The 1,153,433-nt window shown below is 42.0% G+C and overlaps 3 protein-coding genes across 6 annotated transcripts; 2 read left to right on the forward strand and 1 right to left on the reverse strand.

Moving 5' to 3' along the window:
- Positions 1 to 15,603: 15,603 nt before the first annotated feature.
- Positions 15,604 to 773,652, reverse strand: LOC141146828 (voltage-gated delayed rectifier potassium channel KCNH8-like). Its single transcript, XM_073633462.1, has 15 exons — positions 773,165 to 773,652; positions 504,247 to 504,480; positions 316,341 to 316,475; positions 231,997 to 232,133; positions 157,251 to 157,497; positions 147,853 to 148,010; positions 147,301 to 147,493; positions 127,366 to 127,635; positions 121,604 to 121,803; positions 117,122 to 117,371; positions 107,875 to 108,089; positions 86,490 to 86,827; positions 26,202 to 26,308; positions 25,280 to 25,323; positions 15,604 to 19,882 (listed from the first exon to the last, which is right to left on the reverse strand). Exons 1-15 carry the CDS (start codon positions 773,238 to 773,240, stop codon positions 19,133 to 19,135), a joined length of 3,354 nt encoding a protein of 1,117 aa, XP_073489563.1. The 5' UTR covers positions 773,241 to 773,652; the 3' UTR covers positions 15,604 to 19,132.
- A 171,852-nt stretch (positions 773,653 to 945,504) lies between these two features.
- On the forward strand, positions 945,505 to 1,000,384 carry ADPRH (ADP-ribosylarginine hydrolase). Of its 4 annotated transcripts, none has more exons than XM_073633465.1 (5): positions 945,534 to 945,662; positions 957,129 to 957,293; positions 979,054 to 979,411; positions 983,035 to 983,395; positions 997,129 to 1,000,384. In XM_073633465.1, exons 2-5 carry the CDS (start codon positions 957,273 to 957,275, stop codon positions 997,517 to 997,519), a joined length of 1,131 nt encoding a protein of 376 aa, XP_073489566.1. In that variant the 5' UTR covers positions 945,534 to 945,662; positions 957,129 to 957,272; the 3' UTR covers positions 997,520 to 1,000,384. The 4 variants fall into 4 exon arrangements, with proteins under 4 accessions (XP_073489564.1, XP_073489566.1, XP_073489565.1 ...); XM_073633464.1 differs by lacking the exon at positions 945,534 to 945,662 and adding an exon at positions 954,322 to 954,432; XM_073633463.1 differs by lacking the exon at positions 957,129 to 957,293 and having other exon boundaries at positions 945,505 to 945,662; positions 997,129 to 1,000,382.
- Positions 1,000,385 to 1,129,678: 129,294 nt separating this feature from the next.
- LOC141146830 (leucine-rich repeat-containing protein 3-like) lies at positions 1,129,679 to 1,148,987 on the forward strand. The gene is made up of 2 exons (XM_073633467.1): positions 1,129,679 to 1,130,261; positions 1,144,535 to 1,148,987. The coding sequence occupies exon 2, from the start codon at positions 1,144,690 to 1,144,692 to the stop codon at positions 1,145,464 to 1,145,466; it is 777 nt and encodes a 258-aa protein (XP_073489568.1). The 5' UTR covers positions 1,129,679 to 1,130,261; positions 1,144,535 to 1,144,689; the 3' UTR covers positions 1,145,467 to 1,148,987.
- The last annotated feature ends 4,446 nt before the right edge of the window (positions 1,148,988 to 1,153,433 follow it).

Below are 1,153,433 nucleotides of genomic sequence, written 5' to 3' on the forward strand. Positions count from 1 at the left end.
TAATAATTGAATAAAGAAGCTCTTATATCTGAAGGTATGTGTGCAGTGAAGATTCAAATTGTAGAATCTTGCACCAACTCCAGACTGGGGGTGAACTTGTCTCCCTAGCAGTAGCAGAATTTTTGTACTCTACACGAGTGCTTGGGCCCGGCAATTGGCCATTTTAGCAGTGAGTACAGAATTATTGAAGGCCAGGGGGAGCATCATGAGTTTCCCTCCACCTAGAGTACTGGGTATGTCTCAAGGCCCTGGCTGTAGATTGGGGGGGGGGTTGGAGCCCGAGGGGAGTGCAAGTACAGCCTTTTAATGGTGACTACTGTGCAGCAAACCTTATGCATCTAACCTTACATACTGCAGAAATTGGGATTCCATATGAGCTCAAGCAGTCAACCGAGCAGCATCTGTCAGACTTCAGGTGACCTCTCAGCCATTACTGTCAAGCTGAGCAAGCAGATACTGACTACGGAAAGACCTGTGTTGACAGGCTTTTGTTTGCATTAGAACTTCTTCTTTCCCATACAAATATATACAAATATGCAGATGCTGGGTGATGCAGCTTAGAAGGAAGTAAAATGCAGTGCAGAAGGGAGTCAACTGCAGGTCAAATGCACCTTTCAATGAAGTCGTAATTCTTTCAGGTGATTCTCAAATGTTATTAAATGCAGTCTGCCCTTCGATGCATTCAGCTTGTCAACACATGCCTAAAGCACATAGACAAGTCCTAAAGCTAAATAAATGGCAAAGGAAATCTTTCATAAGTCTGTGCATGTATAACCGTTTAAAAGAATGAATTTTTAGATGTTTGCATTGGTTCCAGACTGATTAGCTTAGTCAAAGTTCATGGAGGGCCATAAACAACCCAATATTGCACTCATTGCTTGTGATAATTGGACTAGTTCTGCTATCCTGCTGAAGGATAATGAATGTCTCCAGCAATGGTCTGGGGCATTGATTACTGAAATCCCTGCAAGTTGACCTGATCTGTCACTCTCTTGGCAAGTATTGTGGTGGGCAGGTATTGGGCAAGTATAGCCGCTGCTTCAATGATTCACATAAGGAGAGGTGGATATCATCTGACCCATATCCTGTTTGTTTATGGACACCTATAACAGATAAATGGAACAAACTGGAAAAAATCCCTTGAACGGTTTGCTGCTCTTTTTTTATCTGATAAACCTATTATCAGATGGGCAACGTATGCTCTTTGTCTTTTAATTATCACTGCAGTCTTTTCTCTCTCATTTCTAACACGCTGTCTCAGATATGTATGTTCGCTGCGTACGCAAAGAAAAGATGGAACTGTGCACTCTTGGAACGTCTTTGTCAACTGTGATAAACACGCTGTGATCCTGTCACATGGTACACCATAAGTGGTTACACTGTCTTGATAGGAGCACACAGCTGGTAAAACTTTATTTTATCTGACTTGAACAAATCAATTATCTTACAGCAGACTTAGTATCAAAGCATATGATTATACAGTAACTGAACTTGGTTCAACTATGGCTGTAAATCCAGCACCAAGCCACCCCTCCCACCAGAGTGGGTCTAATTTGCAAGGCACATCTAAATTTATACCCCTTTCTTAAACAGTTTTTATATATTCCCTAAGATGGTGGCATGCTGGCTTACTCTTTCAGAGAACAGAATGGAGTTTCATATAGTCCACTCAGCTCAGTCATTGAAAATCAGATATTCTGTTGCACATTTTAAACATGCTAATTTCAGTAGAGTGTCTGCAGGATTATATGATATCGGGGAGCAGCCAGCTGTAGAATCACAAGCTTTCTCCTCTTTTCATGGGGTGTATTACTGTATACTCCATTGAGGAGCGGGCGCATATACTACTCTAAATTGTGTTTCACTTGAAGCAGCATATTCAAGCAATATGACCAATGTAAAATGTGAGGCATGATGTTTTTATTCATTCGTTTATTTTACGTTAGAGCTTGATGTGCCTGGGCATTTTATGGGTTAAATTCAGCCTCTGACGTGATTTTTCTACCAATGCACTACTCGATTTCCCCTGCAGATGGCGTTCTAACATCACTACATACTCCATGACTGCTGTTTTTCAGGGGTTACAAGAGGAAAAACATTGATTTTATTAAAAAAAGAAATTGAAAGAAGCCTAGATTTACCATTGATCATCTGAAAAGCTGGATTGCAAAGTCCTGTGGAGTGTTCCCGGGGTAGAGGCAAGCTAAATATAAATTTGTATGGTTGACATATGCAACTCAGAGGCTAGTTTACAGAAATTACATGTATATACTATAGGTAAATCATTCTGTATAATGACAATGGCTGATATGGCAGTATTTTGTTGCTGTGACCAAGACATAAAGGTTACTGGTGTGCTGTGATGTAGGTTAATTCAATTGGTCTAGGTTCATACAGAGCTAACACAATGAGCCTTACTATCAAAAGCGTTCTTTCAGAAGCAGGACAGTCATAGAACATTTACTCCATGTGAACAAATTTTAAGCCACCCATAAATACAGATTTTATATAAACTGCTTTAGAAAACAATTTCCACTGTCCATATTTGGATACCCTTTCAGTCCATCACAAAAAAGTAAGGGGTGATGAACTCCCTAATCATGCCAGTGAATATATACAGTGCTTTATGTTTAATCATATTATGTGATTTCCTTTTATCAGTTTTTTTTTTATATAAATTTAGGCAGGCAATAGGTCCATATAGCTTACAGTTGCTGTAAAGACAGACCGACCATATACCTTAACCATACTTGTTAAATCCAATCTTGACATTTGCCAATAATTAGTTGTTGGTAGGTGCTATAAAAGAAATTGTAGAATCAGATTTTAACATGTATGATCAGCCTTACAATTCAACCAATCTGTATGCTCTGTTTTCTCATCCCATTTCTATTGCATTTAAAGACAGTTCTTACATAGCATCATTCTTGGCAGGAACTTTGGTATTCACAAGAAAAATCTGCCTCTGATGGGATGAAAAATATATTTCACATATGTTCCTTTCTAAAGTGTTCCAAAAACATTCTGTGTAGAAGGGACAAGTATTGTCTCTTAATATAAAGTGACTCTTATTTTACATTTTGCCATCTGCACATTTTAAATTTGTTTTTGACTGACACGGTGAGTTTACTCAATAGGTTTTAAAATGTAACAGCGGAAGATTCCTGGGGTTTCCTGAAATGCAGCATCACTAGTACTGTAGGAACTGTAATGTATGCTAAAATTGTATGTCTTTGCTTGCTCTACTGTCTGTGTTTCTACTTTTACAGATACTTCTACTTTTACAGATACCCTCTGATTTACTTATAGGTCAAATTGCATTAAATTCAGTCTTCCCTAGTTTCTTTTGTGCTTCACTGAGCTGTTGGCAGTCATTCTGACACAAGTACAGGGGGCCCAGACATTCAGTTTAAGGTCATAACAGCATCAGATGCAAAAAAGTTTGTACAGGCTTTGTTCTGCCCGTATGACCTCCAGGGTAATCACAGCGCTTTGTTTTAGCCATTGTTGCAAACTCCCCGTAGAGTAAGAGAAAATGTGGAAGCTTGTTTTCTATTTAATCTTTTATTCTGTTTTAATCCTATTTTATTTCATGCTGACTTGTTTGTGAAAGTGCAGCTCTGGAGCTGCTATCATTGTTCTTGCTTCTCTATTTATTAAGTCACTTACTGCACAAATTTGGAGAAAAAAAGGTCACCAATGGCAGCTTTCATTTTGTTCACATACTCAATAAAGGAGGAGTAAAATAAAAACACAATGAACTGGAAGTCTGAAGGAATTCTTTCATACTCTATTTCTGTTAAACCAATTGGATAGCAGAGCTTTATACACATTAAGGCAGTAATTTGTATAGCTAGAACCAAACTGGAAGGACACTTTACATATACAGAAAATGGGGAAAAATTATCCTTATTGGGAAATCCAATTGCATGTACAAAAAAAACCTACACTAGTATTTTGCATTGCACAACATTTACTGGGTTATATTATGTGATAAAGGAACAGTGATTTTGTTTGATAATTCAACTCACATAAAGAAACCTAGGCAGGTTGGACAAATCGTAAGAAAGCTAATTTAAATTAAGCTGAGGGAGGCAACTCAACAATATTTATACATCTCATGGAGGATTTCATATCATTCTGATGTCCCCATATGGTCCTTATCCAAAATCCTCCAATGTTAAATTTTATCCCACATAGAACATGATGGTTACAAAATGGAATACCAAAATCCTTGCAAGTTTGCATGCGTACTTTCTAGCAACTAAAATACTTCTCAGGGGGGGCGTGGCCGGCATGGCGGACTGAGTGGACGTGTTCCCTTAGAGCTCCTGGAGTATAGCTCTAACATTATCCGTAAACTGCAACAACCAACCTGAACTGTGACTCCCTTGGTAGCTGGATGCCTTCCAGAACTCCTGGCATACAAAAGCGGGGTAAGAAACTTAAATTCCCCCCGAATACCTCAAAAGAAAGTAGCCCGGTCTCCTGCTCTCCCGGCCCTCCTGCGCGCCATTCTAACATGGCGTCGCAGACAGACCATGAGGGGGATCTCCCTACTACTAACCCGGACATATCTGACATCATGGCGGCTATCACCTCATGCCAAGCGGCCGTTACCGCCTGTCAGTCGGCCCTGGCTTCCAAAATTGATGAGGTCCAGATGGATGTGGGCCTACTACGGCAAGATTTTGATAAAATTAGATCCAGAGTGTCGGAGGCTGAGGGACGAGTTGGGGCGGTAGAAGATACGGTCACAGAACATGCAGCCTCCATCCGCACCCTCCAGACGAGGGTTAAGGCACTTGAGTATAGAGCGGAGGACGCCGAGAACCGCAGCCGGCGGAACAACCTACGTATAGTGGGTCTACCAGAGGGATTGGAGGGGAGATCACCAGCCCTATTTGTGGAAGATTTGCTGCGCACTCTGCTTCCAGCTGCGCAGCTCTCCCCTTACTTCGCGGTTGAGAGGGCGCATCGCGTTCCGCCTAGACCCGGTCCTGAAGGAGCCCCCCCCCGCACTCTAATACTGAGGCTCTTAAACTTCCGCGACAGAGATGAGCTGCTGAGGGCCTCGCGGGCTGCGGGTGAGTTGCCGTACCGCAATGTTAAACTCCTTCTCTTCCCGGACTATACTATGGAAACCCAGCGGCAGCGACGGTCATTTGATGCGGTTAAGGCTGGCCTGAGAAGACGGGGAGTGAAGTACAGCATTCTATTTCCTGCAAAACTTCGGGTGGTGGATGGTGAGTCGATTCGTTTCTTCACTAATCCCAAAGATGCAGCTGCCTGGCTGGAAACCCTGCCGCCGTAGGGCGCGCAGAGGCCTTTCTGTCACCCTGTGGATATATGGCTCAGGCTGAATCGGCCGATACTCTTTTCCCCCCGTTTTGGATAAGTATTCAATTTCTTATTTCTGGATTTTATTTTTTTTTTTTTTTTTTTATTTATTATTTTTCTTACCTGCCAACTGTTGCCACATAAATGGTCCGAACACATTCGATCTGCACCCTTGACTATCACCTTGTCTAACACAGTAACTGAGGGAGACAGAGGAGAACTAGCTGTCTAAAGTCTCACCCACTCTGTTTGGAGACTGCCTTCCTCAAATATTTGCTGTAGGGTGCTGGAGACTTGCACTTGTCGGCACAGACCAGTTTTTTGCCTCTGCCTGGAGGCTCCTGTTTTCCTCTAATGGAAGGTTACACTCCTACAAGTATAGGAAGGAACTGTCTACTACAGCTACCTAAGTATGTGCCCCTGCTTCGGCAGGCGATTTTATGGTTTTTCCTTTTGGTTTTTGCTTAAAGGATTTCATAAATACTACTCCATGGCTCGGGGACGAATCCCCTTGTGGAACTTCACGTCCAGATTCCCCTACTGGTGGGAATGGAATAGTGACTACTCCGGTAGCACGACACCCCCCTTTTAGTTGTCCATAGTTTCCCTGGACTATGGGTGTTTTGGGATATAGGTGCGCCTCGCTGTTTCGAGGCGCACGGGGTGGGGGGTGGGGGAGGTTGGCATCTGTTTGCCCTTCGGGGATGTTATGGTTTTACTTTATGTATTTACTTTTTGTTGGTCTTTTGCTGCTAAAGAAGATGGTATGTGCAATGAGATGTTATGGCTGTGCTGTTCTGGGGGCTCTGCTGCGGGCCTGCGGGGGGGGCGCGGACCGGGGTGCCATTTTTTGGCTGCCCCGGCTGGTGCCTCCTCTGATCGCGGACACGGTGCGGACAATTATGTGCTCATACATATGGCTAAGTGTCTAGTGGTGGCATGGAACGTGAGGGGGCTTAATTCAGCTGTAAAGCGTTCGCTGGTACTGAATTATTTAAAGAAGCTCCGCCCACAGGTGTGTGTTCTTTTGGAGACACATCTGTTGGGCTCCCGTATCCTGAGCCTTAGGCGTGCTTGGGTGGGTGCTCACTATCACGCGCCCTACTCTAACTACGCTAGAGGGGTTACAGTGCTAGTAAATAGATCCCTGCCTTTTCAGCTCGTGGATGTCAAAATTGATCCCGGGGGTAGGTACGTGCTTCTACATGCCCTGCTTTCGGAGGTTCCGGTTGTGATTGTGGGTTTGTACCTACCTCCCCCCGCTGATATAGATATGCTCCACGTGCTGATGCAGCAGGTCACACTTTATAATGTTGAAAATGTACTTTTCCTAGGGGACTTTAATATGGCTCCCTCTCCAACTATGGACAGACTGCATGCTTCTGGCCCTCCGCAGCTGGGGCTCTCCTGTTGGGCTTCCACATTCCACTTGACAGACGTATGGCGTCATTTCCATCCTTCTGACAGGGAATATACATGCCTGTCTACCACATACCGGTCATTGTCTCGTATAGATCTGATTTTTGCCTCGGGGGCTTTGCTGCGGAGGGTGACCTCTGCGGAGATCCTCTCACGTGGTATTTCGGACCATGCTCCGGTATCTGTTACATTTAGGCTCTCTGAGGAGATAGGTGTCAGGGCTTGGAGGCTGTCCAAATTTTGGATTATGGACCCTGATATACAGGAGGAGATGTCGGAGGAACTTTGCAATTTTTGGACTGGGAATATAGGTTCGGCTGGACCTTTAGTGGTCTGGGACACCCTTAAGTCTTGGCTTAGGGGATCATATATGGCGCGTATTGCTGCCAAGAGGCGGCGGTCTGAGCAGTCTCTGAGGCACCTGGAGGAGCAGGCACGTTTGAGAGAGGCTGAGTATGTGCGGGCTCCCACTCAGGGAACCTATGTCCCCTGGCAGGATACCCTGAGGGACCTGTCCTTGCTCAGGGTTGATCTTACAAAGAAGGCTATGCTTGATAGTGCCCAGAGGGTGTTCGAGTTCGGAGATAAAAATGGGCGGCTATTGGCCTGGCTAGCTAAAGGGCAGCATCCTGTGACCCACATTGGCAGAGTGAGAGATATGGATGGTCGCATTCTGACCAACTCAGCAGATATAAGGGCGAGATTTTTGACATTCTACCAAACGCTATACTCTTCTAGGGCAACTTTCCTCACCACTGAACTTGTGGAATATCTTGACATGATCCCACTCCCTTCTCTAGAAACAGATAAAAGCGAGGAACTGGATAGGGACATTTCTCTTGAAGAAGTGCAGGAGGCATTAGGGTGTATGCAGGCAGGTAAATCACCAGGACCAGATGGCATCCCTATCGAATTTTATTCTACATACCAAGAATTTTTGGCCCCTAAGTTCACCTCATTGTTACAACAGTCCCTTGACCTGGACTCTCTTCCGGAGTCGTGGTCTGAGGCGATAGTGGTGTTGGTGCCCAAACCTGGTAAGGACCCGGAGGAATGTGGCTCTTACAGGCCTATCTCCCTGATAAACGCTGATGCCAAGTTATTGGCGAAAATTCTAGCACGCAGGCTCAGTGGGGTCATGGAGGATCTGGTCCATGCAGACCAAACCGGGTTCATGCCGGGCAAGGGCACGGATATCAATATCCGTCGGTTATTTCTCAATCTGGCCACTCATCATCAAAACACAGGTTCAAGAGTCATAGCCTCTCTGGATGCGGAGAAGGCTTTTGACTCCATAGAATGGGAGTATCTGTGGGAGGTGTTGCGGAGATATGGGGTTGGACCTAAGTTTTTGCATTGGCTAGAGCTTCTATACAGGGCCCCTAAGGCTAGGATTAGGGTCAACAATACCCTCTCAGATTTTTTTCTCCTCCAGAGGGGAACCCGACAGGGCTGCCCTCTGTCTCCAAGTCTTTTTGCTCTAGCCCTGGAACCCCTGGCGGTCTTGGTCAGGGAGGCTGATAATATTAAAGGATTCAGGGTGGGCCCTCTGGAGGAGAAAATATCGCTATATGCGGACGATACTTTGTTATACCTGCAAGACGCTGGCCCCTCCCTGCAGGCTGCGTTAGAGGCCTTTGACAAATTTGGGAGATTTTCTGGAGTCCGGATCAACTGGAGTAAATCAGTTTTGTTCCCGGTTGATGCGCAAGCCAGACAGTCCGCGGTGCAATCGTTGCTGAGATGGGTGGAAGAATTTATGTATTTGGGAATCAAGGTAGCGAGAGATCCCCAGTCCTTCCAGCGCCTTAATATTCAACCAGTGGTGTTGCGCCTCAAGGAACATTGCTCCAGGTGGGCCAACCTACCCCTTAATCTGCTGGGGCGTATCAATGTTCTCAAGATGATCTATCTCCCTAAGTTTATCTATTTATTTAGGAACTGCCCGGTCTTGCTGCCCCGTTCCCTCTTCCGGGAGCTGGACAGTTGTATCGGCTCCTTTTTGTGGAGGGGCTCCTCCCCTAGACTGGCTAGGTCGACTCTTCAGCTCCCGGTGGATTTTGGAGGATTGGCACTGCCCAGCCTGCTGATCTACTACTGGGCGGCAATCTTGGTAACGGTCAGATGGTGGTTGGAACAATCTAAAACCAATGCTGCGGTCTGCCTAGAGGCGACTGTAGTAGGGTCTCTCAAGGAATTAGGAAATTTGATATATCGGGGAGTCTCAGCTTACCCCTCCTTACCGGTATCTACCAAAACTACGTTAGCAGTATGGAGCCTGGCTAGAAAGAGATTTACCTCCCCAGGTAGATGGTCGCCCTTCTGCCCCTTGTGGGGGAATCCCTCCCTTCCACATTTCCGGACAATCCCGGACCCACAGGTCTGGGCCAGGTATAATGTTAAACTGCTAAAAGATATTGTGGTAGCCGGCTCTATCCGCCCCTTCTCAGAATTGAGTAAGACGTTTGGTCTTCCTCGGTGGATGTTGTTCCGATACCATCAGTTGAAGCACGCCTTCCGTGCGCAGTTCCCGACCCCGCCAGATCTCACATCTGATGCTGTTGAGGACTTGTTGGCCCAGGAGGATCTGTCCAAGCCCTTGTCAGCCCTATATTTTACACTTATTAAGAAGGACTCTCCCAAGATGGAGATGCTCTGGACTAGGTGGAGTGCGGATATCCCTACCTTGGATAGGGAATCCTACGAAGAAAGTTTTGAGGAAAGCCTTAAGCTTGTGATATCCTCTAGGGACAAATTGGTACAGGCCAAGTTTTTTCATAGGACATATCTTACGCCTCAGAGACTGCACAGAATATACCCCGATAGATCCCCAGAATGTCCCAGATGCCGATCACCGGATGGTTCATATATGCATATGTTTTGGTCCTGTCCTAGGATATTGATCTACTGGTCCGCAATAATGGAAAGTATTAATGCACGTCTTCAACTAGAACTCCCATTAACCCCCGAATTAGCGCTGTTAGGTATTCACGATGATGACCAGCGACCTAGATATACCAAGCTGTTGATATCCTTGCTGTTATTTTATGCCAAAAAAGGGATTGTATTGAAATGGAATTCTTGTAATGCTCCCACGGTAAAGGCATGGGAAAACTCAGTCAATGCCGTCCTACCTTTGTACAAACTGACCTATATAAGTAGAGGGTGCCCTAAGAAGTATATGAGAGTGTGGCGTCCCTGGACGGACCCAGGATGTTGAATATATAAATACTATGGTTCCAATGCTACATGGGGTGTTTTGGTATTGCTGTCTTCCTCCCCCCCCCCCCTCCCCCCCCCTTCCCCCCCCCTTCCCCCCCCCCCCTTCCCCTCTTCCCTTCCTCCAGCTCTCCCCTCCCACTCCCCCCCCTATTCTATCGATAAGATCAAGTCATTTACTTATGTTATACACTATGTAATTGTTTCTTCCTGTAAACCATGTCTGCATTATCTTGTGGCCACTTACTATTCTGTGTGATTCTACTGTATATGCCATTCTTCTTCAATAAAGACCAACCTTGTTGTTAAAAAAAAAAAAAAAATACTTCTCAACCAAGTGGTTGATTGTTGTATAAAAGGTGAATGCAGAGAAACATAAAGAATCCACTATGACAAAATGGTTCAATTTCCTTACATATATATAACAGAAATGCAAACCAGTACCCATCAAAAAAAAAAAAAAAATAGGTACTTTAGGGCATTTTGAGCTCTTCTCTATGGGGTGGATTTACTAAAATTGGAGAGTGCAAAATCTAGTGCAACTGCACATGGTAGCCAATCAGCTTCGAATTTCAGCTTGTTCAATTAAGCTTTGACAAAAAAAAAAAAAAACTGGACGCTGATTGGTTTCTATGCAGAGCTGCACCAGGTTTTGCATTCTCCAGTTTTAGTAAATCAACCTCTATGTTATAACCTTTCACACCCAGTTCTTCACCCTTCCCCTAAATTTGCTCTATCACACTGGTGTCATCTTTTCTTAGTAATTAGTGCAGCTAATACCATTTAAATTTCATTGTATTACTTGGTAATTCCAAGTACCCAATTTCATTCCATTTTTATAAAAGACCTATGTTTTAAAGTAAACAGGTGTCACTGAAATTATCTAATGTGGATTAATGTTGTTTACATCAAGTAACATTTCAGTTCACAAATAATTTATTCCCTTTTGTTGAAATTGCCAGTTATGCTTGCACATTTTCTTTGTATTGCCAATGAATAATGACTTGAAATTTGTTTTCTGAAATAAGAGATTTAAAATGAGAATCCACCTTCATTGAGGTGTCTCTTTTTTTTTTTTTTTTTTTTAGTGCTTTCACCCAAGATTCACTGAAATTTCATCCTTGATTCACATTTATTTAATTAAATACATTTGGGAAAATCTGAATCGTGTATAAAATGTGTGTCATCAAGTGTAAAAAAGCGGCTTCTGGTTTGTAAATGTTTCCAGGAGTTAAAGCTTTCGACCATTAAAGTTCAGTTGAGATTGAAGTGGGCTAATTACTAGACTGGGCATTCTGTGCTATTGGCATAAACTCTGTCCTTCTGTCCTGGCAACATGCAGTAAAGACTAAGAAGATTAACAGATTATGCTCTTGTTGGCAGAATTATTTGGGCAGAATTTAATGCATAAAACTAATACTATTCTATTTCTCCATACCATGACTATGGTTGATTGGGGGAGGGGAGTCTTCAGAGCCCTGGAGTTCAATTTTGAGGTAGACGTTTGCCTGCTGTAGTTAGTCAGTTTGGAGGAGTGGTGCAGCGCTAGAAAATAAGTCTAAATGTCCCCATAAAGGTAAAAATAACAATAGCTGAACAAAGTCCTCTTCATCAGAAGGAAGTGGTGAAACTCTGTTTAGCGGGATCCATAATGAAAGGACACTCAGAAAGGAGATGTAAACACCATCACCAACACCCAAACTGACCCTTACCATCAGTGTATGGGTTATACACATGTGTAGAAAACAGATAGCGAGAGGCAATCTTCCTGGGATAGACCAACGATCCTCCAGTGGAGTAGCATAAACATGTTCCTTTCCCTCTAAACTAAATGGAAGGCTTTAGATCTCCTCCTTGTGACAGGATTAAGAGCCAGGTATAGTCCAGTGGGTATATGTGCCTCGAATCGTGGTATATGGGGAGCAAAGAGAAAACGCTCATTGCGCAAATTCCATCAAAAAGGATAATTTATCTAGTCATTGGGCGACTAGAGGCTGGTGATGCAGGACGCGGTTAGATGGTGACACGGCGGCCATCTTTGTGGTTGGAAGCGCTGGATGCTTCATACTGCTCTGTAAATTCTTACGAAATGTGAGTGACTTTTACTTTTTATACAATAAATTATCCTTAATAAATTGACCTACCAAGGTCAATGCCATGACTGCCTTTAAGTAGTCGTCTATAAAGCTATATAGTGTCTGGTATTTCCGAGTACCAAATGGAGCTTTCCATTCCAACACTGCCCTCTTTGTTAGTCCACTAGGGCCTCACCCACATACAGAAACATGAGGGAATTGTACAGCACATAATTTTGTGACCGGTCATCTGTGAAGTCACAGCGAGAAGCTTCAGGAAAGGTGTGATTGATCTGGCAGTACCAGATTTTGTAAAACTTGCACTGAAGATAATTAGAGTGGACTTCCTTATGCTGTAGTAGTAGGGTCTCTGAAACGCTTTAGACTGGGTTCACACTAGAGATCACAGCAGGAGTCCGGTGCGTCTCTATTCACCATTTCAGGTCAGATTTCAGCCCCAATTTTGGGATGAAACGGACCAAAGGATGCACAGGGCTCCAGTGCAATTCGCATCGGAGCTGCTGCGGAGATGTGTGACCCGGCTCCATAGAGAGCCAGTCACAATCTCCTGCTATGAAATTTGGATGCAGGGAAACCCGCATCCAATTCGCAATAGTGTGAACCCAGCCTAAGTAAGAACTGAAGTAGCTCTTTAAAATTAACATCTTGATGAATTATCTAATATGTATATAATGTGTTTCCCAAACGTGTGCCTATTTGGGCAATTCTAATTTATAGAATGGATACTTTGGATTTTTTAAACCAACGCAGAATAATTCTTGGAATGAAAAAATATGCAAAATAAACTCCCAATTTATAGAGTTCAAGCATTTATAAAGACAGGAGGGGATTCTTAGAAATACATACATACATTAGGAGGCTACTGACAACAAATGTACAGACATTTTAGTGTCTTTTACATAAACTATTACATAAACGGGATACTTGGCAAACATCTGATGTTAAACTGTGTACATAAAATAATAGCAGAGAAACACTGCTAGAGGCAATTACAGCACTAATCATGCAACCTGCAACAAAGAGTATTGTAAAGGTGTTAAAAGGGTTATGTTGCTTTGACTCTATGCAAATATCCTTCATGGAATGGTGTAATTAAAATCTAAATGAGCTTGGCAGCTCTCCAGACCTTACACCTTCAAAGAGAATATTTGTTAAATAAGTCTGATTTCTTCACATTACTGTGTATCCTGTCAACCTTTCAGCTCTACAGGAGATGTGCATTAACGCAAATTGAGAAGGAAGCAGCAAAGCATTTGTACTTAGGGGGATTTTCTAAGTTTACTTTTAAACCTATTCTTTGTAAAGACAGCATTTAATCTGATGTCTATTGTGAGCCCAGTTTTAGCTAACTGATGCTCAACTACAACTATTTTCTTAAATGTGTGAAATTGTTTTTGAATTTAAAATTCAAGAATCTACTCAACTTTATGGCAGTGTAAGAAGGTCCTTGATAAGGATCCTTAACACTTACAATACATAATAGTATACATTTTCTATGTGAACCTGAATCTCTGGATCTAGAGAGAAAAAAAAACAAACAATGGGTAAAATTAATTACACTGTTGTGTTTTAAGGTCAGCAAACCCATAACTGATATTTCAGTGTAGATGGGTGCTGGTGAGAGGAATCATCATCCAGCTTCTTCAAGTTGAACTCCAGGCAAATATAAAACCACAAATTAATGTGTATCAATTTATATCTTAAAATGTTTTTAATGTGAGTAGTACCTGAATTAAGCTTGGTGCCAGCCTCTTGCAATTCCCTGTACAACAGTATGGATTATTATATAGTGCCATCACTTTTCAAAGGACTTTACAGTATTAAGGGAGACAGTACAGTACAATTCAAAACAAGGTGAGGAGGGACCTGATCCTAAAAACATACAATCTGAAAAAGAACAAGTGACACTAAAGGCAGTAACTGTGTGGGGAGGAGTTGATGGAAAAAGTACAATTTTAGTTGTTAGGCAGAGATGGGATAGGCTTTCCTGAAGAGATGAGTTTATAGAGATTGCCTAAAGGCTGACAGAGTATAAGATAACCAAACATATTGAGGTAGGAAGGTCCAGAAGATGGGAAAGACTCTGGAGAAGTCTTGGAGTCGAGTATGGGAGTAGGTGATGAGGGAGCTAGGGAGTAGCATTCCAGGCTTGTCCACTATCCATATATGGATAATTTGTAAATTGGAAAGTTTAATTTATTGAAAAATTGGAAGGTGGACTTTCGCAGTCATTAGCATCTGGATCCAGAGTAATGGGCTCTTCATCCAGAAGTGTTCCAAGCCCTTTGCACATGCCTAACATGGATCTTCTGGCAACTAGGATTCAGAAATAGGTCTAGGGTGCCTTGCACATTTGCATTGGAGGCTCTGGTGACTCTGGAATCAATTCTCCCTTGTCTGCTCTGCAAGAGATCCCTTTGTCTGACCTTACTCGCAAGGTTGCCTTCTCATTGCTATCATCTATGCGTGGAGTGTCTCTGAGTTAGCAACCTTAAGCTGGCCATAGTTGGATCAAAATTCAGCCTGTTCAGCAGGGACCAGATGAAGTTTGATCCAGGTGTGGTGATTTGTGTTTCTCAGAAGTTGATCAGAAATGTTGGAAAACTTTCATTATTCAGAGGCAGCAACCACTGATCACTGTGTTCCAACAGCCGATAGCAAAGTGCCGCTGTCAGAATACAATGTCCCCAGGAGGGGGTGGGAATTTGGGAGATTATGCTTTTGTGTGGATGGAGAAATCTGTTTGTGTTTTTTGTTTTTGTTCTTTGAACAAATAAAAAAAAAAATCACTGATGGCCAGCTTTATCCCATACAGAGTATTTTATGGTGTTACATAAAGACAAGGTTGTCCTGAGGCCTTAAAGCCTTTTTTCTCCCTAAAATTTCCTCTTTCCATCTCAACAAGAACATTGTCCTTCCCTCTTTATTTCCTGTTCAAAAACATTCCACAGAAACTTCTCCCCACTTTCTTGATGTGATGTATGCACTGTGAGAGTCTACCTCTCAGCTATTGCCTCTCTGTTGGCCTTTCTGCCTCCCGCTCCACTATTGCTAGGTGGATTAGACAAGACATCCTTTGTGTTTTATATTCAAAAATATAGGGTTGTTTGCTTCCCTGTTAAGGCACACTCCACCAGATCTATATGTGCTTCTGGGTTTTTCAGCATTAAATTTTTTTTTACCACATTCATTAAAGTAGAAGTTCTTCCTAAAACTAAAATCTGTAAATCTACTTGCATCCACAATCTAAAGGAAGAAATGGATGGTTGCACACCAATTCTGTAAAGTCCCTTTATTCTTCAATCATAAAAACATGAAAAAACTACAGGATGTGGGCAAAACAATAGTAGGTAGATGCGTTTCACACAGTAACCCTGCACTTACTCATTACCAATTACGAATGAGTAAGCACAGGGTTACTGTGTGAAACGCGTCTACCTGCTATTGTTCTGCTATCATCCTGTGGTGTTTTTTCATGTTTTTATGATTGAAGAATAAAGGGATTTTACGGTATTGGTGTGCAGCCATCCATTTCTTCCTTGCAATTGTGTACAGCTGGCGAGCACCCGTAGGACTCCTTTCCCCAGCTCACCTGTCCATTTGTCCTTCTTCACCCACCTGGAGCAGAGTTTTCTTTCCTCAACCTATCCACAATCTAATACTAACCTATCAAGCCCTGTAAAGAAGAAATCACTATACATACCTTTTCTGAAGTTGTTCCAGTCCGGTCTCATACTAAACTGTCAGCGGCGGATTTGCTGTGGAGGTCGGTGCAAAGGAGGCAGCCGGCAACAGAAGCCCCATAGTAACTCTATGCATGACATCACTTCCCATTAATTTCACAGCCTTTGTTGGCTGGCTCCTGCACAGAGCCTTCACCGCTGGAGACCGGGCCAGAGCGGCTTCAGAAAAGATATGTGTGAAAAAGTAGTTGCCCCTCCCATGCTGAATCATGAATGAACTGTGATTAACCACATTTTTTTGGAAAGCTAAGCTAAATTTCACTTGCCACACCCAGGCTTGTTTACTGCCAGACCTGTTGAATCTAGAAATCACATAAGTAGAAGCTGTCTGACAAAGTGAAGCACACTAACAGATCACAAAAAGCCACACATCATGCCACACATAAAAGGGTCAGAGGAGAATATCCATCCGTCACAAGCACCCGTAGATCAAACTGCCACACACCCAGAAAGGGGTGTTTGCCCTAAGGATATGCTGTAATGAGCAGGGAAGAATTTTTGGCTGCCGGGAGTGTGTAAAAATTAATTCAGAAGTTTTAACATTTGTGTGCCAAAACAGATCCGTGAAAAATCAGCCAGATTTAGGCATGATCTAACTGTCCATATCCTAATTTATCTGGTAGTTGGACGGGACACAGTGCAGGAAAAGGTATCACCTACACTGAAGAATTTGTAATGATCTTACTCCTGAGATTACTTGCCGTGGCTCATATTGTCAGTCAAACTACAGAGTTGAGTCGTTTGACAATATGAGCCACGCCAAGTATTGTGTTTTTCACCATGAGTTGTCTGTTCATGTAATAAAATCCAATTATTTTCTACAAATTTCCTGTCTGTGATCCATTCAAAGTCCCATTTCTCTGAGGAAATTGGTTTTACTATATGTATATGAGGATGGGATCAACAGACAGTTTTCCATCAGTTAACAAAGGCAAATCTTTTTCTTTTCATACCAACAGTGAGACATGGTGGTGGTAGCGTGATGGTCTGGGGCTGATTTGCAGCTTCAGGACCTGGACGACATACTATAATTGATGGAACCATGAATTCTGAGCTCTACCAGAAAATCCTAAAGGAGAATGTCCGGCCATCAGTTTGTGACCTCAAGCTCAAGTGCACTTGGGTTACGCAGCAGGACAATGATCTGAAACACAACAGCAAGTCCACCTCCAAATGGTTCAAACAAAGCAAAATTTAGGTTTTGGGTGGCCTAGTCAAAGCCCGGACTTAAATCCAGTTGAGATGCTGTATCATGACCTTACACAGGCCTTCAAGCTGGAAAACACTCCAATGTGGCTAAATTAAAACAATTCTGCAAAGAAGAGTGGGCCAAAATTGCTCCACAGCAATGTGAAAGACTCATTGCCAGTTATAGCAAACGCTTGATTGAAGTTGTTGCTACCAAGGGTGGCACAATTAGTTATTAGGTTTAGGGGGCAATTACCTTTTCACATAAAGCCAGGCAGGTTTGGACAGCTTTTTGCCTTAATAAATTAAACCATCATTTAAAAACTGCATTTTGTATGCACTCGGGTTATCTTTGTGTAATAATAAAATTTGTTTGATCGGAGTCATTTAAGTGTGACAAATATGCAAAAAAATAAAAAATCAGAAAGAGGGAAAATACTTTTTCACACAACTGTATAGCAATTTGTTCTTTACAGGGCTAGATAGGTTAGTCTTAGATTGCGGAAGCCAGTAGATTTACAGATTTTAGTTATAGGGTTTTTTTAAGCTAAAATAAATTTCCTTTACAAAGTGAACAGCATATTTGCCTTTAGTAAATCAACGCCTCAGGGAGCCAGTATCAGACACATCCACCAGCATATATCCAAAGACAAAATATCAGTTTGGCATGTGTCTACTTTTTTAATCTTATGTAAAATCCATTTTTTCAGATTTGTATAAAGCAAAAGTTAGAATTTGTCTCAATTTTATTGCTGTTTGTGTCCCCACTGGGGAAACACACCCACTATATTTGTCCTACTAGTCATAAATCATCCAATTTGCAAATTTATTCTGCTGACAATTAAGAGAAACATTTTCCTCGCTCTGGAGAGGTTTTGTTTTACTTCCTGCTGTGACTCTGGGACAGAAAGTGAAAGGAAATTTCCCTGATGGGACAGAGACAAAAAAAAAAACCAAAGCAACAGCAAAAAAAATAAAAGGAATTGGCACCAAATACATTGTAAAGTATGTAAAGGCAGACTGAACCAAATATTTTTCTTTTTAACAGCAACTTTGAGATTACTAGCATTACTTTGAGTAGTGCTTCAGAACTGTTGCATATGTTGATGCTATATAAACACGGTGCAAACTGCATCATAAAATAGCGGTGTAAATACTTCTGTATTTCACCCAAACATGAAAACACGACAATCCCTCTCTGTGTAAGACGTTACATATTTAATGGAAATAACTTTTTTATAATTGTCAAATATTAACAAGAACGTTTTTGTTTAATATATTATCTTTATTAAAGCAAAATAAATAGATTCTTCCAGTTGCTCAGATACATCTCCTCCCAGAAAATGCCCCATGCGTTGCACAGCATGCACTTTTAATTTGTTCCCTTTTTTGTACGCATTTCCCTGCCAGAGGGCCCAGCAACACAGCAGAAGAATGTGCTTATATGTCCCCTCTAGCAATGAAAGGGCTTAAATAAAATTCTCTGCTTTGGAATGACAAAGAAAACAAAAAAAGTTTAGTATAAACCTTCAAGTAGCAAATATAGAAAAATAAGGTCCTTTGTTTACTCAAAAAAGAAAGAAAAAAGTTTAAACCATCCAGAAATGTTCCCTTTTAAAATATTTGGCTCAAACTTGTATTCTGTGTCCTAACAGTTGTTTAAATTAATATCATGCTATAAGAAACAATTCATTCCATGCCATAAATCTTTTGAAAATCACACCTTTGTTCCCCTTAACTTTTGTGTACTTTGAGTCTTTAGCTAGAAAGCTCTATAAACTAATTTGTAACGCTTCTCAAATTTAGCAGTTCCGCTGTCTAAAGTTGAGAAATAATTTAGCTGTAATCCGTATCAGCCCAATTTACCCTCACTATAAATGGTTTATTTTTTTCTCGTATAAAGTATGATTTTTGCAAGAAAAAAAAATGATTTGGAAATTTATGATTGTGTCTCTCATTGCCTAATTAGCAGCATTGTGGCAATGAGAAAGAAAACTGGCAGTATTTAGACATTCTGTTGTCATCAAGATAATTTTCTCCTACAGTAGCTTGGTCAAGCCTTGGAGAGGTACACTTTGGTAAACATCTCCACGGTCAGTGCTTTGGCTTCGCCATGGCTTTTCCCGCCTACACATTGGTACCCTCATCATCTATAAACCTGATAATGTCTCCTTGGGAGTCTCCAGATGAACTACGGACCAGTTCCAAAGCAGCAGGAGATGTCTCTCTATAGTCTCTTGACATCAGTCCCAAAAGGTCAACCACTCGGTCCTTTACTGGGTCAGCATCTTGAGGGCTACACAATGATCTCCTGGATGTGAAGCTGGGGCTGGACTTCTGTACTTCATTCTGCTTGTTAGATTGTTGATGAGCAGCCATTACTGGGGATGAATTGCTATGGGATACCTGGCTCACGTGGTTCATTTGTGTTTGGGGGAAATGGCCATGACATGGGGACAGAGACTGATTCACAGTCAGAGGACCACAGCTTCTAAGCTGTCTGTGGTGAGGGCATGAATGTCTAAGGAATGAATCCAGAGAAAGTGCAGGATGAACGTTCTTTCTGCACAAGTTCTCTGGCTGGACTGCCTGAGGCGGCTGGGGTAAGGCCTCCATCCATGCTGTGTTAGATTGTGCTCCATCTACCCTTGGCTGACCAGGACAGGATGATCCAACAAGGCTTGGAATGGTAACTTGGGACTGCTGCCCACTACAGAAACCACTGCTGTTACTGTAGGTGTTGTTGAGGCTAGGGGTGAGAAGACCCACTGAGGGAGATGTTATAAAGTTCTGGTTGAGGAGCACAGGCCTCATAAGCTGTAGCATCTCATTCAGATCCTTACTCAGCTGGGTAACTTGTTGAGAAAGGGCAGTCATCTGAGGGTGAAAAAATAAAGTTAATTACATAAAGAGTCATTAAAAGACATGTTGCAACAGAGAACACCTACTATGTAATTATAAAAGTTGTGATCAACACCATAAAATCAACAACCTAGTATAGCATTGTATTCAGTGATCTTCACAGGGCATCCAGAGGGGGGTCAGTACCTAATGGGGCGCACACGGTCGGACTTTTCGACCGGACTGGTCTGACGGACGCCAACGGACCAAATCCGGTGGACAATCCGATCGTGTGTGGGCTTCACCGTACCTTCAGCAGACTTTTCGAGTTGCAAATCTGACGGACTTTAGATTTGGAACAGGCTTCAAATCTTTACGTCGTAACTCCACCGGACCCAGAAATCCGCTCGTCTGTATGCTAGTCCGACGGACAAAAACCGACGCTAGGTGTACGTCATCACGTACAAATCCGTCGGACTTTGGTGTGATCGTGTGTAGGCAAGTCCATTCGTTAGACGGTCCATCGGAAGTCCGTCGAAAGTCCGAAAATTTTGTCGGACCAGTCCGGTTCAAAAAGTCTGCCCGTGTGTACGCGGCATTAGAGTAACCTGTTTGTCAAACTTTTCTCTTGCCTGGAGTTCTCTTTTATCCCTGTTAGAAGGTGGGAGTGGGACACAATGATGCTGTGCTCTCTAATTACCTAGATCAATGATAGAGATTTCTTTTTGTAAAAGGGAAAACATAGAAAACATGTCAGTCCATTTCCAGAAGCATAACATACCAATTCTTTCTATTCGTTTTAAAGTGATTAATATACCCAAAAACATCAATTTATTGCAGCTTAACAATTTTTAGATGTGGTGGCTGCATTTGTTTCCCTTTTGTGGATTTTTTTCCCTTTATTTCCACCTGTTAACTATGCCAGTAAGTCTGTTAGTTTTCAACTTCCTGTAACAGTCTAACCTGTTCAGCAAAAGTGTCAGGGTGTTGCGGCATACTAACCCTGGGTGCTTACGATAGTCAGAGTATATTCATTCGCTCAAATCTTTACCCAAAAAGAAAAAAAAAAGGTTGCTGCAACTGTTTAACTGGAGTTCAGCTGTGAAACTGATTTCCATGTTTAATATCCCTTTCAATAGTTTGGCCCAAGCTGACCCAAACAAACTATTTACTGCACTAATGGGTGTGCTGTATTACCTGTATGTAGCCCCAGTTCAGGCAGTGGAATGGGGCTCAGCCATTCACTGGAAGATTGTATTCTCTGAATGAATTAGAAAGCTTCCTTTCAATGGCCGAGGCAGAGAGGCAGGCAAAAGACACTATGATCTCTGATTCAGCCAGAGAAAGCTTTGCGTTCATTCATAGAATACACAGCCTCCTGTAAATGGCTATAGCACCTGTCAGTGCAGTAAATAGTCCTAAAACCAATTCTAAAATTAGTTCTTAAACTATTTAAAGGGCCATTAACCACTTTAAGACCAGCGTCGTTTTGGATTTTAGGTGTTTACATGTTTAAAACAGGTTTTTCTGCTAGAAAATTACTTAGAACCCCCAAACATTATATATGGTTTTTCTTCTAACACCCTAGAAAATACAATGGCGGTCATTGCAATACTTTTTTTTGCACCGTATTTGCGCAGCGGTCTTATAAGCGCACTTTTTTTGGAAAAAATTCACTTTTTTGAATAAAAAAATAAAACAACAGTAAAGTTATCCCAATTTTTTTTTATATTGTGAAATATAATGTTACGCCAAGTAAATTGATACCCAACATGTCATGCTTGAAAATTGCGCCCGCTCGTGGAATAGCGTCAAACTTTTACCCTCAAAAATCTCCATAGGCGACGTTTAAAAAATTCTACAGGTTGCATATTTTGCGCTACAGAGGAGGTCTAGGGTTAGAATTATTGCTCTCGCTCTACCGGTCGCGGCGATACCTCACATGTGTGGTTTGACCACCGTTTTCATATGCGGGCGCTACTCGCGTATGCGTTCGCTTCTGCGCGCGAGCTCGTCGGGACAGGGGGGTTTTAAGAATTTTTTTTTTTATTTTTATTATTTATTTTACAATATTTTATTTATTTTTACACTGTTTAAAAAAAAAAAAATTGTGTCACTTTTATTTCTATTACAAGGAATTTAAACATCCCTTGTAATAGAAAAAAGCATGGCAGGACCTCTTAACCCCCCTGGCGGTATTCCCGAGTCTGGCTCGGGGTGGATTTTACATACCAAAAGCGGTATCCCCGAGCCAGACTCGGGCTTGCATCGCAGGATCCAGGAAGAGTTTACTTACCTTGTCCCCTGGTTCCTGCGATGTCTCCCCGCTGTGATCGGCGAGCCGCTGTGTCTCGCTCGATTCACAGTGCCGAGCTCCGTTCCCTGCGAGCGTTGCGACGCACGGGGACGGAGTTCGGCGGTAAATTCAAAAGTGAAACACACAGTATAGATACAGCATACTGTAATCTTACAGATTACAGTACTGTATCAAATAACTACACATCCCCTTTGTCCCTAGTGGTCTGCCCAGTGTCCTGCATGCAGTTTTATATATATAAAACTGTTCTTTCTGCCTGGAAACTGGAGATTGTCCATAGCAACCAAAACTGTCTCTTTACATCAAAAGTGGTTTTAGACCAGCTAGAAAAAAGCGATAATAAATTATAATCACTTGCAGAATTGAGCGATAGTGATTTGTGGGGAGATCCGTCATCAAACACTAAAAGTAATAAAAGCTACAATTCTGGAACTGAGCAAATTTCAGTGTTTTTGATTTGATTACATTATTATATAATTTTTATTATTATTATATTATTATGTGTTTTAATTATTTATAGTTATTTATTATATTATAATTTTTTATTTCGTTTTTCAAACTTTATCATACCCGGGATGTCTACTAGACTCTTGTTTGGACAGATTTAAGTGAACTATTCCTAAGAATTACAGGCCTACAATATAAAACGCCAAATTTCTGTGCAAAATAATGGTACCGCTTTCAGCACCTAAAATCTGAAATAATCATACCGCCAGGGAGGTTAAATATGAGATCTGGGGTCAAAAAGACCTCAGATCTCATATTTACACTAAAATGCAATAAAAAAAAAAAAAAAGTCATTTAGAAAAATGACATTTGAAAAAATATGCCTTTAAGAGGCGTGGACGGAAGTGACGTTTTGACGTCGCTTCCGCCCAGCAGTGTCATGGAGACGAGTGAGCGCCATCTTGGCCTCACTCGTCTCCAGACACACAATGGCACAGGACGCGATCGCCTCCGCCGCTACCGACGGCTCCGGTAAGCGGCGGAGGGCACCGGATCGCGGCGGGAGGGGGGGGGGCCCTCTCCCGCCACCGATAAAAGTGATCTCGCGGCGAATCCGCTGCAGGGACCACTTTTATCTAAAAGCCGGCCGCCGCACGAAAACGGGGATACCGGGTTTATGGCAGCTAGCTGCTGCCATAACAACGATATACCCCTTCAAACTTAGGACGTACATTGTCGTGCGGCGGTCGGGAAGTGGTTAAAGAGGTTGTAAAGGCACAGGGTGTTTTTCCTTCATGCATCCTATGCATGAAATTAAAAAATCTTCTGTGTGCAGCAGCCCCCCCCCCCAATACTTACCTGAGCCCCCTCTCGATCAAGCAATGTCCATAAGAGCCTTGCCTCTTCAGGGATTCACACTCCTGATTGGCTTTTGGCAGCAGCAGGAGCTACTGGCGGAGGGAACGGGGCCAAGCTGCGGCTCTGTGTATAAATGAGCACACAGACACGGCTCGGGAGTGCACCTGTTTGGGGCACCTAGCAGGAAAGGAAGGAGCCAGGAGTGCCTACGTGGGACTCAAGAAGAAGAGGATCCAGGCTGCAGGTAAGCATAACATGTTTGTATTTAAAACAAAACAAGGCTTTAATGTGGCTTTAAAGGTGGAGATCAGCTTTAATTTGTTAGTCAAGTCCATTTAAAGCATTTGTTAGCCCAGCACTTCATATTCCGAATATGTGCATGCTATACCATGTACTTGTATAAGAAAGAATCCTGTTCTCTTTGTATTGCTTCCTTTATGTGAAATCCCTGATGTTCCTGCTAGTCTCCTTTCTTTTCTATTAAAAACTGACCACACTAAGCAGGAGAGCACAGCGTGGCCAGTTCTCTGGCTATGTTGGGAACTTGGTGTACTCTCCTCCAATGAACAGACTTGTCCTGACACCCCCCCCCCCCATGCTGCACAGTCATTCACTAGGAAGCTCAGTGTGCTGCTGCTTCTCCTCTCCCAAACCCCCCCCCCCCAGCTCTTATGCAAACGAGAACGGAAATTGTGTGATCACTTATAAAAAAAGGGAAAAAAGTATTTACAATGTTTTTTTATATCTATGCAAAAATGTTTTGTCTTTCATTTCTATTTTAAACTGAATGGGTTGTTTTACAAGCTGATCGTTTACAATCACTTTAAATCTGTTAGTGCATCTAAAGCCTCATACACACGATTGGACTTTATACAAACTTTCCCGTGGATTTCTGTACAAAGGGTGTTGCCCATGAACTTGTTAAGCATACACACGGCAGGACTTTTTAGGCAACAAATACGAACGTAGTGACGTTTCAACATACTGACGACACTTCAAAAGAGGACGTTCTATTTTCCGGCGCCACCCTTTGGTCAACTTCTGTATTGTTGTCTGATCTTTTGCATTGGTTCTGAGCTTGCGTGTTTGTATTTGTATTAAAGTCCGATGGTTTTGTGTACACACGATCGGACTTGCCGATGTCGGACTTTTGTTGCCGCCAAGTTTGACTGTTCGCACAGCCAACATTTGTCCGATGAAAACCAAAAAAGTTTGTCCGATGGAGCGTACACACGGTCGGATGTTGCCTTAGAACAGCTAATTTGCATGTTTGTTGTTTAAAAATCCAATCATGTGTATGGGCCTTAACACTACCCTCTCCTGAGATTGACAATGCTAATGTCCAAAAGTGTCTCTGTTGCTCCTGCCTTAGAATGCAGATACCTTAAGACAGGAAATGCATTACTGGCTGAATCACCAGGTGAACAAAAAGGAAAAAAGCCTTAAAAAAAGAAAGCAAATTCAACTATCACATTTATGGATTGGTAAGCAGCAATATATACAATTTTTTTATTCTTTAAAACTGCTTTAAGTATTTAATTAAAAGGGAATAGAATTTTTACGTAACCTACAGTTGTATTACTTTTTTTGCATACACCGCATGTGAAAAAAAAAAACGCAAAACCCTCAAGTATGGTATAACTATGTACGTGATCCCACGCAAAAAGGGTTTAACACGGAACTGCTTCATATATGGTTTCAGAGTGGTGTGTAGACCAGGACCAAGTATTCCAGACTGCTAATACAATGCACTCTCCTCATTTAGCTATTACTATTTAGGTCTAAACAATTACTACAAAAATAGTCCTCACCTCCTGATTCAGTTTCACAATACTCTTCCGGGTTTCCACATTTTCTGTAAGAAAAATATAATGTGTGATAGTTTCCACCATACACATTGCACACCACATAAAATTACTGAAATTACTTTAGAGCCATGTGTGCCTAGGGATCCTGAATGTATTTGCTGTTATTTATTCTCTTCTTTTCACATTGCCTGTTTAAAAATTACAGCAAAACCATGCAGCAGCTGTAGCGATTTTATTTTCCCTCTAAAGGAGAGCACCTAGCCGAATACTTCTATTTGTAAATAAGCATCCGGGATGCCCTTTCATCTACACCGGACCCTTATCCTTCTTGATGTTCTGATAGAAATGTTAATGAGGACACCCACAAAAAAAAAGGATGCATGGAGTTCCCCTAAAGATACATACCAGACCTTTATCCATGATGAGGGTCTGGCATGCATGTCAGAAGGGAATCCCACACACACAAAAGAAGTGTGGACCCCCAAAAAATTCTATACCTGGTTTGGGATTTAAAGGGGAACCCTGTGCAAAAAAAAGAGAATAAAAGAGAGGGGTGTCCCCTCCCCCTACAAGAAAAAAATCCATACTAGACCCCCACTAGAGCACGCAGCTTGGTGTGTGCCCCGTTCTAAACCAAACCAGGCTCACCCCCCCCCCCCCCGTCACTTTGCTGGCCCGCCAGGCTGCATGCTCAAAAAAGGGTTTTGTATAGGTTTCTTGGGGGGACCTCACACTTTTTTTGTTTTAGGTTTCCCCCTTAAAATCCATACTAGACCGGAAAGTCTAGCATGGATATTTATTATACTGTCCGCAACTTGGTCTTTTTGTATTCTTATAATCTTTGTAAATACAGACTTTAAAACCAGATTTTAAAAAGACTTGAGTCTAAGCTGGACAGTACAGGCACATCAACTTAAATCCTTACCTGAGTTGGAACATCTGGGTGAGTTTTCTGAGCTGAGAGGTTTGGTATTAAAATCAAATGTCTGCGTAGTAGGTGAACTACACTCAGTCTCAATGCCATCTACAAATCTGCAGAAATAAAGCATCAATCAGTGATTGCACTCATATACTGTACAGCCTATATATTATAATATACTGTTTGAGCATTTGTCTTTTTAATGATATTGAAAGCAGCTGTAGACCCCTTGCACACTGGGGACGCGGCTGCGTTTGTGGTAAAGCGTTGCTCGTTACCTCTGTTTAAGCGCCACTTTTCCGCTTTTCACCCGCTAGCGGGACTCTTTTAACCCGAAATAAGGGGTTAAAAACTCCAGGGTTGAGGCGCTGCCCATTCATTGCCATTCATTCACCCGCCCCAAAGATGCTGCTTGCAGGACTTTTCCGAACATCCCACAAGCACACCGCCCGGGTGTGAAAGCACCCATTGCAGAGAATGGGAGGCAGTTTTCAGGCGCTTTACAGGTGCTATTTTAGAGCTATAGCTCTAAAAAGCCTGAAAACTGCCTCAGTGTGAAAGGGGTCTTAAGATCATAGGCAGGGGTGATGATTATTATTATTGCAGTGCTTTAAAGGAGACACTACAGTTACAATACAAATAAAGAGAAGAGGGTAAGGAGGCCCTTGCATGTGAGAGTTTATAACTTTATGCTTGTAGCTCCCATTAGCTCCCATTAGTCCTGGCCATTAACTCCTAACCAGGGGCCTATCGTGGAAATGCACGTGTAAGACGGTGACACTGAGCTGGATTTTTAAGCCAGTTGTTGGCCCAGCTGGATTAGGTTGTCAGGTAGGAAGCAGTAAAGTCCATCCCATTCTACCAGCTCTGTAGCTTCACAATTTCTGTAGCATGTCCTCTCGGGCATGGTTATGAGCCATGACATTGTAGTACACATGAGCAAGGCCTTGCATTTCCTGGTGGTCTCAGGCCTGTACCCTAGGCGAGTTCTGCACTACGAAAGGGAACCACATTGCAGTACCCCTAACGTCCAGGTGAATGCATCATGGAACCTAACTGATGCAAGAACCACCATCTCCACTATTTGCTCCTGGCCTGAGCCGGCTACCAGTTACCCCCCCCCCCCCAGGTAGCCCCAGCAGAACGGTGTTTCTTCAGTCCCATATATTGACTTTTGCTTCCCTATGACCCAGGCTGCCTAAGGCCATGTGTGTAACACCTTTATTCTACCTGTATGGGACTCACTCCATACTACACCAGAGTGGCATGACTTTTGTAACACCACTCATTATTAAAATAAAAGGTGAAAAGTCCATATAATTTATAATAATGTATTATTCCACATGTAGCGCTGGTAGATTTGCGATCTACCATATGTTAGGTAAATTTAGTAACTTGTTCGTTAAATAGATTAGGTTTGCCTCTGTTTCAGCTTGGCTAACATTGTGTGTGTTTCCATACTGACCGGTGGGTGTCTCTGTTATCACTGGCCAGTGTTGGAAAGGCAACGTGTCGAAGCGTATGGATGCTCTTCTGTCCCAGAGACAATTTGGTGGAGGTGATCCTCCGAGTTGCATTCTGGGCGAGGGTATTTATGGGACAGACGCCATATTGTGGGGTCGTTTTACAGCCACCTGCTGGCCATCCTGGCTGACAGGTATGCATTAGAGAGCAATCTCGTGGTCCTCCATTCCGGAGGCCCACACCGCTGCGGCGCGGGGGTGGGCCCAGAAGCTTGTCTGGGGCCTACCACAGCGGCCGAGGAATGGTCCTGAGCTGTCTATCCAGAAGGGAAGAAGCTGGACAACCGAGGAGATCCCAGGGGAGGACCCGTCATGGAAGGATCATGCAGCGTGCTGGTCTGGAGAGGGGCCTGGTGACTCAGTTGGAGGATGTATCCTAAAAAGTAACTCTACAGCATAGTGTTGCCGGGTTGGCTTAAAGGTTCAAGCACTGTGACTGACGTTCATTGCCAAAAACCGGTACATCCTGTGGCAGAGGATCGTACAGGTTTATCCCAAATAAGTCTGTGGCAGAGACTTTTGTTCGTGCTACGTACTGGCTGCTAGACAAGTGAGAGAGGTCTATCCAGGCGAGCAAAGAGTGTGTCCCACGAGGGGAGCGCATCCTATTGTAATATCCAAATTATACCAGGACATTTATCAACAATCTTATAAGAAGATATTTGAGTTTCTTCTGCGGTTTCCCTTCTGCCTCTTTCCTGCTACTTTCTTAGTAAATCGTTTAATAAAGCATTGAAAACGTATTCAAGTGTTGGTGCGTGTATCGTCCAGAGGTAAACTCAACGAAACCCTAGACCCGGTGCCGGTAAAACAGAGAGCAGGAGAGTGAAGGTAACAAGCCTGCTTAAACCAGCAGCTCCACTGAGAGTTAGTGCTACACACACAATTGGTACTTCAGCAGTAAATATGTAGTCCATAAATAGTCCTGTGGAGGGTTGCAGATAAAATAACAATCCCACTTTAGGATGAATTGGGAATGGGGGTACTCAATTGCAAACTTAGTTTTGTACATGAAGCTTTCTCTTACCATGGTTAGGGTTGAGATCCTTTGAACTAAACTGTGTTTCTCCCCCTGAAGTGAAGAAAACACTTAGAGCTGCTGACTACATTCTTCTTAGATATTCTCCAACAACTCCCCTAACTACATCCTTCCCATCTCTAAGTACTAAGGGGAAATCTCTCCATGTTTATAGGGTGGGCACAGGGATAAAGAGCACTTACCCCCCACCTCCCCCCACATACATTGTTTTGTGCAAAGCCTACAAATATAGGTATTTGGATATCTATTTAAGAAATAGAGCTATCACCTGCTTGACTGTACAGTGTTTTTAAAAGTTGCTTCCAATTTATCAGGATTGTATACTGTAAGGGAAATAGAAACGCTCCATTAAAGCAGACCAGCGTGTCCTGTCGGAAGATTTTTTTTCCTACCAATGCAGCATTGCTTCTACTAACAATTTAGTATATCAGACTCTGCAAACAATTACAATTCAACATATGGTTCTGATAAAAATATAGGTAATTATGTTGTCTTTCTGTTATATAAATAAAGTGACATGGACGTTTAAGGACATCTGACAATTTCACTTTGTGATCCTCTCAGAGTTTTGGAGCCACCTCTGAGGGGGTGAAGTGCCAGTGTCTTCAATTGTCCTTGAGTCTTTTAAAAAGACTATTTTGGGTCTTGCTGATTGAAGAAAGCATCTTTAAACAAAATCTCCAAGTACCCCATTGATTAACTAGAACTTGTGATGTCAAAAATAATTGTGTATCTCATTTGGGTAGAGTAAAACTAGCTATAACCATTCTGCAAACCAGAGCACTTTGGCTGTCACATAAGCGAGTTTGGGGTGGAGGAACTTGATTGGACTGCACCTCAACCTGATAGAACACCTTTGAATTAGAGAGGAGACTGCGAGCCAGGCCTTCACATCCAACATCAGTGCCTGACCTCACAAATGCACTTCTGGAAGAATGGTCAAACAGACACATTCCTAAACTTTGTGGACAGCCTTCCCAGAAGAGTTGAAACTGTTATAGCAGCAAAGGGTGGGCCACCTCAATATTGAACCCTACAGACTAAGATTGGGATGACATTAAAGTTCATGTGCGTGTAAAGGTATGTGTTCCAATACTTTTGACATTATAGTGTATACTACTATAGTCAAATATAAGTCTCTTCTTGACCCATCTCCTGATTGGGAGCCAAACTGGGTGTTCCAGTCTTATATTGTAAACATTATGTAAACATTGCTCTCATATTTAAGTTTCCCATAAGATTTTAAAGGTTGTGTTGGACCTGTATATCTAAAGACATTGCCATACCCATAATTAACATTATCAGAATTTACTTTGTGCATATCCTATACAATTTGGCTTTCCATGTGCTACTGTACTTTAAAGTATCTACAGAAATTGTTTTATCAAAAACATTTTATATAGTTTTTTTAAGTTCATCTGCATTGCATATATTTAAAGGATAAAAAAAGAAATATTAGGCTTAAGGTTACAGTAAAACTGTAAAATTACCCAAATGTAACACTTTTTCTTGAATTTTAAAGGTTAGAAACAAAACTTGGTGGATGAGGAATACTAGGAATAAAATAGGTTATTCTAGTTTTGGAACAGTTAACATGTGTTAACCATGTGATGAACATTTTTCTAGGTCTTAATCTATGTTTACATTGACGTCATATATTTTTATTTATGTATCTGCTGACCTAAATTCAGTGCCCATAATAGCAATATCAAAGGTAACCTAAATCACTAAGTGGGTTATTAAAACCTCTACATTCACACAGCTGTCAAGTGATGCTTAGTTTGAAGAATATCAGCTGCTTCTGACATACAAGCCAGTTGATCATATCAGTGTTCTCTCAATTTACTAAAAATGTAATAAATAGATTTTACTTCTGTTTCTAAAACATTATTGATGTATTACTAAAGCTGTAGTGCTGAAATTTCACAAGCAGCTGGGTAGAGCGGGGTCTGGAAACTCATACTGAGTACTTGGATGCATCAAAATTATGAAGAATGCCAGGAATCTCTATGGGGACTGCCACCAAGTTCCATGCAGCCTCCAAAGGCTTGATAAAGGGAGACTTTTTTCAACCTTGGAAACCCATTGGATGTAGTATTTTGCTTCACCTCATTTAAGGATTATGAAAGACCAAAATTTAAATGGGACCTTTGAGGTTCCCTCACATATATAGAAGAACAAATCAAAGGCGGAGGACATCTAAAAAATGAAATAAATGTAGGCAGCTCACCTTGGCTAGTGGCCGAGGAAGCACCAATATGTGTCCTGGCTGACAAGCTTACATAGCAAGAAGAGGTCTTCAGCAACACATCCCAAGATTGGGTGTACCACGATCAGCAGCAATGCAATGGATAATGAGAGTCCACATGGTGCAGAACAAGGAGGTGGATCGCAATACAGTCTTATATACACTATATTGTCAAAAGTATTGTGACACCCGCCTTTACACGCACATGATTTTTAATGGCATCCCAGTCTTAGTCTGTAGGGTTCAATATTGAGTTGGCCCACCCTTTGCAGCTATAACAGCTTCAACTCTTCTGGGAAGGCTGTCCACAAGGTTTAGGAGTGCATCTATGGGAATTAAATATTGTAATGTGTGAAATGCGGTGTGACAATTGGTGTGATGCTTTCTTTGTATTTTTATAATAGTTTGTTATTGCTGAATGTCAAATTGTGCTGCATCTACAGGAAACCTAATGGTTAGCATATGGAGTGAAGGCAGTCACAGTCTGGTATCAGAATAAAAGTGCATCTGCAGAAGTTCAGATTGTTCCAGGACATTATACTAACAGCACAGGATGTCACAGTAATATGAAAAAAGATAGGAAACTATTGTCTATTGCTTACAGTTTGAATTGTAGTTGTCCAGTGACTGAACAGCAATGGAACAATGGAAAATTAAGACATTGATATTAAAGCTTTCTTTTTGCAAATTATGATGCTAAAATATAGGCTCACAGTGGCTCTTTTGCCTTGCAGGGTCTTATGTAGGGCCCTATGGAGCTTTTCAGAGGGCAGTATAGTAGCGACTGGCAGGCATTCAATAGGCACTACTGCCACCTCCTGGTGCCTGTTTTTTACTTGCTGAATGGCAATTTTACATTGTGGCACAATTGATCTCAATGAGCAAGTTTGGCAGGCAGTGCCACCTGTCAGACGCTGAAGCCCAAGCTAAAATTACCATGGTCATGCAGCGAAACATCACTGTCATGGCATTTTTATTGCCCTGTCAGACTGTAATGTTAAAATTCCAGTGCGCAAATAGGGAGTAGAAAAACTGCGTCTCAGCAAATGGGATTGCTTTACTAAAGGCAAATAGGCTGTTCACATTGCAAGGGAATTTTCTTTGCAAAGAATACCCAATCATGTGTAAGAAAATAAACAAAACAGTATTTTTGCTTGCACATGATTGGATGATGGAAGTCAGCAGAGCTTCCCCTCATTCAATAAGCTCTGTGGAAAATTCCCTTAGAGGGTAAAGTTCATCTTTGTACACTTTTTTCTATGTACCAATATAGCATTCATGTACTTTTTTGTAAAAATATCAAATCTTTCCATTAAATCTACAGTCACTTACTTTTCTTGTCCTAATCCACGTTTCCATTAGTAATGTCTTCTTCCCTACAGACTTTAGGTCATGACACAGGAAGGGGTTGACCATCTGACCTCATTAGCACACACCCTGCATCATCCACCCTCCTATTCCCAGGTGCACGTTTTTTAAATGAAATGCAATCAATCAGTGATCACACTTCTCACTAAATATACAATCAGATTGCATAGTGTATGGCCATCTTTATACAAGTACATAGAAAGGAGTGTACAGAAACACTCAGCTGTCAAACCCCATTCACAACTCTGCGGTTTTTGTTTTTTTTTTTAGCTTGGTGGGGAGGAGGAGTTTTGGAGCATTTTCACTCATCACACATAGGGCAGCCCATCCATCTGAATGTGCTGCCCTACACGCAGCAATCGCCCCAAAGAAGCTTCAGAACTTTTTTTTTTAGAGTGGAGGTGAGGTTTTTACTGCCATATGGCCATACACTATGCAGTCTGTATTTAGTGAGAAGGGTGATCACTGATTGATTGCATTTCATTTAAAAAATGTCTACCTGGGAGTGGGAGGGTGGATGATGCAAGGTGTGTGCTAAAGTCTGACCTAAAGTCTGATCAGGAAGAAAGACATTACAAATGGAAACGTCTGGAAACACGGTTTAGGACAAGAAAAGTAAGTGACTGTAGATTTAATGGAAAGCTTTGATATTTTTTCAAAAAAAGTACATCGATGCTACATTGGTGCATAGGGGAGCTGGAATTTAGAAAAGAAAAAAAGTGTACAAAGGTGAACTTACCCTTTAAAAAGTACAACTTCCCTTGCAAAGAAAACCAACATGTCTTTAGCAAATCAACCCCAAAGCATACCGGTACAGTGTAGTAGTTTGACAACATACTGTGAAAGACATTAAAACACAATTCCTTACCAGAAATAAAAGTTTGTTGGATTTAAAAAAAAACACAATTTCTGAGTACTTTGTAAGAGCTGGTGAAGAGGGATTTGCCTTCAAATTCATAAGCTGAAGAGGGCATTATTGGGCTGCTTTCAAGGTCTTGGAGGAGAATTATTATGTTGATTTTAAAATCAGTAGTGTGCTCTCTGTTCATGAACAGCCTCACACCAGTGATCTGGATTAGGCGTTACATATTTCACATACATACATTAGGCTTTACAGCCATGATTTCAGCTGTGCCTTCAGTGTTTTCGGTACAATCATAACTGGAAATTAATCAGGGAGCAAACAATAATGCCCTGTACACATGATCGGTTTTCCCGTTGGAATAAACTCAGAAGGTTTTTCCGACAGAATTCCGCTCAAGCTGTCTTGCATACACACAGTCACACCAAATTCCGACCATCCAGAACGCGGTGACGTACAACACATACGACAGGACTAGAAAAGTTCAATAGCCAGTAGCCAATAGCTTCTGTCTCTTACTTGCTTCAGAGCATGCATCGTTTTTGGTACGTCGGAACAGCATATAGACGATTGGTTTTCCTGATAGGAATTGGTTCAGTCGGAAAAATTTAGAACATGTTCTCTTTCTAGGTCCGTCAGAATTTTCGATGTAAAAAGTCCGATGGGGCATACACACGATCGGAATATACGATGAAAAGCTCCTGTCGGACTTTTCCTGATGGACATTCCACTCGTGTGTACACGGCATAACATGCACCTGTTAGGAAAAATGTTGAGCTCAAGTTTAACCAGCACCTGCAATCACTTACACAGAGACCAGGTGGGGTTCATCCTGGGATGCCAGGCTGGAGATAATGTGATAAGGGTAGTTCTCCATATACAACTGGTAAAATCAATGTCTTGACTCTCTTTTCTTAAGACTACATTAAAATATATTCTTTGCAGATGGGGCTTTGGTGACTCTATCTTGGCCTGGGTCCCTAAATTATATTCTAGCCCCTTGGCAGTTGTAGACTAGGCAAGATATTATTTGCAATTAGGGCAATCCACCAAAACAGCCTCTAAAACCGCAGCAATCCTGCACAGTGTGTTTCCTTCACAGCTCCAAAAAGATCCTGCATGGATGGATGCTGTGAAGGAAACACACTGGAAGATTGCTGCGGTTTTAGAGGATGCTTTGGTGAATTGCCCTAATCAGAAGGAGATACAAGCCTTTCCAGCCTAATATTTAATAAGATCGGCATATATTTTTGGGGAGTAGGATTCCATATAATGGATGAAGGGAGTTAAAGCGGAGTTCCACACAAAAATGGAACTTCCGCTTTTCGGAACCCTCCCCCCCTCCGGTGTCACATTTAGCACCTTTCAGGGGGGAGGGGGGTGCAGATACCTGTCTAAGACAGGTATTTGCACCCACTTCCAGCATAGACTCCCATGGGAGGCTATGCCTCTTCCCGTCCCCACCGCGCTGTCTGCTGGGAACACACAGCTCCCAGGAGAGAGCGGGGACCATTTGGGACGCGCAGAGCGACTCGCGCATGCGCAGTAGGGAACCGGGAAGTGAAGCCGCAATGCTTCACTTCCTGATTCCCTCACCCAGGATGGCGGCGGCAGCTGCCGAGAACCGAGCAGGTTCTCGGCGTCCCCTGCCGACATCGCTGGACCCTGGGACAGGTAAGTGGCCATGTATTAAAAGTCAGCAGCTGCAGTATTTGTAGCTGCTGGCTTTTAATTTTTTTTTTTTTTGGCGGTGTGGGTGAACCCCCGCTTTAAGTCACCATTGTCTGAAGATTCCCTGGGTGTTTCTTGGAATTAGATTTAACTATACCTACACTCTATCAATTAATACGTGACAAGAAATACATGCTTAGTTCCTAATATCATCAGGATCTCATCCAAACAACACTAAAATTGTGTAAAACACTAAACATCAATCACATACTGTGACAAATGTTTAAAACAATCAATATTCATAGACTCCATACTGTGATAATATAAGTGCAAAAAAGTGATAATATACAAATGTGCAATATATGGAAAAACAATAGAAAATTCAATGAGAGTAATAAGATGAGAGTTCATATGGAGGCATATAACACCAGAACAGGGTAAAAAAGAGAAAAAAAAGTCTCACAGGCAGTGTTGAAAAAATAGAACGTACTTCTCAAGCCTTCGCCATCAGATGCTTAAAAGGTCTCCCAGGTGTCTATGGTTACACACGAGGCTTGCCAGATTTGTGACCCTCATAGGACTGGTCAAATGCACATAATGGGATTTCAAGCAAGGAAAAGGCACTGTTCCAACCTCCCCTCTTCCACAGGAAACTAGCCTCTTCTGGGAATTTAGCCTTTAACTATCAGCATATGCATCTACAGCCCACAGGGAAACCCCCCTCCGTTCGGTCAGTCAAAATCTCCCACCCCCCTGTCGCTCAGTCGATTGGTTGATCAGCAAACCACACACCACAACTTTCTGCCCCGTCACTAGCCAGTCTGCCCACAAGCCCCTCCTCGTGGCCAATATGGTCGCTTCTCACTCGGCCAATCGGTTAAGACCTTGCTTCCTGATTGGCCAGGAGAAGAAGCAGGAAGACAATAGCGAATATTAATTTGCTATTATCACATGACTGTGTGGACTCAGGGCGCAGTGCTCTGCATCCCGAGCCCACCCTTTTTTTAAGCCAATTAGAGCCTTGGGCTCTAATCATGTGCTTCAAAAACAAAACCCCCATTAAAATTCATGTGTCCAGCATATAGATTAGGAGCCAGGCACATGGATTAGGGGGGTGGCTCCCCTAATGGAGCAGTCGCCACTAATTCACTCCTTAACTTTTACATTTTTTTGTATTGAAATGAGTAATGTGGCTTTTCATCTCCCATTTCTCTCTTGTCCAGATGCCTCCTTGCTTAGCAATGTAAAAGTATTTTGTCTGTTCCCACATACATACTGCTCTTCATCAGGTTCCATTTTGACATTTTTATTAATACCTTTCATAAATGCATCAAATGCCTTTAGAGATTAACAAAGATTTTTCTAATTGTCTTTTATTACCACAACACCAGCCAAATATCTTATAGCATTTGAACCAGTTTGGTCCCTCAATCAGTTTTGTTTTATTACCGTCTGTTTTATTGATCTTCATTTATTTTCTCATATCGTTCCCTATTCTATTTTTTGATTTTCAATTAATATATATGTACGGTGACTGACATGCATCTATTCTGCCCCTACAAACTCATTGGTCTTTTCATACCTGTCAAAGTCACTCTCATTTCACACCTGCCATATTGGCTTGTAGTTGTCAGGATAAAAGAAAATCCTGCTTCACTATTAGGTATAGCTGCTAAAGGAGGTAGGGCCTCTGAAACGTGTTGTATATGCCCCTTTGCATCCCCATGCCTGCTGTCTTGGTTCTAGGAACACGTAGACGCCACTGCTTTCACATCCCTTTGATCCCTTTGGCATGTCTGAACTCTTTTGCATGACAGCCGCCTGCCAGTTTACTAGCTCTCCTCTGTTCCATGCTCAAGCAGAACTGCGGTTACTTGAATGTAATGCCCTGTACACATGATCGGACATTGATCGGACATTCCGACAACAAAATCCATGGATTTTTTCCAACGGATGTTGGCTCAAACTTGTCTTCCATACACATGGTCGCACAAAGTTGTCGGAAAATCCGATCGTTCTGAACGCGGTGACGTAAAACATGTACGTCGGGACTATAAACAGGGCAGTAGCCAATAGCTTTTGTCTCTTATTTCATTCTGAGCATGTGTGGCACTTTGTGCGTCGGATTTGTGTACACACGATCGGAATTTAACCGATCAGATTTTGTTGTCGGAAAATTTTATAGCCTGCTCTCAAACTTTGTGTGTCGGAAATTCTGACAGAAAAAGTCCAAAGGAGCCCACACACAATCGGAATTTCCGACAACACAACCCGATCGCACTTTTTCCGTCGGAAAATCTGACCGTATGTACAGGGCATAAGTGTTTACTTACAGTTGTGTTCATAAGTTTACATACCCTGACAGAATTTATGATTTCTTGGCCATTTTTCAGAGAATATGAATGATAACACAAAAACTTTTCTTTCACTCATGGTTAGTGTTTGGCTGAAGCCATTTATTATCAATCAACTGTGTTTCCTCTTTTTAAATCATAATGACAGCAGAAACTATCCAAATGACCCTGATCAAAAGATTACATACCCCTGTTCTTACTACCCTGTATTGCCCCCTTTAAAGTGGAGTTCCACCCACTTTTACAACTCTTCAGCATCCCTCACTAAACTGTGCACTGTAAAAGAATTGGACATTTTAAATTTTTTTTTCTCAGCACTTACTGCATATCTACTGTATTCATTTTTCACTTCCTCCTCCCTGGCCGCGGCCCATCGCATCATTTCCTGTTTGCAATGCCTTCTGGGAAGGGGCGGCAACTTCCTCTGACACTGCCGTTGCTATGGGAACCTGACCTGAAACCTATTACACCGCTTGTGCTGCACTGAGCATGTGCGAGATCTGCAAGGATGAGATCCAGGAAGAACTACAGTCTGGCTTCAGATGCCCACACTTAAGTTTATAAAATAACAAACTACAGCTATAAACTAACAAAACAGACCTTAGTTTACAGACTAACTTTACTAGAATACATTAAGCTTGTGTATTATAGGGGTATTTTTATCTAAAAAGTATAATTTCGTCCGGAACACCACTTTAACATCAATGACAGCTTGAAGTCTTTTGTGGTATTTGTGGATGAGGCTCTTTATCTTCTCAGATGGTAAAGCTGCCCATTCTGCTTGGAAAAAAGCCTCCAGTTCCTGTCAATTCTTGGGCTGTCTTGCATGAACTGCACGTTTGAGCTCTCCCCAGAGTGGCTCAATGATATTGAGGTCAGGAGACTGAGATGGCTACTCCAGAACCTTCACTTTATTCTGCTGTAGCCAATGACAGTTCGACTTGGCCTTGTGTTTTGGGTCATTGTCATGTTGGAATGTCCAAGTACATCCCATGCACAGCTTCCTGGCTGATGAATGCAAATGTTCCTCCAGTATTTTTTGGTAACATACTGCATTCATCTTGCCATCAATTTTGACCAAATTTCCTGTGCCTTTGTAGCTCACACATCCCCAAAACATCAGCAATCCACCTTCGTGCTTCACAGTAGGAATGGTGTACCTTTCATCATAGGAATTGTTGACTCCTCTCCAAATGAAGCATTTATGGTTGTGGCTACATTTTGGTCTCATCACTCAAAATGACTTTGTGCCAGAAGGTTTGGGGCTTATCTCTCTGCTGTTTGGTGTATTGTAAGCGGGATACTTTGTGGCATTTGCGTAGTAATGGCTTTCTTCTGGCGACTCGACCATGCAGCCCATCTTTCTTTAAGTGCATCCTTTTTGTGCATTTTGAAATAGCTACACCACATGTTTTCAGAGAGTCCTGTATTTCATCTGAAGTTATTTGTGGGTTTTCTTTGCATCCCGAACAATTTTCCTGTCAATTGTGGCTGACATTTTAGTTGGTCTACCTGACCGTGGTTTGGTTTCAACAGAACCCCCCATTTTCCACTTTCCTGTTTTATACAGTTCAACTACCTTTTCCCACAGATCCTTTGACAATTCTTTTGCTTTCCCCATGATTTAGAATTCAGAAACATCAGTGCAGCACTGGATGAAAGATACAAGGGTCTGTCAGGAGTCCAGAAACGCACTGACCTTTTATACACATACACTAATTACAAGCAAACAGATCACAGGTGAGGATGGTTACCTTTAATAGCCATTCAAACCCCTTTGTGTCAACTTGTGTGCATGTTATCAGGCCAAAATCACCAGAGTATGTAAACTTTTGATCAGGGTCATTTGGGTAGTTTCTGTTGTGACCATGAGTGAAAAATCTTTTTGTGTTATCATTCATATTGTCTGAAAAATGGCCAAGAAATCATAAATTCTGTAAAATGCTTTTATTAACATGTGCGCTGTGGCCACCTTCATGTTTTCTGCATAACCACGAGGATCTTCCCAGATCTGATTAACACTGGTGCACTACTGCTGCATTCAAGCTCTGACTCACCTTTCCACCCATCCCTCCACTCATCCATCCCTGTGGGGTATCCTGTTCTCCTGCCCTCCTGGTTGATAAGGCTGCTGGCTATTTCAACAAAGCTTGTTCCATCCAGCTGGATCCCCAACCTTTCAGCTGCACCTGACTTTTAGCTGCATCATTCCTGGAATCTCTTCCCCTCCCTTACCAAGCACTTTGTCAGATATCTTATCAATTTGCACAAGTACCACTATTCATTATCGTTATCTGTAAGTAATAATTTCGGATGTGTCTGATCTCATGAGAGCAAAGAGATTACTTTTTCTTTTTTGACCTCCTCTTTTTTTGTAGCTAAACAGTCTGTCACTAATGGAAGAAGTCTACAGTTCATTTAGCTGAGGTTAAAGGGCATATGAATACATTGCTTGTTAACAAAAAACTCTCTAGCATTCTTACTAATTCCCAACCAAAATTTTGGAAACCCTGGCTCCACTGGACCACCCTGGACCTGGGTACCCTTCGCTACCTGTAGACATTCGTGAGTTGCTTGGATCTGAGCCCCAGAGTGGAAACCCTATCCTCTTTGCCTGTCTTCCCCACACTTTTCTCCTGTGTCACCTCTCATCTCTGGTCCCAACCTTCTTCTGCTCCTTCTCTTCTTTTTTTTCTCCTTTCTTTTGCTCCTAGTTTACCTTTAGAACTTTGGAACAAGGCTAGCCTAGGTACAGGACACTCTAACTTGCCTACCTGGACATGTAATATGTCAAGGCCTGCCTTTCTGGTCTTGTTTCATGATCTCAATTTATGTATGCTCATGTTGCTGCTATTTAACTCCTGTGCTGGCAACATTCCTGTTCTTTCATTTTTCTTGAATAATAAAATAAAAGGATTGCAATAGAAAATGAATCAGGGAGCACAGCCTACCTGCTTAGTGCTTCCATTTTTTTAATCCTGTCATTCTGAAGTATACTTGTCTACCAAATCCAAAAAGGTAAAAAAAAAATTGAGTGAACTGTCTTTTCTAGCATAGCTGCTCTACTTCCAGGAAATAATTAATAGCTCTCCGATTAGTTTAATTTGTTGTTTGCAGATTTTAATTCCTTTTGATACAATAAATATTGCAGAGCTATTACACCATACCAGTGCGCTTTTGTCTGTTTAAGTTTATATAGTAATTATTTCACCTTTATTCATATGCAGGAAGCTGAAAAAGATGGCCATTGCTAATTACCAGATCTAAATTACAAAGCCAAGTTTCTATGGTAATTTCTAACCTCTGAATCTGCCTCTTTGCTCATCATTTCCCATATTTTTGTTTTCTTGTACAGCTAAACTAGTGTATGTTTTATTTTATTTTCAGAGTTGCTCATCATTCATTGTTGCATGGTGATGACCATCTTTTCTATGTTATGTCTGGCTCAGCAACAAACTGCAAAATAAAGCAATCACATACAGATTACTCTCATTTGGATAACGCAGCTTGAATTTTTCCTATACTGGAAATGCTCAGTCTGTGTTTACTTACAAAATGATTTGCTCTTTGGTAGTTATGGAAACCACCCACAATGAGTTCTGTCTTACTCTGCTGCTTGAGTAATTAGAGTTTATGGTTTTCTTTTTAGTAATTAGACAGCCATAAAATATTGTATATTCTGAAGTCAAGCTAAAAGTGTATGAATAGAACTGAAGGATCAGTTTGCAACTTCCTTCAGAAAATAATACTTTGCTGTTAAAGGTTTTTACAACATTTCATAAAAACATTGGAGTATAAAGCCTGCATGTGTATTTTCTGTTATTTTCTTATAACAAACCAAACCTACCCCTATACTATGCTAGATATATGACAATCTAAATATTATTTATACTCATGTATTATACTTATCTCTCCGATGTATGGTGACCCCTACCATCCCTTCGTTCCTTTGCATGCTTCATAAAAATATTTAGCCTTCAATACTTCTTGGGGTGTCAGGCTGTGTGTACCCTGCTGTGGTTACTTCCTCTGATCTCTATGTCTCTGCTGTGACCTGTATTGATCTAGAGGTCCAAGAAAGGAACCAGTGCATGGTGGGTGAATCCGGTAACCCCTGAATATCTAATGTTTGATGGAGACTGCAGCATTGGAAAAGCCCAAAAGGTAGAAAACACGGCACAAAGGAGGTGTAAGAGAGGAAGGGGGAGGAGGCAGGACTGCACAACATAACTTTTAGGGGGAAGGTTTACTTTAAGACTGAACTACAGGCAAACAGTTACATTTAATTTTAAATATGCAGTATCTCATAAAAGTGAGTATACTGCTCACATTTTTGTAAATATTTTATTATATCTTTTCATGTGACTACACTGAGGAATTGACACTTTGCTACAATGTAAAGTAATGAGTATACAGCTTGTATAACAGTGTACATTTGCTGTTCCCACAAAATAACTCAACGCGCAGCCATTAATGTCTAAACCGCTGGCAACAAAAGTGAGTACATCTCTAACTGAAAATGCCCAAATTGGTCCCAATTAGCTGATTTCCCTGATAAATGACTCGTCAGTGTTACAAGGTCTCAGGTGTGAATGGGGAGGAGGTGTGTTAAATTTGGTGTTATCACTCTCACATACTGGTCACTGGAAGTTCAACATGGCACCTCGTGGCAAAGAACTCTCTGAGAATCTAAAAAAAAGAATTGTTGCTCTACATAAAGATGGCGAACCTTGGCACCCCAGATGTTTTGGAACTACATTTCCCATGATGCTCCTGCACTTTGCAGTGTAGTGGAGCATCATGGGAAATGTAGTTCCAAAACATCTGGGGTGCCAAGGTTCACCATCACTGGCTTAGGCTATAAGAAGATTGCCAAGACCCTGAAACTGAGCTGCAGTACGGTTTCTAAGACCATACAGCGGTTTAACAGGACAGGTTCCACTCAAAACAGGCCTCACCATGGTTGACCAAAGAAGTTGCGTGCACGTCCTCAGCTTCATATCCAGAGGTTGTCTTTGAGAAATAGACACATTTGGTTCAGATAGTGTCAAGTGTGTGTGGCAGCAACCAGGTGAGGAGTACAAAGACAAGTGTGTCTTGCCTACAGTCAAGCATGGTGGTGGGAGTGTCATGGTCTGGGGCTGCATGAGTGCTGTCGGGACTGGGGAGCTACAGTTCATTGAGGGAATCATGAATGCCAGTATGTACTGTGACATATTAAAGCAGAGCATGATCCCCTCCCTTCAGAGACTGGGCGGCAGGGCAGTATGCCAAAATGATAATGACCCCAAACACACCTCCAAGACAGCCACTGCCCTGCTAAAGAAGCTAAGGGTAAAGGTGATGGACTGTCCAAGCATGTCTCCAGACCTAAACTATATTGAGCATCTGTGGGGCATCCTCCAATGTAAAGTGGAGGAGCGCAAGGTCTCTAACATCCACCAGCTCCGTGATGTCATCATGGAGGATTGAAAGTGGACTCCAGTGGCAACCTGTGAAGCTCTGGTGAACTCCATGTCCAAGAGGGTTAAGGCAGTGCTGGAAAATAATGGTAGCCACACAAAATATTGACACTTTGGGGCGAATTTGACATTTTCACTTAGGGGCGTACTCATTTTTGTTGCCAACGGTTTAGACATTAATGGCTTGCGTTATTTTGAGGGGACAGCAAATTTACATGGTTAGAGCCCATTCACACAGGGGCAACTTTGGATCCGACTTCAAGTCGCCCCAAGTCGCCCCAAGTCGCCCCTAGTCGCCTCAAGTCGCGCTACACGAAAAAATCAATGTAAGTGAATGGATCTGTCTTAATGCACACTACTGCAGTCGCTCCGACTTCAGAAAAGGTTCCTGTACTACTTCAATCCGACTTGAAGGCAACTTGTACCCATTGATTTCAATGAAAGTTGCCTCCAAGTCTGATCACTGTTCATACTGAGGCAACTTTACAGGAAGCAGAAAAGAAACAGAAAGTAATTTCCTCCACTAAACAGCCAGCCCCCTCCTTCTCACACACAGCTGATAAGCTCTGATTGGCCACTTGTAAAGTTCCCTGTCCTGGAGGCGACTTCAAGTTGTGTTGTAAGTTGCCCCAAGTCGTGCTGTGATTCATACTCAAGTCGTGTCCAAGTTGCCTACCAAAGTCGTGCTGGACAAGCTGTACACTTACTACTTTACATTGTAGCAAAGTGTCATTTCTTCAGTGTTGTCACATGAAAAGATATAGTAAAATATTTACAAAAATATAAGGGGTTTAGTCACTTTTGTGAGATACTGTATGGGAGCTGTTCTACCTGCCAAATTACTTTTAGTCCATCCAGTCCTTAGATTTGCACAAACTTGCCACAAGCACAGCCATGTTGCTAATCTGATTTTTTTTATTTCCATTAAACAGTATCCCAGATAACGAGCACTTGTGCTGCAAGTTTGAAAATGACTTGCTAAGCTATTGCTAGACTTGCCAGGCTTCACAAGTTTGTTGTACAATTGCAGCAAGTCCGCATTGCATGACTTCAGATCAACTTTCTTTGCAAACATTCTGCAAGTCGCTGCAAGTTCTGGTTCAGTTATGTTGTGCACTAGTCATCCCACCACAAGGGTCACTGTGGCTGAATTTTCATGCTATAGACTTGCGGAGCTCTTGCTGTAGACTCACCTATGCAACTTTGCTTTTGCTAGAGACTTGCCATGCAGATTTGCAACAAATTGGGAAAGTGTCAACCAGAACTTGTGCTTCACGTGCTCTGCAAGTGTACAACTTGCCAGGGAAAATGTGCAGCAAGTTAACAGACTTTCAGTTCAACACTGCCACAAATTTGTGGCAAGTTATTCTTGCTATCTGGGATAGAACTGATTCCCTGTCCCCTGCCTGTGATTGAACAATGAGGGAGAATTTAACATTGTTAAGGTATTCTCTTTACTGTCTCCTTCTCTCGGCATTATCATTTTCAGCACATTTAATGGTTTTCATTAATACAATATTGCATTCATTGGTGTTTCAATTAAGTTAGTGGAGTTCAGCTTTTGTATGGATCACCTGTTTAGGTGAATGTTCAATGCAGGAAGCAGCTCAAAGCAGCCTCTACTGAGGCAGTAGAGGAGAAATGGTTCACTAAGCACTCAATCCTAGGCCAAACCATAGGAATATGATCAATTTTTTTTTGAGCATAAATTGTGATTGTATTTTAATTATTGGGGCTTTACCTTCCATTTTACATATGCTTACAGTATATTGGTCACAGGTTCTTGCAATGGGGAATCATAAGAAAAAGTGAAAATCAATGCTTATCATACTTTGAGGCTATCAGGTACAGTTATATTTTATTCACGTACAGCAGATACTATTATGCAGAAGCGTAGACTCAGGATCTTAACTATACTGAAAGGTCAAGGTTGATATTTACACATATCTGAATGCTGATAGGTCTCAAGAGTTAAGTGTTGCAGTAAACCAAGTATAAATTAAACTCTGTATATACCACACAAATAACTTCATATTTAATTATAATTTGTACAGTTTGTATTTTTATTTTAGTATTTGGACACTTCTTACCTGTCCAGTGGGCTGCCAATAGTGTAAGTAAGGAGGGGCTGGCCAAAGTAATGCACATTGTTTATGCATTCAGTTCTCAATAAAGTGGAGAGGGTTACCTGTCCAAAACATCTCCCCCCCCTAAAATTTTTACAATGGGCCATCAGAGGGGGGGAAGAATCTGATAAGTGGACCTTATATTTTTGTCTTTAGATACTCCTTAAAATAAAAGTTATACAGATTTTGGCCAAGAATGTTTGTGTCTAATCTGCTTGCAATGTTATGTGCAAAATTACTAATTTTATTTTTTCTGTTTTGACTCCACAGTTTCCTTCAACGCCACAGGAATGGCAGACTGTGGCTTCCCACTTTGCCGACTGTTGGGACTTTCCCAACTGTGGAGGGGCAATTGATGGGAAACACGTCCACATCATCCCACCACCCCATTCGGGGTCATACTATTTTAACTATAAGGGGTTTCATAGTATCGTGTTGATGGCGGTGGTGTTGGCAACATATGAGTTCCTCTATGTGGACGTGGGGAAGAATGGCCGGATGTGGGATGGTGCAGTCTTTGCCCAGACGGAGATTTACGGACGTCTCCAGAGTGGTGGCTTGGGATTGCCACTTGCAGAAGAGAATGTCGAAGGCCTCCCATTTGTTTTTATTGCTGATGAAGCATTTGGTCTGGGCAATCACCTGATGAGGCCATTCCCCCAGAGGACCCTCACCCTGGAGAAGAGGGTTTTTAATTACTGGCTGGCCAGAGCCAGAAGAGTCGTGGAGAATACCTTTGGGATAATGGCCATCCAGTTCTGCCTATTTCTAACGGCTGTAAATATGTACAAACTGAACCACATTGTATTGTCCTGCTGCATACTGCACAACTTTTTTAAAAGAAATGCACTCATTTGGACCTGAGGCCGGACTTCAAGAAAATGCAATGACAGCCCTGGAAGCTGGCCATCCTGGCTTGCCCCCCCAAAGCGCCCGTGAAGTGCGGGAAAAATATGTTGACTATTTTACGGGTAGGGGGGCCATTGCTATGCCAGAAAATGTTTTAATATTTTCAAAATAAAAAAAATGATCTGATAAAATCTTGATTTTGATTTACTGCTTGTGTTTGTTTTAAGCTGTCTCCCAGGTTCTACTGGTGCACTTGTAGTGCCAAGTGGTTTTTCCATTATTAAATAACACCCATTGTCACTGTAAACAACAACTTAATACAAAAAGTGGTATTGAGCATTGAAAGAAGAAGCCACACACTGTTCAGTATAAAACCTTTTACTCCGTGCACATTCACATGTGCGTTATAAAACATTTTGTGTTAAAAAAAACACATTTTGTTTTTAAAAGTTTTACCTTGAAATAAAAGTACATAAACAGGCATGTTTGCAAACATAACATACACAACTCTGGAACTTACAAAGTTCAACATTGAAAAGCTGAAGACAATATCAGACATTACAGTGTCAAAAATGTGTTGATCTTGCCTTCATCAGATGGGGTGATGTCACCCCTGTAAAAGCCAAATTTAGAAGATGCACACAAATTGGGATTAAAACTGGGGGTTTCCTTTCTGATTCCATACAAAATGTCAACATGTGCTATCTCCCATCATGGGGGATCTATGGACGTGTTTTGGGGGTGCAACCCCTTCCTCTCACCTACTAGAGTTGTGAGGAAGGGGTTGCACCCACCCACAAAACGCATACATTGATATCCCCTGATGGCAGATAGCACATGTTGACACACTGGGGGTCATTTACTATAGCGCCATGGCGCTAATTTGCGCAAATTGCCGCAAATTAGCGCTAATTCAGGGCAATTTAGGGCTAATTCGCGCTAAAACGGTATTCACTATAGCGCTGGTGAGAAAATACTCCCAAAATCGAATTTACTATAGCTCCCTGAAACTAAATAGCGCCCAAACCCTTACTCTGCTAAAACCTAGAGAATTGCACATGGAAATAATGTTTAGAGCATGATATAATTGCCTAAATGGTACTGAAATATGCGGTATATTATTTAAAGATAATCTGCTTTTAAACTGCGTGAAAAAGTGATTTCTACGCTGAAATATCTTTAAAAGTCTGAAAAGTGAAAAATTCTCCGTTTTGGACAACTAGGTGCCAGCACAACTGAGCATGCTCAGTTCTGCAAATAGCTCTCATTTTAACTCAAGTGTCTTTTTTACCCGGCGCTATAGTAAATACCAAAATGAGAGCTAATTAGAGAGCATTTTTTGGAAGTTAAAATCTGCTCTATTTTAGTCAAGTTTAGTTTAGTTTAGTATTTTAGTTAAGTTTCAGTCATCGATTCTAATGGAACAATTCTAACTTTCACAAAAAAAAAACCTTTTAATGTTGAGATGAAATGTATCTTTCTGTGAAATAAATTTTCCTTTGCAACATTGTTGCTTCTACTTAAAATATTTTGATTTTAAGAATGCTAAAATGTGGAATGTTTTGATGTTTTGGTAAAATATATTTTTCTCTGTCACTTTTACTTGTTACTCTCCATCTCACTACAATCTTTACCCCAAACTCACACAGGTGTCCTTATAATCCACAAACAATACCATTGCTGATGCAAATTTAAAATGAATCACAATTTTTTGTGCTTTTTATTATTTCCAAATATTCATAATTTGAGCCCAAAAAATGTGATATGTGTACCAACATCAGAAATCAAAATGTAATTCCCAAAAAATTGAGGGTAATATTCTACTCTCACCCACAAAAAAACACCAAATATCACAGAATAAATCAAGAAGAATAACTCTTGAGTAATGTAATTAATGTAATGTAACAAGGTTTAGTGTGTCTATGGGAATGTTTGATCATTCTTCCAGAAGTGCATTTGTGCGGCCAGGCACTGATGTTGGATGAGAAGGCCTGGCTCGCAGTCTCTACTCTAATTCAGCCAAAGGGTGTTCTATCGGGTTGAGGCCAGGGTTCTGTGCAGGCCAGTCAAGTTTCTCCACCTCAAACTTGCTCATCCATGTCTTATGGACCTTGCTTTGTGCACTGGTGTGCAGTAATGTTGGAACAGGAAGGGGCTTTCCCCGAGCTGTATTCTCCCAGAGCCGTCTCTCCTGCCGCTGCCATCTTCTACATCTGCTGTGTTCTTCCGCACCGCTGGTTACCCGCTAATAAAAAAAAAGCTGCTCTTCTTCCATGGTGGTCTTCCTCTGCTGTGTTGTCACCCGCTGTGTGGGGTCTCTTACATAGCCATGGAGCGGACTCTCCGGGTGACATTATCGGATGGCCACAGAAGACCGCCACAAGAAGAGTGGCTTTTTTTTAATTAATGGGTAACCGGCTGCGCTGCAGAACACATCAGCAGGAGAAGATGGCGGCAGCAGGAGAGACAGCTCGGGGAGAAGAAACATCAAACACTAGTGAATGTATTTTCTATGTATTTTCTTTGTATGACTGTGCTACACCCAATAGGCTAGCGGTCAGCACTTCTACCTTGAAGAACTCATGGGTTCAAATCCCACAGAGAAATACTAAAAGATTGAATTGGTGAAAAAAAGGCAAATGACTATTAGCCAATTAGCCAAAGCAGCATATGCTGAAAATAGGTGAATGCCAATTAGCCATTGCACTTTAAATTTGGCTGATTCTATCATATTAACTCTACAAATGCATGCAATTATATGTAAATATTCAATACTATTATGGTGTGAAATTCCAAACACCACACACTAACTAATGGGCAGATTATATTTTTTTGTTTGTTTATTTTAATTTGCTTGTGCACTGAAAAAATAAACACAGCTGGGGGATGGTAGGTTGGCTGGTATTTAAACTTGTATCGTGAGTGCTGTTGAGACATCTGAGCAGACCACTAAGCCATTGTGCTAAGTATGAGACCTGCATAATAGTGTAGTATGATTAAAGAATGAATATAAATAATTACCGCTTTATAGTCACCTAAATTACAAAATAAAAAACAACATACAAAAAATAAGTAACCTAAATGTTTAATACATGTAACTTTACAGAATAGCAGACATTACTATGTAATAATCATTCATAACTGCATTAGTTAGCAAAAGTAGGAAAAAACTAGGAATACTAATTGCAACATACATCAATAGATGCACACGAGGTAGAGCACATCTCACATAAAAATGTTTCTTTCACATACATGGATCATGGTTACAGTGCAGTACTATATAACAAGTGAGTTAGGGACCTTAGATTGTAAGCTCCTTGAGGGTAGGGGCCCATGTGAGTGTATAATGTATATGTAAAGCACTGCGTAAATTGACGGCACTATAGAAGTACCTTAAATAAAAATAAATAAGTCTTCACTAATATTATGGTGTGAATCTCCAAAACACCACATGGGTTCAAATCCCACAGAAGAATCCCAAAAGATTACTATTGGTGGAGAAAAGGAGAATTACTGTTAGCCAAAGCAGCATACAGTGAATGCCAAGTAGCCAATACATTGTAATGTGGTTGGTTTTATTGTATTAACACTTCAAATGCTTGCAATGGTATGTAAGTATTCACTAATAAAAGGTTAATATGTGGGTGTGGCGCTGTCCTAGGTGTTGAGGCTAAAGAATACCATGTGAATCGTAGATAAACAAAAAGAAAGGGGAGGGGGGGGGGAAGGGATGGGGGTTCAAAAACGGTGGGGGTGTCTGGTTCCTAGCAACCAAAGTGACTGTGCTTTATAAAGATAATCCAACCACATGTGTTAATTATAAAAAGTCAAACACCAATAATATTATATAAATAAATAAATGAATAAATCCCGTAGACGTCCCTCTGATGAAACGCGTAGGGTGTGGCCTATCTGACACCTTTGCATCATCTCCCAGTGGATCACAGTTTTTAAACCTGATGCTCTGTTGTCTGATGACACTTGGTTGCCTAATTTAAACTGCTTAAATGTGAGTACCACTTTGTCATCTGCTTTTAATAAAGAGTGTTTTACGGTTTTACGCTATGGGAATCTCCTCTTTCTTCTTTTATGCCTAAAAACGTCATCTGTGACCTCGTGTTACCCCCGCAGGGGTTAAAGAAGCTGGTGAGTGTCTGCATGATCACAAGACACGAGCACTCGGTCACCAATATTAATATAGGCAGCGGATGCATGTATGGATACACCTGCCTAAGTCTACAGAAAAACCAGGATTTTCACTATGAACGTTTAATATCACCCATGCTGCACTGAGCACCAGTCACCATTCAATGTATTCAATTTATGTAATTTATTCATTTATTTATTTATATAATATTATTGGTGTTTGACTCTTTATAATTAACACATGTGGTTGGATTATCTTTATAAAGCACAGTCACTTTGGTTGCTAGGAACCAGACACCCCCACCGTTTTTGAACCCCCCCATCCCTCCCCCCCCCCTTTCTTTTTGTTTATCTACGATTCACATGGTATTCTTTAGCCTCAACACCTAGGACAGCACCACACCCACATATTAACCTTTAATTTACCTCTCGTTTTTCCACTTTGGTGGCAATTACGTCTGTGGAGGCAGCAGTCCAGTCTTTTATGCGATTTTTTGGTGTGATTTTATGCGATTTTTTTATTTTATTTCAATTTCTTGTTCCATTGCGCGGATACACCACACATATTCCGTTACCAAGTATTCACTAATATTATGGTGTGAATCTCCAAACACCACACACTAGCTAACAAGCAGTTTACATTTGATAAACTTTATTGTATAGTATATAACACATCAAACACTAGTAAAAGTATTTTGTATGTATAATTGTGCTCAGCCCAATAGGCTAGCAGTTAGCACCTCTACCTTCAAACATTCAGGTATATTGAAAGACTCATGGGTTCAAATCCCACAGAAAAATCCTAAAAGATTGCATTGGTGGGAAAAGGAGAATGCCAGTTAGCCAATTAGCCAAAGCAACACAAATATATATATATATATATATATATATATATATATATATATATATATATATATATATATATATATATATATATATATATATATATATACTGAAAATAGGTGATTGCCAAATAGCCAATGCACTTTAACATGAATGATTTTATTGTATTAACTCTTTAAATGCATGCAATGGTATGTAAGTATTCAATTATATTATGATGTGACATTCCAAACACCACACACTAGCTAAAGGGCAGTTTATATTTCTTTGTTTATTTTAATTCACTTGTGCACTGAAAAAATAAACACAGCTGGTGGATGGTAGGTTGGCTGTTGTTTGAACTCATACCATAAGTGGTGTGGAAATATCCAAGCAGACCACTAAGCCATTGTGCTAAGTACAAGACCTGCATAACAGTGTAGTATTATTAAAGAATGAACATAAATAATTACTGCTTTATAGTCAACTAAATTAATAAATAATAAATCAAAAACATGAAAAAAACAACATACAACAAATAGGTAACCTAAATGATTAATACATGTAACTTTACAGAATAGCAGACATTACTATATAATAATCATTCAGAACTGCATTTCTTAGCAAAAGAAGGAAAAAAACTAGGAATACTAATTGCAATATAAATCAATAGATGCACGGGAACTAGAGCACATCTCTGATAAAAATGTTTCTTTCACATACATGGATCATGGCTACAGTACAGTGCTATATAACAACTTGATAAGAATTGGCATTTGTATATACGCGGAAACGCTAATTAGTGGCAATTTAGAATTTACAAACGGTTGTTCCCTGCTTATATCGCTAATTTTCATGCGCAAATTCGCCGGTTTTGTTTCCATTTGGCTAGAATGGGTGCTATTATTTGCCATAGTGCCCAATATTTCCTGGCGTTATAGTAAATGACCCCCACTGTGTGCATCTTCCAAATTTAGCTTTTAAAATGCGTCAAAAAATTTCAAAACTTGGTCCCCAAAAATATAAACTGGTGTCATTTGGTAGCTATTTAGATTCTTCCTAGTACATCAATCATGTTCTTCAGTTTTTTGTTGTATGTTTTTTGCTTGATGTGGTCTAAATCCTGACTACAAAATGTTATGTCCTGGATTAGTCATTGTGCACTGTCAGTTGTGAAATGAGTAGATTTTTCTTTTTTCTTCTGCACATAAGCTAAAAGAAAAAATATACACCATGTATTATAAATATGCAGGCATACATCTATTACCTGAATCTGTGGTGTCAGACACTCACCTGTTGTGGTGACAATCTCAACCACCTCTCCTTCCTCCACATCCTCTGGCTGTGGTGTCCTCCGTTCCCCTTCTTCAGGAGGTGGGGGGTTCCTGGTGTCCTCAGACGCCCTGAATCTTTTCTCCCCTATGAGAATGAAACAAAAGGAATACTTAGCACACAGATATTTGTGGCCAGAAATATGAATGTGAAACATTGCTTGGAAGTGGGGTACAATTGTCTGTTTGGGCAGAGTTCCAAGTTGAAGACATTATTTATTCCCTTAACAAAGCTGCAATAGTTACCTTTTTTGGACAAGTTTCACACATGTAGACACCCCAAGTATTCACTGGAGCACCTGTGTGGGACACCCTAAAGTTTGTTCTTGTGTCCCACTCTAGTGCTCCTGAGTCCAGATGTGTAAACAGCTGCTGAGTGTCCTCTCCTTACATTACACTGAATCAAGTTTGCAATATATTCTAGTTACAAATACATCTAGAAAACTGTGCCCACGAGCCAGAAAGTCGCCATTTTAAATTGTACAACTGTAAAGAAAAGCACATGGAGCAGCATGCAAGTAATAATAATAAGAAGAACACACGACAACTACTTACTTTTTAGAAGCACTTTCTTGATCCTTCTGTACTGATCCTGCTCCCTCAATTTCAGGTCTGACCAGCGTTTACTCAATTGCTCCTTGGATCGTCGTACCCCAAATTTCCTGTGTAGACTCTTCACAACTTTAGTCATGATCTTGGCCTTTCTCACATTTGGGTTTAGGTACGGTCCATACTTCCCATCATAGTCGGCCCTCTTCAAGATATCCACCATCTCCACCATCTCTACAAAGGCCATATTTGAGGTCTTAAATCTTTTCCTCTGGGATCGGAACGTTTCGGGCTCCGGGCTTTCCTCCTCCACGTTACTGCTATTACGCACCTGCTGTGTCTCCGCCACGTTTATCTCCCACTGGGCCGAAAGAGAAGGGGCGGGGAATATTCTAGAAAGAACGTCAGGGGCGGGCGACACGGGCGGAGTTTCATGCATGCGCAGTGTATATGAAGTTAACATACGTGTGTCGTACCTATGTTCTGTGTGCGGAGGAAGGAGGACCTGAAGTGACAAACGTTATAATGAAAGTAACATTTTAACTTGGGACATCAGTGGCCTATACTGATTATAGATTGAGGCCTATATTGGGATAAGATTAGGAGAGTTTAGCCTGATATTTAGTGTTTTTGTCTTGTGTCTGGTCTTTCAGCAAAGATCAAACAATTCAAAGACCCGGATTTCATGGGCCAGTTCATTGACAAATACAGGGATATGCATAATTTATGGGAGGTTAAAAACCCCTTATATCGCAACAAACCAGCAAGGATGGCATCGCTGGAGAAACTGCTGAAATTTGTGAAGACGCAGGTCCCCGACGCAGACATCGAGTTTGTGGAGAGGAAAATTGGTAGCTTGAGAAGCACGTATAGGAAGGAGCTTAATAAGATCCATATCCAAGATTAATAAGGCTTCCATGAGATCAGGAGCAGCAGCAGAGGATGAGTATGTACCCAGTCTATGGTACTACAACAGGATGCGGTTTCTGGAAGACCAGATGGAAGCCAGGGAATCACTTTCCACACTTCCATCCAGCCTTCCCTCCATCCTTCCCTCAACCCCAGCTGAGGCTTCCGAGGACCAATCTGGGCCCTCCATCCTGGAAGAAGTGGAGGAGCCCAGCTGGAGCCAGGTATTGTATTTTTTATCATATTTTTTGTCTGAAAATTATTGTTGTTAACTAGATGTTATTATTGCTAACAAATGAATGATTGAACAAATTTTTTTTTTTCATGTCAATAGACAGTAGGGGCCAAAAATGATTGTGACAAGAATGAAAAATGCTGGGCTCAGAATGATAGTCTTTTCTATTTATTAACATTTAATTTGCAACAGCCATGAGCTGAAAATTGTGTGTGATTGATGAACCAAAAACGAAAACTATGTCCCTTTTTCATACACAGGAAGACCTCAGCCAGGACGAGCCTCTGGAATGTGGCACACAGGAGGAGGCGGGGGTAAGTGTCAGCCAGGAGGAGGCGGGGGTAAGTGTCAGCCAGGAGGAGGCGGGGTAAGTGCCAGCCAGGAGGTGGCCGGGCCCAGTAGCCTCACCCAATCCCATTTGCCTCCCCTCCGCCTTATAACAAAAAGGGCCAGGAAGGGGAGTAACGTGGAGGAGGCAGCACTGGGCCTCATTAAGGAGGCTAATGCGGCCCTGAAACCCCCCCACCGACGTTGAAGAGGCCTATGGCTACAATATAGCTTCAAAATTGCTGCAAATGGAGGAGGGCCAACGCCACAACTGTGAAAAACTTTTTGTTGAGGCCATTCACAAGGGGTTGAGGGGCCAAATGACCGATGATGTACACTTATGTGCACTCGCCCATCCTCCTCCTCCTCCTGCCACAAGTCCACCTCCAGAGCCACAGCCTGCAGGGAAGGCTGCAGGGAATCGTGGAGGGAAGGCTGCAAGGAAGACAAGAAAGTGATGGCCTGGGTTCAGTTTGGTCTGACAGAAGACGCAGCCTGTTGTAGTACCACAGCCTGGGGACATATAAGTCATCTGCTGCTGTTTGTGATCTCTGGGAGTCCTGGCACAGATTGTGCTCAGTATTATATGGACTTCTCAAGCTACCAATTTCAATTTACAAAGAGTTGATGTCTGCCCTGGGGTACAAAGGCTTCGCAAATTCAAGCAGTTTCTCCAGCATTGCCTTCCTCTTTATTTTGTTATTATGAGCCAGAATAAATGGAGATTTTTTTATTTGAAACTACTTGCTATATATATGATAAAAAGGAGAGAAATCAGCAGTATTGGGACTTTAAACGAGGATAGTGGGGCCATTCATACCCCTCCTCCATCCCGGTTCAATATTAAAAACTAAAGAAGAAAAAGGATGTGGGACTTTGAGTGAGGCACACGGGAGCAGAAGTCAAACTAGAATAAAGTTTCAATTTTTTAATATGAAGTAATACATAAATTCATAAGTTTACATTTGTAGGCACATAGCTCAATAAATATAATTTGTATTCAATCATAAAATACATTCCAACAAGGACTTCTATGTAAACATATGAGGATATGAATAAAATATGCATAACAGTAAATATGTGGCACGCAGTGTCACTAGAAAAAAGTGGCAAAGACAAAATGCAATAACAATGGAACGTCCATACATAGCTAATAATGGTGTATGAATAACGGTAGTTGTAAGCTCTACGCCATTTCGGGACCTTATAGCCACTCATCAGGAGCATAACCGTATTAATCACCTATAAATAGGGGAAATTAGCAATATTTAGAGTAGTTTAAAGGACGAGTGGGCAAATGTAAAACATAAAATTCCACATTCTTCCACAAAGACCATGAACTTACAAATGCATCCGTGCAAAGGCGGCGCAGCCCTGAATGCAGAGCCCACCCACAATGCCAGGGTCCGAAGCTGAGGGAGCGTGTCCAGGCAGCAGACCCGGCAACGAGAAACCCCCAGATTGGGTCAGAGTGTGACGGAGTGACCTCAGTGGAAGGGGGAAAGGTCCCTTTTTTTTCCCCCTGACGTTAGTGTTACAAGGTCTCAGGTGTGAGCAGGTGTGTTAAATTTGGTCACTCTTACTCTCTCATACTGGTCACTGGAAGTCCAACATGGCACCTCATGGCAAAGAACTCTGAGGATCTAAAAAACAGAATTGTTGCTCTACCTAAAGATGGCCTAGGCTATAAGCAGATTGCCAAGACCCTGAAACTGAGCTGCAGCACGGTGGACAAGACCATACAGTGGTTTAACAGGACAGACTTTGTCATGGTCGACTAAAGAAGTTGAGTGTACTTGCTCAGCGTCATATCCAGAGGTTTTCTTTGGGAAATAGATGTATGAGTGCTGCCAGCATTGCTGCAGAGGTTGAATGGGTGGGGGGTCAGCCTGTCAGTGCTCAGACCATATGCTACATACTGCATCAAATTGGGCTGCATGGCTGTCGTCCCAGAAGGAAGTCTCTTCTAAAGATGATGCCCAAGAAAGCCCGAAAATAGTTTGAAGACAAGCAGAATAAGGACATGGATTACTGGAACCATGTCCTGTGGTCTAAGATAAACCAAGATAAACTTATTTGGTTCAGATGGTGTCAAGCATTTTTAGGCGGCAACCAAGTGAGGAGTACAAAGACAAGTGTGTCTTGCCTACAGTCAAGCATGGTGGTGAGAGTGTCATGGTCTGGGGCTGCATGAGTGCTGCTGGGACTGGGGAGCTACAGTTCATTGAAGGAATCTTGAATGCCAACATGTACTGTGACATACTGAAGCAGAGCATGATCCCCTCCTTCGGAGACTGGGCAGCAGGGCAGTATTCCAACATGATAATTGACCCCAAACACACCTCCGAGACAACCACTGCTGTGCTAAAAGAGCTGAGGGTAAAGGTGAAGGACTGGCCAAGCATGTCTCCAGACCTAAACCCTATTGAGCATCTGTGGGGCATCCTCAAATGGAAGGTGGAGGAGCGCAAGGTCTCTAACATCCACCAGCTCTGTGATGTCGTTATGGAGGAGTGGAAGAGGACTCCAGTGGCAACCTGTGAAGCTCTGGTGAACTCCATGCCCAAGAGTGTTAAGTCAGTGCTGGAAAATAATGGTGGCCACGCAAAATATTGAAACTTTGGGCCCAATTTGGACATTTTCCCTTTGGTGTGTACTTACTTTTGTTGCCAGCGGTTTAGACATCAATAGTTATTTTGTTGAGTTATTTAGAGGGCACAGCAAATTTACACTGTTATACAAGCTGTACACTCACTACTTTACATTGCACCAAGTGTAATTTCTTCAGTGTTGTCACATGAAAAGATATAATAAAATATTTACAAAAATGTCAGGGGTGTACTCAATTTTGTGAGATATTCTATATATACATAATCAATTAAGCATGACGATAATGCTAAAATAAAAGCAATGTTCAATAGCTATACACTGTTTAGCACCACTGTGTTCCTTTGAAGGGCCCTACTGCCTCTTTTCATTTGAAGGATGCTACTGCCTCTTTTGATGCTAGACCTCTGAAGTTTGAGGGGTCATTGCATTGAGGGGCAACATCCTTTGCTTCACAGCATATGCTATGCAATTTTATAATGTGCATACAAAAATAATTAAATAAAAACATTCTGAGATTAAAAGTCTTGTCTTGAGCAGTAAAGACCATCATATTCTGGAGAGCACTCAAACAAATAAGTGTTTTTCTATTAATGAATCAGTGGCATAAGAATAGAAGTTATCCATCTTTTAAAGAATATCTTTGAGATGCATAACAAGTGGATTTTCAAGATCAGGGCTTTAATGTGATGAAAAGGACAAAGAGTTCTCATGATCTCTTCTTGAGCATCTCTAAAACACCTGATGGTGGCTGGGGTGTGAGGAAAACCATGCCCTTGCCACTTTAATGAAGTCTTATGTAAAGAAGTTACTTCTTTTCTTGATGAAACAGGAGACCCCCTTAAGGGCCCTTGTTCAGAGAAAGAGTTTTTGGTAAATGTAAATTATTTCAATATGCAGTAGTTGCTATATAGTGTGCATTTTGGAGATAAGCACAATCTTCTCTAACCTCAAGACACTAAAGCTAGGAAATTGCAAGTGAAAGATTTTCTCATTGATTCTTATTGTAGATGTTTTATAAACTGTGTACATTTTTCTGTGGAAGTACACAAGAAACCAGGCAACCTTTTACAAATTGTATAAAAATATAAGATTCACACAACTCTTAAGCATTGTCAGAAGCTTTCTAACAGAAGTTGGCTGGGGACCCATAGGCAAAAGTTATGTAATGGTGAGGAATCAGCCAAAAGATCAGACAAGGAGTGAACAGTAACTTGAAAATGACTAAATGCTGGGTAGGATTAACTTTGCACACAGGGTAAAAGAACAAAAATTTGTGGATACATAATGTAACAATGTACAGCAAATACAGAAGCTGTTACAAAACAGCAGACATTAGGAGCAATGCATAAATAGGACACTAGATGACAGCATGATACAGTATGGTCTCTTTAAAACTTAAAAGGTAATTTTTTTTCCTATAAAAATAACAAACATGTTATACTTACCTGCCCTGTTGCAGTGGATTTGCACAGGGCAGCCAGGATTCTCCTCTTCTTGGGTCCCTCTTCTGTGATCCTGGCCCCTCCCTCCTCTGCAGCTGCTTGCTATGGGGGCACCTGAGCTGAGCAACAGCTCCCTGTGTCCATTGAGACACGTAGCCCGACCTGGCCCGCCCCCTCTCTCCCCTGATTGGCTAGCTGACGTTGATTGACAGCACCAGGAGCCAATGGCACCACTGCTATGTCTCAGCCAATCAGGAAGGAGAATCTCGGATGGTTGAGACATTCATGGACATTGCTGGAACTAGCTGGACCTCAGGTAAGTGTGAGAGGGGCTGAGGGCGCTTGCTGCACACAGAGGGTTTTTTATCTTAATGCATAGAATGTAAGATAAAAAAAACCTATTGCCTTTACAACCCCTTTAATAGGGACAGATACAGAGCAAAATCACTAAGTCAAAAACCAAGCAGTAAGGTACAAATGGCTACTTGCGTTTCCCTTGGGACAGTGCTTTTCTCACAGAGAGGTTGGTTGTAGTCGGTAGTCCAGGTGGATGGCTGAATGGATCCCCAACCCGATCCACAGAAAAGTGGCAAGAAGAGTCTCTGGTCTGGATATGCAAGTGAATGGCTGTAGTAGCAGGACCACCCAACTTGAAGCTCAGCACTCCAAAGAAAGTTGGTGTGTTGCACTTTACAGTAACTGGGTCTTCTTTGGAAACTGCACACCATTGTGGTCCAACCTGACTTTCTGCACACCAAGAATACCAGTGGAGGACCCAACACCTGGTGACAGTTCAAATGCCCAGTGACTCCTGTCTCAGGTGCTGTCTTTCTGAGCCCTGGATGATTAGCACAAGCAAAACTTCATGGTTCAGGAGTACAGGAGATTAAGTTCTGAAGACTAAAGGAGACTGGTGGATTGTGGAGAGCCCACACATGCTTTTGCGCAAGGTGGGTACAGAGGCACCCGGCTACTGTTACATGATCTGTGCTTTGGTATTGGTCACATGAGAGGATGAATAGATTTTTTAAATAAAACAACTTGCAGGAAGAACAGCAAGTTGGTAAATTAGTGGCTAGCCTTAGTATCACTCATGATCCAATGTTACAGTTTTACAAGTAATGCCAAAGGCTGGAAGCAGAGTGTCTGAGTTTGCATATTCAATACATCTAGACCTGACCTCTAGAGAAGTAAGTAAATGGTCACTCTAGTTCAGTTCTAAGCAAACAAACCCAGAGTGGATAAACTGAAAATTCACAATCAATAATTACACCAATGCACAAACTGTTCAGGGCCAGCAGCCACGATTACCCAGTCAGAATACACTATCAGGCAGAAACCTTTTAATATACTGTATATGAGAGTGTATTACTAACAGTCAGTCAACTCCTGGCAGTTCTGTCACACCAGGCCACAGGCTAAGTGTCATGGGACCAAAGGTAGGGAGCTCACATGTGAGCATGTAGCGTGGGATCTACTGGGGTGTGAAATCTAAGGGCCAGCTGATGTTTTGCTAGGGATCCTGACAGATGTTTGAACTCAACTACATGCTGACCCCAGGTTGCAATCCCCATGTTCACCCTGCTCTAATTTGCGGAGACTTACCTCAGAAAATGGAGGTGAACAGCCTTGAGGTATACCCAGAGTACTAGCAAAGGCAGGAACTGTGCTGTGGGGATGAAGCAGATCTGGTAAACATTCTGGGGAAGGGGGGGGGGTGGCAGACAAGCAAAGCCAAGAAAAAGGGCTAAGGTCAGTACACGAGGCGTCAGTCAAATAGGCAGGAAACATAGCACTGGAAAGGAGCTTGGGGGCAAACAGTACCTTTGCTTGGGTTCCAGAAGCTGCAAGGAAGATTATTTAAGTGGCACAACCCCTTTATTGGACACACACCAATGATGTCTCAGCTCATCGCTGAGAATCCCAGGAGCACTGTTGGCCACGAGAGACAGAAAAGCCTGGCAGCATGGAAACAAGTTTAATGCAGGAATTTTCCACATTTTCCCCTTGCCCCAGACATGTGAGGTATTGCACTACACTGTTCAGTCTGTAGCTTTGGGTGTGATGCTGGTTTGTACTCAGTCCCCTTTAAGTAGTTTCTCAAATCCAGAAAGCTGCTGCTCTGGCCTTTCTGCTGGGCAGGCTGTTCCTAGCTTGGCTTGATGTCTGCAGCTAAGCCTAGCTGAGACTGGGCTGAGTGAAGCCTCCACCACAGGGGTCCCCTCTAGGCATCTTGACCCTGGACTCTGTCCCCAGACTGCCACGCTTATGAATATCTATTGGTTGTTTCCCCACCTTTTGGGCCCTGCCTCCCCAGGGATTGGTGAAAAATATTCAGCCTTTAGCCTCTGTACCTCCACCCACTAGATTCTGGAACTAGCCAGAGAGTTCCAGAAGACAGGGGGAGGTAATAGAGCCAGAGTCACTGCCCAGTCTCCTAAACAAATGAACACACTGTAGTCTGAATTGCCCCAATCCCTTATATAAAGCGGATGGATTATATATTGTAAACTGATTGTGGGCTCACATGAGTTAGGGATCTATCGCAGTTGACTCCACAGTTTGGATGAGGGTTTCCCTGTATGCTTTAGCGTCCTGCCCAGGAAGCCACTGTGCCGGTGCTATTCTGTGTTGAGATAAGTGCTGTATGGTTTTCATGAACCCTGATGAAGCAAACGTTGGCAAAACGTGTCGGTACATGAAGATCCATTGTAGTAGCATTCATGCCTGATGTATACCAAATACATAGTGAATCTTATCAGCACCATTATTGTTTTATTAATAATTGAGACATACATGTTTATATGAACTCTTTTTATCTTTGTTACCAAAAAATTTATTTATTGATGATGATTTTATAGTACGACATTTTTCTCCCTGTGTGGCCTGTACAGTCTGAAATCTTTTTGCTCATTTTCCACATCTATACAGCAAAAATTCCTGCACACAGCTCAAGTCAAAATAATTCATTAATGTTCTGATATACAGCTAAAATTCCAAGTTTGCTAGTGTGTTTCAGATGCTAAGGGCCTTAGCCATAGCTAACTATACTATGACTCTAAGTGGCTCATTTTAGCTGTATGCCGGAAGATTATTAATTTGTTGTGACTTAAGCTGTGTGCAGGATTTTTTTGCTGTACCACCACTAAAATAAACACAGAACAGTCATTATGAAAAGGCTTCAAAACAACAAGAAAACAGAGCACACAATTACCATTAATACCTTCCAGTTATTCAAGAAATCCTAACTCAATTTAATACTAATTAATAGATTCATGCAATTGAATGCAATCTTGTGTGCCTTCCTACCGCTTCTCTAATGTTATACATTAGTGCAGTATGTATACAGGGGCTATGGAAATTGGGAAAACAAACATCTATACATATTCATTTTCAATAAGAATTTCAGCTTCCTCCTGGCTTGTCATACTCTGCATGGCCTGCATACTGATCCTCACGATTGTTGTTAGGAACCAGTTCTCTTTTTGCTGCAAGCTTTTCTGTATTAATATTTTAATTATTCAGCAGATTCATGCTCTGCTAAGATGAACAAATGTTAGACCCACGGCCTATACCTCTTTTGGTTTTCTTGGCTGTTCTCAATACATAAATGATCTCTTGTCATAATTTATTTTTTTATCTTTCTGATTCCAAAGCACCATTTGCAATTTAAAACTCACAGTAATTAAATACATTGATAATGGAACTTTATTTGAGTTAAGCAGGCTCCATAAAATATTGTGTCTGCTGCTTTTTCTTGCATATCAGCGTATAGGGGATTTCAATATTCAGAATAGCTCCAAGGTATCAAGGGCATGAATACATACCAATCATTCACTTTTTCAGTTGATCCGTATGTGCTTATGTTCCTTTTCCTGAGAAACACCCGTGTTATCAATTAGCTAGTATAGGATACGTAATATAAGTGTCCAGATGGGACAACTAACTGATCAAAGCAAGGTCGGGCCAATAGAAAACAACTTCCCAGTGTGCAAAGAGTTTAATTATTATTCAGAAATTATGTGATGAAATTCCAAAATGTTTGATTGCAGCTATCCCTTTAAGCCAACAAAAGTCTATTGAAGTCATCACTGATGTGTTGAAAGTTGTTTGTGTCCTTCTCTCCATTAAGCCTCAACAAACATAGGGCTTAGGAACAAAAGTTCATATATATTTCTGCCCTAATATTCACTGGTGGGGTGCAGTCATTGGTTGTTCAAGGGTACATATAGTACCATTTTGCACAGTGAAAGGTAGCTGTTAATTAAATCCCTCGTCCATGATTAATTTTCCTCTCTTCAGTCACAGGCACGTTCGGCTTTGCCACTCTGGCCATGATTAGTTCCCTTTTCTACTTCCTCTCTCAGCACCCTCCTCACAGTTTATGACAATTTTATGCTCTATAATGGTTGTGATGGTAATGAATAAATGTATATCGTCTCACCAGAGGCGTAACCAGAACCTTCAGGGCCCCGGTGAGAGGGACAATGAAGGGCCGTCCAATAGAGAATATTCATTCGCTGTTGTAACACACCTGGGTGGGATCGGCGAGCACTCTCTGCAACCTGAGCCCACCCTATATTGAAGCCTATTGCTTCAAAAAAAGACCCCTCCACATTGGAATCTATGGTCCGGTGTCCTGAAAGTGGCTGGACGCATGGATAGGGGAGGCGGCGGATGACGGGGGGGGGGGGGCAGTGCCCATGCGCCCTTAATGGATGGGCCGCCCCTGATTCTAGCTATACATCTGCTTTAACTTGCTTCTTTGAGGTGTGTCCAGAAAGTAATGAGAATTATATTTTAAAAATTATTTTATTATTTTTTTTACAATTGAACACTGTCTCCTGCAAAGTACGTACCTTGTGAGTGTACACAACACCCCCAGCAGTTTTTCCATTCTTCATAGTATCCCTGGAAATCTTCAAGTGGGATGGCATTCCTTGGAGGTTCTCCACACTACCAAAATGGCGATCTTTCTGATGTTACGATGTCACGATCTCATGAACAATTGACTTGGTAATTGCCATTTCCTCGGAAATCATTCTGATAGTGAGCCATCGGAGAACAGACCTCACTGCATCCACATTCTGTTCCGTATTTGACTGATGGCTCACTATCAGAATGATTGCATGTGGAACCAGAACTAGTTATGGCCAGCTCAGTAGATTGTTTTAAAAAAGAGCTGGATGCATTCCTAAATGCACAGAATATAACTGGGTACCAGTTAGATTTTCTGTTAAAAAAAGAATGCTAGTTTTTAGAGGTAATAACGCCAGGGGTAGTTGATCCGGAGTATAAGCTATTTCTTTCCAAAGGATTAGGAAAGATTTTTTTCCCCCCTGGAGTGAATCAGGCCATGCTTTATTGGGGTTTTTTTGCCTTCCGCTGGTTCAACTGTGGGTATAGGATTGTGTATATGGAGCTTTTCTACTGTATGTGTTTTTTATTTTTTTTTTAATTGGTTAAACTAGACGTACTAGTGTTTTTTGCAATCTGATTAACTATGTAACTATGTATTGGTGAATTGGATAGGATGCACACAGAAAAAACACACGGCCCTCTTTGTGTCCATTGAGAGTACTTGTCTTTTATCTGTATTCCATTGACACCAGTCACAGTAAATTAAGGGAAGTTTTTCCAGTGGGGACATCTCTGAGAGATAAACATGACAGTCTCCCACTCTGCTGACTTTCCTAATGAAACATATCAGGAAGTGAGGGCAAAACAAACCACTCCAGTAACACAGCAATAAAAATGAAGGGTCAAAGCCTTACCTATGTTAGCCACAAGAAAGAGAGGTGTTTGCTTGGATTGTATTGAGTAGATAGGATGAAATCAATAAATAGTAGTATGGAAGAGAAATATCCCTCTAAGCAGTATACATGGCCATTAGCTAACTAGTTCTATTCCACATTTTCACAGGTCTTACAGTGAAGAAGCAGTTCTGAGTGCCCTCTTGTCCTCTGTAATGACCTGAAAGTGAATACCTCTACACCAAGTTCACTATACTGACCACTTTTGTATGTATTATGCCCTGTACACACGATCGGACATTGATCGGACATTTCGACAACAAAATCCATAGATTTTTTCCAACAGATGTTGGCCCAAACTTGTCTTGCATACACACGGTCGCACAAAGTTGTCGGAAAATCCGATTGTTCTGAACGCGGTGACGTAAAACACGTACGTCGGGACTATAAATGGGGCAGTAGCCAATAGCTTTCGTCTCTTAATTTATTCTGAGCATACGTGGCACTTTGTGCGTCGGAATTGTCCACACACGGTCGGAATTTACGCGAACGGATTTTGTTGGCGGAAAATTTTATAGCTTGCTCTCAAACTTTGTGTGTCGGAAATTCCAATGGGGAAAGTCCGATGGAGCCCACACATGGTCGGAATTTCCGACAAAAAGCTCCGATCGCACATATTCCGTCGGAAAGTCCGACCGTGTGTACAGGGCCTAAGTGTTGTCATATCCCCTCTTAATTGCCTTTACTCAAGAAAGAATACATTCAGCCTCCCTAATCTTTTCTCTAATGCTTAGCTTCTCCATGCCTCTGATCAGTTTGGTTGCCCTTCTCTGCACCTTCTTCAGTTCTCTGATACCTTTTTTGAGAACTGGTGCCCAAAATGGAACTGCAAATTCCAGAGGAGGTCTTACTAATGATTTGTACAGGGGGAAATGTATCTCTCTCTCTCTGGAGTCTATAACTCTTTTAAAACAAGAAAGCATTTTGATAGCTTTAGAAACTGCAGCTTGGCATCACATGCTATTATTAAGTTTTTGTTATTATTAATCACTTAAGGACTGAGCCTCTTTTTGACACTTGTTGTTTACAGGTTAAAATCAGTTTTTTTTTGCCAGAAAATTACATAGAACCCCCAAAAATTATATATATATATATATTCTTACAGACACCCTAGAGAATAAATTGGCGGTCGTTGCAATACTATATGTCACACCATATTTGCACAGCGGTCTTACAAGCGCAATTTTTTGGGAAAAAATATACTTTTTTGACTTAAAAAAATAAGAAAATAGTAAAATTAGCCCAATTTTCTTTTATATTGTGAAAGATAATGTTATGCCGAGTAAATTGATACCCAACATGTCATGCTTCAAATTTGCGCCCGCTCGTGGAATGGCGACAAACTTTGCGTTTAAAAATGTCTACAGGTTACCAGTTTCGAGTTACAGAGGATATCTAGAATGATTGCTCCCGCTCTAATGATCGCGGCGCTACCTCACATGCATGGTTTGAACACTGTTTTCATATGCGTTTGCTTCTGCGCGCAAACTCGGCGGGGCGGGGTGCGTTAAAGTTTTTTTTTCTTATTTATTTAACTTTTTATTTTATTTTTTTACACTGTCCTTTTAAAAGAAAAAAAATTGGGTCACTTTTATTCCTATTACAAGAAAAAAAAAGCATGACAGGACCTCAGATCTCACATTTATACTTAAATGCAATAAAAAAAAAAAATTAAATGTCTTTAAAAAAAAAAAAAAAAATCCCCTTTAAGACCATTGGGCGGAAGTGACGTTTGACGTTGCTTACCTCATTCAATGTTATGGAGCCGAGTGGGCGCCGTCTTTCCCTCAATCGGCTCCAGGCCTGTCAAGGGAGTCGATGCGATCGTCTCCACTGCTACCGACGGCTTCAGTAAGCGGCGGAGATGACCGGAGGGCGATGGGGGGAGGTGGCCCTCTCCCGCTCCTGCTAAAAATGATCTTGCGGCAATTCTGCCACAGAGACCACTTGTAATCCAAAAAAGGATCGCCGTTTCTGAAAATAACGAGGTTTTGGCAGCTAGCTGCTGCCATAACAACAGTATTTAGCATCAAAGTACCGACATACGGCTACGGCAATTTGCAGAAAGTGGTTACGTTTTACTACCAGAACATCCATTCTCCACCACTGACTTCCCTAGCTGTTCTCCTTCTAAAATGTATGATGCATGCATGTTTTTAGCCCCCAAGTGCATAATTTTTAATTTCTCAAAATGAAATCCCATTTGCCACATAGTTGCCCAATTAAATAGCAGTCAGCTTAGTAAGTTGGAGACATCCTCTAAGGACATAATTCCACTGCATAGCTTGGTGTCATCTGCAAACACTGAAATGGTACTTTTAATTTCCGACCCTATATCATTTATAAATGTGTTAAAAAGTAAGGGTCCCTATACTGAATCTTGGGGTACACCACTAATAACCTTAGACTATTCAGAGTATAAATTATTAATCACCACTATCTGAATACAGTCTTTTAGCCAGTTTTCTCTCCATTTACAGACTGAATTTTCCAAGTCTTTAGTTTACACATTAGCTGCATGTAGGGAACTGTGTTAAATGATTTGAATCCAAGTATACTATATCCACAGCCACTCCTTTGTCTAAAGTGTTGCTTACCTCCTCATATAAAGAAATCAGATTTGTTTGCCAACTTCTGTCTTTCATGAATCCATGCTAACTATTGCTTAAAATATTTCTTTCTAGCAAAAACTCTTCTGTGCTCCTTTTTAAACTGTACAGTATCTTCCCAACCATAGAAGTTAAACTAACAGGTATGTAGTTACTTGGTAAAGACTTTGACCCCTTTTTAAATATAGCTATTTAAGCTTTTTACAGTTTCGCCAATAAAATGATACTATGCCAGTCATTAAAAAGTCTCTAAAAATTAGAACAATGACTTAGATATAAAAGAGCTCAGCTCTTTGAGGGCCCTTGGATGTAAGCCATCTGGTCCAGGTGCTTTATTCACCTTTATTATATTTAAATATTTCTGGACCATATCACTTTTGAACCATTGTGGATCATTTGGGGTTTTGTCATTACTATCCTTATTAAGGGCTTGAGCTTCCCCATTTTCCTATTGTATACACAGAGCTGAAAAAGGAATTTAATATATTTGCCACCTCTATGTCCCCGGTAACCAACTCAAAATGATCTAGTAAAGTGCATACATGTCCAGGCCTGACCTTTTTACTGTTAATAAATTAGAAGAATTTGGGGCATTTTCAGCTTTTGCAGCTTTGATCACCTTTTCACTTAGTCTTTGTAACTCTTAAATGATGATAGAGTTGCTTTTTTTTTTTGTTCTTATTATGTATAGCTGTTTTAACCATGGAGCCACATAGGTTTTAATTTTAACCTTTTAAACTTTTTGCCCATTGGAATGTATTTTGCAGTGTGTGTGCATACAGTCGATTTGAAGCAGTCCCATTTCAGTTCTGTGTTCTTAAATGACAACCCCCCCAGTCTACATTTTGAAGAGCAGCCCACAGCTAAAATTTGCTCTCTTTTTCTTTTTTTAAAATATGTTTATTTATTTTATGAGAAAAGACAACAGTACAATGATTGAGTGAAGGTTTCGGAGTGAGGCATAACGCCTTCACCGTTCAAAATAAATAAAGGCAGAAGAAAACATTTTCATACCCTAGGCTGAAATATGTCACACAACAGAATAATTACTATCTTAGGATAAATACCAAGAAACAGGATCTACCAATAGGACCTGAGAAGTGGAAGCAGATAAGTTGGTAACCGGATAAATGAAACAAACAGTTAATAAACACAATACTAAGGTTTGGAATGTCTAAGGGGGGGGTAGAAGTGGGGGCCTGAGACTCAGGGGGGTTCTCGTATTTTAAGTTTGCCCAGTGAGTTGTTAGCCAGATCTGCTCTCAGATACCAGTCAGTGTAGCAGAAAGGCTTCATATGAGTGGAAATCTCCTCAATAGAAAAGCAACGTTCCATGTAGAGGCGCCACCTGGTGACGAAGCGACTCATAGGTTTGTAGTTTTGGGTGATAGTGTCCAGCTTCTCCATAAAAAACAAAGTGCTTGCTTTACTGCCAACAATTGTGGCGGGGAAGGGTTGAAAATTTGCTCTCTTAAAGTTAAATATTTTTATCTTTCCAGTATGCGTTTGTTGCTTACAGCTTACATTAAATTAAATCATGTTATGGTCACTGCTACCCAGATGTTCTTTTTATATGAATATTGGTAATAAGCTCTGCATGGTTTGAGATTACCAGATTATGACCATAAAATAGTTTTGTAATAGGTTTAGACATTTCCACTCTTTTACTGTTCCAGTAGTGCCATTACTCCAGTCAATTGCAGGGTAGTTAAAATTCCACAATATTATCCATGTCCCAACTCTTGCAGCCCTTTCTATCTGTGCAAGGAGCTGAGTCTCCACCTCCTCACTAACACTGGGAGGTCTATAACAAACTCCCCTGATAAACTTTGTAGTACGCGTACCCATGTACAGTTCCACCCATAATGCTTCAGACTCATAATTTCCATCCACAAGGTCCTCCTTTACACTTGCTTTGATATCACTTCTCACATAGAGACAAACACTGCCACCTTTTAGTTTTACTCTGTCTCTCTGAAAGACAGCATAGTCAGGAATATTAATAGCATATGAAGAATGAAGAATGAGATTTTTTGCAGCATATCACAATGCACACTATAGAAGTTAGAGTACATGAACCCCCAGCACTGGTGACAATGGAAGCAAAAATAACCCCCAGCATTGGTGTCAGTGAACGCAATAACAACTCCCAATATTGGTGTCAGTGGGTGCAATATTAACCCCAATATTGGTGTTAGTGAGTGCAATAATAAACTAAAACTTGGTGTCAGTGGACACAATAATACAGCCAAAATTGGTTTCAATGGGCATAATAATAGCCTCCCAACTAGGAGTAAGTGAATACAATAATAACCCCCAACATTGGTGTCACTAAATGCAATAATAACCACCAGCACTGCTGTCAGTACTATAACCCCCCCCACACACACACACACACACTGGTCAGTGACAGTGAAATGTAACCAACCTCTTCCTGCATTGGTGCTCAGTGGCAGAGAATTTTAACCTACCCCCCCTGCATTGGTGGTCAGTGAATGTTAACCTGCATCCCCCCATGCATTGGTGCTCATGGCAGAGAAAGTTAATCCCCCTGTCCCACATTGGTGGTCATGGCAGTAAAAGTGAACCCTCCCTATCCCCACCCCTTTCCATTCTCCACATTGGTGATTGAGACAGTGAGTATTGACCCCCCTCCTGTACTGGTGGTCATGGCAGTATAAGTTAACCCCCCCCGTATGGATGGTCATGACAGTAAAAGTATTAACTCCCTTCCCCCCATTGGTGGTCATAGCAGTGAAAGTGTTAACCCCCTTTCCCTCCGTTATGGGTGGTCATGGCAATTAATGTGTTAGCTCTTCCCATCTCCCCCCAATGGTGATGACTTACTCGTCACATGCCTTCGTACCACTCTATCCCTCTCCCTAGGCCTGGACTTTACTTGTACTATGGGCAGAGATAACTCCACCCACAGTACAGTCTCTTTCAGTGGCAGGAGCAGGAACACGTTCAAGTACCTGGCACCCACTACCCATATTGTGCCAAGTAGCCTGCAGACCACATGTAGAGACCCAGAAGATCACGTACTGGTCACCAGGGGCCTAGAAGGATTTGTGCTTTTGCTGCCCGCTAAAATTTTATTGGCAGCGAAGTTACATTTGTATTTATTTTCTGTGTATTATCATTAACCACTTGTTTATCAGAGCATTTTTTTCAATTTATGCACACATGTTACAATATGCATTTCTTGCTAGAAATTATGTAAACCTCCCAAAAACTGTATATTTTCTAAAAGCAAATACCTTGGGGGATAAAATGGAAGTAGTTGCAATATTTTATGTTGTACAATATTTTCACAGTTATATATCAAGCACAATATTTTCAGGTGAAAAAAAAAATCAACTAACATGAATTTTAGTACAAACAAACACAATATTATACAGAATTTTTAGTAAAATATAAAAGTTAGGGTTGCATTGAATAAGTAGATACCAAACATGTCAAGTCTTAAAATTGTGCACGCCTTTGAAATTGCAAATAACTATGATACCCAAACTTCTCCATAGACAACACTTTAAAGCCTTTACAGGTCATCAGTTTAGCGTTAACTACAAACTATGGCCCTCGAATTGTTACCCTCATGCCAGCAATCGTGATGATATGTCACATGTGTGGTGCAAATGATGTTTACATACACATGCTCACCCGCCACTGTGCTTTTTTATATGGGGCGTGCGTTAAAACTTTTTTTAACCTATTATTTACTTCATATAATTATTTTTTTAAGCGTCTTAATTTTTTTAACATTATTTCTATTGCAAATGGGCTAACAAGCCCCCTATGTGATAGCCTTAGCAGGTGACAGGTCTCTTTATAGAGACATGGAGGGTCTATTAGACCCCACGTCTCTCCTTCCCTCCAATGTAGCTATTCAAAAACACATATTGTGTTTGAATTACTGCATTCTTGGCTACACTAGCAGAGAAATTACAGCTGTGACCTTGTGAGATCACGTAATAGACATTTGTTTGGGGGTCAATAATCACTCCTCTTGCCTACTCTGGGGAAGCTGTTCCTCATGGTGATCAGATGGCTCTAGAGCACATGTGTCAAACACCAGGCCTGTAGGCCAAATCTGTTTTTTATGTGGCCCTTGCACCTCTCCTGCAACTGCGGCACTCCCTTTTTTCTGCCCCACCTTGTCTCAGCAGTTGGCAGCAGAGAGGAGGTTAGAAATCCTCCACCAGATCCTGTGCTTCTCCGTGCAGAGGCAGCACCCCCTCATCTTCATGTCCGCTGGTCTCAGCGTTCAGCAGGTTCTGGCAGCTGACTCCAGCCCTCCTCTGCTCCTCCTCCAGACCCTATACTTAATGCCTTCTGACCTGAGAGCTCTTGACACCTCATGTAAGGGGGAGTGGGGTGCTCTGAACATCTAGTCTTACAGATACAACTGGCCCTGTGAAGGCAACCAAAATGCTGATGTGGCCCATGATGAAATTGAGTTTGACACTCCTGCTCTAGTGCCACCCAATCAATGTTATCAGAAAGCCCTCTGCGGGGTCTTAAAGCCAGTATCAAGCTCACGGCTGCTGTTGCTTGATTTAACCACTTGTCTACCATGACATTGATAAACATACCTTGGTAGAAAAATGGTTAAGTTAATTTTTACTGTTATTATGCCACTCTGTGGTCACTGTTTTTATTGCACTCACTTTCTGTGTATCCTCCCCCTTGCATGATGTATTTTCCGATTTCCGCTTTGTAAGTTCCTGTTATCCTTACTTCAAGACAGACACTGAGGTGAGGAAAGATATAGTCTCTTTGAGCTTCATATACCAACATCTGCAGCATCATATTGTTTGCCTCTACCTTCTGCATGAAATAAAGGTGGGAAAATAGGACGACTCATGTGGCCAGGTGTGTAATTGCCATCATCCCTATGGTAACAGAAATAATTGAAAACCTCTAGTTTGGGATTTTTAAGACCATACAATAATGGATTAGAAAGAAATTCTATATATAAGAAAATTTATTTTGACATATTCAACATGTTGCATGATTGTACAAAAATTAAAAATATTGCATGATGTATTGAATTGAGTTGGACATGGTATTTCCCAACTACTTGCTGAACTACCACCAGTAGAAACCGGATGGTGATGAGTAGAGGGATATCCAACGCGTTTTGAATAATAGATGCAAAAGGAAAATCTTTATCAGGGATTTATACCACTTCTGAAAATACAAACTATTCTCATTTTAGAATTCATATAAGTACCACATATAGTACATATTTTCAAAAACTACAATTTTATTGCATTTACATTTTAGATACACCCACACTGAAGCTCCATCGCTTGGGATACAAACATCCCTCTAGAGAGCAAAGTTACAAACCCTCAACATAAAAGAGGGAGCTACTTACTATCAGGTGCAGTTTACTTATAAGATCCAGTTGTTCCAATTCAGCAGCCAAAAGGTAAAACTTCCGCCACCTATATTAGTATGGCTCCACTGAAAATAGCTCCTCCTGATATCATGTGGAGGAGAGGAATGGCGCCAGCTGCAGTCCCTGGCGTCTCCATATACTGCGCAGGCACATCGTGATGACGTCAGATGTATTGCCGGCGCATCCTGCATTGCGCATCATATCCGGTCCATCGGATGACAACATCCTAAAGGCCGGATTAGCGGCCATATTGGAGACAAACGCCGCAGACACAAAACATCCTCTAGTGATTGGATTACCAATGCAACCAGAGGAAAACAACCGGCCCAAATACAAAATATAAGGGCCTGTGTGTGCCGGGTACAGAAGTGAGAGCTTGCAAAAAGATGACATAATTCCCACCAAATAAGAGATGCTTTTGCCATTACAAACAAAAAGTCATTAATTATAGTATATACCATTCCCTCAATAAACTGTCGTATGTATTATAATCCCAATTGAGTGAAAAGGTGCAGACAGAAAATATGGGGCGTGGGGGATGACATAAATGTAAACAAGAAGAGGAAAAAGAAAAGAAACCCAAAAAGGTGTGGCATCAATATTTCAACTCCCAAAATATGAGGACGACGATCAATTTCTTTCCTATGTGTAGGATTTCTGGGGTTAATATTTGGAGGGGGTTCTTTCCTTTCCTAGTCCTTTAGTGGGTTTTCATCGTCCTCATATTTTGGGAGTTGAAATATTGATGCCACACCTTTTGGGTTTCTTTTCTTTTTCCTCTTCTTTTTTACATTAATGTAATTTTTTATCTTCTTCCCCCCTCTCTTTTCTGTCTGCATCTTTTCACTCCATTGGCATTGGAATACATACGACAGTCTATTGAGGGAATGGTATATACTCTAATTAATGATTTTTTGTTTGTAATGGCAAAAGCATCTCTTATTTGGTTGGAATTATGTCATTTTTTTGCAAGCTCTCACTCCTGTACCTGGCACACACAGGCCCTTATATTTTGTATTTGGGACGGTTGTTTTCCTCTGGTTGCATTGGTAATCCAATCATTAGAGGATGTTTTGTGCTGGCAGCGTTTGTCTCCAATATGGCCGCTAATCCAGTCTTTTGATGTTGTCATCTGATGGACCAGATATGATGCGGCAAAACAGGATTCGCCGGAAATACGCCTGACGTCATCACGGCGCGCCTGCGCAGTATATGGAAACGATGGGGACTGCAGCTGGCGCCATTCCTCTCCTCCACATGATATCAGGAGGAGCTATTTTCGGCAGAGCCATGCTAATATAGGCGGCGGAAGTTTCACCTCTTGGCTGCTGAATTGGAACAACTGGATCTTATAAGTAAACAGCCCCTGATAGTAAGCAGCTGAGGGTTTGCAACTTTACTCTCTAGAGGTATGTTTGTATCCCAAACTTCAGTAGCTTCAGTGTGGGTGATGCGTATGCATGTATATCGCCCACTGGATTCATTATTTATTCTTATTTTTATTTTCTCTAAATAGCCTCTGGTGTCCACCTCTACCTTGAGTGCCATATTTTTGGATTATATCCAGCAGTCCTGTACAGGGTGAAGGGCAATTAATGCAAGTCTTGGACTTTCCCCACCAGGATATAAGGAATGCTTTTGCTAAATGTTATTCAAACATGTATCTAAAATGTAAGTGGTTATGCAATAAAATTGTAGTTATTGAAAATATGTACTATATGTGGTACTTATATGAATTCTTAAATGAGAATAGTTTGTATTTTCAGAAGTGGTATAAATCCCTGATGAAGATTTTGCTTATGCATTTATTATTCGAACTGCGTTGGATATCTCTCTACTCATCACCATCCGGTTTCTACTTGTGGTAGTTCAGCAAGTAGTTCGGAAATACCACTTCCAACTCAATTTAATACATCATCAATGTTTTTAATTTTTGTACAATCATGCAACATGTTGAATTTTTCTACTTATTTCTTTATCTATTTATATGTCAAAATACATTTTCCTATATATAGAATTTCTTTCTAATCCATTATTTTATTGCCTTAAAAATCCCAAACTAGAGGTTTTCAATTATTTCCATGAAATAAAGGTGTGCTGGGATCCAAAGTATTTTGCGAGTTTAGCTATCTAAAGAAGATGGTCTGCAGTGATTGCCTCTGTTTCATTGAGGCCAGGCAAAGAGGATTTATCCACTTCCCACCCAGCCTATTGTCAAATGATGGCTGGGCGGGACAATATTTGATCCGGTTGGACATCATGTGATGTCATCCCGGAACGCTCCTTGCACGTGGCCCCACAGCCATGCTGTGGCACAATCTGTCATGTGATGCTTGATCAGTGTACCGGCCCGCTGCCGGTACCATGTGATCGCTGTGACCAATCACAGCAAATCACATGACAATTGTAAATAATGGATGGCTTCCTTTCATGCTATTCATTGTGTACAATTGTGTTACTAGCTGTGATTGGTTACAGTGATCACATGGTATAGACAGGGCCAATCGCAGCCATCTTTACCATGTGATTAGCTGTGGCCAACAAAAGTTGGGTAAATTTGGGTACATTGGGTATAGTGTTGCATGACTGCGCAAAAGCTGAAAATTGGCAGGAAGGGGGTGAAAGTGCCCGGTATTGTGGTTAAGGGACACTACTGTAGAGGACTCCTTAGCAGAATTAACTAAGACTAAAGTCCCAAACCAACAAAGAGATTTCTAGTGCAAGATGTTAAGGAAAAGGCAGAACTTCAAATTGCTAATCTACAGTACAGGACACCAGACCTCAAAGATTAGCATCAACTAGGCTCAAAGCATGATCTTCTAGATCCTCTCAATCCAGAAGATCAATGCTAAGTGAAAAGCTAATAGCATATCTATCAACTTTTGAAGTTGAGAATGAAGGACACTTCAGGGGGACAGTGACCTGCTGTGCGCCTAGCTAGCCGCAGAAAAAAAAAAAAACTTTTCAGAGACCAAAGCGAGCAAACCCTTAATTATTTTTTTTAATTAGTATTATTATTATTTTTTTTTTTTTTACAGTTTTTAGAATTTAATTTATTTTATTATTTTTTTTATCAGCCCTGTTGGCTTTGGTGAAATATCAGACCCCCTTATGACTCACTTTTGAGACAAAAAAAGGGATTGAGGACACAGGATCTCAGTTCCTTTCTCTGCAACCTCAGCAGCATTGGACAGTGAATAAATGGGAAGTGCTCTGTGCTGAGCAGGGAATTTATTCAGGCACTGGGCCCTAGGATTTAAGCTGGATCTGCAGGACACTGGGATGTCAATGAAATCCCAGGATGGTCTTGCCCATTCCAGGACAGTTAGAATGTATGTAAGTGAGGCCCACGCATATGTGGCAGGAACTAACATATAAAACTCTTTTGCTAGAAAAAAGGTACAAGGAGATACAAGGCAGAGATGGTAGAAGTAAAAAACCAAAAAGAATTCTCTAAAAAGGCAAAAGCAGCTGCCCTGGCAAAGTTGAAAGTCATTTAACAAGCAACATGAGAAAGTACTAATACAGACTAGTAACAATTATATGAAACCTTCTGTGCTAAAACACTTATTCCCACTGAAATAATAACGTCTAATTAACAAATCCCCAGCTGGTACATTGAATAATGCCAAACCTTCTTGATACAAATGAAAAATTTTAAATCATAAATGTAGTGTTTTGATGAAAATAAAAACTTTCAATCACCAAATAGCGACATCCAGTGAATATATCAAAATATTCTATACGGATATTAACATAACATTACTCTCATGTGTTAAATAAATAAAACAGAATTCTTATACAGGTATATACAGTAACAAGTCCAAATCTTAATTGTATCCAGTGTTAATTTTAACGTGGTTCTAAAGTCAAATAGTTTTTTACCCTAATGTATTCTTCATGCAGAGGAGGAGCCAAGAGTGCCAGTAGGGGACCCCAGAAGATAAGGTTAGGGTCCGCTCTGTGCAATACCCTTGCACAGAGCAGGTAAGTATAACATCTTTTTTATTTTAGTATAAAAAATTACCGTACAACCACTTTAATCACATATGCAAAATAAATTCATTAAATCCTTCTGTGTCACAATTCAAAAGTATTTTCCTATGTCCAGCGAGTCTTCAATTCTAGTGCCTCTTCCAAATATTGCATCTAGATAAGTCCCCATCAACATTGGGAACAAGGTGCTTTGCCAGGAAGGCATGTGGCATCAAGAATAAGGGACTAGTATGGATTTTTGGAGGGACCTCATGAGTTTCTCTTTATTTTTTAATCAATTTCTAAATGTCACTTCTTCTGTAGCACATCCAACAGGTGTACCATTTCACATGCAGGATTAAGGCATCCCAAGCATGTTATTTCGCAGAATTCTGTATTTTTAATGTTGGTTTTTAAGCCTTTTCAAAAATATGTTCTCTATATGGTCTCCATGGCAGTGCCCAGCTACCCATGCCTTTTTTTAACAAAAGCTTGCAAACAGTCCTTAAAAAAGGGCAGACGAAAATTACAGGATTCAGGTTCCATAGACTTCAATTGGGTTTAGGCTCTATGTTTTCTATGTAATCTTTGAGATCTTTGGCATAAAAGGACACACAACACCACATAATCTCAACACCTTCTCTGGGCATGTAGAAAGATTCATAAGAAAGGCTAATGGGTACATTATTATTATTATACAGGATTGATATACCGCCAACAGTTTGCGCAGCGCTTTACATGTTTATACATAATGCATAAACAGTCTCCAGGTCAACTCCAGGTATTAAGAAATGGATGTACAGCTTATTTCAGACCATGTCCTCATCATTATAAAGTGAAGAAGAAACCTATGGAAATATTGCTGGCACCCTTTGGCACCCCTGATCTTAGGAAAACTCGGGGAGCTCAGTGTTTTATATTACGTGTGATGATAATAATATAGCCCTGTTAGTTGAGGATAGTAAATTCATTTACATAATAGACTATTCATTTTTCAAGGATGAGCCTAAAGCCTGGTACACACTATTATTTTTTTTTCCATTCAACCCAGCAGGGCTGAACGAAAAAAAAACAACAGCTCAGAAGGAGCTGCTGTACTAACTATGCAATGTTATGCGATCTTCCGTGCTGCGCTATTGTGCTCTGACAGGGGTGAGAGCGCTGATCGGGAGACGATCGGCAGGCCCGATACAGCACACACGGGCCGAATGTCGGTCAGTTTCTATTGAACTGGCTGATGCCCCCCAACATTCGGCCCGTGTGTACTAGGCTTAACAGTTGAGTTGAGCCCTTACCCCTTCATGCTGCAAAGCAACCATGAGCAGGCTTCATCCTGATTTGTCTCACTACAGCAAACAAACCTGGAAACGAAAGATAGTTTTGTTTTCTATATGAAAAAGTTTTTTAACAATGATCATGCTGGGCCAACTTAACCTTTACAAATACATTTGAAGTCCTGGTATTTCCCTTTCTTTGAAGTATATCACTCATGTACATTGAAAACAATTTATGGTACTATTTGACTTCAGCTCCATGTATGAAGATGTATCCCTGAACAATGTTCTCCTCACTGGTCCAATGTAAAAACCTTGTAGGAGTACTCAGGAGGTTCAGAAGAGTGCCAGTAACCATTACAGCTGACATTGCACAGTTGTTTCTTTGCTTTGTTGTACTATCAGACCATAGTATCTTCCCTAGGTTGTTGTGGCACTATGACAATAACATAAACAATTAAGTAGTGAAATAACACATGAAAGTGCATGTCTTCATTAACAGTCCCTCACCTGCTGTTATAACATATGGCCCTTGAAGGAATGCAGATGCTCAACACTTCATTAAGAGAGATTTCTACATGGATGATGGACTCAAATCTTTACCACAGATGAGAAAAATATAACCTGCTCTAAAGGACGCAAGGCATGCTTTCTGAAGTCAACCTCAGGCGCTCTACAAGATATCCTTAAAGCAGTGCTGCTGTTATAAAGCCTTACAGCCTGGCAAACAGTAAATCGTAGAATGGATGAACCATCTGTACAATGAAGTCAGGGTTTACAGTGGAACTTATGAAAAGACTCACTTCGGTGACTTTTTGAGCCTGAGTGCCCAAACTGCAACACAAAACCAACCTATTTATTTCAAAGTGCCAACACTGGATAAAACCTGCCAGTGGTTCTGTAAAGAGGATGGGACTGATGACCCCTTTAAATGAACCCCAAGGGTTCAAAAACGTATGATTCTGCCCAAAAAAACCCTTTTGTGCTTTTTCAAACAACAGAACGCTCAGGTGTGGGAGGGGCAAGTATTAAGGTTATGTATCATGAGCCTTGGTGCGTTTCATGAATATATGGGGGGGGGGGGGATAATAAATGTCACTTAAGATCATTTCTACAATGGAAGAAAGCAACCTGATCTCCAGAAATCACTACAGCCAGACAACCCATAATATACACTGATTGGAAGTCAATGCAATCATTAGTAAAACTAACCATAAATCATTCTTTACTAATAAAACTATAATGAAGCCGGAGGACAGAACTCCGCTCACCCCATTATATGTCTGATCCCTGGGAGGAGATCACGCATGGTCCACTACATGGTCCTCTAGGAGTCCCCGCACTCCCTGGCAGGTGCAGCGCCCCCTCCCCTCTCACCTGTGCTCCCGTCCTCATCCTGCTCCCCACACACAAAGATTTGCCTTTTTTGACTTCTGGTAGAGTGGATTACATAGACTCTGGAACACTCTTTGAGTGTGGCATCAGGCTCGATGATGTCACTGGACGAGCCACGACTCGTTTCTGAGCATGCGCACCGGCAATGGCTGGTCAGTGTGTGCTCCTTTCTGAGGTTCGGCTGCCGTGGGGGTAGGGTTCCGACAAATTAGCTTGAGTGCCCACATAGGTTCGCCATCACTGGCCTTTTTGATCCACTGGGGTTTTTAGCTCCCATTACCATACAAGGCAAATCCTTACTGAGACTACAAAAGACTGTGACCCACCACTACCAAAGGACAAACAATTAAAATTGGAGTCCTGGAAACAGTCTCTACATGCCTTAGATTCGATACACATACTATGATGCTACAGTTCAGTCCCCCTTGCTCAAAGTCAAAGAAACAAGATTCATTTTTAGGCAAATGTATCCAGTGAGGCCAAAGCAGCTTTTGCTTGCCCCAAAGTAATAAACTCTTTCAATCCAGTTCATGTTGGGTTTTTACTTAACAAGGCAAAATCAGCAACCAAGCTTAAGCGTACAATTCCTAGGCTTTGTGGGACTGTGTTGGCTGTGAAAATTGCAGATTTATACTATGTGGTCTTGACATTAAGATAGATGATATCACATTTTAAGCTAGCCATAGATGGGTCAGTTTTTTTGTTTTTTTTTTATTCAACCTGCTGGTTGAGCCTAAGGTGGATGTGGGAATCCTCACGCTGTGTCATTGTATTTTCACAGTGGGGAGTCTTCCCTACTATCAGAATACACAGATCTATAGCCTGCAGATTTGATCAAGAGGACACTTTTCAGCAGGACGGTTGTACAAAAGTTAATTAGTAGATCAACCTCTGTACAACCACAATGCCCATCCATGGATCAAAATTCAGACAGTATCTGCTGAACCAGCTGAATTTTGATCCATCTATGGGCAGCTTTACACAGGTAGCAAGGCTGTTATGGGTTACACATGCAATCAGACATGCACTTGTACTACATCATGAATCAAGTACATAATGTAATTGATGTTCCTGCAGATCATGCCACCAGGCCAGTACCCACAAATGTTTCTGCAAATTATTCCTGGTTAACAGGTCCTGTATTTTTGCTGGGTTATATAGGAGAAACTACTGCTGACTTCTTCAGTCTCCTGACAATGACCCAGAGATTTGTTCATGGGTGGTTCATATGAAAGGATGATAGGATAGAATGTAGAAAACCAAAACTAGATGGACTTGAATTCTACAAAGCTTACTTATGAGACCTTCTTATGAGCTTTCCTTCCGTCAACAACTCTTCTTACTCATAAGATTGGGACTGTTCCACCTGGAGATATTACACCAGGACATTTATACCACAGTCAATGGAAGCAAGTACCACACCTAGCTAATTGTTTCTGGAATTGCTGGAAGACAAAATATTTAAGTCTTTTTCTGAGCTCAGAAAATGGCAACATCTCTACTTTGATGTACAGGTTGGAAACCTCTGTTTTGTACATTGACCCCTATTTGCTGCACCATTGCCTTAAAATACGTTGGCTTAAAGTTACTATTTGTAGCATTATATGAGTGTTTCTCTTTTTTTTCTGGATTTTGAAAACATATACAGAAAATCCCACTACTATTTACTTGCTTGCATGCAACTGTTAACATGTTGTTTTTATATAGTGGTATCTGATCATACCAGACAGGAAGTGTGCTGCCTCCAGAGGTTATATTGGCACCTATGCTGTCCAACCTGTGTACAAAAATGGATATACTGTACTTACCTATTCTCAGCTCGGTCTGGTCATGTGATCCCCTGTGTCAGCCAGAGGCTGCTGCAGGGGAGAAGGAGCTAACGTCATTGCTAGGCTCCCATGTTAACACTGCTGGCCAGGTTTTACCAAGCTTTTCAGGAAGTACCACCCTCTGCTGGGGAAAACACATAAAAAGGGAGGGAACCACCTCTGGGGCACCGCTGTTAGTAAGATGGCCGGAGGTTGTTTCCAGGTTCCCCTTACCAAGGACCCAACTATGCTGCTAAAGATGTGATGTGTTACTTGCCACTCAATTACCTCTTGTGGGAACCCAGTCAGGGTTTAAGGGATATAAACTTATGTCATTGATTAATGGACTAATGGACTTTAAAAGGGCCTTCTCACCTAATTAAGATATGACTTCCTCATGGGGCAAGGGGTTCATTTATATTTCTACTACTTCAGTAAAAACAAAACATATGAGTTCCTGGTCTGAGTTGTGTGCTTAGGCTCCTTCCCAAGGGATCAAAACCCCAATACTGGAGCCAACTAACGGCATGGGGTATACTAGGGACCCAGCCTGGAAGTCATGAAAGATGCCTCCTGAGTCAGGCCTCAGGAGAGAATAAGAACGGGCTACATACAAAGTTGAATTTCTTACTATTCAAGTGTAATATATACAGTATCTCACAAAAGTGAGTACACCCCTCACATTTTTGTAAATATTTTATTATATCTTTTCATGTAACAACACTGAAAATATAACACTTTGCTACAATGTAAAGTAGTGAGTGTACAGCTTGTATAACAGTGTAAATTTGTTGTCCCCTCAAAATAGCCATTAATGTTCAAACCACTGGCAACAAAAGTGAGTACACCCCTAAATGAAAATGTCCAAATTGGGCCCAATTAGCCATTTTCCCTCCCCGGTGTCATGTGATTTGTTAGTGTTACAAGGTCTCAGGTGTGAATGGGGAGCAGGTGTGTTAAATTTGGTGTTATCGCTCTCACGCTCTCATACTGGTCACTGGAAGTTCAACATGGCACCTCATGGCAAACAACTCTCTGAGGATCTGAAAAAAAATAGTTGCTCTACATAAAGATGCAGGTGTATATAGTGTAGCGCTGACTGGGATAAGGATTTTTCAAATTACAAAAAAATCAATATATCAAACCATTAATCCTAACACCATGTATTCCAAATAACATTGAAAAGGAATTCCAATAGGTATCTATTACAAATAAGATCTGAAGACAAATAAAAGTCCCACACAGATGGTGGTGTTCTACACCACGTGGATAGCAAACTGAAGAGAAATGGTATAAAATAAATGGGTCCTCCGTATGGAAGCAATGCAGGCTTACCGGAACCGTTGGACTCAGAGAGACGTATGTCACCTGAGTCTATAACGCTTGTATTGCCACCAGGCAATGAAGTGGGGTGTTGTTGTTCTAGGACTCTCGGCAAACCTCTTTCATATGTAACCCGATCAACTGCAATCAGCATGTGGTTTTTTGTTTTTTTTTTTGTTTATGCTCCAGACCACATGCTGATTGCAGTTGATCGGGTTACATATGAAAGAGGTTTGCCGAGAGTCCTAGAACAACATCTGGATTCCATAACGTTCCACTGTGAAACCCCACTTCATTGCCTGGTGGCAATACAAGCGTTATAGACTCAGGTGACATACGTCTCTCTGAGTCCAACGGTTTCGGTAAGCCTGCATTGCTTCCATACGGAGGACCCATTTATTTTATACCATTTCTCTTCAGTTTGCTATCCACGTGGTGTAGAACACCACCATCTGTGTGGGACTTTTATTTGTCTTCAGATCTTATTTGTAATAGATACCTATTGGAATTCCTTTTCAATGTTATTTGGAATACATGGTGTTAGGATTAATGGTTTGATATATTGATTTTTTTGTAATTTGAAAAATCCTTATCCCAATCAGCGCGACACTATATACACCTGCATTATTTACAAATTTCCTTGTTTGTTGTGTGAGCTGCTATTGTATTGAGTAAGCGCAGTGTTTTTGGAGATTTTTTACTCTACATAAAGATGGTCTAGGCTATAAGAAGATTGCCAAGACCCTGAAACTGAGCTGCAGCACGGTGGCCAAGACCATACAGCGGTTTAACAGGACAGGTTCCACGCAGAACAGGCCTCGCCATGGTCGTCCAAAGAAGTTTAGGGCACGTACTCAGTGCCATATCCAGAGGTTGTCTTTTGGAAATAGACGTATGAGTGTCAGCCTGTCAGTGCTCAGACCATATGCTGCACACTGCATCAAATTGGTTTGCATGGCTGTCGTCCCAGAAGGAAGCCTCTTTTAAAGATGATGCACAAGAAAGCCCGCCGTTTGCGGAAGACAAGCAGACTAAGGACATGGATCACTGGAACCATGTCCTGTGGTCTGATGAGACCAAGATAAACTTATTTGGTTCAGATGGTGTCAAGCGTGTGTAGTGGCAACCAGGTGAGGAGTAGAAAGACAAGTGTGTCTCGCAGTCAAGCATGGTGGTGGAAGTTTCATGGTCTGGGGCTGCATGAGTGCTGCCGGGACTGGGAAATTACAGTACATTAAGGGAACCATGAATGCCAACATGTACTGTGACATACTGAAGCAGAGCATGATCCCCTCCTTTTGGAGACTGGGTCGCAGGGCAATATTCCAACATGATAACGACTCCAAACACACCTCCAAGATGACCACTGCCTTGCTAAAGAAGCTGAGGATAAAGGTGATGGACTAGCCAAGCATGTTTCCAGACCTAAACCCTATTGAGCATCTGTGGGGCATCCTCAAACGGAAGGTGGAGGAGCGCAAGGACTCTAACATCCACCAGCTCCATGATGATGTCGTCATGGAGGAGTAGAAGAGGACTCCAGTGGCAACCTGTGAAGCTCTGGTGAACTCCATGCCCAAGAGGGTTAAGGCAATGCTGGAAAATAATGGTGGCCACACAAAATATTAAAACTTTGGGCCCAATTTGGACATTTTCACTTAGGGGTGTACTCACTTTTGTTGCCAGCGGTTTAGACATTAATGGCTGTGTGTTGAGTTATTTTGAGAGGACAGCAAATTGACACTGTTATTCAAGCTGTACACTCACTACGTTACATTGTAGCAAAGTGTAATTTCTTCAGTGTTGTCACATGAAAAGATATAATAATATATTTACAAAAATGTGAGGGGTGTACTCAATTTTGTGAGATACTGTATATCACTAGGGTGAGGTGGCTGATTACTGGGCTGGTGGAGTCCAATGCAAGCCCTGTGGCATCAGCTCAGAAATTCTGCAAAAACAAGAAAGAAGTGTTATGATGTGTAATGATGAACTCTCTCCCTGTCCCCATATGGGTACCACAAACATGTTTTTTAGTACAAACTAATACATCAATTTGGACTCTTATCTTTTGGTCTGGTGCTCCTTTCATATTTGCATGTTTTTTCTACTAGTTGCTTGACAAATGAAGCCTCCAAACTGTTCTCACCCTGTTCCAATAAGAACAATAAAAAACCTGGCAGATCTTTTTTACACCCTGCATGTACATTAACTGGACAGAGTAACTTTAAGTCTAGGTTCACACAACGTCTTAGGTACACTGCATTAAAGCACAAATAAATGGCCTGGCATGCACCTCAGCGGCCCAGAAAGGGGTCCTCCACCTTTTTAGACAGCACACCGCACTGCAATGCATGCCAGTGCATTGGTGCGAGCTGTGCAGTGCATCCTTTGTTGGCGAGATTTGTTGGGGTGCCAGTAAGAATGAATGGTACCGCATTGCAATGATTGTACCATGCCTCCCATTGCAGTTACATGAATGGGAATATGCATGTTCTCGCAACACAATAGTGTAAATAGGGCCAAGTGAGTTGTGTACATTAGCTGTTCCAAGTCATTGTTCCATTCCTTTCATGTACACTGTGTGCACAATTATTAGGCAAGTGAGTATCTTGACTAAATCATCATTTTTATGCATATTGTCCAACATCAAGCTATATAAACTTGAATGCTTATTGGATTTCAGCATATCAGGTGATATGTCTTTGTGCAATGAGGGAGGGGGTGGCCTAAGGAGATCAACACCCTATATCAAGGTGTGCATAATTATTAGGCAGCTTCTTTTCCTCAGGCAAAATGGGCCAAAAAAGATATCAAATTTACTCTAAAAAGTGAGAAATTGTAAAAAGTCTTTTAGGGATGCAACACTCTTGAAATTGCTAAGATATTGGGGTGTGATCACAGAACCATCAAACGCTTGGTTGCAAATAGTCAACAGGGTCACAAGAAACATGTTGAGGAAAAAAAGAAGCAAATTAACTGCCAAAGATTTTAGAAGAATCGAACGTGAAGCTACCAGGAACCCATTATCTTTACAGAGCTGTCATATTCCAAAACTGCAACCTACCTGGAGTGCCCAGAAGTACAAGGTGCTCACAGACATGGCCAAGGTAAGGAAAGCTGGATCCCGCCCACCACTGAACAACACACATAAGTTGAAACGTCAAGACTGGGCCAAGAAATCTGAAGACAGATTTTTCAAAGGTTTTATGGACTGATAAGATGAGAGCGACTCATGACGGACCATATGGATTGGCCTGTGGCTGGATCAGTAACGGGCACAGTGCTCCACATCGAATCAGATGCCAGCAAGGTTGAGTTGGGGTACTGGTATGGGCTGGTGTTATTAAAGATGAGCTAGTTGGACCTTTTCGGGTTGAAGATGGACTCAAAATCAACTCCCAAACGTACTGCCAGTTTTTTGAAGACACTTTCTTCAAGCATTGGTATAGGAAAAAGTCTGCATCTACGTATTCGTAAATAAATAACAATTTTATCATTTGATAGAATAATAAAATTGATAGCCATAAAAGGGATAAAATAAATGATTGTCTAAAGCATTTCGAGGGGTTTCCTCTTCATCAGAGCCTTGGAAAACCAAACTGGTCTGCGTGTTATAACATGTATATATAGAGAGAGACAACTGGATGGGTGGTATAGCACTCGATAGGTAGTATAATCTTACATGCAGGTTCTCCTTTACTGTAGTAGTATTGCCTTCCACGTCACAGCGCTCTCACACCATAGGGGGATATATATATGGTTGTAGTCATATATTAATAGTTATTGTTGGTCTTGAAGACCCAATGACTGATTCAGATGTTACAGCCTATGATCCGTGACTGGAGTCGTTACTGGGCTATCCCGGCAGTCCACCTGTCATGATGCTGTGTATTGTCCACTGCTAGGTGATGTGGAAGACAATACTACTACAGTAAAGGAGAACCTGCCTGTAAGATTATACTACCTATCAAGTGCTATACCACCCATCCAGTCGTCTCTCTCTATATATACATATAACACGCAGACCAGTTTTGCTTTCCAATGCTTTGATGAAAAGGAAACCCCTCAAAACGCGTTAGCCAATCATTCATTTTATCCCTTGTATGGGCATCATTTTTATTATTCTATCAAATGATAACATTGTTATCTATTTACGAATACATAGTATTTTTCTCGGTATATACCAATTTGTTTATAATAAAAAGGTTTTATAACATTTCATGCATCAGGCCACACGCCGTCCTTCTTCTTTCGTACATAGCATTTTGGACTTCCCCTATTCAGCTTAGGCAGCGGGGCATGCATGATCACTCTACATTTATATCACCAGGAAATACTACCACTAACAAGCCTCTGAGGGCTTCACAGAAAAGCTGTATTTATACTGAGAATAACACAGGTGGACTCTATTTACTAATTAGGTGACTTCTAAAGGCAATTGGTTTCACTAGATTTTAGTTAGGGGTATCAGAGTAAAGGGGGCTGATTACAAATGCACGTCACACTTTTCACATATTGTTTTGTAAAAAATCTTGAAAATAATTTATCATTTTCCTTCCACTTCACAATTATGTGACACTTTGTGTTGTTCTATCACATAAAATCCCAATAAAATACTTTTACGCTTTTGGTTGTAACATAACAAAATGTGGAAAATTTCAAGGGGTATGAATACTTTTTCAAGGCACTGTATGTCATTGTACTACTACCAAGCTACTTAGTGACCTGATTAATATAACAAATAACATGCATTTTGAGATTGACTAATTGCCTATCCCAGCTCTAATGGCCTGTCTCAGCTTGACTTCACTTACCTCGGGCTGAGCACTGGTGGAACATTGATACTGAATGCAGGAAGCTGGAGCTTACAAGGTCTTCCTCCATCACCTGCTGGGAATTTCCCTTTTTCCCCTGTAAGGAGAAGATCTCCAAAGCTCTTGTCTGCTCTCTTGGTGGGTGTTTTGAAAGACCGTGGTGTCAGTGGAGATAGCATTGGAGAACTGTAGGCTTTAGGCAGTTTTAAAGAGGAATCTACAGGACTGACACCCCTGGGACTCACTGGTAAGGGACATTTCTCATCATCTTCCAATTCGTCGTCTTCTAGGATGGATGGCAACTTCTGAATAAGACCTCCATTGCTCTCATGGTCAAACTTAAAAAAAACAAACAAAAGTGAATATTAGTGCATGTCAGTACCATGTCTATATATTATATTTTCTGTTTTCATAGAAGTCATCAAATATACATCTTAAAACATGATTCCAGCTCCGGCATCAAGTGTACTACACTGCTGAACTACTTGTTATGTTAAAAAGGGCCATGAACCACCTAGCAAAAGCAGAAAACATAAATTTGCACATTTAAATAGGTAATGTAAACCTGTACCTTGGCAATATATACAAAACATATCATGACAAAATGCACTTAGTGAAAAGTGAACATTCAACTGTTCACTAGATCTCAAGGGAGTTACACTATATTACCAAAAGTATTGGGATGCTGTGGATCTCTGTGCAGGCCAGCCTAGTTCCTCCACCCCAAACTCATCAATGTCTTTATGAACCTTGCTTTGTACACTAGTGCGCGGTCTAGTTGGAGCAGGAAAGGGCCATCCCAAAACTGTTCCCACAAAGTTAGGAGCATGAAATTGTCCGAAATGTCTTGGTATGCTGACCACTCACTGGAACTAAGGGGCCAAGCCCAAACCCTGAAAAATAACCCTACACCATAATCCTGCTCCACCAAATGATTTGGACCAATGCACAAAGCAAGGTTCATAAAGACATGGATGGGCAAGTTTGGGGTGGAGGAACTTGACTGGCCTGCACAGAGTCCTGACCTCAACCTGATAGAATACCTTTGGGATGAATTAGAGTGGAGACTGCAAGCCAGGCCTTCTCGTCCAACATCAGTTCCTGATCTCACAAATGCGCTTCTGGAAGAATGGTCAAACATTCCTATAGACACACTCCTAAACCTTGTGGACAGCCTTCTCAGAAGAGTAGAAGTTGTTATAGCTGCAAAGGGTGGACAAACTCAACATTGAACCCTACAGACTAGATGCCATTAAAGTTCATGTGCGTGTAAAAGCAGGCGTCACAATACTTTTGGTAATATAGTGTATGTGTACCGGAATTATATGCAGATCTTGACTTTCCTGTAGAAGATGGGCTTGACCTTGCCCCATTTAGCCTTTTAAATCTATCAAATGACCCTTTATTGTGATTAAAATGTTCACTGCAATACAAAGGCTCAGGGGGTAGGAGGGCAGGTGGGATTGAAATTGGTTGAAAAGTTATAAAGTTTAAACTGGCCAGTTTTTTTAAAGGTTTATGTTACGTAAAGAGCTTCTATCTTGTTTCTGCCCCATACATAGAAAAAGAGAATACTGTATTTACTGTATAACAAAGTCAAAACTTATAAATTGTAATTAGTAACAGCTTCAAAAGGACAACAAAACAAAGAGTACAGAAAGCACAAATACTCTAGATTATAATTCATTTTAATGGTGCAATATTCACCAGAAAGCACACAACCCAATGCTGAGTCTAGCCAAGCCACTTGTCAGTCAATGGTCATGGCAGAAAGTCCTGTAGTATTACTTTGTCTGCTACTCAGGGTGATGTAAGCATGCATCAAAAATCCCAAAAAAGCCCCAAAAGCTGAGCAGGAAGTTTAATGTTACCCTTTGTAAAGAATATGCAGCATAATCCTCTAACCACCACTTCAATTCAATTGAGCTGGTTTTCAACTATTCAGAATCCGTAATTACTGCAGTAGGGAAAAGAAGAAGAATCGGGTAGATGGTGGGCATCAGTGGACCACCAGTGAAAAAAACAGCTTCTCCTGAATGATAACCCATACATACAAGAAACAATAAGATACCTTATGTGTGAATGGTCATCACTAAGGCTCTCCTATAATATTCTGTATTGCTGCATACTGTATACACCAATATGTTCACTGGATTGATTCTTTTTTGGATCACCTCATCATGTTAATGGAGGTGGTTGGATTAGGAGTGGTTCTTTTTTTTCCTGATTGATTTGTTTTGTATTTTAATATCCCGATGATGATTGTTTTGTATTTTTACATCCTGATAACTCTTTGCAATACAGTCAAAACTCTAGAACATTCTATCAAGAAGGAATAACTTCTGTCTAATCTTTAAATATACCTTCAAGAATCAATGTAGCCAATCTATGCTTTAGATTCACAAAAATATGACATATCACATTCCTAACTGCTTTCTTGATTGTGTTTTTTTATTAAACTGGGTTGACTTATCACTAAATAATAGGGTCTAATCGTGTCTGTACAATTACCTTCCTAGCATAGCGCCCCGCTGGGTCTGCTCGAACCATTCTTTGAGCAGAGCCATTCTGTACCGAGCAATTACATCCCCACCAGCCTTTTGTGCTTTATTCTGGCAGTGGATCTGTATCTATGTGTAAGGATTCTACAAATGCAGCTGTTGCGAACAGGAAGAAGCTGATGGGACTATATTTGCTGATTGCGCTCTGCCAGCAGACTCGTGCTTAGGCCCAGCGGGGCATAAGGGAACTTGCTATGCCAAATAACCGCCTCATGATTACATTCTTGCAAGTCAATACATCACAAGCAGCTCATTCTCCAACTTTAAAATCAGTCAGTTTATTTTGAATACTCTTTTTAGTTAACTGGCAAGTTTTTTCTGACTTCTTTTTAAAATAAATGACCATGCACATCAAATACCATTACAGCTAGAGTTCAAAACATTTTTTTAAGAATGCTACTAATTTGAAATGTCATCTGTGACATTGCAGCAGAACCCTTATGCTGCGTACACACGATCGGGCTTTACGGCATACTTGGTCCAGCATACCGGATTTCGTCTGACAATTCGATCGTGTGTGGGCTCCAGCGGACTTTGTTTTCTCAAAAGTTTGACGGACTTAGATTTGAAACATGTTTCAAATCTTTCCGACGGACTCTGCTTTCTAGCGTACAAACCATTCGTCTGTGTGCTAGTCCGACGGACCAAAACTGACACATGCTCTGAAGCAAGTACAAGACGGAAGCGCTCGGTCTGGTAAAACTAGCCTTCGTATTGAAGCTAGCACATTCCTCTTCTGTGATCTTTTAATACAGGGCATTCTTTTTTTCTTTATAATGCGAGAAGAAGGAAGTTGTTTTGCTGCTTATATTCACACAGAGTTCTCACAAACTACTTTCTTCATGATTTATCCTCATGCCATGACTAATATGATATTTTTTAAAAGCCAGATCTCCAGAACTATAAAGTAGCACATTTTTTTTGGACTCATCTTTATTTTTTACAGATTTCAACAATATAGATTTTACAATGTGTGCTAAATTATACAAAATGTTTGTTTTTATTTTTTTTTTTGTTTTTGGATTTTGAGTTTCAAGTTACCACAATAACCTTAATATTTTTTATTGTTTTAATGAACCTTAATGAGGTTGGTGTCCCTTGTTAATTTGCCCTGAAAGAGCATTTGGAAGTGCATTCGCTGTGTATCCGAGGGGCACATGCAAGGAACCCCCCCCGAAAAAAAATTTCACTTGCACATGATTGTATGATAAATTCAGCAGAGCTTCCCCTCATTTCAGAGCACTTGCAGTGCAGTTTATCAAGTGCACTTTGCAATAGCACTTTGCACTGGAATTTGAAAAATTATTTAGCCTTTTGTAAATAACCCACATATAGTCTTTTTGACCTGTACCTGCCTACTCACAAACCAAATGTCCTTTTTGAATCAAAACACATAGTCAATAATGTAAGGTAACGAAAATATCCATTTATTTTGGTCAAAACAGAAATGAGGAAGGCAACACTGGAGACACTTTTGGAATGTGTGAAGCCTTTTGTCCCCCAGGACACACATCAAATTAGAGGACAATAACATTGGTATCTTGCAACTAGGGAGCACAGGGAGCACAGTCAGAAGTCAGACCAGACAGAAGCCAGACAATCACTTTCGACTCTTCCGTGGAGCCTTCCCCGCACGCTGCCCTGCAGCCTTCCCTCCACGCTTCGCTGCAGCCTTCCTTGGAGGCTGTGCCTCTGGTGGTGTACTTGGGGCAAGAGGAGGAGGAGTAGCAGGAGGAGTGGCTTCATCTGCTATATATGTTTTTGCAGTAAGCTCCCCTCTCAAGCCCTTCTGATACGCTTGAAAAATCAGACCTTCACAGAGGAGGTGTTGCCCCTTTTTTAGTTCCAGCAATCTGGTGGCCATATAGGTTCCATACGCCTCTTCCGCATTGGGTGGTGTGCTGAGGATTTGGCTGGCTTCGTGAATGAGGGCTAGTGATTCCTCCTCTGTTCGGGTTATCTTTCTGGGCTTTTGGTGGTAATGCGGAGGGGAGGCACCTGACACTCCGTGAGGCTTCTACTGGGCCCAGCCACGGCCTCCTCCTCTCTCCCACTGGGCAAGGCATCCTCCTCTATACCTCTGGGCATGGACTCCTCCTGGCTGAGCTCATCCTGGGTCAAAAAAAGGGACATACAGGTAGTTGTAATTTTTGCTTACGCAATCACACACAATTTTCAGCTCATGACTTGCAAATATAATTCTAAACCAATAGTAAAGGCTATCTTCTTGACCCCACCATTATTCTAGCTGCTCAACAATATTTGAAGTATATTTTTGGCCACTACTGTCTACTGATATGTCTACATATTCATAATTGTGATGAAGTCATTTTTGGTGAAGCACTTCAAAAATGTTTAGGTTTACATCATTAATATTTACACAATCCCAAATTCACCAAAAAAGTATACCTGGCTGAAGCTGGGCGCATCCTCTTCATCAAGGATGAAAGGGCCCAGTTCTACTTGGGACTCCTCAGCTGGGGTGGAGGGAAGGGTGGAGGTGGAGGGAAGGCTGGAGGGAAGGGTGGAGGGAAGGCTGGAGGGAAGGCATGAGGGAAGGCTCGAAAGTGATTGCCTTGCTTCTGTCTGGTCATCCAGAAATCATATTTTTTGGTAGTACCACAGCTTGGGGACATAAACCTGGTCTGCTGCTGCTCCGGATCTGCGCGACTCCTGGATCTTCTTGTGTTCCTGCCTGTACATGTTGCGCAAGATACCAATTTTATTGTCCACAAACTTAAGGTCAGCCTGGGGGACTCGAGTCTTCACAAATTCCAAAAGTGTGCCCAGTGTTGCTTTCCTTACATCTCTATTAAAATACAATGGGTGCTTGACCTCTCACAGGTTTCTGTTTTCTTGATACAAATCAAGAAAACGTGTCAAAAATTCTTCCTCCTTAAAAGGATTCATTTTTGCTGAAAGACAAGACACAAGATAAAAACTGTAATGTCAGTCCAAACTCCCAGTATTATATTTGGCTCAATCTAGGGTACACACACACACACACACACACACACCAAACACATTCACGTTTAATCTCACCTTCGTTTCTGACGCTCGCTACTTCCGCTCGGACATACGTAGGCCAGCGTAATAGCTTTATATACATTGCGCATGTGTCATGCTACGCCTGCGTCGCCCGCCCCTGACGTTCTTTAGTAGGATTTGTCCCCGCCCCTTCACTCTTCGTTGCGCAGTGGCAGGATATAGAGAAAGATGGCGGAGAGATTATCTGCAAGTAGCGCGGAGGAAAGCCCGGAGCCACAACCATCCAGATCCAAGAGGAGATATAAGGCCACCAACATGGCCTTTGAAGAGATGGTGGAGATGGTGTCCATATTGAGAAGGGAGGACTACGATGGCAAAAAAGGACCGTACACCCGACCCAATATGCGGAAGGACAAAATAATGTCCTCAGTTGTCACCGCTCTTGAGCAAAAATTTGCCACTAAACGGGCTAAAGAACAATTGAGGAAGTGGTGGTCTGACCTCAAAAGTAGGGAGCCTGAACAATATTGGCGAATAAAGAAGCTGCTTAAAATAAGTAAGTACTTGTTGTGTGTTCCAAATAAGATACTTAACTTGCATGCTGATCCATATGCTTTTCGTTTATACAGCATAGTTCGTAAAGACCATTCTTTTGAATAAACATATGATACTAAGAAAATGACGTGTTTTTTTCACCAAATACGATGGTACAGGGTTTGGACATACATTTAGGTCTTGATAATTTGTCGTATTCCAAAAATTTGGTGATGTTGTGTAGATGTGTTTGAAAATATAATTTCCACATCTGGACTCACGAGCACTACTGTACTATGTGACACCAGAGAAAATTTTGGGGGGGTAATACACATAGGGGCTCCAGGGGATACTTGAGGTCTTTGCATCTGTAAAACTTGCATGAAAATGTGTACTGTTTGGCATTTTTGGGCATAGTGAATTTTAATCCTGTCTTCAAAATTTTTGGTGCCAAAAAATGACAATTGTCCACAACTTCTAACGAACGTTTCATATTCCTTTTTCAAGACTGAAATAGTACTGTGTTTTAACTATACCTTTTGTTTAATTATCATAGGGGAGAAAAGACTCAGACAACAGTCCAAGGATCCCAGGACCCCCCCAAGTCACCAGCCTGAAGCTGACATTACCCCAAGCCCCAGCCCAAGACCACGCCCACCCGACGAGCTGGAGGAAGGAGAGGTGGAGGAAGTGTGCGATATTTCCACCCCACCAAGTGAGTGACTGACACCCCAGCTTAAGTTAATCTATTTAGGCGTGCATATTTTACAATAATTTTTTATCCACAAATTTTAGGTGATGTTCTGGTTGTGGAAGGCAAAGCGGCGGAGCCATTTAGCACAGACAGTGCACAAAGACTCATTGGCCAGATAATGGTGTGGAATGGCCAAATTGATAGAATGCGTGACCAAATTGACAGCATGAAAAATCGGCTGGACAGCATGCAACAGGAAATGAAGAACATGATTGATGTTTTGGGCAGAATCTAATAACTTTTTGCCTAAAAACATCAATCATGTTCTTTATTTCATTGTCAAGTTTTATTCTTCTAAAATGTTTTAGCTTGCTAAATACTATAATGTAAACATTTTGCAGATGCACACGGTGTGTCATCATGTGCTATCTTACATCAGGGGATATCAATGTACTTGTTTTGTGTTTGCAACCCCTTCATCAGAATAATGTTAGTTTGTGAGAGGAACAAAGGGATTGCACACACAAAACACGTCCATTGCTCCCCCATGATGGGAGATAGCACATGTTGACTTGAACCTTTTTTCATGAGAAATTGTGAGCATCTGCAATATTTTTATTTTACATGGGTGACATCACCAGCACCGCTATTAACATGTTGAACTTTGTAAGTTCCTGTTATTTTTTGTTCTTATGGTTTTTAAAACCCTGTTGTGAAGCCAAATTTCGTAAACAATGTATATTTTCTACAAATATGCATAAACTAAAAAAAGTTAAAAACAATTGTTAACAAAAAAAAAAAAAACACGTTCAAACAAAATGCACCTTTCAATGTGCACACAGTGAAATGTTTTTACTACTACAATGTGTATGGCTTATTATTTATGAAAAAGTTTGTTATTTTTTTGTGTGGTTACAGTGACAAAGGGTTTTATTAACTAAAGGGAAATGCACTTGCCACGACAAGTGCACTAGGAGACAGACAAAACAAAATGCAAACAAGAATCAAAACAAGAGATTGTTGCCAAATTTCTTTTATTTATTTTTTTTTTACATCTTTAAGATCTTGTCGCATTGCAATAGTTGACATATCTGTCACGCACTTCACGGGCGGTTTGGGGGGCCAAGCCAATACGGCCACTTTCCAGGCCTGTGAGTGGTTCATCAACACCAAGTCCGGCCTCAGGCCCAACAGAAGTTACATATGTCAAAGAATGACGTCTCAAGAAATTATGCAGAATGCAGCAAGCAAAGATCACATAATTGATTTTGTATTCTACTAGACTTATTGTGGAGAGGAACCAACGGAACCAGCTGGCCAGAATCCCAAAGGCATTCTCCACAACTCTTCTTGCTCTGGCCAGCTGGTAATTAAATACCCTCCTCTCAGGGGTGAGTATCCTTTGGGGGAACGGCCTCATCAAGTGCTCACCAAGAGCAAACGCTTCATCAGCGATGAAAACTGAGGGGAGTCCATCCACATTCTGGTTATCAGGTGGCAATCCCAGGCCACCAGTCTGCAGACGCTGGCACAGCTCGGTCTGTGCAAAGACTCCTCCGTCAGACATCCGGCCGTTCTTCCCCACGTCCACGAACATAAATTCCAATTGTGCCAAGACCACCGCCATCAAAACTACACTATGGAACCCCTTATAGTTGTAGAAATAAGACCCCGAATGGGGTGGTGGCACAATGCGGACATGCTTCCCATCGATCGCCCCGACACAGTTGGGAAAGTCCCAACGGTCAGCGAACTGGGAGGCCACAGTCTGCCATTCCTGTGTGTTTGAAGGAAACTGTGGAGTCAAACAAGAAAAAAAAAATATAAGTACTTTTAAACATAACTTGGATATCAGATTACACAAAAACATTCTTGAACAACAGCAGTTGAAGATTATTACTATGTGTTATTTTTTGAAAAAAATAAAAAAAAATAAGGCCCACTTATAAGATTACTCACCCCCTCTGATGGACCATTGATCAATTTGTATGTGGGGGAGGGGTACTAATTGGGTCCAAGAACACACCTGACAGTTGAGAACATTTGAGGGGGTGGGGGAGGGGTACTAATTGGGGCCAAGAACACACCTGACAGTTGCAAACATTTGAGGGGGTGGGGGAAGGGTACTAATTGGGGCCAAGAACACACCCGACAGTTGCAAACATTTGAGGAGGTGGGGGAGGGGTGCTAATTGGGGCCAAGAACACACCAGACAGTTGCAAACATTTGAGGGGGTGGGGGAGGGGTACTAATTGGGGCCAAGAACACGCCTGACAGATGCAAACATTTGAGGGGGTGGGGGAGGGTAAAACAGTACAATGTAGCTGACAATATACATTGTTCAAAGGACTATAGGCTAGAGGTATAAATGGACCCAGGATTGCATGGTGGGGAGGTTATTGAAGGGAAATATGCATGTAGGCCCAAAAATTATTAAGGTAAAAAAACAGGCATGCATGAAGATAAAGGGGACATTCCCAGCATATTCAAAGCATGGTAATTAGGTAACGAGGACATTTAGACAATACATTAGCAAACATTAAATACATATCATGTAATGTTAAAGGAAAAAACTTACCTTCATGTAGTCCTTCTGCAGGACCTGAATAATAGCAGAACAGGTCTCTGGGATTATGATCCCCAGAGCCTGGGGGGAGATGCCTGTCGAGAACTTCAAGTCCTGAAGACTTCTCCCAGTCGCCAAGTAACGTAAAGTGGCAACTAGCCTCTGCTCCGCAGTGATGGCTTGCCTCATGCAGGTATCCTGCCTGCTGATATAGGGGGTCAGCATAGCCAGCAGACGTTCAAAAACGGGGTCTGTCATCCTGAGAAAATTCCTGAAATCCTCAGTATTATTCTCACGGATCTCATGGAGCAAAGGCATGTGCGAGAATTAGTCACGCTGGCGCAACCAATTCTTCATCCATGAACTTCTCCACGCCCTGTTCATGGACTGGACTCGGGTCAAAGTATTAACCCCAACACCAAGTCCCCACGCAGCACAAACTCGAGAACGAGTACGTCCATGCAACATGGCTTCAAACCGGTAGGCTGGTCAAGCAAACAAACTTAGAACAAACGCACTGAAGAACAGCAAGGCCTATGAAGAGCGACCTGAAAATCAGGAATGAGTGGACCAGAACGGCCTGCTAGGCAGGTTACGAACTGACCAACACGCACTGAAAAGCAGATACAAACCTCACAAGCACAAACTGAACCGCAGAAAACGATCGAAATAAGCTGAAGTGTGAAAAGCGCGAATCGTCTCTAACCAAAGTTCTACTAACCCAAGATAAACACGAGATTAGCAGAAGGAGCCCAAAGGTTGGCGTAGTGGGGCTTGAACTTCCTTTTTCTAGTCCCGTCATACGTGCTGTACGTCACCGCGTGCAAAACCATCAGACTTTTGGAGTGATCATGTGTGTCCAAGTCCGTCCGTTTTTAAGTCCAGCGCACCTAGCGTACAAAGTCCGTCGAAAAGATCGCCGGACCAAGTATGCCGTAAAGTCCGATCGTGTGTACGCGGCATTAGTGACTGGGGAAAACTTAGTGACTGGGGGACAGGAGCTAAAAAAAACCTGTTGATGGTTTAACATACCAGCACATCAGACTGACCTTTATTTTTGGAGCATGCAAAGGCTGTTTAGGGATATGGTAAAAAGTGTTGCCTGAACCATGGTGTATACATTGGCAGAAGGCCACCTTAAAGCTGAACCTTAAAACAAATATTGTCTAAATCAGTGTTTCCCAACCTTTTTTCAGTCAAGGCACCCTTTAAAAATTATGGACAATCTCAAGGCACCCTTTAAAAATTATGGACAGTCTCAAGGCACCTGATTCGAAAATGTAAAAACTATTCTAAAGCCGCGTACGCAGGGGCAGAGTTTTTGACCGGACTGGTCCGACGGACTTTCGACGGACTTCCGACTGACTTTTTAACGAACGGACTTGCCTACACACGATCACACCAAAGTCCGACGGATTCGTACGAGATGACATACACCAGACTAAAATAAGGAAGGTGATAGCCAGTAGCCAATAGCTGCCCTAGCGTCGGTTTTTGTCTGTCGGACTAGCATACAGACGAGCGGATTTCTGGGTCCGGCGGAGTTACGATGTAAAGATTTGAAGCATGTTCCAAATCTAAAGTCCGGCAGATTTTCGACTGGAAAAGTCCGCTGAAGGTCCTATGAAGCCCACACACGATCGGATTGTCCGCCGGACTCGGTCCGTCGGACCAGTCCGGTCGAAAAGTCCGACCGAGTGTACGCTGCATAATAGTTTTACATGATGCAGCAGCATCTACAAGTCCAAGTAGGACACCCAATGTTAGGTGCTGTTAGGCAGCCTTCATCCACACGTCGGCTTGTATACAATTTTTGGGCAATTTCTAGGTATTTTGCCAAGGCACCCCTAAAGAAAGCTCAGGGAACCCCAGGGTGCCTGGGCACCCTGGCTGAAAAAGGCTGGTCTAAATTCAAGAGGCGTGTCTATTCTTATGTGGATCTCGGTGTGCTTTGTGTATTTCTTCCAGATCTGTGAAGGAATCCAGCATGAAACATGCCTTTGTGCCATTGCTTCCTGTAATAAAGAACAATCACAGTTGCTCTATTTCCTTGTTCAGGGCGCCCCATGGGTTTGCAAAGACATTTTGTGGATATTGAAGGACTTCAGTTTTAAAGAGTGGTTTGAAGACTTATTTTTCAAAGTGTCTCAAGAAAATACACTTATTAAACTCTAAGGAGCAGGGCCCTCTGATTCCTACTGTATTAATGTGTATTTGTACTGTCTACCCTCAAGTTTTAAAGTGCTACGTAAACTGTTGGCGCTATATAAATCCTGTATAATAATAATTAAACTACAAGCACAATCTCATTTTTATTCTCCTATATTGAAAAAAGACTTGTAATAGGATAAACCATCTCTTGCATTATCCCTTGACATGGCCAAACATCAAACCAAAAATAGCCTCTGCTGCTTTCTACTAATTATTGTAAGCCACCCTGTTAAACTGTATGCATTTCATAAAGAAATAACTGAAAGAATGCAAACATATTTTAATGATATCAGCAAACACCTATTAATTAACAAATTAAGGATGAATAGTTTCCCATTAGCTGGACTCAAGACACCTGCTAACTTTTACTTTTCCCTGTCAGCGCTGTGTGAAGAGCATATCGGAGTCTTAAATCAGTTAATTAGTCTAAGAGGAAATCCAGCACAGCAAGTTTTATTTATAGCTTTCTCTCCCAGTGGGCTTTTGCCAACAGCGGCTGCTGCTCCACACAGCTATAAATAGATGCGAGAGCTATTTTTAGGATCAGAACGACATCTCTGGGATACACTGACTTCCTCCATCCTCTGAGGGATTGTAAATTCAGGTTTATGCATCATTTTCTACTCTGCCATAATATTTATGCAGCACACAGTCATGACCAAAACAGAAGGCAGCCCGTTATGAATTAAGGCAAACGCATCACTGCATTCAAGCTCCCATTAGACTTTGGCCTGATATAGAATGTAAATGGATGCATAATTATTTCTCTGCTGTAGTTTTCTTGGTAAATATTATTTACTAAATTCTTCGCTCCATTTACAAATGGATCTATAATGATATGGTGCAGTTTTGCTGAGGGAAGGGATTATTCATTAAAAGTGGATTTTTGTGAGATCAGGAGCAGTGTAACTATATTTACATTTATTGTATAACTATCTTCCATGTCAGTAAAATCATAAATTTACTTCACTAAGGTTTTTGGTTATGCTTCTTTCTCAACACCTCAATTCACATCGCACCGTGCTCTCAGAATGCTCTCCCTCATCCACATTACAGTTTATACTTTAAATGTGGAGAAAAAGCTTAAGCAGTTTTACCACATATTAAACATATGTATATAATTTAGTTATGAACCAGACAACTGTAACATTTTAATAAAAGCTAGTTTTTATTAAGGGAGCAGCAAGCAGCATGCACATTACTAAACCTACAATGTAAACCTCCAAAGTTTTGGGCCTAAATCATCTGTTCTGATGGTACTACCTTACACTTTTTGGCACTGCAAGAAACTTTAAACCTTCTGGAATATCTTGAAAAATGTAATTCAAAAATGTAAAACTATTAACCTGGGTGAAGAACCAACCCCATGTCTCCTGCACCTAAATTACTTTTCCTTAGCTGGATACAAATTATACCTGACCATTCAACTCCTTAATGTAGCTAGGGCATGCATTCCCACACTCAGGTAAGACAACAATCCCCTTATCTTCAGAGAACTGGAAAACCTCACTGTGCCCCCCAAAAATGTTGAACAACAATACAGATTGACCTGGCTTGAATTAATACATTTCACAAACTTTACAAACTGCTCTATTACTCCAAATTCAAATGGGAACCTGCATTGCCCCGCTCGCCTGGTGCAGTGTTAGACCTCAGAAATCAACCACCCTTCCCACGGTCTTTACCTCACATACTGTATGTCACACTTCATTGTCAATGAATAGAGTGTGATGTCTATAACCCACCCCAGTGAAGAACCCCCCAAACAGCTTCTCTCCTTTCCACTCTTGTCTTTCCCCTTCGGCTTTTGGATGATCACTCCTGAATCAACACAGAAAGCTCTACCTTGGAAAAACTCAGATACAGTGGGGCAAAAAAGTATTTAGTCACCTACAAACAAGCAAGATTGCTGGCTCTTACAGACCTGTATCTTCTTCTTTAAGAGGCTCCTCTGTCCTTCACTCATTACCTGTATTAATGGCACCTGTTTGAACTTTTTATCAGTATAAAAGACACCTGTCCACAACCTCACACTGTCATACTCCAAACTCCACTATGGTGAAGACCAAAGAGTTGTCAAAGGACACCAGAAACAAAATTGTAAACCTGCACCAGGCTGGGAAGACTGAATCCGCAATAGGCAAGCAGCTTGGTGTGAAGAAATCAACTGTGGGAGCAATAATTAGAAAATGGAAGACATACAAGACCACTGATAATCTCCCTCGATCTGGGGCTCCACGCAAGATCTCACCCAGTGGGGTCAAAATGATCACAAGAACGGTGAGCAAAAATCCCAGAACCACACGGGGGGACCTAGTGAATGACCTGCAGACAGCTGGGACCAATGTAACAAAGGCTACCATCAGTAACACTCTACACCGCCAGGGACTCAGATCCTGCAGTGCCAGACGTGTCCCCCTGCTTAAGCCAGATTTTTGAAAGAATTTATTTGTACATTATGGTGGAAAATAAGTACCGTATTTATCGGCGTATAACACGCGCCGGCGTATAACACGCACCCCAAGTTTAGGAGAGAATTTTAAGGAAAAAAACTTTTAGGAGGGAAGTTTAAGGAAAAGAAACTTACATTAAAATGCCCATCAATGCAGCCTCATCAGTGTTCATCTGCAGCCTTGTTAGTGTCATTGCAGCCTTTTCAGTGTCAGTGCAGCCTTGTCAGTGCAGCTTTGCCCCAGTGCAGCCTTGTCAGTGCAGCTTTGCCCCAGTGCAGTCTTGTCAGTGCAGCCTTGTCCCCAGTGCAGCCTTGTCCCCAGTGCAGCCTTGTCAGTGCAGTCTTGTCCCCAGTGCAGCCTTGTCAGTGCAGTCTTGTCCCCAGTGCAGCCTTGTCCCCAGTGCAGCCTTGTCAGTGCAGTCTTGTCCCCAGTGCAGCCTTGTCCCCAGTGCAGCCTTGTCAGTGCAGTCTTGTCCCCAGTGCAGTCTTGTCCCCAGTGCAGCCTTGTCCCCAGTGCAGCCTTGTCAGTGCAGCCTTGTCCCCAGTGCAGTCTTGTCCCCAGTGCAGCCTTGTCCCCAGTGCAGCCTTGTCAGTGCAGCCTTGTCCCCAGTGCAGCCTTGTCAGTGCAGTCTTGTCACCAGTGCAGTCTTGTCCCCAGTGCAGCCTTGTCCCCAGTGCAGCCTTGTCCCCAGTGTCCATGCCTACCGCCTGCCGCCGCCATACACATGCTAGTAGTTCCCGCCGCGGAGTTCGGAGGGACTCGGTGCCGGCGGAACTGAACGAACGACGCCGAGATACACATAGTCGAGTGTATTCGGCTCTTTCCAGCGCCGCTCACAGTCCTGCCCAGTCCCGCCCTATGATGGACATAACACAGGTCCATTGGTGGGACTGGGCGTGACTGTGAGCGGCGCCGGAAAGAGCCGAATACACTCGACTATGTGTATCTCGGCTCTGTGATTTCGGCGGCGCTCGTTCAGCACCGGCGAGTTCCTCCGAACTCCGCGGCGCCATATTTAAAACTACTCGCTATGTGAATGTCGGCGGCGATCGCCGACATTCACATATCAATAGCGGGGATCGGCGTATAACACGCACCCACGACTTTCCCCTGATTTTAAGGGGAAAAAAGTGCGTGTTATACGCCGATAAATACGGTATTTGGTCAATATCAAAAGTTCATCTCGATACTTTGTTATATGTCCTTTGTTGGCAATGACAGAGGTCAAACGCTTTCTGTAAGTCTTCACAAGGTTGTCACACACTGTTGCTGGTATGTTGACCCATTCCTCCATGCAGATCTCCTCTAGAGCAGTGATGTTTTGGGGCTGTCGCTGGGCAATGTGGACTTTCAACTCCCTCCAAAGGTTTTCTATGGGGTTGATATCTGGAGACTGGCTAGGCCACTCCAGGACCTTGAAATGCTTCTTACAAAGCCACTCCTTCATTGCCTGGGCGGTGTGTTTGGGATCATTGTCATGCTGAAAGACCCAGCCACGTTTCATCTTCAATCCCCTTGCTGATGGGAGGAGGTTTGCACTCAAAATCTCACGATACATGACCCCATTCATTCTTTCATGTACACGGATCAGTCGTCCTGTTCCCTTTGCAGAGAAACAGCCCCAAAGCATGATGTTGCCACCCCAATGCTTCACAGTAGGTATGGTGTTCTTTGGTTGCAACTCAGCATTCTCTCTCCTCCAAATACGACGAGCTGTGTTTCCACCAAACAGTTCTACTTTGGTTTCATCTGACCATATACCATTCTCCCAATCCTCTTCTGGATCATCCAAATGCTCTCTAGAAAACCTCAGACGGGCTCGGACATGTACTGGCTTAAGCAGGGGGACACGTCTGGCACTGCAGGATCTGAGTCCCTGGCGGTGTAGTGTGTTACTGATGGTAGCCTTTGTTACATTGGTCCCAGCTCTCTGCAGGTCATTCACTAGGTCCCCCGTGTGGTTCTGGGATTTTTGCTCACCGTTATTGTGATCATTTTGACCCCACTGGGTGAGATCTTGCGTGGAGCCCCAGATCGAGGGAGATTATCAGTGGTCTTGTATGTCTTCCATTTTCTAATTATTGCTCCCACAGTTGATTTCTTCACACCAAGCTGCTTGCCTATTGCAGATTCAGTCTTCCCAGCCTGGTGCAGGTTTACAATTTTGTTTCTGGTGTCCTTCAACAACTCTTTGGTCTTCCCCATAGTGGAGTTTGGAGTATGACTGTTTGAGGTTGTGGACAGGTGTCTTTTATACTGATAAAAAGTTCAAACAGGTGCCATTAATACAGGTAATGAGTGGAGGACAGAGGAGCCTCTTAAAGAAGAAGATACAGGTCTGTGAGAGCCAGAAATCTTGCTTGTTTGTAGGTGACCAAATACTTATTTTCCATCATAATTTGCAAATAAAGTCTTTCAAAAATCAGACAATGTGATTGTCTGGATTTGTTTCCACATTTTGTCTCTCACAGATGAGGTATACCTATGATGACAATTACAGGCCTCTCTCATCTTTTTAAGTGGGAGAACTTGCACAATTGGTGGATGACTAAATATTTTTTTGCCCCACTGTATCAGAGTTAATCATTTGTTTCCTAATAACCAAATGCAACCACATGCAGTCCAAACTGGTTTATTTTCTCAACCAGTTGCAGACCAGCTGCCGCAGTTACACTGCGGCAAGTTGGCTCGGCTGCGTGAATCGCCATACCGGTACATTGGTCCCTGCACTGGCTTTTGTGGGCACGTGCCTGCTGCTCGTCATGGGAGCTCACCCGCGGGTCTGGCGGACTTGATGTCCACTGGCCACTCATGATCGCGGGAAAGAGAGGCAGAATGGGGATCTGCCTTTGTACACAAGGCGGATCCCCGTTCTGACAGGAGAGAGGAGAGAGAGTGCTCAGGAACAGCAATCTCTCTCTGCTTCCTGTGAGCCCATCCCCCTGACAGTTAGAAAGCACCTCCCTAGGGAACATTTAACACCTTGATCACCACTAATGTTAACCCCTTCCCTAACAGTGCCACTTATACAGTGATCAGTGCATTTTTATAGCACTGATCACTGTATTTGTGTCACTGATCACCAAAAAGTGTCACTTAGGGTCAGATTTGTCTGCCACAATGTCGCAGTCCCGCTAAAAATTGCAGATCACTGCCATTACTAGTAAAAACAATAAAAAGATAAAAAATCCCTAAATCTTTCCCCCATTTTGTAGACGTTATTACTTTTGCGCAAACCAATCAATAAACGCTTATTGCATTTTTTTTTACCAAGAATATGTAGCAGAATACATACTGAAAATGAAATGAAAAAAATAGGTTTTTGTATATATTTTTGGGGGGATATGTATTATAGCAGAAAGTAAAAAATATTGTGTTTTTTTCAAAATCGCAGAGGTGATCAAATTCCACCAGTTCCATTTGTGGGGAAGAAAAGGACATCAATTTTGTTTAGGTACATCGTCACACGACCACGCAATTGTCAGTTAAAGTAACACAGTGCCGTTGCGCAAAAATTGTCCTGGTCAAGAAGTGGGTAATTGACCAAACACACTTGCACACCCTGCTCTCTGTTTAAATGTGATCTCTGTATTGTACAGTTTATAGGATTGTACTTGATCAATGAGGCAGGGCCCTATATATATATATATATATATATATATATAGCTATACCAAATAAATAATGTGGATTCTCAACTCCAGGCAGCAGACGGGGATTTAGGCTCGTCTCCACATGTTTGCAGGGTATTCTTATGTGCTTTTTGAAAAATCCTGTTTACAGAACTTAATAGCTCAAACTGAATGATTCAGAGTGACTCATCCCTCATCTTGCCTGCCTGTTTAAGAAGGGACCTATGGTATAAACCCTTAAGGAACTGTGATTGCTTCTACAATTAATCACTTCTGGACCGCCGCACGCCAATATACGTCCTTAATTTGAGATGAAATATCATTGCTATGGCAGCAGTTAGCTGCCATAACCCCGGTATCTTCATGTTCGGCCAGCGGTCCGCTACAAGATAAAAGTGGTCTCTGCAGTGGATTCGCCGCAAGATCACTTTTATCGGCATCGGGAGACGACGCGCACCGTCCCGCCGAGCTTGCATGCAGAAGCAAATGCATGCGTGAGTAGTGCCTGCATATGAAAACGGTGTTCAAATCACACATGTGAGGTATTGCCTCGATTGGTAGAGTGACAGCAATAATTCTAGCCCTAGACCTCCTTTTTAACTCAAAACATGCAACCTGTAGAATGGTTGCATGTCGCAATCTCTATGGAGATTTTCAAGTTTGTAAAAGTTTGTCGCCATTACAAGAGTGGGCGCAATTTTGAAGCATGACATGTTGGGTATCAATTTACTCGGTGTAACATTATCTTTTACAATTTAAAAAAAAATGGGGCTAACTTTACGGATGTCTTTTTTTTTAATTCAAAAAAGTGTATTTTTTCCAAAAAAAGTGCGCTTGTAAGACGGCTAAGCAAATACGGTGTGACAGAAAGTATTTCAATGACCGCCATTTTATTCTCTAGGGTGTTAGAAAAAAAATGTATAATGTGTGGGGGTTCAAAGTAATTTTCTAGCAAAAAAACTGTTTTTAACTTGTAAACAACACATCTAAAAAAGAGGCTCGGTCCTTAAGTGGTTAATCATGAATTCTAATTGGTGGAGAAGATCTATAAATCTTGTTTTATAAAATCAAAGAAGAAGCCCCTGGTTCTCTTCCTCGTCTCGGGTGTGCCAGGTGCCATCCTAGGGAGCCCATCTCTGCTCCATGCATTGTCACCGAATGCCAGTGCACTCCTAGCACACTAACCGAGCTGTTACTGACAGCACTCAATCAAGGCTTCTGAGCAGGAGCCAGAAAAAGTTGTTGAGTACATGTGCGTGTATCTATAATTCAACATAGCTCTGCCATGAAAGAACTGTGTGTGGAATTGACAAACAGATATCTGGCTGCTGTAAGCCAACTGGAAGAGTGAGAGGTCTAGTTGTTTCTATCATATCACTTTTACAATACATATTGCATATCACTATTACCAGTTAGGTAATAATTGGTTCTTGGAGGACAAAGTTGAAGACAGACTGCAGCAGAGTTTTTTTCACTGATTACGCACTAGTGAGATGTTTATAATAAGAACAGTTCATGTAAGATGGAGGTTTCAGTAAAAATTGGTAAAGAAAAGTGTTCTTATACCTGAAAATTTCTAAACAGTTTGTATGAAATATTTAATGTGACCTAAAAAAGTAACAATACTGCTGAAATTAAGTACCTATGTAAAAGCTTGTACACACAAACAGAAAATCATACGAAGAATAGTGATTTCTAAGCGATCGTACAATAATCTAATTGTTAGTACACAGCTTTCGAGAGCCAATCACGACAGTTCATCCAAAATTTTCCGATCAGAGAAGCATGAAAATTTCATTTGTATGATACCAGATTTTGGCTTAATCAGTACAGTTGTCGTTCGAAAATACAATACAAATACACTACACATTACATCACTTCCGAAATGTTATTCTGTTGTACGACAATTTTTATAACTTTAGTAAACTCTTAATTTTCGATATGAGATTAGCATGAAAAAAAAATGGAAGATCATTTGTCCAATAATCTCATCGTGTGTACCAAGCATTAGTCTTAAAATCAATTCTTGTGTCCATGTAGGGCCCCCTGGAGGGCCACACCTGCACACAGAGCCTTAACTTCCTGCCAAGTTAAGATTAAGTCACACTCTCTCCTGAAACTAAGTCCTTTCCCCTGCCAATCAGTTGTAAAATTCCAAGGGTCCTACTGCCCACCGAGGTTTGCTAAGGCAGCTGAATGAATGACTACATTGGAGAGTTGTTGATGCTCTGTATACAGGCAAGGCCATGAACCTACGGGACTGGGACAGATTTGTTTAAATGTTGGTAGTTGATTGGAACCTTTCCTTTGCCCATGGAAAAAGTTGTCAGGACCCAGGTCTGAACTTGTGAGCTCTGCTGTGTCTGGCAATATCTCTTCTTGCTGAGCTCCCTGTGATGCTGGACAGTACCTTGTCTGATCTATTGGAAAATCTTGCCTTTTGCCTTGTTCCTGCTGAGCCTTGAACTCTTTGCTCCTCCCATGAACTTCCTGATTTAAGCCATGTAGCTGCACTTCCTATTTGTCAGATTATTGTGCTCTCTCCAGCCAATATTTCGCTCTTGTCACTCCTGCCGTTTTCCATATCTTTTTTACCACTTGTTACCAACCTTTGGCTTTTTACTGACTACGCTTCTGTTTATCCCTACCTGCTATATCTACTACTGGACCCTGGCTTGCTCACCTCCTTGTAAGGCAATCCTGAGGACCGCAATCTTGTACTAAAATGCAGAAAAAACCTCCACCATCAGGAGCTCTGGTAAACACCAGTAAGTACATAGACTCTGTACCTCGGGTTTGCCTATGTCATCCTCCAGAGTGACCTGCATTTGTACTTATCCAGATGGTCAGTGGATGTCTCTCTACTGCTATAGCTAATTGCCTCTGAGCCTGACTCCAAACCATCACAAAGGTTAACACAAGAGTGGGTGTTGAGGAGCACCCAGTGAAAAAGTAATGACATGTTTGTTCAAAATGTTTATTAAACAAAAACATCAGGTGAAGCCAACGTGTTTTGGGGGAAATGTCTCCCCCTTCCTCAGGGCTGGTAGTTACTGGTAGTTCCCAATGTGATCTGTCTTAACAGTCTTACTCAAGCCGCAATACAGTTGTTTCACCACAAGTTTGATCACACTCACTACTTCAGCCCTGGCAAGGGGGAGGCATTTCCTTCAAAACTGGTTGACTTCACCTGATGCTTTTGTTCAATAAACATTTCAAAAGGACACTTGAGTGTCATGATCTTCTTTAGCATTAGTTCCTCTGAAGTAAGAATTTTTTAAATTTACAAAGCTGTCAGTCCAGCCCTATTACAAACACATTTGCCCATGCAAGGCAAAGTAAAAGGTTCACTTAGCTACCCCCCCCCCCCCCCCCAGCAGCATATTCTTACTCTCTCACTCCCCCACCGTTCAAGTGGGAATGAGGTAAGAGAGTCCTGTGTAAGCATCAAATTTATTTTTTCCTTCCCTAGCGCCCTGTGACAGCACTGGGGCAATCACAGTGTCCCAGCTCACCTATCCTGACCAAAGGGCATGCTTCTGGGGAGGAGAAAAAGCCAATTCATTGTAAAGACTGACAAAAGTATTTTAGCACTGTAGCGTTGTGCTGGTATGAAAAGGAACTTCCAAGTGTTGTTGAATGTCCATAAATTTACAGGTCACATTCCTGAAAGTGATCAACTACAAGTGCAAGTATTAGTGCAACAACACTAACTAATAGAATGTTGATAAAGGCAGTTTGAACTCACGTCTGTCTCGCTGCCTTCTCTGAGGTTGTAGGTGAGGTCATGCTGGATCTCAGAGATAAATTTGTGGGAATATTCTGGGTAGAGTTCAAGAACTTCTCGCAGACCTTTCAGACTGATGTACTGCAGGTCACAGTACGTTAGTGATTTTACGTTGGCGTTGGTTTTAATTACCCGATTTTTATTGAGATTATCTGAGCCAATTAAATCTCCCTTCCCTGTAAAAGTCACAAAAAAATGTTAGGATTGGCAAATACTTGTTTGAAAGAAATATTATTCTGTGCACGTCCCCCAGATACAGTATACACAAATATGCTGGCTAAATTCATTAAAATATCCTACAACCAATTTCTGAGATGTACCTGTTAAGGCTTGCATGAGTTTCCCCAATCATGTAACTCCAATATATTATACATTTTGCCTTGTATGAGCTAATAGCACAGGTTGTGTGGCACTAAAAACTATCATGTCCCATATCTATTTTATAGTATCAAAATTGATTGAAAAAACTTCCTATTACACAAGACAAATAAACTCACTCTGTACTAGGAAAATGACTACATTAGTCACAGATACACATAATATTGAAGTTAACATGTAACCTGTCTCTGATTGACAGTAGGGATGGGTGAACTGTTCGGCCCGAGCATAAGTTTGGGCCGAACTTTCATTGTTCACCGAACATCCGAACAAACGGGTCATTCGATCATTTTTTCGCTCCCCAAACCGACCACAATGCATTGCGGCGCTGAACAGTGCATTGCAAGCCTTGATTGGCTGAAGCAGTGAAAGCTTCAGCCAATCAGGGCACAGAGCACTGTCAAAGTCACGATTGGACACTGTCATCATGACTTTATCCAATCATGGCTCATTCCCGCCCCACAGTATAAAAGTATTCTTTCAATGGCAGCCATTTTCAGTGCGATTTCGGGACAGAGAGAGATAGAACAGGGCTCTGTTCAGTGCTATTAGCTAGTGTGCTATACTGTGCTAATTTGCTTCAATTGTCAGTGTAGAATATTATTTTAGTGTAAGTCTAGGGATACTGTGAGTGTAGTGAGGAGGACCATCATTCAGCTTTGTATAGTGTGCAGCTAGAGTAGGGACAGCTCAGATAGTTTCACTGTAGTGTAGTGAGACCGTGTCATTCATACATACATTAGTGTAGAGTAGGGACAGCTCAGATAGTTTCAGTGTAGTGTGGTGAGACCGTGTCAGTAATCTTTACATTAGTGTATAGCTAGAGTAGGGACAGCTCAGATAGTGTCAGTGTAGTGAGGGTTAAACATCGTCTATTTGATTGCGTTACTGCCAGTTTAACGCCATTTACTTCTGTGTGCATTACTGCCAGCTTAACACCATTTACTTCTGTGTGCGTTACTGCCAGTTTAACGCCATATCATTTTTTGTGTGTTACTGCCATTTTAACGCCATATAGTTCTGTGTGCGTTACTGCCAGTTTAACGCCATATAGCTTTGTGTGCGTTACTGCCAGTTTAACGCCATATAGTTTTTTGTGTGTTACTGCCATTTTAACGCCATATAGTTCTGTGTGCATTATTGCCAGTTTAACGCCATTTACTTCTGTGCGCCTTACTGCCAGTTTAACGCCATTTACTTCTGTGTGCGTTACTGCTAGTTTAACGCCATACAGTTTTGTGTGCATTACTGCCAGTTTAATGCCATTTGCTTCTGTGTGCGTTACTGCCAGTGTAACGACATATAGTTTTGTGTGCGTTACTGACAGTTTAACTCCATTTACTTCTGTGCGCGTTACTCCCAGTTTAACGCCATATAGTTTTGTGTGCGTTACTGCCAGTTTAACGCCATATAGTTCTGTGTGCATTATAGCCAGTTTAACGTCATATTGCTTTTGTGCGTTACTGCCAGTTTAATGCCATTTACTCCTGTGTGCGTTACTGCCAGTTTAACGTCATTTACTTTTGTGTGCGTTACTGTCAGTTTAACGCCATATAGTTTTTTGTGCATTACTGCCAGTTTAACGCCATATAGTTCTGTGTGGGTTACTGCCAATTTAACGCCATATAGTTCTGTGTGCCTTATTGCCAGTTTAATGTCATATAGTTTTGTGTGCTTTACTGACAGTTTAATGCCATATCATATTTTGTACGTTACTGCCAGTTTAACACCATATAGTTCTGTGTGCGTTACTGCCAGTTTAATGCCATATAGTTTTGTGTTAGTTACTTCCATTTACTTCTGTGTGCGTTACTGCAAGTTTAATGCCATATAGTCCTGAGCTTCATTGTACGTTTGGCGCATTATATTGCAGTATATTATAGTGTATACGTGGAGTGTGTCTGTGTAGTGTGAGTACTCAAGTTAAAGTGCACCAAACACCACTTTACATTGATTAATTAAGTGCATTTACGTACATATTTCCACTTCTTCTTGACATTAGCTTATAAGCACCGCCCCCTCCTCCCAATAATGTCTGGGAGGACAACAAGGAGAGGCAGACGTTCCCTTGGCACTGTAGGGGGGGCCAGCAAAAAATGTGTCCACAGGCAAAAGTGGACGTGGTGGTCAGTCCTCAGGCAGGGCATAATTTCCTCTGTTTAGTGAGTCTGCCCATGCTATCCAGCCACAGCATGCAGAGGAGGTGATGGACCTTCCTCATCCTCCTCATCCTCTGTCATGCAGAGACAAGTGTGCAGTCCCCTGCAATTGCCAGAGTGGATAAACCTGCCTCCTTGTCCACATCTATTCCTGCCATAACCCCAATATCAGCTATAGATGAGCCAGTTATTTGACCACAGCGTCAGCCACTTGCTCCTTGATGATGCCCAGCCATTACTGGATTTAGATGTTGGTTCAGGATGACAGGAACATGAGCCTAGAGAGAGGGGAGAACACTGGTAGACAAATTGGCATTCAGGTTTCCCCAGCCGCAGCGTATTGCCAAGTTGTCTCCAATAGTAATGATGATGATGAAGATGGAGGAGATGGAGATGATGATGATGATGAGATCACTGATGCGACTTGGGTGCCAGATAGAGCAGAGGAGGAAACTAAAGGTGAGGCGGCACAACCCCAAGGAGGCCAACATCAAGAAAGAGTAGAGAGCAGCCACTCTATTCCATCACATTCTGCAGCGGTTATTTCCCGACCAACTCCCCAAAGCTCAGCTTTCTGGGCCTTTTTTACGCACATCTGCAGCAGATCACACTGTTGCTATCTGCAAACTGTATGTCAGGCACATCAAACGTGGCAAAAACACCAGCCATTTAGGTACCACATGCTTAGCAAGGCATTTAACGTCCAACCACTCAGCCCATTGGCAAGAGCACCTAAAAGCCACACAAAAGGGGCACAAATCTGTCCATCCTGCTCCTTCTCCTGACCCACTTCAGTCTGCCCCTGCTATACTGAGTGATTACCTCTCAGCAGCCTCCACTGACAGGGATGATGGTAAAGCACAGGGTGTCCCAGGTCCTAACAGCACATCTGCCAGCAGCACACCACCAGCTTTAGACTGTAGCCGACAAATTTCTCTGCCCCATCTGCCTTCAGCAGAAAAAAAAAAATACAGTCCCTGCCACCCACATGCCCAGCATCTAAATGCAGGCTTGTCCAAGCTGTTGGCTCTCCAACTTATGCCTTTCAGCCTGGTGGATTCTGCCCCCTTCCGTTAATTCGCACAGTGTGCTGTACCACAATGGCAGCTTCCAAATCGCTACTACTTTTCACGTAAGGCCGTTCCATCTCTCTACCATCACGTGGAAGGAAATGTTCTGGCATCCTTGGGCAAGGCAGTCAGCCATAAAATCCACCTTACTGCTGACATGTGGTCCAGCAAGCATGGGCAGGGACGATATATTTAGTTCACAGCACACTGGGTAACGCTGCTTGCAACTCAAAGGGATGCAGGACAGGGCTCGGTGCTGCAGCTTGTTGTGCCCCCACATCTCCATACAGCTGGTGGTGATGATGCCAGACCTGTGAGCTCTACCCCCTCCTCCTCCTCCGCCACCTCCATGCCCTCCTCTGCAGAATTGTCATATAAACATCAGGTACCCCGTAAGCGTACAAAGGGTTATTCCATGAGTCAGGCTAAAAGGTGCAGGTGCCATGTAGTGCTTCAGCTGGTGTGTTTATGGTACAGGAACCACACCAGAGCAGAGATTATTGCAGCTCTGCAGGGACAGGCCCAGAGGTGGTTCACACCACGCCAGCTGGAGCCAGGAATAATGGCTTAAACCTCCTGTCCTCCCTGCTATGCCTGGCACATATCCACAATTTGGTGGTGTAGCGTTTCCTAAATACGTACCCAGGGTGCTATAGCTGGCCAGAAGAGTCTGTAGCCATTTCAGGTGGTCATATACAGCCAGTGCTCAGTTGGCTGAAATTCAGCAGGAATTCCACCTGCCCGTAAACCGCCTGATTTGTGACATGCCCACCAGGTGGAACTCAACTTTGGCAATGCTGCAGCGGCTATACATGCAGCAGAGGGCCATCTACGAGCACCTGTGCAAGTACGGCACAACGACAGTCTCAGGTCGCCCCAGCTTTTTTTCCGCACACCAATGGCTGATCATTAAGGATGCATGCACTGTACTGTCACCATTTGAGGAGGCCACAAGGATGGTGAGCCGTGACAGTGCATGCATCAGTGACACAATCCCTGTTGTGTTCCTGCTGGAGTAGACTCTGCATGGCATTATGGACAGGGCACTGGAGGCAGAGCACCAGGAGGAAGAGGAGGACTTCCTTTCCTCTCAAGGCCCACTTTATCCAGACACCATCATTCCTATGTCACAGAACACACAGGAGAAGAGAGGGGAGGAGGATGAGGAGGAGGATTCTGGCACTTTCATAGGCTTCGAAGAAGAGGAAGACATGCATCACTCTGTAAGCGATGGCTTTCCAACCCCAGGACCCTTGGGAGTAGTACATGGCTGGGAGAAGAAAGTTCCAGATACTGTCATCCTGAGTGACTCCGAGGAGTCTGCTTCTCAAGTCTCAGCAAATTTGAGGCACATGGGCAACCTCATGCTTCAAAGCCTGCAAAAGGACCCAAGAATATGTGGCATAAAGGAGAAGGATGATTACTGGTTGGCAACCATCCTTGACCACCGTTATAAGGTGAAGGTCTCAGAACTCACCCCGTCCCCACAGAGAGTACAGACGATAAAATCTCTTGAGGACACGTTAAAGAGGATTTTATTGAATGTTTTTCCTGACTCCAGTAGGTTACAGTGTCATGGAAAACGTTGTTTTAAATCTTCTGTTGGTCAAGAGAAGAGCATTAAAGAAGGTGTCTGCCTAAATAAAGCATTTCAGAATTTTTTTAGTCCTTGCCGCCCAGGGCTGTCAGCTTCCTCATCCCATCAGCAGCGTCTGCATCACATGGTGGACGATTACCTCGGGGCCAAAACAAAGATAGAGAGCTTTCCAGCTGACGATCCACTGACTTACTGGGTCATGAGAATAGACCACTGGCCAGAACTTGCCCAGTATGCTATTGAGTTATGGGCTGCCCTGCATCCAGCGTGCTTTCAGAATGGGCATTCAGTGCTGCAGGAGGTTTAGTTAATTATCATAGAACGTGTCTGTCCACAGACTCCGTAGATCGTTTGACTTATAAAAATGAATCAGTCCTGGATTACCAACTATGAAGCCCCTGATGCCGATGTCACTGATTAAGTCTTTTTGGGATGTGGAATCTCTGCAGGACTTCAAGGCTGCCTAGCTTTGAGGGTGTTCAATCATTTCATCTGGAAGAATGTTTTTTGTATAGATTTCATGGGCACACTTAACACCCAAAGACCAATTTTTCTTCACCTGTTTGACAGATGCATATCATTGCAATTTTTTACAGCAATGCCAATTCTTCCTTTCATCAAGAGTACCTCTATAGGGTTACGGTGGGAAGGCGCCACCGACACCCAAAGACCAATTTTTACGCACATCCATTACTTCTATCCAAAGTCAAAGTGACATCAGAATGTATCCAAAAAATCTCTAATTTTGTTCCCAGTGCACTACATTGTGGCCTCATCATACACACTGGCTCCCCAGCTGTTGCTGAGCAAAATAAAGGCAGCTTGCAGGGAAAATGTAATGCCCTGTACACATGACCGGTTTTGCCATCAGAATAAACTCTGAAGGTTTTTACGACGGAGTTCCGACGGAATTACGCTCAAGCTGTCTTGCATACAAAGGGTCACACCAAATTTCCGACCGTCCAGAACGCGGTGGCATACAACACGTATGACGGGACTAGAAAACGGAAGTTCAATAGCCAGTAGCCAATAGCTTCCGTCTCGTACTTGCTTCAGAGCATGCATCATTTTTGGTGCGTCGGAACAGCATACAGACGAGCGGTTTTTCAGATAGTAATTTGTTCCGTTGGAAAAATATAGAACATGTTCTCTATCTAAGTCCATCTGAATTTTCGACAGAAAAAGTCAGATGAGGCATACACACGGTCAGAATATTCGATGAAGAGCTCCCATCGGACTCTTTCTGTCGGAAATTGCACTTGTGTGTATGTGGTTAGGCACACACAAGTAAATGGGCACTTTTGATTTTTGACATTCGGGTCCCATTGACTTTCATGGGGTTCGTTATTCGGATGCGAACTCTCTCGGTGTTCGAAAGTTCTGGTACGAACCGAACAGAGGTCCGGTTGGTCCATCCCTAGTTGACAGCCAGTATTTGGCCTGTACTAGAAGTAGAAGGCAAGCATAACAGTTATTATGCAATAAATAGGAGGTACTAAAGTTTTAAACATTTTAACTTTTTCTCAAAACAGTTGCATTCAAATCATGTTGTGAATGACAACTGTTACAGTTACTAGTTGTCAGAAACCATGAATCAGACTGAGACAGAAGTACAGTTAAATCTCACTTGTTTAATAATAATAAAAAAAAGGTAAACAGAGTAAACATAGTCAAAACATAGCCAAAGTTCAGGAACCAGAATGGATAGTCAGACAAGCCAAAATGTCAGGGAGCCAGAGATGAGTGTAGTAGAACAGCAAGCAGGATCTGGGGCCAGAAGGAATGTCAGCTAAGCAAGTCTTTAACAGGAACACAGGAGAGCGTCTCTAGAGATGTGACCAAGGTGAAGGCAGAGATCATCTGGGCTGGACGGCTTAAGTAGGCAGGACTGACGAGCAGGATATTATTAACAGGTGAGTCACTGTGGAGAGATAGGAGCTGGCAATTAGCCAACAGCTGAGTAGCCAGCTCAGAGAAGGAAGGGCTGAGCCCAGCCCTGACACTAGTGTGCTTATGTTACTTCTCAACCAAACTTTTAAGCCAACGAATTGCTGGTGCCATAGCTGATCACATGTGCAGTAAATACAGACCAAACAGAGGCTAAGATGGCAGCTTCTTCTGATGTATAGGATAGGAGGTTTTAGTTAAGGAAGACTTAAAGTGTTCTTGCAGCTATTTTCCCAACGTCACCCCCCTTCCCCCACCACACTCACACAAAGCCCCATCTTGCAGGCTTTTAATCTCCTATCTCTGTCCCCAATCAGAATTTTCTTTGTCAAGCTGGTACATGCATGCCACAATCTCTGCTGAATCCTGTAGAGGTTGAATGGAGGATTTGGTGTACTTGTGTGGATTCCAACAGAGAAGATTGAATGGAGACTGTGATGCCCAAAAGTGGGTCCAACAGGGATGAGTCTGATAGGAGGCTGTGTGGTGCTTAAAGGGCCATATATCTGAGATATCAGTGGGTCAAAGGCAGATTAGTGTAAGACTGCCAGGAAGTTACATTTATAAAGAAAAACATTACTGAGTTTTACACAAAGAAGAAAATTCTGGAATGTGCAGCACTTCTTTAATCCTTTATTAAATCTTCTTATAAAACCATCACAGACAGTGCAGGATACAGTGAAAGTTAACGCGTTTCGCTCTGACTTCAGACATGAATATCGCTCCAAATGTTGGTGTCTGGGTTGTACTGACATGTGGAGCGAGTGCCATGCTGTGTGTCTGTATTTTCCTTTTGGAACAATGATCCGGAGAGTCTCCTTGCATGGGTCCTTAATGTCCATAGGACTAAATTATCATCAGGAATGAATATCACTCCATGTGTTAGTACTCTTCTGCTATTACAGTACACACAGAGAGCTTTACTGAGGGTCTTTAGTTGTCCTGTTTTTTGACAAGTTTAAGTGAGGGTACATAAGAGTCTGATATAGAATCTGATGGTTTTACATACTGAGGTTTTTTTTGATAGATGTTTTTGTCTGATGCATATTAATGAACAAGTGGGGACCATGTGTGCTCCTGTAGCTGTTATGACAATGTTCTACTGAACTCTATTTTTCTTCTCCCTCTGCTTGTCCACCCTTTTGACAATTTTGCTTTTGGGCTATAGTACATATGGATATATTAGATTTTAGTTGTTGTGTGTACTGTGGGGGGTGGATCTATTGGACATACTAAACAGAATCAAGAATGTAGGATTGTATTGTGTATGGGGACTGAGGGCTGTGTTTTTATCTTTGGTTGGGTTACCATCCCACAATCCTCCATTGAGAGGGGTGAGCCCCCTAAATGAGCAATTAAGGCCATTGATATGAAGTCTATACATGGGTTGATGTATTTTTAGTATAGTAGGTTATGAGATAGCGCTAACTGCAGCGTGAAACGTGTTAACTTTCACTGCATTCCGTACTGTCTGTGATGGTTTTATAAGAAGATTTAATAAAGGATTAAAGAAGTGCAGCAAATTCTGGATGTTTCTTTTTTCTGTGGATCTGCAGATGATCTGTGCTAGCACCTTCATCACAGTCTGCAGTAGGTGTAACTCTGATTGCTCACCTGGAGCAGCTTTGCCTGTGTTTATTACTGTGCTTTAGTAGGCACAAGTTTTGAGATTTTTTTTTTTTGCCAGATTACTCTCTCACTCAAAATAACAAAATTATGAAAGTTCAAATACCAACAATGCCTAACTGTAGTAGAATTTAAAGAAAAGTTTCAAAGCACAAGATTCTGTCATCAAGCGTCCAGAAACCTTGCTATGGTTTCTACAACTGGTAAATGTATTACCCTCTATTTTTTTCTGACTAAAACCACAATTCCATTTTTAACATAGTGCAGTCAGCACAATTTCATATCTTACAGCAGTTGTAGTCACTAGTTGTTGTCTACCAATGGAACCTCAAAATAGTAATAGTTACATTTGTTCTTATTGGCACAAGCTAAATTGCAACACACATGTTTCTATCTGCTTGTTATACAAAAATTGAATAATAAATGCTCACCCAAAATGGCAAGAACAGTGTTGTCCTTCAGCACCTCCATGGATCCAGAGCAAACAAAATATATGGCTTGTAAAGCATCCCCTTGTCGGATCAGGTATTCTCCTGGTGCACAAAAGGAGGTTTTGATGCTGAGAGATAGAGAACGTAAGCAACCACGGCTGGCAGACTCAAAGATTGGCAGCTGGAGGATCTCCTTGTTAAGGTGCATGGCTATATCAGCTCTTAACTCATCAGGAAAATCTCTAAGAAGCTGCAGAAATAAAGAGACAAGGATGTTACACAACACAACAGTAGATTATTAATTTATTGGGCTTTGTGAAGGGGCTTAGTGGTAATGAGTGAGACACAAATGTTCCCTTCCCTAAAGATGATTGTGGCAGAGGGAAGACAAACTGTATTTTTGCTGACTGTGGACAGGGAAGAGATCAAGCAGAACAGGAGCATGCTGCTTAGGATTGGAGAAGAAAGTAACATAGAGGCTTAATAGGTTCCACTGGGAAATGATGCTTAATTTATCTGATTTGAGAGAAAAGAAGGCAGATTGACAGCTGATGGTGGACCAGGGAAGGCAAAGTGGGAACTGAATATGGTATGAAAGAGGGGAGAAGCAGCACCTGATTTGTAGAGTATGAGAAACTAATCATAGATTGGAAAAGGTGCCCTTCCTTGGAGAAAGGAGTGCATTGCCAAAGGGGGAGAAGGGCAGAAAGGAAGGTTATCGGGATCATGGTGGTCCTGGGGTGGGGGGTTGAGAATGGAAACCATCTGTATCGGTTTGTGTTTGAGGTTGCAGAGGGTGGCAGAGCAAAAATTGACTGTGATAGAATAAAAGCAGAAGAGCAGGTAATCATTGTTGGGGTAGGGGAAGAGGGAGGTGAATTGTGAATGGTGGCAGATGTAGGTGACAGAAATCATACAGACAGGTGCAGAGGCGTAACTAGAATCTTCAGGGCCCCGGTGCAAGAAACCTTGAAGGGCCCCCACCAGGTGCGTTGCTAGGTCTACAAAAGATCTTGGGCTAGAGCCCATAGCAGCGAAGTAAAGAAAGTCATACGCTTGGGTGGGCATACACATGTATATAATATACAAGTGTGTATATATATATATATATATATATATATATATATATAAAATATTTTTACATAGTGTGGATCCCCCCTTACATCAGGGTCCATAGAAAGCCTCCCCAACATCAGGATCCTCAGAGAGCCTCCCTACTTACATTAGGATCCCCAGAGAGTCCCACCCTTACATCAGGGTCCCCAGAGAGCCCCTCCATACACCAGGGTCCTCAGAGAGCCCCTCCTTACATCAGGGTCCCCAGAGAGCTACCCCTTACATCAGGGTCCCCAGAGAGCCTGCCTTTGCATCAGGGTCCCCAGGGAGCCCCCCTCTTACATCTGGGTAACCAGAGAGCCTGCCTTTGCATCAGGGTCCCCGGAGAGCCCCCCCTTACATCAGGGTCCCCAGACAGCCCCTTCCTTAATCAGGGTCCCCAGAGAGCCCCCCTTATATCGGGGTCCCCAGAGAGCCCCCCCTTACATCAAGGTCCCCAGAGAGCCCCTCCTTACATCAGGGTCCCCAGAGAGCCCCTTCCTTATTTAAGGGTCCCCAGAGAGCCCCCTTACTTCAGGGTCCCGAGAGGGCCCCCCTTACATCAGGCTCCCCAGAGGGCCCCTCTTACATCAGGGTCCCCAGAGAGCCCCCCCTTACATCAGGGTCCCCAGAGAGCTACCCCTTACATCAGGGTCCCCAGAGAGCCTGCCTTTGCATCAGGGTCCCCAGAGAGCCCCCCTCTAACATCACCAGGGAGATCCTGCGGCTCGCCTGCACCATAGAGCTGCCGATCGCCGCCTCCCACCCCCCCCTGCATGTTAAACGGACAGCCAGGGGTGCAGGGGGAGATGCCAGGTCTTGGGGCCCCCCCACAGTGGCAGAACGGCAGGGCCCAGTCGCAAGTGCGACTGCAGCAACCCCTATAGTTCCACCACTGGACAGGTGGGACGTAGCAGAGCAATGCTATGTTTTGGTTCATAGAATCACTGCTGTGAACTTAGTTAATATCTGGCCACTGTATGAAGCATTATTCCTTTTCCATGGCAGCCAGTTTTGCAGATAGTTTTGGTTGGGGAATTATGTGAAAAGATGCAGTTATAATCAAGCTGAAGTGTAGACATTGGGGAAAAAACTTCCAGAGGACATAACTGTGACAGAAGCTAGTACATACAGTATACAGCTGGGATAGCTGAAACATAGGGGCATGCAGGGAATGCAGTAATACATATCTCCCAACTGTCCCCGATTTTGAGGCACTGTCCCTGATTTGGAACAAAGACTCTCTGCCCCTCTTTTCTCCTTTGTCCCTCAATTTGGTCTGATCTATAAAAGTTGCATATGAAATGCACTTTTTATCTTTCAAAAAGTGTTTTCCAGTGGTAAACCTTTCATCCAATTTAGATGGGTGATTGCTAATAGTTGTCCTTCGTTCCCATCTCAAAAAGTTGGGAGTTATGGCAATATGAACACTTATGAGGGAACAAAATATGTTCAGGTGGAAGGGACGTTGGTGAGAGAAAAATGTCTATGCTGGGGGCAAAGACACTGTTGAATGAACAATGTGTATGCTAGGGACATATTACTTGCAGCACAAAATTCCAGAAGACATTAAGTCTGAGAGCTAAATGCAAAAATGTAAAGTCTCCCGCACTCCAAATAAATGTGCTTCATGTGTTTACTGTGAACACAGTCTCACATAAGGCATAGGAAACCAGTGTTTTAGGGGCCTAATAAGGTCTATAAAAAGTTCTATAGCTATGTTGCCTTGAGAAAGAAACCTTATTAGGCCCCTGAAACATTGGTTTCTTATGTCTTATGTGAGGCTGTCTTCACAATAAACGCATGAAACATGTCTATTTGGAGTGCTGGTGACTTTGTATATTTGCATTTGGTTTTGGCATGGTACCATCCGTGGCATTCACTTCGAGTACCCTTCATTACAAGGTTCAGTACCGTGGGGAGTGTATCTACTTTTTAGACTTTATAGATCTGAGAGCCAGCACATATACTTTGCTGACATATTCAGTCCCGGAGCCAAAATCATCCAGTATTAAAAGTGGAAGAACCACCTTTCTTCATACTACACAGAAGGGATTGAGCCTCAAAAGTGCTGTGAGATCAGGGCATGGACTTTGCTGCATGCACTGAGCACTTACAGCAACTCTATACAACCTCCTCCACTGCAAACAATATACAGTATATATATAGCTCTCTCTCTCTCTCTCTCTCTCTCTCTCTCTCTCTCTATCTCTCTCTCTATCTATATATATAGATAGATTGAGAGAGAGAGAGAGAGAGAGAGAGATCTCTGTATATTTATATTACAAACACATACTGCAGAAAAAAAAGGTTGTACTGTGTGTTTAAAAAAATCATAGAAGGGAGACTAAGCAAATATACTCTGATGCTATCTTCCAATGGGGATTCCACTGCATGTGTACTTACAGTATGTGCTAGCAAACCTGATTAAATGACCCTGTGAAAATAAGAGAATGTTTACTGGTCTACGTGTCTCTTTGGGGCTTTTATATCAAATGGAGGAGTTACTTTCAGTGTGTTTCTAGAGAAAGACAATAGGTGCTTCTATTGTACTGCGATATCCACAGATACATGCAGCCTCCGGCAATAGAAGAAGGTATTGTGTCATCTTCAATGTGAGCGGTGGAATTACATGGCCTCAGCGTGCCAAGCTTTTCTTTTTATTCGACAATAGGAGTTGTCAAACAAACATCAGATGATCTGATATAACCTCATGCAGTCCAAGAGACACCATAAATGACCTAGCTCATAGGACTGACTCCAAAAGGCAATCCTAACAGAACCTGGGCTGTGAAGCTTTATGAAAAATGTTTACTTTATGTACACACAGACACAAAAAATCCTTACACGTATACATCTTTATACTAAAAGAACATTATACTTACTATAATTTTTTTTTATTGACACTTACTTTTACTCTTATTGCTTGTTTTACTTTATTTGCTGTTTTATGGTGTATTATTTTGACATGGATAATGTTATGGTTTATATTTTTAGGTATTTTATTATGTTGTTTTTATGTTGTTTTTGCTCTGCAATAGCATCACTATAAGCTGTTTAGTTTTTATATCATTTTAGTTTTAGGGATCCCCAAGGTTACCATAATTGCCTTTACAGTTTTGTATTTTCTGTAGAATTGTTTGCTAAATATCTCCATAATATTCTAGCTCTGCTTACAAGTATTCTACAGTGGTACATAACACACTTGATATCACAAAAAAATTAAATATATCTGTGCTTTCACATTCAGTGAAAAGGATAAAACAGTAAGATCAATACAAATTGTCAAATTAACTGCTAGATCCTACAGTACTGTAGCATCCTCCAGCTTTTCGCTTTTTTATTTTGAAGAGGAACCACCCAAAAAAAAAAATTGCTCCAGTTTACCTCATTAGCATCAATGCCATTATTGACAGACCAAGTTGTCTGGAAACACTCCAGCATTCTTTGTTTGAGCTGGATAGGCATGCGATGTACTCGTATGAAGTCCTTCAGGTCTTTTGTACGTGTGTGGTATAGAGATCTACGTGAATACATCCTCTGAATGATGGCTGTGACATTTCCAAATACGACAGCATGCATGAGCGCTAAACACAAAGGAATGGAAGATTAATAGCCGATTAAAGATTATGCATTACAGCCTAGATAGCAAGGATAACTTGCCACAAATTTGTGGCAGTGTTGATTTGTAAGTCTATTAACTTGCTGCACATTTTCACTGGCAAGTTGTACACTTACAGAGCACTTGAGGCACAAGTTCTAGTTGACACTTTTGCAATTTGTAGCACATTTGCGTGTCAAGTCTCTTGCAAGAGCAAAGAGCAAGAGCTCTGCAAGTCTACAGCATGAAAACTTAACCACAGTGATCCCTGTGGTGGAATGACTACAGTACAACATACTTGCAGAATGTTTGCAAAGAAAGTTGATCTGGAGTCATACAATGCGGACTTGCTGCAATTGAGCATCAAATTTGTGAAGCCTGGCAAACCTAGCAATAGCGTAGCAAGTCATTTTCAAACTTGCAGCACACTTGCTTCCTATCTGGGAGAGCAGCACTCTCCCAGCAATCTAACAACATGAAAAATGTAAGTGATTTCATTTTCGGAAAATCAAACTTGTTTCTTTCATGTTCTGATAACTTTACTTGTGCCACCATCTCACAAGGATATCTATGTGTTAGTCATGTGGAATGGGCCAGTCTAGGGCTTCATTTAAAGTAAGTTCTACATGGCATGTAGAAGGATGAATACTTTACAATGCATTTTATTTCTCTGCAGGACATCTGTAGGAGATATATTGGAGTGAGCTCCCCCACATGCATAAATATGGATCACGCTTGGCTTTAGGCTTAGCAACATCCTCAATTTCCATCTAAATAATTCTATAGTTATTCTTTTGCCAAATTTGGCAGGACAATGGTAACACGATTACCATCAAATCTGTGGTTTATTCCCAGAGGTGTGTTATAGTATGATTAGCATACCTCACCTTGGATACTCCTTTGTGTATTTTAGGTACATATGTACATACATGCTGTAATAACAGTGTTGCTAAACTCTGATTGATACATTACATGCTATCCAGCAGTCCTTGATATGAGTCTTTTCAGGGATTCAAAGTCACTGAGATTAAGGGTTGCCAACCTTTCGTAAATTTACAGACAGTCTGTAAATGTTAACCCATTTACGCAAATGTCCGTTGCGGACAGTGGGGGTCTGTAAAAAAATAGCCTTCGGCAGACAGAGAATCCTTAAGGGACACAAGCCAAAGGTTCTCCAAGGACTGTGAACTCTATAAAGTATTAAATGGCACAGCTAGTTGTCTCACACCACACAGATAATGTGGTACATATGTCTGTCTCCTAAAAATTACTTTTTCTGCCTGACAACTGGCAGCCTTTTTTTCCAGAAGAAAAAAGCTGTAGAACAAACTCTGTTTCTATATTAATGAGGAATGGGAGCCAGACAAAGTAAACACTTAGGCCCCATACACACTATTAGATTTTCTGCAGATTTTTTTCTTCAGATTTACCAAAACCATGAATCAAACACTCTTTTTCAACAAATTTCATTAATAGATACATTTTTTGCTCATAAACTAGTATGGATAAAGCATGCTATGTAATTGTGTTGCGTTTGTTTTAATTAGGCATTTTGGCTCAGAAGATGTAATTCTTAATTTCTTAATTCTTAAGGCCTTTCAAAGAATGGAAAAATCATCAAAATACCTTCCTCAAAAATCTTGAAAACTGAGTAGTATAAAAAAAAAAAAATCTCAGTTGATGCCAACTTTCTCTTTCACAGAACAGTATCCGTTTTCAGTGTTTTGAAACATTTATAATGTCTGACTTTGAAAAAGTGGGAGCTCAAATTGCTTCAAACTCCATAGGAACAATTTCTACATTTACTTTTTCTACAATAGAGCTTAAATCTGTCTAAATTGCAGATTGGAATTCATAGTCAGGTTCTAGGACTCTTATCTACTTTCAATGTTACAGCATACAGTGTTTTTTGAATTGGATGCCTGCATCTTTTCAAGTGGAGAGACACGAATGTTTACGTAAATTGTTCTTAAATGTGAATGACAAACGTGAGATAATTATATATTTATTCTGTGTTCATAAGTACGTGAAATGGGATATTGGCAACACTGAATTTCAATGCTGCATTAAGCATGATCCAAGTCTGAAAGTACATTTTTAAAGAACTTTTAACCTGAAGTTTTTTTTTAACCCTTCAGGCCCGTGGTCCTCAAACTATGGCTTGTGGGCTGGTTATAGACAGACACTTGCTGTAAACCAGCCCCTGCAAAGCCCCACATGCAGAACATTCCTTTATTATGTCAGAGGAAGCCACTGAATACAAAGTCAGTCTCCAATTATCTATCTTAGGCACTATATGGCAGAATGATATCCTGCCAAACACTGTTCGTATAGTTCCGGCTTTGATGTCATCCAACTAGTAGAGGGGCAGCATAGGGCTAGCAGCATATTAAAATAAGTGCCTCTGAACATGAATGCTGAGGGGGCTTTCCAAATACTACTGACACCAGTGATAGGGCGCAATTCTTCCAAATTACACCAACAATGGGACACTATTACTCCCTCTGACACCAGCGATAAGGCAAAAGGCAATATACACTATATTACCAAAAGTATTGGGACACCTGCCTTTACACACATGTGACATTTAATGGCATCCTATTCTTGGTCCATAGGGTTCAATAATGAGTTGGCCCACCCTTTCCAGCTATAACAGCTTCAACTCTTCTGGGAAGGCTGTCCACAAGGTTTAGGAGTGTGTCTATGGGAATGTTTGACCATTCTTCCAGAAGCACATTTGTGAGGTCAAGCACTGATGTTGGAGAGAAGGCCTGGCTCATAGGCAGGTGTCCCAATACTTTTGGTAACATAGTGTATCTCCAACTGACAGAGAGGATATTTATTACTCCCATTAACAACTTATGTAGGGGCAAATTATTTCCCATGTTAATAACTAACGCCAGGGCATTTTTTTACACCAACTGATGTGGGGCATTTTTTTTTTTTTAAGCCAATGACCACAATCACAGGGTCATTTTTTACTCCCACTGATGCTGATTTATCACTCCCATTTGACCTCTAAAACAGGGACATTTTTTACTCCTACTGAACACAGTAGCAGCCATGCATTTTGTCCAAATCCCTGAATTTCAGTGAAACTTTAGAGAAACTAAATATTTCGCTCATCCCTAATGCAAAGGCTGATACTTTTTTATTACCAGTGTCAGTGATTAACAGCAATTTGCAGCTAGCAATGTAATCACTAGAGCCCGCTGATGATCTCTCTTTTTTTTTTTGTTGTTCAGGTCAAGTTGTACTCCATCATTACGTTAGTATTTGCTGTTACCAACTGCTTCCTAGTGATCTGTAGCTAAGCCACAGAGGTCAATACAGAACGATTATCGCTGGAGAGCATGTAAAGGAGATAAAACATTGCACATACTTAAACGCTGAGGGTAACAAATCACCATAAAATAAATAAACTTGTGATTCTATAGAAAATTATTATTATTTTCTTAAAAATGCTTTAAAAAAAAATATTGCTGCTACAAAACTATCATTGTAACACATGCTTACATTTTGATAACGATTGCAGATCATACTAACAGTCATTTTGAGAAAGCACGTGCCTAGGGTTATATCTTTTCAGTACAGAGAAAGGTAAGAATCTGCAGTAAACTGTGCTTCCAAAAAACCTACAATGTACACAGTTTACCTGGAAGGAATAATTTTTTTCGTAACAGACTGAAGTTTCATTAAGTAAATCATACTCAAAATTACAAAATCAATGAATCACCAACAGCACATATAATTTTACCCTGACACAATCCTACGTCTGTTTTTTGTGTGCTGTGCATATTATTCCTAACAACCAGACTGGCAATACAGGATTAAAATTTTTTTTTTTAAAGGAAACCGTAAACCTCTTGAACTGAGAAAGATTATTCTGTTTGACAACTAATGAGACAGCGCAGATGGACTCTGTGCTAATTCTGTTTTCCTACATGACTATTCAAGGTTTTTACGAGTATTCTTCCTCCAGTGATACCGCGCTTCTTGTCACATTGCTTTGCCTTGATTGCTTTGCCCTTCTTGCTGTCTTGTACATTTTCATGACTTGTATGTCTCCACACTTTATTTTTTGTGATTATTTTTGTGATCTGCAAAACATTTATTTCCTATGCAAACCAGCCTTGCTTGACTTGTAGAGGACAAAAGCAGTAAAGCAGACTTCCAGGCAGATAAAAAAGACACACATTAATAGAGCTCTGAAAAACGAATAAATTGATTATATGTATTTATTTTTTCAATTAGCGTAAATAGTTGAATTTAACTTGACTCCGCCTCTTGCAATCTTCTGAATCAGACAGGGAGGTGGTGGGCCACAAAGGGAGCAAATCAGGTATGCTACATATTGTTCACATGTGTGGTCAAGGATCATGCTGATAGGAGTCTCTCTTTCCACAGAGAGCAGCAAAAAGACCTTATCAGTCTGCTGCTTTTCTCTCCCTGCTCAGTTACCGACTGGAGAGGGTGAACAACATTACTCGATCCCTTAAAGTGGTATTAAACCCAAAACCAAAAATATAATATTGTGCAGCTATGACCCACTGAGGGTCAATATGTGTGAGCAAGAGCTACAGTGGGTCCTGCTATATGCATTTAATATTGTGCAGCTTACAATCATTAGATGTGGTGGTTGCATTAGTTTTAGTGTATAGGCTTTAATCTCCTCTGTTTCCACCTGTCATCTGGACAGTAACATACCTCCTATATTAGGGTGCCTACAATCTGGATAAAGGAGTAACAGCGACACCTTTGCGGCAGCTGCATTGTTAGTCTGAGGGGAGGTTAGTGTAAAATGTATTAGCAAATGGAGATACAATAATAAAATTGAAGTCAAACTCCAGCTAACACTTTAAAAGCAGTTGCAACAACATTTTTATTCCTTTTGGGATAAAGATTTTACATAAATAAATAAAAGCTGATCACTATGAGCACCCCTGTCAGTGTTAAATGGCACGTCTCAATCCTCTTACTTATATATCTGCAGGACAGCTTGTTCTGTTTAAAAACAGCAGACTTACTGGCAAGATCACCAGGTTGAAATAAAAGAAAGAAAGCCTAAAAAAGAAAACAAATGCAGACATCACATCTAAAAATTGGTAAGCTGCAATATATTAAATGTTTGTTTTGGGGTTTAATACTGCTTTATATGTAACAGAGAAAATGGTGTCATCCACCTGCCTGTACAGTCTAGCAGGACAGAGTAAGGCATGATTCCCACCTATGCATTATTTAGTGCATTTTCAGATTTGCAGTAATACTCTACAGTCCATTTAACATGGTTTCCTATGAGTCACATTCACATCTGTGCATTTTATGGCAAGGGAAAGGGACTTTCTTCTGGTTTTAATTCCATAGACTTCATGGGATCAAAAATGCGTATTGAAAAACGCAAAATGGTGTTAACCAGGCCTTAATCCTAGGACTAGACAGACAGAGATACAAATCCTTTGGAGCATACAACTTCTTTTTAGTCATTTCCCTGGATGTTAAACTCGTGAACTTAAACATTGATAGAGGAAGACATTTTCTTGGAACTTACCTCCAATTAGCATGGTGCAAATGGAGAAAATCTTTTCTGCATCGGTGTTGGCAGATACATTTCCAAAGCCTACGCTAGTAAGGCTGCTGAGGGCAAAGTACAAAGAGGTGATGTAGGAACTCCGGAGGGAAGGTCCACCCACTAGCTCCACAGTTGTTTGGTTGATTAAATCGCTACTATTGGGGTGACTGCTGGTATTTACTGACAAAACATATCGTTGCACTAGAGTGTATGGCATTCCCAGACGTTTAGAAAACTCATGTAACCATCCTTAAAAAATCAAAAGAAAAATTATTCCATCAGTCACAGAGAAACGTGCAGATTCTGCTGACTAAAAAAACCTTGCTATAGGAACAATTCATTAAGGAATTACACATGCTATATTTTCGCTAGAGGCTTACACCATGAATTGTATAAATATTCACTTTAATTAATCAATCATGTGCAGGTGAAATATGTAAAATTTGTTTTGCACGATTGATTTGAATATTTAGACAATTTATCACATGAAGAGTCTCAAATTTTTTAATAAATAAGTCTTTTATTAATCAACTGATTTTACCAACAAAACATTAAATTGTTGAGTTTTGCAATACTTTGTACCGTACGAACCATCACACAAAAATTTAGGGAACATAAGTTTCCTGATTATCCGGCCTTCTTTTTACTCCTTGTTACCACGAGCCCAGTGAAACAATATCAAAAATCTATAATGCAACATCTACTAAATGCAGCCAAATCCTGTATCCCCCTATTCTGGAAGACATGTACACCTCCCTCTATTGGGACTTGGTTACGCAAAGTAGAAGATATTAATAAACTGGAGGACTTAGTTCTTACACCACAAAATAAACAGGAGAAGCATTCAAAGGCATGGAGGCTGTCAGATGAAGAAATAGGTCTCCTCGGATCTTAGAGGGAAAGTTAACACGAGACCTGCTTCAATACACAGCAGGTACCAGTTCACTGCCATCGAGTCCACCCCCCTTCTTCCCCCCCTCCTCTTCTTTTCTTCGCCCCCCCCTATTTTCTGCTCTTCTCATTTTTTGGTCTTTCATTTCTTACTCTCTTTTCTGAGAGCTTCTTGTTTTCCTGTTTACTTGTTCTTAGGAATACTTAAAAAATACAGGGACCGAACGGTTCAGACATGGCCTTCTGGAATTTACATATAGCTTATTACCCAACAAAATGAGACACTGACATTATCTGGTAGATATGCCTCTCATTTCACCGTTGTTTAGTATTATTGCTATTTCATTCACTGGAGCCAATTGTTGGAAACACTCCACATTACTGTATGTGAAATGGACCATGACCCTTTTTCTTTTTCTATTTATGTCATTGATGTACCTGAACTGTTCTTTCCCTGAGTTCTAAAATAATAATAAAATATTTTATATTTGAAAAAAAAAAAAAAAACACAGTTTAAAAATTAAAATGGGAATTAATGGCAAAATACTTTAGATTTTTTGAAAATACAATCATTTGCAATTAAGTAAGGATATCAGCATTAAATCACTGCACATGCAGTAAGGATATCAGCTGACTTTGGACTGCTCTGATCATCTTAAAAGAGCAAGGATAATACCAAATGACAGAATGATACTTTCTTAACGTATTCTAAAATATACAAGTGGCCTAATATGTGAATGAATTTTTGATATATAGATTTTTGTAATTCTTTTAAAGATCTAGAAGAAAAAGTAAATCAATGGTGGTTTAATTGACAAGTCTAAAAAAAGATTCCTTAATACTGTGCTGAATGTCATTTCTTATCCATCACAATTAAAGGTCAGTATGAACATTTTCTGCACTTCTTATGAATACTACCCTTTTAGACCAATTAGTATAAACCTCAAAATAGCACCTACTGTGAATTGGAAGTATCAATAATCACAGTTGCATTAGTTTTTGTGTCATTATAAGTTAATCATTCTATTTCTTTTCTAAAATAGATAGTGTATAAAAATAATTCTGTACAAAATGTGTGTAGAAAAAATGCCAGTGCTATCACAAAACTGAAATAAATAGCAGCATCAAATTAAAGTGGATTTCCAGGGAACACATAGTTGCTACATGAAATTACACTGATATTTTTTAAGTGTGCACTATATTACCAAAAGTATTGGGACACCTGCTTTATACGCACATGAAATTTAATGGTATCCCAGTCTTATGCCCTGTACGCACAGTCGGACATTGATCGGACATTCCGACAACAAAATCCATGGATTTTTTCCGACGGATGTTGGCTCAAACCTTTCTTGCATACACACAGTCACAAAAAGTTGTCGGAAAATCCGATTGTTCTAAACGCAGTGACGTAAAACACGTACGTCGGGACTATAAACGGGGCAGTAGCCAATAGCTTTCGTCTCTTAATTTATTCTGAGCATGCGTGGCACTTTGTGCGTCAGATTTGTGTACACACAATCGGAATTTCCGACAATGGATTTTGTTGTCGTAAAATTTTATAGCAAGCTCTCAAACTTTGTGTGTCGGAAATTCCAATGGAAAATGTGTGATGGAGCCCACACACGGTCGGAATTTCCGACAACAAGGTCCTATCACACATTTTCTGTTGGAAAATCCGACCGTGTGTACGGGGCATAAGTCTGTAGGGTTCACTATTGAGTTGCCCCAGCCTTTGCAGCTATTACAGCTTCATCTCTTCTGGGAAGGCTATCTACAAGGTTTAGGAGCGTGTCTATGGGAAAGTTTGACCATTCTTTCAGAAGCGCATTTGTGAGGTCAGGCACTGATGTTGGACAAGAAGGCCTGTCTCGCAGTCTGCGCTCTAATTCATTCCAAAGGTGTTCTATTGGGTTGAGGTCAGGACTCTGTGCAGGCCTGTTAAGTTCTTCCACCCCAAGCTCGCTCATTCGTGTCTTTATGGTCTCTGCTTTGTGCACTGGTCTAAGTCATTTGTGGAGGGCGATTATGGTGTGGGGGTTGTTTTTCAGGGATTGGGCTTGGCCTCTTAGTTCCAGTAAAGGGAACTCTTAAGACGTCAGCATATCAAGACATTTTGGACAATTTCATGCTCCCAACTTTGTGGGAACAGTTTGGGGATGGCCCCTTCCTATTCCAACATGACTGCACACCAGCACGCAAAGCAAGGTCCATAAAGACATGGATGAGTGAGTTTTGAGTGGAGGAACTTGACTGGTCTGCACAGTCAAGTCCTGACCTTAACCCGATAGAACACCTTTGGGATGAATTAGAGCAGAGACTGTGAGCCAGGCCTTCTCATCCACATCAAGTACAGTGCCTGACCTTACAAATGCGCTTCTGGAAGAATGGTCCAAAATTCCTATAGACACACTCCTTAACATTGTGGACACTCTTCTCACAAGAGTCGAAGCTGTTATAGCTGCAAAGGGTGGGCCAACTCAATATTGAACCCTACGGACTAAGACTGGGATGCCATTAAAGTTCATGTGCGTGTAAAGGCAGGCATCCCAATACTTTTGGTGATATAGTGTATATAAAAGACTAGTACCCCGTCAAGCTTTTATTACTGTCCGTGCCTCCACTAGGGAGATGCACCCATCTATTTGTCTTGGTAACCATTGTCACTGAGACAAAAAGTGTGGAGCAATGCAAAGTTTTAAAGTTGCCATCAGTGCAAGAAATAAGGACAAAACATTTAACTCCTTCAGATCCGCGCTATAGACGAATGACGGCTACAGCGTGGATCTGCTTTGCCGGGGGGGGCGTCAATAGACGTCCTCCCCTTTGAAAGCTGGCCGCACCCCCCTGCAGGGCACGCGTGGTGCGCGCTGTGATCATCCGAGTCAATGAAACTCGGGTGATCATAGATCAGAGTAAGGGGTCGATCCCAACCCCTTACCACGTGATCAGCTGTCAGCCAATAACAGCTGATCACGTGATGTAAACAGAGGATCGGTAATGTTTTTTTTTTTCTTCTCACGCTGACAGCTGATGGGTGCCGATCACTGAAACCCATCAGTGCCCATCACTGCCACCCATCAGTGCCACCTATTAGTGCCCATCAGTGCCAACTATCAACGGCCATCAGTGCCGCCCATCAGTGCCACCCATCAGTGCCCACCAGTGCCACCTCATCACTGCCCACAAGTGCCTCCTATTAGTGCCCACCTATGCCGCCTATTAGTGCCCAACAGTGCCGCCTTATCAGTGCCTATCAGTGCAGACTATCAATGCCCATCAGTGTAGCCTATCATTGCAGAATATCAATGCCCATCAGTGTATCCTCATCAGCGTACATCAATGAAAGAGGCAAATTACCTGTTTGCAAAATTTATTAACAAAATATAAAATGGTTTTGTATTTTTTGTTTTTTAATCCGGTCTTTTTTGATCAAATACCACCAAAAGGAAGCTCTATTTGTGGGAAAAAAATTATAAAAATTTCATTTGGGTACAGTGTTGTATGACCGTGCAATTGGCATTCAAAGAGTAACAGCGCTAAAAGATGAAAATTGGTCTGGGCAGGAGGGGGGTTTTGGTGCCCAGTAAGCAAGTGGTTAATGGAGACCAAGGTTTTTCTGATAACTTTCTAAGATTGGAGTTCCCCTCCTTTTTTATCATTCCCTGTAAAGTTTCCAAGACAGGAAGTGATGGGAAAATCTACCCAGTGGAAGACCTAAAATGAATACTGCCAAAGCATATGTTGTGCTAATGATGCTGACTTTTTGTCAAACTATAAGCTCATACTTGCTGAAACAACTTTGAGCTGGTATGGTATTTAAACTAGCCCTCAAAGACAAACTTACGCTGATTTTCATGTACAACTGCCCTACCTCTGTACCCCCTGCCTAACCTCTGTATCCCCCTGCTCATCTGTCCCACCAATGCAGCTCCTTTCACATCTGCCCCACCGCTGTACCCCCCTGCTCTTCTGTCCCACCACTGTAACGCCCTTCTTATCTGGCCTAACACCTAACCCATCTGCTCATCTGTCCCCCCACTGTTACCCGCTTTATCATTTGCAGAACCAATGTACATCCTGCACATCTGTCTCATCTCTGTAACCCCTTGCTCTCCTGCCCCACCACTGTAACCCCCTGCTCATCTGTCCCATCAATACACCTCCTTTCACATCTTGCCCACTGCTCTACCCCCCTGCTTTTCTGTCCCACCACTGAACCCCCTTCTCATCTGGCCCAACACTGTACACCTCTGCTCATCTGTCCCACCACTGTTACCCCTCTGCTCTTCTGTCCCACTGCTGAACCCCCTTCTCATCTCTTCCACCACTGTACCTCCCTGCACATGTGCCCCACCGCTGTACCCTCCTGCTCTTCTGTCCCACCTCTGAACCCCCCTGCTCATTTTCCCCACATGTGCTCCACCGCTGTACCCTCTTCTCATCTATGATATGCGTGATATGCAGAGTGGTGAAAGGAAGCAGAGATGAGACACATCTACCTGTCCTGGCATAATCAAGCTGCTGATCCACCTCTCGCATCCAGCCAACGTGCTTGTATGTGATGTCACATACAAGCATCTGAAATGAATGCGCAACAATGAGCTCAGGTCAGGGGCATTTTCTGAAAGTGGGTCTGTGTGCAGGATCATAAGTTGGGCCCCCGCAGCTTAGAAAAAGTGTGGCGCTCTGTGCCGCAGCAAAAGTTGAGTGTGATTTTCATTGTGGTGAATACTGGCTGTGGCTTAAAGGGACACAGAGTGCAGGGGTTCAGTAGTAAGTGATGCAAAGGTTCAGGAATAATTTCAACAAAGTTCCCAGCAGCTCAACAGTAATTCCACAAACTGTCACCTGATTGTGGTTTTCTCAATCACAGTGAAAGCCCCTCTTTCTGAGATTGGTAGTGGCAACCAAGCGAGTCATCTTTCTCCAGATGGCAGACGGGGCTAGCAGGGCTGTGATTGGCTTTAGCAGTGGCCATCACAAAAGCTGACAATCACAGCTACAGCAAAGCTTCCTATCTTTTACACTGTGTGGGGGCACAGTGCCTCCCCCTCAGTATAGGTGCTGCGTGTGGAATTCTGAAATTGGAATGCATTTGTGTCTCACTAACACTTCCCTGCGCTGCTCTGCTGATGGGGAGGGAGTCGAGTGCCGGCAAAAGGGGCTTTGCATGCCACTTGCAGCGCCTGTACCGGGGGTTGCCTACCCCTGGTATATAACAAAGAAGGAATATTCTTCAAATAAATATAGTGATTTCTCATATTACAATTCAAAAAAAGTCCCCAAAGTGTACCTTTTGCCTCTAACAGTAAAGGTGAAGCTATCCCCTCTAAGGATAGAAGGACAACACAAGCAGTCACTCTCTCCACACCTCAAGTTGCCTTTGATCTGCAATCAATATCCTCTGTCTTCCCTAGAGAAGAAAAAATTTGGGAAGAGTTGATTTGCCAGGGTTGGTGCACATTGCGTGACTGTCTTGATGCCCTCCGATAGTATGCGGGCATAAACCACTGCGTCATTATACTAAACAGGCGTCCATAGAAAACACAGGAGTGAAGTTTGTCATGCTGGGTGGTGCCAATAGGACTACCAACACATCGCAATTTGAGCCATGTAGAGCAGGTTTAAAGCTAACCAATTAAATGAATAATAGGGAAGTAGGACAAGACAGTTGGCCTGTTGGAGAAGTACAAATCTGTAGAAACTCAGTCAAAGAGACAACAGGTAAAGTTTGTACACAACGTTTTAGTCCAGAGACCCAGCTCAGCACATGCAGCAGAATAAAACTGGCAACACTAAGGTATTTCATATGAATGAAACATGACCACATAAAAAAAAAACTTATTCTTTCAAAAATAAATGAACAAAAGTTTTACTAAACAAACAACAATAGCAGCAAGACCAATCTGTATTACTCTTAAAATCTTTGTCCATTCTAATAATTAACCCTCATGTAATGTTCTTCTCAAAATAATATAAAGAGAATTTCCAAAAAATAAGGGAGGTATGAGGATCAGCTAACAATTAGAAAGCTAAACAAAACTAAAACTGAAAAGTAAAAAATCTCAGCATCTGAAACTTCAGAAGTGTTGGAATTCTGGTTCCATCCACCAACCCCACGTCTCTACAAAACATAGTAGTGATGTAGGGTCAGTGGAAGGAACCACAGCATGCAATGGGTGACCAAGCATCTGACACACCCAAAAGTGTGTCTGAAGCTGAATATTTCTTAGCAGCAGTACAGATCAAAGATGTGTGTATTGTTCCGAGCTGCATCTCAGTGTTGTGCCTTGTTGGGCACATTTCTATTTGTTGTTGTTTTGTCTTTGTTTGTTGTTAACATGAGAAAAAAAATAAAAGTTTAATAAAATTACCCTTTAAAATAAAAAGACATGGGGTGCAGGCAGCAGGATATTGCCTAGAATACTTTTTTGTTTCCAAATATAGCAACAAAGTTGCTTTAATAACATTTTTAACTTTATATGACTGGCTCTCTCCAATAAATTTTAGTATTTTCTATAATTTGCAAAGCAGAAAATAACAGATACAGCGGGGACAGAAAGTTTTCAGACCCCCTTAAATTTTTCACTTTGTTATATTGTAGCCATTTGCTAAAATCATTTAAGTTCGTTTTTTTCCTCATTAATGTACACACAGCACCCCCTATAGACAGAAAAACACAGAATTGTTGAAATTTTTGCAGATTTATTTAAAAAGAAAAACTGAAATATCACATGGTCCTAAGTATTCATACCCTTTGCTGTGACACTCATATATTTAACTCAGGTGCTGTCCATTTCTTCTGATCATCCTTGAGATGGTTCTACGCCTTCATTTGAGTCCAGCTGTGTTTGATTATACTGATTGGACTTGATTAGGAAAGCCACACACCTGTCTATATAAGACCTTACAGCTCACAGTGCATGTCAGAGCAAATGAGAAACATGAGGTCAAAAGAACTACCTAAAGAGCTCAGAGACAGAATTGTAGCAAGGCACAGATCTGTCCAAGGTTACAAAAAAATTTCTGCTGCACTTAAGGTTCCTAAGAGCACAGTGGCCTCCATAATCCTTAAATGGAAGACGTTTGGTTCGACCAGAACCCTTCCTAGAGCTGGCCGTCCGGCCAAACTGAGCTATCGGGGGAGAAGAGCCTTGGTGAGAGAGGTAAAGAAGAACCCAAAGATCACTGTGGCTGAGCTCCAGAGATGCAGTCGGGAGATGGGAGAAAGTTGTAGAAAGTCAACCATCACTGCAGCCCTCCACCAGTCGGGGCTTTATGGCAGAGTGGCCCGACGGAAGCCTCTCCTCAGTGCAAGACACATGAAAGCCCGCATGGAGTTTGCTAAAAAAAACACCTGCAGGACACCAAGATGGTGAGAAATAAGATTCTCTGGTCTGATGAGACCAAGATAGAACTTTTTGGTCTTAATTCTAAGCGGTATGTGTGGAGAAAACCAGGCACTGCTCATCACCTGTCCAATACAGTCCCAACAGTGAAGCATGGTGGTGGCAGCATCATGCTGTGGGGGTGTTTTTCAGCTGCAGGGACAAGACGACTTGTTGCACTCGAGGGAAAGATGAATGCGGCCAAGTACAGGGAAATCCTGGACGAAAACTTTCTCCAGAGTGCTCAGGACCTCAGACTGGGCCAAAGGTTTACCCTCCAACAAGACAATGACCCTAAGCACACAGCTAAAATAATGAAGGAGTGGCTTCACAACAACTCCATGACTGTTCTTGAATGGCCCAGCCAGAGCCCTGACTTAAATCCAATTGATCATCTCTGGAGAGACCTAAAAATGGCTGTCCACCAACGTTTACCATCCAACCTGACAGAACTGGAGAGGATCTGCAAGGAGGAATGGCAGAGGATCCCCAAATCCAGGTGTGAAAAACTTGTTGCATCTTTCCCAAAAAGACTTATGGCTGTATTAGATCAAAAGGGAACTTCTACTAAATGCTGAGCAAAGGGTCTGAATACTTAGGACCATGTGATATTTCAGTTTTTCTTTTTTTTAAATCTGCAAAATGTCAACAATTCTGTGTTTTTCTGTCAATATGGGGTGCTGTGTGTACATTAATGAGGAAAAAAATGAACTTAAAAGATTTTAGCAAATGGCTGCAATATAACAAGAATTAAATAAATTGTAGCGCTAAAAAACACATATGCAAATTATCTCTGTGCACATAAACATAGTGTCCCAATAATGACGTGTTGTCAAAGTAAAAAACAGTCCACAGTGAATATATGTGATCCGTGTGGCAGTTCTTTCAGCTTCTCAACGGTCAGCTCAGGTGTCATCAAGATAAACGGATAGATGGAATACGCTTACCGGACAAGTTGGATTCTACTGCCGTGAGCATAGAATCGGTAAGGCTTTGTGCCACTGAGGGCAAAAGTGTGGAATGATGGAGGCAAGGGCAGAGCTTCTGCCAGGCCTGGATGTCCCTCTCGGTCCACTGGAACAGGATCGGAGTGGTTCCCAAAAACAGGTAGTTTCTCAATTCACCAGAACATGTGGAAAAAAGAGGGATGCTTCCACACAGTGTAACTCAGGGTGTTTTATTACTAAAAAACCACAATACATGAAACATAAAACATAAAACGTGATCACGGGTAAAAAAAGCAGTGTATGGGGTATGTAAAAAAGCCTTACCGATTCTATGCTCACGGCAGTAGAATCCAACTTGTCCGGTAAGCGTATTCCATCTATCCGTTTATCTTGATGACACCTGAGCTGACCGTTGAGAAGCTGAAAGAACTGCCACACGGATCACATATATTCACTGTGGACTGTTTTTTGCTTTGACAACACGTCATTATTGGGACACTACGTTTATGTGCACAGAGATAATTTGCATATGTGTTTTTTAGCGCTACAATTTATTTAATTCTGGTTCACATTTTTGTCACATGGTTTGTAGCAGCTTGTTTATTACTGCCCTTTTGGGTAGCGCATTAATCACCCCCCCCCCTTTTCTGCAATATAACAAAGAGTGAAAAATTTAAGGGGGTCTGAATACTTTCCGTCCCCACTGTATATCTGAATTGCTAAAATACACTTCTACCACATCAATTATTGTCATGTAATATCTAAATATCAGGATTGTAATCTAGCCATTAATTCTTGAAAGTGGAGAGAGAAATGGAAAATCTTTCCCTGCATTAAATAGTAAAAAAATAATTATTAGTACACAACTTTTACAATCTTTCTGGGCTTTCTTCCAACAACATGCTGTGAATCGCTGCACTTAATTAGCTACTTATAACCTGTTCATAGGGTCCCAAGAGCTGCACGTTTGTGAAGAGATGTCGATCTTGCTTCATTTCTTTCCTAGCAATGGGTTCTGGGCCAGAATATAACCTCCGAGCTAAAGAACTGTAAATTCTTAATAGGAGATGAATTATTTACTTGTTATATCAGGTGTTTTATGCTATGGGTAGCTTGTTTTCCACGGAGGAATGTTTTGTTATTTGGAATGTGCTGTAGGATGAAAGCAGCACGTATTTAAAATATACTTTTTTTTACCATTTTACTGTTCAGCCATTGATCCATTTCTATTTAACGACACAGAACTCAGAAAAAGAGTCAACGAATGCTTATTCTTAATGGAATATTCCTCTTTAATCCGAATGTAACCATAGATTTGAGCAGACTGTCAATTGATCCTGCAGATTTTGCCCAGATTAGGCAATGTTTTTCTTGCATATGGGTATCAACAGGCAGTGACAGACATTCTTTTTTGCCTGTTTTGATTTGACTGTGTAGGAATTAGTGACTGGAATAGTGGGATCTTTTATTGTTAATGTTCCAAGCTTTATAGCCGCCACCCCCCCCCTTCCTGCTTCCTGCGCCATTGGCTCCCACTGTTGTCAATCACAGCCAGTGAGCCAATTTAGGAGATGGAGGGATGGGGCCAAACCATGGCACCGTGTCAAAATGGACACACGGAGCCGAAGCCCGGGGACGCAAGCCTACTCCGCTGCACCCAGAAGGGAGGAGCCAGGAGTGCCTGCATGGGACCCGAGAAGAGGAGGATCTGGGCTGCTCTGGGCAAAACCACTGCACAGAGGAGGTAAGTATAACATGTTTGTTTTTTATTTATTTATTTTTTTTAAACCAAGGCTTTAATATCACTTTAAGAGTTGCAATGATTGGCAATGGGATCATGATCGCTAATTCGATTGCTATTTAATATATTTGACCTCCTACAATTCACCAAGGTCAGGGCCTACAATCTCAGACATCTGCACTTCCATCTCCATTAGTGCAGCCTTACCTTACTTTACTTTTACTTATGTTTTACCATTTACTTTACGTTTCCCCCGTCAGCTTAAAGTGCCAGGATAATTATCATACTATAGAGCAACCCTGTGTCCTAAATAAGCTCAGCAGTACGATTAATAGACATTCAAAAACTTTCACAGAACAAAGGTGTTGTCTTTGTTACATGAAAGAAACATAAAATTGGTAATTGACAGTTGATAGACAAAAGCTGTCAACTTTCATAGGGGTCTTACTGCAGACCGTGCTTTGAAATTTCTGCTCCAACAAAAAAGAAAAACAAAAAACAGTACAAAGTGAATAAAAAAATAATCGAAGACTTGAGCTTCAGGCTCCCAAATGATCAAGCCTATTTTGTTTGGATATAATAGAAACCCTACACATTACAATAATTTCCTTGTATAAGCATACAATAATTTACTTATACTTACACAATATTGAAACATTTTCGACAATAATGATTATTTTGGTTTTATAGCAATAGTGATCTTCTTATTCACTTTTCAATCATGCCCAATTTATTAATATTGGTTTTACTCATGTCCCAGGCTTCCCCTTCTGTGTATACAGTATATGTATGTATATCTATCAGATATTTTATTAATGTTGAAAAATTAAAAGTAGCTTCTAAAATTGTAAGGACCATTATATCAAAATCTAAAATGTTCAATTTAATGCATTGTGATCTAAATAAATATTACCTCTGCTTTCCTCTTCGCATTTTGGCTACACAGCCTACGAATTAGGACTGTCCATGACACCTGTAGCCCTGTAAAATGCCTACATCCCTGGAGGCATATAGACTTGACAAAGCAGAGGCACCCTCCTCCCTCTCCCCGAAATGCATTGCCTAGCAACCCCAGAAACCTAAACGCAGACACCAACATTGGAAATGTGCTAGCATGCTGCTGAATCTCATCTCCTGGCGAGCCCTTTCCTTCTTTTGTTCAGAATATTCTTGGAATCCTGCCACTGACCACAGAGGTCTCTTCTCCCTGGTTTTCTATATGTACTACTTCTTACAAATTAATGTTAGTACAATATTTTTTTCTTTCTTATTAAAATAGACTTGTTTTAATACACGTGGGCTGTCTTCTTTTTTCATCTTTTAAAATAACAGCACACACTGCTATCCTTGAGAGGTAAAGCTGCACTAAACTTAAATATGATCTGTAACTGTTTTTTTTATTCTCTGATACATAGTTATGTTGTGGATGCATTAATTACCTGGAATTTCCAAAGCTTTGTATCTGAAATATTTGATTGGTGTGCATTATGTGTAGGTACACCTGTGAGTTAGGCCACTGTAGCTACCGACACTGCAACATTACATTCAAAGGCCATGTAGTGGATGCTATGCAAGTGGGCAGAGCATGTTTTCCTAAACCCCTTTCTCAGAACAATGCCTGTATTTCCATTCCACAGCCAGACAGGTTTAATAGAAATAAAAACCAAAAACTCAAACATTTCCAAAAAATACCAGCTTAGCTCCTATACATTGCATTTTCTAGATGAGATTCTTACAAATGCCCATTGCTGACTGATTCTCTTTAAGTGTGACCCTACTAGAGTACACAAAGCTAAAGAGTTCAGATCAAAAGGCTTACTAAGTAGCCCTGGTATGTTTAATTAGAGCTGTTGATCTGATTTATTTGCATTAACAGACTAAATTCATTTAAGTAATTCAATTTGCTTTCCTACATTTTGATTACTGTCTTTGTATCCCTTTAATATTCTTCACCCATGCCTACTGAATCATCAGTCTCATCTGCCTTACAATACTGTTTCTTTTTTTTTTTTAATTAACTAAAATGTTTATTTTTATTCTAATAGCAATAAAATAGTTGTTACATGGTATATATTGACATCTCACTAGTTTGAAACTCATTAAAATAATATTTAAAAAAGACCTATTCAAGCTTAAATTCTAATGCTTATCAAATGTCCATTATTAAAAGGGATGTCCTTTATTTTTATCTGCTAAATAAATTCAGGAAAGTAATATATGAAAGAATATTATGCAGTTCTGACCATAATAATTAGGAAAATATGTTAAAAACACATATTCTCCTTAAAGCGAAATTAGTCCTGTTTTAATTTTTTCTTTTGAGATGTAGGCTTTTTTTATGATAGAAGGTCTCTTCTGACATAAATGATTCTCCCTGTTTGTTATGCCCCATACACACGGTCGGACTTTGTTCGGACATTCCGACAACAAAATCCTAGGATTTTTTCCGACGGATGTTGGCTCAAACTTGTCTTGCATACACACGGTCACACAAAGTTGTCGGAAAATCCGATCGTTCTAAACGCGGTGACGTAAAACAAGTACGTCAGGATTATAAACGGGGCAGTGGCCAATAGCTTTCATCTCTTTATTTATTCTGAGCATGCGTGGCACTTTGTCCGTCGGATTTGTGTACACGCGATCGGAATTTCCGACAACGGATTTTGTTGTCGGAAAATTTTATATCCTGCTCTCAAACTTTGTGTGTCGGAAAATCCGATGGAAAATGTGTGATGGAGCCTACACACGGTCGGAATTTCCGACAACAAGGTCCTATCACACATTTTCCGTCGGAAAATCCGACCGTGTGTGCGGGGCATTAGTGTTTATATGTGTGCATATGCAGGAGTTACATCATCAAAATGGTCGAAGATTCCAAACTCAGAGGAAGACTGGGTAAAGATGAAAGTGCCAGTGGTGGAGGGCAGTGCACACATCACACTGCTGGAGGGGATCACTAGATTAGTGTGCCATAATACTGTGTCAAAAAGCTCCTGGAGCCCACCTTTTTTTTTTTTTTTACTGTCAGTTAATTTCTGCTTTAAGGAATAAAGACAATCATTCTATGACATAGAACAAATTTTCAGGCAAAGCAACGTATTAGTTTACAAAATGCGTACATCACCAGGGTGTTGACTGGTGAAATAACACTTACCTATGCAATACCACCTAGCCAATAATTTATCAGGGATTCACAGGCTATAGTATATAGCAAGTTGTTCTTGAAACATGTTAACTGATTTGATTGTGTTCTGGTATATTTATTAAACTATTGATCCTTCTGAGTCTTCACTGACAGCAGCTCTAATATTGCTTTCTACATCAGTAGGCTCAAACCCATTCCATAGCTCTTAAACAATAAAACATCCTTATTGGATACTGATCCCTTCACCAACCATAGTGGAAAAAAGTGACATCCCGCATTCCATCCTCTGCTGGTGTCATCCTCATTGCCCAATCCTGATGGTTCTTTTATGGAGAGCTATACCCAGGAAGTTTTTAAAATTGTAACTAGGGATGAGCCGAACACCCCCCCCCCCCGAACATGTGAACAGTCAAAAAGTTTGAGTGAACATGCAAACTCTATCAAAGTCATTGGGACACGAACATGAAAAATCAAAGTGCTCATTTTAAAGGCTTATATGCAAGTTATTGCCATAAAAAGTATATGGGGACCTGGGTACTGCCCTAGGGAACATGTATCAATGCAAAAAAACGTTTTTAAAACAACCGTTTTTCCAAGAGCAGTGATTTTAATAATGCTTAAAGTGAAACAATAAAAATGAAATATTCCTGTAAATATTGTGCCTGGGGGTCCCCTTTGTCTGCCTGTAAACTGGCAAATCTGTGTGATGTGTAGAACAGTGCCGCACCAAAATGTGATTTCTAAAGGAAAAAATGTAATCTAAACTTGCTCGCGGCTGTAATGTATTGATGGCTACAGGCAATATAGATGAAAAATCAAGGAAAAAAATGGCGTGGGGTCCCCCCACAGTCCATACCAGGCCCTTTGGGTCTGGTATGGATTTTAAGGGGAATTCTTTTTTTAATAAAAAATTGATGTGGGTTCCCCCCCAAAATTCATACCAGACCCTTATCCGAACATGCAGCCTGGAGGACAGGATAGGGGGGAGTGAGCGAGCTCCCCCTCTGAACCATATCAGGCCATATACCCTCAACATGGGAAGGGTGCTTTGGGGTCCCCCTAAAGCACCTTGTTGATGGGGACAAGGACCTCTTCCTGACAACCCTGGCCATTGGTTGTCTGGGTCTGCGGGTGGGGGGCTTATTGGAATCTGGAAGCCCCCTTTAACAAGGGGACCCCCTGATCATTGTACCCCTACCCATTCACCAAAAAAAAGTGTCAGAAAGTAAAAACCACAACAGACAGTTTTTGACAATTCCTTTATTAAAAAAGATAAAAAAAGAAAATTGTCCAGCGATGTACATCCATCTTCAATCTCATAGCCCGATGGACCCGAAAAATAGAAAAAAACCCCCAAAAAACTCCACCTCAATGGGAGGCCTCCCGGCGACTGTTGTCTTTTTGATTTGACAGCTGTTATATAGGCAAGGGCGGAGCCACCCTCTGATGTAACCAAGTGACCCCACTCCCTCTGACATCACATGATGTCAGAAGGGGGCAGGGTCACTCAGTTACATCACCGGGTGGCCCCACACTTGCCTATAAAATAGCTGTCACAGCCAAGAGACAGCAGTCACCGGGAGGCCTCCCATCAAGATGGAGCAGGGCAAGCAGCCTGGTGTGGTTCAGGAGGGGGCAGGGCGCTCGTCCCCACCCCCTTTCCTGGCCTGTCAGGCTGCTCTCTCGGATAAGGGTCTGGTGTGGATTTTGGGAGTTCCCCTTAAAATCAATGCCAGACCCAAAGGGCCTGGTATGGCTTTTGGGGGGGACCCATGCCATTTTTTTCTTAATACTGTCACAGGGTTCCCCTTAACCACTTCAGTGCACTGTATTATATACTCTGCACTGACTGCACTGTGTATAAATATATATATACAAGACTGAATGCACTGTATATATAGTCTACACGGAATGCACTGTATAAATATATATAGATATATATATATCTCTATATATATATATACACATTACACAGTATATATATATATATATATATTACTCCATTGCCTGCACTGTATATATAGTCTACACTATATATCGATCATCTCCTACTCTATCAGCTTTTAGACAATCCCTGAAAACCCTTCTCTTCAGAGAAGCCTATCCTACCCACATCTAACAACTGCATTTTCATTTTCTCCATCAGCTCACCCCCCACAGTTATTAACTTTTGTTCCACTTGACCCTCACTTCTAGATTGTAAGCTCTAACGAGCAGGGCCCTCTGATCTAGCTCAAGTTCTCTCAATCTCTCCACGTTATGACACTACATACTAAATACTACATACGGCCACCGTTGTAAGCAGCCTTATATAGTGTGGGGCGTGGACTTAGGCCCCTGAGCCATGACTGGCCAAAAGCACCCAGCAGATTGCGCTGTGATTGGCCAAAGCATGCAGGTCAGGTGCATTCTTTGACCAATTAGCAGCTGTCAATGCACTGCGATCTCGCAGTGCATTATGGGGCGCTCCACGGTGTTCGAATTTGCCGTGGATGAACCATGTGTTCGGTTCATTTGTGGACAAATGAACACCCGATGTTCGAGTCTAACTTACGTTTGATTCGAACATCGGAACCATCCCTAATAGTAACCAGCAGCTAACACTACTGCCAGCCAGAATTGATTAGCTCCATCTTCAGTAAACATATGGGAATTCAGATGTTTGTATTCTGCAGGCCTCCGATGTGTTCTCCTAGCAAACCTTCAAACATAACAGGCTTTGCTTTTTTCTGCTGCTTGAAGATAATTTTGGCATAATTGCAAGCACAGTGCAGCTGTGTGAGCAACACTGATAGCTGTTTTGCTATTAGGAAGCAGGATTATCACAGCCATTAAAATATATCTCGGGCCTTTTTTTTCTAGACCTTTACAATTTGTGACTTTGTTCTACTTTCAAGTTAATGTAGAGCTGGTCCATAAAACTCAAATAGTTATTGACTTCACACTGGGCAGCAGGGATCTCTGAGGAAATTTTGTTCAGAAGTAATGGATCAGTGCTACAGACGGGCTGAGCACATTTTCAATAAATAATGCATAGATATATAATCACAGTGCTGCAAAATGTGTTTTCAACTGAACATTAAAATGTATTAATTGGGTGCCCCGTGAACAATATGATTGATTCAAAGAACTAGATTTATTCTATCTGTGTTGGTGTGGCTAAACAATATGATTAATTGTTCCATGTATCTTCTCCTTTTATGTAATTATTTCTCCTTTGACAGATTTCATATGCCCCAGTGCAAGCACATAAAGTAGTGAGTTAACCTTTCAAGGTCTGTAAATTACAGGGAATGCTGTTATAACCAATGATGTCTAAAAGAGAATCAGACTGTCTATTGTGATTCACCTACTTGATATCAACCAAATTATAGGCATTATAAAATAACTTGACACGTGACTAATAAGTTATGCCAACTGTTCTAGTAGCATGGGTGGGCTGTGTTTAGAGAAGCATACAGTATATGGTCTATATATGTGAGCTGCTGTTATATTACATAAATGTGAAAGAAGAATGCAACAATTAACTATGATCATCATATGTTTATGATAATAATGGTATGTTTGTTTTTGTTACCAAGAACACAACCTAGCTCCCCAAAACTTGGCTGTACAACAAATATCTACAAAATTGGGTCTTACACAAAGGCATTGACTTTAGAGATATGGCCTAACCTATTGCATACTACTGTTCTATGGTGAACATCCCAATTAGCTGCATAGGTTCAGTTTCCAAACAGTTTGGCAAATCTTGCTTTAGTTTTGAAGTTTACGAACTTTGCAGCAAACACTATTGAAATCTACGGAGAACAAATCTTGTTATTCAATTCTGCCCATTTGTAGGGCTATTAAGCCTGCTATTGCCAAACAAACAGTATAGGAAGCCATAGGGGCATGCATCAATGCCAATATCTGTCAATCTCTTGATCTATAGATATAGATAGTTAGGGAGAGGGAGCAACAAAGATAGATAGATAGATAGATAGATAGATAGATAGATAGATAGATAGATAGATAGATAGATAGATAGATAGATAGATAGATAGATATAGATAGATAGATAGATAGATAAAAAAGACAGTATCTCTCCCTACAACAGAATTGTCAGCTCTTCCTAACAGTTCCAATACACACTGACAATATGGCTAATGCAAGGCCATTCTTTTATTGAAAGGAGGCCTCGTTATCCTTAAAATGTTTCGCTTATGACCTGAAAAAAGGCTATGCATTGCATTATAGGTTGCTCTTCATTTCTGGCAGCAAACTTGCAAAATTTTCAGCCAACCATTTGTCATTCACAAACTTGCAGATTTCAGAGATTCAGGGACACATGGTATCAGTGAACCCGAACCCCATACCTAAATAATACTACATACATTTGGACCTTGGTTTTAAGTGTAAGTATCAGATTTCACTTTTTAATTTTCTTTGGCATTGGGCAGAGGAATATGACATGACACCATATCAAATATTATTATGCTTAGAATTTGTTTTCTGTGCCCCAAAATAGTAAGATACAGGACAACTGGTCTACACTCACTTGGGCATGGGCAGCCCTGAAAATCCTAAAGTGGCCTTACTGAACTTAAAACCTACACAATGCTGGAATCTACTTTACCTTCACCTATTTCACCTTCTAACATTTCTTTTCACTGCAGCCAAACAGGTCCTAGCCAAAGTGTGGTGGACTCCTACTTCCATGATTACCTGGGTGAAATACAACATAACATGGTTCCTACTAAATGAAAAATGTCCACAATTCTAATGACTCATTGCACAAATTCAAGCACCTTTGGACCACCTGGATTGAACACTATCTCCCCAATTACTTTGACCATACATTGCTGAACCTTTGATATATCTGGTCGGACACTCCATACCAATTGGGCCCTAAGCAACCAGGACCCACCCCCAGTTGCCCCCCCTCCTCTTTTATCCAGACTTCCTATTATTCCTTACCCCTCTTGTTGTTCTTCTTTTTGCTTCTTCTACTTTCACTTGATTTACTCCTTCTCTCTCTGCACAACCTTATTAATAGTGATGGGCTTGGGCGTGGTCAGACAAAACCTGCCAGGAAGCCGTCACTGCACACCGTCAATCATAGGCAGTGAGGCATTTCCTGACTGGCAGCTACACATACACATACTGCCTATGATTTGCGGTCTGCAGTTCTGGCTTCCTGGCGGGTTCGATCCGAACACACCCAAGCACATCTCTACTAACTATAGAGTCTACAACTCCACTCTAAATGAGCAATCAAAATTCTGGGATATATGAAGGTGTTTGTGTTACAGGTTAATTGATATCATTGTTACTCTTCGAGGGTGTATATCTTGAAGCTGAGGCTTTGCATTTTTTGCCTCTAACCTGTTTCTAGTGAACTGTCATCCATACTACAAATCGCAGCAGCTTCAATAGAGAAGCTGTGCACATAGAGACAGTTAAACATTCTGATTTAGCAAGCCTTCCCAACATCACACCAACTTTAAACCAAATTGCCCAAACTGAATAATGTGAGCACATTGCATGGTAAGAGCAGGAAATTAAATTGAATATATACAACACAAATAAGATTTTTTTAAATCTTCTTAGAGTTTAGAGTAATCCATTCCAGCAGGGCATAATGGGAGCAAATAAAAATAAAGGTAATTGTAAGGCCAAAAATCCCATAGGTTTCTGGGGCAGAGAGCAAATGGAAAAGAGGAAAAGAGCAGGTAACTGGTCTCATGCCTTTAATCTAATAGTTTTTGATAGAAAAGTATTAATTCTTTTGTGTTTGGAATGTTATATTCCACTCACCAATCTCATTGACATCAATCTCTTTCTGCCCAATGAAGTACCAAACACATGCCATCCAATGGGCAAGTAAAGCAAACATGGACATGAGAAGAGTGAGCACCACTGCACTGTACTGAGAGTACCGATCCAGTTTCTGGAGCAAGCGAAGGAGTCTTAATAGACGAACTGTCTTCAGCAGATGAACACCAAAATACTAAAAGAAAAAAAATAATATGATCTAAGTACTAGTGAATTTACAGATGCAAATAAAAATGTTAGAAGAACAGGCAGAAGAACTGGTAAACTACATCTATGATCAGTAAAATAATTTGTGCCAACTTTGATTGTTGTTTTGTTTTCCAAATTGGATGTGACAATTACAACTTTTTAAATTTGTTCCTTGAACTGTGTTTTTATTGTAAGTAGTTCAGTGCAAACTTTACTGCTTACTAAGCTCACTCGATTAAAGCTAATGCCCTTTGACATTTCATGGTAGTCATGCATAAAATATGTCTTTCTACTAAAGAAAATGACCACATAAATGTTCTCACTTAGGATAATGAAGCTACTTACCACATTGACACTAAATGCATAGAGCAGGTCAAAAGGTAGGGCAGCAATGAGGTCCACAAAAAACCATGTGGTTGCATAGTGCACACAAATAGAGCGAGGGTCATATACCACTTGACCAGATTTGCTGACATATGTTGTACGGAAATTCAACAAAATATCTAGGGAACAAAAGAAATAAGAAGAATTAAGAGAGATGATAGCAAACCCAAATTCCACAGTAGGGTTTATCAAGGGTTTTTATCTTCAGGAAATAACAATTGTGATATTTTTACCAACAGTTTTGTACTCTTAGTACTGTTTTGTGATCTGATTGTAAACAGTAAGTCCCCTTAAAATTAATTCTTCCAAGTTGATTAGAGACAGGTTTTATTGATTGCTGGGCATTTTTTAGTGCTAAATAGAGTGGTGAGGTATCAGTACTCCCGCCAGGTTATTAGTGCTTGTAACAAAAATGGACATTACCTTAACTCTTTACTGATGTAATTAATTGAAAAGTAAAAAAAACACAGACATGACAAAATCATTCCAAAGGTGTTTACATGACACCTCTTTTTCATGGTGGCTTACTGCATGTGTCCCCAAAATGTCAGTGAAATGATGAATGTTTTGTACTTTTGATCCAAGTAAAGCCCTGGCTATTTTCTCACATGGAGATCATAGCCTCACTATTTGCCATGCGTCCTCCAGTCTGAGGCATTAAAGGTATTAATGCAGTATGGATTGTTTATGGGTTAGGTATTTTGGTGCCTGTGTCCCTGTTGTGGAGATTCGCTTTTTATTTGTCCTTGTGACCATTAATTTTGTATATACAAATTTAAGTTGTCGCCAGAAAAGGAATATTTTCCAGTGGGACACTTGTTCAGATGATAACTGTCTAAGAGGTTATATCTGCAACTTTGGTTGATACTGACTTTAGCCATTTCCTACTCTATCCAAAAAGAAAATGCTTTACATGTACTTTATTCTTTCAGAAAACTTAACACAATATTTTTGCACTTGTGATAAATATACTACTGTACAATTAGTTCTAATGCAAAAGTCTGTCCAAGAGACCAGAACATGAAGGGTGATTGTGAAAGGTCTCATTCTCTTGATTTCCTTCTGTACAAATGTTTGCACTTACAGGCAGTTACAAACAAATTCTGTAGGATTGTTCTTAAAGGCTAAGTTCACCTTTGTTCACTTTTTTTTCTAAATACCAGCTCCCCTATGTACCAATATAGAAATAATGTACTTCTTTTGCAGAAATAAAACAGCATTCCATTTATTCTACACATGCTTACCTCGCTGTCTTCATGGCTGTTTAAAAACACTGCTCCATTACTTTTGCCTTACTTCCTGGACAGACAGACTATAAGTCATGACACAGGAAGGAGTTGACCAGCTGATCTCATTAGCACACACCCTGCATCATCTAGCTTCAGCTGGTCAACTACTTCCTGTCTCATGACCTAAAGTCTGTCCAAGAAGGCAGAAGTAATGGAGCAGTGTTTTTAAGCAGCCATGACAGTAAAGTAAGTTTGTGTAGAATAAATGGAAAGCTGTGCAAACAAAATATTATGGTATATTTGTAAATAGGGTGGATTAAATTTATATTAAAAAAAAAATAATAAAAAATTTGAACAAAGGTGAACTTAGCCTTTAAGTTCCCAATTTGTTCCCACCTACCTGATGGGTTATATACTTTTTTAAATGTTATTCTAAGGTAACCACATACAACAATTTCAATTCTTGACTTGTTGTTAGTGTATTTTATGTCTATTCTCTCAATAAATGTCATATTTTTCATCCTAACTTGCTTCAATTACTGGGTACCGAGATAGTCCTCCCATCACCACAGGCGTTATAGGGCATTCTGTTTTTTGGAGTAGTCCCTGTTAACCCGTTTTCTTTTTCCATTGACTAAATTTAGGATGATGGTACCTACCCCTACCCCTTATAAAATATCAAGTGAGGCAATACATACTTAGCCTTTAAGTTGAATTTGTATGCAAGTTGGAACAGGTACATTTTTTTTTTTTTTGGTGTAACTCCAGCTAAAAAAATATTTTTAAACGTTTTTTGGATAGCATAGGGAAGGGTTAACATCCCTGTAATGTTTGTTTTGCTGCCTGTGCCCCTGTTCAGAAGATTTCACCTCAGTTTCTGTCCCTGTGACAATAGAATTTTAAAATTTTGGGTTTGTCGTGGAAGCAAGGATTTGTGATAAAACTTCAATGGAGACATCTTTTTCTCATGATAACTCTTACAGGAATGAATTTCCCTTCCTAAGGGTAGATTTCCTCTCACCTTCTGTTGTCGCCCTCTGTTTGTAAGTATAAGTCGTATGTAAGTCGGATGTACAGTAACCTAAATCTTTTCATATGCAGCTCCCCTATCATTCAATGTTCCACAATAGCCTTGCAAAGGTAATGCTTTAAGACCTTTTTTTTCTGACAGCTGTTTTCTAATAACTCATTCCTGCTGTTATTAAATAGCTGCCAATTTTTCTAATTCTAAATTCAGTTTTCCCTCTTACTGACTTCTAAAAATATAGCATTCCCAAGTAAATAATTAACAAGATGTCAGCAAATGAAACATGGACCATGGTATTAGGCCGACTGTGAATAATAACGGGAACATCTTAAATACATTTTCCTCCCTGGGACATTGGTTCCAGAGCTTACTTAAATATTTAGATATAGCTTCTTTTGTGAATGAACGTCGACATGAGAATCACTTAGCTCTTAAACTGACATGCTAAAAGGACAACGCTACAGGGTTCCAGCTTGCCTGCAGAACAGATATTTAATAAATGATAATGTTGTCTGTTTTTACAAAATAAACAGATGATCTGGCCAGCAATTCTAGCTTTCATTAGGAGAAATGCCCAGGACTGGATACACATCCAAACAAGCCTTTAGATGTGATATATTAAGGCAGTTGTTGGAAGAATATGCAAAACATGTCCATGTATTGTCAAGCACTGCCAGCAACTGATTTCCCATGTCAATGTGATGATAAATTTAATTTTGCAAAAATCAATGTTTTTAAAAAGCAAAGTGTATGCACTCTGGCAGCAAAATGAATATGTATACATGCTATCAAGAAACAGCCCAATCCCTATACAGTATCTCACAAAAGTAAGTACAACCTCAGATTTTTGTAAATATTTTATTATATTTTATTATATTTTTTAATGTCACAACACTGAAGAAATGACACTCTGCTACAATGTAAAGTAGTGAGTGTACATCTTGTATAACAGTGTAAATGTGCTGTCCCCTCAAAATAATTCAACACACAGCCATTAATGTCTAAACCGCTGGCAGCAAAAGTGAGTACACCCCTAAGTGAAAATGTCCAAATTGGGCCCAAAGTGTCAATGTTGTGTGCTAATAATAACAACTTAAGAAGTTGTCCCCAAATCCAATTATGTCAATATAACATTAATCAAACAGCTTTAATAAATAAATAAATAGGTGCTAGGTGTCCTAGGAATACTAACATCCACAAAAATTAGCAAACAAACCATCTCAAAATTAAATTAACGTGACTGCACTAAAAATCCAAAAAAATCCAAAAAGCGTCTCCTTTTCCTCCAACACAACATCAAATGATTCCTTCACCAACACCCGTGCAGTTTGCTTACCCTCCTGGTTCTCTGAAGCTATTTGAGGTCAATCACAGTTTTTTTTAGGGTAGCCTGGATTCCCAGCTTGAGCGTCACTTTAAAGATCCTTCAAATAATCACACCAACTCCACTCAACGTTCTGCTTCCAATAGAGGGTAATGGTCCTCATAAAATAATACAAAGGTATATCTAGTGCTCTCCATATGGAATCGCCATTTATTGTTTAAACAAATTATTGCACTCATAAAATATTGGTAGTAAGCAGACACATCTCTTATTATCACAGTGGTATTCACAGCAATACAAGCAACTCACTCCTCCCACTGACTGACAATATGGCTCTGCCCCCTTGCGTGATGACGTCACCATAGCTGTTCTGCTTTATGCGTTGTGTCCTCAAGAAGAACTTCTTCAGAAGCTGGCAGTGGCAGCCAATCAGAGTGCACCACCATTTATATAACCCCCCCCCCCGGTCAGTAAGCAACCACTTGTAAACAACTCAGTCAGCACGATTTTCCTGAAGTTTACCTCCCAGACAAATGACCAGAAACATGGAGCTCAGATCTCAAAAAATATCAAAACCAATCCACAAAAAAAAAAAATATATATATATATATATATATATATATACACATACACATACACATACACACATAGTATATATAGTATATGCATATTATATATATATATATATATATATATATATATATATATACCAAATCTTATAAAATTCTTAAAAACACCCTAATACTATATATTATAAAATACTGACAAAATGATGAAAAAAATATATATACATACATATATAATTTCTTTCACGAAAGTTAGAAAACTCACAATACCCAACTGTTCCCCACCAACCACCTCTACACAGGGGGATAATCTAAACACATCCAACAAACATTGTTGGCTACTTAGTGTGTATATCAATACTGAACCTAATCTACTCTAACCAAAAATGATCAAATCCTCACCGAATCACAATAGTGGTGGGACCCCCAACCCAAAAAAGGGGGGGGGCTACCAATTCCACTCACCTAGCAAGGATAGCATAGCTAACACAGAATTTAATAATCTCTCTGACTCATTAGAACAGTGATTGTGGATCCCTTCTTATGAATAAATAAAAACTAACCTAATTGTCCCATCATTATTTATAAAAACCTTAAAAAAGAAACTTTAAACATTACTGAAAAAACAATTTAACTCAAAGTCCACATTCAGATCTCTAGGAACTAAAATTATTAAATACGTTATGCTTTCTGCAGCCCTTTTTAATGTTAAATACATGCTCTCTCATTCTGACCCCTAGAGCCCTAGAGGCCCTTCTAATTAATATATTGAAGCCCACATTGTCACTCAAATATATACAGTATACCACTCTTTCTGTCCCACAAGAAACAGTCTCTTATTTTTATTTTCTCTTTTGTGGTGGTTATTTGAAAACAGTATCTTCTTCTTATATTCTGTATTTCTGCTGGGGCATGATACAGTGAGTTGTTAGGGAAACAAAATGTGTCCTGCTTCTAATGGAAAGTGTAAATTATGAACTCAAGCAATGAGGTATGATAAAACTCTAGTCTCTGGTGGTAAACTTGCAGGTTCATCTCTCACTTTGCCTTCTGCCCCTACATAAAACTACTATACTTCTTTGGATTTTTTTTTTATTTCTCAGGACATGGTCTCTTTTTGTATGTCCCACTCCCAGTGACAACAGAAAATGAATGGAAATCAAAAATTTTACAGCTATCACCAAAAATAGGATTAAAAGGAAAATTTTCCGGTGGAGACACCTACGACAACTGTTTAGCAATGAATTTGCCTCATTTCTTGTTGTCTCCAGGATAGGAAGTCAATGTTAAACTCCTCTACAGAATGCAATTAAAATTAAAAAAACTGACAAGGGTTTTAGCATTTCATGCTTTAGGGCTTTAGATTTAATTTATTAAACGTGATCTGTGCTGTTATGGTACTGGGTTTCATTTTTGATTTGTTGGTCCACTATCCACAACTGGCTTGAATATTGGGAAATGCCAGAATACTCTCAAAAATGTGTTAGCTATTGACATTTTGCAGATTTATATTAAATTCTAGGGATTATTGCAATAACTCTAAAACTCAAGATGTAGCGTGATGATTTTTGTCACTGCAAGACTTTAGCTTTAACTAAGCAACTTTCACACTTCTTTTAAATATCAACTACACTTATATTGTTACTGTATTTATTTTCTCTTCGATAACCTCCTGTCATCGTCTTAGTATTAACTGTGCTAGTGATTTGCTTCTGGCAACATTCAGCTACTTTGCAATTAATTTATCAAAAACAGTTTTAGTTTTGTTTGACAGCCTTGTATAATGTTAATGGCAGCCAGGGTTACTGCTCAAAGGGCTTGGGCCATTTATTATTAGCTGCACTAAGCTTCCAAGCAGGTTCATGATAAAAAAAATGTCTTTACAGAAATGTATGCTGTTTTGGGTGTCAAATAGTGATGAGCCAAACTTCCCTGGGTTCGGTTTGAGCAGGATTTGGTGAACTATAAAGAAGATCAGATGCTGATACATCCTATGCATTAAGGTGAAAAAACACCTGGCAGTCACCGGCCCCCCAGCCCACCCATTTTACTTACCTGAGCCCCTTCATCTCTTCAAGGAGAATGCACTTTCCCTCTCTCCATGGGGTCCCGGCTCTTGATTGGATAGATTGATAGCAGCGCAGCCATTGGCTCCCAGTGCTGTCAATCAAATCCAATGACGCGGACGCCGGGGGGCGAGGCTGAGTCTGGCATTCATGTCTGTGGACGCAAATGATGGACTCGGGAGCGTGCCTGCAAGGTAACCCCCCTTGGGAGAGCGCTTCTCCTAGGGGGTTATCTGATGAGAGGGAGGAGCCGCGAGAGCTGCCGGGGGACCCCAGAAGAGGATGTTCGGGGCCACTCTGTGCAAAATGAGCTGCACAGTGGAGGTAAGTGTGAAATGTTTGTTATTTTAAAAAAATAAAAATTGATCCTTTACAATCACTTCAGGCAAAACTAAGGTGGTTGATGGTGTGACTGCTGGTAGATGCAAAAGAGGGATGCTGATAAAAGGATTCATCCTTGTAAGAGTTTGAAAATGTAAAATTAGGTGAGAATGTTTCTCCAGCCCACTTAGCATTAGTAATATATCACCATATGAACTTAGGGCTTGTTAGGGCTTGTTGAAAAAAGCATAGCCAAATGAAGATGCATGAATGCTATATATTTTGTGTATTGTGTGTTCCCATTCATATCTACTGTATGGGTCTTGCAAAATGTCAAAATGTCAAATGGTAATCCCATATTACATGACAAAATGTGTTAAGCCAACGACTAATTCTAAATTGTATTATTTACACAGAAAGAAGAGGCGTTATTTGATTAAAAGCTGTTTGTTATTTATTGAGCTGACTATTTGAGGTGAAATTACAGGTGAAATGAAACGAATCAGAAGTTTGAGTTTAGTAGGATAACACCATACATAGCTAAAGGAGATCCATCAATGACTGAACCTAATTAATTTCAGAAAAAGACACCACTTTAGGGACTGACAAAGCAATTACTAAATCTACCAAATATAACAAAATAAAAGCGGGTCTGTCTAGATGCATTTCTAACCCTAGGTCTCAATAAAAGAGTTCTTATATTCATTTGATCCAGCTGTAATGCCGACTCTTCTGGACATTATTATGATACAACTCACAGGAGTTGAAGTCTGACCACCGGCATCTCTCATTTATCCAGATTGGGTTTAGGATTTTGAGCGCAGTGAGCTTTTTTTACTTTGGTGGGGAAAAAAAGGAATAACCTGCAAATATAAAGTAATCATTCTCTGTGTTAAATTGTTACATCTTGTCAAAATGTAACTAAAGATACAAGATTTTTTAAGAAATTGCTCAGCTGCAAAAATATGTAACACGATAAAGCTTAAACAACTTTGGATCTCATTAAATTTCAGTTTTTGGCTGAGGGCCACAAGGAATAAATTTGAGGGTCACACATAGCCTAAAAATTACAAGTTAGATATGTCTGATTTACTAGTGGGAAACAACACTGAATGTCAATGAAATGTCAGCCATTTTAACAGCCCATAAATGTCTGTGGGCCAGTTGCTGGGCTGAAACGATCACTGAGCATGAGTGAATGGAGTGTGTAGTAACAAGTTTCTGTTATATACTTGCAAACATAGTATAAAAGAAAGAGTTAAAGTGTTTGTTAACCCCCCCAAAAAAATCCTGTTCCTTTAAAGCATGTTATGCAACAGTGCTTGTGCTGTGTCATTTGGCCCCCTGTAACACCTGTAATACCTGGCTGATCCTGTCTGGCTATACCCTCCCCCCTGCGCACTGACTCCGATATATCAGAGCTACTGAGCCCTGAGGCCAGAATCATCTGTACGTGCCTTCGTCATCCGCAGCCTGCTATCTGTCTCCTCTGTGCTCTCTCCCCCTCCCCTCTCTGCCTGTCAGCTTGTGACAGTGCCTGCCCCCTCAACTCCTGCTGTTCAAATAATTTTCACATCTTCATACCATCCCCCCTGTGTGACTCTGTGTGAGTGATTTATAAAAAGAAAGTCTGCTATACCTCATTTCACATCTCTTCTCAGCGATCATATGATCGGCTGTCTCTCGCTCTCTCTCCTCTCTCTCCTAGTGATGTCAGTGGGGGAATCTCAGCCCCGACCGCTGCATCTATCAGATGGGGAGAGAAGAAAGCCAGCCGATCATGTGATCGCTGAGAAGAGCTGTGAAATGAGGTTTAGCAGGCTTTTTTTTTTAATATAAATCACTCACACTCTATATATCAACTGGATCCAGGAGATGATTTTGGGGCCGAACCCAAATCTAGCCAGTACCTGCCAAAGGAAGGCCCATTCCACAGAATCAAGGGCCTTCTGTGCGTCAAGAGAGGCAACCGCTCCCCCATTATTTTTGTCTCTAGATAATGCTATATTGGTGTGGAGCCAATGGATGTTGATGTCTGTACCCTTGCCCAGCATGAATCCTGGTTGGTCTCCATGTATTAAGGAGAGTATGACCTTGTTCAATCCATTGGCCAAGATCTTGGTTAGGATTTTAGCATCTACATTAAGTAGAGAAATGGGCCGATAGGACAAGCATAGCTCTGGATCTTTTCCAGGCTTAGGTATGACAACTACAGCTTACGACATAGAAGATGGGAGGGACTGCAGCTCTAATGCCTTAGTAATCATCGCGAAATAGTGTGGGCCAACAACATCCAGATTAGTTTTGTAGAATTCTGAAGGAAGTCCATCAGGACCTGGGGTTTTACCCGCCTGTAAAGATTTTATAGCCCCTTGGACCTCCTTCAGGGTGATAGGAGTCTCGAGGGGTACCTCTCATTTACTCAGTGGCAGGGCCTGGCAAGCTGAATAAATATCTACAGTGTCCAGGTTTGTTCATATCTCCTGATAGTCAGCACTATGATAAAGTCAATTATCTAAAAATAGAACACAGAGGTGCTAATATAAATGAGGGGGTCTTGTAGCAAATTGTGGGCTTTCCTGATTTCCATCCTTCAACCTGTGGAATAGTTAAAGGCCCAGGAGAGTTAATAATATACTGTGCACATCATAGATAATGAGAAAATGACTAGATACTACTAATATCACTAGTACTAGCATAACAATATTTGTACAATATCAGAGATGTACTTTCGCAATCCATGTAACACTCACTTGTACTATTTAGTGCTAGCCTACAGCAACAAGCATCAATTCTCTTAACCCTCATACCCAAGATTTGTCATACCAAGCATGAAAAGGATTTCAACAAAGATGTCGCTGACGCTGGGTGGGCTACGCGAAGAAGAGTGTTCATCCCAAGCAGCAGCAAAGCAGACATTGTAGGGGACCGTCACAGCAACATAGAAAGTGGCCAAGAGAATCAGCCAGTCCCAGCCAGCCTTAAAAGTGCCATAGTGCAGGAGAACGAAGCGTGACTTCTGGATTGCAGCAACTTTGTATTCTGGGATTGTGGGCTTGTCACCAAACACATTCTGCAAAATAATAAAGAAAAAAAGAGAATAAATGTGACAGGAAATCATATTCTTGTAACTAGGGCATTAACAAGAAAAAACGGGTTAAAGCTGAACTGTAGACAAACGGCTACATACACAGGTGAACACATATTGTCACACAAAGTGTGAATACACAAAGTCATTGTTTTACTTGCCAAATTATTTTTATTTCTCTCCATCTGGATTTACATAGACCTACCATGCAGTACAGTCAGGCAGATGACAGCCCTTTCTCTGTTACAGTTCTAGACTGCAGAAGGAAAACAGTGGTGTTTTTTTTCCACCCCCAGGCTGTTGTCTGGGCAGTCAAAAGCAGCAACAGACTAATCTTTGCTTAGGCCTGTGTTAATGATCTTTTGTTTTCTCCAAACACATTTTGAATTCTCATACAAGTTTATAGGAATGAAAACACCACTTGAAGCATTTCAAATGCAATTCAGAAGGAAGTCAACTGCAGGTGAATGATCCCAGAAGCGTATTAAACTGATGTCATACGGATACCATTGAGACAAGCCTGAAGCATATGGACACAGGCCCTTATTCTGCTCTCTTCCTATCAGCAGGTGCCTTGTCAGCACATTTGCATGCATGACACCTGAATTGATCCCAGTCCTGCCCCTCCCTCTCCCCATCAAAGTGCTGTTGTATAGGGGATTGCAAAAGGCTGATATCAAGTCAAATTTAGATGTATTAATGAAAACAGGGTTGCAATCATTTGTTCCTTTATGAACTCTCCAGCGTTCAGCTGTTTTCCAAAAAATGAATGTTCATAGATCTTAAAACCCATTTTTTCAATTGCAACATAGTCAATATAATACATAAAAGATGGGAAATAGGTTGAAATAAACGTATTCTTGTCAACCCCAACCTTGAACAAAAGATTCTTGATCTATGACTAGCCACCTAGTAAATTAAACCACTCTTTTTCTAGGATTTAGGTAGGGTTCTTTTGACAGAGGTTTTGGCATGATGCTCACAATTCAGTCACATTAGACAAATATTTTTATCTTACTGCTGGAAGATCATCATTTATATTCCAACACTATCATCCCCATGCTCTAACAGTCTCATTACCTCTTTCAGGGGTCTGCCCAGAGCTTGAGACCAAATTACAAGCAATCTGAAATATAGCTTCCTCTGGCAATGTGTCCGTAAAGAGGAACTAAAGTCTAAAATGCATGTGTGTATATAATTTTTTTATTTATTTATTCTACATACAGAGAAAAACCTTCCTTTCTGTTTAAAAGAAAAGCATGTCAATTGAAGTCTCTTATGGCTGTAGCAGCTTTAAATTGCACATGCCCCTGCGTATCAACTTCTCTGCACCAAATTACTCTGAGATGGGCATGTTTATATGTATGTATGTATGTATGTTTTATAGCAGAAAGTAAAAAACATTATTTTTTTCTTCAAAATTCAGTCTTTTTTTGTTTATAGCGCAAAAAATACAAAATGCAGAGGTGATCAAATACCACCAAAATAAAGCTCTATTTGTGGGGGAAAGGGGCATAATTTTTTTGTGGGTACATCGTCGCACACCCGAGCAATTGTCAGTTAAAATAACACAGTGCCATATCACAAAAAATGGCCTGGTCAGGAGGGGAGGTAAATCTTCTGGAGGTCAAGTGGTCAATGAATAATCTTGTTATAAAGCAGACATGCAAATTCTCAATTGAGGCAAGTTATGTATTATCCACAGTACTGAAACATACAGTATATGTTAAACACAACATTAATATTTTTTATAGCAGCTGTTTAGAGATTTACTTCCCTCTCCCTTTCTTCTCTTTTTCTAAACTTTTTTTTGCTTTCATAATAATTCAGAGAAAACATGGTACAGTTGTCTAAGGAAGAACACAAATGACACGCCGTGGTCACAATGTGAAAGGTAAAAGCATAGTTTAGAAGTAGCTGTATTTAACAAAGTAACCTTGAAAATGTGCTGGATAAAAAACACAACTGCTTATGTGACCTAGAAAAAAATACTCCATATTGTCTGGAGTAATGTAACAAATATTATAACTCAGACACATGCTAAAAAACCTTCAGTTTCCTTTGGCTTAAAAGTTCTAAATATATGCTAAGTGGCAGTGAATGTGACTACTACCAAACATTTACTAGTGGCAGGGAATCAATCACTGTAATTTAAAACTGTTGCAGTGAAAGTTTGTTCAGTGCAAGGCAGTGTTAATTTTGACATCAAATTTCCATTTAGTTTTAGTCATAGTCTTTTGACTAAAATGCCATTTTAGTTTTAGTTGCATTTTAGTCATCTGAATTGTTTTAGTTTTAGTTGTATTTTAGTCGACTAAAATCGAATGGGTTTAGTAAATTGTAATGTATTAAGCATTTCTCTAGAATTGTCAAACTCATTATATACTCCTGGAGTAAAAATCCAATAACGTGTTATTATTTATGGTATAAGGGTTTGAACATGCATTACAGACACAGATTTAGGTGCTGTGATATATAAAGTCTTTATTAAAAAGAAAATCAATTTTCATAAACAAACAAAAGTGTAACTTTAAAATAAAAAAAATAACCCAAAAAGCTGTAAACTATATTGGCTGTAATGCCATTGCACATATTACCCAAATATATTCAGGTAATATAGATAGCTCAAGGCAGGTGGGGCTGTCACTTTCACAAGTAGGGATGGGCTGAACACCCCCTGGTTCAGTTCGCACCAGAACACCTTGAACAGGAAAAAAGTTCTAGCGAACATGCCAACCATTTTAAAGTCTATGGGACACGAACATGAAAAATCAAAAGTCCTCATTTTAAAAGCTTATATGCAAGTTATTGCCATAAATAGTGTACAGGGGCCAAAAAAAGGTTTTTAAAAGAATATTTATTTCAGGGGCAGTGATTTTAACGATGCTTAACGTGAAACAATAAAAATGAAATATTCCTTTAAATATCATGCCTGGGGGTCCCCTTACTCTGCCTGTAAAGTGGCGCATATGTGCGATTTGTAGAACATGCCACAGCAATAATGACATTTCTAAAGGAAAAAAATGTAATCTAAGCGTGCACGTGACTGTAATGTATTGCCTGCTCCCTGCAATATAGACAAAAAATCTATGAAAAAAGGGCGTGGAATCCCCCCCAAAATCCACACCAGACCCTTATTCGAGCATGCAGCTAGACAGGTCAGGATTGAGGGGACAAGAGAGCGCCCCCCCTCCTGAACCATACCAGGCCGCTTGCACTCAACATGGGGGGTTGTCCCCATGTTTGTTCAAAGCACCTTGTCCCTATGTTGATGGGGACAAGAGCCTCTTCCTGATAACCCTGGCCGGTGGTTGTCGGGGTCTGTGGACGGGGGGGCTTATCCAAATCTTGAAGCTTCCCTATGTGAATGAGTATCAGGTACATTGTACCCCTACCTATTCACAAAAAAGTATCAAAAAGTAAAAACCACAAGACACAGTTTATGACAATTCCTTTATTAACCACTTCAGCCCCAGGATTAGCCCCCTTAGTGACCAGGCCATTTTTTGCGATACGGAGCTTTAACTGACAAGTGCTCGGTCGTGCGACGCTGTACCCAAACAAAATTGATGTCCTTTTTTTCCCCCCAGATAGAGCTTTCTTTTGGTGGTATTTGATCACCTCTGAGTTTTTTATTTTTTGCGTTATAGACAAAGAGCGACAATTTCTTTTACTTTTTGCTATAATACATATCCAAAAAAAGAATATATAAAAAAAAAATTTATTTTGCACAGAGCAGCCCCATTCCTACTTTTCTTAGGTCCCTCGCTGGTGCTCCTGGCCCTTCCCTCCTGCCAAATACCCTCAGAGCAAGCAGCTTGCAATAGGGGCACCCAAGCAGACTCGCTCCCAAGCTGCTGCTGTACATGGCAATTCACACACAGAGCAGTGGCTTGGCCCTGCCCCCTCTCCTCATTGGCTTTCTGCTGTCTCAGCCAATGAGGACTGAGAGTTCCCAGAGAGCTGAGGCTGGATTGCTATTGCTTGATTATGATGGGGCTCAGGTAAGTATTGGGGGGGGGCTGGTCCTATGACCACGCCCCCTTATGACCTCACAGTCCCAGCATGCCCTGGGACTGTGATGTCATAGGGGGGTGGGATCACCGCCTATATAAGTCATAGCAGAGCTCACAGACAGCATTACAGCCCGAGAGAGCGTTGTGCCAACATCTCTGGAAGAGAAGAGGGAAGAAGACGAGCCAGATGGCCGGGCTCCTCTGCTAGCAAAAGAGCGGCAAATGAGCAGAAGATAGCGGAGGAGCCCAGCAGAAGGAACAAGGCACCGGAGAAGAACCAGAGAGTGCGGAGACGACACCGGAGAGAGGGAGAAGACGCCAGAGAGACCCCCCAAGTCGGAAGAAGACCTCCGAAGTTGGAAGAAGACCCCCAAAGTCAGAAGAAGACCCCGGAGCTGCCTAATAAATTAATTTTAAAACCTGTGTAGTGTGTTTTATTTATTGACACTTTTTTCCCTAGGTGAATGGGTAGGGGTACGCTGTACCCCATACTCATTCACATAGGGTGGGGGCCGGGATCTGGGGGCCCCCTTTTTAAGGGGGGCTCCCGGATTTCGATAAGCCCCCCGCCCGCAGACCCCGACAACCAACGGCCAGGGTTGTTGGGAAGAGGCCCTTGTCCTCATCAAAATGGGGACAAGGTGCTTTGGGGTGGTGGGGGGCCGCAGGGCGCCCCCCTCCCCCAAAGCACCCACCCCCATGTTAAGGGCATGCGGCCTGGTACGGCTCAGGAGGGGGGCGCTCGCTCGTCCCCACCCCCTTTCCTGACCAGCCGGGCTGCGTGCTCGGATAAGGGTCTGGTATGGATTTGGGGGGGACCCCCACGCTGTTTTTTTGGCATAGGGGGTTTCCCTTAAAATCCATACCAGACCTAAGGGCCCGGTATGCCCCTGGAGGGGAACCCATTCCGTTTTTTTATTTAAAATATGGCGTGGAGTTCCCCCTCAAGAGTCATACCAAACACAGTGCCTGGCATTGGTTGGGATCCAACTTGGATGCCCGCACCAGTGTGAACCCGACTCACAAGGTGTCAATCTCGCCAATAAAAGTGTCGAGATTGACACAATATCAGACAACAATACAGAAGTTGACCAAAGGGTGGTGGTAAAGAGTTGAAAAACCACGTGATTTGGTGAAAGTTGGCTGGAAAAGTGCTGTCGTCTGTATGCAAGACAAACTTCTAGCCAACGCCCTTTGTACAAAAATCCAAGGGAAAGTTTGTACAAAGTCCTATCGTGTGTATGGGGCTTAAGACAGGAAGTGTTTTACTGGCCAGATCACCAGGTAAAAAAAGAGAAAAAAGCTAAAAAAAAATTTAAAAAAACATAATGCAGCCATCACATCTAAGTATTGGTAAGCTGCAACATATACAGTATATACACACACATACACACACATACACACATCAAACCAACCAACTTCTTTGGAATTTTGGTGCTCACTTGAACCATCAAAAGTGTCCATTAGTAAAAATTATTTCATATTTACTATAGCTGTTCCTCTATACCAGTGTTTCCTAAACTATGGATGAGGACCCAAATGGGACAATGGACTTACTTGTGATGGGTCACCAAATTTTTGTGTACTAAACAAAGCCTGGTACTAATTTGATCTTATATGTAGCCTATAAACAATGTGGTTAACATATGAAGGAAAGTTTTCTAGGAAACGTAATAAATTCCACCCACAACACCATCAACCGTGAAACAATTAACTTACATGAATTAGAAATGGTGAAGAATTCTTGCAATGTGCTATAGGCCATTCGTTCCATGTTTGGCTTGATGTTGATAACAATTTTCTTCTTGAGTGTCAGTATAGTAACAATTTTCATTTTTGGGTTAAAAAGTTTAGAAAGCAATACTATATACAGACTCCAAAGCGAGATTGATGTTTCTATGGGTCAAGTGGGCAATGCTTGTGGGCACCAAATACCAACTAAGGAAAAAGAAATTTTCATCTGTGCTGGACCAAAGTTAATGTATGCAGGACAGAGTCAGTAGCAGAACTATTCAGTTTGTTTTTTAGTAGAACTATAATGTATGTTGATTTATTCTTAATCCTGAAATTTTAATCAAGTTCAGCATCTTGCATTGAAATTTATGTAAAAGGATTTCAACTTTTATTGAAAAATTCCGAAATCATGTTCAGCAGGGAACCATCTCTATGCCCATGGCTTAAGCCTGGGGTTTGGAACCATAAGCTCTTGTTGGTTGACTTTAGGGTAGATTGCAGCACAGAAGTCTCAATATCTAGTGTCATTTTTTTAAGAAAGCCAAAAGTTATTAAGTGCTTTAGGCTGCTGGAACAATGAAAACTCTGAGCTGGTCTTTTACCAGTGTGTGACTACAAGACTAAGGTGGTTTTCCATGTTCTATTCAGTGATAGCTGAACCACTTTAAGGTAAAAATCTATAGTGGTTCTTCAGGTATTTTATTTAATACATCTATTCCTATTTGCAAGCTATTAGAGAGTGAAGCTGTGTAATACATAGCATAAAATAATTAGCCATAATTTCAACACGCTATATATTTTAGGGGAAACAAACTCAATTAGTGGCAGTGGTAAACCATACTTGAGACATGAACACCCAGGAACAGTCCAAGCAGGTTTGCTCAGCATGTTTATTCAGCAAGGCAGTGAATTCAATTTGTTATGGAAGGGCTTTTGTACAACAATCCATCGCATAAAACAAACAAAACATCTGTTTGCCTGAGCCACTAACCAAACTTATGTCAGTTCCTGACTACCAAGTGTCCCCTAATGGGTTTCCTAAAACAAACAGGAAGCAAATGTAAGTTTTTAGCGTTCCGTCAGCAGACAGAGTGAGAGAAAGAAAGAATATAAGCCTCAGTCAGCTCACATATAAAAAGGCTTGTGCACATATAAGACTAATTAATTAGGTCTAGCTAACAGGTGAGCTGTGGGCTGTGTGATAATTCAATAAAGTTTGTTTAAAAAAAAAAGAAGTGAACAGTGTGATGCACGGCAATTGGCATATCAGCACTGCCTGCAAAGCAATGCACACCAGCCACTGCATTGTAATTGGACCTTAAACGAGGCCTAAAATGAATCATCTCACTCAGCACCTGTGATTATCAATTATCATAATAATGATCACAGGCGCTGAGTGAACTGTTTATGCAGACAGTGTTTGCACTGTAACTATTGCTACCTCTGTCAGGAGTAGTGATGGTAACCGGCACAAGCGGCGCACATATACACTGCCCATTACCCTGCCAGCCAGTACCTCACAATATATACTAATCTAATAATATATATACACCATTTATTTGCATTGTAAAGATCACAGAAACGTAAATTATAAAAATATGCATTAAGAAGTGTAACGGATATGATGTGAATATACTAAATATAATATTTCACATTTGGCACATGATAATATAATGTTTCATTCAATGTAATATTCAGACCCACATACATCATCACACTCTGTAATGTTAAAATGGATTTATGTTAGAGTAAAAGAGCATTACAGTTGGCAGAGACCATTAGTACCTATAATTATAACTGTCCTAGAAATGTCTCTTGGGTTGTATCCCTACTGAGGAAGAACTGAACTTTATATTACTTTAATTCCTAAGTACCTCAACAAGTTCATATCATTTTAACTATTTTAGCATCAGAAAACGGCAGCAGCGATTCTGCCTCTTGAGGTTTTCAACCAAGGGTGGTAAGCAACCGTTGAAAGGAATAGGGTTAAATTGAGTTACACCATTTGATAATTAAGCCCAGCATGCTGCATGCTTCTTATCAGCATGAGATGATTCTATTTGGAAGAACAATTTGCACAGTCTGATAAGTGTTCCTGTCTTTGTCTCCTTAGGTTATCCTGTGACACTATTACACTTACCTTTGAGCAGTGCCCATGCTAAATCCATTATTGGTTAATAGCAGACTCATGACAATAAATTTCCTTTACTAACTAATTTATGACTGTGTTAGTGATTTTAAAAATAGCTTGTAGACTCAGAATAGCAGTTGGGTCATGCATGTACAATTTGACTGGTCTTTCCACCCCCTATCCCCCTACCCTGCTGAGAGGGACTGGCATGGAGTGTTTATACTGAAGTATACATAAACTCAAAAATAACAAACAAAATCTATAAAGAAGCTGACCAGTCATTAGATGTGGTGGCTGCAATAGTTTCCTTTTTTCAGGCTTTTCTTTAATCACCTGATGTTTCTGCTAGTTACACACTTCCTGTCTTAAGGTGACAACACTCACTCACTGCACTGTATCTATAGGAGAGCAGCATTGTCACAGCCATTGTCACAGTCCGGCCAGTAGCTATAGGAACTGAAAGGTTCACACAGAAAAGCAGGTCTGGTCCCCCTGGCAGGTGACAGGGCTCACCTGAGGCGCAGGACGAAAATACTAACCGGTGTTTACCAGCAGAGCTGCTGATGGTTGAAATGGGTTTTCCTATGTGCTAGTGCCAGGTCACTGTCCTCAGGATCACCCTACCAGGAGGTGAGCAAGACAGAGTTTGGTAACAGATGTAGCAGAGTGGTGTATCATCCATGGGTGCAATGTGTGCTGTGGGGGGGGGGCACTGTGCTCTAACCCTTCGTACAGACACCACTGCCCTCTGGGAGGTCAGGCAGGGAGCTCTCCTGCATCTTAGAACTACTTCCAGATGTATCAGAATTCCTGAGTTTGGATCTGGATCCTGACAAGCATTGTCATTGTAGGATGCTCTCCTGCTTCGGACCACTACTCCTATCCTCATCTCCTTTACATATGTTTTGTAGTTTAGGGAGGATAGCTGTGAAAGCTGATAACATGGAGACTGAAGATTTGTTTGCATGGGCACTTTAAAGCAGGTCAGCAAAAACGTTTTTTTAGTGTTGGTTTAAATGTAAAAGATGTAAGGTATTTTTTTTAACATTATTTTAATTATTGTGAAAGATTCACCAAAATAGCAGTAGGCAGTCATAGAAGATAAGCCAATCATTTGATTTCCAACCAAATGTACAATGGTATACAGTGTGTAAGTAGTAGATACAGTCCAAGTAAACACAATGCCTACACAGTTTAAACATACACAGCTGGCTGGTAGAGAGCACAGTCAGTGAAACCCATCATTTTTTGTAGTTTAGATAAGGATGTCCCCTACATACAGTGTAAACATTATGCTTTAAAAAGCCTTTACAGGTTACCACTTTAGATTTACAGAGGAAGTCTGGTGCTAGAATTGCTGCCCATGATCTGATGTTCGTGGTGATACCTCACATGTGTGGGATGATTGCTGTTTGTGCGCATGTACTTAAAAGCATTCAAAACACCAAGGTCTGTGTTTTTGAATGCTTTTGAGTTTTTAAAAATGGTGCTGTTGACATCCGGGTAAATAGGATGTATTTTCTGGTCATCGCTTCTGGGTTATCATAGCAGGGAGCCGATAAAAGCCTTTGTTTGGCTCTCTGACCATCCTGTGGGATGGGAGAGCCTGAACAGGCTGTGGAAGGCAGCAATCAAACAGCTAGTTAGCCACTCCAATTGCTATTATAAGTGAGCTGACTGCCCTCTCTAAAAAACAGTACCTGGGTGATGCCTGCAGCTGGTACAACCACTGAAAGTCCAGTGGTGCACGGGAACGTTGATAGTCTGGAAGTGGTTAAGCAGCCCAAAAATTAGGCAATTTTCTTTCTTTAAATCTTGAGTGGAAGGAAATAAAATTTGTCCATCCGCACATTCATGTTGATGGGAAAATCCCTCCCACAGCACTATTGTATTCTTCCGGCAGTGAAATCAGGGGGTCTTCCCTGCTGGCAGAACACAATGGCAGTCATGTAATTGCTTTAGCTGCTGGCAGTCATTACATGAAAAAAAAAAAATCAGACAGGCTACTTGCACTGAAGTCAATCGATAGATCGGCTTCAGTACAATCAGCGTGCCCATAGATGGATTGAATCTCAGCCAGTCCCTGCTGAACTGTCCGAGATTCAATCCATCTATGGTATACTTTAATCCAAAAATCCAAGTCTTTCCATAGGAAGTTTTAAAGGGGAAGATAATTCAGCTTGAATATCAGGGAAGGATCAACAGGTATATGTGTAACCAGCTATTTGATGGACTGTGGTACCCAACAGAATGGAAAAGTAAGCCAAAGTGATTGCACAGTATGATCCTCTAGAGCAGGGTTCTCCAAACTGTTCAAGTGAAGAACCAGTTTACTTCAGACATTAGGGGAGCCGGATTGTGGCCAGTGAGAGTAGAAGATGTCCCAGGCCCAGCATCAGTGAGAATAAACATTGCCTCAGGCTTTGTGGGTAGGTAGGAGGAGGAGAAGTGCCCCATCACTGGTATTAATGGGAGTAATAGTACCCCATTATCAGTATCAGTGGAAGAAATAATGGTGTCGGTGGGAGGAAAATTGCCTCATATGATTGCCAGGAATAGTGCCCCAATGGCTAGATCAAGGCAAGGAAAGGGCCGCATTTTGGAGAATTCTGCACTGGAGACACGTTTAAGGCCTCGGATTTTTGTATTTTCACCTTAAAGTTTGATGAGGCACCATATGTACAGCGTTCCTGTAAAAGGGATGAAAGTGAAATTATGGGGTTAGTGGCGTAGAAGAGAAGGTCGTCAGTGTAAGCTGAAACATTGTGTGGTGTCCTCGGGCTGAATGTGGGGTAAAAAAGGTTCCAGGGTTAGGACGAACATTAAAGGTGAAAGAGTCACATTACAAATGTCAAATGTGTGGATTTGCTACTATTGATTTGGGCATTCGTTGAGGGAGTGAAGTATAAAGCTTTAATCATGGGATCTGGCATTCCAATATGGGCCAATGTGCAAAGCTCTATTAAAGGCTTTTTCTGTGACTGTGGACAGCAGAGGCATAGGGGTGGATGAGTTTCTAGCCTGAGAAAGGATGTTAATTGTATGGATAGTGTTATCTAGCGCTTCCCTTGTGGGGACAATGCCCTGGAGGATAGGATTAAATCTATTTACAAATATTTTAGAAAATAGCTTTAGATCACAACAGACAGGGACAGAGATTGTTATACTTTGGGGTAACTCAATAGGCCAAAGTATAGTGGCATAGGAAAATATACCTGGGTCCCCAACCTGACAATTCATTAAGGTTCTGTAATAGCTTTAGATAAATCAATGAGATATCAAAATCAGTGCCTATCCTAAGGGTTGATGAACTCATTGAGAGGTTGGGTCTGGTCAGATTCATAACCATCCTTAGCCTTAGTAAGGGATGTTCCAGTAACCCAGTAACGGAGGAGGATAGAGAAAACAGCTTTTAACCCTCCACCCTCGCTTACTCTCTCCAGAGATGACCTATGAACTATGAGATATGTAGTATGCATTGAGCAGTGCATATTCTTGCAACTAATGTGCACTGCTAATTCCAAACAAACGGAAGTGAGAAGGAAAAAAAGTATACGCTTGGGAGGTCACAGAGGACAATGAATGAGGCAGAAAAACACAGTGAGGCCTCTTGCACACTGCAGGTTGAAAAAGCTCAGTACAGCCGTTTTTTTTAATGAGCTAAAATACAGCCCATTAATTGTAATGTGCTTATGCATGAACAAGCGCTATGCATTCTTCAGTAAAACAAAAATTGAAAAATCTGCATTTTTGGTCAGTAATTTACGCCTCATGCGCGCAAATGCATGCAAATACATGCGATTGTACACAAATGTGTGCAAATTCCCATTTACATATTGTGCAGAACAAAAGCGCAAGAACAAGTTTTCGAAATTTGGCCAAACGCATATGCGCGAAAAAAAACTTCGGAAAAAATAGATGGTCAAACAGGAGTATCATGTGCAAGAGGCCTAAAAAACTATTTTTTGAAAAATAGATTACAGGGCCAGTGGATGTGTATAAATTATTTTAGAGAAGGAAACTGTTTAGTGTCACTTTAGGAGTGGTAAAGCAATAAAAGAGCATTCTCTCCAGGTAGAGAGCTGGGCCCCAGATCAATCATGTTAGAATCCATTGTCTAGAACTGTCTATTGTACAAAACATGTTAACACACCTGACAAACGCTTCACTCAGGACATAACTAGAAATCACCGGGCCACATCACAACGCTCTGATGGGGCCTCCATCAAGGTCAGGTGGAATGCAGCACTATTTGCACATCTGCTTGCTTTTCACAGTGGTTGTTAAAAGTAGCCACATTTAATGTACTTTTTTAATGACAGTAAGTGGTGGGAGGCCTACAATGCCCTGGTATAGGGTTCCTATTTTTATCTCTGGTAGCCACTATAATGGAACAATTATATGTTGTAGCCAGGCATCCCAAAGGGTCACTTTGCAGTCTCCAGGTAAAGCCAAAGCTACTTAGACATTCAGCTCATGCGTAACTGCCAAGCTGAGTCGGTGCTGTTTACTAGAACAAAGACGCATCTCCTTTGTGGAGAAGCTAAGTTGGCTCAGCTGGTTGGATCAATGTGTGGAAATGTAATGCTTTCCTACCCAGAACCAGCAACTGGAGCCATCTTTAAAGTGGATGTAAACCCGATTTTTTTTTTATGCCATAATGTAGAGTATAATATTTCCTATCATTTGAGCCCAGTCTTGCCGCAAAGAGTTAATCCAGCTCTGAGCAATCCGCTTTTATTGTTCTGTTCGATAAAACTTGACAAACAGGGAAAACCTTTGTCAAATCCTCCCCCTTGTTGTGAGTGACAGGTGATTTACATATCTTGTGCACTAGCCTAAGACATGCATTATTTTTTAATTTCCACCCCCACTCCTTTCTTCAGCAGCTCTGCAAGGATTGGCTGTTCCACACCTCAGCATGATTTGGCATGCTGAAGTCATGTGGTTACTTTCTTATCTTTTCACTGGATGTTAGAGGTCATAGCAGAAGTTCAGTGTTAGAAATACACAGAGAAAATGCATATTGACAAGGGGAGTGTAGAGGTGGGCGGGGAGTCTACTGACATCATGACTCCACCCACCGAGCTCCAGACAACAGACCCACCCACAGAAACTGCAGTTTTTTGGGTCTCATAACAGACAGAGGGGAGACATTTGACAGGTAAAGATACATGCAGGAGGAATGTATATCCTTATAGGCGGCACAGTGGTGTAGTGGTAGCACTCTCACCTAGCAGTAAGAAGGGTCACTGGTTCGAATCCCAACCATGACACTACCTGCTTGGAGTTTGCATGTTCTCCCTGTGCCTGCGTGGGTTTCCTCCAGGTACTGCGGTTTCCTCCCACACTCCAAAGACATGCTGGTAGGTTAATTGGATCCTGTCTAAATTGTCCCTAGTATGTATGAATGTGAGTTAGGGACCTTAGATTGTAAGCTCCTTGAGGGTAGGGACTGATGTGAATGTACAATGTATATGTAATGCGCTGCATAAATTGACGGCGCTATATAAGTACCTGAAATAAATAAATAAAATAAATAACCCCTATGGCAGTAGTTTAGAAAGGATGACATTGGGTTTACATCCACTTTAACTGGGAGAAGAAACTAATTGATATAGTAAACAAGCACATTTTCCTTTACAATACCCTTTCAGGCACTGACGATTCCAGGTCCCTCCTCTGCCAGGCTTCGCTGGATGCTTGCTTGTTCCAGGTTCTTGGTTCACTCGCTAATTAGTAAAACCAGGATTAGGATCACAACCCTGGAGTCTGCACTTTTAAAAACTCAGCAGATCTCACATTTCTATAACCAGGGACCAGACTTTTTCTGGTACTTTTTGTTTACATGTAAAAATCTGTATTTTCTTCTAGAAACTTACTTACAACCCCCAAACATTATATATTTTTTTAACAACTTGCCGACCGCTGCACAATGATATACGTCGGTACAATGGCAGCGGTGGGCAAATGGGCATACCTGTACGTCCCCTTTAATTGGCGGGGTTAGCGGGCGCGTTCGCCGTGTACAGTGTGACTCGATTTCCGCCGGTCTCATGGCGATTGTGTCACGGAGCCGCAGAACGGGGAAGTGTAAACAAGGCATTTCCCCGTTCTGCCTTGTGACATGACAGAGATCACTGCTCCTTGTCCTCGGGAGCAGTGATCGCTGTCATGTGAGCTGTAACCCCCCCCACAGTTAGAATCACTCCCTAGGACACACTTAACCCCTTCATTGGCCCCTAGTGGTTAACCCCTTCCCTGCCAGTGTCATTTACACAGTAATCAGTGCATTTTTATAGCACTGATCGCTGTATAAATGACAGTGGTCCCAAAAATGTGTCAAAAGTGTCCGACATAATGTCGCAGTCATGATAAAAATCACAGATCGCCGCCATTACTAATTAAAAACAATAATAATAAAAATGCCATAAAACTATCCCCTATTTTGTAGACACTATAAAACTTTTGCGCAAACCAATCAATATATACGCTTATTGCAATTTTTTTACCAAAAATATGTAGAAGAATACATATATGGGCCTAAACTGAGGAAAAAAAATGTTTTTTTATATATTTTTGGGGGATATTTATTATAGTAAAAAGTAAAAAATATTGCGTTTTTTTCAAAATTGACGCTATTTTTTTGTTTATAGCGCAAAAAATTAAAATCAGAGGTGATCAAATGCCACCAAAAGAAAGCTCTATTTGTGGGAAAAAAAGGACGTCAATTTTGTTTGGGTACAACATCGCATGACCGCGCAATTGTCAGTTAAAGCGACGCAGTGCCGAATCACAAAAAGTGCTCTGGTCAGGAAGGGGGTAAAATCTTCCAGGGCTGAAGCGGTTAAAGCAGAGGCCCTAGAGAATAAAATGGTGCGTGTTCCAATTTTTTATGTCCAACCTTATTCGCTCAGTGGTTTTTCAAATGCAGTTTTTCTGAGAAAAAATCTTTTTTTAATTTCTAATACACAAAAACACATATAATGCCCAATTATTTGGTAAAATATAAAAAATGATGTTATGCCCAGTAAATACCAAACATGTCACACTTTAAAATTGCGAACGCCTGTGCAATGGCAGCAAGTGGCGTAAAGCGTACTATCCATAGGCGACTCATTAAAAGCCTTTACAGGTTATCACTTTAGATTTGATGTTAGCTGTGATATTATATTTGTGTGGGACGATTGCGTGTGTGTAGGACTAATGCATGCATTCACCTTTGCACACAAGCATAGAGGGATGGGATTGCTTTAAAATATTTTTTTTAAATAATTTATTTAATTTTGTTATCATATTTACTCGGTCATTTACATTTTTTTTTAATCCCTTTTATTGTTATCACAAGGAATCTAAATATCCCCTGTGACAGCAATAGGCAGCGACAGGTACTCTTTATTAGACCCCAGATGTCTCCTCTACCCTTAAAAGCATTTGATTACACTAAGATCAAATGCTCTCCCTTTAGAAATGGCGCTGTTTACATCCGGGGACAGTGATGTATGCTCATCGCTTCCGGTTTCCTATATCATAGAGGCGATCAGAGCCATTCCAGTCTCAGATTAACTCTATGATCAGCCGGTGGAAGCGCTAGCTGGTTGCTCGGGTCTCCCTCTGGGACGAGAAAGGGGGGAAGGGGGGTAGAAGGGGGGAAGGCCCTTCTAGCTGCTTGTAAAAGCAATCCAGCAGCTAATTAGCTGCTAGGATTGCTTTTACAAGAAAGAAAACTGTCATCTCTAGAAAACAATACCAAGATGAAGCCTGCAGCTGCAGGCATTATCCCAGTATAACCACTCAAACTCCAGCGACGTACCTGTATGCCGCTGGAGCTGAAGTATAATCACAAGTCCACTTTAGGAAATTGATTAATTTAGCAGTTCAAGTAAGAACTGCTAAATTAATCAATTTCAATCAATAAATATAAGTATATATTTTTTATAGTTGTAATTCAGAATAGAATTGTAGTCTAGTGGCTTTTTGTAGACAACACAAGTGCAATCGGTACCTTTTTTGAACAAATGTTGAAAAAAGGCACTTGCAGTACATATACAGTTTCAACTGCTCTGAGCAGACTGAAAGAATTTTAATTAGATACAAATAAAGTCTTATAGTGAATTACTAAGCAGGAGAAACGGATTCTAGGATTGTATTTGTATGTATTTGTCAAGGCCCTTTCAACTTGATCACATTTATAATGAAGACCAGTGAATATTTTGGTAGACATGCTTCTTGTCTATTTCTATTTTGGATAAATCAATGGACAGAGCCTGACCTTTGCATTTGGTCTAGAAAAATATATGCTATCATTACGTCCCTGTTGGTTATGGGTAGACATATTACTAACTAAAATCAAATTAGACTGTCTGTAAAGCTAACAATCTAATACTTCTACTGCAGACAGAGATGTGAAAGGAACAGTTTAATTGAAATACTGTACAATAAAAGAAAACCTGCGTTGAAAGAGATATGGAAACTGCTATTGATGATCTGTCCTATAAAATCTAGTTACCTGATTGATGGCTGATCCTGCAGTTTTTATACCCACTGAGACAGTGATTTTGAGCATGTATTCAGATCCAGAGTTCTGACATCACTTGCTTCAAGGTCCAGGTCAGGGATTCAGAAAGCATTAAAACCAAGGATAGCCTTACAAGCAGCATTTTCAGAATGAAGTCAACAATGGCTGGCTTCAGGTTTATATTAATAGAGTTTTTTCTTTAAACATGTGTTTCTTAACAAAATTTAGTAAGGGTTTCTTTTAAAAATACAAGCAGTTCTCAACAAGACAATATCTGTTAGGAATACTGGAGAAGCCTAGGTGACCTAAAAGAAGAAGACTAGAGCAACTTCATATGAACAGATGAAAAGTACTTGGAGGCCTGGAGTAGAGAGGCTAAAAGAAAATTTACCCTTCTGAGTCATAATATCTAGACCTACAGTAAAGACTAGAAGGGTATGACATATAGTCACCATATTCTGCTAGCAGTTATGTCCAAGTGTATGTACACAAAGTAGACAAACCGTAAGTACACAATATGATATATCACCAAGAAAAATACATTGCACTGGCAGGCAGGGAGGCAGTCTATGATCTTTTATTATACAGGAAAAAATGTTCAAGTATAACTAAAGGCAATTTCTTTTTTAGTTTTGTATAGAGTGGAAGAGGGATTAGAACGCCCATCAGGTTCTTTTTTGTTGTCTGCGTCCCAATTAGGGAGATTCATCTTCTCTATTAGTCCTCTTTATCATTATCTCCAAAAGTAAAAGTAAATCCCACATTTTGGGTTATCAGTTGAACAGGAAAAGAGGTGAAATCATCAAATGGTGACACAAATTTTGTTGACCCTAGTGGCAACCAGGGATTCCTTCACTTTGGAGGATTTCCTCTAACTACAGTATCTATTTTGGCTATGGGACAGGAGGTTAACAGATGTCTCTCCAATGGGACATAAGGCAAAAAAAAACCTGACAGGTTTCCCTTTCCCTTACTTTATCCGTTGCTGGCAGTCAGCAATATAATCTGTTGGTGGTGGCCTGAAACCTCCTGGCAACCCTGTCAGTCCAGATCATCACTACTATATATTACTTTTGGCTTCCATCAAACAGGCAAAAAGTCTGGTTTTCAGATGAACTCATTCCTACCTTGAGCTCATGCGTACTACTAACTCATTTTAGCCACAGATGGCCCTTAACTATACCTCATGATTGAGGCCATCCACTTCCTATATACATTAGAAGACAGTGGGTTTGTTTTACTAAAACTGTAGAGTGCAAAATCTGGTGTAACTACGCACAGAAACCAACCAGCTTCCATTTATTCCTATGTAGAACTGTACTCATGGCAGTCTCCTTCGGTCCTTCAGAATAAGGTTCTACCCACAGGAATAAGGTTCTACCCATGGCACTCATGCTTAGGCTGCAGAGAAGCTGGCAAATAATTTGAAGCAAAGCTGTGCAGTGCCCTGAGGGGCTGCACAGTGAATATAACTAGATTGAGGGCAAAGGTTAGTGTCAGGAACACGGAGCCAGCCATCAGGCTAAGAGATGCTGCCTGGCTAATGCACCTGTGCATAGGCATAGATGTGAACATTTCTATGAGCATAGAAGACAGACTGCAAGTACATAATTACCAGTGCATGCATGTCCACTGCTGCCAAGTGGCCTATTTAAACCTAAACTCTGCACTGGTTCTTTGCTGTATGGTCTTTAGTTTTGTTCATATGATCCAGTTCCTGATACGCATCGTTGATCCTGTTACTGACCCGACTTCCTCTCTGACCTTTCTTTTGGATTACCCTTGACTGCTCATGTTTGCTGTCTGCCTCCACTACCATTCCTTGCCTGCACTACTGCCCATGCTTTTGCCTAGTGAATCTATACTTTCCTGTCCAAGTTTTGCTGAATTCTGCCTCTGATTCTGCTAATGTCCTGGTGTCCTTCCATCCGGCTGTCACTTGACCAGGTGTGGGACCTGGCTGGCATCTTCATAGTGCATCACCAGCTGTACCTCTGCTCGTCAGATACCGGTCTTCCCCAGTTCCTGCACTACACCATGGCACTTGTGCCTTTCCTTTGTCCTTGCAGACCCTGTCTCAACAGCCAGGAGTGCATGGATGGGAATGGGACAAGAGGCCACCCTTGTCACTTGGGTTCTGCATATAGGTATATGACAGTTAGTATATGACTAGGATGGCTGCACTCAGTGAGAGGGCTGCATTCATCAAATTACAACTTGCACCAAAGGCACATGCATTCAATAAAGTAGAAGTCTAGGCACTACAACTCAGACCTTTTAAATCCTGCCACCCCCTACCCCCATCACGTTACATCCAGAGAAGCACAAATTGCAATGTAAATACCTTTTTTTATTATATTATATGAGGTCACATGGCCGTAAAGCCTTGGCTCCTGTGTAATGTGCAAGGCTGACAATTGGGTGGAATTTTCAAAGGCAGTGACATCACTCATTTGAATCCACTATTCTAGACCTCATTGGAGGAGGAGATAGTCTCCTCTCACCAGCTGCACATCACACTGAGGGACTGGGGCTTTTCTTGTCTTGTAACCAAATTAGGGGAAAAATGTGCTTATAATGCAATTTGTGCTTCATTGTATGCAGTGTAATGGGAGGCAGTGGGGTGGTAGCATTTTAAAGGTAGGAGTTTAGTGCCTAAACATCTACTTTAAGGTAAATGCCTTCATTAAAGGTTAACTTTTACTAATGGTACAGTTGTCCTTTAATGCTGAAGTTAGGGTACAGCATTTTTTAAAAATGTATTAAAATAAGTTAGTTAATACATAGGGAAAAAAATATTTTTTTTTGCATTTTTCAGCTTGTACTAAAAGAGGTATTTTTTAATAAATTAAAACAGTGTATCAAATAACAGCCTTATATCAAAAAATAAAACAAAAAAAAATAAAATCACTCCTGTACCCCTGGATGATGTCCTATCAGATGAAACACGTCAGTTGGAGCTACAGCTGTGACATAATGATGCCCACCAGGGTGCTGACTGTGCTTATCTGGTTTACATGCTGTTTTTGACATGCCTTTGTGATTCATTTTTTATCTTAATAAATGCTGGTAATTTATATTGCTACACTTCTTTGCATTCATCCCTTCCTGAGCTTCATTTGTGGGCTGCCTTGATTATTTTGGAACCCACCGCTCCTGAGCCCTGGATTGTGCCATCCATCCCAGTGAGATTTCTCCTGAAAGGTGCAGCCAGAACTCCATCTTTGGGGTCTTACCTGTCAGTATGCGGGTAGTGAGTGGGGTGCGCACCCGGGTGTGAAGTGATGTATTCACACACAGTATCATTTGATTTGGGTGTCACGCAAATGGACTGTTTTGTACTGAGCATATATTGATGGATTGTTTCCCTGTGCATTTTTTCTGTATACATTTTCTTTGGATAGCTAAGAATTAATTTTGCATGAATTTTTGCCTGTTTAAAGAAGAACTGCAGTCTGCTTACATAGTTTGTAATAAAAACATCTTTGCCATTCTGAAGCTTCCCTTCAACCACTTTGCCTAATATTTTATGAATACTGTGATTCTGTACTTGTGAAATATATTGCAAAAATCTCCCTCCACTGTGTCTGGCTGCAATCATTTTAACTGTGGGCGGCTGAAGCTGTTGCCTGTTCACTTCCTGGATGTACACAAACAAACAGAGCCAGACCTCCAGCTCTGCAGCTCTCATTGGTCCTCTTATGACTTATCCCCCCTCCCTTCCTGGCAAACTCTCACAAGAGTGAGAGAGCTGTGCATGATGTCATAAGCCTAGGCTTTTTTCTAGACAAGAAACAGGAAGTAGACAGTATAAGGTATTTACTGGCAGAAAAAAATTTTTTACTATCCAAAGTTAAAACAACAAGGGCAGAAGATTTAATAGATGGAAAGATGAAAAAAATGACTGAAGTTCCTCTTTAAACACTTTGTGTTTTCATTTGATTGTAGTAGTGATGCACTAGTACTTTACCTGGATAGCGCAACACTTTATGTTTAAAAGCCTTACAGTGTCTTGCAAAAGTATTCATCCCCCTTGGCTTTTTACCTATTTTGTTACATTACAACCTTTAGTTCAATGTTTTTTTAATCTGAATTATATGTGATGGATCAGAACATAATAGTCTAAGTTGGTGAAGTAAAATTCGAAAAATATATACATAACACTATTTTTCAGAAATATAAAACAGATAATTGGCATGTGCATATGTAATCACCCCCTTTGTTATGAAGCACATAAAAAGCTCTGGTGCAACCAATTACCTTCAGAAGTCACATAAATAGTGAAATGATGTCCACCTGTGTGCAATCTAAGTGTCACATGATCTGTCATTACATATACTCACATTTTTGAAAGGCCCCAGAGGCTGCAACACCTAAGCAAGAGACACCACTAACCAAACACTGCCATGAAGACCAAGGAACTCTCCAAACAAGTAAGGGACAATGTTGTTAAGAAGCACAAGTCAGGGTTAGGTTATAAAAAAACTATCCAAATCTTTGATGATCCCTAGGAGTACCATCAAATCTATCATAACCAAATGGAAAGAACATGGCACAACAGCAAACCTGCCAAGAGACGGCCGCACACCAAAACTCACAGACTGGGCAAGGAGGGCATTAATCAGAGAGGAGCACAGAGACCTAAAGTAACACTGGAGGAGCTGCAGAGTTCCACAGCAGAGACTGGAGTATCTGTACATAGGATGTCAATAAGCCATACGCTCCATAGAGTTGGGCTTTATGGCAGAGTGGACAGAATAAAGCCATTACTTTCAGCAAAAACCAAAATGGCACGTTTTGAGTTTGCGAAAAGGCATGTGGGAGACTCCCAAAATGTATGGAGGAAGGTGCTCTGGTCTGATGAGACTTAAATTTAACTTTTTGGCCATCACATCACCCAAAGAACACCATTCCCACAGTGAAACATGGTGGTGGCAGCATCATGCTGTGGGGATGTTTTTCAGCAGTCGAGACTTGGAAACTGGTCAGAATTGAGGGAAAGATGGATGGTGTTAAACACAGCGATATTCTGGAGCAAAACCTGTACCACTCTGTGTGTGATTTGAGGCTAGGCCGGAGGTTCACCTTCCAGCAGGACAATGACCCCAAACATACTGCTAAAGCAACACTTGAGTGGTTTAAGTGGAAACATGTAAATGTGTTGGAATGGCCTAGTCAAAGCCCAGACCTCAATCCAATAGAAAATCTGTAGTCAGACTTAAAGATTGCTGTTCACAAGCGCAAACCATCCAACTTGAAGGAGCTGGAGCAGTTTTGCAAGGAGGAATGGGCAAAAATCCCAGTGGTAAGATGTGGCAAGCTCATAGAGACTTATCCAAAGCAACTTGGAGCTGTGATAGCCACAAAAGCTGGCTCTACATGTATTGACTTTAGGGGGGTGAATAGTTATGCACATTGACATTTCCTGTTATTTTGTCCTACTTGTTGTTTGCTTCACAATAATAAAAAAAAATCTTCAAAGTTGTGGGCATGTTCTGTAAATGAAATGATGCAAATCCTCAAACAATTCATGTTAATTCCATGTTGTGAGACAACAAAACATGTAAAATGCCAAAGGGGGGGGGGGGGTGAATACTTTTGCAAGGCACTGTATATGTCCTTAAAAAAATATAAAATGATGTATGCATATTAGTTATAGAACTATTGTCAAGTTAGCATCCTGATGCTGCTAAATATGAACTGGGTACCAATAACCTCTGGGCAAATGAATCTAAAAAAAAAAAAAAAGTTGTATGACCTTTTTAGAGCAGAATTGTTGTTTTTCTTGCAATCACCTCATCACATCCAATTCTGAAAAGTCTGTGATTATCATTCTGGCTTCAACTGAACATCAATTTCAGTACTTTTTTTTCCTCTCAATACAACCAGGAATTTTCATTTAAAAGGAAATGAGAAAAAGACAAGGACTCTACCTCAAAATGTGCTAACACTGCAGATGTATGAATAGTTATTTCAGGTAGGTACATTTTTACATTGCATTAGTAAACCTAGAAGTGATGAGTCAGGTGGTACATACAAAAGAAAACACATATTTCTGTCTAAATTTCAAAGTAATCAGCACACTTGTCAGGATGTTTCAGAATTAACAAAGAGGAGACGCATTCAGATGAAAAAGGAAGGCTCCCTTGGTGCTAATGAGATCCTCAGAATAGCCCAGCTCACATACAGAATAAACATCCAAGCTTCCATTTACTACAGTTCAGGAGAATCCCTGTCATAGCAACATTAATTGCATGATCTAAAAAGATAGAAATAAATAAAATTCAAAAGATATGTTAAATATGAAAGTAGGAAATTTCCACCATACACTGATTACTTTATCAGGAGCTGGGAAGATATGTTTATCTTCGCACCCCAAGGTAATACAAAACCAGATAAAATCACACTTCACTTGAATCAGTAAAGCATGTCGGCTTTATCTAAACGCATTATGCTTAGGAGTAAAAAAAAGTATCTTCTTCTTGCCACAAATAAATGCATCTGCTCTAAGCTGCAATATGTAATTTACTATCTGGTCTCTGGCAACTGGGTGCATTATGTGTTTTTGACATCATTAGAGAATGCATAGCATTGTTTTCAATTAGACATATCTTATCAGTGAGATTAGAGGATCGGTAGAAAACAATATCTGTGTGTGTGATGTGCATAATGGTAGGGTACATTACATTTAGCTTATCTTTTTTTCATGTGCAGTATATATAAAACACCTAAAAGTTTTTCTTAGAGTGCAGTTAATAGTCACAGGTAAAAATGTTAATAAGGGGCCCTGTCTTAGCTTGTATTTTAATTCACCTCTGTGTTTATAAAAGAAGGTGTTTTCACTTTATCACCTTAGTTTATTCTGCTCTGGCTTCCCCACCCCAGTAGTGAGTTGGTAGACTGCCTGCTTTTTGATCTCTACTGTAAACACAGAGTAGGCACTCAGGATAAGGACAGAGCAGAGTGCGGAGACCCAACCATACCTTTTCATTGTTTCTCTTGTGAAATTTGAGAAGAAACAGCTCCACATTGCCTGCAGCTACAGAGGTAAGTGATGGCTTATTTTAAAGTGTTCACAATATACAAATATTTAAATATCCATAGTAAAGTTCACAGAATGAATAAACAATATGCAAAGAGTTACACAGAGGAGTATCAACAGATAGAGCCTCCTTGCATCAGTGTCTTTAGCTTCTTTAAAATGAGTTTTCTACTTTGTAATTAGTACAGCAGTGGCTGGATGGCAGAAGACAGGAAGTGGAGCAGGTCTGAATAAAGGCAGACTTCCGTCCTCTACTGAACGCTGGTGGAGGCTCCGGGTGCCATTCACCCTGGATCGCCATCTAGTGTTTCTTATTGGCGCTATTAAATAGAGGACTCTGGAAATGCAGGATTTCACAATAAAATAGGGGTGTCTTGATCTACTAATCTGATAAGGGTGTTATCAAAAATTTTGGAAGTGCTATAACACACCCAAGCTCACCTCTGGTGCCACCCCTGCACAGCACCCCTCTTCAGGTGGTGCCCACAGCATATGACAGACATACCTTACCCTGGATACTCCACTGCAGCTTCAGAAAATGACATCATGTCATTGACAAGTATACATAATTATGCATCTGAAGCTTCAGAAAGAGAGAGACAATGTACTATGGTGGTTGCCAAACTCATCCAGCAATGTTTGATGAGCTGTGTGGTACCATCCGTCCAGATGGCCATGCTAAATGATTTGTGGATGAGCAAACATTATTTATGTTTGTGAAATCCATTTGGCACCATAGCACACAGTTGTGTGACTTTGGCGCACCTAAGATGTTATAACACCCCCATGTTTATAAAACTCACTGAAAACATTGATTAAAACACTCCCTAAGCCATAAGCCATATAATAACACACCTAATTAAAACACATGATTCCCAAATCGCCATTCCAGAAACAGGGCGATTTTCTTAAAAAATTATGTGCATAAACAAGCCATTCTGTTTTTTACTGGCACTGCATGGAAACACAATTGGGGGATTTTCTTAATAGTGTTTGTGCAGAATGCTCTTTGAAATCTAATTTCCTTTTTGTTTAATTTCCTCAACATTTTACCCAGAGGTTTCAATAGTGTTTGATGTCATAGGCATCCAACAGTATTTTCCTTTGTTTCATTGCAATGAGTCTTAATTCGTTGGTGATAATGGGGCCATACAGCTAAAGCCTTGCTCCCACACAGCAAGGCCTCCCTCGATGGGGACCCCACAGTAGTCCAACCAATAGAAGTACAGAAAGGAGCACCAGACCAAAAATGGATAAAGGAGTCCAAGCTAATTTTAATTGTCGATAAATGAGTCATACAAAACCAGCCAATGTGTTTATAGGCAACACCACTCCCCCTTTATCCAGGCTCAACACAGGATAAAACCTGCATGAGGCTGTCAGTAAAGCCCCGTACACACGATCGGACTTTCCGATGGGAATTGTTGGATGTCAGACTGTTGGCGGACAATCCAACTGTGTGTATGGTCCATCGGACAATTGTTGTCTGACTTTCCGCCAACGAATGTTGGCTAGCAGGTTTTCAAATTTTCCGCCAACAAATGCGTGTTGTCGGATTTTCCGATCGTGTGTACACAAGTCCATCGGACAAAAGTCCAAAGTACAAACACGCATGCTCTGAAGCAGAAGCGGTCGGTCTTGTAAACCAGCATTTGTAATGGAGAATTAACATTCGTGACGCGGCAAATTATGAAATCTCCAAATGCAGCGCACAATTCTCTTCTTCTTTAATGGGATAATAATAAAGCTGCTTTGCTGGTGATATTGTTGGAGTTATTGCAAACACATTTTCAAAGGCTTTTTTTTTTTTCTAGCGATATCAAGAATAATATTATTATGTTTTTTTTTTAATTTGTGCAAGTTACCACAACACCATTATCCCCGTAACTCCCTACTCCCAAACTGTCATTTGAAGTAAAACACATAGCCAAGTATTATTCTACACAATGTTTTTATTGTGCATTAAAAAAAGAAAACATATAACATTAGACATGCTATCTGCCAATAGAACTTAACCAAAAAGTGCATTCTATGCATCCAAAAATATAGAAAATATACCAAATGAAATTATTATTCAACCAAAAAAATAATGTCAAAGCAATAACTCCAAGGCCAATAATAAATAACACGTTATCTCCTCCGATTCAGCAACATGTCTGGTTGACGAACAGCCGTTCAGAAACGAACTGAAAAGCACCAAATGAAAAGCGCTAAATGAAAAACGTGAAAAGAAAAGCGCGAATCAACACTCACCAAACTTCTACTAACACGAAATTAGCAGAAGGAGCCCAAAGGGTGGCGGTAAAGAGCTGAAAAATCACGTAGTACGTCTAGTACGTCACCACATTCATAATTGTTGGCCAACATTTGAGTGACCGTGTGTATGCAAGACAAGTTTGAGCCAACACCCTTCGGACAAAATTGCACGGTTTTGTTAGCCAACAATCCGATCGTGTGTACGAGGCATAAGAGCTGAAAGGTGCAAAACACCTTCAGGTTTCCATCTGTTTGCTGTACCTTAATTGTTTGACATAAAACATTTTGTATCAAGAACCTGGAGTGCTCTGAACATGATGTTCTGACAGAATAAAACTTGGATAGACTCAGAAAAAATAGTGACCCTACATATCTATATTAGAATCAGTATTAAATGCTTCTCGCAAAGTGACAATGTAACTGTTGCTGTTACACTATCACACTACCCTGGAGTTAGGCTCAGTTCACATATTTGTGAATTGGATGCATTTTGAACCACATCTAATTTTTATAACATGTAAACCAGACCGGCTTTCAATGGAGACGGTTCACATATATATGGGCATGTTGTGGTGCGAATTAAAAAAGGGTCCCGTGCATTTTTCCGTTCTGCTTCAGGGGCAACTTAAGTGTCAAATTTACACCTAAATCGCACCTGAACCACTGTATAGAAACCGCACTGAACTCTGCAGAGAAATCAGCCTCTTATACTGTATATATGAACCGACCCTATATACTTTAGCATCCTAGGAAAGGAACTTATATATTGTAGATTATTAAAATATGTTGCCACTCACTCAATTTTTTTTTAAATGGCACCTTTTAACTTTTGGGGTTCAAAATAAGGTAACATTTACTTTAATCCATTCACTGGTTATTTTTTAATTTAAAAAATGCTTGAAAATAGTTGGAATTAGCTGGTAATTGCATAATGTGTGACCAGCATTACAGACAAAATCTGCTAAAACACTAAAGTAGTATTAAACCCTCTGTGTTATTTTAGCATAACACATTTAGCGCAATAAAATGAACATTCCCAAGGAAACAATATGTTAAATATTGTACACCAGCACTTATAGTTTACAACTTTCAATGCTGCTACTTCCTGCTTTCTCAGCACTGCTTTCCTGAACTTCCTGTCTTTTTAGCACAGTGTTAACAGTGGATAGTGCAACCTGGAATCTGTCTGTTAGCTCGGAGAAAGAAGGGGGGGGGTTGAAGAGCTGGGGAGTGCTTTGACATACTAGGCCCATGATGGCAAACCTTGGCACCCCAGATGTTTTGGAACTACATTTCCCATGATGCTCATGCACTCTGCAGAGCAGTTGAGCTTCATGGGAAATGTAGTTCCAAAACATCTGGGGTGCCAAGGTTCGCCATCACTGTACTAGGCTATGGGGCTGTGTGTTTCTATTGCTGCACACAGTGGAGAGAGACACAATACACTGCATGCAAAGGTAATTCCAAAGGACATTGCAAGAGAAAGGAGCCTCCCTGAAACAGTAAAGCTGGGGCAGCGGTCATGGCAGTAGATTAAACTGGAACATAGGCAAGGATTAAAAGATAAAGAAGCTGCATACTCAGTAAGTGATTAAATCAGCTGCTCCGAGTGCTTAACAAATCTGAGGGTTTAATATCACTTTAAGGAGGCACTTATTGATTTGTTAGCCACAACTGCAAGTTTTGATATTGGATTAAAAATGTTAAATCAAAGCTTAAAACCATAGGAAAAGTCTCAAAAGCCAAGAAACTGCCTTGACTTAGCATGTGTAACTTAATATTGTGTGTTAAGCCTCATGTAATTAGCAGATGCTTACTGTGTCAAACACTTTCAGTGCAGAGGTCTATGTTAATGCTTTATAATGGAAGCTAATGTAAGACTGTGTTCATTAAACTTCTCCTAAGCCCCGGTGATAAAATCTTGTGTCAGGGAAATGGTAAAATGCGTGAGCGGATGAATTTTTTCTGCAGGAAATCTAAAGAGGGGGAATATTTCATGTCAAGAACAGAGAGGAGAGATTAAAGGATACATTTTGTAGGCTACAAGTAATTGTAATTGTGTAAGAGACTTTTAAGATAACAATTTAATGATCATTATCACAACATAACAAGCATTATGTGTGCCATGGTCAGACTTGGTATGAGGACACCGCTACTTTATGCTAAGTAACAGATTTTCTCTGAGAGCGACTTCATTATTTTTGGAAATAAATACTGATCCCAATTGGAAATGTTCTACTTTTAGTTGTGAAGAAGGGTTGCTTAAAGTCAGATGTGTAATTGTAGTTCACAACCTTTGTTTTTCCCTGATGTACATCGATGTCCTAATTAAGTGGAAGATTCATCTGAGTTAAATGAGCATGTTGGTGATCTTTATCTCTACATCCTGAAATTAACTTGTGGAATGGTTAGCACTGATAACTGAATCTGTGCTTAATTTGGGTTGGCAGTTCTTGATTAAAGGTTTGAGCAGTCTGTCTTTGTTTTAGTAAAATGTTAAATTGGTAGTAAACTCTGTACTGCCACTTGTACCTACAGACAAGCCTATAATAAGGCTTACCTGTAGGTACTGTGAATATCTCCTGAAGGGTCGGTTCACACTAGGACGACTTGTCAGGCGACTTAGCCGCCTGACAAGTAGCGTCCCGTTCTGTACAATGGAACCGTTCTAATCAGAGCGACATAAGTCACTCCAACTTAGAAAAAGGTTCGTGTACTACTTTGGGGGCGACTTGAGGCGACTTGCATAGACTTCTATATAAAAGTCGTTTTGCAAGTCGCCGCCCCTGTCGTGTCCAGGTCGCCTGAGGCAGTCGCGCTGCAAGTCGCGCTGCCTCAGTGTAAACCAGGGCTAACTTGCACAGTTTAGGAAATATTCAGAGTGCATACATCCAATGACATTACCAGCCCATACGCTCTGAAGATCCAGCTTACACCACCGGACCTTCAGAGGACATGCAGAAAATGGCGGCTCTCGCGCACATGCGCAGGAGTGACTTCATTGCGCCTCGGCCACTCATGTAGCTGGAGGCTGCGAACCCTGAAGGAAAATGTGGGGGGAAGATGTCAGCCGTCTCAGCTTCATTCTATGGTAAGTCTATCATAATTTGCTAGTATGTGATGCATACTAGCACATTATGACATTGCCTTGCAGGGATTTTTTTGTAATCACCTGCAGTTTACTATCACTTTAAATAACTGCAGAGGGCCAAAGCACTCCACCGGACGACAATACATAACAGGGAGTACCCAATTTATGTATATTACTAACAAGCTTGCACTGAGAAAAATACATTGTCTGCCAATCCCCACCTCCTTCTATATATACAGTACACTAGTCCTTTGGCTTTGTGTAAATTCAATATCTTGTGAGTAATTGACCTGGAACAAGCATGGAGGAAATTGGGTGGATGTGAAGTCAGCACTTTTGATCTGCATATTTGTTCTGGGGTGGTAACTCCTAAAGCCTATGGATCAGTATGATAACCAATGTAGCCAGGGTCGGCTATTATGCTTATAATTTAGAGACATTTTCTGTGTTGTTAATGTGGGGTTGGCTCCCTCTAGTGTTTGCTGGACTCTATGTGTTCATTTCCTTTTTCCTGTGTAAGGATGTAGAGCAAAGCATCATGGGACGTGTAGTTCCGAATGCCGAAGTGACTGTGCCAGCAGGACTGATTTGAACTACAAGGAACAGAATGCTGAGTGAACAGAACAGACTGCTCAAAGAGGTTATAAAAGGGGCTGGCACGGCCTAGATCAGTCTCTCTGGACGCCGCTTTGACTCTGCCAGCAGCAGGTCTGTGTGACAGGGAGTTTGCTGATGATTCGTGGCCTACACAGCGGGGAGCCAGGCATTGCTTCTTCAGTGCAGTAGACCGGAGGGTGTTCCAGGTCATCCAGAGGCGCCTGTGAATCAGATTTCAGTGGGGCGCGGCTGACGCCATTATCCAGAGCCAAGATACAGAGAGAGAGTTCCGGCTGGAGTCTTCTCATCATCTGCACTGTTATCTAATCCATCTGAGTTCTAGACTGGTGAGTGGGCATAGCCCATGTTATAGTTAAGGACATTGCTGTTAAACATCACCCACACAGTTTACCTGGTGGTACTTGTAGTCCCACAGAAGTTAAATCCTATTCTATAACGGACACAGCAAGCAAATGCCTATGCTCAGTACACATTACTGATTTCAGTAGCCACATCAGATGACATCTTTAGGATCATAAAAGATGGAAGTTATAATACTACCAGGATAAATTTACAGCTTTGCTAACTTTGCTACACCTTTCCATTTTGGATTACTTTATTTACAACATAAAGAGGCTAGCTGAAGATATCTGGTTTCAAGGAATACCCTTTTTCACCTTTTTATCATCTTCTCCCCTCAGCTGCTCTGATTGCATTGAACTGCTAAAAGGAAGCCATCCTATCGAATATAATGTTGTTTATACTGTTTTTCCACGTTGTGCAGGATTTGCTGGCCTGTGAGTTGGAGGCAAAAGGGAGAGATCTGACACATAAGATATAATGTCAGGGGCTATTCTCCTGTTAACCTGTTCACATAGGTTTCCGTGATTAATGTCAGGGGCCTATTCTCCTGTTAACCTGTTCACGTAGGTTTCCGTGATTGAGTTAATATTTGTGTTCATTCACAACTAAGAGGACTTTACACCCAGGACCGGACTGGCCATAAGGCAGACCAGGCATTTGCCCGGTGGGCCGGGGCTGTCCGTTCCCTGGCCTGTTGATGATCAGGCCGCACAGCGGGAGGTAAGCGGCGAGCGCGGCCTGGACAGGGTTAACACAGGCCACAGCCGCAGCTCGCCTACCACTATGCGGCTGTGCCTGTGTCTTTGGTGGAACTAGCGGCTGCATGGGCTGAGCTGTGTGTCTCTCACACACAGCTCAGCCTCAGAGCCGCGCTGACAGTTCCGCTCTAGGCCCCTACAGACCGCTCCTCCAGCCATAGGTGTTCGCACAGTGGGGTAAGGGGGGGAGCTGCCGGCCACTGTCAGGATGCCCCCCCCCTTATGTTGGCAGCACAGGAAAGAAGAAAGCTTCCTGCTTGTTCTTCTTCCCTCCCAATTGGCCACAGCGGAGGGCCAATCAGAAAAAAATAGTGGGGCATCATGGGAAATGTAGTCCCAGAGATAGGAGGCCCAATTGATATCAGCAGGGAGACGGCTACAGCCTAGAGTCCTCAGCATGCACTGTGCTAGGGAAAAGAGAAAACCCGGAAACAAGCCGAGTAATGCTACACTGTAGCAGGTACTACAGGAGACATGGAAAACGAAAGAGGACTGTGCTGGGGGAACTAACAGCCCCAGCACCACCAGAGCCACACTGTACCCACACTACCAGAGAGAGAAAGCCACGCTGTACCCAGACCACCAGAGTTCCACGCTGTACCTGCACCACCAGAGAGAGCCACGCTGTACCCGCACAACCAGATCGCCACGCTGTACCCGTACCACCAAAGAGAGCCACAAGAGCCATGCTGTACCTGCACCATCGGAGCGCCACGCTGTACCAGCGCCACCAGAGAGAGCCATGAGAGCCACGTTGTACCCGCACCACCAGAGCGCCACGCTGTACCCGCACCACCAGAGAGAGCCACGCTGTACCCGCATCATCAGAGAGCCACGCTGTACTTGCACCACCAGAGAGCCATGATAGCCACGCTGTACCCACACCAGAAAGCCATGCTGTACCCGCACCACCAGAGAGAGCCATGCTGTACCCACACCACCAGAGAGAACCACGCTGTACTCTCACCACCAGAGAGAGCCACGCTGTACCGCACCTCCAGAGAGAGCCACGCTGTACCGCACCACCAGAGAGAGAGAGCCATGATAGCCACGCTGTACCCACACCAGAAAGCCATGCTGTACCCGCACCACCAGAGAGAGCCATGCTGTACCCACACCACCAGAGAGAACCACGCTGTACTCTCACCACCAGAGAGCACCACGCTGTACCCGCACCACCAGAGAGAACCACTCTGTACTCTCACCACCAGAGAGAGTCACGCTGTACCGCACCACCAGAGAGAGAGAGCCATGATGTACCCGCACCACCAGTGAGAGAGAGCCACACTGTACCGCACCACCAGGGAGAGAGAGCCACACTGTACCTGCACCACCAGAGAGCCACGCTGTACCCGCACCACCAGAGAGCCATGCTGTACCCGCACCACCAGAGAGCCACGCTGTACCCGCACCACCAGAGAGCCACGCTGTACCCACACAACTAGAGAGAGCCACGCTGTACCCACACCACCAGAGAGAGCCACGCTGTACCCGCACCACCAGAGAGAGCCACGCTGTACCCGCACCACCAGAGAGAGCCACGCTGTACTCTCACCACAAGAGAGCCACGCTGTACCGCACCACCAGAGAGAGAGAGCCACACTGTACCCACACCACCAGAGAGAGAGCCATGCTGTACCGCACCACCAGAGAGAGAGAGACATGCTTACCGCACCACCAGGGAAAGAGAGCCACGCTGTACCCGCACCACCAGAGAGCCACGCTGTACCTGCACCACCAGAGAGAGCCACGCTGTACCCACACCACCAGAGATCCACGCTGTACCCGCACCACCAGAGAGAGCCATGCTGTACTGCACCACCTGAAAGAGGGCGCCATGCTGTCCAGGACCACCAGAGAGAGCAGGTCAGTGTCACTGGGCAGTGTGGGCACAATAGGACACAGACAGTACTAGTATTGTATGGCCAAAACAGGACCGGGACACTGTAATATAAAGGGAACTACAATTACAGTGCCCCTTTACAGTGCAGTTCCCTTTATATCACAGTGTCCCTGCACATTACAGTTTCGAGGACCGACACCAACCACCCCCGCAAATGTCTACCAACAACCCCCCGGTCCCTGGAAAATTTGGCTGCTCAGTCTAAAATGCTCGGGCCTATTTTTTGTCCCAGTCCGGGCCTGTTTACACCAATATATATTGTGTTTATTTGAGTTTGAACTAAAGGGCAGTGTATACAAGAGTGTTTCCATTACTGACAAAGTTGATAAATATATGTATCTTGTGTTTTGATAATACAGTAAATATATTTGAACTGTTTCCTTAATACTGTGTGAGTCTCCATTTAGTACCACAGCTGGTGACATGACAAAATCCAGGGTGTCAGAGGTAAGGGAGAATTTGCAGAGTCGAGGTAATCAGTGGGGTACAGAGTCTATTAGCAGCCTCTAAGGGGGTACGGCTACACCAGGTAACTAGTTTTAGGTGGAGGAGTCAGCAATGACAGCCTACATGTTCCTATCAGTTCGAGGTTCCTTTATCTGTTATTGTGTTTGGCTTCAGAAAAAGATAATTTGCAGCAGGAGTCTGGATTCCTGTAGTTCATTTAGTAAGTTCCCTGGCCATCACACTGCATTGGATTGCTCCAGATTTTGCATCCTGAAGGCAGCCACAGTTGTTACTTAAAATTTAATTATTAAAAAGAGCATGCTTCTGTCTTAAAGAAAAGGTATAGCCAAAGCTTTTTTGGCTATACTTCCCCTATGGATCACAGGAGTGCAGTTAGTTCTGCTTTAGCTGACATCACAGACCTGGTCCAGGCTCTGAAAAGATCCTGACCATATGGTCGGGATCTGCCCAGAAGCCTGGACCAGCAGCTGGCTCAGCCTCTCAGTGAGCCACTATTTTAGATTTATCACAGATGGGAGGGAAACATCACAAAGAAGCTTCATCAGAGGAACCATCACTGGAGTTGCTTGATCCATTTTGGACTTGGGAATGTTATAAATCCTTTGGAAGGACACTTTTTGGACTGGAACGTTAAGAGTACATTTTGTTTATTTCTAGTGAGCGCTGTTTTTACTTATATGTTGTTTCCCCATTGGGATTGTGGGTTTTCTCACCTGCTTCTATAACCTTGAGGTAGTAAATACAAAACCCTTGGTGCACTGCATTTTTTAACCTATAAGTGCCCTTACTACAAGCCTGCAAACCAGTACATACAAAACATGGTACTATACAATACACAGCTGAAAAAAAATATAATGATACACCCTATGCTAAAATTTTGGAACAGAGAACTGGACAGAAAATCCAACATAGCTACCATATTCTAACTCTCTAGTTACGGCAACATAACTTTTTATTGTCTGTACTCTATAAATTACTTGATAACCATCTAAACAATATCAGGAATTTTAATACCGATACCTATGGATACCCATGAAAGAAACAAAGAAAGACAATTGCATCCACAGTGATAACAATATTTCCTCATGTGCATGGAAATATAAAGGGAGCTAAAAAAAAAACACAATATATTCCCTGAATATTAACTAATCTCCCCTTAATCATATACAACGACAACATTTAGTGTACGTAGATGCAATGAATTGATAATTAGGATTTAATAACTTACAACCCTCATAGCATATTAACTGAATAACAATCACAGAAGATGAAGCTGCAACCATACTAATTTGTCTATGTAATACATTTTTATGCATAGATTAAATGTCTACTTAATCCATACTATACAATAGAATTACAATTTTCCACCCAAAATATTTTTTTAACAGATATTACTAAATTTAGCCAACCTTTGCAACCTGCAATCACACTGATATACACTGATTTTCGCCTCATTCCCAAGAGATGTACATAACCGTACGCCTGTGCAGGGCTGTGTTTACTGGCATGCAGGATGCAATCAGGGTTGTACACCTGCACCCGCACAAATGTCACATTGGGAGCAGTGGCTGTGACCAAGCAGCCGCTGCACCCCAGTTCAGGAGCCATGGACGATGTTACAAGGAGGCAGAAAAACAATAAGAAAAGATTTCATGAAAAATAGATTACAGAGCCATTAGTGGATTTGAATGGATTTTGTTTTGGAGAATAAGGATATCTTTAGTGTCACCTTAACGTATACTGTACATTAGCAATGCACCGATACCAGTTTTTAAGGCCAAGCATGAGTACCGATACTTTTTTTTTTTTTACAATTGACAATTTTTATTAAGTTTTGATCATTTCAATACAAAAATATAAGACACAAATACAGAGAAAAAAAAAAAAAAAGAGAGAAAAAAACAAAAGGGAAAATGGAAAATAATTAAAAAAAAATTAAAAATCAACAAACTTCTGTGGGTAGCACAGATGCATCCAGCAAATATCAAAGATGAAGCATAACCGGTTAACAAAAGAGGCTGAGATACGGCTCTGCAAAGGTGAGAATATAATACAGAAGTAATAACTATAAGCGGACCTCAGTCATCAGTCAAACGTACTATCATGATAGTAATTATCCTATAATTGTGTGGCTTGCATATCCAGGGATAGAAGAGAAAAAAAAGGGTGGGGGGAAAGAAAAAGGAGAAAAAGTGTTTAATAAAATAAATCCAACCACCTAGATTTGTCACTCCTGGGCTCTGTACAAATTAGCTGCATAAGGCAGGGGGAAGCTCAAGCAATCAAGAGGGATCTACACAGCGATACCAGCTCTCGCATATCGCTGTATGTTGAGCCACCCAATCATCCAGGTAGGCCAACACAGTTTTCATAAGCTCCACATCTTTAATTCTGGCATGGAGATCTAAAAGTGTTGGGGGATGTCGCTTTTTCCAGTGAAGGGCCACTAAACACATAGCCGCTGTGAGTATATGTGTGGCCAATTTTTTGCTAGCCCGGGGAGTTTAGGAGGAAGAAGGCCCAGTAGAAACAGCCTAGGGGAGAAGGGAATATCTACTTTAAACAGCCGATGGAGAAGCCCCTGTACCGAGCGTCAATAGGGCTGAAGAGACGGGCAGTTCCAATAAATATGGAGTAGCATGCCCCAGTCTTGAAGACATCTCCAGCAGCGGTCCGAAGTTGATGGGTATAAGGCGTGTAGGTGAGATGGTGTCATGTACCAACAAAAAAGCACCTTATAAGTGTTCTCTTTATAAAGTGTACATATAGAGCTCTTAGCCGCGCAAGACCATATAGTTCTCCATTGTTAAGGAGACAGTTCCTTCCCAAGATGTTCCTCCAATTTACACATATAACTGTTTCCCTAATGAAACTCTGTCAGAAGAATTTAGAATTTTATATATGTCCGAGGTCAATCCTTTTCTTGAGGGACCAGGTAAGACTAATCGTTCAAATGGGGAGGGTATGGAGAACTGAAGACTCGGGGTAAAAGTAAGAGCATAATGCAGTAGTTGAAGGTACCCAAAGAAAGCAGTACGGGGGAGGTCGTGCTTAGTTCTAAGTTCGCCAAAGGATAGTAGAACACTAGTCACCGGATTTACTAGGTGTCCATAGTGGAAAAGATTCTTCTGCAACCAAGGTGAGATCATCTGGTAGGTTAAACCAGTGTTTCTCAACTCCAGTCCTCAAGGCGCACCAACAGGTCATGTTTTCAGGATTTCCCTCAGATGAAACGGCTGTGGTAATTACTAAGGCAGTGAAACTGATCAAATCACCTGTGCAAAATAATGGAAATCCTGAAAACATGACCTGTTGGTGCGCCTTGAGGACTGGAGTTGAAAAACAATGGGTTAAACTATCAGGTAGCTTAGGGTTGTAGAGAAAGGCTGTGACCAAGGAGGCCTCAGATTGAAGTGAGGTGCTACAATTCAATTGTTTCCATATAGTATGCAGCAAGTTCATAGTATGTAATAGAGAAGTGGAAGGGACATCAGCATTAGTGTTCCACAATAAATTGTTCGGGTGGATGGGGGCTAGCCACAGTTTGTCTATTTGGGTCCAGCGGTTATAGGCCATAAGAGTAACACAGGATGCAATAGCTCTCAATTGGGCAGCGTAATAGTAACGGAGGAGGTTTGGGAAAGCAAAACCCCCCTCGTTCTGAGAGGCATAAAATATTGATTGGGCTATGCGGTGTTGTTTATAGTTCCACGTGAAATTTAAAAGATCTGTCTGGAGTTATCTAAGCTGTACTGATGGGATGGGCACTGGGAGGGTCATAAAGCAATACAGTAATTTAGGTAGTATGGTCATTTTGACCAGGGCAATGCATCCAAACCAAGATATTGGATAGTGTCTCCATTTAGACAAGAGAGACCGAATTTTCGCAAATAGGGGTCTAAAGTTTGCGTCATATAAAGATTTGTATCGGGGAGTAAGGTGTACTCCCAAATACTTAATGGAATGGCGTCCCTGCTCAAAAATCCATTACACAAGTGAGTCATATGTGGAAGGAAGGTCTTGTAATATTCGTAAGGAAGACCTTCAGGGCTGGGGCCTTGCTGTTTGACAGGAGTTTCAGAGTCTCAGAAATTTCCTCTTCAGTTATTGGAGAGTTCAGAGACTGCAAAGCCTCTGCTGGCATGGTGGTCACCTTCCTTTTCGTCAGGTAAACTCGAACATGGTCTGTGAAATTTTCTTGGGTTGGCATGTGCAGTGTAGAGGGGTTATTGTAAAGATCCGAGAAATAGTCAAGGAGTAATTGGGCCATAAGATCAGGTTGGTAATGAAGGGTCCCAGTAGGATCCCGCAGGGCCTGAGGGGCCAACCCATGAGTTTGCTCTCTGAGTTTGCAGACCAGGAGGGGATGGGCTTTGTTGCCCTTATCATAATAAAGCTGGCGCAATTTTTGAAGGGCTTTTTCAACCCTACCTATGTCTGTGCTCTTAAGGACCGCCCATAGGCGTATAATTTCTCTTAGGAGACAAATGGAGGATGAAGATGCAAGTCTATATTCTAAGTCCCAAAGTCTCTGTACTGTTTGCTGTCTCACTTGCTTTGTATTCTTTTTCCAGGCAGTTGAGATAACAATACATTGCCCACGTATTACTGTCTTGTGTGCCTCCCAGAGAATTCCTGTAGAAATCTCTGGGGCACTATTCTCGACAAAGTACCATTTCAGAGCAGTGTCTAGCTTTGTCCTAGTTGCATCGTCTTTCAGAAGAAAATCATTGAGCCGCCAGTGGCATCATTTACCTTAGAGGTGTCCAGTTTAAACTTTAGAAACATCGGGGCATGATCCGACCAAGACATAGGTAAGATGTCTACTTTAGATACTTTTTTCAAGTACTCGCCGATATCAATTAGCGCCACCTATATTTTGGTGTCCGGTCTGGATATCCATTGGTTTTAGTATCGGACCATTTGCACAAAGACAAGTACTTGTGCAAATGCATAATATCGGCACCGCTACCAATAACGGTATCAGTGTCATTGCAACACTACTGTATATACAAGCAAAAAATTTACGGAAGGGTAAAGAGCACAGAATATACAAAGCATAGTAAGCTGTAATAGCTAAGCAGTAACCACCTTTCGACTATCTACTGTAGCTCCTGAAAACTGACTGGCTTCTGTGTGATGCTTCTCTTTACACAAGTTAACTACTTCTTAAATTTATATTACTGAACAATTCTGAAACTTAACAAGTGAGCAAATATTTTCCTAGTACATTCTTGCAGCTAATTTATTGTTTGAACAACAGTGTATGTCATCTATAGACTTAGACAGAACATTTTACTGTATGTACAGTTACAGCATATGTTACTGTAACGCCAAATCTAGTTTAAACTTGTATTAAGTAACATAAAATTGTGGTTATTTTTCACTTCTAAAAAAAATGGAAAATCATTCCTAAGCAGCAGCCAGTGGCACCATCACTACAAACTGAACTCTGCATGTGGCCAGCAACATTTGTCTGTCAGCTGTGGTTGGCTGTGCATAAAACTAACACTATGCATGTATCACAAATAACATTATTCAATAGATCTCACTATGTTCCTGAATACAAAACATGACCAAGAGGGCATGGGTGCTTTCAAACATTAGTCGTGTTAATTGGAGCATGGGAGACCAAAGCTATGAGGAAAGATTAACTGAACCAAATGTATTCGTCTTTGAGAAAAGGCATTTCATGGGGAATATGATCATCTTGTTTAAATACTGCACATAAATGGTCCATATGGTAAACTTGGTTCAATGTTCATCGAAAATGCCAAGGGGACACTCTTTGCTCCTAGATAAGAGATTTACCTTCCACATATGGAAAGGCCTTTTTACAATAAGTACTATAAAAAAATGTAGAATGTACATCCCCAAGAGCTGGTTCTAGACATTTTTTTATATTATTGATCCAATTGCCTTAGGGGATGAGAAAAGAAGCATTATAAGGATCTTTTTCCTTCCTCTGGATCAAATACAGGTTTTAGGGTCCTGAGGATGCAGGTTTGTATTCATAATTTTTTATCTTTTGGTTGAATTTGATAGATGTGTCATTTTCAATGTAACTATGACTATGACTATGATTTTCTCATGAACTTCTGGTATTTCTTTGGAACTACTGCCATAAGATACCCTTCATTAGTGTTCCCAGCTAGACCTCATCTGCTGTAACGTTTTGTAGTGTGAAAAAAAATGGGAGATCCAAAAGAGAAAGCCCAGAAACACTGCTAATAGCTAATGCAAGTGGGCAGAACCAGGAGCAGAAATGCAGAGATCTTGCATCCCCAACCTCTAAAAAAATAAAGGGGTGATTCAGCCTGTTGGCATCTGTAGTCTGCACTCAGACTACTTAAAGGCTCCTCTTCTGCCTTTTCAAGGAGACTTGGAACAAAAAACACCAATGTGTCCTTAAACCCAGAACCTGCATTCACTATATCTGATCACCCACAGTGCACAAAAACTGGAAATGCAATTATTTTAGTAAAAATAAACTGCTAAATACCTTTTCTCATCAACAGTATATAGCAGTCTTGTGATTTCCATCACTTTCTGGCAAAGCTTGTAGGAAGAGTTTTCATACTGCACTGTGCTGTCCAGTAAGGCTGCAGGTCTCCTGACCCTCTGTCTAGACATGTCTGAACAGTGCTGATTGGCCATGTGCTGATCACATGCACTCAAAAAAAAAAAAAACTCTATAGCAATACACACCTAACTGAGCATGTGCAGTCAGATTCCAAAGGCTTTGTCTTATCCGAAGTTGTCCAGGGGGGCAGGGCAGGGAGGGGAGGATCTGTGCATACAAGATCAAGCAGACTTTTTACACAATGCAAGGAATTAACCCCTTAGGTTCCAATGTGAGTATAACAAGCATGCTTTACTGTATATACACACACTGATTTTACTGGAGTGGGTTTAGTAACACTATTTTACAAATACAACAATTGCCACCAACAAAACCTAATGAAAGAGAGACTACCATTCTTAACATGTATCTTATAAAGAATAATCCCTGTATTCTGTGCACCACTCAATAACCAGGTGTGACATGGGCTAAAGCAAAAAAAAGGTACAATATTAATGCCTAAGTGTCCTCAAATATATTATACAACTGGAAGCCAAAATTACATTAAAACATTTATTTCCACCACTACTCAGATTCCTATTTGCTAATTGGATGGGTTGACTAGATGCTGCAAATGCAAATTGTAAATGTGGCATATACAGATAAAGACACAGGAAATAAATTGCATGTTGAAAGTAATAATTATTGCTCAACCAGTTAATTTTGGGATTTATTTTCATCAATGGCAATGGCTGAATGGAAGTCAAGCAGGGACAGGTGACATTGAAAGAAGAAAGGCATAATAAACATATTTTTCTCTTTTATTGTTCCGAACATGTTTCACAGAAACATAAGCTCTTCTAATTTACACATGCATGTGAAATGTCATGGCAAAAGCTGTTATATAAAATTACATAGTAATTCAGAGCCAGAGTGTTATACCTTGAGTCATTCAGAGGGCTAACACAATTCTGCAGTACTAAAAAAAATGTTCCATAAAACTTTTTAACCATGGTGTGTCAGCACATAGGCTGTTCACATTTACATGAATATTCATTAATATGTTTTTTTTTTTTTTATGGCTTCTCAAGTTTTGCAACATTTAAAAGGTTGATACTAAAAAGTGAAAAAGCACTTGTGCCAAAGATTTTAAGCACAATACAGCAGCTACCTTAAATTGTGTGAAACACAATATAAAATGGTAATGAACATAGGCAGCAATTGTAAAATGATCATAACATCTTATTCCCTTGTAGTGCTTATGTACAAACTGTAAACTACAGTGCAAAATTAGTGAATAATCCATACCCCCAGAGAAGTTTCCGGTGTGCCCCACTTTTTTTTTTTTTTCTTTTGCATTTATGGTTTTAAAGAACACTTATAATATAATTTATGTTAAAATTATATTATAAGTGTTCTTTAAAACCATAAATGCAAAAGAAAAAAAAAAAAAGTACAAAATACTGTATGTGCTCCACCCAAAACTGAAATTTTAAACAATTGATTATGCTCCATCCACAAATCACACAAATGCAGCAAAACATATAAGTATCCTTATTAACCACTTGAGCCCCGGACCATTATGCTGCCTAAGGACCAGAGGTCTTTTTCCAATTTGGCACTGCGTCGCTTTAACTGCTAATTGCGCGGTCATGCAATGCTGTACCCAAACGAAATTTGCGTCCTTTTCTTCCCACAAATAGAGCTTTCTTTTGATGGTATTTGATCACCTCTGCAGTTTTTATTTTTTGCGCTATAAACGGAAAAAGACCGAAAATTTTGAAAAAAATGATATTTTCTACTTTTTGTTATAAAAAAAATCCAATAAACTAAATTTTAGTCATACATTTAGGCCAAAATGTATTCGGCCACATGTCTTTGGTAAAAAAAATGTCAATAAGCATATATTTATTGGTTTGCGCAAAAGTTATAGCGTCTACAAACTAGGGTATATTTTCTGTAATTTACACAGCTTTTAGTTTATGACTGCCTATGTCATTTCTTGAGGTGCTAAAATGGCAGGGCAGTACAAAACCCCCCCAAATGACCCCATTTTGGAAAGTAGACACCCCAAGGAAATTGCTGAGAGGCATGTTGAACCCATTGAATATTTATTTTTTTGTCCCAAGTGATTGAATAATGACAAAAAAAAAAAAAAATATTTACAAAAAGTTGTCACTAAATGATATATTGCTCACACAGGCCATGGGCCTATGTGGAATTGCACCACAAAATACATTCAGCTGCTTCTCCTGAGTATGGGGATACCACATGTGTGGGACTTTTTGGGAGCTTAGCCGCGTACGGGGCCCCGAAAACCAAGCACCGCCTTCAGGATTTCTAAGGGTGTAAATTTTTGATTTCACTCTTCACTGCCTATCACAGTTTCGGAGGCCATGGAATGCCCAGGTGGCACAAAACCCCCCCAAATGACCCCATTTTGGAAAGTAGACACCCCAAGCTATTTGCTGAGAGGCATATTGAGTCCATGGAATATTTTATATTTTGACACAAGTTGCGGGAAAGTGACACTTTTTTTTTTTTTTGTTTTGCACAAAGTTGTCACTAAATGATATATTGCTCACACAGGCCATGGGCATATGTGGAATTGCACCCCAAAATACATTTAGCTGCTTCTCCTGAGTAGGGGGATACCACATGTGTGGGACTTTTTGGTAGCCTAGCCGCGTACGGGGCCCCGAAAACCAAGCACCGCCTTCAGGATTTCTAAGGGTGAAAATTTTTGATTTCACTCCTCACTACCTATCACAGTTTCGGAGGCCATGGAATGCCCAGGTGGCACAAAACCCCCCCAAATGACCCCATTTTGGAAAGTAGACACTCCAAGCTATTTGCTGAGAGGCATGGTGAGTATTTTGCAGCTCTCATTTGTTTTTGAAAATGAAGAAAGGCAAGAAAAAACTTTTTTTTTTTTCTTTTTTCAATTTTCAAAACTTTGTGACAAAAAGTGAGGTCTGCAAAATACTCACTATACCTCTCAGCAAATAGCTTTGGGTGTCTACTTTCCAAAATGGGGTCATTTGGGGGGGTTTTGTGCCACCTGGGCTTTCCATGGCCTCCGAAACTGTGATAGGCAGTGAAGAGTGAAATCAAAAATTCACGCCCTTAGAAAGCCTGAAGGCAGTGCTTGGTTTTCGGGGTCCCGTACGCGGCTAGGCTCCCAAAAAGTCTCACACATGTGGTATCCCCGTACTCAGGAGAAGCAGCAGAATGTATTTTGGGGTGTAATTTCACATATTCCCATGGCATGTTTGAGCAATATATCATTTAGTGACAACTTTGTGCAAAAAAAAAAAAAAATTTGTCTCTTTCCCGCAACTTGTGTCGCAATATAAAATATTCCATGGACTCGACATGCCTCTCAGCAAATAGCTTGGGGTGTCTACTTTCCAAAATGGGGTCATTTGGGGGGGTTTTGAACTGTCCTGGCATTTTATGCACAACATTAAGAAGCTTATGTCACACATCACCAACTCTTCTAACCACTTGAAGACAAAGCCCTTTCTGACACTCATTGTTTACATGAAAAAGTTATTTTTTTTTTGCAAAAAAATTACTTTGAACTCCCAAACATTATATATTTTTTTTAAAGCAAATGCCCTACAGATTAAAATAGTGGGTGTTTCATTTTTTTTTTCACACAGTATTTGCGCAGCGATTTTTCAAACGCATTTTTTGGGGAAAAAACACACTTTTTAAAATTTTAATGCACTAAAACACACTATATTGCCCAAATGTTTGATGAAATAAAAAAGATGATCTTAGGCCGAGTACATGGATACCAAACATGACATGCTTTAAAATTGCGCACAAACGTGCAGTGGCAACAAAATAAATACATTTTTAAAAGCCTTTAAAAGCCTTTACAGGTTACCACTTTAGATTTACAGAGGAGGTCTACTGCAAAAATTACTGCCCTCGATCTGACCTTCGTGGCGATACCTCACATGCATGGTGCAATTGCTGTTTACGTTTGACGACAGACCGCCGCTTGCGTTCGCCTTAGCGCGAGAGCAGGGGGCGACAGGGGTGCTTTTTTTTTTTTTTTTTTTTTTTTTTCTTTATTATTTTTTTTGCTTTTTTATCTTATTTTTAAACTGTTCCTTTCATTTTTTTTTTTTTTTTTTAATCATTTTTATTGTTATCTCGGGGAATGTAAATATCCCCTATGATAGCAATAGGTAGTGACAGGTACTCTTTTTTGAAAAAATTGGGGTCTATTAGCCCCTAGATCTCTCCTCTGCCCTCAAAGCATCTGATGACACCAAGATCGGTGTGATAAAATGCTTCCCCAATTTCCCAATGGCGCTATTTACATCCGGCGAAATCTAAGTCATAAAATGCTCGTAGCTTCCGGTTTCTTAGGCCATAGAGATGTTTGGAGCCACTCTGGTCTCTGATCAGCTCTATGGTCAGCTGGCTGAATCACCGGCTGCATTCTCAGGTTCCCTGTTGAGACAGGAGAGCCAGAGAAAAACACGGAAGACGGTGGGGGGGGCTTTCCCTCCCACGGCTTGTAAAAGCAGTCTAGAGGCTAATTAGCCACTAGGATTGCTTTTACATGAAAGCCGACCGCTGGCTGAAAAGAATGATACCAAGATGATACCTAAACCTGCAGGCATCATTCTGGTATAACCATTCAAAGTCGTGAATGGCGTACCTGAAGACAAAAAAATGGTTAACAATAAAGCACAGTAAACGGTAAAGTATAAAAAATTGCATACCTGAAAAGCAAACATGATAAAACATAATAACAATAAAACATTGCAGAATAGAATACAGTAAAAAAGAGCAGAATGAGAGAGAATAGAGAGAGAGAGAACAATAAAACGACAACTATTTTTTTTTATTTTATATAATTTTTTTTTTTTTTACACTTTTTTTGTAACTAACTTTTATAACTGTAACCGGTTCCAGGTTCGGGTCTCTCAAAATGCGATGGCATCTTGGGAGACCCTGTGAAAGTGTGCCTAGTCTGTGCAATGCTGTACCCTACGCTAATACTCAACTAGTGTATGGTAGCGTTCAAAACATTCACCAATGCAAAGACCAGGATTGTCAGGACAGGAGGGACAATAATAGAGGGTGTCACGCCTATATTCGCGCTTGCTGCAGACACGACATCTTTTTTGTGGGTTCGTTGGGTAGGGGTACTCGGGAGGACATAAAGAAAATGCCTCTCATGCAGCCGACTGCATTTGGTTGGGGATGTGAATGGGGGGAAGTACGGGCGCTGCAGAAGCGGTGGGTTCCCAATTAGGATTGGCGAATGCAGCAGGAAGGGCACTATGGGCACGACGGGCCTGTGTTTGTCTTCTTGGTGGCAGCGGGACACTACTTGTGCTTGCCACCTCACCAGCTTGAACTGCACTTATGGGACTCGCCACGTCACCAAGTGTTACTGCAGTGCTGGTTTGACTACGACCGGGGTGTACTAGGCCGCTGGCGCTTGCCAGTTCAATAAAAAGCTACCAAAAAAACTGTTAGCGATCGCAGGGATCAGGCCTGACTCTGCGAACGCTGCAGTTATGCGTTAAGTGTTTTGTAAGTGACAGTGATCGATCGATACTGCACTTGGTTGGGCTGGGCTGGGCTGGGCCGGGCGGAGGGGCAAAATGCAGGTGCTAGCAGGTATCCCGCTAACACTGCTTTTTTGGGAACCCTAAACTGCTGGGGACGCCAGTATAGATCTGATCGGATCAGATATTGATCCGTTCAGATACTATACCACTAAGGGAGGTGTACGGTGCGTGCGTGGGTGTTGGCGGTACTGGCGCTAATCTGACGCTGCTTGGGGCTGGTGCTTGCCAGTTCACCAAAATACTACCAAAAAAACTGTTAGCGATCGCAGGGATCAGGCCTGACTCTGCGAACGCTGCAGTTATGCATTTAGTGTTTTGTAAGTGTCAGTGATCGATCGATACTGCACTTGGGTGGGCTGGGCTGTGCCGGGCGGAGGGGCAAAACGCAGGTGCTAGCAGATATCTGGGCTGATCCCGCTAACACTGCGTTTTTGGGAACCCTAAACTGCTGGGGACGCCAGTATAGATCTGATCGGATCAGATATTGATCCGATCAGATACTATACCACTAAGGGAGCTGTACGGTGCGTGCGTGGGTGTTAGCGCTACTGGCGCTAACCTGACGCTGCCTGGGGCTGGTGCTTGCCAGTTCACCAAAATGCTACCAAAAAAACTGTTAGTGATCGCAGGGATCAGGCCTGACTCTGCGAACGCTGCAGTTATGCGTTTAGTGTTTTGTAAGTGACAGTGATCGATCGATACTGCACTTGGGTGGGCTGGGCGGAGGGGCAAAACGCAGGTGCTAGCAGGTATCTGGGCTGATCCCGCTAACACTGCGTTTTTGGGAACCCTAAACTGCTGGGGACGCTAGTATAGATCTGATCGGATCAGATATTGATCCGTACAGATACTATACCACTTAGGGAGGTGTATGCTGCGTGCGTGGGTGTTAGCGGTACTAGCGCTAATCTGACGCTGCCTGGGGCGACGCATATCACCGCCGGGCGATCAGGGGGCTAAACCTTTATTCGGTAATAAACGGCGGGTGCCCTGACACTATAAAAAATAAACAAACTAACCAGCGTCACCCGTAACAGTTATACGGTGATCAGTGGTGAAAGGGTTAACTAGGGGGCAATCAAGGGGTTAAAACATTTATTCGGTAGTATATGGGGGTCCCTGTCGCTATAAAACGCTGACGGCGAACCTAAATATTTAGGTCCCTAACTAGCGTCACCAGCGACACTAATACAGCGATCAGAAAAATGATCGCTTAGCGACACTGGTGACAGGGGGTGATCAAGGGGTTAAAACTTTATTAGGGGGGGTTAGGGGGGTATCCTAGACCTAAAGGGGGATAATACTAACTGTCCCAACACTGTAACTGTCACAAACTGACACCAATGCAGTAATCAGAAAAAAAAAAAAAAAAACTGCTGGTGTCAGTTTGTGACAGGGGGGGGGGGGTGATTGGGGGGGATCGGGGGGCGATTGGGGGGGGGATCGGGGTGTTTAGTGTGCCTGGCATGTTCTACTGTATGTGTGTGTGTTTGTGCACTCACATACCCGTCTTCTCTCCTCGGGTCGGAACGGAAATTACCGAGCCGAGGAGAGATGACATCATTTCCTTTGCTGCTGTTTAGCATACAGCAGCAAAGGAATGATGTGATTGGCCGGCGGTGATCGCGAGGGGGGGGCCACGAACGCATGGCCTCCCCCTCACCTCTGATCGCCGCTGGACAAAAGACGACCGCCTTGGGCACCGGGGGGGGTCCGATCGGACCCCCCACCCGCGGAAGGCAAATCACGTATATGTACGTGATTTTGCCTGTCCGTGCCACCTTGCCGACGTAAATCGGCGTGAGGCGGTCGTCAAGTGGTTAAAAGTGTCCATAGAATGATTACACAGTGCTCCACTACAAAATGAAAATCTTCAGTGATTCTTATTTCACACACAAATCTTGTGTTGTTATGTGCAAAACCCAATGGCGGCTGTTGCTTAATCTTTTTGGTGGGGGGGCGGCAAACAAACCTCCCAGCTGCCCCCCCAAATGGCTGATCGGTCGATCGTCCCGCACTACTTACCCCATCTAGGTCACGGGTGGCTTCCCAACTACTTCTCCTCGGCGGCTTCCCAGCTGCTTCTCCTCCTTGGCGGCTTCAGCAGCTTCCCCACTGCTTCTCCTACCGGCCAACATGGTGGCTTTTCCTCCCGGCCAATCAGGTCCTAAGATTCGCTTTCTGATTGGCCGGGAGGAGAAGCAGGAAGACAATAGCGAATATTAGTTTGCTATTGTACCACCCATTTTGCTATTGGCCCACCCATTTTGAAGCCAATTAAAGCCTCAGGCTCTAATCATGTAACTTGCCACCACCTTCATTTATAGCTGGCTATCGCAGTAAGCGGCTTTGGAGGGCTACAAACAGATGCAAACAAAGCCTGGGGAATGCCCAGGAAAAAACCAAAGCCTACTTACCACCAACTCGCAGACAACCAAATTGACCTGTCTAACATTACGCGTTAAAAACAGGGGTTTAGTCCGCACGCATTTGCAAATGCATGCGTAAGCCACAGAGCCTTGTCACGGCACCCTGATATCTGTGGTCCTAACACTAAAATATGTGTGTCCCCACAGTGGAGGCACATGCATTCTGATGGATAAATGCTGGCAGGTGGACTGAAGGGCAGCCCATCCCTTCTTAAAGGTACAGAAGCACACCAGACACCCAGCAAATAGCACCATGGCTGCAAAGGTGCTGGTGCGTTTCTGGACCAATAAACACACCAAGGTGATCTCAAAAAACTTGCCGTGTTTATTGGTCCAGAAACGCACCAGCACCTTTGCAGCCATGGTGCTATTTGCTGGGTGTCTGGTGTGCTGTACCTTGCGGACTAAACCCCTGTTTTTAACGCGTAATGTTAGACAGGTCAATTTGGTTGTCTGCGAGTTGGTGGTAAGTAGGCTTTGGTTTTTTCCTGGGCATTCCCCAGGCTTTGTTTGCATCTGTTTGTAGCCCTCCAAAGCCGCTTACTGCGATAGCCAGCTATAAATGAAGGCGGTGGCAAGTTTTTTGAGATCACCTTGGTGTGTTTATTGGTCCAGAAACGCACCAGCACCTTTGCAGTCATGGTGCTATTTGCTGGGTGTCTGGTGTGCTGTACCTTTAAGAAGGGATGGGCTGCCCTTCAGTCCACCTGCCAGCATTTATCCATCAGAATGCATGTGCCTCCACTGTGGGGACACTCATATTTTAGTGTTAGGACCACAGATATCAGGGTGCCGTGACGAGGCTCTGTGGCTTACGCATGCATTTGCAAATGCGTGTGGACTAAACCCCTGTTTTTAACGCGTACTGTTAGACAGGTCAATTTGGTTGTCTTCGAGTTGGTGGTAAGTAGGCTTTGGTTTTTTCCTGGGCATTCCCCAGGCTTTGTTTGCATCTAATCACGTAACCCTATAGAAATCCATGCGTCTTTGTTCTGCATGGAGCTTAGGGGCCAGGCACCTGGAGATTAGGGGGGCGGCCACCAGTGACAAAATCCCTTGAGTTGAGTTGCATCTTGATATAGCGCCGTCATTTACCCCACATGGTCCCAACGCGCTTACAAACACATACACATACTAGGGCCAATTTATAGACAGCATGTCTTTGGAGTGTGGGAGGAAACCGGAGGAAACCCATGCAGGCACAGAGAGAACATGCAAACTCCAGGCAGATGGTGTCGTGGTCAGGATTTGAACCAGCGACCATATTGCTGCTAGGTGAAAGTGCTAACCACTACACCACTGTGCTGTCCTTAGGACAGTCTAAACCCGCCATAATTTTAAGATAGAATACGCTCAATATCAAAAAGTTCAGATTATTTGCTAATCTTGCCCATATTGCTGCTAGGTGAAAGTGCTAACCACTACACCACTGTGCTGTCCTTAGGACAGTCTAAACCCGCCATAATTTTAAGATAGAATACGCTCAATATCAAAAAGTTCAGATTATTTGCTAATCTTGCTCTTCAGCCCAGGTTACCAGAACACCAGGTCAATGGTTTCTACAAATAATTGCCCCAAATGCTCTCTCCAGACCAGGTCATCATGTATCCATAAAAAATAAAGGAGGGAACTCATCACATAAAAACCATTATACATTTATTTGTTGAATACAAGAAAAGTATAAAATTCACATTTGTTGATGCCGTACAATCCGGTGAAACACGTTGGAGCGTGTCTACCAGTGGTGCCGTCAGATCCGGTTTATCTGCTTCCTGGTTCTAACCACACTGGCACTCTCTGGAGAAGTATATTCTGTGTCTTTTGTTCCAGATTGTAAGCTAATGGAGGGTCACACAGCCATTTAAAACCTATTGCAGCCTACGAAACTATCTTAATTTTGGCTTCACTATTTACTTCAAAGCATCTACCCAAAATGACAAAATTCGATAAAAATCTACGGGTTTTTTTTACTAAAGAGTAGAGAATTGAAAAACCTTAGCTTTGTTCATCCCAATTTTACCATAAACCTGTGGTCATACTTAAAGTGGAACTAAAACTTCCTATCCTTTCCAGCAAATTAAGCTGCCATCTTAGTCTCTGTTTTGTTTGTAGTTGTTATGGTGCTGCACATGTGATTAGTTAGTTATGGTACCAGTCATTTGATGGCTTGACAGTTCGGTTGAGAGCACAAGCAACTGTGGGGGAGATTTAGTAAAACTGGAGAGTGCAAAATCTGGTGCAGCTGTGCAAGGTAGCAAATCAGCTTCTAACTTCAGCTTGTTCAATTAAGCTTTGACAAAAAAAAAAACTGGAAGCTGTTTGGTTTCTATGCAGAACTGCACCAGATTTTGCAATCTCCAGTTTTAGAAAATCAACCCCTGTGACAGTTGTTATTCATGACATGAAATTAATGTAACCATTTTGGGAAAGAGTTAAGTCACATTAAAGCATATCTAAGCCCAAAAGAAAAAAATGTAAAGGCATTATAAACTTTCCTACCTGCTTGGGTGTTTTTCACCTGCATAAGATATGCATTTATCATGTAGTTTCATTATATGATTTGTTGGCCTGTAGTAAATCTTCACATTCTGATGTGAAGTTTGTTTATGTTCAAACATGTTGTTTTATGGCACTGCACAGGTTAATGCATGTTCTCCGTCTGTAGTCTAAGAACTGACATGTCCTGTTTTGAAACTATATATCCCACAATCCCTGGTTTCCCAGGCTAGCACTCGTGCAATAATTAGATCTGACAGACACAGACAGGGAGAGCAATGAAGGGAAGAGATGTTTTTTCATCACATTAACACTCCTGCATTTCTGATGCAACAGAGAAAATGGTGAGTCATGGAATGGACGCAGCATGACCTAGTTAAACAAGAAGTTGTCTGTCACTTTAGTGAATCGGGACAAACTAGGTGAATGAATTCATGGACATCAGTCATAACACTACAAACTGCAGCCACAACATGTGATCAAGCCATTACAAGGTAAGGCAAACAAGCAACACAGCGACTATAACAATTCTAATACCTAGTAAAAAAACAAAAACCTATGAAAGTGTATAATACCATCAATATAATACAGCTTACCAATCCAAGTATGGTGGCTGCATTACATTTTTCTTTTTCTTTTTCACCTGGTGTTCAAGCCAGTTACACAGTTCCTGTTCTAGGAAGGTTCCACTCTTTCGAAGAGCAATGGAGAAATCTTTGGATAGTTTTTATAATTTTTTTTTCGCTCTTCAGCAAAGCACAGAAAGTAGTTTGCCAAACATGGCCGATCAATAACAGTCATAAGGTACATAACAGTGAGAGCTATGAAAAACATCAATACAGATTTGGAACCGTGTCATCTTGTACGTCTCTGAAACCATTAGAAATCCGATTACATGGAAAACAAAGCCCCTAGAACATATAATTCAAGACCACACAATACAAGTGCATAAGCGGCGGTCTGACCCTTGCAGGCTTAAACCTAAACTTATACCATAGATGGTGATCAGGAAAAATGGGTAAGAAAAAAGGAAAGGGAGGGGAGAAAAAAGGGGGAAGGGGTGGGGGATAAAAGGTGCAGTGACTGGTGCTCAGGTAGTTGATCATTACTGGGCCGGAGCCTGTACAACCTAAGAGAACAGGTACAAAGCATAGTCTCCTGAACACTGAAAGTTGTGCCAATAATACCATGTTTTATGGAATTGTTCCTCCATATGTTTCATAGCTGCTGTTAGACGTTCCATAGCTATCCATTGACCAACCGACGGAGGGTCAGCGTGTTTTCATTTTTGTGGGATGCACACCTTGGCCGCATTAGGTAGGTGGATCAGGAGGGATCTCTTGTACCTATGTCTCAAGAGTGGGGTGATGTTTAGCAGGAATATCTCTGGGCACATCTCCAGAGATAGATCAGTAAGCTTATGAATCAACCGTCTGATATCTTCCCAAAAGGCTTGTACACTAGAGCACAGCCAAAAAGTATGTAACAATGTGCCAGGTTCTTTTTGGCATCACCAACATAATGGAGATACAGTGGGATAGAACCTTTGGAGAAGTGCAGGGGTCCTTTACCAGTGGGTCAGAAGTTTATATCCTGCCTCCTGGTATCTGCTGGACAGGGAGGACCGATGAGCAAACAGCCCAATCCCTCTGAGCAGGATCAAGGCCATGTCTAAATCCCGCTCCCATTTCTGGAGGAAAACAGTCCTGGTGGTTTGGAAATAAGAGAATAAGACTAAAGTTGAACTTTAAGCAGTTACAGCAACAGGTTTTTTTCTTTTGGCATAAAGGTTATACATAAATACTGAAAAGAAAAAGCTGACCATTGTAAGCATCTCTGCCAGTGTCATAATTTGCCTCCTGTAACTCTCTAACTGCCATTTTGTCTGGACAGCTTGGTCTGTTAAAAAAAGATGAAAAAATACATGGACTGAAATGTTGAGTAGACGAGAAGGGGACGGCGCCAACTTATTTCTGATTAAATCATTATGTATCAGTGCTGCTCCTAAAGTTAGTGAAACATTAAGAAAGATTCAATATTAACAAAAGGACGCTAACTGATCAATCAAGTGAAAAAACATAAGAAAAATCCCATGCGTAGCAGTGTCAATCAAAATAGAATTAGAAAGTCCATAGATATAAAATCCCAGAAAAATTATATATATATCTATATCTATCTATCTATCTATCTATCTATCTATCTATCTATCTATCTATCTATCTATCTATCTATCTATCTATCTATCTATCGTGCACAATAAAATATAGAAGTCAATAAAAATAATTAATAAAAATTATAATATCTTATATAAGTTCAATATTCCAAAAAAGTGGTGTTCCACCCAAAGTGGGATATAGCATGCGCTCACCAGATAAATTCGGCCAGCAAGTGACCATCAAGCATGGATAATATAGATGGAATTTCCTTCAATTGGTGGGTACAATCAGCACAATACTCATCTTCTGTCTCCTATCCACATTAGAAGCTCAGATGGATGTGACCAGCCAATGACCATCAAACAAGAGTGAATAAATATAAAAACTCTTCAATCAATAGATATGACCTCTACAATAGTCAGCTCCTGTCTCCTTTCCCCATCAAAAGCTCTGAAGAATTGGCTCCACCAAATGGCACGTGATAGTGTAATACTGCTTTTATGTAAACAAAAAATTGTGCTGCGCTTACATGTAAACAGTCCTGGTAAGCCATCAGCACATTAGCAGCTCTGGGGTCTGTGAAATCGAATCCGTCTGCTATCTAACAAGCGGCGTGCGTTTCAAATGCCCAGCAGGAGTAAGGAGTTCCTATGTGTGTGCGTCTCAAGTCTCTCTTCTATGCATTTCACGCATGCGCGTGTCATCAGGAAATGTGGCTGGTTCAGCAGGGATCGGATGAACATCTATCCATGTATGGGCAAGCTGTTTGTACACAAGTTGGTCCACTGGTTGATTTGTGTACAACCAGCCTGTCTTTTTTTTCCTGATCGATCAGTATTGGCGGTATAGCCAGCAACACTGATCACTGTATTCTGACACCGGGTAAGGCTTCCCACTGCCAGAAGGGCTCAGTGGGAAGGATTCCCCCATCCGCATCTATTATGTATGGTCAGCCTAATATACAGTAACCTAATATACAGTAACCACCACATGTAATTACTGGTAAGCTGCAATGTAATACGTTTGCTTTTGGCTTTACATATGCTTTAAGGCGCTTTTTGTGATAAATAGAACACATCCACAGTTACTTGCATGCTCATTTCCTACTAGAGTACCCTGATATCCCTGAATATTAGGGCAGCTCTGATTATCATCTTAATAAATCAGACCTGCCCCCTACTGGTAGTGAAGCCTCCAATCTCAATGATGATGCCACTGAAGGTAAGGGAGGGGGCAGGTTTGAGATGACAACTACATTGTCGAAGTATTTAGGGCTTTACATGCTGTACTAGTAAAGGAATCTGATATGTAGGAACATGGAGGTATCAGAAACTCAATGAGAGTAGGGGTTTCACAGCTTAAAGAGAATCTAAAGTATATGTGATGTTTATTTATTTTATTATGGTCAGAAAGGCAAATATAAAATATTGCCTGTAAATATTTTTTATTATTCCCATCAAGGATATGGAGCCTTAAGCTCCCTTTCTTGTGCTTTTCAAGCTATCTTTTTTTTTTTTTGTTTTGTTTTGCTGCAAAAAAAAAAATTAATAGCTCAAGCTGAAATTTACATGAACAACAACAGTCACAGCAGTGAACCTCTGAGGGATTCTGGAAGAAAACATGTTTTTTTTATGAAGACCCATCATGCTCTGTGTGTTTAATCTCATTTATATAAAGTAAAAAAGACATAAAACACTGGTTTAAAAATGCATAAAAGTATAGAGTACAAAAGTATTAAATAAAAAAAAAAAAAGATTATAATGATGCGATCGGTCACTGTATCATAAGAAGAAACATTACATCATCAGCATCCCTTTAGATATTGATCATCTAAGTACATTCTTAAAGCTATGAAAGCTTTTTTATGTTTAAACTGTACAGTTTCTTAGAAAACTATAGTTTAAAACTCTGTGAAGTCCAAGCTTTCTTTAAGAAATCGTAGGTATGGCCAGGCAACTGGAAAGGGTATCAAGCAAAAAGAATAGATCACATACCCTCACTGAGTGGTGCCACTTGAGAAAGTACAGTTACCATTACCAACCGGACATGTACTGGTCTTTGGGCATTAATGTGGGTTGGATTGGGGGGGCATTTGGCCAATGTAAACAGGCATGGCTGGAAGATTTCCAGGGTTGCCAAGCTTTTTACAGATTCTGAGGCCATTCAATTAAAGTAAATTAAATGTGCAGGAGGATTCTGGGAAATTCTGCCGTGGCTACAAAAAATAGTCACTCTTCTGGCTCATTAAACAATCTAGGGGGTTACCTATTTAAGATTTATTGCTAAATAACTTGTATAGGGTGTAGGGAGCTGTGGGATACTCTGTGAATGCTGAGTGATAAATTGAGGACAATCTTCACTATAATACTACTTCATAGGACAGTTCCTTTAACAAAGCTCCAACAAATGGACAGCACCACAGCACCTTTAGAAATGTCCCAGCCCGGGCATGCACTAGTATTGAGATGCCAGGAAAAACAGTAGCAACAGTCACTAGGAATCCCTCACTCAGGTCTGCACTCACAATGTCCCTGGGTACTTGGCTGCATTCCTCTAATACCAGGCAGATAATTCCTCTGTGAAATCCCTCATTTAGCTCCAGAGATTTTTAGCAGACACAAGCCTCCCAGCTCTGTCACAGCTAGGACCTCGGTAAGCACAGGTAGAATTTTCACCAGGGCTGGGAACTTATCTTCCTGAACACAGACCAAGCTGCCTCAAGCCCCAGACTATTTATGCACTCTGTAGCCAGGGATTGGCTGAGACCACATATAAATAAAATATTCAGACTGCTGATTTGCATCCTCCCAACCCACTACATTCTGGAATTCTCCAGAAAACAGGGGAGAGAAATCCTGCCTGCAGCCTTCAGAGCCCAGAACAGCCCAAAGCAATCACACACTGCTCCACTAGTTACAGTTTAGCCAAAAAAGCAACCTATCTAAGAGGGTGCTACATCAGCTTTTTTTTTAATATAACAAAATGCTTTCCACGGTATATTAACAGACCAAACGGTAGCAAATAGGAGAAGTTAATTGTTTAGGTTTACATACGCTTGAAAGGTGTGCAATAGAATCAGAAATTATTACCTACAATGCTGTAGACTCAATAAAGCCACATACTGTGGAAAGTAATCCATTTATAGTTTTTCCCATAAGTGTAAATGCATAAAAACTGTCACCACAGGGTGGCACTGTGAACAGTGCAATGGAGTATACTATGCCAGGTCCTGTTTAGAACCATGGAAGAATTGAAAGGAATGTACTTTATGGGCATACTTTAGACTATCTAGCTCCAGAAGAAACGCTTTTCAAGCACAAAACTAGTCGAGCAAGCCTCTTGAATCTCTGAAAAGTAGAATCTGCATTTTCTGAACTGGCCTTATTATCCCCTGATCTACTATTGTAGGGTTGTACCCTTTCAGGTCATTGTATGTGTTATCTCATTGGGGTAATTGTCATATTTAGGTTTCTCTCTGGCCTACCAGCGTCAGCCTATCAAGTCCAGTTGGACTCTGGGCTGCTGTTCGGTCGCTGAGACACGGACAAAGTGCCACGCAAGCTCAGAATAAATAAAGAGATGAAAGCTATTGGCCACTGCCCCGTTTATAGTCCCGACGTACGTGTTTTACGTCACCACGTTCAGAATGATCAGATTTTCCGACAACTTTGTGTGACCGTGTGTATGCAAGACAAGTTTGAGCCAACATCCGTCGGAAAAAATCCTAGGATTTTGTTGTCGGAATGTCCAAACAAAGTCCGACCGTGTGTACGGGGCATTACATGTCTTACAAGTTTTTTAATTTGTCTATATCTCCAAAATTTTTCAATAATAAAAATTGTTAACTAAAATAAAAAAAATTAAAGTATGCCTATGAGGTCAATTCTTTTCAATTCTTCAATGGTTCCGGGATTGGTAAGAAGCTTAAAGCGGTTGTAAACCCCACTTGGTCATTTTTACCTACAGGTAAGCCTATAATATGGCTTACCTGACGGTAAAGTGAATATCTCTTAAACGTGCACTGTTTAGGAGATATTTACCCTGCATGCAGCCATTGGCTCCGGACAATCACATAGCCGGAATATGCAAATCGGAAGAAAGAAGGGGGGGGACATGTCAGCCCTCTCAGCAGTGACATTACAGCTCTGGAGGGCTTCTTTGCAAGGTGAGTATTTCATAATGTGAGTTTGCGATGCATACCAGCACATTATGCCCTTGCCTTGCAGGTTTTTTTTTTTGCATCATCTGTGGTTTACAGCCGCTTTAAGAAGAAAGTACAGTAGAAAAAACATTAAACTGGATCTCTGCTTCCAAAGTCAAGGTACCTAAATATGATTTCCGATTGGGTACAGCTAATTTTTGTGCTTTGCTGCTTGCCTGTATAGTATAGTATAATATAATATATACTATAGTATACTATATTATATACTGTAATATAATATTTGCCCGTTTTTATAGTAAATTCTCTTGATGACAAGATATTGTCTGAATACCAGTTCAAAATTGTTGGCTAATATCAGCTTTGATACCCAAGTCAGGGCCTTAGCTGTCAAAGTGACAGCAGGCTCTGGCAACTACTGTAAATGCATGGGCAAATGTTCAGCAGGAAGGTACTCTTGGATGTGCCAGGGACATTTTTAACATTCATATTTTTAGCCACCTGTATGTCCAAACTTTGTTTTGGAACAAATTACAGAGATCTGTTGATGATGAAGAATATTTATAGCATCTACAAAATAGAGGATAGATTTATGGCATTTTTATTATTTTTTTTTTTTACTAGTAATGGCGGTGAGCTGTGATTTTTATTGAGACTGCGACATTGTGGTGGACAGATCGAGTACTTTTGACACTTTTTTGGGACCACTAACATTTATACCTCGATCAAAGCTAAAAATAGCCACTGATTACTGTATAAATGTCATTGGCAGGGAAGGAGTTAACACTAGGGAGCGATCAAGGGGTTAAATGCATGCCCTAGGGAGTGTTTCTAACAGTGGGGGGATGGGACTGCCTGGGGGAGGAGACCGATTGTTGTTCCTAGGCATTAGGAACAACTGATCAGTCTCCTCACCCCTGACATAACGGAGATCTGTCTATTTACATTGACAGACCTCCGTTCTGTCTCTGTGTGGAGTGATCGCGGGTGCCCGGGCAGACATCGCGGGCACGCATATCAGCTCAGTCGTCGCACCCCCTAGTGATCTTAAAGCGGCCGACGTACAGCTACGACAGGTCGTACAGGGGAGCCAACCTGCCGCAGTGTAACTGCGGCAGCTGGTCGGGAAGCAGTTAACAACCCAGCTGTGAATCAATAATTTTCAGAAAATATTTTTCCCTAAAAGAAGAGACTGATGGGTTTTATTAATACATAAATCAACATTCTACATTAATGCACTGAGCTTGCCTGTAGTTTCCGCTGCCTAAGACATGTCAGAAATTTTCCTTCATGTAAAATTCAAAGGAGGAAAGAGGGCAGCTTACATTTTAATTTCTAGAACACGACTCTGGCCTTTTAGCAATTTTTTAAGTGGTGCTACAAATTGTGTAGCGCTTACAGGGGACTGCCTGTTATGTCTGTTTCATTGTACTAAATAAAAAGTTTAAGCTTTTAGTAAACTTATGAGCTATACACCATGATAGGATGGGCAAATGATCAGGCCTAAACCATGATGAGTATTCAATTTCTTATCCTTCTGTTATTTCCTATCCTTCTGTAACTTTTCTTCATCAGAATAAGGGACATGAATTAGATGAATTAGGAGATTTCTGTGATTTGATCAGTAACTTGGTATGTCACAGGCTCATTTTGGCCCATTCCCATTTTGGATCTAATCCTGTGGTCAGGCTATGTACTGTACATTGAAATATTTGCATATTTAAAAAAAAAAGCAATAAATAAGCGTTAAAAAACCCTCAGTGACCTTTTGCTTTACAGCCCCTGTCAAGCAGCTCACCCTCAAACTTCCAAAATTCCATAAATACCTGTTGAGATTGAAAGTAAGGTCCACCCAATACAGCTTCCTGTAATGATGTAACTATGCTACTTGGCTCCTGAATTCAGAGCGTAGTTGTCTCTCTCATGTAGGCTCTGCCTGCTTGCACTACAGTGGGATGAGAAGATGCTGCAGGGAGTGTGACTATCATTATTTTCATTGCTGACTCATAAGCCTGCAGCTTATCAATTAGCCCATAGCCACACCTAGTTCTGTCCACTGATTTAAGGATTGGCAGCATAGGACGTACCTCCCAAACTTTTTGAGATAGGACACCTATTTGCAAAAGTATGTAGGATACGACACACCCCTGCCACTCCCCTTAAAGAAGAATTATACAAAAAAAGATTAGTTAAACTCACAAGTGCTTTTTTTTTTACCACTTCTATTCCTTTATATTGGCTTTTGAATTGTACAAATGCAACAATTTAGAAACAGGATGAAATGTTTAGCATTGTAATACACTTTTTGATAGATAAATAGTGCATTTTATATACAGGTATATGCATCAGACCAAAATGAGGGACAAATGAGGAGGAATGAGGGACAGATGGACATTGTTCCAAATCAGGGACAGTCCCTCAAAATCAGGGACAGTTGGGAGCTATGGCATTTGCCCTGTTGCTGAAACCTTCCCACTGTGAGCTTCAGTGTTCAGGGAGCATGTGAGACACAAATTAAGGAGGATTTGGTTCAGTCAGGAAAGGTAAAGAAGGTGTTTTGTTTACTTTATAAAGCTTGTGCATTACTTAGTAACTGGATTTGGTACTTGTTTAGACCAGCCCTTTTCAACCTTGAGGTGCCTTGAGGTTTCTTCAGGGGTGCCTCAGCAAAATGCCTAAAAATTGCCCAACAACTGTATACAAGACAGCGGGTGGATGAAGCCTGCCCTTCAGTTACACAAAGCTATAGGTTTTCATTGTGCACTATTACGACCTTCTAGCTGCTGACCTGCTAAGGACCAATGACATCATCCGGTAATATGGAGCATGTCAGTCGCTTGCATAGCATGCTTGTTTGACCTTCCTCTGCCTCTCTCCATCAAAATGCATTCCACACTTTTTAGATATTTATTTGTAAAAAATGTTGAAAACCATTTATCATTTTCCTTCCACTTCACAATTATGTGCCACTTTGTGTTGGTCTATCACATAAAATCCCAATTAAAAAAACATGTAAGTTTTTGGTTTTAAAGGCAGCCTTTAGCATATTAGACATTCCTGGCAAGAAGATTTCCAAAAGCTGCAAACAGTTTCCCACTAATATCTCCCTTTTTGCTAAAAGTACAGTCTTATATTTAGATTTATCCCTCCAATGATTTCAATGTTTATAGAAAAGGTAACCTTTGTGTTCTATATGGAGTAGGTAGAGGCCTCACTACACAAAGAAATCCACTTTCGGAAATTCATTGGAAATTGGTAATCATTTATTTAATCCCTTACCCCTGAAACAAAACAATCGATAGCACAATGCTTTAGATCAGGGATCCTCAAACTACGGCCCTCCAGCTGTTGCAGAACTACACGTCCCATGAGGCATTGTAAAACTCTGACATTCACAGACATGACTAGGCATGATGGGAATTGTAGTTTCTGAACAACTGGAGGGTCGTAGTTTGAAGACCCCTGCTTTAGATAGACTCAAGGGTATTGAAATAGACTAATTGCAAACATATCTCCCATATGTAACGCTACACCCAGAGGGGACCATTGGATTTTTGGGTCCTCCCTTACACACACAACCAGGCAACAGGAATTTTGCCGCTTCCATACAGACTCATGAATCAGTCCAGGAAATGTTTGTTTTGTTTTTGTTTATTGAGGGGTTAAACGTGGATGAGAAAGCATGGGATTCCCAGAACTGTACAACCTCAATCAAACCTTCAGGATTTACTAATCTCTCTCTGGCTGCTAGCAAAAATGCTGTCCTCCCCTAGGATTGATGGCACAGCTAAGCTGATTGCAGAAAAGAGTTCCAATTAATGAATGCAGGTGCTACTCTGTAGAGAACTGCACCTGTCTTGAACCCAAGCTAGGAGGTGTGGAATGGCTCTAAAGGCTATGAACTAGCAGTCCCTTGGATATGGGCATGCAAAATATTGCACCTTGCTGCCCCCCTCTATCCAGGCTTGGGGTGGGATGAAAAGAAGTTACTCACTGAGTCCCTCTTTGGTGAATCCTAAGGTCCAAGAAGCTGCTGTACAGGCTTCCTGGTATACAGGCTCATATCTTGACTGTGAGGGTGACTTCAGCTAAGACTAGCTGAGCCTGGAAAGGGTGTGAGACTTCAGCTGCTCCTTTTCTCTTCCACTGGCTCTCTCCTGTCCTTTCTTCTGCCCAGGGGCAGAGCCCCCCAGCACAGGAGTGCCCTCCAAGCAACAGGACCCCGGACTCTGCGCCCTGACTGCCAGGCTCCCAACTATTGTATGGGACTATCCACAGAGCTTTAGAAAACATGGGGAGGCAACAGAATCACTGCCCTTGGAGCACTGCACAGTCAAACACATATTTTATTTTAGATTATTCTTCAATAACCTAAAATAAAATATAGAAAAAAAAGTTACAGAGCTAAATGGTTTCATGCTAATGTGAAATTCTGAAGCTGCTTTTGTACCTGTTTAATTAAACACATAAACACTGAATTAAGTTAAGGTGACTCAAATGCAGACCCATCACTTTCTCAGTCTTTTTCCTAAAATATCTCTTGCAAAAATGTGTTCCTCCATTATTCAAGACAGCTGAATTGGATAATTTATTGGTGAATTATTCAAATGCCAGTAGGCATGGGCAACTTTTAACCCATTTATTAGCAAAGTCGAAAATTCAAATGCCATCTGCTTAGACTAAATTAATACTCTCTTCAGATCTGTGGAGTGTCGATATAGAATGAAAATGTAAAACTGAAAATTAAAAATGTTATCTTTCTTTAGCCTGGATAAACCATATCCAACCTCCTCCTTTAGGTCTGATTAAGGGCTGGCTCATACCTGCGGCAGCACTTGCCATTCCTCTGAAAAGCAATCACTTTTCAGAGGGCTGTAAAGCAATGGTTGCCAGGCAATCAGGAGGTGATACTGCCCATTTCTAAATGTTTTCTTCTTTGACTACCAAATGTTTTTTTTATATGTAAATATCGTGCTCCAACCATGAGCCAAATATTTGGCCTCTTTTATTGAAAAAAAAAAAGTTCTTACATCAGGTTGTCTGTGCAGGTAATTTTCATCAACACAACAGATAACAAAAATGCTAAGACACCTGGCTCACTCTTCAGCAGCTTGGCTGCTTTGCTCACTGGTCCCTCAGACCGTATCCCCAGCTCTCCTGGTTCTCTGGGTCTTCCTGGCTCACTCAGCCCACAGTTACAAAATCCAGCTGCATGAGCAGCAGTATCTTTTGGCACCCTGGAATCTCTTACTCCACTGAGACTCACAGACTCCCTCAGTCCCCTGGACTTGCCTAGTTGCCTCAGCTTTCTCAGTCTCTCAGACTCGCTCAGCTGTCCCAACTTCCCAGTCCTGTGGGCAAGGAATTTCTCCAACATGAAATACTGTCTCCTGAGTAGATCACCTCTTCTCTCTCCAACTTGGAGCACACAACTGTCTCCTGATGGGGACAAACCTCCCTCCCGGCTGGAGCCCTGAGCTATGGCCAAGCCTCATTTATAACGAGTGTGCACACCTGCACACTCACACAGTCTCTGGGTCTCTAATAGGACCTGGGCACAGGATTGAAGGCTTCGTCCCACCAAAGACACTTTGAAGCCTTCAAGCTCCATAATGCATTATGATAGGGTTAATTAACACTGTCACCAACCACCAATGGGAAGGGATGTTTAAAACAGCACTGCCACTAACTATCAATATAAAAAACACAATTTTGTTGCGCTAGAATCATATAAGATTAAATCAAGAAAAAAAATATATAAAAGCAGCTGTCACAATATGCAAGGATAGCACAATAGATAATATTAAATGGTGTAGCGCTAATAGGAACTGTATGATAGTCCAATATGAGCTTTCAGTGCATAGTCCATAGTAACAGTAGTAAATCTTGTAAAATCCACTTGTGAGGACACCGCACTTGTAAATAACCCCCTCTGTCTCTTACCCTTAGGTAGATTAAACAAGCCTAGGTATTTTTCAATAACTGCTCCTCAGAAGCATGGGGGATAAAATCTGCAGCTCCTTCAGATAGATAACAGGAAGCCTAGATGCCTCTCAATGTCAGCGCCACAGCCGTATAGGAATTAATAAAACAGCTCCTCCGCCACATGTAGTACCCAATAGAGAGAGAAAACACTTCATAGTGCAGACATCCTGATCATCTTTTCATTGAAAAGTTTTAAAAACGGTTGCACTCACATTTCAGGAGTTAATATCAAGCAAACAGAGGAAACGTCCAGCGTTTTCAACCAGCAAAATGGCCGCTGTGTACGTAAGTCGCGTCATACGTCACCGGCTCCTCCCACTAACCATCAATACATCCTTGAGCACACTAATGTTCTGTTAGTTGCAGATCTAAAAATGATTTCAAGGTTCCCCAAGATCTCCAACTTTTTGCCAAAGGTTCCTCCAAGGTAAAAAGCTTGAGAATGTCTGTTATAGTGTTCAGGCCTCCATAAAACAGGAAAAGAAACTGAAATTAATTCGTAGAACTTATCAAAAATATAAAACACGTAATGACTGTACATTGTGATGCCTGCAAGCCAGAGGTATGAGCATCACATATTACACTTAGGGCTTGTTTACACTAGTGGCAAGGGCTGCATCACCTCTGAAAAGCAATCCATGTTTGGACCACTTTTCAGAGGCGTTTCACAGGCAGTTAGGAGGTGATATGTTGCCTCCTTACCACCAGTTTTACTTCCTTAAATGCCACACTACTCACTTGAATGGATTGCATTTAGGGGGTAGTAATGACCGCCAAACTGGAGAGGGGGTATAATTCCTGCCACGGCACGTTTAAACCCAGGGCTGCTGCCTTTGCAGCTTAAAGGGGAGCTGTTGGAGGTTGGTAAAAGTATGACTCAGCGGTATGAGCTGTATGTTTTTACTGCCCCAACCATAAGTGTAAATGAGCCGTTATAGTACAAAAAAGCCTTTGCATCACAAAACAGTACTACCCTGTTTCCCCGAAAATAAGACCTAGCGTGATTGTCGGTGATGGCTGCAATATAAGCCCTACCCCCCAAATAAGCCCTAGTTGTAGGTCTTATTTTCAGGGTAGGGCTTATTTTCAGGGAAACAGGGTAAGGCTTTTTTGGGGGTTAGGGCTTATATTGCAGCCATCACTGACAATCGCGCTAGGTCTTATTTTCGGGGAAACAGGGTATGAATTTTACTTACATTCTTCGGGGTGTGTCTTCCTTATAAGTCCCCAATGTGTGCTGGAGATCTGCCCAGCACTGCCCAAGGTTGTCCATCTGCTGCATCATTGCTCACAACATACAACGTAGGTGTGTATGTGATGTCAGCCATTAATCGCTGTATATGTCACACAGAGGCCTGCTGCTCCATCCCCCAACTGCAAACAGACACAACCAGCCCCAGGGATACAGGGTGTAGCAAGATGAATACTCAGGAAGGGCATGGCAGCTTAGTTGTTAGTTACTCAATTAGTGATTTTGAAATCTTTCTGGATCTTTTAGGTAGTGTCCTTCTGTGGTCCCTGGTATTACCTCCTCTTATTTATGCCATGTCAATAATGATCATCAGGGATAAGCTGACCGGTTCGGTTAGCACCAAAACATACCGAACAGGCAAAAAATTCGGCAGAACACACAAACACCGTTAAAGTCTATGGGACACAAACATGAATAATCAAAAGTGCTCATTTTAAAGGCTTATATAAAAAAAAAGAAAAAATAATAAGTGCTACGGCATTAACTTAATAATATATACATTAATCAATAATATCATCCATGAGACATATGCATGTATCATGTACCATGAACAAGTTGGCAAGAAATGATATAATGCCAACATTTAGAAACGAAAAGTGAAATAAATAAATATTAATGAAATAAATGTATATGGCATATAGTGTAATGTACAAACACTAACACTACAAACACTCCTTTAAAGGCTTATATGCAAGTTATTGTCATAAAATGTGTTTGGGGACCTGGGTCCTGCCCCAGGGGACATGTATCAATGCAATTTAAAAAAAAAAAATGTAACCGGGTGGCCCTGCCCCCCTCTGACGCCACGGGGAAGCCATGGAAAAGTCCCCGTGGCGTCAGAGGGGGCAGGGTCACCCGGGTACGTCACTGGGTGGCCCCACCCTCAGTTATATAAGAACTGTCATCAGCGAAGAAGTGTCACATGGTGGGAGCCTCCCATAGAGGAGGATCGGTGGCGGATTTTTTTTTCTTTTTCGGTCCTTCGGCAGAGCGATATAAGAAGATGAATGGACATTGTGGGACATTTTTTTTTTTTTAATAAAGGACTTGTCCCCAAGCTGTGTCTTGTCGTTTTTAACATTTTGACAATCTTTTTGTGAAATGGTAGGGGTACATTTTTACCCCATTACCATTTCCCACGGGGGGGGGTTGGGATCTGGGGGTCCCCTTGTTAAAGGGGGCTTCCAGATTTCGATAAACCCCATGCCCACAGACCCCCCACAACCACTGGCCAAAGGTTGTGAGGATGAGGCCCTTGTCCCCATCAACACCCCAAAGCACCCCAAAGCACCCTCCTCATGTTGAGGGCATGTGGCCTGGTATGGTTCAGGAGGGGGGCCCTCTCTCATCCCTCCCTCTTTTCCTGCGGCCTGCATTGATACATGTCCCCTGGGGCAGGACCCAGGTCCCCAAACACTTTTTATGACAATAACTTGCATATAATCCTTTAAAATGAGCACTTTTGATTTTTCCTGTCAGTGTCCCATAGACTTTAACGGGGTTCCGGCGGCTTTCGAATTTGCCCCGAACACCGCTTATTGTGCGGTGTTCGCAGAACATCCGAACAACCAAAGTTCAGCCCGAACTTATGCTTGGGCCGAACCGTTCGCCCATCCCTACTGATCATCACATGATGGCCCATGGATGATTTTTGTCATGTTTGTATTTGCACATGATGAAACAAGACATTTGTGCTTAGTCTGTATTTATGTAGATATTATTGTCAATAATTATTTATAATTTCTTTTTGTATTGTATACTTAGATTGTTTACCCACTATCAACCTCTGAAAAGTTAGAAATCAGTTGCTCATCTCTTTCCAATAATGTGGTGATTATGCTATAAATGGATCTTTAGAAGACAATGATCTCATTATTTAGAATAATAGACAGGCAACATGAGGACTATGAGTATGGTGATGTAGTATTTTTAATTATGTGTCAGTCTTGCTATATCAGGCTTCAGTATTACTATTTTATGATTGCCTAAATAAATTATACTGTATGCTCTTTATAACTCTTTCTGGTACCTTAAAAGCCCCTTATTTTTCCCCCTATATATTGTCTATACTTGGAATGCTGGTACCATTATACACATTTAATAATCTCAAGTCCATATGCAGGCAGATGAAGTCTGTACTCCCCCCCTACAAGTGACGCTCAATCAAAGCGGCAGTGCAAAAGGGGAAGGAAGTTGTAAGGAACTTGGTTCCTCTATGACAGGGGGACTGCTGTACGATTAGTCAGAGCAGCCATCTTGAGTCATTTTAAGTTTGGTTTGCATGCTTTATCTTGGTGGCTAGCATAGGGTCAGGAACCCCATCTGACAGGGGCAGTGCATAGAGTCAGGGAAAGGTTCCAGAGGAGTAGGGCCAGTTCAGGGACTATGTCTACCTCTCTCTTTTAAGGAAGCCTCGCTTTTGGGTGTGGACTGGCCAGGCCGAATTCCACCCCTCATTGCAGATTCTGTCGGCATCTTCAAGTCCTCAGACTGCTGTCACTGTTTGTAAGTGGCTCCAGACAAATGTGTAGGCAGATGCTGTCTACTTACCCCCACTGCAGGTGGAGCTCTTTTGCAGCCGCACTGCAGTTGAAGAGAAAGTAAAGAGGAATATAGTTCCTCTATGGTTTCCTGGGTCACTGGGGAAGCATCCAATTGGATGCTGTCACCTCATGTGACTCATGCAGCCAACTTGAGTCAGGCAGAGCCTAGTTAAAGACCTTGGTCCAAGGTTTGGCACACATTTGCAGATTCGTAGAGTTGGGACTGGTACCCCACCTGGTAGGGACAGCACTAGCAACAGGGAAATATTCCTGATGAGGTGGGAAGGCTTAGGGCTCACAACTTCCCTGGTTACCTGCCTGTTTGGGCATAAGAGGGCCAGGCTGAATTCTTCAGGGGACATTTATTTTTTGGATATTTTTTGTTTTTTTTTTAATAAAGGACTTGTCAAAAACTGGTGTTGTGTTTTTATTAACTTTGACCTTTTTTTTTGATTCACATAGGGGGCCAGTATCTGGGGGGTCCCCTTGTTAAAGGGGGCTTTCAGATTCTGATAAGTCCCCCCCCCGCACCCCCACATCCACCGGGCCAGGGTTGTGGGGAAGAGCCCCTTGTCCCCATCAACATGAGGACAAGGTGCTTTGGGAGGGCGGAGCCCCCCTGCCCCAAAGCACCTCACCATGTTGAAGGCATGTGTCCTGGTATGGTTTAGGAGGGGGTGGCCTCGCTTGTCCCCAACCTTTCCTGGCCTGCTTGAATAAGGGTCTGGTACGGATTTTGGGGGGATCCCAAGCCGTTTTTTAAAAACAATTTGGCGTGGGGTTCCCCTTAAAATCCATACCAGACCTGAAGGGCCTGGTATGGATTAGGGGGGGGAGCCCACACTATTTTTTATTCTAAATTTGTATTTTCCAGCAATCGTGTTTACATTCTGATGAGTCATCAGTTGTTAAGGACGTGGTAGCTGGCTTCCCGGCCCACTCCTTAACCATCAGCTATTCTTCACACAGCATAACATAAAAATAAAAATCAAAGTGTTGCGCTGTTACTCCATAATCAATACATATAGTGCGCACAAAAGTTCATCTATTAAAATATAGTAAAAAAAAGGGCAAAATTCCAACTAAGAGTTCATAAAGTGAACTCAAAAGGAGTGTCAATCCAATTTCAATCGGTACAGACAACCAGTGCTCCCCACAGGATAAGTATGGTAAATATATCTGCTGACCAGATATTAAGACTTCCCAAGGTCTATAAGCACTTCGGGAAGAATTCACCCCTCACTACAGGTATAACCACTTTAGCTGTCCAGCCAAATTGATTGGATTCCAGAGAGATATCCCTCACAGTGATTACCCTTCAAAGGAACTCCAGAGTCTGACCATTCAGCAAAGCACATGGAAGAGGAAGATAGACTCATTGCGCAACACTCGTTTAAAAGGCACACACGAATTTAATAAAAGTTCTACTTACACCAGATCGAATAAAATAGGCTTATATGGAAACATTTGTTCGTCCGGCACCCTCCACGGGTGTACCGACGTCCCTGCTGCTCTGTGCCTAGCTTCCAACCCACTCCTTAACCTCCAGCTATTCTTCACACAGAAATCGAATCGGTGGATCATTTCTTGACCGATCCAAATTCGAATCCTTCCGAAAATTTGGAATTTGTTAGAAAACAAATATGCAAAATTAAAGTAAACGAATTTCAACTAAATTTGTTACAACTTTATTTGGAGATTGGATACATCCGAATCTCTGAATGACCAAAAATTAGTCCAAATTTATATTTGGACCAAATGATTGCACATGTCCACTAGGTGATCTCCGACTTGAACATGCTTGCGTTTCCACATTGTAATGCTCCCAATGGCTTGACTATTGAACCATACTTGGGAATACATTTGGAATACCATAAAGTAGGACCTAAGAAGGCATGTAGTCTGAAAGTCACATGCTCGCGATCAGGCATTAGTCACTCTTGTGATAAAATGTGACCCAGAAATGACAGTTGAGTTTGCTCCAAGCAGCATTAGAAAGATCATGTTTCATTCGTGCAGATTCAATGTGATTTACAGAAATTTTAAGGTAATTGTCAGAAAGATACAGAGTTGGACAAAATACAATTATGTCATCCAGACGTTACTGAGGACTGAAAACTTCTGTCTTTGAAAACAACTGGGCACTGAAGGTAATCCATAAGGTTTACACTTGAAACAGAGGAGGCTCTCATGGGTAATAAATTCAGTGAGGCCTATACTTTTCTTATTTCTGCAAAACTTGATGATATGCACTTATGGAAAAAATATAGCTCCTTTGAATTTTGAAGATATTTCTTCAATATGTGGAAAGGGGTGACTATAAATAACAACAGCTTTATTTGGTTCACAAAGGTCAAAACAGAATCTAATACCTCCTGTTTTCTTTATTGTCACCACAATAGGAGATAGCTGTTCTGATTCATTACTTTTTCAATCACATCTTGTTCTAGTAATTTCTTTATTTCGTGGAAAACAGCTTTTCTTACAGAGAAGGTTAGATGTCACAATTTTGGATACACTGGTTTCACATTTAATTGCACATTCATTTTTGTACAAAGTTCTCCGCAAAGCCCACTGAGGTGTCGCTGGGTGGTTTAACTTAGGAAACGTGTAGCATAGGAGCAACTGGAGCTGTTGTTATAAGAACACACAGGGTACACAATGTTCCAAGGCTGACCCGCATGAGATCTACAATCACTGAATATACCTGGGTACCAGCTCGGTCCACAACTGCAGTGAATGAAAATGAAAGACAGAAGTAGCGGCACTCCAATGTACAAAAGCAGGCTTCTTCATTGATTACATTTGTGCAAATAAAAGGACAAAAACACACAGCTTCAGGACAGCCAGTAAATGCGTTTCACACGTCAGTGCTTATTCATTACTGAGTACTCCATGGACACTCACATACTCAAAACAGAAAGCTGTCAGGTGAAGCCAGTTGAGGATAAAAACCCAAATATATTTGAAAAAGGAAGCAAAATATCCAACAGTGAAAGAAATGACACACAAAAAATACAAATACACAAATTACAAGTATGTGTAACTATAAAGAATATAGCAAAAAAAAAAGAATCAAAAAAATGGAGCTACAAAACAGCCACCAATAGACTGGGTGACAAATATTTAAAAAAACAACCGTACAAAAAAATTATTAAATATATGAGGTTGAAAAAAATATATAAACATATATGTACACATATGCAAAAATATATCAAAAACAAAATTATTCAGTAATAATCCCAAAGCAAACTCTCATGCCGCGTACACACGATCGGACATTCCAACAACGAAATCCTGGATTTATTTCCGACGGATGTTGCCTGAAACTTGTCTTGCATACATTCGGTCGCACAAATGTTGTTGGAAATTCCGAACGTCAAGAACACGGTGACGTACAACACGTACGAAGTGACTAGAAAAAGGAAGTTCAATAGCCAGTGCGGCTCTTCTGCTTGAGTCCGAGCATGCGTGGAATTTTGTACGTCGGAATTGAGTACACACGATCGGAATTTACAACAACGGATTTTGTTGTTGGAAAATTTGAGAACCAGCTGTCAAATTTTTTTGGTCAGAAATTCTGACAAAAAATGTCTGATGGAGCCTACACATGGTCGGAATTTCCGTCAACAAGCTCACATCGAACATTTGTTGTTGGAAATTCCAATCGTCTGTACGCGGCATTATTATTTCCATATCCATACCGTGCTTACGTAATAAAAAAACCACTAGGTCAAATGAAAGTATATTAACATATTATATTATATACACATATGTAAATGACATTTTATAATAGTCCACAACACTGCTAGATGACCCCACCAAAGGATTACACTGGTTACAGGGACAAACCCCCTAAGTGCAATCTAAAGGTAAAGCCAGTACTTAAAAACAAGAATTCCTAAAGGTATGACAAAGGCAGAAGATATAATATACACTATATTGTCAAAAGTATTGGGAGGCCTGTCTTTACACGCACATGAATCTTAATGGCATCCCAGTCTTAGTCCACAGGGTTCAATATTGAGCTGGACCACCCTTTGCAGCTATAAGGCTGCTTCCACAGAGAGGCGCTTTACAGGCGGTATAGTACTAAAAATAGAACCCGCATAGCACTTGTAAAAAGCCTCTCCTCTCACTCCAGTGTGAAAGCCCGAGTGCTTTCACATTGGAGCGGTGTGCCGGCAGGACGCCAAAATAACCCCTGCAAGCCGCATCTTTGCAGTGCTGTAGGAGCGGTGTATACACTGCTCCTAAAGCGCCCCTGCCCATTGAAATCAATGGGCAGCAACGCCGAACCACCAGCATATTGCAGCTGCAGTGGTGCTTTGCAGGCGGTTTAACCCTTTTTCCGCTAGCGGACGAAAACCTCCGCAAAAACTATGGTAAAGCGCTGCTAAAAATAGCAGCGCTTTACCCCCAACACCCCAGTGTGAAAGTAGCCTTACCGCTTCAACTCTTCTGGGAAGGCTGTCAACAAGGTTTAGGAGTGTGTCTTTGGGTATGTTTGACCAATCTTCCAGAAGTGCATTTGTGAGGTCAGGCACTGATGTGGACAAGAAGGCCTGGCTCTCAGTCTCCGCTCTAATTCATCCCAAAGGTGTTCTATTGGGTTAAGGTCAGAACAGGCCAGTCAAGTTCCTCCACCCCAAACTCGCTCATCCATGTCTTTATGGACCTTGCCAATGCCTGACCTCACAAATGCACTGGAAGAATGGTCAAACAGTTCCATAGACACACTCTTAAACCTTGTGGACAGCCTTCCCAGAAGAAATGAAGCTGTTATAGCTGCAAAGGGTGGGCCAACTCAATATTAAACCCTACGGACTAAGACTGGGGTGCCACTGAAGTTCATATTCGTGTAAAGGCAGGTGTCCCAATACTTTTTACAATACAGTGTATGTATAATGCTGAGTAGAATTCTAAGTAACACACTAAAACAAAATAAACATAAAAGAATAACATAACAATCTAGATCATCCTAAAAGCCCATTGAGGTGTCGCTGGGTGGTTTAATTTTGGAGACTTGTAGCATAGGGACAACTGGAGCTGTTTTGAGAAGACCATCAATTGTAGATATAGTGCAGCAAAAAGATCCCAGCCCAGAAAAGCGGTGGCTTTCTTTATGAAACAGAAATTCAGCTTTCACACTTGTGACTTTTACAGTCACTGGCAAGCAAAAAGCACAGGCAAAAGGTCAAAATATCCAGCCAGTTTCAGAGTAAATGGAGTAAGTGGTTCATTTGGAAAGTACTTCTGGTAGTTTTCCTCAGGCAGTATAGAGACAGCAGATCCTGCATCAAGTATCAGGATAATGGAGTAGCCCTTGTTAGCAGACACAGTAAGTAATAGTTGGAGTGCACAAACGTTTATCTAGAATGGAAGCATCACATTTACACTAAGTGGAATTCCAGGATCAATATAACTAACCTTAAACCTACTCCCACCTCCCTCTTAACTCCTATACTAACTACCCTGTAGAAAGAAGATGCACATACTTACTTATTCTCCGGCTGCTCTAGTCCAGTCACATGATCTCCCCATTGGTCAGCTTCAGGGGAGAGGAAAGTGAGCCAGCAACTGCTGGAATGCCTTGGTGGTGACGTCAACATGAGTCTTACAATGGGGCATCCATTGTCACCTGTCCCTCCTCTCCCCTGAAGCTGCCGCTGGGAGCTGATCACATGACCAGACCGGAGCACCCTCACAATAGGTAAATATAAGCATCTTCTACAGGGTAGTTAGTATAGGATTTAGAAGGGGAGAAGCAGCAGTTTTTAGTTTAGTTAGATCAATCCTGGAATGCCACTTTAAGTAACATCTGTGGAAGCAACTTCATGAACCTAGTCTAGCAGCAGAAGTGCAGCAGATTTTTTTAGTGTCCCATTTTCTTGCATTTATGGCACTGTATATCCTTTGCAGGACATGCAGCATCGTTTGCAATGTGCTGTTGTGAATCACTCATGAAGCAGTACCTGTTCTGTGTATGTTCAGCTCTTATTGTACATTTGTATTAGTCCTGAATATGTGCCATTTAGGAGGCAGATGTTGATTTTACAAACTGTACCAGTACTGTGCTAGTAATCCCTTAACTGATGGATTTTGCCTTAGCCATAACAGTTTCACTTCAACTTGAAGAGTAACAGCCTTTGCTAGAGTTAAATAATGTTTCAGGAGCAATCTTTCTCTAATGTCGGAAAATATCTAAAGCTCAAATAACACTCACAGCTGAATGGACCAGTAAAGTGACCCATCAGCTCCATCTTTTTCACAGTTCTGTATAGCTATAGTTAGGGTTGGTCACACTGTTGGAGGCAGAACAGCATCCAAAGCAGCATACAGTGCCTTGAAAAAGTATTCATACCCCTTGACATTTTTCACATTTTGTCATGTTACAACCAAAAACTTAAATGTATTTTATTGGGATTTTATGTGATAGACCAACACAAAGTGGCACATAATTGTGAAGTGTAAGGAAAATGATAAATGGTTTTCAAAATGTTTTACAAATAAATATGTGAAAAGTGTGGCATTCATTTGTATTCAGCCCACTTAAGTCAATACTTTGTTGAACCACCTTCTGCTGCAATTACAGCTGCAAGTCTTTTTGGGTATGTCTCTACCAGCTTTACACATGTAGAGAGTGAAATTTTTGCCCATTCTTCTTTGCAACATAGCTCAAGCTCTGTCAGATTGAATGGAGTGCATATGTGAACAGCAATTTTTAAGTCTTGCCACAGACTCTCAATTGGATTTAGGTCTGGACTTTGACTGGGCCATTCTAACACATGAATATGCTTTGATCTAAACCATTCCATTGTAGTTCTGGCTGTATGCTTAGAGTTGTTGTCTTGCTGGAAGGTGAACTTCCTCCCCAGTCTCAGGTCTTTTGCAGACTCTAACAGGTATTCATCCATCTTCCCATGAACTCTGACCAGCTTCCCTGTCTCTGCTGAAGAAAAGCATCCCCACAACATGATGTTGCCACCACCATGTTTCACGGTGCAGATGGTGTGTTCAGGGTGATGTGCAGTGTTAGTTTTCCGCCACACATTTCTACATGTATGCTGTGTCCCCCACATGGCTTCTCACAAACTGCAAACAGGACTTCTTATGGCTTTCTTTCAACAATGGCTTTCTTCTTGCCAATATTTCATAAAGGCCAGATTTGTGGAGTGCACGACTAATAGTTGTCCTGTGGACAGATTCTCCCACCTGAGCTGTGGATCTCTGCAGCTCCTCCAGAGTTACAATGGACCTCTTGGCTGTTTCTCTGATTAATGCTCTACTTGCCCAGTCTGTCAGTTTAGGTGGACGACCATGTCTTGGTAGGTTTGCAGTTGTGCCACATTCTGTCCATTTTCAGATGGATGGATGGATGGATGGATTGAACAGTGCTCTGTGAGCTGTTCAAAGCTTGGGATATTTTTTATAACCTAACCCTGCTTTAAACTTCTCCACAACTTTATCCCTGACCTGTCTGGTATATTCCCTGGCCTTCATGCTGTTGCTGATGCTGTTTGTTCAGAACAGCTGTATTTATACTGAGATTAAATGACACACAGGTGGACTCTATTTACTAATTAGGTGACTTCTGAAGGCAATTGGTTCCACTAGATTTTAGTTAGGGGTATCAGAGTACAGAGAGCTGAATACAAATGCACGCCACACTTGTCAGATATTTATTCGTAAAAAATGTTGAAAACCATTTATCATTTTCATTCCACCTCACAATTATGTGCCACTTTGAGTTGGTCTATCACATAAGATCCCAATAAAATACATTTACGTTTTTGGCTGTAACATGAGAAAGTGTGGAAAATTTCAAGGGGTATGAATACTTTTTCAAGGCACTGTATGTTTGGGGCAATGCTTTAGGAACAGTGGATAAAGTTAAGGCATGTATATGCAAGTCATGCTATTCAGACAATGTGACTTTTACTAGCAGATAGCTGGACAAAAGTATTTCCAGTGATGAGGAGGAGGCAATGATTTACATCCAGTATGCTGGTGCTGAATCTGGCTGATCTACCACAGTTCACTAACGCAGATGTTTGGTTTGCTTATCTTTGATATTAACATTAAACTCATATAGAACTGTTTTACTATTGAGAATAACAATGTTATTTCATTTTCTGTCCCTCTAAACCCTAAAGTAAAGGTGTAATATTTAGTTCCAGTTTGCTCTTGCTTTGATTGACCAGAATCCAACATTCCACAGATACAGCAAAGCCTGCATTGAGGTGCTCCTGCTGGAGACCATGCTTCAAACTAAGAACCTTATTCCATGTTGTCTTAATTGGTGTTAACAAAGAAACTGCCTGACATAAAATTATAAGTTTGCCCCGCAGGAATGGGCTCCACGATTTAAAGCTTTAAATATATGTCAAAGTGTACATTTATTACAACCAACTTAGCTTACATTATTTAGCTTGAGTTTGCTCTTGTCCTGCTTTTGCAAATGCCCAGAGAGGTGATACAGCACGGCTCTGCTCCGTCTGCGGTTGGCATTGAACCCTGGTGGTCTGGTATCAGTGAAGATTTCCAAATCGTCATCCTCTGTGACATGAGATAAAAAAGAATGTGTGATATTATTATCATTTTTATTATTAGAGGTGAGAAAACTTAAACACTGCTCCGCAAAGATTACCCAAATCCATTCCTTTAATTCAATCTACCAAGTTCACTTTTTTTTTTTTTTTTTATATGAAACCAAACTGGGCTCCCCAAATAATACTGCAGACATACACTCACTGGCCAATTCATTAGGTACACCTGTTCAATTGCTTTGGAACACAAATTGCTAATCAGCCAATCACATGGCAGCAACTCAATGCATGTAGGCATCCAGACGCGGTGGAGACAACTTGCTGAAGTTCAAACCGAGCATTAGAATGGGGAAGAAAGGGAATTTAAGTGACTTTGAACATGGCATGGTTGTTGGTGCCAGATGGGCTGGCCTTAGTATTCCAAAAACTGCTGATCTACTGGGACTTTCACACACAACCACCTCTAAGGTTTACAGAGTATTGTCCAAAAAAGACAAAATATCCAGTGAGTGGCAGCTGTGTGGATGGAACTGCCTTGTTGATGTCAGAGGAGAATGGGCAGACTGGTTTGAGATGATAGTAAGGCAACAGTAACTCAAATACGATTTACAACCAAGGTATGCTGAATACCATCTCTGAACGCACAACACATCGAGCCTTGAAGAAGATGGGCTACAGCAGCAGAAGACCACACTGGGTGCCACTCATGTCAGCTAAGAACAGAAAACTGAGGCTACAATTCACACAGGCTCACCAAAATTAGACAATAGAAGATTGGAAAAACGTTGCCTGATCTGATGAGTCTCAATTTCAGCTGCAACATTCAGATGGTAGGGTCAGAATTTGGCCTAAACAACATGAAAGCATGGATCCATCCTGCCTTGTGTCAACGTTTCAGGCTGGTGGTGTAATGGTGTGGGGGATATATTATTGGCACACTTTGGGCCCCTTGGTACTAATTGAGCATTGTTTAAACACCACGGTCTACCTGAGTATTGTTGCTGACCATGTCCATTTCTTTATGACTACAGTGCACCCATCTTCTGATGACTACTTCCAGCAGGATAATGCACCATGTCACAAAGCTCAAATCATTTCACCACTGGTTTCTTGACAATGAGTTCACTGTACTCCAATGGCCTCCACAGATCTCAATCCAATAGAGCACCTTTGGGATGTGGTGGAATGGGAGAGTCGCATCATGGATGTGCAGGCAACAAATCTGCAGCAACTGAGTGATGTTATAATGTCAATATGGACCAAAACCTCTGAGAAATGGTTCCAACACCTTGTTTAATCTATGCCATGAAGAATCAAGGCAGTTCTGAAGGCAAAAGGGGGTCTAACCCGGTACTAGCAAGGTGTACCTAATAAAGTGGCCGGTGAGTGTATGGGCTAATACTTACATGGCTGGAGGACTATAAGCATGTATCTCCCTGATATGCTTCAGCATCTTTTAAAAACAGTAAGTCCGATGTTTTTCTGAAAGTACCAGCACAGTGCTGATGCCCAGATAGCAAGGATAACTTGCCACAAATTTGTGGCAGTGTTGAATTGTAAGTCTGTTTAACTTACTGCACATTTTCACTGGCAAGTTGTACACTTGCAGAGCACTTGAAGCACAAGTTCTAGTTGACACTTTTCCAATTTGGAGCAAATTTGCATGGCAAGTCTCTAGAAAGAGCAAAGTTGGTGAGTCTACAGCAAGAACTCCGCAAGTCTACAGCATGAAAATTCAGCCACAGTGACCCCTGTGGTGGGATGACTATTGCACAACATAACTGAACCAGAACTTGCAGCAGACTTGCAGAATGTTTGCAAAGAAAGTTGATCTGGAGTCATGCAATGCGGACTTGCTGCAGGTGTGCAACAAACATGTGAAGTTCAGGTAACAGGAACCAGAGCTTACAAAGGGCTGAGAATTCTCCTTATCCCAAAAAGACAGCTAGGGGAAGAGAAACAGCACTGATCTTCCCAGTGTATAGCTGTGCAGAGGGGGCATGTCAGAACACGTCTGATCAATGGAGGAGAGAAGGCTGAATTCTCAGCACATCACAGCTGTGCTCTTATGCCCAGGGAGGTCAGTTTTCAATAGGAAAGCAGGGAGACTGGCAGAATGACCAGGTATTTCTCACAAAGGAAGCAGTACAAAGAGAAGAGGATATTTTTTCATACAAGTACATGGTACAGCAGGCACATATCAGGACTATGAAATGTTTTGTTTACATATTCTTTAACCACTTCCCAACCGGCGCACGCCGATGTACGTCGGCAGAATGGCACAGCTGGGCAAATGGGCGTACCTGTAAGTCCCATTTGAATTCCCCGCCGTGCCATTGCGTGCGCACTGGGTGGGAGCTCCGTGAGTCGGGTCGTGGGTCCCGTGAACTCTATCGCTGCGGGGATACCCGCGATCGCCTCACAGAGAGGACGACGGGGAGATGCTGATGTAAACAAGCATCTCCCCGTTCTGCCTAGTGACAGTGTCACTGATCTCTGCTCCCTGTCATCGGAGCAGAGATCAGTGACGTGTCACAGCTAACCCATCCCCCCACAGTTAGAAAACGTGCTCTGGTCAGGAAGGGGGTAAATTCTTCCGGGGCTGAAGTGGTTACCCATTGCAGCCCCAGATGTTTAGAGACAGGAAGAGGACAGGCACCCCTGAAGTGAAGATTTGTACAGGATCCAGCTGCCTGCACACTGTAGAACATCTTTCATTACAGGAAGTGATGTAACTAAAGCTGTAGGGATTTTTTTATTAGCTAAACTTTAGCTTTAAAAAAAAAGCACACAAAGTAAAAATAAACTATTTATGAAAAATAAGACAAAACAGCACCCCAGTCACTCTTTTATTAAACATGTATAAAATATATCACGAAAGTCTCCTGATTTAATTTGTCCTTTTTGTTTTATCTGTTTTTTTTTTTTTTTTAATTCCTTTTATTGAATGAGTAATTTAATCAGGTACGTTGTACACACTTATCCCACATTCTTATACCACCCCTGAAGAAAACAGAAAGTGGGGAACCTTGTGCTGTCAGGACTGGGCTTTTGTTTAGAACTGGACTCCAGGTTTGGGGTGCTTAATGACATATGGAGTACCAATGTGGTGAGGAAAACCAACAAACATGGGTTCTCATGCTATGGGTATACCATCCTACTGGTAAACAGTAACTGTTAGAACAATGACGTGAACATGCTTTGTGCCAAACAAGGAATTTTCAAACTTTGAGCCTCCATGTCTATTTTCAGACAGTGGCTACTCAACAAAACACTGAGATACAGTATCTCACAAAAGTAAGTACACCCCTCACATTTTGGCAAATATTTTATTATATCTTTTCATGTGACAACACTGAAGAAATGACACTTTGCTACGATGTAAAGTAGTGGGTGTACAGCTTGTATAACAGTGTAAATTTGCTATCCTCTCAAAATAACTCAACACACAGCCATTAATGTCTAAACGGCTGGCAACAAAAGTGAGTACACCCCTAAGTGAAAATTTCCAAATTGGGCCCAATTAGCCATTTTCTCTCCCCGGTGTCATGTGACACATTAGTGTTACATGGTCCCAGGTGTGAATGGGGAGCAGGAGTGTTAAATTTGGTGTTATCGCTCTCACTCTCTCTTACTGGTTATTGAGAGGTAAACGAAAAATCCTGGACAGCCGCACTCAAAAGTAATCTACGATCTTTATTTAAGTATAATCATAAAAATACATGCCACAGCATCACAAAGCAGGAAAGCTGACGCGTTTCACTCTGTAGTCAGTGCTTAATCATAGCTCATAGCTTAATCATAAGCTATGATTAAGCACTGACTACAGTGTGAAACGCGTCAACTTTCCTGCTTTGTGATGCTGTGGCATGTATTTTTATGATTATACTTAAATAAAGGTCGAAGATTACTTTTGAGTGCGGCTGTCCATAGTTACATAGTTACATAGTTAGTCAGGTTGAAAAAAGACACAAGTCCATCCAGTCCAACCACAAAAAAAAAAAAAAAAAACGTACAATCCAATATACCCAATACTATACCCACAGTTGATCCAGAGGAAGGCAAAAAACCCCAGCAGAGCATGCTCCAATTTGCTACAGCAGGGGAAAAAATTCCTTCCTGATCCCAGAGAGGCAATCGGATTTTCCCTGGATCAACTTTACCTATAAATGTCAGTACCCAGTTATATTATGTACATTTAGGAAAGTATCCAGGCCTTTCTTAAAGCAATCTACTGAGCTGGCCAGAACCACCTCTGGAGGGAGTCTATTCCACATTTTCACAGCTCTTACTGTGAAGAAACCTTTCCGTATTTGGAGATGAAATCTCTTTTCCTCCAGTCGTAAAGAGTGCCCCCTTGTCCTCTGTGTTGACCGTAAAGTGAATAACTCAACACCAAGTTCACTATATGGACCCCTTATATATTTAAACATGTTGATCATATCCCCCCTTATTCTCCTCTTCTCAAGAGTGAACAAATTCAGTTCCTCTAATCTTTCCTCATAGCTGAGCTCCCCCATGCCTCTTATCAGTTTGGTTGCCCTTCTCTGCACTTTCTCCAGTTCCACGATATCCTTTTTGAGAACTGGTGTCCAAAACTGAACTGCATATTCCAGATGAGGTCTTACTAATGATTTGAACAGGGGCAAAATGATATCTCTCTCTCTGGAGTCCATACCTCTCTTAATACAAGAAAGAACTTTGCTCGCTTTGGAAACCGCAGCTTGGCATTGCATGCTATTATTGAGCTTATGATCTACCAAAACCCCCAGATCCTTCTCCACTACAGATTCCCCCAGTTGTACTCCCCCTAGCATGTATGATGCATGCATATTCTTAGCCCCCAAGTGCATAACTTTACATTTCTCAACATTAAACCTCATCTGCCACATAGTCGCCCAATTAGACAGTGCATTGAGGTCGGCTTGTAAATTGGAGACATCCTGTAAGGACGTTATTCCACTGCATAGCTTGGTGTCATCTGCAAAGACAGAAATGTTACTTTTGATCCCAGACCCAATATCATTTATAAAGATATTAAAGAGTAAGGGTCCCAGCACTGAACCTTGGGGTACACCACTGATAACCTTAGACCATTCAGAGTAAGAATCATTAACCACTACTCTCTGAATTCTGTCTTTTAGCCAGTTTTCTATCCATTTACAAACTGATATTTCCAAGCCTGTAGACTTTAACTTACACATGAGCCGTGTGTGCGGAACTGTATCAAACGCTTTTGCAAAATCCAAATAAACCACGTCCACAGCCACCCCTCTGTCCAAGGTTTTACTTACCTCTTCATAAAAAGAAATCAGGTTTGTCTGACAACTTCTGTCTTTCATGAACCCATGCTGTCTGTTGCTTAAAATGTTTTTTTCCAGCAAGAACTCGTCTATGTGGTCTTTTATTAAACGCTCCAGTATCTTCCCGACTATAGAAGTTAAACTAACAGGTCTATAGTTACTTGGTAAAGACTTTGATCCCTTTTTAAATATAGGCACCACGTTCGCCCTGCGCCAATCCAGCGGTACTATTCCCGTCATTAATGAGTCCCTAAAAATTAGATACAATGGCTTTGAAATTACAGAGCTCAATTCTTTTAGGATCCGTGTGTGGATGCCATCAGGTCCAGGTGCTTTATCCACCTTTATTCTGTCTAAATATTTCTGGACCATATCCCTTTTGAGCCATTGTGGATCATTGGGGGCTGTGTCAATACCACCCCCATTATGGACATGAACTTCCCCATGCTCTTTTGTATACACAGAGCTGAAGAAAGTATTTAATAAATTAGCCTTCTCCTTGTCCCCAGTCACCCACTCTAGATTATTTTGTAAAGGGCCTACATGCTCAGATCTGACCTTTTTACTATTAATATATTTGAAGAATTTTTTGGGGTTTGTCCTACTATTTTTTGCGATCTGTCGTTCATTTTGAATTTTTGCACCCTTGATTTCCTTTTTACATATTCTGTTAAATTCTTTGTAGCATTTAAATGACACTAGTGTTCCTTCATTTTTATATTTTTTAAAAGCTCTTTTCTTATTGTTTATAGCTTTTCTAACTTTGACCGTGAGCCACATAGGTTTTCTTTTTAGCCTTTTAAACTTATTGCCCATGGGAATATACTTTGCAGTGAGGTCCCAAACAGTCTTTTTGAAGAATTCCCATTTCTGTTCTGTGTTTATCGCTGCCAATATTCCCTCCCAGTCTAAGTCCTCGAGAGCAGCCCTCATCCTTGGAAAATTTGCTCTCTTGAAGTTAAGTGTTTTTATCTTTCCCTTATGTATTTCTTGTTTACAGCTAACATCAAATGAAATCATGTTATGGTCACTGCTACCCAGGTGTTCCTTTATCTGCACATTAGTAATAAGCTCTGCATGGTTTGAGATTACCAGGTCCAACAGAGCTTTTAGGATCCGTGGGTGGATGCCATCAGGTCCAGGTGCTTTATCCACCTTTATTCTGTCTAAATATTTCTGGACCATATCCCTTTTGAGCCATTGTGGATCATTGGGGGCTGTGTCAATACCACCCCCATTATGGACATGAACTTCCCCATGCTCTTTTGTATACACAGAGCTGAAGAAAGTATTTAATAAATTAGCCTTCTCCTTGTCCCCAGTCACCCACTCTAGATTATTTTGTAAAGGGCCTACATGCTCAGATCTGACCTTTTTACACCCCCATTATGGTCCAGGATTTTTCGTTTACCTCTCAATTACCAGCATTGCCTGCACCTGTTACTTCCAGCATGGAGAAAATGTTTGTTCCTCACAGACCTCTTTCAGAGCGGTGATATTTTTCTCTCTCTCTCTTAATGGTTACTGGAAGTTCAACATGGCACCTCCTGGCAAAGAACTCTCTGAGGATCTGAAAAAAAGAATTTTTGCCTTACATAAAGATGGCCTAGGCTATAAGAAGATTGCCAAGACCCTGAAACTGAGCTGCAGCATGGTGACCAAGGCCATACAGTGGTTTAACAGGACAGGTTCCACTCAGAACAGGCCTCTCCATGGTCGACCAAAGAAGTTGAGTGCACGTGCTCAGCGTCATATCCAGAGGTTGTCTTTGGGAACTAAACATATGAGTGCTGCCAGCATTGCTGCAGAGGTTGAAGGGGTGGGGGGTCAGCCTGTCAGTGTTCAGACCATACGCTGTACACTCCATCAAATTGGTCTGCATGGCTATCGTCCTAGAAAGAAGCCTCTTCTAAAGATGATGCAAAAGAAAGCCTGCAAACAGTTTGCTGAAGACAAGCAGACTAAGGACATGAATTACTGGAACCATGTCCTGTGGTCTGATGACACAAAGATAAACTTATTTGGTTCAGATGGTGTCAAGCGTATGTGGCAGCAACCAGGTAAGGAGTACAAAGACAAGTGTGTCTTGCCTACTGTCAAGCATGGTGGTGGGAGTGTCATGGTCTGGGGCTGCATGACTGCTGCCGGCACTGGGGAGCTACAGTTCATTAAGGGGACCATGAATGCCAACGTGTACTGTGACATACTGAAGCAGAACATAATCCCCTCCCTTTGGAGACTGGGCCGCAAGGCAGTATTTCAAAATGTTAATGACCCCAAACATACCTCCAAGGCGACCACTGCCTTGCTAAAGAAGCAGAGGGTAAAGGTGGTTGGACTGGCCAAGCATGTCTCCAGACCTAAACCCTATTGAGCATCTGTGGGGCATCCTCAAATGGAAGGTGGAGGAGCGCAAGGTCTCTAACATCCACCAGCTCCGTGATGTCGTCATGGAGGAGTGGAAGAGGACTCCAGTGGCAACGTGTGAAGCTCTGGTGAACTCCATGCCCAAGAGGGTCAGGGTAGTGCTGGAAAATAATGGTGGCCACACAAAATATTGACACTTTGGGCCCAATCTGGACATTTTCACTTAGGGGTGTACTCACTTTTGTTGTAAGCGGTTTAGACATCACTGGCTGTGTGTTGAGTTATTTGAGGGGACAGCAAATTTACACTGTTATACAAGCTGTACACACACTACTTTACATTGTAGCAAAGTGTCATTTCTTCAGCGTTGTCACATGAAAAGATATAATAAAATATTTACAAAAATGTGAGGGGGTCTACTCACTTTTGTGAGATACTGTATGTATATGTTCTTAGTCCAGTTGATTTTTTTAGTAAAGCTTGCCATTCAGGACAAGATACAGTGGGACAAAAAAGTATTTAGTCAGCCACCAATTGTGCAAGTTCTCCCACTTAAAAAGATGAGCGAGGCCTGTAATTGTCATCATAGGTATACCTCAACTATGAGAGACAAAATGTGGAAACACATCCAGACAATCACATTGTCTGATTTTTGAAAGAATTTATTTGCAAATTATGGTGGAAAATAAGTATTTGGTCAATATCAAAAGTTCATCTCAATACTTTGTTATGCTGTATATCCTTTGTTGGCGATGACAGAGGTCAAACGTTTTCTGTAAATCTTCACAAGGTTGTCACACACTGTTGCTGGTATGTTGGCCCATTCCTCCATGCAGATCTCCTCTAGAGCAGTGATGTTTTGGGGCTGTCGCTGGGCAACACGGACTTTCAACTCCCTCCAAAGGCTTTCTATGGGGTTGAGATCTGGAGACTGGCTAGGCCACTCCAGGACCTTGAAATGCTTCTTACGAAGCCACTCCTTCGTTGCCCGGGCGGTGTGTTTGGGATCATTGTCATGCTGAAAGACCCAGCCACGTTTCATCTTCAATGCCCTTGCTGATTGGAGGAGGTTTGCACTCAAAATCTCACGATACATGGCCCCATTCATTTTTTCATCAGTCATCCTGTTCCCTTTGCAGAGAAGCAGCCCCAAAGCATGATGTTGCCATCCCCATGCTTCACAGTAGGTATGGTGTTCTTTGGTTGCAACTCAGCATTCTCTCTCCTCCAAACACGACGGGTTGTGTTTCTACCAAACAGTTCTACTTTGGTTTCATCTGACCATATGACATTCTCCCAATCCTCTTCTGGATCATCCAAATGCTCTCTAGCAAACCTCAGACGGGCCCGGACATGTACTGGCTTAAGCAGGGGGACACGTCTGGCACTGCATGATCTGTGTCCCTGGTGGCGTAGTGTGTTATTGATGGTAGCCTTTGTTACGTTGGTCCCAGCTCTCTGCAGGTCATTCACTAGGTCCCCCCATGTGGTTCTGGGATTTTTGCTCACTGTTCTTGTGATCATATTGACCCCACGGGGTGAGATCTTGCGTGGAGCCCCAGATCGAGGGAGATTATCAGTGGTCTTGTATGTCTTCCATTTTCTAATTATTGCTCCCACAGTTGATTTCTTCACACCAAGCTGCTTGCCTATTGCAGATTCAGTCTTCCCAGCCTGGTGCAGGTCTACAATTTTTTCGACAGCTCTTTGGTCTTCATCATAATGGAGTTTGGAGTGTGAATGTTTGAGGTTGTGGACAGGTGTCTTTTATACTGATAACAAGTTCAAACAGGTGCCATTAATACAGGTAATGAGTGGAGGACAGAGGAGCCTCTTAAAGAAGAAAATACAGGTCTGTGAGAGACAGAAATCTTGCTTGTTTGTAGGTGACCAAATACTTTTTTTCCACCATAATTTGCAAATAAATTCTTTCAAAAATCAGACAATGTGATTGTCTGGATTTGTTTCCACATTTTGTCTCTCATAGTTGAGGTATACCTATGATGACAATTACAGGCCTCTCTCATCTTTTTAAGTGGGAGAACTTGCACAATTGGTGGATGACTAAATACTTTTTTGCCCCACTGTACAAAAGCTTTGCAGCCACAATAAAATGCAGTTGTTGGTACAAAATTTTCAGAATAAAGGAAAAACACAGAAAGCTCTTGAAACTGATTGGTACAGCACACCAAATACTCATTACAATAGCGATACATAGGTTTGATCCGCCATTCATCTTAGGCCTGCCAGAAGTTCACCTGGTGTTCTTGTGTCTGGATTGTGTCTGAATGCCTCCGCCACTCTTCAACTACTTAATATTCTATAAGTCCTCCTACTCTCTTTTCAGCCACCAGAAGCCAGAACTTACAAAGGGCTGAGGATTCTCCTTATTCCAATGTGACAGCACTGGGCAAATCTTCAAGCACTAGAGCTGTCATATGGAGTGAGTCACATGATCTTCCATATACAGAAGTAACAAGTATTTTATTGGCTCCCAGCAGCTGAAAGGAGCAGTGGGCAACAAAGGAAAGGTAAGTATATGCTGTTAGGTATTTAAAAATTCTGATACTTACTACTGCATGGGCAAAGCAAATATTTTGCTTTATAGTACAGCTACAACCTGAGCACTTCAACTCCCACCTGCTACATGTTTAACCACTTGACCTCTGGAAGATTTATCCCCCTTTATGACCAGGCCATTTTTTGCGATACGGCACTACGTTACTTTAACTGACAATTGCACAGTCATGCGACACTGTACAAAATAAAATTTATGTCCTTTTTTCCCACAAATAGAGCTTTCTTTTTGTGGTATTTGTGCTATAAACAGAAAAAGGCCGACAATTTAAAAAAATATTTTTTACTTTCTGCTATAAAACATATCCAATAAAATAATTTAAAAAAATCAAATTTCCTTATAAATTTAGGCCAATATGTATTCTGCTACATATTTTTGTTAAAAAAATCCCAATAAGCGTATATTGATTGGTTTGCACAAAAGTTATAGCGTCTATAAACTATGGGATATTTTTATTTATTTTTATTTCTTTATTTTTACTAGTAATGGCGACGATCTGTTATCAGTGCTAAAAAATATACACTGTCACTGTACTAATGACACTGGGTGGGAAGGGGTTAACATCAGGGGTGATCAAAGGGTTAACTGTGTGCCTAGCCTGTGTTTTTCTAAACTGTGGGAGGTGCTTTTACTGGGGGAAGACATGGATCCATGTCCCTGCTTTGCAGAGACACGGGATCCATGCCTTCCCTCCTGTCAGAACGGTGATCTGCTTTGTTTATACAGGTAGACAGCCATTCTGCCTCTCTGCTCGATCATCAGCAGGTGCCGGTACCTGCTGCTGGGCTTCCGCTGTGTGTAGTCACAGTGGGAACGAACCGCCAGTGGCATGCATGTGCGCCCCCTACCCAGAAGAGCCAGATCACGTATATTTACCTGCTCTGGCGCACAGGCGCAACCCTGTTGCAGTAAAACTGCTATAGGAGAGACCTGAAGAGGTTAATGTAGCAAAATTGCCCAGAGTGCTGAGGCTGTGCCTTTAAAGACTGAGCAGGTCTTTCATCCATTACAGCAAGGTTACTGTCTTTCAGCTGAGCACTCTAGTAAGGACAATTAAGGCCTCATACACAGAGGACGTTTTGCCAACCCCCCTAGAAGCCTTTCCTCCTGGCTGCAGCGTTTTGGAAGAAAATACGTTTGATACTTGTAAAAGTGTGTAACGCATTTCGGAGCGTCAGTCGCTTGGGCGTTAATTCATTTAACGTTCAAGTGCTAAATGTACCTAGCTTTAAGGTGCGTTTAGATGCATTTACAGGCATCAAGCATTTTTCTGCCAAAACGCTGCTGCTCCTGGACGCACTGACAGTTGTTAATTTTTACCTCTAAACCCCCCCCCCCGCCTCTAAACTCTTCTAAATGCCTATATGTGTATGGACACATAGGCTAACATAAAGGAACGTTTAGAGACAGGACAAAAAAACGCCAGATGCCCCTAGAAACAGCTCAAAAAACATCCAGTGCATATGTGGCCTAAGGAGAGAGGATACTGTGGTGTCTAGTATACTGTGAAGGAATGGCATGTACACTACACATTACAGGAGTACAAGGCAGAAAAAAGGCTTTCCTGGCTGGTATGTTCTCTTATCTTAAGATCAGACAATCCCTCGTGTAATTAATCTCTAGTACTTTTTCTGTCCTAGTGTGACATTGTTCTTAATAGGATACACGCCCTTATTCTATTTCTTAGATAGCTTAGATAGCATTTATATACAACCACTCTGTGAAGGTATGTCCCTTGGGATCGATCTCTCCTCATTCTGCCACTGGGACACATGAGCTTTTGAGGGTTAATATAACAGATATGCAGGGTCACTTCATTGCTGTTTAAAGTGTGGACTGTGCACACTGTGCCCAACCATGAAAAAAAAAAATCACTGTATTAGTGCCCCTGATGCTTCAGAGTCATTACTTAAAGCCACATATCCAGAGGTCAATGATCCATACAAGCGTGACAAAAAAATCTCGCTGTTTCAGGACAATCAGTTACTTTAGAATGAGTTACACAGAAAATATCAAAGGTTATATCTTAGCTAATAATCAGAAGAAACTATGATTAATACATTAGCATTAACATCAAAATATAACTAAAGGTTCCTGTGTGACAGTCTAAACAAGTGCCAAATCCAGGTAGTATATGATGCAGAAGCATCAAAACGTAAACTAAAAACATCCTTTAGCTGTCTGACTGAGCTAAATCTTCCTTCATATGTTTCCCACTCGCTCCCCCTTCCAAACACTGCAGCTCCCAATGGGGGGATTTAAGCAACAGAGGTAGCGCTGTCATTCCAGAAAGCAGTGGGCAGCATGAGGTGTGGTCAGGTGCTGATTGACAAGCTAAGGGTTTTGTGAATCGGCAGTAAAATACTAATAACCACACCCCATGCAACATTTTTTTATCCCCCTGTAATCAGGGCTGAACTGGCCTACTGGGATAGCGGGAAATTTCCCGCCTGCCCTGGGGGCTGCTTTGAGGACAGTGACGCCTGTAAAAAAAATGGCTGCGTGCCAGGGCCGACATATCAACTTTTCAAGCACCGCCACCACTCGGGAAATCCCGTACATGCCATTTTCGGGCAGGCGGGTGCATGCGCAGTGACGTAGTTGCGCCGGTCAGCTCCATTTTTGAATGTAAGTCAGCAGTGGCACTTGTCTCTGTGAGGTCTCGGCGGTGGTGCGTGCCTCTCATCATGGCAGGATAAGACCGGACCCCTCCACAGCCCCTGACCACCTCCTGTTATTGCTCTGCAGCCTCTGACATTTCCTCCTGTACCATGTCCGCAGCCTCTGAAACTCCTCCTGTACCATGTCCGCACAGTCTATGACATCTCCTGTACCATGCCCGCACAGCCTATGACATCTTCTGCACCATGTCCGTACAGCCTATGACATCTCCTGTACCATGTCCGCAACCTCTGACATCTTCTCTTGTACCATGTCTGCAGCCTCTGACATCTCCTCCTGTACCTTGTCTGCGGCCTCTGACATCTCCTCCTGTACCATGTCCGCAGCCTCTGACATCTCCTCCTGTAGCTTGTCCACAGCCTCTGACATCTCCTCCTGTACCATGTCTGCAGCCTCTGACATCTTCTCTTGTACCATGTCTGCAGCCTCTGACATCTTCTCCTGTACCATGTCTGCAGCCTCTGACATCTTCTCTTGTACCATGTCTGCAGCCTCTGACATCTTCTCCTGTACCATGTCTGCAGCCTCTGACATCTCCTCCTGTACCATGTCCGCAGCCTCTGCCATCTCCTCCTGTACCTTGTCCACAGCCTCTGACATCTCCTCCTGTACCATGTCTGCACAGCCTATGACATCTCCTGTACCATGTCTACACAGCCTATAACATCTCCTGTACCTTGTTCGCACAGCCTATGAGATCTCCTATACCATTTCTGCACAGCCCATGACATCTCCTGTACCATGTCCACACAGTCTATGACATCCCCTATACCATATCCGCAGCCTCTAAAATCTCCTCCTGTACCATGTCCACAGCCTCTGACATCTCCTCCTGTATCATGTCCGCACAGCCTATGACCACTTCCTGTACCATGTCCACAACCCCTGACATCTCCTGTATCATGTCCACAACTCCTGACATCTCCTCCTGTACCATGTCCGAATCCTCTGACATCTCCTCCTGCACCATGTCTGCAGCCTCTGACATGTCCTCCTGTACCTTGTCCACAGCCTCTGACATCTCCTCCTGTACCATGTCTGCACAGCCTATGACATCTCCTGTACCATGCCCGCACAGCCTATGACATCTCCTGTACCATGTCCGCACAGCCTATGACATCTCCTGTACCATGCCCGCACAGCCTATGACATCTCCTGTACCATGTCCGCACAGCCTATGACATCTCCTGTACCATGTCCGCACAGCCTCTGACACCTCCTGTACCATTTCTGCACATTCTATGATATCTCCTGTACCATGTCCGCACAGCCTATGACATCTTCTGTACCATGTCCACACAACCTATGAAAACTCCTGTACAATGTCCACACAGCCTATGACATCTCCTGTACTATATCCGCAAAGCCTCTGACATCTCCTGTACCATTTCTGCACATTCTATGACATCTCCTGTACCATGTCTGCACAGCCTATGACATCTCCTGTACCATGTCTGCACATTCTATGACATCTCCTGTACCATGTCCGCACAGCCTATGACATCTCCTGTCCAATGTCTGCACAGCCTATGACATCTCCTGTACCATGTCTGCACAGCCTATGACATCTCCTCCTGTACCATGCCCACAGCCTCTGACATCTTCTCCTGTACCATGTCCACAGCCTCTGACATCTTCTCCTGTACCATGTCCGCAGCCTCTGACATGTCCCCCTGTACCATGTCCGCAGCCTCTGACATCTCCTCCTGTACCATGTTCACAGCCTCTGACATTTCCTCCTCCGCACAGCCTATGACATCTCCTGTACCACGTCTGCACAGCCTATGACCACCTCCTGTACCATGTCCGCACAGCCTGTGACCACCTCCATACTTGTCAATAGTCCCGAATTTCCCGGGACATTCACGAATTCTGGAGCCTCGTCCCGATTTTATTATTTCCCGCGATTTGTCCCGAACTTCGGCGCTTGTCCCGGAGGATCGTAAATATTTTTGGGCAATAAAGTATTAATTAGCATCGCCGTGGCCTCGGTATCCTCCCCCCTTGCCTCATTTTGTCCTCCTTGTCCTCTATTGGACAAGGAGGACACCTGCTTCTTCTGCCTGCCTTGATTTGGCAAGTATGGCAAGCAGGGGCGTGGCTACTTCGCAGTCGGAGCACATGGATGGATGGGGGAGGAGGTGCGCACCGCTGTGTCACGCTGACTGCTGCTGTGTCAGTGCCAGGACTTCACTCGGAGGAGGAAGTTTGCCTCCTCCTGTTTACACAGCACCAAGGAGGAGAACGTGAAAGGTCCGGGGGAGCCCGAGGCCGGGACCACCAGGGAACAGTCGGCGCCACGTGGGGGGAGCTAGTGTGTCACTCGGTAAGTCAAAGTGCTCCCAGCTTCTGTTTGAGGGGGAAAAAAAAATTCTCCCTCCCCTCCGCTGCAATGTCTGATGTAAGGGGGGCTTTGCTGGCAATGTCTGATGTAAGGGGGGCTTTGCTGGCAATGTCTGATGTAAGGGGGGCTTTGCTGGCAATGTCTGATGTAAGAGGGGACTCAACTGCAATGTCTGATGTAAGGGGGGACTCCCCTGCAATGTCTGATGTAAGGGGGGACTCCGCTGCAATGTCTGATGTAAGGGGGGCTTTGCTGGCAATGTCTGATGTAAGGGGGGCTTTGCTGGCAATGTCTGATGTAAGGGGGGACTCCGCTGCAATGTCTGATGTAAGGGAGGACTCCGCTGCAATGTCTGATGTAAGGGGGGCTTTGCTGGCAATGTCTGATGTAAGGGGGGACTCCGCTGCAATGTCTGATGTAAGGGGGGACTCCGCTGCAATGTCTGATGTAAGGGGGGCTTTGCTGGCAATGTCTGATATAAAGGGGGCTTTGTTGGCAATGTCTGATGTAAGGGGGGCTTTGCTGGCAATGTCTGATGTAAGGGGGGCTTTGCTGGCAATGTCTGATGTAAGGGGGGACTTCGCTGCAATGTTTGATGTAAGGGGGGACTCCCCTGCAATGCCTGATGTAAGGGGGACTCTGCTACAATGTCTGATGTAAGGGGGGCTTTGCTGGCAATGTCTGATGTAAGGGGGGACTCCGCTGCAATGTCTGATGTAAGGGGGGCTTTGCTGGCAATGTCTGACGTAAGGGGGGACTCCGCTGCAATGTCTGATGTAAGGGGGGCTTTGCTGGCAATGTCTGATGTAAGGGGGGCTTTGCTGGCAATGTCTGATGTAAGGGGGGCTTTGCTGGCAATGTCTGATGTAAGGGGGGACTTTGCTGGCAATGTCTGATGTAAGGGGGGCTTTGCTGGCAATGTCTGATGTAAGGGGGGCTTTGCTGGCAATGTCTGATGTAAGGGGGGCTTTGCTGGCAATGTCTGATGTAAGGGGGGCTTTGCTGGCAATGTCTGATGTAAGGGGGGCTTTGCTGGCAATGTCTGATGTAAGGGGGGCTTTGCTGGCAATGTCTGATGTAAGGGGGGCTTTGCTGGCAATGTCTGATGTAAGGGGGGACTTTGCTGGCAATGTCTGATGTAAGGGGGGCTTTGCTGGCAATGTCTGATGTAAGGGGGGCTTTGCTGGCAATGTCTGATGTAAGGGGGGCTTTGCTGGCAATGTCTGATGTAAGGGGGACTTTGCTGGCAATGTCTGATGTAAGGGGGGCTTTGCTGGCAATGTCTGATGTAAGGGGGGACTCCGCTGGCAATGTCTGATGTAAGGGGGGACTCCGCTGGCAATGTCTGATGTAAGGGGGGACTCCGCTGGCAATGCCTGATGTAAGGGAGGACTCCGCTGGGGACACCTGATGGCATCTGGTGGCAGGCGACGTGGCAGGTGACACGCTCAGGGTTCCCACTGATTCTGCATTATGGTGAGTTAAATAATTTCATTTTATATTACAATGTAATAATAGAAATAATGCGCTTCAATCATCCTGACACCATAACAACCATGGTGCTGGGATGATTGAAGTGCTAACACCAGGTGTTTAGAGTATCTTTATCTGCTGCTTGTTAAACTTTCTAGAATACACATATTTTTATTGTGTAGGATCTGGGGCTGCTGTCCCGTCATTCCCCTCTCCCCCTTTCCCCCTCTCCCCTTCTCCCCCTTTCCCCCTCTCCCCCTTTCCCTCTCCATCCCTCATTTATCTCAGACTCTAACCACACCCTCTTGAGCCACGCCCATTTAAGCCACGTCCACTATTTCAAGTAAACCACGACCACGCTTCGCGCGTCGCACTTGTATTTTTTGCTAAACCACACCTACAAATGAATGCCCCGCCCCCTAATTATTGTACGGCTCCTCCTACAGCCAAAAAAGTGTCCCACATTTTTTTTTTGCAATGTTGGCAACTATGCACCTCCTGTACCATGTCTGCACTTTTAATACTTTTAACTGGAATTTGCTCTTTATATATAAAGCCCTATGTGCTTTCATATCTGTTTTATATATATATATTACACTCTTCAAATGTACTTATTATTTTCAGGGGTGGTTTTTATTGCCGGTCCGGCCCTGCCTTTAATGCAAGCAGGGACAGCATACATGACAGAGACAACTCGGCTTTGAATTCAGAAGCAGTGCAGCATCTGTGCCACACCATTACAGAATCTTGCACTAGACTTCCTTTTTCCCTTAGTACTCTCTGCAAAGTCCAAAGCCTAACAGCTTTGGACTTTGCAGGGAAAACTGCAAGTGCAGATGCAGCGCACACAGCACATTTTTTTAATGGGAGGCCATATTCTAATTTAGGTAAAAGGCAGCCTAAACCAGTTACAAGAACATAGGGACAAATTATTATTTTGACAGCATTTTGAAAAATGTTTGTTATAATTGGACAGTTTAGGGGTTCATTTATGAATAATAAAACATGTTGAACATTCTCTAGTTGTAAATGGATTATTTTTTTCTCCATAATAAAGTTAACAATCTGTACCTGTGTCAGAACTCAGCACCCAAATAGGGGGGATATACAGTATTGGTATAGGATTATAGATATACTGTATATAGTGTGTTAACATGGATGAAACAAACATATGTCCACAAGTAAAACATTTTTGTGTGCTATATTAGACATATGCAGAACAGAAAAATTTGTTTAGTTTCAGATTTAGTTTAGTTTAGTTTCTTTTCATTTAATTTTGTTTTGTTTATTCATTTTCTAAAGAATTCAAAATTTTTGGAATGAATTTGAATCGGTCAAAAAATGATCAACGGATTTGAATTCCGTGTGAAGAATAGCTGGTTGCTAAGGAGCGGGCCGGGAAGGCAGCCACTACATCCTTAACAAACGATGTCTCTGACAGTTGATATGTAAACAAAAGAATGCCGCTAATGAAAAATTCTGAAAAAAAAACAGTGTGCCCCCCCTTCGGGTCTGGTATGGATTTTAAGGGAAACCCCATGCCAAAATGTAAAAAAAAAAAAAAAAGTATGTGGTTTCCCCCCCCCCAAATCTATACCAGACCCTTATCTGAGCATGCAGCCCAGCAGGCCAGGATGGGGGGGGGGGGGGGGTTGCTCGCTAGCTCCTAAACCATAGCAGGCCACATGCCCTCAACATCAGCTATGGGTATAGAATTGTATGGATTTTTTTTGTTTTTATTTATAGGTTGAACTAGATGGACTTTTTTTCAACCTAACTATGTAACTATGAGGGAGTGCTTTGCCCCCCCCCCCTTCCTGGCCTGCCAGGTTGCATGCTCAGATAAGGGCCTGGTATGGATTTTTGGGGGGACCCTACGCCGTTTTTTTTTTTTATTTTGATGTGGGCCTGGTTTGGATTGGGGGGGACCACACGCTGTTTTTTTTTTCAGAATTTTTCATTGCCTGTATTCTTTTGTTTACATTTCAGCTGTAAGTGGGGAAGCCTGCTGACAGCTGATGAGTCATCAGTTGTTAAGGATGCAGCGGACAGCATCCTGACCTGCTCCTTAACAACCAGCTATTCTTCATACACAATTTGAATTGGTCCGAAAATTTGGAATTCGTTAGAAAATGAATATACAAAATTAAATAAAATGTATTTCAACTAAATTCGTTACTATTTCATTCGGCGATTTGGATACATCGTTGAATAACCAAACAATTTCCATTCAGACAGTAACGAATTGCATATGTCTATGCTATATTATAAGGAACATCTAGAAATATTAACTATGCCTAAGCTGTAAAATTTTCCTCCAGAAAAAAATCAGTGCAGTGCTTGTATTCTAGGCACTCCTGAGCCCATGGACTCAAAAGTGTATATTCGCTGAGTGAGGTTCAAGGCTCTATTGCCTCTGACTGCAAATTTCAGAAAATATGGAGTCAGATTTGCTGATGTCACTACTGTGCTGCTTATTTTTTTCCTTGCTGGAGGAATTATCAGCTGCACGGAGACCACGGGCCACTGATAACTAGTTATTTTACCTCCGCTTGCCTTTTGTAGGCACAGCTTCCAGAACTCAGTTCCTCTTTAAGATATGTGTGCAACACAATTCTTTATGTCTGATTTAAAATAATCAGGAAAAATCCTGCAAAACAACTGGAATTTGTCAGTCACTGACAACAATAAACTAAAAGAATGTTATATTTTTGTTTTATACTTGGTAGCCTACATAAGAGTAACCGCTGGAGACACTAAAACTTGTTTTCTAACTAAAAGTGCCAGGTATATATTTTAGGTCACTGCTACCTGGAAAAAGTAAAACTATATGTGTAAAAGAATATTTTTCTTTTTGAGTTAGAATTTCAGGGGAAAAAAGAGACACTGCACTGTATTTGACAGTCAGAAATAACGATAAAATAATTGTACACAGATATTTTTAATTTTACTTGACCAAGAGTGCGTGGAAGATTGAGTGTCTTAATAAGTCACTGAAGCTTGGTGCACAATCATTACTGGAAAAATGAAATGATCTGTTAGGATGAAACAACCTGAAAGTCACAATATTTTTTCCATCAAATTGAGTCCTTTTCTGTAGTTTTAGAACTTTTACAAGATATGGGAGACAGTACAGCTACAATACAATTCAATACAGGAGGGCCTTTCTCATTAGAGTTTACAATCTAAAGGAAGGTGCAGGTAATACAAAAGGCATTAACTGTGAGAAATGAACTTGTGTAGAAACTAAAAGTACAGTTTTTAGGCAGCGACGGCATGAATTTGTTGGTGAAGTTATGGAGGCCAATACATTTTTTAGATGTTTCTATGAGCAGACTAACTCTGTGTTTTTACAAGGACTGAGAGGAAGTATGTATCAATTAATGCACTCATGCTAAACAACATTGAGAAATGTCAAACATACTCCGAAACAAAAAAATGATACATTTGTCTGTGAACTGCCAAAAACTTGCTGATGTCTTCATCAAACAAATAGTAGTGAACAGGGCCAAATCCTGGTGGACACAAAACATGTACACTATTGTTAAATAAACTGATTGTAAAGGCAGAAGATTTTTTATCTTATGGCATTCCATGCATTAAGATAAAAAACCTTCTGTGTGCAGCGGCCCCCCTCAGCCCCCCTAACACTTACCTGAGCCTCATCTTGGTCTAGCGATGTTGCACAAGAGTCTTGGCTGTCCAGGACTCTCCCTCCTGATTGGCTGAGACACAGCAGTGAAAGCCATTGGCTCCCACTGCTGTCAATCAAAGTTAGTGAGCCAATGAGGAGAGAAAGGGGCGGGCTGAACCACGGCTCCGTGTCTGAATAGATGCACAGAGCAATGGCTCGGCTAGGGTGCCCCCATAGCAAGCTGCTTGCTGTGGTGGCATTTGGCAGGAGGGAGGTGCCAGGAACGCCGGCAAGGGACGCGAGAAGTGGAGGATCGGGGCTGCTTTGTGCAAAACCATTACACAGAGCAAGTAAGTATAACATGTTTGTTATTTTAAAAAGAAACAAACTGAGACTTTAATATTACTTTAACCACTTCAGCCCCGGAGGATTTGGACTGCTCAATGACGGGAGCACTTTTTACAATTTGGCACTTCGCTGCTTTAACTGGTAATTGCGCAGTCATGCAATGCTCTACCGGAACAAAATTTGCGTACTTTTTTCCCACAAATAGAGCTTTCTTTTGATGGTATTTGATTGCATCTGTGATTTTTATTTTTTGCGATATAAACGGAAAAAGACTGAAAATTTTGAAAAAAAATGATATTTTCTACTTTTTGTTATAAAAAAATTTAATAAACTCAATTTTAGTCATACATTTAGGCCAAAATGTATTCAGCCACATGTCTTTGGTAAAAAAAATGTCAATAAGCGTATATTTATTGGTTTGCGCAAAAGTTATAGTGTCTACAAACTAGGGTACATTTTCTGGAATTTACGCAGCTTTTAGTTTTTAGTACAGGACCCTGAAAACCAAGCACTGCCTTCAGGATTTCTAAGGTTGTAAATTTTTTATTTCACCCCTCACTTCCTATCACAGTTATGAAGGTCGTAAAATGCCAAAATATCACAAAACCCCCCCAAATGACCCCATTTTGGAAAGTAGACACCCCAAGCTATTTGCCAATTGAAATTAGTGTACAAACACTTTTCTTTGTACCAGCGTCTGGCCTTACGGCAATTAGGTACGGCGCCAACAACGGGTCTTTGAGGTCCACCCCTCCCATATTAAGGTTATATTAGTGGACATAGAGGGGTTTCTCCACAACACCAGTTGCCGTAGGAATTTGGACTGTCGTGTCTGCATGAAGGGAGGACAGAACGAAAACATTCTTATTATCCCTCCACTTCACTTTGAGCAAATTATTATATCTTAAGCAGGCTCTCTCCCCCAGCCTAATACGGGAATCTACAAGCCGCTGGGGAAAGCCCCAGCGATTAGATCGCGCGGTACCACATGCGCCAATTTGGTGATCAAACAAGTGACTAAAAAGTGGCACACTTGTGTAATAATTGTCCACATACAAGTGGTACCCCTTTCCGAATAAGGGTGACACCAAGTCCCACACAATCAACCAGCGCTCCCTATGTAGTCTGGGCAGTTCTCGAGCTCTACATAACTATCTCTTCCCTCGTAAACCCTAAAACTACATGTATAGCCTGTGGCCCTGTCACAGAGCTTATAAATCTTGACCCCATATCTGGCACACTTTCTGGGAAGATACTTTTTGAATGACAAGCAGCCAGAAAACTTAATCAGGGACTCATAAACGCAGACAACTTGATGGGGAGTAAACAAGGCTGCAAAGCATTGGTTGAAGTGGTTTATGAGGGGCCAAATTTTGTAGAGCCGATCAAATTCAGGGTCACCCTGAGGACAACAGAGTTCATTATCGTTGAAGTGCATGAACTGCAAGATCTCCTTGTATTGTGTCCTGGTCATGGAGGCAGAGAACACGGGCATATAGTGAATTGGGTCAGTGGACCAATATGACCGCAACTCACTCTTTTTATTTATGCCCATGAGGAGGGATAGGCCCAGGAAGGTCTTAAATTCGGAAACCGTAACTGGTTTCCGATCTCTGGCAAGGGTCAGCTGGGGATTAGCGTCGATGAATTGACCTGCATATAAATTGCTTTGGTCCACAATAAATCTAGAGAGATCTTCCGTGAAAACAAGCGAATAAAAATCAAGTGACGTAAAATCAACTGTTTCCACCTGAATTCCGGGTTGGCCAGTGAATGGGGGAAGTACAGGTGCTGCAGAAGTGGTGGGCTCCCACTTAGGATTGGCGAATGCAGCAAGAAGGGCACTATGGGCTCGATGGGCCTGTCTTTGTCTTCTTCTTGGTGGCAGCGGGGACACTACTTGTGCTTGCCACCTCGCCAGCTTGAACTGCACTTATGGGACTCGCCACGTCACCACGTGATACTGCAGTGCTGGATGTACGACCAGGATGTACTAGGTCGCTGGTGCTTGCCAGTTCACCAGAAGGATGAGCTGCGCTAGTACTGGCTTTCTGCTCCATACGAGGGACCTGCGGTTCTTGCACCTCAAGAACAGCAGAAGAACGGGGTCTGGTATGCCTGACCTTGGCAGGGACCACAACTCCGTCGTCAGAGCTTTCTGTCAGGGTGCCGCTGCTGTCTTCAGGTTCGTATTCTGAGCCTGAATCTGACTGATGAGTGACTTCCTCTTCACCATCTGTCATGCTCAGAAACGTGTAGGCCTCTTCACTAGTGTACCTTCGATTTGACATTTTGGTCTCTAAATTTACTGGTACACTAGTTACACTAGTGAGACTCACAAGAAAAAAAGCACCTGACTGTCAGCGACTGATTCAAACGCTACCAAAAAAAACTGTTAGTGTTCGCAGGGATCATGCCTGACTCTGCGAACACTGCAGTTATGTGTGTTGTGTTTTTGTAAGTGACAGTGATCGATTGATACTGCACTTGGGTGGGCTGGGCTGGGCGGAGGGGCTAAACGCAGGTACTAGCAGGTATCTGGGCTGATCCAACTAACACTGCGTTTTTGGGAACCCTAAACTGCTGGGTACGCTAATATAGTTCTGATCAGCTCAGATATTTATCTGTTCAGACACTATACTACTAAGGGAGGGGTATGGTGCGTGCATTGGTGTTAGTGCTACTGGCACTAATCTGACACTGCCTGGGGCGACACAGGCCCTAACTGACTTTAAAACCACCGGGTGATCCGGGGGTTAAACGTTTATTGTGTAATATACGGCGGGTGCCCTGACGCTATTAAAAAAATCTAGCTAACCTGCATCACCCGTGACACTTATACAGTGATCACTGGTGACAAGGGGTGATCAAGGGGTTAAACCTTTATTAGGGGGGGTTAGGGGGGTCCCTAGACCTATCTGGGCCTAATACTAATTACCCTAATATTGATTTTTGTCACTAATGACACCAGTACAGCGATAAAAAAAATCTGAATGCTGTACTGGGTGACACAGTGACAGGGGGTGAAGGGGTTAACTGGGGGTGATCGGGGGGGGGGGTGACAAGTGTACCTATGTGGACTGGTGTCAGTGTAGTGTTGGTGCACTTACTCTGGGATGTCTTCTCTCCTCGGTCTGGAACGGAAAAGACTGACACAAGGAGATATGACATCACTTCCCCTGTCAGTGTTTACAGTTACACAGACAGGGGAAGGATCTCATTCGCCAGGACCAATCACCAGGTCCAGGCCTGATTTCATTGACCTGGGGATTGATCGGTTCTGGATTGAATCTGAACGTTGCGGCCGCGTGCCAGACGTAACATGACGGCATTTTTCACCTGCCCGTGCCATTTTGCCACAGTACAACTTCGGCGGCTGGTCGGGAACAGGTTAAATTGTTACTAAACCCAGGACCCTGCATTCACTATATTTGGTCTCCCACAGTACACAGAACATGGAATCACAATTATTTTAGTAAATAAAAATTGCTAAATACCTTTTCTCTTCAGCAGTATATACAGTAGCAATCTTGTGACTTCTATCAGTGTCCGGCCGAGCACTGGTTAAACCTTGTAGGAGGAGTTTTCTTTCTGCTCTGACTGTCCTTTAAGACTGCATGACCCCTGACTTTCTCTCTGGACAGTGCAGATTGGCCCTGTGCTGATCACATGCACCCTCCCAAATAAAAACTCAAAAACTCAAAAAAGCAATATACATCAAACTGAGCATATGCAGAGCGCCTCCAAAGCTCTGTTCTATCAGCAGATGGATTGGGGACAGTAAAAAAGGGGAGGATTAGAGAAGACAGGATCAAATAGCCTTTTTACACAATACAGAGGATTAACCCCTTATGTTCCACAGTGAGTATAGCAAGCATGCTTTATATATACAGACTAATTTTACTGTTGTGGGTTTTGTAACACTTTACATTTTTGATAATACTAATAATTTTGCAACAAGTTGCTAACTTCCTATCGTTAGTTATCTACTTTTCAGACTAATTTGAGTTTACTGTATATAATTACCTGAATTTTGTTCAGAAGGCCAGAAGACCTTCTGTGCTCTCCATCACAGGCAGTGACTGGCAATGCCAAAACAAGGTTTGAACTTGTTAATGAAGCACACAATGGGTGAGCAAGATAGTGTATTTTGAGGAGAATCAATAGCTGTAACATTGCATTAGCATCAGGCAGCCAGCTGAGGTCTCCGCAGTTTGAATAGGGGAGCGGAGGCTAGGGCCCAGTGGGAGGATTTTGCTGGAGAAACAAGACACACAGTGTGCTAAATAAGGAGGACGTGTCTTCAGTCATGTCTTAGATGTGATTTAGAAAAGTTTATGAAAGAGCTGAGAGAAAGTGTGACTCTATAAGAAGTTGGTATATTTAATTTCATATTCCTACTTAGCAACATGATTTTAAAAAAATCTGCAGAAGTAGACAATCTTTGGCTCATCAGCAATTTTGAACCAAGTGTCCCCTATAGAAGCTACAGGAAAGCCACAAGTTGGTTGAGTGGTACTGTAATGACCATGCTGAAGTGAACAACCTGAAAAAGATATATAAACAGTAGTTTTTGTCTTCTTCTCCTGTAACCGATATATGAGGACACCAATCTGTCTTCCATATCTGTGCGCCTGTTCATCCTTCCTCCTGGATGACCCAGTCATTTAGCGAGAATGAACTGGCAGGTTATTGCTCACTGTGGCTATAATAATTTAACTGCCAGAAACTATAATGATAGTGTGCATACTGTAGCTCTGTTTCAGATTGGATTTTGTTCAGTACAGAGGAAAACAAGGCATTGGTTACCAGAATCAGGGAACAGGACAGTGTGCATGGCAGCCATGGTACTGTCTACGACAAGAGTTTTATATTATCTCATAGTAAGACGGTGATGGTTATTGGAAACCATAGTGAAATACTAAATTGGGACTTACTTAAAAGTGCATCTAAAAATCTAAAACGCTTTTTTTTTGTTGTTTTAGATAAGATAAAGAAGGGTTAGTAACCCTGTTAGGTTTTTATTGCCTTTTATGTCCCTGCTGGGGTGATTTACCCTCTCTGTTCTAAAGACCATTGTCCAAGGGCCAGAAAGTAAGGAAAAATAAAAAAATGTAAGTTACACAAGAATAATTATAGGCATCACTATATCCCAAAATCTAGGGAAAACATATCAAACAATATTAAATGTTGTGATAATTTCTAATCCAAAGCATAAAACATGTATAATCACATAATAAGCAAACAAGGATATTAGAAAATGAAAAATGAAAATGATCGCAAGGCTCCTTTAGGCAGCTGTCAGATTCCCAGTATCATGTGCTTCAAGGTACCTCACCAGATATCTCCCTCATATAGATGGTATTATATACAGGAGAAAGAAGACCCGCACGTAGTGAAAAATCTTCAATACAGGTTTAATATGAACAAAGTATTGCACTTACATAAGTCTGTAAGTTAAAAGCATTTGAACAACAAACATCGGCCAACATTGAAACAGGAAAACAGTGCGTGCTGACGTCACCACATAGGCAATGCTCTTACACGTTTCGTCATAAGCCGACAAAGCTTAATTTGGTGACTTATGTAAGTCTTATAGTAACTTATGTAACTTGGCGACTTAATCTAACAGCTGCCTAAAAGAACCTTATGATAATTTTCATGCTCACTATGACCGCTCCTAATCAGGTAAGCCGCTCTGGAGCTTGTTTCACACACGTGGTGGATGTTTACAGTGGTCTTTTTTTTTCTGGGAGACCCTTTGTTTCAACTTTGCTTGGACATTTTCTTTCTGGTTTATTGGCACCACACTTACATATTTGACGAACTGCAAGCACTTTTTCACACAGACTAATATCCTTGTTTGCTTATTATGTAATTATACATTTTATGCTTTGGATTAGAGATTATCACAAAGTTTAGTATTGGTTGATATGTTTTCACCAGATTTTGGGATATAGCGCTGTCTATATTTATTCTTGTGTTACTATTGATGCCTGTTATACAGAAACATTAGGATAGCTGCTTGTCCCCCCCCCCCTTTTTTTTCTTCATTTTTTTTGTGGTAAGAGCGGTTTATCTTTCTTTTTTTCCAATAAAACATTTAAGCTGTCATAAGAATAGTGGGAAAGTCTTCCAATGATGACAACTGTCTAAGAGAGAATTTCCCTAACTTTGGAGATATTTTCTCCAGTCCCTGCTGTGTCTGAAACACAGTCTGAAAAAAAAAAAAAAAAATGACAAGTGTTTAAACCTTTTCCTACTCTATATAAAACTTATAAAAAAAGTTTTGGCTTTAGAAGTATTCAGCATTCACCAACCTAAAAATTACTATATAAGATATTATTATATAACTATTTATACATTCTGTATTGTACATTCGCCATCCTAGAGGCAAATGATATGCATAGAGCATTTTATTTCCAAATCAATTTTCTCATTGGGTTATATAATGTAAAGTGTTAACACGCTGTAGGATAGTTAGAACCAGAATACATGAAATAAAATGAAAGACTTTAATAAGAAACATGCACACATGTTCCATATGTAAGCACAATGAATATTTAAGGGTCGTGATAGCTTAAAAGCAGAACACCAGCAAGCTGAAGCAGAACAGCAGACAGAGAGAAACAGCTGATGCTTCATTCGTGGTTAAACAGAATAGTACATGTTAAAAACCCAGCGGAATAAATGCTCTGCACTACTGCATTAGACATCCACGCACACCATTAAATATACACACAAATACTTCATTATTGTAATGTTTAAAAGAAACAGTGAAATATTCAATGGATTATAAAACACTGCATGGCACCCTGTGTCTAGATGAGCAGGGTAAGGAGAAAAGCAGCATTAATTTGCTTTTATCCACTTTTTTTTCTATCCAGATCAACCTTTGGACATTTATAGATAAATCCAGCACTATCGTAGAAAAGGATATGGTGGCTGTTTAGAGGTGGTATACACTACTGTGGGATAGAATTTTATAGCACCAGTGAAATGTACAAATGAAAAACAAATGAAAAATAATTTATCAATTCTATAAGTTGGTACAATAGGTGCAGTACAAGGGAAGAAGGGCAGTGAAATATTAGATTAGTATGAATGAGTCAGACAAGAGGTCAAGTAAAGGGGTGTGCTGGAGGTGGGCAAGAGTGGGACCGCTGAAGAAGAACAAGAGATGCTGTACTGGGGGGGGGGGGGGGGGGGGGTTATCGCCGGAGGTGGATGAACGTAGCAGTACAGAGTAGAAGGCCATGGAGGTGAGTGAAAGGTGCAACAAGGAACTTGGGTGGTTGAGAGAAGAAGTAGATGCGAGTAGCAATACTGGAGAAAGTATAGGGGCACAGGAGGGCACATACCTCTATTGATGCTATGCTGCACCATTCTTCTCAGCAGCCAGCAGGGGGAGAGCTAAAGCCAAGCAAGCCCATAGACTTTTATGCAGAGTGCTGAGAATTCAGGGAGTGGTAGTTTGAGATGGCAGCTATATAATGGGATGAATAGACTCCTTACAATACAAATCCCAATATGCACTGTGCAGTAGGAGGAGATTTTTTTATTAAAGTGGTTGTAAAGGTTGTAAAGGCATTTTTTGCATTCAGGTAAAAAACCTTTTAATAGTAGCTCCCTCGCAGCTTCCCCTAAATTCCTACCTGAGCACAATCTTGATTCAGCGCTGTGCATGTCTGCAGCAGCTCATTTTCCCTCTCTATGCTCTCACAGGCTTGGCTGGGAGCAGCTGGAGCTATTGGCTCCTTTTGCTGTCAGTCAAAACCTGTGAGCAGAGAGCAGGGGGCCTGAGAAAAGGATGATCGGGGCTGGCCTTTTATTTATTTAATTAAAAAAAAACACTTTACAATCACTTTAACCACTTCATTACCGGGCCATAGTCAAATGACGGCCACAGATGGGATCTCCCATCCTGGGTGGCCGTCATATGACGTCCTGGGATTCCCAGCCGTCTAGGGGGCGCGTGCGGCATTGCTTGGGACCCGGTGCGTTTTTCCGGCGGCCGCGAATGCCGCCGGGCACCCGCGATTGCCCATTAACTGAGCAGGACCGTGGATCTGTGTGTGTAAACACACAGATCCACGTCCTGTCAGTTGAGAGGAGACCGATCTGTGTTCCCAGTACAGAGGAACACTGATCGGTCTCCTAACCTTGTGCGTCCCCTCCCCCCTACAGTTAGAATCACTCCCTTAGCAAACATAATTAACCCCTTGTGTCCCCCTAGTGGTTAACCCCTTCCCTGCCTGTCACATTTATACAGTGATCAATGCAATTTTATAGCATTGATCGCTGTATAAATGTGAATGGTCCCAAAAATGTGTCAAAAGTGTCCGATGTGTCTGCCATAATGTCGCAGTCACAAAAAAAAAATCGCAGATCGCCGCTATTACTAGTAAAAAAAATAAATAAATACATTTTTTTTTAAAATGCCATAAATCTATCCCGTATGTTGTAGACGCTATAACTTTTGCGCAAACCAATCAATATACGCTTATTGCGATTTTTTTTACCAAAAATATGTAGAAGAATATGTATCGGCCGAAACTGAGGAAAAAATTTGTTTAAAAAAAAAAAATTGGGATATTTATTATAGCAAAAAGTAAAAAATATTGTGTTTTTTTCAAAATTGTCGCTCTTCTTTTGTTTATAGCGCACAAAATAAAAACCGCAGAGGTGATCAAATACCACCAAAAGAAAGCTCTATTTGTGGGGAAAAAAGGACAATTTTGTTTGGGTAGAACATCGCACGACCGTGCAATTGTCGTTTAAATTGCGACAGCGCTGAAAACTAAAAATTGGTCTGGGAAGGAGGGGGGTGAAAATGCCCTGTATTGAAGCGGTTAAACTGCCCGGGAAAGCTTTTCCTCTTGGCATCAAGGGAGTTAGAGGGAGAGAACCTCTGCCTGGATGTTTGCCTGCCAGCAGGAGACTATACCAGCAGAGATCCGAGCCTAAAACTGGAAGACACTCTGGGACAGAGCAGCATTGCCCACATCACAGCACCTTCACTGCTGCAGCAGGGAGACAGAAACATCCACTTAGCCCCTGTTTCCCATCGCTGATCATTAGAGGGTTTTAGGTAGAGACAGAGGCCCCCCCCCCCCTTCTACAGCGAGAGGTCACAGCAGCACCCCGAGGACAGCTGACAGGCCAAGTCACCCATTGCTGATACTGTTAGCAGGGACTGAGAGAGTGGGTTGCATATATCACACAAATACGCCACTTCACAGACAGAGTCAGGACTTCCTCCAAAATTATTTAACCACTTGCCTACAGGGCCCTCTTCCTGCCAGGCCAATTTTAAGCTTTTAGTGCTGTCACATCTTGAATGACAATTGTGTGGCCATACAACACTGTACCAAAATGAATTATTATATTTTTTTCCCCACAAACAGAGCTTTCTTTTGGTGGTATTTAATCACCACTTTGTTTTTATTTTTTGCTAAAAAAATGAAAAAAGACAGAACATTTTGAAAGAAAAAAAGTTTCTTTTCTGTCAGAAAATTTTGTAAATAAGTAATTTTTCTCCTTCACTGATGTGCACTGATGAGGCTGCACTGATGGACACTGATAAAGCAGCACTTAAGGGCACTGATGAGGTGGCACTGATGAGAAGGCACTAATATGCAGCACTGATGAGCACTGATAGGCACTGATAGGCACTGATGAGCACTGATAGGCACTGATTGGCACTGATGGGCGACACTGATGGGCACTGATAGGCAGCACCGATAAGCAGGGACTTATGGGCACTGAAAAGCAGCACTGACATGCATCACTAATGGGCACAGATTGACATTACTGATGGGCACAAATTGGAATCACTGATAGGCACAGATTGCCATCCTTGATGGGCACAGATCGGCATCCCTGATGGACACTGACTGGCATAACTGTTGGGCACTGTTGGGCCTGCACTGATAATTAGGGCACTGATTATCGCTACAGGTTTCCCCTGTGTGGAGATGCCGCTGATCGGCTCTCTTCGCCTCAGTGTGAGGAGAGGAGAGCTGATAAACAGCACTTCCTTGTTAACATGTGATCAGCTGTGATTGGAACAAGAGACCATCCCACCCTCCGTCATTTACCTGTATAGTGTTTAACTTTAAGCATTGTTAAAATAACAGCTCCGATTTTCGACCGAAAAAGTCAGCTGCAGGTCCGATGAAGCCTACACACGGTCGGATTGTCCGACGGATTGGTCCCATTGGACCAGTCCGGTCGAAAAGTCTGCCCATGTGTACATGGCATTACACTGGTGATCACTGTAGACGTAAATCCATAGTTCCCTTTCACACTGGGATGGGGGCGTTGTCGGCGGTAAAGTGCCGCTATTGTAAGCAGCGCTTTACCGTTGGTATTCGGCCGCTAGCGGGGCGGTTTTACCCCTGCTGGCGGCCGAGAAAGGGTTAAAACCACCGCAAAGCGCCTCTGCAGAGGCGCTTTGCCGGCGGTATAGCCGCGCCGTCCCATTGATTTCAATGGGCAGGAACGTGAAAGAGCGGTATACACTCCGCTCCTTCACCGCTCCGAAGATGCTGCTAGCAGGACTTTTTTTCCTGTCCTGCTAGCGCACCGCTCCAGTGTGAAAGCCCTCGGGGCTTTCACACTGGAATTAAAGCAGCGGCACTTTCGGGTCGGTTTGCAGGCGCTATTATTAGCGCAATAGCGCCTGCAAACCGCCCCAGTGTGAAAGGACCCTTACATTGGATTCCTCCTGTATTGAATTGTATTGTATTGTAACAGTACTGTCTGCCCTCATGTTGTAAAGCACTGCGTAAACTGTTGGTACTATATAAATCCTATATAAATCCTGTATTATAATAATAATAATAATAATTGGATGTCAGTGGGGAATTTCCCCCTTACATTTGTGGTCATTGTTGGTTGGAGATCAATCTGTCATTGCTCAAGCAACCCCTAGCAACTTCTGGAGGAACCCTAGGATTCCATGGAACCTGGTTGAGAAAGCCCGCTGTACACACTTCTTTTTTTTACAGGCTGAAGCCCATGTGAACAAGGAAAATAAAACTCCTAATATATTTTGTGCAGAGATAACCTTAGATGAACGTATTAGCTATACATCATCACCCTACAGTCTATTCTGCATTTGTTCTTAGGTAATTGAAGTAGAGAAAAACAGTCACAAAGAATAACTTCATTCAAGTGTCTTTGTTTAGTGAGTAAATCCCAGAATCCTGTGCACCTGCGTTACTCTTGACTTGTTTCATGCTGTTCCGTGTGCATGCATGATTTGTCCTGCTATGTGAAACATTGTGTTTGCATTCTCTCCAACCTCCTCCGCTGTCTGGATCATTTCCAGGGAACAGGTTGAATTCTGTAAAAGAATTCATCTAACATTCACTTGTCATTAAACAGCAGAGACAAAAACACAGCATATTGTCTTTTCAGGAAAACGTCAATCCCGGCTAACAAGGGGAATTTAAATATGACTCACTTGCCAGTAGTAGACTTGTACATAATATCCCTGGCAAGGCTCTGACCTTCATTCTCTTGCTGACTGCTGTCTCTCAAGGCAGATACTCCCTAAGGAGAATTTCTTGTCATGACAGTATTTCCATCATTGGAGTCACTTACACTTTTATTAACGCTATCACTGTTTTTTCTATTCAGTAGGTTTTTATTGGGTTTTTAAAGGTAGACATAATAGGCAGTAGATTATTATAACAAATACAAAGTATTCAAACAGTTTGAGAACGTTGCAAACAGCAGATAACATAGGAATAATATAGCAGGCATATGAAATAAGCTTTATATAGATCATACTTTAAAGTTGCCTCTTATTTGCCATAAAGGATAAAAAGATCAACAAAAAAAGGTAGAAATTTCACTGGTGTCATACATTTCTCTTTTTAACTGCTTGCCGACTGTATAACCTAGATATATGGCGGCAAGGTGGCTCAGCTGCACCAGATCACGAATCTAGTACCTGATCTGACACTTTCGGGTAGGGGGTGAGCGTCTGCCGCTGATGACCCGGTCGTGCTGTGGTTAAACACAGCACATGCCGATCACCGGGTCAATGGATTTCCTGCCAGCACCCAGTGATCGTCATGAATTTACACAGGACAGGGCTCTGGCTATGTAAACAAGGAAAAGCCCTGTCCTGTCAGCAAGAAAGTAATAGATTTTCTTTCCCCGCAAAGCAGGGAATAAAATATATTACTTCCCCTACTGAAAGCACCACACAAAGTTCACATAAACACTGGCTAGGCACACATTTAAAAGAGAAGTATGTTTTTTTTGTTTTTGTTTACAAAATCATACTTACTTAGGTGGATGCAGCATCGGTCCCCCCCACCTCTGCACTGAGATCCGAGCGATCAAACACCGCCGATGGCTCAGTTCTCACAGCTCTCCAGGCAGAGAACTGCTGACTGTCAATCAGCATCTCCCCGCTCTGCTCCGCCATGCTCACTGGAGCGCTGAGCTGTGGAGGGGCGGGGAGCGGCCATCTCAGGCTCTCAGTGGCTCGCTGAGAGGCTGAGACGAGTGTCAGTCCAGGCATGCAGACTGTCGGGATGACACAGTGCCTGGACTGATTCCTGTGACATCAGCAGAGGGCGGGCTGAAGTCCGATCTCTGCTGTGGGTCCCGGGAGTGCAAAACGAATTGTCATTAGTACTGTGACAGTGCATATTTTAGCACTGATAACTGTATTAGTGTCACCGGTTCCCAAAAAGTGTCAGTGTCCTAAAGTCACTGATCGCCGCCATTACTAGTAAAAAAATAAATACCGTATTTATCGGCGTATAACACGCACTTTTCCCCCCTGAAAACAGAGGGTAAATCGTGCCTGCGTGTTATATGCCAATATTTTTTTTTTTACCAATGGGGGGTCGGGGATTGGGCGGTCCGCCTCATTGGGAGGGTGTCGGGCCGGCCATCCCGCCCTTCCTGGCCCTGGGACAGTGCTGCCATATTTCAAACAGTTCAGAAACAACCCCCTCCCACACACAACCCCCCCGCATCACCCCCAATGCAAATTGGAGCCTGTACCTTAATGCCGCTCGCTGCTTGTTCTGGCCGCTCTCCTCCCGCTCCGCCTCCTCCTTGATTGTAGCTTTTGATTGGAGGAGGCGGCTTCTGTGTGCCTCAATTGAGCTCTCTCGTTGACCCGGTCATGTGACTCTCCTCTACTCATTGATGGTCACATGACCGCTCTCCTCCCACTCCGCCTCCTCCTCAATTGTAGCTTTTGATTGGAGGAGGAGAGAGGTCATGTGACCATCAATGAAACAGCAGAGGAGAGTCACATGACCGGGTCCACGATAGAGTGGCAACAATTGAGGCACACAGAAGCCCCCATCCACAATCAGCGTGACACAGAAGGAGCGGCATATGAGAAAGGGCTGTCAGCAACACCTTCTCAACCCCTAAAGGTATGCTGGCAGCGCTGTTCCAGGAGGCTTTGCAATGAAAGGAGTCCTTGTACTGTGCAGGGATGCTGTGCAGGGGGTCTGTGTTCTGTGCAGGGGGACTGTGTTCTGTGCAGGGGGACTGTGTTCTGTGCAGAGGGTCTGTGTTCTGTGCAGGGGGGTCTGTGTTCTGTGCAGGGGGTCTGTGTTCTGTGCAGAGGGTCTGTGTTCTGTGCAGAGGGTCTGTGTTCTGTGCAGGGGGTCTGTGTTCTGTGCAGGGGGTCTGTGTTCTGTGCAGAGGGTCTGTGTTCTGTGCAGAGGGTCTGTGTTCTGTGCAGGGGTCTGTGTTCTGTGCAGGGGGACTGTGTTCTGTGCAGGGGGACTGTGTTCTGTGCAGGGGGTCTGTGTTCTGTGCAGGGGGTCTGTGTTCTGTGCAGAGGGTCTGTGTTCTGTGCAGGGGGTCTGTGTTCTGTGCAGAGGGTCTGTGTTCTGTGCAGAGGGTCTGTGTTCTGTGCAGGGGGTCTGTGTTCTGTGCAGGGGGACTGTGTTCTGTGCAGGGGGACTGTGTTCTGTGCAGGGGGGCTGTGGAAAGTGTTTCTCCTGAATCTTCCCTCTTAAAATCAGGGTGCGTGTTATACGCCGATAAATACGGTAAATAAAAAATTCAAGTATACTGTATATCCCATAGTTTGTAGATGCTATAACTTTTGCACAAGCCAATCAATATACGCTTATTTGGATTTTTTTCTACCAAAAATATGTAGCAGAATACAATTTGGCCTAAATGTATCAAGAAATTTGATTTTTTAAATTTGTTTTTGGATATGTTTTATAGCAGAAAGTAAAAAATATTGTTTTTTTTTATTTTTTTTAATTGTTGGTCTTTTTTTGAAAAACATAAAAAACGCAGTGGTGATTAAATATCACCAAAAGAAAGCTCTATTTGTAGGGAAAAAAAGGACATCAATTTTATTTGGGCACAGCGTTGCATGGCCGCGCAGTTGTCAGTTAAACTAATGCAGTGGCCTTTAGCAAAAAATGGCCTGGTCATGAAGGGGGGGTAAATCTCCCAGAGGTCAAGTGGTTAATCTATTTCTTTTCATATAGGTAAGTATGCAGGCTAACTTTACTGGAAACTGGGAGAGTGACATTATTGTGTTTGTTGATCTAATCATTATAATTACATAATCTCATTTAAAATGAATGAATGGATGTTTTTTTCGGTGCAACAACATACTATGGGGCTGATTTACGAAAGCCGTGTGCCATCAGTAGAGGCGCACGGCGAGGCGCAATGCACATTTTCAAATTTACGAAACGGTGTGCCGGGAACAGAGCACGAATCCCCCATTTACTATATCGATCTCGGCGCACGGGAGAATGCAATGTGTGTGCCACTATGGATATGGCGCACGGCATCTTCAATTCAATATCGACAGAAGATGGAGGTGCCAATATTATGGGGTGATGTGAGGAAGTTTAGTAACAACTGCCCAAGTAACAAATATGCCCAAAATAGAATGAGAAAGTCACTTTTTCAGAGAAAGCCTGCTGTGCCTGCAAGTACGTTTAGAACTGCGTGAGATCAGTGTAAGCAGTGCGCATCCGCAAGCGGCTCTTGCGCTCGTTCAAATGCATTTGTTCACTGCGTGGCCAAAATCATAGTAAATGTCAAGCAACGTAAATGCAATTGCGTGGGTTGAACGGGCGCATCTCTTGACGCATCTCTTGAACTTGACGTTCACCTTTATGTATTTTTTTAAGGAGATTTGCACACAGGTCATGTTAGCACGTTACATTGCCAACAGGTGACATGCACCTTGTTAAAATTATGTAAAGTCTCTCGCTCCTCTAGCTCCTCCTAAAAGGGCATTTAACTTTCCCCCTCTAATATAATCATTTCATTGGGCTTGCTTTTGCTTTTAAAGGGGAACTCCACACTCCATCCTCCAATGCTCCTGTCTCCCCCCTCTAACCCTTTGGATTTCTGTTGGCTAACTTTTACTTCTAAAAGGGAACTCCACCCTCCATTCTAATCTCCAAAGGCTGTGAGCTGCCTTCACCAATCCAAACCACATCCTTTTTCAGAGCATACAACAGGGCCAGCTAGGAAAGGGGCGAGAAGAGCCATCGGCCAACCCCCTCCTGAACCATACAAGGCCACATGCACTCAACATAGCTGGCTGCCTTTGGGGCATGTTGGGCTCAGCCCAATACCAACCACAAACCACCTTATACCCACTAGTTTAAAGGGGCTTTCCACATTCCGTAAAGCCCCCTGTCTGCAGCCCCCCACATCCCCAGCCTAGGGTTGTGTGGAAGAGGCCCTTGTCCCCCTGAATAGGGGAACAAGGTGGTTGACTTTTGGGGTGCCCAAGCCCCTCCTGCCCCCAAGCATCCACCCCCCTTTTAATGGGCTGGCTTGCTGTGTGTTTGGCTAGGGGTTTGTTAGTGTGTGGGAGGGGCACAATATTTTTTGAGTTTGGGGTGGTGATTTTCACGTGGGGGTTCTCATTTTAAGCCTTAACAGACCCAAATGGCCTTGTGTGTATTGGGGGGGGCAGGATTTTTTTGTTTTGGGTTAAAATCTTGCAGCTGCAATGTAGATTTGTAAGTTTTCTCTAAAGCTGTACATCTTTGAAGCAGCATTTTGGATACATGCTACAGATGCACCACTTTACAGGCAGAGTAAGCCCCCCCAAGTTACAAGCTTTTAAGCAATTTTGCATTTTTAAAGGTACTTCTCCTTGTTTTGTTTTCGGGATTCTCCAAATTGGTGACATTGATATATGTCCCTTAGGGTGGGCCCTGGGCCCCCATACCCATTTTAAGGCTAATAACTAGAATATAAGCCAGCCAAGTGGGGACTCGCAAAATTAACAAGTCAGTTCCCATAGACTGCAATGGTATTTGTTGTATAACTTTTGCCCATGTTAGACTCTTTGTTTGCCCCCCTGAACCGGGGGGTGTTTGTCCCATCTGTAATTTTGTAGCATGCTGGATGATGTGCTTAATTTTGGACAGGGGGTGGCTTATTTTTCACTGCAATATTTTTGATGTTGTCAATGTGTGTTGTTTGTAGGTTGTTAGTTTCACTTTGATTTAATTGTCTGTGCTGCATTATTTTGCAAAATCTTCCTCAAGCTGTTGTGACTACTAAATGTTTAAATCCTTAAGAGACTGTCCGTTTGTGGGCGCAGTCCTTTTAAATCTTGTTAATCTCCTCTGCAAAATGGTCAGCCCTCAAAACCATATTCTGTTAGTGTCTCAAATTAACATACTGTACAAGTGTTTTTTGCTTTCCTTGCTCTTTTCCAAGTCCTGTCTTGTTGACCAATAAAATTTGTAGCAAATGTTTATGTTTTAAGTGTTTTGTTAATAATTTGTTTTGCAGATGCATGTTCAATCCAAGTAATACATTTTACCCCCCCCCCCAAATAATTTTCATGCAGCAGATTTCCCAGCTGCAGCTTAACTAGGCTGATTTGCATAGCAAAACAAAATGTGATTTGTCTAAAAGCTACTTTCCTGGTGCATTCTTGGTAGCATATGCATGGATTGTGTGTATGCTGCCATGGATAGGCACCAGGAAAGGAAAATTACAGAGAGAGAGAGGTAAGTATTCAATTTTCCATTTTAGCGCAGTGGCTCTCAGCCTCAGTCCTCAAGTACCCCCGACAGGACATGTTTTGGGAATTTATCTTAGCTAAAATAGCTGTCCAAAATACCCAGCCATTGACTCTGATTTAAAGCACCTGTGCAAGATGAAGGTAAACCTGCAAACATGACCTGTTGGGGGTACTTGAGGACAGGGTTGAGAACCACTGATTTGAGCTAAAATCTAGCTCCTACTGTGGGCATTTGAGGGAAACCAAGTGACCCCTGCTTGTCTTTTTTAGGTTGATCTTTGTGTCCCTTTTCAGAAAATTGGCTTCACTTCCTGTCACATAGCCAAACAGGAAGTGAGGGTAAAGCCCTACCAATGTCTTTCCTTGGGGACACACAGGTCAATCTAAAATAGTGTCCCCATTTGGCAAATTGCACTCTAGCACTTTGTTGTGTACACCCAAAATTATTAGATATTTTGTGGTTTATTAAAGGCAAATCCACTCTGCAATATAAGTGTACTGGCTGTAAATCTGAGGGGAAGCACTGGTGATTTTATCATCCAATCATGTAGAAGCAAAGATGCTGTTTTTTTATTTTCCTTGCATGTCCCTCTTGGATCTCCAGCAACTGCACTTCCAAGTGCACTTGTAGTGCAAAGTGGATTTGCCTTTAGTAAATAAACCCCAAAGTCCAAGATACCTAATAATTTGGGGTGTACAGAGCAAAATGCCAGAGTGCAATTTCCCTAATGGGGAAACTATTTAGATTGACCTGTGTGTCCCCAAGGAAAGACATTGGTAGGGTTTTATCCTCACATGCTGTTTGGAGGAGATAAAAAATAAATAAATAAAAGGAGAAACTGGCAAAATTTATGAGGTGTCTTCACCCTATCAGGGGTGCAGACATCCCCAAAAACTGACAAGACTTCTAATCCCTCTACACTCTATCCCCAAGCAAAAATAAGAAAGGATTTCATTAAGTTAAACTTAGCAAAGACACATTCCTAAGTTCAACTGTGATGCATGTCAATGGCCCATTTAGACCTTGTTTGATAGAAAACACCAGTTGCCTTTCACTAGAAACATTTGTTAGTCCAGTCCTGGAAATCTGCATCTGCTTTACTATTAATTTCATTCAAAATTGGGTTCCTGCAGCTAGATGCACCAAATGCATCTAGATGCGCAACCGCTGTGTATGTGAGATGCGCAACTGCTGTGTGCATGGAGGTGTGTACCCGTGGCGCATATCTGGTTCCCGGAAGCTGTGGCCAGCACACAGGAATGACATCACGCTCCTACAGGAAGTTGCTTGTACTGCTGCTAATTTCTTCCCACCCACCATGAGGAAGAGATGATCCATATTGGCAAATTAAGATAATTTTTTACTTATTTTTACATGGGGTGGTGTTTGTATGGGTCATGTGTGTATGTCTAAATGATTTGACCTCAAAACACACCTACTTCCTGTGTACAGATTCACTTCCAGGCCAATGTATATTGCTTCCTGCTTTGTGTGTGTGTATATATAGATATATCTATATATCTATACGTACAGTATATATATATATATATATATATATATATATATATATATATATAGGTTCTTGTGTCCACCAGCAGAGAGAAGTCAGGTAGATGCCACACTCCCAATTCTGGAAGCATAATAATGGTCTAGCACAGGGTTCTTCAAACTACGGCCCTCCAGTTGTTCAGGAACTACAATTCCCATCATGCCTAGTCATGTCTGTGAATGTCAGAGTTTTACAATGCCTCATGGGCTGGAGAGCCGTAGTTTGAAGATTCCTGATCACTCTAGCATGTCTTGAAAAAAGGTGGTTTTTCATGTACCTTGTATAATGCCCTAGAAATCTCGTCCGGAAAATACAAGTGGGTCATGACACATCTACATTCCAAATTTGGCACTTAAGATGGTCATGCACTATGCAATCTAATTGGCCAATCTCTGTACAACTCGATATTTAGGCAAAATAGGTAATAGGAAGACGACAATTAATTCAAAATAAAGAGAGTAAAACAGGCTCTTGCACTAAATCTAATTTATTTAAGATCTAACTGATTGCAGTGTATGGTCACCTTTAAAGATCAAGATCTGAAAATATGAATCTATTGTGTTTAGAAACAAGTCTCTGTTCTTTGTAATGTATTGAAAGATTTGGGTAAAAAAAAGAAAAAAAAACACATTTTAGCATTAAAAGGATTAATTAACTGAGTACTACCTACTAATTGCCTAACAAGACACATCCAATGAGATGAAATCAACCAATTGTATTGGGCGTGCGCTATTATCAATGAGAAAACCGCAGTTACCCTAGTGACAGTTGCAGTTTACATATGCGGGTATTTATTATCGTTATTTGCGCATCAATGTGCGCCGGTTCGCACGTTCAATTAATGACTTTTCCGGCGCACCAATTCATGTATGAACTGGTGCAGTGCCTTCTTCTTAGTAAATCACCCCCTATGTCTCTCCAGCATTAAAGTTCCATTGCCTGCCTGTATGCCCTGTATGTACAGCTCAGTGTACAAATTTTGGCATTAACGAGATAAATGAACTCCCAAAAATGTACACACTCAATACAACAAGCATACCAATACCAATGAACTTCCAGGTTTTATTACCAAAACTTAATTGAACAAGCTGAGGTAAGAAGCTGATTAGTTTCTATGCAGAAGTGAGCTTGATTTTGCACTTTCCAGCTTTAGTAAATAAACTCCATTGTGTACTTAAATGTGGGGCATGCTTGTAGAGTCTACAATCTATGGTATATATATTTGAAAATCAATTAGTCCTGATGTACTGACTGCCTATCTCATTTCTTGAGGCCCTAAAATGTCAGGACAGTAAAAATACCCCCCAAAAAGTAAAAGTAAAATTGGAAATCCAATGTATTTAGTAAGAGGTAAGTTTTTTGAAGATGTAATTTTTAAAAAATTTTTTTAGGAAAATTAAAAATTATAATTTTCATAGCCTAGCAGTATAGAAGGGCTCCAAATCCAAGGAATAACAGACCACCTATCACATTTTAGAGGCCCTGAAGCACCAGGACAGTAGCAACATCCACAAAATGACACCATTTTATAAAGCAAACACTTAAGGGTATTTTCTAAAAGGCATAGTGAGTCTTTTGAAAACGTCATTTTTTTCCACAAGTTTTTGGAAAATGCAGGAAAGAAAATGAAAATGTATTTTTTTTTTTTTTACACAAAATTGTCAATCAATAGGATATTTCTAACACACTTCATAGGCATACTTATGCCCCGTACACACGGTCGGACATTGATCGGACATTCCGACAACAAAATCCTAGGATTTTTTTCCCACGGATGTTGGCTCCAACTTGTCTTGCATACACACAGTCACACAAAGTTGTCGGAAAATCTGATCGTTCTGAACGCGGTGACGTAAAACAAGTACGTCGGGACTATAAACGGGGCAGTAGCCAATAGTTTTCATCTCTTTATTTATTCTGAGCATGCGTGGCACTTTGTGCGTCGGATTTGTGTACACACGATCGGAAATTCCGACAACGGATTTTGTTGACGGAAAATTTTATAGCCTGCTCTCAAAGTATAGCAGTGCAGCGCTCAATACAGGTCAGATGTATACAAATAAAATGTACATATTAAACGTACATAAATAAAACGCATGAGGCAAAGTCCCAAAAAGTATATCTTAGTCCGAGGAGATCAAAAGCTGCCCACGTGCAGAAGGGGGATCCCTCAGTTGGCAAGGAAAGGGTGCAGTGATAGGATAAGATTGTATTCGTTGTATCACCTCCAATGTGAACCTCCACCAAGTGTCTAGGCTGCTTACCTTATTGAGTGGACCTTCTGCGTTAACAGCAAGGTCACTCATGCATTCCCTTCCACAGGGTAGATTATGGAGATAGGGGTCCACAGGCAGTATCCCAAATTCAGTCTCATACTGTACTCTGTGATGTCAGTACAGCCACCCATCTGGTTCATTTTATGCTGTATACTCCTGCACTGGGAAACAGTGCTTGCTTTGTGAGTAATATTTTTCTTATTTAATAATTTTTATACCTTTTCGTAAGGAGAGCACTATGTCCTGTTATTTTTGTTTTTAACATGATATATATATATACCGATGAGACTGAATTTGGGATACTGCCTGTGGACCCCTATCTCCATAATCTACCCTGTGGAAGGGAATGCATGAGGACATATGGGTATGTCTACCTGCATTGGCACTGCTCCTGCATGCCCATTTATGTATCATGGCCAGACGGGAAGCGGTTAAGGTGTTGGTCATTGAAAGGTGGAAGTCAGCAAAGCTATATCTCATTCACTAGGTTCTGCGGTAAATTACCTTGCAAAGTGTAACTTCCCTTGCAAACTGAACAGCCTAATTGTCTTCAGTAAATAAACCCAATGCTGGTCTTTTTGACATAACATTTCCACTTAAGACATGCATTTTGCTTATTATATGTTCAGTATGAATTGTTTTAGCTTTACTTCAAGTAATATATAGAAGAGTTTTTTCATAAAGCAGGCTAAAAACATTGCAAGTGATGCAGACTGGGGGTAGCAGCCCATTTGAAGGACATCCCACAGTATCTTCGAGGTCCATCATTAGCCCATACTCTATATGTTGTAATCACTGCCCTATGAGATAACTGGACAGGAAATCAGATGAATGTAGGAATATGGGAGCGACACTATTGGTGACCTGTGTATGATAGTGCAAGCTAGGTTACGCAAGGTGTTAGTTGACTTCATACTGGTTTCACTGGTTAAAGCTGACCTGAATTCAAGAAAAGTGAAGACTTGCTATACTAAAGCAAGCTAAAAAAATGGTAATTATGCCTAAGCAGTACCCTTAAAAAACTCTGGAGGCCCTTATGTAAGTGGAGGGACAAACTCTGGGTACCTTGGTTTAAGGGGTGACACTGGGACTCTGATGTCTGGTGGGTGACACTGGGGACCCTTATGTAAGGAGGGGGACTCTAGGGATCCTAATTTATGGGGGGTGGACTCTGGGAACCCTAGTGAAAGGGGGGCTCTGATGTAAGGGGAACTCTGGTGACCCTGATGTCATAGGAGGACTCTGAAGACCTTAATGAATGGGGGACTCTGATGCAAGGGGGAGGGACCCTTAGAATTCTGATGTAAGGGAGGGATGCTTGGGACCTTTATGTAAGACAGAAGGGGGAATCTGGGGACCCTGATGTAAAAAAGTAACACATGTAAATATCAGCGCTCAGGGCTAATGGTTAGTCCTTATGACAATCAATAATAGTTACTGCAATTAGTATCAGAACAGTCTCTAAAAAGTCCGTAATAGTAGATGGATGTGCTGACAGGCAAATTCTTTATCTTTAGTGATCGCAAGCGCCGAGGGCAGCTTTCATGGAGAGCGAAGCCGGCTCTTTAGACACCCATTTTCGATCAGAGTCCCCAGAGCCCTCCCCTATACTTTACAATTCCCCTCCTTAAATCAGGGTTCCCAAAGTCCCTCTACCTTACATCAGAGTCACTTTTTTACATCAGTATAAAACAAGAAAGAGAAAGCGCCTCTGAGTGCAAGCATTTAATTTAAGATATTAAGCGCATAAATACACTTACAGTAGATTAGATAAAATAGAGTTCCAATGGAAGGGTCATCACGGATCAGTCAAGCGTCCATATGCCGAGATTCTGTGAGGTGGCTCCGCAGCCATCCCTCTGGAGCCACCTCGCAGAATCTCGGCATATGGACGCTTGACTGATCCGTGATGACCCTTCCATTGGAACTCTATTTTATCTAATCTATTGTAAGTGTATTTATGCACTTAATATCTTAGATTAAATGCATGCACTCAGAGGCGCTTTCTCTTTCTTGTTTTATACTGATGTAAAAAAGTGACTCTGATGTAAGGTAGAGGGACTTTGGGAACCCTGATTTAAGGAGGGGAACTGTAAAGTATAGGGGAGGGCTCTGGGGACTCTGATCGAAAAGGGTACCCTGATGTAAGAATCATGATGCTAGGGGGAATTCTGATGTGAATGGGGGGGTCATCCTAACTGCTACACTCTGATCTGTCAGCCAGCCTGGCAGTGTGCCTTTGCTATTAACCCCACCTGGGGGGATGCCATTTGGCATTATCTTCCTGGGCACCAGGTGACCTTATCCTGGCACTGACTGCACCTCTTATGATGCTTCTTTATTCCCTCAGCCAGTCAATGTGTCAGGTCTTGGACTTGAACGTGGGCCTTTGCTGTGTCTAGCAATGATTCTGCTAGCTGAGCTATCTGAGATGCTGGACAGCACCCTGTCTGATCCATTGGACAACCCTGCCTTGTGCCTTGACTTCTTCTGAACCTTGAACTCTTTGCTTCTCCTATGAACTTCCTGATTTAAGCCATGTCTCTGCACTTCCTGTTTGTTATATTATTCTGCTCTCTCCAGCCAGTATCTCGCTCTTGTTTTCCCTGCTGCCGTCTATATTTTTGCTACCACTCTTTATCGACCTTTGGCTTGTTCCTCGATTACGCTTCTGCCTGATCTCAACTAGACATGTGCATTCGTTTTCGTCCGAATGCATTTTCGTACGAATTTCAGGTATTTTCGTTATCGTTTTAACAAATAATAATGAGAGTGCAGAATACGAAAACCGAAAGATCCGACATAAACAAATGCTTTATTTTTATATAGATAGGAGATTTGACATGACGCTGACAATAACAATCTGTGTCTATCAAACCTGTGGTCGAATGTGCCTAACCTTAACTCTATTAGTCCAAGATTATTCTACATAGAGAGAAAAGATTCGACATAGAGAGAAAAGATTCGACATAGAGAGAAAAGATCGCTGCTGGAATTGGATGGGGGAAGTAAAATAATAATAATGATGATGAATGTTATTGGCTGATTGTAACCAAAGAGGAGGGGCAGTAAAATAGCTAGAACTAAGTACACAGGTACAGCCAACTTACTTTCACTTACGATTTGCTAGCAGAGAGAGAAACACACACTGAATCATTTCAGAAGACGGTCAATCTTAGCTGGTCCGTTTGTCAGAGAACCTGAATTATTTAGCAATTAAGCATAAGCACAGCAGCAGAACAATAGTGAAGCAATCTACAGTTCAACTTAACTTTTTCATAATAATTTGCTGCTATTGTGTAATGCCCCGTACACACGGCCGGATTTTCCGACGGAAAATGTGTGATAGGACCTTGTTGTCAGAAATTCCGACCGTGTGTAGGCTCCATCACACATTTTCCATCGGATTTTCCGACACACAAAGTTTGAGAGCAGGCTATAAAATTTTCCGACAACAAAATCCTTTGTCGGAGTTTCCGATCGTGTGTACACAAATCCGACGCACAAAGTGCCACGCATGCTCAGAATAAATATAGAGATGAAAGCTATTGGCTACTGCCCCATTTATAGTCCCGACGTACGTGTTTTACGTCACCACGTTCAGAATGATCGGATTTTCCAACAACTTTGTTTGACCCTGTGTATGCAAGACAAGTTTGAGCCAACATCCGTTGGAAAAATTCCATGGATTTTGTTGTCGGAATGTCCGATCAAAGTCCGACCGTGTGTACGGGGCATTAGTGTTGTGAACTTGATAGTGATACTAGTGTTGCTAGTGTTGTGATAGCCTTAGAGGCTGCCCGTGTTGTGGGGGGGATTTATTATTATAGATTCTATATTATACTGCCATATCAATATCTGACACAACGTCGGATGCCGCGCTCGCCATTGCATTTGGAGATTGAGAAACGAATGTGAAAGTTGGCTGACTGTTGGGGTAGAGTAGACCATTCAACATGAACGACGAATATTCGTCAAAGCAACGAAAAACATACAAACGTCGAATCTTTGGCTTATGGTGTCTGTCGAAAGTTCTAAGATTTGACAGAGCAGCTAAACTGTACGACGCTGCAATCGTACATTTCAGGTTAATTGCATCCGCCCATAGGCTATAGAAAAATTCTAATGTTGGTTGACTAGTAAAATAATTAATAAATATAATTATTACTAGTCATACAACATTAGAATTCTACTACAGCTAGCTTGTAGGCGGAAAATTCGACCGGAAATGTACACGTACAGTTTAGCTGCTCCGTGGAATCTGAACATTCGACAGACACCATAAGCCTTCAATGACAGATTCAGCCTTAATTAATTCAAACGAATGCAATTTTTAACGAAAAAACGAAATAAATAAAAACAAATTTCAGGAGTAACTAAATAAATTTATTTTTCGGACGAAAATGAAATTCTGAAATGATCAAGTATGCAGTATTACAACTTTGCTGGCTACATATTTGTTCCAGAATGCCAGGCCTAGAGCTTGTACCTTCAAAGGTCAAACATGATAACGTCTAGATTTTCTTTTTTAACCTACTGTTGCCTGCTAACAGCTTAAAATACTAACAGCATTTTAAAAAGTACAAAAACTGGAGATACAAGCTGGGCTAAAGGCGGTACAAAGTTTAACAGCTATTTAAATGTCAACAGACAACTTCATATTCTAAGCAATAAGATTTTGTGCAGTTATTATGATTGTTTTTCCTTCTAGCTGCTGTTCAGCAAAACTCCAGCTGTTGACTTCTCTTGCCTAGCATCTAAAAACTGAACTAGCATTCTGCTCACATTTTCTTACCTTGAACAATAGCATATAAAGATTGTCAGCCAGTAAACATGATACATTAGCTGAGAAAGATAAAGTTTGTTTTGAGCAAGTAAAATTGAAGGACCGCTGTAGAATTATCTTTAACTTGAGATGGAAGTCTGAACCCCTGTGTGGCTGCTTCAGATCCAAATGTACCTACAATCAATTAGCAAGATAAGCAGATATTCAGGAACTTGAAAAATACCGGTGAGCTATATGGATTGGAATGAGAACCATTCTGTAAAAGACACGCATAAAAAAACATCCAAACGCCAACATGATATGAACGTAATGTCATGCTGATTCAGAAAAAAATGTTGCTTGGAATAATACTGTTTTATTCCTCAAAACATTTTACACAGAGCCTATTGGGATTTGTACCAGCACAGCTGATAGACTCTTAGACTCTTTTGAAAATGTATGTTTTGAGAATGTGGTGCAAGGCAAAAGTTTATTACTGACAAAGTTATTACATTTATGGGTGATATTGCAAAAGTCAACATAAGAAGCAGATGGTTGCCTTGGGCAAAACCCTGGCTTCTACTGGCTAAATGACAGCTCTAATATTCACATATGGTGCTAGTGAATCAAAGTATTTATGGTCTGGTGAATGCTGCTTAATTTCATTCAGCCCTGCCAAAGGTAATGTACTGTGGTTTTGTTCATGTTTTCTTTTAATTATTATTCATAACTAAAATATCCTAATTAAAACGTTTTTGCTGGGTAAATTTAAAATACTGAAATACTGCACTGCTCTGCAAATATGAATGTAAACCACCTTCAAAGCCAAAATTTGAACAACTCCAAAAAAATGGGACTAATATGAGAAGTAGTTGCTGAATGCTGTTCTTAGCATGGAATTATGCTATGTACAGTATGTAACGTATTGTATGCATATACCATACAGCCCAGTGCACAGAGTAGAGAGCTCAAAAGAATGTAACCTACAGTCCAGGAGCCATAAAGTATATAACAACAACAATATGTATCACATAGCACAGCATACAGAGTACAATGAGCAGGACTATATAATAGACATGGTACATTACATATTCCTTACAACTGCACCCCGTATGCTGTTCTCCATATTGCACATTCAAGATTGCTGCACTTGTAGCATACAGAGCACAGACATCAGGGTGCGTTCATGAATAGCTCTCATGAATACTTAGTAAAACCAGCCCCTCAGAAAAGCAATCTTGCTCCTTCTCCAAACCAAAATCTCTTGAAGCCATCATCCACTTCTTACTCCTGTACCTCTCTTTCACTGTTTACCTCTGCACCGTTCTTTCACTGTTTACCTTTAGGGCTTCTGCAGTCCTCTTCCATCATTCATCTGTGCAACCCTACTCCACCACTCACCTTTGCACCCATCTTTCACAGCTCACCTCTGCCCCCCACATGCAGAATTCATCTCTATTTCAATAGTTTTTTTATTGTTTTTCAGAAAGAGGAAAATCTAACAATGCGTTCTGATAGCAAAGTGTACAGGTGTACAATAGAACGATAACAAGTTTGTATAAAACAATCAAAGAAGTGCTAAAGAACAAAATATGCTTCAATACAGTCAAGCATAATGCTCTTAAAGAGGAAGTAAACTCTCCCACTCTGATGCTTCTTTTCATTTAGTCCATTATATTAAAGTAGAGTTCCACCCAAAAATGGAACTTCCGCTTTAAGGGAGGTGACCCCCTGACATGCCACATTTGGCATGTAAATTTTTTTGGGGGGAGGGTCCCAGCTCCCACTTCTTCACGGCGCACCGCAGCACCGGAAGGGAGATCACCTCTCCCCCCTCCCTCTTGGCAATCATCTGGGACACATGACAGGTAAGTGTCCGATTATTAAAAGTCAGCAGCTGCAGTATATGATATTGATATTTTAAGTAATTGTCAAACTATAGCCACTGCAATACAGCCCAAATCACATATTACTTACTTTTTAACGAAACTTTAAATAATCTTGTTTCCAGGGGTAAGGCAGCGCCATCTTTGGTATTGTTTTCTGAGTCCACAGTAGAGTGTATCTCCGCCCTTACATGGAGCACTTCTCGATCCAATGTTTCTATGGCAACCCTGCTTCCCAGCTCATAGCCGACTTGTTTTATTTCACAGTATTTACTTGTGCCGTTTTTATCTAGGGTTTGCCTGTGTCAGTCTTATCAGCTTCAGCTGATAAGACTGCAGTTTACAGTTCAATGCCCAGGTTTACACTCCATGTGATGTCACACGGTCACATGTGGTATAGGAGGAAGCTCTGAATGATTCTGCAGTCTCCTGGGATTTGAGTGTTGTGCTGCAGGGAGTCCTGATAATAGACAGACAAGCACACAGAGTGTGCTATAAATCAGGGGAGATATGAGCATGCTCCAGTGACATCATTCTAAAGAACAAAATGGATTACCACAATACTAAGCAAGTAAGGAGATATCTACAAGCAGTGTTCATTAGAGTCTTTTATGCTGAGTTACATGGGATAAAGTTGTGGGAGAGAGTTTACAACCACTTTAAGAATAGGATGTAATGGTAGTTGTCATTCATGGTTGTAACCCTGTCTGTGGTCAAGGAAGTAAGGGAGGGCTTATATCAAAATCTATATATTTATATCATAAATATATAACTATGTAACGAAATTCAAATACAGCACCCAATCACCCCTCCGTTAGGGAAGGAGGAGAGGATGCCATAGAGAGATAAGTCTGAGTACAAAGAATACAAAGAAAGGGGTAAGAAAAACAATACAGCAAGAAAAGGGGGAAGAGGAAAAAGGGAGGTAGGAGAAAGATACCTGCCCTGGAGCCTGTCCCCACCCAACCGCCATTCCACCATTATTCAGATGGTAGCTATAGATAAGACAGTTAAGGGTTCCAAATGTTGTCAAACAGCGATTACTTATCTTGAAGCGCACTAACAATTTTTTCATTAGGCATAATTAAAGTAAGTTTGCACTTCAACAAGGAAAAGTCAACCACAGGGCTTTTCCAAACCATGGCAATCACTATCTTACCTGCCAGGAATATAAACCAAATTAACGTTTGAGCGTGTTTTGGAATGTTTTCAATTATTTCATCAAGAAGAGCGAGTAGATCCGGGATTGAACTGGTAGTCAGAAACTTCTAACTTTGGAGCATGTCCACCACACGTGTAGGACTGTTCCCACCCAACCACACTTCAAGGAGCATAGGGGGAGGTATCAGGATACATAAGACTCCTCATCTATTTCCTTACCCAAATCCCTTTCCCATGCCAATTAGTGGGACACTTTGGTTGGTGTGCCAAGAAGTACCCTATACAACCCTTGCTGAACCATATCTTGGAAACATACAGTATCTCACAAAAGGCTTTGGCATCACAGAGGCTGAGACAAAGGGTAATGCTCCAGTGTTTTGACTTCCCCTTCCACACTCCGCCCAGGGCGGTGGCCCCTCCCGCCCCCTTGTACTGACCCTGCGCACAGCCATTAATGTCTAAACCACTGGCAAAAAAAGTGAGTGCACCCCTAAGTGAAAATGTCCAAATTGGGCCCAATTAGCCATTTTCCCTCCTCAATGTCATGTGACTCGTTAGTGTTACAAGTGGGGAGCAGGTGTGTTAAATTTGGTGTTATCACTCTCACTCTCTCATAGTGGTCACTGGAAGTTCAACATGGCACCTCATGGCAATAAACTCTCTGAGGATCTGAAAAAAAGAATTGTTGCTCTACATAAAGATGGCCTAGGCTATAACACAGATAGCAAATACTTAGTTTGAACAACAGATCGCTCTCCTCACCCCTGACAGCATGGAGATCTGTCTGTTTACATTGACAGATCTCCGTTCTGTCTCTGTGTGGAGCGATTTTTTTATGAAAAATAAAACATTCCAAATTGTGCTCCACCAATGGGATATTAGGGTTAGTCACTCCTTGATTTCTACCTCTCTGAACTCCATATCAGATCTCATGGATACCACTCACCTCTTTGCACATCACGCCCCAGCACCAATTAAAGAAAAACCTTACACACAGCAGGGAGCAATGATGAAAATTCAGCCATAGTGGCCCCTGTGGTGGGATGACTATTACACAACATAACTGAACCAGAACTTGCAGCAGACTTGAAAATGTTTGCAAAGAAAGTTGATCTGGAGCCATGAAATGCAGACTTGCTGCAATTGTTCAAGAAACTTGTGAAGCTTGGCAAGTCTAGCAAGAGCTTAGGAAGTAATTTTCAAACTTGCAGCCCAATTACTTGCTATCTGGGAAGAAGATTGCCAAGACCCTGAAACTGAGATGCAGCACGGTGGTCAAGACCATACAGCGATTTAACAGGACAGGTTCCACTCAGAACAGGCCTCGCCATAGTCGACCAAAGAAGTTTAGTGCACGTGCTCAGCATCATATCCAGAGGTTGTCTTTGGGAAATAGTCGTATGAGTGCTGCCAGCATTGCTGCAGAGGTTGAAGGGGTAGGGGATCAGCCTGTCAGTGCTCAGACCATACGCTGCACACTGCATTAAAATGGTCTGTATTGCTGTCGTCCCAGAAGGAAGCCTCTTCTAAAGATGATGCACAAGAAAGCCTGCAAACAGTTTGCTGAAGACAAGCAGACTAAAGACATGGATTACTGGAACCATGTCCTGTGGTCTGATGAGACCAAGATAAACTTATTTGGTTCATATGGGGTCAAGCGTGTGTGGCGGCAACCAGGTGAGGAGTACAAATACAAGTGTGACTTGCCTACAGTCTAGCATTGTGGTGGGAGTGTCATGGTCTGGGGCTGCATGAGTGCTGCCGGCACTGGGAAGCTACAGTTCATTGAAGGAACCATGAATGCCAACATGTACTGTGACATACTGAAGCAAAGCATGATCCCCTCCCTTCAGAGACTGGGCCGCAGGGCAGTATTCCAACATGATAACGACCCCAAACACACCTCCAAAATGACCACTGCCTTGCTAAAGAAGCTGAAGGTAAAGGTGATGGACTGGCCAAGCATGTCTCCAGACCTAAACCCTATTGAGCATCTGTGGGGCATCCTCAGCGCAAGGTCTCTAACATCCACCAGCTCTGTGATGTCATCATGGAGGAGTGGAAGAGGACTCCAGTGGCAACCTGTGAAGCTCTGGTGAACGCCATGCCCAAGAGGGTTAAGGCAGTGCTGGAAAATAATGGTGGCCACACAAAATATTGACACTTTGGGTTCAATTTGGACATTTTCACTTAGGGGTGTACTCACTTTTGTTGCCAGCAGTTTAGACATTAATGGCTGTGTATTGAGTTATTTTGAGGGGACAGCAAATTTACACTCAGTTGGGTGAGGGGTACAAGCTTGAGCCTCCAAGGAGACCCAGTCTGGAATATAGTGAGCTGAATGAAGCTGGGACAATTGGGATACTTGGGGTTCTACGTAGTACTTCCTAAAGTCAGGGATACCCAGACCACCTGATTCTTTAGTTGCATATAGCTTGTGTCGGGCCAGTCTGCAACCCTTGGGACCTCAGATAGAATCAATTATCTTACCTTGAAATTTACCAAGTGCATTCACCGGTACAGGGACAGGTAGTGTCTGAAAGTCATAAAAGTTTTGGTAAAACCATAATTTTGACAGACACTATTCTGCCCATCCAGGATAGTAATGTAGTAGACCACACCTTCACCTCCTACAGAAGTTCGTCAAACAACCTTGGATAATTCGCCATATAGATTGATGATATGTGAGATGTCAATTGAATTTCTAGGTAGGGCAACAATGTGGTCTACCATGAATATGGTGAATGAATGTGTATCGAGCTTTAAGGCTCCACAGAATGGAGTCTTCCAAATTTACATTTATTGCCTCAGACTTGTCCCAGTTGACTAACAGTCCCGAGATCTGACCTAAGTGATTCAAAAGGAAAAGTATATTAGGAAGGGTGGTGTGAGGAGAAAAGATAAAAAACAGGAAATCGTTGGCGAACAAAGCGTACTTATGAATTTTAGATCCACTTTCTATCCCTAAAATATTAGGGTCGGCTCATTTCACTATTGCCAAGGTCACTATCCCTATTAGAAATAAAAGGGGCATTAAAGAACATCCCTGCCTGGTGCCTGAGGCGATGGGGTCAGATTTATAACCTCTCAAAGAGATTTGGGCCATAGGAACACTATATAAGGAGTGTAAAGAGGCCAGGAATTTAGGTCCAAAGTAGCATCTAGCCAACATTCTAAAAAGGTAAGACCATGAAAGTGTATCAAAAGCCTTGTGTATGTCCAGGGACAATAGCATTCCCTTCCTTGAGATCAGGTTTAACTTTCGACTCACTTGGTCTGCTGATTGCCTATGTGGTAGAAAACCAACTTGGTCTACATGGATACATTGGACTATGAAGTCGTTCAGTCTGGTGGCATAGATTGTTTTTAGCAACTTCAGGTCACTATTGATTAAATGAGCGTATAGTTAGCAACGTCAGTACGTTCCTTCTGGGGTTTCATAATAAGGCTAATGTAGGCTCTATTAGAGTCCATGTCTATCTGATCCCTTTTGTGTATAGCATTAAAGTAAGAGATCAAATGGGGTGCTAGCAGTGAGTTTATTTTTTTTAGCCTGCAGAGCCTGCTTGATAGCCAGAAGAACTTCTTCTATAGTGATATCCCTCTCCATTAAAGCTCAATGATTGCCTGATAGGGAAGGGAGGGGTAGTTGGGAGGTGAAGTTGTCAAAGGCCTGTTGGGTTGAGGTGTGAATATCTTTTTACAGAGATTTGTAAAAGGAGTAAAACTCCTTCAAAACTGTATAAAAGAGCCATCTGAATTCCTAATTTTAGGAATGGGGAAAGTGGGCTGTCTGGGGGTCAGTTTCCTACCCAGCAATCTACCCGGGTTTGCCTGTTTGAGAGTAATGCAGAACTCATCTCTCCACTCCTAGTCCACTGGACCCCTCACTCACAGCTCACCTCTCCACCCTTCATCCACAGCTCACCTTTGCATCCTTCATCAGCTGCTCACCTCTCTGCACTCTTCATTCACAGCTCACTTCTGCACCCTTCTTTCACAGCTAACCTCTGCATTACTTACCCACAGCTTACCTCTGTCTCCACTTAACAGCTCACCTCTGCACCCCATGTTCACTTATCTTACTTATCTTATATACTTATATACGTAACTTATCTCTGCACCTGTCCTCCATAACTCACACTTCATCCCTTGTCCACTTCATATTTCTAAACCCCCATCCACAGCTTACTTCTGTAATCTTGCCAACAACTTCCCTTTGAACCCCTACTCTACAGCTCACCCTTACACCCCTGCACACTTGCACACCTCTTAAGTCACTCACTTCAGCTTTCTCCTATTTTACACCAACCAGCCTGTTCTATTACCACCTGTGGTCGACATGGTCTTCTCCTTTTGTTGTGTTCATGCCATTTGCTGTACACACTTCTCCTTCATCACTTCTCCTGTGCTCCTTAACTGGTTCTTGAACAAGAGCCTGACCAGCAGTGGTGTGGAAAATATGCAGAGAGGGCAGCAGCGGCATCAGCACCCAAGGCACCAGGTAAGAAATGTGAGGAATGTGCTTAATGTGCTAACGTTGACATTGATCTCACAATAATTCCTGTGACAATGGTTGCTGTTACATAAGAATCCAATTGTGAAATAATAAAAGTGATTGTGATACCACCCTGTTTGGCAAACACCCGATTTAGCGAGATGTTCGCCCGTCAAGTGTCCTACAATGTACTGTGCATTCTAAGCCCTGACCGCTGGTCAGGTGCAAGGCTTTGCCCAATCAGGGCACAGTGAATAGCTGGTTGTTAAGGAGTGGGCCAGGAAGCTGGATGAGTTTAACAATGGATGAGTCATCCGCTGTCAACACCAGTCCTCAGGAAGGATGAACTGGAAATGGAGCGAGTACAGAGAAGGGCAACAAAGCTAATAAAGGGTCTGGAGGACATTAGTTATGAAGAAAGGTTGCGAGCACTGAACTTATTCCCTATGGAGAAGAGACGCTTGAGAGAGGATATGATTTCAATTTACAAATACCATACTGGGGACCCCACAATAGGGATAAAACTTTTTCGCGGAAGGACGTTTAACAAGACATGTGGCCACTCATTAAAATTAGAAGAAAAGAGGTTTAACCTTAAACTACATAGATGGTTCTTTACTGTAATGCCGCGTACACACGGTCGGACTTTTCGTCTACAAAAGTCCAACGGACGCTGACGGACTAAAGCTGGCTGGTAATCCGATCGTGTGTGGGCTTCTCCGGACTTTCAACGGACTTTTTTAGCCTCAAATCCGACGGACTTTAGATTTGAAGCATGCTTCAAATCTTTACGTCGTAAGTACGACGGACCCCGAAGTCCGCTCGTCTGTATGCTAGTCCGACGGACAAAAAAACGACGCATGCTCATAAGCAAAAACTAAACGGAAGCACTCGGTCTAGTAAAACTAGTGTTCGTATTGTAGGTAGCACATTCATCACGCTGCAAAATCTGTGATCGTTGAATGCAGCGCATTTTATTTCTTCTTTACGAAGGCTCTATAAAGAACGAAGGTGTTTTGCTGTTCATAATCAGAGTTCTCCCAAACTGATTTCTGGATTCTTTTTCTCTTTGATCTCATGAATGATATAGTATGCATTTTAAAAACAATGTTTCCATACTAATAATACTTTTTCCCCTTTTTTTTTTTTAGGTTTGTAAAGTTACCACAAAGAACCCATTATTCTGTGTTTTTTTTTTTATAGTGATTATTTTTTAGTTTTTAGATAAAGTTAACCCAAAGCACCGTTTTTGGTTACGTAAATTTTTGGATTTTCAAGACTTACCACTTGAACATTATTAACATTAGTAATGTATTTTTGGTGTGTTTTTTTTCTAACTCAATGAGATTGTTGTCCCTTGTTAATTTAACATTGTGTGTAAAATCAATGATTTCAAAGAAAAAACATAAAAAGTCTTTTGCTAAACTCAAAAAATGATCCATTTATTCATGGTCAAAATAAAATAAAGAGGAAGTCAACGCTGGAAAAAGTCGGTGTACCAGAAAATTGGGATCTTGCGGAGTCCATATAAGAGGGAGCACAATCTGGTCCAAGAATCCCAGAGATCAACAGCACCAGCAGATGATCTAGATGTCCCCAGACTGTGGTCCTACAACAGCCTGCGTCTTCTGTCAGACCAGACTGAACCCAGGTCATCATTTTCTTCTCTTCCCTGCAGCCTTTCCTCCACGCTGCCCTGCAGCCTTCCCTGTAGCCTTCTTTTGAGGCTGTGGCTCTGGTGTTTCAGTTGTGGCAGGAGGAGGAGGAGGAGGAGGAGGAGGAGGAGGAGGAGGAGGGGGGGCTGCCTCATGCAGGTATCCTGCCTGCTGATATAGGGGGTCAGCAAAGCCAACAAACGGTCAAAAACGGGGTCCGTCATCCGGAGAAAGTTCCTGAAATCCTCAGGATTATTCTCACGGATCTCACGGAGCAAAGGCATGTGACAGAACTGGTCACGCTGAAGCAACCAATTCTTGGTCCATGAACTCCTCCTCGCCCTGTTCATGGACTGGTCTTGGGCTGAAGAATAAACTACAGCACCAAGCACATACAATGCACGAGCTCTACGACGAGTACGTACAGGTAACATGGCTTCAAAACGGTCGGCTGGTCAGAACGCACTAAACAGAACGCACTGAAGAACAGCAAGGCCTGTGAAGAACGACCTGAAAATCAGGAACGAGCGGCCAATAAAACAAAGATTTCTCAATGCCAACTGACCAAACGCACTGAAAAGCAGATACAAACCTCACAAGCACAGACTGAACAACAGTTAAAACGAACTGAAAAATACGAGTCTCACAAGCGCGAATCGTCTCTCACCAAACTTCTACTAACACGAGATAAACACGAGATTAGCAGAAGGAGCCCAAAGGGTGTCGTACGGGCTATTGAACTTCCGTTTTATAGTCTCGTCGGACTTGGTGTACGTCACCGCGTACTAGGCTGTCGTACTTTTGTGTGGTCGTGTGTGCGCAAGTCCGTTCGTAAGAAAGTCTGCCGCAAGTCCGCCGAAGGTACGTCGGAAGTCTGTCGGACAGGCTGTCGGACTTTTGTAGACGAAAAGTCCGACCGTGTGTACGCGGCATTAGAGCCGCAATGATGTGGAATGCCCTTCCACAGGCGGCCTTAGCATTGATAGTGTAATGGAAATTTGTAAGTTCTGTATATAATTGTATTCTATTTTGTATGTATTGTACACTGCCCTCATTGTGCACACGGCACTAATAATGTTTTCAGTACATGTTTACATTCTTTCGCGTTCTGATTAGAATTAGCCTGCCTATGTAACTCCCCTTGTTACCATAAACGTACAATTGTAATTTTAATGTAATACCTACGTAATCATGTGTATAAAAACCTATTAAAAAACTATTAGATAAGCACCTGAACGACAGCAACATACAGGGATATACAATGTAATACTGACATATAATCATATAAGTTGGACTTGATGGATGTGTGTCTTCTTTCAACCTCACCTACTATGTAACTATGTAACTATGTAATAGGCTTCCCCACTGCCAGCTGAATGAAAAACAAAACATTGCTGGCAATAGGAAAATGTGAAAAAAACGGCGTGGGGTCCCCCCCATTCCATACCAGGCCCTTTGGGTCTGGTATGGATTTTAATAGGAACTCCTTGCCAAAATTAAAAAAAAAACAGAGTGGAGTCCCCCCAAAATCCATACCAGACCCTTATGTGAGCATGCAGCCTGGCAGATCAGGAAAGGTGGGGGGGGGACGAGCAAGCGCCCTCCCCTCCTGAACCATACCAAGCCACATGCCCTTAAGATGCGGGGGTGCTTTGGGTACATTGTACCCTACTCATTCACATAAAAAGTGTTAAAGAGAAAAAAAAAACACACACAGACAGTTTTTGACAATTCCATTATGAAAATGTAAATCCCGATGTAAATCCATTGTCAATCACGACGCCCGCTGCACCCAAAAAAAAGTAGGGAAAAAAAAGCTCCGCCTGCTCCATCATTTGGCAGTTCTAAAGTAGGTAAGGGGTGGGGCACCCAGCATGCACCGATTGGTGATGTCACATGGTGGCGATGCCACCAGGTGATGTCACCAGGTGGCTCGCCCCTTACCTATTTAAGAACTGTCAGATAGCGGAGCAGGCAGACGGCGGTTAGCCTTTGTCGTGGGTGAAGCTTTTATTTTTTCCATTTTTTCGGGTTCGGTGCTGCGGTGGGAGTTGTGATTGGCAATGGGTCTACATGGGGGGCATTGTTTTTTAATTTTTAATAACGGAATTGTCAAAAGCTGGGTATGTGTTTTTTATTTCTTTTTGACACTTTTTTGGTGATTGAGTGGGGGGGGCAGGATCTGGGGCCCCTTTGTGAAAGGGACTTCCAGATTATGATAAGCCCCCTGCCCGCAGAGGCCCACAACCGCAGCCCAGGGTTGTTGGGAAGAGTCCCTTGTCCCCATGGGGACAAGGTACTTTAGGGTGGGAGGGCAGAGCTCCCCTGCCCTAAAGCACCCCCCCTTTTCCTGGTCTGCCAGGCTGCATGCTTGGATAAGGGTCTGGTATGGATTTTTGGGGGGACCACATGCCGCTTTTTTAACATTTAACATTTATGTAACATTTTTGTATTGCCGGCAATGGCTTGCAGCCAGGAAAATCAATTTAAATGTCTTTTTTATTTTGTTTATACTGTATATGTCAGTTATGCTGCAGCAGGTTCTATACATGGTACAGATGTGCCACTTTACAGGCAAATTAAGGTAAACCCCCCCCCCCCCGGCAATATATTTGAAGGAATTTTTCATTTTTATTGTTTCACTTTAAGCATCATTAAAATCACTGCTACTGTAAAAACAATCTTTTTAAAAAAAAATGTTTTGCATTAATACATGTCCCCCAGGGCAGTACCCAGGCTCCCATACCCTTTTAATGGGCAATAATTTGCATATAAGCCTTCAAAATGGGGACTTTTGATTTTTCAAGTTCTGGTCCCATAGACTTTAATAGAGCTCATGGCTAGGATCCAAACTTTTTCCATGTTTGAGAGTTCTGGTGTGAAGCGAACTGGGGGAGTGTTGGGACCATCACTAAATGGTCAGTTCACTAGCATCTATGAGTTTTTATTACAGTTTTCTCTATATTTCTTGTTTAGTATTTTATTATTAAAATATTCAGTTCAGAAGCTTTAGTATTGCATAGTTGTGATATCCAGTGTTCATTTTGGCTTAGTCTTTTGACTAAAATGCCATTTTAGTTTTAGTCCCATTTTACTCATCTGCAATTAGTCAACAAAAATGCCCTACATTTTAGTTGACTAAAATCTAATGGGTATAGTTAAATTGTAATGCATTATTTAAGCATTTCTCTAGAATTTCCAAACTTATTATATACTCCTGGAGTAAAAAATGCTAATGTTATTATTTATGGTATTAGGGTTTGAACAAATTGACAGATACAGTATTAGCTGCTCTGGATGGTCTGAGGAGGCCTGTAATGCTCCACAGTGCTCTGGATGGTGGTCTCAGGAGGCCTGTAATGCACACATTGCTCTGGACGGTGCTATGAGAGGCCTGTACAGTGCTCTGGATGGTGGTCTGAGGGGAGGCCTGTAATGCACAGTGCTCTGGGATGGTGGTCTGAGAAGCCTGTAATGCTGCACAGTGCTGGATGGTGGTCTGAGAGGAAGCCTGTAATGCACACACTTACAGTGCTCTGCTCTGGATGGTTGTGAGTCAGAACTCTCATTGGGAGGACTGTAATCAGGTTTGGTGTCACCTGTTGTGGTAAAACATGGTGTCACCCCCCCCCCCAACCCATTGGGCTCTCTCCTGTCTAGCGTGCCACAGTGCAGTGCAGTGAAGTATAGATGGGTAGTAGGGTAGATGTTCTGTAAAGCGCTCCGTGTAGATGTGGAAATTCACTTTAAACTCCACCTTATTTTAGTTGCTCTCTTTACGTGTCTTCTTTGACCCCCCATAATTTTGGTCAATGCCCTCTGGTATGAGTACATCCTTTATTGGTAGTGGTTTATCACATGGTGGAAGATTTCAGTTGGTGTATCAACATCCAAGACACTCATACATATTTGTGTTACCTGTGTGACTCATAAACTCACTTTCTTGCTTTTTTTGTTACACCTGGCGCAACACTCTTTAGGTATTAGATGTGCAAAAAATAAGGTGAGAGCACATCTAATACCGAAGGATAGTTATGGAAATTAGGTGGAGTTGGAAGTGAACCATGCCCTTACCTTGAGGGATTGGCATTTAGGAGGTTAAAACAGGCAGTGAGGAAATGCGATGTCACCTCCTCACTGCCTATCAAATGCCTCTGAAATTGTGCCACATTTTCTAAAAGTGCACCAAAAGGTCCTGCATGCTGCATCTTTGGTGCTCTTTCTTTCAGAAAACCCTACAAAAATGTGCAACCTAATAGTAGTCTATGGGACTGCGGCTATAACCAGGAGTAACATGCAGGAAAACCGCGAGTACACCACCACTGCGGCCAAACCACAGCATACCAGTGTCAACCCAAAGGGTTGTTCACACTTGCAGCAGGCACTGTCACACCACTGAAAAGTGATCCATTCTCAGGTCACTTTTCAGAGGCATTTGACAGGCAGTGAAGAGGTGATATCACATTTCCTCACTGCCTGTTATAACCTCCTAAATGCCAATCCGTCAAGGTAATGGCATTGTGACCCCACTTAAATGCACATAGAAGTACAAGTACAATTATAGCCTGAAGAAAGAAAGCTCTACGCTTGCAAGGAAAGGTTCTGCCTGGGGACGATATAAGAAAGAGGAGGAGGAGGAGAGATGGCAGGAAGAGATTGAAGGAGAAGTTGGAGAGTATGGTCACAGTGCTGAACTGCTCACTAATTCAGTCCCCGGAGATTCATATTTTGGCTGCTTGACTGAAACTTTCCCATCCACACATCCTTTTCACATATACAGCATACGGACGGGCTGCACAGGAGGGAGAGCAGATCCAGCCTCTCCCATTCATATTGCGGGAATGTGCTTTTTGAAATAGAAGTAAAGAATTAAAGTGAATCTGGCATCAGATATATTTTTAAATTGCATGTGCCTTAGGGCACTGCTGGAACCTAGAAGTTAAAGATTCATAAAATTAAAACTAATAAAGCATGTTTAAAGCTGTGGTGGTGCGGGTTTGAAGACTGGCTCACACACAGAAGCTGACAGGCAGGGAGGGAGGGTGGTGGTGTTTTTAGTTATTAACATGTCTTACCCACATGTACTGGTGAAATAAGGGCTCCAATGAACCCCTAAACTGGTTCACTGGGGAGGCGGGTGACATCCTTCAGGCCCCACATGAGGGAAAGGTAGGTACTGCAACAGATAAACTACAACATAAAAAGTTCCCAGCTCAACTTACCAGCCAGTCTGCAACAATAGGAATTGTACAACAGTTCATGTTAAAAACAGGGGATTAGTTTGCACACATTTGGAAATACATGTGTAAGCTGCAGAGGCCATGACTAGGCCCCCTATTATTATCTGCAGTCCTAACTCATACATTTTGAGAGTCTCCATAATAGGTACACATATATAATAATGGATAGATTGAGGGCAGGTATGCCTGGAGGGAGCCCTGTTGTTTGACATGGATCTCCCTTCCATGTGCTCCTTGATGTTAAGGCCAGTTGTAAGTTGGGACAGTTGCTTTTTGTTTGTACAGCACATAAACTACAACTTGCTGGCATTCACTCCTTGGCATCGGTAGTGCTGAAGAGCCCATTGATCAACAGCATTGGACACTGGTGTGTTTGGAGGGGAACTCCTGTGTTTTTAAGACTCACTTTCAAAGCACCCCCAATTCTAAAGGAATGTGGGCTGGTATTAACATGCTGTCCCCCATACTAGGAAGATACAATCCTGCAAGCCTGGTGTGCCAAGATGATTAGCTCTAGGTGTGGTGGGCCACGCAGCTTTTATTTTTTTTATTTTTAAACCATTAAAAAATATATAAATAAAAAAGTTAATCCAAGAAATGTTGAAAATGCAACAATTTGACAGTTCAACCAGGCAAATTTTATTTTCTAACTGGTTGAGAGAATGTAGGGAAGGTAGCATTTACACTTTTTTGTGGATACTACATTAATGACCTACTTCATTGATAAACAGATGTTGCAAGTGTTGCAGAATGTAATTTTTCCTGGGCAAATGTCGGGCTTTATATATAGGGTGAATGTTGCGTAAAAGATTTCGGGTGAATTTTGGGTGAATGTCAGACATTTTACTCAATCTTTGGTAAACATATTCCTTAGTGAACTGACATTTACATTCAAAATACGTCAAACATCAATAATATAACACATGTTAAATTCAGCTGTTTCCTGCAATAAAGCCTTTAGTGAATTCACCCTATAATTTGCTCTATCTATGTATCTTTCCATTCTCAAGATATCTATTTCTAAACAACAATCTGGACAGTGTAGTGTATAGAAAAATGATGCTAACATCTTAAGAGTTCAGCCCTTATATAATTTTGCATTTATTAGTCAAATTACAGGGTAAGCATTTCCAGAAATAATGAATGTGCCATGTGCGTAAGAAATAATAACTGCTGTTATGCATTGAAAGAGATGAAGCTATGGTATATCATGAGCCCTGTATGGTTTTTAAGTGTGACAAATTCACCACTGTAACAGCGTATTGTTTAAATGAGCTAAGTGGTATGAATGCTTTGCTGTGCTTGCTATTTTGGACAGTATCTTTTATAATGTGAAGAGGAGGTTTCCAATTGTTTTTATTTTCTGACACACACATAGCAAAAGCCAAGAAAAATCAACTTATAAGTCAGAAAAAAAGACTAAAGAGCATGTATAATGTTATGTGCATATGTTGTCTTCATATTATAGGCAGGGCTAAAAAGTAAACATATTCTATAGTGTTAGACGAGTAAATTTAAAATTTATCAATTTCATATTTTAGTCGGCAGGTAAAGCTGTAAGCTCCTTTTTACCTGTTTTCCACTTTCTTACTTTCTGCCAACAAAGCCCCGTTTACAGAGATCTGTAGTTCAATCTAAAGTTACATGAACAAATGAGTCAGAACAGTGACTTAAAGGGGATCTTCAGTCACTTAAAAAAATGAAAATTCAGCAGCTACAAATACTGTAGCTGCTGACGTTTAATAAAAGGACACTTACCTGTCCAGGGATCTAGGGATGTTCTCACCTGGGCCAGTTCTTCGCTGGTCTTTGGGTCTGCAGCACCACCCTGTTTACTGTGGGAAGCCAGCTGTGACTCCTTACGGCTTCACAGCTGGCTTCCCACCGCACTTGCATGAGTTGGTGCGCTTTGTGAATGAACCTGCAGCCTCCTGGGACCTGTGACCCAGGAAGTTGCAGTTGGAGGAGGGAAGAACTTGCAGTGGAATCTCCTAGGTGTTTTGGAGTAAAGACTTCTGCTTTAAGCTGGTCATACACTAGTAGATTTTCTAACAAACGTTTGTACGCCTATTCATGCAGCAACGCTTTGTACATTTAATGACTGAACAAATGTCATTCATTAGAGCTTCAAAATTTTGTTTGCTTTTAACATTCAATTTTGGGTTAAATGTAATTTTCTGAACAAAAACTGCATACACTTGTTTGTTAGAGAAAAAAAAGTCCATCCTGCTCCTTTGAATTTTCTTGTCACTGTTGTTGGAAATGAATACTTATTGGATCCCACTAACAGTTAGAAAACTGAACAAATGCTCCTAAACCAAAAAAATTCAAACGAAAATTCTACTTATGTATGTCCGGCTTTATTTCAGTAACTTGTCCTTTGCAGATGACTTTGTCTAAGGTTTTAAAGGAGTAGGGCCTAAGCTCTTTTGGTCCTACTTCTCCTATGGATCACAGTAACTTGTCCTTTGTGGATTACTTTGTCCAAGGTTTTAAAGGAGAAGTAGGGCCAAAACTCTTTGGATCACAGTTGCACACTTTGCTCTGCACACCTGTGATCCATTTTCAACCAACATTAGGCCAAAGTTCACTGTCCAGGCTCTACATAGACCCTGCCTTTACAGTAGGGATCTTCCTAGATGAGGAACCAGCATCTGGCTCAGTGCACCGCTGGGAGACTGAGCCAGTTGTTCCCAACCCCTCCACAGCCCAGTGCTCCAGTTTTAAACTAGGCGATGGGGGGGAGGGTCCAGAGGCAGAGATAGCCAGCGCGGAAGATATTCCAGAGGGTAGTATTGGGGGCATTAGTGGTAGGTTAACCAAAGCACAAAAACACAAGGTGAGTATAGTAGCAAGTCCTAGTTGCAATCTCGAAACACCCAATACGAAGACAATGTGCGACCGGTCTAAACTATGTGGCATGTTCACCAATGCCAGGAGCACGGCGGACAAGATGGGTGAACTAGAGATACTGTTGTACAAGGAGGATTTGGATTTTGTGGGAATTTCAGAGACCTGGTTCAACAGCTCTCATGATTGGCTGGCAAACATTCAAGGGTATACCCTATACCGCAAGGATAGAGAGGGTAAAAAAGGGGGAGAGGTATGCCTATATATCAAGAATAATGTACAAGTGAATGTGAGAGATGACATCACGGAGGGAGCTAGAGAGGAGGTGGAATCCTTATGGGTAGAGCTCCAAAGGGATAAAGCTAAGGGGAAAATAATACTGGGAGTATGCTATAGGCCCCCTAACCTGAGGGAGGAAGTGGAGACGGATCTCCTATCACAAATTGGAGTAGCAGCAAGGATGGGAAGTGTTATCATAATGGGGGATTTTAATTATCCAGACATAGACTGGGCGGCGGGAACCGCGCATTCATTTAAGGCTCGCCAGTTCCTTAATGTCTTGCAGGATAATTTTATGGGTCAGATGGTAGACGCACCAACTAGAAATAAAACATTACTGGATCTACTGATTACCAACAATACAGACCTGATCACGGATGTGGAAATATGGGGCAATTTAGGTAACAGCGATCACAGGTCAATTAGTTTCAGTATAAATCACACAAATAAGAAACATAAAGGGAATACAAAGACACTGAATTTCAAAAGAGCCAACTTCCCTAAACTACAAACCTTGCTAAAAGGCATAAACTGGGATAAAATATTAGGAACAAAGAATACGGAGGAGAGATGGGGTTGCTTTAAGAGCATATTAAATAAGGGCATTAGCCAATGCATCCCATTGGGTAATAAATTTAAAAGAGCGAACAAAAGTCCTGGATGGCTTAACTCCAATGTAAAAATGCATATAAAAGCAAAGGAGAAGGCCTTCAAAAAATACAAGGTTGAGGGATCATCCTCAGCATTCAGACTTTATAAAGAATGCAACAGGAAATGTAAGGGTGCAATTAGGACAGCTAAGATAGAACATGAAAGACACATAGCGGAGGAGAGCAAAAAAAATCCCAAGAAATTCTTTAAGTATGTAAACAGTAAAAAAGGGAGGACAGACCATATTGGCCCCATAAAGAATGAGGAAGGACATCTAGTTACAAAGGATGGGGAGATGGCGAAGGTATTGAATTTATTCTTCTCCTCAGTCTTCACGAGTGAATCGGGGGGCTTCAGTAACCAAAACTGCAGTGTTTATCCTCATGACACAACACAGGAAGCACCTCCATGGTTAACAGAGGACGGAATTAAAATTAGACTTGAGAAACTTAACATTAATAAATCACCGGGACCAGATGGCTTGCATCCGAGGGTACTTAGGGAACTCAGTCAAGTGATTGCCAGACTGTTGTTCCTTATTTTTACAGATAGTCTACTGACTGGAATGGTACCAGCTGATTGGAGAAAAGCCAATGTAGCACCTATATTTAAAAAGGGCCCAAAATACATCCCTGGGAATTACAGACCAGTTAGCCTAACATCGATAGTATGTAAACTCTTGGAGGGGATGATAAGGGACTATATACAGGATTTTAGTAATAGGAACTATATCATTAGCAGTAATCAGCATGGATTCATGAAGAATCGTTCTTGCCAAACCAATCTATTAACCTTCTATGAGGAGGTGAGTTGCCATCTAGATAAAGGAAGGCCTGTAGACGTGGTGTATCTGGATTTTGCAAAAGCATTTGACACAGTTCCCCATAAACGTTTACTGTACAAAATAAGGTCCGTTGGCATGGACCATAGGGTGAGTACATGGATTGAAAACTGGCTATAAGGGCGAGTTCAGAGGGTGGTGATAAATGGGGAGTACTCAGAATGGTCAGGGGTGGGTAGTGGGGTTCCCCAGGGTTCTGTGCTGGGACCAATCCTATTTAATTTGTTCATAAACGATCTGGAGGATGGGATAAACAGTTCAATCTCTGTATTTGCAGACGATACTAAGCTAAGCAGGGCAATAACTTCTCCGCAGGATGTGGAAACCTTGCAAAAAGACCTGAACAAATTAATGGGGTGGGCGACTACATGGCAAATGAGGTTCAATGTAGAAAAATGTAAAATAATGCATTTGGGTGGCAAAAATATGAATGCAATCTATACACTGGGGGGAGAACCTCTGGGGGAATCTAGGATGGAAAAGGACCCGGGGGTCCTAGTAGATGATAGGCTCAGCAATGGCAGGCAATGCCAAGCTGCTGCTAACAAAGCAAACAGAATATTGGCATGCATTAAAAGGGGGATCAACTCCAGAGATAAAACGATAATTCTCCCGCTCTACAAGACTCTGGTCTGGCCGCACCTAGAGTATGCGGTCCAGTTCTGGGCACCAGTAATCAGGAAGGATGTACTGGAAATGGAGCGAGTACAAAGAAGGGCAACAAAGCTAATAAAGGGTCTGGAGGATCTTAGTTATGAGGAAAGGTTGCGAGCACTGAACTTATTCTCTCTGGAGAAGAGACGCTTGAGAGGGGATATGATTTCAATTTACAAATACCGGACTGGTGACCCCACAATAGGGATAAAACTTTTTCGCAGAAGAGAGTTTACCAAGACTCGTGGCCACTCATTAAAATTAGAAGAAAAGAGGTTTAACCTTAAACTACGTAGAGGGTTCTTTACTGTAAGAGCGGCAAGGATGTGGAATTCCCCTCCACAGGCGGTGGTCTCAGCGGGGAGCATTGATAGCTTCAAGAAACTATTAGATAAGCACCTGAATGACCACAACATACAGGGATATACAATGCAATACTGACACATAATCACACACATAGGTTGGACTTGATGGACTTGTGTCTTTTTTCAACCTCACCTACTATGTATCTATGTAACACTGGAGGGGCAGTCACCATCCCTCTGCTCACTGAAGACCGGGAAATGAGCTATCAGTTATCTTTTATCACTCAGTTCTTGGTCTTTGAGGCAGTGCATCCCAAACTTCTCTTTTAATAATGGGCAGGCTTGTCTGAAAGGAGCTGATTACTAAGGAGCTATCCCATAGTGCTACGGGAATCAATGTTTTAAATATTTATTTATTGTAAAATAAATGAAAACTGACCCAAAACGGATGTAATATTTCTTATTTCGCATGGGCTTCAGCTTGTATAAGAGGAGTGTGATCAGCAAGTTTTTACAGAGCATTTCCAGAGCCTTCAGCATGCATTTTTGAAGGTTTTAAAGTACCATTCAGCTCCAGTTTGTAAATGTTGAACACTTCAAAGCTTGTTGAAAGTCTTGCTGAAAGCACGGCAAATGCTTTGTAAAAGCTTGCTGTTCACACTATTATACAAGCTGAAACCTGTGTGAAACAAGCCTAAATGTAATTTTTCTCTTCAAGTACAACAGTAAGATAAGCAAATTTAAATACTGTAGTTAAATATTAAAGCCTGTGGTCTGTTCAATCGCTTGCAGTGCATGCTGTTTTCTTAAGGAGAGATGGGGATCCTAATCTGGACAGCACAAACTACCTTAATTTACTCTCACCAGAACTTCTCTATGATACAGGAGGCAATCAGTTACAGTAAAACCTTGGATTGCGAGCATAATTTGTTCCGGAAATATGCTTGTAATCCAAAGCACTCTTATATCAAAGCAAATTTTCCCATAAGAGATAATGGAAACGCAAATGATTCATTCCACAACCATTTATTCATAAGTCCTTCAGTTAATAGTCCATATAAAAAAGATTATAGCAATGTGACCAGGTTGTGTAACCATAAAATGTCCATCCACAAATGGAAGCCTCCACAAGGGGATTAGAAGCAATATCCAGCAGGAGCTACAGAGTATGAAAGAGAAGAGTGTAGTAAAATGGTTACATTTAATGAAGGTACAAAATTTAGCAACTCACATGGTTGATGATTAAAAGAGGCACATCTAAGTATGCAGGCATCCAGGGTAAAGCTGTCCGTCCTCCGCACCGCCGTCTCTCACCGCTGTTAGTCTGCAATCATGACCAGGAAGACTACCCTGCAGTCGAGCGATCTGAAAGCGAAGCTTGAACCACTCATGGAGCGCAGAGTGGAAGGGATGACGCAGATGGCGGTGTGGAGGACGGTCTATGTGGACAGCTTTACCACGGATGCCTATGTAGCGCTGGTTGATTTGCAATCTACCGCATGTTAGGTAAATTTAGTAAATTGTGCGTTAGGAAGGTAAAGTTTGCCTCTGTTCCAGCTTGGCTGACGTTGTGTGTGTTTCCGTGCTGACCGGTGGGTGTCACTATTGCCACTGGTCAGGGTTGGAAAGGAAACGTGTTGAAGCGTATGGTTTATTAGGGGATGAACTTGAATAGGGATGTAAAGTTGTGGGATGCCCAGAAACTTGAGGACTTGGTACTATCTCTGACTGCTAGGAAATAATGTCACAATGTTGTCCTCCCATAGGATTGATGGATCAGCTGACTCAATAACAAAAAGTCTCAACTGTTGATTGCAGGTGCTGCTCTGTAAGGAAATGCTAATGCATCCGGCTTATTTTGGACCCATGCTAGAGGTGTAGGATGGCTTTAACAACTGTGAACTGTCTCTAAGCTGTCTCCAAGTTATGGGCTAATAGAGTATTGCAGCTTGGGGTGTGCAGAATGAAAGTTACTCATTCAGTCCCTCTTTGGTTAACCCTGAAGTGCAGATGGCTGCTGCACTGGCTTCCTGCAAAACAGGCCCAGCTCCTGCTCAACCTAGCTGAAGCTGGATAGGGGTGTGAGTTTTCTGCTCTCTCTCTTCCACTAGCTTTTTCCTTCTGAGCCCAGGGTTACCCTCCAGGCAACTGGACCCTTGATTCTGCTCTCTCACTGACAGGCTCCAGAATATTTATGGCCTATGGCCTAGCCTATGTGGGCCTCACCTACCGAGGAATTGGAGGACACTCCATAAATATTCAGGCTTAGTCTTTGTTCCTTGACCCTCTAAGTTCTAAAACCACCTAGCCAGTTCCAGAAGCGGGGGGGGGGGCTAACTCCAGCTCCTCTGATTTTAGAGGAGTTAAAACTAAATTTGCCTTCTCTGTACAATCAGTGTAGCTCATACTGAAGGGAAATGAGAAACTATTTGCCTGCCTTCAGATGTAACAACTTTTGACAGCCAGCATTACAGGTATTAATCAACGTGCCTCCTGTTGCTGGAAAAGCAGTGGTCATTTGAATGCTTTTGCTTGGAAAAGTTTTTATTGCTCTAGGACAATTGCAACCAACAGATCTCCACTGGATGAGGAACTAAAAGTCCCAGTGTGCCTTGCCAGGATTCTAATGCCCTGTTCACACGGTCGGACTTTGTTTTGATTTGCTTTGATTTTTTCCGACGGATGTTGGCTCAAACTTGTCTTGCATACACACGGTCACACAAAGTTGTCGAAAATCCGATCGTTCTGAACGTGGTGACGTAAAACACGTACGTCGGGACTATAAACGGGGCAGTGGCCAATAGCTTTCATCTCTTTATCTATTCTGAGCATGCATGGCACTTTGTCCGTCGCACACTATCGGAATTTCCGACAACAGATTTTGTTGTCGGAAAATTTTATATCCTGCTCTCAAACTTTGTGTGTCGGAAAATCCGATGGAAAATGTGTGATGGAGCCTACACACGGTTGGAATTTCTGACAACAAGGTCCTATCACACATTTTCCGTCGGAAAATCCGACCGTGTGTACGGGGCATAACTCCCGCTATCCATTCTTTGCTGACAGAATATTACAAAACGTTTAGTATCACAATAGATGGTTGTCTATTATCAGTCTAGGCATAGCCAAACATTAAGCTGCAATTTTAGATATGACAAATACAAGCTAAATAACAGCACCCACAGCCATCCCTGAGAGTTAGGCTCGGTTCACACATGGGCGGCACGACTTGCAGGTCGCCTCAGCGAGGCGACCTGCAAACGACTGCCGGGGCGACTTGCGAGACGACTTCTGCATAGAAGTCTATGCAAGTCGCCCCAAGTCGCCCCCAAAGTAATACAGGAACCTTTTTCTAAGTCGGAGCGACTTGCGTCGCTCCGATTAGAACGGTTCCATAGCACAGAACGGGAGGCGACTTGTCAGGCGACTAGGTCGCCTGACAAGTCGCCCCAGTGTGAACCGAGCCTTAGCTACATTCACACCTGAGCAGAGTGTATTTCTGGTATTTTTTTAAGGTTTTTTTTTTTTTTTTTCTTCAGGCAATTTGCAAGCGTTTTTGTACGTGTATAAAGTTTCAGGAGTTTGTTTCCTGGGCTGGGCAAGGGGAGGAGTGCGGTTCTATAGGGGGAAAGGTTTAAAAATGTGTGTACAAATGTGCACAAATGCACATATTGCTTTTTATTTATAAGCATTTTTAATTGAAGTCCATGACAGGAAAATCGCAGAATAAGCTCATGTACTTTTTCAAGCATAGGGCATGGAGCATAAGATGACTGAGAGTACAAATGTGAACAGGAACAAGTAGAAAGAATAGGGTTCTGCACATTAAGCATAGTTAGGCATAGTCAAGTGTAGGGAAACAAGCATAAAAACACTTAAGTGTGAATAGGGTCTTAAAGGTACACTATTATACCAATTAAAGAATTATAGTATTATATTATATATTCTTACAAATAGCCACTCTTAAATAGTTCTCTTAAAACTGTAACACGCCTGTTCACATTTATGCATCAATTGTCAGCATACATTTTGTTCTGTCTATGCTATTATTGTGTAGGTTGAATAGCAATTTACTGTGCCTCACTTTGTGAATAAATCTCATTACTCCTTAAAGTTCTATTTCTTTGCTAATAACAAGGCAATCAGTTTCATCCAGAATGCAAAATCTATAGTAATTTATTTTCAGTTCCAGACTATTATCTTATAACCAAAAGTTTCTACCATCTAAATTTAGACTGTTGGATGCTATGAAATATTTATCTGTCTCATACATCTGTTGCCAGTAATGAGAAACACATAGGGACCCATTTACTAAAAATGGTACATGCAGAATCTGGTGCAGCTGTGCATAGTAACCAATTAGCTTCTAACTTCAGCTCGTTCCATTAAGCTTTGACAATAAAACCTATAAGCTGAGTGGTCACTGTGCACAGCTGCACTTGTGTGTGCACCAATTTTAGTAAATTTCTACCATAGGTGCTGATTTACTGAAGATAGATTTTTGCTGCCAGTGAGCTTAAGAAGTGGTGCCATTCCCTCAATGGCAATGCCAAGCTTGCCCACTTTTATAGTTAGTCTGGCTTGAAAAAAGATACAAGTCTATCTAGTTCAACCAATAAAAGGGGGGAGAAAAATCATACAATCCTATATATACAATCCTATACCGACAGTTGATTCACAGGAAGGCAGAAAACCCCAGCAAAGCATGGTACAATTTGCTCCAGAGGGGGAAAAAAATCCTTCCTGATTCCCCTAGAGGCAATTGGATATTCCCTGGATCAAATTTACGTATAGATGTTAATACCCAGTAATATTTTGTACATTTAGGAAAGAATCCAGGCCTTTTTCTAAAGGTATTTATATTGTTTTTTTTTTAATCTATACTCAAGTGTTTTGCCTTTCATTTCTATTTTAAACTGAATGGGTTATCAACAGAGAATAAATTCAGTTTCTCTAATCTTGCCTTATAGCTGAGCTCCTCCATGCCTCTTATAATTTTGGTTGGCCTTCTCTGCACTTTCTCCAGTTCCCTGATATCCTTTTTGTGAACTGGTGCCCAAAACTGAAATGCATATTCCACGAGGTCTTACTAATGATTTGTACAGGGGCAAATTGATATCTCTCTCTGGAGTCCATACCTCTCTTAATACAAGAAAGGACTTTGCTTGCTTTGGAAACCGCAGCTTGGCATTGCATGCCATTATAAAGCTGATGATGTACCAGAACACTCAGATCCTTCTCCACCACTGATTCCCCCAGTTGTACTCCCCCTAGTATGTATGATGCATGCATATTCTTAGCCCCCCCATGTGCATAACTTTACATTTATCAACATTAAACTCATTTGTCCAATTAAGCAGTGCATTGAGGTCAGCTTGTAAACTGGAGACATCCTGTAAGGACGTTATTCCACTTCATATCTTGATCTCATCTGCAAAGACTGAAATTGTACTTTTATTCCCAGATTCTATATAATTTATAAATATAATAAAAAGTAAAGGCCCCAGCACTGGACCTTGGGGTACACCACTCATAACCTTAGACCATTCAGAGTAAGAATCATTAACCAATACTCTCTGAATTTGTTTTTTTAGTCAGTTTTCTATCCATTCACAAACTGATCTTTCGAAGCCTGTAGACTTTACCGTACACATTATCAGTGTGTGGGGAACTGTGTCAAATGCTTTTGCAAAATCCAAGTATGCTATGTCCACAGCCACCCCTCTGTCCAAGGTTTTACTTACCTCCTCATAAAAAGTCAGATTTGTCTGACAACTCCTGTCTTTCATGAATCCATGATGTCTGCAAGAACTCATCTATGTGGCCTTTTATTAAACTCTCCAGTATCTTCCCAACTATAGAAGTTAAACTAACAGGTCTATAGTTACTTGGTAAAGACATTGATCCCTTTTTAAATATAGGCACCACGGCATGCCTTACGCCAAACCAGTAGTACCATTCCAGTCATTAAAGAGTCCCTAAAAATTAGAAACAATGTCTTTGAAATGACAGAGCTCAATTCTTTTTAGTATCTGTTGGTGCATGCCATCTGTTCCAGGTGCTTTATTTTTCAGTGTTCTGTCTAAATATTTCTGGACCATATCAATTTTGAGCCATTGTGGATCATTTGGGGCCGTGTCAATACCATCCTCATTATGGACATCAGCTCTCCCATGCTCCTTTGTATACACAGATTTATACATCCCCACATGCCCTTGTTCTCCATGCTTGGTGGACACCTTCTGATATGTGGCTTAAAGTGTATCTATGGGTAAAATCATATGTTAATTTCCACATATTGTACTTCATGTATTTCTAGACTGCTCCAACAAATGCGTTGTCAGCTCACAGTAGCTGTGTTTGTCACATTAAGAGGTATTTTTCTGTAGTTGCAGGGTCTTTAAAAGGAAACCATACAGGAAAATGATCATATATTGCAGTGATGTATTGCATATGTTGTTTTCTTCTTAATTTTGCCTTGATATACAGCCTGGTCTTAAAGGATATCAAAACTTAAGGAAAGAAATGCAATATATTATAACTTACCAGACCTTAGATGTGGTGGCTATATTTGTCCTCTTTTTTTAGGTTGAGTGCATTTTCATCAAGTTTAAAAAATACATGTTCATTTCGCTACAAATGCAGTACCCTTGTCACTGAGCCTGCATTCAGTGATTTGTGTAGAGCAAAAAACATGTGACGTGCTTGTAGTGCCATTCACTGTTATCGGCACCACAGATGTGGCAAGCAATTTGCATAGACTTGCACGTGAAAGAAAGTACATCAAAATAAAAAACAGCACAAAGCTCAAAAATATACTTGGTCCTCTTTGTCACATTTGTAGCATGTTGGGCAGCCCCTTAAAATGAATGGGCTGCCCTACACGCAAAATGTGACAATGGACAAAACGCATATATGCGTGATGCCTGCCCCTTTGCTATAGTATTGTGAATGGAGCCTTACTGTGAGCTGAGCTGAAATCATTATCATCCTGCTGTAAACTACTAATCTCCCCACTGCCAATGTAATGGAGATGAACAAATGCAGGCATGTTTGAAGTCCTGGTGTAGCCATCCAGAGAGAACTGGAAATACAAGAACTGTGTTCTTGTATTTCCAGGATTAGTAGATTAAAATGAAGACAAAAATTAGAAAATAATAATAATGCCACTGCATTAAAAAACTAGTAAGGTGCATCATATTACAATTTGTTTTGGGGTTTAGATATGCATTAGGATCCTGGTGACCAAAAGTCATTTTGGGAATAACCTATCTGCATTGCATGTAGTAGACCTGTATTTTCAAGTTTCCCTATCATAAAACTTTCATACGTATACTATATCAAAACTATAATATGATAATATCTATTGATTATTTCATTTTGTAAATTTGTTGTGTTCCATACCTATATAGATGGTTGAGTAATTGTGTTATGTCATGTTGATGTAATGTGGGCTGTCTCAATGGAGTATGGCAGAACTGTCCAATAACTATTGCCAGTCTACTGTCAAGGTCAAGTTTCTGCTTGATCTTTGGACAGCATAGATAGTTTTGTCTGGCCTACAAATTAAATCTGAAATTCAGACTGATAAAAAAAAAACTCAGTAAATGTGTTCATCAAAAAAAATCATTAAATATATTTTTATCATACAACTAGTGTATGTATCTGCATTTGCCATTACACAAATATTCCTTAGTTTCCTGTACTGCAGATCTCGCACCAGGATTGAGTGAGCAAACTCATTGGTGTACTTTGACTTATCTACTGTCCAATCAGTAGGTTGGGGGGTTCTGTTCTGGACCAAGCATTGATGCCACTGTAGTGTAAGTCCACAAAATTGCTGCCAAGCAAGTGTGCCTAGATCACAAGGTAATTTCAAAGTCATTTTTTCTAATTTTTGGCCAATGTGGTACCTACAGTGCCTTGAAAAAGTATTTATACCCCTTGAAATTTTCCAAATTTTGTCTTGTTGCAACCAAAATTGTAAATGTATTCTGTTGGGATTTTATGTGATAGACCAACACAATGTGTCATATAATTGTGAAGTGGAAGAAAAATGATAAATGGTTTTCAAAATTTCTTACAGATAAATATCTGAAAAGTGTGGCGAGCATTTGTATTCAGCCCCCCGAGTCAATACTTTGTAGAACCACCTTTCGCTGCAATTACAGCTGCAAGTCTTTTTGGGGATGTCTCTACCAGCTTTGCACATCTAGAGAGTTACATTTCTGCCCATTCTTCTTTGTAAAATAGCTCAAGCTCTGTCAGATTGGATGGAGAGCGTCTGTGAACTGCAATTTTCAAGTCTTGCCAATTATTCTCAATTGGGTTTAGGTCTGGACTTTGGCTGGGCCATTCTAACACATGAATATGCTGTGATCTAAACCATTCCATTGTAGCTCTGGCTGTACGTTTAGGGTCATTGTTTTGCTGAAAGGTGAACCTCCACCCCAGTCTTAAGTCTTTTGCTGACTTTAGCAGGTTTTCTTCTAAGATTGCCCTGTATCCGTACTCTGACCAGCTTCCCCGTCCATGCTGAAGAAAAGCATCCCCACAACATGATGCTGACACTACCATGTTTCACAGTGGGGATGGTGGGTTCAGGGCAATGTTAGTTTTCTGCCACACATAATGTTTTGCTTTTAGGCCAAAAAGTTCCATTTTGGTTTCATCTAACCAGAGCACCTTCTTCCACATGTTTGCTGTGTCCCCCACATGGCTTCTCGCAAACTGCAAATGCAACTTCTTATGGCTTTTTCTCAACAATGGTTTTCTTCTTGCCACACTTCCATAAAGGCCAGATTTGTGGAGTGTACGACTAATAGTTGTCCTGTGGACAGATTCTCCCACCTGAGCTGTGAATCTCTGCAGCTCCTCCAGAGATACCATGGGCCTCTTGGCTACTTCTCTGATTAATGCTCTCCTTGCCTAGCCTGTCAGTTTAGGTGGACGGCCATGTCTTGGTAGGTTTGAAGTTTTGCCATACTCTTTCCATTTTTGGATGATGGATTGAACAGTGCTCTGTGAGATGTTCAAAGCTGGGGATATATTTTTTATAACCTAACCCTGCTTTAAACTTCTCCAAAACGTTATCCCTGACCTGTCTGGTGTGTTCCTTGGCCTGCTTGATGCTATTTGTTCACTAAGGTTCTCTAACAAACCTCTGAGGGCTTCACAGAACAGCTGTATTTATACTGAGATTAAATCACACAGAGGTGGGTTCAATTTACTAATTAGGTGACTTCTGAATGCAATTGGTTCCACTAGATTTTAGTTAGGGGTATCAGAGTAAAGGGGGCTGAATACAAATGCACGCCACACTTTTCACATATTTATTGTAAAAAATTGCCTTGAAAAATTATTCATACCCCTTGAATTTTCCACATTTTGTCATCTGTCAAAATGTAGTGAAGCCAATTGCCTTCAAAAGTCACCAAATTAGTAAACAGAGTCCACCTGTGTGTAATTTAATCTCAGTAAAAATACAGCTGTTCTGTGAAAACCACAGAGGTTTGTTAGAGAACCTTAGTGAACAAACAGCATCATGAAGGCTAAGGAACACACCAGACAGGTCAGGGATAAAGTTGTGGAGTAGTTTAAAACAGGGTTAGGTTATAAAAAAATATGCCAAGCTTTGGACATCTCACTGTTCAATCCACCATCCGAAAATGGAAAGAGTATGGCACAACTGCAAACCTACCAAGACATGGCCATCCACCTAAACTGACAGGCTGGGCAAAAAGTGCATTAATCAGAGAAGCAACCAAGAGGCCCATGGTAACTCTGGAGGAGCTGCAGAGATCCACAGCTCAGGTGGGAGAATCTGTCCACAGGACAAGTATCAGTCATGCACTCCACAAATCTGGCCTTTATGGAAGAGTGGCAAGAAAAAGCAATTGTTGAAAGCAAGCCATAAGAAGTCCCATTTGCAGTTTGCGAGATGTCATTTGGGGGACATAGCAAACACGTGGAAGAAGGTGCTCTGATCAGATGAAACCAAAATTTAACTTTTTGGCCTAAAAGCAAAACGCTATGTGTGGCAGAAAACTAGCGCTGCACATCACCCTGAACATACCATCCCCACCGTGAAACATGGTGGTGGCAGCATCATGTTATGGGGATGCTTTTCTTCAGCAGGGACAGGGAAGCTGGTCAGAGTTGATGGGAAGATGGATGAAGCCAAATACAGGGTAAACTTAGAAGAAAACCTGCTAGAGTATGCAAGAGACTGGGATGGAGGTTCACCTTCCAGCAGGACAACAACCCTAAACATACAGCCAGAGCTACAATGGAATGGTTTAGATCAAAGCATATTCATGTGTTAGAATGGCCCAATCAAAGTCCAGACCTAAATCCAATTGAGAATCAGTGGCAAAACTTGAAAATTGCTGTTCATAGACACTCTCCATTTAATCTGACAGAGCTTGAGTTATTTTACAAAGAAGAGTGGGAAAAATCTTCGCTCTCTAGATGTGCAAAGCTAGAGACAGAGACATAGAGGTAGAGACATATCCAAAAAGACTTGCAGCTGTAATTGCAGCGAAAGGTGATTCTACAAAGTATTGACTCGGGGGGCCTGAATACAAATGCATACCACACTTTTCACATATTTATTTGTAAACCATTTGAGAACCATTTATCATTTTCCTTCCACTTCACAATTATGTGCCACTTTGTGTTGGTCTATCACATAAAATCCCAATAAAATACATTTACGTTTTTGGTTGTAACATGACAAAATTTAGAACATTTCAAGGGGTATGATTACCTTTTCAAGCCACTGTAACTGGATACTAACATTTATAAAGGCCTAAAGGTACAAAATATAACAGGGTACTAACATTTATAGGTAAAGTTGATCCAGGAAATATCTGAATGCCTCTTGGGGGATCAGAAAGGGTTTTTTCCCCTGCTGGAGCGAATTGGATCATGCTTTGCTAGCGTTTTTTGCCTTCCTCTGGATCAACTGTGGGTATAGGATTGTGCATATAGGCTTGTATCATTTTTTTTTCCCTTTTATTGGATGATCTATATGGACTTGTGTCTTATTTAAACCAGGCTAACTATGTAAGTTTGGCTGAACAGAATTACAAAAATGGTTCAAAATACTGTTTGGTATTTCAACTGTGTATTTAGCTGCTTGGCTGGAGTTCAGCTTTAATTTTATACTCTGGCAAGTATGCCCTGGACAAAGTGCAGTCCCACTGTGAGCAGGCACTTAAGAGATGATGATTGAAAATGATTGTCCTGCCATGACAGATGAACTAACCAGGGAACTAGACCGTACAGTGACAGGAACAGGCTCAGACATTTACAAGTGTGCTCTATGAAGGAAAGAGATAAGTGCCAAGAGGATTTGATGCAGTCATATCTATGTGCCTTGTCAGCGTAAAAATTGTGTGATTGTCTTCTGTGTATTTTTCATGAAAGCAATAGATCTTCAGCTACAATAAGAAATAGAATTCTTCAGCTGAACCGCTGATCCTTGCACCATCTTAAACATTCAGGAATGGTACACTAGGGAGTCAAGAGCTGCTAATCAGATTACAGATCATACTTGCCAAAGCAACACTGTCCCTTGCAAGTCTATTTTTAATGATACCATTGTATTGATCCCATGGCTGTAGCTGAGCCATGCTATTCACTGCCGCTTTACTGTATTATTAGTACAATCATAACTTCATGATGACAACTTCAGTCCTGTCTTTTCTTTCTTTTAAAACACAGAATTAAGAAGTCCCTTTTTTGTGTGAAAGGTAAGCTAAAGTAAACATAGAATTAACATAATTGCTTTCTATTCAGCTTTTAATCATTAAAGAATGCTAAACTTCTAAATGCATAGAAATAATGTATAATACTGTGTAAATCACAGTAATAATGCATAATGGCTAAGAAGAAAATTGTTTTCTAAATTCTAATTAATATTACTTAACAATAAGACATAGTGGAGGAAGAACGGGGCATTAGGAGAATTACCTGAATGCCTTTTCAAAGAAGTACATGGTGAAAATAAAGACATCCGTTCTTAAAATAGGATTCAGGATAGATAAGCAGTTTATATGTAGGATGATCTGTCTGACCTTTGTATTTTCAACACATACATCATTTTTTTATCTATCATATGAGCAAAAGCTAGCATCTTTGGAGAACTAAAGGTAAAACTGTCTTGTCCTCTATCTTAACAACATTCATCTGAACTTTACATTTTCAAGGTTTGAAGGGTGTCGCCTTTGTAAAGATAAGCTTAAAGTTCTAAACCCAGGGCTGCTATTAGAAATCATGGGGCTCTGTACAGCCTACTTGATAGGGCACCCCCCTCCAAAAATATCAATTGATATTTTCATTAAAATGCTACAGCCGCAATGCTATGCTTCACAGCCATGGCAGAAAGTATACCCCCATCAAACAAGACCAATATAAGTGAATAGCACTGCTCGGCAAGCACCCCGCAACCGTGGTCGCGGTGCACTTGTGCGGGGTTAAAGCAGGCGGTAATATGCCTCCTCACTGGCTGTTAAATGCTCTCTGAAGAGCGATTCAAATGCTGACTGCTCTTCAGAAAGGAAATCACGTTTGAACAGGTTCTAATTTTTTTTAAATTATTTTTTAGAATTTTATATTTTTTGTTTTTGAATTTTTATTAGAAACTTTTTATTTCTTTTTACATTTCTCAACTGCCCTGTTGGGGGGGGGGGGGGGATATTTGGTGAAATACCTGAAAGTCTAGGACCCCTGATGTCATTTTGAGGCAGAAAAAGGAAATGAGGATATAAATTCCCCAATCCCTTTCTCTGCAGCCTCAGCTGCACTGGACAGTGAATGTATGCTTCAGTGGTGAATGGACCAATACCGATCAACTGTGTCCATCTGCAGCAATGTCATTTCGGGACCCTTTGGGTCCAGGGATGCCAAATTTTGGCTGCAGCTAGGGGGCATCTGGGAACCCTTAACTACTGAGTTTGAAGGTCAGGGGACCTATGGTTGCAAATGGGCACAGTGAGGCATGCAAATGGGCACAGTGAGGCTGCAAATGGGCATTGTCGACCCTCTTTTCCACTTACAGTAGCTGCCCATTTCTCACCCTAGGTTTATACTCGAGTCAATACGTTTTCCCAGTTTTTTGTGGTAAAATTAGGTGCCTCGGCTTATATTCAGGTCGGCTTATACTCGAGTATATATGGTAAAAGAGAAAACAAATTCAGCCACCACATCTAATTATAGGTAAACTGTAATATATCAAATTTTTGTTTTGTGTTTAATACCGCTTTAAAGATTACGTTTAGTGAAATACAACACTGTACAAAAGTTTTAGGCAGGCGTGAAAACATTCTGTAAGTTAAAAATGCTTACAGAAATAGAAGTGTTAATGGTTTCTTTTTATCAATTAACAAAATGAAACGTAAATGAACAGAAGAGAAATCCAAATCAAATCAGTATTTGGTGTGACCATCCTTTGCCTTTAAAACAGCATCAATTCTTCAATTCTTTTAGATACACTTGCACACAGTTTTTGAAGGCACTGGGCAGGTAGATTGTTCCACACATTCTGGAGAACTAACCACAGATCTTTTGTGGATGTATGCTGCCTTTTGTGGATGTATGCTGCCTAAAAACCACAGACAATCTGTGGTTAGTTCTCCAAGATGTTTGGAACAACCTACCTACCGAGTTCCAGAAAAGGCAAAGGGTGGTCGCACCAAATATTGATTTGATTTGGATTTCTCTTCTGTTCATTTACTATTTTGTTAATTGATAAAAATAAACTTCAACACGTCTATTTCTGAAAGCATTCTTAATTTACAGCATTTTTTCACACCTGTGTCATGTTCATTGAAATTGTCAGTCCTGCCCCCCTGGATACCCCCACAGTGGAAATCTGTACTTACCGCAATGAAAACTGCTCTATGAATGGAGGAGGTGGACCTTTCATTCATCCACTCGTCATCCATTTATACAGCGCTATTAATTGCAGACCGCAATAGTAAGGCTTTTATGAATGGAGCAGGAAGGATATTCAGCACTTCTGATTAGTGCCTGTGATGGGTCCAGAGGGTATCCGGGGAAGTAGAGGACCGAAGATTTCAACTAACATGGCAGCCACCAGCACAAGGGACAATTTTCATTCAATGTAAGCAACCAGTGTCCGCTCCTCCAACGGCTTCCACCGTGCATCTCCACTCTCTTCCTCCTAAGCGCTAGGCATCCGAAAAGGATCACCTGACATTTTGGTCAACCCAGGAAACAGGTCTCACGACCCACTTCCTGATTGGTGGGGAGGAGATTTAGTGTGAAAATAGCAAATATTCATTCCTTATTGTCACACAACTGGGTGGGCTTCTGTGCCCGGAGCTCAACCTTTTCTGAAGCCTATTAGAGGCTCTGGTTCTAATCACGTGCTTAAAAAAAATACTCCCCCCCACTGGAATCCATGGTCTGGCGCCCTGTAAGTAGACCAGGGGTCCAGACGCATGGATGGAGTGCCACTGACAGTGACAGAGCATATTATTTTAGCACTGATTACTGTACAAATGTCACTGGTCCCCAAAAAATATCAAAAGTGTCAGTTATTTGTCTGATTTGTCCGCCGCAATATCGCAGTCCCACTATAAGTCGCTGATCGCCGCCAATAGTAAAAAAAATAAAATGGAATTACAAACAGAATTTGAAATACCACTTACTAACTTCTACAAGTATTTACAACTGCCACACGCACTGCAAACACAATGGAATTGCAAACAGAATTTGACATACCACGTACTAACTTCTACAATTATTTACAACTGCGACACGCACTGCAAACACAATCAAGGCAAACAATGTTTCGTTTGACAGACCACTCACTGAAACAGGGGATCTTAATGGAAGGCGAAAATAAAGGTATGATCTCTAGATATTATAACATGATTCTTAATGCAATTCAAGATCCCGCCAGCCTACCTTGCAGGAGTAAATGGAAGGAGGATGTGGGGACCATGAATGGGGAGATGTGGAATCTTTGCCTCGCCTCTGCCCCCCCTGGTCTCAGTATCAGCCTCTCAAAAACTATCTCATCTCTATCCTCTCAAAAACTATCTCATCTCTATCTGCTGCATCGTGCATACAGGACTCCGGCACGACTCCACAAATGGGGAATACGTGACACATCCCTCTGCCCAAAATGTCTGAGGGACAATGGCGACCTCATACACATGCTCTGGAAGTGCCCCAAACTCTTCCGCTATTGGAAGGAAGTCCTAGACACAATTTCTCAGGTTTATACTATCACCATACCATGAATCCCTACAGTATGCCTACTGGGTGCCCTGGATGAGGAGATACTATCCCCATCAATGAACACGGCGATCCTTCGTCTGCTATATGTTGCCCATAAATTAATCGCACAACTTTGGATAACACCCAGGGTTCCCACTAGGCGATAATGGGTTGAACAGGTTAATAGACTGTTGATAAGAGAAAAATTAACATATCAGCACAGAAATCCACTGCGCAAATTCTATGCAGTGTGGCAGGCTTGATTGGAGGTCCCGGGGTTGGCACCGCATCAATTAGTTAAAGATAGACTTTTACAGGGATAAAAAACTAAAAGATGACACTTTAACTACTTCAGCCCCAGACCATTTGGCTGGCAAAAGACCAGAGCACTTTTTGCAATCCGGCGCTGCGTCGCTTTAACTGACAATTGCGCGGTCGTGCGAAGTGGCTCCCAAACAAAATTGACGTCCTTTTTTTCTCAGAAATAGAGCTTTCTTTTGGTGGTATTTGGTACCTCTGCGGTTTTTATTTTTTGCACTATAAACAAAAAAATAGCGACAATTTTGCTATAATAAATATCCCCAAAAAATCCCCCAAAAATATATAAAAAAAACTTTTTTTTCCCTCAGTTCAAGCCGATACGTATTCTTCTACATATTTTTGGTAAAAAAAAATCACAATAAGCGTTTATTGATTGGATTGCGCAAAAGTTATAGCGTCTACAAAATAGGGGATAGTTTTATGGCATTTTTTTAAATAATTTTTTTACTAGTAATGGCAGCAATCAGCGATTTTTATCATGACTGCGACATTATGGCAGACAGATAGAACACTTTTGACGCTATTTTGGGACTGTTCACATTTATACAGCGATCAGCATGATTAAAAATGCATTGATTACTGTGTAAATGTGACTGGCAGTGAAGGGGTTAACCACTAGGGGGCGCTGTAGGGGTTAAGTGTGTACTAGGGAGTGATTCTAACTGTGGGGGGGCATGGCTATGTGTGACATGACACTGATCACCGCTCCCGATTACAGGGAGCTGTGATCAGTGTCCTGTCACTAGGCATAATGGGGAAATGCTTGGGTATCCCCGCGGACATTGAGTCCGCGGGACCTGTGATCACACTCACAGGGCTTGCGGTGCTGTGCGCGCCCGCAAGCCGCTTCTTAAAGGGCAACGTACAGGTACGTTAATATGCCTGTACGTGCCCTTCTGCCGACTTATTTCGGCGTGAGCCAGTTGGCAAGAGGTTAAATAGCTGAAAGGAGCATTGATTCCAGTAGTACTGATGACATTGATGGGTCAAGTAAAATGTTTGGAAGTGGCGTGTCTCCAGGGCCCTGGGGACATGCAGAATCCGTTAAGAATATTTAACTGTTCTATTTAGTTTTTATTATGTTGGGTTTTTTTGTTATTTTGAATTGGCTTTTTTCTTTAATTAGCTCTACCTATGATGCTTTTCTCATGTATCATTTATATCATTTCAGTTATCTGAAACACATTCAATGTAGAATTCAATGTTTAACAGAGCAAAGTGCGATAACAACTGTTTTATATTGTATTCTGTAATATCCTGTATGATATGTATATGGCACATTGAACAACAAAATAAAAACTTTTTTTTCTGAAAAAAAGAAAAAAAAAAAAAAAAAAAAAGAAAAAATAAATAAATAAAAATACCCCATAGTTTGTAGAAGCTATAACTTTTGTGCAAACCAATCAATATATGCACATTGGGATTTTTTTTTACCAATAACATGTAGCAGAATACATACTGGCCTAAATTGATGAAGTCATTTGATTTTTTACATTTTTTTATTGGGTATGTTTTATAGCAGAAAGTAAAAAATATTGTTTTTTTTTTTTTTCAAAATTGTCGGTCTTCTTTTGTTTATAGTGCAAAAAATAAAAAACGCAGAGGTGATCAAATCAATACCACCAAAAGAAATCTTTATTTGTGGGGGAAACAGGACAAAAATGTTATTTGGGTACAGCAAGGCATGACCGTGCAATTGTCAGTTAAAACAACGCAGTGCCATATCGCAAAAAACGGCCTGGTCAGGAAAGGGGTAAAACCTTCCAGAGCTCAACTGGTTAATGAAAGGAATGCATTAAGGTAAAAAACTTTTTAATCTTTAGTTTCACTTTAAGTCTTGCCCCATGGCAGAGCTTGCATATAAACTTGTTAGGCGTTATTTCCATTAATGTTACAAGGAGCAGAAAAGTATGGAGTACAAATTAGGAAGAGTAAAAAGTTGAGGAATAAACCTGCACAAAAACAAGGTAACAAGATTCGAATGGGTTTTCTCTGCGTTTCCACTGCATCTTAATCTTTCTTCACTAGGTTTAAAACTGAACCTGCCACTCTCCTTCAACTTGCCCTCCTAATAAATCCATAGCAAACAGGATAGGCAAAGCAGCTCAAGATGGCGTAACATGCTTGAAAAAATACACCCGCAAGTCTGAAAGAGTCAAATACAGAGACATTCTTACTTACTATCCTTTTGCAACATTCTAGTTGATAATACATAACAAGTATTTAATGAATAATAAGTAAATACATATAACATTTGTATCTGCAGTATGTTTCTGTCTCTCACCTGTGGGTTTGAAGTTGTCTGATGACAGATTACTTTTGGTGTTTGAGATGTCTTTGTGGGAAGCCAAAAAAAGGACCACTTCACCCTTCTCATTTTTTATCGGAACTATATCAAGGAGGCACCAGAATGAACCACCTGCAAAAAAAGTATTATAGAACAGTTACTCCTTAAAGTGTCATTAAACCCACGTCATTAAAACTTTCAAAAAATGTTGCATTCATGCTGTTCATACTCACACAGTCACTATGGGATTCATTTTTTCTATTCTGCAAAAAACCTGGTTGATCCTGCTGGTCTCTGTCTCCCCTTTCTGTCTATTTCCCCACTGCAGTTGGGGATTTTGCAGAGCAGTGTTGGCAGCTAGTGCACATGCTTAGTTTTCAGTGTATTTCTACCCCGAGTATTTCCTCTCTATCACTTCTGAGTGTATACACAGTGGTAAATGACAGCCCACTTTCTGTCCACTAACCAGTTAAACACAATAGGGGTGGGATATTACATGTAGATTGATGGAGGCTTTACCTTACTGTTATTCTAATGCTGGCCATACACTATATGAAAAATCGTCCAAAATTCGGTCATTTAGACAGTTTGTTCGTTTTTCGGCCAGTTAATGGGCACAAAATCGATAATCGTTGTGACGTTTTTGAGCCGAAAAGACGAAGGACAAGTTTGGAAATTTTCTGCCGAACGAACGATAAATTGAAAGGTTAATGTGTTTCCCGTCTGAACTGTCTGCACTAGGTATATAAAAAGAACAAACAAAAAATGCATTCATTTATGTCCACTTAAAGATTTATCGGTCATTACATGATGGCACTATTGTTTGCGCTCACGGTCGAATGTTTGTTTTTCAAAAATGGGTTTGGTCGATTTTTCGTAAAGTGTATGGCCAGCATAAGACACAGGCTGGATGGGCGTGGCACAGCCTGGGACTGGCAGAAATCCTCCATGCCATGTTATTGCCAAAGAATAATAAAGATTTAATTTCAAAAATATATTTGTATGACAATTTAAAACAGTTTATTGAATTAATCATTTATTTTTACTCTGCATTCCAAAGGCTGTTTTTTTATGTTATTTATTTTGAACATGTGACCAGTAGCAGAGAATTAGAAGCTCCTAATGCTACTGTTTCCCTGGGAAAGACAGACTGGGAAAGATCTGGGCCATGTGACAACTGGATATCGATTGGGAAAAAAGTCATCTCAATTTTTTAAATTTTTTTATTAAAGTTATTACAGTGCCATCATACACATACCAAAATAGAAGGGATAATGTAAATTAAATAGTGTATCACTTTAAGTACAAAACTGTAAACCTATATGTGAACGTCATATAGGACCTTAGAGCTCAAATAAATACTTAAACTAAAAATACATACAACAAAGATATTGTTGCAAATAAGAAAGCCAAGGGCTACATTGTGACAGACAGTATATCTGTATACAACATCTATCTTTTTATTTATCGAGATTAAAATATATATATATATATATATATATATATATATATACATATATATTTGTATACATTTCTATAGTGGTGTCAATGGAAACTTGTGGGTTTTCTACAGGGGTAAATAAAATACATCTGGAAGCTCACAGCCAAATCTCTGATGTAACCAGTAGTGTGCTGGAATCTCCCTGTTTGGATCACAAGCAGAAAAAAAGATTTGAAAGAGGGTCCACTTTAAGCTAGCCATACAGTACATAGACAGAAAATACTGCACATTCAATACAAACATTTCCAGAGTAATCAAGAAGTATTGTCTTTGTGTATTGAGTGTGAATGATGATATCACCATGGCAATCAGCCTCAGACGTGTTCCCCGTCAGAAGGGTTAGATTTTTTCGTCTAGATTTATATACACCTTTTCTGATTCAGAAGAAAAAAATATGTACGGTATAACCTTATGCTATCAGTGTCTTGAAAGTGATCATACACCCTTGTAGAAGCCTACTGCAATGACTGAGCTCAGGTGATACACACATTTACCTGTTTATCTGTAACCCACAGATCAAAGGGTATTTCTGACTTTCCAGAAGGCAGGGAGCAAGGATCTGGGGTCACACACTGCACAGCACAGAGCAGACAGCTGAGTGTAATCTGACACCTGAGTGGAGGGAATGGACAAACACAGGGGTAGATTTACTAAAACTGGTGCACTCACAATCTTGGCGCAACTGTGCATGGTAACAGCTTCTAACTTCAGCTTGTTCAAGTAAGCTTTGGCAATAAAACCTGAAAGCTGATTGGTGTCTATGCAGAGTTGCATCAGATTTTGCATTCTCCAGTTTTAGTAAATAAAAGTTCAAATCTCTTCATGTATAATCCAACCTAATGGCAGAATACTGTTATTTCTGTATATGGCATGGCTTGCTAAATCTTGAGCTGAATTTGCCTTAGTAACCCATAGCAGATATCAGAAATCTTGTGCTAAATCAGTAATTCCAAAAAAAGTTAGTTGATGCCTAATCTGTTGCAGAAAAGCTACTGTATGTATAATGTATAGTAGTAGTGTGGGAGCACAGATTTGAATGCTGATGGGATATATTTACACATTGTTCTACATTTAATAAGCAGTGTATGTGTTTTTCTACCTATGTTATTTACTGAGTCAGTTTCACTATAACTGAACTGTTTGTTTTTTACAAAAATATAATTTTCCATCTATGTCTACCGTTGCTCGCTGTCTTTCAGAGATCCATTAAAAATGTGATTTCTGTTTTGCCTAATAGATAGTTATAAGTACATTTTAAAGTAAAAAAAAAAAAAAAATGTTCACATATTTTTAATTGTCAACTGTCTGCTTGTGAAGCCTTTTCCTTTTCTGTGCAACTGGTCATTGGTCATATCAGTGTCCTCAACATTATGCGGTTGATTCGCACAATGCCACACATCTCATAATTAATTATTTTTCCAAATATTCACTGTACCACCTCCTGACACATTCCTGAACTCTGATAGTACCACATCATATTTTCCAGTGTCTACAACTGCAACATCATACTGTTATTGAGATATTCAGGGAGACAGCAGATTTGATTTTTTTGTCCATGCAATCCCACTATCAACCTTGTTGGAAATTTCCACTGGTGTGCAGGGGATAATGGCAATTTAATATACAAAAGGATAAGGGGTATTAAAGCACAATATGTGTTCTGCTTCTCATAAAAGACATTTATCCTGTCTTGTCAAGAGCGTGTCCCAAATAGACATTACTCACTGTGTCTAAGGTAATAAATCATAAACAGACAATTATTCAGAACATTCTCTACACTAGGTTCCTGTAAAACATTACTGTTTAGAACCTGAAATCTGTGACTGAGAACAAAGTAGGTACAAATATGGTCATTAGTCATGACTGCTTCTATTTAATCAAACTTCAATAACTCTAGGTACTTCATACCATTTCATCTAACTTACTAATGCATTTCATTCACAGCAGAACCTATTTCTAAAATTCAGCTCCCTCCTAGGTATGAAATTTGGAAAGTTGCAGGAAATCAATAAATTTCATGTTCTCCCTAGAATAATATATATGTAACAACAGCATTCCATTATTTCAGTTTGCCTGTGTATAAAAATACTGAACGGTATTATGTGCTACTTTCTATTATTCTGCTGGTCACGTAAACAAAGGATTGACATTGGGACACTGTGTTTTGCATTACTGAAGCCCTTCTATGGTACAGATATGCATAGAACTTCTTCTGGGCTCACTGGCAATGTAACATGCCAATGGATTTGGTATGTAGGATATTAGGTATCGATACTGAGCACCCCAGCATGTTACAGTAGAGTGCACGGTAAGGTGGAGCCTATGGCTGTACTCAAAGTGACACCTACAAGTAAAAAAAAATTGTTGGGCTGTTGTTATGCAGACCTTCTGGAATGAATATTTCTCAGTCCTTAACCTGGAACAGTTATGAAGATCAGGAATATCAGAGAAAGGTAAACATTACTATCTGCATGCTTGTGGGCGGAGTTTACTGTGGAGACCTGAAGAGGCGAAGTACTCATGTTCTTGTAGGCTGCCAGAGATATATGCCTAAACAGGGTATGGCGTTAAGGCAGCACTCTTCGGTATGAGCAACACTTCTCCTGAGTGACGGGTGAAAGACAGACAAGATTGACTTGTCAGGCTCTAGTAGACTTCAATAAAATTGTGGCTGTCTGCACACAGACACTGACTCTCTTTTGCATGAATGTGAATATGTTGAGTAAAAGATGGCTTCAGTTCCTACTCTCCACCTGTAGAGAACTCCTCGCTCTTCTTGGGGCTTAATCATTGAGGTCTCTGCGATTCAGCTCAGAAAAGGATGAAACGCGTCTGAGGAGTTCTCCACAGGTGGAGAACAGGAGCTGAAGCCATCTTTTACTAAGATTATTCATATTCATGCAACAGGGAGTCAGTGTCTGTGCGCAGATGGCCATCATTTTGTTGATAATTTCCTCTCTGGTTTATATACAAGGAGCAACCGACTTCTCTTCTGTTGTATTTAAAGGCCACCAGTAGGGGGTGGCACCATGAAAACCCAGGAAACTGGGCAGCAAAGTTAACTCTTTTCTATCCTGGAGGCACCACCAGATACACTTAATTGTATAACGTAACGGTGCAATAATTGTAGCACATTGCAGTACAACACAGACAAAAACAATATAAGGCACCTGCCTACATACTTTTTCCAGATCAGTGACTTAACGTACTCAAGAGGGCCATTGTGGCAGCTAGGTAATTAGCGTTTTCAAGAGAGCAGCAATTGCAGCTTTCATGCTTCACTCATAATAAGCATAGAAATAAATGAAAATATGAAATAGAGTGGATAATTAGGAACCATTACTATTATATGGTTGCAGAAGATGCTCAGTTTAGAGTATATGCTATACATGTATAAACAGAGATAAGACCTGCCATGTCTTTTTGCCACCTTTCCACTTCATGTTTTATATTTAGATTATTGTTTGCCATAGAAGAAATATTACACATCTATTCAATCACTATCCACAATCTACTTCAGCCTCTCTCAGCCAGAGGTTGCTAGGGGTTCCTTAGGCAATTAGCAATTTCTGCCTCTCCGATAAGATACTAGTGATAGCAATGATCTTTTTGGATATCTGTAAAGGGGGATTCTTCCCAATAATCACAATTGTAAGGAACATTTGTCCCACTGACCATCATGCTAATATACCATTAATTGTATGTAGCACCTTCCTAGATAGGTGCTAGGATTAGATAGATTTAGTGCTGGCTCACTGTGTTCAGTGGAGCTGTGTGTGTCTTTGTTAGGTAAATTTAGCTTGTCTCACTGTAGCCAGTGTGGCTGCATTTGTTGTTGTCAGGCAAATCTAGCCGTGCTCACTGTATCCAGTGCAGCTGATTAATTAGGTCAGTTCAGTGTTCTCAGCTGCTGCTAGTCTGATAGCTCTGAATTCTCTGGATGGCAGTAGGAATATTTATGAAGCCCTGGCCAATCCCAGGGGTCAGGGCCCTGAAGACTGCTGGGTAACTGCATAAATATTCTGAGAGACTGAGCTTCTGGTCTTCTGCAGAGGATCAGTCCAGCCTGGAGGGCTACTGCCCTCCAGGGCAACACTGCCATGTGTTTGCTTGGATGCTGAAGCTATCAAGAGCTGACCGAAGTGCTGTTTGATGAAGATCTAGTATGGTATCACTGAAGTTGGATGGAGGCAACCAATTATCCCCAGACATTCTGTGAGTACAGACTGCTGTGAGAGATCTTATTTTTGTTGCTGCCACCCCTCTTGTGCTAGAGAGTCAGCTGCGTGTTTGTCCAAAGAGGACATCAGCTGGAGTCCTGAATGGCTTAGTCTATCTAGTTCTCTGTGAAGGGATTCTGCTCTGTGGGTCTAAAGAAAGAAGTCTGCTGGTAAAGCAGTAGTAATCTTATGGAAAAAAATAATAATCACATAGGGGAGTCTACCACCACTTTAAATGCTTCTATTACAAGCCAAGTCCACAGTTTGCTTTATGTGTAGCGGTATGTTCACCACTTGGTTACTAGCAATCCACCAATCACCCTGCTGCCAGACCCCCATCTATCAGTTAAGACAATGAACAGTCTTTTGCACACTTTTGTTACGTTTATTGCAGGATACAACTTGGGTGGGATAAAGGAAGATATGAGATGCTCATAGCATTTAGTACATTGTAACACATTATTCAGTGTCCTTGGCCTTGCAAATTGATGCACACCTTGCACCCCCAGTATCCTTCCTCTGGATAACTTCTCTGCAGACTGTTGCTCCTTCTCTTCTTGTACAAATCCTTCACTGCAAAACTACTGAAATACTATTTCTTCACTTCCATTGGGACAAAAAAGAATCACTCTAAATAATTACACCTTACAGACCATAATGGTATTGCCTCAGCGAATCAAGGAGCCAGAGGCCTACACAACCTCTCCCCGATGGCTCAATGAATCAGACAGCCACACAGTCTTTTGGAAAGTATTACCAATGCGCTTAACCAGACCAGAGATACAGGGTACCTCCCCCCGACGGCCAGCCTTCTGTCATCCTTTGCATAGAAACACTCAGACTGGAAGAGGACCAGGCAGCTTTAAGAGCCAGTCAAGTTTTGCTGCATGCATGTGTAATAACAAGGAACATGCTAATTGGAAGAAAGAGCAAAGTGAACAGACCTGATGATGTAGTAGTGTGTTTTTTCTCTTTCAATGTCAAATCAGGATACAAGGGAAATTTTACATCAATGTATTCTATAATTCTAACAGAGAAAGTGGTGTCAGTCTGATTGCTACGCGCTCTAGCAGAGGTGTATGGCTCACCAATATTTAAAATCCATAACACAGGTTACATATTTGTATTTCAAATGTGTAACTGTTTGCCTGGAATTCAGCTTGAGGTTTACAATTTAAGGCCACATAACTGGTGGTATAGGCCAGGGGTAGGCAACCTGGGGCCCTCCAGCTGTTGTGGAACTACATTCCCCATGAGGCATTGCAAGGCTGGCAGTTACAATTGCGCCCAGAGGCATGATGGGACTTGTAGTTCTGCAACAGCTGGAGGGCCCCAGGTTGCCTACCCCTGGTATAAGCTTTGATAAAACAAGGTAATACACACAGAGTGTTAAATAAATATTTAGCATCATAAATGATGGCTCAACAGCAAAGTGATTGAGTGAGCATGTAAGCGGGTGTAGGGTGTAGCGGCTTCACAGAGGGAATCACACGTACTGACTTTATAAACCAGCCAACGTTTATTACCAGAGAGACGGCAGTAGAGTATTTACAGCAGTAATGCAAGTAGTTTCACTCCAAGCATGGAGGCATAGATACACAGCACAGTCACTTCTGATGTAAGCGGTAGTTGTATTCGTCAGCACTATCGTCACTTTCCACTGACTGACACAGTATAAACCCAAGCACACAACGCGTATCTGTAGAGGCTGATATTCACACACATTACCCGGTAACAGCGGTATTCCTTCAGCAGATGGATATAGGCATCTGATACACTTGTCCCTCCCTCACAGCGAGGACACCGGATTTATTATCCTCAATGGGGAGTCGTCTTTCATCCAACCAGGATTGCTGATACAGGACTCCGTAAGAACCCTGAGCTATACCTCACAGGCTGGAACACTCTCCCTATCTTCTCCTATCTTCTTCCTGACAAGCATGTTCTCTCCCCCGTCTATGTACACACGTGAACTAAACTAAACGTGGCTGGGCTTTCTTGTATCAAGTATCCACCCAAAAATGGCCGACCAAATCTCTCGAGATTTGCTTGTCCTATCAGGAAACCAGGCTTCTCCAAAATGGTGCTGGAGACAATATAGAGTCCAAACAGCTCTGAACATATGTGCACATAAACATATCAAATAGGCATTGAAAATGAGAATATACACTTTCTAACCCACTATCTCTAGCTGCCAACTAGGCTGCCCTGCACCACAGCTGCCTACAAGCAGCTAGAACTTCTCCAAGGTTCCATCGATCTTTTATCAGGGCTTGAAATAGCTGTCTTTTTTAAAAAGAATTGTATTTTTTAGACTGCAGGTCATAAATTGGATACTTTTTTTACTGTTGTATTATGAACAAAAACTAAAGATAAAGTATAATGCATTTCTAGTGAGCAAAAATATACTCGGTTTTACAGTGTTCACCCTAAAGTAATTTTTTAAATGACTTGTTCTTCCATATTTTTGCTTTTATGTTAAATACAGAGTTTTGTATATTAACTACTAGTAGATCAAACTCTGTATTTGACTTAGCCTCCTTTAATCTCCCTGCTTACTGGAAACATGTAGGATGCCACTGCTGAGAATTTGTTTTGAAAATGCAATGTGCTTGAATGGCATACCAAGCCTCCGTATACCCGCAGTCTGTGTTCTGGGCATTCATCCTTGGGTGCAGACAGCCCTAAAAGTTAGTACCACTCGGTGCACTGTCTGGCCCCTTCCAGCCACAGACACTGTCAGGTTCTCTTAGAGTTTAAAGGCTGTTGGTAGAGAGGTTAGACAGTGCACTTGTGCCTCCTGCTTGCACCAAGACCCCGGGACCTCATACAACAGGGCTAAATGCCCAGCATGAATGAGGCATAAGAAGTTCTGACTTCTCCCTAACTTTGCACACTTATTCTGAGTCAGTAATTTGGAAACCAACGAAGACAAGCGAGTTGATTTACTAAAGGCATACAGGGGTTGATTTATGAAAGGCAAATAGGCTGCGCGCTTTGCAAAGTGCAGTTGCAGTGCAGTTGCTCCAGAGCTTAGTAAATGAGGTAAGGCTTTACTTTGTATCCATGTTTGCACATGATTGGATGATTGAAGTCAGCAAAGCTTCTGCTTATTTACTAAGCTCTGAAGCAACTGCACTTTGCAAAGTGCACAGTCTTTAGTAAATCAACCCCATAGCCTGTGCACTTTGCAAGTGCAATAGCACTCATTTTCTGCAGAGCTTTGTGAATGTGGTGAAGCTTCACTTTGTAAAAATTATCCAATCAGGTGCAAAGAAAATAGGAAAAACTGCATTTTTCCTTGCATGTGATTGAATGATGGAAATCACCAGAGATTCACCACATTCACTAAGCTCTGGGGAAAACTGGTGCAGTCTATTTGCCTTTAGTAAATCATCCCCAAAGGATCAGCATAATAGCCAGGGAGTTAGCATTTTCATAAGGAGGACAACAATGACAACCGCCATGTTTCTTTCAGGAAAGCACACATAAGGTTTTCAGTGAGTTGACCAACTCAAATACTTGCATTGTGAGAGAGGAAGCAACAAAGCATAGCCAATGTATAACACTGCAAAGAAAGAAGAAAGAACTGTAAACTATATACAGAAACGTGTATGTCCAACTCAAGAATATTTTTTGATTTGGATAGGAGAAGTATTAGAACCCATGTCAGCATGTTACTGCTAACTGGGGCATCGTTGGATAAACAGCTTACAGAATTTCCAAGGCTACTGTGAAAAAATAAACATTTTTTTTCTAAAGGGCAACTGGCCCTCTGCTCCGGCTGCAGATCCTCCGTTTCCTGTCTGGTAAAACTGGGATCAGGGTATAATACATACAGTATGTGAAGGGAAATCTATCTATCATACTCATAGAGAGCAGGAAAAAACCCAACGACCCTTCTTTACTTCAACCAAAACACACAAAAACGTTTTGGCTGGACATATGCCTTAAAGTGAACCTGTGATTTGTCCATGCAAGGCAAAGCAACGGGCTCTTTTAAATGCCATCTTCCCAAGCCACAAATCAAGGAAGCCTTGTGTTACTAGCCATGAGTTGGAGCTTACATGGGGCTGAGGAAATTCTCTGCTCCACCATATGACAACACTTGGTGCCTATAACCAACCAGCCAACCAGCAAACACCATTTATGTAATTTGGGAGGAAGGGGAGTAACACAAATTCTGAGAAGCCACGGTTAGCTTTAATGCAATCAGATCTTATTTACATGTATATATGAAACATAACTTGATGACTATATATTCCCTTACAGTATATGTGAACCCTTACCTTGGATAACAACCTATTCAGTTTAACCACTTGCCATCCGGTCACAGTAAATTTACTGTGGCAGGGCAGCAGGGGCCGGCTGAATCATTAACATGCATGTCACCAGCTGAGGGGCCCCTGGCGTGCTGCTTTCATGACCGCTGTGTCTGCTCCCGGTACCCAGCTGCTTTGAGTGGCCAGGGTATCACTGATCACTATGCGATCACATGATCAAAATGTAATCACAACTGTTATGAATGGGTTTCCTTCCTAACAGCTGTGCTTGGTATTGTGATGCTGTGATTGGTCCTAACTAAGATAACTAATCTATATAATAATATCATAATTTACCTTGGGATTAATAAAGTATTGTGAATATGAATTGAGTGAAAAAGAAACTAATTAGATAAAACTGCAGTGTTCCTTGAAGATTTACCAAAAGCCTACATCTATAGGGAATGTGTATCTTAAACTAGGGGTATTCTATGCATATTGACAAATTAAGAGAAAGGATTACACAGAGTAAAAAGGTTTTGCCTGGAGTTATTCTTAAATTTAGTTAAATAGGACAGCCCCAGCTCAGACACTGCACTATAAGTAATAGTACCACACATAAAAACATGATTTTTTGCAAGTACTGTATATAGTTTTAGTCATTGTCTTAAAAAGAATAATTGGTTTTAATATTATTTCTTAAAATCAACAAAAATTCATTCTTTCCATCTTTAATTAAAAAAATGGTCCCACTTCAATCAGCACCAGGGGATGGATTATCGCTAGAAATTTTGCATGTTATTACAAATGTTAGGCAAATGGAATGCTAATTTAGTCAGATGGAGAATCAGCCTCATGTAAATGTGGATTCTAGATCTCATGGGTGAAAAAAATTACATATTTAACAGACTCTTTATATTTTCCCCTGTCATTTTTATTAAATATATGCAGATATGGGCTTAAGTTTAATGCCAGTGTATTCAACTGAGTTGAAAGCATAAAACCGAGTGAAAATGACATTGCAATGTTGAAATGTTAGATTGTGCAGCTATCATCCGAGGGCTTAGCAGTTAATCTGTGTTAACTGTACCAAGTATTTTAAAGAAATGTGGCTTTTTTTTACCCTTAATTAGTCATTAAATTGATCAGAAATTACAAACAGAGTAGCTGGGAATTATTGAACACTGAGCTAGCATTTACATTTTCATTTGAGCTAGCACCCACCAAATGTACCAACTCAAACCTGCCCCATTTGCTAATTTTATAGTACAGCAGAGCTTCCTTTTAGGTTAGGTTCACACTTCTGCGTGTGGCTATGGGTGCGGGAATTGCAGCTATAGTTGCACTCGCAACCACCTGCAGTTAAAATGCTCTGTGAAAACGTGCAGGGCTGCCAATCATTCTGAATGGTATCCCTAGGCATGTAAAACCACAGTGCATGTGCGGGAACCACAGGGAAAGTGCATTTGAATGGGCTACCGTGCCTGCGCCAAATGTGGCCCGCAAAAATGCATAGGTGTGAACCAAGCATAAAGGAAAAGGTTTTCTACGTGTCCTACTTCCAAAAAGTTTGTCAAAAAGGTTTATACCTAATTTTAATGAGTGAAGAGACACAAATAATGCCTTTGGGTGTTGGTGGTGCCTTTACCCCATAAACTTCTAGAGGTACTCTTGATGAAAGCAAGAATTGGTCTTGCTGTAAAAAATTTTAAATTGGTCTTTTTGTATCGGTGGTGCCTTCACCCCATAACCTTCTAAAGGTATTCTTGATGAAAGCAAGAATTGGCCTTGCTGTAAAAAATTGCCGATGGGATCTTAAAGCTGACAGCCCTGGGCACTGAAGACAAACATTTTTTAGAAATGAATCACTGAGGCGGCCTCCTTTTCCACTACTTTTCCTTTGACCAATAGAAGCCTCAAACCTACTGTAACCTACCAGAGTCTGGAAAGGCGTTACATAAACTCTTTAAGGTATCCTCAAGATATTTCATCCTATGCTTCCTCTGCGAGGGCAGGATGAGTTCCGAGACTTTCCTCTTGTAACGTTGGCCATGGAGGGTTGCCAACCAATAATGATCCTTCTCCTTGATGCCACAAATTTTTGTGACTTTCACAGTCTTTGAAGAACAAGGGAGGCCATGCACTGCAAGTTTGAAAAACAACCCTACACCATAATCTCCCCTCCAACAAATGATTTTGACCACTGCACAAAGCAAGGTTCATAAGGACATGGATGAGCAAGTTTGGGGTGGAGGAACTTGACTTGACTGGATGAATTAGAATGGAGACTGCAAGCCAGGCCTTCTCGTCCACATCAGTACCTGACTGCACTTATACGCTTCTGGAAGAATGGTCAAACATTTCCATAGACACACTCCTAAACCTTGTGGACAGCCTTCCCAGAAGAGCTGAAGTTGTTATAGCTGCAAAGGGTGGGCCAACTCAATATTGAACCCTACGGACTAAAACTGGCATGCCATTAAAGTTCATATGCATGTAAAGGCAGGTGTCCCGATACTTTTGGTAATATAGTGTATATATATATATATATATATATATATATATATTTTTTTTTTTTTTTATTTGGTCCTTGGATACAACGCAGGAAAGAAAGTGGATTTGGAGAAAAAAAAAATGTACAACACATATGGATGATGGTTCACAGCAGACTTTATTTGACCCATATGTAACATTAAGGGGTTCTTTTTCTGGTGAGAGTATAAAATATCTTTATGGACTGCATTGGACATTGGGATCTTTAAGAAAAGTGCTGTTCCTGTTCTATATACTGTATAAGCTGATAAAGGTCTATGGTCTCTAATAAAAACAGAGATATCTACAAAAATTTGATAAATAAACTAGTGTTTTTGATATATTAAACAAAAACCATTATTAGCATGGATGGCATGTTATAGATGCATACTGGCACATACATTAATCAAGGGTATCCCTATAATTAAATGATCAATAACTTATATAGTTACATGTACAATAGCCTTTTCCAACCAAGTTATGTAATGGAAGACTGTATATCCAAAAACATGTATTTGATTCTTTCAGAACAGACATTATTTCAGACAATAAATAGAAGAGAAAACTCAGTTACTGTATAATGCAGCACCCAAACTCATTGAGAGAAGACAAAACAAAAAAACACAAAAGAAGCCAGCTGGTATATGTGCATAGTGTGACTAATAGGTTTACTGAGCTACTGACAGTTTTCCTACTCTTCATTAACAAGCCTCTGTCTGCTCTGCTGTAAAAATATCTTTCTTATGGAAACTGTGTTTCCGCATTCTTTCATCCAGTCTTGTGATATCACATTTAAGGTTCTTTACTCCTTTTGATCTTTGACAAGTCTCTATAATCTTTAGTGCAAAGTTCCTTGTTCCTAATCTTTACACGTAGCAAACATATGGGAGATGGAATCTATTCAATGGATTGCATTCGTAATTGTGTATTTCAAGGATATACCGTGCTCAGCATAAATGAGTATACCCCTTTTAAAAAGTAAGATTGTAATCAATATCTCAATGAACACAATAACAATTTTCAAAATTTTGACAAAGTAAGGTTAATAATATAACTTAGATTACAAAATCTTCAGTTTTATTCAAATTAGTTGATGCAAAAATGAATACAATCCACAACAAAAACTAGTACACCTAGTATTTTGTATGACCTCCATGATTTGTAAGGACAGCACCAAGTCTGGTGGTATTTGATCATCTCTGTGGTTTTTATTTTTTGCGCTTTAAACAAAAACACCGACAATTTTGAAAAAAAAAATATATATTTTTTACTTCTCGCTATAATAAATATCCAAAAAAAAAAAAAAATTCTTCATAAGTTTAGGCCAATATGTATTCTTCTACATATTTTTGGGAAAAAAAATCGCAATAAGCGTATATTGATTGTTTTGCTCAAAAGTTATGTCTACAAAACAGAGGAAAGATTTATAGCATTTTTATTATTATTTTTTTACTATTAATGGCAGTGATCAGCAATTTTTAGCGGGACTGCGACATTGCGGCGGACAGATCGGACACTTTTGACACTTTGGGACCAGTGACATTTATACTGCAATCAGTGCTATAAAAATGCACTAATTACTGTATAAATGACACTGGCAGGGAAGGGGTTAACACTAAGGGGCGATCAAGTTATTAAAGTGGTTGTTAAGCCACTCTAACCTGTATACACTATCAGCACTGCCTCCTATTGTAGTGTCCCCCTCTGTGTGTGATTTAAAAAGAAAAAAAAAGTGTAATTACCTCATTTCACAGCTGAGATTGCGATCACATGACTGGCCAACTTTCTCCTTTCCTCCTCTGAGATGCAGCAGGCTGGGCAGAGAGCTCTCTGCTGATGTCAGTCTGGAGGAGAGGAGGAGGGGAAGGAAGGAGGAGAGGAGGAGAGAGCTGGCTGGTCATGCTATCGCAATCTCGGCTCTTAAATTAGGTATTTACAGCATTTAAATGTATAAATCAATCACAGAGGGGGACACTGCAATAGGAGGCAGTGCTGATGGTGTATGCAATGTTATAAGAGCAGCGGTGGGGCGCGACTCACACACAGAGAGGGGTGGGGGGAAGAGGACACAGGAGCAGAGAGGAGAGCAGATAGCAGGCTGCTGATGACAGAGGCACGTAAACTGACCACGGTGTCTGGTCTCAGCAGCCATGATACACCGTGGTCAGTTTACAGAGGGGTGGGGAGAAACTGGCAGGATCAGCCAGGTTTTGTAGGGGTTACAGGGGGCCAAATGACACAGGACAAGCACTGTGTCATATAACATGCTTTAAAGGAGCAGGATCCATTTTTTGGGGGGTTAACAAACGCTTTAAGTGTTTCCTATGGAGTTGTTTCTGGGGGAAGTGGACTGACCGGGAGTAGAGAGAGATCACTGTTCCTGATCACTAGGAACAGACTATCTCTCTCTACTACCCTGTCACAACAGGGATCTGCTTTGTTTAAGAACAAAGGAAGGGGGGGACCACCTTTAAAGGTATATGCCTTATCGTCAATAAAGGTCTTTTACCCAATGCCACTCCTCTGGTTTAGAGGCCATATCCGTAACTAAGGCAAGCATACTCAGAAAGAAGGGGATCAAAAAGAGGCACAAGGAAGTGACTCTCCTGGGCCCAAAGACAGTTACTCTGGATACAGTGGACAATGATGGGAAAATAATTTTTAAAAAATTAGATAAAGTTTATTAAAGTAACATGTATTAAAATTGGCAATAATTAAACCAGCGATTGTATAAGTAGATATGATCCACCATGCACTGATATAAGTGCCTATCGGGTGCTGATTGCACACAACATGCTCGTTGGCAAGATTCACAAAAACATCAGACAATAACATACATATACACATGACAAACATGGTGCAGGTGCCTAGACTCCCACAGATGCACAAGGTCCCTATGGCAAACCGCCAAATCAAAATGCAAGAAACCAATATCTAATAGCAAATTGTCATACTGTATGTGTATATGCGTGTTGTCGGAAATTCCGACCGTGTGTGGGCTCCATCGGACATTTTCCATCGGATTTTCCGACACACAAAGTTGGAGAGCAGGAGATAAAATTTTCCGACAACAAAATCCGTTGTCGGAAATTCCGATCGTGTGTACACAAATCCGACGGACAAAGTGCCACGCATGCTCAGAATAAATAAAGAGATGGAAGCTATTGGCCACTGCCCCGTTTATAGTCCCGACGTACGTGTTTTACGTCACCGCGTTCAGAACGATCGGATTTTCCGACAACTTTGTGTGACCATGCGTATGCAAGACAAGTTTGAGCCAACATCCGTCGGAAAAAATCCTAGGATTTTGTTGTCGGAATGTCCGAACAAAGTCCGACCGTGTGTACGGGGCATAAGACTTTCATTGGAGTGTATTCAATTTTGCAACCTGGTCTTGAATAAATTTGTTAGGAAAAATATTTTTTTGTGTGTGCAAATTAAAAAATCTTGGTTGCAATCAATGGCCCGCATTTGTGGGAGTATTTTGTAGCACAGTGTCCCATAGAAAATATTGATTCTGAAAGGAAAGTAAAGGTTTTCTGACAAATCTGTTGGGGTGTACTCATTTATGCTGAGCACTGTATATCAAGGATAGGCACAGGCAAGTGTAAAAATAAGTAGAAATGGAGGATTCAAAATCCTGTTATACAGAATATGGGACCTGTAGAGTTACACCCTAGGCAACAAACTAATTCCACATGTGCAAAACATTTGTGGACTGTCTTATCTGTCAAAAGAGTAGTTTTTCTTCTCATCCAGCCTTGATAAGTACAGTATATGTCTCTTCCAAATAGCATAGTCAGGTGGATGACTTCACTTTTTTCCAGTTCAGTAATGCAATACAGCTTGGTCACAGACTAAAGCCTGGTACACACGGGCCGAATATGGACTGGTATTGGGCCAATTCAATAGAAACTGGCTGATATTCGGCCCGTGTGTACATCAGCCTGTCTGACAGAAGCCAGCCGAACAGGCATGTGGAAAAACCAGCATCCGATCTGCATCCAATCAGCACTGGCAGCCAATGGTTGGTAGCACTCACCAACGTGTTCTGGTGGGGGGCAGTCCCCCTGTCAGAACACAATAGCTCAGCGGGGAGATTGCTGAACTAGTGTTGCATAGTTATTACAGTGATCTCCTCCTGTGCTCCCCAGTTGTTGTTTTTTGTGCAGCCAGCTGGCTTTATCTACCGCCTAGTGCATGGGCACTGAAGAAACATCACAATACTGATAACATCATCGCTGTGTTCACACCTGACTCCTGTTAGCAAGGGTCCTGTGCTGACTCAATGGAATACTCATAATGCTGCCTAAGCCTCTTTTAGTTAACACCCTGTTGTACTGTTGAGAACAGAAATCTAATATAAAGCCATATTTGAGCACTTATATGATCTAAAGCCAAAAACACATGAAGCCACATTTCAGTGAATATTCAGCTTTAACTTGGTTAAAAAACACTGACCAGAAGGTATTCGTTAAGAGGCCGGAAAAACAATATCGCCTAAGCAACTATTTCTAATTTTGACACACAGTGGTTGCTGGAAAGAAATTTGCTCTGTGTATGGCTGGCCTTTGTCGCCACACGCACCACAGCACAATGCACAGGGGTTGAGGCTGGGTTCACACTGGTACGACATTACTCTTGTACGACTGTTATCCTACTTTGCCCTACTACATCTGTCCTACGTTGGTCCTACTTCCATCCGATTGGAATGAACAAGATAAGATTTTGCTCCGACTTTGAGCTAGTACGACTTGTCCTTTGACCAATCAAAACAATCCCAGAGTGACATAAATTCCTTTTACTGCTCCTGTAATCACCATGTCAGATGTCTCAAGTTGGATGGTTAGGACAAGGATCCTACTTTGATCCAACTTCAATGATATTCAATGGGTTGAAGTAGGACCAAAGTCAGACCAAAGTAGTGTAGGGAGCATTTTCAAAGTCGGACCGACTTGTGTCGGACCAGTTAAGACGGCTCTCATAGGGAAACATTGATTTTGACTCGTCATGCGACAGGAGCTCACAATGTCAGAGTGTTTGTTGTACAAGTGTGAACCCAGGCTGAGTTCAAAAAAATGAAGGGTGCAAAATCTGGTGCAGCTGTGCATGGTAGCCAATCAGCTTCCAACTTCAGTTTGTTCAAATAAGCTTTGACTAAAAAAAACCTGGAAGTGGATTGGTTTCTATGCAGAACTGCACCTGCTTTTGGACTCTCCAGTTTTAGTAAATAAACCCCACAGTGCCTTGTGCTAGTTGTGCAGCCTGACCCATTTTGCATACCTTTAGCCCAATTGTTTTGAGTGGGATATTGCAGCGCACAGCACTGTGGTGTGAATTGGCCCTGACAGTACTGTGCCAAGCACAAGGGCTGTCAGATGGAGAGAATAAAGTAACAGTATATATGAAGAGGGCTCCTTGATGCTCAATAAGAACATTACCATTGGTTTGTGACATAACAGATAAGGGGAACTTTGACAATGCTCTGAGATTCTGTTGAAGTTCACACTGCCGTGAACTAGACAAAAAGTGAAGGAAGGTGTCTGTGGTTACCTCAAAATGCAACGTTCAATTTCTAATATTTGTTATCAACCAAAAGCAACGCAATAGGTTTGCTTTAAAGAGGAACTTTACTCTCTCAATCAACATTGACTATTTTTAATCCTTATGTTGCTAGCATTAGTAAATAGATAGGAAAGCATATCAAGTATCAAGTATATTTACTTGTATTACAAACTTTTTTTATACATTTCCTCAGTTACTTCCTGATGTCCAGACCTAGGCAAATGATGTCATACATCCCAGGAGTGTTCAGAAGGGAGGAGAGGAGGAGGGTTTTTCTCAGCTAAGTATACCCTCCTACATGTATGCCTGAGCTAAGGGCAGGTGGACTGCAGGAAGTAAAGGCTACATGAATCATCTGCCCTTACTCAAGATGGCTGTGGCTAAAAATGCAAGGGGGGGGGTTTAATGTGATTTCTCAGCAAAATAAAGCATGGAGACATGGATGGATGGGGGAGTTTGCTTTGAATATTAAAAATTAATTAAAAAAGTATTTTTGGTTTGTGGTGCCCAGATGCAGTGTACTTGCGCTTTTGAGTGTCCGTACATTAATAAAGTGTCCACGCAAAGACAAAAAAAAAAATAAAAGTGCTCTGTGCTGTGCAAATTTCCTCCAAAAATATCATTCGTATTCTTTGCCTCCTGTGCTTATCATTCATGATCCTCTACACCAGATAACTCACTGAATCACCATAATCACCGATTGGTAGAGCCTGAGCTTTTTAGGCTGGGCTTCTCCTCTGGGTCACAGGAGTTCAATTCGTTTTGCACACCTGTGACCTGTTTTCAGATAGCGGTCTGAAGTCTGCTCTCCGCTGACATCGCTGCCATCAGTCAAGGCAGCGCGTCATCCCGACTTCCCAAGTCTGGATCCACCAGCTGCCTTTATTGATGGCAGTCTCGGCATCTCAGCGAGCCACTGAGATGCTGAGACGGCCTCTCCCCGTCCCTCCACAGCTCATCGCTCCAATGAGCATGGAGAAGCAGAGAGGAGAGACGCTGACTGACAGTCAGCAGCTCTCCTCTCGGGGATCTGTGAAAACTGAGCCATCGGCGATGTTCGGTGGCTCGGTTCTCAATGCAGAGTTGGCGGGGGACAGATGCAGCATCGGTCTGATGCTGCATCCACCTAGGTAAGTATGAATCAAAAAAAAAAAAAAACATACTTCTCTTTAAACACTTATGTCTCCCCAAGGGATGGAACCTTCCAGGGCCACTTCCACTCTTAAGCCAGGCCCGCCTCCACTCCTTCACTAGTATATCTCAGTTCATATAGAAAGTTCCATGAAAAAAACAATAAACGCCTCTATAGTGTAAAACCCCTTTATCTTTTTATTAAAACTGGACCATTAAAAACATATAAGCAATGCCCACTTACATTGTAAAATGCATATTCCTGCACTTAGGTATATAAAGCATTATCTCCTATGGGACACCAGCTCCACAATCAGCCTGTGCGTGTGGCACCCTATTCAGACCTTACTTCTGGGTGTACTAATGTCCCATTTGGGAGTACCGTGCGGGATGATGTCACTTCCTGCTCTGCCCCAATGCGCTTCATCGTCCTGATGTTCTCTTTATAATGCAATTTTATGTATAAAGTGACCCAGGAGGAAGAAGAGAGCATTCACTAGCATAAATTCAGAAAGCTGCCATTTACATTCTAGAGCTTCATGAGCTTTCAGACTCCCAGGGATCTCTACAAGGTATGTGACCATATGTATAGTTTGAAATGTAACCTGAACATAGATCAATTTTATGCTACAATATGACATGTTCACTTTAACCACCCATTCATTTCTATACAATGCTATCCCTGCATCCCATAGTGTGCAATGTAGCTATTTTCTTGCCTGCCCTATTTCCTTTGCTCACCTACCTCCTGCTTCATTGTAGAAGAAAATATGTCATCCTATCTCCCATTACTTGCTCAGTTTAGAGCAATAAATAGTGCATTCCTTTTTTTGTATACCATTTGAAGAGAAGTAATTTAGAGCTTTAATCCATGGTTCCCCGATGTTAATCCCTAGAGTGGTGTATGTTAGTAAACCTCTATCACATCATATGGCACTGACAAGGAAAGTTGTCTTTACTCCATTGAGATCCCTCACATTTATGTCTTTGAGCAAAACTTTTTACCCCTCTCAAGGTTTGTTTTACAAGCTGTTACATGGGCCATTACACTTGGGGAAGTTCAACGAATGCAACACTTGATATACTTTTGTATTCTTTCAGTTTTTGTTCTTCTAGCTCTGGACTTCCCTTTTTACTGTCTGACACTGCAACTAAGAGATCGCCATCCCATATGATATTCCCATAAGTTTCCCTTGTACAGAGTAGCATTATTTATTCATTTTCTTGTCAGTTAGCCAGAAGGAAGCAAAGTTTTGCCATCTCTGTGAGAATGCCTTTATTTCATTGTTCATTTGTATTCTGTCTCTGTCACAGCTTGAAATATGATGGACAGAAGAAAAAGTAATGAAGGATATTCGGTAAAGCAACTGAGCTTCCATATGTCTATGAAGATTTTCAGGTATTTGGATAACTAGTCCTAGTAATTTAAGACCTTCTGTTTTACCCTATGGTCTTTTTGTCTATTATCCATCAGTTGACTGGGCAATATTCCAGTTGCTTTAGATTTACTAACACTAGAGCACTGATCTAAAAGTGTTACAGAGATACTTTCGCCAAAATAGTGATATATATATTAATTTCATATGCGGATAAGATATTGGGAGTTATTTACTAAAACTGGAGAGTGCAAAATCTGGTGCAACTCTGCATAGAAACCAATCAGCTTCCTGAAGAAGCCGATGTTAGAAGCTGATTGGCTACCATGCACAGCTGCACCAGATTATGAGTGCACCAGTTTTAGTAAATCAACCCCGATATCTGTCATATGTCATATGTAATAAAAAAAATGTGCACCTAGTGAAAGTGTTTCCTTCATAATTATAAAAATACAATTGTGCACAATACATTGTGTCCATATACAGCTTGATAAAAAGAAAAAAGTAATTCTACTAAAGAAATATAATTCTCTATGGCATAAAACAATGCTCAATAGCTTTACTTGTCCTCATCCATGTTTCCAGACGTATTCCATAAGTAATGTCTTACTTCCTGGTCAGACCACAGGTTATGACACAGGAAGGAGTTGACTAGCTGACCTCATTAGCACACCCCTTGCATCATCCACCCTCCCACTCCCAGGTGCACATTTCTTAAATGAAATGCAATCAATCAGTGATCACCCTTCTCACTAAATACACAATATACAATCAGATTGCATAGTGTATGGTCATCTTTATACAAGCACATATGAGGGAGTAGACAGAGGCACTCAGCTGTCAAGCCCCATTCACATCTCTGCATAGCGGGAACTCGCATTCCCACATGCTTCTTTTTTTTTTTTTTTTTTTTTTTAGTGAGGTGGGGAGGTGTTTTGGAGCAATTTCACCACACATAGGGCAGCCTATCCACCTGAATGTACTGCCCATCACGCAGCAATCATCCCAAAGAAGCTTAAGAAATTTTTAGAGTGGCGCTTGGCGTGTTTTTTTTACTGTGATTTTTGGTGCCGTGTATTTCTGAAATGCAAGGAAACGCACAGATGTGAATGGAGCCTCGTTGTTCTTGTGTTATCGCACCAATTTCACTTGAGGGCCCCATTAATGTCTAGCGTAGTGGGAGCGCACATTTTGTGGCTCGTTTTTCCTGTGACACGCATAGGGAAGCCTGTTGATTTCAATTTGCTAAACTACATGTGGTTAATGGGACATTTTAGCGTTTTGTGGGTTGTGTGTTTTTTACTATGTGTTTTGCAGCATTTGCACCTCATTATTTTTAAATGGCAAAATGTGTGTTTGCTTCTGTGTTTGGTGTGCTGTTAAAAATGAATGGCACTGAAAGCGCAACTAGTAATTTTAGGCGTATACAAATGGCCATACACTATGCAATCTGATTGTACAAACATCCATGAAGTTTGCCAACATTGCAATGCATAACAGTTTGAATCTGCTTTCCTTGAAAACATCAAAATTGCTGCAGCTTGCAATTACAGATGAAAAGTATTGTACTCAGTTTAGCTTGTTTTCAATTTTCCATGTGGTTCACATAGGACATGACTTTGTACAATTGTTTTGAATCCAGCTGATGGAGTAAATGCTAATATATTCAGATACAATGTTCTTTGTATACAAATGAGTTGTTTTTGATTGCAGACAGTATTTAACATTTGAAGGAACTTGTATCATATACTGTATAACATATTACAATTGAAGATGGTAACATTGTCCAGTAGAGCTACTATTTAAAACTCTGTGAGCAGAGAGCTGTAGACTGTCAGTCACAGCTCTCTGCTCATCTCCCTCCATGCTCATTGGAGCGCTGAGCAGTGGAGGGGGCAGAGCGGCTGTCTCAGGCTCTCAGCAGCTCGCTGAGAGCCTGAGACGGGTGTCAGTCCAGGCACCTGGCAGATCCAGACTTCCATTGTCAGGATGACGCGGTGCCTGGACTGATATCTGTGATGTCAGCAGAGAGCGGGCTTCAGTCTGCTCTCTGCTGAAAACGGGTCACAGGAGTGCATAACGGATTGCACTCCTGTGATCCATAGGAGAAGCCCAGCCAAACAAGCTTTGGACTTCTCCTTTAATTCTACAGGGGGGGGGGGGGGGGGGGGGGTGTAGAGGGTCAAGATATTTGAATTCAAACAAATTTGCAAGAAGAACACCAGGGTTCAGTTTTATAGGCAGAACCTGTATATACAAAAGTCTATAGGCACAACATTTTTGGATCACACAAAAAACACATCTGCTAACTTCACCGCTTTTACAAAGAGCATTTTTTTTATTGTTCTTAACCTAACTTACAATATTGTGGCAATTGTAACAATTTTCAAAGGGTTTAGCATTGCATTTAGCTTGCGGTTGCAGTGCAGTAAGCTTGATAGGCGGTGTCCCTGTCAACTCCATATCCTATGACTCAATAAATTTGTTCACGACAAGCATATACAAATACTGTATTTATTGGCGTATAACATGCACTTTTTCACCCTGAAAATTGGGTGCAAATAGCGTGTGTGTGTTATATGCAGATATTTAAATTTTAGCTGCCTCAGAGGGGACAGGGAGGGGGGCAGGACAAGTGCCATCAGATTACTTACAGTAAGAATCTCCTGTTTACTTTACGGCCTCTGTAATAGGAAGTCCCGTCTCCTGGGCTGCCATTGGACCACTGTCTATCATAGGAGATTCTCACTTTATGTAATCTGTCGGCGCTCAACCCGCCCCCCTCCTTGTCCCCTCTAGACTGCAGATGGGCATCGATCAGGCTGCGCTGATGGCAATGTTGAGGCTGCTGCATTGAAGGCAATGGTGAGGCTGCTGCATTGATGGCACTTGTGAGGCTGCAGATGGGCATTGATCAGGCTGCATCGATGGCAATGGTGAGGCTGCAGATGGGCATTGATCAGGCTGCATTGATGGCACTTGTGAGGCTGCAGATGGGCATTGATCAGGCTGCATTGATGGCAATGGTGAGGCTGCAGATGGGCACTAACCCTTTTGCTTCAAAGTTCCTTATTTAAAATTTACGTTTTTTTCCAGAAACTTCCCTCTTAAAATGAATGTGCGTGTTATACGCCTGTGCGTGTTATACGCCGATAAATACGGTACACACAAATGGGAAACAAACAAAAAGATCACTACATGAAATAAACTAAACTACCTTAAATACATCCCCACCCCCAAAAAAAGCCCCATAAATAAATAAAACAGGGGGGTTTTTTCGAGCTACTTCACATTTTTAGCACAATAAGGAAAATTCAGAGTCCCTGCTTCTGTGAAATGTCACCATGTCACCTATTACAAATAAGCCATCTATAATTTTGCATCAAAACCTTATGTGGATATCACTCTTCATCCCTAGTTACTGACAGAATCATTTTTCTACCTGGTGCTAATCCACCTGTCTTTTAAGTTGAACTTTACTCAGAAAATTAAAAATTGCAAACAACCAGAGGGGTCTATTCGTAAAAAAAATTCTGTGCAAACGCTTCAAGCAATCAGCCAGTCGTCATGAATAATTGGCATATTGTGTGTAATATATTTATTTTCTATGATGGTCAGCTCCATCTAGTTGCCATAAAGTGGTATTTTCCTTAAATAACTCAATCAGGAAAATATCACATTATGACCACTAGATGACGCTGGCAATCATAATAAATAAACATATTGGACACATTATGGTAATTATTCATGACAGCTGTGCAAATACTACAGGACATTTCTTTTATAAACAGACACCTATGTCTTCTCCTCAATAAAGGATGCTTACTTGCCTTCTTGCAATTTTTTCCTTGAGGATGTATACTAAGCTGTGCATGAACTTCAGAAGAAGACCAGGGGGCAAAGTTATCAAAGGGAAAGGAACAGGGGGAGGCGTGTATAGTTCTTTGATGAATTCTTATAAGTTACATTGTTCCCAAATACTGCTAAGGGCTACAAAAACCCTCCCTTCTATTTCCCTTCTATAGAGAAGAGGTAAGAGGGAGGTTATTATAGTCCTCTCTTAGGACGACAGTACTGCATCTCCATAGATACAGTGCAGTGAGTAGCATTGTAACTATAGGAATGTGTTATTAGCAGAATAAAAAGGTGAAAATAAATGAAAATGAGCCAGAAAAAAGGAAACAAGTACAGCCACCACATTTTAGGACTGTGCAATATATTATTATTATTATACAGGATTTATATAGCACCAACAGTTTGCGCAGCGCTTTACAACATGAGGGCAGACAGTACAGTTACAATACAATATAGAGGGCCCTGCTCATTAGTGCTTACATTCTAGAAGTTAAAAAAATTGTACTTGTGTTTAACATTAAAGTTCATAAATCTGTTTCTAACTTGTGCTTAGGATATTACTTCAATTAGTAATCCCTCATGCCATTGTGTTTTGGATTTATTTTAAATTAGACAATTATTTCAGCCACAAAACACAACATGGAAGCAACAACATGTCCATAAGTAATGGAGTTTTTAAAGTCGTATCTGAAATGCCCATGTGACAAAAGACCATTACAATTTTGGAAACACTAAAAGTCTTTTATAAAATCTGCTGCCTTAGACTCTGAAAAACATTTTAAAAGTGTTTGCCTTGGATTCACTATTAACTTGTTTGGAGAAATACATTAAAATCACATCATGTATTGCAGCATTCCAGTAATCATCTTCAAACTCCCACCACAGTCCTTGAAAAGCTCCCCACATCGGGTTTATGGAAAGCATAGTCACCCACTCAAATCAGAGGTCTTAGTTTCTAAACAACCAATTGCTCCCCAGGCACTGAGGGATGGGGCAAGGCATACGCTTAAGCCTATGCAAACATACTTTCAGGAAGTCAATATTTCTAGAAAATTGTCTAAAGGCTGTGGGCAAGCTTTAAAGTGGATTACCAAAACCCTGCCAGAATTTTCTAGCTCTGCTTTTAGTATGAGGATTTTTTTTTTAGACATGCTATTGTAATACTCAAATATCATTGGCCTCTGCTGAAAAGGACCCACTTTTTTAAAATCAAGGATCCTTACCTGGTGCTTTAGCTCTGTGAAATAAGCCTTATGTAAAATAAATTCAGGTGTTTCTAAATCTTTCAGCCTCACCTTCACAATACACACTGGGGTAGATTTACCGAAGCTGGAGAGTGCAAAATCAGCTTCCATGTTTTATTGCCAAAGCCTAATTGAACAAGCTGAGGTTAGAAGCTGATTGGTTTAAATGCAGAAGTGAGCCTGTTTTTGCACTCTCCAGGTTTAGTAAATAAACCTCACTGTACATACTCTCCATATATAGATTATGGATGACAAAAGTTCATGAAAAGCTTACTTAGAGACACATGTCAAATGTCAGATAACCTTTGACAAGGTAAAAATGTCTAAAATTGAAGTACACAATATGGAACAGCTCAAGAGTCTCAGCTGTTCTTTATCATAGGATGGAAAAACCTCCTCAGTTCTAACACATTTGCATTTCTTTTAACCAAAATTGCCTATATATATTTTTTTTTCTCTTTAAATGTCAATGGATCATCTTATCCAAAGATTACTAGCAAAGTTACCATTGCAGAGCTGATACAGCGAAGGATTTTAATATTATTCTAAATAGCTTTCCCAATTGTCATGGGGACATTCAATTACTCTTATTACTGTTATTTCTGATTCCTGTCCTGATCTCTTCACAGAAAAGAATATCTGAGAGGTGCAAAAAGCTTCACAAAATGGTGCATTAAATGAATGTTGTAATGTTGCTTGATCAAAGTCATTTGTGGATAATATTTTTTTTTACTTTGTAGTTTTGGTACATCTTTGTGCAGTGGCTTAAACCTGTGAAGTCTTGTTTTGGGTAATTATAGCCCAGATTTCAGCCTATTAGTGGGATTGAAATAGAAATTATATTTTAAAGAAATAATTATCACCAATGCTCAAATTTTGTTCTCACTAAAAGTCAAAATGTCTTCCCTTTCCCCTTTGAATTTTGTAAGAGCTTTTAGTAAAATCTGAAGAATCCCATAGACTCTGAAGAGCACAAAAACGTGGCAAAGCAAAATAAAGGGTTTCTTAACAAACTAATAATTTACCAGAGCTACGCAAGGAGATAAACATATAATAATGTTCTAAACTAAGATTGCATTCCATTAAATTTCCTTTTAACATATGCTTCATATTTTTTTCTTAAAAACCATCAATTATGTATTAATTAAATTACTTGAGGAGAATAAGAAAAACATGTCTACCAACAATTACATTCAGCCTTAGTAGGAAAAAAAGGGTCTACTACATAATTCATAGTGCGAGGATTTTTGGAACATGTATTTCAAATTCCTACCTATATCTACTCTGTAGATGTTGCAAGCACCATTTTTTTATGTACTGAAGATTTTTTTTTTATTTAATAAAAGGCTCTACATTGTTCAGTGCAGTGCTTGTCAGTTATTGTAGTGAATCAGCATGTATGCAAGAAACAGTTTATAAAGCTGCTATTCATATGGTAGAACATTTGAGTTAGAAAAGCATAATAACACTTCATAAAACATAAATATTTGTTGATTTAATAATATGTCTACATTGTGGCAAATTATTTTTGCCCAGAAGGGATATTAAGGAAGAAACCCTCTTGTTTGGGGACTAGTATTTAACACCAAGGCACAACATTCTAGGAGTCTATCGATCATGTTGAGGTTATAATGAGAAGGGGGTGGTGGCGCTCCCTAGTTTGCGAAAAAGTGCCAGTTAATGGTGTATACTTAACACAAATGTAGTGTAATACAAACTATTATTAAATATAGTGGTCAGTATACTCCAAATCCGTGAACAATACTTGTTACTATTAATCACTTAAACAAGGTGATCCGCTATACAGATTGTGAACATTTAACTTTCAATATGTTTTTATTGTCAATTACGTCATACATTTTAAGCATTGACATATTAGAATGCACAGGAGGGAACGCCTCCTCGAACATGAGACAGAAAGGTTACAATTCGAGAAAGAAAATAACATAAAACATACGGTTTCTCATCTTTAAAGGCTATTGGTGGGGTAAACCTGATATATATCCGTATCTATGTTTTAAATATGCAGTCTACATGTATTGTCTCTAAATCCTCACGGGAACTTTCCCCTACCCCGGCACCCCTGACGGGATCTAGCTGTGCCAGGTGGGGAAAAACCCCGTACTTCTCCTTTGCCCATTAGGTTGGAGCCCTCAGGAGTGTTAAGGGACTATGAATCCCCGTGGGCTAGGTAGTTTACCGTATGGTAGCTGCATATTGAATTGCCACCAGTTAGTTAACTGATGTGAGGTAGAAGACAGGAAAAAGAGTTGAAAGAGAGAGAAGAGTGAGGAGGGAGGGGGGGTGGAGGGGTCCTTCCAGATGGGTGAGGGGGGAGCAGGAGTACATCTGTGTGTCTCTCAGATTAATGAAGGATGAATTCGTATGTGTGTGGGTTAGGGGTTGTTGCGTGCCTGAACCCCTGGTATGAGGGAGGTTCCCATGTATTGGGCCCAGGGTTGCCATATTGCTTGGAATTTCGTAGAGGTGTTTGTCAGGATGCTAGAAAGTTTTTCTTGAGCCATAATTCATGATACCTTCTTTTTTACTGCGTTGAACGAGGGCCTTGGCTGTTTCCATGCTTTGGCAATTGAGATTTTGGTGCCCAATAATATAAAGTTGATCAGTGTTTGATTAGCCTTAGAAATTCCAGATAGGTTAGCGTTGAGAATAGCCACCTCTGGGGACCTAGGGATCTGGCAAGTCGTCACCTTGTAAATCATAGAGAATACTTTTCTCCAAAAAGTGCGTATTTTGGGGCATTCCCACCAAATGTGGGCCATAGTGCCCAGGTGTTGACATCCCCTTAAACATAATGGGTTCGCTGAGGGATAGATTGCTGCCAACCTGGAAGGGGTTAGGTACCATCTGGTAATCAATTTGATGCTTGCCTCCCTCAAGGAGATGTTCTGGATCCCCTTAAAGGATTTAGTAAGAGCTGCTTGCCAAATCTCTATGTCCCTGCAGCATTGGAAGTCAGACTCCCAAGCCTTCATATATGTGGTTTTGTGTGTAGGGCAAGTGAGGGCCGAATATATCACTGATATGCCTCCCCTCTGCTCCATGGCTTGTCCGCACCATTGTTCGTATACTGTGAATTTAGGGGGGAGCGGTTTCTCCTTCCAAATAGAGTGGAGAAAGTGGGTGATTTGGTAAAAGCGGAATCGTTCCGATTCCGGAAGGTCCAGGTGTTTGATACAGAATTTGAGGGTGATTGGTCCATTGGGAGTGAAGAAGTGCCCTATCCGGTATAGCCCTTTGTCCAACCACCATTTGAATGCTGAGATGTCAAGTCCAGGTGGAAAGTCAGGGTTGTGGAATAGGTGAGCTAAGGGTCGACCCGTGGAGACCAGAGCTGTGGAGTGCCGGAGGGAGTCCCAAAGGGCGCAGGAGTGGGATAAAGTGGGTGATAGGATGGGCGGTCTAGATTTAGGTGGGCACCAAAGAATGTAGTCTAGCGTATGTTTGGGGATGGCTTGTCTTTCAATATTCACCCAGTCTGGTTTTTCGTAGCGAGAGTAAATTGAGGACAATTGGGCTAATCTGGCAGCCAAGTAGTATTTACGTAGGTTTGGAAGACCCAGCCCTCCCTTGCGTCCGTGAAGGAAGAGGGTGCTCTGAGGGATACGATATCCTTTCTTACCCCAAATATATTGGAGAATTTTACTCTGCAAAGCTCTCAGGTGATCTTTCCTGATTGGGATAGGGAGGGAGCGAAAGAAGTAGAGGAGCCTGGGGAGTAGGGTCATCTTAACGGAGTTGATCCGACCCAGCCAGGATAGCTCGTGTTTTGACCATGTAATAAGGTCTGCCTCTAATTTCTTGAAGAGTGAAGGATAATTTTGTGCATAAAGAGTTTCCGTCTTGGCCGTCAGTGTGATTCCCAGGTAGCTAATGGACGTGTCGCCCCATTTGAAGTGAAAGGATTGTTTTAGAGAGTCAACTGTTTGTGGCGGTAAGGAGACATTAAGAGCTTGAGATTTGGTGAAATTGACTTTGAGTCCAGAGATTTTAGAAAAGTTCTTTAAAACTAGGCAGAGATTAGGTAGTGTAGTGAGGGGGGATGTCAGGAAAAGGAGGATGTCATCGGCGAAGAGCCCACATTTGTGCATCTGGTCTCCACAGGTCACCCCTTTTATGTCCGGGTTTTGTCGAATTGCGATTGCTAAGGTTTCTATGGCTATTGCGAAGATTAGGGGGGATAGAGGGCACCCTTGTCTAGTGCCCCGTAAAATGTCTATTGGTTTGGAGTAATGACCTTGGATGCGTATATGGGCCTTTGGTTGTGAGTAGAGAGCGTGCAGAAGACCCAGAAAACGGCTACCGAATCCCCATCTCTCCAGTATATTGAAGATGTAGTGCCAGGAGACCGTGTCAAAGGCCTTCTGCAGGTCTAAGGATAGAAGGAATCCCGATTGGTTAGGCCCCACTGTCCAGTTAGTTTGAAGAATCGAGGTGATATCTATGGCCCTCCTTATTTGGTCAGGACCCTGTCTCCCGGGTATGAATCCTACCTGGTTCTTATGGATATATTGTGTAATAAAAGATGACAACCTGTTAGCCATTATTTTGGTGAGTATTTTTAGGTCATTGTTTATGAGTGAGATTGGTCTGTAGTTGCTAACGTCTTCGTGGTTTTTGCCAGGTTTGGGTATGACCGTGATTAAAGCGGTGTTGAGGTGGATGTCTAGGGGGTTTCCATTGGTTTTGGAGTTGAAGAAGGAGGTCAGGTGAGGTGCCAGAATGGCTGCAAAAGACTTGTAGTATGCTACAGAAAGGCCATCCGGACCCGGAGCTGATCCCCCTCTAAGGTCTATTATGACCCCCAAAACCTCCTCCTCAGAGATGGGTATTTCCATCTTTTGTTTGTGGACCTCTTTTAGGGAGGGTAGGGGGATACCTTCCAGAAACTGAGGGATTAAGTTCGCGTTTGGTGTAGTTGTTTGGCTATATAATTTAGAGTGAAAACCCCGAAAGGCTTCTAGAATCTTTGAAGGATTGGTCGTGGGGGGTTGGCCATTTAATCTGAGTTTGGGGAAGGCGTGGGTTCTGATGGGGGGAGACAGTTTTTTAGCCAGGAGGGGACCTATTTTGTCTGCCTGAGTGTAAAATTTTTGTCCATTCCAGCGAATGGCCTTTTCGGCCTTGGATGTGAGTGCTAGATTGAGATCAATTCTCGCTTTATCGAGAAGGGAAACAGGGGTCTTGGAGGGGTCCATTTTGTGGGCAGCTTTCAGAGTGGTGTATTCCTTTTCCAAGTTAATTAGATCTGCTTTTTGTGCTCGTTTGGTTTGAGTGGCAATCTGGATGAGTGTACCTCTTATAAACGCTTTATGTGCAGCCCATAACATTTCTGGAGAAATGTCCTCTGATTTATTGAGTTTAAAGTATTCTTGTAGGGCTTTTTCAAGTTCAATGACCCTGATGGGGTCAGATAATAGTGACTCATTCAGTCTCCAGTGTCCCCTGGATCCGCCCAGGGGGCCCGTTTTGAGTGAAATGGTTACTATGGAGTGGTCCGAGAGGGCCGACTCCCTGATTTGTGCTTTGTGGATCAAAGGGAGTAGGGAGGATGGGGTTAAAATGTGGTCAATCCTCGCATAGGTGTTATGAGGGGGAGAGTAATGGGTATAGTCCCTTTTGTTGGGGTTAAGTTCCCTCCAAGTGTCTGTTAAGCCGTGGGCATGGATTGTCTTTGCAATCCTGAGGCTCTCTTTGGTGGGTCGTGTTAGTTGAGTCGGTAGGGGTTTAGACTTGTCCAATCCCTGGTCGAATGCTGCGTTCGAGTCTCCGCCAAAGATGACCGTTCCCTCCAATTTCTGAGCGAGGCTGCGCAGTAGGGAATCAAAAAATTTTGCTTGTCCTCTGTTTGGGGCATAGTAGGAGACCAGGGAATACAGGTGGTCCCCCACTGTGCCCTTGACCAGGAGGAACCTGCTCTCCGGATCAGCGAATTCAGAGATCTTTACAAATTTAAGGTGTTTGGAAATGATGATTGCAACTCCCTTAGTTTTGTTGTCTGCGCTCGCTAAGAAAAACTGTGTGAAATGAGGGTGGAGATACTTAGGGCTATACCGGGAGGGGAAGTGCGTTTCTTGCAGCATAATAATGTCTAGCTTGAGATGCTTGTAATAATCGAGGACCTTTCTCCTCTTAATCTGGGAATTGATTCCCTGGACATTGTGAGAGGCTATGTGGAGTTCAGCTGTAGGGTCGTTAGCCATGGAGCAGTTGGAGTGAAGTGCAATGGCCCTCACTTACCCTTTGGTGCGTGGGAACCTGGACTTTAGGATGATGATCGTTCATTCTTCTTGGTGGGAAGATATCAGGAACTCCCGTGGGTGTGTGTGTGGTATCTGAAACACAAGATGTGGTTAGGCACAATGTATTGATTGGGGATGAGGGTTGGGGGTGCAGGATAGAAAATAGAAGGTCTCCTATAGAAGAAAGAAAAGACGTAAGGAAGGAGAAACCCCTTATGTCTTCTAGAAAAAAAATTTGAGTATGTCTGGCCCATCTGGGCTCAAACAGCCTAGCCCCCAAAGACCTTCGGGTGTCTAGGGGTTAGGTGGGTGCACAAGTGTTTCCTCACGAAACCGAACGCCCAACATGAAACTTGTTCCCTTACGGGAAAAAAGACTGGAAGAAAAAACAGAGAAAATTTTGAAACCATTACCGTGGTATACCCGGTTGTCATAACAGAGTGACTAGTTAGTGGCCCTTAAACCGCCGCCCAATTTAGTATCCTCCTAGGTTGCTATACATTTGCTGTCTTAGCAGAGCGTCTATAAACTAGACCTGAATAAAATCCTTAATCATGGGGGATAAGATCCCTCCCCCCCCCTCATAGATAGGCGTGAGGAAGCAGCCCCTCTCAATCTAGAGAGGCACGGCTTCCTTGAGCATAGTAGATATGTGGATGGGCTAGTTAAAAATATCAAAAAATAAAGAGGGAAAATTTGGATAAAAACCCAAACCCCCCCCCCCCCTCCCGAACCAGAAAAACAAAAAACAATTAGCAAAAAGTTCTGGAAAGTCAGAAAACTTTGCCCGGTTGCTTAGCCTGTCTAGTGACTAGGCCCAAGGGATCCCCCCTGCTCCAGGGGATGGTCAAAACGATCCCTACTTCACAATCGGGATAGAAGAGATGCAGTTCACATCATCATTGGCTTCAGGTTTGGTTGTTGTCTTTGGCCTTCTTTGCTTTTCCTGTTGACCACAGTGGAGATTGAGGGCTCGTGGGGGTCTGTCGTTTGTTGGAGTTGGTCCCGGCATTGGTCGTGTCCATCTTGGCTTCCTGGGAGATGATTTTCAGGTGCAGGAGCAATTTTTCTCCTTCTGGGAGGGAGGAGAAGGCGTATTGTTTCCCCTGGACGGAGAATTTAACTGCGAACGGGAAGGCCCACTTGTATTTTACATCTCTTTGGGTGAGAGCGAGCAGGAGAGGCTTCAATGATCTCCTCCTTTGGATCGTAGAGGGTGACAGGTCTGCGAAGATCTGTACTGGGTGTCCCATGCATTGCACTGAGTGAGAGGACCTGGCCTGTCTCATCACTTCCTCTTTAACTGTGTAGTGGTGGGGCTTAGCGATAATATCTCTTGGGGTGCCGTCTTTTCTGGGGGGCCCTAAGGCTCTGTGTGCCCTGTCCAATTCAAGGTGTTGAGAGGAGATATTAGGGATTAGCTGTTTAATCAGGTCCTGGACTGCTTCTGGAACATTGTGAATCGTTTCCGGTAGGCCGCGGATTCTGATGTTATATCTTCTGGACCTATTCTCAAGTTCGTCAATACGAGCCATTGCTAGGTCTAATTGATCTTGCACCGTGCTTATGTGCTGCGAGTGTTGATTAGTGACAGCTATAGTGTCCTCCATTTTGTGTTCGATCGCGTCGATACGGGCCCCTAAATTAATAAAGTCTGCCTTCAGGTCCCCCGTAATTTTGGCTGCCGTTTGAGCCAGGCCTCTGTCCAAAAGTTCAGAGAATCTGTGGAAGAGGGAGTCCATGTGAGAAGCAGAGTCACTGGCAGGGAAGGCATATGGTGTAAGGCCTGTGTGATCTGAGGTAGATCCCTGGGGGGACAGAGGGCCTTCACAGAGGGGGCGATCCTGCAGGGATCCTGTAGAGGCTGGAGAGGGGGTCAGCAGAGGTGGGTATCCCGGTTGTCTCCCTGGGGTGAAGTGAGGGGGAGTGAGGGGTTGCTCTGACCTGTAGTCCGCCGGTCCTGTGGAGCAGAGAATCTGAGGCAGAGGCTGTGTCTGTGTAGCGGCGGCCATCTTGGGCGTCTCAGCCGTTCTTGTTCGCTCCTGTTGTGGCCACAGGTTCCGTTTCACTGGGGCCCCGGGCATATGGGGGTGTAGCCGGGACCTTGGGGAGTATCACCAGGTGCTTTATTCGTGCGGTGGTGCGCTGTGGTCCGTGCTGTGAGCGCCGGTCGATCGTGAGGGAGCGGAGCTCTAGGCTTTAGCGGCCATCTTGCGAGCTCTGCGCATGCGCACCCCTGATTGTGAACATTTAAATGATCCCCACTCAGATAGCATGATTCCACTAGTGAGGTTAATACAATGTGTATATCTATAAAAGTGAATAATGGGTTAATAGAGCTCCATATATATAACAACGTGATTAACAGTCATAAAGTGGTTATGTGTTTGCAACAACCTTAGTGAGTACATAAAAAATATAATAAAAACATTTTTTTATTATATTTTTTATGTACTCACTAAGGTTGTTGCAAACACATAACCACTTTATGACTGTTAATCACGTTGTTATATATATGGAGCTCTATTAACCCAATATTCATTTTTATAGATATACACATTGTATTAACCTCACTAGTTGAATCACGCTATCTGAGTGGGGATCGATTAAATGTTCACAAGATGAACAGCGGATCACCTTGTTTAAGTGATTAATAGTAACAAGTATTGTTCACGGATTTGGAGTATACTGACCACTATATTTAATAATAGTTTGTATTACACTACATTTGTGTTACGTATACACCATTAACTGGCACTTTTTCGCAAACTAGGGAGCGCCACCACCCCCTTCTCATTATAACCTTGTACCTATAGACCCCTTAGGGGAGCTATATCAAGGGAGGCAGCATACCTAGGTAGGATCCTAAGAGCAGTCACCCACCCTTCAATTTAGATTATGTTGAGGTGTTTCCATCATAGTACATTTCTTAACTTGCAAAATTGAAAAGGTTTAGCCAGAGCTGCAGTGACACGTTCAAAGTTGTTGTAAAGGAGATGATCGGGTTTGAGGTGGTGGCTCCTATTATTTGGCATTAGTGCATCAAAAATGATAATGTATGTTCAGTGTTGTGGGCAGCTGTCTACAGCAGATCATATACCATGGACACAAATTTTAAATTGAAAGCTCCGTGAACACATAGCATTAGCAGAACATGAGAAAGGTGACAAATGTTGCATAAAAATATGAATTAATCAGGCATAGGTTGATGCAGGTGATAGCGTGAATTTTTCCAGAAAACATTGAATAACGCTGATATTCAGCTTTTCTCCTTGTGTACTTTTACTGAAAGCCACCAATCTTGATAACAGTTTTTTTTTATTCTTCCTCTGTCATGTTGGAAAAATATCCAAATTCAGATATCTACATGGAACTATAAAGTACACAATCAAAGAATACCATTCTAGAGCAACATATTCCAGAACAACATATTCCAGAGCAACATTCCAGAGCAAAGGATCTAAGAAGAGCTGCCTTGTTTGGTGACTGTATATACAGTATCTCACAGAAGTGAGTACACCCCTTACATTTTTGTAAATATTTTATTATATCTTTTCATGACAACACTGAAAAAATCACACTTTGCTACAATGTAAAGTAGTGAGTGTACAGCTTGTATAACAGTGTAAATTTGCTGTCCCCTCAAAATAACTCAACACACAGCCATTAACGTCTGAACCGCTGGCAACAAAAGTGAGTACACCCCTACGTGAAAACGTCCAAAATGGGCCCAATTAGCCATTTTCCCGCTCCGGTGTCATGTGACAAGGTCTCAGGTGTGAATGGGGAGCAGGTGTGTTAAATTTGGTGTTATCACTCTCACTCTCTCATACTGGTCACTGGAAGTTCCAGTATGGCACCTCATGGCAAAGAACTCTCTGAGGATCTGAAAAAACAAATTGTTGCTCTACATAAAGATGGCCTAGGCTATAAGAAGATTGTCAAGACCCTGAAACTGAGCTGCAGCACAGTGGCCAAGACCTACAGCGGTTTAACAGGACAGGTTCCACTCAGAAAAGGCCCCGCTATGGTCGACCAAAGAAGTTGAGTGCACATGCTCAGCGTCATATCCAGAGGTTGGTTTTGAGAAATAGACGTAGGAGTGCTGCCAGCATTGCTGCAGAGGTTGAAGGGGTAGGGGGCAGCCTGTCAGTGCTCAGACCATGCGCCGCATACTGCATCAAATTGGTCTGCATAGCTGTCATACCAGAAGGAAGTCTCTTCTAAAGATGATGCACAAGAAGACCGCAAACAGTTTGCTGAAGACAAGCAGACTAAGGACATGGATTACTGGAACCATGTCCTGTGGTCTGATGAGACCAAGATAAATATTATTTGGTTCAGAAGGTGTCGAGCGTGTGTGGCGGCAACCAGGTAAGGAGTACAAAGACAAGTCTGTCTTGCCTACAGTTAAGCATGGTGGTGGGGGTGTCATGGTCTGGGGCTGCATGAGTGCTGCTGGCACTGGGGAGCTACAGTTCATTGAAGGAACCATGAATGCCAACATGTACTGTGACATACTGAAGCAGAGCATGCTCCCCTCCCTTAGGAGACTGGGCCGCAGGGCAGTATCCCAACATGATAACACACCTCCAAGACGACCGCTACCTTGCTAAAGAACCTGAGAGTAAAGGTGATGGACTGGTGAAGAATGTCTCCAGACCTAAACCCTATTGAGCATCTGTGGGGCATCCTCAGACGGAAGGTGGAGGAGCGCAAGTTCTCTAACATCCACCAGCTCCATGATGTCGTCATTAAGGAGCGAAAGAGGACTCCAGTGGCAACCTGTGAAGCTCTGGTGAACGCCATGCCCAAGGGGGTTAAGGCAGTGCTGGAAAATAATGGTGGCCACACAAAATATTGACACTTTGGGCCCAATTTGGAAATTTTCACTCCTTAGGGGTGTACTCACTTTTGTTGCCAGCGGTTTAGACATTAATGGTTGTGTGTTGAGTTATTTTGAGGAGACAGCAAATTTACTCTGTTATACAAGCTGTGCACTTACTACTTTACATTGTAGCAAAGTGTAATTTCTTCAATGTTGCCACATGAAAAGATATAATCAAATATTTACAAAAATGTGAGGGGTGTACTCACTTTTGTGTGATACTGTATATGTATATATATTGTGGCAGTTCTGTGCCCTGCCTTTGAGTGAAAAGAGTTAATGACCCAGGATTTTCATCCAGGCAGGTTGAGGGTCTCCAAGAAATTTGTATCATTCAGAGGAAACTGACTTTTTAGTTTCCTCATCAGTTGGTAAAAGCTTGTTTGGGACCTGGAGCCCGGAGATTTCTTAGAGATCTGGGTGTGATGAAATCTCACATCCTGGGTCTGTGTTTTGGAAACCACCAGCACACTAATTGTGTAGGTGTGTACTCGATGTTTAGGAGAGACCTGACTAGGGTGCTGGGCTCCACCCTGGCAGACAGAGGAGGTCTTTGCTAGAGAGTCAGGAGGGGTCAACCTAGGACAGACAGGCGGGAGCCAGAGCAGCACGGACCTGCTAAGTTTATGGACCCAAACTTCTGTAAGAGACTGACAAGGGCCTAAAGAGTAAGGCCAGAGGAACAGTGGTGAATGTGTAAGCCAAGTGTCATTTGTTTTTGTTTTTTGATGGAAGAGCATGTAAGAAATGTTTAAAGCTGCTGTTCAGCCTGTAGAACATCTACAGCTTAGAAAAGCATAATAACACTTCATAAATGGTAAATAATTTATTAATGTGATATTATTTCCACATTTTTGGCTAATCAGGAGGGAAATTAAGGAATACACCCTCTTGTTTTTGGAATAAAACTCAATGCCAAGGCAAAAACATTCTGGGAGTCCACCAAACATGCTGGGTTATTTCCATTAGAATGCGCATCTAGTCTTGCAAGCCTACAAAAATTAAAAAGGTTTCAAAGCCAGAGTTGTAGTGAAGAAAATCAATCAAATCTCAGTACAGGTTCTGACTTGTTGCAAAGCAGCTGATTGGGTTGGAGGTATTATTTGGCAATAGTGCATCAAAATTGATAACGTATACTCAGAGTTGTGGGCAGCTGTTTACAGCAGACAAAATACTATCAGCAATTACGACACATTTTAAAAAGACTTTAGGGTTAATGCACTAAAGTATAATGCTCTGCTGTTTTCATTACAGCCTGCTATTTTCTCATTTTTACCACTGAAATATTTTTTTATTAACGCTTTTATGTCTTAGATTAGTTTACTGCATGTTCAATATATTATTGATTTTTGCAGTATTTTATATTCAAAAGTTCATTCAAAAATATTATCTTTTGGAAGTTGTTAATTGTGAGGACAGTAGCAAATGAAGCCATTTTTCAGGAGATAAAAATGTTTTTTTTATTTTATAAATAGGTATAAACATGACATTTTCTCTTTTACATCTGTACACTATGCATATGGGTGTACACAACTACTGACATATAATTGCGTACAGCCACACACAGAAATCCATGTCTATGGATAACTATATGCAGCACTTGGCCTTCCAAGGTTCCAAAACAAGCTAAAATTTTATACTGTATGCCCATAATGTGCCTGTGTGCATGAAGTCTTGAAATGACTCCTGCATCTTAGTGAATTTACCCTTTAAAGTGTTGATCCAGCTAAAACTTTTTTTTAAGTTTTGAATAGAGTTTGATGGATTTAGAAATTTAGAAGATGGGTTTAGTATCCTAGTGGGATGACACCAGTTTTTCCACACAAAACATGGAGAAAATCTGCACTAGGGATACAGACAGCAATCAAAATCTGCAAAAAACAATTTGCTGGTGAGGCCTGTGCTTGTAATTCACACTGGAAAAACCCAGATGAAGGGGGTGCTTGGACCCCTGAAACACGTTAAATACTTTTTTTAAATGTACTCTTGACGGTTATTGGAACAAACTTGTATCTGGACCTCTTAGTAGTGGTATGGCGCTTAAATTTCAATTCTCATAGCAAAAAAAAAACTGACATGGGTTCTTTACTTCCCTTACTCTATGGAAAATAAGCATTATTATTGCTGTCTGTGTTGCTGTTGGAAATTTCCCCCCACTCCCTGTCTGTTGAAACCATTCCCCACTCAATCCGGAAGTCAAAAACAAACGTTTTGACTGGACATACACTTTAAAGATGAAATCCAGGTATGGTGTATGTTTACATAGTTACCTTGGCCTAGCTTGCACCAATGTACAAACAACAAATCTCTAAATTGGGACTTTCTTAAGGGCAACCAACATAACAACCATATATATATATATATATATATATATAAATTATGATACATTGAATATTCATAAAACTCCCACGTGGGACAATTTAAAAACAATGTTGTACATACAGAATTGTTGCATAGAAAACATATGGAAACTGGTGATACCCAAACTAATAAGGCTGATTGATCATACTACAGCAATGACATGGAATGGGTACTGTATCCAACGACGTTTCGATTATCTTCAGGGATGTAAATCACCAATCAGAAAATTCTACCTTAATATGATATTCTTTTTGTACATTGACATACGTTACATTGCATCAATATATATACATATACTCACAAACATTGGAAAATTTGTCAGATTTCCTGCAGAGCTCCACAGTTTCCCACTCAAGGAGGAGCATGGGAGGATTTTCGACAAGACCAAACAAACCAATATGTACAGGGATTTATATGGTTTCTCCCATATATGTAAGGTTGTGTATTAGAACAAGCAAAAAACAATTGTTCCAAAAAGACACTTTGAACTGAGGGCATGAAAAAGAAACAAAGAAATAAAAATTCATGAAGGAAAACCAATGAGAGTTGCAAAAAAAATTAAAAAATAAAATAAAGATGAAAATAAAATAGAATAAATCCAAACTGCACAACTTCAAACTCTTTGCTTTTACCAGTGAAAATGAAAACATGCCACCAGACCAGCGTCTATCATTCAATGATGCTCCCTGAAGGGAGAGCTCTTCAATATGTTCCCATATGTTTTCTATGCAACAATTCTGTATGTACAACATTGTTTTTTAAATTGTCCCATGTGGGAGTTTTTATGAATACTTCAATAAATCATCATTTTTATATAGATATATATATATATATATATATATATATATATATATTTTTTTTTTTTTTTTTTTTTTGCAACTCTCATTGGTTTTCCTTCATGAATTTTTATTTCTTTGTTTGGAACAATTGTTTTTTGCTTGTTCTAATACACAACCTTACATATATGGGAGAAACCATATAAATCCCTGTACATATTGGTTTGTTTGGTCTTGTCGAAAATCCTCCCATGCTCCTCCTTGAGTGGGAAACTGTGGAGCTCTGCAGGAAATCTGACAAATTTTCCAATGTTTGTGAGTATATGTATATATATTGATGCAATGTAATGTATGTCAATGTACAAAAAGAATATCATATTAAGGTAGAATTTTCTGATGATTTACATCCCTGAAGATAATCGAAACGTCGTTGGATACAGTACCCATTCCATGTCATTGCTGTAGTATGATCAATCAGCCTTATTAGTTTGGGTATCACCAGTTTACATATGTTTTCTATGCAACAATTCTGTATGTACAACATTGTTTTTAAATTGTCCCACATGGGAGTTTTATGCATATTCAATGTATCATAATTTATATATATATATATACGGTTGTTATGTTGGTTGCCCTTAGGAAAGTCCCAATTTAGAGATTTGTCATTTGGAGATTAAATAAAAGTGATGATTCAGCACTAGATGAAATTAATATTGTATAAGCTTGCAACAATGTAACAATGTATATGACGTACCTGGATGATGCCCCTGGATGCTGGAAATCAATGAAGTAGACACCGGCACTACTCCAGTGATCTCCACTTGCTTCAGGGTCGTGCTGAGGGGCTGGCCTGATTCACATTCTGAACACAAGAAGACATCTGCTTTGCACTGGCACTATTCAGAAAGTGCTTTGAATGTTCTGAATGCATGAAGAACATCTCTGATTGGCTGAGGTGGAGAAGCAGGGCAGTGACACCCAAGCTGGACCAATGTCCAGATATACCATACCTGGAATTCATCTTTAATATGCAATGCAGATTCCATGCCTGTCGGATAGCTGTCCAGCAAGTTGCAATACCTCTTGTAAAACCACAATCTAGGTCAGCCCACAGCCATGCCTTTAGACTGCAGCTCAGTGTGTGGTCAAACACCAGAGTGCTACTACATTGTAGGTAATAGAACTACTGTGACGGTGGCACTTTTACAAACGTATGATCTACTAAGCTAAGCAGAGCTAGATTTCAGCATGGTCAACAATGGTATGTTGCCTAGACCTGTAAGTAGTTTCTGACTGTCAGTAGCGAATTCTTATGTAAAAGAAAGGGTTCCACACTGCTGCACTGCCTGCCATTGGGTTCTCGTTGTTGCTGTGCCATCACAATTGGTATACTTCTTTCTTGCGAGCCAGTCACGTAGCTAGTTTACTGAGCAAAAATACAATTCAGTCATATCAGAGTTTAACACGTTTGCTATGGTATTTTCAATTATCCCCAAGGTACAACAGAAGTCACAGTGCTAAAATAGATAAATGTAATGTGTAGGAGGAGAAAGGGCTGTGTTGAAAGATAGGTGTGCTGAATGATACTAGGGGGCAAGGCTTGCTTTAGGACTAATGGGCAGCTTTTTTGTCCATGTCCATTTGTTCACCTTGGAGTTTACATTCCGTAATCTGCATGCTGCACTTTGTCTTAATATAGATGCCCGGGATTACTCAGTGTGGTTGTACAGAGCACGATGCCAGCTATAAATCCTCTGTAAATTAGATCACACAATCTGAGATCATAGAGGAAGTACCAGCTTTGAAAGCTCAGTGAACACATGGCATGAACAGAACATGAGGACGGGTCAGAGGGACAGCTGCTGCATAAAAATATGAATGAAGCCAGGTGTAGAATAATAGAGGTAATAAAGTAAATTAATATTCAATAACACTGAATAACATTGAAATCCAACCTTTCCCCTTATGCTCTTTTGCAGAAAGTCACTAATGAAAATAACATTTTGTTTTGATATTTATTTTTATTTTGTAATATGTTGGGAAAATATCAAAATGCAGATATCTACATGCAACTGTAAAATACATAATCAAAGAGAACCATTCCACAGGATAATATAAACACTAAGGATCTAAGAAGAAATGCCCTCTTTGATAACTACATGTCATAAAAATAGAATATCTTCAAAAAGTTAATTGATTTCAGTAATTCAATTCAAAAAGTGAAATTCATATATTTTATATAGATGCATTACACACACAGAGTGTTATATTTCAACCATTTCTTTCGTTTAATTTTGATGATTATGGCTTACAGTGAATGAAAACCCAAAATTCAGTATCTCAGAAAATGTGAATATTACATGAGACCAATAAAAAAGAAAAAAAAAGGATTTTAATACAGAAATGTTGGCTTACTGAAAAGCATGTCAATGTACAGTATAGTATGCACTCAATACTTGGTCGGGGCTCCTTTTGCATGAATTACTGCATCAATGTGGTGTGGCATGGAGGCTATCAGCCTGTGACACTGCGCTGACTTTGGACTTAATAAAACACAGTGGACCAACACCAGCAGATGACATGGCTCCCCAAAGCATCATAGACTGTGGAAAGTTTTGCATTTCATGTGGAAATCAAGGTTCCAGAGTTGGGAGGAAGAGTTGAGTGGCACAGAATCCAAGTTGCATGAGGTCCAGTGTGAAGTTTCCACAGTGCGTGATGATTTGGGGAGTCATGACATCTGTTGGTGTTGGTCCACTGTGTTTTATCAAGTCCAAAGTCAGTGCAGCCCTCAACCAGGAAATTCTAAAGCACTTCATGCTTCCCTCTGCTGACCAGCTTTATGGAGATGCTGATTTCATTTTCCAGCAGCACTTGGTACCTGCCCACACTGCTAAAAGTTTAATAACCATGATATCACTGTGCTTGATTGGCAAGCAAACTCGCCTGACCTAAACCCCTTAGAGAATCTGTGGGGTATCGTCAAGAGGAAGATGAGAGACACCAGACCAAACAATGCAGATGAGTTGAAAGCCACTATCAAAGAAACCTGGGCTTCCATGACACCTCAGCACTGCCACAGGCTGATCGCCTACATGCAACACCCTATTGATCCTATACTGTAATTCATGCAAAAGGAGCCCTGACTAAGTATTGAGTGCATACTATACTGTACATGGACATACTTTTCAGTAAACCAACATTTTTGTATTAAAAATCCTTTCTTTATTGGTCTTATGTAATATTTTGATTATCTGAGATACTGAATTTTGGGGTTTCACTAGCTGTAAGCCATAATCATTAAATTTAAAAAAAAAATAAATACTTGAAATATATCACTCTGTGTGTAACACATCTATATAAAATATATGAGTTTCACTTTTTGAATTGAATTACTGAAATAAATTAACTTTTTGATGATATTCTAATTTTATGAGATGCACCTGTATATCATTTAAAAGCCAAAATTGGAGAAATGGAGGTCGGAACAAAACAGAAGGTGTTGCCCATAGTGGCCATTTACATTTCACCTGTACTTCTCTGCAGAAATAAAACAAAAAGCTGATTGTTGATAAGACTTTACACCCTATACACCTATGGGGAGGAGTCACTAAAAATGGTGCACGCAGAATCTGGTGCAGCTGTGCATAGTGACAGATCAGCTTCTAACTTCTGCTTGTTCAATTAAAGGGATTGTAAAGTTAGAAGGTTTTTTATCTTATTGCATTCTATGCATTAGACATGTGAAATTCGTTTATTTTCGAAATTTTGGAAATTCGGAATTTCTGAATTTTGGAAATACGGAATTCGGAATTTCCAAATTTCGGAAATTGGAAAATTCGAATTTGGAAATTGGAAATTTTGGAAATTCGGAAGGTCGGAAATTCGAAACCTCAGACATTCTGAAATTCAAAATTTCAAATTCGAAAATACAGAATTAGGAAATTCAAAAATTCGAAATTAGGAAACTCGAAATTTTGGAAATTTGAAAATCCGAAAATAAGAATGAAAATCTGAAAATTTGAAAGAATGAAAATCCGAGAATTCAAAAACCCGAAAATCTGAAATATTAACTAAATTCTGAATTTCTGAATTTTCGAATTTCCAAATTTTTGAATTTCCAAATTTTAGAATTTCCTAATATTCAAATTTCCGAAAAAAGAAAAAAAATGAATGAAACAAAAACAGTGCACATGTCTACTATGCGTTAAGATAAAAATTCTTCTGTGTGTAGCAGCCCCCCTTAGCACCCCCAACTAATACTTACCTGAGACCCATTTCTATCCAACAATGTCCACAAGTGTCTCAGCTGTCCGGGACTCTGCCTCCTGATTGGCTGAGACACTGCAGCAGCGCCATTGGCTCCCGCTGCTGTCAATCAAAGTTAGTTAGCCAATCAGGAGAGAGAGGGGCGGGGTCAAACCACAGCTCCGTGTCTGAATGGACACACAAAGCTGCAGCTCAGCTTGGGTGCCCCCATAGCAAGTTGCTTGCTGTAGGGGTACTCAACGGGAGGGAGAGGCCAAAGGCACAGAAGAGGCATCTGAGAAGAGGAGGATCTGGGCTAGTCTGTGCAAATCCACTGCAACAGAGCAGGTAAGTATAACATGTTTGTTATTTTTATAAAAAAAAAAAACTAAAGCTGATTTCTGCACAGTTGTACTAGATTATGTGTGCACCAGTTTTAGTAAATTCCCCCCCTGTGCTTCTTAACTGAAGAATTATTCTGCATGGCAAAAGTAATTTGATCAGTGTGATCTAAGATATTTGCATATAAAGGGTCCAACTTGTACGAGGCTCAGTCTTGCTTTCTGACGTTTATCAGAATACTTGCCTCTCAAAAGAAATAAAGACTGCTGAAGACACCTTTTCTCATTTGAATATTTCTTTGACAGATACAATTCACAGGTTATGCACCCTTCCTCAAGCAGTGGTTCTTAGAGAGTACCCTGTCTGTCTTTTCATAATGAACATACAGTACTTATGTGTAAGGAATAAGAATGAAGCTATAGCATCACTTAGCATTCCTACTCCAGCTTTACTGTTTTTCCTTTTCATTCACATGGGGGGGAGCAGCTAAAAAAAAAAGCCTAGAAGAATGCAGTCTTGTCTCTAATGAAGGGGATGAATTGCCTTTGTTGTCACTCAGTGAAGGTGAGGAGCTAAGGTCAGCTGGTAGTGATGAAGAAAAAGATATGCTGTCGGTGTGAATGGGGCTTTGACTGACTTAAGCGGTCAACACATTATGTAGAATTTAGTAGACTACTGGGTAAAGTGCATGCAAACCCAAACAATGAACTTCTCTTTTTTGTTTGTTAAGCATGCTATTGAAAGCAGTTTGTTATATCTGTTCGAAATTTGCAAAAAGTATCTGGTAATCAAGTAAAAAATGTAGACACCATGTGACAACACACTGTGTTATATCAAAGAGCCTTCTTCGCTCTTATCTTGGACTACAGAATAATTAGTATCCATGCTGTAGAGATGAAGAAAGTGGGAAGGATTGATTAGTTTAGCTGGGCAGGGTTAACAACACTCGGTCCACAAAAATGCGGTGTGTTGCTTGCCAACAATAAGGCTTGGAATATTAGCAGGTCCATAGGGTCTTCAAGAATGTTAAACATGGGCACAGGCATGTACTGGCATGTGACTAAGGATCTTTTTTGTACAATGGGTGGTGTAGGGTATACTCTTCTGTCAACTTGCAATGTATTTTTAATTTTCATAGACTTACTTTTTCTTCCCTTGGTGTGCCGTGTTGTTCTCCCCAGTTTTCTTTCATCTTTGTGTGCCACTTGCTGCCTATCCATGGTGAACCACAGTATATAGTGGACTTATGTGCATTGGGTGAGTCTTTGGATACTGTCTTTTGGTTGCCTCTGACCTTGCCCCAATATTTTGTCTGCCCCCCACCCCCATGGATTGCTCCCCTTTTGATGTCCTGCTGTCTATTTACCCCATTTTTTCTCTCTATTTCTCTTCTCCACACCAGGTTGTTCTACTAGTCCTCAATTACTTTTTATGTGTATATTTGTTTTTTGTTTCTGTATATTATTTTGTATATCTTGTTGTTTCAGCCTTCCTTCTTCAAGCGTGGATCCTGAGGAAGCAAATTCTGTGAAACACGTTGACTTTACAAGTTTGTTACATGTCACTATTATTCGTAACCTTTGGAATGATGCAATCGGATATTGTTGTATAATGTTTTTATTAGAAGATGGCTCTCTCCTTTTTTAATTGGATAAAACAATAAATTCATTGATTTTTTATGAGATTTGTTTGTTTCTATGGTTCCTATTGTTAGGCACGTAGTATATGTAACTTTTTGGGATGGTGCCACAATGTGGATATAATTATTGTAAGCTCTGTTCACACATCATTTAGATGTTAAATGTTTTTTTTCCCTGACATACAGTACATTTTGGAAGCAAAAGAATATAGAAATCTATCAGGGGCAGGTTTACAGTTTTATGTTTTATGGAAATTTTGTTTAGGGTTTCAAAAACCGGGGTAAGTAGTGATGACATTTAGTATGCCTACTTGAAAGCTAGGATCAGCCAAATTGTGCATGATCTTATCATTTTTTTAATCAACCTTTTACAGCTTTATTAATCCCTTTGTGCCCAGAGGGCATTAACGTAGTAGCAGTATCAGTATCAGTATGTGTCAGTTAACTTGACCATTATGCTATGACTAATTTGCCAGCCTAAATACTTTTTTACTTTTACATATTTTTATTTTATGGGCAATTAAGGCTTTTGTTTGTTACAATTTGTTTTGTAGCAGAGTGCCCATTTATTCACCATGCTCAGGTGCAGGTGCAGGCCCTTTAAACTCCATTTTCCCCAACTCCATTTTTCCCAAACCCTGGGTTTCTGGACATGCCCAAGGAAGATAAGTTCCTCTGCGTCCCTCTTTCAGCAGTTCAGAGAGGCCACACCTGATGAGGCAGAGGTAGCTGGTCACATGACCTGCAGTCGTTTGAGAGGCCCTCCACCATCAGAACTGGTGTTTGGGCAACCAGGCAGGAGCCTACTGGAAGTCAGCTTCTCTGGATAGCCCAGCTACTGTGGAGAGCACCTCCCTGATTACTACCAGAGGACTGCAGTTACCCTGATTAAAAAACAGAGACACTGCTATGAGTAGTCAGTGTTCATCTTCATAATATATTTTGTAATATTCTGCAGTGTATGCAAACCCTTTGCCATCCTAAACCTGTTTTGTATTATTAATTATTAATTAGTATTATTCATTTTAGCACACCTGTTTAGTAAACTGCAACTCACAATTACCTGTTTGATCATGGGGCTGATTACTTATACTGTTAAAGGTTTCATTTAACAGTATAAGACTGATTTTAATATAAATAATAGAATAAATTAAATATAAATAAATATTTACGAGGTGTGACAATTTAATTCCCGGAATGCCCACAGCATAGCACTATGGTAGTGAGTCACACAGTCATTTTCACTTAAGCGTATTCTGACATGTTCTATCTTGCCCTAGCCTGGGTCGTTGACCAGTGGACTCAGTCTTTATGGAGAAGTAGTAGTTAAATTACACAACACACACCATACATTGTAATCTTATTGGATTACATTACTGTATCAAATAAATTGACCTCAGTTTGCCCCCAGTGCTTTGTCCAGTGCCCTTGCCTGCAGTTTTACTGTACTTTCTGCTGGGAAACTGGAGAATGACCATGGCATCAAAAAAGCACGTCTCTACCTCAAAAGTGGTTTATGACGTGATGGAAAACAGTGATAGCAATACAGAATCACTTGCAGAATTGAGTGATATCGATTCGTTGGGAAGTTCATCATCAGACACAAAGTGATTTCTGCGACGATCCTACAACTGACCTCAGTGATGTGTCGACTTGGTGCTCTATTGACTGTGGTATGGATCACGCAGCGCCCCCATGATTCCCATTTACTGGGGCACCTGGTATCAAAGTGGATGTTGAAGATGACAACCCCTTGGCATACCTCCAACTATTTTTGACCGATGAGGTTATTTAAAAAATAGTTACGGAGACAAACCGGTACCAGGAGCAACAAGCTGCTACGCATTGGAGGTTTTCAAGGAGCAGAAAGTGGGAACCAGTGACCAAAGAGGACATTTGGAAATTTCTGGGCCTAATAATTCTTCAGAGAGTGGTGGGGAAACCCCTGCAGCAGTGGTATTGGACAACCAATAAATTACTAGCCACTCCATTCTTTGGCACCATCATGTCGGAGTACAAATTTTCCCTGATAATGAAGTATTTGCACTTTGAAAATAATGAAGAATTTGACGAAACTAGTCATCCAGCACCCAAACTCAAGAAGATTTGGGAGGTATATCAAATGCTCATGAAGAATTTCCAACAGAGCTATGTGCCAGATAGAGACATCAGCATAGACGAATGTCTAATGGCCTACAAGGGAAGGCTCAGCTGGATACAATATATAGCGTCAAAAAGAGCACGATTTGGCGTAAATCCTTCATGCTATGTGAATCAAGCACTGGTTACATTTGGAATTCTGTTCTATACACCAGGAAAGGAACCAAATTCTACCAAAAATACAGTAATTATGGAATGGCAACATCTTCAGTTCTTTCATTGATTGAGCCATTGCCAAATCAGGGCTATTGTGTAACTACAGACAATTTTTACACATCTTCTGAACTCCTTCCTTCTACAGAACAAAACGGATGCCTAGGGAACTGTTAGGGCTAACCAGCGTGACATGCTGCCAACCTTTGGCAATAAGAAGCTACAGACGGGAGAAATGGTTGCCTGGCAGAAAGGCAAAATGATGGCACTGTGATGACATGACAAAAAAGATGTGTGCCTAATGAGTACAATTCATAACACCTCCACTGTCATGGTACACACAAAAGGTGGGAAAGACATCATGAAGCCACAAGTGGTGATAGACTACAACACCATGGGAGGTATTGACAGAGCCGACCAGGCAATGACATTTTATCTAGCAATGAGAAAACAACAAAAAAGTATTACAAGAAGATCTTCAGGCATCTTCTTGAGCAATGCTTATGGAATGCCTTCATTCTACTAAAAAAAAAGAGAAACAAGCCTGTGGTTCATGCTGACTTTGTTTGGAAAGTTGCTGAACTGATCTTTCTGACCACCAAACACCAATGGCTGTAAATAGAGCTGGACGTCATGCTGCTGGTGTTGTCAACCCGGAATGCCTGACTGGTCTTCACTTCATGGACCACATCCCACCAACTGAAAAAAAGTCAGCACCCACAAGGATGTGCGTGGTTTGTTGCTCAAAGCGTGATGACACTGGAAGGAAAATCCAAAAGGAAACCAGGTTCTAATGTCCTGATTGTGACGTCGGACTTTGTGCAGTCCCATGTTTCAAAATTTACCATACCCGGGATGTTTACTGAAGCAGTATGACTAGTAATATTGCACCCTTGTTTGGCCCAAAAAAATTTCAGTGTTTTTGATTTGATTATATTATTGACTAAAATGTATTGAATAAAATGTATTATTATTATATTGTTATTAGTTATTATTATTTATAGTTATATATTATATTATAATTTATGATTTTGTGTTTCAAATTTTATAATACCCGGGATGTCTACTAGACTCTGGTTTGGACAGATTTAAGTGAGTTATTCCTAAGAATTACAGACCTACAATATAAAACGCCAAATTTGCATGCAAAATAATAAAAGGTTAAAGGAAACCTTTCATTAAAGATGTGAAGTTTACCATTACTAACGTCAATCTAAAAAATTATAGTTGTATAGTTGTATAGCTCGCTGCTAGAAGTTTTTAAGAAAAGAACAGTGTAGATATATTGTTAGAAGAAGACAGTATTACTGTGTAATCAATACATATAAAATGTGCTCTCAATTTTCCCTGGCAGCTGTAACATCCATCTGAACAAAGTGATCTTCATCTCTGTGACAGTCTAGGACTTAGGGATAACCAGTGGTCTTTAAATTATATTTAAAGTCCACCTTGTACCAAGTAAGCAAACTGTTTTCATTTTAGTTTAGAACTCATACCTTCAGAACAAACAATTTATCAATAATGTAGTCTGCAAAGTATAAGATGCATTTGCAAAGAAAAAAATAAATAGGTGGCTATATTCTCTAGCAATTAAAGTGATCTAAGCATCACTAATGATAATGAGGTAGTTTAGGACTTAAGGCAAAGTATATTTTATATATTTTCTTTTCTATGTATCATGGTTACACTATAATAAAAAATGAAAAAAAAAATACATATTTGTCTTTTTTTCAAGTTTGAAATAGCATATGTTTTTCAGCTAGCAGCTAAAGCTCCAGTTTTACATGCTAAACAGGATATGCTTGTCTGCTTTACCTAAAAACAAAAAAAGTGTTTTTTTTTTTTTTTTACAGAGTTCAGTAGTTCAAGCTTAGATATACACACACAACTAAAACAAGTCAGTGGAGTGGCCAATCTCTTTCCCTCTCTCTCCTTGGCTGCCTGTTCAGACAAAACTTATTCATTTTAATTTAGAGAAAGATGCGCTAAATGCAAGCAGTTGCATTTCAACTAAAAACCCCTGCTTCACATTTGCATAGTTTGCTGGAAAGGGTGTATAGCAGTGTGCAGAAGGTCCATCCACAATTTATAGTGTTAATATGTGGTCACACCCCTTTAGCACCTGATAGTTTAAATACATGTACAAGCTATTGGGATTTGAGCACAGATATATATTCTCTCTGTTGCAACGCAGGACGGTGACCAGACCTGAACCTAGTAGCTCTCACCCACCTTATGCCTCTATGCCCCAGGTTGGCATGGTGTCCACTGTAGCGTTTGCAGTGACAAAGCAGAGTAGGACTGGCCATAAGAGGGATTACTTTGGCACAGTTGGTCAGCTTAAACATGTATCGCAATATGTGTACTGAAAATCCCTGTTTTACATTTATATTGTTTGCTGGAAAGGGTGCATAGCAGTGTGCAGAGGGTCCATCCAGAATTTGCAAGCTTGGATATACACACACAACTAAACAAGTCAGTGGAGTGGCCAATCTCTTTCCCTCTCTCTCCATGGCTGCCTATTCATACAAAACTTATACACTTTCATTTAAAGAAAGATGCTCTAAATGCAAGCAGTTGCAACTGTGTTTTCTCTTCATTAAACCTATTATGCTCTGGTAATCTCATGGGTTCTTGTGGGTGTCTTGGGTTTACTCTGTATTAACCCTTTCACTGCTGCTGCCATAAGGCTTGCAGTGGACTGCACACTGGGGGATATTCAATAAAGGTGGTGCTCACAGTATCTGGTGCAGCTCTGCATAGTGACCAATCAGCTTCTAGGTTTTATTGTCCAAGCTTAATTGAACAACCTGAAGTTAGAAGCTGATTGGTTAACATGCACAGTGGCACCAGTTTCTGTGTGCACCAGTTTTAATAAATCTTCCCCACTGTGTCAGTACTCATTAGGGTGGCTGTGTTCCCTTAGTCTATAAGCTCATGATTGCTTCAGCAATCATGAACTTATAGTACATTACTCCTTGACACTCAAGAAGGTAACATGGAAGTCTGTTTGACCCCTAATATTTTTCCAAAGAGGGCTTGTCAAAACTATTATATACATCATGCCTTGGCAACCGTACTTAAAGAATCGATAAATAAGAGTAAAAAAAAATAATTCAAAAACACAAACACCCCCCCCCCCCTACACACATACACCCATACAGACTATTTGGATATGCATGTGTACATTAGACAACTAGTGCATGACACACTTTAAAGGCGGTTGTATACCCAGAGTGAGCATTTTCCTTTAAGCTACTTATTGCAGGCTATAGCGTTGTTTTAAAAAATGTTATCTCTTCTTACCTGCTTGCTTTCGACGTAATCTTTAATTCTCTTTTACATGATGTCATCGGCGCATGCGCCATTAGCCCTAATTTTCCGGCAAGCTTAAGCTGCTGGAAAAATGCTGGGTCTATGCTGGGGCTGCGTCATGTGCTACTGTTGGCGTCAGCCCTGCAATCCTGCGATACTCCTTACTACTCCTGTAGTGAGGCAGCAACAGGGTTGTCTCCGATTCGCTCCACAAGGTTTTCGTAGTAACCAGAAACTAAAATGAGACTTGTATACCGCGAGTAATGTGCATGCGCGGCATTATGGCCAGGGGAAACATACTGAGGGCAGAAATAAACCACTGGACAGACGTGGAAGACCAGAGTTGAAATGGCGGCGGCTAAGAACGAGCGGGGATCGTTCACAAACTCCTTATTTATGACAGTAAGAAATATTTTGGAGCATACTACTTGTGGCTTTTTGATTGAAAATAACTGATTTGATTTATATATTGCTTAAATGGCAGATCATTATCAGAGTTTACTACCGCTTTAATTACCTCCAAGGATTTACATTTTTGTGGTGCAATGACACGTATTACCACAAAAAAAACAGTTTGTTTTTTTTACAAACAATAAAAACAGATTTTTAGGTTGAAAATGTTAATGTAAAAAAAAAAATTACCCCAAACCATTAAGGATTCCGATCAGGGGGGTTTCAGGGGCAGAGAGTTGCAATACCATAAATACATCTACTGGGTACAGCACCACTTGCTTGTGAGATCTGGTACTGCAATATAACTGTCCAATACTCCAGTTCTCTTCCAAATTAAATGTGATTCCCTGGCCAGACTCCAGTGACTTCCAAGTATTGTAAGCACACATGGGAATGGGATTGTACTTCAACTGTCATGATCTCATGAGCTGAACTGTAAATGTTTTGTAAAATGACAGTTTAAATTTTCTGAACTCATTTGTGAAAAGGATATTTAAACAATGGTTTGTTCAGTATAGACACTGTAGTAGCCTGTTTACAATGAATATCGTTTTAAGTAATCATTTTTAACAAATGACAAGTGCTAATTTAGCTGAATGAGCTCTGCAAGTAAACATTGTGGTAACTGTGTTTGTAATTAGTTATTTTGCATTCAATGAAAATGTTATCAGATATTACAGTTAAGCAGACAAAGAAAACTGTTATGTTATAAAATAGTTCAACCTATTCCTTATCCCTATCATTTGACACCATGTATGAAATCAGGGCCTCATTTATCAAATGGTCTGAAATAAGAATTGTCGGTGTTGTCCAACAGCGATCAGTCACATGATCACCAATATGCTGGCATGCCCATACAGTGGCCTGACTGTTGCAAGCAATGCAGACCCTCCAATCAGCAAAAAAAAAAAAAAAAAACAGCAACAGGCGCCTCTTTGTAAGATTGTAACATTTAATGGCAAGTTAGCATGAAAAACACTGACATGTAACAACATGTTTGTCCAGCGCAGGGGATTCCAGTAAGAGCCATGGATGATCTCTGCAGTCTTAGATGAAAGAAAGCCTTGTCCTCTATACTGTCGGCTAGTTTGTCTGCTAGTCTGTCCGGGATTTGATCACGAACTAGAACGAGGCTTGCAACGCAGCCCGGCAGTCACATGGAGGGCTGGAGTGCAGAGTCAAAGTATGGGCTGTACTGCCGTCAAGCAACACGTTTCAGAGCATGCACTGTAGGGCGCGCTCCTTTCTCAAGCTAAAGTGAATGGGTCATGTGCAGCCTATTTAAGTGCTTACTCAGCACTGCCACCTAATGGTTAGAGTCAATATTGCAGACCATATAGATACAACAGAAATGTGTCTATGGCATCTAAAACAAGGGGAAAAAAAGGGATTATAGTGCGCATGTATATTATGCTTCACTTTAGCTTATCCTGTATTATGGTCACTTTTCTCAGATACTGGAATATAGGTTTATAATGGAATTTTTTTGTAATCTACATATATATTACAAAAAATACATACATATATATATATATGAAATAAAATAAGATAAAAAATATAATATAAAAAGTATAAAAAATATATACATATATGTACACAGTATAATCCCTAATCAGATATTGTTAGGGAAATTCATAAAAACTACATTAAGTAAATATGATTAAAATTAATATATCGAAATCAGGGAGAGGAATTATTAAACTATTTATATGAACGTGGTTTATATGTGAAATGTGTATGTGATATTATATATTTCTGATATAGGGACATGATGGACTATGAAACTTCTGGTAACGGTAAATAACTAGAATTATATTCATCAATAAAATGATTGCTATATTAAATCATAAATAATATTTTTGAAAATAGATATGTTTTAATATAGCAATTATTTTAATGATGAATATAATTCTAGTTATTTACTGTTACCAGTGGTTTCATAGTCCATCAGTCCCTGAAACATCAGTCCCTGAAACATAGAAGAAACATATAAACCATGTTCATATAAATAGTTTAATAATTCCTCTCCCTGCTTATGATATATTCATTTTAATCATATTTACCTAATGTATTTTTTAATGAATTTCCCTAATAATATCTGATTAGGGATTATACTGTGTGTACATATATGTATATATTTTTTAATATTTTTTATATTATATTTTTTATCTTATTTTATTTCATATATATATATGTATGTATTTTTTTGTAATATATATATATGTATACATGTCCACTATAAACCTATCTTCCAGTATCTGAGAAAAGTGACCATAATACAGGATAAGCTATAGTGAAGCATAATATACATGCGCACTATGATCCCTTTTTTTCCCCTTTAGATGCCATAGACACATTTCTGTTGTATCTAGATGGTCTTCAATATTGACTCTAACCATTAGGTGACATGACCCATTCACTTTAGCTTGAGAAAGGAACGCGCCCTAGGAGCGCATGCTCTGAAACGCGTTGTTTGACGGCAGTACATACTTGACTCTGCACCCCAGCCCTCCATGTGACTGCCGGGCTGCGTTGCAAGCCTCGTTCTGGATTGTGATCTAATCCCGGAAGTCCGCTGCAGACAGACTAGCCGAAAGCATAGAGGAACAAGGCTTTCTTTCATCTAATGCCCCGTACACACGGTCGGATTTTCCGACGGAAAATATGTGATAGGACCTTGTTGTCGGAAATTCCGACCGTGTGTAGGCTCCATCACACATTTTCCATCGGATTTTCCGACACAAAGTTTGAGAGAAGGCTATAAAATTTTCCGACAACAAAATCCGTTGTCAGAAATTCAGATCGTGTGTACACAAATCCGACGGACAAAGTGCCACACATGCTCAGAATAAATAAAGAGATGAAAGCTATTGGCCACTGCCCCGTTTATAGTCCCGACGTACGTGTTTTACGTCACCGCGTTTAGAACGATCGGATTTTCCAACAACTTTGTGTGACCGTTTGTATGCAAGACAAGTTTGAGCCAACATCCGTCGGAAAAAATCCTAGGATTTTGTTGTCGGAATGTCCAAACAAAGTCCGACCGTGTGTACGGGGCATAAGACTGCAGACATCATCCATGGCTCTTACTGGAATCCCCTGCGCTGGACAAACATGTTGTTATATGTCAGTGTTTTTAATGCTAACTTGCCATTAAATGTTACAATCTTACTAAGAGGCGCCTGTTGCTGTTTTTTTTTTTTTTTTTTTACATATTGGAGTGGCTTCACCTCCCCCTACTAGGCTGCCCTACAAATAGACTGTACATTCTCACAATTAGCTGTAATTTGCTCAAAAGGACAATTTTGACGATTTGCATTGTGTTTTACATTTTTCATATTGTGACCTGCGCTGCTATTTGTTGTTGTGTTTTTTATCCTCCAATCAGTGCATGCAAAAATAGGCATGCACAATGCTCATAGAAGATTACTAGGCTGTAATAATGAGCTATACTAATTATTAAGGACACTCTTTATTACACACATCGTTTTTTTAGTTTGAGTAGGTGCGGATTGTTCTTCAAAAAACTCAATTTGCTTGGTATCCATGGCTGTGCTCTCCATTGGTTCAAATCTTATCTATCTCACCACACCTTCAGTGTCACTTACAACTCCACTTCCTCCTCTCCAACACCTCTTACCATTAGGGTCCCCCAAGGTTCTGTCCTTTACTATTCTCGATCTACACATCCTCCCTGGGTCAGCTGATAGCCTCCCATGGCTTCCACTACCATTTATATGCCGATGACACCCAAATCTATCTCACTACCCCTCAGCTCACCCCATCAGTTTCCTCACACATCACTGATTTACTAACAGACATATCAGCCTGGATGTCACATCTAAAATCAAGCTCATAATATTTCCTCCCCTGTTTGCCCCTTCCCCTGACTTCTCTGTCGAAATCAATGGCACAATTATCAGTCCGTCCCCACATGCCAGGGTACTAAGGGTAACCCTAGACTCTGAACTGTTCTTTCAGGCCCACATCCAGTCCCTGTTCAAATTATGCTGCCTCAGCCTCCACAATATCTCTAGAATATGCCCCTTTTTAACCAATGACACCACCAAGCTTCTATTTCACTCCCTGGTTATCTCTCGCCTCGTCTACTGCAACTCACTCCTCATTGGATTACCTTTAGATACACTATCCCCCCTTCAGTCCATAATTAATGCTGCTGCAGGACTCATCCACCTTACCAACCGTTCAGTGTCCTCCACCCCTCTCTGCCAATCCCTGCACTGGCTTCCACTCACCCAACGAATAAAATTCTAAGTACTAACAATAATTTACAAAGCCGTCCACAACTCTGCCCCCAGCTACATCTAGATATGTATGTTCGCACACACTGTGATACGCGTATAAAATACTTCTAGATACAATGTAACAAGTGATAGTATTTTACATGTTTAAATTGGATCTATGTGTAATATTATGTGTATTTTTGAATTTGTAAATAGCACCCACCCAATCCGTCCTGAAGAAGCAAGCATACATTGCAAAACGCATTGACATTTGAGTATGGAGCAACACACCAGCAGTACACTTGTGTAATCCATTGAATGCTGACCTCACTGGTGGAGTTCTATGTAATCTGCAATATATCATGATTTTCTGTATCCATGCCATAGGATTGGGTATCTGTTGACTCTTTGTAGATGGAGGGTGCTTTTTTAATTCCCCCCTTTTTTATGATTGTTGTATTTTAATGTATATCCAAAAAAATGTGTTATTTTTTTATACTTACTGTCTCATGCTGTGCCAATAAAATCCATGTTTTGAGAAGCTGAGTCAAGCTTCTCTCCCTTTTTGTACCTATTTGAATGTTGGCAAGGTGAGGGTTCTCCTTCCTATATTGTCTAGATGTCATATCAATGCATTGTACGACATCATTGACATAATGCCATTAAAATGGCAATTAGCATTGCCAGGATGGGTGGTGCCCAGCGTTTAGCTCCAAAGCTGACCTATCCTTTGCCATTGACCTGTCCTTTGCTGTGCAGGGCCCAGCCGTACCATAGAGGAGACAATCAGTCCTGGCATAACTCTGACTTGAATGGAAAAAGTATAGTATCACTTTAAAATGTCAGAGTCTATAAGCACCCCAGCCATTAAACAATGCTAATTGACAGTCCTTTACACAAAGCAAAGCACTGAAATCTTGCATATTAGCTGATCAGTGAAATGCTGAGGTCAATGGGCTCATACAAGAAGAGAGCTTTATGTCTCTATACAATATTTTTCACTTAGGTTTGAGAGCATCATAAATGTAAGTTTAAAGAGATGTCTTTCTACAACTAAAATGTGGTTGATTGGTTTAGATTAAATAATGCCTAGATCAAGGGTTCTTAACCTGGGGTCCATGGTCCCCTAAGTGGTCCATGGATGTATTTTAGTGGGCCCATGAGGGTCAGTGAAAATATAACATTAACATTTATGATACAGCCCTCTCGCATGTTTTGTTTCCTGTTAAAAGATGTTAAAGAAAATGCACCTTGCCACTTTTGGTGTCAACCGCTAAGCGTCTCTTGACTCATTGGCCCATGTTTACCATTTCAATTTTCATCATTGTTCACTGCACATATGCCATTTTGTGCCACACTTTATAATAGCACGTACTAATTCTAATTTTCTAGTAGTAGTAGTATTGCAGTAGTAGCAGAATTAAAATTGTTCTGTTTAATTTGCACAAGATGACTGTGTTTAATTTTTGTAGTGAGTGGCCATTATTTCTTGGATGAAAATCAAGTGAGATTTTGTTGATTGTTTACTTTATTTAAACTGTGTGTATGTCATATACTGTATGTATGTATGAGGCAATCACATTTCAGTATAATAAAGTACATATATTAATTGCAGGCAAAGTTGTGTTTATTTTAATATTTCTGGGAAGGGGGTCATCAGATTTTTAAAGGAGTCCTTTTTTCAAAAAAAGGTTAAAAAAAACACTGGCCTAGATGAATAGCAGCCACTACATACTTTGTATTTCCTTTCTACTGTATCCACTGGCAGTCCACCAGAGAAACACCCAGTACTGTCAGATATGAAGGAACACGGGACCCTAACCCTGCCATGCCATACCACACTATAGCTCCTGGTGCCAGAGCATGAAATTGGCTAGATGAGCACTATCACATGGAAATAGGGGGAAAGTGCATAGTCATCTGGCACAGGAAGCTGAGACTATCTGAGGCAACCTGGTAGCAGATCAGGCAGATGAAGTAGTGCATGGGCAGCAAGTAAAGTTCCTTTTGTTAATGAACCAGTTTTTTTGCCTTGTATAGGGAAAAGATAAGCTCACACTAAAGGCAAGATCACACAGAAGAGGCTGTTCGGTTCTGGATTGCTTACCACTTGATCTGCGATGCTAGTTGCAGGCCAAGAATTTTACTATGCATGATACTTCAGAGTTATTCCCTACCCTGGAACTAGAATACTGTCAGTAGTAGCACAATTGATGATTCCAGCACTGGATGGATGCCTCAGCTAAGAGTAAAAAAATACTAAATTGACATATTCACTTTAAAGGGGTTGTAAACCCTCAAGATTGTTTCACCTTAATGCACTCTATGCATTAAGGTGACAAACCTCCTGTGATGCAACAGCCCCCCAGAGCCCCCCCTTTACTTACCTGAACCCGGTCTTTCCAGCGACGGGGACAAGCACACCAGCTCCAGCCACTGTCTCGGGTCCTGATTGGATAGATTGATAGCAGCCATGACGTGGGATCTGGGGGCAGGGCCGAGTCCTGCTGTCTGTGTCAATAGACGCAGCAGCAGGACACGGGAGCGTGGCCGCATGAGTGCCCTGAGGGACAGCGGCTCTCCAATGGGGCTCTACAGAAGAGGAGGAGACAGGAGAGCCCCTGAGGGACCCCAGAAGAGGAGGATTGGGGCCACTCTATGTAAAACCAACTGCACAGAGGAGGTAAGTATGACATGTTTGTTAAAAAAAAAAAAACACAAAAAAAAAAACGATCCTTTAGATCTCTTTTAAAGAAACTTTGTTGCACACCTAGAGGTGCCTCCAGAGACGTACAGCAGCCAGGAGAAGCCTCCTGTGATGGTGCAACATTGGGGCTGTAAAGGCAGGCAAAGCTCTGGCAGTTATGGGTTTTGTTGAAGCTTGCTGCTATCTACCACTACCCCTTCACATTCCTCTAGGCCTATTATAATAATGGGCTACCTAACTGGCCATATATAGGTAAGTCTAGGGTTAAACCTGCAGTAGGTTTTTAACTCCTTTTTTCTGTAAATATCTGCTTAAAGTGTGTACAAAGCACATCCTAATTTAGAACAAGCAAGTTACTCTTTCTGCTCTGCAAGGCCCAGGAGGTCATTGCGTTGGACTAGAAAGATCTTTAAAAAGATTTTATCATAGTAAGAATCAGCACTTCAAACATAAAACATTAGAAGACATCCCCACAAAAATTGGCAAGAACATTCTTAAAAATTCTCTTTATAAATACACGACAGCTGCAAACAGGATTTACATAGTACAAAGAACAGTTGGTGCTTGATATCAACATGTAGACAGCTTAAATAGGTACTAGCCCCATAGTGCCCTCTTGAAAATCCTCACTACTTGTCAGTTCTTTGTAAATATGACAGTGATAGAGGCAAGAAGAAAGCAATGCAGAGCTAGGAAACACAAAAAACACCAGTAGAAACCAGTAGAAATGTCAATCGAAAAAAAGAGACCAAGGAGGAAACAGATGAGTGATGATATGTTTGTTCTTTGTATCACTACAACGTATAAAAGCTGGCAGAGCTTTGAAGCAGACAAGTGGCGAGTTTCAAACAGTTCTCTGGTGGGAGGTTGTTTTGTTTCGCTTCTTTTGGAGCGCAGAACCCAGGCCGTGAATAGAACACGATTTCTTCAAACAGACTCCCTGCAGACATAAGCTACAAGGAAACCTGAAATGCGGTATAAAAAATCTCTGTTGTTGTAATTACCAAAACAAGCAGAAGCTGACAGGGATCGGTCACGAGCTGTACTGAAATGAATGGTCTAAAGATTATGGGTTTTTTCAGTAAGACAGTGCAAATAGCAATGACAAAGGTTAGTAACCCATAGTAGCCTGTCATCTTACGCCAACCTGCCTACAGTGATCCTAAATTTAGCTGATTGGTTTGGTTTACTACACTTTGCATACTATTTTTGATATTTATTTGCAATGTCTTACAGTGAGTCTGCAGTAAGAAATATTTTGCAAAGTATAGGTGAGGCTGCCTAGCAGGGCACTTTGCAGCAGTTACTTCAGTAAGCACTCTGGCATGGCTAGTTGTAGTAACTACACAAGTTAAGCTGGCTACTGGCTAGTAGTGGCAACAAAGTTTTCTAAAATGGCTGTATTGTACAGTGCATCCAGAAAGTATTCACAGCGCTTCACTTTTTCTACAATTTGTTATGTTACAGCCCTATTCCAAAATGGATTGAATTCATTATTTTCCTCAAAATTCTACAAACAATACCCCATAATCACAACGTGAAAGAAATTTTTGCAAATTTATTAAAAATAAATTTAAAAAAAATCACATGTACATAAGTATTCAGTTAGACATGTGCAGAACAGAAAAAAATTGTTTAGTTTAGTTTCAGCTAGATTTGTTATGTTACTAATTTCGTTACGTTATGGAATTCTTTTAGTTTTCGTCAAATTTCATTTATTTTTAACAATTAGGAGTGCTTTATTGAAGGAGAATTTACAGTACAATAAAATATGCAGTCATCTTATGGAACAGACATGGTATATTACAGTGAAATGGACAGATCATATGATGTATATTCGGTGTCCACTCAACAGTAGGAATAGTGAATCAGTACAAAGAGATTGGTGCAATGAGAAAATACTATGTTTAGGAGTTAGGCCCAGGTAAGGGGGAGGGGAGAGGTGAAAAGGGGAGGGAGGAGGGGGGGAGAAGGAGGGGGGAGAGGTATCATGTGCAACTACATCCAGTCAATTTCTTTCTGTCAGGCAGGAGGGGTGAGTATACAAAGTGGCCGTGACAGCCCTAAAAGACTGTCCAGGGCAGCCACACCTTATCAAACTTCCAGGGGCAGCCATGGCTAATGTACTTTAGCTTATAGAGAGGCAGAGCAGCATTGACTCTACTTTCCCAGGAGGACAAAGCAGGGGGAGCAGGAGAAGTCAATTTACAGAGGATTTCTTTTTTGGCATAGAAAAGAAGATATGAAATCAGCAGCTTGCTATGTTGAGATCTTTGTTCGTCTTCATGAATACCCAGCAGAGCTAATTCAGGTGTCATGGGAACAGAGAGTTCAAGGCAGACATTTAATTGTTCAAATATCCCCAACCAGAAGGCCAATAGAGCGGGACAGTCCCAAAACATGTGCAGATAGGTACACAATTGTGTCCGACACCAGGGACAGTGTGGGTTCCTATCAGGATATATTCTGGACATTCGCACCTGGGTAAAATATACCCTGTGGAGAAACTTAATTTGTATTAGCTTGTCCCCTGCAGAGATTACCAATTTTGGACATTGTTCTAAACAGTCCACCCAATCCTCCTTATCCAGAGCAAGGAGATCTGCTTTCCACAAGTCCTACAACTTATCCATTTTTGGAGAGTCTGTAAAAAGTAAGGTACCATACAGAGCAGAGAGAGGCTTCACCACTACAGGACAGGAGGGTCTCCACCAGATCCAATTGAAGAAGTGGAGGTGCAGGAAACTGAGCCCTGGCCACATGTCAGTGTTGGGCATACCGGAAATACAGCCAGGTAGGTTGTGAGTCCTAGAGAGTTGGGAGAATGTCAGTAATGTGACTGCAGGTTATGATATCTCTCAATGTCTTGATACCAAATCTCGCCCATATCTAGGGACCTGGAATCGACCTAAAGCAAGGCAGCTTAGGGTTCCCCCAGAGAGGCTGGGCTGGGGACCAGCACTCTGTCTGGAAGAACCAGCGTCAAGCCGGACTCCACATATGTATCGCCGCCCTGGTCGGTGCTGGTAGATCCACATATGCTCTAACTCCCCTGTATAATAAGGTTTTGTAGTGCCTGCAAGGAACCTAGCTGAGCCGTTTCCACACAGACCACAGCGTTGGAGCGTTTCGCCTTGAACCACCAGTACGCCGTAACCAGCATCGCTGACCAATAGTAAACCCATAGGTTTGGAAGGGCCAGACCCCCTGGTGTGTCAGTAGGTAAAGTGTGGATTTCGCAAGTCGTGGAATGGACCCATTCCATATGAAGGAAATGATACATCTGGCCACATCCCAAAAGAAAGATGCCGGTATCCAAACCGGGCTGTTCCGGAAAAGATCATTGAATTTAGGTAGAATCACCATCTTTAGGATGTTAATGTGACCCAGTAGATTTAGCGGGAGTCTGGACAAGGATTGGCACCTTTCCCTGAGGAGACGGAGTAAGGGAAGTATGTTGAGAACATAGTACTGGGCAGTAACCCTAGCCACCCTTACTCCAAGGTATTTCAACTCTGCGACCCATTTCAATGGCGTGGAGTTGGCTGTAGCAGGGTCCTGGTTGTCTAGAGGAAAAAGGACTGATTTTGACCAATTTATGCGGATACCCGATAGGGTTCCAAATTTATCAAAAAGTTCTAGGCCAGCAGCTAGTGACGGGCCGGCATCGTTCAGGTAAAGTAGGGCGTCATCCGCATAGAGGGATATTTTCTCTTCCAGACTACCAATCTGCATCCCCCGAACTTCCAGGGACTCCCCGACCAATATCGCCAGGGGCTGCAGTGCCAGGGCAAACAGACTGGGAGATAAAGGACACCCTTGTCGAGTACCTCTGTGTAGCAGGAAGGAGTTAGAGATCAAATCATTGGTGTGCACCCTAGCCTTCGGCGCCCGGTAAAGCAATTGTATCCAGCACAGAAAGTTAGGACCGAAGCCAACCGAAGCCGAAGCCACCCCCAAAAGATACTCCCACTCCACCGAATCAAATGCCTTCTCAGCGTCCAGGGAGGCAATCACCTGGGGTCCAGCACTGTCATGAGTTAGGGACAGGTTGAGGAGGAGGCACCTGATATTTATATCTGTGCCCTTGCCCGGCATAAACCCGGTCTGGTCAACATGGATCACTGTGGCGATAACCGAAGATAGACGGGAAGACAAGATGAGGGGCTTCCGTCATGGCAACTGTCGAGTATGGTGGTCTCATCCCTATTAGAATAAACCTTAAGTAAAGAAAACCCCCTAAGTTTGGGATTTTTTACAGGCCACCAACTCGTAAGGTAAAAAAAAATATTTTATTGGTATATTTTATAAAAAGACGTGCAAGCGTCCATAACAAACAGGGTAAAAGATCATTCCAATATAGATACAACAATCAGAACAGATGAAGTATGTAAAATGACAAAAGATGGATGTACTCTCACAGGGGTGGCGTGCCCTGATACCCGACGCGGTTCTGGTATTCCAGTACCTTCATCAGGGTTTTGAGAGTTATGGATATTTTGAACATATGTGGATTCAAAAGGAATGACTCTGTGCTCAACTAGCGCCCATGGCCGCTATGGTTAAATAATGTGTATTTGTAGATGCCAGACCAAGGCTATGTGACCTAATGCGTATATAGAGTTGCTGATATCAACAAGTAAAAATAGGTGAGCCGACTAAGGGATAGAGCGTTCAAACGAACCATTTGCATACTGGCTGTGTGCCGGACGGATCAATGTCCAGCGGCAAACCCATAGTAGTGGGCTCCTATTAGGGACCCTTCAAGTGTACAGGTCCGATGAAGGGTGCCTTTCCTTGTCAGCGCTGGCGCCAGCGTAAAGCACCAGAGGAGGCATAAGCCAGATCTATACGGGACAGGGCTCGATATGAGGTAGAGTGACAGGAGAGGTGTGTATTCCCTGTCCTATGGGTGAAAGTGTTGCCATACGTCCATCAGAGCAAGCGTATTTGCCCAAAGTTGTAGGTCTGGGGAAGGGCGGGCCACTGTGTGTAGTCTGTCCAGGTCCTGTGAAGACACCAGTGAAATTTCTTTTAGTTTTCGTTAAAATTAGTTTCATCAACCACGGCACCCACAATCACTCGTAACAGAGCAGGAACGTGGATCTGTGTTAGTAAACACACAGATCCACGTCCTGTCAGGGGAAAGAAGACAGATCATGTGTTCCTAGTATATAGGAACACCGATCGGTCTCCTCCCCTAGTCAGTCCCATCCCCCCACAGTTAGAACACACCTAGGGAACACCCCTTGATCGCCCCTTGTGTTAACGCCTTCCCTGCCAGTGACATTTATACAGTACTCAGTGGCTATTTATAGCACTGATCGCTGTATAAATGTCAATGGTTTCAAAAAGGTGTCAAAAGTGTCCTAACTGTCCGCTGCAATGTCGCAGTCACAATAAAAATCTCACCGCCATTACTAGTAAAAAAAAAAAAAACAATAATAAAAATACCATAAATCAATAACCTATTTTGTAGGCGCTATAACTTTAGTGCAAACCAATCAATATTCGCTTATTGCGATTTTTTTTTACCAAAAATATGTAGAAGAATACATATCGGCCTAAACTAAGGAAAAAAATTTTTTTTTTTAGAAATAAATTTGAAAAATTTATTATAGCAAAAAGTAAAAAATGTGTTTTTTTCAAAATTGTCACTTTTTTGTTTATAGCGCAAAAAATAAAAAACGCAGAGGTGATCAAATACCACCAAAAGAAAGCTCTATTTGTGTGGAAAAAAAATATCAAAATGTCATTTGGGTACAGTGTTGCATGACCATGCAATTGTCATTCAAATTGCGAGAGCACTGAAAGCTGAACATTGGCCTGGGCAGGAAGGGGGTAAAAGTGCCCTGAGGTTAATACATTTTCTAACAAATTCCAACTATTCAGAACGATTAGAATTCAGATCGGTCAAAAAAAACGATCCACCAATAAGAATTCTGTGTGAAGAAATTGCTGGTTGTTAAGCAGCGGGCTGGGAAGCCATGATTCATCATCTGTCAGTGGCTTCCCCACTGACAGATGAATCTAAAGATAAAGAATGCCAGCAAATGTACGGCAATAGGAAAATGTTTAAAAAAATAGCATAGGGTCCCCCCTTTGGGTCTGGTGTCTGGTATGGATTAAAAAAAAAACGGTGTGCCTCTCCCAAAATCCATACTAAACCCTTAACCGAGCATGCAGCCTGGCAGGCCAGAAAAGGGGTGGGGGGGTGAGTGAGCGTCCCCCCCCCCCGAACCATACCAGGCCACATGCCCTCAACATCGGAATGAGGATGCTTTGTGGCAGGGCGGCTCTGCGCCCCCTCACCCCAGAGCATCTTGTCCCCATGTTGATGGAGACAAGGGCCTTTTCCGACAACCCTGGGCTATGGTTGTCGGGGGGGCTTATCGGAATCTGGAAGCCCCCTTTAACAAAGGTGCCCCCAGATCCCTCATGTGAATGGGTATCACCAAAAAAAGTAAGAAACACAGGAAACCGTTTTTGACAAATCCTTTATTAAAAAAGAAAAAAAAATAATGTCCCTCGATGTCCATCATGACGCCCGCCGACCCGAAAAATAGAAAAATGTCAAAAAGCGCTTCGCCTCCTAAGAGGCTACCCACCGTATGCCCTCACTTCAGCTTTGACAGCTCTTATATAGGCAGGGGGCAGGGCCACTCGGTTACATCACCTGGTGGCACCGCCCCCTTCTGACTTCTGGTGACATCATGTGGCATCAGAAGGGGCAGTGCCACCAGGTGATGTAACCGGGTGGCCCTGTCCCTTGCTTATATAAGAGCTGTCAAAGCCAAAGAGAGGGCAGACGGCGGGTAGCCTCTTAGGACAGCGCTTTTTGACAATTTTCTATTTTTCGGGTCGGCAGGCGTTGTGATGGACATCGAGGGATACTATTTTTTTTTCTTTTAATAAAGGACTTAAAAACTGTTTCCTGTGTTTCTTACTTTTTGACACTTTTTTTGGTGAATGGGTACAGGTACGATGTACCCGATACTAATTCACATGGGGGTCGAGATCTGGGGGCCCCCTTGTCAAAGGGGGCTTCCAGATTCTGATAAGCCCCCCACCTGCAGACTCCAACAACCACAGCCCAGGGTAGTCGGGAAGAGGCCCATGTCCCCATCAACATGGGGACAAGGTGCTTTGGGGTGAGGGGGTGCAGAACCAGGGCATGTGGCCTGGCATGGTCCTTTCTTGACCTGCCAAGCTGCATGCTCGGATAAGCATCTGGTATGGACTTTGGGGGGGACCCCACGCCGCTTTTTTTAAAAAAATTTGCCGGGCAATTGCTGGCATTCTTTATCTTTATATTCATCTGTCAGTGGGGAAGCCCTCTGACAGATGATGACTTATGGTTGTTAAGGACGCGGGTGGCTGACTTCCCGGCCCGCTGCTTAACAACCAGATGTTTCTTCACACAGAATTTGAAACGCTTTTCGACCGATCCGAATTTTAGTTTTTCTGAGAAGTTGGAATTTGTTAGAAAATGAATAAACAAAACTAATTTTAAAGGATTTCAACTAAAATTGTTACTATTTGTTACTATTTCATTTGGAGATTCGGATACATTTGAATCTATGAATAACCAAAAATTTGTCCAAATTTGTATTCGGACTGAAACGAATTGCACATGTCTAATATTCACAGCCTTTGACATGACACTCAAAATTGAGCTCAGGTGCATTGTGTTTCCACCGACCTTGGGATGTTTCTATAACTTGATTAGAGCCCACCTGTGGTAAATTCAGTTGATTGGACATGATTTGGAAAGGCACACACCTGTCTATATAAGGTCCCACAGTTAACAGTGTATGTCAGAGCACAAACTAAGCCCTGAAGTTCTAGGAATTGTCTGTAGACCTCTGAGACAGGATTATATTGAGGAACAGATCTGGGGAAGGGTACAGAAAAATTTCGGCAGCATTGAAGGTCCCAACGAGCACAGTGGCCTCCATCATCTGTAAATGGAAGACGTTTGGAACCACCAGGACTCTTCCTAGAGAGGGCCACCCAGCCAAACTGAGCTATTGGGGAGAAGGGCCTTAATCAAGGAGATGACCAAGAACTCAATAGTCAATCTGACAGAGCTACAGTGTTTCTCTGTGGAGAGAGAACCTTCTAGAAGAACAACCATTTCTGCAGCACTCCATCAATCAGGCCTGTATGGTAGAGTGGCCAGAGGGAAGCCACTCCTCAGTAAAAGGCACATGACAACCCATCTGGAGTTTGCCAAAAGGCACCTGAAGGACTCTCAGACCATGAAAAAAAAATTCTCTGGTCTGATGAAACAAAGATTGAACTCTTTGGCCTAAATGGCAAGTGTCATGTCTGGAGTAAACCAGGCACCGCTCATCACCTGGCCAATATCATCCCTACAGTGAAGCATGGTGGTGGCAGCATCATGCTGTGGGGATGTTTTTCAACAGCAAGAACTGGGAGACTACTCAGGATTGAAGGAAAGATGAATGCAGCAATGTACAGAGACATCCTTGATGAAAACCTGCTCCAGAGTGCTCTGGACCTTAGACTGGGCAAAAGTTCATGTTCCAACAGGACAATGACCCTAAGCACACAGCCAAGATAACAAAGGAGTGGCTATGGGACACTGTGAATGTTCTTGAGTAGCCCAGCCAGTGCCCAGACTTGAACCTGACTGAACATCTCTGGAGAGATTTGAAAATGGCTGTGCACCAACGTTCCTCATCCAAACTGATGGAGCTTGAGAGGTCCTGCGAAGAAGAATGGGAGAAACTGCTGAAAAATAGGTGTGCCAACCTTGTAGCATCATACTCAAAAAGACTTGAGCTTGTAATTGGTGCCAAAGGTGCTTCAACAAAGTATTGAGCAAAGGCTTTGAATACTTATGTACAGTACATGTGATTTTTTTGTTTTTTATTTTTAATAAATTTGCAAAGATTTCAAACAAACTTGTTTTCACGTTGTCATTGTGAGGTATTGTTTGTAGAATTTTGAGGAAAATAATGGATTGAATCCATTTTGGAATAAGGCTGTAACATACCAAATGTGGAAAAAGTGAAGCGTTGTGAAATCTTTACAGATGCACTGTATACATGAACTAAAAAGGATTGTAGAGTTTGAAATGTTTAAATAAAATACATTTATGAAAGTTGCATTAAGAAAGAAAGTATATTTACTTTGTGAAAAGCTGTTGCATACCCATAATTCCATTCACTCATCTAGGCACCACTTAGCCCTCGTTTTACCGTTTAAATGTTAGCAGTGCCTCTAGACAGTCTGCCCTCAGCACCTTGCACCTACCCTGAACATAACACCTGCGGCCCATTTTATCCATCTTACGTCTCATTTTATCCAAATCACTTTCTGCTAAAATAATATTTATCCTCTCTATCCATACCACCTTCTAACCACTTTTCCTTCTGTGTTTATATGCCATAACTGGTTAGATTTTTGTTTAAGTGCTTGTAGAAAAATTATTTGTCATAACATTCTTTTTTGCCATCACTGAGTCAACTAATTTCGTTAAAACTCCCATTTCATTCAGACCTGCTATTTGAATGGAATCCTAGACTTATCAACCCCTTGGAGCCAGTGCCTCCCAGCCCTTTAAGGGGTTTAGGATGTTGGGAGGCGGGGTGGGGTTTATGATCATGTGACCACTGTGATTGGCTGTCATGGCGGTCACATCAGAAAGCTCCTGATCACAAGTAACGATCAGGAGATTTCAGTTAGGCACCAGTAACTGGGCTCTTGGTACAGCTGTTTTTGCACTATTGCACGCAAATATGCGGCTGCTCTGTACCAAGCTCCACCCGCCGAGAGGGCACATATTCGCGTGAGGCTGGTGCAAAGAGGTTAAACCATGTTTCATTACAATATGTAAGATTTTTGCCAAACAAAAAACACATTTACCGTTAAAATTTAATTCATTTAATAAACATTTTCCATCCTGCTCCTTCAAATTTTCTTGTCAGTATGGTCGGAAACAAATGTTCATTTGACCCCACTATCCATTAGAAAATTGAAGGAATGTTCTGAAAACAAAACTTTTCAAACTAAATTCTACTGGTGTATGGCCAGCATAGGACCCAAATCTAGCCACTCCTATCCACATTTTTCATAGCAACTTCTGCCCTTGTGTGCCATTCATCCCTGCCCTAAAAGTGGATGCACACACAGCGGCTGCATGGACACAATTGCATATCGAAATCCAACATGCGGGCAGGAGCATGGATCTGAACACACAGTGTTTGCATTCGGATTAATGCATCCGCTCCTGCCCGTATGTCAATCTTTGAAATGTGGTTGTGTCTGTGCAGCTGCTCTGTGTGTGGATCAACTTCTATAGGCTACCTGCATGCAACTCCGAGGTGGATGCACACACATCTGCCAGCATGGAGGATGGGGTTCATCACCCATCTGAATGAGCCCTAACTCTTAAAGCCCAACTGCAGGAACATTTTAAACAATCTACCCTTGCAGCAGGATAGTACCTAGAGCATTTGGCACCTGGGGAGGATCCTATATCTGGCACCCCCCCAGGCGGGCAGGTGGCACACTGCACGTCAACCTGCTGATGTCAACGTCAAGTGAAGTCACATGTAGTGCCTCTGCGCACTGCAGGCCGGAACCCGGAAGAATCCTCCCTCTGCTCCCCTGAGCAGGCCAGGCTCCTCCTCTTCCTCTGCAAAAATGGCACGACCAACCCTAGGATTGTCATCGGGCAGCCGGTGCCAGACAGAAATACATGTAACTGGCAGTGGCACACTTACTAGGTGCTACTGCCAGTGGCATCACTATGGTTGGTGTCACCTGATGCAGAAAAACATGGTGGTTTTTTTTCCTCTTTTACGAAGATGCAGCATGCAGAAATTTTGGTGCGCTTTCAGAAAATGCTGAAAAAAAGGTGCAACTTAATAGGAACCTACAGGACTGCAGCTATAACTGTGGGTAAAATGTAGGAAGACCCCAGCCCCCCACACCTCTGGACCCCTTTACATTACACAGCCCCCTCACACCTTTGGACCCCTTTGCTTTACCCTTCCCCCCACTTGTAAGAGACTTTTAACTTGGGGTTCACCCTGAAGACACCAGCACTGACGTATGCCTCCGAAGGACTTACACTTGTGTGAGAGAGCCTATAAAGGACTATGGTTACTGAAATGCACTTTTGAAGGTATGCTGGCCCAGCACTCAGTCTGCAGTTATAGTTAGGGAAGTAAGAATAATAATGCCTTTATCTGTTGGACTGTGAAATGTATATTTTCAAACTTTTCAAGTAAAGAATTGAAATGTTGTCCCTGCCTGGTCTAAAGTTACAAAAGAGGTGTATCGTAAGTGACTGGCACACACACAATAACCAGTGAGTCTTAACACATTGGGGTATGAAGACATCACCATAGAAAGGAGTAATGTGAAGACATTAGTAGTTGTCAAGAGTAACAGAAGTGTAACAAGCAGCCTGTCAATAGCGTGTACCTGTTATAGGTGGCATGGCATCTAGCAGCAAGGGGGAAGGGGGATGTTGTCAGCGTGTCTTCTGCTAGCAGTCTGTCTACCATAGCAACGGAAGCAGATTGCACTGCAGAGGTTCCAATCCTGTACAGCTGTACGAAGGTTCAAGAGTCAACTTAAGTACATGTGTGGAGCCCACGCAGAGTGCATGGCGGTGTCCACTTTGCTACTGGGGAGTGCAGTGAAAAACGCTGGACAGGTTTGATGTAGATATTGGCTCAGCGTGTCCCTCCCAAATGCAAGTTACTGTGAAGGTGCACATTGTTATGGGGAACCGAGAGTTAACTGGAAAGTAGTTGCAGTGCAATGTACATTGTGTATGTTCATTTCTAAGCGTGGAGGCCAGCCTTGAGGTTGAGTATTTCCCACAGCAGCCTGAGTCTTGTCCTAATGCATTGGTGAGCAAAGGTACCCCATGTGTGTGTGTGTAAGGTGACCCTGTACCCAAGTGCCTAATGTAGCCCAGAAGAACCCACGTGGAGTAAGCCTCACATGTAACACAGTGCTTGCCACCCAACAAGTTATTGAGAGAACACGGAGGATGTGATTATCAACCATATAGCAGCTACCCCTGCAGGCACAACAACCCCATCAGTCTGCCGACAAGCTGCAATAGGATAAATGTTTGCTTTTGGGTTAAATACTGCTTTAAAGTGGCTGTAAAGCCTTTACATTTTTCTCCTTAATGCATTCTATGCATTAAGGTAAAAAACCTTCTGTGTCGAAGCTCCCCCCAGACCCCCTCTTTTTCTTACCTGAGTCCAATCTGATCCAGCGATGTGCACAAGCGCAGTGGCTCCAGGCACTGTCGCTGTCCTCATTGGACAGATTGATAGCAGTGGGAGCCATTGGCTCCCGCTGCTGTCAATTAAAAGCTGTGTCATGGAATGGAAGTGGGGGCGGGGCTGAGTCCCCCTGTCTGTGTCAATGGACTAAGGAGCGAGCTCACAGGGGTGCCCCCATGGAAAGTGGCTTTCCGTGGGGGCACCCGATGAAGAGGAGGGGCCTGGAGTGCTGTCAGAGGACCCCAGAAGAAGAGTATCGGGGCTGCTCAATGCAAAACCATTGCACAGAGCAAGTAAGTATAGGCATGTTTGTTATTTTTTTTAAAGAACAAACATTTACAACTCCTTTAAGTACAAAGACTGACTGAGCTGCCATTTAACACTATAATCAAGTATTTTAAATCAATGTATACCTAGCTTACATCTGGTTGCTGGTTCATTTTTCTAGTTTATTCCTTCAACCAATCTTTGACTAAACAGTTAAAGACAAATTGGAGACTAATGACCCTATCTTCCTATCACTTTGCTCTTTCATTCTGTTAGCATATTCATTGTTAGCACATGAGCAAAGAATCACAACTGATTAGCTTCCTGTACTGCTTCTCCCTCAGCCAATCTAAGCTCTGCTGTACCTTGGATTGCAAAACACTGATGCCAAGACAAATTCAGATACTTACACTGCTTTCATTTAGAAACAAATGCATTATTGTGTTATTGATTACAGAACAGTATCATGTTTTGTCTTTTATATCTGTCTAGCATTCAGCGTTAATGTCTGTAGAATATGGATAGATATAGACATATGGAGGGCTATCACACACTAGAAAATATTGCATGCTTTGTTAATGTCCAATAAATAAGCTTGATTATGCACTTAGTATACCTTGCAAAATGTATAAGGGAAATAATTGCTCTTATTATTTGCCTAATGTTGAAAACTGTTTTTGTTGCTGCATACCTTCCTTATGGCGCAGATCTGCCATACCCAACCTAAGGCTTGTCTGCTGTCTCGCTATATTTCTTAGTGGGATCTGCCATGCAATAACTTTTTAAAGTATAAGCTTAAAGAGCTCACTGGGCTGTTGTGCTACAGGAATTGTAAGCCTAAGAAGATTGAAAAGAAAAAATGATATTTGATGGGGAACAACAAGATATGTTTTATTGTTACAACAATGACAATCTATCTTACTTCACAGCAGAATGAAGCTCACATTAGGTCTCTGAAAACATCCAACCATTTTTCACCTACGCCTGTATGCTATTACTGTTGCCTGTGTCCCTGTTGGGGAGATTTCCCCTTCACTTCTTGTGTGGTCACTGCCATAGGAAATGGGGGATATCTCAGCAACAGAGGCATATACAGCAACAAAAGCACTTTTTTGGGGGGACAGAATTACAGAATAGCTGAAATCTATCTTGAGTTGTTATCTGCTGTGTGCGTTCCATTTGAAGAAAATCCACCCACTTGCTGTTTGGTCTTAGATACAGCAATAATGAAAAATTCCCCTGTGGGACACACAACCTGTCAGAGGTTCTAACCCTCCCCCGTTCTACCAAAAAGGGTGCTATTGCTCTGTGTGCATTTGTTGAGGGGAGATCACCCCTCATTTCCTGTGCTATTCAATACTTAAAGTTTCAGGTTAATATTAAGTATTTTAAAACTGCTCCCACCCACCTTCTAAGCCCTATATTAACTACCCTGTAAAATTATGTATATACTTACCTATTTTTCTGGTCTGGTCACGTGATTTCCAGGGGTTTCAGGGGAGAGGCGAGATCGCCAAAACCTCTGGAATGCCTGGGTGGTATCATAACCCATAGCCTTGCTATGGCGCATTCGTTGTCAGCCGTCCCTCCTCTCCCCTGAAGCCACCTCTAATGCCGCGTACACACGGTCGGACTTTTCGTCTACAAAAGTCCGACAGCCTGTCCGACAGACTTCCGACGTACCTTCGGCGGACTTGCGGCAGACTTTCTTACGAACGGACTTGCCTACACACGACCACACAAAAGTCCGACGGATTCGTACGTGATGACGTACACCGGACTAAAATAAGGAAGTTCATAGCCAGTAGCCAATAGCTGCCCTAGCATGGGTTTTTGTCCGTCGGACTAGCACACAGACGAGCGGATTTCGGGGTCCGTCGTACTTACGACGTAAAGATTTGAAGCATGTTTCAAATCTAAAGTCCGTCGGATTTGAGGCTAAAAAAGTCCGTTGAAAGTCCGGAGAAGCCCACACACGATCGGATTACCAGCCAGCTTTAGTCCGTCAGCGTCCGTTGGACTTTTGTAGACGAAAAGTCCGACCGTGTGTACGCGGCATAAGAGTTGATCATGTGGCCGGACCGAGGAGCCCTGAGAATAGGTAAGTATAAGTATCCTCCTTCTACAGGGCAGTTAGTATAGTTGTTAGCAGGTAGGTGGGAGCAGTTTTAAGCTTAGTTAGTACTAGCCTGGATTTCCACTTTAAGAAAAAAATTTTATGGCTTTAAATAAGGAGTTCTGCTCTGTAACTGCCTTGGCTGTTTAGGCCTAGTTTTTGAATCACCAATGCGAAAAGAACACAGGGGTTGTTTTACTAAAGATGCCACCTCATCCCTTTAAAGCCGAACACATATTAATTACACAAGTTCTGTGGCTAATTAAGGTGGTAATTAAAGTCACTTGGTGCCTTATCCACATTAGATTGGCCTCAACCTTTGTAATTCATACGTTTTCGGGTTTAAAGGGATGAGGTAGCAACCCTATGTGTAGCTCTTCATAGAAACCAATCAGCTTCCATTTTTTTTTGTCTAAGCTTAATTGAATAACCTGAAATTAGAAGCTGATTGGTAACCATGCACAGCTGCACCAGATATTGCACTCTCCAATATTAGTAAATCAACCCCACAGAATACTGTGGGATTACTGGAAATGCTAAGAAGCTTGCATAAGAAAGTTAAGTGGAGAGGGAAAAAAATTTGAGTTTGTTAAAGCTAGGGCTTATGCAACACCGATAGTGTCTGTACAAACTGCTGGGTGTGGATAATGGCTCAGACTCTGTCTGACAGCATTACATTTATCTTCCCAGTGTTAAAGTCACAGAATGTGAATGCCATTTTCCTAGGCAATAATCCAAATGTTCTTTCCATAATGAAGGATTCAACTGAAATAACAAAGAGGGTAAGTCAATAGGCCGGCCTTGGTTCACTACTGCACTGTATACCTTCCACATGTCATTACATGAGTGCCATTCAGTGGTGTAAGGACCACCCTCTGGTGCACAGAAAAGGAAGGACTACATATGTCACCAGACTGGACAGAAGGCCTTGGAAAAAAAAGGTATGTACACTTTTGCGGGGGAGGCCACAAGGAGAGTGATGGTGTGAGTGGGTAATCCACTAAAAGCTGGAGTTCTGTTTTAGGTGCTGCTAAATGTTATATTTTCCTGGTTACCTTTTCTGCATACAATATCTACATACAAGAGTCTTTTAGGCCTCATGCACACTGCTGCTGTCAAACTCACATTTTGTGAGTTCAGGCGTTTTTTTTTTTTTTTTCTGCCTTTGAACTCCCCTAATGTTATCCTATGTGTCTATGCACACATGGATGTTTTTAGCAGTTCATTAGTGGGAGAGTTTAGAGGATGTTTTCTGAATGCCCTAAAATCACATTCAGAAGAGGGAATTTTGACCACAAAAAATGCTGAACGCTGTGTAATCACTGTTAAATGAGTCTAAACACTAGGTGCGTTTAGCACTTCAGCGTTTATTTATTTCAATGTCCAGAATAACTTAAAAATAAAACTCCCAACACCGCTAAACTCTGCTAAACTCTCCTAAACTGGTTTGAAAAAATGCAGCTTAGGTGAGTTTATAACACTGATTTTCTCCTGGCGTGATAAACAGTGTTTATAAGAACCCAGTGTGGATGAGGCCTTAATGCAGGGGTCTCAAAGTACCGGCCCGCGGGCCATTTGCGACCCGCGGACCGGTTAAAAATGGCCCGCAGGCAGGGCCGATCCAGGACTAGAGGTCGACCGATATTTGGCCATTAGGCCGATATATAGCACTGGCCGCCGTTCCTCCTCCCTTCTCCACACTCAGCGCTTGATGCTTGTGTGAAACTGACACGTAACAGGAGGAGAGAGACAGAGGGATCTGTCAGATTTGAGGGTGATGTCGGAGGTGGGCAGGACCCGGCCGGGGTGGGCGGGACCCAGCCAATATCAAACACCAGCCATGGGATCTGGGCGGGCCGCTACGTGTATGTGGCCCGCCCCTTTTCTTAAGCAGCCCAATCATTGGATGGTGTTTGATAGCTGCTGGGTCCCGCCCACCCTGGCCAGGTCCCGCCCACCCCGACATCAACCTCAATTCTGACAGATCCCTCTGTCTCTCTCCTCTGTGCTACGTGTCAGCTTCACACAAGCATCAAGCGCTGAGTGTGGACAGCTCCTTGTCAGTTTCACACACGGTTACACTCCTCTCAGTGTGAAAGCTGCCAGTGCCACCTGCCAGTGCCAATCAGTGCCATCTGTCAGTGCCATCGGTCAGTGCCAGCTGCCAGTGCCACCGCCAATCAGTGCGACCTGCCAGTGCCAACCAGTCTGCCAGTGCCACCTGCCACCTCCAACCAGTACCACCTGCCAGTGCCACCTGCCACCGCCAATTAGTGCCACCACCAACCAGTGCCTGCCAGTGCCACCGCCAACCAGTGCCCCTGCCAATCAATGCCACCTGCCAGTGCCAACCAGTGCCATCTTCCACCACCTGCCAGTGCCACGCCAATCAGTGCCGCCTGCCAGTGCCACCTGCCAGTGCACACCAATCAGTGCCACCTGCCAGTGCCAATAGTGCCACCTGCCAGTTCCAAACCAGTGCCACCTGCCAGTTCCAAACCAGTACCACTTGCCAATGCCTGCCAGTGCCACCTTCCAGTGCCAACCAGTGCCACTGCCAATAAGTGCCACCTGCCAGTGCCATTGCCAATCAGTGCCACCTGCCAGTGCCATCTGTCAGTGCCAATCAGTGCCACCTGCCAATCAGTGCCACCTGCCAGTGCCACCTGCCTAAGTCAACCAGTGCCACCTGCCACAGCCAACCAGTGCCATCTGTACTGAGGACATCAAGTGTGTGGTAGAGTGACAGGAGCAAGCAGGGAGGAGTGGAGTGGGTGAGGTTTTTTTTTTTTTAAATCTAAAATATCGGCCACAAAAATCGGCATCATATATCGGCCATCGGCCGCCCCGAAAAACCCATATCGGTCGACCTCTATCCAGGATGTCTTTTTGAACTGTACCCAGGCACCGCAGAGGGGGAGGTGCCAAAGAGCTTTACCTCTTCATCTCTTCTGTCCTCTCCGCTGCACGCTGCTGCAGCCCAGAGAGAGAACAGAGCAGAGGAAGGAGCGGAGGAAGGATTCACTCATCGATCCGCCCACCTAAGCATTGACGATCGACCAGAGCCCCAAACCAGGGTCCTGCTGCCACCTCAGGGCGGAAGATTGTGTTCTCTGGGTCCCTGGTCACTAGGCCTGTGTGGAAGCCAGGAGCAGAGGACTCGGGAGGCAGATGATCCTGACTGCCAGGAGAGGTGAGTGAGCCATCAGAAAGTCCTTAGTGGGGTGACTGGCGTAGAAATTTGTGCAGTGTGTGGCTATTTGTGCAGTGTGGGAGGGGTCATGCTGGGGGTTAATAATGCGTTTACTGACACCAGTGCTGGGTATAATGCGTTTGCTGACACCAGTGCTGGGTATAGTATAGTATATTATTGCTGGTATAGTTTATTGCTTTTGAAGTTTTAAAAGTCTGCATGCGGCCCCCATGGGATATGAAAACTTGTCATGTGGCCCTCAGGCAATTTGAGTTTGAGACCCCTGCCTTAATGTAATAACAAAAAGTAATTATATACAGTGGCCTATTTGAATTAGAAATATAGAAATGCTATACATTTTCAGTAGTTTTTAGTGTATTCAGACATGAGAAAGATGGTTACTGAATAATTGCTACACATTTCCCTTTGTTTTTGAGTTAGCCAAGACCAGTGTCCTGTCTTTTCATTTTACACAAAAAGTATGCAAATACCAAATATTGGGGCATCTGCATCAAACACTAATGTAAGTGAGTGCAATGTCATTTGGAATTTTAATGAATACAGACCTGTGAAAATGTCACCGCTGTGCTCATTTCTATCCATTGAAATCTACCCTTATCTTTTCCTAGTATTACACTAACAATTTATACAGATTATTTTTTATGGGTATGTCAAGATGTAATACTGAAAATTGAAACTTCTACTTTAAAATGTGTTAATTAACAGATATTGTAGAGCCAAATATAATCACCTCTAATCCAAAGACCAATAATTACATAAGTAAAACAATATATATAGATAAGTGTAGCTGCCCCTTTAGGTGGGAGTTACCCCTGAACAAATAAATCAAAAAACTGTAGAAAGGTATGTCGCTTACACATACATTACCACATTTCTCAGTGATAAAAAGTAAAATACATTGTGTACTAAGTGATAATAAACAGACAAATATGAAAATAGAAGGATAAGAAAATGTAAAAGTGTAAAAAGTTCATCAATGTGCGAAACCTAGCACCAATCTGTTATTAGACATAAAGCCAATTCTTCACTGCTAGCGTTCTAATTTTCACCACTTGTGCCCAAGATATGCCTGCAATGTACACTCACCAAAGCTCCATGACCCCCCCCTCAGAGGCGTACCTAGGGTCCCCAGTGCCCTTGGTGAGAATCTGTATCGGCACCCCCCCGGCACCCCCCTCATTCAGTACAGACCCTCCTCCAGTGCAGACCCCCCTACAGTACAGACCCCCCCTACAATACAGACCCTCCTACAGTTCAGACCCCCCCTGCAATACAGACTCCCCTACAGTTCAGACCCCCCCCCTACAGTTCAGACCCCCCTACAGTACAGACCCCCTGTTCAGACCCCCCTACAGTGCAGACCCCCCCTACAGTGCAGCCCCCCCCTACAATACAGACCCCCCTACAATACAGACCCCCCTACAGTGCAGACCCCCCTACAGTGCAGACCCCCCCTACAATACAGACCCCCCTACAGTTCAAGCCGCCCTACAATACAGACCCCCCTACAGCGCAGACCCCCCTCCTACAGTACAGACCCCCCTACAGTGCAGACCCCCCTTCAGACCCATAATGTACCTCGGCTCAGATGATCAGCGCGGGACATGCACGGACAGCACGTGTAGACATAATGGAGGAGGGGGAGGTGGCTTCACTCTGCTCGGCTGTGTGAGACAGCCGAGACTTATCAGAGCCGCTTAGCGGCCACGAGAGAAGAGGATCATTGCGGCAGGGTCCCAGGTGTGCCGATGGGTGTCACTCGGGTGCGGCTTGGAACCCCCCCTGCAAAGCCAGGCTCTCCGTGTGTGTGTTAGTTACCGCTGCCTGTCACCGCGCCCACACTGCTCAAACCCGCCCTCTGTCTCCGCTTCGGTCACAGAGAGGGGGAGCCATCCCGACACCCCCCTAGTGTGTGGCACCCAGGCTGGCCTGCCCCCCACCCCCAACTTAGTACGCCACTGGGCCAGCCCACTAGCCCAGCAGCAAGCAGCAGTGGGAGAGACATGCAGCAGCTAGATGGCCCCATGGGTACTAGGGGTCCAAAAGTGTACCAGTTTCTCCAAATGAAAGTTGAACACTATTACGTTGTATTTTAATAACTACTTAATAGCATCCTTATAACTAACAAAAGGAAATAAAACAAAAAACAAAAAAACAAAGCCATTGTGCAGCCCTGGAAACATATCAAGGGCCACACTTGAGGCCCCTTATATGTACCAAGTTGACCACCACTGCACTATGGCATGCCTGTATCCCAGTTTAGCATCATAGATATAGCTATATCAAAATCGTTATTGTTTATAACTTCTGCGCTCCTATATAAACTAATTACCCAGATTTCTATAAGCACAAATCTAGCAGTACTACCAAAATACAATATACCTTACCATACAAAAAAAGCAACACTCTATCCCAAATTCTAAATAACAAGCGCCCAATTTGACATGAAGTGTTAAGTGCATTCTATAATAACAAATATATTTGTAACTCAAATACAATATACAGTACATTGTTAATAATACAAAAATGTAGATCCCTAGAAAACACTTATATTCTAAATATATATATAATACAAAATATGCTTATGTCTATAAACCTTTACAGCTAAAGGCACATACATTTGGGAGCCCTTTGGAAAGTGAAGAAACATCCTTCCCTCTTCCCTTGTGTCACAGTCATGCGACATATAATATGATCACGTGACATGCCAAACATGAGGTAAGGTCTTCCAGACTGCAGTGTTTAGATAGCAGAGGACCTACTTGTTGATCTTTCAAACTTCTGGTGGTCCCATTAGACTGGTGGGGCCAGTAGAGCTATTGCTTTTGTCCTTATTGTTATTGCAGTGCTGACATTAATTAATAAATAATATTTTGCAGTAACATCCTTTACTGAATGGCAGATTAATTAGATATGCAGTGGATTTTCAAGGTCTAAAAATCAAAGGCACTGACATATTTAGCAAAGCTTAGCTAAAGGAGCAAGATGGTATGGCCGAAATCTATGCTTTTCTAAGAACAGTAATGAGCCGTGCTCAGCTCTATACCTCTCCTGAGACTACAAATCTGATTTTGCAATGACAGGTAACTACACAGAGGTTGCTGGAATTAATCTCCTGTTTTGTTTAACAACGGCAAACAGACGAATGACCTTAAGCCTTACTGTCAGTTAAAAAGTTAAAATATAGATTTACTAAGTCTAATGCTTAGTTTTCACTAGGTAGAATGTGTCCACAGATTATGGAATTAGCAGAGTCATTCCAAAGAAACTGTGCTAGTAAGGCAGTAACTGCAAGGCGCAGCCTATCCAGATCAATCTTTGCACAGCGGGGAACAAGACTACTTTGAACTGAAAACTTGGAAGAACAGATCTGCCATTTGCTGGTTAGATCAATGGCTTTTTGAAGAGCACACTCTCCAGGATTATATAATTAACCCTTTAGAAAACAGGTATTGCATATGAAGGTTTATAAACATGCAACTGCTGGTTTTAGGAGGCATAATCCCCTGATCTCCCACCATTAATTCCGAAATGATGTTCTCTCAGCAGGATCTCTGATAAGTAAAATCAGTAACCTTACAAAAAAAAAATTTGTCAACAGGGCCAGAACTATGTGTGCTAGGGCCCCATAGCAAAAACCATTAAGGGCCCCTTTTGTCTCTCTAATCTTCATCTGCTTAATTCCTCTTGATATACAGAATACTTATTGCTTTTGGGTAAATATTTAGCAGCTCCCAGACTGTCCAGACATTAATTTTTTGCTACTAATGTCTGCATAAGTAACAATATAGCTGAACAGTTCTGGGCCCCCTGTGCTTCTGGGCACTGCAGCTATTGCCTAATCTGCTATAAAAAAGAGAGGGTCTTTTGAAGCAGCTTCAAGGGTGACTTTGAAGATACACGAATCCTTTACATAACATGCTTGGGGATGCCTAAAGCTGTATGTGGTATGATTTTCAAAAGCAGGTTCAGCAACAGCATTCATTGGCAGCACATATTTTGGCTGTGGGATTTTTTTCACATTTTTTCATTAGCTTGACTTACATTCAGCAGTAGCACCCCAATCATATTAATTTTAGTTTGAAAAAAGTATTTTTTCAGTTTTACCAACACAAGATTGCAGAAGAGAAAGCAGCCCGTTCCCACCATTTTATAGTGCTGGGATTGGCTTATCTAAAAGCCCTCTTATTGGCTCTTCTAAGCCTGATGGTTATAGTTCAAAGGTCAAGAAAGTGCATTAGGGTTAAAAAAAAGCTACCTGGCAAATATGCACACGAATTCGATAGGACCACACATTTCAAAACTGCAGGATTCCCCTCAAACCCATGGAAGCAATGAATCCAAACGTCACATCTAAATCAGATATGAAATTGTCATTGCTTGTGCTGAAAACTATATGGACACACCAACTCTACCTAATAAGCATATTGTTCAATTTAGAGATTTCATTATGTCATTGTCAATAATCCTGTCCATCTGTCAGGGCCTGGATCTGAACTTGGGACCTTTGATGTGTCTAGCAGCAATTCTTCTTGCTGAGCCACCTAACATGCTGGACAGACCTCTGCCTGATTGCTTAGAAAACGTAGCTTTAGGTCTCGTTTCTCTTGAACCTTGAGCTCTCTGCTCCTCTCATGAACTTCCTATTTAAACCTCTACCTTTGCACTTCCATTTTGCCAGATTATTGTGCTCTCTCCAGTAAATATCTCCCTATTGTCATTCCTGCTGCCATCTGTATCTTCGCTACCGATCTTTGGCTTGTTATTCGACTATGCTTTTGCTTAATCCATGTTCAAACACTTGTTACAAACCTTTGGCTTGTTTACTGACTACACTCCTGCTTGATCCTTACCTGCTATATCTGCTATTAGAACCCGGCTGGTTCACTTCATGGTGGGGTGATTTTGAGGACCGTGTCCAGATACTAACATGCATCAAAACCTATTCACACTATTAGAAGCTCTGGTGAATTCTGGTCAGTTGGGTGAGGCTGCGTCATTCGCCATGGTTGTATACCTATACTGCTATTCAGTGGGATTCTCTCTACTGCTATAGCTACTGGTCTCTGAGCCTGACCCCTGACCATGGTCCCACCTCTAAATTATATGTTTTTATTACAGTTACTATGTACCTAGTCATAGAAATAAACACAGCTATGCTTTTTAATCTTCTAAAATTGTAGTGTAAGGCAAACTGCTTGATAGCAAAATACAAGCTGCTTAATCAAGTATGTTAGGTACAGTAATATACAGTTATCCTGTCAAATTTGCAAACATTAGCTATATGATTCAGGTTTTTATTAAAATGCAAAATGGGCTCTTAATTAAGTAATAAATGAAGTCCCCGAGTATATCCAACAGATTTGTCCTAGTGCTGACATGTTTTGTTTTAAAAACAAGTATTTCTCTGTCTGGCATTTGTTCTCACCAAAACTAATTTAGAAAACAGCAGGTGTGTATAACACAAATAACACAAGCATTCTGAAAGCCAAAGTGTTCTACACTGCAAATCTTAACCTTGGCTTGCCCCCATAACCCCTTCAACTTTGGTCAGTGTTTACACCTATTACTATAGGGAACCAGTAATACCTACGGGAGGTAGGAAAAATAAGTCAAACTCAATTCTCTATACCTAAGCTGAATTTTGCCTAAGGCTGGTTTTACATGGGCATTCCGTTTTTTTAGTTCCGTTCAGTCACTTTTTTTTGTAAAAAAAATGGATCAAAAACAGATATGGATGTCAATTTTTACATCCGTTTTCATGTCCGCTGACATCCATTTTTTACAAAAAAAAAACATGACTAAACTGAACTTCAAACACTGTATATAGCTGGTTGCTAAAAAGGGGGCCGGGATTCCCAGCTGACAGCTGAATGTAAAAAAAAAAGTCCATACCAGGCCCTTATCCGAGCATGCAGCCTGGCAGGTCAGGAAAGGGAGGGGACGAGCGAACCCCCTCTGAACCATACTAGTCTGCATGCCCTCAACATGGGGGGGTGGGTGCTGTTTGTCACGGGACCCCGTTGCACTCCATTTAAGTGCTTCCGTCAGTATACAGCCTCCTCCAGTCTGAACATCAGATATCAGATATTATAGCCATCCGTACAACACTAGCCGACACTAGCTTGCAGGAACATGGAATGTTTATTTGAACAAACTCACCAAATATATACCACAGGAGGACATTCCCCCCTCCTGATCATATTACCCTAACAATACAAACTGTAACCTAGAACATAATTAACAAAAGCGAATTAACTTGTCACTTAACCCAGCCTAGCTGACTCAAATCCTGGCCAGACAATATTGCGATTAATCAGATATCCCCATTTCAGGTCAGACTTGCTGGCATCAAACTCCTAAATTGCAATACACAAAGTGTAAACACATCCCACAAGGGTTTGCCAGGAGAGACAAAAGTTGTTCCAATTAGCATAATTAACAATACAGACAGTGATCTCCCCCCTCCTCAGCCTAGTAGGTAACAGATTATAGTAGGAGGCCTTAGTAGCAGACTGTTCGGCTCCTACATTGAAGAAAATGAAACAGAGGCCAATGTACCCAGCTATTTCAATTAACATGTATAGTTCAGAATCAAACAAACCAGAAATAGTATTTATATATTTCCTGGGTGATATTGTGGATGAATATTACTGTCCCATCTGAAGTAATCCCAACCACATTCTCAGCGTCCATTAAGTGGTGGTCCATCATTAGAGAATGATCTGCTTTCTTCCTGGGCCATAGTCAGTGGGTAAGAGGCTTCCTCCTAGTTCTCTCCAGAAGCCCCTATCTTAGTTAGGTCTGTCACATTTCTCCCCCATCAGACATCGACTAACAAGGTCCCAGAGCTCCACCTAGTCTGGACATGCATTAGTCAGGCAGAGTGAACTCACATAGTCAGCCCGCATGATTTCCATTCTTGGCTGCAAGGAATAGTTGTCATTAGTAGGTGTTGGCAGAGGTCATTGACTCTCCGCCTGGCTGCCAGCGCTTCAGCTGGGTGGTTTCTAACATTCCGGGAGCTCTGTCTGGTGCTGGGGAGAGGGGCTATTTGCCCCAGCTCCCTGAAGCTGTGGAGGTACTGTAGGTGCTGGGCAGAGGCCAGCGGCGCTCTGTCCTGTTGCCAGCGGTTCAGCTGGGAGTAGAAACTTCACTACATCAGCTTGTTGCTGGGGAGGGAGGCCGCCTGCCACGGCTCCCTGGAACTCCGCAGTTGTTGCCGGTGCTGGGCAGAGGTTGGTAGCACTCTGCCCTGTTGCCAGCACTTCTGCTGGGTTTCTGTTAGTGGAGACCGCAGGCCTATCCACCGGGACCAGATCAAGCTGCAGTTGTGAGGTGCCGATTGCATTCTCCCCCTGGAGCTCCTGCGGAGTGGATAGCTTTATGCAGAGGCCAGTAGTGTTCTGCCCTGTTAGCGCTTCAGCACTCACATCATCTGCTCCGGCTAACTATCAGGGAGGGAAGACAGTTCCTCCACTCTGGCTGACTGTTGGGGAGGGAAGACGACAACCTCCTCTCTCTTCTCCCCCTGTATCCTGATCTGCTGCTTGGGAAGGACCGCCACCCTGGGTCTCCAGAACTGCCGCAGGTGTGGGGCAGAAGTCTTGGACCCTCTGTCCGGTTGCCAGTGATTCAGCTGGGTTGGTGTCATCTTTCTGGGGTGCCATCTGCTGCTGGGACACCCTTTCACTGGTACTGTCTCCCAGGTGCACAAATCCTTGTTGGGGGAGTAATTTGATGACGAAAAAACAAGAGAGGAAGACAGCAACAGAACAAAAGCGAATTTTTTGTTTTTTAGCGGGTAACCGGCATTGAGGAAGAAGACAGCAGCAGGAAAAGATGGCGGCAGGAGAGACAGCACCGGGAGAGACGGCAGCAGAAGAAGATGGAACCAGGAGAGAAAGTGGTGGGAGAAGACGGTACCGGGAGAGACAGTGGCAGGAGGAGACAGTGGCGGCGGGAGAGATGGTGGCGGAAGAAATGGCTCCAGTAGAGAAGGCAGTGGGAGAGATAGCACCAAGAGAGACGGCGGCGGGAGAAAATGGCACCGGGAGAGACGGTGGCGGGAGAAGACAGCTCAGAGCTATTAAAGCGGGGTTCCACCCAAATTTTGAACAATATCTGTATGTATTCTCTTCCTTGCCTAGATGCTGACATGCCGTTTAAAAAAATTTAAATCGCCGTAATTACCTTTTATTTTTCTATTCTTCTTTGCACTTCCTGGTTCTCCTCCAGTGGGAGTAGGCGTGTTTCTAGCCTCTCCCAGACTCCTGGGAGCTAGTCTCAGGCTTCCCAGGATGCCACTGAGCATGTGCGGGAACGAGCGGTGAATGCTGGGAGCACAGCATTCACCACATCCCGGAAATAAATGCTTGTGGACTTCAAATGCCCACAATGATGGAAACCGCCTGCAGTGAATAATATAAGTTATTCTTTCCGACGAAATCTGACACAGGCGGACATATTACACACAATATGTGAGTATGTAATGCTGAGAAGAAAAGTTTGTGAATTAACTCAAAAAAAAAAAAAAACGATAGATAGGTGGACCCCCGCTTTAATAAAGGACTTGTCAAAAACCGGCTCTTGTTTTCTTTATACTTTTCACTACTTTTTTGGTGAATGGGTAGGGGTACAATGTACCCGATACCCATTCACATGGGGGGATTTGGGGGGCCCCAGGGTTGTCAGGAAGAGGCCCTGGTCCCCATCATCATGGGGGCAAGGAGCTTTGGGATGCAGGGCCCCCCTGCCCCAAAGCACCCACCCCCCCATGTTGAGCGCATTCAGACTGGTATGGTTCAGGAAGGGGGGGCGCTCCCTCGTCCCCTAAGTTTCCTGGACCTGGGGGGGACCCCACACCTTCTTTTTTCGCAGGAGAACCCCGCTGGTAGCTGATGACTCATCAGTTGTTAAGGACGCAGCGGTCGGCTTCCCAACCCCTCTTTAGCAACCAGCTATATACAGTGTGTTTAATGAGGGAAAAAAGGGTTTAAAAACAAATGTCAGTGGACCGGATGTAAGAAAAAAAGGGTATACCCTTCATATAAAGAGCCCCCCAATGGTGACTTGCTGGCCTGTGGGGTTCTCGGGAGACCCTGATAGGCACCGTTGGGGGTGTTTTCTATATGAGGGGTATACCCTTTTTTTCTTCATCCTTGAACAAGAGATGTGTGGCACCCCCCTGTTTGGGTTAAACACCTTATAAGTGGGAAATCTTGGTTGCTGATTCATGGGATGTTAGCCATTTGGCAAAGGATTTGTGCAGCCATTGTCTAGTTGCCTACCTATTCATTATACTTAGATGAGAGTGTTTACAGTGTTGTTACAGTTGTAGTTCTTTCCTGACTCCATTTGGTTTTTCTTGACATGTAGTTGCTACCCACAAGATGGTTTATCATTGCTCTCCCCTTAGTCCAAACATGCTAGACAATTTAAAGGTGTGGAGTCAGATTTTATAAAATAAAGCCTTGAAGAAGCAGCCATCAGGCCGTGAAACATGTTGACAATCTCCATGCAAACACCCTTTTGAAGTTATATTATGTATATGTAATTTTTATATCTCTGGGCTCTTTTGGTAGCCCCCGTTTTTTGATATATGTATGTATATATGTCTTTTTTTATATTAAAATAATTGCACATTTTTTAACTAATGTATGTGTACGTAATATTATCAGGGAACCACCAATTAATGCCTAATTCCTCAACATTTCTCCTTCCATACATTTTACTATATAGGGCTGGTACACCCTGATAATCTGTTTATCCATTTTAGCTAAGGGCCTTGACTATATATCTACTATGTTCTATTTTCAGGTATTTATATTGGCTTTTTTTTTTTAAAGTTTTTGCCTATTGCATGGTGAAAAGGTGTATTAAATGGGCAGCAGGGGGTGGCTTTAAAGTGTATCTCTAGGCAAAAGTTTTTTTCTTTCGTTTTGGATAGAGTGGGGAAGGGTTAAACCCTCTCTTGAGTTTTTATTTCTGTCTCTGTCAACATTATGGAGATTTACCCCTCTCTTTGTCCTGGGGACCACTGTCACCAAGGAAGAAAGTGAAGAATATCCAACATTTTGTTGTCCCCAGAACAAGAGATAGGAGAAAATACTCTAATGAGGACGGTTCCAGGGGAAATTTTATGAGTAGAAATGCCCTCACTATTTACTCTAACTTCCTGCTGCATCTCTGAAACAGGAAGTGAAGAGAAATTTCTTCAATAGTACACAAACAGCAAAAATATATACTAGGAGGAGTTTTAACCATTCCCTAGTCTTTTTGAAAGAAAAGAAAAAAACAACGGTTGGGTTATACATACACTTTAACATCACCAGGGTTTTCCTCCAGGGCCTGGAACATATACATCACTCCCTATACTGTTTTATTTGCTTGCCAGTCATGTAAGTGCTGGATTGTATATAAGGTTGCCCCCTCATCCCTTTAAGACCAAACACAAATAAATTACACAGGTTCTGTGGCTGATTAACCACTTCAATACTGGGCACTTATACACCTTATACAATTGCGCGGTCAAGCTACACTGTACCCAAACTAAATTTTTATCATTTTGTTCCCACAAATAGAGCTTTCTTTTGGTGGTATTTGATCACCTCTGGGATTTTTATTTTCTGCTAAACAAATAAAAAAAGACAGAAAATTTTGAAAAAAAAAATGTTTTTTTTTCTGTTACAAAACTTTGTAAATAAGTACATTTTCTCCGTCACTGATGGGCACTGGTGGGGCTGCACTGATGGGCACTGATGAGGTGGCACTGATGGGCACTGATGATGGGCACTAATATGTGGCACTGATGAGGCACTGCTAGGTGACACTGATATGCAGCACTGATGGGTACACATAGGTGGCACTGATGTGCACTGAAAGGTGGCACGGATGGACACTGAAAGGCGGCACGCATGGGCACTGATAGGCAGCATGGATGGGCACTGATAGGTGGCACAGATGGGCACTGATAGGTGGCACGGATGGGCATGGATGGGAACTGATAGGTGGCACTGTTGTACAGATGGTGTGGATGGATGCCAATCAGTGCCAAACAATAATGCCTGCCAATCAGTGATGCCCATTGTGGGCACTGATTGGCATCCATTGTGGGTACTGATTGGCATCCCTGGTGGTCTAGGGTGGCATACCTGGTGGTGACATCCCTGGTGGTCCTAATGGCGTCCCTGGTTGTCCAGTGTGGGCATACTCCGGGGGGGGGGGGGTGGCTGCGCTGATAATCAATCAGCACAGACCCTCCTGTGAGAGGAGCAGCTGTTCAATGGCTCTTCCTGTTTACATTGTGATCAGCCGTGATTGGACATGGCTGATCACGTGGTAAAGAGTCTACGTCAGAGACTCTTTACTTGGATCGGTGTTGCGGAGTTTCAGACTGACACACCACACCACCGATCGCCGCGATGCGCGCCCCCACGGGCGCACGGCGGCTGTTATCCTGCTGGACGTCATCCGAGGTCTGGTCAGGATATTGAAACCACTTTGCCGCCATCATTTTGCAATATGTTAAGTGGTTAAGGTGGTAATTAAACTCACTTAGTGCCGTATTTGCATTAAATTAGCCTCAGAACCTGTGTAATTAATATATGTTCGGTTTTAAAGGTATGAGTTGCAACTCTAATGCCGTGTACACATAGGCGGACTTTTCGACCGGACTGGTCCGACGGACCGAATCCGGCAGACAATCCGACCGTGTGTGGGCTCCATCGGACCTGCAGCGGACTTTTTTGGTCAAAAATCTGACGGACTTTAGATTTGGAACATGTTTCAAATTTGTCCGACGGACTCGAATCCGGTCGAAAAATCCGATCGTCTGTATGCTAGTCCGACGGACGAAAGCCCACGCTAGGGCAGCTATTGGCTACCGGCTATCAAGTCCCTTAATTTAGTCCGGTCGTACGTCATCACGTACAAATCCGTCGGACTTTGGTGTGATCGTGTGTAGGCAAGTCTGTTCGTTCAAAAGTCTGTCGAAAGTCCGTCAGAAAGTCCGTCGGACCAGACTGGTCGAAAAGTCCGCCCGTGTGTAGGCGGCATAAATATACATTCTGTCACTAGAAGAAGGCAAGCCATTCTTTGCCCTTGTGATGTTTCCTGTCTCACCCCGATAAGGTTATTTTCTCATGCTTTGTGACAGGAGTGAATTTTACACGCAGCTGCAGCGGGCAGAAGGGGGAGAGGCAGTGGCACCAGGCTTAGATTTATGAGCAGTTCCAAAGTAGCAGAGATGCCATTGGGGGACTACCCATCCACCACCTCACATTACAAGGTACACTGTATTACCTTATATTTCTGAAACAACACCGTGCAAGGAAAACTCATATTTGCTGACTGATGGGCAGCAAATTATTCCTGGAAATTATTCTCACTTAAAAAAATATATATACAATATATATATTAAAAAAATGGTTGCCTTAACACGCACATGAAATTTAATGGCATCCCAGTCTTAGTCCATAGGGTTTAATATTGAGTTGGCCCACCCTTTGCATCTATAACAGCTTCAACTCTTTTGGGAAGGCTGTCCACAAGATTTAGGAGTGTGTCTTTGGGAATGTTTGACTATTCTTCCAGAAGTGCATTTGTGAGGTCAGGCCTGGCTTGCAGTCTCTGCTCTAATTAACCCCAAAGGTGTTCTATCAGGTTGGGGTCAAGACTCTGTGCAAGCCAGTCAAGTTCCTCCCCCCCAGACTCGCTCATCCTTGTCTTTATGGACCTTGCTTTGTGCACTGGTCCAAATGATTTGGTGGAGTGTTGCTGCCAGCACATGATTTTATTTTTCAATATAGACTTCTCCTATAGTAAATATATTCTGCTTCATGTGTCATTCAAGCAGTTAGCAAAAAAAATAATAAAAAATTGCGTACAGCTTCTAAAAACAGCCAGCCAAAAAAGACTGCAGCACTTTTATCATGGACAGAGAGTATATAATAGACATGGCGGGACATGGGTCATGGTCTGTGGCAGTTTCTTCTGAACAGCATGGTACACAGAGCACAGAAAGGGATTGCTGTGGGGGAAGCAGGGGCTGTGACAAATAGATATGTGTAACTGTTCGGTATATAGACAAAGCCATTAATCATCACCTTAGGATGCCTCTACAAAGATTGTCTATTCTACAAACTTGTATGTTTACATTTAATAGGATTTTTTTCCACATGTAGGTATAAGTGATAACAAATGGAGCGTGATATTGAAAAATTGTTTCTTAAAGTGGATTTTCACCTTTGTAGTCAAACTTAAGAGAACCCATTATATGTCTGTTATGTGTTCCTATTCACACAGCTTACCTAAAAATGTAGAAAAAAAATATTTCTTACTTTTTAGATTTTTCTGAGGAGAAGGTGTCATGTCTGGCTGCGAGTATTTTCTTGTTAGCTCAGCATGATTTATCCCACTAGCTGGGCTTGGGACTGGTCAAGTCCAGTTCTCATTAACATAGAATGGAGCAGCCCGACTCCTAAACCTTTTACCTTTTGTTCAGAGAGACATGGGTTGATTTACAAAAACTGGAGAGTGCAAAATCTGGTGCATCTCTGCATAGCCGCTTGCCGACCGCCTCACGCAGATATACTGTGGCAGAAGGGCTCGTACAGGCAAACTAACATACCTGTACGTTGCCCTTTAAGAGGCGGCCTGCTCCGTGAGGTGGGTCCCAAGGGTTCGATGTCCGCGGGGATACCCGCGATCGTCTCACGGAGAGGAAGAATGGGGAGATGCTAATGTAAACAAGCATCTGCCCGTTCTGCCTAGTGACAGTGTCACTGATCTCTGCTCCCTGTGAACGGGAGCAGAGATCAGTGACATGCCACACATAGCCACGCCCCCCCACAGTTAGAATCACTTCCCAGGACATACTTAACCCCTACACTGCCCCCTAGTGGTTAACCCCTTCACTGCCAGTGTCATTTACACAGGAATCAGTGCATTTGTATAGCACTGATTGCTGTATAAATGACAATGGTCCCAAAAATGTGTCAAAAATGTCCGATCTGTCCGCCATAATGTCGCAGTCACGATAAAAATCGCCGCCATTACTAGTAAAAAAAAATTATTAATAAAAATGGCATAAAAATATCCCTTATTTTGTAAACGCTATAACTTTTGCGCAAACCAATCAATAAATGCTTATTGCAATTTTTTTACCAAAAATATGTAGAAGAATACGTATCGGTCTAAACTGAGGAAAAAAAAAATGTCTATATATTTTTTGGGGATATTTATTATAGCAAAAAGTAAAAAATATTCCTTTTTTTTCAAAACGGTCGCATTTTTTTGTTAATAGCGCAAAAAATAAAAACCGCAGAGGTGATCAAATACCACCAAAAGAAAGCTCTATTTGTGGGGAAAAAAGGACATCAGTTTTGTTTGGGAGCTACGTCGCACGACCGCGTGATTGTCACTTAAAGCAACGCAGTGCCAAATCGCAAAAAGTGCTCTGGTCTTTGGCCAGCCAAATGGTCCGGGGCTTAAGTGGTTAAACCAGTTGAAGTCAGAAGCTGATTGGCTACCAGGCACAGCTGCACCAGATTTCACACTCTCCAGTTTTAGTAAATCAACCCCAATGTGTTCAAGTCTATTACAACTGATGATATATCTGTTTCCAGGCAGGGTTAATTATGGTAAACAAAGCTTCCCAGCTCCCCTCATAACAAAGTGAACTAAGTAGAATGTTTCCTTGCTAGAAGTTCCAGGAAAAAAAAAAACATCTTAAAGGTGAGCTGCATTTTTTTAAAATGTTTTTCAATGTGAATGAAGACATGTAACAAACATAAAGTAATTATTATCCCAAGTTGCCAGCACATACCATGTAAAGCATACATATACTGTGGGCAGTTAGGGCTTTCAATGAGTGCATAGTAAAGTAGATCTGTAACCTAAATGCACTATTGTTAGCTTGTTAGCAAATAACTCATTTTGTGTTCATAAAATTCTGTTTTATGCATCTCAGTGCTTTCCAGCTCCTTTCAGCCCTTCTCTGTCTACATGAAACGCTAAAGTACAATTTTGGCCGCACATCATTTTTCACAACTTGATAGTGAACCGTTGATCCCCCTCTATGCCCTTCCTTCCCCTTACCCCCTTGGTTGCTGTTTTACCATAGTGGTTCTCATAGGTGTGTGCAGCCTATTTCATTAGGGTGTGCACCCTAAAGCTACATATATATGGCCCCGGGACATTGATCTCTCTGCCGGCACAGTGAAAGTTATGGCAGAGCAAGTAAGAGGGAGATCTTGTCTTCCTGCTGGCACACAGAGCGATAATGTTAATGCGCTTGTGGTGATTAGGGGGTGCCCAGACACATCCGGAATACCCTGTGTGCTCACATATGGTGGTTCTCAATCAATCCCAAGTAGAATTTATCCTAGTTTACTGTTTGACATGACGGGAATCTGTCCTTTTATGTGTGAAATGAATTATTATGCTGCACTATTCTTAACAAACAGACCATTTTGTTATTTGCTCGATGTATGACTTATACCCTTAACATTTTTAATAAACATAAAAAGTATATGAGAGAAGCCATCTGAATGCAGTGTTGGGTCAAGTAGCAGTGAATCAATTCTAAGTGAGGTCAACATTGTCCAGTAAGGTACTTGTTTACCTTGGAGTGTGGTATATATGTTTGGTAAAGAAATATGCTTCTTGCTCATATTGAAGTAAAAATGAAGCACTGCAAGCTTAATGATTAGCTACAAACAGAGGTGATGGGTACAGCCTATACCAGTGATGGCGAACCTATGGCACGCGTGCCACAGCCAGCACGCCGAGCTCTCTCTGTGGGCACGTGAGAAAATCCTGTATCTCTGAGAAAATCCTGTATCTCGTGCACAGCTCCTCTCCCCATAGAACTACATCTCCCACAAGTCTCTGTGGCCAGGGGTGATGTGTCTAGGATGGGCGTGGACGAGATGAAGGGTTGCTCCAGGTTGGATGGCAGGCGGAACATGTGGTGGGGATTGAGCCAATGGGGGGCCGTGTCTAGGATGGGCGTGGACGAGAAGAAGAGTTGCTCCGGGTTGGATGGCAGGTGGAACATGTGGTGGGGAGATGCCCAATCACAGGCCGTTCTCGTGCCCGGGAACAGAGTCGGCTGATGGGTGTATTATTGGAGTGCTGTGGCAAGTGTTGTTAAAGTAAGTGTACATGCTGTGTGGGAAATAAATGTGTTTAGCTGTGTACACTGTTTCTGTGCCTCTTCAAATAGAATCTATTCCTTGGGGATCTTTTTTTTTCTTCTTGTTCCCAACATTGCCACAAAATATGGAAGGGTATGGTCAGAATAATGTTGTGTATATGGTGTCTGTGTTACTCTCTATCAAAGCTGTCAGAGAAGCATTTTCTGTAGGATATGAGCTTTGATGCCATGTTGCTTTGTGTTGGCTATTCAGGTTTATCTGGCTGGGAATGCCTGCTAGATTTAGCAGAGACCACTGCAGTACAGTGAGATGTAAATACATATAGTTTTTGTCCCTGCCTCCTGTATTTCATGACACCAGAGTCACATGACAGACAGTCCAGAATCACTGGCATTATACAGGGAGTAGGTGTAAAGTTGCTGAGACATGCAATGAACTGCACAGGCATTGTGAGTGAACCGCATTGGTAAAGCATTGCTACAGTTGTCCTTGAGTGTTCACGTTCAGAAGGATGTTTCCTGGACATATAGGACTGTGAACATAGTCAGGAATGAGAGATTTTTCAAGTAGTCTTCTGCTACAGCAATGCAGGCAACCAGTAAGTCTTCAGCTGGAGTATATCTACAGATCTCAACATACCTTGTCAAACAAAGAGTGCATAATGTGTCCCAGCAGGGCATGGGGCGACTGGAAGTTCTCCTGCAGCTGGAGAGTTGCTGGTTGCATGTCACCCCCTGTAACAGGATTTCTTTATCATCCAGCCAGAGCTTCTACTGAACAACTAGTAATTTAAAGTGCACCTGTCATGCAACTTGAGTGTATTGAATATTAATGTATAGTTAGTAGAATAGTGATACTGGAATTTGATTGCATAATGCTAGTACAGCTTCCAAAAAATGTAACTTTTGTCAAAATGTGTTCTAGTTTTAGATCTTACAAAACACTATGACTACATAGTGAATACACAATGCTTTCTGATGTGTCCCATGTTCACCCCCAGACATCACAGCACACGCTCATCAAGTTCTGTATGTGTTGGCACTTTGAAATGAATATGTTGGTTTTGTGTTGCGGTTTGGGCACTCGGGCTCAAAAAGGTTAGCCATCACTGGTCTATACAATGGGTTCTAACCTTTGAAACTAAATTGTGGGATAGTTAAAGTATACCTAAAACTTTTTTCATTTTGGATAGAGCATGGAAGTGTTAAAACTGCTGTCAGGCTTTTATTACTGTGTGTGTTCCCACTGGGGAGATAGTTACATAGATAGTGAGGTTGAAAAAGTCCATCTAGTTCAAGCAAAAAAAATATACAATCCCATATACACAATCCTTCACTCACAGTTGATCCAGAGGAAGGCGAAAAACCCCAGCAAAGCATGCTCCAAATTGCTACAGCAGGGGAAAACATTCCTTCCTGATCCCCTGAGAGGCAATTTTCCCTGGATCAACTTTACCTATAAATGTTAGTACCCAGTTATATACATTTGGGAAGGAACACAGGCCGTTTTTTAAAGCAATCTACTGTGCTGGCCAGAACCACCTCTGGAGGGAGTCTGTCCCTACTGTGAAGAAACCTTTCCGTATTTGGAGATTAAATCTTTTTTCCTCTAGACGTAAAGAGTGCTCCCTTGTCCTCCGCGATGACCTTAAAGTGAATATCGCAATACCAAGTTCACTATATGGACCACTTATGTATTTGTACATGTTGATCATATCCCCCTTAATCTCCTCTTCTCAAGAGGGAATAGATTCAGTTCCTAATCTTTCCTATTAGCTGAGCTCCTCCATGCCTCTTATCAGTTTGGTTGCTCTCTCTGCAGTTCCCAGATATCCTTTTTGAGAACTGGTACCCAAAACTGAACTGCATGTTCCAGATAATGTCTTTCTAATGATTTGTACAGGGGCAAAATTATATCTCTCTCTCTGGAGTCCATACCTCTCCTAATACAAGAAAGGACTTTGCTCGCTTTGGAAACCGTAGCTTGGCATTGCATGCTTTGAGCTTATGATCCACCAAAACCCCCAGATCCTTCTCCACCATTGATTTCCCCCAGTTATACTCCCTCTAGTATGTATGTAGTGTGACGGGAATCACTTTGGGCGGGGGACCCATGGAACCCATAATCCCTTGGGGAGGTTGGGAAACCCTTGTTTCAGCTCCCCATGCACCTCCTATGTCTAAGTCACCCTGTGTCTCTAATAGGGGCACAGGATGACAGAGAAATCCAGTCTGATCTGTACTAATCGTACTCACTGTACAACCACACTGGAATGTTGTATATATACAGTATATATATATATTGTTTCATTTTGTTGTGTACTCTTTGCTAGGTCGTTTGGGGTGTGGTTGTATTCCATTGTTTTATTGTGTCTGTCTGCATTGGGAGAAAAGTATATTATGTCTATGTGGAGGGGAATTCCTCCAGCAGCCCCTCCCTGCTGATAAGACTGTTTACTGATGAGAAGTTTGAATACACCTGACCTGTGTGTCTATTGTTATTGGACAGTTTACCCCGTCCTAAATGCAAAGGGGGGGGGGGGGATTGTCCCTGAGTGTTACCTCTGTGTTTCAATAAACGGTTCATTTTGAGCAACCAAACGAGTCCTGCCTTGTTATTGGTTGTCAGCGGTTTGTAATATCTGATATTTACATTCAGACTAGGAGGAAGAGATACATGACGAAAGCACTCAAGAGGAGTGTGGGACCTTTCGTTATATGATGCATGCATATTCTTAGCCCCCAAGTGCATAACTTTACATTTATCAACATTAAATCTCATTTGCCACTTAGTTGCCCAATTAGACAGTGCATTGAGGTTGGCTTGTAAATTGGAGATATCCTGTAAGGACATTATTCCACTGCATAGCTTGGTGTCATCTGCAAAGACAGAAATTGTACTTTTAATCCCAGACCCTGTATCATTTATAAAGATATTAAAATGTAAGGGTCCCAGCACTGAACCTTGGGGTACACCACTGATAACCCTATACTATTTAGAGTAAGAATCATTAACCATTACTCTCTGAATTCTGCCTTTTAGACAGTTTTCTATCCATTTACAAATTGTTCTTTCCAAGCCTGTAGACTTTACCTTACACATGAGCCGTGTGTGGGTAACTGTGTCAAACGCTTTTGCAGAATCCAGGTATACCACATCCACAGCCACGCCTCTGTGCAAGGTTAATACTTACCTCCTCATAAAAAGAAATCAGGTTTGTTTGACAACTTCTGTCTTTCATGAATCCATGCTGTCTGTTGCTTAAAATATTTTTTCCAGCAAGAACTCATCTATGTCTATGTCTTTTATTAAACTCTAAAGTATCTTCCCGACTATAGAAGTTAAACTAACAGGTCTATAGTTACTTGGTAAAGACTTTGATCCCTATTTAAATATAGACACCACATTGGCCCTGCACCAATTCCAGTCATTAACGAGTCCCTAAATATTAGAAACAATGGCCTTGAAATGACAGAGCTCAATTCTTTCAGGATCTGTGGGTGGATGCCATCTGGTCCAGGTGCTTTATCCACCTTTATTCTGTCTAAATATTTCTGGACCGTATCACTTTTGAGCCATTGTGGAACATTTGGGGCTGTGTCACTACCACCCCCCTAATGGACACGAGCTCCCCCATGCTCCTTTGTATACACAGAGCTGAAGAAAGTATTTAATAAATGTGCCTTCTCTTTGTCCCCAGTCACCCACTCAAGATTATTTTGTAAAGGGCCTATATGCTCAGACCTGACCTTTTTACTATTAATATATTTGAAGAATTTTTGGGGGTTTGTCCTACTATCTTTTTGCAATCTGTCTTTCGATTTTGAATTTTTGCATCTTTGATTTTTTAAAAACTCTTTTTTTATTCTTTATAGCCATTTTAACTTTGGCCGTGAGCCAAATAGGTTTTATTTTTAGCCTTTGAAAATTATTGCCCATGGGAATATACTCTGCAGTGAGTTTACATACAGTTACTTTGAAGAATTCCCATTTCTGTTCCGTGTCCATTGATGCCAATCTTCCCTCCTAGTCTAAGTCCTGGAGAGCAGCCCTCACCCTTGGAAAATTTGCTCTCTTCAAGTTGTGTTTTTATCTTACCTATATGTGTTTGTTGCTTTCAGCTAACATTAAATGAAATTATGTTATGGTCATTGGTACCCAGATGTTCTTTTGTATGAATATTGGTAATAAACTCTGCATGGTTTGAGATTACCAGGTCCAGCAGAGTGTCATTCCTTGTCGGGGCCTCAATAAACTGGACCATAAAATTGTCTATACTTTTATAAATTTTTTGCCCTTTAACTGTCCCAGCAGTGCCATTACTCAGTCAATTTTCCGGGTAGTTAAAATCCCCCATTATTATCACTGTCCCAGCCCCTGCAGCGTTTTCCATCTGTGCAAGGAGCTGAGTCTCCACCTCCTCACTAACACTAGGAGGTCTATAACAAACTCCAATGACAACCTTTGTAGTACGCACACCCATGTACAGTTCCACCCATAATGCTTCAGACTCATCACACTCTCCATCAACTAGGTCCTCTTTCACACTCGCTTTGAGATCACGTCTCACATAGAGACAGACACCCCCCCCCCCCTCGTTTTACCCTGTCTCTCTGTTAGAGAGCATAGCCAGGAATATTAATAGCCCAGTCATGAGAAGAATGAAACCAAGATTTAGCAATACCAATTAGATCATAGTTCTTCTCATGCACCAGAGCTTCCAACTCACCTATTTTGCTTGGCAGACTTCTGCCAATGGTGAACACACCTTTAATTCATTGTCACATTTTGCAAACATATGTTGCATATTTTTTATTTTAATACAAATAGTACAATTTCCAATGGTTGATTGTAACATAGGAACCTTCATATCATCTGCCATAGCCCTCCCCTCATTCCACCCCCCGATAGGGGCTGACCCCTGTCTGACCTATTATAATCTTATTCACCCTCCCCCCACAATTCTAGTTTAAACACTCCTCCAGCCTTCCCCTAAACCTCCCCCCCAGCACAATAGACCCCCTTCCATTTAGGTGCAAACCATCTTTAGCATATAGGTTGCACCCTAATGAAAAGCCCAGTGCTGGAAAAACCCAAATCCCTCCTCCTTACACCAGGTCCTTAGCCATGCATTCAGCTCTCTAATCACCCCCTGCATTTCCTGTGCTGAGCATGGCACAGGCAATATTTCAGAGAATAACACCTTGGTGGTCCTTCCCTTCAACTTGCAACCTAGTTCTTTAAATTGGTTCTTAAGGAGCCTCCACCTTCCATATATTCTATCATTGGTTCCAATGTGGACCAAGACAGCTGGGTCATGCTCAGCCCCTCCCAGTAATTTATCAACCTGGTCGACCACATGCCGAACCCTGGCACCAGGGAGACCGCAAACCATTCGGTTGAGACAATCCTGGCGACAAGTTATTCTAGCAGTCCTTCTGATTATAGAATCCATTATTACCACCAACTGTCTAGGCCTACCTGCCCTCCCCTCACCACCCCTACTTGATGGGCTGCTCTCCTGGCTGTTAGGGGGACATCTAGGGCTGCCACCTCTGAGCTTGATGCCCCATCTTCACCCAGCTTGGTGAATCTGTTAGGGTGCTCAAACCCAGTGCTGGCCTTCCTTTTCTGTGAGCCCCTACCACTCCCTTTAACTGTATTAAGCATTCTTCCTACCTGACAATCCTAACTTACCCCTCCACCCTCCCCATTAACCCCACTAGCCACCTGCTCAGTGAGCAAAGGGCCCCTTTCAAGGTTGTCAGTTCTGGCCAGTTTTGCAATTTGCTCCTCCAGATCTCTAATGCGAGCTTCCAGAAGGGCAACCGGCTCACATCTGTTGCAGCGGTATCCATCCTGGAGCTGTTTCTCCAATGTTGAATTCATGTGGCACACTGTGCACTGCACAAAACCTTCAATTTTGCTAACCCCCATTTTCCCATTTACAATAATAACTTTACTAACAGGAAATTTTAAATGTTACTTTGTTACCATGCTCATGCCATGTGCATGCTCCTTTTATGTATATCAACTGATAGTCTTTATTGTCTGTATATCTTTGTTGACAATTAAATATTCCATGGTCAAATTTAAACATGGTGTAATTTACCTCCACTATCCAATCGCTTCATCTAAAGTCCCAATTTCCCTCTATGTCTACCTGTTATAACCTCCTGTTTTCAACTCTTAGTCCAGTTCCACTTAGTCAGAGTTCCAGCAAGCAAAAAGATGGCAAGCTCAAGGATGAGCAGGCTCAGAAATGAGTTCTACAGAAAGTTATATAGGACCTCAAGCACCTGTGACCAATTAACTACTCCCCTTTATTAGTAGTCTGATGGAAGGAAAGAAAAAAAAAAGAATGAAAAGTGACAGAAAAGGTGTTAAAAGCTGCAATGAAAGATCCCAAAAAGAACCTAAAAATGCAAACACAGCAATCACCAGCAGTCAAAAGCAAAACTGATTTTCAAAAAATAAAAGGAGAAAAAACTGCGCTAATCCAATAAAACAATAGGGTGGACAAATCCCCAAGCTGCAATAAATGTGGGATAAACACAAACCAAACAGACAAGAAAAAATCGCGCTTATTAAAGTCCAAATTGGTAAAGACATATATGGAAAGTTCCAGATGCTTTAGCAGTCGAGATGAACTAGATATTCCTCACAGAAAAATCATAAGAAAAGCATGCTTACCAGAATGTAAGCCAAAATAGACGAGTGGCTAATACCCCAGCCTGGGTTGGTGGTTATACAGCATGAAGCGTAGACCTTGCGAATTCCTCAGCATGGGTTAGCATCAACTCCAAAGGTATTTAGTATGTGCAAAACAAAAAAATGTGTACATAGCATGATACCGTCAAGGTTTAAAATTAAGTGTGTAAAAGGAACTAGTGACACTCACATTATGAGCAACCAAATGTGAGCAGAAAAAATTGAATTAAAAATCACCCAGTGAATAAAATGACAATAGATGTACCATCACCAAACAGAGGGCCTCCTTACCAGATTTAAATGGCAAAAGAGCATGGAAAATATAGCCAATAGAAAAACAAACATCCACTCAGTGGATAAATCGAATGAAATGGTACCGTCACCACATAGAGAGCCTCCTTACCAGACGTCTGATCAGACTGAGCAAATAAACTGAACCACCAGGAAGCAGAACCACGGCTTAATCCAGGGAACAACTTGTGTGATAGATGGGTCAATCGCTCAGCAGATAAGGGAAATGGTCTCACGAAGCCATAGTTGACAGTAGATGATAACCCAAAAAATATATATAATAGACCAATGGCGTGATATCATCAACACTAATTTATTAAAAATAAAGAAAATGCACTTACAAACAGACGATAAAAAACTCGCATGGAAATATGAAGCCGGCCGGCATAAGCAAACAAATCCCGTCCTCCTCGACGAGACAGCATGGTGACTTCAGCACGTACCTCCTCAGAAAACTGATTTTCACTCTCCACTCTTCAACTTCCAACCAGCAAATCTGGCAAATGCAGATGTGCTCTACAGAAAGTTATATAAGACCTCAAGTACCTGTGACCAATTAACCACTCCCCTTAATTAGTAGTCTGAGCCTAGGTTCACACTTGTGCGGGAACCAGCACGATTACAGCGCGGGTTCCCACATTGCATCTCTCCCACAGGCACACTGCCCTCTGCGAACCGCTGTGGGTGTGAACACATTGTTAATGACACCCCAAGATGGGTTCACAGATCACAGTGCGAACCGTGAACTTGCACAGAAATCAGATCGCATAGGTGAGACTACCCATGCGATCCGATTTCAGTGCGGGGGAAAAAAAGTCCCTGCACTTTTTTTTTCTGCAAATCTAATGCGAGTTCAGCCATACAACTGTATTGCCCCGTACACACGGTCGGATTTTCCGATGGAAAATGTCCGATCGGAGCGTGTTGTCGGAAATTCCGACCGTGTGTGGACTCCATCGGACATTTTCCATCGGATTTTCCGACACACAAAGTTGGAGAGCAGGAGATAAAATTTTCCGACAACAAAATCCGTTGTCGGAAATTCCGATCGTGTGTACACAAATCCGACGGACAAAGTGCCATGCATGCTCAGAATAAATAAAGAGATGAAAGCTATTGGCCACTGCCCCGTTTATAGTCCCGACGTACATGTTTTACGTCACCGCGTTTAAAACGATTGGATTTTCCGACAACTTTGTGTGACCGTGTGTATGCAAGACAAGTTTGAGCCAACATCCGTCGGAAAAAATCCTAGAATTTTGTTGTCGGAATGTCCGAACAAAGTCCGACCGTGTGTAAGGGGCATTTGGCTGAACTCGTATCGCACAGACATTGCATGTGGTCGGCACCTAAAGTGCGGGTGCAAATCACATGCAATGTCTGAGATCGCATATGTGTGAACTTAGGCTGAAGGAAGGAAAGAAGAAAAAGGCTGTTTAAAAAGTGACAGAAAAAGTGTTAAAAACCTGCAAGGAAAGACCATAAAGAACCTAAAAATGCAAACACAGTAATCGCCAGCAGTAAAAAGCAAAACTGTTTTTCACTCTCCAATCAAAGTTCCCACTCTTCAGCTTCCAACCAGCAGATGAACGCTCTCTGCTTGTCTTAGTGACCCCATGGTTCCAGTTTAGAAAGTGGCAGAAAATTTTTATTTTTAGGGCTGTCACCACAATACAAGGTAAGGGGAAAATCTTTCAATTGGGACATCTGATCCCATAACAGTTAAAGAGGAGTTCCACCCAGGGCGTCCAGTAAAAAAAAAAAAAATTAAAAGTCAGCAGCTACAAATACTGCAGCTGCTGACTTTTAATTGGACACTTATCTCCCCCTCCGTTCAGCGGCGCCGGCATTGCAACTGTGGGCGCCGGGCTGTGGCTTCACAGCCTGGCACACACTGCGCATGCGCGAGCGGCGCCGAGCGCCGTGATTGGCCGCTCAGTCACCTGGGACCTGTAATTGGTCCCAGATGATTGACAGGAGGGAGGGAGCAGAGCTGAGCCCTTCCTGTGCCGAGGGGGAAGTGATGTCACCAACCCAGGCACTGGAAGAGGCAGACTACGAGGGACCACCTAGCAACAAGCATTTAGAGGTAAGTAAAAAAAAAAAAAATATCCAAATTTTTTTGTATTTTTTTTTTTTTAATTTTTCACGTAGTTTTTTTTTTTGGGGTGGAACCCCACTTTAAGTGAGGATCTTTCTTCACTTTGGAAATATTTTCTCTCACTTAAAGTAGAACTAAAACCACAAGGGAAGTTTAAAACCCCTAGTGTCCTCACTGGAAGCTTTCCCCTCTTTTACTGGTGACAACCCAAAATTTTAGTATATTCTTTCACTTTCATACTTGGTGATAATGGTAAACTGGACAAACAGATGGCAAAAAAACATGACTGGTGGTCTAATACCTCTTCATACAATTTATTACCATATTATGTAAAATTTTTGAATGGCTGCACAAATTAAGTTCTGAACATAATGTACAAAAAGTGGATAACCCCGGGCAAAGAATGTTAACATTATTATGTACTTAGAACATGCTTCTTCTTTGTTTCTTGAAGTCATTTTGAAGAAGCTCAACAGAACAAAACGCTGTCCTGATAATACCATAATACAAAGCTTGTATTAGCTAAAAACAGGTCTCTTCATTTATTGCAGGAAATTCAGACAGTTTGAAGGATTAGCATTCAATCTATCTTCATATGGCTATCATCCAACACAGTAAGATTGCTTTTGTTAGGACTTTTTTTATTATATGTATTATCAGTGTTTCCATGAAGTACAGCATTTCAATCATAAGAGATTTTTTAGAACTCAAATAACATCTTAAGGACAGAATTCATTTTTTACTGAATCTGTGCTGGTACAAAATCTGCCTCTTGTTAGGCTGTACCAACACATTTGCTCCTGTTATATATAATAATGCAGTTCAATAGTCTACATAGATTTTCAGAAGAGCTCAAAAAAGTAAAAGATCTGATTGATGATTATAATTTTATCAGAAACTTTCCAGATAAAAAATTATAATAGGGTTTTCGTCTATTCATACTATACAAGTGCTACATTTAAATTGCTTATGGTTAATGCTATTGTAATTTGAAAAGTTATTTGTAATATTTTTAACCGCTCGACATCCGGAGGACGTCATATGACGTCCTCGACTTTCAGGGCTTATATCTGAATGATGTCTGAGGCTACAGACATCATTCAGATACCGGCATTTTCAGCCGGCGATTCCGTACACCATAAGAACAATCATAGCGGCTGTTCCGCCGCTTGATCGTTCTTACGGGCGGCGGGAGGGGACGTCCCCCCCTCCCGCCGCCCTCCGGTGCTACTACCGACTCACCTCAGCGATCGGTGAGTCGGATAGCGGATCCGCCGGCGCCGGATGTTCACCATAGAGATTTCCGGCGGACCAGATGGTCGCCGGAGTCTCTATGATCGTTCGGAGGCCGGGCGCGATGTTATGACGTCACGCCCGGCCTCTGCATTAAAAAAAACGGCGCCGCTTCGGCTGTGAAGCGGCGATCGTTTTATTTTTTTTTTTGATTTTAGGCTTCCCAGCCTAGAGGTGAGATGTGGGGTCTTATTGACCCCATATCTCACTGTAAAGAGGACTGATCGTGTCATATTCCTATTACAAGGGAAGTTTACATTCCTTGTAATAGGAATAAAAGTGATCAAAAAAAAAAAATTTTTTTAAAGTGTAAAAATAAAAATTTTAAAGTAAAATTAACAATAAAAAAAAAAAACATTTTTAAAGCGCCCCTGTCCCCGTGAGCTCGCACGCAGAAGCGAACGCATACGTAAGTCCCGCCCACATATGAAAACGGTATTCAAACCACACATGTGAGGTATCGCCGCGAACGTTAGAGCGAGAGCAATAATTTTGGCCCTAGACCTCCTCTGTAACTCAAAACATGTAACCAGTAAAAAATGTTAAAGCGTCGCCTATGGGGATTTTTAAGTACCAAAGTTTGGCGCCATTCCACGAGCGTGTGCAATTTTGAAGCGTGACATGTTAGATATCTATTTACTCGGCGTAACTTCATCTTTCACACAATGCAAAAAAATTTGGCTAACTTTGCTGTTTTGTTTTTTTTTAAAGCATGAAACTGTTTTTTTTTTAAAAAAAACGCGTTTGAAAAATTGCTGCGCAAATACCCTGCAAGATAAAAAGTTGCAATGACTGCCATTGTATTCTCTAGGGTCTCTGCTAAAAAAACATATATAATGTTTGGGGGTTCTATCTAATTTTATAGCAAAGAAATGATGATTTTTGACATGTAGGAGCGAAGTGTCAGAAATGGCCTGGATGCGAATTAAATCTTCAGCTCATGAAAATACCCCATGGTAATCTACGCATGAAAGTCCTTATTCAAGGAGTTCCTGTTATCAAGTGACAATGCCCTGCCCTTGTCTCCTAGTTGTGCTTCTGCGATCTTTATCTTGCCACGTGGACTTATTTACAGTATATATTTACTATAGGTATTTTTAAAGAGCTGACAATTTAGGCAGCACTCTACATACTGCAGGGGTCCCGCTGCTGGTCTGTGGCCTGCTGGATGTGTGGCAGGGTTTGGTAGCAGGCAGAGCGAGCCAGCACAACCTACACTGCCACCCTCTGACCACCAGAGGGTGCCCACTCCTCTTCTCCTAGTACCACTATTCCCTTCCCTCTCTGTGGTCACAAAGAAGAAGAGCTGGGCCATGGACAGGATCTCATAGAGCACTGGTGATACCAAGGCTGCACCCCTCCTCCCCCCTGAGGTGACAAACTGCACCCCCAACATTCCCTCCCCCAGTCTGTGGAGTGGTTGACTTCCGCACGGGGGGGTTGGGTACTGCTGACATACTGTATATTCACATTGGTCCCTGGCCTCATGGAGCTTACTGTCTAAGATCTGTATCACACATGCACATACACATATACTAAAGCTTAGGGACGAGCCATATATACCTGGGTTCGGTTTGCGGGACATTCATTGAACAGCGCACAAGTTCTGAATATTAATTTGAATCCCATTAAAGTCAGCGGTAGATGAATATTTCAATTCTGACTATTTTCAAGGCTAATAGATAAGGGATGGTCAAACAAATAGTATGGTGGGTTGGGCACTTCTGGGGGAAAGCATTTGTCAATGCAAACATTTTTTTTTTTAATACCGTTTTTCAGAAAGCAGTAATTAAAATAATATTTAAATTGAAACATTGAAAATTGGCTAACTCCTTTAAAAACATGCTTGGAGAGTGCCTTAAACCTGCCAGCGAAGTGGCTGTACGATATATACAATGTACTACCCACTTAGTTTTCTTTGTAAAAAATGGCATGATGACCACTACAACAATAATGACAAGAAAAAGACAGGACAAAAAAAAAATCGTGGAGTCTCCAAAATTAATAACATAATCCTTATCCTTGATGGGAATCTTGCATGGATTTTAACTCTCAGCTGATGCTCTCATGCAGTCTGGCTGGCTTTTAAGCTAAGGCTTTCCAGCCTAGAGGTGAGATCTGGGGACTTATAGACCCCAGATCTCGCTGTAAAGAGAACATGTCATTCCCTAGTCCTATTACAAGGGATGTTTACATTCCTTGTAATAGGAATAAAATTAATAAAACAAACAAAAAAAAAATGTAAAGGGAAAGTGTCAAAATATAAACATAAAAGTAAAATAAACAATATAAAACACTTTTTTTAACAGCGCCCCTGTCCCCGGGTGTTTGCACACAGAAGCGAACGCATACGTACGCATATGTAAACAGTGTTCAAACCACACATGTGAGGTTTCACTGCGAACCTTAGAGCAAGAGCAATAGTTCTAGCCCAAGACCTCCTCTGTAACTCTAAGCAGGTTATCTGTAAACATTTTTAAAGCATTGTCTTATGGACATTTTTAAGTACCCAAGTTTGGCGCCATTCCACGAGTGTGTGCAATTTTTAAGCGTGACATGTTAGGTATCTATTTCCTCTGCTTAATATCATCTTTCACATTATGCAAAAAAATTTACTTTGTTTTTTATTTATAACAGTTTTCTTCCAAAAAATACCATGCAGCATAAAATGTTGCAACGACCACCATTTTATGCCCTAGGGTCTCTGCTAAATAAACACATATAATGTTTAGGGATTCTGAGTAATTTTCTAGCAAAAAAAATTATGATTTTTACATGTAACCAGAGGGAGGAGGTGGAGGCGGACCTACTATCACAATTTGGATTAGTGGCAAGAATAGGAAGTGTCATTATAATGAGGGATTTTAATTATCCAGACATAGACTGGGTGGAAGGAACCACACATTCATCTAAGGCTTGCCAGTTCCTTAATGTCTTGCAGGACAATTTCATGGGTCAGATGGTAAATGCACCAACTAGAAACAAAGCATGACTAGACCTACTGATTACTAACAATACAGACCTGACCACGGATGTGGAAATACGGGGCAATTTAGGAAACAGCGATCACAGGTCAATTAGTTTTAGTATAAATCACACAAATGGGAAACATCAGGGGAATACAAAGACACTGAATTTCAAAAGAGCCAACTTGTCCAAACTACGATCCTTGCTAGAAGTTAATAATTGGGATAAAATCTTAGGAACAAAGAACACGGAGGAAAAATGGGTATGCTTTAGGAGCATATTAATGGGAAATAAATTTAAAAGAGCTAATAAAAGTCCTGGGTGGATTAACTCCCACATAAAAATGCATATAAAAACAAAGGAGATGGCCTTAAAAAAACACAAGGCTGAGGGATCATCATCAGCATTCCAACTTTATAAAGAATGCAACAAGAAATGTAAGGGTGTAATCAGGGCGGCTAAGATAGAACACAAAAGGCACATAGCGGAGGAGAGTAAAAAAAAATCCCAAGAAATTCTTTAAGTATATAAATAGTAGAAAAGGGAGGACAGACTATGCTGGCCCCATAAAGGATGAGGAAGGATATCTGGTTACAAAAGATGGGGAGATGGCGAAGGTATTGAATTTATTCTTCTCCTCAGTCTTCACGAGGGAATTGGGGGGGGCTTCAGTAACCAAAACTGCAATGTTTATCCTCATGACATGTCACATGAAGCACCCTCATGGCTAACAGAGGACAGAATTAGAATTAGACTTGAAAAACTTAGCATTAATAAGTCACCGGGACCAGATGGCTTGCACCCGAGGGTCTTTAAGGAACTTGGTCAAGTGATTTCCAGACCATTGTTCCTATTTTTTACGAACAGTCTACTGACTGGAATGGTACCAGCTGATTGGAGAAAAGTCAACGTAGCACCAATATTTTAAAAAGGGCACGTTACATCCCTGGGAATTAGAGACCAGTTAGCCTAACATCAATTGTATGCAAGCTCTTGGAGGGGATGATAAAGGACTAGTTACAAGATTACAGGAGCAGTAATCAGCATGGATTCATGAAGAATCGTTCTTGTCAAACCAATCTATTAACCTTCTATGAGGAGGTGAACTGCCATCTAGATAAATGAATTTATCTAGAAAAAAGAATTTGTGTATCTGGATATTGCAAAAGCATTTGATACAGTTCCCCATAAACGTTTACTGTACAAAGTAAGGTTCGTTGGCATGGATGAGTGCAGTACATGGATTGAAACCTGGCTACAGGGGCAAGTTCAGAGGGTAGTGATAAATGGGGAGTACTCGGAATTGTCCAGGGTGGAAAGTGGGTGCCCCAGGGTTCTGTCCTGGGACCAATCCTATTTAATTTATTCATAAACGACCTGAAGGATGGGATAAACAGCTCTATCTCTGTATTTGCGGACGATACTAAGCTAAGCAGGGCGATAACTTCTGCGCAGGATGTGGAAACCTTGCAAGAAGATCTGAACAAATTAATGGGGTGGGCAATTATATGGCAAATGAGGTTTAATGTAGAAAAATGTCAAATAATGCATTTGGGTGGCAAAAATATGAATGAAATCTACTCACTAGGGGGAGAACGTCTGGGGGAATCTAGGATGGAAAAGGACCTGGGGGTCCTAGTAGATGACAGGCTCAGCAATGGCATGCAATGCCAAGCTGCTGCAAGCAAAGCAAACAGAATATTGGCATGCATTAAAAAGGGGATTAATTCCAGAGATAAAACAATAATTCTCCCACTCTATAGGACTCTGGTCCGGCCACACCTGGAGTATGGTGTCCAGTTCTGGGCACCAGTCCTCAGGAAGGATGTGCTAAAACTGGAGAGAGTCCAGAGAAGGGCAACAAAACTAATAAAGGGACTGGAGGATATTAGTTATGAAGAATGGTTACAAACACTGAACTTGTTCTCTCTGAAAAGGAGACGCTTGAGAGGGGATATGATTTCAATGTACAAATACCGTACTGGTGACCCCACAATAGGGATAAAACTTTTCCCCGAAAGGGAATTTAATAAGACACGTGGCCATTCACTAAAACTAGAAGAAATACATTTTAACTTTAAACTGCGTAGAGGGTTCTTTACTGTAAGAGCGGTTGGGATCTGAAATTCTCTTCCACAGGCGGTGGTTTCAGTGGGGAGCATCGATAGATTTAAAAAACAATTAGATATGCACCTGAACGACCACAACATACAGGGATATACAATGTAATACTGACATAAAATCACACACATAGGTTGGACTTGATGGACTTGTGTCTTTTTTCAACCTTGCCTACTATGTAACTTTGTAACTATGTAGGAAAGAAGTGTCAGAATTGGCTTGGGAGGCAAGTGGTTAAGTAATAATGAGTACATTATCATTTACAAATGAAAACTTTGAACTTAAATCTTATTGATCTAATTCAGCTAAACACATTTACAAATGTGTACTAAACAAAAAAAGTTCCTGCTGCCAATAGCAAACAACCAACTAAAGAATTAGAATCTCTGTCAGGATTTTACTGCTATCTGGTGCTCTATTAGAGAGATTTCCCATTACTTGTTGTCCCAGAGACAATGGTTTCAGCAGACAGAAAGTGAAGGAAAATCTTTGTCACTTCCTTCATTAGGGCTAGGCACTTGAGAGGAGTACTGGAGCCGGGTGCTGTATTGCTTTCAGGAAGCTATGTATAGCACCCGCTGGTACCACCCACCAGCCATGATGTGCCTGCTCTACCTACAGGAACACAGAGACCAAAAGATAATGTCACCGGGTCTGAAATACTGTAAGGTATTTAAAAAAAAAAAGGCCAATTTAAAAATGTAATTAGCATGTTGATGAGGAGGTAAGAAGGCACCAGGGAAAGCAAAATATAAGCATATTAAACTTCAGCTTTAAAAGATCATGGAAAGAGTCAAGAGAGGTCATCCTAATTCTCAAGAGGTCAAAATGTTTTGGAATAAATTGCCTTGAACTGTACACTAATTGATCCTCCTCACAGATGGAGGATAAGATGTATAACATTTCAAGACAGATGTTTTGGGTTCACCTGTTTTCTCTGCCCTGGCTTGCTGGGCTAGCAAAGAGGTGAAGTTACCAGATGGTAGCACTTTTGAAGGCTCCCTGTTCTTCATCTCTTTCACATGCATAATACATTTGCGGGCACTGAAGAGCAAGGCAGCATCCCTGCTGCCACCAGAGATTTGAGAACATATATCTTGTTATAGAAGAACCAGCACACAAGGAGAGCATTGCAGGAAAGTAAGAGAAGCAGCATCTGGGAAGCACAAGAGGTGTTGTTCCGAAAAGATGCCTGTCATCACCTGCCACCTGATCAGACCTTCTGAAACTCTGATACAATGAATCATCCAATTAGAAATGCATGAAATGTTTTTGCCTTTAATAAATGAGGCATAGTCACTTACCCAGCTACAACATAACCATTGTGTCTTTGACTGCTTTGCTATTAGAGTTTGAGTACTGTGAGCTTCACTATGTGAGTCACAAAATAACTACTGAGCACGAGGTCATATCTTAAAGTGTTACTAAACCCAGGACCCAGCATTCATTATATCTGGTCTCCCACAGTACACAGAACATGGAAATACAATTGTTTTAGTAAATATAAACTGCTAAATACCTTTTCTCATCAGCTGTATATAGCGGTCTTGTGACTTCTATCAGTGTCTTGTTAAAGCTTGTATAAGGAGTTTTCATTCTTCTTGGACTGTTCTGTGAGGCTGCAGGACCCTTGACCCTCTGTCTAGACAGTGCTGACTGGCCCTGCCCTCTAGCAATACACACCAAATTGAGCATGTGCAGAGGGACTCCAAAGGCTCTGTACTATCAGGAAAGGGATTGGGGACAGTAAAGTAAGTTGAGAATCAGAGAAGATGGGATCAAATAGCCTTTTTACACAATGCAGAGGATTAACAGCTTAGGTTCCACAGTGAATATGACAAGCGTGCTTTACTGCATATACAGACTGATTTTACTGTTGTGGGTTTAGTAGCACTTTAACCGCTAGTGGACTAGTCGCCGCAGTTATACTGCGGCAGGTTGGCATGGTTCTCTCAGGAGAGAGGAGACCAGTCGTGTGTTCATACTAAGTATGAACACAGATCGGTCTCCTCCCCTAGTCAGTCCCATCCCCCTACAGTTAGAACACACCTAGGGAACACAGTTAACCCCTTGATCGCCCCCTAGTGTTAACCCCTTCCCTGCCAGTGACATTTATACAGTAATCAGTAGCTATTTTTAGCTTGGATCACTGTATAAATGTCAATGGTCCCAAAATAGTGTCAAAAGTGTCCAATCTGTCCGCTGCAATGTCGCAGTCCTGATAAAAATCGCAGATTGTCGCCGTTACTAGTAAAAAAAAAAAATAATAATAAAATTAACATAAATCTATCCCCTATTTGGTAGACGTTATAACTTTTGCGCAAACCAATCAATATACGCTTATTGCGATTTTTTTTTTACCAAAAATATGTGGAAGAATATATATTGGCCTAAACTGATGAAGAAATTTTGTTTTTTTGGGGATATTTATTATAGCAAAAAGTACAAAATATTGTGTTTTTTTCTAAATTGTCAGTCTTTTTTTGTTTATAGTGCAAAAAATAAAAACAAAGGTGATCAAATACCACCAAAAGAAAGCTCTATTTGTGGGGGGAAAAAAGAACATAAATTTTGTTTGGGTATAACATCGGACGATTGCCCAATTGTCAGTTAAAGCGACGCAGTACGGTATCTTAAAAAATGGCCTGGTCAGGAAGGGGACAAATCCTTCCGGGGCTGAAGTGGTTAAATGGCCACTCAAAATACAAAGTCATGAGATATAGTCAATAACAAACAGAACTGACTGGTACACCTTGCTGATGTCTTCTGCTGGTGCCACATTTCCAGACTTAAAGTGGTTGTAAAGGCAAAGGGTTTTTTATCTTAATGCATTCTATGCATTAAAATAAAAAGCCTTCTGTGTGCAGCAGCCCCCCTCAGACTCCCAATACTTACCTAAGCACCATCTTGATCCAGCGATGTTGCACAAGATTCTGGGACTCTGCTCCTCATTGGCTGAGGCAGCAGCGAAGTGCCATTGGCTCACGCTGCTGTCAATCAAAGTCAGTGAGCCAATTAAGAGAATGAGGGGCGGGGGCGGGCCACAGCTCTGTGTCTGAATGGACACATGGCGCTGCGGCTCAGATCAGGTGCTCCCATAGCAAACTGCATGCTGTGGGGGCACTCAACAGGAGGGAGGGGCCAGGAGCACGGAAGAGGGACCCGAGAAGAGGAGAATCCTTGCTGCTCTTTGCAAAACCAATTCACGGAGCAGGTAAGTATAACATGTTTGTTATTTTAAAAAAACACAAAACAAGACTTTAGTTTCATTTTAAAGAGTAATTCCATTTTTGTTGAGAAAAACCATTATCCTCCTAGGTAATCGATGTACATTGCAGGCATTTGAATAAATGTTGCAGCAGATTTCTACCCTTTGTTGCTCTGAAGAAATAGCTGTTTATTTCACTGTTGTGTCCTTTGCCGACCAATTCTGAATGGGAGGGTCTGGCTCATTATACTCACAAAGTAATTCTCCTGCACTTGAGTAGTGGGCCGGGGGATGCATAGTACAGATAACTTCTTTCTATGCCAATGGCCTTAGGACAATGGGTATCCTTTAAAACTATAGAACAGTCTCCCTCGGGTCAGATGTGAAGAACAGGTACTGCCGGAAGACCAAGTGGTATTAGGAATAGCTGACGCATTTCAAGGGAAAACCCTCTTCCTCAGAGCCGAAGTGATAAATGACCAACCTCTCCTCACAACCTGTATATATAGAGAAAGCTAGGGGGCAAGCCACACTTTGTGTGTTTATGGATACAGGCAGTGCAGCTCAGGATCTAGTCGGCTTCCTATGGCTTCCTATTGTAGCACACAGACAAACCAGGAGCGCAAGCAGGGGACCCAAGAAGAGGAGGCTCAAGGCCACTCTGTGCAATTCCATTGCACAGAGCAGGCAAGTATAAACTTATTACTTCAGCAAATTTATGAATCATTCTGTGGAAATAAAAAAATATTGTTAAGGTAGTCCCTATGCCTGTAACTGCTCAGTGGTTTCAGACCAACAAACATAAACACGTTTTCCTGGTTCTGGGCATAAAACTTTAGTGTTGTAAATACTAACTCTCTACTAAATAAAGAAGACTTCCAGAAAAACTCTCTGTCAACTAGTTTTACATACACCCCCAGCACTAATGCTGACCTTCATAGGTGAGGCATAGCTACAGTAAAAAAGTCCCTTTAATGTGGCTGTCAGTTATTATTTGTACAGGTATTATTTGAGCAGCTGGTGTCAATGCAGCTAATTTTCTGTGTCAGCCCTGGGCCTGTTGTCTGCATACACTTTATCAGCTATTGGAGTTATATATGGGATTTTCAGTGCCATAATAAATACAACTAGAGCTGGCTATACACTACCTGATTTTATTTCTAAATATTAAATTTAATTAACCAGACAGTCAATTAATTGCCTTTGGGTTATGAACAGGAAAGCCAACAACTGTAGATCCGTACTCTGCAGCCAAAGGCTATAAATTAACAGTGGTGATTCTAACAAACTACTAGCATGCTGTAAATATTGGAGGGTGGCAGATCATTCAATCATAAACCGTTCCTTTGTAAACTGGGAATGAACCTATTAGCATGCATGCATGACACAAACATGGCTTGCTTCAAAAGCATCTTCTGAACAGTTTGGTTATGGCAGCATAAAACAGTTTATTTAACCTTGAATTTGCCTTTCTCATTAACTTTAAATCAGCCTTTGTCATTATATGGTAAAAGTAAAAACTTTATTTTTTAGAGATGTGCAAAGCATTCTCTGATTGGATGAGGTTTAGATTGTGATGCCACCACTGTACTTCTCTTACTCATCCAATCAGATTATGCTGTGCATTGATTGAGAAAATACAAAGTATTCTCTGAGTAGTACCCATGCTGAGCAAGCAATCTTCTGTGTTCACTATGTGGCCCTGGCAGGGCAGCTGCTAGGTACAGAAGCTGGAAGCTAGTAGTGCCCAGTACACTGATTTCCATTTTTTATGTGGATCAGCCAAGTATGGCATATGCAAAAATATCCATACCTAAACTTCAGCTTTAAGTACCTGAATTTTACTTGGAAACAATGTCTTGCAATTCATTGTACAGCAAAGCTTAGATTGGGAAAGGTAACACTATTATCTTAAAAAATGGACAAGAGTAGAGACAGCAGAGAGAGTCATGAATTAATGTGCTTTGTGTTGAGGCAGCCTGTACATCTTAAATAGGTTGCCAAAACAAAAAAATTACTTATGTGTAAAGGACTCTGGTGCTAAGATCCCTGAATTTGAGTGCCCAGAACAGGCATCACTGAAAGGCAGACCGCTGTCTGGATCCGGTCCCACCATTTAGGAGCCACTTTTTCCCCCCAGCCTCTGCTGCTGTCCTTCTCACAGCAGAGCAGAGAGTGGGAGGCAGGACAGTTCTGGATGGGGGGCAGGAGCTGCCAGATTTAACTTTTCAGGTTAACCAGCAGGTGATTGGTTGCAGGGCAGTCCTATCAACCAATCATCAGCGTGTTAATTTGTGAAGGAGGGAAGGAAATAGTGCTGTCTGGGGTGATGTGAAGGGGCAGAGGACATTGCTGTGGAGGGGTAATGTGAAGGGGGGCAGAGGACACCGCTGTGGGGGGATGATGTGAAAGGGGGCCAGGGGACATCACTGTGGGGGAGGGTGATGTGAAAGGGAGTCAGAGGACACCACTGTGGAGAGGATGTGAAGGGGCAGAGGACACCACTGCAAAGGGGAAACTCTGATGTAAAATGGGGGACTGTGGGGGGATTGTGACATGCAGGGGGGACTGAGGACACTGATGTAACAATGAAATTGTGATAGTACAGGAGGGGGGCTGTGATGTGAAGGGTCACACAAATATGTGATTCGGACCTTGACTGGAAGAAAATTTTACTGATTGGACCTTCATGAATTTTAACAAAGTACCCCTGGCCAAGAACATTATTACCAGGAAGTCTAGATTTTTTGTTTGATTTTCTATTTCAAAGAATCTAGAAGAAGGAGCAAAAACACAAGATAGTAACAATCAAAACTCCATCTGGGCTTGTTCTGGGCAGGGAAATCTTGGTTAATTGTATGGCAGGCAAACCTTATCTTTGAAGCTCCAACAGTTATAACATGCGGTGTATGCTATCAGTATTTATTTGTATTTGTATTTCAGAATATACTATTTACGTCCTGATGAAACACGTTGAGGTATTTTACAGACCCATACTGAAGACATTTTCATTAATGGAACATATACATGACATATACAACCCTTGATGTATTTGATTGCAATCTTTAATGTGTATGTTAGAATTGTTTTTTTTTTTATAATTAACAATTTCATTACAATTTTTTACATAACAGAAAAAAAGAATAGACTCTGGACATCACACAAGACCAAAACAGCATACAAATTAAACACATAGCTGCAGGAGGTCTAAAGCAGGTCCAAAAAAGCTACAGTAATCAATATCTATATTGACCTATATAGATTAAACAGTAGAACAGTCATATAAAGTAATCCTCATTATGCCGATCCGTTACAGCAAAAAGAGTGCTCAGAAATAATTCTGGACCCTAAATAAGAGACCTATATCCAGTTTAATAATCTCACAGAATATCCAGAAAACAATAAACAAAGTTGAAGAAAAAGAAAAAAGTTCCTCACACCTGGGTACAGAGAGCACCAAAATCCAGGTCAATAGGGCTGTGGGGCCTCAGGGGGCTCTCAGCACCAGGGCTCCCACACCGCATTGTGTTGTTCCACCATATGCCATAAGTGACTAGGTGATCTCCACATCTTTTACCCTAGTGTATAGCTCAATGGGGGTTTATGGCGAGTGTCTTTTCCAGTGAAGAGCTACTAAGCACCTTGTGGCTGTCAGGATGTGGGATACTAATTTTTTAACCCCAATAGAAAAGTTTTTGGAGTGAAGGGGATGTCCAGATCAAGCAATCGCTGGATAAGGTTCTGAACCAAACTCCAATATGGTTGCAAGGGGGGACATTGCCAATAAATACGAAACAGATTACCTTGGCATCTGGGACAGCGCCAACAACAGTCCGAATTTGAGGGATGTATGGCCTATAAACGATCAGGGGTCATATATCAAAAGTAAAGTACCTTTATATGCATTCTCTTTATAGAGGGTGCAAAGTGAACTTTTGGCTGCCCAGGATCATATAATCCCCCACTGTTCTACAGACAATTCCTCCTCAAGAACCCATTCCCTCTGAGCATGTAACCGTGCTTCCCCTATATCCATATTATACTTGTTCAATATCCTATAGATATCAGAAACCAAACCTTTCTGAGATGGGCCCGCAAGAACTATACGTTCAAATGGAGTCAGTTTAGAGATTCTGGGTAAAAGATAGGGCATAGTGGCGTATTTGGAAAAAAACAAAGAAGGCTCTACGAGGTAAGTTATGTTAGAATTTTAAAGCGTAGTGAATAATGGAAATTCGTTTTTAGAATTTCTAATTGTTTGGTACCCATAAAAAAAAAACAATACATGTCCTTTAAACCCAAGTCAATGGGTGAAATGGTCCAGTATACATTACCTATAAACCAAATCTTACTTTTGCGTAGCCTGTGTCCTTAACATTTTTTTCTAAACATAAAAAAGGAATCTAATTATAATAAAGTAACACTCAAGGCAATTACAGACGTCCGGGCTATGTTTCTGCTGGGAAAATGTAGAAAATATAATTATTTACAGGTAAGAATTTACCCCGAAGGGCATAACTTTATATTTCATAGAGAATAATCTTTTTCCGCTATTTACTCAAGTACATACAGAGTTCTGCTTCCGGAAAGTCTGCAGGTTTTTGGATTTCTGTAGCCATGACTCTGTTGGGAGCTTTCGTTCTACACTAAAAACAAGTTGTGTGATTCATTTTTAATAACTTTCATGAAGCAAACCTCTTTTGCTGGATTGTGTTATGGAGCTGGCCCTGCTTCAAACAGAATCAGCAATGGTACCAGCAATGTTACCTATGTTTTCTTTAAGGAAATAATATAGTAGGATACAGAACGTAAAGTTTACATACTACACAGCTTTCTTTCTTAAATCAATTTATAGCAAAGTATACATTTTAAACACTATTTTGTCTGCTTAGGTCCCAGGATCATCTTCATCTCTTTGTTTCTATGGCTTATAGCCTAAAGCTGCTCGTGGCTATGAAATGACCATCAGCCAAATTTTAATTGGAGAACATCAATCAGCAAGATTCTAAAACACGTCCCAAACACTGCTGTGCTTGGGGCGTTTTAATGTTATCCCTGAGATGTGGCCCCCGACTGCTTGCACTTTACCCACCTCCTTAACCCAATGTGTGCATATACAAAACGAAAAAAGTTATGCTGTCAATGGCCACTTATTGGATGCCTTCTCCATTCATAATGAAACCAGACAGGGATGCCCTCTTTCTCCCTCTTTCTAGGTACTTACTTTGGAACCTCTTTTGCGCTACATCTGGGCAAATCCGAACATAAAAGGTATTGAGGTCCACTAACGGAAATACAAGATTGCCGCCTCCCCATTGACGTCCTTACCCAATCTAATGCAGGTCCTAGAACAGTTCCAACTTATTTCAAACTTAAAAATGAATTACTCAAAATCATTTGCACTGAACATCTCTCTACCCCCTAAGCTTGTACACCTATGTCAGACAAACTTCCCTTTCCGCTGGAAGGCAGATGCCATCACCTATTTGGGTATCCAACTCCCTGGTAAACTAACGGACCTCTACGAAAAGAACTTTCTGTCAGAACTGAAAAATATACAGCAGGACCTACAAAGGTGGGATGTGCCAACCATCTCCTGGTTTGGACAGGCTTCAATTTTAACAATGATGGTGCTCCCCCGCCTACTGTATAAACTGCAGACTATCCCGATCCGCTTGCCGCCTTACTTCTTTGCGGAATAAAAGAGGATGTGTAGGGTCTTTTTACAGGGGAACCAAGGTGGCACAAATTGAATGGGCAAAGCTGGTGTTACCAAAATCTGGGGGTGGCATTGGCCTCCCTGAGCTGCAGCGTTATTATTGGGCTTATTATTGGATTGGAGGATACATACCAGATGCAAGGGCTGGGTACTGCTTGAGCAATTGATCGCTGGAGCTGAGCTCTGCTCAATTCCCTGGTTCTCTAAAAAGCATATAACACCCAGCATTCAGTCACACCCTCTTATTGGGGTGACTCTTCATGCCTTTGAAAGGGCCTATAAAGTTCACGCTCTCAGCCAAAGACTGCGCCATCACTCCTATCAAAGTTAACCCAGACTTTCTTCCAGGTATGGATAAGGCCTACTTATCAGCTGAGTGGCCTTAAGCAGAGATGCAAGCAAAACATTTTTTTTCCAGAGGCAGGGAGAGCTCGCAGCATTATCTATTACCAAGTCGTTCCCTTTTTGGGCCTAAAGGCTTTCGGCTAGACTGTTTACCAGTCCATTGGCGTTCCAAATCAACCCCTTCAATGAAAGAATGGGCGTCATGTATCAATCATATAGCAGCGATAGAGGAGTTGATATATACCACCTAGGATAGGATCTCCAGCTTCTCAAATACGTACATGGGAAGCCTGGATGAAATATCAAAACTTTCAAAGGTATCAAGAACTGATACAAGACAATGCTTAACTTTTGTTCTACGGTTCCTTATTCTTTTTGAAGATATAATCTGAAGGCACTGTGGTCTTTATATAACATATATCGCTACCAGAAGTGGATGGAAAGGGTAGCTGGTGGTCATCCCACCCCCTCTCCTCGCATTAGCCTCTCAGTACACCACCCCCTCTTCACTACTCTTTTTCTTTTCTTTCCTTATCCTCCTAGCATACGGAGATTATGGGGTAAGGGGCTGCCTTGGTAGTTGGCTCCTTTTCCCATCTCTCTCAGGTCTTGCAGAACAAACAGAAATCGGATTAGGAGTATTTATATAGGCCCTGAATTTTAGTGGCCCTGACATGTCTATAGACACCTGAAATTTCACACACAAAACTGACAATGCATTGATATCTCGAGGAGCACTTTAGGTCTTTTCATGTCAGGAATGTTATTTGCAATTTATACAGGGAGACCCTTGTTGGCTCCGTCACTTGTATGTAACGATGGTCTGTACTGTAATTGAAGCCATGTCCTTTTTGTGTACACACGATCGGAATTTATGACAACAGATTTTGTTGTCGAAAAATTTTATAGCAAGCTCTCAAACTTTGTGTGTTGGAAATTCCTATGGAAAATGTGTGATGGAGCCTACACACGGTCGGAATTTCCGACAACGAGGTCTTATCACACATTTTCCATCGGAAAATCCTATCGTGTGTACAGGGCATAAGTCTCCTCAAAATCTCCAATTTTTTTTTTTTTGCTGCTGTGACCTGTGACCTGTTAGAGGATGGCCACGTTGGCTCTCCATGGTCCTACTGTATGTAGGAACGCAGCCACCAACTCTTGCTCGCGCCTCAGATGGACTAGGAGCTATGGACTGTAGAATTTGTAATGTGTATAGAGAATGGCAGGTGACCGGTACTAACGTGCACTGCTCATTTCAAAGAAACAGAAGGGAGGAGAGAAAGGAGAGGCTCTGGAACTTAAAACAATGTTACAAGAAGGCAGAAAAGCATGCTGACACCCAGGTAGCAAGGATAACTTGCCACACATTTATGGAAGTATTGAATTGTAAGTCTTGTGAACTTGCTGCAAACCTTCCCTGGCAAGTTGTACACTTGCAGAGCACTTGAAGCAAGTTCTAGTTGACACTTTTCCAATTTGTAGCAAATTTGCGTGGCAAGTCTCTAGCAAGAGCAAAGTTGCAGTGGTAAGTCTACAGCAAGAGCCCTGCAAATCTCAGCAAAATCCCTGCAAGTCTCAGCAAGAGCCCTGCAAGTCTCAGCAAGAGCCCTGCAAGTCTATAGCAAGAGCCCCGTAAGTCTATAGCAAGAGCCCCGCAAGTCTATAGCAAGAGCCCCGCAAGTCTACAGCACGAGCCCCGCAAGTTTACAGTACGAGCCCTGCAAGTCTCCACTTTTGGCAAGAAAAAAGGAGCAAGCAGCGCAAATCTATAATCCCACAATCTGGTGACAGTGAACCCACTGCTATTAACCTAATCTCTTACTGTACACATGTGAAATGCATTCAATCCAACAATCATATAATGATAAACCCTGTGTCATTGCATAAAATAATTAATCTATCATATGAAAATTATTTGTTTCTATGAAACAAACAATTAAAGTGCAAATGCTGTTAAAAAAAAGTGCAAAAGAAAAAATGGTGTGAACAAAAAGTGCTTAGTGCAAGAAAATATTATTCATTAGTAAAGTGCCTGCATCAAAAATTCATATGTATGGATTTTCATCACTTTCTTGTATTTTTCCTGGGATTGCAAAATGGACTTCAAATATTTTGAACACATATGAATTTTTGATGCATGCACTTTACTAATGAATAATATTTTCTTACACTTAGCACTTTTTGTTCACCGAGTTCGCACACGGGTTTTTCTCTTGCACTTTTTTTTCAACAGCATTTGCACTTAGTTTGTTTCATAGAAACAAATAATTTTGTATGATAGATGAATTACCCGTATTTATCGGAGTATAACACGCGCCGGCGTATAACACGCACCCCAAGTTTAGGAGGGAATTTTAAGGAAAAAAACTTTTAGGAGGGAAGTTTAAGGGAAAAAAACTTACATTTAAATGCCCATCAATACAGCCTTGTCAGTGTCATTGAAGCCTTCTCAGTGCAGCCTTGTCAGTGCAGACTTGCCCCAGTGCAGCCTTGCAGCCATGTTAGTGCAGCCTTGTTAGTGCAGCCTTCCCCAGTGTCCATTGCAGCCTTGCCCCGGTGCAGCCTTGCAGCCATGTCAGTGCAGCCTTGTTAGTGCAGCCTTCCCCAGTGTCCATTGCAGCCTTGCCCCAGTGCAGCCTTGCGACCCCGCCGATCTCTGCTGATTGTTTGCGATCGCGCCGACATACACATCCGAGTGTACAGATTTAAATATGGCGCCACGGAGGGACTCGGCGGAGCAGAGATACACATAGCCGAATGCACTCGTCTCTTTTCGGCTCCGCTCACAGTCACGCCCAGTGGCGGGACTGGGCGGGATGGTGAGCAGAGCCGAAAAGAGCCAAGTACATTCAGCTTTGCGTATATCGGCTCCGCCCTTCACCGAGTCCGCCGGCGCCATATTTAAATCTGTACACTCGGATGTGTATGTCGGCGCGATCGCAAAAAATCAGCGGGGATCGGCGTATAACACGCACCCACGATTTTCCCCTGATTTTAAGGGGAAAAAAGTGGGTGTTATACGCCGATAAATTCGGTATTTTATGCAATGACACAGAGTTTATCATTATACATGATTGTTGGATTGAATGTATTTCACATGTGTATAGTAAAGGAAAGGGTTTATAGCAGTGGGTTCACTATCACCAGATTGTGGGATTATAGATTTGCGCTGCTTGCTTATTTTTTCTTGCCAATTAACTGGTGATCATAGGCATGTGCAGGGAGTGTGCCAGGTGTGCCAGGTGTGCCTGGGCACACCCTAATCACCCCAAGTGCATTAGCATTACCGCTCTGTGTGCAGGCAGGGAGATTGGAAATATCTCCCCCTGACCATTTCTGCCATTCATGAAGTGCTACCTCTTTCACTGTACCAGCTCTACCATAAGAGTGTGTGTGTCTGTGTGTGTATATATATATATATAAAATCTCACAAAAACACATGCATGTGTGTTTGATCTTTGGGGTGCGCACCCTAATGCAATAGGCTACACACACCTATGCTGGTGATTCACCGGTATTTAGATGGCAGCAATCTTATTTAATCCCTCAATCTTTCATTAATATCTTTGGCACTAGTTTTTCTTGTTGTTTGTCCAAGTGTCCATTTTTATCCGGTCTACACTTGCAGAGCACTTGAAGCACAAGTTTTAGTTGACACTTTTCCAGTTTGTAGGAAATTTGCATGGCAAGTCTCTAGTAAGAGAAAAGTTGCAGTGGTGATTCTATAGCAAGAGCTCTGCAAGTCACAGTGAGCCCGGTGGTTGGCTGAGAGCGCTGATCAGGAGCCAGTCAGCAGATCTTTTTCACTCATTTCCCTTCGTCAGAAGATGGTCGAAGAGGTTTATCGGGGCTGCTCTGTGCAAAACCACGTTTGTTATTATTTTTTATTTTTTTTTAATATGGACCTTTTAATATCACTTTAAGTTTTCAATGCAAGATTTTTTTTTTTAACACACTGCACCTAAAACAAAGCCCAAAGTAAAACGAGTAAAAGTACCTGATAGTCCCTAAAGTCTAGTACACATGGGCCGAATGTTGGCCGGTTTCTATTGAACCAGCCGATGTTCGGCCTGTGTGAACTGCAGCCTAACTATTTTACTGTGTGTAAGCTTACTACCATAGTTTTCAACTTGGATTAACTTCAGCAACTGCTTACAGCTAAGCAACACCTGAAATATATGGTATGCATTAAAAATAAACCAGGACAAAAACTCAATGTCAAAAAAACAGAGTCAGAATTAGGTCAGATCAAGTATATGAAGAGATATTTGAGGGTTTCAATGTTTTAATGCCAATCAATCCAACATTTAAGGCTTTTAAGATACTGTACACAATGGACACAATATTGATGACTCTAGACTAGTATACAAGAACCAAGACATCATGACTGAAATATAAAAACAAACCAGAGCTAAAAAATCTGAGCAAAAACAAAGCTAACCTAAATTTAGGAAAATTTAGCAAAACATAGAGGTCTGACGCTATATCTAAAGAATATGTTCATCCTGGGCCACTTCCAGACAGGCAGGAGGGCCCACACTGACTTTCTTACCAGAGGTCTAGATTAATTCTCTCAGATATTTCCACGATAATTCTTGGGAATTTTTTGTCTACTCTGGTGTGATTTCTGGGTTCCAGCTATGACTCTCCTTATAGGGCGATGTTTGTCCGTCTATCCCGTAGCGCTATGATGGACGCTACTTTTTGTTTTTAACCATGCGGCTGCTGTACATGTGTCATTCATCAATCAGGCATATTAGTGAGGTTGTTCTGAACATTCTACACCCCTGAAGAAAGAAATCTATTTCTGAAACGTGTCGGTTGATCTCTGCTTGACTGTTTCATATGCAACCACTATCTTGTCAACAGATACTGTGGAACACTCTTCTATGTTCTATGTTTTGATTTACTTTGATGCTGTACTATCATACCAGCCGCTAATTGCTTTTAAGATCATGTACATTGTTTCAATTAAGCTTGCATAAATGTTTTATTCTATATTATGAAAATTTCTATTTTTGACCTTAACCACATGGGCCTAAAGTATCCCTAGGGGGTTTCTCTTTACCTTACAAATTTACGGTTAATTTTGGGATGATGGCCTAACCATTTCCTGATTATACCTCGGGTTGTGTCAACAACTTGCATATCACTGCATAGCATTACCTTTCTTTTCCTTTTCCTGTTGATCAGTGTGTATTATTTTAGGGGGCACCTAACGATGGGCACAGTTGAACTAAACCATGCTCGAGTTTTGATTGTCGCCCCCCTCCTCTGCTGGTCTGCACTCACACAGGGCTATAAGCAAGTGTTCCCTGGCACACTTACATCATCACCTTTTCTAACCAGACTATGGTGATCCCTGCATCTATTCTCAGTGATCTATGCTGATCTGGGCTCAGGGCCGGATTGTGCTGACACTGAGGCAAACCATACCAGACCACATGTGAACTATGCCCATAAAGACCTCTTCCAAATGGTTCCTGGGCACAGTACACTTAACCCTTCTTGGGCATGGTTCAGAGCACTCACACTACACAAACAAACTGGACCAAGGATGTGAATCTCGCTTTTTTATAACACCCTCCAAGACAAATGAAGCTTTTCCAAATCCAGCCCTATACTAAAGTGGGAATCCAACCCCCATACCTCATTTTCCTCTGCACAATGGTCCACTCAACCACTAAAGCATCTCACTGCACCAGCTGCTCTGATATGATTATGATTGTCAATAGACGGTATTACACTCCATTTAAATTAGCCAAAATATTTTCAACTGCATCCCCCATGTGCTTGTGTGAGTGTGGACAAATAGGGAATCTTTTGCACTGTCTTTGGAACTGCCCCTGCCTCACTAGCTTTTGGTCCAATTTCTTCCTGTACTGGCATAATAGCCAGCCCCCAACCTGCCATGACCCTGTTAAACCTCTATCTTGTATACCAGCGGCCGGCGGTTATCTACACTTTGTTGGCGGCACGCACACTTATCCTTAAAAATTGGAAATCAAATGTCTCTCCTAACCTGTCAGAGGTAGTGAATATGGTTAATTCTAACTATACTTTCGAATGCCTCATTGCAATTAATGCCTTCAAACATGCTGACTTTTCTCGCTCGTGGAGTATATGGGTAAATAAGTACTCATCTTCCTGATGGGTTCTCACTGGCATTTAATGTGTTTAAATAGGGGTCATTTTCCCCTTATCTTGTTCACTCAACACTCCTGATGTGTTAACATTGCTGATTATGAGCTGTGTATTTTGCTTTGTACTGCATATTATGTTCAAAGTATCTGTTCTGTTTGCTTTTCAAATTTCAATAGAAAGTCAATAAAAAGTTATTGCACAAAAAAAAAAAAAAGAAAAAAGAATTCCGTATGCACCTTCATCTAATACATCCATTGGTTTACAATATACTTGATTATCTTACAAGCTGTTTTGTGTGAAATTGCCATCCTCGTAAAAGAAGAACTTTACAGCACCCAAATTGTGATACATTTACATGGGTAGAATTTCAGTAGTAAAATGCATTATATAGATTTTAGGAATTGTTTGTGGCTACTGAGATATATTATATTAAATAATAAATATTCAATGGTAATGCAGCTTCTAATACTGCGAGAAATCACATGATTGCCCCAGCATCATTTCCAGGCAGGTAGAACAGCTGGTCTTGTACCACGTAAAGTGATCCTGGTGACTCTACGCTCATTAATGACAAGCAGTGAATTATTAACAGACGTGGCCTTTTGTTGAAAATTTCACAAATTAGATTACACTTCTGAATATTTCAGATTTAGGATGAGGTATACAAGGCTAAGCACAATCAAAGCAATAAAAAAAAAAATCAATGGTTTCTCAAAGGTAGATTTTAAGGAACGACTGTATTATGTCTGTAGTTGTCTTTGCTTAATCTGGACTTAATCTAATCAGTAGTTTTCAGGGAGAGTACTTAGTAGTGCTGGTAGCTTTTATTGACAATGGTTAAGTAAGGTAATTATCCTTCTGCAAGGGATAGTTCAGTGCAGGGATTAAATAAACAGTTGGGTATACAAAGCATAAAGGTTAAATCGTAGTGTTAAGTTTAGTTTATAGATGTGATAAGCTATGTGTAAGGGCGATATTTCATTGTTAAAGGTTGCGTTCAAGTGTTATGATATATGTTAGGGTTAGGTTAAAGGCAAGCTAAAATTTAAAACCAGAAGTGGATGATTTATCAGCAATGACTCATCCCAGAGACTTGCCTCTTACTGCATGGCTCAGTCTAGCATTTCAGTGAGACAAAGGAAGCTTTAAGGCAGGTAAGCTTTGTAATATATGCTTATTCGTAATGTGAGAACAACAATTTAAAATGCATAAAATTAAACAAAATTATAAACAACCAAACCCACAGTCCCCTTAATTGTTAAAAGAAGGGTGGCGTTTAAGGATGTGCTAAACAATTAAGAATGATCAGAGTTTAGAAACATTTGAGGGAATTGTTTTATTTTAAATGTTAAAAGAAAAAAGTAGGTGTCCTCCTCAGGTATGGTAGGGTGGTTCTTCATGAAGTTAAATGATGGGACCATCTATGTCTGGGCCAAAAAAAAAAGCATGGTCAGTACTTACCTGAAATTCATACACATATCCCAGTGTGTTTCTCTTTAAAACCACCTCCCACCCGGTCACTGCACATATACGGCCGGGTGGGAGCTTCCTCCTTGTGAGTGGACATTCAAGACATTCAGAAAACTGTTGCGGCAACCACATCTACAGCACCCTTGAAAAAGTATTCATACCCCTTAAAATGTTCCACATTTTGTCACAACCAAAAACGTAAATGTATTTTATTGCGATTTTATGTGATAGACCAACACAAAGTGGCACATAATTGTGAAGTGGAAGGAAAATGATAAATGGTTTTCATTTTTTTTATACAAATAAATATCTGAAAAGCGTGGCATGTATTTGTATTCAGCCCCCTTTACTCTGATACCCCTAACTAAAATCTAGTGGAACCAATTGCCTTCAGAAGTCACCTAATTAGTAAATAGCGTCCACCTGTATGCAATTTAATCTCCGTATAAATACAGCTGTTCTGTGAAGCCCTCAGAGGTTTGTTAGAGAACCTTAGTGAACAAACAGGATCATGAAGGCCAAGGAACACACCAGACAGGTCAGGGATAAAGTTGTAGAGAAGTTTAAAGCAGGGTTAGGTTATAAAAAAATAACCCAAGCTTTGAACATCTCATGGAGCACTGTTCAATTCATCCATCCATCCATCCATCCATCTGAAAATGGACAGAATGTGGCACAACTGCAAACCTACCAAGACATGGTCGTCCACCTAAACTGACAGGCTGGGCAAAGAGAGCATTAATCAGAGAAGCAGCCAAGAGGCCCGTGGTAACTCTGGAGGAGCTGCAGAGATCCATAGCTCAGGTGGGAGAATCTGTCCACAGGACAGCTATTAGTCGTACACTCCACAAATCTGGCCTTTATGGAAGAGTGGCAAGAAGAAATCCATTGTTGGAAGAAAGCCATAAGAAGTCCTGTTTGCAGTTCGCGAAAAGCCATGTGGGGGACACAGCAAACATGTTGAAGAAGGTGCTCTGGTCACATGAGACCAAAATTGAACTTTTTGGCCTAAAAGTAAAACGCTATGTGTGGCGGAAAACTAACACTGCACATCACCCTGAACACACCATCCCCACCGTGAAACATGGTGGTGGCAGAATCATGTTGTTTTTCTTCAGTAGGGACAGGGAAACTAGTCAGAGTTGATGGGAAGATGGATGGAGCCAAATACAGGGCAATTTTAGAAGAAAACCTGTTAGAGTCTGCAAAAGATATGTGACTGGGGCCGAGGTTCAGAGCTACAGTAGAATGGTTTAGGTCAAAGCATATTCATGTGTTAGAATTGCCCAGTCAAAGTCCAGATCTGAATCCAATTGAGAATCTGTGGCAAGACTTGAAACTTGCTGTTCACAGACACTCTCCATTCAATCTCACAGAGCTTGAGCTATTTTGCAAATAAGAATGGGCAAAAATGTCACCCTCTAGATGTGCAAAGCTGGTAGAGACATACCCAAAAAGACTTGCACCTGTAATTGCAGTGAAAGATGGTTGTGACTCAGGGGAGCTGAATACAAATGCACGTCACACTTTTCAGATATTTATCTGTAAAAGAAAATTGAAATCCATTTATGATTTTCCTTCCACTTCACAATTGTGTGCCCACTTTGTGTTGGTCTCTCACATAAAATCCCAATAAAATACATTTACATTTTTGGTTGTAACATGACAAAATGTGGAATATTTCAATGGGTGTGACTACTTTTTCAAGGCACTGTAATGCCCCGTACACACGGTCGGATTTTCCGATGGACAATGTCCGATCGGAGCGTGTTGTCGGAAATTCCGACCGTGTGTGGGCGCCATCGGACATTTTCCATCGGATTTTCCAACACACAAAGTTGGACAGCAGGGGATAAAATTTTCCGACAACAAAATCCGATTGCGTCAATTCCGACCGTGTGTGGCCTGTTCCGACGCACAAAGTGCCACACATGCTCAGAAGAAATTCCAACACGGGACAGCTCGTTCTGGTAAACTTAGCGTTCGCAATGGATACAGCACTTTCGTCACGCTGCAATGTTAAAAATGGTTTAATACAGCGCACTCTGTTCTTCTTTATAATGTGACAAGAATTAAGTCATTTTGCTGCTCGTATTCACACACACTTCTCACAAACTTTTATTTGTGTTTTTTTAGTGGGATTCCCTGAATATATTGTTATTAGTTGTCACATCTGACAGTTTGATATTTTTTAATTTTTTTATATTTTGGATTTTAAGCCTTTTTTTTTATTTAATGTTTGTATTTTTTCCAAGGCTGATCTTTGTTCAATGTTATTTTTATTTTTACTCCAGAATATTTTTGGGTGTGTTTTGTGTGTCAAGTTACCCCAACACCATTGATATCTTTTATTATTTAATCTCAAGGAGATTGTTTGTTGTTGGTGTCCCTTGTTCATTTCACATTGTATATTTGAAATGTACCTGAATCCTCACAAACAAACTGTCCTTTTTGAAGTAAAACACATAGGAGAGTATAATTCAAAACAAAAATCCTTTATTAAGGGATCAGAACCAAACAAGAGGAAGGCAACACTGGATCAACAAGAGAAATTAGCGAAGCCTGGGACCCCCACGGCAGACATCAATTCTTCAACATCAAAATTGGTGGCCTGAGGAGTCCATATGTAAGGGAGGGCAGTCTGGTCCGGGATTCACAGAGACTTGGATAGCAGCAGATGACATCTGTGTCCCCAGGCTGTGGTACCACAAGAGGCTGCATTTTTTGGCCCAACAGACTGGATCCAGGGTCCTCACTGTCTGGTCTTCCTTTCACGCTTCATTCCCGGCTGTGGCTGTGCAGTTGGAGATGTGGCAGGAGGAGGAGTAGGACCTGGAGGAGGACCATCCCAAAGCTGTGTGTGAGGTGTAATTTGGCCCCTCATACCTTTCGCCAGAGCCTCCGATATGAGGGCCTCACACATGGCTTTTTGGCCCTCCTCCATCCTCTGCATTTTATAGGCTATGAATGCAGCAATGTTCTCCTGCCTGGTGTGTGGTGCTCCCAGGACCTCTGTAGCCCTCCAAAAGAATCTGATAGCCGCCTCCTCTAGGCCACTCGTCCTACTGCCACTTTCTGTTTTCAGGTGTAGGGGAGGGACCTTGATATCAGCCAGCCGGCTCGGCCCGGCCACCTCCTGGCTGAGACTTCCCTGTGTATGAAAAAGGGACATAGTTGTAATGTTTTGCATCATCAATCACAATCCTTAATTAGTACTCCCAACTAACATATAGTTCACATCATTGATTGGACAAGCAGAAATATTTAGAGGAATGCTATACCTGGCTCAATCTGGGCTCCTCCACATGCGGCCTGGAAGGCCCAGGTTGGGCGTCCGAAGCCTCAGCCGGGGGGGAAGGAAGCGTGGAAGGAAGACTGGAGAGGGATGGCCTGGGTTCAGTCTGGCCTGCCAGAAAGTGCAGCCTGTCGTAGTACAACATCCTGGGGACATAGATGTCACCTGCTGCTCCGGATCTCTGTGAATCCAGGACTTTATTGCGCTCCCTCAGATATGTGCTCCTCAGGCCACCAATGAAAATCTTTAAATAAGTGATGTCTGCCGTGGGGATCACCTGCTTCACAATTTCACACAATTGCTCCAGTGCTGCCTTCCTCTTTGCTTGGTTCTTGTAATGGGGGTGTTTAATCTCCCACAGACAGGGCAGCTCCCTTAGCATCTCTATGAATACTGAAATGAAGTCCTTATCTTTGAGTACCATATCCATGTTCACTGCAAGAAACAACACAAGACAAAGCCTAATGTCACACTAAATCTTGTTACAATATAGGCCTCAATCTAGAAGCAGTATAGGCACAAGTTTGTCTCTTACCTTCGTTCTTACGATCGGCGCGTCCAATGCTCCTTCCTCCGCTCACAGATCAAACGTAATACGCACGCGTGTTACGCTTTATATACACTGCGCATGCGTGTAACTCCGCCCGCCCCTGACGTTCTTTCTAGTGTATTCCCCGCCCCTTTTTGTTCGGCGCAGTGGGGGAAGAGCATGATGGCGGACATACAGCAGGTGCGGGCTAATTGTAGCAACGAGGAGGAGGAGGAGGAAAGGGCGGATCCAGGCACGTCCCGATCCAGAAGGAGACGTTTTAAGGCCACAAATATGTCGTTTGGGGAGATGTTGGAGATGGTCGACATCATGAGGAAGTCCGACTATGACGGAAAATATGGGCCTTACCCCAACCCGAACATCCGAAAGGCCAAGATCATGGCGAAAGTGGTCAGGAGTCTAGAGCGGAATTTCGGGATACGAAGGTCTAAAGATCAGCTCAGGAAGCGGTGGTCAGACCTGAAGTTGAGAGAGCCAGAGCAGTACCGAAAGATCCGGAGAGTGCTGCAAAAAAGTAAGTAGTTGTGCTGTGTTCCTATTCTTTCTGTCTTTATTACGTTCGTTCTGCTCCATATGCTTTTATTAGTTGTAACGTTTCAAAAGGTCAACTTTAATGTTCATGGGCACATTATTCGTTCGTATCAAACATTTTACTTTCGGCCTACACCATTGTTTAGGCCATATGCATTTTCACACATTTTTGGGGGCCTACTTGGATGCCAAATATTTGTTTGTGTAGATGGGTTTGTTACTAGAATGAAATGCAAACTAGATTGTGTGTAAGGAGAGGACACTGAGCAGTTGTTTTCACATCTGGACACTGGAGCACTAGTGTGGGACCCCAGAACACCATTTTTATTAGGGGGCCACACAGGTGCTCCAGTGTATACTATAGGGGGGGCTACATCTGTGAAGCTTGTACCAAACAGGTAAAGTATTGCAGCTTGACAAAGGGCAATAAAAAATATACATCTTGGAACTCTGCTAAAATAGACAATTGTACCCCACTTCCGAGCAATGTTTCCTATTTCTAGTTCTGCCATCAAATATCTGTGTGCTAAGTATACCATTTTTGTTTTACATAGGGGAGAAAAGACTCAGACACCCCTCATCCCAGGAGACCAGAGACCCCCCCCCTCTGGAAGAAGGGGAAATACCAACACAAGAAGAAGAGCAGGAGGAAGAAGAAGACATGGTGGAGATTGGCACCACAACAGGTGAGTGTCTGCGACCACAGGCTCAGGTAAAAGAGATGGATGGTGGCAGATTTTTGAGACCTTTTTTTTTGTTCTTTATCTCTTTTTAGGTGATCGTGATCCAGAACGCTTTACATCTGAAAGTGCCCAGATACTGATCGGGGAGATCATGGGGTGTAATCTCCAATTGCAAAACATCCAGCAACAAATCAGTGATGTTATTAAAAAAAATAATAACATCATTGATGTTTTGGGGCGAATTTAAACCCCACAAAATCACCTGTTTTATCGTACCAAAATTTTTTCAATGTTTAGAAAAGCCAAATTTGGAGGATGCACACAGTGTGCCAACATGTGCTATCTGCCATCACGGGAGATCAATGGACGCGTTTTGGGGGTGCAACCCCTTCCTCAATTATAAAGTAGCGTTGAGGAAGGGCTTGCTCCCCCAAAACACGTCCCTTAATCCCCCCTGATGGCAGATAGCACATGTTGACATTCGTAAATTGGTGTGCATCTTCCAAATTTGCTTTTCCAGGGGTGATTTCCCCCCATCTGAACGCTATATCAAACACAGTTCCTAAATACTCATGTCTGATATAGCCTTCAGGTTTTACCATATGTGAACTTTGTAAGTTCAAGTTTTTTGGCTTTCTTGTTGGTTTTACACAGGCCTGTTTTATCTGAAATGGATATTTCGATTTTTGATAATGCTACTGCAAACATTGTTATACAACAAACATGTTGGTTTGTTTTAAAAACCTTTGGGAAATGCACATGTGATTGTGCAGGTATAAAAAAGTGCCTTATTCAAGAATGTGTGGATTATTGTCTCAACACTACAACACTTTTGGGGTGATGTAATTGCTGTTTTATGCAAAAATGGGGGTTATTTCCTAAGGGCAAATCCTCTTTGCACTACAAGTGCAGGTTCAGTGCAGTTGCAAGTGCACTTGTAGTGAAATGTGTTTTTGCATTTAGGAAGTACCAGCCAACACTGTTTTTTATAAGGTTACCCAATCACGACATTTTCTGCACTCAACACATTTCTGTCAGGGTCAGCTAAAACAAACACAAGCAGTAAATGTCCACAAAGAATTTCTTTTGGTTGTTTTTTATTTGAAAAAGGTGTCACAGATTGTCTGGCATATTGATAGCCCCCCTACCCACAAAGAACTCCAGGTAGCGTAACCGGACATCACGGGCATTCAGGGAGGGCAAGCCAGGACGGCCACTTTCAAGCGCCGTCAGTGTTGATGGATTAGGGATTCCGGCCTCAGGCCCAACTGAGCCAGCATAGTTGGCTGAATGTTTTCTTAAAAAATTATGGAGAACACAGCAGGCAAGTATTATATGGTTCAGTTTAAACTCCGCCATATGGATGGGTGTCAGAAATAATCGGAACCGGCTGGCCAGGAATCCAAATGTGTTCTCCACCACTCTTCGGGCTCTGGCCAGCCGGTAATTAAAAACCCTCTGTCCTGGGGTGAGGGTCCTCATCGGGAATGGCCGCATCAGGTGGTCCCCCAGCGCAAATGCTTCATCAGCAACAAACACAAATGGGAGACCTTCAACATTGTCCTCTGGAGGTGGCAAGTCCAAGCTGCCATTCTGGAGACGCCTGTAGAACTCCGTCTGGGCGATCACTCCACCATCAGACATCCGGCCATTCTTCCCCACGTCCACATACAAGAACTCGTAATTAGCCGACACCACCGCCAACATCACTATACTATTAAACCCCTTGTAATTATAATAGTACGACCCCGAGTTGGGTGGTGGGACGATGTGGACGTGTTTCCCATCAATTGCCCCTCCGCAGTTAGGAAAGTCCCACCGCTGGGCAAAGTGGGAGGCCACAGTCTGCCATTCCTGTGGCGTTGAAGGAAACTGTTGAGGAAAAAAAAATAAACATTACTATTTTTTCACAGAAACATGGCAAGCAGATTATACACAAACATTATGGGGCAACCTCCAGATAGCATTTACTAAGGGGAATTTAACAACAACAAAGTATAAGGTACACCTATCATATTCCCCCTCCCCCCCTCTCATGGGCCATTTCTAACATTATAGGGGGGGGGGAACTCTTGGACAGGTAACCCTCTTCACTTCATTGAGAGATGAATGCCTAAATACAGGGTATTACTTGGACCAGCCCCTCCTTAGTTACACTATTGGCAGACCACTGGACAGGTAAGAAGTGTCATAATACAAAGATATAAATACACACTGTACACATTTGAGGACATTTGAACATTCTGCTATTACCTATCAAGATAATAATAGGATACAAAAACTTTAAACAGTACCATTGGAAAGTATACAGGCAGGCCCTTGCACTACATGCTTTGGGGAATTCATCCATAAATCTGACCAGTAAAGAGATGGGTATAGTGTGTATGGGTTTGGCAAAGTCAGCAGATAGATGAATGAGGATAGAGAATTGGGATCAGCTGACTTAGCAGTTTGGGGGGGAGGGTTAAAAAAAATTGTGGGACACCGCAAAAAAAAGCCTCTGGCACTCTGCCTGAATTTAAATAAAAAATAACATTTCCAAACATTTTAGGGGGTGTTTGGGGTAAAGCACTACTATGGAGCTGATAAAATACATTGTTAAGTGACTACATGAGGTGAATATAGGGCAGGAGACACCATGCTGGGGAGGTTATTGAAGGGCAAATATGTATGAAGGACATAAAATAATAATTACCTAAAAATCCAGCATGCATGAGAACAAAGGGGACATTCACAGCATATTACAATCATGGTAATTAGGGAATGAGGGAAGAAATACAATATATTATCAAACATTCAATACAATAAAATGTGAAATAAAAGGATAAAAATCTTACCTTCATATACTCCTTCTGCAGGACCTGGATGATGGCAGAACAGGTCTCTGGGATAATGATCCCCAGAGCCTGGGGGGAGATGCCAGTCGAGAACTTCAAGTCCTGCAGACTTCTCCCTGTGGCCAAATACCGGAAGGTAGCGACCAACCTCTGCTCCGGAGTGATGGCTTGCCTCATGCAGGTATCCTGCCTGCTAATATAGGGGGTCAGCGAAGCCAACAAACGGTGAAACACGGGGTCCGTCATCCTGAGAAAGTTCCTGAAATCATCAGGATTATTCTCACGGATCTCACGGAGCAAAGGCATATGACAGAACTGGTCACGCTGAAGCAACCAATTCTTGGTCCATGAACTCCTCCCCACCCTGTTCATGGACTGGACTTGTGTCAAGGTCAGGACCCCAACACCAAGCCCCCGCACAGCACGAACTCTACGAGGAGTACGCATACGAAACATGGGTAGAAAACGGTCGGCTGCTCAGAACGAAGTAACAGAACGCACTGAAGAACAGCAAGGCCTGTGAAGAGCGACCTGAAAAACAGCAACGAGCGGGCAAGATCGCACAGAAAACTCCGATACGAACTGACTGCACGCACTGAAGAGCAGATACAAACCCACAAGCACAAACTGAACGTCAGAAAACGATCTGAAAGCCACAAGTCTGAAAAAGCGCGAATCGTCTCTCACCAAACTTTTACTAACACGAGATTAGCAAAAGGAGCCCAAAGGGTGCCGCGCTTGGTTCTGAACCGGCCTTTTCTAGTCTTGTCGTACGTGGTGTACGTCATCGCGTTCTTGGCGATCGGAAATTCCGACAACTTTGTGCGACCGTGTGTACGCAAAACAAGTTTGAGCCAACATCCGTCGGAAAAAATCCTAGGATTTTGTTGTCGGAATGTCCGAACAAAGTCCGACCGTGTGTACGGGGCATAATTGTTCTTAAACTGCAATATAATACATTTTTTGGTTTTTGGGTTTAATACCTTTTTAAAAATTCGAATCTTTTGGAAAATCAAGTCCGTATTTCTCTAGGCATGTTTAATTCAGATCTGTAACTAGTATTAAAAGAGCATATCCAGTCTCCAACCTTTACACTACAGCTAGGATATAAATATGTGAGCTTCTATTTTAGAAACTGGAGCAAGCAGGATATATATGCTTTTTACTTAATTTTTTTTATTAATCTGGCCGTTCAGCACATAAACAGCTATAAAATATGGCATATGTATTGATGCCACACAATTTTTGTCTGCAGACTTAGAGCTTTATCATTTAATAGTATAAAGCTCCCTAATGAAAACACTAAATAAAGTTTACTTAATCACAACAAATGCAATAATTGAGTTTTACACATCAATACTTTTCAGGAGAGTGATAACAATATGAATTAACAAAGCGAGCATTGTACAAAAATTGAGCAATAGAAAATCTAAAGTACATCAGAACACAATTCGTAAAATCTCGTTCATACATTTTAAAATGTCAATTTTTGGGGTTTTTATTTTTTAATCAGCTGTTTTTATTAAAACAATACCTGGTGATCCTATATGAAGGTCCCTGTTCAGATTCTTCAGACAAATGTCTGTCCCTGTCTCCCGGTTTTGCTCCTGCACTATCTTCCTTTAACAAGGATTTGATGATGGAGATCACTAGTGACTGTTTCAACACACATAATGTAGATATTATATTTTATTTTTAAACATATGTATTCAGTAGTTTGTTTGGGTTGATATCAAAAGGAATGTAATATATATACAGAGGGGATGGAAAGTATTCAGACCCCCTTAAATGTTTCACTCTTTGTTATATTGCAGCCATTTGCTAAAATCATTTTTTTCCTCATTATTGTACACACAGCACCCCATATAGACATAAAAACACAGAATTGTTGACATTTTTGCAGATTTATTTAAAATGAAAAACTGAAATATCACATGGCCTAAGTATTCAGACCATTTGCTCAGTATTTAGTAGAAGCACCCTTTTGATCTAATACAGCCATGAGTCTTTTTGGGAAAGATGCAACAAGTTTTTTTACACCTGGATTTGGGGATCCTCTGCCATTCCTTCTTGCAGATCCTCTCCAGTTCTGTCAGGTTGGATGGTAAACGTTGGTGGACAGCCATTTTTAGGTCTCTCCAGAGATGCTCAATTGGGTTAAGTCAGGGCTCTGGCTGGGTCATTCAAGAACAGGCACGGAGTTGTTGTGAAGCCACTCCTTTGTTATTTTAGCTGTGTGCTTAGGGTCATTGTCTTGTTGGAAGGTAAACCTTTGGCCCAGTCTGAGGTCCTGAGTACTCTGGAGAAGGCTTTCATCCAGGATATCCTTGTACTTGGCCACATTCATCTTTCCCTCGATTGCAACCAGTTGTCCTGTCCCTGCAGCTGAAAAACACCCCCACAGCATGATGCTGCAACCACCATGCTTCACGGTTGGGACTGTATTGGACAGGTGAAGAGCAGTGCCTGGTTTTCTCCACACATACCGCTTAGAATTAAGGCCAAAAAGTTCTATCTTGGTCTCATCAGACCAGAGAATCTTATTTTTCACCATCTTGGAGTCCTTCAGGTGTTTTTTAGCAAACTCCATGTGGGCTTTCATGTGTCTTGCACTGAGGAGAGGCTTCCATCGGGCCACTCTGTCATAAAGCCCCGACTGGTGGAGGGCTGCAGTGATGGTTGTCTTTCTACAACTTTCTCCCATCTCCTGACTGCATCTCTGGAGCTCAAACACAGTGATCTTTGGGTTCTTCTTTACCTCTCTCACCAAGGCTCTGTTTTGGGGCTGTCACTGGGCAACACAGACTTTCAACTCCCTCCAAGGTTTTTGTATGGGGTTGAGATCTGGAGACTGGCTAGGCCACTCCAGGACCTTGAAATGCTTCTTACGAAGCCACTCCTTCGTTGGGATCAGTGTGTTTGGGATCATTGTCATGCTGAAAGACCCAGCCACGTTTCATCTTCAATGCCCTTGCTGATGGGAGGAGGTTTGCACTCAAAATCTCATGATACATGCCCCCATTCATTCTTTCATGTACATGGATTAGTCGTCCTGTTCCCTTTGCAGAGAAACAGCCCCAAAGCATGATGCTGTCACCCCCATGCTTCACAGTAGGTATGGTGTTCTTTGGTTGCAACTCAGCATTCTCTCTCCTCCAAACACGACGAGTTGCGTTTCTACCAAACAGTTTTACTTTGGTTTCATCTGACCATATGACATTCTCCCAGTCCTCTTCTGGATCATCCAAATGCTCTCTAGCAAACCTCAGATGGGCCCGGACATGTACTGGCTTAAGCAGGGGGACACGTCTGGCACTGCAGGATCTGAGTCCCTGGCGGCGTAGAGTGTTACTAATGGTAGCCTTTGTAACGTTGGTCCCAGCTCTCTGCAGGTCATTCACTAGGTCCCCCTGTGTGGTTCTGGGATTTTTGCTCACCGTTCTTGTGATCATTTTGACCCCACAGAGTGAGATCTTGCGTGGAGCCCCAGATCGAGGGAGATTATCAGTGGTCTTGTATGTCTCCCATTTTCTAATTATTGCTCCCACAGTTGATTTCTTCACACCAAGCTGCTTGCCTATTGGAGATTCAGTCTTCTCAGCTTGGTGCAGGTCTACAATTTTGTTTCTGGTGTCCTTGGACAGCTTTTTGGTCTTCACCATAGTGGAGTTTGGAGTGTGACTGTTTGAGGTTGTGGACAGGTGTCTTTTATACTGATAACATGTTCAAACAGGTGCCATTAATACAGGTAATGAGTGGAGGACAGAGGAGCCTCTTAAAGAAGAAGATACAGGTCTGTGAGAGCCAGAAATCTTGCTTGTTTGTAGGTGACCAAATACTTATTTTCCACCATAATTTGCAAATAAATTCTTTCAAAAATCAGACAATGTGATTGTCTGGATTTGTTTCCACATTTTGTCTCTCATAGTTGAGGTATACCTATGATGACAATTACAGGCCTCTCTCATCTTTTTAAGTGGGAGAACTTGCACAATTGGTGGCTGACTAAATACTTTTTTTGCCCCACTGTATATATATCTATATATATCTATATATAGATATATATATCTATATATAGATATACACATATCTCTCTCTCTCTCTCTCTATCTATAGATATAGATATATCTATAGATATATGTATATATATCTATATCTATATCTATATAGATATAGATATAGATATAGATATAGATATAGATATAGATATAGATATAGATATAGATATAGATATAGATATAGATATAGATATAGATATAGATATAGATATAGATATAGATATAGATATCTATATCTATATCTATATCTATATATCTATATCTATATAGATAGATATATATATATAATATTTTTTTTGAAACGTGGCTGGGTCTTTCAGCATGACAATGATCCCAAACACACCGCCTGGGCAACGAAGGAGTGGCTTCGTAAGAAGCATTTCAAGGTCCTGGAGTGGCCTAGCCAGTCTCCAGATCTCAACCCCATACAAAAACCTTGGAGGGAGTTGAAAGTCTGTGTTGCCCAGTGACAGCCCCAAAACATCACTGCTCTAGAGGAGATCTGCATGGAGGAATGGGCCAACATACCAGCAACAGTGTGTGACAACCTTGTGAAGACTTACAGAAAACGTTTGACCTCTGTCATTGCCAGCAAAGGATATATAACAAAGTATTGAGATGAACTTTTGATATTGATCAAATACTTATTTTCCACCATAATTTGCAAATAATTTATTTAAAAAATCAGACAATGTGATTGTCTGGATTTGTTTCCACATTTTGTCTCTCATAGTTGAGGTATACCTATGATGACAATTACAGGCCTCTCTCATTTTTTTAAGTGGGAGAACTTGCACAATTGGTGGCTGACTAAATACTTTTTTTGCCCCACTGTATATATATATATATATATATATATATATATATATATATATATATAGATAGATAGATATAGATATATCTATCTATCTATATATATATATATATATATATATATATATATATATAATATTTTTTTTAAATTAGTCTCGAGTTCCAATTTGTTAAAAACTATCCACTTTTCTAACAAGTCTGTTAAATAATAAAATAAGCTACGTAGAGACACCAAAATTAGTAATATATTAACTTTCATGTTTTCTAAAGTAATTACTTTTTTGGCTTTGGATTTTTAAACACAGTGAACATTATTTCTGCCTTGAAATTAACTTACAATATTGCCGTACACTGCAGGACTAGGGCTGGGAGTAGCAAGGGCAGCACTGATGACCTAACTGGCTCTACTGCCTTATACAATGGCTGACATGATGAGAGAGTAGAGTGAGCAGTGCTGACCTTATCAGTATGGTTCCTCCATGACCAAACCATACTGCTTAACTGCAGGGGACATCAAGGTCCATGACCTGACTATGCTGTTTGGCATAGAACCTGGAACATAAGACTGCCTTCTTTTTCCTTTATTTATTTTTTCTTTATACTTTGTTAATCTTTTTTGTTTGTTTTATTTTTTGTCTTTTTTTTACCACCAACAATTACAATTACAGTTTTGATTGTCTCCAGCTATCATACTAATTATTATACATCCTGAGACCCAAGACCTGCTTTGTCTGCCACTAAGGATCTATTTGAGGGGGTGCAAGTCTTATGACATCCACCGCTAAGAGTGCTGGTTTGAGAGGGATCTTGTCCCGGCTCCTGCAATGGCTCAGGGTGAAGAGAAAGTCTCCCTATGGCCACACATCCATGATATCCTTGAGGTGTGTGTGGCAACCCCAGCCTGGACTCCGACCAGGCCACACCCCCAATGTGTTTAAGTCCACCCCCAGAGCTTAGTCATGGGGATCCTCATGACTAAGCTCAGAGGGGCAGAGCAAAACACATTGGGGCGTGGCCTGGTCTGAGTCCAGGCTGAGGTTGCCACTTACACACCTCAAGGATATCATGGATGTGCAGCCATAAGGAGACTTTCTCTTCTCTCTGAATTATCATACATCCCTTGTGCATTATAAACTAAACATATATGTTCTTAAAACAAAATACTATATAATAACTCACTATATATAAACATTTCCTCAATCTTCTAATTTTACTATTGATCTCTCTATATGACCCATACTATTATCCTTATGACCCTATTAACACTTTTGACCGAAATTAAATGTTGCACTTCATTCAAAAATTACTAATATACCGTGTTTAATTATCCCACACCTAGTAACCTCTCTCTAACTAATTGTAGAGGAACCACCTCACTAGTATTTAACCATTTGTCCCATATTTTTATAAATTTACCTGGGCTACCTCTATGTAGATATACCATACGTTCTTTTTGTATGACTTTGTTTACTGCATTACCCACAAGGAGTGAGTTGGGGGGATCTTGGATATCCATCTCTACGCAATATTGTGTTGTGCTATAAACAACAGGCGGATAATTGCTGTGCAAATCTGCGATGTAAAAAGACTCTCTATCCATCCACCCCAAAACTTAGACATTGGGATCCCTCTGCTTAATTGCAAATCTTTTGGAAAGTAAGACATATGTGTGTTTCATCTATGAATTTAGCTGTTTACCTGGAGTAAAGTTTTAAGAATGTTACCCTTAGTTACTTTTGTTATTCTAACCCACAAGTTCTCTTGATGCATCTATTCCATAGTTGCAGTATAAAAGTAAAATCTTGCCATTTTATATTATGGTAGCTGATTTTATGTCCTTGATATAAAGAATCCTGAAATTATATTTCTAATCACTTAATACTACGTGAAAACAATTAGCATATGCTAACGGCTGACAAGTGATTCACGCAGAAACAGTGCACTGATCTCCTAATGAGCACTTTTACAATTTGTTAACAAGCTTCAGAACAGGAGCAAAAGGGGAAACTCTCAATATGCAGATTTCAATAATGACAACCTGCTTTACAATCAAAGGCTTAAATCACTGTAATCTTCAGCAATGTTTAACATTTATACAGTTTCCACTGTACTGAAAATTGTACATAGATAAACCATATTCTGCACTCACTAAGCTCTAGAGCTTAATCATAGACAATGCTTTGAATTCAGCAAAGAATACTAGGTAATATAATAGCATGCAAATTAATATGCAGAACTTACCTAACAGTCTCCCAGCAGAGGTGGCAAACAATATAATACGATAAGCTTCTCACACTTAAAAAGTCCCACAGAGACATTGCGAGGGGTAATTATGGAAATAAATAGACTGCATATATATGTCGAAACGGATGCCTAAATAAATGGTAGTGTGAATTCTAGTGGGTGCTTTGCAAGATGTGCTTTAAGCTGTTATTGTGTACTTTCTTTCTTTCCTATTGGACTGGCCTTAATTGGTGCAAGTCACTTTTAAATGCTAATGAATTAAAGTGTTTGTTACCCAAACATTTAATATTCCTGATATGTGCCTGCTATACCATGTCTGTGTATGAAAACGTATCCTATTCTATTTGTTTTATTTCCTATGTGTGAAATCCCTGGTGTTCCTGCCAGTCCCTCTGCTTTCCTATTAAACTCTGACCACACTAAGCAGGAAAGCACACTGTGGTCAGTTCTCTATGCTGGGAAATCACCCTGCTCTCCTTCAATGATCAGACTTGTCCTGACATGCCCCCGCAGCACAGCCATTCACTGGGAAGCTCAGTGTGCTCCTGCTTCTCCTCCCCACAGCTTTTATGCAGCTGAGAACAGAGGGAATGTGATCACTTATAAAAAAAGGGGGGAAAATAAGGTATTTACATTTTTTTATGTGCTGGCTGTTTGTTTTTTTTCTTTCTATTTAATTCCTCTATTTTCCGAAATTTGCAACTAACAGTTGAACAGAAACATGAAAGGACGAAGCATGGTCAGAATGTAGCGTAGACATTAAAAACCTCTCAGTAAAGTACATAGGTCAGTAGACCTATTAAAACACAATCTGAATAATCAAATAAACAGTCAAACATGATGTTTTTTCTTTTTTCATTTATTTTCACCTAGTGACCTGGCTAGCAACACACTTCCAGTATTAGCTTGGCTATATCTATGGAGGAACAACAAAGATGCCCTTGCACAACAGCATTTTTGGAGAAGGTAATGTTATATGGACTAATAGATTTTGATAGACTTTACATAAATAACTAACAAATTAAAGCCTAACTCACACTAACACTTTTAAAACTATTACAACAACAGTTTTCTTTTCCTTTTGGAATAAAAATTTTAACTAAATGAAAAAAAGGTTAGCATTGCAAGCACCCCTGTCAGTGTTTAAATGTTTTTTTTTCTCAACCCTTTAATTGCCACTAATTCTAGACAGCTTGGTCTGTTAAAATAAGTTGTTTATTTTCTTGGTAACTAGCTTTCTACTGACCAAAAAAATAAAAGAAATGATCAAGAAAATGCATGTACAAATGCTAAAATAAGAGCCTGTAAAAAATAGCAAAGATGCTCAACTCCAGTATGAATGCATCCTTTGTAAGCTGCAATATAATAAATGTTTGGCTTTGGGTTTAGATACACCTTAACCACATATAACTATCTACAGTATATGGCCAAGAATTAGTGGACACCTGACCTCACACTCAGGTGCATGAAATCAAGCACATAGACTTGCAATCTCAACTGGCAAACAATAGCACACAAAGGTATTTAGACAACTGTGTGCTTTCAATTTCATTGTAATAGTTTTAGAAAGATCCGTGTATATAGAGCCAGGTGTTTAAAGACCTGAATTCATGAGTTTGGTGTGGAGAAACTTGAGTGGCATGCACAGAGTCCTGATCTTAAACCTATTGGACACCATCAAGATGAATTGGGAAGCCAGCTGTGAGCCAGGTCTTCTCTTTCAACATCAATATTTGATTTCCTAAATGCTTTTTTGACCAAATGGGCACAAATCCCCACAGACTTACTCCAAAATATTGGAGCTGGCTTTTCCAAACAGCATATTACCTATCCTAATGATGTAATTACTTGACAAGCATAGCACACAGCTAAGACAATGGACTGATCAACTGGGTCACTTGATTAGTATCTAACATCGTCCAACTTGTCTAACATGTTCTGCTTATGATTGACCATATCTCAATTAACAATCAGGTTGAAATATTGAGGAATTGACTGCCCAAGTGATACAAAACTGCAATAACTTTTTTCAAGAAGACATCAAAGATTTTCAAATCAATGACTAACACAAGAATTAATGTATTTCTGAAAACAGAAGCATTACATCTCATTGATTTTTACTAAATAGACTGAATACAATTGTTTCAAACCAATCTTTTTATGCTAAGTATTACATCAGAGATATTTTATAAAATGTAAACCTTTTTTGCCAGGGCAATTTTTAATGCACCTGATAAAACGTTTAAACCTGAAAACACATCCTGTCTTTTGGTCCTGTATATTCGAGTGTAGTTATGTAAGACTGGTGCTTTCAAGGTTAACCAATTTGTATAAAAAGTTAAATATTTCTATTTCAGGACCACAATGTCTGACTTTTTCACAAATGCAAAGCCAGAAGGTGTTCTCAAAGCTTCTTCTTTTAAGCACTACTTGAAGCATATACACATTTGTTTAAGTGATTGATGCATTTCAGCTATACTTATTATTAGCTAAATTCCCCACTGGAAAAAAGAGAACAATCAAGCATAAAACATGACTGTGAGTGTATTGACAGAGGAAATATATAATATGTGAAGAAAAAAAAAAACTTACAGTGCCTCTAGATGGCATGTGCAGGTGGCTGCTGAAGACTTCTCACATGCACTTAAGCCTAATACACACCATTGTATTTTTTTTGCTCAACCCAGTGGGTTGAACGAAAAAAAAAATGACAGCTCAAGTCGGAGTCGCTGTACTAACAACCCAACGTTAGTACAGCGATCTCCCCCCATTGAGCTGTTGTGTTTTGACAAGGGGATGCGCCCCCCCGCCACTGGCTGAGAGTGCTGATTGGGAGCAGATTGGCCACTGGTTATCCAGCATGCACATCCAACAGAAGCCAGCCAAACGGTTGGCTTCTGCTGGACCAGCTGCTATACACAAAAGCCGAATGTTTCCCATTTTTTATTGAACCGGCCAAAGTTGCCCGACGTTGGACCCTTGTGTACTAGGCTTTATGCTTTTTGACTTGCTAGACACAGTACAGATATGGCACTGAAGCTCAGGAGCCCCGGTTGACATCTAATAAAAGGGCCCAGATGTCAAAGACTATTGTTCTGCCTTCAAATAAACCTGTTGTCAATTTGTTTAATCTATAATATATGCCCCACTGTTAGTACTCACAGAAGTTAGTTAGTGTAGAAGTTAGTGTAGAACTACAAGATAAACAACAGTTTAAGTACAGTTTCCAGAAATACTGTATGTGCACATCTATGAAAGTTAGACCTCTGTTTTATAATTAGGACAAATAAGATATATCCTCTTTATTGCCTACTAGAGCTAAGTGTTAGAAAATCTTAAACTGAGTTGTAAAAAGTTTTACATTAGGAATACCTGAAACCATGACGTGGGTATTAGAGAAGCAGAACATTCAAGCATTACCATCTTGATACAATAAACCTAAATAATATCTACTGGGGATTTTTTTTAAGATTTTACCATTAATTATATATATCAGAATTTTTGTTAGTATTTGCTACATATTGTATTGAAAATGTTATATATCGTTACGTTACTGAACCAGTTGATGCTTCAAAGCTCTATTTGCTAGTCTTATACTAAAGTAGCCAAACAGCCACATCATATGATGATCTGACAAACATTTCCTCTTCTGTCCTAATGATGTCAAAGGTTGCTAAATGTAAATTTTGTCATTTTGATCTTTTCCACCATTTACTTATAGACTTAGTGCCAGCTCTCTTCCTATCCATATTACTACATTATATATCAAAGGTATTAAAACACATGAGCCCCACACCACTAAGCGCTCACGGATGTAAGTGAAAACAAATGAAATAAATCCACATACATGGATTCAGAACCAATCTTTAAGCTGCTGCTAAGAAATCCTTATCAAATCAGATAAGAAAAAAATATTAAATGTCACAATAAGCAGCGCTCGTGTATCAACATGCTGATACAATGCAATGGGGTTGATTTACTAAAGGCAAATCCACTTTGCACTACTTGAAAGTGCAGTGTCTTTAGATCTGAGGGGAAGATCTGAAATGAGGGGAAGCTCTGTGGATTTTATGATCCAATCATGTACAAGCAAATATGCTGTTTTTTATAGTCCTTGCGTGTCCCCCTCAGATCTACAGCGACTGCACTTCCAAGTGCACTTGCAGTGCACTTGTAGTGCAAAGTGGATTTGCCTTTAGTAAATAAACCCCAATGTATGTATGCTTGGATCAAACGCCGGCAAATAACTCTTGACGATCATAAGCTGACAGTCCACCAGATAAAGAGTTAATGATATGGAGGCTTCAGTGAAGAAGTGATCCACTGTGATAGGTATTGTCAGAGAGGATCCCTCTGCGCGTGGGTGCACGGTGTTTGGCGCCAATCGCCCTATTTAGTCTGCCGTTGCATTGTGCTCGGTGCTGTCCGATCTTCAGCTTCCTGTTCCTGTACTTCCTGTTTAGCTGCCTGAACGTTTGATCTCCCTGTGACCTGGCTTGTCTATTGGATTCTCCCCTGCTATCTGCCTGCATCTGACCCCGGCTTGCCTTTGACTTTGAACCTGCCTGATCCCTTGTACCGTGCAGACCACCTGCTGCCAACCCTGCCTGTGACCCGGACTTTGAATCGGCCTGCTCCTCTGTACTGTGCTGACCGCCTGCTGCCAACTCTGCTTGTGACGGATCTGCCTGCCCTGCTCCTGCTCTGCACCAGTTAAACTGTGCTTCAGCCTGCCAAGTACCCCCCATCTGCTTGCACCAGGAGCTTGGGCCTTAGCCTCACAAGTCACCCACCAGGCTCTCATACCACTCTGCGCTCCCGTGCCTTCTTTTTCCCCTACAAGGGCCAGGAACCAGATACGTATGGGAGGCCTCCCCCTGCTATATCGGGTTTGTCAGTCAGGTATGTGAAAGTCTGACAGGTATCCTCAATCACCAGTTGTTCACCTAAAAGTGAATACCGCTACTTACAAATCCAACACTTACCAGACATAGGCAAGTGTATGGCTCGTAGCACAAATCTCTCTCGATTTCCCTCTGTGTCAGATCATCATCGCTGCAGGCTCATCATCGCTGCAGGTTAGGTTGTGGTCAATCATTGGCAAATGTGTGGCTCATATCACAGATTCCTCACTATGCTCTCCCCTCCATTAGACCATCTTTGCTGCAAACTCATGTGGGTTAAGCTGTGGTCTCATAAAACAAATTGCAGCACCATAGCATAACTCTGCGGCTGACATAGACCTAGACATAGAAGGAGGTCTATACCAGCCTCGGATTTGAACAAGAAACCGGATGCATTGTACCCCATCATCAAGTGGTTGATCTGACGGGATTGTATTACCAGTGCTTGAACTTACCTGGAAAGTGTGAGTGCAATTTTAAGGGGGGCTTTCTTTGTTGATAAAAGATTTTATGGAGTTATGCACTTATGGGACTGCAATTTGTTTTATGAGACCACAGCTTACACCGCATGAGTTTGCAGCAAAGAAGATCTAATGGTGGGGAAAGCGTAGTGAGGAATCCGCGGTATGAGCCACATACTTGCCGATGATTGACCATGGCCTGACCCGCATGAGTCTGCAGCGATGATGATCTGACAGAGAGGCAAGTGGAGAGAGATTTGTGCTACGAGCCATACACTTGCCTATGTCTGGTAAGTAAAAGGACAAGAGGGTGGGACTTTGTATGACGCATACATCCCTGGAGATATCACGATGCAAATGAAAGTGGACAATGCTAAGTATAATAGACCTATAACCATCAACAACATTGTAAGACAAGCATTTGGCAATCACTGATTTATTAAGAAATAAAATATAGCAATAGTAATATTCACATAGCAAAACAAATGACATATTAAGTTCATAATATAAACCATAATAGAGAACCAGATACATTGGGATCAGTAAAATATAACAGTGACATTTATAACATAATATACTAATAATATAATAAGTTCATATTGTACACATGGTAGAAAAAACACTTTCATTGAAACGTAACTCCCTGGTAAAAAGTATAACTCTGATTGTTGGTACAATCCAATTAGTAAATGTGGCAATTGATAATGTTATAAAATATGAACGAGAGGGCATCTATTGGCTCGACGCATTTCGTGGCGACTGCCACTCTTCAGGAGCAAGTATGGGGTAGATGTCTAAGTATTGAAACACACAGTTAGTTTGTAAGGAATGTACAAAATAATAAATAGGTTGTATAGGGAGAGAAGAGGGGAAATACTCCCATTTACCACGACCACTTACGGGAATGCCAATGAGATTGGATGCAGGCATGAGGGTCCAGAGGCCGACCAGAAACAACATCTTATAGATGCCTATAACTTTGTGGATCACTATCTTCTTTACCCTTGGAGGCCTATCCCTGGGGAATATTGTCTCCCCCCGGTCTTCCATTTATGGTCAGGTTTACCCCCCTCAGCTCCCAGGACTGTCGTTGTTTCTGGTCGGCCTCCAGACCCTCATGCCTGCGCCTAGTTTCATTGGCATTCCCGTATATATATATATATATATATATATATATATATATATATATATACACACAGGTATATGAATAGATATTGAAAGCAGTGGTAGGTTATCAAGTGACCAAGGGAGGAGGTGTAGATAGATAAGAGAAGGGGTCCAAGAACAGAGCCTTGGGGACCCTCACATAAAGAGGCAATGGAGAAGAGGAGACAGAGTTGTAGGTAACACTGAAGGAGCGCTGTGATAGGTAGGAGGAGAACCAGGATAGAACAGAATCTTGGGGACCAAGGGAACAGAGTTTTTAGAGAAGGAGGGGGTGGTCAACAGTATCAAAGACTGCAGAGAGGTCAAGAAGTAGGAGTACGGAGTAGTGGCTCTTGGTTTTAGCAGTTAGTAAATCGTTAGTGACTTTTAATAAGGCAGTTTCTGTGGAGTGCTGCGAGCGAAAGCTACGGTTGTAGACTAAGCCTTCTAGAAGCTTAGAGGTGAATGGGAGCAATGAGATGGGTCTTAAGTTGTTCAGGTTGGTGGGGTCCAGTGAGGGTTTTTTTAAGTATGGGAGTGATCTGTGATGTTTTAGAGGGGAAGGGAAGATGCCACTAGAGAGGTAGACATTAAAGATGTGAGTGAGAAAGCATAGGATAGAATAGGAAGGTGCCTGTAGTAGTTGCGAGGGAACAGGATCCAAGGGACAACTGGTTAGGTAGGTATTTGAGAAAAGTTTTGTAACCTCTTCAGTAGTAGCCAGTTCAAAAGAGGAGAGTGTTCACTGTACTTTTTGCTTCTTCCATGCTCCTTTAAAAGCATACTAGAATCCAAACTTTGTTTGTTAATTATAGTATTTATTTAGATTGTGGGTGTGTTACACTTTCTCTGTGATGTCCAATTTTGATTCTTTTGTTTATAACTTTTTTAACTTTGTTGTATTGGTTCTGGATCCTTGGCAAGGACCCCTGCCACACCTCTGATTAGTCCAGTTATGTATAATCCTTTGTTGCCATCCACACTCTCCTTAAAACGGAACTAAACTGTATCTGAGCACCAAGCACCAAGGGTTAGTTTTTTTTTTTTTTTAAATAACAAACATGTCATACTTACCTCCACTGTGCAGCTCGTTTTGCACAGAGTGGCCCGAACCTGCTCTGCTTGGGTCCCCCCGGCGGCTCTGGCGGCTCTCGCGGCTCCTCCCCGCAGCAGATAACCCCCTAGGAGAAGCGCTCTCCCGGGGAGTTACCTTGCGGACACGCTCCCGAGTCCAGCATTTGCGTCCATAGCCGCCGAATGCTGGACCCGGCCCCGCCCCCCGCATCATTGGATTTGATTGACAGTGGCGGGAGCCAATGGCTGCGCTGCTATCAATCTATCCAATCAAGAGCCGGGACCTCGTGGAGAGAGGGAGAGCCTGCCACTGCCAACAGAATTATGGGGCCCAGGTGAGTAAAAATAATCAATTCTGATTGAGAGTATTATATAGCTACATATTTAATCTAATTGAAAAAAGACACTGGTCCATCCAGTTCAACCAACAAAGAAAAAAACACACACACACAGACACACACAAATAGAAATCCTCCATATACACTATCCTATACCCACAATTTGTCCAGAGGAAGGCAAAAAAAAAAAAACAATAAAGCATGATTCAATTTGCTCCAGAGGGGGAAAAAATTCTTCCTGATTCCCCTAGAGGCAATATTCCTTGGATCAACTTTAATTATAAATATTAGTATCCAGTTATATAATGTGCATTTAGGAAAGAATTCAGGCTTTTTTAAAACAATCTACTGAGCTGGCCAGAACCAGCTCTTGAAGACTTATTCCAAATTTTCACAGCTGTTACTGTGAAGAAGCCTTTCCCTATTTGGAGATTAAATTAAATCTTTTTTCCTCCAAATGTAAATAGTGCCCCCTTGTTCTGTGATGACCTTAAAGTGAATAATTCTACACCAAGTTCACTATATGGACCACTTACTGTATGTATTTATGCATGTTGATCATATCCCCCCTTAATCTCCTCTTCTCAAGAGGGAATACATTTAGATTCAGTTAATCAAAGTGAAGTTCAACTTTAAGCCTTGACTGCCCTCTGTGTTATTTTCTTTAGAACTGTACTGCAGTAACTGATGCGACCTTGCCCTAGTTCTGACAACCTTATATAATTTTACCTGACCTCTGTGGTGCTCAGACACTCTGACAAAACACAGTTCACTTTAAAAGGCCAGAGCACAGTACTGGACCACACACACAGGATGCCACAAAAATGTGGTTTGCTATAGGTAAGTATGCTGAAGCAGTGGCCAAAATACTCAAACTAGTAAATGACTTAAATTATAACAACTTCCTTTTCAACTAATCCCCAATGTATTGTGTCACATATGTCAAGTATAATAAAAGTTTTATTTTGAAAGACTTTTTTTTTTTTTTTTTTGCAGCTTAGCATGTAGTGAAAACCCAGCTGGTTACATACTGCAGACTATACACAGTTAACCTTTAAAAAGACTGTGTTGGAAGATATTAACTTCTTTTATAAAGACATCACAAGCTGCTTTGATGGGCTTTGCCAAATATCCTCCAGAGGCTTCAAAGACTGTGAGGAGGTGTCTCCTCAGTAGCTGCCATCGATGACAGATGAATCCTCAGGAGAAAGCCAGGAATGCTGAGTCAGAAGTGACAGTTTCATCTGTACGTGTCAATAATCTATTGTCCATTACTGAGACCACCAATGTCGCAAATTATCTCTTTAATTTAGGGAGGGCAAGCAACCAACACCATTTCACACATGAAAATGTTGGGGGAACATCAGGATAGTGACACCTGTCCTTACATGACTTTAGACAGAAAGAAACACCTGCATTTGCTCCTGGTAATGACTGCAGACGATTTCATGCTCATATTAAAGAATTGTGAAATGCCTTTGCTTTCCTAGGACTGCACCAGCATTAAATGTAGTTGAACACCTAATAGCAGCCTAATTAAAATATGATTAGGGTAAATATTGTTTTCTATAACTATAATGTGTGTTACTGATTTAATAACCAGGCCCCAACAGAGACTAAGGAACAGTCACTGCCCCTTGACAATTCACTGGACCCACCTTTTCCTGTAAACAAGCAGTAAACACAAAACACATTTCTGAAATTTCCACCAAGCTCCCTTAACAAGCTATAAATATTTTTTACAGACTTAGGATCCACCCACATCTTTGCGACACAATGCATCAAGTTTTTCCCCCGCTTTGTTTGTCACCCAACAGCATAGGCTAGCCCACTCACTTGAATGGGATGCCATACATGTGACAAATGTGCCCAATTAGCCCCTGCACCTTTTTTGGCAGTGAGCTATGTGCATTTTTGCAAAGTGCATTTGCCATGCATTTCGTCACATGAAAAACATGCAACTGCTACCTGCATTTGGGCTGCCATTAAGAAATAATGGCACTGCAAGCACGATGCACGTTTTGGTGCATTTTTCAAGTGTTTCTGAGACCTTACTGCAGGTCCCCTCCCACAAGATATGCTTCTATAAAAGATACAAAGTCTTGGCTCTCTGGCACTGCTCTTACACTTATTTCATGGCAGGTCCACTACTCAAGTGTGGAGCAAGAATATCTGGCAAACATGATAAGAATCTCATTGTCTGAAGCTTGAAAGGTCTGCTGTACTACATCTTGTGTACTGGTGCACTATCAGCGGTGTTTTTCTGTGCACAAATCTTTAAGCCCTGTACACATGGGCCAAATGCCCGGAGAAAGCAAGGGTACTAACAGGATCACCAGGGATTTCACATGAAGGAAGCAATACAAAGCGAACAGGATACTTTCTCATACAAGTACATGGTACAGCAGGCACATATCAGGAATATGAAGTGTTGGAGTAACAAACACTTTAACACTGAATACAGAGAATCAACCTTTTGTAAACAGCACAGCCTAGGTACTGAATAGTTGTGACTATTTTTTTGGTAAGGCTACTTTCACACTGAGGCACTTTACAGGCACCATAGCGCTAAAAAAAATCCTGTCACTCCAGTGTGAAAGCCGGAGGGCTTTCACAATGGAGTGGTGGGCTGGCAGGACGCTGAAAAAAGTCCTGAAAGCAGCATCTTTTAGTGTATACACCTCTCCTAAAGCGCCCCTGCCCATTGAAATGAATGGGCAGCGCCGCCGAAGCAACAGCAAATCACCACTTGCGGGCACTTTTAGCCCTTTTTCGGCCACTAGCGGGGGTTAAAAGCTCCTCGCTAACGGCCCAAAAGTGCAGCTAAAACAACGAAAAGCACCGCTAAAAATAAGCGCTAAAGCACGCTTTACCGCCAGCGCCCCAGCACCTCAGTGTGAAAGTACCCTAAGAGCTGAATGGCCAGCTTCCATGGAGCTGTCTGTTTGATTGCAGGCGAGTATACAGATTTCCCACTTACAACGGCCATAGGGGCATCCAAGCCTGTACATTTCTGCTCCTGACACACTATGGCCACTTCTAATAGTTAGCTGAACTTAAAATTGGGGTTGCTTCTTTTTTTCTCTTGCAAAGATTCTTCTGGACAACAGTCCATCTACAAATTGTTCCTTTATTCTCTTCATCCTACTAGGTCTATTTTCCCTGTGGCACTTCTCTGCTGCCATATGTTGCAGTTCCAGTGCATATTGCAGAATGAATTTTCCTACTCTATATCAGGCCATGTCAATATTTGATCACTCTGAATACCCAGCTACTTTGTTTACACTCATCTGTCAGCTAAGGAAATGTCATTCTTGGCAAGTCAAAGTCAGACATGTTTACAGGTGTCAAAAGGTCAACGGGCGTTGTTCATCTTGATACAATGTACCCCTTACACATTTATGTGGAAGGGCAAGTATTGGGGGGCATTATTTTTAAAGAGGGCTTCCACATTCTGACAGGTCTCACACCCACAAATACCCTTAACCACCAGGACAGGGTTTTGGTGAAGTAGCTCTCGTTCTCATCAACATGGGGACAATGTGCTTTTCTAGGGGTTCCCCCTGGCATGTTAACCTCCCCATGAGGAGTAGTAAATGTCATTCATCTGCAATTTAAATTGTATCTTTTTCTTTGTAAATGTCAGTTTTGCTGTGGTACATGGAACATATCACAGGTTTAAAGCAGTTCCCCTGCGTGTTTTTTATCCATCTAACTTCCACCGTTATGGTGGTGGTGGGGTTAGGGAGAGGCTATTACATAAACGCTTGGTGGCTGCAGCCACTAAATCACTTTCTGTGAACCCCAGAGTATACCATCAGACATCTAAAAGACCCCTGACTTTCTATCAGTCTTAAAAATAGTACACATACAGGACTTTTTGTCCCTTTTGTTATATAAATAAAAGTTCAGTGAAAAAAGAAAGTTTTAATAAAAACAAACTATCAAATAATAAAGTGACACCAAAGCACTCAACCCCCCCCCCCCCCAAAAAAAAACCTCAGGCCACCCCGTCCCAGCTGTAATAAACCCTGAACACTTTCTGTGACCCCCAGAGTGTGCCCTCTTCCCCCCAGTGCAACCCCTCTGCCTTACTTCCCGAGCTCCATGTCCCATATGTGGGACCATGACCACATGGCCGGTGTCATTGGGAGGAGGGGAGGGAGACATCTGTTTACTGATCTCCGCTAGCTAGATTGAACCCAGACGTGGCTTCTAAAAGGTCACTTCTGCTTTCTGCTGTCATTTTTCATTGCCTTTGTGGGTTGGGATATGTGCTTCAATTGGAAGCTGGTGAGACATCAGAGGTCTAAAAGACCCCTGCTTTTTCATTAAAGAGAACCTAATTTAAAAATATTATTATTACCTTTTGCCCCCTATGTGATATAAATAAAGTTTTAGTGAAAGTAAAAAAATAAAGTTGCACCTAGGCACCTATACCCTCCCCCCCAAAAAAAGATTTAGCCCACGCCACCTCCGTGTACAAGCACACACGCAGGTAAAACACATGTTAAAAATTAAATGTTACATATTGCTGCACACACCAGACAGCAATAATTCTAGACCCATTAACCAAAGGTCAAAGGTAACTCTAAACTGATGGCCTGTAGAGGCTTTTAAAGTATTGCCTGTCGTTTCGCGGTTGTATGAAAATGTAAAGCTTGACATGTTGGGTATCTAATTGCTCGACACAGCCTCATCTTTTATTTCTTATATCTTATTGTTTTTAGAAATTGCTTTTAGGAAATATATAATGTTTTGGGGTTTTAACTAATCTTCAGACCTAAAATGATTTTTTAACCACTTGCTTACTGGGCACCTAAACCCCCCTCCTGCCCAGACCAATTTTCAGCTTTTGGCGCTGTCACTCTTTGAACGACAATTGCGCGATCATACAACACTGTACCCAAATGAATTTTTTTCTTGTTAAAAAAATTTTAAAAGACCGAAATTTTGAAAAAAAATACAATACCGTTTTATATTTTGTTAATACATTTTGCAAACAGGTAATTTTTCTCCTTCATTGATGTACGCTGATGAGGCTGCACTGATGGGCACTGATAGGCTGCACTGATGGGCACCGATAGGCTGCATGGGTGGAACTGATGGGCGGCACTGAAGGGCATTGATAGGTGGCACTGAAGGGCACTAATAGGTGGCACTGATAGGTAGCACAGATAGCTGGCACTGATGGGCACTGATAGGTGGCAGTGATGGGCACTGATAGGTGGCAGTGATGGGTGGCAGTGATGGGCACTGATCGGCACTGGTAGGTGACACTGATAGGCAGCACTGCTAGGTGGCACTGATGAGGCACTGATTGGTACCACTGGTGGGTATTGATAGGTGGCACTCATAGGCATTGATAGGTGGCACTGATTGCTGGTACTTATGCAGATTCATGGCACTGTGTGGGCACTGGCAGATTGCACTGGAAGGTGGTATTGGTGGGCACAGATGAGGCGGCTTCACCACTTCCCCCAATGTCCCTTGCACTGAAGCCGATGATTGGCTTTTTTTTCTCCTCACGCTGTCAGCGTGAGGAGAAAAAAAATGATTACCGATCTTCTGTTTACATCATGTGATCAGCTGTCATTGGCTGACAGCTGATCATGTGGTAAGGGGCCGGGATCGGCCCCTTACTCTGACCTGTGATCACCCGAGTCTCATTGACTTGGTGATCACAGCGTTCAAAGGGCAAAGTAGATCGGCGCTGTAGCCATCATTCGGCTATAGCGCGTATCTGAAGGAGTGCAAAACATATGTGCAAAAACACAAGAATGGCTCTGGCATGGAAAGAGTTAAATAAATTGGCCATTTTTTACATTTTTTCGCAGTATTCCCTAGTACAGTGCCCAGTTACCCGTACCCTTTTTATGACAATTCCTTGGCTATTATCTTTGAAAGTGGCCAGAATTGATTTTTAAGAATCAACCCCATTGACGTAAATAGTGTTTGTATTTACATTCAGAATTATTCCACAATCTGAAAAACCTCCTGAATCCAGGTAAATTCTGCTCATCCCTACTCTTGACCCAATCACCCAAATTCACATTGCGGTCGATTTACCAAAACTAGAGAGTGTAAAAACAGGTGCAACTCTGCATAGAAATCAGCTTCCGGGTTTTAGCCTAGGTTCACACTGAATGCAGGTTTGAAATCGTGCTCTTTCAGCTGAGCTCGTACGATTTCAAACCGGCATTTCAGTGCGAGTTCGGGGGTGATTTGGGTTCAGATGTCGATTGAAATCGCCCCTGAAGTTGCCAAAAGTAGTGCAGAAATTACTTTTGGGAAATTCGAATGGTGCCGTTGCCGGTAATAGGCTCCGATTCGGCATGCAATTTGACATGTCAAATTGCATGTCAAGTCGGCCCGATGTGAACGGGGTCATATTGTCAAAGCATAATTGAACAAGCTGAAGTTAGAAGCTTATGGGTTACCATGCACAATTGCACCAGATTTTGCATTCTCCAGTTATAGTAAATCAACCCCATTGTGTACTTGGGCAAGTGTTGTGGCAGAAGTCCTGCCAAGAATAGGTTGTTCATTTTCAAAGGGGAAGTGGTCGTCTGCTTCTCTTTGGGCTAGTGTTATTGTGTACTTCTATTGTGCCTTTCTCATTACCATTGTCTAACATGGCCGAATTCTATTCGTAGATACCAAATTTAACAGAATGGCCAATCGGCTGAATGATCAGGCAGAGAATACCTGTCCTTGCAGTTTATTAAACAGGTGTAAAGTTAGAAACATTAATGTAAAAGAGGTTCAGGATGGCACACACATACATACACTGAAGAATAATGAAAGCTTCACAAACATGAACTCTGCACAGCAATATCTCTGGCTCAGTCAGGGTTACATGTAGTTGCATAGCATAATCTCTGTTAAACTCTATAACAACAAAGTCAAGATGAGAATCATTTCTTCAGTAAAAAGAGTTCAGAACACAGCTACTTGTGATTATCTTCTCAAACAGCATCCCTCACAGTAAAGTCCTTAGTAGCTTTGGTAACATGGATGAACATCCAGAGAGATCCAACACCCAAGGACAACAAGCACCCCCACTGGAACTGAAGTACTCTGTTAGCAATCAGGGAGGGGCTCTTCACAGTGGCTGGGCCTTCTGGAGATGCTGTGTGTTGTTAGACTCTAGCCCGACTGCCTGCATGCCAGTTCTGACAGTGGAGGGCCTCTCATCTGACTGCGGATCACTTGCCCAGCTACCTTTTGCCTCAACCAGGTTTGTCTTCTCTGGGTTGCAGGGGAAGGGAAGCTGAGGAATTTATACTCCTAGATAGTGACAGTGTCTAAAAACCCTTGGAGTTAAGGGAAAGTGAGTTAACGGGATTTGCACCTGCATCTGAGCATGATGAGTAGATAGACACTCTGCTACACTCATACTGTACAGATGGCTGAGCACTATGCAAGGTTCTCTAACCTGTAAAATCATTTTGTTTTCTCATTAGGGGGTGTCATGTACCAACCCATAGACATTGAATCTTTACTGGATCCATCCATAAAAAGAACAACATATGAGACTGCGATCCATTGTTTATGAGCAGTCTGATATTATTCTGTTATTTTTAGCTTAACATAGATTATTATTGGTGAAAAAGTAGGTGGGAACTATTATACGAAAAAACATCTCAGTATTATTTTACAGAGGTGACCCTTATAATTGCAAGTATGCACACAAACAGCCTTGCTACAGAAACACAAACAACTGCATTATTAGAAATGTTCCAGTTCTGCCTACTTATCAATTAAATGTGCAGCTTTCGTATTTAAACCAGAAAACTTGAGGCCTCAGGGCAGACACAGATCCAGTTTAGCCTTCTTTTAAAATTAAGTAGTTTCTCTTCTTACAACTATTTGCTGCGTTCTCCAACATTCAGGCTTATATGTTCAGTTTTTGCTTGCTACCTTAGGCCATATATTAATTATAACGTGTGTTGCATTATCAAATGGTATTCAACAACCACAGCTCAATGAGTTTTACTGTGCCCATGAAGGAGTATGTATACAATATTTCTATAGATATCTATATCTATAGATATAGATATCTATAGATATAGATATATATATATATATATATATATATATATATATATATATATATATATATATATATATATATATATATATATATTTTTTTTTATTATAATTTTTTATACACATTTTTTTTTAAGTGAAAATTATTTCCAGAGATGATTTGCTGCCCATCGGTTAGCAAATATGAGTTTTCCTTGCACGGTGTTGTTCCAGAAACCAGTTTATCCATCTTTACAGGTGTGTCAAATAGGAAAGGAGAATCGGTTGGCATCACTAATTAACAAATAAGAATTTTCACATCCTTCCTATCCCTGCAATTGAAAAGATAGTATTTTGCATTCCAAGATGTGACAGCATGCAAATTGTGTCTCTGCCACACCACCATTACTTATGGCTGGCAGGTGGAACCACAGACCAAAGTGAGGGATGCAGGCATTTGACACACCTAGAAGTGTTGGTTGCTGTAGATTCTACTAGATCTTGTAGTACTGAAAAAAAGTGGAGATATAATTCACCAGCAGTAAACTGGTACATTTTTATTGAAGTTTTACAATGTATAAAACAATAGCTGAACACAATGTCAACAAAAGACCTGTCATTAGCCAAGAGTGTTACAGATCAAGAGTTTTCTTATCCAAAATCACAATATGGCCACATCAATTGGCTTGCCAATATATATGGTACAATAAGGTTTTATTGGGATGACCCAACTTCCAACATATTGTCCTCTTGATAAGTACCAAAATCTACATAAGAAAATAAATCTTAAAACAAGACATGAGGTAAGAATAAAGAAGGCGTTAAGAAAAGAACATAAAAGGGGTAAAAGTGGGTGCAGGAAGGGGGGTGGGGTGGTTAAAGGACCTTGGGGGCTGGGAAACTCTCCTCCTGATTCCCTGGGGTATCCAGAAATTTTTCAGAGAGTGAGTGTTAATCCATTAGAGGTGGATTTACTTTGCAAGTGCAGTTGCACTCATCTTCCCCAAGGCTTAGTAAATGTGGTAAAGCTCTGCTGATTTGCATCATGCAAGGAAAAATGCAGTTTTTTAAAAATTTTCCTTGCACCTGATTGGGTATTGTTTACAAAGTGAAGCTTCAGCACATTTACATTTACTAAGGAAAATGAGTGCAGCTGCACTTGCAAAGGGCACAGTCTATTTCCCTTTAGTAAATCTACCACAGTGAGTTATCCACAAGTCACAAACATTTCAGAAAGTTTTTATAGAGTCCCCCAGTGCGGCCATTATTTTTTTATGTGCCAAGTCACTTTGTTCTCGACTTCGGCTATGCTCATTTGTGCACACCACCAACCTTTATCCAGTGTCTGCCTAGCTGCTATAAACTACTTTTCTTTTAAAGTGTGTGATCTTTTTATGAAAGAGTTGCGTTAAACAGCTGAGGAACAGCGACATTAGACTGAAACAAAGAGATAGCTATATAGAACTTTGTCATCAGTTCTGCAGTTGTTTAGGTGATAGGCATTGATGAATTAAACTGAAACTCCAAACAAAAGTCATTTTTATTTCTGGCACAGTGAGCAGGGTTCTTATTGGGGCTTATTTCTGATCTGAAAGTGCAGAAATTGGGTTGATCTGATGTATGAAGGTGCAGGAACTGGGGCTGATCTAAGGAGTAATGGTGCAGGAATCAGGGTGATCTGAGGTGTGAAGTACAGGAATTGTGGTGAACTGAGGTGTAACGGTGCAGGAGCAGAGGTGTGTAGATGCAGGATTTGGGATGATCTGATGTGAGAAGAGGCAGTAATTGGATGGATCAGAGGTCTGATGGTGCAGGAATTAGGGGGTCTGAGGTGTGAAGGTGCAGGAATTGGGGTGATCTGAGGTATGAAGGTGCAGAAATTGGGATAAAGATGCGGGAATTGGACTGAACAGAGGTATGATGGTGCAGGAAGTGGGATAATCTGAGGTGTGAAGATGCAGGAATTGGGGTGATCTGAGATGTGAAGATGCAGGAATTTGGGTGATCTGAGGTCTGATGGTGCAGGAATTGGGGTGATCTGAGGTGAAGATGAAGGAACTTGGGTGATCTGAGGTGTGAAGATGTAGGAACTGGGGCGATCTGAGGTATGAAGGTGCAGACATTGGGGCTGATCTTAGGTGTGAAAGTGTATGAACTGGGGGAGATCTGAGGTGTGAAGGTGCAGAATTTGGGATTATCTGAGGTGTGAAGGTGTAGGATCTGGGGTGACCTAAGGTGTAAAGCTGCAGGAGTTGAGGTGATAAGTGTGAAAGTGCAGTGATTGGGCTGATCAGAAGTCTCATGGTGCAGGAACTGAGCTGATCAGAGGTCTGATGGTGCAGGAATTGGGCTGATCTAAGATTTGATAGTGCAGGAATTGGGTGATCTAAGGTTTGATGGTGCAGGAATTGGGGTGATCTGAGGTTTGATGGTGCAGGAATTGGGTTTATCTGAGGTTTTATGGTGCAGGAATTTGGCTGATCTGAGGTGTGACGGTGCAGAAACTGGGGCTGATCTGAGGTGTGAAGGGGCAGGAATTGGGGAGATCAAATGTGTAAAGGTGCAGGACTTGGGGTGATCTGAGGTTACCATTTGATTTACCACTTTCCATTGATCCTTTAAAGCTCAATATTCATTTCTTCTTATTAATCAAGTCTTTAATAGCATTTACTTTAATGTTGCTAGTACTCTCACTTTCTTTGAAAACCTTTTTCGGCACAATATGCTTGAAAAGATGTAAATATGTAAAATACTGCGCCAACCTATGGTACAAAAGCAGCCAACACAACAATAAGACTAATTGTGATAAAAATGAAAAATAAAGTGTGGCGCTAAAAAATATAAGTGAAGGAAGAAAAGAAATGGGGGGAGGCTACCTGAAACAAATAGTCTCTCTCTAGTACAAACATATGCAACTATTGTGTAATCACAGCGAGAAAAAGTGAAAATAATAGTGTCATGCGACTGTAAGTCGCTCACAGCAAACTGCCATGAGGTGTCACATATATTGCAAATAAGTGCAAAAAAAAAATTATATTAATAAGTGCAATGAACTGCAAAACAATGAATAAGTGACTGATAAAAGCAAACAATAAAACATAAGCGTACAAAATGTGAGGGTGAGTGATGAACAACAATGTACAAGTCCCAGGAGTGGTGATATTAAGAGGAATGAAATGAAGAAACAACTTCAACTAAGATCAAACAGTCTCTGGGGTGGATGAATTCGGTGGTAGATGTACACCCGGGAGTGCTGACACCATCGAAGGGACAGGGGGAGAAAAAGGTACCCTTACAGGGAGTGGTGGACCCAGCTCACCATACGGTGGTGGGTCAGTAAGGCGTAGAATAGGAGACCTGAAGCGGAACTCTCGAGCTGGGCTGCACGATGACCCCTCCTCGGCTGATAGCGGTGTGGCGGGCGTTGCCATCTTCAATCCATCTCCCCCGTTTGGCGCCTTTGAAATCCATCTACCTATAGAAGGGGTCATCGTGCAGCCCAGCTCGAGAGTTCCACGTCAGGTCTTCTATTCTACACCTTACTGACCCACCACCGTACGGTGAGCTGGGTCCACCTCTCCCGGTAAGGGTACCCTTTTCTCCCCCTGTCCCTTCGATGGTGTCAGCACTCCCGGGTGTACATCTACCACCGAATTCATCCACCCCAGAGCCTGTTAGATCTTAGTTGAAGTTGTTTCTTCATTTCATTCCTCTTAATATCACCACTCCTGGGACTTGCACATTGTTATTCATCACTCAACCTCACATTTTGTACGCTTATGTTTTATTGTTTGCTTTTATCAGTCACTTATTCATTGTTTTGCAGTTCATTGCACTTATTTATATATATATATATTTTTTTGCACTTATTTGCAATATATGTGACACCTCATGGCAGTTTGCTGTGAGCGACTTACAGTCGCATGACACTATTATTTTCACTTTTTCTCACTGTGATTACACAATATTTGCATATGTTTGTACTAGAGAGAGACTATTTGTTTCAGGTAGCCTCCCCCCATTTCTTTTCTTCCTTCACTTATATTTTTTACTGCCACACTTTATTTTTCATGCTCGAAAGGATGCCTATCCCTGCTCTAGAGTGAAAAAAATAAAACACCTACAAGGCAATGGCATAATGTGGGAGTATGCATGGCATACTAGCACAATATGAAATACTCATCTTGGAATGAAGCCTCCAGCGCTGTACGGTCACAGCTGAGAGGGCTGACATGTTCCCCCGGTCTGTCTTCCAGGTTCGCACGCTATGTGATTGGCCGGAGCTGCGATGACGTCAGTCCTCTATTCAGGCACGAAGCTCTGAAGATCCGGCAAGGTATGCCGGACCTTCAGAGCGCATGCACCGGTGACATAACTGGCTGCATGCAGGGCGAATATATCCTAAACGGTGCACGTTTAGGAGATAATTATTTTACTTACAGGTAAGCCTTATTTATAGTAAGTAATTTTTAAGTATAGTAAGTAAGTATTTATAGTAAGTAACTTTAAGTAATCCCACCAACCAGAAATGATACAATTTTCAAATCCATGTTATAATAACTCTGTAGATACTATACAACAGCATAAACACGAAAACAAACAAATTATAATGACAAGGAATGTAGAAGAATTTTATCCCATGCACGGATAAAGAATAACCGCCTACTGAAAAATAATAACAATAATAATAATAAAAAACATTATAACAAAGTATATACTGTAATTACAAAAAATAAAAAAAAACAACAATGAAATGATTAAAATAAAATAAATAATCAAAACAATAAAAATATTGATACACCAACTAAATGATATGAAATAATATAAATTAAAATAAAACATAAAATAAAACTGAGAAAACTATAACTGTAAAAAATTGAAATAAAACATGTTTTTGTAATTACAACTAATAAATCTCACAAAAACAAATATAAATCAAAATCACCATTCAGTCTTTTTGGATGCAAGATATCAAGTCATAAATCTACTTAATGTCCTCACATTTCAGCTGAAGCTCACAATCACACCCCTGTCTCAAAGGTAGGACAGAGTCAATGGCCATGAACCTCAGCTGAGACACAAAATGTACCACCGTAAGAAAATGGCAAGTGAGTGGTAACGCCACTTATTTGTCCCTAATAGAATTTGCGTTGAGCAATTCTATCCTTGAGCCTCTGAGTGGTTTCACTGACATAATAAAGTCCGCAAGGACATATAATTAAATTTAGCACATAGGAGCTCTGACATGTCAGATGTTGTTTGATATCAATAGAGTAACCTTGCTGTGGATGACTGAAACGTGAACCCTTAATCATGCTAGTGTAGTGTGTACAAGATAAGACAAGCCTGTTTTTTTTAGGACCCAAAAAAGGTAACATGGGTGTCCTCCACTTGCATTTGATAATTGTATCTGATCAAATGATTGTAAAATGTATGGCCCCAGCGAAAAGACTGTATATGAGACTCAATAAATTCCAGGATCATATAGTTCTCCCTAAAATTATGCCAGTTCTTCTTAATACAAGCAAAGAACTTATTATATTGTATTACATCGATAGACAAAAGGAATACATGAATATCCACTTCTAACACCAGAGGGGATATAACCATGAGAACTTTCAGACTGAGTAAGTTGAATCTCTATAGCCATAGAGGATATGTTGGAAAAAACCCTTTTCCGTTAATTTACAGTTCATCTCTAAATAGTGATATGGATTTATTTTGTAAGGTTTGTCTTTCATTTTGAATTTTTTTTTTTCTTTTTTTTTTCTGTCAATACTTTTGACAATATAATGTATATACAATATATATATATACCGGTATATCTATCTATCTATCTATCTATCTATCTATATACACACACATACATACACATACATACACATACATACATACATACATATATATATATATATATATATATATATATTTATTTATATATATATATTTATTTATGGTTGTGGCCCTCTGATAAACACACAACAAGACTTACAACATAAACAGACCTGGAGTGTGCCTTGATGGTCTGGTTAGTATGCCAAGAAAAGGAAGCATACCTAAGGTAAGTAATGGGTCGTTTATGAAGAAGGATTTGCTGAGAAGTACACTGAAAAAGGGAAGGGCGGGAGGGTATTGAGCACTGAACCGACAAAGAGCATGGGCGAGTTGGCTTCTTAAATACCCTACGGGCTATTCCCATAAATTCAGGCCACCATATTGGCCTTCTTATTTATAGTCATGGCCCTCAGACCGAGAGAGATATGGATCACATAAACATGCGACAAGACTTACAACATAAATAGACCTAAAGTGTGCCTTAGTGGTCTGGTCGGTATGCCAAGAAAGGGGGGCAAAAGACTCAGATAGGTGAATAACTCCTAATTGATTCAGGTTAGTGCTTCTGTATGCCCTGTATGAGAGACTTGACTGCATGGGCTGAGAATATAGATGGTTTACTGGGGTCCTGTAAGGACAGGAAATGCTGGACGCCAGCTAGGTTTAGCGTGATAGTATTGTGAGAAAGGGCCAGCTGTGTGTGGCAATCCGATATGAAGGCTAGGATGTGTCTACGTTGTCTATTGCTGCTCCAGGGCATGAGGCCAAAAACTTGTGGTAAGTGTTCCAAGCAGTGCGATAGGCCTTCAGTGTGTTGCGTGCCAAGGAGTGGTTAATGAGCTGGGTTGCATTGGCGAGATGTGACTTCAGTCCATCGTCAGCAACGACCAGGGTGGGACAGGAGTAGTTGTTGTGTCGGCTCCAGGCTCCTGCTGGAAAAACAAAGTAAGGTTGAAATGGGACAGCACGTCAGCTGCAATTTTGTATTTGCCTGGAATATGTCTACAGAAGATATTAAACTGGTGATGGAGTGACAGCTGCACGAGCCTGCGAGGAAGAACATGATGGGGAGTTACTTAGATCTACCTTTATTGATGATGTCGGCTGTGGCATGATTGTCCGTGGTGAGAGCACCATCTGTCCTGTTCAAGTGTGGCCCCTGACCTGGGCAGCTGCCATGATGGGATACAGCTCGAAAAGTGATGAAGACTGGGCGAAAGCAGAAACCTAAGAGAATTTCTGGGGGCCAAGATTTGGAGAAACCAGTGGCAGCCGAAAAAAGGCCGCCAAGCCTGTGGAGGCTGCAGCATCGGTGACCACGCATGGTGGCTCGGCTGGCACTGCCGGGGTGAACATTTAAATGCCGTTCCAGCTGGTGAGGAACTTGTCCCACAAAGCTAAGTCTGCTACTGCTGCTTGGTCTAGTTTAAGAACTTGGTCTGGATTTTACACTGGACCGTCCTTGAGAAAAAATCCTCATCGCGAAGTTCAGCATCCCTAGTAAGGATTTCGACTGCCTCATGGGGCACCCTTGTGACCGGGTGAAGTTGTGGATAACTATCCTGGTACAGGCTAGTTGGTCAGGTGGCAGGCAATGGCACGCGTGTCCAGAGTGACACCTAGGAAGGTGATAGGGTGTGTCGGGCCTTCCACTTTATGCTCAGCTATGGGCACGTTGAGATTGCTGAACACTATCCTCAACCTGTCTAGATCTGCCGGTGGTGTGCCTGGTTGTTCGGTGAGCAGGTAATCATTGAGGTGGTGGATAACTGTCTGACGGTGGGCCTGGTGTGACTTTACCTGAAATGAACTGTCTCACCCATGTCATGCGGCTGACCCTGGTGAAGATGCGAACTGTACATTCTTCCCGTCCTATTTATTTAATTATTTTTTCATTTTTTTTATCTGGGTAGATAAAGTCCAATCTGGTGCCGGATGGAAACCTGAACTAACCTCAGGGAGAAAGACAGGGAAAAGATGAGTGGCCCGCATGGCACTGGAGACGAATGGCCAACTGGGTGCCGCTGCATGTTTGTGTGGCTGATTGTTTGTCACTAAGGTGTGTTTGCAAGTTAGTTTGTACGCGTGTTTGCATGTAGGTGCGTGCCACAAAATGTTTTATACTACTGGAGACAATATTGCGTGGTTGCAAGTGTGTCAGTGAGTGTCAGGTTGCTGGGAGGATATTGCGTGGTTGCAGGGGCCTCGATGAGTATGAAGGTTTGTTTTATGAGACGACATTGCATGGTTCCAAGGGTCTTAGTCTGGTTTGCTGAGACGATATTGCGTGGTCGCAAGGGTCTCAGTCTGGTTTTGCTGAGACGATATTGCGTGGTTGCAAGGGTCTCAATGAGTATGAAGTTGTTTTGAGACGACACTGCGTGATTGCAAGGGTCTCAGTGAATGTCAGGCTGCCGAGACGATATTGCGTGATCGCGAGGGTCTTGATGAGTATGGGGTTTCTTTTTTTTTTTTTTTGATGAAATTGTGGGTTGCAAGGGTCTCGACGAGTGAGAGGTTGCTGAGACGATATTGCGTTTTGCAAGGGTCTCAAATGAGTGTCAGGCTGCAGAGACGATTTTGTATGGCTGCAAGGTTCTGAACGGGTGTCAAACTGCTGAGACAATATTGCCTGACTTTTTTTTTTTTTTTGTTAAAATGAAAATAACTGTAAACGAAACACTGCTAAACATCCGTCTGAACCCATTTTTATTTTTTTTGTGTTCCAAAAAGCTTCTAGACTCAACTGCCTAGAAACGACTAGAAACGACCCATGGTACATGTACTGATAGGATAACATAGAGGAGAGTTCAGGGGCAGCTGAAAAAAAAAAAATGACCAACTGCTCCTAAATGCCTGTTTACCAGCAGCAGTGTACATTAGGCCTAAGATGATTTGTCTGGCTGCAAGGGTCTTAATGAATGTCAGGTTGCTGAGGTGAGACTGCGTGGTCACAAAGGTCTTGATGACTGGGAGGTTGCTCAAGATGGTATTGAGTGGTTGCAAGGGTCTTAATGAGTGTGGGGCTGCTGAGACGGTATTGCATTTGTAAGGGTCTCAACAAGGGTGTCAGGCTGCTGGGACAATTTTGCGTGGTTGCATAGGTCTCAACAGGTGTCAGGTTGCTGGGCCGAGATTGAGTGGTGACAAAGGGGGTATTTATTTATTTTATTTATTTATATTTTATTTATTTTTTTATAAATGTTGACAAGTGAGAGGTTTCTGAGACAATGTTGCGTTTTTCAAGGGTCTTAACAAGGGTGTCAGGCTGCTGAGACGATTTACATGGTTGCAAGGGCCTCAACAGGTGTCCGGATGCTAGGCCGAGATTGCGTGGTGGCAAAGGTTTTTTTTTTCTGATGAGTGAGAGGTTTGCTGAGACGATGTTGTGTTTTGCAAGGGTCTCAACAAGGGTGTCAGGCTGCTGAGACGATTTGCATGGTTGCAAAGGTCTCAACAGGTATCAGGTTGCTGGGCCAAAATTGCACGGTGGCAAAGGTTTATTATATATTATTATTTTTATTTATTTTTATTTATTTATTGATTTTATTTTTTTAATGAGTGAGGGATAGCTGAGACGATATTACGTTTTGCAAGGGTCTCAACAAGAGTGACAGGCTGCTGAGATAGTTTTGCATGAGAATTGGGTTACTGAGAAATGGATAGAAACACCTGGTTTGTTTGGCGGCTTACTGTACCCTTAAGTCAGCAGGTATAAGGGATAAGGACAATGTCTGTTTGATTTGTATGTTCCGTAGGGGCAACTAACGAATGATATGGGAGAGAACATATGGTAACGAATTAATAGGACATAAAGAATGTGGTAATAAATCTTACTTGCGACAGTGGGCCATGCGAGTGAGTTCGAGGCGGACTGTGGCTGGAGTGCAACATATCGGGAAGGTGTGGCGTGATGCCGTGCATGAGGCAAAACAACAAGGTTTGGTGTAGAAAATAGAACGCAAGAAGTGCGTACGAAGGATTCGTAAGTTCCATTGCGGGAACCGAACACATGGTACGTGCGACAGCACAAATTTTGACAAGACAAACACAGTAACTGATCTTACCTGTGACAGTGACCGTGTGATTGGGTTCGAATTGAACTGGAGTGGGTGTGCAATACATCCGGAGAGTGTGGTGTGGCACCATGCATGACGCACAGAAAATAACTTTGCTTTGATAAATAAATGAGAGAAGAACCGTGTACAAACAATTCGTAAGTTCCACCGTGGGAACTAAAACACACGGCATGGGGGGAAACAATGAATGGCAATGGTAGAAAGTATGCAATGTATCTGATAAGAATCGATTGTAAAGAGAAATTACTCTGATACGAATCAGTTGTAAAATGTATGAAATGAATCTGATACGAATTGGTAGTAAGGAGTAAGGATGAGCTCGGGCGTGTTCGCAAACAGCACGTGCAGAGACCACCAGCAAGTCGGCACTGCAGAACGCTAATCACAAGCAGTGAGACATTGTCCCGATGCACGGCTGCAGAGATCGGGAAATGTTTCACTGCCTATGATTAGCGCTGGCGGGCTCTGCACGTGCTGTTTGTGAACATGTCTGAGCTCATCCTTAGTAAGGGTATTAAATGAATCAGATATGAATTGGTTGAAGAGTGTATGCCACCCCCCCAGGCTAATCAAGTGCAGACAAGGCACCAGGTGGGTCTAATTACCAACCTTAATCAGACACAGAACCCTTACAAGCAATCTCATCTAACAAGCTCATCTACAAATGGATGAGACGGCAACCCCATGGACAATGAATCTTATAACCAGTGAAGCCTATGTAGAGGGATATTGGACAACGACCGATAGCGTCTCGGAGGCTTGGATTTACAAATGAATTGTATGTTTGGCAGAAGGAACTTATGAATGTACTACACCTGTGCCGAATGATGTCGGGACATGAGCAACAACAACTAGGAGGCAGGTTTTTTACGAAAGGGATGCAGGATAGGAAGCATAACGAATTGCAAGATTGCACATGATACAAAAAGGTTTGAATACTAACTGCGACAGTGAGCAGGAACTGGCAACGAAGACCACGAATGGAGAAACCGTAATGCACTTGTGATCAAATGCACAGACTCACGAACATGAGGTGAGCTGGGAAGAGTTGGTCCAGTGACGTGTAGTATAGCGCACTGAACCGACAAAGATCATGGGCAAGTGGGCTGCTTAAATACCCTCCGGGCTCCTCCCATAAATTCAGGCCACCATATTGGCCTTCAACCAGTGGCGGCACGTCCATAAGGGCGCACAGGCACCGCTCCCTCTAGCACCAATAGATAGATTCATGCATTGCTGTCAAAAAAGGTAATAATAATAGCTGTCAAAAAAGGTGACATGCGAGCGCTATGCTGGGCGCTCGCAGGTCACTCAGCTGTGTTAGAAAAGCGATTGAATATTCACTTTCTTAACACTAAACCGCCTCTCTGCCAATCAGATGCTCGGATCTGTTGCCTGTCACCTGATTGGCTAAAACGACAAGCACTGTGACTGGATGCCTATCAGGCGTCCAATCATAGCAGAGGACGAGAAGAGAGGACAGGAGAAGACATCGAGGAGCTGTCCCACCGAGACAGGGTAAGTACAGACGGCGGGCAGGGGGCACACTGGCAGCATTTGATATGGCACAGTGGCTGCGTTTGATGGGGCACAATGGGATCATTTGATGGGGCACAGTGAGGCTGCATTTGATGGGGCACAATGAGGCTGCATTTGATGGGCACAGTGAGGCTGCATTTGATGGGCACAGTGGCTGCATTTGATGGGCACAGTGGCTCCATATGATGTCACAGTGGCTGCATATGATGGGCACAGTGGCTGCATTTGATGGGGCACAGTGGCTGCATAAGATGGGTACGGTAGCTGTATTTGATGGGGCACAGTGGCAGAATTTGATGGCACAGTGGGAGCATTTGATATGGCACAGTGGCTGCATTTGATATGGCACAGTGGCTGCATTTGATGGGCACAGTGGCTGAATTTGATGGGCACAGTGGTTGTGTTTGATGGTACAGTGGCGGCAATTGATGGGCACAGTGGCTACATTTGATGACAGAGTAGCTGCATTTGATTTTACAGTGAGGCTGCAATTGATGGTGTTTTTTTTTCAGTTTGTTTGCACCCCCCCAAAAATTTTGAGCACCAGCCGCCACTGATATCAACTGTATATATTTATGCAATGTCCACTTTTAAAAGTGTTTTTTTTAGACATAATAACCTCTAAATTGAAAGCTTCTTTAACAAAGGAAATGGGACACAGCAAAGCTAGGGAGACTGCATAAGAACATAATCCCTGAAGATATTCCATCTGTGTATAATGACTAATATGAACAAACATCCAAATCTGAAACCACTATGGGGAGGATCCACTGAACTGCAGTGATTGAAAGAGGATTTGGAAGAGATGCAAATGCAGACAGCCAGTTAGTGTGATGTGGAGCATTACAGCACAGCAGGGAATCCAGTTATAAACAGTGTGGACAGAATCTAGCACATGCCGCCTGTATACTACATCTTTTATTTATATGGCAACTTCCTCTAAATTTATGTCATTTTATACATACTTCAGCCCAGTCTCTTTTCTTCATGATCTGGTCGATTTTCATTTTTTCAGCACAATCCTATAAATATTCCAATTCTCAGAGAAAAAAGCACACGAGAGCCCCATATATCTGAAGTTTGATGGGAACTGCTCTGGCTGACTGGTTAATACTCTTCCAAACTAAGGCTTGATTCAAATCACCACATTATCATGCCTTATTTTAAAAGGCAAAGGAAATTGACCAAGAACATAAATCATGGGAGTCTATCAGAAACTATATTTTACTTATTACTAAAGAAAACTGGCATTTAATTGGTTGCTATGCACTATTTTACTGTCTCTTGAGCCGACCTTATAAATACTGTATGCAAGTAAAATCTGTCTTCCTCCCAGAGTAAAAAAATTAGGGTTGTCCCGATACCGATACTAGTATCGGTATCGGCACCGATACCGAGCATTTGCTCAAGTACTTGTACTTGGGCAAATGCTCCCGATGCTTCCGCCGATACCTTGACATTCAGCAGTGATCGGCGCGGGTGGAGTTACAAGCTTCTCCCCCCGCGGCTTTCAGCTGCTTAGTGACATACAGCGGTGATCGTTGCTTGTAACTCACCCACACGCAATCACTACTGACTGTCACCACATCCTCCATGCCCCCTCCGTTCCGCTGTCCCCCCTACATTCCACTGTCCCTCTCCGTTCTGCTGTCCCCCTCCGTTCCGCTGTCCCCCTCCGCTGTCCCTCTTTGTTCCGCTGTCCCCCTCCGCTGTCCCTCTCCATTCTGCTGTCCCCCTCCGTTCCGCCGTTCCGCTGTCCCCCTCCATTCTGCTGGCCCCCTCTCTTCCTCTGTCCCTCTCCATTCTGCTGTCCCCCTCCGTTCTGCTGTCCCCCTCCATGTCCTCCTCCTTCCTTTGTGAATGGACAGAGTCAGCTGACTCTGTCCATTCACATAACTGAAACATTGTAATCTCCTGTGATTACGATGTCTCAGTTTATGAATGGAGAGGAGCCGCTGTCTTCTCCCAATTCATTCTCAGTGCAACTGAGGCTGCAGAGAAAGGGACTGGGGAATCTCTATCCTCGGTCGCTTTCTCTGTCACAAGGGGGAGATATCAGGGGTCTGTTAAGACCTCTGATATCTCACCAAGGCCCCCCAACAGGGCTGATTAAAAAAAAACAAAAAAAACAAAACATATTGCAATAAATAATAAAAAAATATTATTGTAAAAAATAATAAAAATGTAAATAAAAAAAACACACAGACACCGGTCACACCCCCCCCCCCCCCCCCACTAAAAAAAAAGCATTGTTAAAAAAAAAAACACTGTCACGTGACAGTAAAAAAAAAGTATCTGTAATCGGTATCGGCGAGTACTTGAAAAAAAGTATACTTGTACTAGTGTACTTATACTCGGTCCTAAAAAAGTGGTATCAGGACAACCGTAAAAAAAATATTTTTAATGTTATGTTTCAACAATTTGTTTGAATAAGACCCCATTCACACCTGTGCAACTCATTGTGGCATAGGGCAGTGTTCCCCAACCCCCAGGCCGTGGCTTGTTTGCAGCCGGGCCGCGAAGGCTGCACTGTCTGACGACAGTGTCAATTTTCATTTTTTCAGCACAATCCTATAAATATTCCAATTCTCAGAGAAAAAAGCACACGAGAGCCCCATATATCTGAAGTTTGATGGGAACTGCTCTGGCTGACTGGTTAATACTCTTCCAAACTAAGGCCATTGGCTTGATTCAAATCACCACATTATCATGCCTTATTTTAAAAGGCAAAGGAAATTGACCAAGAACATAAATCATGGGAGTCTATCAGAAACTATATTTTACTTACTACTAAAGAAAACTGGCATTTAATTGGTTGCTATGCACTATTTTACTGTCTCTTGAGCCGACCTTATAAATACTGTATGCAAGTAAAATCTGTCTTCCTCCCAGAGTAAAAAAATTAGGGTTGTCCCGATACCGATACTAGTATCGGTATCGGCACCGATACCAAGCATTTGCCCAAGTACTTGTACTTGGGCAAATGCTCCCGATGCTTCCGCCGATACCTTGACATTCAGCAGTGATCAGCGCGTGGTGGAGTTACAAGCTTCTCCCCCCGCGACTTTCAGCTGCTTAGTGTCATACAGCGGTGATCGTTGCTTGTAACTCACCCACACGCAATCACTGCTGACTGTCACCGCATCCTCCATGCCCCCTCCGTTCCGCTGTCCCCCCTACGTTCCACTGTCCCTCTCCGTTCTGCTGTCCCCCTCCGTTCCGCTGTCCCCTTCCGCTGTCCCTCTTCGTTCCGCTGTCCCCCTCCGCTGTCCCTCTCCATTCTGCTGTCCCCCTCCGTTCCGCTGTCCCCCTCCGTTCTGCTGTCTCCCTCCATGTCCTCCTCCTTCCTTTGTGAATGGACAGAGTCAGCTGACTCTGTCCATTCACATAACTGAAACATTGTAATCTCCTGTGATTACGATGTCTCAGTTTATGAATGGAGAGGAGCCGCTGTCTTCTCTCCATTCATTCTCAGTGCAACTGAGGCTGCAGAGAAAGGGACTGGGGAATCTCTATCCTCGGTCTCTTTCTCTGTCACAAGGGGGAGATATCAGGGGTCTGTTAAGACCTATGATATCTCACCAAGGCCCCCCAACAGGGCTGATTAAAAAAAACAAAAAAAACAAAACATATTGCAATAAATAATAAAAAAATATTATTGTAAAAAATAATAAAAATGTAAATAAAAAAAACACACAGACACCGGTCACCCCCCCCCCCCCCGCCCCCACTAAAAAAAAAGAAAAAAAAAAAAGCATTGTTAAAAAAAAAAAACACCGGATCACCGCTCTTCCGCCCACACAGCGGAGCCACTAGACTGCTGGAGGAGAGGTAGGACAGCAGACAGATGAGCTCATCTCTCACCACCGGCCCTGCATCACCGCTGTTCTCTCTCACTGGCATGTGCTGCCACCACGGCAGGTGACAAACCTAATTTGGTTGCAGGTTTGACAAACCACATCCGGTGGCAGGTGGCAAACCACATTTGGTGGCAGGTGGAAAACCAAATCTGGTGCCAGGTGGCAAACCAAATCTGGGGGCAAGAGGCAAACCAAATCTGGTGGCAGGCGACGTGGCAAGCAACAATCCACATCTGGTGGAAGGTGACATGGCAAGTGACAAACGACATCTGATGGCAGGTGGCAAATCACATCTGGTGGCAGGTGGCAATCCACATCTGATGGCAGGCGACGTGGAAAGCGTCAATCCACATCTGGTGGCAGGTGATGTGGCAAGTGACAAACCACATCTGGTGGCAGGTGGCAATCCACATCTGGTGGCAGGCGACGTGGCAAGTGACAAACAGCATTTGGAGGCAGGCAACGTGGAAAGTGTAAAACCAAATCTGGTGGTAGGCAAGGGGGCAAGTAAGAATCTGCATCTGATGGCAGATTCTGGATTATGGTGAGTTGAAGTATTTCGATTTATATTACAATGTAATGACAGAAATAATGCGCTTCAATCATCCTGGCACCATATCAGCCATGGTGCTGTGATGATTGAAGCGCTAACACCAGCCATTTCCCTGACAAATTGGAACCATCTACTCCTCTCCCCCGGCTTGGATAATGCCTGCAGTGGCTGAGTAGCTCCCCCGGCTCCCCGATCTCCTCTGCAGGGTGGACGATCTGAAATGGAGGAGGACCCGTCAGAGCTGACGCCCGGCGATCATCCAGGAGCCAGTCTGCAACTAACAATCTCAAAGGTACAGTCCTGGCCGTGCCCGACACTAACACATCCCGACCCGTGACGTCACATCCTGACTGAGGGCGCCCCGAAAATGTGATGATGATGCATGCAATCCGGCATATGATGCCACCTACTGACCCCATGCTATGATCATTGTCCTCCTCATCCCCCTGTTCTTGGCATCCTACCTCTTGTAATACTTCTCACTGTCAGCTTCCTACCAGCTTACCCCTGTCATCATCTCCATCCTCATCCTAATCCCCCTGTTCCTGGCATCCCACCACCCTACCATCATCTCTGCTTTACCCCACTTCCAGCTGACTACCACCTCACCCCCTGTCATCATCATCCCCTGTCATTATCATCGCCATGTACCCCACCTCTAGCATCCACCACCCTACCCCTGTTGTACCCCACTGTCAGCTGCCTACCACCCCACGTCATCATCATCCCCCCTGTACCCCACTGTCAGCTGCCTACCACCTCACATCATCATCATCCCTCCTGTACCCCACTGTCAGCTGCCTACCACCCCACGTCATCATCATCCCCCCCATACCCCACTGTCAGCTGCCTACCACCCCACGTCATCATCATCCCCCCCGTACCCCACTGTCAGCTGCCTACCACCCCACATCATCATCATCCCCCCTGTACCCCACTGTCAGCTGCCTACCACCCCACGTCATCATCATCCCCCCCGTACCCCACTGTCAGCTGCCTACCACCCCACGTCATCATCATCCCCCCTGTACCCCACTGTCAGCTGCCTACCACCCCATGTCATCATCATCCCCCCCTACCCCGCTGTCAGCTGCCTACCACCTCACGTTATCATCCCCCCGTATCCCACTGTCAGCTGCCTACCACCTCACATCATCATCCCCCCTGTACCCCACTGTCAGCTGCCTACCACCCCACGTCATCATCACCCCCCCTGTACCCCACTGTCAGCTGCCTACCACCCCACGTCATCATCATCCCCCTGTACCTCACTGTCAGCTGCCTACCACCCCACGTCATCATCATCACCCCCATTCCCCTGTACCCCACTGCTGACATCCCACTCGTCAACATCCCCATCACTCCTCTGTATCCCACCTCTGGCATCCTACCACCCCACCCGTCATCATTCTCATCTTAATCCTTCCTGGTACTCCACTGCCAGCTTCCTACCACCCCACCCCCTGCCATCATTATCCCCCCGTACCCCAACCCTGACATCCTCCCACCCTGCCTCCTGTTATCATCATCCCCATGTAACCCACCTCTAGCATCCACCACCCTACCCCTGTTATCATCCTTATCTTTATCCCCACGTACCCCACCTCTAGCATCTACCACCCTACCCCCGTTATCATCGTCATTCTCTTCATCCCCTGTACCCCACTGTCAGCTGCCTACCACCCCACCTCATCATCATCCCCCCTGTACCCCACTGCTGACATCCTACCACCGCGCCTATTGTCATCAACATCCCCATCATCCCTGTACCCCACCTCTGGCATACTACCACCCTACCTCCTGTCATTATCATCCTCATCCCTCCTGTACCCCACCTCTGACATCCTATCACCCTACCCCCTATCATTATAGGGGAGATATGATCTGAGCCTCTCCCCAATACTGCCACCATTACCCCAAACTGCATCCTGTCATCCAACCAACTGTACCCCAACAGTTGCATCACACACCATAATACTGCCCTGCCACCCAGTGAGCAAACAGTGAGTGATAATGATAACCAGTAACCCATAGCAACCAATCAGTGAGCAGTAATAATGTGCAGTAACCTCTGGCAACCCACCAGTGAGTGGTAATGATGTGCAGTAACCTCTAGCAACCAATGAGTAAGCAGTAATGACTTGCAGTAACCTCTAACAACCAATGAGTAAGCTGCAATGATGTGCAGTAACCTCTAGCAACCCATCAGTGAGCGGTAGTAAAGGTGCAGTAACCTCTAGCAATCCATCAGTGAGCTGTAATAATGTGCAGTAGCTTCTAGCAACCAATCAGTAAGCAGTAATGATATGCAGTGACCTCTAGAAACCAATCAGTGAGCCTGGAGCAATCAGTGAGTGTGAACTAGATCTTTATGTTTACATTATTAAAGTTTTTTTTAGATAAGTCTGTGTGCATTTGTTTTTTGGGATGTTGGGATGGGAAGCGAAATTGCTAGGGGTGGGGGCAGAAAAATGTTTGAATTATTCTTCCCATTATGGGCGTGAGTGGGACCTCATGTCTAAGATTTGCATAAGGCCTCACAAAGCCTAGAGCCGCCTCTGCTCTGGAACAACTGCACTTGCAGAGTACAACTGCCATTTGCAAACTGCACAGTCATTTTGCCTTTAGTAAATCAACCCCAAAAGCAATCCAGGACAGTCAGCATACAGCAGGTCAAGACTACTTTCTAATTCAGCTCTAAGTGGGCCCAGAATGCATTATATAGGAACCACATTGCTATGCCTTTATAGAAATGCATGTTATTACTGTACTGCGCATAGAATGTGTGCTGTACCTGCCTTGTATCTCACTTATGTGTATCTTATTGTAGGATATATTTTTTCTAATGCCTGGTGCTAATTTTACACAAAAAGAACTGGGGAAGGGTATGTTACCCATTAAAAAATGCCCATACATTAAAAATGAGCTCTAAATCCTGCATTAACTTTATAGTATCTAGCTAATATTTACTTTTTTTACTGCTGGCACTTATTTTATATGTTTTATTTTTTGTTTTATAATACAAAAAAAATATATGCAGTATTTTGCACAGAGTTCAGGAACTCCAGTTGTATAAGCGTGTAAACGCACTGGAAAGAAACCGGGAGTATTGGAAAAAAAGTCTAATTTGCCACCAAGCGCCAATTAGTTGCTATTTGCAACTTATTTAAATTATTTTTTATATTCCTATTTACTTTCATTTGTATTCACCAAAGTTGTTTTCACAGCTTTCCAAATTGAGGCAAAAAAAGGCCAGCAAATTAACTTGTGAAAATGGAAATCATGGATTCAGATGCATTTACTCTGCCATCATTTTATAAATAGTCCTCATAGAGTTGCCAGGATATTATCTTCGTATACATTCCCTTTGGCTGCAGGAAATAATTTGAGCAATACATGGCTCTCTGTGAAGAACCTACCAGGATCATGTCACATTGCAATGTTAAAAATACATGTGTTATGTACATTAACGATAGTTATTTTCATCCATGTATCTATTATTTGCAGTTCCCTTTGGCTGCATATAACAGTCATTATGAAAAATAACACATGCTTTTTAGCTCAGTGAATTGAGCCTATTTATTGTTGATCATGACAAGAGACAACCATTGTGTGGAGATGACAAATGGTATCCCATTCCTGTATTTTGGAAGCTGATGAAGGGTCTATCTCAAACTACTGTCAGTCATTGAAATACACTGTCTGTGCTGTCAACAGTTCTTTCCCTGTATATTGGAACAGAGACAAACTGTGCTGTACGAGCCAGTAAAATGACAAGCAGGCAGGTAGGTTCAGGACTATAATTATTCCCTAGTCGCCAGCATCCGTAAAAGCAAAAATTCTGTGCTCTTCACCTAAACTCTGATTCTTTATTGTATACATCAGCATGGACACATGGCAGAAGAACAGAGCTGACACGTTTTGCACTACAAGCAGTAAGTCATACACAATTAAATAGCCCTGAACACCAGAAAATAAATCCCTACAAGCCAATCAAAATGAAAGGTGTACATGTAATTTATTAAAGTGGTATTAAACCCCCCAGTGTTTTTTAGCTTAACACATTGAGCTCAATAAAATAAACATTCCCCAGTGAACTATTGGTTGTGATTCTTACACCAGCACTCGCAGTTTACAATTTGCTCCTGCTGTCTCAATGCTGCTTCCACTAACCTCCAGTCCTCACAGGACTCAACAGTGGACAGTGCAGTCTCCGGTCAGTTTGTAAGCTTGGAAAAGGAAGGGGAGAAGGAAGAAGAAGGAACAGGGGTGTGCCTTGCCATCCTAGGCTACAGAGCTGTGTGTTTCTATTAATGTACACAAAGTAGCGGGACATAACTCTAGTCCATATATGCAAAGGGTGGATCCATAGGATGCAGCAAGAGAAAAGAGCCATCCTAAAACAGGAAACCTGGGGCAGCGTTCATGGCAGCAACCTAAACCAGAACAAACATAGGCAAGGATGGGTGAATAAATCAGCTGCAGAAATTGCTTACTAAAACTGAGGGTTCAATATCACTCAGTGGCGGTGCGTCCATAAGGGCGCACAGGCGCTGCCCCCTCTCTCCTGCCACCCCCTCTAGCACCAATAGATAGATTCATGCATAGCATGAATCTATCTATGGCTGCCACTGCCACCCCCTATTCAGGCGCCTGGCCCCTTTTCGGGCACAGGGCTCCTGAATTACAGTGGCTGTTTTTTTTTTTTAAGCACTTGATTAGAGCCATAGGCTCTAATAGGTGTCAAAAAAGCCATGCTGGGCACTCGCAGGTCACTCAGCTGTGCTAGTAAAGCGAATGAATATTCGTTTTCCTAACACTAAACCGCCTCTCCGCCAATCAGGTGCTTGGATATGTTACCCGTCACCTGCTTGGCTGAAACGACAGGCGCTGTGATTGGATGGCAGACATCGAGGAGTTGTCCCACCGAGACAGGTCAGTGCAGACGGTGGGCCGGCAGGGGGCACACTGGCAGCATTTGATATGGCACAGTGGCTACTTTTGATGGAGCACAGTGGGAGCAATTGATGGTCACAGTGGCAGCAATTGATGGGCACAGTGGTTGCGTTTGATGGCACAGTAGCAGCAATTGATGGGCACAGTGGCTGCATTTTATGGGGCACAGTGGCTGCATTTGATGGCACAGTGGCTGCAACTGATGGGCATAGTGGCTGCATTTGATGGCACAGTGGCTGCGTTTCATGGGCATAGTAGCAGCAAATGATGGGCACAGTAGCTGCATTTTATGGGGCACAATGGCTGCGTTTTAAGGGGCACAGTGGCGGCAATTGATGGGCACAGTGGCTGTGCTTGATGGCACAGTGGTCACGTTTGATGGGCACAGTGGCGGCAATTGATGGGTACAGTGGCTATGTTTGGCACAGTGGCTGCATTTGATGGGGCACAGTGGGAGCAATTGATGGGCACAGTGGCGGAAATTGATGGGCACAGTGGGAGCAATTGATGAGCACAGTGGCGGCAATTGATGGGCACAGTGGCGGCAATTGATGGGCACAGTGGCTGTGTTTGATGGCACAGTGGCTGCGTTTGATGGCACAGTGGCGGCAATTGATGGGCACAGTGGCTGCGATTGATGGTACAGTGAGGCTGCAATTGATGGGTTTTTTCAGAATTTTTAGTTTGTTTTTAGTTTGTTTGTGCCCCCCCCAAAAATTTTGAGCACCAGCCGCCACTGATATCACTTTAACCATTATAAGTGGCTGTCATAATAAATAAAATAAATAATAAATGAAAGGATTCTATGGAATTGACAATGACATGTAAAAATATATCATTATGCACATTATAGTAAGTCAGTAACATATAAAGACATAAGAGGAAAGTGGGTGCCTACAAAAAGTTGTCACACTTTCCTTGCAAGTTTTCATGTTTATTGTCATAGAATATTGAATCACTATAGATTTTTTTTCTAAGCAGATCAACAAATATATAATGCGAAAGTGAAAAAAAAAAACATTTCAAAGTGGTTTAAATTATTAACAATGAAAAAACACAAAATGACTGCATGCTTAGCAGAAATTGCAGACTTGAGTCTATGTGGACTTTGCCCATCTTTGGATGTATTTCAGACCTGGACTCTTGTCCATTCTTGGGCATTAAAATTGTTGTTTTTAAATTAGAACTGTGGTGAGGCAATGGACTTTCAACTATTTCAATATTTTTAATAAGCAGCAAATTTAAATAAAGTTTAAAAAAAAATCCTCACTCACCTCTATATTTGCAGCCATTTTGGGGATGTATCCTCAAATTGACAATAGAAGCAGTAAATATGTTCAAGTAGGGTCTAAGCCTGGCCATACATGGTTCCTGATGAAATGGCCGAGATTAGAACCGTTAATGGGCAGGCTGAATATACCAAGTCGATCAATTTGGGTACAACCAGCCTGCCAGATTCTATTGCTTCTATAGCTGCTAGCGATAATCGCTTTCTTCTCCCGGCAGGGATGGCTTCTCCTGCCCCCCGCCAGGAGCAGACAATGTCTCGGCAGGAGGGATTCCACTGTCAGCACGATCTGTGTTGATGGGGGAATCGTGCAATATTCTTTCCTGCAACCCGTAGTTGCAGGAAATAAATCTGCACCGTGTATGGCCGGCCTAAGCCTCCACTACTTGCTCTGTGTTTACATTAGTGATTAGAAGGCTGGAATGCCGTTAACTGATTACTGGCAGTAGCACTAAGTTACAGAGGTCAGTGAAGAATTGTTAGAAAGTGTATTTACCCCAGTAGTTGTATCTCAACCACCCCCCCCCCCTCCACACCTCTCCAAACATTTACCTGAGTCCTTTCTCGATCCAGCGCTGTGCCTGTCTGCAACAGCGCTCTTCCCTCTTCCTCTTCTCACAGAAGCAGCAGCTGGAGCCATTGGCTGGCAATCAAATCCTGTGAGGAGGGAGTGGGGGCCAGGGCCAGGTCACGCTGTGCCCGCATGAGTTTCCTTTAGTGTCGGGCTTGCTGAGCGGGCACTCTCAGGAAGAAGGAATAGACAGCTTTGGTGGGGAATTGCCAAAGAAAGGGGCAAGAGACCGCTCTGTGCAATATCATTGCACTGAGCAGGTTAGTATAACTTCTTTTTTTATTTTAGAAAAAAAACCCCTTTATAACCACTTTTGAGCATTATTATTGAGGGCTGCACACTGCTGAGAGAGGACCAAAGAAGAAGAGGATCCTGTGGCATAAACAGTATAACATACTGCTGGGAGGACTTTCAAAGGGAAGAGGGGAGTACTTGGAGATCAAACAGGTGAGCCCGGAATTTTTAAAAAGAAAAAGTTTTGGATTTAGTTATGTTATAAGTTAGCGCCTGGCATAAAGCATTGCCTGCCACCAGTTATGTTAACGGCTTATATAGTCACTGGGGAATCTGACACCACCACATTTTTTTTCTCATTTGTTCACGGCAAACAGCATGACCTCATGCATCTTCTGGGACACTAATGGTCAACTTTCCTCATATAGGGGAAGTCAAGTGTGGCCCCTGACATCACCAAAGTATCACATAGTATACAGTGAATGTAACACTACAGCTTTCTATATAGACTTCAGACATGCAACAGGAGATGGTAAAGACTACAGGACATGCCACAAGAGATGATCACAGACTACAGATATGCTCCAGAAGATGGTCTGAGGCAGTAGAATATGCTATAGGGTTTTCTGGTGCCTGGGGACATGCTTCAGGAGGCAGTCATAGTCTGGAGACAAATCGCATGAGACTACTAAATATTACAGTAATTACAGCCTCTTTACAAATCAATTCTTCTACATGTTTGTTCCCTAGGACCTGCTTTAAAATAGCTTGTGCTACATTTGATATTTCTCCCACCAAAAACCATCATAAAAATCAGAGGGAAAAAGCACAAAAAGAGAAAACGGAATGACAGCACTGCAAAAGCAGGATAGTGTGAAAGAAATAAATCAAGTCATTAATTACTTGATCCATTCGAAACAATATTTTTCCTTCATTGGCCTGAGTAAATACCTAGGTAAGGAAAACACAGGCTACTGTTTGCATGGGGCCCTAACGGCCACACAGTAAATAGCAATGGGATACAGGTTGGCACCAGGGTTCTAGAGGTCATAATCTGAGGCAAGATTCTCACCATTCCTGAAGATAGGAACTGTCCTTTATGGACAATTGTGCATACAATCATATATTCAGACATATCAGGGAGAAATGTTTCCTGTGTACTGTATTTTGCTTAGCATTTTTATTAGTTATTTCAAAGTTCCTATACCAAAGCCAAGGAAAATAATTAGTCACAGATCACTTCAGCAACAACTTTTAAATTATTTTTTCACAATGAATTAATACTCTTTAGACTTTAGACTGTGGAGCATGTCAGTTATAATAAAAAAATACAAAAATACAAAAATAATATTCACTCTGTCATGGTATTAAGAGCATGGCTTACCTAGAGAGATTGTGGATTATGCTTTATAATTTCCATATGTACTTAAACTACTTAAAACAACCAAAATGTTTTTTTTCTCATCTTTTTAGAGATATTTAAAAAAGATCAGCTTGATGTAAAGTACAGACCCCCCCCCCCCAATAAAGATATTTCCCTTCCCTCCCTAAAGTCCACTTACCAAACCTCAAATACAGTGAAAGTGAAGAGTGAGGGGAAGTCCTCCCCCTGACTCTGTTATGTGACAATGGACCTGAGAGCAAAGGAGGGGCTTAGGGGTGGCTTCCTTAGCTTTGTACTGCAGCAGTATCTGTGGTCTGAACAAGCTGGTGGCTACAGTGCTTGTTGCACTGCAGCACCGAAACAATATTAAAAGTTGGACAGTCACAGCGTCAGAACCTAGGGCTCCCTGCAAGAGATGCATGGCATGTGCTCTGGATGCCTGGTGCTGGTGACACCATTGACAGAAAGAAAGGGGTGAGGGAAATAGGAACATTTGGGGAGGGGTCAATAAAATGGGGTGATGTATACCCTAGGGAGCAGGTCACCCAACCATCCCCAAGTCATTAATTTTTAGATCTATTCTAAACAATATGTTTCCTTCATAGGCCTGAGTAATTACCTAGGTAAGGAGCACACAGACTACTGTTTGCAGGGTCCCAAGAGCCACATTGCAAATGCCAATTTGCGTACAGGTTGGGCACCAGGGTTCTAGAGGTCATATTCTGAGGTAAGATTCTCACCATTTCTAAGGGTAGGAACTGTCTTGTGTAGACAATTTTGCAAACAATCATATATTCAGACATATCAGGGAGAAATGTTTTGTGTTCGCTGTATTTTGCTTAGCATTTTTATTTGTTATTTGCAAAGCCAAGGAAAGTAATTAGTCACAGATCACTCCAGCAACAACTTTTAAATGATTTTTTCACAAATAAATAATAGTCTTTAGATTTTAGACTGTAGGGCCTATCAGTTATAAAAATTATCTTTACAAAAATACAAAAAATATATTTAGACTCCCATTGCAATAAGCGGATGGCTTACCTAAAGGGATTGTGGATTGTGCTTTATAATATACACATGTACATGAAACAACTACAACTTCTTCTCATCTTTTTAAAGATATTTAAAAGATATCATCTTGATGTAAAATCCAGAACCCCCCAAACAAAGATCTTTCCCTTCCCTCCCTAAAGTCCACTTATTAGACCTCAGATACAGTGACAGTGCACAGTGAGGGAGAGTCCTCCCCCCGGCTGTGTTATGTGACAATGCAGCTCAGAGCCAATGAGGGGCTTTGGGGTGGCTTCCTTGGCTCTGTACTGCTGCAGTATCTATGGTAAGCTGATGGCTACAGTGCTTGTTGCACTGCAGCACCAAAACTTAGGAAAAAAAAATTAAAAGTCAGACAGTCGCAGCATCAGGACCTAGGGTACCCTGACAAGGATGCATGGCACATGCTGTGGATGCTTGGTGCTTGTGACGCCCCTAACAGACAGAAAGGAGTGAGGGAAATAGGGAAGAGGTAAGGCAAGGGTTATAGGTTGAGGTGGTGGCCACTTTTTTGTACAGTTGGTTGAATTGTGTGCGGGGACAAACTGGATGCCTTTGCTGCCATTGTGCTCTTGCTGGGCGTCCTGTGCATCCCTGTGCCTTTAAGGAGGGGTGGGCTTCCTCCAGGCACACCTGTCCTTAATCTTTCCATTGTTGTATGAGTTAGGACTACAGTAAACAGAAGAGCCTTGATGTGGGCACTGCAGCTTGCGCATATACTTGCAAATGGGTTGCAAACAAACCTTTCTGTTTTTAATGAAAATTGTTAGACAGGGTCAGCTTGGTTGTTTTGCAGGCTGGCTGGTAAGTGTGCTGGGAAATCTTTTGCTTGTTTGTGATGTATGTTGCCCTTCCGTGTGTACCCTTCTGCAAAGGCTAGTTATAGGTTGGAGTGGTTGCCACTTTTCTGTACATCCTAGGAACCAGGTTACCCAACCATCCTAATGCAAACGTACCTAGTCAGGGGATCGAATGATGCAAAAGTCAGTAGAATCCATGAAGAAAACCCAGGTGCTCCATAAAGGCATTAAATTGATCCTGTTTATCATTTAATTTATCTAGAAGTCGCTTCGTCTGCATAAGATAGCAAAGCTCCTGATACCATTCTTTTATAGAGAGGGCCATGGATTTTTTCCAGTGTCTAGATATACCTGCTCTTGCTGAAGGAACAAAGTAATGGACCACATCATTACTTACTTTAGTTGAAGATAGAGCCTGGGATTCTAGATAGTAGAGCAACCTTAGGTGTATTTGTAGTTCAGCTACCTGTGACTCAGTGGTGTACTCAAAACTACTTTCATGTATTTTTAAATGAAAGCAGTGTATGAACCTCAATTTGACCTGGTGTCAGCTTCTTGCAGTCCCTGTACATGGACTAAAAGGAAGGAGCAGCACAGGGAGCCTTTCAGTCCATGTGCTGACAAGAAGCACCCCCGACAGGAAGAAAAAGCAAAGTGACAGAAACATGAGATCATCACTGTGCTGGTTCACCTTTCACTGTTTAGTCACAGAAGGGGCAGGTTAACTAGGATGACCTGGGCTCAAAGTAAATGGATTGAATGATACTCACTTTCAGACTGGAGGCAACTACTGGCTGAAAAAATGTACTGCTGGGGAAATTGCTAGACTGAACACGAATATTGCAGCAAAAGCTGATATTATTACTTTATTTTTTAATGTTCAGCTCTGCTTTAAAGCGGTGTTAAACTTCAAAATTGTAGCTTACCAACTTGGATGTGGTGGCTGCATTTTTTTCTATCTTTATTTTTTTTTCCCTTATTTCCACTATCCATCCAGTAAGTGTGTTATTTTTCAACTTTCTTTAACAGACCAAGCTGTCTAGCAAAAGTGGTAGTTAGAGGGTTGAGACAAACCATTTACCACTGATGGGGACACTTACAATGATCAACTTTTCTTTATATAAAAACCTTATCCCAAAAGAAAAAAACTGTTGCTGCAACTGTAAAAAAGTGTTAGCAGGGGTTTAGCTTTAATTTGTTAGTCAAGTCCATCTAAATCTGCTAATGCATCTAATACTACCCTCTCCCCAGATTGACAATGTTGCTCCTTTATCCTGAGTGCAGCCATCCTAAGACAGGGAGTGTGTTACCAGGTGAAAATTTAAAAAGCCTAAAAAAATATCCAAGAGATGGTAAGCTACAATATATACATTTTTTTTTTGCCACCACATTTCAGGGTTATGCAATATAAAACATTTTTGCTTTGGTTTTTTTTTTTCAGTTTTAAGGACTAGTACATTGCGATATATTAAATGTACGCTCTTGGGTTTAAACACATTTTAATGTGAAAAGAAACAAAGGAATCACGCTCTTATATCATAAATACATATCATAAATGGCAATAGTGAATAAACAAATAAATCTTCATTTGAATTATAAAAAATACATAAAAATTGTGAAGTCCATGTATAGATCCCCACATGTGAATAACATCCTCAGTGAGTATAGGAAAGGGTCCTCTCCACCTGCATGCAGACACACAATGCACCCACAATGCACTCACCAGACTAATAACAAAGAGTGGGTGGTTATGGAAATGATAAAATTATGGCTTACATTGGTAAGATCCTGACTTTAGGTTCAGTTTATAAGCACATATATTTATAGACTAGAAATCATTGTAGCAGTAGTATCCTTGATAGATGATAATTAGCAGAGATACTTAATTCAGTTTTGAAACAAATCAATATTACTAAGTCTTAGATGTAAACACTACATGCAAAAAATCTTTATTTCTATATTTATTTAAGACTTCCAGGGTTTTTTTCCACAATGCAGCAATGTTCAAGGCAGCTTTGTAACTGTACATCATTTTGAAACTTTAAGATCCTTTATAGAATACAACAATGATTCCCTACCTCTAGCCCTGGTATACACTCTATTTAGGCCTCATGCACACAGGATGTTAAAATAACGTTATGAAATCGCCAGTATCTTTGCAGTGATTTTTTTAAACTTTTTTCAGCTTTTTTTAACGTTTTTGCAGTAGCGTTTTTTTTAGTGTTTTTCCGCATTAGCGTTTTTTAGCATTTTTTTTTTTCAAAATGTATTTATTTATTTTTTTTCAATGGATCAAAAACATTAAAAAACTTTGGTGAATGACGTTTTTGAGCGTTTTTGAGCGTTTATCAGTGTTAGAGCGTTTTTACAGCTAAAAAACATCTCTCAGAACCCACTGGTCCTGGGTTTTTTTTACAGCTTAAAAACGCCTATGCCATTTGCAGCTCAAAAACGCCTAGGTGGGCATGAAGCCATAGACTAACATAGACAGGCCTTTTTAAGCTGCAAAAAACGCTCAAAAAAGCGGCTGTAAAAACGTCCGTGTGCATGAGGCCTTAAACTCACATTTGTTTACAAAACTGAAGTCTATTAGACCCAGTGAAGCAGTATCTCTATACTATGACCACAATGCAGCAATGGGTACAAACCACAGGAAGCTTGTAGAGCAAACAAATGGAGCAGATTGATTTTGTTATGTTTCAACATGGCTATATGAACCCACAACAGAATATTTTAGTAGCCCATAAATACTGTCCGACAGACCAACCCTTCTGTGCAATTCAGTGATTGCCAAATTACCTGTCTGGGCTTGTTTTCAAATCTATCAAGTCCTGCCACTGGTACAGCTTCAGGTTAGTCATTTCACAAGGGATGATTTTTTTGGTACAATAAACAATTTTATGATCCTATCTGAAGGTGTAGAAAACATTATTTGTTACTTAAGACAGAGAGTTGGTCTGGTTAATGGTGAAACGCCCAATCATATGGCACCTCATCCCAAATATTGGTAAATCAAGATAGAGGAGTTGCGGGGATTTTTGCGGTGCCAAGAAAATACAGGAAAGGTAATTGTTTAAAAAGGTATATAGCTAATATTTATTTTAACAAATTCAAGGTTAAAAAATACAGGAAAAATATTCACAACAACAATAATAATGTGGTGGTCACAGAAAGCAGGTTCATGTAGAATAAATACATTGCACATTAGCCCGACATGTTTCGCTGATTGCTTCTTCAGGGGATGTGCGAATGAAGACACAGATAACGTGAAAAACCCGCAACAGCTTCCAACCAGAAATAACCAGCACCTGAGTCCCCACTCCCATAGGCCCCCCACGGGAGGTCATCAAAAGTGCAGTCACAAAGGACAGAAAGGTGAGATAAAAGCAGTATATTTAACAACGCATGAGATAAAAGGCGACTTTGGACAGCCTGCTGGATATTAGATGCAGGGAGTCTTACGGTAACATGAACACCACTCGATGGAGTTTGACCTTCCGGCTCTGAAAGGCGACTTCTTGTCCAAAGTCACCTTTTATCTCATGCGTTGTTAAATATACTGCTTTATCTCACCTTTCTGTCCTCTGTGACTGCACTTTTGACGACTTCCCGTGGGGGGCCTATGGGAGTGGGGACTCAGGTGCTGGTTATTTCTAGTTGGAAGCTGTTGCAGGTTTTTCACGTTATCTGTGTCTTTATTCGCACATCCCCTGAAGAAGCAATCAGCGAAAAATGTTGGGCTAATGTGCAATGTATTTATTCTACATAACCCTGCTTTCTGTGACTACCACATTATCATTGTTATTGTGAATATTTTTCCTGTATTTTTTAACCTTGCCTTTGTTAAAATAAATATTAGCTATATACCTTTTTAAACAATTACCTTTTCTGTATTTTCTTGGCACCGCAAAAATCCCCGCAACTCCTCTATCTTGATTTACCATCATTTGTTACTTGCACATGGTTTTGCAATACTGAACTATTTTATGACCACAATTCACAGAAAACAATAGAAATACTCTTGCTGGATGGAAAGAGTAACAGCTTCAGATCTACAGGAATCTGATCAATACATTAGCAGTGAAGGCCTGTGCACACTTGAAGTCTTCATGGAAGAATCCCTATTGTAAGGTAGGTTAATTGCACAGAGGATTGTTGAATGTTTTGTGTGTATTCAATCCACTATGCCAGCCTCTATCATAGACCTTCTGTTTGGGACATTATACTGGCGTTATGTAGGACTGGACAAATGATTTACAGCTTCATTTCTACAGGAATCTGATCAATACATAAGCTGTGAAGGCCCATGCACAGTTGAAGCCTTCATATAACAATCCCTATTCTAGGGTTTGGGAAATGCACAGAGGTTGCTGAACCTTTGATCTGCCTGTGTATATCCAATCCACCATGACAGCCCCTATAGGTCAATGGTAATATTAAACATAAACCATGATCATCGATCTTCTGGTGGCACTATAATGAGTTTATGGGGATTGGACACATGGTTTATACAGCTCTAACAGGCATGGTGGTTCAAATACCTGGATGTTATTTGTAAGTGGATATCATATGTTCCACACAATTTGCTAACCTCTACCACTTCCCTGACTGTCCTTTTAGAAATGATGGCTGTGAAAAACCAATAAATGTACTGTACATAGATTAAATAAAGATTACTTTGATCCTAAGTGCAAGTCATAAGGTCTTCAGCTCAGATTCCTTGAGCTCAACTTTGTCCTCACAAAAAGATCTTTCACAAACTTGGGTAAACCCAGTTCACTAGTTCTGGATTGATAGAAAATTATGTAATTCAAAACAGACTTTGCCTTGTGCAGATAGCAGTAGCCTATAACATATTTAAATATATACAATGTTGGCTCATTTAAAATATTCTGCTGTTTTACAGAATTCTACAGTTGTAGGCAACATTATATACTAATAATGCAAAAATAATTGTGTTGTCTTTTCTGCGCATAATCACAGATATTGTTTGATGTCCAAATAATGAGAGGATTTGTTTAGAGATATTAACGGACCCAGGCAGAAAGCAATGCATCTCAGTGGAAGGTCTACAGGCACAGCAATTTATGTATTTTTTATCCTGGAGGAAGAAAGCAATTGAGACCATGCCGTTATTACTCACCGCTCTTTCTGTAGAGAAGAATTTCTGTCTTAAATTCTCTTTTCTCATCCAGGGCTTTTTGAATCTGGACTTTAAGCTGCTCACTGGTCTCCTGGCCATAGAGAAACTTACAGGCACAGCTCTTTTGCATCACCTCAGCCCGGGCGAAGCCAGTTAAGTCACAGAACCCATCCGAGCAATAGACTATGGGGAACAAGTTCAGCACCTGTGCGTTACCCAACACAAAGTTGCTGTCTGAAATGAGAGGATAGCTCAGTCAGTAAAGTACTTAGACAAACATTTATTTAGTACAGAGAGATGTTTAAAAAAATATTTTTTATTGCAGAAAATAGATACATTTGAACCAAGGGCCCCCAGCAACCACAACTGCCACTGGGTAAGCAACTGGTCTGAGCAATCTCACTCCCTTCTACTAACCCTTTTGCAAGAATCTGATTGTCTTTGATAAGAATACTCCTTCTCTTTGTCACAAGAGGTATGAGGAATAACAATTTAAATACTGTAACTCCTAAATGTTTCTATTGCATTTATTTATTAACATTGGGGATCAAATGGGAATAACAATTTTCACACTGACTAAGGAAGCAAAATCGAGAGTATGGTATTAAAATACTAAACTAGAAGCAACTCTTTGTTTCTTTGTTTATTTTTCTAACCAAAGGTTCATTTTCACTGCAGATATATATATATATATATATATATATATATATATATATATATATATATATATATATATATATATATATATATACACATACATACATACACACACACACACACACACACACACACACACACATATATATATATATATATATATATATATATATATATATATATATATATATATATATATATATATATATATATATATATATATATATATATATATATATATACACATATTCACAGTGGGGGCGGAAAGTATTTAGACCCCCATTTTACACTCTTTGTTATATTGCAGCCATTTTCTAAAATCATTTATTCATTTAAGTTCTTTTTTTTTCCTCATTAATGCACACACAGCACTCCATATTGGCAGAAAAACACAGAATTGTTGACCTTTTTGCAGATTTATTAAAAAAGGAAAATTGTGGCAAGGCACAGATCTGGCCAAGGTTACAAAAAAATGAAAAATTTAAGGGGGTCTGAATACTTTCCGTCCCCCAATGTATATGTCAAAGAAAATGGTAAATATACCAAAGTCATTTTTTATCAATGCTGTATTAACTGTGGAATTTGGTCAGAGACGCCACATGGTCTAATGTGCTCCATGATAAGCAACAATTCTGACATAAATCCCAATTGAACTTAACACCTTAAATCAGCTAAATCACTGGGTAGCAAAACAAAAGTTGCAGAACGTCTGACAATTCAATTTTGTAGGAAATCAGTTAAAGCCAATGTAAAATATTCTGTCTTCCTTCCCAGCATGCTGCAGAGAAAGACTGTGTCAGAGCAGAGGATTCTGTGCAGAAGTTCGACTAGTCAGAACTAGAGAAATGTTTATGCTCCCTGCTAATTAGAATGAGTTACCTCTGACTCAGCAAGGTGAAAAGAAAGGGTCCTTCTCTACAGCATGCTGGTGGGGCACAGGATGTTTTACACTAGCGGTATGCTAAGCGCTCTGTTTCAATGTGCGGCTGGGTCTGTTTTGCCAAACACATCACACTGTTCTTTTTTTTTAATTTTGTTTTTTTTTACTTTATTGAGAATGTACAAAGTTACACTCTATTTAAGTTTCCACACTGCAAGCACATTGTTCTGTGCTGCAATGTTGTGACATGTGCTGTGTTCTGATGCGCTGCACTTCCAGACCAGGCCTTTTCTTGCACTCTTTGTTTACATGTAACAATCAATATTTTTTGCTAGAAAATTACTTAGAACCCCCAAACATTATATATTTTTTTAAAAGTGAAGACCCTAGAGAATCAATTGGTGGGTTTTGCAATTTTTTATGTCACATGGTATTTGCACAGCGGTTTTTGCAAACGCTATTTGGGATTTGGGATAAATGCACTTTTTTTTTTATTTGAATTAAAAGAAACACAATACATAACATTATTTTTTTGTAAAATATAAAAAATTATGTTACGCCGAGTAAATAGATACCAAACAAACAAGGTAAATTTTACTATCCATAGGCAACACTTTAAAACTTTAGATTTACAGAAGAGGTCTTGTGCTAGAATTACTGCCCATGATATAATGTTCATGGTGATACCTCACATGTGTGGGACATCCGCTGCTTGTGTGTCCAATCTTCACGCTAGCCTTAGCACACGAGCACTGAGGGACGGGGACACTTTACTTTTTTTTTTTTAATTACTACATTTTTTATTTTATTTTAACACTGTTACTTTAAACTTTTCTTTTATGACTTTTATTGCTGTCACAAGGAATGTAAACATCCTTGTGACAGCAATAGGCATGTGATAGGTACTCTTTATGGAGAGATCAGGGGTCTGTAAGACCCTAAATCCCTTCTCTGCCCTTAAAAATATTGATGTTTTCAAATGCTTTTGAATTTTTTTAAATGGCCCAGTTGACATCCAGGTAAACAAGAAGTGATTTCATGTCATCGCTTCAGGGTTACCATAGCCAAGAGCAGATCAAAGCTGGTTCAGGCTTTGTTCGGCTCTCTGATCATCCGGCTGAAGCGCTGAGACGGGAGAAAGCCGCAGAAAAAAAGAAAACTTTAAAAATTCAGTTCAACTTTAAAATCCCCATTCAATTTACATTTAGGCCTGACAAATCACACTAGAAGAAACTAAGTTATGCAAGTGATTTGCAATGCTTTTGAGAGAGAGAGAGAGAGAGAGAGAGAGAGAGAGAGAGAGAGAGAGAGAGCTCACATTTTTGTAAATATTATATTCTATCTTTTCATGTGACAACATTGAAGAACTGACACTTTGCTACAATGTAAAGTAGTGAGTGTACAGCTTGTATAACAGTGTAAATTTGCTGTCCCCTCAAAATAACTCAACCCACAGCCATTAAAGTCTAAACCGCTGGCAACAAAAGTGAGTACACTCCTAAGTGAAAATGTCCAAATTGGGCCCAAAGTGTCTATATTTTGTGTGGCCAACATTATTTTCCAGCACTGCCTTAACCCTCTTGGGCATGGAGTTCACCAGAGCTTCACAGGTTGCCACTGGAGTCCTCTTCCACTCCTCCATGACGACATCAAGGAGCTGGTGGATGTTAGATGCCTTGCGCTCCTCCACCTTCCTTTGAGGATGCCCCACAAGGTGCTCAATAGGGTTTAGGTCTGGAGACATGCTTGGCCAGTCCATCGCCTTTACCCTCGGCTTCTTTAGCAAGGCAGTGGTCGTCTTGGAGGTGTGTTTGGGGTTGTTATCATGTTGGAATACTGCCCTGTGGCTCAGTCTCTGAAGAGAGGGGGATCATGCTCTGCTTCAGTATGTCACAGTGCATGTTGGCATTCATGGTTCCCTCAATGAACTGTAGCCCCCCCCAGTGTCTGCAGCACTCATTCAGCCCCAGACCATGATACTCCCACCACCATGCTTGACTGTAGGCAAGACACACTTGTCTTTGTACTCCTCACCTGGTTGCCGCCACACACGCTTGACACCATCTGAACCAAATAAGTTTATCTTGGTCTCATCAGACCACAGGACATGGTTCCAGTAATCCATGCCCTTAGTCTGCTTGTCTTCAGCAAACTGTTTTCAGGCTTTTTTGTGAATCATCTTTAGAAGAGGCTTCCTTCTGGGACAACAGCCATGCAGACCAATTTGATGCAGTGTGTGGAGTATGATCTGAGCACTGACAGGCTGACCCCCCACCCCTTCAACCTCCGCAGCAATGCTGGCAGCACTCATACTTCTATTTCCCAAAGACAACCTCTGGATATGACGCTGAGAATGTGCACTCAACTTCTTTGGTGGACCATGGGGAGATCTGTTCTGAGTGGAACCTGTCCTGTTAAACCTCTGTATGGTCCTGGCCACCTTGCTGCAGCTCAGTTTCAGGGTCTTGGCAATCTTCTTATAGCCTAGGCCATCTTTATGTAGAGCAACAATTTTTTTTTTCAGATCCTTTATAGAGTTCTTTACCATGAGGTGCCATGTTGAACCTACAGTGACCAGTATGAGAGAGTGAGAGCGATAACACCAAATTTAACACACCCGCTCCCCATTCAAACCTGAGACCTTGTAACACTAATGAGTCATATGACACCGGGGAGGGAAAATGGCTAATTGGGCCCAATTTGGACATTTTCACTTAGGGGTATACTCACTGTTGTTGCCAGCGGTTTAGACATTAATGGCTGTGTGTTGAGTTATTAAGGGGGCAGCAAATTTACACTGTTATACAAGCTGTACACTCACTACTTTACATTGTAGCAAAGTGTAATTTCTTCAGTGTTGTCACATGAAAAGATATAAAAAAATATTTACACAAATGTGAGAGGTGTACTCACTTTTGTGAGATACTGTATATATATATATATATATATATATATATATATATATATATATATATATATATATATATATATATATATATATATATATATATATATTCACACAGTATCTCAAAAGTGAGTACACCCCTAAGTGAAAATGTCCAAATTGGGCCCAAAGTATCATGTTTAGAAGAGGCTTCCTTCTATGATGACAGCTATGCAGACCAATTTGATGCAGTGTGCGGCGTATGGTATAAGCACTGACAGGCTGACCCCCCACCCCTTCAACCTCTGCAGCAATGCTGGCAGCACTCATACATCTATTTCCCAAAGACAACCTCTGGATATGACATTGAGCATGTGCACTCAACTTCTTTGGTTGACCATGGCGAGGCCTGTTCTGAGTGGAACCTGTCCTGTTAGACCGCTGTATGGTTTTGGCCACCATGTTGCAGCTCAGTTTTAGGATCCTATAGCCTAGGTAATCTTTGTGTAGAGCAACAATTCTTTTTTTCAGATCCTCAGAAAGTTCTTTGCCATGAGGTGCCATGTTGAACTTCCAGTGACCAGTATGAGAGAGTGAGAGCGATAACACCAAATTTACCACACCTGCTCCCCATTCACACCTGAGACCTTGTAACACTAATGAGTCACATGACACCGGGAAGGGAAAATGGCTAATTGGGCCCAATTTGGATATTTTCACTTAGGGGTGTACTCACTTCTGTTGCCAGCGGTTTAGATATTAATGGCTGTGTGTTGAGTTATTTTGAGGGGTCAGCAAATTTACACTGTTATACAAGCTGTATACTCACTACTTTACATTGTAGCAAAGTGTAATTTCTTCAGTGTTGTCACATGAAAAGATCTAATTAAATATTTACACAAATGGGAGGGGTGTACTCACTTCTGTGAGATACTGTATATACACACAGTATCTCAAAAGTGAGTACACCCCTAATTGGGCCCAAAGTGTCAATATTTTGTGTGGCCACCATTATTTTCCAGCACTGCCTTAACCCTCTTGGGCATGGAGTTCACCAGAGCTTCACAGGTTGCCACTGGAGTCCTCTTACACTTCTCCATGACAACATCACGGAGCTGGCGGATGTTAGAGACCTTGCGATCCTCCACCTTCCATTTGAGGATGCCCCACAGATGCTCAATAATTTTATATATATATATATATATATATAAATATACAGTATCTCACAAAAGTGAGTACACCCCTCACATTTTTGTAAATAATTTATTATATCTTTTCATGTGACAACACTGAAGAAATTACACTTTGCTACAATGTAAAGTAGTGAGTATACAGCTTGTACAACAGTGTAAATTTGCTGACCCCTCAAAATAACTCAACACACAGCCATTAATATCTAAACCGCTGGCAACAGAAATGAGTACACCCCTAAGTGAAAATGTCCAAATTGGGCCCAATTAGCCATTTTCCCTCCCCGGTGTCATGTGACACATTTGTGTTACAAGGTCTCAGGTGTGAATGGGGAGCAGGTGTGGTAAATTAGGTGTTATCACTCTCACTCTCTCATACTGGTCACTGGAAGTTCAACATGGCACCTCATGGCAAAGAACTCTCTGAGGATCTGAAAAAAAGAATTGTTTCTCTACACAAAGATGACCTAGGCTATAGGATCCTAAAACTGAGCTGCAACACGGTGGCTAAAACCATACAGCGGTTTAACAGGACAGGTTCCACTCAGAACAGGCCTCGCCATGGTCAACCAAAGAAGTTGAGTGCACATGCTCAACGTCATATCCAGAGGTTGTCTTTGGGAAATAGATGTACGAGTGCTGCCAGCATTGCTGCAGAGGTTGAAGGGGTGGGGGGTCAGCCTGTCAGTGCTCAGACCATACGCCGCACACTGCATCAAATTGGTCTGCATGGCTGTCATCATAGAAGGAAGCCTCTTCTAAACATGATGCACAAGAAAGCCCGCAAACACTTTGCTGAAGACAAGCAGATTAAGGGCATGGGTTACTGGAACCATGTCCTGTGGTCTGATCAAACCAAGATAAACTTATTTGGTTCTGATGTGTCAAGCATGTGTGGCTGCAACCAGGTGAGGAGTACAAAGACAAGTGTGTCTTGCCTACAGTCAAGCATGGTGGTGGGAGTGTCATGGTCTGGGGCTGCATGAGTGCTGCCGGCACTGGGGAGCTATAGTTCATTGAGGGAACCATGAATGCCAACATGCACTGTGACATACTGAAGCAGAGCATGATCCCCTCCCTTCGGAGACTGGGCCGTAGGGCAGTATTCCAACATGATAACGACCCCAAACACATCTTCAAGACAACCACTGCCTTGCTAAAGAAGCTGGGGGTAAAGGTGATGGACTGGCCAAGCATGTCTCCAGACCCAAACCCATTGAGCATCTGCGGGGCATCCTCAAACAGAAGGTGGAAGAGCGCAAGGTCTCTAACATCCACTAGATCCGTGATGTCATCATGGTGCAGTGGAAGAGGACTCCAGTGGCAACCTGTGAAGATCTGGTGAACTCAATGCCTAAGAGGGTTAAGGCAGTGCAGGAGAATAATGGTGGCCACACAAAATATTGACACTTTGGGCCCAATTTGGACATTTTCACTTAGGGGTGTACCCACTTTTGTTGCCAGCAGTTTAGACATTAATGGCTGTGTGTTGCGTTATTTTGAAGGAACAGCAAATTTACACTGTTATACAAGATATAATAAAATATTTAGAAAAATGTGAGGGGTGTACTCACTTTTGTGAGCTACTGTATATAAAGCCACAATTAAGGAATGTAGCAACTAAACCTTTTTAAAGTGGATGAAAAACGTACTGTAACTAACTTTTCTTAAAAATGTTCCTTCCCCCTCCTCTTACCTGTTCTTTCTACCCTGTATAAAAAAGATCTGTATACTTACCTATTTTGAATCTGCTCCAGTCTGGTCACCTGATCCTGCAGCTCTGGCTTTCCTGTGTAAGTGAATGGCTGCTGCAGGAGACAGGAGAGAGCCCATGGGTGATGTAATGGTTCCTGGAATTTACAGCTGTTACAGGGGGCACACAGCAGACCCACAGCTGCAGGATCACATGACTGGACTGAAGCTAATTAAAAATACGTAATAATAGGTAAGTACACAAATCTTTTTTTTACAGGGTAAGCATCACGAGCAGGGCTGTCTTTAATATTGATTGGACCTGGGAAAAACTTTTCTTGCCCCCCCCCATGCAGTTTCACTCTCCACCTGCTCTGAGACATACAATAAATAGCAGCTAGACTCAAAATCAGTTTACTATATCAGATCAGGCAGCTATTGCGATTGGTTGCCAGAGGTTACAGTGTATCATTACAGCTCACTGACTGGTTGCTAGAGGTTACAGCACACATTACGGCTCACTGATTAGTCGCTAGAGGTTACAGCACATGATTTCTGCTTGTTGATTGGTTGTTAGAGATTACTGTGGATATATCCTCAGGGGGGCATGATATACGTATCAATGCCGCCGGCCGCCGCTATTTAATTATTAATGCCCCCGCTATTTACTTATTAATGTTGGTAATTTACATGTAAACACAGGGTCTGCAGGTGAGTCATCTGTACACAACAATGGGGCAGAGATGGGCAGCACTTCTCACTGAGATATTGGGACACAGCACAGAACTAAATCCTCAAGGGACAAGGGAATTTAAACCAGGATAGTTGGCAAGTATGAGGCAGCTGCTTTGGGCCCCACAACAATGACAGGGCCCAGGGCAGCTGCCCCTTTTGCCCTGCCTTAAAAACCGCCCTGATCATGAGTAGGAGGAGGATGGAGGGAACATTTTTAGAAAGAATAGTTAGGCTTTTGTTCAACTAATCATGGCTTTCTGCTGTCATGTAGCTTAATTGGTAAGGTTTAATTATTTAGTATTTAGCAATCATAGATATTCCCGATGGAAGGTGATTTTCAGTGCTGTAGCTTAAGCTGGCTAGTAAATATCCATATGAAGGTTTGTACAAAAATTTTCATCAGTACATTCGATGACATGATGACTTTGGAGTGAATAGACTTTCTTGAACAAAAACCATGTTCACTTTTAGAAATCTGTTAGAAAAAAACTTCCATCCTACTTTGAATTATATTAGAGGTGCGGCGAGCAAGCAGAGAGATTACATCATCCCTCACCGTCCGCCCTGCATCGCTGCTGTTCCACCCTCACTCTGGGATAGGACCCAACAACTGTGCATGTGCTGGTTTACCCGATCAGCCAATGTAGTGCCAGGGAGAGGCAGAGAGAAGAGTAGTCTTTCCCTGCTGAAAAAAACCCATTACAAATTGCTTTTACATTGAAATAATTAAAGTGACAAGCTGCATGTGATATTTTTTTTGGTGGCCGGCTATAGTGGAGAGCTTCATCTGGAGGTAGGATAGTGGGAAGCTGCATCTGGTGGAAGGTGACTGTTGCAAGTGACAAGCTGCATCTGGTGGCAGGGGATGATGTCAGGTGACAAGCTGCATCTGGTGGCAGGCGACGGTGGCAAGGGACAAGCTGCATCTGGTGGCAGGCGACAGTGGCAAGTGACAAACTGCATCTAGTGGCAGGCAACTGTGGCAAGTAACAAGCTGCATCTGGTGGCAGATGATGGTGGCAAGTGACAAGCTGCATCTGGTGGTAGGCAACAGTGGCAAGTGACAAGCTGCATCTGGTGGGAGGTGATGGTAGCAAGTGACAAGCTGCATCTTATTTTTTGGTGGCCGGCTATAGTGGAGAGCTTCATCTGGAGGCAGGATAGTGGGAAGCTGCATCTGGTGGAAGGTGCCTGTGGCAAGCGACAAGCTGCATCTGGTGGCAGGGGATGGTGGCAAGTGACAAGCTGCATCTGGTGGCAGGTGATGGTGGCAAGTGACAAGCTGCATCTGGTGGTAGGCAACGGTGGCAAGTGAGAAGCTGCATCTGGTGGCAGGCAACAGTCGCAAGTGACAAGCTGCATCTGGTGGCAGGCAATGGTGACAAGCTGCATTTGGTGACAGGCGACAGTGGCAAGTGACAAGCTGCATCTGGTGGCAGGTGACAGTGGCAAGTAACAAGCTTCATCTGGTTGCAGACGAAGGTGGCAAGTGACAAGATGCATCTGGTGGCTGGCGACAGTTACATAGTTACATAGTTAGTTAGGTTGAAAAAAAGACACATATCCATCTAGTTCAACCAAAAAAAAAAACTGTGGCAAATGACAAGCTGCATCTGGTGGCAGGCGACAGTGGCACGTGACAACCTGCATCCGGTGGCAGGTGACAGTGGAAAGTGACAAGCTGCATCCGGTGGCAGGCGACAGTGGAAAGTGACAAGCTGCATCTGGTGGCAGGCAACGGTGGCAAGTGACAAGCTGCATTTGGTGGCAGCAATGGTGGCAAGTGACAAGCTGCATCTGGTGGCAGGCGAAGGTGGCAAGTGACAAGCTGCATCTGGTGGCAGGCAACAGTTGCAAGTGACAAGCTGCATCTGGTGGGAGGTGATGGTAGCAAGGGACAAGCTGCATTTTAGGGCAGGCAATGTGGCAAGTGACAAGTTGCATCTGGTGGCAAGCAACAGTGGCAAATGATAAGCTGCATCTGGTTGCAGGTGACGGTGGTAAGTGACATGCTGCATCTGGTGGCAGGCGACAGTGGCAAGTGACAAGCTGCATCTGGTGGCATGCAACAGTGGCAAGTAACAAGCTGAATCTGTTGCCAGGCGACGGTGGCAAGTGACATGCTGCATCTGAAGCAGGCGACGTGGCAAGTGACAAGCTGCAACTGGTGGCAGGTGACAGTGGCAAGTGACACACACTTAGGGCTCCCACTGATTCTGATTCTGCATTATAGTAAGTTGAACTATTTCATTTTATATTACAATGTAATAGTACAAATAATGTGCTGCAATAATCCTGACACCATATCAGCCATAGTATCGTGATGATTGAAGCGCTAACACCAGCCACTGCCCCAACAAAATAGTTGCAGGACACGCATCTCAAACACCCCCGCCCCCCTTCAACTACCCCCCGTTCCTTGGCAATTTTTTCTTCTACGAAACCGGTCGCCAATGCCAAAAAAGTTGGGGGCCGCTGCTATAAAGTATATTTTTTAGGAGATTGCAAAAATTTATATTTCAGTGGGGATATGTCTTTGATGCATAAGTGGTCATGTATCAAAGTTGACAAATGTCATTCACTGGACTCAAAACCACACAAGAGACAGGAGGGAAACTGCAGGAATACATTGCAGACTTTTGAAGAGCAGTAACCAAAAAGGGAGCAATACATCGCCCAAGAATCGCATAACATACAGCTATTTCATTTTAAGTTTACCACCAAATGCAATAGTACAGACAGTAAGGACGTAAGGACAGTAAAATTATTATATTCCCTTTTACCTATTGACACAATACTGAGAGTCACTGTTAGATAACAACACAGCTTTAATCAACTTTGTGCATTCTACCTGTCAGCCTTTTTAAGGTGTTATCTCATAAGCACTGAGCTGTATATCTTTCCATTTGTGGAGATAAACTATAGCAATGGCAATATATCTAAATAAAATATTTAAGACGAACACGATAATACAAAGCTTTATGACCTATTTGAACTGCCAGCTACCTCTTGGAATAGTAATAGACGCCGGTATAATATACAGATGCAGATGAAAAGATCAAACATTGGAATGCACAGAGGATCTTAGTCAAAGAAAAAGGAAAAATCCAACATACTTTGGGGATTTTATACTAGTGATCATGCTATGAAACACGAGGAAGTCTGGATGAAAGTTTTACAAACCGCATAAACTCCATGTACATTTGTATTCATGATGGAACTAAATATTGAGACATTTCAGAGATCAGAGGAGGCTACAGTACACTGAACAAAATTAAAAGCTTTTTCTTGTTTCAGAAGTGGTAGAAAGTCTCAACCATTAATGGTAATGAAATCTGAAGTGCCACATATTTTAAACTGGCGCAGTATGACAATGAAGCCCTTTGCATGAAGTGCATTCACAAATTGCTTTGGTACATAATCCTTTTGTTCATGGATAAAAGTGGCTGAGTGTATCAATCTGTTTATTATTTGGGATCCATTGACCAATAGTATGCATAAAAAATCTCAATGTAAATGCGCATAATGCCATTTAGTAAGAGCTGAGAGCTCTGCTTGAAAAATACTAAAACTAATTTTGTCCATACTAACAATAGCTACAGGGTTATATTTTGCTTTCCAACTAAATTAATTAAAAAATGTAACTTTGAGAGCAGAAAAAATTATTCCGTACACCTAAGCAATGCACATTTCAACATATTTTACTTCATTAAAAATGCTACAAGTACAACATTACCAGAAAGTCAGTGTGCTCATAACTTCCTGTTTTGGCTGGCAGCACAGTGAGGTTGATTTACTAAAACTGGAGAGTGCAAAATCTGGAGCAGCTCTGCATAGAAGCCAATTCGCTTCCAGGTTTTTTTTTCTCAAAATTTTATTGAACAAGCTGAAGTTAGAAGCCAATTGGCTACCATGCAGAACTGCACCAGATTTTTCACTTTCCCTTTTTTTGGTAAATCAACCCCAGTGCCTCTGCTTTGCTGAAATCATGGTGCGCATTGTCACTCCCTGCCTAGTGAACTACAGAGCTCTACTTATGTCAACACTCTCTGTCCCTCTCTTAATATGCATACGTTCACTGATTTCTTTCTCAGCAAAACAATGCTGCTGCCTTTGCTACTAAGAGCCTGATCACACATGTGTAAGAAATTATTTTGGGAGATGTAGTTTTGGAACTTAGTTCCCAGCAGTTACCCCTATAAGAATTGTCAAGCCTGGTGATGATGTCACAGGGAGTAATAAAAGCTGTTTCTTACTTAGGTTTGTCACCTATCCAAGATTTACCAAGGCAGTCCGGGTTTTGAATCATGTGTCCGGGTTTTAGGCCGCCTGAAACCCGGACACATTATTCAGACTGTACTGTGGCTCCCATGCTCCATGGGGCACGTGCGGCCTCCCTGGTCACACCTGGACAGGAGAGGCAGCTGAGGTGGCATTTACTAGAACCGACTGGCTGTATTTTCTTCCTGCAGCAGATGAAAGCCAGATTCTCCTCCTCGCCCCTCATGCCACCGGTGGCGGCAGAAGGAAAATAAAGCTGATCGGTTCTAGTAAATGCCGCCCACTGGCCCTCCTGTCCAGGTTCCACCACTTTTTTCTGCTGCCTGGGCTCCTCCTGCAACACTGTCTGGATACCTTCCCCTCTCTTGTTGGCTCCTGCAGGGGATGGTTTCATTATGGAGAGTGGGGGAAGGGACCGATAGATATGTCATTTACTGGCCCCTTCCTTTTCTGAATGAACACAATGAGTGACAGGTACCGATCGCTCCTGTAACAAGGAAAGAAAGAAAACGGTGGCCTGGTGCATTATCCTTGGTAAAAAGTTTTATTACAAAGCAGAAGTGGAGTACTCACATTTGGTATCTTGAATAATATCACATTATTCCTCTAAGAGGTCATAAAACAAAACCCATGTGTCATGGGATGGTGAGATGGAGTAATCTTCTGATGCATATCGAGGATTTTTCCTCTTCCTCAGAGCATTATGGAACCAAGTCTAGTCTGTATGTTTATGTGTAGTGGACTGGGTAGATGGTATAGCTTCCTTCTTCGCTGTTGCAATAGTCTTTACTCATCACAGCACACCAATAGGTGATGATGGTATGACCCGGGAGGGGCATTGCAAGAAAATATATTTTTTTGGGGTACATCTATCGGGGAAATGGCTGGTGTTGGTGCTTCAATCATCACGGCACCATGGTTGTTATGGTGTCAGGATGATTGAAGCGCATTATTACTATTATTACATTGTTATAAAAAATTAAATAGTTTAACTCACCATAATGCAGAATCAGTGGGAGCCCCGAGTGTGTCACTTGCCACGTCACCTGTCACCAGATGCATATTGTCACTTGCCATGTCGCCTGCCACATGTTGCGGATTGTCACTTGCCATGTCACTTGCCACGTCGCCTGCCACATGTTGCGGATTGTCACTTGCCACGTCACCTGTCACCAGATGCAGATTGTCACTTGCCACGTCGCATGCCACATGTTGCGGATTGTCACTTGCCACGTCACCTGTCACCAGATGCAGATTGTCACTTGCCACGTCACCTGCCACATGTTGCGGATTGTCACTTGCCACGTCGCCTGTCACCAGATGCAGATTGTCTCTTGCCACGTCGCCTGCCACATGTTGCGGATTGTCACTTGCCACGTCGCCTGTCACCAGATGCAGATTTTCACTTGCCACGTCGCCTGACACATGTTGCGGATTGTCACTTGCCACGTCGCCTGTCACCAGATGCAGATTGTCACTTGCCACGTCGCCTGTCACCAGATGCAGATTGTCACTTGCCATGTCGCCTGCCACGTTGCGGATTGTCACTTGCATGTCACTTGCCACGTTGCCTGCCACATGTTGCAGATTGTCACTTGCCATGTCGCCTGTCACCAGATGCAGATTGTCACTTGCCACCTGCTAAGGTGGTCTCTTGTGTCCCAGAGACAGGCAGCAGAGAGATGATGTAATCTCTCTGCTGCCGCAGCTGCCTGCATGGTGGGGGGGAACTGCAGGGATGCAGGGCGGGCGGTGAGAGTGAGAGATGATGTCATCTCTCTGCTCCCCCGCCCGCCTGCTCCCTAAATGGCCAGCAGCCGCTCACAAACACATGTCAGCGGTGGCTCTGTCACCTATGGAGCCGCCCGGCGGCTCTTTTACTCACAGAGCCGCCCAGCGGCTCTTTTACTCACAGAGCCGCCCAGCGGCTCCCTCTCTCACGGAGCCGCCCGGCGGCTCTTTTACTCACGGAGCCGCCCAGCGGCTCTTTTACTCACGGAGCCGCCCAACGGCTCTTTTACTCACGGAGCCGCCCAGCAGCTCTCTCTCTCACGGAGCCGCCCGGCGGCTCTTTTACTCACAGAGCCGCCCAGCGGCTCTCTCTCTCACGGAGCCGCCCGGCGGCTCTTTTACCCACAGAGCCGCCCGGCGGCTCTCTCACAGTGACAGTGACACTCACCTGCATTTCTCGGAGGGGGCAATTGCCCCGTTGCCCCCCCCCCCTGGATCCGTCCCTGCCTTCAACCTGATCCTGACCCATTGATAGGCATCCAGATGTGGGCTGCACTGGACATGCAGTGCCTCGGGGTTACCTGGACAGGTGTTGCACGATATGGACAGAGATGTTAAAGTGGTGAGCTTCCCCGAGGTCCAAATCCCGTAGACAGTGTGCATACAGACTGCTCACAGTGCCAGAGCGCCGTGTGTGTCAGTCTGGTGGTGTGTGCTCGCTCCTGTGTCCATTCATAACTGAAGCATAGTAAACTGTAAACTGCCACTCAGCAGAACACTTTCCATCTATTCAGTATCCAGTGCAGCTGAGGCTGCAGAGAAGGGGCCTGGTGAATCTATGTCATAAGACCCTTTCTCTATTTCAAAAGTGAGACATCAGGGATCTGCTTAGAACTCACCAAAGCCCCCCAACAGGGCTGTTAAAAAAAAATTACGAAATAAAATTTAAAAAAAAAGGTAAAAAACAATTAAAATAATTTAAATAAATAAATAAAAAAACTACTGACACTGTCCACTGCCCTACTGACACCAACATCTGCTCTACTGACACCTACCTCTGTCCTACTGACAAACTCCACTGCTTTACAGACACTGTCCACTGCTCTAGTGACTGATACCATCCACTGCCCTACTGACACTCTCACTGCCCTGCTGACACTGTCCACTCACTGCCCTACTGACACCATCCACTGCTGTACTGAACCATCCACTGCTCTACTGATGCCGTCCTCTGCCTTGCTGACACTAACCTCTGCCCTACTGACACCGTCTGCTGACCTAATGAGACTGTCCACACACCGTCCACTACCCTACTGACACTGTTCATGCACTGTCCACTGCCCTACTGATACTGTCCACACACTGACACCATCCACTGCCCTACTGACACCAACCTCTGCCCTATTGACACACCCACTGCCCTACTGACACCATCCACTGCCCTACTGACACTGCCCACACACCATCCACTGCCCTACTGACACTAGCCACTGCTGTACTGACACTGTCCACACACCATCCACTGCCCTACTGACACCATCCACTGCCCTACTGACACTGTCCACACACTGACACCATCCACTGCCCTACTGACACTAACCTCTGCCTTACTGACACCGTCCACTGCCCTACTGACACTGTCCACACACCATCCACTGCCCTACTGACACTAGCCACTGCTGTACTGACACTGTCCACTTAGAAGGCTAAACTCATATTGTTACAGTGACATGTGTTATATTATTCTAAGCATATATTATGGGAACCAGACTGCTCTTGTTTTATTTAACCATGCCCCTTTAAGCCCTTCCCATTGTTCACACAATTCGGCCACACCCACTGTTCACAACTACGCAAGCTGGATTACGACTTTGCTTGGGGAACTCCCAGGTCTTTAAAATCCTATAGTGTATACTACAAAAACAAAATTGCCATGCGCCACTAAAACAACAAAACTAAGCTCCTACCTCCACATACAGGCACATACAAACATAAACAGGTTTGCTGGGTGCAGCTACATATGAAAACAAGGATTATGCAGCACACAGGTATCACCACACCGGAGTGAGACCAATAATTATGGGGCCATCTAATTTAATACCACTATATCAAAGCTCTGAAATAATACTTTAGAGTCCTTATTTTTAAATATGGCCTTTTCCATAGTATTTCCTTCCATAAATTCTTATAGTAGTTGGTAAGTTGAACTCATGTTAAAAAATAATCAATATGCCATTACTCATTTTGTATCACAACACGTGTATATACATTTCTTTAATGGCCATGTATTGTTCCTAGAAGCCTTGCTATTGTCCCAAGCCGTACTGCTTCTATTCCATATTTTTCAAATATAGTAATACATTGTTGATGTTCACAGCAGGTTGTATAGCTGGAAAATTGGAGGACATCATCCCTACTACTGATGTTTATATCAAAGGTAAAACATGCAGCTCAGGCAAAGGTGACTACATGTGTACAATCCATTCACAGTTCTTATATAGAAGGATAAGGTTCACAATGATCTGTGCCACTATATGAACCTATAAAAGAAAGATTAAGATTTGAAACAGCAGGTGGAAAGGTAATAAACAAGAACATGACACAACAGTGATCACTCCGAAGATGGTTCTTATGCAATTCTGCTACTTTGGATAGAACAGCTGCCATTCCAGAAACAATTTCCTGAACTGATAATTAAAAGGACTTCTTTATTACTTACTCCTTTAGCTGCCTCACTTACACAGCAATCTGCGTAGATTTAAAGTGGAGCTATGGTGTATTTCCTGTAGTAGAGATCTTGAATTAGTATTGTACAGTTTAGTTATTTTTTGTGTATTAAAATGTGTGTATTATGTTTACCGGTATCACCAGTACATCACATTTTCACTCTCCTGCAGAGCTAGAAGTGGCGTTTAGTGCTACAAGTAGAAATCCCATTGAAAGGTGTAATCTAACTTCTCGTACCAGAGCTAACTGTAACATTTGGGATTATCCATTATGTTCTGGGGTTGGGGTTTTAACTATTTCCTACTCTATCCCAGAGAAACAAAAATACCTTTAGATATACAGTAAAACCTTGGTTTAAGAGTAACTTGGTTTGAGAGCATTTTGCAAGACAAGCAAAATGTTGAAATAAATTTTGACTTGATATTATTTTTATACATTATTATATTTATATTTATATACCATCCTCCGCACCACCATTGACGTCATCCCTTCCATGCTGCGCTCCATGAGCGGTTCAAGTCTCGCTTTCAGATCGCTCTACTGCAGGGTAGTCTTCCCGGTCATGATTGCAGACTGACATCCGTGAGAGCCAGTGGTGCGGAGGACGGTCCATGTGGACAGCTTTACCCCGGATGCCTGCATACTTTGATGTGCCTCTTTTAATAATCAACCATGTGAGTTGCTAAATGTTGTACCTTCATTAAATGTAACCATATTGCTACACTTAGAGGCTCCTCTCTTCTCTTTTATACACTGTAGCTCCTGATGGATTTTGCTTCTAATCCCCTTGTGGAGGCTTCCATTTGTGGATGGACATTTTATGGTTACACAACCTGGTCACATTGCTACAATCTTTTTATATGGACTATAAACTGAAGGACTTATGAATAAATGGTTGTGAAACAAATCATTTGAGTTTCCATTATTTCTTATGGGGAAATTTGCATTGATATACAAGTGCTTTGGATTACAAGCATGTTTTTGGAATGAATTATGCTCGCAATCCAAGGTTTTACTGTACTTTAATATGTTTCATACACCATCATACATAATAGTATTTCACATTTAGATTTCAAGGTTGTCCCTTGTAGCATGCATTGTAGTCAGCATCCCCACTGAACAAACACATGCAATAAAAAAGCCATTATAGAGAATTTTGGCTTTCATCTGGACTGGCCCATATACTGCAATAACATTCATAGTAGGGGAGCAGTAACACAAAATACTTGTTTTCACCTTTTTATCATCCTTTGTCACAATTCTGTAGCTGTTGCACTGTGTTTTGTGACAACAGTGGACAAAACACAGGAAAGCAAATGGGAGACAGGAACAACGTGTTGTCAATTTATAACAGGAAGTGCATGAGCAAAGACCTTTATGGCAGGATCACCAGATGTTATGTTAACCTCTTCAGGTCCGCCCCACCTGTGTGACGGATCACGTGCATATATATACCTGATTCGGCTCTTCCAGGTAGTGCGCACGCATATGCGCCGCCAGGGGCTCGCTCCTGCTGTGATCACACACAGCGAGAGCCCAGCGTCGGGTACTATGGACCCGCCGATTGCTCAGTACATGGGCAGAACAGTGATCTGCCAGTAGGGAAGGCATGGATCCTGTGTTCCTGCAAAGGGATGCCATGCCTTCCCCTAGTAAAAGCACCTCCTACAGTTTAGAGAAACACAGGCTAGGCGCACATTTAACCCTTTGATCGCCCCTAATGTTAACCCCTTCCCAGCCAGTGTCATTAGTACAGTGACAGTGCATATTTGTTAGCACTGATCACTGTAATAATGTCACTGGTCCCCAAAAAGTGTCAAAAGTTAGTGTCCAAACTGACCCCTGAAATATCGCAGCCACGCTATAATTTGCTGTTCGCCGCCAATACTAGTAAAAATAAATGAATAAATAAAAATATCCCATAGTTTGTAGACACTTTAACTTTGCGCAAAGCAACCAATATAAGCTTATTGTTTTTTTTTTTTTTACCAAAAATATGTAGCAGAATTCATATTGGCCTAAATTGATGAAGAAATTCGATTTTTTTATTTTTTTTTATTGGATATGTTTTATAGAAGAAAGTAAAAAAAATATATTTTTTTTTTCAAAATTGTCTGCCTTTTTTTTTGTTTATAGCGCAAAAAATCCAAAACACTGAGGTGATCAAATACCACCAAAAGAAAGCTCTATTTGTGGGGGAAAAGGAGCAAAAATTGTATTTGGGTACGCATCACATGACCCCACAATTGTCAGTTAAAGTAACGCAGTGCCATATCGCAAAAAAATTCCTGATTGGGGGGGGGGTAAATCTTCTGGAGGTCAAGTGGTTAATGAAAGTTGCAGATTCAAAAATATTAAAAAATTACTTTTAAAAATGACATTGAAGTAGAACTAAACTCTATATTTAAACAAAGGATTTGTAATCCTATCCAGCCTCTTTTGTGATTCATACACCCCTAACAAACATTACTGTGAGGAAGGGGATGACAGCTTCTCCTGTTACAGGTAATTAATACTGTGATGTCACAGCTCTGCCCCCAGCCTCCTAATTGGATAATGGAGGAGAAGATAAACGCTAATACGTCATCAACTCTGTTCTCTGTCTGCACATGTGCATGAAGCAAGACCTGATTGGCTCGTAGTACTGCCCACCACCCAGTTCAAGTGCTGCTGTGCAAGAGATGACAGTAGCCTGAAATCAGGGCAGATCCAGGTACAAATATTAGGAATATGAAATAGTACAAATAATTATTTTTGAACAGAATTGAACAGACCTGCAATAAACAGTCTTTTCTATCTGCCTGAAGTTCACCTTTAAAGGCTAGGTTCACCTTTATAAAAATAATAAATGCACACAATTTTGCAGTCATTTTTTTTTCCACAGAAGCCTGCAAAGCATTGCACCCATGAGGAGGGTGCAATATCAGTCTCCTGCAAACTCTTCCTCCACCTCCATGCCTATAATTCTGTACAGGCAGTCAGCTGGAGAGCCAGTGGACTACAAGTCCACTCCTAGTCCATTGTGAACTACAAAACCATCTGCCATGGTGGAAGATGGGACTTGTAGTACATTCATTCATAGGTTCCTGTAAATGAATGGCGCAGTGGTGTGGGTGCAGCCAATTTAAAATGTGACAGCAGCTGAGAGAGAGAGAACTCCTGCCTGTTGTCACAGGAAGGTGGGGGGTTTGAGGGTGGAGGGAGATTTGCACCTTGTTACATGTTGTAGCCTAAATACGGGTGTAACATGTAACATGGTGAAAAAGGTGAACTTAGCCTTTAAACTACACTCATGTTTATAAAACATTGCTAGTGAGCAGTTTTTGATTGCAGAAGAGATGCGTGTTTTTTTTCCAAAAAAATCGTTCTTCCTGGTAGCAATGTGTTTTTTTAATGTACACTACACCTAATGCCAGCCAATCAAGATGGCTAAAGATGCCCTACCCGGATGAAGACATCAGCTGCTGTGCTGAGGTGGGGCACTTTGGCAGGTTAGTCTGTTATAATGTACAAATAAGGTCTGCATGCTTGCACATTATGGCAAAAACCCTGGGTGCAGGGTTGAATACCGCTTTAGAGTTTCCTAAAAAAAAAAAAGTTATGTGCACAACTTGTCCTACACAGTATGTATGTTGGCTTCAATATTCTATATTTTCTGTTTCTTTGAAGATACTGGATATGTTCACTATAACTCATCAGTGGAGATGGTTTTGTGGATGCACAGCCATAACCTTGCAGGCTTATTGGACATATTTTATGGTAGATAAAAAAAGATACAAAAAAAAAAAATGTAACTAAATTAAACATTCCCTGAGTATTCTTAGGCATATTGATGTCCCTGCTCGGACAGAACACAGTGACTTGCTGTAAAGCAGATATTTAAGTCTAGTACACAATGCTACTTTTTTTTTTCATTTAACCCAGCGGGCTGAACAAAAAAAAGATGACAGCTCAGGTCGGAGCTGCTGTACTAACAATCTGAAGTTAGTACAGCTATCTCCCCTGCTGTTCTATTGTGTTCTGACAAGGAGACAGCCCCGCCACTAGAACACTTCAGTCAGTGCTCTCAGCCAATGGCTGGGTCGGAAGACCTTTTTCGGTCATGACCCTGCGACAGGAGCTGGCTGAGAAAGCAGAGCAAATAAAAAAATGTCAGAACAGTAGAAAGGGCCCCAAAACTACAACTTTTTGGAAAGTAGACACCCCAAGGTGATCATTTTTGATGAAACATGTTGATATCGGAAGGGTTAAAATATAGATACATTAAATGTATAGGTTATATACAGAGGGAGGAGGAGGTGAAGGGGTTATTGTACATGTCACATACAATGGAAGGATGGAGAAAAAGGGGTTAATGTGCAGATGTGCATGATAAGGGAGGTGAGGGATTAATATACAGGTCAGATCAGAGACAGGATGGAGTTGGCATATACTTTAGAAGGGTGCGGTGGATGACAGTGTTTTGTTGCTGGATGACACCAGTACTACACTGGGTACTGACTACAATCAGGAAGCTTTTGTATCAAGTGAAGCCCATCTGCTAACTACAGCCATTGTTTACATTGTTTGATGCTTTGATTGGTCACAGCAATCACATGGTACAGAAACAATTTCATTGGCTTCATACCTTCTGTTTGTGAAGTGGACTTTCCAATGAACAGTGTGCTCACAGGACAGTACTTGCATGCTCCTTAAGGGGCAAGAGAAAATTATGTGTTAAAATGCTGTCCCTTCCTCAGGAGTGCACTGTCCATCAGTTTATGCATAACAAGCTGATGGAGAGTGTTACGTAAAGGTTTGCTATAGGGACCATCTAGAAATGTTAATAGTGCCTAAGCAGTACCTTGAAAAAATAAATTTTGTCTTAATTTCCCACTGCAAATTGGCAGTACAGTTCCTGTGCATAAACACTTCTATTGCTATATTCTCTGTATACCTACTGTATGAAATTTTCTACGTCTGAGTCTGTGTCGGCCACAGGCTGATTTAATGTGAGATTTGGTCATTTCACTACTGTTCTGCTCACTCTTCTTGTTGGAAAGGAAGCTAAACCTAAGGACCTGCAGAGAGAGGACTTCCCTTTTTCTGCTTCATTTGATCAGTGCTCTCTTGCTGCTTCTTGAATATTACCCCACTAGTCATCAGACCACCAGTCATCAGAGGGGCAGCTCTGATCTGAGAAAGCAAAGCTCCATACTTCCACCAAAACTGACGCCTCTATACATAAACACATTGCAAAATACAGCTTGAAAAGTCAGTAATGGGTAACAATCAGCTGCTGGGAGTCTACATGCAATACTGGTGACTAGAGATGAGCCAAACACCCCCCTGTTTAGATTGCAGCAGAACTCCTGAATAGGGGAAAAGTCCTTACCCGAACGGTGAACCCCATTAAAGTCTATGCGAGCTGAAAAGAAAAAATCAAAAGTGCCTGTTTTGAAGGCTTGTATGCAAGTAATTTGCCATAAAAGGGGTATGGGGATCCAGGTACTGCCCTGGGGGACATGTATTATTGCAATTTTTTTTTAAACTATCATTTTTAACCACTTCAATACAGGGCACTTATACACCTTCCTACCCAGACCAATTTTCAGCTTTCAGCGCTGTCGCAGTTTGAATGACAATTGCACGGTCATGCTACACTGTACCCAAACTAAATTTTTATCATTTTGTTCCCACAAATAGAGCTTTCTTTTGGTGGTATTTGATCACCTCTGGGGTTTTTATTTTTTGCGAAACAAATAAAAAAAGACCGAAAATTTAGAAAAAAATAAAAGTTTTGCTTTTGTTTCTGTTTAAAAAATTTTGTAAATAAGTAAGTTTTCTCTTTCACTGATGGGCTCTGATAAGGCGGCACTGACAGGCACTGATAAGGCGGCAGCGATGAGATGGCACCAATGAGCGGGCACTGACGGGCACTGACGATGGGCACTGATATGAGGCACTGATGGGCACTGGTAGGCGGCACTGATGGGTGGCACTGATATGCAGCACTGATGGGCATTGATAGGCGGCACTGATGGGCACTCATGGGTGGCACTGGTGGGCACTGATGGGCACTGATAGGCGACACTGATGGGCACTGAAAGGCTGCAAAGATGGGTTCTTATGGGTGGCACTGCTGGGCACTGACAGGCGGCACTGCTGGGCACTGATAGGTGGCACTGATGGGCACTGATAGGCGGCACTGATGGGCACTGATACGTGGCACTGATGGGCACTGATAGGCATCCCTGGTGGCACTGGCAGTGGTAGGCATTGGAGTGGGCACTGATTGGCAGCTGCCTGGGCATTGATTGGCAGCTGCCTTTGCACTGATTAGTATGTCCCTGGGGGTCTAGGGGGCATACCTGGTGGTCCAGTGTGACTGGTTTCCCTGGTGGTCCTGGGCGGCTTCCCTGGTGGTCCTGGGCGGCTTCCCTGGTGGTCCTGGGTAGGATCCGAGGGGGGGGCTGTGCTGATAAACAATCAGCGCAGACCCCCCCCTGTCAGGAGAGCAGCCGATCGGCTCTCCTCTACTCGCGTCTGTCAGACACGAGTGAGGAAAAGCCGATCACCGGCTCTTCCTATTTACATCGTGATCAGCCGTGATTGGACACGGCTGATCACGTGGTAAAGAGTCTCCGTCAGAGACTCTTTACCTAGATTGGTGCTGCGGGGTGTCAGACTGACACCCCACAACAACGATCGCCGCAATGCGTGCCCCCGGGGGCGCGCAGCGGCTCAATATCCTGCGGACGTCATATGACGTCCAGTCAGGGTTTTGAAACCACTTTGCCGCCGTCATTCTGCTATATGGCGGGCGGCAAGTGGTTAAAAGAGCAGTGATTATAATGATGTTTAAAGTGCAACAACAAAAATGAAAAATTCCTTTAAATATAGCGGCTGGGGTCCCCTTAGTCTGTCTGTGCATCTGTAGCATGTATAGAACAGTTACAATGCTGCAGTAAAAATTACATTTCTAAAGAAAATAAATCGAGTCAAATCACATTTAAATTGACTCACAGTTGCAATTTCCAGCACCCAACTACTTAAAAAAAAAAAGAAAAAAGCGGCCAAAATATATAGTACCCCTACCCATTCAACAAAAAAAGTAATAAAAACACAGAGACAGTTTTGACAATTCCTTTATTAAAAAATTTCAAAAATGTCCTCCGATGTAAATCCATGGTCAATCACAACGCCCGCTGCACTGCCGGAACCCGAAAAAATAAAAAAATAAAAAACGCCCCACACTCATTAACAGCTGATCGTCGAATCCCTCCTCTGCCATTGGACAGTTCTTATATCGGTAAGGGTGGGGCCACCTGGCGACGTCACCTGGTGGCACTGCCCCCTTGTGATGTCACCGACCCAGCAAGCACGGTCCGTGACGTCACAAGGTGGGCTGTTACCTATATAAGAACTGTCAAACACCAAGCCAGCCTTTCGGCGGTTTGCCTTCACAGCGGGCAGATCAATTTTTTTTTGTTCTTTTTTGGGCCCGGCGGTGTGGCCACATTGTGATTGACTATGGATTTACATTGGGGGACATTGTTTTTTTATTTTTACATTTTTTTTAAAAGGAATTGTCAAAAACTGTCTTTGTGTTTTTATCATTTTTAACACTAATTTGGTGAATGGGTAGGGGTATGTACCCCATACTTGTTCACATAGGGGGGGCAGGATCTGGGGTCCCCCTTGTTAAAGAGGTCTTCCAAATTACTTTAAGCCCCTGCCTGCAGAGCCCCACAACCACAGCTCAGTGTTGTGGGGAAGAGACCCATGTCCCCATCAACATGGGGACAAGGTGCTTTGGGGCGGGGGGTTATGTTGAGGGCATGTGGCCTGGTATGGTTTGGGGGGGGCACTCACTCGTCCTCATGCTCGGGCCGAACTGTTCTCCCAAAATTATGGGTGACTAGTCTTTTGCTCTCTGCTTGCCATTCCAGAGTTCAGGTCCCCTTTGATGGCCCATACACACGATCCGAATATCGTACGAAAACAGTCGTCCGAGGAAGGATCGTACGATATTCGGATCGTGTGTACACTACTTTCGACAGCCGATCACGACCGTTCATCCGATATTATTCGATCGGACATACACGAGAATTTTCCTCGTACGATTCCAGATCGTACTATTTTCGTTTAGTAAGTATAGTTGTCGTCCGAAAATACAATTCAAATACATTACAACACATGACATCACTTCCGATTTTTTTGTCTCTCGTACGAGAATTTTCGTGACTTTATTAGCTATTCAATTTCTACTTGCGACTATTTAAGCGAGAACGGTCGTACGATCGGTCGTACGATATTCGGAACGTGTGTACGAGGCATTAGGCTGTTTGGTGTGAGACTGCGATACAGTGTTTGCATCTATGCAACATAATTACTTAGAACTTATTATGCAGAATGAGAGTCAGCACAAGCAGTTTAGTACTTTGTGTCCTGACTATGCTGCCTACCCATTTCCAATAGGAAGCAATGTGTGACTGGATCAGCACAGTTGTCTCTCTGGACCTAAATCATAGTGGAAACAACTGTCAGGAGCTGGTGGGTGGGGGACCTGCACAGCATGAAGCCTATTTGATAGGTGCTTTGAACCCTTGGGATTGAGCACATCAAGCAAGATATGACAAATGTCACATTTTGTCACTTGTGGGTGAACCCATTTGCAGAATAACACATTTAAATTTAATTTTAATGGTTTCTAATGTAAATTAAGATAGATGAGATAGTTGCTTCAAGTAATTTAACCTACTGTCTTACTTCTCTTATTTCAGAAAGATTGTAACTGAATCCATGGAAAATAATGTCAGGAGATACAAAGGATTATGGAAATACATCAAAGACAAGCAGCTTTTTTTTTAATTATTATGAAAAGGAGGTTTGCGGCTGAACAATATCTTAAGATTGTTTGATCATAATTATGCATGTTATAATTTATGTTTTACATTTACTATAATAAATAGCATTGTTTTTTGAAAGGGTAATCTGGAACTTTGTACAGTAATAAAAATCCTTCCTAGATTTTTAATGCAATGCAGTAACACGGAACAAGCAAAATGCAGTAACCAATTGGAATTAAAAATCATTTAGGGCCTTTTCATGCAACAGTCTGAAATCCAACTGTCGGTTTTTTAGAGGGATCCAGGCTGGGCCACAATGTATGTCTCTGGGCTGGCGTCTTATGTCAGCAGGAAAAAAATTTAAAAAGTTTGCATTCCTTTTCCATTTTTGTGGACATAACCAGATGTAACTGGATGTCATCTGTTTCCATCCATTTGGTTTATGTCCATTTTTATGCATGACATATACCTTTGTTTTATACTTTTGTCCCAGACATGTTAAAAAGAAAAAGCTGTAAACTAAACTGAACCTAAGACAGATGTGAAAACTGATATAAACTGATGCAACCTTAATATGTCTTCATCAGTTTTTCTTAGCAAAAAACATCACTGAACTGATGCTGGCCATGTGAAAGGAAAGTTCAAATCTGATCAGTTGCTATGAATTACCACTCCATTTACACTCGATATGCTGCCATGTGTGTTGTTTCTAAAATAAAAGCATGAAAATGCTTGAAACCAAATTTTATATGCAGATGTACTAGAGCATAAGCTGACCAGTCTGTTGGTTGCCATGGTTATGTTGCTCCAGAAAAGAAAAGGCGCAGACCACAGAACACTACCAAATCCTGCGAGGAACTCTAATTTTTGACAATTAAAATGAAAAAGGGACTAGATAATGGTTATAATCTGCACGATTACCAGCATTTAATGCATAATAGGTCTGGGTAACAATCGATCTTCAGGAGATAGCACACAATTTACAATTAAGCTTCAATAGAATTGTACACAATTACTACATTTGTGTAGGCTCATATGGGATCCAATGTACTAGTATAAACTGGATAAGATATTAAAAAGTGGTTGCATACATTAGAATGTTCTAATTTTAAAGAGACTACATAGCTGGCCACACATAACAATCTTTTCCAAATCACATTTTCATACTGTTTAGCTGCTAAGAGATCTTTCTTTGGGCAGTTCCACTTGCTAAACATTTGTCCAACACTCCTTGTATCTATGCCCTTTTATAAATTGCACTTTCATTTGCATTCTTGATGTTATGAGCAGGTTTAGGGGAAAAAAATCATTCATACATTTTCATTCAGGAATTCTGATACTTTGTAAAAACTGAATTAATACCATGAGTTAGGTCTAACGAGGTGTCTGCTACCTCGTAGACATATCACTATTATTCAAATCTACACAGGTTTATTATGCTCCTGGAAGATAACTTCCAGAGCTCTGACACTGTTCACTGTGGGCTCAGTTCCTTCAAGAGTGGAGTTGATGGAACTGCTATGCTCGCCTCTCTTCTCCTTCTGCCCATTCACAGAAGCCTATGTATTATGTGAACTCATTCACAAAATACAAAGGCTTCTGTAAATGGGCAGCAGAGGGAGGGGGGGGGCATTTATAGCTGCTGTGTGTACTTTTCTCCTCTCACAGCTGGAGTGTGTCCTCCAGGAGTGCAAGGAACCTGCCACATCTAAGTAATAGAGAAAAGTTTCTGAGGTGACATGCACCTTATTGGACTTAACCCATAGTGTACCTGCACTTTTATGGAGTCCTGAAGACTCCAGTAGCGGTGATGTCATGAAAAAGGCTGAGTACAGCACTGGATCACTGGTCTCCACCCTGGAAGAGGTGCCACAGAGAGTCACATGGTTGCAGATTCAGGTAAGGTTGCAAGGATTTTTTTTTTTTAATTGTGAATACGCAAAGCAAGACAACATGTTCACTGTAACTTAGTGCACCCCCGTTAGCATATACTCAACTTGCTTTTGCTCACCCACTACTCTGTTTAGGTGGGAGTGAAGGAAAGTTCTGTGTAAAATACAAGTTGCTAGAGTTGTAGCTTACACAGGACTTTGCACTTATTGCTGATTGGCCCAGAGTTGTCACATGGAGGGAGTCACCTGCCCCTCCATATAAGTATTTCTTTCGGCTCCCAGTGTGGCAGTGGAGCAGGGAAAAGGTAAGTATATACTGATAGGACGTAAAGTCCAATTGTACTTTCTATTTAACAGAGTGTTTGTGAATGTTGCTAAAAAAAGAGGCACAAAAGGCTTGTCAGACCACCATTAGAGATTGGTCACTGCGCTCACATAGACCGGGACAGTCTTTATATTCAGCCTGCTGTTAGGAAGTTTAGAATGGCACTACAGCACTATTACATGAAAAATATAGTAGGACCTTCAAAACGTTTGGATTAATACACCCGTCATGAAAGAGCCCTGAAAAGTTGCCCTGAAAGAGCTAAGCAAAGATTTGCTTTAACATTAATCTCCAGGAAGATATAAAAAAACACTTATGCATTAATAAAAAAAATGTATTAAAAAAAATTATATACATACACACACACACACACACACATCATATTGTTAAAAATATTGGGACACCTGCCTTTACACTCACATGAATTTTAAGGGCATCCCAGTCTTAGTCCATAGGGTTCAATATTGTGTTGGCCCACCCTTTGCAGCTATAACAGCTTCAACTCCTCTGGGACGGCTGTACACAAAATTTAGGAGTGTGTCTATGGGAATGTTTGACCATTCTTCCAAAAGCGCATATTGGAGGTCAGGCACTGATGTTGGCCAAGAAGGCCTGGATCACAGTCTCTGCTTCAATTCATCCCAAAGGTGTTCTAACGGGTTGGGGTCAGGACTCTGTGCAGGCCAGTCATGTTCCTCCACCCCAAACTTGCTCATCAATGTCTTTATGGACCTTGCTTTGTGCACTGGTCCAAATTGTTTGGTGGAGGGGGGATTATGGTGTGGGGTTGTTTTTCAGAGGTTGGGCTTGGCCCCTTAGTTCCAGTGAAGGCAACTCTTAAGACGCCAAAACATTTTGAACAATTCCATGCTCCCAACTTTGTGGGAACAGTTTGGTGATGGCCCCTTCCTGTTCCATCATGACTGCACCCCAGTGCACAAACCAAGGTCCATAATGACATGGATGAGCGAGTTTGGGGTGGAGGAACTTGAAGGGCCTGTACAGAGTCCTGACCTCAACCCAATAGAACTCCTTTGGGATGAATTAGAGCAAAGACTGCAAGCCAGGCTTTCTCAGCCAACATCAGTGCCTGACCTCACACATGCACTTCTGGAAGAATGGTCAAACATTCCCATAGACACACACATACAACTCAAGAGTTGAGGCTGTTATGTGGGCCAACTCAATATTGAACTCTACAGACTAAGACGGGGATGCCATTAAAGTTCATGAGCGTGTAAAGGCAGGCAACCCAATACTTTTGATAATACAGTGTAATATATATATATATATATATATATATATATATATATATATATATATATATATATATATATATATATATATATATATATATATATATATATATATATATATATATATATATATATATATATATATATATTTTTTTTTTTTTTTTTTTTTTTTTTTTTACTTCGAGCTATCATAGGTACCAGAATCTGTTTTGATATCATTCTCCTGTAATCTTCCATCTAACAGCACTCAGACTGGTAGAGTGAATATCAGCAATCAGCCAGCCAGGGCCATTTTGCCTTGCATAGTGAATACGCTTGCACAAGGAGAGTACACAGGGTGACCTCACCAGTGGACTGCTTCTCGTTCACTGTCCAATTACAGAGTCAGGACAAGCTGCTAATTAAACTGCATTATTTAATTGCAGTACATTGAGGTCATAAATCTGGCTATGAGTCCTCTCAGGGGTGCCTGGATTACAGGATTTGCTGAACAAATTACAAATCCTTTAGCAGGTATAACATGCACTTTCATTTTGTCTACTTTGCACGGAATTCATACTAAGCCATACAAATGCACGCCTCTTTGAGCTCAGGAAGTGATTTTTAAATGAACAGTGCTTTAACTGGATGCTGGTTATGTTTATGAAAAAAAGGAGGCCCGAACCAGAGACAGTGAAAAAGGAAGAAGGGACAGCAAATACTTCTAGTGAAGTGCTAGTGTAAACTTTATGTATTTTAAAACTATTGTCATTGATGAAGCCTTATATCAGAGTATATATCAGAGTAGCTACAGCTTATTTGACTGATGTAAAGATTATTATGCCCATAGCAACAATTCTAATATCCCATTGCAAAACTTCAGGCAAACAATTTTTCACAGGCTTGTTGCCAGTCCACGGTAAATGTTTGTCCCTAGAAAACCAGGACAGATGGGAGCTATATTTTATAGGACACATATGGTGCTGAATTTCATCTAAAATAAATCCCCTGCGTGGTGAAATGTTTGTAGATCAGTTATTACTAGTGAAATTTCAACAGTTAAGCTTACATTTACAAAGAGATAAAGAGATATACATTGCAAATAAATGTACAGAAAACATTTGATCCACTGTATTATGTAATGCCTCTCATTAGTCATATATGTTGACATGTTATAAGCCCCTTAATTAATAAAGTAGTTGTCTTTGTTGATTATTAATGTTCATACTAATTTGAGAACATGAAGCTAACGTCAACCTGACACACTGCTGTGTAATTCTTGCGATTTTTTGCTGCAGTATCTGCAGGGGAGGACTGGAAACTTTTGGCCTGGAGGCCCAGTAAAACCAACTAGCATTTTTACAGTAGGGACAGATTTCTGTGGGCTAAAAAAGTGTAACAAGCAAAATGTTATGTCAGGACTATTGAGGGTAAAATAATCCATTTAGAAGGCCAAAATCATATTATATGTTTTTGTGGTTTCATAAACAGCTTAGGAACCATTTTGTTCCTATATTTTTTTTTAAGAGGTTAAACTAAGTTCATTGTCTTTAGAGAAGAAATCCTCACAAGAAGATTTTAAGAACTTCACCATATATTTTCCCCCGATCGTAAGTTAAGAGTCTCAGACTCTTAAGATAAGGTGTGAAAAACCAAAGTGTAGCGCTAAAGATAATATGACAGCAATAAACTGAAATAATAAATGTGTAAAAACATATAAACATGTGTTATTAACATGCAAGGTGAAAGTCCGATGTTCACATGTGTGAACAAGATGTACCAGTGATATAAGAATTCAAATAACCATAAAAGGTACTATTGAGAAGCGTGTCCATCTAATAAATGACTTTTGAGTCCTCAATGGAATTGGATGGTGATGCAAGCAGTGTATAAATAGCTGTGAAGCTGTTAAAACAAGGGAATCCTCTGTCACAAGAGTAAAGATGGGTACTCTTACCGAATAAGGTGGACCCACTTACCAGCGGTAGTGGGTCAATCAGGCTTGTATAGGCCGAACGCCTCAGGATTAAGAGTTGACAGGAAGGAGGTCACTCCAAACGGGGTTGTTTTGCTCCTCGACAGTAGTGATCCGGCCAGGGTTCCTGGATTCAAATGGCTCTCAAAAAGCATGGAACCTCCAGCCAAAAAGAGAGCCATCTGGAGGCCGATGATGTGTGCAAGGTAGGCTCAATCAAACCGGGGTAGAGATAAGAAAAAATGGAGAAGCTCCATATGGTGCAGATCAAAAACGGAGAGGTTTTATTTTAAAAGTACAATACATCACAGTTGATGGGTACAAGAATACTGGTGATTATGAGTTAAAAGATTATAAAAAGCAATGTGGGGAGCAAGTGAAGCAAGCCTAACGTGTTTCGTCCTAACAGACTTCAACTGGGGCATGCTTTTTATAATCTTTTAACTCGTGATCACCAGTATTCTTGTACCCATCTTTACTCTTGTGACAGAGGATTCCCTTGTTTTAACAGCTTCACAGCTATTTATACACTGCTTGCATCACCATCCAATTCCATTGAGGACTCAAAAGTAATTTATTAGATGGACATGCTTCTCAAAAGTTCCTTTTATTGCTATTTGAATTCTTATATCACTGGTTCATCTTGTTCACACTTGTGAACATCGGACTTTCACCCTGCATGTTTATAACAAATGTTTATATGTTTTTACACATTTATCTGGTTTGGACTTTTTTTCTACTTAAGATAAGGCACTAGCCAGAAGAATGTGATTCCAAGGTTTCATATAACACTGGACAGAAACACGTACATTTTTTTCCTCTCTTTTCATGATTGAGAATAGAAAAAGCGATGTGTTTTGTGCAATGCTCTATATAAATGAGTGTAAATAATAATAATAATAATTCCCATTATATTCTTACATTATAGTCTTACATTATATTGAAGATATTATATGCTATTGCATGAATAATTTTACATATATCTTTGGTTTATATATTTTTATATATTTTTTTATATATTGATAATATATTGTTTGGATATTTTGGATATATTCATAAAAATGTATTGGTATATCTATATTAACATAAGGATCGCAGGATTGTAACATTATGAATATTTTTAAATGGATGGGAATTCTAGGTGTAAAACTGTGTGTATAATGGTTATTGTAGGTCCAGCCACAAACATCTCATTCTCTACAGATGTGAGGGGGGAAGTTAAATATGTGCATTGGACATTTTAAAAACCATATATCTGAGTTCCAGACGGGAATCACACATGTTGAATCAACACCTAGTTTTTTTTCATAAGTCTGTAAAGCCACCGAAAGCTAGTTACTAAGCCATCAGAAAGTGTTAAGACATGATATTTTTTGTAACAAGAGCTTGTGGTAAAATTCCTCATCATCTGTATAACCCATATATTTGATATTTAAGATTTATATTCTTTGTATCATCACAAATCACCAATTATATTTGATATTATTTTGCACTGAATTTTTAGTTAATATATATATATATATATATATATATATATATATATATATATATATATATATATATATATATATATATATATATATATATATATATATATATATATATATATATATATATGCAGGGCTTTTTTTCTACAAAACCCCTTCCCCCTACACACCCTCCAAACCACATCAAATAGTGGGTGTGTTCAGTCAAATTTCACGAAAACAGTAGGAGGGTTTTAAAGGGGCATTAAATACCAGGATTGCATTACATACAGAGTGCAGATCTGTCACTTACAGTAACCAGACTTCTGTGTTTACAAGTGATTGTGGTGAGCAGGCACCAAAGGGTCAGAGCCAGAGGTGGTGTAACTGAGTTCCACCAAGTTCCCCCTGAAAAAAAGCCATATATATATATATATATATATATATATATATATATATATATATATATGTATGTATATAGCACACCACTGTATTCCCTTTTTGTCTTCAAACTAGCATGGATAAACAAATTTGAATTATTTGGTTGATTTGTGGAAAGACGTGAAAATCTCCTAAACCATAGATTTTTGCATATTTCCATTAATATAATTTTGTTAATATTTCAGTATAAACATCTGACAGTTACATGATATCTCACAGCAACAAGGTAAGTTTGCGCTGGAAGATTGCTCTTTGTTAAACACCGATGGCAGGTCTCAACAAGGAGAAGGTAATGCCAAGGATGTGTAATTGACTATGAGTACTGCTCTGTTTGATGTCTGAAGAGCGAAGGGCCAGCAGTCAAACATACAGTATGTCACTGTCCTAGAAGTAGGCCCTAGCTCAGTTTTCCCTGAGTGTCTGGCAGTGGGCTAGCTGGTGGTAGAGCAAAGGAAGGTCTTAGCTCTGTCTATACATGGAAGAGTCTGGTGTTTCAGGATGCATGATCAATCCCTCACCTTTTGGCTAAGATCAAGTGTAGTACCTGTTCTTATCGGTTGCCAGGAGGTGGCGCTTGCTTCTGTCCCTGATCTACAGCGAGGTGGATTAGAGGTGGCGGTGGCTATGCAAAACCTGCTGGTGTAAAGGCAACCTGGAGCGGTTAGAGATAGCCAAAAGGGAAGCCTTCTGATGGGGATGGAGAACCACTGGGTCTGGCTGAAGGGCTGGGTCCCTGGCCTTCTGGCCTAGATTTATGTGGTTTCCGCCCCTTTCAGTCTTTCGGTTAGGAAAGCCTGCCCCTTTTCGGTGTTATTGAGGGGAATTAGCCGGTACTACCGAATATAAATAGGTGGGAGCAATGGGAGCGATGGTGGAGACTTTGCCAATTTGGTCTCTCCATAGGCTCTCAGTGTTCTGATACCTTCCTGGCTGGGGTGGGGCTGCATCGGTCTGGGCTGTTGGTCAGGGTTGAGAGAAAAGCCTGTGGTGAATGTGCCCCTGAAGTGGAAGTGCAGGGGTGTCATAATCTCACAAGTGTTAAGGAGCACTTTGAGTTTGGCACCATGGTCACTTCACTACACACACTTTTTCACACCTGTCTCTAGGGCCGAGCCTTTTGGCTAGGACCAGGGGAAATTTTTATTCCTGGCCGAAGGGCCGGCCATTGTATTGCACAATGGCCACTTTCACTTCTCCCACTTTCTCCCCCACTTTCTTTTTATTTATTGCTTTGTTTGTCACTTTTTTGTACTCTTTTTGTTTGGTGTATACACGTTTGTCACTGTGTGATGAGTAGGGTGTGGGTCCTCTGGCCTACCTTGAAAGTCTTGGGATGGGAGTGGACATGGCCTTCTGGCTTAGTTCACCCTCTCTCATGGGGTCTCCCTTCGGGGGAGCCCCACAGAGTACTTGGGTGGGTCTATTTCGACAGACCCCAGTGAAAGGGGACCATCTGGTTTCGGCCAGATGGACCTAGTGAAGTACCTCAGTCCCTATCAGGAGCCTAATGCCCGGGGGATCAGGGTAAGGTCCTTCATAGTGGAGGACAGTGTAACACCCGTTGCATTTTTTTAGCACCGGGTGGAGTTTTTGGGTGTGTTTCACATGCCAGTGGCTTTTCAAAAAAAAAAAAAATCAATCCCTCATGCACAGCCAATCTCCCTATTACTGGCTATGGGGCAGCTTTAAAGAGTAAAATGTTTCAGAGCTCCAACAAGTGAGCACATTTAGTGGGGTGAATCAGTTTAGGATTAGCTTCTCTGACATTTTGTTCGCAATCCTTTCTCCTAATTATCTCTAATCCAGTTACCTACTTTTCCCTGGATCTTGGACTTGCCCATCTCTACCCATCAGCAAACCACAGTTTCTTTTGTTTTCTGTGCCCTTGTTTTTACTATCAGTCCAAGATCAGTTTATTTACAGTTAAATTGGTTGTAAACCCTTACATACAGTATAACTAGTGAAGTGACTGGCCTCTTTTTTTTTTTTTTTTTTTTGCTCCAGGCCGCCCTGACTAAATGAGTTTAGAATAATTTAGGATTCACCTTATTTTAATTTTTATGCTCTATTATATTTTTATGCTCTATTTCTTTTTTCACTATGTGTATAAAATCTTTAATCATTTAGTACAGGGTGCACCCATAACACTGGATTTACAAAAGGTTAACTGTTTCATAAAAGCAGAAGCTGGTTGCTATCTCTGTCTGATTGAAACCAAAGCAGATAATAAAGCTGGTAAGTTCCTTTTAGGTAAACGATCAGGAGAAGATTGATTTTTTTTTTTTTTTTGTCACTGAAAAAGTAGAGATTGTTATAAATATTTTGCTGCATGTATATAAATACAGCAATTAAATATTAAATCCATAGCATTTATACTTTTTTCTTTACCAACATTCCTACAATTAATCTCATACTTCTTGAATAAATTGGGCTAAAACACTTTTTGCAGTAGTTGATTTTATTTTATTATTTACTATCTCGCACTACACTGCATGTTTATTTTTTTCATGTTTATTTTGCCTGATGAAGCCTAAATCATACCTGGACATCCATAGCACATACTGTCCCCATATAGGTAAAAACCTGCATTGTTAGTCTAACTTTAAAACTGCAGAGTACAGAGTACTGGTTGCCTGTCTATCTTCAATAATTTCTCAGTCACTGAGCCGCGAACACATGTACAAGTGAAGCCAAAACCTCTAATCTATATGTTTGTTCTTGGTAAATTACCCATTGTATTAAAGCCGTTGGATCAACATAACATAGTTTTTCAAAAGGAGAAGTGCGCACTGATGTTCATCTCAAAGTTGTAAATAAAAATGCCATCAGCAAATCACAGTTTCCTTTGTTTTATATGCCCTTGTTTTTACTATCAGTTCAAGAGCAGTTTCTTTACAGGTAAAGTGGTTGTAAACCCTTACATATACCTAGTGAAGTGACTGGCCTCAGGTGATACACAGAGATGAAACAAACCCTCCTACAGAAATTGTACCTGTTTATCTGCAGTCTTCTCTTCTTTACAACCGTTCAAAGTGCTAAATTTCTAAAGCTTATCTGAGAGCTCAGAAAAAAGGGGGTGGAGAGTTGAAATTACACTCTGCAGAGTTCAGTGAGGAGAGCACAGAGAGCTGATTGGAGAGAAGGGTCACACGTCCCTCCACACAGCACACAGGAACAGAGCTGAGGCTGTCAATCTGCTGGAGGTCCCTCCCCTGTCATAATTTTTCTCTTGGTGTGTGGGAAACTGATGTGACTCATGCTGATAGCAGAGGAAGAAGGCAGCAGATAGAAGTGACACTTAGTGCTCTTAATTGAGACAAGTACACACTATATAATGATATGCTTTGTTCATATTTTATTTTTGATATTTGCAACCACTTTAAACTGTCTATACATCTATAGATTTCTAGAATTCAGCCTGCAGTGCAGATCGAAGAATCTATCATTGTGGCTATTGTATTTATACAGTCAGCGCTTCTTTCAGAGCACTTAAACAGTGCTTTCCAAAAGCTTAACAAAAGCTTTCCACCTGGACATACCCATGAAACATGTAGAAGATTTGATTACTCCGGAGGTGTTGTTTCTCTACAAGCCCAAGCATTGGTATTTGAGACTTGAGATTTTGGCTACAACTTACGAGTGCATATGTCTGTTTGTAAGCCTTTGTAATAAAAGTTTTTTAAATTTTATAATGTTGTATTGTGTGAGTGGGGTATCGATAAAGTCCAATTTTTTGCTGTTGATAGGATGTGTTAACCGCCTTTTTCTTTTCTTATATTGTCACTGTCCCCATATGTGATAGTTTAGTCTGAATATTTATCGGGTTCCAGACAATCCCTGGAGGGGAAGTGTGCAGAAGAGAACCAGAGTGTAATTATAAGTCTGAGACATTGGAGAGCAGGGTTCCCTCCCCCCAGGAGGGTTCCGGAGGTGCAGGGGCTGCTGCCCTTAGGCAGACAATGGACTCTACTACTGCTCCAGAGGCTGCAAAGATGCCAGGATGGAGGACTTGAATGAACTTTGCTCAGAGTTGATTGCAGAACCACACCACACCACAAGGGATCTGGTCCAGAGAGGCACCATCTCACTCACTGGGTAGTGTCCGGAGGAAGATGGAAGGAGCCAGCTATCTTGGTGACTTGTGAGTAGTGACCTTAAGCTTATCCCTGAGACTGTGTGCTGGAAACTGCACTGGGTGCTGACAGTTGCGTATTGACATAAGGTAACCAGATACCCAAAATGTTGCTCTATGGTCTTCAGACTGTTTACTATTAGCTACTACTGCTATTAGAAGAGACTGTCCTTTAGCTACTGCTAAATGTTTTGACGTATCCCATGCCCTAACACCTCCTTTTCCTTCAATCAATAAACTGTAAAAAGATTGTTTATTGGAGCCAGTATGGATGGACTGTTGCTTGTGTGGAAGGACAACTTCTATACTTATTGGGGAAGCACCGGTTAAAATCGGAAGTGCTTGTGGGAGTAACACTACAGTAAGCACCCTAATCACATCCTGTAGTCATTGTGAAGATTTGATTTTATCATATGGTTAAGAAGGGTAAGAACTTGTGGCGGAACTCAGATTTTGAGAAACCAGCGCATATAATTTTCCATCATTACCAGGTACAAGAAAAGACGTCATCATAACTCCAAATATGTAGCGGTACATGAGCTATGGAAATACACTCAGACAAAAGTAATGATTTGGCAAAATCACAGAGCCAAACTATAGAGAGACCATAGTGAGTCGAAACTGAAGTAGGGCCTTCAGGAAAAGAAGCAGTGGCTATGGGGGCATTCAAAAATGAGCCAAAGATAAAACAAGAACAAAAGCCAATTGTGTTAATGTTAGACCTTATAACAGATGGTATAGTTTGAGTATCTCTAATTCTGGTGAAATTAAATATACCTCAAAAGAAAAAATATATACAAATGGGGAGATGGGAAACCCTTTATGACTTTTCTGTGCTGCAAACTGACAAGGACTGCAATGTAGAAATCTAACATGACTGATAATAAATTAGCGGGGCTGTTACCAGGAAATGGAAATGGGTGAATTTAAGTAACAAATAAGGGTGATTTTACATAACTAATTCTGGCTATACATGGAGTGAATTTTAGTTATTCCTGATGAACTGTCTGCAATTCTAGCATTAGGTGGCCCTATGGCACCCTCAAGCTCGACACCCTTTAATCTGCAAATCGAAGAAACCAGGTGGAAAATTGTCTGCTGAACAGCTGCCGCACCTAGGCGCAGCAACTTTTCTGATATTCTGACAGTCATGGGTGCAGGCTGTCAGAATATAATAGCCAGCAGTGGAGATTCATCCATTCTAGTTGTGTTTGGCCGTCTTGAGGGGTGGGCTCTCTTTAGTCCATCTGCCCTCTATCCATCAGAATGCATGTGCTTCCACTGTGGAGTCACTTATAAGTCAGTGATAGGATTACAGATACCAGGCTGCCTTGGCAGGGCCTGTAGCTTACGCATGTATTTGCAAATGTGTGCAGACTAAACCCCTGTTTTTAACACATACTGTTAGACAGGTTAATTTGGTTGTCCGCAAGCTGGTCGGTAAGGGAGCTTGGAATTTTCCTTGGATTTTTCCTTGGCTTTTTTCTAACATATGTGGCCCTCCATTGCTCCTTGCTGCAAGGGCCAGTTTTAGGTGGGGGCAGTGGCTTACATTTTTGTGCCATCTTGAGACTTATTTGTCACCCGTGTATCTAAATTTCATATGAGATAAACACTAAGTTCTGAGTCCTGTGGCATACACTGATAATGTCCCAATCTACTTGGAGCTGACTAGCTTTAATTTACTGTGCGTGCCAAAGTGGATTATCAATAAGAAGTTCATCTATTTTATTGGCACAAGGGAATAGCTTGTGATTTTGCTCTAAGGAAAAAACATAGGCATGTGCAGTACTTCATAGCCACTCTCTATTTCTGGAAAGTGCAGTGCTTCACAGCCTGATGTTAGTTGCTGCACACAGAAGACAGTATGAGTTCTATCCACTGATGTATACTTTGATGCACAGGGCATGGGGGACACCAAAGAAGGACATGAATGGGGGCTTCCATGGCAGAATTATTGTAAAGAAAATCACTAAAGTTATATATGCAACAATTAAGATAATAATAATGTTGAGGAAATTGAGATCCCCTACTATTAGCCCTTAAATAGGGGCTATAAAAAATAAAGGAAAATAATTTTTTTAAAGTGTTACTAAACCCACAACAGTAAAATTAAGTCTGTATATGCAGTAAAGCATGCTTGTTATACTCACTGTGGAACCTAAGGGGTTAATCCTCTGCATTGTGTAAAAAAGCTGTTTAATCCTGTATGCACAGATCCTCCCTTCCTTGCATTGCCCCTAAAACATGTCTGGATAAGACATATTTAGCGGAGTCAGTCTGCACATGCTTAGTTGGTGTATATTACTAGAGAGTATTTTTTTTCTTGGAAGAATGAATGTGATCAGCACATGGCCAATCAGCACTGTCCAGACGGAGGGTCAGGGATCCTGCATCTTGATAGGACAGCCAGTTCAGTATGAAAACTGCTCCTACAAGCTTTAACCAGGCACTGATAGAAATCACAAGACTGCTATATACTGCCTATAAGAACAGGGATTTAGACATTTATATTTGCTAAAATGATTGCATTTCCATGTTTTGTGTACTGTGGGAGACCAGATATCGGGAATGCAGGGTTCTGGGCTTAGTAACACTTTAATAAAGCATAGACAGCCGAGTTAATGCAAAGGAGAGCACAATAACATTGGGTATCTTTGTCTCAAGGAAGGATCATCCCTTCATTTCTTATCCTAGCTTCAAAAGAGTAGGAAGTGAAGAGTAATCTCTCCCCAGTACTACTCACTGATAGCAATAAAACTTGACTGAGGTTCTAACCTTGCTCTACTCTTTCCAAAACTGAAAAATAACGTTTTGGCAGGATTTTGACTTTCCCCAGATCAAAATATTAAAATAACGTATACCATTCTATTTTCATTTTGATGAAATTATTAAAAATTGACATTTCTCTTAGAGGAAAACAAAAACAGTGCTATAATTTGTCTAAATCCTATGAGTCAGACATGACTGGTAGATCAGTTGGTACAGATAGGAAAGCAGCCACAAAAGTGAGCATTTTTATTTTCTGTCTTTTTTTACAGTAGCACACATATACCCAGAAAAAGCTAAGAAATGGATAGATTCACTCATAAATTGGATGTCAGATAAACTTATTGACAGATGAAAGCCTAGATAAAAGTACTGTGACTAAGTATATTAGATGCCAACAACTTATAACCCTTACCTGCAAGACAATCCCAAACCCAACCTCCTCAACGATCCCACCAATAACAGGCCACACCAAAACTTGGAGTCAAAATAGCCCCTGCAGCCTTTTAGTAACGTATAACTAAAGGTTTTTCATTCGTTTTGCACATAGTATAGAGGGATTAGAACAACCATTAGTTTTGTATTGCTGTCTGTGCCCCCTTTAGGAAAATTCACCCTCTCTATTTGTCCTGTTTACCATTATAATTAAAAGTGAAAGAAGAAAATCCCACATTTTCTGTTGTCCCCAGAAATGCAATAGAAGGGAAATCTTCCAATGGGGGCACTAGTTCTGGTGACCTGGGGAGGGGGACAAAGGAAAATCAACAGGGGTTATAACCATTCTTTATTCTTTTCAAAATTAAAAAAGTTTTTCCTTTAGTTCTAATTTAAATATGTAGCAAAAAAATTATCAAAAAATTCCTTTAAAACAGAAACAGGCACTGAACACATTTCCAAATATTTTATCTAAAGAACTATTAATTTGTACATAGGTCCCCAGCTGCACGCAACACACCCACTTGGTGACAAATATCCCAACTATCCACAAACCTCTCCATGTCTCAAATTCCCAGTTACCTAACAGTTAACCAGAATGGGTACAGTTTACCATGGATGGGTCCCCTACCATTAGACTAACCCTGAGCTTTTAGGCCACCAAAGATCCAACATCAAAGACACTTTAAAAATCCACCACCTTCTGAACACAACAAAACCTTCTGTTGGACCACCGTTGACCACCAACACATTCGGCCCAAACATTAGCCCTTTCTACTTATATCCACTAGTAAGCTAGTCATGTATGCCCTCTACTTATTACACTTTATTTTACTTTTATGCTAATGTCAATTTTTTTTTCATTATGTGTATACCATTTTTATTAACTTAGTACAGGGTGCACCCATAACAAAAAGCAGAAACTGTTTGTGATCAAGATTTTTGGATAAACGATCGGGGTGAAATTGATTTTCTTATATAAATGTTTAACTTTGCTGTATGTATGTCATACCAGGAACTCAGGAAATGCTGAAAATACATTACCAAGGCATACCGTACATTTTTTCATGGTCAAGTCATGGTCAAGTCAGACATGCTAAGACAGAATCCTAACAATGGATGGATTATCTGATCTAATTGCATTGTGATGTCCGACAATGTGTTAATTAAACATATATTTCATCCATAATTTATAAGTAAACCAACATGTTCAGCCCACACTGAATTCTACTTAACTACAGGCAAGCAAAATTCATTAATAGTTGAAAACTTGCACTTGCACGTAATCTGTCATCACCCATCTCCTTCGGAAAATGCTTGTTGCTTGGATGTCATGGCAATTTAGTTTCTTCAATACGTTAAAGAGGAACTTCAATGCAAACTTAAAAATGAAAAAAAAAATGACATTTAAGGACTTGCTAAAGATGGAAGGTTTTTTATCTTAATACATTCTGTGCTTTAAGATAAAAACCTTCTGTGTGCAGCAGCCACCGCAAGCCCCCCTATTACTTACCTGAGCCCCATATCGAGCCAGCCGATGAGGGATCCAAGATCGGGCTGCTCTGTGCAAAACCACTGCACAGAGTAGGCAAGTATAATTTGTTTGTTATTTTTAAAGAAAAAAAACTAGACTTTAGTACTTTGGTTACTTTAATTTTGCTCGTTAGGCTGTATTTACCAGTGAATCAGTTATTTTCACAGCACTCACCTATGTTCTGTTGTGTGGACATTTAGCCAGCGCCTGTTCTCTTCCTGGTTCTCCAGCAGAATTAATCAGAACTCATCATGCCCTGCAAACTCACACATCTGCGCACAAAGCACACAGTGTGGCAAATAATTGTTTACACAATGCTGTAGTTCACTCCCGCAGCTATAGCAGCCAGGGCATGCATGCGTAGAGCAAAGGAGTGGTGTAGGAGGAGCTGTCTGTTATTCAAGTGACAGGAAAAGGTTGTCGTGGGAATGCATGATTCAAAAGGGGGCAGGACAAGTAGGGCACCTCTTCTTCTGATGCTTTGCTTTCTCTCCCAAGGACAGTAATCTCCCGCTATAAAAAAAGGTGCCCAGAGGCTCTTGGTATTTGTGATGATGCTATCCCAGGAGGCAACAGGACTAAAGACTATGTCATTTGCCTAAGCACAAAAAGAAGGAAGTAGAGGGGTACAATCAAGAATTAAGGTCTTTAGAGTTAAAAAAAAGTATTTTTTCCAATTATGTTATAGGAGGGGATGATAATTACAATTAGAGGAACTTTAAAAACAGGGTGAAGGCCCACTTATAGGTATTGTCCCGAACAAGCATACAGGTCAGGAAAGTCAAAGTGAATTCAAAATCTCTGATGTACATACTCGTTCAAGGTTACCGAATCAGAAAGAACTGAAACCACTGATTAAGCATAATGACCTGGCAACTAGCATTTTCAACAGGAGAAGTTAGCCAAAAGGACTTAGTACCTTGAGCAGTTTTAATCTTCTGCTACTGACAGATTTTATCCCTTCCTGACAGTCGCCTCTTTGGGTGTTACACAAGAGATTTGTACCAGCTTAGTTGTGCTACTGAAGCCACTAGCAACTAACTGATAAACAGATAGAACAAATGGCTATGAAATAAGCTACACAAGTATCATGCAGTAGCATTTTGTAGCACTCAATTGCAGATTGTGATTGGAGCATTGAAAACTCACGCAAAATGATTTCTACTACAAGCTTCTGCATGCTACCTGTGTAGCTTATTCCATAGGGGGTCATTTTCACTTTCAGTTTGGCAGTCAATTGCTACAGTTAGGCGCCTTTCACATGGGCTGTGGTCGCGTTTGGCTGTGGCTTGCCATTTCCATGGCAACCCGACAGGGTGCCGCCTCGCACTGTTTGGTATGACTCTTGAGGGGGAACTCCACGCCAAATTTTAAATAAAAAAAATGACGTGGGTTCCCCCCCAGGGGCATACCAGGCCCTTCGGTCTGGTATGTATTTTAAGAGGAACCCCTGCGCCGAAAAAACGGCGTGGGGTCCCCCCCAAAATCCATACCAGACCCTTATCCGAGCACGCAGCCCGGTCGGTCAGGAAACGGGGTGGGGACGGACGAGCGCCCCCCCTCCTGAGCCGTACCAGACCGCATGCCCTCAACATGGGGGGTGGGTGCTTTGGGGGAGGGGACACCCTGCGGCCCCCCCGCCCCAAAGCACCTTGTCCCCATGTTGATGAGGACAAGGGCCTCTTCCCGACAACCCTGGCCGTTGGTTGTCGGGGTCTGCGGGCAGGGGGCTTATCGGAATCCGGAAGCCCCCTTTAATAAGGGGGCCCCAGATCCTGGCCCCCCACCCTATGTGAATGAGTATGGGGTACATGGTACCCCTACCCATTCACCTAGGGAAAAAGTGTCAATAAAAAAAACACTACACAGATTTTTATAGTAATTTATTAGACAGCTCCGGGGTACTCTTCCGACTTCGGAGGTCTCTCCGGTTCTTCTCCGCGCTCTCCGGATCTTCTGCCAGGCTCCTCCGCTATCTTCTGCTCTTTTGCCGCTCTTTTGCTATAGCGGAGGAGCCCGGTCTTCTGCCTTCTGCCTTCTTCCCTCTTCTCTTCTTCTGATGTTGACACGACGCTCTCTCCGGCCTGAATGCACTCTGGGCGCTCCACTCTGACTTATATAGGTGGTGACCCCGCCCCCTTATGCTGTCACAGTCCCTGGGCATGCTGGGACTGTGACGGCATAAGGGGCGTGGTCATTGGGTGGATCTTGGGGGGGACCCCACACCGTTTTTTCGGCGTAGGGGTTCCTCTTAAAATCCATACCAGACCGAAGGGCCTGGTATGCCCCTGGGGGGAACCCACACCCTTTTTTTATTTAAAATTTGGCGTGGAGTTTCCCCTCAAGAGTCATACCAAACAGTGCCTGTCGCTCATTGGGAAAGGAAAAATCATTTTTCCTTTCCCGATGAGCAGCTCGGCGCTGTTATCCGCAGCTGACACAGTGCACTGCTGTTATGTGCGGATAGCTGCGCTAAATCGCTCCTGGACGCAGTCAATTCTATTTTTTCTATCCACACAGAACCGCATGTATCTAATTCGCAGCTAAACACAGTGTGTGAATGGGGCCATAGGAAAGCATTGTGTGCTTTTAGCTGCGGTAGAAAATGAGAAAATCCACAGCTAAAAGCACCATTCTATCCGTCCGTGTGAAAGGGGCCTTAGAGATTAATTACCTTCAATTTTAGTAGCACGACTTAGCTACTAAAAAAAACCTCCCATGTAGATTCAGCTTAATGAGATGACTGCCAACAAGTGTATAAATCTCTATGTAGCAGGAGATTAAAATCACCCATGTAGCTCTAGCCTAAATAGTTTCTCAGTACAGGTTTCTTTTATTTATACTAACATGTAAAATACCCAATGTTCAGTTATCATATGGAAAACTATACATGACCCATGATGTGATCATTTAAAAGAACTAAGACCCATGCTCTCTGAAGTGGCCGGTCCTTAAGCGGGGATGCATGCGGGGCGCTGGACTCATAGGTTTCTATGATTTTTTTTCTTTCTTATCAAGCCACATGATTTGAGCCGGAGGCTCTAATTGGCTTGAAAAAGGTTGGGCTCGGGGAGAAGTGCTCTGTGCATCGAACCCACCCATTTGTGACACTAGCGAATCAATATTCGCTATTGTCTTCAGGCTTCTCCTCCCAGCTAATCATGACAGGAGGCGGATAGGGTTGGCCGGGAGGAGAAGCAGAGGAAGCCGCGGAGGGGCTAAGTGTGGGGACTGTGAAGGGGTGAGTGCGGGGGGACTGAGTGTGGGGGGGGGGGGGCGTGGAGGGCTGAGTGAGGACCTAGGGGGGTTGTTTGCTGCCACCTTCCCCCAAAAAAGTTTAACACCAGCCACCACTGCCTCCTCTAGTTCATGAGAGACTCATAGTGATTCAATGATATAGCTGTGACATTTCAAGAAGCCTTGGAATGATGTATGGCGCCCTGGATGATAGAGCAGGTGGTTGCAGCCTTGGATCAAAAAGCCTTGAGGTTCAGGAAAAGTTGTGCCAGTTGCAGTTTCACCTATTCAAATATGTTCCTACTCTACAGTTTGTAAAGGTAAACCACTGATGCCAGCGAATTCAGTGATGACTTTACCTTACTGCCCATTCCCCACCTATCCATTTCTATTGCTGCTTATTCCTAGCAAAACAGCTCACAAAAATATCAAGAAATAGTAATTGGTTTCCTGATGACAGAAAGGAAAGCAGAGAAGTGGAGCTGAAGAATCTTGCCAAATCCCATTATTTTCATATGATTTACTGATCTGTTTAAGCTTTTATTAACTATCACAATGCTCAGTTCATGTGTTTTGAAGAACTTCCTGCACAAAGTCTGTATTGCTGTGTACTGTAATATTGTGAAAACTGAATGAGCAATTCAATTCCTAATATAAAATTAAACTCCATCACTCATATCTTACAGGCACAATGTACGTTCTCTTTCCGGTTGGGGACACGGATGAAGCTCTTGTATTTTGCATGTGTGTTTATCAAATTGCTATGTTAGAGAACATATAATCTAAGACTGGGAGAAACATGGCTCCCAGACCCAGCATGTAGGCAAGTAGAGTAATGTAATAATGGCATTGTGGAAATGAAAAGTAATTAAATTTAGACTGCAGCCCAGCCACTCCTGTCTCCTCATACTATATGTTTTAACCTCTGCACTGCTGCAGTGAAGTACGATGTACAGTTTAAGGGCTTACACTGTAATTCTCAAGATGATCTGTTTTTAATAATACAATACAATGATCCCCAATCCACACTAGCAAAGGTAATGTAATATTGCCATACTCTGATGGATTTTGACACAAATGGGTCCTTTTTATACAACAATGAATGTGGATTTCATTGAACAAGTAGTGAATCAATCATGGCTATTTAAAACACATACATCTGGAAGATTCACCTGCAGTAAAGGTTAGTGAATGTCAGATTCTGTTTTATAAATATGCCCCTAGATTAGAATTAAAAATAGATCTGTGCTGTACAGTATCACTCAAACCACTGTGCAATATGTGCTTCAAACCATGCATTAAATAAACTTCCAAAAACATTTTTTATAATGTCCATTTTCCATATGTGTGAATAAAAATAAAAAGCATAATTGGTACAAAAATCACTTGTCAATATGAAAATCCCAGTTCTGTCCCTACTTATATAGAAAGTGCAATTCATATACTGTACAAACAATCCTTAAAAAATAAACATATGCAAACTGTGCCGTATTCTGCACGGTGCAAGTGATAAAGTGCCAAGCTATTGACTGTGAGTGGAAACTTTTTACACTTTTTTTACCTTAAATAAAAATGGTTTTACACTATGGAGATTTTCTTGTGCTGAACGAGAGAAAACTACCAAACCCCGGCATCTATCGAGTGGAGCAGAGGAAACAGAGGATCAGCAGCATTAGACGGAAAGATCTAATAGACTCTAATAGAATAGACTCTAGATATAAAATCATTAAATGCTGGTGAGTGAGGGCACATAGAAGGGGACCACGGCACTTTATCACCTGCACAGTGAAAAATACAGCACTATTTGCATTTTGCACTTTGAAGAAAAGCATGTTTGCTCTTTATTTCAAGGACTTAAGTTTTTTTCATGTTTGGAATGGACCTTATAAATAGCACTACTGCATATGTTCATTATTTAAGGAATGTTTGTATATGAATTGCACTTTCTATATATGTAGGAACAGTGCTGGGATTTTCAGATTGACCATTTAGAAAGGATATTTATGCCTTCATTTAATCAGCAGTCCTCATACTAGATATTGATATACAGTATCTCACAAAAGTGAATACACCCCTCACATTTGTGTAAATATTTTATTATATCTTTTCATGTGGCAACACTGAAGAAATTACACTTTTCTACAATGTAAAGTACAGCTTGTATAACAATGTAAGTTTGCTGTCCCCTCAAAATAACTCAACACACAGCCATTAATGTCTAAACCGCTGGCAACAAAAGTGAGTACACCCCTAAGTGAAAATGTCCAAATTGGGCCCAAAGTGTCAATATTTTGTGTGGCCACCATTATTTTCCAGCACTTCCTTAACCCTCTTCGGCATGGAGTTCACCAGAGCTTCACAGGTTGCCACTGGAGTCCTCTTCCACTCCTCCATGACGACATCACAGAGCTGGTGGATGTTAGAGACCTTGTGCTCTCCCACCTTCTATTTGAGGATGCCCCACAGATGCTCAATTGGTTTTAGGTCTGGAGACATGCTTGGCCAGTCCATCACTTTTACCCTTAGCTTTTTTAGCAAGGCAGTGGTCATCTTGGAGGTGTGTTTGGGGTCATTATCATTTTGGAATACTGCCCTAGGGCCCAGTCTCCCAAAGGAAGGGATCATGCTCTGCTTCAGTATGTCACAGTACATGTTGACATTCATGGTTCCTCAATGAACTGTAGCTCCCCAGTGCCGGCAGGACTCATGCAGCCCCAGACAATGACACTCCAACCACCATGCTTGACTGTAGGCAAGACACACTTGTCTTTGTACGCCTCACCTTGTTGCCGCCTAAAAACGCTTGACACCATCTGAACCAAATACGTTTATCTTAGTCTCATCAGACCACAGGATATGGTTCCAGAAATCCATGCCCTTAGTCTGCTTGTCTTCAGCAAACTGTTTGTAGGCTTTCTTGTGCATTATCTTTAGAAGAGGCTTCCTTCTGGGATGACAGCCATGCACACCAATTTGATGCAGTGTGCGGCATATGGTCTGGGCACTGACCGGCTGACACGGCCCCTTCAACCTCTGCAGCAATGCTGGACGTCTATTTCCCAAAGACAACCTCTGGATAGGATGCTGAGCACGTGCAATCAACTTTGGTCGACCATGGCGAGGCCTGTTCTGAGTGGAACTTGTCCTGTTACACCGCTGTATGGTCTTGGCCACTGTGCTGCAGCTCAGTTTCAGGGTCTTGGCAATCTTCCTATAGCCTAGGCCACCTTTATGTAGAGCAACAATTCTTTTTTTTTCAGATCCTCAGAGAGTTCTTTGCCATGGGATGCCATATTGAACTTCCAGTGACCAGTATGAGAGAGCAATAACACCAAACTGCTCCCTATTCACACCTGAGACCTTGTAACACTAACGAGACACCGGGGTGGGGATGGCTAATTGGGCCCAATTTGGACATTTTCACAGTATACTCACTTTTGTTGGCAGCAGTTTAGACATTAATGGCTGTGTGTTGAGTTATTTTGAGGGGACAACAAATTTACACTGTTATATAAGCTGTACACTCACTACTTTACATTGTAGCGAAGTGTCATTTCTTCAGTGTTGTCACATGAAAGATATAATAAAATATTTACAAAAATGTGAGGAGTGTACTCACTTTTGTGAGATACTGTATATACAGTGGGGACGGAAAGTATTCAGACCCCCTTAAATTTTTCACTCTTTGTTCTATTGCAGCCATTTGCTAAAATCATTTAAGTTCATTTTTTTTACTCATTAATGTACACACAGCACCCCGTATTGACAGAAAAACACAGAATTGTTGACATTTATTAAAAAAGAAAAACTGAAATATCACATGGTCCTAAGTATTCAGACCCTTTGCTGTGACACTCATATAGGTGCTGTCCATTTCTTCTGATCATCCTTGAGATGGTTCTACACCTTCATTTGAGTCCAGCTGTGTTTGATTATACTAATTGGACTTGCTTAGGAAAGCCACACACCTGTCTATATAAGACCTCACAGCTCACAGTGCATGTAAGACCCGGTTCACACTGAGGCAGCACAACTTGCAGCGCAACTGCCTCAGGCGACCTGCACACGACAGCAGCGGCGACTTGCAAAACGACTTCTATATAGAAGTCAAAGCAAGTCGCCTCAATTCGACCCCAAATTAGTACAGGAACCTTTTTCTAAGTCAGAGCGACTATTAGAACGGTTCCATTGTACAGAACGGAACGCGACTTGTCAGACGGCTAATTCACCTGACAAGTCGCCCCAGTGTGAACCGGCTCTCAGAGCAAATGAGAATCATGAGGTCAAAGGAACTGCTTGAAGAGTTTAGAGACAGAATTGTGGCAAGGCACAGATCTGGCCAAGGTTACAAAAAAATGTATGCTGCACTTAAGGTTCCTAAGAGCACAGTGGCAGCCATAATCCTTAAATGGAAGACGTTTGGGATGACCAGAACCCTTCCTAGAGCTGGCCGTCTGGCCAAACTAAGCTATCGGGGGAGAAGAGCCTTGGTCAGAGAGTTACAGAAGAACTCAAAGATCACTGTGGCTGAGCTCCAGAGATGCAGTCGGGAGATGGTTGAAAGTTGTAGAAAGTCAACCATCACTGCAGCCCTCCACCAGTCGGGGCTTTATGGCAGAGTGGCCAGACGGAAGCCTCTCCTCAGTGAAGACACATGAAAGCCCACATGGAGTTTACTAAAAAACGCCGAAGGACTCCAAGATGGTGAGAAATAAGATTCTCTGGTCTGATGAGACCAAGATAGAACTTTTTGGCCTTAATTCTAAGTGGTATGCGTGGAGAAAACCAGGCACTGCTCAACACCTGTCCAATACAGTCCCAACAGTGAAGCATGGTGGTGGCAGCATCATGCTGTGGGGGTGTTTTTCAGCTGCAGGGATAGGACGACTGGTTGCAATCGCGGGAAAGATGAATGCGGCCAAGTACAGGGATATCCTGGATGAAAACCTTCTCCAGAGTGTTTAGGACCTCAGACTGGGTCAAAGGTTTACCTTTCAACAAGACAATGACCCTAAGCACACAGCTAAAATAACGAAGGAGTGGCTTCACAACAACTCCACAACTATTCTTGAATGGCCCAGCCAGAGCCCTGACTTAAGCCCTGACTTAAACCCCTTGTCCACCAACGTTTACCATTCAACCTGACAGAACTGGAGAGGATCTGCAAGGAGGAATGGCAGAGGATCCCCAAATCCAGGTGTGAAAAACTTGTTGCATCTTTCCCAAAAGGACTCATGGCTGTATTAGATCAAAAGGGTGCTTCTACTAAATACTGAGCAAAGTGTCTGAATACTTAGGACCATGTAATATTTCAGTTTTTCTTTTTTAATAAATCTGCAAAAATGTCAACAATGATGTGTTTTTCTGTCAATATGGGGTGCTGTGTGTACATTAATGAGGAAAAAATGAACTTAAATGATTTTAGCAAATGGCTGCAATATAACAAAGAGTGAAATATTTAAGGGGGTCTGAATACTTTCTGTCCCCACTGTATATATATATATATATATATATATATATGTATATACATTATACAACACATTACTATAGTGTGGGTACACACCTATTAAGAAAAATCACATCTCAATATGTGTCAGTGTTCAATAATTCTATTATTTTCTGCCCATATATTAATAATATACACAGTGTCTAGCAGTTTCCAATATCCTTGTCAGTCCACCGGAATTTCCACCATGCACTTTATATATAGTTACATAGTTACATAGTTAGTCAGGTTGAAAAAAGACACAAGTCCATCTAGTTCAACCGTGAATAAAAAAAAAATAAAATAAAAAAACATACAATCCCATATACCCAATCCTATACCCACAGTTGATCCAGAGGAACGCGAACCCTACAGCAGGGGAAAAGATTCCTTCCTGATCCCAGAGATTTTCCTAGATCAACTTTACCTATAAATGTTAGTACCCAGTTATATTATGTACATTTAGGAAAGAATCCAGGCCTTTCTTAAAGCAATGTACTGAGCTGACCAGAACCACCTCTGGAGGGAGTCTATTCCACATTTTCACAGCTCTTACTGTGAAGAAACGTTTCTGTATTTGGAGATGAAATCTCTTTTCCTCTAGACGTAAAGAGTACCCACTTGTCCTCAGTGTTGACCGTAAAGTGAATAACGCAACACCAAGTTCACTATATGGACCCCTTATATATTTATACATGGTGATCATATCCTCCCTTAATCTCCTCTTCTCAAGAGTGAATACATTCAGTTCCTCTAATCTTTCATCATAGCTGAGCTCCTCTATGCCTCTTTTCAATTTGGTTGCCCTTCTCTCCACTTTCTCCATTTCCCAATATCCTTTTTGAGAACTGGTGCCCAAAAGTGAACTGCATATTCCAGATGAGGTTTTACTAATGATTTGTACATTGGCAAAATTATATCTCTCTCTGGAGTCCATACCTCTCTTAATACAACTTTGCTCGCTTTGGAAACCGCAGCTTGGCATTGCATGCTATTATTGAGCTTATGATTCACCAAAACCCCCAGATCCTTGTCCACCATTGACTCCCCCAGTTGTACTCCCCCTAGTATGTATGATGCATGCATATTCTTAGCCCCCAAGTACATAACTTTACCAACATTTATCAACATTAAACCTCATCTGCCACATTGTCGCCCAATTAGACAGTGCATTGAGGTTGGCTTGTAAATTGGAGACATCCTGGAGGGACGTTATTCCACTGCATTACTTAGTGTCATCTGCAAAGACAGAAATGTTACTTTTTAAGACCAAATATCATTTATAAAGGTATTAAAAAGTAAGGGTCCCAGAGCTGAAACTTTTATTATAACACTGATAACCTTAGACCATTCAGAGTAACCACTCTAATGCTCTCACCTTACTTTTTGACCTAAAAAACCTTTCAGGTCAAATTAGTTTTTCCCTTTAAGGGGGTCTATCTCCTCACGACTGGACTCCCTTCACAGAATCATACTGAACTCTCCATACATGTCTATGACAGGTACATGAATTGGTCGCAAGCGCTAACATTTCCTTGATGAATTCAAAAGGGTGTCTAGGTATCTAACATTATACAACCATCACTAACTGACAGAAGCCCGATTCACATGAATTATGCTATTGATTTGCTTGATAACCTGCTTGCTATGTTTTTAGAAATGTGATGACATTGATCCAAAAATAAAAGCAAAACCAGTCATAAATTAATTTCTGCTCAGAAAAATTAGCCTACAAAAAAAAAAAATCAGACTTTATATAAAATCTGGACCTGACAAGAAAATATGATTGAAAGCTTTACACATACATATTGAACTATATCACTGAACATACTGTATACTGTTGAATAAAACTGGTAGCCTCTGCTTTTTCAGTACAGTTAGATCATATCTGCATATCCCCACCATAAGAACAAATCTAGGAATAATTCTGATTTATCTTGCAGCAGTAAAGTAAGAGAAAAGTGAAGCTTTTTGTGGTACTTACAGCATGAGGGTCAGCTTGATCTTAGATATCATGCCTTGCCACGTTTCTTTCTGAATGACTTACTCAATGCAATACCCATGAGTCTTAGCTACAGCTCTTCAGATTAATGAAAGCAAATGTTATATACCCTCAGGTGTGTGAAATGAAAAGTTAACACAGCCAGCTGTTAAATATGCCCATTTAGCACAAAAGTCACTGTGTTACAATGCTTTAGTGAATGTAAAACTACACATCAGTCAAGTAGGGGAAGGCACGGTATATATTTTAACAGTATGCTAGAAAATGATAACTGTTGTTTTTTGCAGGCATAGGAAAGCCTCCCACCTGCCAGATACTTTCAAACTTTACATGTTCCACAGAGTCTAACATATATTAAATGCCCTTTCTAGAAAAATAATTGACCTTCTGGCACCGTTCGTAATCTGAAAGTAGTTAGTTAATATGCAATATATCTATCTATCTATCTATCTATCTATCTATCTATCTATCTATCTATCTATCTATCTATCTATCTATATATATATATATATATATATATATAGATAGATATATATCTATCTATATATATATATATATATATACACTATATACAGTATATATAGATATATATATATATATATCTATATATCTATATAGATATATAGATATATAGATATATATATACATACACACACACACACACACACACATACTATAATAATTTTTGGTATATTAAGTCGGTTTGAATATTTATGGTTTTTCTGAGTTTTGTCTGAATCTGTGGAGAAACTCAAAGCTCTCTTTCTTTATAGTGTTTTTAAACTTCCTATGTATAACGTAGTGCTGGAATTTGTGCTGAAAAAAACTCATCCTCTGCAATATAGCTATTATGGAAGTGTCTTTTATTAAATGTTTTATAATAACATGAAGATTTATTATAAGTAATTAAAACACTAAAAAGTGTATATATACTGGACACAGGCACAATTGTCATACTTTCGGCTCTGTATGCCACCAGAATAAACTTAAAAGGAAACAATCCAAATGAAAAGTGCAGACTTTCAGCTTTAATTCAAGGGGTTGAACATAAATATCAAGTACAAATTTTAGGAACTGCAGCTATTTTATACATTCAACAAATGAATATAATCATGTTTGTTTTTAATATTTTGTTGAGGATCCTCTACTGGCAATGACTGCCTGAAGTCTGGAACCCATGGGCATTACCAAAGACTGGGTTTTCTCCTTTCCGATGCTTTGCCAGGCTCTAACTGCAGCTGACTTCAGTTGTTCTTTGTTTATGGGTCTTTCTGCATTTAGTTTTGCCATCAGAAAATGAAATGCATGCTCAATTGGGTTGAGATCAGGTGATTGACTTTGCCATTGCAGAATATTCCATTTCTTTGCCTTCAAAAACTCCTGGGTTGCTTTAGCAGTGTGTTTTGGATCATTGTCCATCTGTACTGTGAACACTATCCAATCAACTTTGCTGCATTTGGCTGAATCTGGGCTGATAGTATACCTCTAAACACTGCAGAATTTATCCGGCTGCTTCTGTCTTCTGTCACATCATCAATAAACACCAATGACCCAGTGCCACTGGAAGCCATGCATGCCCATGCCATCACACTGCCTCCATGATGTTTTACAGATGACCTTGTGTGCTATGGATCATGATCTGTTCCAAGCCCTCTTCACTCTTTTTTCTTCCTGTCATTCTGGTACAGATTAATCTTTCATCCGTCCAAAGAATGCTTTTCCAGAACTGGTCTGGCCTTTTTAGATGTTTTTTGTGAAGTCTTCTCTTGATTGTAGACTTTGACAATGATACGCCCACCTCCTGGAAAGTGTCCTTCACTTGTCTGGATGTTGTGAATGGGTTTTTCTTTACCATAGAGAAGATCCTGCGATTATCTACCACTGTTATCTTCCATGGATGTCCAGGCCTTTTTATGTTGCTGAGCTCACCAGTGTGTTCTTCTTTCCTCAGAATGTACCAAACTGTTGATTTAGCCACTCCTAATGTTGCTGCTATCTCTCTGATGGATTTGTTTAGTTTTTGTTTTGTTTTTGAAGCCTTATGCCACGTACACACGAGCGGACTTTTTCGACCGGACTGGTCCGGCGGACAATTCGACCATGTGTGGGCTTCATCAGACCTGCAGCTGACTTTTTCGGTCGAAAATCTGACGGACTTTAGATTTGGAACACGTTTCAAGTCATTACGTCGGAACTCTGCCGGACCCAGTCCCTATCGAAAAGTCCACTTGTCTGTATGCTAGTCCGATGGACGAAAACTGACGTCAGGGCAGCTATTAGCTACTGGCTATCAACTTCCTTATTTTAGTCATCACGTACAAATCCGTCGGACTTTGGTGTGATTGTGTGTAGGCAAGTCTGTTTGTTCGGAAAGTCCGTCGTAAGTCCGTCGGATAGACCGCTCGTGTGTACGTGGCATTACAATGACCTGTTTCACTTGCATGGACAGCTCCTTTGAACGCATGATGTTGGTTCACAGCAATAGATTCCAAATGCAAATACCACACTAATGCCGCGTACACACGGTCGGACTTTTCGTCTACAAAAGTCCGACAGCCTGTCCGACATACTTCCGACGTACCTTCGGCGGACTTGCGGCAGACTTTCTTACGAACGGACTTGCCTACACACGACCACACAAAAGTCCGACGGATTCGTACGTGATGACGTACACCGGACTAAAATAAGGAAGTTCATAGCCAGTAGCCAATAGCTGCCCTAGCATGGGTTTTTGTCCGTCGGACTAGCACACAGACGAGCGGATTTCGGGGTCCGTCGTACTTACGACGTAAAGATTTGAAGCATGTTTCAAATCTAAAGTCCGTCGGATTTGAGGCTAAAAAAGTCAGTTGAAAGTCCGGAGAAGCCCACACACGATCGGATTACCAGCCAGCTTTAGTCCGTCAGCGTCCGTTGGACTTTTGTAGACGAAAAGTCCGACCGTGTGTACGCGGCATTAGAATCAACTCCATAGCTTTTACCTGCTTAATTGATGAATAAATAACGAAGGAGTAGCCCACGCCTGGCCATGAAACAGCTTTTGATTCCATTGTCCAATTACTTTTGGTCCCTTGAAAAAAGGGGGGTGGCTAATCTTAAGAGCTGTAATTCCTAAAACCTTCCTCCAATTTGGATGTACATACCCTCAAATTAAACCTGAGAGTGTGCACTTTCAGCCCATATCCATTATATAACTATAGCTTGAATATGTTTTGGTAAACACCTGAAAAAAAAAATATATATATATATATATATATATATATATTTTTTTTTTTTTCTGAGTTTTGATTGAATCAGTGGAAAAGCACCCAAAGCTCTTTTGCTTTATAATATTTTCCATTTTTGGTTTTGGATTCAGTTTTTATTCCCAACCCATTTAGGTAATACATTTTTTATGTTAATATTTTTATTAGTAGTTTGCAGAATTACATACAAAAAGCCATAATCTGGAACATTGAAATCCCATATATCAAAACAATATTAAAGCTTAAAAAAAAGACTATTCTTTCCAACGTTTTAAAAGTCAATATCAATATCTTACCACCCATTTATAAGAGGCATCTATACTTAAATTACCATTGCTTCATTTAGGTAAGAATCTGTTCAAATGTTTATGACAAAAGAAAGACAAACACACATAAAAAAGAGAGGAAAAGGACAAGAAAAAAAAAAGACAGTCCGTCCAGGGAGCCGCCACAATAGACCACAGCCGCATCACAAAGTAAAGACTGTTTATAAGAAAGTTCCCAACGTGCCAGAGCCCAAGAAGTCCATCCAGGGAGACCATACAGTCATATGCTTAGAATGGCATTCATGTATGCTTGCCATTAATTCCTCCATTCTCTTTAAATGGTTAAGCTCAACTACTCATTCTTTAATTGTAGGAGTAGCATCAGTATTCCAGGATCTAGGTATAAGTATTTGTGTTGCAGGCAGGAGAAAGCGTGTCAACCCCTTTTTAGTCTCTCCCTTAGAGTCAGGGTATATAGACAATAAAGCCATCTCAGGAGATTTCTGATTTGGCATGCCAGTAACTAAAAAGCAAATTTTGAAGACATTCTCCTAAAATGTATAATCCCGGGGCAGGTCCACCATATGTGGATTATTGTGCTTTCCTCCCCGCAGCACCAACACTTTTCAGGATAGTTTGAGGATATTCTGTGGGGCCACGTAGGGCATCTATACCACCTGGTTAATTGTTTGTAATTCTTTTCTTGTATATATGTTGGGAGACTAGATTTAAAAGTTAAAAATAATGACTTTTTCCAATCTTCTGTGGTGATACTATGGCTCAATTCCCTCTCCCACTCTCTGGTATAATAGGGCTGGTTAGGGAATGCATGTGGCTCAATTCCCTCTCCCACTCTCTGGTATAATATGGCTGATTGGGGAATGCATGGGACAACAATATATCATATATTTTTGAACTAGTGTAAGAACACTCTGGAAGTCCATTGCATAGCGATTCAAATGGAGTTAAATCCCTATGGGGTGAGCCCTTTTCCAGCCATTTTATATAAAAGTGGTGAAGTTGGAAATAGTGTAACCAGCGACCTGGATAGTTACACTCTGTAGTTGCTATTATATTAAACGACTGGAGTCCCTTAGTTGTAAGAGCTTGTTTACTTGGTAAGGGGGCCAAAGTTGTCCATTGTAAAAACCTAGTCGAGGATAAACCCGGCAGAAATTCTGGGTTGCCCATGATTGAAGTAAATGGGCCAGAGGTTGAAAAGCTACAGAATTTTCGAATGGTGGAATCCCAAACTTTTAATAAAGATAATGTCAGAGGTGAAAATGTTTGTCTAGAGGGGCGAAATTCAGGCTTAATCCATGAAAGAGAGATCAAGGGAACGGATGTTATATCCTGCTCTATAGTTACCCACTGTTTTAATTTACCGTGATAAATCTAATCCACTATTCTAGTCAATATGGATGATATATAGTATAATTCCATATGCAGTAAACACGCTACCCCCTCTGTTTTCCGCTTTACTAAAATGTCATAGCGGAGTCTAGCTGTGGAGTTTGGCCAGACATATCTTAATAAGCTTGATCGTAATGAACGGAAGAACACCCTTGGAAGTGGTATAGGTAGCGTTTGATATAAATATAAAAAACGAGGTAAAAGAATATATAAAACACAAAGCGCTGTGATGCTAAATAGCTGATAATTACACATAAAACCAAGTGAGGCTGCTATCAAAAGAGAGTGTTTTCAGAGTCACTTAAAAAGAATAAATAATGATATTTGAAGCGCTTCACAATGTGCATAAAAATGAATATATATGGATAAATATAAATAAATAAATACTCAAATAAATCCAGCGGTGAATAAAAATTCCTAAAAAATACAGCAATCAAAATAGTGTAAAATTAAAAAATTAGTGCCACCAAATGTGTAAAAAAATCCACATAAAAATCAACATAAAAATAAATATATAGGGATGTATTCAGAAGGTTCAATTATACAAGTGTAGAATCCGAAAGCTTTGATCCAGTCCCACTAGCAAAGCTGTTTAAAAACACCTGCTTAATTAAGGTGCTCATTGACATTTATAGTAACAATGTTTCTTTTGCTTCTGTTCACAACCAATGTGAGAATCATAGACAGATCTCATTTGACAAACAGATAAGAGAAAAAAACAATCATTGTGCAATAGTTAGGATACCAAGGTACACAGGCAAACTTCAATCCACTCACGTGTGCCTTAGGATGCCTGGCGCTTAGGAAGAGGTGGCACAGAGGAGACCAGAGGACGGACATCCCCGCCGCCACAGCTGCTTTGGTGGACTAAGGACTGATGGTAAGTGCTGGACCACCTGCGGGGGGGTGCTGTCAGAGAGCCGGGAGCAGGTTGAGGCCATCATGAGGCCATCAGAGCGGCGAGCAGGGGGCCATCAGAGCGGCGATCAGGGGGCAGGGGGGCCGTCAGAGCCGCAAGCGGGGGGGAGCCATCAGGGTCGCAAGCGGGGGGAGCCATCAGAGCCGCGAGGGGGGTCAGTGGGCACAGTGGCTGCATATGATGGGCACAAGTAGCTGCATATACTCGGCACAAGTGGCTGCATTTGATGGGCACAAGTGGCTGCATTTGACTGGCACAAGTGGCTGTATTGATGGGCACAAGTGGCTGCTTATGAAGGGCATAAGTGGCTGCATTTGACAGGCACAAGTGGCTGCATTTGATGGGCACAAGTGGCTGTATTTGATGGGCACAAGTTGCTGCATATACTGGGTACAAGTGGCTGCATTTGATAGGCACAAGTGGCTGCATTTGATGGGCACACGTGGCTGCATATGATGGTTACAAGTGGCTGCATATGATGGACACAGTGGCTGTGTTTGATGGCCACAATGGCTGCATATGATGGGCACAAGAGGCTACATATGATGGGCACAGGTGGCTGCATTTGATGGGCACAAGTGGCTGCATTTGATGGGCACAAGTGGCTGCATATGATGGGCACAGTGGCTGCATATGATGGGCGCAGTGGCTGCATATGATGGGCACAGTGGCTGCATGTGATGGGCACAAGTGGCTGCATATGATGGGCACAAGTGGCTGCATATGATGGGCACAGTGGCTGCATTTGATGGGCACAGTGAGGCTGCAATTGATGGGGAGTTTCAGTATTTTTCAGTTTGCGCCCCCAAAAAAATTTCAGCACCAGCCGCCACCTGTGCCATGTGAGATCAAACCTCCCCTCCATACACACTTCAATGCTTCCCACTTTATAGTGGATGTAGTTTCATCCCTGTTATCTATCAGAAAAGATTAAACTGTCTCCGCTATTGCTTGCTTTGTCATTGAGTGCTTCAGTAAATTCCCGTTTAATCTCCAAGTTGATTTCGTTAAACATGTATTTGGAAGTTTCACTGAGAAGTATAGTGGGGAGTGATCCGACCACACCTGTACACCTATAGCAGACCATGGCTCCCAGTCTAGCATATGATGAGTAATTAAAAAATAATCTGTCCTGCTATATGTATTATAAGAAGCTGAATAGTATGTGTGATCTTTATCGTGGGGGTGCAAAATGCGCCAAACGTCCACTAATTGAAGCGACTGAAACAAGCGCTTCAATCTTTTCAGACATAAGTAAGAGATTTGTGATTTACCTGTCGAATTATCTATTAAGGGATCCAGAGTTGTATTCAGGTCGCCACCTAAAATCAGTGATCCCTCCTGAAATTCTCTGAGCTTGTTTAATATAGAAGCATAGTTGTTTGTTCTTGATTTGGCGCTTAGATATTTATCAACGTGAATAGCTGGTGAAATAAGGGTTTCCTGTAGGAAAATAATATCTATCTTTTGCTTCTGCATCTCATATATTATCTGCGATCTCTTTTGTGACGTATTTAGACCTCTGACATTCAAAGATCCAAATTTAAGGGACTTCATGGCGACTGAAACACAAACCCTAAAGGGTAATCTCTGGTCAGCGGGATGGCTCCCCATGCAGACTCACACGGAGAGGCCAGAAAAAATACATAAACACAAAAAAATAAAGAGAAAAAAGAGAAAACAACAAAAAAAGAACAAGAAAAACATTTCCCTCCCATAAAAAGCTGAGACACAGTGGATAGCACTGACAGCTATTACGCCGGGGCTCACCCAGGAAGGCCTGTGTCTCTGCAATAAACAAATCTATTGGGGTTATTCCTCTCCCACCCCTCCTAAACAATGGGATGCACCCCAGCCCCTGACCCCACCCCGCTCCACACACAGTAAATCATTCCAATATGTATCCAGCAGTGACCAGACCATTTAGGTAATAAATAGTAGTAAATCACTGCTGCTTCTAGTTCCCCACTTGCTGGCTGACTACAAATTAGGGTAAGCATTATATATACAGTGGGGACGGAAAGTATGCAGACCCCCTTAAATTTTTCACTCTTTGTTATATTGCAGCCATTGGCTAAAATCATTTAAGTTAATTTTTTTCCTCATTAATGTACACACAGCACCCCATATTGACAGAAAAACACAGAATTGTTGACATTTTTGCAGATTTATTAAAAAAGAAAAACTGAAATATCACATGGTCCTAAGTATTCAGACCCTTTGCTGTGACACTCATATATTTAACTCAAGTGCTGTCCATTTCTTCTGATCATCTTTGAGATGGTTCTACACCTTCATTTGAGTCCAGCTGTATTTGATTATACTGATTGGACTTGCTTAGGAAAGACACACACCTATCTATATAAGACCCTATAGCTCACAGTGCATGTCAGAGCAAATGAGAATGAGGTCAAAGGAACTGCTTGAAGAGCTCAGAGACAGAATTGTGGCAAGGCACAGATCTGGCCAAGGTTACACAAAAATTTCTGCTGCACTTAAGGTTCCTAAGAGCACGATGGCCTCCATAATCCTTAAATGGAAGACGTTTGGGATGACCAGAACCCTTCCTAGAGCTGGCCGTCTGGCCAAACTGAGCTATCGGGGGAGAAGAGCCTTGGTGAGAGAGGTAAAGAAGAACCCAAAGATCACTGTGGCTGAGCTCCAGAGATGCAGTCGGGAGATGGGAGAAAGTTGTAGAAAGTCATCCATCACTGCAGCCCTCCACTAGTCGGGGCTTTATGGCAGAGTGGCCCGACGGAAGCCTCTCCTCAGTGCAAAACACATGAAAGCCTGCATGGAGTTTGCTAAAAAACACCTGAAGGACTCCAAAATAGTGAGAAATAAGATTATTTGGTCTGATGAGACCAAGATAGAACTTTTTGGCCTTAATTCTAAGGGGTATGTGTGGATAAAACCAGGCACTGCTCATCACCTGTCCAATACAGTCCCAACAGTGAAGCATGGTGGTGGCAGCATCATGCTGTGGGGGTGTTTTTCAGCTGCAGGGACAGGACGACTGGTTGCAATCGCGGGAAAGATGAATGCGGCCAAGTACAGGGATATCCTGGATGAAAGCCTTCTCCAGAGTGCTTAGGACCTCAGACTGGGCCGAAGGTTTACCTTCCAACAAGACAATGACCCTAAGCACACAGCTAAAATAATGAAGGAGTGGCTTCACAACAACTCCATGACTGTTCTTGAATGACCCAGCCAGAGCCCTGACTTAAACCCAATTGAGCATCTGTGCCTTGCCACAATTCTGTCTCTGAGCTCTTCAGGCAGTTCCTTTGACCTCATGAGTATCATTTGCTCTGACATGCACTGTGAGCTGTAAAGTCTTATATAGACAGGTGTGTGGCTTTCCTAATCAAGTCCAATCAGTATAATCAAACACAGCTGGACTCAAATGAAGGTGGAGAACCATCTCGAGGATGATCAGAAGAAATGGACAGCACCTGAGTTAAATTTATGAGTGTCACAACAAAGGATCTGAATACTTAGGACCATGTGATATTTCAGTTTTTCTTTTTTATTAAATCTGCAAAAATGTCAACAATTCTGTGTTTTTCTTTCAATATGGGGTGCTGTGTGTACATTAATGAGGAAAAAAATTAACTTAAATGATTTTAGCCAATGGCTGCAATATAACAAAGAGTGAAAAATTTAAGGGGGTCTGCATACTTTCCGTCCCCACTGTATATATAATGCTTACCCTAATTTGTAGTCAGCCAGCAAGTGGGGAACTAGAAGCAGCAGTGATTTACTACTATTTATTACCTAAATGGTCTGGTCACTGCTGGATACATATTGGAATGATTTACTGTGTGTGGAGCGGGGTGGGGTCAGGGGCTGGGGTGCATCCCATTGTTTAGGAGGGGTGGCAGAGCAATAACCCCAATAGATGATTTTAGCAAATAGCTGCAATATAACAAAGAGTGAAAAATTTAAGAGGGTCTGAATACTTTCCGTCCCCACTGTGTATATATATATATATATATATATTTACCCACAATGTCACGTTAATAGAATTAGGCACCGGACGCTTTTATTGTCTGGGCCGATATGGCATTGCCAAATTTCTACAGTGAGCTTCGCATGCGCAGCTCACTCTGGAGGGAACAGGCAGGTGGGTAATTTTAATGCAGAATAGACAAAGCGCTTGTCAGAAATTCTAGACAAATATAAAAAAGACTAGATCCTTATATTAAAGAAAAATGCTACATGTATGCTTAAACTGTAATTTGCCTATTTTGCAGCATGTGTTAGGTAGGGTCAGTTTACTGGTCTGTTAACTCCTACAGAGTAGGAAATGATGTTAAAGAGGAATTAAACCCATCAATTAAACAGTTTAAAAAAACAGTTACATTCCAGCCATGCCGGGAATGCTAACTGTCACATTTGTTTATACTCTTAACCAACCTGTCAAACCATCGAATGACTGGTGTGATAAATAATAACATGTGCAGCACCATGGCTGTTACAGATCAAACATAAGGATAAGATGGCAGATTCCTTAGCTGAAAATGACATGAGGGTTTAGTTCCACTTTTCATTTTTAAGACAAGGATTGCTTTCAGTATTCTTCAAAAGGTGAAAGTATATATATATATATATATATATATATATATATATATATATTACCTAATTATTATGTGTTACAGTAGCAATGTTCAGGCAATTTGGCAGTCACACTGTAGAGAGCTGAACAACATACAGTGAGATATCCAGTGTGTGGGAGGCAACTAAAATTTAATAGCCAAGAATTAATCAGATTAACATTAGACTAGAACCAGGGCAGTCTTTAATATTGATTGGACCCTGGGCAAACATTTTATTGCCCCCCCCCCACCCCAGCTTGACTCAAAATGATTTTACTGCAGCAGATCAGGCAGCGACTGTGATTGGCTGCCAGAGATTACAACACATCATTACAGCATACATCATAACCTCTCAGTGCAAATTGCGGGTGTGGCCAAACTGCACTAGCATTGAGAGGTGTGCTATGTACAGAGTGCAGGGTTGGGGGGTGCTACGTGCAGAGTGCAGGATTTAGGTGGGTGCAGAGTGCAGGGATGAGGTGGGTGCAGAGAGCAGAGGTGAGGTGGGTGCAGAGTGCAGGGGTGAGGTGGGTGCAGAGAGCAGGGGTGAGGTGGGTGCAGAGTGCAGGGGTGAGGTGGGTGCAGAGTGCAGGGGTGGGTGCAGAGTGCAGAAGTGAGGTGGGTGCAGAGTGCAGGGATGAGGTGGGTGCAGAGAGCAGGGGTGGGGTGGGTGCAGAGTGCAGGGGTGGGTGCAGAGTGCAGGAGTGAGGTGGGTGCAGAGTGCAGGGGTGAGGTGGGTGCAGAGTGCAGGGGTGAGGTGGGTGCAGAGTGCAGGGGTGAGGTGGGTGTAGAGTGTAGGGGTGAGGTTGGTGCAGAGTGCAGGCGTGAGGTGGGTGCAGAGTGCAGGGGTGGGTGCAAAGTGCAGAAATGAGGTGGGTGAAGAGTGCAGGGGTGAGGTTGGTGCGGAGTGCAGGCGTGAGGTGGGTGCAGGGGTGAGGTGGGTGCAGAGTGCATTATTTAAACAAAAATAAATAGCATTTAGAATGACTTTATTCCTGATTCTTCCCTCTTCTTCTGTGCACAAGAGGCGAGTTCCTTCTTTGGGTGTTCATGTCACTGCCTGTATTACTTGGATACTTCCTACTGGCTTTCCAACAATGGGGCTCTTTTAGGATACAGAAGAGGAGTCTTATAGGTGACATTGGAATAAGGGCACCATTGGGCATCCGCCTGCACAGGCACATCTAAATTACTGGATTGTCAGTCCCATGCACCTTGAAACAGTGATTTCAAGAACCTGGACAGTGGACTAAGTTTAGTAAATATTGCTTTAGAAGGTTAAAAGATGGGCTTTAATATATTTTTCTTTCTTTTACAGACTGTAAATTTCTTGGTGGTTGCCAACCCTATCACAGTGTTGAGGCACAGACTAAAATGTATCAGAAGGTAGAGACTTAACAATTTCACACTGCAGGATACAGCCACATTATGGGGTCATACGGATAGGCCAGGCCAGCTAAACAAGCAAGAAAATATTTTATTTAGTTAGATAGTGACCATATAAATGCCTGTAGAGAGATTGTATTATTTTCCATTAGTACCTAACACAATTTGTTGGGTAATTTAAACTACATCTTGTATAGGCTACCTCCTTTATTATATTCATGTCGGAACAACCGTGCATAGTATTATTCCACTATAGTTTCCTTTCTGATTCTTAAAAACATACATAAATTTGTTACATGAACCATATTAGGATGCTCAGGGGACTTCAAGCAGATGGAGGCTCAAGCTGTAGATCATAACACTCTGTAATGAAAACGGCAACATTACCCACCAGTTCTTGTTGGAAACTGAACATATACTGAACGTTCTTGACTATTAGAAGCATGTGTGATTCGGAAAGGTCTCAACAGAGTAGAGCCATTGATTAGAGCTATTTGTTTCAATTTGTCTAGGATCAGGCTGCATATTGTGAGGAAGAAAAATTCATAACAGATTGTTTCAACATGCAAGACCACAGTACTGCTATTTTCAATGTTCTACCGGAAATAGTTATATGTTTACAGACATTATTTTGAAATTGGAATGTACATGGGATATGTTTTTGCTTGCCATTACCATCATGCTCTTTAGCAGCACTGCTGACATGTTGGCTGCCACACATTTTAGCCACATGACATCAACTTGCTGGGCTGGATATTGCCACATATATGAATAATGGAAGTACAGAAAGGAGAGCCAAACCATAAGCGGATAGATGAGTGTAAGATAATTGTAGTTGTTGGTAAAAAATAATATAAAACCAGCCAATGTGTTTCAGGTACAACACTACTCCCTCTTCATCAGGGTTACAAGAAAATGAAAAAAATATAGTCATGATGGGCTACAAGAGTACCCACCCCCCTCAAAATGCTATGGCTGGTTTTATATAAGTTTTTTTTTTACCAACAATTCAAATTATCTTTGATTACTTTATTTATCTTTAGTCTCATGCACTTTTCTGTATTTTAAGCTACTGTTCCATAGCGGTGATGAGCGGTGCCCATCATGAAAAACCTTGCTATGTGGGAGCTTCCTCACCAGACCATTGGCGCAGTATTGGTGCAGTAAAAGCTTCCTTCTGGCAGCTCAACCATGCAGCTCTTTTTTGTTCAAGGATCGTTGAATTGTGTTCCTTAAAAACAACTACACCATCTTTTTGGAGAGCAGCCTGTATTTCTCCTGAGGTTACCAGTGGGTTTTTATTTGTATCCTGATCAATTCTTCCGGCAGTTGTGCCTGCACTCTTTCTTGGTCTACCTGACCTTGGCTTGGTATCAAAAGAGCCCCTCATTTTCCACTTCTTGCAAAAGTGATTAAACAGTACTGTCTGGCAAATTCAAGCCTTTGGATATCTTTGTATATCCTTTTCCATCTTTGTAAAGTTTAATTACCTTGTTACGCAGGTCTTTTGACTGTTCTTTTCTACCTCCTCATGACCCAGTGTCTAGCCCGCTTAGTGCATCCATGTGAGAGCTAACAAACTCACTGACTATTTATACACACACACATTAATTGTGATTTAAAAAGCCACAAATGTGGGAAATTAACCTTTAATTGCCATTCCAGGGTATGTAAACTTTTTATGAGGGCCATTTGGGTTTATTCTGTTATCATTATGATTTAAAAAGAATCCAAAAACTATGTGATAATAAATGGCTTTTTGTGCTTGCTAACCTTAAAAAAAATACAGCTTTTTGGCATGATTAGTCATATTTTCAATATTAATACCATATATTAATTTCACAATTTCTGCCAGGGTATGCAAACTTTTGAGCAGAACTGTAGGTGCCCTCTGTGCCTGCTGGGACCTATGGAGTCCTGCTGGAGTCTCCATTACATGCGTGCTCCCTTTAAGACCTACAATCTTATATGTAGCTGTTCCCAGCAAGGCACAGACAGGCAGAGCAAGAGGAACACTTTTCCTTCAAAGCCACGCCTTTCCTCCTCTTCCATAGCAGTGATTGACAGCCGCTCCCATGTCTGTGTGGCTTTGGCTCTGTGTTTCTCTTGGGAATGGGCGCATGTAAGGTTGCAGTCCTAAATGGGAACAAGCCGATTGTGTAGACTCCGGCAGGACTCCATAGGTCTCAGCAGGCACAGCTTAACTGTATTAAAAACCATGTTTCAATATATAATTTGTATATATCCATGTAAATAGGGCTGGACTTTTATCTTCTTATTTTACTAACGATTGGAAACAATGTACTTTCTACAGCACTGAATGGTCAGAGACCACAGTAGCTCTAAAGTGATATAGTCCAAAAATATTTAGACATAATAAAGGCGGATAAAGCACGTGGACCAGATGGCATCCACCCTCGGATCCTAAAAGAATTGAGCTCTGTCATTTCAAAGCCATTGTTTCTATTTTTTTAGGGACTATTTAATTACCGGAATGGTATCATTGGATTGAGGTAGGGACAATGCGGTGCCCATATTTAAAAAGGGATCAAAGTCTTTACCAAGTAACTATAGACCTGTTAGTTTAACTTCAATAGTCGTGAAGATACTGGAGAGTTTAACAAAAGACCACATAGATGAGTTCTTGCTGGAAAAAAATATTTTAAGCAACAGACAGCATCGATTCATGAAAGACAGAAGTTGCCAAACAAAACTGATTTCTTTTTCTGAGGAAGTAAGTATAACCTTGGACAGATGGGTGGCTGTAGACGTAGTATACACTGTTCCCCACACACAGCTAATGTGTAAGGTAAAGTCTACAGGCTTGGAAAGATCAGTTTGTTAATGGATAGAAAACTGGCTAAAAGACAGAATTCAGAGAGTAAAGGTTAATGATTCTTACTCTGAATGGTCTAAGGTTATTAGTGGTGTACCCCAAGGTTCAGTGTTGGGACCCTAACTTTTTAATATATTTAAAAATGATATAGGGTCCGGGATTAAAAGTACCATTTCAGTCTTTGCAGATGACTCCAAGCTATGCAGTGGAATGATGTCCTTACTTACAAGCCAAACTCAATGGGCAACTTAATTGGGCAACTGTGTGGCAAATGAAGTTTAATGTTGATAAATGTAAAGTTATGTACTTGGGAGCTAAGAATATGCATGCATCTTACATACTGGGGGGGGGGAACAACTGGGAGAATCTATAGTGGAGAGGATCTGGGGGTCCTAGTAGATCATAAGCTTAATAATAGCATGCAATGCCAAGCTGCGGTTTCCAAAGCGAGCAAAGTCCTTTCCTGTTACGAGCTCCAGAGACAGAGATCATTTGGCTCCTATACAAATCATAAGCAAGGCCTCAACTGGAATATGCAGTTCAGTTTTGGGCACCAGTTCTCAAAAAAGATATTGGGGAACTGGGGATAGTGCAGAGAAGGGCAACCAAACTGATAAGAGGCATGGAGGAGCCCAGCTATGAGGAAAGATTAGAGGAACTGAATTTATTATCTCTTGAGAAGAGGAGATTCAGGGGGCATATGATCAACATGTACAAATACATAAAGGGTCCATATAGTGAACTTGGTGTTGAGTTATTCACTTTAACGTCATCACAGAGGGCAAGGTGATTTCATCTCCAAATACGGAATGGTTTCTTCACAGTAAGAGCGAAGTGAGTGAGAATGTGGAATAGACTCCCCCAGAGGTGGTTCTGGCCAGCTCAGTAGATTGCTTTAAAAAAAAGGCCTGGATTCTTTTCTAAATGTACATAATATAACTGGGTACTATCATTTATAGGTACAGTCGATCCAGGCAATATCGCCTCTCCAGGGATCAGGAATTTTTTATTGTCCCCTGCTGTAGCAAATTGGATCATGCTTTGCTGGGGTTTCTCACCTTCCTCTGGATCAACTGCAGATATAGGATTGTGTATATAGGATTGTATGATTTTTTTTTTTTTTTTTTATTGGTTGAACTAGATGTGTCTTTTTTTCAACCTGACTAACTATGTAACCAAGTGATTTGGGATGCTTACAATCAGAGCTGGGTAACAGCAGTTTTTTTTAAATAAAGAGGTACTTTTTCTCTTAAAATTATTACTTGACTTGATAAAGCCAATATGTTCCTAAATAAAGAGCAGTGTGAATTTTAATAAGTTCATTTTAACTAGTGAGCTAATTATTACGTTAATACATAATGGTATTTATTAATCACAAAAAATATGTACAAGTAATGAGATGATGAAAATGAAATTAGCCCATCTTGCATCTTAACGGCTTCTTCAAAATGCTAAAAGTAAAAAAAAAAACACAAGTGAGACAACATATCAAAGAATTCTGTGCAATTAGGGCTATTCTAGGCAGTCTCAGTTCCGTGAAGTACAGAACTATAAGAGGACTGTAAAACTGGCAGAACACCAACTGGATAGAACTGTTCAAACAACAGAAAAAATCATAATATACTGCAGTAGCAAAGCAGTTAATGATATTACTGTACACTGACAATGCTTGGATGACAGAGTGCTCTGAACAGCTTGTACCTAGTACATAATTCCCATTAGAATGGAGGAAACATAAGGCCATTTTGTATTATGATACAATAGTGTATCAGTTGTAACTGCATATATCACTACCACAAAGCAATTAATTTCTTCTTCCTAGTTAGCGTTGTGACATCTCTCTGAAAATGTCCATTAGAGCCCTCCAAAAATTGTTTGTAATGTTATTGTAATGTTTCCCTCGGGCTGCATTTACTATATTTATACAAGATGTTCATTTTGCAATTTCTATTTTTATCATGGAGGACAACAATACAACTGGGCTTACTTAGTATGCATTACAGTGTGCAAATGCACTAACCCCTTTCAGCCAATCAGGTTAAGGTTATTTCTGTTTGCATATCATTATTTATACCTTCAATGAGTCCAAATATATGCATTTTGATTCATAAGGTTATAAATAGGTTAGAAGTTTATACAGTGAGCACCATGCAAAAAAAACAATGTATGAAGAAATTGGCATTCTCATGTGGTTTCTGAGGTATTGGTTGGATACCACTGTGTTCCAGATTTCTGAAAAGGGCAACATATGTCTTTCTGCACGTATCATATTTTAAGTTACATTTTTCCAGTCTGATAAATTCTGCTTATAAATAGTAATTGTGCATTTATTTTCTAAAAATGATTTGTGTTTAACCACCTCAATACCAGGCACTTACACCTCCTCCCTGCCCAAGCCAATTTTCAGCTTTCAGCGCTGTCGCTGTTTAAATGACAATTGTGCGGTCATGCTACACTGTACCCAAATTAAATGTTATCATTTTGTTCCCACAAATAGAGCTTTCTTTTGATGGTATTTGATCACCTCTGTGGTTTTTATTTTTTTGCTAAACATTTTCTCCTTCACTGATGGGCACTGATGGGCACTGATAAGGCAGCACCGATAAGGTGGCACTCAAGAGCACTGACAATGGGCACTGATAGGCGGCACTGATGGGCACTGGTAGGCGGCACTGATGGGTGGCACTGATATGCAGCACTGATGTGCATTGATAGGTGGTACTGATGGGCACTGATAGGCGACACTGACGGGCACTGATAGGCGACACTGATGGGCACTGAAAGGCTGCACTGATGGGAACTTATGGGTGGCACTGATAGGCTGCACTGTTGGGCACTGATAGGCGGCACTGCTAGGCACTGCTGGGTACTGATATGTGGCACTGATGGGCACTGATATGCAGCACTGATAGATGGCATTGATAGGCATCACTGATGTCACTAACAGGCATTGGGGATGGGCACTGATTGGAAGCTGCCTGGCCACTGATTGGCAGCCGCCTGGGCACTGATTGGCATTTGCTTGGTGGTCTAGGGTGACATACCTGGTGGTCCAGGTTGGTGCCAATCCCTGGTGGTCCTGAAAGCCTCCTGATGGTCCTGGGTGGGCATCCGAGGGGGGGCTGCGCTGATAAACAATCAGCACAGACCCCCCCTGTCTGGAGAGAAGCCGATCAGTTTTCTTCTACTCGCGTCTGTCAGACTCGAGTGAGGAAAAGACGATCAACGGCTGTTCCTGTTTACATCGTGATTGGACACAGCTGATCACGTGGTAAAGAACCACCGTCAGAGGCTCTTTACCGAGATCGGTGTAACGGTGTGTCTGACACACACACACCGCACCACTGATCGCCGCAATGCGTGCCCCCACAGGCGCACGAGAGCGGTCGTTCTGGGAGGCCGTTATATGATGTCCACCCAGAACAAGACCCGCTCCGCCCAGCCGTCATTTGAAGGCCTGCCGGGTGGCAAGCGGTTAAGGCTGATCTCCAGGCACACTAAATTAATGGTTGAAATACATATATGTTAGCTAGTTTGCCTGCCAAAAAGATGTGTATAACTGTCCCCTACACACCCGTACTGTGCAATTCAACAGTAAAAACAGCAGAAAACCGATGGGATCATCTCTCTGTCATTCTGCTATCTCCTTCTATCAGGATGCCTTTTGCCCTATGACACACCTGATTGGCTATTTGTGCTGCTTTTTCATCCCCCTCTGTGAGATCTGCTGTGCAAGGACTGCAAGAGGCTGATACCAAGTCAAAAAAAAGGTACTTACTCTATGTAGATTTAAAGAATACATGTAATGATGTAATAAAGATTACAGAGTAGCATTCATTTGTATCTTTTATGTCCACTTACAGTAGAGTTCATCTTTAAAGTAGCAATAAAGGTTCTTTTTATTTCCTTTAACATAGCAAACATGTTATATTTACCTGCTCTGTGCAATGGTTTTGCACAGAGCCACCCCAATCCTCGTCTTCTAGGGTCCCCTGCTGGCACTCCTGGCACCTCCTCTTCAGTGAGTGCCCCCATAGACAGCCGCTTCCTATGGGGGCACTTGTGCTGGCTTGCTCCTGAGCCGTGTTGTCTGTGTCCATTGACCCCGCTCCTGAACTCCTAGAGAGTTTATTAAATTGGATTCTTAGCTTTGAAGACTGGTAACAATTTATTTATGTAAAGGGAAGACCAAAGTCAATTGGAAATGTATTTTTAGTACACAAAGTAAAAGATCTTTAGCAAAGATGAGGGTACCCTGCTTTTAGTCAGAAAATCTTTACATCTTCAATCTCCCAGGTCTGTGTGTTTTAAATGACAGTTGATTGATTCCCCACCAGAAAAAGTTTGGTGAAGATCTCATTCACTGCAGGAGTGTGATTTTTTTTTTTTTTAACTCTTGGACCAAAGACACTGCTCTCTACAAAGAGTGGATCATTTGCTTCCTCTACTTATGTTAATTGTAATTTATGGAAGACTGGTTTGGTCTTATTGTTTCAAGCTTGCAATCTATACCACAATCATTTGAAAAGATAAGTTCACCTTTTTAAAAAAAAAAAAAATAAATAATAAATGCATATCTTTTTGCAGGAAAAAATGCGTATTTAATTTTTTATTTTTTTATTGGGAGCCTGGAAAGCATTGCACCTACAATCAGCAGATCATGGGTGTAATGAAGGGCTTTTGCAGACTCTGGGTGTAAGCTGTCCAGCTGTATATCACACAGCCAAGTAGTTACGCACTAACAGGAAGCATCAATGATTTCCCACAGTGCTCAACAGCACCGTGCTAGTTCATTAGGAGCTACAAGCGAGCAGGGCTGCTTGGCCTTGTAGTTCTCCATTCATAGAACTCCGTGAATGAATGGCGTGGTTGGGCGGGTGGAGCTCCGCGCAGCCACATTCTTTGCAGATTGTTTCAGAGAGTGTGAGGGAGGGGTCTCTGTCACACCCCGGGGGGAGGGCAGTGGATTTGTAACAAGTCACATGTTACACCCACATTCCGGGTGTAACATGTTACAAAAAATGAACTTATCTTTTAGTGGCCAAAAAAGGGTTAAAAAGTGGTTAAAACCACTTTAGGAGCGGTGTAAACACCACTCCTACAGCGCTGCAAAGATGCGGCTGGCAGGACCTTTTTTTAGCGTCCTGCCAGCACACCGCTCCAGTGTGAAGGCACTCTGGCTTTCACACTGGAGTGAGAGGAGAGGCGCTTTACAGGCACTATGCAGGCACATTTTTTAGCGCTATAGCACCTGTAAAGCGACTCAGTGTGAAAGCAGTCTTAGAATCTGTTCAACTTCCCTGATCATTTGGCTACACAAGCAGATTTCATTTAATTAATATATAGTCTATAACGTAAAAGAAGTTGTTCTTTAAATCTTTATGTAATATGTTGAAAATAACATCGTTTTTCATGGTAATTTCCATATTAAATAACGTAAATTTGCTCTGTAAAGGCTCATGCACAGGGGCATAGCAAAATACTGACATCTATGGGGTCTTGCTGCCAGAAAGATGCTGCGTAAAAAGAACGCATGTAATAGTCGGTTATTGTTTCTGCTTAAACATACTGCACAAGAAAACACCTAGTGCCAGAGGCAAAGTGAACCACTCAGGGTTAAATAGACAGACCAGGTGAGTAAAAAAGTACAAATTTTATTGAGACATCATAAAATAAATGACAAACAGTGCCAAAAAAGACATATATAGTATAATATCAGATAACATCAAATGTAATTGCGATACAAAGTACCCCAAAAAAAACACGTCATGTACTGTATATCAGACAGTGGCTGCCCTCATAGAGCTAACAGGCTAGCCTAAGCACACACAGACGTGGACACCTTACATGTTTCAGACCATTGTAGGTCCTTCTTCAGAGGTTTTTAAGTAGTATGGGTAATAGATTCTACAATGTAAATATATAATATTAGTATCATAGTAACATAAAAAACAAAAAAAACTTTTTTTTTTCATCTATTTTTTATTCACACTCTTTTTTTATTTTCATTTTTATTTTCATTATTTCTTCTCTCCCCCCCCCCCCCTTTTTTTTCTTCTTCCCTCTCTTTTTTCTTATTCTTATATTTGTCTCCTGTTATCATATATCTCTTTATAGGATATAATTTCCGGTGGATTATGTTGTATGATTTTTTAAATACTATATTTGTGATCATATTGTTACATCACTGGTTGGGTATAATTCCCAATATTTTCACTAGAAGTCATTCCCTACATGTATACACCCACAAGTGGCTTGGTACTGGTTGGTCTGATGTCCCCTGAGCTTGCATAGTTGCCCTATGAGAGCCTTTCTCTGGCGATCTGGTGACTGATCATCGTATCTGTGTATTTATACCCCACCGGGTGCAGCCAAATGGTAAGCACCAAGCTGGGAAGAGGAGCTCTGTGTTACACGCAAGCACTTGAGGCACAGGAACAACAGGTAGATTCCTGTACTCTGTTACTATGTCTTAATGGTTACATGTCCTTTGGAGGCATGCAGCCATTTCTTTATATCTAACATGATGTGTTGATATAATGCTTTGAACTACATGATATAGTAGCCTTATACTGTAATAGCTATAATCTTACTATCCGTTTATATATACAGATCAACATGTACCATCACCCTCCTATCTGAACACATGTAAACCCTTGAGAGCTGCCAGACATTTATCAGCAGGAGTTCACACTCCATAGCTGTAGGGTCCTTGTCTGTGAAGTTTGGAGTGCTTGATCTCCCTCACTGTGTTTGGCTCACCCTCCTGGGGAGTTTTCTCTGTACATTTTCCCAGCTGCCAGCCTTGTGATACACCAGTGGGAGCTTTCACTTATCAGCCACGTGCAATAACCATCTGCGCAATTTTGTAAGTAAAGACCCTGCAATACTTACTAACTACATGTGAAGTAACACATATATACAGTATCTCACAAAAGTGAGTACACCCGTCACATTTTTGTAAATATTTTATTATATCTTTTCATGTGACAACACTAAAGAAATTACACTTTGCTACAATGTAAAGTAGTGAGCAGTCATTAATGTCTAAACCGCTGGCAACAAAAGTGAGTACACCCCTAAGTGAAAATGTCCAAATTGGACCCAAATTGTCAATATTTTGTGTGGCCATCATAATTTTCCACCACTGCCTTAACCCTCTTGGGCATGGAGTTCACCAGAGCTTCACAGGTTGCCACTGGAGTCCTCTTCCACTCCTCCATGATGACATCACAGACCTGGTGGATGTTAGAGACCTTGTGCTCCTCCACCTTCCATTTAAGGATGCAGCACAGATGTTCAATAGGGTTTAGGTCTAGAGACATGCTTGGCCAGTCCATCACCTTAACCCTCAGCTTCTTTAGCAAGGCAGTGGTCATCTTGGAGATGTGTTTGTGGTCATTATGTTGGAATACTGCCCTGCGGCCCAGTCTCCCAAGGGAGGGGATCATGCTCTGCTTCAGTATGTCACAGTAAATGTTGGAATTCATGGTTCCCTCAATGAACTGTAGCTCCCCAGTGTCGGCAGCACTCATGCAGCCCCAGACCATGACACTCCCACCACCATGCTTGACTGTAGACAAGACACACTTGTCTTTGCACTCCTCACCTGGTTGCCGCCACCTACGCTTGACACCATCTGAATCAAATAAGTTTATTTTGGTCTCATCAGACCACAGGACATGGTTCCAGTAATCCATTTCCTTAGTCTGCTTATCTTCAGCAAACTGTTTGTGAGCTTTCTTGTGCATCATCTTTAGAAGAGGCTTCCTTCTGGGACGACAGCCATGAAGACCAATTTAATGCGGCATTTAGTCCGGCATATGGTCTGAGCACTGACAGGCTGACCCTCCACCCCTTCAACCTCTGCAGCAATGCTGGCAGCACTTATACATCTATTTCCCAAAGACAACCTCTGGATATGACACTGAGCACGTGCACTCAACTTCTTTGGTCTACCATGGTGAGGCCTGTTCTGAGTGGAAAAGAAAATAGTAAAAACCTTCGCGCCAGTGGTGTCGATAGCAGATAATATATATGAATTACATATACTGGTGATACATCTAGTAAGAAAACATTCCCAACAATAAAGAAAATTTGTGGAAATATATAAACAATCAGTGTAAGCTGCTCCCCAATTTTTGAATAATCAAAAAAATAGATAATCAAAAAAAGGAATGTAAGGAAGATAGGGGGCGCTAGATACCATACTAATCAAGTGCTCTAAATAAATAAATCTCCTGCATTACCAAAAAAATGGAAATGTAAGAAAGCTAGGGGGCGCTAGATACCATACTATTCAAGTGCTTTAAATAAATAAATATCCTGCATTACCAAAAAAAATGAAAAACATAATAATGACAAATCATAATTAGATTACACATTGGAGTGCCCACAATAGTGAAAAAAATATATAGTGATTGATTGTCCACATAAAAAAGTGTTTTGAAGTGGTTGAAATGATATCTTTCAATAATATCCCAATCTTGTTGCTGTAAACGAAAGGTTTTCCATCACCAAAGGAAAATAAGAAAAAGGAAAACACCTCGAAGTAGTAGATATCTGCTTACCAGATACCAATGACTCCTTTAGTTAAAAAGAGAGTCACTAGCGCTTGTGCAGGGTTGTGCCTGCTCACATGGATGGCCGGACTGTGGTTGGTATTATAGGCATGGATCGTTCCCGTCAAGCTCATTCAAGATAGGATAAGGATACATAGGAAACAAAAACAGTCTCCATAGCGTAAAACCATTTATTAAAAAAGTAAACAAATTAAAAAGCCAAATGGCCGCTTACATTGGTGGGTGCCTACCCGGCACTGGGGCTGCTTGCATGTCAGGGTGACTTCACAGTCAGAAAAAGCCTTTCATGTCTCCTCCACGCTGGCGTGCGTTCCAGCTTACACAGGGGGGCAGCCAAAGGATCCGGATGTTGTTGGGTGATAGGACATGTGACCACGTACCGCTCCATATATATATATTTTTTTCACTATTGTGGGCACTCCAATGTGTAATCTAATTATGATTTGTCATTATTATGTTTTTCATTTTTTTTGGTAATGCAGGATATTTATTTATTTAAAGCACTTGAATAGTATGGTATCTAGCGCCCCCTAGCTTTCTTACATTTCCATTTTTTTGGTAATGCAGGAGATTTATTTATTTAGAGCACTTGATTAGTATGGTATCTAGCGCCCCCTATCTTCCTTACTGTTCTGAGTGGAACCTGTCCTGTTAAACCGCTGTATGGTCTTGGCCACCGTGCCACAGCTCAGTTTCAGGGTCTTGGCAATCTTCTTATAGCCTAGGCCATCTTTATGTAGAGCAACAATTCTTTTTTTCAGATCCTCAGAGAGTTCTTTGCCATGAGGTGCCATGTTGAACTTCCAGTGACCAATATGAGAGAGTGAGAGCGATAACACCAAATTTAACACACCTACTCCCCATTCACACCTGAGACCTTGTAACACTAATGAGTCGCATGACACCGGGGAGAGAAAATGGCTACTTGGGCCCAATTTGGACATTTTCACTTAGGGGTGTACTCACTTTTGTTGCCAGCGGTTTAGACATTAATGGCTGTGTGCTGAGTTATTTTGAGGGGACAGCAAATTTACACTGTTATACAAGCTGTACATTCACTACTTTACATTGTAGCAAAGTGTCATTTCTTCAGTGCTGTCACTTCAAAAAATATACAATAAAATATTTACAAAAGTGTGAGGGGTGTACTCACTTTTGTGAAATACTGTGTATATATATATATATATATATATATATATATATATATATATATATATATATATATATATATATATATATATATATTGGTGTTTTTTATGTTACTATGATACTAATATTATATATTTACATGGTAGAATCTATTACCCATACGACTTAAAAACCTCTGAAGAAGGACCTACAATGGTCTGAAACATGTAAGGTATCCACACCTGTGTGTGCTTAGGCTAGCCCGTTAGCTCTATGGGGGCAGCCACTGTCTGAAATACATGATGGCTTTTTTTTCTTTTTTTGGGGGGGTACTTTGTATCGCAATTACATTTGATCTTATCTGATATTACACTATATATGTCTTTTTTGGCACTGTTTGTCATTTATCTTTATGATGTCTCAATACAATTTGTACTTTTTTACTCACCTGGTCTGTCCATTTAACAATCCCTGAGGGGTTCACTGTGCCTCTGGCACTAGGTGTTTTCTTGTGCAATTTGAATAGTGGATTGGACAGATCCAGGTTTTCTTTATACACACACCAATTCCTGTAGATTTTATCTGTTTAAACATATAAATGTCCAAAAAACTCTCATATTTGTAAAATTCTACTTCCCATTACTCTAGCTCAGTGTTCAGCCCTATTACTTACACACATGCATCCGTTTACATGCGTACACACATAAATTACACAGAAATACTGACCATTTTCTAAGCACAATGCAGCTGTGTGCATGGACCAATAATATATTGCACAATGTTACTTAGATACATAGTTGGTGAGGTTGAAAAAAAAGACACAGGTCCATCAAGTCCAACCTATGTGTGTGATTATATGTCAGTATTACATTGTATATCCCTGTATGTTGTGGTCATTCAGGTGCTTATCTAATAGTTTTTTGAAACTATCGATGCTCCCTGCTGAATTCCACATCCGTGCCGCTCTTATTACACGTTATTAAACTCCCTTCGCGAAAAAGTATTATCCTTATTGTGGGGTCACCAGTATAGTATTTGTAAATTGAAATCATATTCTGTCTCAAACATCTCTTCTCCAGCAAGAATAAGTTCAGTCCTCGCAACCTTTCTTCATAACTAATATCCTCCAGACCCTTTATTAGCTTTGTTGCCCTTCTTTGTACTTGCTCCATTTCCAGTACATCCTTCCTGAGGACTGGTGCCCGGAACTGGACAGCATACTCCAGGTGAGGTCGGACCAAAGTGTTGTAGAGTGGGAGAATTATCGTTTATCTCTGGAGTTAATCCCCTTTTTAATGCATGCCGATATTCTGTTTGCTTTGTTAGCAGCAGCTTGGCATTGCATGCCATTGCTGAGTCTCATCTACTGGGACCCCCAGGTCCTTTTCCATCCTACATTACCACAGAGGTTCACCCCCTAGTAAGTAGATTGCATTCATATTTTTGCCACCAAAATGTACTATTTTACATTTTTCTACATTAAACCTCATTTGCCATGTAGTTGCCCACCCCATTCATTTGCTCAGATCTTCTTGCAAGGTTTCCCATCCTGCGGAGAAGTTATTGCCCTGCTTAGCCTAGTGTCGTCCGCAAATACAGAGATTGAACTGTTTACCCCATCCTCCAGGTTATTTATGAACAAATTAAACATGATTGGTCCAAGCACAGAACCATGGGGGACCCCACTACCCACCCCTGACCATTCTGAGTACTCCCCATTTATTACCACCCTCTGAACTCGCCCTTGTAGCCAGTTTTCAATCCATGTACTCACCCTATGGTCCATGCCAACGGACCTTACTTTGTACAGTAAACATTTATTGGGGAACTGTGTGAAATGCTTTTGCAAAATCCAGATACACCACATCTACGGCCTTCCTTTATCTAGATGGCAGCTCACCTCTTCATAGAAGGTTAATAGCGACGCAGTGCCGTATCGCAAAAAATGGCCTGGTCATTAAGCAGGCAAATCTTCCAGGGCTGAAGTGTTTAATGTTAATGTTTCCCAAGTCTATTTATAATTCTGTCCTCCGTTAGCCATGAGGGTGCTTCCTGAGATGTGTCATGAGGATAAACACTGCAGTTTTGGTTACTGAAGCCCCCCGATTCCCTCGTGAAGACTGAGAAGAAGAATAACTTCAATACATTCGCCATCTCCCCATCCTTTGTAACCAGATGTCTTTCCTCATTCTTTATGGGGCCAATATGGTCTGTCCTCCCTTTTTTATATACTTGAAGAATTTTGGGGGATTTTTTTTGCTCTCCTCCACTATGTGTCTTTCGTGTTCTTAGCCGCACTAATTGCACCCTTACATATCTTGTTGCATTCTTTGTAATGTCTGAATGTTGATCCCTCAGCCTTGTATATTTTGAAGGCCTTCTCCTTTGCTTTTATATGCGTTTTTACATTGGAGTTAAGCCATCCAGGACTTTTGTTCGCTCTTTTAAATTTATTTAAGAATTATGTTCAGATCCATAAAAAAATGATACATTGTACAAATTTAAACAGCGTTTTTAAGCCTGTGTTTCAAGAGCCTTTAGGAGGTAATTAAAGTGTGGAAGTCTAAAGGATTATAAATATTTATGGTCTTCTGTAATAACCTTTCGTTAATATAATTTGTAAAATCAAATCAGAGCCTACAGCAATTAATGAAGTACAGCTGTACTTAATGGCAGTACAGCTTATTTATAGGGAGCATCCAAATCAAGAAATGCACCTACGCACTTCTGTATTGTATTCAACATGTCACCATACATTACAATACTATACAATCCTGACTCAATAAACACTGTATTATTTTCAGAGAAGTAATATTTAGAGTAATTATTGCTTTTTACCTTAAAGTGGACCTAAACTCAAAAAAATAAAGATTTGCTATCATATAGGGCAGTAAAGGTGAACCTTGGCACCCCAGATGTTTTGGAACTACATTTTCGATTATGCTCAACTACACTGCAGAGTGCATGAGCATTATGGGAAATGTAGTTATAAAACATCTGGGGTGCCAAGGTTTGCTATACATTCATTTTACATAACACAGCAACTATCTACAGACGTAGGACACCCAATGATAGAAATGATTTATTTTTCCCAAAGAAAAACACCTTCGCACACAGGTACTGCCTAGTATTCCAATGTTTCTCTTCTCTCTCAGTTTCTCTCCCTAACTCAGCTAATGTGACCCTAGTGCATATGGAGGGGGATAGGGGAGGGGCAAATAAGACAGGCACCCAACATTCTCCTCAAACTGATGATGTCATTGGTTGTAAGGATGCTAGAGGATGAAAGGTTGTAATAGTGCACAATGAAACCTGTGGCTTTGTGTAACTAAAAGGCACGCTTCATCCACCCGCTGGCTTGTATACAATCTTTGGGCAATTTTTAGGCATTTTGCAAAGGCACCCCTGCAGAAATCTGAGGGCACCCCAGTTAAAAAAGGCTGCTATACAAATAGGTTAATTGTGCCTAAGCAGTACCCTGAAAAATGTACATATTGTCTTGACTTCCTCTTAACCACTTCAGCCCCGGAAGAATTTACCCCCTTCCTGACCAGAGCACTTTTTGCGATTCGGCACTGCGTTGCTTTAACTGACAATTGCGTGGTTGTGCGACGTTGTACCCAAACAAAATTGGCGTCCTTTTTTTCCCACAAATAGAGCTTTCTTTTGGTGGTATTTGATCGCCTCTGCGGTTTTTATTTTTTGCGCTATAAACAAAAAAACAGCGACAATTTTGAAAAAAAAAGCAATATTTTTTACTTTTTGCTATAATAAATATCCCCCAAAAATATATAAAAAAACAATTTGTTTCCTCGGTTTAGGCTAATATGTATTCTTCTACATATTTTTGGTAAAAAAAAAAAAAAAAAAAATCGCAATAAGCGTATATTGATTGGTTTGCGCAAAAGTTATAGCGTCTACAAAACGGGATAGTTTTATGGCATTTTTATTATTTTTTTTTTTATTATTAGTAATGGCAGCGATCTGCAATATTTATCGGGACTGCGACATTATGGCGGACACATTGGACATTTTGACACTATTTTGGGACCATTATCATTTATACAGCAATCAGTGCTATAAAAATGCATTGATTACTGTGTAAATGACACTGGCAGTGAAGGGGTTAACCACTAGGGGGCAGTGAAGGGGTTAAGTGTGTTCTAGGGAGTGATTCCAACTGTGAGGGGGTTGGACTTCAACACACAGAACAGTGATCACTGCTTTTAATGAGAGAGAGCTGTGTTCTCTGTCCTGTTACTAGGCAGAACGGGGAAATGCTTTGTTTACAAAAGCATCTCCCCTTTCTTCCTCTCCGTGACACGATCGCGGGCACCCGGAGACATCGAGTCTGCGGGACCTAGAGTCACGGAGACCGCAGCACGCACACACTCGCGACACCGCTTCTTAAAGGGGACGTACCTGTATGCCCTTTTTCTTGCCAGTACCATTCTGCCAACGTACATCGGCGTGCTGGTCAGCAAGTGGTTAAAAAATATCAGTGGATTTCCTGTGCCTAAGCATGCCTTATAGCTATATATCTGTAGTGCGGGATTTCAAACACTATTGCTTCTGACTTCTATTCCTTCAGAGTAAGATTTGGTGATGTCCCTACTGTGCTGTTCACTGTTCTCCTTGCTGGAGAGAAAGCTACAGTATAAGGATTTAATTGCTTCTGTTTCATTCATTCCAGGGATCTGTGCTTTCTGTACCTCTCCTACTACTTTTTGAATATTTTTCCACCAATCATGAGACTAGCAGTCAAAATTAGGACAGCTCAGACACAAGGGAGCAAAGTCCTGTCTCAATTAAGATAACCACCTCCACACATAAACAGGAATTAATAAAAAAATGTCTGAGACAAACTTTGTCTCAACATTATCTCAAAATAAGCACAGCCAATCATCTTTTACATTTTTATGTACTAAGCTGTGTAGAAAAAAATGAAGGATAAAAGCTTTTTGTTGTGGGCAATGGCACCTGTTGAGATAGAACTTGTCTCAGACACCTCTTATTAATCCCCCACACAATATGGGACAAGGAATGGTACATCAGTAATAAGCAAGGATCCGCTGAAGGGAGCCTACAGTGACTATTCCTTTTGCTCTATGCTTTCATTTTTTGATTACAGCTTTCAAAGTTCAGGTCCTTTTAGAAGTAATTTTATGTTTATTTGACATTTTTACTTGCTTGCTCTTCCATATGTTTGCTATTCTATTATGTATGGTGATTTTTAGATTAGCAGTAGAGGGTGCTCTCAGTGATCATGGAGATGAGCTATAAAGGGAGTCTATTGCTTGCAAGGAGTCAGCTTACTGTCATGCCAGGTGCACACGGGCCGAATATTGGCAGAAATCAGCCAGTACAGTCAAAACCGGCCAACATTCAGTCAGTGTACAGCCGCCTGTTTAACGGAAGCTGGTCTTACAACCATCTTTTGTTGAATGAGCATGCTGGAAAACCAGCATCCAACCAGCATCAGATCAGCACTTACCAGCGCGTTCTGGCGGGGGAGTCCCCCTGTCAGAACACAATAGCACAACAGGGGAGATCGATGTACTAACACCGATTGTGTTAGTACAGCGATCTTTCAGTTATTTTTTCATTCAGCCGCTGGGTTAAATGAAAAAAAAAAACATTTGTATTGTGACAAGAAGCAGTAAAGAAGAACCAATGTGTTTCTCTGCAAAGCAGAAAGAAGACCCTATATATGTAATGAGCTGTTCAATGTACATACTGTATATAATTACAAAATATACCTTTACTTAAAGCGGATCTTCAGTCATTTGTTCAACTTTCCATCTATTAAATCTTCTGCCCTTGTTGTTTTAACTTTGGGAAGTAAAATGTTTTTTGTTTTTTTTTGCCAGTAAATACATTATACAGCCCACTTCCTGTTTCTTGTCTGGTAAAAAGCCTAGGCTTATGACATCTTGCACAGCTCTCTCTCACTCTCTCATGAGAGATTGACAGAAAGGGAGGGGGGATGAGTCATAAGAGGGCCAATGAGAGCTGCAGGGCTGCAAGTGTGCCTCTGTGTGTCTGTGTAAATCCAGCAAGTGAACAGGCAGCAGCTTCAGCTGCCCACAGCTAAAATGGTTGCAGCCAGACTCAGTGGAGGGAGATTTCTGCAGCATATTTGGTAAGTACAGAATCACAGTATATATAAAATAATTTGCAAAATGGTTGGAGGGAAGCTTCAGAATGGCAAAGACGTTTTTATTAAAAATTATGTGAGCAGACTGCAGTTCCTCTTTAAAGTAATACTAAAGGCTACATTGATATAAAGATTATAGGTTATACTTACCTGCTCAATGCAATGATATTGCACAGAAAAGATGCTTTCCGTCTCTTCTGTTGGCCCCTCCCTCCTTTGATTACCTACTGTAGCCACACCCCCACTCCCTCCTCACAGGAGTTTGACTGACAGCAGCAGGAGCCTATGGAGGTGCTGGAGCTGTAGACAGTGCTGGAGTGGTGACATGGAGCCAGGTAAGTGTTTATGGATCGAGAGTGGGACAGATAGAGGTATTTTTTTACCCTAATGCAGGGAATGCATTAAGGTAAAAAAAAAAAAAAAAAAAAGATTAGGCTTTAATACCACTTTAGGGTTGAAACCATCAACGCAGATTCATAGGTTGTTTAAATCAACCTGAATGATTCCAGGCTGGCAACAAGGGAACAAAACTTGTGTTGGAAAATGATTAAACAGATCCAGAAAGGAACTATTGCAGTCTTAAGGATTTTAAAAATGAGCCAAGTAACATTAACTTTGTTCTGTAAAGGGCGAGAGACAGAGAACGCGTTTACAGATGGTTGCAGCATCTTTTATCACACTTCAATTCATTACAGGAACTATGGTATGCCCCTGCCATAGATGTGCTCAGAGACAATAGGCTGAGTCCTGAGAGACAACCTGAGTCCCCTGTCCTTCTTATACAGACTGTCTGATCTGTAGAAGAAAAGCAACAAATATCTGACCTGATCGTCCTTGAACTGAAATTGTCCATGTATTTATCAGCTGGCACAGTCTAACCTTGCACCAAGCAGTCAATAAGGCTTTAATATTAGTTATATTTTATGTAACTGCAAATGAACTTCACTTATTCAATGGCTTTATGAAAGCCTCAGATTTAACAGAAAGAATACCGTTGTATAATGGCATGTCTGCTATTCAAAAACGGATCATGCAGAGCTGGATGAATTTTAAAGAACAAAAAAATAATACATTCTGATGCTTAGTGGTGCAGTTTAAAAGACCAGTCAGCCATAAAGGAAAACAAAAATGAGATATTTGGCATTTTATGAAAATATAATGCGTGGTCTCATGTAACGTGTTTACAGCCAATTCAAGGTAAAAGTGGTTCAAGTGTGGCAGTTATAATTAGTGTTACTAAACAAGGAGTCTGGATCTCCTTATCAGCAGGGCTTAATTGCTGAGTGCACTTCTTGCAGATAAACAGGTATTTTTCTGTACTTGCAGGATCTTTAATGGCTCAGGCAGGGTGTAAAAGCAGGCCGGTGAATCAGAATTTTGAGGGTTAATCCACCTCTCCAATGCCCTCTATGGATCGCTTTTCAGAAGGGCAGCAGTATAGATGCAACTATGAACAAACCTTAAAGGGATATGTGCATGCAAAGCAGAAATGTACTGCATGTTTTTCTATGCCTTACCATATGCTTTAGCAGTGGTTGTAGATATTAGCCACACTTGCAGTACAAATATTGGTGCTCAATATTTTGAGGGGGGGGGGGGGTGCAGGAGATCAGTGACCCCCCCCCCCCCCCCCGCGTGTGCGGGAGACGGACGACAGTGATCAGTGGCCTTACCTTAGGAGGCCAATGCTACTCCTCGCTCCAGCTTGTGAGGGAAGAGCCAGGGGCAGTTGCTTCTCCTCCCAGCCGAACAGTCTCCCAAGCCATTTGGGTCTCAGGACCCGCTCCCTGATTGGCGGGGAGGAGAAGCAGGAAGACAATAGTAAATTTTAATTTGCTATTGTCACACAACTGGGTGGGCTCAGGGAGCAGTGCTCTGTGCTCCGAGCCCACCCTTTTTTGAAGCCAATTATAGCCTCAGGCTCTAATCATGTGCTTCAAAAGAAAAAAAAGCCATTGGAATCCATGTGTCCAGCGTCATGCATGTAGGGCCGGGCGCATAGATTAGAGGGGCGGCGCCCCTGCGCCATTAATGGACAGGCCGCCACTAAGTACATTATTAATATTATAATACAGGATTTATACAGTGCCAACAGTTTATACAGTGCTTTACAATATAAAGGGGGACAATACAATTACAATACAGTTTAATACAGAAGGAGAATGAGGGCCTTGCCCATGGAGTTTACAATCTAAAGATTGTCTCCAGTGAGTCAGCTGACTCATAGACTTGCATTGTGAGAGACAGCAGTAGTAAAACACAATTAATGTGTAGCACAGCAAAACAAGAAGCACAGTCTGCATTTTTAGAAAGGAAATATCACTGTCTCCATGTACATATATGTTCTGTATATAAAAAAACTATATACAGTTAAAATGATATACAGTTATATAGGTATTCTGCATAAAAAAACTATAGGAATAAACAAGGAATTTAAAGTAACACACATACGTTGATAAGTCTATTTACACCAAGCTTGTCACTACATATATATGAACAATAAAATATTATTAATTTCCTTTAAAAGTATTCGCTTGAAATATGTTAATTGCCTGGGTTGACCTTTTGAAAATGCTAGCCATTTGTCTTCAATACTTTGAGACACTGACCTGCAACAAGCACGTAGCAGAAGTCGCAGCAATGTCAAACACCTGATGTGCGTACTCTTGTTCCCTGACGCAAAAAGAGGTGAAGCAATTGGATCAGCTATTTAAGAAGAAGTGGTCAGTCATGGCAGCTTACATGTTTTTTCAGTACAGGTTTTTTTTATCAGTAAAAAATATTCATAACTCCTCTGTTGTCTGCTGCCTCCCTCCCCCCATACCAGTGTCCTATGCCCCCCTTCCCCCCATACCAATATCTTCTACCCCCATTCCTCCCATACCAATATCCTCTACCCCCTTCCCCCCGTCTGCTGCCTCCCTTCCCCCATACCAGTGTCCTATGCCCCCCTTCCCCCCATACCAATATCCTCTACCACCATTCCACCCATACCAATATCCTCTACCCCCTTCCCCCATACCAATGTTCTCTACCCCCCATTCCCCCTCATAACAGTGTCCTCTGCTCCAACTTTCACCCCATATCAGTGTCCTCTACTCCCCCTTCCCCCATAGCAGTGTCCTCTGCTCCCTCTTTCCCCCCATAGTAGTGTCCCCTGCTCACCCTTTTCCCCCATAGCAGTAACCTCTGCCTCCCTTCCCTTCATACCAGTGTCCTCTAGCAACCTCCCTTCCCCCTCATAGCAGTATCCTCAGCTCCCCCCTCCCTCCCATAGCTCTGCCCCTTTCACAACACCTCCCACACAAGCATAAGCATTCTTCTACCTATTTGTGTAGACAGAGGAGAGAGTGGAAGGCAGCACAGCTCAGGACAGAGAGCGGGAGCTGCTGGAACTAACTTTCATATTAAGAAGAAGATGATTGGTTGCTAGGACCAACCTGTGTCCTAGTAACCAATCACCTGCTAGTTAACAAAATAAGTTAACTTGGCCAGCTCTCGCTCCCACTCTTGCCATCCATCCTGAGCCATGCTGCCTCCCGCTCTGCACAATGCCATGAGGATAAGAGCTGCAGGGGCAGTGGTGGAGAAGGAAGACGAGGGGAGGGGAGGACCGGTATCTATGTGGCGGGGGAGACAAAGCAGGGACCTGTTCATTATCTACCTGTCGCCTGCCGGCGGTCGACAAGTACATTGCCATTAACAGGTTGCAGGTCCCCAAGAATGCCTGAGCAACAACTTTCAAAGTGTCTTTTGTCAATAAATATATGAAACACCACGCTAATTCATACACGTGTCGTAAAAAAAAAAATAACTCTTTTTCATGGAAAATCATCTTGTCCATTAAAAATGAAAGCCGGACTCCAACTTGTGCACTTACTATACCCCCCCCCCCCCACACACACACAACTCTTTTGAAGCACCCTGTACCTTTTATTTATTTTCAACAAAATCAGTATACTTTTCTTTAATCCTATGGTCTTCTTTCTTCTCAAATGAAGTTGCAGGTCCTATTACCTGAATGATGCAGGAAACAACACCACATAATGGTAAGGCACTGTTCCCTTCAGCATTCCCCTGTGAGTGCAGGATGGGTTGAATGATGTTGATCGTCATTCAACCTGGAAGAGGATCAGCACTGAATGACTGGAGCCATTAGTCTAGAGGTAGGGTAAGAATCTCAGGCCAGAGATGCCTTTTATTTATTTTTTCAGATGTTGGTCTACTATTTTTTTTTTTTTTACAAACAGGTAAAGCTGCAGTTGGGCTTTAACATTATCCAAGCAGTTATTGTCCATAGTACACTTGATAGCGTGACTGCAACAGTTCTTTAATGTAATGGTTTTCTAGCAACATACATGTACACTAGCCTATTGGTTACCATTATTATTTATGAAGTTCTTTATCACACAAAGATTCTTTTACATGAACAAGACTACTAAGAATTTTGACAACATGGCATATGAAACATTAGGCCCCTTATCATATCACTGGCTGATCAAACGGTGTATGCCTCCACAGAGAGCATTTTTCGTTACAAAACTGATAGCTCTACTTTGCTCCTGAAAATATTTTGCTTCACTACCTGTCAGTAATGGCTTTTTCTTTGGAACCTCAGAGAATACACACTGTGGATACAAAAAAGAAATGTACAGAGTTTGATTAGCAGTCAAATGAAAAGGGTTAAGATGCTTTGTGAATCTCTGAAAAAATGCAATAATCCCATGGTGACTTTTAATACCGATAGTTTTCATGTTTTTAAAATGTGTGCTGTGAAAGTAAAGTTAAAGGGGAAATGTAAAGGTTTTAGACACTTCAGAGCATGCTGTTTATCAAGTAGATCATGACCAACCTTTATTTTTATGAGGAGCCAAATCTTCTATTCCATACATCGTGGACAAAGGCATATAATATAGGGAAGGGTTCAGATGATGGATTTATACATTACACATGATGAAACATGGGAGATTATGAAGCAATTATTTCGTTTTCTGCACTCCTTTAAAGTAAACAGGTTCCAAACCTGGGAAACTGAACTGAGCAAAAGATTTTTTTTTTTTTAATTACATAAGCAGAGGTCATCCTCATTGAGAGCCAAATGTCAATCTGATCAAAAATTTAAAAAATATCAGCTAGTTGGACACAAATGCAGTGTTAAATTATTGGGGTTCCAGTTGGATGATGATCGCATTACATCTATAATTGTTATATATTGAGATCGGACTCCTCTGCACAGTGTATATAAACCCAGATAGGTTTCCCACATCTAAAGGATAAGACACACCACCAGAAATTCATTTATAGAGAAAATGCTTTAAAAATAAAGTATTAAATATCTTTTACTTGTTTTCATTTCAATGCCACGTGACTTTTGTTCTTCTTTTCACCTCAGCAATGCCGCATTGAGGGCTGGGCTAAGCATCAGGTAGCAATCCCTATGGTGTAGATCTTATGCTTGACTGCCAGCTCCACTCAACTTTGCGTGGCCTATCTGAAAAGACTGAAGTGACGTCACCAGGACCTGTGACCTGACTTATCCTAGACCAGGGCCATGCTGACATGCCAGTTAGGATTACACTCCACAGCAAGCTGTAAGTAGACATGGCTTACTACGTAAAAGGGAGACATGGGAACTGTGGTGACAACACTGCAGGGGTTCCAGGTTCACAGAGTGTTGACACCATGAACAAGGAAGTAAGAGTGACTGCCCAGATGAACAGGTAATTTATTTGTAAGAATAAAAAAGGGCAACAGAGAAAATCTAAAAACTATTAGGAAGGTTTTACCCTTTTTTTTTGGGGGGGGGGGGTTTGAAACTTTGAGTAAGCCACTCTGCACTGCAAACATCTAACCTTGTGTAGTAGCATTTAAAAAATAATAAAATGAAGCTTCTTTACAAGATTGCATGAACAGTTTTACTCCATCCTACTTAAAAGGGTTGTACTGTAAATTGGGCCCTATAGAGCCAATTAGTTAAAATGGGAATGGGTTCCCTGCCTGTAGAAAAACTCCAGACACCCTGCAGGATCCAATGAAGAGCATACAACTTCTTAATCAGGCACATGGGGGGGGGGGGGGGGGGGGGGATTTACTAAGGCTGGTGCACACAGAAGCTGGTGCAGCTGTACATGTCAGAGGGGGTGAGGGGGTTCTAACCACACAACTTCCATTGGCATTAAAAGTAGAATGCCTATTTTTGCCAAGAGTAAACTGTTGTGTGCCCTTTTGGGGCCACCACAAGATCTGGCTTGCATATGCCTGTTCCCTGATTGCTACATAAAATCACTTCTAATGACTTGAGTTTTCTGCCTCATTATTTAATTAAATAAAGTAGTCCTTTATCAGATTGTATTTTATATGTCATGGTCAATGCACAGCTCATTTTTGTTATAGACTTTAGTGTAAATTGGGTTTTAATATGTACACTGAATGAGCAGAACAACAACAATACAGCCAAAATGTCTACCAAATGCTTGGGCCAATAAAGGTGTGAATGTTGGTGTTTAAACTGCAAGATCTGATGTCATCACATGGTTGGAAGACCAAGATTGAAGTCTTTTTTTAAATGGGACAGGTGTTTCATTTTCATACTAGTATGGTAGAAATGACAGTTGGAGGTTGATTTCTTGCTACATTAGCCATTTTAATGTGTTCACAGCCATTGTGGTATGCAGCATCCACGTCAGTCAGAGAGAAACAATAACATGCTATTACTGAAATGTTTTATAGCTGCTGAAAATGGAACATAATGCTGTTTAGATACTTCCAGCTAAAATCAATTTGATGTTGGTGATTTTGTTAATTATGAGCTATTTTCATTAAGTATTAATGAAAACTGACTTCATTTCGACTCCACATTTGGGAGATATTTATATGTAATGATATAGGGTAGTGTAAATTGGATGTAGCAATTTGGCTTACAAGAAGGAACAACACAGCAGTTAATTAAACGCTGATAAGTTGCACTAGAAGACAAAATATCCTATCTGGTGAGGCCATAATGTTTGCTATGCTTAAAAATGTGAGGGGCCTATTGGTCTAGTATAGAGAATGTGTTTTAATCCCTATAGATTACAGACATAAAAATGTATCTGTGCTTTGCCCATGCAGGGCAACATATACTCTCTCCAAAAGCATATACTCACCTTTCCTTTGCCCCCCTCCCCCCCCTTATTCTATTCAATTGCTGGGAAGAGGAACCGAGGATCTGTGTAAACCTTGAGTTACCCCAGAGCCTACACAAGGCCCATGACTGTTTCCCTCTTCCATGTAACAGTGTTGGGCTAATAACCAATGCTGTCGCATGGGAAGAAGGGAATGAGCCGCATGCATTTTCATATCCAAAAGTAACTGTTTTTTTTTTTGTTCCCAGCAGATAAATGGAGAAGCAGGGGAATAAAGGAAAAATAAGTACTAAAATTATCTTGTTGCTGTGAAACACATCTTAGCTTTCTATCATTGCTGATTTGTTTTGAAGGTGCAACTTTCAGGCTTATCATCAAGATAATTTCTTCACTACTGTGAGTCACTGGCTAGGTAAAAATCCGGATGCTATGGTACATCACCAGGTATGTGGAAAGCACATGCTTGATCTACCTTAAAAAGTTACTGGAAATGGGCAATAGAGATACGGGAGAGCACAAAATTAGGAGAAAAGTGCTTCATGAATTTAAAGCAGATCAACAAATCTAGCTTGACAGACAAATTGCAATACATTAGCCCTAATTTATGCAATTCATGAATCCTGACTAGGGATGAGCTTGATGTTCGAGTCGAATGTAAGTTTGACATGGCCATCGGGTATTCGCCCTTTTGCCGAACAGCGAACAATATGGGGCGTTTGGCGGAATGCCCCATAATGCACTGTGAGATTGCAGTGCATTAGTGTCTGATGATTGGCCAAAGCATGCACCTGACCTGCATGATTTGGCCAATCACAGTGCACTCTGCAGAGAGAGCCATAGTTAGCCAAAGGCAGGGTGCCTTAAGCCAATCATGGCTCAGTGGGACTAAGTCCATGCCCCACACTATATAAGGCTGCTTACATAGTAGCCGTGTATAGTGTGTGACTATGGATGGAGAAAGATTGAGCTAGGTTAGGCAGGCAGGTTAGTTAGTTAGTCGCGGTGTATTTGATTATATATATATATATATATATATATATATATATATATATATATATATATATATATATATATATATATATATATATACACACACACACACACACACACTGCATTCAGTGTAGCATATATATATATATATATATACACACATATACATACATATACACACACACAGTCCATTCACATTCAGTGGTGTACATTATATAATAAACTTCAGGTGGTGTATTTATATATGTATATACACTCAAGTATATTTAATATATAATACAGTGTATACAGTTTCTAATACACTTCAGGTGTACACAGTATATAATACAGTGTAGTGTGCTGTGAAAAGAAAAAATCCCCATCATGTCCAGAAGGCCACAAAGGAGAGGCAGACACTCACAGGCCACTAAAAGAGGGCAAGCAGCCTCTGTGTCTACAGTCAACAGTGGTGGTTGTGGACATGGTGCATCCTCTGCAGATGGCCGTGGGGCATGCTTGTCCTTTTTTTCTGCTGCTGGCTCTGTTATTGAGCCACAACATGCAGAAGAGTTGATGTAGTGGATAACAAAGCCGTCCTCATCCTCCTCATCATCTGTCACCCAGGCTCAGAGTAGTTTGCCTTCCAAAGCAGCTGCCAAAGCGGCCTATTCTATCGACTCCTTGTCCACAGTTACTCCTTCCGTAGCCCCACCATCATGCACGGAGGAGTCCCCAGAATTATTCGACCACAGTATCGGGTTACATGCTGCTGGAGGACGCGCAGCAAATTGAAGGCTCCGATGTTGGTTCCCAGGTGGAGGAAGGGAGTAATGTGAGCCTAGAGAGAGGGGGTGCCACAGAAGGACATGAAACTGGCAGTCGTGTTCCCCAAGCTGCAGCATACTGCCAAGTTTGCTTCAGTGACGAGCAGGGAGGGGATGATGAGGTCCCTGACCGTACTTGGGTGCCTGAGAGAAGAGAGAAGGAAAGTGAGGAGGAGGAGGCACAACCTCAACGAGGCAGGATGGCCTCCAGGGGTCAGCTTAAGGGCAGCCACCCTATTGCATTAAACCACAGAGCTCCGCAGGTGCAGGGCACTGCTGACTCCCCGCTACTTTTAAAAGTTCCTTGGTGTGGGCCTTTTTCGACACATGTGCAGTAGATAGCACTGTTGCTGTTTGCAACCTATGTCTGAAGCGGATCAAGCGTGGCCAGAAGAGCAGCCGCTTGGGCACCGCATGCTTGACCAGACATAGGAGGACCTGCCATGCAGTCCATTGGCAGCAGCACCTGAAAGAACCACATCATAGAAAAAGGCAGACTTCTCCTTTCTCCTCATCTGGGATTTCAAACCCTACTATACCTCCAGTCCTCTCAAAAGAGGAATGAAGGTATAGCAATAGGTGTCACAAGTACTTGCAGCCAATCTGCTAGCAGTACACCACCAGTTGATTTCAGCAGGCAAATTTCCCTACCCCAGATGCTCAACCGTAAAAAGAAATTTGGTCACAGCCATCCACATGCTCGGCGTCTAAATGCTAGCTTGGCCAAATTGATAGCACTGCAACTGCTGCCTTTTCAGTGGTAGACTCAGCCCCCTTTCATGGAATGTGCTGTACCACAGTGGCAGGTTCCAAAATGCCTTTTCTTTTCATGTAAGGCTATTCCGGCTCTCTACTTGCATGTGGAAGGCAATGTTTTGTCCTCGTTGGACAGGGCGGTCAGCAGTAAGGTTCATATTACCGCTGACTCATGGTCCAGCAGGCATGGGCATGGGCAGGGACATTACCTTTCCTTCACTTGGTTACTTGTTAACCCTTCTGGCAGCTGGGAAGGATGCAGGACAGGGTTCAGTGTTGGAGCTTGTTCCACCACCATGCCTCCAATAAGCTAGTGGTGATTCTTCACAACATCTGTATGCTCCCCTCCCTCCTCTTCTTCTTTCTCTATGGCCTCTTCTGCAGAATTATCCTCTGAACCAGCAGTGCTCCCTAAACGCTCAAGGGGCTACGCAAGCAGTCAGGCAAAAAGATGTCTTGCGGTGCTTGAGTTGGTCTGCCTAGGGGACAGGAGCCACACTGGGGCAGAGATTCTGTCAGCTCTGCAGGGGCAGGCAAAGAGGTGATTGACGCCACGCCAGCTTCAGCCAGGAATGGTTGTATGCGACAATGGCACCAACCTTCTCTCTGCCCTCCAACAGGGACACTTGACTCATGTTCCATGTTTGCCACATGTCTTGAATTTGGTGGTGCAGCGGTTCTTGACCAGGTATACAAGCTTACAAGATCTCCTGAGGCAGGCCAGAAAAGTCTATGGTCATTTCTGCCGGTCATATAATGACATTCTAAGGGAATGCAACCTGCCCATCAACTGCCTCATTTGTGACATGCCCACTTCACACTGGCTTCACACACAACAGAGGGCCATCAATGAGTACCTGTGGGAGTATGGCACCAGGACAGGGTCAGGGGAGCATGGCTTATTTTCGCCACACTAGTGGCTACTGATTAAGGATGCATGCACTGTCCTGTCACCATTTGAGGAGGCCACAAGGATGGTAAGCAGTGACAATGCATGCATCAGTGACACTGTCCCTCTAGTCTTCCTGCTGGAGCACATGCTTCGTGGAATCATGGACAGGCCACTTGAGGCAGAACAGCTGGAGGAAGAGGACTTCCTTTCCTCTCAAGGCCCCCTTTATCCAGATAGCATTCCTGTGGGTCCTCCAAACACACAAGAAGAAGTGGAGGAGGATTGTGTCAATGTGAATGTCGAGGATAACACACAGCAGTCTTCAATGGATGGTTTTCAGTCCCCAGAAAACCAAGGAGTTGTACGTGGCTGGAAGGAGGTATGCCCCGTACACACGGTCGGCTATTCCGACGGAAAATGTGTGATAGGACCTTGTTGTCGGAAATTCCGACCGTGTGTAGGCTCCATCACACATTTTCCATCGGATTTTCCGACACACAAAGTTTGAGAGCAGGATATAAAATTTTCCGACAACAAAATCCGTTGTTGGAAATTCCGATCGTGTGTACACAAATCCGACGGACAAAGTGCCATGCATGCTCAGAATAAATAAAGAGATGAAAGCTATTGGCCACTGCCCCGTTTATAGTCCCGACGTACGTGTTTTACGTCACCGCGTTTAGAACGATCGGATTTTCCGACAACTTTGTGTGACCGTGTGTATGCAAGACAAGTTTGAGCCAACAACCGTCTGAAAAAATCCTAGGATTTTGTTGTCGGAATGTCCGAACAAAGTCCAACCGTGTGTACAGGGCAGTAGTTACGGATAATGTGATCCTTAGTGACCCAGAGGACTCAGAATCGAATGCCTCTGCAAACATACGCTGCATGGCATCCCCGATTCTGCAAAGCCTGTGAAAGGACCCTAGGATTCATGGTATCAAGGAGAGGGATCATTACTGGCTGGCAATCCTTTTTGATCCATGTTACAAGGGTAAGGTTACAGAACTCATGCAGAGGGAGCAGAGGATACATCTTCATCCTTGTTTTAACGCATTTCCAGACCCTGGGAGGTTACCATTTGCTGAACAACGTGTTTCTGAGGCTTTGTTTGGAAGAGCGATGGAGAAGGTGGCTGGCTGATTGATGTCTTTAAACTGTTTTTCAGTCCTCAGCGCCAAGGTCTGATAGGTTCCAGCAACCATGGCCAGTGTCTGCATTATATGGTGCAGGAATATCTAGGGGCAAGAGCAGACTTGGTGACCTTTCCAACAGAGCATCCACTGGGTTACTGGGTCTTGAGGTTGGACCACTGGCTAGAACTTGCTCAATATGTAATTGAGCTACTGGCCTGTCCTGCATCCAGCGCGCTTTCTGAACGCATATTCAGTGCTGCTGGAGGGTTTGTAATGGATCAAAGAGTGTGCCTGTCCACAGACTCAGTTGATCACATTTATAAATATGAATCAGTCCTGGATCAGCAGCTATCAAGCACTTGATGCTAATGTAACTGATTGAATTTGCTATGGATCTGGGATCCCTTGAAGACTGCCTATGCTGCCTATCCTATTCCTGCTTAATTGTGATGCTAGCTTTCAACAATATTTTTGGTTTAGGGCACCACCACCCAAGCCCAATTTTGTATCCTCTGTTTAACAGGGACATGTAATTACAATTTTTGAAATTATATTTATCAGCAGGGCCCCTTCCTGCGCCCAACAACTGTGAGGGGTTACAGTGTTGTGGCACCACCACCACCCAAGGCCCAATTTTTCTGCCCCTGTTCTAAACATTCTAAACATGGGAAAATGCGCTACTTTACAAGCAGACCCCCCAGCACAATATTTAAAGGAATATTTCATTTTTATTGTTTCACTTTAAGCATTCTTAAAATCACTATTCCTGAAAAAACTTCCATTTTAAAAACTTTTTTTGCATTGATACATATCCCCTGGGGCAGGACCAGGGTCCCCAAACACTTATGGCAATAACTTGCATATGAGCCTTTAAAATTAGCACTTTTGATTTTTCACGTTTGTGTCCCATAGACTTTAACGGTGTTCGCATGTTCGCGAACCGAACCTGGGGGTGTTCAGCTCATCCCTAATCCTGACACTTGTGTATTCAGTCTTTTCTACCAATTGTATTATATGATTTTAATATTTCTTTATGTATTTATTTATTAGTAGTGCATATTTTGAAGATGCATTTTTGAATGCTCTTCTTACATTCATTTCAAAGACCAGTGGGGATCTGTAATATTTTGAATTTCAATTACTGAATGCTATTATTAGTAGATTTTTTACCTCTCAATACTTACATGATTTCTTTAATTACTATATACTTGAATTCTGTCCTTGTCGGAGCATAGCTGTCACTTTGCTAACTGACAGTTCTACCACCCAACAGCAGCCTGGTTTGATTGGCAGTTTTTAGCCCTGGCCTAAGGGGAAAGACACTTCAGCTTCCATGAGGGCCTAATGCCGCGTCGACACGACCGGAATTTCCGGCAGAAAAGGTCCGACGGAATCATTCTGTTGGACATTCCGATCGATCGTGTGTAGGCTTCATCAGACTTTTTCTTTTGAAAATTCTGACAGACCTAGAAATAGAACATGTTTCAAATCTTTCCAATGGACTCAATTCCTATTGGGAAAACCGTTTGTCTGTATGCTATTCCGACGCACCAAAAACGACGCAAGGGCAGCTATTGGCTACTGGCTATTGAACTTCCCTTTTCTAGTCCCGTCATACGTCATCGCGTTCTAAACGAACGGACTTTGGTGTGATTGTGTGTAGGCAAGTCTGTTTCAGCGGAACTCCGTTGGAACTCCATCAGAAAGACCGTCAGAGTCTACTCTGACGGAAAGTCCAGTCGCGTGTACGCGGCATAAGAGTTTGACACTGGGCTGAAAGTTCTATCCCAAAGGGAAGAGACTACAAGAAAATAATAGCACACACAGCTTTCCAATAAGGCTATACTATGATAACAGTTTAAAGTGGAGCTCCACCCAAAAGGGGAAGTTCTGCTTTAAGCACTCCTCCCCCCTCCCCTGCCACATTTGGCATGTCATTTTCTTGTGGGGGGGGAGTGGGCACCTAGTTTTGACAGATACCCACTTCTACTTCTGCTGGGATTGCCTAGGCGATCCGAGCGGAAGTTCTCCTCTCCCCCTCCCTCCCTGCAGTCTTCTGGGACACGTCACAGGACCCAAAAGACTGTCAGGCAATTCAGCAGGCACAGCATGGCATGCCCATGCACAGTGAGCATCCGGCTGTGAGGCTGCAAGCTGTCACTACCGGGTGCCCACATTTGAAATGTCGGCCTGGGGAGAGGAGAGGGAGAGAAGCAACTGTTCGGGTGACCACATTGCTGGATCCTGGGACAGGTGAGTGTGTGTGTGTTTATTAAAAATCAGCAGTTACACTTTCTGTAGCTGCTGACTTTTAATAAACACAAAAATGACTGGAGCTCCACTTTAAGAATTGATATACAGATTCTTAGAAATGCCCTTTCCGGACTGGTTCCTTAAAAGGTATTTGTGATTGTCAGAACGACATATTGACACTTTACTCGCTACCTGAATTTTAGATTTTCAGTACAGAAGCTAGAGAATCAGATGTAAAAAGTTATCTTTAGGTGATAGGCAATACATTTTAAGTGAAGTAGCCCATATAGTAGTAAACTTGAATCTTTCTTTCAATGTTCTTACTTCGGCAGTTTCAATTCAAATTGGTTATTATAGAATAGCAAGCCTAAGAATTACATTCAAGAATAAAGAAATATTTACTGAGTAAGAGAGACAAAGCAAAGCAGATGAACTAAGCTAATTAAAAGTTAATTAGCCAAGTTCAAACCTATGTCTCTTCAGACCTTTAAGAAGTGTGATAGGGATAAAGTAATAAAATGATCTTAGTATGTATTATGATAGTTCATAGTTCTTCTGCTTGAGGGATGTAAGAAAGAATATTTGCCCTTGTAGTATGAAAAGTCCCTGTCAAGACATAATCATAATAACTTCATCAGACAACTGGAGGTCAGTGCGGGGCTGTGGTAAACATACCAAACCAATAGCCATTTTTCAGATCCAGCCCTATTAGTGGGCATCCAGTATTTTTCAGCAGTGCTAAGAGTCAACGTGGACCTGGAGTTGGGAATTTTTCTACACCCCTCACTATACCAAATCCCCTCCCCTCACACTAGATGCTTATGTATAATGCTTTTTAGACTGTACTAAATGTTGTATTTAACCATTCCCTAATATATTTTTAATATAGCCGGTTCTGTGAGTAAAGCACACCAATGAGCCCAGCAGCCAAACCAGAGCTAGATAAATAGTTTGGCATGGTGTATTCTAATGCTTTCGCTAAACCAGGCATGTCAAACTGGTGTTATTAGGGTGAAATGTGTCCCTCCTAATATTCCAGAGTGGCCCTCAGTCAATTTAACCACTTGAGTCCCTAGGCCTTTTTTCTTCTGAAATCCCCTCGAATTTCAGAGCATTTTGTTTTTCATTTCAGGAATGTTTTGATTGATTGAAGTTTCATTTTGTCTACCATAATGCATTACAAATAGTTTTTTTCTTCAGAAAAATAGGGCTTTATTGTGGTAACAACTTTAGATACAGATATGTTTCAAAACCGATTTCCTTGTTTTTTATTGGGAGAAAATAGTATAATACTGGAAAAAATGCATGTTTCGGATGGACGTTTGTAAGACGCCCAAGGGAGGAGGCATGACGTAACGTGCTGAGGTCTGGGGGCGGGGCTCGGTGATGGGGCAGTGAGAGCTGCACGCTGCAAGATGTCAGCGTCCTAAAAGCCCGGGGTGAGAGACGCCCGGGGTGAGAGACCGTGGCCGACGAACGATTGTCCCCTTCCTCTGAAGCTACAGGTGGGCTCACTGGTCAGCTGGATCCAGTGAGCAGGAGAGGCCGCATCACGAGCGCTGCGGACTGGCGCTTTATCCGGAGCGGTTAGGAGAGCAGACGGAGCGGAGGCTCACTATAGCAGCATACAATATCCCCCGGCCTCCCCCCCCCCTGTGTGGCTGTCGCTCCGGGACTCCTCGGCACTGCTCCCCCCCACCCTAACACTCGCGCTGAGACAGCCTTAAGGAGAACGGCGGAATCGGGTCCTACTAAAACTGGACATTCTGGCAGATAGATAACGCAGTGAACTGTGTGGGGTGGGGACCCCACCCCGTTCTCCCCCCTCGCTCCTTTTCTAAGCGCAGCACAGGCGCTGGCAGAGATACCTTCTTCGAACGTGGAAGACTCCCCCACAAGAGGTCCCTTGGATCCAGGTAGGTTCAGCCTGGCTGATACCAATATCATAAGAACTGTTCCAAATGCTAATTAAAGCTACCTGTGGAAGAAAATCCAATTAAAGATATGTGAAAGTTGCAAGTGGATGTTAAAACAATATATCGTTGCTGCGGATAGAGTGGACAATACTTAACTAAAAGTGGTGATATGTCTAACACTTGATATTTCTTACAAGGTGCGTTGTCAGCTTAATCGATCTGTGACAACTCAACTCCTCAGGTACTGCCTTAGGCCACAATATTCTATCATTTTGCTTAAGGCTGGGCTCAAGTTGGGATTAAGGCAGGACCGCCTCCTGGGGTGTGTGGGCTTTTTTCCCATAAAAGAGCAACGCAAAGAGCCGGGTCAGATCAGCTAGCTTAAACTGAACATCTGCGCAACCCGCGCGTGACAGGGGAACACGACAAAAAAAACAAGATCTACCTGACCAACAACCCTGAAGGTTTTAGAGGGGCCTTCCCGTTCTCTTTGCATTCCTAGCGGTTAGACAGGGTGAGTGTCTTTGGGACGGTCTTTCAACTACTAAGCGCGAGCTGTGACCGGGCCGTAGCTACTTAACAGTCGAGGTTACCTACTCCGCTGCAAGCTTGCTTGGTGTGTTGTCGAGTCCTCCCCAAAGTGAAGGACACCGGGACTAGTACCTATCCCTGTGAAAAAGTTTCTTTACTGGTAAAAGCCGGGACTAGAACCAGATTGCAATAATAGGAGCTGGTATTAACCAGGTCAAATAAGGCTCAGGTGGTCTAGGGGAGTGGGGATGAACATGAGAGGGCGTCCCCAAAAATCTGCAGACCCCAACAAAACCAGAGACAGTTTGAACTCCAGTACTATCCAAAAGTTCCTGAAGAGCCCAGGTACGGACAATAAACAACAAGAGTCAAAAGAATCAAAGGATTAAAAAAAAGGCCGCAACTAAAAATAAAGAGGCCCAGGGGGGAGCAGCTGTCACAGGGGCACTTTCTGAAGGCGATCCAGTTCTAAATATGGAGGCAGATCTGGCAAGAGAAGCTCTCCCCACAAAAATGGAGATTCAAGACATGTTTGAAAAGCTGGAAAAGGTAATTAAGGCAGAAATCCTCAACGTAAGGACTGACATGGGACACCTCCTAACAAGAGTAGAAGATGTGGAGAAGGGGGTGGAACAGCAAGGTGGAGAAATCGCCAGGTTAAAAAAACAAGTAAAAACACTACAGAGGGGACACAGAGAGCTGCTATACAAGATGGAACAACAAGAAAACCAAAACAGACAAAATTTAAGAATAAGATCTCTACCAGAGCAGAGAGATGAAGACCTGTTCATAGTTAGCAAAAAGATTTTCAACCCCCTCTTGGGAAGAAACCCGGATAGCGAATTGAAAATCGATCGAGTACACAGGATCAGGAAACCTCAAAATCTAAGAGAAGATGCACCTAGAGACGTCATTGTGAAATTTCATCAATTTGAGGACAAAGCCAAAATCTGGAGCAAACTAAGAGGGGCTCTACCGGTAAAATTCAACAATCAAGAGATACAGATATTCTCGGACCTATCCGCTGGTACATTAGCAAGGAGAAGACAGCTGAAGCCCTTGCTGAGGGAAGGGGAGATGATAGTAGCAGGGGACTTCAACTTCTGTATTGATCCACCGCTTGATAGCTCATCAAATGCACGGGGGATGAGTAAAGACACCCTGCGAAGAGTGGGGAAAAAGCTACACGAATGTCAGTTATTAGACATGTGGAGGATCCAACATGCTGGGGTCAGAGACTATACCTTCTTCTCCCCCGTGCATGGCACATATTCCAGATTGGATTATCTCTTGGTGGATCATCGACTGGTGGATTCAGTAGTAGAAACTAAGATTGGGATTAGATCATTGTCAGACCATGCCCCTGCCACGATGAAAATAAAACTAAAAGAAGTGCAAAAACCCCCGTTTACATGGCGCCTAAATAAAAACCTAATTAAAGACCCCAAAAGCACAGAAAGAATCCAACAGGAAATAGATTATTTCTTCCTAACTAACGACACGGGCGAAACGCAGGGGGCGATGGTATGGGAAGCCTTTAAGGCGTATATTAGAGGGATCCTGATCTCGGTGGGAGCAGGGCAGAAAAAAGAAAGAATAAAAAGAAAGGAAGCTCTTATTGCAGAAATTTTTAGATTAGAGCAGATACACAAAGCCTATAGAGGACCAGATAAGACACTACTGAAACAGCTAACCATCAAGAGAGATGAACTAAAAGACTTAATGGAAGAGGAGACACAACATATAATGAATAGACATATAAGAGAAAAATTCAAGTGGGGTAATAAAGTAGGTAAACACCTGGCAAAAACTTTAAGGAAAAAACGGGACACAAATTTTATTGACAGGATCCAAAATAAAAATGGGGTATTGAAGCATTCGTCGGGAGAAATCGGAGAAGAATTTAGACAATATTTCACATCCCTATACTCAGTTAGTAAGAACGGTTGTAGCAGAGGGAATAAAGAAAGGGCTGAGGCTTTCCTAACAGAGGCAGGGCTCAATAAATTATCCGAAAAGGACACAAAAGATCTCGACAATCCCATAAAAGAGGAAGAAATCCGTCTTGCTTTGAGATCCTCTCCCTCTGGGAGAAGCCCAGGCCCGGATGGCTTTACAGCTGTTTTTTTTTTTAAATATTCGGAGAAACGCTAGTCCCGAAGATGTGTAGGCTTTGGAACGAGCTCAGGTCGCAGGGTGAGCTGAGCGAAGGTGCTCTGCTAGCGGCTGTGACCTTAATCCCCAAGGAGGGCAACGACCGCACCCTCTGCTCAAGTTATAGACCTATAGCGCTTATTAACGCAGACATTAAATTGTACGCGAAGGTGCTTGCATCTAGACTTAAGGAGAGAATGGCGCATCTGGTCCACCCGGACTAGGTGGGCTTCATCCCTGGGAGAGAGAGCAGAGATAATGGGGTGCGGTCCTTGCTCATAGCAGAGGCCTTTAAGAGCAACGGAACCCCAGGTCTATTTCTGTCAATTGATGCCGAAAAGGCCTTTGACAGAGTAGACTGGGGTTTCATGATCAAAACGTTGGAAGCTATGGGGGTGGGAAAAAAAATGATAAAGTGGATTCAAATTTTATATGACCATCCCTCTGCCTTTGTCAAAGTTAACAACATCCCCTCAGCTCAGTTTGAAATGAAAAACGGGACTAGACAGGGCTGTCCGCTATCCCCTCTCCTGTTTGTGTTAACATTAGAGCCGTTGCTTGCCACCATACGAAAGAATCCGGATATAGGCGGGTGTACAGTGGGGAAGGAGGAACATAAATTGGCCGCATACGCCGACGATGTCCTCCTGTATATCACAAACCCGAGGATCTCGATCCCTAACTTACTATCGGATATTAAGAAATATAGTGAGCTATCAAATTATAAGATCAATTTGGGAAAATCCGAAGCCTTAAAATACCAACATGGAAAAGAAGGAAGAGGCGTGGATTAAGGAAACTTTCCACTTTCCAGTGAGAGACAATATTCAATACTTGGGGGTTAAGCTCTCGAACTCCGTGCAGAGGATATATGCCTTAAACTTTGTATCTCTTCTGGACGAAGTCCGAGCAGAAGCTAAAAGGATGAGTCATTGCCCGACCTCATGGATAGGGCGAATCAATTCAGTCAAGATGGTGCTGGCCCCAAAAATATTCTATAAGATGCAAATGCTGCCTATCCCATTGCCACAAATTTACTTTAAAAAGTTGACACAAATATTAAAGGGGTTTGTTTGGAATAATAAGAAACCCAGAGTTGCACATAAAGAATTATGTAGAGGGAAAGCACAAGGGGGGTTGGCTCTCCCCGACTTCAAAAATTATAACGCAATAGTAATTGCACGGGCTGTAGATTGGGTTAAGGGAGGGACTGACAAAAGATGGGTCAGTCTGGAAATAGGCTTAAGTAGCGCACGTTTGAATTGTTTGTTATGGAATCCCCCACGTTGTAGAAAGCTAGGACCAAACACACATATTACACAACATACATTTAAAATTTGGGATTGGTTGCACATACTAAACAGGTGGGAGTATAATTCACCACTGATTTACTTAAAAAACAATGAGCTGTTTCCCCCGGGGTTGGAGGAAGTTGGGGGTAACTGGATCTTAAGCAACGAAACTATAGGGAAGAAACGCCTAGGTTTAAGGAGCTTATTTCAAGAGGTAGAAGTACCATCATCCCAGATATTAAGTTCAAAGAAAAGAAGGGGGAGGGGGACGGCCGCAGTTCGCTGCTCCTGTCAGCCGATGTCTCCACCCCCCAACAGGGAAGAAAAAAAGGGGGGACTATTACGGTACTCAATGTAAATATGTAATAGACATCAGAGGTAAAAAAGGGGAATAACAGATTTTCTAAAACTTCAATTTTTAATAGAAACAGTATTTAAAAAAAGTTGCAATATCGCATACAATTGCGATTTGGAGCAATAACAGTACATACAGCCATAGCAATAGTAGATATAAATATAGCTTAAATTCTCGACCGGTTTCGCGGTTCTCACCGCTTCTTCAGGAGAGCCAAATCTATGGTGAATATAAAATAGTTGTAACAAATACAGACATTATAACAAGTACAAAAAAAGTAAATATCGCAGCAAAAATTATTCATAATACATAAAACTATTGCATACAAAATGATAAACAATAAGGACAAGCTCACCCATTAGTGTGTGTAAGACCTTTTATGTGGGCAAAACAATCCGGGAATTGAGACAGAGAATTGGTGACCATCTCTATGATTCCGAAAATGGAAGATTGACTACCATTGGCCGACACATTGGTTTACACCACAGATTTGACAATTCCGTTGTCAAGTTCCTGGTGTTGGAGGTAGTTCAACCCAACCCCAGGGGTGGGGATTGGGATCGCTCGATACTTCAAAGGGAATCCCTTTGGATCGAGCGACTTAATGCTACCATCCCTCCCGGCCTTAACGAGTCAGTGTCATACAAGGCTTTTCTTTGAGGTCTTGGGTCTTTCTTTTCCCTGGCCTCTCCCCCTCTTTCCTCCCCCCCCCCCCCCCTTTTCTCCCCCCCTTCCCTATCCCCCTTCCCCTTATCCCTCCTCCACCATCTTCCGTTCCCCCTCCCCCCTGTTCCCGCCCATCCCTTCCCCCTTCCCCTCCTTTCTCCCCCCCCCCCCCCCCCTTTCCCGTCCCCCTTTCCCCCCTCTTCTTCTACTTTTTTTTTTTTTTTTCTTCTCTCCTTTGTCCCCCTTCCCTTCTCCCCTTCCCCCCCCCTCCCCTTCTCATGTATTGGGTTGTACGTAATTATATATGATGCCTTTCTCGCCTAGGATTTACCCTTGTTGTTGTTACCATTTGACACATCTTTATGTTTACACTGTTAATCAATATATTCTCTGTTTTTCTTTATACATCGTTTCTTTATCATGATTTTTTACATCTTGCTGTTCAAAGGACAACCTCCCCCTTGTTTATCAGGTTCTGCTGGCTACTGCTGTGCCTCTGTATCTCTGTCTGCGGCGGACACACGTTTGCCCTGGCAGCCTCTGGGCTGCTTGTGTCTCCGTGTCTGGGAACTTGTTTCCCTTTGACAGGAGCGCGCACTTGCGCAGTAGCACAGGGCTGTGCACCTGCGCAGTGCGGGCGAACAGACCCGGCTACGTCAGGGACCGCCCTCTCCCTGCTGTCCCTGACTTCCGGGTTGGGGTGCTCTTATAGCGGCCAGTGATGGCCGCTATGTGAGCTTACAGCCTCCTGACGCTGCGCTGGATGAGGATCGCTTTCCATGGGTGAGTGTTTTCCCTCCCTCCCCACTCCATGTTCAGGCCCCCCCTTCCTTTTCATCCTTGGTTCCACACACATTACTCAGTGCGGCGCTTCCGTGTAGCCTTGCACTGTAGTGATAGTGTAATTCCTGCTTACTGTTATACCTTCATTTGCTCCTACTTGCCTGGCCATGACTGTCCCTCAGTTTGACACAGACTGTCTTTTACTTACTGTCAGTCTGTGCTACCTTACTTACTCCTAATTTCTGTTTTATTTATTCCCAGCACTCATGTGCATATCTCTATACTACCTGCATTTTTATATGCATGTTTATACGTATGGTAACCTTGACATATTAACTTTGATTTCAGTGGCTGCTGTGACCTTCCCTCCTCCCACTTTGTACGTATTAATGGTTTCAGCTCTAGGGGGCCCCTACTGCTAACAGTTTCATGGTCTCTCCTGACCTCCTTATTCTATGATCCTTCTTATGGGAAGCTCCCATCCATCCCAGCCCATGCGTCATATAGTCAATTAATCCTCAGGTGGTGAGTGTCAGTTTTAAATATCACCAGTGTGCAGTCCTTTTAATTGTTCACCCTTACCTGGCATGGACGGGATTATCGGGTTCTCCTTCCATTTTCTATCTCTTTTTCTCATCCCCCCTCCCCTCCCTTCCTGTCCCCCTCCTTCCTCCCTGTTTCCTCCCCCCCCCTGCCTTTGTTCCCCCTCCCTCTTTTTCCTCCCCCCCTTTCCCTTTTTTTTTTTTTTTTTTTCTTTCCCTCCTCTTGTCTCCTTTGTCCCCTCTTTTCCCCTCCCCTCCCCTTTCCTTCCCCTCCCTTCTCCCCCCTTTTCTTCTCCAGCACCCTAAGCCTTCATCAATATCACATTATCCTTTTTGCTCCTTACTGCACCTTGGTTTGGATTTTCTGTTTGATACTCAACTGGCACTCCTATACCCCACCTTTCTTCTGGATATCATAGTTTGGTGACTTATACATTTCAATTATTTAAATTTATCCATCTAGAGGCTGTTTTTCATCCCCTGTGTCCGCCGCAGGGGGAATCACACGGGGCCTTGCATACCCGCAGAGAATGCCTGAATGGGTGAGCTTGTCCTTATTGTTTATCATTTGTATGCAATAGTTTTATGTATTATGAATCATTTTTGCTGCGATATTTACTTTTTTTGTACTTGTTATAATGTCTGTATTTGTTACAACTATTTTATATTCACCATAGATTTGGCTCTCCTGAAGAAGCGGTGAGAACCGCGAAACCGGTCGAGAATTTAAGCTATATTTATATCTACTATTGCTATGGCTGTATGTACTGTTATTGCTCCAAATCGCAATTGTATGCGATATTGCAACTTTTTTTAAATACTGTTTCTATTAAAAATTGAAGTTTTAGAAAATCTGTTATTCCCCTTTTTTACCTCTGATGTCTATTACATATTTACATTGAGTACCGTAATAGTCCCCCCTTTTTTTTCTTCCCTGTTGGGGGGTGGAGACATCGGCTGACAGGAGCAGCGAACTGCGGCCGTCCCCCTCCCCCTTCTTTTCTTTGAACTTAAGCAACGAAACACAATTAAAAGATATAGTGAAGAAAGGGAAAATAGGCACTTATGAGCACTTAGATACACGTAGAGACTTAATGAGACTAAATGGATGGCGATATGCCCAACTCTCGCACTTTGTCAAAAGTCTTCCTGCGCCTATAAGAGAGGAAAATAGCCTCTTACCAATAGAGAAAATATTTAGCAGCAAAAAGACCAAAGGGTATATGTCCGCCATATACAAAATGCTGTTAAACAGTGGAGAGATGGAAATGCCGCCATTCATTAAGAAATGGGAGAAGGATTTGGGGGTACCACTAGAAGAAAATGCAATGGGTAACATAATAAAGGCAACACACAGCACGGCAACTGACACAAAAATGATAGAGTCAAACTATAAGTGCCTATCCAGATGGTATGTAACGCCCGTAAAAATCAATAAATACCAACCAGACAGGTCGCCAAACTGTTGGAGGGGGTGCAGGATGCCCGGGTCTATGGCTCACATATGGTGGAGCTGTCCGGTGGCTAAAAAGTTCTGGGAGGAGGTAATTCAAATAATTGAGATGATAACGGGCAAATCAATACCATATGACCCCTGGATATGTTTGTTTCATAGCTCGGAGGGAGGTAATCGGGAGTACAACACGTCCATAATTCCAGTATTATTAAATACAGCAAAAAGTGAAATTCCCAAGAATTGGCAGAATGCTGAAGGCCCTAAGATTAGGGATTGGTTTCTAAAAATACAGGAAACATATATTTTAGAGAAAAGGGAGAAAGACTTGTTATCTAAAGAGAAAGCTATGGTGGGAGGAAGATGGGCAGTGTGGGCGGCCTTCAGGAAATCTCCCTTATACGCTGAATTGATGCTGAGTTAATTTGACCCCCAAGGGGGAAATAGGTGTCCTACACTAGTGGAAAAACAGTATTGGGGTCTGCGGGGAAGAGGGGGGGGGGGGAATGGTTAGGGGTGGGCAGGAAGAGGGGAGGTTTTAGAGATAGGATGTGTGGGTTATTGTTTGTTTTTCTTTTCTTTCCCTTTTGTATGGATATTTAAAACTTAAATAAAGGAGTAAAAAAAAAAAAAAAAAAACAAAAAAAAAAAAAAAACAAAAAAAAAAAAAAAACAGCATGTTCCTGTAATTTTTCCCAAAGCAATGTTTACGTAATTTGTACATCCCAATATATTTACCACAAAATATAATGAATAAAGTTGGCTGATTATTTTTAGTTTTTATATTATTTTTATCTACTATACAAAAATATCTTACAGAAATAAAATTGTTGATTAAATTGGAATCACATTAGTGCATATTTTATGTAACATAGCAGAATGGTAAAGCTCAAAGCACAGGAATGTATTTCACTTTAGGAGGAGCTTTATTCTCCTTTTGGAACTACGTTGAGATGCATGCAGGGGGAAAAAAAAAAACAGTTTGCGTAAATGGTTAGTGCAAAAATGAAATATTATTAAGTTGGATTGAGGTGGCCACAAATTAGTAGAATGGCAACTTTTTCACAGTTTTGAGATTGCTAAAAACTCATTGAGTTTATGTATACAGTGCCTTATAAAAGTATTCACGCCCCTTGAAATTTTCCACATTTTGTCATGTTACAACCCAAAAATGTATTTTATTGGCATTTTATGTGATAGACCCACACAAAGTGGCACATAATTATGAAGTGAAAGGAAAATGATAAATGGTTTTCAATTTTTTTTTTACAAATAAATATTGTGGCATGAATTTGTATTTAGCCCCCTTCACTCCTACTGCCTTCAGAATTCCCCTAATTAGTAAATAGAGTCCACCTGTGTGTAATGTAATCTCAGTATAAATACAGCTATTCTGTGAAGCCCTCAGAGGTTTGTTAGAGAACCTTAGTAAACAAACAGCCTCATGATGGCCAAGGAACACACCAGACAGGTCAGGTCAGAAAATGGAAAAAGTATGGCACAACTGCAAACCTACTAAGAAGTGGCATCGTTTTTGGTTGTAACATGACAAAATGTGGAAAATTTCAAGGGGTATGAATACTTTTTCAAGGCACTGCAGGTGAGATACATTACAGTGCAATATATATATATATATATATATATATATATATACACACACACATACACACTTTTATGCTTTAGCAGATCACTTCTAATAGTGATCTATTGCTGACTGCACTCAGCCAGCAATAGCCCACTACAGCAGTAATCTACTGTAGGGAGAGAATGGATGGGCTCCGAACAGGATAGGAAGAGCGATGATGTCACTTTTGACATTACTACACTCCCAATGTAAACGTTATGTGAAAGCTTTCACATTCAGTGATTGCTGGCAGTTCCAGCATAAACCCCTACTGGAACTCATAGGAGCTGTTGATTCTCAGTGACATTTTAAAATGGCAATGGGATGAGTAAAGTATTTGAATTGAATGAGGCTCCAGATATTCTTTGGTTGATAAAAGTTAATTTTTTTTTAAACTTTTTTTTTTTCTTTGCAACTAAATACTTGAAAAATTATTTATGGTTAAGATTGTGTAAGTTTTAATTGTTACAATAATCTGTTTTGAAAATATGTACATGCAGCCCTTAGCTGACATAACGTGGCACCTTAAAGAATTAATTCCACTTAATTCTCCCGACTGTTTTATTTGACTTTGACATGCCTTCTGTATACACTGCTTCACTCCATCACACTGAATCTAATAAAATTGCCTGGACCCTACTTTGACAAAGCCTCACACACAGAGTCTGACTCTAAGCTTGATGGTCAGATTTAAATTGCATGTTTGTGCTAGGCACATTACATTTTAGCTTCAGACACACTGACATAAAGCAGATCAGCTAGAAAGGAATACAGAATCATCAAACCCTACTTAATTTAGGAGCTGTAAAAGACTTTTTAATGACTCGGTTATAAATGTTGTAAACCGATTGTTCCTAGACCGACAGTCTAGAAGCAAATACATATCTGTGAGTTGAGTTTTGACCTGAGATAGAACTATCAGAGCCAAACTCTATTCATAATCCATAATTCCTGGTGTGATGACTTACATTCACAAAATGTGTTTACATCCATGTATAATAAAGCACCAATCAGTTAGACACCAAGCATGCCTCTATTACAAGGTGCAGAAGGGTGATGCGATGTATCACACCTCCTAAGAAAAACACACATAGGATTCATATCCTATTTAGTGTCTGTCAAACTGCAATTTCCTTCTTTTTATTCATTCTTATAATGTTTTGGCTGTCAGACTGTGAAACTGTGTCATCTGAAAAAACAGATAAGTTAAAAGTAACTAGCATTGAGGGAGTCTATGCTGAGCATCATAAAATATTATCCAGTCCCTTCAGCACACCCCTCAGACCCTTTGATTGGTTGTGTAAATTTTGTAAATGTCCATCTACATAGATCTAAAAAGTTGGCTGCACTGGAAAGCTTGGTTCTCTTGCTTACTATGCTTACCATCAGAACTATGAAGAATGCTAAGAGTCATTTATAAAAGACGGTAACTCTGATATATTAACCAGGTAATGCATAATATGGGGGAAGAAGTCACGTGATCGGTGACGTCACGCGTAGGGACAGAAAAGGCTGTTTCACATTGCTAGACACAGAACGAGTTCGCTGCTCGTAGGAGAGAGGCTTGCTCTGCATTGTTTTTTATGTGAGTACATCTACTTAACCACCTCAATACAGGGCACTTTCACCCCCTTCCTGCCCAAGCCATTTTTCAGTTTTCAGCGCTGTCGCACTTTGAATGACAATTGCGCGGTCATGTTACACTGTACCCTAATGAAATTTTTATCATTTTTTCCCCACAAATAGAGCTTTCTTTTGGTGGTATTTGATCACCTCTGCGGTTTTTATTTATTGCGCTATAAACAAAAGAAGAGGGACAATTTTGAAAAAAAACACAATATTTTTTACTTTTTGCTATAATAAATATCCAATTTTTTTTTTTTTTTAACAAATTTTTTCCTCAGTTTAGGCCGATACGTATTCTTCTACATATTTTTGGTAAAAAAAAAATTGCGCTAAGCGTATATTGATTGGTTTGCGCAAAAGTTATAGCGTCTACAAAATAGGGGATAGATTTATATCATTTTTATTATTTATTTATTTTTTACTAGTAATGGCGGCGATCTGCAATTTTTATTGTGACTGCGATATTGCGGCGGACATATCGGACACTTTTGACACATTTTTGGGACCATTCACATTTATACAGCGATCAATGCTATAAAATTGCATTGATTACTGTGTAAATGTGACTGGCAGGGAAGGGGTTAACACTAGGGGGCGCTCGAGGGGTTAATGTATTACCTAAGGAGGTGATTCTAACTGTGGGGGGAGGGGACTGACTGGGGGAGGTGACCGATCGCTGTCCCTATGTACAAGGGACACGCCATCGGTCTCCTCTCTGACAGGACGTGGATCTGTGTTTACATGCACAGATCCACGCTCCTGCTCTGTTACCCGGCAATCGCGGGTGCCCGGCGGACATCGCGGCCGCCGGGCACGCGCACCGGGTCCCGAGCGACGCAGCGGGCACGCGCGCGCGCGCGCCGCCGGCGGCGCGCGCGCGCCCCCTAGTGGCTCGGAAGGCGAGGACGTCATATGACGTCCTCCCAGAACAATAGAAGCCTCGTCCAGCCGTCATATGACGGTGGGCGGTGGCTTAGCGGTTAAAGATTTGAATAAAGCATTACCTGGTTAATACATACTTCACTATCAAGTACCTTTGTCCTGCATATTCCTGTACACACACACCTGAGATGTGGAGGCTGAGCTAGGAGTCGCGCCGGTCCAGGACCCCTGATAGGACCATAGCCACTGGTAATCAACTGCCATTAGGATAATCCAACACTGGCAAGCGTGGATATAGGGACGCGATTAAGGCTCAGGACCTGGCGTTTTTAGCTACAATTCATGCGGTTGACCTAGCACCGCTAGGTAAGGGGCCACTGCTTACAGTAGTGTTTTATGCACGAAGAGGACACTGAGTGAATTGCATCCCAGACACCCCACTGTTGTTTTATTGAATACACCTGAACCTGTTTTTGCACCTTCAATGACTGTTACACTGGCACTTTAAGTTTGCTGCACTTACTGGCATGTCATTGGTCATCTGATTTGCAGGCCAGCACAATATATTTTGTATCACTATATTGGGACATTTATTTAGATTATTTATTATCCATATCATATTGGATTGATGTGTTTTATTTGCGATATCTAGATCACCTTCAAGCACTGGCACTTTGTACGTTTTGCACCATTTATAAGGATATGTTTTTGATGGTTATTTTTTATTTATTTTATGCATTTTTATTGGGAATTATTTACATGAAGTAGTGTTTATGTCCTTTGTGCACCAACACATGATTAATTAAGATTTATATGTTTTTTGTGTTAACACATATTTATGCGATTTGATATGCGATTTTTTGCCATTTAGTATATACCAATCGAGTAAGATTCTTTATGCACTTTTTTTCACATACACATGATGCTGATTATTAAGACTTGAATGTTCTTTAGTGCCAACACTTATTTATGCGATTTATTATGCGATTTTATGTTATTTCATTTATTGACCACAGATAGAGATTTACAGCTTTCTTCTGGTTAGCGCAGCACCTTCCCCTCTATAAACCCAGATCATGTTTTCCAAATTTGTTGAATTTGGCACAGGTAATGTTGTCATTTTCACTGTTAGTAATTCGCATAGTCGTTTTTACACTCAGGAAAATTCAGAAAACAGGACCTGGTGGTGCACCTAGAGGAGTGGAGTGGAGAAACACTGAGTTATGTCCCTAAACGAGCGGGGGTAGTCTCCCTTCGTCCCTTGTGATGGCTTGGCTGTAGCCTCCTTTTCGAGAAACCGCTCGAGTTGGTGAAGCCTTTGTACCCCAGGGCAGACATCAACTATGTCAAGAACAACATTTCCAACCTGAGGAGTACTTTTAAAAGGGAGCTTAACAAGGTCCTTGACTCAGAGAGATCTGGAGCAGCAGCAGATGACCTATATGTCCCCAGGCTGTGGTATTACCACAGGCTGCGGTTTGTGTAAAAGATTTTTGGAGTCCCGCATTTGTGCTAATGAAAGATGAGGAAGATCTGCTGCCTCTGTCAATATATCCAACTGAGCGGAAATATGTAAGATAAGTGAAGATTGGAGGTTAGAAGTGGTGCTGTTCTGGGGTGGAATGTTTTACACCCTGTAACATCGGGGGTTCATTTAGCTTAAAAGGTAGAGCTTACCAGTGAGCTGAGTCCACGCCAGATATGCAGTTTTAAGGGCTTGTAGGCCCACTTTTATTAAAGAAAGAAAATGTCCGATAACAGAAGAGTTGCCCACGCAGGGGTTTCAGCTTTCCACAGCAACAATGTAAGTGCAATCAAAAATACCAAGCCACCTGGCTCTCTTTAGCAGCACTGCTGCTCAGACTTTTGCTTCAGCCCTCTCGGCTCTATAACAGAGTTCCTGTACACCCAGTACCTCAGCACTCTTTTCCAGCTTCCTTTTCCAGCCCACAGGCTTGGGCCCTCTGTCTACTCTGACAGACCTGTGCAGACATGCACACTTCTCCCTTGCTTGCCTGGACTCCTCGGGAGGGTGGAGCCCAGAACTATGGTCAGGTGTCTACAAATAGCCCAACACACACCTGACCAGTCAATCTGCTGGTGGATCTCAAAACCTGGAGAAAGCTGCAAAAGCAGTTTTCTCCAGTCCACATTTATGCGCTGAAGCCTTGCCTCAAGCAAATGTGCATACCCTATGTCCACTTTAACCCCATTTTTATAGCGACAGGGACTCTCACTATTACATATCCCCCCCCTTTGTTTCGATCCGGAGGGAGGAACACCAGCACCCGTCATGGTTGGGACACCTCTGTGCTGGCTGTCAGCCACGTAGGCCCAACCTTTTTTTCGGGTGCGCTTCCAGGTACGTCCCACCCTGGATCTTAACAGGGTCCTACATTTCCCTATACTCAGCCTTCTCCCTCTTCTTTTTGGGTGCCTGGGCTTATTCATCTTTCTAGGGGAAACTCTGCTTTCCCTGATCCTTTCTTTCAACTCACTGACATCAGCTTTAACCTTCACTATAGGTTCTAATATCTTTCTCTGGTTGTCTACAGCAACCACGTCATTATTAACAGCAACAATCATCAGATCACCAATTTTGAGATTCCAACTTCCGATACCACCAGTGCTTTTTTCAGAGTTTGTTAGGACCTGTCCTGAGGAGGGACCACACACAGGCGAGTGACTATGCTCCATGGAACTATCACCAAGCTCCACCTCCCCTGCTGTCCAACGCTCCATGGGCGGCTGTCCTAACAAACACAGACCCAAGCACAAATCATTCCTTACTGCGATAATGCCAACTGGTGTACACATTACATTGCTACAGCAACCTTCAGCACTTTCTCCTACAGTGTCTCCGGGTACCTTAACCTGTACCTCTTGGCCAGTGACAGAAAGCATCTCGACTACTGCCGTGTCCATTCTGGGCCCTTCCTTTTCATGAGGTCTAGCAGGTGAGACAGTGTCTGCGCCCTCTACTGACCACTGCTCAGCCGCACCTCGGACTGCACCAGCAAAGATGTTCTCAGTCACTGCACCAGGTGGAGAGACCTCTGATATCTCCAACAGTTCCCCTGAGCGACCTCCATACCAATCAACAACTGGAAGTACTCTCACCGGGAATCGAGAGATCCTGTGCCAAATGGTTAATAAACATTGGTTCCACCAATTCCACTCTTGGGCAAGGTTTTCCAGCACCGCCTGTATCACCTGGCTCCACCCATTGGTACTACGCAGCACCACCTGGTCCGACCACGATGGAGACACCCAAGTGTACAGTGAGCGTGTTTTTGCCAACTCCAGCATTTCAAGTAAAGTTTCTGTCATTTCAATACATTCCAAGTCTAAATTTGTGACCTCTTTAGGGACCTTTCCCTCCTCCGAGACATGGAGGGGCTCATCCACTGTAGTCTGAGAGGTTGAGACCTTGGAAGAGACCTCCACCTCTTTGGAGGTACTCACCATCACTGCCTGTTGCTCCCCTGGAGCACTGTCAGCCACATGTCTCCTCTTCCCCTCCAACTCAACAATGAGCCTCTGCAGGTCAACAATAGTCCCATTGTCACCTTGACACTTGCTATTACTTAGTTGCTGGGTTGTGGACAACCCATCTGCCATGCCTGCGCCCAGAACCGTTCCTTCAGACTGGAGGGCCTCAGTCTTTACAGGGGCTAGTGTACCCATGAGCATCGGCCATTCTGTGACCCCTCCAATGGGCATAGCAGGTGTTCTGTCCACACCGTTGTTACACATCATTGTTTCATAATTCTTTGTCACTTGGCCTAGCGCCGCAAGTGTTTCCTTGCACCAATCATCCCAGTCCCTTGTGGTTCCATCACCAGTGCTCCACAGCGCTGCATCAACTGCTCTAGAAGGCCCCACAGGAACCTGGGATTCACTAGCCAAAACAGCACACTTGTCACTTCTATCTACCTCACATTGTGACAATATTTTTTTACTCATATCAACTTGAGAAATTGCATCCTCAACCAAGGCAATGTGCAATGCCTTATTTTGACCACCTTGCTCTGGTGGCGCTACAAACACATCTAGCTTTGAACTCTCAGCTTTTACAGGCTGAATTAACCCCTTGCCAACTGGGCTACACTTAGGGTTGTCAGGTTGTGCCCACACACACTCACTGTGTGACTCAGTCCAACCTTGTTCCACCAGAGTAGGACCAGAACCATCCTGGACAGACTCTGGCTTCATCACATGGAGACCCCCTGAGACCTCCATGGACAATCCTATGCCTCCGCCTGTCAAGTGAGATCTACTCTCATCATTGGTAGTGAACACATTACCAACCTCACTCTCAGATATGACATTACAAGAAATACATGTTTCAATGTCATTACAATCCACATCACTTTTACCCATAGTAACACTTTTGTCAAAACAATCATTAGCCTTTTCATTGCATGTAGACACAACTGCCGTTTTTATGGGTTGTCTATGAGCCACCATAACCTCTGAGTGACTCTTCACAGCGCCTGCTCTCTGTAAAGGGGCACTCTTACCTATTTGGGCAGCTCCATAGCTGACCTGGGAAACTCTCTGCTCCGTCACTGCGAGCTCCTTGGAAGTTTCCCTGGGCAACCCTGCAGCACCTGTAACTAGGGAACATGGCACCAACACTGTTTTGGTCACCCCTAGCTCAATTTTTCCAGCCATCTGCTGGATTATAGCAGGCATTTGCAGAGTCCCCATGTCCTTTCCAGTCTTTAGCCCTGCAGCTACTTGGGCTTTACGCTGTGCCTCCCCACTGGACATACTCCCACTTCACCGGGTTCAGCATCATAAACTGAAACAGTCTTACCAGTTCCTGCAGCTGGTGTCATAGCCTTCACTTGAGTGCGATGTCTTTCATCTGTGGTGTCTCCACAGGCTGACACCCCCATGTGGTCACAGAGCAACACTGCAGCCTTTCTAGACCCACTGATGCCCCCTGTAGGCAACACAAGATTCCTGTTGCTAGGGGTAACAGCAGACTTGCACTCCAAAACTGGTTGGCTATACCTCATGCAGGATGTAGACTGTTGCACCCTCCTTTCTGGGCTGACCACTTTCCCTAAGCGGCCATGACACGAAACTTTGCGTTTCTCTGCATTTCCAAAACCTTGGTCTTCCGGTGACACCTCTCCCATCCTGGAGCATTGCTGGTGGCCCATGATACGCTGGAACACTCCTCTAAGAAGAATTTCCTCTTTAAACTTGCAGTAGTCATCCTGTTCCCAATCCATCAAATGGTAAACCGACCGGAACTCTATCCGTAACAAGGGTTGCAGCAATTTTGGCCACCGATCCCTAGGCCATTTTCTCCTTACAGCAACTTTTTCAAATTTTTTCAGGAATTCCCCAACCTCCTCTGTAGGTAGCATGGGTTGCACATAGTCAGAGGCCACAATCTCAGCCCCTTGCACTGCGCCCCACTCTTTGCGATTCCGCTTGAACCATTCATTTACTGCATCGCACATCACTAGGCCTTCTGGACTGGCCCTCCTAGGTGGCGACATCTTCTCAGGCCACGCTGAGCTCACTTCCACCACACTTTTGCGCTTTCCAGCAAAAAAAAAATGAAGCACTGTTACTTTAAAGCAAGTTGCTTTTCACTTCATGCAAGATTTCCTCACCTGCACAGTGCACACACAGATTGTGCTGTCTCATGCACACAAACACAGTTCATAGCAGAAAAAAATAAGTTTGACTTTTCATTCACAGGTACACCACCTGCAACACGCAATGCCTTTTGCCTGGCTGCACTTCCAAACACAGCCAATAGTTCCTGACTTGAACTCACTGTGGAGCAAGGACCCGGATTCCACCGTCTTCTGCCCGCATCCAACAACCACTTGTAACATCGGGGGTTCATTTAGCTTAAAGGTAGAGCTTACCAGTGAGCTGAGTCCACGCCAGATATGCAGTTTTAAGGGCTTGTAGGCCCACTTTTATTAAAGAAAGAAAATGTCCGATAACAGAAGAGTTGCCCACGCAGGGGTTTCAGCTTTCCACAGCAACAATGTAAGTTCAATCAAAAATACCAAGCCACCTGGCTCTCTTTAGCAGCACTGCTGCTCAGACTTTTGCTTCAGCCCTCTCGGCTCTATAACAGAGTTCCTGTACACCCAGTACCTCAGCACTCTTTTCCAGCTTCCTTTTCCAGCCCACAGGCTTGGGCCCTCTGTCTACTCTGACAGACCTGTGCAGACATGCACACTTCTCCCTTGCTTGCCTGGACTCCTCGGGAGGGTGGAGCCCAGAACTATGGTCAGGTGTCTACAAATAGCCCAACACACACCTGACCAGTCAATCTGCTGGTGGATCTCAAAACCTGGAGAAAGCTGCAAAAGCAGTTTTCTCCAGTCCACATTTATGCTCTGAAGCCTTGCCTCAAGCAAATGTGCATACCCTATGTCCACTTTAACCCCATTTTTATAGCGACAGGGACTCTCACTATTACAACCCCTAAAATGAGAAATATCCCTTATGGGACCAAACGTGAAAAATAATAAAGTGTAAACCCAATACATATATAACCTGTGTCCTAGTACAACAATCTGATTTGCCACTTATTCAAATGGCTTCAGAACGATTCAAATAAAAGACAACACCAAAAACCAAAACAATATGTGGTGCGAGTCCCAATATGCAAATGACCTGGGTTCTAATTCAACAATCTGGTGTAACATTATTTAAAATCTCTGTGTGACTCATGAGACATACAAAAAAATGCAGACAGTACCCAGAATGTGTGAACAACAATGACTGTGTTTAAAACATTTATAAAAACATAAAAAAACGATATTGTCTAGTGATACCCTCTAATGACGATTAATAGGCTAAAGAAAGTGCTAAGTGCACACATAGTTCATATGCCATAATAATGAAAAATAACAGAAAAATAATAAAAAAAAAAATAATAAAAAGTGACAAGTGCATAAGCTGTATTCTGTGCTTCTTATAGGTGCCCTATAGGTAATGCACTCACCCAAACCATTCACCCCAACCGGGGGTATTGCGCTTTCACAGTATCTGCCACTGTGTAGCAAACAAAGGACCCTTTTCTGTTTCAGCTGGGTGTTTCCATGTTTGCGGTGTAAGACATAAGGGTCTCCTTCAACTTTCCCTTTTTAGCTCCCATATGCAGAAAAGAGACATCTCCATAGTGTATTACCATTTAAAATTTAAAATGTATTTCTAAAAGTGGAAACATACTCGCATTTAGCATAGTAATACAGAGCTTTGAAAAAAACAGGAATCCGGGGCGGTTTGCGTTCCACGGCTCGAAACCAGAAGTGATGCAAAGACGCTGGTAACTCCGCCCTTAGGGGTTCTGAGGCCATTTGAATAAGTGGCAGATCAGATTGTTGTACTAGGACATAGGTTATATTTGTATTGGGTTTACACTTTATTATTTTTCACATTTGGTCCCATTAGGGATATCTCTCATTTTAGGGGTGTCAGACATTCCACCCTAGAACAGCGCCACTTCTACCCTCCCATCTTCACTAGCCTGCGGTTTTTGACCGACCAGACAGACCCCAGGCAATCACTGTCTACGCTCCCTTCGACATCTGCTGAGGCCACAGCTCCTGAGGTCCACACAGGTCCTGCTGCACAGGATGAAGATGTGGAGGAGCCTAGCTTGATCCAGATATAGCATTGTTGAACATATTTGTATCCAAAAATACAATGATGATAACTAGACAGAATTGTTCAAATATTTCTACCTTAAAAAAGTAGTTTCCATATAAATAGAGAGTAGTGACCAAAAATGATTTGAACAAGAATGAAAAATGATGGGGTCAGAATGATAGTCTTTTCTATTTCTCCACATTCAATTTGCAACAGTGAGGAGATCAAAATTGTGTATGATTGATGACCAAACCCTAAAAAAGATTCTAATTATGTCCCATTTTTTATACACAGGAAAGTGTCAGTCTGGAGGAGCCAGCAGTCAGCAGCCAGACGGAGTCACATATCCCTCCCCTACGCCCTCCTGCTAAAAGGGCCAGGAAGAGCAGGAATCTGAAGGAGACCACAGCTGCCTTCCTCATCCAGGCCCCTAATTCCATCCGGACAGACCCAGATGAGGCTGAGGTATTTGCCATTCTGCCAATAAATTAAGGCAGATGGACACTGAGCAAAGGAGCAGGTGTGAGGAAATCATCCTGCAGCTCCTCAACAAGGGGGTGAGGGGCCAAATTGCCGAAAACACACACCTGTGTGATTTTGTGGCCCCACATCCACCACCTCCACAGCCACCCCACCCACCACAGCAGCATGGCAGTCAGTGGCAATACCAGCCACAAGACCCCCAACAAGGCCGCTGGTCTGGGGATTTGCACCCCTACCCCCTTTACTATTTTTTTTTTGTTTTGTTTTGTTGAATAATGATTTTATTTGTTATGTTTTCTATATTTTTGTATGCATAGAATGCACTTTTTGGTTACGTTCTTTATATTTGGATGGTAGATAGCATCTCTAATTTAATTTGTTTTCTTTTTTTAATGCACAATAAAAAAATTGTGTAGAATAATACTTGTCTATGTGTTTTACTTCAAATGACAGTTTGGGAGTAGGCAATTACATTTTCAAAAATACAATGTAAAATTAACAAGGGACACCAACATAGTATCTTTGATCTTAAAAACTACGGCATAATGGTGTTGTGGTAACTTGCCCAAAAAAAAAAACAAGCATAATAATATTATTCTTGATATCACTAGAAAAAAAAAAGCCTTTTCAAATACGTTTGCCATAACTCCATCAGTATCACCAGCAAAGCAGCTTCATTATTATCCCATTAAAGAAGAAGAGAATGTGCGCTGCATTTCGAGATTTCATAATTTGCCGCGTCACAAATGTTATTTCTCCATTACAAATGCTAGTTTACAAGACCGACTGCTTCCGGCTCGTCCTTGCTTCTGAGCATGCGTGTTTGTACTTTGGACTTTTGTGTGACGGACTTGTGTACTGACGATATGAAAATCTGACAAAGACCTTTGTCCGCCGAAAATTTATTAGCCTGCCATCCAACATTTGTTGGCCGAAAGCTAGACAACAATTGTCTGATGGAGCGTACTAACGGTCGGATTTTAGGCAAACAGCCTGTCATCACACAATTCCCTGCCAACAATCAGATCGTGTATACGAGGCTTTAGGCTCCATGCACACTGAAGCTGGTTTTGGGAGTTTGGGCATTTTTTAATACCCCATAAACTCCCCTCTATGTTATCCTATGTGTCCATACACACATGGATGTTTTTGGACATGTATCAGCAGTGGAGTTTATGGGCTGTTGTTTGAACGCCCTAAAATCGCGTTCAGGAGCTGTGTTTCCAACCACAAAAAAAGTTTAAAAACGTTAAACACGCATAAACGCTGATAAACATTTATAAATGCTCAAAAACGTGGCTCACCAGCGTTTTTTAACGTTTTTGATTCATTGAAAAAAAAACGCAAAAAAAACACTAATGAGGAAAAACGCCAAAAACCGCTAATAGATGCTTTTGCAAAAACATTAAAAAACTTTGAAACACTCACTGCAAAGCTACTGGCGTTTTTGTAATGTGATTTTAACGTCCAGTGTACATGGAGCCTTAATTGCCTCCATCATTGTTCCTGTTTCTTCTTGGTAGAGGCTGTTTTTTTGCTGAACCCCAAATGTATGTAAATCATAAAGTGGAACTAAACCCACTGATTTACTAGTTTCAAAAAACAGCTTGATTTGATTGTGTCCTCAACCAAACTGTCAAACCATCAAATGGCTGTTGTCATAACTGATCACACGAGCAGCACCATGGCAGTTGCAGTTCAAACAGAAGCAGCTTCCTTGGCTGTATAGAAGGGTTTAATTCTGCTTTAAGGCTGTCAGCAGATCGGCCTCTACAAACTCAGCAGTGACTAAAAATGTCTAAAAATAGAGAGCAACCGAGCAAGTGCAGAACAGGGTGAGCCAGTGTAGATTTTAACTACTTCCATACCAGGCACTTTCCCCCCATCCTGCCCAGGACAAGTTTTAGCTTTCAGTGCTGTCGTAATTTGAAAGACAATTGCGCGGTCATGCAACACTGTACTCAAACTAAATTTTTTAACATTTTCTTCCCACAAATAGAGCTTTCTTTTGTTGGTATTTGATCACTTCTGTGGTTTTACATTTTTGTGCTATAAAAGAAAAAAGACCGACAATTTGAAAAAAAAAAGATGGGCACTGATATGCAGCACTGATAAGCAGCACTGACGCCACTGATAGGCAGCACTGACGGCACTGATAGACGGCACTGATGGCACTGATAAGCGGTACTGATGGGCACTGATAGGCGGCACTTATAGGTGGCACTGGATAGGCAGCACTGATGAGGAGCGGCATTACTGAGTGGCACTTTGATGGGGCACTGAATGGCACTTTTTTGGGCACTGATTGGCACTGTTGTGGGCACTGATTGGCACTGTTTTGGGCACTGACAGGCGTTTATTATGGGGACAGGCTGGCAGGTGTTGGGCACCAATTGGCAGCCGATGGACACCTTTTGATTGGGGCTGTGCTGATAATCAATGTGCTGATCATCAGCACAGACCCCCCCCCCCCGACAGGGAGAGCCTCCGATCAGCTCTCCCTGCCAGCACGAACCGAGGAAAGCTGTTTACTGGCACTTCCTGGTTCATAGGATGATCAACCGTGATTGGTCACAGCTAATCACGTGGCAAGAAGCCTCTTCATACCACAATCTGAGTTGCGGTGTGTCACACTGAAAGCTGCTTTCTATTGAGGCACATGTATGGACTTGCGTCTGAGACTCCCTGTCGGATTCTATTGACAAAGACGGGGAGGCCCCCCCACTTTATCTTCACTGGCTTTGACTGACAACAGTGGAAGCCGATGGCTCCCCCTGCCCCCGCATAGCTGGTGAGACCAGGAAGTGTGGGAGAGAAGAGCTGCAGATGAGCAGAGTGCTGGATCGAATGAAGAATGAAGTGTAAGTGGGGATACTGATGCCTAAACATTTTTTATCTTAACGCAAGGAATGCATTAAGGTAAAAAAATATTTAGGCTTTAGAACCACTTTAAATTGGTCCTAAAGACGGAACAATGTTTTCCTTAATGCATTCTCTGCCTCCTCGTAATGTCCATCATAAGCTCCTTGTCACACTCACTTCTGTTTGGAATGAGCAGTGCATGCTAGTGGTAGTCATGTGCACTTCTCTATGCACACTACACATCCTCAGTCCATAGTCCACCATCTATCTCTAGCAAGAGAGGGTAGCTATGTTCCTACATTCAGATGGGACCATGGAGAGCAAACATAGACCCCCTCTAATAGGATGTCAGATCACAGCAGAACATTAAATAAGAGTTGAGTTATAAATGAATACTTTTTTTTTAACCAGAGTTTAATGTTATTTTAACTTTCCTACATTATTCTGCCACCAGACCGCTCAAGATTCTTGTGTAAGTTTTCACTCGCTCATAATTTTTCAGTGGGCTGGTGGTAGAATAGGCTGTTAGGGAAGTGCAAAAGACGGTACTGATGCCTTAGGGGTTTTTCCTGTAACACAGACTTGTTAAATTGGCTGGTAATGGCAAATTACTGGTTCATTTAATGCATATTGAAGACGTAATTATTCAATATAAGCTGTATGTAATTTTTAGAAAAAAAAAATAAAATAAAAGGTTTGCTCTGTAACTAGCTAAATGTTTGGTCTGTTTAATACAGTTCTGTGCGAAGACTATGTGCTCAAAGGATTTGTGGAAATCAATAAGAACAGCAGTCTGAACTGATAATATTTATGGTGATTTTGTATTCATTTTAGCCAGAATGCTACAAAACTTCAACTGTGCTAGGGAGTAAGGACCTCAGAATGATTATTCCTATTATTCTATTATACAGTATATCTATTTGTTTTTTTACTGGTTGAACAAGATGGACTTGTGTCTTTTTTCAACCTTGTAAATTTTCAGAGACTGACAGAGACTGACCAGTGAGTCAAAGTACACCTGTTATGGAGGAAATAAGGAGGCACCTATCCTTCTTCTAAAAATGCTAGTTGACTGGCTATTTATGTCTTCTGTATTTCTAAGCCACTGACCCCAAATAAGCATGCAGCAACTAAAAGTTGGAGAAAGGTCAGAATTCCACAGCTCTTTATTTGTTCTGGGTTAGTGACTCAGCATCAGTCTAACAACGAAGCAATTAGCACTTTCAGAAAATTAGGTCAGCAATGGCTGCCCACATTTCTTGCATGACAGATTTACTTTAAAGTGGTAGTAAACCGCCGTTTTTTTTTTTTTTAAACGTGCAAGGCAAAGTTATAATGTGCTAGTATGTGTTGCATACTAGCACATTATAACGTTGCCTACTAGCACATGTGAAACTTAAAATTAAGCCCTCCAGCAGCGCACTGTCACCGCTGTCAGGGCCTTCATCTTCACCCAGTCTTCCTTATAGGTTGGCAGGCTCCGGTCCTTTGACTGGACGAGCCACGATGACGTCACTCCCGCGCATGCATTCGGGAGCTGCTGCTCACGGCACAGGGCTCTGAAGGAACAGCACGGTATGCCATTTCTTCAGAGTGCATGCGCCATCGATGTCACTGGCAGCTTCACAAGTAGATGTCTCCTAAATGATGCACATTTAGGAGATATTTACTGTACCTATTGATAAAACTCATCCATGGGAGTTTACTCCCACTTTAAAGTGGCTGTAAACCTCAGACATGAAATATGAACAAAGCACAGTCTTCTAAACTGTGTACTTGCCTCTATCCACAGCACCAAGTGTGATTTCTCTCTGCTTCCTCATTCCTGTGTTATCTGGAGGAGAGCTCCAGGACACAGCCTATGATTCATATCCTTAGCTCTGCATGTTTACTGTGTACAGAAGTGAGCCTGATTTTGCACTTTCCAGCTTTAGTAAATAAACCCCATTGTGTACTTAAAAGTGGAGTATGCCTGTACTGTGTGAAGGGGGGGGGGTGTCCCTTCTCTCCAATCATGGCTCAGAGTTTCTCTCACTGAGCTCTGCTCTATGAGACTTCAGATCCAAGCCCCCTGCTGCTAGAGCTGAGGAAAAAATCCTTTGATCTGTGTGTTTTTAGAACTAGCTACAGAAGAGATGGCAGCAGATAAATAGGTGCAACTTGTGTAGGAGGATTTATTTAATCTCTGTGTATCACCTGAGGCTAGTCATGTCACTAGGTATATGTGAGAGTTCTCAACCACTTTAAACATATCATGCAAGTGATAAAGCAACAACTAAAATTTCAGGACATAAATAACATGTTGGATTATATAAAACACATTTTGTGTTTATCTACAATAAATATGTAGACAAATTAGCTGAAAGCATCAGCTCACATAAAACTACAGGCTGCACATTAAAGATCTAAAAGATTTTTGTCCAATTCGGTTGTGGTGGTGTAGGAACACTTCAGTATGTGTTTGCGGAGGTCATTAGCAGCCCAACGTAATTTTGGGATGTTGGTGTAAAATTGTGGTGTAATATGAAGTATCTGATTATGTAAAATGTCAAATATACCATTCAGCAGGAATATGTACACACTGTGGCCCTTTATAATAATAGATTTAATTAGAAGCAGTCTGGCTTTCCAACCATCTGCCCTCACACTGTGACCAGACTCACCTTGTCTCCAGGAAACATCACAAGAGGAAAAATCAATTCTCATATCAACTATGACTCAAACTAGCCACAATGGGATTTGTTAATTCTATAGAAATCCCCTAGGATCACCCTAATTATAGAAAAAAAAGAGTCTAATCAATCTGTGATCTCCTCCACAACTTTAGACTGGAGTCATCCGACAACCATTTAACCTTATTGTCAAAATCAGGAAACTGGAGAAGAATTAGAAGTATATTAAAGCCAACAAATGATCTTAGGCTACCCTAACGTTACTTATACTGTTTCTTGTTATAATAGCAAACTGTTTCTTAGTATCATAGAAAATAAACATGAACCTATTTACACAGCTGACATTAAAACGAAACTTCACATGTAAAGGGAAGTTCTGCTGATCCTCCTCCTCCCCCCTCCTCTGACTGCATTGATTTTTTTTTTTTTTTTGTTTGTTTGAGGGAGAGGGTACCTATTTCTGAAAGAAAACCTCACATGTCTCAGGAGACTGCGGGACCACTTCCGCATTCCCTTGAGGATGCTATTGGATGAAACGCGTCAGTGTGGAGCTTGGGTTGTGACGTCATTGCAAACTGCCATGGTCTGGAGTGGCATGCGATCTGTGCAACACTTGTGATATGCGTGATGTTAAAAGCCAATTGTAATTGGCCATAATATTTGTGAATAAAATGTCTATGGGATTATGCACTATGGGAGTTTCTGTCTTTGCATGAGAGCGGCTTATGTTGGAGGAACATCAAGTAGTAAGAGGTGCTAGAGGCATTTATTCTGCATTTTGTGACGCATCTCTGATGATCCTGGAGCCAGACTGAGTGGGGTGGCAGCATGTATGGCTCTATAATTGTGGCTGCAACCTCTGTTAAGCAACTTGTGTGCTCACTGGTCTGGTGGAGGTGCACTGAAGTAGCTGGAAATAGGCAGCTGGAGATCCGCATTAATGCAGATGTCGAGAGGAACTGTTTTTGGACTTTTTATTTTTATTTATGTTTATTTTTGGCACTGATCACTTTACTTTGGTGATGGTTTCTGAAGTGGTGTCAAAAGTCAGGAGTAGATTCGCTTACACAATGGGTTGGCTTATGAATTTTTGTTAAATGTATGTTTTTCATTAATTCACTTCTTTTGTATATGGATGAATTTAATTATGCACATAAGCACTTTTATATGTTTTTTTTTGCACAATTTTAAGTTGTATTTGATCATGCACTTCATAAGAGTTAGCTCATCTGTTTGAATTTCTGTGGATATTTAGTGTTTGTGTATTCATACACATAACATTTTGCAGCTTTCTACACCAAGGAGATTACAAAAATTGATTTTGTTTTAAACTATTTTTTAATTACACTAAGGCTACTTTCACACTGAGGCACTTTATAGGTGCTATAGCGCTAAAAATAGCAAAGCGCCTCTCCTGTCACTCCAGTGTGAAAGCCCGAGAGCTTTCACACTGGAGCAGTGCGCTTGCAGTGGACGTTGAAAAAAGTCCTGCAAGCAGCATCTTTGGGGCTCTTTAGGAGTGGTGTATACACCGCTCCTATAGTGCCACTGCCCATGTGCAAAGCGCTGCGGCAGCAGCCCTTTGCAGGCGCTATTAACCCTTTATTTAGCCACTAGCAGGGGTTAAAAGCGCCCCGCTAGCGGCCGAAAAGCCCCTCTAAAACGGCGGTAATGCACTTTATCACCGACGCCCCCCACGCCTCAGTGTGAAAGTGCCGACAGCAAAGAGATTTTATAATAGGTTTTATGCAGCACATCTTAGCAGTGGGAAGCTGGCTGTGAAACACCAGGAAGTTACAGCCGGCTTCCCACAACCAAGATGAAGACCTGGCCCAGGTGATGACAGCTTTGGATCCATGGACTGGTAACTGTCTATGTATTAAAAGTCAGCATCTTCTCTTTAAAGGAGAAGTACAAAGCTTGTTTGGCTGTACTTCTCCTGTGGATCACAGGAGTGCAGTATGTTCTGCACTCCTGTGACGGTTTGCAGCAGACAGCGGGCTCCCTCTGCTTAGGGAGCTCTGAGAACTAAGCGTTCAGCGGTGTGTGATCACTCAGGTTCTCAGTGTTAGAGCCGGCGGGGGGACAGATGCGGCATTGCGCCGATGCTGCATCCACCTATGTAAGTATAATTCTTCAAAAAAAATGATTCTTATACTTCTCTTTTATTAGACACTCTGGCCACACTATAGACACTATGACCAAATGTATGTGGCCCAAACACCCCTTAAAAACATTGAGTTCAAATGCCAAAAAAAAAGTACAGTCAGTCCTACAACGTACAAAGACATCTTAGAAAGCTGAGTTCTTCAAAAGTTGTGGCAACAGTTTGGGGAAGGTCCTTTGATTTTCAAGCATGACTGTGCCCTTGTGCAAAAAAAAAAAGGCAAGTCAACGTCAGGCTAGAGGGCTTTGGAGGGACCTCTATTTTTTAGGGAACTCCATTGAAAGCACCCCCACTTTGCTGAGGGGCATGAGGGCTGGTATCAGTATAGGAGGTGAGCTGTATGCTTGCTGCTCCTTATAGTATATACTTATATATACAGTATGTATATATATATATATATATATATATATATATATATATATATATATATATTCATTAGTGCACCTCCTGGTAACTTTCACAGTAAAGTACATCCAAACAACTGCTGAGAAAAACAATAACTAGATTCGCTGCCTAGAGATTGTATTGTATTCCAGATTATAGCGTTTCTTTCTTCAAGAAAAAGCAAGGCTTTTGCTAATGCATGCACACATATTCTCAGTAAATCACTATGGATCTGAAGTGCCAATATACTTTCACCTAAAATAGATAGTTGGGCTCAATGCACAGCCCTGTCTTCTCCAATACAATTTGGTGAAAACTGAAGGAGAACTAACAGACAAAAACACAGCAAAGAAAAAGAGAAGACAGCATACGGAACTTGTTCTGTACAAAAACATATTCTCTATCCTTAGTGAAGCAGAAACAAAGCAAGCTCCTCTGAGAGTTTTTGATGCCCGTTCTCTACTTTCCTATGTTCATCTTACATTTTTCTCTTGGGTGTTTTTACAAAAAGTAATAAAAAGGAGATGATGCTACAGACAAGTTCTTAGACCAGATTATACACAGGCATTAAAAAGACACTGAGACCAAAATTATATTTTTATCACAGGGATTCAATATACACCAGCGTTTAGTGAATGACTCTCTTCACCTTGCATTATGGCAACATGTAAGTTTACCTGCAGTATTTAATAGATATGATGCCATTTTGCTTGCTTCCCATGGCACAAGAGTTTATGTCAATCAACCTTATTATGGCACATGCAATGGACTTGTTTTTGCATCCTGCGCAGTGGCAGCTTGTATGCCATTTTTTTGGGGAAACTCCCCCCCGCCAGGTCTGCACTTACCCCATCCAGGTGACGGCAGCTTACCCGGCTTCTCCCCCCAGTCAATCCAGTCTTAAGACCCGCTTCCTATCCTGATTGGCCAGGAAGAGAAGCAGAAAGACAATAGCAACTGTTGATTCGCTAATGTCACAAGTGGGTGGGCTCGGGGTGCAGTGCTCTGTGCCACGAGGCAAACCTTTTTGAAGCCAATTAGAGCCTCAGGCTCTAAGCATGTGCTTAAAAAAAAAAATCTATGCATCCAGCACCCAGCATTGAAATTAGGGGCCAGCGCATGTAGATTAGGGGGGGCAGCGCCCCTGTGCCCCTTATGGACTGACCGCCGCTGATCCTGTGTGTACAAGAGCACTTTCACACAAGTGTTGAAATTAGGCAGTTGGGTTGTATTTTTTCCATTTCCCAACCTTTCATCGACTCCACTCAAAAATTGTTAAAATAGGGAGCAGATGGAGGTGTACACACTGTAGCATTAGCATTGCCTTGTGTTGCAGCAAGGCAAAAATAAAGATGCTGGCATGTGTTGTTTATCTATCTATCCATACACAGTAGAGTAGACATTACACACAGCCGTATTCTGTAATTGTATGTAATAAACTATATAAACTACTATATATATAAACTACTATAACTTGTGTAACCAAGATCTGTGGTCTTCCTATGATAGAAAATTAATTTGAAAATTGCTACACTGTGATATATTATAGGAAGCACAGAAATGTGTATTAAGTCACTGTTTGTAAAAGATGTCGCCTAAATCTAGACAGCTCACATACTAGAATTTTACTGTAGTAAAAAAAACTGCCCAGCTTAGCTAAGCAGTGAAACCCTGAAAGTGGTTGTAAACTCTCCCTGACAACTTTGTCCCATGTAAATCAGTATAAAAAACCCTAATGAACACTGCTTGTAGATATCTCCTTACTTGCTTAGTATTGTTGTAATCCTTTTTGTTCTTTAGATTGACTTCACTGAGCATGCCCAGATCTCCCCTGATTTACGGCACACTCTGTGTACTTGTCTGTCTATTATCAGATCTTCCTACCGCACAACTCTGAAATCCCACTAGACTGCATAATCACTCAGAGCTTCCTACTACATCCCATGTGACCATGTGACATCACATTCAGTGTAAAGCTGGCCATCGGACAGCATTACTGCAGCCTTGTCAGCTGAAGCTGATAAGACTGACAAAGGCAAACACTAGATAATCGGCACAAGTAAATACTATGAAATCAAACAAGTCAGCTATGAGCAGTAAAGCAGGGTTGCCATAGAAACGTTGGATTGATAAGGAGGCTTGGTTAACAGTACAGGAAGTGCTCAATGTAAGGGCGGAAATACACTCTACTGTGGACTCAGAAAACAATACTTAAGATGGCGCTGCCTAACCCCTGGAAACAAGTTTTTTAAAGTTTCTTTAAACAGTAAGTAATATGCGATTTGGGCTGGATTACAGTGGCTATAGTTTGATAATTACTTATTATAATGGACTAAATGAAAAGCAGCATCAGAGTGGGAGAGTTTACTTCCTCTTGAAGTTTATTATTATTTATTAACCCTGACTTGCTTGTCTCGATTCACACGTGGTATAGAGATACAGTTTATATATATGTATATATATATATAAATATATATATATATAGATATATATATATATATATATATATATATATCTATATATATATAGATATATATCTAGATATATCTAGATATATATCTATATATATATATATATATTTTTTTTTTTTTCTCCTTTTATTGTGAGCAGTCACATTCCTTCAGTTGCCTCTGCATAAGAGCTAAGGGGAGGAGAAACAACAGCACACTGGTCTTTCCAGTGCAAGGCTGTGCGGAGGGATGTCAGGACAAGCCTGATTATTGGAGGAGAGCAGGCTAGGAAACTAACCACTGTGCTCTCCTGCTTAGTGTGGTCAGTTGTTAACAGGAGAGTAGTGGTACTGGCAAGAACACTAGGCATTTCACACAAAGGAAGCAATACAAAGAGGACAGGATACTTTTTCATACAAGTACATGTTACAGCAGGCACATATCAGGAATATAAAATGCTGGGGCAACAAACACTTTAATTATGACAAGCAATCATCACAGCTATTGAAGGTACCATAAAGCTAGTATTCAAAAATAGCAAGTAACTATTTAGTAGACTCCTTTTTATAAAATATTTTGTTTTCTCTTGTGCAATTGAATGTAATACTACAGCACTAAACCAACTAAAGCTAGGTATATACACTGGGATTTTACTTATGAATGTCCAGTCATTAAGGGAACCCTGTGACTAAGGAACTCAAAGGCAAACAGCAACAACCTGTGGTTCATGGCCCCACAAATGCCAGCCAAATTCAAATATGGGGTGTCCACCTCTTTTTAGGGGCTATAATGCCGTAGGATCTTTTGTGTACATTGGTGGGACTGCCCTGAGATAAAGAGGTGTCTTCTAATTAATCTCCTGTTGTTCCCAGCTGCAGATCATGACATTTTGCTTGTGTCATCGTGTAGGGACTGTGAGAGGCATGGACCATTTTCCCTATTTTTTTCTATTTTAAACTTTATAACTGTATACAGTCCATCAGGGTAAAGGGCTAGAGGTATTACTAAGGATAATATATACTTCAAGAATCTAAAATCTTTTTAGTAGTAAAAAAGGTATGTAATAAACCCTATAAAGTTGTGTTGTCCTGCCATACATAGTCAGATTTAAAGCAACTCTGTCACTAAAAAGAAATAAAACAAGACCCTGCAAAAGAAGACCATAATACTTATCTAAAAGACAACTGAAAAAAATAGTGTTGTGCTGTCAGGAAAACCTCTATTTCAATATATAGTATATAACAATCAAAATAATAATAAAGCCCTAATGACGAAATATCAAAGTCCACCAAAAGTGTGCAAAATCTTCATGCAGCTGCTGTGTACCAACCACCAAGTGATTATAATGCCGCTTACCAAATCCTTGGACCCCACAATCTCAAGAGGTCTAAATCAGATCTCCATGGATTACTCCAGCTCTCTTCCTCTCACATTTCAGCAAGCCTCAAGTCTCGCTCTCTCATGAATGGTATGCCCAAAAAGTGATCACTGGATCGATTCTCATATACCGGTCTCAGCAGCAAAAACATACCAAGGAAAGACCAAGGAATTCCCATAGTGAAGTACCATTTAAAAAAACATTTATTAATAAACCAAGTGGGTACTCAAAAAACAGATATTATGACAAGCATACCACACAGCACTGCTGACTCTCTGGGCAGGCGTTATAATATCCCCGCTAAATTCTGTCCTACGCACGTTTCATCCAACAGGACATCATCCAAGGGGCAACAGAGTATAATACTTATTTGTTCCATTGCCCATAGTTTGAATATTAGCTTTTTCAGCATCCAACATTTTACCATATGCTGCATTTCCATCAGCCAATTAATAAATCACTACTCTGTTGCTTTAGCGGGAGATACACTTGTAAGTGTGGGATGCTGAAGATACTATCAGCATACGTTGCTTAACAAGATAGTAAGATCATAGGCATAGGTAGTGGGACAGATAAATAATAATACTCTTGGTTTGCTGAGTCTTTTTTTTAAACATTTTTTTGACTTAGTCACTTTAAATTCTAAGCACATACATATATTTATTTTTTTAATTATAAAAAGTAAGTATCCAACAAACTGCTTCAAGACATCAATAGCAGTAATGTTTCATAAAAAAAAAAGTATGAGAAAATATCATAAAGAACATGTGCAAATAAAACAACATTCAAGACTACAAAATATAAGACATATGCAAAATACCTGTGAAATAATACTATTTGAAAGCGCCCAGCTATTCCAAGTGGGAAACACAGGGGTGTACAGAGTACCCCTAATACTAGCTGGTAGCAACATGAGTCATTGGAATGAAAGCACAGTGTGGTTCATTAGAAGGAATAAGAAACTTCTCTATACTACAATACTGCTCAAAATAAAGCCCTGATCCAGGCACGGACCGGATACCTGTTTTTTATGTAAAATTAAGAGAGGACGAGAATAATAAGGAGGATGCAGAGAAGGGAAAGAGGAGAGAAAAGGAGAAAGAGAAAAAAAGGGGAGGGGGGAATTGTAAAGTTGCCATTTGCGGGACAATGGAAAGGTCAGGAAGAAGTCAATCCCAAAAACAGGTTTCCAGTTGGGCCTTGCGTCATCAGAATAAATGAACATGTTCCAGTAAAGCCAAGTTTTTTAGTATCGCACCCATCTACCCTGAGCAGTAAGCTCTAAGTCTTCCAGCTTGTTGATGTCCTCTACCTTGTTGAGCCACAACAAGATAAAAGGGGGGTTAGGGTCCATCCATCACAAAGCAATGCAGGCTTTGGCGGTGTTAAGCAAATGGCGGAGGACCGATTTAATATATATTATGATTATTATAATACACTACCACTATTAATTGGCTTGGCAGTTCCTGTAAATTATATATGTCTAAGCATCCCATTCTCATGTAAGAACACGCTGTTAATACAATCCGAGTGCATTGTTACATCTGTCAGACTGTAAATTTAGACCACACCTAAATTTAGTAGGTTTTGTCTACCTGTCAAAACCTCACTCATTTTCTGATCATCTTTTTTATCTGAAAGTGTACATAGTTTACTGAGGTGTAAAAAGTTATTCATAGACAGATATACAGTATCTATTCATGCTTAGCAAGTCTAGGTTTTTAATTCACAATCTGTGTCAGCATCTCTTATGTATATAGTTGTACATTTGGTGTGTTATAAAGTTATTAACATTCATTGATAAAAAATAAAAAAAATACATGATTTTCTATGACAGCAACGTGTGTCGACATGCCCTGCCACAAAAATTTAAAAAAGGTGATAGTCTGAGGAACATGACATCATAGAAAACAGCGCTGATTGAGGCAAAGTCTATGGAATATTAAACACCCTCTTATTTTTCCTGCAAGTGCTGGCCATTGGGATGCAGACTCAGGCATACATCAAAAGGCACATTCTCTATGTCCTTGGCACAGCAAAGGGCAGATTGCTTCAGGTTCTTTTTTCCTGTATGCAAGGCCCATCCCCAGAAAGATCACTGCACACAGTCTACAGTATGAAAGCTAGAGGATTTCTGCTTAATTACCATACTGCCAGCACATATATTGCAATATTCAACAGAACGCTCTTCTTTGTTGTCTGCTGTAGGGAACATAAATAAGCAGATTTTTTCCCTTGCTGTGCATTGTGGATGTCTTCCGAGTAAAAAAAAAGGTGCAAAGGAAATTACATGGGACATAACAGCTAAATGCATAGAGTACCAGTTGGAAACCATTGGTGAATGCTTGGATAGGCTCGCCACTTAGGAGGTCAGCAAACATAACCAGATGACAGCTGTATACACACCAAAATAGCATTGTTATGCACTGTTGTGTTTACAAAGGTTTCTTTTGCCCTTTAATCATTCAAATATTGCATTTATCGTGGAAGTAAGCCCTCCTATTATTTTCAGCCAAGGAAGCTGCCATCTTGGCCTCTGTTTAATCTTCAACAGACTTGGATGGTTGGACAATTTGATTGACAGCACAAGAAAATGTGTCAGCCAGCAATCTCAGCATGCGGGCAATAGAATTGTTTCCTGAAACCATTAAGTCAATGGGTTCAGTTCCACTTTATTTCTTACATGGTGATTAGAATGGATGGTCATCATGTATATGCGGCTACACTGGCCAAAAATCATTCTTGCGTCCATTGAGCTGCAGCCCTGGCCTGAGTTGCATAATATACAAGGGGTCTTCAAATATTTTCCACATTTTTTACATGTAAGGGCTTTTTTGATACTTAATTTAATAAAATATTTAAATACAAAAAGTTTCCACACTTTTATATACTGTATATAATAAAGTTTTAAAAAAAGTGCAGAAACTTTTTGAAGAACTCTCATATTATTACAACAACCTTTTTTTCTCTATCAACCAGTTAGGTGTGGACAGAGGCTTACCTGCATATGGGGCTTGCAGGAAGCAGCTTGATGCTAGCTAATCAGGAGGAACAATATTAATCTGGAGAAGTTTTCTTACCTGCCTGATTGCCAATATCCCCTGAGAGAGTGGAAACCTACAAGATTAAGGCTGATTTAGCCAAATATGGCCATATAATGTGATTGTCAACTCATGTCTATATGAAAGATTATATGGCACATCAAAAAGATTTTACCACAATATAAAAGTGCCAATGCCAATATGTTTTGAAGTCTCAAAGTCTTCTTTCTTCAGGGTTTATGGGAAGGATTGTGCAGAAAATGGACTGCTGGTTGCAGGAGAGTAACTGCCTGTGGTGATGTATTTTGCAGGCATACTCCAATGATTAGCAAAAAACAGGGATACACACCAACAATGTAGAAACCTCCAGTGAGTTTACTGAGCAAGCAGTACTTACAGCACACACAAAGGCAACCTCCCATTTAAGGCCATGTCTCTAACACATTTCACCACCTACAGGGCTGAATCATAAAGAGAGACCTTCAATGTGCAGTATAAGAGCAGAGGTGGGATCCTGAGATTTGGCACAAGCTACAATGCAGACCAGAGGAGTGCAGAGGGATACTTTTGAGCAGTGGTGCAGCTCACCTGCTCTAGGTGTAACCAAATGTCACAGTTTGTAGCTGGTTTACGTGACAGTCTGGATGCTGGACCTTGGGCTTAGCATGTGCCATTAATGGGACTATCACCCTTACCTGCTGCAGACTGTGTCCTGGGACCATATAAACGCATAACTACATAAATCACTGCAGGCAACGTATGCCCTGTAATGTAAGCCTGGTACACATGGGCCAAATATCGGCAGGTATTGGCCGGTTCAACAGAAACCAGCTGACATTTGTCCCGTGTGCAGCAGCTGTCTGGCTTTTGTTGAACAGGTATGCTGGAAAAACAGCAGCCAATTGGCAGCCAACAGCTGTGAGCACTGACTGGTGTGATCTGGCAGGGGGGCAGTCACCCTGTTAGAACACAATAGCTCAGCAGGGAGATCGCTGTACTACAATTGCATAGTTAGTACAGTGAGCTCCTCAGTTTTTTTTCGTTAGCCCCCTGGGTTGAACGAAAAAACTGTCAATGTGTACCAGGCTTAACAGTTTGTTTGCTACACAGTCCTTCCCATGTGCCCCGAAGAAGAACGTTTTTAAGACCGCTGAAACGTGTTGGCACCAGTCGTGGCCCATGCATTAAGGGCGCATGGGCGCCACCCCCTCTCTTCAGCCACCCCTCTAGCACCAATAGATAGATTCATGCATTGCATGAATCTATCTATGGCCGCTGCTGCCCCCTGTTCAGGTGCCCGGCCCCTTTTCGGGCATTGGGCGCCTGAATTAAAGCGGCGGGGGGGTGTTTTTGAAGCACTTGATTAGAGCCATAGGCTATAGTAGGTGTCAAAAAAGGTGACATGCGAGCGCCATGCTGGGCGCTCGCAGGTCACTCAGTTGTGTTAGAAAAGCGAGTGAATATTCGCTTTCCTAGCACTAAACCGCCTCTCCGCCAATCAGGTGCTCGGGTCTGTTACCTGTCACCTGATTGGCTGAAACGACAGGCGCCGCTATTGGACGCCTATCAGGAGGAGAGGACGGGAGATGAGGACAGCAGGAGACACACGAAGGACCCCGCTCGTCGCCATCACCCGCTGACCCACCAAGACAAGATAAGTGCCAGGTAGACGGCCAGCGGGCGGGGGTCACACTGGTAGCATTCAAGGGCACATTGGCAGCATTTAATGGGCACACTGGCAGCATATGATGGGCACACAGGCAGAATTTGATGGGCACACTGGCATCATATGATGGGCACACTGGCAGCATTTGATGGGCACACTGGCAGAATTTGATGGGCACACTGGCAGAATTTGATTGCACAGTGGCAGCATTTGATTTGCACAGTGGCTGCGTTTGATGGGCACTGTGGCAGCGTTTGATAGGCACAGTGGTTGCATTTGAGGGCACAGTGGCAGGATTTGATGATTTTTTTTCAAAATGTTTTTGCTCCCCCCAAAAATTTTGAGCACCAGCCGCCACTGGTTGGCACACTTATATCCAATTAAAATAGATTTCTCCTATGCATACCTGTTTGACACAGCAAAGTCTATAGTTTTGAGATCAACCTTATCAAAAGTTTACTACTGTGTTACACAAATATTTTAATTGAATCCACCCCAAGTTTGTTTCTTACTGTGCCATCTATTGAGAATATTGTTGACAGATATTAAGTAACAATCATCTTTTTTATTTTTTCCATTACTAACACAGAGAATTGTGACCTATGGACATCTCTGCTACTATCTTTGTATTCCAAATTGAAAAGTAGCTTCATATTCCTGAGTCTCCTGGAACTGTACTTAAGTGGAGGATCAGAAGATTGAGGACACAAAGATAAATGGAACTGATACAACACACTCGCTTCTCTCTGTTCCTCCTGTGCCCACTTCATGGGTTTACATGTTTGCCTTTAATAATTCTGTTGACAAAATCGCTCTTTTTCCAAGAAAATATCAGGCATTGTGCAGATATAATAGCCTCTTTAAAGTTTCTTCTGTCCTTTTCTATTATCTTTCAGGGTGTCTTGTGTAACAACACCATAGATTTGAGCATGGAGAGAAAAATTGCTCACCACACATAGTTTTACTGATATTGATTCACCTTTAAACTAGACAATAAAGAATGTGGCTGTTTAAACAGGAATCATCATTTGCATGGGCTTGACTTCATATGTACTGAAGATTTAGTTATTCGCTTTGCATATATTTGTTACATGTACTTTTTCATTTCCTGTCTAACAAGTAGATTTCGGATTAGTACATACTGAGTGTAAGAAGCTGATTTTTTTTTTTTTTTTTTTTGGGGGGGGTACCTGTATTGGCTTTCTTAATATAAAAAAGTACTAACTGGACTAGTACTGTATGTATGGATAGGTGCCTAACCATCCCACAAGCCTACAGTGCCTGCACTGAAGATGTGTGCTCAATTACCTTATTACCATGAAGCTACTCCAGGTTTGCTTTAATATAATCAATATGTTCTGCTGGTTACATTATTTCTATAATCAGCATTAATGAATACAGTGGGGAAAATAATTGTTTGATCCTCTGCAGATTTTGTAAGTTTGCCCACTTACAAAGAAATGAAGGGTCTATAATTTTTTTTATAGGTGTGTTTAAAATGATAGAGACAGAATATCAACCAAAAATCCAGAAAAAAACACATGATACAAAGGTTATAAATTGAGTTGCAGTTCAGTGAGTAAAATTAATATTTGATCCCCTACCAACAATAATTCTGGCTCCCACGGACCGACTACAGTATGTGCTCATGTAGTACACAGATTAGTCCTGTGAATTGAACCACTTCAATACCAGGCACTTTCCCCCCTTCCTGCCCAGGACAATTTTCAGCTTTCAGTGCTGTTGCACTTTGAATGACAATTGCGCGGTCATGCAACACTGTACCCAAACTAAATTCTTCATCATTTTGTTTCCACAAATAGAACTTTCTTTTTGGGGTATTTGCTAAACAAATAAAAAAAGACCAAAAATTTTGAAAAAAATATATGTTTTTCTTTGTTTCTGTTATAAAAATTTGTAAAGTAAGTTTTCTCCTTCACTGATGGGCACTGCTGAGGCTGCACTGATGGGCACTGATGATGGGCACTAATATGCAGCCCTGATGGGCATTGATAGGTGACACTGATGGGCACTGATAGGTGACACTGATGGGCACTGAAAGGCTGCACTGATGGGTACTTATGGGTGGCAATGTTGGGTACTGATAGGTGGCACGGATGGGCACTGATAGGTGGCACTGATGGACACTGATGGGTGGCACCAATGGGCATCCCTGTAAAGGAGGCACTGGCAGGCATTACTGATGGGCACCGGCATCATTTTTGGGCACAGATTGGCATCATTTTTGGGCACAGATTGGGTGGCATACCTGATGGTCATCAGTGGTGGTCATTCCTGGTGGTCCTGGTGGCATCCATGGTGGTCTTGGGTGGGCATCCTCAGGGGGGCTGCGCTGATAATAAATCAGCGCACACCCCCCTGTTCCTCTAGTGAGGAAAAACCGATACACGTCTCTTGTTGCGGTATGTCAGACTGACACGCCGCACTACCGATCGCCGTGCTACGTGCTCCAGCTGTTGCCCTGATAGATGTCATGTGATAACGGAACCACCACCCAGCTGTCATTTTGCTATAGGCTGGGCAGGAAGTGGTTAAAAAGGTGCTCCTAACAACAACTCGTTATGTGTATGAAGGACATTCTTTCTTCCATTCAAACCTCACCATCATGGGCAAGACCAAAGAGCTGTCAAGGACAAGATTGTAGACCTGCACCAGGCTGCAATGGGCTACAAGACCATCAGCAAGAAGCTTGGTGAGAAGAAGACAACTGCTATTATTCGCAAATGGAAGAAATACAAAATAACCATCAATCGCCCTCGGTCTGGAGCTCCATGGAGGATTTCACCTCATGGGTTAAGGATGGTCATGAGGGGAAATGGGGGGGGTGAGGGGGTGATGCTGGTACCTAAACACTTTTTACCTCAATGCAGGGGATGCATTAAAGTAGAATTATGGCAAAACTTTTTTTCATTTTGGATAGAGTAAAGAAGGGTTGTAACTACAATCAGATTTTTTTTTCCACCATCTGTGTCCCATTACAGAGATTTCCCTTCACTTCCTGTCCCATAGACAAACAGGAAGTGAGAGTAAATCCCTAAAAATTAAGGGAATTCATTGGGGACTACCAGGTCACCATAACTAGTGTGCCCACTGGAAAATTTCCCCTCTATTACTTTTTTGGGTTAGAAAGAGGGAAAGAACTCCACCAACCCGCGCAGATGGAAAATAAAACTAAAAACTAAGATAATTACCATAAGTGTTATATGAGAGCTGCAGGTTGTATAAAAATGAAATAGAGAATAATGAATTGATAAATTAATTGGAACCGCGCTCTCTAATAAAGTGCAAAATATTAATTAATTGTGCAAACTTAAATAAGTGCAAAAAATATGTACAAAAAAATAGCTATGTCAAAAAAATATCAAATGACAAATACTAAATGCAAATAATAAAATCATCCAAACAAAAAATATATATATAAAAAGTCCAAATATCTTCAAACCAAGCAAAACTGTGGTGTTGCAATTAATAAAAATTCTAAAAGTTTATAAAAATTTTCCAAATAAACAATCTAAAGTGAGTGTTCATACAAATCTAAAGAACTTCTGGACAAAATCTTCCTAGATTCGGCGATCAACAAGAGGTTTACCTTCCACCACCATCACCGGCCACACAGTCTACTCACCAGATGTTGGTGACCCCCCATTACAGGAGTCAGTAACGCTTCAATGGAAAATGCCAAATGGATTCCCATGGCTGCGGCTTGATCCAAAACGCTGTGTGGTCAGGAACAACTATGATGGACTGGTTAGTAAACCTCGATGCGTGATTGGTCATGCCAGACCATTAGTGCCATAGATTAGAAAAGGTAAAAAGGCTCCCATGGTGAAGTATATCAAATTTATTGAATGAAGTAAAAAAACAGATAAAAAGCTTTCATAGCAGCTGGGCAAGCAGATCCATGTGCAAAGAGGGAATGCCGCTAGCGCTCCAGCTGCGTGCCAAACGGCGGAAATGATGTGTCACGTTCAAAACACCCCACCGGTTTCGTCAGTGCATTCTGATGTCATCATGGTCAAATACTCACTTTAGATTGTTTATTTGGACAATTTTTATAAACTTTTTGAATTTTTATTAATTGCAACACCACAATTTTGCTTGGTTTGAAGATATTTGGACTTTTTATATATATATTTTGGTTTGGGTGATTTTATTATTTGCATTTAATATTTGTCATTTGATATTTTTTTGACATAGCTATTTTTTGCACATATTTTTTGCACTTATTTAAGTTTGCACAATTAAATATTTTGCACTTGCACTTTATTAGAGAGCGCGGTTCCAATTAATTTATCAATTAATTATTCTCTATTACTTTTTTGGGGACAACCCAAAACTTGGGATTTTCATTTATATTCACTTTCAATGATAATAGTAAACAGGACAAATAGGGTGAATCTCCTTAACGGGGGCACAGACTACAATAAAAACTAAAAAGAATTCTAATCCCTCTAATCCAAAAACTAAAATAAGTTTTGCCTTTAGCTATGCTTTAAGTTAAAAAAAAGTTTAGGCTTTAGAACAACTCTGCAACTTTTCTACTTAAAAAGCTAATGATCCTGCCATGAAGATCCATGTTCAAGCACTTTCTTTTATATTGGGTGGCAACGCTATTTCCCTGTCTCCCAATTGTGCCCTAGTGCTGTCACACAGTCTCCTAAAATGTTTACAAGTGGCCATTTTAACATACCTTAACACCAACTTGATCCACTGTTGTTACCGCCAGGAAGCATGCCGTAAAAAATGTCATGCAGCCATTGCTGGCGCATGTACACATGAACAAAAAATTAAAACATGTATTCTATATTTTATTTTTTATTTTTTAAGCATGTGTTAATAATGCACAGTGCTTTATCAAATTACATGCTGTTCAGTTTCAATCCTTGATCTCTTTTAACCTCCCTGGCGGTATGATTATTTCAGATTTTAGGTGCTGAAAGCGGTACAATTATTTTGCACAGAAATAAAGTTTGAAAAATGAAATAAAAAATTATAATATAATAAATAACTATAAATAATTATACCAAATAATATTATAATAATAATAAAAATTATTCAATAATGTAATCAAATCAAAAACAGTGAAATTTGCTCAGTTGCAGAATTGTCGCTTTCGTTACTTTTAGTGTTTGGTGACGGATTTCCCCGCAAATCACTCAATTCTGCAAGTGATTCTAATTTATTATCGCTGTTTTCTAGCTGGTCTAAAGCCACTTTTGATGTAAAGGGACAGTTTTGGTTGCTATGGACAATCTCCAGTTTCCAGGCAGAAAAAACAGTTTTTATAATATAAAACAGCATGCAGGACACTGGGCAGACCACTAGGGACAAAAGGGATGTGTAATTATTTGATACGGTACTGTAATCTTACAGATTACAGTATACTGTATCTGTACTGTGTGTTTCACTTTTTGAATTTGCCGCCGAACTCCGTCCCCGTGCGTCGCAACACTCGCAGGGAACGGAGCTCGGCACTGTGAATCGAGCGAGACACGGTGGCTCGCCGATCACAGCGGGGAGACATCGCAGGATCCAGGGGACAAGGTAAGTAACCTCTACATGGATCCCGCGATGCGATCCCGAGTCTGGCTCGGGGATACCGCTTTGGGTATTGAAAATCCACCCCGAGCCAGACTCGGGAATACCGCCAGGGGGGTTAAGGATGGGTTCAGGCGTGTTCACAACTCCACGTGCCCACGCCCACCAGGAAGCTGACACTGTGCAGCGCTAATCACAGGCAGTGAGACAATTCCTGATCCGCACCTGCACAGATCGGGAGATGTCTCAATACCTGTGATTAGCGCTGCGCAGTGCCAGCTTCCTGGTGGGCGTGGGCACGTGGAGTTGTGAACACGCCTGAACCCATTCTTAATCTCTTTCATTCCAAAATGTAGAAATAGTACAAACGTATATACTATGTCCACATGACCCCCTGGAAGATTCTAGAACTTTTGGGGAGCCCTATAAAATGGGGTTCCGGACACAGGCTATTGCCAGTCACCAGAGGGGATTAACAGGACAGCTCCCCTCCCCCCCATCCCCTTGTCGCAGCTTATTATGAGGTGGGACCCCTTACTCTTTTATAGTAGAAAGAGAAAGGGAGGGAAGTCATTAATTATTAGGCCTGAGCCGTGGTGGCTGGGTCGTATTGAAATATTCGGTACTTTGATAGGAGATTAGTAAAAGTATTTATTGCTTATGTTTTATTTGTAAATTGCAAAAAAACAAAAAAAACGTTATTCATTCATTTCAGTGGTGTGGTTTCAAATTAATTTAAATTTATATATGGTAATTAAGGTTTTAATAATAGATTTATTGTTGCCTACCGCTTACTATTCCATAATCAAATTGTATACTTTATCTTGTACTCCAAAATCCAATCATAGCATGTGACAAGCCCTTACTTCATTTGTCAGCACCCTTGAGTAAACATGAGCTAAATTAGTAATCTGTCACACCTAAACACACTCCCACACTTGTCAACATAGGAAATCAAAGAGCTGATCTAATGTAAGAATTCCGCAGGGCTTTAAAAACCTAGGGACATTAGTCAATCTTATACTGACCAGCCTAGGAAAAAAGGAACACCAGATTAATTTTCAGCTTTAGGTTTCCAACCACATTTTTAGAGTGCACACACAGCAGATATCTCACTGAGAACATCAGGGAGTGTCTATGTGCCTTTAAAGTGTAACTCCACTTTCGTAGGAAAAAAAAACTAAAAAAAAAAAAATAATATAGCGTATACAATTGCGACCCAAGTCATTTCCTTTTCAATCTGCAGCGCTGTAATTTTCTGTAAAGTGCAATGCAATATGGCTACTTGGAGGTGTTCTGTAAACAGATGGTGTACAGAACGCCCCCAAGTATGTCATTTCCTGCTTGTTTGATTGGCTCACTGATTTTCCCAGAAGTCTGCACTAAGATACAAAATTGAATTTGAGCATCCCCTGCAATAAATAATTGCATTTTTGGTGAGATATTCCCAAAGGGAGATCATGTCTAAAGGGATGTAGCCCCTATAAGTTTCCTTATTAGAGCCCTGCATGTGCAGCAGCTCATTGATAATTATAAAACCACTTCTATACAGATTAATTTCGCACATGGACACAGACAAACAAACAGCTCTTTCTCCAGGATAACAAAAGGTAAGAATTTGCAACAAATGTTGTTAAAACCCTTGCAAAGTACATAAATCACCCAGAGGGAAATATTTTTTTCTCAACAAAAGTGGAGTTACCTTTTAAACTACCAGGAACAATTGCACGCTTTCTTCCTAACACAGCCAATGAATAGATATAGTGCAATTATGGGGAACATTTTCTTCCTTTTTTATAAAGCAACTATTGATTATGAGTCTCAAAGGCTCATAATCAAGGTATAAGTAATTTCAGACAATCTCTGTAGGCAAGAACAGGCGCTTTATATGTTTAAAGGCACAGACTATGCATTTTTTGGCTTTAACAAAGTGTAACAGAGGTGATAATCAACCGAATGTTTTTATTCATAGCATTATTGGGCCATACACTGTTCCAGAATAAACTCTGTGGAGGCCCCTAGGCAGTCGAAACCTTGGGGCCCTCCTTTCAGGTTTTTGGAGGTTTCTCATGCACCCCCTAGTGGGATAAAATTGAGCTAAGTCGGCCGCTAGATGGAAATGACCAACATTACTGTACATTACACATACATAGGATGCACCAAGATTTTTTACAAACTGACAGCTGAAAAAAGCCGAGCTTTTAAGAGACAAAGTGTAATGTGAACCTGATGTCTGTGGTTTATTTATTGGGTACATTACATTAATACAGTATTTTCTCTATAGAGTCTTTAATGTAACATTTTTGTTTCTCTGAATTGATTTATTTTTTTCTATCTACATTTTAACAAAGCTTCATTGTAATTTTCTTCTTAGATCAATATTATTTTGAACTGTTGTTGTGGGGCCCTAAATGGTGTGGGACCCATAGGCCAGTGACTACTATGCATATTTGGTAATCTGTCACTGGCCATACGCAGCTACTACACCTATGGACGGCTCTAAATGTCTGTTAAATCAACAGTTGTCAAAGAATAAATTAAATACAATAATAAGTCACAAAGGTTAAACTCCACACCCTTTGAGGATGACCATGGGGTGAACAACGCCAGGGCAGGCATGAAAAAGTTTGATTGTGAGCCTCCTCTCGTTGCATTGTTTGTTCACTACCACCTGCTTGAACTATATCACCAATATGGCTTGTATGTTGTCTTATGCATACAATAGACCCAACAACTAACCCTATCATCTATTGTTCTGGAGATACGGGGCTACTTGCACAGCCTGTCAGAATCTACATACAGAGTGGCTACATACAAGCTGGCATATTGTTTGCAGCAGACTGAGAGGATGAGCTCACATTGCCTCTCTTCACTTCTGGTCAGAGGCACTGAGCTCAATGGACAGCTTGGAGCATGTAGAGTTTGACAGGCAGCACCGTCTGCCAAACTCGCTTATTGAATTCAATGGGGCCACTCTGCAACTGCAAGCCAAATTCGCTTGCAGTAGCAGCATAGTCCAACAATGTAAAAATACCATTCAGCAATGTAAAAAAAAAAAACAAGGAGGCGGCAGTAGCACCTCATGAACACCTGTGAGCTGCTGCTATACCACTCGTTGAAAAGCAATCCACCACAGATCACTTTTTAGAGGGCACTTCACTTCAACTTATATAACAGGTGACCATTTGCCAACCTGCAGATGATAGGCCCTACTCCAAAAGATATCACTCTCAGTTATTCCCCTCCCACTGATTGATATCCCTCCATGATCACCCCCCTGCTGACAGACCTCTCCCCCCATGCTGTCCCCACACACCCTCTCCCCTACTGGCCTATGGATGGGGGAATCACTCGCGCAGTGTTACTGTGTTCTGCCAGTGGGGAGCCTTCCCTTCCCACAGAATACTATGATCAGTGTTGCTAACTATAGCTGGCAGCACTAATTGTTTTGGGAAAAACCTGACAGGCTAGTTGTACTCAAGTCGATTAATAGATTGGCTTGTGTACAACCAGCTAGCCCATACATAGATCAACTATGGCTGGTCTCTGCTTAATTGGCTTAATTTCAATCCATGTATGGCCCGTTTAACCACTATGCAGTCCCTAAACATCCTTCCACAAACCTTTACATTTTTCCTTCCCAGATTCCTTCATCCTCCTCTCCTGTACATAGTGCCCACTGTCATACCCTCCACACTTCTCTCCTGTACATACTGCTCACTGTCATACCCTCCACACTTCTCTCCTCTACATACTGCTCACTGTCATACCCTCCACACTCCTCTCCTGTACATACTGCCCACTGTCATACCCTCCACACTTCTCTCCTATACATAGTGCCCACTGTCAAACCCTCCACATTTTTCTCCTATACATAGTGCCCCCTATCATACCCTCCACACTCCTCTCCTGTACATACTGCTCACTGTCATACCCTCCACACTCCTCTCCTGTACGTACTGCCCCCATCATACCCTCCACACTCCTCTCCTGTACATAGTGCCCACTGTTATACCCTCCACATTCCTCTCCCTCACCTGCACATAATTCCCACTTTTATACCATTCATACTCCTCCCTTATGCCTCTTACCCACAAAAACAGTTCTTTAAAATTATATTGAATATCTTCAATGTTACCAGCCCTAGAATGGGCACACTTTTGTTAGTTCAACTAAAGGAAATCTTTCCAGTCCTCATATTTGTTCTGCCCATTAGCTGCCCCAAAGTACATGATTGATTTCTGGTGGAGTACCACAGGAGGCTGTTATTACAATGAGAGCCACAATGAATTCTTGCACATGTGTTAATTTGAGGCATGGATTTAAGAGCTATATTTTCGTATGCTATGTGATTGGAAAACTTTTATCAGAATCTGTACAGGCACAACTGGACAGCCTTTCAAGTTACAGGAGACTGCTGGATGTTTGTTTCAGTGATCTGCGCATAGTGTGGAGTAGAGAGATCACTTTGCATTCTCTCAATGAATGCAAAGCATTCCCTGATTAGACATGATGGAGACCGTGATGTTACCATCTTGCCTCTCCACCTCATCCAATCAGAGAACACTTGCCATTCATTGAGTAAATGCAAAACGATCTCTGAATGGCGCCTGTGCTGGTCAAGTGACCTGGCACCTGGCACGGGACCTGAACGCTAGTGGAGATCACTGGAGTAGCAGCAATTTCCAGCTTCTAGAGCACATGTGTCAAACACAAGGCCCGCGGGCGGAATCCGGCCCGCCAGGCCATTTCATGAGCATGGGTGAGTTCCTGCACCCTGGATACATCTATATAGTTTTACAGATGCAACTGGTCTTTTGAGGGCAGCCATCTTGCTTAGGCGGCCCACAATGAGATTGAGTTTGACACCCCTGTTCTAGAGGGATCCCACAGGTATGGTATATGCTGGACTAATGTAACTATGTAAAAATGCAATACCTGGAATTCCTTTTTAAAAATGTCTTTTGAACCAAGAGATCACTTAAACTAATGAGTGTGAAACTACTGGAGTGTTTACATGCATGTTTGATGACAATACAAAATAATTATAATGGATCTCCTATTTGCTTGAAGTTGATTTTAATGATTTTTCTGAACAATTTTTGTTGGTCAAATGTTGCTCTACATAGTAACAAAAGATTGGATTGTTTATAGCAGTGTGCAATGCATTACACAGATTGAGGTTATATATATACAATTTATAATGAGTATTTTTGTAGCAAGGTGATGGAATTCATTTAACCGCATTTGATGTATATTTTCTAAATATTCTAATAAAATAAAAAAATGGTGTGGCCCACCTGCGCTCCTGGCTCCTCCTCTCTTCCAAGTGCACCCATAGCAAGCGGCTTGTGCACTTGGGGCACTTGTACGGCTCAATCACGAGCTGGGATGTGTGCATCTATTGGCCCTGCCCCCCCCACTCCCGCCTTACTGGATTCCTTCGGCAGCAGCAGCGGCCAATGGTTCCTGTTACTGCTTCCGTGTCCAGTGTGGAGAGAGCTCTTAGGCACAGTGCTGGATCGAGATTGGGCTCAAGTAAGTATTTGGGGGAATCACAGAAGGTTTTTTAGGTTAATGCAGAGAATGCATTACTTTCAGCCTTTACGATCACTTTAAGGTTTTCTGTATTTATGTAAAGCAGAATAAAACGTAAATCAAGATATTTGTAAGAAATACGGCTAATTATTGTCGTTTCAACAAAAAAAACAATATCCAATGAACTTGTATAAAGCATTGTTCCCTTGTCTCTACTCACTGAACTCTCTAGACACTGAAACCAAGAATAGTATTAATAAAAAAAATATGTCTTCATAAGTATGCCACTTCTGTTTTTTTTTTGTTATGACCTGTACAGACATCAGCCTTTTCCAGTATTATTTAGTTTCCCAAGGGGTATGTTCCATAGTGACATCAATTATCTCTTAAGCACAGAAGCAAATTGCATTTCCCTAAAGGGTGAGGAGACAAGGCCATAGACTGGGACAGCAAGTAAATGTCTTTGAGGAATATTTTTTAAGAACGTAATACTGTCCCTCAGATAAAACATATTATAATCATTCCAACAACAAGCAACAAAGCCTGTTCTACCCATCAGTCCTGGACAGACATCCAACTAACCAGAGGCTATAGAGAGAAGGCAACAGTTACCTTAAAACCATCAAACAAAGCTGTGACAATAAAGAAGGCCCCTGAACCTCCTTTAGGGAAAGGGAGCCTTGACTGCTGGAAGCATGGCATCACTGTGGGATGAACCTAAAAGGGATGTTAAGTAGCTCCCTTAGGATTGGCTACAAAGACCTGAGATGACTGGGCAGAGCCTGAACTCTACGAAAAGGCTACACTGGGCCACATCCAACTGCTCTGAGGAGATTTAGCTGTCACAAGAGTTGACCACCCTCCGGCTCGTTGTGATGTTTTGTCACAGCTTTATTGTTATATAGTTTTAACCTTGCCAGCAATTGATGTTGCTTTATGGGCTATGTCCTCAAGTTAAATTCTGGGGTCAGTCTAATGCCTGTCTGTTACTGATGTTAAGGACAGGCCTCTTAGGCTATGGGATCAATTCACTAATGTTTACCGCATGCGATAACACAGTCACGTGATTCATTTTCATAAATTATCGTATGCGGTAAATAAAGTCAATCTCACAAAAAAGAAAAAAAAACAATTATGAGACATTTACCGCAAAATAAAAAATAATTCACAGTAAATATCGTTTAAAAAGCTCCTAAGTCCAATTCACAAACGGAGCAAAGAATAAAAAAAACATGTAATATGTACCACCAGAATTTTGCTGGTGGTATCACATGCAGTACTTGTCAAAAAACAGCCTGGGGTCGGGCAGACTCCCACGCTGTTTTTTCACAAATAGCTGGTTCCTAAGAAGCGGGCCGGGAAGCCGGCTGCCGTGTCCTTAACAATGGATGACTCATCAGCTGTCAGTGGAATACCTAAAAAAACATGCCGACAATTAAAAAATTTTGAAAAAAAACGGCGTGGGATCCCCCCAAAATCCATACCAGACCCTTATCTGAGCATGCAGTTCGGCAGGTCAGGAAAGGGGGGGGCAAGCGAGCCCCCCCCAAACCATACCAGGCCACATGCCCTCAACATGGGGGGGTGGGTGCTTTTGGGAAGGGGGGCCTCATCCCCACAACCCCAGCAGCAGGTGGTCCCCCAGATTCCGCCCCCATGTGAATGAGTATGGCCTACCCATTCACCAAAAAAGTGTCAAAAAGGGATAAAAACACAGAGACATAGTTATGTAGTTAGTAAGGTTGAATAAAGACACCAGTCCATCCAGTTCAACCTGAGTGAGTGTGGGTGCGTGTCTACAATTGTCCCTATTTATTTAAGGTACCCATATAGCGCCGTCAATTTACGCAGCACTCCACACATACATCACACACTCACATTTGTCCCTACCCTCAAGGAGCCCACAATCCAAGTTCCCCAACTCACATTCATATACTTGGGCCAATTTTGGACAGACGCCAATTAACCTACCAGCATGTCTTTGGAGTGTGGGAGGAAAGCGGTGTACATGGAGGAAACCCACGCAGGCACAGGGAGAACATGCAAACTCCAGGCAGGTAGTGTCGTGGTTGGGATTCAAATTCCTTTGCCCTATGCCTGACTTTTATTTTGCACAGCTTCCATAGTTCTGTTCCTCCTTAAAGGATGGGAAAAAAAAATATATAAAAAAATTAAAATATAGCATATATATATATATATATATATATATATATATATATATATATATATATATATTTATATTTATTAACAATTACCTTTCCTTTTCACATTGCAGCTCTGTAATTGTCTGTGAAATGCAGTGCAATGTGGCTACCTGGAGGTGTTCTGTAGCCAGAATGTGTACAGAACACCCCCCAGATATGTCAATTCCTGCTTGTGTGATTGGCTCGCTTATTTTCCCAGAAGTCTGCACTAAGATACAAGTCAAATATCAGGCATCCCCCTGCAACAAAAATGTAATTTTTGGTGAGATACTTCCAATAGGAAATACCATCTAATAGAAACTTCCAATAGGAAGTTTCAATAGGAAATACCATCTAAAGGGATTCAGACCCTGCAGTTTTCCTCATTAGAGCTTTGCAGGTGCAGCAGCTGGTTGATAATTAAGAACCCACTCCCATTAGACTCACTTCTGCACTCACTTTAGGGATTTCTTCAGAATAACAAAAGATAGGAATCTGCAACAAAGTTTGTCAAAATCCTTCTAAGGTACATAGATCAACCAGAGGGGAATGTTTTTTTCTCAAAAAAAGTGGAGTTACACTTTAAGGCTAATGGGTCACTCGCTATATCGCTATGCTATAGTTCCATCAGCCAAGATTCCTTTCACTATAGCTCAAACCTACATTGGCACCCCTTGAAATTTTCAACATTTTGTCATGTTACACCCAAAAACGTAAATGTATTCTATTGGGATTTTACGTGATAGACCAACACAAAGTGGCACATAATTGTGAAGTGGAAGGAAAATGATAAATGGTTTTCAAAATGTGTTACAAATAAATATCTGAAAAGTGTGGCATGCATTTGTATTCAGCCTCCTTTAGGCTGGCCATACACTATACAATTTTCTTGTTCAACTTTCCTTTAGATTTACCAAAACCATATAATATGAGGTCAAACCTAAACCCTTTCAATCTGTATCTCATCAGGCAGACACTTGCACTACATAGTTGAAGGTAAATCTAGAGGAAATTGAATAAGAAAATTGTATGGTCTATGGCCAGCCTTACTCTGATACCCCAAACTAAAATCTAGTGGAACCAATTGCCTTCAGAAGTCACCTAATTAGTAAATAGAGTCCGCCTGTGTGTAATTTAATCTCAGTATAAATACAGTTGTTCTATGAAGCCCTCAGAGGTTTGTTAGAGAACCTTAGTGAACAAAGAGCATCAAGAAGGCCAAGGAACACACCAGACAGGTCAGGGATAAAGTTGTGGAGAAGTTTAAAGCAGGGTTAGGTTATAAAAAATATCTCAAGCTTTAAACTTCTCATGGAGCACTGTTCAATCCATCATTTGAAAATGGAAAGAGTATGGCACAACCGCAAACCTACCAAGACATGGCCATCCACCTAAACTGACAGGCTGGGCAAGAAGAGCATTAATCAGAGCCAAGAGGCCCATGGTAACTCTGGAGGAGCTGCAGAACTCAGATGGGAGAATCTGTCCACAAGACAACTATTATGCCCTGTACACACGATAGGATTTTCCGACAACAAAACCGTGGATTTTTTCCTGACGGATGTTGGCTCAAACTTGTCTTGCATACACACGGTCACACAAATGTTGTCGGAAATTCCAAACGTCAAGAATGCGGTGACGTACAACATGCACGACGAGCCAAGAAAAATGAAGTTCAATAGCCAGTGCGGCTCTTCTGCTTGATTTCGAGCATGCGTGGAATTTTGTGCGTCGGAATTGTGTACACACGATCAGAATTTCCGACAACGGATTTTGTTGTGGGAAAATTTGAGATCCAGATCTCAAATTTTGTTTGTTGGAAATTCCGACAGAAAATGTCCGATTTAGCCTACACATGGTCTGAATTTCCGACAACAAGCTCCCATCGAAAATCCTATCGTGTGTACATTGCATTAGTCGTGCACTCCACAAATCTGGCTTTTATGGAAGAGTGGCAAGAAAAAAGCCATTGTTGAAAGAAAGCCATTAGAAGTCTCAGTGCAGTTTGCAAGAAGCCATGTGGGGGACACAACAAACATGTGGAAGAAGGTGTTCTGGTCAGATGAGACCAAAATTTAACTTTTTGGCCTAAAAAGTAAAATACAACCATGTCTGGTGGAAAACGAACAGTGCACATCACCCTGAACACACGATCCCCACTGAAAAACATTGTGGTGACAGCATCATGTTGTGGGGATGCTTTTCTTCAGCAGGGACAGGGAAGCTGGTCAGAACTGATGGGAAAACGGATGGAACCATATACAGAACAATCACAAGGCTGCCGTGTGTGTGCTTAATTAGTTTATAACTGACGCCCTTTCTTTGTACAAAAATCCACAGGAAAGTTTGTACAAAGTCCTATCGTGTGTATGGGCCTTTAGGAGAAAACCTGTAAAGGCCCGTACACACGATCGGACTTTTTGACAACAAACATGCAAATTAGCTGTTTTGGAGCAACATCCGACCGTGTGTACGCTCCATCGGACAAACTTTTTCGGTTACCATCGGACTTTTGTTGGCTGTGCGAACGCACAAACTTTCCGGCAACAAAAGTCCGATGGAGCAAAGTCCGATCGTGTGTACACAAAACCATCGGACTTTTGTACAAACTACAGTACGCAGCCACGAGAATGTTTCCAGCGTGATCCCATCGCGCTGGTTCTCGGCGACAGGGTACTTACATCTCGCACTGGCTACAATAGGAAAAACACATTTTCCTAGAGCGGCGGGCGCGAGAGGGAATTCACTCTGGGGGAATACCAGGCCCTTCGGTATGGATTTTAAGGGGAACCCCCTACGCCGAAAAAACGGCGTGGGCCCCCCCAAATCCATACCAGACCCTTATCCGAGCATGCAGCCCGGCCTGTCAGGAAAGGGGGTGGGGACGAGCGAGCGCCCCCCCCCTCCTGAACCGTACCAGGCCGCATGCCCTCATCATGGGGGGTAGGTGCTTTGGGGGAGGGGGGCCCTGTGGCCCCCCCCACCCCAAAGCACCTTGTCCCCATATTGATGAGGACAAGGGCCTCTTCCCGACAACCCCCCTATGTGAATGAGTATGGGTTACATCGTACCCCTACCCATACCCTAGGGAAAAAAGTGTCAATAAAAAAACACACTACACAGGTTTTTAAAGTAATTTATTAGGCAGCTCCGGGGTCTTCTTCCAACTTCGGGGGTCTTCACAGTCCGGGGGCATGCTGGGACTGTGACATCATAAGGGGGCGTGGTCATCAGCTGGCATCACCCGGTGACCACGCCCCATGCCTATATAAGTCATCCGATGACATCCATGTCATCCGATGACCACGCCCCCTTATGACATCACAGTCCCAGCATGCCCCGGGACTGTGACGTCATAAGGGGATGGGTCACCGCCTATATAAGTCATCGCGAGGCGCTCACACAGCATTACAGCGGGAGAGAGTGTCGTGCCAACATCGGAAGAAGAGAAGAGGGAAGAAGACGACGAAGAAGACCGGGCCACCGCTAGCAAGAGAGCGGCAAAAGAGCAGGGGATTGCAGAGGAGCCCGGCAGAAGAACCGGACACCGGGAGAAGAAGTGGACACCGGGAAAAGAGGCTGGAGGGAGCGGAGAAGAACCGGACATCTGGAGAAGAGGCCAGAGAGACCCCTGAAGTCAGAAGAAGACCCCCGAAGTTGGAAGAAGACCCCCGGAGCCGCCTAATAAATTACTTTAAAAACCAGTGTGTTTTTTTGTTGACACTTTTTTCCCTAGGTGAATGGGTAGGGGTACGATGTACCCCATACTCATTCACATAGGGTGGAGGCCGGGATCTGGGGGCCCCCTTATTAAAGGGGGCTCCCGGATTCCGATAAGCCCCCCGCCCACAGACCCTGACAACCAACGGCCAGGGTTGTCGGGAAGAGGCCCTTGTCCTCATCAACATGGGGACAAGGTGCTTTGAGGTGGGGGGGCCGCAGGGCGCCCCCCTCCCCCAAAGCACCCACCTCCCCATGTTGAGGGTATGCGGCCTGGTACGGTTCAGGAGGTGGGGCCGCTCGTTGTCCCCACCCCCTTTCCTGACCGGCCGGGCTGCATGCTCGGATAAGGGTCTGGCATGGATTTTGGGGGGACCCCCATGCCGTTTTTTCGGCATAGGGGGTTCCCCTTAAAATCCATACCAGACCTAAGGGCCTGGTATGCCCCTGGAGGGGAACACATGCCGTTTTTTTATTTAAAATTTGGCGTAGAGTTCCCCCTCATGATTCATAACAAACACAGTGCCTGGCATTGGCGGGGATCCAAGGCGGATCCCTGCACCAGTGTCAAAAAAAAAAGGTGTCAATCTCACCGATAAAAGCGGTGAGATTAACACAATATCAGACAATACAGAAGTTGACCAAAGGGTGGTGGTAAAGAGCTGAAAAACCACGTGATTTGATGAAAGTTGGCTGAAAAAGTTCTGCCGTGTGTGTGCAATACAAAAGTTTGTACAAAGTCCTATCGTGTGTATGAGGCTTTAGAATGGCCCAGTCAAAGTCCAGACCTAAATTTAATTGAGAATTTCTGGCAAGACTTGAAAATTGCTGTTCATAGACAATCCAATCTGACAGAGCTTAAGCTATTTTGCAAAGAAGAATGGGCAAAAATGTCACTCTCTAGATGTACAAAGCTGGTAGCGACATCCCCCAAAAAACTTTTGCAGTGAAAGGTGGTTCTACAAAGTATTGACTCGGGGGGGCGGAATACAAATGCACGCTAAACTTTTCAGATATTTATTTGTAAAAAAAAATTGAAAACCATTTATCAATTATATGGCACTTTGTGTTGGTCTATCGCATAAAATCCCAATAAAATAAATTCACGTTTTTGGTTGTAACATGACAAACAATGGAAAATGTCAAGGGGTGTGAATACTTTTTCAAGGCACTGTATTTCTATATAATGTTGAACTTTACATAGTTGGATAAAACATGGCTTATGCCTTTCTTGGTCTGCAGCTTCACCACTTTTCCAAAACTCCAGATCTAAGGCCTCATGCACACAGGGTGTGTTTACTGTCGCTTTTAGCAGCGTCAGACATTTTTTTTTTTTACATTTCCAAAACGCCTCTCCATGTTGTTCTATGTGTCCATGCACACATAGGGTTTTAGGAGCTGTAAGTGGCATAGGCGTTTTCAAACTGTGAAAAAACCCAGGGCATTCTGGAGCAGCAGTGTTAAGCTGTAAAAACGCCTGACGTGGCTAAACGTGTGTTAACGCTGTATACAGCGTTAAGCAGCGTCAAACGTTTTTAAGCTGTAGTAATTGGATTTGGGAGTGGAAAATAGAACAGGGTAGAGAAAAGCCGCTAAATGATAATGCAGCTAAACGCGCATTAATGCCAATGCAAAACGCTTCTAAAAGCGAGTTCTTACAGCCACTTTTTTCCTGGCGTCAGTACTGGCTTTGCAGTTTGTGCAGTTTGTGTGCACGAGGCCTAAATGGTACCATTAAATCAAGTCTATATAGGGCTTAGGCATTCAAAAATGGATAAACCATTGGATTCACCTTGCGTTTTATGCCATCAGAAATGTCATTTCCCAATAATCCAGATGTATGTATTATATTTAAACTTTTATTGAGTGCATCATCATACATATACATAACCCATAAAAAGAAATAAAATACACTGTAAGTATGCCACAGCTACTTTCTCTTCTACTATAAACAGGACAAACTGTATGCCCAGAATCTCAGTGTATTCATTTTCCTGCTCTGAAGTAACACCAGTCGGAATAACATGACACTCTCATTAAAAAGCTGCCAGCATGTGCAAAAATGAATACCCGACTCTGACTTCTCTCTATTCTTCTATTAACCCTTTACTTTTTCAATCTGTTTTCTCAGCAAGAAATCTCCATTCGTATGACCCCCCCTCAGCAGACATACCCCATTAATTCTCTAATAATTGCTTTATATTTGGTATCAAACAAAGTGCTATGATAAAAAAAAAGAAATGGTGACTGTATTACTTGACTTTTGCTGCTGCAATTACATTTAATTTGCTGTTTAATTGAAGGTGTTGGAAAGTAAAGGAAATTTTGTTTGTCATGAAAGGGCTAATGAAAGGGCTAAGAAGGGCTAAGAAGCTTTTCTGAATTACACAAGTACAAAGGTGCCTAAATGCCACAATATACAGCATGCTACCTTTATACTGTGCATTTATAATAGAGTATAAGAGACAGTTAGATGCGCTGCAACTCCAATACAACGAGAAAATGCATAACCCCTTGTAGAACTAAAAGGCTTCACGAGGGTTGATTTTTATTATTTTACGGAGTAGAGAATTTTAATTTCAGGAAGCTCAGTTTTTGAACAAGGTGAAACTGAGTTCACTCACTTTTCAATAATTTGCACGCAAAAACCCTGTTTTTTTTAAATTTTCCCTTGCACATGATTGGGTATTTAAATTGTGCATAGGTTCACCATATTCACAAGAGTAAAGGAACATTCACTTTGCAAAGTGAACAGGCTCAACTTATTTAGCAAACCAGCTCTGTTGTGTAATTTATATACAGGCATACCCCACTTTTAAGTACGCAATGGGGTTTATTTACTAAAGCTGGAAAGTGCTAAATCAGGCTCTCTTCTGTATAGAAACCAATGAGCTTCCAGGTTTTATTACCAAAGCTTAATTGAACAAGCTGGGGTTAGAAGCTCATTGGTTTCTATGCAGAAGTGAGCCTGATTTTGCACTTTCCAGCTTTAGTAAATAAACCCCATTGTGTACTTAAAAGTGGGGTATGCCTGTACAGTGCTGTGAAAAAGTATTTGCCACCTTACTGTTTTTTTTATTTTATGAATTACACTTAAATGATTCAGATCATCAAACAAATTTTAATATTATACAAAGATAACCCGAGTAAATCCAAGATGCAGTTTTTAAATTATTATTTCATTTGTTAGGGGAAAAAGCTGTTCAAATCTGCCTGACCCTATGTGAAACATTAATTGCCCCCTCCCACGCTGAATCATGAATGAATTGTGATTAACCACAATTTTTTTGAAAGCTGAGTTAAATTTCACTTGCCACACCCAGGCCTGATTACTGCCAGACCTGTTGAATCAAGAAATCACATAAATAGAAGCTGTCTGACAAAGTGAAGAATGCTAACAGATCACAAAAAGCCACACATCATGCCACAATCTAAAAAACTTCAAGAACAGATTAGAAACAAAGTAATGTACGTGTATCGGTCTAGGAAGCGTTTCAAAGTCATTTCTAAGACTTTGGAACTCTGGCTCAACGATGGAGAGAGCCATTATCCACAAATGGAGATAACTTGGAACAGTGGTGAACCTTCCCAGGAGGAGTGGCCGGCCTACAAAAATTACTCCAAGAGCATGACGACGACTTATCCAGGAGGTCATAAAAGAACCCAGAACAACATCTAAAGAACTGCAGACTTCACTTTCCTCAGGTAAGGTCGGTGTTCTAGATTCAACAATAAGAAAGAGACTGGGCAAAAATGGCATCCATGGGAGAGTTCCAAGGCCAAAGCCACTGCTGATCAAAAAGAACACAAAGGCTCATCTCACATTTACCAAAAAACATCTTGATTACCCCCAAGACTTTTAAGCAAATATTCTATGGAATGATGAGAAAAAAATTGTACTTTTTGGATGGTGTGCGTCCCGTTACATCTGGCATAAAATTAATAAAACATAAAACTAGTCCCGTTACATCTGGCATAAAACTGGCATAAAAGATAATGTTCTATTTCTAGGTCCGTCAGAATTTTTGAAAAAAAAAGTCAGATGAGGCATACACACGATCGGAATATACGGTGAAAAGCTTCCGTCTGACTTTTTCTGTCGGACATTCTGCTCATGTGTACGTGGCATTATACAGCATTTCATACCAAGAACATCATACCAACAGTCAGACATGTTGGTAGTAGCGTGATGGTCTGGGGCTGCTTTGCAGCTTCAGGATCTGGAGGACTTACCATAATTAATGGAACCATGAATTCTGATCTCTACCAGAAAATCCTAAAGGAGAATGTCCGGCCATCAGTTTGTGACCTTAAGCTAAAGTGTACTTGGGTTATGCAGCAGGACAATGATCCAAAACACAACAGCAAGTCCACCTCCAAATGGTTCAAACAAAGCAAAATTTAGGTTTTACAGTGGCCTAGTCAAAGCCCAGACTTAAATCCAATTGAGCTGCTGTAGCATGCCTTACACTGGCCATTCATGCTGGAAAACCCTCCAATTTGGCTGAATTAAAACACTTCTGCAAAGAAGAGTGGGCCAAAATTGATCCACAGCAATGTGAAAGACTCATTGCCAGTTATTACAAACGCTTGATTGTGGTTGTTGCCGCCAAGGGTGGCACAGCCAGTTATTAGGTTTAGGGCGCAATTACTTTTTCACATAAAGCCAGACAGGTTTGGACAGCTTTTTTGCCTTAATAAATGAAACCATCATTTAAAAACTGCATTTTGTATTTACTCGGGTTATCTTTGTGTAATAATACAATTTGTTTGATGATCTGAATGTGACAAATATGCAAAAAAATAAAAAATCAGAAAGGGGGCAAATACTTTTTCACAGCGTTGTAACTGAATAACCTTTTTCAAGAAAGCACTAGGTGCATTCGACCATTGCCTTCTTTGCCAGTGCCATCAAGTGTGCTGCAATGGTAATAAATCCACTATAAATACTGTATATTAATACAATAAACACAGCAATTAATATTGGAATAGCAATACAAAGTAATGAGGAAGTTCACCGCTCACAGGTAATTACCTCTCCTAGAATCAGCTGTCTCCACAATCAAGCAGGGTGCAGGCTCTGTTTGCAACAGGAGTGATAGGAAAAATGAATAGCTGGATAGATGCACTCCAAAAAATTCACCTTTATTGTATAAAAAAGCTATGACTAAGCACCGTGCTTGGTGTGAAACACGTCAACGGCTGTACAGTTACTCTGTACCCATCTGTGATGCTTTGATATCCATTTTTATACAATAAAGGTGAATTTTTTGGAGTGCGGCTATCCAGCTATTCATTTTTTCTAGCAATACAAAGTAATGATAATAATAATAAGACCTGTGGCCTGTGAAATTTTAAATCTTGACATGTTTGGTCTCTATTTACTGATCATCAACAACATCATCTTCTATATTTTACCGAAAAATTAGGTATTATATTGTGCTTTTACCGTATTTTTCGCTTCATAAGACGCACCTGACCATAAGACGCACCCAGGTTTTAAAGGTGGAAAACAATAAAAAAATATTCTGAACCAAATGGTGTACTAAAATATTTACCAGTGCCCATGAAATGCAGCCTGACCTGTGCCAATGAAATGTAGCCTTACCAGTCCCATAAAATGCAGCCTGACCTGTGCCAATGAAATGCAGCCTTACCAGTCCCATACAGTGCAGCCTGACCTGTGTCAAAGAAATTCAGCCTTACCAGTCCCATAAATGCAGCCTTACCTGTGCCAAAGAAATGCAGCCTTACCAGTCCCATAAATACAGCCTTACCAGTCCCATAAATGCATCCTTACCAGTGCCAAAGAAATGCAGCCTTACCAGTAACAAAGAAATGCAGCCTGACCTGAACATCATCACATCCGCCTGACAGAAGACAGAGCAGCCCGAGCAGCCACCGCGGCCGTATTCCATTCGGTTGTTCGGGCTGCTATCTTCTGTCTGAGTGACAAGCCCAGCCGGGAGATCACCCAGCGCTCGCGGGGGCTTGGGATGTCTGTCCTCTGCTCTCCTGCAAAAAAGGGGGGAATGTATATCTCCATATATTGGGACTTTAAATGAAGCGCACAAGGAAAAGGGGTAGTGCGCCTCCATCCCTAATCTAAATTCAAAAAATAATAAAAGAGTATGGGACTTTAAATGAGGTAGGCTCAAGCATAACGTGAGAGTAAGTGTAGCGCTATAGATTTTTACAAGCTTATGATATAACTTGTATAAAAATATGAAAAAGAAAAGTCTATGTCAATCCACAATATACAAAAAATTAAAAAATTAAGTCTCTGGTACTCTTCAGGTGTCTCTTCAAATACAAAGGACTGTTGTTAGTCCAAAGGGTATATAATTCCTTAATCACTACATGGATAACACATGCAAAGAATTAGGTGTGATGGACCCTCCACATAGAAAAAGTGAAGGCTTACCAGAGGGATTGAACTCATAGGAACATACGTTCAATGAGTCAATATAGCTTGTATCACCAGCAGGCAATTAAAAGGTAGAACCTCCCAACTGGATGGCGACAAAACTCCAAATGTATCCAGAATCGTAAAGGAACTTTCTTTGAAATGGATGGCAAACCTTCCCATGGATCATCTCAGAGGAATAGCCAGCTACTCCAGTGGTTCTCAACTCCTGTCCTCAGGACCCACCAACAGGCCAGGTTTGCAAGATAACTGAAATACATCACAGGTGATATCATTAATGTATTTTAATGTATTTGTTGTGTGAGCTGCTGTTTTGTTGGGTAAGCGCAGGGTTAAACTTTTTTCTCCTTTGACAACGTGAGAGTAAGAATTTATTATACATGAATGTCAAATTGCGTAACGTTGTATATGACAAATAATTGCTCAATGCATATGCAGAAATCTTGGAAATACACGGCATACATATAAACAGAATGTAAAACATGATTACCATAACAGGGGAACAAATTGTTCATATTTCATAGGTATGATGAAATAGAACTAGTAATATACAGTAAATTCATAAAAATATTGTTGTAAAAATATTGATGGAAGTGTGAGGGGTTACATCCTCAAAAGCTTAACGCGTTTCGTTGGCAAACCGACTCATCAAGAGCGGATGCTGAATGTCTGTATGTAATAAAAGGTGTTCTAAATCAAAAGCCCATGATATGGAAAATATTATATGTAAAGAGGTTTGTATCGAAAAAAGAGTTGGTCAAATCCACAAACTTACATCCCATTGGAATGCTGAACTCGAATAATCCTGGTATGCAGGAGTCACCACATCAAGAGGTGCAAAGGTCCGCCCGGAACAACAGGCCCACACTGAAAGGCCCCCAGCCAGTGAACAAATATAGTATATTGAGTATTGTGCCAATAATGGCAAGTAAAATCTGTAAGATGAATGAAAAGTATTGTATACGATAAACCGGCAGCACTGTCAGGCGCAGAGGAGATTAGAATACATGGAGAAGAGAAAGTGAAAAAGTGACGTTGAAGTGCAAAATATGGCATAGGTAAAAATACACCTACTAGATAATGTGCAAAAAAAATGTCGGTAATATAACATGATGGCGGTGGGGGGGAGGGGGGGGCGTCACCTCGTCAATATTTGCTCCATAAGACGCCGCAGAGACATTTCCCCCCCACATTTTTGGGGGAAAAAGTGCATCTTATGGAGCGAAAAATACACTAATTGTTTATCAAAAATTGCTGATTTTATCACGTATGTGAAAAATGGTCCAGGCGTCAAGTTGTTGAATATTGTTATAGGACTATGCATGTGTCTATCATGTTGCCTTACCATGTAATCATTTCTTGTTGCTTCACATTTGCCATTGACATAAGAGTTAAACTGCCCAGACAAAGAAATGCAGATATACCATAAGCTCTGCAAATGCACTTTGCAATGCAAACGGTATATTTAGATACGAGATAAGTATACAACATGAAAATAGCCCATACAATGGCAACTTGCAGGTGCACTAAAACTGTTTGCTAGTCAGACAACAAGGTTTGAATCTCGTATATCATAGCTCTTATGCAAATGTTTGTTTTAAACAGAATAAAGGAAGGAGTCACAGAGGTTTCAGATTTAGTCTTTTGCAAAGATTTCCATTTGTTTATCCATTTCTGTTATTAGTCGATTAGTCTTCACCTGAAAACTCTTGTAAACTGAAACCAGAAAAAATAAAAGTAAAACAAATTTGCGTCCTATATGTCTGTTTAAACAAATTGTTTACTTTAAAGTGACCTAAATTTTTTATAATTTAAACATTTTATAACCCTGTTACATAGAAACTTCAGCCAGCCCCACATGGATCAAAATATGGCCAGGTCAACACTGACCATCCGAATTTCAATCCATGAATGGGCAGGCTGGTTGTACACAAGTGTACAACCAGCCTTTCAATTTTTTCATGAACGAATGATCAATGCTGTCGGCTATAACCAGCAACATTATTCATTGTATTCTGAGGGCAGGGAAGTCTCCCCACTGTCAGAATGCAATACTACAGTAGGAGATATTTCCCCATCCACACTTTCCTTCAACCTTTGGTTACACAAAACAATGCGTAATGTATGGGCTACCATAGAAGAGTGAAAGTGGAAAAAAGACCAAATGGTCAACTGTTTGTTCTAAGCATGTTTGAATCCACATACTGTTGACCAGGGCTTTTTTTCAGCATGAACCCAGGGGAATGCAGTTCTGGCACCTCCAGGAATGAATGTATGAAATGGCAAAGGGTCCTGGGGTATGCTGGAGGATCTTTTAAAGCTGGCTGCTGGGGATCTAGTTCACTGAGGGGAGGGTTCTATTGTTCTGAGGGGTCTATTGTTGCTGATAGGGGAAACATTGTTGCTGATGGTTAATCTATTGTTGCTGGGGGGTCAGTTGCTGCTGGGAGAGATCTACTGTGGAGGGAGGGGTCTACTGATGCTGGCTTCTGGGGGATCTATTGTTGCTCCCGGGAGCTAATTGCTTCTGGGGGGGATCTGTTGTTGCTGTGGGGTGTATTGTTGCTAAGGGGATCTACTGTTGCTGCAGTGAGTCTATTTTTGCTGGGGTGGATCTGTTGTTGCTGTGGGGTATATTGTTGCTGGTGGATCTATTGTTGCTGGCTTAAGGGGATCTATTTTACTACTTTCCTTATTAACTTTAACACATTCCATGCAAATTACTTATTAGCACCACAAAATGATACTCGGTTCTCTAAAAGAGGCAGTATGGGGTCAAGGAACCAGAGGATAGTGCTCGGAGATGGGTAGGGGGAGAGACAAGGGTTGACTTGGAAAGGGGGAGTACCTGCACCTATTCTCTCCAAAAAAAGCCTTGCTGTTGACTGACTCACTACCTCTGCTGGAAGTCTGTAACAAGCATCAATTACTCTTTCAGTAAAATAATCCTTTCAACTTTTCAACTTTCCTTCTGCTAGTCTGAGGTCCCCATGCTTTCCTGATCTTAGCCCTTTCATTTCATACGTTACATAGTTGTTGGTAGATCTAACAATTGTACAATCAAATTGTAATGTGTGGTGACCTTTAGAGTCATCATGAGAAGTTAGCAACAGCGTCATTATAAGTGGGGGAGTATTTTGTCCTATTCAAAATGCTCTTCTTGCATTGTCATCATCACTAAGGCTTGGTTTACAGTAGACCCTGCAGTATCACCATGCAGTTTGGTGTGGCTCAATTTTACCATGGACGAGTACTTCCTTCCCCACATTTCTCATGGGAAGGGCAGCCCATTGAATGAATGAATCATTGGCGCAAGAAAAAAATGCCCCTGGGTCATTGGTTTCAATGAAATTAAAAAATGTGTCCTTGCCAATGGTGTCACTGAAATGAAGAAAAAAAATGTCCCCGAGTCTGTGGTGTCTCTGGAAGGAAAACATGTTCTTTCTTTGGAGGTGTCCAAACACAACTGACCTCATCACTACTCATCACCCATCCCCTAAATACAGAGCTCTTTTACCGAACCCCTTTCCCTACTACAAATCTCTCCGCCAATCACAGTACAGAGCTCTTTAACCCACCCCCAGCTACTTACCCAGCACCATCACTAGAGGCACATTGTCCCCCCTAAACACAGAAGCCAATTTCTGCCTTTAGAACAAATGACAGCGGTGAGTGCAGGGCTAGTGCTGGAGGTGGCGGTACAGAGTACCTTCCCGCTCCAGTAAAAAAAAAAAGCTCTGTTGATAGGAGTGACATTGCAGTAACTCTTGTCAGTTAGGGAGCTCCCAGTGTGCCTCCCTTGCAAAAAGAGCCGTGATGCCCTTGGGGCACATGCCCTTTCTGGCTTAGTACATAGTAAGTGACACAGAGCGATGTTACTAAGTTATGCAGAGTTCAAGGGTCTGTAAGTGACTCAGAGATTAGTACGTGAGTGATGCAGTGCCAGTATGTGATGCAAAGGTCAAGGGTCAGAAAGTGACGCAGAGATCGGTATGTGATGTCTCTACTACTGGTCTCTACTACGTTCAGGTCTCCACTACACATTCGTTTTTTTTATGACAGCTCTCTTATCAGCTCCTAATTCCACACCTCCATACACAAGCCGATCACTGCCCACTCAATGCAGAGAAGTACAAAGACATAGCGGTACAACACAGAGGTGCATCTACATCAGGGGTCTCAAACTGGCGGCCCTCCAGCTATTGCGAAACTACAAGTACATATTCAGACTTAAAGTGATTGTAAAGGATCGTTTTTTATTTTTTTTAAATAACAAACATGTCATACTTACCTCCACTGTGCAGCTCGTTTTGCACAGTGCGGCCCCAAACATCCTCTTCTGGGGTCCCCCGGCGGCTCCTCCCCGCATGAGATAACCCCCTAGGAGAAAAGCTCTCCCGAGGGGGTTACCTTGCGGGCACGCTCCCGAGTCCAGCATTTGCGTCCACAGACACGAATGCCGGACTCGGCCCCGCTGCCCGTGTCATTGTATTTAATTGACAGCAGCGGAAGCCAATGACTGCGCTGCTATCAATCTATCCAACCCCGTAGAGAGGGGGACAGTGCGTCCCCACCGAAGAGATGAAGGGGCTCAGGTAAGTAAAAAGAGGGTGCTGGGGGGGCTGGTGACTGCCAGGTGTTTTTTCACCTTAATGAATAAGATGCATTAAGGTGAAAAAACACAAGGGTTTACAACCCCTTTAATAAAGGTGTACTTTATAAAAAAAAAAAAAAAAAGGTGAACTTAGCCTGTACTTTAAAGGTTCAAATCATGTCACCCCTTTTCCTTCTTCCACAAAACTGTACATACAATGTGTATTAAGTTTCTGAAGTCTCTCCTGAGATGTTTTCCCCCACACCGTTCACCATTTTTTGCATGTCTATGGAGTTGTTCTATTTTAACATTATCTTTTTGTAAAAGGGGTCTCTAGAACTGGATGCAGTATTCTAAATGAGGTCTAACTAAAGATCTATATAGGCCAATCAGTACCTCCTTTCTTCTGCTGGTGATCTCTCTGGTGATACAGCTTAGAATTCTATTTGCATTTCCCACTGCCTGGTTAAACTGTTTTGTAATCATCTGAAATAAGTTTCCCCAAAACATTTTCCTGTGTAGTTCTGGTCTATACTGCACCCCCAAACTTCTACTCTGTCAAGAGATTCTTTTTCCCTAGGTGCATTATGCATAATGCTAAATCATGTTCCATGTTTTTTTTATGAGATCATTATGTAGAGCTGTATCAAATGTGCTAAAAATCAAGATCGGCTACAGCATCACCCAGGTCCAAAACAATTATGGTAAAGTAAAAAAAAATGAATCAGATTAGTCTGACATGATCGGAACTCAGTGAAGCTATACTATTTTGAGTCCAACAAGTTGTGTGTTTTTAGGTGATCAACAATCCTTTTTCTTGGGGGTGAATCCATTAAAGCATTTGTTAACCCCCAAAAAATATATACAGATCCTGGACCTTAAAGCAGATTACACACACATTTTAAAACACATTTCTTCATCAGTTTAGGCCAATATATATTCTTCTACATATCTTTGGTAAAAAAATCGCAATAAGCATATATTGATTGGTTTTTGATTGGTTGGTTTTGCGCAAAAGTTATAGCATCTACAAACTATGGGAAAGATTTATGGCATTTATTATTATTTTTTTTTTTTTTTTTACTAGTAATGGCAGTGATCTACGATTTTTAGCGGTACTGCGACATTGCGACGGACAGATCGGACACTTTTGACACTTTTTGGGGGCCATTGACAATTATACAGTGATCAGTGCTATAAAAATGCACTGATTACTGTGTAAAGGTCACTGGCAGGGAAGGGGTTAACACTAGGGGGCGATCAAGGGGTTAACTGTGTGTTCCCTCAGTGTGTTCTAATTGTGTGGGGATGGGAGTGACTAGGAAAAGGAGGCATATCGTTTTCCCTACTTAGTAGGAACAAACGATATGGCTCCTCTCCTCTGTCAGCACAGGGATTTGTGTGTTTACACACACAAATTCCGTGCTGGCGCTCATGCACGCAATTGGTTCCGGTGGCGCACGCATGCCCTCTGGTGGCCAAAAAAGGGTAGGACGTTCCCATACGGGGTTTCGCCCAGGAGAGCCATTCTGCTGCAGTATATCTGCGTGAGCAGGTCGGGAACCGGTTAACAAACACTTTAATTTCCCTACAACCGATGTTAAACTCACTAGCCTGTAGTTGCCAGCTTCTACCTCGCTACCCTTCTTGTGGATAGGTACAATATTAGCTGTCTGTCAGTCATGGAGAACTTCTCCTGTTAGCAGAGATTGATTAAAATGATCAGTTATTGGTCCCACAACTATACCTCAGAGTTCTCTTTAAACAGTGGGATGAATACCATCAAGACCCATTGCTTTACTGAGCTTTAACAGAACCAGTTTCTCTGCCACCTCTTTCTCCATAAATCCTGAAAATGAATTATCATTACTAGAACCAATATTATTTCCCACCTTGTTTTTAGTGCCATTTGTTTCTGAGAAGACTGAACAGAAGTAATTGTTTAAATTGTTTGCTGCATTTAGATCTCCATCAACATAAGTGTTGTAACCAGTTTTAATTGTTGTGATCCAATGGTATTTTATACTTTCATCACTGATGTTGCTAGGACACGGCGCAACCCCGATCTCTGTAAAGAGCCGTGGCCACAGCTCTTTAACCATGTGATCGGCTGTGTCCAATCACAGCTGGTCACATGTAAACACAGAGATGCTGGTAATGGGCGCTCCTAGCCTCACACTGACAGATTGTGAGGAGAGGAGAGCTGATCATTGGCATCTCCTCGCAGAGGACATCTAGGTATGTAATCAAGGCACTGATCATCAGTGCCCTGATTACAATAAAGCCCCCACAGTGCCAGCAATAAGTGCCCACAAGTGCCAGCAATGAGTGCCCACCAGTGTCAGCAATCAGTGTCCACAAGTGCCAGCAATCAGTGGCCACTAGTGATGCCAGTCAGTGCTGGCTATCAGTGCTGCCCATCATTGCCCATCACTGTTGGCCATCAATGCCACCGATCACTGCCCCCCATCAGTGCCGCCTATTCGTGCACCTATCTGTGCCCACCAGTACCGCGTATCAGTGTCCTCCAGTGCCACCTATCAGTGCCACCAGTGCCACCCATCAGTGCCCACCAGTGCCTCCCATCAGTGCCACATATCAGTGCCACCTATCAGTGCCCGTAAGTGCCTCCTCATCAGTGCCACCTAATCAGTGTCCATAAGTACCGCCTTATCAGTGCCCATAAGTGTCACTTCATTAGTGCCCATCAGTGCAGCCTATCAGTGCCCATCAAGACCACCTCATCAGCACCCATCAGTGAAGGAGAAAAATTAAAATTTACTGACAAAAACTAGAAAAACTTTCTCCCATTTCAGCAAAATTTGTCCTGTAAACTCCATTTATCAGTTTACATGAAAATACTTTCTTCATACTTGCATGTATGTTCTGTTCTTCTCCTAAAACCCAAATTGTATTAAGAAAAACAAAAAAAACAATGAATCTCAGCTGCCTGGAATTAATAAGTATTAAATATCTAACGATGTACATCGTGATTATGCAATCAACGCTCGCACTCCCTGCTGATTATACCACTATAGTGATGCCAAGGCAGGGGGGTGTCAGAACGCTGTACAGGGATTTAAACAGAGCACAGACATCTTTAACTGTAGCCTCTGGACAGGCATCAAAGGTTTAATCTAGGGCTGGGTGAATTTCGTAAAGAAAACCAATAGCAAGATATCCAACAATATTGTAGTCATGCAGCCTTTATTACTCTCATTTTTTTTAAAGTACATGTAGCTGTGTGCAGATCCCATACTCAACTACTAACAGTGGTAGTGAGCTGAATGGCAATGCAGAGAGAGAGGAATGCAGCCGGATTCTCTCCCCTTTCTCGCTGCAGCTGAAAGGAGCAGCTCTGTGTAAAATCCCCTGACTCGCTCCGCCCCCCCTCCTTCCTGGTTGCCAAGGACCTGAACAAATCAGAGGTGGGGAGAGGACTTGTTATGCAGACACTGAGGATTCTGGGAAATGCTGTCTTAAAGGGGCGCTGAACAATACAACTGGATGGCTGCAGAACTACAGCAACCACAATTCCCTGCACTCAGAGGAGGAGAGACAGAACTTTTCCCAGGCAAATTAGCATAGATCTGAGTAGTGCCACGTGGGGAGAGAAAAGGTGCAGACCTGTGTCCCACTAAAAGAGAGAGAGAGAACTGGTGAGAGCTGAATCAGAACCACTGAGGACCATATGAGGACCAGGTTCCTCAGTGCTGTGCTGGAACCCTGTAGATTTTGGAGCTGTGTATGTTTACATCAGGGCTGAGGGACTGAGCCATAATAGGTCCCTGTGTCCTGAGACCAGAGCTGGGAGACCTTCTGCCATGTGTGTCTACAGCTAGTGAGAACCTGAGCCTTCTGGGATAATCAATTGCCAAGAATATGGTATTGGGTCAGTTGCATACTGTGAGTGGTGAGGTTGACAATCTAGCCTATTTATTTACTGCCTACAGTTAATGCCAATAGAGACTGACCTCACTTACCTAACAAGCCATCAGTCACCCCTTGTGTACAGTCTTAAAGGGACAGCTATAAGTGCTCCAACTAGAGAAGTGCCTCTACGGAAGTCAGCCAACACTGACAATTAGGCACCAGGTATATTGCTGTCACCTCCAAGGATATCCCTTTGTTAGGAAAGCATACACCCACTCACTAAAGGGCTATATGTGTAGTGTGCACTCAGGTACACTTTTTGAAAAGTCATTGCCAAGGGTTACAGTGTGACTTTTTCTTTGTGTCTTTAATGCTTCCACGGTTGATGCTGTTCTTACTAATACTGTGCATAGTAGTATAATGGGGTTTAGCCTTATTGCGTTGCAAATCAATGATCATCGATGAGGCTAATATTCCCTTAAGTTAACCTAACATATTTGTTGACCTGTTCATTGGTATGTGTATGGTGTTTATTCTACTTTGATATAAAATATTTACTTTACCTATCATTGATTGCCTGTGGCCTGTTTTCTGTGTAGTGTTGTAAAAGTGGTTACACAGGTATGAGTGGCCCTCCATCTATAATCAGGTGTGTCAGTGGGGACCGAGCAGTTTAAGAAGTTGTGGTAGGACCCATCAAACCAAGTAGTTCCTGCTGGGGTAAGGATATTTGGACTGTAATGCCCCGTACACACGGTCGGACATTGATCGGACATTCCGACAACAAAATCCTAGGATTTTTTCCGACAGATGTTGGCTTAAACTTGTCTTGCATACACACGGTCACACAAAGTTGTCGGAAAATCCGATCATTCTGAACGCGGTGACGTAAAACACGTACGTCAGGACTATAAACGGGGCAGTAGCCAATAGCTTTCATCTATTTATTTATTCTGAGCATGCGTGGCACTTTGTGCGTCGGATTTGTGTACACACGATCGGAAATTCCGACAACGGATTTTGTTGTCGGAAAATTTTATATCCTGCTCTGAAACTTTGTGTGTCGGAAATTCCTATGGAAAATGTGTGATGGAGCCCCCACACGGTCGGAATTTCCGACAAGAAGGTCCTATCGCACATTTTCCATCGGAAAATCCGACCGTGTGTACAGGGCATTAGACTTCTGTGTCCTACACTGGATCAGACCCTCCAACTGGACCCACTCCTCTGGGTACAAACTCCTCTCCTGATCCTCACTCTGCTCCCCTGATTGCAATCTCAAAAGTGGAACTAAACTCCCTCCATCAACATTAACTTTTTTAATCTCTATTCTGATAACATTAGTACTGTAAATAGATAGGAAGGTATATTATATTTACTTGTTTTAAACTTGTTTTTTACATTTCTCCAGATGTTCTCAGGTTTCTGGCTTTGGCCAAAATTATGTTAAACATCCCTGTAGTGTTCATGGGCATTTTTCTCAGCTAAGCACACTCTCCTGTCTGCATACCTGAGCTAAGGGGAGATGGATTCCATGAAGTAAATGTTACATGAATCATCTGCCCTTATTCAAGAGCTAGGAAAGCTAGGGTAGTGTTTTTCCCAAAATAAAGCATGGATACATAGATGAACGGGAGAGATTGCTTTGAATATTAAAAATTAATTATATTGAGTTTTCAGTTTGTGATGTTTAGATTCGGTTAAGTTCTGCTTAAGCTAAGGCAGCCCATACATTTTTTTTTTTTTCGTTCATCGGTAGATCATCTTCTGTACAACCAGCCTGCCCATACATGAACCAACCAAATTTTGATCTGTGTATGGCTGAATTTAGTCAATGAAAGCGTATGAAGGTTTTGGTAAAATATTAAGTGTAGAAGTAGAATGTTCTTCAAACACTAGCCAGCATGCAAATTGTGACAAGACATGTGTGTAGACAATTTTACACACATACTAGGGTCAGCTGAGACAGGAGCCAATTAGCCTACCAGCAGGAGCGGACTGACCATTCGGGCACTCAGGCACTGCCAGAGGGCCCCATGCCACTAAGGGGCCCCATCAGGGTTGTCAGCCTCAATAAAACCAGGGACAGTATGTAAAAATCTGTGTTTTTATAAAAATCCCAAGATTATAGCTGCCCCGCCTCTCCAGTACCTTTTCAGTGTGTGTATTCTGTGTGTGTATACCGTGTGTGTATATTGTGTGTCTGTGTGTGTATACTGTGTGGCTACATAATCTATTGCCTGGGGGCCCCATGAGTTATCAGTCCGCCCCTGCCTACCAGCATGTCTTTGGAGTGTGGGAGGAAACCAGGGTACCTGGAGGAAAAACATGTGATAACAGGGAAACATGCAAACTCCTTGTGGATAGTGTCCTGGCCAGGATTCAAACCAAGGACCTCAGTGTTTCAATAGGGAAACCAAAAATACTGTCTGGGGAACAGTTCTAAATATATAAAGTGCCTCAAAAATGTTTTAAGAACTGGAATACAATACAATACAAATGTCAAACAAAATGAAGAAAATACATACAAACACCATTTAAACAACCATACTTCTATCAACTTCCCATGAGTCATTAACCATTAAATAGTACTTTGCATAAACGATGAATTACTACAATAGGGCATGACATTACACATCTGTAATAGATGAAGGGCTAGCCAAGGTTGTCAAATATTATACATTTTTTATGGGGAAGCCTCTACTGGCATAAACAATTTTATATTTTTTTAAATCATTATTCTGCTGTGTATAGTGGGTGTGGCTGAACCAGTCAATTCCAGAAAGTAGACAATGGTTGAAATTTGTTAAAACTGGTGCACACAAAATCTGGTACAGCTGTGCATAGTAACCAATCAGCTTCTAACTTCAGCTTGTTCAATTAAATATTGCCAATAAAACCTGGAAGCTGATTGGTTACTATGCACAGCAGCAGCAAATTCTGTGTGCACCAGTTTTAGTAAATCTATCCCAATGGGTTTTATTTACAGTGCCTTGCAAAAATATTCACCCCCCTGGCTTTTTACCTATTCTGTTACATTAAAGCCTTTAGTTCAATGTTCATTATATGCAGGAAAAATCATTTGTATTTCAGAGGGGTTCCATCCACAATCTACAGCAATTAAACTATGAAAAATGATTCATATGTTAAAGTGATAACTAGAATTGCTAGGATGATGATTAAGCCATTGTTCACAATTGGTTACACCTGCCCTAAAGAAGCTTTAGTCTTAACAATAAATCCAAACAGAATTTCTTTACATTATTACACTATATACTATTTGATATCATGTTTCTACCATGTTACTTTCCAAATTCATTTATAAATGGAAAATAAAGATCATCAACAGTAATCTTTATTTGTGATATAAAATGTATTACTCTGCATCAAGAACATTCACATGTAAATATACCAGGTGGTATACTGCTGTCACTATATCCGTATGGCAGGAAGCCATGTCATCTGACCTAGGTGTGCACCCTGCAGGAATAAACATATGTCCCGAGAAATCCGGTGCCGCCGCCGCTAGAGGTCTGCAGCCGGCGGAGACAATGTCTCCGCCGGATGCCATTTTGATGAAGTTCAAGAAGACGGCTGGGGGGAGCTAGACGGAGCTCCTGCATCGCCGCCCGGCTCCGCCTCACCCCGCCTACCCCCCCGCCCCTTTCCATATCAGACTGGCAGCGGGGCGGGGGGGTAGGCGGGGTGAGGCGGAGGGTGGGCGGCGACACAGGAGCTCCGTCTTGCCCCCCCCCCAGCCGTCTTCCTGTCTGATACTAGCCATGCTGCGGACACGTGACTACCAGGACACCTCTGAGGTAGGGGGGGCGCACCGCTGTGGGACTCCTGATGTGAGGGGGGGCTCCTTTGGGGACACACACCTGATGAAAGGGGGGCTCCACTGGGGACACCTGATGTGAGGGGGGGGCTCCACTGGGGACACCTAATGTGAGGGGGGGGCTCCACTGGGGACACCTAATGTGAGGGGGGGCTCTGCCGGGGACACCTGATGTGAGGGGGGCTCTACCGGGGACACCTGATGTGAGGGGGGCTCTACCGGGGACACCTGATGTGAGGGGGGGCTCTACCAGGGACACCTGATGTGAGGGGGAGCTCCGCCGGGGACACCTGATGTGAGGGGGAGCTCCTCCGGGGACACCTGATGTGAGGGGGAGCTCCGCCGGGGACACCTGATGTGAGGGGGGGCTCCGCCGGGGACACCTGATGTGAGGGGGGCTCTACCGGGGACACCTGATGTGAGGGGGGGCTCCACCGGGGACACCTGATGTGAGGGGGGCTCCGCCGGAGACACCTGATGTGAGGGGGAGCTCCGCCGGGGACACCTGATGTGAGGGGGAGCTCCGCCGGGGACACCTGATGTGAGGGGGAGCTCCGCCGGGGACACCTGATGTGAGGGGGAGCTCCGCCGGGAACACCTGATGTGAGGGGGAGCTCCGCCGGGGACACCTGATGTGAGGGGGAGCACCGCTGGGGACATCTGATGTGAGGGGGGCTCCGCTGGGGACTCCTGGTGTGAGGGGGGGCTCCGCTGGGGACTCCTGGTGTGAGGGGGGGCTCCGCTGGGAACATCTGATGTAAGGGGGGCTCTGCTGGGGGCACCTGATGCAAGGACGGACTCTGCTGGGACACCTGATGCAAGGACGGACTCTGCTGGGACATCTGACGCAAGGACGGACGGCTGGTGGCAGGCGAAGTGGCTAGTGACACGCTCAGGGATCCCACTGATTCTGCATTATGGTGAGTTGAATGATTTCATTTTATATTACAATGTAATAATAGCAATAATGCACTTCAATCATCCTGACACCATACCAACCATGGTGCCGGGATGATTGAAGTGCTAACACCAGGTGTTTGGAGTATCTTTATCTGCTGATTGTTAAACTTTCTAGAATACACATATTTTTATTGTATAGGATCTGGGGCTGCTGTCCCGTCATTTTCCTCTCCCCCTCTCCCCCTCTAATCCCTCTAATCCCTCTCCCCCTCTAATTCCTCTCCCCCTCTAATCCCTCCCCCCCTCCCTCTCCATCCCTCATTCATCTCAGACTCTAACCACACCCCCTTGAGCCACGCCCATTTAAGCCACGTCCACTATGTCGCGTAAACCACGCCCATTTTCCCGCACTTGTATTTTGCCCTAAGCCACGCCTACAAACGAATGCCACACCCCCTAATTATTGTACAGCTCCGCCTACAGCCACAAAAGTGTCCCACATTTTTTTTTACAATGTTGGCAACTATGCCTTTGTCTCCAGAGAGCCTGAGAAGCTTCTGGGTCATAGGTGTGGAGTTATGCAGAGGGCAGCATGAATATTTATACAGCCCCCAGGGAGGCAGGCCCTGTTGGCATGCTGGGAGATTGTATATATTCTTTGAGCACTGTGAGCTCTGGGTCTTTTCCTGGAGAGGATCAGTCCAGCCTGTGGGGTACACTGCCCTTCCAGGCAATGCTGCTATATGTCTACTGTTGTGAGGCCTCAGGTAGGCTATTTGAGGGTCTGGGATGTTGAGACAATGGGAGAGCTGACTGGAGGTGGGGCTATCCGCTGAAGATCTGGTCTGGTACCACTGGAGGGTGTTGCGTGGAAGTTGGAAGGAGGCAACCAGCTATCCTTGGGCCTTTGTGAGTACAGACAGTTCTGAGAGATCTTAGAGACATTTGGGCTGCTGCCATCCCAACCCCTGGTATAGAGAGAATCAGCTGTGGGTCTAGTTAGCTCTAAGGAAGGAGTATACAGTTAAAGTGTTACTAAACCCAGGGCCCTGCATTCACTATATTTGGTCTCCCACAGTACACAGAACATGGAAATGCAATCATGTTAGTAAATATAAACTGCTAAATACCTTTTCTCATTAGCAGTTAGAGCAGTCTTGTGACTATCACCGTCTAGTTAAAGCTTGTAGGAGGAGTTTTCATTGTCCCATGATTGTCCTATAAGGATGTAGGACCCCTGACCCTCTGTCTGGACAGTGCTGATTGGCCCTGTGCTGATCACATGCACTCTCCCAAGAAAAAAAAACCTCTCTAGCAATACACACCAAACTGAGCACATGCATACTAGGGCTGGGAGATTTTCTTAAAAAAAAAAAATCTTCGATTCTCTTAAAGAAAACTCGATTCAGGATTTGAATCGAGTTTTTTTTTTCTTTGGAAACCGCGCCAGTCCTGAGGCGCTGCGGGCATGAGCTTTAAAGCGAGGCCGCGGCTTCGGCCTAGTCCGCAGCTTCGGCCGGACGCCGCGGACTAGGCTGAAGCTGCGGCCTCACCTAAAAACTCCTTGCCCGCAGCTCCTCAGGACCGGCGCAGTGTCATCGCCGGTCCTGAGACGCTGCGGGCATGAGTTTTTAGGCGAGGCCGCGGCTTCAGCCTAGTCCGCGGCGTCCGGCCGAAGCCGCGGCCTCACCTAAAAACTCATGCCCGCAGCGCTTCAGGACCAGCGCAGTGAAAAAAATATAATCTGAGAAAATCGATATGCTTAAATTTTTAATCGATTTGACCTCTCAACTCGATTCAAGATTTAAATTGATTTTTTCCCCAGCCCTAGTGCATACTGACTCCACTAACTCTGTCTTATCCAGAGATTTTTGGAAACAAAAGGGGAGTATCAGTGAAGACAGGATGAAACTGTATTTTTACACAATGCAGAGGATTAATCCCTTAGGTTCCCTAGTGAGTATAACAAGCATGCTTTACTGCATATACAGACTGGTTTTACTGTTGTGGGTTTAGTAATATTTTAACTACCGATGTTCCGAAGCTTAAGTCTACTGTTTGTTGCAAGCACAGACTTTACTACAGCTTGTCCAGAAAGAGATTACTTAGTCCTTAAATTGTACATAGTTTTTTTCTTGGAGCATCCCACTCAATTCCCTCAACCCTATCCAAGTTCTCCAAAAAAACACATCACTAGACTGGGCATTGAAGAAACGTGTGAAAGAGCCTGTGTGCCTGGCTGCGGGGCAAAGTTTTTGGGGAGGACCTGGGCAATATTCCTGTGGCTCCTACGGGAGTAGCACTACACACAAAACACATAAGGTATACCCAATGCACACACAGTGCACTTTGCATACACAGCACAAAGCACATACAGCATACACAGCACATAATGCACACAGCACACAGAGGACACAACATAATCAGCGCAGAGCACACATCACATTGCATAAAGCAAATACAGAACAGAGTACACACAGCCTACACAGCTCTGAATGGACACTGTATATATAGAACGGAATATACACAGCACATGTTATACAGGGCATATACAGAACACATGTACACTGCAGAACATGTATTTCATACATGGCACACATAGCATGCAAAGCACAAAGCATACACAGGGCAAAGAGCATATGGAGGATATACAGAACATACACAACATACACAACATACACAGCACTTACAGAATACACAGCAAAGAACACACACAGCATTCACAGGCTACAATGTGCAAAGCATACAAAACACAGAGGACAAAGTGTTTAGAAAACTACAGAGAATGCCAGTTTGGCAGGCACACAAAAGAATGCAGTTTCAATGGTGACATGATCAATCCATGCATGCTATTATGAGACATTTGCAACTCTGTATCTGGCAGTAAAATATTTCAAAATGAGTAAGTGTCCATTAATGGATCACTATAGCTAAAACATATTGTATTCTGGTAATTGTATGTTGGGTAATACCTGTAATGATAGTATATATTCAGTATACAAATTTGTTATTTCACATGAATTAATTTATATTTTTTTCACATTAACATGCAAACCAAGCTGTCTAGGAAAACTGACAGTTACAAGGGATGGGACAAACCATATAACACTGCCAGGGGTGCTTAAAATGGTCAACTTTTCTTCCAATGGTTAAACCTTTTTCTTCCACAAGAACATAAACCTGCTGCAATAAATACTTATGTTGTAAAAGGTGTTAGCAGGAGTTGGGCTTTCATTGTTTGTTACTTATCTACAGCAGTGTTTCTCAACTCCAGTCCTCAAGGCGCCCCAGCAGGTCATGTTTTCAGGGTTTCCATTATTTTGCAGAGGTGATTTGATCAGTTTTACTGCCTTAGTAATTACCATAGCTGTTTCATCTGAGGGAAATCCTGAAAACATGACCTGTTGGGCGCCTTGAGGACTGGAGTTGAGAAACACTGATCTACAGCATAGTTACCCAGTCTAAAAAATTCAGCCCTGTAAAAGAAGAAGCTAAACACTTACCTCTCTTGTGCACAGTGGGGTGAAATTATCTCTATTGCTAGGCAAGGAGCACTGCTGCTATCTATATCTTATGGGTGTGTTGGATACTGTGTCCCCAACTTCGTGCCATGATTCCTCCCCTGGCTACATAACTACTGTGTCCTGTAGTACCATAGTGGCTGGCGGATAGAATCAAATCACCCAGTGGGGGACATGCATTCTGAGATACCCAGAATTATTGATCTAATGCTGGCCATAGATAGATTTTTTTTTATTAATCAAAATTTGGCCTGTCCTTGCTGAACTACCCGATTTTCGATCCATCTATGGCCAACTTAAGACTACTCTGCCCACAGGATGACAACGCTACTGTATGGTTTCGCTGCAAAATAAACAGCATTGTCACCCTCCTAAACCCTTTTCTTCTTGAAGCAAGTAGAAAAATATTAGATCCACAGGTAATAAACCTATTTTATGGGGGGGACTCAAAAAAACAAAAACAAACACTGCTGTAGTAATGCTCTTAACAGACCTCGTCATATTTACTTTGCCCAAAGTTCTTCTTTGGGGGTACACTCTGACACAATTCAGAAGGCAGAGTCTGTAGTAGAGGGCTACAGAAAATTGGTGGTGTGTCATACATAGGAGTATAGTATTATGCCTCGGGAGCTCTGGGAATATGTAGTGCATAAGAGTAAGGCTGCGCTATACTTATGCAGTAATTTATAATGAGCCATATGCTAACATGCCCATGTCACCACAACCTAAGTATATGTTGCTGTCTAGATGGCCAAGTTAAACCGTTATTAAAAATTTAATAATTTGGGTAAGTGCAAAAATCAACTATATTTTTCTTGTTCTAATGTTTTATTGGTACATGTAGATTACAGTACAACACAGAGAATGAGTTGTATAATTATAAAATGAAAATTACCTGACCTTCAGTTAAGGAGAACGGTAGGGCTTATAGGGCCTATAGCATGAAAAGGCAGGCCTCTGGTACAGAAGGTCAATGAAGAATAACAGAAAGGATTAACATTTAAGGTAGCAATAAGTAAACCTTTCCGGAAAGACTTTCTCAAGAAATTGTTCAGAGAAGCATCTCAGTATGGAGTAGCAGAGGTGTAGTGCAGCCTTTTCCCTAATGTGGTATTCAAATTATACATCGTGGAGAAGGTTGGTGGGTGAATATGGTACTCCCTTCTATCCCACTAACCTCAAAAAGGAAATAAAAATAAGGAGAAAGAGGGAGGTCCGTGACCTGTGCATGCGTAGGTCAAAAACAGGGAGGCTATATAGACCTCGAGGTGGAGATCGAGGTGCAGAGTAGGGATTATCAAAGAAGTCCAGAAAAGAGAAGAATGAGAGTAAACATGAAGGGTAGAGGAATATCAGAGGGGAAGGGATGGGGGGGGCGGGGGGCCCTAGAGAGGACCTCAATCAGTGTGGCCAGGTTTTTACATTAATCTTGGATGGGGGGGTATAGTTTCACTACTAAGTATAAGGGTGTCATCTAGGTCTGGGAGTATAAAGTGGATGATCCAAGGCCTAAAGAGTCTTTCATAGGAGGACACTTTGTCTAGTATAATTGCTTCCAGTTTTGGGGTGGATCATGGCTTGGGTGATTCTTTGTTTCATAGCTAGTATACATAAATAGGATTTTGCTATGGTTTGTTTAGCTGCTGTGATGACAAAGTTTAAACTGACGATATGTTAAAGCCTGTGGTTTGATGTTCAGTAGCACAACTGCTGGGTCAGGTGTCAAGGGCGTATCAAAAAGAGTTGATAGGATCCCAAATACATCCACCCAAAAGGTATAAACTATGGGGCACTCCCACCAAAAGTGAACATGAGTGCCTGGTGTGTTACAGCCGTGGAAGCAGTTCAGGGAATATTGGGGAAGAAATTTAGATATCCTGGTGGGGACCAGGTACCACCTAGTGAGCACCTTATAATTGGTTTTGAGTGCCACGATGTTGGGTGAGGCTGAATTAGTTGCCTACCAGATTTGTGACTAGTCCGCTGGATCAAGAGTGAGGTTAAGGTCTCTCTCCCATTTATTAACATATGTTGGTGGGGCCGTTGTTACGTATGATAGTAGTTGAGCGTACGGGTCCGAGATGAGCCCACATCTATGGGGGCTGGATATGCAAGCTCTTTCAAAGGTTGTAAAACTTGGTGTAGTTGAGTCAGGGGGTACACTTTGGGTAAAGAAGTGCTTGATTGGAGGTACCTAAAGAGTTCCGATAGCGATAGGTTATGCAATTCACAAAGTGTTGGGAAGGGTGTGATAATTCTTGAAGTAAAGAAATGGTGGGCTCTGATCAACCCTGTACCAAGCAGGATAGTCCAGTCCAGGATGGATAGAAGGAGGGGTTATGGAGGAAGGAAAGGAGGGGATTGTGAGGGGATTGGAGGCCAAAACGAAATGTAAGTCTGTCCCAAATAGTTAGGTTGTGTTTTGTGATAGGGTTGGTGATGGTTAGATGTTGCGAGGGCATTAACCACAGAAGGTTCTCTATGGAGATAGGGTGACTGTTGACTGATTCTAGTGCTACCTATAACAAGATCTGGGGAGCTGGGGAGGTATTTGGGGAGCTGTGCTAGCTGTGAAGTTGGATACGCTAAGCCCACCCCTGATATGGGGAGTATAGAGAGTGGGTTTAGGCAGACGGGGTTTGAGTTTGCCCCAGATGTATTTTGAGGTTCTGCATTAGAGAATGTGCAAGTAAAAGGATGGGACTTGTATGGGGAGCACCCTGGAGAGGTAGAGAATTTTAGGAAGGATAGACATCTTAACTACTGTGATTCTGCCCATCCATGCTAGGGGTAAAGTGGACCACTTATACATAAGATCAGTAACATAAGAAAGCATGGGAGGGTAGTTGGTAGCATAGAGGTCTTCAGGGTTGGCAGTAAATTTGATACCTAAGTATGCGATGTGGGAGGTAGCCCAGGGAAATGGAAGAATTTTGCTCAGCTGAGCCTGTAGACTGGATGGTAAGTAAACATTTAGGGCTGTTGACTTTTGAGGATTGATGATAAGGCCAGACACATGTCACAAAGCAGGTTAGGGTATCCATCAGGTTAGGGGAGGAAATTAAGGGTGAAGTTAAGAATACTAGGACGTTGTCCACAAATAAGCATAGTTGTGCTGTTGTCCACCTAATTCTAGGCCTTGGATGTTTGGGTTGGAGCGAATCAGGAGTGCCAGTGGCTCAATCGCCATGGCAAAAATCAACTATATTTTTCAGAGCCACAGAACAAGTCATCAAAGATGTTGGTGTAACTGTAGTGCAGCCCAGTGTTATATTGTCACATTCTGTGTTTCCAAAGTGTTTCTAAAAACAGTTTACACTGAAGAATAATAAAACACTACATATGCCATATAACTAACAACCATGCACCTAAATAAAAAACAATGTTTGGAATTAGCCATTAAAGTAACAAACACAGGCTAATGACAATAAAAACTAACAGTCGGGTTCAATAGTTTTTACTTGGTGCATCATACATCTACATTATCATACAGTGACATTTAAGGCACCGCTTTGCCTTTTCTTTCTCAGTACTCTGGAGAAAAGGCAACATTTTGCTAAAGAATGCTGATATATTTATGAGTTCCACACACATGAAAACGTTAATGTTGGAGCTAAAGATGCATTTCCCCCATCTCTCTGACCTGATTTCACTCAGTACACCTTAGAAGCTACAGGGAACTTCAGCTATGTCTTCTGACGGTAAAGCAGTTTACTACTAATCTCAATGTTCCGTGACTATAATAGTCTCTACCTTGCCTTGAGAATAGTTTTGCCCCTTTCCAAAAGGCAGATGCAGCACATTGCTCACACCAGGAGTACAAAATTTGTAAGTGAGTGTTCCTAACACATATGTAATTAAAGTGGAAGTGCACCAAGGGCATGCTAGACCCTAGCACCCAAGACATATGCCCCAAATCGTCTACTGACTGCTCCTGAGTCTCCTTTGAGATATGGAGATGATATATTCTATGCGTTTTACAGTTTGGCAATGTTGTATAATTTATCTACGTTTCAATCCACCTATTTATTTTGTAGTCATAATGTCAAATTTACAGTTTAGACCAATTCATTTTTATTCAATCATAAAGTTTACATCAGTCTTAGATTTGATGCAAAGTGGTCATCATAATACCCTACCAGCCCCTCATCATTCTGACCTATATACCCAAAAGTGTCCCTAGTCTATTAGGAACCTAGAAATGCCCCTGAACTGAACTCAAGAAGTGAAGATTTCCTATGTTTTAGGGTAAATTTAGAAATGTTAAGTGTGCTTCAAATCTCCAGTCCCCCCTCCCCAAAAAAAAAAAAATAAATAAAAGTCAGCAGCTACAAATACTGTAGCTGCTGATTTTTAATATGAGGATATTTACCTGTCCAGGGGTCCAGCATCACCCTCACCTGAGCCAAATTTTCACTCGGCTTCAAGTCCTGACACCGGCATCCTAACTAAGGGAAACTGGCAGTGAAGCCTTGCGGCTTCCCACTGCGCATGCACAAGCCGCACTTCACTTTGTGAATGGTCCCGCGGTCTTCTGGGGCTTGTGATGTGTCCCAGTAGGCTGTGGGGGAATGAGGGGGCTGAACTTCTACTTGGATCACAGCTGCAATCCGACCTGAAGTGGGAGCGGGTACCTGTCAAAACCAAGTACCCACTTGACCCCTCCCCAAAAAATGACAATTATTAAAGGGGGGGATGAAAACAAGCAGAACTTTTGGATGAACTCTGAAAATTTTTGTTTTTCTGCAAATCTTCCTGAGAAATAGCAGTGCAATCCTTGGTAAGTAAGTATGCTTAGTCACTCATCTGTCTAAGGCCTCTATATCTGCAGTGTGAGATCTAAGGCACTGCTGCCTCTAATTGCTAGCCATGTCGTTCTTGCTGAAGGCTCTGACATCAGGAGCAAATACTCTGCCTCTACAAAGAACCTTCACAGTGCACAGTGCATCACAAATTTGTTCCTTTTTAAAAAATAAGTTTGAAAATGCACTGGCCCAAGCTGGACCTTGCCTGGGATTGTTAGACTATGTAGGACTTCTCCAGCAGGAGATAATAAATGATTCCACCATTCCAGTATTAGTTAGAAAAGCTCTTTATTGGGTGTTAAGATTGCTTTTGCTAAAAGCTTATTGTTGCATTGCCTGACAGTGCACTGGTTATATTGTTAAAAAAAAATTAAAAATGCTTTAAACAAGTAATTTAATAAAAATGATATCCCATTTGGACTCTGGGTCCCCAACTGGATCATATCCATAACTACTGCAGTTTTCCCTAAACTCATTGCCTTCCTGACCCATCATCACACCTCCTGGCCCAGGTAAAAGAAAACCAGCAAAATCCTCCTCATGCTATATTTTTGTTTTCAAACTGGATAATGGTTTTTATCAGTTAGGTTAGCAGTTAGCGGAGTTCCACTCCTTTGTAAGTTTATTAAAAGTCAGCAGCTACAAAAAGTTTTTATAAACAGACACTCACCTGTCCCACGGTCCAGCGATGCGGCTGTCCGAAGCCTCGCTCCTCTCCCCCGCCTCTCCATGGTGCCAGCATTGCAAGTGTGGGCACCCGGCTGTGACAGCTTTCGGCTTCACAGCCCTGCGCATGCGCAAGTCTCGCTGCACTCTCTTAGTGGCCAGGCAATCTTCTGGGACCTGTGACGTGTCACAGAAGATTGCAGACAAGGAAGGGGAGTGAAGGAGTTGCCTAGTCGGCGAGGCGACGAGAGCAGGAAGTGGGAGCTGGGTACCTGTCAAAACTAGGTACCTGCCCCCCCCCCCCCCCCCGAAGTTCCACTTTTGGGTAGAACTGCGCTTTAAACCTTACTCACCAAAAATCACTTGTGGACTTAGCCCAGTGTTTGGACAGATGGTTATTCTATTAGTAAATACTAATCATTGAAGAGCATATACAAGGCCAATAAACTCACATGTAATAAAAGTTAAAATGGAACGAAAAAAAAGAGCATATAATTATAATTAACAAATATGTTTTAGAGATGGAAGAAATGAAATTTTTTTTTATGAAGTTTGTTCAGTTATATGAAGTGCATGTTATGATAAGAATACATGAAAAAACATGTTATCTTCTATACCTTGCATTGTTGTTTTTATAATCTTAGTGGATGAAGAGATGTGGTCAGAGGAGTTCTACATTAACAAAAGTGATAAATTCGTAATCAGGTCTTCTTTAACACTACTCTGTATTCTGAGAACATGAGTACATTTTACTTTGATAATGTTTCTATAAAATGCTACGATACTTCAAAAAAATGTCAGATCTTTCTTACTTGGGTTCATAATCAATCATAAAAATATGAGTAAACTTTGATGCAGCATAAATGTTTACTGAGAAAAATCTGCAAGCTGCCCTTTCAGACCTCTCCTTCTTAAAATGTTAGTTCCTGGCTGTCAATGACCATGGTATAAGTATGTAAATATAATGTCTATTTATAAAAAAAAATGCTGCTCAAATTCGCACAGCCACCACAAATAATTACCATATTGTGTCTAATTTGTTATGCCGCGTACACACGAGCGGACTTTCCGGCAGACTTGGAGACTTGGTCCAGCAGACCGGACTCCGTCGGACAATTCGATCGTGTGTGGGCTCCAGCAGACTTTTTTTTTCCCAAAAGTCAGACGGACCTAAAAATAAAACATGTTTCAAATCTTTCCGACGGACTGGAGTCCGGTCGAAAAATACGCTCGTCTGTATGCTAGTCCGACGGACTAAAACCGATGCTAGGGCAGCTATTGGGTGCTGGCTATCAACTTCCTTATTTTAGTCCGGTCGTACGTCATCACGTACGAATCCTTCTGACTTTGGTGTGATTGTGTGTGTCCAAGTTCGTTCGTTTGAAAGTCCGGCGGACCTACGTTGCAAAGTCCGGCGGAAAGACTGTCGGACCTAGTCCATCGAAAAGTCTGCTCGTGTGCACGCGGCATTAATCTTCTGTGATTGTCAGCTCCCTCTAGTGGCTGTAATGCCGTATTTTCCTGATCAAGTTATTTCAGGAAAATACAGCATTACGTCTACAAAATGGAGCTGACCATAATAGGAAACAAACATATTAGACACATTACGGTGATTATTTGTGTAGGCTGTACAAATGCTTGATGCTTGAGGCATTCATAAAGCAACTTTAATATAAATATATTGCCAAGTATTTTGACTTTCTGAATGTTTGTTGCAGGTCAGTGATTCTTCTATTGAAACCAAGGACAGCAGGGCAATTAGCATTTGATTCTTTCATTTGTATGCATTTGTAAGGGGGCTTAGGTATATACATACATATTTGTACTTTTTTTAACCTGTCTGTGTGACCAGGTGTTTGTATGTGTTTAGCCACCACTAGACATTTCAAGTAGATCCAGCAGAAGTACTGTAGTTTGTAAGTAGGTGGTAGTGGTTAAGGTATACAGAAACAAAATCAGAAGACTCCTGGAGCTCAGATAACACAGCCTCATCTTTTTCCTTCCAGGCGATTTATTAATTGGCTGCGCAATCCAGTAGGAGCTCTAATTCCTTCAATAAAAGAGAATGGCATAGATATTCACTCTAATGCCTCGTACACACGGTCGGATTTTCCGATGGAAAATGTGTGATAGGACTTTGTTGTCGGAAATTCTGAACGTGTGTAGGCTCCATCACACATTTTCCATCGGATTTTCGGACACACAAAGTTTGAGAGCAGGATATAAAATTTTCCGACAACAAAATCCGTTGTCGGAAATTCCGATCCGACGGACAAAGTGCCACGCATGCTCAGAATAAATAAAGAGATTAAAACTATTGGCCACTGCCCCGTTTATAGTCCCGACGTACGTGTTTTACGTCACCGCGTTTAGAACGATCGGATTTTCCAACAACTTTGTGTGACCGTGTGTATGCAAGACAAGTTTGTGCCAACATCCATCGGAAAAAATCCTAGGATTTTGTTGTCGGAATGTCCGAACAAAGTCCGACCGTGTGTACAGGGCATTACAGTCACACCGCATGAGGCACTCACATGTACCTAACATATCTTAAACTTTAAAAAAAAAGTTGTTAGGATAAAAATATGGTAGGCACTATGGATCAACGGTCATATAACATCTGATGGCTGTTGGACTATCAGCTGTTGCTGCATAAAAGGAAAATATATGCATTTCAAGTCCAAGCTTGTTTAATTCAAATAATTAAATACTGAATATTCACATCCTGGCATAAGCCCCAGTTGTGACTGGTTCTCCTAAAATATGGCTGTCTATAATTCTAGCTTGTAATAATATCAGGATTATGAATTGGACAAAATTGTAGGACTTAAAGAGCATGTTTCCCTGGCATTTCATATTCCTGATATGTGCCTGTTGTATCATGTACTTGTGTTAAAAAGTATCCTGTTCCCTTTGCATTGCTTCCTTTATTTGAAATACTTGTTGATCATGCCAGTCCCCCTGCTTTCCTATTTCAAACTGATCATGCCAGGGCATGAATGCACATCCATCCCAGTGTGGTAAGTTTTTTTGTTTGCATTCTACTTCAGAAGCACAACCTGCCAGTACTTCAGTGGTCAGACTGGTGCTGACTTGCCCCCATGCACAGTTCTTCACTGGGAAGATTAGTGGACTACTGTTTCTCTGCTTGATACCCCCACCTTACAGCCATTCACTGGGAAGAACTGTGTATTTCACACTGACCACGCTAGGCATGGAGGCACATCCTTCCCAGTGTGGTCAGTTTATTGGTGGTAATGAGAGTACAGCCTGCCTGTCCTCCAGTCGCCAAGACTTGCACTTACACGGCTCTCCCTACACAGCTCTTCACTGGGAAGATCAGTGTATTGTTCTGTCTCTGCCTCCTGCTTACACATCCCCCTGCAGACTCCACCCCCACCTCTTATGAAGCTTAGGACAAAGGTGTGATCACTTACAAATGAAGAAAAAAAGATATTCATAATATATTGTTGCCTTGCATTTTTATTTTAAACTGAATGGGTTGTTTTACAAGGCAAGGCTTGCAATACACAGATTTTTAGCAGTAACTGGCCAGAATTCATTCAATGTGTGGCCCTGTTGGCACCACCTGGCCAACAAAAGTCAGCTCTAATGGAGCCAGGCAGAAAATTCCTGGCTGCACAGTGCCTGCATCCAGTCAGATGTAGGCACTGTTGGCACCTGTGACAAAAAAACATGCACTGCAGATTTCGTCTATCCATGATTCTTAACATGTATGGCCAGCTTAAAGTGATACTACACATACCTATTAGGTGTAGTCCACTTCTTCTAAAACATCCATTTCCTCTTGTCCTTTGGGGGCCCAAGGCTGTCCCCGCCTGGGTGTCTCCTAAGAAGACACCAGCGCATACACTCAGCCAAGCTGTGTGCTTTCATAGACACAGTAGCAGAAGCTTATCACTTGCTCTCTTTAGGGTCAGCTATGGATCTAGGAAGTTCAGGGAACGGCACTGAGTGATCCTGCATCCGGGGGTGGTGACAGGACATTAGAAAAGTGTTTGGGGACATCTACTGGGGCATTTATTTTTATCTTAATGCCCTGAATGCATTAAGGTAAAAAATATATAGCCTTTAGGACTCTGTCACGTGTATGCATGCCCCCATGTGAGGGCTGTGGGATGCATGGGTGTTCTGTGCATCCACAGGCAGACAGTCTCATTCATGCCAATTGGGAAGCAGCAGCTGCGCAGACAAAGCCGCTTCTCCCATTTTGACATTCATGTGGGTGCAGGTGTGTGTCCCCCCAACCCACACTGTCTGCATTCAGGGACTTGCACCAGCACCCACATGGATGTCAAATTGGGAGCAGCGTCTGTGTCTGTGCAGTTGCTGCACCCCAATTGGCATAAATGGGACTGATTGCATAGGGATGCAGGAACAACTGTGTACCCCATGTATTCCATGCAGGCAAAACATGACCCTCACACAGGCTTTGTTAGGAAGGCACCAACCATGGTACAGATGAAGTCTCAAGACATACACAGGTGCGCAGGTGCAGATGTGCGGTTGCCTGTTTTTCTGTGCGCGCATGCGCGAATGCATTCGCAGCACCCGTTCGTAATTTTGAAGCCGATTGGATTATTTAAATTGCAGAAGTTCTATTACCCAGTGCTGTCTGATCTGCAGTTCATGCATCCCTTTCTGTATTGACTCCTATTATTGACCTGTCTTACCGTGACCTTGCTTGAACGCTACCTGCCCTGACCTTGGCCTGTCCCTGGATTTGCTCTGTCTCCTGTTTATCTGCCTGATTCTACGTTGCTGACCCCTGCTTGTATCCTGACCATTTTGATGTTTATGCCTGTATCTGACCTTCTGTTGCTGACCTGGCTTGTCTGACCTTGCATCCAGTTATTCTCCAGTTCTACTCTGCATGCTACCTGGACCCTGCTGGTTCTCCGCCTGCTGAGTGTTACCAATCCTGCCGCACCAGCCACCTGTCAGCTGCCTGTCAAGTATTTGCCGCCTGCTGTCTGCCCAGTACTGGGTCTGCTGTCTCTGCTGCCATCCCCTGTTCCAGTGATCAGACCCATCTCTGGTGACACACCCGTTAACTGCTGCCGTGGCTGATGGTACATCTTACAGGCACTCCTACCTTGCCGCACTCTCGTGGCCACTGTTGCAACATCAGTGGTTTTAGAACCGGGGCTGTACGAGAGGCCTCCCTCTACACATCAGGCTCTGCCCCCATATAAAAATACTGTAGCTGCTGACTTTTAATATAAGAACACTTACCTGCTCCTGGATCCAGCAATGTAATCACCTGATTTTTCGCGCCCTCATCTTCACTAAGGGAAATTTGCCTTGCTTCACAAACAGCTTCCAACAACACATGCGCAAGCCACGCTGCATTTGTGATTGGTCTCACAGTCTTCTGAGACCTGTGATCTGTCCCAGAAGGCTGAACTTCCGCTCAGATCACCGCAGCGATCTGACCGGAAGTGGGGGAGCAAGTACCTGTCAAAATCAGGTACCCGCTTTTCCTCCAAAAGAATAATGTGCCAAATGTAAAGGGAGGAGGAGTGGAGGAGAGGAGGAGGAAGAGCAGAGGTCTACCTTTTGGGTGAAGTTCCACTTTAAGCCTTGGTACTACTTTATGTCAAATCTAAAATATTTCAGGCTCCTTATAAGTGATGCACATTTATATTGCTTGCTGCTCTTATCAAAAATAATACAGGAGAAATGTAAAAACATCTACATTTGATTAAGGATACTATTACATAAGAGGCTATATTAATCAAAGGCTGTATTATTACAGGCAGGATTGTCTCGTGCTGTGATATTTTATAGAGCTGATTAATCTTGCTGTCTACAACGCTCGCTATTTGATGGATTACTCACACTGATATTCAGGCTGCATATTATCACCTGTTTTATGAATGTACCTGGAGTTTTTCTGGAGTGGCTTTTAAACTCTTTGATGATTTCAATTCTAAAACTGCCAGTCATTTTAGGAACTAATATCCTAAGGCATGACATCATCCTGTGTCACCTAAGTTAAGCGGCCAGATTTGTATTCGCAATCTTTTAAATGCTTTTGAAACAACCCTTCTTCTAAGAGCCAGAGACTGGCTGGTTGAAAGAAACTCATTCACTGCAAGGTTGACTGGGTGGGTCCAACAAGCAGCTCTTCACAAAGACAAGAAAGCTTGACAGGCATGGAAAGAATGCGATCAAAGGAAAGCAGAACAAAACCCAATGAATGAGTCTTTCCAACCTGTAAATGAATGTATTATTCTACCTCTATAGCATCCTAGTTTTATAGCTGAACTCTGGAAAAAATCAGTTTTGGACTATTTGCTAAGAAAAATGAATTACCTCTATTGATGCCTATCTTATGCTTGTCTGTTTCTCTGTTTGGTAAAACAGCTACTTTCATTCACCCCCCACAGTACTGTAGGCTCGATTCACACAGGGGCAACACGACTTTAACGCGACTTTGCACGGCGACTTCAACGCGGCTTCAACGCGACTTTGGCGTGACTTCAGCGCGACTTTAGCAAATTACAACGTGACTTCAAGTCGCCTCCAGGACAGGCGACTTCGGCTGTGGCCAATCACAGGACAATCAGCTCTCTGGGAGGGAGGGGTTTTCCCTGCAAAGTCGCTTGACTTTGAGAGAGAGATCTGACTTGGAGGCGACTTCCATTGATTTCTATGGTACAGGTCGCCTACCAAGTCGGATCCAAGTAGTACAGGGAGTACGCTCTGAAGTCGGAGCGACTTCAGTAGTGTCTATTAAGACGCTCCCATTCACTTAAATGTGAATCTCTTTCTGGGGCGACTTGAGGGCGTACAAGTCGGATCCCAAGTCGTCCCAGTGTGAACCGACCCTAAGCACTGAATTTTGAGCACTGAGGCTCATAGTTGTACACCTCTACATTAAAAAAAAAAGCCCTGTATCCTTTTTTACTGAATGCAAGGCTTTCTGTACAGGTGTACAATGTGCAACCTGCTATAATCAGGAGAGATTTAGTCACTCCTATTACCCTGGGACAAAAAGTTATGAGAAATCCAATTTTTTAGAGTTGTCTCCAGAAGAAGAGCAGGCTTGAATGGAGGAGAAGATTTGGATGCCGCACACTGGATGTAGTCAAAAAACTTCACTTTATTGAAAAAATGGGATCATCAAAACAACAAGACTGTCATGCAGAAAGTACAGGTAAGCTGACGCGTTTCGCACTCAGGACTGAGTGCTTACTCATAGCTATGAGTAAGCACTCAGTCCTGAGTGCGAAACGCGTCAGCTTACCTGTACTTTCTGCATGACAGTCTTGTTGTTTTGATGATCCCATTTTTTCAATAAAGTGAAGTTTTTTGACTACATCCAGTGTGCGGCATCCAAATCTTCTCCTCCATTCAAGCCTGCTTTGCCTAGCATTCAGCCAGCACCTGGAGCTCTTCTGCTCTGAAACTTCTACTTACACCTGGGTCAGTGTCAGCCTGAGCGGTGGAAACACTTTCTTTGCTTGTCTGCATCCAGAAGAAGAGGTGACAACTAGAGGAGGTGGTAAGTCTTCCAAATGGATTATTTGTTCTGGCGAGAACTATCAATGAGGGGAATTGCATCCCCCAGACAGGAAGTGTAGGAACATTTCTCCAACAGAACATAGGCAGCAAAAAAATAAACTGACAGAGGCGTGAACTCTTTCCTACCCAGTCCAAAATTAAAAAGAATGTTTTTCCATCAGATAAAGGAATTGGGGAATTGAGGCACGCGCTCAATGGCTCTTTCATATGTCACATCATGGATTCGGTAAATGATGGAAGGACTGGATAAAGCATTCCAAATCTGTATGCAAGGGATAATTGGAACTGAAAAGGAATTTAGAGATGTGTCTAAATACGTAATACTCGTCTGCTTGATGTGGGCTTGCACCCCGTTACACCAATGCAGTTCATTACTAAGTGTCTCTAATAATTGCTTGCAATGCTGATTATGATACATTACTGTAAATAGGATGCTATTATTTCAATTGGGTTATAAATAATTTTATCAATCAGTTCCACTTAGCAAAGTGTTTCAGGCATGGGAGGAAAAAGAGACTTTGATCTCCATAATAGCTTCATCATCCCGAACACTCATCTCATGATTAAAGTTTAATTATTTGTCTTATTGAATCATTCTGAGTGACAGAACATTATAGGAAGAATCAAATTTCATGATGTGGTTGTATTTCTATGAAGAATGTTGGGTACTCTAAAGTCAGGTAGGCTGAGACTTATGGGAAAAGTGCAAAATGTGTAAAGAAAAGGGACATGAAGATACCTCCTGTTTTAAGAAAGCTCTATTGTGCTTCTCATTGGTTCAGTGGAGGGCTTTTTGGTCCCTTATGTCCCAAACATCCATATACCATTTCATTGTTCCCCATGCCCTATTCTGTAGATGCAATTGTTCTATACACTGCACTGATAATGACTAACAAGCCTGAAATATATATATCCAGTTTGGAATAAATGGATCTGTAATATTAGGCTATATCAGCTGTAAATATAAATGACTGGTATTTGCATGTGGCTTGAATTATATAATGGTGGGTTTGGCACATACAGTTTTGAGACATTTGAAAAATACTCTGATACTTTACGGTGGATTATCCATCATTTGGTGTGATAAAAAATGTGACATTCGGTATTTGGGGCTTTACAGTTGGCTGGTTAGAATGTTACTTGCTATAAACATCAGTGCTCAATGTATATAGTATGCACAGGATACAAATTTGGAGGGCAAATAAAAGAACAAGTTAAATATTTTAATAAAAGCTAACAAAAAAAATCTGGTTGTCAATAACTAGGGATAAGGCTTGGGTTCACCATTACCATGAATTCAGGGTGAATCCCTGGGAACTTTACGAATTACAAACTCCTACTTTTTTAAAACTTTGTAGGTTCAAACCCCATAATGGCATGCATAGCCTTTGCCCCTGGCCAGATGAGGCCGCTGCTCTCATGCACATCACTGGATCGAGATGGGGCTCAGGTAAGTATAAGAGAGGGCTGATGGGACAGCTGCACATAGAAGATTTTTTACCTTAATGCACAGAATGTATTAACCACCGAAGCCTCTTTTTGAGATTTGTTGTTTAAAAGTTAAAAATAGGTTTTTTTGCTAGAAAATTACTTAGAACCCCCAAACATTATACATTTTTCTAACACCCTAGAGAATAAAATGGCAGTTGTTGCAATACTTTCTGTCACACCGTATTTGCGCAGTGGTCTTACAAGCTCACTTTTTTGGAAAAAATACACTTTTTGAATTAAAAAATAAGACAATAGTAAAGGCAGCCCAATTTTCTTTTTATACTGTGAAAGATAATGTTACGCAGAGTAAATTGATACCCAATATGTCACGCTTCAAAATTGCACCGCTCGTGGAATGGCGACAAACTTTTACCCTTAAAAATCTCCATAGGCGATGTTTAAAAAAATTCTACAGATTGAATGTTTTGAGTTAGAGAGGAGGTCGACAGCTAGGATTATTGCTCTCACTCTACTGATCGCAGCAATACCTCACAGGTGTGGTTTGAACACCGTTTTCATAGGCAGGCGCTACTCACGTATGCCTTCACTTCTGCAATTTTTTTTCTTATTTATTTTACCTTTAATTTTTTTTTTTTTACACTGTTCTTTTTTTTTTTTTTTAAATATGTCACTTTTATTCCTATTACAAGGAATGTAAACATCCCTTGTAATAAAAAAAAGCATGACAGGATCTCTTAAATATGAGATCTGGGGTCAAACACTAAAATGCAATAACATTTTTTTTTTTTTTTTTAAATAATAAAAAAAAAATGGCTCTTTAAGAGCTATGGGTGGAAGTGACGTTTTGACGTCGCTTCCGCCCTGCAATGTTATAGAGATGGGTGGGGGCCATATTCCCCTCACCCTTCTCCATACCAAGCAAGGAGCAGCATCCGATCGCGATGGTCCGCTTTCCAAAAAGAGTGGTCTCTGCGGCGGATTCGCCGCAAGATCACTTTTATCGACGGTGGTGGGAGAGGGCCCCCCTCCCGCTGCGCTCTGGTGCCCTCCACTTACCGGAGCCGTCGGCAGCGGCAGAGGGCACCGGAGTGTGGCGGGAGGGGGGGGGCCCTTTCCCACTGCTGATAAAAGTGATCTTGCAGCGAATCCACTGCAGAGACCACTCTTTTTGGAAAGCGGACCACCGGCCGAAGAAGAGGATACCAGGGTTATGGCAGCTAACTGCTGCCATAACAACAATATTCCTCTTCAAACTTAGGACGTATATCGGTGTGTGGCAGTCTATAAGTGGTTAAGGTAAAAAACCTTCTGCCTTTAGAACCACTTTCATTTTGGCATTGGTACATTCAACAATACCTATTCAACAATAGCTTTTCTATTAACCGTACAAATTACCAGGACTCAATAACAAGATTTGCTCTCTACCCTACAGACTTTGATGAGATTTATTGCACAATTTGCAAACCTTGAACAAGATTTGCAAAACAGTTTGCAAACCGAACCGAGGCAGATTTGCTCGTACCTACCCATAGCAACCAATCAGGTGTCCAACTGCAGGATAGAGTTAAATCTGCTGGGCTGTGTTCAATTTGGGTGAAATGAGTCACATCAAAATATATTTGAGCATGAATGCTAAATATTCTGCTGGTATTAAACTAAGTCATTTTAACTTTCTAAAAATGTAACAAAGGTTCATGATTTGATGTAGTCACATTGACAAGATGTAATGATTAATTGCAATCCAAATGCAATCACACATACTAAGAAACAAATACAGATAACATCTGCAAGACAGGAACTGATTATAGCAACTAATAGAAGATTCTACTCATTTGTTGCTGTTGAACCGTCAGGTTGTATTGATTTTACATTGAGTGCAAATTTACATTAAAGCTGGCCATAGAAATCTGTGAGCAGTTGAGTTTAGGAAATAATCCTTAAAAAGCATGCTCTAGTCACCCAAAGGTCTTTTTTAAAAGATCTCTCCTGCATGCTTAGAACTCTAAAAAAATAAGAGTTTCATTAAAGGTAAGGTGATTGAGACTCGAAAAAACCTCTGGGGCATGCTAGGGCACCCCCAAGTGTTAAAATGGTGGCACAATTTGGTGTCAAAAAGTGGACATCCATGTAATATAGTTTTGAAGTGTGTAAAGCCATATTATTGTCTCCATTATAGTTTTCCCAATTGGTCTAATTATTTCCACCAACTGTAGCATAATAAAAACAGCTATTAGAATTATACTTTACTTAAATACCCTCATCATTAAAAGTTCATAAAACATGTACAATAGAACTATATTAAAAGTCAGCAAGCAACAAAAACCTACATAGGAACACTGGCGACTGAATTGAGTGGACAGCGTGTAATGTCAGTATGTGTAGCTGAACAGTGTCATCAGGAGCTGGCACTGCACTGACAATTTCAACATTACAAAGATGAGAAGAATTCCTCGGTCCACCCAGTGACCCAGCACTTTGCTTGTCAGCCTTTAATATAATTTGTGTAAGCTTTTTTAATAAAAAAGGTATCACACTATTGGAGTTATTTCTTTTCTATACACCACCAGAAGGTATTTGTTGTTGCAGATGTGAACACTTTGTGATCTGTGGCTGAATTTCCCTAAATTACATACATTGACTTCTATATACACAGTATAGTGAGGTCTGGATGTCTGGTGAGCCTGCATCTTTATCAACTGGTGGTGGTCCTATGATGATTTGGATTGGTATTAATGTCATTTGCATGCTAATTTGACCTTTTTAAATATGTGAGGTCTTCTGATCTGGCGAGTGGTGATGTTGAACAAGAGAAAAAGGACTGATTATATTTCAGCATTCTTGAAGAGTCTAGGAAGTCTTACTTTATATCTGCAACCTTATTTATACTGAGAAAAATAAACCTTTGGTGGTTCCTGAGAGAAAAAGATGTTCCTGCATCAGAGGTGAGTGTCAGCAATGACTTCCCCAGTGTTGGTAGTCACTGAGATGATTCCCAAATATTGCTGTCTGTGTGAGAAATACTGCTAGCATTGGGGTCCTGGGAATGAAGCCCCACTAAACATGCAAGGGGTGTCAGTAGTTACTTGGTCAGCTATTGGTGTTCATTGCCATTTCCCTTACCAATGGTTTCCAGCATAAAGCTGCTTCCAGGTGTTGTACCAAGTGTTCTTGCAACTGGCAGAGAAATGGACACCAGAATTTTGGTTTCACAGGTTTCAAGACCATTGGAAGGTATACACACACAATTACAGCCTAACTCCTATTCAATAGATGTACACATAAAAACACAAAGAAAACCTACCTATTACTCAGCACATACATTTTGACAGCCTATGTCCTGCCCATATCTGTACCCCCAATTTATGCACAAACACTAAAAAAAAGTTTCACAGAGATGAGAGTAAAAGAAGGGCAAAAGCTTGAATTTCTATTTTTGAAAATCCTGTTATACAGTTACATAAGAAGGAGGTCCCAGAGGTTGGGCACCTGGTAAGAGAAATGGAGAATGCCACAGGTTTGAGTAGCACTGTTGCTGATTTAGTCCGTTGTTTCATGATCACTCTTGTAGACAGATCTCTGACAATTTGCCATAGGACTGATCCAATCTTCAAATCATTGGTTTCTCCATGACTAAAAGTTATCCACTGGGGTAGCTTAGCAACTCTACACCAATCTATTTTACACACAATACTTAGTTAAATGAGGTTTTGGGGTTGATATGCAGTTTTTCATTTTTTTTTCCATATTTACCAAAACATTAAACTACTACTTTTCCTTCCCACTGAACATTCTTCTGCTATTTCTGTGGTGTATATTATGAGTAAATATAGCTACTCTTATATATAAATGCAAACGATACATAAAAACAGGAATTTGTTTAAAACATTGATGCATGTATATAGCCCAAACCCGTTTGTTAGTTTTGGATAGCGTGGAGAAGGATTAGAACTCCTAACAGGTTATATTGTAGTCTCCACTGGGGAGATTCCTTCACTTCCTGTCTAGTAAAAAGACTGACACCAGGACAGGAAGTGAGGGGAAATCTCTTGAACAGCAATACAGGCAGATGGAAAAATGGGCAGGCCACCGAGAGCGGAGAATCTGAGCATGGATCCTTCTAATTGAATCTCTGACCTTCTACTAATGGTAAGCGAGATGCCTGACCAATCTTGACAGTTATATTTAAAGACTCTCTGCTCTCTACCATAGCACTGCTTTATTTTAAAATACAAGTAGGTAATGCTAGAATCCCTGTTATAAACAAATGGGACACTGGATTCAGATTCTTTGAAATTGCTATTTACTGGAATCAAATACAGTAATATATGCAAGTTGGTATATACTGTTTGACGTCATAATTCTTTACCTGCATATTTGTTTTTATATTCATGAGCCTTTACTTTTCAATTTATGACCTTTGTATTTTGTACATATTTTGTAGCCCTGAAATGGGGAGTGTGTTTGGCCCCCAATATACATTGGCTTTATTCTGCTATGAATCAATTTTATCATTAAATTACCCTGGCCTCTTGGAAGTTTCTTTAGCGCTCTCATTGGATTGTATGTATGTAGCTTTTTATTGTTATTTGTTTCCCTGGTGCAGATTTTCCCTCACTTTTTGCCTGGTAAAAGATTGTCCCCAGAACAGAAAGTGAAGGGAAATCTGTTGAATGGATAGCAGATAGCAGTAAAAACTGTCAGAAGTTCAACCTATTTCCCCATTTCATCTAAAACTTAAAAAAAAAACTGTCCAAATAAATAAATTGTGGGTATAGATACACTTTAATATTTTGATTATATAAATCATGCTGTCTTTTACATATATATCTAAAACAAAAAAGGAAAAGACTATACAATTCCTTTAATGTACATATACTGTAGATTCAGTATTCATGCAATACAAGATTGCTACACATAATAAATAAATATAAGTACCTGTCATTTGATAAGGAACGGTGGTCATGTAACATGAACATGCCTCAGTGTGAAAATGAGGCTACATAAATGACAGAATTTGAGGAATTTCATTTCTACTCCTGATTTTTCACTTGCACTTGTCAGGGCATTTGTCTTCCTTCTCTGTGATAAATTGCCTCTGATTAAAACAAATAGAGCACAATTTTCAAGCCCATATTGACTTGTAGCTCAATCTCCTGGTAATGACATCATTTAGAATGTTTATTGAGTATGTGAGTTAGAGACAGGTTACATTCTGCCCAGAATATATTGATTGTGTTATTAGGTAAAATTAAAGGGTCAGTCCACCCAAAGCTGATATTTCAGTTTTTAGTAGATACCGAGAAACAAGCCACCTGATGGTCTCTTGGATTTCTTAGGGACTGTAGTGGTATGATATCCGTACTTGAAATCCTGGGTCCGCACACTTACTGTGGTCATTCCCTTCTTCCTCTTTCTGTCAATCACCAGGCACCAGAAATGTCACATGGGGGTGGGGATTGGGTCTTTGGCCCTGTGTAAGCTTGCACTAGACCAGGGCTTTTTCACTTTCTTCCCTTTAAAGAATGGAGCAGTACAGAAGCAAAGGTAAGGTGAGCATAAACAGATGGAAAGGCAAGCAGTCAAAGAAACCTGTTAATTTACCTCACTTACCCAGCACACAGGTTCACTTTAAAAGTTATTTAACTTTTAAATTAGCTTTGTAATAAAATCAAGACCAACTTGGGTAAACCCTTCTTTTCACTGCAGTGATGTCTATGAAAATTGCTGGATTTTGCAAAACAGGGTATCACATGGATTTCACATGAACTTAAGTGAACTGTGGGAATAGTTGTTATCTATCACTGATGTCTCTCATAAGCAAGGATGCCACTGCCCCACCTTTACATAATATGGGGCAAAGTATGAAGTGCTGTCCATATTGCCAGAACTGATAAACCTCCTGACAAACATGCTCTCCTTTCTTTCTGAAGATGCTAGCTGCCTTGCTATCATATTGATGCTCTTGTTGCAAAACTTTCACTGATCCAGAACAAGTTTAAAGATAAGGAATTCTTACTTTATTCTGAGTTTTATTTGCAGGTTTGTCACAGAACCCGAAGCCAGATGCAGCTAAACATCTAGCATCTTTAGAAGGAGCTCAGGAGAGGAAAATTCTTTTTTTCTTTTTAGGCCAAGAAAGCCTATAGAAAGGACGAAAAGAGTTGCATGGTGGGAAATCATTTATAGCATATATACAAACCAGCTACTCCAGTCACACACTTTATAAATTATTTTTTCATGTTTCTTCCAGTATACTGGGCTTAACGGAAGACTGATTGGCTGAGATCACACCTATGCAGTGGATACAGTGACCTACTGGCCACAGAACCAGTAATGGGAGTTGTGAGTCAGGTAAAAGTTAACCCTTGCACTCAAATGACGTTTGTCATGGTTATGCAGTAATGTTTATCTGTCAGCTTACCTCTCCATGTGTTCAGATTAAGAGGCCAGCCACTCTCACCTGGCTGCTTAAGTAATCTATCCTCAAAGCATGGCTCCACCCCAGCCCCTATCAGGGAACTCTATATTAACCTGTGCACTGCAAGCCAGCTCTGCTGATCAATATTGTGTGATTTGGCTTCCGTGTGCTCATTGCTCTGTGTCCATCTGATCCTGTTTACCGATCTTGGCTTGTTCTTGACGATCCCTGCTTGTGACCCTGACCTTTTGGCGTGTTCTCTGTCTATCCTTGTCTGCTAGTCGCCCTGACCTTTGGCTTATCTCCTTACTATCCCTTGTTGTCCTAGGCTGCCGCTTCCTCTCTGTCCTCCTGTAGCCTACCATAAGCGTGAGCTGGGAGACCCTGGGGGCAACCTGGAATCAGTTGCAGCGCAGTCTATCCTCACCCCTAGAGGCTCTGGTGAACACCTGCTGGCTCTTAGACTCTGCGCCCTGGGGAATCTTATGCTCTAGCTCCCAGTGGGATGCGTGTTGGTGCTCCAGTGGACCTGCCTTCCTGAACCACCCAGAGTTCCATCTGCAGCAGTCAGCCGTAGGGTCCACTACCTTAGCGGTGCACTCCAGACCCCAACGGGGTGCATCTGTCACCTGGACTCAGGTGACCTGACAACGTTTCAGCTATGCCTGATAACTCCCGGAGGAGGCCTGTACAAAAAAGATGGTGGACTTGCAAGAGGGGACCCCATACTTCCTTTATAAAAAAAAATAATGATTATAAAATTTGTTTTATTATTAAAAAAAATTAACAAAGTGTCCCGGGTGAGAGTCAGGATACAGAACGGTTAAGCTTGACTTCAAAGGCTAAGAAAGGGATGAGGGCTTCTGGGAGATGTTTTACTTTTCAATTTCTGATATTATTTTATTATTTAAGATGTTTGTATTAACATGAATGTGTCACAGAATTTATTGCCTTGTTTATAAGAGACAAGTGGGGGGGAAAGAGAAAAGTTAAAATTGTTGGAAAGTGCCAGGCAATAGCCCTGACCCCATTGTGTGTTTTCGCAGAGATAAATATGAGAGAGACGCTCACTCTCCTTCTTGACCTGGATTGGGTCAAGGGGCGAATCTAACATTCCACGATCTCTAATAGGGTAAAACTTTGTTAGCAAATTTTACTTAAGATTACGAGATCGACCAAATTCAGTATAAAGATGTAATAGTAGCACGCTAAACCTCTATAACCTGCGTAAAGTATGTACCCAAATAAATGCAGCCAAACCCTAAAAATTATTATTACTAAATATCAGCAAAAAATAATAATAATTAATCACAAAAAATAATTAAAAATAATTATTAAAAGTTGATCAAACATTAATTTCTATCTCTAGTGTCACTGTGCCCATCTCTAGTGCCACTGTGCCCATCTCTAGTGTCACTGTGCCCATCTCTAGTGTCACTGTGCCCATCTGTAGTGTCACTGTGCCAATCTGCAGCCGTACCTTCCATTAGTAAAACAACGTGTGTAACAGCGTGTGTCTCCCGCTGTGTATGCAGTCTTTTCCGCTGTCCATTGTAAGAAAGCCCCGCCTCCTCCTCGTCCGTGCTAGAGGAACACTGATACAATGCTGGGAAACTGTATCAGCGTTCCGTCTATCAGAGACGAGGAGGAGGCGGGGCTTTCTTACAATGGACAGCGGAACAGACTATATACACAGCGGGAGACACACGCTGTTACACATGCTGTTTTACTAATGGAAGGTACGGCTCACTCGAGTATAAGCCGAGGTGGGGTTTTTCAGCCAAAAAAATGGGCTGAAAAACTCGGCTTATACTCGAGTATATATGATATATATATATATATAAGTGCCAGTGCTCAGAATAAAGGTGAATCCATAAGATCCATAAGAATCCATAAGATAAAATCTCATAACAGGAGTCCATGCTCATACAAAAAAGTTCATAATAATGTGCAAACAATACAATAAGATTCCAAAAGGATTTTAAAAAAGTGCTCAAAACATTAGAAATCTTCTGTAACAAAAATTGCCAGTGCCAGTGCTCAAAGTGCTTGTCCTGCTACAATGCCAATCCACACCATTGCACTTTGTGTGAGTTTGTGCCACTCTCCCAATGGGTGCAAACTCACCATATGTAATTGATCTATTTTAGCTTATGCCAAAAAAAGATCAAAGCAGGCTTTCCACAGCTCCCCTGTGCATTGCTCAGTGTCCTTCACTATATTCTCTATATCCTGTTCCCTTTCACACAAACCAGATGCAGGCTCACATACATAAAGGGGCCAAAGCAAAGAGGAAATTAATTGTGCAACGTTTTTATTCAGAACTTTTTAAAATACTGTTTAAAACACTCACTTTTTCCAGTGCCTGCCCAGCATCCAGGAGTCATCTGCCAGTAATCAAACAAATGCTGTCTGCCACTCCATTTCGGGAGCCGATGGTATAATGTATGCAGACTCTGAGACCAGAGAGGACCTAATGGCCTCTGATCAAATTCAGGACATGCATGGCCCTGGTTCAGAATTCAGCCAGAATAACATATCAGAGTGCTGGTAGAGAGTAGAGGACCTACTTTCCTTATGTGTCTTATGTGTAGTAGTGAAGCTGACTCCTAACCAGTGGGTTTTCTTTTCTGTGTCTTCTTCAGAACCTAACTTTCTGTATGTTTTTTAGAACAAATGCAGTTTATCATTTCAGTTCAGTTTTATATTTGTCACATAATTTAATTTCTATTTTGAGGGTCCCCCAAACTTAAAGGTCTAAATTTGGTACTGGGTGGCCCTGAGGAGAAATAACTCCCCATTCAGACCGCATGCAGAGCATAAATCCCCTTGGTTAAAACACTGTAAATAAAAATCCCCTTATCGTACTTAATACTGATTTGAGATTTTGTAATATATATTGACAATAGTCATCAGAGCAAATAGTAAGGGCGAATTTCCCCAAAGAGGACGCAAGCAGCAAAAAACACCCAACAGAGGTTCTAACTCTTCCTTATTCTCTCTAAAACAGAACATATTGTATCTGGCAATCAACTTTAAGATAATACTTCTCCTAATTTAGAATGTTCTTATTATAACCCCTTTTAACAAACCTAATTACTAACTGATTGTGTGAGATTTCCTTGAATGACCTTCATCAAACAACGAAAAGCGAAATCAGTGCTTTCAATATAATGCTGCATAGTACAATTAGTAAAAGTGCCCTTTAAATATTTACGGAGCAAGACTCAAGTACCCAATTGCATGAAATTGTCAGTTAAGTGGCATTTTAAACAGCTGCAAAAACTTCGGTTGGTCACAAAGGTCTGCAAAATATCCGGCCACTGTAATTATAACGAAGAAAGAACAGCTGATACCTGTTGTATCAAAGCCACCCTACCGCATAAAACCTGGAAGGTATTTTGGCTTTCAAATCTCTGAAGGCAAATTTCTAGGAAGGAATTTAACAAAAATCCATCAAAAAGAAAGCAAAAACAGTTACCTAAAAGTTAATATGCCTCTACCAATTAATTTTATCCTTTGGTAACAGGACACGCTGCTGATACATACTGTATATCTATTATATACTTGGATTCAAATTTACATAACATGAAGAAAACCCACTTTGAAACCCATCATTCTAGTAGATTCACTTTGAGAAAATGGTTCACATTGTTTGCTTCACTGTTTTAATTCAGCAAAAAACAAACAGGCCTGATGCCGAGGTCTCTGCTGTAATATGTCCTATGCAAACTTTTTACTTCACTTATTTTTAGATGAGATCACTAAATAAACAAATACACCAGGTTACAAGTTTACAGCCCAGAAGGGAAATCTTGTCATGCTTTTGTAGGATAACAGAGCAAACATCACTATTGTCCCAAGTAAAGGCAAAATGGAAGAGAGAACAATTAGAAAAATGAGAGACATATCATGTTACTGCCCTGTTAGATGAGCTACTGAATTTGTTAACTGACATCTGGAAGCAAGCTTAGTTGACTGTTAATGCTCCATGTCCCCTTCTAAATGTATTTTAATGCACATAGACTGGTTTCCAGTGCTCAGGAGAACATCTGAGATGGGATATTTACATGGATCTTCTTTTGTTGTTCAAATCATTGGCTATGGGCTAACAACAAGGCACAAAGCATTCATTTCCAGACTGTAGAGTATATTTCATATTTGTACAATTTTGGATTTTTCTTTACATGACTATGGAGCATACATATCAACAGGTGAAATCATAAAATGTACCCCTGATTTGCAAAAACTGTTATTTTGACCACTTCATGCAATAATGAAAAATTGCTAGTTTCAAGATGCTCAATAGAAATTCAGCTGCACTCACTTTAAATGGATTCTCAATTTTCTTTCAATTTGCTAGCCTATGAAAAATACACTTTGCAGTATTAGTCAACAAAATATTTGTTTTCACCCCTAGAAAGTTTCATTTCTGTCACTATAGAGAGGTGAAGGATGGCCTTTCATATGTCTAGCTTTTTTAAATTGCTGTTTATTGATGGTAAAATATATTTTTATTGATTTTTTTGAAGAAAAGAAAACAAAGAACAAGAAGTACATAGTATATGTAATGTCAATTAAATCATTATGTACAAAAAGGTTGAAATGTCAAAACATTTAAAATAACAATAATAAAGTACCGAATAATATTAATTATGGTGTACTGTAGACATATATATATATATATATATATATATATATATATATATATATATATATATATACACACACACACACAGTTGCAAAAAAAAGTATGTGAACCCTTTTGGAATGATATGGATTTCTGAACAAATTAGTCAAAAAATGTGATCTAAAATGTGATCTGATCTTCATCTAAGTCACAACAATAGACAATCACAGTCTGCTTAAACTAATAACACACAAAGAATTAAATGTTACCATGTTTTTATTGAACACACCATGTAAACATTCACAGTGCAGGTGGAAAAAGTATGTGAACCCTTGGATTTAATAACTGGTTGAACCTCCTATAGCAGCAATAACTTCAACCAAACGTTTCCTGTAGTTGCAGATCAGACGTGCACAACGGTCAGGAGTAATTCTTGACCATTCTTCTTTACAGCACTGTTTCAGTTCAGCAATATTCTTGGGATGTCTGATGTGAATCGCTTTCTTGAGGTCATGCCACAGCATCTCAATCGGGTTGAGGTCAGGACTCTTACTGGGCCACTCCAGAAGGCGTATTTTCTTCTGTTTAAGCCATTCTGTTATTGATTTACTTCTATGCTTTGGGTCGTTGTCCTGTTGCAACACCCAACTTCTGTTGAACTGCAGCTGGTGGACAGATGGCCTTAAGTTCTCCTGAAAAATGTCTTGATAAACTTGGAAATTAATTTTTCCTTTGATGATAGCAATCCGTCCAGGCCCTGACGCAGCAAAGCAGCCCCAAACCATGACCACCATACTTCACAGTTGGGATGAGGTTTTGATGTTGGTGTGCTGTGCCTCTTTTTCTCCACACAAAGTATTGTGTGTTTCTTCCAAACAACTCAACTTTGGTTTCATCTGTCCACAGAATATTTTGCCAGTACTGCTGTGGAACATCCAGGTGCTCTTGTGCAAACTGTAAACATGCAGCAATGTTTTTTTTGGACAGCAGTGGCTTTCTCTGTGTTATCCTCCCATGAAATCCATTCTTGTTTAGTGTTTTACATATTGTAGATTTGCTAACAGGGATGTTAGCATATGCTAGTCTTTAGCTGACACTCTAGGATTCTTCTTCACCTCATTGGAGATGGAGAGTAGCAGCAGTGCTGAACTTTCTCCATTTACAGACAATTTGTCTTACCGTGGACTGATGAACAGCATGGCTTTTGGAGATACTTTTATAACCCTTTCCAGCTTTATGCAAGTCAACAATTCTTAATTGTAGGTCTTCTGAGAGCTCTTTTGTGCGAGGCATCATTCACATCAGGCAATACTTCTTGTGAAAAGCAAACCCAGAACTGGTGTGTGTTTTTTATAGGGCAGGGCAGCTGTAACCAACACCTCCAATCTCATTGATTGGACTCCATTTGGCTGACATCTCACTCCAATTAGCTCTTGGAGATTTCATTAGTCTAGGGGTTCACATACTTTTTCAACCTGCACTGTGAATATTTACATGGTGTGTTCTATAAAAACATGGTAACATTTAATTCTTTGTGTGTTATTAGTTTAAGCAGACTGTGATTGTCTATTGTTGTGACTTAGAGTTTAAAAGGAGTATTTTTTTCTCTTTTCAATATAAAGTACTGTATTTATTGGCGTATAACACACACTTTTTCACCCTGAAAATTGGGTGCAAATAGTGTGTGTGTTATCTGCCGATACTGCAATTTGGGTTGCCTAGGAGGGAACAGGGAGGGGGGCGGGACGAGCGCCGTCAGATTACATACAGCGAGATTCTCCTTTTTAGTCAACGGCCTCTGTAATAGGAAGTCCTGTCTCCTGGGCCGGCATTGGACCAGTCTATAGCAGCTGGTCCAGGAGGCGGGACTTTGTATTAAAGAGGCCCGCTGAGTAAACATGAGATTCTCGCTGTATGTAATCTGACGGCATTCGTCCCATCCCCCTCCCTGTCCCCTCCGATGTAGCAGTAATCTGAGGTGAGGCTGCAGATGGGCATTGATCAGGCTGCATTCATGGCAGAGGTGAGGCTGCATATGGGCATTGATCAGGCTGCAGATGGGCATTGATCAGGCTGCATTGATGGGAAATTGTGAGGCTGAAGAGGGGCATTGACAAGCTGCATTGATGAGCAATTGTGAGGCTGCAGATGGCATTGATCAGGCTGCAGATGGGCAATGGTGAGGCTGCAGATGGGCAATGGTGAGGCTGCATTGATGGGCACTGACCCTTATTTTGCTTCAAAGTTCTTTATTTAAAATTTAAGTTTTTTTCCTGAAACTTCCCTCCTAAAATGAAGGGGCATGTTATACACCTGTGCGTGTTATATGCCAATAAATACGGTACTTAATTTGGGTAAAGTGAAAGTGAGAAAAAAAATAGGGGAGGGGGAGGGAAGATATGGGAAAGGATAAAACCAATTGCTATTTATTTAAAGAAAGTCATAATACTTACCGCCTCATTAATGATCTGAAGTCCATAAGAGGTCATTCGCCAGTGCCCGCATCTCCTTCTCCCTAGCTCCTTCTGAGTTTTGGCCCTTGGACATCTTCATTGGCCAGCTCAGAATGACATAATTCCTGTGTATGCACCAGAGTCTGTTATCCCAGCACACAGGGACATGTCAGCAATGTAAATTGCATGCCACAGAAAACTGTGAGTAGGCAGGTAGATGTATTTTATTGCAGAAGAGACATTAGTGGTTATAAACCCGTTTTAGACTATCCAAAAAAAAAAAACCCTGCAAGATAAAGGCATAAGTAAGCATGCTGTCAGCACAAAACTTCAGGCATATTGGAGGGTTGGGAATTGAAGCCTACCTTTCTTGGCACTGCAAAACCACATATATGCATTATTCAGTCAGCAAGAGTTTCAAGCAGTTTTGGCTGGTGGTATATTTTTTGGGGGGGTGCGGCAAACAGTGCTCACCCAGAGATGAGTTAGAGATGCTCACCCAGTGATGAGTTAGAATGGGTTGTAATGGGTTTCAGGAGAAGGTAATTTACGAAAATCACACTTGTCTGTCTGTGATGCAGCTTGCTTTCTTTCATTTTTTGCAGGCAGAGAGTACATTTTGCATATTTTTTCACTAAATGAAAACATTTTTGCAGGATATTGTCGCTTAAAAATATGGTAATATGTAATCAATAATAAAAAAAAAAAAAATAGAAGTGATCTCATTGCAAACATTTTCCCCACATACAGTGTCCATTTAAAGCCATTCCAATTCACAGAGCAATGCGCTACACTTTAGCAGACACACCTGGGTGCCATTAATTCTTAGGAGCACCCCCACACATTGGAAAAAGTGGCACGTTTTCACGTATGCCAAACCGCATGGTGCTGCTCGGGGCTGCACGATTTGAAAAAAGGCCTGAAGATTTCATTCTCCGTGTTTATGCGGGTACAGCAGCCCACTGAAATGAAATTTCTGGCAGGTAAAGCCTACTAAAAAGCATGTATACAAGTGAGTTTCTGAAAATTTAATTTAGAACAAAGAAGCCATCACATAACTGCTTTTAATCCAACAAACACCTGCACTGGCTATTACACATCAGAAAAATTATTCATAGAAGTGAGATGGTGCAAAAATGATCCTTGCAATTCAATAGATGTGTGCAAATCAAAAATGGGAAACTAATTGCTTGAGAAATTTGGTTCAGTAAACATGGTTGATTTTTGAAAAAAGTTTATAAAGTCTACACTCAAAAGGAGCATTTTGTATAGGAATTAGAGCAATTCATCCATTTGTTTGGATGCAGTGAGATACAAGCATAATATAAAATGTAAAACTTTGTAAATTGAAATCAGTTTTAGCTTTTTTTTATTTTAGCTTTCTTTTATCCCCCGTCTGTCATACCTGAGAACTTTGTTACTTGATTCCTGAAGGGACCTGTGCACACCTGAATGTTTTGCCACTGCCTGTCGTGTGAAGCTTGAAAAAATACATGATTTTTTTGGGGGGACAAACTGTGCTTCGTATTTTTTACTGTATAGAGAGTGCCTGAAAAATGTTTGAAAAGTATATGTTTACACAAGTTTTTCAGGCGTTTCCATTCAGAAGTCAATGGGGCCAAAAATCGCCTTGTATGCTCACGCTACGTATGAATGGGTGCTGAGTCATAACACTTATGCCCCGTACACACGGTCGGATTTTCCAACGGAAAATGTGTGATAGGACCTTGTTGTCGGAAATTCCGACCGTGTGTGGGCTCCATCACACATTTTCCATTGGAATTTCTGACACACAAAGTTTGAGAGCTTGCTATAAAATTTTCCGATAACAAAATCCGTTGTCGGAAATTCCCATCGTGTGTACACAAATCCGACGCACAAAGTGCCACGCCTGCTCAGAATAAATTAAGAGACGAAAGCTATTGGCTACTTCCCCGTTTATAGTCCCGACGTACGTGTTTTACGTCACCGCGTTTAAAACGATCGGATTTTCCGACAACTTTGTGTGACCGTGTGTATGCAAGACGAGTTTGAGCCAACATCCGTCGGAAAAAATACATGAATTTTGTTGTCGGAATGTCCGATCAATGTCTGACCGTGTGTACAGGGCATAAAAGATAATTGTGGATAGGTTATCATACTTTTCCTAGGTGCTCATAAATAGCCAAGGGCGACCCTAAACTCAATGAGGCTATCTGCCAGAACACATGAATGAGTCCCCATTCACACCTGTGCAATTTGTACGTGCTTTCGCAAATGCCCGGAAGTGCACAGCAACTACTGTTATTTTCTATCGGGTCTGGTCATACCTGTGCATTTGTCTTCCCTGTAACATTAAGAAGAGTACAGGTAATTTTTTTGGGTGCGACAAAGCACAATTTTGATTGCATAAACTTTAAAAGGAATGTACTGAAAGTGCATAAAAAATGCATAGAAAACACATGAAAATTGCATGAAGATGCAGACGCACAAGTGTGAACCTGCCTGACTTGTTACAATTGATTTAGAGGGTATTTAAACCCATAGACAAGAATGTATTTATATTTTGCAGCTTACCAGTCCTTAAAAGGCTTGTTACCTCAACATTATATATTTCTGATATGTGTTTGTTGTACCATGTACTTGTATTAAAAAGTATCCTTTTCCCTTCGCATTTCTTCCTTTGTGTGCAATACTTGGCAATCCTCCCAGTCCCCCAGCTTTTCTATTTTAAAATAATCATGCTGGGGCATGGAAACGCATTGATCCCAGTGTGGTCAGTTCTCTCCTTTGCATTCTACTTGGAAGCACAACCTGCCTGTACCTCAGTGGTCAGACTGGTGCTAACATGCTCCCATGCACAGCTCTTCACTAGGAAGATTAGTGGACTACTGTTTCTCTGTCTACTGCTGGATACCCCCTCTCTGCGCAGTCATTCCCTGGGAAGATTAGTGTATTGCTCTTTCTCTACCTCCTGACTACCCCTACCTCTTATGCAGCTGGAGGACAGAGGTCAAGTGATCACTGATCAAAAAAAAAGGTATATGTAATGCTACTCCCGTAGGAATTACCGTACTTGTCCAGGTCTTCCCAACTTCAGCCCACAGCCAGACACACAACAGGCTCGTTCACTCTTTCTCCAAAAAAAACAGTCTAGAGGATGTTGTTTTTATTTTTGGAGAACTTGGATAGGGAGGAGGTTAATGGTGGGATACGTCAAGAATGAAAACCATGTACAACGAGGACTTGATATTTCCTTATGCTTAGGTGTGTAGTAGAACCAGTAGAACAAAGTCCTTTCACTTTAGGGGACAGTGTCTGGACAGAGCTCTTTAAGACAACAGCTGGTGTCCCCTTTAATAGATCCACAACTGACTATACTAAGCACCTCAGGGGTAACTAGAGCACATAGTCCCCAAGATCCAGTAATGTCTGTACTCACAAGGCCCAAGGAAAGATGAATGCCGCATTCCAATCTTCCAAGCGATGACCTCCAGTGATACCAGACAAATCTGTGGTAGACAGTTCCCCTCAGTCAGCTTCTTCTAAGCACCTGGGCCTTTGTTTTCCTCCCTCAGGTCACCCCCACGAGGCCTCCACTTGGCAGCCTGTGCTTGAGAGGACAGCGTGCCTGCCTCAGGCTGGACTCCACTCTGGGCCAAGGCCCAGAACACTGTGTGCTCTAAGAACAAGTACAGTCTCCCAGCCCACCTCAGAGCCTGCCTCTTTGGGATAGGCTGGGGCTGTATCAATATTTATACTGCTATGTGCATACACCAAACCTATCATACAGAAACTCCTCAAGTTACCTGGATACAGAGGGAGCTATCCAGCAGACTAGAAGCAGCATAGCACACAGATCAGGCCTAACCAATCAATTGCTGCTCATTGAATACAGTGCGCTAAACAATGCTTTTGCCTCAACCAAATCACAGCCACACTGACTACAGTGTGGCAACTAAATTTATCTATCAAAAACAAACACTTATCTAACTATCCTAGCACCTACCTAAGAGGGTGCTACATCTGTATAATGATATATACAGTTTATATAGATATTTTATAAGATAAAGGTTCACATATCCTTTAAATTTGGCAGATGCATTAGTTTTCTTTTTTTTGTCTTTTTTCCCTTATTTGTACTTGGTAATGCTGCAAGCAACACACTTCCTGTCTCTTCATGCCTACATTCTCTTTTGCATGGTATCTATTGGTGATTGGACTGGGGCGACCTGAAAATAGATAAGTATATATCTTTTTTTACACAGGTTAGTTAGCATAGGTGATAGGCGGGGCAGTTTTTAAGCATCATTAGTAAAAGCCCAGAATTCACTTTGTCGATGGAAGTTAAATATTAAAACAAAAACAGTTTTGGCCATATGCCATTTTCTATGCTAATAGGCAAGAGACTGCCAAACAAATGGGAACATGTACCAAAGCAAGCATAAATAAATACAATTTTCATTTGGCAGGGAGCAGTGATTTTAGTAATTAAAAAAAACATTAAAAATGCAAAATTACATTAAATAACATGTCTGCGTGCCCTGACCTTGCCATGAAGTGACACATCTGTAAAATGCTTACAACCTACCACAGCAAAACTGACATTTACAAAGAAAAAAGTATGTTTAATTGCTGGTAAAATGACAGTTCTGTTTGTAAAAAAAACCTGCAAAAGCAGCCCCAAATAAAAAAAAAGTCCTGTGTCATTCCCTCAAATTTTAAAATTTAGGCTTTTAGGTAGAACCCCACGCAAAAATCAAGGAAAAAAAGATGGGGTCACCCCAAAAATCCATACCTGATCTATATCGGAGCGTGCAGCCTGGCAAGCTAAGAAAGATAGGGATGAGCATGCAGGAATCCCGGCCATGTAAGTGAACGGGGCTGAGTAATGTCACTGAATGTTAAGGACTCAGGAGTACCAGCACCTACCAAGGTCCTTGGCAACTACTGTCAGCAGGAAGCTGTCATGTATAATAGCAGAATTATTACAGCTACTATACATGATGTTCAGCTTCTGCCGAATGGGTAAATGTTGAGGCTTTTGTCCCAATGCCCAAACAGCCAAGGTTCAGTTTGAACCTGTGTTCAGACCAAATCTTAAGCTCATCCCCACGAAGGACTTATACGCTTTCAGAAGCCCATGATATGAGATCAGATATACAGTATATGGACCCTAATGTACTTGGCCAGCATGTACGTTTGCAATGTACAAAGTCAATTTTAGATGATTTTGGTGACCTGCAGATACTGTAAATCTAGCAGTAGGAGATATGGAGAATATATATTCTTATGTGAGAACAGTCTAAATAGATCCATTCTTTGTTTACGTGGATAAAAACGTTAGATATCTTGGATAAAACTTCTCAATTAACACAAACCAAAAGGTAGAGGCATCTAAACGTGCAATTTTTTTATCTTTGCAAATTAAGTTTTACATACAAAATACCTCAAAACCGATAACACAATGAATGTGTGGTAAATATGGCTAACCCCTGCAATAAAACCTTTGTAAAACTGAAAGAAAAAAAAACACAATTTTAACAGTGAAAAAGATCAAATAGTGCACCATAATAAAATGACCAAACACGTTATGCTCTTTTGTAGCCTATATAACATTCTGCTGTCTCTTTATTCCCCTCAGGCTCTTACTCGGTAGACTGTACATTTAACTGGCACAGTTGAACATAAAGCAGATAGGATGCTGCTCTCAGGGAAGCGTGAACTCTAAACATGGTTCTGTACAAGTAACTGTAGTCTAGTGATTCTCAATCAGAGTTTAATGAGACCTTAGGGTCCCTCCAGATGTAGCTAGAGATTCCATGAACAGTGGCAGAAAGATCTTCCTACTGAGGGTACCTGCATAGTACTGGCAACAATGTCAGTGATCATGTATGTAAGTAGCAGAATTACGCTGACCACCAGTGTAAGAAGCATTCTTTCCAGCGACCATCATTGCAGGTAGCATGTCTTCCACTTACCAGCAAATTAAGGGGGGCTTTCTCCACTGACCACCAATGTAAGGGGAAACATCTCCACCAGTGTTGCTGGTATTCTTCTTAACCACTTAAGGACTGAGCCTCTTTTTTACACTTGTTGCCCACAAGTTAAAATCATTCACCCTAGAGAATAAAATGGAGGCCGTTGCAATAATTTCTGTCCCACTGTATTTGCGCAGCGGTCTTACAAGCTCCGTTTTTTTGGGAAAAAATACACTTTTTTTGAATTAAAAAATAAGACAACAGTAAAGTTAGCCCAATTTTTTTAGACGATGTTTAGAAATTTCTACAGGTTACCAGTTTTGAGTTGCAGAGGAGGTCTAGGGTTAGAATTATTGCTCTCGCTCTAACGATTGCAGCGATACCTCGCATGTGTGGTTTGAACAACGTTTTCAGATGTGGGCACTACTCACGTATGCGTTCACTTCTGCTCGTGAGCTCCTCGGGACGGGGCGCTTTAAAAACATTTTTTTTTCTTATTTATTTTACTTTTAGTTTTTTAATTTTAACAGTTTTTAAAAACAACATTTTTGGGTCACTTTTATTCATATTACAAGGAATGTAAACACTTGTAATAGAAAAAAAAAAAAAAAGCATGACAGGACCTCTTAAATGTGAGATCTAGGGTCAAAAAGACCTCAGATCTCATATTTACACTAAATGCAATTAAAAAAATAAGTAATAAAAAAAAAGTTTAACGTTTGACTTCGCTTCGACCCTCCCATGCCATGAAGCCGAGCAGGGACCATCTTCCCCTCAGTCGGCAGCCAGGCATTCACGGGAGAGGATGGGTCTGGTAAGCGGCGGAGAATAACGTAGCGTAGCGGGGGGGGTCCATCTCTCCTGACGCTGATAAAAGTGATCTTGTGGTGAATCCGCCATGGAGACCACATTTACCCTAAAGAGAAACGCACGCCGTTCCCAAAAATACTGGGTTTATGGCAGCTAGCTGTTGCCATAACCCCGGTATTTAGTGTCAAAATACAGACGTAGGGGTATGGTGATTTGCGTGAAGTGGTTAATCAAACCACCAATATAAGAGCATTCATCCACACAAAATCAGCTCCTTTTCCCATTTACCACCAATATACTGTAAGTGGCACATCTTTCACTAATCGCCAAAGTAAGGGGACCCTTCTCCACTGGCCACCAATAAAATTGGGCCTTTTTTCCAATGACTGCCATTGAAAGGGGACACTTTTCCATTAACCACCAATCTAAAGGGACACTTTTAAGTTAGGTATTTCACATTCTTTTATTATTCGAATAACTTACAACTTACCAACAAAGCTAATTACTGCGAAGTGTAGATATAATCCTTTTTAGCAAGTGTTTGCTGAGGACCGAAAATCATTTCAAGAGTTCCTCTGGGGTAAGAAGGTTGAGAAAGGCTGCCATATTGGGAAATGATAATACAAATGGTAAAATGAAAAGAAAACTTCCATAGGTCTAAAATATCTAAAGGCATATTGTAATTGTTTTTAGTTAATTTATTTGCCTATTCTCCTATTTTACATGTTTGTAAACTGATGTTTCATATAATTTTATATTTTTAAATTGTGTGTGAAACAACCCTTGAGACTCTATTGGCTGATAATAGGCTTTTATTAACAACACACAGCATCACCTGCTTGTTGGTGGCCCTGGTAGACTGATTAATTCTTTATATAATTTCTGCTATAAGAGAGGGAGGTTTTATTTTTCTAAATACTGGTAGTTCGGGTTTATTTTTTGAACAATAGCTGTTAGCCTGAGCTTTCTTAGGGAAGAGAGGCTGCCACCTGCTGGCTACAAGTGATTAATATGAAATATTTATATGTAATGTGTAATTTTTACCTGCTTAAAAAAATATAAAATTATATTTTTTATTACTAAACAATAAATAAATAAATAAATAAACAATATTATATAGAAAAAAAACAAAACTACACATTACCTTTAATTTATATCCACAAGTGGAATATTTAAGGACCCATAATGATAGTATGCACTGATCCTTTATACATATAATGTCAATGCCAGTCGCACCATGAAACAAATGCGCTATGTCAGCTCCCTAGGGGTTAAATGTTTAACCTTTTCCTGGGACATGTCATTTTCTGAGTGATTGGCTGCCTTTGTCAGAGAAATCGTTCTCTTCTATACCCTTCACTTGATCTCCCAGCAGACAGCCACAGAGGTATAATCAGAAATGACAAGCAAAGTCCTAGATCTGAACCTCACTGTTATAATTAAGGAGAATGAGGTGTAAATATCTCCTCCCTTCCATCAAAAGCGAATTGGCCTCTCACAAGCCAGCAAGCTGCTTGGAAAACACAGGTTACCCAAACAGTGACGACTGTGATTCCCTTACATCTGCAGGACTTTGCAATTCACACTGTAACCATTAGTTATAAAAAAAAAGACACGTGGTGCGTGACCTAAATCCCAGAACATGTTATGGAAGCAAAGGAACTGGAAGACACAGTCAAGCTTCGATAGAAGAACTCAGAAGTAAAGGCTCAGCAAAAGGAATGACAGGTAATAAGTTACAGAAGAATTAATGCACGAAAAAAGCAGAGCAAGAAGCATAGAGCATTGAGAGTTCTAAGCTCTACAAAATGTGCCACCCACAAACAAATAACGCTTTCCCATACTGCACCCCACTAATTAGATAAAGTAACATTTTCCCCAAGTCTGACAGTAACCAGATTAATGTTACAATAAATGTTTTCTAGGCAATGCCATGAATTATCTGAAACATTCAGACAGAGCAGTGTGGAGAGGTCTGACTCCATGCAGCTGGCTACATTCTAAAAAATGTTAAAGATTTGCATAAACTGCAGATTATTCAGAAGAGCAGAAATTCCATATCCAAAACTACCAACTTGGATCCCCAAAGCGAACTGAGCAAATGCTAAGTAGACCATATTTAGTGCCCAGATAATTATAACAATTTAAAGCATATCTATACCCAGGAACAAAATTGATAGTATTGCAGTCTTTACAGGAGGTGGTTACATTAGTATTATTTTTCACTTTGTTTTTCCTTTAATTTAACTTGGTAATCCTGTCATTAACTCAGTTCCTGTCCTTGGACGGCAACCAAAGCATTGTCACCCTAGGACAGGGAATGTGTTAGGACTACATACCATTTCCCTCTATTCTCTATAACAGGAGCCAGATTTTTTTAGTTCACGGAGATAGTACAGGACATTATCAGTCTATAAGAGGACATAGGAAACAGGGCTAAGCGACTCAACTATGCACGAAAACATAGGAACTGGAGTGTAGAAAAATGGCAGCAGGTGCTCTGGACTGATGAGTCAAAATTTGAATTATTTGGCTGTAGCAGGAGGTAGTTTGTTTGCAAAGGGCTAGAGATCAGTACAATAATGTCTGCAGGCAACAGTAAAGCATGGTGCAGCCAACATCCACAGAACCACATCCACAACATTTGATGCAGCCAACATCCACAGAAGATCTGTAGTTAGGTTGTTCCAAATATCTTGGAGAACTATCTGCCGAGTTCCTTCAAAAACTGTGTACAACTGTAGAAAAAATTAAGAATTGACACTGATTTGAATGTAAAGGGTAGTCACACCACATATTGATTTGATTTGGATCTCTCTTCTGCTTATTTACATTCCATTTTTTTTTCTTATTGATAAAAATTATTTCTATTTCTGAAAGCATTCTTAATTTACAGCATTTTTTCACACCTGTCTAAGACTTTTGCACAGTGCTGTATATTAGGGATGAGCCCGATGTTCGAGTCGAACGTAAGTTCGACTCGAACATCGGGTGTTCGCCTGTTCCCCCGAATAGCAATCAATTTGGGGTGTTCGCGGCAAATTCGAAAGCCGCGGAACACCCTTTAAAAGTCTATGGGAGAAATCAAAAGTGCTAATTTTAAAGGCTTATATGCATGGTATTGTCATAAAAAGTGTTTGGGGACCCGGTTCCTGCCCCAGGGGACATGTATCAATGCAAAAAAAGTTTTAAAAATGGCAGTTTTTCGGGAGCAGTGATTTTAATAATGCTTAAAGTGAAACAATAAAAGTTAAATATTCCTTTAAATTTTGTACCTGGGGGGTGTCTATAGTATGCCTGTAAAGTGGCGCATGTTTCCCGTGTTTACAACAGTCCCTGCACAAAATGACATTTCTAAAGGAAAAAAAGTCATTTAAAAGTACTCGCGGCTATAATGAATTGTCGGTCCCGGCAATACACATAAAAGTCATTGAAAAAAATGGCATGGGATTCCCCCACAGTCCATTACCAGGCCCTTTGGGTCTGGTATGAATATTAAGGGGAACCCCGAACCAAAATAAAAAAAAACATTGCGTGGGGGTCCCCCCAAATTCCATACCAGGCACTTCAAGTCTGGTATGGATTTTAAGGGGAACAACGTGCCAAATTTTTTTTTAAAATGGCGTGGGGGTCCCCCCAAAAATCCATACCAGACCCTTATCCGAGCACGCAAACTGGCAGGCCGCAGAAAAAGAGAGGGGGACGAGAGAGCGCCCACCCCCTCCTGAACCGTACCAGGCCACATGCCCTCAACATGGGGAGGGTGCTTTGGGGTAGCCCCCCAAAGCACCGTGTCCCCATGTTGATGGGGACAAGGGCCTCATCCCCACAACCCTTGCCTGGTGGTTGTGGGGGTCTGCGGGCAGGGGGCTTATCAGAATCTGGAAGCCCCCTTTAACAAGGGGACCCCCAGATCACGGCCTCCCCCACTGTGTGAAATGGTAACGGGGTACAAATGTACCCCTACCATTTCACAAAAAAAGTGTGAAAATGTTAAAAATGACATGACACAGCTTGGGGACAAGTCCTTTATTAAAAATAAAAATGTCCCATGAAGTCCATTCATCTTCTTCTCTCGCTCCAACGGACCAAAAAAGAAAAAAAAAAGCCGCACTCGGGGCTGAGTGATGGGGTCACTAAGTTACGTCACCGGGGGGCCCTGCCCCCCTCTGATGCTACGGGGAAGCCATAGGGATGTCCCTGTACGTCAAAGCGGGTGGTGTCTCCCAGCGATGTCACCGTGTGGCCCCGCCCTCAGTTATAAATGAACTTTTACAGAGCTGGGGGGGCCTGTTCTGCTAAGACTTCCTAAAGCTGAGAAGGGGATTTCGCTGAGAGTCTGGACAGGAGAGTTTACTGCAGAGGTGCCTGGCTGATAATAGAAGGAGGCATTCAGAAATCAAGGGAACTTGTGAGCACAGGCCTACTGGTAGATACTGGTGATTGTGGCACCTGCTACCTCTTTTTTGCATCTAAACTAGTGCCCTGGGACATTGCCGATGGTATCCCAATGCTGTCCATTATTTCTGGGCTATTACTAGAAGCATTATTCTAAGCAGTAGTGATAAAGTAACGGTTTTATCTGAGGTTGCAAACCAGGCAAGTTTTGTGGATAAGGCTCCTAAAAGAAGAAGTCATCTTCTTGTTGGTGATTCAATTGTAAGAGGTGTTTACTTAGGAAATCATGTTGAAGTATCAAAGGAAGTTAGGTGTTTGCCTAGTGCTACTGTTAGGCGAGATAAAAGGTGCGCATTTTAAAAATTGTCAAAAAAGCTAGTGAAGAGTACAATGTTGATGTTGTTGTGCACAATGGCACAAATGGTTTGTCCCAAAATGATGTGCGTTCTGTACAGAAATATTTTCAGAATTTGGGCCGGTCTTTAACAGTTAGGGCGTACTGTTACATTTTCAGAAGTCTTACCTGTGCATAATGGACAACAAGCAGAGTTCAATGTTTGGTTAAAGGATCGGTGCATAGCTGAAGGTTTTGGTTATGTTAGTCATGATGCTATCAGGTGGTTTGACATTGAGCTATACAAAACAGATGGTTTGCACCCCTCACACAAGGGCACTGAGCTTCTTAGTATGGAATTTAGAAGTTTTTTGGACATGCATTTAAACTAAGAAATGGGGGCAAAGATGTAATTGAGGAGCATTTCTGTCCTCAACAAGTTGAAAAAAATGTGAGGGTTTGTGTTGCTAAGGAATGGGCTGATGGGATGGTCACTTCAGTTGAAGTTTCTGGTGGTAAAAATAAAGCAGTAGATAACAGTGTTTGTCATTTCATGTGCATGAATGCTCCTAGTTTAGGCAACAAGCTTTGTGAGCTGACAGATCTTATGTCTAGAGACAACTTGGACCTTGTTGAAATTACAGAGACATAGTTCAAGAATTCAAATGACTTGGAAATAACTATATCAGGGTATACACTATACAGGAATGACAGGGTATGGAAGAGGGGAGGTGGAGTTGCCATATGTGTCAAAAATAGCATAATGCTGACATTAATTTAAAAAACTAATTAAATACTCAAAACCCTCTGGGTATGCCTTTCAACCAGAGAGGATTCTTTCCTTAGAATTGGTGTAGTATACAGAGCCCCAGGACAGACTGAAGATTATGATAACTTGTTGATTGATGAGATAACACAAATGGCAATGAAGGGAGAGGCTTTGATTATTGGTGACTTCAACATGCCTGACGATAACCGGAATTCTCAACTGCTATTACAAGAAGGAGCAGGTATATAATGGAAGCAATGAATGGGATTTCTCTAAAACTGTTAGTAAAAAGCGCAACCCGAGGTGATCATATTCTAGACCTAGTACTGACAAATGGGGTTCGACTGACTGACTGACTGACTGTACAAAATAAGGTCCGTTGGCATGGACCATAGGGTGAGTACATGGATTGAAAATTGGCTACAAGGGCGAGTTCAGAGGGTGGTGATAAATGGGGAGTACTCAGAATGGTCAGGGGTGGGTATTGGGGTTCCCCAGGGTTCTGTGCTGGGACCAATCCTATTTAATTTGTTTATAAATGACCTGGAGGATGGGATAAACAGTTCAATCTCTGTATTTGCAGACGATACTAAGCTAAGCAGGGCAATTACTTCTCCGCAGGATGTGGAAACCTTGCAAAAAGACCTGAACAAATTAATGGGGTGGGCGACTACATGGCAAATGAGGTTCAATGTAGAAAAATGTAAAATAATGCATTTGGGTGGCAAAAATATGAATGCAATCTATACACTGGGGAGAGAACCTCTGGGGGAATCTAGGATGGAAAAGGACCTGAGGGTCCTAGTAGATGATAGGCTCAGCAATGGCATGCAATGCCAAGCTGCTGCTAATAAAGCAAACAGAATATTGGCATGCATTAAAAGGGGGATCAATGCAAGAGATAAAACGATAATTCTCCCACTCTACAAGGCTCTGGTCCGGCCGCACCTGGAGTATGCTGTCAAGTTCTGGGCACCAGTCCTCAGGAAGGACGTACTGGAAATGGAGCGAGTACAAAGAAGGGCAACAAAGCTAATAAAGGGTCTGGAGGATCTTAGTTATGAGGAAAGGTTGCAAGCACTGAACTTATTCTCTCTGGAGAAGAGACGCTTGAGAGGGGATATGATTTCAATTTACAAATACTGTACTGGTGACCCCACAATAGGGATAAAACTTTTTCGCAGAAGGGAGTTTAAAAAGACTCGTGGCCACTCATTACAATTAGAAGAAAAGAGGTTTAACCTTAAACTACGTAGAGGGTTCTTTACTGTAAGAGCGGCAAGGATGTGGAATTCCCTTCCACAGGCGGTGGTCTCAGTGGGGAGCATTGATAGCTTCAAGAAACTATTAGATAATCACCTAAATGACCGCAACATACAGGGATATACAATGTAATACTGACACATAATCACACACATAGGTTGGACTTGATGGACTTGTGTCTTTTTTCAACCTCACCTACTATGTAACTATGTAACTATGATCTTGAGGTGGTAGAAAATTTGGGTTCTAGTGATCACCAATGTCTTTGGTTTGATATTAAAAACAAGAACTGAAAAACCATATACAAAAACAGAAGTTTTAGATTTCAAAAGGACAAATTTTACTGAAATGGGCAAATTTCTTAAAAAATTATTGAAAGTTTGGAGTAAAACAACACGAGTAAGTATACTAGGGGGGTGGTAGTTGCGCTGTGATAGGGAAGGGGATAGGGAAGGGGAGAAACTACACTAAAGTGCAAATGGCAAACATGCCAGGTGACCTAAAAAAATATATATAAAAAAAAGCGACAGAAAGATATAAATAAACAGCACACAGGTGGGTGTATGTAGTGAATGACTGGAAAAAACACACTAACCAGTACATATAATAGATAAATGAATGAAAACCACTAAATAGTGTAAACTTGGAGACAAAGTGGTATTAAATCACATGGAGATGAACAGTGCACATGATGAAAGGGGCAGTTAAGCTGATAACATATAAAGAATAGATAAATGCATATAGCACTAAGTGCACAAAAAACCGGTAGATGAGGGATAACAAATGGTCCTAATATGAATCAAAAACACTTGACCAATAAAATCGAAAAACCAAAATGCAACATAAAGGTGTATCAAAATGGATACAATAATAATGGCAGAAGGAAATATATTCCCAAAAATCTGAAAAAACATATAAATATATAAAAGTGGTGTTGAATATAAACGACAGTCCCACCACCAAGTGTAATGATGCTGGATCACAGTCCAAGGAAACAGCCAACAAACGACAGGTGAAAAAAGGGGGGGGGGTTGTCTTCGATGGGGGCACCTCAGTGAACACAGGCCCCTTACCTTACGGCTGTAAGTTATACAGCATATATATTGAACGCCCAGTAAGATATGGAATCCAGAAACATTGCAGCAGATGATATAGCTCGTAAATGCAGTGGTATCACATGCGAAAAAAACATAGACAGCATATAGTGTGATACCGTATGGGAATGAGGGGATAAGCGAGCTATAGGAGAAAGGGGGGAGGGGTTGCACTCACTTGTGACAGATGAGCGCAAGCCTCAATCCACGAGTGCCGAACTCGTAAAGTCCACACCGCTGGCCGTAGGACCTTCTACCATCTCACATCTCCTGTAGCTCACGTGACTTCTTCAGAGGATCCTCTGAAGAAGTCACGTGACGTGACGACACGCGTTAGGAGCACGGGACGTTACCACACACACAGCTGATGTTACGAGCACGGCGCTCGCGGAGTTTTACCCCCCAGCTGTCTACTTTTGTAAGTTTATAAGTGTTTTTATACAATAAAGTGTTTTTTGTACGGGATTACGCTATATGCGGTTCTTGTCTTGTTACCACATCACATATACTACGTATGACGGGTGGTGAGCTACAGGAGATGTGAGATGGTAGAAGGTCCTACGGCCAGCGGTGTGGACTTTACGAGTTCGGCACTCGTGGATTGAGGCTTGCGCTCATCTGTCACAAGTGAGTGCAACCCCTCCCCCCTTTCTCCTATAGCTCGCTTATCCCCTCATTCCCATACGGTATCACACTATATGCTGTCTATGTTTTTTTCGCATGTGATACCACTGCATTTACGAGCTATATCATCTGCTGCAACGTTTCTGGATTCCATATCTTACTGGGCGTTCAATATATATGCTGTATACCTTACAGCCGTAAGGTAAGGGGCCTGTGTTCACTGAGGTGCCCCCATCGAAGACAACCCCCCCCCCTTTTTTCACCTGTCGTTTGTTGGCTGTTTCCTTGGACTGTGATCCAGCATCATTACACTTGGTGGTGGGACTGTCGTTTATATTCAACACCACTTTTATATATTTATATGTTTTTTCAGATTTTTGGGAATATATTTCCTTCTGCCATTATTATTGTATCCATTTTGATACACCTTTATGTTGCATTTTGGTTTTTCGATTTTATTGGTCAAGTGTTTTTGATTCATATTAGGACCATTTGTTATCCCTCATCTACCGGTTTTTTGTGCACTTAGTGCTATATGCATTTATCTATTCTTTATATGTTATCAGCTTAACTGCCCCTTTCATCATGTGCACTGTTCATCTCCATGTGATTTAATACCACTTTGTCTCCAAGTTTACACTATTTAGTGGTTTTCATTCATTTATCTATTATATGTACTGGTTAGTGTGTTTTTTCCAGTCATTCACTACATACACCCACCTGTGTGCTGTTTATTTATATCTTTCTGTCGCTTTTTTTTATATATATTTTTTTAGGTCACCTGGCATGTTTGCCATTTGCACTTTAGTGTAGTTTCTCCCCTTCCCTATCCCCTTCCCTATCACAGCGCAACTACCACCCCCCTAGTATATATGCGTTTTTTTGTCTGTTCGGAGCAGTCTTATAGGAGTTGCAGCAGTGTCCCCCTCTCAGTTTAGGAGTCCGCAAGCAGCGCGGGAGTTCCTTGCTTAGTCCTTTATACTAACACGAGTAAATAATCAGTGGGCACTGTTAAAGTCTACCATCCTGGTGGCAACTAGTTATACAGTATATCAGGCAAGTTAGTAAGAATAAATGGATGAAAAAAATATAGTTCACTAAAGAGGTACGTAGGATAGTAAAGGAAGAAAAAAAATAAGCATATAGAATATTTCAAGAAAACAGGAGGTTTAGCTGACAGAGAAGAAGAGAAAAATAGACAAAAGGAGGCCAAACACATTATCAGTGCTGCCAAAGCATAGAAAAATGAGGAAATTGCTAAATATATTAAGAAAGGAGATTCTTTTAGGTTCATTAGTGATGGAAGGAAAAAATACAATGGGGTGACTAAAATGAAAACTGGGCACAACACTCATGTTGAGAGAGACCTGAATGTAGCAAAGCATTTAAACAATTACTTATGTTCAGTCTTCTCAAGAATAAATTGTACTAACAATACAAAGTTTTGGAATTATATTGGTTCTAGTAATGATGGTTCATCTTTAGGATTTCTGGAGATGACAAAGGTAGCAGAGGAATAAACTTGGTTAAAGCCTAATAAAGCAATGGGCCCTGATGATATTCATCCCAGAGTTCTAAGAGAACTTTGAGGTATAGTTGTTGGACCATTAACAGGTCTTTTTAATCAAGCTCTTCTAACGGGAGAAGTTCTCCATGACTGGCAGACAGCTAATATTGTACCTATCCACAAGAAGGGCAGCAAGGTAAAAGCTGGCAATTACAGGCCAGTGAGTTTAATATAGGTTGTAGTCAAGTTCATTGAATCACTCCTGAAAAGAAGGACCAATGATCACTTAAAAATATACAACTTGTTGGACCCAAAGCAGCATGGCTTTACTGAGGGTAGATCATGTCAGACTAATCTGATTGGATTTTTTGACTATAGTACCAATGTTTTGGACCAGAGTGGTGCTGTGGACATAGCATATCTTCAGCAAGGCATTTGATACAGTTCCACATAATGATCTAATTCAAAAGTTGTACAAACTAGTACTTAACTTGGGTAGTTCGGTGGATATGCAGTTGGTTAAAGGATAGATACAAGAGTGTGCTTGTAAATGGGGTTCACTCAGAACAGAATCACTAGTGGTGTACCACAAGGCTCTGTACTTGGTCCTGTTTGATTTAATCAAATGTAAGTAATATACAGTAACTAAAGGTTTGTTGGGCAAGGTATCTTTTTGCTGATGACACAAAGGTGTGTAATAGGGTTGATATCCCTGGAGGTGTCTGTAACATGGAACATGATTTGGCATTGCTGGAAGATTGGTCAAAGCAGTGAAGACTGCAGTTCAATGTTTCTAAATGTAAAATATTGTACCTAGGACAAAATAATCCCCTGAAAGAGTGCAACATTAGGGGTACAGTGTTAGCCAGCACTACACAGGGAAAAATATTTGGAGGTACTTATTTCAGATGATTGCAAAATGAGCAAATAGTGTCACCAGGTAAAGGGAAGAGCGAATAGTATTCTAGGTTGCATCACTAGAGGGATTATCAGCAGGAGGAATGAGGTCTTGATTCTCATATATAGATCTTTAGTGAGACCTCATTTAGAATACTGTGTCCAGTTCTGGAGACCTCACTTACAGAAAGATATTGATAAAATAGAACGAGTCCAGAGACGGGTAACAAAAATGGTGAAAGGTTTGGGGAATAAACATATCGAGAGTGACTTCAGGAACTTAATATGTACAGTCCGGAGGAAAGAGGGGAAAGGGGAGACATCATTGAAACCTTTTTAATACATCAAGGGGGTGAATAAGGTTCAGGAGGGCAGTTTTTTTTAATATGAAACCAAAATCAAGAACACGGGGACATGACCTCAATCTAACTGGAGGAAAGTTCAAAGAAAGTATTCGTTTAATAAAAGGGTAGTTGAAGCTTGGCATAAACTTCCAGCAGAGGTAGTGAGCCAGTCAACAGTAAATGGCTTCAAAATAATAAAAACAATATTGTTAAAATATATTTGGCATAATAAAAAAACGAGAATTAAATTTGCACAAATCACAAGAAAAAGGGAGCACGGAGGATTAGCAACTCCAGACATAAGTAGATATTATAAAGCAATAGTTTTGTCACGAATGATTGAGTGGACAAATGGAAATAGTGAAAAAAAGTAGGTGGAGATGGAAAACACAATAAGTAAGACCACATTGCACAAAAACATATGGATACCACGAAAGTTTAGATTAATGGATCCGGAAACTCACGAAATAACTAAAAATGTTTTTAAAATCTGGGACACAGTACATGTGAAGAATGATTGGACATACAATTCTCCGTTACTAGCACTCACGGGAACAAACTTCTTTACACCAGGGAAGGAAATATTTGCCGGACAAGAAATAAGAAATCCACAGCTGAAAGATATCACCACAAAAGGTAGGATTAAAACACGATTAGAATTAGAAGAAATTAACGTGTGCAAGATAAGCGAATGGAATTTTTGTCAATTAAGACATTTGGTAAATACATTACCACACCCACTTAGAGAAGAAGAGAAATTAAGCCCCCTGGAAAAACTTTGTTTTACCCAAACGCCACTGAAAAATGGAATATCAAGAATCTACGGAATATTGGATGACTTAGATGGACAAAAAAGACCCGATTACATAGAACAATGGGAAAGAGAAATGAATTTAAAATTTGAAGATCAGAAAGTGGAAAAGATGATAGAAATGGGATATAATAATGCCTGGGATATGAAGTGTAAATTCCTAGCAAGGTGGTACCTGACACCAGTGAGAACCCACAGATATCAACAAGAGAAAACATCTTCGTGTTGGAGAAACTGCAATCAAAGAGCAACGATGACACATATATGGTGGGAGTGCCCAATAATAAAGGACTACTGGCAAGAAATAGTAAAAAATATAGGGGAGATAACTGGTGAGAGAATGGAACAAAATATATGGACCTGTTTGTTCCATGACCATAAAATACCAAAGAAACAATACATGAGATCAATGGTCCCAAAACTCCTGAATGCCGCAAAGGGTCTGATCACAAAAAAATGGTTAAAAAGTGGAAAACAAGATATAAGAGAGTGGTGCGAAAAAATAGATTATTATTATAAAATGGATTTGTTGAGAAGTAGGAAGAGAAGACATTATAATAAGTGTACCAGCCTCTGGGAGGGTTGGAAAAGATTTAAAACCTTGGATACATATCTAGACAAGATGAAGGAAGGAGTAGATACGATTTAGAATAAGGGACTTGGGGGGAAGCAAACCAGATAGAAGTGGGGGGGAGGGTGAGAAGACGGGGATGACAGATAGAGAGACAAGGAAGGGATAGAGTAATAGGAGTAGTTTATATATTTTAAGCCTTTTTTGAAGAATTAATAAACATAATTTTGAATAAAACCACGATGATGTGAAAAATGAGAGGGGACAAAGTTGACCTCCGAAGTTGAAATAACGTCTGTCAGAAAATTTTCGCTTAAGTGGAACAGAAAAAAAATTTAAATTAAAAAAAAAAAAAATGGCTTCAAACATGTTTGGGACAAACATAGATCTAAACTCAGACAAAAAAGTTAATGAAAAAAAAAAAAACAAAACAAAAAAAAAAAAATACAAAACATGTATTAAAAAAATATATGGACAGAATCGATGGATTACTTGTTTTTTTCCTGCTGTCACATTTCTATGTTCTGCATTCCTAGAGCATCCCACAGCTCCCTACTCCCTACCAAAGTTATTCAGCAATAAATTTGAAAAAGGCAACTCCTAGATTATTCATTGTTGCTGTGTGCTTGGCTGCCAATGCACATATTTGGAAAAAGAACCTGAGGCAAACCAGCAGCCCCTGTATGGGTTAAGCCCTATACAGATACAACAAAACACATTCAATTATATATTTAACAGACCAAAAGGTAGCAAATACAAGAAGTTTATTGTTAGAGTTTATACTCTTTATATTTAATATTACAAATTTACAAAACTAATTAGTCCTGTCCATAAAAAAGGAAAATATCTCAAACCACTATACATTCTTTGAATTTATCATATGCTGCACCACCTAGAACTATTTCAACTTAAATTACTAAAAAAACACATAGTATAGAAGTACTGTATGCTGTTTGATTTACATAAGTTACCTGCTTAGCAATGTGCCACACATCCACACACATTTTCTGATTCATTTACAGAGGTAGGCTTTTGTATCAACAACTAGACAAGCCATACACAATATCTGAATAGAATGGACCATTTCTATGTATTATTTTATTATTTATTTTTAAGCATCAATGAAATTCCACAGTACTTTAACCCCTTCCCACTCACAGCCTGTATACTGTATATAAATGTGAGTCAGCATGGTTCCCTCTGTTGAGGGTATGTTTACAAATGTCATCCATTTGACAGCTGCCAGGTAACAGTTTGTATGGTTGCCAACTTTCAAATCCAGCTGTCACTAATACCTTCAGTCCCGCTACCAAACCAAATCAGCCAGAGTGGTCAGCTATGGCATACAGAGGGATTTACTAAAACTGGTGCACACGGAATCTGGTGCAGCTGTGCATGGTAGCCAATCAGCTTCAAACTTCAGGTTGTTCAATTATGTTTTGACAATAAAACCTGGAAGATGATTGGCTACCATGCACAGCTCCACCAGATTATGCATGTACCAGCTTTAGTAAATCTCCCCCATAGTGATCACATGCAAGATGAAGACCCGTTTTAGCTAGCAGAGGCTACTGCAGCCTGTAAATGGCAGTGTGCCTCTGTTTAATACTGTAATTATTAAATACAATTATAACTAAAATAATACAATAATTAACAATGGTAAAAAAATACTATATAGCATTTTTTTATTATAAAACAATGTACCAAATGTAATCCTTATGTGTACTTAAAGCATCAAGACCAAATATATATGCATTACATCAATTCAATACATAACATGTATCATGTTGTATCCCTTTAAATACTCTGCAAGTAAAGAAACATACCGGTTAATGTGCCAGAAATGTACTCAGCTCTTAAGCACTGCTATGGACACAGAACAACTGAATTTGTGAAGACTAAGATGTTTTGTTTTTTTATCAAACAGATATAACAAAATGCTGCCAATAGTTTATGAAACAGACCAAAAGGAAGCAAAGAAAAGAAGTTCATTGTTAGGGCCTATATACATTTCTTTTTTTTAATTAAATATAAGTTTATTGAACAATAAAAAAAAAGTTTAGTGTACATAGTAGACACCAAAAATAACAATACAATTCTCGAGATGTACAAATAAATTTGTGTACAGTATTATAACCCATGTCTTGTCTCATTTTTCCCATGGTATAAGTACAAAAGCTAATTATTCGTATCTTACTGAATTGGCCGGTCCTCACTACAGTGATTCTGCACGTGTGGTGTGGGGGAGCGCTAGTCTCCGAGGCACCCCATTGTCTTATTTATTCTCATGTGCAAGTGTCAGGTGACTGAGCCCATTTGTCCCATATTTGGTCGTATTTGAGAGGGCAACCTCTATGTAGGTAAACCAGTTTTTTATAGGGTAATGTGTTGTTGACTTCCGCCATCCAGTGTGCGAACTCTGGAGGATTAGGCCTCATCCAAACTCTAGCAATTACTTTTCGTGCAGAAAAAAGTGTTTCATGTACAAATACCTTTTTGAATTTATTTATCTCCGGGTCTAGTAGGATTCCTAGAAGGCAGAGCTTAGGCTGCAGTGTTACAGGAGAGCCCATAGTGTCATGGAGGAAGCACACCACTTGTGTCCAGAACGCCTGAATCTGGGGGCACTGCCATAGTAGATGGAAAAAGGTGCCGGTAGCTTGATTGCACATTGGGCACATTGTTGATTGATTGCTCTTATATTTTGATAACCTGAGTGGCGTGAGATATGCTCTATGAATCAGAAATATTTGAGTCAATCGGTCGGACAGTTTTGGGGACACTAATTTACATGCATCTAGAGCGTCGCTCCATTCGTCATCTGCCAGTGTGCCTACTTCTCCCTCCCACCTTGATTTCAGGGCGTAAGCCGATGTAGTTGCCTGCGGCAGCGTCAGCATTAGATAAAATTGGGAGATTAGTTTTTTCGGGTCAGGGCATTTCAGTGCCTCCATTAGTGGGTTATTTACAAGATTAAGTTCACCCGGCGGGAACTGTGAGTGGAAGGCGTGACGCAGTTGCAGGTACCTGAAAAACATTTGATTTGGTAGTGTATATTCCGTTTTCAATCTATCAAAGGTTTTTAACCTGCCATTATGGGTGATGTGTAGCATGATCCCTCTAGAACTCCACACCTCGCTGTCAGGTATTAAATTAAATTCTGGGAGATTTATGTTGCGCCACAGGGGAGTGAATTCATTTATTACTGGCAGTTGGAGTCTATCCATGGCTAGGTTCCAGATCTTAGCGTAATGGTACAGCAGTGATTTACAATTAGCGTTTCCGTCTTCCCCAGTGGTTCGCCCCGTTATCACCAGCGGGTCTTGTGACGACTGAGACCACTTAGGGCACAGAAAGTGTAGAAATCTTTCTCTATCTATCTTATCAACATGAAAGATTTAGGATAACTGCGCTGCAATGTAGTAAGCATTAAAGTCAGGTAAAGCCATACCCGCTAAGTCTGTGGGATTTTTAAGTTTTTGCCAGGCGATTTTTTGTCTGTTATTACCCCATATGAATGGCTTCATAATGACTTCCATTAATTTGAAATGCCTAAGCACCAAGTATATTGGCGAGTGCCAAACCATGTATAATATTTTAGGTAGGAGGACCATTTTGACCAGATTTATTCGTCCCATTACTCCCAGTGGGAGGCGAGCCCACACCTGTGTTTTGTGTTTAAGCATTGCAAACAACGGAGCTATGTTGAGTGTCTCATAGTCAGCTGGGTCCCTTGTAGTCCTTACACCTAAGTATTTGATGGTATCCACTCTCTGTAGGGGCAGCATTGCTCTGTCTTTAGGCTGCGGGAAGCTATCAAGGGGTAGTATCTGAGACTTGTCCCAGTTTATCCTGAGGCCAGAGAATGTGCCGAACCGTTCTATTAGGTCTAGTGTGAGAGGTAGGGAATTTTCTGAGTCATCAAGGTATAATAGGGTATCGTCTGCGTATGTACTGATCTTTTCTGTCACATCCCCCCTGCGAAGTCCCTTTATCTCCGGGTGTGCCCAGATGGCTATGGCTAGGGGTTCTGCCGCCAAGGCATATAGCAAAGGCGACAGAGGGCACCCCTGCCTCGTACCTCTGGACAACGAGAATTGCTCGGATGGCCATCCGTTCGCCAGTACCCTCGCCGATGGGGATTGGTATAAAAGTTGCACCCATTTTATAAAGCCGAACCTGCCCAGACAACTCCATAAATATCCCCACTCCACCGAGTCGAACGCTTTGGCTGTGTCCAAAGCTATGATTACTCTTGACCCTACGTTGTCGTGGGTGGCCTGTAGGTTTATGAATAGTCTCCTGAGGTTGAAGGACGTATTTCTACCTGGCATAAATCCTGCCTGGTCGCAGTGTATTAGGGCCTATATACATTTCAAATGGAAACATGTGTAGCACCCTTGTTCTAAACAGGGTTGCTAATAAATTTAGGTGTGCTAGGTGGTAGCTAGCCTGGCTAATTTGTAGTCTTTATTGATCAAATGGGTTTCCTCCTAAGCCTGTTTCAGCTGTGGTTTCTCCCTTTTGTCAATAGGTGGCACTGTTACCTTTGGCATTAGTGTGCTGAATTACAGTGAGTCTAGGTTAAGGTTAAGGTCAGATGATCTGGGGCTTTCCACCCAGACTGCGGTCTGGGTGGATGTGTGAGGAGCAGCTGCTGTGGTGTAGGCCTGAAGCCTGAGGCCTAGCCATGTGTTCAGGGGCTTTGCCGGAGGGAGCCTGGTCGATGCCTAGGGGCATGGGAGAGGAAATTGCCAGAGAGCAGGGCCATCTTAATGAGAGGGCACACCTGGGCACCACCCAGGGGCCCCAGCTGCATGGAGGGCCCCTGCACCTTCCCAAAAGAAGCTGCTCCTTGAGCCCATGCTGCCTGGAAATTGGGGGCCCCATGATGGCACTGAGATGGATACACAGGGGAGTCAGGCTGGCAGCGGTGTGCCGTGCTGTGTAGAACGATACCTATTTCACAGCCAGCAGGGCAGGGAGGGGCCGGAGCACCAGTGATGCTGTGACCCCACCCCATGCAGCTTGAATGCTCGGGACTCGAGAGCCCGCCTGCGGAAGTGGCATTGTGGATGGTGTCATGGTGAGCCCAGCTGTCCAGCACTGTTTTCACCGAAGGGCTTGGAATGCCCGGAGGGATGCTCCCTCCTCCACCCCTCCTTCTGCATGACTTGATTGGTATAGATGAGTCCTTGTCACAGTGCTGGAGGTGGGCACGTAGCCAAAAGTTCACATGCACTGTATCTCCACTGGAAAATGGTACTACATGGATGGAATAATGGTGCTGGGGGATATCAAGGGTGTATGAGGGAAAACAATGCTGAGGGTGGATCTGGGGTGTATAGGGGGTAGCAATGCTTAGGGTATCTTGTGTGGCTATAGTGCTAGAGATATCAGGGATGTAGAGCGGCCACAGTGTAGGGGTATGAGGAATGTAGTGGGGTCACAATACAAAGGGTATCTTATGGTATATGATAACAGTGCTGGGGGAATATCTAGGGTGCAGAGAGGGATCGGAGTGCTGGGGGGATATCTGGGGTGTAGAGGGGTCAGAGTGCTGGGGGGGATATGTAGGATGCAGAGAGGGATCAGAGTGATGGGGAATATCTGGGGTGCAGAGAGGGATCAGAGTACTGGGGGAATATCTGGGGTGTAGAGGGGTCAAAGTGCTGCGTGGATATGTGGGGTGCAGAGAGAGATCAGAGTGCGGGGGGGATAGCTGAGGTGTAGAGGGGTCAGAGTGCTGGGGGGATATCTAGGGTATAGAGAGGTCAGAGTGCTGGGGAGTTATTTATTTGGGGTTGAGAATCCAGGGATGTAGAGGTGGTAAAAGAATAACAAGGGGGAAACCTGGTGTGTGTGTGTGGGTGGGGGGGTGATTGGGTGATTGGGTGGAGTTAGGAGTGCTGGATGTGTATAAGATGTAGAGGGGTTATAATGTTGGGGGTATCTGAGGCTCTGTCAGGCTGGATGGAGCCTCATGATTTTTATTGGCGCCCCTGTCTGTACTTGTTACAACTGTCCTGAGCATCATTTCAGCAGATATATTATATGCACAGGACAGCTTTGTTACTTTATGTATGTAGTATTTTGCCACTGTTTCTTTGCTGTACAGAATGATTGTTCATGTAATTAAAGCAGAGCTCCACTCAAAAGGGGAAGCTCCACTTGTCTGCCTCCTACCTACTTGATGTCTGTTTATCTGAGCTGTCTCCATTGTAGGGGCCTCAGAGCATTACTTTGCCCAGGGGCCCATGATGCTATTAAGACGGCCCTGCCAGAGAGTCAACAACTCTTGTTGCCTGTGGCATGCTGGGAGGAATGAAGTTCTGAGGAAGTACCAGTGGAGACTCGTCATAAGCCAGGGACTGTGAAGTGGCTGGGAAAGCTTCAGCAGAGAACTCATCCGAGGAAATTCAGTGAGATGCTGTGAGTTGAGTTTGTTGCTATAGGAGACAGCTGTTGCTACAAGATACAGATTGCTGGATTCAGCTTAAAGGCACTTTTTTTGTACTGCTGCCTTTTTCTACATTTTTTCTGAGGAGTCTGCTGGTCTACTAGTCCACTATTGTATTTGGCTAAGGGTGTCCTGTGCCCTACCTCTCTCTCCCACATTTTCCTGTTAAGAGAAATAAACCTCTCTTTGTTCCAGCCTAAAAGTGACTGGCGCCCATTTTTCTACCTTGCACACCACCCACCATGCCTGGTAACCTGCACTCTGAAAAGGAATGTTGGCCCTCCCTGTCTCTGGGGGTCACCTCCAGGCCTCTGGAGGTCGGGGAGGGAGCTACACATGATTGAGGTATGCAAAATTAGTAATAGATTTAAAACTCTGGCCACTAAAGAGTTGAGAAATGAGCCTTTTGCAACAATCCCTATCCTCAAATAACTTTAAAGGGTAAGCGCACCTTTCCAGAAAAAATGCTAAATGCACATTTTTTTTGCAGGTAAAAAAATGTACATGTATTATTTTTTGTTGCAGGAGTCTGTAAAGCATTGCACCAGTGATCAGCAGATCGTTGATGCCATGCAGGTCCCCTGCAGACTTGTCAGTGTATCTGCTTCCTCATACCTCGTACGAGGAAGCCGATACATGCTGTCAGAAAAACTGAATGTTAATAAAACTTTTGACTCGCGCTAATGACAAACAAAATAAATATATGGATGGTGAGACATCACCTTAAAACAAAATTCAAATACATATGTGACCATATAACATATGGAAAAAGCATGTGCAATGAAGTGATGGAACTAGCATCAAAGGCTACGATATATTGTGCAACAAAAGATAATAAAAAAAATAATTAAAAAATGTAATGGTTTGTGTTAGTCCATATGTGAACACCCGAGTATGATGTTAAATCAAGTGAGGGTCCAGTTGTATGAAAATAGAAGTGCTTGGGTCCACCACCATAAGTAGAGAGCCTGGCTGCTTACAGGAAACCCATGACTCCCCGTTACAGAGGGTCTGAGTGAGCTGTTGAATCTTACTACTCCGGACCACCATAAAACCAAGATGGATAGCTGGAATGGGAAATCAGGGACCTTAGTATAGATGGATAAATCCATGGGAAACCTGGCCCTCAGCGGAGTGATGTAACCATAAAAAGAGAAGGGGAGGGCTCCGATAGTGTAAAATCATAAAGCTTTATTAAAACAAATAAAGAATACACTCACATGTAAACTCAGGAATAAACGTTCTTGGAGAAACAGTCTGTGGCACCGGCCGGATGCTCACAAACGGCCCGTCCTGCTGGTATTCGCAACAACAGTGGGAGGTGACGAGATGACGCCGCTCAGCCCTACGCTGCGTTTCGTAAGCAAATTACGTCTTCCAGGGGCACCTTGTTCTATAAATCTAACTGTTACTGGCTACCACAATTATTTTTCTTGATTTCTTTTAGTGTTTCTTAAAGCCAGAAAGTTGCCATTTGAAATGCCTTTAGTTTTTGGCCATGTCTGTGATCTGCTTTTTTTCTACAACAATAAACAACTGAAGGAACATTCTCAGGGACTGGTGATTCCATAATTTTTGCCAGGGGTTGTACTAGGGCTTATTTAGGTAGAGAGAAAGGAACCTAATGCTAGGTACACACAGGCTGAACCAACCAACATTCGCTCAGTGTTTACAGCTGTCTGTCCGACAAGGGACATGCTGGGAAACCAGCACTCCATGATCAGTGTGTCCTGGTGGTGGTGAGGGTCTCCTCGAGTCCCACTATCAGAATACAAATGCACAGGCACAGCGGGAGAGATCGCTGCACATCGCTTGTGTTGTACGACGATCTGTCCATTTTTTTCTTTCGTTCAGCCCGCTGGGTTGAACGAAAAAACAAAACAACCTAGCAGTGTGTACCAGGCTTAACAGTATATTTTAAATTTATAGCAATAAAAACCTTGTTAATCAAATCCACCCCAGGGCACCAATATTTCAAAGAGAATGGCCATTAAAATAATTTTATTTCTCAAATCTATTTAAATGGTAGACTTTCCCTTCTAGTACTTTAAACAGCAGCTGAAAATAAATGAGCTAATAAACTGATACAAAAGATTACTGTGCAGAGTGTTGAGATGACTGAACCGTGACCGAGATCTGAGGATTTTTTTAAATGGTGCTTTTCTACTTTCTTACCTCTAGATTGTTGCTAGGAATTATTTACTGCTCCGCGGCAGATAAACAAGAAACCTTGTTTAGGAAGAGGTCATCAGAATATGACAAAGAAGCCATCATGACCATCTATATGCTCCTTTCCATCTCAGTGACAGCTGCAGGGTAACCCAGTACAAAGCATAAGGCTCTAGCCCAGTGATGCAGAACAGTTCATTGAATACCATCATCAACACCTGACTGGTTTCTCACGCAAACTTTAACACCTTATACATATGTAAAGCAACGGTGTCCTGACAGACTGCAAGGTCTTAGCAACAGGTCTGATGTATTTTAAAGGAGAACTCAACTTTGAACCCTAATTATCATCTTCGTCTGACATATTCCAAAATCGATCCAAGATTAGATCATTAGTAAAGATTATCTTATATTTTTTTTAGTTCAATATTTTTTATTCATTTTGTAAGTAAACATGAACATTCATTAAATTTGCTGACATAGCCGCTAATTGCAGTATAAACATTCAGGGTAACATTACGTTCAACAGGTAGAACAGAATAATGAGTCAAATGTATTTAGGCAAATCTTGTCTTTAAAGTGGACCTTCAGTCATTTTTTTCAACTTTCCATCTATTAAATCTTCTGCCCTTGTTGTTTTAACATTGGATAGTAAAACATTTTTTTTCTGCCAGTATATACCTTATACAGCCCACTTCCTGTTTCTTGTCCAGTAAAAAGTCTAGGCTTATGACATCATTCACAGCTCTCTCTCTCACTCTCGTTAGAGATTGCCAAGCAGGGAGGAGGGATGAGTCATAAGCGGGCCAATGAGAGCTGCAGGCTGCTGCAGAGCTAGAGGTGTGCCTCTGTGTGTCTGTGTAAATCCAGGAAGTGAACAGGCAGCAGCTTCGGCTGCCCACAGTTAAAATGGCTGCAGCCAAACTCAGTGGAGGGAGATTTCTGCAGCATATTTGGCAAGTACAGAATCACAGTATATATAAAATAATATGCAAAGTGGTTGGAGGGAAGCTTCAGAATGGCAAAGATGTTTTTATTACAAATTATGTGAGCAGACTGCAGTTCTTTTTTAACCACTTCCGGACCGCCGCACGCCGATGTACGTCCAAACTTTGCCGGTGGATAGCGTCCTACTCCGTGCTGTGCCTGGAGACGAGTGAGGCTAAGATGGCGCCCACTCATCTCCATGAAACTGCTGGGTGGAAGCAACGTCAAAACGTCACTTCCGCCCACGCCTCTTAAAGGCATATTTTTTTCAATGTCATTTTTTTAAATGACTTTTTTTCTTTTATTGCATTTTAGTGTAAATATGAGATCTGAGGTCTTTTTGAGAGGTCCTGTCATGCTTTTTTCTATTACAAGGGATGTTTACATTCCTTGTAATAGGAATAAAAGTGACACATTTTTTTTTTTTTAAACAGTGTAAAAATAAATAAAATAAAGTAAAATAAATAATAAAAATAAAAAAAAAATTTCTAAAACCCCCCCCGTCCCGACGAGCTCGCGCGCAGAAGTGAACGCATACGCGAGTAGCGCCCGCATATGAAAATAGTGGTCAAACCACACATGTGAGGTATTGCCACGACCGGTAGAGTGAGAGCAATAATTCTAGCTCTAGACCTCCTCTGTAACACAAAACATGCAACCTGTAGAATTTTTTAAACCTCGCCTATGGAGATTTTTGAGGGTAAAACGGACGCCATTCCACAAGCGGGCGCAATTTTGAAGCGTGACATGTTGGGTATCAATTTACTTGGCGTAACATTATATTTCACAATATAAAAAAAAATTGGGCTAACTTTACTGTTGTCTTATTTTTTTATTCAAAAAAGTGAATTTTTTTCCCAAAAAAGTGCGCTTATAAGACCGCTGCGCAAATACGGTGCAAAAAAAAGTATTGCAACGACCGCCATTTTATTCTCTAGGGTGTTAGAAAAAAAACATATATAATGTTTGGGGGTTCTAAGTAATTTTCTAGCAAAAAAACCTGTTTTAAACATGTAAACACCTAAAATCCAAAACGAGGCTGGTCCTTAAGTGGTTAAGTTCCAATGCATTCGTTAGAGTACAACCACATCAGCAGTATAATGGCTACATAAACAAGAGGTAAGAGGGCGGTAGATACCATGAGGCCCACGGTCCCCAAATGTATTCAAAGGCATGGAAGGACTAAGGTGTGGTATCAAAGATTTTTCATACAGATTGTATGTATGTATATGGGTAACATTTGCAACCTCTTACGGGTTAGGAGCCAGGTCTTGCTTCCAATGTTTGGCTTGGCTGAAAGTAAAATATTGGCAATACCACAAAGTTGAATTGAAAATTCGCTATGCCAATGTTAAGTAGGGCTTGGGCAGAGTTTGTGGGGGTAATAATGGCAGTAACATCCAAGATCAGTTAAAAAAACTTCCGCAAGAAACTGCGAATGTTATTACATGTCCAAAGAATATGTACAAGGGTATCCGGGGTATGGCAACCACCCCAGTATAGCAGGGAGCTTGTTTTGTATATGGACGCTAGCATGTGGGGGGTAAGATACCAACGATGTGAGATCTTAAGTGCTAGCTCCCAGTGGTTCACACAGTGTGTGGTATAGTATATGTATCTAATAGCTCTCGTCCACTGAGTATTAGAAAAGGAAGATTTTAGATCAATTTCCCATTTTGTTTTTGAATTTGTCTCATGAAAGGTCAATTTGTCCTGCAGTAAACTGTAAATGAGGGATGTGCCTCTTACAGACTTAAGCGTACTCCCATAATATTGCCAGATTTTAACATGTACTGTAATGCCCCGTACACACGATAGGATTTTCCAACGGAAAATGTTCGATGGGAGCTTGTTGTCGGAAATTCCGACTGTGTGTAGGCTCCATCGGACATTTTCCACCAGAATTTCCGACACACAAAATTTGAGATCTGGATCTCAAATTTTCCGACAACAAAATCCGTTGCGTAAATTTCGATCGTGTGTACAAAATTCCAATGCACAAAGTTCCACGCATGCTCGGAATCAAGCAGAAGAGCCGCACTGGCTATCGAACTTCATTTTTCTTGGCTCGTCGTACGTGTTGTACGTCACCGCGTTCTTGATGGTAGGAATTTCCGACAAGATTTGTGTGACCGTGTGTATGCAAGACAAGTTTGAGCCAACATCCGTCGGAAAAAAAAACATGGATTTTGCTGTCGGAAAATCCTATCGTGTGTACAGGGCATAAGTGGTGGAGGAAGGGATGATGATAAGAAGCTGTATATGCGGCATTGTGTGAAATATGATGAGCTGGGTAGTTTGAATTTTGAAATGATGTTACTTGGTGTAGTGGGAGCTTCATTCGATTAGAGGTCATCTATCTGGTGTTGTCGCCATTTTTCCCATCCCTTTGTAGACAGGTCTGGGATAAGGTGCGTCAGGGTATTAAGCAGTATATCTATTTTATGGTGTTGAGAGGAATGTGGAGTAAGCTGTGTGACTAATCTTCAAGCCAGTAGGGATGCCTTGGTGGTGGGCAGGAGAAGGTTTAAGTTTAGTGGTTTCCACATGTCCGCATAGAGTATAGAGCAAAGATTATAGATGTTGGTAAAGCCCTGTTTAATGTCCAACCAAAGGAGTTCAGCTGCTGGGTTGAACCAGTGTTTTAGAGTGTCAGCATGAAGTATGATAGTCCTGTAGGTCTACCATGCCAATGCCACCAACTGACCTATGTTTACTGAAAGATGTATGGGAGCAACAGGCTCTCTTCCCCTGCCAGATAAAGATTTTCATTAGTGAAGTTAAAGATTTCAAGTTTGCTGGCTTCAAGGGGATATGGAGAGTTCTAATCTAGTAAGTAAAATAATTGAGGGAGTATAAGCATCTTGTATACTGCCAATCTGCCCACCCAGGACAGCTCAACTTTGGCTAAATTCTTAATTTTTTAATCAATTTTGGCTAGTGTTGGCTTATAATTAGCATCTGTCAAGATTATCTTATCTTTTTCATATGGTGTTCTGCAAGCTTTATACCTTGCTCTTATTATTAATCCTCAAAGCTAAAATTACATTTTTGGCTAGTATTGGCTTATAATTAGCATCTGTCAAGATTATCTTATCTTTTTCATATGGTGTTCTGCAAGCTTTATACATTGCTCTTATTATTAATCCTCAAAGCTAATATTAAAGCGGTACTGAACCCAAAACCAGAAATGTTATATATTGCAGCTCACAATCATTAGATGTGGTGGCTGCATTTCTTGTATTGTTTATATTTTTGCCCCTTTGTTTTCACCTAATGTTCTGGTCAGTAACATACCTCCTGTATTAGAGTGCCCCCACTCTGGATGAAGGAGAACAGGGACATCTTTGGACAGCAGCATTATCAGTCTGGGGTAGGGGAGTGTTAGGTGTACCAGCAGTTTTGGATACACTAAAAAATTGAAGCCAAACTCCAACTAACACTTTTAAGCAGTTACAGCAACAGTTTTGTTCCTTTTGGGTTTTACATAAATAAATTAAAGCTGATCATTGTATAAATCCCATTCAGTGTTAAATGTTTTTTTTCTCAACCTTCTAACTGCTACATTTTCTGGACAGCGTGTTCTGCTGAAACAATAGACTTACTGGCCAGATCACCAGACAAAAATAAAAGAAGGAAAGCCTAAAAAAGAAAACTAATGCAGCCATTAAATCTACATGATGAATTGTTAAACTGCAATATAATCAATGTTTTCTTTTGGGTTTAATACCACTTTAAAGCTGAACTTCAAGCAGATATACAAAACACAATTAATGCAGCTCTTTATTCATTATTAAACTATATTTAGGCACCCTTCCCAACTACTGCCTCAGGAAAGAAGTGTTAGTTCACTTTTTCAGAAAAAAATAAAAAGTAAACTAACACCATTGTGACGGACCCCTGACACCCTGCCTGGGTGCCTTTGCCAAGATACAGCTTCCTCTACTCTGGAACCAGAATATAGCTGAGCATTGCACCCAAGAACTAGACACTAGCTTAGTTGCAAATTGGAACTGACTTTTTTGTAAATTCACACAGAATATCTACCACACAAAATCAGATAAAAGCCTGATCACACTATCCTAAACAAGGCAAACTGTAAATGGTAATATCATTAGTTCATCTAAGGAACAGCCAACATAAACATAGACAGTAATTTAATTAAACAGTAAGCTAATCAACAAGTAGTCACCTGGACAAGCCTAGGTGACTCAGGTCAGTGGCCACCCAGATAGTTCAGCACCAGTATTCAAGAAGACCCAGGACTGTCCAAATCTCATTAACCAGCTTTCTTTTCACTTACATCTTCTCACAGAGTTTCAAGTTGGCAGAGATCATCATGCTTCCTTGACTGTTAAAAGTGGTAATAATCTGTCATCTTGCATTATATAACAGGACATTTACCTGAATGCTTGTAGCTCCCTCAAATGCCAGGGCCCATAGTCAGTAGGCAAGCGGCTACCCTGCAGTCCCCTCCAAAAGCCCCTGTCCTGGTTGGGTCTGTCAAAACCATACAGTCCCTGATGTACAGTACTTACCTCCAAGAATGCTGAGCTGTCAGTGCCCATGCAGCTGGTCCAGGAGTCTGGGGATTTAAAATCCTCACTCTTCTCCCTCATGTGCAGGAGAATCAATAGGAATGGTGCAGCGCTAAAAAATATTAATGTAAAAATGTCCCAATAAGAACCAAAATAAATATGATCAAACAAAAGTCCTCTCCGTCAGGAAGAAATAATACTCTAATCAGTGAGATCCATATTGAAAGGAGACACAGAAGAGAGATGAAAACACCGTCACCAACACCCAAACAAACTGACCCTTATCATCAGTGTCTCCTTTCAATATGGATCTCGCTGATTAGAGTATTATTTCTTCCTGACGTAGAGGACTATTGTTTGACCATATTTATTTTGGTTCTTATTGGGACATTTTTATATTAATATTTTTTAGCGCTGCACCATTCCTATTGATATCTCTTCAATTGCATCCAGCAATTTTTGTGTCAGCAGCTTCTACTATATATTTTATTAAGCGCAACAGATTCTGTTTTTATTATGTGCAGGGGAATGACCAATCAAAATCTCTCTGGTTCTTCCCAGAAACTGCATTTTTTAATTTATTTTTTGCACTGCACATGTCTGATTTGCTACAGTCGGTTGTATACATCATATAGCTCCACTTCAAAATGTAAAACATTTTCTTCCTTTAGTACATGTACAATCCCTTGCCTATTAGTCTAGAAATTGGCCATTATGGATTTCTGTGATTTCCGAGATGTGTCTCCCATTGACTTCAATGGAGTTCAGATTCGGCACCCAAACGTCAGTAGAGTTCAGCGAACCTGGCCCAAAATCTACCCAGGTATTGATGCTTGGCTAATCCCTAGCAGCAACATTTAAAATGTACAATGCTGATGATTGTTTTTTTTTTTTTTTTATTCTATTTCCTGTGTCTCACTTCCTCTGGACACCTCTGGGTAAATTAAAATAGTAATAAACCTCAAACCAAAAATGTATTATATTGCAAATTACCAATCATTAGATGTGGTGGCTATATTAGTATTGTTTTTTAGGCTTTTTCTCTCTGTTTTCATCTGGTGATCTGGCCAGTAACACACCTCCTGTATTAGTGAGACACAACTCTGGAGGAATGAGAACAGGAGGCACAGCGGGCAGCACCATTGTCAGTCTGATGGGGAGTGTAGTGTTTAATGTAATAGCAGATCTAGAACCACTAACAAATTGTGGTAAGTGTTTGTCTCATCCATGTAAACTGATACATTCTGCTAGAGAGTATGCTATGAAAAAAGCAGACTTGCTGGCTGGATTACCAGATGAAAATAGAAAAAAGAAATATTAAAAAGGAAAACGAATGCAGCCACCACATCTGAGAATTGGTAAGCTGTAATTAAATAAATGTTTGCTTTTGGGTTTATTAACGCTATGAGCAGAACCAGCAGGTGTAGGTGTTCGAGGATATACAAAATATATCTGTAATAAAATATATGAAGCACCCTGCTTCAAACAGTCCAGTCTGGTTGTAATTTTCAAGGCAAACCATGAAGATGTGAGGACTTGAAGAAATGGAAACATCCTCTGTGTGTATCTATGGCAGCACAAATGCCAAGCAGATCCTGTACATTTCAATATTTGTGAATTTTTCTATTATGCAGTAAAAAAAATGCTCCAATCTGTGTCATTTTATGCTGTTTTTCTTTCAAAAAGATATTTATCACAGTTATTTAAAACTTGTCCTTTCTTCAAAATATTTGATTTGGAGCTGAAGGAAGCTGAACAAAATTCACAGTTTGCAGTTGTTGTCGCAAGCAAGTAGTCTATTTAGATAACTAATTAGTGTGTGCGCTATTCATTAGGCTTTCATTGCCGCACCAGGAAATTCCTAGGAAAAATATGACACATCTCACGGAGCCTGCATTAATTCTCAATTCAACCTTTCAGTGTCAAACACAGAGCATGTCTGCAAGGGTACAGAACATCCTTTATCAACCTTTTCAACATGCAGAAACCCTTAAAGGCATAGTTCATCGTTACCCAAAAAAAAAGCTACCTGTAGATAAAAACAAACTGTGAATCTTTGACCAAAGTTGAATAATGTTCTTGCTATACGTGTAGGACATTTATGTACCTCATGAAGTCTGACTGCAAAAAAACTCCAAGAGATTGCATCATTCTATCTTGCCTGGTTGCTAGGGCATTGCTAGGACACTCCCAGCTGTTACTGTTCATATCCACCATCAGAAGAGTGAGCTCTCAAATTCTGGGCTCAGAGCTACTGCTTTAGTTATCCTACTGTATGAGAAAGCGCATTAGAGAAAGAGCTTGCTCCTGTGATGGTAGGGGTGACTGTCCCTCTTTTTGAAACAAATCCATTTGTGTCTCTTTCTTCCTAAAAACTTGCTTTAGTGTATCAATAAATACACCATTTACTTGTTAATAAATCACTAAATTTTTCATCTATTGCTTAGATCTAAACAAAGGGCCAGTTTTCTGTCCTTCAAACTTTAGGGGGGTCCAGACTGTGGCCAGTGAGAGTAGAAAATGTCCCAGCATCAGATGGAGTATAAAACACCCCATCATTGGTTTTAGTGGGAGTAGAACTTGTCTCAGGCTTGGTGGTCAGTGGGAATAAAAATATTATATAGCGCCTGTGTTCATTAGATGGAGGAAAAGTGCCCTATCATTGGTATTAGTGGAAAAAGATATTTCCCCATTGGTATTAGCGGGAGAATTAGTACCCTATTGTTGGTGTCAGTGGAAGGAAACAAGCCCAATCACTGGTGACAGTGGGAAGACTAGTACCCTCTTGTTGGTGATATTGGAAGGAATAGTACCCCATCATTGGAGTCAGTGGGAGGATTAGTACTCTTAGTTGGTGTCAGTGGTAGAAATGATGCCCAACTGTTGGTGTTGTTGGGAAAAATAGTGCCCCATCATTGCTGTCAATGGGATGAATAAGTGACACATCACTGGTGTCAGTGGGAGGAATAATGCCCCATTATTGTCAATGGGAGGAAAAGTGACCCATCACTGTTGTCAGTGGGAGCAATAGTGCCCCATTATTGGTGTCAGATGGAGGAATAAGTTCCCCAACATTGGTATCAATGGGAGGCATAGTGACCCATCACTGGTGTCAATGGGAGGAATAGTGGCCCATCACTGGTGTCAATGGGAGGAATAGTGACTCATCAGTGGTGTCAGTGAATGGATTAGTAACCAATCACTGGTGTTAGTGGGAGGAATAGTGCCCCATCATTGGTGTCAATGAGAGGCATAATGACCCATCACTGGTCACTATGCCTGGACACATCATTTATAGCAGTGGGGGAAATTATGTCACTTTGTTGATGTCAGTGGAAGGAATAGTGCCCCAATGGCACCATATCCGGGCCACAGTTTGGAGACCACTGCTTTAGATTGTTGTACTGATTATTTTCTTTTACACTAATATAAGGAAAACAACACGGCGGGGGGGGGGGGGGTGTAGTCTCTGTGCCACATAGAACTGTATGACAAATTTACATAAGTCAGTAAAAAAAAACCTAGCTTATCCTATTACAGCCATGTGACTGGTGGGGGCAGATCTGATGCGCCAAATAATAGTTTAATCTGATGGGGTTGAAACGAATGTTCATGTGACAATTGTAAAAAAGTCCCAAGTGCAACTTTCCACACGAAAGGCCTCCCATTCTGCACATAAAGTGGTACAGAAAATATGTTTGTTAATATTGAGCACAATCGAGGTATGCAGTAGTGCGCCAAGAGGGTGACAGTGCAAGTCAAATTCTAATAAGCATCAAATAAACTGTATGCGCTGGAACATAATCGTTTATTTGACATGCAATGCGTCAAAATAAGATATCACACACAGTAATTCTCATTACTAAGCAACTGCCTATCTTAGTTTATCTTATATGTGATCCTGATATCACATAGCGACCAATTTATATACAGAGACTGTCTAAGATACTTGACATATCCTTTGTGAGGGGGTGATTCAAGGGATTATTGTAATGTATTGTATTTGTGAATAATCACTCAGGGATTTCTTTATCATTTATTGTATTTATATATAGAATTCTGAGAGTTATTTGAGCACTCATTTGTTGTAACACATATTACTTGTCATTATAATCACAGTGACACTGCAATTTTCTAGTGGCAAATGCATTTTTAATAGCAAGCTTACATACAATATCACTGTTACAATATTTAAAAAGTAAATAAATATAAAATAACTCAAGAAACATCAAGTGCTTATAAACTTACAGATAAGATACAGCACTGGGCTGGTCTTTGAATGCAAAACCTTAAAGCGACACACAAAAAAAAAAGAACTAAAAAAAATACCTTCTATTGCTCTAAGGCTGGGTTGACATATGTGCGGTGCAACCTGAAGCTCAGTTTTCACATTTAATTGACAAAGTGGATGTTCAGAGTTTCAGGTCAATTTTTGCTCAGGATCGGGTCAGGTTTACATCAGTATCAGGCAGGGGCGGACTGACCATTCGGGCACTTGGGCACTGCCCGAGGGCCCCATGCCACTAAAGGGCCCCTTCAGGGTTGCCAGCCTCAATTAAACCAGGGACAGTATGTAAAAATCTGTTTTTTTTAAAATCCCAAGATGATAGCTGCCCCGCCTCTCCAGTACCTTTTCAGTGTGTGTGTGTGTATTCTGTGTGTGTACACTGTGTGTGTATATTGTGTGTCTGTGTGTGTATACTGTATGTGTGTGTGTGTGTATACTGTGTGGCCCCATAATCTATTGCCTTGGGGCCCCATAATCTCCTATTGCCCGGGGGCCCCATAATCTTCTCCTATTGCCCAGGGGCCCAATAATCTCCTATTGCCCAGGGGCCCCATGAGTTCTCAGTCCGCCCCTGGTATCAGGTCAGGATTTTATCCTGTTCACAACTGAATGACATGTGCGATTCAGAAGCCTTCCCATAGAAGTCAATAGGCCTGAATTTGCACCTGAGCCAGACTGCGCTGTTCATTAAACTAACAGGACTCTTTTTCAATTTGCAATGAATCAACACTCCAGCTGCACAATAGACACATGTGAACAGGCACAAAAGAAAGCAATGTTCTTTCACATGGTAGTCAATAGATACTTATGTAGGGCTATGTTAGGCTGCTGCCGCCCCTAGGTGCTCCACTAATGCAGCCCCAAAAGAATGGATATGTGTATATATAGGGAAAGGTGGCGCTGCCTTTCCACCTAGAGAGTGACCCCCGGTGGTGACTAGCAGTGATAGATGTAAGTCCTAGTTGGACTTCTGGGTGGTGTGGGCTAGGATAATAAACACCATTAAATGCAAATTGGATGCGGTTCAAAACGCATTAAATTCGGATATGTGTGAACCTAGCCTCAGCCTCCTCCAAACCACCGCCAAAGCCTTTTTTTTTGTTTTGCTGCTGTGTGTATAAAGCAGTACACATGACTGCAACTAAGGTGCACTGCTCCTTCCAAACGAGAAGTAGGAGAAAAAAGGAAACATTTCGGGAGTCCATAGAGGATGTTACATGGAGGCAGAAAAACACAGTAAAAAAAATAGATTACAGGGCCATTAGGTAGTGGATGTGTATGAATTATTTTTGAAAATTAAGGAAATGTTTAGTGTCAATTTAACCGCTTGCAAACTGTATACTGTAGATATACGGCAGCAAGGCGGCTCTCCTGCGCAGGATCACGTACCTAGTACACGATCCTGCACTTCTGGGTTTGGGGCACCCCGGCACCTGCCGGTGCTTCAGTACACAGGCAGAACAACGTTTCTAAAAAAATATGCAATATTTGCAATTGCTCAAAGTTCGAAAGAAAGAAAAGAAAGAAAGAAAGAAAGAAAGAAAGAAAGAAAGAAAGAAAGAAAGAAAGAAAGAAAGAAAGAAAGAAAGAGAAAGAAAGAGAGAAAGAGAATGCAGTACTGGCAATTTCTCAAAGTTCTTTTGCAAAATATTAAATCAGACAGCAAACCATTCCTCAGTGAACTGAACATTGCTGAATTTATTACCGGGCACTGAAAAGTTGGATTTTCTTTCCAGCATAGTTAAGTACGTTTTTCCCATTGTCAATGGAAAACAAAATAAAATTAATTTATATCAGCATATCAAGAAAGCATAACAATCTTCTATGTGTCAAGCAAGAATTAATATTTAAAGGGAGTTGTGCTAGGTAGAAGCGGTAAGCCCTCAGGCGCCAATGGTTTTTCAAGCGCAGGTCCAAGTGTGGATTTTGAGTAGAACTATTAGTCTAGTTTTCGCTCTCCTAATCAATTAATTTAGCACAGAACTGAAGGGGAAACAAAGTGAGGAGTATTTAGAAAACAGAAGGGGAGCCAGAATGAGGAGTACACAAAGAACCAAGGTGGGAACAGAGCGATGAGAACAGAGAATTGTCAAAAGGCACTTTATGTTACATTTAGCCATCTTCTTCTGTAGACTCTTAATTGATGAACCATACACCTTATGACAGGGGGAGGCAACCTCGACCCTCCAGCTGTTTTGAAACTACAAGTCCCATGAAACATTGCAAGATCCTGACAATCACAGGTATGACTCCTAGAGGCAAAGGCATGATGGGATTTGTAGTTTCACCACAGCTGGAGTGCTGAGGTTGCCTACCCCTGCCTTATGATGTGCTCTGGACATTATTTAAAACAGGTAGACACTGCAGCTGACTGTTCTAAGAAATAGTTCACTTTATAGGTGGTAATCTACTATCATTTGTGGCATACAGGAATGTCAACAAAACAATAGTTTGTCTTAAGAATATAATTGTTCTCACAAGTGGATAGCAACAGATGACAGGAATTCACCTCACAGCCACAGAATGGCAGAGCCAGACTGAACTACCCCTAGAGGAGTCCTAGAGGGAATAGGAAATTGCATATTATGTGTTTCAGTAGATTTTATATAGGAATTCCTAGAAGTCTCACTTTTTTTTTTTTTTTTAAGCAGCACCAAGGATAGTGCAAAGAATGAAAAGTGTCCCTTGAGCTGTTGGCTGTTATTTTAATGGTATCTTTTGTCCTTTGCCCCTGGATACCCCCACCACTGTGATCGTCTGGTGATGTGCGAGTAATACAAGCTGCTTGACCTGTCACAAGAAATAGTCACCATACTATCGCTTCCCACAGAGGCAGACCTTTTATTCATCCGCCCAGCCTCCATTCATAGAGCTCTTTTCCTTGTGAGAAGAGTAGGTACACCTTTGATGCATGAAGCAGGGGGCGAAAAAGGTGGGCATAGTTGGCACTTTTGACAAGTGCCAGTGACAGCAGCATCATCATCAATATAAATTTGATCATTAAAAAGCAGTCCTTGAGCTCCAGTCATGTGGCTGTGTCACTGTGGCTAAGATGATGTAAACAGTCTGCTAAAGTCAGGGAGAAGCATTTTCTTAGACTCCTCCTCCCAGTGTTTAGCCTGCAACATTGTAACTTTGTAATAAGGTTGAAGGCTGCTGTAGGGGACTGATATATATATATATATATATATATATATATATATATATATATATATATATATGCAGAGACACCAGGACAAGGGATGAGCTGAAAGTGGAACTTCAGTCATTTTTTCATCTCTCTATCTAATAAATTCTCTGCTCTTGTTGTTTTAACTTTCAATAGTAAAACATTTTTTTTTCTGTCAGTAAATACCTTTTACAGCCCACTTCCTGTTTCTAGCTGGTAAAAAGCCTAGGCTTATGACATCAAGCACAGCTCTCTCTCACTCTCCTGAGAGTTTGCCAGGAAGGGGGGGGGGGGTCATAAGAGGGCCAATGAGAGCTGCAGAGCTGGAGGTGTGCCTCTGTGTGTCTGTATAAATCCAGGAAGTGAACAGGCAGCAGCTTCAGCTGCCCACGGTTAAAATGGCTGCAGCCAAACTCAGTGAAGGGAGATTTATGCAGCATATTTGGCAAGTACAGAATCACAGTATATATAAAATAATATGCAAAGTGGTTGGAGGGAAACTTCAGAAGGGCAAAGATGTTTTTATTACAAATTATGTGAGCAGACTGCAGTTCCTACTTCAGTAACACAAGTTCAAACGTTAGGTATAATTGTGTTATTACTACAGCTATTGTACATAACAGCTTCCTGCTGTTGTTAGGGACGAGGGTGGGTGCAGGCACCGCCAACTGGATGTTTCTTTTTTCAACAAGACTAACTATGTAACTATGTAACCAGTGATGTCACCGGCTCCATTCACTTACATGGTCATTTCCATACATGCTTAATGATGTTTATATCAGCTGTCATCCGCCTGAGTTGTCATTCAGCGGGAGTGAGGCAATAGGTCCAGATGTGTGTCAGTAGTTCTTTTTTGCTTTTGGTGGGTTGCCAAGCATCGGGGATTGTGATTGACATGGATTTGCATTGCTGGATGACATGGTTGAAGATGGATGTATATTGTGGGAAATATTTTTTGTTTTGTTTTAAAAGACTTTGTGTGTTTATTTACACATTACATTCATTTTTTTGAATGAGCAGAGATACTTTGTACCCCATACTCATTCACACGGGGGGGGGGGGGGGGGGGGGGGACTGGCATCTAGGTATTGTCAAAGGGGGCTTCCAGATTCCATCTCAAGAACCCACAATCAGCTACTTAGGCATGCACATCATGGCACTATGATGTGCCCTCCTAAATGAATGAATGAATGATTTGTAAAGCACTGCAAATGCGAACTGAATCGCCTCAAGGCGCTAGATGCATTCTGTGTTGTCAGCTTCTTAGAAGAGGTAGGTCTTGAGTTTTTTCCTGAAGACCTGATGGTTTCCTTCCATGCAGATGTAAGTCGGAAGAGCGTTCCATAGCCGTGGTCCTTGGACTGCGAATCTTCTTTCTCCTTTTGATTTGTAGAGATATTTGGGAATGAGGAGGAGGTTTTTGTTGATGGTCGAAGACTGTGATTGGGTGTGTAGTGTTTTATTTTCTCTCGAAGGTATTGAGGAGCATTTCCTTGTATGCATTGGTGGGTGAGGCAGAGGGTCTTGAATGTGATCCGTTTCTTTAAATTTAAATTGTTCCAGCCCAGCAACAATTAGAAAGGCACATGGTGGCAGAAGAGCCAGCACTTGGGATGCTGATAGCGATGACATGTGGGGAAAAGCTCCCACACTCAAACTCGATTCCCTAGGGTCTCCTTTGATAATTCACCCCCCCCAAATCTGACATTACAGCTGCACAGTCAGCCCTGTGTCTGGCCTTGAGTTTAACAACATTCCCCTGTACAGAGGAAGGGCTTATTCAAAGGGATCATTTTGGGGGTTAGGACTATCAGCACCCACTGCAACCAGCACCCAGGCTGACCATGGCAATTCCAATGAGTACTGACCTGTTGAGTACACTGTTCAACTCACCTACCGCATGAATATGTTACCAGTTAACTGTGTACCCACCTGATGATTACTATGTACCTATGTACTTACCTACCTTCTGTATATATATATTTGCTACCTAATGTGTTCCTACTATATACCATATCATGTGCACCTACCTCCTACTAACTGTGTACCTACTATTTGTCATTACCTAATGTATACCAACCTGCTAAATACCCAGCCATCAAACCACACTTCTATCCTGCACATTCTGGATATCGTTATACACTACACGCATCCCATTATCTCATTCATACTGCCTCCGTCATACCCTCCACTGTCCTCTCCTGAACAAACTGCCCCCTATTATACCCTCTGCAATCTCTTCCTGCACATACTGCTGGCCATCGTATTCTCTGCCATATTCTCCTGCTTTTTTACATATTATTACAATATTCTAAGCCAGGTAGGAAAACAAAAAATACCCTGTGCAAAAGAGGTTATGCTAGCAGAGAGGTGTTACTTAAGGTTTCAAAAATGGTGTGCATTTAGGCTCTGTGAGTCTAATATGAGTAAGTACCTGGTTACTGCCATGCAGACCATGTTCTAATCCAAGTAGACATTGTGGGACACAATACTATTCCTTGAGTTCCCCATTCGTTTGAAGAATTCATCGGCCAGGGTCACCATTTCCAATTTCCCATTAAAATGGAATATGGTGTGCATGGCAGTAGTTGAAAGGACTGTGTGGGACCTCCAGTGTAATAACTATGGCATGGCATTTCATGCACTGAAAATGAATGAATAGGTTTTTTGGCTTATATTTCCTGTGAAAGTTGTTCCTATGTATATATTGGATTTTTTGCTTCTGTTCAGGCTGTCATTTTAAAGAAGTTTTCAGTTTTACTTGATAAATCTGTTCTAGCTTCCACTGTGGCATGAATATTAATCTGGGATTCAAAATGCCTTTATTTGTACAGCCTGAGGGATATCCTTTGTCAGATTTTTCTTTTTTGCTGATCATAGATTTGCCATTAAGTCAGCTTTAGATAAACTAAAAAAAAAAACTGTTGTGACTGACACTAACAATATTAATGCAGTACTGTTTCTCAAGGATCATTTCAAGATGAGCTATAAGCAAACAAATATATAAATAAAATATTTATATGAAAACTGCCAAAGAATTTGTATTTTTGTTCATCCAGTCCGGACATTTTAACAGTCCTGTCAGACAGCACAACCTGCTTGGTTGCCTGAGCTTTTTTCTACTGGACTAAAGAAATACACATAGGATTTGATTATTTCTATGACTGAACCTGTGATTGGACAACATAGGAGCAGCAGCACTCTAGTGAGGTTATCCATCTGCCCTTTCTGATCTCTGCTATAGTTTCACTTTCACTTACAGGTTCTCTCTCCATCCCCACCTTTTGACTGGACAGTGAAAGGAGAAGCAGCATCAGAGCTCATTTTTCTGTCATTCTGCTCAATCAGCTTGCTGCTTGCAGGGCAGCACAACTGTCTGGCTCCTTGTGCTGCTTCTTCCTACCCCCTTAAAGTTCTGCTGTACAGTAGACTTCAATAGGCTGATACCTAGTCCAATTCAGGTACCTACACTGCATGTATTAGAAAAAATAAATATAATGATATATGAATGATTACATTACACATTACAAACATACATTAATTTTCGTATTTTAAATCTGCTTAGAGTTCAGCTTTAAGAGAAAGTCCCTTTTACAGTTACATACTTGGTAAGGTTGAATAAAGACACCAGTCCATCCAGTTCAACCTGAGTGAGCGTGGGTATGTGTCTACAATTGTCCCTATCCCTGTACATTGTGTCTCATTAAGATGCTCATCTAAAAGTTTTTTTGCATTTATCTACATTCCCTGCTAACACCACCAACTGTGGAAGGGAGTTCCACATCCTGCTCTAACAGTAAAGAAACCCTTACACAGTTAAAGACTGAACCATTCTTCAACCAAATTCATTGTTTGTCTGCATGTCTTCTTTAGGGACCTTAGGCTTAATAGTTTCTCCCCATTCAAAGATTTATATATTGAGATCCCATCTCCTCTTAAGTGTCTCTTCTACAGGGACAATATGTTTAGTGTTTTTAGTTGTTCATCATAACTGAGGTCCTCCAGCGCCTTATTTTTGCATTTTGGTAGTTTGTTTTTCTGTTATTTTTTTAATCTGTGTTATTTAGTCTGTTTCTATGTTTTTTCTTATGTATTTTTTTTATTGTATTCTATGTATTCCTACATTTTTTTATGTATTTCTATGCTTTAATAAGATGGTATGTATTTATACAGTATAGTGTTAATTTAGTTTTAATTTGTTTTATTAATTAATATTAACTTGCTGTTAATGGTAAAGTTATTGTTTGGTATTGTGGCTTGTTTTAGTTTGCTATTGTGATTTTGCATCCTTGTTGAATGTACTGTAACTGTATTATAGTAATCTCCCTTGGGACTATTAAAGTATTCTGAATTAGCTTTGTTGCACTTCTCTGAACTCGGCTTCACGCTCGTCCTTCCTGAGGATCGGTGATCAGAAATGGACAGCATACTCAAGATGTGGCCAAACCAGAGTTTTGTAAAGTGGTATAATTACAGTTTTGTCTCTTGAGTAAATGCCATTTTAAATGCATCTTAATAATCTGCTGGCCTTGCTTGCTACCCACCACTATTATATAAAGGTCCTCTTGTAAAGTTGCTATCATGTTAATTTAGTGCCCTGTTTAGCTCTGTATCATCAGCAAAAACCGACATTGAGCTATTTATTCCAATCTCTAACACATTTATGAACAAGTTAAACAGAATTGTTTAAGTGGAACTAAACTGTATCTGGGCACCACAAACTGAAAACACCATATAATTAATTTTATTATATATAAAGCAATCTCTCCCATCTGTCCATGTCTCCATGCTTTATTTTGCAGAAAAATCACTTTGAAAAAGACTACCCTAGCATTTCTATCTGTGGCCATCTTGAGTAAGGGCAGATGATTCATGTGGCATTTACTTCCTGAAATCCATCTGCCCTTAGCTCAAGCATGCAAGCAGGAGGGTGTGCTTAGCTGCGAAAGTCCCTCTCCCCCTTCTAAAGATTCATGGGATGTATGACATCATTTTGGCCTAGGCCAGAAAGTAGGAAGTAACTGAAGAAATGTAAAAAAAAATGAACACAAGTAAATATATTATACCCTCCTATCTATTTACTAATGCTAGCAGCATAAGGATTTACTAGTTCAGCGGAACCATTAAGCATAATCTGATGGCAGTAGCAGCCATCAGCCTGTGTCGGTTTTAGTCAGCTGGCTGCCGACTAGGCAGAGCAGTGTCCTAACCCCCCCCCCCCCATAGCTCCCAGGCACTCCTACTCTTGCCGAGAGCCTGGGACAACATCCACAGGCTGCAAATTTTAGAGTGGGAGGACACTGAAGCACATCCATGCCTTGATCTGCTCTATACTGATTAAAACCTGAAGCAAAATCATTTTGTCACTTCCAGTTTCAGGTCTTCCTTTCTCAGGCTGGCACAGCCAAGGGAAAATCTAACTGTGCAGATGTGTGCTCAGTTAGATGATGTGAAGGGCAGTGGAAACCCTTAGGCCCCTTTCACAGTGGGGCGGTAGGGGGTGTCGGCGGTAAAACAGCGCTATTTTTAGCGCTGTTTTACCGTGGTATTCGGCCGCTAGCAGTGCGGTTTTAACCCCCCGCTGGCGGCCGAAAAAGGGTTAAAACCCCTCGTATAGCACGGCTATAGCAGCGGTATTACCGCGGTATAGCCGAGCTGTCCCATTGATTTCAATGGGCAGGAGCGGTTTAGGAGCGGTGAATACACCGCTCCATCACCGCTCCAAAGATGCGGCTTGCAGGAGATTTTTTCTTCTCCTGCCAGCGCACCGCTTCAGTGTGAAAGCCCTCAGGCTTTCACACTGAACAAACAGCGGAGGCTGTTTAGGGGCGGTTTGCAGGCGCTATTTTTAGCGCAATAACGCCTGCAAACCGCCCCAGTGTGAAAGGGGCCTAAATGTGAGAAGTTTCCTTTGCGCAGCGCTCTGGAAAGTATTGGACACAGTTGGGTGGTGTAAACTTCGTACACCAGATGAGACACCCATGCAGGGTAAAGGGACATCTGCAATGGGACAGGGTAAAGGGACATCTCCAAATTCTATATAATTACCTTACCTGCGCTTTGTTTAACCTTCTTGCTGCTTCGCAGCCAAGAACACTTGACACTTCTGGGTATGGGGAAACATGTGATCTGCTTCCCTGTGACCATGCTCAGAACTACCACTTAAACACCAAGCACTGTCACATGACTGCAGGAGGAACGTCCAAAATCCCTCCTTGATGCCGACCCAGCCAAGGCGCTGTGAGACAACATAGTTGCAGGTGAGTTATAGTTATCACCTATAGTTATAGGTGAGTATATGGGGTTCGGCAGTTGCCATTTGAGAGAATACTGTCACTTTGCTCTGCATGGGCAAAGTGACGGTGTCTTTTTAACAGTATCTGAGATCCAGTGCTTCACACACTTAGCATCTTAACTAGAAATATGAACACTATGAACCTGCAAGGGATTGTGTCTCTTCCTTACTCTAAAACAAAAAATAATCTGGCTATAGATACATTAGATCAGCACTATCACCCAAGCTATACCTCTGTGAACCCAGCAATTTGCCATTGTGTATTATCCCTTAGTATTTGGTCCCATGAATAGTATGTCTTGTGTTGGATTCTCAAGATGAAAGATTTAGTTCATACACACTTATTAGTCTGCAGTTCGGCATCCCACATCAAAAGACCAGTGTCTCATCTCCATTTAGATTAGAAAGAATAAAATCTAAACAGCTTCATGACTCCTTGAATAAAAGCTGAAATCTTATCAAGCTTTACAACGAAACTTAAGTTTAATCAGCATCAGGATCTTCCTTCCTAGCGTCTTCTACAAGACAAATTTTGTCCAGACACACAACATAACTACTGAATCCAGCAGGAAATGTGATTGTTATTTTTTACTTCATTGCTATTTTGACGTTTTATCTTCAGCTACTGTGCAAATGATGTGCTAATGATTGACTTGGAAATTAATTCCAAAGTGCAAGACATGCTGAGCACATGTGTAACATAATGTTGAACTGCCAGAGACCAGGAGATATTTTGCTGTATAGTAATGCATACCATGGGTTTAAGGTGAACCCTGCTGGTTTGCAATTTGCATGCAGATTCACCTTAGAGAATTTTTTAAAAACCATAATGCACTACATGGCCTCTAAACTTTGACCAGCAGGCTTAGAATCGCCAATAAGAGGGGTTTTAGAGGTGGAGATGTGTTTTGGAAGTGGATATTGCGTTGACTACTAGAGTGATTCTCAGCTTCCATAGGGATCAACCAAGTAAGGAATATGTATACTTACATTGATTAAGCTTGACCGATGTAACTAGGCAAAAATAAAAAATTAAAAAACCATACCTGGATATCAGCTTTTTAAAAAAACGTGGTCTTGTGTTTCAGGGTGTGGTATTTTTTATGGTTTTCTTTTAATTGAAGGATATACTATTTATTTTATGATGACAGAGCCTTTATTTTTGGTTACACTGCGTTTTTTTTTCTGCTTGCTGCAAAGCACCCCTCAATGTTATAATTTGTATTGTGTTTTTTTAGGGGGTGTTGAAAGCTCAGCATTTGCTTGTTCACCTTTACACTGCCATATCCTCTACAGTACCTTTATACTTGGAGTAAAACCCCAGTCTGTGGTCTTTGTCGTTGGAAAATGTGGACCTAGCTTTTCTCATGAACTGCTTCCTGCCTGGGCCATTATAAACTGATGCCCAAGTGGGAATCCTATTGTTCTGGGTAGAAGTCATGTGACATCCCCCCCCAGAACACTCCTCACACTCCAGTGTGATCTGTCACCAGCTGTCTAAAGGCCTGCTGCCAGTACCATGTAATGAGATCAATCACAGCAGATCACATGGCAATTGTAAACAATGACAGACAGGGTCATTCACAGCCCATATGTACTATGTGATTAGCTGTGGCCAATCACAACAATACACACTGAATGCATCTGTTTCATTGCTTATATCAGTGAAATTCACTGTTATAAGCAATAATAGCATGTAAAAAAATCCTGTTCACCTCCCCAGAATAGTACAGTGGTATTTTGGTAACACTGTATTGCTCTGGTCATAGTATGTAAGGAAAAAATTAAAAGAAGAAAGAAATAAAGGCAATAAAAAAAAAAAAACATAAAAAAAACAACTTTTTTTTTAATTTTATGCGAAAAAAAAAATTTTAATTTCTTAATTTTCAAAAAAATTGTGTCAAAAAAGTACAATTTCAAAAAACACACCATGGGGGTTATTTACGAAAGGCAAATCCACTTTGCACTACAAGTGCACTTGGAAGTGCAGTCACTGTAAATCTGAGGGGTAGATCTGAAATGAGGGGAAGCTCTGCTGATTTTATTATCCAATCATGTGCAAGCTAAAATCCTGTTTTTTTATTTTCCTTGCATGTCCCCCTCAGATCTACAGCGACTGCACTTCCAAGTGCACTTTGCACTTGTAGTTTGCACTTGTATTGTGAAGTGGATTTGCCTTTTGTAAATAACCCCCCATGCCTCTTACTGTCTACTTTCCAAGAAAGCATTACTTTTGGGGATATTTGTACTGTTCTGACATTTTTGGGTCTCAAGAAATGAGATGTCAGTACATCAGGACTGATCAATTTTCAGATATATATACCATAGTTTATGGACTCTATAGCTTTCCTATATACTAAATAATACACTGATTTGGGTTATTTTCACCAAAGAAATGTAGCAGAATACATTTGGACCTAAATATGAAATGTGAAGAAAGATGATTTATTTGCAAAATTTTAACGGAAACAAAGAAAAACTTGTTTTTGTTTTCTACGTTTTTGGCCTTTTTAAATTTATTTAGCAAAAAAAAAGAAAGTTCCATTTGTGTGAAAAAAATGATTAAAATGTCATATGGGTAGAGTTTTCCACCCGTTTTTAGGATAGAATATGTTCCCACTGCTGCAATCGCTCGCCGATCCCCTCTTTCCCTGTGACAGCAGTGCGGGGTGAAGTTCCCTGTACAAGCTGTCACATTTTGAAAAGAGCGCGGTCAAGCGGGGCTCTGTCCACATGGCTGCATCATTCATTCTCAGTTCTGTGACTAAATTAAAGGGGTTGTAAAGGTAAAAATTTTTGCATTAAATTAATTAATTAATGCATTCTATGCATTAAGGTGAAAAAACTTTTGACAGTACCGCCGCCCCCAGCCCCCCCCGTTTTACTTACCTGACGCCTCGAATCTTCGCTGCTCGTCCTCGTCATCTTCATTGCAGCTCAGCCTGGTCGCTGATTGGCTGCAGTGGATGGATTGAAAGCAGCGCAGCCATTGGCTCGCGCTGCTGTCAATCACATCCGATGACGCGGCGCGCCGGGGGGCGGGGCCGAGTGATACAGCGAGCGGCTATAGCCGCCGGCTGTATCACGGGAGCGCGCCCGCAAGCACTCACCACCATGCGAGGGAGCTCGCATTAAGGTGGTAAATGCTTGCGGGGAGGAGCTGAAACAGCCGCCGAGGGACCCCAGAAGACCAGGTTCGGGGCCACTCTGTACAAAAAAATAGTAAGGCCTGGTTCACACCTATGCAGTTTGGTTTCTGCGGTGCTTTTGCGGTGTGTTTTGCATTTTTGCACAAACATTCTTGATGTGTTTTCACTCGCTTTTGATGCGTTTTGCACTTTTTATGCTTTTTTTTTGTCCAATTTGTTGCTTAGCAGAATAAAAAATGCAAAACGCAAATCGCTGCAAAAACACACTACATACTTTTCTGCACCTTCCTCATTGAAGTCTATTGAACCAAACACGCAAAAATGCAGCAGCTGAAGAAAAGCATAGGTGTGAATGTGTCCCCTAGGAAACCATGTTAATGGACTGTAGTGCGTTTCTGCAAAAAGCATTAAAAAACACATAGGCCTTAATGCAGATTTTTTTACCTGCATTTTTTAAAAGTGAACTTATCCTTTAAAGTGGTTGCAAACCCTCACATATACTCAGTGAAGTGAATAGCCTCAGATGATACACATAGATGAAAAAAAAAATTCCCTACATAAGTTTTAAGTGTATATCTGCAGTCTTCTCTTTTCTACACTCTTTGAAAAGTGCAGATCGTGCAAATCTTGTTTCCTCATTCAGCAGTGGGTGTGAAGTGTGGGCATACACTGTGTGTGAGCTTATTGGAGGAAAAGCACACACAACACCACCACATAGGCAGAGGAATGAAGAAGCATCCAGAGCGGTACTCTGAATAGACAAGCTCTTTGCTAATCTACCTCTAAGCTCCCTCCCCAACACAAAATCTTCAGCTGCTGTTATCTCATGGGTAAGAGAACTTGTCAGACGTGACTCTGCTGATAACAGAGGAAAGAAGCAGCAGAAAGAATTGGCGCGCAGAGCTTTGCAGAGAGATAAGTAAACACTACAGATATATGTGCCTAGGTCATATTTCATGAATGGGGTTTATAACCTGCTTGCCATGCATAGCTGCTCCAGATTCTGTCTGCTCCAGTTTGATAACCCCCTATTGAACATTACATATGGAATCAGAGAAACACCCAAACAGTATTCAACATTAACACTATTCTGTTCTTAATTTTTAGTACTGTGCTGCACAGTGAATCGCTCTAATCAAATATAAAGAAATTCTTGTTCTCAGACAGATAAATGCTACCCATTTTTTACCACTGCTCTGGCAGCAGCAAAGAAAATTTCTGGCTTTAATAAAGCTCACGATACTGAATAATCCTCGGAAAACTAGGTGGATTTAATTAACATGTCTAATTTTGCCATCTGTCCTCCCTTACTAATTATGGTTGCAAAGACTTAATTTTTCACAATCATATCAGTTAAGGGCTTGCTACTGTGATGTGCTAAATGAGCAGGGCATGCTAGCAAGGGGATGATACCAATGCTGCTGTACTTGTTGCACAGCATTTAGAGATACTGTGCATTTTAATACTGACACAGCTTCACAAAGCAGAAAATCTGTTTGATAAGAATGAATGCTGAGAAAATAAGAACCATTGTTTTTTTTTTTCCTCTTTAAATGGGGTGGGGGACGCCAATGTATGTTTTTATTATATGATGTCTTCTTTTTGACAAGGGCTTCAAGGCCACATTGCAAGCTACAGCACATCCTTCATGCAGCCTATCAAGAAGGGAACTTAGCTTTCAGTGGGCATACAGACAGTAGTATGCTCTGACTTACATAACCCATGCCCCGCAGCCTTCACATAGTTTGCTGCCAAGCTGGAATCTCAAAGCCTAATTGGCAGTAAGATAGCTATGAGTAGAATTCATAGCAATGGCCAAAGCTGTATGTATGCACTGTGAGCATGGATTTCTGGAGAACAGATTTGTAAAATCCCATCCTCTCCTGTATGTCTCCAGAGAAGCCACACACTGGAGAACTACAAAGGATAACAGCCTACAGCATATGTACAATTCTCCAGGCACAGGAATCGAAATGGAAATGGCTCATAAGCTGTATACATAATCCTCTGTCACAGATTTAGACATTATATAAATGCAAAACAAAAAAAAGGAAATAAATATAAATGTATAATCAACACAATGTCTGTGTTACACAGCATGATATACATGCAGAAGGAGACGGGAGGGGGATTCAACACACAACTACTGTATATGATATCACTGCTTTTTTCATAAGAAACAGCATCGCCAAGAAAAAGATAAATCAATATCCATCTGGTATGCAAAAGCATGCCACAAAACATAAAATATCTTAAGGTGAAGATGGTATAAAAACTAGCATGCATACCAATAAACCATATATGTCTATATTATAAAATGCATACAAAATATAGAACTTTATTTAAAGGAGTACTATAGTTAAAAATATTGTATTTTGGTACCTATATGTGACTAATACCTTTTAAGATAATATTTAGTATATGAATTTTGATCACATGCCTTTATTTACGTTTTTCTCCACATTTATGTGCAAACCACACTGTCCAACAAAAGTGACAGTTATAAGGGTTGGGACAAGGTATAAAGGACAGGGGTGCTTATAATGGTCGGCTTTCATGCATTTGGCATTTTTTGTTTGTCCATTTAAAGGTAAAGCCAATCTAAGACTACCCTGTCCACAGGGTGATAATACTGCTGTGCATTTTCAGTGCAGGACAAAGAGCATTGTCACTCTGGAAGTGGAAACAGATTAGATCAATAGGTAATAAAGCTATGGCACAGGCAGGACTTTAGTGAAAGTGGCAGATTTAATCATGTGTGTCATTTTAAATTATGACCATATAGTTCCACTTTGACCACCTCCAGTCCGGGCCTTTTCTGGCACTTTTTGTTCACATGTCAGAATTGAGTGGTGTTGACTTACTAAAAATTAGGAGTGCAAAATCTGGTGCAGCTGTGCAGGGTAGCCAATAATCTTCTAACTTCAGCTTGTTCAATGAGGCTTTGACAAAAAAAAAAAAAATGGAAGCTGATTTCTATGCAGAGCTGCACCAGATTTTGCACTCTCCATTTTTAGCAAATCAAACCCAATATTTTTTGCTATAAAATTACTTAAAACCCCCAAACTATATTTTTTTTAAAGCAAAGGCCCTAGACCTAGAGATTAAATTGGTGGGTTTTGCCATTTTGGTGGACTAAAGCACCCAATGGCTTCCATCACATGGGGTTTTCATACTCAAGTACTCCCAATCATAATTCCTGACTCTTTTCACGCTTTCTTGGGTTTCCCCTGACCACAATGTGTGATCCTGCAGCTCCTGCTGCATTCTCCATGAAAATAAAATGTAATTAAAAACCCGGCATGAAGAGTGGAACCCCCATGTAATGAGCAAGACAGGTGTAAGTGCATAGTTCTCACACTAGAGTCCCAAATTCACAATTAGCTTTTCTAGTCTTTGTCATCTGCTAAAACAAAAATTTCAGTCCTGGATGGACTGACCCTTTTTGGGTTTGCAACGGGGAGTAGAGAGAAGAAATCAACCAATAACAGATAAATGCATCCAACAGAAAAAGAGAATAATTGCTGTAACTGAGCAGTAGGAATAGTGAAGCGTCACATAAGATATGTATTAACACCCATAAATATTAACCTCTCCGTGATGCATAGTAAATCCCTGTATATAAACGTTGCATGAAATTGTTAATATCACTTCTCAGCCACTGGCTGGTTATTATGCAAGGGCTAATTTCCCTCACGCTCTGATCACAAACAAGCACACTATGCAAACATGTTTCCGGAGGATATCCAGGCAAATCAGGAATTACCAAAACAAAGTCAGTAGTAAAGCTTTCCTAAACATTGTCATTGCCAGGTAGAACATCCTATGTAGTATAAATAAAGACAGACACTTTCTTATTACAAACATGAAACATATAACGTTCACACTAACAAGCTCTTCAGGGATTTGTATTTTATTTCACCTGTAAGGCCCCTTTCACACGGGCACCATCAGTTTAGCCACGTTAAAAACGTATCAGTTCTTATCCGTTGCTTCATCCATCTTCATCCGTCATCCGTTCCGTTAATCTCCGTTTTCATCCGTCTTCCGTTCCGTTAATATCCGTTTTCATCCGTTAATGTACACGTTTACATCCGTTTTTTCATCCGTTTTTGTATCCGTTTTCATCCATTTACAGCAGTTTCTTTGCATTTAAAGAAATTACCTAGAAAGCCTTACTCCACCCATCCTACACTGCCATGCGTGAACAATTTGCCGACTACTTTCTATCTCCATCAGGAGAAGTTTCATGGCAGTACATATATATATATATATATATAATGCAGTGCAAATTTTAATTTATTAATTCATTAATTTGGGTATTTCATTGTGTTTGATAGCATAAAAAGACACAAAAGCACATGGTATGTTCAAAACAGTTTTAGTTTTATTATTCTGCATAACCCTTTTAAAATAAAGGTTTTTTCACTTTGTTTTTTTATTTGTTAAAGTATGAACTTTGAATTATTTCTACAAAACGGATCTTAACTGATCGGACGTTGACGGACATTGTCAGTTAACGTCAGTTAATATCCGTTTTGACGGATCTGGACGTAGCTTTGTACGTTAAAAAAAACGGATAAAAACGGAAGCGGAGGTTAACTGATGGTAACGGATGGTCATCCGTTTGCCCATAGGAATGCATTGTCGTCCGTCGACGGATAGAAGAAAAACGGATAGACGGTCCGTCCGTGTGAAAGGGGCCTAAGTTAAATCTCCTTAAAAGGAATTGTATAGTCTTTTACTTTTTTTTTATTTTTTTTTCAGCTAAATTTGTGAAATATCAACTTGACATGAATAATATTTTTTAAAGTAGAAATAAAACGCAAAACTTTTTTTTTTTCATTTTGGATTGAATGAAGTCTTATCCCATAGCCAAAACAGGAAGTGAGAGGAAATTCCTGCAAAGTCAACAGAACTAGTGTCCACATTGGAAGATTTCTCCTCTATTCCTGTTCTGTTGACAACCCAAAGTTTGGGATTTTCATTTAGATTCATTTCCATGATACTAGTAAACAAGACAGACAAATAAAGAGTGAATTTCCCCAACAAGGATAGAAATGGCAATAAAAACCTGACAGGTGTTCTAACCAATCTCCACTCTCTTCAAAACTAAATAAAAGTTTTGTCGTCAGTTATACTTTAATATGCTGTAGTGATTAAAAACCTTGTTTCTATGTATGAAGTACACACACAGAGCAGCCATATTTGTTCATTATATATACAGACTCTGCTTCAGCTTCGCTGTGCTACACAATTGTGCTTAACTGCTTCTCTATACTATTTCATAGTATTATTCATACTAAGTAGAATTTTGGCTTAGCACCAACTAATCTAAAAAAATACTCACCCCCCTCCTAATGTCGATGCTTCCTAACCTGTGTAAGAAAGATGCATATAATTACCTATTTTCAGCCCGTTCTGGTCAAATCATGCAATCTTGTTCATCTGGTCAGTTAGTGGCAGCTGAAGAGGAGAGGAGGAAGCGCCAACAACGGATGGGCCATTGAAGCCTATAGGTGATGTCACCACTCCAGGCTTTACCAGCCCTACCAAGGGAGATCTTGTAATTGGACCAGAATGGCATGAAATTAGGTAAGTATACGCATCTCTCTTACATAGGTTAGCAACCAGTTGTAAGCATTGCATACCCTTTTTGGCTAAAATGCTAGCTCAACTGTTTTTTAGAGAAAGACTGAAATAGCACTACGCCATTAAAAGTTTCTCCTAGTGGCTAATCTGCTAATGTCTATATTTAAAGTGGTCTTGACCTATTTTACTGCTGGGGGAAAGTGGTGTTGTCAGGGAATAGCATCCTTTGGGAGGGTCCCTCTTCTATCTAAACATGGACCCTAAGATCAAACTAGTCCACATTTCCTGGAATGCCTGCTACCCTGCACTGGGGATCTGCGTGCTTCCCCTTTGGCCCTGCCCCATGCTTCCCAAACTTAGTTACTGCCACTGGTTCTCAGTAGCATTATTTGCCTGGTCCTGATCCAATTGTTCTTTATATATGGTACATATATGGCTCTCTCTTGTTAAGGGGAATTAAGGGTTTTTTTTTTTTGTACATTTACAAATTTGAAACTATGTAAAAGTTTTGTGCCCCTGGTCTAGTTGTACTGGCCCAGTAATTCTTTAGTTTGTAACACTTTAAAACAAAATAAAAATAATAAAAAAAAATAAAAGGGACCTGAATGGAAAAAGAGAATGTTTTCTATGTTATAAGGAACATCTATGGTGCCGAAGCATTACACTAAAAGTGTACATTTTGTCCATAATTCCTCTTGAAAAACAGAATTGCACTTTTTTATGTGAGAATGCCTAAGCTACTACCACTACCGTTCTGCCCACTGTTCCCTTTGTGGGAGGCCCTGACATGCAATACCAGCAAGTCTATACCGAGTTGACCACCTCCACAGACTCACTGAATGGGATTTACTAAACCTAATGCAATCAGAATCTGGTGCAGCTGTGCATGATAGCCAATCAGCTTCAAACCTAAGCTTGTTCAATTAGGCGTTAACAATAAAACCCGGAGTCTGATTGGTTTCTATGCACAGCTGCACCAGATATTGCACTCTCCAGTTTTAGTAAATAACCCTGGGGGAGATTAGAAACTTAATGCACTCAGAATCTGGTGCAGCTGTGCATGGTAGCCAATCAGCTTCTAACTTAAGCTTAATTAATTACGCATTGACAATAGGACCTGGAATTGGTTTCTATGCACAGCTGCATCAGATTTTGCACTCTCCAGTTTTAATAAATAACCCCCACTGTGAAGAACAAGGCTTAGAAAATCAGTAATTATGAAAAGATCTTCTGCAGGGGGACAACAGACAATACTGGTGACTAACCCTTTGCCCTCTGCCTGGCTTTGTGTGCACAGCTTCCACAATTCAGTTCTTCTTTAATACAGTAACAAAAATATGGAAGTATGTAACAAACCAAAAGTCTTGTTAACATTTTCATTAGGAAATAAACATAGTAACATTGGCTAAAACATTTTCTCACTGAAAACACACTGTACTTTATGTCACATACGTTATGAGGCTGGCCCTGCAGAGTTGGACTTACTAGGACCTATAAAGGGCCATGCTGGTAATTGCTGATGCTAAGGAGGAGCTATGAAGAACACAATAAGGCTAGAATATATGAATACTAGACTATGACTACAGGGATAAAAGAAAATAAATATAACGATAATAACAGTAATTTTGCAGCTACAGAGAGCTGGAATACAGGACCATGATGAGACTTTGTCTGGAGGTTTGAACTATGACCATAGTTAGATAGTTATAAAAGAAACTAGAATTACAGAGAGCTGCACTGACAGTGATGAGGCTGGTATCAAAGTAGACACTAGTCCCTATTTATACAGGATGAGCGAAGCCAGGTAATTCCACTCAGTCTGACTTAGTTCACTTTTCATCTCAGTTTGATCAAGCTTTTTTGGGATTTATATAAAAATTGAAGTTGAAACCAGCAAGAAGTTTTGTGATAAAGTGTAGGAAAAAGAAGAGAGAAAAATACAGCTTTTGCACCGGTGAAAAGCTAATAATGGCTAAGCATTTCAGTTTTTCACCTACCACAAGCAAGGAAATCTATGGCTCCCTGCTGCAATATCAGCCCAATCCTTTCACAAAAATACCAATGTTTATTTACATACTGTATACTGTGTATATGCCAGAGTTTGGTTAAAGCGGAGAACCAGAACAAGATGTAATTTTAAAACTGTGATTTTTGTTTTAAAGTCTTTAAATGTGTTGAACATAAGTCTTATAAAGCAGTTTGTGGAGGTAAGTAATAAGTGCTATGCGTGAATAGAAGATCTTGGAAACTCCAGCCTGTTGGAGAATAATGGTAAATTGGGTATTTGGTGCTCCAGGAGGCAATGCCCTTAGTTTGTAATAATGTACATTTGATTAGTCAGGCTTTAGGTAAAAAAAAAAGTTGAACAATGGTAAGGGGGTGATTTAAAAAGAGTCAGCCACCCTCAGAGTGTGTCCAGCAACTCTGTAAAACATATAAAAGAAACAAGGGGGGGTGGCGCCTCTAAGTGTAGTTTTAAAACAGTATAATTTATTGCACAAGATTAAAAACACTTACAAGATATAAGTGGGAGTAATGCTCGTCATAAGTATGTAGTCCTGGCAGTTCTACTGCGCCCCACAGGCTCCTCGCATGATCCGGGTTGCTGGATTACCAGAACCTCTCTCAGCTACCCGGATCATGCGAGGAGCCTGTGGGGCGCAGTAGAACTGCCAGGACTACATACTTATGACGAGCATTACTCCCACTTATATCTATAAGTGTTTTTAATCCTGTGCAATAAATGATACTGTTTTCATACTACACTTAGAGGCACCCCCCTCCCCTTGGAGATTAATAATTGCTTTATTTGTGTAAGACATAAAATATAGTCAATGTATTTCAGGAGATTGGTGCTTCTTCAGGGCTTTTGGTAGGGGAAAAAAACAAAAACACATGTAGCTGAATGTCTCTATAATAAAGGTACAATTAAATGGAATTTCATAACCATTATAGACCAGGTTAATATGGATAGGGGTTTCAGTGTTTGTCACCTTCAGGCATCTGTGGTTTGGGAGAGCTACCTCTTTTTGGGAGTGTCCCCCCCAAAGTGCTGAAGTGCATCCATGACAGAAGGTCACATGCTTGTTTCCCCTCTTGCTATGGGGATGTTCACCATCCCTCCCACTCAATGCAGCCAGTTCATGTCTGGTTTGCTGGGCTGGTGCGTTTAAAGAAAAGCTAGAAAATGATAAAAAGGAAAAATGTACCATACAACTGCTGAGTCAGTGCATGACACTGCACTTCTTTGTGCAATGTAAATTTCAAAATCCTTGAACCATGCTGGACAGCAATTAGAACTACCAGGGAGCCACAGAATCGTGTTACTATTTTCCTTTTTTACTTCATCATTCAGTTTTGCAAATCATTATGTGCATTTTAATTATTTTTTCCTCTAGCGGAGTTTTATTTAAACTTGAGGCTTTACACATGAATAAATCACTAAGATTTGTCATTTCTTTGTTCAACTATAACTGCAGGCAATCATTGCCCAGTCATTGCCTTAATCAGAGAGAAAATAAATGTGTCCAACTCCACACACTATTCATCTGTAAAACAGGACAATAGCAGGAGACCCAACAGTGTCAACTAGCAGCCGTAGATACATTCTGACTACATCCTCTTAGGCTTGTATCTAGAGTATTTTGCTCCAGACCTGTGCATAGATGACAGCAAGCAGAGTACACAGTGCCAAAGGCATGGTAAAAAAAAAATGTGAACCTTGCAAGGAAAAAAATGTGAGCCTTATCATGTCTCATGCAAAATTAAATTTGACTATTCTGTTTAGGCCTCAGGATTGTTTTCTCATTAAACCCTTTAAGATCTTGATTACCTTTCTAGATGAAGGAGAAGACAGGAGAAGGGAAACAAAATGAAATTGTTGGATTATTGTCAACAGAATGTAATGTTAGCACACAGATGGAATTAGAAGGAAGTAATGATTATGTAAGCGTACCCTGACCTTATGGGCGCAGGATCCTCCACCTTAGTATACCTTTGCTCAGTGGTTCTTTTGAATAAACAGGCACAGAGAAGCCTGTCTGGAAATCTTAACTAGGTAAATTAAACAAAGACAGGTTTTCCATATCATTTTCATAAAGCTTATGCTCTTGGCAGGAGAGATGTGAACAGGATATTTCATGATAAGGAGATTATTTCCTTAAGCAATATGCCACACGGATGTTGCCTACATGTAAAACCCTCACCTGCTTGTTGTACTGAAGCAGTGCAAGCAGATACCACATATGAGTCTCAAATCCATCTATTCCCTTTGGCAGGATACTCTAATCAGGAGGCTAAGTACCTGCCTGCCTTTACACCTTCTCCATTATATCAGTGCCCTAAGGCAGCATATATAGATGCTGCATCATAGAATGCTTAAACCCAAAAACAAAACATGATTTTATTACAGCCTACCGATTCTTAAATGTGGTGGCTGCATTCATTTTTTGCTTTTATTTTCACCAGGTGATCCTGCCAGCAAGTCTGTTATTTTTCAACTGCCTTTAACAGACCAAGCTATCCAGCAAATGTGGCAGTTAGAGTTAAGACAAATGTAACATTGACTGGGGTGCTTACAATGTACAGCTTTTATTCATTTATGTAAAACCTGTATCTCAAATTACAAAAAACTGTTGCTGTAACTGCTTAAAAGGTGTTGTGCCCTGTACACACGGTCGGACTTTGTTTGGACATTCCGACAACAAAATCCTAGGATTTTTTCCGACGGATGTTGGCTCAAACTTGTCTTGCATACACACGGTCACACAAAGTTGTCGGAAAATCCGATCGTTCTAAACGCGGTGACGTAAAACACGTACATCGGGACTATAAACAGGGCAGTGGCCAATAGCTTTCATCTCTTTATTTATTTATTTTTATTATTTATTCATCTCTATTTATTTTGAGCATGCGTGGCACTTTGTCCGTCAGATTTGTGTACACACGATCGGAATTTCCAACAACGGATTTTGTTGTCGGAAAATTTGATAGCCTGCTCTCAAACTTTGTGTGTCGAAAAATCCGATGAAAAATGTGTGATGGAGCCTACACACGGTCGGAATATCCGACAACAAGGTCCTATCACACATTTTCAGTCGGAAAATCTGACCGTGTGTACGGGGCATAAGAGTTTTATTTGCTAGCCATGTCTGTCTAATCTGCTAGTGCTGCTATATGCTGCTATTAAATGCTTTATGTATAATTTTCAGGTGGATTGATACAGTGCCACAGCAGATTCTGTTGTTCTGCAGAACCTGGTAGCAGGTGTTAGATGGTGGTCTGGGTTGGTCCCTTGTGATTACTTGCTACCATGCTTTAGGCATATATAGTGTATGCATGTCAGTGTGTTTGAATGTGATGGTGGCTCGGGCTCAAAAAGTTTAAAGGTGACACCTTTGTCAATCCTTTTTTTTTAATATGGTATTTGGAGGATTCTTAAGTATCTTGCTATAGATGGTGTGATTTTGTCTTTGGATATTTTTCTTAATAAAGCTCATTTTAACTCTGGCTATACCGCTACTTTTAGGAGGTCAGACCTCTCCGCCCCTCTAGGTTTTAGTATTATTGTGTAATTTAGCTTCATAGGACCCCACCAAGTAATGCGGTGTGAGATGGTGCCCTGGTCCATGTGAACTGAAAAAATTTAGTCCCTCTACTGTACTGTATAGGGCCTGTATACTCCTATTTTATAAATTTAGTTTTAATCTGGTAGTGCATCTAACACTGCCCTTTCCCCAGAGGGTAGTGCTGCTGTCGAAAGGTGTCTCTGTTGCTCCTCCATCCAGAGTGCTAAGGCTGGCCATACATTATACAATTTTCTTCTACAGTTTTCCTTTAGATTTACCAAAACCATATAATATGAGGTCAAATCAAAACACTTTCAATTCATATGCAATCAGATAGGCCCTTTCACTACATAGTTGAAGGTAAATCTAAAGGAAATTGTATGGCCAGCCTAAGACAGGAAGTGTGTTACTGGTCAGATCACCAGGGGACAATAAAGGGGAAAAAAGCCAAAAAAAAAAAGAAAGAAAATTCAATCAGCCACCACATCAGTGCCGGTTCACACAGGGCGACCTGTCAGGAGACTTAGCTGCCTGACAAGTTGCGCTCCATGCATTGCAGTGGAACCGTTCTTATAGGAGCAACTCAAGTCTCTCTGACTTAGAAAAAGGTTCCTGTATTACTTTGGGACAACTTCAGAGCGGTTTGCATTGACTTCTATACAGATGTCGTTTTGCAAGCCGCGCTGGAGTCGCGATGTACGGGGCAGCTTCAGAGTCGGACGACTTTGAAGCCGCCCCTGTGTAAGTCGGCTCTTAAGGATTGGTATTCTGCAACATATTAAATGTTTGTTTTGGGGTTTAACAACACTTTGATAAAGTATTATATTTAAAACATTTACTATCTTTGCAGCTAAATGCTTTTAGTGTATGCCTCCACCATCAATTGTTACTGTAACAAATAACTAACAAGCTGATAAAGGTTGGGGAATTCTGCCATAAAGCCTTGTGGTTGGTTGTAATCAATCCCCTTGCCTTATGCAGCTCTCAGTTGGGTGCTGATAGACATTACACTGTCCATGGTGCTGAGCCCGACAATATCAGTAGTAATGGCTTTTCTTATAAGGGACTGGGAAAGGAACTAGCAGTGTGCTATGTGCATCCGATCCATCCATGCATTGTCTGCCTTAGTAATCAAATTGTAAAGCTAGACACATATCATTGCCTCAGTAATTGTATTGTAAAATCTGCTAAGCAGCTGTCCATGGAGTAGTCCCCGGAGTAGCTAGGGGAAGAAGAAGAATAGTTCAATACACTGGCTGGGTGAGCACTTTTCAGGCAGATGAACTGTCATTATGGGTATGTAGCCACCCCTAGAGCACAGGAGCAGTACAGGCGACCATATAGGCGACATGGACAGTCTTGGATCATTTAAAGAATGATGATTAGTGGCATCCAAGTACCACATTTATCTATAACAGTCACACCAGGTCTGATTGTGAAGCTGAAATGCTACCAAACATGACATGTTCTCTCTCCACAAGTGTATTAAGTGCTCACGTTTTATCATCATTGAGTGTATGAATGACTGTCTCATCACACAGATACTGCAAACAGTATACATGTAACACGTGAGCTGCCAGCAATGTTGTAATCTCCTGAACCCATACATGGTGCAGCAACTCATCACTTAGACAAAGCAAGAGTCTATCATAATTCATTATTAGAGATGGATCTGAAAGTCAGCATCCAAATTCATGGATCACCCAGACCCTGCATGGGTTAATAAGACAATCCCATAATAAATAGAGCATTGGCTGTCTACTAAATGGAAAAGTGCTATAGTTCATATAGCATATCATCATAGGCATGCAGAAGCGGAATACCCCTAGGACAATACTTATCGGGTTTATCCCAACCAACAGTGATCCAATGGGGCAATGATGTGAGATTGGGAGATGAAGGATAGGAGGTGGAGGTGAATAATGTCCAAGCCTAGCACTGGGTACACTTCACATGTCCAAGCCTAGCACTAGGTACACTTCACATGTCCAAGCCTAGCACTGGGTACACTTCACATGTCTGAGCCTAGCACTAGGTATACTTCACATGTCTGAGCCTAGCACTAGGTAGGTACACTTTACATGTCCGAGCCTAGCACTAGGTACACTTCACATGTCCAAGCCTAGCACTGGGTACACTTCACATGTCCGAGCCTAGCACTAGGTACATTTCACATGTCCAAGCCTAGCACTAGGTATACTTCACATGTCTGAGCCTAGCACTAGGTATACTTCACATGTCTAAGCCTAGCACTAGGTATACTTCACATGTCTGAGCCTAGCACTAGGTAGGTACACTTCACATGTCCAAGCCTAGCACTAGGTACACTTCACATGTCCAAGCCTAGCACTAGGTACACTTCACATGTCCAAGCCTAGCACTGGGTACACTTCACATGTCCGAGCCTAGCACTACATACACTTCACATGTCCGAGCCTAGCACTGGGTACACTTCACATGTCCGAGCCTAGCACTGGGTAGGTACACTTCACATCAAATGTCCAAGCCTAGCACTAGGTAGGTACACTTCACATGTCCAAGCCTAGCACTAAATACACTTCACGTGTCCAAGCCTAGCACTGGGTACATTTCACATGTCCAAGCCTAGCACTACATACACTTCACATGTCCAAGCCTAGCACTAGGTAGGTTCACTTGACATGTCCAAGCCTAGCACTAGGTAGGTACACTTCACGTGTCCAAGCCTAGCACTACATACACTTCACATGTCCAAGCCTAGCACTGGTACACTTTACATGTCCGAGCCTAGCACTGGGTACACTTCACATCACATGTCCAAGCCTAGCACTAGGTAGGTACACTTCACATGTCCAAGCCTAGCACTGGGTACATTTCACATGTCCAAGCCTAGCACTACATACACTTCACATGTCCAAGCCTAGGCCTAGCAATAGGTGGGTTCACTTGACATGTCCAAGTCTAGCACTAGGTAGGTACACTTCACATGTCCAAGCCTAGCACTACATACGCTTCACATGTCCAAGCCTAGCACTAGGTAGGTACACTTCACGTGTCCAAGCCTAGCACTACATACACTTCACATGTCCAAGCCTAGCACTGGTACACTTCACATGTCGGAGCCTAGCACTGGGTACACTTCACATGTCCGAGCCTAGCACTGGGTAGGTACACTTCATATCACATGTCCAAGCTTAGCACTAGGTAGGTACACTTCACATGTCCAAGCCTAGCACTGGGTACATTTCACATGTCCAAGCCTAGCACTGGGTACATTTCACATGTCCAAGCCTAGCACTACATACACTTCACATGTCCAAGCCTAGCAATAGGTAGGTTCACTTGACATGTCCAAGCCTAGCACTACATACGCTTCACATGTCCAAGCCTAGCACTAGGTAGGTACACTTGACGTGTCCAAGCCTAGCACTACATACACTTCACATGTCTAAGCCTAGCTCGTCTACCTTTGTTCTTTCTATAGCTGTAATTAAACAAAGCCCTTCTCCTTGGAGTGAGCCTAGGCACACAAAGGTCCGTTAAGCTTCTCTATCTGTACACCAGATAGGCTTGTATAGAGCCATCAGATTATAGACATAGATGGCACTCGGTCCATTCATTAACACTTACGGGTCCCGTCGAATCTGGTGGCGATAGTGTCCAGGAAAGTGTTCTGCGGGGCCAGCAGCCCTTTCATCACCGGCATCTTCTCAGCGGCTAATCCATGCACGGCCGGGCGGACGGTATACCAGGAAGATGGGAGGGGGGGTGCGGGAGACAAGGGGGAGCCAAAGGGAAGAAGTGCTGCTTAACCCCCACAGCCTGACACCCGCTGCCCAAAAGACACCCACTTGTCAGGCATGGCTCTGCCCTCACCAGGCAATGACAAAGGGCGAGGGGAGGGAACTGGCAAAAGTTCAGTCCAAGTTGGGTGAAGTGCGGGAGATGGGAGACAAAGCCACAGGTCTCCAATACAGCCCAATACAGCCCAGTACAGTACAGAGTACACCGGGAGCTGTCCGGGCTGGGGGTGCTGAATGTGACTAAGGATGAAACACCATCCCTTCCCCTTCCCCAGTCTGCTTCATTCTCTTCTTCTCTTCTTCTCCGCCGGGCTGGCAGATGTAGGATCACGTGACATGGGGGGGGGGGGGGGATGGAGAGGCAGCTCCCAGGTAACAGCCTGTCTAAGAGCTGGACTGATGGGCAGGGCTGGGGCTCCTCTACACCTCACCTACCTACCCTATCAATACAATATACCGGGCTACATGTCTCTGTATAGACAACATATAGACATAATGTCATTTGTGTGTCTATATATTATTATTATTATTATTATTATTCAGTTCACATAGAGCTTTAGAACATAAGGGCACACAGTACAATTACAATACCATTTTTCACGTGTCTGTCTGTATATATATATATAGATAGATAAATATGTAGATAGATATAAAATGTCATTTGTGTTTATTATTGATATTATCCAGTTTACGTAGCACTTTACAACATAATGGCAGACAGCAGAATTACAATACAATTTACCAGGCTACTCATATTACATGCCTCTGTATATACAGTATATATTTAATGTCATTGGTGTCTGTATATATTATTATTATTCCGTTTACATAGCGCTTTACAACATAAGAGCAGACAGTACAATTACCATACAATTTACCAGGCTACTCATATTTTACATGTCTATCTATCTATCTATCTATCTATCTATCTATCTATCTATCTATCTATCTATCTATCTATCTATCTATCTGCCTCTCTCTCTCTCTCTCTCTCTCTCTCTCTCTCTCTCTCTCTCTCTCTCTCTCGAGAGAGAGAGAGAGAGAGAGAGAGAGAGATAGATAAATAGATAGAAAATGGCATTTGTGTGTGTTTGTATTTATTATTATTATTATTATTATTATTATTATACAGGATTTATATAGCACCAACAGTTTGCACAGCGCTTAAAGAGGCGATCCACCTTTAAAAAAAATATTAAAAGCCAGCAGCTACAAATACTGCAGCTGCTGACTTTTAATAAATGAACACTTAGCTGTCCAGGGTGCCCGTGATGTTGGCAGCAGATGACGAGCCATCACTCGGTTCTCGGCTGCCTCCATCGCCACCCTTGGTCAGGGAATCAGGAAGTGAAGCGTTGCAGTTTCACTGCCCGGTTCCCTACTACGCATGCGCAAGTGCGTTTTCATTGGTCCCCATTGTGTTGTGGGAACTGTGTGTTTCCCAGAACTCAACAGGGGGGGGGGGGGGGAGGGGGCAGGGATCTGTGGCTATCTGTGGCCAGCTATTCCTGGAAGTGGGTGCAAATATCTGTATTATACAGGTATCTGCACCCCCCTCCCCCCTGAAAGGTGCCATTTGTGGCACCGGAGTGGGGGAGGAATCCGATGAGCAGAAGTTCCACTTTAGGGTGGAGCTCCGCTTTTACAGCATATTGGCAGACAGTAGAATTACAATACAATTTAATACAGTAGGAATCAGAGGGCTCTGCACATTAGAGCTTAAAATCTAACAGGGATGTTAACAGATACAAAAAGATCATAACTAAACTCTAATGAGCAGGGTCCTCTGATTCCTGCTTTCTTGAATTGTATTGTAACAGTACTGTCTGCCCTCATGTTGTAAAGCGATGCGCAAACTGTTGGCACTATATAAATCCTGTATAATAATAATAATAATAACTGTGTGGGATGCGCATATATAAATATATATATTCACTGTATATCTATATATCAAACGGATGGGATGTCATAACACATTTGCTGCAATTAAAATCTTTTATTCATCCTATGATGAGGTCAAAATGGTACACAGCACAGCCTTGTAAATAAGCAGTGACAGTTGGCACTCGAGAAAGAGTGGGGGTGGTCAAAACTGTCGCTTCCTTATTCACATGACGGTGCCATGTACCATTTTGATCCTATCGAGGGATAAATACAGAATTTTAATTGCAGCAAATTTGCAGTACTACATCCCATCTGTTTGATGTAAAACTTTCAAGGTGAGTGTAGAGCCTTGCTTGATTCACCTTTCAGTAGCCTAACGGATCTCTCATTTGTGCTTTGTGCCACTCACTTGAATTTGCAAAAGTATATATTTGGGTGTATATATACAGTATCTACACAGTAAGTCCCCTACATACAAACCTTTGAGTTGCAAACTTTCAAAGATGCAAACATCAACCACTGGGTTGAATAAAAAAAAAAAAAAAACGGACAAATTGCCGTACCAATACAAGCAATGTTGGTGCAGCGATCTCTCCAGCTGAGCTATTGTGTTCTGACAGGGGGACTCCCCCCCAGCCAGAACACACTGATCAGTGCTCACAGCCTTTGTCTACAAGCACTGATCTTTTTTGGACTTACGAACGAGCTCCCAGAATGAAACTCGTTTGTACTAAGGGACTTGCTACATACACTATATTACCAGAAGTATTGGGACACTTGCCTTTACACGCACATGAACTTTAATGGCATCCCAGTCTTAGTCCGTAGAGTTCAATATTGAGTTGACCCACCCTGTGCAGCTATAACAGCTTCAACTCTTCTGGGAAGGCTGTCCACAAGGTTTAGGAGTGTGTCTATGGGAATGTTTTACCAATTTTCCAGAAGCGCATTTGTGAGGTCAGGCATGGATGTTGGACGAAAAGGCCTGGCTCACAGTCTCCACTCTAATTCAAAGGTGTTCTATTGGGTTGAGGTCAGGCCTCTGTGCAGTCCAGTCAAGTGCCCCCACCCCAAACTCGCTCATCCATGTCTTTATGAACATTGCTTTGTGCACTGGTGTGCAGTCATGTTGGAACAGGAAGGGGCCGTCCCCAAACTGTTCCCACAAATTGGGAGCATGAAATTGTCCAAAATGTCTTGGTATGCTGACGCCTTAAGAGTGACTTTCACTGGTACTAAGGGGCCAAGTCCAACCCCTGATAAACAACCCTACACCATAATTGCTTGTGGTGCAAATTATCCGAAAATTATCGTCTGAAAACTGTGTTTTTGGCATGCGGCCAAAAGAAGAAAAATGTTGATAATGGAGCCAAAAAGGGGGCAGGGTCCGCCCGGGTACTGTCCATTGTGGGGGTGTCATCCTGGCTTGCCCTAGTCCTCCCCTGACTGGCAGGCTGCATCTGACAGGCAGAGGTAGGCTGCATCTGACAGGCATTGGCAGGCTGCATTTGACAGGCACAGATAGGCTGCATCTGACAGGCACAGGTAGGTTGCATCTGACAGGCACAGGTAGGCTGCATCTGACAGGCACAGGTAGGCTGCATATGACAGGCACTGGCAAAGCTGCATCTGACAGGCACAGGTAGGCTGCATCTGACAGGCACAGGTAGGTTGCATCTGACAGGCACAGGTAGGCTGCATCTAACAGGCACTGGCAGGCTGCATCTGACAGGCACTGGTAAGCTGCATCTGACAGGCACAGGTAGGCTGCATCTGACAGGCACTGGCAAAGCTGCATCTGACAGGCACAGGTAGACTGCATCTGACAGGCACAGGTAGGCTGCATCTAACAGGCACAGGTAGGCTGCATCTGACAGGCTGCATCTGACAGGCACTGGCAGGCTTATCTGACTGGTAGGCTGAATCTGACTGGCAGGCTGCATCTAAATGGTAGACTGCATCTGACAGGCACAGGTAGGCTGCATCTGACAGGCACTGGCAAAGCTGCATCTGACAGGCACTGGCAGGCTGCATCTGACAGGCAAAGGTAAGCTGCATCTAACAGGCACTGGCAGGCTGCATCTGACAGGCACTGGCAGGCTGCATCTGATGGGCATAAGTAGGCTGCATCTAACAGGCAAAGGTAGGCTGCATCTTCTGGGCACTGGTGAGGCTGCATCTAACGGGCACAGGTAGGCTGCATCTGACAGGCACTGGCAAGGCTGCATCTGACAGGCACGGGTAGGCTGCATCTGACAGTCACTGGTGAGGCTGCATCTGACAGGCACTGAAAAGACTGTATCTTACAGTCACTGGTGAGGCTGCATCTGACAGGCACTGAAAAGACTGCATCTGACAGGCATGGGTAGGCTGCATCTGACAGTCACTGGTGAGGCTGCATCTGACAGGCACTGAAAAGACTGCATCTGACAGGCACGGGTAGGCTGCATCTGACAGGCACTGGTGAGGCTGCATCTGACAGGCACTGGTGAGGCTGAATTGATCTCTTGTATCATGTCTGCAGTCTCTGACCATCTCCCGTATTATGTCTGATAGAGGTGCACCAAATAGAAATGTTGCTAATACTATTAGCAGTGTGTTTAAGTAAGAGATTTCAGACATGATACAAGAGATGGTTAGAGACTGAGGACATGATACAAGAGATGGTCAGAGACTGAGGACATGATACAAGAGATGGTTAGAGACTGCAGACTGCATTTTTCTTGACGTTTCTTGCACTAAAGGTGCCAATAACGGGCAACAATAAATTCATATTAATTTAAATTGATTATATTAATTAAAAAGTTGAATATAATACAATTATATATAAAAATATAAATATTTTTTAAAAACTGTAATTTTCGGTTTCAGTTGCGGTTTTCAGCAAAGTGGATGCTGCATTTTTGGTTTCAGCACCAAAATTTCCATTCGGTGCACTCTTATTCCCCCTTCCACCAAATGATTTGGAGTGGTGGCCCAATACTTTTGGCAACATAGTGGGGATGAGCGAGTTTGGGGTGGAGGAACTTGACCGGCCTGCACAGAGTCTTGACCTCAACCTGATAGAACACCTTTGGGATAAATTAGAGTAGTGACTGTGAGCCAGGCCTTCTCGTCCAACATCAGTGCCTGACCTCACAAATGCGCTACTGGAAGAATGGTAAAACATTCCCATAGACACACTCCTAAACCTTGTGGACAGCCTTCCCAGAGGAGTTGATGCTGTTATAGCTGCAAAGGGTGGACCTACTCAATATTGAACCCTACGGACTAAGACTGGGAAGTTCATGTGCGTGTCCCAATACTTTTGACAATATTATATATATATATATATATATATACTGTATATATACAGTGCCTTAAAAAAGTATTCATACTCATTGAAATTTTCCATGTTTTGTCATGTTACAATCAAAAACGTAAATATGTTTTATTGTGATTTTATGCAATAGAGCAACACAAAATGGCAAATAATTCTGAAATGGAAGGAAAATAATAAATGGTTTTCAAATTTTTTTACAAATAAGTATGTGAAAAGTGTGGCGTGCTGTCAGGAAGGGCATGCCAGCATCCAAGATGGCTGCCGAAGAAGATGACCTGTTACCTCTGCCCCTGTCAGAATGCCATTGGTGCACACACATCCTGTGACAGCTTTTGACACCCAAACAGGCTACCTAAACTCAGTCAGTTTCCAGACTCAGTGCTGTCTGCGCTACAGCATTCCCTGTGTATCCTGCAATTACCTACCTGACTTCCGTTCCTGTTGTGACCCGGCTTGCTTCCTGACGTTCCTGTTTCCTGCCTGCATCCAACCCCGGCTTGTCCTCTACTCTGCATCTGCCTGCTCCTTCTGCCACTTCGCTGCCAGTCTGCTGACGACCCGGCCTGTAATCTGATTCCGCTTCCGCTTCAGCCTCTGTTCCTGACGTGCCCATTTGTGTATGACCCGGCCTGCCTGTACCTGCCTTCTCTTCAACCTCAAGGGTGCCACCATCCTTTCTGCTGCACCTGCACTTCTGCCTGTGGGGACCGGTTGTCTACTCGCTCCAGCTACCTGCCTACCACTGCTCTGGGATTCCTACAGACACCTCTACAGCCCGGCCGAGTGCTCCGATCCAGATCCAGGTTCAGCGATCCCGCCAGGCACTCGTGCAACTCTGCATCTCGGTGCTTCCTGTCAGCTCTATCAGGGGCTCCAAGTCAGAGTTGTAAGAGAGGCCGTCCTCTGCATATCAGGCTCCATCACCAGGTACGTGACACGTGCATTTGTATTTAGCCCCCTTTACTCGGATACCTCTAACTAAAATCTAGTGTAACCAATTGTCTTCAGAAGTCACCTAATTAGTAAATAGAGTCCACCTGTGTGTAATTAAATCTCAGTATAAATGCAGCTGTTCTGTGAAGCCCTCAGAGGTTTGTTAGAGAACCTTAGTGAATATACAGCATCATGAAGGCCAAGAAACACACCAGACAGGTCAGGGATGAAGTTGTGGAGAAGTTTAAAGCAGGGTGAGGTTATAAAAAAATATCCCAAGTTTTGAACATTTCACGGAGCACTGTTCAATCCATCACCTGAAAATGGAAAGTATGGCACAACTGTAAACCTACCAAGAAATGGCCGTCCACCTAAACTGACAGGCCGGGAAAGGAGAGCATCAATCAGAGAAGCAGCCAAGAGGCCCATAGTTAATCTGGAGGAGCTGCAGAGATCCACAGCTCAGGTGGGAGTGGCAAGAAGAAAGCCTTGTTGAAAGAAAGTCATAAGAAGTCCTGTTTGCAGTTTGCGAGAAGCCATGTAGGGGACAAAGCAAACATGTGGAAGGTGCTCTGGTCAGATGAGACCAAAATTGAACTTTTTGGCCTAAAAGCAAAACGCTATGTGTGGCGGAAAACTAACACTGCACATAACCCTGAACACACTATCCCCACCGTGAAACATGGTGGTGGCAGCATCATGTTGTGGGGATGCTTTTCTTTAGCAGGGACAGGAAGCTGGTCAGAGTTTATGGGAAGATGGATTGAGCCCAATGCAGGGCAATCTTGGAAGAAATCTTGGAAGAAAACCTGTTAGAGTCGGCAAAAGACTTGAGGCTGGATGTCCGACGGAATCGTTCCGTCGGACCTTTTCTGCCGGACAGTCCGCTCGTGTGTACACGGCATAACAATTACAGGTGTACAATATAAAACGCCAAATTTCAGTGAACTCATTGTCATGTTCAGGAAACCAGTGGTGAGTTGGGATGAGCCAAACACCCCCCCCCCCCCGGTTCGGTTCGCAGCAGAACATGCGAGCAGGCAAAAAATGTGTTCAAATACACGAACACCGTTAAAGTCTATGGGACACAAACATGAATAATCAAAAGTGCTCAATTTAAAGGCTTATACGCAAGTTATTGTCATAAAAAATGTTTGGGGACCTGAGTCCTGCCCAGGGGACATGTATCAATGCAAAAAAAGGTTTAAAAATGGCTGTTTTTTCAGGAGCAGTGATTTTAATAATGCCTAAAGTAAAACAATAAAAGTGAAATATTCCTTTAAATTTCGTACCTGGGGGTGTCTATAGTATGCCTGTAAAGTGGCGCATGTTTCCCATGTTTAGAACAGTCCGAGAGCAAAATGAAATTTCTAAAGGAAAAAAAGTCATTTAAAACTACTCGCGGCTATAATGAATTGTCGGTCCCGGCAATACAGATCAAAGAAGTAATTGAAAAAAATGACATGGGATCCCAGTCCATTACCAGTCCCTTTTGGGTCTGGTATGAATATTAAGGGGAACCCTGAACCAAAATTTTTTTTTAAATTTCGTCGGGGCCCCCCAAATTCCATACCAGGCCCTACAGGTCTGGTATGGATATTAAGGGGAACCCCGCGCCAAAATTAAAAGAAAAAAAATGGCGTGGGGGTCCCCCTTAAAATCCATACCAGACCCTTCAGAGGGGGGCAGGGGCACCCGTTGTAACTGGGCAGCCCCGCCCCCCCTCTGACGCCCTGGGAAAGCTATAGGGATGTCCCCGTGCGTTAGAGGGGGGAATCACCCGGGAACGTCACGGTGTGGCCCCACCCTCAGTTATAAAAGAACTGTCAAAGCGAAGATGCGTCATACGGCGCATCGGTTGCGTTTTTTTTTCTTTTTCAGCCCATCGGTGGAGCAAGAGAAGAAGAAGACTTCGTGGGACATTTTTATTTTTTAATTTTTTAATGAAGAACTTGTCCCAAGCTGTGTCTTGTCATTTTTACCATTTTGACACTTTTTTTGTGAAATGGTAGGAGTATGTTTGTACCCCTCGTTACCATTTCACACAGGAGGGGGGGGCTGGGATCTGGGGTCCCCTTGTTAAAGGCGGCTTCCAGATTCCAATAAGCACCCCGCCCGCAGACCCCCACAACCACCGGGCAAGGGTTGTGGGGATGAGGCCCTTGTGCCCATCAACATGGGGACAAGGTGCTTTGGGGGCTACCCCAAAGCACGCTTCCCATGTTGAGAGCATGTGGCCTGGTACAGCTCAGAAGGGGGGGCACTCTCTCGTCCCCCCTCTTTTCCTGTGGCCTGCCAGGTTGTGTTCTCGGATAAGGGTCTGGTATGGATTTTTGGGGGGACCCCCACGCCATTTTTTAAAAAATTTTGCCGCAGGGTTCCCCTTAAATACATACCAGACCTGAAGGGCCTGGTATGGAATTTGGGGGGACCCCCACACATTTTTTTTTTAATTTTGGTTCAGGGTTCCCCTTAATATTCATACCAGACCCAAAGGGACTGGTAATGGACTGGGGGGATCCCATGCCATTTTTTTCAATGACTTATTTTATCTGTATTTCCAGGACCGACAATTCTCTACAGCCGCGAGTAGTTTTAAATGACTTTTTTTCCTTTAGAAATGTCATTTTGCTCTCGGACTGTTCTAAACACGGGAAACATGCGCCACTTTACAGGCATACTATGGACACCCCCCAGGTACGAAATGTAAAGGAATATTTCACTTTTCTTGTTTCACTTTAAGCATTATTAAAATCACTGCTCCCGAAAAAACTTCAATTTTTAAAACTTTTTTTTGCACTGATACATGTCCCCTGGGGCAGGACTCAGGCCCCCAAACACTTTTTATGACAATATCAAGCATATAAGCCTTTAAAATTATCACATTTGATTTCTCCCATAGACTTTTAAGGGTATTCCGTGGCTTTCGAATTTGCCACGAATACCCCAAATTGTTCGCTATTCGGCGAACAGGCGAACACCCGATGTTCGAGTCGAACTTACATTTGACTCGAACATCGGGCTCATCCCTAGTGGTGAGATGATTTGAGCTTTATCCTCCTGGAAGTAGCCATCAGAAGATGGGTACACTGTAGTCATAAAGGGATGGACATGGTCATCAACAACACTCAGGTAGGTTGTGGCATTTAAATGATGCTCAGTTGGTACTAAGGGGCCCAATGTGTACCAAGAAAATATCCCCCACACCATCACACTACCACCACCAGCCTGAACCATTGATACAAGGCAGGATGGATCCCTGCTTTCCTGTTTACGCAAAATTCTGACCCTACCATCTGAATGTCGCAGGTGAAACCGAGAATCATCAGACCAGGCAATGCTTTTCTAAACTTCTATTGTCCAATTTTGGTGAGCCTGTGTGAATTGTAGCCTCAGTTTCCTGTTCTTAGCTGACATGAGTGGCACCTAGTGTGGTCTTTTGCTGCTGTAGCCCATCTGCTTCAAGGTTCGATGTGTTGTGCGTTCTCTTTTTTTTTCTCTATTTCGGACCATTCTGTGTAAACCCAAGAGATAGTTGTGCGTGAAAATCCCAGTAGATCAGCAGTTTTTGAAATATTCAGACCAGTCCGTCTGGCATTAACAACCAGGCCACGTTCAAAGTCACTTAAATCCCCTTTCTTCCCCATTCTGATGCTCGGTTTGAACTTCAGCAATTCATCTTCACCACATCTAGATGTCTAGGTACATTGAGTTGCTGCCATGTGATTGGCTGATTGATTAGCAATTTGTGTTACCAAGTAATTGAACAGGTGGCCAGTGAGTGTATATACACACAGCCATGCCAAGGCTTCTTTGTATGTCCCTAACTCAAAACAAAACACAAGTTCCCAACTATGGGGCATATACAGTATAAGCAGTGCATAAAGTAAAGCTGGACAAAGAGGGATTGAAATCTGGCTCAGCACAGACTGGCCAGTGTTATGGTCATCCCTGCATTCCCCTCATTTCAGATCTTCCCCTCAGATCTAGAGCACCTGCACTTGCAGTGCACAGTATATTTGCCATTAGTAAATCAACCTTAATGACCCAGTAGACAGGATTCCTCCATCCACCTCATTTGTGTGAATAGAGGAATCTTTTAGCTGACTGAACCTGAAAAACCCTAACCATCTATGCCCAGCTTAAAGTGGTTGTTAAACCACTAAGTCAGTGGTTCTCAACCTGGGGGTCGGGACCCCCTTGGGGGTCAAATGATGATTTGCCAGGGGTCACCAAATCCTTGGCTTTTTCTGAAGCCCGCACCGCTCTCCCAGCCTTTTTGTGGCCTCCCAGCAGGGCTGTCCCTTGAGCCTACAGCCGCCCGCCGTCTGGAGGAGACCCTATCTCCTGATTTCGGCATAGGTGTCACTGCTACGAGACACCACAAAGTCGGAGACACAGTGAGTAACACTACCTGTGATTGTAGTTGCCATTAAAAGTCCCCCACTACAGTTCTCAGATCAGCAGATGAGCTTGATCAAAAGCACCTAAGTTGGCTAATCAGAACTCCCCACCAACATTGTCACTCATCCTATTCCCCCCACTGCCCCCCCCCCCCCACCACCACCACCACCAAGGAGTAAGAGAAGGAATAAAAATAGAGAATACATAGAAGGGATAGGAAAAGAGGGGGAGGAAAAAAGAAAAAGGGAGAGAAAGAATAAGAGAAAGAACAAGAAAGATGGCTAGAAAGAGGGATGGGGGAAAAAAACAAGAAATTAGGATAGAGAGAGATAAAAGGGAAAGAAAGGAGAACAAAGAGAAAGAGTGGTACATCCTAAAATGTACCATAAGGGGTTTTAATACTGAGCGAGTGGAAGGGACTCGGGGAGCACTAAATGTCCGTTGGTTAGGGGTGCAAATTACTTGTCTTGCCTTGGGTGCTGACAACCCATGCTATGAAAATAATTTCACGGTTGGGGGTCTCCACAACTTGGGAAATTTTATCAAGGGGTCACGGCACTAGAGCGGTTGAGAACCACTGCACTAAGTGCTGTTGCTACCATCCCCTCTGTTATAATATTGCTGTGTGCCACTGTATGTGTTTTGTAAAAAATCTGCTGATAAACACCTTATTCCAAACGCCAGTTGGCGCTCATGTGACCAGCCATCTCTCTTCTCTCCAGGTCTGACAGCAAAGCGGGCGGAGCCGAGAAACTCCCGCTGATGTCAGCTGGGAGGATGAGAGGAGAGGAGGAGAGACGGGCAGTCACATGACCACCGAGCAGCGCTATAAAATAAGGTATTTATCGGCGGAGTTTTTTTACAAAACACATACAGTGCGGCACTGCATTTATTATAACAGAGAGATTGTAACAACAACAATATCTTATGACAGCCCTCAAAAATTCCTCTCGCCTCCTCGCATTTTGCGAGTGGATTTTGAGAGCTGGCAAGTGTGGGCTGAGTGGGAGCGGGTGGGGCAAGCACCGCCTGTAGCCTGGGTTGTATGGGAGCCGTTCTCTCAGCGATCGTAGGGGAAGAGAGAGGAGAGCCGCCGCCTGGTTTATCAGAGCGCCGGGGAACATAACAGCTTTCATTTCAATAGCTGTGTGTTCCCCGCCGTGCGCCGTCATATACAGCCCCTCCTCTTTGTCTGGGCACTTTGACAGACAGATCACCCATCCAATCCTAGGACCGTGGTCAGTTTACAGGAGAGGAGGGCATAGCCGGGCAGGATCAGCCAGGAATTTTAGGTTATACAGGGGGCCAAATTACCCAGCACAAGCACTGTGCTGTATAACATGCTTTAAGGGAACATGATCCATTCTTTTATTTTTTTAGGGTAACAAATACTTTAAGAGCAGGCTCAGCTGGAGAGTTCCTCTTCCTCCTTAACAAGTCATAATACACTGTGGTCAGTTTATGGGGGGGGGGGGGGGGGGGCGCATAGCCGGGCAGGATCAGCCAGGTATTTTAGGTTATACAGGGGGCCAAATTACACAGCACAAGCACTGTGCTGTATAACATGCTTTAAGGGAACAGGATCCATTTTTTAAATTTTTTTTAGGGTAACAAACACTTTAAGAGCAGGCTCAGCAGGAGGGTTCCTCTTCCTCCTTAACCAGTTGCCTACCTTTGGAGTCTTACAAACATCCATAAAACCCCCTCCTCCTGTACACAAGGCATCTCCTGTATGTCCTGCAGTTTCTTATCTCCTGCTACTGTGCACAGAGTGAGACCTGGGGTCTGTAGCAAAACGATCCTATGACTGGGAAGCCTTCCTCATTGAATGATCACTCTGACAGACAATCACAGTGAGCATTCAGTGTAACATTTTAAGCCAAACACAACTACAAACAGGTAACACAGTAGCTATCTTATCTCCTGTGTTCCCTGTCAGACAGATTTGTAAGAGAGCTTGCAGCTGACAGAGGAAAGTTTATTGTGTGCATAGGGAGTTAACTCTTAATTAACCAGGATGCTCCTATTTTACTACTTAACCCTTTAATTTCAACCTGTATAATAACTATTTAACAGTTTTATTTCCTGTTCCATGTTTCTATTTCAAATCATTTGCTGGAAAAAAATATTATAAGGCACATATATACATTGTTATCTTTAAGGATTTACTGTTAAAAATATGTGGATATTTAGGGTATATGTGTTTTATTTTAAATCAGTACAAAAAAAAAAAAAAAACAACAACTTAATTTCTTTTGTAAATAACTTTAACATGCTTTGTACCAAAAATGTAATTTTAATGTTGCAGTAAATAGAACAAGCAGTAGAATACAATTTATGTTTTCCCCACAGTAAAGGTACTTGTGTTCCAAAAATTACTGATCAAATTGAAATATACATTTTTATTCAGAATTTTACTCTTTTCCCCCTTAAAATACAAATAAATTTAAAAATATCTCAGAGGGGGGTCACAAGAAAGCCTCATTTGTCTCTCGAAAAATAATATATGTATCGATTCGTTATAAGTAATTACAAAGTTATAGACTCATAAACAGACACATAGCAGAAATGTGAAAATATGGTCTGGTCCATAGGGGGTAAACAGGTGACGGAGGCTCTTTACCACATGATCAGCTGTGACCAATCACAGTGTGAACCACGGCTTTCCTTGATTTGCGCTGAGAGGGACAGACGATCGGCTGGGGTGTGCACTGATAATCAGCACATTGAGCCCCCATCAGAGGTGCCCACCACAATGACAATCAGTGCCCACCCAAATCCCAATGAGTACCCACCCAAATCTCCAATCAGTGCCCATCAAATTGCCAATCATTGCCCATCAAAGTGCCAATCAGTGCCCATCAGTAACGCCTGGTAGTGATCTTCACAGATGCCAATCAGTGCCCATCAGTAATGCCTGTCGGTACCTCCTCATCAGTGCTGCCTATCAGTGCCATCTATTAGTGCCCATCTGTGCCTCCTATCGGTGACCATCAGTGCCGCCTATCAGTGTCCATCAGTCCCACCTATCAGTGCTAATCAGTGCCCATCAGTGCCGCCTAGTAGTGCCCATCAGTGCTGCATATCAGTGTAGCCTTTCAGCGCCAATCAGTGCTGCATATCAGTGCCCATCAATTCTACATATTAGTGCCTCCTCATCAGTGCCCATCAGTGCCACCCTATTAGTCCCCATTAGTGCAGCCTCATCAGTGCCCATCAGTGAAGGAGAAAACAAAAATTTTTAACAGAAACAAAGAAAAAACTTTTTTTTTTTTTAAATGTCGGTCTTTTTTAGTTTGTTTAGCAAAAAATAAAAAACCCAGTGGTGATCAAATACCCCCAAAAGAAAGCTCTATTTGTGTGAAGAAAATGGATACAGTAGGACCGCGCAATTTTCATTCAAAGTGTGACAGCGCTGAAAGCTGAAAAATTGTCCTGGCACAAAAACATGCACACTCTATAGAGGTAAATTTTTCAAATACTGAACCTGCTCCCATTACACATGCAGCTTTGGGGTGGCCTCTCCGCAAAAACCTTTGGCTCTGAGTTGCCCCTCCATCCTGCTGTTTTGCAGGACTCTACAATTGTGTGGCTGATCTGGGCCATTCAAACTGTGCACATACAGTGCGCTCTCCCTTTTTTTTTAAGCTGTAGTGGTTATGTGACCAGCCCACAAATGCCATAGGAGGTGCACAATTGTGACATCCAGCTCATCCTGCAAACTGCAAGATGCGGGGGGGGGGGGGGGGTCGAGGGGCCAGTATTTTTGTGGAGAGGCTACATGTGTAATGGGAGCAGGGGCAGTTTTTGAAAAAAGAGTGCTGGCATGTTCTATTTAGGGGATAGGGGATTGCATCGGGGGCTCTTTGGAAAATGTTGCTAAAGATGAGCTTACACTTACACTTACTGTTGATTGGCTCACTATCTCTGCTGGACGTCTATTCCATATATTCATCTCTCTTTTGCTAAAATAATGCATTTTATCGTTACTCTTACTTTCCTTCTGCTAGTTTGAGGTACTATCCTCATGTTCTTGATCTTTATGGCAAAGGACATTTATATTTTTTTGCCCTTTTGCCCTAAAGTTCAGTTGGATGGCTATGGCCTCTGGTGATTGCTTACATCCAGCGCCACAAGTCTCACCTCACCTCTATTGGGCTGTGTACAGAGGCTGGAGACAAAAGGGAGATGGAAGAAGATAGCCCTACAGAAGTCTGGGGGCTGTAATGTGAAGGTACAGCCAGGATATAAATAATCACTAGAGGCCACAGCCATTAACCTAAGTGATAGCTTTATAATAGTTTTTTTTTAATTCTGCACTGCCAAACCAACCTACTAACCTTCTATGAGGAGGTGAGTTGCCAGCTAGATAAAGGAATGCCTGTAGACATGGTATATCTGGATTTTGCGAAAGCATTTGACACAGTTCCGCATAAACGTTTACTGTACAAAATAAGGTCCGTTGGCATGGACCATAGGGTGAGTACATGGATTGAAAACTGGCTACAAGGGCGAGTTCAGAGGGTGGTGATAAATGGGGAGTACTCAGAATGGTCAGGGGTGGGTAGTGGGGTCCCCCAGGGTTCTGTGCTGGGATCAATCCTATTTAATTGTTCATAAACGACCTGGAGGATGGGGTAAACAGTTCAATCTCTGTATTTGCAGATGATACTAAGCTAAGCAGGGCAATAACTTCTCCGCAGGATGTGGAAACCTTCTCTGCAGGATGTGGAAATCTTGCAAAAAGATCTGAATAAATGAATGGGGTGGGCAACTACATGGCAAATGAGGTTCAATGTAGAAAAATGTAAAATAATGCATTTGGGTGGCAAAAATATGAATGCACTCTATACACTGGGGGGGGGGGGGGGAACCTCTGGGGGAATCTAGAATGGAAAAGGACCTGGGGGTCCTAGTAGATGATGGCAATGCAATGCCAAGCTGCTGTTAAGAAAGCAAACAGAATATTGGCATGCATTAAAAAGGGGATCAACTCCAGAAATAAAACGATAATTCTCCCGCTCTACAAGGCTCTGGTCCGGCCGCACCTGGAGTATGCTGTCCAGTTCTGGGCACCAGTCCTCAGGAAGGATGTACTGGAAATGGAGCGAGTACAAAGAAGGGCAACAAAGCTAATAAAGGGTCTGGAGGATATTAGTTATGAGGAAAGGTTGCGAGAACTTATTCTCTTTGGAGAAGAGATGCTTAAGAGGGCATATGATTTCAATATACAAATACTGTTCTGGTGACCCCACAATAGGAATAAAACTTTTTTGCAGAAGAGAGTTTAACAAGACTCGTGGCCACTCATTAAAATTAGAAGAAAATAGGTTTAACCTTAAACTACGTAGAGGGTTCTTTACTGTAAGAGCGGCAAGGATGTGGAATTCCCTTCCACAGGTGGTGGTCTCAGCGGGGGGCATCGATAGTTTCAAGAAACTATTAAATAAACACCTGAATGACCACAACATACAGGGATATACAATGTAATACTGACATATAATCACACACATAGGTTGGACTTGATGGACTTGTGTCTTTTTTCAGCCTCACCTACTATGTAACTATAATTTTGTTGTATTAGGGTGGATTAGCTGGACAGGTGGATTAAGATTTTTTTGCAAACCTTCTTAGTATTTTTTTTTCATATTTTTTCTTGTATTATACAGTACCTATTAAAGGGTACAAATACATTAATCTATCAACAAAGCAGTAGAAATAAATATATGAAAGCCAAATATGCCAAATATATTCTAAATGAATATAGGTGGTTTTGGATATATATGTTATGTCAGCATTTTATGATTCTAGTATTGGGATAATCCATTGTAAATGTTTGCATATTAAAAATTATTACAATTAAGGGTGGAGTAATGCATTTAATGATCAATTTAATATCATAATAAACAATTAGCATTGATCATGATGTCCCCTGTTTTGCACATTTTGATAAAATTGTAAACATTATAATTAGGGGGGCGCAAGATTAAAACTCATTAAAATTAAGGTACAAATAAATATAAGGATAATAAAGTGGAAACAGTAGTAAGAGTAGTTTTTTATTTTTAAATCAATTATAATTAGTATGATTATTTTGTTAAAAGTAGTGCAATTGGTTGTCACAGAGACAGGGATGGCGTAAGCTATATTGCAGTATTAGGACACAGCTTCCCCCATCCCCCGATAAAGTCATTATGACTAAATGTGTGAGATCATAATCAGGGTGAGTTCTTGTCTTTGTATAATTTGTGGTATTCATGTGAAGTAGAGACAGAATTGTGAGTACAGGATTTTAACATTTTTCTTATTTTTTATTTTAATCTTTATGTTTTTTTTTTTTATACGCTGACATGCACTTTGTGATTTGACACAAGAATAGATATATAATGATTTGTAAAATGTTGTTGTGACACTTTCAAGGTAAGTTGATAGAGATGTAGAGCTGCACATTATAGGGGTATGTACATCTACATACACATGAGAAGTCATCCTTCAGTAGGTTCAGAGCAGACACACTAAGGATGGGTGTACATGGCTGTTCGTTCTTTTCCTCTAAATGTGTCATATATATATACTGCGCTGTGTGATTTTAAGCAGCCAGCATAGCCGAAGACAAGCAGCAATAAACCAGAAAGAAAAAAAAGAAAAAATATACAGTGCTTATAATACTAAAGAGGAAATGTGTACAAAAATCTAGACAATATTGTGATAATGTCCACCACGTGAAAAACTGACAGGCAGAGGCGGCTCTAGGCTTTGAGAGGCCTTAGGCCCCTTTCACACGATCGGACCGTTCAGGTCCGCCTGTCAGTTTTGACGGCGGACCTGAACGGGCGCTCCATGTTAGCCTATGGAGCGACGGATGTCAGTGGAGACATGTCCGCTGACATCCGACCCGGTCCGATCCGCAAAAAGCAGACAGATGGCCCTACGTCCAGATCCGTCGCTGGCGGATAGGATCGGGTGAGATCATGCTGTCCATTTTCATCCGATCCCTCCATAGGCAGCAGCAGCACCTGACAAGCCCCTCCCTGCTCAGTGAGCAGAGAGGGACCTGTCATCCGCTGGCTCAGCGGAGATCAATAGAGAGATCTCTGTGTGAATGAGGCCTTAGGCAAAACTTAGACATGAGGCTCCACTCACGCCCATAATGGGAAAAATACTAAAAATGAACTGGGGTATGGGTAAGGCAATCATTGGGAGTTCAGGAGTGGGGCTAACAATTTAGGTGTGCTGTAAACTGTAGTGTTCAGGTCTACAGCTCACGGAACATTGGCATGATCAGCGAGCTGTGATATAAAAACATTTTAAAAAATAGCATTAAAGGGGTTGTAAACCCTTGTTTTAAAAAAATAAAATGACAAATGCATACTTACCTCCACTGTGCAGTTCGTTTTGAACAGAGTGGCCCCAAACATCCTCTTCTGGGGTCCCCCAACGGTGCTCGCAGCTTCTCCCTGCATTGGGAAACCACCTAGGAGAAGCGCTCTCCCTGGGGGTTACCTTGCGGGTGCGCTCCCGTGTCCAGCATTTGCGTCCATAGACACAAATTCCGGACTTAGCCCCGGCCCTTGTGTCATTGGATTTGATTGACAGCAGCGGGAGCCAATGGCTGCACTGCTATTAATCTATCCAGTCAAGAGCCAAGAACCCCCGGCCAGAGAGGTAGATCGTGTCTCCGGCATGGGGACGAACAGGCTCAGGTGAGTAAAATGGGGGGGCTGGGAGGCTGGGGGGCTGCTGAGTGACAGAAGTTTTTTCACACTAATGCATAGGATGCATTAAGGTGAAAAAACATGAGGGTTTACAACCCCTTTAAATCATAGAAACAAATCTTAGAACTTACCTATTTTATGTGAAACTTGTGCTTTTTTTCCCACAGATGCTCAGTTCTGGGTTTAACTTGAGATAAGCAGTGTACAGGGGACAGCAGGGCAGAGCATAGGAGGTCAGGAGACAATAGGGGGGGGGGGGGCAGCAGGGCACATTTTGGGGCACACAGCAACACATGGGGCACACAGCAGAACATTGGGCACATCATGGGGCACACAGCAGAACATTGGGAACATCATGGGGCACACAGCAGAACATGGGGCACACAGCAGAACATGGGGCACATCATGGGACACACAGCAGAACATGGGGCACACAGCAGAACCTTGAGAACATCATGGGGCACACAGCAGAACATGGGGCACATCATGGGTATCACAGCAGGGCATAGGACACACAGCAGGGCATGGGACACATCACAAGGCACACAGCAAAACATGAGGTACATCATGGGGCTCACAGCAGAACATGGGGCACTTTAAGGCGCTCACGGCTGGGCATGGGGCACACCATGGGGCAAGCAGCATAACATGGGGTACACAGCAAGGCTTATCACAAGGCACACAGCAGGGCATGGGGCGCACAGCATGGTACAGGGCACACAGCAGGGTACAGGGCACACAGCAGGGTACAGGTCACAGCAGGGTACATGGTACAGCAGGGTACAGGGTACAGTAGGGTGCATGGTACAGGGCACAGCAGGGTACTGGGCACATCAGGGTATAGGGCACAGCAGGGCACAGAATATGGGGTGCATCAGGGTACTGGGCACAGCAGGGCACATCAGGGTTTGGGCACAGGGTATGGGGCACAGCAGGGTACGGGCACAGCAGGGTACAGGATATGGGTCACAGCAGGGCACATCAGGGTATGGGCACAGGGTATGTGGCACTGGGCACAGCAGAGCATATCAGGGTACTGGGCACAGGGTATGGGGCACATCAGGGTACTGGACATGGCAGGGCACAGAGTACTGGACACATCAGGGTACTGGGCACATCAGGGTACTGGGCATAGGGTTTGGGGCACATCAGGGTACTGGACTTGACAGGGCACAGGCTACTGGGCACATCAGGCTACTGGGCACATTAGGGTACTGGGCACAGGGTATGGGGCACATCAGGGTACTGGACATGGCAGGGCACAGGGTACTGGGCACATCAGGGTACTGGGCACAGGGTATGGTGTACGTCAGAGTACTGGGCACAGCAGGGCACACTTTCCTTTCAGTTTCCTGTAAATGTAGAGTAGCGCAGTAAGCAGCTGTATTATAATACACTGTATTATAATTACTGTCCTCTCTCATGTCATGCTGCTCCCCGGCGGCCCCTCCCCTCCTCTCCTCTAGTATGCTTGTGACATCACCTGGAATGGTTGAGAGGAGGGGAGGGGCCACCGGGGAGCAGCGCGACATGAGAGAGGACGGTAAGGACTTATTACAGCCGCTTCCCGCGCTACTCTGCATGTCGGCCAATACTCAATCTACCCGTCAGCTGCCTGAGATTGACGGGTAGATCGCCGCAGAGCTGGTGACTTTGCGGCATAACAGACTGGGAAACCACCACTGTTAAACACTGCAATAGGCAAATTAGGCGGGCGTTAGGCCCCTGTGAGTGCGAGGCCTTAGGCGACCGCCTAACTTGCCTAATTATAGAGCCACCTCTGCTGACAGGAATGTGGTAAAAACCAAAACAGTCTGGTGAATCTGGAAAATGTCCGTTGGTTGATATTTGTAGGACAATAAACATCAATGAAGGTCAACAAGTAAGGAAATCTTGTGAGGAGACTACCACCAATTATCTGAAGGCTTACCAGAAAGGTTGGACTTGAATGGGGCATATACCTCTCAAGTCAAACTAGCTTGGGTGGCAAACACTATTGTTGATGCGGAACCAGCGACAATCCGGATAGCCTCGGTCACAATAAACTTGGTATGGTATAGGTCACCAGTATGTGTTCAAACAGACATCAAAATATGGTACAGCAGATGGGGAGAACGCCCAAGGAGGTTAAATCAGCTCACACGGTAAAACCAAAATGACAAAAAAGGTTCCACATGGTGTGATAACATTTCAGAGCTTTTAATTAAAATTAGTAAAAAATTGAACACTCACATGTCAATCAAGAGTTAATAGCATAAGATGGCACAATGGTGATGGCAGCACTTGAGAGGTATATGCCAATTCAAGTCCAACCTTTCTGGTAAGCCTTCAGATAATTGGTGGCAGTCTCCTCACAAGATTTCCTTACCTGTTAACCTTCATTCTTTTCTTCTGACTTGCCTTTATGAAGCATTTTGGAAGGATCACAAAAGTAATGTTTGAATTGTTAGAGCCTAAGTTTATTTATTATTTTAATAACTGTACTTACATTTAATGAGAAGTGCCCCTTATGCTGGTAGCTGCTCTCTTAGTTGGAATCTTAAGTCCACTGCCCCCACCTCCATAGACCCGCAGCAATAATCTTCCAGTACTGTAGGGGTTAATATAGCTGCTGGACCTGTCATTGGCACTGGGCAAGAGTGCTGACTACGCCTACCCCCTCCTCCATTCATAGAAGCTGTACTATGGCTTCCAGCAATGAAAAGCGCTTTATGAATAGAGAACGGATGGGTGACTGAAAGGTCCACTGATCATAGAGAGCTTTTCTCTTTCTTGATTTCACCCCCACAGAACTGGAAGATTACCACTGCTGGGATATGGGGGGGTCCAAAGCACTGATGATTTAAACTAGGAGAGTAGCAACCAGCATAGCAGACACTTTACATTCACATTTTACATTCACATTTTTTTTTTTTTTAAGTTTGCACAAGGGACAGTATTCCCTTGTGCGAACTAAAAAAAAAAAAAAAAAAGACATTAAAGTGGACTGTTTGAAGCCTTTAAGCATTAATGTAGATCCAAACTCTAACTGGACAATATTTGGTTTGCTAAAGTGCAATGTATAATTAACAATTGCTTCCACTTCCCCTGAAAACCAAGGAAGAATCTGCTAATTAATATGATAATGGAAGCCAGTTCTGCAGATCACATGGCAGATGCTCCTCTCTAACACTATCCACTCTGATTGTACAATCTTTGTTGGATTTACCAACAACTACCTGTGCAGTTTGCTAGAAATTGATTGGATTGTATAGATTTTTTTTAACATTTTAATGAGATTGTTTAAGGATTGCACAATCAGATTGAAGTGTTTATGGGCACCCTTAGAATCATTGAGTAGCTAGAATCCCCAAATGACAGCTGAATGGGCAGCTGGGCAGGGATGACTCACTGACTGCCAGGACGCTGCTGGCTCCATAACTACAGGTCTGAGGAGGAAGCTGCCATATTTAGCAGTGGCAGTAATACCACCAATAAATGATTTTTTTCCCACTTGCTGAACACCGATTAAGTTTGGCCTTTCACTGAACTCCCGAACATGGGTTTAGTTTGAACCCAAAGCCAGTGGCGTTGCTAAGGGGTGGCTTTTGGGGCTATACTGTAGCCCCGAATCTGGGGCCCATAGCCCCGAGTCTCTGCAGGGGTCCCCAAGGGGAGGGGAGGCTCTCTGGGGACCTTGATGTAAGTGGGGGGCTCTCTGGGGACCCTGATTTAAGGGGGAGGCTCTCTGGGGACCCTGATGCAAGGGGGAGGCTCTCTGGGGACCCTGATGCAAGGGGGAGGCTCTCTGGGGACCCTGATGTAAGGGGGGGCTCTCTGGGGGCCCTGATTTAGGGGGAGGCTCTCTGGGGACCCTGATTTAAGGGGGAGGCTCTCTGGGGACCCTGATTTAAGGGGGAGGCTCTCTGGGGACCCTGATGCAAGGGGAAGGCTCTCTGGGGACCCTGATGCAAGGGGGAGGCTCTCTGTGGACCCTGGTGTAAGGGGGGGGCTCTATGGGGAAATATATACAAACACACACAAGCGTATATTTTATATACATGTGTATGCCCGCCCAAGCGTGTGACTTTCTTTACTACGCTGCTATGGGCTCTAGCCCAAGATCATTTGTAGACCTAGCAACGCCCCTGCCCAAAGCTCATCTCTATTTACATTAAATTTGTCTAAGGCTCTACACTCCTTAGTGCTTACAAATTCATGCACCTCTCTATTTCTGCCCGTTGGTGACAGTACAACAGGGTAAATTTAGCCCATTTATCTATATCAGTAGTTAATTGACTTGCTTGATCTCTCATCACTCTCTTTAATAGCACAAACTCTTTAGTGCACTAAATATAAGGAAATTAGAATTCAAAGAGGAGTTCAGTCTTCTCAGGAAAACAGTCTCAGTGTGTTATACAGATCATGGAACTCACATATGACTTCTCTCCAATTTCCTTTATATTTTACAAGTAGGTCCATAATTGCCTTTGTAATTTATTTCATTTCAAGGGGCCTCTCATATTAAATGTGTCTAAAAAGAGTGTCTGTGTTGCCTGCAGCTGCCATTCACATTGATTCTTTCATTCTGTAAGCTGGAATCTAACTGGCATTTTAACAAAAGTTTTTGGCTAATATATAAAAACTGTATTACTGCTTCTCAAATGTAAAATTGTATATTAGTATCTCTGTTTTTATTGAAAGGATCAAACCTTTTTGGTTAAAGTGGTTTTAAGCCTCTAACATGAAATATGTACAAAGCTCATCCTTCTGTAGTGTGTACTGTGCCTCTATCCAAACTGGGTGTCATTTCTCTCTGCAGCTCTTCTCAGATCTGTGCTCACAGTGTGTAACTTGAGATCCCCACCCCCTGCTGCTGGAGCGGAGAAAAAATCCTTTGATCTGTGTGTTTTTAGAACCATCTATAGGATAGATGCCTGCACATAAACAGGTACAACTTATGTAAGAAGATTTGTTTCATTCCTGTGTATAACCTAAGGCTAGTCACTTCAGACTGTATATGCAAGGGTCTTTAACCACTTCTAGTCTTTGTAAGTTCTCCCTTTTGTTTCTTTTGAACAATGACATACAAATGATTATCACAGGCATTAATTCCATGTTGTGTCATCTCTCCTTGGTGATAGTTGTGAATCCCCCACTGTGTCCTGGGATAAGGATAGAATTATTATTTGGCTATGTGTACAAGGGTGGTGCTTTCCCACCTTTCCACACACATTCTTCTTTAAATAATGCAAGTATGAGAGCAGGAAATGGAGAGAAAAGACTGTGCAGGCAACAGTTCTCCATGGTATGTTGTTTTAGGTGTGGAGATCCCAGCGCAGGTACAGTATTTCTTGACACGGACAACCACCACTGAAGAGAAAGTCACTCCAGGTGAACACATTAGCCATCCATCCACAGCATAGCCAGGGTTTAGGTGATGGTGCTAGCACAGCTCATCTACAGATACGCAATCAAAAGAATCCATAATTTGCTGAAACACTTCACCTTTATTGATCCTTCATGCAAAAGACATCACAGACAGTGCAGGGTACACTAAAAGTTGACACGTTTCACGCTGTGATTAGCAGTTACTCATAACCTTCTATGGTTATGAGTAAGTGCTAATCACAACACAAAACGCGTCAACTTTTACTGTACCCTGTACTGTCTGTGATATCTTTTGCATGAAGGATCAATAAAGGTGAAGTGTTGCAGAACATTCTGGATTTTTTTTAAATTGTATTTCTTGACATGGAGCTTTTAGCTTTTAAAGCATTTAACCCCCACCCCTTGCTTTGAACCTTAAAGTGTATGTAAAGGAAAATTTTTAATTTAAAAAATTTAACAAACATGTCATACTTACCTGCTCTGTGCAGTGGTTTTGCACAGAGTAGCCCCGATCCTCCTTTTGTCGGGTCCCCCACTGGTGATCTGGGGCCCTCCCTTTTGTCGAGTACCCCCATAGCAAGCCGCTTGCTGTGGGGGCACTCGTTCATGCTCGCTCTCTGCATTGATAGGACACAGAGAGCAAGGCTCAGCCACGCCCCCTGTTTCTGCCTCACTGGCTGTGATTGACAGTAGTGAGAGCAAATTACTTTTGCTGCTGCATCTCAGCCAATCACTAGGGAGAGACCCAGAAGAGCCTTGGGTCCCGTGCACATCGCTGAATCGAGATCGGGCTTAGGTAAATATTAGGGGAGGCTGAGGGGGGAGCTGCACGCTGAAGGTTTTTTACCTTCAGGCATAGAATGCCTGAAGGTAAAAAAAACCTTCAGCCTTTACAACCACTTTAGAATTAACTGTTCCTTTTAGGTTAAAACTAATGCCGCATACACATGACCGGTTTTCCCGTCGGAATAAACTCTGAAGGTTTTTCTGACGGAGTTCCGACAGAATTCTGCTGAAACTGTCTTGCCTACACATGATCACACCAAAGTCTGACCGTCAAGAACGTGGTGATGTACAACATGTACGACGGGACTAGAAAAAGGAAGTTCAATAGCCAGTAGCCAATAGCTTCCGTCTTGTACTTGCTTCAGAGCATGCGTCGTTTTTTTTGGTCCGTCTGAACAGCATACAGACGATCGGTTTTCCCAAAAGGAATTGGTTCCGTTGGAAATATTTAGAACATGTTCTATTTCTACGTCCGTCAGAATTTTCAAAAAAAAAAAGTCCGATGAGGCATACACACGATCGGAATATACGATGAAAAGCTTCCGTCTGACTTTTTCTGTCGGACATTACGCTCGTGTGTACACGGTATAAGTCTCCATCAAACTTAGTATAAATTAAACCTTGACAGTTTACCCTTAACTTGGCCCTGATACTTAACCTTTAACATCACCTTAACCCCTTAACTTCAAAGGTAAAATTTACCCTAAAACCCAACATTAATAAATAGGAATATATCAATATTGTTACCCAAGGTTCAGACAACATTCACCCAATATTTCTACAGTTTTCCATATAGGATTCAATTAGAAAAAAGGATGAATATTGTGTAAACTTAGATGAAAACTATGATAAGCAGACCACAAAGCAGTGATTCCAAACCTTTTCTATGCCCCACACCCCCAAGAAAAATTTGGTTAATGTCCCCTCCCACTAAAAAAGTAACATCATATTTGAGGATGGAGAAGTCTCATTTCTAATTTGTGATCCATAAATTGAACCACATGCAATACTGCAGGTGAACAAATTGAACTTAAAAAAAACAAGCTTTTCATTTATAAAATGCACTTTTAATTTGTAAAAGTAAAATCAATCCCACTTATGAACATAGAAATTCATAACGTTTTTGCTCCAGCTTCTAACTGCTTCTCATTCATGATTTTGTAAAAAAAAAAAGCGGAAAGTTCTTTCTGACTGCGATCCTCAGGCTTGCATCTGGATTCAATCGATTTTTAGATTTTGTCTTGACAAAAGAGAACTGAATTCAGATTTACACAACTATGTTGCAAATGAAATGAGGACTTTTCCACTAAGTCTTGAGAACATATCCAGTGCTGCACACGAAAGCAAGGTCTTGCTTTCAAATTGCGCTTTAAAAGTTTGGTTTGTCCCCAAATAAATATGATCTTCCTGCAACTCTTCATCATCTGATATTTTCTCTAAATTGTAGGAATATGAATTCATGATCCATTCTTCTGAAATCTTCAGGTCTCCAGCAGTAAAATATCCATCAAATTTTATGAGCGAAATAACATTCATTTATAAATTTATGAGTGAAGAAATTTAGGATCATGTCAGATGTTATAAGTATGATGATTTTACTCTGATAATCAGTTACTTTACTTACTTATTTATTGATTCTTTTATTTCTTCTTTTGATTAAACAATGAGACTACTATCTACGCAACACAACCACCTACTAGTATTGCTGAAGGCACATTGGCAGTTGACCGAGTGATGCCTCATGACTCACAAGATACTATTTCACATTCCCTGAAATCTTGCAACCCCATGGAGTTATGGGAACCTCTGTCCTAAAGAATATCTAAAATCAGGGACGTAACTACAAATCATAGGTCCCCAGCAACCTCTCTGATACATGGCAGTGTGAATTGGTACAATTGTATGATTGATCTTAACATAAAGTATGTACAAATCATAGGTGCATGCAAGTGGCAGACCTGAATAACAACATATTAGACTAGGTCTGCACACCCTGGACATCCATACTATTCCAGAAATAGCAAATGCTGGCAGACCCCCTTTAAGCCTTCATCTTGAGATACTGCAATACCCTCGGAATAGAACTGGACCATGGACCAGTCCAAGAAATCAAAAATGAAGTCCCAAGTAGACTTGAAATTCCAAAGCAGACTTACAACCAAAAAAGCTCTGTCTATTGACAAACCTGTGCAACAAGCCCCAGAGGGCTTTAATGACAGCCTAAAACAGTTACCCTCTGTGATCCAACCACCAGATACCGAGACAGAGACCTCTTGGCTCAACAAAATCAGAGGTATCGTCTGAGACAGCTTATGGCTGTTCCCTGCAAACTCTCCTCAGACCTTCTCAAGGACATTAAATCTTTTTTTAAAGAGCATGTTTACATCAAGGACAGGCAGCAGGAAAGCTGTCAACATAGTCTGTACACTACCAGGGACCAATGTTGTAGATAGAAGTTGTCTGAAAGGAGCAGCAGTGTAGGGAATTACCTATTAACCTTTAGCAATTTGTAACAGTAATTAATCATTGGTATAAAATTTCCTATCTGCCATGGCCTTTATTCTCCTGCTAGCTACTCAGTAACCCACCAGCATTTTAAAGCATCATACTGACCCCTGAGCCCACTTACTACTTCCCCTGACCTCTTCATCACTTATTACTGACCCCTGAACTCTGCATCCCTGTCTACTGACCCCGTGTCCCTGACTACTGACCCCTAAACTCTGCTTCACTTACTACTGATCCCTGAATTCTGCATCACTTATTGCATATATGTAACCAAAAAAATTGAACCACAGTTAATTTTCATGTAAGGGAGTCCCCACCGAGTATAATAGTTAATAGTTACAGGCCCCCTTTTTTTATTATTATACTATACTACTGTATGTAAATTGGGGCACGACTTTTATCGACATAGGGTGCAGAATGCAAAGGTGTTGTTTTTAGTTAAGAATGGTTTTAAGATTTTATTGTGCAGCAATAAATTCTAGTATTTTTTATATAATTTAGTCTGGTTGTGCCCATAAAGTCCAAACACTATTTTTATTTTTTTTTGGTTACATATATGGATTATATTAGGACGTGGCACTATTGTACAATTAAAGGTTAACGGGTGTCCATTGTGCCACCAAATAGTTCCTTGTTTGTTTTGCTTCTAATTGCATCACTTATTACTGACCCTTAAACTCTGCATCATCTACTACTGTCCGCTGAACTCTTCATCACTTACCACTAACCCCTGACCTTTGCATTACTTACTCCCAATCCCTGAACTCTGCATCACTTACTACTGACCCCCAACTCTACATCACTTACCACTGACCCCTAAATGCTACATCACTTATTACTAAACCCCTGCATCAATGAACCCTTGAACTGTACGTCTTATTAAGATACCACCAATATTCAGCACAATGCATGCGCCGCACTTTCTTCTTCTATGGCAGGAGTGCACAGCTTAGAATCTTGCACACAGGCCCAGTGCTTTCAGAAAATTTCCCTGCTCAGAAATATTGTGTTAGGCATACAGGGTTAATATCAAGGTGTTGGTCAGGATGACCAGAAGCTTTAAAGGCAATAAATCTACTCACAGATAGGGGGGATGAAAGGATATCTGTGACTAGCGATAGCATAATCCCAAAAACATGTGCATATGATGTCAGCTCTTCTAGAATAAAGACATAAAAAACTGCCTTCCTATTGGGGCCCAATTCCCACCCTCAGGCCCCATATCAGCCATGCGAAGTGCTATGTCTACAGTTATGCCACTGTCTAAAGCCTAAACCTTTTCTTTATATTTTGTATATAGTAGGTAGTGGATAAACCCCCTATTGGGTTGTTCTTTTTTCGTCTGTTTGTGCCGTTTCGCAGAGATTTTCCTTCATTTGCTGTCTTAAGATTCAACCATGTGAGAAGACATCTTTCCCATGCCAGGAAGTCCTCTCTTAGACAGCTGGGGTCGCTGGAATAGGTACTCCTTTAGAAGATTGCCCCTCTATTTCTGTTTCAGTGACAACTTAACAGGTCTGGTGACAATGGTCATCAGAACAAATAGAGAAAGTGAAGTGCGTAAGCCAATAAACTTTAGCTGCCTAAAATCTAACCTCAATAAACCCTAGCCTTTGACCTAACCCATGACATTACCATAAGGCTGATGTCACAGGGCAATATGTAGCAGCAATACTAATTGTTTAGGCAATATCTTGCTAAGGAAAACATAGCTATTCTCTAGGGAATTGCTAACTCACTACATTTATAGAGATATCCAACTCAGCGACTGAATTTTAGTAACATTTCATGTCGCCGACAAGCTCATTAGCAACAATCACTCTCCATTCACCCCTATGACTTAACTACAGATTGCTGATGGAGAGCAGCTCATATCAATGAATGCTAATGTAATGATGTAGCTCAAGTTGAACCTATAGCTTTAGAAAAATCACTTTAAAAATCACCAGCTGCGCTAGCTACAAATTGCTGTTAAACGCTGGCATTAGCAATTGGCAACGGTAAGGAATCACTGCTACAGAATAACCCATGTGACAGCCTATCGCCAGCAAAACCAGACTTGTGTCATTGTCACCAAAAGATCACTCTCCTGCTTCAAGATAAATTGCCCTTATACAAGAGAACCAAAACATTATTTTTAAGGTTGGAAGTTGAACATACTGTAGGTGTGTATAAAACACCTACATCTTATAGTATATTTCACAAATACAGATTTTCCTATTGTATTTCAGCCAGGTTGAGTAGAAGTTATTGAAGCACTGTAGTATACTGTTTATTCACTCTTCATGACATTTGCCATCTTTATGAGGAACTCTTACCAATATGAATATGAAAGGCTGAACCTATGTCCCTCTGAGCCAGGGTCTTCCATTCATAGTTTCTGGGTGAGTCGAAATGCATGTATTTGAGATTAAAACTGACTATATTGACATGTATAGAGAATTAAACTCTTACATGTAGACATTCTCTATATTCTTTTCAACCTGTATGTATATGAGTATCCGAACTTGAACACTCCATGCCGCTGTTCATGAATATCTATGTAATGTAACTGTATATACATATTGTTGGATGTTCTATAATATAAAGTATAGTTTGTATTAACAAATGCTTTACACAATATATTTATATACACCTATGTGAAACAAATGTATTATATCCTTTTTCTTTCTTTTTATTTATCTGTAATTCTTTATTCAGGTTAATCATGTCACTTATGCATTGTTTATTAATGTTTTTAGAACTCGTGATATCCACTGTGCTACTTTCAAGGCCCTGACGAAGCGGAACTGTCCGCGAAACACGTAGGCCATATCTTTTCTATTTTGTCTGGGACTTGCACACCCTGATTTCAGAATTCCAAGACTGTAACTTATTTTAACTTGTTTACTCTTAGAAGGTACTGCCGTATGGCAGATTAATATTTATGTTTAATATTTTTCTATAATTCAGGTATGTATATTCTATTTTTCATTATACTCCTCTGAGGCACAAAAAGTCCCACCCTGTTCTACCTTTTTTTTTTTAAACATAGTCGCATCTTACCAATATGAAGCTTCTAATCTGTGATAATTGTCAGTTTAAATTCAAAACTTCCTTGGACCTCAAAAAACCTTTTTAAACTCCATTCACAAGGCTTTTACATGTATTCCTTCTGATGTTTCATATTTTTTGAAAGCTTTTGGACAACGTATCCATTGAGGCTTCTAGAAGATAAAAAAAAACTGTCCTAAGTTTCATATCAATTTTCATAATTTATAATATGACTGTCCCCAGTGACACAGTTCTTACTCATCCATTGTCATCTAACTAGAGGACAAAGGAAGGGCAACAATACTACTAGTTTATTTATATTATTAGTTCAGGGTTTTGGATCAAAAGATTGACACTTCTTTGTAAAAATGCAAAGAGGAATGGTCCCACTGAGTGATCTTAACAGAAATATTACAGTGTCCCTGTCATAATTAGGATACAGTCTTTTACATAACTCTGCATTCACAACCACTATCTTTTTCTTTTATATATCTGTACCCAACAGCTAGGCCTATACATTAGCTAGAGGAAGCTACATGTACAATGCCTTGAACAAGTATTCATACCCCTTGAAATTTTCCACATTTTGTTATGTTACAACCAAAAACATAAATGTTTTTTATTTAGATTGTATGCGATAGACCAACACAAAGTGGCACATAATTGTGAAGTAGAAGGAAAGCAATACAGCGTAAATGATTTTCACATTTTTTTACAAATACCTCAACCTAATATCTAGTGGAACCAATTGCCTTCAGAAGTCACCCAATTAGTAAATAGTCCACCTGTGTGTCATTTAATCTCAGTATAAATACAGTTGTTTTTTGAAGCCCTCAGAGGTTTGTTAGAGAGCCTTAGTGAACAAACAGCATAATAATGGCCAAAAAACACATCAGACGGGTCAGGGATGAAGTTGTGGGGAAGTTTAAAGCAGGGTTAAGTTATAAAAAAACTATCCCAAGCTTTGAACATCTCTGTTCAATCCATCACCCAAAAATGGAAAACGTATGGCACAACTGCAAACCTACCAAGACATGGCCATCCACCTAAACTGACAGGCCAGGGAAGGAGAGCATTATTCAGAGAAGCAGACAAGAGGTTCATGGTAACTCTGGAGGAGCTGCAGAGATCCACAGCTCAAGTGGGAGAATTGTTCACAGGACAATTATTAGTCATGCACTCCACAAATCTGGCCTTCATCGAAGAGTGGCAAGAAGAAAGCCATTGTTGAAAGGAAGCCATAAGAAGTCCCATTTGCAGAAATCCCATTTGAGAGGCCAATGGGACACAGCAAACATGTGGAAGAAGGCGCTCTGGTCAGAGGAGACCAAAATTTTACTTTTTGCCCCCCCCCCCCCCCCCCCTTTTTAGTAATATCACTTATTTAAGTTACGTATCCAATGTTTATGTATCACCTATGATTGTACAATATTGTAGCAGAATATTTAATTGACATATGCACGGTATACTTGGGAATTCATATTTTTAATTTGTATTTAATATTTGACATATGCACGGTGCACCTAGGAATCCATATATTTTTAATCTGTATCTAGTATCCTATATGAAGGTAGGAAACTAAATAGGAACAGCGCCAAACCCTTCTATCATTCTCAAAAAATTAACATTGCACATCACCCTGAAAAAGACTCCTGTGTATGCTTCTCACTCAACTAGTCACATGTCACATCTTCATTATTATCAGGAGTTCCTCCCAGAAGGGGAAATTGCTGCATCCATTCCACCCATAGGTCCAAGAACCAGGTCTTCTTTTTATGGTGACATCCTCATGGGGTAAAAGCCCACGAGGAAATAGACAGAACAGGAAGTGTCTTAGTTTTCCCAGCATGCATTAATCAGCAGGTTCCCAAACCCACTGATTGGCTAGGCCATCAAACATTCATAATACAAAATTAAACCCTACGAAGAAACCAAAAACAAACTAGCAAGTGTGCTGATCAAAAAAAGAAAACGCAAAAGTTCTTCTGGCTGACTGGTGATTGTAGTTCATCAGGTGTAGTGGGGGTAAACAATTTTTCATGGGCAGTGGCTGGTATTAGCACTTCAGTCATCACGGCACCATGCTTGATATGATGTCAGGGGGATTGAAGTGCATTCTTTCTATTATTACATTGTAGTGATAAATTAAATAGTTCAACCCATAATGCAGAATCAGTGGGAGCTCTGAGCGTGTCACTTGCTACTGTCGCCTGCCACCAGATGTGGAATGTCACTTGCCACGCCACCTGCCATGTTGCCTGTCACCGGATGCGGAATGTCACTTGCCACGTCACCTGCCACATTGCCTGTCACCAGATGTGGATTGTCACTTCCCACACCATCTGCCACGTTGCCTGTCACCAGATATGGAATGTCACTGGCCACGCCAATTGCCACGCTGCCTGTCACCAGATGTGGAATGTCACTTGCCACGTCACCTGCCACATTGCCTGTCACCAAATGCGGAATGTCACTTTCCTTGTCACCTGCCACATTGCCTGTCACCAGATGTGGAATGTCACCTGCCACGTCACCTGCCATGTTGCCTGTCACCAGATGCGGAATGTCACTTGCCACGTCACCTGCCACATTGCCTGTCACCAGATGCGGAATGTCACTTGCCACATCACCTGCCACATTGCCTGTCACCAGATGTGGAATGTCACCTGCCACGCCACCTGCCACGTTGCCTGTCACAAGATGCGGAATGTCACTTGCCACATCACCTGCCACGTTGCCTGTCACCAGATGTGGAACGTCACCTGCCGTGCCACATTTCCTGTCACCAGATGCAGAATGTCACTTGCCACGCCACCTGCCACGTTGCCTGTCACCAGATGAGGAATGTCACTTGCCATGCTTCCTGCCACCACTACATTGGAGGCAGCACTGGTCCATTTAGCACAAAGGCCTGCCAGTGGTGGGTTCCGAATGAAGGCAGGAGAGTGATGATGCAGGGTGGGCAGTGAGAGATGATGTCTTCTTTGTTTGCCCGCTCGCTTCTTCCATTCACCGCTCTCATATGCCGGCCGCTCAGCCGTCTCATGCCGCCCGCCAGGCTCTCTCATGCCCACCTGCCCAGGTGTCTCATGCCGGCCACCCACACCCACGGCCCGGCTGCAGAAAGGCCATGGCCCAGTAGTGGGCCACTTCCCGAGGGTTGACGACCCCTGGTCTACAACACCATGTTTGAATCAGGGATCATCCACTCACAATTCAGAATCCCATAGGGCAACCAATTTACATTAGTTTCCAAGCTAGAGCATGAAAGTCTGCCATGTGACAAACCTTAATAGAAATTAGCCCAAACGTGGGCCTCCCACTCCTTTAAGAAGTTTAAACTGCCGAATGTTTGGGCTTCAAAAATCACCGTTTTGCAACAATTAAATCATCATGAGACTCAAGATTCTGGATTAAGAAATCCATAGGGTTCCACACAGCCACAACTAAAAGCCACTGTATTCACTAAAGCCTGTGGATTTCCGAGTTTTTTCTAAATGCAGAATCTTGTGTCTTATGATGATTTAATGGTGTTACGCATTGGGTTACACAAATTGCTTCCATCTGGTATTGGGTTTTAGAGTGCAAAGAGTGACATTTATTTGCACAATTCACTCTTAAAGACACAATGCAACATTTATTTTGTTTGTATCTTTATGAAACTAAACTAACTAACTACAGTCCTGCCGGCATGGGGCCCTTATTTATTTGCACAGGCACCCCCTCCCTCCTTCCAGGTTCATATCTACAAAGGCTGTGAGTGGTCCCCCAGTCCACTAGTCATGAAATGCCTAATCCAGTTCCTCTCTGTCCCATTGCAAGGTGCAGGTTCCTCTTCAGTCGTGGTAGCAGCTAATCAAGGTACTAACTGGTCCCCTTCTACCTTCAGCTGGCCCTTCAGCTGGCCCAGTGTGAGAAGGAACAATATGCAGGAAGGACACAAAACACTTTTCCCTGAGGCTTTAAAGAGGCACCCGATAGGTGCTATATGTGGCAGAGAAAATCAACTCTATGCTTAAAGATCACTCCTGTTGAGTTACCAATTTACTGACTACAGCCTACTGCTGGCTACAGAATCACAAAAATACACAAAAGAATTTAGCAAATAGACTAAACCCTACACTCTTCGGTGGAAACATTCTACTTTACAAAGAAACAGCAAAATACATGTGTCTGTAATGCTGTACTGCTTCTGTTTTGTGAAACACAATTAGATTGGATTATTAAAAGAGTCAAAATGTCACTTAACCCAGTGAGGTTGTGTTCACTTCAATCATTCAATCGCATGTGTAGCACTAACTCTCGGTGGAGCTGCTGGTTTAAAGCGGGCTTGATACCTCTGTTTGACCGGCACCGGGTCTAGGGTTCCGTTGAGTTTACCTCTGGACGATATAAGCACCAAACACTTGAGTAGGTTTTCCAATGCTTTAATGAACAAATAAAAGAAGTAGCAGGAAAGAGGCAGAAGGAAAGCTGCAGGGAAGCTCAAATACCTTTCCTTAGTATTCTCCAGAACATTCTTAGTAATCGAACACTTGTAGTTGAATGCACTCCCCTTGTGGGATTCAATCTTTGCCCGCCTGGATAGACCTCTCTCACTTGTCTAGCAGCCAGTACGTAGCACGAACAAAAGTCTCTGCCACAGACTTGTTTGGAATAAAACCTGTACGATCTTCTGCCACAGGATGTATTGGGTTGCGATGAATGTCAGACACAGTACTTGAACCTTTAAGCCAACCCGGCAGTACTATACTGTAAGATTACTTCAGGATACGTCCTCCAACCGAGTCACCAGGCCCCTCTCCAGACCAGCACTCTGCATGATCCTTCCATGACGGGTCCTCCCCTGGGATCTTCTCGGTTGTCCAGCTTCTTCACTCAGGATAGACAGCTCAAGACCGTTCCTCTGCTGCTGTGGTAGGCCCCAGGCAGGCTTCTGGGCCCACCCACACGCCGCAGCGACGTGGGCCTCCGGAACGGAGGACCAGGAGGTGGTACTCTTAACACATACCTGTCGGCCAGGAGGGCCAGCAGGTGGCTGAAAACGAACCCCCTAAACATGGCGTCTGTCCCATAAATACCCTCTCCCAGAATGCAACTCGGAAGACCACCTCCACCGAGTTGTCCCCGGGACAGAGGAGCACTCATACGCTTCAACACGTTGCTTTTCCAACACTGGCCCATGGCGACAACGACACCCACCGGCACAGTGTGGAACTACACGCAACGTCAGCCAAGCTGGAACAGAGGCAAATATAACTTCCTATAATAAGTGACCCACTAGATTTACCTATCAGCGGTAGATAAAAATCTACCAGCGCTACACATGCAAGAGAAATCCCTATTTTTCTTTACATCCCCCTGCACACAATTGATTTTCTTCAAGTGAACACAAGCTTAATGGACTAAGTGAATGTTACGCTCCTTTGTCAAGACTCATGTTTTTCAGTTCAACATACACATTTAATTTATTTGTATGTATTCAGACAATAGCTATAAACTGGTTTTCGCCCTGCAGCACAGGTATGTCTACATAATACAACAAATAAGCACCAAATGTACGAAGACATTATAAAGATTTATCAGTGATTCTTATCCTGGGACAAACACGCAGATTAGCAAAGTCAAAGTCAGCACTGCTAATCAGCATACAGTACTTGTTCTAGGTCCTGGATGGATTATAACAACCAGACAAACTACTATTTTCAGAGGGAAAATTCAGGGGGTTGCAATTTATGTTTCTTTAAACATAGTAAATACAACACTGCAGTTTCTAAAAAGGTAGTAAACTTAATTAATGATATCATATTAGTTATATTCCAATGCAAGAGCCAGACATATATTTACTGATAAAAGACTCAGATCTTTAATAAAAGAGTTCCTTGCCTACAAAGCATTTCCTGGCACCTGCCAAGGCACACACTATAATTGTGCCCTCAGGGCAGAAAGGAAGATACCGGCTGTGACTCTGAGTTATCCCAGACAAATATATTACTGGTAATCAATAAGAAAACACAAAGGCTTCCCAGCATGAAAGAGGTTTGATAGCTCTTAAAATCACATGACTCTAAGATAGCTATATGCAGTTCTCTTTAAAAGGTTATGTTGTTTCTGCCATACCAGCTGTAGTGTTCTTTATACTACACACAATAAGCACCCAATAAAACTCTCTGGTTCTTCCCTCCTCCTCATCAACGTGTTAAGATATATATTTTTTAATAAAACCTTCACATGTTTACTACATACCATATTTTAGACACAGTTACATTGGCTCATTGTGCCTCTCTATGCAATCCAGACAGATTATGGCTGGTGGGAGGGGCTTCCTGAAAACATCAGAGCCCCCTGCTTCAGTACCCCTCCCAAGAGCTGGGCTGGCTTCTAGGAGTTATACAAAAAAATACAATTTCTTGATGGGTAAATATCAGTCTGGAGGAGTGGGCATTCCTAGACAGGCTGAATTTGCATGCAGACCACCCTAGGTAACACCCACATGCAATGCTGAGACTTCATGGTTGAAAGAACTGAAATCTAATGGAAAAAAAAGGCATACCTGGGATGGTAATTCTGGGGAGGAAAAAACTAGATGATGCTGGATTTCTTCAGCCAGGAAATAAGGTGGGCTCTATCTGACTTGCTGCAGCTTCTAACACACACTTTAAAAGTCGGACTCCAGGACAGGTAAGTGTCCGTTTAGTAAAAGTCAGCAGCTGCAGTATGTGCAGCTGATGGCTTTTAATTTTTGCAGCGGTGGGCGGACCTCCTCTTTAAGAAGCTCACAGTGTTCAGTGAAATCAGGTAAGCAATTTCAGAACAATGGATGAGCCTGTTTTATTGTATAATGCTAAATGTAGGGCTGTAGTTTCTGGTCTCTGGTTCCAGAGAGAGTCCTACTCAGTTCCTCTTGTGTTTCTGGGTCAGAAAGTAAAGGGACAGGAATGAAAAATAAGATGAGGTTTTAATCATTTCTTACTCTATCCAAAAATAGTTATATAAAAGTTATATTCTTATTGTTGTTACCAGGAGGAACTATGGCACACGCCATGGACAGTGCATACATCTTCCATCTAAGTTTGGATTGTAAAAGGTTTCCACTGGTTGATAAGATAAAATGGTATACCTTTCTATTATGAATATTTGATTTTCATGATGGCTTTATACTCAGGGGGTTGCATCCCCAGTCCTTCTAGGGGTCAAATAGTAGTTGGAATGCCTGGGGGGTTGGTACTTTATAGACAAATAAGTCTAATTTAAAGTATATCTATGACCGAAACATTTTTTTTATTGTAGCTTTGGACAGAGTAGAGAATGGTTAAAATGGTTAAAACCTGTAACTTTTTTTGCCACACGTCCCCTTGCAAAAATGTATTTCCTGTACCAAAGACACTATATGAAGTCATACCACCCAATGATAGATACCTTACATGGGTGCATAGCTCGCCACAACAAAAAGAGGGTGTGGCTACATTGCATTGAATAATTGGGGACTGCTTAATGAGGAATAACTAAATAATATCTGAGCCTACTTACATCATATAACACAGTCCTTGCCCCCACAAAATACAATAGTCGCTTTGGTTCAATTGGCAGGCACACAATCATCAAGACTAAAGATAATTTTTTTTAATAATGAAAGTTACATTATATACAGTATGCTTTCATAGGCATGCGCACAGGGAGTGACGGATGTGCCTGGGGACACCCCCTCAATCACCTCATGGGGCACAGATTCCCCCTACTGTCTGGGCCCATGCCCTGTGCCCCCCGTCCTTTCACCCGCTTCCCTTCTCTTCTCTCCTGCCAGCTGATGCTGCAAGCACACAGCGGGATGTTTCAGGATGCAGAGCAGGGGAAAGGGCTGGTAAATATTTCATTTACTGGCACCTTCCTTTTCTAAATGAACACAGTGAGTGATCAGTATCGATCACTCCTGTGTCCATTCATAACTGAAGCACTATGTTGACTATACTTCAGTTTGTGAATGAACAAGAAGCCACTGTCCTCAGTTCCTTTTCTCTCAAAAGTGAGATATCAGGGGTCTGTTTAGATCCCATGTCCTACTGACACCAACCTCTGCCCTAGTGACACGTTCACTGCTCTACTGACTGACATCATGCACTATCCTACTGACACCAACCTCTGCCCTACTGACATGTCAATTGATCTACTGACACCCTTCACTGCACTTCTGACAGCAACCTCTGCCCTACTGACACATCCACTGCTGTACTGACACATTTATTTATAAAAGAGTGTGTGTCTGTGTGTATATATATTTATATATATACAATATCTCACAAAAGTGAGTACACCCCTCACATTTTTGTAAATATTTTATTATATCTTTTCATGTGACAACACTGAAGAAATTACACTTTTCTACAATGTAAAGTAGTGAGTGTACAGCTTGTACAACAGTGTAAATTTGCTGTCCCCTTAATGTCTAAACTGCTGGCAACAAAAATGAGTACACCCCTAACTGAAAATGTCCAAATTGGGCCCAAAGTGTCAATATTTTGTGTGGCCACCATTATTTTCCAGCACTTCCTTAACCCACTTGGGCATGGAGTTCACCAGAGCTTCACAGGTTGCCACTGTAGTCCTCTTCCACTCCTCCATGACGACATCACGGAGCTGGTGGATGTTAGAGACGTTGCGCTCCTCCACCTTCCGTTTCAGGATGCCCCACAGATCCTCAATAGGGTTTAGGTTTGGAGATGTGTTTGGCCAGTCCATCACCTTTACCCTCAGCTTCTTTAGCAGGGCAGTGGTCATCTAGGAGTTGTGTTTGGGGTCGTTATCATGTTGGAATACTGCCCTGCGGCCCAATCTCCAAAGGGAAGGGATTAAGCCTTGCTTCAGTATGTCACAGTACATATTGGCATTCATGGTTCCCTTAATGAACTGTAGCTCCCCAGTGCCAGCAGCACTCATGCAGCCACCGATCCATCACACTCCCACCACCATGCTTGACTGTAAGCAAGACACACTTGTCTTTGTACTCCTCACCTGGTTGCCACCACACACGCTTGACACCATCTCAACCAAATAATTTTATCTTGGTCTCATCAGACCACAGGACATGGTTCCAGTAATCCAAGTCCTTAGTCTGCTTGTCTTCAGCAAAATGTTTGTGGGCTTTCTTGTGCATTATCTTTAGAAGAGGCTTCCTTCTGGGACGAGAGCCATACAGACCAATTTGATGCAGTGTGTGGCATATGGTCTGAGCACTGACAGGCTGACCCCGCCACCCCTTCAACCTCTGCAGCAATGCTGGCAGCACTCATACATCTATTTCCCAAAGACACCCTCTGGCTATGACACTGAGCACATGCAATCAACTTCTTTGGTTGACCATAGCAAGGCCTGTTCTGAGTGGAACCTGTCCTTTTAAACCCCTGTATGGTCTTGGCCATCGTGCTGCAGCTCAGTTTCAGGGTCTTGGCAATCTTCTTATAGCCTAGGTCATCTGTATGTAGAGCAAAAATTCTTTTTTTCAGATCCTCAGAGAGTTCCTTGTCATGGGGTGCCATGTTGAACTTCCAGTGACCAGTATTAAAAAGTGAGAGCGAAAACACCAAATTTAACACACCTGCTCCCCATTCACACCTGAGACCTTGTAACACTAAGGAGTCACATGGGAAGGCAAAATGGCTAATTGGGCCCAATTTGGACATTTTCACTTGGGGTTGTACTCACTTTTGTTGCCAGAGGTTTAGACATTAATGGCTGTGTGTTGAGTTATTTTGAGGGGACAGCAAATTTACACTGTTATACAAACTGTACACTCACTACTTTATATTGTAGCAAAGTGTCATTTCTTCAGTGTTATCACATGAAAAGATATAATAAAATATATACAAAAATGTGAGGGGTGTACTCACTTTTGTGAGATAGAGATACTGTATATATATATATATATATATATATATATATATATATATATATACACACACACAATCACACTCATGTGTTTGAGCTTTGGGGTGCACGGTGCACACCCTACTGCAATAGGCTGTGTACACCTTTGTATGCCTTTCTCTACAAAGAACATGTGCAGTGGATCCATAATGGGCTAGCACTCTGTCTGATCCTATCTTAAAGAAAAACTTTATTTAAATAGCTATAAATTTACTAGAAAACTGGTTGTCATTGAGAATAACAAAAATATCCTGGTGACAGAAGGTGGAAAAATGTTATGGCGCCAGTAGGAGGAGAAAAAACCCCAGTATCAGTGGGATAAAATGCCACATCATTGCTGGTCAGTGGGAGATAAAATGCCCCATGGCCAGTGGGAGGCCCTGCAAATACAAGAACAGCGTCCCCGGGGACAACTGGGACAACAGCATGTCAATCCATAAAAGTGAATAGGTGGCTTCAGAGATAAGTTTTCCACCACAGAAGTAACTAGGGTCTGCCAAGCCAAACTACTTGACATGGAAATAAAAGTGCTTCTAAAGGCTCACTTTAAAATAACAATACTTACTGTATTACATAGTTACATAGTAGGTGAGGTTGAAAAAAGACACAAGTCCATCAAATCCAACCTATGTGTGTGATTATGTGTAGGTATTACATTTTATATCCCTGTATGTTGTAGTCATTCAGGTGCTTCAGGTGCATACTACTGCACAATGAAGCGCCTCTTTTTCTTTTAACCACTTGAGCCCCGGACCATTATGCTGCCTAAGGACCAGAGGTCTTTTTCCAATTTGGCACTGCGTCGCTTTAACTGCTAATTGCGCGGTCATGCAATGCTGTACCCAAACGAAATTTGCGTCCTTTTCTTCCCACAAATAGAGCTTTCTTTTGATGGTATTTGATCACCTCTGCGGTTTTTATTTTTTGCGCTATAAACGGAAAAAGACCGAAAATTTTGAAAAAAAATGATATTTTCTACTTTTTGTTATAAAAAAAATCCAATAAACTCAATTTTAGTCATACATTTAGGCCAAAATGTATTCGGCCACATGTCTTTGGTAAAAAAAATGTCAATAAGCGTATATTTATTGGTTTGCGCAAAAGTTATAGCGTCTACAAACTAGGGTACATTTTCTGTAATTTACACAGCTTTTAGTTTATGACTGCCTATGTCATTTCTTGAGGTGCTAAAATGGCAGGGCAGTACAAAACCCCCCCAAATGACCCCATTTTGGAAAGTAGACACCCCAAGGAAATTGCTGAGAGGCATGTTGAACCCATTGAATATTTATTTTTTTTGTCCCAAGTGATTGAAAAATGACAAAAAAAAAAAAAAATATTTACAAAAAGTCGTCACTAAATGATATATTGCTCACACAGGCCATGGGCCTATGTGGAATTGCACCCCAAAATACATTTAGCTGCTTCTCCTGAGTATGGGGATACCACATGTGTGGGACTTTTTGGGAGCCTAGCCGCGTACGGGGCCCCGAAAACCAATCACCGCCTTCAGGATTTCTAAGGGTGTAAATTTTTGCTTTCACTCTTCACTGCCTATCACAGTTTCGGAGGCCATGGAATGCCCAGGTGGCACAAAACCCCCCAAAATGACCCCATTTTGGAAAGTAGACACCCCAAGCTATTTGCTGAGAGGCATATTGAGTCCATGGAATATTTTATATTTTGACACAAGTTGCGGGAAAGTGACACTTTTTTTTTTTTTTTTTTTTCATAAAGTTGTCACTAAATGATATATTGCTCACACAGGCCATGGGCATATGTGGAATTGCACCCCAAAATACATTTAGCTGCTTCTCCTGAGTACGGGGATACCACATGTGTGGGACTTTTTGGGAGCCTAGCCGCGTACTGGACCCCGAAAACCAATCACTGCCTTCAGGATTTCTAAGGGTGAAAATTTTTGATTTCACTCTTTACTGCCTATCACAGTTTCGGAGGCCATGGAATGCCCAGGTGGCACAAAACTCCCCCAAATGACCCCATTTTGGAAAGTAGACACCCCAAGCTATTTGCTGAAAGGCATGGTGAGTATTTTGCAGCTCTCATTTGTTTTTGAAAATGAAGAAAGACAAGAAAAAACATTTTTTTTTTCTTTTTTCAATTTTCAAAACTTTGTGACAAAAAGTGAGGTCTGCAAAATACTCACTATACCTCTCAGCAAATAGCTTGGGGTGTCTACTTTCCAAAATGGGGTCATTTGGGGGGGTTTTGTGCCACCTGGGCATTCCATGGCCTCCGAAACTGTGATAGGCAGTGAAGAGTGAAATCAAAAATTCACGCCCTTAGAAAGCCTGAAGGCGGTGCTTGGTTTTCGGGGTCCCGTACGCGGCTAGGCTCCCAAAAAGTCTCACACATGTGGTATCCCCGTACTCAGGAGAAGCAGCAGAATGTATTTTGGGGTGTAATTTCACATATTTCCATGGCATGTTTGAGCAATATATCATTTAGTGACAACTTTGTGCAAAAAAAAAAAAAAAATTTGTCTCTTTCCCGCAACTTGTGTCGCAATATAAAATATTCCATGGACTCGACATGCCTCTCAGCAAATAGCTTGGGGTGTCTACTTTCCAAAATGGGGTCATTTGGGGGGGGTTTGAACTGTCCTGGCATTTTATGCACAACATTTAGAAGCTTATGTCACACATCACCCACTCTTCTAACCACTTGAAGACAAAGCCCTTTCTGACACTTATTGTTTACATGAAAAAGTTTTTTTTTTTTGCAAAAAAATTACTTTGAACCCCCAAACATTATATATTTTTTTAAAGCAAATGCCCTACAGATTAAAATGGTGGGTGTTTCATTTTTTTTTTTTCACACAGTAATTGCGCAGCGATTTTTCAAACGCATTTTTTGGGGAAAAAACACACTTTTTTTAATTTTAATGCACTAAAACACGCTATATTGCCCAAATGTTTGATGAAATAAAAAAGATGATCTTAGGCCGAGTACATGGATACCAAACATGACATGCTTTAAAATTGCGCACAAACGTGCAGTGGCAACAAAATAAATACATGTTTAAAAGCCTTCAAAAGCCTTTACAGGTTACCACTTTAGATTTACAGAGGAGGTCTACTGGAAAAATTACTGCACTCGATCTGGCCTTCGCGGTGATACCTCACATGCATGGTGCAATTGCTGTTTATGTTTGACGACAGACCGCCGCTTGCGTTCGCCTTAGCGCGAGAGCAGGGGGCGACAGGGGTGTTTTTTTTTTTTTTTTTTTTTTTCTTTATTATTTTTTTGCTTTTTTAATCTTACTTTTAAACTGTTCCTTTCATATTTTTTTTTTTAATCATTTTTATTGTTATCTCGGGGAATGTAAATATCCCCTATGATAGCAATAGGTAGTGACAGGTACTCTTTTTTGAAAAAATTGTGGTCTATTAGACCCTAGATCTCTCCTCTGCCCTCAAAACATCTGACCACACCAAGATCGGTGTGATAAAATGCTTCCCCAATTTCCCAATGGCGCTATTTACATCCGGCGAAATCTAAGTCATGAAATACTCGTAGCTTCCGGTTTCTTAGGCCATAGAGATGTTTGGAGCCACTCTGGTCTCTGATCAGCTCTATGGTCAGCTGGCTGAATCACCGGCTGCATTCTCAGGTTCCCTGTTGAGACAGGAGAGCCAGAGAAAAACACGGAAGACGGTGGGGGGGGGGGCATTCCCTCCCACGGCTTGTAAAAGCAGTCTAGAGGCTAATTAGCCGCTAGGATTGCTTTTACATGAAAGCCGACTGCTGGCTGAAAAGAATGATACCAAGATGATACCTAAACCTGCAGGCATCATTCTGGTATAACCACTCAAAGTCGTGAATGGCGTACCTGAAGACAAAAAAATGGTTAACAATGGTTAACAATAAAGCACAGTAAAGTGTAAATAATTACACACCTGAAAAACAAACATGATAAAACATAATAACAATAACAATAAAACATTGCAGAATAGAATACAGTAAAAAAGAGCAGAACAATAGAGAGAGAGAGAATAGAGAGAGAGAGAACAATAAAACAACAACTATTTTTTTTTATTTCATATTTTTTTTTTTTTTTACACTTTTTTTTGTAACTAACTTTTATAACGGTAACCGGTTCCAGGTTCGGGTCTCTCAAAATGCGATGGCATCTTGGGAGACCCTGTGAAAGTGTGCCTAGTCTGTGCAATGCTGTACCCTACGCTAATACTCAACTAGTGAATGGTAGCGTTCAAAACATTCACCAATGCAAGACCAGGATTGTCAGGACAGGAGGGACAATAATAGCGGGTGTCACGCCTATATCCGCGCTCTTACTGCAGACACAACATCTTTTTTGGGGGTTCGTTGGGTAGGGGTACTCGGGAGGACATAAAAATGCCTCTCATGCAGCCGACTGCATTTGGTTGGGGATGTGAATGGGGGAAGTACGGGCGCTGCAGAAGTGGTGGGTTCCCAATTAGGATTGGCGAATGCAGCAGGAAGGGCATTATGGGCACGACGGGCCTGTGTTTGTCTTTTTGGTGGCAGCGGGACACTACTTGTGCTTGCCACCTCACCAGCTTCAACTGCACTTATGGGACTCGCTACGTCACCACGTGTTACTGCAGTGCTGGTTTGACTACGACCGGGGTGTACTAGGCCGCTGGTGCTTGCCAGTTCACCAAAACGCTACCAAAAAACGTTAGCGATCGCAGGGATCAGGCCTGACTCTGCGAACGCTGCAGTTATGCGTTTAGTGTTTTGTAAGTGTCAGTGATCGATCGATACTGCACTTGGGTGGGCTGGGCCGGGCCGGGCGGAGGGGCAAAACGCAGGTGCTAGCAGGTATCTGGGCTGATCCCGCTAACACTGCGTTTTTGGGAACCCTAAACTGCTGGTGACGCTAGTATAGATCTGATCGGATCAGATATTGATGCGATCAGATACTATACCACTAAGGGAGGTGTACGGTGCGTGCGTGGGTGTTAGCGGTACTGGCGCTAATCTGACGCTGCCTGGGGCTGGTGCTTGCCAGTTCACCAAAACGCTGCAAAAAAAACTGTTAGCGATCGCAGGGATCAGGCCTGACTCTGCGAACGCTGCAGTTATGCGTTTAGTGTTTTGTAAGTGTCAGTGATCGATCGATACTGCACTTGGGTGGGCTGGGCTGGGCCGGGCGGAGGGGCAAAACGCAGGTGCTAGCAGGTATCTGGGCTGATTCCGCTAACACTGTGTTTTTGGGAACCCTAAACTGCTGGGGACGCTAGTATAGATCTGATCGGATCAGATATTGATCCGTTCAGATACTATACCACTAAGGGAGGCGTATGCTGCGTGCGTGGGTGTTAGCGGTACTGGCGCTAACCTGACGCCTGGGGCTGGTGCTTGCCAGTTCACCAAAATGCTACCAAAAAAACTGTTAGCGATCGCAGGGATCAGGCCTGACTCTGCGAACGCTGCAGTTATGCGTTTAGTGTTTTGTAAGTGACAGTGATCGATCGATACTGCACTTGGGTGGGCTGGGCGGAGGCACAAAACGCAGGTGCTAGCAGGTATCTGGGCTGATCCCGCTAACACTGCGTTTTTGGGAACCCTAAACTGCTGGGGACGCTAGTATAGATCTGATCGGATCAGATATTGATCCGATCAGATACTATACCACTAAGGGAGGTGTATGCTGCATGCGTGGGTGTTAGCGGTACTGGCGCTAATCTGACGCTGCCTGGGGCGACGCATATCACCGCCGGGCGATCAGGGGGCTAAACCTTTATTCGGTAATAAACGGCGGGTGCCCTGACACTATAAAAAATAAACGAACTAACCAGCATCATCCGTAACGGTTATACAGTGATCAGTGGTGAAAGGGTTAACTAGGGGGCAATCAAGGGGTTAAAACATTTATTAGGTAGTATATGGGGGTCCCTGACGCTATAAAACGCTGACGGCGAACCTAAATATTTACCTCACTAACTAGCGTCACCAGCGACACTAATACAGCGATCAGAAAAATGATCGCTTAGCGACACTGGTGACAGGGAGTGATCAAGGGGTTAAAACTTTATTAGGGGGGGTTAGGGGGGTACCCTAGACCTAACGGGGGGTAATACTCACTGTCCCAACACTGTAACTGTCACAAACTGACACTATGCAGTAATCAGAAAAAAAAAAAAAAAAAAAACTGCTGGTGTCAGTTTGTGACAGGGGGGGGGGTGATTGGGGGGGGATCGGGGGGCGATCGGGGGGGGGATCGGGGTGTTTTGTGTGCCTGGCATGTTCTACTGTGTGTGTGTGTGTTGTGCACTCACATAGATGTCTTCTCTCCTCGGGCCGGAACGGAAAATACCGACCCGAGGGGAGATGACATCACTTCCTTTGCTGCTGTTTAGCATACAGCAGCAAAGGAGTGTTCTCATTGGCCGGCGGCGATCGCGAGGGGGGGGCCACGAACGGATGGTCTCCCCCTCATCACCGATCGCCGCTGGACAAAAGACGACCGCCTCGGGCACCGGGGGGGGGTCCGATCGGACCCCCCACCCGCGGAAGGCAAATCACGTATATGTACGTGATTTTGCCTGTCCGTGCCACTTTGCCGACGTACATCGGCGTGAGGCGGTCGTCAAGTGGTTAAAATACACTATTTACTGCTACGAGTGGTCTTGCTGGAGCAGCTAATGGAGGAGAGTGTTCCTGATTGCCGCCTCTGAAAATTCAACTACCTGGCGTGGAGGGAAGTCTGTCTCTACTCAAAGACCAGCTGTTCCTGACCCCGAGAGGAGTTTTGTTCAGGTTCGCATGATCTCTGTGGTGGGGATCCATCAAATCTAGTAAGCAGCCCCCTTTTCCTATTTCTGCACTGTCTTAGAAGATTTACTGAAGACTTAAAGTGGAATCACACCTCCGGTTTATGATACCATCATTTTCCATATGAACTATAATTTTTTCATTTCTTTAGATTCACATTACTATTTGGTTTTAATTTGAGTAGCGCACTGAACTTTTTTTTTATACTGTACAAAACCTCATGTTCAAGGTTTTTTAGTTGCAGCACTTAGGATTATTTATGTTTCATATATTTGCGATTTTGTGTGTTTTTTATGCACTTTAAAATAGATTTTCACTAATTTAAATTTCACATTGGTTTATCACAGTTGGGGGTAGCGCGGAACGTTTACCATATAATTTAGCAATAAAAACCTGACAAGAATTTAAAAATGTCCACTCTCTATTTAAAAAGAAAAACATTGGCTTTAGTTACATTTTAATTGTCATGTATATAGTGGTTTTAAGAGGATGGTTTTGATAGACCATATGTGCAAATAAGGTATAATTTTTTATTTTTTAACAATACCAAATTGGGCCTCAGTCCCTTTTCTATTAGATTGTGCGATAGTTGTTTACTTTCTTCGCTAAAAATGGAGTACACTGTTAAGGCCTTGTTTAAACATTCCAATGATCTTTACCAAATTCTAACCTCATGTAAAAGACCATGAGATAAATCGGATATATGCCTTGAGGCATACATTAATTCTTACAAAGGCATTACTTTCATCTATGCCAATAGAATAGAGATACTGTGAAATCTATTGCATCAAAATGATCTTAGTTCTTCATCATGGCTAAAATGGAACCAGAGTCCTCCTATTGCTGATGGAGGGATGTGGAGTGGGTCATCCTGGTTTGCTATGTATGATTGATATAAAAGGCAACATTGGCCTATTTGTATAAACTTACTTGCCTCTATTTTATAAACAGGTTTTTATATCACTATCTGGTACATACAATCCAATTATACATGTATCTCAGTTGGAATCTAGATATACCTAGGTAATGCCACACTGACGGTGATATCTAGATTCCAACATAGAATTGTCCCTGTGGTTGGGGATCAATTCAGACTTTCCTAATGTGACACCTTGTCTCTAGTTGAGATATACACAACATATAAGTTTCCATGCAACTGGGGTAGACTAGATAAGCTGAAAGAATTTCTTCATTAAATACATTGTATTATAGACCACCAGTGATACAACAAAGCACTTTATACATACAGTCTCTATTTATGATGGCAATCTAACAAATTAAGCAAGCAGCCACATCACTGAGTAATGTTTTTCCTCTGATGAAGCAGAAAGTAAACATGAAACATGGCGAGAAATGTGGTACATACTGCCAGACTGGATAAAGCATAAAACACTAAGACCCATACATGCATGCATGTACCTTTAAATTAATGCAATGGACTTTAAGGTTCAAGTAGGATAAGGCATGTCAAATTTACAAAGTTTTAATGCCAGGATAAGGATCTTAATTTTCAGCAATGGTACTGTAGTTTTCAACTCTTTTTGCACTAATCCAAAAATGACTTGTTACATTGTATAAAGTAAAGCTCCTTGTCCTGGTGTGTTAGCTTTGTGAGCCCGTTAGAATTTGTACTAATTGCTTTTTTACTTTCAATACATTTTTATTAGAGATATAAATGGACATAGAAAACAAGCAAGGATTGTCATACACATCTGAGCATAAAAGATACACCAGTAACCTGGCCATATAAGGATAAAGAGAGCCAAATGTAGTCCATCAGCATAGTCACAAAATACTTTCCAAAAACAAAAGGTAAGTCAATATAGCTAAGTCCCAGCTTCAAAACTTGTTTGTATTTCTAAATAGGCCATAATAGCTATTCCAGATCTCCAAGCGATAAAAATAGAAAGGTGAGACTTAGAAAAGCAGAACTAAAATTCCAAGAAGGAGAAAAGTAGGAAAGAGGAAGGGGGAATCCCAAGGATAATGAAAGTCACCAGCTTTGTAACCCATGATTCTGTAGTACTCATAAGTCAACATGGCGTTAATGAGCCTAAGGACTCCAGATTTTCTCAAATCATATCCGAGAATTATGGATTATGCTAGCCAGTTTTTCATCTACGATCTATGAAACCTTTTTCTGTACCTGGGATATTGGGAGCGAAGTCTTCTCCCAGTACGTAGCAATGGGGAACTTGGCAGCCAAAAGAAAAAACAATGCCAATTTCTGAGTAGCTTGAGGCTACATCTCAATGGGTTCATTCAACAGTGCTACATCAGGAGATTGTGAAATGGAGACTCCAGTCACCTGTCTCAGGAGGGCAAGCACCTTATTTTAAAAGCCACCTAATCGGGGGTCTTCCCACCAAACACTGTGCCCTGCATGTGACACCCCCTAAAGCACAATGGTTTTTGGTATAGTTTTAACAGACGTATTGATTACTATTTTTATATTTATTTTATATCTACAGTGCCTTGAAAAAGTATTCAAACCCTTGAATTTTTAGGGATTTTATTGGATAGACCACCACAAAGTGGCACATAATTGTGAAGTGGAAGGAAAATGATAAATGGTTTTCAAATTCTTTTACAAATAAATATCTGAAAAGTGTGACGTGCATTTGTATTCATCCCCTTTACTCTGATACCCCTAACTAAAATCTACTGTAACAGAAGCCAATCCCCCCGACGACGTCCTATCGTGGCGAAACGGGTAGGATGGGCCTGTGATACTGACCTCATCACGTTTTGTCTCTTCGGAGATTGATGGTACAGCAAGCAGTAGACGGAGGAAGCCCAAGGAGACGCCGATACTCTGAGCCATTGTGTCACACAGCGCATTTAAGATCTTTGTCCTGTAAGTGCAATCTATTTGAGCGTATTAAATTATTCTCTTAAATACTACACTATGGGCGCATTTCTTGTTTATGTCTTTGAGTGACACGGAGCCAGCAGTTTGGGACATCCTTATAGGTTTTTGGGAGACCAAATTCCATGAGCTTGGTGAGACCGCTTTGGTGGTCATTTTTGCGGGTAAGGAGACTACATACTCGCTTTGGGTGCAAAGCCTTTTGGAGGAAGGGATCTTTTCTTCACGATTTTGTGTTAACATCTTGTCTCATCACCTGCATAGACATCCCATTTGGTACTGTGTTTCAGTTTTACTCTTACTTCTTATTTTTTATTTTTTATATTTTTTTATTTTTTATCTCTGTATCTTTTGGGGATTTAGCCTTTATAGATTTTTTTCATTCATGCTTTTGTGAATTTCCTTCATTTATTTATTAATATATACTGAGTTAACTCATATGAGCACCTTTTTAGGTTTCACACAATTCATTTTTGGTGTTTATTATCAATCAATTTTAGTTTATGAGCACATTATTTTGTTGCTATTAGCATTCACCATTGTTAACCACTTGAGCCCCGGACCATTATGCTGCCTAAGGACCAGAGGTCTTTTTCCAATTTGGCACTGCGTCGCTTTAACTGCTAATTGCGCGATCATGCAATGCTGTACCCAAACGAAATTTGCGTCCTTTTCTTCCCACAAATAGAGCTTTCTTTTGATGGTATTTGATCACCTCTGCAGTTTTTATTTTTTGCGCTATAAACGGAAAAAGACCGAAAATTTTGAAAAAAAATGATATTTTCTACTTTTTGTTATAAAAAAAATCCAATAAACTAAATTTTAGTCATACATTTAGGCCAAAATGTATTTGGCCACATGTCTTTGGTAAAAAAAATGTCAATAAGCATATATTTATTGGTTTGCGCAAAAGTTATAGCGTCTACAAACTAGGGTACATTTTCTGTAATTTACACAGCTTTTAGTTTATGACTGCCTATGTCATTTCTTGAGGTGCTAAAATGGCAGGGCAGTACAAACCCCCCCCCCAAATGACCCCATTTTGGAAAGTAGACACCCCAAGGAAATTGCTGAGAGGCATGTTGAACCCATTGAATATTTATTTTTTTTGTCCCAAGTGATTGAATAATGACAAAAAAAAAAAAATATTTACAAAAAGTTGTCACTAAATGATATATTGCTCACACAGGCCATGGGCCTATGTGGAATTGCACCCCAAAATACATTCAGCTGCTTCTCCTGAGTATGGGGATACCACATGTGTGGGACTTTTTGGGAGCTTAGCCGCGTACGGGGCCCCGAAAACCAAGCACCGCCTTCAGGATTTCTAAGAGTGTAAATTTTTGATTTCACTCTTCACTGCTTATCACAGTTTCGGAGGCCATGGAATGCCCAGGTGGCACAAAACCCCCCCAAATGACCCCATTTTGGAAAGTAGACACCCCAAGCTATTTGCTGAGAGGCATGGTGAGTATTTTGCAGCTCTCATTTGTTTTTGAAAATGAAGAAAGACAAGAAAAAACTTTTTTTTTTTTCTTTTTTCAATTTTCAAAACTTTGTGACAAAAAGTGAGGTCTGCAAAATACTCACTATACCTCTCAGCAAATAGCTTTGGGTGTCTACTTTCCAAAATGGGGTCATTTGGGGGGGGTTTGTGCCACCTGGGCTTTCCATGGCCTCCGAAACTGTGATAGGCAGTGAAGAGTGAAATCAAAAATTCACGCCCTTAGAAAGCCTGAAGGCGGTGCTTGGTTTTCGGGGTCCCGTACGCGGCTAGGCTCCCAAAAAGTCTCACACATGTGGTATCCCCGTACTCAGGAGAAGCAGCAGAATGTATTTTGGGGTGTAATTTCACATATTCCCATGGCATGTTTGAGCAATATATCATTTAGTGACAACTTTGTGCAAAAAAAAAAAAAAAAAAAAATTTGTCTCTTTCCCGCAACTTGTGTCGCAATATAAAATATTCCATGGACTCGACATGCCTCTCAGCAAATAGCTTGGGGTGTCTACTTTCCAAAATGGGGTCATTTGGGGGGGTTTTGAACTGTCCTGGCATTTTATGCACAACATTTAGAAGCTTATGTCACACATCACCAACTCTTCTAACCACTTGAAGACAAAGCCCTTTCTGACACTCATTGTTTACATGAAAAAGTTATTTTTTTTTTGCAAAAAAATTACTTTGAACCCCCAAACATTATATATATTTTTTAAAGCAAATGCCCTACAGATTAAAATGGTGGGTGTTTCATTTTTTTTTTTTCACACAGTATTTGCGCAGCGATTTTTCAAACGCATTTTTTGGGGAAAAAACACACTTTTTTAAATTTTAATGCACTAAAACACACTATATTGCCCAAATGTTTGATGCAATAAAAAAGATGATCTTAGGCCGAGTACATGGATACCAAACATGACATGCTTTAAAATTGCGCACAAACGTGCAGTGACAACAAAATAAATACATTTTTAAAAGCCTTTAAAAGCCTTTACAGGTTACCACTTTAGATTTACAGAGGAGGTCTACTGCAAAAATTACTGCCCTCGATCTGACCTTCGCGGCGATACCTCACATGCATGGTGCAATTGCTGTTTACGTTTGACGACAGACCGCCGCTTGCGTTCGCCTTAGCACGAGAGCAGGGGGCGACAGGGGTGCTTTTTTTTTTTTTTTTTTTTTTCTTTATTATTTTTTTTGCTTTTTTATCTTATTTTTAAACTGTCCCTTTCATTTTTTTTTTTTTTAATCATTTTTATTGTTATCTCGGGGAATGTAAATATCCCCTATGATAGCAATAGGTAGTGACAGGTACTCTTTTTTGAAAAAATTGGGGTCTATTAGACCCTAGATCTCTCCTCTGCCCTCAAAGCATCTGATGACACCAAGATCGGTGTGATAAAATGCTTCCCCAATTTCCCAATGGCGCTATTTACATCCGGCGAAATCTAAGTCATAAAATGCTCGTAGCTTCTGGTTTCTTAGGCCATAGAGATGTTTGGAGCCACTCTGGTCTCTGATCAGCTCTATGGTCAGCTGGCTGAATCACCGGCTGCATTCTCAGGTTCCCTGTTGAGACAGGAGAGCCAGAGAAAAACACGGAAGACGGTGGGGGGGGGGGGCTTTCCCTCCCACGGCTTGTAAAAGCAGTCTAGAGGCTAATTAGCCACTAGGATTGCTTTTACATGAAAGCCGACCGCTGGCTGAAAATAATGATACCAAGATGATACCTAAACCTGCAGGCATCATTCTGGTATAACCATTCAAAGTTGTGAATGGCGTACCTGAAGACAAAAAAATGGTTAACAATAAAGCACAGTAAACGGTAAAGTATAAAAAATTGCATACCTGAAAAGCAAACATGATAAAACATAATAACAATAAAACATTGCAGAATAGAATACAGTAAAAAAGAGCAGAACAAGAGAGAGAGAGAATAGAGAGAGAGAGAACAATAAAACGACAACTATTTTTTTTTATTTTATATATATATTTTTTTTTTTACACTTTTTTTGTAACTAACTTTTATAACTGTAACCGGTTCCAGGTTCGGGTCTCTCAAAATGCGATGGCATCTTGGGAGACCCTGTGAAAGTGTGCCTAGTCTGTGCAATGCTGTACCCTACGCTAATACTCAACTAATGAATGGTAGCATTCAAAACATTCACCAATGCAAAGACCAGGATTGTCAGGACAGGAGGGACAATAATAGAGGGTGTCACGCCTATATTCGCGCTTGCTGCAGACACGACATCTTTTTTGGGGGTTCGTTGGGTAGGGGTACTCGGGAGGACATAAAGAAAATGCCTCTCATGCAGCCGACTGCATTTGGTTGGGGATGTGAATGGGGGAAGTACGGGCGCTGCAGAAGCGGTGGGTTCCCAATTAGGATTGGCGAATGCAGCAGGAAGGGCATTATGGGCACGACGGGCCTGTGTTTGTCTTCTTGGTGGCAGCGGGACACTACTTGTGCTTGCCACCTCACCAGCTTGAACTGCACTTATGGGACTCGCCACGTCACCAAGTGTTATTGCAGTGCTGGTTTGACTACGACCAGGGTGTACTAGGCCGCTGGCGCTTGCCAGTTCAATAAAAAGCTACCAAAAAAACTGTTAGCGATCGCAGGGATCACGCCTGACTCTGCGAACGCTGCAGTTATGCGTTAAGTGTTTTGTAAGTGACAGTGATCGATCGATACTGCACTTGGGTGGGCTGGGCCGGGCGGAGGGGCAAAATGCAGGTGCTAGCAGGTATCTGGGCTGATCCCGCTAACACTGCATTTTTGGGAACCCTAAACTGCTGGGGACGCCAGTATAGATCTGATCGGATCAGATATTGATCCGTTCAGATACTATACCACTAAGGGAGGTGTACGGTGCGTGTGTGGGTGTTAGCGGTACTGGCGCTAATCTGACGCTGCTTGGGGCTGGTGCTTGCCAGTTCACCAAAATACTACCAAAAAAACTGTTAGCGATCGCAGGGATCAGGCCTGACTCTGAGAACGCTGCAGTTATGCATTTAGTGTTTTGTAAGTGTCAGTGATCGATCGATACTGCACTTGGGTGGGCTGGGCTGGGCCGGGCGGAGGGGCAAAACGCAGGTGCTAGCAGATATCTGGGCTGATCCCGCTAACACTGCGTTTTTGGGAACCCTAAACTGCTGGGGACGCTAGTATAGATCTGATCGGATCAGATATTGATCCGTACAGATACTATACCACTAAGGGAGGCGTATGCTGCGTGCGTGGGTGTTAGCGGTACTGGCGCTAATCTGACGCTGCCTGGGGCGACGCATATCACCGCCGGGCGATCAGGGGGCTAAACCTTTATTAGGTAATAAACGGCGGGTGCCCTGACACTATAAAAAATAAACAAACTAACCAGCGTCACCCGTAACAGTTATACGGTGATCAGTGGTGAAAGGGTTAACCAGGGGGCAATCAAGGGGTTAAAACATTTATTCGGTAGTATATGGGGGTCCCTGTCGCTATAAAACACTGACGGCGAACCTAAATATTTAGGTCCCTAACTAGCGTCACCAGCGACACTAATACAGCGATCAGAAAAATGATCGCTTAGCGACACTGGTGACAGGGGGTGATCAAGGGGTTAAAACTTTATTAGGGGGGTTTAGGGGGGTATCCTAGACCTAAAGGGGGGTAATACTAACTGTCCCAACACTGTAACTGTCACAAACTGACACCAATGCAGTAATCAGAAAAAAAAAAAAAAAAACTGCTGGTGTCAGTTTGTGACGGGGGGGGGGGTGATTGGGGGGTGATTGGGGGGGGGATCGGGGGGCGATCGGGGGGGGGATCGGGGGGTTTAGTGTGCCTGGCATGTTCTACTGTGTTGTGTAGTGTTGGTGCACTCACATACCTGTCTTCTCTCCTCGGGCCGGAACGGAAATTACCGAGCCGAGGAGAGATGACATCATTTCCTTTGCTGCTGTTTAGCATACAGCAGCAAAGGAATGATGTGATTGGCCGGCGGCGATCGCGAGGGGGGGCCACGAACGGATGGCCTCCCCCTCACCTCTGATCGCCGCTGGACAAAAGACGACCGCCTCGGGCACCGGGGGGGGGGTCCGATCGGACCCCCCCACCCGCAGAAGGCAAATCACGTATATGTACGTGATTTTGCCTGTCCGTGCCACCTTGCCGACGTAAATCGGCGTGAGGCGGTCGTCAAGTGGTTAAATTTGAGTTTGACACTAACTTAAATATAATTTTTTTTGCAGTTTTTCAATTTTTATGTATTTGAACTCTGCCTTAGTTTTTCACTTTTAATTTCAGGTTTTTCACCATTTCTGAATATTTGAAAGTAATTTTACAATTTCTGTTTCTTATTATTGGATATATACACTGTTACTAGTGCTGCACCCACCCCGTTTTTCATTGTTGAAAGAAAGCCATAAGAAGTCCCGTTTGCAGTTTGCGAAAAACCATGTGGGGGACATGGCAAACATGAGGAAGAAGACCAAATATTTACTTTTTGGCCTAAAAGTAAAACGCTTTATGTGGCAGAAAACTAACACAGCACATCACCCTGAACACCCCATCCCCACTGTGAAACATTGCGGTGGCAGCATTACGTTGTGGGGATGCTTTTCTTCAGAAGGTACAGGGAAGCTGGTCAAAGTTCATGGGAAGATGGATGGAGCCAAATACAGGGCAATCTTAGAGGAAAACCTCTTATGCCGCATACACACGAGCAGAATGATCGTCAGAAAAAGTCCAACGGAAGCTTTTCATCGTCTATTTCGATCGTGTGTATGCCTCATCTGACTTTTTTTTTTTTCCGAAAATTCTGACGGACCTAGAAATGGAATATGTTCTAAATATTTCCGACGGAACCAATTCTTATCGGGAAACCCGCTCAGCTGTATGCTGGACCAAAAATTATGCATGCTCTTGGCTACTGGCTATTGCACTTCCTTTTTCTAGTCCTGTCGTACGTGTTGTATGTCACTGTGTTCTGGATAGTCGGACTTTGGTGTGACCATGTGTAGGCAAGACCGCTTGAGCGGAATTCCGTCGGAGTTCCGTAAGAGAAACCTTTGGAGTCTATTCCGACGGCAAAATGGGTCGTGTGTACAGGAAATTAGAGTCAGCAAAAGACTTGAGACTGGGGCAGAGGTTCACCTTCCAGCAGGACAATGACGGTAAACATACAGCCAGAGCTACAATGGGAGGGTTAAGATCAAAGCATATTAATGTGTTAGAATGGCCCAGTCAAGCTCCAGACCTACATCCAATTGAGAACCTGTGGCAAGACTTGAAAATTGCTGTTTACAGACGCTCTCCATCCAATCCGACAAAGCTTGAGCTGTTTTGCAAAGAAGAATGGGCAAAAATTTCACTCTCTAGATGTGCAAAACTGGTAGAGACATAAGCAAAAATACTTGCAGCTGTAATTGCAGTGAAGGGTGGTTCTACAAAGTATTGACTCAGAGGGGCTGAATACAAATGCACGCCACACTTTTCACATATTTATTTGTAAAAAAAATTGAAAACCATTTATCATTTTCCTTCTACTTCACGATTATGTGCCACTTTGTGTTGGTCTATCACATAAAATCCCAATAAAAAACATTTACGTTTTTGGTTGTAATATGACAAAATGTGGAAAATTTTAAGGGGTATGAATACTTTTTCAAGGCACTGTATTTATATTTTATATGTATTTGTTGACCTATTTGTTGAGTTTTTTTATCAGATAATATGGTTTCAATGTTTGAGAATATCATTGACTGTAAATATATACTTTGATTCTTAGGCCAATGTTGTGTGGTTATTTAAAGCAAATGTTACACGAAATCACTAAAATCTCAAGGTGTCAAATGTTAATGTAGGTTCAAAAGTCGTTTTCAAAACAATGTGAAGACATTCCCTTTAAATATGACTAATAGGACTTTCATGGTACCACCACAGTCAATTTAACTATAAAATTATCAAAAGTTTATTTGATTAGACTCAATTAAAATCACATAATAAAACATTCCATGCACATCTTCTTGCCATCACAGTATATTCATATATATATGTCCTCCATTTTCTATACAAGTGGTTCCAAACATTTGTTACAATTACAAAGGTGGTGGGTGAAATCTCCACATTTAATGCGTTTCACAAGTCAATGTCTGCTTCTTCAGGAAAGACAGATATTTTTTCATTTGTCTGAAATATCAAGAAGTGCATACATTAAAAACAGAGCACAGAGAAGACGCCTTCATCGAAAGGTAAGTCCACATACCAAGACATAGGCCAGGAGGGGAGAAGACACTCAGTACCAGAGCGGGAAAGCGTCAGGCAGCATATTATAAGTCAACCCCCACTAAAATCCGCTAGAAGGTCTCATACGTCAAAAAGTGCCACATGGTGGCTCCAAGGAGGGGGAACTTTTGATGTATACAGCAGATATAAAGTTTATAGCAGCAGATATAAAGTATTCTGATAATATAAATAATTCTGAGAAGTTATGTTTAGAATAAAGTTCCACAAAGTAAGTGTCAGGAACGTGTGCACTCCTGCTCCATCATAGCTGATGGTTCCAGCATCTTGGTTTTGACTGTGGCATTCTCCTTGTCTGCCTGTCCACCTGCAAGGTGATTGATTGTGGTTAGACTCTGGGTGGAGACCAAACTTGTTATAAGCTAGCCAAGCCTGCAGTCTCATGCTTGTGATAGAGTATGTAATACCTGATCAAGCTGCCTGTTTGTCTGCCCTGCTCTGCTAGATTGGATTTCCCTGTATATGACCTCGGACCAGATAATGACTATTCTCTGAAGTCTGGTTGCATTTTACCTGGACTGCCATTGAACCATTCTGCCTGTCTGCCAACCGCAAGTACCTGTTTGCTTTGCTCAGTTCAGGCATGCCCTGGTGTGGTGGCCAGGCACTATAGCAGTGTGTATAAGTGCTGGGGGCAACCGAGTATTGGTAGTCCTGCTTGCCTTATGGGACAGCTATAGTGTCTGACAACCTTGGGGTAAATGACAGTAATCACTGACAATCTTTGGGATAGCTATTTGTTTACAACCCGTTAAATGGCAGGTGTTTGCAAGCAAAGGCCATCATTCACTGCTAAAATGATTTTCTCTTTTAAGGATAATTACCTTAATGTATGTGCTGGTGTTATTATGTAAGGATCAGCATAATATTTCATAGAGAGTTACTTTAACAAGGCAGCTGAGACCCTGAAGCTCATATTTTTTCTGAAAATAAATTCACTTATTGCCTGCTAATTAGATTGACTTTCTGTTCATTCGGGTAAAGGACAAGGTCACTAATTTTGTTGATGAATTGTAATAGTCATCCAAATTCCACATTGAGATTGGACCTATGATGATTTTCATATTCTGATTCTCATATCATAAGTATCAGGCCAAGAAGTATGCAGCCTTCACTAAAGCCCACATCTGCCTAGTCTACCTGGGCTGTATACCAAGTGACTAGATCACTGTTCACTTTGACATAAAATAGATTTCAGAATTGGACAGTCTTCAGTTAAATGATCTCAGAGGTAGTTACTATTTAACTCCACAGGCGTACTGGAGAAGTTTACATGCCATTTCTCTTTTACTACATAGCCAAAGCTACAGCCCTGATAGTTAATATCTAATGAGATATCAGCTGTACATGGCATTCTGTTTTTATTTTTTTTGGGGGGGGGGGGGGGGGTTAGGCTTGATTTAAATGCCTCAGGCAATTTCTGAACAAGCAACATGCATCACTGTTGTTCATCTGTGGCAGCCACATCTTTCAGTCTGTGGTATGATTGTTGTATTGTTACATCAGAATTGCAAGATTTAAACTACAATTTAAAGCCATGTATGGATACTTTTATTTTTAAAAGTAGAGTATAGTAACAGTAATGGGCACTGACAATCTCTATGCTTTAAGGGCATCACTTTTGTTTATGGCAATCATAAAAAAACAGGCCGTGACAAAAATAAATCTGTTTTTGAAGCTAGAGTAATTTTCGATTTTTTATTAATAATTTTATAAAATACACATAATCTATTTCTCCGTTGGGCATGGGGGAAAACAAACAAATGTATTGACTACTAGTTTAAGAATCTTAAAGCAATATATTCAAGCAGGTGGTGGCAAATGGAAAAATAAACATTGCAAATATATAGGGTATGAGTGCCAAGGTTTTTTGTCAGGGCAGACTTTTTAACTCTGGTACTTTTAAGCAAACAACCTTTGAAACCCAAAAGAACCCCTCAATATTTTCTGTTTTTTTTTCCTGTTTCACACATAAAAATAATGCAAATGTAAATATGCTGATTCGAAGTGGTGGTATTTCTGCTTATCAGCCCTGGATTAAAAATTATATTGAATCTGTGCTCAGAGTAGGGACATAAACATATTTACATATTCTTAAAAAAGCAGTAAGAATGCTTAAGCATTCAGCGAGGAGCAAGTTGTTTAATTTAAATGAAAGGATAGTATTAAAAATACACAATTGTTTTAAATAGCATGCTGGGGAGATGCCCTAAACCTGTATGTGAAATGGTGTCCCTGTAGGATGTCCTTCAACAAAAGTGTACTTGCATGCACAAAGTTTCTGTGTCTATAGTGTTAATTTCCTCTAGATGGCGCATTTGTGCTTATTTCTCCCATCATGCATTATTACATGTCTCTTCCTGTTTTTTCTTGCAACTGAAAGGAGATTGAACAGTGCAGTCATCCCAAGGTTTAAACTGGGTTTTTTTGTGTCTAAAGTAAGCCATCTGACTAAGAAACTTCAAGATACAAACCCCTCTTTAAGCTCACAAGCAGGCAAAAGTTGTATGTAGATTTATTTCTAGTTATGAGTTTCAAGTCATGTTTGTTTTTTGTCCTTCCTATTTGTTCTCTTTATTTAGTTCTACGGTGTTGATGTAAGTGTCGGTGTAAGAACTTGATACATACATTAAACATCTGTGAGCCTTCTCATTGTGACTAAGGAGCGGCATAGTAGAACACTTCACTGCGAAGGTCATGAAACCGTGAAGCTGCACACAGAAATTGGCTAGCAAGGAAAGCCATACGTTTGATAAGGGAAGTACAACATTGGAAACGATCGCAATTAATTCACTGAGGCAGGTAGTAGCAAGTAAAGACTGACCAAGCATGCACCTTTAATACGAAACAGATTAACATGTCAGACACAAGTGAAAATACAGTGCTGTCCAATCAGTCAGTCCTGCAGACCTTATTGCGCAAGATGTTGTCGATACAGAGCAAGCCAACCCCACCACAGCAAGCAGAAATAGCAGCACAAATGCAACAGCCCAAGGTGAGCTCAGATAATACACAGCTCCAGACATTAGAAGAAGTCAATGTACACGCACACTCACCGAAAAAGGTAAAGCACTGCAAGATGTTAAATTAAATCCTCCAATAAAGGATTTCGAACAGAAATATAGGAGCTGGAAATATCATATCAATGGTTTGAAAAGAGGCCTCAAGAAAAGTGATAATGCAGAACTGATTATTGAAGTTGTGAGCACAATCAATGCCACTCAGTCAGAGGTTGACCATATTTATGGTGACATAAGAAGCAGCACAAGCCCTGAACCTGAAATTCAGAAAAAAATGACACTTGTTTTGCAATCACTAACACTGCAAATGAAAGGGTTCAACACTTTCTCATCGAAGGTCCAGAAGACATAACCTGGCCTGATTCAGAGTCAGTGTTTAAAAACTACTGTGTTCAGCATCATTTCAGCAACCTCCAGTAAGTTAACCACTTCCCATCCGGCCTATAGCAAAATGACGGCCGGGCGGTGGTTCATTTATCCTGACTGGGCATCATATGCCCGTGGGGGCTCGCAGCGCGGTGATCGGTGGTGCGGCGTGTCAGTCTGACACGTGGCTACACCGATCTCGGTAAAGAGCCTCTGATGGACATGTCCAATCACGGCTGATCACAGTGTAAACAGTAAGAGCTGTTTATCATCTTTTCCTTACTCGCGTCTGACAGACGCGAGTCGAGGAGAGCAGATCGGCGGCTCTCCTGACAGGGGGGTCTGTGCTGATTGTTTATCAGCACAGCCCCCCCGCGGATGTCCATACTGGACCACCAGGGATGCCGCCAGGACCACCAGGGCGCCCACCACACATTGATGAGCAGGTATGCCATCCTCCATGGCCACCAGGGATGCCACACAGTACTCTAAAAGATGCCAATCAGTGCACACAAATGGTGCCAGTCAGTGCCCACTATGAATGCCTTCCAGGTGTCTCCTCATCAGTAATGCCCAGCAGTGCCACCCATCAGTGTCCATCAGTGTCCCCCATCAGTGTCCATCAATGCCACCTACCAGTGCCCATCGTGTCCATCAGTGCCCACCTATCAGTGCCCATTCATGCCACCTATCAGTGCCACCCATAAATACTCATCAGTGCAGCCTTTGAGTGCCACCTATCAGTGCCCATCGGTGCCACCTATGAGTGCCCTTCAGTGCCGCCTCTCAATACCCATCAGTGCTGCATACCAGTGCCACCCATCAGTGCCCATATGTGCCACCTATCAGTGCCCATCATCAGTGCCACCTCATTGGTGCCACCTCATCAATGCCCATCAGTGCCGCCTTATCAGTGCCCATCAGTGCAGCCTTATCAATGCCCATCAGTGAAGGAGAAAACGTACTTATTTAAAAAATTTTATAACAGAAACTAAGAAAAACTTTATTTTTTCTTCTAAATTTTTGGTCTTTTTTTATTTGTTGCGCAAAAGATAAAAACCCCAGTAGTGATCAAATACCACCCAAAGAAAGCTCTATTTGTGTGAACAAAATGTTAAAAAATCTGTTTGGGTACAGTATAGCATGACCGTGCAATTGTCCTTCAAAGTGCGACAGCGCTGAAAGCTAAAAATTGGCCTGGGCAGGAAGAGGTGAAAGTGCCTGGTATTGAAGTGGTTAAGGTTTGTTTCCAAGATGTCCAGTCAGTCTTCTCACGAATCACTGCAGACAAAACAAAAAGCAGCAGCTGAAGTAGCAGCTGCACAAGAGGTGATTAAATGAAGACACAACATCAACATGAAAAATAAATTTGAAAACTTGAGGCAGAGGATGTGAGGTCAACAGCAGAGAGAGATGCCCAAGAAAGAGAAATACAAGCAGAGAATGCAAGAAAAAGAGCACAATTTATATCAGAAAGCACCAGTAGAAAAATTAAGTTGGAAGAGAAGACGAAAGAAGTGGAACAATTGGAGGTACTAAAAAGGCACAATGCCGCACAAGCAAGGCTACAAGTGTATGCTGGAAGCATCAAAAGCGAGGGTGAAGAACAACGTTCTGTTACTTTTCCTCAACGAACACAGGAAGGTTATTTTTCTCAACCAAATGCTCCTTCTACTCTTCCTTAGCCAGTCCTGCTCACTAAGGCCCCATTCACACTAGCGCGTTTTTTGATGCATTTTGCATTTTGCAGAAATGCACGGGAATTTTTTAACATGGGTTCCTATGGAACATGTTCACATCAATGCTTTTTTGTATCTCTGCGTTTTTGGAAAGGGTCGGGGACTTTTTTTCATGCAAAAAGCAGCGTTTTGCATGTAATGGTTTTCAATGGACAAGCATCAAAAACGCAAGTGCACCGTTTTTGCAGCGTTTTTGATGCGTTTTTGGTGCGTTTTTGCCGTTTTTTTTTATTTTTTTTTTTTTTTTGTAATTTTTTTTTTAAGACTGTAAAAAAAAAATGAAAAAAAAAAAAAAAAAAAAAACGCAAAACGCAAATCGCGGCAAAAACGCGGCAAAAACGCGGCTCAAAAACGTGCCAAGCATGAAAAAAAAACCTCCAAAAACGCTCAAAAGCAACATGCATAGGTGTGAATCCAGCCTAATGCTGGCCATACACTATACAGAAAATCGGCCGAACCCATTTTCGAAAAACGAACGTTCGACCGTGACCGCAAACGATCGTGCCATCATATAATGACCGATAATCTGTTCAGTGGACATGAATAAATAATTTTGTGTTCGTTTTTTTACATATACCTAGTGCAGGCAGTTCGGACGGGAAACACATTAACCTTGCAATTTATCGTACGTTCGGCAGAAATTTTCCAAACATGCCGTTCGTTTTTTTTTCCACAAAAACGTCACAAACGATTATCGATTTGTACCCACTAACTTGCCGAAAAACGAACGAAGTGTCCATACGAACGATTTTTCGGCCGATTTTCTGTATAGTGTATGGCCAGCATTAGGCTGGATTCACACCTATGCATGTTGCTTTTGAGCGTTTTTGGAGGTTATTTTTTCATGCTTGCCACGTTTTTGAGCAGCGTTTTTGCCGCGATTTTGCCGCGATTTGCGTTTTGCGTTTTTTTTACAGTTTTTTTTTTACAGTCTTAAAAAAAAAAAACGGCAAAAACGCATCAAAAACGCTGCAAAAACGCTGCAAAAACGCTGCAAAAACGCTGCACTTGCGTTTTTGATGCTTGTCCATTGAATTCTATTACATGCAAAACGCTGCATTTTGCATGAAAAAAAGTCCCTGACCCTTTCCAAAAATGCAGAGAAACAAAAAGGCATTGATGTGAACATGTTCCATAGGAACCCATGTTAAAAAATTCCCATGCATTTCTGCAAAATGCAAAATGCATCAAAAAACGCGCTAGTGTGAATGGAGCCTAAAGTCACAGCTCCTTTAAACCAACCCCTTGTTACCCCTCAAAGGGTTCCATTTACCCAAGGTCCTGTCCCTCAGTCAGCTATATTTACTACCTCCCATAAAGCTTCTAATGACCTTGTGAAAGCACTCGCAATTACAGCCAATAGGATTCCAATTACAGAACCTGTTGTTTTCTTTGGAGATCCTCTGAAGTATAATGACTGGAAGCTGTCTTGTCAGATATTAATTGACCGCAAGAACTTGCCAGCCCAAGAAAAGCTTTTCTTTTTACGCAAGTTTGTAAGTGGCCTAGCAAAGAGAGCCATTGAAGGACACTTCTTGGTTGGAACAGAAACCGCTTATCGGGCTGCCTGGGACATACTTGATGATAGATTTGGTAATCCATTTGTAGTTAGAAAAACCTATCATGACAAAATACAAGCAAGGCATAAGATTGACACCAAGGACCGCAAAGATCTCCGTGAATTTGTAGATTTCCTAAGCAGCGTTGAGTCAGCCATGCCTTACAGTATGTTCAAGGTTTACAAGCTCTAAATGACTGCATTGAAAATCAAAGGATAGCAGCCAAGATACCAGAGGGATTGAGTTGGAACAGAGCTGTCACAAGGTTCCAAGATGAATACAGAGCATTCCCTGATCAGGTACTTTGTCTAATTTCTCAACAAAGAAGCTAGAATTGCATTCAACCCAATTACCTCGCTGCAAGCAATAAAGCCAACAGAACAAGAAAGATCTAAGCAAACAGATCAAGATTATTTTACGTCTCAACGCAATCACAGTTCAAGTGCCAAAACCTTTAATACTAGTTCTAGTGAAAGGACTAGCATCATGCGTGCCTATTGTAAGAGACATGGCCACACTCTTCATAAGTGTCGCAAGCTTGTGGAAAGACCAGCTTGCGACACTTATGAAGTTTGTACAGCCAAAGAAGTTGTGCTTTGGCTGCCTTAAAATCGGTCATAGCTCCAAAAATTGCACCTCCAGAAGTGTGTGTGATAAATGTGAAAGGCGTCGCCCAACATGCCTACATCAAGATCGGGAGAATAAAGATCAAGAACAAAGAGTCAGGCTCGATTCACACCTATGCATGTTGCTCTTGAGCGTTTTTGGAGGTTTTTTTTTCATGCTTGGCACGTTTTTGAGCAGCGTTTTTGTAGCGTTTTTGTGGCGTTTTTGCCGCGATTTGCGTTTTGCGTTTTTTTTTTTCATTTTTTTTTTACAGTCTTAAAAAAAAATTACAAAAAAAAATAAATAAATAAATAAAAAAAACCCGGCAAAAACGCACCAAAAACGCATCAAAAACGCTGCAAAAACGGTGCACTTGCGTTTTTGATGCTTGTCCATTGAAATCCATTACATGCAAAACGCTGCTTTTTGCATGAAAAAAAGTCCCCGACCCTTTCCAAAAACGCAGAGATACAAAAAAGCATTGATGTGAACATGTTCCATAGGAACCCATGTTAAAAAATTCCCATGCATTTCTGCAAAATGCAAAATGCATCAAAAAACGCGCTAGTGTGAATGGAGCCTCAGAACCAATCCAGATCAGACAAAGGCCAATCCTGGACCTGCAGAAAGTATAGCTGATTCACAGAAGACACAAGAGTCCATACAAGTGACCAAGAAAGAGTTGTCCAAGAAAGAAGTAACACTCATACCTCATCAATTATTCCACTATATGTCTCAACAATAACTGAACCAAAGAAAGAAATTCTAGTGTACGCTTTGCTTGACACCCAGAGTGACACTACTTTCATCCTAAAGATACAGCTAAAATGCTTGATATTAACCGCTTAATTCCCAGCGTATTGTCAAATGACATCCGCAGATGGAATCTCCCATCCTGGGCAGGCGTCATATGATGTCCTCCGCTTCCAACCGGTAAAGGGGTGTGCACGCACGCTGCGTCACTGAGGAGCTGATGTGCGTGCCCGGCTGCCGCGATGTCCGCTGGGCACCCGCAATCGCTCCTGACAGTGCAGGAACGTGGATCTGAGTGTGTAAACACAAATCCACGTTCTGTCAGGGGAGAGGAGACAGATTGTGTGTTCCTTGTATATAGGAACACCGATCGGTCTCCTCCCCCAGTCAGCCCCATCCCCCCACAGTTAGAAAACACAGTGAGGGAACACATTTAACCCCTTGATCGCCCCTAGTGTTAACCCCTTCCCTGCCAGTGACATTTATACAGTAATCAGTGGCTATTTATAGCACTGATCGCTGTATAAATGTCAATGGTTTCAAAAAGTGTCAAAAGTGTCGGATCTGTCCACTGTCCAATGTCGCAGTCCCGATAAAATTCGCAGATTGCCGCCATTACTAGTAAAAAAAAAAATAAACATTTTTAAAATGCCATAAATCAATAACCTATTTTGTAGGCACTATAACTTTTGTGCAAACCAATCAATATACGCTTATTGCGATTTTTTTTTTTACCAAGAATATGTAGAAGAATACATATCGGCCTAAACTGAGGAAATTTTTTTTCTTTAAATTGGGATATTTATTATAGCAAAAAGCAATAGCAATGTTATGTTTTTTCAAAATTGTCGCTCTTTTTTTGTTTATAGCACAAAAAATAAAAACCGCAGAGGTGATAAAATACCATCAAAAGAAAGCTCTATTTGTGGGAAAAAAGGATGTCAATCCTTTTTGGGTGTAGCGTCGCACGACTGCGCAATTGTCAGTTAAAGCGATGCAGTACCATATTGCAAAAAATGGCCTGGTCAGGAAGGGGGTAAATTCTTCTGATGCTGAAGTGGTTAAAAAAGAGCCAGTCAAACTCAAGATTTCTACCATAACTTCTAAAACATAGGTTGTGTACAGCCAGAAATTGATTGGTCTACAAGTTAGAGGCATCAAGTCTGAAATAAAAATTGAACTTCCAACATCTTATATCAGAGACTACATACCTGCCAATAGATCCCATATGTGACACCGCAAAGAACTGGCCCCATCTAGAACACCTAGATCAGTTTACATCAGTTTTTAGTTCAGTTTTTCATTAGTTTTTTACATCCACCTGCTGGAGTCCTTCAAGCAGAACTTCACTCTCGCGATCAACATGGACTTGTGGACTTGGACTTGTGTCTCTTTTCAACCTGACTAACTATGTAACTATGTAACAATGATCTCCAGGCAGAAAGTTTATGACATTTGTGTAAAGGTGTTTTCTTATCCAAAAATAATAATTTCTTACTGCTTTCGTATAGAGTTTCGCCTGCTCAGCCACATAATTTAATCTCAGAAATCTGTGAATGAATGAACTACAAATCCCATCTGCCACTGCAGTAGATGGACTTGTAGTTCTCAATGGAATACAAGTGCAGTGATCACCGCACTCATAGTCCATTGACATTTCTTCCAAATCTGTAACTGATTACCCCATTACAGACAGGAACCTGGAGGCAGAGTCTGCAGAAGCCAGGCATTGCTCCTGCGATCCACTGATCATGGTTACAACGCTGTGCAGACTATTTTGCAAAAAAATAACAAATACACATTTTTTTTCTGCAAAAATATGTGCATTTTTTTTTTCAAAAGGTGGACTTAGCCTTTAAGCATTCTCACTAGGCTGCATTTTAACCAGTACCCGCACCAACCAGTTTTTTTTTTTTTAAAACAGCATTAAAGTGTTTTCATTTCACTGATAAAAGACAGTAAAATGTTGTAGTGACTCCATGCACAGTATTTATGCATTTTTACTAACACATAACCCCACCCCTTTTCCTTTTTAAAAAAAATCTAACTGAAAGTAAAAAATATATAAAAAAAGTAAGGAAGGGGCTCAGAAAATCAACTGAAGTTGATGCTGACACACACAAAAAGTTATTTGTCCCTGCCTACTCTAAGTGCCCATACCACACACACTGAATGTAAATCTAGGACTTTTCAGCGCCACTGTATAGGAAAGCAGAAACTATTTCTCCCCACACATACTTTGTTTTCTACTATATGCTTCAAAATTAGTTGCACAGATATCAGAAGCATTCATGCAAGTTGAACTAAATGTCCCATATTTTTTGTAAGAGATTAATGCTTGTATCATCAGCTCCATCTAGTGTCTAAAATGTGGTATATTTTTGTCAATTAGGTATTTCAGAAAACTCTACTGCATTTTAATCACTAGATAGAGCTTATGATTAGGGATGACCAGAACCCCCCCCCCCCGGTTCAGTTCGCAGCAGAACATGCGAACAGGCAAAAAATTTGTGTGAACACGCAAACACCGTTAAAGTCTATGGGACGCGAACGTGAAAAATCAAAAGTGCTCATTTTAAAGGCTTAAGTTATTGCCATAAAAAGTGTTTGGGGACCTGGGTCCTGCCCCAGGGGACATGTATGCAAAAAAAAGTTTTAAAAACTGACAGTTTTCCGGGAGCAGTGATTTTAATAATGCTTAAAGTGAAACAATAAAAATGAAATATTCCTTTATATATCATGCCTGGGGGGTGTCCTTAGTATGCCTGTAGAGCAGTGCATATTTCCCATGTTTTTTTTAACAGTACCACAGAAAAATTACATTTCTAAAGGAAAAAATTTAATTTAAAACTGCACGCAGCTGTAATGTATTGTCGGATCCCAGCAATATAGATAAAAATACCAAAAGTACCAAAAAACATGGCATGAATGTCCCCCCCAAAATCCATACCAGGCCCTTCAGGTCTGGTATGGATATTAAGGGGAACCCTGCACCAATTTTTTCTTTCAAATGGCGTGGGGTCCCCCAGGGTCCTAGGCACTATATATTCTGAACAGCAGTATATATACTATATGGCCTGCCCTATATACTCTGCAGAAAAATTGGACCTTTGGTTTTGGTGGCGCCAGCACACTGTAACCCCTCACAGTTACTCCTGTTGGGCACAGGAACAGGCCCTGCTTAACTATTATTTCAAAAATAGTAATTAAATAGTAATTAAAATAGGGTCTTTGGTTTCGGTGGCGGAAGAACACGGTAAGCCCTCACAGTTAATCTTGTTGGGTGCAGAAACGGGCCCTGCTGTGAAATATTATATCAAAAATTGTAAATACATCCCTCTGTTAAACAGGGGCAGAAAAATTGGGCCTTTGGTTTTGGTGGCGCCAGAACACTGTAAGCCCTCACAGTTACTCTTGTTGGGCGCAGGAACGGGCCCTGCTGTGAAATATTAGATCAAAAATTGTAATTACATGCCCCTGTTTTATATATACATACATATATATATATATATATATATATATATATATATATATATATATATATATATATATACACAGTTCTTTGCAACTGTTGCCGCACAACCTGGAGTTAACATGGATTGTTTATGGATTTACATCATTTAATTTACAGAACATGCCCACAACTTTGAAGATTTTTTTTTATTGTGAAGCAAACAACAAATAGGACAAAATAACAGAAAAAGTCAATGTGCATAACTACTCACCCCCCCTAAAGTCAATACTTGGTAGAGCCACCTTTTGCGGCTATCACAGTTCCGAGTCGCTTTGGATAAGTCTCTATGAGCTTGCCACAACTTACCACTGGGATTTTTGCCCATTCCTCCTTGCAAAACTGTTCCAGCTCCTTCAAGTTGAATGATTTGCACTTGTGAACAGCAATCCTTAAGTCTGACCACAGATTTTCTATTGGATTGAGGTCTGGGCTTTGACTAGGCCATTCCAACACATTTGCATGTTTTCCCTTAAACCACTCAAGTGTTGCTTTAGCAGTGTGTTTGGGGTCATTGTCCTGCTGGAAGGTAAATCTCCGTCCTAGCCTCAAATCACACACTGAGTGGTACAGGTTTTGCTCAAGAATATACGTGTATTTAGCACCATCCATCTTTCCCTCAACTCTGACCAGTTTCCCAGTCTTGACTGCTGAAAAACATCCCCACAGCATGATGCTGCCAACACCATGGGATGGTGTTCTTTGGGTGATGTGATGTGTTGGGTTTGCGCCAGACATAGCGTTTTCTTTGATGGCCAAAAAGTTAAATTTTAGTCTCATCAGACCAGAGCACCTTCCTCCAAACATTTTGGGAGTTTCCCACATGCCTTTTCGCAAATTCAAAATGTGCCATTTTGTTTTTTGCTGAAAGTAATGGCTTTCTTCTGGCCACTCTGCCATAAAGCCCAACTCTATGGAGTGTACGGCTTATTGTCGTCCTATGTACAGATGCTCCAGTTTCTGCTGTGGAACTCTGCAGCTTCTCCAGGGTTACCTTAGGTTTCTGTGCTGCCTCTCTGATTAAATCCTTCCTTGCCCAGTCTGTGAGTTTTGGTGTGCGGCCGTCTCTTGGCAGGTTTGCTGTTGTGCCATGTTCTTTCCATTTGGTTATGATAGATTTGATGGTGCTCCTAGGGATCATCAAAGATTTGGATATTTTTTTATAACCTAACCCTGACTTGTACTTCTCAACAACATTGTCCCTTACTTGTTTGAAGAGATCCTTGGTCTTCATGGCAGCGTTTGGTTATTGTTGCCTCTTACTTAGGTCTTGCAGCCTCTGGGGCCTTTCAAAAAGGTGTGTATATGTAATGACAGATCATGTGACACTTAGATTGCACACAGGTGGACATCATTTCACTAATTATGTGATTTCTGAAGGTAATTGGTTGCACCAGAGCTTTTTGTGGGCTTCATAACAAAAGGGGTGAATACATATGCACATGCCAATTATCAGTTTTTTATTTCTGAAAAATAGTTTTATGTATATATTTTTCTAATTTTACTTCACTAACTTAGACTATTGTGTTCTGATCCATCACATATAATTCAGATTAAAAAAAACATAACAAGCTAAAGGCTCTAATGTAACAAAATAGTTAAAAAGCCAGGGGGGGTGAATACATTTGCAAGGCACTGTACACCACCTGAAGTGTATTAGAAACAGTACACCACCACCGAATGCACTATATATATATATATATATATATATATATATATATATATATATATATATATATATATATAAATACACTGCCTGCACTGACTGAATATCGTGTAAAGACTGAATATATAGCCTATGCTAAATGCAGCTCAACTCAATGCATTTAGGCATATAGACGTGGTGAAGACTACTTGCTGAAGTTCAAACCGATCATCAGAATGTGAAAGAAAGAGAATTTAAGAGACTGTGAACGTAGCCAGCCAAATGGGCTGGTCTGAGCATTTCAAAAACTGCTGATCTACTGGGATTTTCACACACAACCATCTCTGTGGTTTACAGAGAATGGTGCAAAAAAGAGAAAAAGAGAAAATATCAAGCGAGTGACAGTTGTGTGGACGAAAATGCCTTGTTGAGGTCAGAGGTCAGAGGAGAATGAGCAGACTGGTTAAAGATGATAGAAACGCAATAGTAACTCACATAAGCACCCGTTACAACCAAGGTATACAGAATACCATCTCTGAATGCACAACACATCGAACCTTGAAGCAGATGGACTACAGCAGCAGAAGATCACACCAGGTGCTACTCCTATCAGCTAAGAACAGGAAACTGAGGCTACAAGTCACACAGGCTCGCCAAAATTGGACAATAGAAGATTGGAAAAACGTTGTCTAGTCTGATGAGTCTCGATTTCAGCTGCGCCGTTCAGATGGTAGGGTCAGAATTTGGTGTAAATTATATGGAAGCATGGATACCTCCTGCCTTGTATCAATGGCTCAGGCTCCTGGTGTAATGGTTTGGGGGATATTTTCTTGGCACACTTTGGGACCCTTGGTACTAATTGAGCATTGTTTAAATGGCACGGCCTATCTGAGTGTTGTTGTTGACCATGTCCATCCCTTTATGGCTATAGTGTACCCCCATCTTCTGATGACTATTTCCAGCAGGATAATGCACCATGTCTCAAAGCTCAAATCATCTCACCACTGTTTTTTTTAACATGACAATGAATTCACTGTACTCCAATGGCCTCCACACTCACCAGATCTCAATCCAATAGAGCACCTTTGGGACGTAGTGGAATGGGAGATTCGCATCATGGATGTGCAGCTGTCAAATCTGCAGCAACTGTGTGATGCTATCATGTCAATATGGACCAAAATCTCTGAGGAGTGTTTCCAACACCTTGTTGAATCTTTGCAATGAATAATTAAGGCAGTTCTGAAGGCAAAAGGGGGTCCAACCTGATACTAGCAAGGTGTACCTAATAAAGTGGCCAATGGGTGTATATTAGCCATTGTCAGCAGCAATCAGCTCTCCCTGCACAGACTCCTCCAACACATACTGACAAAAGGCTGCTGGAAGCTCTGACTTTGGAGTTGGCACATAAAAAGATCTCTATGATTGACCTTTTATAAGCCACCTTGTTCTTTCATATTTATTGAGCCTAGAAATTAGTTGATCATATAAAAAAAAAAGATAGTCTTTTACCTATCCTCAGCATAATCCTTCTTTCTATCCTAAACCTAATTCTAACCCTTAAAGTGTTTGTAAACCTTAAAATAAAAATAATGGATCTGTCTCTTTAATGTATTGCTATTTGTTTAATGCTAACATTATATTAATTCTGCTAGAAGTTATTTTTGATTACCTAGTTGATCCTGTCGGTTCTTGTCATCTTGTTAACAAACTGACCACAAAGCCGATCCATTCTAGCGTGGTCAGTTTACATCATCTGTCATCACGCCTTTAAACATTCTGTACGCTTCCTCAGCATGCTTGTATCTTCCGTGGTCTGGTTAAAGCCACCCCCCCCCCCGCCCATCCCTCCTCCATTGATTGCCAGCGACGTCACTGGACTTTGCTGGGGAAAGTGTGAAGTGACACAATGCGGCATTACATCACTTCCTGCAATGATGTTTGGCCCGTCTGTGTAACCTCCTAACTACAGGTCTGTGAATTGCAGATCTGTGAACAGGGCAGTCACGTGATCTGCATATCAATGGCATAATAAAGAGCTACAAAAAAGTTTTTTTTTTTTTTTAATGCAAGCCAGCATTTTTATGAAGTATGATAGCATCTATTCAAAAATGCTTTTCAGAGCAATTTACTTTACAGCCACTTTAAAGCTGTCAGTACTGTATGAACTGTATGTAGCCTCAGCTACATATAGTATACAGCAACAGTGTTCTGGCAGCAAGACATGGACTGTCTCACTCCTGGAACAAAACTGAGTCAGGCTTAATGCTAAGTGGTAATAAATATTGGGAATTGTATAATTATATAAAGTAAGGGAGTAAGTCCAAAATAGCTGAAAATTGAATTTGTACACCACCTAGCACTTTCTACAGAAGTACAACTGTCTAGTCAGTGTGTGGTGTAGAGAGCAAACAGAGCATTATGAACCAGAATCTTGAGGCAAACTATGTGTCCAAATGTCACTGCCTGTTGGAAAACCTGATAAAAAAACATGGCCATTGGTGTGGTGTTGCTCACACTATTCCCCCCAACCCTTTTAGCTTTCACATCTTACACTCTTCTGGAAAGTCTTTCCAAAATGTTTTGGCGTGTGTCTGTGGATTTTGTTTGCTCATTCAGGCAAAGGAGCATTGAAAAGGTCAGGTACTGTTGTTGGACGAGAAGACCTGGCTGCAAACAGAATTTTAATTAATTGCAAACATATTCAGTAGGGTTGAGGTCAGGGCTCTGTGCAGACCGCTTGATTGCCTCCACACTAAACTAATCCAACCACGTCTATGGATCTGTCTTTGTGCATAGGGACACAGTCACACTGAAACAGAAAAGGGCCTTCCCCAAACTGTTGCCACAAAGTTGGAAGCACACATTTGCCTAAAATGATGTAGAATTAATGGTTCCCTGTCTTTGTAGCTAAAACTTTTTACTGGAAACACTGGAAGCTCGATAATACGGAGAGGCATCCTTATACTTTTGGCCATATAGTTCATGTTTTTCCATTTACTGTGCGTATAGGATAATTCTCATTAAATGATCATCCTCATCATGGATTTGAGTGTCAAACGTGTCCATACTGTCATATATAGATTTTCAAATTTAGAAAATTACTACTGTATATTTTAATGACATTTTTAAAGGAAATTTTGTCCACATGCATTTGACTCTTGCTGCTGACAGGCAGAAGTATTCCCACTTGGAAACCCCATAGTAGATAATTTAGCACCCTCTAGCTAGTGTGCTAGTTGTATATAGTTAGCTGTAGTGTAGGTAAATTGGTTTGGCTGAGATCCAGGCCTGGGTTGAATCTGGGTAAGGGCTGAGTGGCTCAGGGAGGCTGGATTACTCAGCAAGAAGCATCTCTGGTGCCTCCCCCTTGGAGAAGCTTCCATATGTAGTGCGTGGAGGCTAGGAGGAGCTGTTCGGCATATTTATGAGGGCCTCAACCAATCCCCAGAAAATGGGCTGGCAGGGGGCCCGCCACCTCATAAATGGGCATGAGTCATGCCAGCAGGGGAAGTCAGGTGGGAGATGGAGATAGAGTGCTGAGGAGGCTGTCAGAGGCCCCCGCAGGGTGCCCCCGGTCTGAGGGAGTTGACCTCGGGTCTGAGGCTTGGGTCCTGGAAGATCCCTACACAATACACAGAAGAAATCCTTCCTGGAGGCACTGGAGCAAGTGAGAGGACAGCGGGAGCAGGTCAGCACTACGTGAAAAGTCAGCTGGATGGGCTGGTTAGTGTTCAGTCTGGGAGTACTGTGGAGAGAGAGTGTCAGTCTGGGAGGACTGTGGAGAAGTTAGCCCGAAGGCTAGTGAAAGGGTCAGCTGCAGCCAGGTGGGTTGGCTGTGCCTGAAAAGGTGGTGCTGGGATCAGTGACCACAAAGTCAAAGTGCTGGAAAAGTGTGAGTTGTGTCACCCTATCTCCATGTATAGGGCCTGCGAGTCGCTGCCTGTAATGGGCCTTCACTACAAAGTTACTACTGGGTGCCATAGCTGAGTTCTTCAAGCAAGTGGGTGCTGGAGGAAGCAGAGGAGTGTATATAGACTGTATCTAAGAGAAGTTGTCCCTGAAGTTTGCTTGGAGTCAAGTGGGCATCCCATAATTCCCAATCCCCATCCAAGTTCTAATCCCTCAATAAAATAACAAAACAAAGTACTGGACTGTATTCTGACTCTGAAGTGACTGTGAAAATCCAGTGTGCCTGGCCTTGCAGAGTGGTGGATCGCAGTTATTTGTGGCTCCTTAGGGGTGCGCTACAATAGTTTCAGGGCTGCAGATAACATTGGGGTCACAGCTGTGTGATTCATCTCAAATTTATATGATAACATTTCAAATTGTTTTACAAATCGAAGAGACCTAAGTGAGCAAAGTGACAGTCCCTTGAAAGCTGTCTCCAGCACACCTATTCTCATTTTCCCTGTGCTCCCCCAAAGCTCCGTTCTCCTGCTGGAGCTTGGAGTCAAACCACTTGTGAGCTTGTGAGTGCTGGATGTTACATACGGTTGATGATGTCCTCTTCATATTAACAGTGTTCAGGCCATGCGATTGGCTTGTTTGGCCTAAGCACCGAACCCTAGGACGTGGTCAACAGATCAACAAGGTAGCATAATAAGATATAGGTGGGTCAGGGGGTGAGCCTTCAAGACAACTTGTCACTTTACCCTTTAGTTTGCAAATACTCTTTTTTTAATCACCAACATAAACATTCAGCTATGGTAGCTATGTTTTGATAAAAAAATTCCCCTTTAAACATCCATTGTTAAAGCAGAGCTCCACCCAAAAGGGGAAGCTCCGCTTGTTTGCCTCCTACCCCCCCTCTGCTGCCACCTTTTGGGGGGGAGCGGGTACCACTGCAAACTAAGCAGAAAGTTCGCCCCCTCACCACAGCCGGCCCATTTACAAAGCCCAGCACGCATTGCGCATGCGCATGCGCAGTAGTAAACCAGCTGTAAAGCTGCAAGGCTTTGCCTCGTTAGTTGAGATGGTGGCGCCAGCACTCAATAGCAGATTAAAAAATTGGCTTGGGTGAGGACACTGTTGAATTTCTGGACAGGTAAGTGGCCTAATATTAAAAGTCAGCAGCTACATTATTTGTAGCTACTGACTTAAAATTGTTTGAGGGGGAGCCTGGAGCCCCTCTTTAAAATGATATTCTGTGATCTAGCTGGGCACACAACGAAATATAAAACCCATTAAACAGCCAATTCCTGGCCCTGTGTGTTTTTACAGATTTCTGGATTACGCTTGGTAATATCGACATTTTTCTGATCCAATTTGCTCTATTGCATTCTTCTCCTTCTTATTTAGTAAGGTTCTATACCTTGACCATGTTATTTCTCCTGGGGCATTCACTGTTTTGCAAATGCCAATTAAATAATAAGGCATTCTGAATAAATCTTTCAGCAATGACTGTGAAAGGCAGTTTAATGGCATTGTAACGTTTTACATGCTTTTTATAGACATTACAAGAGGACAATTTTTCACCTAATAGCCCTGAAAGCTACTTTATCAAGAATTGTCGGGGGTTGTTGCTCTACATTAAAGGCATGAAATAGTCTTGTGCTGACAGCCCAATAATCACAACGCATAATGTGGGATTCACACAGACATAAAACAGCAAGGCTGCAAATGCTAGCAACCATTACAATATTATTACTGCTACACATTCGAATGTCAGCAACAGGAGAGCTTAACAATGTCAGCATTCAGTCAATGTCAAATACACGGAGATGTAGATGAAAGTTAGGAATTGCAGCCTGAAATGTAAATATTCCTGAAAAAAGCTGTCGCAGTGGATTTAACTCTTGCATGCCAAAACTTATATCAGCAGATTAAATATATATATATATATATATATATATATATATATATATATATATATGTTATTCCATAAAATATGCAAAATAGATGCAGCGCTAGTGAAATTATTGGTCAACCTGTCAAGTGAAAGAAAACTAAAGCAGAGTCCCATTGAGACTCAAGTCCATAAATAACAACACCCATCCGTGTAGATAGAGATGATGAACTACAAAGGAGGAAATCGTGACAAATCCTTCATATAAAGGACGTCCAGCTCCACACCCAGGTGAGTAGAGTAGTAGTAGTAGCCTGCTCACCAGATTGCCATGACCACTAAACAGTAGTTTCACCAAGCTCAGGGAAAAATGGTCTCCCTAGGACCTTTAAAGTTGTCTGGAACTGCTGCTAGAACTGGTAATACTCAGAAGACGTAAGAAAGAAATGCTCCCATAGTGTAGTACTTTATAAAAGAGGGTTTAATAAAAACAAGTGGGTTACACTTACAAGATAAAAGCCGTTTGAAGGCAATACAGCAACATGTGTTTAAAAATAAAACCATGGCATCTCCATCGACTTCACTTTACTTTCTATATTATTTGGCCATCTACCTCCTGAGAGGGAAAACGTGATGACTTCACCGTCGCAGGCTCCACCCTACGTGTTTTGTCACTAACGGACATCGACTGGGGATTGGCCTGGGGAGACTGTTTTTCCCTGAGCTTGGTGAGACTACTGTTTAGTGGTCATGGCGATCTGATAAGCAGGCTATCTACTCACCTGGGTGTGGAGCTGGACGCACTTTATATCAAGGATTTTTCACGATCTCCTCCTTTGTAGTTCATCATCTCTATCTACACGGATGGGTGTTACCTCCTTGTTATTTATGGACTTGAATCTCAATGGAACTCTGCTTTAGTTTTCTTTCACTTGACAGGTTGACCAATAATTTCACTAGCACTGCATCTATTTTCCATATTTTATCTGTTTGAGTTTTAGTATTAGACTTCAAGAAGCTGGCAGCTGTGTACATTTATTCATATTCATATATAATATTTTCTTATTTCGAGCGAAACGTTGGCCTTTGGGCTTCCTTTTTTTCTACATATGTTATTCCATGTAAAACAGTAACTATGCTTTTTGTGCTGTTTCAACTGTCGACCTACCCCCACACTGACATCATGACTCAGTCCAAATATGACAATGATGCTACTTGAAACGCTACTCCAGGGATCCATGTGCACATAAAACCATGTCCAGTGGTGCAAATTTGACATTTGAATTCTAGCAGAGAGGAAGGAGGAGTGTGATGGTATTAGCCCAAATATGGGCAGTAATGTCATGGGGAACCCCTTTCCCAGATTTCCCTGTGGGCACTTCAAACCAGTGGCAGGAAATGCCATACCGTTCAATCAGGGTTTGCTCCCCTTTCTCTACGCTCATATTTTATTTACCTTCATGTAGTGTAACAGCAAATTGGTTAGGGGTCCAAGAGATTTTTAGAACCAGTTCACTACAGAGAAACAAAACCACTAACTTCCCCCACATTTGGGGGGGCAGATAAGTGGTACATAAACCCCCTTTCCACCCCCTTCTGGGCACAAGGGGTTCCAAAGACTGTGTGCCCTTCAGCAACAGGCACCAAATATTTTGGATGGGGACCCCTATTTTTTGAGGGAGCCCCTATTTATAGCACTGCCCAGGAAACTTAGCTGGTATCCAAAAAGCAGGCGGGATCTTGCTATGAGAATACCATAGCAAAAGGCTGATGTGCTGGACATGTTAGCTGTGGATAGGATCGGATGGGACATGCCATTAAAAAAAAAAATACATTCTGCTGGAATTCACTATCCACAGTGTTGAAATGTTTTACATAGTTTTAGCATTATGGACAGTGATTGCCAGGAGATGAAAGATAGAAACCAAAGACTACAACAAAGATTCAACCACAAATCTGAAAATAACCTCTCTATCTATCTATCTATCTATCTATCTATCTATCTATCTATCTATCTATCTATCTATCTATCTATCTATCTATCTATCTATCTATCTATCTATCTATCTATCTATCTATCTATCTGTCTATCTAGCTCTATCTTAGTTATTTAAATAACATTGCTTTGGCAGCACTTGATTTAACAAGATTCGCCCATCAGCTGGGCAGCTCAGTGTAAATTTTTTAATTTTTTGCGAAAAGGAAGGTAAGAAGCCTTTATTGCAGAAGAAACATAGTATATGTCTTTTCTGTAATAAAAACCTTTCTGCTATTTTTTTACTTAAAGTTCCAATTTAAGCAAACTGCTTCTCGCCAGTTCAGAAATTCTCTTGCAGTTAAATTAAAAACAGACTTCCCAGCCTAGCTTATGTCTAACTACACCAACAATAGATTGATGCTATAGTTGGTTGCCTTGGCCACAGCTCCTGGGCATAGTATACTATGATATATCCTATTACTTAATTTTATTGTTTTTACTGTTGTTACTTTTACTATTGGAATGTTTTCCTTTCAGAGCTTAGTCAATATGTTTCAGTTGTATACCAGCCGTAATGACCTACTATAAGGCCTGGCTCATACCTATGCAGGTTGCACTTTGCATTTTTCAATACATGTTTTTGATCCATTGAAGTCTATGGGAACAAAAAAAAGAAAAAAAGTCCCTGGCCCTTTCCATAAAATGCACAGATGTGACCATGACCCATAGAAAACCATGTTAAATGAACTTTAGTGTGTTTCTGCTAAACTAAAAACACACTAAAAAATGCATAGATGTGAACTAAGCCTAATATCACAGTAAATGACAGGAAGTGTCAACATGATAAAAGAACCAGTGTTGACTAATGCACCATTGCTGTTCTCTTTCACTGAGCTTGCCAATCTAAGACCACAGGTCTCTATGTATGAGCCATATTTTAGAATGATTTAGAGGATTACATGGAACTGAGCTAATGTTGTGCAGCTCTAAATTGAACAGTATGAGTGATGCTGTTCTCCAAATGATGGAGTTCAGGATTGTGAATGAACATGTTTGCCATATTTAGAGTATCCATCCTACTATTCATTAGGCGACATGCACACACCTCTGATTTATGCCCACCGTAAACTTGTCATCTGAGCAATAACATACACTGATAGAGGCATCAATCCAGAATCCGTTCTGGTTAACTGAAGCATGAGAGCTTTAACCCATAACAGTAGGGCAAACAGAGATGAACAAGAAGCAGTTTATTTAAAAATAAAGTAAATGTGGATGTTTAGCATCCACTATGTTAAACTATGTTCTTTAAAATTACGTGTGTTCCTTGCTTATTCATATTACATTTCAATCACTTTTTGCACACCACATGAAAAACTGAAAATCAAAGTAAAAGAGTGATTGACAGAAAATTCTTAACTACAGTTGAAACCGTGTGATATTTCATGCACTGGGTTGGGATATAGAAGGTGATATGGCAGCCCTATGGCTCTAGAATAGTTCAGGTGGCACAATTAAAAGGTTAGTTAACCCATAATCAATATTTTAGTTTTTAGTAAAGTTTGGAAAGTTAAAGCACCTGAGTTCTCATATCTCTGATTGACTGTACTGGTGACATTTCAGCAGTTGGGTTAAATGGACCTGTTGTTATCATAATGAGGGGCTTCTGTTCCCTCTAACACTTTTTAAAACGGAACTTCACTCTCTCAGTCAACACTGACTATTTGTAATCCTTATGGTGTTAGCATTAGTAAATAGATATGAAAGTATATTATATTTACTTGTTACTTGTTTACTTGCCTAGGAAAATTATGTCATACATCCCAGGAGTCTTCCGAAGGGGAGGAGGGGTTTTCTTAGATAAGCGCAACCTTCTGCCTGTATGCCTGAGCTAAGGGCAAATGGATTCCAAGGAGTAAATGCTACACAAATGATCTGCCCTTACTCAGGATGACCATGGCTGGGGGATGCTTTTCAATGTGATTTCTTAGCAATATAAAGAATGGAAACGTAGGTGGATGAGTGAGTTTTCTTTGAATAATAAAAATGAATTAAACTGTGTTTTTGGTTTGTGGTGCTCAGATGCAGTAAAGTTTTGCTTTAATGCCAGGCAAATGGCCACATGCAGAGTTAAATACATATATAGTAACTGATCTGTCTGCCAAAGGATTTATAGCTTTGTCCAGGAAGGTCTGACAAATAAAACACTACAAATCAATAAAGCAGACCTTCCCCCCCTCCTTCCACTAGAAATCCCATAGCTTGTACCTTTGCACTATCCCCGTTACATCATACTGACTTCATAGACACAAGGTCTGATAAAGTTGGTATGACGTAACGCGTAAGGTGGGGCTGGCACTGCACATCGGATTTCTGCTGTATTATACAGCCCTTTGTGAGTTCAAGCCTGAGCAGTGATTACAGTTTAACCACTTCAGCCCCAGAAGGATTTACCCCCTTCCTGACCAGAGCGTTTTTTGCGATTCGGCACTGCGTCGCTTTAACTGACAATTGCGCGGTCGTGCGACGTTGCTCCCAAACAAAATTGACGTCCTTTTTTTCCCACAAATAGAGCTTTCTTTTGGTGGTATTTGATCGCCTCTGCGATTTTTATTTTTTGCGCTATAAACAAAACAAGAGCGACAATTTTGAAAAAAACGCATTATTTTTTACATTTTGCTATAATAAATATCCCCCAAAAATATATAAAAAAACATTTTTTTTCTTCAGTTTAGACCGATCGTATTCTTCTACATATTTTTGGTAAAAAAAAATATCGCAATAAGCATTTATTAATTGGTTTGCGCAAACGTTATAGTGTTTACTAAATAGGGGGTAGTTTTATGGCATTTTTATTAATAATTTTTTTTTTACTAGTAATGGTGGCGATCAGGGATTTTTACTGTGACTGCGACGTTATGGCGGACATGTCGGACATTTTTCACACATTTTTGGGACCATTGTCATTTATACAGCGATCAGTACGATTAAAAAAGCACTGATTACTGTGTAAATGACACTGGCAGTGAAGGGGTTAACCACTAGGGGGCGGGGAGGGGTTAAGTGTGTCCTAGGGAGTGATTACTAACTGTAGGGGGATGGGCTGTGTGGGTGACGTCACTGATCTCTGCTCCGATGACAGGGAGCAGAGATCGAGTGACACTTGTCACTAGGCAGAACGGGGAGATGCTGTTTACAACGGCATCTCCCTGTTCGTCCTCTCCGTGAGGCGATCGCGGGTATCCCCGCGGCGATCGAGTCCGCGGGACCCGCGACCCGACTCACGGAGCTCCCGGCCGGCGCGTGCACGCGCCGCCGGCGGCGCGCACGCAATGGCACGGCGGGAAATTCAAATGGACGTACAGGTACGCCCATTTGCCCAGCCGTGCCATTCTGCCGACGTACATCGGCGTGCGCCGGTCGGGAACCGGTTAAAGTGTCATTAAACCCACATCATTAAAAATTCTCAATAAATGTTGTATTACATGCTCTTCATGCTCACTCACTCACAATGGGATTCATTTTCTTTATTCTGCAAAAACCTGGTTGATCCTGCTGTTCTCTATCTTGCCCTTCTGTCCATGTCCCTACTACAGTTGGGAACTATAATATTTCCAATATGTTTGTTAATCCTTACTTTATCTTTTGTGAGTATTTCTACTTTGAATAAATCATGCAATATTTTCATACTACTCTGTGGTCTTTTGTTCTTTCTACTACCCATTATTACATTGAGGGGGCTGGCTTTGGATAACCAGTAAAGGACTGTGGCAATGAAGTCAGTGGTATCCTGAATGGTGACCCTCCAGTTGGATGATTTCGGTGCTGTTGATCTCTTATCCTTTGTAGATCATTACTGATCAGTTACTGACTCAACTCCATAAAAGGGTGTGCGTCAGCAGAGTTTAGGAGATGCCGCATTTAGGTGAGCTTTCCAGCTCTCTCTCTTGAATGCGTAAATATTGCATTCAGGATAGGAGCGTTTTGACTATCGGCCACTGGAAAAAACGCGGCAAGACCGTGCCATGTTTTTGCTGCTATTTTGCAGTGATTTTGTGACATTTTACATTTTTCCACAACCATGGTAAATGTAAGCTAGTGTACATGAAGCCTAATGCCCCGTACACACGATCGGATTTTCCGACAACAAATGTTGGATGTGAGCTTGTTGGCGGGAAGTCCGACCGTGTGTATGCTCCATCGAACATTTGTTGTCGGATTTTCTGATCGTGTGTACACAAGTCAGTCGCACAAAAGTCCATGCATGCTCGGAATCAAGTAGGAGCTGGAAGCGCTCGGTCTTGTAAAACTAGCGTTCATAATGGAGATAACACATGACTATTGAACTTCCTTTTTATCGGGTCGACATACGTCTTGTATGTCACTAGGTTCATAATTGTTGGCCAACGTTTGTGTGACCGTGTGTATGCAAGACAAGTTGGAGCCAACAACCTTCGAACAAAATTCCATGGTTTTGTTGTCGGAAAGTTCGATCGTGTGTACGGGGCATTAGAGTTTTTATTTTTGTCATTCCTTTGTGTCCAGAATATAGGTTGCTGCATTACCTCCTTTTGCACTAAGCACACACCTTTTTCTGTGCTTATATTGTGGGAAACATTGAAATTGTTATTGAGAAAGCTGTGACCAGTCTGGGAGTGTTTTTTCTCACTTTGCTCATGAGAAATGCAGAATAAACCAAGGAGAGATCTGTGATCCACAAGAACCTAGGAAGAACCTACGAAACTACATAAGCTTATGTTGTTCTATCTGATACAGTCAGTTAGTTCAGGTCAAATCTAGAGTGTGAGTACATTTTCACAGTGAGGAGTAGGTGTGATATGAACTGTAATTTGCAAAGCATCTGAATATTTCTACTACTTCACGTGGAAGTGGACAGCACACTTATTGAAGATTTTGATTGTATGGGAACTTTAAGGCCCCTTTTGCAATATATGTTATTGTAACTGCTTCCCGACCGCTGCGCGGCGATATACGTCGGCAGAATGGCAGAGGTGGGCAAAAGGCCGTACAGGTATGTCCCCTATAAGAAGCGGCACTGCAGTGCACGCGCGCCACGTTCTCCATGACCGTTGGTCCCACGGACTCGATGTCCGCTGGGTGCCAGCGATAGTGTCACAGAGAGGTAGAACAGGGAGATGCCTTTGTAAACAAAGCATTTCCCCGTTCTGCCTAGTGTCATGACAGAGATCACAGCTCCCTGTCATCGGGAGCAGTGATCGTTGTCGTGTGTTGAAGCCCATCCCCCCCACTGTTATAATCACTCCCTAGGACACACTTAACCCCTTCATCGCCCCCTAGTGGTTAACCCCTTTACTGCCAGTGTTGATCACTGTATAAATGACAATGGTCCCAAAATAGTGTCAAAAGTGTCTGATGTGTACGCCATAATGTCGCATTCACGATAAAAATCGCAGATCGCGGCCATTACTAATAAAAAAGATATATAATAAAAATGCCATAAAACTATCCCCTATTTTGTAGACGCTATAAATTTTGCGCAAACCAATCAATATATGCTTATTGCGATTTTTTTACCAAAGATGTGTAGAAGAATACATATCAGCCTAAACTGAGGAAAAAAAATAGTTTTTTATATATTTTTGGGGGATATTTATTATAGCAAAAAGTAAAAAATATTGCTTTTTTTCTCAAAATTGTTGCTCTTTTTTTGTTTATAGCGCAAAAAATAAAAACCACAGAGGCGATCAAATACCACCAAAAGAAAGCTCTATTAGTGGGAAAAGAAGGACATCAATTTTGTTTGGGTACAACGTCGTACGACCGTGCAATTGTCAGTTAAAGCGACACAGTGCCAAATCGCAAGAAGTGCTCTGGTCAGGAAGGGGGCAAATCCTTCCAGGGCTGGTGGTTAAGTGGTTAATGTTATTTGCTTTGGATTTAGATGACTCATTGTTACCGTATATGGTGAATGTGCTGTCCCCTCAAAATAACTCAACACACAGCCATTAATGTCTAAACTGCTGGCAACAAAAGTGAGTATATCCCTAAGTGAAAATGTCCAATCGGGTCCAAAGTGTCAATATTTTGTGTGGCCACTGCCTTAACCCTCTTGGGCATGGCGTTCACCAGAGCTTCACAGGTTACCACTGGAGGCCTCTCCCACTCCTCCATGTCAAAATCACAGAGCTGGTGGATGATAGAGACCTTGCACTCCTCCACCTTCCATTCGAGGATGCCCCACAGATGCTCAATAGGGTTTAGGTGGAGATATGCTTGGCCAGTCCACCACCTTTACCCTCAGCTTCTTTAGCAAGGCAGTGGTCGTCTTGGGGGTGTGTTTGGGGTCGTTATCATGTTAGAATACTGTGACCCAGTCTCTGAAGGGAGGGCATCATGCTCTGCTTCAGTATGTCACAGTACATGTTGGCATTCATGGTTCTCTCAATGAACTGTAGGTCCCCGGTGCCAACAGCACTCATGCAGCCCCAGACCATGACACTCCCACCAACATGCTTGACTGTAGGCAAGACACACTTGTCTTTGTACTCCTCACCTGGTTGCCGCCACACACGCTTGACACCATCTGAACCAAATAATTTTATCTTTGTCTCATCAGACCACAGGACATGGTTGCAGTAATCCATGTCCTTAGTCTGCTTGTCTGCAGCAAACTGTTTGTGGGCTTTCTTGTGCATCATCTTTAAAAGAGGCTTCCTTCTTTAAAAACAGCCATGCAGACCAATTTGATGCAGTGTGCGGTGTATGGTCTGAGCACTGAAAGGCTGACCCCCCACCTCTTCAACCTCCGCAGCAATTCTGGCAGCACCCATACCTCTATTTCTCAAAGACAACCTCTGGATATGACACTGAGCATGTGCACTCAACTTCTTTGGTCGACCATGGCGAGTCCTGTTCTGGGTGGAACCTGTCCTGTTAAACTTCTGTATGGTCTTGGCCATCGTGCTGCAGCTCAATTTCAGGGTCTTGGCAATCTTTTTATAGCCTAGGCCATCTTTATGTAGAGCAACAATTCTTTTTTTAAGGTCCTCAGAGAGTTCTTTGCCATGAGTTGCCATGTTGAACTTCCAGTGACCAGTATGAGAGAGTGAGAGTGATAACACCTGCTCCCCATTCACACCTGAGACCTTATAACACTAATGAGTCACATGACACCAGGGAGGGAAAATGGCTAAATGGGCCCAATTTGGACATTTAGGGGTGTACTCACTTTTGTTGCCAGCGGTTTAGACACTGATGGCTGTGTTGAGTTATTTTGAGGGGACACCAAACTTACACTGTTATACAAGCTGTACACTCACTACTTTACAGTGTAGCAAAGTGTAATTTCTTCAGTGTTGTCACATGAAAAGATATAATAAGGGAGGGAGATGGGCGGAGCCTAGCGGAGCAGACATGCATTGTTAGAGCTCCGCACCGCTGAGGAGAGAAGAGAAGGACAAAGTGGAGCCTGCAGGCTCAAAAGGTATCCATTTGAACCTTTTTGCCCCAGGGAACAAACTGTGAAAGTTTGGGCAGGAAATATGGTACTGGGAGGAAACCGTGGCAGAAATAAAAATCACCTCACAAAGAGGTCACAGGCACTCACTGCAACTAAAGCAGCTCCAGTCACCTCACAAGATACAGCATCAGGGCGCTCTCACAGACAGAAAATGTCACAGCAAGACTCTCCATTTGAGTCAGATACAGAACAAATCCTCTCACAAACTTCTCCACAAGCCTCCTCAGCATCCCCAGTAATATTATTACAATTTGAAAAGATGCTTCATAAGGCTTTAAAACAAACCTCAGACCAAATAACAAAAAGCCTAACCAAAGAAATAAGAGAGCTGGGAAACCGCACCGCAGCCTTAGAAATAAAAATGGATGAAATTTAAATTACAACCCAAGTAAATAAAACTTGCGCATAAGGGGAATACCTGAAACTGTGACAGACCTGCAATCTACTATTACTGCTCTATTACAAGAACTAAAGCCAGATATCCCTATTGAACGTTTAGAACTGGACAGAGTACACAGAGCCCTCACAGCTAAAAAGAAAGATGGACCCCCACGTGATATAATCACAAAATTTCATTATTACAGAACGAAAGAACAAATACTAATTGCTGCAAGAGAAAAAAAGGAACTTAATTTTCTAGGACACAATTATCAAATTTTTGCTGACCTATCCCAACTTACTATTACTAAAAGACGATCCATGAAACCCCAACTAATGGAACTGCAACGCCACAACATTATGTATCAATGGGGCTTCCCCTTTTCAGTCAGATTTAACTACCAAGGTACAATTTACAGAAGCAGATCAGCAGATGAACTACAACAAACCCTTTTAAAATTAAATCTGACAGAACCCACAAGCAGAAACTCTCCCACACGCAGAAGAATGGCATCATCTCCACCTTCAGGCAGCACCCAGAAAATTTCAGAACAAAATGGGAATCATCATTCTCACAAAAGAGGCCGTTATGCCACATCATCCATGGACCAAGAAGATTCAATGAACTGACATCCTAATTCCTGATATCTCTTCATTTATTATACTAAGAGATGGTTCTCTATAAAAAACCTGTATTTATAACTGAATGTAACTGCATTCTGATAGTCACACACTGTGTGGGATCATGTTACATTCCAGTTATATTTCTTATTACTTCTGATTCATATAGCCTTAGAATATATAAGTGAAATAAGGAAATTCTTGTTCAGTTATATATTATCAGGTAATAACAATAGATTTATTACTTTTTAGGACAAATATGTTCAATAATCCAGAAGTAATGGAAGCTTTTTCTTTCTTTTCTTAAAACAAATATATTATTACCTAACTAGTTCCTAGAATTATGTTTTTGTTTATTCTAATCTGAAGCAATACAACCTCAATTTTATGAGTTAACATATCTAAACAGTTACATATGAATAAAATATGTAATTGTTTACTCTAAAAGGGTTAAAATCCCAAAATAATTCAAACTATCTTCATCAATACCAAAGTTATTAACAGTACCTTTCTAACTGAATTATTTAGCCTAGGGCAAGACTAACCATATACAACCACCCTGGAATAAATAATTTCAACAAAAACTATATTCTGCACTCCAATTAATGAAACATCATTTTGATGTCTTTTGACATAGCACTTCTCTCCTGTAAGCGGAAGATCCGTGTACCCCCATTAGCCCTCCTCATTCTCCCAACCATATTATGTGGGAGTGTGACGAAGGCACTTATTCCCCTGAGAGAGATATTTATTCTCGTTCACGGGTAAATTGTGATTACTTGCAAAAAATAATTTATACAATGTATCATCTAATCTCATATGTTTTTTGTTTACTCTTTACTCCAGAATTCACTGGTTTCTTTTCTATCTATTCATCTCTTCAGTCCACACAGGTTGATCTGCGCAGTCAGCTCTGCATAACAAAAAGTAAGTCAAAACTATTTGATCTGTTGCCATGGCACCACTGAATATACTTTCCCTGAATGTTCAGGGAATAAATGTCCCTCAAAAAAGGACCAAAGCCTTCCGTACTTTCCATAACAAGAAGGCTCACATAGTATGCCTCCAAGAAACACACTTCACCAAAAATTCTACTCCAAAATATATTTCTCCTTTTTATCAACAAATTTACACGGCTTCTACCTGTACCAAGCAAAGGGGAACTCTAATTGCATTTCACCGATCCACACCATTCACCTTATCATCAGAAATTAAAGACCCAGAAGGTAGATACCTGATACTCATGGGTTATATAATGGATACAGCAATCACGGTGATTTCCTACTACGCTCCTAACAAACAACCTACACCATTCCTCTCACATATATTACAAGTGATTAATACACACAAAATAGGAACAGTGATAATGTGTGGGGATTCGAACCAGGTCCTCCTCCCATTTCTAGATAAATCACCTTTTACACCATCCAAAATAACCTCTAGATTACCTTTTTCTCAACTTCTTTCCAAATACAATCTGGTAGATTCGTGGAGAGAAAGTAACCCAATGAAAAAGAAATTCACTTATTTCTCGCACCCTCATCAAACCTTCACCAGAATAGATCATATTTTTCTAACAATAGGAATGATACCAGAAATTATTGCATCAGATATAATTCCGATTCCGTGGTCTGACCATAATGCAGTATACACTACTATAGCCTCAACCATACCAAAAGCGCATGACCCAACGTGGTACTTACCAGACATAATGCTCAAACACCCACTACATCAGATGGCCATTGAACAAGCTTTAAAGGAATATATATCAATTAATAATACAACAGACATCTCCCCAATAACATTGTGGGAAGCTTATAAGCCTGTCTTGCGTGGTACAATACAAAGACAAATGGCACTATTTAAACGGGAACGCAAAAATCTAGCAAAAAAACTAGAACTCAATTTTAATGCAGCCTACATATCATTTCAAGATAATCCATCTCAGAGTACAAAATCTCATCTGGAAAAATCTAGATTGGAATACGATCTATTTCTCACTGAGTCAGTTGATAAATCCCTCAAACGCTCCAAACACAATTTCTACATGAATACAAACAAACCAGGTACATATTTGGCTCGGGCATTAAATTCAACTAACAAATCTTTCAAACCAATACGTTTGAAATTATCAAAAAATGTTTACACTTGTAATCCAGTTAAAATAGTCCATAAATTTCACTCACATCTCGCAACTTTATACAAGATAAACAATGAATTTAATCCTACAGAGGCTGAATCCTTCTTCTCAAAAATAACCTTACCTGAGTTATCTCAGAATCAAAAAAGCAGTTTGGATGAGCCTATAACTATAGATGAAGTTGCTAACGCCATAAAAGACCTAAAACTTAACAAAAGACCAGGCCCAGACGGCTACTCGGCTTTATACTATAAAACATTCTCAGAAATACTCTCTCCCATTCTCACTGAAACTTTTAACAAACTTCTAGATGGACATTCTTTTCGGCAAGAAACACTAATGGCAATTCTTTGTATGATCCCAAAACCCCTTTCTGATGATACTTCCTGTGTGAATTATCGGCCTATCTCTCTGTTAAACCTCGATATTAAATTATTAGCAAAAATAATAGCAAAACGCCTCAATAGCATTATAGGAAAATTAATACATAGAGATCAAGTAGGCTTCATGCCAAATAGACAGGCAGGCGATAATATACGCAGGGCAGTGTTATTGGCACATATTGCTAAAAAACGGAAAATCCCTTTATGTTTTCTATCTCTCGATATTAAGAGGGCATTTGACACAGTATCCTGGCAATATATGCAATATTCATTACAAAAATGGGGTTTTGGACCCCACTTTTTAACATGGATCAAAGCATTATATAATAAACCCAAAGCCTATATAAAATATGCTGGATACAAATCTGAAGCCTTTAATATCGAAAGAGGTACCCGACAGGGTTGCCCATTATCTCCCTTATTATTTGCCCTTATACTCGAACCCATGGCCCAATACATCAGAACAAACCAAACTATAACTGGCATTGAAGTAGGAGGTATTACACACAAATTATGTATATTTGCAGACGATATATTACTTTTTCTATCATCACCACAGGTCTCTGGTCCTAACTTAATACCAGCTCTTGATGGATTTGCAGCCCTATCCGGCCTTATGATTAATCCTAAGAAATGCCTAGTGCTTAATATTTCACTCACAAATATGGAATTGATCCCGGCTAGGGCTGCACTCCCATTCACATGGGCAGAAAAATCAATCCCATATCTTGGAATTCATTTAACAGCATCTCATTCTGACTTATTCTCAACCAATTATCCTCCTGTATTAAGACAGATCACAAATCTAATAAAACAATGGTCGCAACTTCCTTTATCCTGGATAGGGAAGATTAATGCAATCAAAATGACTATTCTACCCAAATTGCTTTATCTATTCAGAGTCCTCCCTATTCCAATTCCTTCCTATTTTTTGAGAATAGTACAAAAAAGAGCAACTTCGTTTATATGGGGCTCTTCTAAACCACGTATACCTATACACACACTACATCTTCCCAAAAATAAAGGAGGCCTGGGATACCCTCATTTTACTAACTACTACAGAGCAGCACATTTGGCCAGTCTGTCCAAATACCATGCAAAACAGGAAATCCCATTATGGGTATTTATAGAGGCTTCAGAAAATGACCCTCTATTAATATCAAATTTATTATGGCTTGATCCTAAAGACCGCTTTAAAATTCATAATCCCATAACTAAACACTTCTTATCTCTCTGGGATAAACTAAAAACCAAATATCAGTTACAATCTCCACACAATCCTCTCCTTTCTTTTATCAGAAATCCGGCCTTTTATCCGGCATGGATCTACCCAAATTCTTTTAAAGCTTGGACAACATCAGGCATTCAGACACTAAATGACTTCATAGCATCTAAATCATTCCTTTCATTCCCATCGCTTAGAGAAAAATATGATCTACCAAACTCTGAGATATTTAGATATCTCCAAATCAAAAATTTCTATACACCATTCCTAAAGGGGGATACACCATTATCCCAATTATCCATTTTTGAATCAATCTGTACAAAAGATCCATTTGCTAAAGGTACAATTTCATCACTTTATAATCAATTATATGGAGTAGCAAATCTTAATAGACCCTCTTACGTTCAGAGGTGGGAGGAGGACCTGGGACGAACTTTAGAAGACACGGACTGGTCTAACATATGGCTCACATCTAAGTCATCTTCACCCAACATCTTAGCACTGGAGACAAATTATAAAGTCCTAATTCGCTGGTACCTTGTACCCGCTAGAGTGGCAAAATATTCACCTAATACCTCAGCTCTTTGTTTTCGAGGATGCCCAGAAATAGGCACATATTTACACATATGGTGGACGTGCCCAGTAATCCAAACCTTCTGGAAGGAAGTCTTCGTGATTGCATCTAAAATATTTAAAAAAATAATACAACCAGATCCATATTTAACTTTACTTAATCTAAAGCCGGAATGGTTAACACTCTCTCAATTCAAACTTATGATCCAACTAATAACGGCTGCAAAACAAACAGTGGCCAAGGCATGGAAATCTCCTACATTGGTACTAGCAGAAACAATTCACAGAATGAATAATACAATGTCCCATGCTAAGATGGTAGCCATCGATCAAAATCAAATTCCAAAGTTTGAAAAACTTTGGCATCCTTGGATAAAACAACAGTTCCTGTCAAACTTCAATGACTCTGTCCTGTTGCCATGGTAACAGATTAAATGACTTACAGAGACACCCATTCTAAGGCTTCAAAGAGAACTAAAAAGAATAATAAACTGACGAGCGGGACAACCTTGTGGACCATACCTCTACCTTTCAACCCTTTTTCTTCTTTCTCTTTCCTTTTCTCCACCTTACGATTAAAGCTCATTATCAGAATTTATTTGACCTATATACACTCTACTTGTAAACAATATGTATAGTAGGTATAAATCATTTAAATACCTACAAAAGTAACTAAGGAAATGATATATATCTTTAATTTAGGTTTACGTGAACCCAATGTTTAATATTTGAAATTTCATGATATTTACCTATATAAACCCTACTGTAAAACAATGAGCTTACTTTATAGATCCTTGTAAACTTACTTTATGTATCTTTATAACATTGTATACTCAATAAACTTCTTTTGACAAGGAAAAGATATAATAAAATATTTACAAAAATGTGAGGGGTGGGTGTACTCACTTTTGTGAGATACTGTATACTTTAACTGCTTGAATTTGTGCATCAACCACATAATTCACAATATTCTAGATGTTTAGGTCATTTGGTACTCTGACATAGGATCTTTGTCTCCTATTATATAAAGGAGCATGGGATTTCCTCGCATTCCTATGGGTTCATATAAGGTGAAACTTACACTAAATTACATTTGATTTTATTAACATTTTTGTGAATGATTTGAAAGAGAAAAAAATGTTCACCCATCTGTATGCTTATAGACACATTGTGGTTTCACGTAATAAGGACTGCTTTCTGCCTGATCTGAGTCATCAAAGACAAGTTGTCAACTGCAATCAGGATCTCTTACAGAGAGAGAGATGATGGCAGAAGACACATGTGCAGACACTGTTTCTTCTACTCTAAAGAATTAAAAAAAATGATTTTACAAAGGAACCAAGCTTGTCTTAGATGTTAAACCATTGTATTTTGTGGTCATGATGCAGCAGGCACTAAAAATCACTGTGTGAATGCACTCACAGAGGCATGGCAAATAATCCTTGTGATGTTTTCATGATGTATATTTCCAATGATTGTCAGCTCCATCTAGTGCCCACAATGTGGTGTTTTCCTGAAATATTGCAATCAGAAAAATACTGCATTATGACCACTAGATGGAGCTGATAATAATAGGAAATACATATATTAGACACATTATGGAGACTATTCCAAACAGGTGTACAAACCATTAGGCATTTGCACAGCAATTTGTTTATAAATAGATCCCCCAGGGGGCGTGGCCTGAACCAGCATGGTGTGAGGAGTGTTGTTTGGGAGCTCCGCTTGCCTAAACTCCGTTACCACATATCCTGGGGCAAATAGCGCTATTCACACCCCACAACCAAGCTGGCTGGCACCCTGTCCCAACAGACAGCATGTTACCGCCAAAAAAAGTGACTGAAGCAGCCTCAAAATTGGCCAAATACCAGCTGCAAGACAAGGGGGCCATGGAAGAAAATGCCGCTGACTCACCTCCTCCCGTAGACTCGGCCGCGGAAGATACTGCACCATGCTGGAAGCAATCTCGGACTGCAAGAGCACGCTAACAGGCAAGATTGAGGAGGTAAAAATTGACGTGTCTCTGATCCGCCAAGACCTGCAGAAGCTCAGAGATCGGGTCACAGAAACAGAAACCAGTATCAGCCGCGTGGAGGACGAGGTGCTGCCATTGCAGAACACAACTGAGAGATTACAACACCAGCTTAATGCGGTCTTGGCCAAACAGGACGATATGAAAAACCGTCTCAGGAGGTGTAATTTGCATTTTGTAGGATTACCTGAGGGTGTGGAAGGCACCGACCCCCCTTCATTTTTAGAAAACTTGCTTACAACTACGTTCGGGGGGGGGCTGAATTTTCTGCAATGTTCGTTGTGGAGAGGGCCTATAGACTGGCTGATAAACCTCCTCCTCCTCAAGGTGCACCTCCCCAGACATTTATTGCCAAAATGCTGAAGTTCCATGATCGTGACGCCGTCCTCCTCCTCCCCAGACTGAAAGGCAATATCCCTTTCAAGAACGGCGACATCAAGGTTTTCCCGGACTTCTCGGCGCAAGTTCAGAAGAAGAAGGCGCACTTCAATGAAGCCAAACGACAACTGCCCCCTGTTCTCCTCCTTCTTCATTGGACATACCTACTGCCTCTATCCCTTCATTCAACCTACCAAGTCCCCCCATTTTTGAGTACTCTGAAGATTGAAAATGTCTCTTGCCCCAAACAATTTGCTTCATTGGCAAGATAACACCCGCTGTGATTCCCGGGATACAGACTCAAACCCGCATATCCTTTTGTTTCCCCCATGTATGTGATCCTGGAGATCTCAGATCGGGAGTCTCACTCCTCGTGCTGTTGCTCGTGCTGCAGCGAATAATCGTCCCCCTAGTTGTGGGTGCCCCAACAGGCCTTGCTGTTTTCAATACCAAATGTAACGTTAACTATTTAGCACAAGTATTGTTTCCCTGGACTGGTCGGGTCTGGCAGAGAGCCCTGGGGAGGTACACGGGGCGCTGCCTGCTCGGGCAGGCCAGTGTATTAGTTCCTAACAGGTTTAAGTTTTACTGTTGGTTTAAACTTTTGCAACCACTTTATGTTGAGAAGAATTTTTTTCATTGGTATTTGTTTAATGCTATCTGTGCTATGCGACGCACGGGAGCCCTGCATGTGGTTATGCTGTGTGGGCTTCGGTGGGTCGCATTCTATTATCCTGTCCCCGCTGCCCCGGGCCCCTTGGACAACGTTGCGTGTCCTCCCAAGTGTGGGATGGGCCGTGGCGGCAGGACGCGGGCCCGGGATGCCGCGGACACTGATAGACACCTAACCGTGCAATGCCTAAGTTAAAATGTATTACATGGAATGTGCGAGGCATCAGAGCTAGACCTAAGAGAAATGCAGCTTTATCATACCTCAAAGCTCAACGTGCAGAGCTTATGGTCCTGGTGGAGACTCATCTCACAGGCCAAATATTGGCAACACTTAAGAAACCCTGGGTGGGATGGCTCTACCAGTCCCCTCATACTGCTAACTAGAGGAGTTGCAATATTGGTGGCCAAAACAGCAAAATTCACTCTATTGACACTTAGGTCTGACCCCCAGGGGAGATTCTTATTTTTACATGCCAGAATGAATGGCCTGGAGCTCCTTATATTAGCAGTCTACATACCTCCCCCTTTCCAGTTTGCTGTGTTAACAGAAGGTCTCTCTTTTATGTCCCATTTTCCTACTGTCCCTGCAATTTGGTTGGGGGACTTTAATAATGTGGTAGACAGGGAACTGGACAGACTGACGCTCACGTCTCCGGGCAACCCCTCCCACTCACATACCAGATTTGGTAAACTACTCACTGAACTTTCCTTGATAGATACCTGGAGACCCTCAAGACAGGGCGTTTTCAAGCTTCTCTGCATCGCATAACTCTATTGCCCTGTACACACGGTCGGATTTTCCGACGGAAAATGTGCGATCAGCGCTTGTTATCGGAAATTCCAACCGTGTGTGGGTTCCATCTGACTTTTTCAATCGGATTTTCCGACACACAAAGTTTGAGAGCAGGCTATAAAATTTTCCGACAACAAAATCCTGATTGCGTCAATTCTGACCATGTGTGGACAATTCTGACGCACAAAGTGCCACGCATGCTCAGAATAAATTCAGAGACGGAACTGCTCGGGCTGGTAAAATTATCGTTCGGAATGGATATAGCACTTTCGTCACGCTGCAATGTTTTAAAATGTTTAATGCAGTGCGCTCTCTTCTTCTTTATAATGCTAGAAGAATGAAGTTGTTTTGCTGCTCATATTCACACAGACTTCTCACAAACCTCTTTCTTTATTATTTATCGTGATTTCATCAATATAATATTTTTATTTGTCACATCTACTGAAAAAATATTATTTTTTGGATGTTTTTATATTATTTTAATTTTTTTAAAGCCTGATCTTGTGTTTTATTTTTATTTTTATTTTTTTTCACTCCAGAATAGTTTTGGTGGGTTTTGTGTGTCAAGTTACCACAACACCATTATTATCTTGTATTATTTAATCTCAAGGAGGTTGCTTGGCGTTGGTGTCTCTTGTCAATTTCACATTGTATTTTTGAAATGTACCTGCCTCCTCACAAACTGTCCTTTTTGAATGAAAACCAAAAATGTATTAAGGGATTCTAACCAAAGAAAGAGGGAGGCAACGCTGGAGAAACAGCAGAAATTGGCGAAGCCTTTGGCCCCCAGGGCACACATTAATTATTTTACTGCAAAATTGGTGGCCTGAGGAGTCCATACATAAGGGAGTACAATCTGGTCCAGAAGTCCAAGAGATCATGAACAGCAGCAGATGACATACATGTCCCCAGGTTGTGGTCATACAAGAGCCTGCATCTTTTGTCAGACCAGACTGAACCCAGGTCATCACTCTTGTCTTCCTTCCACGCTTCCTTCCATGCTGTGTCTGTGGTGGTGGAGTTGTGGCAGGAGGAGGAGGAGGATGGTCCAACTCACTCAGGTGGGTATTGGGTGTGATTTTGCCCCTCAACCCCTTATTTAATGTTTTATAAATGATTTCCTCACACATGAGGCGTTGGCCCTCCTGCATGTCCTGCAGTTTGGTGGCAGCCATGGAGGCAAAGGTCTCGTCACAAGTGGGGGTGGTTCTGAGGGACGTAGAAGCCTCCTGAATCAACCTGAGTGCTGAATCCTCCACGTTACTCCCCTTCCTGGGTCTTTTGTTTGGAAGGCGGAGGGGAGGGACCTGCGATTCTGTGAAGCTCCTACTGGGCCCGGTCTTCTCCTGGCTGTCACTTACCCCTGCCTCCTCCTGGCTGCCACTAACCCCTGCCTCCTCCTGTGTGCCACATTTCTCAGCCTCCTCCTGTGTGCCACATTCCACAGCCTCCTCCTGGCTGAGGTCTTCCTGAGTATGAAAAAGGGACATAGTTTTAGTTTTTTTCTTCATCAATCACACACAATTTTCATCTCATGACTGAGATGTTAACAAATATAACAGATTATCATTCTGAGCCCAGCATTTTTCATTCTTGTCCCAATTATTTTTGCCCACTACTGTCTATTGATTAGTAAAACACTTTATTAACCAGTTACATAGTTACATAGTTACATAGTTACATAGTAGGTGAGGTTGAAAAAAGACACAAGTCCATCAAGTCCAACCTATGTGTGTGATTATGTGTCAGTATTACATTACATATCCCTGTATATTGCGGTCATTCAGGTGATTATCTAATAGTTTCTTGAAGCTATCAATGCTCCCCGCTGAGACCACCGCCTGTGGAAGGGAATTCCACATCCTTGCCGCTCTTACAGTAAAGAACCCTCTACGTAGTTTAAGGTTAAACCTCTTTTCTTCTAATTGTAATGAGTGGCCACGAGTCTTATTAAACTCTCTTCTGCGAAAAAGTTTTATCCCTATTGTGGGGTCACCAGTACAGTATTTGTAAATTGAAATCATATCCCCTCTCAAGCGTCTCTTCTCCAGAGAGAATAAGTTCAGTGCTCGCAACCTTTCCTCATAACTAAGATCCTCCAGACCCTTTATTAGCTTTGTTGCCCTTCTTTGTACTCGCTCCATTTCCAGTACGTCCCTCCTGAGGACTGGTGCCCAGAACTGGACAGCATACTCCAGGTGCGGGCGGACCAGAGTCTTGTAGAGCGGGAGAATTATCGTTTCATCCCTGCAGTTGATCCCCCTTTTAATGCATGCCAATATTCTGTTTGCTTTATTAGCAGCAGCTTGGCATTGCATGCCATTGCTGAGCCTATCATCCACTAGGACCCCCAAGTCCTTTTCCATCCTAGATTCCCCCAGAGGTTCTCCCCCCAGTGTATAGATTGCATTCATATTTTTGCCACCCAAATGCATTATTTTACATTTTTCTACATTGAACCTCATTTGCCATGTAGTCGCCCACCCCATTAATTTGTTCAGGTCTTTTTGCAAGATATCCACATCCTGCGGAGAAGTTATTGCCCTGCTTAGCTAGAGATTGAACTGTTTATCCCATCCTCCAGGTCGTTTATGAACAAATTAAATAGGATTGGTCCCAGCACAGAACCCTGGGGAACCCCACTACCCACCCCTGACCATTCTGAGTACTCCCCATTTATCACCACCCTCTGAACACGCCCTTGTAGCCAGTTTTCAATCCATGTACTCACCCTATGGTCCATGCCAACGCACCTTATTTTGTACAGTAAACGTTTATGGGGAACTGTGTCAAATGCTTTTGCAAAATCCAGATACACCATGTCTACGGGCCTTCCTTTATCTAGATGGCAACTCACCTCCTCATAGAAGGTTAATAGATTGGTTTGGCAAGAACGATTCTTCATGAATCCATGCTGATTACTGCTAATGATATCATTCTTATTACTAAAATCTTGTATATAGTCCCTTATCATCCCCTCCAAGAGTTTACATACTATTGATGTTAGGCTAACTGGTCTGGTCTGTAATTCCCAGGGATGTTTTTTGGGCCCTTTTTAAATATTGGTGCTACATTGGCTTTTCTCCAATCAGCTGGTACCATTCCAGTCAATAGACTGTCTGTAAAAATTAGGAACAACGGTCTGGCAATCACCTGACTGAGTTCCCTAAGTACCCTCGGATGCAAGCCATCTGGTCCCGGTGATTTATTAATGTTAAGTTTCTCAAGTCTAATTTTAATTCCGTCCTCTGTTAACCATGTAGGTGCTTCCTGTGTTGTGTCATGAGGATAAACACTGCAGTTTTGGTTACTGAAGCCCCCCGATTCACTCGTGAAGACTGAGGAGAAGAATAAATTCAATACCTTTGCCATCTCCCCATCCTTTGTAACCAGATGTCCTTCCTCATTCTTTATGGGGCCAATATGGTCTGTCCTCCCTTTTTTACTGTTTACATACTTAAAGAATTTCTTGGGATTTTTTTTGCTCTCCTCCGCTATGTGTCTTTCATGTTCTATCTTAGCCATCCTAATTGCACCCTTACATTTCTTATTGCATTCTTTATAAATTCTGAATGCTGTGGATGATCCCTCAACCTTGTATTGCCGACCGCCGCACGACGATGTACGTCGGCAGAATGGCACGGGCAGGCAAAAGGACTTACAGGTACGTCCTTGCCTGCCCGCGGGTGGGGGGTCCGATCGGACCCCCCCGGTGCCTGCGGTGGTCGGCAAATCCTCCCCGGCGATGGTGAGGGGGAGGCCATCCATTCGTGGCCCCCCCTCGCGATCGCTCCTGGCCAATGGGATCATTTCCCTGCCTCTGTATTGTACACAGAGGCAGAGGAAATGATGTCATCTCTCCTCGGCTCGGCATTTTCCGTTCCGGCGCCGAGGAGAGAAGACTGTAATAAGAGTGCACAACACACACACACAGTAGAACATGCCAGGCATACATTACACCCCCGATCCCCCCCCCGATTACCCCCCGATCCCCCCCGATCACCCCTCCCCCCGTCACACTGACACCAAGCAGTTTTTTTATGTTTTTTTTTTTTACTTCTGATTACTGCATGGTGTCAGTTTGTGACAGTTAGTGTGGTAGGGCAGTTAGGGTTAGCCCCCTTTAGGTCTAGGATACCCCCCTAACCCCCCCAATAAAGTTTTAACCCCTTGATCACCCCTCGTCACCAGTGTCGCTAAGCGATCATTTTTCTGATCGCTGTATTAGTGTCGCTGGTGACGCTAGTTAGGGAGGTAAATATTTAGGTTCACCGTCAGCGTTTTATAGCGTCAGGGACCCCCATATACTACCTAATAAATGTTTTAACCCCTTGATTGCCCCCTAGTTAACCCTTTCACCACTGATCATCGTATAACTGTTACGGGTGACGCTGGTTAGTTTGTTTATTTTTTATAGTGTCAGGGCACCCGCCGTTTATTACCTAATAAAGGTTTAGCCCCCTGATCACCCAGCGGTGATATGCGTCGCCCCAGGCAGCGTCAGGTTAGCGCCAGTACCGCTAACACCCACGCACGCAGCATACACCTCCCTTAGCAGTATAGTATCTGATCGGATCAATATCTGATCCGATCAGATCTGTACTAGCGTCCCCAGCAGTTTAGGGTTCCCAAAAACGCAGTGTTAGCGGGATCAGCCCAGATACCTGCTAGCACCTGCGCTTTGCCCCTCCGCCCAGCCCAGCCCACCCAAGTGCAGTATCGATCGATCACTGTCACTTACAAAACACTAAACGCATAACTGCAGCGTTCGCAGAGTCAGGCCTGATCCCTGCGATCGCTAACAGTTTTTTTGGTAGTGTTTTGGTGAGCTGGCAAGCACCAGCCACAGGCAGCGTCAGGTTAGTGCCAGTACCGCTAACACCCACGCACGCACCGTACACCTCCCTTAGTGGTGCAGTATCTGAACGGATCAATATCTGATCCGATCAGATCTATACTAGCGTCCCCAGCAGTTTAGGGTTCCCAAAAATGCAATGTTAGCGGGATCAGCCCAGATACCTGCTAGCACCTGCATTTTGCCCCTCTGCCTGGCCCACCCCAGCCCACCCAAGTGCAGCATCGATCGATCACTGTCACTTACAAAACACTAAACACATAACTGCAGTGTTCGCAGAGTCAGGCCTGATCCCTGCGATCGCTAACAGTTTTTTTGGTAGCGTTTTGGTGAACTGGCAAGCACCAGCAGGCTAGTACACCCGGTCGTAGTCAAACCAGCACTGCAGTAACACTTGGTGACGTGGCGAGTCCCATAAGTGCAGTTCAAGCTGGTGAGGTGGCAAGCACAAGTAGTGTCCCGCTGCCACCAAGAAGAAGACAAACAGGCCCGTCGTGCCCATAGTGCCCTTCCTGCTGCATTCGCCAATCCTAATTGGGAACCCACCACTTCTGCAGCGCCCGTACTTCCCCCATTCACATCCCCAACCAAATGCAGTCGGCTGCATGAGAGGCATTTTCTTTATGTCCTCCTGAGTACCCCTACCCAACTAACTCCCCCAAAAAAGATGTTGTGTCTGCAGCAAGCGCGGATATAGGCGTGACACCCGCTATTATTGTCCCTCCTGTCCTGACAATCCTGATCTTTGCATTGGTGAATGTTTTGAACGCTACCATGCACTAGTTGAGTATTAGCGTAGGGTACAGCATTGCACAGACTAGGCACACTTTCACAGGGTCTCCCAAGATGCCATCACATTTTGAGAGACCCGAACCTGGAACCGGTTACAGTTATAAAAGTTAGTTACAAAAAAAGTGTAAAAAAAATAAAATATATAAAATTTAAAAAAAAATAGTTTTATAGTTCTCTCTCTCTCTATTCTCTCTCTATTGTTCTGCTCTTTTTAACTGTATTCTATTCTGCAATGTTTTATTGTTATTATATTTTATCATGTTTGCTTTTCAGGTATGCAATTTTTTATACTTTACCGTTTACTGTGTTTTACTGTTAACCATTTTTATGTCTTCAGGTACGCCATTCACGACTTTGAGTGGTTATACCAGAATGATGCCAGCAGGTTTAGGTATCATCTTGGTGTCATTCTTTTCAGCCAGCGGTCGGCTTTCATGTAAAAGCAATCCTAGTGGCTAATTAGCCTCTAGACTGCATTTACAAGCAGTGGGAGGGAATGACCCCCCCCCCCCCACCGTCTTCTGTGTTTTTCTCTGGCTCTCCTGTCTCAACAGGGAACCTGAGAATGCAGCCGATGATTCATCCAGCTGACCATAGAGCTGATCAGAGACCAGAATTGCTCCAAACATCTCTATGGCCTAAGAAACCGGAAGCTACGAGCATTTCATGACTTAGATTTCGCCGGATGTAAACAGCGCCATTGGGAAATTGGGAAAGCATTTTATCACACCAATCTTGGTGTGGTCAGATGCTTTGAGGGCAGAGGAGAGATCTAAGGTCTAATAGACCCCAATTTTTTCAAAAAAGAGTACCTGTCACTACCTATTGCTATCATAGGGGATATTTACATTCCCTGAGATAACAATAAAAATGATTTAAAAAAAAAATTAAAGGAACAGTTTAAAAATAAGATAAAAAAGCAAAAAAAAAATAAAGAAAAAAAAAAAAAAAAAAAAAGCACCCCTGTCCCCCCCTGTTCTCGCGCTAAGGCGAACGGAAGCGTTGGTTTGGCGTCAAATGTAAACAGCAATTGCACCATGCATGTGAGGTATCACCACAAAGGTCAGATCGAGGGCAGTAATTTTAGCAGTAGACCTCCTCTGTAAATCTAAAGTGGTAACCTGTAAAGGCTTTTAAAGGCTTTTAAAGCCTTTTAAAAATGTATTCATTTTGTTGCCACTGCACGTTTGTGCGCAATTTTAAAGCATGTCATATTTGGTATCCATGTACTCGGCCTAAGATCATCTTTTTTATTTCATCAAACATTTGGGCAATATAATGTGTTTTAGTGCATTAAAATTTAAAAAAGTGTATTTTTTCCCAAAAAAATGCGTTTGAAAAATCGCTGCGCAAATACTTTGTGAAAAAAAAAATGAAACACCCACCATTTTAATCTGTAGGGCATTTGCTTTAAAAAAATATATAATGTTTGGGGGTTCAAAGTAATTTTCTTGCAAAAAAAAAATAATTTTTTCATGTAAACAAAAACTGTCAGAAAGGGCTTTGTCTTCAAGTGGTTAGAAGAGTGGGTGATGTGTGACATAAGCTTCTAAATGTTGTGCATAAAATGCCAGGACAGTTCAAACCCCCCCCAAATGACCCCATTTTGGAAAGTAGACACCCCAAGCTATTTGCTGAGAGGCATGTCGCGTCCATGGAATATTTTATATTGTGACACAAGTTGCGGGAAAGAGACAAATTTTTTTTTTTTGCACAAAGTTGTCACTAAATGATATATTGCTCAAACATGCCATGGGAATATGTGAAATTACACCCCAAAATACATTCTGTTGCTTCTTCTGAGTACGGGGATACCACATGTGTGAGACTTTTTGGGAGCCTAGCCGCGTACGGGACCCCGAAAACCAAGCACCGCCTTCAGGCTTTCTAAGGGAGTAAATTTTTGATTTCACTCTTCACTTCCTATCACAGTTTCAGAGGCAATGGAATGCCCAGGTGGCACAAACCCCCCCAAATGACCCTATTTTGGAAAGTAGACACCCCAAGCTATTTGCTGAGAGGTATAGTGAGTATTTTGCAAACCTCACTTTTTGTCACAAAGTTTTGAAAATTGAAAAAAGAAAAAAAAAAAAAAGTTTTTTCTTGTCTTTCTTCATTTTCAAAAACAAATGAGAGCTGCAAAATACTCACCATGCCTCTCAGCAAATAGCTTGGGGTGTCTACTTTCCAAAATGGGGTCATTTGGGGGGGGGGTTGTGCCACCTGGGCATTCCATGGCCTCCGAAACTGTGATAGGCAGTGAAGAGTGAAATCAAAAATTTACACCCTTAGAAATCCTGAAGGCAGAGATTGGTTTTCGGTGCCCCGTACGCGGCTAGGCTCCCAAAAAGTTACATGTGGTAACCCCATACTCAGGAGAAGCAGCTAAATGTATTTTTGGGTGCAATTCCACATATGCCCATGGCCTGTGTGAGCAATATATCATTTAGTGACAACTTTGTGCAAAAAAAAAAAAAAATTTGTCACTTTCCCGCAACTTGTGTCAAAATATAAAATATTCCATGGACTCAACATGCCTCTCAGCAAATAGCTTGGGGTGTCTACTTTCCAAAATGGGGTCATTTGGGGGGGGGGGTTGTGCCATCTGGGCATTTTAAGGCCTTCAAAACTGTGATAGGTAGTGAGGAGTGAAATCAAAAATTTACGCCCTTAGAAATCCTGAAGGCGGTGATTGGTTTTCAGGGCCCCACACATGTGGTATCCCTGTACTCAGGAGAAGCAGCTGAATGTATTTTGGGGTGCAATTCCACATATGCCCATGGTCTGTGTGAGCAATATATCATTTAGTGACAACTTTTTGTAATTTTTAAATTTTTTTTTGTCATTATTCAATCACTTGGGACAAAAAAATTAATATTCAATGAGCTCAACATGCCTCTCAGCAATTTCCTTGGGGTGTTTACTTTCCAAAATGGGGTCATTTGGGGGGGGGGTTGTACTGCCCTGCCATTTTAGCACCTCAAGAAATGACATAGGCAGTCATAAACTAAAAGCTGTGTAAATTCCAGAAAATGTACCCTTGTAGACGCTATAACTTTTGCGCAAACCAATAAATATACACTTATTGACATTTTTTTTACCAGACATGTGGCCGAATACATTTTGGCCTAAATGTATGACTAAAATTGAGTTTATTGGATTTTTTTTATAACAAAAATACCATCAAAAGAAAGCTCTATTTGTGGGAAGAAAAGGACGCAAATTTTGTTTGGGTACAGCATTGCATGACCGCGCAATTAGCAGTTAAAGCGACGCAGTGCCAAATTGTAAAAAGTGCTCTGGTCAGGAAGGGGGTAAATCCTTCCGGGGCTGAAGTGGTTAAATCAGCAATTAGTGATCAATAGTAACATCTAGTAAACATAATTTATTTATTGACCAGAAATCTGTAGAAGAATGCTATACCTGACTCAAGCTGGGCTCCTCCACTTCTTCTTGGCTGTCCCAGGTTGGACATCAGAAGCCTCAGCTGGGGTGGAATATAGGGTGGAAGGAAGAGTGGAGAGGGATTCCCTGACTTCAGTCTGGTCTGACAGAAATCGCAGTCTCTCATAGTACCAGAGCCTGGGTACATAAACGTCATCTGCTGCAGCTCCGGATCTCTGGGAAGCCTGGACCTTCTTGTGCTCCCTAAGATATGTGCTCCTCAGGCCACCAATTTTGGCTTTTAAATAGGGGATGGTTGCCGTGGGGACCACCGGCTTCACCAACTCCAGCAGTTTCTCCAGCGCTGCCTGCCTCTTTTGTTTATGATTATAATGAGGGTGTTTCACCTGCCACAGACAAGGCAGCTCCCTGTACTTGTCTATGAACAGGGGGAGGAAGTTGTGGTCATTGAAGCCATCCATTTTATCTGCAAGACAAACCCTAATGTCAGGCTAAAGTCTCGTAATCTTCTCCCAATATAGGCCTCAATCTATAAGCAGTATAGGCCCAAGTTTAAATGTTACCTTCCTTATCACGATCGGTGCTTCTGATAATCCTTCCTCCGCTCACAGATCGTACGTTCTACGCACACAAGTTACGCTTTATATACACTGCGCATGCATGAAACTCCGCCCGCCCCTGACGTTCTTTCTAGTCTATTCCCCTCCCCTTCTTGTTCGCCGCAGTGGGGAAGAGCACATGGAGGAGACACAACTGGTGCGTGCTAATTACAGCAATGAGGAGGAGGAGGAAAGCCCGGAGCCAGAAATGTCACGATCCCGGAGGAGACGATTTAAGGCATCAAATATGGCCTTTGTAGAGATGGTGGAGATGGTGGACATATTGAAGAGGGCCGACTATGATGGGAAGTATGGACCTTACCCCAACCCCAATGTCAGAAAGGCCAAGATCATGGCGAAAGTTGTGAAGAGTCTGCACCGAAATTTTGGGGTACGGCGATCCAAGGATCAACTGAGGAAGCGGTGGTCGGACCTCAAATTAAGGGAGCAAGATCAGTATAGACGTATCAGGAGAGGGCTTCAAAAAAGTAAGTAGTTGTCCTGTGTTCCTATTCGTTATTTTTATAACGTTTGTGCTGCTCCATGTGCTTTTCTTTACTGTTGTACAGTTTAAATGGCAACTTTCATGTTCATGGACACATTGTTCATTCGTAGGAAACATTGTTCTTTCGGCCAATAAAACACCATGTTTTGTCCAGATGCAATTCAATACATTTTTTCTGGCCTACTTCTCTTAAATTAATTTTGGTGTCTAGATGGGTTTTTAACTAGAATGAAATGCAAACTAGATTCTGTGTAAGGAGAGGACACTCAGCAGCTGTTTACACATCTGGATGCTGGAGCACTAGTGTGGGACACAAGAACACCCTTTTTATTAGGGGGTCCACACAGGTGCTCCAGTGTATACTATAGGGGTGTCTCCATCTGTGAAGCTTGTACAAAACAGGTAAGTATTCAAGCTTGACAAAGGAAAACAATATTTCTTCATCTTGGAACTCTGCCAAAATAGACAATTGTACACCACTTCCAAGCAATGTTTCATATTCCTATTTCTGCCATCAAATATCTGTGTGCTAAGTATACGTTTTTTTTTTTTTACATAGGGGAGAAAAGACTTGGAGGACACCACTCATCAGAGGAGACAACAGACCCCCCACCTCAGGAAGAAGTGGAAATCCCCCAAAGCCAAGCAGAGGAGGAGGAGGGAGACGTGGTGGAAATTGTCACCACAACAGGTGAGTGTCTGCGACCACAGGCTCAGGTAAGAGATGGATGCTGGCATATTTATAATACGAGATGGGTTTTTTTTCTATATTTTTAGGTGATCATGATGTTGTGGATGAAGGTCCTTTCACCAGTGAAAGTGCCCAGATCCTGATCGGGGAGATAATGGGGTGTAATAGGGACTTGGAAAACATCAAGCAAAACATCAATGATGTTCAAAACAAAATGAAGAACATCATTGATGTTTTAGGGAGAGTTTAAAACCCTTCGAAATCCCTTACTTCTTTCTGCTTTATTTTTCTGAAAAATGTTTGCACATTTTTTGACATATTCTAGAAAACCAAATTTTGAAGATGCACACAGTGTGTCAACATGTGCTATCTGCCATCACGGGAGATCAATCTATGTGTTTTGGGGGTGCAACCCCTTCCTCAATAATAAAGTAGCTGAGAGGTAGGGGTAGCACCCATGTCCCTTGATCCCCCACGATGGCAGCTAGCACATGTTGACATTCGGCAATTTGTGTGCATCTTCAAAATTTGGCTTTTCCAGGGGTGACTTCAACCCATCTGAACACAATATCAAACACAGTTTATAAATACTCATGTCTGATATTGCATTCAATTTCTACAAAAGTTGAACTTTGTAAGTTCCAGATTTGTGTATTTCTTGTTGGTTTTAAACATGCCTGTTTTACCTTAAAAAGACATTTCTACTTTTTATGTCACCAAAAAATTGTTATACAACAAACATGTTGGTTTGTTTTAAAAACCTTTTATAAATGCACATGTGATTGTGCTTTGATTAAAAAGATTGAGAATCAACAATGTGTGGCTTCTTCTTTCAATGCTTAAAAGCATTTTTGGGTTGTAAAGTTGGTGTTTTCAGTGACAATGGGGGTTATTTACTAAAGGCAAATCCACTTTGCACTACAAGTGCAGTTTCAGGACCTTGCGGGCACTTTGGGGGGGCAAGCCAGGACGGCCAGCTTGAAGGGGTTGGTTCATTTAGATTCATTCCAGCTTCAGGCCCAACTGAGCCAGCATAGTTCACAGAATTTCTCCTTAAAAAGTTGTGGAGAACACAGCAAGCCAAGATGATGTGATTGAGTTCATATTCCACCATGTGTATCGTTGTAAGAAATAGGCGGAACCGGCTGGCCATTATTCCAAACGTGTTCTCCACCACTCTTCTGGCTCTGGCCAGCCAGTAATTAAAAACCCTCTGGTCCAGGGTGAGGGTCCTCATAGGGAATGACCGCATAAGATGGTCCCCCAGCGATAACGCTTCATCCGCAACGAAGACGAATGGGAGTCCTTCCGCATTGTCTTCTGGAGGTGGCAAGTCCAAGCTGCCATTCTGGAGTCGCCTGTAGAACTCCGTACGGGCGATGACTCCACCATCTGACATCCGGGCATTCTTCCCCACGTCCACATACAGGAACTCGTAAGTAGCAGACACCACTGCCAACATCACAATACTATTGAACCCCTTGTAGTTGTAATAGTATGATCCCGAGTTGGGTGGTAGGACGATGTGGACGTGTTTCCCATTAATTGCCCCTCCGCAGTTAGGAAAGTCCCACCGCTGGGCAAAGTGGGAGGCCACAGTCTGCCATTCCTGTGGGATGGAAGGAAACTGTGGAGTCAAACAAGAAAAAAAATTAATCATTTTGCAAATAAACATGGAAAGCAGATTAGACACAAACATTCTTGGCCAACATCAGTATAACATTTATTTTAGGGAGTATTTAAAGACAAAGGTATAAGGTCCACCTATCAGATCCCCCCCCATGGGCCATTTTAGAAATTTTTATGGGGGGGTAGATGTTTTGGACAGGTAACCCTCTCCACTTCATTGAGAGCTGAATGCATAAATAATGTATATTACTTTGGCCAGCTCCTCCTTACTTACACTATTGGCAGCCCACTGGACAGGTAAGAAGTGTCATAATACAAAGAGATAAATGCACACTGTACACATTTTAGCACATTTTTACATTCTGCTATTACCTATCAAGATAATAATAGGATACAAAAACTTTTCACATTACCATTTGAAAGTATTCAGGAAGGCTCTTGCACTACATGCTTTGGGGAATTCATCCATAAATATGACCACAAAAGAGGTGGGTATAGTGTGTATGGGTTTGGCAAAGTCAGCAGATAGAGGATTGAGGATAGATAGAGGATTGGTATCAACTGAGTTAGAAGTTGGGGGGAGGGAGGGTTCCAAATAATTTTGGGACCCCAAAAAAAAAAGCCTCTGGCACTCTGCCCGAATTTAAAGCACAAATCACAATTTTACACATTTTAGGAGGTGTTTAGGGTAAAGCACTACTATGGAGCTGACAAAATACATTGTTAAGTGACTACACTTAACAATGGCCCAGGAGAGCATGCTGGGGAGGTAAGTGAAGGCAAATATGTATGAAGGACAAAAAAAAAATACCAAAAAAATCCTGCATGCATGAGGACAAAGGGGACATTCACAGCATATTGCAATCATGGTAATTAGGAAATGAGGAAAGGAATACAATACATTAGCAAACATTATATACAATAAAATGTGATGTTAAAGTATAAAAATCTTACCTTAATATACTCCTTCTGCAGGATCTGGATGATGGCAGAACAGGTCTCTGGGATAATGATCCCCAGAGCCTGGGGGGAGATGCCTGTCGAGAACTTGAGGTCCTGCAGGCTTCTCCCCGTCGCCAAGTACTGCAGGGTGGCGACTAGTGTCTGCTCCGGAGTGATGCCTTGCCTCATGCAGGTATCCTGCCTGCTAATATAAGGGGTCAGCAAAGCCAACAAATGGTGAAATACGGGGTCCATCATCCGGAGAAAGTTCCTGTAATTGTCAGGATTATTCTCACGGAGCAAAGGCATGTGACAGAACTGGTCACGTTGGAGCAACCAAGAACAGTTATCTCCAAAAATCACCCTCAGTGTCTTGCCTCCACCAAATAAACAAAGTGCAAACTTACCAAAGCTACTTGCTGTCTAAATTATAGGACAGCAAGAACGCATCCACTGATCACTGGTCTTCCTTTCAAAGGTACATGTAATAATGTATGGATATGGTTGATCCTCCAATCTCAATGGTGGGGCCATCAGGGGAACTGCTTACTCTCATCTGACCCAGAATCGATGAATCACCAATGGCAGAAACAAATACTCATAGTGTAGTACTGTATTTATTACAAGTCACGGGTTTAAAATTATATATAAAAACAACTATGATCCACAAAAACAGGTTGCTAGTGCATAAATGGGTAAGTATCAGCACCTTACATCAAAAACCGCCACACCAAAATATGAGGAATGGCGGTTGGACCTTGAGTGTATAGTAGTTGGTTCAAGCAGTCCATAAGTGCATGAAAGTCATAAGACAAGTAAAAACTTACATAAAGTGCCGCCGCACTGAAATCAGAATGTCAGCAGGACCTCTGGCATGTAAATCAAGCTCTACAGCCGTTTTGCGCCACTCGCATCATCAGGAGCATGATAATATCACATACTGTGTCCTCTTATATATAAAGCCCTCACAGGATATCAGAATTTCATTGACTGGGGACAGGAAGGCCGCAGAACGTCACTTTCGGTCCCGGCGCCATTTTAGTGTATTCAGTGATGCAACTTTCTGTGCTGGTGCCATATTATTGTGGTCTAAGGCACCACTTCCAGTTCAACGCCATAATAAAATAGAGCAGGAAACAGGAAGTGGTGCAGGCCCTATGTTTAAGAAGATCAGGAAGAGAAAAAGCCCTATCTATCAATAGATTATAGAAGCCTTGTGACAGCAATATTAGAGGGCTTAAAATAAAAGAAAGTAACAAATGGACACACATAAACTAAATGTACATGAATATTAACAAATCATTATCAAATTATCTAAAAATATATATTATATAAAAAATATATAAAAATGAATCGAAAAACTGCAAAACATATATACAGTATATATATGAAAATGCTAAAGAAAAATATTAAAGAAAAATCAGAAAATGAAATATAAAAATAAGGTATATGTAAAAATTGGAAGAATATAAAAAAGGGGATTGAGGAATCTGAAATACAAATGTGGGCTGCATATTCACAAAAACTGAACATAGACAGGTCGCAAGTCTAACAAGTAGAATGGGATGTCAAACCTCTCAAAGATATCAGCTAGTATCAATGAAATAATTGACATCCCATTCTACATAGAGCCCCAATGGAGGAAAACATTTTATTTCATATAACCACTTTATTTCTAATTTAGAGATTTCCCTAATTCTATGACATCCCCTTCAATGGGGTTTAGGTTTAGCAATGCCTGTAAATTTTAAAGAACTAGGGTCACTATTGTGGCATGTTCTATAATGGGCGGCTAAACTATGATGAAATAAAATCAACTTGTGCCGCGCTGTGTCTACCTCTGTGTAAATACTATTACTAAGTGCAAATGCTAATGATAAAAAAATATATAATAAAAAAATATAAAAATATATAATATAAAGCAACAATATACCGTTTGTACTGAATAATGCGTGACCACTATATATAAGTATCTCTATTGGAGATCTTAAACAACCAATGTGATACCAAAGTGCAAATGCTGAGTCAAAAGGTACATAAGTACTGATACATAAATAAAAATATATTGCACATATTTCAAATGTTAATACACTTCAAACAATCTAATATAATGTCCTGTGCTCAGAAACATAATTGGTACAAATACCATAGATAATAATGCAGTCCAAATGAATTCGATATAGTATCCAGTGCTCCAAAACTAAATCCACAGTGACTACACACGTGCCCTTCAAATAAAACTTGTGGTGGCCTAACATGCCATGGTATTACTAGTTATAACATTTTTGCCTTGGTATGCAAATTAGGCAGAGGTTTGCATATGTACATCTAATTAAAATATTTTTCTATGTGCTTAAAAGACATTCATTTGTGCAAACATCTTGACAATGAAATCCCAGTAGTTTTCCTGATAGGAAAGAGAGAATTTGAAGATTAAAGTCCAATATAACATATGTTACACCGCTCAGAGAATATGCAAATATTGTTTATTTGTAGTACTGGGTTTTTTGAAAACATTTAAAATGTTAATTAGTCTGGTCCTATTTTACCTTCTGTAAAGACTCAGTACATGCTATTATACAAAGAATGAACTCACGTATAAATTTACCACTTCAATAACCGGCACTTTCACCCCCTTCCTGCCCAGGTCAATTTTCAGCTTTCAGCGCTGTCCCACTTTGAACGACAATTGCGCGGTCATGCACAGCTGTACCCAAACTCATTTTTTATCATTTTCTTCCCACAAATAGAGCTTTATTTTGGTGGTATTTGATTATCACTGGGTTTTTTATTTTTTGCTAAACTTATTAAAAAAGACCAACATTTAAAAAAAAAAAATTTTCTCTTTGTTTCTGTTATAAAATTTTGTTTTCTCCTTCACTGATGGGCACTGATGAGGCTGCACTGACGGGCACTGATGAGGCGGCACTGATGAGGTGGCACTGATAAGGTGGCACTGATGAGGAGGCACTAATATGCAGCACTGATAAGATGCAATGATATGCAGCACTGATGGGCACTGATAGGTGGCACTGATGGGCACTAATAGGTGGCAATGATGTGCACCAATAGGTGCCAATGATGGGTACCAATAGGCGTCAATGACGGGCACTGATAGGCGGCAATGATGGGCACTGATAGGTGGCACTGATGAGCACTAATGGGTGGCACTGATGGGCACTAATAGATGGCACTGATAGGCAGCACTGAGGAGGAGGCACTGACAGTCATTACCGAACCGAGGAAAGCTGATTACCGACACTTCCTGGTTACCGCTGTGATTAGTCACAGCTGATCACATGGTTAAGAGCCTACGTCATAGGCTCTTTACCACGGTCGGAGATGTGGTGTGTCGGAGCGACACACAGCACCACCAATCGCCGCGCTGCATGCCCCCGGGGGCGCGCATGAACGGCTTGTCCTGCTGGACATCATATGACACCCAGTCAGGATAACTGAACCACCTTCCGTAATAGGCCAGTAGGGAAGTGGTTAAACAGGCTATAGGTGGACATTCAGTGTTAGATCTAGAACAACAACTTCTTATAAAGTTACCTTTTAAATGGTTATCATGTACATTACAGCACTCAACATATCCATAAAAGTGTTTTTTTAATTGCAAGGGAATCTGTCATAAGATAAACAAGGCTGTGATTACTGAGCTCTAATTTTGTGAATAATACCTCGATGGATGTTCAGCTGATGCTTTAACGTTTCATGAATCACAGAATGTATAGAGATAAGCAATTCTCGTTATAAGAAAATACTGAATTCAAACACAGCTAGACTTTAAGCATTTTTAGAAGGAGGCCAGCAATGGCAGCCCCTGTGCCTCTCCCATGACAGAGTCACTTTAACCTTTTGTGGTCTTTGAGCGTACAATATATAATGAGGTACACAGGCCATGTCATATGTCCCTCTCTCACTGTTATGGTTCCCCCAGCCACTCTTGTCTGCAAATTCCATCTGATATATTTGGATGTTCCAGTGAAAACAGTTTCTGACCAGTGTTAAAAACTCTGTTTAGTGCCTCTGTTCAGAAATACAATGCATGACCTGCACTTTACATAACCACCAAACTACATTTGCTAAAACTTGGCAACTCTTGCTATAATATTTATCTATAGATACCTAAAATTTCAGAAGTTGGCAAAACTTTGACTGCCCTTGTCCTACTCCCCCTTTTTTCATCTTATCCTCCCACTTTTTTTTTTCTTCTGCTTACTTTTTATGCTGATTCTGAGTCATGATCATTTGAGGAGACCTTGATTTTTAAGACAAAGCCTGTTCTACATGACGATTCTCTTACAATCTTACTTGAACAAGATTGTTTATATACTTTTGATATCATTTGATATCATTTGATATCATCGCATACTAGCACATTATAAAATACTTACCTTAGAATGAAGCCTTGCAGCGGCGCCCGGTCACCGCTAAGGGAGCTGACATGTTCTCTCTGCATTTCTTCCAGGATTGCTGGCTCTGGTGCACAGTGGCTGCATTTGATGCTGCACAGTGGCTGCATTTGATGGGGCACAGTGGCTGCATAAGATGAGCACAGTGGCTGCATAAGATGGGCACAGTAGCTGTATTTGATGGGGCACAGTGGCAGCATTTGATGGGGCACAGTGGCTGCATAAGATGAGCACAGTAACTGTATTTGATGGGGCACAGTGGCAGCATTTGATGGCACAGTGGCAGCATTTGATGGCACAGTGGGAACATTTGATATGGCACAGTGGCTGCGTTTGATGGGCACAGTGGCTGCGTTTGATGGGCACAGTGGCTGCGTTTGATGGCACAGTGGTGGCAATTGATGGGCACAGTGGTTGTGTTTGATGGCACAGTGGCTGCATAAGATGGACACAGTGGCTGCATAAGATGGGCACAGTAGCTTTGATGGGGCCCAGACATACTGCAGCAGGGCAGCCGACACGTACCTAGTATGTGATCTGACACTTCTGGGTCTGGGGTGCGCACATGTGCCGCTGGTGGCCCGCTTCTGCCATGATCACACACAGCAAGAGCCACCGATTTTTTAGTACACATGCTGAACATGCAGAACAGCGATCTGCCTATGTAAACAAGGCAGATCGCCATTCTGTCAGTAGGGAAGACATTGCTCCTGTGTTCTTTTGCGGTACAGCATTTCATGACCGCAAAATTGTCAGTTAAAGTAACACAGTGCTGTATCGCAAAAAATGGCCTGGTCATGAAGGGAGTAAATCTTCTGGGGCTGAAGTGGTTAAGATACATATCGTTTTGTTCAGATTGTATAATTTAGGGAGAGGATTGAATTGCAGAACGATTCACTTATCATTCTAGGTATATACAAGATATATACAGTAACTATCAATGGACAAAATAAGTGCGTTGTCCCTTTAAGTAAAATAAAGATTTCATACAATAATATATAAATGTATAGGTGTGCATACCTTTAAGTGCCAACAAAAATCATAACTGTAAAAAAAAAATCATAATCATAAGTGCTCATAATCTTCAAAATTCATGATAAACCCAAAATCAAGTGCGTAAGTGCAAAATCATAAGTGCACATAATATTCACAAAGTTACAATTCAAAATAAACAACAACTGAATGTTGCCAATAAATAACTAAATATCATTAAGTTGTGTTCAAAGCATCCTAAGACATCAAACAAAAAGTGATGATATATAGTGATCTGGTACTCCAATATAACTCCACATGATCACACACCTCAATGAACCCAGGCCTCTTAACAGATATGATGGAACTTTAAGCAATAGGAGGTCATATAGGCATGTATAGGGACTGAGCAATGTTTCCCAGCATTTTCCAGCTCAATTAGCACACAATATTTAGACAGGAATGTGGCTGGAAACAGGGCCTGACAAGAGGGTGAGGGGGCACTATGCACGCCACATTACTATTCCCTTTGGAGCGCCCAAAGGTGTTCCAGCTTTGTTACAATCCTATAGTGCAGTGTTTCTCAACTCCAGTCCTCAAGGCGCCCCAACAGGTCATGTTTTTAGGAATTCCCTCAGATGAAACGGCTGTGGTAATTACTAAGGCAGTGAAATTGATCAAATCACCTATGCAAAATAATGGTAAGCCTGAAAACATGACCTGTTGGAGTGCCTTGAGGACTATAGTTGAGAAACACTTCTATAGTGTATGCTAAAACAAAAAATTAATTTGCTGTGCTCCGCTAAAGTGTTCGGGTTTGACTTGAAGAAAAAGTGGCAACCCTAATTAGCAGCCTTGTAAAAGAAAAAATCGCGCTATTTAAAGTCCTAGTTAATTTATAAAAAAATTTTGAGAATTTCCAGAAGCTTGAGCCGCTGAAGATAAACTAGATGTTCATCACAGGAAAATTATATGCCAACATTTTATGGAATGCATGCTTACCAGAGTGTAAACCAAAATGAACAGGTGGCTATTATTCCAGCCTGGGCTATCGATTGTGTAGGATGAAGTGTAGACCTCGCAAACGTCTCAGCATAGGTTAGCGTCAATTCCAAAAGTGTTGTTTTATATATAAAGCAACAAAAAATGTACATAGCGTGATACTGTCTAGATCAGTGGTTCTCAACCTTTCTAATGCTGTGACCCCTTAATAAAATTTCCCAAGTGGTGTGGACCCCTAACAGTAAAATTATTTTCGTAGCGTGCATTGTCAGCACCCAAGGCAAGTAATTTGCGCCCTCTAACCCATGGACATTTAGCGCTCCCTGAGTCCCTTCCACTCGTACAGTATTAAACCCCTTATGGTACATTTTAGGATGTATCACTCTTTCTCTTTGTTCTCTTTTGGGTGCTGACAACCCACGCTACCAAAATACATTTACTGTTAGGGGTCCACACCACTTGGGAAATATTATCAAGGGGTCATCACGGCACTAGAAGGTTGAGAACCACTACTCTAGCCGTCTTGCTTGTTCTTTCTCTCCCTTTTTCTTTGTTCCTCCCCCTCTTTTCCTCTCCCCTCCATGTATTCTCTATTTTGATTCCTTCTCTTACTCCTTTGTGGGGGGAATGGGATGAGTGGCAGTGCTGGGGGGAGTTCTGATCAGCCAGCTTAGGTGCTCATGATCAAGGTCATCTGCTGATCTGAGAATTGTAGTAGGAACTTTTAATGGCAACTATAATCACAGGTAGTGTTACTCACTTTGTCTCCGGCTTCACTGTGTCTCCGACTTCACTGTGTCTCCGACTTTGTGGTGTCTCGTAGCAGTGACACCTATGCCGAAATCAGGAGATAGGGTCTCCCACTTCCCATTCCTCACCAGTCAGCTGACCTCTAGTCTCTGCCCCCCAGCCATGCCATGAACTGAATGGGCGGCTGCGAAGTGGTTAAGTGGGCGGCCATGGGCTCCAGGGACAGCCCTGCTGGGTGGACGCAAAAAGGCTGGGAGAGCGGTGCGGGCTTTAGGAACAGCCCAAGATTTGGTGACCCCTGGCAAATCATCATTTGACCCCCGAGGGGGTCCCGAGTCCCAGGTTGAGAACCACTGGTCTAGATTATAGAGTATGTACAATAAATCCAGTGGCACTCATGATATAAGCACCCTGAGATAAACAAAACTAGTAGCCACCCAGTGAATGAAATGACAATCGGTTTACCATCACCATACAGAGGTCCTCCTTACCAGATGTAAATAGCCAGGGGAATTGGAACAAAAAGCTAGTAGAAAAACAGACGTGCTCAAAATTAAAGATGCTCACTGCCGCTGTCCTATACTCAGAAGAAAGGTGTGTCAGCTTCCAGAGTGCTGTACAGTTCAATGTCAAGGTATAGCTCTACTATAAGTGGTCTTTTTTACAGTGATAATGGTTTTGCTATATTTTAAGAATAACTTTCGCCCTTAATTTCTGTATGCGCTTTTGTGAGAATGTTACTATGACAGGACTAGGCAATCAGATTGATGGGTTTTATTGGCCTATTCTACTGCACCTGCTGTGATCATTTTAGATGTAGAAGGATAAAGAACAAGCTTTGGATAAATACCTGGAGGGAAAAGCTAATGCTAACGATGAAGATAGGTCTTTCCTCACTTCTGTCATACAGTTTTATGTATCTATAGCGTTTCACATTCCAAAAGCTTGTCACTATATCCCATCCTAATCTCAGTCGGAATTTCAGCAGGCCTTAATCTTCACACTTCAAAGAAAAAGAAAAATAGAAAGTCATAGCTTTTTTGGCCATACTTCTCTTGTGGGTCACAGGAGTGCACTCAATTTTAGACATGTGCAATTTGTTTCAGTTCCGAATGTAAATACATCATTTTTGATTATTCGGAGATATATCCAAATATAAAATGAAATAGTAATACATTTTGTTAAAATTTGTTTCATTTAGTTTTGTTTATTCGTATTCTAACATATTCCAAATTTTCAGAACGATTCAAATTTGGATCGGTCGAAAAATGATCGACCGATTTGAATACTGTGTGAAGAATAGCTGCTTGTTAAGGAATGAAAGGAAGCTGGCTGCCGCGTCCTTAACAACCGATGACTCACCAGCTGTCAGCGGGCTTCCCCACTGAGAGCTGAACTATAAACAAAAGAATGCCGACAATAGAAAAACTAGAAATAAAACATGAGCTTTCCCTCCCCCCAATCCATACTAGGCCCATGGGGTCTGGTATGAATTTTAAGGAGAACCCTTACGCCAAAAAAAATTGGTGTGCCCCCCCCCCCTTACCTCGAATCCATACCACACCCTTATCTGAACATGCAGCCCGGCAGGTCAGGAAAGGGAGGGAACCAGCGAGCGCCCCCCCTGAACCATATCAGGTCATATACCCTCAACATGGGGGAGTGCTTTGGGGCACCTTTTCCTCATGTTGAAAGGGAAAAGGGCCTCTTCCCCACAACCCTGGGCTGTGGTTGTGGGGGTCTGTGGGCAGGGGGCTTATCGGAATCTGAAAGCCCCCTTTAACAAGGGGGCCCCAGATCCCTGCCACCCTCTTGTGTATGGGTATGGGGTACATAGACCCACCTTCCCAATCACCTAAAAAGTGTAAAAAGTGAATAAAGACACTACACAAGTTTTTGACAATTCCTTTATTAAAAAATCAAAAATCAAAAACAATGTCCTTCGATGTAGATCCCTCGTCAATCATGCCACAAACTGCACCGCCGGACCCGAATACATAAAAATAAAAAAACCTCCGGCCTCGCCCCCTTGTGACATCACCGACCGGTGGAATGCTGGGTTGATGATGTCACAAGGGGCGAGGTTACCCACTGATGTCATCGGGCATCTCCACCCCTTAGCTATTTAAGAAATGTCAGACGGAGGAGCAGGCAGTTGGTGAGGCCAGGTTTTTTTTCTTTTTTCATGTCCAGCGGTGCAGTGGGCGGTGTGATTAATGATGGATCTACATAGGGAAATTGTTTTTGATTTTTTAATCCCACCAATGCGGGGGGGGGGGTTAAAAGTACTGACACCTGTGCTGGAGGTTATTATTGCACCCACTGACACCAATGCTGGGGGTTATTATTGCTACCACTGACACTAATTTTGGGGGTTACTAATGAGTTCGCTAACACCAATGTTGGGGATTATTCTTGTGTCCATTGACTCCAATGCTGGGGTATATTTTTTCATCCACTTACAGTAATGCTGGGGGTTATTATTTTGTCCACTGACATCAGTGCAGGGGGTTACTATTGCATCCACTAACACCATTGCTGGGATTTATTTTTGTGTCCACTGACACCAATTCTGGGGGGTTATTAATGCTTCCACTGACACCAAAGCTGGGGTTATTCCTGCATCCACTGGCTCCCACACTAGGGGCTATTCTTGCGTCCACTGAGTGATGCTGAGGGTTATTAATGCATCCACTGACATCAATGCTGGGGGTTATTTTTGCATCCTCTGACACCAATGTATTATCACTGAACTCACTGACACCAATGCTGGGGATTATTAGTGCATCCATTGACACCAACATTGGGGTTATGCTTGCATCCACTGACTCCAATGCTAATGGTTGTTATTGTGTCCATTGACACCAACACTGAGGGTTTTTTGTGCATTTATTGACTCCAATGCTGGGAGTTATTTTTGCACCCCCTGACACCAATGTTGGGGGTTATTATTGCAGTCACTGCCACAAATGTTGGGGAGTATTATTGCATCCACTGACACCAATTCTTGGGGTTATTATTACTGCCAGTGACACCAATGTTGAGGGTTATTATTACACTCACTGACACCCATAATTTTTCACGTTTTATTTCTGAACCCTCCTTCTGGATTTGTGGAATCATTGATAAGATTAATTTGGAGCAAGTAGGACACCTATCCAGTTGTTAAATCTGATTAATATCCCTTCAAGGGACAAGCGCAAATGACCTATTAAACGTAGGTCAAATAGTGAGGTGAGCTGCTAATGCTGGTTAGTTTTTGCAGCACGGTGTGTTTATTTCACAGAAGAATTAAGAAGTTGAGGAGAATCACTTTATTGACACAACATGTGGACTCTTTTGTTCGTTTTCTTTATATTTTTTCACTCTTGTGTTTATATATCCAGTGGTTTGTTCTGGACTTTCACTATATACTATTGGGTATAATGAAGGGCCAAATCATAGTTTTTTTGCTATTATTATCTGGTGTGTGTGTGGTACACTCATAGATTTTGGCATCAGCACATTTGTGATTATATAATTAATCTTCTTTTAGTTTTATTTAAATCTATTTGTTTTATTAACACTAATGCCCCGTACACACGGTCGGACATTGATCGGACATTCCGACAACAAAATCCATGGATTTTTTCCGACGGATGTTGGCTCAAACTTGTCTTGCATACACATGGTCACACAAAGTTGTCGGAAAATCAGATCGTTCTGAACGCGGTGACGTACGTCGGGACTATAAACGGGGCAGTAGCCAATAGCATTCGTCTCTTTATTTATTCTGAGCATGCGTGGCACTTTGTGCGTCGGATTTGTGTACACACAATCAGAATATCCGACAACGGATTTTGTTGTCGGAAAATTTTATAGCAAGCTCTCAAACTTTGTGTGTCGGAAATTCCGATGGAAAATGTGTGATGGAGCCCACACGCGGTCGGAATTTCCGACAACAAGGTCCTATCACACATTTTTCGTTGGAAAATCTGACCGTGTGTACAGGGCATTATAGGTGTGCCAAGGGGATTCCTATATATTGGGCCCTGGAAATTTTCTGTTGTAATATGTCTTTAAATTGTGAGTTTTCCAGGTCAGGCCTAAAGGGGGGATTACTCAAGATTGGGAGAAAGGGAGATGGAGCAGAGGAGATTGAGTTACACTATATTACCAAAAGTATTGGGACACCTGCATTTACAAGCACATGAACTTTAATGGCATCACAGTCTTAGTCCATAGGGTTCAATACTGAGTTGACCCACCCTTTGCAGCTATAACAGCTTCAACTCTTCGGGGAAGGCTGTCCACAAGGCTTAGGAGTGTGTCTATGGGAATGTTTGACCATTCTTCCAGAAGCGCATTTGTGAGGTCAGTCACTGATGTGAACGAGAAGGCCTGACTCGCAGTCTCTACTCTAATTCATCCCAAAGGTGTTCCATCGGGTTGAGGTCAGGCCAGTCAAGTTCCTCCACCCTAAACACGCTCATCCATGTCTTTACTGACCTTGCTTTGTGCACTGGTCCAAATCATTTAGTGGAGGGGGGATTATGGTGTGGGGTCATTTTTGAGGGGTTGGGCTTGTCCCCTTAGTTCCAGTAAAGGGAACTCTTAAGGCATGAGCATACCAAGACATTCTGGACAATTTCATGCTCCCAGCTTTGTGGTAACAGTTTGGGGATGGCCCCTTCCTGTTCCAACATGACTGTGCACCAGTACACAAAGCAAAGTCCATAAAGACATGGATGAGCAAGTTTGGTCTGGAGGAAGTTGACTGGCCTGCGCAGAGTCCTGACCTCAACCCGAGAGAACACCTTTGGGATGAAATAGAGAGGAGACTGCGGGCCAGGCCTTCTCGTCCACATCTGTGCCTGACCTCACAAATGCGCTTCTGGAAGAATGGTCAAACATTCCCATAGACATACTCCTAAACCTTGTGAACACCTTCCCAGAAGATTTGAAGCTGTTAAATAATGTAAAAACTGATTCAACCTGCTTGATAGTCATCCACTGTTTGAGATAGCCATGTCTACACCAGTCAGTGGCTCTAGACAAATGACATGGGGCTTGGTAGTTAGCGTCTGGAAGTGCCATAGCTTCAAGAAGTTTTGCAAGGTGAAGAACTGTTTGAGGTAGTCTTGGAGGTTTATAGGCCCAAAGGAATTGAGCGAATATTGCACCTTCCAAATCAGGAAAAGCTACCAGTTTGCCTATTGAATAGATTGTGTTTGAAACAATGGAAGAGAGAAAGAAAATTAACTGTGAATGTGTTCGCTATGTCTTTGTGGATTTTAGACCTCCTCTCACTTTTTCTCTCTGTGACACCAGGACAGGAAATTAGAGGAATGGGTATTGCCAGTGCTTTCACTGCATATACAAAACAACAGTTTGCTTAAAACTAAATCATGATGTAACTAAATGTGGTTAAAGGGTTAACACCATAGCCTTGCAGATCTTAAAAGAGAAGTATGGCTTTCCTTTTTTTTGCTTACATCTATTTTGTGTGAGCTGCTGATATCTAAAATTCTTTCCAGCCCTCTCAGAAGTGCCCCCATTCTGTTAAAATCGAGCTAAATACCTGTGGGAGGGGCTACAGACTTTTATACAGTGTAATACAGACAATGGTCTGGCTCTGGAGTCTGGACCCACCCACTTTCCTGTCATTTTGCTTGATTGATGTCCTCTCTCTGCTCGTTCCCGAGACTTCACATAGCATAGTTGCTCCTCCTCCCTTCTCTCTCTCCTCCCTCCCCCCACCCTTCTCCCCCCAGCATTTTTCAATGGTCAGAAGAGTCAGCAGAGATAAGAGCACTTCATTCAGTGACTAAGGTAGGAGAAGTCACTGATAGTGTTGTGTATGTAAATGTCCTTTACATATTTCTATTTACCAGAGTGAAAACAATATATTTTAAAAGCAGAATATACATATGGATGAAACAGCACACAGGCATTCCATGCATTACTGGTATAGTAAAATTAAATAAAATCAGAGCTAACATTGTGAATGAATCCTTTTATTGACTATCTGGATTTTTATATGAGACAATGAAACTTTTCATTCACATCTACTTGTATTTTCATACTGAAGCCCAGAGCTCCTCAGACATGGACAGAGCTTTGCTCCCCCATAATTGGTGTATTACCTAGTACCCCTATAGTAATAATGTTCCCTTCATTGTAAATAGAGTAATACAGGATCACATGCCGTACAGTGCCATCACATGCTGTACAGTTCCATCACATGCCTTGCAGAGTCATCACGTGGCGTATAGTGTCATTACATGTTGTACAGTGCCATCACATGCCGTGCAGTCATCACATGCCATACAGTGCCATCACATGCCGTACAGTGCCATCACATGTTGTTCAGTGCCATCACATGCCGTGCAGAGTCATCACATGCCATACAGTGTCATCACATGCCGTACAGAGTCATTACATGTTGTACAGTCTCAATACATGCTGTGCAGAGTCATCACATGCCGTACAGTGCCATCATATGCCGTACAGAGCAATCACATGCCGTGCAGAGTCATCACATGCCGTACAGTGCCTTCACATGCCGTACAGAGTAATCACATGCCGTACAGTGTCATTACATGCCGTACAGTGCCATCACATGCCGTGCAGAGACATCAAATACCGTACAGTGTCATCACATGCTGTACAGTGTCATCACATGCCGTATAGTGTCATCACATGCCGTACAGTGTCATTACATGTAGTACAGTGCCATCACATGCCGTACAGTGCCATCACATGCTGTACGGAGCCATCACATGCCGTAAAGTGCCATCACATACCATACAGTGCCATCATATGCCGTACAGAGTCATGACATGCTGTACAGAGACATCACATACCGTACAGTGTCATCACATGCTGTACAGTGTCATTACATGTTGTACAGTGCCATCACATGCCGTACAGTGCCATCACATGCTGTACAGAGACGTCACATGCTGTACAGTGCCATTCATTGCCGTACGGGGAGGGGGATAATGGGACTGTATAGGAGTACAGTGACAGAGGGATGATTTTTATGTACAGTAAAGGAGACTCTGGGGACATATCGGGGTCACTTTAGATGTGGGGGAGTTGTCAGTCTCCCCTCCTATGTATTTTACACAGGTATGCTCTCTACACATAACACTGTGTACATTTCAGAGAACAGACACAGGTCACAGGTCACTATGCTCCTCACCATGTCAACTCTTCTGATATAACACAGTGCTATGTGTAGAGAGATTACCTGTGTTCATTTCTGCACATGAGAAGTGATTCTTCCCCCTCCCCCTATCGGCTGGAGGAGACACTGACACAGACTTTGAATGAGTGAGGGGAGGGGGGGAATTCGGAGGACACAGAAAGGAACATCAAAGCCCAGGGGAGAGTTGTTGGAGTCTCTCAGAGCAGAGCTTGCAGATAACAGCCAGGGAAAGGTGAGGACTTCACTGTTTGTATCACACTGTCTCTGCTTCCGGGTTTTAGCCGGGGACACGTTGCCATGGAAACAGAGGCACGTGAAGAACGTGCTCATTCTAGATAGCGGTCTGGGTGTGTATCTCTTCACCAAGCACACCCACAAGTCCTCCAGAGGGAGGGAGTGAAGAAGTGGCTGGATTGTAGAGATGTTTCCACCCCCTGGAAGCTTTTGAACTGAGAAAGAACCCTTAGAGGCTGATTCAGGGATCTTTAAAAGACTATTCTGCAAAAACTAAAGGACTGGGGAAAGAAAGGAATGCAATGCAGGTATGAGGGTAGCATGTACCACCTATTTTTGCATTCCCATACTTCTCCTTTAAAGTGATATTAAGTACACACTGTTTCATTTTTATTGACCCTTATTTCTGTATGTGGATGATGGCACTGTAATTATTTCAATAAAAAAAAAAAATCGAGGTACCTTTTTCCTATGTGATATACAGGGGTTGGACAAAAATATGGAAACATTGGGAAAAAGAACAAAATTGTTAGAGGCAAGACGGCCTGAATTCTCCTGGGAATTGACAAATATTCTGGGTCACAATACTGCACAATGTCCTTTTGTCTCTTTCGGTCAGTTGACCATGTCAACCGCTTATGCTAATCAGACAAAGTTTTCCCCAGAACTGTATATGCCATCATAACCTTTGATACTGTACCCCGCGACACCGCAAATAAACTGGCAACTTTAGTCACAGAGGCATCAGCTAAGCGGACACCAACAATTTGGCCTCTTTGAAACTCAGTAAGTTCCAACGTTACTCCGTATGGCTAGCAGAGCACACAATGAACAACAAAAGTGAGGCTTGCCACCTGTTAGCTAGGTGTCTCATCAGCAGAAGAAAAAGAATATGAGGAATTAGGGGATAGTCTGATTTAAGGCCCCCCTTTACCCCATGGGATGGTAGTGGTAGTAGTTTCAAATCCCCTATAGACTGATTTCTTTTTTTTTAATTTGATAATCTTTATTCATAGTTAAACACAATACATCACATTACTCAGTGTACAAATTTCCAAACAGTAGTAAGACATCCTAATACCCGATGTGGTGTATAAGTCCAAACTATAAAAGTACATTTCTGCTTCCCCCCCCCCCCCCCCATTGCACCATTATATATACCTTGTACCAAGCTCTCTCCTTATATATAACAATAGAAAGAAGAAGAAAAAAAAAAAAGGAAAAGATTTATGCGTACATACTACTACACCTATCTTAGGATCAATATCTTCCCTATCTTCTTCTTACTCTGTTCACTCTGTAGGGTGGGCCACCTTCACCAGCCAGGGATTCCAGATTTTTTTAATTCCTTTAAGTTTTCTGCCCTTACAAACACTGTTCTTTCTTTCCCTATTGTTTCCAACACTTCTCAAGTTAAAAATCCTATTTATATCCTCAATCACTTCCGTCCAGTAGCGGGATAATTTAGGACATTTCCAAACCATATGTAACAAATCTCCATTAATTTGGCATCTAGGACACTTGGGATCTACTCTTCTCCCCCACTTAAACAGCTTTTGGGGGGTGTAATATGCCCTATGTAATAACATTAAGTGCGAAAATTTCTGAGCAGGCGAGACCGAGACCTGGTGGCCCCCCTTCAATACCTCCCTCCACTGGGCGTCCGACATTATCCCCAGGTCTCTTTCCCACTTCCCTCTACACCTAAGTTTATCTGCCCCTTCCCTGCTATTTTTAAAGATATGTTGGTAGAGTTCAGCTATTAATCCTCTTGATCCCTCAAAACTCTCTATCATCTGAGGGATGGGTGATTGGCTCCAGCTTGGGCCTTGTTCCCCAAACTGGGCCTGTAGTGCATGCCTGATTTGGATGTAACTAAAATATGACTGCTTCGGGACAACAAATTCCTCTTTTAGGGAGGCAAAGGATTTCAACATATTACCATTATATAATTGCTCTAATTTAGTTATCCCCCTTACCTCCCATGTTTTGATTTTTCCTATCATTGTCAATTCTTGGAGATATTTATTATCCCAAAGAGGCATACCTCCTGCTACCCCCTCCATACCTTTCAGACTTTTAACACTATTCCAAAGTTTTAACATTAGTTTAACTGTGGGAGTCCTATATACAAACGAGTTTGCCTCCAACACCTCCAGAGCCCGTCTATGGGGAGCACCTGTAGTCATTATACCTAGGTTGTTATTACCCATAGGGCCACTACCTGTTCTCAGATGTTGCAATTGGGCTGCCAGAAAGTAGCAACGTGGATGCGGGACCGCCATGCCCCCCTCACCCATCGCAAACTGTAGGGTCTGTAGACTTATCCTAGGATGCCCCCCCCTCCACACAAGCCCTCTAAACAACATATCTATTTTTTTAACCATTTACCATATATCCAAACTGGTGAATTGTGTAAGATATACAATAATTGGGGCATCCACAGCATTTTGACCAAATTGCACCTTCCAGCTACCGACAATGGGAGTCCTTTCCATATATCAACCTTTTTTTAAATTTCTATTGACTGATTTCAATGAGGGGTTTTGTGACAGGCCAAAAAAGGTCAGCTGATTGGGAATGTTCTGGAAGTTTTGGGGATTGGTCATTTAAAGTCACCTGACCCCCCCAGAACATTCCCAGGACCCATATTTTAGCAGGAGGCTGAGGGGTAGTGTTTGCCAGTTTCAAGTATTTATTGATTGATAGAGATATGGTGAATTGTTAATTGATGACTTTTGTAAAAAACAATAAACAAGGCTGCAGCCATTTTTAATCCAGTTTGGTGTCTCTAGTGTTCTTTGTATGTTTGGAGTTTATGCCGCCTACCGTCCCATGTTACATCACTTCCACTTTCAATGCAACAAATGTTGTCACTTTCACACCTGCAAATCATGTAGTGTTTCCATATTTTTGTCGAACCCCTGTACAGCTGTCACATGACCCAGCTATCGCCCAGCCTGTCTGCAGGGAAACATAAGCAGGTGGAGCTGCTAGTCCCCTGCTGCTGGTCACATGTTAAAAAAGAAAAAAAAAACACCATTTAGAATACATAGTAAAAATATATAAATAATATAATAAACTGTTTTAAATAGGCATACAAATATACATATATTTGAAATCAAATCTTTATTATTTTGTGGAAATAACAAAATGACGTGGGCGGATTTCTGCCAGTCACAGGCTGTGTCACGCCCCTTCAGCCCGTGTCTTAGAATAAGAGGTAGATGAAGCCACCATTAATCTACATGTAATATCCTGCCCACATTGTGTTTAGCTGGTTATTGGGCAGGGAGGAGGAGGGAGGGAGTGGGCTGTCATTTACCACTGTGTATACGCCCACATGTGTGACTCTATAGTCACATGGGCTGCTCAGATGTGATAGGGAGGAAATGCGCAGCATAGAAACTCACTGAAAACTGAGCATGTGCAGAGTTGCCACCACAGCTGCAAAATCCCTAGCTGAATTGGGGACATAAACAGAAGGTGGAAATAGAGAGCAGCAGGATCAACCAGGTCTTGTGCAGAATACAGAAAACGAATCTCATTGATTGAGTGAATATGAACAGCATGTAATACAGCATGTATTGATAGTTTTTTCTGATGTGGGTTTAGTGACACTTAATGTTCTCATCCTGCGCACCGTGTGCACTTATCATATCTACAATCCATGTGTGAGTCTCCTGCAAGTGTACCGGATCTTCTCAAACCTACAGGTTTGTTATTCCCGCTGTGTATGTCTGGGAAAGGCAAGGTATTTGAACCTTCTATATATGTTTGATATGCTATTTACATAAAAAAATATATAAAATATATTTATATATATTTCTAGCATTTGATGCGTATATGATTGCATGTAAACTAATTTTTGTCATTTCAAACTGGGGTTGACTGCAATATTATTCATTTGGATGACTTGACAGGAAGCCAGCTATGCATAAGAAGATCACACTCTTAAACATACAGATCCAGTAAAGTTCCATTTATATTTTTAGAAGGTGTCTATAAATATTATTTTTATACATGAGCCAATTTATGTTTTACATTATATAGTTCTTTACAGGAGCTGTGCTGGGTAATCAGATTGCATCTTGCACATTCATGGATTTAAAAACCATAATTAGATATTTTAAATGTAGCACATACAGTGTATCATCTGTCACAGCGCCATCCAAAACTTTTGTTTATTAAATGAGTAGAAATACAAATGACATGTTTTAACCTGTAGGTCACAAAAATAACTGTAGGAGAAGGAAGTGAAATAAGGGAGAATGTAATATTATGTTACCACCTTTGCTGCATAATATTTTAATTGCAATGAAGATGTATAAATGTTCTGATAGCAGAACACAACTGGGGGAGAGTGAACACCTGGCAACTGAAAGGTCAAAATTGACTTTTTTCATGATCACTAATGAACAATCACATCTCAGAACTATATACGTACCTGTATGTGGGTAATATACAGTATATATATATATATATATATATATATATATATATATATATATATATATATATATATATATATATATATATATACATATACATAAATACAGTATCTCACAAAAGTACGTACACCCCTCACATTTTTGTAAATATTTTATTATATCTTTTCATGTGACAACACTGAAGAAATTACACTTTGCTACAATGTAAAGTAGTGAGTGTACAGCTTGTATACCAGAGTAAATTTGCTGTCCCCTCAAAATAACTCAGCACACAGTCATTAATGTCTAAACCGCTGCCAACAAAAGTGAGTACACCCCTAAGTGAAAATGTCCAAATTGGGCTCAAAGTGTCAATATTTTGGGTGGCCAACATTATTTTCCAGCACTGCCTTAACCCTTTTGGGCATGGAGTTCACCAGAGCTTCACAGGTTGCCACTGGAGTCCTCATCCACTCCTCCATGATGACATCACGGAGCTGGTGGATGTTAGAGACCTTGCACTCCTCCACCTTCTGTTTAAGGATGCCCCACAGATGCTCAATAGGGTTTTGGTCTGGAGACATGCTTGGCCAGTTCATCACCTTTTCCCTCAGCTTCTTTAGCAAGGCAGTGGTATTCTTGGAGGTGTGTTTGGGGTCGTTATCATGTTGGAATACTGCCCTAGGGCCCAGTCTCCGAAAGGAGGGGATCATGCTCTGCTTTAGTATGTCACAGTACATGTTGGCATTCATGGGTCCCTCAATGAACTATAGCTCCCCAGTGCTAGCAGCACTCATGCAGCCCCAGACCATGACACTCCCACCACCATGATTGACTGCAGGCAAGATACACTTGTCTTTGTACTCCTCACCTGGTTGCTGCCACACACGCTTGACACCATCTGAACCAAATAAGTTTATCTTGGTCTGATCAGACCACAGGACATGGTTCCAGTAATCCATGCCCTTAGTTTGCTTGTCTTCAGCAAACTGTTTGTGGGCTTTCTTGTGCATCTTTAGAAGAGGCTTCCTTCTGGGATGACAGCCATGCAGACCAATTTGATGCAGTGTGCGGTGTATGGTCTGAGAACTGACAAGCTGACCCCCCCACCCCTTCAACCTCTGCAGCAATGCTGGCAGCACTCATACATCTATTTCACAAAGACAACCTGTGGATATGATGCTGAGTACCTGGACTCAACTTCTTTGGTCAACCATGGTGAGGCCTGTTCTGAGTGGAACCTGTCCTGTTAAACTGCTGTATGGTCTTGGCCACCATGCTGCAGCTCAGTTTCAGGGTCTTGGCAATCTTCCTATAGCCTAGGCCATCTTTATGTAGAGATACAATGCTTTTTCTCAAATCCTCAGAGAGTTCTTTGCCATGAGGTGCCATGTTGAACTTCCAGTGACCAGTATGAGAGAGTGAGAGCTATAACACCAAATTTAACACACCTGCTCCCCATTCACACCTGAAACCCTGTAACACTAACGAGTCACATGACACCGGGGAGGGAAAATGGCTAATTGGGCCCAATTTGGACAGTTGCACTTAGGGGTGTACTCACTTTTGTTTCCAGCAGTTTTAGAAGTGTATTTGAAGTGTTACCATTTTATTCACTATTACATTTATTCACGTAGCATTTTTTTGGTTCATACCGACATATTTGCTCTGAAGTCACTGAATATTTAAGATTTATTTGAATCATTTATTTACCACTTTTTCACGTAGCTCATAGCGCCACACTTTTGAATTTTTTTACTGTTAGTTTGATCCTGAGTCTACGGGTGTGTTGGCTGCTGTTTGTCATTTCTAGTGCAGCGCTGTACTTAACTTCTATATACCTATTTACATCTAATTGACATTTAGTATAGCTGCAGCGCATAGCGCTCCATATAACATGGATGTTTTTGAGTACCGTGCATCTCGGGTAGTTAATACTGAAGGTGTATTTGTTGCCACCTCCAATGACACAGAAATTGGAGGATTATTCATGAGGCTAAAGAATGTTATGGTCTCTGAACTCCATCTGCAATGGGATCTGGTCTTCTTAGAGCAATATGTAACAGAGGGCATGATCCCACGCAGTCTCAGATGGGATGTCCAACCCCAACAGGGGGAGGCTGAACTTGATTCCTGGTTCAAATATTTTAATGACGCCGGGATTAAGTTCCTTGATTTCCTTATCAATAGGAAGCGTATTCGTCTTTCCAATCTGGATCAGGAAATCAGAGAACTAAAGGACAAATTACTTGCTTATAAAAATTCTGTTGAATATAACACTTTGTCCTCCAATCTGCAGGCACACCTCGTAAAGGAGGATAAGGAACAAAAAATCAAAAAACACAAAAAATACTCTTGAGATATTGGGGACTATAAGGCGGGAAAAGTATTTGGGTGGCAGAAATCCATTGTAGGGTCTACCTTACAGACCACAATGGAGACTAATGCCCATAATGAGGTCACTACTGCCCCTCCGATTGAACCTTCGGTTCGCCCTAAATCTGTTGCAGATAAAGGGCGACCCCATGGTGGTCCCCCTCCACATATGGGACGACAGTCCCATACTCCTAGGAACCAACATAGGGGTAGAGGACATCATTCTAGAGGCAGAGGGAGAGGTGGTAATAGGGGTGACCAACAAGGTTACGACTATCAATATCGAGAGCGGGAGAACTCATATCATCGTGGGTCTCCGGTTCGTTATCACGATTCTCCTCATCACCATCCCCCCTACTACCCCAATACATCATACTATAGACACCCACCAATTTCCACCTATAACAGATATTCTCCGTTACGTGATCATCACAATGAGAATGTCTGTCCGTTCCCCAGTGCCGGGTATGATCCATCCCCTTATAAACAACCCTATCCAGACCCACGTGCCACCTGGGGTTTTTGCGAGGACACTCTGAACAAAAAAAGAGGTCCGGAAACAAGAGAGGGACCAGAGGAGCGAGGAGGGTCCAGAGACGAAAAACGAAAAAGAACTTAACGTGTCAGGGGGTATTTAATTTGAGCGACACTATTCTTATACAGGAGGAGAAGAGTGTTTTGAATAAGGGGCTTAAGTTTGCCCCCCCACACAAACTTAATAAATTTAACACGTTCATTGACATTCATAAATTTATTAGAAAAATCAATGTTCAAAGATATATCATCTCGAACCCCACCAGAAATATAGCCAGGGCAGCAACGTCCGGCACGGTACATTCTGGTCTATCTAATCCCTCCCTCTTCAGCCCCCCAACACAACTTCCACCAACCATCAATTTGTTTAAGGAATTGGTGAAAAGAGATCTAGCGAAGATTCCACTTAAGCGTAAAGTTTACAACCCTTTGCCCTCAGTGGGCTTGAAAACTCTTTGTGATAACAAGAACTTGGTCATCCGCCCGGCATTGTTTTACTAAACAAAACAGATTACTTTGACGAAATGTATCGCATTTTAGGAGACCGTGAGACTTATATTGAACTACCGAACAATCCCACATATGAGTACAAGAGAGAATTGAGGAAAATAATAAATAAAGGATACGAGTCTTGTATTTTAAATAAAAAGGAGAGATCTTTTTTAGTTCCCCTAGCCCCGCGCATTCCAGTTATGTATTATTTGCCCAAAGTCCACAAGGACCCCCTTCACCCTCCAGGTCGACCCATAATTAATGGTATCGACTCAGTCACTTCTAAGATTGGGAAGTACATAGATTTCTTTCTCCAGCCATCTGTACTTAAAATGCCGTCCTATCTAAAAGACACAAAGGACGTGATCAGATTACTATCCAATGTTTCCTACTCTGGTGACCTTATTATGGCCACTGCGGATGTGGCGTCCCTCTACACCTGCATTCCGCACCATCTAGGTGTGAATGCGGTACAATGTTTCCTCAATAGGGACGCTACCCTTGCTTCCCCCCAAATTAATTTCATCATGGAGTTAATTGAGTTTGCTACGCAACACAATTACTTCTGGTTTAACGGTAATTATTATCGCCAACACAAGGGGGTAGCAATGGGAGCTAAGTTTGCTCCCAGCTTGGCCAACTTGTTCATGGCCAAGTGGGAGGAGGATGTCGTCTATGCCATGGCGAACCCACACCTTTTGGTGTGGGCCCGGTACATAGACGACATCCTCCTCTTGTGGACGGGTAGCCATGACGATCTGGTCGATTTCATGGCTTCTCTGAATACAAATGATAGGGGTATTTCCCTGACTTTTGAGGCTAGTACCACCTCTGTCCATTTTCTAGATTTGGTCATTGATAGAAAGGAAGGTGGTTTTACATTCAGTACTTATTTTAAATCCACCGACAGAAATGGCTATATACCAACCGATAGCTGTCACCACAGTTCCTGGATAAGATCAGTCCCTCGGAGTCAATTCTTGCGGTTACGCAGGAATTGCACCGACCGGGACACCTTTATGGTTCAGGCCAGGATGCTGAGGGATCGGTTTGTGGAAAAGGGCTATAACCTGCCTGATCTAGACAAAGAGATCGAGAATGCCTGCAAGGTGGATCGCCAGACATTATTGCAGGATAGACCCAAACAACCCAATGACGAATTTAAATGGTCATTTTTGACGTCCTTTTCTATGCAACATAAGCATATTAAAAGGATTTTCGAACACCATTGGGATGTCCTTAAAACAGATAAAATATTAGGACCACTGCTACCCGAGACCTCTAAGGTGGTCTTTAGGGGTGTTCCATCCCTTAGGAGCAAGTTGGCTCCGAACGTTATAGATCCACCAAAAAAAACAGCTTTTTTTCATAATTGGACATGTTTTCATCCTTGTAAAAAATGTTTGGTTTGCCAGCATAACACCTGTGGCAGAAGGACAAGTTACGACTTCTCCTCTACTGTATCTGGTCGCATGTACGCAATTAAACAATTTAGCACGTGTGCAACTACTGGGATTGTATACCTGATAACTTGCCCTTGTGGGAAACAATATGTGGGCCGTACTATTAGATCTTTTATTGTACGTGTCTCGGAACATATTAATCTAATTAAAGCAGGCAGCACTAAACATACTGTCCCTAGGCATTACAGGGAATGTCATGATAGAAACCCTGCGGGCACTCAGTTTCTTATCATAGACAAATATTTGGCTCCCTGGCGGGGGGGGTCGATGCTTAGGGGTGTCTCGGTTAGAGACATATTGGATATATGAGTTGGGGTCCCATTTTCCGCAAGGTATCAACGTTGAATGGGACATCAACTCTTTTATCAATAAGGCATAAATATATTTCTGATCTCTCTCCTTCCTGCATCCAATATGGGCATTTTTTTTTTTTTTTTTAGTTCAGTCACCAACATTTATTTACATAATCATGTAATGTCCAATATACCACATTTATGTTTCTCCGATCGTTTTTATGTACTTTATATGTGTTTTGGGGTTCTAAGCTGTGTTACGGATTGTACTGATGTCCCCTACTGGCAGTGTCCGGTAGGTTCTATGCTTGAGTTTCTATACTTATACGTGACTAAGTACGCTCCCGTTTCTTACATATTTTTAATAAGATTTCGATATTTTTATTCTTATATGTAATTCATTTATATATAATTTTTATGTATTTTATATATATATATTTTTTAAGTAATTTTCATTTATTCAGCCCCTATATATCTTACTAGTATGTTTCCCTGCACATGTCCGCCTTTGTTGACACTCTGGCGGTCCTTCCGGCCTTTCATTTAGGCCGGGCTCCGTTTCCTGTGGAGTTGTGACCAGAAGTGATGTGGTTGCAGGCGTTTTGAAAGTGAGGCTTGGCTGACCAAGCGTGGAGCGCACTGCCGCCGTTATCCCGACCTGCGCGTGATGTCATCGCGCGACATGATAACGAGGCTTGGCACAGTGTGTGGAGCGCGGCGTTGTTGCGCTCCCACCTATCAGATATGGGGAAGTGACAGCGAGGCTTGGTTCCGGATTTATTAACCGGACCTACGTTAAGCTGCTTTTACACCTTTTTAATGTAAATCGGGACTTCTAACAAATGAACATATTATAGATTCCCATACATATAGTTTCTTCTTAGATTCTAGGGAACCATTAGCATATTAGCACCCCCTGAACCGGAAATAGAGGTCATCAGAAGCACTTCCGGTTTCGGACACTTCCAATGGGGGTCATCATTTATTTATATATAGAGCGGTGGGATGAGGGGGTCCACACCCCAGATGATGACTTTTTAGTTGAAACATGTCGGGTGGACCCCTCATGCTAACCGCTACAAGATTACATGCTATTTTTATCTTCTGAAAATGTGAGTTTATTTTTTCTTTATTTTAAATAAATCCAAGTTCAAACGTTATCACGCTATGTGAGTGTTTTTATCCCTCACATGTAATACAAATTATTCGCTTGGCTCATGGTGTACCCATTGATGAGGAAGCCGTGCTGATTTCTTTCCCCCATCTGTGTGATGACATCCGACCAGATACTATACCTAGACCTGGTGGTCATTAAGCCTTTTTGACCTGTATGGCATACGGCATTTCAGGCCACAACATCTGGTAAGCCTCCTTGGTTTTTGGTGATGGTCCTGGCACCAATCTCAATCTTCTGTGCACTTCTGGTCTCCCTACCAGAGCTGTGTCTTGGCCTAGGCCTAGGGCGGCACTTTGCGGGGGGGCGGCGGCTTTTTGCCGCCCCCCCCCCGCATGAACCCCCCCCCTCGTACTCCTCAAGTCCCGCACATGTAAAGCCTACCGCGGCCGGCTCCCTCACAGATATAGCCTCCCGCAGCTTGCCATGCTATGCCTGAACTCAGCACTTGCTTGTACTGTCTTGGCAGGGAGGGGGGGGGCGGGGGCGAGGACGGCGGGGGGGGCGGGAGCGTCTGCCGCCCCCATACAATGGACCATGAGTGACCGTCAGTGTCACTGCCTGGCAAAACTTGGTGGTGCTCGATGCACTTACTAGCTTAAATGACAAGAGGGTGAGGCGGAGCCTAATGCTCCGCCTACCCACCTCCGCGCGGCATCATTACAGGTTCTCGGTGAGACGAACGGGGACGGGTCTCTCTCTGTAACCACTGCCAGAGCCCAGAGGAGGAGGAGCGAGAGAGAGGAGGACAGCGGCGGGAACGGCTCACTCAGGTAAAGATGACAGAGAGTGAATGGACCCTAAGTCCTGGATATTTATAATTGAATTGAGTGTCAGCAGTCAGCTTTAGTAAAGCAGCCACTGTGCCCATCAATTGCCACCACTGTGCCATCAAACGCCGCCACTGTGCCCATCAATTTCCACCACTGTCCTATCAAACGCCGCCACTGTGCCCATCAATTGCCACCACTGTGCCATCAAACGCCGCCACTGTGCCCATCAATTGCCACCACTGTCCTATCAAACGCTGCCACTGTGCCCATCAATTGCCACCACTGTCCTATCAAACGCCGCCACTGTGCCCATCAATTGCCACCACTGTGCCATCAAACGCCGCCACTGTGCCCATCAATTGCCACCACTGTGCCATCAAACGCCGCCACTGTGCCCATCAATTGCCACCACTATCCTATCAAACGCCGCCACTGTGCCCATCAATTGCCACCACTGTGCCATCAAACGCAGCCACTGTGCCCATCAATTGCCACCACTGTGCCATCAAACGCCGCCACTGTGCCCATCAATTGCCACCACTGTGCCATCAAATGCCGCCACTGTGCCCATCAATTGCCACCACTGTCCTATCAAATGCTGTCACTGTGCCCATCAATTGCCACCACTGTGCCATCAAACGCAGCCACTGTGCCCATCAATTGCCACCACTGTGCCATCAATTGCCGCCACTGTGCTATCAAACGCAGCCATTGGGCCCATCAATTGCCACCACTGTGCCATGTGCTATGTGCCCCGTGCCCCGATGTGCCCTGATGTTCTATGTGCCCTGATGTACCCCAATGTGCCCTGATGTGCTGTGTGCCCTGATGTGCAATGTGCCCTGATGTGCAGTGTGCCCTGATGTGCAGTGTGCCCTGATGTGCAATGTGCCCTGATGTGCTATGTGCCCTGATGTGCCCCAATGTGCCCTGATGTGCTATGTGCCCCATGCCCTGATGTGCTATGTGCCCTGATGTGCCCCGTGCCCCAATGTGCCCCGATGTGCCCTGATGTGCTATGTGCCCTGATGTTCTATATGCCCTGATGTTCTATGTGCCCTGATGTGCCCCAATGTGCCCTGATGTGCTATGTTCCCTGATATGCTATGTGCCCTGATGTGCCCCAATGTGCCCTGATGTGCTATGTGACCTGATGTGCCCCAATGTGCCCTGATGTGCTATGTGCCCTGATGTGCCCCAATTTGCCCTGATGTGCTATGTGCCCTGATGTGCCCCAATGTGCCCTGATGTGCTATGTGCCCTGTGCCCTGCTGTGCCCCATGCCCTGATGTGCTATGTGCCCTGATGTTCTATGTGCCCTGATGTTCCCTGATGTGCTATGTGCCCTGATGTGCCCCGATGTGCCCTGATATGCTATGTGCCCTGATGTGCCCTGGTGTGCTATGTGCCATGTGCCCTGATGTGCCCTGATGTGCTATGTGCCCTGATGTGCCCCAATGTGCCCTGATGTGCCCCAATGTGCCCTGATGTGCTATGTGCCCTGATGTGCCCCGTGCGCTGATGTGTCATGTTCCCTGATGTGCTATGTGCCCCGATGTGCTATGTGCCCTGATGTGCTATGTGCCATGTGCCCTGATGTGCCCCGATGTGCCCTGATGTTCTATGTGCCTTGATGTGCAATGTGCCTTGATGTGCAATGTGCCCTGATGTGATATGTGCCCTGATGTGATATGTGCCCTGTTGTGCTATGTGCCCTGATGTGCTATGTGCCCTGATGTGCTATGTGCCCTGATGTGATATGTGCCCTGTTGTGCTATGTGCCCTGATGTGATATGTGCCCTGATGTGATATGTGCCCTGTTGTGCTATGTGCCCTGATGTGCTATGTGCCCTGATGTGCCCCAATGTGCCCTGATGTGCTATGTGCCACGTGCCCTGATGTGCCACGTGCCCTGATGTGCCCCGTGCCCTGATGTGTTGTGCCATGATGTGCTGGGCTCTGTACCGTGCCCTGATGTACACTGTACCCTGATGTGTTGTGCCCTGGGCCGGTCTGGATGAAGTCCAGGGCCACATTTTTATCTCAGTCCAGCCCTGGCTCCCAACTGTCCCTGATTTGGAGCAATGTCCCTCTGTCCTCCTCATTAGTCCCTCATTTTGATCTGATCTCTATAATTGTATATAAAATGCACTTTTTATCATTCAGAAAGTGTTTCCATGTGCTGATAGGTATCCCTCATTCCTATCGTAGAAAGTTCAGAGGTATGCCTTCCCTACTGACAGAACAGCGATATGCTGAAGACATAGGCAGACCGTCGTTCTGCTTCTCTCCTGAGCGATCGGTGGGCCCGGCGGACATTGAGTTCGCTGATTGGCTCCCGTTGTGCTCAATCACAGTGGGAGCGGGTTGCCAGGGCCATGCGTGTCTGCTTCCCAGACCCAGAAGTGCAGAATCACGTACAGGTATTTATGTACAGTATCTGTCAGCAAGTGGTTAACTTAGGGCTCTTTCACACGGGGCGGATCAGTGATGATCCGCCCCGTGAACAACCGCTTGCTCAGCGGGGATTGCTCCGCCGATCCCCGCTGAGCAGGAAAATGACAGCAGCGATGGACCTGTCAGAGTGCCGCTCTCCCCTATGGGGGATCCGATGATGACGGACCGTAGAGTCCGTCATCACCCGATCCAAAAACGGATGGAAAAGTAGGGTTTTCCTCCGTTACACTTTTTCGGATTGGAGCTGGTCGGATGTCAGCGGACATGTCACCGCTGACATCCGACGCTCCATAGGGATACATGTATGTCCGTTTTTCATCCGAAAACGGAAGGATGAAACACGGACATATGGATCCCCCGTGTGAAAGAGCCCTAAAACAAATTCCCACATAATATTACGTATTAGCTAAGATCAGTAGTATATGTCTTCTCTACAGCATACTGCACAATGCATATTATAATGCGAAAACTCGATATGATATCAAAACTGAATTTCTCATTGTTAATTCTTGTAGTTATTAAATGTTTTATAATATGCATATTTTTATTGTGTGTGTATGTATATATATATATATATATATATATATATATATATATATATATAAATAAATCCGCGCTTAGGACAGTCTAAGAGCTGCTGCCTATCCCTAATTAGTACCCCTAGAGGTCTAATTACAAGAGTAGATAGATAATAAGGAGATATAAAAGGCGCTGCCCTCTATTCTTTGTTTTTTGGTGCCATGTTGTCCCAAAACTTTTGAACTTTGGGGTCAATTTCTAATTTATTCACAGCAAAGTTTATAGAACTACTTGTTTCACTTTAGTCAGCAAAATTCTACATGGTAGACAATATTTTCTTACATGGGTGATTTAAACATAACCTATCAAGCACTAATTAATATTTTTTGAATCACAGGTGTTTTATTTTATTTTATTTCATTTATTTTATCAAAATTTTTCTGGCCTTCTCTATTTTGAGATCTTAATACGGCATCCAGTGATGGAGTTCTTACATGCCACAGTTATTTGAACTCAGTGTATAGTTTTTAACATCTGTATTGTTAACTAATTAACATAGAGGGCAGCGCCTTTTATATCTCCTTATTATCTATCTACATATATATATATATTCTTTCTTGATTGATTTTTAGTTGAATTTAACTGCAGCTCAGCTGCAGATAATGACCATATGGTATTCCATTTTACAGCAGTAACAGCAAAAATATATATTTATTTATTTTTACTTGATTTTTTCATTAAGACCCCTTTCACACTGGGGCATTTTTCAGGCGCTAAAGGGATAAAAAATAGCGCCTGAAAAATGCCTCCCCTGGAGCTCCAGTGCAGCCCCAGTGTGAGAGCCCGAGTGCTTTCACACTGGGGCGGTGCGCTTGCAGGACCTTAGAAAAAGTCCTGAAAGGAGCATCTCTGGAGCGGTGTATACACCTCTGCTTAACCTCCCTGCCCATTGAAATCAATGGGCAGCGGCGCTTTTCGGGTGCATTTAACCCTTTCTTCGGCCGCTAGCGGGGGTTAAAAGCGCCCCACTATCAGCCGAATAGCGCTGCTAAAACGACGGTAAAGCGCCGCTAAAACTAGCAGCTCTTTACCGCTAACATGGAGTGCTATCAGTGTGAAAGGGGTCTTAAACTTCTCTGCCAGAAGTGGACATGGCAAGCCATAGTTTAAAATTGGCTTGCCATTCATATTAGATAGTGAAAGTGATTAAATGTCATAATGGCTATCTGATCTATGGCTATTAATGGCTGTCCCACTGCAGGAGCATCCAGGTAATAGGCAGTTAGCCCAGAGACAGCTGATCCCAGCATGCACTGGGGTCAGCTACCACTTCAAGGGATTGTAAAGGCAGATTTTCTTTATCTTAATGCATACTATGTATACTATGCAAGTATGCATACTATAACCCATCTCTATCCAGCAATGTCCACGAGTGTCTCGGCTGTCCGAGACTCTCCCTCCTGATTGGCTGAGACACAGTAGTAGTGGCTCCTGCTGCTGTCAAATAAAGTCAGTCACCCAGCAGGAGGGAGGGGCCAGGAGCACAGAAGAAGGACCCGAGAAGAGGAGGATCCGGGCTGCTCTGTGCAGGAAAGTATAACATGTTTGTTCTTTTTATAGAAAAAAAAAACAAGACTTTACAATCACTTTAAGGCTGGGTTGTGACTTGCTGTCACAGCCATAAGAAGCTCTGGGCATCTGTACATGCTGAGATCTCACTGATCTCAGCATGTACAGTCTGAGAGTTTTAGGCAGGCTGTAGGTGTTTATTTATACTTTACCACCCTTAGTGGTTGGCTAACAATATATTGATAGTAGCTATATGGTACCACCCATGTCTATGTTTCTTTTTATATGTAGATGAGAGCTACGCAGGTATCTTGCCTGGAAAAAAGGAGTGATCCTGTCACCATTAGTGACTTGCTGTGTAGTTTGGCCTTAACAGCCATGAGTGATGGGAGAAAAAGGCTAAGCGGAGCAGAGTACAGAAAAAATGCAAAAATTAGGCGTGACAAACAAACCAAGGAGATTAAACAGACAGGAAAAATTGATCTATTTTTTACAAAACCTGTGACTCCTTCTAGTACTGAGCAGGGTGAGGAGGTGGAGGAAGAGGTAACTGATGATGTAGTAGCTACATGCAGTTATGATACTTCAGAAGCAACCAGCAGTATTATCAATGAAACTGAGGCTTATGAATCTGGTGCAGAACGACCTTCAAGTTCAAAAGAATTTGATGATCCTGTTGTACTATTAGGCGTGAGCTCTGACCCTGCTGAATGGGTTCTAAATGATTCTACCCGAGACCATGTGGCTAAACATGGAATAATACAAAATGAGAATCTGGACTTCACACAGTCTAGAAGGCTCTATGCTGACAAAGCTCGGGTGCTAACTAAACACCTGTTTCAAAAAAACAATTTTAATGGAGAGAAACAACAAAGGAGCTATTTGGTTTACTCCCAAAGCAAAGGAGTAGTGTTTTGTGCTCCATGCCGCTTGTTTGGTGGCAAATCCCAGTTGGCAGAGAGTGGTTTCAATGACTGGAAAAATGGCACAGCATGATTAAATGAACATGAGCATTCAGCTGAACACAAATCCTGCGTGCTTGCTTTAAAATCAAGAACATGTATATCGGGGAGAATTGATGAGAGACTTACAAAACAGCTCTCTGATGAAATCCAATATTGGAGAAATGTTTTAAAAAGGGTTGTTGCTGCCGTTAAGGCACTTGGCATTCGAGGGCTTGCTTTCAGAGGCAAAGATGACCGTTTTGGTTCCACACACAACGGAAACTATATGATGATGTTTGAATTCCTTTCAGAATTCGACCCATTTATAGCCGAACATATTGCCCGTTATGGCAATGCAGGAAAAGGAGTCACATCCTATCTCTCATTTGCTACATGTGAGCAGTTCATTCAGCTAATGGCTGATAATGTTACAAAGCAGATAGTTCAAGAGGCAAAGACTGCAAAATATTTTTCTATCAGTATCAATTCAACACCTGATAGCTCCCACACGGATCAGCTGGCCTTCATCTTAAGGTATGTCAAGGAAGATGGTTTACCCATTGAGCGCTTTCTACGCTTCATTCCAAATCCTGGACATAAATCGGAACAACTGGCTGAAGTGGTCCTTGCCACTCTTAAGTCATATGGCCTTGATATTGCCAACTGTCGTGGTCAGTCATATGACAACGCAAGCAATATGTCGGGTCATTATACAGGCTTGCAGGCCAGAATTCTTGAAAGAAACCCACTTGCTGTGTACATTCCATGCTCTGCAACCTCTTTAAACCTAGTAGGAAAGCATGCTGCTGAAAGTTGCAAAGAAGCCTGTGCATTCTTTTGTCTCCTACAGTACCTTTATACCTTTTTTACTTCTTCTACTCACAGATGGGAGATTTTACAAGAGCACTTGTCATCTGTGCCTAACACTCTAGCTTTCAAGAGACTATCTGACACACGGTGGTCAGCCAGAGAAGATGCCTGTCGGAGCTTAAATCGGAACTGGACTCAAGTAATCCAAGCTTTAACAACAATTAAGGAAAATACAGCAGAGTCACCAGGAACGTGCAAGGAAGCAGAAGGTCTACTGAATAAGCTGCAACGTCTGGAGACTGCACTTATGAGTGGTTTGTGGGGTACTATCCTCGAAAGGTTTGGTGCAGTTAGCAAAAAAATCCAAAGTATTGCCATTGATGTTGGAATTGTGGTGGAGCTATATGAGTCACTGATCCAATTTGTTCGAGACACCAGAGAAATATTCCTTACTTACGAAGCTACAGCAATAGAAAAATCAAGTGTGAAGGATTATGAGGTTAAAAGGAAAGGTATTCAAGCGAGGAAAAGCTCAGCAACTTCCGGCAAGACGCAAGAAGAGGAAGCTCAAGAAAAGTTCCGAATCAACACCTTTTATGTCATTTGTGACAACTTGGTTGCTGAACTTGAGAGAAGAAAAACTGCATACGACTCTTTCTTTGGAAAGTTTAAATTTATTACGGACCTCACAAAAATTGAGCCATCAGCAATATTAAAAAATGCTACAGAGCTTTGTACTTCTTACAGCAAAGACTTGGAACAGGAGTGCTTTTTTGATGAGTGCCTCCACTATCGTTCCTATCTCCTAAGTTCTGCTGTAGAACATACCTCTGTTCTAGATATGTCCCAAGTGATAAGAGAGAGAGAATTGCAAAGTATTTATCCAAATGTGGACATTGCTCTCAGAATGTTTTTATGCACAGCAGCAACTAACTGCTCAGCTGAGCGTTCTTTCTCAACTTTGAAACGTGTAAAGAACTATTTGCGATCCAGAATGGGAGAGGAAAGATTGAACTCACTGGCTGTGTTGGCAATTGAGTCAGAACTCACAAAATCTTTGGACTACGATGAGCTTATCAACAGCTTTGCCACACAGAGAGTTCGGCGAAAGCCACTTTAGTTTGATTTTGGCATCCTCTGATTCAACAATTTGCACTTATTTCAGTTTAAAATAGTTCTATATTAGTTTAAAGTTACATAAGTTATTAAAAACCTCATCATGCCAGTTTCATGATGGATTGATTGCAATTTGCACTTATTTCAGTTTATATCTATATTTTAGGTTAATTAAAGTTATCTAAGTTATTAAAAACATCATCATCTCAGTTTCATGATGGAGTGATTGATGCAAGTATGGAGTGAATGGTGTGTCATTTTTTTTTGCTAATACAGAGAGGAAGAGGTGGAGCTCTAAAAAGAAAAGGTGGAGGCTAAAGAAGAAGGGGTGTGGTTTACAGATGTCAGGGCGTGTCTTAAATAGGAAGGGGTGTGTCCTTGACAGGAAGGGTGGGTCATATTTAAATTAGGGGTGCATGAGTTTAGTCAGGCCTAGGGCAGCACAAAACCTAAATACACCACTGCTCCCTACGGTCTATTTATCCACCAGGTTGCCGGTTCGGAACAATCCCCCTGCATGCTCAGGAGTTACCTGTCCATCATCATTTTTTCACTGTTATCACAGACTTTTTGCTTTTGTTTGTTCACCTATTTGGACTTTACGTTCAATATTATTTTGTGTTTTTTTCACACTTGGTCTAATACATGTATTTGAAGTGTTACCATTTTATTCACTATTACATTTATTCACGTAGCATTTTTTGGTTCATACCGACATATTTGCTCTGAAGTCACTGAATATTTAAGATTTATTTGAATAATTTTTTTACCACTTTTTCACGTAGCTCATAGCGCCACACTTTTGAATTTTTTTAGACATTAATGGCTGTGTGTTGAGTTATTTTGAGGGGACCGCAAATTTATGCTGTTATACAAGCTGTACACACACTACTTTACATTGTAGCAAAGTGTCATTTCTTCAGTGTTGTCACATGAAAAAGATATAATAAAATATTTACAAAAATGTGAGGGGTGTACTCACTTTTGTGAGATACTGTATATATTTGTATATACACACACTATATACAGTATATAGATATGTATACACAGTACTGTGCAAATGTTTGAAATGTGAAAAAATGCTGTAAATTAAGAATGCTTTCAGAAATAAAAGTGTTAATAGTTTATTTTTTATCAATCAACAAAATGGAAACTAAATGAACAGAAGAGAAATCCAAATCAAATCAATATATCACCCTTTGCCTTCAAAACAACATAATTTCTTCTCTGTACTTGCACACAGTTTTTGAAGGAACTTGGCAGGAAAATTTTTCCAAACATCTTAAAGAACTAACCACGTATCTTCTGTGGATGTAGACTGCCTTAAATCCCTCTGTCTCTTCATGTAATCTCAGACAGATTGAGATCAGGGCTCTGTGGGGGCCAAACTATCGCTTTCAGGACTCCTTGTTCTTCTTTACACTGAAGATAGTTCTTAATGACAATGACTGTATGTTTAAAGTCGCTGTCCTGCTGAAGAATACATTTTGGGACCAATCACACGCCTCCCTGATGGTATGGGATGATGGATAAGTATTTGCCTGTATTTCTGAGCAATGAGGACACCATTGATCCTGACCAATTCTCCAACTCCATTTGCAGAAACGCAGCTCCAAACTTGCAAGGAACCTCCTCCATGCTTCACTGTTGCCTGCAGACATTCATTATTGTACTGCTCTCCAGCCCTTCATGAACAAACTGCCTTCTACGACAGTCAAATATTTCAAAATTTGACTCAACAGTCCAAAGCATCTACTGCCATTTTTTACACCCCCACTTCCTATGTTTTCGTGCATAGTTGAGCCACTTAGCCTTGTTTTCACGTCAGAGGTATGGCTTTTTGGCCAGAATTCTTCCATGAAGACCACTTTTGTCCAGACTTCTCCAGACAGTAGATGGGTGTACCTGGGTCCCAATGCTGATAGCACTGCTGGACAACTTCCGATGTTGAAGGGAAGTAAGCATGAAGTAAGTGTCTTTCATCTGCTACATTAAGTTTCCTTGGCTGACCACTACCTCAACGTTTACAAAGTGTGCGCTTGTAAGAACTGATGCTGGTTTGAATCCAAAGGGTAATCACATCAACTATTGATTTGACTTAGATTTTTCTTTTGTTCTGTATGGTCTTGGCCACCATGCTGCAGCTCAGTTTCAGGATCTTGGCAATCTTCTTATAGCCTAGGCCATCTTTATGTAGAGCAACAATTGTTTTTTTTTTTTTTCAGATCCTCAGAGAGTTCTTTGCCATGAGGTAGATAAATATATATATATTGGTGAATTGGCACTGCTAAGTGATAACAATGTAACACATTTCAATAAAAATATATAAAAAATCTATAAAGTGTACTGTCTATTTAAGACATCATCATATACAAGTGCAAATGTGTTATCTGTGCAAACACAATTTATAAAATGTGCTAGTTCTGATCAATGAATGTGTACCAAATGTATCCATTTCTACAAAGATTCCAAAGTGCATAAACCAGCAAAAAATCAAACACCATCAAACAAAAAGTCCATAAAAAATCAACTCAATTTTTAAGTTCATAAAAAGTGCTGGTGAAGTGAAAGAATTTTTAATCGGCAAAAATGGTGACTCTTCACAGGTGCCCCCCCTTCAGGTCCGCACTCACCAAAGGGATGTACCCCTACAGGGGTAAAAGGCCTCACAATGGAGTAAGCTCTTTATCCTGCATTCCCTGCTTGGTAAAAAAAGGAATTTGTGATGACACCGAAACTTGTGGCAAAATATAATATATTCCATGGACTCAACATGCCTCTCAGCAAATAGCTTGGGGTGTCTACTTTCCAAAATGGGGTCATTTGGGGGGGTTTGAACTGCCCTGGCATTTTATGCCCAACATTAGAAGCTTATGCCACACCTCACCCACTCTTTTAACCACTTGAACCACAAAGTTCTTTCTGACACTTTTTTGTTTTCAGTAAAAAAAAAAATATTTTTTTGCTAGAAAATTACATTGAACCCCCAAACATTATGTATTTTTTTAAAGCAGAGGCCCTACAGATTAAAATGGTGGGTGTTGCAATTTTTTTTCACAAAGTATTTGCGTAATAAGTAATATTGCCCAAATGTTTGGTTAAATATAAAAGATGATTTTATGCTGAGTACATAGATACCAAACACGACATGCTTTAAAATTTCACACACCCATGCAGCGGCAACAAACTATATACATTTTTAAAAGCCTTTACAAGCCTTTACAGGCTTCCACTTTAGATTTACAGAGTAGGTCTACTGCTAGAATTACTGCCCTCGATTTGATGTTTGCGGTGATACCTCACATGCATGATGGTGCAATTGCTGTTTATATACAAGACGAGACCGACGCTTGCGTTCACCTTTGCGCGCGTGCATGGGGGGGGACAGGGGTGCTTTAACTTTTTTTTTATTATTATTAATTTTGCTTTTTATTGTATTTTCACACTGTCCCTTTCATTTATTTTTTTTATCATTTTTATTGTTATCACAGGGAATATAAATATCCCCTATGATAGCAATATGTAGTGACAGGTACTCTTTTTTGAAAAATTTGGGGTCTATTAGACTCTAGATCTCGCCTCAGCTTTTAAAGCATCTGACCACACCAAGATCGGTGTGATAAGATGCTTTCCCAATTTCCCAATGGCGCTGTTTATATCCAGCAAAATGGAAGTCATGAAATGCTCGTAGCTTCTGGATTCTTAGGCCATAGAGATGATTAGAGCCATTCTAGTCTTCGATCAGCTTTATGATCAGCTGGTGGAACCACCGGCTGCATTTTTGGGTTCCCCGGTGGGACAGAAGAGCCCGAGAAAACCATGGAAGACGGCTAGAAGGGGGGAAGATTCCCTCCCACTGCTTATAAAAGCAGTCTAACCACTAATTAGCTGCTAGGATTGCTTTTACATGCAAGCTGACCGCCGGCTGAAAAAAAACAATACCAAGATGATACCTAAATCTGCAGGCATCATTCTGGTATCACCACTCAAAGTCCAGCAACATACCAGTAGGTCGCTGGTCCTTGTTGGGCATATATTGTAATTTTCTTTTTTTTTCTATTACAGCCTGTGGGTTAAATAAAAAAAGAGAACCTAACAGATTCCTTCATTCACATCAATCGATCTGTGGTATGCCCACCATTAGAATACCGCCCTGCATCCAATGATGGGCATACATGCACCGTTCTTTTTTTTTCGTTCAGCCCATGGGCTGAAATAATGGTTAACAATAAAACATAGTAACAGCTCAATATAACAGTACAATTACATACCTGCAAAGCAAACACGATAAAACACAGTAACAATAAAACATTACAGTTAAGCATAAAATACAGTAAAACAGAGCAGAACAATAGAGAGAGAACAATAGAGAGAGAAGAACAATAAAACGACAACAATTTTTGCTTTTTTATTTATTTATTTATTTTATTTTATTTTTTTTACACTTTTATTGTAACTTTAAATGTTCCAGCTTAGGGTCTCTCAAGATGTGATGGCCATCTCATCTTTCAAGACCCTGTGTGATAGTGTGCCCTAGGATTGTGCCGTGCTGTACCCTATGCTAATAGTCCACTAGTGTGTGGGAGCGATTGAAACAGTAATTGATGCAGAGACCAGGTTGGTCAGGACAGGAGAGATAATAAAAGCAGTGGTCACCCCTATATCCGCGTTTTCTACAGACGAGAAGGACGTGATCTATCTGCGTCGGTGCTCCGGTGCCCTCCGCCACTTACCAAAGCCGACGGAAGCGACGGAGGGCACTGGAGCACTGCTGCCGATAAAAGTGATCTCGCAGCGAATCTGCCGCAGAGACCACTTTTATCTTAAAGTGGATCGCCTGCTGAAGAAGAGGATACCGGGGTTATGGTAGCTAGCTGCTGCCATAACAATGACATCCCTCTTCAAAGTACCGAGGTATAACGACGGCGGGCGGTCCGTAAGTGGTTAAGGAGGTGTTTGAGAAGGGATTTGTGGTAACGTTTCCTTGACAATGGGGTGAGGTTAAGCAGGACCGCAGCTGGGTTATCTTGTAATGAAATGTCTGTGAACTTATGTATGAGCTTAAGCACTGGTTGCCAGAAAGTGTAAAGCGCAGGACACTCCCAAAAAATATGTAGAAGGGTACCCGAATGGAGGCCACAATGCCAGCAGCAATCCATCTGAAGAGGGAATATCTGATGGGGTTCTATACCAACGCGTCATAATTTTTACGTGGTTTCCTGGTACCTACTGCATAGGGAGGAAAAAAAAAAGTATTCTCTCTTTTTGAGGTTTAGTAAAGGTAGCTTGCAAGACTTGTTCCTATTTTGCTAAGAACGGAGGGGCTTCTGTGGCATGGTGATCCAACAAAGATTTATACAATGTTGTGAGTGTGATATGGAATCTTTATGAAGATTCAGTATTTATTTCAGTGCCTCCAACCTTACGGTAATTTCTTTAAATTTAGTTCTTACTTTAGGTACACACCACAATTCTTTCCTGAGTTAATTTATTTACGGGGTTTTCATACCAAAGTATCAAATATGTTCCAACAAACTTGAGAGGTAACTAACTCTCCCTTTTATTCATTAGCGGATATATTCATACAATTTTATACAGAACATAATTTTCTGGTGATTGAGACTTCACACATGCATTATCAAACATCAATAGGGGTAGTGGGGAAAATTATTATTGTTACCCAGAGGAGTCACAATGGTCTGTTGGAAAAATATGGGTGCAATTTTACCCTTTGTCTTTGAGAACACAGTATCCCTCGTTGCTTAGAGGAGAACCTCTTCAAATCTCTCCGGCCGGAAGAAATTCAAAGTATTATCTCACCGAGGCAACGGAACCATACTGCCCATTTGAATTACTTATTAAACCAACAGAGCTAAAATTTTAATTGGAGTTATAAAGCTTTCCTGGGGCTACAGACATTTAAATTGATGTAAATATTGGTTTAAATTACCTAAAACACGGTGGTAGTACTACACTCCTAAACAAACAATAAACATAATACTTAACCTCTAAGATATGGGCAATATCAGACAGTCCAAAACATCAATACATAACCTCAACCATATAAACCGTCATCTCAAGGACAGAAGTTAAATAACTTTGGTGTCTGTATCTTACCAATCAGCGGAAAACCGAATTTCAATAAAGTTTTCAGCGCGTCAATTGGCTTTCGTCATAAAGTCCAATGGGATCTCGAAAGGTTAAATATCGATAGACTTCTTGATGTCAGGAGTATATCCAGTGTGGGGTCTGTTTCCTTCTCTCTTTTTTCTCCCCCCTTTTATCCCCAATTGGGATCATAAGCTAATAAAATTATCATCAGTTCAGCCCAGAAGGGCTGGCTCACTTTCTATTGGATTAGGATACCTAATGATTAACTTCTCTGGAAATTTTAAGGATTTCGCGTAATACTGTCTTCAACCACCAGGTGTCTCACATGTGTGTTGAGTTTATCCCTTTAAGTTAATACGTTCTATTTTCATAATAGGTATAATGGTAAGGATAAGTATATACCTTTAGATATTCTGGTACTCGGTCTAATGTACAATACACTCAGTATAAGTTTGATTAATCATCCTTACATAACTTGGTTATATACCTGTATCTCTATAAATGTATATCTGTAAACTGGTCTATCTAGGAAACACACACATTGTTATATATTTCATCAATACCACATAAAATGATTATCTATATGGAAACCTGTATAACTTCTGGTATCTCCACTGAACATTTGTTTATCTTAAGTGTAGGCTACAATCTTATAAGATTATAATCATGATTATATGTTTTTCCTAATACTAATTCGTTACTTAAAACACTTCTACTTATAAAATCACACTTTCATATACATTTTCTTCATAGCAAAGTTGTTGGGTCCGCAGACGCCAACATTATAATGTCTCTGTGACCTACAATGTCAGAGATAGTTTAAAATGACTTATGATAACCTTATTGATACCTTATATTATTTTTGACTAGCACAATATTCAACTTTCACTAATGTGTTGAGAGGGACCTTGAACATTCTCACTGGGTGTTCAGAACTGACTTGTTTGTCTAAACCATCCTAAAAGTTCATACAATGGGTTCTGTTAGCCAAGGTGTTAGCTATTTAAACAGTTCTCCACTCAAACACAATGAGTGAGGCTATCTCTATGCTAGAAAAGTCTATGTCACCTTGTGTCCTGTGGCAGCTTTTGTTTATTCACAATACCATGTAAATATCTCCTTGTTTTGTGACAGGAATAGTCTTTGTTCCAACAGCTTCCTTTACAATACATGCTTGTAAAAGTCTTCAATATTTGAGGTAGTAGAGAAAGGCTTGGTCAAACATGAGAATGTCCATTTTATCCTAAAAGTCCCCAAGAGGGCAACAGTTCAACTATTTAACATCACAGTTCATCTACTTGGTGGGGCCTAAGCATCTCTCATGTTTCTGCCAGTAAATATAAAATATATTTCTTCATGAATTCACAACAACAATGTTGATAAATAACTCCGGATCGGGCCCTCAAAGAGAGCCGGGCTAGGCAACGATCTTAGGAAGTGCGATAATTGATGTGGCTCCAGTGATCCAGTTTAAGAGGGGCCCGTCCAGAGAGCAAAGTCTCTGAAGACGATCCGGATGATCGCAAGAGCTGCAAGTCCCTCAGAAGTCCCTGCGAGCTTTGTGATAGAAAAGCCATATTGGTGAAAACGGGTACAAACCCAGGGTGCCCTATAATCGGAGTCATTGGGGAAGGGAAACTGCTTAGTAAAGATAGTTGGAAAAACCTGTCCAGTTCTGTTAAAGTGGGGCCAATCAACGGATGAGTAGTTAAGTGTGTAATGTGGGTTTTCCCTACCCAGAGGTGGCCAGGAAGCAGAGCCTGGGCTGCCTATTGTTCCAGCGATACCCAGAGTTTTAGGGCACTGTGTCGGCACCAGTCCATGACCCTGGTCATATGCACCACAGTATAATATAGGGCCGGGTCTGGGAACCCCACTCCGTCCTTCAGCTTAGGTCGCAACAGTAACGATCTACCAAGGCGTGGATGTTTACCTCGCCAAATAAATTTGATAAATACCGACCATACTGCATGAAAAAAGGTCTGAGGTATTTTAACCGGCAGTGCCTGTAATAAGTACAGGGGTCTTGGCATCGCGTTCATCTTAAGTACGTTGCAACAGCCAAACCAAGAAAGGGCCAGAGAGTCCCATTTTTTAAGGTCAGCGGTTAGCGTTGACAGGAAAGGCTGGTGGTTGAGGGGGAGAATGTCATTTAGGTTTGCAGGAATTTTCATTCCCAGATATTGAATCGAGCGGGTAGCCCATTTGAACGGAAAATAAGGGCCTAAGCTTGCTCTAGTAACATCTGTTAAGGAGATATTTAAGGCCTCTGATATTTGTAAGTTAACCTTGAACTTAGACAAGCTACTATAGCGTTTCAACTCCTGTAACAAGGAGGGTAGGAGATAAGAGGCTCAGTAATATAAAATAAGGGGTCGTCGGCGTATGCCGCCACCTTGTGTTAGTAGTTGGTGGCTTTAATGCCTCGGATAGATGGTTTACTCCTAATATTTTGTAACAAGGGTTCCAGAGAGAGAACGAATAGTAGGGGGGACAGGGGACAACCCTGTCTGGTGCCGTTGGATATGGAGAAATCGTAGCCATTTACCGTGGCATGGGATTCTTATAAATGGCTAAGATCCATGACAGGATGGGGTCTGGCATTCCCAAAAATGTGAGTGTCTCTTGGAAAAAGGCCCAGTCCACCCTGTCAAAGACCTTCTCAGCATCTGTGGACAGGAGTAAAAGGGGAATATGGGAGCGTTTTGCTGTGTCTATGAAGTTCAGTGTCGGAATAGTGTTGTCCCTAGTCTCCCTATTTTGAATAAAACCGACTTGATCTGGTGCAATTAAGCATTGTAACAAGACATTCATCCTAGGAGCCAGGATTTTGGTGAATAGTTTCATATCACAGTTTAGAAGGGAAATAGGCCTATAGCTGGCACTATAGCTGGTCCTTACCCGGTTAAGGGATCACTGAAATGGAGGCATGTTGTATGTCCGCAGGGAATCCGTGTCCGTCTAAGACAGCGTTAAAAGCCATGATAAAGTGAGATGCCAAGTAATCCTGGTGCTGTTTATAGTAAGGGAGGGTAAATCCGTCGGGACCGGGAGCCTTACCAGACTGAGCGGTAGCTATGGCCAAAGCAAATTCTTCTACTGTAATGGGCTTAGAAAGGTCCTCATGCTCTTCCGTAGTCAGTGTAGAGAGATTGGATTCCCTAAGATAGTTGCAGATATCTGAGGGGCTCCGGGATGATAAATCGGAAGTGGGAGGTTAGTATAAGTTATACAGTTTAGAGGAAAAGTTGCAGAAGCTCTCCGCCAGCTCCGGAGAAGAGTGAACTTTAGAACCAGGCGACAAATGTAAAGCTGGTACGTATGTCTGTGATCGCTTGGTGCGTAAGGCAATGGCCAGTAGGCGGCCGCACTTATCTCCATATTCGTAAAAAGAATAACGGGCCTTTAACAGAACATGTTTCGCTTCGTATAGGAAATGATGCCTTATGGCTTCTCGGAGCCTAGTCAGTTCTGATTCAATCGCATGGTCTGGTCTGGTCTTGTGTGTCGAGCTAGAAGGTCGGACAAGGTTTTGAGGCGATGTTTCTTGGCTGCATGACCATGTTTAAGTATGATTCCCGTAATATAGCATTTGTGTGTAGACCATACAGAGATTGGATTTTCCACAGAGCCCACATTAGTAGAGAGATATAAGGTAATTTCCTTATGGATATCTGCTGCAATTTTGGGGTCATTCAAGAGGGCCTCATTGAGTCGCCACATGGAAGTCTTGGAGGACACTTGGGAGAGAACAAGCTCCAGAGTGATTGGGGCATGGTCAGAGAGTGTGATGTGGCCGATGTCTATCTTGGTAAACAGAGGTATCGCCGAAAAAAAAAATCAATTCTGGAATAAGAGCCGTGTGCATTTGAATAAAAGGTATAATCCCACTCCTGTGGATGAACTATTCTCCATATATCGACCAATTGATAGGAGTGCAAAAAGTTTTTAAAGTGAAGTCAGGCTCCCCGGGGTAGAGAACATAAGTTTGCTGAAGAATCTCTGTGTGGGTCCAAGGTCAAGTTGAAGTCCCCTCCTAAGACAAGGGTTCCCTCAAGAAAAGGGTCCAGGGTGGACAAAAAGGTCTTGAGGGTTGGGAGTGGATTGGAATTTGGGAGATAAATGTTTGCAAGAGTGAAGGTCTAAGAATAAATTTTCCCCTTCAGAAGCAGGAATGTGCCCACCTGATCATGGTGCTCATCAAGAAGTTGCCATGGAAGAGATTTGGATATGAGGATAGACAAACAATCTTACTGCTGTCCCCTATGTAGTCTGGGCAGTTGGGGGGCTCCACACTGCTATCTTTTCCCTCGTAAACCTGAAAACTTTATGTGTAGCCTATGGTCCTGTCACTGCGCTTATACATCTTGACCCCATATCTGGCACGCTTGCTGGGGAGACACTGTTTGAAAGCAAGGTAGCCAGAAAACTTAATCAGAGACTCATCAACACCGACAATTTGATCAGGAATAAACAAGGCTGCAAATTGTTGGTTAAAGTGGTTTATGAGGCGCTGAATTTTGTAGAGCTGATCATATTCACAGATACACCGAGGACGACAGAGTTCATAGTCATTGATGTGCATGAACTAAAAATTAACTAGTGCTAGCAGGGATCAGGCGTGACACTGCAGTTTTATGTGCTGTGTTTTGTGATCTATTGATACTGTACTTGGGTGGGCTGGGTGGAGGGGCTAAACGCAGGTGCAGGCAGGAGTCTGGGTTGATCCTGCTAATGCCGCATTTTTGGGAACACTATACTACTGGGGATGCTAGTATAGATCTGATCAGCTGAAAGATATTGACAAACACTATTCTAGTAAGGAAGGTGTATAATGACACTGTGAAAGGGAGTGAAAGGGTTAACTGGGGGTGATCAAGGGATTAAACCTTTATTAGGGACTATATGGGGTACCCTAAACCTATCTGGGCCTACCACTAACTGTCACTAACTGCCCTAACGCTGTTTAGTGTCACAAGTGACAACAGTACAGTGATCAGTGAAAAATCTGAAAACTGCACTTGGTGACACTGTGACAAGGAGTGAAAGGGTTAACTTGGGGGGTGATCTAAAAGTGTGCCTATGTGTACTGGTGTTAGTGTAGTGCTTGTTGTACTCACTATGGATGTCTTCTCCTCGCTCGCTGGAACCGAAAAGGGCTCCACAAGGGGAGATGACATAATTTCCTCTGCCTGTGTTTACATTGCACAGGCAGAGGAGGCATTTCATTCGCCAGAACCGATCAGCAGGTTCAGGCCAGAAATTATCGTCAAGTGGATTTTTGGCTCACCTGTAAAATCCTTTTTTTGGAGTATATCACAGGACACGGGAACTGGTGAAGGTGATAATAAACCCTCAGTTTTTAAGCACTTTAGCAGCTAATATAGGGGTCAATTCACTAAAGTTTACCGCATGTGATCAGGGTATCATGTTACTCATTTGCATAAATTTTTGCATGCGGTAAACTAAGTCCAATTCACAAAAAAATAAAAAATAAATAACCATTATGCGGTATTTACTTAAAAAAAAAAATGTGCAGGTAAATACCGCATAAAAAGCTCCTAAGTCCAATTTACAAACAGGGCAGAGAGTTAAAAAGCATGCAATATTTACCACCAGGGTTTTGCTGGCAGTATCACATGCGGTAATTGTCAAAAAACAGCCTGGGGGTCGGGGGACACCAAAATGTAAAAAAAAAAAAACGGTGTGGGGTCCCCCCCGAAATCCATACAAGACAGCATGCAGCCCGGCAGGTCAGGAAAGGGGGAAACAAGCGAGCGAGCTCTCCCCCTGAACCATACCAGGCCACATGCCCTTAACATGGGGGGGTAGGTGCTTTGGGGCTCCACCCCAAAGCACCTTGTTAAGGGTCATCCCCACAACCATGGCCGGTGATTGTGGAAGCCCTCTTTAAGAAGGGACCCCTCATTTGAATGAGTACCCCTACCCATTCACAAAAAAAGTGTCAAGAGTTTATTAAAGAAAACAAATAGTGCAATCATGATGCCCACGCACCACCGGAACCTGGAAAAAAAAGAAGAAAAAGAGCTCTGCTCCCGAGGACGGCTGGCTGCCGAATGCCTCCTTCACCGTTTGACAGTTCTTATATAGGTAAGGGGCGGGGGCACCTGGTGACATTACCTGCTCACTTGGGGTGGCAGGGCACCCACCCCCCTGTTAAGGGCATGTAGCCTGGTTCAGATGGGGGGGCGCTCGCTCATACCCACCTTTCCTGACCTGCCAGGCTACATACTTGGATAAGGGTCTGGTATGGATTTTGAGGGGACCCCACACTGTTCTTTTTTTTTTTTTACATTTTGGTGTGGGGTTTCTCTTATAATCCATACCAAACCTGAAGGGCCTAGTATGGACTGGGGGGGACCCCACACCGTTTTTTTTTTTCCATACAGCTGATGAGTCATCGGTTGTTAAGAACGCAGCCGATTTATCAATCATTACTGCTCGTTAGCAAGCAGCTTGATGTGGTAAATTACCGCATTAAAGTGGTTGTAAACCCTAGAAAAAAAAACAAAACAAAAAAAACCCTGCAAGATAAAGGCATAATGAGCTAGTATGCATAGCATAGCACTGTGATTGGCCGGAGCCGCAAAGACGTCACTCCCGTGCATGTGCAGGGAGCCCCCGATAATGGCACAGTTTAACTGAAGCAACGGCACGTACGTGCCGTTGCTTCAGTGCGCATGTGCCGATGACGTTGCCACATGCAAATACAGGGGATATCTCCTAAACCGTGCAAGTTTAGGAGATATCCAGTGTAGCTACAGGTAAGCCTAATTATAGGCTTACCTGTAGCAAAAAGTGGTTGTAAAGGGTTTACAACCACTTTAACTAATGCAGTAAATTACAGCATTAACTAATGCGGTAATTACTGTGAAAATCAAACAAAAACCACATGCCGTATTTAATGGTAAATTCTTAGTGAATTGAAATTTCACAACTGATTTACAGCATGAAGAATTTTACCGCATTTTATTTGCCATTATTTAACTTTTTGTGAATTGACTGCTTAATGACCTACACAGAGTATGTAGCTTCTTCATCTTTTTATCTTCTTATCTGTTAAGGCTGATCACTGCCCCAGGTTTCCTGTTTCAGGGTGGTTTCTTTTGTTTGCAGTGTACTCTGGAGCCACCCTTGCATGCAAGCACTGGAATCTGTGTCTCCATACACTTTGGGGTTGATTTACTAAAACTAGACAGTATGATATGTGATGCAGCTCTGCATAGAAACCAATCAGCTTCAAGTTTTTTTGTCAAAGCTTAATCAAACAAGCTGAAGTTAGAAGCTGATTGCAGCGCTGCAGCAGATTTAGCACTCTCCAATTTTAGTAAATCAGGCCTTGTAAGTGGAACCACACAGCACTAGAATGGCAAGGCACTCTCCTTCTCCCTTCTCCAAACAGATTGACTGGAGACTGCACTGCCCACTGTTAACTCTTTCCTGTGAAGAACAGAAGTTCAGAGGTGCAGCACTGAGAGCAGGAGCCTGCAGCACTGAAAGTTGTAAACCACAAGTGCTGGAGTAAGAATTTTAACACTAGTTTTCTGGGAATTTTAATTGTGTCGTTATCAACAAAAAAGCTTAAATCATTGGATTATACTCCACCTCCAAGTGACTGGACACTGCAAGTTGCAAAGCTTAACTCAAGCCCTGCATAACTCCTTCCACTCCCAGCATTGCCTGTTTTGTCAGCAAGCAATATTTGTGTTAAAAAAAGAGAGAAGGACCCATGTCCTGTAATGTACTCCAAGAAAAAGATTTGACAGCTATATTTGAAATCCTATTTACTTAATCATACATCACAGGACACAAAAATGGTTCATTCTTAGACCATTGGAACATCCAAAACCAACCCCATGAGGGATAGGCAAGCCAGCAAACAATGTCTAACAAGCCCACCAAAACAAACTCCTAACAAAAAGAAATAAGAGTTAACAGCCAAGGCCCATACAGAGCCTTCTGGAGGACTTTCCAACCTAACAGATATCCCCCAAGGCCTGAACTTCCATTCCAGGAAAATCTGACAAACATGTGCATCAAAGACCAAATCCCAGTCTTTATACAATTCCTCTTCCATATGAAAGTGTAGCAGAAAGGATTTTGCTGGTTTGGGAGCCTTCCACAACCCCAACCCTGTCACTATAGGCCCTGAGCTTCAAGTTCCTATAAACCAACCCAGTGAGGAGTGCCACAGGAAGGTTCTCCTGTGAGGATTCATCTGCCTTCTTTGGACCCTTCCTCCTTAACTTCCCCCTCTTCCAACCCTAGGAAGGGTGGAAAGGGTAATTCACAGGGTAGAGCCTGTGGATAAATAGAACTGGAATACTTACATCCCTCCCTTCTTAAATCTTTACTGACATCTGCCATTTGTTCCAAAACAGTGAACAAAGTGGTAGTAAATTCCTCCTTGAATATAAAGGTACCTGAGAATGGAACCCCTGAAGCAGTGAGTAAAAAACTGGATGCTGATTCAGATGCAGAGCTGGCCTGTTACCCCATGAAATAATTTGCAGAAGCCTTAAAATAGGCTTCAAATTTCCCAGTTCCCTTCCCGCCTTGAGTCAGATATTTCATGTTAGCTGTACCTCAGAAGAAGCGCTGGACAAATTTGGTACAGTAGGTGGCATGACCGTGCAATTGTCATTCAAAGTGCGACAGAGCAGAAAGCTGAAAATTGGCCTGGGCAGGAAGGGGGTGAAAGTGCTTAGTATTGAAGTGGTTAAACGTTTGGCTTTAAAAAAAAAATTTTAAAAATCCAAACACATCATTCTTATCTGCTCTGTGCAGTGGTTTCGCACAGAGCAGCCCCGCTCCACCCCTAGTCGGGTCCCCTGCTGGTGCTCCTGCCCCTCCCTCCTGTCTCCTGCCCCCAGACCCTCAGAGCAAGCAGCTTGCTCTGGGGCACCCGAGCAGGCTCGCTCCTGAGCCGCTGCTCTGTGTGTCCATGTACACACAGAGCTGCAGCTCGGCCCCGCCCCCTCTCTCGCCTCATTAACTCACTGGCTGTGATTGACAGCAGTGAGATCCAATGGCGCCCGCTGCTGTCTCTGCCAATGAGGAAGGAGAGTCCCCGGAGAGCCGATGCTCTTATGCACTTCACTGGAGGAAGATTGAGCTCAGGTAAGTATTAGGGGGGTTGAGGCTGCTGCACACAGAAGGATTTTTATCTTAATACATAGAATGCACTTGCCAACCGCCCCATAGCAGATTTACTGCTACAGGGGTACCGCGCTGTGCAGAATCACGTATATATACATATGTGATTCTGCACTTCCAGGTTTTGGGTGCGAGTGCGCTCCACCAATGGCTCACTCCCGCTGTGACTTTACACAGCCAGGGCTGATCAGGGGTCCTGTGGACCCAATGTCCACTGGCACTCACTGATCGTTCGGTACACTGACAGAATGCCAGTCTGCCTATGTAAACAAGGCAGATTGCTGTTCTGCCAGTACAGAAGACATCGATACTGTGTTTCTGTAAAGCAGAAACACAGATCCATGTCTTCCACTAGTAAAAGCACCTCCCCCACTACACTGAAACATTAGCTAGGCACACAGTTAACCCTTTGATCACCCCTGATGTTAAAGTGGTTGTAACCCAAAGAAGTGATTCACTGCCAGCCCCTCTCTTGCATGCAGCAATAACACACAGTGTAAGTATTCTTTTTAAAACTAAGTCTCTAAATACCTTTTTTTAGATATCTTTAGGCCAGTCACATGAATCCTGGTTGCTCTCCTACTACGATTCTTGGACTACAGCAGGGGGGGGGGGCCGAGATCTCCCCTTGACCGTCAGGGGAGGTCATGTGACTGCTGTGATGGCCACTCAGCCCCTTCCGCTGTAGCCCTGGATCGGAGGAGGAGGGTGTCCAGGAGTCACGTGACCAGCCTAAAGATATGTAAAAAAAGGTATTTAGAGGCTTTGTTTTTTAAAAAAAACTCACACTGTGTTATGGCTGCATACAAGAGAGGGGCTGGCAGTTACATTTTTTAAACTTTTATACTAATAGCGGCAAGAGGGGGGGGGGCAGTGACGGCTCACACAGATACAGACACAGGAGCTGACAGGCAGGGAGGGGGAAGGGGGAGAGAGCAGATGATGGAGGCACCTAAATTGACCATGGTGTCAGGGCTCAGCAGCCATGATAAACCGTGGTCAGTTTACAGAGGGAAAAAAACAGGCAGGATCAGCCAGGTATTTTAAAGCTTACAGAGGGACAAGTTAGACAGCACATAACAAAACAGGATTTCTCTTTTTTTTTTTTTTTTTTTTAGGGTTACAACCACTTTAACCTCTACCCTGTCAGTGTCATTAGTACAGTGACAGTGCGTATTTTAGCACTAAACACTGTATTAGTGTCACTGGTCCCCAAAATAGTGTCAAAAGTGTCAGTCAGATTTGTCCGCTGCAATATTGCAGTCCCGCTATAAGTTATTGATCACCGCCATTACTAGTGAAAAAAATTTATTTAAAAAAAATAAATTAAAATATCCCATAGTTTGTGGATACTATAATTTTTGTACAAACCAATCAATATACGCTTATTGGGTTTTTTTACCAAATATATGTAGCAGAATACATATTGGCCTAAATTGATAAAGTAATTCGATTTTTTACATATTTTTTTATTCAGTGTGTTTTAGAGCAGAATGTAAAAAATATAGTTTTTTTTTTCAAAATCGTTGGTTGTTCTTTGTTTCTAGTGCAAAAAAGTAAAACCGCAGTCAAGTACCACCAAAAGAAAACTCTATTTGTGGGGGAAAAGGATATAAATTTTATTTGGTGCAGTGTCGCACGGCCACGCAATTGTCAGTTAAAGTAATGCAGTGCCATATCGCAAAAAAATGGCCTGGTCAGGAAGGGGGGTAAACCTTCCAGGGGTGAAGTGGTTAAGGTAAAACAAACCTTTTACCTGTAGAACCACTTTAAGGGCTTTTGCATAGTAGACGTTTTGCTAACTCTCCTAGACTCCTTTTCTCCTTGCAGCAGACAAAACGCTTGACACTTGTAAGCGAGTTTAAATGTGTTTAGGTGTGTCAAGTGCTTGGGCATCAATTCATTTCATTGGTGTTGTGGAAATTTTATTAAGATGTATTTAATATGTATTGTCACAGTGTCTCCCAGTTTTAGTTCTCCTGCAGCCCGCTCTAAAGGGACCCGTCTGGTAGTGAAAAGCTTCCTGAGGATGCAGAGAAGTGTTTTCAGAGTGGGGATATGTCCACCAGCGAAGGGCCCCTGTGCAATGCACAGACGATCGTCTGGGGGGGTGTTCACTCTGAAAAGATATTATCGGTTAGGGGGAGATGTACGCTTGTGTCACTCTGTGTGTCTGATCAGCATGTGGAGGGGCTATGGTGTGTCCCTACAGATAATCTCCCATCAGCAGGAATGGTAAAATAATCCGGGTATGCGTTGTTTTCTGAACAATGCAGAATAAGAATTCTAAGGATTCACGTCAACAGTAAAAACGGGAGTCTTTGTGTGCGTTGTGGTCGGGATCAGTGTTCATGAGATCTTAGGCCAGCCATGTGGCTTTCTTTGTCTTACTGGAGAGGTACAAGGGGCGGGGAATCAAACATACTGATCCTGCATAGACACGCCCATACACTACCATAGTCATTGTTCATTGGTTGAGATTTGTATAACTCCTCCTGTTTGCCTGTGCTTGATTGGCTGATTATGATATCGCCATAATTATTATATTTATTATATAAATAAACATTGCGCCCATGGTCAGAAGTCTGACTGTGGAGCTAAGGATGTGAGGACGGTGGTTATGTCTGTTTTTCTTGGGAAACGGGTGTACACAGATGCATTATACCAAAAGGCTGAAAGGGCACTTTATTAGCGCAGGAGACATGGATTACGCATAGTGTAAAGTGGAATATCCATGTCATTGGTCAGAATAATAATTTATTCTTGCCATTGAAATAAATTAACGCTCAAGTGCTAAACACGCTTAGTGTTAACCTGCATTTACATACGTCAAGTGGTTTTTCTTCCAAAATGCTGATGCTCCTACATGCACTGTCTGTGGGTTTTTTTCTGCCTCTAAATGTCCCTGCCTCTAAACTCCTCTAAACACCTATGTGTGCATGGATACATCAGCTAACATGCAGGGGAATTTAGAGACAGAAATAATAAACAACAGACATACCTAACAGCCATGTTAAAAACGTCCAGTGTGCATGAGGCCTTAGCCATAAATTCTGGCTGTATAATGATTACACCAGGCAACAGCAGCATTCAGTTTAGTGTATATGCAATTCAGCCAGCTCTCTATTACATTGCCTAAGTGTCTTGCTGCTATGATGTGATATAAGCTATTTTTTTTAAATTGGACAGAGATTGCTATGAAGATGGCCAGAAAACCTGTAATGATTTCCATGGGGCCCTGTCATACATAGTTTCATCCCTTGCTACAGATTCAAGATTCTTACACTAAACTTTTTAATACTATAATATAGAATACACGGTGGTAACTAGCACCATCATGTGGTAAACTGTGGATATTGCACAGAGTTGTGCAGAAATATTACATGATGTAATTTCCACAACTGATGTTGTGCACTTATATATACTATTTTTAGCCTTCTGCCTTCCCTTTTTTTTTCTTATGTCTTGTAACATGCAACAGATGCAGGTATAGGTCCAATAAGAGCTAGTGAGAATATAGCTGTGTTAGGCAAAGGGGTTTATAGCAACCCTCCCGCCTCTCTTGGAAGAAGGCCTCTACCCCATGATCCACTCCAAGGAAGGCCTTAATAAATAAAGCTCTTCCGTTTTTCAAGGCTACATATGTTAGCAGAGGTGTCTCCTCTAAGTTAAGGTGTGAGGAGGATGGGTTAATTCAACTGCCACTGCTTCTGATTAAGTACTTTTCTATTAGGTGATATAACTGTAGCTCCTATCCACAAGCTCCCTGTGGCTAGACCCTATAATTGACCATCATACATACCTGTGTTTCACTGTGGCTATGTTTGTGACATCCTGAATACACAACCTGTCTGTTTATGTGATCAATGGACCTTGCTAAATAGTCCCAATGTTGGATGTGTTTGCTCTAAGTGTACATTGAATGATTTCCTGCTACTGGTCAGTATTTAGACTATGCCGTCATAGCTACTGGTGCTGTTCTTTAATAGTGGATTGTTTCTCCACTGGTGTACTGTCTACTGTTTTGTATGACATGTATGTTGTATAATGTTATTTGTAATGAAAAAGCAAATAAAAAAGAATGAAAATAAAAGTGAATATGCCATTAAGCACTCCTATCATTTTTTTTTTTTTTTTAACAGGACCTGCCCCCACCTCCTCCACACCCGCAACCTACTGAAACATGTCACACTCCCCGAAAGGGTGCAGGAGTAACAGGACCAATCTCTCTGCACTGTGTGATTTTCAGAAAGTCGCAGCCAGCTCCCAAACCCAAGATGGTGGCACCGGGGTCAAGGATCCAACTCAGAATGCCACTGAAATAACCTTGCTGCCAAAGGCTGCATCCACAGAGGCCTGGAAATACACTTGGTAGAACTTGGAAAAGGTATAAGCTGAAGACCATATGGTGACCTTACAAAGCTGAGCAACAGATACCTAATGCTGGTATGCCCAGGAAACCCACAGTGATCTGATAAAGTGGGCACTTAAAGGTACTGGAGGAACCTTATCCTTTAGAGCAGGAGTCTCCAATTTTTCAGCCTGAAGTCGCATTGTATATTTTACAAATATTTGCTGGCTGAAAAAAAATTGTTTTTTAATTGAATGAATAAAATGTAAATCAATGACTAACATGCTCCTAGGAATAACTTATCAGAACCCACCTTCACATCTGAAGCCTCCCCATCACATCAGAGTTCCTATTGTACGGTATATGAGAAGCTCCCCCATCACATCAGAGTTTCTATTGTACGGTATATGAGAAGCTCCCCCATCACATTAGAGCCCCTCTTCTACATATCACAGCCTACGTTACATCAGTGTCTCTATCAGAGTTCCCCCATACATCAGGGTTCCCATCAGAGTACCCACTTATATATGGAATCCTATCAGAATTGGTGACCAACTTATCTAAATCCTGAGTCCATTCACTGAGTCTGAGGATATGTCACTGACTCTAGCTGGGAGAAGGATAAAATCTTGTAGTGGGCGGCATGGGGCCCATGGGCTATAGTTTGGAAAGCCCTGCTTTAGAGTGTAAGCACTTACAATGAGTTGTCTTGTCTATCTAGCAATAGTGAACTTGGGACCAGGGTGTCCCTTTAAAGACCCCATTGGCAAGACAAAAAAGGACATGGCTTTTAGATAGACTCTAACCATGTTCAGACAATGGAGAGCAATTTATTTGGGATGCTTTGAAGAAGGACACAAAGAAGGAAAGACAAACTCTCCATTGAGGTGGAAGGCTGGTACCATGTAAAAAAAGCAGTAACACTCACTCACAAACTGAGTGTGCGTTTGAACACCCCAGTGCAAAGATGAAACTTAGTGTAACATTCCTACAGGAGTGTAAACTCTCAAGAATAAAAAAAACTAACAAGTTTGTGACACTAATAATTCATTAAAAAATAGATATTCAGCAGGCAAACATAATCCACTCTGACAGCATCTGGAACCTCTCCTCCTAGCAGTGTCCGGGATGCTTCCCAGCAGTAAGCAATACTAAAGAGAGAAAGTGCTACTGTTTAAGTGTACTGTAGTTTTTATTAAAATGTGTGCTTATAAAGTATTGCACTTACATATTAAACAGTTGTTAAAGCATGTCTACAAGAGGATCCTGCAGGTGGAAGCCCTTGTGGGGGTAGCACTATGTATATGTATGTGTGTATACTGTAAACACAACATAACATTATTTACATATCCATGTTTTCCTAGAGGAATATGCTTACTGTATTGATTTTCAATTCTTCATTAAGACCTGTGGGGGGCAATATATTGAGCGTATATATCCAATAGGTCTCTCTTTCACAGTTTCTTAAAGCGGAGTTCCACCCAAAAATAGAACTTCTGCTTTAAGTGTTGGTGACCCCCTGACATGCCACATTTGGCATGTCATTTTTTTGGGGGGAGCAGGTTCCCTGTTTTTACAGGCACCCAGCTCCCACTTCCTCCCCTGGTGCCGCAGTACCGGAAGGAGGATCAGCTCTCCTCCTCCCTCCCTACAATCTTCTGGGACACGTCACAGGTCCCAGTAGATTGCCCAGCCATTCACAGTGCGCAGCGCGGCTCGTGCATGCACAGTGCGCATGCGGCTGTGAAGGCGCAACCGGGCGCCCACAGTTGGAATGCCAGTGCCACGGAGAGGAGGGGGAGAGGAGGGGGGCTTCATGTGCCCACATCGCTGGACCGTAGGACATGTAAGTGTCTACACTTTTTGTAGCTGCTGACTTTTAAATGGGTGTAACTCTGCTTTAAAGCGTTCTGCTTTTGTAACATTATTGGGAGTGGCCTCTATGATCCATACCTTTAGCTTTTCAGTACTTTGAGCATGACAGGGTGTACTATGCTCTTTGCACATCTTGCTCCACAAACCTCCTGTTCTCCCCAAATCTAGCTTGCAAAGGTTGAATTGTTCTACCAACATAAAGTAAGCCACAAGGGCAATTTAACCACTTCCTGTCAGGTTAAAGTGGTGATATCTGGATGATGCCTGCAGCTACAGTCATCATCCAGATATCTTTGTTTTCAGCCAGCGATTCCCTCACTTTTAAAGGCAATCCTAGTGGCTCTTTAGCTGCTTGATTGCTTTTACAGGCAGTGCGAGGCAAAGTCCACCCCCTCCTGCCACCCTCCGATGACTCTCCAGGCTCTCCTGTGCAATCAGAAAGTCGGAAATCTGATCTGGCAGCAGCACTGGATTACCATAGAGATGACCAGATGGTCCCTGGCCATCTCTAAGACCCTGGGAGGCTGAAAGGGACGTCACTTCCAGCTCTGGCAGATGTAAACACTGCCAGTTTTGTATCCCAGGATCTCATGCTTTCCACTACACGCTGTCACCACAGACAGGTATAGCTAGAGATTTACCTTGTAGTAACGCTCTTCAAAGACAGGGATTCTTTAAAGGGTTACTAAACCCTCACATTTTTTTAAATAACAAACATGTCATACTTACCTCCACTGTGCAGTTCGCTTTGCACAGAGTGGCCCCCATCCTCCTCTTCTGGGGTCCCTCAGTGGTGCTAGTAGCTCCTCCCTGAATGAAGTGCTCACGTCAGAGAAGCGCTCTCCTACAGTGGACACTCCTGCGGGCGCGCTTCCGAGTCCTGCTTCTGCATTCATTGACACAGAAACAGGACTCGGCCCCACCCACGTCATTGGATTTTATTGACAACAGCGGGAGCGTGCTGCTATCAATCTATCCAATCAGTGCACGAGACACCAACTAGGGCTGGTGTGCTCATCCCCGGGGAGAAGAAAACCGGGTTCAGGTAAGTCAAACGGGGGCACTGGGGGGGCTGCAGCACTACAGAAGGTTTTTTAAAACCATGAGGGTTTACAACCCCTTTAAGTTCTGTGTTAGTGTACTAGAGATAATTTTTACCTCTTTTAAAAGAGTGTTTAATAATGGAAAAGGTAAAACGGTACAATTAAAATATTTACAGAAAAAAGCATTACAAAGGAAAAAGAGACAATAATGCAACAGAAAACAAAAAGGGTTGAAGAATGAAAAATACTTATCAAGCCCTGGTTCAGCAAAGTCTAATAAAGAAGCAAGATTTTACAGTGGCTCTCATAAGATTTGATAGGTGTCCCTTGTTTTTATGGTAAAGGAGAGCCATATACTGCAGGTGCAGTCCCTCTTTTCTTGTCCTTGAGGTGGGTGTTGCCAGAAATTATCTACTGTAGCCAGTCACGAGGTCTAAGGTGTGGCTGACATCATTTAATTGCGTTTAGCCAAGACCGAGTAGCTTCTCCTACCACAAATGCAGTTGTTGATAGGTATTAATATCTTTGAATACCTACAGGTTGCAGTCTGATAACTTCTATATTATTGTCCACCGTGAAATTACCTTTTGAATTAATATAAATATGAGGGGTGTCGGCTGTCTGTTTTATCTAGGAGAGGTGGGGGGGCTAATCTGCTTCAGTACCTCTTATTACAGTAGTGTTCCCTTAAAATGCTGCTAAATCATTGATACAGGTAAATACCTGTTTGTCCTTAGTCTGGCTGCATTGTTATTATCTCAGGAGTTGTGAAAAAAACTGAAGTTTTTGATAGCAGGGAAGAGAGACAGCAATGAGTATTTGCCACCTACCCCAGCTAATGCTTTTACGATGGGGAGTTAGTGAAGAGGATAACAGCTTGCTTTCCCAATTACTTAAACATAAACTGATTGTTTAGGAGGGAGAGCTAGACTGAAATGTGGATTGGGCTAATAGGGTTGAGAGGGTCTGTGTCATCTCAATGGACTGATAATAATGTTCTGGAATGCAGCTAAAAGTTTGTTTCTTGTATAAACTGAAGTCCCAATATAGCCAAGTCCTGAAAGGGGGGGTCACTGCTAAGAGTTGAGATAACAGGTCCGTTGAAATTCCGGACACTTGTATAAATGTGACTTAAAGTGGATGTAAACAAGCAAAGATTTGGGGGGCACATCCTAAAAAATGCATAAAAGATGGTGCGGCCATAAGACCATACAGACATTTAAAGTGGATGTAAACACGATTTATGAAATCTGAGCTGGGCACATATCTGCAATGTTTTGTTATCTCTCTTCAAAGCACTATGTCCCGTAGCTGTCTCCTGCTCCGTTCTACTGTTATCAGCCTGACAAGGTTTCCGTCACATGTGATAAATCCAGCCGGAGTTTTGTGTTGGGGAGAATGCTATAAATAGATTAGGAGAACCCTGAACTATTCAATGAACAGAGCTGAAAGTCTCCACCTATGAGGAGAGGTGGTATGTGCCTTTCCTCCAATCAGCTATCTTGGCTGTATGCCCAGGCTTCACTGCAGTGCTAACCAGGAAGAGAAAATCTCCTAACACGATGTTCACTTTCTAAACAGTATATAATTCCCCTTAGCTCCGACTGTAGGCACATATGCGGCCTTGGCTTGAAGGGGCTAAACCAGGGTAATGCCTGCAACTGCAGGCATCACCCCGGTACCATTTTTTAGAACGGGCGGTCAGCTCTTTAGGGATAACAAACGATGCGGGTAAAAGCCACTTGGCTGTTATCCCAAAGGAGCGGGAGGGGCCTCCCATCCCACCGGGAGACCCGCTCCACGATCCGGCTCTTCTGACCGTCTAGGCTGAGACTGGAACAAAGCCAGAAACGGCTTTGTTCCAGTCTCCTATGTAAAAACACAGAAGCGACGTCACAACGTCACTTCCAGTTTACTCAGCTGCCAATGGCACCGATTTTTAAAAAGAATTACAGTATTCAGAATCGCAGTTTATGCCGATCTGAATACTTTGAAGTGCAAAGGAGGGATTTGGGGTCTTTTAGACCCCTAATCCCTCCATAAAGAGTACCTGTCACCACCTATTACTGTCACAAGCGATGTTTTCATTCCTTGTGACAGCAATAAAAGTGTTCTGAATTTTTATTTTTTTTTAAACTGACAATGTAAAAAAAAAAAAAAAAATATGTAATCGGTGTTCAAATCATACATGAGGTATCACCACGATCGTTAGAGCGAGAGCAATAATTCTAGCAAAAGACCTCCTCTGTAACTCTAACCTTGTAACCGTTAAAGTTTTAGGAAGCGTCGCCTATGGAGATTTTTAGGTATCGTAGTTTGTCGCCATTCCACGAGTGTGCACAATTTCAAAGCATGACATGTTACGCATCTATTTACTTTGTGTAACATCATCTTTCACATTATACAAAAAAAATTGGGCTAACTTTACTGCTTATTTTTTTTATTTATTTCATGAAAGTGTCTTTTTTTCCAACAAATTGCATTTGAAAGGCCACTGCGCAAATACCATGTGACATAAAATATTGCAACGATCACCATTTTATTCTCTAGGGTCTCTGCTAAAAAAATATATATAATGTTTGGGGGTTCTAAGTAATTTTCGAGCAAAAAATATGGGTTTCAACTTGTAAGCAACAAATGTCAGAAATAGGCTTAGACGTAAAAGGGTTAAAGATGAAGACAGCAGATATACATAGAAAACTTATATAGAGAGATTTGTTTCATCCCTATATATCATCCGAGGCTGTTCACTTCACTGGGTATAGGAGAGGGTTTACATCAACTTTAAATAAAAAGGCTATGGAGGTGTACTTCTGGGATTATAGAAAAAATGCAATGCTGTTATGTGGCCCTATTCTACAAAAATCACAGGGCTGCTGAACGACATGGTTGCCACAAACAGCTTTTCATGTGCCCAGTCTGCATTATCATAACACTTAAGGCCTGTACACAGATCGGACTTTTTGACAAGAAACATGCAAATTAGCTGTTTTGGAGCAACATCCGACCGTGTGTACGCTCCATCGGACACATTTTTTCAGTTTCCATCGGACTTTTGTTGGCTGTGCGAACGGACAAACTTTCCGGCAACAAAAGTTGCCAGCATGCCCCGGGACTGTGATGTCATAGGGGGGCGGGGTCACCGCCTATATAAGTCATAGCAGAGCGCACAGACAGCATTACAGCCGGAGAGAGCGTCGTGTCAACATCTCTGGAAGAGAAGAGGGAAGAAGACGATCCAGATGTCTGGGCCACCGCTAGCAAAAGTGCGGCAGAAGATTGCGGAGGAGCCGGCAGAAGATCCAGACACCGGAAGAAGACGCCGGAGAGACCCCTAGAGCGGCCTAATAAATTACTTTAAAAACCTGTGTACTGTGTTTTTTTCTTGACACTTTTTTCCCTAGGTGAATGGGTAGGGGTACGATGTACCCCATACTCATTCACAAAGGGTGGGGGGCCGGGATCTGGGGGCCACCTTATGAAAGGGGGCTCCCGGATTCTGATAAGCCCCTCACCCGCAGACCCCGACAACCAACGGCCAGGGTTGTCAGGAAGAGGCCCTTGTCCTCATCAGCATGGGGACAAGGTGCTTTGGGGTGGGGGGGGCCGCAGGGCGCCTCCTCCCCCAAAGCACCCACCCCCCAGGTTGAGGGCATGTAGCCTGGTACGGCTCGGGGGGGGGGGACGCTCGCTCGTCCCCACCCTCTTTCCTGACCGGCCGGGCTGCCTTCTCGGATAAGGGCCTGGTATGGATTTTGGGGGGATCCCCACGCTGTTTTTTCGGCGTAGGGGGTTCCCCTTAAAATCCATACCAGATCTAAGGTCCTGGTATGCCCCTGGAGGGGAACCCATGCCGGCTTTTTATTTAAAATTTTGCGTGGAGTTCCCCCTCTATGTAAGTGTTTTTAATCAATTTTATAATAAATACTAAAGCAGTTTTATGTGATGAATATTCTTTCTGCTTCTGTTTTTTATGATTCCTTGGGCAAATATGTGGAGGATGTGAAAAAGGGAGACCTCTTGTGGGGAAAAAAGCATGTATGACCTTCTTATTACACTTTAAAACCAGGCCAATTCTGACATGTTTTGTTTATATTTAAAAATCAGTATTTTTTGCTAGAATCCCCAAACATTATACAGTATATTTTTTCTCAAGCAGAGGCCCTAGAGAATAAAACGGTAGGTGTTGAAATGTCACACGGTTTTTCAAATGCATTTTTTGGGGAGAAAAATACACTTCAATGAATGTTAATGAACAAAAACACAATATAGTATGCAATTTTTTGGTAAAAAAATTAAAAGATGATGTTATATTGAGTAAATAGATACCTAACATGTCATAGTTTGAAATTGTGCAAGCTCGTGGAATGGCAACAAACTACGGTACTTGAAAATCTCCATAAGCAGATCTAAACATTTCTAAGGAATTACTGAATACTTTCGGGCCAATGACACTCTAGGGAGTGACCCTGGCATAATTTGGGAGGCCATAAATCAGTCTTCCGGGGGCTCCTGATCAAGCACGGCGCCCGTATCAAGCAAGTTCGTGAAGCCAAACTGACAATGTTGTTAACCGAGATACAAACTCTTGAATTGCAACATAAGCAAGTGCCTACCACTTCTCGGAGAAAGACTTAACGCATCTGCGCTGGCAAGTGTAGGATCTTTTACAGTACGAAGCCAAGGTGGCATTACAAACTTTTAAAAAAACTCTACTATAAATTTGGTGATAGGTGTGGCTGGTTGCTGCCAAAGGCCCTGCATGGGGTCCTATATCCCCCTTGTTGTTGACTGTGATGGACTGAAGATTTCCCTACCTAAGCAGATAGCACAGGCATTTGGCAACTATTACTCATTATATACTCTTTTGGCCACCTTTCTGTCCCAATCACACCTTGATGATTATCTCTCCTCAGCTCGCCTCCCTCGACGTTCCTCTCTGTTGCAATGTGACCTGAAGGCACCTATAACGATTGATGAGCTGCACGCAGCAGTTTGTCCCACCAAACTGGGTAAGTCAGCAGGCCTGGGTGGTTTCACCATGCAGTATTATAAAGTCCTGCTACTACTCCTAGGCCCTCACATGGTTAAGATGTTCAATGCATTGGGACAGTCCTCCTTTGCCCCAGCGATGTTCCTGGCCCACATCTCAGACATCAATAAAGAGGGTAAAGACCCCTCTTTTTGTGGCAGTTACGGGCCGATTTTGTTGCTTAATGTTGACCTCAAACTCTTTACTAAGCTCCTGGCCTCTCACCTTCACCTTCCTTAACTGGTTCATCTGGACCAAGTAGGATTCATCCCAACTTGAGAGGAATACGACAATACAATTAAAGCTCTTAATTTAGTCAACTTAGCCAACCACACTAAAACTTCCCATGTTTTCCTAGGCACCGAAACTGAATAAGTGCTCAACAGGGTGAACTGGGTCTTTATGTTCGCAGTCTTGCAAGGTATGGGCATCGGGGATAGGATGATTCAGTGGATTTCAAGCTTGTACTCTGCCCTGAAGGCCTCGGTTAAAGTGAATGGTGTGTTCTCTGAACCTTTCTCTATATCCAACAGTATCCAGCAAGGTTACCCCCTCTCGCCACTACTATTCGCCCTCACTGTTTCGGAGTAGGGTCAGGTTAAACATAAAAATTACGGGCCTTCAGATGGGAGCTTCAAATTACAAGGTATCCGCTTATGTGGATAATATGCTCTTTTCCCTGACCAACCCTCATATCTCTTTACCTAACCTCCTAGAGAAATTAGAGCAATAATGGACTTCCTCTGAGTTGGAATATCTGGATACTTAGAAGCAAAGAAAGGAAAAACCCCACTAGCTTGGACTTTAGAGGCAAGTTGGACTACAGAGTTTATATAAAAATCCATTTTTTTTTGTCATCAAAAAATTTAAACCAAAAGACGTACATAGACACAATCAGCTAAAAACATATGTTCATGTATATTACAAAAACGAGTCATTTAAGACCCGATAATTTACAGAAGTCGTAGATGTAACATAATGCGGTAAGTGAACCCCTGTGCGCTGGCGCCTTTCGCTGGTCTGCTTTTTCAGGACACACAATGGGGAGTCAGCAATAAATAGGTTTCACTATACAAATGAAAAAAAGCACATATGTAAGAAATGAAAGTGACCTACACATATATTTTGTAAACCGTGAACATAGCATTCAAAATGCGTTTAATATAACATACATCAATGGAAAAAGAGTATATATAGGGAAAGGGAAAATGGCTAATTGGGCATTTGGACATTTTCACTTAGTGGTGTACTCACTTTTGTTGTCAGCGGTTTAGACATTAATGGCTGTGTGTTGAGTTATTTTGAGGGGGCAGCAAATTTACACTGTTATATAAGCTGTACACTCACTACTTTACATTGTAGCAAAGTGTCATTTCTTCAGTGTTGTCATATGAAAAGATATAATAAAATATTTACAAAAATGTGAGGGGTGTACTCACTTTTGTGAGATACTGATTATAGACACACACACTTTTTTTTTTTTTTGAGGTGGGGGGGTCTTGGATGAGTTCCACTTCTCACACACTTTTTTTCCCAGGACTTGACCACTGTGGCTGACCTCCCTCCCCCAACCACTGATAGTCTGACACCCATCTACATTCTACACCCAACCGCTTCCGAGTTAATTATTACAGTAGCTCTCTGGGCTCCCCCACCATCACATCTCTTGTGTAATGGGCCGAATATAATCGGCGCATGCGCAGAAGACACCGGTAAAGGCAGAATATTGCATGTGTTTCAGCAGATTTGGCGACCCGTCCATAGATCCCAACTGTGCCTGATTTCGAGGGACTGTCCCTGATTTGGAGCAATGTCCCTCCGTCCCTCCTCATTTGTCCCTCATTTTGGTCTGATCTATATAGTTGTATATAATATGCACTTGTTATGTTTCAAAAAGTGTTTCCCCTAAACCTTTCATCCAAATTCGAAATTGCTGCATTTGTACATTTTAAAAGCCAATATAAATGAATAGTAGTGGTAAAAAAAAGCCCCTGTGGATTTAATTAACCTTTTTTATCTTGGTCAAGTCTTCTTAAAGGGGGTGTGGCAGGAGATGTGTCCTATGCCTACATACTTTTGCTAGCAGGTGTCCCTCATTCCCATCTCAAATTGTTGGGAGGTGTCAGAATGTGTAACGGAAGTGACGTTTCATTGCCGCCATCTTGCTACACCCCGCACTCCTTCATAGTAAGGATACACTGAGAAGGGGAAAGTGGACATCTTGTTACACCCACTGGAGTTTTGCATTTTACACTTATTTTTAACAGTAAAGTGAGTTTATATGGTGAAATACAGTACTTAGAACTCCGTCTGACTGGTTAGCTGTTGAATTTTAAAAGCAGCGGCAAGCCTGCTCATCTCATAGGTTTGCTAATCTGACAGAAGTTGGCTTCTTTTAAAATTCAACATCTAACCAGTCAGGCGGAGTTCTAAGTACTGTATTCCACAATATAAACTCACTTTACTGTTAAAAATAAGTATAAGATGCAAAACTCCGGTGGGTGTAACAAGATGTCCGCTTTCCCCCTTCTCGGTGTATCCTTAATATGAAGGAGTGACGGGTGTAGCAAGATGGCGGCGACGGAACGTCACTTCCGTGACATATTCTGACTGGTCGCCTAATCTGACGAAACACAGGGGGAACGTATGCCTCGTCCTATCCCTTCCCTCATCACTTCCGGGTCCCTGTGCTAGCTGGGCTGTGGGCACTCCCGGGGAGCTGTCACTAGATGGCGCTGCTGATAATGACAGATAGTGTATGCACTGTACATGGCGGTAGATGGTGAGGAACAGAGCGATCCCGGGTCTCCTGCTTATGGTGAGCGGTGCTTGTCTGTACGGCTGAGACCATTCATGTGTGTATGTCACCCAGAGAGTCGCTTCTCCCATATATGTACAGGTGGCGGGGAGGAGGGCGGCATCACTTCTTATTAACTATACATTTCTGATAGGAACACGTCATGTGTTTCTGTATTCTATACAGGTTGGGCGGGTGTGTGACCTCTGTGTACAGAGACTCCTATCAGGACAGACCCCCTTCTAAGACACGCCCCTTTCTCATGTCCATGGAAACCTTCCATTTCTTCCTCACCCACAGGGGTGTACAGCCTGAGTGTGTCCTGTGCAGCCAGTCCCATTCATGTCAGTTGGGACACCACCACAGCTCCCAATATGACATGTGCATTCCAGGACACCCCCGCACAGCTGTCATATTGGGAGCAGCCAGTGTCCCCCCCAGTGACATGAATGGGACTGCCTGCACAGGGGATGGACAGAACACCCCATGATCCTGAATTACAGTAACAGAGTGTCAGACTTTTGTCTGAAGGGCGTGTGCCGTGAACTTGTCTTGCATACAAACGGTACACAATTGTCAGATATGTAAATCACCTGTCACTCACAGCAAGGGGGAGGATTTGACAAAGTTTTTCTGTTTGCCAAGATTTATCTCACTGAACAATAAAAGAGGATTGCTCAGAGCTGGATTAACTCTTTGCGGCAAGACTGGGCTCAAAAGATAGGAAATCTTATACTCTACATTATGACATAAAAAAAAAAAAAAAAAAAAAACAAAAATTCCATGTTTAGCTCCACTTTAAGTCTGCAGTTGTCTGTCCCACACCACAGCTTCTAACCTGCAGCTCAGCTGAGTTGCATAGAAATGAATGACCTGTTAAAAAAAAAAAAAAAGAAAAACAGAAAATAGTATCAAACATTTACCGTAATCTTCATTTCCTGGCCCCAATCCATGGCATCATACGACCACGAGTGTGCTGCCATGTTGGCACCAGGAAAATAGATTAAGCAGTGCTGTGTGCTTTAAAAGCAAGAGGCACCGCCGGCTAGAAGAGACACTTCCTACACAGTAAGACGCAGAGATTTACTATGCAGGGTGTGAGGACCCCGCCTTACAGGTCATGTAGTTGGTGCTATAGAGGGGGCAGAACATTCTTCCCCCAGATCAGGACCTGTACAAAACACACAGCTTGGCAGGTTTTTTAGGAAGAAATTAAAGTGGTTCTAGGGAATGATTTATTTTTTTTTATTTATTAAAAAAAAAAAAAAAATGTTAGACTTACCTGTTGTTATTATACAGGATTTATATAGCGCCGCAAGTTTATGCAGTGTTGTTTTGTTCAAGTCATGTCCTGTGGGGGCACCCATGCGGGTAGACTTCTGACCCAGGCTGTAGGCATCCCTAGACACACACACAGCACATTCACACCCCCAGTTCCCTGCTCACAGTAGCAGGAGAATATACTTCCTGCTGCTGCCTGTGTCTCTATGAATAAGTGCCACAACAGGGCATGAAACGCATTAGCTATTTTTCCTGTTTTTCCCTGTACATGAAGTGACTGCATTTGGATTCTACTTTTTCATATCACTAAAGATGCCTTCTATGGTGTGCGGCTGTCCAGGATCCTTTTCTTTCCTCAAGCTTGTGCAGAGCCATCACCTGTGAGAGGTTGGAGCGGCAATCTTTTGCTTTATTACCTGTGTCTTGTGTGAGACCAAGAAAAGAGAGCAGTGGTGCTGCAGCCAGAGACTGTACTAGATTGGTAAGAGGAGGCAGGTGAATTTTTAGGGATGGGGAGAACCAATAGTGGGCGTTTTTACCTTAAAATGGTTGTAAACCTCAGACACAAAATATGAACAAAGCATATCCTTCTATAGTGTGTACAGATCTCAATTAAGAGCACTAAGTGACATTTCTGTCTGCTGCTTCGTTCCTCTGCTATCAGCTTGAATCACTTCTGACAAGTTTTTCTGACACCAAGAGAAAAATGGTGACAAGCTAGGGACCCCCAGCAGATTGACAGCCTCGGCTCTGTTCCTGTATGCTGTACGGAGGGGGGGGGGGTGTTCTTTTCCTCCAATCAGCTCTCAGAATTTTCCTCACTGAGCTCTTCAGAGTGTCTCTGCCCCCTTTTTTCTGAACTCTGACAAGTTTTATAAATTCAGCACTTTGACATGAATCCTATCCTGCTGGGAAGCTGTCAAAGCAAACAGCCAATTATAGACAATGGAAGCATTTCCAGCTTCCCAGCTGCACATACGCAGGGGGACATGTCTACGTGCAGCTGCGGGACAGGGAATGCCTCCATCACCTATGATTGGCTGTCCACTTTGACAGCTTTTCAGCAGGATAGCTTGGGAGAGTGAGAACTCGTGTTTGAACACGCCTGATCTCAACCCTTCTAGACACCCTCCAGTACCCGCGGATACCTCACGATGCCCCCTGCAAAGTCACTGGAAATAAAAGCAGTGCATGTCATCATCGGCAATTACACATGCTAAATGGAACGCCCCTACCCCCCATATCGTATGATCATATGATTGTCCTGGTACTGATAATTCTCTGCTCAGACCCCAAGTGCTGAATTGTGGATTCCATGATAGCCTAGGCCTAGTCCCTTGGCTGAATAATGATCAGCATTATTCTACCCACTTCCTCTGAGGTCATCTTGTGGTGGAACAGCAGTACTGCGGGGGACGGCTCTAGATACATTTTATTTTGTTGTTATTATGTTGACTTTTAATTGGTTACTTATTTTTTATTTATTTTTTGCCGGAGTTCTGCTTTACATTATTGCTTGGTGATTTCGTTTTTTGTGATTGAAATGATACTTATTAACAAGGTGGTGCCTCTGTTATATTCCTTGAGCATTGTATTGACATCAGCCTTGCTTTTGCCATCTGTTCAAGTAGACAGGTTGAGATAATGGTATTTTTGTACAGGGAAAAAAAATTTAGAACAGCAGCTTTCTGTATCGTACTGCCCACCCCAGATTTCATGCTATAACATTTTGTAAACAAAAAAAAACTGCATATCGCGCTTGTGCTGTCATTCCTTGCTAATGGCACCCCAAATGCAGCAGGCAGACAAGCATTTGTTGTGCAAACAAAATAAAAAAAAAAAACACTCAAAACTCCATACTTAAAGCGGAGTTCCACCCATTTAAAAGCTGCTGATTTTAATAATCAGACACTCACCTGTCCAACAGTCCAGCGATGCGGGTGCAGAAAGCCTCGCTCCTCTTTGCAGCACCGGCATTCTAGCTGTGGACACCCGACTGTGGGCACTGCGCATGCGTGAGCTGCGCTGCGCGCTCTGAACGGCCAAGCAATCTTCTGGGACCTGTGACGTGTCCCAGAAGATTGCAGAGAGGGAAGAGGTGATCTTCCTTCTGGTGCCAGGGGAGGAAGTGGGAGCTGGGTGCCTGTAAAAGCAGGGTACCTGTCCCCCCCCCCCCCCCCCAAAAAAAAATGACATGCCAAATGTGGGTCACCAGCACTTAAAGCGAAAGTTCCATTTTTGGGTGGAACTCCGCTATAAAGAAAATACATGAGCTACTTTGCTGGGCGTAGGGCAGCTCATTAAAATGGATGGGCTGCCTATCTGTGTAGAGCGATAAAGAGCATATGTGCGACACCTGGCATATCATTGAATGGGGCCTCAAAGTCAAATTCCATAACATGTCTTTGGCTCATGGTAAAGTGGATAGTTATATCTAAAGCTGTTAAAATTTTTAGTTGTCTTCATTACAGATTTATTATCAGGTTTTGATCTTCTGGGCTCTTCTGCTGTGACTTGCCATCTTGTATAGTGCAGGAGTAGCAGACACAGGCTCTCAACTTACCTCCCCCTCACCCATTGCTAATATGTCTCTTTATTAAGGATGAGCTCCGGCGTGTTCGCGCAGCCCATGTGCAGAGCCCGCCAGGAAGTTGGCACTGCGCTGCGCTAATCACAGGCAGTGAGACATTGTCCTGATGTGTGGCTGCAGAGATCGGGAAATGTCTCACTGCCTGTGATTAGCGCAGTGCCATGCTGACTTCCTGGCGGGCTCGGCACGTGGGCTGTGCGAACACGCTGGAGCTCATCCTTACTCTTTATTCGATTTACAAAATGCAAGGCATTCTGTGATTGGACGGGAGAAGAGGGGCAGATGAACAACAGGACCAGCCCTGCACATCTTTTCATAGCACATATTAATAAAAGCACTACAATGCACTCTTTATATGTGGGTGTGCAGTTCATTCTGAATGGCACCCCAGCACATATATACAGTGTGAGCCAAGAGCCAATGCAGCTGCACTTCAGCACATTGCAACACATGTGAATGTACATTCAGTGTACGGTGCTGACCAAAAGAAATGTGGGCATTGCTACTTTGTGCAATGAGGCTCATTGATCCCCAGCATCCCTTTAACTGGGTCTTTATGTCCCGGGGTGCAAAGGACTGCCCAATCACATGACCAGAGGCTCCCAATAATTAAGGATGAGCTCAGGTGTGTTCGCACAGCCCACGTGCAGAGCCCGCCAGGAAGTCGGCACTGCGCTAATCACAGGCAGTGAGACCAATGCGCGGCTGCAGAGATCGGGAAATGTCTCACTGCCTGTGATTAGCGCAGCGCAGTGCCGACTTCCTGGCGGGTTCTGCACGTGGGCTGTGCGAACACACTTGAGCTCATCCTTACCAATCATTACTAGAGACAATTTGACAGCTCAGTCCCTGTGCTGGGAGCGTGCAGTGAACCTGCTCTCAGCTCAGAATCCTCGACATGGACGAATCTGCGGTGTGTGGGAGAAGTTGTATGAAGGGTGGAGGGGAATATACATCTTTTATATTAAACTAGTACTAAAGGCTGAGACTTTTTTGCATGGATATAATGCAGAATACTGGTAGACTTTTACTTTAAAGGAGAAGTCCAGCCTGAGCTCGTTTGGCTAGGCTTCTCCCAAGGGTCACAGGAGTGCAATCTGTTCTGCACTCCTGTGACCTGTTTTTTAGCAGAGAGCGGTCTGAAGTCCGCTCTCTGCTGACGTCACAAAGATCAGTTCGGGCACCGCATCATCCCGACTTCGGAAGTCTGGATCCGCCAGCTGCCTGGACTGATGGCAGTCTCACGCTTTCAGCGAGCCACTGAGATGGCCGCTCCCCACCCCTCCACAGCTTTTGAGCTCCAGTGAGTGTGGAGGAGCAGAGAGGAGAGATGCTGATTGACAGGCAGCAGCTCTAAGCTCGGGGAACTGAGCCATCAGTGATGTTCGTGGCTCGGTTCTCAGTGCAGAGGCGCCGGGGGACCGATTCTGCATTCACCTAGGTATGTATGATTATGGGAAAAAAGAAAAACCCATACTTCTCCTTTAAATTAAATTGTAATGCCTTATATTATCGTCAGTCTATTTTTAAAATAACAAACATGTCATATCGGCTCCTGTGTAATGGTTTTGCACAGAGCAGCTCCCATCCTCCTCTTCTGGGGTCCCCCACTGGTGCTTCTGGCTCCTGCTTTCAGGGTGCCCCAATAACAAGCCGCTAAGTATAGTATGGAGTGCCCCTAAAGGTAAAAAAAAAATAACTTCTGCCTTTTTAGAATCACTTTCAATCCCTCCCTTCTTCTGCCCAGGATTACATGTCCCATGAGGCATTACTCCTCTCACATTCACAAATTCTCAGGCACTTACTGACATGTATGGATGGTGTACTGAGCTGTATGTGTGCTGCACTGTGTATACTGACATGTATGAATGGTGTACTGAGCAGTATGTGTGCTGCACTGTGTATACTGACATGTATGAATGGTGTACTGAGCTGTATGTGTGCTGCACTGCGTATACTGACATGTATGAATGGTGTACTGAGCTGTATGTGGGCTGCACTGTGTATACTGACATGTATGGATGGTGTACTGAGCTGTATGTGTGCTGCACTGTGTATACTGACATGTATGGATGGTGTACTGAGCTGTATGTGTGCTGCACTGTGTATACTGACATGTATGAATGGTGTACTGAGCAGTATGTGTGCTGCACTGTGTATACTGACATGTATGGATGGTGTACTGAGCAGTATGTGTGCTGCACTGTGTATACTGACATGTATGGAGGGTGTACTGAGCTGTATGTGGGCTGCACTGTGTATACTGACATGTATGGAGGGTGTACTGAGCTGTATGTGGGCTGCACTGTGTATACTGACATGTATGGATGGTGTACTGAGCTGTATGTGGGCTGCACTGTGTATACTGACATGTATGGATGGTGTACTGAGCTGTATGTGTGCTGCACTGCGTATACTGACATGTATGGATGGTGTACTGAGCAGTATGTGTGCTGCACTGCGTATACTGACATGTATGGATGGTGTACTGAGCAGTATGTGTGCTGCACTGTGTATACTGACATGTATGAATGGTGTACTGAGCTGTATGTGGGCTGCACTGTGTATACTGACATGTATGGATGGTGTACTGAGCAGTATGTGTGCTGCACTGTGTATACTGACATGTATGAATGGTGTACTGAGCTGTATGTGGGCTGCACTGTGTATACTGACATGTATGGATGGTGTACTGAGCAGTATGTGGGCTGCACTGTGTATACTGACATGTATGAATGGTGTACTGAGCAGTATGTGTGCTGCACTGCGTATACTGACATGTATGAATGGTGTACTGAGCAGTATGTGTGCTGCACTGTGTATACTGACATGTACAGTATGAATGGGGTATTGAACTGTTTGTGTGCTCACTGCTTCCCCTGCTATGTAAACCAAATAATGCATTCTGTATGCAGACCAATTAATTGATAAAGAAAATAGTTGACAACTAGTTATATAATTGATTATGTCAATAAGTTTTAGCCCTACTGACAATGCTGCTGTCCAAAGGTGTCCCTGTGCTCCTTCATCCAGAGTAGAGGCACTCTCATACAGAAGGTGTGTTATTGTGCAGATCACCACATCTAATGATTGGTAAGCTGCGATATTCAACATTTTTGGTTTTGCATTTAATACCGCTTTAAGAGAGCATGCAAAGTGAATGGGCTGCCTTCCAACGATATGATTTAATACATAAGGAAATGCGTGTGACATGAGAGCACACAGAGCTGTGAATGGATTACCAAGAACAGTAACATCATCTCTCTTGAATGTGACCATTTTCCAGAAAACAGAGAGCCTTTTTCTAGCCAAGCTGGTATTTCCCGTTCCTTTGTAGACTCATTCTTTCCGATAAGAAGAAGGTTATAAAAAACAATCCTGTCTGGTAGAATGCTCCTAGTCTAATGCAATATTTTAATCTGAGCTCCAGCCTTACCCTCAGTCTTGCATAATTTTACTGACATTTCTTACTCTGATCTCACTGCACACTGTGAGCTTCTTACAGTGTGCAATAGAAGCTGCAGCCAGTCAGATAGCGCCCACCTCATTCCTGGGAGAGAGGACTTCCCGCATCATCTAGCCCTTTCTTCCTAACTCTGACTGTCCCTGGCCTGCCCCTTTCATTCATTGGATTCAGTTCTTTAACCACTTCAGCTGCGGAAAGGTTTTACCCCCTTAATGACCAGGCCCTTTTTTGCGATACGGCACTGCGTTACTTTAACTGACAATTGCGTGGTCATGTGACACTGTACCCAAATAAAATCGATGTCCTTTTTTTTCCCACAAATAGAGCTTTCTTTTGGTGGTATTTGATCACCTCTGCGGTTTTTATTTTTTGTGCTGTAAACAAAATAAGAGCGACAATTTTGAAAAAAAACAATATTTTTTACTTTTCTGCTATAAAATACATCCAGTACAAAAAAAAAGTAAAAAATTAATTTATTCATCAATTTAGGGCAATTTGTATTTTGCTATATATTTTTGGCAAAAAAAAAAAATCCCAAAAGCCATATATTGATTGGTCAAATCCATACCAGACTCTTTGGGGGGGGTGGGGGGGGGGGGAGTGAGCTACCCACCCTCCTGACCAATACCAGGCCACATGCCCACAACATGGGGTGGGGGTTTTGGGGCATGGGGGGGCTCTGCGTGGGGTTCCCCTCAACATCTATACCAGACCTGAAGGTTTATTGCTGGCAATTCTTTTTTTTTTTTACATTAAGCTGACAGCTGATAACTCATCGGTTGTTAAGGACGCGGCGACCAGCTTCCCGGACTATTCCTTAACAACTAGCTTATCACAGTTTGTTAAAGAGAAAGAGAAAAAAAGCATTAAACCTGCATGCAAAAACGTGGGTTTAAAAATGCAAACCGCACCGCAAAACGAGCTGGAAAAACGCATCAACTGCAGCCACATAGATGTGAACCTAGGGCAGTGATGGCGAACCTTGGCACCCCAGATGTTTTGCAACTACATGTCCCATGATGCTCAACTACATTGCAGAGTGGATGAGCATCATGGGAAATGTAGTTCCAAAACATCTGGGGTGCCAAGGTTCTCCATCACTGCCCTAGGGTAAAACTGGAGCACTCAGAATCTGGTGCAGCTGTGCATAGTAACCAATCGACTTCTAACTTCAGTTTGTTTAATTAAGTTTTGACAATACAACCTGGAAGCTGATTGGTTTCTATGCAGAGCTGCACCAGATTTTGCACGCTCCAGTTTTAGTAAATCTCTTCTGTATCAAAAAAAGCCATTTTTTTATTCCAGTAATGTTCCACTTTAAAAATAAATGGGAGGTGGATCTTGGCACATGCTCTGTAGCTATAGAGGATGTTGTTGGAACATAGTAGGGTGTGTGTGTGAATCAGCATCAATTGTAGAGAGGAGCAGCTCACTTTACTGATCGTTTCCTACTGGTAAGTACTGCATGTAATACTAAGTGCAATAATTGGTGACCAGCAGAGGTGTGGAGTGTTATCTGAAGAGAGTGATGTTGTAACCAGTATGTGTGAAGGTGTAAGTGAGGTTAAAGCGTTATAAAACCCAAAACGGAAAATGTTGTATATTGCAGCTTACCAGTCATTAGATGTGGTGGATGCACTAGTTTTCTTTTTTTTAGGCTTTTTTCACCTGGTGATCTGACCTGTAACACTCCTCCTGTATTATAAAAATAAAAGCTGATCATTGTAATGCATCTGCAGGACAGCTTGTTCTTTAAAAAAAAACAATAGATGTACTGACCAGATCTTCAGGTTAAAATAAGGGAAAGAAAGCTTTTAAAAAGAAAATGATTGCAGGCACCACATCTAATAATTGGTAAGCTGCTTTGTAATAAATGTTTGTCTTTGGGTTTAATTCTGCTTTAATATAATAAGTGAGAGAGCCTAATGCCGCATACACATGGGCAGACTTTTCGACCGGACTGGTTCGACAGACTTTCCAGCGGACTTTTGACGGATTTCCGACTGACTTTCTAACGAACAGACTTGCCTACACACGATCACACCAAAGTACAACGCATTCGTACGTGATGACGAACACCGGACTAAAATAAGGAAGTTGATAGCCAGTAGCCAATAGCTGCCCTAGCGTGGGTTTTTGTCTGTCGGACTAGCATACAGACGAGCGTATTTCTGGGTCCGGCGGAGTTACGACGTAAAGATTTGAAGCCTGTTCCAAATCTAAAGTCTGTCAGATTTGCGACTGGAAAAGTCCGCTGAAGGTCCAGTGAAGCCCACACACGATCGGATGGTCCGCCGGATTTGGTCCGTCGGCGTCCGTCAGACCAGTCCGGTCGAAAAGTCCGACCGTGTGTACGCCCCATTACTCTGTTTACTGTGATCTTAACCACTTGCCACCTGCCCACAGTACATTCATTGGATGGCGCTGGCTGGATCACATAAATGTACATCATCTAGCCTGTTATAGGTTAGTGGCGTGCAGTGCGCCGCTCCCATGACCGATATGTCCAGTAAATTGCAGATCCCAGTACCCAGCCATTTTCGGTCACATGATCACTATGTCAACAAAGCTGTTGTAAATGAATTTTATTCATAACAGCTGTTTTCCCTATAGAGTGCTGATGTGATTGGCCCACCGCTATCACATGGTACCTGGGCAAATCACAGCACCCTGTACCATGTAATTGGCTTTAGCCAATCACAGATCACTAGTAATCACAGCTGTTATGAATGTAACCCATTCATCACACCGCCCCCCCTCCCCCACTGTATTACCAAAAGTATTGGGATGCCTGCCTTTAGACACACATGAACTTTAAAGGGGTTGTAAACCCTCAGTTTTTTGCCTTAATGCATTTTATGCATTAAGGTGAAAAAGCTTTTGTGCTGCAGCAGCCCCCAGAGCCCCCCTTTTTCTTACCTGAGCCGATCATTCCAGCAATGAGGACGAGCACAGCAGCTCCAGCCACTGTCTCAGTTTCTCATTGGATAGATTGATAGCAGTGGGAGCCAATGGCTCCTGCTGCTGTCAATCAAATCCAGTGACGTGAGCCGGGCAGTGGGGCCAAGTCCTGCTGTCTGTGTCAATGGACGCAGCAACAGGACTCGGGAGTGCACCCGCACAGGTGCCCCCTTGGAATGCGGCTCTCCGACGAGGCACCCAAGAACAGGGGGAGCCAGGAGCGCTGCGGGGTGGGACCCCAGAAGAGGAACATCGGGGCCACTCTTTTGCAAAACCCTTGCACAGAGTTAAGTATACCATGTTTGCTGTTAAAAAAAAAAAAAAAAAAAAATAAGGCTTTACAATCACTTTAATGGCATCCCAGTCATAGTTCGCAGGGTTCAATATTGAGTTGGCCCACCCTTTGCAGCAATAACAGCTTCAACTCTTCTGGGATGGCTGTCCACAAGGTTTAGGAGTGTGCCTATGGGAATGTTTGATCATTCTTCTAGAAGTGCATTTGTGAGGTCAGGCTCTGATGTGGGCGAGAAGGCCTGGCTTGCAGTCTCCACTCTAATTCATCCCAAAAGTGATCAGGTTGAGGTCAGGACTCTGTGCAGGCCAGTCAAGTTCATCCACCCCAAATTCGCTCATCCATGTATTTATGGGCCTTGCTTTGTGCACTGGTCCAAATCATTTGCTGGAGGAGGATTATAGTGTGGGGTTGTTTTTCAGGGGTTTGGCTTGGCCCCTTAGTCCCAGTGAAGGGAAATCTTAAGGCGTCAGCATACCAAGACATTTTAGACAAATTCATGCTCCCAACTTTGTGGGAACAGTTTGGGGATGGCCCCTTCCTGTTCCAACATGACTGCGCATCAGTGCACAAAGCAAAGTCCATAAAGACATGGATGAGCGAGTTTGGGGTGGAGGAACTTGACTGGCCTAGACACACTCCTAAACCTTGTGGACAGCCTTCCCAGAACAGTTGAAGCTGAACCCTATGGACTAAGACTGGGAAGCCATTAAAGTTAATGTGCATGTAAAGGCAAGCGTCCTAATACTTTTGGTAATATAGTGTATAAATACATCAATACAGTGTCAAATGAATCAAATGCAGTGTTAATTTCGTCAGTGACGTAAACTAAAAGTACAGTACATTTTCGTCCACTGACAAAAACTATGACAAAAATCAATTCCGTTTTGTTTACAGGCCATCCCTCAAACCTGAGACCACCATCCAGCACTGTGCAGCATTACAGGCCTCCTCAGACCACCATCCCAGAGCACTGTGCATTACAGGCCTCCTTGACCACGGTCCAGAGCACTGTGCAATACAGGCCTCCTCAGACCATCCATGGTGACTAAATCTGTATCTGTGAGTTTGTTCAAAACTTAATACCATAAATAATAACATATTCAAATGTTTACCCCAGGAGTATATAATCCGTTTGGAAATTCTAGAAAAATGCTTAAATAATGCATTACAATTTAACTAAACCCATTCGATTTTAGTCGACTAAAATGTAGGGCAGATTCAGTCACCGAAAATGTAGGGCAGTTATTCGGCTAAATACCACTAAAACTATTGCAGATGATTAAAATGGGACCAAAACGAAATAGAAATTTCCTGCCAAAATTAACACTGATTATATTCTAATCCTATAAAAAAAAACATACACAGGCAGTCCCCGGATTACAAACAAGATGGGGTCTGTAGGTTTGTTCTTAAGTTGAATCTGTTTGTAAGTCTGAACAGGTCAATTTTTTAAGTGTAGCTCCAGCCAAGAAAACTATTCTTTTAGCTGGATAGCATAGGGAAGGGTTAACAACCCTGTAATGTTTGTTTTGCTGTCCCTGTTCAGAAGATTTCACCTCACTTTCTGCCCCAATGACATTTGGATTTTGAAAATTTTGGGTTGTTGTAGAAGCAAGCCTTGGTGATAAAGCTTCAGTGGAGACACCTTTTTCCCATAATAACTCTTCCAGGATTGAATTTCCCTTCCTAGGGGTAGATTTCCTCTCACTTCCTGTTGTTTCCCTCCGTTAGTAAGTAGGAGTCGTTTGTAAGTCGGATGTTTGTAACTAGGAAACCGCCTGTAATATGTGCAGCAAGATAAAGTGCATACATTGTGCAAAAATATATTGTAGTCCAAGTAATAGTCCCATACACCATGCAATCTCTGTGCATTCAATGACCAAATGCGCTCTGTCAACAATATCCTAATTCCTTTTTCTCTCCATATGGTGAACATCAATGGCAATCAATCTCTCAGAAGCAGGTGAACCAAAGAGGAAGCACAGACATCCAATAGTACAGACCGCTTTATCCATATTTATTAAAAAAACTAGGTAATGCACTAGGATCCTTTGAGGAAGCCAATCAGGGTGCAACGCGTCAGCTGGGCAGTGACGTCATCACACTGGGCGGGGTCGAGACACCATCCTTGAGAACGATGTCTGCCGGTTTTTATGTTATGCCTGTATCTATGGATTGTATGTAAGTGCATTACCTTAGAAGGGAATTCCTAGAAGAAGGAATTAAGGTATATATTAAAACGTGCAAAAAAAAAAAAAGCATTTTGTAGCTCCAAGCTCCAATATGTTGCAGGTTAAAAAATCAACTATTCTCTATGGAATTGGTTCACAAAAAAAAGCTTCAAAAAGTTCTGGAGCATTTTTTTTTGTAGCTCAAATCAGATTTGTGTGTTTTTATAAGTGGTTTTTGTTCTGTAGAAATGCATAGAAACGCTTGATTTGAGTGTTTTAGTGCGTTTTTGGTTGCAGCGAGTAAATAGATACCCATCAAACCTCAAATTGCGTGCGCCCGTGAAATGGCAACTTCAGCACCATATATTTTCCTTAGGCCACTCTATAAAAGCTCCCTATAGGCAGCGTGGTCAAAAATCTATGGTTTGTTTTTTTTTTCAGTCAGATCCTTTTTTTTTTTTTTTTCTAATTAATTTTAATAAAGTGCTTTTGGAGTAAAAATCTATCCAAAGATAGTTTTCTATTTTAAAAAGCATTAATAATTTTAGTTTCTTCAGCATGAAATGGAGCTTAGTTATGTAGCATGAGGCTGTATATGTTGAATCCAAACTCTGCAAGCTGAGATAACATGCACCGGCAATGTTATTGTTTTAATTAAATAAAAGAATTGGAGTAGTTCTCCAACTACAGTAAGTATGATTAACCTATTAACCTAGAATCGGTTCTGATATCGTTGCTTTACAAAGCTGACAGTTTATTATTCTAAATAGGAAACCATTTTGTTTGCAAATATTAAAGATTCTAACCACCAGCAAGATATAAGTCCTGTTAGCGGGCATCCACTAACCTGCTGCCACCACGTCCCTCACCTTGTTGTGTCACTGCCGCATCACCAGCTGTCATAGACTCTTTACCATGATTGGAGATGCTGCGCTCTGTTCTGAATGACGTCATATGATGTCCAATCAGAACAGGAGAGCCACCGCCCGGCCGTCATTCTGCTATAGGCTGGGTGGGAAGGTGTTAACGTTACAATGTTCATTAAGAAATGCCATTACAGAGGGCTAAAAAGATTGGAATTTACTGACGGGTCAGGGCTCTTTGACACGTTTTTTAGGCTAAAGAGTAAATTAGTCAACCGCAGGTTAATATTAATCAGAAATCTTGTGTAAAATATTAACATTAAAGTTGGAAAACACATTATCTCAATCTCCAGTTATAGAGGTCACACTTCCTTTTTTCCTGTAACCATAAACATCCGATTGTCCGTACAGCCGCCATTCATTTTCTGCCAGCAACCGATATGGTATAAATGGAACAAGAGAGTAGGCTGCCACTGTCTTCATGGTTGGCAGTGTTTAGGGTGGCCTTCACGTGTGTTAAGGAGACAAGGTAGGTCTTATTTTAGTGGAGACAAACCTAAGCCATGGGTGGCCACAAGCATTTAGGTGCTATTAGACAACCTTTCTAAAAGGTAGACTTAAAGTGTTTGTAAACTCTGTTATTACACCACTTTTCCCTACAGGTAAGCCTATAATAAGGCTTACCTGTCGGTACCATGAATATCTCCTAAACTTGCACAGTTTAGGAGATATTCGCTGTATCCGCATATGCCAACGTCATCGGCACTTGCGCACCGAAGAAACGGCCCGCTCGTGCCGTTTCTTCAGGAGCCATGCCTTGACTGGCGGCTCGCGCGCGGGAGTGACGTCATCGCGGCTCTGGCCAATCACAGTGCCTGAGCCCACGATCCCTGAAATAACTCCGGGAGACATGTCGCCAGTCAGAGCGGTGTACGGGGACCACTGCAACAGCTTTGATCCTTGGTAAGGATTTCATAATGAGCTAGTATGCGATGCATACTAGCTCATTATGCCTTTGTCTTGCTGGGTTTTTTTTTTTGTTTTTTTTTGGAGTTCATAACCACTTTAAACCTTAAATAGATGACATTTAATTTGCTAAACCTCTCTATAATGTATATCCTAAACGATTTCCCCATTTTTTTTTTTTTTTTTTATTACATAAAGTTCTGTTGTTCATCCTTTTTTTTTTTTTTTATTACAACTTTTAAAATGGAATATCTTGTACTGTAAACTGGGATATCTTCACTTTTCATTTTTTAAGCGAAACTATCACCCAAAAGGGGAAGTTCTGCTCGTCCTCTTTTTTTTTTTTTTTTTTTTCCAAGAAATACCCAGCCTCATCACTTCTGTGTCCATATATGAACAAAACGTGTGCGTGTCTCTTTCTGATAAATTTACAAAAATATTCTTTCCTTGAGGAATTGATTTAAATAGCAGCTCACATAGGCTAAATCACATGACCCTGTCAAGTAATTTGCTGCCAAAATAGAATACTTTGAATATTTTATGATTATTACAACCAATAATCCAAGTATTGAACATTACTGAATGTCATAAATCAAAGAAGGCTGGATAAGAACAAACCACTTTATCTTATCTTTGGTATCTTGAGGTTCCTAGATAACGTGTACTTTCTTAGTGTACCTGCTTTCTAAGCTAATAGGTGTATTTCTATACCAGGCCAATTTTGGCATTTCTCTCCTACTGTACATGTAAAAATCATCATTTTTTTTGCTCAAAAATTATTTAGAACTCCCAAACATTGTATAGATTTTTTAGCAGAGACCCTAGGGCAGTGATGGCGAACCTTGGCACCCCACAGATGTTTTGGAACTACATTTCCCATGTGCACGAGCATCATGGGAAATGTAGTTCCAAAACATCTGTGGGGGGGCCAAGCTTTGCCATCACTGCCCTAAGGAATAAAATGGCAGTCGTGGCAATTTTTTATGACACGCAGAATTAAAAAAACAAAATACCCCAATTTTTTTGTAAAATGTGAAAGATGATGTTACGCCGAGTAAATGGATACCTAACATGTCACGTTTTAAAATTGTGCACGCTCGTGGGATGGCGCCAAACTTCGGTACTTAAAAATCTCCATAGGCGACGCTTTGAATTTTTTTTACAGGTTTAGAGTAGGAGGAGGTCTAGTGCTGGAATTATTGCTCTTGCTCTAACGTTTCGCGGCAATACCTCACATGTGTAGCTTGAATGCTGTTGACATATGCAGCCACGACCTGCGTTTGCTTCTGCGTGCGAGCAAGAGGGGATGGAGGTGCTTTCAATTATTTTATTTTTTTTTATCGCTTTTTTATTTTATTTTTACACTTTCCCTTTTAACTTTTTCTTTTTTGATCACTTTGATTTCTTTTAAGGAATGTAAACATCCCTTGTAATAGAAATAGGGCAAGACCGGTCCTCTTTACGGAGAGATCTGGGGTCTATAAGTCTGCAGATCTCTCCTCTATGCTGGAAAGCCTGAGATAAACCAAAAAAAAAAAAAAAACGATCTCAGGCTTTCCAACAAAAAAAAACTCAACTGGGTTTACATCTGTCGGTGCCAGAGTGACGTCATGACTGCCGCTGGTGAATTCATTCTCCAGCTCTCCGATCGCACAGGAGAGCTGGGAGAAGCACCAGAGGGCAGCGGGAAGGTGGGGGGGGGATGTCCCCTCCCACCACCTGTAAAAGCAATCAAGTGTCTAAACAGCTGCTATGATTGCTTTTACTTTTACTGAAGTCCAGGACTTAATATGATGGCCTACAGGCAGGAAGTGGTTAACTGCAGCCTGATTTTCAAGGGGGCTTTGTTATCATGCAGGCATACCTGAGTCACATGACTGGCAGCATATCCTTTAGCAAGTAAAACATTGGACATAAGTTATGTATTAAACTTTTGTATTTAGCCGCCTGTGTAAAGTTCAGCTTTAACTTTAAAGCAACATCAAAGGTTCATTTTTGTTTAAATAACAAACATGATATACTTACCTGCTCTGTGCAGTGGTTTTGCACAGAGCAGCCCTGATCTCACCTCTTTTTGGGTCCCCTGCTGGCGTTCCTAGCAAGCTGCTTGCTCTGGGGGCACTGGTGTGTTCTCGCTCTATGCGTCCATAAGACTTACAGCCGTGGCTCTTGTCCCCCCCCCACTCTCTCCTCAGTGGCTCACTGGCTGTGATTGACAGTAGCAGGAGCCAATGACTCCCCCTGCTGTCTCAGCCAATAAGGAATGAGAGACCCAGGAGAAGCTCAGCTCTCGTGCACATCGCTGGATCGAAAAGGAGCTCAGGTGTGTATTTGGGGGGCGATGCATACATGTGGTTTTTTTTACCTTCATGCATAGAATGCATGAAGGTAAAAAACCTTGAGCCTTTAGAACCACTTTAACCCTCCTTTCTCTATTAAATCTGCTCTGTAAACTTTGTTATTGATTTGGGAAAAGAGAGATCGGGACACAGATAGGTGGTATTTTCTCACAACTTTTTACTATGGTAACAGTTCATCTGTGATCATTGTAATGCAAAATGTTCACCCAGTGCATTTTTTGCAAAGGGTCCAGGATTTTTTTTCCCGCAGTAGCTTGCTTTTTGCATGTAATAGACTTCAATGGACCCGTACCAAAAACGCAAGTGTTGCATTTTTAATGTGTTTTTACGTGCAATTAGCGTTTATTAGCTCCATAACAAACAGTGTATAGCTGATTGTTAAGGAGCATGCCGGCATTATGTCGAGAAGTGCCCCCCATCGAATAGTCCCTGGTATGTACTGAACATGCGCCGTACGGAACAGCACAACAGCTGATTTGCCAATCAGCTGGGCTGATGTAACCAGGGCGCATGCGAACATCATAAGAGGTATCTCTCAATGGGAGATACCATTTCACAGACACAATTTAAACATATACAAACAGCGGGGGAGACCGTAGTTCTCAGATTGTTAATCGCTGCTGCTGGAGGGCTGCTAGTGGCTGTGTTGTCTGTGTAGCAACCCGCCCTTTCACACAGGCAAAACCAGCTGTTCAACACAGCAAGCCCTGCAACACGGACAAAACCAGACCATCAGCACACTGTAAAGCCGCCCCACAACAGCAAGGCACAATGTGAGAGCTATGGTCTCCCCCACTGTTTTGTATAGGTTTTAATTGTGCCCGTAAAATGGTATCTCCCATCAAGAGATGCCTCCTACGATGTGCGCATGCGCCCTGGTCACGTCACTCCAGCTGATCAGAAAATCAGCTGAAGTGCGGCTCCGTCCTGCGCATGCGTGGGCACTATTTGATTGGGGGCACTTCTCGACAGAACACCAGGAAGCCGGCTGTCGTATCCTTAACAACCAATGATTTATCAGCTGTCAGCAGGTTCCCCACCGACAGCTGAATGTAAACAAAAGAATGGAGGCAATGAAATATGTAGGGAAAAAATGGCATAGGAGTGAGCTAACGGCCTTCCCCTCCTGAACTATTACAGGCTTAATGTCCTCAACATGGGGGAGGTGCAGTGGGGCAGAAGGGACTATGTGCCCCCCCCAAAGCACCTTGTCCCCATGTTGATTGGGACAAGGAGCTCTTCCCCCACATACCTAGCCAGTGGTTGGGGGGTCTGCGGGCAGGGGGCCTATCGGAATCTGGAAGCCACCTTTAACAAGTGGTCCTCCAGATCCCACCCCCCCCATGTGAATGAGTAGGGGTACGCACCCCTACTCATTCACCAAAAAAAGGTGTGTAAAAAATTACAGTAGGCAGTTTTTTTTTTTTATTTAAAAAATAAATAACACTGTCCCCCGATGTAGATCTATCGTCATTCTTGATGCCCGCCGCCACCACGACCCAAAAAAACGAATTAAAAATAGCTTTGCTCGTGCCGAGGGCTCCCGCCGTCTGGCTGCTCCACCGTCTTGACAGTTCTTAAATAGCTAAGGGGCGGGGCCATCCGGTGATGTCATTTGGTGGCACAGCCTAGAGCTGCACGATTAATCGTTAAGAATTCTTTTACCTTCCCGATCTTCAAAACAGCATTTCACGATTCTTTCTAACAAGTGCAGAGAGTTCTCACAGCTGAAAAAAAAATAAAATTAAAAATCCAGGCAGCCTGCCAAGTTTTATCACAACATCCCAGATAATTATAAACAAAGTAACATTTCTTCTTGGATCAAAGGAATGAACTGCCTGTGGAGGAGGGAGGTTTAACCTCTTAACGACTAAACTTTTTTCTGGCACTTGCTGCTTATTTTGAAAAAATACACTTTAATGAATAAAAAACAAAAAAAACTAAACAGTAAAGTTAGCCCAGTTTTTCTTTTGTATAATGTGAAAGATGATGTTACGCCGCGAGAATCGTGTTCTTTAATCTGAGCAAAAAGATTGTGATTCTTATTTTAGCCAAAATTGTGAAGCTCTAGCACAGCCCCTCCCCGTGATGTCATCGAGCAGTGCATGCTGGGCCAGTGATGTCACAGGGGGGCGGGGTCACCCGGTGACGACGCTGGTTGGTCTTGCCCCTTAGCTTTTTAAGAACTGTCAGGCGGCGGAACAGGCAGATGGCGGGAGACTTCAGTGCAAGCAAACAAGTGTGGGAAACATCTTACCCTTGTAATACACCCTAACCCCCCCCCCCCCCCAGCACCCTTTTCACTTTATTTAGGATGCAAATAACTCTAAAATATAAAAACAATAAACATAGTCTATAAAGCCTTACAGCCCCCTCAGCCTAATGTACACATAACTACTTCCACAGAATAATTATGACCTTGCATACTGGAAACTGCCATCCCTCCTCGAAAGACAATCAATTCACTGAATTGGAGATCCAACAGACTATCAAAAGCCTGAAACCCAGAAAATGTCCTGGTCCTGACAGTTTTACCCCATGGTTCTATAAAACCTTTGCCTACCAATAATCCCTATCCTGACCCACACCTTCAGTTCCATCAACTCCAGTCCACTCCCTCTTCCCCCCCATATGCTCTCATTCCACATTTCTATAATGCTTAAACCTACGATTCTTCCATTTGTGAGAGCTAAAGACCTATCTCACTCTTAAATCTAGAGCTCGAAATTTTCTCGAAACCTTCTCCATTCGCACCTCTCCTTTACTAAGTTACTTAACACACAAAGAACAGGTGGGCTTTGTCCCTGGCTGTAAAAAATTCACTTCATCTTATGTATACATAAACATAACCATCAGGCTTTCCTCCTCTCCATGGATGTTTTTCATCCTTTACCAAAATAAATAGATCTGGGCTCCAACCTTAAAGTGTAAGTTCACCTTTACAGAAAAATCTGTAAGGTGAACTTACGCAGGACCCCCGCTTCACTCCCCCCATTCCCGCTGATTTGGATTGCAGCCTTTTCCCATTCTCCTCCTCAGGGGTCCGGGGCTTAGAAATCCCCACAGCTTTCACTCTTCTTCCCCGCTGAGAGGACGGGCTATGCGAGTTCTGATTACATTGCTCCTAAACGTCCATCCTCATAGAGTACGTTTAAGAGTTTAAGCTCCTGGGATTTCTAAGCCCCGGAGCCGTGAGGAGGCTATACCGGGGCTCAGAACGGGAGATCGCTGCAATCCAGGTCGGTGAGACTGGGGGTGTGGGGGGGGGGGGGTCCTGTGTAGGTTCACCTTACAGATTTTTCTGTTAGGGCCCTTTCACATGTGTGGACCGTTCAGATCCGCCTGTCAGTTTTTCAGGCGGACCTCAACGGTCGCTCCATACAGGTCTGTGGAGCGACGGATGTCAGCGGTGACATGTCCGCTGACATCCGATCCGCTATGGTAAATCCAGATGAATGGATGTCCTATTTTCCATCCGTCTGGCGGATCGGATGAAAACTGACAGGCGGTCCTTTTTCATCCGATAGAGGAGAGCGGAGATCTGACAGGTCCGTCCCTGCACAGTGTGCAGAGACAGACTTGTCATCCGCCAGCTCAGCGGGGATCAACGGATCGATCCCTGCTGAGCAGGCGGATGTCTGAAAACGGATCCGCACGTGTGAAAGGGCCCTAAAGGTGAACTTACCCTTTAACCACTTAACCTTGAAGGTTTTACCCCCTTCATGACCTGGGCATTGTTTTCTATTCAGCACTGCACTACTAAACTGGTAATTGCATGGTCATGCAACATTGTACGCAAATGAAATTTAGATTTTTTTTTTTCACACAAATGGAGCTTTTGGTGGTATTTGATCACCACTGGGTTTTTATCTTTTATTATATAAAAGAAAAAAGACTGAATTTTTTTTTTTAAACAGATTTTTTAATGCGTTATAAAATAAAATATATCCAATTAAAAAAAAAAAAAATTAGGCCAAAATGTATTCTGCTACATATCTTTGGTTGAAAAAAAAATCCCAATAAGTGTATATTCATTGGTTTGTGTGACAGTTATAGCATCTAAAAACTATGGTATATATAGCGGAATTTGAAAAACTGAGGGTCTGGCTCTTACTCCTGGGAATAGGAGCCAGACCCTCAATTTTTCATCTCGCGTTCATCACCACTTATGCTGAAGCACTTTAGGAGTTGATTACCTGTTTGACACGCTGGCATGGTTGAGTGCCTTTCATGTGAGTGTGCTACCTCAATTTTATCTGATATGAAAATATTCTTACACTGAGCACTAGATTTCCTTTTGTTTGATTTTCATATACTGCCCATTGAAAGTATACAGCACTGACAGGAGGTGTTGGAGAGTAAAGAGAGGAGCGGGAGTATTCATCTGAATTTACCCCCATTAGGGGACTGCTTGCTTAGACCCACTGGTAAAACAGGGGTCTAAGTATAAGGTGAGCGGCCATCCATTTACTGGTGGAGGATTATTGATGAGCACATTTACTTTGTAACACGGAGGTGGAAGATCACAGGATATTGTTTCATCTAACAGCACAACGAACTTTTGAGTCACGTTTAGTGTCTTTTTCTTTGGACTGATCTTCACTGTTTTATTTGATTGTAGCAATTTTTTGCCTTTAGAACACATCGATGCACAGTTATTCACATGTATTCACTTTAATGTTTGATACATTGTTGCTAGTTGCTCTTCACTATATATTCTACTGATTACATGTTGAAGTGAGAGTGAACACTTTGAGTGATTAGCAGCAACTGGATTATCTCACATATAGCTACTTGGAATTTTTTTGATACATCATTATTTAATTCATTTCATTTTATTATTTGTATTTATTTGCGCTGATTAAGGTTCAGTGTTTATTCTGTGTTTCATTGGCTGAAACCTGTTGCCAAACTCGTGCTGTATCCAACCTGGTCAGAACCTGGAAGACAGGTGGCGACGTACAGGTACTGTGTGTAGGTGGTAATTAGTTAAAATACAGTGGAACCTTGGTTAATGAGCGCTTTGAAAGACGAGCAACATTTTTTTTTAATTCTGACTCGGTTTGCTAGTGTTGTCTCGCAAAACAAGCAGAATTCAAGCTAATGGGGTGTGCAGTACCGCATTTGGCCAGAGGTGCGGGGGCGCCGGTGACACTCGGAACGGTTTGGAGCCGTTCGGAAATACTCCGTTCCCGAGCCTTTCCGAGGCTCTCCGGCACCCCCTGTCCACATGCGGTATTGCATGCAATAGAAGTCAATGCGGAACAAATTCTCTTCTTTTCCATTGACTTTTATGGGGAAACTCGCTTTGATATGCGAGTGCTTTGGATTACAAGCATTCTCCTGGAACGGATTATGCTCGTAATCTAAGGTTCCACTGTAATGTCCCTGTTCTCTAATAAATGGCTCTCTCTGACCCGTTCCCCATTGTGATTGGTACCATACAGAGATTCCTCCTCGTCCCTCTCCTCTTTATGATTGTCATTGGACATTTAGCACAAACCATTTGCAAGAATGACTTCACAAGAGCCAAACTAATATGTTTCATCGCAGAAGGTCCCTTTATACCAGGGATGTCAACTCAATTTAATTGCAGGCCGCACCAGCATTATGGTTTCCATCAAAGGGCCGGTTGTATCTGTAAGACTATATTAACGTATCTATCCCTGGATCGTGTTATATAAGTGCCTCTGCATTTGATTACTACTGGTTTTAGGTGGATTTGATTTAAATCACTGGTAAAAAGGGTTGATTTAAATCAACTCAATTTATATCATAATTTTTAAAGAGCAACTGTCACCTTTGTCCCCCAGTGGCTCCTCCTCTGACCCGCTGTTGACTCACCGACAGTCCCATTCCCTTTAATGGGACGGTGGTGATGCGGCAGTGACACAACTAGGTGAGGGACGTGGCGGCAGCAGGTGAGTGTATGCCCGCTAACAGACGGTATGATTATTTCAGATTTTTGCGTCTCAAAGCGGTACAGTTATTTTGCATAGAAATTTGGCGTTTTATATTGTAGGCCTGTAATTCTTAGCAATAACACACTTAAATCTGTCCAAACAAGAGTCTATTAGACATCCCGGGTATGATGAAGTTTGAAGCACAAAATCATAAATTATAATATAATAAATATAAATAATTATTAAAAATAATAATATAATAATAATATAAATTTCCCCAAGATTCACTATCGCTCAATTCTGCAAGTGTTCTAATTTACTATCGCTGTTTTCTAGCTGGTCTAAAGCCTCTTTTGACATAAAGGGACACTTTTTAGTTGCTATGGACAATCTCCAGTTTCCAGGCAGAAAGAACAGTATATATAATATAAAACTGCATGCAGGGCACTGGACAAAGCACTGGGGACAGAAGGGATGTGAAATGATTTCATACAGTACTGTATGTGTTATGATTTTTACAGTTTTTTTAATTTGCCGCCAGGCTCCGCCCCCATGCATCGCGACACTCGCAGGGAACGGAGCCCGGCACAGAGAGGCTTTGGGAGGAGGACACAGCCCGCAGACACTGCGGGGGGACATTGCAGGATCCTGGGGACAAGGTAAGTACACCGCACCAGGATCCTGCAATTTAATCCCGAGTGTGGCTGAAATTTAACCCCGAGCCACACTCCGGAATACCATCAGGGAGGTTAAACGTAAAGGCTACTTATTCTTGCTGGTAGTTAGAATCTTTAATATTTGCAATTAAAATGAAGGTTTCCTATTTAGAATAATGAACTGTCAGGTTAGTAAAACAGCGATATCAGAACTGATTCTGTCATACAGTTTGTAGTGTATATAGATTTGAAAAAAAACAATGGGATAAAGAAATATTCCTGAACTTTGTTTTATCTCATGGTTACTGTGAAATTGTGTGAATTCATCAATACAGTGTATGTTATCTCAGCTTGTAGTGCTTGGATTCATTGAATGAGTTTACCAAAAAAGTAAATATTGCAGAATATACAGCCTCATGCTACCAAACTAAGCTTCATTTCATGCTGAATAAACTAAATGATTACTGTGTCTTAAATAGAAAACTATAGATTTTTACTCCAAAAGCATTTTATTAAAATAAATTTGATAAACATCTGATTTTTTTTTTTATTAGCTTACCATCAATACTATCTGAGTTCTAACGCTTGGGATAACATAGCATCTTCAGAGTTAGTATCATTTTGTTATTTGTTCATATCACCGTAAGGTTTTATCCATTTTACCTGTAAAATATTTTCAATGACTCATTTCTCTGAGTAGTTTCTAGAAATGTTTTGCTTTTTCTGTATGTATTTTGTTTCTTGTCTCGGAGATACACAGCCATCAATCACCAGCACACTGCAGCTCAGGCAGGTCTGGTTACTTTTTGTTATGGTGTATGTTGTAATCATCATACCATTAGGAAACCAATATCTCGCTGAACCAGTGGTGGTGAACCAGTGAAATTGACAGAAAAAAAGGGGTGTGTGCAAAGATGCAAAGAAAAGGTATCCGTATCTCCAATAACACCTTTATTTAACTATCATAGAATGCAATTTGGTGGATGGACATTCAGATGCCGAATGGTGGATGGAAAAAGATATTCAAAACTTTCAAATTATTTTCAAATTGTCACTTATCTTATTTAAAGCGGTAGTAAAATCCACTTTTTTATTTCCACCAACAAGTAAACCTAAAATAAGGCTTACCTGTAGGCACAGTAAATATCTCCAGACCGCGCGCTGTTTAGGAAATACTTCTTTTAGTAGCTGCCGGCAATGTCCATTGAGAGAGCTGTGCCACAGCTGTGACTCCCACGCACATGCACGGGACTGACGCTATCACAGCTCGGCCAAACGTCCAGTGCCCACGAACCTGCAAGGAAGACCGGGTGAAGAAGGAAGCCCTGTCAGCAGTAACATCTCACCAATAGAGGGCTTCTTTTTAAAGTAAATCTTTCATAATGTGCTAGGGTGTGATGCTAAGGATATTGGGGACCTGGAGAGTGCAGAGAAGGGCAATCAAACTGATAAGAGGCATGGAGGAGCTCAGCTATGAGGAAAGATTAGATGAACTAAACGTATTCTCTCTTGAGAAGAGGAGATTAAGGGGGATATGATCACCATGTATAAATACATAAGTGGTCCATATAGTGAACTTGGTGACGAGTTATTCACTTTGATGCCGCTTACACACGACCGGACTTTCCGGCAGAATCAGGTCAGATGGAATCATTCCGTCGGACATTCCGATCGTGTGTGGGCTTCATCTGACTTTTTCTTTCGAAAATTCTGACGGACCTAGAAATAGAACATGCTTCAAATCTTTCCCACGGACTCAATTCCTATCAGGAAAACCGTTCGTCTGTATACTATTCCGACTGACCAAAAACGACGCAAGGGCAGATATTGGCTACTGGCTATTGAACTTCCTTTTTCTAGTCTCGTCGTACATCATCACGTTCTAAACGATCTGACTCTGGTGTGATCGTGTGTAGGCAAGTCCGTTTCAGCGGAACTCCGTTGGAAAGACTGCCAGAGTCTATTCTGACGGAAAGTCCGGTCATGTGTACGCGGCATAAGTTCTTCACAGAGAACAAGGGGGCACTCTTTATGTCTGGAGGTAAAGAAATTTAATCTCCAAATACGAAAAGTTTTCTTCACCGTTACAGCTATGAAAATGTGGTATAGACTCCCTCATGAGCTGGTTCTGTCCAGCTCATTAAATTGCTTTAAAAAAAGGCCTAAATTCTTTCCTAAATGTACACAATATAATTGGATACTAACATTTATAGGTAAAGTTGATCCAGGGAATATCCGATTGCCTCTCTGGGGATGAGGAAGGATTTTTTTTCCCCTGCTGGAGCAAATTGGATCATGCTTTACTGGGTTTTTTGCCTTCCTCTGGATCAACTATGACAGGGATATGCAATTAGCGGACCTCCAGCTGTTGCAGAACTACAAGTCTCATGGGGCATAGCAAGACTCTGACAGCCACAAGCATGACACCCAGAGGCAGAAGCATGATGGGACTTGTAGTTTTGCAACAGCTGGAGGTCCGCTAATTGCATATCCCTGAACTATGAGTATGAGATTGTGTATATAGGTTTGTAATCCCCCCCCCCCCCCCCCCCCCCATTTTATTGGTTGAACTAGATGGACTTGTGTTTTTTTTTTTTTCAACCAGACTAACTATGTAACTCACTTGAAGGGGCTGCCCTCCTCATGACAAATGTGCCAAAGTAGCTCATATGTCTTTTTTTTTTTTTTTTTTTTTTTTTTTTGGCACTGAGCCAAGCATGTTTTGCTATGCTCATTTTTGTGGGACAAAAAGCCGGACTGCTACCCACTTTTGATGGGGCCTTTATATAAATAAAAAACACCTCAAGCTCTTTGCGTGTTTTAGCATGTTTTTTGCATGTTTCCGAAAACATTAGGGTGTGAATGTTGCCCAAGTAGCATGTAGCCACGTACAAATATTATGCTTATTATTTGAAAACTATAAAAATAAACACTATAATAAAAAAAAAAGTTTGTGGGCTAGTTGCACTGTGCATTTCTGTGCAATTTGAGCCCATTCATTTCAAATGGGTTGAATCACACTGGATCTCACCATGCACTACTTTAAAAAGTGGTTTACTTTTGTACTGTGTGATCCAGTGCAGGCAATCTGTGACCTGCTTTTGGGGTGTCGTTAACCTAAGATCACAACTGCAATGCATTTTGAACATTGTGCTGGAAGCGAACACAGAATACGAGTTTCCTGCACTGTGCTCTGGTGTGAAGTTTTACTTTAAATATTTTGATCCTAACTTTCCCTACAGTTTAGGGTGCTGTGCTAATAATGTAAAATTCGGTTTGGATACCAAAAGTCATTCTTTTTCAGTAATGAAATAAATATGAGCAAGCAACAAGTACCAAATAAAGTCACTTGGCCTTCATCATACTCATTGATATCTAATATGCATGAGAACACTGCTGAGACACGATGACCTGTCCTGGTTAGCAATGCTAAGGACAGCTTGCATGTGTCTCTTTGGTTGGGCGAGGGGGGAGAGGTCTTATTTTAGCAGTGAGACATACATAAACCGAGTGTGACCACAGGAACTTAGAGGACACTGGGGTTTCAAATAGATCCTCCCTGCCCAGGCCTGCAATGAAGTGGAGAGCGTTTACAGCTCTGGCAGCAATTGTGAGCTCTTCTGGCAAATTTTTGTTTATGTGATTGGGTCTTACTGCATAGCTGATTTAGGACAACTAAGGGAAACCTTCAATATGATTTTAAAAGTCCTAATCTGCTTACTATTATACTTGGGCTTATAGAGTTTAGCGATATCACACAAAAAACAAAAAAGCAGATAATTTGAAATGTATTCATTTAACAATTTTAGAAATGGATTTTGTATGTGAAAAGTAGACAAAACTATATACAAACAAGTTTGCTTATTGGAATGTAATAGGCCTAGCGTATAATATGTAGGTAACAGCCCTTCATAATTAGATTGTCCTTTCCTGTCCCAGTGACTGTTATCTCGCCAGTGAGAACACAAAGGTGTCCGTTTTATCAAGCAGCGAAAAAATATCCGCTACTTAGTTCTCAGGCATTCTCAGAGGAAATCTCTCTCTTCTCTGAGTGCCTGTTTATGAAGCGTTTTAGATCGCTTCTCCATGTGAGGAGTGAAGCGATCTACAAACGCTTTGAACTGTCGAACACCTCCTGTTACTGTAATCTCACGAGACACAGTGAGATTACAGTACCAGAATATCAGTGAAACACTCTGGTGTCCGTTTTATTAAGTAGCGGTATATTACCACTGCTGAGCACACAGGCATTCTCAGAGGAGACCATCCACCTCAAAACAATTAGTCCCCCTACTATATATATTTAAAATATATACAGTATCTCACAAAAGTGAGTACACCCCTCACATTTTTTAAAAATATTTTATTATATCTTTTCATGTGACAACACTGAAGAAATGACACTTTGCTACAATGTAAAGCAATGATTGTACAGCTTGTATAACAGTGTATATTTGCTGTCCCCTCAAAATAACTCAACACACAGCCATTAATGTCTAAACCGCTGGCAACAAAAGTGAGTACACCCCTAAGGGAAAATGTCCAAATTGGGCCCAAAGTGTAAATATTTTGTGTGGCCACCATTGTTTTCCAGCACTGCCTTAACCCTCTTGGGCATGGAGTTCACCAGAGATTCACAGGTTGCCACTGGAGTCCTCTTCCACTCCTCCATGACGACATCACAGGGCTGGTGGATGATAGAGACCTTGCGCTCCTCCACCTTCCGTTTTTAGGATGCCCCACAGATGCACAATAGAGTTTAGGTCTGGAGACATGCTTGGCCAGTCCATCACCTTTACTCTCAGCTTTGTTAGCAAGGCAGTGGTCGTCTTGGAGGTGTGTTTTGGGTCGTTATCATGTTGGAATACTGCCCTGTGGCCCAGTCTCCAGAGGGAGGGGATCATGCTCTGTTTCAGTATGTCACAGTACATGTTGACATTCGTGGTTCCCTCAATGAACTGTAGCTCCTCAGTGCCGGCAGCACTCATGCAGCCCCAGACCATGACACTCCCACCACCATGCTTGACTATAGGCAAGACACACTTGGCTTTGTACTCCTCAGCTGGTTTCCACCACACATGCTTGACACCATCTGAACCAAATACGTTTCTTGGACTCATCAGACCACAGGGCATGGTTCCAGTAATCCATGTCCTTAGTCTGCTTGTCTTTAGCAAACTGTTTGCGGGCTTTCTTGTGCATCATCTTTAGAAGAGGCTTCCTTCTGGGACAACAGCCATGCAGACCAATTTGATGCGGTGTATGGTCTGACAGGCTGACCCCCCCCCACCCCTTCAACCTCTGCAGCAATGCTGACAGCACTCATACATCTATTTCCCAAAGGCAACCTCTGGATATGACGCTGCTCACATGCACTCAACTTCTTTGGTCGACCATGGTGAGGCCTGTTCTGAGTGGAACCTGTCCTGTTAAACCGCTGTATGGTCTTGGCCACCGTGCTGCAGCTCAGTTTCAGGATCTTGGCAATCTTCTTATAGCCTAGGCCATCTTTATGTAGAGCAACAATTTTTTTTTTTTGAGATCCTCAGAGACTTCTTTGCCATGAGGTGCCATGTTGAACTTCCAGTGACCAGTATGAGAGAGTGAGAGCTATAACACCAAATTTAACACACCTGCTCCCCAGTCACACCTAAGACCTTGTAACACATGACACCGGGGAGGGAAAATGGCTAATTGGGCCCAAATTCGACATTTTCACTTATGCCCCATACACACGATCAGAAATTCCATCAGAAAAAACTTGGGTGGTTTTTCCGGTGGAATTCTGCTCAAACTTGCCTTGCATACACACGATCACACAAAAGTTCTCTGAACTTTCCACCGAAAAGAATGCGGTGATGTACAACACTACAACAAGCCAAGAAAATGAAGTTCAATGCTTCTGAGCATGCGTCGAATTGTTTCCGAGCATGCGTGATTTTTTGCGCGTCCGAATTGCATACAAACGATCACATTTTCAGATAGGAACTTTTTCCGACCGAAAAATAGAGAACCTGCTCTCAATCTTTTGCTGGCTGGAATTCCGCCAGTAAAAGTCCGATGGAGCATACACACGGTCGCATTTTCCGACCAAAAGCTCACATCGGTCTTTTGCTGGCGGCATTTCCGATCCTGTGTATGGGGCATTAGAGGTGTACTCACTTTTGTTGCCAGCCATTTAGACATTAATGGCTGTGTGTTGAGTTATTTTGAGGGGACAGCAAATTTACACTGTTATACAAGCTGTACACTCACTACTTTACATTGTAGCAAAGTGTCATTTCTTCAGTGTTGTCACATGAAAAGATATAATAAAATATTAACAAAATTGTGAGAGGTGTACTCACTCGTGTGTGTGTGTATATGTATATATATATATATATATATATATATAATATGTGTGTATGTGTATGTGTGTGTATGTATATATATATACGTGTGTGTATATATAAAATATACATGCGCGCACACACACACAAAGCAGAGAGACATTTTTACTGTCTTGGGGGGGGTCTGATCGAGCCGGAGAACCTGGGAGGGTGAATTCTGACAGAGATCGACAGTGAGTTGCCGAGATCGCACCTTCATAAACTGGCCGTTTCTGTTTCTGTCAATGACAGATTCTCTGTGTGCGGAGATGATCAGCTGAGACCATGTTGTTTCCTGATTACCTCAGTTTCATAAACCGATAATGATCTGAGATGATCTGTGATCATCAGGATCGCAGTTTTTTCCAGTTTCATAAATGGACACCTATGCTAATGAATGTTTCAAGCCTTCCCTAAAACAGTTTGACTGGAGTTCTATATTATGTCCACACAGTATTAGTTTTATTTGGATCATGGTGGAAGATCCCCTGACAAACGATATACTGTATATAGCAAAGGAAGATAGAATAACTCTTCTTTGAAGCACTCTTTGTAAAGTAAAATAAGTGAAGCATAGAGGCATTAATGAGAGCCACATACAGTCCCTGACAAAAGTGTTGTCGCTTCTCTATTTTGTAGAAACTCCTGCTATTAACCTGACTTTTAATTAATCAATTGGTGTTAGAAATAGCTAATATGAAAAGCTAAAGCCCTCCCAAATGATGTTTAATGCACTGAAATAAATTAGTTTCACTGAAAAAAGATTTATCATTTAATCAAGACAGACAGGTCAAATTTTGGCAACACAAAAGTTTTGTCGCCTATACAGAAATTGAACAACTTTACTGAAAATACAAAAATATGTCAGCAAATTAAGTAGTGGTGCTGTGAGATCCAAATTTAATATCTTGTATGACTTCCTTGAGCTTGACGGACAGCATCCATGCGGTTTGGCAAGGATTCATACAATTCATTGATGAAGTCATCAGGAATAGCAAAGAAAACAGTCTTGCATGCCTCCCAGAGTTCATCAATATTCTTTAGTTTCGTCTTCCATGCTTCATTTTTCATCCTACACCACATATGCTCAATGATGTTCATGTCTGGTGACTGGGCTGGCCAATCCTGGAGCATCTTGATCTTCTTTGCCTTAAGGAACTTTGATGTGGAGATGGAAGTATGCGATGGAGCACCATCCTGCTGCAAAATTTGGTCTTTTTTATGGTTGGGAATATAAGCGGTAGCTAAGATTTCTTGGTATTTTAGACTATTGATGTTGCCTTCCACCCTGCAGATCCCTCGCACACCCCCATACTGTTTTCTGGGTAAATCTCGGCTCCATGTGGGTTCCAGTAGGTCTCCTGCAATATTTGCGGCGACTGTGGTGTAATTCAACAGAAGATTCATCTGACAAATCCACCTTCTGCCACTTTTCCAGAGTCCACCCTTTTAGCAGGCTGTGACCCTTGGCAAATGCCACACGGTTTTTCAATTGTCTTTTGTTTAGTGCTGGCTTATGGCCACTGATTCGACCATGGAGGCCATTTCGAGACAGAATCCGACAAACTGTTCTGGTTGACACAGGGACTTCAGGTGACCAGGTCTCGTGGAGCTCTGCTGCAGTGGAAAATGGGCTGGCCTTGGATTTTCAAGCCAACAAACGGTCCTCTCGAGCAGTTGTCTTGCAGGGTCGGCCTGACCTGGCCTTGTCCAAAATGTCTCCAGTCTCTTCAAATCTTTTTTTTATTCTCTGAACTTGATGCTGAGACACATTAAAGGTGCCTGCCACATTAGCAGTGGATCTGGTCTGCAGCCTCTTGATAATCAACACTTTAGTCTCCGGGTGAATCTTAGGCATGTTTGCAGAGGTCTAGTTGCAGTTGAGAAGGTCTAGTGTACTGGTGTTCTTTTTATACACACCTGAGACTTAATTGATCCATTATTAGTCACAGGTGAAGCTCATATAACAAGGCGACAACACTTATGTCTTGGCAAAAATTGACTCAATGGGCTTTACCAAGCTGTGAATATTAGAATAGTTTTTGTCAGTTTCGTTTTGCACTGAAACATTATTACAAAAGCTGTTGGGATTAAAATGACCCATTTCTTGTAACAAAATCTTGATTAGAAATATATTTTAGCGGCACTTCAGGTCAATTTGTACACAAGCGACAAGACTTTTGTCAGGGACTGTAGACTGGAATGCTAAACTGTGGTTAAATAATGACTTAACTGGCAATGTTTTGTTCCAATACCATTCACTAATTCCACCGAATAAAGCTGTCATCCACCTAAAACAGCATTTTTAATTTGTGTGGTTTTAATAAAATCTTGGAAATTGAGATTACTTTATGTATAGGAACTGGCTACTCCCATTTGTTTGTTACTAAATGGACACAGATGAACTGACAGGTCATGCACACCGTTACTGAGAAACTGTTGTGAAACTATTGCTGCAGAGTTTGAGGAAGGTCACTATTTTTTATATACATACCTACTATACTATACTAGAGCTAATTTCCCTTTGGGATTAATAAAGTATTCTGAATTTAGACAGCAGTCGATTTACCTACCAGCATGTCTTTGGAATGTGGGAGGAAACCCATGCAAGCAGAGGAAGAACGTGCAAACTCTGTGCAGGTAGTATCCTACCTGGAATTCAAACCGAGAACTCCAGTACTGCAAGGCAGAAATGCTAACAATTAAGCCACTGTACTGCTGATGGAGAAATTGAATATTTCATATTTCCTTATTGAAAGTTGTTCAGTTGTCTCACAATATCTAAGAAAGCTAGCCTTAAATGTCTAGTTACCTTAAATGACCTCATACCAAAGTAATGTCATTACAAACTGACCAGATCCTAAAAAGGTAATTTTACTTGCAAGGGGATTTGGCCGGTGAGGTTGGCCATTCCTTACACACAGATCCTAAATCCTACATATTTAACTTAGAATATTCAGTCTTGTCTCAGAGCTTGCTATCATACATGCGTCTGCTTGTGATTACCTGTGCCACGCCGCACAAGCGAGCGCGACTTTGTGGCAAAACAGCATCATTAGTTACGTATTCTTGCTGGATTTTCTGATATTACATTTGTTTTCTGTATCTGTCATTAGTTAAATGTTATAAGTATTTGTGTGATCTCTCTTTGCACATATCAAATACAACCCCAAAAACGTAAACGATCACATATCTGTGATAAAATATCTGTCCACGTAGATGGCTGTCTGTTTGCTAATTGTAAAAGCTGAACCCAAAACAAATCTTGTAGCCATTGTTCATACAATGAGGAGCTAACTATCACGTTTCTAGTGCAAGTTACAATATTATAACATTTGCCATACTTTTTCCATAATAATGCTCATCCTAACAAGATTCCATCTCTTGGTCGCTAAGGACAACATATACCTTTTTTTTGCATTGTTCATATTTATGATATATAGACTTTCTGATGTCCCTGACTTTTCAGACACAGTTATATATCTTTGATTACATCTTTTCTACTATCTGATAATATCTTCCTATTTCCCAGCTTGTATTTGCAGGTCTGATCCGTAAGACTTTCTACAGAAGTGATATGTGCTCCGGACTAGTAGAAAAATATGTGGCTGCCATGGTCCTCAGTGGATCTGGTGATGCTCTGGGTTACAAGGATGGAAGCTGGGAGTTTTCTAGGAGCGGCACTCAAATTCATGAGGAACTGGCTGAGCTAGGAGGCTTAAAAAACATTGATGTAAAAAACTGGATGGTGAGTGATGACACTGTGATGCACATTGCCACAGCAGAGGCATTGGTGGCAGCAGGCAAAGACACGGAACCTGCCAAGCTGTACCCACTGATAGCAAAGAAGTATAAGGAATGCATGAAAGACATGGACGGCAGAGCTCCAGGTAATAATTATCATCAATGTGATATGTTTAGAGATGTGTAAACCCTAAATGAATTCCGTTTACTTTGCTAAAGCACTGTGTAACAAACGACTGAATTGCAGCTTCTTTACAACCGCTTCCTTTCTACATGCATGTCCTTCACCAATGGCTGGACGGCATTAATGGAACATGTCTAAGAAATGTGTATGGGCATGGCTGCTTGTAGTTTACAAGGAAAGAGAGCAGTAGAGACAGTGTTCTTTTTTTTACTACAGGAAGGCAAAAGGTTGAAGGGGGCGCTGGATTGTGACACCAACCTGGAAGAAATGCAAAAAGGGCACCAAGCATAGATATTAGGGATGCACCAATACCATTTTTTTTACAAAGAGTACAAGTACTGATACTTTTTTTTTTTTTTAGTACTCGCCAATACCAATTACCGATACCTACCGCAACTGTTTTGTTTTAACTTCAGCTGTCAGCAATGGTACAAAGCATTGAAAAGTTATTTACAAATGAAATACATTTTTTTTTTTATTTAGCGCTTTTTCAATGTAAAATGTGTAAATATATGTATGTATATATATATATATATATATATATATATATATATATATATATATATATATATATATATATATGTAAAAATATTCACTAACAAAGCAAACAAAAAAAAGTTTTAATTGTTTATCGTTTATAAAATAGATGTGAAAAAAAAGCAGGAAAATAATTAAATGGAGGAGAATAGGAAGTTAATTAAGGCTGATTAGAGTAAATTGAGGGTTATTAAGGGGTTAAACAGAGGAACATTTGTTCATCCCTTTGATCTACAGATGAAGAAGCAGAAATATACAAAAAGAAACAATGTTTCTTTTTATTTTAGTGTTTCAGGGCTGAGCAATGTTGTTAATAAACATTGCCGGCTGCTTTTTTTTGACAGCTCCAATTACCGGACTTCTTTAACACAGGGGGAGACCCACTGACAGCTCAAAGAACCAAGCCTGAAAGTATCAGTTTCAGTTATCGGTGCATTTGCACGAGTACCGATACTTGTGAAAATACTCGGTACCGACACCGATACTAGTATCGGTGCAATCTTAATAGATATCTATTTTGTATTCAGACAATATTTTTTATTAATGGAAACCTGTGCTTAGAGAAATGTGAAAACTGTTAATACTGACCACCTTCTGCAAATGTTAGTGCCAGTCTGGCTCTCTCTAATGTGAATGATCCAGAACAAGCATGGAGACCAGGAGTGACGTTAAGGCTCCTAATATATAGTATTTACCTGCTCCAGGTCACTGACTCAGAAAATACTTTAGCATGCCAAGCAGTCAACTATCATTTTAAGAGAGGTCAGCTACTTCCTCAACACAGGTTTCCTTTAAATAAAGTACTAATGTCATAGTTTTTTAATGACTAGGGTGTTTAATGGCTTTATAAGCCAAATGTGGCTCTATTACAAAATTCACCCCATCAACAATGCTAACACTTAGGCCCCTTTCACACTGGGGCGGTGGGGGCGTCGGCGGTACAACAGCGCTATTTTTAGCGCTGCTGTACCGTCGTTCTTGTAGCTGTATTCAGCCGCTAGCGGTGCGGTTTTAACCCCCGCTGGCGGCCCGAAAAAGGGTTAAAATCACTCGTACAGCGCGGCTATAGCCGCGGTATAGCCGCGCTGTCCCATTGATTTCAATGGGCAGGAGTGGTTTAGGAGCGCTGAATACACCGCTCCTTCACCGCTCCAAAGAAGCGGTTTGCAGGACTTTTTTCACCGTCCTGCCAGCGCACCGCTTCAGTGTGAAAGCCCTCGGGCTTTCACACTGAACAAACAGCGGAGGCTGTTTAGGGGCGGTTTGCAGGTGGTATTTTTAGCGCAATACCGCCTGCAAACCGCCTCAGTGTGAAAGGGGCCTTAGGCTTCATGCACACTGGATGTTATAAAAACGCCGGTAGCATTAGCTGTAGAAAGCTGTAGCTGTAGAATAAGTTTTGCTGCGTTTTTGCAGTACCGTTTTTTTAGTAAAACTATACTCCCGCAAAAACTTATGGCTTAAGAACGTTGGTAAACGCAGAATAGCCACGTTTTTTAACTTTTTTAAGCTTTTATCAGAGTTAGATTGTTTTTACAGCTGAAAAACTCCTCTTAAGACCTCATGCACACTGAACGTTATGAAAATGCCAGTGGTGTTAGCTGTAGAAAGCTGTAGCTGTAGAATGAGTTTTGTAGCATTTTTGCAGTAGCGTTTTTTTAGCAAAACTATACTCCCTCAAAAGCTTATGGCTCAAAAACTCTGATAAACGCCGAATAGCCGTGTTTTGTTAACGTTCTTAAGCTTTTATCAGAGTTAGAGCATTTTTACAGCTGAAAAACTCCTCTTTAAAACCCACTAGTTTTGGGATTCATTTCCAGCCAGAAAACGCCCCTGCCAAAAAACACTGATAACAGCCTATGCACACTTAGCATAACATGCTGGGGAGTTTACTGGCTGCAGAAAAAATGACTGAAGCCAAAAACAGCAGCTGTAAAAATGTCCAGTTTGCATTAAAGTGGTTGTAAACGATCACCTTGTAGAACAACCCATACAGTTTGAAATAGAAATGAAAGGCAAAACATTTGTGTATAGATATAAAAAACATTATAAATACCTTTTTTTTTCCCCCACATTATATAAATAATGTGTGTGTATACACAAATATATATATATATATATATATATATACATATACACACACACACACACATAAATATGACAGGGGGACATGGTTACTGTCTGGACATTTTTGCAGCTTCACAGCTGGGTGCATGCTGCGCCTCAGTGGCTGGGCAATCTTCTGGGACCTGTGATGTGTCCCAGAAAATTGCAGGGAGGGAGAGGGGAGAGGAGTAACTTCCACTTGAGTCACCTAGGCGGTCCAAGCAGAAGTGGGTAAAAAAAATGACATGCTAAATGTGGCATTTAAGGGGGTGAGGAGTCCTTTTATCTGGATCCTGTGCTGCATACAAAACCTACACCCAAATCATGCAGCACTGAGATCCCACGCCAGAAAAGTTTAGCTTTCTCAGTAAGGTTAAACAGTAATGCATAGGTAATGCATAAGTAATGCATAGGTCTCTGGAATCCTCATCTGACTATACTGATTACAGTAAATTCAATCTGGTAAATTGCTGTGGCTTACTGCACTTAGCACATTCTCATTGCCTATCTCTCTGTCTTCATTTATAAACTTAGATATGCGGACGTATTGGAAGTCAGCTAAGATATTGTTTTGACTATGCTTGTAATAACTATTCACATGCTTTAAACGCAACGTGTCAAAAAGAAAAATACCTGAATGAGAAGCTTCAAGTGAAATCGTGCAGTTCTTTCATTCCTGGGTTGCATTGTAGGTTTCTCATACAGGTATTTACTTCAGAACAGACTCCTTAAACTTTGAACATTTGTTAAAAATTGTAACCAAATTATTTTTGTTAATGGTGAAGCAGAATGTTGGGGTTAACCCAGCCTGCCTTGGTCTAGTATGTTTTAATTCAAATTAGCTGCCAGGCTTCTACAAATTGTCTATACTTGGCTACATTTTGTTAGAAAAATTCATAATACTATTCTAATCATTTTAAACTACTATTTGATTTTACCCAGGTTCAACCTGCATAAGCGGTGCCGAGAAGTTAAAGCCCGAGGTCCCAGATGGATGGAAACTTCCGTTTAATAAAGCTGGAGGTGGATGTGGCGCAGCCATGCGTGCAATGTGTATTGGACTGAGATTTCCTCATCCAGAACAACTCGACGACTTGATCCGGGTCAGCATAGAAAGTGGCAGGATGACCCATCATCACCCTACTGGATATCTTGGTTCACTGGCGGCCGCACTCTTCACCTCCTATGCTGTAAACCGCAAGCCACCGCATGAGTGGGGCAAAGCATTGCTAGATGTCCTGACTAAAGCAAAGGAATATATCAGAGCTGCCGGTCAAGACGTTACACCAAATTTGGATTCATGGTAAGCAACTCTGCCTTCTTTTCATATATGAAATTGGTATTCTTTAAAAAATGTAAAGGATCATATCCTTTTTGATCCCCCAAGATGCATACTTATTATGCTCTTTTGGCAACAGTCACCAGAGTTTGGTTAAATCCTTTCCAAAAATCCTCTGTATACCGGCCATGCCTGCACAGTCTCTCCACAGACTTCTATTGGACCATGTCCAGAATTCAGAGATACTAGGGAGAAAGTCACATAAAAGTCTATGTGGTTTAGGTCAGGGGTGAGAGGGGAAAAAAAGGAGCAGAGTACTTTATTTCAATGGTACCTCTCCTCCTTTTATTTCAAGGTGTACCTCTCCTTTAACACTTCTTCTTTGGGACTTTAAATGAAGCAGTTGGAATGCAGAGGTAAAAATAAGAGAATTTAAATTCATAACACAGTATTGATTGAGAAATAATTTTATATATAATAAATATATATATATATATATATATATATATATATATATATATATATATATACAAATGTAATTTGCACAAAATGTAAGCACGATGGATAAAAAATATATAAATCAATGAACACATATCATAACGAGTACATGATGGTAGTAGAATAATTGCATTTAACATAATTGGCATGGCCTACAAATGCCAAAGGTGGCATGCCCGATATCTGTATCCGTGATCACATGGTAAAGAAGTAAGCCAAAACATGATTGATATAAATGTAGCATCAGAGTAGCTTATAGCTCGACGCGTTTTGTGAAAAAGTTCACTCATCAGGAGCAGATGTGACAATTTCTTATAAAATATATAAAAAAATGTGGTAAATCAACTCTGTATAGAAAGAGATGGAAATAAATAATATTTTATTATGAATAGTTGGCCAGGCACACTTACCAAAGCAGACAGTAAATACGGCATGTAGTGGCTGGCACAAGGTGAGCAAGAGGCACGAACCTTACCGCGGGAGCGGAGTTGACGTGTACAATACGGTTGCAGCATCGGATGGTGTGGGAAAGTGCATAGGTGCATGGATGATGTCCGTGTGGCAAAAGTGATGGTGTGTGGATCATCAAACAAGAATATCTGGGAACAAATATTGTATTAAATACTGTATATATATATATATAATTGAAACAATAGTGTCCCCTGATCAAGTTCACTTTTGCGGATATGCTTTAGTCATACCACATACTCTTTTCTCTTGGAGTTTCCCAATCTCCTCATCACTCTTTATGAGCTTAGTTAGCATGCACATATCTAGGTAACTGTTAACTATGTCTCACACACAGATTTGTTATTTATCCAATTCCCCTTTCACAATTGCCTCATATGGAATTATACTGGGTTCATTATTTATATAAAGGACAATAATTAACAAATTAATTACAAACCGCGCTCCCTATAAGGTGCAAGTGCAGATATCACACAGTGTAAACAAAATAAATAAAATAGAATATAGTGTATGAATAATATCAATAGTGATACTCATAAATAGCTTTCAACTGAGTGAAATCAGCAGACAATCAAACATCAAAAATTAAAAATCAAAAACAAAAATAACAGTTCAAAATTAAATTCAAAGAATATATTCAAAAATTGTATGTGTTCAAAAAAGTGTTCAAATAGTGTTGAAATCAGACTTCTGGATAAATCCTCCTGGGGTTCAGCAAGGCATCATACAACAGTAATCCATCCCCGGCCACACAGCCTACTCATCAGATTGTGGTGACTCCCATGACAGGAGTCAAAAACGCTTCACGAACAACCAAAGAAGCTTCACACAATCACGGCTTTGTTCAGGTGCTGGGAACTCAGGTAACTCAGATAACACTGTAGCTGCTTGGATGCATGCAAACGAACTCCCGAATAGAGATGGGTCAATGAAGACCATTAGTGCCATGAATGGGAAGAGAATGAATGGAGAACTCCCATCGTGAAGTATGCCAAAAATTTATTGGACAGGCTAAAAACAAGCTAAAAACCGCATCACCCACGTGTGGGTTCGTGTGGACAAACAAAACAAACTGCGTTACGAACGGAAGTGGCGTGTCACGTTCGGTACATCCGACCGGTTTCATCAGTGCGTTCTGACGTCATCAGGGATAGAAATGGTAGTTTCTACCATTTATTATTCATTATTTATATACTACTCCATATTAGCTTATTATTGATTCAGTTACATATATACTCAATCATTGCTCCATATGGAACTATACTGGGTTCATTATTTATAAACTACTTTAAATCCATTTACTATTGTTTCAATTATATATACACTTAATACAATATTTGTTCCCAGATATTCTTGTTTGATGATCCACACACCATCACTTTTGTCACACGGACATCATCCATGCACCTATGCACTTTCCCACACCATCCGATGCTGCAACCGTATGTACACGCCACCTCAGCTCCCGCAGTGAGGTTTGTGCCTCTTGCTCATCTTGTGCCAGCCACTACATGCCGTATTCACTGTCTGCTTTGGTAAGTGTGCCTGGCCAACTATTCATAGTAAAATATTATTTATTTCCATCTCTTTCTATACAGAGTTGGTTTACCACATTTATATATTTTATAGAAAATTGTCGCATCTGCTCCTGATGAGTGAACTTTTTCACGAAACGCGTTGAGCTATAAGCTACTCTGATGCTACATTTATATCAATCATGTTTCGGCTTACTTATTTACCATGTGATCACGGATACAGATATTGGGCATGCCACCTTTGGCATTTGTAGGCCATGCCATTATGTTATATGCAATTATTCTACTACCATCATGTACTCATGATATCTGTTCATTGATTTATATATTTTTTATCCACCGTGCTTACATTTTGTGCAAATTATATTTGTATATATATATGAAATTATTTCTCAATCAATACTATGTTATGAATTAAAATTCTCTTATTTTTACCTCCGCATTCCAACTGCTTCACTTAAACTCCCCAAATTCCCCTTTGTTATCGACCTGGACCGGGGATGGAGGCACTTAACCGTGCCTCATTAAGGCTGGGTTCACACTGCTGTGATGCCAGACATCGCATGTGATTCGCAGCGCACCGCTGTTCACATCACATGCGATGTCTGTGCGGTGCGATATCAACCATACAGATAGTATGGCTGATATCGCACCGCATTCGGTCCAAACACGCACAGGACCCTTTTTTTTTTGTTCGGGCCAGAATCGGATCGCATGGGTGTTCACACCTATGCGATCCGAAAATGTCCGAACTGTCAGTTCACAGTGCGATATGCGAGCTGAACTGGGGGTGTCGTTAACATTGTATGACACTCCCCAGCAGTTCGCATATGGCAGTGTGAACTGCCGTGCGAGTCGGTGCAATGCGGGAACCCGCAGTAGATTCGCAGCGTTCCCGCACCGCAGCAGTGTGAACCCAGCCTTCAAGTCCCTAATCCCCCCCCCTTTACAGAATACACTTCTACTTAAGGCTGGGTTCACACTGCTGCGGTGCGGGAACGCTGCGGCTCTACTGCGGGTTCCCGCATCGCACCGACTCGCACGGCAGTTCACACTGCCATATGCGAACTGCGGTGCGATATCAGCCATACTATCTGTATGGCTGATATCGCACCGCACAGACATCGCATGTGATGTGAACAGCGGTGCGCTGCGAATCACATGTGATGTCTGCCATCGCAGCAGTGTGAACCCAGCCTTAGGGAAGGGTTTAAGTCAGAGAAGGCTGCTGCAAGAAAAATCTTGATTTGCAAATACATTTGGCTGGCTGCCTTTGCATCTATTACCTGTTTTGAAATGCCGCTTCCCTGATGGGAGAATGCTCTTGCATATTTCATCACATGCACAGTTTGAACTGCCCTTCTTTGAGACCATTGATCCACCCAGTCTCCCAGCGTAATCTGTAGTGCCGTGTGACAGCTCAGTCCTGCTCATCATTAGTTTTATAAATTAAAGCTACAGTTGTAGCAATTGTTCATAAATTAGGGTTCTGTATGAATTGTAAGCCTGTTACCTATACATTTTATACAGGTTTAACCCTTGTTAACCCTATTTACATTTTTTATAGTATAACTTGTAAGGTTACTGCTGCCTGTGCCTCCATAAGGCTCTGTTCACATATATACCAATTGGATTCATTTTGAACAAATTCCGATTCGCATGACATGTGACTCAAACTGGCTTTCTGTGAAGCCGGTTCACATATGTACGGTGCAAATTCGCTGCATATTTAAAAAGACTCCTGTGCGGTTCAGATGCAAATTCAAGGCCATTGCCTTCTACGGGAATGCATCTGAATTGCACATCAGATCAGCTTTGAACACGAATTCGAAAAAACGGCGATCGGTGCATACTGGGTCAGTGACGTCACAAGGGGGCGGTTCCACCAGATGATGTCACTGGGTGGCTCCACCCCTTAGGTATTTAAGAACTGTCAGATGTGGAAGCCTTCGGCGTGAGCAAAGCTCAGTTTTTTTGTTTTTTTTTCAGGTCAGCGGTGGGTGGCGTGATTGACAATGGGTTCAAACCGAGGGACATTGTGTTTTTTAACCACTTCAGCCCTGGGAGGATTTACCCCCTTAATGACCAGGCCATTTTTTGTGATACAGCACAGCGGCACTTTAACTGACAATTACGCGGTCGTGTGACATTGAACCCAAACAAAATTGATGCCTTTTTTAATAGAGCTTTCTTTTGATCACCTCTGCGGTTTTTATTTTTTTGCACTATAAAAAAAAAAAAATCTTTTACTTTTTGCTATAATATCCAAAAAAAATTGTAAAAAAACACAATTTCTTTATCAGTTTAGGCCAATGTGTATTCTTCTACATATTTTTGGTTAAAAAAATCGCAGTAAGCGTATATTGATTGGTTTTCGCTAAAGTTATAGCGTCTGCAAAATAGGGGATAGGTTTATAGTATTTTTAGTATCATTTATTTATTTATTTTTTACTAGTAATGGTGGTGATCAATGATTTTTAGCGGGACTGCAACATTGCGGCGGACACTTTTGACGCTTTTTTGGGACCAGTAACATTTATACAGCGATCAGTGCTATAAAAATGCACTGATTACTGTATAAATGACGCTGGCTGGGAAGGTGTTAACACTAGGGGGTAATCAGAGGGTTAAATGTGTCCTAGGGAGGTGTTTTCTATCTGTTGGGGGAGTGGACTGACAGGGAGTACAGAGAAATCGAGTTTCATAATCACTACTCCCCTGACAGAACGGGGATCTGCTTTGTTTTACATTGGCAGATCCCCATTCTGCCTCTCTGTGGAGCGATGGCGGCCAGCCGGCGGATGTCGCCCCTGGCCACACATGCACCTGCTGTGTCTATTACACAAAGCGCCATACCGGTACGGCAATTCGCGCAATAGAGCTGCCCTGCCACAGTTTAACTGTGGCAGCTGGTCGGCAAGTGGTTAAATAAAGGAATTGTCAAAAACTGAGTCTGTATTTTTAGGTTTTTTTTATACTTCTTTTTGGTAAATGAGTAGGGGTAAAATGTAAAAATGTATCCCACACTCATTCACATGGGGGGGGGGTCTGGGGGCTCTTTTGCTAAAGGGGGCTTCCAGATTCCGATAAGACCTCTGCCCGCAGACCCCCCACAACCGGTCCATGGTTGTGGGGAAGATGCTTTGGGGTGGGCCATTTTTTTTTTGTTGTTTTTACATTCAGCTGTCAGCTGATTAGTCATCTGTTGTTGAGGACGTGGCAGCCTGCTGATTCCTCAATTAAGACGTTCTTGTGGATCTTTAATCCTCTTACTTATAGGCAGCCGGCTTCCTGACCCGCTCCCTAACAACCAGCTAATGTCAAAGAAGCATGTAGCTGCTGGCTCCAAAATATTGCATCTAAATCGCAGCTGAACAGCTACTTAGGAAATTTGCAGTGAAAACGGAGGGGAAATTCGCACCGGACATATGTGAACCTAGCCTTAAGAAGATTCACCCTGTCTATTTGTCATGGTTACTGTGATCATCGAAAGTGAAAGTAAAAGGGATCCAACATTTTGGGTTGTCCCCAGAAGAGTAATAGAGGGGAAATCTTCCAATGAGGACACCTGGTGACAACTGAAATTCCCTCAATTTGGAGGGCTTTCCTCTTGCTTCCTGTTTTAGCTGTGGGACAGGAAATTAATGAAAATCTTCCCAATGGGACAGTGGTCCCCAACCTTTCAAACCTCATGGACCACTAACCTTGCAATTTTGAATCCCGCGGACCACTGACATGAATTTTACATGCCTTATGCACACAATGCCCTGGCTCTCTGCCCCCCTCCCCCTGGATCACACTGCTGCCTTATACACACAATGCTGACTGTAAGCGCGCATTGAGAACAACCCTAGAAACAACATTGGGTGATATACATCTGCCGCAATGTTGATTTGCGGGCAACGTTTTCTCATGAACCGCTGCAATGGGACACAGAAAGCAAAAAAAAAAATGAAAAACAGGTTTTGCCTTTTAGTTCTACTAAAATAATAGCTGTCATATTTTTGAAAATGAATATCCCTATCTTGATGTATTAGCTTTGTGAACTGCGCCCATTACCTTGTTAGCACACTTTATAGTCATAAGGGCTTTTGCAGCTAAAACTCCTTAAACTGGTTGTAAATTATGTTTTTTTTTTTAAATTCAAATAATAAACAGGTTATAATGCTCTGTGCAATGGTATTGTACAGAGTGGCCTGAACCTCCTCCTCTGGGGTCCCCTGCATCGGACCTCTTGGTCCGGTGCAGGGGACCAAGAGGTTCGGTTCTTCCAAGAGCTCTTGGTTCTTCTACAAAATCTACACCCTGTGACTAAAGAATAAAGCAATCCATAAATTATGCAATTGTTTTTTTTGCAGCCAGTGGTTGCAGGAAAATAAATCGCTCAATTCTCCCATCAACACAGCCTGCTGCAGCGCTATTGTGTTGTACCATTATGGAGCCTTCCCTGGTGGCAGAACACAGCTATACCCGCCTGCAGTAATCGCATGCAAATGATCTGACAGGCTGGTTGTACTGAAGTGGATCAATGGATCATCTTCAGTACAACCAACCTACCCAAAGATAGATTTAATTTCAGCCGGTGCCTACTGAACTGTCTAAAGGACACAACGATCACAGAGAGTGGTGGGTGTGCGCCGCAGGGGGTGTGGTTCTGGGAGGATGTCAATAGATGCCCTCTCAAAACTGGACGACCGCGCTGTCGTGGAAGTGACTGCTCTGGGCTTCAACTAAATGGTGGCTTCCAGCAAGAAGAGTCAGGAGCAATGCTGGAGGCAATTTTACTGCACACGCTAAATTTGGTAGCATACTTATTAATGTGGAATGTATGTTCTTTTATTAAAGAACATTAATTATTACCAAACTTTTATCGGTAAAATTATCCTTTAACTACCTCCTGCCCACCATATAGACAAATGACTGCGGACGGAATGCTCTCTCATTCTGGGATGAGGTAATATGACCGTGGGACACGGCGGGACCCAGATCTTCAGTAAAGAGCGAATGACATGGCTCTTTATCCATGTGCTCAGCTGTATCCAATCACAGCTGATTATATGTAAACAAAGAAGTGCCGGTAATCTGCTCTCCTCGCCTCACACTGACCGATTGCCTATCAGTGCCGCCTCATCAGCGCACATCGGTGAAGGAGAAAAATTACTTATTTACAAACTTTTTGACAGAAACTAAGAAACGTTTTTTTTCAACATTTTCAGTCTTTGTTTAGTTTTTTTAGACAAAAAAAAAACAAGCAGTACATAAATACCACAAAAAGAAAGCTCTATTTGTGTAAAAAGAATGATACAAATGTCATATGGACATAGTGTTGCATGACCGTGCAATTGTCATTTAAAGTATGACAGCGCTGAAAGCTGAAAATTGGCCTGGGCAGGTTTTATTTATTTCCTATTCTATCCACAACTAAAACAAATACATTTTGGCTTTAGTTTTAATTTAACTTGTGTGCAGCTAAAAACCTTGTTATTTTGCCGTCATTAATATAATTTTCCCCAAAAGTGCATTTCCTCTTTTTTATTCATTTGGACACAGGGGTTTACAGTGTGGATGCCATTCTCCCCTTTATTATGATTAGGGATGAGCTTCGAGTTCGAGTCGAACTCATGTTCGACTCGAACATCGGCTGTTCGCAAGTTCGCCGAACAGCAAACAATTTGGGGTGTTCGCGGCAAATTCGAATGCCGCTGAACACCCTTTAAAAGTCTATGGGAGAAATCAAAAGTGCTAATTTTAAAGGCTTATATGCAAGTTATTGACATAAAAAGTTTTTGGGGACCTGGGTCCTGCCCCAGGGGACATGGATCAATGCAAAAAAAAGTTTTAAAAACGGCCGTTTTTTCAGGAGCAGTGACTTTAATAATGCTTAAAATCAAACAGTAAAAGTGTAATATCCCTTTAAATTTCGTAGCTGGGGGGTGTCTATAGTATGCCTGTAAAGGGGCGCATGTTTCCCGTATTTAGAACAGTCTGACAGCAAAATGACATTTCAAAGGAAAAAAAGTCATTTAAAACTACTCGTGGCTATTGCATTACCGGTCCGACAATACACACAGAAGTTCATTGATAAAAACGCCATGGGATTTCCCCACAGGGGAACCCCGAACCAAAATTAAAAAAAAAAAAACGACATGGGGGGTCCCCTAAATTCCATACCAGGCCCTTCAGGTCTGGTATTAATATATTAAGGGGAACCCTGCACCAAAGGGAGGGAGGCTCCCGCTGTGTGACGCGTCTCCTCTTCTGACGGTTCTTAAATAACGGGGGGCAGGGCCACCCGGTGACCCCGCCCCCCTCTGACGCACGGGACATGACGGGACTTCCCTGTGGCATTCCAGTGGTGGCCCCCCCCGTTATTTAAGAACCATCAGAAGAGGAGACGCGTCACACAGCGGGAGCCTCCCTCCATGCCAGCATGGATGCGGAGCGGCACGGAGAAGAAGATGAAGAAAAGAAGAAGATGAAGAGAAGAGCGGGAGCCTCCCTCCATGCCATCATGGATGCGGAGCGGCCCGAGGAGAAGAAGGGAAGAAGACGCAGCGGGGGAGATGCTGGACGCAAACACCAGAGGAAGAACCAGAAGAAGATGAAGGAAAATAGAAGAAAGAAGAAGCATTTAAATAAAGGAATTGTCAAAAACTGTCTCTTGTCATTTTTAACATTTTTGACAGTTTTTTAGTGAAATGGTAGGGGTTACCCCCCTTACCATTTCACACAGGGGGGGGCCGGGGTTCTGGGGGACCCCTTGTTAAAGGGGGCTTCCAGATTCCGATAAACCCCCCCCTCCCGCAGACCCCCACAACCACGGCCAGGGTTGTGGGGATGAGGCCCTTGTCCTCATCAACATGGGGACAAGGTGTTTTGGCCGGGGTTCCCCTTAATATCCATACCAGACCTGAAGGGCCTGGTATGGAATTTAGGGGGACCCCCCCCACGTCATTTTTTATTTTGGTTCGGGGTTCCCCTGTGGGGAATTCCCATGCCGTTTTTATCAATGAATTTCTATGTCTATTTTCGGACCGGCAATGCAATAGCCGCGAATAGTTTTAAATTACTTTTTTTCCTTTTGAAATGTCATTTTGCTGTCAGACTGTTCTAAACACGGGAAACATGCGCCCCTTTACAGGCATACTATAGACACCCCCCAGGTAGGAAATTTAAAGGGATATTACACTTTTATTGTTTGACTTTAAGCATTATTACAATCACTGCTCCCGAAAAAACGTCCGTTTTTAAAACTTTTTTTTGCATTGATCCATGTCCCCTGGGGCAGGACCCGGGTCCCCAAACACTTTTTATGACAATAACTTGCATATAAGCCTTTAAAATTAGCACTTTTGATTATTCATGTTCGTGTCCCATAGACTTTAACGGTGTTCGCGTGTTCGAACGAACTTTTTTCCTGTTCGCACGTTCTGGTGCGAACTGAACAGGGGGGTGTTCGGCTCATCCCTAATTATGATCATTTATTATATGTGTTTTACAAATATGCCACATGTCCATGTAACATATACATTATAATAAAAGTAAAGAGAACATGGCTCGCCAGTTCCTAAATGTCTTGCAGGACAATTTGATTGGTCAGATAGTAGACACACCAACTAGAAACAATGTGTTACTAGACCTACTGATTACCAACAGTACAGACCTGGTCACGGATGTGGACATAAGGGCAATTTAGGAAACCACAATCACAGGTGAATTGGCTTCAGTATAAATCACACAAATAGGAAACATAAGGGGAATACAAAGACAGTGAATTTCAAAAGAGCCAACTTCTCTAAACTACAAACCTTGCTGGAAGATATACATTGGGATAAAATCTTAGGCACAAAGAACACGGAGGAGAGATGGATTTGCTTTAAGAGCAGATTAAATAAGGGCATTAGCCAGTGCATCCCATTGAGAAGTAAATTTAAAAGCCCGAATAAAAGTCCTGGATGGCTTAACTCCAATGTAAAAATGCATATAAAAGCAAAGGAGCAGGCCTTCAAGAAATACAAGGCTGAGGGATCATCATCAGCATTCAGACTTTACAAAGAATGCAACAAAAAAATGTAAGGGTGTAATTAGGCCGGCTAAGATAGAACACGAAAAACACATGGCGGAGGAGAGCAAAACAAATCCCAAGAAATTCTTTAAGTATATAAACAGTAAAAGAGGGAGGGCAGACCATATTGGCCCCTTAAAGAATGATGAAGGGAATCTGGTTACTAAAGATGGAGAAATGGCGAAGGTATTGAATTTTATTCTTCTCAGTCTTCACAAGGGAATCAGGGGGGCTTCAGTAACCAAAACTACAGTGTTTATCCTCATGACACATCTCAGGAAGCACCCTCATGGCTAACGGAGGACAGAATTAGAAATAGACTTGGAAAACTTAACATTAATAAGTCACTGGAACCAGATGACTTGCACCCGAGGGTCCTTAGGGAACTCAGTCAAGTAATTGACAGACCATTGTTCCTAATTTTTATTGACTGGATTGGTACCAGCTGATTGGAGAAAAGCCAATGTAGCACCAATATTTAAAAAAGGGTTAAAATACATCCCTGGGAATTACAGACCAGTTAGCCTAACATCAATAGTTTGCAAGCTCTTGGAGGGGATGATAAGGGACTATATACAAGATTTTTAGTAATGAAAACGGTATCATTAGCAGTAATCAGCATGGATTCATGAAGAATCGTTTTTGCCAAACCTTATTATTATTAACTTATTAAGCTTCTAACAAAATGGGAATTCCTTCACAGGGTTTTTTAGCAGCCAAAAAGAAATCTTAAACGGTATTCAATTTTAATTCAAATTCTTTTTACTATATCAAAAAGTACTTTGTAAATACATGAAAGTTGTAAAAAGTAACCCTGGCTTTGACATGAAAATACAATCCATCAAAAAAAAAACACATATTACATGAAATCCATTATATTAGTATGGTGTTTCGCATGATATACCTACGCGTTTTGACCCTTCTGATTATTGGTCTTCTTCAATTGATATGTTTTCTATACAGAAATGATAAATACAGATTACATTTTAGATGAGCCATCTTTTTAGATTATACATTGCATCTCATTACATAGGAGGTGTTATATATATTTATCATTCCTGATGGGAAAACCATGTCCTACAGCCAGAAATAATTTTAAAATCAAGCTTCAGTGATCCTGGAATGTCCGTGCACTGTCTTCATACTCCCTGGGGTGGGCCCCTCCTCTTCCACAGCATTTGCAAGAGACCACCCTTGTATTGGACTGCCCAGAGGGACAGGAGGGAGAGAACGAGCGAGCACCTGTGATATATTGCGACGGCCTTAGTATTGTAAAAAAAATTTTTTTTTTTTTTTTTTCAAGAAGTTTTTACTAAAGTGATTTATCAAGCTAGAGTGTCATCAGCCAAAAAAAAGTGTGGTTATTGGTAGTTATGATGTTATATTACTTTATATTGTTAATATTCCTGCAATTTCATATAATAGCTTTCATATGTCATATCAATTAAATAAATCTAATGTGAAAAAAATGGAGGATATTGTGTTAATTTAATGTGCTGATATCGTGATTGAGTGCTGGTTCTAAGTGTATTGGTGAGATTTGCTGGGGGTAATACCAAAAGCATTGATTTCAAGTGAGAAAGATATATAAAATTAGATGAATGAAATAATAATTTCAGGTGACTCATAAGGTACAAAAAAGTGTTAAAAATGGCAAGTGCAAAAAAGCCTACAGTAGGGTTGTCCCGATACCGAGCATTTGCCCAAGTACTTGTAATTGGGCAAATGCTCCCGATGCTTCCGCCGATACCTTGACAGTCAGCAGTGATCGGCGCGTGGGGGAGTTACAAGCTTCTCCCCCCGAGGCTTTCAGCTGCTTAGTGACATACAGCGGTGATCGGTGCTTGTAACTCCCCCACACGCGATCACTGCTGACTGTCACCGCATCCTCCATGCCCCTCCGTTCCGCTGTCCCCCTCCGTTCCTCTGTCCCTCTTCGTTCCACTGTCCCCCTCCGCTGTCCCCCTCCATTCCTCTGTCCCTCTCCATTCTGCTGTCCCCCCTCCGTTCCGCTGTCCCCCTCTCTTCCTCTGTCCCCCTCCGTTCTGCTGTCCCTCTCTCTTCCTTTGGCATGGACCATAGGGTGAGTACATGGATTGAAAACTGGCTACAAGGGCGAGTTCAGAGGGTAGTGATAAATGGGGAGTACTCAGAATGGTCAGGGCTGGAAAGTGGGGTCCCTCAGGGTTCTGTGCTGGAACCAGTCCTATTCAATTTGTTCATAAACGATCTGGAGAATTTGGTAAACAGTTCAATCTCTGTATTTGCAAATGATACTAAGCTAAGCAGGGCAATAACTTCTCCGCAGGAATTGGGAAACCTTACAAGATGATCTGAGCAAATGAATGGGGTTGGCAACTACATGGCAAATGAGGTTAAATGTGAAAAAAAATTTAAATATTGCATTTGGGTGGCAAAAATATGAATGCAATCTACTCACTGGGGGGAGAACCTCTGGGGAAATCAAGGATGGAAAAGGACCTGGGGTCCTAGTTGATGATGGGCTCAGCAATGGCATGCTGCTAACAAAGCAAACAGAATATTGTCATGCATTAAAAAAGGGATCAACTCCAGGGATAAAACGATAATTCTCCCAATCTATAAGACTCTGGTCTGGCTTCACCTGGAGTATGCTGTCCAGTTCTGGGCACCAGTCCTCAGGAAGGATGTACTGGAAATGGAGTGAGTACAGAGAAGGGCAACAAAGCTTTTAAAGGGACTGGAGGATATTTAGTTATGAAGAAAGGTTACGAGCACAGAACTCATTCTCTCCGGACGAGAGACTCTTGAGAGGGGATATGATTTAAATTTACAAATACCGTACTGGTGACCCCACAATAGGGATAAAACTTTTCCACGGAATGGAGTTTAATAAGACATGTGGCTGCTCATTGAAATTAAAAGAAAAGAGGTTTAACCTTAAACTGCGTAGAGGGTTCTTTACTGTAAGAGCAGCAAGGATGTGGAATTCCCTTCCACAGGCAGTGGTCTCAGCGGGGAACATCAATAGTTTCAAAAAGCTATTAGATAAGCACCTGAACGACCACAACATACAGGGATATACAATTTAACATATAATCACACAAATAGGTTGGACTTGATGGGCCTGTGTCTTTTTTCAACCTCACCTACTATGTAACTATGTAACATGTATGATAGTTTACAACTATTTACATCTTTTATATTAACAGGTCCTATTTTGAAGGTCATTGGCGGAAATACCTTGAAGAAAGGGGTATTTCGGATGGAACATCCCAGCCAACATTCCCCGAGAAGTACGATGTAAAAGAACGAGATGCATTTTATACTTCACACAGCTATAGTGGGTGGGCTGGAAGCGCTGGTCATGATGCCCCCTTGATTGCTTACGATGCCATCCTTGGTTCTGGAGACAACTGGACAGAACTTTCTCATCGGGCTTTTTTTCATGGTGGGGATAGTGATTCTACAGCTGCCATTGCCGGTGCCTGGTGGGGAGCTATGTATGGATTCAAGGGGGTCCCCAAGGCCAACTACAAGAATTTGGAATACAAGGATAGGCTAGAAAAGCTTGGAAGAGATCTCTACCACCTCACATTGTAATGGGAACAATAAATCTAGATTGTGGGTACAGGGTGAACATGACTTCTTCTTTCCTATGCTGGCAGGGATACTTCTGATAATACGCACATTCAGGCCTCCTTTACACTTGCAGTCATGGCAGTAAAAAAGGTGGTTGAGCTGCGGATTTAATCCCCCCTCTTTTTAAGATCCATTGGTCCCCGCAAAGTGTGCGTTAAGCACACATAAATGTGCATGCATTGATATCCATTTGGCTGCTGTGTTGTATTTTAAAACATACAGCAATACTTTTTTAGATTTTTTTTTAACCTTTACAAAGCTTTATTTGTAAAGGAAACTACAAACTACACATGCTGTGCTGAAAAAAGTAGGATGTGTTCTACAGTTTTTTTTGGGTGGGGGAGGATGGTTTCCAGTGCAGGGCAGGGCACATCGGTGCTATGCATTGGTGTAAATTGCTCCTATTGCAATACATTGATTTTACAATGTTAACCACTTAAGGACCAGCCTCGTTTTGGATTTTAGGTGTTTACATGTTTAAAACATTTTTTTTTGCTAGAAAATTACTTGGAACCCCCCAAACATTATATATGGTTTTTTTTCTAACACCCCAGAGAATAAATTGGCGGTCATTGCAATACTTTTTTTTGCACCGTATTTGCGCAGCGGTCTTATAAGCGCACTTTTTTTGGAAAAAATTCACTTTTTTGAATAAAAAAAATAAGACAACAGTAAAGTTAGCCCAATTTTTTTTTATATTGTGAAATATAATGTTACGCCAAGTAAATTGATACCCAACATGTCACGCTTCAAAACTGCGCCCGTTTGTGGAATGGCGTCAAACTTTTACCCTTAAAAATCTCCATAGGCGATGTTTAAAAAATTCTACAGGTTGCATGTTTTGCGCTACAGAGGAGGTATAGGGCTAGAATTATTGCTCTCGCTCTACCGGTCGCGGCGGTGATACCTCACATGTGTGGTTTGACCACCGTTTTCTTATGCGGGCGCTACTCACGTATGCGTTCACTTCTGCGCGCGAGCTCGTCGGGACAGGGCGCTTTAAAAAAAAATTTTTTTTTTCTTATTTATTTTACTTTATTATATTTATTTTGCACTGTTTTTTTAAAAAAAAAAAATTGGATCACTTTTATTCCTATTACAAGGGATGTAAACATCCCTTGTAATAGAAAAAAGCATGACAGGTCCTCTTAAATATGAGATCTGGGGTCAAAAAGTCCTTAGATCTCATGTTTGTACTAAAATGCAAAAAAAAAAAAAAAAAAAAAAAATGACATTAAAAAAAATATGCCTTTAAGACATATGGGCGGAGCTGATGTCATGACGTCGCTTCCGCCCTCCTATGGTATGGAAACGGGTGGCGGCCATCTTAGCCTCACTCGTCTCCATACCTAAGCAGTGAGAGATCCCTATCTCCTCCGCCGCTACCGACGGCTCCGGTAAGCGGCGGAGGGCGCGGGAGAGCGTTGGGAGGGGGGGTGTCACCTCTCCCGCCGCCGATAACGGTGATCTCGCGGCGAACCCGCCGCAGAGACCACCATTATCGTACACAGAACTGGCTCCTGTAAAGATGGATACCTCGGTTGTGGCAGCAGCTGCCGCCGTTACCGAGATATCCATCTTCAAAGTGCTGACGTATGTGTACAGGAGCTGGTCGGTAAGTGGTTAATGCATACATTGATCCACACAATGTATTCTGGCATGCATTGATCCACACATGCCAGCTCATCTGATGTGAATGGACCCTTACTCTAACACCGGGGGAATTGCCAAAAATTCTACCCCCTGTCACGTTCCATGATGGTGAATGGGGCCATGCTGTAAACGCGTGTAGTGCATGTGGCTGCAGCACAGTGGTATGGACTTTACAGGGTTAACAGGCAACATATCACCTCCCAGCTGCCTGTCAGATCGCAAGTGTAAACGAGCCCTTAGATATTTTTTGTGCTTAAAATATTAGTGTTTATTTGTGCCTTGTATTGATATATATTCTTTTCTCTTGCTCATCAATTCCTGCAACAGTATACACTCAGTAAATGAAAATGAACAAGCCTATATATGTTGGGAATGGCAGTTCCTTACTCCTACTGTTTTAACCACTTCAGTACCGGGCTGTAGCCAAAAGACAGCTGCAGCGCTGTACTATAGTTCTGGGAGGGTATCCATAGACATCCTCCCGGAACCCCGCCCCCTGCGGGCGCATCAGGTATACTCTGTGACCGCTGTGTCCTTAGGACCAGGGCCGGTACAAGGGGTGGGCGGAAGAGGAGGGTGCCCTGGGCGGAGCAATTTATTGTAGGAGGGGGGCGCAGCGCTGGCAGGTAGTGTGATGTTAAACTTTCTGGGTAAGTGACTATCACCGGCCGCCCCTACAACATTGCAGAATTGCACCTGCTTGCAAAGCTGTGCAGAGGCGTACTAAGTGGGGGGCGGCCCGAGTACCACACACTGGGGGGGGTGTCAGGCTGGCCCCCCCTCTGCGATTGAAGCGGTGGCAGCGCTGCGGGTTTAGGCATCGGCGCAGTGACAGGCACAGGGAGAGGCGATCTATATTGTGATGCGAGGGGGAGGGGGGGTGCAGGGTGACACCGCTGCACCTACCCTCCCCTCCTCTCGTGGACGCGGGCTGTCTGTGCGATCCCGGATGTCACACAGGCACAGACAAGCAGAGTGAAGCCGCCTCCCCCTCCTCTCTGTTTATGTGTAAACAGGGGGAGGGGATCTGCTGAGCATGTGCCGCAGCGCTGATCTGAGGTACTGAATGGGGGGGAGGGTCTGCACACTGCACTGAACGGGGGCTACAATTGAATTGGGGGGTGTCTGCACTGAACGGGGGGCCTACACTAAAAGGGGGCTTCTGCACTGAATGGGGGCATCTGCACTGAACGGGAGGGACTACACTGAAGGGGGGGGCTACACTGAAGGGGAGGTCTGCACCAAAGGGGGCGTCTGCACTGAATGGGGGGGCTACACTAAAGGGGGTCTGCACTGAACGGGGGGCTACACTAAAAGGGGGCGTCTGCACTGAATGGGGGGCTACACTGAACAGGGGGGTCTGCACTGAAGGGGGGCTACACTGAAGGGGGGGTCTGCACTGAAGGGGGCGTCTGCACTGAACAGGGGGCTACACTGAACGGGGGGGCTATACTGAATGGGACATCTGCACTGAAGGGGGGTCTGTGTAACATGCAGGGGGTCCAGAGCTGCAGGGTGTTGTGTAACTTAAAGGGGTCCAAAGATGCAGGGTGATTTGTAATGTAAAGGGGTCCAAAGATGCAGGGTGATGTGTAATGTAAAGGGGTCCAGAGATGCAGGGTGATGTGTAATGTAAAGGGACCCAGAGGTGCAGGGTGCTGTGTAATGTAAAGGGGCCTAGAGGCGCAGGGGGCTGTGTAATGTAAAGGGGCCTAGAGGCGCAGGGGTCTATGTAATGTAAAGGAGTGCAGGGTGCTATGTAATGTAAAGGGGTGCAGGGGGCTGTGTAATGTAAAGGGATCCAAAGGTGCAGGGTGCTGTGTAATGTAAAGGGGCCCAGAGGTGCAGGGTGCTGTGTAATGTAAAGGGGTGCAGAGTGCTGTGTAATGTAAAGGGGTGCAGGGGACTGTGTAATGTAATGTAAAGGGGTCCAGAGGTGCAGGGTACTGTGTAATGTAAGGGGGCCCAGAGGCGCAGGGGGCTGTGTAATGTAAAAGGGCCCAGAGGTGCAGGGGGCTGTGTAATGTAATGGTATCCAGAGGTGCTGGGTGCTGTGTAATGTAAAGGGGCCCAGAGGCGCAGGGGGCTGTGTAATGTAAAGGGGCCCAGAGGCGCAGGGGGCTGTGTAATGTAAAGTGGTGCAGGGGGCTGTGTAATGTAAAGGGGTCAGTGCGGGGGATCACTGGACTCCAGGTTAGCAGGGATGGGGAAGGGGTCCAATGTAAGTTTACCTTACAGATTTTCTGTAAAATGAACTTACAATTTAACCATTTGCCGACCCGCCGCAGTACATATACTGCGACGGGGCTGCAGCTACAGTATGGTATTATTTTTAGTGTTTTCTGGTTTTGCAAGGACACTGACTCTTTCTTTATACCGGGGGGGGGGGGGGGGGGGGCGCAGTTTGCCATCTTCACCCTGGGCACCAGATAGCCTTGTCCCAGCACTGCTTAGGACACAGCTGATCACAGATCAGGCTAAAGGGCCAATCACAGCAGCCCTTTACCATGTGATCAGCTGTGTCCAATCACAGCTGATCACATGTAAACAGACTTGCCGGTTATCGGTATTTCCTTTCCTCACTGCTGTGTCTATGTGGGGAAAGGAGTGCCAATAACTGGCAATGCTGCCAGCACACTTTTTACACTGATAATCAGGGCACTGTTCAACAATGTCCTGATTATGAGTGCAGCCTCATCAGTGCCGTCTTATCAGTGCACATCAGTGAAGAAAAATTACTTATTTGCAAAATTTTATAACAGAAACAAAAACTTTTTTTTCAAAACGGTCAGTCTTTTTTTTTTTTTGTTGTTTAGCAAAAAAAATAAATAAAAACCCAATGGTGATTAAATACCACAAAAAGAAAGCTCTACCTGCCTCCAAAAAAATGCAAAAAAAATTCATATGGGTACAGTGTTGCATAAGTGTGTAATTGTCATTCAAAGTGCGACAGTGCTGAAAATTGGCCTGGGCAGGAAGGGGGTGAAAATGGCTAGTAATAGGGTTAACCACTTCATGTTTTTTTTGTTATTTTAGCTTGTTAAGGGTCTATTCACACTTGTTCATTTTCCTTCAATAAAATGCATGTATTTTACTGCATAAAAATGCATTTCTAGTAGGAATTCAATCATTCTTCTATGGCTACTGTACAGCAGCCTAGTATATTTTTTAAATATGGGACGCACATTTACGCACATTTAGTTGGGACAATGGTAGGAGCTGGTGAGGAGGATGTGGGAGGTGTATGTGTAGACTCAAAGGAAAATTATATACATTTAATAAAACAGGTATAACAGATTTTCAGGCACATTCTACACCTTTCAGTAATCCTGGCATCAGGCTGGGGGTGATGTGAGCATTGCCCCTGGCATACTTTATGGTTAGCATGTATGTACCTTCCATTCTTAAAGGGTAACTCCACTTTCGTGGGGAAAAAAATGAGCAAATAAAGAGAAAATAATATAGCGTACAATTGCAATACAAGTCATATATTGTAATTGAATGTTATTAAAAATTACCTTTACTTTTCAATCTGCAGCCACTGTAATTTTCTATAAATGCAATGTAATATGGCTACATGGAGTTGTTCTGTACACAGAATGTGTACCAACCACTCCCCAGAAAGATCATTTCCTGCTTGTGTGATTGGCTCAACAATTTTCCCAGAAGTCTGCACTAAGATACAAGTCAGATTTCAGGCATCCCCTGCAACAAAAATGTCATTTTTGGTGGGATACTTCCAATAGGAACAGGTCTAAAGGGATGCAGGCCCAGCAGATTTCCTCATTAGTGCTCTGCAGGTGCCACAGTTGACTGATAATTATGAAACCACTCCCATTAGACCTACTCCGCACAGACAAACACACAGGGGTTTCTTAAGAATAATCAAAGGTAGGAATATGCAACAAAGGTTGTTATAATCCTTGCAATGTACATAGAGCACACAGAAGGGAATGTTTTTTTCTCAACAAAAGTGGAGTTACGCTTTAACCTATTACAACTGAAAATAAACAGGACTCTTAACCAGTCACAATCAATAAAGACGCATGGTTTATGAGATTTACTGCATGACCACTTTATAGTTCCAAAGTGTGCACTTAATTTGTTTTTATTGGTGAGCTATTATAGATTTTAGCACCTATTTCCTTGTCATACATGGGCTGGGTGATAGTGCCTGTTTAAGGGGCAGCTGGCCGTGTGAATTAATCATATTTCATCTTTCATCCAGTTACATTACTCATAAAATAAATGTGTTGGTTGTCATGGCTTATTGAATATAACACTATACCATATGCCTTAATAAACCTTTTTTTTTATATACATGTGTGAGTAGTATTTTTGTGTACAATTAAAAGACTTCAGACCCAATAGTCATACGTGTCTGTAATAAAGACCTTTCCTGTTGCCCAAAGCAACCAATTGGAGATTGGCTAATGAACTCTGGGAAGCTGAAGGGGAGAATAGGATTGGTTGGTATGCACACCAACAATGGTTCCTCATTCAGATACTACAAGTCATGAGGGATTTTGTTTTTCCTCGCCCTGGTTCAGTCTGAAAAAATCTATGATCTTTATAACAGGCTGGTAATTAAAATTCATATGGGAAATATAAAATGCAGCATTTATGGAACATGAACCCCCCAGGATCAACCTTGGGGGTAAGTATTCAAGTAGTGAATCAAGAAATAATGTGTGAATGAACACTGAAAGTGACAAGTGCATGAATGTTACCAAATATACTCAAAAAAATATGTCTTTTTCTCATGATTGGTGTTGCTGATTGGATGTCTGTTTGAGGACTGTAAATACCTGGCAGTTCGATGTCGTTTTGAGGAACAAGAACTCCTGCCAGCCGGATTTCCTGGTGTGAAACATCCACCCTGATCCCTCTCCATACAGACGCAAGCACATACCATCGTACCGTAAGGGTCCCCGTTAGAGAGTCTGTTTGAAACGACGGTCTGATGCTAGTTTGACCCACCGCTGTATGGCGTGTGTGTCCACCTGTTGGGGTAAGAGTATTCATTCTCTCTGTTGTCCCAGATACACACCTTTGATTGCTGCATGGAGAAGTCTGCCTTTTTCCATACTTACCATCATTAGAAGAAGCATCTCCTACTATTTTCCTTACTAGATGTTACATCATTACACTGAGCATCATTAGAAGAGATATCTTCTACCATCTTCTTCAATAGACTTTACATTATCATACAAAGGAGTTCATAGATGTTCTCTTTGTCCACCATAGACTCATCACCATTTTTTACTTTGTGTTTTACCATCACATGTATTTTCAATATTTCCTAGTGCCATATTTTTTTGAGTATATTTGGTAACATTCATGCACTTGTCACTTTCAGTGTTCATTCACACATTATTTCTTGATTCACTACTTGAATACTTACCCCCAAAGTTGATCCCGGGGGGTTCATGTTCCATAAGCGCTGCATTTTATATTTCCCATTTTCATACGCAACTTATCACGTTGTTGATGCTAGCTGATGATTTTCCTTTTTTTCTTGTGATTCACCAGTAGCACAACTTTTTCACAATTTTTCTTAATTAAAATTCATAGGTTAAAAACAGAAGATTGAGTTTTACTGCTCACCTAGAAGATAACTTGCAGCCTCTCAAGGGGTTCTCATGCACGCTTGGGCGTTTAGACCTAGCGCATGAGATTATGGTGTGCGGCCAGAAGGCACAGGCACACCCTACAGCCCCGCTGCTGCAAACCTGTAAAAGTTTACGAGAGGCTGAGATCTGCTGCGGTTAGACGGTGGACCAATTGGTACTAACATTTAGGGCAGTATGCACCCAGGTACGAATATATGGAATGTAAGATCGTTAGGCAAAAAGAGCTCCTTGATGTATCAGACAATCCACACTGCCCTCTGCATTTCATGCTATGTAAGATACAGGTGCAGTGTGAAGGAAACACTGCCATTTCCAGCCGATACAGTATCAGCTCCCCACTATACATAGGTCTCTAAGTGTCATGTTTCTGCTATAAAATTAACCAGTTAACCACTTTAAGACCAAGCCTTCAAGAAAATGACTAATAACTCCCAAACTTTATAATCTTTTTTTTTTTTTGTTTTTTTTTGTTTTTTTGCAGCAGAGACCCTATGGAATAAAATGGCGATCGTTGCAATTTTTCATGTCCCACGGCATTTGCGCAGCAGTTTTTTAAACGCAATACTTTGGGGAAAAATATAATTTAATTAATTTAAAAAACATATTATATACCCCAATTTTTTGTATAATGTGAAATATGATGTTAGCTGAGTAAATAGATACCTAACATGTCACGCTTTAAAATTGCACACACTCATGGAATGGCTACATACTACGGTACTTAAAAATCTCAATGAGCGAAGCTTTAAATGCCTTTACAGGTTACCTGTTTGTAGTTACAGAGGTGGTCTAGCACTAGAATTATTGCTCTTGCTCTAACATTTGCGGTGGTACTTCACATGTGTGATGCGAACACCGTTTACAATATGCGTGCATGACTTAAGTATGCGTTCATTTCTGCATGCGTTCATTCATTTATTTATTTATTTAACACTTTTATTCCTATTACAAGGAATGTAAACATCCCTTGTAATAGACATAAGGATGATGGGTCCTCTTTATGGAGAGATCTGGGGTCAAAAAGATCCTAAATTTCTCCTTTACTTTTAAAAGCAAAAGATCAAACAAATTTATTTTGGATCTTTTGCATAAAAAATAGTTTGCTTCCACCCTGGATCTCAAGTGACATCATGATGTCGCTCCGGTCCTCCAAGGCCATCTAGTCTTTTACATCCTCTGTGACCAGCCAGCCGCACTGTCAGATCGTTTCTCAGGCGAGCCGATGGAAAGGTTAAGCCCGACAAAACACCGGGGGGTGAACCACCGCTTCTGAAAGCTTTCCATCGGCTCACGGGCCACTCGGAATGCTTTGAAGAGAAACCAATGCCGGGCTTATGGCTGATGTCATATTCCCAGTAAACCACTTGCCAACTGCAACAAATATATATGTATTGCGGTTGGCAAGTGGTTAAAGGATAACTAAACCCAAGAACAAAAATGTCATATATTGCAGCTTACTGGTCCTTAGCTGTAGTGGCTGCATTTATTTTCTTTCTACAGGCTAAGAACATTTAAGCATGTACGTATATTGAACTATCCAGAAATGTAGTGTTCTTGTCACTTCCTGTAAACTAAACAGAGGGCAAAAAAAAAATATCTTTCCTTTCTTGTGCAAAACGACTAATCTCTCTATTCCCACAGCCACAGCCGGGCGCCCACAGTTACAATGCCAGCACCGCAGAGAGGAGGGGGAGATGAGCGAGGCTTCATTCCCCCGCATTGGTGGACCCTGGGACAGGTAAGTGTCCGATTATTAAAAGTCAGCAGCTGCAGTATTTGTAGCTGCTGTCTTTTAATTTTAATTTTTTTTTTTGGTTTTAAGCAGAACTCTGCTTTAAGTGCAAAACCTATGCATAGAAACAGAAAAGCCAAGCACAAGGCCTGAGCACTGTCATATGGGGCAGGGGACAACAATACAGGTGCATAGTCACTTAGAGCTCACTCACACTTGTGCAGTGTGGTAACATACAAGTTACAACATATTGTAATGCACACAGTGCAGTGCCATTTATTCTTAACCACTTGCCGACCGGACCATAGCCGAAAGACGGCTACTGTGCGGTCGGCTTATTCTGGGAGGGCGTCCATGGATATCCTCCCAGAATGTTGCTCTTGGGCGACCCCGGAAATATCCGTGACTGCCGGGTCCGGAAGACCCGCTGCATCGCAGTAAATGGCCGCTGGTAGCGGCCGCTTACGACGTGATCACTTGTAAACAAACCGGTGTCATGTTCCTCCCTAACCTCTCTGTACCGTTCTGTACAGTGCGAGGGGAGAGGGGGTGAGACCGTTTGTAGCAGCACTGTGGGCTGGATCTGTAGTGCCCACAGTGCTGCTCAGTGCCAATACTCTACAGTACTCTGCCCATAATCTGCAATACTCTGCCATTACTCGCCAATACTCTGCAATCAATTTGAACAGAAACAAAGAATTTTTTTTTTTTACCGAATTTTCAGTCTTTTTGATTTTATAACGCAAAAAATAAAAAACCCAGTGGTTATTAAATACCGCCAAAAGAAAGCTCTATTTGTGTGAAAAAAAGGACAAAAATTTCATATGGGTACAGTGTTGCATGACTGAGTAATTGTCATATAAAGTGTGAGAGCACCGAATGCTGAAAATTGGTCTGGTTAGGAAGGGGGTTTAAGTGCCCAGTGGTCAATTGGTTAATAACCTCCCAATGAACCAGCATTGCAGTGCCCTGCAGCACACAATAACATACTGCAGGTACAATGTTCTGTGTTGCCTAATGCATGGGCTGTCAAAATGCAAGTTAAAGCGGACATTGAGTAATTTTTTCAACTTTCCATCTATTAAATCTTCTGCCCTTGTTGTTTTTACTTTGGATAGTAAACTTTTTTTTTTTATGCCAGTATATACCTTATACAGCCCACTTCCTGTTTCTTGTCTGGTCATTAGCCTAGGCGTATGACATTATGCACAGCTCTCTCACGTGAGAGTTTGCCAGGAAGGGAGGGGGGATGAGTCATAAGAGGGCCAATGGAAGTTGCAGAGCTGGAGGTGTGCCACTGTATAAATCCACGAAGTGAACAGGCAGCAGCTCCAGCTGCCCACAGTTAAAATGCAGCATATTTGGCAAGTACAGAATCAGAGAATATATAATATAATATGTAAAGTGGTTGGAGGGAAGCTTCAGAATTGCAAGAATGCTTTTATTACAAATTATGTGAGCAGTCTGCAGTTCCTCTTTAACAGCTGCAATAATGCAACACACCAGTGTGAATGGGCCCTTGCACTAGAATAGGGCATAGGTTACCTGTCGTGGCTTCAGAGGGCAAATGCTGGTAAAGTTGGATAATGATTGCTCACTTGCAGATCAGATCTCCAACCAATCACATTACCAAAATCTCCTGAATTTGGTTGCATACCAAAATACAAGAAAAAGAATACACACATATCCATTTACTAATTAGTTTGTAATGGCAGCTTGTCATTTTGTTAAAAAAAAAAAAACCTAGCACATGAAAGTTATAAAAAACAAAATATGTCCTACTCATATGCCATTGACCCAAATCAGAACACGTCAACTGCAATTGAGGGATTTCTAAGGTATTTGCTAGTACCTTGGTTAGCCAGGAAAACCCCCTCTCTGTTCATATGTGGCACAATTTTACCAAGGACAGGACTGCCCCGTCTTCGGTACTAAGCAACACCAACTTCCATTCCTCTGTGTAATGAGCGTGCCCCCTACTGGCCACTTTACCACTTTAATTGAACAGAGAAATGGCAGTTGATATGGCTGGATTCAGAGCAGTTAGCTCCCAGTAACAAAATAAAACTAGTTTCAGAGAGGCACATAGATATGTTCTTTCTGTGTAAAAGACACAATGATAGGCACATTGCATTGTCTGCTTATAGGCAGGATTTTAAAGATCACAATGACTGACCGATTGAGTTTAACTGAAACAAGGCTACTACTAACTCATTCAGTGTTACACATTTACATGAATTCATTCTTTTATGCAGATATTATTAAAGCTACTGGAAGTTAGTTTTCTTGGGCAGTCAAAAAAGGTGTCTTGAAGTATTCTCTCATACAGCACCAGGCCTTAATGAGAACCCTATTTAGGAACTTGTGTCGCAGTGCTTCCATGAAAATCCTGGACTAGATTTCATCGCTGGAATGCATAGCTGTAAATCTGCCACTAGATGTCACTGCTCATTCACAAGTGATTTATATCAGCAAGCTCGGCATATGAATAATATAACCACCAGGTGGTACCAAAGTTAAAGTTACTTTATGGATCTTGCTGGTCTTCATTCATAAGAGAAAATAAAAGTGATAAAAACCAGTGAACTTTGTTTTTTTGTGCTACAAGAATGTAATTGCTTTCGTTTTTCTCAGCGTAAAATGAGAACAGTCTCTGTCTTCAGTCAAAAGTGGGCACTGGCCACCTAGCAAATTCAACATGTTGCTTGGGACTTATATGATTTATTTCCTTAAAGTGCATAGAAAATAAACAGAAAATGAGTCTATAACAGTTGGAGAGAATATTTGTTAATGCTGCAACCTGCTGATCTCATAAAGGCTTTTATTATTGTGGTAAAATTTGATAAGAACAGTCTTTAACCAACAAACTAGTAGTGTACGTTTTAGCGGCATTTAAAGGGTTCCCCAGTTGATAACATATCGTACTGTATGTCCCAATTCTTAAATGCACATTGCCAAAGAGCAATTTTACCAGGAACACAGGTTAGGAGTAGTAATGAGCTTGAGCTTACACTAAGATCCAAATCCACGTGTGTGAACCCATGTGTAGGGGTGTATATGTGTGGCTGTGGGGTGGGAAATGCCCTGGCCATAGATGATTGTCCCATACAAGTGCAAGCTTGCACATGTGGTTTTGGATCCTAGTCTGGACATGCCCTAGCCCATCACCAGTTAAGCATAGTGTTCTTTAGGATCTCTCAGCTCTTTGGCTAAGATCATGGATAGTACCTGTTCTTATCAGTTTCTAGGGAGGAACCTTCTGTACAATAACTCTTCCTTATAGTGGGATTACTTGTGGGAATATTCTCTAGTGTAAAGAGTGTGTGTGTGTGTGTGTGTGTGTGGGGGGGGGGGGGGTCTTTCAGGATGGCAGGAAATCTGGGACCTGATCCCTTCTGAGAGGGGCGGGTCAGCTTGGTTTGGCCAGGGTCTGGGAAGCCTGAAGGCTTGTGGTGTATTATGCCCCAAGAATAATAAGCCAAAAGTGGATGAACCATCACTATGCCGTGTAGGCCCTGCTGTTATTTAAGTGGTATTAAACTAAACACAATTTTTTTTTTTAATGGGCCCCCCTGCAGGTTAATTACATAATATGCTAGTGTGCTCCATTTACTAGCAGATTATGAAAAGACTTTCAAACTGAGCCCTCCAGCACTGAGCTGTCACCACTCCCAGCACTTCCATTTTCTGGGTTTGCACTCGAGTCATTAGAATGCCCAGGCTGCTTTGACATCACTCCTGCATGCGCACGTGAGAGTCACTGTCACAGCACGGTGCTCTCTGCATTCAGGACACACTGAGTGTGCCCTGAACGCAGAGCATACTGCGCATGTGCAGTGACGTCATTGCCTGGAGTCAATGTGAATATCTATTGAACAGCGCAAGTTCAGTAGATATTCAGGGTAGCTACAGGGAAGACTTACTATAAGCTTACCTGTAGCATAAAATTTTAAATCTAAGTTTAATAACACTTTATTATATAACCATGGAAACATGCACTCTGATTTTTTTCAGCGTACACTTCATAGTAGAACTTTTATCTAACTGCAAGGCCTAGCCAATTATCTTACACAGGCCTTTTTATGTTTATTAATTAGTTTGACCAATGCACCTTTTTTTTTCCCCCTCGCACATAATGATAGAGTGTAGGTTGCGGGGACAGGGGAAGGATGTGATGTGTCTTAGTTCAGTCCTCCCCCTCAATGGGATCTCCTTTTCGAGGGAAGTCCAACTGAGTACTTGGGTAGATGAGCTTTTACAATATCATCTAGGGAATGGAATCCACCTGGCTTCAGCTAGGTGGACCAGGAGTGCCTTGCTTGTGTCAGGAGCCTTGAGTCCTAAGAGGAGTTCAGGGGGAAATTGAGGCCTTTTCCTCTTCAGAGGTGGACCACAGCACAATTCGTGCACATTGGGTGTTTTGTTTCCTACCTCACGTTTTGTCATTTGAGCTGCTAGTTTTTAAACATATACCACAGGTTCTCCTTTCACATGCAGAAAGCCATGCAGAAAGAGATTTCCCCTTTAACACAGGTGGAGCTCAGATGTTACTCAACTTTCCCAGATCATTAGCCTATGAATTATTAATGGTGGAATTGTGTCTGATATACATCCTGCTGGGGTTTGACAAGGCTTATCCACAAACGTTAGTGACCTGCAATATTGTTGGTCCAACATGTTCGGTGTATGTGGAAGCTTATAGTTTTGTAAGGTTGCTAACTTCATGACTTTGTGATTGGAATGCTAGTGATTTATATGTTAGTATCCTGATTGAGCAGCTAAAAATCTCCTCTCCAGTTCTAGCCTAATGAAGTGCCTTCTAGCAAGTGGAAAAAACCCTTTTTATTCTAGTTTTCAATAGCGTGAGGAAGGATTAGAGCAAGAGGGTCACCCAGAGAAGGGGGTACAGGTGGAGGTTCCTGAACATGTTACATCCTAAATACGGGTGTAAGATGTATTATGTTCAGAAAGTTGAACTTACATACATTGTACAAAGATTGTGCAACCAGATTGTATAATCTCCATTAGATGTATCAAAACTATGTGATAGGTGGACACACCCAAACAATCCCACTATGGCAGTAAGAAACCTAACAGGAACTTTTTGGCGTTTCCTAAGAAAAAGTTTTGGCTGGATTTATACATTAAATTCTTATCCCTTAAGAGTGGAGATATGTCTCCAGAGGGCTGCTTTTAGGTAGAGAATAGGTGGAATGACAGGTGGGAGTAGACAAAAGACTCAAAGGAGCATGTCTTAAGCAGGCCATAGATGATGCAGGAAAGAAAATCACTCAATTCCCCCATCAGCACAGTCGGTGTTGATGGAGGAAATCCTTCCGCTGAGCTATTGCAATCTCCCGGCGGGGGGGGGGGGGGGGGGGGGCAGTAAGCCGTCCCTGACGGGATTATTGCTAGCAGCTATAGCGGCTGGCAATACTTAAATGTAAAAATCCAGCATGCTGGTTGTACCCAAGTCAATCGATGGATCGACTTGGGTACAATCAGTCTGCCCATACATGATTCGAATCTCGGCCGGTCCCTGCTGAACTGGCCGAGATTCGAACAGTCTATGGCCAGCTTTACTAGTAATACATTTCAAGAAATATTCTATAGTTTACCTTCATTTTATGTCAATATGAATGGAGAATGTATAAGCACAGAGAACGCAGGGGCAGCATGCGATCTGGAGAGTCCTTCAGCCCAAAACGGAGGTTGTAACCAAATTGCTCTAACAGTACAGTATATTGCAGGGGTCAGGAGTACATATTGCACAGAGCACAGTGGTCTGAAGAGCATAATGCACAGAATGCAGGGGCCAGGTTCAGGAGTTAGATGTGTACAGTATACAGAGTGCAGGGATCATGAGTGTGTATCATGCAGGGGTCAGGTGTGTGTATCACAGAGAATGTAGAGGTCAAGAGTATGTAATTTCAAAGTGCAGGGGTCTGACTGCGCTATCTAAGACCAGTGGCCGGGGCACCCTGCATGAGATGTGGGGCACATACCTCAGGTGTCTGGCACTAGCAACGCCCATGAGAGCACATACCGTATATACTCGAGTATAAGCCGAGTTTTTTAGCACTTTTTTTGTGCTGAAAATGCCCCCCTCGGCTTATACTCAAGTCAACTACTTTTCTGCAGCAGAGAATGACATTTTCCCAACCAACTTTGGGGCCCCGTATCTCTGGGCCACTTGGTGCTAAGAACCCCAAATTTGGTGTGCAAACCCAGTGGAACTAGCACTACAACATATCCACAACAACATATATGCTAGGAACCCCAGCTTTGGATATGTTGTAGTGCTAGTTCCACTGGGTTTGCACACCAAATTTGGGGTTCCTAGCACTAAGTGGCCCCAAAGCCTCAAAGTCAGTCCAGAGACCCCAAATTTTGGCTGCAGCTAGGGGGCATCTAGGAACCCTTAACTACTGAATTTGAAGTTCAGGGGACCTATGGCTGCAAATGGGCACAGTGAGGCATGCAAATGGGCATTGTTGACCCTCTTTTCCACTTACAGTAGCTGCGCATTTCTCACCCTAGGCTTATACTCGAGTCAATAAGTTTTCCCAGTTTTTTGTGGTAAAATGAGGTGCCTCGGCTTATATTCGGGTCGTCTTATACTCGAGTATATACGGTAGTTCACTCTTGCCATAAATTGACAATGCTAAGGTTTTAGACCAATCTAGCTGGAACAAAGGGTTTGCACTTCAGCATGGAGAGGACCCTAAAATTACATTTTGCTGTATCTGTAAGTTATGGTTGCTATGGGTGACACCACTATACATATTTTATTCTAATTTTGAGAAAAGGGTCTGAGATTATGTATTCAGTCCATCCTCCCCTGCGGCACAACACAAAGCAGCATATATAGTATATCTCACAGCAGTAAAAATCTCCTCTCTAAAAATGGATTGATGTGAATTACAGCAATCTTGGGGGTTACAAAGCAGCTTAACAGCCTCAGGTGACTTCGATTTCTACAGAGGCCGTGTTCACAGAAGGGATAAAACATGCATTTGCAGAACTCTGGGGAAACACCGGTGTAATGCAAGGTAAACCAGGGACATGCTGTGTAAGGATGCTGGAAAAAATATTTGTACTCCCACGTCTTAAGACAAACTATTCCCAAAGGTTTTCAGTACATACACGAGTGCTGTAGTATTTGCTATTTTTTTTCGCTACTGACATTTATGTTTTCATTAAAACACGACCTTCAGTGAGATTAAGTAATATAAGTTCTGGAGAAACCACTCAGCTTGAAACACAAGTGCTTCCAAATACAAATTCTAAGGAAGGATTTCTGTGTTTGTACTGTATTTATTTTTTTAAGGTGAAAGTAAACCTGCCACAAACCTCAGCAATAGAAAATGAGATTATAGTAACAAAATATATAAGCAGAGGTTATCTAGGTTAATAGCTTTGCAGACAAGGGTGATTTTTGCTAGTGCGATCCTGAAATCGCCAGACACTACACAAGGTCCTGACCATTTACTTTTCTCCAGGGCATTCAAAGCAAAAACGCTTAGCCAAGGCTATGAATGTAAGACACGCTCAGCACTGGGTTAGCTTTACTGCAAACTTTGATTGTTTACCATTTGCCCGAATGGCAAACTTATGGGCATATTCATCTAATCGCCAAAAGCGAACCCCCAGCACTTCACTGTATGTATGACCAATAATTGGGCTTGGAAAATGTGCCTGCCCCTTCCTTATATAAGTCAGCTTTCCCATCAGCCTTTTGTCAATGTGTATTGGAGTTGAAGGCAGCAGTGGGCAACAGCTGACAGTGATTGCAGGGAGAGATAGTTGTTGTTAATGCTACTATACAATGCTAGTGTACTACCTACAGAGCTATACAGTGCTATATGCAGTACTGTATATTGCCACTGCTACATTACAGTAAATTGCAATGTTGTTAGCTACAAAGAGGGTATTCCCCATAATAACTGTGCTGTGCATTGATCAGCCACTGTGAATTGCATTGAAGATTCTACCACCCATTGCAATAAAAGTGAATTGGCCCAACGGTCCTTGTCAGAGCTACCTTTGGTCTGCATTAGCAACAACTTCTGTTTAACTTCTACGGATCCCCTTTAAAAAAATTTTAGGGGTGGGTGGGTTCTGATCTTTTTTCTCATATTTTCTGATTTTGTTTTCTCATATATAGCCAGAGAATATGGAAGTGGTGGATTGGATACTCAAGCTTTCTTCATCCTCCTTCTCCCAGGTGCAAACTAGCACAATTTTAGAAGCTGCAAATGCGCCCTCTTCTTCCTCCTCTTTAACCTCTAATTCTGTTGTAGCCCCCCTCAAACTAGCAACGAGGAGTCGGCTCCACAAGCATCAGCACCACAAGAAGCGCTTCATCCAGACTCCGCTCGTCAGTATCCTGCGCCCCGAAGTAACATCATCAATGATGTAGGAACGTGTTTCCCGGGAGGACCTACCCTTCGATAGCCTTCTACTGGGACTATGTTCCATGATTAAATAACCAGAAAATGTAGAACCATCTGTTTAGTGGTTTGCTTTTATGTGTGACAGTCAACATAACGGTGGTGGGACAAGTAAAACATCTGTGACAGAGAACAACTAAGTGACATTGCCCTACAGAGTGGAGCATCAAGAAATTGATAGTGAACCAGACCTTGAAACAACAGCACAGAGAGAGCCTGTTACCCAGATACTGAAAAATGCTAAGAAGCTGCAGTTAGATGAAGCTTACAGGGAGTGCAGGGTGGATTTCTCCCGCCACACACCATGCCACCCCACTAGCTCAGGATAAAACGCACAAGGGACTAATTAGGAAAGCTCTGGATCCTTGTGTCCCACGAGGGAGTGGGAACATAGAAAAGCTGCCCCATTTCTCAAGGCTACAGAGGATTGTACAGAAATGGGTGGCATTAGAGTATGGGTACAAAAACCCTTATGTACCCAGAGAGCTAATGGAAGAGATTGAAAAGTGCCAGCAGGGTTGATGTAAGGAAGAAGTATGGGAATGCCTTAGTGTCCCAAATCACTGCAGGAATCAGAATTCCCCTGCATTCTGGCAGACGTTCCTGAATGTCAGAGACCATTGGAGCCTGAAAAGATTCATTTACAAGGACAGGGTGGTAATCAGGATGGCTGGGCACAGGGGCCAGGAGTAATCCATTGACATTTGAGGTCCAGACAGGGGAATGGTCAAGGTCCCCGATCCAGATTATTACCCATAATGTACTGTATGTGCCCTACCACACCTGTTGCTACTGATTACTGGCAGTTACTCATGTTCAGAAACTGAACTGAACTGTTGCCTAAGATAGGTGGCAGCCTGCTATGATTACAAGTTTTTGGGCTGCAAGTTATACCTTTCAAGGGGGATGTTCTCACCATTGCTTGCTGAACTTTAATCAATGGTTGCGGTAGATTTTTTTTTTGCAACGTTTGTTATTGTTTTTTCAAGGAAGAACCTAGTCACAGGCTTGTAACTAAGAAAACAAAATAAAATGTAGGTTTACATGAACTACTGTTGCTACTGTTGTGCATGTTACACTGTTTTAGTTTAGATAGGATATATTCTCTCTTGTTTATCTACAGGACAGAACAAGATGTCCTCATGTCAAACTAAACAGCACTTCAGTACAGTTGTGTAAAATATGTGTGGTTGCACTTTTCGCTTTTGCCACTAGCTGGTGGCAAAGCACCAAATAGACCAGGGGTCTCAAACTGGCGGCCCTCCAGCTGTTGCAAAACTACCCATCATGCCTCTGCCTGTGGGAGTCATACTTGTAACTGTCAGCCTTGCAATGCCTCATGGGACTTGTAGTTTCGCAACAGCTGGAGGGCTACCAGTTTGAGATCCCTGAAATAGACACTATGCCAATATGTTTCTTTGTGTTAAGGTGTATTGCATTATTGTTGTTTGGAATGTTATCCTTAAGGGGATAATGTTTCAACATTAAGGAAATTGTAATGGATGTATTGTTTCTTCTCTGTTCTTTTTTCAGATAACTACTTTAAGCACTTTAAGAAGAATGGTTATACTGGGTTCTATACATCTGTTGTAATGAGTGGTAGTGACCTACCTGATAATTTAAATGTTTACTGATTTGTTACTCCTATTGTAAGAGTATCTGCCACTTCATGGATGATTTTGCCAAGACAGTCTCCATTGCAGCGTGTTATTGCCATATGGTCTAAACTAAAGTTTAATTTATTTTTTAAACTGATATTGTTTACCATTTTTACCCCTACCCACACACTGTAAAGCAGGATACAGCTCTCCTTGGACATTGTGAGTAGAACCCTTGTCTAGGACTCCAGGTGTGCATGTGCTTTGGGGATTGGATGCAAGAGGTTGCTGTAAGGACCGTGACTGCCTATGCAGCATCTCAGATGGACTGGCTATCCCCTTTACCTCCAGTAACAGTTAACCCTGCTGCTAAAGGATTTTTTCTTGAGAATCTGTCCTCTTGTTCCTGTTTTGCAATTTTGGAGTACCCTGCACCCACATCCATCTCTCCTGTTAAATTAATGCAATAAATCTACATAAATACATCCCCTAGACCAGTCTTTTTCAACGAGGGTGCCCAGGCACCCTGGGGTGCCTTGATGTTTCTTCAGAAGTGCCTTGGCACCCCTGAAGGTGGATCAAGCCTGCCTTTTAGTTACACAAATCTACCAGTTTTCATTGTGCACTATTATGACCTTCTAGTGACAGGGATCCTAACAACCAGTTGCTAAGGAACATGTCGGTCCTCTGCACAGCATCCTTATTAAGTTCACCACTGCCCCTCTCCATCAGCGCTGGGGTCACACTAGCTAAATTATGAAGAAAAACTGAGGGAAACGAGTAACACTGGAATACAAGTCACTACCAGTGTGCAAAAGTGTATTTGATTTGGAAGAATAAATCACCTCTAACATTGAGTGTCCTATATGTGGATGTTGCTGCATTATGTAAAACTAGTAGTATGGCTCTTTACATTTTAGATTAAGGTGCCTTGAAGGTGCCTTGAGATTATCCATAATTTTAAAGAGTGCCTTGACTGAAAAAAGGTTGAGAAACATTGTGCTAGACTGAGTCTGTGCTTGAAATTGGTTTCTGGGTATGGCAGCCTTTAAACAGGTAAGAGACCTGGGTCATTTCTAGCGTCCCCTCCCGGGGTGAGTGCTAAATATACTGGCATTATAATTTTCCTTTCCTGGAACTAATAAATGACAGCATGTGGTAGACCAATAACTAGCTACCTGGGTGAGAAGCTAAAGTAATTCCTATTTTATAGGAAAGTGAAGAAGCTACAGGTTTCCTGCCAAAATCAGCTGTAGGAGGACTGCTGAATGCTTTGAGGGGGTATTTAACCTAACCTAGGGATGTCCAAAAGCAATGCAACTGTGGGTTAGGTAAACAGCTATCAAATGATGTCAGGCCCGAGACACAACCACAACAACAACAACAAAGCTGGGAACTGCTTACAGCTCAAAGAGTCTGCTCAAGGGATATTTTGTAGCAATTACTTGTGGTGGCTCCACCCCAGCCATATTGCATGCTCTTTGAATTAACTTTAGGAACCGAGAGGTGATCAGGAATGGACTACTGTATGGGCGTCAACACTTTATAGCTTTGCACTGGTCCTGTGAGTGACAGAAGGTGGGGGTTACTATCATATGTATGCTGCCATGTTGGTGCCAGGAAGAAAACATTTGGACCACAGTTGGGCTTTAACCACTTGCCAACCAGCCACCATCATTATACTGCGGCAGGTTGGCTCTGCTGCGCAAATCACCATAGCTGTACGTCGATTCCTTTAACAGCTATAGGAGGTGCGCACGTGGCCGGAGCTGATGCTCGTGGCAGTCAGTCGCGATGTGCGCTGGCCACCCGTGATCGCTCCACAGGGAACCAGAACGGGGATCTGTCAATGTAAACAAACAGATTCCCGTTCTAACTGAGAGTAGAGAGAGATCGTCTGTTCCTAATGATCAGGAACAGCGATCTCTCTGTACTCCCAGGCAGTCCCATCCCCCCATATTTAGAAACACCTCTCAGGGAACACATTTAACCCCTTGATCGCCCTCTAGTGTTAACCCCCTCCCTGCCAGTGCCATTTATACAGTGATCAGTGGCTATTTTTAGCTCTGATCACTGTAATAAAGTCACTGGTCCCGAAAAAGTGTCCGATCTGTCCGCTGCAATGTCGCAGTCCCGCTAAAAATCTCTGATCATTGCCATTACTGGTAAAAAAAAAAAAAATAATAATAAAAATGCCATAAATATATCCCCTATTTTGTAGACACTATAACTTTTGCTCAAACCAGTCAATATGCGCTTATTGTGATTTTTTTTTTACCAAAAATATGTAGTAGAATACATATTGGCCTAAACTGGTAAGAACATTTTTTTTTTTGTTGGACATTTTTTATAGCAAAAAGTCAAGAATATTGTTTTTTATTTCAAAATTGTCAATCTTCTTTTGTTTATAGCGCAAAAAATAAAAACCGCAGAGGTGATCAAATAGCACCAAAAGAAAGCTCTATTTGTGGGGAAAAAAAGTACATCAATTTTGTTTGTGTACAGTGTCGCATGACCGCGCATTTGTCAGTTAAAGCAATGCAGTGCCGTATCGCAAAAAATGGCCTGGTCAATAAGGGGGTAAATCCTTCCGGGGCTGAAGTGGTTAACGAAGAATTTATTTCTATTTTTTTCATATTATTTAGTTCCTGATGGGATAAAGTACATATAGTGCTTTGCCCTATTTTCCTACGTGCCCTAAAACTAAAACACTAGCTGTAAAGTTGATAGGGTGCCGCCTTGGCATACAGCTGCCTGTCGCCACAGCTAGCAAGGAGATGGCAGATTTGGTGTTAGTTGTTGCCTCTGGCTCCTCACAGTTGCCTAAGGCAAGCACCAGCCCAAGGTATGCAGAGGGAGGTGATATTTGTCAGCCTCACCTTCCTCTGTATTCCTCCTTGCCTTGCGAAGGTTCCAGAGCCAGAGATAGGTGCTACAAAGCAAAGCAGCTGCCACCTTGCTGCTGCGTTGGGCAGTCTGGAACCAAAGAGAACCAAGATCTTTTAATCGCTTTAATTTGCAAAAAAAAATCTACAGGGACATTACCATGTGTACCTATGTGATAGTCAGTGGTGGCAGGGTTTATGAATACTCATGGGGTCTAGGATACTCATTCTGACGCCACTAAGTGCTGCCAATATTAATGCATTTTGTAAAAAAAAAAAAAAAGTCATATGCTTTAGTTTGAAAATGTATGGTTTTTACTAAAATGCCATTCATTTTTGCTTATACCATAGAGACCTTCGAGTCAGAATTTCTCCACAGGCAGACTGACATTCACAGGATATAAACTATTATGTACCATTAGAAAACGTTGACTGCAAAGAAAATAAAAATGATATGCTTAGCAAAACATTTTATGAAGCTGTCTTACTAGGAAAAGGTCAAATAACATTTAAACACTGTAGTCTTAGTCATGTAGTTTAGTGCTTACTTCCAGCATCCTTAGTGTTCTCAGTTGTGCTGGAGCTGCAATTTTGAAGAAGAAATTCAACTGTAGGGATCTGCTGTCCTCTACTGTCTGTAATTGTGAATACCTGTTATTTTAATATACACAGCTAATTATGTATGCACTTCCTGTCTCTGGGAGACTAGGTTAAAAAAAAAACTCAGATGAAGGAAGCTTTTTAGAGACCATGTGTCCACATACAGGGGTTGCTGCTGTAATTCCAGTTTTAATAATTTATTGAATGTTTTAGAAAAATACAATTATTAAACAAGTGTTACATTTCACAATGGCCTATAAGCAAGTACACAAAACATCTGCAATCATACACTGATGGTAAACAATAGGCACATATGACTTCAGAATCATTACCAGCTCACACAAAAATAAGTAATGACCACCCTTCCAATCAAGGTGGGTAGCAAGAGTGTGAACCCCTCATCATGCTGTAAGGGAAGCCAAGCCCCCAAAAAGTTTGGGAAGTAAAAAAAGGGACACATGTAGCCTCAAAAGGTACAGTTTCCCTTGAAAGGGTGCTGAAAAGAACCCTGTGACAGATAGTGAACCTCGTGAAACTTAATTTGGACTTAAAGTCCTGGCAAAAAAGGAGAAAAGGTATTGAAAAGAAAAAGAAAGAATTAGACAGGAAGGGGACAAGGGGTGGGTTGAAGCAATGCCAGGGACAAGCCCACGTGCATGGGGCAGACCCCTCAATAATAGTTAGGTGCCAGTTAGAGTGACCACAACCGGTCATTTTGATTCCCCCATAAATAATTGGAAATCCAGGGGTTACTTTTTTTTTTTAATTTCTCAACTTTTTCATACAGAACAGCAGTTACTTTATCATTAACCAAACACCAACACATCCATCTTTACTTTGACCTGCACAATAGTCGGGACCCCCAGTTTCCAGTTTATAACCAAGGTTTTCTTAGCAGCTATAAAAATAAAAGTTAAATAAAATATAAAAATGGTTGACAGTGCACTGTTCAGGTTTTAGATTAAGCAATGCCTTATTGGGGATGAGGTTTCCCAAGACTGTATCAATCAATTCGTACACTCTCATCCAGAATCTTTTGATCTGTGGGCAGTCCCACTACACATGCACCAAAGTGACAGCTAATCCCCAGACCCAAAAACAACGATCAGAGGCACCTTGGGTAAATTTAGCTAACCTGGACGGTACCATATACCACCGCCGCAGGAGCTTGTAATTGACCTAAAAAAAAAGGAGTTTAAATAAAAGGAGTGTGCAACAGTATCCCATATTTGGGACTATTGGTAGGCTTCTAGCGAGATCCCCAAATCCGTTTCACATTGGGTGTTGTAGGGCGGACAGTCTGACATGATACTGGACAGCAAGGACTTGTAAATCAGGAACAAAGTATCTTTTGTAGAGGGTCATTGAGACATACACGCTCAAAAAGAGATGAGAGTGAGCAGCGAGCCTGAATGTTTCAGGTACAGATGGATGAAGTTCTATTTGGTTCTATTTCTAGTTCTATTTGGCGGTAACAGAATAGTTCAGAGGGGGGATCTTGTGGGAAGCATGCAGAACATTGTAAGTTATTGGGGGAGATTTACTACAACTAATGCATGCAATATCTGGTGCAGCTCTGCATAGAAACCAATCAGCATCAAGGTTTTTTTTTTTTTTAAAAGAACATGTTTATTGTGAACAAGAAAGGTCAACATACATTGATAGTTACATGTCATACAGACGTAGGAAAGGATATTGTACATTGAACGTAGGTAAGTACATTGTAACCTGAGGAGTATGGCAGTGCATGTATACCTATAAGGCTTTAAGTAACGGCAATTGGCATTTTCCACATGTTATCACCATCAAAGATAGGAGTTATAACATTTGATATAGGCTTCAGTGTATCACATTGCGGCGTTATGTTGGACAATTACCATGACCCATATATCGGGTATACAGGTTAACATCGTAAGTTAGCTTACACATGTATTAACATTGTTTAGCCATTTATCCCATATTTTATGGTACTTGTTTGGACATCCCCTGTGTTTGTACATAATCTTTTTATATGGTAATGACGCATTCACTTCTCTAAGCCAGGACTGTATGGTGGGGGGGTCTGTACTCAACCAATGTTTAGCAACTAATTTTCTGGCACAAAATAATGATTCGCTGAGAAATATGACTAGGGATCTATCTGTGGTGGCATCTGGAAGTAGTCCAAGGAGACATAATTTGGGGTCAAGTTGGACCGGTGATTCCATGTGATCATGCAGGAATTTTATAATCTGTGTCCAGTAACTTTGTATCACCGGGCATAACCATAATAGATGGAAGAACGAGCACGGGTTACTAGAGCATCTTGGGCAGTTCGGATTTTGATGTGGGGAGAATTTGGCAATTCTAGAAGGCGTGAGATAGGATTTGTGTATTATATACAGCTGGGTCAGGCGTTCTGAAATCTTAGGTGACGTTTTTTTAACATTCTCAAGTATATCCTCCCAGTCAGAGATGTCTATTGGCCCTACATCCTCTTCCCATCTAATCCTTGCTGTGTCAATAATCCTTGCTACCGACTTGTTTCGCAGCACAGTGTATAGGGTGGAAATAAGTTTGTCTGGGTTCGTTCCTGTAATTACATCTACCAAAGACAGTGTTTGTGGGTTGGGGAGACCATTCGCAAACTGAGCCTGGAGCGCGTGTTTTAGTTGCATGTATCTAAATTGCATGTGGGGGGGGAGATCAAATTCCTCACATAGTGTTTGGAAGTGTCTCACACCAAATATAGTAATGACCTGGAATAGGAATACTATCCCTTTAGCGGCCCAACTGGTAGCCCCAGATAGGGATGTCAGCTCATTCAGTTGAGGGTTGTGCCATAGGGGTGTGTGCGAGTGAAAGAAGTCGGCTCCAATAAGTTTGGTCGCCCTCACCCATACGCTTCTATGTTGGGACAGTAGCAAGTTTCGGTCTTCTCTCTTATGCCTCCTGTTCCCACCTCTAAATAGGACTTGTAATGGGGAATATAAATTACTATTAGTTTGTTTACATACTAAGAATTGGTATCTTTCTCCATCTGTCTTGTGAATGTAATAAAAGTGTGAGAGCTGAGCTGCTATATAGTATGTGTACAAATCCGGTAGGGCTGCAACTCCGGAGGAGGTCGGGTTCTTGAGCGTGTTCCAGGCCAATTTGTGTCTATGAGGGCCCCAAATAAAAGAATTAATAATTTTATCAATTGTTTTAAAGATTTTAAGGGGAATGAGTATTGGGGAGTTCCAGAGCGCATAAAGGAGCTTCGGCAATAGTATCATCTTAAACAAGTTGACTCTACCCATTATTCCCAGTGGGAGTCTTGCCCAGGTTTGTGTACGGGATTTTAAATAAGAGAAAAGCGGTTCTATATTGTTAGCGATAAATTCCAGTGGGTGCCTAGTAATCTCTATGCCCAAGTATTTGATAGAGGCAACTCTCTGCAGGGGGAGAGAAGCTGCTCTGTGTGTTGGAGATGTCACGTCAAGGGGGAGGATCTGGGATTTGGACCAATTCATACTGAGACCTGAGTGTTTACCAAATTCCTCGATGGTCGATAGGACTGCTTGTAGTGATGGGCCAGTATCTTCTAGATAGAGAAGCATGTCATCTGCGTACAAACTTAACGTCTTTGTCACAGGTCCCACCCGTAACCCATGAATGTGTGGGTTCTGCCTAAGGGAAATGGCGAGGGGTTCCACCGCTAGGGCATACAATAAAGGGGACAGTGGGCATCCCTGGCGAGTTCCCCTTCCCAGGGGAAAGGGATCAGATGTCCATCCGTTCACTACCACACTAGCCATTGGTGAGTAATATAGTAATTGTACCCATTTTATAAAGTTAGGTCTGAATCCGTAGCCCCTGAGCAGAGGCGGCTCTTTAATTAGGCAAATTAGGCAATTGCCTTAGGCCTCGCCCCCTTAAGGGCCTCGCGGGCCGCGGCTGCCTAATTTGCCTGACATTCTGACAAGATGGATGGGACATTCTGACAAGCCGGCAGTGTGGGGTGAGCGAGCCGAGCGCTGCACGACTGACGCCGGCACCGGCGCCGCCTGTGATTGAGCTGATGACTCTGAGCCTGGCTCCGCAGACGGCTCTCGGCTCAGTCGGCTCAGGCTGCAGCATCCTCCAATAGCATGCTCCACCGCCGCGGCGCCGTCCTTTTAGCCTGTCCCCCCTAGTGCATGGCGGTGGGAGTTGTAGTTTTTCACAGCACAGAACAGACTTGGCCCTCTGGTGCCTGTGCTGTGCAGAGACTACAACTCCCAGATTGCACTGCAGCCTGCAGGGAGCTTGAAGAAACATCACTCACCTGTCCAGTGTCCAGCTTCTCATGCTGCCTTTAGAAGGATAGGGGACCGAGGAGCAGGTATAGTGTATTGTACACTCACATGTCACATCTCTACTAAATGCTGTCTGTACATTACCCTGTCTTCTATGGTCTCATGGTCATGGTCTTTACCCTGTCTATCCCCACTCCCCAGTACCCTGTCTGTCCCCAGCACCCTGTCTGTCCCCAGCACCCTGTATGTCCCCAGCACCCTGTATGTCCCCAGCACCCTGTATGTCCCCAGCACCCTGTCTGTCTCACGGTCTGTCCCCAGCACCTTGTCTGTCTCACGATCTGTCCCCAGTACCCTGTCTGTCCCCAGTACCCTGTCTGTCCCCAGTACCCTGTCTGTCCCCAGCACCCTGTCTGTCCCCAGCACCCTGTCTGTCCCCAGCACCCTGTCTGTCCCCAGCACCCTGTCTGTCTCACTGTCTGTCCCCAGCACCTTGTCTGTCTCACAGTCTGTCCCCAGCACCCCGTCTGTCTCACAGTCTGTCCCCAGCACCTTGTCTGTCTCACGGTCTGTCCCCAGCACCCTGCCTGTCTCCCGGTCTGTCCCCAGCACCCTGTCTGTCTCACGGTCTGTCCCCAGCACCCTGTCTGTCTCACGGTCTGTCCCCAGCACCTTGTCTGTCTCACGGTCTGTCCCCAGCACCCTGCCTGTCTCCCGGTCTGTCCCCAGCACCCTGCCTGTCTCCCGGTCTGTCCCCAGCACCCTGTCTGTCTTCCGGTCTGTCCCCAGTACCCTGTCTGTCTCCCGGTCTGTCCCCAGTACCCTGTCTGTCTCCCGGTCTGTCCCCAGCACCTTGTCTGTCTCCCGGTCTGTCCCCAGCACCCTGTCTGTCTCACGGTCTGTCTCCAGTACCCTGTCTGTCTCCCGGTCTGTCCCCAGCACCCTGTCTGTCTCACAGTCTGTTCCCAGCACCCCGTCTGTCTCACGGTCTGTCCCCAGCACCTTGACTGTCTCACGGTCTGTCCCCAGCACCCTGTCTGTCTCACGGTCTGTCCCCAGCCCCCTGTCTGTCTCACGGTCTGTCCCCAGCCCCCTGTCTGTCTCCCGGTCTGTCCCCAGTACCCTGTCTGTCTCACGGTCTGTCCCCAGCCCCCTGTCTGTCTCCCGGTCTGTCCCCAGCCCCCTGTCTGTCTCCCGGTCTGTCCCCAGTACCCTGTCTGTCTCCCGGTCTGTCCCCAGTACCCTGTCTGTCTCCCGGTCTGTCCCCAGTACCCTGTCTGTCTCCCGGTCTGTCCCCAGTACCCTGTCTGTCTCCCGGTCTGTCGCCAGCACCCTGTCTGTCCCCAGCACCCTGTTCGTCTCACGGTCTGTCCCCAGCACCCTGTCTGTCTCACGGTCTGTCCCCAGCACCCTGTCTGTCTCACGGTCTGTCCCCAGCACCCCGTCTGTCTCACGGTCTGTCCCCAGCACCCCGTCTGTCTCACGGTCTGTCCCCAGCACCCCGTCTGTCTCACGGTCTGTCCCCAGCACCCTGCCTGTCTCCCGGTCTGTCCCCAGCACCCCGTCTGTCTCACGGTCTGTCCCCAGCACCCCGTCTGTCTCACGGTCTGTCCCCAGCACCCCGTCTGTCTCACGGTCTGTCCCCAGCACCCCGTCTGTCTCACGGTCTGTCCCCAGCACCCCGTCTGTCTCACGGTCTGTCCCCAGCACCCCGTCTGTCTCACGGTCTGTCCCCAGCACCCCGTCTGTCTCACGGTCTGTCCCCAGCACCCCGTCTGTCTCACGGTCTGTCCCCAGCACCCCGTCTGTCTCACGGTCTGTCCCCAGCACCCTGTCTGTCTCACGGTCTGTCCCCAGCACCCCGTCTGTCTCATGGTCTGTCCCCAGCACCCCGTCTGTCTCACGGTCTGTCCCCAGCACCCCGTCTGTCTCCACGGTCTGTCCCCAGCACCCCGTCTGTCTCACGGTCTGTCCCCAGCCCCCAGTCTGTCTCATGGTCTGTCCCCAGCCCCCAGTCTGTCTCACGGTCTGTCCCCAGCCCCCAGTCTGTCTCACGGTCTGTCCCCAGCCCCCAGTCTGTCTCACGGTCTGTCCCTAGTACCCTGTCTGTCTCACGGTTTGTCCCCAGTGCCCTGTCTGTCTCATGGTCTGTACCCTGTCTCAGTGCTGTGTCTTGGCCTAGGCCAACAAGGCCCAGGCCTAGGGCGGCACTTTGCAGGGGCGGCAAAAAAGCCGCCCCGCACAAAAAAAGTCCCCCCCTGACCCATCATCCCGAGTCCCAGCTCCCGCGGCCGCCTCCTGCACAAATACAGCCCAGGCAGGCGGGCGGGCAGCCGGCTTGCTGTATGTAGCGCCGCACTTGTAAATATTATGGGCATGCTTGGCCGGGGGGACTGGTGCCACCATAAGCGGCCGGTGAATCTCCAGACCGGCTGCACGTAATTTGTCCCTTGGCAACATTTGATGGGCACAGTGGTGGCATTTGAGGGGCATAGTGTGGCTGCATTTGATTGGGCACAGTGAGGCTGCATTTGATTGGGCACAGTGAGGCTGCATTTGATTGGGCACAGTAAAATCACTTTTTGCATACTTGTTGTTACATTAAACAGGTTATGTGCAAGAATATGTTGTAAAATGATTTTCTTTTTGTTTTATACTTTGTTGACAAATTTATTTCACATTTAAGAGACAGCACCAAGGATAATGAGCAAGTGTGTGTGTGTGTGTGTGTGTGTGTGTATATATATATATATGAGAGATATCCTATGTTTAATGATAGTTGAATAAAGAATAATTGGTCAGAGAAAATTATAGAAACTGTGAGTTTGTAGGATTTAAGGCTGTTAATATATGCATTCATATAGTTAATTTTTATCACCTATATTATTTTTCCCATTATGGGAGATAGTGGGGCCTCATGTCTAAGTTTTGCCTAAGGCCTCACAAAGTCTAGAGCCGCCTCTGCCCCTGAGACATTCCCAAAGATATCCCCATTCTACCGAATCGAACGCCTTTGCGGCGTCAAGTGCTACTATCGCTCTATCTCCCGTGTTCTCATGGTCTGCTTGGATGTTCATGTGGAGGCGTCTGAGATTCATTGCTGTGTTTTTTCCAGGCATGAATCCCGTCTGATCGGGATGAATGAGGGAAAGAATACTAGTATTGAGGCACATAGCTAGTATTTTGGCTAGTATTTTAATGTCAGCCTGGAGGAGCGAGATTGGGCGGTATGATTCTGGTAGTTGGGGGTTTTTACCTAGTTTGGGGATTACTATAATTACTGCCTGGCGAAGAGTTTTAGAAAGGGATTCTGTTTCAAAGATGTGATTGTATAAATTCAGGAGCTCAGGGGCTAGTATCTCAGAATATGCTGCATAAAAGTCTAATGGTATGCCATCCCCACCGGGTGCCTTGGATGGTGCTAACGATGCTATGGCTAAGACAATCTCATCCACCGTGAGAGGGGCCTCTAGGTCTTGCAGTTGGGTCTCAGATAGTTGTGGAAAGGGGACATCCCGGAGAAACGTACTAGTCTCCTGGGCAGTGACTCCCACCTTGGAGGAATATAGATCTAAATAATATTTCCGAAATACTTCTGCAACTGCAGGGGGGTCTGAGAGTGTGTCATTATGAGGACCTAGTAGGGTTACTACCACTGGGGGGTTAATGTCTTGGTGAGCCAAGTATGCCAACAATTTACCGGCTCGCTCCCCTTGTTCAAATATGCGTTGTTTTAGAAAGAAGAGTTTCTTTTTAGCATTTTCATATTGCAAGTGGTCTAGGAGACGGGTATGTACTCTGATTGCTGTTGCTCTATTCTGAGTGGGGTCTTTATGAAATTCTCGTGCTAATAAATCTGCTTTGTCTAAGGCTTGATTAATAATTAGGGCGGAAGAGGCTTTTATTCTATTTATGCGCGAGGAGAGGACTGTACGAACATGTAATTTATAGGCTTCCCAAACATGTCCCATTGGGGCAGTGTCCTTGTTGACATTAAAATAGAATTGCCATTCTTTGTGTATGTCTTCTTGGTCTTTCAACATGGAGAGCCAGAAGGGGTGTAGACGCCAGGTGTGAGGTCCTGCGTTTTGGGCCAATTGGAGGGTTGCCCAACAGGGGGCATGGTCAGACAGGGATCTAGTGTTGTACCCTGAGCCTGTTAGCCGGGGAATTAGTGTGTCAGAGATTAGAATAAGGTCTATTCGGGACATGGAGGAGTGGGTTGCCGAGAAGCATGAGTATGTCTGGTCATGGGGGTGTTTGTATCTCCATGCGTCAGTCAATGAAAATTCTTTTAGCGTGCATCCTAGTCTAGTGGTATCAGGGAGGTGGGCATTTTGGCTTGATTGTATTCTATCCATCTGGGGGTTCAAGACCATATTGAAATCCCCCAACCAAATTGCTGGTATATTGGGGTGCTGTGTCATATAAAGTAAGCCTTCTGTAATTAGGTTGGATTTGTATGGCGGGGGTATGTAAAATGCCATGATCAAATATTGCGAGCCGCATAGTGTGCAGTGTATGAAGATAAAGCTACCTTGGGGGTCTGTGCGCACCGAGATAATTGCGAAGGGGGTAGTTTTAGCAATGAGAACCGAGACCCCCCGAGAGTATGAAGAGTGGGTGGCATGGAATGCCCATCCTATCCAGGGCCGCTTCAGCGCAAGCTGGAGCTGTCCTGTAACATGTGTCTCAACTAATACAGTTATATCTGCACGGTATGTTTTGAGGCAGGTAAAAATTGCCGTGCGTTTTAGTTTGTCTCGGATCCCTCGGATATTCCAAGTGAGGAATTTTAAGTTAACCATGTTTGTGGCATAGCAAATTTTATAGAGAGGGTATGAAAAAGGTGTTTTCTTGGGACACATGCCAACCCCCTCCACACTAGTGCAAATATACCTCCGCCTCTTCCTCTCCCAAAATAGCATGTACATACGTTCATTTCATTGCATTGCAAATTATTATACATGTTCTTTACCTTAACGTTAACCGTAACATTTTCCCTTCCCTCCCTCCCTGCCCTCAGCCTCCCAAACTTGACTGGGGCATATATTCCAAAACTTGTGCTGTAGTGCACCTTGAACATGTCGACAATGGCGGTAGCCTATCGGGCAGCGCCAGTGTCAGAACAACAGTCTCCCAAGGGGGGGCGAACAATTACTGGGTAACAGTCCAGCGATAGAGCAACCGCAGTAAGGGTTAACAATTAGAACAAGAAAATCTCCTGAATCTGAATCCGTACTCCGCTGCAGCTTCTAGCAGATAGGGATGGGCAGAGTCTATAGCAGATATCACTTATATATTGTGGTTATAGACCGATGACATTTCCCCGTGTTCCGGTTTGGAGCAGTTAGTAGCATGGTAAGGGTCAAGGAAAAATAAAAAGCCAGGAGGGGGGGGAGAACTGGTCAATTGACACAGGAGGAGCGCCTGCTCAGATCAGAAATGGATGACATGAGGGCAGTTTTAGGAGGATTTATGGACTTCGTGGGGTGGGTCACTTAGAGTTCACATAGTCTTGAAGGCACTTTGGTGCCTTCAAGAGATTGCCGAGAAGGAAGTAGGATCGTTTGCAACCAAGTTCAGAATCATGCCTTGTAGCTATCAGCATCCCTCCAATGGCATATAACTTGGAATCACTGTAGGCACATCTATAGACGTATGTTATGGCAGTCATGAAGGATGGTGCATAAGGGGAGTTGTAAAATGGCACTCACGTATTGTTGCTGGTCGAAGCATGGTTTAGGCAGGTCGGTTCTTCTGTGCATCTTGTTGGTCCAGCCAGGCTGAAGCCAGATTTGGATCCTCAAAAAAATGTACCCGATCTTCACCGACAATACGAAGGCGGGCTGGGAACAGCATTGCATACTTAATGTGGTGTGCTCTCAGGCGGCGTTTGACTTCAGTAAATCGTGCTCTTTGTCGCTGGACCTCCGCCGAGAAATCTGGAAACGCTGAGATGAATCCGGATTGAAATGGAATGTTTCCTTTTAGTCTGGCCAGGCGCAGGACCGCGTCACGGTCCCTGAAGTTTAATAATTTTGCAATAAAAGTTTGTGGGGGCGCCCCCTCAGGCGGGCGTCGAGCCGGCATGCGGTGTGCACGCTCCACTACAAATGTTGCCGAAAAGGCCTCTCTGCCATATGTAGCAATCAAGAGTTGCTCAAGAAAGGTGGCTGGGTCTGTGCCCTCTGAGCCCTCCGGTAGTCCAATAAACCGGAGGTTGGACCTACGGGTCCGGTTCTCCAAGTCGTCTTGCTTTTGTGCTAATTGTTGCAGCTGGCGCTGCAGGTCCTCTTGCGAATGCTGCATAGGGTATAATGTGTCCTCTGCCCGCCCAAGCCTAGTCTCAGCTTCAGTGACCCGTTCCCTGAGTTTGGTCATGTCATGCCTTATAAGTGAAATGTCCACTTTTACCTCCTCTATTTTGGATGTTAGAGTGGATTGGCATAGGGATATTGCTTCTAGTACCTTAGCAGTGCCGTCCGGTTCTTGATCTTCAGGGGGGGCCGCGTGTGTTGCTGGCGCGGTGCCATCTTGTCCCTCAGAGATACTGCTCCAGCGATGAAGAGGCAACGGTATTCCGTTTCGGCGGAGACATAATGCGCCCGGGTTAGTGTGCCAGATCCCAGAGGGTTTAGTGATCGATTGCAGCGTTTCTGAGGCAAAGGATGTGAGTAGAAGGATCTGCTGCGAGCGGAGCTTCAGTCACGCACGTCTGCTCACATCGCTGACCAGGCCACGCCCCAGCATCAAGGTTTTATTGTCAAAGCTTAATTGAACAAGCCGAAGTTAGAAGCTGAGAGCTCTAGTTTTATTAAATCTCTCCCATTATTTTTTTTAGGGTCAAGTAGTCACAAGTTCGGTGAAATCCCAAAGCCACCCACCAACGGAACTGCCTAGGTTTTTCCTGACCTAGACCAAAATAGAAATAGTGAAGCAAAGTAGCCAAAGGTAAGTGGCTGGTTGGACAACAGCTGGAGGGTCTCATCACTGCAGATCTTGTCTTCAGGTCTGCAACATAAAGATGGACGCTATATCACAATCATCCTCAGGGGCCCCTGCAACTGAACTTTGCTGCAACATTCATCAGGAAGCATCTTTATTAATAACTACAGTATATACTGTATATAATCGGGTATATATGCACAATTACAATAGGACTCTTGTTAGGCCCTTTGCTGATAATACCTGTTTGTACATTGGATACATGTACTATTAATAAATGCTTTCTTATATAAAGCTTGTATTATTTCCATACTGTGTGTATCTATATACTCATAGTTAATGTTTTATGCTGGTTGCAGGAGTTCCTTTGCTCCCAATTACTAGATTACTGGTTAATTTCCTAGGAAGGGAATCCCCTCTGTTCAGAGAGGCCCTCTCCTAGGCGGAGGCACTGCCAACTTTATTATCAAGCCCGCTCTTCCACTTAGTGAAGGTTCTGGTTCTCCCTGTTTGCCCACAGGTTTAGTGCAATATCTTTTTTGGGGTGGGGCCATTTCTCATAACTCCTGTCAGAAAGGGCTACATAGCATGCATTTTTTTAAAAGTTACAATGAGTGGAGGAGGCTTTTCAGTACTGTGTACTCAGTGGGGAGATTTCCTTTCACTTCCGGTGCTGGAGTAACCAATGGAAATGGGAGGAAACATCCCATTGTTACCTTTTTGCCATTGCCACTGAAACAGGTGTCGCCGCTGGGAGATTTTCTCTCTCTGCTACTATTCTGGTGACAGCTGTACAATGGTAGATTTCAATTCACTTTTTGTACTGGTGACAATTTTTATTGGTAGAGAAGGCAGAGGTGACTTTCCAAAATATGGAAACAGAGGACGATAAAAACGGGAACTGTGTTGGATAGCTATTCCAGTACAGTTCCACCACATGCCAAGGCAAAAAGCTTGTTTCCTATGTGCCCGGTTCACACTACTGCTCTGAAAAAAAGTGTGGCAGGCCGTATGTTTTTCAACACAGCGCAGTGCAAGGTAATCCGCCTTGCACCTGGCACAGCCAATTGATCTTAATGAATTGTCTGTGTCACATGGTTTGTTTAAAAAAAAAAAAGCCGATGTGCTGAGATTGGCGTGAGATTGGCGCATTGCTTCTCTAGTGATCCTGCCGGACGGCGACGTGCACCAGCTGTAACACAGCGTTTGGTATGAATAGACCCTTAACCACCTCAACCCTGCCATATGTGTATATATATGACATCGTATTGACCTATACAGTCACTGGATTGCTTTTACAGGCGATGGAAAGAGGCCCCCCACCTCCTGCCACCGCCACCCTTACTGGGCTCTCCCATCCCATTAGGGAGCCCAGTAAAGCTGTGACCAGTGGCATTGGCTTTCCCGGACGCAGTGGAACTGATTTTGTTCCTCCCACTGTGTGAGGTCAGCAACCGGAAGCGATGAGGATTTTGTCACTTTTGGTTTTGGTTTGTTGTAAACAAGCCTTTAGAGGCTTGTGAAATCATCTGATCAAACCGATCTTGATTAGATCAGATGTCTTAGAGGCCAGAGGAGAGGTATGGGGTTTAATAGACCCCTGATCTCTCCAAAAAGAGGACCTACCACATCCCATGCTATTACAAAGGATGTTGTTTATCCCTTGTGATAGCAATAAAGTTGCTAAAAAAATGAAAAGTACAGTGTTCAAAAAATATGTATAAATAAAAATAAAACTATTTAAAGAACCCCCCTACTCACTTTCAAATGCAAACTCACACGTGGGTCCTGCACGCATATGTAAATGCATATGTCACGCATATGTGAGGTATCGCAGCAAACGTTAGACCCCTTTCACACTGGGGCGGTTTGCAGGCGGTATTGCGCTAAAAATACCGCCTGCAAACCGCCCCTAAACAGCCTCCGCTGTTTGTTCAGTGTGAAAGCCCGAGGGCTTTCACACTGAAGCGGTGCGCAGGCAGGGCGGTGAAAAAAGTCCTGCAAACCGCTTTTTTGGAGCGGTGAAGGAGCGGTGTATTCACCGCTCCTTCACCGCTCCTGCCCATTGAAATCAATGGGACAGCGCAGCTATACCGCGGCAATACCGCGGCTATAGCCGCGCTGTACGAGGGATTTTAACCCTTTTTCTTTTAACCCTTTTTTTTTTAATGTACCGTAGTTTGTCGCCATTCCACAGGTGTGCGCAATTTAAAAAATCTGGTATAAAATTGTGTTTGTGTTCACTACAATTCATTAAAGTGTATTTTTTTCCCCCAAAAAATGCGTTTGAAAAACCTCTGCGCAAATACCATGTGACATAAAGAATACCCACCATTTTATTTCCTAGTCTGCTTAGAAATATATAATAATTGGGAGTTCTAAGTAATTTTTTAGCAAAAAATGCAGCTTTTTACATGTATAAGAGAATTGTTAGAAATTGGCCTGGTAGGCAAGTGATTAATCTGTCTGTGGATACAAGCGAACAGCCGCAGGCTCCTGTCAGCCTCTCATTGCTTTGGACAGGCTTCCTTGCTGCAGATGTTTGTATACACCTGTGATCCCAGCCACAGGATTCTGCTGATTCTTTCCAAAGGACTGTGCTGTATGCCCCTAATCGCTTGTGTAAATGTAACCTTATTTTCTTTTACTTTTCCCATTGATTCCTTGTCATTGTACATTCTGATTTCAGGATCCTTTGGACACTTGAGCACTAGGGACGAGGTTCAGGTTGGAGGAGTGTTCTAGGTGTGCAGTCAAGGCAAATTTATGGTGAATTCCACTGGGTTGAATTTCTTGTAACTATAATGCACTGCCTGGCCTTTGAACTTAGGTCATCTGGCTTAGAAGGGCCAAAAACGGGGGCTTCTTTGTGTGCCAGGATTCCTCACTATGAAAGGCTGTGTTCCCAGCAGTTGGTTGTCAGTGTGTGTTGGAGTACTTTAGGGAAAGTTGACAGATTGTGCAGTGGAGAGTTAGTTGCTATACTGTGTCATAGTGTGCTAAATACTATAGATTGCAGGGTCATGAGCTTCATATTGTGTACCCCCTCCGATGCTTGGTTCAGAGGTCTTTTTTAATACTAACTTTCTGTGTGTCAGCAGCAATTTTATTTTATTAGATGCTAAAATCCTCTTTCCCTTCCCCAGTATTTTTTGCTTGTTTAGATTTTTTGGTTTACGATTTTTTTTCGTATTTCAGGTCTATCCATATGTTTTCATGTGCTGCTAGCAGCTAGATGGGTTGGGCGTTTGTTGATTCAGGGTTTATTTATTTGTTTATTTATTTGGAGGTATATTTTATTTTTCCATTGCCTTTTTATTCAATTTCAGGGTAGGCAGCATACTTAATTGCTGGAACAGGCATACATGCCCTTTATTCGCAGCACATCACCACATGCTTGTGCAATAAAGTAGATAGCACCAAAGCATCATAGTATGTATTACCCCTATTGTCGAAGCTGCATTTAAATTTAGAAAATCCTGGTGTGGACTCGCTGGGGGTGCTGCGGCTGCCTGACATCTCTTTTTTTTGTGTTGCACAGTGGTCCACTATAGTGCCATGCAACACAAAGATAAAAATGTCAGCTGGCTGCAGCAGTCCCAGCAAGTCCAAACCCAGCACTTTAGTGACAGCAGCAGATCAGAGGGAGAGGAAGTCTCCTTCTGTGCTCCACTCATGACAGAGAGAGAAGGACTTTCCCTCACTCTGAGCGCCCGCTGCATATGGTCTGAATGAGTTTAGGGAGGAGGGAGATCTGTACTGATAGTTTTTTTTTTTACCTTGGAGAGGAATGGGGGGTGTCTGTACTGAAGGGGAGCGATATCTGTACTGAGGGGTCTGTACTAGGGTGGGGTGTGTGTACTAAGAGGTCTGTACTTGGGAAGGGGAGGTGCCTGTACTGAGGGATCTGTACTAGGAGGAGGCATGCCTAAGCTAAGAGGTCTATACTAAGGGAAGGGAGGAGTGTCTATACCAAGGGGGAAGGGTGTCTGTACTGAGGGGTCTGTACTAAGGGAGATCTATACTGATTGGGTGGGCTAGGAGGGGGCATTTAGGAATGTTAGGGGGTCAGTCTCTACTGAAGGGTCTGTGCTGTAGGGTGTGTTTATACTGAGGGTTTTGTACTGTCTGTGCTGAGGGGTCTGTAGTGGGGGTCAGTCTGTGTTGGGGAGGGGTCAGTCTGTGCTGGGGGTCAATCTGTGTTGGGGAGGGGTCAGTCTGTGCTGGGGGTCAGTCTGTGGTCTGTGCTGAAGGCTCTGTGCTGGGGGGGTCAGTCTATGCTGAGGGGTCTTTGGGGGACAATCTGTACTGAGGGATCTGTGCTAGGGGGTCCATCTGTACTGAGGGGTCTGTGCTGGGTGGTCCATCTGTGCTGGAGGGCTGGTCTGTACTAATGGAGTACTAGGAATGTGTACTAGGAAGAAGGGGTCATTTTGGTTGTACTCTGAATTTATCAAAACTGGAGCAGGTAGAATATGGAGCAGCTATCCTATGGCAACCAATCAGCTTCTAGATTTCATTTTGAAAGTGGAACTGAACAAGCTTAAAAAAACAGTAGAAGCTTATTGGGTGCCCATTCAAACTGCACCAGATTCAGTCTGCTTCAGTTTTGTTAAATTTCTTCAGTGTGTTATACATTTCATATGCCTACCACTGCACTCTAACTACATTCCTCTTGAAGTTAATCCGGCTGTGTGTAGAAAAGCATATGTAATGGAACTGTTTCATTTTATTACAATTAGTGTGCTGAGGTTTGTACCTGTCTGTACTGTTGCTTATGGCACATTCACTAAAGCATATTTTGTGGGTAAAAGGACTGTGACAAATGTGTGCAGAGTATAGGGGTAGGCTTGGGTTTTATTTAATTATAACCCTTTAAGCCCCTCCGCTGTTAGCACAATTTAGCCACACCCACAAATTGGTGCTGTGCATTCCCCACAGTGCTTTATTTCTTCATATTTTTTTGTGGGGGTGTTTAAAAAATTATCACCTGTGGGTAACATATGTGCTAGGTAAGTTACTGAGGTTCTGCATGCAGAAGTATTTGGGTGATGAGCAGGTTCTGTAGAACAAATCAGGGTCAGGCTGCATCATCTAGAGGAAGGGCACCTCTGCCTTTTCTAGAGAAAGTGGCTTTGCCATACAGCCACAGCATGTGCCGGAGCTTGTACAGCATGAGCTAAGGTTTCTGACTTTCCCTGCAGTCAGTGTGCTGCCTAAGAGGGTATTTAGCACAGCAGGAGGTTTTGTTATGGATAAGCAAATCTGCCTGTTCCTGTCAGGGTGGATCGGTTCACTTTCATTTAAATGAACCTGTCTTGGATTACCAGTGACTACAAAGCCCCTGCTGCTAATGTTACATGGTAAACTTTCAATTTTCATCTGGCACAAAAAGGATTTCTGCCACTATTATCAGCTTCTGCCACCTGTCCTGGCCTGTTTCGGTGCTCTAGCATTTTAAAGGTACCACACCCAGCTGCCAAATTTTTAATGTTTGGTTCGGGGTAGAACTTGCTTTGGAACTCAGTTTGCAGCCCATTGCAGTATACAGCACTCAAAAATATTTTTTGGACTATTGTTCTTTAAATAATACACTAATGTGTATTTCAAGATAAAATCTGCCTCGTCTCTACCTCTTATATTGCAGCCTAAACAAGCTGCTTACATACTGTTCAGCTGCTGAACAATAATGATGGTTATTGTCTCTCAAATAACACTCTCCTTTCTATTTAAAGATAAAATCTGCCTGGTCTCTCCATCTTATATTGCTACCTAAGCAAGCTGCTTACAATACTGTCCACCCACTGAACAACATTTGTGGCTATTGCCTCTAAGATAATACACTTTAATGATTATTTCAAGATTGCCAGCTTACCAAACTGCTTACATTATGTCCAGCCACTGTGTTATGTAATTTATGTGGCTATTGCCTCCCAGATTATACGCTATGTTTAATGTAAAATATAATCTGTCTTGTCTTTTTCCTTTTGTTACCTATTCAAGTTCTCATATACTGTCCTGATACTAGTCAATTTCTACTAAACACATACCTGAAATGTACATTTCTAATATTTTGGGAATAATTGGGAAGGCAGGGATGGGAGGGGGTTTGAGAAATGTGGAGTTGTGGTTTTGAAGGGTTTTTGTGTGCTCTGTTTGAGATTTTAATAAGTTTTGAAAGCAATGCAAAATGGTACTGCAAAAAAAGAAGCTCACTCACAAAATATACTATTAAACTATTGTGTCACATACAAATTTGTATGAAATTAATGGCTTTAATATTTTTTTTTAGCGTTAACTTTCATAGAGCTGTTAGACCTGCTATGGCTGCTACTTTCACCATTCAATTCAGGCTCATCACTGCTTGTCAAAACATCAGCTGCAGTGCAGCCAAAACTACCTAAGAAAGCCATTTTTCAAGTTGTAATGAATAAGATTGGAGTTCTGCTGTTTTTAAGCCAGATCAAATCTAAAAGTGAAAAAAACATCTATTACATTTATATGATGCCCATCTGTTGAAAATGTACTGTTTCATAGCACTGCATACAGCTTTAAGGCATCCTTTAAGTACGCAATTTAAAAAATTTGTGTTTTTCATCACCCTTGAAGTCACATTAAAGTGATGATATGATAATAAATATGCCACTACCTTTTTATTTTGCCAGTATTGACATTTTTTCAAATATTTTAAAGTGAAAAGAATTATTTTTTTCAGTTTGGCCAGTGATAGTTTTAAAACAATCTGTTTATTGTGCAGATAAAAAACATATAATTTTCTGTAATTTGTCCTGTTTAAAACATCACTACAATGATGCGTTTTAAAAAAGAACAATATGACACCAAGGAAAACAAAGAAACATAAGAGTTGAAGAAGGGCAGCCATAGCGTAAATCCGGTAAAGAGATTTATTAAAATATGGTAAAAAACAATTACAGAATATCTGTTGTAAAAAGAGCAAACGCCGGCCGGCAAGCGAGCGCCCGTTCATGGTGAGTTGCCATGACGTCAGAGCGTCACCCTCCTGACGTACGTTTCGTCTGTCACTGATGTCGTCTGGGGAAGGGGCGACGCTCTGACACATCGCACTATAAAACAAAGAAAGAACATGCCCCGTTGCAACATCTCGGAGGAGTCAGGCATGGATAGCCAATCAGCTGTAAGAATAAAACCCGGAAGTAATCAGACCATGGGAAGTTGTCCCACGGCCAATTACTTACTACACAGGTATAAACAACAATATGTAAATTAACTGAGACTGCAAGACCTATATCATTAAACCCTGAGGACTTAAATTAAAATTAAAATTAAAAAGCAAATAGAGTACACAGATCTTACATACGTAAGTGGGAACTTACAAAAGTATGTACTCTTGCAAATCCAATTAGGATAAAAACGGTTTAAGTCCATCTAATAAGAGAGGTAACTATAGACTATATTAAGTTACGGTATAGCACCATCTACTGGGGGGAAAAGAAATACTACCCCAAAAAATTTTATTATTCATTTTCAATGCAAGATTATAAAGATAAATATGAAAATCATAAAAAATATATAATATATTAGATTACGGCCTAACTCCATCTAATGAAGGAAAAATTTAAAAATAAAAAATAAATTACTAACACCCATAAAGAAAAAATTGTGTCAAAAATAGGGTTTTATAAGAATGGGTGAAGCCTAAAATGGCCATATCTATATTTAATATAAGGGCCTAAAATATTCCCGATGACATACTCCCAACATATGGGAGACAACCACATACCACTAACCAGGTGGGTGAGGGGCTGCCATACAACCACAGTAGTACAATCAAATATAAAAAAAATTATATATATTGATAATCAATAACGACAACATATACTCCCCACAAGGCTTCAAGATGGTACACATATGCACACTAATATGGTGTACACATACATCATCTTAAATCCAAAGCAAAAAGGGGGAGTAAGCTAACTGCCTGAAAAAGTAAGTGCACAATATGTATGTTGACAATAAATATTATCGATAAATGCTTACTACAAGCTATAAAGATGGTGCATACATACATCATCGTAGACCCAAAAGGGAAGCATACGCACTCAAACGGATGCATGCATGAAAGATAATTATGTATAAACCCATGCATACATCCCAGCCCATTATGTCCCCGAGATGTTGCAACAGGTTCACAGAGGCATACATAAATGATATCGGCATACAAATTGTACCCATAAAGTAAAAACTACATCATTGAGTCCAGCTCCAAGATCATAAGCCAAATATATTTGAACATACAAAGTAGTAACCACCAAAGAAAAAAACAAAAAAAGGGAAAAGAAAAGCCTCAAAAAATTGCATGTACTGTGGAGACCAACAATACTAAGCGTTATCAATAAACGCATTTAGGTCCACCTCTACCCAAATGGTGTATAACTCTTTATTTTGTAAATCCAAGCCATTTCAAGGCGTGAAATACCACGAACCAAAGAGCCTGCCCTCCAAGGACAGGTGAACTTATCTATCCCCAAGAATATAGTTTTATCAGGATTTTTATTGTGAGCTTCCAAGTAGTGCCTAGACACCGGATGCTTCGGAAAGCCATTAATGATGTTTGTTACATGCTCATTGAGTCTAACCATAAGGGGTCGTTTAGTCCTGCCCACATACTGTAGCCCGCATGGGCACTGGAGCAGGTACACGACCCCCTTAGTAGAGCATGTGATAAAGGGCTTGATCTCGAACTCCACCTGAGTACTATTAGATCTAAAAAGATGAGTTCTCCTGTGAGTGCAACCATTCAGTGAGCCAATTCTATTATTTCTACACTGATAGAATCCGGTAAGGCTATCGAAAAATACTTTCCTAAAAATGGGGGGGTCAATGATATTTTTGGCAATAGTATTTCTGAGAGAGGGAACCCCCCTATAGACGACCTGGGGTTTGGCCGGAAGAATGGTATTGAGAGTAGGGTCACTTGTAAGGATATGCCAGTGTTTTTTGATCAGTTGGCTAACTGTCCTATGCTGGATGGAATATGTTGTAATGAACGGAGTGGAAGGCCCCCTGTTGGTGTTGGGTGTCTTCTCTTTAAGCAATTCACTTCTATCAATACGTGATGCTTCTTCAAGGGTACTCATTAGGAGGGTATCCGAGTAACCTTTCTCCAAAAAACGCTTGGTCAGGATATCCGCCTGCAGAAGAAACTCACCTCTATCTGAACAGTTACGTCTCAAGCAGATATATTGACTTTTTAGTACCGACCTAATCCAAGCCTCATGATGGCAGCTGTTGGTAGGAATATAAGAATTACGGTTGGTACTTTTAAAGTAAGTGGCAGTGAAAAATTGACCCTCTTTGACCCGAATGGTAAGATCTTGAAAATGGATCTCATGTTGGCTGGCTTCATAATTCAAAAAATGCCCCTATCATTGGTATTAAGTCCTCCAAGAAAAGAATCAAGGTTGGACTTATCTCCATCCCAAAGGAGGAGGATGTCGTCTATATACCTGGCCCACAGAACTACCTGAGGCTTCTGTTGGGCATAGACAACATCCTCCTCCCACAGGGCCATAAAGAGGTTCGCCAAACTGGGGGAATATTTAGCCCCCATGGTGACTCCTCTATCTTGTTTATAGAATTGGCCCCCAAACCAAAAATAGTTTTGGGATGCGGCAAATTGAAGTAATTCCATTATGTAGGATATTTGTTCATCAAAGAGACCAGAATCACCCCTAAGGAAGTACTCAACCGCAAAGAGACCCAGGTTGTGTGGTATAATAGTGTAGAGGGATGTGACATCAGCTGTCACCATCCATAAACCTGATCTCAGGGTCTGAGTCGCCAATAGGTTAATCACATGGCATGAGTCCTTTATATAGGAGGGCATCATATTGACTATTGGCTGGAGAAAGAAATCAATATACTTGCCAACCCGGGACGTAACAGAGTGGATGTCACTTACATCAAAAACGGACAAAGATGCAGGGCCAGTCCTTCACATGGATGGCAGATCATGCCCAGTCCCTCAATATCTCCTGAGGTATACAGAACAAACCTCCCCTGCGGCTTCAAACGAACTCCAGTATCCATAAGCAGGGTTCCGGTCAGCACAGTACTCACCATGGTGTTTGCAGGGAACATTCTCGGTCCCATAATTGGCTGCATCGCCGGAAAAGACATGGCCACACTCTGATCTTCTCAGCACGGTCACAAGGCCTCTCTTTTCCTCTGGTGCCAAACACATACATGCGTCCCACGTGGTATCAAGCAGGGTAGCTCCTCCCACTTGTTCTTCTGATCACGTAGCTCCCGGGCTTTCACTGGCGCCCACCGCCTATGCACTCAGAATCAAAGTCCTGCAGTTTTAAACCTTTCTCTTCCTGTAAAATTTTTGACAAAGTTCAGCTCTCACCGTAAACACTTCTCTGGGTTGCGAGAATTGACGGTCAACAAATCCCGGACGACGCCCCCACATGTAGCACTAATTCTCGGTGGAGCTGCTTGTTTAAGCGGGCTTGTTACCTTCACTCTCCTTCCCTCTGTTTCACCGGCACCGGGTCTAGGGTTCTGTTGAGTTTACCTCCGGACGATATAAGCACCAACACTTGAGTACGTTTTAAATGCTTTATTGAACAATTAACGAAGGAAGTAGCAGGAAAAGGAAACTGCAGGGAAAGCTCAAATACCTTTCTGTAGGATTCTTGACAAATGTCCTTTAGGGTTGAATATTTTAGTAGAATGCGCTCCCCTCGTGGGACAAACTCTTTGCTCGCCTGTATAGGCCTCTCTCACTTGCCTAGCAGCCAGTGCGTAGCACGAACAAAAGTTTCTGCCACAGACTTGCTTGGGATGAACCTGTACGATCCTCTGCCACAGGATGTATTGGTTTTTAGTGGTGAATGTCAGTCACAGTGCTTGAACCTTTAAGCCAAACCCGGCAACACTATGCTGTAAAGTTACTTTAGGATGCGTCCTCCAACCAAGTCACCAGGCCCCTCTCCAGACCAGCACTCTGCATGATCCTTCCATGATGGGTCCTCCCCTGGGATCTCCTCGGTTGTCCAGCTTCTTCACTCTGGATAGACAGCTCAGGACCATTCCTCGGCTGCTGTGGTAGGCCCCAGACAAGCTTCTGGGCCCACCCATGCGCTGCAGCGACGCGGGCCTCCGGAATGGAGGACCACGAGGTAGCACTCTAACGCATACCTGTCGGCCAAGAGGGCCAGCAGGTGGCTGTAAAACGAACCACAAAATATGGCGTCTGTCCCATAAATACCCTCTCCCAGAATGCAACTCGGAGGATCACCTCCACCGAATCGTCTCCGGGACAGAAGAGCATCCATATGCTTCGACACGTTGCCCCTCCAACACTAGCCAGTGGTAACAGCGACACCCACCGGCTCAGTATGGAAACACACGCAACGTCAGCCAAGCTGGAACAGAGGCAAATCTAACTTCCCTAACGAACAAGTTACTAAATTTACCTATCAAATGGTAGATCGCAAATCTACCAGCACTACACTACTTTCAATCTACCCTCCCTATTGGTGGCTTGTGGCAGCATTAATCACTTCCCGACCGGCACACGCCGATGTACGATGGCAGAATGGCACGGCTGGGCAAATGGGCGTTCAGGTAAGTCCCTTTGAATTTGCCACCGTGCCATCGCGTGCGCGCCAGGAGTCGGATCACGGGTCCCGCGGACTCGATTGCCGTGGGGATACCCGCGATTGCCTCACGGAGAGGACGAACGGGGAGATGCTGATGTAAACAGCATCTCCCTGTTCTGCCTAGGGACAGTGTCACTGATCTCTGCTCCCTATCATCGGGAGCTGATATCAGTGACGTGTCACAGCTAGCCCATCTCCCCTACAGTTAGAATCACTCCCAAGTACTGACTTAACCCCTCCCTGCCCCCTAGTGTTTAACCCCTTCACTGCCAGTGTCATTTACACAGGAATCAGTGCATTTTTATAGCACTGATTGCTGTATAAATGACAATGGTCCCAAAAATGTGTCAAAAATGTCCGATGTGTCCGCCATAATGTCGCAGTCACGATAAAAATCGCTGATTGCCGCCATTACTAGTAAAAAAAAAAAATATTAATAAAAATGCCATAAAACTATCCCCTATTTTGTAAACGCTATAACTTTTGCGCAAACCAATCAATAAACGCTTATTACGATTTTTTTTTACCAAAAATATGTAGAAGAATACGGATCGGCCTAAACTGATTAAAAAAAATGTTTTTTTTATATATTTTTAGGGGATATTTATTATAGCAAAATGTAAAAAATAATGTGTTTTTTTTCAAAATTGTCGCTCTTATTTTGTTTATAGCGCAAACAATAAAAATCGCAGAGGTGATCAAATACCACCAAAAGAAAGCTCTATTTGTGGGAAAAAAAGAACGTCAATTTTGTTTGGGAGCCACGACGCATGACCGCGCAATTGTCACTTAAAGCGACGCAGTGCCGAATCACAAAAAGTTCTCTGGTCTTTTGCCAGCCAAATGGTCCGGGGCTTAAGTGGTTAAAGCAGAGCTCCACCCAAAAGGGGAAGCTTCACTTTTTTGCACCCTCCCCCCCCTTCCACTGCCACATTTGGCACTTTTTGGGGGAGAGAGTGTACCTGGTTTTGCCGTGGCGATCTGAGCCACATGCAAAACCATGCAAAATATGCTGCAAGTGACCACAGCAAGTGAAGGTATATACATAAACATACAATTAGGCAATCAATCAACTACAAAAAAAAAAATGACACCTGCATGGTGCAGCATTGGCTTAAGCCAGTGGAGATTTTAAAATCTATATGGACAAAATATCATCTTTATGCTGTTGTGCCCATATAGCTGCTTTTGTGCCCATATAGATGCTGGTGTGCCTCTATATGGGTAGCAACAGCATCTATATAGACACAATAGCAGTTATATGGGCACAATAGCATAAAGATGATATTCTGTCCATACTGTATAACTCCTATTGTGGCCATACAAATGCTATTGTCTCCTATTGTGCCCAGTGACACTGACCTTGCAGCGCTGCCAGAGCCAGGACAAGGTTATCTGGTGACCGGGGCGAAGATGCCAAACTGAGCTAAATTTTGGGTGTTAGCCTAAAATACAGATTTTTTGTAAAATATTAACAGCTACATACAGAATGCCCAAAATGATTTATACTGAGTGAGAGAGACATTTGTAACTGACCTTAACCGCTTCTCGTCGTTTGACGGCCAGGCGGCGCGGCTCTTAATCTGGGTGGACGACATATGAAGGCCCTCCAGAACGACTGCTCTTGCGTGCCAGTGGGGGCACACATCAAGGCGATCGGTGGTGTGGTGTGTCAGTCTGAAACACCGCTACACCGATCTCGGTAAAGAGCCTCTGACAGACGCGAGTAAAGGAGAGCCGATCGGCTGCTCTCCTGACAGGGGGATCTGTGCTGATTGTTTATCAGTGCAGCCCCCCCTTGGATGCCGCCAGGACCACCAGGGATGCCACCACACTGGACCACCAGGTATGCCACCCTGGACCACCAGGGAAATGCCAATCAGTGCCCAGGCAGCTGCCAATCAGTGCCAAGGCAGCTGCCCATCAGTGCCCATCCCCAATGCCTGCCAGTGCCATCAGTGATGCCTATCAATGCCATCTATCACTGCCGCATATCAGTGCCATGTATCAGTGCCGCCTATCAGTGCCCAGCAGTGCCACCTATCAGTGTCACCCATAAGTACCCATCAGTGCAGCCTTTCAGTGCCCATCAGTGTCGCCTATCAGTGCCCACCAGTGCCACTGAGTGCCCATCAGTGCCGCCTATTAATGCCCATCAGTGCTGCATATCAGTGCCACCCATCAGTGCCGCCTACCAGTGCCCATCAGTGCCACCTATCAGTGCCCGTCAGTGCCCATCAGTGCCACCTCAATGGTGCCACCTCATCTGTGCCGCCTTATCAGTTCCCGTCAGTGCCGCATTATCAGTGCCCATCAGTGAAGGAGAAAACGTACTTATTCAGAAAATTTTATAACAGAAACAAAAGAAAAACCTTTTTTGTTTAATTTTAGGTCTTTTTTTATTTGTTTAGCAAAAAATAAAAACTGCAGAGGTGATCAAATACCACCAAAAGAAAGCTCTATTTGTGGGAACAAAATGATAAAAATTTTGTTTGGGTACAGTGTTACATGACCGCGCAATTGTCATTTAAACAGCAACAGCGCTGAAAGCTGAAAATTGGCCTGGGCAGGAAGGGGGTGTAAGTGCCCGGTATTGAAGGGGTTAAAGAATATATAACTGATTACATGTTTGGTCAGAAATGAATTCTTGCAGACTCACCTCCTTTGCAAAACATGTAGCCTTAAAAATGTCCATTAAAGATTTGTAATGAGCCTGAGAAGTAGTAGAATTGTCCTGGTCTGGGGTCTTATCAGAGTTGCTGGATACTGTTAATTAAACAGTAATCTGCAAGCACTGATTACAGACAGACCATGACACAAAACAAGCGAATCCTCATGCTTAATGTATTCTAGTAAAGGTAGGCTGTAAACGATGGTCCGTTTTGTATTTTAGCACCATTGATTTCTTACTTTTGTAAGTCCCAGTCCCAGCAGGCTGCGGCCATCTCATGTGTGGGCATCTGAAGCCAGACTGTATCTCTTCCTATATTCCATGCATGCTGGTTACCCAGCATGCACCTCCAGATCTCGCACATGCTCAGAGCAGCACGAGCAGTGTACTAGGTTTTAGGTCGGGTTTCCATAGCAACAGCAGTGTCAGAGGAAGTTGCCGCCCCTTAGCTATAGAAACCTCTCCTCCCCCTCCAGGAACCAGGAAGTTTATCTACATTTACAAAGATTATAAATCTAGAAATATAAAAAGCTCCTGCAAAAGGTAATTACTTTTTAAGAGATGCTAATTGTAAATGATATCCCTTGTTTCTGTGCAGATTTTATATATATATATATATATATATATATATATATATATATATATATATATATATATATCTTGTGTGTGTGTGTGTGTGTGTGTGTGTGTATATGTGTATATATATATATATATATATATATATATATATATATATATATATATATATATCTTTTCAAAGAAACAAGGGATATCATTTACAATTAGCATCTTTTAAAAAAGTAATTACTTTTTGCAGGAGCTGCCTCAAATTGCCCCCATCAAAATTGCCACATCATACTGCCCCATCAAATTGCCCCATTAAAACTGCCCCAATCAAAACTGCCCCATCATACTGCCCCCATCATGCTGCCCACATCATGCTGCCCACATCATGCTGCCCACATCATGCTGCCCACATCATGCTGCCTCCATCAAAACTGCCCCATCAAAATGGCCAGGGTTGTCGGGAAGAGGCCCTTGTCCTCATCAACATGGGGACAAGGTGCTTTGGGGGGGGCTGCCGGGTGCCCCCCTGCCCCAAAGCGCCCACCCCCCATGTTGAGGGCATGCGGCCTGGTGCGGTTCAGGAGGGGGGGCCTCGCTCGTCCCCACCCCCTTTCCTGACCGGCTGCGCTGCGTGCTCGGATAAGGGTCTGGTATGGATTTGGGGTTTTTTTCGGCGTATGGGGTTCCCCTTAGAATTCATACCAGGCCCTTAGTATCTTGAGAATTCATTGAGAATTGCTACTACATCCATCAAAATAGATAATGATGCATCAGTTTATCAAAAACAGTGCCAAACATCACACTAGTTTTATGTCACCCTATTTTATTTTTATAATAAAAAATATTACAAAACAATAAAGTTTTATTACTCAGATAGGTACTTTATCTATATCAGTGATCCGTAACTTGTGATCTGCCCAACTTTTTCTGCTCATCAGCTATCCTTGTTATTAGTGTATTTTAAGTGTTGCCCAAGACAATTCCTCTTCTTCCAATGTGGCTCAGTCAGGTCAAAAGTTTGGACACCCCTGGTTTAAAGCTTTCCACACATATTACAAACTGATTGGACAATCCTTCTGCAGTCTTATTTAGATGGGCCAACAATTATGCTTTGCATTTGCCTACTGAAGTAATCTGTGAATTTTTTTATATCCAAACAAAAGTTTCTTATTAAATTAGCAAAAAAAGCAATCAAACATATACAGATTAATCCAAAGCACGTTCCAGAGCATGACATTACAGTCACATAGAAAAGAAGCACACTGGCTCCAAGTATACATACCACGTCTCTAACACAGAAAAAGGGGCATGGCCTTCACATCATAGTCCAGCACTAACTGAAAAGTACATAGTTAATCTTGATGCTAACATTGATACCATTCATTAATGCCTTAAAATAAAATGCGGTTCAGAATCAGTTCTACAGAAGCAAGTCCCGGGCAGTGACGGCTGGTGCTCAAAATTTTTGGGGGGCGCAAACAAACTGAAAAATTCTGAAAAAAAAACCCCATCAATTGCAGCCTCACTGTGCCCATCAAATGCAGCCACTGTGCCATCAAACGCAGCCACTGTGCCCATCAATTGCCGCCACTGTGCCCATCAATTGCCGCCACTGTGCCCATCAAAGGCATCCACTGTGCCCATCAAAGGCATCCACTGTGCCCATCAAACGCAGCCACCGTGCCCATCAAATGCCGCCACTGTGCCCATCAAACGCTCCCACTGTGCCATCACATGCTCCCACTGTGCCATCAAATGCTCCCACTGTGCCATCAAATGCTCCCACTGTGCCCATCGAATGCTGCCACTGTGCCCCCCGCCCGCCGTCTGCCCAGCACTTACCCTGTCTAGGTGGGGCAGTGGGTGACAGGGACGGGCGGTGTCCTCCATACTCCTCCACTCCTCCATGTCCTCGATGTCTTCTTCTCCCGTCCTCTCCTCCTGTCCTCTCCTATGATTGGACGCCTGATAGGCGTCCAATCACAGCGCCTGTTGTTTCAGTTAATCAGGTGACAGGTAACAGACCCGAGCACCTGATTGGCGGAGAGGCAGTTCAGAGTTAGGACAGGGAATATTCATTGGCTTTTCTAACACAGCTAAGTGAACTGCGAGCGTCGAGCATGGCGCTCGCTGTTTACCTTTTATTGACGCCTATTATAGCCTATGGCTCTAATCAGGTGCTTAAAAAAAAACACCTCTGTAGATCAGGCGCCTGGCGCCCAAAAAGGGGCCGGCGCCTAAATAGGGGGTGGCAGCGGCGGCCATGGATAGATTCATGCAATGCATGAATCTATCTATTGGTGATAGAGGGGGTGGCTGGAGAGAGGGGGCGGCACCCGTGCGCCCTTATGAGCGCACCGACACTGGTCCCGGGACATCTAGCCACTGGGACCACCATTTCTAAAATTTGCCTGTGCAACCTCTGTGCTGGAAAATGTATTCCTCTAATCGTAACGTGTCACCCATTTGTGTAATCCATTCCTTCAGTGAGGGTGGTTCTGCATCCTTCCAATGCCTAAGTATTAACTTCCAGGCCCAAAATAAAGCTCTACCAATAGCTTGTTTGGGAATGTCTTCAAAAGAGAGGTCATCCAGGATCCCTAAGAGGCAGGGTTTAGGGTCAGTCGGCTCCTGGGATATCGGTGTCATCTATCCCAGGAGTCTTCAGGTAGCCTAAGCATCTAATATTGTTGTATTTCCAGGCAGGAAATGACACAGTCAGGAGCTACATGCTGGGTAGCCAGCTGCACTAAATCTCAGCACTCACTGGCCCCTGCTTCAGAGGCCCACAGCTAAGATGGCCGCCGCCAGCATTTCTACTGGGGCCACTATTACAAGACTTTTGGCTAGTGAGGAATATAATTACATTAAAAAAATAAAATCTCGTGCAACCAATTCATATAAATATGCTATCACTTGACAAAAAGTGCATTACAGTTAATGAGTAAGTGTGACATATGATGTGAACATATGAAATCCTCCAAAAAACATTAAAACCTGTGCGGTTTGCTGATAGTTATTATTATTATACAGGATTTATATAGCGCCAACAGTTTACGTAGCGCTATACAACTTGAGGGTAGACAGTACAAATACAATACACTTTAATACAGTAGGAATCAGAGGGCCCTGCTCCTTAGAGCTTACAATCTAAGAGGGAAGGTCAAGAGATACAAGAGGTAATAACTGTGAGTGATGTGCTGATTGAGAAGATAAATGTACAGTTGTTAGTTGGGGGCCAGATAGGCTTCTCTGAAGAGATGAGTTTTCAGGGATCGTCTGAAAGTGGATAAAGTAGGAGAAAATCGGACGGATTGGGGTAGAGCATTCCAGAGGATGGGAGAGGCTCTGGAGAAGTCCTGAAGGCGAGCATGGGATGAGGTGACAAGGGAGTTTGAGAGCAGGAGGTCTTGGGAGGAGTGAAGAGAACGATTAGGTTGGTATTTTGTGACTAGGTTAGAGATGTAGCTGGGGGCCAGGTTGTGGATGGCTTTGTAAGTTATAGTTAGTATCTTGAATTTAATTTGGTGACTGAGTGGCAGCCAATGGAGGGATTGGCAGAGGGGTGTAGCAGACACTGAGCGGTCTGTGAGGTGGATGAGCCTGGCAGTAGCGTTTATGATGGACTGAAGTGGGGATAGCCTATTTAGAGGTAAACCAATGAGGAGGGAGTTGCAGTAGACGAGGCGGGAGATGACCGGGCAGTGGATTAGAAGCTTTGTGGTGACATTGGTTAGGAAGGGGCGTATCTTGGAGATGTTGCGGAGATTGAGGCGGCAAATTTTGGATAGTGATAGAATGTGGGGTCGAAAGGTTAGTTCAGAGTCCAGGATTACACCTAGGACCTTGGCGTGGGGAGATGGGTTGATAGTTGAGCCGTTGATATTGACAGAGAAATCAGGGGAAGTGGCACCTGAGGGAGGAAATATCATGAGCTCGGTTTTGGATAGGTTGAGTTTGAGGAAGCTCTACCAATAGCTTGTTTGGGAATGTCTTCAAAAAAGAGGTCATCCAGGATCCCTAAGAGGCAGGGTTTAGGGTCAGTCGGCTCCTGGGATATCGGTGTCATCTATCCCAGGAGTCTTCAGGTAGCCTAAGCATCTAATATTGTTGTATTTCCAGGCAGGAAATGACACAATCAGGAGCTACATGCTGGGTAGCCAGCTGCTCTAAATCTCAGCACTCACTGGCCCCTACTTCAGAGGCCCACAGCTAAGATGGCCGCTGCCAGCATTTCTACTGGGGCCACTATATAAGACTTTTGGCTAGTGAGAAATATAATTACATAAAAAAATAAAATCTTGCGCAACCAATTCATATAAATATGCTATCACATGACAAAAAGTGCATTACAGTTAATGAGTAAGTGTGACATATGATATGAACATATGAAATCCCAAAAACATTAAAACCTGTGCGGTTTGCTGATAGTTCTTGTTATTAATATTATTATACTGGATTTATATAGCATCAACAGTTTACGTAGCGCATTACAGCGCTTTATAAAATGTGGGGTCGAAAGGTTAGTTCAGAGTCCAGGATTACACCTAGGACCTTGGCGTGGGGAGATGGGTTGATAGTTGAGCCGTTGACAGAGAAATCAGGGGAAGTGGCATCTGAGGGAGGAAATATCATGAGCTCGGTTTTGTATAGGTTGAGTTTGAGGAAGTGATGTGACATCCAGGCTGATATGTCTGCTAGTAAGTTGGTAATGCGTGAGGAGACAGATGGAGAGAGCTGGGGGGTGGAGAGATAGATTTGGGTGTCATCAGCGTAGAGATAATATATTAAGCCGTGCCAGAAGCAAAATCACTATAATACACACAACAATATCCTTAATCCAGGAAAATACTCCATTGAAACCAAACCAACCCATGTTACCCAGGGGGCTCCCAAGTAATTATTTAGCCTTTTCATCATGTCAATACCCCCTTAGGTTCCCGAGGGGAACCATGTCCAGGTCATGTCCTTTTCCAAAAACAATGTGTCATGGTTATGCAATAGAGGTTGTTTGTCAGCTTGCCTGTTTCCATGTGTTCATCTCCTAAGACCAGCTGTCTCTCACCTGATTGCTTTTATTAACTCTCCTCTAGCATGGCTCCACCCCAGCTCCTATCAGAGAACTCTATATTAACCTCTGCACTGCAGGTCAGCCCTGCTGATCAACCTTTGTGTGTTTGGCTTCCTGTTCCTGCCTGCCGTATGCTCTACATTTATTTCTGTTACCGACCTTGGCGTGTTCTCTACTATTCCTGTCTGCTCGTGACCCTGACCTTTTGGCGTGTCCCTGACTATCCTTGTTTGCCTGTGACCCTGAACCTTGGCGTGTACTCTGTTGTCCTTGTCTGCTTGTGGCCCTGACCTTGGCTTATTCCTTTACTATCATTATCCTTCTGTTGCCTACTGTGGGTGTGAGCTGGGGGACCCTGGGGGTCGCGACCTGGAGCCAGTTGCAGCCCAGTCCATCCTCACCATCAGAGGCTCTGGTGAAAACCTGCTGGCTCTTAGACTCCGCGCCCCAGGGAATCCTATGCTCTAACCCCGGTGGGATCCGTGTTGGTGTTCCAGCGACCCTGCCTTCCTTATACCCGGACTCCCATCCGCAGAAGTCAGCTGTAGGGTCCACTGCCTTGCGGTGCACTCCTGATCCCAACGGTGTGCATCTGTCACCTAGCCTCAAGGTGACCTGACACAATGACCTGGCATAACGGTGTTTGGTGTAATTGCCCTGTATTGAGGTGGTTAAGTACCGTATTTATCGGCGTATGACACACACTTTTTTCCCCTTAAAATCAGGGGAAAATCGTGGGTGCGTGTTATACGCCAATCCCCGCCGATCACCGCTGATTGTGAGCGGAGCGATCGCCGCCGTCATACACATAGCCGAGTGTATGTCGGCTCTTCTCGGCTCCGCTCACAGTCACGCCCAGTTCCGCCATTGGACCTGTGTTATGTCCATCATAGGGTGGGACTGGGCGTGACTGTGAGTGGCACAGAGAAGAGCCGAGTACACTCGGCTATGTGTATCTCGGCTCCGCCCAGTCCCAGTGATCTTGGCGGCGCTCGCTCCGCTCCGCCGAGTGCCTGCAATCTCGGCAACATATTTAAATCTGTCCAAGCCTGTAATGAACACTGGGGGCAAGGCTGCAATGGACACTGGGGCAAGGCTGCAATGACAAGGCTGCACTGACCACTGGGGCAAGGCTGCACTGAGGCAAAGCTGCACTGACAAGCCTGCAGTGACCACTGGGGCAAGGCTGCACTGGGGCAAAGCTGCACTGACAAGGCTGCAATGACCACTGGGGCAAGGCTGCACTGGGGCAAGGCTGCACTGGGGCAAAGATGCACTGACAAGGCTGCAATGACCACTGGGGAAAGGCTGCACTGGGGCAAAGCTGCACTGACAAGGCTGCAATGGACACTGGGGCAAGGCTGCACTGGGGCAAGGCTGCACTGACACTGAAAAGGCTGCAATGACACTGAAAAGGCTGCAGATGGACACCGATAAGGCTGCATTGATGGGCATTTAAATGTAAGGTTTTTTTTCCTTAAACTTCCCTCCTAAAAGTTTTTTTCCTTAAAATTCCCTCCTAAACTTGGGGTGCGTGTTATACGCCGATAAATACGGTAGTTTGTCTCCTTCAACTAGCACTTTTGTTGGACAGTTATGGTACTAGAAACCAAAATTCAAATACTACTTACTACTACTAATATATAACAAAAAAGACAACTAGACCCACTTTTGTGGTATAAACGGCTACAGGCCCTTTATTATTGACATAATACAATTTACCAACAATAAACCATTTATTTATAAGATTAACTATTATGCCCTGTACACACGATCGGACATTGATCGGACATACCGACAACAAAATCCATGGATTTTTTCCGACGGATGTTGGCTCAAACTTGTCTTGCATACACACGGTCACACAAAGTTGCCGGAAAATCCGATCATTCTGAACGCGGTGACGTAAAACACATACGTCGGGACTATAAACGGGGCAGTAGCCAATAACTTTCATCTCTTAATTTATTCTGAGCATGCGTGGCACTTTGTGCGTCGGATTTGTGTACACACGATCGGAATTTAATTGATCGGATTTTGTTGTCGGAAAATTTTATATCCTGCTCTCAAACTTTGTGTGTCGGAAATTCCGGCGGAAAGAGTCTGATGGAGTCCACACACAATTGGAATTTCTGACAACACAATCCGATCGCACTTTTTCCGTCGGAAAATCCGACCGTGTGTACAGGGCATAACAAAACAAAGCCACGTAATTAAGGACCGTGACAAGGTGAGGGAGGGATGTGTCTTCTTCAGCTGCAGCTGTTGATCTGACATTTCTTAAATTTCTTCTTTAATCTTTTAGGTCCATTGGGTCACCAACAAGCTGCAGAACTTTCCAGAAGATGTTGAAAAAATCACACGACAGGTAAGTAACAAATCAAATAAATGTAAATTTAATCTGCCCATTTGAGTTGGTCCCAGGTCCCATAGGTAGGGGTCACTATTGTGTTCCCCCTACTTTTCATTCTGTTAGTGGATAAATACCAAACCTACCGGCTTGATCAACAGATATTTAAATTCATCAGGTAATAAAACTATGCTATGGGGGAGGGGTCAGAAAAACAAATTCTACAGTGTTAATGATAGTGACAAACTGCATCATATATGTAATTGTTTTGCCACTTTAATTTATCTGCACTCCTTTTTCACTGCTTATTCGGAGCTATTCATGTATGGATGAGGGCAGAGGCAGAGAGCTGTCATCACAGCTGGAAATTGCTATCACAGGATTCACAAACTGAAAACAAATTTCCATCTCAATGTGAGCAAATCTTAACTATATTTTACAACATTGCATTTATCAGTGGTACAAGCTAAAAAGTTTGTGAAGCAAGGACCCAGGCCTCCTTCGGTCTAATGAGAACTTCCAGGGCCAGAGATAGCTGACATCCTTCTGTGTATAGTTGGTTGTGAAGCATGGTGGGTATACAAGATGATTAAAGTCATTGGGCTCCAGACACTTTTTGAATGCAAAAGAGAGTTTATTTCTCTTAACAAACTTTTGGGGAAGAGAGGGTTAGGGCCAGGACACCCTTAGGTAGTTGTAAGTTCAATTGGCAGACTCCGAGACTTCATATGGTAGGACAGCCATGCAGGCAAAGGCATCCAGCAAGGCACCACATCTGCATGTGCAGGAATGCTGTCTCCTATGGCAACAGTCTTTAACAATTCCTAACACAAAGTTTAACAGTTCCTTTCTATTCCACTACAATCACTCCTTGTAGTTCTTCAGCCCACTGAGCTCCCAGTCTCTCACTAGACCCGCTGATTCACTGTCAATCCCTTGAGCTCCTCCAATCTTCACGGTAGTATCGTCCTTAAGCGTCACCCCCACTTCTCTGCTGGGCTACTAGCTTGGCACTCAAGATACCTCTCAAGCTTCACCCCAACTGGCCTGCTCGGCCCCTGGCTTGACACACAAGGCTGCTCTGCAAGCGTCACCTCCGCTGGCTGGGTCCCTGGCTTGAAACCCACTGAAGTTTCCTGATTTTTCACCATCCCTGGTTGGTGAGAATGCTGCTCCGGTACTTGCTTCAGTTACACACTGTGGTCCCTGGTAATTAGGCAGATAGTCCCTTACTGGCGGCAGCTTCCCTCCTATCTCTGACCATGACAGGTTCTCCAGCCGGCAGAATTGTCACTTTTGGTTGGACTGCAAGCCGCAGTCCCAACCCTGCGCTGCTCTCTTGCTTCCGGATAGGCCCTCAGACAGCCTAGCAGCCAGATGTGCCTGAGATAGGCCTAATCTCTGGCCTAGCAGCCCAGGCAATACAACACATGTCCACCCAGACAGCCATCCAGGTGGCACAGAACCTAGATCACCTGACTCCACCCGAAATATATAGGCTCTCCCAGCAGGCCAACGGACTCAAGAAAATCCCTGCCCATTGGCTGAGATACCCCATATACCCATAACCTAACCTTGGGTTGCCCTTCTTATATCTAGTACCACCAAGTACCCGGCCACCAAGTGGAAAATGAGAAAAGTGCAATGAGCCCAAACTTAGGGAGAAATCAATAGATCTCCAACAATCAACCAGGATTAGGGATGAGCCGAACACCCCCCCCAGTTCGGTTCACAGCAGAACATGCGAACGGACCAAAAGTTTGCGCAAACATTCGAACACCGTTAAAGCCTATGGGGCCCGAACTTGGGGGGTGTTAGGCTAATATGCAAGTTATTGTCCTAAAAAGTGTTTGGGGACCCGGGTCCTGCCCCAGGGGACATGTATCAATGCAAAAAAAAGTTTTAAAAACGTCTGTTTTTTCGGGAGCAGTGATTTTAATAATGCTTAAAGTGAAAAAATAAAAGTGAAATATTCCTTTAAATATCGTACCTGGGGGGTGGCTATAGTATGCCTGTAAAGTGGCGCATGTTTCCCGTGTTTAGAACAGTCCCTGCACAAAATGACATTTGTAAAGTAATAAAAGTCATTTAAAACTGCGGCTGTAATGTAATGTTTGGTCCCGGCAATATGGATGAAAATTATTGAGAAAAACGGCATGGGTGCTATGAAATATTATATCAAGAATTGTAATTAAATGCCCCTGATGAACAGGGGCAGAAAAATTGGGCCTTTGGTGGTGGTGTGGTGGTGGTGCCACAACAATGTAAGCCCTCACAGTTACTCTTGGTGGGCGCTGGAATGGGTCCTGCTGTGAAATATTATATCAAGAATTGTAATTACATGCCCCTGTTGAACAGGGGCAGAAAAATTGGGCCTTTGGTGGTGTGGTGGTGGTGCCACAGCACTGTAAGCCCTCACAGTTACTCTTGGTGGGCGCTGGAATGGGTCCTGCTGTGAAATATTATATCAAGAATTGTAATTACATGCCCCTGTTGAACAGGGGCAGAAAAATTGGGCCTTTGGTGGTGGTGTGGTGGTGGTGCCACAGCACTGTAAGCCCTCACAGTTACTCTTGGTGGGTGCAGGAACGGGCCCTGCTGTGAAATATTATATCAAGAATTGTAATTACATGCCCCTGTTGAACAGGGTCAGAAAATTGGGTCTTAGGCAGTGGTGGTGGTGCCAGAACACTGTAACGCCTCACAGATTCTGTTGTTGAGTGCAGGAACAAGCCCTACTGTGAAATATTAGAACAAATATTGTAATTACATGCCCCTGTTAAACAGGGGCTGAAAAATTGGGCCTTAGGTGGTGGTGGTGGTGGTGGGGGTGGCACAACACTGTAAAGCCTCACAGATACTCTTGTTGAGCACAGGAACGGGCCCTGCTGTGAAATATTAGAGCAAATATTGTAATTACATGCTCCTGTTAAACAGGGGCAGAAAAACTGAGCCTTAGGCACTGGTGGTGGTGCCACAACACTGCAACCCCTCACAGATACTCTAGTTGAGTGCAAGAATGAGCCCTGCTGTGAAATATTACAGCAAAAATTGTAATTACAGGCCCCTGTTAAACAGGGGCAGAAAAATTGACCCTTAGGCACTGGTGGTGGTGCCACAACACTGTAACCCCTCACAGATACTCTAGTTGAGCGCAGGAATGAGCCCTGCTGTGAAATATTACAGCAAAAATTGTAATTACACACCCCTGTTAAACAGGGGCAGAAAAATTGGGCCTTAGGCACTGGTGGTGGTGCCACAACACTGCAACCCCTCACAGATACTCTAGTTGAGCGCAAGAATGAGCCCTGCTGCAAAATATTACAGCAAAAATTGTAATTACATGCCCCTGTTAAACAGGGGCAGAAAAATGGAGCCTTAGGTGCTGGTGCCACAACACTGCAACCCCTCACAGATACTCTAGTTGAGCGCAAGAATGAGCCCTGCTGCAAAATATTACAGCAAAAATTATAATTATATGTGCCTGTTAAACAGGGGCAGAAAAATTGGGCCTTAGGCACTGGTGGTGGTGCCCTGAAACAAAAATGTTCTTAGAAGCTATCAACATGAACATTGAGGAGGAATAGGAGAGTCACTCAGCATAACAGAATAGTCACTCAGCATAGGCAGTCTTCAAGGTTACATCAGCATCAGGTGCTTGGTAGCTAGTGATCCAAGACTGATTCATTTTTATAAAGGTGAGCCGATCAACTGAGTCTGTGGACAGGCGCACTCTGTGATCAGTTACAAAGCCTCCAGCAGCACTAAATGTGCATTCAGAAAGAACATTGGATGCAGGACAGGCCAGTAGCTCAAATGCATGTTGTACAAGCTCTGGTGAGTGATCCATTATCAAGACACAGTAACCCAGTGGATTTTTGGTTGGAAAGGTCTCCAAGTCTGATCTTGCCCCTAGGTATTCCTGCACCATGTAAATCAGATGCTGGCGATGGTTGCTGGAACTGATCAGACCTTGGGGCTGCGAACTAAAGAATTGTCTCAACGCACTGGTCAGACGGCCACCTTCTCCAACACTCCTTCTGTGACTGACCGAAGCCTCAGCAACACGTTGTCCAGGAGGACCAGGGAATTGTAACCTCCCAAGCTCTGGAAACACATTGCACAAACCTTTCTGCAAGGCCTCCCAAAGATGTTTCATCCTCTGCTCCCTCTGCGAAGGCCGGATAAGTTCCGCAACCTTACCCTTGTAATGTGGATCAAGAAGAGTTGCCAGCCAGTAATGATCCCTCTCCTTGATACTGTAATGGTTCAAATTAGATGTCTGCTGCTGTTCCTAATTATGTAGTGTAGATGTGTGTGCACGCTGGGAACAATCACACTGACATCCACTCAATTTGATTACTTCCTCATCTCTGTTTATTGCAGGGTGGTGCCCAACGTTTTATACACAAAGGACAATAGAGCATACGTCATTACTATGTAAATGTGGTCAGTCTAAAAGGTACATCTTATTGGCTGAAATACAGGAAGAATGCAGGAACTTGATGCTGGAGGTTTGGTTGTTGCTGGTTCTTCTCCTTACTTCCTCATACCTCCAGTGCGGGGGCAGCAGAGTGTAGGCGCCATCTTTGGTTCCAAAGCAGAGCTAAGCTGTTTACTATATAATAAGTAAGGAATTGCATAGAAACATGTATACACATAAGAAAATAGGCATTTTTCTGATTATCATTATGTTCATTACATTCCTTCACAATACCATGAATCCAAGGGTACTTTTGCCGGCTTTGCAGGATCAGGGAGGTCATGCAGCGAAGGTTTGCTGAGGCATTCGATCCGGAGTCCTCTGGGTCACTAAGGATGACATGATCCACAGCCACCTCCTCCCAGCCATGTACAAGTCCATGGGTTTCTGGGGACTGAAAACGATCCCTTGAAGACTGCTGCTGATGCTGAGTACTAGGCTCCACCTCCATGCTGACACAATCCTCCTCCTCCTCCTCTTCCTGTGTGATCGGCGGGCCCGCAGGAATACTGTCTGGATAAAGGGGGTCTTGAGAGGTAAGGAAGTCCTCCTCTTCCTCCCTCTGTTCTGCCTCAAATGCCCTGTCCATTATTCCATGAAGCGTGTGCTCCAACAGGAAGACAAGAGGAACAGTATCACTGATGCATGCACTGTCACTGCTCACCATCCTTGTGGCCTCCTCAAATGGTGACAGGACAGTGCATGCATCCTTGATCAGTAGCCACTGGCGTAACGAAAAAAAGCCAAGCTTCCCTGACCCTGTCCTGGTGCCATACTCACACAGGTACTCATTGATGGCCCTCTGCTGTGTGTGCAGCCGCTGCAGCATTGCCAACGTTGAGTTCCACTTGGTGAGCATGTAACAAATGAGGCGGTTCTTGGGCAGGTTGCATTCCTTTTGAAAGTCAGCCAGCCGAGTACTCACATTATATGACCGGTGGAAATGCCCACAGACTTTCCTGGCCTGCCTCAGGAGATCCTGTAAGCCTGGGTACCTGCATAAGAACTGCTGCACCACAAAATTAAGGATGTGAGCCAAACAGGGAACATGGGTCAAGTGTCCCTGTCGGAGGGCGGAGAGGAGGTTGGTAAACCACCATTCCTGGCTAAAGCTGGTGTGGCGCCAACCACCTCTGAGTCTGCCCCTGCAGAACTGACAGAATCTCTGCCCCAGTGTGGCTCCTGTCTCCTAAGCACACCAACTCAAGCACCGCATGACATCTTTTTGCCTGAGTGCTTGTGTAGCCCCTTGAATGCCTACGGAGCACCGCTGGTTCTGAGGACAAATTTGCAGAGGAAGAGGCCATAGAGGAAGAGGAAGAGGAGTGGGTGGAGGAGAGAGGTGTGGCAGAATCACCACTACTAGCATTTTGGAGGCATGGTGGCGGAACAAGCTCCAACAATACTGCACCCTGTTCTGCATCCTTCCCAGCTGGCAGCAGTTACCCAGTGCGCCGTGAAAGAAAGGTAACGTCCGTGTCCATACTTGCTGGACCATGAGTCAGTGGTAATATGCACTTTACCACTGACCGCCCTGTCCAACTAGGCCAAGACATTGCCTTCCACATGCCAGTAGAGAGCCGGAATGGACTTCCATGAAAAGTAATGGCGTTTGGGAACCTGCCACTGAGGTACCGCACATTCCACAAATTCACGAAAGGGGGCAGAGTCTACCAGCTGAAAAGGTAGCAGTTGGAGTGCTAGCAATTTAGCCAAGCTAGCATTCAGCTGCTGAGCATGTGGATGGCTGGGACTGAACTTATTTTGACGGTTTAGCAACTGGGGTAGGGAAATTTGCCTGCTACAATCGGATGTTGGTGTAGCGATAGCAGATTGCCCGCAAGTACTTGGCACACCTAATTCTACACCTTCATTCCTCTCAGTGCAGGTTTCTGAGAGGACTGAAGGTATAGTGGGGTTGGAAATCCCAGCTGATGAGGAGCAGGGAGAGGTCTGCCTTGTTCTTTGATGTGTGTCTTTTAAGTACTGTTGCCAACAGACTGCATGGGAGGTCGATATATGTCTGGTCAAGCATGTGGTGCCCAAGCGGCTGCTGTTTTGGCCACACTTGATACGCTTCAAACATATGTTGCAAACGGCAACAGTGCGATCTGCTGCACACGTATCAAAAAAGGCCCACACCAAAGAACTTTTCAAAATATGCAGGGAGTCAGCAGCGCCCTGCACATGCGGCGCTCAGCTGTGTGATGCAGTCGGGTGGCTGCCCTTAAGCTGGCCCCTGGAGGGCATCCTGCCTTGTTGGAGATGTGCCTCCTCCTCTCTTCTATCAGGCACCCACATAGAGTCAGTGACCCCGTCATCCCCTCCCTCCTCGTCACTAGAACAAACCTGGCAGTATAGTGCAGCTGGGGGAACATGACTGCCAGTTTCTTGTCCTTCTTGGGCACCCCCTCTCTCTGGGCTCATGTTACTGCCTTCCTCAACCTGGGTACCATCATCGGAGCCTTCAAAATGCTGCGCATCCTCCTGCAGCATGTACCTGACACTGTGGTCGAACAGTTCGGGGGACTCCTCCGTGCATGATGGTGGGGCTAGGGAAGGAGTGACTGATGACATTGAGCCGATGGAATAGGCCGCTTTGGCAGCTGCATTGGCAGGCAAACTACTCTGAGCCTGGGTGACAGAGGATGAGGAGGATGAGGATGGCTTAGTTATCCACTCTACCAACTCTTCTGCATGTTGTGGATCAACACGGCCAGCTGCCAAAAAAAGGACAAGCGTGCCCCACGGCCACGTGCTGAGGATGCACTGTGTCAACGACCAGCACGTAGACACAGAGCCTGCTTGCCCTTTTTTAGTGGCCTGTGAGCGTCTGCCTCTCCTTGGTGGCCTTCCAGACATGCTGTAAAATTTTATTAGCAAAACACCGCCTGAAGTTTACTAGAAAAAGTACACCAGGAATGGCCTGCAGTCTGAAATAGGCTTGGCTAGACTAGAATGCAGTGGATATATATATGTAGGAGACTGTATATATATTTAATGCACTGCAGATCACTGAATCACCTGCCCGCCTGCCAGAAAATTTATTTTAAAATGTACACCAGGAATGGTCTGCAGTCAGATATAGGCTTGGCTAGACTGGAATGCACTGGATATATATATGTAGGAGACTGTATATATATTTAATGCACTGCAGATCACTGAATCACCTGCCTGCCTGAAAGTGTATTTGAAAATGTACACCAGGAATGGCCTGCAGTCAGATATAGGCTTGGCTAGACTAGAATGCAGTGGATATATATATGTAAGAGACTGTGTATATATATTTAATGCACTGCAGATCACTGAATCACCTGCCCGCCTGCCAGAAAATTTATTTTAAAACGTACACCAGGAATGGCCTGCAGTCAGATATAGGCTTGGCTAGACTAAAATGCAGTGGATATATATATGTAGGAGACTGTATATATATTTAATGCACTGCAGATCACTGAATCACCTGCCCGCCTGCCAGAAAATGTATTTTAAAACTTACACCAGGAATGGCCTGCAGTCAGATATAGGCTTGGCTAGACTGGAATGCACTGGATATATATATGTAGGAGACTGTATATATATTTAATGCACTGCAGATCACTGAATCACCTGCCTGCCTGAAAGTGTATTTGAAAATGTACACCAGGAATGGCCTGCAGTCAGATATAGGCTTGGCTAGACTAGAATGCAGTGGATATATATATATGTAGGAGACTGTATATATATTTAATGCACTGCAGATCACTGAATCGCCTGCCTGCCTGAAAGTGTATTTGAAAACGTACACCAGGAATGGTCTGCAGTCAGATATAGGCTTGGCTAGACTAGAATGCAGTGGATATATATGTAGGAGACTGTATATATATTTAATGCACTGCAGATCACTGAATCACCTGCCTGCCTGAAAGTGTATTTGAAAATGTACACCAGGAATGGTCTGCAGTCAGATATAGGCTTGGCTAGACTAGAATGCAGTGGATATATAAAAAGGAGACTATATATATATTTTATGCACTGCAGATCACTGAATCACCTGCCTGCCTGAAATTATATTTGAAAACGTGCATCAGGAATGGCCTGCAGTCAGATAAAGGCTTGACTAGACCGGAATGCAGTGGATATATATATGTAGGAGATTGTATATATAATTAATGCAATGCAGATCAATGAATCCCCTGCCTGCCTGCCTGAAAGTGTATTTGAAAACGTATAGCAGGAATGGCCTGCAGTCAGATATAGGCTTGGCTAGACTAGAATGCAGTGGATATATATGTAGGAGACTGTATATATATTTTATGCACTGCAGATCACTGAATCACCTGCCTGCCTGAAAGCATATTTGAAAACATACACCAGGAATGGTCTGCAGTCAGATTTATAAAATGCATGCAGTGGATATATATATATATATATATATATATATATATATATATATATATATATATATATATATATATATATATATATATACAAGACTGATTGTATATATATTAAATACACTGCAGCTAACTGAATCACCTGCCTGCCTGAAGTATATTAGAAACAGTACACCAGGAATGGACTGCAGTCACCTGCCTGCTTAATCTAAATGAAATGACACTCTCGGCCAATGCCAGCATCACGCTACACAGGGCCAACATGCAGGTGGACTTATTTAGTGTGGGGCGTGGACTTAACCCCCTGAGCCATAATTGGCCAAAGGCACCCTGCCTTTAGCCAATTATGGCTCTCTTTGCTGATGGCGCTGTGATTGGCCAAAGCATGCGGGTCATAGTGCATGTTTGGCCAATCATTAGACAGCAATGCACTGCGATGTCGCAGTGCATTATGGGGCATGATGCGCGCTCGAATTTGGCGCGAACGCCCCATAATGTTCGTATTTCGATGAACGCTCGAACAGCCAATGTTCAAGTCGAACTCATGTTCGACCCAAACATAAAGCTCATCCATAACCAGGATGACTATTCCTGGCAGGGAAATTTGTGAGGAGCACAGGGTGCTACATCCTCCCCCTGCCCACAAAACTACATCTCAGAGTTTTCAGAAAAACTATTTCTTTTAAAGCTTTCAAGCCTGAGTGCGCGTGTCCTGGCAAAAACTGGGATGGGTAGGGAAACAGGAAAGGGTTAACAATATATCAGTATAGTTATGTATATATATATATATATATATATATATATATATATATATATATATATATATATCTATCTCCAGAGATGCTCAATTGGGTTTAGGTCAGGGCTCTGGCTGGGCCATTCAAGAACAGTCGCGGAGTTGTTGTGAAGCCACTCCTTCGTTATTTTAGCTGTGTGCTTAGGGTCATTGTCTTGTTGGAAGGCAAACCTTCGGCTGAGGTCCTGAGCACTCTGGAGAAGGTTTTCGTCCAGGATATCCCTGTACTTGGCTGCATTCATCTTTCCCTCAATTGAAACCAATCGTCCTGTCCTTGCAGCTGAAAAACACCCCCACAGCATGATGCTGCCACCACCATGCTTCACTGTTGGAACTGTATTGGACAGGTGATGAGCAGTGCCTGGTTTTCTCCACACATACCGCTTAGAATTAAGGCCAAAAAGTTCTATCTTGGTCTCATCAGACCAAAGAATCTTATTTCTCACCATTTTGGAGTCCTTCGGGTGTTTTTAGCAAACTCCATGTGGGCTTTCATGCATCTTGCACTGAGGAGAGGCTTCCGTCGGGCCACTCTGCCATAAAGCCCCAACTGGTGGAGGGCTGCAGTGATGGTTGACTTTCTACAACTCTCTCCCTTCTCCCGACTGCATCTCTGGAGCTCAGCCACAGTGATCTTTGGGTTCTTCTTTACCTCTCTCACCAAGGCTCTTCTCCCCTGATAGCTCAGTTTGGCCGGACGGTCAGCTCTAGGAAGGGTCCTGGTGGTCCCAAACATCTTCCATTTAAGGATTATGGAGGCCACTGTGCTCTTAGGAACCTTAAGTGCAGCAGAATTTTTTTTTGTAACCTTGGCCAGATCTGTGCCTTGCCACAATTCTGTCTCTGAGCTCTTTAGGGAGTTCCTTTGACCTCATGATTCTCATTTGCTCTGACATGCACTGTGAGCTGTACGGTCTTGTATAGACAGGTGTGTGGCTTTCCTAATCAAGTCCAATCAGTATAATCAAACACAGCTGGACTCAAATGAAGGTGTAGAACCATCTCAAGGATGATCAGAAGAAATGGACAGCACCTGAGTTAAATATATGAGTGTCACAGCAAAGGGTCTGAATACTTAGGACCATGTGATATTTCAGTTTTTCCTTTTTAATAAATCTGCAAAAATGTCAACAATTCTGTGTTTTTCTGTCAATATATATATATACATGTGTGGCGTACCACACGCAATAAACATAGGCATCAAAACAGACATAAAACAAGTTATGATAGGTCATAGGTTTTTCTGTCAATATGGAGTGCTGTGTGTACATTCATGAGGAAAAAAAAATGAACTTAAATGATTTTAGCAAATGGCTGCAATATAACAAAGAGTGAAAAATTTAAGGGGGTCTGAATACTTTACGTCCCCACTGTATGTAATGATAATATAGAAATGGGTTAGTGTTGATGGCAGGTTAGATCCCTGTCTCTTCTTAGCCAAGGAAGACGCACCGACATAGCAACACCTGAAATAGAGAATCAATAGCAATGCAAATGCATCCTATCCTATAGTAACATGGTACAATATATACATACGTGATTAAACAGGTTCCGATTGTCCTCAGCCGAAGGCAGCATAGCAGGGTGAATATACCCTATAAACAATTACATTATTCATATTGGGAGAGTAGGCCCCATCCTCAACTGAGAATGCCACGTCCTCTCCACTAATCAGCAACTTGCACTTAGCACACATTAAAAATAGGGTTCACTCAGGTCAGCACCACTCATGCCACCTGGTGACCATACTTTAGTCCTTTATTTACAGACATGGTGGGGATTGGCCCCTCGATTATAAGCCTAATCTAACTGACTAAACACTTATGCCGCGTACACACGGTCGGACTTTTCGTCTACAAAAGTCCGACAGCCTGTCCGACAGACTTCCGGCGGACTTTCAGCGGACTTGCGGCAGACTTTCTAACGAACGGACTTGCCTACACACGACCACACAAAAGTACGACAGCCTAGTACGCGGTGACGTACACCAAGTCCGACGAGACTATAAAACGGAAGTTCAATAGCCCGTACGACACCCTTTGGGCTCCTTCTGCTAATCTCGTGTTTATCTCGTGTTAGTAGAAGTTTGGTGAGAGACGATTCGCGCTTGTAAGACTCGTATTTTTCAGTTCGTTTTAACTGTTGTTCAGTCTGTGCTTGTGAGGTTTGTATCTGCTTTTCAGTGCGTTTGGTCAGTTGGCATTGAGAAATCTTTGTTTTATTGTCCGCTCGTTCCTGATTTTCAGGTCGCTCTTCACAGGCCTTGCTGTTCTTCAGTGCGTTCTGTTTAGTGCGTTCTGACCAGCCGACCGTTTTGAAACCATGTTACCTGTACGTACTCGTCGTCGAGCTCGTGCATTGTATGTGTTTGGTGCTGTAGTTTATTCTTCAGACCAAGACCAGTCCATGAACAGGGCGAGGAGGAGTTCATGGACCAAGAATTGGTTGCTCCAGCGTGACCAGTTCTGTCACATGCCATTGCTCCGTGAGATCCGTGAGAATAATCCTGAGGATTTCAGGAACTTTCTCCGGATGACGGACCCCGTTTTTGACCGTTTGTTGGCTTTGCTGACCCCCTATATCAGCAGGCAGGATACCTGCATGAGGCAAGCCATCACTCCGGAGCAGAGGCTAGTTGCCACGTTGCGGTACTTGGCGACAGGGAGAAGCCTGCAGGACCTCAAGTTTTCGACAGGCATCTCCCCCCAGGCTCTGGGGATCATTATCCCAGAGACCTGTTCTGCCATCATCCAGGTCCTGCAGAAGGACTATATTAAGGTAAGATATTTTTCTTTTATTAGCATCACATGTTCTTTTATGTAATCTTTGATAATGTAATGTATTTCTTGCTTCAAACACTACTTACCATCATTGCAATATAGTGTGAATGTCCCCTTTTTATCCTCACACATGCTGGATTTTTTTCCTGTTATTTTTTGTCATGCATGTATATTTTCCTTCAATAACCTCCCCAGCATGCAATGATGGGAACATATCCACCTAGTCTACTCATTTTGAATGTATTTTGTTTGAGTGTATTTAGTGTGCTTATAATTAGCAATTAGCTAGATTTCCCAACCCCCCCCCCCACCTAAACTCACTCCAAATAGTGTGCTGATAATTAGCAATTAGCTTGATTTCCCAACCCCCCCCCCCACCTAAACTCACTCCAAATAGTGTGCTGATAATTAGCAATTAGCTTGATTTCCCAACCCCCCCCCCCACCTAAACTCACTCCAAATAGTGTGCTGATAATTAGCAATTAGCTTGATTTCCCAACCCCCCCCCACCTAAACTCACTCCAAATAGTGTGCTGATAATTAGCAATTAGCTTGATTTCCCAACCCCCCCCCCACCTAAACTCACTCCAAATAGTGTGCTGATAATTAGCAATTAGCTTGATTTCCCAACCCCCCCCCCACCTAAACTCACTCCAAATAGTGTGCTGATAATTAGCAATTAGCTTGATTTCCCAACCCCCCCCCCCCCACCCTCGTAAAAATTTGCTTGAATGTTCTGTGGTGTTGATTTGTCTAAAGCAAATATATGTTGCACTTTGCAAAATGCATGTGCACTCTACAAGTGCATTTGTTCCAGTGCTTTAATAAATGAGCAGAAGCTCTGCTGATTTCCATCATCAAATCATATGCAAGCCACAAAGTGTTTTCATTAATTGCCCTTGCATGTGATTGTGTACTCCTTGCAACATGAATGCCTTTTTACCTTACCTCATTTACTGTAAGCTGGTTAGCAACTGCACCTGCAGAGTGCGACAACTGCAGTCTTGTAGCCTTTTTAGTCCCTAAATTCCTGCGTGTCCTAAAAGTAATCTTTTTTAGGGATTTCACAACCCCCTAAAATGTAATCAATGTTCCATCAGAGGGGGTGAGCAATCTGATAAGTGTGCCTTTCCATATTAGTTATTCCAGAAGAATTAAATTATTTAATGTTATACTGATGCTGGGGAATAATGTTTTTAATTGTATATTTTTCTTGCAATGTTAGCTTCCAAATTAATGATTTTGGTTTTCTTGTTTGATTCCCCAGTTTCCTTCAACGCCACAGGAATGGCAGACTGTGGCATCCCATTTTGCCAGCCGTTGGGACTTTCTTAATTGTGGAGGGGCTATAGATGGGAAATATGTCCACATCGTGCCACCACCCCATTCGGGGTCATACTATTTTAATTATAAGGGGTTCCACAGTATTGTTTTAATGGCGGTGGTGTCGGCACACTATGAATTTTTATATGTGGACGTGGGGAAGAATGGCCGGATGTCGGATGGAGGAGTATTTGCCCAGACAGAGTTCTGCCAGCGTCTCCAGAGTGGTGGCCTGGGATTGCCACCTGATGCGGATAACGTGGAAGGACTCCCCTTTGTCTTCATTGCCGATGAAGCCTTCGCTCTGAGCAAGCACCTCATGAGGCCACTCCCCCAAAGAACCCTCACCCCGGAGAGGAGGGTTTTTAATTTCCGGCTGGCCAGAGGTAGAAGAGTGGTTGAGAATGCGTTTGGAATTCTGGCCAGCCGGTTCCGCCTGTTTCAAACATCCATTAATTTGGCGGAATACAAACTTAATTTTATCATTTTATCGTGCTGCATTCTGCACAACTTTTTACACAAACATTCTCTAAATTATATAGGAACAGTTGGGCCTGAGGCCGGACTTATAGATGACAACCTTACGGGCCTGGATACTGTCCGTACTGGCTTGGCCCCCCAAAGTGCCCGTCAAGTTAGACAGCAATATGTTAATTATTTTATGGGTAGGGGGGCCATTGCAATGGGCCAGGATATTTAATTTTTTTAAATAAAAAAAATATTGATGAAATCTGGAATTATATTTATTGCTTGCCTTTCTTTTGGGCTTTCTCCTAGGTTATGGTCGAGCAGTTGTAGTGCCAACTGTATTTTCCTTTTAAATGTCTAAATAAGCTCCATTGCCACTGTAAACAACTTTTTTACAATTATAACCAAACTGATACTGAGCATTGAAATAACAAACCACACATTTATTTAATTCCTATAAGGAGATGTTTTTATTAATCGTTGTTATGCATTCAGTTATGCATTTAGTAGAAAATGTTCATAGACAAAAATATAATGATATCTTAATAATTTGCAAAAATATAATTATATTTAAATATTTCTACATAATCCACAAAAAATTTTTTTGCCTTTTTGATTTTCGCAAACAGGCTTTTTTTTTTTGTTTTTTTGTTTTTTTTGAAAATCAAGTTTTTTAATTTTTTTTTTTTTTAAATCAAGTTTTTTTTTTTTTTTGGTTTTTTTAAAATCAAGTTTTTTTTTTTTTTTTTTTGTTTTTTTTTTGAAAATCAAGTTTTTTAATTTTTTTTTTTTTTTTTTAAATCAAGTTTTTTAATTTTTTTTTTTAAATCAAGTTTTTTTTTTTTGTTTTTGTTTTTTTTGAAAATCAAGTTTTTTAATTTTTTTTTTTTTTTTTAATCAAGTTTTTTTTTTTTTTGGTTTTTTTAAAATCAAGTTTTTTTTTTTTTTTTTTGTTTTTTTAAAATCAAGTTTTATTTTTTTTTGGGTTTTTTGAAAATCAAGTTTTATTTTTTTGTGGATTTTTTATGTATTTTCTAGAAACAACCCTCCTTTTTTAAATTATGTTAAACAGCCATATATGTTCAGCCAAAAAAATAAAGAGAAGGCCCAGAATGGGGTCAGCAAAACAGGAAATGAAGGACGTGATCGATGTTTTGGGGTTTCAAAAAGGGCATTTAGATTCTACCCAAAACATCAATCATGTCCTTCATTTCCTGCTGCATACGATCCAGCCGATTACGCATTTCATCGATCTCACTATTCCAGGCCATTATTTGACCAATTAGCCGTTGGGCACTGTCTGAGGTGAAATAGTCACTTCTTGTACCTAAAGTGGAATGAAACCAAAAAATGTGTTTAGAAATATGCACACATACATAGTTTACCTTACCATAATAAAGCTGTTGTCTCAGACACTGACTTGGTGGGGTGCCCATGTAGCATAATTCCTCCACATCCTCGGGGGTGGCACTGTTGCTTGAATCAAGCACAACCAGATCCCCTAAAATAGAGTAGAAAAATTACATTAAAGAAAAGACAGCCATGCATAGATTACCGTAAGCTGGTGTGTCAGACACTCACCTGGTGGGGTGCCCATGTCGCCCACCTCTCCTTCCTCCACATCCTCAGTGGGGCTTGGGCTGATTTCCCAATCATGTTGTTTGGCTTGGGGTGGACTGTCTTCTTGTTGGCTGAGTGATTTTTCCCCTATGTGAAACAAAAAATTAGTAATCTACTTAGCACACAGATATTTTAGTACATAGTAATTTTCAAACCTTTGGAGTGAAGTGGTTTGTGTAGAGTTCCTATTTTACCTCAATATTTAAAATTATAAAGACATATCGGATAGATAGATATCTAGATATCAATATCTCGAAATATAGTTAATAATCTTTTGATCTCTCTCTCTCTCTCTCTCTCTCTCTCTCTCTCTCTCTCTCTCTCTCTCTCTCTCTCTCTCTCTCTCTCTCTCTCTCTCTCTATATCTGGAACAAAATCTAAATGTAAAGAAAAAAAAAAGATAACTTAAAATATTCCAAAAGAATGTTTTACATTTCTATATCTATCTATCTATCTACCTATCTCTATCTCTATCTCTCTCTCTCTCTATATATATATATATATATATATATATCTATATATATCTATATATCTATCTATATATATATAGATATATATCTATATATATAGATAGATAGATAGATAGATAGATATATATATATATATATATATATATATATATATATATATATATATATATATATATATATATATATATATATATATCTATCTATCTATATATATCTATCTATCTATATATACACACATATATATAGATAGATATATCTATAGATATGTAACGAGGTTTATTAAAAGATCGTTTGAAACGATGAGCAAAAAAATCGTATAGGAAGGAAAAGCACATGGAGCAGTATACAAGGTAATAAACACAAGAGAAAAACACGACAAGTACTTACTTTTTTTCAGCACTTTACGGATCCGTCTGTATTGATCCGGCTCCCTGAGCTTGAGGTCAGACCATCTTTTGCGAATTTGATCCTTGGAGCGCTGGACCCCAAAAGAAGCCTGTAAAGTGTCCACCACCTTCGCCATTATTTTGGCCTTGCGCAAATTTGGCCGTGCGTACGGCCCATACTTCCCATCATAGTCCTTTTTTTGAAGAATGGCCACCATCTCCACCATCTCTTCAAAACTCATATTGGAGGCCTTAAATCTAGGCCTCACAGATCTGGTTGACGTTCCAGCCTCCGGGCTTTTTTCGCTACCTGAGGTAGTTAACATGTCAGGTGTCTCCGCCATTATTTACCCCACTACGCGCCGTAACTAAAAACGGGCGGAGAACATGAGTTAACATCGAACGTCAGGGGCGGGCGACGCAGGCGGAGTTTCACACATGCGTAGTGTATAAAGAGGGGCCTTGCGCACGTGTCGTACGTACGTTCTGTGCGTCGAATTAGGGGGCGGAGAACATGAGTTAATTTCGAACGTCAGGGGCGGGCGACGCAGGCGGAGTTTCACACATGCGTAGTGTATAAAGAGGGGCCTTGCGCACGTGTCGTACGTACGTTCTGTGCGTAGGTGATAGTGGACCAGGACGTTACAAAACGAAGGTAATTTTAAATAATTTTTTTTTTTTGGTTTTATGGTCATGACTTTGTAGCAAGCGGCCTATATGGCTTGATAGATTGATGAGGCCTACATAGGGAGAAGATGATGAGGGGTTAGCAGAAACCTAATAAGTGTTTTTTGTCTTGTGACTTTATCTTTTCCAGATATAATGAATCCCCTATTTAAGGATCCAGAGTTCCTTACAGCTTTCATATCTAAATATCGAGAGATGAGGAATTTGTGGGAGGTGAAACACCCTCAGTATTATGCAAAGCATGTGAGGAAGTCAACGCTGGAGAGACTTCTGTCCTTTGTCCAGGCGACCATCCCGGAAGCAACAATGGAGACATTGCTCAAGAAAATTGGGGTCTTGAGGAATATGTATAAGAGGGAGCATAAGAAGATCCAGGAATCAATGAGATCAGGAGCATCAGCAGATGATGTTTATGTACCCAGGCTGTGGTACTACAATCAACTCCGTTTTCTTGATGACCAGAATGAAGCCAGGGCATCACTTTCAACCCTTCCCTCCACCCTTCCCTCCACCCTTCCCTCCGCCCCAGCAGAGGCTGATGAGGAGCAAGCTGGGTCTTCCATCCTGGATGAACCGGATATTACCATCTGGAGTCAGGTAAATTATATTAACAAATATTTACTGTACTAATATTAATGATGTTAACTGGATGTTATAATTGTCTAAAATAATTTTGGCCTCAAAATTGTGTATACATATCAATTGACAGGAGTGGCTAAATATGTTTGGCACCTGCTATAAAAAATTAGGGTGTCTGATTAGACTCTTTTATTAAAGAGATGTATTCACATTGAATTTGCTAGTCATGAGAAGCAAATTGTGTGTCATTGATGAACCCCAAATAAATAAATAAAACTATGTCCTTTTTTTATACACAGGATGAGTCCATCCAGGAGGAATGTGTGGAAAGTGGCAGGCAGGAGGAGACCGGGCCCATGGACAGCCTGGAGGAGGGCGGATTCTCCATCATCCTGGAGGAGGCTGGGCCCAGTGTCAGGCAGGAGGTGGCTGGTCCCAGTGAGGTGGCTGGTCCCAGTGAGGTGGCTGGGCCCAGTGAGGTGGCTGGGCCCAGTGAGGTGGCTGGGCCCAGTAGGAGCATGACCCAATCACAAGTGCTTCCCCTCCACCTTCCCAAAAAAAGGGCCAGGAAGGGGACGGTCACACAGGAGGCATCCCTGCGCCTCATGCAAGAGGCCACCCGTTTTTTGAGAAGCCCCCCCGAAGCAGAAGAGTCCTATGGCTGCTACTTAGCCAGCAGGCTTCTTCAAATGGATTGGGAGCAGCGTCTCATTTGCGAGCGCCTATTTGGGGAAACTATCCAGAAGGGGCTGCAGGGCACGCTAACCCGAAACACACAACTACATGAGGCAGCCCCCCCTCCTCCTCCTCCTCCTCCTCCTCCTCCTCCTCCTGCCACAACTGAAACACCACAGCCACAGCCTCCAAAGAAGGCTACAGGGAAGGCTGCAGGGAAGGCTGCAGGGCAGCGTGGAGGAAAGGCTGCAGGGAAGAGAAGAAAGTGATGACCTGGGTTCAGTCTGGTCTGACAGAAGACGCAGGCTGTTGTAGGACCACAGTCTGAGGACATCTAGATCATCTGCTGGTGCTGTTGATCTCTGGGATTCTTGGACCAGATTGTGCTCCCTCTTATATGGACTCCTCAAGATCCCAATTTTCTTGTACACCGACTTTTTCCAGCGTTGACTTCCTCTTTATTTTATTTTGACCATGAATAAATGGATCTTTTTTGAGTTTAGCAAAAGACTTTATGTGTTTTCTTTTAAATCATTGATTTTACACACAATGTTAAATTAACAAGGGACAACAATCTCATTGAGTTTGAAAAAACACACCAAAAATACATTACTAATGTTAATAATGTTCAAGTGGTAAGTCTTGAAAATAAAAAAATCTACATAACCAAAAACGGTGCTTTGGGTTAACTTTATCTAAAAACTAAAAAATAAGCACTAGAAAAACAAAACTAGAATAATGGGTTCTTTGTGGTAACTTTACAAACCTAAAAAAAAAAAAATAAATAAAAGGTAAAAAGTATTATTAGTATGGAAACATTGTTTTTAAAAAGCATACTATATTATTCATGAGATCAAAGAGAAAAAGAATCCAGAAATCAGTTTGGGAGAACTCTGAATATGAACAGCAAAACACCTTCGTTCTTTAGAGCATTCGTAAAGAAGAAATAAAATGCGCTGCATTCAACGATCACAGATTTTGCAGCGTGATGAATGTGCTACCTACAATACGAACACTAGTTTTACTAGACCGAGTGCTTCCGTTTAGTTTTTGCTTATGAGCATGCGTCGTTTTTTTGTCCGTAGGACTAGCATACAGACGAGCGGACTTCGGGGTCCGTCGTAGTTACGACGTAAAGATTTGAAGCATGTTTCAAATCTAAAGTACGTCGGATTTGAGGCTAAAAAAGTACGTTGAAAGTCCGGAGAAGCCCACACACGATCGGATTACCAGCCAGCTTTAGTCCGTCAGCGTCCGTTGGACTTTTGTAGCTGAAAAGTCCGACCGTGTGTACGCGGCATTATGCCGCGTACACACGGTCGGACTTTTCGTCTACAAAAGTCCAACGGACGCTGACGGACTAAAGCTGGCTGGTAATCCGATCGTGTGTGGGCTTCTCCGGACTTTCAACTGACTTTTTTAGCCTCAAATCCGACGGACTTTAGATTTGAAACATGCTTCAAATCTTTACGTCGTAAGTACGACGGACCCCGAAATCCGCTCGTCTGTGTGCTAGTCCGACGGACAAAAACCCATGCTAGGGCAGCTATTGGCTACTGGCTATGAACTTCCTTATTTTAGTCCGGTGTACGTCATCACATACGAATCCGTCGGACTTTTGTGTGGTCGTGTGTAGGCAAGTCCGTTCGTAAGAAAGTCTGCCGCAAGTCCGCCGAAGGTACGTCGGAAGTATGTCGGACAGGCTGTCGGACTTTTGTAGACGAAAAGTCCGACCGTGTGTACGCGGCATTAGAGTCCAAGACTGTTTACAGTCCATCGATTTCCCTCTGGATGGACTATATTTCCTAGCAATTTCCCTTCTTCCTCGGGGACAACTCCGGGGACAAGGAGGCACAGCTGCATTTTAGGCAACAAGCAGCCGGACCCTAATGCAAAGGACCACACAGGTACACAGGTCCCTTTGCAAAGACATCCTTAGTCTGTCCACATGACAGCCGGGGACTCAAGATTTTTTTTTTCACTTAGGAGCAACAACCTACTGAAGATCACAGGTCACCCTTCAGGGTGGACCACCCCAACAACTTCAAGCTTTAGCCAACAAGGCTCAGGTGGGCACTCCATGTATCTGCTGGCAGCATTCAGTCCAGCATAGTCCAGGCAGTACAGCTCTCTGGAATGTTCTACACTAGCAACACTTTAAATGTGTGTGTGTGTGAAGTGGCCGTCAGCATAGCATCCTTGACATCACACAACATATATTGTAATCCAAGTGGTAATGATACCATTTTGATGATGTTTCACCAGTAGTACCCGGGGTCAGGTAAAATGACAGACTCTCCCTTCTTATTCACCGTGGTGACAAATCGATTGAGATCCCTTTTGTCTGGTCGGTGGATGACTACACCATCTAGGTTTATCTTCCTGTTGTAACCCCAGGTATTCAACACTGACATGTACTTCCCGGACATCCTAGGTGACAGCTTCAGAAAATCTGTCTTGAGGGGGATCTGAAGGAACCTGCGCATGGCTTCATCCACCCATTGGATTTCCTTTTCCGAGATCTCCTCTTCCAGATGAGGGAGAATATAGGGCATGGGCATGCTAGGGCAGATTTTGGGGACCCATTGAGCCCCATGGTCCTCCTCGCGATGCTGATCGATGCTATTCAGCAGAGCTGCACTGGCTGACAGCGAAATGTGCACACTAGTGATAGTAGTAGCAGGTGTTTCCTCCTCCTGCACTCTTCATCACTCTTACCCCGCTTTCCAGTGTAAGACAACATGTCAGAAAAGAGTTCAAGATGGACCATCAGACAGAATGTCTGAATCAAAAATACAAAAAAAAAAAAAAATTAAAGAAAAAGAAATTGCGCTAGGTGCATAAAAAAGTTGTGAAAACAATGGAGAAAAAGTCCTGCTGCTGTACACTATAACCCCGATATGAGGGCACAAAAAACAAAATATAATTTAAAAAGTGCAGCGCTGGACATGTGAAGTGAATTATGGAATTTGATAAACAAATTAATAAATTAATAAAGAAAATTAATCAAAAAATAGAAAACAGTGATACAGTCATACGTGTTAATTATGTGTGTTTCTTGAAACGTAAACATATAAACAAAAAAGGAGTCTTTCCTTATAAAAGACTTAAGAAAACTCAGACCTGAATCTTGAGGATCAATTGTTCTACTGTGCCTGCAGCTATAGAGCTTGCCCCATGAGAGGATAGTACTCAGGAGAACATCTACAGCGGTTGTTGGCTGGTCGGCTATCTGGCGAGGATTCCTGACGCACCTATCCATCAGTGGCCCTTGGAGTATCCCTGTGGCGGTTTCAGCATATCTACTAAGCCTGTTTTGACCCCCCTGAGTAAGGGTGGTCACAGGCTTTCTGGTAAGCCTTCCATTCTTCTATTTCGGTGGTGGGCAACATGGAACATTGAAGAATGTACCCCTGAAATCTACACTTGTATCAAATACACTGTTGTGGACGTTTATGTGTTTTCTTAAGTCTTTTATAAGGAAAGACTCCTTTTTTGTTTATATGTTTACGTTTCAAGAAACACTTCACATAATTAACACGTATGACTGTATCACTGTTTTCTATTTTTTGATTAATTTTCTTTATTAATTTATTAATTTGTTTATCAAATTCCATAATTCACTTCACATGTCCAGCGCTGCACTTTTTAAATTATAGAATGTCTGAATCGTAAATGGTAGAGCACTCTCCAGCAGGGATGTAGTTGCGCTTAGTACGCGCCTTAACTGGCACCACTATGACATCCCTCTTGACAGCCACAGGCATCACCTCCCCCACAGGCACACCACTCTCACTTCTTGCTGGCTTACCCGGCTCCGGTACTTGCCTCCCGGATGGTTCGGACATCAGAGTGAGCAATTGGGCCCGACCGCAGCCTCGAGGAGCGATCGGTGCGCTGGGTCCTGGGGCAGTCACCGAGGCGAGGGTAGCACCCTCTGGCATGACTCCGGTGTTGACCGGTGGGCTCAGGATATCACTCCCAGCTGGGATGGCGACGTTCCTCTCCCAATCCACTTGTAGGATCCGCGGCGTCCACAGAGGATCCAAGGCCTCAACTGCATGGTCAAGCTGGAACATTTCCCACAGATCAGTCCCAGAGCCTCATAGCCTCCAGCCGTATACAAGGCAAGCTTGCCCTTCGGTGTATACCACACTCCAGTGTCAGTCAGGACAGGTTTTGCACCACTCGAACCAAAACAGACACCCTGAGCATACTTTCTCCAATCCGCCATGTCTCCTACGCACTGCGCCATCTTTCTCTCCAACCCACAATCAGACACAAGTGGCAGCACTTCCTTATCCTCCTCTGCAGAGCGGAAACTCCTCCCCCTGCCAATGGATTGGTGCAAATGTTTTCTGGGAACTGTGGCGCCTGCCTTCTTCATGCTGCAGTGTGCCAAAACTGTACTGGAGTCCATTTTGGAATCTGCATTAACCCTCACAGCGCTGGCGGGAAGTGTCAAAAGACCAGGCTGATCCTCTCCCCTGAGCAGTGAGACTTGATGGTTCTTCCCCACATTGGTAGTACACATGACAACACAGTCTATTAGAAGTATAGATGTTACTTGCCAACCTCCCACGGAGCCAGATGAAATCCCGATGAAGCTGAGGCCAGTTGTTAAGGGTGACTGCTGTAGAGATAACGCCTTAGCCTCACATTGGGCTCCAAATGTAGCAAGGTCCCAGGCCTCCTTCGGTCTAATGAGAACCTCCAGGGCCAGAGATAGCTGACATCCTTCTTTGTATAGTGGGTTGTGAAGCATGGTTGGTGCAAGATGATTAAAGTCATTGGGCACCAGACACTTCTTGAATGCAAAAGAGAGTTTATTTCTCTTAACAAACTTTTGGAGGAGAGAGAGTTAGGGCCAGGGCAAGTTCAATTGGCAGACTCCAAGTCTTCAATAGGAGGACAGCCATGCAGGGAAAGGCATCCAGCAAGACTCTACATCTGCATGTGCAGGAATGCTGTCTCCTATGGCAACAGTCTTTAAAAGTTCCTAACACAAAGCTTAACAGTTCCTTTCTATTCCACTACATCCACTCCTTCTAGTTCTTCAGCCCACTGAGCTCCTGGTCTCTCACTAGACCCGCTGATTCACTGTCACAGAATCCCTTGAGCTCCTCCAATATTCACTGTAGTATCTTCCTCAAGCATCACCCCTGCTTCTCTGCTGGGTCCCTAGCTTGGCATTCAAGATACCTCTCAACGTCACCCCCGCTGGCCTGCTCAGTACCTGGCTTGACACACAAGGCTGCTCTGCAAGCTTCACCTCCACTGGCTGGTGAAGGGATATTTAGCTTAACCACATCCATTTTACAATAATCAACTTCCATTTTGTATTTTATCCTGTATTCTATTTTACAGACAGCTGCATGTACTGTTCATTATTCTTCTTATCTTTCCTTACTTTCCATTTCTTGTAAAGCACGTGATTTCCCAGAAATTATGCGTTTGGTTTCACTTTTGTCATAAAATGTTTCTGTATTTGATTGGATAATTTGTATGACACGGTCAAGGGGCGGTAGTTTCTGAAAGTCCCCTTTAAATATTGACACCAAAGAATAAAAATTAGATTTGCTCGGCGAGACTTTGTCATTCTTTTTTTATCATTGTCTCAATGGGCTAATCTCACAGGCCTGTGGGGATTGTAAGGTACACCTTATGCAGAATTATCGAGGGTCTAAAAATTTCCCTAGACAACCTACATCTCCTTACAGCTGGGGACTCGTCCGAAATTGATCATAATACGTCCGGTGATCTAGATTTATATCTATTTTTCTCTTGCCGTGATTTATTTAGAGATCGGTTCCTTTTAAGGGACCTGTAATTAATTTTTTAGACTTCGATAGATAAGCCCTGGGTGGGCTTCAAAAAACTGCTCTGAGAAGCAGTAAGATAAGCCCTGGGCGGGCTTCAAACAAATTGCTCTGAGAAGCAATAAAAAACCCTGGGTGGGTTTTAAGGACTTTAAGGAGAAGTCCATAGAATAAGACTGCAGCGGGAAAACAGTTAAAAAAAAAAAGCTCCGTCAGAGTTTGATTTATACAGTACTGTAATTATAAGAAAAAGTCTGATAAGGTGTGCCGGACAAAACCCGATCTCTTTGCTTTATCTTCCTGTTGCGTAGCTAGCTGTCATAAGATTATTTGTAATCTGTGTAATGTTTGGCTGTGTGGAATTTGTCGGGTGTCATAAGGTAAGATGACACCTTTTCCACTGCACTGTTTATTTTTTAATGATTTTATATGAATGCTTTGACTCTAAAGTTTAAGATATAACCTTTATCATATTGTAGTCTGCAGAATGACCCTGGCATTGATTCAGTGAGTAAAAATATTTTCTTTTCCTTGCAGTAATCAGACGTTCAGTGTAATTTTAGGGAAAGAACTAAAAAGAGAAATAAAATATTGGGTGGTCTGACAGAACTATGTCTTATACCGGAATTATTGTTTTAAGGTTTATTGGTGTTTAGTTTCTGCTGATTTGTCTGTATGAAATTGAATAAGAATTTTAGAGTTTATAAGGAACCCTGGATTGGTAAGTATCCAGGTTAATTTCTTCTTATGTACTAACAAATGTCTCTAAAGTGTCCTGATTGTATTACTGGTTTGTTATTCTGTTATACTGGTCCTCAGACATATCTTGTAGCCAGTGTCCCAGGAGGGTATCATTCTAAATTAGGAAAGGGGCCCTTATTTAGGGAAGGTAAACCAAGGGTTCAAGTTTTAAGGTTTAATTTACATAACAAATTTGTGTTTTAAGAAGGGTTGACAGTGAAGGGAGTAGTGTCACTTATTCGAAGAGCAGGGGAGACTTATCAAGTCTGTCCCAGGTCTTTGAAATATTGTGACATTAGGGACGTTTTTACCAATTAAAATATGGGTAGAGCGTTAATATCACTTTCTTAAGGTAATACATAAATTGGTGAGGCTAACTTTTAATTAAAACATGCTATTTGAATAATTCTTTTTGCTACTGACATTTTTTGCGAAGGGGAAGTCAGGTACAAAATTTGGACATTTGGCTTTTTGCCAACAGGGTTCAAGTGCTAATATCTCACTAACCGTAATAGATAGTGGGGAATCGTTTGCAGCATTAGTGCTACCGCAATTGAAGGCACTGTTTGAACCTGTTGGCACTCTGCCAAAAATTTGAAATGTAATATATATAAATATAATATAAAAATTGTTTGGTTATAAACATAGGAAAAGTAATAACATACAGAGATTTAGTATCTACAAGAATTTATAATGTTTAGAAAGAAAAATAAAGATGAAAATAAAAATGCATGCTGTGGAGATCCCCCGGCTGGACCGAGGCTCCCTATAGCATCCTAGCCCAAACATTGTCCACAATGGGTTTAGCAGAGTCATAGGATGGTAAATTTAAGGGTTAAATCAACCTTCTCTATGCTTGTACTGTGTGCCCCGCCTCCTCCCCCTTACATTCCACAACCAGATAAGGACCTCATCACATGAAGACACACAGCAACAAATTTTTTTTTTTTTAACAGCTTGCAAGCAAAAGTCAACAGAATCTGTGTTAGAATGCTGGAAAAGATTTATAGAAGTTTGGACACAAGAGGCAGGATTTGTTCAGTATAACATGCATAGTCTCCTAATACAGATATACCTCAGCAACCTTGGCCTTAAACATGCACTTACAGTAAGACAGCAAATATCAGATTGGGCTACAGGCACTGTAACTGATTTTTGCAAGAAGCTAACAGAGAAGGATGCTGCAGGATGTTTTGACATTCCTCAAACACCAGTGCAGACACAAAACTTTTATACAAAGAGGGAGGGGGCAAGGGCAAAGAGGGAGTTACATACAGAGAAAAAGAGGAGAAAGGAATCTTAAGGGAAATTGTCTCGCCCTACAATATTCCCATCAACCCAGTAAAGAAGGCAAATGGTGACTATAGGTTTGTACAAGACCTAAGGGCCATCAATAGCCTAGTGGTACCGTTTGCCCCAATAGTGCCTGATGTGCCATCAATACTTACCGCCATACCATACGATGCAGAGTATTTTACTGTGATTCATTTAAAGAATTTTCTTTTTCTCCGTCCCTGCAGACGAGGAGACACAGCCATTCTTTGTTTTTACTGTGTCGATTGACCAACACAGTCGTCAGTTTATCTGGTGTAGAATGCCGCAGAGTTATATAGACTCACCTGTGGTCTATTCTATAGTACTCCAAGCCACCCTCATGGTTCTGTACTGTTGCAGTATGATCTTTTGATTTGTAGTTCTTGAGAGGAGGACTGCCAAGCTGATAGCCTATCCTTATTGAAATGGTTACATGTATGTGGTCACAAAGTGTCTAAGAAAAAGTTACAATGGTGTAAACAGGAGGTTGAGTACCTAGGGTTTGTGCTGTCTCCGGGAGTTAGGAAAGTCAGTCAAAAAAAGAGCTGTCGGTCTTGTGGGTTTGCCCCGCCCACTTACCAAGAAAGACATGCTTACCTTTTTTGGAATGATTGGTTGCTGCCGCCAATGAATACCTGACTGTTCTTTCTATGACAATATATTGAGACAAGCAACCCTCTCTGAAATGTCTGATACTGTAAAATGGTCTGATGAAATGTTAAATATTTTTACCATGTTGAAATGTGCAATGGTTACCAGCCCGAGCCTCGGCCTCCCTGAAATATGGCAAAATGTATAACTTGTTTGCCAGGGAAAATTGCAGAACCATGGCGGGAGTACTGGCCCAGGAACATGGTGGGAGACTGCGCCCTGTAGTTTTTTTTCTCTCAAAGATGATCCCGTTGCAGGTTCAAGGCATGCCCGCATGTCTCAGAACTCTAGCACCCTGTGCGATGGTGGTTGATATGGCCACTTCTTTCACTCTGGGACACGACACCACACTTCACACCACCCACAATGTGTCAATCCTGTTGAAAAATGTACATACACAGCACATGTCTGCTCAGAGGTTGAGCAGATATGAGGTGATTTTGCTGTCCAATCCAAAATTGCACATCAAATATGCTTCTCCCACTGCAGGCCCAGCACCAATTTTAAACGCCCTTTTAGGATTAAAAGGAGAACAGGATGAGGTTGTGCCACAATATGACTGCATTAACCTCATTCAACAAGACACATCACCCAGGCCTGATTTATCTTCCACAGCACTACCAGATACAGAATGTTTTTGTGGATGGTTCTTGCTCTAGGCCAAATGATCACACATACCATGCAGGATATGCAGTTGTGCAGCTTCCAGATGTTATACTTGAGGCCAAGCCTATCCCATATCAATCAGCACAGGCTGCTAAATTAATTGCACTCACTAGAGCATGCCAGCTCTTTGAAGGTCAGGATGTAAACATTTACACTGACTCGAAGTATGGGTACACGACTTCGGTGTGATATGAAGTAGGCGTGGCTTCGTGGCAGCAGATGGAAAGAACATTTCAAATTCTTCTTTGGTAATGTTACTGCTAAAAGCTATCCAGCTACCTAAAACAACAGGCTATAGCACACTGAAGGGCACATACAGGCCAACAGACAGAGATAGCCAGGGAAAACGCTCTGGCTGACCTTGCTGCTAAACAAGCTGCTATCTAACAGACAGCAGGCATCCAAATGGCTATGCTGATACCTGACATATCCCCATTTGAACAGTCACTTGCAGATCTCCAGGATTATGCATCAAATTATGAGTTAAAGGACTGGGATAAAAAGGGTGTGCAGAAAGATCCAAAAACTGGACTTCTCTGCAAAGAGGGGAAACCATGTGTACCAACGGCAAGTGCATCACTCTTCATCTCACAGTACCACAGAATAGGCCACGCAGGTATACAGGTCACGGCTGATCTTCTGAGTAGAGATTTTTATATTCTCAAGATAAGTTGAATTTTTTGTGACCACAAAAGAAGATGCACAAACAGTAGTGAGGATCCTCACTCAGGAAATCATTCCTCGATGGGGATACCCACTTCAAATAAACTCAGACAATGGTCCAGCTTTCATGGCCAGGGTCTGCCAGGACTTGGTAAAAACTCTCAAGACAGAACAATAAAAGACAAGATAAGAAAGGCCACAGGAGGAACCTTTGCCAACTGGAAAAAGGTCCTCCCAGCAGTCCTGGCAGAAATAAGAATGACCTCTTCCAAAACAACAGGATATTCACCTTTTGAAGTTTTGATGGGTAGACCTTTCCCCACACCATGGGCCAGAACACCTTTAATGGTAGAAAAGGGAGATTTAGACTTAATACAGGAAGAATATGTAAGAAAACTGGTTGAAATATTGGATACAGTCAAAAGAAATGTTGCTCGCACCTCTCCTTTTTCTTCACAGGAAGCTACTCACCCCTTCAAGGTGGGAGACACCGTGGTGCTCCAACAGCTGAACAGAAATAAGAAGCAAGAGTGTCTTTGGACCTCCTATCACAGTGGTTGCAGTGACCAGAACAGCCATCCTAGTGGAAAACTGCCAGTCCTGGATCCATGCCAGCCGAGGAAAAAAGGTTGCCCAAAGCCCCAGGAGCAGGAAGGAGACCTTGGATAAAGGAGGCCCTCAAGCAGAAGTCCAAGCAAATGAAGGAGGAGTTCCTGGGAAAGCAGGTCCGGCCAGAGAAGATGACCTCGCTTATTTCACCACAGTCTTCTGGCAAGGCATTTTGCCTCCTGATCCTGATCTCTCTGATAGTGTTCCTGCCCACCTGGATCATCACTAACTGTATCTACCACCCTGAAGATTTGGGTGCAATTAAAAGTATCTGTGGGAACACACACACACACACACAAGAGAACATTACAGTGACACAAGCTAGAACAAAGAGAGAGATTGGAGATAGTTTTACTGATAAGATGCTTTTGCTAAAATTTAAGTTAGCTTATGCTCAAAAATCAGGGTATGAAGAATGTTGGATATGTAGCAAATTACATCCTAGCACTGCCCCAAATTCCCCTTTTGGCTGTATCTTTAAATATTTCCTCCTTCCTCAACGAGACTCCTCCTGTCTTCTTAACTAACATATCAACTTTGTACATAAACGACACTGTTACATTTCCAATAGCAGGTAAAAGTCATTCCCCTGATTGGTGTTTTAATTTAGGGAGTGAGACACAGACTAACCCCTCCATTTGTAGCAGGTCAATATTTAACATTTCCCTGTGCCAACCTAGAGGCCAGTATACACCCCAGATACCCCCTCAAACACCGCAACAAAAGGAAATTGTTCTATAAACAAGATATTGCCTGGGCATGGTTTCCTTCTTGGAAAGGGTGGGGTATAAACATGATGAAAAGGTTGAACAATTATTCAAGTATATTGGATGAGATAATGGAGAGGAATTCAGATGACATTGCTATGTTAAACATAGAAACTAGAGCAATTAGAAAACAGCTAGAACTACATGAGTTAGCTATAGAAAGCATGAGTGCAGCTCTCACAGGTTTATGTGAAATGACTGAGGACTACGAATGCTGTACTTGGATCTCTAACACAAGTGCCAACGTGCCAGACTACTATGATATTTATCCTTGCTCTGATTCTTTACCTCTGCTTTAAGTGTTGTATTTGCATAATTGCACGCATTCAATCTCCTGATGATAAGGTTCTATCCTACATGACATACATGAAGAATCATCAGGCAATCTATGACACAATCCCAAAGAAGTACTAGAACACTAGATAGAATGTAGAGATCATCTTATATGATATAGGAGGTGATTGAAGGGATATTTAGCTTAACCACACCCATTTTACAATAATCAACTTCCATTTTGTGTTTTATCCTGTATTTTATTTTACAGACAGCTGCATGTACTGTTCATTATTCTTCTTATCTTTCCTTACTTTCCATTTCTTGTAAAGCACGTGATTTCCCAGAAATGATGCGTTTGTTTGGTTTCACTTTTGTCATAAAATGTTTGTGTATTAGATTGGATAATTTGTATGATACGGTCAAGGGGCGGTAGTTTCTGAAAGTCCCCTTTAAATATTCACACCAAAGAATAAAGATTAGATTTGCTCGGCGAGACTTTGTCATTCTTTGTTTATCATTGTCTCAATGGGCTAATCTCACAGGCCTGTGGGGATTGTAAGGTACACCTTATGCAGACTTATCGAGGGTCTAAAAATATCCCTAGACAACCTACATCTCCTTACAGCTGGGTCCCTGGCTTGATACCCACTGAAGTTTCTCAATTCTTCACCATCCCCGGTTGGTGAGAATGCTGCTCCGGTACTTGCTTCAGTTACTCACTCTGGGTCCTGGTAATTAGGCGGATAGTCCCTTACTAGTGACAGCTTCCCCTCTACCTCCGACCATGACAGGTTCTCCAGTCACCTTTGGTTGGACTGCAAGCCGCAGTCCCAACCCTGCGCTGTTCTCTTGCTTCTGGATAGGCCCTCAGACAGCCTAGAAGCCAGATGTGCCCGGGATAGGCCCAATCCCTGGCCTATCAGCCCGGGCAATACAACACAAGTCCACCCAGACAGCCATCTAGGTGGCACAGAACCTAGATCACCTGACTGCACCCGAATATATAGGCTCTCCCAGCAGGCCAAGAGACTCAAGAAAACCCCTGCCCATTGGCTGAGATACCTCATATAACCATAACCTGACCTTGCTTTGCCCTTCTCATATCTAGTACCACCAAGTACCCGACCACCTAGTGGTAGAAGAGAAAAGTGCAACGAGGCCAGACTTAGGGAGAAATCAATAGATCTCCAACAATCAACCAGGATAATTATTCCTGGCAGGTACATTTGTGAGCAGCAACCCTGCCTAAACTCCAGGGTGCTACATTTACAATACAGAATTATCAGCTTTGATATCTATTTAGTCTATAAGAGGAAGTAAGCAACAGCTAACCTACTATACTAATTTTTGTCTTTGTTTATTTATGTAAGCAGCCTAAAGTGGTTCTAAAGTCAAAATTGTGTTTTACTTTAAAGTATTCTGTGCATTAAGGTAAAAAAAAACTAAAACATTACCTATCCTATGCACCCCCATCCCTAAACACTTACCTGACCCCTGTCACCTCTCCAGCACAGCACCACTCCTCTCACACAGAGAGTAGCGGAGCCATAGGCTCATGCTGCTTTTATTCAAACTGTGAGGAGGGAGTGGGGGTGTGGCTTACTGCTGTGTATGTCTATGGACACACACAGTCCGCCTTGGGAGTGTGTGCGCACACAGGTGCCTCCACAGCACTCGGCCTGCCAAAGAGGAGCAGACAGCTCCAGCAGGGGACTGCCAAAGAAGAGGTAAGGGATCACTGTGTGCAAAATTGTTGCACAGAGCAGGTAAGTATAACATCTTTTTTAGTTAATTTAAAAATAACTTTCAGAATCACTTTAAATAGGCAACAGTTTAAGAGGGACAGACCAGTTAGGTTGTTATCAAAACTGAAAATCTGAATGTATTATTTGAGAGAAAACAAACATTAACATTGTACAAACTCAATTATCACTTTGAGAGAGTCAACCCCTGAAAAACAATCCAACACGATAATCCCCCCTCCACCAAATGATTTGGACCAGTGCACAAAGCAAGGTTCATAAAGACATGGATGAGCAAGTTTGGGGTGGAGGAACTTGAATGGCCTTCACAGAGTTCTGACCTCAACCCAATAGAACACCTTTGGGATGAATTAGAGCAGAGATTGCGAGCCAGGCCTTCTCGTCCACATCAGTGCCTGACCTCACAAATACGCTTCTGGACGAATGGTAAAACATTGCCATGGTAACACACCTAAACCTTGTGGACAGCCTTCCCAGAAGAGTTGAAGCTGTTATAGCTGCAAAGGGTAGGCCAATTTAATATTAAACCCCACAGACCAAGACTGGGATGCCATTAAAGTTTCTGTGCGTGTAAAGGCAGGTGTCCCAATACTTTTGCCAATATAGTGTATGTAAACACACATAGAAAAATAAATATTTAGGGTAACAAACTCTAAACTGAGTTTCTTATGGACAATCTTGGTCATCAAAGTTTGTTGCCATTTCATGGGCACATGCAGTTGTAGCTTCCCTGGCGGTATGATTATGTCAGATATTTGAATCTCAAAGCGGTACATTGTTTTGCATAGAAATTTGGCGTTTTATATTGTAGGCCTGTAATTCTTAGGAATAACACACTTAAATCTGTCCAAACAAGAGTTTAGTAGACATTCCGGGTATGATAAAGTTTGAAACTCGAAATCATAAATTATAATATAATAAATAACTATAAATAATTATAAAAAATAATAATATAATAATAATAAAATGAATTTCCCCATGATTCACTATCGCTCAATTCTGAAAGTGTTCTCATTTACTATCGCTGTTTTCTAGCTGGTCTAAAACCACTTTTGACGTAAAGGAACACTTTTTGGTTGTCATGGACAATCTCAAGTTTCCAGGCAGAAAGAACAGTATATATCATATAAAAGTGGATGCAGGGCACTAGGGACAAAAGGGAGGTGAAAGGATTTGATACAGTAATGTAATCTGTACAATTACAGTGTACTGTATGTTTTATGTTTTTTGTACTTTTTTTATTTGCCGCCGCAACACAGAGCATCAGGCGGATAATCCAGCGGAGGACACAGCGGGGGGACATCGCAGGATCCTGGTGACAAGGTAAGTATGCTGTACCAGGATTCTGCAATGCAATCCCAAGTGTGGCTTGGGGTTACCCCTAATGGTACTGAAATTTAACCCCGAGCCACACTCAGGAATACCGCCAGGAGGGTTAAGGCTTGCCATGTTGGGTATCTATTTACTTCATCCAACTTCATCTTTTATATTTTATCAAAAGATTGGGTAGAATTTTGTGTTTTGTGCCCTAATATTACCTTTAGTGTATTTTTCACTGAAAATTTGCTCTATTATCTTGTGACATACAAAATTGCAGGCACCATTATTTTATTCTACAGGGTCCCTGCCTTTATAAAATATAAACTGTTTTGGAGTTTTAACTAATCTTCAGGCTTACAAATGTGCAAATTTGCATTTAAAAGTGTGCAAAAAATGCAAAAGTGTCTCTGATAGCAAAAGGGTCGAAGAACTTGCTGTTTTACTCCTTTGCATTAGATATGTCCTTTTTGTTGGTAGCTGCTGAAGAATTATACCTTGTTGTTAGACCTGTATTTATATACCTGGATTCTTTAAAATAAGCCTATGGGGACAGTTAAATGAGAAATCTGTAACTTACATTTAAAGCATGTATTTTTAGGTGCTTGCACAGTGGTCTTGAAGCCACAGAACATGTAAAGGCACAGAATAGGCCAAGAGTCTTTCATGCAAATTATGATCTTCTTCTATAGTTGCTGGTTCTGATAGGACCAGTGGCGGCCCTTCCATAGGGTGCGCACGGGTGCCCCCCCCCCCCCCTCTAGGCAGTCACAAAAAAAAATTAAAAAAAAAAAATTTTAAACTGGCCCTTTAACCACTTAAGCCCCGGACCATTTGACTTGCCAAAGACCAGAGAACTTGCAAATTTGGCACTGCGTTGCTTTAACTTACAGTTGCGCGGTCGTGCAACGTGGCTCCCAAACAAAATTGACGTAGTTTTTTCCCCACAAATAGAGCTTTCTTTTGGTGGTATTTGATCACCTCTGCGGTTTTTATTTTTTTAGCTATAAACAAAAAAAGCAACAATTTTGAAAAAAACGCATTATTTTTTACTTTTTGCTATAATAAATATCCCCAAAAAATATATAAAAAACATTTTTTTCCCTCAGTTTAGGCTGATATGTATTCTTCTACATATGTTTGGTAAAAAAATCGCAATAAGCATTTATTGATTGGTTTGCGCAAAAGTTATATCATCTACAAAATAGGGGATAGTTGGGGCGTGGCCGAGACATGAAACAGAGCGGACGTGTGTGAGCTGAGCTCCGTCTGACCCGCTCCACACATCGCTCTCTGCAGCAGCACAAACTGACCCGGACGCGGGAGATGCCGACACAGAGGGAGCAATCCCCGCAGCCCCGGAGAACCCCACGGCTTCGTTCCAGCTCCCTTGAGGCCTTTTTTTGCGGAGGAAGACGGCCGGGAGCAGAATCCAAGATGGCGCCGGGTGAGTCTTCACAGGCCGCACACGAGACATCCCCAGCCATGTCACCGCGCCATCCACCGGCATCCCCTCTTCTCCCATCCTCTCCGGATTCCAGAGGGAGCCCATTCAGTAGCCTGGGTAGGAGGGATGCAGGGAAGAACCACAACCATACCCCGCCACACGCTTTTCTGGCGCACTCTGCTGCCTCTCCCTCCCCCAGCTCTGGGCTCACTCAACACATAGCCCCAGGACACAGAGGCCCGCACATAGCCCAAGATGATGGTGACCTCAGGTCCCATATCCTTGCCCTCCCTACCTGGGCAGACCTTGAAGGATTTATGGTCCGCATGGAGAAGGCCTTTAGGAAGGACATTGAGGATTTACAAGCAGACACTGCTCACATTGGAGGCAGGGTGGAGGCCCTGGAGGGGACAGTAGAGGACATTAGCCCTTCCCTACAGGCTCTGCAAGCACACAGTAAAATGCAAGATCAACGGATTGACTCTTTGCTTGATCAACTTGATGATATGGAGAATAGAAGCCGCAGGGTCAATATTCGCATTAGAGGTCTACCGGAAGCCACAGGCCCCAGGGACATAATCCCCTCACTTCAGGGCTTGTTCACCCAGATCCTGGGAAGAGAAGCTCCCGACCACATAGAGATCGATCGTGCGCACAGGGCCCTTAGACCTTCCTCAGAGGATCCTGATAAACCCAGGGACATTATTTGCAAACTGCATAAATATACTGTGAAGGAGCGCATCATGTTCCATGTTAGAGGTGTGTGCCATGTGGATTTTGATGGAGCACAAGTGTCCTTATTTCCGGACTTATCCAGACGCACGCTGATGCAGCTCAGGGCCCTGAAGCCTCTGCTGGCAGTCCTGCAGGAAGCACACTTGATATACCGCTGGGGATTCCACTTTAGTCTTTCTGTCACAAAAGATGGCCAGCAAGTCACTTTGCGGAACAAGTCAGACTTACCTCATTTCCTCTCACGCCTTGGCCTTCCTTCGGTGAACATACCTGACTGGCGTATTTCTCCTGAAGTTCCAGTACCAGCCCGTCCAGAACCCTGGCGGCAAGCCCGCCACAGACATCGCAACAAACCCCGAGCTGGACAAGCTGCTGCCATGGAGCAAAGTCCTCCCTCCTCCCCAACTGCACGTTGAGGTTGGGGATCAACTTCGGAAGCCTCAACTTTCTACTTACAGGACTGGTGTTATGTCCGTGTTTTGGTTCTGAAATTCTGCTAGTTTTTATTTTTGCTGTTGCAGATAATTTACACATACATCTGACTTTCAGATGTGCTCACATAGAGGAGCGGGTCCCCTCAGTTGGGGCTCCTGTTTAGTGACTCTCCACTTTCCCTCCATAGATGAACTCCTGAGAGTTACACTCCTTGTAGAAGGTTGTGCACGACGCAGAGGTTGCCCGAATTTTGTGGTGCCATTAGGCCAATGGGCGATCTCGGCGCTGTTGCACCTAATGGTTACTAAATACCCACAGGGTATTATGTTTTCTGTTTCTCTGATGCTCTTATTTCTCCCCCCAATTCCTATCCCCCCCCTTTTTTTATTGTTTTTCTCCCTAATGTTTAACGCTGTCTATAGGCTGGTTGTTTACTTATTGCATGGGTTATACTCATATGTTTCTCTTATCAGCACTTTAGATTTGTTGGGTCGTATGCCGTGGGTCTCTCCTCGTCCTCCTCACGCCTTCTGGGTGGTCCTACCGGTAACCAGTAATGGCTGATCTGAAAATCGTGTCATACAAAGTCCGGGGCCTGAGCTCTCCATCCAAGCGCAGTAAGTTGTGGCTTGAGACAAAGAGATCTGGTGCACATATTTTATTATTGCAGGAAACTCATTTCAGAGCTGACTCAGTCCCCTGCCTCCCCACACACATATATAATCAATGGTTCCTCAGCAAATCACCCAAATCTAAATCAGGTAGTGTCGCGGTGGCGATTCATAAAAATTGCCCTTTCATCACCACAGACCACTGCGCAGATCCTGAAGGCAGATTTGTCTTTCTGAAAGGCACTCTGTACAAACAAAAATTTACAATTGTGGTGCTGTACGCCCCTAACTCTAGGCAGTTGGATTTTCTGGAGAGGGTTCTGGATTCCCTTTCCGAATTTCGCGAGGGGCGTCTCATTGTGGGAGGGGACTTTAATGTATGCCCCAACCCGCAGTTGGACACCTCTTCAGGCCATTCTACACATTCATTCGCGTTTCTTAAGCACTTCCGTAAAATCTTACACGCTAGTCACCTGATCGACTGCTGGAGAGTGACCCATCCTACTGTAAAGGATTTCAGCTACTATTCTGCTACACATAAAGTTTACACGCGGATAGACCTTTTATTAGTAGATCAATGCCTTTTGGAATCACTCTCTGGCTCGTCGATTGGATCGATGACGATTTCCGATCATGCACCCATTTCCATCTCCCTGGCACCTTTGTCTCCAGAGGTTCGCCAATGGACTTGGTGTCTGAACGAAAACCTACTAGATGATGCAGTGGCACTAGCTCAGGTGACAGATGCTATCTCTCTGTATTTCAAAGAGAACTTGACGGGAGAGACTGGGGTAGCGTATGTTTGGGAGGGACACAAGGCTGTGATACAAGGTGAATTTATTGCCCAAGGAGCTAGGCACAAAAAGGCACGCTGTGGGGAGCTTCAATCCTTGCTGACACAATTACGCACAGTAGAACTTAAACACAAGCAACAAATGACCCCACCCCTATATGAAAAATTAACAGCCCTCAGGGCACAGCTCTCAGACCTACTAGAAAAACGAACCCGTGACAGACTTCGGTATGTTTCGCATAAATTCTATTAATTTGGAAATAAGTGTGGCAGATTACTGGCCAGAGCCCTGAAAAGACAACGCACATCCGGATAGGTCCATAAAATTCAAACAACCTCGGGGTCCGAAACCGTACTATCCTCTAAAATTGCGGATGCCTTTCGCGATTACTATGCTCAACTTTATCAACTCCCGGCCACACTTGCGGGGCATACGCCCTCTCAGAAGGCGGAATGTATTGCGCAATATTTAGAAGAGGCACTAACACCACAATTATCACAACAAATCAGTGATCAGCTTGATAGGCCTATAGCGGTAGAGGAAATTGAAGCAATCATTAAGGATCTCCCGCAAGGGTAAAGTCCCGGTCCAGATGGACTAACCAATGCTTATTACCGCAAATTTTCTCACCTACTGGCTGCCCGTATGTGCACATATTTCAATGCTCTGGCTTCGGGCACCACCCTTCCGAGGGACGCATTGATGGCGCACATCACCGTCCTTCCAAAGGAAGGTAAAGGTCCCTCCATCCCTAGCAGCTATAGGCTGATTTCACTGCTGAACACTGATATCAAAATTTTTGCGAAAGTGTTGGCTAATCGTCTCAAACCTGTCCTCCCATCGGTGATTCATACAGACCAAACGGGTTTTATAACAGGTAGGGAGGCTAGGGACAACTCCAATCGAGCTATACAACTGATACACTGGGCGAACTTGCGGCGGCCCAGTGCACCCTGTCTTCTTTTATCTACGGACGCTGAGAAGGCCTTCGACAGGGTGGACTGGGCCTACCTGCAGGCGGTGCTCTCTCGATTGGGCTTGGGAAATAATATGCTTCAATGGATAGGGTCATTATATAGTTCCCCCGAAGCGCGGGTTAAAGTAAACGGAACGCTTTCCAACCCTTTCCCTATTCGAAACGGTACATGGCAGGGGTGCCCTTTGTCCCCCCTGATTTTTGCCCTCACCCTAGAACCACTGCTCAACATAATTAGGGCAAATCCTAATATTAAGGGGCTCACGGTGGGAACGACGGAACATAAATTATCTGCTTACGCTGGCGACGTCCTTTTTTATGTCACGGACCCACTGATCTCCCTACCTAACATTATGTCTGAATTGAAGAGATTCTGTTCTTTATCAAATTTCAAAATTAACTACAGTAAATCTGAAATCCTCCCCCTCAATGTTCCTCCTCCTATGCGTTCACAATTACGAGCCTCCTTCTCCTTCACGTGGTGCTGCTCCTCCTTAAAATATCTGGGTATCCACCTCCCAGCTAATATAACACAACTTTACTTATGCAATTTTGCTCCTTTACTCACAACTATCAAAGCTGATTTAATACGGTGGGACCGCACTTCCTTTTCGTGGATGGGACGGGTCAGCATACTGAAAATGAATGTACTGCCACAAATTCATTTTTTTCTCCAGATGATACCTATTGCTTTACCCAGATCTCTTTTCTCAGCCTTCAACAGCCTGTTTGTTAAATTTATTTGGCAGGGTCATGTACCCGGTTTAGCTCTCCGCACGCTGCAACGCCCTAAAAATATGGGAGGGTTAGGAGTCCCTTCTATCCGCAGATATTATGAAGCAGTAGCCTTGCAGAGAATTCTCGACTGGCAACACCACACCTCTACCAAAGCTTGGGTTCCTCTCGAGAAGTTTCTGGCGGGGCGCAACTTGTCTCATGCCCCTTGGCTCCCACGAGAGAGCAGAGGTCTTTCGGGTTTTGTGTCCCCGATCTCTGTGCATGTGATGAAGTTGTGGGATACTATTAACTCAAGGGAGCGCCTGTCACAACCAACGTCCCCGCTTGCACCACTAGGGGGCTTTCCCTGGTTCACTCCAGGGGAACACCTTTCCTATCTCCGTAATTGGACAGATGACGGGGAGATTAGTTGTGGACGGTTCGTACATGAACAAGGTTTGGTCTCCTTGGACTGGCTTCGCTCCCAGTTTGGTAGCTTTCCGATGGATGGATGGCGATACAGACAATTACAACATTTTATTAAGAGCTTACCTCTTCCTGTGCGACCCCCCTCATCACTAACCCCCTTTGAAAAACTTCCTTGCTTTATGCGATGTTGCAGTCTGCAGAATCTCAGAGCAAGCCTACATACATTAGGGAGTAGGAAGGGGACCTGGGACACACATTTAATGAAGTCCAACTGAACAACCTTTATCAGCTCACTCATAAAAGCTCAATAGATACCAAAATGCAAGAAAATAGTTTCAAACTGTTAACCCGCTGGTATAAGGTACCAACGAAACTGGCAAAAATGTATCCGACAACCTCTGCTGCATGCTGGAGGGGCTGTGGGCTTCGGGGCACTTTCCTACATATTTGGTGGGAGTGCCCGAGGCTTCGGCCCTTCTGGCTGGATGTTAGAGCCCAGATAAAAGTTATCCTAGACATGGAATTACCAGACTCCCCAATGGAGTTTCTACTGCATGTGCCATCCACCCCACTAAGTCATTGCCGGAAATCAATACTCCCACACCTTTTAAATGCTGCACGGCGTCTGATCCCCGTTCACTGGAAGTCTACCCATATTCCGGGACGAAGTGAGTGGATGGGCCTGATTGACTCGGTTATGGCAGCGGAGGAGTGGATGGCAAAATGTAGGGATAGGTTTGACAAATTCTATGCTATTTGGGCGACATGGACACATTATAAGTCTAAGGGAACGGCGGTTCCACCTCAGGCTTCCCCTAGAGATGCCTCTAGTAGGTTAGACATTGCTGGAGTTGCTCCTTAAACAAGTGTAGAGGATGAGACCCACGGCATATTTATTTACCCTCAGGTTTTCCATAATGTTGTTGCACTTATAATTCACACAGCTGTGCTGGCTATTAGACAGACGTGTCAGTGATTATTAGATGTACCCATCAGCCTTTCCCCCTTTTCCCTCTCTTCAACCCCTTTCTTTACCACCCCCTTTCGGTTAGGGTCTAACCCTAAGATACTAACAGGGTGCTGTTTTCTTCACACTAATACCGTAAACCTGTTTAGATGTATTGGTTGTTTCAACTAGAGATTCCGCCTCTCTTAAGATGGTGGACACAGGTTGAAGAAGTCATAAGAGTCTCATTATACACATACGTCAAGGTTTTTGTAATCAATTTGCACTACATGATTCTTTCTCCCTTTAATACGCATCCTCTCAGCATGTGTTGTTTTGTATACCTTTTATTGTACCAAACTGTAATTTTCTGGTTCCCCGCCCCCTTTCCCTTTTTCTTATTCTGTATCCCTTGTATTATTATTTGGTATATTTTAAAACAATATATAATAAAGATTATATAAAAAAAAAAAAAATAGGGGATAGTTTTATGGCATTTTTATTTAAATTTTTTTTTTTTACTAGTAATGGCGGCGATCTGCGATTTTTATCGGGACTGTGACATTATGGCGGACACGTCGGACATTTTTGACACATTTTTGGGACCATTGTCATTTATACAGCAATCAGTGCTATACAAATGCATTGATTCCTGTGTAAATAACACTGGCAGTGAAGGGGTTAACCACTAGGGGGCAGTGTAGGGGTTAAGTGTGTCCTAGGGATTGATTCTAACTGTGGGGGGGTGTGACACAACACTGATCACTGCTCCCGATTAGAGGGAGCTGTGATCAGTGTACTGTCACTAGGCAGAATGGGGAAATGCTTGTTTACATTAGCATTTCCCCGTTCTTCCTCTCCATGAGACGATCGCGGGTATCCCTGCGGACATCGAGTCCGCGGGACCAATGATCACACTCATGAAGGTCACGCGTGCCCGCAAACCGCTTCTTTAAAGGGCAACATACAGGTACGTTAATCTGCCTGTACGTATATCGGCGTGAGCTGGTCAGCAAGCGGTTAAAAAAAAAAATACAAAAAAAGGTCCTTAAGTGCACTGTGTTCAGACGCCGGACACAATGCACTATGGGAAGCGCCACGTCTATGCAATCACGAGTTTGCAGATGTGACGCTTCATTTGTGGGCTTTTGTCATGCCTTGCGGTGCTTTCTGATGCGCTGAGTAGCTTCCGCACGGCGCTCGTAGTATCTTTTACTACGGCCAGGCGGTTTGATTGACATCTGAGTTAGATGTCACTTCCTGTTTTCTCTATCCCATTGCGCCCGAGAGAGTGAGAAAACTGGAAGTATGAGGAGCGGACTCCTCCATCGCCGCTGCCAGTGGAAGGAGACACCGCAGGAGAGGACAACACAGCAAGGTAAGTACCGCTGTGTTCCTGCTGAGAGGGGGGACGGGGGTTTGATGTGACACAGGCTGCATTTAATGGGACACAGGCTGCATTTAATAGGACTGCATTTAATGGGACACAGGCTGCATTTAATGGGACACAGGCTGCATTTAATGGGACTGCATTTAATGGGACACAGGCTGCATTTTATGTGAAGCAGGCTGCATTTTATGTGACACAGGCGGCATCTTATGTGACATAGGCTGCATTTGATGTGACACAGGCTGCATTTGATGTGACACAGGCTGCATTTGATGGGACACAGGCTGCATGTAAGGAAGGAATCTGCTGGGGACACCTGATGGTATCTGGTGGCAGGCGACGTGGCTAGTGATACGCTCAGGGCTCCCACTGATTCTTCATTATGGTGAGTTGAATGATTTCATTTTATATTACAATGTAATAATAGAAACAATGCGCTTCAGTCATCCTGACACCATAACAACCATGGTTCCAGGATGATTGAAGTCCTAACACCAGGTGTTTGCAGTATCTTTATCTGCTGATTGTTAAACGTTCTGGAATACACATATTTATATTGTTGTGTAGGATCTGGGCCTGCTGTCACTCCATCCCTCTCTCCCTCCATCCCTCGTTCATCTCAGATGCTAACCACACTACCTTAGAGCCACGCCCACTATTTTGCTGAATCCACGCCCATTTTGAACAAGTGGGAGGGGTCAAAAAGGAAGGGGGGTCTGACCCCCCCATCCTAAAACTTCACCAGCCGCCACTGGATAGGACCCTTCCTGCTTCTTGTGCCTCATGTTGTTGATGACATTCATGGTCCAATAAATGCAAGAAGTAGAAGGTAAAGGTCAGAAACAGCGAATATTAAAAGTTAATTTCTCCTTGCAAATTGTGATCATCTTCTATAGTTGATGGTTGTGATCCACCTTTCCAGCCTTCTGTGCCTCACAGTTGGGTGGTGATAGCAGTAATGGTCCACTGGGTGTACAGTAATGCCCTGTACACATGGTCGGACATTGATCGGACATTCTGACAACAAAATCCATGGATTTTTTCAGACGGATGTTGGCTCAAACTTGTCTTGCATACACACGGTCGCACAAAGTTGTCGGAAAATCCGATCATTCTGAACGCGGTGACGTAAAACACGTACATTGGGACTATAAACAGGGCAGTGGCCAATAGCTTTCATCTCTTAATTTATTCTGAGCATGCGTGGCACTTTGTGCGTCGGATTTGTGTACACATGATTGGAATTTCCGACAACGGATTTTGTTGTCGGAAAATTTTATAGCAAGCTCTCAAACTTTGTGTGTCGGAAAATCCTATGGAAAATGTGTGATGGAGCCTACACACGGTCAGAATTTCCGACAACAAGGTCCTATCACACATTTTCCGTTGGAAAATCCTATCGTGTGTACAGGGCATAAGAGGTAGAATGTAACCGGTCAGAATCAGTGATTTGGAAGGTGCTTGCTGTTTGCATATCAGAGCACCCTAGTGTTGCAGGATCAAGGGGCACTCTGTGAAACATCGATACTCCTAGAGGTAGCTGATATTTAATGTGAAACCCAGATTCCTTGCTTAATCCTAGACACAGGTTTTTCTTCAGTTACAACTTTGATAAATATGTGTAATCACTTGCAAATGCCCCCGGTGCCTTATTCAACTACTGCACACTTCAAGAAGAAGGCAGCAGGTTCCTACATACAGATCTGACCTTGTTAACCTCCTTATTGTTAACCTCCCTGGCGGTATTCCCGAGTCTGGCTCAGGGTGGATTTTCAGGACCAAAAGCGGTAACCCCGAGCCAGACTCGGGATCGCATCTCAGGATCCAGGAAGAGCTTACTTACCTTGTCCCCAGGATCCTGCGACGTCTCCCCGCAGTGTGAGTGAGCCATCCTCCACTCGATCTATCACAGTGCCCAGGCTCCGTTCCCTGCGAGCATCGTGACGCACAGGGATGGAGAACTGCGCCAAATTCAAAAAGTAAAACACACACTACATATACAGTACACTGTAATCTTACAGATTACATACTGTATCAATTTATTTAAACTCCCTTTTGTCCCTAGTGGTTTCTCCAATGCCCTGCATGCAGTTTTATATTATAAAAACTGTTCTTTTTGCCTGGAAACTGGAGATTGTCCATAGCAACCAAAACCGTCCCTTTACATCAAAAGCAGGTTTAGACCAGCTAGAAAACAGCAATAATAAATTAGAATCGCTTGCAGAATTGAGCGATAACGATTTGTGGGGAAATTCATCATCAACACTGAACGTAACGACAGTGACAATTCTGCAACTGAGCAAATTTCAGTGTTTTTGATTCGATGACATTATTGAATCGTTTTTATTATTATTATATTATTATTTCTTATAATTATTTATAGTTATTTATTATATTATATTATAATTTAGTGTTTCAAACTTTATCATACCCGGGATGTCTACTAGATTCTTGTTTGGACAGATTTAGGTGTATTATTCCTAGATAATCAGCTGATTGGCTACCATTCACAGTTGCACCAGATTCTGGGTGCGCCTGTTTTAGTAAATCTCCCTCAGAATGTGAACTTACTTCACTCTTTATTGGAACAATTCACGTTTTTTTTAAAAACAATAATGAGGGCAGACATAATCAACAACTAGCACCACATCCCTTGCTTTATACCAAAAGAAGAAAAGGGGGAAAAAAAGGCTGAGAAACAACCCTGGGACTTTTAAGATGCTTATATTTCAATATCCACATCTAGTAATGGGCAGACAGTAGGAAAAATACCACTTGATTAAATACCACTCAACATGTTTCGCTCATTTGAAGCTTCTTCAGGAGTTTTGGCATACATTGTGGTATACTATAAATAATAAAAAGAAGATGGATGAGATATATTATTGTTACATAGTTACATAATAGAATTTGCATTAATACAATAACAAAATATATAAAAATATATAAGTATATATGGATAATGATTCATACATGAGCAGAAAACAACTGAAAAAAATCAATCAAAAATAAATAACAAATAACAATCAAGGAGATAATACATCAATCAATTGTGATCTTACCAGGCTGCCACAAATTGAAGGCAAATTGTATTTGAAAAAAATTGCCGATAAATAACATTAGCGATATAGACACATCAACATAGGTCTCCCACATCAAAAGTTCCCGTCTTTAATGGCCACAGAAGGATATAGAATTTGTGTATCCCTGATTAAAAAGGAAAAGTGTGAGGAATAAACTAGGATATATTATAAATTTATATTAGAAAGGGCATCCAAACTGACCATTCTATTGGTATAGAAGTTACCTTCAAATAGAATCAAAAATCTGTTTTCTTTTGCTGGAAGTTGAACCACCTTACTGCACATTTAGAAGGCAGTAGTGAGTCAGTATACTCTGGAGATCCGTGACTGGCATTCTAGGGTTTATCAAATGATATTCCAGAAGGAGGATATATAAAGGTTCTTCTATAAGACAAACAAAAAAACCCTATGTACAGCCTCTGTGAAGATCAGACAAAACTGGATATAGGACACTTACATGTTAGGATGAATCAGACAGGCTTGGAGTTGGGAGAGACACAACCTCTCACCACGGTGGAGAGCCTATGACAGAGGGGTTGCGGTGTGTAACCGCACTCTTATAATCCTTCCATCCCGGTGGCATCTGACGTCACCGCCAGGATGCAGACGAGTAGTGAGGAAACCCGGGAGGTGAGTGAATGAGGGGAGTGGCGACATCATAGCGTAACGCTGACCGCGTCAGCAACTAACAATGCGCGTGCGCCAGATGTAAAAGTATGCAACACGCGTCTATGAGGCAGCAGAAGCCCGAGGGGCCATCTTGGAAAAGGGACAATAAATAGGGCAAATGGGATAAATCAAGCAAATTAGATGTATAAAATGAAGCTGACAGCGTCATTTCAAAAAAAGGAAAAAAGAAGTAAGGTAAATAGATGCTGACATGTGTATTGAATCCCAAGATGGCACACTAAAAATGTATAAATAATATATGATAATACTGCCCCCATCCTAACCATCTCTGGGACTGATACCTCTAGGGCCCCCAAGTAGTGGGCGATTAATTATTCGCCTCCCACATTGGGTGCCCCTGGGGCGTCCGTGTGGACCAAAAGTATAGGGACACGGATACAAATGGATGAGAGACTAAGTGATGTTAAATAAGTACTACCTACAATATTTGTAAATAATCTTAATTTAGAGGGCAGCCTGTAAGGACATAGTATCAGAACATGGGGAAGAAACATATGCAAATACAATACTGTAAAAAATAATAAATAATATGTGAAAAATAGAGACCGAGAGAAAAAAAGTTAGATTAGAAATGTTTGAGTAGTATTTATAAAAAGTGTTTGAAACTAAATGCGCCATTGAGACCCGGGTATTTTAAAGCAGATAGCTCATGTATCCAACGTGCCTCTTTTTGCAAAAGTAACTTGTCATAGTCACCTCCCTTGTCTCCAGGGGGGATGTGTTCAAGGGCAAAGCATATAGCTGCTGTCAAAATTATGGTATAAACCAATGTGTCAACTAATACGGGTTTCCATTCTTTTTTTGTGTATCAAAGAGACATGGTTCCTTATTCGACAAAAGAAAGGTCGTTTGGTTTTGTCAATATAAAACATTTGACATTTGCATTGCATGATGTATACAATGCCTATTGATTGGCATGTTACAGAAAAATTAGGTCTAAAAAGGTGGCCAGTAGGAAGCAGAATACTGCGTGCCGCATATATAAACCTACAAAAATTGCATCAATGGCGCGGTCTACTTCCCTTCAAGGATTCACTGAGAGTCTTGGTTTGAATATTATAATGACTATGCACCAGGGTATCCCTGAGGGGTCGAGATCGCCTGAAGGTAATTTCAGGGTATGGTTTCAGATGTTTAGCAACTTTTTCATCTCCTATTAAGAGGTACCAATATTTTCTCATGATTTCTCGCACCTGTTGGTGCTGACCTGAGAACCTGGTGATGAGACAAACACCTGGATTGGCCTTTTTAGATTTGGGGTCATGTATGAGGGAGGCTCTATTTTGATTTTTGGCCTTTAAATAGGCTTTTTTTTGAGGCACTTGTTGCTGTAGCCACATTTTTGCAAACGCGACCACAGCAAGCCTCCCTTTCAAAATCAGAATCTGCACTGCAATTTCGTTTGATTCTCAAATATTGCCCATAAGGCACGTTGGTTATGAGAAAAGTGGGGTGGGAGCTAGTAGCGTGGAGCAAGGAATTCCCCGCAGAAGGTTTCCGATATAGGGTTGTCCCCATAGCCACCTCCTGTACCTGGAGGTAGTGGGAGCCGCCGAATAAAAAAATGTTATTTGAAGGAATGAATAATGACAAATCCAAAATCACAACTGATTGATGTATTATCTCCTTGATTGTTATTATTTATTTTTGATTGATTTTTTCAGTTGTTTTCTGCTCATGCATGAGTCATTATCCATATATACCCATATACCCATCCATATATATATTATTTGTATACCCCAGTTGAAGTCTCTTAAGACGAAACGTGTAGGATACAATACGCCGGCTGTGGCCACCTTTCACTGCGCTGCTTTTATCTGTTTTTATGGAATAAATCTTTTTGGATATCCGTTTTTTACTGCTAATAATAAATCCTATCTTATGGATTTACACCATGCGGTTTCCGGCTTAGTGGGGCAATTTTCTGCATATATCTGGCATCTCCCGGATTTCCATCGGTTGATTGGAGAGGTGCCGTGCAGTCCATCCTGAGAGCCCGACGTCTGGGCTTTGCTCCTATGCCTTATTGACCCACCACCATAAGGCGAGCTGGGTCCATCGCTCCTGGTCCCTTTCTCCTTTTGCGTTCTTGATGGTGAAGGCACTCCAGGGTGTACATCCACCATCGAAAACATTCATCTAAAGACTGTATTATGTCACCTTTTCACTGCATCTTGTTGCACTAGTGACTCTTGTGGGACTTTTTATTTCGTACAATTTATACAAGACCCGTTAGTGCTTGTGTTTATATGTGCACATTTTTTATGCAAGTCACTGTTATATGTCGACATTGTTGTTTTTGCACTTTATATTGATTTGCATTGTTTTCGAATATACTATGCAAATATACCCCCTGCGATTTGTAATCGCCTGATGAACATACATACATTCTTCGATAAAAGTTTTTTATTTTTTTATGAGAGGCCAGTCCTTGAGGACCTTCTCTCCTTTCACACACGGTTTTATGTACTCTTATACACATTATATACTGCATCATTTATTAGAGCTACACTTTATTTTTCATTTCATTATCCATATATATACTTATATATTTTTATATATTTTGTTATTGTATTAATGCAAATTCTACTATGTAACTATGTAACAATAATATATCTCATCCATGTTCTTTTTATTATTTATAGTATACCACAATTTATGCCAAAACTCCTGAGGAAGCTCCAAATGAGCGAAACATGTTGAGTGGTATTTAATCAAGTGGTATTTTTCCTACTGTCTGCCCATTACTAGATGTGGATATTGAGATATACACACTGTTTTTAAGAAAAACTATGTTATGTAATTTGTTTTAATTGTAATGAATAAAGATTATATTTTTTATGGATAAACTGTATATGCTTCTCTACCCTATTTACTTTGAAATATAAGCACCTTAAAAGTCCCGGGTTGTTTCTCAACCTTTTTTTCCCCCTTTTCTTCTTCAAGTTTTTTTTCATTTAGAACAGCCTTTCTCAACCTTTTTAACATTGAGAAACCCTTGAAATAATTTTCCAGTCTCAGGGAACCCCCGCTTATAATTACTATATCTACAAATCATGGTGCAATGAGCAGAATGCTCTTTACATTTGTGGAGGAAGAAAGTCCCCCCTAAAAAGATCATTAAAGTCAGTGATTACATATTTAAGAGGCAAAAATTTCATATTTCTCATGGAACCCCTAGCAACCTCTGGAGGAACCTTAGTGTTCCATGGAACCCTGGTTGAGAAAGGCTGGTTTTGAAAATCCAATCACTGCTTAATTGTGTGTGGACTCCCGTGCAAACATTTGCCACATTATGAAAAGGGAATTATATCACATTTCACAGGTTTTAGCATTTTTCCTTGGTAGCTTAAAAAGTAAAATGCGTGATACCTCCAATAGCATAATCATGTACTTTTTTTACATAAATAATCTGTTGACAGCCTATGGTAGAGCATGTACGAAAGGATATAATTAATCAAATAAGCCTGGTGGTCTGGTTTATTCAATTTAATAATGCAATGTTCAGTGTTATTTCATTCAAGTGTTATACAGGCAATGCATCCATACCGCCAAAGCCCTGAAGTTCAATCTTCTTATTCACTATTATATTGCTCAAAATGTCATTGGGTAGGGGGAGAATTGAACGAAAAGTGTAGATTGTATTGCAAACATGATTAAATTGTGCATCACTGTGCTTCTTATATTACCAGTTGAGTACCTCTAGCTGATATACACTGGAAAAGGCAAGAGCAAGAAATCTTTATAAGTATGCTGCTGATAATCCAAATACATACGTTTCTTGTTTACAACGGAGAAGATGTTAAATATATGACAATGCGGAGGACCTAGTAATCATATTTCACTTAAGGCCAGGCTATATTAGTGACATTAAGAAAGGATTTTTCTTACAGTACTTGATTATACTGAACCCCCTGGGGAAAAACTAGAAAAATTAGATTTGCTATACCTGGATATGCAATATATGTAAATTGATTACCTCAATATGCTTCTTTTTCAAGACCATATTTTAGTTTTCAGTGCGGTGATAGCTTGACTGACAATTGCTCAATCGTTTTATATAATTTTTGTGACAGAGCTTTCTTTTTATGTAATTTAATAACTACTGTTTTTTTAAAATAATTTTACTATATAATGGGAAAAAGAACAAAAAAAAAAAAAAAATTGGGGGGGAAAAAAAATTCCTTTTCTTTCTGCTAAAATAAAAATGCCAGGACAGTAAAAACACCCCTAAAATGATCCTTTTTTGAGAAGTAGATATCCCAAAGTGATCTAATTGTTGCCCCAATTTTTTGTAAGTGAAAAAACATGCTGTTATTGAGGTGGTTAATATTGTGAGCTATTACAGTCTCACTCCTGCTGCATTCTCTATAACATCAATCATGGTGGCAGTATGTAAGCAGGTTGAAATGCTGGTTAGTGAGACAGCTGTTGCCCCAGCTGGGAGGGAAACAGTTAACCTGTTTCCTGCACTTTGTACTGAGCTCTGCCTCTCTCTGGTGCTGATCATAAAAGGGGGCAGACTCTGCCCAGACAGACAGTCTGTATGGGAGAGAAGACACAGACAGGGCACAGCATATAATCTCAATCCACATTACAGAGCTGATGCAGCTCCTGCTACCAGAGAGAGCTCTGCTTACCTCTAGGAATCTTTCACATGTAGGAGGATTGCTGGGACCTGCAGTCCTCCCTGAAAAACACCAGCTCTGGAGATCTGCCACTGTTGGCTGCTGTGTATAGACTCTTGCCTGTGCAGGCATGCTGGGGCAGCCACAAGCCTGAGTTAGGGATTCATTTAGGGAAAAGACTATACACTTTGTTTTGGAACTCCAGTAAAGGAGATTCCAGTAAAGCATTGAAACTTTTGTCAGGCCTGGTCTGAAGTTACTAAAGGGGGTGCACGGCGGTAATAGGGTATGGAAGAACAGAACCTGTAATGCATACACACGGGGTCAAGTGGTGACATGCCATTGCTAGGGGCAAGAAGTACAAGAGAAGGATGATATTACAGCCAGACAGTGGGAGAATGGTACCGGCAAAGGTGACAGGTCTCATGTATAGGAGGGTAGCGGTTCATAGCCTGAGCGGTCAGTGCCTCAGCAACTGGGACCGGACCCACATGAGGGAGACCCTAGGGACCTAGCCATATGGTACAGAAGAGAAAAGAATGAATTATGTGCGTGCATGGGGTCTGCACTGGTGCCCGGCAGGACCTAGTTCTGTCACTGGGAGATACAGTGCCTTGAAAAAGTATTCATACCCCTTTAAATTTTTAAAATTTTGTCATGTTACAACCAAAAACGTAAATGTATTTTATTGGGATTTTATGTGATAGACCAACACAAAGTGGCACATAATTGGAAGTGGAAGGAAAATGATAAATGGTTTTCAATTTTTTTTATAAATAAATATGTGAAAAGTGTGGCGTGCATTTGTATTCAGCCTCCCCCGAGTCAATACTTTGTAGAACCATCTTTCAATGCATATTACAGCTGCAAGTCTTTTTGGGTATGTCTCCACCAGCTTTGCACATCTAGAGTGACATTTTTGCCCATTCTTCTTTGCAAAATAGCTCAAGTTCTGTCAGAATGGATGGAGAGCGTTTGTGAACAGCAATTTTCAAGTCTTGCCACAGATTCTCAATTGGATTTAGGCCTGGACTTTGACTGGGCCATTCTAACACATGAATAGGCTTTGATCTAAACTGTTTCATTGTAGCTCTGTATGTATGTTTAGGGTTGTTGTCCTGCTGGAAGGTGAACCTCCACCCCAGTCTCAAGTCTTTTGCAGACTCTAACAAGTTTTCTTCTAAGATTGCCCTGTATTTGGCTCCATCCATCTTCCCCTCGACTCTGACCAGCTTCCCTGTCCATACTGAAGAAAAGCATCCCTACAACATGATGTGGCCACCACCATGTTTCATTGTGGGGATGGTGTGTTCAGGGTGATGTGCAGTGTTAGTTTTTTCGACACACATAGTGCTTTGCTTTTAGGCCAAAAAGTTAAATTTTGGTCTCATCTGACCTTAGCGCCTTCTTCCACATGTTTGCTGTGTCCCCCACATGGCTTCTCGCCAACTGCAAACAGGACTTCTTATGGCTTTTTTTCAACAATGGCTTTCTTCTTGTCAATCTTCCATAAAAGCCAAATTTGTGGAGTGCACAACTAATAGTTGTCCTGTAGACAGATTTTCCCACCTGAGCTGTGGATCTCTGCAGCTCCTCCAGAGTTACCAAATGCCTCTTGGCTGCTTCTCTGATTAATGCTCTCTTTGCCCGGCCTGTCAGTTTAGGTGGACAGCCATGTCTTGGTAGGTTTGCAGTTGTGCCATACTCTTTCCATTTTCAGATGATGGATTGAACAGTGCTCTGTGAGATATTTAAAGCCTGGGATATTTTTTTATAACCTAACCCGCTTTAAACATTTCCACAACTTTATCCCTGACCTGTCTGATGTGTTCCTTGGCCTTCATGATGCTGTTTGTTCACTAAGGTTCTCTAGCTCTGAGGGCTTCACAGAAAAGCTGTATTTATACTGAGATTAAATTACACACAGGTGGACTCTATTTACTAATTAGATGACTTCTGAAGGCAATTGGTTCCACTAGATTTTAGTTAGGGGTATCAGAGTAAAGGGGGCTGAATACAAATGCACTCCACACTTTTCAGAAATTGTAAAAAATTTGGAAAACCATTTATCATTTTCCTTTCACTTCACAATTAAGTGCCACTTTGTGTTGGTCTATCACATAAAATCCCAATACAATATATTTATGTTTTTGGTTGTAACATGACATAATTTCAAGAGGTATAAATGCTTTTTCAAGGCACTGTAGGTGGCAGAGTCAAGCTGAACTGGTGGAATGGGACACTGTTCTGTGGTGTCTCCTTCAAAATGTTGCATCCTGAGCAAGTGTATGTATCGTGGGATCAGGAGGCACCTGTATGACAGCATTCGGTTATGATACAAAGACACCGGGGTATCACGTACCTGGTAGCAGAGCCTGATACGATGAGGAAGGCCTCTTCTACACCTCTGACTCAGGGCCCCTGATAGTGTAAACAGGAGGCGCATGAGTACAGAGTCTTGCTAGCAGCAGGGCGGGTTTTCATACTGGGTAGGTAAAGTCGTAAATAGGCTCCAGTAAGCTGGCAAGCTGGTTGGCAGCTGGTGGGCAGAAGACTGAGGTAGGCTGGTACTGGTGACAGTAGACGGTTTCTGGTAGCAGACTGTAGGTCAGTCGGAACAGCAGGGTGGTAGGCATGTACTGGTGACAGCAGGCAGAGTACCCAGATATCAAAGATAACTTGCCACAAATTTAAGGCAGTGTTGAATTGTAAGTCTATTAACTTGCTGCACATTTTCACTGGCAAGTTGTACACTTGCAGAGCACTTGAAGCACACTTTTCCAGTTTGTAGAAAATATGCATGGCAAGTCTCTAGCAAAAGCAAAGTTGCAGAGGTGAGTCTACAGCAAGTACTCTGCAAGTCTACAGCATGAAAATTCAGCCACAGGGACCCCTTGTGGTGGGATGACTATTGCACAACATAACTGAACCAGAACTTGCAGCAGACTTGCAGAATGTTTGCAAAGAAAGTTGATCTGAGGTCATGCAATGCGGACTTGCTGAAATTGTGCAATAAACTTGTGAAGCTTGGCAAGTCTAGCAATAGCTTAGCAATTCATTGTCAAACTTGCAGCACAATTACTTGCTATCTGGGGTAGCAAGGTCAGGTAAGCCGGGTCATACACAGACAGGATGGATCGGGTACATGGCACAGGCAGGAGCATGGTCAGGAAAAAAGCCAGGTCTGGAACCGATCAGTGAAGCAGGAACCAATGGAGCAGACAGAAGCGAAGGTCAGGGGACAAGCCGAGGTCAATGTAGGTGGAGTTAAGAAAGTAGTCAAGACAAACCAGGTCAGCAACTGGATCAGGATGCAGAATCACAGGAACGCAGAATACACAGGAGGCTGAAGATAAAGCAGCACTAATCCTGAGCACTGGCCCAGTTTAAATACCCTGTTTGGCGCCAACAGTATGCATGCTTGCACAGGTACGTGCACTGGTATGCACATGTGCATTAGCAAGTGCCCAATTTCTGCAAGCATGAAAGTGAACATGTATTAGCCTGTGCACAGACGTTTGTCCAGGGGAGCATCTCATTTATTGGCATGCCATTCCTTACCATGGGGTGTATGACTCGCTTCTGAGTCAGGGTACCATAATAATGTTGATGCCATATGAACGTGGCCCTGCCTGGTCCCGGGCATTAGCTAGCACATACACCAGAGAGTCTAGAGGAAGGAGAAGAGTGAGAGAGAGTAAAGGGTTCCTTGTGCACTAGGCGAGTTGGCCTCACCCACAAACAGATGGGCGGTGCTGGAATTTAGGCACAAATTCCACAACTAGCATCTTTGAGAAAAGAGGTAATTCAGCCTACACTCCTCCATGCAAAACTGAAATATTAGTGTTTGGTGGAGAAGTTTTAAAAACAAGGAGCTTGGTAATGCTGCACTAGATACAGCACATCATTAATGCACAAGGTCATACACAGAGAAAGAAGGAGGTGAAGGGGTTAATGTACATGTCATATTAATTAATTTATTTTTTCACTAGTCCCTCCTTCCTCTATTGTGAGAGGAAAGGGAGGGCTCTCAAATGTAAATATTTGTATTGTACATTTGTAAACACTGTGATTGCCCATCACAGCGATCACAAGGCACAGAGCCACTTTAATGGCTCTGTGCCTTTTGCCTATGCTCTGTAATGTCCAGTGAAAGCCGCAAATAGAGGATATTTATAAATGTCCACTCAAAAAACACTCAAAAAGTTCCCCTTGGTGACTGTTTTACTAAGATATCCGGCAGTGGAGGGGTTAAACATATCAATTAAATAAAAGTGAAAATTAGAGCAACTTTTATAAAAATGGGATGTATTGTATAATCAATATTTAGAACATATGTTCAAAGTGTATATACTGCGCTACTGATATTATTGAATGAAAACAAACCTGTAAAAGGAAAAAAGTTGCGACACAAACATGCGATACAATCATGTACAAAACTTAGTAAATGGAAATAGTCACGCTAATAAACGTGCACAAAATTTTGAATCAAAAAGCAAAGAAACTATAATACATTGAGATAATATATGATGTATAAATCACGTATAAAAATAATAAAAATTGACATTATCTCAATGTATTATAGTTTGTTAGAACGTATATAAAATAAAAAAAAAAGTTAATATTTTTTCTTTATTATGTCACTTAAGAATGAAATGTGAAATATTGTACAATAATAGTTTATATTTTTTAGCCAGTAGGGCTAAATGTACTTTAAGGCTGGGTTCACATATGACCACACAGCGGCTCACAGCAGTAGTCCGGTACATCCCGGTTCACTGTTTCAGGTCCGATTTCAGCCCAAATTTTTGGCTGAATTCAGACCTGACATGGAGCAAAAAACACACAGGGCTCCTGTGCAAATCGCACCAGAGCCACTGTGGAGATATTTGGAGATATGTGAACCGACTCCATAGAGAGACGGTCACAATCTCCTGCTGAGCGAAATTGGATGTGGGGAAGCCCGATACAATTCACACTAGTGTGAACCCAGCCTTGAACTGTACTATTTGATCTATGGTGCTTAACATACAGCACCCTTGTACAGTAATAATAGTCCAGTGTTGAGAAAGTACTGTACTTGATGTTTTTGAATAAAATACATTGTTTTTTAAATTAATTGATTGTAGGTCTATGGTTGTTACCATAAAAGTCGGTTTCTGGCTCAAAATAGTCTTTCCAAATATGGTTCTTGGGATATAAGCACCTATTAAAATCAGATACCTTTTAGCACATTTCATTATTTTTAACTAGTAGGTGGAGCTCATGTCTTTTTCTCATGTATAGTACTAGCTATTTACAGCTTAATAAAAAAAAGTCTCTTGTTTAGGGGTTCTGTAGATGCAATTACCAGACACAACTGGAATGGAAGGGTGCATCCCAGTGACTCTTAGCAGTGACATCCCTTATCGGACATCCCAGTGCAAGGTTTCAATCAGTCAGAGGGAGCTACAAAGCAGCCTGTTCACCAGAACATACAAAAATGTACCTCCACAATATTTAGTATCTCAGTGCACCGCAACGTTACTGTGCATTGCAGTTCACTGCAACACAGGTGCCTTGCGGAGGTACATTGGGATGCTATTTAAAAATTCACCAACACATGTAAGACGCATTACTACAACACACTAGTTTAAGGCTGAGTTCACACTATTGTGCATTGAATGCGGGTTTCCCCGCATCTAATTTGCATAGCAGGAGATTGCGAGCGGCTCTCTATGGAGCCGGTTCACACATCTCCGCAGCGGCTCTCAGAAGCTCTGTGCGTCTTTTGGTCCATTTCAGGTCTGAATTCAGCCAAAAATCCTGCTGTGAGCCATTGCGTTCTCCATTGTGAACCCAGCCTTAATAGACCCCTATAGTTTGTCTTTAGGAGGAATTTATAGTGTGTGTACTTTCTTATTATGTTATATAGGACTATACTTTTTTTGTATTTCTTTTTATTCAGATATGATATATTACACATGAATACTTCATATTTTTCATTTGCAACCAGGAGGTGGTGCAATCAAGTCACTTATCCACTGCCTTTGCTGGGTAATTTTACTTTTTTGCTGTGAACAGGCTGTCATTTGACCTTCTGCACAGAACACACCCTTTCAGCTCATAGGACTCTGTATAAGGTGTTAATTATGGTGGCAACACACTTTGATTTTATTTTCTGAGCAATGTGTGATTTGATCAAAATTATCAAATCAGAAAACAGCTGAATAGCCATACCTTCCTTTCCGATCAATTTAGACTAATCTTTGATTGGATTACAAACTGAGTCGTTCGGCCAAGGTGGAAAATCACTGACCGTTTTGCATCAATTGCCAGCACTGCGATGCTTTGGTCTTTAATTAAATTGTATTTTGATCGATCAGATTATGGTTTTTAATGGCAGAAACAGAAATATAATTGATAACTTGCGATCATATCTTTCACCTATTGATTAAAATCCACTTCCCTGCATATAGCATATTAATCAATTAGGTTGTCAACTATATGTAGATCCTATTGGGAGAGATTTATCAGAAAATAAATTGATCATTTATGAGGAGTGTATGGCCACCTGACAAGCAGCATCTACTGGGATTTCATATTAGAAAGCTGAGTATGATCTGCAAATGCTACATTGTTAAAGAACTCTGAATTAAAGTGTTACTAAACCCAGGACCCTGCATTCACTATATCTGGACTCCCACAGTACACAGGACAGAGACATGCAATTATTTTAGTAAATAGAAACTGCTAAATACCCTTTCTCATCAGCAGCATATAACAGTCTTGTGACTCCTATCAGTGTCTGGCCAAGCACTGGTTAAAGCTTGTAGGAGGAGTTTTCATTCTCTTCTGACTGTCCTATGAGGCTGCATGACCCCTGACTTTCTGTCTGGACAGTGCTGATTGGCCCTGTACTGATCACATGCACCCTCCCAAAAATAACAAACTCTCTAGCAATACACACCAAACTGAGCATGTGCAAGTGCCTACAATGCTCTATTCTATCAGCAGATGATTTTGGGGCAGTATGAGCAGGGGGGGATCAGAGAAGAAAGGATCAAACAGACTTTTTACACAATGCAGAGGATTAACCCCTTAGGTTCCACTGTGAGTATAAGCATGCTTTACTGTATATACAGACTGATTTTACTGTTGTGGGTTTAGTAACACGTTAAATGTTTATTTGTACTTGAACTTTCAAACATTCAAAAAATGTAATAAAAATGAACCAAAAGTATTATAGTTACCTAAATTAGCATATGAGAATTGTATTCCCCTCCATTAAGGCGAGACCGAGATCTCTCGGCATTCTGACTACAGCATACATAGTACCTGTTAACAGTGTTCTTCTGCATTGGAAGATAACACAGAAGGGTTGATTTACCAAAGGCAAATAAGCTGTTCACTTTGCAAGGGAATTTGTGCTTTCTAATGGAATTTATCTTTAGCTTAGTGAATGCTTGGAAGCTCTGCTGAATTCGATCATCCAATCACGTGCAAGCAAAAAAATTTTTCCTTGCTTCTAATTGATTATTCTTTGCAAAGTGAATTTTCACCACATTCGCCAAGCCAAGGGAAAATTTCCTTGCAAAATGCCACTTCCCATGCAAAGTGAACAGCTTATTTGCCTTTAGTAAATCAAACCCAAGGTGTCACATCAGCTCAACTGGAGGTGTGCTGAATGGAAGAACAGTTCTTGTTTCCCTTCATATATACCTTTCAGAGTCCAAAATGTGAAGCTTATGAACAGCCTTCACATTCTAGTTCTATGTTTTAAGGCAAACAAAAACTTTACTATTACACAGGGTTTCTCAATTGGGGTTGATCCAGAGGTTGCTAGGGGTTCTTTGAGGAATGAGCAAATTCTGCCTCTCAGATAAGTCCCCATTGACACCATTGATCTTTTTAGCTATCTATAGGGGATAATCCTTCCCAGTGTCCACAATGGCAAGAGCATTTTTCCCACTGACCATCGCACTAATGTTTAAGGAGTTGTAGATATAGTAATTTTTAGCATGGGTTCCCGAAACCGCAAAGTTATTTCAAGGGTTCCTCTGTGTTAAAAAGGTTGAGAAAGAATGCTATTGCCTTACATAAATATAATATGCAAAATAAAGTTTGTAGAGTAAAAGAAAAGTACACCCCCCAGGCCTCCAAGCACTCCTACTATATACTGGAATCAGGTGCTGGCTTTGAGTCTGTCACTCCTCTACACATAGCTTGGTTAAAGTCGAAAACGGATGATGTCTTCACAGGCAAAGCCCATTGGGTGAAACACGTAAGAGGAGTCAGGACCATGCACTGAAGCTTGTCAGCTGATTAAAGTTTTGTCTGTGAAGACATCAATAATGTGTGGCTTTTCCTCTAGATTACCTTTCTGTCACGCTTTCATGCATTTTTCTGTTTTCTATGGAACTGCATCATGTTATTATTCTTCAGTAGTATTAGTTATTGCTACTAAATCGAAAACATAAATGTAATGTACCATAGTCCTATCAGCTAGAAAATGTATACTTTTTTATATAAATGTGTATGTGAGTCTTTGCCATACCATGAGAGTCCATAGTTGCCTCAAACCTTCTGCCCCATTTTTCTTGTTCAGTAGTATTCTGACACTACAGGAGGTTTTGACACACTACAAGTTGTTTACTATGAAATATTGGTTTCTCCCGCTCTCTTTCCCTCCTTTTTAGTGCTAATTAGTTCAGTCCTAGCTACACACCCCATTTTCTTCTATGTTTCCTTAGTCAGTGTTAGTACTTTTCAGAGACAGGGCTTAGGAACGTCATTGTCTTCTTACACGTTAAAAGACTGGGAAATATACTCTTTACGGCAAGTAGCTGAAGTAGAATTGTGTTGTGTTGTATTCAACCTTTGTGTTTGAGTGAAGAGTTAAGCTGCCTGCGGATGGTGCCAAGTCAGCAGATGACCATACTGTAAGGACATATGTCAATGCATAAGGCAGTATTTGAACAGAACAATTATACTATACTAAATAAAGGAGCATGTTAATGGTTTGAGCAACTTTTACATCCAAAAAACATGTAATGTAGAATAAACATTCTTTGTGGCCCACTCCCATATAATAGTCCCATAGCCAACTGTTGTGTTACTTTGCAATACAGGGACTATTTCTATCCATATAATCTTAAAGTGGATCTTACCTGCATCTGAGCAACACAGACCAAAAACACTATTTAATTCATTTTTAAAGTTTTACTAATCCCACAACAGTAAAATGTGTCTGTATATGCAAAATAGCATGCTTGTTATTCTCACTGTGGAACTTAAGGGGTTAATCCTCTGTATTGTGTAAAAAGGCTCTTTGATCCTGTATAGACAGTTCCTCCCCTCCTGCAGGGTCTCTCTTGGCAAGGCCAGATATGACACAGTCAGAGTGGTAAGGCTGCACATGCTCAGTTTGGTCTATATTGCTGGAGAGAACATTTCCTGGTTGATCAGAGCTAGCCAGGTCACATGGTATTGACATCACACATTTGGGCGTGTATACAGATCCTAAATTACAGCTCCGTCCCTCCCTCCTCCTCTATGCCCAGTAACTAAAAAAGAACACAGTGGGTGGGATGTCACATCTTACTTCATAGATGATCCGCCTCCCATAACAGCATGTAGACACAGGCTATAGTGGAGATCTCCTCCTGCCTGAACACTCAGCACTCAGCAGACCCTACAGTTTATCATGTGACCGTGGTATACAGATCAAGCAAAAAGGTATATAGTGGCAGTATTTTAATGTAAAAAGAATATTTATAAGCTGTGGGCACTGCGGGAGGGGGGGGCGATGAACTATTTTCATATTACTGGGTTTAGCAACACTTTACTATTCACAGCAAACTCCCCCATCCATCCATGTCTCCATGTTTTCTTTTGTTCAGGAATCACCCCCTAGCATTTCTGGCAGTGGCCATCTTGAGTAAGGGCAGATGATTCGTGTAGCATTTACTTCCTGGAATCCATCTGCCCTTACCTCATGCATGCAGGCAGTAGGGTGTGCTCAGCTGGGAAAACCCCTCCTTTCCTCCTGAAGACTCCTGAGATGTATGACATCATTTGACTAGGCCTGGAAACCAGGAAGTAACTAGAGAAATTTAACAAAAAATACGATATTCTTTTCTATTTATTTACTAAAAATAGCATCATAAGGATTAAAAATAGTCAGATTGAGAGAGTGAAGTTCCGCTTTAACTACAAATATTTGCATTGCATTGTATCCTTTTATTGCCAAACAGAACAATCATTTGTCCTTCAAACTTGCTACCTACATCGCCCTGGTTAAACAGTAATGATTCTATCTAAGGTATTAATACCCCCCAAAAGCATTTCTTTTTGTTGCCTACTTACTTTGTTGTCATTCCTTTAAATATCTGCATTGTTACCGTTTACATTTCTGTATACCTTCTTGAAAATGGTAAAAAGCCTAAAAAAATCCTTTTGCGAAAAAAAACATTCCTTGTAGGTGAATCTGTAAATTAACTTATCTATAAATAGCACAGGATATTGAAGATTTTCATGTAGTACACAGTCTGTCGTTTTATTGTCTGTGTGTAGAATTAGCTGTATTACCTAGTTTACAAATGGAATTCATTTTATATAACAATATAAAATGATCTATTCATTTACATAAATAAATCATGGATTATGTTTTTTTTTTATCATAAATATAATGTGTTTTTTTTTTTATAAATAAGAACTATAGTTCTAATGAAGTCAAGTAATGCATATAAACATGTATTTTTTTGTTGTCTTTCCTATGGTTAGGGATTTTTATACAACACATAATGTTGCACGCTGTTCTTTCTTCTGGTGCGGGGGTGTAAGTGCGACCCATGTCATTCTGCCAGAAATGTGGTAAGTGTGAACAGGTACACTTATGTGTGACAATCACATTTATTTTTTTTCTTCCCTAGTCCAGCTCCATTGTGTCTCATGAATGTGAGCACAGGGATTGTGAAGAAATAGTAATAGGTAAAATGGAGTATTTATTTGAGACCTGCATTGAAAAAAATACATTACAGGACAAATGAACACATAAGAAAAAACTTCACAATTATTTATCATTAAATGTAAACGTGTCCACAGAGACTCAATCAGTACTGCAGTGAGAGAAGAAGGTATATGCTCACAGAGACAAGATCAGCACAATACTGACAAAACCATGAACGTGTCCGCAGTTAGGAGTAATAGAAGCATGAAGATGTAAGGAGTTCATTTATGAAAAGTAAGAATGTTTTTGAGAAGAATTATGCTGATAAATGAAGAATGTTAGGTAGAATATACGAAACAGGAGAGTGTTTCAAAGTAGGAAAAATGTATACACCAACACACCCTTTCCTCCACCTTTTCACTCATCTTAATACTGCAGCTGCCTATAATACCTCCCGCTTTGAGCCCTCGGTTTTGATGTCACAGTCTGTGAAGATGATGGTCCCCTACATGCCTTGCATCACTGGACATGGTTGGATTGTCTCAACCCTCTAACTGCTACTTGGCTGGACAGCTTGGTCCGTTAAAGGAAGTAAACAAATGCAGCTACCACATCTAAAGCCGCGTACACACGGGCGGACTTTTCGACCGGACTGGTCCGACAGACTTTCCGACGGACTTTCAACTGACTTTTCGACTGGACTGATCCGACGGACTTTTTAACGAACGGACTTGCCTAGACACAATCACACCAAAGTTCGACGGATTCGTAAGTGATGACGTACACCAGACTAAAATAAGGAAGTTGATAGCCAGTAGCCAATAGCTGCCCTAGCGTCGGTTTTTGTCCGTCGGACTAGCATACAGACGAGTGGATTTATGGGTCCGGTGGAGTTAAGATGTAAAGATTTGAAGCATGTTACAAATCTAAAGTCCGGCAGACTTTCGACTGGAAAAGTCCACTGAAGGTCCGATGAAGCCCACACATGATCGGATTGTCCGCCGGACTCGGTCCGTTGGACCAGTCCTGTCGAAAAGTCCGACCGTGTGTACGCTGCTTTAGAAATGGTAAACTGCACTTGAATAAATTTTTGGTTTTGCATTTATTACCACTTTAAATATATTTCTCCACAACCTGTATGGCTATCTTTTACTTTGACTAAAAGGGAAGAGCACAGGCAAGCTTGCAGCAGAGCAAACGAGCCAGCGACAAAAAGGGTGGGACTTTACATGTAGCGCCTGGTTCGCAATTGAATAGATTGGTGGATAGACAAAATGTTTATTGGAGCATACACAGTAGGTAACATACATGATACTAATATAAGTTTTGGTAAAAACAATTAAACATGATAATAACATGGGTAATATCTAATAAACCTGATATAAAGACAGAGTCCACCAATAACATAAAATGATAACCAATTACTGCAAGGTAATGCCTGCAAGACCTATGGCCTCAGTATTCCTGTATGTTGGTTGAAGTATATGCCATATGTGAGTTGTATCAGATGGGTAAAGATTAATTAGAGCACGGCGTCTTGTAGCTCGATGCGTTTCATGGCTAAGTGCCACTCATCAGGAGAAAATGCGCGGTGCATTTGTAATTTGAGAATGAAAAGATATTCTGTCATTTATCAACATGAAAAACGGTGAGGTATATGTAACCCCCACGAGGTACATGTGTACTACCTGGAATCCGTGTGCCGGTGATGAAGGCCGAGGGTGGTGAACCATCCGGGTGCATCTTGATCGGGAGCTGAGGCGGGCAGCCCAAAGGCATCCGCCACCATAGGCATCGTTCGAGGTGGGTCCAAGACTGTGGAGCACTGGGAAAGTGAATAAATGGATGAATTCCAGAGTGGAATTGCTGGGAAAGGAGTGATGAGTGGAAAGGAAAGGGGGTGCTGGATAATGGCTATATAGAAGGAGATGTGAAAAGGTGCAGCGGTCAAAAAGTTATGGGTGATGGCTAAAAAATTAGTTTTATAAAAAACGTGAGAAACATAAAGGAGTACCCACCAGGGTACCTAATCCAAAAACAAGGGGGTGAGTGACAAGGAAAGCTGGAATGAAAAGTGAAATTACCTGAAGCTATGAGAGAAAACAAATGGCAGTGAAGTGCATGGGATACAATCAGAGGAGTGCCCCAGGTGTCGGATCCTCCCGGTGGGACATCCATTTAATCTCCACCAAGGGACCGCCCACCAACGTCACGCGTACGCAGCAAGCGAGAGGAGGACGCCACTCTCCAGGCACCCACATACAGGAAGTGGCGCCAAAACCAGCTCCTCTATCGCTTGCAGCCGTGATGACAACACCACAGCGGGCGTCGAAGAGCCAAAGAGGCACCGGACGCCCATTTTCATGTAAAGCCCCAAATCCCCTCCTTTTCGTGCTATCTTCTACTTTGCCTTTAGGTGATCCCTAAAAATTCATCTTTTTAGGAAGGTCTATCCCCCTCTATCTAACAATAGGGATGGCTGAACGACCTCCTGTTCGGTTCGCACCAGGACTTTCCAACATCGATAAAGTTCAGAACCGAATAACGAACCCCATTGAAGTCTACGGAACTCAAATGTGAAAAATTAAGTGCCCATTTTGAAGGCTTATATGCAAGTAATTGGGCATACAATGGTTATGGGAGTGCGGGTACTGTCCTGGGGGACATGTATTATTGAAAAAAAATTTTGTAAAAAAACGTCATTTTTAAATGAGCAGTGATTTATTGGTGCTTAAAGTGAAAGTATAAAAATGAAAAATTCCTTTCAATATAGTGCCTGGAGGGTCCCCATAGTCCACCTGTAAAGTGGCACATCTGTACTGTGTATAGAAGCTGCTGCAGCAATAATTGCATTTATAAAGTCCAAAAATTACATTCTCCTGGCAAGCTTTCTTTATTTTGTAAGCAACGCCTTGGGGAGCCAGTGTGTATGATGAGGCCATAATGTAGTGCACTAGGAACAAGATTAGAGATTTTTTGGATAAATTCTGGTGAATTCTGGTAAATTCCACAGACTGGATTTCTACTTCTGTAACAGGTGCGGAAAAATTGTTCTTTGGGTGTCACTGACGCCTTCACACCGTAACGCTATAGAAGTACTCTTAATGAAAGCAAGAATTGGCTTTGCTGTCAAAAATTGCAATGATATGCACCTGTCAAACAGGTGCGGAAAAATAGTTTGACAGTACATGCCCAGTGTTTAAATGCCTGCTTGTCAAAGCTGCTGGCTCTACAACTTCTACCTTTCCGCCTGGTGGATTCTGCCCCTTTTGTGAATTTTCAGAATCTGCTGTGCCACAGTGGCAATTCACATAAGGCAATTCCACCTCTCTACAATCACATAGAAGGCAATGTTGTGGCATCGTTGGGCAAGGGAGTCAGCCGCAAAGTCCACATTACTGCTGACATGTGGTCCAGCAAGCATGGGTAGGGACGATATATTTTGCTCACAGCACACTGGGTAACTCTGCTTGCAACTCGGAAGGATGCAGGACTGGGCTTAGTGCTGCAGCTTGTTGTGCCCCCACGTCTCCATACAGCTGGTAATGATGCGAGATTTGTCAACTCTACCCCCTCCTCCTCCTCCATGCACTCCTCTGTTGAATTGTCCTATGAAACTCAAGTACACCCTAATGCCGCGTACACACGATCGGACATTGATCGGACATTCCGACAACAAAATCCATGTTTTTTTTTCCGACTGATATTGGCTCAAACTTGTCTTGCATACACACGGTCACACAAAGTTGGTCGGAAATTGCGAATGTCAAGAAAGCGGTGACGTACAACACGTACGAGGAGCCGAGAAAAATTAAGTTCGGCTCTTCTGCTTGACTCCGAGCATGCGTGGAACTTTGTGCGTCGCAATTGTGTAAACACGATCGGAATTTACGAAAATGGATTTTGTTGTCGGAAAATTTGAGAACCAGCTCTCAAATTTTCTGTGACGGAAATTCCAATGGAAAATGTCCGATGGAGCCTACACACGGTCGGAATTTCCGACACAAAGCTCCCATCAAACATTTTTCATTGGAAAATCCAACCGTATGTACGGGGCATTAGTGTTCAAAGGGCTATTCAATGGGTCAAGCTAAAAGGTGCCATGCAGTGCTTCAGCTGGTGTGTCTAGGGGACAGGAACCACACTGGAGCAGAGATTCTTGCAGCTCTGCAGTGACAGGCCCAGAGGTGGTTCATGCCACGCCAGCTGGAGTCAGGAATGGTGATGTGCGATAATGACACAAATGACAGGGAAACTTGACATATGTGCCATGCCTGGCACATGTCCTCAACTTGGTGGTGCAGCGTTTCCTAAATAGGTACCCAGGGTTGGAAGATCTACTAAAGCAGGCCAGAAAAGTCTGTAGCCATTTTAGGCAATCATACACAGCCAGTACTCGGTTGGCTGAAATTCAGCGGGAACTCCACCTGCCTGTAAACCGCCTGATTTGTGACATGCCCACCAGGTGGAACTGGACTTTGGCAATGCTGCAACGGCTGCACATGAAGCAGAGGGCCATCAACGTGTACCTGTGTGAGTATGGCACAACAACAGTTTTTTTTCCACACCAATGGCTGCTCATAAAGGATGCCAAGTCACCTTTTGAGGCGGCCACAAGGATGGTGAGCCGTGACAATGCGTGCATCGGTGACTCAATCCCTGTTGTGTTCCTGCTGGGGCAGACTCTGCATGGCATTATGGACAGGGCACTTGAGGCAGAGCAGCGGAACGAAGAGGAGGACTTCCTTTCCTTTTAAGGCCCACTTTATGCAGACACCATTGTTTCTATGCCACAGAACACACAAGAGGAGAGAGAGGAGGAGGAGGATTCTGTTAGTTTCTGGCAGTTGCGGAGGCATTGAAGCAAAGAAAGGTATACATCAAACAGTAAGAGATGATTTTCCATCTCCAGAACCCTTGGGAGTAGTACATGGCTGGGAGGAGGTAGTTCCAGATACTGTAATCCTCAGTGACCCAGAGGAGTCTGCTTCTCATGCCTCCACAAATTTGCAGGGCATGGGCTGCCTCCAGGGGCGTAACTACCACCATAGCGACCCATGCGGGGGCTATGGGGCCTGCAGCCGAGTGGGGCCCAGTGAGGATAAGAGCACCACCGGCACAGTCTCCCAGCCAGGGGAAGAGAGAGGAAAGGAAGAGGCGAGCTGTCTGTATCAGCAGAGAGCTGAATTGCCCGATGTAAGAGCTTTCATTAGAACTTCCAATGTTCCCGGGGCTCACGTCACATAGCTCCACCTTTTGGCCCGGGGCCTTTGATAGACAGAACGCCGATCCAATGCGGGACATGTGACATCATCAAAGGCGTCGGGCCAAGAGGTGGGGCTATGTGACGATGAGCCCCGGGAAGACAGGAAATTCAAATGAAAGCTATTACAGCGGGCAATCCCGCTCTCTGCTGATCCGGGTGGCTTGCCTCTTCCTCTACATAGGTGGGGCTGTATGGGGCACAGGCAGACCAGGCTGTATTGGGCACAGGTCACGCTGTATGGGGCACAGGTCATGCTGTATTGGGCACAGGTCACGCTGCATTGGGCACAGGTCACGCTGTATGTGGCACAGGTCATGCTGCATTGACACTAGGGCAGCTGTGGGGGGGCTGTTTGCAGGGGGGCCCCATACAACGTTTTACTATGGGGCCCTGCTATTTCTAGTTACGTCCCTGGCTGCCTCATGTTTCAAAGCCTGCGAAAGGACCCAAGAATACGTGGCATAAAGGGAAAGGATCACTATTGGTTGGCAACCTTCCTTGACCACCATTATAAGGGGAAAGCCTCAGAACTCATCCCATCCCCACAGAAAGTCCAGAAGATGAAATCTCTTGAGGACACCTTAAAGAGGAGTTTATTGAACGCTTTTCCTGACTCCGGTAGGTTACAGTGTCAATGGAAAATGTAGTTTTGGGGCTTCTGTTGGTCAAGAGAGGAGTGGTGGAGAAGGCGGCTGCCTAAGTGATGCATTTCTGAATTTATTTAGTCCTCGCTGCCCAGGGCTGTCAGCTTCCACATCCCATCGGCAGCGTCTGCATCACATGGTGGACGATTCACCATCCACTGGCTTACTGGGTTATGAGAATAGACCAGTGGCTAGAACTTGCCCAGTATGCCATTGAGCTGCTGGGCTGCCCTGCATCCAGCGTGCTTTCCGAATGGGCCTTCAGTGCTGCTGAATAGAACACATCTTTCCACAGACTCCCTGGACCGTCTGACTTTCATCAAAATAAATCAGTCCTGGATTACCAGCAACTATGAAGCCCCTGATGCCGATGTCGCAGAATAAGTGTTTTTGAGATGTGGAATCTCTGCAGGACTTCTAGGCTGTCTAGTGTTGTGGGTGTGGATTTCATCTGGAAGAATGCTTTTGGTGTAGGTTTCATGGGTACAATTAACACCCACATCCAAAGAACAATTTTTCCACACCTGTTTGACAGGGACTGCATTTTTTTTCCTGCTGCAGCAGATGGGGCAGAGAAATTTGCCAGATATAGTCTACAGCTGGTCGTGTGCTGCTGGCAGATCTGCTGCAAGGACCTGGGACACCCTGCGCTATACCATTATCCCTGTCAGTGGAGGCTGCTTAGAGGTCATGAGGTATAGCAGGGACAGACTGAGGTGAGTAAGGAGGAGGGACAGATTTGTGCCCTTTTGTGTGGCTTTTAGGTGCTCTTGCCAACAGGCTGAGTGGTGGGAGGTTAAATACCTTGTTAAGTATGTGGTACCCAAATGGTTGGTGTTTTTGCCACGTTTGATACGCTTGAGACTATGTTTGCAAATAACAACAGTGCAATCGGCTGCACATGTAGTAAAAGAGGCCCAGACAGCTGAGCTGTAGGAAGTGGGCCGGGAGATAACAGCTCCAGAATTAGATGGAATAGGGTGACTTCTCTCTACTCTTCCATGATGGTTGCCTCGTTGGGGTTGTGCCTCACCCTCACTTTTTTCCTCTGCTCTATCTGGTACCCAAGTCGAGTCAGTGACCTCATCATCATCATCTCCTCCATCCTCATTACCACTGGAGATAAAATGGCAATACGCTGCGGCTTGGGGAACATGACTGCCAATTTGTGTACCAGTGTTCTCCCCTCTCTGTAGGCTCATGTTCCTGCCTTCCTCAACCTCAGTGTCAGAGCCAACATCTGAATTGAGTAATGGCTGTGCATCGTCAAGGAGCAAGTGGCTAATGTTGTGTTCAAATAACTCCACTGACTTCTCCATGCCTGATGCTGGTGCTATGGCAGGAATAGCTGTGGACAAGGAGGCTGGTTTTGCCACTCTGGCAGCTGCAGAGGACTGCGCACTAGTGTCTGCTTGGGTGATGGAGGATGAGGTAGATGAGGAAAGTTTAGTAAGCCAGTCCACCACCTCCTCTGCATGCTGTGGCTTGATAGCACGGGCACCATCACTAAACAGAGGAAATGATTCCCTGCCTGAGGACTGACCACGTCCACCTTTACCTGTGGACACATACGCTGCTGGCCCCCTTATAGTGCAATGGAAACGTCTGCCTCTCCCTGCTGTCCTCCCAGACATGATGGGGGGAGTGGGGGGTGCTTATTAAAAAAATTTAATAAAGATGTGTAAATGTGTATGTGTTGTGGGTGTGGATGTGGATGTCTATTTTCATAACCCATGCACTTTAACCAATGGAACGTGGTGTTTAGTGCACTTTAATTTGAGTATGCACGTCACAGATACACTCCATGGATACACTATATTATACTGCAATATACTGCGTCAAAAGTGCAGTAACGCACAGAACTATATGGCGTTAAACTTGCAGTAACGCAATTAAATATATAGCGTTAAACTTGCAGTAACACAATGAAATATAGTGTTAAACTTGCCGTAACACACAGAACTATACAGTGTTAAACTTGCAGTAACGCACAGAACTATATGGTGTTAAACTTTCAGTAACACACAGAACTATATGGCCTTAAACTTGCAGTAACGCACAGAACTATATGGCGTTAAACTTGCAGCAATGCACAGGACTATATGGCGTTAAACTTTCAGTAACGCAATGAAATATATGACGTTAAACTTGCAGTAACGCAATTAAATATACGGTGTTAAACTTGCAGTAGTACACAGAACTATTTGGCATTAAACTTTCAGTAACACAATGAAATATATGGCGTTAAACTTGCAGTAACGCACAGAACTATACGGCATTAAACTTGCAGTAACGCACAGAACTATACGGCGTTAAACTTGCAGTAATGCAAAGAACTATATGGCTTTAACTTTCAGTAAGGCAATGAAAAAAATGGCATTAAACTTGCAGTAACGCAATTAATTATACAGTGTTAACCTTGCAGTAACGCACAGAACTATATGGCGTTAAACTTGCAGTAACGCACATAACTATATGGCGTTAAACTTGCAGTAACGCAATTAAATATATGGCGTTAAACTTGCAGTAACGCACAGAACTATATAGCGTTAAACTTACAGTAACGCAATTAAATATATGGCATTAAACGTGCAGTAACGCAATTAAATATATGGCATTAAACTTGCAGTAACACACAGAACTATATGGCATTAAACTATATGGCATTCAACGCAATGAAATATATGGCGTTAAACTTGCAGTGATGCAATTAAATATACAGCGTTAAACTTGCAATAACGCACAGAACTATGCGGCGTTAAACTTGCAGTAATGCACAAAACTATATGGCGTTAAACTTGCAGTAACGCACAGAATTATATGGCGTTAAACTTTCAGTAACACAATTAAATATATGACGTTAAACTTGCAGTAGCACACAGAACTATTTGGCATTAAACTTTCAGTAACGGAATGAAATATATTGCGTTAAACTTGCAGTAACGCAATGAAATATAGGCGTTAAACTTGCAGTAACGCAATGAAATATAGGCGTTAAACTTGCAGTAACACACAGGACTATTTGGCATTAAACTATATGGCATTAAACGCAATGAAATATATGGCGTTAAACTTGCAGTAACGCAATGAAATATACAGCGTTAAACTTGAAGTAACGCACAGAACTATATGGCATTAAGCTTGCAGTAACGCAATTAAATATATGGCCTTAAACTTGCAGTAATGCAATGAAATATACAGTGTTAAACTTGCAGTAATGCACAGAACTATATGGTGTTAAACTTGCAGTAATACATAGAACTATATGGCGTTAAACTTACAGTAACGCACATAACTATATGGCGTTAAACTTGTAGTAACACAATAAAATATATGGCGTTAAACTTGCAGTAACGCACAGAACTATATAGCTTTAAACTTATGGTAATGCAATGATATATATGGCGTTAAACTTGCAGTAACACAATTAAATATATGACATTAAACTTGTAATAACACACAGAACTATATGGCATTAAACTTCCAGTAACGCAATGAAATATACAGCGTTAAACTTGCAGTAACGCACCAAACTATATGGCGTTAAACTTCCAGCAACACAATGAAATATATAGGGCGTTAACCACTTGCTGCCCGCCTGCCGTCACATGACGGCGGGATGGTGCAGCTGTTGTTCTGGGCCGCCGTCACATGACGGCGCAGCCTTCCAGGCAGCCCAGGGGGCGCGCGCGTGCCGCCGGCGGCGCGTGTGCGCACCCGCCTCATCGCTCGGGTCCCGGTGCGCGTGCCCAGCGGCCACGATGTCCGCCGGGCACCCGCGATTGCCCGGTAACTGAGCAGGACCGTGGATCTGTGTGTGTAAACACACAGATCCACGTCCTGTCAGATGGGAGGAGACCAATGGTGTGTTCCTTGTACAGAGGAACACCGATTGGTCTCCAACCCTTGTGAATCCCCTCCCCCCACAGTTAGAATCATTCCCTAGCAACACATTAACCCCTACAGTGCCCCCTTCTGGTTAACCCCTTCATTGCTAGTCACATTTATACAATAATCAATGCATTTTTATAGCACGGATAGCTGTATAAATGTGAATGGTCCCAAAAATGTGTCAAAATTGTCCAATGTGTCTGCCGCAATATCGCAGTCACGATAAAAATCGCAGATCGCCGCCATTATTAGTAAAAAAAAATAATAATAAAAATGCTATAAATCTATCCCCTTATTTTGTAGACGCTATAACTTTTGTGCAAACCAATAAATATATGCTTATTGTGATATTTTTTACCAAAAATATGTAGAAGAATACGTATCGGCCTAAACTGAGAAAAAAATTTGTTTAAAAAAAAAAAATTTGGATACTTATTATAGCAAAAAGTAAAAAATATTGTGTTTTTTTCAAACTTGTCACTCTTGTTTTGTTTATAGCACAAGAAATAAAAAACGCAAGGGTGATCAAATACCACCAAAAGAAAGCTCTATTAGTGGGGAAAAAATGATAAAAATTTCATTTGGGTACAGTGTAGTATGACCGCGCAATTATTATTCAAAGTGCGACAGCGCTGAAAGCTGAAAATTGGCTTGGGCAAGAAGGGGGTGAAAATGCCCTGTATGGAAGTGGTTAAACTTGCAGTAACGCAATGAAATATATAGCATTAAACTTGCAAAAAGACACAGAACTCTATGGCATGAAACTTACTGTAACGCAATGAAATATATGGCGTTAAACCTGCAGTAACACACAGAACTACATGGCGCTAAACTTGCAATAACGCAATGAAATATACAGCGTTAAACTTGCAGTAACGCACAGAACTATATGGCATTAAACTTGCAGTAACGCACAGAACTATATGGCGTTAAACTTGCAGTAACACAATGAAATATACAGCGTTGAACTTGTAGTAACGCACAGAACTATATGGCGTTAAACATATAGTAACGCAAAGAACTATATGGTTTTAAACTTGCAGTAACGCAATAAAATATACTGTGTTAAACGGTCACTACACTGAACTATCCCTACATTGACACTAATGTAAAGATGAATGGTCGCACTACACTCACAATGACTGAACTATCCCTACATTGTTACTAATGTAAAGATGAATGGTCGCACTACACTCACAATGACTGAACTATACCTACATTCACACCAATGTGCATATGAATGGTCACACTACACTCACACTGAACTATCCCTAGATGCACACTAAACTGATTTTCTACACCGACAATAAAATTAGAATAGAACACTATAGCACACTAACTGTCTAATAGCACTGAACAGAGCCCTGTTCTATCTCTCTCCATGCCGCTATCACACTACAAATGGCCACTATAGAAAGAATACTTTTATAGTGTGGGGCAGGAATAAGAGCAATGAGCCATGATTGGATACAGTCATCATGACAGCGTCCAATCATGGCTCTGACAGTGCTCTGTGCCCTCATTGGGCCAAGCTTTCATTGCTTTAGCCAATCTGAGCTTTCAATGCACTGTACGGCGGTGCAGTGCATTGTGATCGTTTTGCTTAGAATAAGATAACGATTCTCTCACGATTCTTGTGGCATAACATCATCTTTCACATTATACAAAAAAAATTGGGCTAACTTTTAGTTTGTTTTAAATTAATTGAAGTGTATTTTTTCCCAAAAAAATGCATTTGAAAGACCACTGCACAAATACAGTATGACATAAAAAATTGCAACGACCGCCATTTTATTCTCTAGGGTCTCTGCTAAAAAATATATATAATGTTTGGGGGTTCCTAGTCATTTTCTAGCAATAAATACTGATTTTAACTTGTAAGCAAAAAAGTGTCAGAAGAAGTCTTTAAGTGGTTACACTGACCCTTATTTACAGTTCATCCCTTTGATCCAAAAGAACTAAACGTTACATTGTATCTCTTCTCTTCTCTATCTCTCAGTGTTGACCAATGTTGATAAACATTTGTCAGCTTTTTTTTTTTTTACAGCTCTGAGCAGAGAACAGCGCTGCACTGTTTACATAGAATTGTGGAAATGCCGGATTAAGATCATGGGGGGGTTGGATCGAGATTGTGCAGCTCTTGTACAGACAAATAAATAGATACAAATTCACTTGGTTCAGCACGGACTGACCAAATTTCAATCTGTGTGTGGCCCTACCTGATTGACTTCTGTTGAATGGCCATGCTGGAAAATATTCATTGATCAGCGATTGCAGCCACTGACCAGTGTATTCTAACAGCGGAGCATGGTTGCCAACCATCAGTAAATTTATGGACAGATTGTGAAATTCAGTGATTTTTCACAACTGTTTGTAAATATCAGGGGCTTATAATTTGTTATGCTGTCTTTACTTTTTTAGTGTAAACCAGTCAAATTACTTGTTATGGGTATTTTCAGTGTTTCCATACTGTATTTATACTGTTTAAATATTGATTGTCATAGTTTTTAATAGGGGTTCAGTACATTTCCAGGTTGTCAGTAAAAAAGTGCTCTGTCAGTAAATTTGCCATGTTTTGCAAAAGGTTGGCAACACTGTAGCGGAGAGACACTGCTGTCAGGGTAAAATGTTGCAATGGGGAGGATTCCTCCATCAACTCACTTGTGTGGATGGGGGAAATCTGTTTGCTTTGTTGTTGTTTTTTTCATCCAGCTCACTGGCTGAAAGTAAACAAAAAACCTGACTGTGTATACCCAGATTAGGGTAATTTCACACATTGTAAAACACCTGCAAGGACACACAGAAAACAATTGTTGTCCCATGCAATTTATCGCGTTGCACTGTACAGAATTGCATGACACTGTACAGCAGGGAAGCCTATTGTGCTGCTGTACAGCAACATAAATTATGTGTATTATTGTGCACTTCAAATAAAGTTTGTACGAAATAAAAAAAGCTGAATTGTGCACCACACAGTCAGGAACGGGCAGCTGCTGGAGACAAAAAGTGCTACAGCAGCTGTTTGTTCCTGTGTGAACTGGCTCTTAAAGTGTTTGTCATCCCAACACTTCATATTCCTGATATGTGCCTGCTCTACCATGTACTTATGTGAAGAAGTATTCTGTTTTCTTTGTATTTCCTCCTTTATGTGAAGTCCCCGGTTTTCCTGCCAGTTCCTCTGCATTCCTTTTAAAAACTGACCACACTAAGCAGGACAACACACCATGGTCAGTTCTCTAGCTATGCTGGGAACTCAGCCTGCTCTCCTCCAATGATCAGACTTGTCCTGACCCCCCCCCCCCCCGCTGCACAGCCATTCACTGGGAAGATCAGTGTGCTACTGCTGCTTCTTCTCCCCCAAGCTCTTATTCAGTTGAGAACAGAAACAATGTGATCATTTATAAAAAAGGGAAAAAAGTATTTATGTTTTTTTTATATCTATACAAAAATGTTTTGCCTTTCATTACCATTTTAACCACTTGCCGACCATCCGCCGTCATCATACTGCGGCAGGTTGGCATGTTCCCGCGAGCCGTCGTAGCTATACGTCGGCCCCTTTAAGCGGGATAGCAGGTGCGTGCGCCTGCTGCACTGTGGGGGTGCGGATGCTCGTGGCCGACGCTTGCGATGACCGCCAGCCACGAGCAATCGCGGGCACGAGAGGCAGAACAGGGACGTGTGTGTGTAAACACATAAATCCCTGTTCTATTCTGTGAGGAGAGATAGATTGTGAGTTCCTAATAGCTAGGAACCATGATCTGTCATCCCTTCTAGTCACTCCCCTCCCTCTACAGTTAGAACACACAGTCAGGGAACACAGTTAACCCCTTGATCACCCCTAGTGTTATCCTCTTCCCTGCCAGTGACATTTATACAGTAATTAGTGCATTTTTATAGCACTGAACGCTGTATAATTGGCAATCGTCCCAAAAATGTGTCAAAAGTGTCTGATGTGTCCGCCATAATGTCGCAGTGACGATAAAAATCACAGTTTGCACAAACCAATAAATATACGCTTATTGTTATTTTTAATATGTAGAAGAATACATATCGGCCCAAACTGAGAAAAAAAAAATGCTTTTTTAAAAAAAAAAATGGGGATATTTATTATAGCAAAAAGTACAAAATATTGTGTTTTTTTCAAAATTGTCGCTCTTTTTTTGTTTATAGCGCAAAAAATAAAAACCACAGAGATGATCAAATACCACCAAAAGAAACCTCTATTTATGGGAAAAAAAGGACGTCAATTTTGTTTGGGTACAGCGTCGCACGACCGCACAATTGTCAGTTAAAGCAACGCAGTGCCGTATCACAAAAAAAATGCTCTGGTCATTGAGCAGCCAAATCTTCAGGGGCTGAAGTGGTTAAACGGAATAGGTTGTTTTAGAAAGTGTTTTTTTACAATCGCTTTAAGCTCTCACAAGCAGGGCCTTCAAAACCCTCTTGTTGTGAATTGTATGGTAACCAGTGGCGGCCCATCCATTAGGGGCACACGGGCGCCACCCCCCCATCCATGCATCCAGCCCCCTGATCTACATACAGGGTCACCGGACTATGGATTCCAATGGGGGGGGGGTGTTGTTTTTAAGCACGTGATTGGAGCCAGAGGCTCTAATAGGCTTCAAAAAAGGGTGGGCTCGGGGCGCAGAGCACTGCGTCCTGATCCCACCCAGTTATGTGGTGATAGCAAATGAATATTCACTATTTTCACACTAAATCTACTCCCCGCCAATCAGGAGGCAGGTCGTGAGTGGCCAAAAAATCAGGCGAACCTATTGGACGCCTAGTGCCTAGGAGGAGGAGAGCGGAAGTCATGGAGGAAGCCGCTGGAGGATAGGACACTGGAGCCACTGCCCCCGGGGGGGGGTGGTGGTTATTTGCCCCCCCAAAATAAAACCCCACCAGCCGCCACTGATGGTAACTGTGCTGTCTCTTTATTTTGTAAAGCACTGTGCAAACTGCAGGTGCTATATAAATCCTGTAAAATATTAATACATTGTCATAATATTTCAATGTATCAGTGCAAAGCTAATATTTAATAACGTTTTGAAATTTGCATCTGACTTCCAGTGCATATTGAATATCTATTTAAGGATTTGCTCATCATCTACCTAGTAAATCCCATGAGATTGCATTAGGTAAGTGTTACAGTGTGTCACTGTGCTGTGAGCAGTTTGCCTGTAACAGAAAAGGCTTTTTAGGCATAATTCCTCTGACTGGGAAGAGACACGATCCAGTTACTGCCCCTGGGAAGTCTGATTGGTTTGTGTTTGCATTGATGTTCCAAGCAAAAGAGAATGCATTGTGTGAGCTCTGGAAATAGCAACAAGTGCTGACCAGAGGAGGGCTGCCCCTGTCCCTCTCTTGCTGTGCTACCCCCAGACACTCCGCAGGAAAACTTGAACAGAGCAGCCACAATCCTGTGTGTTAGCTGGCTAAGCAAATTATGTTTTCCATTGTCATTCTATTTCACCCAGCAGTTTTGACACAGCCGTAGCAAGCTGTGATGTTAAATAGCTGATTATCCACATGGTGAATGTGACTCCCTTGGACATGTTTAGCATCACAATCCAGCTGTCTGTGTCGCTCTTGTTATATTGGCACATAGAATTCCCATTGTAATTTCTTGGTTCATGCTGGAAACAAATTGGCAAGTCAGGCTTTTAGTGCTGATGATTTTCATTCTTAATGTGCAGCAAAAGACTGGGGACTTTGTGAATGAAACCGTCATCATATGGGGGTAGCCCACTCTGAAGTTACAGATCGACAACACCACCATCAAAACACGCGATCGGTAAGTGGGTTGACTTGCAAATGTCTCTTTATTTGTATTTTTGTCAATTGGGTTTATCTAAATGCATCAAACCATTGTGCAATGTTCTTTGAATTGTTTTGTTATGCTGTATATTGAAATCCAAATTGATCTATCTTTTGCAATTTATTTAGTTGTGGTCCTATCCTTTTAGTGGAATATAGATGTGCTTTAAAATATTTTTTCAGTTGCATTCAGGATTGAGTGCTTTATTGTTAATGTAGCTGTTTGGAAGATGCATTGAAATGAATTTCTTGCATTCAGACATCTGCCAGAGTATTTGCATATGTTTGTTATGAAGAATAAAGTTCAGGATTTCAGCATGGGGGGGTTCTAGCCCTGCCGGTAACAATTTTAATAATTTGGTGTAAATAGGATAAAAAAATAATTGTTATACACACTAAAAAAAATAATTTGTCCACATATTACTCTGTCCGTGTTTTTGACCTGATACAAAGTATTTTCCAACTACAGTTAACATTTATTTTTATAAAAAAAAAAAAAAAAATGGTCTTGATATTAAGCTAGCTATGAGCATGAAAGAATGATTGAGTTAAGGTTGAGTTTTGCCTGTGCAATCTGACTGTCTCTCATCGTTTTGTCCAGCCTCATCAATAAACAGGAATGCTTGAGTCATACAAATGTTCCTGATTATGATGTACAGGACAAGAGGAGTAGAAGTATACATAACACAGATGATCAATGGCAATATTTCCAGGGACTGTCCCTGATTTGAAACAAAGTCCCTCTGTCCCTCTTTCCTGCTCCTTTGTCCCTCATTTCGGTCTGATCTATATAATTGTATATAAAATGCAGTGTTTCCCAGTGCTAAACCTTTTAGCCAATTTCTAAATTTCAAAAGCCAGTATAAAAGAATGGTAGTGAGAAAAAAAAAATACTTGTGGGTTTAACTAAGCATTTTTTTTGTATAATCCTCCTTGTGGGCGTGGCAGGGGGTGTAACCTATGCTTACATATGTTTGCTAATAAGTTTCCCTCGTTCCCATCTCAAAAAGTTGGGAGGTATGAGGCATATAGTATGTTTAAAGTGTGTTTTGCCCATGGTGAGTGAACAGGGAGATGAGGAATCAAAGGTAAAGTGATTATAAGAAGCTGTGAAGGGCAGCCGAGAAGGGCATTAACAAATACCCAGTACTTCTAGGTATAGGGAAATGTGATTCAAAAGACTTTACATGAGAGTACTGGGGCTTGATTATTACCTGCATAGACAATCAGAGCTGTTACAAGAGGGCATGGAGAGAGTTTTTACCTCTGTTTGATCTCCAAATGCTGAATTGGAGCTCAACTTACACAATGGGGGAGATTTACTAAAACGGGTGCTCACAGAATCTGGTGCAGCTGTGCATAGTAAAGAATAATCTTCTAGGTTTTATTGTCAAAGCTTAAAGTGATAAAATTATTTTTTTTCCCCTTTAAAATAACATACATGTTATACTTACCCCGATCCTCCTCTTCTGAGGTGCCCTGACGGTGCTCCTGGCCCCTCCTCTTCATCGGGTGCCCCCACTGAGAGCTGCTTTCCATGGAGGCACCCATGCAGGCTCGCTCATGAGTCCCGCTGCTGCATCTATTGACACAGACAGCAGGACTCTGCCCCACCCCCCGCTCTCGCGTCAATGGATTTGATTGATAACAGTGGGAGCCAATGGCTCCTGCTGCTATAAATCTATCCAATGAGGACAGAGACAGCAGCTGGAGCCACTGGGCTTGTGCTTGTCGCTGGAAGGAACGGGTTCAGGTAAGAAAAAAGGGGGGCTCTGGGGGGCAGCTGCAGCACAGAAGATTTTTCACCTTAATGTATAGAATTCATTAAGGTGAAAAACCTTGAGACTTTACAACTCCTTTAATGGAACAACCTGAAGTTAGGAGCTGGTTACTATGAACAGCTACACCAGATTCTCAGTGATCCAGTTTTAGTAAATCTTCCCCTGTGCTTTTTATCTTCAGTCCCTAAAGGTCTATCGGAGGGATGGGGAGAAAACAGAAGTTAAATATGTACACCTGGGAGAGGAGGGAGTCTAAGGTTTACTTTAAAAGGAACCCTTCCTGTCCCAAAGGTTAATAGACTAAGCATGGAGCTGTATAGCATGAACAATACAATACCAGATCTTTTCTTTAGTTAAAGAGGAACCCTCTTCAAAACCCTACCAGAACCCTCTGAAAAATCATTACTTCTGGAATATGAGGATTATAGTCACATCACCTGCTTCTCCTCCTGTGCCTAAGAAACCAGTTGTAAGACCCAAGCAGTGTAACGTGGAGAGTGGGGTTATTCATCAGCCTATACAAAAACCAACTTTCAGAAAGTCGGTATTTGCAATTGATCTTCAAAAGGCTCCAGCCGTGCTTTGAAAAGGACTTCTCTATAGTTAAATATGGTTATCATAAATGTGGTACTTTATGATTTCAGCACAAGTACTTTAGCTCATTAAGCAAACATCAGTTTGCAACTTGCAACCCATTTGCAAGTATATATCAGGGTAGATTTTCTAAGAATCTGGTGCAACTGTGCATGGTAGTCAATCAGCTTCTAACTTCAGCTTGTTCATTTAGGCTTTGATAATAAAACCTGGCTGTTTGACTTCTATGGAGATCTGCCTCTGATTTTGCGCTCTCCAGTTTTTGTAAATCAACCCCATTATCTATTAAAGCGGAGTTCCATCCACTTATTAAACTTAATATTAAATAATATAAAAATGGCTATATTTTCTTCATTGATCGTTAATTTATTATTTTTTTTCAGTCAGTTTACCCTGATTATAAGCTGTTCTATTTAACTTCCGCCTTCCCCACCCGTGGCTAATCTTGTCATTTCCTGCGGCGCACTGTCTCCTGGGAGCTTTGTGTCATAATTCAGGAGTCAGTGGAAATCTTCGTTGCCATCACAACAGGGCGGGCACTTCCGACGACACTGCCCGTTGTGATGGCAAGATGAGAAGTTTACGGCACTGCGAGGCTTTCATACTGCGCGAGAACAGGCGGTGCATGCTGGTCATTCAGCTGCACCGTATCCTGGAAGATTCTGCTTGTCGGCTTCACATGCCCACAAGCAATATGGGAGCTTCCAAGACAGCAGAATATAAGGTATTTCTTTATCTAAAATATTCAATCTAGCAGCGAAATTAACAAAAATCGTGAGTGGCATTAGTGTATGTAATGATCCTAAGATATGCATTATAAAAAAAAAATGTTGTTGGAACTTCGCTTTAAAGTGTCCTGCTGATATCCAGATTATTGCATGTACATACATGCAAATAACATTGTGAATGAAAGTAAAGATTTGTATATGATGACATGTTGATGTGTGTCAAGGCAATAAGTGGATGTGAAATATGGCACTTCACAGATGTAATGTCATTTTTAGACAAGTTATATTTAAAATATTCAGTCTTTAATTACAATGCTCAACCTTGGAATTAAATGGAAGCTCTTGGGGCAGGAGTAAGGTCAACATTACTTAGAAAATCAAGCCATAAATGTGAAACATTCCTTTTGAATCTGAATACCCATGATCTTGGCTGTGTTGTTTTTTCTTTTGTACTACAATTACCATTACAGCAATCAATCTATATTCAACCTTGCTTTCTCTAGGTATTTCCCTTCCATACAGTTCATCTTTTCTGTCTGCACTTCCCTTAGTTTTCCCTCTATTGACTGTATTTTTTTTGTGGCTCTAAGCCTGTGTCTCCACCTTTTTCTGCTTACTTCCTCCTGTGGGCAATTTTGTACTCTGCCTGCCCTATCTATATTTGTCTTTTATTTCCATAGAGACTCCACTGGGGCATTCATGTTTTTTGGTTAGCCCTACTCAGGGCTTTTTTTCAGCGGGAACGCGGGGGAACGCGGTTCCGGCACCTTCAGCACTGAATGTATGTAATGGCAAGGGGTGCTGGATTGTGTTACAGTGCCTGTTGATGCTAGCTGCTGGGGGATCTATTGTTACTGGATGTACTATTTTTTTGCAGGGGTTTATTGTTGCTGGGGAGGACTAATGTTGCTGCTGGGGGACCTATTGTCTCTGGAAGCAATCTATTTTTGCAGGGGGAGGTCTGTTGTTGCTGACGGGTGATCTATTGTTGCTGGGGGGTCAGTTGTTGGGCGGATTTACGGTTGAGGGAGCTGGCTGCTGGAGGGTCTATTGATGCTGTCTGTGGGGGGGGGGTCTTTTGTTGCTGCTGGGGGTCTATGGTTGCTGGGGGGGGTATTTTTTGCAGGTGGTCCATTGTTGCTGGGGGGGGGGGGGGGGTGAAGGGGTCTATTGGTGGCTGCAGGGGATCTTTTTTACTGCTTTTCTTGTTATCATTAACAAATTCCATCCAAATTACTTAGTACCACAAATGTTAATTATTTCTGTATTTTCTAAAATGGGCAGTATTGGGAAGTGGGTAGGGGGTGGAACCAAGTAACGGTGCTCGGAGGTGGGTAGGAGAAGAGACAAGGGCTAACTCTGAAAGGCGGAGTTCCTGCACCTATTCTCTGAGAAAAAAAGCCCTGGCCCTATTCTGCAATCTCCCCATTCGCAAAGGTAATTTACAACTCTTGTTGGGTGAGACTTCTGGTCCAGCTTTAGCTGTAAGTCTGACTTATGACCCTGTGAGCATTTCTCATATTGGCATTTCCTCTGTTGACTTCATAGTTTGGCTTCACCTTCTGACCCGAGTCTGCTTTCTGATGTATTTGGTTGCTCTGTCAAAAAGTCTTAGCTCATACCTGCGTTGTCTTCTCCAGCTAAAGTGCTCTGCTCCTAAGTCCAGTGTTTCCTTTTTTTTTCCACCTCCGTTGCTCCTAAGTCTGCTTGTAGCAATCCTAATTATTAGCGATTGTTTTATCTTACCTATTCCTATCTGCTTATCTGCATAGGCTCTTCTCTTTAACTCTAGTATTTATTAGCACAGTAATTGTCTTTTTTGTTTAGATGCTTCTTTTACCTCTGGCCTGCATGTGCCTTGCCAGTGCTCCATATTTACTTTTTTTTAGCTCAAATTCATCTTCAGAGGCTGGAAATCACCCTCAAATTCAAATCCAGAGTTTCTGGGAATACCAGGAACTTCTAGGTCTTCTGTCTCAATGAGAGCTTTCTATTGTCCATAATTAGGCTGTTTAGATTATCTTGTTTCTTTCCAATATGTCTGTGCTTTTGGAAGAAAAAAAAGGATAAAACTGCGCTATTTTGGAAAAGATCAAGAACTAGAGCAGCTACATATAAATGTGACTAAAATTTGTAAACTCAGGATGAATATGAATGTAGCGCTAATAAAAGCTGTGTGAGGCAGCTAGATAATCTGAAAATTGTTAAGAAGTGGTGGTAATGAAAAACATGTGGATTGAACATGTGAAAAAAATTGTGAATCTAAAACAATGACAAACCACTAATAAAATGAAAAAGTGAATCCCAAACAAAAAAACAATGATGATAACAATAAATGGTCCGTCTAGTGTCCCAAAAGATGGAGGTTTATGGAGAAACCAGGGAGTCAGTCAGATGGTAAACATCTTCCAGTGGGCATCCCCCTGTAGAAGTTAGTTTAGGACGAAACGTGTAGGGCCTTGCTTCTTTGCTCCCCACATTGCTTTACTTTTATTTTTATTATTGTGATCACATTTTAAAGTTGCTGTATGCTGCTTTTATGCAACTAAAACCAGAGTTGTTTTTGATCTGCACTATCTGGAGCCCCCCCCCTTTCTTTCCACATATTTTCCACCATGAACTCGTTTACTCTATCGATCCAGCCATCATTGGCCCAAGGATTGTTCCATCTATGACCAGTTCATCGGATAGATGCCGCCCTCTGTGGACACCCAAATCTGCTCCAGTTTTCCTGTCGATCATCCTTGGATATCTCGTGCTGCTTCCATCCATGCTTGTTTGATCTGGTGTCGCAGACATCCAGATCCACACGCTCCGGTAAGAGTACCCATTCCATTCTTTTTTGTGATATCTGCTGTCAACAACATATTTAATGTTTCCGATTGGCCACTGGAAGATGTTTACCATCTGACGGACTCCCTGGTTTCTCCATAAACCTCCATCTTTTGGGACACTAGTTGTCAAGACATTTTCCTTTTTTATTGTTCACACTTAGTTGTCCATCATTAGACGGACCATTTATTGTTATCATCATTGTTTTTTGTTTGGGATTCACTTTTTCATTTTTATTAGTGGTTTGTCATTGTTTTAGATTCACAGTTTTTTTCAATCCACATGTTTTTCATTACCACCACTTCTTAACAATTTCCAGATTATCTAGCTGCCTCACACAGCTTTTATTAGCGCTACATTCATATTCACCCTATGTCTGTGCTTTTCCCAGTATAAAACTGATCTCCCAATTCTCAATTCTTGACATTTATATTGACATTTGTTCTTTGTTATTGGCCATGATTCTGTCAAAGGTGTTGTTAGCTCCAGTGCTGGTAATGTCCAGTTCCTCCAACCTTATACATAATTGGCCTTAAAGTCCTGATGTCCACTTCCCTGATTCCATCAGTGGACATTACTGTTGTTTCTCTTTGCATATGCCAACAAACCCCTTTGGAAGCAATGGGCATGTGGAATAATTGAAAAACGATTAGCACTTGTGTAGCCCCTTTATATTCTGCTTAGTATGTCATAGCTTTGCCAGGGCTACCAGCTTATTGTTTTAAGTACCGTTATGCCGCGTACACACGGAAATTTGTCCAGCAAAAGACATATGAGAGCTTTTGGTCGGAAAATGCGACCGTGTGTATGCTCCATCGGACTTCTGCTGGCAGAATTCCCACCAGCAAAAGATTGAGAGCAGGTTCTCAATTTTTCGGTTGGAAAAAATTCCTATCCGAAAATGCGATCATCTGTACAAATTCCGATACGCAAAATTCCATCCAAGTTTTTTCCGCTCGTGTGTATGCGGCATAAGGTTAGGTATACAAATTCCATGGTTTATGAGGTTTCATTAGCACCTTACCTTCATTTAATCAACTGCAGATGTTGTGTACTTTAAGTACATTAATTAAAGAGCTTAAGTCTAAGCTACAGGAAAAAGGTCTAATTTCATGATCCAGTAGCAAAAGTTTCAGGTTTGCTCTTTGTAAGCTGACTTGTCAATCAGCATGATGTTTATTCACAGTGACCTGAATTGCATATTACTCTACTATTACAAGGAGTGGTGGTAAAAGTTACATATGATTATGTTTCATGATTTCACCGGTTTCTCATTTTAAAACTATATCATATCTTTCAATCACATAAAAGCTCTTCATTAATAATTACAAGATTTAATGGAGTTGTTGGGTAACATTTTGTGTAAGCAAACTAATAGTTTAATAGGATCTCGGCATTATTTTTTTTTTTTTTTTGCTGGGAGTTCCAAAAGTACCTGTTGTGGTGTAAGTACAATCATCTGCCAAATGTGTTGGTTTAAAGTAATAGTATGCGGTCCATTATTATTTTAAAAAGGTGAAGGGAATATTGTGGATTGCCCTCTGTTTCCACCATATATTCTGATAATCTGACCTATCAAAGTATAGTTGTTTTCATGAACAAAGTATCTCAGTGCTGCAGATCTATGTGATCAAATTAATTGATCATTTTCCATCCTGGCCAATCAACTCAAACTGGCCGATCAACTCAGGTTGATTGAATCTGAGCTAAACTTAGTCCTAATTGATTGAAAAAGGAAGTTACGGTTATTCTATTGCCTTGATCGAAAACGCACATCGATGCGATAATAAAGTCGAAGTTGCAAGTCCACTATAACACAGATCAGTCCCTGCTGATGCCTCTCACCTGGATTTGCTGCATATAGGAGACTAAAGAAATGTTTTTCTTCTGCTTGCAGAAGACTAAGGGCACCCTTTCAGTCTTAATGAAATCATTTAACCACTTCAGCCCTGGAAGAATTTACCCCCTTCTTGACCAGGCCATTTTTTGCGATACGGCACTGCGTCGCTTTAACTGACAATTGCGTGTTCCTGCTGACAAAATTTATGTCCTTTTTTTTTTCCAAAAATAGAGCTTTCTTTTGGTGGTATTTGATCACCTCTGCGGTTTTTCATTTTTGCACTATAAACAAAAGAAGAGCGATCATTTTGAAAAAAAAAAAATATATTTTTTTACTTTTTGCTATAACAAATATCCAATTTTTAAAAAAACGAAAACAAATTTCTTTATCAGTTTAGGCTGATATGTATTCTTGTACATATTTTTGGTAAAAAAAGTTGCAATAAACGTATATTGATTGATTTGCGCTATAGTTATAGCGTCTACAAAATAGGGGATAGATTTATGGCATTTTAATTGTTGTTGTTTTTTTTTTACTAGTAATGGTGGCGATCAGCGATTTTTATCAGGACTGCGACATTGCAACGGACAGATCGGACACTTTGGACACTTTTTTGTGACCACTGACATTTATACAGCGATCAGAGCTAAAAACAGCCACTGATTACTGTAGAAATGTCACTGGCAGGGAAGGGGTTAACACTAGGGGGTGATCAAGGGGTTAAATGTGTTTCCTCTGTGTGTGTTCTAACTGTGGGGGAATGGGTCTGACTGGGGGAGGAGACCGATCGTTGTTCCTAAGCGTTAGGAACAACTGATCTGTCTTCTCACCCTTGACAGAACAGGGATTTGTGTGTTTACACACACAAATCCCCATTCTGGCTCTGTCAGGAGCAATCGTGGGTGCCTGGTGGACATTGTGGCCACCGGGCACGCGCATCGGCTCCTAAGTGACGTGACAGACGTGCGCCCCCTATACACCTTAAAGCATACAGCTATGGCCATTCGTGCAGAAGAGCCATTCAGCCGCTGTCAAACGGCGGGCGGTGGGCAAGCCATTAAAGCAGTATTAAACCCAAAACGTATTATATTTTGGCTTACCAATCATAAGATGTGGTGGCTGCATTGATTTTCTTTTCTTTGGCTTTTTTTCCCCTGTCTTTTCACCTGATGATCTGGCCAGTAACACATCTCTTATATTAGTAAGATACTAAACAAATTAAAGTCAAATTCCAGCTCACAATGTATAATCAGTTACAGCAAACTGTTTTTTTTTTCTTTTTAAATAAAGGTTTTGCATGAATAAAAAAAAACTGATCATTTTAATCAACCCAGCCAGTGTTAAGTGGTTTGTCTCATCCATGTGAACTGATACATTCTGCTGGAGAACTTGAGCTTTTGAAAAACACAAGACTTGCTGGAACACAAGATGAAAAAAGAAGAAAGAAAGCCTAAAAAAGAAATCCAATGCATCACATTGGTATTGGTTAGCTGCAAAATAATAAATGTTTGCTTTTGGGCTTAATATTGCTTTAACCTCCCTGGCGGTTTTCCCGAGTGTGGCTCTGGGTTAAATTTCAGCACCTTTAGCGGTAACCCGGAGCCACACTCGGGATTGCATTGCCGTATCCTGGTGCAGTATAATTACCTTGTCCCCAGGATCCTGCAATGTCCCCCCCCCGCGGTGTCTGCGGGCTGTGTCCTCCGCCCGAAGCCTCTCTGTGCCGGGCTCCATTCCCTGTGAGCCTTGCGACGCACGGGGCGGAGCCTGGCGGCAAATTCAAAAAAGTGAAAAATCATAATACATACAGTACGCTGTAATCTTACAGATTACATTACTGTATGAAATTATTTCACATCCCTGATTAATAGAGATTAGAGATAGAGATTAATTTTATTATTATTATATTATTTTTTATAATTATTTATATTTATATAAATGCGATCGGAGCTTGTTGTCGGGAATTCCGACCGTCTGTGGGCTCCATCGGATTTTTTCCATTGGAATTTCCGACACACAACGTTTGAGAGCAGGCTATAAAATTTTCCGACAACAAAATCCGTTTGCGTAAATTCCAACCGTGTGTGGACAAGTCTGACGCACAAAGTGCCACACATGCTCAGAATAAATTAAGAGACCAAAGCTATTGGCTACTGCCCGGTTTATAGTTCCGACGTACGTGTTTTACGTCACCGTGTTCAAAATGAACGGATTTTCCAACAACTTTGTGCGACCGTGTGTATGCAAAACAAGTTTGAGCCAACATCCGTCGGAAAAAATCCATGGATTTTGTTGTCGGTATGTCCGATCGTGTGTATGGGGCATAATGCCCCGTACACACAGTCGGATTTTCCGACGGAAAATGTGTGATAGGACCTTGTTGTCGGAAATTCCGACTGTGTGTAGGCTCCATCACACATTTTCCATCGGATTTTCTGACACACAAAGTTTGAGAGCAGGCTATAAAATTTTCCGACAGCAAAATCCGTTATTGGAATTTCCGATCGTGTGTACACAAATCAGACGCACAAAGTGCCACGCATGCTCAGAATAAATAAAGAGATGAAAGCTATCGGCTACTGCCCCGTTTATAGTCCCAACATATGTGTTTTACGTCACCGCGTTCAGAACGATCGGATTTTCTGACAACTTTGTGTGACTGTGTGTATGCAAGACAAGTTTGAGCCAACATACGGCGGAAAAAACCCTAGGATTTTGTTGTCGGAATGTCCGATCAATGTCCGACCGTGTGTACGGGGCATTAGACTCTTGGTGGACAGATTTAAGTGTGTTATTGCTAAGAATTACAAGCCTACAATATAAAACGCCAAATTTCTATGCAAAATAATTGTACCACTTTGAGACGCAAAAATCTGACATAATCATACCGCCCGGGAGGATACCTGAAAGGTAAAGCCTACTTTTTAATAATAGAGGTGGAGCTTACCTGATGCAAGCTGTGGCATGTCAGAAATGAATCCATGTTTAAGAGTTAGGACTCATTTGCATGTGCAGCTCTACTGAGGAGGCAATATGTCACCACCCACTGCCTGCTCTTCCCACAAAATGCCGAACCACTGCGCCATCACTTGCGGTTGCTGTGCAGGCCTATTCACTTTGCTGGGCCACATTCGGAGGCAGTGGCAACATGCCAAAGCAAAGCATACAACCCTAAGTATGTAAATGTATTTGTTTGGGAGGGCAGGGCTTATACTGCCCCCGACCACCTATGTGAGTGAGCCCTTCCTTACTGAAAATCCTCCTTACCCCTTTATGCAGAAGGCTAAAGGTCTCTGGCTCCAGAAAGTATTTTTTAGGTGTGTCACACTAAAGGCTGTAGTTTATTATTTTCTGAATGATTTTCCAAGGATTTGCTAGATGAAATATTGTGGTGGTGAAATATGAGGATTGGCAAGGTGAAATATTGTGGTAGTGAATTATGAGGATTGGCAAGGTGAAATATTGTGGTGGTGAAATATGAGGATTGGCAAGGTGAAATATTGTGGTGGTGTAATATGAGGATTGGCAAGGTGAAATATTGTGGTGGTGAAATATGAAGATTGGCAAGGTGAAATATTGTGGTGGTGAAGTATGGGGATTGGCAAGGTGAAATATTGTGGTGGTGAAATATGAGGATTGGCATGGTGAAATCTTGTGGTGGTGAAGTATGGGGATTGACAAGGTGAAATCTTGTGGTGGTGAAATATGAGGATTGGCAAGGTGAAATATTGTGGTGGTGAAATATGAGGATTGGCATGGTGAAATCTTGTGGTGGTGAAGTATGAGGATTGGCATGGTGAAATCTTGTGGTGGTGAAGTATGGGGATTGACAAGGTGAAATCTTGTGGTGGTGAAATATGAGGATTGGCAAGGTGAAATCTTGTGGTGGTGAAATATGAGGATTGGCAAGGTGAAATCTTGTGGTGGTAAAGTATGGGGATTGACAAGGTGAAATCTTGTGGTGGTGAAATATGAGGATTGGCAAGGTGAAATATTGTGGTGGTGAATTATGAGGATTGGTACATACTTTTTGCAGAGCTACTGAGCAGGAAGCAGAGCCTGCATAGGTTAGCAAATATGGCTGTTCAATGTTTATCTACGAGAACAAACTATGCAAAGAAACAAGGTTTTAAAACATAACATACATTGACAATACCTTATTTACATTACCTTTTCCTATTTCATATGCATACGCAACTTGGAAAACCCAACTTGATAAGATTTTATTGCAAATCAGGGTATGTGTTCTAATAAAACTGAAATCTTACAACTAGGGAGAAGGTGTGTTGTTGATAGTTATTCTCCTTGTTGAGTTTCTCATTCACACCTGTAAGTTATTTTTACTTTAGGATAAAAAAAAATAATGAATGTTATAGCTAATCCAGGTTTATTATTCCAGGATTTCCTATCGCAGACATGAAAGGATATAGAATGAGAACTGTTTTGCTGCTTATAATGAGTTTGTTTAAATAGCATCTGACAAGAGAGCTTTTTTCCCTTTTTTTTAATGAAACAAGCTCCTTTCAGCTTCAGAATTTCAGAGATGCTGCACATCACAGGGCAACAACCACAGACTTCATCTAAGGAGATGTTGCAGCAGTACAGATGTAAGAGACACAGAATTCTGTTAAGAATCAGACGGAATACAAATGACCAGAGAACTCTGAAAACAGCAAAGGGACCTTAATTGGTATTATACAGATTTAAAGGGAACTATATTTAGAATTGTGTGTCTAAGAAGCCCAGCTGCATAAAAGTCCTTAAGGACCCTCCCTTATTCATCTTTACAGCTCTTTAAAGCATGTGCAGAATAAGGAAACCCAAAATGCATTAGTCTCTTACATAGCATGAATTGGTACCCTGTTCCTTTACTATTGTTAGGTGTTAAATATGGAGGCTGCCATTGTCGACTTCTCATTGTGCAGTTGAACTCAGTGGCTCAGAATTGCAGCTATGGTAGGGATGAGCGCAGTGATTTTGAAGGAACTAATTTTGCTGTAACAATAGCCACTTTGCAGAATTTGGCTCAGTAAGCGACATCAAAGGCAAAATCTGCTTGAGAAAAATTGCTCTACCATTTCTTCTTTATTTGGAGGGTGTGTTTTTTGGTGAATTTAGCGTAGTTTTGTTTATTATATGGTTTATTGTGCAATAAGCAATATTACAAATAATACACAGAAACAAGGTTTTTGGAACTTTAGCCCATTTTAATAAGATTATTTTGATCAAACGAATATCTTTTCCACATGGAAATATATGGAATATATCTTTTACAATATGAAAATATATTAAGGCCTCATTCACATGGAAGTACCTAGGCATACACCTGTGCGAAGGGCTGTTTATGCCCGCAAGGAACGTGTAAATGCATCAGCGTGCAGGGACGTCTTTTACATAGCTATTGGAACCAGCGGCTGCATGGACACAGATGATGGTGCCAGTTTGACAGCTGTGCAAGTGAGTGTCCCCAAATGCAGACAGTGTGCGTCCAGATGCACAGAACACCTGTGCATCCTGTGCAGGGAAGTATAGCCCTTTGCATGGGTATGCGCATAGGTACACCCATGTAAATTAGGCCTAAGAGACTGTACTGTATTGATCTGAAAGTCCTTATTGTCACTGCTTACTTTAGCATAAAAAATTGGAGTCCTTCTTCAGACCACTCCATGTTTTCTTCTACATAAGCAACATAGGCAACAAAGAAGACCTTATTCTGTGTTGCTTACATTTCCTTGGCAGGCTGCACCCAACTGTTTCAAGCTACAGAAAATACCTGTAATGACCATGTAATAGCTCATGATCCCAAAAAACTGAGGGTGTGAGGGGGATAAGAATCCTATATTCAAAAAGGAGGGGGGTCTGTAGACATCTATAATGCAGAGCCTTGAAGTAAGAAAACAATGAAAAACATATATTTTTCTCTTTTGTTCATTGGAGGACACAGCTTCTGCATTAGATCATTCGCTATTGGCATTAGTGCCACCTGCAGGAGTAGAAAACTAGGTATACCTAAAAAACAAAAGGCAGTTCAGGGGGTGACTGCCGCTGGTGATTAACCCCCATACCCCCAGCAGAGAAAGACAAATGGGTGCTGTGTCCTCCATTTTATGGTGATACTAAAAAGCTATTTTTTTTTTTTTTGTAAATTGCTTGTTAATGACGGACTTTTCCCTATAGTATGGGTTATAGCATATTTATTTTTGTGGTGTTTACAGGTTTGTACATTACAATGGGTTAATATTTTCTGCATTGATACTTGTTTTCTTTTGTCACTGCGCTATTAGTAAAAGTGAAGGTCACAGAAATGTCAGTAGGTATGTGTTTTCTTGTAAGGCCGATTTATGTCTTCTTTACTGTGGAAAGACAGAGGTGCACAAGTGAAATATTATTCTATGGTGAGAATAAGACAGGTAAAATGGGCTGAAACTGGCGAAAACTCAAACAATGATAATCTGACTTTGTTTTCATTTTACAGGCTCCAGCAGAGGTAGTTATTCCTCGTGCTTACAGACAGAAGACATCCTGTTGAGCCTGTTGCTTAGTCGTATTCAAAGACGATACAAGTGGGCTGAACACAGATGAACAGTGGGGGATGTAATATTATACACAATGCATGTGTAACCTTCCAGGATGCATCTAACAGATCATTCTCACAGATGTTCAGAATTTATTTTCCATAGAGGACTCCTATTGCTACTTATCCACTTTCATGCTGTTGCGCCTTGCCCCAAGAGCTGCCAGTGCACAGACAACAGTGGAGGAATAGTGGTCCAGTGCAGTTCAAGAAACCTGGAAGAGATACCCATAGACCTTCCAATGGAGACTGTCTCTTTAAAGCTAGATGCTAACAGAATTCAGCAGGTACCAAACAATGCTTTTAAAGATCTCGCCTCGCTACAGGAGTTAGATCTTTCAAAAAACTCTATTGAGAAAATTGAGCTGTCAGCTTTCAAAGGAGTAGCTGATGGATTAAGGTTGTTGGATCTGTCCGGGAATCAGATTCACAATATCCCCAAAGAAGCCTTGGCCAATCTGAAAGGCAAAATCCGCCTCTCCAACAACCCATTGCACTGTGACTGTAGCCTTCAGGAGATGTTGAGGGAACTGAATTTGGACCCTGACACAGTTAATGACATTTCCTGCCAAACTTCAGTACAGGAGGAGTATGTGGGCAAACCTCTGATACAGGTTCTAGACTCTGGAGTTAATTTTTGTAATATCCATCACAGAACAACCGATGTAGCCATGTTCATTACTATGTTTGGCTGGTTCACCATGGTGATAACGTATGTGGTTTATTATGTGAGACACAACCAAGAAGATGCTAGGAGACATTTGGAGTACCTCAAGTCATTGCCCAGCACTCAGATAACCAAAGACTTTGACACTGTCAGCACTGTGCTGTAGACATGCTTTAAAGAAAAAATATTACACCTGATTTGTTGCTGGTTAATGTAGAGGTAAATTAAACCAAACTGGCCATATATTAAGCACTTCTTACAAGTAATACAGCAGATCTGAGCATCGCCTTTAAAACCTAGGTTACATCTGGATTGAGGAATGGGTGTTAATAGGCACAAGGAAGCAGCAAAAATTGGTAGAAGGTTTTGACAACATGCTGTAGTTTGCGCATATAATTTTTGGTATGTGGTTATTGGAAAGATAAGAGAAAGTTGAACAATCGGAAGTGGCTTCAAGGATGGTATGGTTTGGCTATAATTTTTCAAACTGGAGTTCTTGCATTTTTTTGCATAGAGAATGCATGAACATGTTACAATATACTGTATAAACAGCTAACTCAGAAAATAGTTTTTCTCCTAAAAAGCACTCAAAGGCTGATTATACATTAATAGACAAAGTGCAAGGATAATGAGCAAAGCTCACTAACCTAAAGGAACCAAGTAGAACACATTTTTAAAATGACTCTGTCTTTAAACAATATCCCAAACTGTTCTGCCTGCAAAAAAAGACTGTGAATACTTATTCTTACTGTCTGGGCCACCAGAATGCTACAATGTAATCCCCTCAAGATCTACTCCACTGAAGTCCTGAAGTCCTCTGGGAAACTTATACTCCCAGGAGTGTCGATCTCCTTGATCCCCCACAGTGGCCAGTGCTACCTCCACATCAGTACTGTGTACTGTTGTAAGATGAGGTCAATAGGAAAATAAAAATTCCCAGCTCAACTTTCCAGCCAGCCTGCAACTAATGAATTGTCCTGTCTAACAGTTCATGCCAAAACCCAGGGGTTTAGTTTGTACACATATGCAAATACATGCGTAAAAAGCTGCAGAGGCCACGACAAAGCACCCCAGTATTATCTGCAGTCCTGACTATATATTTTGAGAGCCTCCATAGTAGGAGCACATGTAAAATAATATATAAAATGAGGGCAGGTATGTCTGGAGGGAGCCCACTCCTCCTTAAAGACAAAGGGGAGCACTGGGCACCCAGCAAATAGCACAGTGACGGCAAAGGTGTCCAGTATGACCCCTCTCCAAATAACCAATCGTGCAAACAAACGGCAACAGCAACCTATAACTGGTAACTGGCCTTAACAGCAAGAAAGTCAATAGGAGAAGTCACTAAACACAGAGGACGGCCAAGGGTATTGGCACTCTGGGAGGTCTCAGTTTCACAGCGGACTTAAAGAGAGGATTTCTCTTGAATGCTGATTGAGTGATGTTCTGGCAGCACATGCAACCAAAAAGGCAAGTATTCACTTTTGTTGCAGTTAGAGCTATTTGGGACTTTTTTAATGACAGCATCACTTAGCAGGATTTAAAATAGCAAACTTAACCATGAGTGCATGTAACCAGTTCTCTTTGCAATGTCTTACTAAATAGGTCCAAATGTGAGTTGGGCTTTCTTTATTAAGAAAATGCAAATAGTTTGTCAAGACTGTTGTCACCATACTGTCTATGACCGTAAATAGACAGCATTGTTCAGATATTTCTTCTGTTTAATTATTATTAATATATTTTTAATTATGTTTTTAATTATGTGTGAGAGGTAGGACCATAATGATTATGCTTTGGAATTAAACACTAATCTGAAAGGTCATAATGTAAGAACATATTTATAAAGCAGTAAATGTGACATTTACCAAGCATCCACTGCAGGTGAATCAGTCACTGACATTTAAAACATTTGTACCAGGAAAGTACAACTGCAGTGAATGTGACATTCGCTTCTTTATAAATATAGCCCTAGAGTTTTAAATTATATATATTTTTCATATTTATGTATCTCTGTCTATACAGCAAATGATTTTTACAATATTTGAAATAAAATATGCAGTAACATACACTGAAGTTACAGGGCTGAAAACTCATACAGAAAACATTCCTTTTTATTAAAACTAAAGCCTCGTACACACTACTAGGTTATTTTACTAGGTTTTTTTTCATTCAACCCAGGGGGTTGAATGAAACAAAACTGACAGCTCAGGTTGGAGTTGCTGTACTATCTTATGTTAGTACAGCAATCTCACCTGCTGTTGTGTTCTGACAGAAGCTGTCCCCCCTGCCAGAAAACTCCAGTCATCGCTCTCAGCTATTGGCTAAGATCGCTGATCGGGAGCTGGTCAGCAGACCTTTTTTGGTAATGACCCTTCAACAGAAGCCAGCTGAATGGCCAACTTCTCTTGGACCTACTGTCGTACACACAGGCCGAATGTCAGCCGGTTTCTATTAAACTGGCCGATGCCCCCCGACATTCGGTCCGTGTGTACTAGGCTTAAGGTTGGTATTTCTTCTTGCATATCAGTTAATAATTGCTCTGGTTTAGTCATCCGTCCATGCAATAGAATGAATTCACAAGGGCCTAAAAGGTTTTTTTTTCATGTTTGTTATTTTATCTTATGATAATATTTGCAACCAAATGTTTTATTCACAAAATAGTTACCGCAATGGTGTGATATTGTCATTTTTGCATTTGAAATTAATGTTTACTATTGCATGCCTGCATTTCTCATGAAAAGGCATTCCATCTCAAAAGTTAATTTTCTCCCCAGAAGGTTCTTTTCCTGCTGTCCTTAATAGACAAAGGCACTCAGACCCTCAGAGGACAACTTAAAAAACAGCGGTATAGACATACTGCAGCTTTACTGCTGCTTCACACATTTATAAAACACAGCAATGTCTCCTCCAATCTGCTCCAATCATGGAGCTCTCTGTGCTGCAATAAGCAGAGAGAATTCTGTTAACTAATGCAGGCTCCACACCGCAGCCAACATTTTATGAATGGACCATAAAATGCACGAGGCAACACTATGGGGTTGAATTACTAAAACTGGAGAGTGCAAAATCTGGTGCAGCTTTCAGTTTTTTTTTGTGAAAGTTTAATTGAACAAGTTGAATTTAGAAGCTGATTGGCTACCATGCACAGGTGCATCAGATTTTGCACTCTCCGGTTTTAGTAAATCAACCCCTATATAAAATTAGCAAATTATGTATAGTATTTATAACACTGCTTCTGTTTAACTTTTTAATTGATGCTAACTCAGTATAAAAGGTATCCTACCTGGCCTCTAAGCTTAATCATACCAGTAAGTTAAAAGGGTTGATTTAGTAAAGGCAAAGAGACTATGCAATTTGCAAAGTGCAGTTGCACTCTGCAAGTACAGTTGCTCCAGAGATTAGTAAATAAGGTTCACTTTGCAAAGAATACCCAATCACATACAAGGAAAAAAAACACAACATTTTTGCTAGCACGTAAATGGATGATGGAAGTCAGGAGAACTTCTACTCATTTACTAAGCTAGACCAACTGCACTTGCAGATTGCAACTGCACTTTGCAAAGTGCACAGTCTATTTGCCTTTAGTAAATCAACCCCAAAGTGTTTTTAAAGGCTGAAGGCTTTTTACCTTCATGCAGTCTATGCAGCATTCCCCCCAGCCCCCCCCCCCCCCAATACCTGAGCTTGATCCTGCCTCAGCTCTTTGGGGACTCTCCCTCCTCATTGGCTAAGACAGTAGCAGGAGCCATTGGCTCCCGCTGCTGTCAATCTCAGCCAGTGAGCCAATGAGGAAAGAGAAGTAGCAGAGCAGGGCTGAGCTGCGGCTCTCAGAGTAAATGGACACACAGAGCCGTGGCCTGGGAGCAAGCCTGCTTGGGTGCCCCCATTGTAAGCTGCCTGCTCTTGGGGCACTTGACAGTAGTGAGGGGCCAGGAGCGCCGGCGAGGGACCCAAGAAGAGGAGGATCTGGACTGCTCTGTGCAAAACCACTGCACAGAGCAGGTAAGTATAACATGTTTGTTATTTAAAAAAAAAAAGACTTTAATATCACTTTAACTACTATGATATGGGGCCCAACATCCTAAAAAAATCTAATATCTTTTCCTAGGGAAAACTAAGGGACACTAAAGGTGCCTACAGTAATTAGATGTCAGCCCCCCTGTTAGCACAGTCTGGCCCCTGAACTGTCCTTCCACCAAATCATTATGATCATGAGTTTTACTCAGCCAATTGTCTGTGTTTGTGCCTATGGAGGGGTATGCACTTAGGAGTTGGTTTGTCTCAGGGAAAAAATAAGGATCAACTGGAAAAATGAATGTGGCTGAATCCCGGATTCCTTTCCACTGTTAGGAGTTATCAAAAAGAATGGATTTATGCTTCTTGACTCCCTAGGCCAACTATCTTATATCACCCTCTACCCGTTACCTGGTAACACAATAAAAAAATTCATAACTATAAGGAGTTAAGAATCTTCATCCAAGAAATTGATCGAATATTCACTACAATTATACAGTCGTGTAAAAAGCAAATTTCTGCCTCATTCTTTTAACCTGCACATGTTTGTTTATTTAAAAGAACGGGAATTTGCTTTTAGTGTGATTGGATAACTAAAGTGAATATTCATTCTACCTTAATGGGGTTGATTTACTAAAACTGGAAAGTGCAAAATCAGGTGCAGCTGTGCATGGTATCCTATCAGCTTCTTAACTGGAAAAAAAACTTGGAGGCTAATTGGTTTCTGTGCAGAGCTGCACCATATTTTGCACTCTCCAATTTTAGTAAATCAACCCCAATGTGTCCATTTTTTGTCAGTGCACTTTAAAACCAACAACTAGAAGAGTAGTCAAACCTTTTTGCTAGCGGTTTAGTTCTAGGAGGACTATCAGTACACCATTCCACTAACAATGGTTCATTCAACAGAGCAGGGAGGAGGTACAATGTGGACCCAGATGGATTGCTCTGTCAGGCAGGGTAGCTGGAGTATTTTATTATACATGAAAATCTGCTGCTGACCATCACCAAAAAAATGTTTGGAAAGCTATGGGCCACCCCAGGAAGCCCTGCTACCATTGGCCATGGCCTATGTTGGCTATGCAGAAATCCAGCCCTGGTTGTCAGGGAGGCCTACAGAAATACAGTCATTCCCTGATCCAACTATAACTGTATTCAAATAACAATAATATAATTTTGCCTGAACATTCACTGTAGGCACCTTTATAGTACTCATGTAATTAGTGCAACGCATCTGTGGGTGTAAAAATACAGAGACGTTAAACATCTGCTGTGGCGTTAGTTCATGCAGCCGCTACGCCACACAAATGTGTGAAGATTCTGGGATCAGAGTAGTATGTTAAAGTTTTCTGGTGATAGATGCCTTTGTGTCTTATTATAAAGAAGCCGAATATCACACATTTTTCATTTTTTCTGTCTAATCCTTATCTCCTTCAGCAAAGGCTGCTTTACCATTTTGGTTTTTATATTATTTTATATGGATGTTCTGTTGAGCAGGACAAGAAAAAAAAGAAAGCAAATGCATTTAGTGTAACTTAATTTCCGGGTAATATCAATATTTCATCTGTACGTTTCTGCTGGAAGCAATAAACAGGTGCATTAACCCCTGTGCACAAGACAATGGAAAAACGTCTTACAGGGCTTTCACTGTCTCCTATGAGGAGGAGAAAGCAAAATTTTGTTATTTGCAAGAAAAAGAGTAAGGACAGTGGAACAGACAATACAATTACTATACAGTGGCCTTAGCTGAGGTTCTATGAACACTTGACATTTCCTGAAATACAGTGTCTGCTTATTTCAAGCTGTTGGTGTTTCAAGAATGCTATATATATATTTTTTTCCAATAATGTTTTTATTTTACAATTCAATAAATGTAATCTGTATACATTATCTAAATGCGTATCTTATTAATCTGCACACTGCTATACACAGGAAAATGCGAGCTTTGGCAAACATTCCATATCCCCACCCTCCTCCTCAACTATCTAAATAACTCGGCACAACTCAGATGTAGACTTGATCTGCTTGGTCTGTCCTTGGGTCATTGTTAGCACGCAGTGGCATGCTAATAATGGCCATTGGTAGGGTGTGACCATTGGCAATACTGCCTTGTTTCTTTCTAATTTGATGCATCTTATGTTCTTTATGTTCTTTACTGTTTGATTTATGTTTAACATCTTAGAAGATACTTGAATCATACTGCTCCAGCCCAGTGCAGGCTAGGCACTCAGAAGTGGGATTAAATCTGTTATTATATTTCAGAAATAGCTGAAAAGGTTTGCTTATTTACAGAACTTTTGGCAAATCTAAAGCCATCCTTTAAACCTTAAAATCTTAAAGTGGTAGTAAACTTGCATGGCATGTTTAATAAAAAAAACAAAAAAAACCTGCAAGATAAAGGCATAATGTGCACATTATTATGAAATACTTGCCTGACACGGCTTCCATCTCCAACAAGTCTTCCTTCCAGGTTGGCATGCTCTGGCCGCCTGACTGGCCGCGATGACATCACTTCCGTGTTTTCCGTGACGTCACCGGCTGCATGCTGTGTGACTATCTCATGAACATCGCAAGTTTAGGAGATATTCACTATACCTACAGGGAAGCCTTATTATAGGCTTACCTGTATGTACAAGTCCAAAAAAGAAGTTTACTACCACAGCTCCCAACTGTCCATGATTTAGAGGGACTGTGCCTGATTTGGAACAAAGTCCCTCTGTCCTTCTTTCCTCCTTACATGTCTCTCATTCCCTTTCAACCAGTTTCTAAATTGCTGCGTTTGTAAATTTCAAAAGTCAGTAGGTGGGTTTAACTATTTTTTTTTGTGTACAATTCTCATTTAGGGTGTGTGGCAGGGGGTGTGACAGGGGGTGTGTCCTATGCCTGCATACTTTTGCTAATAGGTGTCCCTTGTTCTCATCTCAATGTACTACCGCTTTAAAGCCCACATGAACTTTAAGTTTAAATCAGCTAAATACATTCAGTGTGCATCAAAACAAAAACTGTTCAATGTCTTGCAGTTGACCTTCTTTGGAAAACAGCCACAACCTAAATAGAGAAGCATGTCCCCTGCCAACAACACAATCGTCTCTCTGCAGAGGTTCAAAATGCTTCCTCCTCAATCAGCTCCTCCTTCCTGCTGATTGTGTCAGACCTCTGCAGAGAGATCAAGGGTTTGACACAGAGACCAAGGAGCCTTTTCTATGGCATGCTGGCAGGGGACAGGCTTTTCTACTAAGGTTGTGGCTACTTTCTTAATAAAACAAACTGTGGGACAGTGGTCTCCAAACTGTGGCCCGGGGACCGGATGCGGCCCTGTGCTTGCTTTTATCCAGCCCTTGAGGCACTATTCCTGTAACTGATAGGAGACACTATTCTGACATCAACAGTGGTGCACCATTGCTCCCATTAAAGTGATACTACAACCAGAACACTTCGATAGGATATTTCTATTTCTATAAGTATATTACTTGATTAGCTTTGGGTCATTCTATTGTCATATCAACAGCAAGAAGCATTAGAGTATTTTACATTCTCTGGATATTGGGGAACTGGAGAAAATGCATAGAGGGGCAACCAAACTGATAAGAGGCATGGAGGAGCTCAGCTATGAAGAAAGATTAGAGGAACTGAATTTATTCTCTTTTGAGAAGAGACGATTAAGGGGGGATATGATCAACATGTATAAATACATAAGTGGTCCATATAGTAAACTCTGTATTGAGTTATTCACTTTAAGGTCATCACAGAAGACAAGGGGGCACTCTTTATATCTGGAAGAAAAGAGATTTAACCTCCAAATACAAAAAGGCTTCTTTAGAGTAAGAGCTGTGAAAACGTGGAATAGAGACCCTCAAGAACTGGTTCTGGCCAGCTCAGTAGATTGTTATGCCTGTGACCTAGATGGAGTAAGTGTGGGGCTGGTGGGTGGACAAGCCAGCATTGGGGGGGAGGGTGGGGTAACTAACCGCCCGGGGGGTGGCGGGTGGTTTGCTTGCCCCCCCCCCAAAAAAAAATGGAGCACCAGCCATCACTGTTAATAGTTGACGTTGATCCAGGGAATATCTGATTGCCTCTTGGGAGATTAGGAAGGATTTGTTTCCCCCACTGGAGAAAATTGGG

Source organism: Aquarana catesbeiana, linkage group LG06 (genome assembly GCF_042186555.1).
Source record: "Aquarana catesbeiana isolate 2022-GZ linkage group LG06, ASM4218655v1, whole genome shotgun sequence".
In the NCBI taxonomy this organism is placed as follows: domain Eukaryota; kingdom Metazoa; phylum Chordata; class Amphibia; order Anura; family Ranidae; genus Aquarana; species Aquarana catesbeiana.

Coding starts and splice junctions, on each gene's coding strand:
- LOC141146828 (XM_073633462.1), bottom strand. CDS start 773,240: ATGCCGGTGATGAAAGGGCTGCTGGCCCCGCAGAACACTTTCCTGGAC. Junction 117,372..121,603: donor ATGGCATTGATGCTAATGAG/GTAAACTGGAGC, acceptor TTATTTCTGCAG/CTTCTTAGAGATTTTCCTGA. Junction 25,324..26,201: donor ACCCAGATGTTCCAACTCAG/GTAAGGATTTAA, acceptor TTTTTCTTACAG/AAAATGTGGAAACCCGGAAG.
- ADPRH (XM_073633463.1), top strand. CDS start 945,624: ATGGTGAGGAACAGAGCGATCCCGGGTCTCCTGCTTATG. Junction 945,663..979,053: donor TCCCGGGTCTCCTGCTTATG/GTGAGCGGTGCT, acceptor CCTATTTCCCAG/CTTGTATTTGCAGGTCTGAT. Junction 983,396..997,128: donor ACACCAAATTTGGATTCATG/GTAAGCAACTCT, acceptor TTATATTAACAG/GTCCTATTTTGAAGGTCATT.
- LOC141146830 (XM_073633467.1), top strand. CDS start 1,144,690: ATGCATCTAACAGATCATTCTCACAGATGTTCAGAATTTATTTTCCAT.